The 1,150,042-nt window shown below is 45.6% G+C and overlaps 5 protein-coding genes across 7 annotated transcripts; 3 read left to right on the top strand and 2 right to left on the bottom strand.

Moving 5' to 3' along the window:
- Positions 1-261,769: 261,769 nt before the first annotated feature.
- adamts17 (ADAM metallopeptidase with thrombospondin type 1 motif, 17) lies at positions 261,770-844,897 on the bottom strand. Its single transcript, XM_072278384.1, has 22 exons — positions 844,781-844,897; positions 841,888-842,156; positions 837,003-837,159; positions 800,427-800,590; positions 784,090-784,173; positions 782,734-782,888; positions 751,633-751,676; positions 526,555-526,660; positions 461,884-462,024; positions 451,270-451,420; positions 404,641-404,742; positions 396,356-396,501; positions 389,309-389,475; positions 376,319-376,446; positions 370,720-370,840; positions 330,067-330,224; positions 319,141-319,300; positions 313,558-313,693; positions 311,538-311,742; positions 294,851-295,003; positions 272,633-272,810; positions 261,770-265,423 (listed from the first exon to the last, which is right to left on the bottom strand). Exons 1-22 carry the CDS (start codon positions 844,842-844,844, stop codon positions 265,248-265,250), a joined length of 3,165 nt encoding a protein of 1,054 aa, XP_072134485.1. The 5' UTR covers positions 844,845-844,897; the 3' UTR covers positions 261,770-265,247.
- A 71,993-nt stretch (positions 844,898-916,890) lies between these two features.
- On the bottom strand, positions 916,891-929,550 carry LOC140209480 (mitochondrial adenyl nucleotide antiporter SLC25A24-like). Its single transcript, XM_072277727.1, has 5 exons — positions 929,434-929,550; positions 925,395-925,502; positions 922,410-922,577; positions 919,421-919,571; positions 916,891-917,136 (listed from the first exon to the last, which is right to left on the bottom strand). Exons 1-5 carry the CDS (start codon positions 929,533-929,535, stop codon positions 916,958-916,960), a joined length of 708 nt encoding a protein of 235 aa, XP_072133828.1. The 5' UTR covers positions 929,536-929,550; the 3' UTR covers positions 916,891-916,957.
- Positions 929,551-1,017,001: 87,451 nt separating this feature from the next.
- Positions 1,017,002-1,064,870, top strand: LOC140209835 (uncharacterized). 2 transcript variants are annotated; one of them, XM_072278382.1, is made up of 6 exons: positions 1,017,002-1,017,265; positions 1,017,936-1,018,061; positions 1,018,578-1,018,700; positions 1,052,203-1,052,307; positions 1,054,998-1,055,096; positions 1,062,944-1,064,870. In XM_072278382.1, the coding sequence occupies exons 1-6, from the start codon at positions 1,017,257-1,017,259 to the stop codon at positions 1,063,916-1,063,918; spliced, it is 1,437 nt and encodes a 478-aa protein (XP_072134483.1). In that variant the 5' UTR covers positions 1,017,002-1,017,256; the 3' UTR covers positions 1,063,919-1,064,870. The 2 variants fall into 2 exon arrangements, with proteins under 2 accessions (XP_072134483.1, XP_072134484.1); XM_072278383.1 differs by having other exon boundaries at positions 1,017,003-1,017,265; positions 1,017,939-1,018,061.
- Positions 1,064,871-1,093,327: 28,457 nt separating this feature from the next.
- Positions 1,093,328-1,119,359, top strand: snrpa1 (small nuclear ribonucleoprotein polypeptide A'). The gene is made up of 10 exons (XM_072278381.1): positions 1,093,328-1,093,385; positions 1,095,092-1,095,637; positions 1,095,914-1,096,061; positions 1,096,744-1,096,822; positions 1,099,557-1,099,603; positions 1,101,792-1,101,894; positions 1,107,698-1,107,777; positions 1,108,117-1,108,192; positions 1,116,438-1,116,528; positions 1,118,987-1,119,359. Exons 2-10 carry the CDS (start codon positions 1,095,556-1,095,558, stop codon positions 1,119,046-1,119,048), a joined length of 768 nt encoding a protein of 255 aa, XP_072134482.1. The 5' UTR covers positions 1,093,328-1,093,385; positions 1,095,092-1,095,555; the 3' UTR covers positions 1,119,049-1,119,359.
- A 5,397-nt stretch (positions 1,119,360-1,124,756) lies between these two features.
- Positions 1,124,757-1,149,768, top strand: selenos (selenoprotein S). Of its 2 annotated transcripts, none has more exons than XM_072278378.1 (6): positions 1,124,757-1,124,824; positions 1,137,570-1,137,713; positions 1,141,137-1,141,243; positions 1,141,854-1,141,943; positions 1,142,066-1,142,129; positions 1,144,129-1,149,768. In XM_072278378.1, exons 1-6 carry the CDS (start codon positions 1,124,761-1,124,763, stop codon positions 1,144,206-1,144,208), a joined length of 549 nt encoding a protein of 182 aa, XP_072134479.1. In that variant the 5' UTR covers positions 1,124,757-1,124,760; the 3' UTR covers positions 1,144,209-1,149,768. The 2 variants fall into 2 exon arrangements, with proteins under 2 accessions (XP_072134479.1, XP_072134480.1); XM_072278379.1 differs by lacking the exon at positions 1,124,757-1,124,824 and adding an exon at positions 1,125,230-1,125,319.
- The last annotated feature ends 274 nt before the right edge of the window (positions 1,149,769-1,150,042 follow it).

Here is a 1,150,042-nt window from a genome sequence, read left to right as displayed (position 1 = left end):
TGATTCACTATACAAACACTGTTATACACCCGATTGATATACTGCACAAATTCTATGCATTAATGCATGCATTGCACTTGCTCTGTGAAGATTCTTTACATCCTCTGTCCATATCATGCAGTTACCCCGAACGCACCCTGCACACACCCGGACATACCATGCACATACCATATATTTACCCCAGCGCACTGTGCACGAAGCCGGCAAATGCCCAGTTCTTGCCCTGTACATACCGTGTGCAGTCTCCGTAGCTGCCTGCAATCCTGCTTCACAATTCATTCGCAACCAATAATGATCAATAACTCCCAGGAAAAGAGCCAGCCAGTCTACTCTCCTCGTCTCGCCCCCTTCATATCCAGATGCTGAAACACAACGCAATGTCCTTCGATGAAAACGCCGAGCAGCGCCGAAAACCCCTGACCGGTCAGTGGCATGTTTGGCGGAGGGAGCGGCCACAGGCAGGGGGAGTGGATGGTGCCGAAAGAATCGGAATCACATTGTTTCTCTTCGGCATTACGTCATTGACATTCAATCCAATGGATTGGCTTCAGGGAGCGAGAAGGGAGCTGGGCTCAGCTCCGGGCTGCGGGGAACAGGACACTTCAAACTTACTCTTCGAAACCCAGCCGCTGAACCACAACACAACCACGGCATCAACAAAACATCCCGTCAAAGAGAGAGGGGCTGGTGCCGACACCGCGCGGGACCCAACAGATTTCAGATTATCCACCGCACTTGTGTGGGGAATGGGTCCGGAAAGTATGCACAGAGGGACCTTCCTCAGGGAGTAAAGACTGAGCGAGACGGGTGGACGTTGTTCAGGGCACCGGGAGAACGACCCGGTATGAAGGTTGAACTGGGATGGGGAGATGTTCCGCCTTTCAATTCCACTTCTGCTGGTCCGTAATATCCCCCGCAGCTGCTTTAGCCCCAGAATCCACACTTCCTTTCGTTGACCAAACAATACTTTGGAAATGATTACCCGAAGTCCACCTTGCTGGGAGGCGGTTCCTTTTCGTCTCACCTGGGAAGAAACGCTTTCAGTCATAAGACAATAAGACCATAGGATATAGGAGCAGAATTAGGCCATTCGGCCCATCGAGTCTGTTCCTCCATTTCATCAAGGCTGATCCAATTTTCCTCTCAGTCCCAATCTTCTGCCTTCATGCCCTGACCAATCAAAAATCTATTAACCTCTGCCTTAAATATACACAAAGACTTGCCCTACGCAGCTGCCTATGGCAAAGAATTCCACAGACTCACCACTCTCTGGCTAAAGAAACTCCTCCTCATCACCATTATAAAATGATGCCCCTCAATTCTGACGCTGTGTCCTTTGGTCTTAGATTCTCCCACCATAGGAAACATCCTCTCCACATCCACTCTATCAAGGCCTTTCACCATTCAATAGGTTTCAGTGAGGTTACCCCTCATTCTTTAGAACTCTAGTGAATATGGTCCCAGAGCCATCAAATGCTCTTGTCAGTACCTCCAATTGAACGCTTGTCTTTTTGTGTGTTTTCCATGTTTTGTATTGCCATGTTCTCCTGCTCTACTCCAGCCCCTGTATTACTGAATACTCTGTCTCTCATCTGTTTCTCATTATTACCTGTATTGCTGCCACCAGTATCTCATTGTGCTCCACCTATCATCTGTCTCTCTGTTTATTGCTCAGTGTATTTCAGTCCTGTGTTTTCACCTGTTTGTGGCAGTGAATATTCCTGAGCCTTTCCAGCATTTGTATCTGTACTCTATCTGTCTGAATATTGACTCTGCCTGTTTCTGGATTCTGGTTTTTGGATTTCTCTGGATGTTTTGATCTCTGCCTGAACTTTGATGCCGACTTTGTTTGCACCTTGGGATTTGTTACTCAATTAATATCACTGTGTGCACAGTACTGGGTCTGTGATTGGATCCCTGCTCCAGTGCCCTGACAGCTCTTCATATGACAAGCTGTTCAATCTTGGAATTATTTTTGTGAACCTCCTTTGAATCCTTTCCAGTTTCAGCAAATCCTTTCTAAGATAAAAGGCCCAAAACTGCACACAATACTCTGTGAGGCTTCACCACTGCTTAATGAAGTCTCAATATTACATCCTTGCTTTTATATTCTAATCCTCTTGAAATGAATGTTAACACTGCATTTGCCTTCCTTACCACAGACTCAACATGCAAATTAACCTTTAGGGAATCTTGCACAAGGACTCCCAAGTCCCTTTGCGCCTCAGTTTTATTTGTATTTTCTCTCCATTTAGAAAATAATCTACACTTTCATTTCTTTTACCAAGGTGTGTGACTATACACTTCCCCACACTATATTTCATCTGCCACTTCTTTGTCCATTCTCTTAGTCTGTCTAAGTCCTTCCTTTGCTTCACTACTTTCTCAAACCATCTGTCCCTCAACCTATTTTCATATTGTCTGCAAACTTTGCAACAAAGCCATCAATTACATCATCCAAATCATTGACATATAATGTAAAAAGAATTGATCCCAACACAGACCCCTGTGGAGTACCACGAGTCATCGGAAGCCAACCTGAAGAGGTTCCTTTTATTCCCATTCTTTTCTGCCTGCTAATCAGCCACTGCTTTATCCATGCTAGAATTTTTCCCGTAATACCATGGGCTCATAGCTTGTTAAGCAGTCTCATGTGTGGCACCTTGTCAAAGGCTTCTGAAAATCTAAGTCCACAACATCAACTGATTCTCATTTGTCTATTGTGGTTGTTATTTCTCCAAAGAATTTCATCAGATTTGTCAGATAAGATTTTCCCTTGAGGAAACCATGCTGACTACTGCCTATTTTATCATGTGCCACCAAGTACCCTGAGACCACATCCTTAACAATTGACTCCAAAATCTTCCCAACCACTGAGGTCAGTAGTTTCCTTTCTTCTGCCTTTCTCCCTTCTTGAAGAGTGGAGTAACATTTGCAATTTTCCTACCTTCCAGAACCATTCCAGTATCTAGTGATTCTTGAAAGATCATTACTAATACCTCCACAATCTCTTCAGCCACCTCCTTCAGGGCCCTGGGGTGTACACCATCTGGTCCAGGTGACATATCCACTTCAGACAATTCAGTTCCCAAGAACCTTCTCTATAGAAATGTTAACTTCATGCACTTCATGACCACCAATACCTGGAACTTCCACAATAGTGCTAGCGTCTTTCATTGTGAAGATTGATGTAAAATACTTATTCAGTTCACCTGCCATTTCCTTGTCCCCATTACTATCTCTCCAGCATCGTTGGATAGCAGTCTGATACCTGCTCTTGCCTCTTTTACACTTTATGTATCTGGAAAAAAAACTTTTGGTATCCACTTTAATATTACTGGCTAGCTTACCTTCTTAATTACTCTTTTATTTGTCTTCTGTTGGTTTTTAAAAGCTTCCCAATCCACTAACTTCCCACTAATTTTTGCTCTATCATATGTCCCTCTGTTGGCTTTGACTTCTCTTGTTAGCCCCAGTTGTGTCAACTTTCCTTTAGAATACTTCTAGTTCTTCAGCATGTAAATATCCTGTACCTTCAAAATTACTTCCAGAAATTCCAGCCATCATTGCTCTGCCATCATCACCACCAGTGTTCTTTTCCCATTGCCTGGGCCGCTCCTCTCTCATGCCTCTGTAATTTCCTTTGTTGTTCCTTTTGCACACTTCTGTGAAGCATTGGGTGGCATTTTTGCCATTTCTGTAGCACTTGACTGTTTTATTTACGAGGCTGAGTTGCTAGCTTGATGCACAACCCAGCACGGATGCAAGGAGCTGGCTGGATTCGAACACAAGACCATTTGCCTTGAAGCCTGGTGCTGATGCCACTACACCACCGGCTGGCTGAAGTGATTCCCTTTACTTCACTGTAATACTGATACATCTGACTTTAGATTTTCCCTCTTAGATTTCAGGGTGAATTCAATCATATTATGATCACTCTCCCCTGTGAGTTCTTTTACCTTAACTCTCTAATCAAGTCTGGTTCACTGCACAACACCCAATCCATAAACACTGATCCCCCAATGGGCTCAACCATGAGCCACTCTAAAAAATCATCTTGTAGGCATTCTAGAAATTCCCCCTCTTGGAATCTAGCACCAACCTAATTTTCCCAATCCACCTGCATATTGAAATCCCCCATGAGCTAGTGTAACATTGCCCTTTTGACATGCATTTTCTATCTCCTGTTCTAATTTGTAGGCCACATCTTTACTACTGTTTGGGGGTCTGTATACAACTCCCCATCAGGGTCTTTTAATACTCGCAGCTCCTTAGCTCCATCTAGAATGATTCAACACATTCTGGCCCTATGTCACCTGTTTCGAAATACTTGATTTCAATTTTTACCAAGAGAGCAACGCCGCCCCTCCGACTTCCTGCCTGTCCTTTTGATAAAATGTGTATCCTTGGACATTAAACTCCCAGCTATAATCTTCTTTCAGCCTTGATTCAGTGATGTCTACAATGTCATGCATGCCAATCTGCAACTGTGCTACAAGTTCATCTACCTTATTCCGTATACCGCACACATTTAAATATAACACCTCCAGTCATGTATTCACCCTTTTTGGCTTTGTCCAGCTTTTACATTGCAACTCGTCATCACTCCTTGTAGCCCTGTATACTCTACCTCTATTAAAGTTGCTTCCTTGCTCAGATTCCTATGGAGGTTCAGTTTCCACATACCTTGTCCATTCCTCGAATCATCTGAAGCACCTCAGTTAGGTCACTCCCACGCTCAAGGCAACACCAGTCTATGGGATGTGACCTCTCCCAGTACTAATTCTCTCTGCTCCATCTGAAGGATCTGCACCCACTAGGTCCAAGGACAGCTAAGATTCATTACTTCCACCACCCAGGATTGAATGTTACATCCTTAAAGTCTCATCAGGACTTGCACTTACCGTGAGGGCTGGACTGCGCCAAGGGTGGGCCCAAAGCACGAGGGCAAGAGGAGATATTCAGGGTTCGATGGTGCTTAGGGTGAAAGGCGTCAAACAGAGAGTTAGTAAAACGTAGATTAAGAGAGATTAAGGTAGATTAATTAGAGGTAGATTGTGGGCAAGGGCTTGTTTGTGTGTGAGTGTATGTGTGTCTGTGTGCATGCATGTGTTTGTGTGTGTGATGTGTGTATGTGTTTGTATACAAAGTCTGTCTTTGTGTACAGAAGTGTATGTGTGTATGTGTTTTTGTGTGTGTATATGGGGAGAATATAGGACATCGGTTCTGACATATGTTTGCCATACTTCAATTCATCTTCATAAATCCTTGTGTCAGTGCGGAGCAAGCCCACAGTATTATTGGGAAACTGTTTAACCTATGTTCTCTCTACTCCAGAACCAAGGGAACCCAGATTCAGTGACTAAGCAGTGGCATACAGATAACACAGTCATTGCAAATCATTCACTGAAGCACTTTCTGCTTAACATTGATCCTGCCACCCTGCTCCATTTGGAAACTCTGCTCTGCAACATTAAGGTCCATGATAAAATTCTGCAAAGTTGTATCACAACCCTTACGTCAGGAGCCACCTGTCAGTGAAGGAAGATATGGATGATGACATTTGTCATCTCCTTCACTGGGTGTGCACTGAAGAAAAACACGCTTAAAGATTGGGACCTCAAGGTACCCCAAAATATCACTGCATCAGTGATATTTGTCCTCCAATGTGTTTCTGTAAATTGGGCTCCCTATAGTAGACACCATAAGGAAGTGAAGAAATTCATTCAGAGCTGTATCTGTAGAACACTGAAAGAACAAGTGAGCCATGCCAGAGTGCCATCCGAGGCAAGGTCTCCAGAACTGAGGACCCAATCACACCATAAGGCTCTGCCAGGCAGATCACATCACTTACATGCTTAAAATATGAGTCTAAACCATGCTCTGTAAGAGCAAGTGGTTACCATGGTGAAGATACGAAAAGATTTAAGGATGTGCTCAAAACCTCCCCAAGGAAGTACAACATCTTCACTACTCCTTGAAGAATGTGCCATGTGAATGCTTGAGGCACAGAGGATTAGCATTGAATCCCTAGAGCTCCTACGTCAGAGCACATAGAAACCCAAAATCAACAGAGGAAGGTCCACACCACCTACCAAACTGCCCACCCACCAAGCTTCTCCCTCTCCATCTGTGGTAGAACCTGCAGGGCCCATACTGGACTCATCAGAGACTCAAAGCCCACAGAACTGGGATTGGAGTTCAAAGTTCAAAGTAATTTTATTATCAAAGTGCATATATGACAGCCCAGAGACTTATTTCCTTGCAAGCAACCACAGTAACTACAAGAAACTGAATAGAATCAATGAAAGACCGTGCCCAACAGGATGGACAACAACCAATATGCAAACAAATCCAACAAACTGTGCAAATACAAAAAAAAAGACAGCACAGAGAAGTTGTCCCCTCTGGTTCAAGACCCTGATGGTTGAAGGGTAATAACACTTCCTAAACCTGGTTGTGTGGGTCTTGAGGCTTCTATAACTCCTTCCTGATGGAAACAGCAAGAAGACAGCACGGCCTGGATGGTGAACATCCTTGACAATGGACCCTGCTTTCCTGCGACATCACTCTGTGTAGATGTGCTCAATAGTGGCGAGGGTTTTACCCATGATGGACTGGGCCGTATCTATTACATTTTGTAGGTGTTTTTGTACAAAAGGCATTGGTGTTTCCATACCAAGTAAGTTATCCTCAATCCTGAGAGGTTACATAAAAATATATAATTGTGACATAATTACAAAGGATCTTTAGCATCCTGGCTTCTCTGAAATTTCATGCTGCATTAAAGTGTCAATCTATATTATTATTTCAATTCAGAGCAATGTGAATTGTCTGAATTAGGGGTCTGTGCTTAACCTGTAATTGTTACCTAAAATGAACATATAATTATTTCAAGGGTAGAGCTACATCTGATGCTGGGGTACCTTGAAGAGAGAGTTGGTTGTGGGTGAAAAGGTATGCAAGTGTAACTGGTAAATATCATTTTGCTATAATCAATACAGTGAAAGTATTACTGCATGGGTAGTTTTATGGGAAATGAGGCTGACATGACTGTGAAAAAAACCTGTATTGTGATAGAATTGAAAATCACTGTTTCAGTTTAGCAACAGAAATGTATAAATAGTAACAAACAATCTGTTTGAGGAATTCAGCAGGTACACTAGCATTTATGGGGAGAAAGGAGCTGTCAACATTTTGGGTCAAAGTCCTGCATCAGATACTGTTTGATGATCTTAATTCCCCAAGCATACGATTGCACCAAATTCCAGCATTTTGCATCCCCAGGTATAAACAGCAATTGGAAATCAAAACTTCTGAAGCAACAAAGGAAGTGCAGCGCTGCATTAATGGTAAATGCTGGGCTCCTGACCAAGGCGAGGGCATGTGGAGGCAGCAACATCCCATCACGATTGCCTTGTTAATCTTTGTGGAACTAGTTTTTTACAATCTGCATTGAAGATTGGACTCAGGAATCAAAATTCTCTGATATTAAAGTGAGAATGAAGTTTGATATATGTAATTATAAGAAATAAGAATGAGCATATAATTGGCCACGAATTTTAATGTAGATAAATGCAAGATTGGAGAACTGAGGAGGCGGCATGTACCTTAGAAAATAAGAGTCTAATAGGGTATTTAAAATAAAATATGCGGTTAAACAAACAACATTAACAGCGCATGATTAAGCACACAGAACTTCTGTCTACCATTAAAATACAGCACTAATAGTGAACATTTAACTATGTAGTTGGACAATTTCAGCAAACACCAAGCTGCTGGGGGATCTCTGTGTGTCAGCTAACATCTGTGGTAGGAAATGGACTGTTGACATTTTGGGTCTAGAAATGTCCTCTGTCTATTTTCCTCCACAGATGCGGCCTGACCTACTGAGTTCCTCTAGCAGCTTTTTTTTTTGCTCCAGATTGTAGCTTTTACAGTCTCTTGTGTCTCCATCTAACTATCAATTGCAGTTTGAACAGACTATTCAAAATAATCAGTAAAGTACAGAAATTCTCACCAGAAGTACTATGAAGAGGCACTTACTTACTAATAACCTGTTTATAGATGCTCATTTTGGCATTTCTCAGAATCCTGTGGCTCTATGATGCACTCATTACTGTCTTAAACCAAATACGGACAAAGGAGTTGAATTCTACTGATGAGGTCTGAGTGATGGCTCATGATATCAGATCAGCTTCTGACCAAATAGGTCATCATTGAGACAAAAGTCACTGGAAACCAGGGGCATAATGTCCTGCAGTTAGATCGTTCTCTATGCAAAGGAAGATGTTATTTGTTGTTGGGAGCCGAACATTAGTTATGGGAGGTTGCTGAAGGAATGTACTACATCCCAAACATCATCAGCTCTTCAGCAATGACGCCATCATAAGGTCAGAGGTAAGCCTTCTTACCAACCATTTCATTAGATAATGGAAAATTGTTGGCTGTGTCTGAAGACCTTGAATGATTTCCCTTGTGAATGTTGTCTGAAGCAGTGGACTGGATCCATGGGTGATAGTACACGCAGAAGCTATTTAATAAAAAGAAACATAAGGAATTGTTAGCAAAAGTTAGGTTAGGTTTTGTTGATAATTATCCTAGTTGGAAACTGGCTGAGAACTGGAGGCAGAACCAGAAGAGTGAGGATCAGTGTATATTGTGCCGAGGGCATCATTGTTCACTGCATTTAATAGCAACTTAAATGAGGGGAGAAAAAGCACTGGATCCTAATTAGCTAATGACAGTATCATAAACAGGGCAGATGTAAGCTTGAAATATATGGAGACACAGAGGTACTGGAAATTGCAGTAATTTGCCAACAGTTCCCATACAGAGCTTCCACAATTTCTACACAGTGATGGATTCAAGTTCAGAATCCCAGCATGAATAAGTAAATTCCCAGCCTGCTGGGCATTATTCACTAGTACTTTCCAGTTTGTACTAAAATATTTTTGGTGTGTTAACTCTCTTTTAATACTTAATAATACTTAAATGTTCAGGTTGTTTAATTCATTTACAATAGTTTTTTTCAATGTTTTTGACCAGTTCTGAAATCAGAGATATTGAAAGCCTTGATTTGTTTGACAGCTGGCTAAGCTAATTTGTGTGAGTTTCCTGGCTGTAATTTTTAAAATTCAGCTGTTTGATAGCCAGAGATTGTCCTATACATCCCCTCTCCAATAGAATGGCACTTACATGCACTTCACAACTGATGACTGGGCTTGTGCTTAGCAGCAAATTGTCAAAGGAGGAAACACAAAAGGAAAATTTGGACCCTTTTTTTCAATTAGTGGTATATATAAGAAGATAATTTTGGCCCAACAGGTTAAACAATTGTGAAACAGAGGAAAATTAATATTCACACAGGTGAATGCATGGATATAAAAAAGTAAAGCAGCAGCTTTCTAAACAGTGGAAATTTAAAAGTGTTGGTCCAATGAGATCTGTGGGTCTCCACACATGGAATGCTGAAAAGATCTGGAAAGGTATATTAAACATTAACGGATGCTGGAATGCCGGACTAATACTGATCTACATCAGGATTGCCAATACTGTTGTCGGTTTTATCCTTCTTTGTTCTCACTTACTCAGGATCATTTCCCACAAGTCTGATACCACCATGATCTTCACCATTGTACCTCAAATATGAGTCTTAAGGGAGAAGGTGAGCAAACAGAGGTTGTGGTCCACATCAGTACCAATGATATAGGCTGGAAGAGAGCTGAGGTCCTGCAAAGTGAATTCAGGGAGCTAGGTGCTAAGTTAAAGGACAAGAAATCCAGGGTTCTGATCTCATGATTGCTACCCATGCCATGTGCTAGTGAGACTGGAAATTAGGAAGATAATATAGTTTAACATATACCTTAGGAGATGGTGCAGAGGAGAGGACATTGGAATTTTGGATCATTGGGTTCTCTTCCAGGGAAGGTGGAACATGTATAGAAGGGACAGTTTGCATCTGAAATTGTGGGCGACCAATATCCTTGCAGGATGGTTTCTAATGGCAAAGCAGATAGTGGAGTGGTGTTGGAGACAGATGCTGTTAAGCCTACATACAATGAAATGTATCAAAAGGCTGAGAATGGTGGGACTAATGTTCTGAGTTGCATCTACTTCAATGCAAGGAGTATTGTGGATGAGTAGCATGGATCAGCATGTGTAAATATGACATGGTAGCTGTTAGAGCGACTTTGTTCCAGAAGCAATAGGACTGCCAGCTCAATGTTTGGTGAGTCCGTTGTTTTAGACATGATAGAGGGGGAGGGTTTAAAGGGGACAGGGTGGCATTACTAGTCAGGGAAAACATCATGGCAGTGCTCAGTCAGGACAGGCTGGAGGGCTAACCTACTGAGGCTACTGTATTAGTTGAAATTAGGAATAAAAAAGGAATGGCCACGTTAATGGGATTATATTATAGAACATCCAATTGTTGGCAGGATTTAGAGGAGCAAACTTGTAGGGACACAGCAAAAAAAAATTGAGATGGAAGGTGATTTTAACTTTTAGAATCAGAATCAGATTTAATATCACTAGAACATGTCGTGAAATTTGTTGAATTTTAGGCAGCAGTACAATGTGGTACATAGTAATAGAAAAAATGTGAATTGCAGTAAGTATATACATTAAATAGTTAAATTAAGTAAGTAGTGCAAAAATAGAAATAAAAAAGTAGTGAGGTAGTGTTCATGGGTTCTATGTCCATTCAGAAATCAGATTGCAGTGGAGCAGAAGCTGTTCCTGAATTGTTGAGTGTGTCCCTTCCGGCTTCTGTACCTCCTCCCTGATGGTAGCAATAGGAACAGGGCATGACCTGGGTGATGGGGGTCATTAATGATGGGTGCCACCTTGTTGAGGCACCACTCCTTGAAGATGTCCTGGAAGCTACAAAGGCTAGTGCCCATGATGGAGCTGACTAAGTTTACAACTCTCTGCAGCTTACTTTGATATCCTGTGTAGTAGCACCCCCTCACCCCCGCCTATACCAGACGGTAATGCAGCTAGTTAGAATGCTCTCCATGGTACATCTGTAGAAATTTACGAGTGTCTTTGCTGACATACCAAATGTCAAACTCCTAATGAAATACAGCCATTGTTGTGCCTCTTTATAGCTGTATTGATATGTTGGGTCCAGGATAGATCCTCAGAGATATTGACACCCAGGAATTTGAAATTGTTCACTCTTTCCACTTCTGATCCCTCAATGAGGACTGGTGTGTGTTCCCTCATCTTACCCTTTCCACATACTGACTGTGACTCCCACGCTGTCAAAGTACTGGATGAGATAGAATTTGTCAAATGTGTTGGGGAAAGTTTCCTTAATCTGTATAAAGAGTCCCAACTAGAGAGAGGCCGATACTGGATCTCCTATTTGGAAATGGAACAAGGCGGGTGACTAAGGTGTGTGTAGCGGAACACTTTGGACCTAGTGGTAATAGTTCCATTAGTTTCAAGATAACCACAGAGAAGGATAGGACTGGCCTCAGGTTGAAATTCTAAATTAGAGAAAAACTAATTTTTATGGCCTCAGAAACGATCTGGCAAGAATGGAATGGGATAGGTTATTTTCTAGCAAATGGAGGCTTGGTAAGTTGGAGGGCTTCAATAGTGAAATTTTAAGAGTACAGAGTTTGTATGTACCTGTCAGAATAAAAGGCAAGGCTCACGGATTTAGAGAATCTTGGTTTTTGAGAGGTGTTGAAGCCCTGGTTATGAAGATGAAGGAGTTGCATAGGAGGAGGAGACAGGAAGGAAGAAATGAGGTGTTTGAGTATAAAAATGGAAGAGAACATTTAAGAGGGAAATCAGGAGGGCTACAAGATGCCATGAAGTTGCTCTGGCAGACGAGGTGAAGACCATAAAACCATAGGAGCAGAAATTAGGCCATTCAGCCCATCAAGTATGCTCTGCCATTCCATCATGGCTGATTTATTACCCCTTTCAACCCCATTCTCCTGCCTTCCCCCCGTAGCCTTTGATGCCCTGACTAATCACGAACCTGTCAATCTCCACTTTAGATATACTTAATGATTTGGCCTCCAGAACAATCTGTGGAAATTAATTCCACTGTTTCAGTACACTCTGGCTAAAGCAATTCCTTCTCATCTTTGTTCTGAATGGACGTCCCTCTATTCCAAGGCTGTGCCATCTGATTCTAGACTGACTCACTTTAGGAAACATCCTCTCCACGTCCACTCTATCTAGCCCTTTCAATATTCGACAGGTTTCAATGAGATTCCTCCTCACTGTTCTAAACTTCAGTGAGTACAGGCCCAGAGCCATCAAATGTTCCTCATACATTAACCCTTTCATTCCTGGAATCATTTTCATGAACCACCTCTGCATCTTCTCCAGTGCCAGAACATCTTTTCTTAGATAAGGGGCCCAAAACTGCTCACAGTACTCCGAGTGTGGTCTAACCAATGCTTTATAAAGCCTCAGCATTACATCCTTGCTTTTATATTTCAGTCCTCTCAAAATGAATGCTAATATTGCATTTGCCTTCTTTACCGCTGACCCAACCTGCAGTCTAACCTTGAGGGAATCCTGCACAAGGACTCCCAAGTCTCTTTTGATTTTTGAATTTTCTCACTATTTAGAAAATAGTCTACATCTTTATTTCTTCCACCAAAGTGCATAACCATACACTTCCCTACATGATATTCCATTTGCCATGTTTTTACCCATTCTGCCAATCCTTTGGAGACTCCCAGCTTCCTCAAGACTACCTGCCCCTCCACCTATCTTTGTATCACCTGAAAACTTGGCCACAAAGCCATCAATCCATTATCCATATCATTGATATATAACGTGAAAAGAAGTGGTCCCAACGTAGACCCCTGTGGAACACCACTATTCATTCTTTATTTCTATCTTTGCTTCCTGCCAATTAGCCAATCAATTGCATCTTTCTTGCAATACAGTGGGCTCTTATCCTGCGCAGCACCTTGTCAAAGGCCCTCCGAAAATTCAAGTAAGCAACATCCTCCTTTATCTACCCTGTGTGTTGTTTCCTCAAAGAATTCCAGCAGATTTGTCAGGGAAGATTTTCCTTTAAGGAAACCATGCTGATTTTATTCTATTTTATTCAAGTACCCCAAAACCTCATCCTTAATAATAGACTCCAACACCTTCCCAACCACTGAGGTCAGGCTAACTGGCTTATCATTTCCCTTTTTCTGCCTCCCTCCCTTCTTAAAGAGTGGAGTGATATTTGCAGTTCTCCAGCTTTGGAAGGACAAAGCAGGGTAGGACTTACAAAGTGAATGGTTGGGCTTTGAGGAGTGTTGTAGAACAGAGGGATTTAGAAATACAGATTCATAATTCCTTGAGCACAGCATCACGGGCAAAGAGGGTCATAAAGAGGGCTTTTGGAACATTGTCTGTCAAAAATCAAATTACTGAGTACAGGAGTTGGGCTGTTACGATGATGGTGTACAATGTAAGACACTGGTGAAGCCAAATTTGGAGTACTGTGTGCAGTTCTGGTCACCTACCTACAGGACAGATATCAATAAGATTGAAAGAGTGCAGAGAAAATTTACAAAAATGTTGTTAGGACTTGAGGGCCTGAGTTATAGGGAAAGGCTAGATAGGTTAAGACTTTATTCCTTGGAGCGTGGGAGAATGAGGGGAGCTGGAAATCATCACTCAGAGGGTGATTTGTGCGTGGAGCGGTCTGCCAGTGGAAGTGCTCATTTCAGGCCCTTTTGCAGCATTTAAACTAAGTAAGTGGATGAGTGGAGTATGGTGGACTACAGTCCAGCTGTTGGTTGAAGGAACTAGACAGAATACTGTTCATCATAGACTGGATGGGCTGAAGGGCGTGTTTCTGTGAATCTAAGTCAGGTCTAATTTGTTGTCATGTGTACAAGTGTAATGAGGTACCAGTGCAATGAAAACTTTGCTTGCAACACCCTGCAGACACGTAGATACAGGCAACACGTAGAGTGTAAATTATAGGTAATTTATGCAGTGAAGAGGAAAAAATGACCATAGAACAAATCGTTCATGCAAAATCAGAGGCATGTCTGTGGTAATGCAAAAGGTGGTCTGTAATGTTCCTTTGTGCACACCACTTCTTGGGCATTCTATTATCAGATCTAGTAGCAAATCCACCCTTCCCAGTTCTTTTGCATTAGAAAGGCATCCTGAACAGAATCTGCTGCAGGAACTCAGTGGGCTGACCCACTCACCCCAGACGTTCTCAATTCTCCCTGCTTCCATTCGGCAGAAGATGCAAAAACTTGAAAACATGCACCACCAGGCTCAAGAAGGGCTTCTGGTTTGTTGTTATAAGATTATTGACCAGACGTCTGGTATGTTATAAGACTATTGACCAGACGTCTGGTTTGTTGTTATAAGATTATTGACCAGACATCTGGTATGTTATAAGACTATTGACCAGACATCTGGTTTGTTGTTATAAGATTATTGACCAGACATCTGGTATGTTATAAGACTATTGACCAGACATCTGGTTTGTTATAAGACTATTGACCAGATGTCTGGTATGTTATAAGACTATTGACCAGACGTCTGGTATGTTAAGTTGAGCTCAGGACTTCACAATCTATCTCTTCATTGTCCTTTTACCTTATTGCCTACCTACACTGCACTTTCTCCGTAACTGTGTCTCTACATATTCTGCACTCTGTTACTGCTCTTCCCATCTATTACCCCAGAGTAATTATGTTTCTGAACTGATCTGAATGGATAGCAAGCAAAACTAAATCTTGCACTATGTCTTGGTCCATGTGACAATAATAAACCAATTTCAATTCCAGTTTCTGTTATAGGAGATCCACGCCCTGTCTATTGACCCTTCACTAGTCAATTAATTTCAGAGTGGTTGATAACCACTCTGAAATCCATGCAGGTCTGTACTGATGAAAATGCTTGTCTGCCCTCTCAAGTGAATGTAAAATATCCCATACATAAAGTTGAAGAATAGCTTTGGAATTATTCCTGATGCACTGACCAAAGTCGATCATCCAGTCATTGTCACATTCTTGTTTGCGGAATATTACTGTGTGTTGGTTCCCTACATTGCAACCTAAGGAAAAGCTTTATTGCATTAAAGTGTTTTGGCATGACTCCAAGCTCTGGAACTTTTTTCCATTCTGCTTTTTACCTAATTTTGCTCATTTGTTTGATATTCTCCCTTCCCTTACACTATTTGAAGCTCTGTAAACCACACGTTATTATCATGTGGATTTATCCATTTTGATTCTAATTGTCATTTTCACAGCTGTATTATTCTTTTCTTGCTGCCACCAAGGCACCTTAATAAAGTACCGCTCCAACCCTCTTGCACGTATTCGCATGTTGTCACAGGAAGAGATTACCAGCAGCCAGAAAGAGAGGCTAGGATGTTTTCAACACTTCCTTAAAAATATCCAACATCCCCACTGACTCCTAGTCCATGACTACTCGGGAAGAGGCATTTATGAGGGCCTTAAGACTTAAACTGAGGAAGGAGGTGTACTACCTCATTAGTTACCTTCCCACTTACTCCATCAGGCAATTCGTGTGCCATGGCAGAGACTGATATCAACTCTTTATTCCTTCTCATAGATGTTGTCTGACCTGATGAGTTACTCAAACATTCTGTGTGTGGTACTCTGCTGTTGACATCCTGACCTCATTGGCTCAGTGGAAAGAGCCATTTTCAAACCCAGAAACAGTTTCTCTCACTTTGTTAATGCTCTTGTTCCCCATAGCAGAGATGTTTTAATAACTGGGGGGTATATGTATGTTTAAAATTATGCTACCGATACCCATGCATTTAGGGAGCAGCCCACCACCTACATATCAAATATCCATGCGTCTGGGAAACGGAACCTCCAGTTAAAGATGAGGGACATCCTCCCTGGCCTCTCATTCCAGCACCACAGCCTGTCTCACTCTGTCTGCCTTCCTTCACCCTCTGTTGGCTCTGCGTGAACAGGAGGCTTTGGTGGATTCCAGTGCAGCAGGCAGCTTTTTGGATCAGGCTCTGTGCGTGCAGCTTGGACACCCTACCAAACGTATCTCTCCCCCCTTTAATGTAATGGCTATTGATGGGCATCTGTTGGGGTCTGGGATAGCCAGGGCACACACGAGGTCCGTGCACGTGATCATCGGAGAGTACCGTGAGTCCATCCAGTTCCTCCTGTTCGCCTCGTCCAATACTCCTCTTATCCTGGGTTACTCCTGGCTCTGCAATCATGACCCTCACTTTGCCTGGTCATCCAGTGCACTGCTGTGTTGGGGGCCCATACACCAGACCAACTTCCTGAAGCCTCAGTTGACTTCACCCCTTCAATCTGCTGAGACAGAGGAAGCCTTCGACCTCACCAAACTCCCACAGGAATATCACGCCGTAGCCATTTTCTCCAGAGAAAGGGGAGCCGGCACCCCGCCATCTCAGAGACCACACAACTGTGTGATCGACCTTCTCCTGGAACCATCCCTCCCCGAGGCTGTCTGTTTTTTCTCTCTCCTCCTGAGACCAAGCCATGAATGACTAATGACTACTTCGCCAAAGTGCTACAGCATGGCTTCAGTTACCATCCTGGTCCGCAGCCTATGCAGGATTCTTTGAATCAAAAAGAAAGATGGCAGTCTTCATCCCTGCATTGACTACCATGGTCCCAAAAAATCACCATTGAGAACTGCCACTGCTCAGTCCTCCAGTGTCTCCTTTAAAACCAATTGTACTGCAGTTTAGGAAAATGTCAGTTCCACACGTCAGTCATTTCCATCCTGGGCCATGCCCTTTCACCCCAAGGCATTATCATGGACTAGAGCAAGTGTGTGCTGTCAACGGCCCTGACCACACCCCCTCAAGCAGCTACAGCACTTCTTGAGCTTTTCCGACTTCGACCATTGTTCCAACAGAAACTTCAGCCAAGTTGCTGTCCCTCTCACCTCCCTCCCCAAGGGATCTAGCTCACAGATACACCTGGTCTGCTGCTGTGGACCTTGCTTTCCAGGAGCTCAGGAGACGCTTTACCAACTCGCACATTCTCCTCCATCTGAACCCCTCCAGAACTTTTGTGATAGAGGTAGACACATCTGACAAGGGCACCAAGACGTCCTCTCCCAGCGAGGACTTTAAACCCTACACAGTGCCGTTTTGGAGTAGCAGACAGGGAGCTACCCACTGTCAATTGGGCCTTGGCATCATTAGCTAATGGGAAACACTGAGCCCTTCCTAATCTGCACTGACCAAAAGAATCTCAAATTCATACAAGAGATCCACCAACTCAGCCCATGTCAGGCTGCTGGGCCTCTTCTCTGAACAATTCAACTTCACCATCTCCTATCAACCCGGTTCCAATAACATAAAGGTGGACACCCTGTCATAACAGTTCTACCCAGCTGAAACAGAGACTGACCTTTGGCCCATCATTCCATGCTTGCCCCTATCATCTGGAGCCTTGAGAACCAGATCTACCGGGCCCTACAGCTCAAGCCTGCTCTGGCCAACACACCTGACAATTGCAGGTACATCCTGGCAGCCATGCATTCTGACAGACTCCAGTGGTCCCCGTCCTCACCACGCTCCAATCATCCAGGCACACGATGGACCCTGGATTTTCCATGACTCTAGTGGCCGACCATGATCTCAGATGTACGTCAGTTTGTCGCTGCCTGCTCTCAGAATCAGAATTAACATCACTGGTGTACTACATGTTGTGAAATTTGTTTCTGCCCTCAATGCACCCAGTCCTATTCCTCCAACCATCAGCCCCCTGGGCTCCTGCGACCACTTCCATAGCCCTACACCACCATGGATTTCATCACAGGTTTGCCATCTTCCAATGGGGCCCAGTGATCGAGACAGTGGTTGACCATTTCTCCAAGGCGGCCCACTTCACTGCCCTCCCCAGGGGTCCATCAACACACTAAGTCGGCGGGCCAGGTCCTCCAACAACTTGTCTCCCACACTTGACAAGCCTTCTGCTTCCTCCTCCGCATCACAGTGAGTTTGTCCTCTGGCCTCCAAGTGCAGACAAACCATCAACGAGAACGTGGAGAAATTTCCACAGCGTGTTGCCAACTCTAACCCTTTCATAGAGAAGAAGTATTTGCTCTGGGCTGACTGCCCCACAATCTATACACCTCCTCTTCCACAGTTACGTTACTCTTTGAAGTGCTTCATGTCTGCCAAACCATGTTGTTCCCCACAGAGAACACAGGGTAGAAATCCTGTCCATCAAGTCCCTGGTTCATTGATGCCAAAATGCTTGGCGGAGGGCAGGGACAGCTAATCTAGTTGCCAGCCACATCTACTGCTGCCAGAACAACCACTGGCAGCACCCAGCTAGCCCACTCCAGTCTGCGAACCGTGTCTTGCTGTCTACCTGAGATTGGCCCCTGTGCACCAGCTCCTGTAAGATCTCACCCAGTTCACTGGTCCCTTCATTATCACCCATCGCATCAATCCAGACAGTTAGCACATCTGGATCATATTTACCTTTCACATGTCCTGCCTCAAACCCGCTGTCTACTAAACTCACCTGAGACTGCACCTCCGGAACCTTGGATAATAGAAGGCTGTTCGCTGGTTGATGGATTCACATCACCGTGGATGGGGTGCACAGGGACTGGTCAACTGGGAAGGGTGCGGCCCGGAGAAGAGGTCATGGGTGCCATCTAGATACATTACATTATGGGTTCATTGCTCATTGATGAGTTCCACCGGACCCATCTGGGCTGCTGGAGCCAGTCATGAGGGAAGGGAAAGATCCTGTCAGGCCTGTTCCCTCTGACACCTCCCTATCTCCACCTAGTTAAAGGATTCACCTGCTTCTCATTCCAGACTCATCACCTGCAGCCTATTTAACCCCATTTCTCATTGAATCAGCTGGCTTCAATCAATTGCTCCTAGCTTGCCCTCTCTCTGCCTAAAGTTTACCTTGTTGTCCATTGTGTTTAGTTTCTGTTCTCTCTTGCTTTGTGGCCCCTTGTGGCTTGTTATTTTGCTGCCTATTAGTAAAGTTATTGTTTACTGCTGAGCCATCTCCACTGCTCTTGTTTTGGGTTGGGGTGTATGGGGTGTCAGGGAGGGGTAGCACCTCTGCTGGGGGAACACATCGCGTCCTTTTCAAAACGGTTAGTCCACCTTTGGTCCCTACCTGGCACTCAGCACTCAGCACTCCTCGTAGCTGTTTGCATGCGACAGCGGCCATACCCCGGGCAACAGCTTCGACAAGCCGGCTAAACCAGGTGAGGGTAGCCGATGGGTCTCAAACCCTCGGTGAGATAGGGAGATGTCTATCCCAGCATGTGAAGACAGACTTCGGCAGAATGAGCGGACGAGACCAATGGAAGGTCCAACCGTCAAGAAGGCGGTCTCTGCAAGCGTTGTGGAATGTGTAGAGCATGACAAGACACAGAAGGTGTCCTGGTCATCCACTGCACCTAGTCCCATTTCCAGCCATCTAGACTCTGTCTTGCCATTGGATCCAGATGGGAATTGGGAAGAGAGAGTGAGGCTGACGCTGTGCAACTCTCCCTCACTTAAATCCAAATCATGCACTAGTCTCGACACCATCAATGGTGTCGAGGTCTTCATTGACGACGATGGACGAACAACAACTGTTTTGGGTTAAGCCTCTTCTATGTTTCCTGACAGTAAGAGGTTTAGAGGGGTCTGTGGAAAGACTTTTTGATATAGAGGGTTGCTGTGATCTGCAATACATTACCTGAGAAAGTAGGGGGGCAAGTACTCACACATTTAAACATTTATTTGGATGAACCCTTGAATTGCCTAAATATAGAAGACTACAAAGTACTGGTAAATGATAACATAACTAGGAAATTGTTGTAAACATCAATTCCAGGAATAACAGTAAGAGTTTCAGCAGTGATATGTTCAGTCAGGGGAAAGGTCAAGCAATATTAAGGAGGAAGGAGTAGGTGTTTTTGGTTGATGGAGATGTGTAGGCTCAAATCATTGTCAGACATCATTTCTAGGTTGTGTGTTGTCTGACCCCCCCCCCCCCTTCAATGTTTGGGCAATGAAGGCATAGGGACACTGCCCAGGGATTGCTGCTGAGATCTGGAATGGAATATTCAGTAATGGCTTTAATCATTTGCATACCAGGACTAAGTCTCTGTTCATCTACTATAATTAAGTACACAGTGCTAATGGTTTATAGCTGATTGTTATTAACTGGGTACACAGAACTAAATGCTTGGAGATTGGTGAACATTAAGATTTGTTTATAACTATAGTGAGATAGATAGAAGTAATGTTTATAAATGTCCTGGGAATCTATTCCCAGCCAGTGACACTGAATGCTCCTTTTATGGCAGTGGAAGCTAATCTCGGATCTAGAATATAACAAACTGCAGGTACAATGTAGCACATTTAGTGCTATTGATTGCTAAGTGCTGAGGAATTTCTGGTCACGAATAATAACAATTTATAGCTGAGGATGAAGAAGTAATATCTGACTAGTTGCCAGAAACTTTGTAGAAATGTTTTATTACAAGTCCACAGTATTAATGATCTTCATTTAGTGCTAATTCCTGAGATGAATAACCTATTTTACGAAGCGAGATTGAGTAAGATTGGCCATAATTACTGGAGTTTAAAGAATTAGAGATGATCTCTCATTGCAAACACAAGATACTGAAAAGGGGTGAAGATGGAGAGTGTTTTCTTCAACTGGAGAGTCTGCAACTAGAGGTACAAACTCTATTTGGGGTGGTGGGAGTAAACCATGTGGAGAATGGTTTTCATTTGGTTGGTTTTCATTTTCACTTGGAATTCTCTACCTCCTTGTGGGTATTCAGTTATTGAGTCTATTGAAAAGCAAGATGGGTTTTTGAAGAATACCTTATCCAAGAGGGACAGGTAAGTGAATAGTGGAGGATTAGCCATGACCTTGCTGAACAGCAGGGCAGATTGGACGGACAGGAGGTACACAGAGTTGTAAGCAAAGCTTTTGGCACATTGGCATTCATAAATTAATGTATTGAGTAGAGGAGTCGGGATGCTATGTAGAAATTGTATGAGGCCTAATTTAGAGTATTGTTCAGTTTTGGTCACCAGAAAGATCTAAATAATCTTGAATGATTGCAGAGAAAATTTATAAGGGTATTTCTGGGATTTGAGGGCCTGAGTTATAGGGAAAGCTTGAATAGGTTAAACTTCATTCCTTAGAGTTTTGAAGAATGAGTGAAGATTTGATGTATACAAAATTATGAGGGGTATAGACAAGGTAAGTGCAGTAGACTTTTTCCACTGAGGTTGGGTAAGAGATTATGAGTTGAGGGTAAAATGTGAAATGTTTAGTGTTTAAGGGGAACTGCTTCACTCAGAGGGTAGTGAAAGTGGTGGATGCAGTTTGATTTCAACATTAAGAGAAAAATGGATAGATACCTGGATGGGAGGGGTATATGGAGGGGTATGATCCTTGTGCGGGTTGATGGGATGAGGCAAATTAATGGTTCAGCATAGACTAAATCGGCCAAAGGGCCTGTTTTTGTGCTGTAGTGTTCTATGACTCTGTCCTCAACACTGCAGCTACTTGTGTGGGACTGGGTCTGCAGTGTACTTTCAGAATAAGGCATGCAACACAGTTGTGACATTATCACATAGTTGCCTGTTCCAAGCAGGACTCAGCTCCATGTGCATTCAAGAGGATGGTTGGCTGAGTATCTTAAGGTGCTGTATACCCCAGGCATTAAGCATTGCAATGAAGTCCATTTCTAGAATGATTCCCGGCAGGTTACTTGATCACAAATATTCCACAACCATGAAAGCTGGAAGTCTCATCAAGTTTATCACAGTGTGGTTAGCCTTGATCCTGCTTTGTATGTCCATGGTATTTTGTGGATAATAAGTTTCCTGTTATTATTTTAAAGTGCAGGATCAGCCATAATCTTACTGACAAGGCAGGCTGGAGGACACGCGTAGCTTTCTCTTCATTATGATTAGAAAACCTGATTTATAATGATAAACAGGCACTCTAATCAGAGTGTGGCAAATACTGGAAATGTGTTGGTCCTTTAATACTAATGCTGTTTGTGAGCTGCTTAAGTTCGTGAAAATGATCAGTCTGACCTGTGGGGGAGAAATATGTTTCAATGTCAAACTTGCAAAGGCTCTTTCCCCATCCTTCACTTAAAGTTAATGGTGCCAATCCTGGAGTCTCCATTAATCTGCAGAAACCCAGAGGCAAAGCAAAAGAAGTAAAACATTTGGCAGAGATTTGAGAAAGATTGGATGAGCAAGTGGGTTGGCAGAACTCAAAGGTCATGTGACATCATCTTCACTACTATATCCAGCCACAGTTGGGATCCTGAACAGGACTAGCTTGCCGAGTTTGTGTTAGAGAAACCAGCATCTCCTGGCCACGTCCAGGAGGATGGATTACATTCCAGCTGTGAGAATGGCTTGGAAGTATGCGAGCATTGTATAGACTATGGTAGAACACTTGGATAGGACTTTAATGGTATAGTAGCAACACAGGACAAATACGGACATCTGCGAATATTGTTGCAGAATAATACCTTTTTCCACACAATAATGTATTTATACTCAGTGATGTTTAGGCAGCTTCAGAATAACAGTAACAGGAAAGTATTTCTCAGATTTGCCACTAAAATTTCAGTTTAAAAAAAAGATGTCAGAAAATTGGAGAAAGGCATATGTAAAAGTGAGTGTTTAAACATGAGATTGAATCTGCTTTTTGTTCATCTTTGAGAGCAGAATAAACACTGGAACGTGTACTAAAATATTTGAAAACAAAATGTCTAGAGATAGAAATATAATTAAAAATAATCAGGAAGTGCTCCAAAAATGAGACGCTTTTAAAGTTATTATAATAGCAAAGCAGCAGCATCAAGGGGGAAGAAATCAAATGAATTTAATGTACCCCACTTGGACTGTTGAAGTGTGCGATGAGACAAAGATTGGTGTATTTGCAATCAGGCAGCAAAATTAAGTCACTTACTTACACGTGATAATGCACAAAGGATTAGAGTTGAGGGATATTTTTCCTCAATACTTCATCAAAATGTTTGTCCATCAAAAGATATTGCATTGTGTTACACAGATTTTCTGTTTGCTGCAAACTTAAATTTCTCTGACCGTGGAATCAGAGACGGGACACTTTAAATTTTAAGCGGAAGAATGGCACCAAAATACGCAAAGACTGAAAGAAACTTGCAGAGTTCAGAATTTATATCTCCAGACTTACACCAGAATGGTTTCCATGGTGGTTGGCAAAATCTTAGATGGCAATGAGCAGGAGTGAAATGGATCAGCTGGATTGGTTGGTGTCACCACAGCAACAAGACCAAGGATTTAATTGTGGACTTCAGAAGCAGAAATCGAGAGAGCGTGCGACAGTTCACATCCAGGGGCCGGTGGTCAAAAGGGTGAGTGGCTTTAAATTCCTGGGTGTCAGCACTTTGGAAGATCTGCTCTGGGGCCCAACACATCGATGCCATGCCAATGGCTCTACTTCATTAGGAGTCTGAGGAGGTTTGGTAAGTCACCAAATATCCTTGAAGATTTCTATGGACATACTGTATGGTGGAGAGCAATCTGACTGGTTGCATCACAACTTGGTTTGGAGACTCCAATGCTCAGGATCGAAAGAGACTTCAGAAGGTTGTAGATTCATGGCACAACCATCCCCACCATCAAGGACATCTTTAAGAGGTGGTTGCTCAAGAAGACAGCATCCATCTTCAAGCATCCTCGCCATCCACAACACTCCCTCTTTTCATACAACCGTCAGAGAGGAGTTACAAGAACCTGAAGATGCACACTCAATGTTTTAGTTACAGCTTCTTCACCTCCGCCATCAGATTTCTGAATGGTCCACAAACCCATTAATACTACCTCATTATTTTGCTCACATTTTACATTATGTATTTATTTTGGGATTTGTGTTAATTTTGTCATTGCACTGCACTGCTTGTGCAGAACAACATATTTCATGCCATGTAAGACTATGATAATAAAACTGATTCTGATTCTGGGCCCTCATTTGCCTTCTGAACCAGTCAGGAAAGACTCTTCATTGTAGTTTATCATTAGAAAGAATAACGGTAATACGGGAACAAAAAATATTGGCAAGTCATAGGGAAACAGTTAATATTTCAGCTCGAAGATCCTGGGGTAATTACGTACTTGGCAAGAGCCAAAAGAGGGTGGAACAGCCATTGTGGGAGAATCCGTAGTGTGAGTGGGACAGTGTTAGAGTGTGGAACTTGAGACTTTGGCTTAAAGAGGCTTCAGTGAGGAGAGACGGAGGCTGTAGATAGACTTCAAGTAACTTTCTTTCTTCCCTTTTTTTATTGCACAGTTAGAGAGTGGGGAATGCCAGGCAGGGTAGTGGAAAGCTCCGTCTATGGGATATGGGAAAACAGGGAGACCTCCAGTATCCGTGATGGCTACACCTGCACAAAGAGCACCCAGCTGCAGTTTCTTACAGACCGTGTTAAGGAAATGGAGCTGGACGTAGATGAATTCCAGGGATTTAAGAAGATAGAGGGGTTGATTGCCAGATGATACAGGGAGGTAGTTACACCTAAGGTGCAGGGCATGGGTAACTGGGTGGCCATCAGGAGAGAGAAAGGGGATAATCATTCCTTGCAGAGTTCCTCTGGCCATTCCCCTCAATAACAAATATACCATTTTAAAGAGCAACAGAAGGTAACTAAAAAGGCAATATGCAGAGAAAAAAATGAGGTACGAAGGTAAACTAGCCAAAAATATAAAGGAGGATAGTAAAAACTTCTTTAGGTATGTGAAAAGGTAAAAAAAATAGTTAAGACCAAAATTGTGCCCTTGAAGACAGAAACAGATGAATTTATTATGGGGAACAAGGAAATGGCAGACGAGTTGAACAGGTATTTTGGATCTGTCTTCACTAGGGAAGACACAAACAATCTCCCAGATATAATAGTGGCCAAAGGACCTAGGGTAATGGATGAACTGAAGGAAATTTATATTAGGCAGGAATGGTGTTGGATAGACTGTTGGGTCTGAAGGCTGATAAGTCCCCGGGACCTGATGGTCTGCATCCCAGGGTACTTAAGGAGGTGGTTTTAGAAATCGTGGACGCATTGGTAATCATTTTCCAATGTTCTATAGATTTAGGATCAGTTCCTGTGGACTGGAGGGTGGCTAATGTTGTCCCTCTCTTCAAGAAGGGAGGAAGAGAGAAAACAGGAAACTATAGACTGGTTAGCCCGACGTCGGTGGTGGGAAAGATGCTGGAGCCAATTATAAAGGATGAAATTACGACACATCTGGATAGCAGTAACAGGATCAGTCCGAGTCAGCATGGATTTATGAAGGGAAAATCGTGCTTGACTAATCTACTGGAATTTTTTGAGGATGTAACTATGAAAATGGACAAGGGAGAGCCAGTGGATGTAGTGTACTTGGACTTTCAGAAAGCCTTTGATAAAGTCCCACATAGGAGATTAGTGGGCAAAATTAGGGCACATGGTATTGGGGGCAGAGTACTGACGTGGATTGAAAATTGGCTGGCTGACAAGAAAACAAAGAGTAGCGATTAACGGGTCCCGTTCGGAATGGCAGGCGGTGACCAGTGGGCTACTGCAGGGTTCAGTGCTGGGACCGCAGCTGTTTACAATATATATTAATGATTTAGATGAGGGAATTAAAAGTAACATTAGCAAATTTGCAGATGACACAAAGCTGGGTGGCAGTGTGAAATGTGAGGAGGATGTTATGAGAATGCAGGGTGACTTGGACAGGCTGGGTGAGTGGGCAGATGCATGGCAGATGCAGTTTAATGTGGATAAATGTGAGGTTATCCACTTTGGTGGTAAGAACGGGAAGGCAGATTATTATCTAAATGGAGTCAAGTTAGGAAAAGGGAAAGCACAACGAGATCTAGGTGTTCTTGTACATCAGTCACTGAAAGCAAGCATGCAAGTACAGCAGGCTGTGAAGAAAGCTAATGGCATGCTGGCCTTAATAACAAGGGGATTTGAGTATAAGAGCAAAGAGGTCCTTCTGCAGCTGTACAGGCCCCTGGTGAGACCACACCTGGAGTACTGTGTGCAGTTTTGGTCTCCAAATTTGAGGAAGGACATTCTTGCATTCTTGAGGGAGTGCAGCGTAGGTTCACAAGGTTAATTCCCAGGATGGTGGGACTGTCATATGTCAAAAGATTGGAGCAACTGGGCTTGTATACTCTGGAATTTAGAAGGCTGAGAGGGGATCTTATTGAAACATATAAGATTATTAGGGGATTGGGGGAGGCAGGAAGCATGTTCCCGCTGATGGGTGAGTCCAGAACCAGAGGCCACAGTTTAAGAATAAGGGGTAGGCCATTTTGAACGGAATTGAGGAAAAACTTTTTCACCCAAAGATTGGTGGATGTATGGAATGCTCTGCCCCAGAAGGCTGTGGAGGCCAAATCTCTGGATGCTTTCAAGAAAGAGATGGATAGAGCTCTTAAAGATAGTGGAATCAAAGGTTATGGGGATAAGGCAGGAACTGGATACTGATAGCGGATGATCAGCCATGATCACAGTGAATGGCAGTGCTGGCTTGAAGGGCCGAATGGCCTACTCCTGCACCTATTGTCTATTGAGTACTGTTGGGGAGGTGGGAGGGATAATAACCTAGAAGAGGAAAGCCATGGGTATCTGGTAATAAATCTGGCTCTGTGGCTCAGAAGGACAGTGGGAGATGAGGAGAGCTGTAGTGATGGGGAGAAGGAGTTTCTCGAGGTGAGAAGAAGATTCTTGGATAGTATGCTATCTCCCAGATGCAAAGTCAGGGGGTATCTCAGATTGAGTCCATAGCATTCTTAAGTGAGAGGGTGTCAATTGTTGGTACCAATGATATCGGCAGAAAGCTTGATGAGGTCCTGCAGAGTAGGTTCAGGGAGTTAAGTGCTGAGTTAAAGGACAGGACCTTCAGGGCTGTGATCTCAAAATTGCGACATGTTTGTGAGACCAGAATAGACTATAAGACATAGATGCAGAATTAGGCCATTTGGCCCACTGAGTCTGTTGAACGGCCTATTAGGGATGAATAATACGGTTACCTACAGTAATGGGAGGATATTGCAGTTTAACATGTGACTAAGGAGAAAGTGCTGGAGGGAGAGCTTCAGAAATCTGAATCATTGGGCTCTCTTCCAGGGAAGGAATACCTGTATAGAAAGGGTGGTTTGCACCTGACCTGGAGAGGGACTGATATCCTTGCAGAAATGTTTGCTAGTATTGCTCAGGGGGGCTTGGATTAGAGCTGCAGGTGGGTGGGAAGCAGAGAGCCAGGGCAGATAGTGGAGTGGGTGTAGGGAACGATGTTGGTAAGCCTATTTACAAAGACAGGAATCAAAAGGTTGTGTATGGTGGGACTAGCGTTCTGAGTTGGGTCTATTTCAATACAAGGAGTATTGTTGGTAAAGTGGATGAACTCAGTACATGGAGCAGCTGATTTGAAGAAGGCGAAAGGTGGGGTCTGTGTTTAATGTTACACTTTTTGCGGTGTTCGGGCACAGCAGCCTTGTCGCACTCTTGTCTCCTGACCTGGAACGTCTAATGATTAAGTGCCGACCACTCTATTTACTGGGAGAGTTCTCCTCTGTGATCCCGACCACAGTTTACATACTGCCAAAGGCTGATGCTGAGCAGGCACTTGATGTATTGATTGTCGCAATCAGCAAACAAGGGACAGCCTACCTCAATGCCCTTTATGCCTGGACTGCATTTCAGGAAATCTCATCATCTGCCTGTTCTCTTCGACCTGTGTACAGGTTGAGGCTAAAGAACAAATCTCCAGAGATGAGAACAACAGAGAAGTCATCACAGGAGGCAGAGGAGTGGCTGCAGGATTGCTTTAAGTCAGTGGACTGGGCTGTGTTCAAGGGCTCATTAGAGGATCTGAATGAGTACACCACGGTTGTCATGGACTTTATAAAAACAGTTGTAGATGAGTGTCTTTCCACAATATCACTCAGAATCTACCACAACCAAAACCCTGGATGAACCATGAGATCTGCAATCTGTTGCAGGCCAAATCAGTAGCATTTAGATCTGGTGACCAAAGGAGGTCCAGGTATGATCTCCAGAAAGCCATCTCACATGTGAAGTGGCAATTTCAAACCAAATGTGAATCACTGAAGGATGCTCAAGAGCTGTAGCAGGGCTCGAATGCTATCACCTCCTACAGAGTGAAACCAAATGGCATACAGCAGGTGACATGATTTTGCTCCCAAATGAGCTCAATGTCTTTTATGCCAATTTTGAGTGTCAAACCATGAAGGAACCTTCATGAACACCCACAGCCCCCAATGACCCTGTGATTTCAGTCTCCGTGGCCGACATGAGAGTGATCCAACAGAAAGTATTGGCCCAGGTGGGATAACTAACCAAGTATTAAAGACCTATGCTAATCATCTGGCAGGAGTGTTCACCGATATCTTTAACCTCTCACTTCTGTAGTCTCAGATATCCACCTGCTTTAAGTAGGCTTCAATTATACCATGGCCTAAGGTGAACCCAGTAACCTGTCTCAATGACTATTGCCCTGTAGCACTAATGTCCGCTGTGATGAAGTGCTTTGAGAAGTTGGTGATGAAACGTATCAACTATTGCCTGAGAATTGACTTGGATCTGCTCCAATTTGCCTACCGGCACAACAGGTTAACAGCAGGTGCCACGTCATTGCCTCCTCACTCAACCCTGGAACATCTGGGCAGCGAAGGTGCATACATCAGAATGCTGTTCATTAACCACAGCTTGACATTCAACACTAACATCCCCTCAAAACTAATCAATAACCGTCAAGACTTTGGCCTCAATACCTCCTTGTGCAACTGCACCCTCGATTTCCTCACTTGTAGACCCCAGTCAGTTCAGAACATTTCCATGATCTCCTTCAGCACAGGTGCACCTCAAGGCTGTGTGCTTAGCCCCCTGCTCTACTGGCTTTATATTTATGACTGTGTGGCTAAGCACAGCCTCAATGCCATATTTCAGTTCGCTGAAAACATCACTGTCATGGGCTGAATCAAAGGTGGTGATGAACCAGCATACAGGAGGGAGATTGAAAATCTGGCTGATGATGCCACAACAACAACCTCTCACTCGATGTTAGCAAGACCAGGGAGAGGATTATTGACTTCAGAAACCAAAGGTCCATGAGCCAGTTCTCATCGGGTGACCAGAGCTGGGGAGGGTCAGCAAATTTAAGTTCCTTGGTGTTTTCAGTTCAGAGGATTTGTCCTGGGTCCACCATGTATACTATTATGAAGAAAGCATGGCAGCGCCTCTACTTTCTGAGATGTTTGCAAAGATTTGGCATGTCATCTAAAACTCTGACAAACTTCTATAGATGTGTGGTAGAGAGCATATTGACTGGTTACATGATGGCCTGGTATGGAAACACCGGTGCCTTGAATGGAAATATGTACGAAAAGTAGTGGATACGGCCCAGTCCATCACAGGTAAAGCCCTCCCCACTATTGAGCTCATCTGCTTGGAGCACTGTTGCAGGAAAGCAGCATCCATCATCAGGGACCCCCACCATCCAGGCCATGCTCTCTTCTCACTGCTGCCATCAGGAAGAAAAAGCCTCAGGACCCAGACCTCCAGGTTCAGGAAGCTATTACCCTTCAACTATCAGGCTTTTGAACTAGAGGGGACAACTTCACCCAGCTTCACTCGCTCCGTCACTGAACTGTTCCCACAACCTATGGACTCAGTTTCAAACACTTCTCATTTCATGATCTCGATATCTATTGCTTACTACTTCCTCTTATTTTTTCTTTATTTTTCACACAGTTTGTTGTCTTTTGCACATTGGTTGTTTGTCTGTCCTGTTGGGGGTGGTCTTTCACTGATTCTATTGTGTTTCTTGTATTTGCTGAGTATGCCCGCAAGAAAATGGTTCTCAGGTTTGCATATGGTGACATATATGTACTTAGATAATAAATTTACTTTGAACTTTGAACCTTGAACTTTGACATTGTAGACATTAGTGATATTTGTTTGCAGAATGGCCAGGACCTGTAGCTGGGTATTCAGGGTTTTTTTGTTTTAGACATGATAGAACTGAAGGGATTAAAGAGGGAGGGCTGGCATTACTAGTTAGGGAAAATGTCATGGCAGTGCTCAGATAGGACAGACTGGAGAGCTTGTCACGGAGGCTATAGTAGTGCTAGAAAGTTTGTGAACCCTGTAGAATTTTCTATATTTCTGCATAAACATGACCTAAAATGTGATCAGATCTTCATATAAGTCATAAAACTAGATAAAGAGAAACTAATTAAATAAATAACATAAAAAACATTATACTTGTTCATTTATTTATTTATTGAGAAAAATGATCCAATATTATACGTATTTGTTGGAAAAAGTATGTAAACCTTTACTTTCAGTAACTGGTGTGATCCCCTTGTACAGCAATAACTTCAACTCTATGCCTGTAAACTTCTCTTTCAGGAATTAATGTCAATGAGTATTGCACCACAAATGATAGTTTCATGATGGACTGAACATGATCGTCACACAGCCAAACCATCTTAAATATAGATAAGGAAATATGTGACCGGCAAAATTACTTGCAGAACTAAGTGCACAAGTTGGTACAGAAAAGGGCATTTCTTGTTCAAGTACCAGATCTTCAGCCACACTTTTATTTGTATGTTCTCAGTTGTGAATTTATTTTTTTGCCAGTGTTGTAAATAGATTTTGTGAGAACAAAAATAAAATTCTGTATTATAAGTTTAATAAAAAATTTAAAAAAGAAAAAAAAACTTCAACCAAACATTTCTGGTAGCTGTTGATCATTCCTGCACATCGGCTTGGTGGAATTTTAGTCCATTCCTCCTCACAGAACTGCTTCAACTCTAGGATGCTGGTGGACTTCCTTGTATGAACTGTTTGCTTCAGGTCCTTCCATGACATTTCTGTAGGATTAAGGTCAGGACTTTGACTCGGCCAAAACATGAATTTTCTTCTTTAAACTATTCTGTTGTTGATTTACTCCTGTCTTTCAGATCATTGTGTTGTTGCATTATTCCACTTCTATTAAGCTTCAGGTGATGCACTGCTACCCTAACATTCTCCTGTAAAATGTCTTGATACAATTTTGAATTTATTGTTTCCTCAATGATTGCAAGCTGTCCAGCCGCTGAGGCAGCAAAGCAGCCCCAAACCATGAAGCTCCTTCCACCATGCTTCACAGTTGATATGAGGTTATGGTGTTGGTGTGCAGTGCCCTTTTCCCTCCAAACATAGCAACGTGCATTTTTGCTAAAAAGTTCAACTTTTGTCTCATCTGTCCACAGAACACTATCCCAGAAGTGTTGTGGAACATCTAGCTGGTGTTGAGATGTGCAGTATTTTTTTTTTTGCTGAGCAGTGGTTTTCTCTGTGGTGTCCTTCTATGAACATAATCTTTGTTCAGTGTTTTTCTTATAGTTGACACATGAACAGAGACTTTAGCAAGTTGTAGAGATTTCTGCAGGTCTTTTGCTGTTAACCCTTGGGTTCTTTTTCACCTCCTTTAGCATTGCATGGTGTGCTCTTCTTGTGATCTTTGCAGGATGTTCACTCCTAGGAAGAGTAGCAACAGTACTGAGTTTCCTCCATTTAAAAGAGATTTCTCTTACTGTGGACTGATGAACACTCAGGTCTTTAGAAATGCTTTTGTAGCCTTTTCCAGCTTGGTGCATCTCTACAGTTCTTCTTCTAAGATCCTCCGAAAGTTGTTTTGATTGAGACATGGTGCACATACAGATCTTTCTTGAGAAGAGCAGGCTCTGTCAGTAACATGACTTTGTGTGTCTTTTTTATAGGGCAGGGCACCTGTAACACCTCCAATCTCATCTCTGATTGGAACACCTGATTCCAAATAGCTTTTGTAGAAGGCATTACCCTAGAGGTTCACATACTTTTTCCATGAACTACATGTAATATTGGATCATTTTTCTCAATAAGTAAATGAACAAGTATAATGTTTTTCAAAGGTTTAAAGGTACATTTAATGTCATAGAAATGTATACAATATATATCCTGAAATGCTTTTTCTTCACAACCATCCACGAAAACAGAGGAGTGCCCTACAAAGAATTCAAGATTCAAAAAAATTTATTGTCATTCTAACCATACATCAGCTCTGCAGGGCAGAATGAGACAGCGTTTCTCAGGGGCAGTGCAATCATAACATAACAAATACAACATTAAATAATAAACATAACAATAAATAGTAAAACACAACAGCCACATGTCAGTTAAAATCAGTTATAAGTGTCCAGTGCAAGTTAAAAGTATCCAAAGCAGAGTCAGGTGGAGCAGCTATTTAGCAGTCTGACTACCTGTGGGAGGAAGCTGTTTAGTAGCCTTGTGGTTTGTGTGAATGAATGAATGACAGTTAAATGTTAGAACCCCAAAGTCCCCCCAGCTCCCCCCTCCCACGCATAAGCAACAGCAAGCAACAATCCCCCCTCCCCCCACCGGCAAAAAAAGCATCGGCACCTGTCACCAAGCACTCAAGCATTAGCAAAGCAACAGCAAAGACACAGACTTGCAGTTACTCCAAAGACTACATTGTTCACCTGGCATTCAGCATACCACAGGCTCGCTCTCTCCCTAATAAGGGAGAGAGAGGTGTCTCTGTTTCACAGCGAGAGGGGAGACATAACAAACAACTTGCTGGTTTACGATATTAAAACTTGTTGCATCGCTTTTTCCGAGCTCTGTGCCCAAAGATCTCAGGTCTCTGGGCACACAGCCAGAGATCTTCCATCTCCAATGACACACCGATCTCCTGCAGAGGCACCGACCTCCAACTCCCCATCTCCAGAGCCACGAGATCCAGGGCCTCCGAGGGTCAGTGGAGCTCTTAGGCTGAGCCCTTGGTGTGCTGAACAATGGCCGGTTCTGAAACCCTGAGAGTGGGTCAACCTCGAAAGGGGAAAATAAAGGTATTAAAGATGGAAATAGAGCTGTTTCTGAAGATGCAAGCAAAGTAGTCATCTTTAGGCGCCATTAACCCTCCTAAGCTCTGCCTTTTTGTTATTTATTTAACTGGGTTCTCTTTATCTAGTTTTAGGACTTACATGAAGATTTGATCACATTTTAGGTCATAATTATTCAAAAATAGAGAAAATCCTACAGGGTTCACAAACTTTCTAGCACCACTCTATATGGGGGGACCTGAGGAATAAGAAAGGGATGACCGTGTTAATATTATTTATATTATAGACCATCCATTAGTCATTGGGATTTAGAGGAGCAAATTTGTAGAGAGATTGCAGACAGTTGCAAGAAACATAAGGATGTGATAATAGGTGACTTTAGCTTTCCATATCTTGCCAGGCACACCTGTACTGTAAAATGGCTGGTTGGGATAGACTTTGGCAAATATGTTCAGGAAAGGTTCCTTACTCAATAAATAATGGTTTCAACTAGAGAGCATGTGATAATGGATCTCCTTTTAGAGAATGAGACAGGGCAGGTGACACAGTGTGTATAGGGGTACACTTTAGAACTAGTGATCATAATTCCATTAGTTTCATGGTAATACTGGACAACAAATTTTTTCAGAAGTGTTGTTGGCTCAGATTTTTTTTTAATGATAAACCACTTGAAGCTGAACACAAATATAATTTCAGACTACTTGTATCATGTAGGAATTTGCAGAAACAAGAAATTAACTTTTATTGAATATAATGTGCTTAAAGGTGCTGACGCACTGCAATAGTTCAACTAATCTGAAAATATTTTGTTGATAATTTTCATTTGTACTCAGTGTCTGAGGCTTCTCATTTAAGTGTCCAACAGTAATTATCCAGCATTGATTGATTCTGGTTTCCCTGATACCATTTCTCCATGACCACAGTGTCCTGGTGAACCCGTTTACCATACTCGACACTGACAGCAACAAGATTTGCAGGGAAGAAGTCTAAGTGGGGATGCAGAAAATGAATCTATAGTGACATGTTGCTCTTCATAGTTTTGTATGCTTGAAGCATGTTGTCAATCAGCTGCACCTAGTTTGATGCTCTGTTCTTGTCAGGAAAATTTTCAGCAACGTCATTGAATGCCTTCCATGTGATTTTCTCCGGTCCCACTAGAAGTTCTTTGCATTGCCTGTCACTGATGACCTGTTTGATTTATGGACCAACAAAACCACCTTCCAAGATTATTCTTTAATCATGGCATCAGTTATTCTGACTTGAGTTATGAATTGAAATAACTAATATAGATGATTTTTTAAAAGATGGTGTGTGATTTGGAAATTTTATCTTGCTTTACATGATCAGTAGCCCAAGATCCATAAGATACACACAGAAGTATTCAGGAAGCAAAATCTTTGTCCAGTAATTATTGAGAAATATAGGTCAGATCCTTGGATTCAGATTCTAAACTTGAGAATGACCAATTCTGATGGCATCAGAAATGATCTGACAAGTGTGGATTGGGATAGGTTATCTTCTGACAAGGGGTGCTTGGTAAGTGAGTGATTTTCAAAAGTGAAATGTTGTGAGTATAGGGTCTGTTGTTCCTGACAGAGTAAAAGGCAAGGATAACTTGTCTAGAAAACCATGGCTTTTGGGAGATGCTGAGGCCCTGGTTAAGAAGAAGAAGGAAGTGCATTGCAGGGAAGAACAAACGATGTACTTGAGGAGTATAAGAAATGCAAGAGAATACAGATGAAAAAGAAATCAGGTGGGCTAAAAGAAGGCATGAAGTTGCTCTAGCTGATAGGATGATGAAAAATCTTAAGGATTTCTACACATATTAAGAGCAAAAGTATAGCAAGAGACCAAATCAGTCCTTTCGAAGATCAGTGTGGTTATCTTTGGAGCCGAAAGAGATGGGAGAGATCTGAAGTATTTACTTGGGAGACAGACAGAGTCTACAGAACTGAGGCAAAACAGCAATGAGGTCATGGATTATATACAGATTACAGAGGAGGAACTGCTTGCTGTCTTCGGGCAAATTAGGGTGGATAGGTGGATAAATCCCCAGTGCTTGATAAGATGTCCTCTCAGACCTAATGAAGAAATTGCAGAGGCCCTAACAGAGAGGTTTGAAACACCCTTAGTCACGGCTGAGGTACCGGGGGATTGGAAGATAGCTAACATTGTTCCGTTGTTTAAGGAAGGCTCTGAGAATAAGTGAAGAAATTATTGACTGGTTTACCTTATATCACTAGTGGATAAATTATTGGAAGATGTTCGACACAGTAGGCTTATTCAGAAAGTCAGAAGGCATGGGATCCAGGGAAGTTTGGTCAGGTGGATTCAGAATTGGCTTGCCTGCAGAAGGCAGAGGGTCGTGGTGGAGGGAATACATTCGGATTGGAGAGTTGTGACTAGTGGTGTCCCACAAGGATCAGTTCTGGGACCTCTACTTTTCGAAATTTTTATTATGGATGTGAGGGTAGAAAAGTGGGTTGGCAAATTTGCAGACAACACAAAGGATGGTGGTGTTGTAGATAGTGTAGAGGATTGTCGAAGATTGCAGAGAGACATTGATAGGTTGCAGAAGTGGGCTGAGAAGTGGCAGATGGAGTTCAACCCGGAGAAGTGTGAGGTGGTACACTTTGGCAAGACAAACTCCAAGGCAGAGTACAAAGTAAATGGCAGGATACTTGGTAGTGTGGAGGAGCAGAGGGATCTGGGGGTACATGTCCACAGATCCCTGAAAGTTGCCTCACAGGTAGATTGGGTAGTTAAGAAAACTTATGGGGTGTAAGCTTTCATAAGCCAAGGGATAGAGTTTAAGAGTCGCGAGGTAATGATGCAACTCTATAAAACTCTGGTTAGGCCACACTTGGAGTACTGTGTCCAGTTCTGGTCGCCTCGCTATAGGAAGGATGTGAAAGCATTGGAAAGGGTACAGAGGAGATTTACCAGGATGCTGCCTGGTTCAGAGAGTATGGATTATGATCAGAGATTTAGGGCTTTACTCTTTGGAGAGAAGAAGGATGAGAAGAGACATGATAGAGGTATACAAGATATTAAGAGGAATAGATAGAGTGGATAGCCAGCACCTTTTCCCCAGGACACCACTGCTCAATACAAGAGGACATGGCTTTAAGGTAAGGAGTGGGAAGTTCAAGGGGGATATTAGAGGAAGGTTTTTTACTCAGAGAGTGGTTGGTGCGTGGAATGCACTGCCTGAGTCAGTGGTGGAGGCAGATACACTAGTGAAGTTTAAGAGACTACTAGACAGGTAAATGGAGGAATTTAAGGTGGGTGGGGGTTATATGGGAGACAGGGTTTGAGGGTTGGCACAACAATGTGGGCTCGAAGTCCGGTGCTGATGCCACCACGCCCACACTTTGTATGTGGTAGGTCATGTCTAACCAATCTTACTGAGGTTTTTGAGGAGGTTACCAGGAGAGCTGATGAAGGGAAGGGAATGGATGGACTTTAGCAAGGCCTTTGTCCAGGTCTTCCATGAGAGGCAAGTCAAGAAGATTCAGTCACTTGGCATTCAAGATGAGGTAGTGAATTGGATTCAACATTGGCTTCAAGGTAGAGGCTAGACTGTGGTGGCAGATTGTTGCCCTTCTGACTGGAGGCCTGTGTCTAATGGTGTTTTGCAGGGATTGGTGCTGAGTCCATTGTTGTTTGTCATCTATATCAACAATCTGGATGATATTGTGGTAAACTGGAGCAGCAAATTTGCGGATGACACCAAGATTTGGGGCATAGTGGACAGCAAGGAAGGCTATCAAAGCATGGAGCAAGCTCTGGACCAGCTGGAGATATGGGCTGAAAAATGGCAGATAGAATTTAATGCAGACAAGTGCAAGGTGTTGCACTTCAGTAGGACCAACTGGGGGTAGGTCTTGCACGGTGAACAGTAGGACACTGAGGTGTGCGGTAGAACAAAGGAATCGGGGAATGCAGGTCCCTAATTCCTTGAAATTGTCGTCACAGGTAGGTAGGGTCATAAAGAGAGCTTTTGCCATATTGGCCTTCATAAATCAAATCATTGAGTGGAAAAGTTGGGGTGTTATTTTGAGGTCATATAAGACATTGGTGAGGCTTAATTTGGAGTATTGTGTACAGTTCTTGTTACCCACTGCAGGAAATACATGAATAAGACTGAAAGAGTACAGAGAAAATTTACAATAATATTGTTAGACTTGAGGACCTAAATTTTTGGGAAAGGTTGAATAGGTTAGGATCTTATTTCCTGGAGGGTAGGAGAATGAATATTATAGTGATATGCAAAATTATGAGGGGTATAGATAGGGCAAATGTAAGCATACTTTTTCACTGTTTGGGTGAGCCTAGAGCTGGTGGTCATGGGTTAAGGGTGAAAGGTGAAATGTTTAAGGGGAACATGAGGGGAAACTTCTTCATTCAGAGGGTGGTGAGTGTGGAATGAGCTGCCAGTGGAAGTGGTGCATGCCAGCTCGATTTCAACATTTAAGAGAAGTTCATATAGGCACATAGATGGAGTGGTGTGAAGGACTATGGTCACGGTGAAGGCCAAAGGGACTAGGCAAAATAGTAGTTGGGCATGGACTAGATGGGCCAAAGGGCCTGTTTCCTTGCTGTAATGCTCTCTGACTCTATCCTCCTAAAGGACTAAGGAAGTAAGAAATAAGCTTGTTTGAAGTTGCAGAGAAGGAGGGGGAGGATTGAGATCCAGGGGAATATCTCTGCTAGCATGGTCAGGATTGCTGAGATAATTCTGCTGTTTATGGAGCTGTCAAGTTCATAGGTTAATGAGGGGAGATAAAAATCAGTTAAGTGGACATGTTGATACTCTGTAATTAGAGCTGTAACGTGTTCCTCTCTAACTGAATGTTCTAACTGCAGGTAATCTGCACTCTTGTAGTTTCCCAGTGTTGTGTTTACCTCATTTCTATAAAATCTCCCACCAATGGTCAGTGTAGATGCTCCTTATCACCTTGTGTCTCTTCATTAATCTCCCTGGACCCCTTTGTCTCACAGTTCTTTCCTCTACCCAGCTCTGTTCTGAAAACTGTGAGCTCTCCAGTCTGCCCCCTCCTTCCAGTTCTGAGGAATTATGCCTGACCCAAAATGTTAACTAGTTGCTCTTTCCACGGATGCTGTTTGGCTGACTGAGTTCTTCCAGTATTTCATGTTTGTTTTTTGTTTCAGATTCCAGCTTGTTCAGTTTTATTTGTCTTTCATTGCCAACCAGATAGCTCCATATATAAAGCAGAAGCACCTAGGCAACTCTGTCCTCACCCCTATCAAAGATATTCCCTCTGACAGATCCTATTCCTCACCCTTCCTACAATTTACAACCAGCTTGCCTTGACATTCTGTTAATGAAGGGTGTTTAACCTGAAATGTAAACTTTTTTCCCTTTTTCCACAGATACTGCCTGACCTCTGGAAAATTACTGTGACGATGTGATGTTTGAGACAAAACAAAAACTGGAGTATTTTTCAGCATTTTATTTTTAATTTCAGAGCTTCAGCAAGTGTAGTTTTTTAATTCTCAAGTACTGGGACGATGTTAAGGATACTAGAAAAACTATTTTAAGAAGAATGCCCACAGCCTTTTTACCAAGTGTAACTAAGGTTGGGCAATAATTGCTAGACTTGTTCTAATCCTGAGAATGAACAAGGCAAAAGAGAAATGAAAATTTGGAAGGAGTAAACCATCGATCTGCCCCTCTGCACTCGATTTAATGGTGCTGCATAGCATGCATCAATGCACTCTATGTTTTAATAGGCTATTTCAAATGAAATATAAGCATTGAGTTTCTAATAAGCTGCTGAAATAATTAGCTGGAAGCAGCCAGTGAAATTGTCACTTTCCAGTACACTTCAGCAATCTATTTTAGAATGGAACCAATTTCCATAATGGGGAAGTATAAGCAATAATCACCCATGGATTCTCTACTATCTGTAGAAACCTTGATTGGCTTTTAAATAAAAATCTAACATTTTTAATGATTATTTGGTACTTATTGTGGTCTGTAGCAGAACAGGACATACAACAGTACACTCTACCGTCCTAGTATACAGACTAGGTCCATTTCTAATAAGCTTGAATCGACTTTTGTTTTTTTTCTGAAGATGTCTGTTTCCCTTTGGAAACACATTAAACATTATCATTCCACCAGCACTGCTGGGAATCTGCTCCGTGAACCCACTGTAGCATAGTAACAGAGAAAAGATTGGCAGTCTGCTGATAAGAAAATACGAGTCTCAAAGTGCCAGAATAAATTACTGACAACAGCATCAGTGTTTTGACTGGTTTAATTATAATTTCCTTTGGAGCGTAAGCCTTTTAGTTGTAACACCTACCATGGATGATTAATTCCTGGGGTTCTTTTTCTCTTTTTAGCCTGAGAGAATAAAACACACATTAGGATATTTACATCAAAACAAAGAAAGGATGGTTGGTAGGTTTGTAAAGGCAATCATATCACCCTCCATCAGGAGATGTGGTGCAGATCAGGAATAGAATCATAGAGTAACATTCATAAACTAGGATTCCCACCCACCTGGTCTGTATGTTACTAGCGACAATAATGAAAATACTGTTAGGGTAAATTCGAATGAGACTTGTTTTGATTTTCTGCCAATTTGCTTCCAGTCTCAGACAGTAATAATAGGAACTGATAAATAAATCATTAGCTCATTTATACAGGAGAAGCATGTGAGAGATACATTTTGCCTGCCAGTAATTTCATGGCAAGGTTTTCCAATTGCTTACCCCGGATTATTATAAACCTTATCACGTAGATTCTCACTGTGGAAGGAATGCAGGGACAAATGAATATTACAACAGAGAGACATAGACCCTGGAGTAGCCAATCTTTCTCTTCATTTTGCTCTGAAACACAAATAGATATACAGTATCTTAGAACATTGGAGCAATTTTACAGCCTGACTCTCATATAAAGGTGTAACATTTTCAGAGGTGGGCTAATTTTGCCTTATCTTGTCTAGTTTTAATCCTTATCAAAATAAAGCTGATTGGTTTTTAAATCGTAGAATCAAACATAAGTTATGGTACAGAAAAGGCCATTCTGTCCCTGATGTCCATCTTTGCTCATGCCCACCATCCAGCACTGGGTCCATAGTCTGGCTTGTCCTGGCTCCAGTACTGAGGATTTCTGCTTCCATCATCCTTTCTGACACTGAGTCCAGAATATCACCACAAAGCATTTCCTCTCTCATCCTTCTACCAACTATTTTTTTTATGTGCATGCTGGTTTTTGAAATCGCACTGCTATTTGATAATTGAATTGGTTTATTATTGTCATGTACTGAGATACAGTATGGAGCTTGCTGTGCCTGCTGTCCATACAGATCAATTCATTACACAGTGCACTGACGTACTATGAGGTAAAACAATAATAACACAGAATAAAATGTAACTGCTGCAGAGAAAGTGCAGTGCAGGTAAACAAGATCATAATGAGGTAGATTGTGAGGTCAAGAGTTTATTTTATTATACTAGGGAACTATTTAATAGTCTTACAACAGCAGGGTAGAAGCTGACCTTGATCCTGGTGGTACGTGCTTTCAGGCTTTTGTATCTTCTGCTCAATAGGAGAGGGAAAGAAGAGAGAACATTTGGGGTGGATGCAGTCTTTGATGATATTGGTTGCTTTACTGAAGCAGTGAATTCATTAAAGCAGCTTGCATAATGCACCCTCTAGGCTCCTCATAACTTTGCATTTGTCAGTGAATGCTCCTTTTAGTATCCTCTGCTCCAAAGCTGTCTATAGGCTACCTCTGGGTTATGAACAGTGAGAAAATATGCAAAAACAAAACACCTAATATGGTAACCATATCTCCACAGTATTGTAATGAATGGCATGAAAGTACAAAGGACTGAAAAGAAAGAACAATTATTAAAAATGGAATGAAAGAGGAAGCTAGTTCTGTCCTTTGTAGGAACCAACATACGGATGTGTATCGGACTTCTGAATTTAATAATATGAGAACCGTTCAAATGCTCATCCATAAGTCAGGAATTCTTAAGGCACAATTTTCCTGATGGATAACATTTTACAATCCTCTTAGCAACATTGTGAATTTTCTCTGCACCGTCTAGCATACAATCACAACACTCCTGTAATCCTGTGCCTGGCCTGTTGAGTTCCTCCAGCATTTTGTGTGTGTGACTCCTGTAAAGTTATGATCGGATCTGTGGTTTAACTAATGGAACATCAAACATATAATATACTGTAGAACACAGAATATTCCCTTCGGAAGCTAGGGAAGAAATTACTGTGCCTTTGGCAATGATCTTTCTGTTCTCACTGACCACTGGAGTAATACTGAGTGACTGGAGGGTGGCAAGTGACATTCCCTTGTTCAAGAAAGTGAGTGAAGATAACCCTGGGAATTATTGACCATTGAGTTTTACTTAAGTGGTAGGAAAATTATTAGAGGCAGGATTTACGAGCATTTGGAAGAGCATAGAGTAATTAGGGATAGTCAAGATGACTTTGTGAGGGGTAGGTCATGCCACACGAGCCTGATTATATTCTTTGAAGATATTACAAAGCACATTGATGAATGTAGAGCAGTTGATATGTGCATATGGATATAAGTAAAGTGTTTGACAAGGTTCCCCATGATGGGCTGATACAGAAAGTCAGGAGTCATTGGATCCAGGGAAACTTGACTGTGTGGATTCTCAATCGGCTTGCCCCTAGAAGACAGAGGGTGGTTGTAGATGGTGCATATTCTGCCGAGGGGTCAGTGTTCCGGATCTGTTCTGGGACCCTGCTCTTTGTGGTTTTTATATGAGGAGGTGGAAAGGTAGGTTAGCAAGTTTGTAGATGACACGAAGGTGGATGGAGTTATGGATAGGACAGAAGGCTCTCATAGGTTACAATGGGACATTGACAAGATGCAAAGCTGGGCTGAGGTGTGGCAGATAGGAGTTCAACCTAGAAAAATGTGAAATGATTCACTTTAGAAGGTCGAATTTGAAATCATAATACAGGGTTAATGGCAGCATTCTTAGCAATAGAGGAATCTTGGGGTCAATGTCCATAGATCCCTCAAAGTAGTTATGTAAGATGATCAGGTTGTTAAGAAGGCATATGGTGTGTTAGCCTTCAGGAGTCAGGGGATTCCGTTCAAGAGCCATGAGGTACTGATGCAGCTCTATAAAAGTCTGTTCAGAGTACACTTTGAATATTCTGTTCAGTTCTGGTTTCCTCATTATAGGAAGGGCATGGAAGCTTTAGAGAGGGTGCAGAGGGGATTTACCAGGATTCTGCCTGGAATACAGAGAATATCTTATAAGGAAAAGTTGAGTGAGCTAGGGCATTTCTCCTTGGAGAGGAGGATAAGAGGACACTTGATAGAGTTGTACAAGATGATATGAGGCATAGATTGAGTCAATAGCTAGAAATGTTTTCCCTGGGTGGAAATGGCTAATACAAGGGTGCCTAATTTCAAGGTGATTGGAGGGAAGTATTGGAGGATGTTAAAGATAAGTTTTTTTTTACTTAGAGATTGGTGAGTGCTTAGAATACCTTGCCAGCAATGCTAGGAGAGGCAGATACATCAGGGACATTTGAGAAACTCTTAGATAGACAAATGGAGGGCTCTGTAGGAGGAAAGGTTTAGATTGATCTTAGAGTAGATTAAAAGGTTGGCACTACATTGTGGACAGAAGGGCCTGCACTGTGCTGTAATGTTCTATGTTCCCCTACAGCATTGAGCATCCTCCCATTTATTGAATCTTCCTTGTTCTGTTGTTCTTTCCAAAATGCACTTCCTCGCACTTAGGTTAAAAGTTCCACTTGCCAATTTTAGGTAAAGTTGGGCAGCTCAGAAAGGCGTGCTTCAATCCAGTCTGTCTATGCTAACTATCAAATATCTATCCATACAAATTAATTTTCTAGCAGTTAGTCCATAGATTCCTTGCCTCAGCAATTCAAGTGCTCAACCAAGTACTTACAAAATGTTGTGAGCCTCTTTGCTCACTGTCCAGTAATGATCACTGTTCCCTTGAGGCCGCACAGTGACTGAAATGCTCCCTCGCACGTAGCCATTGTTGCTGCGCAGCTGGAATTTTCCTAGTGCTAGTGAAGCCAGAAAGAAAGAGATCATACTGTTTAACACATTGCTAAGGAGTTGGTGTAGCAGGGAGGGTGTCAGATTTTTGGATCATTGGGCTTTCTTACAGTTAACTTGGGACCTGTACAGAAGAGACGGTTTGCACCCAAAACTTGAGGGGGACCGATATCTTAGTGAGAAGGTTTGTTAGTGCTGCACGGGTTGGGGGGGTGGTTGTTGGCAGAGTTGGTGGTAAGACTACAGCTGCAGGGGGTTGGTAACCAGAGTGCCAGAACAGATAGTGGAGTGGTTGTGGAGACAGATGTTCTTAAGACCACAGACAAAGTGAGGAATCAAAGGGTTGAGCATGGTGGAAGTGATGTTCTGAGCTGTGTATATTTCAGTGCGAGAAGTATTGTAGGAAAGATGGATGAGCTCAGGACATGGATCAACACATGGAATTATGATATGGTAGCCATTAGTGAGAAGGTTGCGGAGGGGCAGCACTGGCAGTTCAATATTTTGGTGGTCTGTTGTTTTAGACATGTTAGAGGGGGAGGGATTAAAGGAGGAGGAGAGGTATAACTAGTCAGGAAATATATCACAGCAGTGCTCAGTCAGAACAGACTAGTGAGCTTGTCTAGTGAGTTGGAACTGAGGAATTAGAAAGATATGATCATGTTATTGAGGCTATATTACAGACCAGCAAACAGTCCGAGGGATTTAGAGGAACAAATTTGTAGAGATCACAGATTGTTATAGGAGGTGATTTGAACTGGGACTCCCATACTGTAAAAAGACTAGTTGGGATAGAGTTTATCAAATGTGTTCAGGAAGGTTTTCTAAATCAGTACATAGAAGTCCCTACAAGCGAGTGTGTGATACTTGATCTGCTATTAGGGAATAAGACAGGGCAGGTGACAGAAGTTCGCGTAGGGGAACACTTTGCATCTAGTGATCATAATGCCATTAGTCTCATGGTAATTATGGAAAAGGATAGGTCTTGTCCTCAGGTTGAGATTCTAAATTGGAGAAAGGCCAATTTTGATGGTATCAGAAAGGACCTGGCAACTGTGGATTGGAACAGGCTATTTTTCTGGCAAAGGTGTACTTGGTAAGTGGGAGGTCTTGAAAAATGAAATTTTGAGAGTACAAAGCTTGTATGTGCCTGTCAGAATAAAAGGAAAGGATATCATATTTCGGGAACCTTGGTTTTGAGAGAAATTGAAGCCCTGGTTAAGAAAAAAAGAAGGTGCTTGAGCAGATATAGCCTGGTAGGAACAAATGAAGTGCTTGAGGAGCATAAGAAATGCTAGAGAACACTTAAGAAGGAAATCAAGAGGGCTAAAGGAAGGCATGAGATTGCTATAACAGACAAGGTGAAGGAGAATCCCAAGGGTTTCTGCAGTTATGCTAAGAGCAAAACGATTACAATGGACAAAATTGGTCCTCTGGAAGATCAGAATGGCAATCTGTGCATGGAGCCAAGAGGGGTGGGAGAGATCTTAAATGGATTTTTGCATCTGTATGTGCTCGCGAGATGGACATCATCTATAGTAGTGCGGAAAGCACTTCGGCACTTTGGCCTTCTTACATATATAGAGGAGGAGATGTTTGCTGTTTTGAGACAAATTAGGATGGACAAATCCCAGGGCCTGACAAGGTGTTTCTTTGGACCTTGTGGGAGGCAAGTGTAGAAATTGCAGTCCTAGCAGAGGTACTTAAATCATCCTTCGCAATAAATGAGGTAACGGAGGATTGGAGGACAGCTATTGTTGTTCCACCGATTAAGAAAGACTCTAAGAATAAACCAGGAAATTATAGGTCAGTGAAGTCTCACATCAGTAGTGGAAAGCTATTGGATAGTATTCTAAGGGACCGTATAAATGAGTATTTGTATAGATAGGGATCGATTAGGGATAGTCAGCTTGGTAGGTCATGTCTAACCAATCTTATAGAGTTTTTCAAGGAACTTACCAGGAAAGTTGAAGACAAGGCAGTGGATGTTGTCTGCATGGACTTCAGTAAGGCATTTGACAAGATCCCGCATGGGAGGTTGCTTGGCATTCAACATGAGGTAGTAAATTGGATTAGACATTGACTTTGTTGGAGAAGCCAGAGAGTGGCAGTGGATGGGTGCCTCTCTGACTGGAGCCCTGTGGCTGGTGGAGTGCTGCAGGGATTGGTGCTGTGTTCCGTTGTTGTTTGTCACCTATATCAATGATCTAGAGATGATAATGCGGTTAACTGAATCAACAATTTTGCAGATGACACCAAGTCTGGGGGTGTAGCAAATAGTGAGGTAGACTATCAAAGCTTGCAGCGGAATCTGGGCCAACTGGAAAATGAAATATGGAATTTAATGCAGAGAAATTTGAGGTGTTGCACTTTGGGAGGACCAGCCAGGGTAGGTCTTACACAGTGAGCTGTAGGGCACTGAGGAGTGTTGTAGAAGAAAGGGATCTGGGAATACAGATTCATAATTCCTTGAATGTGTTGTCACAGGTAGATAGGGCCATAAAGAAAACTTTTGGCACATTGGCCTTCATAGATTAAAGTATTGAGTACAGAAGCTGGGACGTTATGTTGAAGTTGTATAAGATGGTAGCAAGGGGTAATTTGGAGTATTGTCTGCAGTTATGGTCACCTGCCTACAGGAAAGATGTAAATAAGATTGAAAGAGTACTGAAAAAATTTACAAAGATTTAGCCAAGACTGGAGGACCTGAGTTATAAGGAAAGATTGAATAGGTTAGAACTTTATTCCCTGGAGCATAGAAGATTGAGGGCGGCTTTGATAGAGGAATATAAAAGTATGAAGGGTATAGATAGGGTAAATGCAAGCAGGCTTTTTCCACCGAGGTTTGGTGAGACTACGGCTAGAGGAAATGTGTTAAGGGTGAAAAGTGAAAAGTTGGAGGGCAAGTTGAGGGGAAACATCTTCACTCAGAAGGCTGTGAGAAAGTGGGATGAGTTACCAGCGCTAGAAGTGGATGCAATTTCGAGAAGTTTGGATAGGTACGTGGATGGGAGGAATATGGTGGGATATGGTCCAGGGGCAGGTTGATGGAATTGGGTGGTTTAAGTGGTTCGGCATGGACTAGATCAGATGAAGGGCCTATTTCTGTGAAGGGGCCGTAGTTTTCTATGACAATATAATGCCAATATAATTTTGAAATTATGTTTTGTGAAATACCCTGTAATTAATTATGTTCTAATGAATATAATCCATGGATTTTCTAAATAATAATTGTATCACAACCTTAACTTTGAACCATTTTTAGAACTTCAACATATGTACTTTGTTGGTGTTTCAAATTATAACACTTACAAATTGTAACAATAAACAGAGAATGGAAGACCAAACAAGAGAAAATCTGCAGATGCTGGAAATCAAAGTAATATACACAAAATGCTGGAGGAACTCAGCAGGCCAGGTAGCATCTATGGAGAAGAGTAAACAGTCGACGTTTTGGTGAAGGCTCTCTGTCCAAATATCGACTGTTTACTTTTTTCCATAGATGCTGCCTGACCTGCTGAGTTCCTCCAGCATTTTGTGAGTATTACAGAATGGAAGTCTGTAACTCATTGTTAATAAACTGCTGGCCTGCTGGACACCAAAGCCATCTAGTCAAAACATTTTCTTTTGTCATTGTGCCCATCAGTGATTTTGACTGGCTGACATCACTTACTTGTGTTGCGAGTGGTGGCTTGTGTTTGTTTGATGTGAGAATCTATATTCTAACTTTTTTGGTCAGTAATCCTTCAAAAAAATTGTAACCTAATAAGATTTTTTTTAAAACTTAAAAAACTGTTAGTACAAGGTAAAAATTAATTTGTATAAAATTGTATGTACGATTTAGGTTACTTTAATAAAATTATATATTTTTTGACTTACCTTGTGTAATTTTTCAAATAATATTATTTTTAGTATCCTAAGGGTATGGAAAAGAAAAGCAGAAGAGGAGTTAAATGCTCTGAAGAACGAAGTTTGTGCAAAAATTTAAGGTAGAATGGCTTTTGCAACTCAAATACTGAACCATTGTCTTCACCTCAAAAATACAACTTCAAATTTGCTGATATTTTTACATATCAAGATACTGGCAATGTTGTATCCATCATTTGTGTAGAAGCGAATGTTGGAGGTGTGTTCAGTCAGGGGAGAAATGGGAAGAATGGAACTTGGATTACTTTGAACAACATTTTAACCAGAAAATTCATATATATGCAGTCACCAAATTACGCATCCAGAAGAATTGTGGAAGTTTGTGCAAGTTAACAAACTCCAAAAAGAGCATAGAGCAAGACTGAAACAAGATGCACAGAAGAAGTCTAACTCTGATACGGTCAAAGTGGTCATTGGCAACATTATCTTAGCAATTAAATTGATTGCTTCTATGCATTCCATGCAAGAAATTCATGCACATGGCCAAATATGTAATTATAGTGGTGCAGCCACTACTATGTGTTTGAATTTGTTAACTGCATCAGCTTTGTGCTTCACAAACGGGTAATGGAAGAACTGCGAAAATCTGCTTTCCATACACTAATCGTTGATAAAAAAAATATAGACATTTCTGTACAGAAAATATTAACTTTGCCCTTGAAGTTTCGACCAGAAAATTAAACTTCCTTTAAGTTCATGTTTGTGGGTATTTTGAAACTAACTATATGTGACAGTATCACTATTGTTGAAGCAATAAAAAAAATTATATCAATAACTGGGCAGCTAGCAATGGTGGTGGAGGTGGATATGATAGGGTCTTTTAAGAAACTTTTGGATAGGTACGTGGGGCTTAGAAAAATAGAGGGCTATGGGTAAACCTAGTAATTTCTAAGGTAGGGACATGTTCGGCACAACTTTGTGGGCCGAAGGGCCTGTACTGTGCTGTAGGTTTTCTATGTTTCTAATAACAATCTTGATATTCGATAGTTGGTCATGTTAACATCAGCAAATGTTAAGCTTGTAAAGAATAACGGTGTGTCAGCAATTCTTCGTGGAGAAACAAGGCATCTGTCTGAGCAATGCTGCGTTGTACACAGAAATCCTGGGAGTAGATGACACATGGAAAAAAATATCAATTATGCAGGATATGGAAACACTGCTATGAATAGAGCAGACAATGTTCAGCACTTCGTTGGTTAAAGGCTAAAAGCTGAAAGATCTAGTTAATGTCACAGAATGTGATGTTGTGTCAACCACTAAGCGAAGTGAGAAGGCTGACAAGACATTTTGCTGTCACTGCTTTAATGAGGAATTATTAAGTTTTGATCCTGTATTGCAAACAGCAAGTTAATGAATGTAACGATCCAATCAACAACTACTGCCCGAAGGTCAATATCCACAATATTGAGTAGCATTAACTATCCTTAATGATGTTTCAGAAGATCTAACATCTCTCTGAAAATTCCTTCAGGAAGGCTGTTTGAATCCAACTGAAGCAGTATGCAAAAGGAAAAAAGACATTATAGTATCTTGGCATTACCACTTATTGGAGTGACAAAGTGAAAGATCAGTTTACATCTATAAGTCCTGATGTTGATACCGTGCCTTTTATTTGATTCATTCAATGTGTGTGTAATCACTTGGATAATAGGTCTATTGACGATAAGTTAAGAGAATGGCAAGCTTTTGACCCTGTTGCTATTGCAAATGCAACCGATTTTGAGTTTGGAAAAGAGACTGTTGTACGACTGACAATAAAATACTCGGCTACCATTACAAATGACAACGAAAGCGTTGCATCAAAAATATTGGCCAATACTGTGAATTCAAATTTGTTTTTTCTGAGAAAGTTAAGATTGATTCAATTAAGACATTCACTGATAACTTGAAATAAATGCTTAGAAACGAAGAACTTGAAGAACTGTCAATTCTTATTGACGTTATTGGAACATTTCAAGCCTCTAGTGCTGACTGTGAATGTGGATTCAATCAAATGTAAATCCAGAAACAGACTAGCGGTGGAACATTTGGATAGTCTAATGAGGATTAAGATGCACCTTTCATCCGGATGCAAAATTGACCCGGACAATGGATTTGTAATACAGATTTGTAATAAAAGTTTTTGAAACGTGAAAAAATGTCTTAGTTATATGTAATTCATTATACTCTTCAATTAATAAATAAAACCGAAAGTATATGATTTTTAATTTTCATTCCAAATATTCATAAGACCACAAGACTTAAGAACAGAATTAAGCTATTCAGCCCATTGAGTACGCCCTGCCATTCCATTGTGTCTGATTTATTATTCCTCTCAACTCTATTCCCCTGCTATCTCCCTATAACTTTTGATGCCCTGATTAATCAAGAACCTATTAACCTCTGCATTAAGTAAACTCAATGACTCCTGCTGCACAGCCATCTGTGGCAAAAAACTCTACAGATGCACCAACCTCTGACTCAAGAGCTGTTTCCTCATCTCTTTTCTAAGAGAACACCCCTCAATTCTGAGGCTGTGCCCTCTGGTCCTAGACTCCTCCATTATAGGAAACATCCTCTCTACATCCACTCTATCCAGACCTTTCAACAGACAATAGATTTCAAAGAGATCCCCCCCTTATTCTTCTAAACTCTAGCAAGTACAGGCCCAGGAACTCTCAAACACTCTTTATACATTAACCCTTTCATTCCTAGCATCATTCTTGTGAACCCCCTCTGGACCCTCTCTAAAGACAGCACATCACCTCTTAGATAAGGGTCCAAAAACTGCTCACGATACTCCAAGTGTGGTCTGACCAATGCCTTATAAAGCCTCAGCGTTACATCCTTGCTTTTGTATTCTAGTCTTCTCAAAATGAACGTATTTTCCTTTCATACCACTGACTCAACCTGCAAGTTAACCCATAGGGAATCCCGCATGAGGACTCCCAAATCCCTCCACACCTCTGAGATTTGAATTTTCTCCCCATTTATAAAATAGTCCACCCCTTTATTCCTTTTCCCAAAGTGCAATAGCATACACTTCCCTATGCTATATTTCAACTGCCACTTCTTTGCCTGTTCCTCTAATCCAAGTCCTTCTGCAGACACATTGCTTCCTCAACACTATCTGTCCTTCCACCTGTCTTCATATTGCCAACAAACTTTGCCACAAAACCACCAATTCCTCTATCCAAATTACTGCCATACAATGTGAAGAGAAGTGGTCCCAACATTGACCACTGTGGCACACCACTAGTCACTGGCAGCCAATCAGAAAGGCCTCCTTTATTCCCACTCTTTGCCTCCTGCCCATCAGCCAATCTTCTATCCATTCTGGTATGTTTCCCATAATACCAAGGATTCCTACTTTGTTAAAGCAGCCTCATGTGTGGCACCTTGTCAAAGACCTCTTAAAAATTCAAATGAACAATAACCACTGACTCTCCTTTGTCTATCCTGCCTGCTATTTCCTCAAACAATTCCAGAAGATTTGTCAGGCAAGATTTCACCTTTAGAAAACCATGCTGACTTTGGTATATTTTATCATGTGCCTTGAATACCCCCAAACCTCATCCTCTCCAACATCTCCAACATTTTCTTTCCTCTGCCTCCCTCCTTTTTGAAAGAATGGAGTGACATTATCAAATTTCTAGTCCTCAGGAACCATTCCAGAATTTAGTGGTTCTTGAACAATCATTACTAATACATCCACAATCTCTTCAGCTCCCTCTTTCAGAACCCTGGGGCGTACTCTGTCTGGTTCAGGCCACTTATCTACCTTCAGACTTCTCAGCTTCCCAAGCACCTTCTCCCTAGTAATAGCAATGGCACTCACTCTGCCCTCCGACACTCTTGCATCTATGGCATTCTGTTAGTGTCTATCGCAGTGAAGGTTGACGCAAAATACTTAGTAAGTTCCTCAGCCATTTCTTTGTCTCCTACTACTAACTCTCCAGCGTCATTTTCCAACAGACTGATATCACTCTTGTCTGTCTTTTACTCCTCATATATCTGAAAAAAACTTTTAGTATTTTCTTTTATATTATTGACTAGCTTATCTTCATATTTCATCTGTCCTCTCTTTATGGCTTTTTTGTTGCTTTCTGTTGGTTTCGAAACGTTTCCCAATCCTTTACCTTCCCACTAACTGTTGCTATATTATATTGTGCCTGGAATAAATATTCATCTGCAACAAATATGTTCATATTTTACTTTCTCATTTTCTAAATTTAAAATATATTGAAGTGGGAGTTTTGAGCTAATCTTCAAAGCATTATGCATCATGTCAAATCAAAAGAAAAATTCCAAAACCTGTCAACAATTCACTAAAAATTAAAAACCAAATTGTGAGGCTAAAAAGGTATACATCCTCTTTTGTAATTACTATGCCAACCTTCCTCAATATTACCTTAACAAATCACCCAATTTTTTGATGGAGGAAATTGGAGGATCACCTGGTTATTAATAAAAATTACTACCCCCCCTCCCACAGGATCCAACAGGATAGTATATTTTCAACAGACCAAACCACAGTGAAGACCAAAGAGCATTCAAGACAAGTCAGGGAAATGATAATAGAGAGGCACACTCTGGGAAGGGTACAAGATCATCTCAAAGGCTCTAAATATACTTTGGAGCTCAGTGCAGTCCATCATGAAAAAGAGAAAAAAATATGAAACCACAGCCACAGAGCCAAGCTGAGGATACCCCTCTAAACTGAGTCACCGGAGAAGAATAGCACTTGTGAGATTGGCTACTGTGATATCGACAGTCACTCTGGGTGAGCTGCTGAAGTCAGTGGCTGCTACTGGAGACGAGGTTCACGGCTCCACAATCTCCAAGGTCGTGCACAAAAAGGGTATTTATGGCAGAGTGTCAAGGAGGAAGCCCTGGCTAAAAAGGGTCATATCCTTGCATGTAAAGACATTGCAAATCTCCACTTCAAAGATATTGTAAAGATGTGGAAGAAGGTTTTGTGGTTGGATGAGAACAAAGTGGAACTTTTTGGCTTCAACACTTAGCAGTACGTGTGGCATAAATCTAATACTGTGCATCAGCCAGGTAACACCATCCCTATTGTAAAGTCTCTCTCTCTCTCTCTCTGGCTATCCATCTGATAGGATGATGATGGTTCCTATCAGTCAGTCAGTGGGGTGGTACCCCACTCCTCAGAAAGGAACAGCGTGTGCGTGAGTGGATTTTAGGTGAGTCTGCACAGGTCCAGACCCCCCTCTCGACATCCCCTCCCGGATCTTGCGGCATAGTGGGGTCCAAGGCGGCTGGGGGAAGTTCTCTTGCAGTGAATGGCCAGACCAAGCTTCGATGCAAGGAATGCCCTTTCCACGCTTCACGGCACGTGTTTGCTAGATGGCCATTGACCCTACAAGAGGGTTCATCCGCCCTTTGACAGGTCTTGTTCTTCGTCCTGCAGGGTATCTAGCCACCCTCCTCACCAGGCAAGCCTGGTGGGGGAGCCGGTTTAGTCGCTGACCACCCGACCATGCAACAAGTAGTACTGGGTTACATGGTACCAGTAGCACTCAGACGAGTGACCTGACCAGACTGTAAAGTGTGGTGGAGGTAGCATCATGCCATGGGGAATCTTTTCAGCAGCAGAGACTGAAAATCTGGTCAGGATTGATGGGAAGACGAATGCTGCTAAATACAGAGGGTTCCTGGATACAAGCCTGCTATCCTCTGCCAGAAAGCTTAAACTGGGGAGGAAGTTTATGTTTCAGCAGGACAATGAGCCAAAGCACATTGCCAGAGCAACCATGGAGTGGCTTCAAATGAAGAAAATTGATGTCCTTGAGTGGCCCAGTCAGAGTCCTGACCTTAACCCGATCAAACATCTCTGGCAAGATCTCGACATTGCTGTCCAGAGCTGGTCATCAACAAACCTGGGACTGTTTGAGCAGGTTTGCAAGGGGGAAATAGGCAAATCTTGCTTCATCGCATTGTGCAAAGCTAATAGAGACTTATCCAAGAAGACTGCTGGCTGTAATAGCTTTGAGAGGTGGCTCATCTAAGCACTGAGCAAAGGGGGATGAATACCTTTGAAGTGCTGACATTTCAGATTTTGAACGTTTAATTTTTCATGCTTTACTTTTTTGGACTCTATTATGAAAAAAGAACACGTGATTCACAAATAGAAATACTCAGTTGAATTACTCAAAATCTCTGGTTGTAATACTCCTTCACTGTATGTGAACAAAAGGTTGGGGGCTAAATACTTATTCAATGCACTGCATGTCTTCTCTTTTGCCTTTATGATGTCTTTGACGTCCTTTGTCAACTGGAACTTCCTCCCCATTTGCCTCATCCTCCCTTTGGAATATTTCTTCATCTTCAGGATTTACCTTGCATGTGCCATCCAAATTTCTCCCAGAAACATAAGTAATTTCTGTTCTGCTGTCATCCCTGCTAGTGTCCCTTTCCAATCAAATTTGGCCAGCTGCTGTCTCATGCCTCTGTAATTCCCTTTGCTCCTCTGTAATACTGATACATCCAATTATAGATTCTCCTTCTCAAATTGCAGGGTGAATTCTATATTATGATCACTGCCTCCTAAGGGTTCCTTTACCTTCAGCTTTCTAATCAAGTCTGGGTCATTACCTATCATCCAATTCAGCATTGCTATTCCCTATTGGGCTCAACCACAAGCTGCTCTAAAAAGCCATCTCATAGGCATTCTACAAATTGTCTCTCTTGAAATCCAGCACCAACTGGAGTTTCCCAAGCTACCTGCACATTGAAGTTCTCTGTAATTATCACAACATTGCCCTTTATGCATGCCTTTTCTATCACCCATTGTAATTTGTATCCCACATCCTGGCCACTGTTTGGAGACCTGCATATAACTCCCATCAGGGTCTTTTTACCCCTGCAGTTTCTTAACTTTACCCGCAAGGATTCTACACTTTCCGGTCTATGTCATCTCTTTCTAAGGATTTGATTTCATTTTTTACCAACACAGCCACCCCACCCCCTCTGCCTACCTGCCTGTTCTTTTGACACAATGTGTAAATTGGATTTTAAGCTCCCAACTATGACCTTCTTTCAGTCACGACTTGGAGATGCCCACATATCATATCTGCCAATCTCCAATGGTGCTACAAGAAAATCTACCTTATTTTGTGTAGTGAGTGCATTGAAATATAACGCCCTCAGTCCTGTATTAATCACCCGTTTTGATTTTGGCCTCCTGTTACACTTTAAGTTATCTCACTGACAGTAATTTTGCCCTATCATCTGTCTGTCCTTCCTCACAGTCTCACTACGCATTGCATCTACAGGTATACCAACTGTCCTATTGTCAGCCCTGTCACTCCGGTTCCCATCCCCCTGCCAAATTGGTTTAAACCCTCCCCAACCTGCCCACAAAGGATATTAGTTACCCTCGGGTTCAGGTGTAACCTGCCCTGTTTGTACAGGTCATACTTTCCCGAGTAGAGATCCAATGATCCAGAAATTTGAAAGCCTGCCCCCTGCACCAATTCTTCAGCCACTCATTCACCTCCCTGTAACTCCTGTCTATCACCTCCTCATTCTCCCGTATGAGCTGAAGGTCCAGTTCCTTGACGTGGTCTCTAAGGAGCTGCTGCTCAATGCACTTGTGTAGTTGTAGTTATCAGGAAGACTCTAGGTAACCTAGAGTTGCCACGTCTCACACAAAGAGCATGCCACTACCTCTGGATGCATTAGTAGTGCATTAGTAGAAAAGAAAACTTACCAGAAACTTTCTTACTTACTTAGAACCTCTGCCTGTGCTTGCCCAAGCCTGCTGAACCAAGGCCAGATTACTCTAACCATGCCCCACTCACACAATGGCCACTCCAGTTACACATCCTCTCTTTTTATTGGCTCCCTGTTCATTGCCACCAATCATGAAAAAAGCCAAAAACTACCCTGCTTGTTTTAAACCTCACGCAGCATCACCAATGAACATCTTGTGCTGATTGTCACCTGCTGACAAAAGAAAAATCATTGTATGCATAATTACAAAAAAAATAACAAAATTTGGGCCTGGACCGAGTCACTGGAACGGAGCCTTTCATGGCAGCTGTGCCCGGGTCCTAGTGCGAGGTATGAGATGCTGTTTGGACAATTTAAACGATGTACTGGAAAGGCAGGGCATTGGGGTCAGAGACAAGAGCCGATTTCGTTTGCTCTCCCACAATAGTGACTCCTCGCTCCTTGGCGCTGAGGCTATGAAGCTGGCTGCTGTATCCCTGGCTGTTGTGCTCCATGCACACTAATATAATGGACTGATAATTGGGCCTACTCCTGGCTGTTCCACAGTTCGGATCTAAGGACTCATTTTGGTTTGGATTGTTGTTGCTGATTTCTACTGTTTTCATGATTTGTGTTTTTTTTCCCTTTCTCTGCACATTGTGTGTTGGTCGTTATTTTATTTTATTGCTTTTAACTGGGTTCTTTCAGGTTTCTTGCTTTGTGGCTGCCTGCAAGCAAACAAACATCAAGGCTGTATAACTTATACATTCTTTGATAATAAATGTACTTTGAGATCTTCGCAATTTTGAAATCCATGAAATCTTAAAGTGCTGTTAAAAAATTTCTGTTGAGAGCAATGGTTGGTCCACACATCTCTAAAAGAAAATTAGAGGAAAAGTTGGTAACAATTAAAGACAAATGAGCAATTTCACTTTTAACTGCTTTGCAATATAAATTAACTCATTTATCATTATGCCCTCTGCCCAAGGTTTGAAACATTTTTAAACAGCTCAGTGCAATTGATTTTCATGTGACTAATATTATATTACAAAAAAGCTTAAAAATAACAGTTCTTCCTTTGCCTTCTTTGCTTCAGCTGTAGTGAAGCATCTCTTCATCTTTGGCTGACCTGCTTAATTTCACGCTTTAAAATGGATTTATTTATTTGATAACATATTTTTCTCAAAGTACAAGAAATAGTGGAGAGGACGGGTTTGTTGTCTTCTTGGAAGAATGTGTCATACTACAAGCACAATCTAACTGAAGTTCATGATCATTTCAAGGTTACTTGATCTCAATTAGCTTCTGCCAGACCTTGTCCAATGGTGCATTGAATGTGAAAATGTCAGGTATAAAAATAGACTAAAATTGACACCAATTTAAAAATTTGCATGGCTATTTTGGCTGATATACACTCATATTTTTGACAGTCTCTAGGTAAATACAGGTGTTTATCACATTAGTTGATGTAGATGAGATGAGACAGTTGAAAAGGTGCTCAGGACCAGAGGGTCACAGTCTAAGAACAAAGGATAAAGCATTTAGACCATAAGACATGGAGAAGAATTGGGCTATTCAGCCTATGGAGTCTACTCTGCCATTAGGTTTGGCTAATTTATTTCACTCTCATGCCTATTCTCGCCTTCTGCCTGTAACTTTTGACGCCCTTACTAATCAAGGACCTAGCAACTTCTGCTTTCAATATACCCAATGACTTTTTCTCCTCAGCCGACAGTGGCAATAAATTCCACAGATTCGTCACCCTCTGGCTAAAGAAATTCCTCCTCATCTCTGTTTAAAAGTGACATCCTGCTATTCTGAGACTGTGTGTTCTGGTCCTAGACTAATGGAAACATCCTTCCCACGTGCACTCTCCCCAGACCTTTCAGTATGAAATATAGCAGACCCCTATGGAAAACCACTAATCATCGGCAGTCAATCTAAAATGTCCCCATTATTTCCTATCATTGTCTTCTGCCAGTCAGCCACTCTTTGATACATGCTGGTATCTTTCCTATAATGCCATGGGCTATTATCCTGCTCAGCACTTCAACTGGGACACCTCGACACCTTCTGACGATTCAAGTAAGCAACATTCATTGACTCTCCTCTGTCTATCCTGTCCATTATTTCTTAAAGTAATTCCAACAGATTTGTCAGACAAGGAAACAATGCTCACTTCATATTTCATTTTTTCTCTCTTTATTGCTGTTTTAGTTGTCTTCTGTTGATTTTTAAATGCTGCCAAATCTTCTAGCTTCCCACTAATTTTTGCTATGTTGTATGTCCTCCCTTTTATGCCATCTTTGAGATCCTTGTCAGCATGATTGCACCATTCTCGACATAAAATGTTTCTCCCTCTTGGGAAGAGCGAACTCTATATCTTGCAAGTTACTCCCAGAAAGTCTAGCCATTGCCGCCGTACTGTCGTCCCTGCTAGTGTCAACTTTGGCCATCTCCTCACTCAGAATCAGAATCAGTTTTAATATCACTATGAAATTTGTCTTTATATATATTATTATATATTAAATAGTTAAATTAAATAAGTAGTGCAAAAATAAAAAAAAAATAGTGAGGTAATGGTCATTCAGAAATTGGATGGCTGAGAGGAAGAAGCTGTTCTTGAAATGTTGGGAGTGTGCCTCAAGGCTTCCGTACCTCCTTTCCGATGGTAGCAATGAAAACAGGGTGATGGGGTTCCTTCATGATGGATGCCACATTTTTAAGGCATCCCTCCTTGAAGATGACTTGGATATTATGGAGGCTAGTGCTCATGATGGAGCTGACTAAGTTTGCAACTCTCTGCAGCTTATTTTGATCCTGTGTAGTAGCCTCCTCCCCACACCCCCTCCCCGCCCCACAGTACATCTGTAGAAATTTGTGAGGGTCTTTGGTGACATACCAAATCTCCTCAATCTCCTAATGAAATATAGCCGCTGATGTGCCCTCTTTGTAGCTGCATCAATATGTTGGGCCCAGGTTAGATCTTTAGAGATATTGACACCCAGCATCTTTAAATTGCTCACTCCTGATCCCTCTATGAGGACTGGCGTGTGTTCCCTCGTCTACCCTTTCTGCAGTCCACTATCAGTTCTTTGGTCTTACTGACGCTGAGTGCCAGGTTGTTGCTGTGACACCACTCAAGCATCTGATCTATCTCACTCCTGTACACCTTCTCGTCATCATCTGAAATTCTGCCAATGGTAGTTGTGTCGTCAGCAAATTTATAGATGGCAGTTGAGCTGTGTCTAGCCACACAGTCATGGGCTTTATGCTCCCGTAGTTATACTTAACTCAACTGTAACATTCACACATCTGATTTCAGCTTGACACTCTCAAACTGCAGGTGAATTCTATCACGTTATGATTATTAATGGTTCCTTTACTTTAAGCTCTCTCATCAAATCTGGTTCAATACACAACAGCCAGTCTGGAATTGCCATTTCCCCTGTGGGCTCAGAGACAAGCTGCTCTAAGAAGCCACACTATAAGCATTCTACCAATTCCTCCTCTCTTGGGTGCCAACACTAACCTAATTTTCCCAATCTACAGATACTTGTATATTGAAAGCCCCACGGCCATCATAGCATTGGTCTTTTTACATGTCTTTTCAATCTCTTATTGTAATTTGTACTCCACATCCTGAATATGTTTGGAGGCCTGTATACTGTGCTCCTCCCAACAGGGTGCTTTTATCTTTACTCTACCCATCTACATCTTCTGATCCTATGTTACCTCTTTCTAAGAATCTGATTTTATTTTACTAACAAAGCCGCAGCATCCCTTCTGTCCACCTGCCTGTTCTTTTGACGTGATGTTTATCTTTGACGCAAGATTCAAGATTCAAATAGATTTAGATCTACTTCTGCGTTTAACACAGTGAAATTTGCATTGACAACCAACACGGAGTGCGCTGGGGCCAGCCCGCAAGCGTCACCACATATTACAGCGTCAACAGAGCACGCCCACGATGCTCAGCAGAACAACACTGAATACAACCAAACATCAACAGGAAAGTAAGCTTTGTTCCTACCTTCCACCCACCCAAGTGCATTTTCAGTCCTCCAGTCCCAGCACAGGACATCTTCAGCATCCGGCCTCCAGCCTGTAGCGGACATAGGCTCACAGATGTTGGGACTTCAAATTACTCGGAGATTTACAGACCTGGGGTTCTAGCCATTAGGCCTTGATTTCTAGACTTCCAGTTGACCCTTGGGTCTCAATCCTCAGCCTCGACTCCAGTACACCCCCAGTCACCACAGACTAGGCCTCAGACTCTGCTCTCACCAGTTTGTGTACCCAGAGAATTATTGGACCTCATTCCTCCTTGCCGCACAGAACCATGACTCTGGAACTGACACACAACTTGTTGACTCTGGGGGGCCATCATCCCTTGTCCATGCAGGCCTGACATCTAACCACAGATGGCCAACGTCCATGTTGCTGGCCATTGAAAGTGGAGCCAAGGCTTACACTCCAGCCTGACCCCTAACTCCCCCACATCCCTGCCATTAAACTCTAACCTGACCTCCAACTTCCCTTTGCTCCTAAAACCACCCTTACAAACCTAAAAACAACTGAATCTGTGCCGCAAAGCTGGCGGTACCATCTTGGATCATCATAACATCTCTGAATGTTAAGTTCCCAGGTACGATCTTCCTTCATTCAAGACTTAGTGATGCCCACAAGTTTAAGTGTCATACTGTGGGTTTTGGTGAGGATCGCATGTCCTTATGAAGGTGTGGATTTTAAAAATCAGATGCAGGTCACAATAGCATATTCAGTGTAATAGGATAAATGCAAGCAGGCTTCTTGCACTGAGGTTTGTTGGGACTACAACCAAAGGTTATGGGTTAAGGGTGAAAGGTGAGAAATTTATGGGGAACATGAGGGGAAACTTCTTCAATCAGAGGGTTGTGAGAGTGTGGAGTGAGCTTCCAGCACAAATGGTGCAAGCAAGCTCGATTTCAATGTTTAAGAGAAATTTGGATAGGTACATGGATAGTAGGGACATGGAGGGCTATGGTTCCAGAGCAGGTCGATGAGACTAAGCAGTTTAAATGGTTTCGGCATAGTCTGGATGGTCCAAAGATGTGCTGTACTTTTCTATGACTCTACAACTAGATGGGCCAAAGGGTCTTCTTCAGTGTTCTATGAATCAACGACTCTATGGCCATGCCCAGGTTCTGAGTGCAACACTCCTGCTGACTGGCATCAACTTCCTGGCAGTGGCATCTTGCCATGGAACTGGGGGACGGGCCCTGGTTCTGGGGCAGAGAAGAATGCTCCTTGATTATCTGCCTCAAATACACATAATCAGAGCTACAGCATGTCTAAAAACCAGACAGCTGCTGTCATTGCTGGTCCACACCTGAAAACCAACCAACTCTCAACAAACTTCAGTAGTTTATTTTAATTTCTGACTTTTGCACTAGACCTTTGTAAATTGAGGCTAATAAAACAACACGTCAGTGCTCATTCTGTGGAGGAGAAACACATTACGTGAAGACCAATATACACTAAAGCCAAGAAAGCAGCAGGTAATTAAAAAGCATTTATAAATATCAGTGGCTCCAGCTTCACAGAACTGTAGCAACTACAGCAGAGGGAGAAGTTCTTTAATCCATTATGTCTATAGCAGTAGTTGCTCTAACCTGATGTTTGGTGAGATATTTGTTGAAATAAAATCAATTTTCTTTGAATCAGGCTATTCAGTAGTAGTGAAAGCAGAGTTGGTTGAAACATCAGATCATTAAAAATTGACAACATAAAGAAATGAGAAACTGTTGGGTGAATTTGAACGAAGTAATTCACCAGAGCAAGAGGGAATAAACGCTTGTGTTCTGAGGGAAGGATGGAAAGCCATTGTAGAGACTGACCATATTCTTTCTTTGGATACAGGGATGGTGCCAGAGGTCTGAAGAGTTGCTCAAAAGAGAGATAATGTCTATAAGTCCAAACAAGAGAAATGCTGTAGATATCAGAAATCCAAGCAACACACACAAAATGCTGGAGGAACTCAGCAGGCCAGGCAGCAGCTATGGGAAGGAGTAAATAGTCAACGTTTTGGGCTGAGACCTTTCATCAGTACTGGAAAAAAAGATGAGGAGTCAGAGCAAGAAGGTTGAGGGAGGGGAGGAAGAAGAACACCTCTCTCACCTTATCTCCCTACCTGACCATCTTCTCCCCCTTCCCTTTCTTCCATGGTCATCTATCCTTTTCTATCAGATTCCTTCTTCTCCACCTCTTTATCTCTTTCACCTGTCGGCTTTCCAGCTCTTTACTTCACTCCTTCCCCCCTCCTGGTTTCACCTATCACCTTCCACCTTCTTTCTCCCCTCCCTCCACCTTCTTGCTCTAAACTTCTCATCTTTTTTTCAGTCTTGATGAAGGGTCTTGGCCCAAAATGCCGACTGTTTACTCTTTTCTAAAGATGCTGCCTGGCCTGCTGAGTTCCTCCAGCATTTTGTGTGTCTTGCATGAGTATAAGCCTAGCAGGTTCAGTGGTGGGAAAGCTTTTAGATGTATTAACCTGGGTCAGAATGATCGGTCATCTGGAAGAAAATAGGTTAATTAAAGCAAGCCAGCATGGACTAGTTAAAGGTAAATCAATTTTAATCAATCTGATGGAAATACCGATGAGGTCATGGGGAGAGTTGAAAGGAGTAATGCTGATATCTGCTGTGCATGGATTTCCAGAAGCCTTTAGCACCAAAGTTAAAACTCATGGCATTAATGGTACATTATTGGCTGGATAGGAAGATGGCTGAGTAATTGAATAAAAGGACCATGGCGAATGTTCTGCAGACAGGAGGAAGGATCGGTTTTAACAATATTACTTACATGAACAAGCCAGATATGGGGTTCAAGACTGAAAGTTTAAATTTGCAACTGCCACAAAGACTGGCAGGAATGCAAACTGGACAATGGTGAATTGCAATAGGATATCAGTGGGCTGGAAGAATGAGCAGATGAAGTTTAATGTGAGGATATGTGACACGATGCATTTTGATAGGAAGAATGAGGACAAGCAATATAGAATGAAGTTCTAAAAGGTGTTTGAGAGCAGACGGCTGTGTGTGTAACTGTGTACAGTCATTGAATGTGGTAGAGCAGGTTGAGAAAGTTGTTAATAAAGCAAACACAATTTTGTGCATTATCAACAGAGTATAAAGGTAGGGAAATCGTGCTCAGCTATGAAAAGACATTGGACTGAGAACTGGATCAGCTGTATTTAATTCTGATCACTCATTAAAGGATGTGAGGGCACGAGAGAAAGATTTCACAAGAATGGTTCCTTAGATGATGGACTGTTACAAGGATAGATTTGAGAGGATGGTACTGCTTTCTTTAGAGTAGAGAAGGCTGAGAAGTTATCCGACAAAAATACATAAAGTACTGAAGGGTCTAAACAGAGTGGATAGTGGGAGGTTGTTTCTATTGGTGGAGGATTTGAGCACTAAAGCTGACAGAAGGTGGGAGGGGGAACCATTTTTATGCAGTGTGACTGGGCCTGGAATACATTGCTTGTAGATATGATGAAGGCAGCCTCCATTGTAGTCTACAGCAGGGAAGTGGATAAATAAATGATGGAGAAAACTATGCAAGATTGTGGGGAGGGGACTATGGGGTGGAACTAGTGAGGTATTCTGGTACCCACATGATGGACCCTAGAATTTCTCGTGTGCTGCTGCCATTCTAGGATTCCATGTCTGATTGGCACGACTGGGTAATGTTTTGCTCATAACCAGTAGATGGCACTCAATCCTACCTCTCCCTTCTGCGATTAAATAAGCTATCACAGCAATTTGGTAAAGCTGAATGCATGCTAAATATTTGCTAAAACCTAAATACTGAATCTGGCAGCAACTTCCATGGTCCCATTGTCCCAAATGTACTTCACTCTTGAGGGTTTGGAGTGAAGGAGAAGGAAGCAGAAAGATTATTTGACTTGTTGCCTGGATGGGGAGGGCTCTTAGTTATGGAGAGAGACTGGATAATCAGGGTTTATTCCCACTGGTGTGAAGGAGGCTGAGATAAATCTCTTTCCACTGGTAGTGGCATCTCCTTCACATGTCTGTTGTCGCCAGTACAATCTTCTATACGGTGGTGTGCTGGGGCAATGGCATCAACAAGGGTGATGCCAACAGGCTCAATAAGTTAATTAGAAAGGCTGGCTCTGTTTTAAGAGTCAAACTGGACACACTGGAGACTGTGGTAGAACAGAGGACCTACGGAAAATCCTGGCATTTCTGGACAATGTTTCTCACCCTCTGCATGCCACCTTGGCTGAACAGAGAAGCACTGTTGGTAATAGGGTAAGACAACTGCACTGCTCCAAAGAGTCAATGAGTCAGTTGACTCTAATGAGTCAATCTAGAGCCGGGTAAGTGATGGTCCCCTCCTGTTAGACTGTTTGTGGTAACTTATTTTTTATTCTTCCTACTTCTCTTCCAATATTTATATCTGTGCACTTGTAATATGACTGTGACACCGTAATTTCCTTTAAGATCAAAAAAGTATCTATCAAAAACAAGAAGGTGTGGTTTCAAGAATAGAGTTCGGAGGTTTAAAGGGGATCTTAGGGGTTGGAGTTTTCCACTGCAGCACTGTTTTCCATGTAGCTGGGCATGAATGTGCGTAAGGATGTGGTGGAACTGATAGGTCTGCTTCTGTGCTCTATGACTCATGAGCACTGAGCTACTATCATTCCAAGTAATTTCAGTGCTGGTGGGCCGAGCTAGGAATAGGTCGGAGTGACTTTGACCTAGTATAATCAATGTCAACCCTCACCAGTTTCTTGCTTACTAACTCACTCCACCTGACAGAAGATAGAGAACTTTGGGAAGACATAAGAAGTCCAGTAGAATGGGCAGACCAATGGAAAATGAAGTTTAAAGCAGTGAACAACAGGAATTCTGCAGATGCTGGAAATTCAAGCAACACACATCAAATTTGCTGGTGAACGCAGCATTTCTAGGAAGAGGTGCAGTCGACGTTTCAGGCCGAGACCCTTCGTCAGTCCTGACGAAGGGTCTCGGCCTGAAACGTCGACTGCACCTCTTCCTAGAGATGCTGCCTGGCCTGCTGCGTTCACCAGCAACTTTGATGTTTAAAGCAGTGAACTGTTTTGAGATATCTTGGCAGGAAGGATAAGAATATAGATTAAATGGTACATTTAATATGGCTAGGCACTGCTTGAACAGTGTCTAAAATTTCACATATGTTACTGCTGTTGTGGGCAATACCTCAGATGGTGGCGAGGAGGTGTACAGGAACAGTTGGTTGAGTGGTGCCACAGCAACAACTTTGAATTCAATGTCAACCAAGACCAAGGAACTAGTTGTAGACTTCAGGAAGAGGAAGCCAGGAGAAAACACACCAATTGTCATTGAGGTGTCTGTGGTGGAAAGGGTGAGCAGTTTCAGGTACCTGGGCATCAGCATCTCGGAAGATCTATCCTGGGTCCGCCATATTGCTGCAATCATGAAGAAGGCATGGCAATGACTATACTTCATTCAGAGTTTGAGGAGATTGGTATATCAACATTTGATATCAATCTGTATATCAACAAATTGATAGGGCTGAAGATGGAGTAGTTAGCTTACAAACAGAGGCATTGTGTAGTGAGACTCCGGGTAAGGAGAGGCTGATGATAGGGCAAAATCGCAGTCAATGGGATGAGTTACAATGTAAAAGGGGGACAAAATTGAAAAGGGTGATAAATACAGGTCTGAGGTATTTTAATGCACGCAGTATATGGAATAAGGTGGATGAACTTGTAGCACAGTTACAGATGAACATGTATGATGTTCTGGGCATCGCTGAATAGTGGCTGAAAGAAAATTATAACTTAAGAGCTTAACATCCAAGGATACACATTGTATCGAAAGAACAGGCAGGTAGGCAGAGGGGGTGGAGGTGGCTCTTTTTGTCATGGTCCGGTCCGTGAAGTCTGCATTCCAGTTCACGGTCCGGTCTGTGGACTCAGGACTCCGGGTCTTCCAGCTGTCCCTTGTTTTGGTTGAGTTAATCATAGGCACCTGATTCCCATCTTGGGGCTTGGAATGTAATTAGCCTTGGGGTTGAGTGTGGGCTCCGGTTTGTCTTGTCAAGATCCCCGGGAGCAACCTGCCAGTGGAAGGCTGGAGTGGCCACTTGCCATCTTTAAGCCATGTTGGGGAAGCATCCCCTCATGGAGCTTGCTTTCAGTAGTCAGAGCCGTCTTTGCAGTATGGATTCGGCTGTTTCCTGGGCCAGCTGAGTGGCTGCCAGCTACTCTGAGCTAGGTAGGGATCCAGCTGTTTCTGTAGCCAGCTGAGGTTGCTGGCCGAACTGCAACTCGGAGCAAGCCCAATGCAGAGATAGATCTTTCTGTCGTTCTTTGGTGTTTGTCTTATCTTGTCCTTGCCTCCGTGGGGTAAGTCAGGCCATTTTACCATTGCCCTGTGGGGGGACCTGTTGTGTCTTGTCTTGTCCTCGCCTCCGTGGGGTAAGTCAGGTCGTTTTGCCGTTGCCCTGTGGGGTGTATCTGTCTTGTCTTGTCTTTGCCTCTGTTGGGTAAGTCTGGCTGTTCTGCCATTACCCGATGGATGGTCCTGTGCCACCTTGGTGTGGAGAAGAAGCTGGGTCCCGGCTCTATGTCTATGTACTGTCCTGTCTCATGTTGGTGTCGTATTAAAGATGAGTCCCGGCTTTTTGTAGGATAAGTCCCAGCTCTATGTTAATGTACAGTTCCCAGTCTGTCTTCGAGCTCCAGCCTCCGAGTTATCAGCCTCCGCATCACAAAACCCAAGACCCCAGCCTGTCTCCAAGCTCAAGCCTCAAGACCCCAGCCTGTCTCCAAGCTCAAGACCCAAGACCCCAGCCATGTCCTGTCTGTAGTCATGTGATGTCCTTGCCTGGTTCTAGGGCCCGAGCCCAAGGCAAGACCCAGGTTCTGGGTCCTTGTCCAGCCTCTGGCTCAGAGCCCAAGCCCAGGCTCCTAGTGCATAGTTCCTTGTCCAGGTTCCCTGGCTTGTACATGTCCTAGCCCAAGTCTGCATTCTTGTCCCTGCTCCTTGTCTGCATCTTGTCACATCCCTAATCTAGTCTAGTCCTGTTCCTAGTACTTCAGTGTCTGTGTCTTGCATTTGGGTCTGCCATCAACGACCCCCATTGTGACACTTTTAGTAAAAAAATGAAATCAAATCATTAGTAAGAGGTGACATAGGATCAGAAAGTGTAGAATCCTTGTAGGTAAAGCTAAGGAACTGCAAGTGTAAAAGAACCCTGGTGGGAGTAACATACAGACCTCCGAACAGTAGCAAAGATGTGGTCCACCAATTGCACCAGGAGATATTAATGCATGACAAAAGGACAATGTTACAATAGTCATGGGGGATTACAGGTAGATTGGGAAAATCTGGTTGATGCCAAGAGGAGAACATAGAATGTCTATGAGATGGCTTTTTAGAGCAGCTTGTAGTTGAGCCCACTAGGGGATCAGCTATTCTCAATTGGGTGTTGTGCAAAGAGCCAGAATTGATTAGAGAGCTTAAGGTAAAAGAACCCTTAGGGCCAGTGATCATCATTTGATGGAATTCCCCCTGCAATTTGAGAAAGAGAACCTAAAGTCAGGTGTATCAGTAATGCAGTGGAGTAAAGGCAATTACAGAGGCATGAGAGAGGAGCTGGCCAAAACTGATGGGAAGGGACCGCTAGCAAGAATGACAGCAAAGCAGTAATGACTGAGGTTTCTGGGAGCAATTTGGAAATGGCAGGATAGATAAATCCCAAAGAAGAAGTATTCTAAAGGCAGGATGATGGAACCGTGGCTGACAAGAGAAGTCAAAGCCAATATAGAAGCCAAAGTGAGGGCATATAATAGAGCAAAAATTAGTGGGAAGTTAGAGAATTGGGAAGCTTTTAAAAACCAACAGAAGCAAAAACAAAAACATCATTAGAAAGGTAAAGATGGAATATTGAGGTTAGCTAGACAATAATATTAAAGAGGATACCGAAAGTTTCTTCAGTTATATGAAGTGTAAAAGAGATGCAAGCATTGATATCGGATCGCTGGAAAATGATGCTGAAGATATAGTAATGGGGGGCAAGAGGTGGCTGAAGGGGTTGCGGAGGCATAAAATAGGCTGAAGTCAGGATGGTTTATTTAAGGGAAAATCTTATCTGAGAAATCTGTTGGAATTCTTTGAAGAAATAACAAGCAGGATAGACAAAGGAGAATCTGTTGATGTTGTGTAATTGGATTTTCAGAAGGCCTTTGACAAGGCCCCACCCATGAGGCTGTTTAACAAGTCAAGAGCCATAGAAAATAACTTAGACAGATTAGGAGAACAGGTAAAGTAGTGGCAAATAGAATTCTGTGTCGGAAACTATACAGTCATGCACTTTGGTGAAAGAAATAAAAGTATAGACCATTTTCTAAATGGAGAGAAAATCCAAAAATCTGAGGCGCAAAGGGGATTGTGAGTACTTGTGCAGGATTCTCTAAAGGTTAATTTGCAGATTGAGTCAACGGTGAGAAAGGCAAATGCTGAGTAAGCATTCATTTTGATGAGACTAGAATATTGAGGCTTTATAAGGCACTGGTGAGGACTCACGTGGTGTATGGTGAGCAGTTTTGCACCCCTTAGCTAATAAAATATGTGCTGATAGTGAAGAGGGTTCACAGGAATGAAAAGCTTATCAATCTGCAGAGAGATAGCAGGCAAATGCAGGAAACATAAAGTTGTGGTGGTAGGGGATTTTAATTTTCCATATATTGATTGGGACTCCCATACTGTTAGGGGTCTAGATGGTTTAGAGTTTGTAAAATGTGTTCAGGAAAGTTTTCTAAATCAATATATAGAGGGACCAACTAGAGGGGATGCAATATTGGATCTCCTGTTAGGAAACGAGTTAGGACAAGTGACGGAAATCTGTGTTGGAGCACTTTGGTTCCAGTGATCATAACATCATTAGTTTCAACTTGATCATGGACAAGGATAGATCTGGTCCTAGGGTTGAAGTTCTGAACTGGAAGAAGGCCAAATTTGAAGAAATGAGAAAGGATCTAAAAATACAAACAACAGGAATTCTGCAGATGCTGGAAATTCAAGCAACGCACATCAAAGTTGCTGGTGAATGCAGCAGGCCAGGCAGTATCTCTAGGAAGAGGTACAGTCGACGTTTCAGGCCGAGACCCTTTGTGAGGACTAACTGAAGGAAGAGTTAGTAAGAGATTTGAAAGTGGGGGTGGGAGGGGGAGGGGGAGATCCAAAATGATAGGAGAAGACAGGAGGAGGAGGGATGGAGCCAAGAGCTGGACAGGTGATTGGCAAAGGGGATATGAGAGGATCATGGGACAGGAGGTACGGGGAGAAAGACAAGTTGGGCGGGAAACCCAGAGGATGGGCAAGGGGTATACCTAAAAAGCGTGGATTGGGACAGGTTCTCTGGCAAAGATGTGATTGGTAGGTGGGAAGCCTTCAAAGGAGAAATTTTGAGAGTGCAGAGTTTGTATGTTCCTGTCAGGATTAAAGGCAAATTGAATAGGAATAAGGAACCTTGGTTCTCAAGGGATATTGCAACTCTGATAAAGAAGAAGAGGGAGTTGTATGACCTGTATAGGAAACAGGGAGTAAATAAGGTGCTTGAGGAGTATAAGAAGTGCAAGAAAATACTTAAGAAAGAAATCAGGAGGGCAAAAAGAAGACATGAGGTTGCCTTGGCAGTCAAAGTGAAGGATAATCCAAAGAGCTTTTACAGGTATATTATGAGCAAAAGGATTGTAAGGGATAAAATTGGTCCTCTTGAAGATCAGAGTGGTCGGCTATGTGTGGAACCAAAGGAAATGGGGGAGATCTTAAATAGGTTTTTTGCATCTGTATTTACTAAGGAAACTGGCATGAAGTCTATGGAATTAAGGGAAACAAGTAGTGAGATCATGGAAACTGTACAGATTGAAAAGGAGGAGGTGCTTGCTGTCTTGAGGAAAATTAAAGTGGATAAATCCCCGGGACCTGACAGGGTGTTCTCTCGGACCTTGAAGGAGACTAGCGTTGAAATTGCAGGGGCCCTGGCAGAAATATTTAAAATGTTGCTGTCTACAGGTGAGGTGCCGGAGGATTGGAGAGTGGCTCATGTTGTTCCGTTGTTTAAAAAAGGATCGAAAAGTAATCCGGGAAATTATAGGCTGGTAAGTTTAACGTCAGTAGTAGGTAAGTTATTGGAGGGAGTACTAAGAGACAGAATCTACAAGCATTTGGATAGACAGGGACTTATTAGGGAGAGTCAACATGGCTTTGTGCGTGGTAAGTCATGTTTGACCAATCTATTGGAGTTTTTCAAGAAGGTTACCAGGAAAGTGGATGAAGGGAAGGCAGTGGATATTGTCTACATGGACTTCAGTAAGGCCTTTGACAAGGTCCCACATGGGAGGTTAGTTAAGAAAATTCAGTCGCTAGGTATACATGGAGAGGTGGTAAATTGGATTAGACATTGGCTCAATGGAAGAAGCCAAAGAGTGGTAGTAGAGAATTGCTTCTCTGAGTGGGGGCCTGTGACTAGTGGTGTGCCACAGGGATCAGTGCTGGGTCCATTGTTATTTGTCATCTATATCAATGATCTGGATGATAATGTGGTAAATTGGATCAGCAAATTTGCTGATGATACAAAGATTGGAGGTGTAGTAGACAGTGAGGAAGGTTTTCAGAGCCTGCAGAGGGACTTGGACCAGCTGGAAAAATGGGTTGAAAAATGGCAGGTGGAGTTTAATACAGACAGGTGTGAGGTATTGCACGTTGGAAGGACAAACCAAGGTAGAACATACAGGGTTCATGGTAAGGCACTGAGGAGTGCAGTAGTACAGAGGGGTCTGGGAATACAGATACAAAATTCCCTAAAAGTGGCGTCACAGGTAGATAGGGTCGTAAAGAGAGCTTTTGGTACATTGGCCTTTATTAATCAAAGTATTGAGTATAAGAGCTGGAATGTTATGATGAGGTTGTATAAGGCATTGGTGAGGCCGAATCTGGAGTATTGTGTTCAGTTTTGGTAACCAAATTACAGGAAGGATATAAATAAGATTGAAAGAGTGCAGAGAAGGTTTATAAGGATTTTGCCAGGACTTGAGAAACTCAGTTACAGAGAAAGGTTGAATAGGTTAGGACTTTATTCCCTGGAGCGTAGAAGAATGAGGGGAGATTTGATAGAAGTATATAAATTATGATGGGTATAGATAGAGTGAATGCAAGCAGGCTTTTTCCACTGAGGCAAGAGGAGAAAAAAAACAGAGGACATGGGTTAAGGGTGAGGGGTGAAAAGTTTAAAGGGAACATTGGGGGGGGCTTCTTCACACAGAGAGTGGTGGGAGTATGGAATGAGCTGCCAGACGAGGTGGTAAATGCGGGTTCTTTTTTAACATTTAAGAATAAATTGGACAGATACATGGATGGGAGATGTATGGAGGGATATGGTCCGTGTGCAGGTCAGTGGGACTAGGCAGAAAATGGTTTGGCACATCCAAGAAGGGCCAAAAGGCCTGTTTCTGTGCTGTAGTTTTTCTATGGTTTCTATGGTTTCTATACAATAGCTCTGGCCTGTACTCATTGGAATTCAGAAGAATGAGGGGGGATCACATTGAAACCTATGGAATGTTGAAAGGCCATGATAGAGTGGATGTGGATAGGATGTTTCCTTTGGTGGGGGAGTCTAAGACCAAAGGATGCAACCTCAGAATAGATGGACATCCATTTGGAATGTAGATGAGAAGGTATTTCTTTAGCCAGAGAGTGGTGAATCTGTAGAATTTGTTGTCACAGCCCAAGTCATTGGGTATATTTAAGGCAGAGATTGATAGATTCTTGATTAGTCAGGGCATAAAGGGGTACAGAGAGAAGGAAGGTGATTGGGGCTGAGAGGGAAATGGATCAGCTGTGATAAAATGGCAGAAAAGACCCGATGGGCCAAATGGCTTAATTCTGCTCCTATATCTTATGGTCTATGGTCTTATCTGGTATGGAGGCACCAATGCACAGGATCACAAGAGGCTTCAGTGATTGTAGACTCAAGGAGCTGCATCATGGGCACAAGCTTTGCCAGCACTGAGAACATCTTCGGGAGGTGCGTCCTCAAGGAGACAGTGTCTGTCACTAAGGACTCTCATCATCCGGGACGTGCCCTCTTCTCATTACTACCATCAAGGAGGAGGTACTGGAGCCTGAAGACACACTCAACACTTTAGGAACAGCTTCTTCCTCTCTGCCATTAGATTTTTGTACTGTCTATGAACCCTAAGAACACTACACCACTTTTCCTCTTTTGCACTATTTGATCATTTATTTTTAATCATAACAGAGTACTACATTATCCCTGCACTGTACTGCAGTCACAACACAATGAATGTCATGACATACAGCATGTCAGTGATTATAAGCCTGATTCTGACTCTGACTTTCCAGATGGGTGGGAGAACAGAGATCTGGTGTATATTATATCTGCATGAATGTTTGAAGATGGCATGGAGTTATGTAGGTGATTTTGAATTCTCTGCCTGAATGCAGATTCATAGTGACAGAGTCATACAGCACAGAAACAAGCCCTTTAACTCAACCTGTACACATTGTCCCAAGTGTCATCTTAACCTCATCCCATTTGCCTGCGCTTGGTTCAAATCCCTCTAAACCTTTCCAATCTGCGTTCCTGTCCAAAAGTCTTTTGAATGTTGTGTCTATACTTTCCGTTATCACATAGCCACCGAAACTGTGTGACAAACTTGCCACTCAGATTCCCTTTAAATCTTTCCCCTCTCATCTAAAACAATGTACTCTAGTTTTGGACTTGCCAACCAAGATTGATAAAAAACTATGGCCATCCATCTTATCTGTACCCCTCATGATTTTATAAACCTCAGTAAGATCATCCCTCAACCCCCTTCGCTCCAGAGAAAACAGTCATTCTTTATACTCGAGCTTCTGGTCCCAGCAACATATTGTGATTCTTTTCTGCATTCTCTCTAGCTTCACACTTCCTTCCTATAGCTGGATGTGGTGAGAACTCCAGGGTGGTCTCATCAGTGTCTTGCACAACTGTAATAGGAAGTCCCATCTGAGGGTAAAAGTTTTCAAGCCGCTCAGGGTGACAATGGTTCAGTGGTTACTGATGCTGCCTCACAACTCAAGCAAACTAACTTCACTCCTGACTTTAGGAGCTGCCTATGTGCAGTCTGCATGTCTCTCCATGACTTTCTTCAGCAGCTCTGGTTTCCACTTGTGCTCCAAAGATGTGTGGGTGGGGAAGTTAACTGGCCACTGTAAGTTGCCCTTAGTGTGTAGGTGAGTGATAGAATCTGAGGGGTGTCAATGGCAATGGGGACAAAATAAAATGATTTACGTTATAAAGTTGAGCGCTTGTAGGTTAGCACATGTGTGATGGGCCGAAGGGCCTGATTTTGTGCTGTATCCCTTCACGATTCTCACTCTGTGAAAAAGAGCACAGCACTGGGACTGAATCCAAAAATTCCAGTACAGAGAGAATGGGCTCAATGTCCTTCTACACAGCAATAACATTGTGAGGTAGGGAGAGGCCACTTTCTGCAGACTGGCTGAGGTGGAAGTCAATCTGGCAAGCTATTTAACTGTCTGTTGCTGGTGAGTTATAGACCTGAAGACTCTGACCAGGGATTGGGGTGTTGCTGGGTACACTGGTTAAACCTGAAGGCTTTCTCAGTCCTTTCAGCTTCCAGATGCTGCTACAAGCTGGCCCCAGTCAGGGGATCCCACTCCCCCAGTGATGAAAACTCACCACTACAGTGCACTTGCTCAACTCGTTTGTCAAGAGTGACTGCACAATGCTGTTGATGTAAAGGAGGCTGTACTGAGAGCACCAGATACAATCATTGAGGTTGAAGGAGACACATGTGAATGTCTGCTCCCCTGGAAGGGCAGTGAAGGGAGGAGGTGTAGGGACAAGTGTTATACTTGCTCTGGTTGCAGGAGAAAGTACCAGGAAAGGGAGGGGGGGAGGGATGGGCAAACCAGGGAGGCACTGAGAGTGCAGTCCCTTTCGAAAGTAGAAAAGAGTGAGGAAGATAAGAAGTGGCTGGTTGGTGCCAGGATCTCAGTGTAGCTGGCAAAAGTTTCAAAGGACAATATGCTGTGTGTGTAGGCTGGTGGGATGAAAGATAAGGACCAAGGCAACTATCACTATTCTACCTGGGGGAGGGGGGAGTGGGGTAAGTAGAGATGTGGGTGATGGGTCCATCAACCACAGTTGGGGCAGAAAAGCACAATTTTCTGACAAATGAGAGTCTCAGATATCCTGAAATGGAAGGTCTCATCTCAACAACAGGTGTGGTGGAGATGGAGGAGGAGGTATAGATGAGATAGTTGTAAGAGTCTACGGGCGTTCTAAGTTCTGACTTGAGAGGGCAGACAGTATTTTTGTTTGACTGGAGCTTTATGTGACTGGCAGCTGAATGTGCTGAACAGAAGAAATGTGGGTGCATGCAGCAATATATACTGTGAACACCCCAGGGGTGTAATTAATGAAATGTGGGTGCACGCAGCAATATATACTGTGAACACCCCGGGAGTGTAATTAATGAAATGTGGGTGCACGCAGCAATATATACTGTGAACACCCCGGGGGTGTAATTAATGAAATGTGGGTGAACGCAGCAATATATACTGTGAACACACCAGGGCTGGAATTGATAAAAATTAATCAACCATTTCCCTGTGGAATTGTAATACTGGTGCCCATTATATTTTAAGAGAGCTGTATTTGATAACCAATACGTTACCTGACACCTTCAGAGCAAAGAGATGTGACAAGAGAAGATCTCCTGAGTCACACTGAGCTTTTGGGAGGATCAGCTACAAGCAAACCTACCTTGTACCAGGCACACATGCAACCTGACACTGGAGTATTGTGATGCCGACTTGTGCAAACATGAGCAATGGGTGTTATGGTACGCATCGGACTACACCAGCCTCCAGGGTTTAGACGCTCTGATTCTCTGGAGTATGGATAGATGGCACACACCTTTTAAAGGTTGTGACCCACTCCCCTAATCAGCTGCCATGCTTTGGTGCCAAGATTCGGATATTTTTAAATAGCACCTGAACTCAGATTCGGTGCTCAGTCACCAGCTCGACTTTGGTTTGGTCTGCGAATACGTTAAGGATTTCTGTCTCGTTTGGATTCTCGCCTAGTCTTGTCAGGTTCTCATCTAGCATCTAGTCAAGAACCCCGTTCTTGTCTCAGTCTCAAAGTCATGTCTTGGTTCTACTCTCGGACATTCCAGCTTTGGGGTCCTTAGCATCCTCACTAAGGCCTCTCATCACAATGGGATTCAGGTGGGTTATGAGGAACAGATTTGTGCGAATGTTGCCAAGTCTTGAGGATCTGTGCTTGAGGGAGAGTTTGGCAGGCTAATTCTTCATTCCTTGTGTAACACCCTGGTTAAGGTTTCTACCACTACGCTGTGAGGTATTTTATTTTGGCAGTTTTCTGTAAAAGTACTGTGTCCTTCTGGTAAGGGTGTTTTGGCTCTCGCTAAAGATGAGGAGCTACGTTGTCCAACTTAGGAATGTTGTGTCAGCCAATCGGGATTATAGGATGGGAGAGAAGGTTCTAGAGGGCTGGGCAGGAACAGATTTCTGAAACAGAGTCTAGTTTGGGTTATTTTCTGGTGGGAGTGCAGGGAGAAGAGCACCAGGGAAGATGCCTAGAGGATGCCCTGAGAAGGGAAGACCCTTTTGCAAGGAGTAAGACGTACAGTCCCAGACCAATATACTATTTCATGGATCAAGGATTCTCTGGCCTGCCTGACTGAAGCGAAATGATTCACTGTGTTGGATCTAAAGAGTGGGTATTATCAGATACCCATGAGTGAAGCTGGTAAAGAGAAGACGCATCATATATCCACTTGAATTCTTTCAGTTTGAAAGAATGCTCCAGGCACATCAGGAACACCGGCTACTCTTCAATGTGTCATGTCTGTTTGGGAGATGAACTTGCTTGAGGTACTGCTGTACTTGGATGATCTCATAATGTTTGGGTCTACACTGGAGGAGCATGAGGTGAGGCTACCGAAGGTGCTAGACCGCCTGAAAGCTGAAGGTCTAAAACCATCACTGGACAGGTGCCAGTTCTGTAAGACGCCAGTCAACTACACCGGCTACATAGTCTCAGAGAATGGAGTGGCTACGGATCTGTGCGAGATGGAGGCAGTGACCACGTGGCCAAGGTCCAAAGAATGTGAGTGCCCTATGCTTGTTCCTTGGGTTCTGTAGGTACTACCGGAGATTTGTGAAGGACTACAGCAAAGGTAAGCCACCCTGTGAATCATCTTCTGTGTGCTTACCTTCTCTTGGGGAAGAAAGGGAAGAGAACGAAAGGAGAAGAAGGTAAAGTTTATCTTAGCTCTTCAAAGCCTTTCAGGGAAAGATGAGGTGCAAAATGTGTAGAGGTTTTTTTTCTTTTTGGCTGCTGGAAGAGTGGCACACTAAAGCACCTGTGCTGGTCTTTGCAAATCTCCATTTGCCATTAACACTACATACAGACACCAGCCATGAGGGCTTAGGCAGTGTTCAATATCAGGACCAAGGCTGAGACCTGTTGCTTCCATTAGCCAGAGTCTGTTGCCATTCAAACAAAACTATCCTACACACAAATTGGAGTTTCTGGTGTTGAAATGGGCTGTGGTGGATAAGTTAAATAACTAAATGAGGAAATTACAAGTAGGCTAGACAAGGGAGATGCAGTGGATGTTGTATATTTGGATTTTCAGAAGACGTTTGACAAGGTGCCACACATGAGGCTACTTAACAAGATAAGAGCCCATGGAATTACGGGAAAGTTACATACGTGGATAGAGTGTTGGCAGATTGGCAGGAAACAGAGAGTGGGAATAAAGGGATCCTATTCTGGTTGGCTGCCGGTTACCAGTGGTGTTCCACAGGGATCAGTGTTGGGGCCGCTTCTTTTTACATTGTACATCAACGATTTGGATTATGGAATAGATGGCTTTGTGGCTAAGTTTGCTGATGATACGAAGATAGGTGGAGGGGCCGGTAGTGCTGAGGAAACAGAGTCTGCAGAGAGACTTGGGTAGATTGGAAGAATGGGCAAAGAAGTGGCAAATGAAATACAATGTTGGAAAGTGTATGGTTCTGCACTTTGGCAGAAGAAATAAATGGGCAGACTATTATTTAAATGGGGAGAGAATTCAAAGTTTTGAGATGCAACGGGACTTGGGAGTCCTCGTGCAGGATACCCTTAAGGTTAACCTCCAGGTTGAGTCAGTGGTGAAGAAGGCAAATGCAATGTTGGCATTCATTTCTAGAGGAATAGAGTATAGGAGCAGGGATGTGAAGATGAGGCTCTATAAGGCGCAGGTGAGACCTCACTTGGAGTACTGTGGGCAGTTTTGGTCTCCTTATTTAAGAAAGGATGTGCTGACGTTGGAGGGGGTACAGAGAAGATTCACTAGAATGATTCTGGGAATGACAGGGTTAACTTATGAGCAACGTTTGTCCACTCTTGGACTGTATTCCTTGGAGTTTGGAAGAATGAGGGGAGACCTCATAGAAACATTTCGAATGTTGAAAGGCATGGACAGGGTGGATGTGGCAAAGTTATTTCCCATGATGGGGGAGTCTAGTACGAGAGTGCATGACTTAAGGATTGAAGGGCGCCCATTAGAACAGAAATGCGAAGAAATTTTTTTAGCCAGAGGGTGGTGAATCTATGGAATTTGTTGCCGTGGGCGGCAGTGGAGGCCAAGTCATTGGATGTATTTAAGGCAGAGATTGATAGGTATCTGAGTAGCCAGGGCATCAAAGGTTAAGGTGAGAAGTCGGGGGAGTGGGACTAAATGGGAGAATGGATCAGCTCATGGTGGAGTGGCGGGGCAGAATCGGTGGGCTGAGTGGCTGACTTCTGCTCCTTTGTCTTATGGTCTTATATGGTGACAAGTTCGAGTTGAGGACTGACAACAATCCATTGACTTGTAGCCTGACCTCAGCGAGGTCTGCTGGAATTGTTTAGCAGACTGCAGGTTCTAATTGTCTCTTGATCTGTTCTTTACTTAAGTTATCAATTTTGCCTTGCCAGCATGACATATATATGTATATACCTGCGCAAAAGTTGTGTTCTCTGAAAAAAGGTGAATGTTATTTGCAATGAAATAATAACTGAAAAATTCAATGGTCAAAGATTAATATTAAACATTACAGTAAATATTCAATTAATGAAATCCTCCATGAAACTAGTTATTTATTTATACTGCACAATAATTGCTCACAATTTTTTTCATTAATAAGGTCTCTTTACTTGTGCAAAGATTGCCTGGCTGACAGCTTGCATTGTGACCCAAGTTTCACTTGGATTATTTTTCATTTGTAGCTTAACCAGAATCCACCCATCCTACCCCACTAATTGGTCCCACTCCTTCCCATAATTGCACATAGAACTCACAATTAGCAACGATCTTTCATCTGCATATCCCAACAAGCCGCTGCCACTGACATTCAGTGCTGATCGTTGCAAGGCCCCTGTGCAATCGAATGAAATACGTTTACTACCTGAAACATGAGTTCAGTGAGTTCTGGCAGTTGAAAAACAACTGAATACCTAAAATGCTGAAATATTTTGTGTATTTCTTTCCACTAGAAAGGTTAAGAAGTTTAGGTTATCCTGCAATTGTGAGAATGTGAGTGTGAGAGATGGACATTTAATAAATGAGTGCATTGGTTAGTACCTATCAACTTAAACAACTGTTTTAAAATGGGTTTCTTTCGAAATGGAAAGGCTGCTACACACTAAATAGAAGTGACAACATAAATGAGAACTGCAGAGCAATGAAGTAATGAGTGAACAAATCAATTAATGGTTCATGTATTTCCCCATTTCACTATCTAATATAATTGATTCAGAAAGGACAATAGAGAGACCCATTCCACAGATGAATGTTCTCCCACTCCAGAACTGTGAACTGGAACCAATGGCAGGTGTATAGTGGCTCTCTATCACCACTGTATCTTTGATGGATTAATCCAAATTTAGATTGCAGAATTTAAAGGAAAGTCTTAAATAAATATTGAGAAGTAAGGCAATTTAGGAATGAAATTCCTGAGTTACTATAACACATAAACAGCAAGAACGGCTTCTATCCATTATTATAAGACTCTTGAACAGACGTCTTATCTGATAAAATGAACTTTTGATTTCTTAATCTACCTCATCATTGCCTTTACATTGCATTTGTCTACCTGCATTATATTTTTCTGTAATGAAAACACTATATTCTGCATTTTTTTGTTGTTTTTACTAGTAAATCGGCAGATGACATGAAGGTTGTTGGAGTAGTGGATTGTGTACAAGGTTGTCAACTGTTACGATGGACATTGATATGATCCACAGCTGGGCTGAAAAGTGGCGGATGGAGTTCAATCCAGTAAAGTGTGAAGTGATTTACTTTGGAAGGTTAAACTTAAAGGCGGAATACAAGGTTAATAGCAACAGTGTTAACAGTGCAGAGAAACAGAGTGATCTTGAGGTTCAGTCCATAGAGCACTCAAAGCTGCAGTGCAAGTTGATAGGGTGGTTGGGAGGAAAGTATAGGAGGGGTGTCAGAGGCAGATGTTTTACACCGAGAGTGGAAGGTGGAAACCACTACCAGGGGCGATGGTACAGGCAGATATGTTAAGAACATTTAAGAGGCACTTAGGTAGGCATGTGGATGAAAAAAAAATGGTGGGCTATATGGGAGAAAAAGGTTAGATTGATCTTGGAGTGGGTTAAATGCTTGGCTCAATATCGTGGTACTGTAGTGTTCTACATTCTGTTTCTTACCCTGATGTTTATGATGGACCCATCTGCCTGGAAAGCATGAAAACAAAAGCTTTTCATAGTATTTCAGTACATGACAACATGAAGCCAATCACCAATCAGGTCCTCACACAAAATGCTACAGGCACTCAGCAGGCCAGGCAGCGTCTATGGAAAAGAGTGAACAGTCAATGTTTCTGGCTGAGACCCTTCATCAGGACTGGAAAGAAAGAGGAGAAAGACTTTCCAGTGCTGTTGAAGGGTCTCACCCTGAAATATTGACTGTTTATTCTTTTCCATAGATGCTGCCTGGCCTGCTGAGTTCCTCCAGCTTTTTGTGTGTGTTGCTTTGGACTTCCAGCGTCTGCAGATGTTCTCAAATTGGTGATACAGTACCAGTCAGGTCCATGCCACCTCCCAAACACTTCATCCCATTGTCATTCTCCTCACATCTCTGCACTGGAATGCCATCGCTCCTCTTTGATTCTTTTGCCAAGTATCTGCACTAAGGGGTAAATTCCAGTGGCCACCTCCTTGGTGTATTTCTTTGGGATGTGGATGGAAACTGGTGCATCCATGCAGTCACAGGGTGCAGGAAACTGTCGTCAGGCAGCCTACTCTGCACCTATTGTCTATTGTCATAGTCAGGACTGAACCTGGGTCTCTGCAACTTTGAGGCAGCAACACTACTGACTATGCTTGTTGCAAGTACTGTCACCAAGTGTGGGGCAATGGAAACTGGGTGCACTGAAAGCCAGAAGTGGAGGAATGCAGACTTCTTGTATATCTTTTTTATATTGGAAGAAGTAGGGAGTGAAGTGACTAGATCCCTAAGATGAAAACTTTAAAAACAATGTGAGGCCAATGTTCCCAGCCCCCTGAAAGGTCAGCGTCTGAAGAATTACTTGTGTTTCTCCCTGATCTACTGAGTGTCTCCGTTATTTCCTCGTTTATATTTTGGATTTCACAGTCTTTTGCTCACACCAGTTGTCCGATTGGGGTGCCATTGTTCACGGTGGTCCCACTCAGCATCAAAGCTGCTGAGTAATGGGCAAGACAATTCAGCAAGAATTCAGAATTGAGGAGAGGTTGGGAGAGTCAGAGCTTTTCGCTTTGGAGAGGAGAATGAGAGATGACTTGATAGAGGTGTACAAGATGATAAGAGACATGAATCGCATGGACAGCCAAAAGCATTTTCCCAGGCAAAAACACCTAACACAAAAGGACATAACTTATAAGATAATAGGATTTACCTTAGGAGTTAACTTGGAGTTGGACAACCACACCATGACTGCGTGAAAAGAGCTACTTTTTAAATCAGGGTGGTGATCGGGATTTTGAAGGCAGCGTTTCGCGGCAGTTCATCCCAAGGTGAGGAGCGAACAGTCAGCAAGCGGCAGTGTGTAAAAGGGGCTACCTTTCAGTCAGGTCTGTGTTCAAGATTTAAAAAGCAAAGCTTCGAGCCAGTTTTCCCTGCGTTGGGGAATCCACCCCAGGGGTGAAAGAAAAGAACTACTTTTTAATCAGGGCGGCGATCGAGAATTTGAAGTCAAGTGTTTCACAGCAGTTTGTCTGAGGTTGAGGAGTGACCAATCAGCTAGAGGGATTCACTAGAATGGGCCAATAAGAATAATCCAAGAGCAAATGATGTGGCCATTCTTACAGTGACTTTGGCTCATCGAGTTTGGGTGAGGTAGATTGTCTGGTAAATTACTCTCTCTCTGTACTTATTTGTTAATTCCTCACCTGTTAGTGCATTGTATAGTGAGAATGGTTCCAGAGACAGTGTTTTGTACTGTGTGTGGGATGTGGGAAGTCTGGCATCTGCACCGAGCTGCAGCTCCTGACAGAACGTGTGAAGGAACTGGACCTGCAGCATGAGGGTAGTCGACTCACGTCGGAGAATGAGGAGGTGATAGACAGGAGTCACCCCGAGATTAGAGGACAGGTAACTGGGTGACTGTCAGGAGAAGGAGTGGAAATGCACAGTCAGTGCAGAGTTTGCCTGTGACTGTTACCTCAATAATAAGCATATAACTTCAGAATCTATTGAGGGGGAGGACCAACTGGGGAAGCCCCAGTGACCGAGTCCCTGGCCCTGAGTCTGGTACTGTGGCTCAGAAGAGCAGAGAGGTGAAGAGGACTGCAGTGTTGATAGGAGATTCCTTCGTCAGAGGAACAAAGATGAGGTTCTGTGGGTGTGATAGAGACACCCGGATGGTATGTCACCCACCACCCATATCTTGGTGTTGAAATTAGCAAGGATCTTAACTGGACATCCCACATCAATCAGATTACAGCCAAAGCAAATAAAATGCTGGGTATCCTGAGAAGCAACCTCTACTCATGTAGTAAATCTGTCAAGGACATGGTATGCAAGACACTCGTCCGTCCAAAGCTTGAGTATTGCGTGGCCATATGGGATCCCCATCAAGCTAACAATAAGAAGTCCATCGAAAAAAATCCAACGCCCTGCTGTTCGCTTTGTGTTAAACAATTACAGCAGGAAATCCAGTGTCACCAACATGATCTCTAACCTTCAATGGGAGCCACTTGAAAACCGACGTAGTATACTACAGTTAATTTTCATTTTCAAAGAAGGTCACAACATCACTCCATCAAACATCCAAATTCGTCACAGGGTCAGTTCAACTTGACAGCAAACTGGACCTCACACATTGGAAACTCCTTCATTCAATAAGATTTGCTACCAGTACTCCCTCTGCCCAAGATCAACTAGAGAGTGGAATCTTCTGCCGCCAGACCTGTGCAGTATTTCTGACATTAATATTTTTAAAGATAGGCTCAATCAAATTGACTTAGGGGATCTAGTCAAAAAAGCTCACTTTACAATTTAACTCCCACGCCGTTCACACCGACTGCGCGTTACAACAGCCGTCCGACAGTGCTTGCGCAGGACCAAGCAGAAGCAGGAGTATGATGTCTACCTGGTGCCAGGATGAAGGATGTCTTGGATTGTGTCCATGGCATTCTCAAGGGTAAGGGTGAGTAGCCAGAAGACTTGGTACACATTTGGCACCAATGACATAGGTAGACAAGGTGATGAGGGCCTGAAGAAAAATTTTAGGAGTTAAGTAGAAAACTGAGAACAGGACCTCCAGGGTAGTAATCTCTGGATTGCTGCCTGTGCCATGCGCCAGAGAGGGTAAGAATAGGATGATTTGGCAGGTGAATGCCTGGCTGAGGAACTGGTGCAGGGGTAGAGTTTCAGATTTATGAATCATTGGGATGTCACCTGGAGAAGGTATGACCTGTACAAAAGGGATGGGTTACACCTGAACCCAAGGGGGTCCAATATCCTTGCAGGCAAGTTGGCTAGGGTTGCTTGGGTGGGTTTAAGCAAAGTTGGCAGAGGGATAGGAAGCAGAGAGATATTGTGGAAGCTGAGGTATTTAGTTTACAAACAAAGTCAATGTGTAGTGGGATTCCTATCAAGGAAAAGCTGATGGTAGGGCAAAATTGCAGTCAACAGGATAAATTGCAATGTAAAAAGTGGACAAAATCAAAAAAAGGTGAATACAGGACTAAAGGTGCTATATTTTAATGTGCACAGTATACGGAATAAGTTCGATCAACTTGTAGCAGAGTTACAGACTGGCAGGTATGATACTGTAGGCATCACTGAATCATGGCTGAAAGAACATTACAGCCAGGAGCTTAATGTCCAATGATACACATTGTATCAAAAGGGTAGGCAGGAAGGCAGAGGGGGTGGCATGGATCTGTCGATTTAAAAAAAATATGAAATTAAGTCATTAGAAAGAGGTAACATAGGGTCAGAAGGTGTTGAATTGTTATGGATAGAGCTATGGTACTGCAAGGGTAAAACGACCCTGATGGGCATTACATACAGAACCCCAAACAGTCGTAAGGATGTGATCTACAAGTTACAACGAGAGATAGAAAATGCATGCCAAAAAGGCAATGTTACAATAGTCATGGGGGATTTCAATATGCAGACTGGGGGAAAATCAGGTTGGTGCGGGAATCTGAGAGGGGGAATTTCTAGAATGCCTACAAGATGGCTTTTTAAAAGCAGCTTGTGGTTGAGCTCACTAAGGGATCAGCTATTCTGTATTGGGTGTTGTGCAAAGAACTGGAATTGATTGGAGAGATTAAGGTAAAAGAACTCTTGGAATCACAATATGAAATTTGAGAAGGAGAAGCCAAAGTCAGATATATCAGTATTATTATAGTCGAGTAAGGGAAATTACAGAGGCACGAGAGAGGAGGGTTTTTTTAATTATGAGAACACTCAGTCCTCTTTTTATTGTCATTTAGAAATGCTTACATGCATTAAGAAATGATACAATGTTTCTCCGGAGTGATATCACAGAAAAACAGGACAAACCAAAGACTAACACTGACAGAACCACATAATTATAACATACAGTTACAGCAGTGCAAAGCAATACCATCATTTGATGAAGAACAAACCATGGGCACGGTAAAAAAAAGTCTCAAAGTCCCCGAGTCCCCAATAGCGGTGGCAAAAGGGAGAAACTCCCTGCCATAAACCTCCAGCCACCGACAACTTGCCGATGCCTTGAAAGCAGCCGACCACAGCCGACACTGAGTCCATCCATCCGAAAACTTCGAGCCTCCGACCAGCCCCTCCGATAGAGCCTCCTGAGCGCCATCCTCTGCTGAGCGCCTTCGACCTCTCCCCGGCCGCTGAAATAAGCAAAGCCGAGGATTCGGGGCCTTCTGCTCCAGAGATTCCAGTTACCGCACAATAGCAGCGGCAGCAAAGCGGGCATTTCAGAAGTTTTCCAGATGTTCCTCCGTGCTCTCACGTCCGTCTCCATCAAATCAGAATTTTGCAAGGTCCCCTACTTGACAGATTACAGATATCATTCACCAGAGAGGCTGCGCGCACTGCCGTCGCGCCGAATTGATCAATTTGCGCTGAGTTGGCCAGAATTGATTGGAAAAAGAGCACTGGCAGGGATGATGATAGAGCAGTAATGGCTGGAATTTCTGGAAGCAATTTGGGAGGTACAGAATATAAACATCCCAAAGAGGAAGAAGTATTCTAAAGGCAAGATGACACAACCAAGGTGAACAAGAGAAGTCAAAGCCAACATAAAAGCCAAAATGAGGGCATATAATAGAGCAAAAATTAATGGGAAGCTGTCAATTACCAACAGAAGGCAAATAACAGCCATGAAGAATGTAAAAATGGAATAAGAAAGTAAGCGAACCAATAATATTGAAGACGATAAGAGGATACCAAATATTTCTGATTGGCAGGAGGCAAAGAGTGGGAATAAAGGGACCCTTTTCTGATTGGCTGCCAGTGACTAGTAGTGTTCCACAGGGGTCTTTGTTGGGACTGATTCTTTTTACGTTATGTGTCAATGATTTGGATGATGGAATTGATGGCTTTGTCACAAAGCTTGCAGATGATATGAAGATGGGTGGAGGTGTAGGTACTTTTGAGGAAAAAAGGAGACTGCAGTAGGACTGGCAGATTAGGAGAATGGGCAAAGAAGTGGCAGATGGAATACAAGGTCAGGAAGTGTATGGTCATGCACTTTAGCAGAAGAAATGAAGTGTTGACTATTTTGTAAATGGAGAGAAAATACAAAAATCTGAGGTACAAATGGATTTGGGAGTCCTTGTGCAGGATTCCTTAAAGGTTAATTTGTAGGTTGAGTCTGTGGTGAGGAAGGTACATGTGATGTTCGCATTCATTTCAAGAGGACTGGAATATAAAAGCAAGGATGTAATATTGAGACTTTATGAAGTAGTGGTGAGGTCTCACTTAGAGTATTGTGTGTAGTTTTGTGCCCCTTATCGTAGAAAGGATTTACTAAAACTAGAGAAAGTTTAAAGGAGGATCACAAAAATGATTCTGAGATTAAATGGCTTGTCACATGAAGAGCGTTTGATGGATCTGGGCTGGTATTCACTGGAATTTAGAAGAATGCGGGATGACGTCATCGAAACCTTTCAACTGGCGAAAGGCCTTGATGGAATGGATGTGAAGAGCTTGTTTTCTATGGTGGGAGAGTCTAAGTCTAGAGGAAACAACCTCAGAATAGAGAGGTGTCCTTTTAGAACAGAGATGAGAAGGAATTTATTTACCCAGACAGTGGTGAATCTGTGGAATTTATTGCCATAGGCAGCTGTGGAGGCCAAGCTTTTTTTGTATGTTTAAAGCAGAAGTTGATAGATTCATGATTGGTCAGGGCATGAAGGGCAGGAGATTGGGGCTGAGAGGAAAATGGATCAGTCATGATGAAATAGCAGAGCAGTCTTGATGGGCCAAATGGCTCCTATATCTTCTAATCTTGTGGTCCTGTGGAGGAAAGTATAGAGAGGATGTCAGAGGCAGGTTTTTTGAACTGTACAGAGTGATTTAGCTATGTGGAGCACTCTGCCAAAGATCGTGGTAGATGCAGATGCATTAGGGACATTTAAGAGACTCTTAGATGGGAATATGGTTGAAAAAAATGGAGGGCGATAGAAGAGGGAAGGATTTGATTGATATTAGAGTGGGATAAAGTATTGGTACATCATCGTGGGCTGAAGGGCTTGTACTCTGCTGTTATGTTCTATGATTCCAGCCACGTAGGTGTGAGAGATGCTACTTTCAGCTCTAGCTGGTCAGGGGAATTCTCTGACAACCCATCTACACAAATGTCAGCTGCAACCAGGGAGCTTGCAGAAATGAAGTGAGCAATAATCTACTTGTAAACTGCAATATGTGGACCCCAGCATATATGCTGCTTCCTAAAAGGCATTCCTAGGAGGAGGTGTGGAAATCCGTTGCTGCGTTGTACAGAAACACTGCTATCAACGATCAGGGCTATTGCTGGGGGTCAGCTGCTGTGATGAGCAAAGATTCTCTGCCCGTTTTGAATGTCCATCATGTCACCAGCTCCTTCCAGCTGACAAAACTGCAGTGTGCAGCCTCGCCCTGTGGATCCCCCCAGAGGAGGTCATCATTGTTCCACCAGCCAATCACTCAACTCTGACGTACAGGTCCTTCGAGTTACTGATGGTGTCGACATGAGAGACACTCCCTACATGCCCTCAATAAACAGACCTTTAAAGTCAGTGAGTAGCTCAAAGGTGGGGAGTAATACAACCGCTCACAGCTCCAGGGACCCTGCTCGATCCTGACTGTGTAGAGTTCCTCCTGCACCTCAAAGATGCGTGGGTTGTTAGATAGACTGGCCACTGTAGATGGGTGTTAGAATCTGGGGGAATGTGCTGTGTATGGACTCGATGTTCTCAAGGGCTTGTTGAGTTGCCTTGGATCTCATTGTGATCCTACTCGGCTGACTCTTGGCTTTGATTGAAAGCGTTGCACTGAGACTGGAATGTTATACTTGTGTGAAAGTGATCCTTGTCATTGATGTCCCTTCAAAAGTGAACCGAGGTGTAAACTGCAGTAGCAACAAGGAGGTGGAGATTTAACCAGCACTGGTCAGCAATTGTAAATTTGCAGCTGGATATGATGAGGTGCAGCAAAGGGAATCTGCTCATTGTGGAGAGAAATGTAAGAAACGAAAAGCACCATCAGGCATCTATCCAAGCATCTCGCGCTGTTATGCTCAATGTCGTAACAAAACCAGACTACAACTTTACCACATCATGCCATTAGTACAAGTCATTTTTCAAGCAGTGATAGCAGCTCATTCAGTGATGGTCCTTGGCTTCCAGCTATTAACTTCAGTGTAATTATCCCTGTTGGACCCACAGTTACCCAGGTCTATTTGTCCATTACTTGTTCTGGCTCCACTGTCCACTGCTGACTTCAAACACTGAAAGGAGATGTGCAGTATGTGTACCGTGGCTGGGAATGGAAGGAGACAAGTCCTGTCATCTTGTCCTATGGAGAGGCAGTGCTTTAATGATGGGAAGGATGCCAGAAGCAGAATTGGGTTTAATATCACTGGCATATGTGGTGAAATGTGTTGTCTTTGCGGCAGCAGAACAATGCAATACATTTTTTACAAGGCTGAGTTGCTAGTTTGACGCTCAACCCATCATGGATGGAAAGCGGGAAAGGAGCCAGCTAGGTTCAAACCCGGAACCACTTGGCTTGAATTCTGGTGCAGATGCCACTACACTACTGACTGGCTAATACAATGCATTAAAGAAACTGTAAATTACAGTAAATATACAGACATACAAACACAGAATTAAATAAGTAGTGAGGCTGTGTTTATTGGTTCAATGTCCATTCAGGAATTGGATAGCAGAGGGGAAGAATTGTTGGGTATAGATTCAACCAACTGTTACCTGCAGAATCAGGATGGGCAAAGGAGGCCTGATCTTTGTGGGCTTAGGTCCCCTTCCTCCTATATGTTAATCCCATTTGAACAATCTCCAGGGAGACAGGGCGAGGGATGGAAGATAGTGGTGGCAAAGGGAATCTCTTTAATAGGCTGAGATTGGCATGGAATAAAATGTAGCTAGTGTCATCCATCCCATTGGTTTGTAAGGGAGTTGGACAGAAAGGAACTTGAAAACTGTGAAATGCAGAGCGGTAGGAAATGTTAGTGAGTCAGGCTGTTCTAAGAGAGGGGGAGAGAAACTGAGACAATGCTATCAATGGATGACCCCTAGCAGAACTGGCCAGTTTGGATACAGGCAAAGAAAGTGAATTATTTAGAGATAGGGAATTCAGTGTTGAGCCTGGGAGGTTGAAGTGTGCTCACATGGAAGACGAGGTGCATTGTGCCTCATTATAACAGTGCAGAAATCAAGTCTCAGAATTGTTAGCATCCATCTGGGAGGAAAACTGAAGTGTTGCCCAATCATCACACCTCTGGCAATGCCGTGTATGCCAGACTGTTAGAATATATCTGGTTCACCAATGTCCTTCAGAGCATTAATTCCCCAGCTCCACCTGGTCTGGCCCACATGCAACTGCAGACCCACCTATGCAGTTGACTCTCAACTGCCTCCTCACGTCTGTCTTTCAAGGACCAATAATATATGTATTTCTATTGGGTGTCAAGAAATGTACAGGAGTTTTGACTCAAATGTAGAGCAGCAGAGCTAGTTTAGCAGTGAGCAATCACTTCAATATAAACTAAAAATAATAAGCCATGAGGGTCCCAGATACTTAACACAACAAGCCAACAAGATAACTGATGGCAAGGAGCAACTGGCTGTGAGTGGCTGGTTTCTATAAGTGAAGAGGGATTGTAGATGAGAGCCGGGTTTAAATAGGCTGCAGGTGATGAGTTGGAAATGAGTGGAAGGTGTTGTCTGTTAGTTAGGTGGACTCTGGAAATGCCTGCCTGTGCAGCTGTGACAAGATACCACCTCCCACCTTCTACAGCCAGCCCCCACCAGCCCAGGGCAATCCTAATGGGTCCAGTGGAACTTTTCACTGCGTGATCGCTCCAAGGTGAAACGCAACACTATTCCTCCAGGCCTTGCCCTTCTCAGTTGACCAGGTACTTCACACCCCATCCACGATGACGTGAATAAATCAGCCTGAGAGCTCTGCACACTGGATCACCTTCCACCATCGTTGGTTTTGAAAGTGCAGGCCCGGGTAGGGCGCATGGTCCGTGGATGATGGTCTCGAGGCAGGACATGTGGCAGGTAGATGTGATCCTGAGGGGTGGTGGCAGTTGGAGATGGTAAGTGACTGAGTTGATGCAACGTGTAATCTTAAAGGGACCAGTGAACTGAGGTGAGTGTTCACGGGAGTCAGAGTGCAGGGGCAGGTCTCCGGGGGACAGTCAAACACAGTCCCCGGCCAGAGTAGTCTGACTGGGTGCAGATGGTGGTTAGTCTGGTGGCAGTAGGTGTAGATCGCAGCTAGGATAGCTCCCTGTGCCCTTTTCTAAGCAATCTTGCAATGGCAAACCAGGGACCTGGTGGACAGGACCTCCACTGTTACTCCCTGTGGAAGAGCCAATGGTGATTCATGGCTATGAAACGCTTCAAAAGGTGCCATACCTGTGGCAGAGGAGGTGTGTAGATTGTGGGCAACTTCAGCTCAGAGGTGATACTTCTGAAATGCAGAAGGGTTAGAGGCAGTGATGTATCTTGGAAACTTCTCCACTTGCTGAATAGCTCCTTTTGACTGTCCATTGTTTTACAGGTGATAGTCAGAGGACAACTCACTGAGGTGTGGAGGAGTGAGTTGAAGGCTCACCAGAAATAGGGGAAGAATTATGGGCCCTGGTCTGGCAGAAATTCAGTTTCATAAACTACTGGATGATAATAAATAAAAGAGCAGAAATAGCTGGCTACGTTGGAAAGGTAGATACTTTTGAATGCACAACAGATAACTGAATTATATGTACTGAATGAATTGAGCAGTGTTTTGAAGCAAATTAAATAGCCAATGAAAATTGTGTGCCAGTGTTACTGAGTGAAATAAGGGGCAGAGCACACAGTTTGCTTAGAAGCTTAACGGCTCCAACTAAACCAGCTGAAATGAGCTTGCTCATATCATGAAAGTAATGTGGGAAATTTTAGAACCAAAACCATTGATGATTTTATAACAGTTTGGATTTCATAAGTGGAATCAAAAGGAAGGGGAATCCGTTAATTCTTATGTGGCTGAATTGAAGAGTTTGTCTGAACATTGTCAGTTCAGTGATGGGATTAATGATGCACTAAGAGATAATTCAGTTTTGGGAATCTTACAAGAAGGCATTCAAAAATGTCCGAACTGAAAATGCAGTTGAAATCGCTGTATCAGTGGAACCAGCAGAAAGACACAATTGAGTAAAGTAAGGAATGAAAGTGAGTGTGAACATAATTGTAAGGTCTAAACAGAAACCTGTCTGGCTGAGAAAATTGTGTTATCATTGTGGTAGGGACTCACCTGCTATACATCAGACAAATCAGATTTAAAGGCAAAACGTGGGACAGATAGCTGATTCCATGGACGCAAGAAAGAAACATGGTTGATAGTGTGCCTTGCAGGTGTCCGGGTCTGCAACGTTTCTGACTGCATCGACAGTATCCTGAAAAGAAGGCCAGAAGTCGTGGTATGTATTGATACCAACAACATAGGTAGAAAAAGAGGAGGCCCTGAAAACAGAATACAGGGAGTTAGGAAGGAAGTTGAGAAGCAGGACCTCAAGGGTAGCAATCTTGGGATTGCTGCCTGTGCCATGTGACGGTGAGGATAGGAATAGAATGAGGTGGGAAATAGATGCTTGGATGAAGAATTGGACCGGGGGCAGGGATTCAGATTTCTGGATCATTGGGACCTCTTCTGGGACAAGCGTGACTTTTACAAAAAGGACGGTTGCATTTGAATCCGAGGGGGACTAATATCCTTGTGGGCAGGTTTGCTAGAGCTATTGGGAGGTTTAAAGTAATATGAGAGAGGAATGGAAACTAGTATGATAGAGCTGAGGATGAGCCAGCAGGTTTACAGTGAATGATGGGTGTAGTATGAATATAAGGAAGGACCAGTCAATGATTGGGTGCTAATGCAGGCAGAGCAAATACTTTGTATTGAAAAGACAGGCAGAAGGCATAGCAGGTGGTGTGGCTATGTTGGTAAGAGATAGAATTACATTTTTAGAAAGGGGTGACATAGGTTCAGAGAATGTCAAGTCCTTGTGGGTGGAGTTAAGAAACTGCAAGGGTGAAAAAAAACATCATGGGAATTATATATAGGCCTCCAAATAGTGACCAAGATGTGGGGTTGAGATTGCAAAGGGAGCTGGAAAGGGCATGTAATAAGGGTAATGACACAATTGTAACGGAGGACTTCAATTGGGAAAATCAGGTTGGTGTCAGATCTCAAAGAGACGGATTTTTAGAGCAGCTTGTGCTTGAGCCTACTCTGGGAAAGGTTATCTTAGATTGGGTGTTCTGTAATAATCCAGATTTTATTAGAGAGCTTAAGGAACCCTTCGAAGATAGTGATCATAATATGATTGAATTCATACTGCCATTTGAGTTGGGGAAGCATAATTCATATATATCAGTTTCACAATGGAATAAAAGGAATTACACAGGCAGGAGAGAGAAGCTTGCCCAGGTGGATTGGAGGAGGATACTGGCAGGGATGACAGCAGAGCAGAGGTTGATAAAGTTTCTGATGATAGTTCACAAGGTACAGGATAGATATGTCCCACAGAAGAAAAAGTTCTCAAATGATAGGGGTAGGCAATTGTGGCTACCAACGGAAGTTAACGACTGCATAAAAGCCAAGGAAAGGGCCGATAATGTAGCAAAAGTGAGTGGGAAGTTGGATGATTGGAAAGTTTTTAAAATCCAACAAGAACACTAATAAGCCATCGGAAGGGAAAAGGTAAATCATGAGGGCAAACTAGCCACTAATATAAAACAGGATACTAAAAGTTTTTCAGTTATATAAAGAGTAAAAGCAAGGTAAGAATTGATATTGGACCATTGGAAAATAATGCTTGTGAGGTACTAATGGGAGACAAAAAAATGGCGGATGAACTGAAGTACACTGTGTTCACTGTGGAAGACACTAGCAGTGCGTCAGAGATCCATGCGTGTCAGGGAGCAGGAGTTAGTGCCACTACCATTACAAAAGAAAAAGTGCTAGGCAAACTCAAAGGTGGAAAAGTCACCTGGACCAGGTGGATTCCATCAGAGTTCTGAAAGAGGTTGCTGAAGAGATAGCAGATACATTGGTTATGATCTTTCAAGATTCCAGAGGACTGGAAGACTGCAAATGTCACTCCACTCTTTAAGGAGGGAGGAAGGCAAAAAGAAAGGAAATTATAGGCCAATTAGCCAAACCTCAGTGGTTGGGAAAGTGTTGGAGTCCATTATTAAGGAGACTAATGATAAAACAAGTCAAAGTCAGAGTGGTTTCTGTAAAGGGAAATCCTTTCTTGACAAATCTGTTAGAGTTCTTTGAGGAAGTAACAAGCAGATTGGACAAAAGAGAGACAGTGGATGTCATTTACTTTTCAGAAGGCATTTGATAAGGTGCCACACAAAAGGCTGTTTAACAAGATAAGATCCCATGGCATTACAGGAATGGATAGAGGAATGGCTGACAGGCAGGACGCAGTGAGTGGAAATAAAGGGGACCTTTTCTGGTTGGCTGCCAGTGACTAGTGGTGTTCTTCAGGGGTCAGTAATGGGACCACTATTTTTCACATTTTTGTTAATGATTTGAATAATGGAATTGATGGCTTTGTGGCAAAGTCTGCAGATGACACGAAGATAGGTGGAGGGGTAGATAGTGCTGAGGAAGCAATGCAATTGCAGAAGGAGTTAAACAAATTGGAAAAGTGAGCAAAAAGTGGCAGATGGAATACAGTGTTGGGAAATGTATTATAATGCATTTTGGTAAAAGGAAGAATAGTGTGGACTATTATCTAAATGGAGAGAAAATTCAAACATCAGTGGTGCAAGGGGACTTAGGAGTCCTCGTGCAAGGCTCCTAGAAGGTTAATTTACAGGTTGAGTCTGTGGTAAAGAAGGCAAATGCAATTTTGGCATTAACTTCAAGGTGAATAAATATAAAAACAACAAGATAATGCTGAGGCTTTATATGACGTTAGTCAGGCTGCACTTGGAGTATTGTCAACAGTTTTGGGCCCCATCTCTCAGAATGGATGTTCTCTCATTGTACAGAGTCCAGAGGAAGTTCACAAGGATGATTCTAGGAATGAAGGGGTTAACATATGAGGAGTGTTTGGCAGCTTTGGGCCTGTACTCACTGGAATTTAGAAGAATGAGAGGATCTCATTGAAACCTACTGAATGTTGAAAGGACTAGATAGGGTGGATATGGAGAGGATGTTTCCTATGGTGAGGGTATCTAGAACTAGGGAGCATGGCCTCAGAACTGAGGGGCAACCTTTTAGAACAGAGGTAAGGAGGTTTTTTTTAGCTAAAGAGCAGTGAATCTGTAGAATACTCTGCCACAGACAGCTGTGGAGGCCAAAACCGTGGGTATATTTAAAGCAAAAATTTATAGTTTTCTGATTGGTCAGAACATCAAAGGTTGTGGCAAGAAGTTAGGTGTGTGGGGCCTGGGATCAGTCATGATGGCATGGCAGAGCAGACTTGATGGGCTGAGTGGCCTAATTCTGCTCCAATGTCCAGTGATCACACCACTGATGCACTAGCACTACACAAGTGTGCTGAGAAAATTCAAGCAGTGGTGGGTGTCCCAAGGACAAAAGACATGTCACAGTTTTAGGATTTGTAGGAATTGACAATTACTCCAACAGGTTCCTGCCAAACCTTGGCTACTGTGTTCCACCCCTCCTGAACTCATTACTACAGATTGGGAAGAAATGACAATGGACAAAGCAGTGTGAGATAGCTTTCCAAAAGGCAAAGGAAGTGGTGATGTCAGACACTGTACTTGCACATTATGATCTATGTTGTCCAGTGAGGCTTGCCAGTGATGCCTCACCTTCTGGTTTAGCTTTAGACATGTCACATGTTATGAGTGATGGAAGTGAATACCCCATAACCTTTGTATAGCATTCCCTTACTGCTGTTGAGGAAAATTATGTACAGATTGACCAAGAGATCTTGAGTCTGGTTTGGGGTATAAAATGTCTCAACCAGTGCTTGTATGGGAGACAGTTTACCCTCATTACCGACCATCACCACTGTGTCTGCTTTCAATCCACAGAAGGGAGTTCCACCAACAGCAGAATGACGATTTCAGAGATGGGCGCTGTTTCTTGGAGGACCACATTTACAAGACCGAATTCAAGAGGACCACTTATTATAGGATTGCTGATGGACTGTCTCTTTTACTCTTAGAAAAGGAAATACCTGAAAAATTGTCAAAAGAGGACACTCCTGTTGACGTAGTCTCTCTAATGCAAAGTGAAAGTCTCTCTATAAAGGCAGAGGTTATCCAAAGGGAAATCAGAAAAGACCTGATAATGTTCCAGGTCTGCATGGCAACCTAAACTGGCTGGAATGTGCAGCAGAAATTCCAGTTTCCCCATTTTTTCCAGCATTGGGATGAACTTGCCCTTGATGGGGGTTACCTTGTGGGGGGGATTGAGAGTTGTTGTATCATCCAAGCTGAGAGCTAAAGTGTTTGAGGAGATACATGCTGGTCATCAATTCAAGGTCAAAGTGGAAGTGCTGGCTCGAAGCTTTGTCTGGTGGCCTAGGATAGATCAGCAGTTCGAGCAGCTTGCCATGCACTGTGTGGGATGCCAACACATCCAGAAGGTGCTAATAATGGGCATCTGTTAGTCTCGTGAGACCATGGATTTGTGCCTTTAAAGGTTTCCAGGGGGCAGGCCTGGGCAAGGTTGTATGGAAGACCGGCAGTTGCCCATGCTGCAAGTCTCCCCTCTCTACGCCACCGATGTTGTCCAAGGGAAGGGCACTAGGACCCATACAGCTTGGCACCGGTGTCTTCGCAGAGCAATGTGTGGTTAAGTGCCTTGCTCAAGGACACAACACGTTGCCTCAGCTGAGGCTAGAACTAGTGACCCTCCGATCACTAGACCGACACCTTAACCACTTGTCCATGCGCCAACACAGAAGGTGCTAAGAGCAGCATCTCTCCATCCATGGGAATGGCCTGCATTGCCCTGGGAGAGGACTCATGTGGATTTTGCTGGACTATTCATGGGCACAGATTTCTTGGTAGTAGTGGATGCAGCTACAAAGTGGCCCGAACTGTTCCTAACAGTGTCCACTGTTGATGTGTTAAGAAGCCTCTTCTCAAGGACTGGTGTTCCAAAACACTTAGTCAGTGACAATAGTCCACAGTTTGTTGTGGATCAGCTTCAGTTATTCCTGAAAACGAACGTTATTTATTGATTGATTGATTGCGATACAGGTGCAGTAGGCACTTCCAGCCCCTCAGGCTGCACCACCCAGCAATCCCCCAGTTTAATCCTAGCCTAATCACAGGACAACTTACAATGACAAATTAACCTAGCAACTGGTAGGTCTTGGGAGTGTGGGAGGAAACCGGAGCACCCAGAGGAAATCCACGTAGTCACTGGGAGAATGTACAAACTCCTTAAAGGCAGCAGCGGGCATAAGACGTATGAGATCTGCACATTACACCCAATTACAAATGGCTTCACAGAAAGGTTTGTCCAAAGTCTAAGGACGCATTGCAAGCAATGTCAGCAGAACACACTACACTTTCAGGGAATCAGAAGCTTGCCTTGCATGTCTTTACCTCTTTGCACGCTGCACAATTAACAACTCACCAGCTATACTGTGCCTGGGTTGAGATGCATACTATCTTGAGCTGCAGTTTATACCTAAGAATGGTGGAGCATTGTGTATTTAATATTTCAGTAATTATTGAGTAATATTGTAAACATATTGTTTGATTAAGCATTCTTTGCTTACATAACTCCATAAGATATAGGAGCAGAAGTATGCTATTTGGCCCATTGAGTCTGCTCCACCATTCAATCATGGGCTGCTCCAATTCTTCCAGTCATCCCCACTCCCTGCTTTCACCCCATACCCTTTGATGCCCTGGCTAATCAAGAACCTATGTATCTCTGTCTTAAATGCACCCAATGACTTGGCCTCCACAGCTGCTCGTGGCAACAAATTCCACAGATTTAGCACCCTCTGACTAAAGTAATTTCTCTGTGTCTCTGTTCTGAAAGGACATCTTTCACTCCTGAAGTCATGCCCTCTTATCCTAGAATCTCCAACCATGGGAAATAACTTTGCTATATCTAACCTTTTCAGGCCTTTTAACATTCTGAACATTTCTGTGAGATTCCCCCCCCGCCCCAACCCATTCTCCTGAACTCCAGGGAATATAGACATTCCTCATATGGTAACCCTTTCATTCCTGGAATCATTTTTGCGAATCTTCTCTGAACCCTCTCCAATGTCAGTATATCCTTTCTAAAATAAGAAGCTTTATAGGTTACATCTAAAAGTATGTGAACGGCATACATCATGACACCACGTCATAAGCGAACACCTCACTGAAGTCAAAACAAAGTAGACACATTACCCCCAGCCCCTGTGTTTTTCTTTCAAACACATTTGGAGTTACAATACATAATGCCATCAGCAAACTTAAATACTTCTTTGGAGCTGTCTTTAGTCATATTTAAGTTTGCTGATGAGACCACTGTTGTTGGGGATTACAGAAGAGGGCAAAAAATTTGGGAATTTGGTGAAACCCTGTCACTTTCCCATTCTATAATCAGCGTCTTTGATAGAAAACTATGATAAGGTCAGATCAGATGGCTGTTCACCTGGTGCTGTGGGTTAAAATGCCCCTTTGATTCTTGATAGCAAGAAAATATTTGTAGAGATCAAATAGTTAATATTTTTCAGCCAAGAAAGATACAAACAGTATGAGGTGGAGCTTGCTTGGATTTTGTTCTCCTTCATTACTCTGGGAACTCTGCACTTGCTGAAAATATTGCTGACAAAAATTATCATTCAATAGTACAACCAATCTTCCAGGCAAATCCAAATTTCATTTGCTGTATACGTGTTCTGTTTGGATTGAGGGCAAATGCAAATCCAAGAAAGCAAAACACAGAGCTATGAAGTTCTGTAAAATCTTCATTTAAACCATAAAACAAAACATTAGACAGTGCTGGTGATTCAATTTCAACGTTAACAGGCTGGCCTGCAGTTTTCTTGTTATTGTAACTGTGTTGTAGTTCATTAAATGAATGCTGTTTCATTGCTGCAGAAAAGTGCAATCTGTTGGTACCCTATTGTAATGAGAACGAGCGAGACAAGATCTTTTTTCATTCCAAGCTGCTGCGAAGGATTTGTGCATCCAGCATTTCTCAGTTGTAGATGATTTGTGCTCAGGAAGAGGAGAGGTATCTGTGCGTGTGCTAACCGCACGCAGCAAGAGGGCGAGCACTGTGGGAGCAAAGCATTGCCTCACTGGATGAAGACCCAACAGGACAAAATTAATTTTGCACACAGAATAGGAGCATGTTGGTTAAGAAGAATAAAAAAAAGGCTGAAAAAGACAACAGATCATTCAAATTTATAGGCTGGTCCTCATTCATTCTCTTCTTTCCAGCACATTAGCTCTCCAGCTGTATTCACTCTTGACAAGTTAGGCTCTCACTGATAGCTCCAGTCAATAATAACTGATTGACTGGGTGATCTGCCAACATCTGTCCTGTCTCCACAGGCAGTTCTCTCATTTGAGTGGATGTCCTGGGGAGTTGGCTTGATTCCTGAACAAACATGGCAACTTGGGGAAATAGAAAAGCAGTTGATTCAATAAAGCTGAGAGAGGTGACAAACAACAGTCACATCCTGGCCCATATTATATGTCAATGACAGCTTACCCAGTCTGGTATTGGCTTACTGTAGCATAGCTGCAGGTACAGCCAATTTTTGCTCTCCCATGATACAAAAAGCCTAAGAGATATTGCAAGAGAGAAATATGAGAGTAATGACACTACCATATAAGTTTTCAATATTTTGAACTAGAGGACAAAATGTGAAGAATATTGATTCGAACCATCTTGCTGCAGTTATTTGCATTTATTTCAAAGGTTCATTTATTATCAAAGTACGTATGCAGTATACAACTCTGAGATCTGTCTTTTCCAGATAGCCATAAAACAAAGAAAGCCATGGAAGTCATCAACCCCCCCCCACAAAAAAACTTACAAATCACACCAAATTAAATCGCGCAACTGCAACAAGAGCATCAACCATCTCCTCCCTTCCCCCTCCCCTATGCAGAAAAACAAAAATCAGGCGAACTTTCACCTTTCATGAAATAATTATCTTAGATGTCATCACTTTTTAAAGAAATGATATGATGGAATTTTATTGATTCCTTGCCTAGTCTGCAGGTTTGGAACAAACAAGATGCCAAAGAAACTCAGTGGGTCAGGCAGTATCTGGAGGGAAATGAACGTTTTGATCGAGACTTTTTGGAAATTCATCTTTTATTGCAACTCTGTTCTGATCTGTTCTTTCCCTAATTCAGTGTCTATATTGATTGCTCAGCAAGTAGCACAACTGGGGAGATCTATGGTTACTATGCATGTGTACCTCAGACAAGGTTAGCACTGTGCTTCAGTTTATTCATTTGTTTGATGTGACACTGATAATGAGATGAGCATTTACTGTCACTTCCAGTTAACTTGGAAGATTATGAAAATATGGAAAAGGAAAATACTAGTGTAAGTTAATGTGGGTCCCGTTATAGAGTGAGACAAAAGGAATTATTGTGGGCATAAGGAAATGGCAGAAAAATGAAACAATTATATTCAGTTATATTCATCTGTGAGTGCATTTGCTGAAAATCTGCCAGAAATAATGGAGGACTGCAGATCTAGAACGAATGAAAGCTCAAAGAAATTAATGCTAATGAAAAACTAGTTTGGAAAAATTAATGAGACAAAAGTGATAAATCCCCAAGGCCTAATGATCTGCATCCTAGGATTTTGAAGGACTTCGCTACATAATAGTGGCACTATTTGTCATTTTCCAACATTTTGCAGATTTTACTCTGATTTCCATACAATGGAAAGCAGCTAATGTAAGTCCACAGTTGGAGAACAGTGTACAGTTGCAGTTGCCCAGCTATAGGAAGAACGTCTCTAAGCTGAAGAGGGTGCAGAAAAGATTCACAAGGTTGTTACAGACAGGAGGGCTTAAGTTACAATGAGTGGGAGGCTGCATAGGCTGGGGCTTTACTGTTCCCTGGAGTATGGGAGGCAGAGGGGTAATCTGTGACAAGAATACACATAGATAAGATGTTAGCTGTCCTGTGTGATCAGCAGTTGGTCTGCCACCTGTCTTTGGGAGAAAGAGAGATAAGGAAGACAATGGAGCAGCATTTGGAGATGTGTAATGAAGGGACGGGAGAGAGAGCTGTCTAGAGCGGCTCCTCCTTTGAACCCTGAACTGTTTGAAGTGATGGACAGGTGTACCCCAGCAGGGGGATAAAAAGGGACAGGTTCGCTAAGGCAAAACACACACGACACCCGAGGTAACAAACCCTGGAAGCGGTGCGCCTCTCACAAGTTGGTGGGAAGCTCTTGGACGGCTGATCGTGGGATCAGCCTTAGACGCTCAGGGTGGAAAGGCACGATCGGCGGGAACCTGGTGTGTGTCCACTCTTGCCTGGGTGCCAGGTTCAGCACAGAGAATTGGTCGTATCTGGAAATGGAAGGGTCACGGTCGGTGACCTCAGATGACATCACAAAGGGCTTGCCCGAAAGCTGACTGCGAAGGTCTGTGTGGAAGCTGTGTTGAATATTCATTCATTTGGCTCTCTCTCCTCCCCACCCCCCACTGTCCATCGCCATGGCAACGATTACTGCGAACTGAACTAACTTGAACTGGACTTTGTGTCACTTTGAAACTGGTCATTCACCCCTAGACAACGATAGAGCTTGATTAATCTTGTTATCTTAATTCTGTGTACATGTGTGTTTATCATTGCTGAACTGTTGCATGTATTATCCTTTTTTTGATTAGAGTACTGTGTTGCTTGTTTCTTTAATAAAACTTTCTTAGTTCTAGTAATCCAGACTCCAACTGAGTGATCCATTTCTGCTGGTTTGGCAACCCAGTTACGGGGTACGTAACATAAGTGGGGTTCTCGTCCGCGATTTTGAACGCTAAATTTGGGATGGAGTAAATTGATTGGGTCAAAATTCCCGAAAGAAAGAAAAGACAAACAGAAGAAATGGAGGCTGAGGAATTTATAAAGGCGCCGACCTTGGAGGCATTAGAGGATGCCAGGAAATCGGAATTGGTAGCTGTGGCCAGACTGTTGAATCTTGCTAAGAGGAAGTCGGCAATGAGGAGAGAGGAGATACACAGAGCTATCGTAGAGCACTATGCATCTAAAGGTGTGTTTCCCCAAGGCGAGCTGGGGGTGGTGTCTATTGAAAAACCTGCTGGAGACGCGGTACAGGTACAGCTTGAAAAACTGAGACTCGAGCACGAGTTCCGGGTACGGCAGTTAAAACATGAGGAGAAGCAGTTAGAAAAGCAGGAGAAAGAGAAAGAGTTAGAAAGGCGGGAGAAGGAGAGAGAGTTAGAAAGGCAGGAGAGAGAGAAAGAGAGAGAGACAGCTGGAGCGAGAGGAGAAACAGAGGGAAAGGGAATTCGAGCTGGAGAAGTTAAAGATAAGGGCAGAGCAGGGGCTCGTGCCGAACCAAGGTGGAGGGTTCCGGGCGACCCAGGAGGTTAGGCTGGTTCCCCCATTTGACGATACTGATGTGGATCGGTACTTTCTCCATTTCGAAAAAGTTGCTACAAGTCAGGACTGACCGAGGGATAAGTGGGCTGTTTTACTTCAGAGTGTACTGAAAGGGAAAGCCCAACAAGCTTACTCCGCTTTGTCCGCGGAAGATGCCCAGAGGTATGAGGTGGTGAAAGAGGCCATCCTCAGGATTTATGACTTGGTCCCGGAGGCATACTGGCAGAGGTTCTGGAATGCGAGGAAGCAGTGGGACCGCATGTATTTAGAGTTTGCCCGTGAGATGCAGACATATTGTGAGCGTTGGTGCGCCTCGAAGGGGGTAGAGGGGGATTATGACAGACTGCTACAGCTGATCCTGATTGAGCAGTTTAAAAGTTGTGTCCCTGAGGGTATGAGACCCTACCTAGATGAGAAAGAGGCAGCCACGTTAGCCGCAACTGCTAAGTTAGCAGATGAGTATGCGTTGACGCATAAAATGAAGTTTGCTCCGAGTAAAGGCTACCAGAAGGGTAGTCAGGAGGGCGGGGAGAGTCCGCCGGAAAAGTCAGAAAGTAAGCCAGGGACTAGTGAGAAGGATAAGGTAGACTGGGAGCAGTCTGGTAGGAAGTCTCCTGGGGTCGTCTGTTATAATTGTGGGAAAGTCGGACACTTTGCGTCCAGGTGCTTTGCCCCAAGGAAGGAGACGGGGAAAGGAAAAACGGGGGTTCCGACTGGCTGTATTGAGCCGGCAAACCCACCCCCAAGGGAGAGGAGGTCTGTTAAAGTTCAGGAAGGGCGCGAGAGGTTTATCTCGGCCGGATTGGTGTCAGTGAAGGAGGGGTTAAAACCAGTTCCAGTGCGGATCTGGAGAGACACGGGAGCGTGTCAGTCACTAATACTGAAGAGTGTATTAGAGTTTAGCTCAGAGACCCAGACTGGGGAGGTCGAAGTCAAAGGTATTGGGGGAAGCACAGAGGCCGTCCCTTTGCACCAGGTACACTTACAAAGCATCCTGGTCTCTGGACTAGTCACGATCGAGGTGAGGTCTGAATTACCGATGAAAGACGTGGAGGTCTTGCTCGGTAATGACCTCACCGGGGGAATCGTGTTCCCGGTCGTGAGATTGACAGGTCAGCCTGCCAGCAGTGAGGCCCCGCCCATGGACTCACAGGTTCATCATGGGACTGCGGTAGTAAATTTAGCTGAGACGTTTCTACCAACCTTGTACGAGAAGGGGGTAGAAAATGAGAAGAAGGAGTGTAGTGAGACAAGAGGTAGTGAGGGAGCTGGGACAGGCATAGCATTAGCCATGAAAGAATTTGTGCAGGCGCAGGAGCGAGACGAGGGGCTGATGGTTTTGGCAGAGACAGCTCTCTCTGACACAGACTTAACAAGGGAACTAGTAGGCTATTGTGTGGAGGAGGAAGTGCTAAGGAAGCAAGGGAGACCAAGTGCCGTGCCCGCAGATGAGGAATGGGGGGTGGTGCAAAAGAGTTATGGGGATGAGGTTTTTAACTTGGCCCACAAGGTACCCCCCGGTGGACATTTTGCGGTACTGGAGGGAACAGTTGGTGGAATCATGAAAGAGGTTTACCGGCTGCCCAGGAGGAAGGATGTTATTGATTATGACCGACGCGAACTGAGACGGTCACAGGCTTTACATATGCTAACAAACCTAGTCGATATTAGCGCGGAAATCCATGAAGCTAGGGTCCCCCTGATAAGAGAAAAAAACCATTTTGAAAAGATGAGTATGGTATCGACCAGATGGGAGAAGGCTTTTGTTTTGGCCAGGTCTGCTGATAAGGTCTCTCCCTTAATCCCCGAACAAAGCGACTCTTTAGGAGAAGTAATTAAACGACTCGCACCCGTGTGTTTGATTGTCCCGAGGCAATGCAAAGAACTGGGACGTTGGGTGGTGTCTGATTACAATAGGTCAGACTAGTAAACAACACCCATATATAATGAGTAATTCAGTGACTAAAGGGCTGACGAACACAGAGGTGTGTATTGGCAATTTAATACGGCTGTCTGAAGCCAGCTTGATAGTGAACCTTGAAAAAAATGAGTTCGGCCACACGAAGGTCACTTACCTGGGAATTGTGGTGACACAGGGGCAGCTGGCAGCGACAGTGCAGGCTATCGTTGACCTCCCAACCCCGACAGACAAGAGGGCCCTCAGAAGGCTCTTGGAGATGGTGGGGTACTGTAGGAAGTTTTGCAATAACTCTGCAGTCACTACCCCTCCCCCTCCTATTAAGCCCTTGCGAGAGAGAACTAAGTCGGAATGGGATGACCCTTGTTATTGTGGTCCGGGACAAAACCAAATGAGAGGTTACATTGATCGCAATTCATCAGTGTTTTTGGCCACTATGAAGTTTGCTAAATTGGAGCCTGGTCTAAGGGATTATTAATAACACATATAAAAGGAACAGAAAATGTGATGGCTGACTGTCTGTCAGGTGTTGACAACTTCAAGCTCACTGTATTAGCCAAATAGCTGATAAAGATGCATATTTGTGTGTGTATGAAATAATGTGTTCATGTTCTTAATTTTTACCCCCCGGTAAAAATCCTTAAAGGGGGGAAGTGTGACGAGAATACACATAGATAAGATGTTAGCTGTCCTGTGTGATCAGCAGTTGGTCTGCCACCTGTCTTTGGGAGAGAGAGAGATAAGGAAAACAATGGAGCAGCATTTGGAGATGTGTAATGAAGGGACAGGAGAGAGAGCTGTCCAGAGCGGCTCCCCCTTTGAACCCTGAACTGTTTGAAGTGATGGACAGGCGATACCCCAGCAGGGGGATAAAAAGGGACAGGTTCGCTAAGGCAGGACACACGACACCCGAGGTAACGAGACCCTGGAAGCGGTGCGCCTCTCACAAGTCGGTGGGAAGCTCTTGGACGGCTGATCGTGGGATCAGCCTTAGACGCTCAGGGTGGAAAGGCACGATCGGCGGGAACCTGGTGCGTGTCCACCCTTGCCTGGGTGCCAGGTTCAGCACAGAGAATCGGTCGTATCTGGAAACAGGGGGGTCACAGTCGGTGACCTCAGATGACATCACAAAGGACTTGCCCGACAGCTGACTGTGAAGGTCTGTGTGGAAGCTGTGTTGAATATTCATTCGTTTTGCTCTCTTTCCTCCCCCCACACTGTCCATCGCCATGGCAACGATTACTGCGAACTGAACTAAATTGAACTGGACTTTGTGTCACTTTGAAACTGGTCATTTACCCCTAGGCAACGATAGAGTTTGATTAATCTTGTTATCTTAATTCTGTGTACATGTGTGTTTATCATTGCTGAACTGTTGCATTTATTATCCTTTTTCTGATTAGAGTACTGTGTTGCTTGTTTCTTTAATAAAACTTTCTTAGTTCTAGTAATCCAGACTCCAACTGAGTGATCCATTTCTGCTGGTTTGGCAACCCAGTTACGGGGTACGTAACAAACCGTATAGAGGTTTATAAAATCATGAGGGATGTAGATAAGATGGATGGCCATGATCTTTTCCCCAGGGTAGGGAAGTGTAAAACAAGAGGACACAGGTTTCTGTTGAGAGGAAAACTTTTAAAGGGACCTGATTTGTATCTTTTTTCACACAGAGGGTGGTGGTTTTATGGAACAAGTTGCCAGAGGAAACTGTAGAGTTGGCTATAATTACAATGTCTCCAGGCAGCCGACAACTTCACCTTCCTGGGCAGCATACTCTCTCGTGCAGTGAACATAGACGCTGAGGTCAACAACAGGATTGCTAAAGCCAGCGCCGCCTTTGGGAGACTCCGTGAGAATGTCTGGGAGCGGAGAGGACTCAGCCTTACCACCAAGCTGAAGGTCTACTGTGCAGTGGTCCTTACCACCCTCCTTTACGCCAGCGAGACCTGGACTGTCTACAGCAGACACGCCAAACAGCCCAACCACTTTCACCTGAGCTGTCTCCGCAGACTCCTCCACATCAGGTGGCAGGACAAAGTCCCCGACAAGGAAATCCTGGAACGAGCTGGGCTCTGCAGCGTCTACCCCCTCCTGCTGAAAACCCAAGCCAGGTGGGCTGGACATGTGGTCAGAATGCCAGACAGCCGATTGCCTAAGCAGCTGCTGTACGGAGAATTGTGTCAGGGCAAGCGCTCAGTCGGGGGGCAGAAGAAACGTAACAAAGACCACCTGAAAGCATCCCTCAAAGGCCTGGGTGTCGACATCAACACGTGGGAGAAGCTTGCCCTCGACCGTCCAGCTTGGCGCAGCAAGATCACCACAGGAGCCTGTGCAATTGAAGTCAGGCGCATCATCGAGGCGCAACGAAAGCGTGCTGTGCGCAAGGCCCAAGCAGCATCCACTGCCACGACAGCACCCACCCACTTGTGTCCCACATGTGGGCGAGCCTTCAGGGCCTGGATTGGCCTCATCAGTCACCTCTGGACCCACAGCCACCAATCTCCCATTTGACTTTGAAGCCATGGTCATCTTCGACTACGAAGGACGAACAACAAACAACAACAACAACAATGTCTAAAAGATATTTAGATAGGAAGACAGACAGAAAAGACTTAGAAGGGTTTGGGCCAAATGTAAACCAATAGGTCTAAACTTGGATAGACTACTTGGTTAGCATGGATAAGTTGAGCCAAAGGGTTGTTTCCATGTATAGCTCTATGAGCCTTTGAATTAAGGAACTGTGGACCAGTTATTGGAAAAATGGTGAAATCTATTATAAAGGAAGTGGAACAAGAGACCTGGAAAAACAACTATAGGACTGAAGAAAGTCAACATGGATTTATGAAAAGGAGATCGTACTTGACGAATCAGCCCAAGATTGCTGAGACTGTACTGAGCAGAAAAGATGAGGAAATCCAATTTGAAACTCAAAGTACATTTATTATCCAAGTATGTGTACATTATACAACCTTGAGATTCATCTCCTTACAATCAGCCACAAAACAAGAAACCCAAAAGAATCCATTTAAAAAAAAATACGGCAAGCACCCAATGTGCATAGAGAGAGGGAAAAAAAACAACAGCACGCAAACAGACAAGCAATTGGTGTTTTGTATTTGGAAGACCTTTGATAAAGTGCTACACAAGAGATTATTAAAAACCTAGGTGTAAACTATGTTGGCGATAGGATACTGCCGTGAACAGAATGTTGATTTATGGAGAGAAAAAAAAAGGTCAAGGAATAAGTGGGTCATTTTCCACTTGTGATGCAGAGGCCAGAGGTTGATCAATGGAAAAGAGCTGTAATCCCACAATCTGCCTCAATGATTTGGATGAGGATGTCACCTGCATTATATTCATGTATGTTGATGGTACAAAACTAGGTGGCAGTGTAGTGTCAAGAAAATTGTGATCATACATATTGGCAGGAAAATGGAACAGTAAGAGCTTGTAAAGAGTTGGTGTTTGGAGAAAACTGAAGTGTTCTTGTACATAAATCACTAAGTTAACTTGAAGGCTCAACAGCAGTTAAAAAAGCTAATGTACATTAGCCCTTGTTGAAAAATGTTTAAACACAAGAGTAGAGGCATCGTGCTCCACTCATACCACACCCTAGAATACTGTATACAAGTCTAGTCTCTAAGCCTAAGGAAGGAAATACTTACGACAGAGGAAGTGCTGCAGAGGTGATCTCATTACAACATGCACAATTCTTGGAAGATATATTGGGGTCACAGTTTCAAAATAAAGGTTGGCCATTCAGGATTGATACGGGTTATGGTAGTCCATGAGGTTTCTCATCAGGGTATCTGAGAATGTTCAGGTTTGCAAACAGCACAACAATTAGATGCATTGAGACCCTGGTTAAGAAGAAGGAGCTGCACAGCAGGTATAGGCAGCAAGGAACAAATGAGATATTTGAGGAGTATAAGAAATGCAAGAGAACACTTAAGAGCAAAATCAGGAAGGCTAAAAGAAGCATGAGGTTGCTGTAGTTGACATGATGAAAGAAAATTCCAGGTCTTTCTCCAGATATATTCAGACCAAAAGGATGGCAAAGGACAAGAAAGGTCCACTTGAAGATCAGCATGTTCATCTATGCATGGAGCTGAAGGAAATGGGGGCAACCTTGAATGGATGTTTTGCATTTGTATACATTCAAGAGATGGACACAGAGTGTGTAAAACTGAGGTAAAGTAGCAGTGAGATCATGAACTGTGTACAGGTTGCAGAGGAGGAGGTGCTTGCTGTCTCGAGGCAGACTAGGGTGGATAAATCCAAGGGCCTGATAACGTGTTCCCTCAGATCATGTAGGTAGCCTGTGTAGAAATTGCAAGGGCCCCAGGAGAGGCATTTAAAACATTCTTAGCCATTAATGAGGTGCTGGAGGATTGGAGGATAGCTGATGTTGTTCTATTGTTTAAGAAAGATTCTAAGGATAATCCAGGAAACTACAGGTTGGTAAGTCTAACATCAGTAGCAAGTAAGTTATTGGAAATTACTCTAAGGATCCAGAATACAGTGTAGATATTTGGATAGACAGGGATTGCCAACGTGGCTTTGTGTATGGTAGGTCGTGTCTAGCCAATCTTATAGAGAGTTTCAGGGAAGTTACCAGGAAAGTTGATGAAGGGAAGACAGTGTATGTTGTCTACATGAACGTTAGCAAGAACTTTGACAAGGTCCTGCACGGGAAGTTGGTCAGGAGGTTCAGTCACTCGGCATTCAGGATCAGGTAGTAAATTGGACTCAACTTTTGCTTTGTGGGGGAAGCCAGAGAGTGGTAGTAGATGGTTGTCTCTCTGACTGGAGGCCTGTGACTAGTGGTGTTTCACGGGGATCGGTGCTGGATCTGTTGTTGTTTGTCATTTTTATCAATGATTTGGATGATAATGTGGGTCTGCAAATTTGCGGAAGACACAAAGATTTGAGGTGTGATGGACTGTGAGGAAGGCAATCAAAGCTTGCAGCAAGATTTGGATCAGATGGAAAAATGGCAGGGAATTTACTGCTGACAAGTGCAAGGTGCTGCACTTTGGGGGGACAAACCAGGGTAAGATTTGCACGATGAATGGCAGGGCACTGAGGAGTGTGGTAGAATAGAGGGATCTGGGAATACAGATCCATAATTCCTTGTAAGCGGTGTCACAGGTAGATAGGGTCATAAAGTTGGCATATTGGCATTCATAAGTCAATATATTGAGTACGGGAGCTGGGATGTAATGCTGAAGTTGTGCAAGACATTGATGAGGTCTAATAAAAGAGTATTGTGTACAGATCTGGTCATCTACCTGCAAGAAAGATATCAGTAAGATTGAAAGAGTGCAGAGAAAATTTACGAGAAATCTATCGGGACCTGAGGATTTAAGTTTTAGGGAAAGGTTAAATATGTTAGGATTTTATTCTCTGGGAGCATAGGAGGGGAGGGGAAATTTGATAGAAGTATACAAAATTATGAGCTTGTAGGTAATGAGAAACTCTTGGAGGAGTTGATGAGCTGAGTACAGGATTGGTGTAAATGAATGGTTTATGGCAGAGAAATACAAGTCCAAGGAGAAGGGACAATTTAGATTAGATTAGATTCAACTTTATTGTCATTGTGCCGAGTACAGATACAAAACCAATGAAATGCAGTTAGCATCTGACCAGAAAAGCAAAGAATAGTGTTATTTACAAAATAACTGTGCATAAAAAGTAAGTGCTACAGCACACAAATATAAAAGTACTGAGACGGTACAGTATGGGTGCAATACTGCTTGGCACTGTGATGAGAGGTTCAGCAGGGTCACAGCCTCAGGGAAGAAGCTCTTCCTGTGCCTACTGGTGCGGGACCGGAGTCTCCTGTAGCACCTACCAGATGGGAGGTTAGTAAAAAGTCCATGGTTAGGGTGAGATGCATCCCTGATAATGCTTTTGGCCCTGCCCAGGCAGCGTTTATGGTAGATGTTCTCAATGGTGGGCAATTGGGTGCCGATAATCAGCTGGGCAGTTTTCACCACACGCTGGAGTGCTTTGCGGTCCGATACGGGACAATTGTCATACCACACTGAGATGCAGTTGGTGAGTATGCTCTCAGTGGTACAGCGGTAAAAGTCCATCAGTATCCTGGGACAGAGGTGAGCTTTCTTGATGCTCCGCAGGAAATAAAGGTGCTGTTGCGCCTCTTTGATCAGGATGAAGGAGTTCAGGGACCAGGTGAGATCCTCGGAAATGTGGATACCAAGCAAGTTGAAGCTTGATACATGCTCCACTACAGCTCCATTGATGTAGTTGGGGACGTGAGTGTGGCTCCTAGCATGCCTGAAGTCCACAATGATCTCCTTGGTCTTCTGGGTGTTGACCAGGTTGTTGTCGGCACACCACGCGGCCAGGTGCTGGGCCTTGTCCCTGTAGGCCGTCTCATCATCCCCTCTGATCAGGTCAATCACCATGGTGTCGTCTGCGAACTTGATTATGGAGTTAGAACCATGTACAGGAACGCAGTCATAGGTGAAAAGGGAGTACAGAAGAGGGTGCAGCACCCAGCCTTCAGGCATGCTGGTGTTCAGGGTGAGAGTGGACAAGGAGCGGTTTGGGGTCTGATTGACTGATTTAACTGTTTGGGGTCTGTTAGTCAGAAAGTTCAAGGTCTAATTGGAGAGAGATGAGCTGATACCAAGCTGGCAAAGTTTGGCGATCAGCTTGGAGGGGATCACAGTATTGAATGCCTAACTAAAGTCAATGAACAGCATTCTGACGTAAGAGTTGGGGCTGTCCAGGTGGGTCAGGACAGAGTGAAGTGCCGTGAAGACGGTGTCCTCTGTTGACCTGTTGGTGCGACAGGCAAATTAATGGGTGTCCAGGGTAGTGGGCAGACAGGATTTCAGATGTCTTAGAACCAGTCTCTCAAAGCACTTTGCTTTATAGATCTTCCAACAATAAAGGTGTTTGGAATTTATGTTTAGGAAAGGCTATGTATGCTGAAGAGTAATTGGGAATACTCAGTCTTGACCCAGTTCTGATGAAAAATCTCTCACCACAGGCACTGCTTGACTTGATGAGGAGTTCAAGCAATTTTGTTCATATTTTAGTTTTGTGATTTTGCATTTGGACATATATATGCTTTGCAAACATTGCTTTCAGCATGAAATATTAGATAAATGTTTTTAAGTCTCTTGCCATATCGTTTTGCTTCTATGTACCTTTACTTATTTTTGTCTTGAATTTTTAGGCTTGGGTTTATGAGTTAGGAATTCATCGCCTCTCCTCATTCTGGGAGGGCAGAATGATATCCTGTCCATATCTGGGCAATACGTAAACCTGGTTACTATGAACATACTGTAATTGAGAATCTTTCATTTCATGATCCCAACAGAGTGCTTGCATTGGAATAACCTGAAGATTCTTTAATGAATTGTCAGAAATGCACAGAATGGCTGAAATTCTGATTGCAGCTGACAAAGAGAAAGCTGACATGATAGAGTTCTCAAGTACTTTTCCAGAGTTTGGAAGTTCATCAGAAGGAAGGGATGGACAGGGGTGAATATAGGTAGCAGGTCTGGCTATTGTAGATGAGTAAAATGACACATTGAAACTTGAAGCCATGCCAAATCCAGGGCAATTGAAAACGACTTTCATGCTTGTAGAATGGTTTACTTATCTACCTATCTATCCATGCACCTAGCTATCATTCTATCTACTTATTTATTTATAGATACAGGACGGTAATAGGTTCTTCCAGCCCAATGGGGCTGTGCTGAGCAATTACCCTGCTAACCCTTACATCTTTGGGATGTGGGAGGAGACTGAGCACCCAGGGAAAACCCATACGCTCATGGGGAGAATGTACAGGCGGCGACAGTGATGAGCCTGGGTCACTGGCACTGTAATAGCATTATGTGAACTGCTACACTACCATGCCTTCATGCAGAGAAGCAGTTCAACTCCCGGTTCTTATTGCAGCTACTGAGTCCACTTTGTAGATTTGTTTCCATACTGTATGCGATGCCCGACCTCAGCTGAGGCTCTTAAAGTGATGGCTTGCAATGGGAGCTGCTGAAAATGGCAGCACAGCACTTCAGGGTGATCTTGGAGTCAGAATCAGATTTAATATCACAAGTATATGTCGTGAAGTTTGTTGTTTTGCGGCAGCAATTCATTGCAATACATAAAAATAAAAACTATAAATTATAACGTGCGTGTATGTGTGTGTGTGTGTGTGTGTATATATATATATATACAATGAAAATGAATAAGTCATGTAAAAAGAGAAGGGAAAATACTGAGATAGTGTTCATGGGTTCAACTTCCATTCAGAAATCTGATGGTAGAGGAAAAGGAGCAGTTCCTGAAAAGTTGAGTGTGTTTTCAGGCTCTTGTACCTCTGTCTTGATGGTAGCAAAAAAGAGAGGGCATGTTCTGGGTAATGGGGGTCCTTAACGATGGATAACATCTTTTTGAGACATTGCCTTTTGAAGATGTCCTCGATGCTGGGGAGGCTAGTGCCCACGATGGAGCTGGAACCATGATGGAACCCTGTGCAACTTTTTCCAATCCTCTGCAGTGGCCCTTCCACACCAGGTGGTGATGCAACCAGTTAAAATGCTCTTCATGGTATATCTGTAGAAATTTGTGAGTTTCTTTGTAACATACCAATTCTACTCAAACTCCTAATGAAATATAGCCACTGTCATCCCTTCCTTGTAATTGCATCAAAATGTTGGGCCCAGAATAGATCCTCAGAGATGTTGACCCAGTAACTTGAAACTGCTCACCCTTTTCCACTTCTGATCCCATGATGAGGACTGGTGTGTGTTCTCTCGACTTCCCCTTCCTGAAGTCCACAATCAACTTCTTGCTCTTACTGACGTTGTGTGCAAGGCTGTTACTGTAACACCACTTAACCAGCTTATCGATCTCACTCTTGTACACCCTCTCATCACCATCTGAAATTCTGCCAGTAATACTTGTCACTGGCAATTTTATAAATGGTATTTCAAGTCAAGTCAAGTCACTTTTATTGTCACTTCAACCATAACTGCTGGTACAGTACACAGTAAAAACGAAACAACGTTCCTCCAGGACCTTGGTCTACATAAAACAACACGAAGCTACACCAGACTACTTGAAACAACACAAAACTACACCAGATTACTTGAAACAACGCAAAACTACATTAGACTTCAGACCTACACAGGACTACATAAAGTGCACAAAACAGTGCAAGACAGTACAATAATTAATAAGCAAGACAATAGGCACAGTAAAGGACAAATTACAATATAATAATAAATGATGTAAATGTAAACAATGTAAACAATGTTTTAGCAGGAATTGAGAAAGAAATGCGCAAAAATTGCAAAGGGAGTGGAGTGGTGTTCAGTTGAATGTGTTTGTGTATATGTGTGTGTGTTGGCGTCAGACTAGACTGTGGGAATTGAGGAGTCTGATGGCTTGGGGGAAGAAACTGTTACACAGTCTGGTCATGAAAGCCCGAATGCTTTGGTGCCTTTTGCCAGATAGCGGGGGGGAGAAGAGTTTGTATGAGGGGTGCGTGGAGGCCTTCACAATGCTGTTAGCTTTGCAGATGCAGTGTGTGGTGTAAATGTCTGTAATGGCAGGAAGAGAGACCCTGATGATCCCTTCAGCTGACCTCACTATCCGCTGCAGGGTCTTGCGATCCGAGACGGTGCAATTTCCGAACCAGGCAGTAATGCAGCTGCTCAGGATGCTCTCGATACATCCTCTGTAGAATGTGGGGAGGATGGGGGGTGGGAGATGGACTTTTGCCTTCTCAGAAAGTAGAGATGCTGCTGGGCTTTCTTGGCTATGGAGCTGGTGTTGAGGGACCAGGTGAGATTCTCCGCCAGGTGAACACCAAGAAATTTGGTGCTGTTAACGATCTCTATGGAGGAGCCATCAATGTTCAGTGGAGAGTGGTCACTCCATGCTCTCCTGAAGTCAACAACCATCTCTTTTGGTTTTTTCACATTCAGATACAGGTTGTTGGCTCTGTACCAGTCTGTTAGCCACTGCACTTCTTCTCTGTATGCTGACTCGTTCTTACAGATGAAACCCATCACGGTGTGTCATCGGCAAACTTAATGATGTAATTCGAGCTGTGTATTGCTGCACAGTTGTGGGTCAGCAGAGTGAACAGCAGTGGACTGAGCACACAGCCCTGGGGGTGCCCCGTGCTCAGTGTGATGGTGTTGGAGATGCTACTTCCAATCCGGACTGACTGAGGTCTCCCAGTCAAGAAGTCTAGGATCCAGTTGCAGAGGGAGGTGTTCAGGCCCAGTATTTTCAGCTTTCCAATCAGGTGCTGAGGAATGATTGTGTTGAACGCTGAACTGAAATCTATGAACAGCATTTGAACGTATGTGTCTTTTTTGTCCAGGTGGAGGGTGATGGCAATGGTGTTGTCTGTTGAGCGGTTGGGACGATATGCAAATTGCAGGGGGTCCAGTGACGGGGGCAGCAGGGTCTTGATGTGCCTCATGACGAGCCTCTCGAAACACTTCATGATGATAGATGTGAGTGCAACGGGACAGTAGTTGTTGAGGCATGATGCTGAAGACTTCTTTGGCACGGGGACGATGGTGGCAGCCTTGAAGCATGTTGGAACGACGGCACTGTTTAGGGAGGTGTTGAAGATGTCAGTGAGAACATCTGCCAGCTGGTCTGCACGTCCTCTGAGCACTCTGCCAGGAATATTGTCTGGTCCAGCAGCCTTCTGTGGGTTGACCCTGCATAGAGTTTTCCTCACATTGGCCACAGTAAGACACAACAGCTGGTCATTGGGAAAAGGGGTGGTCTTTCTCGCCATCACGTCATTTTCCGCCTCAAAACGAGTGTAGAAGTTGCTCAGCACAGGCAGATGATGTAGTCCTGTTTGGTGATGTTCTGAATGCCCTTCTACATGCGCCACGTGTCGCTGCTGTCCTGGAAGTGGCTGTGGATTTGCTGGGCGTGTGCACGCTTTGCCTTTCTGATGGCCCGGGTCATCTTGAGCTGTGTCAATCCATACAATAATGTGTTTAGGGAGTGTAGAGCATTGGGTTAAGCATGCATCCTTGAGGTGCACCAGTGTTGATTGCAATTGAGGAAAAGATGTTATTTCCAATCTGCAAAGACTGCAGTCTCCTGATGAGGAAGTCAAAGATCCAATTGCGGAGGGAAGTACAGAGGCCCAGGTTTTGATGCTTGTTGATTAGAACTGAGGATATGATTGGGTTGAACACTGAACTGTAGTCAATAAACAGCAGCTCTATGTTGGTCGTACTATTGTCCAGCTGATCCAAAGCCGAATGGAGAGCCAGTAAGATTGCATCCACTGTAGATCTGTTGTGGTGAGAGGCAAAATGCAGTGGGTCCAGGTCCTTGCTTGGGCAGGACCTGATTCTAGCCATGACCAACTTCTCAAGGTACTTCATTACAATAGATGTGAGTGCAATTGGGTAATAGTCATTGAGGCAGTCACCCTGCTCTTTTTGGGCACTGGTATGATTGTCGCCCTGTTGAAGCAGGTGGGAACCTCTGACTGTAGCAGTGAGAGATTGAAGATGTCCTTGAACACTCCCACCAGTTGGCTGGCACAAGTTTTGAGAGCCCTACCAGATACACAATCAGGAGATGACGCCTTGTGAAGGTTCACTCTCATGAAAAATGTTCTGACATTGGTCTATGAGAGAGAGATCACAGGTTTGTCAGATGCTGCAGATTTGCACAGGTGTAGTTTTACTCCCCCTTTCAAAGTGTGCATAGAAGCTGTTGAGCTCATCTGGGAGTGAAACATCACAGTCATTCATGATGTAGGAAGTGATGACCTGCAAACCATTCCATAGCTGACTGCATCCAATTCTATCTCTAACCTCAGTTGAAGTTGTTTTTTTTAACTCTTAAAATAGCCTTCTGTAGGTTTCATCTGGACCTCTTGTATATATCTGGATCACCAGTCTTGAATGCCACAGATCTAGCCCTCAGCATACTACGAATCTCCTTGTTTATCCATAGCTTTTGGTTTGGGTGTGACCGATATGTTCTCAAACGCACACACTCATCCACACATGGTCTTGGTGAAGTCAGTGAAAACTGTAGTGTATTCACCCAGACTAGAAGATGAATCTCTGAATATTGTGCAGTCCACCAACTCAAAGCAATCCTGTAAAGGCTCTTCCACTTCCCTTGACCATACCTTCCTGGTCCTCACCACTAGTGCTGTGGTCTTTAGTCTCTCCCTATACGCTGAGAGTAGAAGTCCAGCCTGTTGATTGGATTTTCCAAAGTGTGGGTGTGGGATGGTACAGTATGTGCTCTTGATGGTGGTATAACAGTGGTCAAGTGTGTTGGCTTCTCCGGTTCCACAAAAGCTATGTTGGTGGTAGTTGTTCAGAAATTTCTTGAAATTGGCCTGTTTGAAATCCCCCACAATGACTGGGGAATGCATCGGGTTGTGCTGTTTCATGCCTGCTGATTATGTTGCTTAGTTCTTCCAGTGCCTGCCTGTCATTGGCCTGAGGTGGAATATGCACTGCTACCAGGATGATGGCAGAAATTCCCTTGGAAGATAAAATGGATGACATTTGACTACTCGATATTCCAGTTTGTTTGAGCACGACTGAAACAGAACCACCATGTTTGTGCACCATGATGAGTTAATCATAAAGCATAACCCATCTCCTCAGCCTTTAGAAGATTGAGCCGTCTGTCTTTATGGAGAATGATGAAGCTATCGAGCTGCAGCGCTGCATTCAAAACCTCATGATAGATGATAGCCATTTTTCTGTGAAGCAAAGTATACGGCAGTCTCCAATGTCCTTCTGGTACAGCAATCTTGTTCTGAGGTCCGGAGACTGTATATTCACCTGCAGGATAGTCGGGAGTGAAAGTCTAAGGCCTCTACTTTTCAACTGTACCTGTAGACTGGAGTGGCATTCCCGCTTCCATTTTCTTAAAGGGGTACTGCACTCACAGCCTGAGCTTTGTTGCTTTTGAGTATGGAGAGATGTTTTAAAATATCTTAAAATGATGCTACCTGTTGAAGTACCCATGGCTGTGTCTATGAATTCCCACCAGAGTTGATCACAAGCTGTCACCACGTAATGGTGCCATCTTACCAGATCTCATGTTAACCATAGTGCAACATGTGTGGTAATTGATTCTGAGTCGTGGCACTGGAGGGAGGCTCCCTGGCTGAGGAGTGGAGTTGTTGTGATGGTTCTCCTCAAAGACAGTGGAACATTTAGAGATCTGTCCTTTAGTCCAGGAAGAAGAATCCATCACTGCCTCTCATGAGGGTCTCCTCAATGTGAGGACTCTTTGAGAACATAAGAGTAGGGGTAGGCTACTCAGCCCATCTGGCTTGCCCTACCATTCAGTGGAACCATGATTGATCAGCCACGGGCCTCATCTCCTCTCCTGTGCCAGCCCCCCGTAATTCCCTGTTTCCTAACCTTTCAAATCTATATCTAATTTGCTTTAAATAAGCTCAATGGTCCCACCTCCACCACTCTCTGAGGTACAGATTTCCAGAGACACAGCACTCCCTGTGAGAAGTTATTCCTACACCCTTCTGTTTTAAATGACCTATACTAATCTTGCGACCATTCTCCCCTATTTGTGGTCCTCCCACTGGTGGAACCATTTTAACATCTATCTTGTCATGCCTCCAAAGGAACTTGCATCTTCTTAATAATTATTTTAAAACTACAAAGTATATAGATCTAATTGATTTACTTGCTCCTGATAAGATAATCCTCTCATGACCCATTCAAGCTCTTTATATCCAGTTACGTAGTTCAACCATTCTCATCACAGCATGCCCTCCCATCTGATTCTGCGTTATCAACAAACCTGGATACTTCCAGATCGGTAATATAAGTCATATTTCATTGGGAGACACACACTGATCCTTGGGGAGTCTACCAGTTGCACTATTCCATCTTGATAAAGCTCTGTTTTATTGCATTGCATGGTTTTAAAAATCTAGAAAATTGAATCAAGAGCAAAATCTATCACCAGATATAAATTGAGCTTCCTAGCATAAGTATTGCTGGATCAGGCTGTCAGTCAACGCAATGTTTTTCGGTGGAGTGATACAGTGATTCATTCCTGTGCATTCACTTTCCAGTACAGCAGATTTGACATCAGATGAGCATTATCTTTTACAGTCGGTGTTGCTGCTTTTCGTGTTCTGAAGATTTGTGTATAACCAGGTCTCCTTCAAAGGAACACGTATTCCTTGTGTACCACCTATACTCAGAGGTTCCATTCGTACCTAGTGAAAGGATTTTACTTTTGATCAAATTGCCTTGATCATAAAAATGATATGCAATTGATTTTTAAAATATTATTATTAGTAGTAAAATTACAAGTCAAGACAGTACAAAAGAACCATCTGTAGGAGCTATTAGAAAAGATGAATTAGCCAGCTCAGGTCTTTCCTCCTGAGATTCCATAATCTTGGCTGAACCTGTCATGCTTCATTTCCCAATTTACATGCAAAAAATTAAATACTTTTGGTTACCTGAGGCAAATATTCCTCTCATTAATTACCTGAGTACATAATAAAAAGGTAATGGGTGGGAACACTATCACATCCATAGTTAGACCACCCAAATTCCCAATTGGACCTTTTGCTCAGTGCTGATCCATGGGGCTGCTTTAGTGCAAGTGGACCTTCCGACCCTAAATCTGCATTGATATTGTTCTGGCAATAGAGATCTGTAATTATTTTCATTTCTAATCTATGCTCCATCCTCCTTGACTCTCCAGCCAAAAGAAGTATTAACATTTTGTAATCTTCAATCAAGTAGCTTGCTAAATTCCAGGAAATACAACCTCAGTTTCTGTAATCGCTTCTCAACACAGGTATTCTATTCCTCTTCAGCATATATTTTGCAATAGCAATGACATGCAAAGGTTGACCTTGTACTAAGCTTCACACCATTTGGTTTGGCCAGCATTGTTTATTCAGAAAATTTCATTTACCTGAAACACATCCCTTTTATCAATCAAGAAGTGTGTGTGTGTGTGTGTGTGTGTGTGTGTTTGGAATATCTTCCTGCTGTCCTTTCAAGGCCAAATACAAGAACTGTTCATCGTATTTCAGGTGTCGCGTTAGCAAGGTGTTGTGACAGTTGTATTGTAACATCTAAGTCCTGTTCTCACACCTTTAGATACCGTAGAACATAAGACAGTACAGCACAGAACAAGCCCTTTGGCTGACAGTGTTGTGCCAAACTCGCTGAAAAGCAAATCAAATCCCCCTCAGAATCTATCCCTCCTACTTATACAATGTCCCTTCAAAATCCTCATATTTATGTGCCTATCAAAACATCTCTTAAAAGCCTCTAAGGTATTTGCCTCTACCACCAAACCAGGAAATGCATTCCAGGCATCCACCGCTCTCAGAGTAAAAATAACTTACCCCTTGCATCCTCTTTGAAATTACCTCCTCTTACTTTCAAAGCATGTCCTCTGGTATTAGATATTTCTACTACTCCATCTGTGCCTGTCATAGTCTTATAAACCTCTATCAGATCTCTCCTCAGCCTCTGACGCTCCAGAGAAAACAACCCAAGTTTACCCAGCCTCTCGTGATAACACATGTTCTCTAAGCCAGGCAGCATCCCAGTAAACCTCGTCTGCACCTTCTCCAAAGCCTCAACATCCTTCCTACAGTGGGGTAATCAGAACTGTATATGATACTCCAGTTGTGGCCTAGCTAGAGATTTGTATAGTTGCAACATAACCTCTTGACCTTTGAACTCAATACCTCACTAATAAAAGCAAGCATTCCATAAGCCTTCTTAACCACCCGATCAACCTGTGTAGCCACTTTCACGGAGCTAGGAACATAAATCCCAAGATCTTTCTGCTCAGCAACACTGTTATCAGTTTTGCCTTAATAGTATACTGTCTCCTTGCATTTGCCTTACCAACTTACATTTATCTGGTTTAAACTCTATCTGCCATTTCTCTAACTATATCTGCAACTGATTTATATCATGCTGTATTCTTTGCAAGTATTCTACACTACCCACAACACCACCAATCTTGCTATCATCTGCAAACCTACTAACCCGCCCACTTACATTTTCATCCGGGTCATTTATATATATTATAAACAGCAGAGGTCCCAGCACAGAACTCTGCAGAACACTACTAATTACAGACCTCCAGCTTGAATACGTCTCCACAACCACTACCCTCTGTCTCCCATGCGCAAACTAGTTCTGAATCCAAACAGACAATTCACTGGATTAGCCTCCCATGAGGGACTTCATTAAATCCCTTACTAAAATCCATGAAGACAACATCCTCTGTTCTACCTTCATCAATCCCTCTCGTCACCTGGACATACAATTCAATCAAATTGATAAGACATGACCTGCCTCGCACAAAGCCATACTGGCTTTTCCTAGTTAGGCCATGGCTTTCCAAATGCTCATATATCCTATCCCTAAGAACTTCCCCAGCAATTTCCCTACCACTGATGTGAAACTCACCAGACTATAGTTCCCTTGATTTTTCCTTGCTCCATCTTAAATAGAGGTACATTAGCCACTCATCAGCCCTCTGGGACCTCACCTATGCTGAGTAAAATCTGATAAACGAGCTGTCTATTTGGAAATCCTGATGGTTTGGCATTTGGATTGCACAGCTTTAATGTAGTGGAGCGTCAGATCCCATGCCCCTGTTCATTCACTGGAGCTCAGATTCTTGAGCTCCCTTTAACTCACTTGGGCCACAGTTTCTGTGCCCTCTTTCACACATCGCAGTCCCAGTGTCTGTGCTCCCTTCAAATTTATCTGCTTCCTTTTCCCTTAGCTCCCTTTAAACTTATCAGATTCTTTGGAAAATGTATCTCTCTACAAAGCAACATCTTAAAAAGAGTGATTGAAATGTATTGGAGTATTAACTGAAATAACATCCAAAGTGAAGAAAGCAGTCCAACAACACTGGACATGCCATTAATGGAGTTTTACTGGTACAAGGAATACATTTCCATTGGGCTTATGAATGCATGGGTCCCTAACTTCCTCTTGATTTTAACTTTTTTTAATCTTTTAGCATTCATAAAGTACTCTGTTCAATGCCTTTTTTAAGTTCAAAGTGGATGACCGACATTTGTCTGGGTGGGATCTAAATGTCATAGATTCAAACACTTTGCATAATTGATTGAGGTGCCTTTGTAATTTGACACTTCAATTCACGGTGCCTACAACGTTGTCTACCTTAGTGCCATTAACCTAGCATGCCTTTTACTTCCATTAGCCATATAATTTACATACGTTCTGCCAGTTAGAACATTTGCCCTTTACCCTTCCCCCTGCCTCCGCCCATTCAGCTGATTTCAGAGCCATCAATAACTTGCTTTCAGTTGCATGAACTTCAATTACAGTCTCTTCTCTTATCAAGGTATCTAGAGTCAGGAGGAGGAGAAGATGGCGGCACAACGCAACGCGCGCAGCCACTCCAGTGATGAATATCTGTTATTTGTCAAGTAGGGTGCCGTGCACAATTCTGATTTGATGGAGGCAGACGTGAGAGCACAGAGGAACATCTGTGAAACTTCTGAAATGCCTGCTTTGTTGCCGCTGCTACTGTGAAATCCGAAATCTCCAGAGGGGAAGGCCCCAAATCCTCAGCTTTGCCTGTTGCTTGGCGGCCGGGGCTGGGGTCGAAGCACTCAGTAGGGATGGTACTTGGTGCTCAGTGTCGGAGGCTCGAAGTTTTCGGACGGACTCAGAGTCGGCTGTGGTCTGGTGCTTCCAGGATGCTGCACCAGCAAGTTTGCGGTGCTGGAAGCTCATGGCAGGGAGAGTTTCCCCCTTCTACTGTCTGCGTGAGATGATGGGGCTATCGGGACCTTGAGACTTTTTTTTACCGTGCCCATGGTCTGCTCTTATCAAATTACAGTATTGCTTTGCACTGTTGTAACTATATGTTTTTTGCCAGTTTTAGTCTTGGTCTGTCTTGTGTTTCTGTGATATCATACCGGAGGAACATTGTATCATTTTTTAATGCACGCATTTCTAAATGACAATAAACGAGGACTGAGTGTCCTCATAATCTAATCTAATCTAATCTAAATAAAATCCATTCACATGAGAGGGGGAAATTTTAAAGGAGATGTGAGAGGCAAGTTTTTTTACACAGAGTTGTGGGTGCCTGGGGTGGTGGTGGAGGCAGATACATTAGGGAGTTTTAAGAGACATTCAGATAGACACATAGATGTTGGGAAAATAGAAGGAACTGGAGATTGTTTAGTCTTAAGGGATTAGTTTATTTGGTTTAGTGCAATGTTCTGGGCTAAAGGGCCTGTTTCTGTGGCTGTGCTATGCTGTTCTATGTTCTATAACATCCTATAAAGGGATGCAGAGCAGACCTTCCTCTCAGCATCTTCATTGAGCAACCCCCTGAGTTCTGGATGGGGAAGTGACTCCAGTATAGAAGTGCAGGCTTCCACACACCTCCAGAAGTGCACTCTCTGCACTGTTCCATGTGGCTTCTTCTGCTCCTCCCCATCAAAGGCAAGCTGACCGATTTCCTGGCAATGTTTCTTGGCAGATGAGTGGAAGCTGGTTGCAATGTAATGTAATCACAAGCAAGAGAAAATCTGCAGGTTCTGGAAATCCGAGCAACCACACACACACACACATACACACACACACACGAAATGCTGGAGGAGCTCATCAGACCAGACACAGTCGACATTTTGGGCCTTCGGACCTGCGGGAGAAGTCTCGGCCTGAAATGGCGACTGTATTATTTTCCAAAGATGCTGCCTTACCTGCTGAGTTCCTCCAGCATTTTGTCCATGTTGCGATGTAATGTAACCCCTTAAGGACCATTATCTTAAGTGCACAGCCGTGAGGAATGATAGAGGAAAGTTTATTGCCATCTCTTTCGCCAGGAACCTTTCTCATCTTCTGCAATAGTTCCTGATCTGATCACAATGGAACCTCAACTTCTTTCACAGATTTTTTTTTCTTTTTGTTTAAATGTCTGGCCTCTGATTTCTGAGGGGGGAAAGTATTGGAAAGCACTGAAGGATGGGGTAACTTGGAGCCAGTTTACCTCAGTCTCCTTGATCAATACATACAAAATGCTGCAGAATCTCTTGAGTTCAGTCTACTTGATGTTTGTTTGACAGAGTCGAACATTTATATAACGTAAGGCCATAAGGTGTGTAAGCAGGGGTGAGTCATTCAACCCTTTATACATGCTCCACATTCAATCAGATCATGCTTATTCTCAGTGCCACAAATCCTATTTCCTATAACTCCTTTAATGTTTGAATGATTCAAGACTCTGTCTTTCATACATGTAGTAACTGGGGATCTACTGTCTTCTTGGGTAGTAAATACAAACAGATTCAGTACCTGTGTTTAGGAAATTCCTTCTCAGCTTTATGCTGAAAATATCCTTTTATTTTGAGACTGCAAAACTGGTTATAGCAACACCAGGCAGGAGAAACATTAGTTATACATCCATCCTGTCAAGCCGAGTAAGAATTTTGCACATATCAATTAAATCGCCTGTTAGTCTTCTAAACTGCAGAGTACAAGCCCACTTGGTTTAATCTCTTTTTACATTACAAACTCATCAACCTGGAGTCAATCTAGTGAATTTCTATTCCACCGCTCCCCCCGTGGTGGGAATATTCTTCCTTAGGTAGGGAGACAATATATAATATTCTAGATACATTATCACTAGGGATCTATCTAATCTTCACTCTTATCCTGTTTTTGCAATGTAGGCCAAGATACTGCTTGCTTTTATAATAACATTCAGAACCTGGTGTTAACTTTTTGTGATTCAAGGACACCCAGGGCTCTCTGAACACTTTTCAGTCTCTCATCAGTTTTAAAAAAGTATTCTGTCTTTGTTTATTTTTCTATCAAAGTGCAAAATGTCACAGTTTTCAAATTATATTCATCTGCAACACCTCTGTCCATTCACTTATAAGAGACCATGAGACATAAGAGCAGAATAAGGCCATTTGGCCCATCAACTCTGCTCCGCCATTCAATCATGGCTGATCCTCTTTTCCCCTCCTCAGCCCCACTCCCCAGCCTTTGCCCCATGTCCACTCAAGAACCTACCAAGCTCTGCCTTAAATATACCCAACGACCTGGCCTCCATGGCGGCCTCTGGTAACAAATTCCACAAACTCACAACCCTCTGGCTAAAGAAACTTCTCTGCATCTCTGTTTTAAATGGACACCCCTCTATCCTGAGTCTGTGCCCTCTTGTCCTAGACTCGCCCACCATGGGAAGCATCCTTTCCACATCTACTCTGTCCAGGACTTTCAATGAGATCTTTCGAAAGATTTCAATGAGATTCCCCCCCCGCCCATCCTTCTAAATTCCAGCAAGTACAGACCAGAGCCATCAAACATTCCTCATATGATAACCCTTTCATTCCCAGAATCATCCTTGTGAACCTCCTCTGAACACTTTCCAACGATCGCACATCTTTTCTTAGATGATGAGTCCAAAGCTGTTCACAGTACTCAGCTGAGGCCTCACCAGTGTCTTATAAAGCCTCAGGATCACATCCCTGCTCTTGTATTCTAGACCTCTTGAAATGAATGCTAACATTGCATTTGCCTTCCTCAACACCGACTCAATCTGCAAGTTGACCTTCAGAGTGTAATGCACAAGGACTTCCAAGTCCCTTTGCATCACAGATTTTTGGATTTTCTCCCCGTTTAGAAAATAGTCTGCACATGCATTTTCCAACATCATATTTAATTTGCCACTTTCTTGCCCATTCTCCTAATCTGTCAAAGTCCTTCTGCAGCCTACCTGTTTTCTGAAAACTACTTGCCCTGCCACCAATCTTAGTATCAACTGTGAACCTGGTAACATAGTTATCTATTCCATCATCTAAATCATTGATATACAGCATAAAAAAGTGATCCCAACATAAACCCCTGCAGAACACTAGTCATTAGCAGCCAGCTAGTCAAGGATCCTTTTATTCCTACTCGCTGCCTCCTACTGATCAGCCAATACTCTAACCATGCCAGAAAATTTCCTGTAATACCATGGGCTCTTAACTTGGTAAGCAGCCTCATGTGTGGCACCTTGCCAAAGGCCTTCTGTAAGTCCAAATGTACAACATTAACTGCACCCCCTTTATCTATCCTACTTGTAATCTCCTCAAAGAATTCCAACAGGTTTGTCAGGCAAGATTTTCCCTTAAGGAAACCATGCTGACTTTGTCCTATCTTGTCCTGTGTCATCAAGTATTCCAAAACCTCATCCTTAACAATTGACTCCAACATCTTTCCAACCACTGAGGTCAGGCTAACTGGTCTATAATTTCCTTTTTGCTGCCTTCCTCCTTTCTTAAAGAGTGGAGTGACATTTGTAGTTTTCCAGTCTTCTAGCATCATGCCAGAGTCAAAAATGATTTTTGAAAGATCATTATTAATGCTTCCCTAATCTCTACTGCTACCTCTTTCCAAACCCTAGGGTGCAGTTATGGATGGTCTGGATAACTTGTGTACCTTTAGGTCTTTCAGCTTTTGAGCACCTTCTCCCTTGTAATAGTAAGTGCACTCATTTCTCTTCCCTCATAAAATTCAGTACCCTGGAATACTGCTAGTGTCTTCCACAGTGAAGATTGAGGCAAAATACTCATTTAGTTCACCTGCCATCTCCTTGTCCCTTGTTATTATTTCTCTGGCCTCATTTTCTAGCGGTCCTACATCCACTCTCATCTTTCTTTTATTTTTTATATACTTGAAAAAGCTTTTTCTATCCATCTTGATATTGTTTGCTGGCTTGCTTTCATATTTCATCTTTTCCTTTCTAATGATTCTTTTAGTTGCTCTCTGTAGATTTTTAAAAACTTCCCAATCCTCACTCTTCCCACTATTTTTTGCTTTGTTGTATGCCCTCTCTTTGTTTTTACATTTGCTTTGACTTCCCTTGTCAGCCATGGTCGTACTATTTTGCCATTTAAGTATTTCTTTGTTTTTGGAATACATCCATCCTGCACCTTCCTCATTCTTCCCAGAAACTCATGCTATTGCTGCTCTGCTGTCACCCCTGCCGGCATCTCCTTCAATTTACTTTGGCCGACTCCTCTCTCATACCACTGTAATTTCCTTTACTCCACTGAAATACTGCTACATCAGACTTTACTTTCTCCCTATCAGATTTCAAGTTGAATTCAATCATATTGTAATCACTGCCTCCTAAGGATTCCTTGAACCTTAAGCTCCCTAATTGCCTCTGATTCATTACATGACACCAAATCCAGAATTGTTAATCCCCTAGTGGGCTCAACAATAAACTGCTCTAAGTAGCCAATTTGTAGGTATTCAACAAAACTCATTGTCTTGAGATCCATTACCAACTTGATTTTCCTAATGGACCTGTATGTTAAAATTGCCCATGACTATCATGACATAACCCTTTTGACATGCTTTTTCTATTTCCCGTTGTAACCTGTGGTCCTCATCCCAGCTACTCTTGGGAGGCTGCTATATAAAGCTGTCATAGACAATAGACAATAGACAATAGGTGCAGGAGTAGACCATTCGGCCCTTCGAGCCAGCACCGCCATTCACTGTGATCACGGCTGATCATCCACAATCAGTATCCAGTTCCTGCCTTATCCCCACAACCTTTGATTCCGCTATCTTTAAGAGCTCTAGCCATCTCTTTCTTGAAAGCATCCAGAGACTTGGCCTCCACAGCCTTCTGGGGCAGAGCATTCCATACATCCACTACTCTCTGGGTGAAAAAGTTTTTCCTCAACTCCGTTCTAAATGGCCTACCCTTTATTCTTAAACTGTGGCCTCTGATTCTGGACTCACCCATCAGCGGGAAAATGCTTCCTTCCTCCAGTGTGTCCAATCCCCTAATAATCTTATATGTTTCAATAAGATCCCCTCTCAGCCTTCTAAATTACAGAGTATACAAGCCCAGGAGCTCCAATCTTTCGACATATGACAATCCCGCCATCCCGGGAATTAACCTTGTTAACCTACGCCGCACTCCTTCAATAGCATGAATGTCCTTCCTCAAATTTGGAGACCAAAACTGCACACAGTACTCCAGGTGTGGTCTCACCAGGGCCCTGTACAGCTGCAGAAGGACCTTGAAGCATCTTCAATAACTCCAAAAGACTGTGGTTAGGTAAAATACTGAAAGGCTTTTATTCGCTGTACGATACGACCTCCATAGTGAGTGTCTGCCCCTGGACTGAGGGGTAGGGGCAAGGCGAAATCACCTTTATTCAGGATTCTGTGGGAGGAGCCACAGGGGCAGTCAGCAGAGGGGCGTGTCCAGACAGTTAACCCAGTTACAACGTATATATGGTTTACCACATTCACCCCTCCTTTTTTTAAAAAGAGTCCCGCGGGGTGAAGTGACTGACAATATTTACAAGAAGTATATTTACAGGTTAAATCTATCAGGCGGTCGAGTCCGTCGCTGTGATCTACGTAGCACCAGTGGTGATTGCGTCAGCGACGGCGGTTGTGCTGGCTCCGGCCTGACTTGAGGTGTCAGCACGTTAGGCGTCGGTAATCCCACGTGCGTGTGCGTCGCGCCCGGTATGGGAGTGTCGTGTGGTGTCTGTGTAGGGCTTGGAGTGCGCGGTGTCTCGTGAGTACATACATCGGTGGGTACGGGGTCAATAGTCACCATGGAGTATTCAGGGTAGGGGCCCGGTGCTCCTGGCGGGCGCCAGGTCCCGGATGGAGACCGTGTCCTCCCGCCCATCAGGTAAAACCACATAGGCATACTGGGGGTTCACATGAAGTAAGTGAACCCTCTCGACCATCGGGGAGTGTTTATTGCTCCTCGCATGTTTCCGGAGCAGCACTGGCCCCGGGGACGTCAGCCAAGTTGGTAGGGTGGTCCCAGTGGTCGACTTTCTGGGAAATGAAAAGAGCTGCTCATGAGGGGTGGCATTGGTGGCCGTGCATAACAGGGAGCGGATGGAGTGGAGTGCCTCGGGAAGGACCTCCTGCCAGCGGGAGACCGGCAGTCCCTTTGACCTGAGGGCTAAGAGTGTGGCTTTCCACACTGTGCCATTCTCCTTCTCCACCTGTCCATTCCCCCGGGGATTATAGCTCGTGGTCCTACTAGTTACAATTCCCCTAGCCAGTAGATATTGGCGCAGCTCGTCACTCATAAACGAGGACCCTCTGTCACTATGGATAGAGCATGGGTATCCAAACAGAGTGAAGAGCTTGCGTAGGGCTTTAATAACTGACGTGGTAGTGGTATCAGGGCAGGGGATGGCGAAGGGGAACCTCGAGTACTTGTCGATAACGTTAAGAAAGTACACATTGCGGTCGGTGGAGGGAAGGGGGCCCTTAAAGTCAACACTCAATCGCTCAAAGGGGCGGGTGGCCTTGATGAGTGGTGCCTTTTCGGGTCGGTAGAAGTGCGGTTTGCACTCTGCGCAGACTTGGCAGTCCCTGGTCATCGTCCTGATCTCCTCAAGGGAGTAAGGCAGGTTCCGGGCTTTCACAAAGTGGAAAAGCCGGGTGACCACCGGGTGGCAAAAATCTACATGTAGGGCATATAGCCGGTTGATCTGCGCGCTGGCGCACGTTCCCCGGGATAGGGCATCGGAGGGTTCGTTGAGCTTCCCAGGCCTGTACGTGATGTCATAATTGTAGGTGGAGAGTTCGATTCTCCACCTCAGAATTTTATTGTTTTTGATTTTGCCCCGCTGTTGGTTATTAAACATGAATGCGACTGAGCGCTGGTCAGTTAGCAGGGTGAACTTTTTGCCGGCGAGATAGTGCCTCCAGTGCCTAATAGCTTCCACTATGGCCTGGGCCTCTTTCTCCACCGCGGAGTGCTGAATTTCAGGGCCTTGAAGAGTACGGGAGAAGAATGCCACTGGTCTTCCCGCCTGGTTGAGGGTAGCAGCCAGCGCAAAGTCGGCGGCGTCACTCTCTACATGGAAGGGAATGGACTCATCCGCTGCATGCATTGCTGCTTTGGCAATGTCCCCTTTTATGCGGCTGAAGGCCGCGCGGGCCTCAGCTGAGAGGGGGAATGTGGTGGACTTGACCAGGGGGCGGACCTTGTTTGCGCAGTTAGAGACCCATTGAGCGTAATATGAAAAGAAGCCCAGGCATCGTTTGAGGGCTCTGGGGTATTGGGAAGAGGGAGTTCCAACAGGGGGCGCATACGGTTGGGGTCAGGGCCAATGACTCCATTCTCCACGACACACCCAAGGATAGCAAGTCGGGTGGTCCCGAATACACACTTGTCCTTGTTATAGGTGAGATTGAAAGCTTTGGCCACTTGGAGAAATTTTTGGAGGTTGTTGTCATGATCTTGCTGGTTGTGACTGCAGATGGTGATGTTATCCAGATATGGGAACGTGGTCTTCAGTTGGCACTGGTCCACCATCCAGTCCAGTGCCCTCTGGAAGACAGATACACCGTTCGTGACACCGAAGGGGATGCGCAGGAATTGATAAAGCCTGCTGTCTGCCTCGAAGGTGGTGTAAGGGTGGTCCTCCCTGTGGATGGGGAGCGGATTTTAGGTCTATGGTCGAGTACACCTTGTACTGTGCTATCTGATTGACCATATTCGCGATGCGGGGTAGAGGGTACGCGTCGAGCTGCGTGAACCTATTGATGATCTGGCTATAGTCCACAACCATCCTATTCTTCTCCCCGTTCCGAACAACGACCACCTGCGCCCTCCAAGGACTTGTGCTTGCCTCAATGACCCCCTCCCTGAGCAGCCGCTGCACGTCCGACTTAATGAAGGCTCTGTCCCCCGCGCTGTGCCTCCTGCTTTTAGTTACGGGCAGCATCTCTAGGAAGAGGTGCAGTCGACGTTTCAGGCCGAGACCCTTCGTCAGGACTAACTGAAGGAAGAGTGAGTAAGGGATTTGAAAGTTGGAGGGGGAGGGGGAGATCCAAAATGATAGGAGAAGACAGGAAGGGGAGGGATGGAGCCAAGAGCTGGACAGGTGATAGGCAAAAGGGGATACGAGAGGATCATGGGACAGGAGGCCCGGGAAGAAAGACAAGGGGGGGGGGGAACCAGAGGATGGGCAAGAGGTATATTCAGAGGGACAGAGGGAGAAAAAGGAGAGTGAGAGAAAGAATGTGTGCATAAAAATAAGTAACAGATGGGGTACGAGGGGGAGGTGGGGCCTAGCAGAAGTTAGAGAAGTCAATGTTCATGCCATCAGGTTGGAGGCTACCCAGACGGAATATAAGGTGTTGTTCCTCCAACCTGAGTGTGGCTTCATCTTTACAGTAGAGGAGGCCGTGGATAGACATGTCAGAATGGGAATGGGATGTGGAATTAAAATGTGTGGCCACTGGGAGATCCTGCTTTGTCTGGCAGACAGAGCGTAGATGTTCAGCAAAGCGGTCTCCCAGTCTGCGTCGGGTCTCGCCAATATATAAAAGGCCACATCGGGAGCACCGGACGCAGTATATCACCCCAGTCGACTCACAGGTGAAGTGTCGCCTCACCTGGAAGGACTGTTTGGGGCCCTGAATGGTGGTAAGGGAGGAAGTGTAAGGGCATGTGTAGCACTTGTTCCGCTTACACGGATAAGTGCCAGGAGGGAGATCAGTGGGGAGGGATGGGGGGGACGAATGGACAAGGGAGTTGTGTAGGGAGCGATCCCTGCGGAATGCAGAGAGAGGGGGGGAGGGAAAGATGTGCTTAGTGGTGGGATCCCGTTGGAGGTGGCGGAAGTTACGGAGAATAATATGTTGGACCCGGAGGCTGGTGGGGTGGTAGGTGAGGACCAGGGGAACCCTATTCCTAGTGGGGTGGCGGGAGGATGGAGTGAGAGCAGATGTACGTGAAATGGGGGAGATGCGTTTAAGAGCAGAGTTGATAGTGGAGGAAGGGAAGCCCCTTTCTTTAAAAAATGAAGACATCTCCCTCGTCCTAGAATGAAAAGTCTCATCCTGAGAGCAGATGCGGCGGAGACGGAGGAATTGCGAGAAGGGGATGGCGTTTTTGCAAGAGACAGGGTGAGAAGAGGAATAGTCCAGATTCATTCTAGGACGAGGGAGATGGCTTCCCTTCCTCCACTATCCACGGGCTATGTGATGTATCCCTACAAAACTGGGGATTTATGACAGTAATTGCTGGGAGGAGCCCATCATACTTCATTGCCACGCTTTTTAGGTGGCTCTGGAAGCCGGGCCCCAATAGCACAGGGGCACACAGTTGGGGCATGACCAGTAATGTGAAGTCTCAATATTCTGTGCCCTGCACCACTAGCGTAGCTACACAACCCCCCCCGGATGTCTGTTGTATGCGACCCGGAAGCCATGGTCACCCCCTGACTTACCGGCCGTATCACGAGTCCACAATGCTGCACCGTGTCCAAGTGGATAAAACTCTCAGTGCTGCCTATGTCAAACAGGCAGCTTGTCCTGCGCCCCTCCACCAGGATGTCCATAATTGACCTTGCGAGTTGGTGGGGAGCGCTTTGGTCAAGGCTCACGGAGGCCAGGGTTGAGTCACTGTCTTGGTCCGGCGCGGTGGGGTGCCCCATGCGCACCGGTTGGTCGTAGGCGGTGGGAGGGGTGCCGACCAAGATGGCCGCCCCATATCTCGCACGTGGTGGCGGCATGCAGGGGGGATGGCGGCAGGAAAGATGGCGACCCCCATGTCTCGCACGCAGTGCTGCTCGATGCTGCTCGCGGTTTGGACTTACAGACCTTGGCGAAGTGGCCCTTCTTTCCGCAGCTGGAGCAGGTAGCTTGTCGAGCCGGGCAGTGATTCCGGGGGTGCTTCTCGAGTCCGCAGAAGTAGCACTTTGCAGACTCGCGACTGGCGGCAGCCGAGGTCAATTTGCCGGCGGGTTGCGGGGACTGCGGTGCCCACGACACCGCCGGGGGATCGCATGCCTGGAGAGCCTCAGAGTTATGCAGAGCGGCCTCCAGCATGTTGGCCAGCTCGATCGCCGAACTTAAGGTAAGATTGGCTTTTTCCAACAGCCGCTGGCGCACATACACTGACCTGGTCCCTGTGACGAAGGCGTCTCTCACTAGGAGTTCTGCATGCTGAGCTGCTGTCAGCTCCTGGCAATTGCAGGCTCGAACAAGTGTCTGTAGGGCTCAGACAAACTCAGCACTTGATTCCCCAGGCCGTTGTTGCCGTGTCACTAAGCAATGCCGAGCATAGGCGCTGTTTATCGGCCGCAGGTATTGTCCTTTGAGTGCGCTCATCGCACCACCGTAGCTCGGCTAGTCTTTGATCAGCGAATAGACCCGTGGACTGACCCTGGAGAGTAGAACTCTGTTCTTCGCTATGGGGTCGGTTGCTTTAATCCCTCTAGGTACACGTCGAAGCAGGCCAGCCAGAGTTCAAAAGCGTTTCCAACTTCAGGCGTTTGCGGATCGAGGTCTAACTTGTCGGGTCTCAGAGCATGTTCCATGCTTTAAAATTTACAGCGAATAAAATTGAATCACTTTCAATAACTCCAAAAGACTGGAGTAGGGTAAATACTGAAAGGCTTTTATTCGCTACACAATACGACCTCCATGCTGAGTGTCTGCCCCCTGACTGAGGGGCAGGGGCAAGGCGAAATCACCTTTATTCAGGATCTGTGGGAGGAGCCACAGGGGCAGTCAGCAGAGGGGCGTGTCTGGACAGTTAACCCAGTTACAACATATATATGGTTTACCACAGACCTCTTTGTTCTTATACTCAATTCCCCTTGTTATGAAGGCCAACATGCCATTAGTTTTCTTCACAGCCTGCTGTACTTGCATGCTTGCTTTCAGTGACTGATGTACAAGAACACCTAAATCTCGTTGTACTTCCCCTTTTCCTAACTTGACTCCATTTAGATAATAATCTGCCTTCCTGTTCTTACCACCGAAGTGGATAACCTCACATTTATCCACATTAAACTGCATCTGCCATGCATCTGCCCACTCACCCAGCCTGTCCAAGTCACCCTGCATTCTCATAACATCCTCCTCACATTTCACACTGCCACCCAGATTTGTGTCATTGGCAAATTTGCTAATGTTACTTTTAATTCCCTTATCTAAATCATTAATATATATTGTAAACAGCTGCGGTCCCAGCACTGAACCCTGCGGTACCCCACTGGTCACCGCCTGCCATTCCGAAAGGGATCCATTAATCGCTACTCTTTGTTTTCTGTCAGCCAGCTAATTTTCAATTCATGTCAGTACTCTGCCCCCAATACCATGTGCCCTAATTTTGTCCACTAATCTCCTATGTGGGACTTTATCAAAGGCTTTCTGAAAGTCCAGGTACGCTACATCCACTGGCTCTCCCTTGTCCATTTTCAGAGTTACGTCCTCAAAAAATTCCAGAAGACCAGTCAAGCACAATTTTCCCTTCGTAAATCCATGCTGACTCAGACCGATCCTGTTACTGCTATCCAGATGTGTCGTAATTTCATCTTTTATAATTGACTCCAGCATCTTTCCCACCACCGACGTCAGGCTAACCGGTCTAATTCCCTGTTTTCTCTCTTCCTCCCTTCTTGAAGAGAGAGACAACATTAGCCACCCTCCAATCCACAGGAACTGATCCTGAATCTATAGAACATTGGAAAATAATTACCAATGCATCCACGATTTCTAAAGCCACCTCCTTAAGTACCCTGGGATGCAGACCATCAGGTCCCGGGGACTTACAAGCCTTCAGACCCAACAGTATATCCAACACCACTTCCTGCCTAATATAAATTTCCTTCAGTTCATCCATTACCCTAGGTCCTTTGGCCACTGTTATATCTGGGAGATTGTTTGCGTCTTCCCTAGTGAAGACAGATCCAAAGTACCTGTTCAACTCGTCTGCCATTTCCTTGTTCCCCATAATAAATTCAAGGTCATCAAGGTCCATTTACCTTTGTAGTTTCTTAACTCAATCGTCGAGGATTCAACATCTTCCGATCCAATGCCACATCTTTCTATTGATTTGATGCCATCCTTTACCAGCAGAGCCACACCACCCCCTCTGCCTACCTTTGTATCCCTCTGATAACCTTGGATATTTAACTCCCAACTAGCAGCATCCTTCAGCCATGACTCAGTAATTGCCACAACATTATAACTGAAAGCCTGTAATAGTGCAACAAGATCATCCACATTATTTCCTATACTTTGTGCATTGAGATATAACACTTTGGGTACTGTATTTGCAACCCTTTTTGCTTCTGCATCCCTAATGCACTGATACTCACCCTGCTGGCTGTAATTTTGTCCTATCATCTGCCTGTCCTTCTGACAGTCTGCCTGCACACTATCTTTGCTTTTTTACCAACCGTCCTATCCAAAGTCCCTTCACTCCAATTTCTACCTCCTTGCCAAATTAGTTTAAACCCTCCCCAAATGGTCTAACAAACCCGCCCGCGAGAAAATTGCTCTCCCTCTGGTTCAGGTGCAACCTGTCACTTTTGAACAAGTCATGCCTCCTCCCCTATATGAGATCCCAATGATCCAAGAACCTGAAGCCCTGCCCCCTGCATCAGCTTCTCACCCACGCATTTATCTGCCAAATTATCCTGTTTCTATCCTCAGTGGCACGTGGCACAGGTAGCAATCTAGAAACTAGAGGTCCTGCTTCTCAGCCTTCTGCCTAGTTCTCTAAATTCTCTCTTCCGGACCTCCTTTTCTTTTCCTTCCTATGTCATTGATACCAATATGTACCAAGACATCTGGCTGTTCTCCTTCCCCCTCCAAAATGCTGTGGATGCGATCTGAGATGTCCCTGGCACCCGGGAGGCAACATACCATCCGGGTGTCCCGTTCACATCCAGAGAAACTCCTATCTCCTACTCTGACTATTGAGTCCCCTATCACTACCACTCCCCTCTTCTTCCTCATTCCCTTCTACACCACTGACCCATGCCCAGTGCCTGTAACCTGGTCTCTGTGGCATTCCCTTGGGAGGTCATCCCCCACAACAATATCCACAATGGTATACCTATTCTGGATATAACTTCCTGAAGCCTCTCTGCATCCTCCTCACAACTCATATCCAACTTTCAGTGATTAGCAGCCTCAATCTGAAAATTACTTTCTTAATGATAAATTCCATGTCTTCCTTATTACTGAAGGGAAGTGGTCGAAAGATTTTTGTTTTCTCTCTTCCCCCTTTGTAAACAGTGGGGTCATATTTGCTATTTTCCAGAAGTGGGAAACATTCTCATCTTGACTGAAGTTTGGAAGACAATGATCATGGTATCATCATCTTATCCAGGTCCTCCAAACCCCTGGGGTGTTGATCAGTGCCTAGAAATTTAAAACCCTACAGCCCTATTATTTTCTTCAACTATTCTTTCTATTGATGTTTTTTTTGAGCTCATCATTTACTCTAGTACTGTGGCTCTCTGCTTTTCTCTGGGAAATTTTCTATGACTTTCGTAGAAGCAAATGTAATATAACTGTTCACTGTCTTTCCATTTTTTAAATTCCCAGTATAATTTCCTTTGTCTCAGTCTACAAAGAGCCTACATCGAGTTCTGCAAATCTTTTTTTATATAGCATGAAATCCCTAGCAGTCTATTTTAATGTTTATCACTAGCCTTTACTTGTGTGCTTCTTTCTCCTTGCATATCAATGCCTTCGTCTTCCTCTGGTAAATCCTGACATTTATTCATTATTCCTGGGTTTCTGGGGGCGGGTGTTCAACATCATAAGCTTAAGACAGTCTGGGCTAAATGTTATCATTATTATTCTTGCTGAAGTGAAATACGTATTACTAGCAACTGTATTAATCCATTAGAAGTTAGTAATTGCTTGGTTTATCGTCATGCCTTTCAATGTAGTCCCTACACCTATCATCAGCAATGATGTAATGATCCATGAATACTCCTTATGGATTGTAAAAGCCTCCAGCAACTGTAGTAATGCTTGAAATGTCAAATATCTGTAGTTGAGTGTAATTTATACCTTCGGAAATCCAGTCAAAGTACCCCTTCATTCTACCCAGTGTCCAATCTGGAGATAGGAGATCACAAATTCCAATGGGCACCATTCCCATGGATACCCTTTGCAATGGACACCTCCCCCTAAGGGACACTTCCACCCAATAGACATCTCTCCTGCAGGCACACTTCCTAAAGGGACACTTCCCCCCAGTAGACACCTCTCCTGCTGGTACACTTCCTAAAGGGCCAATTCCACCCAACAGACCACTCTCCTGCAGGCACACTCCCCAAAGGGCAATTGCAACCCGTAGGTACCTCTCCTGCAGTCAATTCCACCCAATAGACACGTCTCCTGCAGGCACACGCCCCAAAGGGTTCTTCTCCCAGTGGGCACTCACTCTTAATGGGAGGCTCAATCAGTGAGTATGTCTCCTGTAGGCACCCATTCCCATGGACAGCTCCCCAGTGGACATTCTTTCCCAGTGAGCACTGCTCCCGGTGTGCAGCTCTGCAGTGGACCTTTATGTTAAATCTTTCTTAAACAATGCCCCAGGACAAAGAAAAACATTTACATATTAAAGACAAGTTATTGTGAAAGTAAGGAACAGAGAATTTAAAGGTACCGGAAATGAATGAAGGGACCTGAATTTTGAACTGTTGCTCCATAGATGCTGCCTGACTGGCTGACTAATTCCATCATTGTGGTATACTTCAGATTTCCAATACCACGGTATAACGTTAGTGGGGTTTTGGTGTTTCATGATGCCAATGCACTCAGGTGGTTGAAGTACTGGGTGAATCTCAGGTACAACACAAAATAACCTAACTACCTCAGTCAGTTACCTTTTCCCCACATTCTCTTGAAAGTTTAAACTTAGCCGTGGCAGAGTCATGAGGGGGAGTTGCTGCTAGTGTGTTTCTGCAAGCTGTGGATCTACTCCTTGTGATACCTGCTTCTCCGAGTGAACATAAAGCAGTGTTTCTTCACGGCCATTCCTGCTGGCTCCTTGTGGCTGAACCTCGGTAGGGTGGGAGAGTAATCTCGCCTCCTCTGGGGCTTCTACCTAATGACTATTGTAAGCATAGGTCCTTCTGCTCTGCTCTAAGAATCAGGAGGAAGTAATATGGCCACTCTTGATCAGTCTGGATGTGCTGATCAATCTCCCTTTCACCATTTCTTTTACTCTATGGCTTTGCAAAGTATTTTCTTCAAACTGTTCCACTGCCGTCCCCTGCACAACTAACCAAATCTTTACCCCCTCCGCTATTGTGGCTACTGGATATCAACTGTCCGTGTTCTATCTAGCAGGGTTGGATACCTAACTTACTGTGTGGGATTTCAGCAACACTGCACTTGAGGGAAAATCCCACCAGCAAGTGGAGGCATTGTTTTCCATTTCTTTCCTGGAATGAGTGTATTTAGAATGTAGGTGCTGCAGTCATGTTAAAGCATGCTATTCTGAGTCCAATAATAACATGTTGCATTCTGATCACTGCACCAGAACCTCCAATGTCCAGTGCTGAAATACCATGCTTTGAACTGGGACCACTTATCTACTGCATTTACTGTGATTTGCATTAATTAAATAGAGGCCAGAGCTTACACAGGAAGCATGAATCTCATATTACTGCAAACAGCTGCGTTCACTCCAGATAGCACGCAGCACTAGTCAACACCATCTGTTATATCTCTATATTTGAAAAGTTGGGCCCATTTTCCACAAGTTCTATTTTTCCCTGCCATTCTAAAATCCTTCAAAGTGCAGAATAAGACATAATTCTCAATTGCTACAAAGCAGTTAGAAAATAGTTATTTATTCTTGTTTAAACACATGTACACTGCACGCACGTTGTAATCCAGAAGGAAATTTTATCCCTAAACCTAATACTCTCTCAAATAAAAGCGGTTCTTGAAATTAGTAACCAAACCTGCAGCGGGAACACAGTGAAGAGGATGTTATCATGGTTCTGTGTTTATGGATTGGACTGGTGTGTTTATGGATTGTGGACTTTTCAGACTTACATTTTCTATATTCTGCATTTCTTTACGCCCTTTCCTTTTTCATTTTGTTGTGTGGGGGAGAGGGTGTGGGGTTGATGAATAGGGTGCTGTGCTTTTTCTGTGCAGGGGGTTGGGATTGATGTTTCTCTCTGAATGACCTGTTCTTTCTTAGTCTTGTGGCTATCTGGAGAAGACAAATCTCAGAGTTGTACATGGATACATACTTTGGTAATAAACGAACCTTTGAATCTTTGAAGTCATGATATATCTGAGTTGACTTAAGATTGATCAAAATGTGTCTCATGGTTCTGATGAACAAGAGGACACTTTGCACATTTTCAAACAACAAACTGTGAGCTTGTAGGAGTGCTGAAAATGTTGGTCATAAAGCACACACAGGTTGCAAATGGAATTTAACTAACTGTATCTTACTTTGACTCCATATGGTTTGTCTGGCAATGAGATTAACATGTCAAAATCTATGTTACAATCATGGTTCCAGCAAGTCTGGATTTGTTCTCGACAGCTCTTGAAAGTGGTAATCATCGGAATCATCGGGGTTAGACTCAATCATTAGCCTTTCAGAATGCTGATAACCTCAAATGGTTCCTTGTCAAAATCTTGTTGCGATAATGGTTGATCACCAGACAAAATGAAATCTCCTGAATGATATTGGGCAATATCATGAAGTGGTCCATTTCATGGACATACAAAAATCAAACAGGACAACAATGTTACAGCCAGAGGTGGTGGATGGAGTGGGAGAGGAAATATCGCATCAATCATAGCTGTGATTTAATTACTCCACTCCTTACATGTGTGGGACTAGCCTCCTGTTAGTGAATGCTGATATCAGTCATGTACTAACAAGCTAGATTTTCTTTGTTTCTGTTTTATCCTCTGAGTAATATCCAGTCTGACTCGACTGCCAGGCATCTTCTCCTGCTCTTCATTTCACAACTTCTACATTCTGTCATCAATGTTCTCACTCTCTAGCTGTTGCTTCTCTCTGGATTCAGGTCTATGGACTCAATTCTGATTCAGAATGCTGTTGCTTGCTTTTATCGTTTGCATGGTTTGTGTTTTTTTTCCATCTTTCTCTGCACATTAGATTTTTTTTGATCAGGTTCTTCCGGGTTTTTTCCTTTGCGGCTGCCTGTAAGCAGACAAATCTCAAGGCTGTGTAATTTATACATTCTTTGATAATAAATGTACTGTGAACTTTGAACTTTGCAATTCAGCTATTGACCAGTTAACATTGTTTAGAGCCTATCCTATATTTTACCCTATCAGAGACATAAATATCTCCAAATTTCTCTGCAGCTTTTCAAGCTCATTTTGTCTCCTTTTCAATTCTGATGAAGGACTTCTGACCTGAAACATTACCTCTGTCTCTCCTCCCACAGATGCTGCTTGACCTGCTGACTATTTCAAGCACTTTTTGTTTTGTTCTGCACTGTGCTGCTCTGTGAATCTCAGTGAGTTTTATGGGTTCAGGCAGGACTCAGAGAACAGGTGTAGGAGACAACTACCAATACCTCATCCTGGGCAGTCCCTCAGTGCAAGATTACTGTGTATGAAGGTGTAAGCATTGGGCCAAGAGAAATATTGAACAGGCTTTCTTGCAAAGATTCAACACGAACATGTTGTAAGCAGACACACATACACGTGCACAAGCACACAGACGCATGCACACACAAAAACTGACCACACACACACACAAACACTCCCACATACACACCACACACAAACACAAAAACACCACAGACTCAGATAAAACACACACAAAGTGCTGGAGGAACTCAGCAGGCCAGGCAGCATCTGTGGAAAGGAGTACAGTCGACTTTTCAGGCCGAGAAACTTCAGGCAGGACTGGAGGGAAAAACTGAGGAGTAGAGTTAAAAGGGAGGGGGAGGGGAGGGAGAAGAACAAGGTGATATATATGGCTGTGGTAGCAGGTCTGGTAAGTGCATGGTCGAAGAGTTGGAGGGTCACAGAGATCTCAGAGGGGAAGCAGTGAGAGAGGGTTTCACTGAACTCCCATTGAAGAGAAGATTTAAAATTCTTCAAGGTTGGTATCCCTGGAAGAGACTGCAGTTTAGTAATCCAATCATAAACAAGAGAAAATCTCCAGCATCTGCAGATTTTCTCTAGTTTGTGACAGACACACACACACACACACACACGACATAGAAACCACACACACAGATGCTCTCTCACACATATGCATTCACACACAGACACACACACACCACGCCAGACACACCCACACACAAACAGAAACACACCACACACACACAAAGGACACACAAACCACACACACAGACACTCTCTTACACACATGCATTCACACACAGACAGACACACACACACCACATGCACATACACACCCACACACAAACGGAAACACACCTCACACACACACGCACACTCTCACACAAACACACATGTACGCGCACACACACACATTCTCTCTCGCACATGCACACACACACTGACTCATACTCTCTCTCTCTTGCACAGACACACACTCACTCACTCACACACACACACATACGGCTACAAAGTATGAACTTGTCCATAGCCCCTCCCTGCAAACTCCCACACTCCCTCACTAAATCCCTCTATCCTTCAATGACCCTTTTATAGCTTCCTTGGTCCTCTAACACTCTCCCCCGCTCCCCGGCTAATTGTCTTGCTCCGTAGCTCCTCCCTCTCTGCTCTGTTCTCTGTCATTTTCTCCCCCCTCTTAGGCCCTTTGTCCTTTCTTCTCCTCTTGATACTCTTGCTTTCTGCCACACCACCTCCCTCCACTTCCCACTTCCAGCCGTTGTGAGTTGCCCTCCTCAAGGCCTCTCTGACTGTTACTTGTCCTCTGCCCGAGCATCCTTAGTCCTGAAACCAATGCCCAAGACCAGCCCCATACCAATCCCCTCCCAGAACCCCCTGCCTGCAGCTGTTGCATACAGGCTGATTCTAAGGCCCTGTGTGTTTGTGGGAGGGGAGGTTGTGTGGAACTCAGTGCACAGTTTCCCAGGGTGATAGAGCTGGATTCATCCTGCAATGGGTTGCCATCATAACTCGGCACATACCTAACCATAATACCCACAAGGCCTGTCTCCCTGCTTATCTTCACCTTCGTGCCATTGTCTTCACCCCTACTTAAAACTTGGGAGTGTTTAAATGCAAGAACAGTGATCATTTTATATCTGGGAAGACCTACAGACAGCAAATGAGTAAATGACTATTTAATCTGTGTGTGACATTAATAATAATAAAAAAATCACCCTATCTATTAACAGCCAAAAAAGAACATGCACCATTATCAAAATAAACCGAGGCATTTCCCAACGTGACACTCTAAGCCCACTGTGGTTCGGACTAGCTTTAAACCCACTCTCTAATTTATTGAATTGGATGAAAATCGGGTATCAAATCAGAAACGATGAAATGAGCTATACCTGAACACACCTTTTATACATGGATGACTTGAAATTATATGCTCCTTCATCAGTTAAGCTAAAGCAATTAATTCAAATAGTAGAACTATTTTTAAAAGATATAAACATGAACTTTGACTGCATAAATACAGAACATTAAACATAGAGAAAGATGCAATAGAGCTGATAGAAGAGAATAAAAAATAGAGCAGCAGGATACAATACTGGATGAATATGAAAAATAAGCATCTGGGATATCAACAAGGAAAGAAAATAGATCATAATGCAATAAAGGAAAAACTTTTGACAGGATTTACTTCCAGGCTTAAGAAAATCTGTCATACAGAGCTCAACAGTAAAAATATAACAAAGGCAATAAACACTTCTGCTAGACCTATATTAATGTATTCTTTTTGGCATAATATCTTGGTCTGAAACCGATCTGGAAAATTTACCAAGAAAAAGGGAAACAAAACACAAATTTCGGAAAACATTATGTACACTTAGATTACCACTACCTAGGACAGAAGAGGCAAGAGAAATAACAGACATTAAAAACCTACATGACAATCAGATAAAACTCCTAGGGATATACTTACGTTAACGAAGACAGGAATCAGCACTCAGCAAAGTCATATGTAATTCTGATAAGAAATATATACCACTGAACTTAAATGTGAGCACAGCCCAGGAAAATGAAGAAATTATCACTATGGAAGAAAAGGTTAACCAATGGAAGACCATGACCCTCCATGGGAGACATCCCCACGATCTGAGCAGACCAGATATTGACAAGGATGCATCGAATGCCCGGCTCAGGTTTGGAGACCTTTTCCAGAAACAGAAGGGTTTTTTCATGGTAATACAGGACTAGGTGGTTAATACAAAAAAAAAATCAAAGATACATAATAAAAGACCAAGAACTTCAAAATACTGAGAAAAAAACAGAAACAATCCAACACATTACAGGATCCTGTAGCAGTTTAACTCAATGTGATTACTGACACAGGCACGATCAAGTGGCAAACATCATTCACCAAAATCTTGCTTTAAAATACAAACTCATAAATGAAATCATGCCTTACTATAAATACAAGCCTGATCCAGATTTAGAGTCAGAATATCGCAAATCATATTATGACCAATGAATTATTACAGATAGGACAATCCATAAGAATTGTCTAGATATAATAGTACAGGATAAACAAGCAAGAACAGCTTACTTAATAGATATATCCATTCCAAACACACATAACGTACAGAAATCAGTAAGTGAAAACCACCAGAAATATGTACTTTGTCCTGATAGTAACATCTGCAACTGGTTTCGTCCCAAAGTCACTACACAATAGCATTAAACAAATAGGGCTACACAGCAATATCTACATAAATCTTCAGAAAGCCACAATACTAAACACCCCTAGAATAGTCTGAAAGTTCTTAGCAATTGGCAAATGCACGTGCTTGGCTATGCCTGTACCTCAGGTTTTACCAGTTTGAGCTGAAAAAAATAATATTTATGGAGCACTTTTCACTCAGACAATGTAGTTCAAAGTGCTTTATAATGGGATAAATTACAAACATGAAAATAAAAGTTTAAAAGATGTTAGTTAAATGCAAGGTTAAATAAATAGGTTTTGAGAGGATGTTTAAAAGTGTTAACTGAGTCAGCATCCCATACAGTTTCAGGTATTAAATGACACAGTTGAGGAATTTCGTTCAAAAAATCTGACCTGCCAATTAACTTTTGAGGGAGATTGCTTTAATTTAAGAGGTCAGTGGAAGGAGACCTGTGAGCTCGAGCAGGATATAAAATGAAAGTGATTCCTTGATTGCTATGGTCCCAGACAATTGAGAGCTTCAAAAACAGGTAAGAAAACTTCAAAATCATTTCTAAAGGAAACAGGAAGCTAATACAGAGTAGCTGGAGTGATACACTCCCTCATCCTGGTTTTAGTTAATGGTCTAGCAGTGGTATTCTGAATGAGTTGAAGTTTGTCAATAGATTGCTCTGGAAGGCCAGTAAAAAGCGATTACAGAAATCTTGAGTATTTGAAATAAAAGAATGAACTAGTTCCAGAGTTACAGAAACAAGCCCTTCAGTCCGACAGGTCCGTGACAACAAAGATTCCCAACTAAACTAGACCCTTTTTCCTGTATTTGGCCCTTATCCCTTTCCACCTATCCTCTCCATGTCCCTGTACAAGAACCTTTTAAATGCTGTTAATAGTTGAGTAAATACTGGCCATAACACGGGAAATCCAAAGCAATACACACAGAATACTGGAGGAACTCAGCAGGTCATAACATAGACATAGAATGTCACAGACAGAAGAAATTCTGCAGATGCTGGAAATCCAAGCAACACACACACAGAATGCTGGGGGAACTCAGCAGGCCAGGCAGCACCTGTGGAAAAAGGCCGGCTGGTGGCGCAATGGCATCAGCGCTGGACTCCGGAGCGAATCCAAGTCGGGCCAACCCCCCCCACCCCCCCCCCCGTGCCGGATTGAGCATCGATCTAGCCACTCGGCCTCATAAAAAAAAAGGGTCGAATCAGGAACGATCGAGACCCAGTTAATCCGAAAGGAGACCAATCCTGACACCACATGCCAGACAAGAATGGCTGACTGTCTGGTGTAAAAAAAAATCTATGAAAGAGAGTAAACAGTTGATGTTTTAGGCCGAGACCCTTCATCAAGGCTGGAAAAAGTGATGAGAATTCGGGGGAGGAGAGGAAGAAGCACGAAGTGGCAGATGATAGGTGAGCACATGGTCAAAGAGTCGGTGGGCACAGAGATCATGGGGGGAGAGCAGTGGGAGAGGGTTTCACTGAGCTCCTGTCGAAGGGAAGATTTAAACTTCAGGGTAGGCATCCCTGGAAGAGACTTTGCAGTATAGTAGTAGAACCACAAACACCAGGAAATCTGCAGATGCTGGAGATCCAAGCACAGATTCTTTTGAGTTGTGGCAAGTTATACAGTATTTTCCTTTCCACAGGCAAGATTATTGGAGCAGCAATATAGGACTTAATCTACAAATTAGTTCCTCGAACAATGAAGCATCCCTTTAGGGCAGCATTGATGTTGCATGTGAGAATTAGGAAGAGGAATAAGCTATTTAGATCTCTAAGCTAACCATCAGCTTTCCCTGTCTTTTAGATGGGTGAGAACTTACACGTATGATTAATGAATTGCATTTTCCATCATGAAGCAAATCAATAACAAATATGTGGCTTATTGTAGACTGAGTGAGCCAGTCTTACAATTCATTCATTAAGCTCTATACATCGCGTTAAGGTGCAATTATCATAATTGCTAAATCTTTTACAACTGCTATAAATGTCTTTGAGCGATAACGTAGCTGGTAAATATGAATACATTAATGATGAATGGAGATTACTGCAGGAGGCACAGTGGTACAGCTGGGAGAGCTGCAACCTTACTGCGCCAGCGACCCAGGTTCAGTCATTACTTCCGATGCTGTCTGTGTGGAGCTTGCATGTCCCCCCACCCCCCGTGAGTAAATAGGGTTTCCTTCCACATCCTCAAAGATGTGTAGGATGGTAGGTTAACTTGTCTCTACTGTTTAGGTGAAGCAGGGGTGAAGTTCATGAACGCGTGAGAAGAATATACGTAGGATTAATACAAATAGTTATTGAGTCCTTTATGGGTCACGGAGCCTGTTTCCACTGTATATCTCTCTGTGACTTCATGACTCTATTGAAAACCCTTTAAAATACCCTGACATTTCAGTGTCAGTCAAGGTTGAAGAGGAGAGAAGGAGCATGAAACACAAGTAAAGAAACAGCATTCATTTCACACAAGTCACTGTCGAGGTGAGATTGGTGCCCAGTAAGTGGCCACCCTCCCACTTTCACTCCTGGTGCCAAGAGCAGACGGTTTGATTTGAATTGATCATTAACCATGTGCTTTTCTTCAGATCATAAGTAACTTATTATACAGTATGCCCACAAGAAAACAAACCTCAGGGTTGCATATAGTGACATACACATACTTTGATAATAAGTTCACTTTGAATTTTGTACTTTAATATATCTGTCAGCTTATAACACTGAAGGGATCCGATTGTCAATTATATCGTAGCTGAAACTGCACGGGAGGTTTCTGAAATAGAAATGTTTAACAGTACAAGCAGATTTATTTGTTTTTATTTCATTTGTGTTCTACTTCTTTATGAACTTAACGCCTACCTCCTTGAGCAAGCTCTGGATCATTTTGCTTGGTGACGAATCTTACTTGTTAAAGCTTGGCAGGATTCTATGGGACGTCCCTGCTCCCTGATAGAGGTTTTTGTAAATTATGAGCGACATAGGCAGGGTAGATGGGCCAGAACTGCTCCCCAGGGTAGCAATGACAAATACCACTGGACATGTTTTGAAGGTTAGATGGGAGGGAGTTTAAAGGTGATGTGAAAAACAAGTTATTTATGCAGAAAGTGATGGGTTGCCGGGTTAATAGTAAAAACAAGCAGTTTGGTGGAGTTCAAGAGGCTTTAAATAGACACGTGAATATGAAAGGAATGAAAGGTTATAGGTGATAAACAGGAGGAGGATATTTTGTATAAATTGGCACCAAAGATCAGCTCAACATCACGGGGTGAATGGTCTGTAAGGTTCCATGTCCTATTGCTCCTTTAATAACTCTCTATATAAGGGCAGGATGTGGAGAAACGACCTACTGGAGGAAGTCAAAGGGTTGAGCAGCATCTGTAGGGGGAAGGAATTGTTGACGCTTCAGGTCAAAACCTCGCATGAGGAGTGGATTTCGACCCAAAGGTATCGACATTTCCTTTCTCCCTCCAGGTGCTTCTCAACCCACTTGAGTTCTTCTAGCATATTGTCTAAACCCAGGAAATTCCTGACTCGATACATACACAGACATATGGGTGAAGTTTGGGATTTTAACTTCAAGAAATATAACTTCTTGCACAAGTTCAACATTTATTTTTAAATATAATGGATCCTATTTAAGATGCCCAGTGTAATTTCACGCAATCTACTAGTTCCTTCAGGGTATTCCTAGACACATAATGGGGGCACCAGAAAGAAGCTGCTGTTCCCAACAACTTCACTGAATATTTGATTCAGATTAATGTCATAGATTTGTGCAAAAAGAACCCTTTGTCCCATTGTGTTCATACCAGCCAAGATTGGACACAATGGGCTCAAATAATCCCATTTCCCATAGCCTTATTTATCCAGCTGATTTTTAAGGGTTGGTGGGGGGCAGGGCTTGCTTCTACTATGCTACCAGACACCTTAATGGAAATCAATATGCCTCCTGGTCAATTCTTATTAGAATTAAACAGGGCCTTGGTGAGACCCCACTTGGAATATTGTGTTAAACCTTGTCCTTCTTGCCTAAGCAAGAATGTTTCCGAGGGTGAGGACACCAGACTTACTCGTGGGATGGCAGGTCTAACATATGAGAAGAGATTGAGTATGTTCGGTCTCTGTTCTGGATGGTTAAGGAGAATGAAAGGTAACTTCAGTGAAACTTTGAGAAGTCTTAGAAAGTTCAATAGGAGAGATACGGGGAGAATGTTTCTCTTGGCTGAGGGATCTAGAACTAGGGCTCACAGTCTCATCATGAGGGCATTCAGACAAGAGGCAAGAAAGAATCTCTTCACTTGCAGAAATAATGTTCTGATCATCACACTACAGGAAGGCTGATGTCTACATGATTGAGACCATATCCTTCCTGTACAAGAAGGAGAGAGTGCTGAAGAAATTCACCAGGACATTGGCTGGAACTGAGGACTTTAGTTACAAGGAGAGATTGAATAGGTTAGGTTTGTTTTCTCCAGAGTACAGGAAGCTAAAGGGGACTTGATGACATGTGAAGGTGTTGAATCTTTGGGATTCCTTACTCTGTCATGCCTCAATCATTGAATTCAATCAAAATTGAGTTTGATAAATTTTTGGACATTTGAGCAATCAAAGATACAGGTACAGCTGCTTCTATATTCTTATATTGCTCCTGTGCTGTTCTCTCGAATTTATCAAAACTCCATAAAGATGATTGGTACCCAACTCTTCACTAACACTTCCACTAACTAACTTAAATCAATGCCCTCTGGCTTTGGTATCTCTGCTCAGGGAAATTGTTCCTCTCTCATTATCTTCTCAGCCTCTCATTATTTTATCTACTTTAGTTAACTGTTCTGTTGGTTTCCTTTGTAGCAAGGGAAACAACCACAGCCCAGTCCCTCATAGCTACAGCTCCCCAGTTCCGGTAAAGCCCCTCTGGAGCCTCCCAGTCCTGTCGCAGCCATCCTGTGGTGCACTGGCCAGATCCCCACACTGTGGCCGACACAGCATTGTACACAGGATCATAAAAAACTGCTGATGCTGGTACCCAATATGAAATAAAAGCAGCAGATATTTGAATAGAGTCAGCTTTTCATACAGCATATGTAGAAAGCGAGAGCATTAATGTTTCGGGCCCTGGACCCATCTTCATAGAATATTTCACAGCTCTGGCATGACCTTCCTGAACACAGAACATAGTACAGTACAGCACAGGAACAGGCTCTTTAGCCCACAATCTTGTGCTGAATCAGCTAAATTTGTAATCAAGTAGCTAGCTAAACTAATCACGTAAGCCTACAAAAAGATGGCGGCGCAACGCAGCGCGCAGCGGCCACTCCGGAATGAATATCTGTTATCTGTCAAGTAGGATGCCGTGCACGATCCTGATTCGATGGAGAACGGATGTGAGAAGCAAGGAGGAACATCTGGTGAAACTTCTGAAATGCCTGATTCGCTGCCGCTGCTACTGTGCGATCCAGAATCTCCGGAGGGGAAGGACCCAAATCCTCAGCTTTCCCTGTTACTTGGCGGCTGGGGTTGGGGTTGAAGCGCTCGGCAGAGATGGTGCTCGGTGCTTGGTGTCGGAGGGCTGGTCGGAGGCTCAAAGTTTTCGGATGGACTCAGAGTTGGCTGTGGTCGGGTGCTTCCAGGGTGCTGCATCGGCAAGTTTGCGGTGCTGGAGGTTCATGGCAGGGAGAGTTTTTCTTCCTTCTACTGTCTGCGTGAGATGATGGGGCTATCGGGACTTTGAGACTTTTTTACCGTGCCCATGGTCTGCTCTTCATCAAGTCATGGTATTGTTTGCACTGTTGTAACTATATGTTATAATGATGTGGTTTTTGTCAGCTTTAGTCTTGGTCTGTCTTGTGTTTCTGTGATATCATACTGGAGGAACATTGTATCATTTCTTAATGCATGCATTACTAAATGACAATAAACGAGGACTGAGTGTCCTCATAATCCAAATCTCCATATTCCTTCATTTTCCTCACATTCATGTGATAGGTAAACATCTCTTAAAAGTCTCGAATTAATCTGCTCATCCCAGGCAGCGCATTCTAGGCACCCGCCACACTCTGTACAAAAAGCTAGCTTCTCATGTCTCCTGTAAACTTAGCAGACTATTACTTAAATGGTGAAAGATTGCAGCATGCTGTTGTGCAGAGGGACTTGGGAGTGCTTGTTCATGAATCACAAAAAGTTGGCTTGCAGGTACAACAGGTTATTAAGAAGGCAAACGGAACGTTGGCCTTCATTGCTAGAGGGATTAAATTCAAGGGCAGGGAGGTCATGCTGCAACTATACAGGTTATCGGTGAGGCCGCACCTGGAGTACTGTGTGCAGTTCTGGTCTCCATACTTGAAGAAGGAGATACTGGCTTTGGAGGCAGTGCAGAGGAGGTTCACCAGGTTGATTCCAGGGATGAAGGGGTTAACCTATGAGGAGAGATTGAGTCGCCTGGGACTAAACTCTCCGGAGTTCAGAAAAATGAGAGGGGATCTTATAGGACCATACAAAATTTTGAAAAGGATAGGTAAGATAGAAATAGGAAAGTTATTTCCATTGGTAGGTGAAACTAGAACTAGGGGACATTGCCTCAAGATTCAGGGGAGAAGATTTAGGATGGAGATGAGGAGAAACAGTTTTTCCAGAGAGTAGTATCTGTTTCTCCTCATCTCCATCCTAAATCTTCTCCCCTGAATCTTGAGGCAATGTCCCCTAGTTCTAGTTTCACCTACCAATGGAAATAACTTTCCTATTTCTATCTTACCTATCCTTTTCAAAATATCTGTGGAATTCTCTGCCCAGGGAAGCAGTTAAGACTTCCTCACTAAATATATTTAAGGTACAGTTAGATAGGTTTTTACAAAGTATGGGAATTACGGGTTATGGGGAAAAGGCAGGTAGGTGGAGTTGAGTTTACAGACAGATCAGCCATGATCTTATTGAATAGTGGGGCAGGCTCGATGGGCCAGATGGCTGACTCCTGCTCCTATTTCTTAAGTTCTTATGTTTTTATGTTTATGCCCTCTGATAGTAGACATTTCAACCCTGGGAAAAAGATCTACTCTATCAATAGCTTTCATAATCTATCAGTTTTTCCCTCAGCCTCTGCCGCTCCAGAGAGAACAACCCAGGTTTGACCAACCTCTTGTGACAGCGCATGCCCTCCGATCCAGGCAGCATCCTGGCAAACCTCTTCTGCACCCTCTCCAAAGCCTCAGTATCCTTCCTGTAATGTGAATCAAAATCAGAATCAAGTTTAATATCACTGGCATATATCATGAAATTTGTTGTTTTGCAGCAGCAATATATTTCAATACATGGTAATAAGAACTATAAAGTACAATAAATATATATTAAAAATAAATCAAATAAGTGGTGCAAAGAAAGGGAGAATAATGATGAGGAAGTGTTCGTGGGTTCATTGTCCATTCAGAAATCCGATGGCAGAGAGGAAGGAGTTTCTGAATTGTCAAGTGTGTGTGTTTTCAGGCTCCTCTACCCCCTTTTTAATGGTAGCAATGAAAAAAGACCACGTCCTGGGTGACGGGGGTCCTTAACGACGGATGCTGCCTTTTTGAGGCATTGCCTTTGCAAGATGTCCTGGACGCTGGGGAGGCTAGTGCCCATAATGGAGGTGGCTGAGTTTACAACCCTCTGCAGCTTTTTTGATCCTGTGCAGTTGCCCCTCCATACCAGACAGTGATGCAACCAGTTAGAATGCTCTTCATGGTACATCTGTAGAACCTTGTGAGTGTCTTTGGTGACATACCAATTCTCCTCAATCTCCCAATGGAATATATCCTTTGTTGTGCCTTCTGGGTAATTACGCCAATATGTTGAGCCCAGGACAGACACTCAGAGATGTTGACATCCAGGAACTTGAAACTGCTCACCCTTTCCACTTCTGATCCTTCGATCAGGGCTGGTGTGCGCTCTCTCAACTTACCCTTCCTCAACTCCACAGTTAATTCATTGGTCTTGCTGATGTTAAATGCAAGTTTGGTGCTGCAGCACCACTCAAACTGCTGATCTATCTCACTCCTGTACTCCTCTAATGGGGTGACGAGCACTGTATGCTATACTCCAGATGCAGCTTAACTAGAGATTTAAAAAGCTGCAGCATAACTACCTGACTTTGGAACTCAGTGCCTTGATTAATAAAGGCAAACAAGACATATGCCTTCTCAACCACTCTAACAACCTGAATGGCCATTTTCTGGGAGGTATGAACTTGGACCCCAAGATCCCTCTGCTTATTAACACTGTTAATGATCTTGCCCTTGACAGTGTACTGTCTCCTTACATTTCACCTATCAAGGTGCACACTTCACTCTTGTCCGGGTTAAACTCCACCTGCCATTACTCCACCCATATCTGAAAATGATATCCTATCCTATTGTTTTATATCCTATTGTGTTATTTTTCAGTCATCTGCATAATCCACAATACTACCAATCTTCATATCATCTGCAAATGTACAAACCTACCCATTTACATTTTCATCCAGGTCATTTATATACATCATAAACAGCAAAGGTCCCAGTATGGATCCCTGCAGAATACACGCTGATCACAGACCTCCAGCTAGAATAAATCTGTTTGACAACCACCCTCTGTTTCTATGGGCGAGCCACTTCTGAATCCAAATGGCCAATTCACCATAGATCCCATACACCTTAATCTTCTAGATGAGCCTCCCATGAGGGACCTTGTAAAACACCTTACTAAAATCCACCTAGACAACAACCACAACTCTACCATCGTGTCTTGAATTCCCTAAGACAGAATTCCCTAAGAATTCTGTTCAGTAAATTCACTCCCATTGATATGAGACTCCCTGGATCCCTTCTTGAACAACAGAACAGCATTAGCTACTCACCAGTCCTCCAGGACCTCACACTGAACTCCCTATCCTCCTTGTCTTTGTCCTTGGTAACCACTGATATGAAGTATTCATTAAGGATGTCACCTCATCCTTAATATCCAAGTAAATGTTCCCCTTTTATCTCTGAGTGGTCCCACTTTCTCTCTAGTTATCCTCTTGCTCCTGATGTGTGTATAGAATGCCTTGGGATTCTCTTTAATCCTACTTGCCAAAGAATTTTCATGGCCCCTCCAAGCTTTCCTAATTCCCTTCTTGAGTTCTTTTCTGGCTTCTTTATAATCCTCAAGGGTTCTGTTTCATTTTAGCTTCCAATGCTTTACACACTTCTCCATTTCCTTCTTGAGTAAATTCATCACCTCTCTCGACATCCAAGTTTCTCTTATCTTGCCACCCTTGTCCTTCCTTCTGACTGGAACATATCTGCCCTCTACTCTGTGGAGTTGGTCTGTAAACACCATCTACATGTCAGGTGAAGACTTGCCCAAAAACAACTGTTCCCACATAACTCTCCCTGGTTCCTACCAAATGCTGTCATAATTTGCCATGCTCCAATTTAATACCTTCCAGCAAGGTCTATGTTGATCCTTATTTATAGCTACGTTAAAATTTATGGAGTGTGGTTTCTGTTCTCTAACTGCTCACCTGGCCAAATTCATCCCCAACACTGGTTCTAGTACAACCCCTACCTGTGGTGGACTATCTACATATTGATTTAAGAAACCTTGCTGGATGCACCTAACAAATTTTGTCCCATCTAAACCACTTGCCCTAAAAGGTTTCCAATTTATATTAGGGAAGTTGAAGCCCCCATGACAACAACCCTATTGTTTTTACACCTTTCCTTAATTTGTCTGCATATCTGTTTCTCAATGTCCTGGTACCAAGCGGAGGGTCTGTAGTACAGTTCCATCAGAGTGATTGCACCTTCCTATTTTTCTGTCCATACGGACTCCGTGCTGAGCTCACCATTATGTCCCATCTGAGTGCAGTGTGATAATGTCCCTGATTTGTAGTGCAACTCCACACCCCCTCTTTTACCTCCCTCTCTATTTTTCTAAAGCATCGAAACCCTTGGATATAAAGCACCCATTCCTGTCCTTCTCTCAACCAAGTCTCTGTAATGGCCACAATATCATAATTCCATGTACTGATACATGTTGTAAGTTCATCATCTTTACCCATAATAATCCTGGTACTAAAACATACGCAGTTCAAACATTCTGTCCCAGGAGGAGCATTCCACTGACTTAGTCACCCTGTCTACGCAGAATTAAGAACTAATGATTTACAGACAATAAAATAAAGCTTATCTGTTCTTACCTGTGCCTTCTCTCTGAAACCTTTAAGTTTTGCAGTCACCTACATTACTTACTGAGCCTCTTCTCGCTGAGCTTGTTGTATGTTTGGCATCAATTTCTTAAACCCATGTTCCACAACCAAAACAAATGATAATAAATGACTCAGCATCATAAGCCTCCACCTGTTCTTGCTGGAAGCCCGTTGAGCCAAAGTCTGACCACTCACACAATGGCTGCTTCCACAATGGTTGCTCTGCTTGTACCTCACTTCTCATTATCGGCTCAAATCAATGGCCCCTGCCCTGCAACAATGCCACCTTCTCACTAATTTTAAAAAAAAATGTCCTTTTCTATGCCTCCATCAGCAAAGGAAAATGTCTCACATGCCTTTTCAAACATCTTACCTACCCTCAATGATCTGTGGACCTGCAGTCCAAGATTCCTCTGTCATTTAGTGTACAACATTTATTATGTATTAACTTGCTTTCTTACACTCACCCATGTTACTTCACATTAGTCCACACCAAATCACATCTGCCTCTTTTGTGGCCACCCAACCAGTCCACTGACACTTAATTACAATTCTTCCTCATCGCCAACTACATTGTCACTTTTGGCATCATCAGCAAACTTCTCCTTTGCGCATCTTGCATTTCCTGCTCAAGAGTAGCATAAGCAGTGAAGCCTGGTACTGGGCCCTCGCATTCAGCCCTCCAGTCACTAAACCTGAGCCAATTTTGAATCCAACTAAACCTGCTCCATTGTGGACCCCCAAGGGCTTTTAGAATTATGATCAATTTGCATTATGGCATTTTGTCAAACTTCTTACTGAAAATCCACACATCAGTGCACAACAAAGCAAGAAACCTGCAAGAACCCAATTAAAGGAAAACAAGAATAAAATAAAAATAAAAGACCAACACTCGATGTACTAGGGAAAGTAGAAAAAAAGAATAAAAATCATGCAAACAATTAAAGCAAACAACAACAGCATTCTGAACCACAATTGAGTCCTCAGATCCGAACCCCAGAGAAGGCCCAAAGCCTTGCTTATCAGTCATCACATTTGCAGGCACAGAGCACAGCAGCTGGGGCATTCTTCATAGCCTCAATGTCATGGAGATGATCATCTTCTTGTCCCAACTCACACCCTGTCTTTTCAGTCTATCTGGGCTGGAGTTTAAGTTGACCCAACAATGGAATAGTGAGAAGAAGAGTGAAGATCACAGAGAGTGAGCAAATTTCCCTCTTGCCTCCGATCTGGGCTGGCATATAAAATGTCTAAGCAGCGTATCATACCTTGCAATAGGACCCAGATACTGTGAAGGACTCGGGGTCTAGACCACACTGCCCAATAACTGGCTGCCATCACCCAGCCTGAAGCCGGTCCCGAACACTTCAGGTCAGCTCAGCACCCAGAGCGATGCAACCTGGCTCCCGGGCCAGCTGTACAGACATCGAAACTTCCCTGGCCAGGCCCTGACTACTCCTTTCCCGCCCAGAGTGATCCAACCTGGCTCCCGGGCCAGCTGTACAGACATCGGAACTCCATCTGCAACACACCATCTTGGCTTATCTCCCAAACTCTCCTTGCCATCACTCGACCCGACATTGTTTGTGGTGATAATTTAACACAAATTACCTCAGTTGAGGTATTTTCAGTGATACTATTAGTCGGATTTCTTAGCTTTTTTTGACAACCAGAAGCTGTCACACGTTCGGTAGCGCCACCTTAACCAGAAGGTAACTATTCCGTGCTGTAACTCTAAATAAATAAATAAACATCACCTCATTAGCAAGCTTCCTTTCCACCTGTACCCAGAGACAACTGGAAAGCGAAAGTCAGACCTTGCTCTATATCTTCCTCTGCTCCTTTAAAGGCCTGAGACATATTCTATCTGGGTCTGGTGACTTATCCTTTCCTTAGTAGGCCCTCATCCTCCACACGTCCCACTTTCAGTTCTTCATATTCTTCCTTTACCTTTATGATGCCCCTTTCTCGTGAAGGTGTAGTCAAAATATTTATCAGGAATTCTCAGGGTTGTTGATGTCAAGAGGTTCGACCCTCTTGGAGCTTTTCAGTAAACTGAGCCAGGGATGGGAATATATGGGCTGGCATAGTGAATGGCTTCTGCAGTTCTCATTCTGTGGCCAGTCAGTCACCAGTTTATGGTTACACTGTGGTCACTGTCTCACTGAGCTTTATTTAACCATATAACCATATAACAATTACAGCACGGAAACAGGCCATCTCGGCCCTTCTAGTTTGTGCCGAACTCTTACTCTCACCTAGTCCCATAACCCTCCATTCCTTTCCTGTCGGGGGGGAGAAGGGGAGGCATTGGTGCTGAGGGAGCATTGGGTGCCTCAGCACCTTGATAGGTGTGCTGAGGGGGGTGTGAACAGGAAGGCAACTGTCGAACCTATTGAAGAATTAGGTTAACTCATTAGCCCATTCATGGCTGCATTCCCAAGCTCCACAGCAAGGCTGATTGAAGCCAGTGATGTTCTTCATCTCCCAAGAGCTACTCTGTCCAAGCACACACCCCTGAGGTTCTGTAGCTTTTTGATCAGGACTGTAGGAGTGAAGAAAAAATCAGAGTGGATGTTCTGAGTCAATTCATCAGATCATTCCCAGCATTTTCTGTTGTATTCCGAAACGATTTTTTCTGATCATGCAAATGAACAACCCTTTGAGTTTTGGACCATGACCGATCTGGCAGAATGTGATTGAACACAGCCTCCCACTTGTATTACTGTTAATGAAAGCTATAAATATACAGCGCCAAATTTCAGTTAATGAGGTTCAGAAAGTGAGCAACCATCAACCTGATAAACCATTAGAAAGTAAATCATTGTGAGGATAGAAAGGATTTTCACTAATGTAACAATTATTCTTCGAATTGCTTCATTACTGTCAATTATCCCTCATTGTTATCTTAAAAGTAAACAGCAAGATCCTAAAACAGAAGGCGCCTATGAAATCTTCCAAAGAAATGCTGTCTGCTTCTGGGTGGAGTAGATACCAATTCATTCAAGAAGCCGATCTCAGACAAATTAGCCAGGGTCCAGTGGTCCATTCCGGAACCACTTTCTAGTTACCTCTGCAGTTATTACTTCTAGTTTTGCCATCTATAGTATTTTTCTTAGCTTTTTGTAATAGATCCAATAGATTTTGAGGGAAGTAATGAGTCTAAATAGACACAGCATTACAGTTGTCTGGTTCAGGTGGGATTTTATGGTCTGCTTTTCCTTGTTTTGGTGACTCTCAGAGTAGCATTGACTCAGACACCAAATGTCTGTTCTAATGAAAAATTCTCACTCTGCTTCTCCATAGATGCTTCCTGACCTGCTTAATATCCAAATTATATCAGTTTTTACTGCAAGATGTTCCATTCCCTTTAGGCACAAATGATGCTGCAGATGCTGGGAACCTTGAGCAATACACACAAAATGCTGCAGAAGCTCAGCGGGTCAGGCAGGTCTTGGCTCGAAAGCTTCCCTCTACAGATGCTGCCTGACCAGCCTGAGTTCCTCCAGCACTTTGTGTGCGTGAGTTGTTTCTGTTCCCCGTTAGTGCCCAAGATATTCACCACTGATGTCCTGGAACACTCACAGTTAATACCTAGGGATAACCATTGCTGGAGAGGCCGGTTGGATTTTCGACCAATGTCCCAACCCAGTGACAGAGTTGGTTAATTTCCCTGGGAGCTCTACCAGTCTCCAGGGTGACTGATCTGCCATTGGTACGTGGTATAAAGAGCAGGACTCCCACCTTGGTTCATCACCAGCATTTCACAGAACAGCACTCGCTCAAAAGCGCAGTCCAAGCATTAATGTACTGCACGTTGGAAATTGAAGACTGTCATTGGGACTTCTAATGAAGAGGTGAGACTGTCACTTCAGGAATAAATCAGCATTTCCATCTTGCCTTTCATAGCCCTAGGATGCTCAACAGTACCTTACAGCTGTTTAAGTACTTGAAAAAAAACATTGTAAGCTCAAGGAATGGCACCCCTCTTTTGTCTTGCCATGGTGCAGTCCTTGATATTCAATATTGAAATGAATGATTTGAGATAACCAGTTTTTTCTTTTTATGAAAAAGCTAACTGTTCTGACGCAAGCTTCTCCACTTGTAACTCATTATTCTGTCTCTACAGATGCTGTCGAATATTTCCAGCAACTGATGCATTCTCTACAGCCTCAGTCATCTCTCTCTCTCAGTTCCTCAGGAAAGATCAGCTCTGATTTATCACCTTTACTCAGATGGCATGGATAAAATTTTGCCACCTGAACAATCTTGCCTCCAACCTCTAATAAACATTCCATTTTCTCTCCATCTCTCATGACTTCCAGCAATTTAAAATATGTTTGTTTTCTCACCTCCCTATTCTGATGAAAGGTTATCATCCCTAACCATTAACCACAATTGCCGCCAGACCTGCTGAATATCACCCACAATTTTTGTTTTATATTTTAGATTCCTGACATCTGCAGATTTTTGCTATTAATATCTTTTAAGGAGCCTCTGGGCACCTGCTTTGTTGGAAGTGCAAGCAGTGGCAATTTTCACAGCCATATAATTACCAGTAACAACATAAGGAATCTTTACAGTCATTGCTTGAATACAGCCAGTTTTCACCAGAGGAGACAGCTGCATAGCCATTTAACTGAGCAACGTCTGCATTCCCTACAGTTAATGAAAGCATCTGATGGGAGAGTGATAAACTTGATGGACAAAAGACTTTGCATTTCTGAAGTGAAATTAGTATTAAAGTTACCACTTGTGAGGCTTGGACAGGGCTACTGGTGGTAACATTAACCTGATGAAATGCAAACAAGGCAGGAGGAGAAGATGGCGGCATGACGCAGCTCACAGCGGCCACTCCGGTGGTGATGTCTGTTATTTGTCAAGTAGGGTGCCGTGCACAATCCTGATTTGATGGAGACGGACGTGAGAACTTGGAGGAACATCTGGTGAAACTTCTGAAATGCCTGCTTTGCTGCTGCTGCTACTGTGTGGTCCAGAATCTCGGGAGGAGAAGGCCCTGAGTTCTCCGCTTTGCCTGTTGCTTGGTGACCGGGGTGGGGTCGAAGTGCTCGGCAGAGGATGGTGCTCGGAGAGGGTGTGTCGGAGGGGCTGGTCGGAGGCTCGAAGTTCTCAGACGGACTCAGAGTCTGCTGTGGTTGGATGCTTCCAATGGTGCTGCATCAGCGAGTTGGCGGCGCTTGGAGGTTCATGGCGGGGAGAGTTCCTCCCTTCTGCCACCTGCATGAGATGATGAGCCTATCAGGACTTTGAGACTTTTTTTTTACCGTTCTCATGGTCTGCTCTTTATCAAATTATGGTATTGCTTTGCACTGTTGTAACTATACGTTATAATTATGTGGTTTTGTCAGTTTTAGTCTTGATTTGTCCTGTGCTTCTTGTAATATCATTCTGGAGGAACATTGTGTCATTTTTTAATGCATGCATTTCTAAATGACAATAAGCGAGGTCTGAGTGTCCTCATAATCTAAAAAACAAATCATATCTTGTGTTTGCCAAGGGGGTCCCTTGTGCTTTAGTAACTTTATTTTGTTCAAAGTTCAAAACAAATTTTATTATCAAAGTACATGTATGTCACCATACACAACCCTGAGATTCATTGCCTTGTGGGCATACTTATCAAATCAAAGTGCCTTTAACAGGGTCAGTGAAAGATCAGCCAGAGTGCCAAAGACAACAGACCGTGCAAATGCAAATACGTTTGTATAAATAAATAGCAATAAATAATGAGAACGTGAGAAAATAAGATAAAGAGTCTTTAAAGTGAGATCGTAAGCACAAAATAATCTGTAGATGCTGGCCCTGGCCCGAAACGTCGACCGATCTTTTCCATGGTTGCTGCCCGACCTGCTGAGTTCCTCCAGTGTATTGTGAGCGTTGCTTTAAAGTGAGATCATTGGTTGTAGGAAAATGTCAATGATGGGGCAAGTGAGTGTAGTTATCCCCTTTTGTACAAGAGCCTAAGGGTTGAGGGGTAGAAACTGTTCTTGAACCTCGTGGTGCAAGTCCTGAGGCTGTTGTACCTAAGAGAGCATGACCTAGGCGGTGGCGATCTCTGATGGTGGATTTTCTTTCCTATGACAACATTTCATGTAGATGTGCTCAGTGGTTGGGAGGGCTTTACCCGTGATGTACTGGGCCAAATCCAGCACCTTTTATAGTATTTTCCATTCAAAGGCATTGGTATTTCTATGCCAGGCTGCGATGCAACCAGTCAATATACTACCGAAAGGCTGCCTGCTTGAAATGAGAAACCGGAGGTGACTTGTCATTACAGACCAGGACCGTCTCCCCATATCATCAAATATTAACATTAGAAGGTGCAGAAGTAAATCCATTAAAATAGACTTTTTCCATAGCCCTTCGTTCATTTCTACTACAGAATGAATGGCAATAAAAAATTGACTGGAAATGTGCCTGATACAGTATCATATTTAACTCTCTACAGATCATGATATAGGTCAGATTATCTGCTGCACAGATGACTGCAGAGTTTGGATTCACTGTGTTTTTATTTAGAAACAAAGAGACATAGAAAACCTACAGACCCTTTGGCCAACAAAGCTGTGCCGAACATATCCTTCCCTTAGAGATTACCTAGAGTTACCCATAGCAATCTATTTTCCTAAGCTCCATGTACCTTAAAATACCCTATTGTATCCGCCTCCACCATCGTCACGGGCAGCCCATTCCACGCACTCACCAGTCTCTGCATAAAAAACTTACCCTGACATCTCCTCTGTACCTACTTCCAAGACCTTAAACCTGTGCCCTCTTATGCTAGCCGTTTCAGCCCTGGGAAAAAGCCTCTGACTATCCACACGATCAATGCCTCTCATCATCTTATACACCTCTATCCGACCACTTCTCATCCTCCATCTCTCCAAGGAGAAAAGGCCAAGTTCACTCAACCTATTCTCATAAGGCATGCTCCCCAATCCAGGCAACATCCTTGTAAGTCTCCTCTGCACCCTTTCTATGGTTTCCACATCCTTCCTGCAGTGAGGCGACCAGAACTGAGCACAGTACTCCAAGTGGGGTCTGACCAGGGACCTATATAGCTGCAACATTACCTCTCGGCTCCTAAACTCAATCCCACGATTGATGAAGGCCAATGCACTGTATGCCTTCTTAACCACAGAGTCAATCTGCGCAGCAGCTTTGAATGTCCTATGGACTCGGACCCTAAGATCCCTCTGATCCTCCACACTGCCAAGAGTTTTACCATTAATATTATATTCTGCCATTATGTTTGACCTACTAAAATGAACCACCTCACACTTATCTGGATTGACCTCCATCTGCAACTTCTCAGCCCAGTTTTGTATCCTATCAATGTCCTGCTGTAACCTCTGACAACCTTCCACACTATCCACAACACCCCCAACCTTTGTCATCAGCAAATTTACTAACCCATCCCTCCACTTCCTCATCCAGATCATTTATAAAAATCATGGAGAGTAGGGGATCCCAGAACAGATCCCTGAGGCACTCCACATCTTCTAGGTCTCTATCATTACCTAGTTTTTTGAATCTACGGTCTTGCGATGTTTAGCAATCATTGTCATGGTATTCAGCGGGAGGCATTAAGTTAGATTTGTTATTGGCTTTGCAGGAGACGACAGAGAATGGTAGTAGATGGTTAGCTCTCTAACTGAAGGCCTGTGACTAGTGCTGTGCTCCAGGAGATTGGTGCTGGATCTGTTGATGCTTGTCATCTGTATCAACAAGCTGGATGATAATGTAGCAATTTGGATCAGTAAACTTGTGATGACACCAAGACTGGGGCATAGAGGACAGCGGTGAAGGTTAACAAAACTTGCAGCAGGATCTGGACAAGCTGGAAAAATGGGCTGAAAAGAGGCAGAAGGAACTTAATTCAGACCAGTGTAAGATGTTGCACTTTGGGAGGGTAGGATTTGCACAGTGAGTGGTAGGGCACTGAGGAGTGCAGTAGAACCGGGAATACAGGTCCATAATAGCTTGAAAGTAGTGTCCCACAGGCAGATGAGATTGCAGAGGGCCTCCATAAACAAAGTATTGAGTCCAGGAGTTAGTCTGTTATGTTGAAGTTGGTTAAGACGTTGGTGAGGACTAATTTGGAGTACAGTATTGTGTGTAGTTCTGGTCACCTAGCTCCAGGAAAGAGATCAATAAGGTTGAAAAAGGACAGAGAAAATTTTCAAGAATGTTGTCACGACTTGAGGGTTTGAGGCAAGGCTGGATAAGTTAAGACTTTTTCCCTAGAGCGAGGAAAATAAAGGGAGGTTTGATAGTGGTAGACAAGATTGTGAGGGGTATAGAGAGGGTAAATGCCAGCAGGCTTTTCCCACTGAGCTTGGCTGAGACTAGAACTGAGTCAGTGAAGGAAGAGTGAAGGGTGAAATGTTTACGGGGAACTTCACTCAGAGGGTGGTGAGCATGTAGAACGAGCTTCCAGGGGAAGCGCCAGATGCGGGTCCAATTTCAACATTTAGGAGAAATTTGGATGTACATGGATGGGAGGGCTATATCCAGGTGTGGGTCTACAGGACTATGCAGAATAATAGTTTGATACTGACTGGATCAGTTATTTCTGTGCTGTAGTGCTCTGTGATTCTATGACTATGACTTCAACTTGATTCATCAGCAGTTCTTCAGCACCCTAATGACTGGCATTCACTATTCATTTCGTGAAACTCACAAGAGGGGATTTGATCCTCAGTCTATGAAAGACAAATGTGTACCTGAAACAATCTGTGACCATCTTCCTCACTAGATGATGAGCTTTGCATCTTTGGCTACTCTGCTTTTCCAAGAAAGAGTGTCCCTCAACCAGTGAGCTGTCCACAGCGCAGCTGAAGGACGTCCTGAGGTGGAGTGAGGGCTGTTCCTGTAGTAATCAATGCAATGTCAGCCACTGACCCCTGGAGCACCTGTAGCCTTTGTCATTTTGTGGCTCCTTTCTGCACATTGAGTGGTTCGTGATTACTGAAGTGTGGGGCCCCTCAGGAGCCAAGGGATGTGACCGACAGGTTACAGAAATTGACCTCACGGTCTCCATGGGCTTCCTGCAGAGGAGCATCATCCAAAAGGCAATGGTTCCTTCAACCAAGGAGAGGAGGAGAGAAACATAGAACAATAACTCACAGTGACAGGTCCTTCAGACCTCAGTGCTGTCAGAGTCAACTTTATTATCACTGACAAATGCTGGGAAATTGGTTGTTTTGTGGCAGAAGTACTGTGTAAGATATTAAAAATTATCAGAAGTTGCAATAAAATAAATAAATAAATAACACAAAGGTGGAGTGGTGCAGTAGTGCCCATGGGCTGTACAGGTATCTGGGGAGTATGGGGTGTCAGGGAGGGGTAGCACCTCTGGTGGGGGAACATGTCACGTCCTTTTCAAGGCGGTTAGTCCACCTTTGGTTCCCAGCTGGCACTCAGCTGTCACCTGTGACTCCTCATAGCTGTTTGCATGTGACAGCGACCACACCCTGGGCAAAAGCCTCGACAAGCCGGCTAAACCAGGTGAGGGTAGCCGACAGGTCTCAAAACCTCAGTGAGATAGGGTGTTGTCTATCCCAGCATATCAAGAAAGACTCTGGCGGATTGAGCGGATTGAAACCAATGGAAGGTCCAACAGTCAAGAAGGCTGTGTCTGCAAGCGTCGTGGAACGTGTAGAGCAGGACAAGACACAGAAGATGTTTGGTCATCCACTGCACCTAGTCCCATCTCCAGCCGTCTCGACTCTGTCTTGCCACTGGATCCAGATGGGAATTGGGAAGAGAGAGTGAGGCAATGCTACGCAACTCTCCCTCACTTAAATCCAAATCACACGCTAGTCTCAACATCATCATAATGGTGCTGAAGTCTTCACTGATGACGACAATGGACGAGCAACAATACAGGTAATTGTTGGCAGAGAAGAAAAAGCTGTTACTAAAACATTGAGCGCTGGTCTTCAGGCTCCTGTGGTTGTGCTGAATTAATTAAAATATTGATTAAATACCTAACTAAACCAATCCCTTCTGCCTATGTAATGCCCATGCCGGCGTATTCTCTGCATATGCATGTGCCTGTACAGATGCATTCCAGGCACCCACAACTCTCTGTGTTAAAATAAACCTGCCTTGAACATCTCCCCCCTCTCTCGCCAAGCCCTCTCTCACATTTCCATCCTGGGAAAAGGATACTGGCTGCCTAATCTATCTCTGCCTCTCGTAATATTATTAGCCTCTATCAGGTCTCCTCTTAGCCTCTGCTTGCTCCAGAGAAAACAAGCCAGGTTTGTCCAGCCTCTCCTTAATCCAGGCAGCATCCTGGTCAGTAAGAAAAAAGGTCATTGACCAGAATGTTAACTTGGTCTCTATTACCACTCACCTTTGCCAGGATGCTGTTCATTGACTATAGCTCAGCATTTAACACCAATGTTCCCATGGTCCTGATTGATAAGCCACAGAACCTGGGCCTCTGTACCTCCCTCTGCAACTGAATCCTCAACTTTGTAACTGGAAGACCACAATCTACATGAATAGGTGATATTACCTCCTTCTTGCTGATGTTCAGTACTGGTGCACCACAGGGATGTGAGCTTAGCCCACTGGTCCACTTCCTCTATATCCATGACTGTGTGGCTAGGTAGAGCTCAAATTCCATTTATAGATTTGCTGATGATACAACCATGGAAAAGAGAGGTAACGTACAAGAGCAAGATATGTCAGCTAGTTGAGTGGTGTCGCAGCAACAATTTTCAGTGTCAGTAAGAGAAAAGAGCTGATTGTGGACTTCAGGGAGGGTAAGACAATGGAACATGAACCAATCATCATAGAGGGATCAGAAGTGGAGACAGTGAGCAATTTCAAATTCCTTGGTGTCAGGATCTCTAAGGATCTAACCTGGTCCCAACATATTGATGCAGCTATAAAGAAGACAAGACAGCAGCTATATTTCATTTGGAGTTTGAAGAGGTTTGGTTTGTCATATAAAACACTCGAAAACTTAACTAGATGTACCATGGAGAGCATTCTGACAGGCTGCCCCACTGTCTGGTATGGTGGTGGTGGCGGGGGGTGGGGGGGCTACCGTACGTGACTGAAAGATCCTGGACGAGCCCCCAATTATGTTATGTACACGCAACAGTTGTAAAATTTGTCAGCTCCATCTTGGGTAGTAGCTCCTGTAGTATCCACAACATCTTCAAGGAGCGGTGCCTCAGAAAGGTAGCTTCCATTATTAAGAATTCCCATCACTGAGGTCATGCCCTCTTCTCATTGTTACCATTGGGAAGGAGGTATACAAGCCTGAAGGCACACACTCAGTGATTCAGGAACAGCTTCTTCCCCTCTGCCATCTGATTCCTGAACGGACATTGAACTTGTGAACACTACCTCACTTTCTTTTATACATTATTTCTATTTTGCACTATTTTTAATCTAACTATTTAATAAGACATATATATACTTACTGTTATTGATTTGCTTTTTTCTATATTTATCATGTATTGCTTTGAACTGCTGTTGCTAAATTAACAACTTTCATGACACATGCCAGCGATAATAAACCTGATTCTGATCTAAGTCACTCACCTTTGATGGAGAGACTTTGACCTGAAATGCCAACTCTGCTTCTCTTTCCATTGATACTGCCTGACATGCTAGGATTTTGCAACATTTTTTTGTTTTTTTTTTGTTTAATTTTCCAACACCTTCGGTATTTTTGATCTCCAAGCATCATTACAGGTTATAGTTTGCACGGATAGTAAGCACAGATGTGTTTTCTTACCAGTCTGAGAAAGGTCAATCTGCCCTGTCTCTAGAGATCAATTTGCTGGGCTGAACTGAAGCTGGGTCTCTGGTTTGTTGCTGCCCAGATGCTGCTGCACGTTAATGTGAAATTGCTTGTTGCATGGCCAGTCGAAGATCTACACTTGAATGACTTTCAAGGGGAGAAACTTTGGAGAGGTGTTGAACTTTCTCTTGCTGCTTTCAATATTTTGCTGGATCAAGTCCAGAAGAGACAAGACAGTGGATTCCAGTTAGTTGGGACACATTGGGATTAGTACATTTTCATCCAATTAAGTGGCTGCCCCAATTAGCCAAAGTTTCATGGAAATAGTTAAAAATGTATAAAAAAAAGGAACTACCTTTTAACTGAGTAATAAATTATGTATTTAAATGAAATACACAATAAATTAGAACTCTAACAAACTACTACAGTATGATAAAACTGTAAACACGAGGAAGTCTGCAGATGCTGGAAATCCAAAGCAACACATACAAGATGCTGGAGGAACTCAGTAGGTCAGGTAGCATCAACCGAAATGAATAAACAGTTGATGTTTTGGGCCGAGACCTACTTCAGGACTGACACTGGCTATAAAACGGTAGTTCCTAATAGTTATTCATGGAGGAATTCATGCACAGTATTTGCTGAAGTGTTTGTTTGATTGACTGTGAACATATCAGCACAGGCACCTAGCACAGAAAATGAACTGCCTTCATACAATGTGTTTGACAATTTTTATCCTCAAAATCTTCATTTTCATTGTAACATTCAAGGTGATTGCCAAAGTCTTCAAATTATTTGTAGTTCCTAACTTGCTGAAGTTGTGAACTTGTTTCAGGCTCCTGGTCCAATAAAGTGACACAGTGCCCCAAATAAATGAAGGGAATCCCAGATATTTTTTCAATTAATTTTTGTTATTTAAGAATTGTCCCAAATAAGCAGTTGCCCCGATTAACCGATGATCCAATTAACTGGAATCGACTGTATACCCATTTCAGAGCAGAGAATCTTCCCCACAAAATAGCACCAACCTGGTGTGAAAGATCTTTGATTGTTCTTTTGGAATCAATGAGTTGATGGTTCTTTTCCCCCTGCCGTCCAACTCTATATTGCCTTTGTTACAGAGGAGGTTGTGATGAGATCTAATGGAGGTATCAAAATCACAAAGATAGAAAGAAACTTTCTGTTGTCAAAAGGCAGGTTACATGGAATGAAGGCAAGGCCAAGGAGAGAGGGAGGAGAGTGTAACTCATGTTGCACCTGCACAGACTCAATGGGCTGAAAGGTGGCATGGTAACGTAGTGGTTAGAGCATTGCTTTACACCACCAGCAATCCGGAGTTGTCGTATGTTCTCCCCATGATTACGTGCATCTCCTCCGGGTCCTTCAGCTTATTCCCACAATCCAAAGGCATACAGTTAGGGTTAGTGGGTGGTGAGCACACTATGTTGCCACTGGAAGCGTGGCAGCACTTGTGGACTGCCCAGCGCAATTCTCATTGATTTGATTTGACGCAAACAATGCATGTCACTGTATGTTTTGATGTTTCATTGTACATGTGACAAATAAAATAATCTTTAATCTGTTCCATAGTCATTCAGGGATTCTGTGATTTGCAGATGAAAAAATATTTCCAATTTTAGTTCCCATATCCTTGATAGAGCAAGCAATCAAAAGGTGATTTTACCACCGTCCGCTGTTGCCCCATCTACCCCCCTGCCTTCTCTGTGAATCTTGGTCTGGATAATCAGGGCCTATACTTTGCCTTTATGGATATCTGACAATTAAAAGATTTCCTGTGTTTTTGCATCCATCTTGCTGTTAATTAAACTGCAGCAAACCCAGTTAAACCCTGAAGTTTTGAGCTAATCTCTCCTTTGAATGATGAGACAATGTTTCACAAAGATTGCTTACAAGTAGTAATTACGGATGGACTGTCAGCCCAGTCAGTGAAGGTGCTGTAGCTCATGAATCAGCATGTGGTCTGCTAGAATGGCAGCATTAATCTGTAGCTCTGTGCCATTTACAAGCACCTATTAAACTGCTGAACATTACCCTTGACTGTGGATTCTAAACTTCAGGTCATTTCCAATAGTGAATATTGAGCTTACAATTTATCAGTGAAATATGCACTTTAAGTATGGTAGGGAATTTCTTTAATCCCGTTGATGAAAGAAAGACTTCTACTTCTATGATGCTTTCATGTCCTCAGGATATCCCAAACAACTCTGGAGCCAATTTAGCATATTGTTGTAATGTGTAAAATAAAGCAGCCAATTTATATGTACCAGCAGTCCAATAAATTGACATGGGAAAGCAATCACATAATCTGTTATTTGATTCTGGCTGAGGGATGAGGTGAAAATGAGCCTAACCATGACACACTGTGCTGTGTAGAAATTCCAGACAAGAAGATCCCAAAATACTGTCCCTACGCGACTCCCTTGTCCATTTCTCCCTCCCCACTGATCTCCCCTCCTGGCACTCATTCTTGCAAGTGGAACAAGTGGAACACCTGCCCCTACACCTCCTCCCTCACTACCATTCAGGGCCCCAAACAGTCCTTCCAGGTGAGGTAACACTTCACCTGTGAGTCTGCTGGGGGTCACCTACTGTATCCAGTGCTCCCGGTGTGGCCTCCTGTATATTGGTGAGACCCAACGCAGACAGTAAGACTGCTTTGCCGAGCACCTACGCTCCATCCGCCAAAAAAAGCAGGATCTTCCAGTGACCACCCATTTCAATTCTACTTCCCATTCCTATTCTGACATGATAGTCTATGGCCTCCTCTACTGTTGCAAAGAGGCCACACTCAGGTTGGAGGAGCAATGCCTTATATTCTGTCTGGGTAGCCTCCAACCTGAAGACATGAATATTGATTTCTTGAACATTTCCTGTAATTGTCCCCCCTTGACCATTCCCCCATTCCTGTTTCCCTTTGTTACCTAATCTCCTTACTTGTCCATCACCTCCCTCTAGTGTTCCTCCCCAATTCCCCTTCTTCCATGGTCTTCTACCCTCTACTATCAGATTCCCCGTTCTCCAGCCCTTCGTCTCTTTAACCAAATAACTTCCCAAGTCTTTACTCACCCCTTCCCCTCTCCCAGTTTCACCTATCACCTACCACCTTGTACTTCTTCCTCCCCTCCACCTTCTTACTCTGACCTCATCTTTTTTCCAGTCCTGGTTACTCTTCTCCATAGATGCTGCCTGACCTGCTGAGTCCCTCTGGCACTTTGTATGTGTTGCTTGGGTTTCCAGCATCTGCAGATTTTCTCCTGTTAAGACCAATACCCCTATGCAGCCAAACCTCATTGCCTGTCTCACAATGTACTGTGCTGGTGGACTGCTAGCCTGAAAGTAAAGCTGTGCTTGTTTCTGTCAGTTCTCAAGACACTCTACCTAAAGTGGACATCTCTAGACAGTTGATGGATCCCTTCCGGCCTCCGAGCTGAGGAGCAGATGAAGTTTTCCAAATAATGTCTTCCAGTAGAGGCCTGTTTTCTCCCTGACTCTCCAATGTTTATTTTATTGATATGACTGCTGCTAATTCATGGCAATTTACCAATGTTGACGGCCTGGCTCTAACTACACAGTAATGGCCTTGAAAGTCTCAGACAGTCACCTGAACGACTAACAAAATGTGTGTCCATCCAGCATCGCTTTGTATGAGTAAACTACAACATCGAGCTGGAATGTCTAATTCGGCGCCAGATTGACTCAGGAGTAACGGCTGTGGTGATTGGCCAGCCTCACTGCCCCTGCAGAGCTCCCGGCAAAGGTGATGGCTTCTCTCACCAGCCAATCACACAGTGCGCTGGTCTCACTCGTGCACATGACTGACCCTGATGATGTCAGTTTTACAGAGGGATACCCACACTCCCTTCCAGAAAGCACAAGTGGATGAACCATCTTGGCCTTAAATGTTGACTGTTCATCTTCCACCATGGATGCTGCCTGATCTTCTAAGTTTCTCCAGGTTTGTGTGGGTGTGGCTGTGAAAATCAGAGCAGGGAGCCCAAACAGAAATATTCACTCACAGCCATTCAACAACTTAGGCAGACAGAGATTAAGATGTCCTCATCATAAAGGGATACATTTATAAGCTTTCCGCCTAAAGCCAGTAATGAAAGAGAGAAATTATTTGCAGGTAAAGCTGTACATTTCTTAATGATAATGAAAGTCTAACCAGTCCAGTGGGAGTCTGGAGATTTCATCGTGTGTAGCCATTAATTCCCTGCATGGTGTGCTACCTAACAAAACAGCATCCTGTGGCAAGCCACAGAAACTCATTTTAATTTCTTTATGTTCCCATTGTTTCCTCATCTTCACCCAGTCCACATTTTCCCTCTTCTGATCAACACTCTTTCAAATCGAGGATGAATTGCTTCCATCCCATTTCTGTAGGTACCCATGGGAAACTGTTAAACTTACGGTGACTGCACTCCAGAACAAAGGTCACCCAAACTTCAACTGTGGAGCTGCAGCCTGCAGATGACGCTTGGTTTATAGACACTCAAAGGTCGATCTTTGAACAGTCTGTTTCCTCGCTCTCTTGTATAAGCTGCAGATAAATTATGTTTTGTGTGTGTCTGAACTACATGCCTGTGATAATGATGCAAACAATTTTCCATTGCAGCAATTTCTCACCGTACTTGTACACATGACAATGAACTGGACATAACCTCCAACTATTGCCTGCTACTTCAACAAAGCATTTGAAAGGGTGGGACTTACACTCAATATACCTGAGACCAACTCCAGCAACTTCTACCCCAATGAAAACGTGGACAAATTCCTATCCCTTGGGAGGTATCTCTCAGTGAAAGCAGACTTTAATGATGATATTAACCAAAACCTTCAATGTGCCAGCACAGTCTTAAGTCAATTGAACAAAAGGGTATTAGAAGATCAAGACCATGGACATGGTACAAAACTGACTAACTGTAGTCCCTGATCTGGACATCCCCCAAAATCAAGTACCTCAAGCTACTGGGAAGACATCACCAGTGCACAAAGTTCAAAATCACTGCAAGGATAAGCAAACCAGTGCCAATATCCTCTCTCAAGTAACACTCCTGGCATTGAAATCCAAGGCTCCAAGAAGCCTTCAATTGCAATAATATGGAGAAGCTGTAACACAGGACTACAGGCAGCCCAAGTAGCAAATACTGCAAACTATAGGCTGCTAATCAAACTCAGAACCAATAGATCAGATCACTCCTACCACATCTCAGCCCAAAATATTGACTGCTCATTTATTTCCACAGATGCTGCCTGACCTGCTGGGTTCCTCCAGAATTTTGTGTGTGTTGCTCCTACCACACCTCGTCTTGAATGATAGATTGAACAGCTAATGGAATGGGCTTCAAGAACATCCTTGTCTTTAATGATAGTGAAGTGCAGAATATGAGAGCGAGAGGCAAGGCTGAAGGTTCTGCGAACACAATAAGAATATATCAGAAATGACAGCTCGACCGCTCGAACCTCACAAACCAATGGTGACTTTAAGGAAGTTTGTCTCAAGAACCAAGGTACCAGTAAAGACAACTGACAAAAGCAATGTGATGTACAAGATCACCCACGGAGACTGCAACAAGTTCTACGTTAGCCAGACAGGACATAAACTCTCAACTCATTTACAGGAGCACAAAATGGCAGTATGGAGACACGATCCACATTCGTTGATCTCAGTACACGAGGACCAAAAAAGACATCACTTTAACTGTGACACCGCGGAGGTTCTGGTGCAGGCAAACACAGGGTAGACGCAAGAATTTTTAGAAGCTTGGTTCTCTTCTGATAACTCCATAAACAAACATATTGAAATAGATGCCATTTACCAATTCCCAAGAGCCAAAGGAATGCGAGCCAATAGAATTCAAAGATCAAATGAAGGAGTAACCAATCAGGACTGAGGCAAGTGGATGGAGGCCTATATAAATGCAAGCATTCTCAGAGAGAAACACCAACAACTGCACTCTGAGAATATCACCCCGACAGGTGATCAAATGTCTGCAAGCTAATTGTCGAGCTCATTGAACAGTGCCTTAATATTCACCAATATTCACCACCATTCTGAACAGATGACCATATTCAGGCAGAATTGCAGAGTTGATGATACAACTTGAATTTTCCGTGATTCCACACTCACCGCCCCCTCCCCACCAGCAGCCATCGCAGGAGCCGGTCTCAAGCCAATTCAGCACATTTGGTGTCTTATGAAGAAACAACTGTGAGCACTGGAAATGGTAGAGCCTATGGGGTCAGACGACATCCCAGCTGTGGTAGTGATATTCTAGCTAAGCTATTCCAGCACAGTTACAACACTGAACTATTTGGAAAATTGCACAAGTTTGTCTTGTTTACAAAAGCAGAACCAATCTAATCTTGCCGTTCTACTCTAAATGCTCAGACAATAGCAGAAAGTGCCACAGAGACTGTGATCTAACACTACTTATTTATCAACATTCCATTCTCCTGCCAAGATGCGGTTTCACCTGGACCACTCAACTGCACACCTCACCACATGGACCAGGGGTGAGGTGAGAGAAAGCATGAGCCCTAGTGTGGGCAAACAGGTTAGTGGGCATCTGGGGAAACCAGTCCTGTGAATGGCAATTGGAATGGGATCGTGAGCAGGCTATTCAGCCCCTCATGTCTGCTCCTCCTACAAATAAGGTCCTGACTCATTTCACACTTCCGTGCCATTTTCCAGTAGCAACTGGTCTCTCTTGGTTTTCTTAATTTCTAAAACTCTATCGATCCCTGACTTGGATGTGTACACAGCCCACCCGGGCCGAAATCTCCTGAAGCTCACTGCTCTCTGGATGAAGAAATCTCCTCCTATCTCTGTCCTAAACAGTTTACTTCTTATTCTGAGAACGTAGCACCTGGTATTGCATCCTCCTGTCCCTCATTCTGTCTGAAATCACTGCCACCACGAACACTGATCTGCCATTCCTCACCATCCTCAAACCATCTTTGACTAATGGCCAGATGTTGACCTGTATAGCCCAGTTCATTGACAAGAGGTATTGCAGATGCTGGGAATCTAGACTGATGCACATAACATGCTGGAGGAGCTCAGCAGATCAGGCAGCCTCTGTGGATGGGAATAGACAATCAACATTTTGGGCCAAGCCCTTTCATCAAAAGGGTCTCAGCCCGAAATGTCAACTGTTGATTGCCATCCAGAGATGCTGCCAAACCTGCTGAGTCCCTGCAGAACATTTTATGTATTGCCCCAGATCATTGCTTATAATTCCTAAACTCTGTAGTAGGATAGACACTTTTATATCCTACCAAACTATATCTAAAGTTTATGTTCGCATAATTGTTCAAACTCATGCATCCAACTTTCAGACTCATTTACTAAACCTTACCTTTCAAGTCAGCTCCATCTCTTTCACCTCTAAGAAGCAAAGGCCATGGATTCAGGCAGATTTGCTTCTTATTCTTTGCTTCCAATTTGATTTGCAAGTCACAAATGGGTCGGTTGAATGGCTTGTGGCACCTAGTGGAGGCAGTTGTGTAATGATGACATTATATGAGCCCAGTGGTCATCTCCTGCTTGTGGTTAGCTTAGTTTTGACTGCAGAAAGATAAGTTCTGCTACTACCTCACCTCTTCCCCAACGACCCACACCCGCTGCACTGTTTAATCAGACCCGTAGGACCTGCTGCTTTATTGGTAACCGATATGGTTCAATTTGTGGCGTGGAATTGCTGTCACCAAATACTACTCCATTAGTATCCTGGGTTACCAGTGACCAGAAACTTACCAGGAGCAAGTACATTATTTGTGCGGCGGAAGGAGCAGCTATGACAAGAGGTACACCAAATTATAAAATATAGATAGGATAAATATGAGTAGCCTTTTTCCACTGAAGTTGGGTAAAACTAGAACTAGAGGTCATAGGTTGAGAGTGAAAAGGGAAGTATTTAAGAGGGAACATTTTCACTCAGAGGATGGAGAGAGTGTGGAACAAGCTGCCAGAGGAAGTGATGGATACAGGTTCCATTTCTGCATTTAAAAGAAATTTGGCTAAGTATATGATGGGAGGGGTGTGGAGAACCAGGTGCAGGTCAATGGGACTAGGCGGAATACCAGTTCGACCCAGACCAGTCGGGCCAAAATGCCTGCTTCTGAGCAGTAGTGAGCATTGGGGGATTCTTCGTAGCACGGTTAAAGAATTGTGGTTAAAGGAGATGATTCATTAGATGTTGAATTACCAGTAAACCACACATCCAAGGTGGAAGCAAATTCTCACTACCACAGCTCTCCTTTCCTTCCTCAAGTGATCATAATTCTAGCATCAATTTAACCACACTTAATAAATCATATTCTAAATTAAATTGTCATTCTAAGAAATACTTACAGCCCTGATGAAGACATTAAACATAGAAGCATGAACTAATCACACATCTATCTGTCATTGTGTGACTTGGCTTGACCTAACATCCCAGAGGCAACATAACAAGCGGAAGGCTGCTGACTCACATTGCAGATAATTGTGGAGAAGGACTCAGGTGGTACCAGTTCTGACAGCTCACCACTAATCCTCCAAGGTAATTAGCAGTGGCATTAAATAATATCTTTTCCATTAACATACAGAAGCCTAGAGACATTACTACCAGTTCAAGCACAGCTTCTATCCCACTATTATAAGACTATTGAAAGGACCTGTTGCACAACAAAGTGGTCTCATGACTTCACACTCTAAAACTTCAAAGGACGTTTATTATCAAAATAAATATGAGGTGTCACAACCACGGATCTGGCAGCATAGCAGATATGGCAATTGCACTTGTGAATGTGCACATTTCAGGTAATTATTATTTCATTGTGATAGTATTTAACTCCATTCATTCCATTGTAGTGTTTGTCGAGACTTGAACACAGCACAGCAACGCTTCGTTGTCTGTTTGCATCCGGCCTTGCTTGAGCAATTGGACTGTCGAGTCAACTGACTCTAAAGACTAGCAGTATTCGTTTTATATTTAGTTATTCCTTTCAGCCGCAGTGTAGGCTTCGTTTTCCATTTGAGAGTTTTGGTTAACAGCCCTGTTTGGCCTAGCATTTATTGTTTTCAGTTCCCTCTAACTCAATTCACATTGAAGTCTGTGAACAATCGACCTGCTTCAGTGTCCCTCGCTCCGCACTTGGGCCATATCCAAACCTGGTGACAATGCAGTAAACAACCCTGAGATTCATCTTCCCCACAGCCAACCACGAAACAATGAAGACAATGGAACCCGTTCAAAGAGAAACATCAACCCACCCCACATACAAAAAAAAATTGTGCAAATGACAACAAAAAAATAATGAGTGAAAAACACAGAATGCAAAACATAAAATCAAAAGAGTCCAGGCAACTTCAGTTCAGCTCAGTGTTCATTATCTACAGCCGCCCCGATTCAAAAACACACATAATAGCAAAAAAAGGAGGAATGACCAGAAAGCAGAACCACATCATAACGTGAGTGACAGCGTCTACCTCTTCGTGGCCTTGCACCTTATCGTCTGCCTGTGAAGCACTTTCTCTGTAACTGTAACTCCGTATTCTGCATTCTGTTATTGCTTTTCTGTTATGCTAACTCAATAAACAGATATGATAAATGGTCTGTATTGCTAGTATGCAAAATGAGCTTTTTTCCACTCTACCTTGGTGCAATGTAAAACAACTTACTGATTTAATTTCTGTTCTGGATAAAATAGGAACCAATATTAAGATTGCTGTAATAGTTGCAGAAGTTCAACAATGTGAATAACATTTGATTTATCATTTAATTATAACTATTTGGTTTAATATGATTTTAAAATGCGCAGTATAATGTCGGTGAAGATTCTTCATTGTAAGATTTACAAATATGAGCAATGATCTAATGAATTCAGTCACTTAATTCAGCAATGTCATCACTGTGATGGTGCTCAAAGTATATTTGGAGCTTATTCTGTGGCTGTTAATTGCTCATCGTTTTTTTAATAGATATTGTGGGAGTGGAATTAACTGGTTTATTACAGCAAGCTTTAACCCAACTTCACCAAAGCAGTAGAGCAATGTTTTTTTCCCATATCCGTCAGTGCAGGGCTACAAAATTTCCCAGGGGCAGCAGAAGATTTAAGGACTAATCAATTGAAAGCACACTGTTTCCATTTTAGTAAAGGCATAATACAGAAATAAATCAATCCGTTCTAGCTTTGCTCTGGAGCCTCTAAGTAGGGTTAACCAATGAAATACAAGAACAATGTGGATGAATTACATTTATAAATGAGTATAATGGATTCCCTTGCACAAGTATTTCCTCTCAGTCTTGCTTCAATATCCTGTTCCTGCACAGTTACCTGAACTCTTAGGGTAAACTCAGCTTCATCATTCAAAGAAATGTAATAAAAGGAATGTGAAGCATCTTGCATTTATGTCTCACTTTAGCATCATTTTAACTCCCATGACATTTTGCATCATCATAATCAGAGAAAGATTGACGGTGATGACATTACAAAGGTGACATTAGGGAAAGTGACCAAAAGTGACAGGAGTTTTCACAATATCATATAGGAAGCAGCAGAAGAGTGGAGGAAAGAAGTTTGGCTGTATGAAATTTCAGATCTTTGAGCAATGATGCACCAATGATAAGTCAACTCTGGCTTGCAGGGGTTGTTAGAAGTGGAGGAAAGTGGCATTATCCACGGGCTTTGTGGTTACAGGCAATGAAAAAGAGTGGTAAGGCCCAGGACGTCTCCGGACACAGTGATGAAAAATGTATAATTCAGACATGGGTGGACTAAGACTCAATTGAATCTCACAGATTCATCCATCCCACCAGAATCAGAATCAACTTTACTATCACCAGCATATTTCATGAACTTTGTTAAGTTTACAGCAGCAGTAGAAGGCAATACATGATAAATAAGTACAGAGGAAAAAACTGATTTAATTTAAGTGTATATGTGTCTATTAAATCGTTAAGTTAAAATAAGCAGTGCAAGAGAAACCAGAAATAACAAAGTAGTGTGGTAGTGTTCATGGGTTCAATGTCCATTCAGAAATCTGGGGGCAGAGGGGAAGAAGCTATGCCTTCAGACCTTTGTACCTCCTTCCTGATGGTAACAATGAGAAGAGAGCATGTCCAGGGTGGTGGGGATCCTTAATGATGGATGCCACCTTCCTAAGGCACTGCTCATTGAAGATGTCCTTGAAGACCAGAAACGGGCCCTTCAGATCCATGGAGACCATCGTGTACCTAGTTATAGTAATCCCATTTACCAGCATTTGTCTGTAGCCTTCATATGGCTTAGCAACTAATATGCTCATTTAGATAATCCTTACCTTCCACCATCATCCACCCAGGTAGTACCTTCCAGATTCCAACCATGTTCTGGATGAAAAAGTACTTCTTCACATCACTCTAAACCTTTTACAACTGACTCAAAATCTATGAATTCTAGTTTTACATATGTCTGTTTTGGAAAAAGTTCCATAATCTCTATTCTTTCCAGGCCGCACATAATTTTGTAAACCTCTGTCATGTCCCCCTGCAGGCTTCTCTACCTTAAGGAAAACAAACCTAATGTTCCCAGTCTCTTGACTTAAATAAAATGCTCCATCTCGGGCAACATTTTAGCAAATATCTTATGCACCCTTTGCAATGCAATTACTTCTTTCCTATAGCGTGGCAACAAGAACTGTACAGAGTTTTCCTGCTGGGGCTTAGCAAATATTTCATAAGCTTGCACAATAACTTGATCTGCTTAATGTTCGGACACTACAGAATGTTATAAAACTGAGGGTCTTTGGGGGTAAAGTCCATTGTGAGAGCAGCACCAATGATAGACAGCAAGATGAAAAGGGTACATGGCGTGTTTATCTTCCTTGGTTGAGACATTGGATACAAAAGTTGGGACATTATTTTGCAACTTTACAAATCACTGGTTAGATTATACATGGAGTTTTGTGTGCAAGGCACAGAAGGGTTATAGATGAATGTGAATGGACAAACAGGTCAGCATGGAGATGATGGTGCAAAAGGCTTCAAATGTGCTGTACAAATCGATGATTCTAACCTCTCTGTACTTATATACAATGCACTGAGTAAGTCAAGAATCCCATAGTCATTCTTTGCCATTGTATGTATCTACTTGTGCTGCCATCTTCAGGGATCCCTGGATTTATACACTGATGTCCCTCCTTTCCTCAAAACCTCAATACTCCCTTGGATTCTACCATTCATTCGTCTATGTCCTATTCTTATTCATCCTCTGAAAATGCATCATCTGTCAATTATCAGGTTCAGACTCAACCTGTCATTTCTCATCCCATTTTACCAGCTCAACAATATCCTCCCATTTATTATTCCCAGTCCTGAAGAAGGGTCTTGGCCCAAAACATTTGACTGTCTATTTCCCTCCATAGATGCTGTCTGACGGGCTGAGTTCCACCAGAATTTCGTGTGTATTGTTCAATATTTCCAGCATCTGCAGAATTTTTTGTGCCTATTATTTCTCTTGCCATGTTGCACTTCCCCGATACATTATCTCCTACGTGTCGAGATTAAATTCTGCATTATTTTTCTGTGCAATTGATCAGGCCATTTGCACCCTCCTGCAGTCTAACTCTTTCTTCATTAAGAACCACATGGCAAATTTTTCAATCAGCTGCAAACTTCTTTAGCATGTCCTGCACATTTAGGTCTAAGTCATTAAAAATATTTTACAAAAAGCAAGGGATAGAGTAGTTTTCCCTGTGGAAAACCGTTAGTAATAGTCCTCCAGTCACAAAACTGTCAGCTATTCAGTCCATAAGCTATGCCCTTTGCTTCCTGCAACTTAGTCACTTCTGAATCTTATTTTTTACCCTCCTCCCTCCTTCCATTCTATGGACTTCCATTTGTTTGGCCAGGCAATCAAGCAGAAACTTATAAAAAACATTGCTAAAATGTATCAAGGACAGATGATGTCAAGCATATGATCCTCGTCCATCCTTTCTACCTCCTCAAGCAATTCAATCAATTGACATAACCTTCATTTAGCAAATCCATCATGATTGTCTCTGATTAATCTGTGCCATATTAAATGAAAATTTTGATTGTCTCTTAGTGTTTCCTACACAGTTCCATCATAACAGATGCGGAACCTTTTTGAGACAGTGATCATAACATTGTAAGCTAAATTAGCTGTAGAACTGAAGAGACAATCCAAAGTAAAAGTAATTATTTGGCAGAAGGCCAGAGTCAATAGGAGGAGAGTGGATAAATTGTACCCAAGTTGACAGTCAGAACTGTACCAGAATAGTGGGCTGCCTTTCAGAAGGACATGGTTCAGGTACTGTTGAGGAACTTCCTTGCTCATGAGGAAGAATGAATAGAGCTCTCGGCATGACAAAGAAAAGTAAATATTGAAGAGATTATGCAGGTATAAAAGAAAAAAGATGTAAGGCAAAGAAAAGCTGCTGATGCCAAGTTCTGGGGTTATAAATACCAGTGAGAACCAGGCTGATACCAAAAGTGGCCCAGGGAGCCTTTGTGGTGAAAAAACCTATTCAGGATAGGATTGATGGTCACCAGTAGGTAAGCAAGGCAGCATAGATTTGTTAAGGAAAAATCATATTTAATCCAGCTGATTGAATTCTTTAATGAGGTCATGGGTTGATGCAGGTAATGTCGTTGATATGGTATGCATTTATTTCCAGAAGGCGTGTGGTGCCTGTATGTCAATAGAAAAGTCGATATTAAAGTGAATATACACATGTAAAAGCGGAAGTGTTGTAAGGCAAAAGAAGACTACGTATGACAAGTATTCTGAGAAACAGGCTGATCACAGAAGTGTGCAACGTTATAAACTGATCATCAACAGTGAAGCACATGACATCAACGAGGTGTTGATAGTATGGATATGAAATCCATTAAAGTAGCAGAAAGAAAAGGTAATGACGAACGTTTGTTTTTCTGACAGCAGAGAGATGAATAGTGTTCCCCAGGGATCAAAGTAGAGCCATTTCTCCATTGCTTTCTTGTTCCATGTGAGTAATGTCAGAATCAGAATCAGGTTTAATGCTGTGAAATTTGATGTTCTGTGGCAGCAGTTCATTGCAATACATTATAAAAACTATAATAAGTATATATATAAATAAAAATTGAATTAAATAGGTGGTGCAAAAAGGGAAGGGAACAATTCTGAGGTAGTGTTCATGGGTTCCTTGCCCATTCAGGAATCCAGTGGTAGAGGGGAAGCAGCTATTCCCGAAATGTTCACTATGTCTTCAGGGTCCTCTACCTCTTCCTTGATGGTAGCAATAGGAAGAGGGCATACCCTGTGTGATAGGGGTCCTGAATGAAGGATGCCTCTTTTTTAAGGCATCACCTTTTGAACTGTGTCCTGGATACTGAGGATGGCAGTGCCCATGATGGATCTGACTGAACTAACACTCTCTGCAGCTTTTCCTGATCCTCTGCAGTGGCCTCTCCATGCCAGACAGTGATGCAATCAGTCAGAGTATTCTCCATGCTACGTTTATAAAAAATTGTGAGTGTCTTTGGTAACATAGCAATTCTCCTCAAATTCCTAATAGAATATAGCCACTGTCATACCTTCTCTGTCATTACATCAATATATTGAGTCCAGGATAGATCCTCAGAGATGTTGACTCTCAGACACTTGAAACTGCTTGCTCTTTCCAATTCTGACCCCTCAATGAGGACTGGTGTGTGTTCCCTCAACTTCCCCTTCCTGATGTCCACAATCAATTCCTTATTCTTTCTGACACTGAGTGCAAGGTTGTTGCTGCAATAGCACTCAACCAGCTGACATATCTCGCTCCTCATCACCTTCTGAAATTCTGCCAGCAATAGTTGTGTCCTCAGCAAATTTATAGATAGTGCTTGAGCTGTGAGTCTCCACACAATAATGTGTGTGGGGAGAGTAGAGCAGTAGGCTAAGGAGGTAGGAACCTCCTAATGCAACAGTGAGAAACTGAAGATGTCCTTGAACACTCCTGCTAGTTGGTTGCCACAGGTTTTCAGAGCCCTACCAGGTACGCCATCAGGACCCGATGGCTTGTGAGCGTTCACCCTCCTGAAAGATGTACTGATGTTGGCCTTCAAGACAGACCACTGGGTCACCAGATACTGCAGGGATTTGCATCGGTGTACTTTTATTCTCCCTTTCAAATCGTGCATAAAAGGTGTTGAGCATGTCAGGAAGTGAAGCATCACAGATATTCATGATGTTCGGTTTTGCTTTGTAGGAAGTAGTGGCCTGCCAATTCTGCCAGAGTTGACTTGCATCCGATTCCATCTCTAACCTCAATCGGAATGATTTAATTGCCCTTAAAGTAGCCCTCCATAGATTGTAGCTGGACTTCTTCTACAGTTCGGGATCACTGAGCATGAATGCCACAGGTCTAGCCCTAAGCAGACGATGAATCTCCTGGTTCATCCATGACTTTTGGTTTGGGTGTGTCCGGTATGTTCTGGAAGGCACACACTCAACCGCACATGAAATCGATGACAACTATAGCATACTCATTCAGACTCAAAGATGAATTCCTGAACATTGTCCAATCCATTGATTGAAAGCAGTCCTGTAAGTGCTCCTCTGCCTCCCTTGCCCATAGCTTCTTGGTCCTCACCACTGGTGCTGCATCCTTTAGTCTGTAGGGTAATGTAATGACAGACAGGTGACACATACTGTTCATAATAGAAACTGTTCTACATAATTCACTAACACAGTCATCGAGTTGTAGTGTTCATTTTAAGAGACAGTGCCTGATGTGATGTGCTAGTGTTTTGCGATTGTTATAGGTTTCTACGTATGGAAGTAAAGGGCTGTGGCTTTTGTTAAGCACATAAAATAACCTATACATGGTTTATTGACAAAATCCTTTTAGTCTCTACCTATCTACCAGGAGTAGAAGTACAGCGAGGTGATTGGACATTCCAAAATGTGGGACTGGGATGGCATGGTCAGCATTCTTCATGGTGGTGTAACAATGGTTAAGTGTGTAACAAGTGTGTTGGCTTCTTTACATTGATGATAGATATTCAGAGATGTCTTCAAGCTGCCCTGGTTGAAATCTTCTGCAATGATAGGAAAAGCATTAGGGTGTGCCGTTTTCTGCCTGCTCAGCTCATACAGTCCCTGTCTAACGTTGGCCTGTGGTGGAACATGCACTGCTACCATGCTGATGGCAGAAAATTACTTTGGCAGATAAAATAGATAACATTTGACCACTAGATGTTCCAGGTTCAGTGAGCAGGACAGAGAGAGAACCGCTGCCTTTGTGTACCACAATGAGTTAATTATAAAGCCTAATCCACTCCCTCCACTTTTAAAAGACTGAGATCCATTATTTATGCAGAATGGTGAAGCCATCAAGCTGCAGCACTGCATCCAAAATGGCGGGGGATAGCCATGTTTCCATGAAGCAAAGTACACAGCAGTTTGTAATATCCCTCTAGTACTACAGACTAGCTCTGACGTCTTCAATTTTATTTTCCAGAGATTGTACATTCAGCAGCAGAATAGTCGGGAGTGAAAGTCTAACGCCTTCGCATTTCAAATGCACCTGACACAACCTCCCCGCTTCCATTTTCTTAAAGGAGAACTGTACTCAATACACATCTACCGTCCAAGGCTTGTTGATTTTGAGTATTGATAGATATTTTTAAACATCTTAAAACAATGTTGCTTACTGAAGCACCCATGGCTATGAGTGTAGACTTAAGCCCTAGTAATCCTAAACCGGAATGTTTGATAATTCCCATCAGAGCTGTTAATGGTGCCATCTTAGTTCTGAGAATTAGAAGCTAGCCATATAGACCGAGGAAAACAAGCCACAAATTCCAGATTTACAGACAACACAGAACTGGACTGTAATGTGAATTGAGAGGAGGATAGAGACACTGCAGATCACAGAAGGATGCTAATAGCATGTGGATTGGCTAGATAAATGGCAGAAAAAGTTTAATGCAGAGAAATGGGAGGTGATACTTTTATGAGAAGAATGAAATGGGACTAGTAGAATCAGTATCTGAATCAGAATCAGGCTTAGTATCACTGACATACAGTATGTCATGGAGTCATAGAGTCATGGAAAAGTTAACCATATTATCATCCAGATCATTGATATAGATGACAAAACAACAATGGATCCATCACAGAACCCTGTGGCACTCCACTAGCCACAGGCCTCCAGTCAGATACTAGTCTCTGGCTTCTCTCACATGCCAATGCCTAATCCAATTACAACCACACCTTGAATGTCAAGCAACTGAAGCTTCCTGACCAACCTCCCACGCGGGATCTTGTCAAACATCTTGCTGAAGTCCACGTAGGTATAATCCACTGCCTTGCCTTCATCAGCTTCCCTGGTAACTTCCTCAAAGAAACTCTATAAGATTGGTTAGTCATGACCTACTATGCAGAAATCCATGCTGACTATCCCTAATGAGTCCACGTCTATCCAAATACTTCTATATCCAGCCCCTTAGATTCCCTTCCAACAACTTTTCACTACTCATGTCATTCTCACCACCTATAATTTTCTGATTTATTTTTAGAGACTTTCTTAAACAGCAGAACAACATTACCCTAGCTATTTGCTAATGCTCTGGTACCTCACCTGTTGCTAAGGATGATTTAATTACCTCTGCTAGGGCCCCTGCATTTTCTGCGCTTGCCTCCCCCAGAATCCAAGGAAACACCCTGGGGATTTATTCACCCAAATTTTCCACAAGACAGCAAGTACCTCCTCCCCTGTAATCTGTATAGGGTCCATGCCCTCTCTGCTGTTTTGGCTCACTTCTATAGATTTTGTGTCTGTCTCCTAAGTAAATACAGATGCAAGAAATCCATTTAAGCTCTCCTCCATCTCTTTTGTCTCCACACATAGATTACCAGTCTGATCTTCCAGAGGACCAATTTTGTCCCTTGCAATCCTTTTGCTCTTAACATATCAAATGATTCAAGGATTTCAAAGTACATTTATTATCAAAGTATGCATACTGTAAATAATCCCAAGATGCATCTTCACCACAGACAGCCACAAAACAAACAAGAACCATGGAGCTTGGTCAAAGAGAAGACATCAAATACCTCTCCATGTGCCAAAAAAAACACAAATCACGTAAGCAGCAGCAAAAAAAAACAAGCTCAGAATATAAAACACAAAATCAAAAGGCAGATTGCAGTTCAGCTCAGTGTTTGTTATTTATAGGCTGCCCTGATTCAAAAATCGTCCAAGAGCAGCAATGAAAAAATGACCAACCAGAAACTAGAACACAAACATGAATTAGCGTCCACAATCCACAAACCTTGTCAATTAAACCTTGTTCCAGCACCGTCCTCCGACAGCATCGAGGGATAGAGAGATCACTCAATGCAAGGTTCTCCTTTCAGGCAGCAGTGAGTGAGAGACTGGAACACTTGCTTGCCCTCCACACCCATCTCGACAATTTCAATCTTCCTCAGCACTTCAATAGGTAAGATCGGCAAGAAATGAAGTCGATCGTGGGCTCGTGTCCCATCCCCAGGCTTCCTGACCTCCTTGCTTGCAGCCTCACGGAACCCTCTCGGAGACAGCGAAGTGCCAGATTGCTCAAACACACCACCAGCATGTAGATAGCAGGCTCTAACAGCAACAGAAACGCATCTGTAAAAGATGTAAGAGAAGTGAAAGCACTTGCTTCGTATCGCTTTTGGTAATGTTGCTTGCTGGCGCCAGCTGTAGAATCCCTTAGGATCCTTCTTCACCCTGTCTGTTAGGGTGACCTCATGCCTTCTTTTAGCCCTCCTGATTTCTTTGTTAACTGTTTTCTTGCATTTCTTATACTCCATAAGTACCTCATTTGATCCTACCTGCCTAAACCTGCTATGCACCTCCTTTTTTTTTAACTTAACCAAGGCCTCAATATCCCTTGAAAGGTTGCCTAAACCTGTCATCTTAACCTTTTATTCTGACAGGCATATACAGGCTTGGTACTTTTTGGTACTTTTAGTCTGACATATATAGTCTTAGATCTTTTGAAGACCCCCCCCCCTCCCACTTACCAAGTACACCTTTGCCAGAAAACAGCCTGTCCCAATCCACACTTGCCAGATCCTTTCTGATACCATCAAAATTAGCCTTTCTACAATTTAGAATCTCAACCTGCATACCAGGCCTACTTTTTCTATATCTACTTTGGAACTAATGGCATTATGATCATTAGGTGCAAAGTGTTCCCCTCCACAAACTTCTGTCGCTTGCCCTGTCGCATTCACTAATAGTAGAATATGTATCACACTTTCACGCATTGGGACTTTTACATACTGATTAAGGAAACTTTCCTAAACACATTTGACAAACTCTATCCCATCTAGTCCTTTTACAGTATGGGAGCCCCAGTCAATATGTGGGAAGTTAAAATCACCTACCATCACGACCTTATGTTTCTTACAACAGACTGTGATCTCTCTACAAGTGTGATCCTCTAAATCCCGTGGTCTGTTGCATGGTCTATAATATAGCCCCATTAACGTGGTCATACTTTCCTTGTTCCTCAGTTCCACCCATAAAGCCTCACTTGTTGAGTTCAGCAGTCTGTCCTGACTGAGTACTGCTTTGACATTTTCCCTAACTAATAACGCCTCCCTACACCCTTTAATCTCTTCTACTCTGTCACATCCAAAACAACAGAACCCCAGAGTATTAAGTTGCCGTCCCACCCCTCCTGCAATCAAGTCTCATTAATGCGAAAATATCATAATTCCAGGCATTGATCCATGCCCTGTTTTCCTATGATCCTTCTCGCATTGAAATATATGCAGCTCAGAACATTAGTCGCACCATGCTCAACCTTTTGGCTCCCGACTTTGTCTGAGGTCTCCACAACCGCTGTTCTGTACTGGTTCTCTAGTTTCCACCCCCTTGCAACTCTAGTTTAACCTCACTGTGCAGCACTGGCAAATCTTTCTGCCAGGATATTAGTCCCTCTCCAGTTCAGGTGCAAACCACCTCCCCTGCACAGATCCCACCTTCCTTGGTTCCTTAGCTATGTGTTAAACTGTGTGATATTTCTATTTCTGGCCTTACTAGCATGTGGTACAGGTAGCAATTCTAAAATCACAACCCTGGAGGTCCTGCCTTTAACTTAGCGCTTAACTCCCAGTGCAGAACCTCGTCACTCTTCCTATGTCATTGGTACCTACATTGACCATGTCCTTTAACTGTTCTCCCTCACAGTTAAGACTGCTGAAGACTTCATCTGAGATGTCCCGGACCCAGACTCCCAAGAGGCAACAAACCATCCTCGTCCACAGAACCTCCTTTCCGTTCCCCTAACTAACGAAAGCCCTATCACCACAGCTAACCTCTTCTACCCCCTTACCCTCTGAGTCACAGAGTTAGACACAGTGCCAGAGACCTGATTGCTATGACTTTCCTCTCCTAGGTCATCCCCCTAATAGTACCTAAAGCTTTTGTTGATGGGGATGGCAACAGGGGTACTCTGTACTGGCTCCTTAACCTCTTTCCCCTTCCTGATTGTCACCCAGTTTCCTGTGTCCTGTACCTTGGGTGTAACTACCTCTCCATATGTCCTATCTATCCTCAGCCTGCTGAATGATCCAGAGTCCATCCAGTTCCAGCTCCAGCTCCTTAACATGGTTTGTTAGAAGCTGTAGCCGGATGCACTTTTTGCAGTTGTGGTTGTTAGTGACACTGGAGGTTTCCCTGCCTTCCCACATCCCACAAGAGGAGCATTCCACTATCCTGCCTGGTATCCCTACTGTTCAAACTGAGCAAATGCAAACTGGGTGAAGAAAATCTACTTCCAGCTTTTTCACCTTCTCTCACACATGCCTCTCATTATGAAATTAATTGTTTTGCTGCAGTATTACAGTGCAACACATTAAAAAAACTATGTTACAATGAGATATAAATATATTTAAAAATTAAATTAATAAGTAATGCAAAAAGATAGCAAAAACGTGAGGTAGTGTTCATTCAGATATCTGATGCAGAGGGGAAGAACCTGTTCCTAAAACATTGTGTGTGTGTCTTCAGGCTCCTGTACCACCTCCTCCTAATGACAGCAATGAGAAGAGGGTATGTCCTGTGTGATAAGTCTGCTTAAGAATGGATACTGCCTTTCTGAGGCACTGCCTTTTGAAGACATTCCTGATGCTGGGGAGGATAGTGCCCAGATGGAACTGGTTAAGTCTGCAATTGTCCGCAGCTTTTGCCAATCCTGTGCAGTGGCCCCTCCATACCAGAAGGTGACACAACCATTTACAATGCTCTCCATGGTACATCTGTTGAAATTTGCTAGCGTCTTTGGTGACATATGGAGCCCTATTCTTAAAGAGGTGCTAGAGCAGAGGTACTTGGGAATGTGTACACAAGTCATTGGAAGGGGCACAGTAGGGTTAATGAAGCATCTACAGTTCTGGCTTAATCAATGGAGCAGAGTATAAAAACTTCAACTGGAGAACTATTCAATTCTGTTCCACTCATGGAAATGATGTAAAGGCATTAGGGAGGGTCCAGAGGAGATTTATGAGATTGGTTCCTTGGATGAGGAACTATAGTTGCAAGGACAGATTGGGGAGTCCAAGTCTGTGCAGAAGACAAGGCAGAGAGGAGATTTGGTACAAAGGGTCTGGACAGTGGGGTGGTGGAAATTTGTTCCCATTGGTAGAGGTGTTGACGACTTGAGGTCACAGTCACAAAATAAAGGGGAAACAAAATTAACAAGAAAAAAGCTTGTTACACTGTCTGTTTTGAAATCTGGAATACACTGCCTGCAGATTAGTGGAGGCAGGTCGCATTGTGGCATTCAAGGGGATTTGGAAGGGAAGTCTGCAAAAAAAGTGCTGGTGAGGGAGATTTAGTGAGCTTCTCCAGCAGAGCTGTGCTCTGATCATTTCCTAGTTCGAGGAATGAAGATGGAATGGATGCTTATCTCCAGGTCATTGGCTCAGTTCTTCAGTTTTTCCAATTAAATCCTCTCAATAACATATTGAGAAAATAGACATGAAAGGGTTTCCGGAGCTCCTTTAAACATCAGTCCGTTGGTGATCATCAGTTAATCTGTCATTCCTGAATTGCACATCTAAAATTCATATTCATCTTTATTTCCAAAATTGATTTGCCATTTATGCCAGTAGGTTTTGGCTCTACCTGACTGTTTCAAATGTTATTTCTCAATGGACTAGGTGTCATTGCATTGACAATTTAAATCATTACCCCTCTGTCTCTCTCACTGCATCATAACATTATAAATTTCATGACCTGCTGTTGTTATTAACTGTGCCTGTTTGAGACCTAGTCTTCATGCATTTCCACAGCTTGTTTCTCTTATGACCAGTTGTGTGCAGAGCTACTGCAATACCCAGGTGTCCTACCACGGACACCATGCAATACAAGCTATATTTTGCTTTCATCAACTTCTCCAAGAGAAGGAAATCAGCCACCAATTCTTAACTGTGCCTTTCCTGGCTTAAACTTTGAAGGTCAAACTAATATCTGTAAATGTACCATATTCAGGTAATTTAGTCCCTGAAATGTTGTGAAGAAAAAGAATTTCAGGATATGTATCGTATACATTTCTCTGACATTAAATGTACCTACTGAACCTATTGAATTCTTTTTTCCTAAACTAACTGCAACCCTGTTGTTGAACAAGCAGACCGCGTCACAGTTTGTTCCCATTTCCCATACAAAAGACCATTGTCTGCTGTGCAGCAAACCACCAAGAGGTCATGTTCTGCCTTTGGGAGCTAGTACTTGATCATCACTAGACCTCAGGCCCTTCTCTGCCATATACTGTATTTCACATTGTAAAGCAACCAACATCCTTAAACACATTCAAGCCTGAACTGGAAAAGTCCAACCTGCTCCTCTGCTGCACGCAGTGCTTGCAAACAACGTCTGAGATTCCCCAAGCTGGACGTTCTCCTGTCGCACCTCCTGTCTCACCAGCAGCGAAACAAACTCCGAAGTGGCAGCGTTAAAATCAAGCAAACTGACTGGGAGTACTGTCAATAGAAAGGGTTCTCTCATCCCACACACAAAAGAACTACTTGAAATTTATTTCAGGAGCTGAACTCTGTCACTCTATCTTGCCTCTCCACACTATTAAGCATCGACGTAAAAAGGTGACAAGGACTATAAACTGCAGTAACCAGTGACTTGTTGAGTCCACATCACTGACTGTCTATATACGGGCCCCCTGTAATAACACAGGTACTCACTCTAGTCATTCAAGTATAGGATTATGGAATCACAGAAGCATACTGCACTGAAATGGGCCCTTATAACCACCATCCATTCTCATCATGATGCCTACTTACACTAATGCCATTTGCTTGGAGTAAGCCTGCATCCCTCCATACCTTTCCTATCCAAGTATGCATCCAAAAGCCTTTTAAATATTGAATTGTATTTGCCTCCCCAACTTTCTCCAGCAGCTTGTTCCAGATATTCACCACACTTTGTGTGCAAAGTTAACCCATCCACATTTATCCGCTCTCACCTTAAGCTTATTTCCTCTAGTTCGAGATGCACCTGCCATGGGAAAAAGATTCTTACTATCTATCCTACCCATGTCTCTCATTATTATATTAACTTCTACAAGGTCACTACTCAGCCTTTGAGCCCCAGTAAGAACATCCCAGCCTACGCAATCTCTTCTTACACACACTGTCCTCCATTCCAGACAGCATCCTGGTGAATCTCTTCTGTACAATCTCTCTCGCTACCACATCCTCCCTGTATTTTGGCTACCAGAACTGCATGCAGTATCTGTGAGTGGTGGCTGGAGATCATCTCTGCTGGAGCTCCTCAGGGTAGTGTCTTAGGCCCAGCCTCTTCCAAGAGCTTCATTTGTGAGTTTCCTTCTGTCGGAAGCTGATGAGTGCACAATGTTCAACAACACTGGTGACTGCTCAGATAATGAAGTAGTCCACACCCAAGTGCAGCAACACCTGAGCAACATCCAGGCCTAGACTAATAGGTGCAAGTAATAATCAAGCCAAACAAGTGTCAGGTAATGATGATGGCCTCTACAAAATATCCAGCCATTACTTCCTGATATTACCACCACAGAATCCCCCCACTGTCAACATCGTCTTGGTTACCATTGACTAGGAAATGAACTAATGTAGCCGTATAAACAATATGGCTACCAGCAGATCAGGTGCTAGGAATCTCATGGCAAGAAATTTACCTCCTAACTCCAGAAAACCTGAGCATCTGATGGAACACTCTTGACTTGACTGGATAAGTTCAGCTTCAACAACTTTCAAGAAGGTTGATGTCATGTTGTATATAGCAGCCCAGTTGATGGGCATCCAACCCACAACCATTCACTCTTTCCTCCACCAGAGTAGCAGCAATTTGTACCGTCCACGTGATGTAGAGCAGTAACTCAGCAGCTCGATCGCCCTCTGCTAGCTAGACTGCAAAAGCATGGGAACGACACAACCTGGAAGTTTCCCTCCAGGCCATGCACCCTACTGATCATTTCTTCACTGTTGCTGGGAGAAAATCCGGGAACTCCTTCCCTAATAGCACCGTGGCTATATGCACAACTCAAGGTTCAGGAAGGCAGTTCACCACCACCTTCTGAAAGGCATCTAGGGAGGGGTAATTAAATGCTGGCTCAGCCTGGGAAGCTGCATCTCTTTAAGTAATAAAAAATGTGTGGTATGCCCAATGTTTTGTACATCTGCAACCTTGCTATTCTCTATTTGGATTCTCTAAATCCAGTGTGAACCCAGATGCAAAATAAGTCCTACTTGGTGGTCAGCATGGAATCGATGGGCCAATGGGCCTCTTTCTGTGCTTTATGACTCAGTGATTCTTGGTGAGCCTATCAGTCTGGTTGGGCCAGTTGAATCTAATACTCTTCATACCTTGTCTTCAACTAGATGAAATCCTTCGGAGTTCTACAGGTAAGAAAGACCAGAAAGGCTCATTTCTCTTTCCTCGACCACACTCCATCATGGAATCGTCAAAGTAAACTTGCTGGATTCAAGTTCTTTTTTCCTGAACTTTCCAAACTCCCATCCAGCTCAGTTGCAACAACTGAAAGACCTTGGATGAAGTATCCTTTGTTCCTTTGGAGAATGCCTGGGGCTGATGCTATTCCTTGGGAAGCCTATTATATGGAAACAATCCAAAGTGTTCTTCACTCTGACCTTTTACTTTTTCTCACCTGCCTATTACTTCCCCCTGGGTCACTCCTCCTTCCCTTTCTCCTAAAGTCCATTCTTCTCTCAGATCAGATACTTTCTTCTTCAGCCCTTGACCTTTCCCACCCACCTGGTTTCACCTATCACCTTCCAGTGAGCCTCCTTCCCCTGCCCCACCTTTTTATTCAGGCATCTTCCCCCTTCCTTCTCAGTCCTGAAGAAGGGGCTTGGCCTGTAACATTGACTGCTTATTCTTTTCCATAGATGCTGCCTGACCTGTTGAGATCCTGTAGCATGTTGTGCAAGTTGCTTATAAATTAATACTTCTTTGAACTTTTATGTATCTTGACCTGCTAGTAAGCATGTGGCATGATTATTGTGAAGATCTGTCTTCCCAACTCAGCAAATGGATCATCAATCAGAGGTAAGTTGTACCTATCCATCTTTGCTCATCTGTTAATTTGTACCCTGTAGTCTCTACATATCCTAATGGTGCCATCTGGCTTCACCACTGGAACAGCTGGTGCAGTACTGGCACGTAGATCTCTCAAATCCAGCAATAAATCAGACCAATTGAAACCCTCGGATTATTTGCATTTCTGGTTGCCTAGTTATAGGAAAGATGTCATTCAGTTGAAAATTCACAAGGATGTTGCCAGAACCAGATGGCTTGAGTTATAAGAGGGAGACTGGATAGGCTGGGGTTCTTTTCTCTAGAGTGAAGTAGGTTGATGAGGTAAATAAAATCATGAGAGGCATAGCTAAGGTGAAAGGCCACAGACTTTTCCCCAAGTAGGGGATTCTGAAACTAGAGAGCATGGGTTTAAGGTTGGAGAGGAAAAACCTAAAAGGGACCTTGTGGGTAACATTTTCACACAGAGGGTGGTGAATATATGGAATGTGCTGCCAGAGAAAATGGTAGAGGCAGGTATAACTACAATGTTTAAAAGAATTTCAGGCAGGTACATGAATTGGATGGATTTAGAGGGACCTTAGCCAAACACAGACAAATTGGACTAACTCATGTAGATACTTTTGTCTGCGAGATGAAGTTGAAATGAATGCCCTGTTTCCAATATAATACTATAATTAGACAATAACACCATACGACATGGGAGCAGGATTTGGGCGTTGGGCCCCTCAAGTCTGCCCACCACCCTTCATATCTGATTTATTCTCCCTCTCAACCCTTCTTCTTCTGCCTTCTCTCCGTAACCTTGGATGCCCAGACCAATCAAGAATCTATTAACCTCCGCTTTTAATATATCCAATGACTTGGCCTCCACAGCCATCTGTAGCAATGATTCACTACCCTCTGGCTAAAGAAATTCCTCCTCATCTCTACTCTAAGTGGATGTCCCTCTATTCTGAGGCTGTGCCCACTAAAAGAAACTATGGAAAATATCCTCTTCACATCGACTCTGTTTAGGCCTTTTAATATCTGATAGGTTTCAATGAGATTCCCCTTCCCCCATACTAAACTCCAGTGAGTACAGGCCCAGAGCCATCAATCATTCCTCATACAGTAACCTTTCCATTTCTGGGATCATTCTCCTCTGGTCCCTCTCCAATGCCAACACATGTTTTCTTAGGTAAGGGGCCCAAAACTGCTCACAATACTCTGTGCAGTCTGACCAAAGCCTTATAAAGCCTCAACATTACATCCTTTCTTTTATATTCTAGTCTTCTCAACATGAATGCTAACATTGTATTTGCCTTCCTTACCACTGATTCGACGTGTAAGTTAATCTTTAGCAAATCCTGCACAAGAACTTCCAAGCCCCTTTGCACCTCTGATTTCTCAATTTTCTTCCCATTTAGAAAATAGTTTATGCCTTTATTCCTTCAGACACTATAACTTTGATCTACAGAAAACCAGAAAGTGATGTGGCAGATTAGACATAGACAGCACATATACGTATTTACAAGGGAAGCTCATATATTGTGATCACAGAGACAAGGAAACTGGTCCTTCAACTCACTGAGCCGCTTGAAATTCAACTCCTTCTCTGTGAGCATCTTTCTTTGAGGGCACAGCCCTTGAATTAAACAAAACGTCCATGAACTTGCACCATGCTCACGGTGTCAATGCTGTGGCAACAGGCTCACCTAATGCTGATTTCAATACCCTTGAGATGAATGGGTGTCCTTGGATTACTGAATGAGTTCTGTCATTCTCATTCCTGGCAGGGCAGAAATCATTCAGTAAGCCAAGGACACCAGCTAAGATCCTGGAGACCACTATCACCTTTACTCAAATTTAGTCTGACAAATATTGCAGAAAATTCAGCACAGTACTGTTGAGGTTCCCTGTTGCTCCTTTAGGCATGGGATAGTATATTTTTCTTTCTGTCTATCTCACATAAGAATATGAAAGATAAGATCAGCATATGAGGATGCCTTTGGAATAACCTCGATGGGTAACTGGCTTGCATTTTGTAGAAGGTAAACTGGTGGCAAGGAGAATGGATGTTTGTACTGGGAATGGGATATCAATCAAGTGGGCTCCTTTGTTCCTGGATAATGTTGAGTTTGCTGGAGAGTTGTTGGAGCACCACTCACACGGGAAAGTGGAGAATACACCATCACAAACCTGACTTGTTCTTTCTAGCTGGTAAAAAGGCTTTGCACAAACTAGGAGGTGAGTTACCTGCTGCAAGGTTCCCAGTCATGGATTAGCTCTCATTCATATTTCTGCCCCAGTTGACTTTCAGGTCTTCAGTACTGAGCCCAGGGTGTTGAAGATGAGGGACTTAGCGATGGTATTACCTTTGAATCTTAAGGGTAAATGGTCAGATTTCTCTTGTTACATGGTTATTAACTGGGTTCAATGTGGTGCACATGTAACTTGTCATTTATCATCCCGGGCCAGAATGCTGCCAAGGTCTTGCAGTCATTTTCTAAAGGATTGAAAATGGAAATGAACAGAGTATGGACATCAATGAACATCTGTCCTTCAAATTGAAAGACAGGCATTGATGAAGCAGCTGATGAAGGTTAAGGACTCTTGCAGTGACGTCCTGTAGCTGTGATGATTGACTGCCAATAACCACAACCATTTACCTTTGTGCAAGGTACAAGTCCATGCATTGGAGTACTTAACTTTTGGTGCTAATTGGCTTCAGTTTTACTTGGTCTCCTTCAGGTCACTTTGCCAGATTCTGCCTTGAAATCAAGAACAGTCCTTCTCACCTTTGCTCTAGATCGGCTCTTTGGCTCATGTTGACCAAGGCTGATGAATTCTGGCATCACAAGGACATGCAGGTGCCAGGATCTGGAGCTAATAAGACAAGCTGCTGGAGGAACTCAGAGAGCTGGGGAGCATCAGTGGAGGCAGAGAGATGGTTGATAGTTCAGATTGAGATCCTACATCAGGACTGAGAGTGGAAAGAGGAGGAGGGGTGAGGTAGGAGCTGGTGATTGATGGGTGGATACAGGTGAGGAGGGGTAGATGAACTACTTGGTGAGGGGGATAGAAATGGAGATATAGATAGTGACAGAGACTGGGACCATGTGGAGAGAGCAAAGGACTGCAAATTATGGAATCTAATCAGAAAGGAGGATGGTATAGTGAGTGGAACCAAAGAGGGGAAATATGAGGGGTGATTGATAAGTTTGTGGCCTAAGGTAGAAGGAGTCAATTTTAGAAAACCTAGCACATTTATTTTTCAACATAGTCCCCTCCTACATTTACACACTTAGTCCAGTGATCATGGAGCATGCGGACCCCTTCTTTGTAGAAGTTGGCGTCTTGGACCTCCAGAAAGTGTCCACAGCAGGGGTGATTGATATGTTTGTGGCCTAATGTAGATGAAGATGAGTTATTAGCTTCAAACTTTCTGCATAATCACTCAAAGAGTTGAACTGCACATGCATGTATTGAGAGCTGTATAACTCATCTTCTTCTACCTTAGGTCACGAATGTATCAATCACCCCTGCTGTGGACCATTTTCTGGAGGTCCAAGACGCCGACTTCTACAAAGAAGAGATCCGTATGCTCCATGACCGCTGGACTAAGTGTGTAAATGTATGAAAATAAATGTGCTAGGTTTTCTAAAATTAACCCCTTCTACCTTAGGCCACAAACTTATTAATCACCCCTCATATTATGTTTCGTACCTCCAAAACATTACACTAATTCAAAGGAAGACACGGGAGTTTAAAATGTGAGTTAACTTTGTGTTTTGCTCTAAGTGAGACGTGCACATATCACATGGAAGTGTGATGGTGTATGCAAGCCATGTATTTATACATATAACCCATAATTAATTACTTAAACGAACAAAAATGCTTAACAACATACATACAAGATTACTCAAATATTATTGAAATATTAAATACACAACACTTCTTGCTGCTTAGCTATAAACTCCAACTCAATAGAGAACGCATCAACTACACACACACACTACACTATATAATACACTTACGATATAGACACCCACGACACAGTGAATTTCCCCTTAGCATTCAGGTCTAAAGATTTAATCATCGTGGAGGGTTTCTTACTCTTGTGGGATAATGTCTTTCCTGACAAGGGTATTACTCTGTTTGACAGGTGAGGCTCGTGGCTGTAAAAACAATCCGCTGTAAAAACAATCTCAGGTTCTGGGGCTTCCTCTGAGGGGGTTGTAGGAGTCACCTCTGAGATTGCAGGAAGTGGTTCTGACAGCTCTGGACACTTTTCTTCTGCTTCCTTTATCTTCTTCTAGTTTGTGCACCTTGATCTGCAGAAAGTGTTCTTTTGGTTCACTGGAACATTCTCTTATTGATCCTTCTATCGCTCCCATGGCAATCTGAGCTCTCCTCCTGGTTCTCTCATGCACAACATCATTTGATGAATTCTGTTTTCATATCTCCATCGACTCCTTTCTTTTTGAAGCATCATCACTTGTATTGCCTGCATTAACCAGGAAGTCATTGAGTCATTCAACATGGAGGTAGGCCTTTCGGACTATATTGAATCCCTATAAACTATTAATCACCCACTTACACTAACTATACACTAATCTCATTCTATCCTCCTATTTTCCCACCAACCATAAGCCTACACTCAAGAGGCAATTTACAGATACCAATTAACCTACCAAGTTGCACATTTTTGCAAACTCACACAATAGCAGGGAGAACATGCAAACTCTACCCAGACAGGACCCAAGATCAGGACTCTGAGACAACGGCTCAGCTAGCTGTTCTAACAATCTGTATTGTGTTATTGGAAAAGTAGCTGTTCGTTCACACAATTTTCCCAACGATGTCAGTGCTGCTTGCCATGAATTAATTGTTACTCTTCAAGCAAAAGAGCACGCTATGTTTGTAAGCTTCATCCTTCATGCTGAGCCCTGTGCCCAAACAGATATTTGTACAACCACTAGATTGGGTTCTGCTGTTCTATGGCACTGCTGCTGAACCATAGGCACAGCAAGGCGAATAGGACTGAACAGATAACTTGCTCTCTGCTGTACGATTATTCTCAAGCATTTGGGTGTTGTTTTAACAATACTGCTTTCTTTTTGAAGCATCATCACTTGTACTACCTCCATTAATCCCACACCTATCTTCAGCCTGCATTCTATACCTTGACGATATTCCTCAGACCGCAGACAGTTAGGGCATAATATTAGATTTCAGGCAGTGCCCATGCACTGAAGCTTTCAGTGTTGGCATAGTGACAGAATGCTAAGGGAAGTGAAAGAATTTGATACGGCAACAGATATTTTTGTGCTGAAGGTTTGTTCCAAGCTAAATATCGTTTTCTATTCTGGGAATGGATTTATTGGGACTGGATTCAATGTGACTCAAAAATTGCACCCTGACTGTGATCTGTGCGCCATTCACAAGAAAACCAACCAGACTGTGTGTTCAAACATTTATTCCAAGACGTGGTGGCAAATAGTTTCTCAGAAATAGATAGGACTGTTGAAAAGAGATCAGCTTCAGTGATGAATGAATCACTGAACCAGCTTTCTTCGACTGAACATAAAAGACAAATGTAAGCTTGAATCAAGCAGGTTCTGAACATTTTCCCAAATGAAATCTCAGAATCTTTTTGCCTTTGATCTTTTGAATCAATGAATCAAATATATTGCAATCCCCACAATTTCATCGTAAACAATCTCTTCTAAACATTTATATCTTTTGCTGGCCTCATTTTTGTCAGTATTTCCTCTGGATGACTTGCAGTGAGTACGGGGGCTGACAGAAGACTAAAGACAGCAGGGAGGATGAGAATGAGTCAATTGCTAAATTGGAAAGTTATTCATTGTTTTCAGTGAATAAAATAAAATTCTGATCAGGAGTATATGTTCGCATCGAGGATGTTCACACAGTGAAGATTAGTTTGGACCTGTGAGTGCTCAGTTTTATTTGACCTCTGCATTCATTAGCATGCAGAGACCCATGGTGGGATGGCACAATGCAGCAATCACTGAAGCTGTAACTGTTCTCAGTCCATTTGGCACAAAGCCCACATCCCTGGACAGCAGCAGCAACAAACACAGTAAGCCAGTACTGATCAGCTTTGCAGCAGAACCACGCTATTTAAAATGCATGGCTGTGCCCCACACCAGTACAGGAATTTTATAATTTGCCAGATGGGGAGTGAGTTCAGCAATGTATTCAGTGAAATCATCCGGTGGCAGAGCTGTTTCTATCACAGAGGCTGGCACAAGAAAATTGAATGGGTAATGTTGACATTAAGTCTGGAAGATATAGTTGGAAAATTATGCCCAAGTATGTGACAACAGTGAGTATACAACAGTTCATCTCCGTGCGACAGGAGGACACAAATCAAGTACAACAGTCTGTTTTATTATTTTGTACATCATTGCACATTGGTGAATTATTATTGTGTACTTATTTGTTAATATTATTTATTATTTTTATTTATTATTGCTAAGTACGTTTTTAAATGTTGCTGCTGTAACAAAATAATTTCCCACTTGGAATCAATAAAGTACTTGTTGTTATTATTATTATTATTATTATGTTTGTGAATAAAAGTGTCTCCAAAAACAGCTTTACTGATGTACATAGATATTCTTTTCTGATAGAATAGCCACCGATGCTATCTTACATTTCCTTTCAGCTTAATTGTATTGATGTCGTCTAACCAGAGAATTGTTTATACATTATCCTCTTCTATTCTGTTCAGTATTTCACATACTTGCTTCATGAAGAACTACGTTTACTAAGAAAGAAAGAATCAGTGAATGTAGAAGGATACAGTTTGGGAAGCACGCTCTTCCTCTTGTCCATTGGTGGTTTGTGTTAGAAAAACAGGTAAGAATCACAAAAGATTTCAGGATAATCAATTAATGGGAGAACAGAGCCAGATTTCCACAGTGAGCTCCTTATGAAGAAAGAACTGCATTCAATTATACCGAGCCTTTCATGAGCTCAGTGTGTTCCAAATCACCTTAAAACCTGTTAAAAACTTTGGAAGTGCAATCACTGTTGTAAAGTAAGAAGTGTAGAGGCCAATTGCCACTCAGCAAGAAGCCACAAAGAAAAATGAGATAAAAACACCAAGTGATTTGCTTTACTGATGCTATTTCTGTGATATTTCTTCTCCAGGAAAACATTGATCACTTTCCCAATCTTCATTAGGATCTTTTATACCCATCTTAGAGACATTGGACTTAAGTATTCAATCACCAACATTCTCGATGTCAATCCATTTCTTGCCAAAGCATGGAAAGTTAGAATGACCTTGACCGGGCCTGTCACTGTTCACAATATTCTGAAAATTCTTTAAATTTTAAAGAACCATTTTTTTTGCCATGCCAAGTTACTGATCAGTTTTGAAAACTAAACAAGTCCATATTTCCTTTTCAAGCATTTGATCCAAAGTTAATAAGGACAATAATTTTAAAAGCCGGCTGGGAGCCATTGTAGGTCACAGAGCCTAAGAGGATGGGTGTAGAAGGCTTGGTTTGTGAGTTTGTGTGTGTGTGTGTGTGTGATTATTTGGGCAGTGAGGGATGGATAAACTGAGTTTAAAGAAGTATTCTCACTGGACATTAGGGTGGATGAGCCTGAGATAAACACAGTGAGAGGCCCTTCTGTCACAGAGGGGTTGGGCTAGGAGAAGATGTGGTTAATGTGACAATGGTTCCAATCTGTTCCTGCCTCCACCTGCACTCCAGCCACCAAGCAATCTGAAATGGCCATGTTACATTTGATCAGATTTTTATTTAACAATCTGAACTATTTCATAGTCATAGTCATACTTTATTGATCACGGGGGAAATTGGTTTTCGTTACAGTTGCACCATAAATAATTAAATAGTAATAAAATCATAAATAATTAAATAGTAATATGTAAATTATGCCAGGAAATAAGTCCAGGACCAGCCTATTGGCTCAGGGTGTCTGACCCTCCAAGGGAGGAATTGTAAAGTTTGATGGCCACAGGCAGGAATGACCTCCTATCACACTCTGTGTTGCATCTTGGTGGAATGAGTCTCTGGCTGAATGTACTCCCGTGCCCACCCAGTACATTATGTAGTGGATGGGAGACATTGTCCAAGATGGCATGCAACTTAGACAGCATCCTCTTTTCAGACACCACCGTCAGAGAGTCCAGTTCCATCCCCACAACATCACTGGCCTTACGAATGAGTTTGTTGATTCCGTTGGTGTCTGCTACCCTCAGCCTGCTGCCCCAGCACACAACAGCAAACATGATCGCACTGGCCACCACAGACTCGTAGAACATCCTCAGCATCGTCCAACAGATGTTAAAGAACCTCAGTCTCCTCAGGAAATAGAGATGGCTCTGACCCTTCTTGTAGACAGCCTCAGTGTTCTTTGACCAGTCCAGTTTATTGTCAATTCGTATCCCCAGGTATTTGTAATCCTCCACCATGTCCACACTGACCCCCTGGATGGAAACAGGGGTCGCCAGTACCTTAGCTCTCCTCAGGTCTACCGCCAGCTCCTTCTTCCACAAGGTACGCTGATCATGAATATATTTACATGTATTTTCTGGAAATGAGTAGTCTCTGTTTCCGTAGATTGTCATTCTGCCCTGTCAGGCGTCGTGAGAGTGACTTACAACATTCCTTATACTTGGCTCCTTGACTCCATTACTGCTGTCCCTCGGACTGTGTCAGCACTGACTTTCCGTACACTGCTGTCAATGTCTGGAGGGTACTTCCACCGCGAGAAGGCACATCTCAGCAGCAGTGACAGGATCTGTCCATCAAGGATTACCAGAGGAGGATGCTCGTTCAGTTACAACCCTTTTCTTTCTTAAGCCGTAAAGTACAAGAGAACTGAAGTCACCCTGGAGGTACAGAGTCTGCCAATCTCAGACTGCCTCTGGCACTGTTCTCTGTACGCTGCTGTTCAGAGTCTCTCCTGTGTTCTGTACTGCCTGGCCATCCACAACTGGACCCAATTCTATTGTTTGTTCTTCTGCTTCATTTGTGATGCCCAGATCCACGCACTCGGATTAGTTTAATGTCATATACACCAGGGTGTGATGAAGCGCCTTGCTAGTACGATGCTCACATAGTAAGCGGTTCACAGGGCAATAAAAACACAGCGACCAGCACAAAATGATGCCAAGGTTGTAGTGCAGACTGAAGTGGTGCAAGAAGACGTGCTAACTTCTCGTTTAAGGTGGTGCTACTAAAGTTGGACGACAGCTTACTAGTAGTTCAGAAGGCAAAACGTACGGCTAAAAATTATCAATAAAGCATTTTCTGAGGTGAGTCGTGGTAAACTATCATCACAGACAAAGAGGCTAGCGAATGCTGACTCTAGGCCTGAGTGGTGCTGGTGCGGAGCAAGGTCAAGGTATAACGTGTTTTGATGGTGTCGGAGTTGGAGAGCAAATCAGAGAGGAGTCGAGGCGGAGTAGCTTCAGTGCCTGTCCACCTAAACCAGGATTGATCTAAGTGCCAAGCCAATTTGGAAAGGCCAAGAACAGCCTTGGCCTGGGTGGTGAGGTCAAGGCCTAGGCCGTATCACTGCGGCAGGGCCTGGGTCCTGGTGCGCGGTACGTTCCGATGTTTGGATGATTTACATATCAACCCAGATAGTCTGAAAAGGCAGGGTGTCAGGACCAGAGGCGAGTGTCAGGTCAATTCACTCACTCTTCTACGATATTTTCTCCTCTCTCCACGGCTCTGAGGCTGTGAGACTGTTCCAGTTGCTATGTACTTCACGTCTTTGAGCTTTGCAGTGATGAACTGAGACTGAGGCTACGGGCCTACTCTAGGATCCATGTCTATGGACTTAATTTGCTTCGAAATGCTGTTGCTTGCATGATTTGTGTATTTTTCTCTCTCCACGCATTGGGTGTTGGTCTTTTTTTAATTGAGTTCTTTCAGGTTTCTTGCTTTGTAGGTGCCTGTAAGCAGATGAATCTCAAGGTTGTATAACTTGTACGTACTTTGATAATAAATGTACTTTAAATCCTTTGAAAATGATGAAATAACCGAGAGATTGAACTGAGAGCCTGAGAACATGGTGGCACCACTGTGAAGGAGGTAATTGATTCAGAATTCCACTCTCTGATAGCAGGAGGGGGGAAGCTGATCTTAATTCTAGATATCCTCCTGAAGGGTAGAAGAGAGAAAAAGGAATAACTAGGTGGCATGCATTCCTGACGATGCAATCAACCTTCCTGAAGCAATGGACAGAGAAGATGGACTGGGTGAAAGGCAAAGTGACCAGCCTGTGATGGGCTAAACAATGTTTATCGATCTGTATAGGTTCTATCAGCCCAGAGCAGAGCTGTTGTCACAGCATACTGGCTCGCAATCCATCAGGATGCTTTCTACAGTGCATTTGCAGAGCTTCAGGAGAATCCTCAAAGACGATCTGAATCTTCTCAGGAGCCTAAGAAAGTACATATACTGGTGTGCTTCCTTGATGGATGGACCCAGGTGAGGTTACTGGTGAGCTGATTGACAAGTAGCAAAACTGTTAACCATCTCTACATCAGCTTCATTGATAAGGATCCCACCCCCTCCTCCTTCCCCATTCCAGACTGCTTTTCCCCAGACTCTGAGGTAGACACCATTTGTTACTGCAGCATTCAAATGCTTTGTGGCATAGAACTGATGTGTCAAACTTTATCATCATTCCTCAGGGGAAGAAATTGGCTGTCTTTACCCAGTCTGACCTGTGTGTGACTCCATATTCTGATTCTGAAAATCTGAAATCAAAATAAAAATGCTGCTAACACTGAGCAGATCAGGCAGCAACTGCAGAAGAATTCACATTTCAGGTCAATAACCTTTCATCAGAACCAGAAATACTTAGAGATAAAGGAAGTCTTAAGAGAAAACCAAGAAAACACAATAGGAATCCATCTCTTTTTTATAGTACTTGATGTAGTTATAGAGTCACAATTATAGTTTTATACCACAATGTCAAATTCTTACTTGCCTAAACCCATCTCCCCTACTGGGGCACAAGACACCAACAGTAGATTGCCAGGCTCCTCCATCCTGGTCCAATCTTTCAAATTGTCCCCTGGTGTAGCCCAGCTTTGAAGATCCCCCCTCTCTTAGGGATGAAGTCTTTGAGGCTTTTGTTGGCATTTGAGTAGCACTGGTTTTTTTATGGGTTGGATTGCTAGTCCAACACCCAGCCCTCCTCCCTTCAGGGCCCGGCTTGTGGCCATTCATGACACAGTTAGGATGCCAAATGCTAGTAATTATATCTGGGCTGGTGAAGGGGATTGCTCTGAAACCTCTTCCTGCTTAACGATGGCCAGTCCGGTTGTTATGTGAACAACACACACAAAATGCCAGAGGGACCCAGCAGGTAAGGCAGCACGGAGGAAGATGGACCGTTGATGCTTTGAACTGGGAACCTTCATCAGGACTGGAAATGAAGGGGATCAAGATTTCCTGCATCGACAGAAATTCTTGGCCCCCCCCCCCAGTTTATTTTTCATTTCGACATCTGGATAGCACCATATATGTTAAAACATATTGTCATGCCATATGACCCTCATGGTAATTTTTAGATATCTCTGTCTGTCAAAGCCTGTCCACGTTCTCGAAGGTCTTTTAGAGCTTGGATTTCTGCACAGTAAAGGCAATTGTAACGTGATTAGGCATAGTCATCATGGTTCAAGGAAAAGTCAATTATATTGAATAAGTTTATTAGATTTGTACCATTCTTAATTTCATGACTTAGTCATAAATGCATCAGCTCTCTCACAGAGCGTTTGCTCCTCATTGGAATATCACTCTATTGAGAACTGTGATGCATTCCTTTGAGTCACTGCTTCAGCTTCTTTACTGTTATACGTTTGAATATAATTTTTAAATGCATATATCATCCACAGTGTTTGGCACTTCGGGCTAGATGTCATCGCGAATGCTTTAGCAATTTTTTTGTGGGGGCCACCAGCAAGCAGGATCCAGGAGCACCTTTCTCCAGTAATTTATTTATTGTTCATCGTCAGTCCTAACTGTGTGTGGACAGATTGTAGAGATTTGATTTGATCCATTCGTGCTGCATGCTGCTTTTCTGCTTAGCATGCAATAGGGTTAGGGTTGGGGTTAGGATTAGGATTAGGTTTAGCACGCGTGTAGTCGCAGACTGAACCCTGATAGTGGCAATGAGAGATATATCAGGCAGCAAGGTGACAGATTGTGGTGGTATCCATTTTTGGTGCTGTGATAAGACCATAAGACATAGGAGAAAATTAGACCATTCAGCCCATTAAGACTGCTCTGCTGTTCGCTCATGAATTTATTTTCTCTCTCAACCCTGTTCACCTGCCTTCTCCCCGTAACCTTAGACACCCTTAATAATTAAGGACCTGTCAACCTTCGCTTTAAATATACCCAGTGACATGGCCTCCACAGATGTCTTTGGCAATACATTCATCAGATCCACCAACCTCCGGCTAAAGATATTCCACCTCATCTTTGTCCTTGTATTCTGAGACTATCTTGTCTCATAGACTCTCCCACTAATGGAAACATCCTCTCCATGCCCACTCTATCTAGGCTTTCAGTATTCAGTAGGTTTGAATGAGGCTCCTTTCTCATTCTTCTAAACTCCAGTGAGTTCAGGGCTAGAGCCAACAAGCCACTACTCACGTGTTAATCCTTTCATTCCCGGGATCATTCTCATAAACCTCCTCCGGACCCTTTGCAAAGCCAACACATCTTTTCTTAGATACAGGACCCAAAACTGCTGACCATATTCCAAATATACTCTGACCAACAGCTTATAAAGTCTCAGCATTACATCCTTGTTTTGATGTTTTTGACCACTTGAAATGAATGCTAACATTGTATTTTCCCTCCTTACCACCGACTCAATCTGCAAGTTAACCTTTAGAGAGGATTTTCATGTCACTTCACACCTCGGATTTATGAACTTTCTCCACTTTTTAAAAAACAGTCTATGCCTTTATTCCTTCTACCAAAACGTATGGCCGGGCACTTTCATACACTGTATTCCATCTGCCTTTTCTTTGCCCATTCTCCTAATCTGTCCATGTCCTTCCGCAGACACACTGCTTTCTCAGCGCTAACTGCACCTCCACTTATATCTGTGTCATCCGCAAACTGGGCCACAAAGCCATCAATTCCATCATCCAGATCATTAACATATCATGTGAAAAGTTAGCAAGCCCAACAGAGACCGACGTGGAAAACCATTAGTTACCATCACCCAACTAGAAAAGGTCACTTCCCACTCTTTGCCTTCTTCCATTCAGCTGCCGTGGTCCACATTGCTTCATGGATGCCCTGCTTAGATCTATCTGAGTCAGTTTAATTTAACGTGCTTGTAGTACCACACAACTGAATGGGAAAACAGGACTTTGTCTCCATAGTACAGTTCAGTGCTCCCTTCAATTGATACTGTTGAGGATAGACACACCCACCTTAGATAGACCTGTGAAGACACATTTATAAGATTATCCCCTTTGGTCACTGTCTGCCACAGAGCATGTCTGGCAGTTGTATACTGCAGTGCCTGACCAGGATGATGTGTGGTGCCACCACCAGCCCATCTCTCGTGAGGGACACTGAAGTCCCTATATTCTATACCTTTGCTACTTCAATGCTTCTTCCAAAAGTTGGTCAACGTGGAGCACCACTAATTCATCAACTGAGGAGAGTATTGGTAATGTTGGAATCAGTCATTTTTTATGCTTTTCATAAGATATTAGTTGAATAAATGCAAGACTAAAATTGTAGCTTCGTTCTTTACTGACACAATTTGTATTTTTAACAAACTCATAATTTTTTTTACAATATGTGGTGTTTTACCTCCACTTACTGGCAGAAATGTAGCATGGAAGTGTCATAATGGTTTGTCACATTTTTATTTTTAATTGGCTAAGTGTTAGCACATTATACATGTGCTGTACTTCGATTCTCTTATCTAGGAATTTATCTTATCAGAATGACAAAGGAGCTAGATTTTTCAAAAGTGCCACCTTTTTTTGTGTTTCTTTGTTCTGTGTGTTCCTTTAGTTCATATGTTCTGCATCTGCTCCTTTGTTTAAACTTTAAATAGATGATCATTGAAGAAACAAGTTTTGACTTATTCTTGGACTCCTAAAAGAAACTGGGGGGGGGGTCGAAAATTACCGATATCTGAGAGTAATCAGAGGACAGTCCCTTGCTGAAATTGACAATAGTTAATACCTTCCGGAACAACAACAGGGGTTGCCACAGCTATCCTATAACCTGCCTCCCTTCTGCCATTCAGGAACCCAAACACTTTCCAGAAGAAGCAGTCCTAACAAAGGGTCTCAACCCAACAGGTCAACTTGCAACTTCTGCTTCCATGGATACTGCCTGACCCACTGAGATTTAAAAAATATATTTATTTATTTAGAGATACAATATGGAACAGGCCCTTTTGGCTCAACAAGCCACACTACCCAGCAACCCATCTACTCAACCCTAGCCATATCACAGGGCAAGTTACTATGACCACTTAACCTACTAACCAATACATCTGTGGAATGTGGGAGGAAACTGGAGCACCCAAAGGAAACCCACATGTTCATGGGGAGGACTTACGAACTCCTTACAGCCGGCACTGGGATTCAATTCCAAACTCCAAAGCCCCTGAGCTGAAACAGCATGGCTCTACCAAAGTTCTGTTTTTGTTTTAGATTCCAGCATCTGTGGTCTCTTCTGTTTGAATTATTCTGTTGTCTGTTTGTTATGGCAAAGCTGATCATTAAATCAGAATCAGGTTTAATCTCACCGGCATGTGTCATGTAACTTGTTATCATAATAATTAAAACTGTGAACTACAGTAAATGTACATACATATATATACACACACACACACACACACACATATATATATACACAATACTTAAGTAGTGAAAATATAGTGAGGTAGTGTTCATGGGTTTAATGTCCATTCAGAAACTGGATGGCAGAGATGAAGACATTGTACCTGAATCACTGAGTGTGTGCCTTCAGGCTTCTGTACCTCCTTTCTGATGGTAGCAATAAGAACAGGACATGCCCTGGGTGATGGGGTTCCTTAGTAATGGTACCACCTTTTTGAGGCATCGCTCCTTAAAGATGTCCTGGATACTAGGGAGGCTGGTGCCCATGATGGAGCTGACTGAATTTACAACTCTCTGCAGCTTGTTTCGATCCTGTGCAGTAGCCCCTCTGCTCCCACACCAGACAATGATGCAGCCTGTCGGAACGCTCTCCGCGGTACACCAGTAGAAATTTGAGAGTGTCTTTTGGTGATATACCAAATCTCCTCAAATTCCCAATGAAATATAGCCTGCTTTGTAACCGCATCGATATGTTGGGCTTCAAGATGTTCAGAGATGTTGACACTCAAGAGCTTGAAATCCCTTACCCTTTCCACTTCTGATCTCTCTCTGAGGACTGGTGTGTGTTCATTCTTCATTAGTTCCTTTATCTTGTACTTTTGTCACTTAATCACTTCTACCATCTGTTCCTTTGTGTTTTATCCACCTATTTCTCTGAAACTCAAAAGTTCTTGTTATCTTAAAAACGTCCTACTTATGATGGAAGCTCATTGCCATGAAACTTCAGTTCTTGCTCACAAAATTATTCAATTTTGTTATTTTCATAACATTATAACGAGCAATAGTTAGAAGGCATTAACAAAAACAGCGAGCATTAGGTGACTTATCGATGGACATTAGCCACAGTTATCAGTATAATAATCCTTGTTGACAGATGAACCAATATAATAGACTGTAGTCAAGGAGGCTGTAGTGTAGACATTCATCATAGCTACCAGCATATTGCATATTAGTCACACATCGAACGGTATTAAGGACATTAGTCACATTGACACCAGTATAATCAGAATGACTCTAAAATAATGAACAACAGTTACGCAGGCATACAGACCTAGAAATTGATTTACTGTATTTTCATCGTATGGAAGCAGTTCTTTGTTTCCCCTTAAAACTGCTTTACAGTTCCATAAAGATTGTGAAGTTTGATTGCAAGGTTACTGAGGCAGCATTGATGCCCCTTTTGTTACTCTGCAATGAGTCACTTCGAGCCTGAAACATTTTGTTGATCTATTGCATGATCTCACAGCTGCCAACCCCTAACACACACACTTCACACAAACCAGTACACAAGGAGCACTCTTCCACCCAAGGAAGACTTGCTCCCACATAAGGGATAGGTTTTCACAAAGAGATCGGAAAGGCGTAGAAGGCTGGCGAAGGTCTGTAGGTGCAGAAAGCATGCTCTTCGGGCAGATACAGAGTCCAGATTCGCGCACATCTCCTGTGCTTGATCTGACTGCTCTTATGAGCTGAAGGCTAAGTCAGTAAATCTCCTTTCCATGACTATGATTCTCCGGTGACATCCTTAATGCAGTGGGAATGGCAGAGGTCATCAAGCTGAGGGGTCCTGCAACAAGGAAGCTGAAGAGCAGAGGGCAATGCTGCCCCATAATGTCCACAGACGAAGCACTTGTGAAGCTGTATTTAGGCTGTAGGAGGTGAGACCAAAGAATGGGTTTTTATCAACCTGCTATTGGAAAAGCTGTTGACTGTTTATTCATTTCCATAGATGTTGCTTGACCAGCTGAGTCCTTCCAGCATTTTGTGTCTTACCCCCACTCTGGCCTCTCACCTCTTCTCACCCTCTACTGGATCCCCTCCTCCTTCCCTTTCTCCTATGGTCTACTCTCCTCTTCTGTCACATTCCTTCTTCTCCAGTCCTTCACCTTTCCCACTCACTTGGCCTCACCTAGCAACTTCTAGCTAGCCTCCTTCCCCTCCCCCTACCTTTTTATAGCCACGTCTTGTCCTAGCCTAAACCCGGATTCTGGTTCCAAGTCAAGACCCAGGTCCCAACAAAGACCCAGGTTCCGGATCCTTGTCCAGGTTCTAGTTTTGGAGTCCCATATCCCTAGTCCAGGCTCCTTGTTCCTAGTTCCTTGTCCGGGTTCCGTGTTTCTGTCCATGTCCCAGCCCAGGCCCTGCATCCTAGTCTTGTCCAGGGCCTGTGTCAATGTTCAGTGTCCTTTGGAGAAGAAAGGACACTTGCTTTCTTGACACACTGAGTCCTGTTCCTAGAACTGCAGTGTCTCTGTCTTGCATTCGTGTCCGCTCCCTGTGCCCCCTTATGATACTGATGGATCGAGTTCAGGAGATGTGAGATAATGTTATATCTCTACAAAACCCTGATTAGACCACACTTGGAATACTGTGTTTAGTTTTGGCTGCCTCATTATAGAACAGATGTGGAAGCTTTAGAGAGGGTGCAGAGGAGATTTACCAGGATTCTGCCTGGATTAGAGAGCATGTCTTATGAAGATAAGTTGAGTGACTTAGGGCTTTTCTCTTTGGAGCAGAAGAGGATAAAGGGTGTCTTGATAGAGGTGTGCAAGATGATTAGAGGCATCAATAGAGTGGATAGCTAGAGACATTTGTCCGGGGCAGGAGTGGCTAATACAAGAGGGCATAATGTTGAGATCATCGAAGGAAAGTATAGGGGGTAATGTCGGAGGTAGGTTTTTTTACACAGAGTAGTGGGTACATGCGTTGGCACGTGGCCAAGTGGTTAAGGCGTTCGTCTAGTGATCTAAAGGTCGCTAGTTCGAGCCTCAGCTGAAGCAACGTGTTGTGTCCTTGAGCAATGCACTTAACCACACATTGCTCTGCGATGACACCAGTGCCAAGCTGTATTGGCCTTAGTGCCCTTCCCTTGGACAACATTGGTGGCGTGGAGAGGGGAGACTTGCAGCATGGGCAACTGACGGTCTTCCATACAACCTTGCCCAGGCCTGCGCATGAGTCTAACGAATGCCTATTAGTGGGTACATGGAACGCTCTGCCAAGGGTGGTGGTAGAAGCAAATATATTAGGGCCATTCAAGAAACTTAGAAAAGCACCTGAATGAAAGAAAAATGGAGAGCTGTGTGGAAGGGAAAGGTTAGATTTTTGGAGTAGGTTAAAAGATTTTGGGCTGAAGAGCCTGTACTATGTTCTGTGAGAGAGTGATGGATAATAAAATGTGTTATCTTGACAGGCCAGGATAAAATGTATTCCAGAGTGTACAAAGACAGAAGAGAGGAATGGGAGCATGGTTTTAGCTGCAGTGATAATGTAGGAGGACTGGAATTCTGGTGATCAGGTACCATTGTTTGTAACGAGAAGTGGATAAATCATGTTACAACGTGGCAGTTAACCTAACTTTAGTAATGGTAGGTTATTTGAAAAGGGAAAAGGGGCAGCAAATTCATCACAGAACAAGGCATAAGTTTAACAAAGGAAGGTTCTGCCTATCAAAATTAATTTAATTTCGAGAGGGGAGGGCATCTGCTACTGACTTGCACTTGCCCTTGCCCCAGTATTTTGACTTCATGACGACAGTTAAAAAGGTTCACATTGCAGATTAATTGAAGAAATAAAAGCCCATGGGATCTAGGGCGTGCCACGGTCACAGAGAGAATGTTTGAACTTGGATCGCTGGCACCGTAAAGCATTGAGTTAACTGCTGTGCTACCATCCCACCCTATGGATGAATGGCCACCGTCCACACTGTAACTCGAGTTGCCATGCATGATTGTGAACCTGCTTAACACCTACAGTCATATATTTCTAAAGAACCCACTGTTGTTTCCCTCATGCTAATGTTCAGTAATTCTTCCTGGTGGAATTAGATAATGCATATGCGGCATTTTAAGAAATGGTAACAAATTCATTTGACTATTAAAGGCAGAGCTGAGTTAAATGATTTTTGTTTCACACAAAGGCTTTGAATTGCATAAAATATATTTGCTGTTGGACACCTGCTCTGTCTCTGTACTGCAAGATTTCAGTCATTTATATGACAAAATTGTCATAGTCTGTCAAAGCAAAAAGCAATGCTTAATAAAAGACAGCATTTCAAGACAAAATTTATTAAAGTAAATATGTATTACACAGAATATCGATTGTTTTCAGATCACATTCATTACTGTGGCAGCCCATTATCAATGAGTGATTACATGCCCTTATTTTCCAGATGATATATTTTATTATAGAAAAATGTAACTCTGCTGGTAACTTATTCATTCAAAGTACATCTGGTTTTCCAAAACTCTTCACAGATGGAACTTTTGTAATGGGCAACTGCAATCTCAACTGCTCTTCATGATGGAATTTAGTTTTTCTGTTATCGTTGCATGGTGAAAGTTATTGATAGTTAAGGGAATCCTTCGGTTATGAATTACTCAGTTATGCCCCATGTTGGAGCCTCCTGCCATAAAAACAACAGCCTAGCTCTTGACACAGTTGTGCAACTTGCAAAGCCGCTTTTAAGTGCTGGTAACCTGTGTTCAATCCTGAACTCAGCCTACCTGTGTGGAGATTGTACGTGTCCCTGTAAACCCTCGGAGTTTCCACTTGGGGGGGGGCGGTTTCCTCTACATACTAAAGATATATGTGTTGGTTGCTTAATTGTGAGCTAGCGTAAGACAATGAATGCAGGTTCATAGCTGAACACAATGTGGCGTAAAGTAGGGGACAGGCAGGCGCCTATTATTTTAATGAACTTTGCATGATTTGTGCTTTTTTTTCTTTCTCTGCGCACTGTTTTTTGGTCTTTTTTTAATTGGGTTCATTAGGGTTTCTTGCATTGCGGCTCCCTGTAAGCAGACAAATCTCAAGGTTGTTTATTTTATGCGTTCTTTGATTTTAAATGTACTTTGAATCTTTGCTCTGATAACTTAGTTTGCAAGTTAGGAGGCTAATCAGTCACCCTAAAGGCAGTGATGGTAATGAGCAGGATATTTGCAACATCGAGTCATTAATATACATGAAGGGAATCCAGTGACCAGCGTGAAACTCCACTATGCAGTTCTGTCCCGTCCTTAATACAGCCTCTCACTATTACCCCCTGCTTTCTGATAGGCAGCTTTCCATCTATTCCTCTACTACCCCTCTTTTTTCAAGGCCTTCCAATATGATATGGGACCTTATGAAATGTCTTCTGGAAGTTCATAGACAGCATCCCAATCGCATCCCTCACTGACCCTTTCTGTTACTCCATCGAAACCCTCTGCAAAGTTAGTTAGGGATTTTCATTCCTAATCAATCCACACTTGTCCAAGTGACTTACAGGCCTGCCCTGATTATTGGCTCTTATCATCTCACGTCACCTTTGGAATTCAGCTCGATAAGAAAGATCATTAACTCTTGGTACCAACCCTGAAGCCATCACGGTAATAATTGATTTTCATCTTCTTTAACCTCCAGTCTTGCTCCATGCTGCAATAATGTATCAGCCCTTTAGAGTGAAGTGCCACACATAATCCATCTCGATACAGCTGACAGCCTTAAAATAAACGCCTCTTGTTCTGCTGTAACCTGTGATAGCTGACACAGTTTTATTCTGCTCATCATGCTTTATTGCTTTTCCAATTACCGATCGCCTCTTGTTCTCTGTTTATAATTAAACATCTCAATAACATTCCTTATAGTCTTTGCTTGCTCCCAGGTTTAATCAATCCAAGTTTATATTGAAACTAAGCTTAATTCAAATTATTGGAGACTGATTCTTGTGTTTAATTTGGTTTGAGTGTGCAAACCAACCAGCAACAGAGTACCCAGACCCATCCGTTCCCCAGATGCCCTTCTCACCACTGTGTCACACCCACTTCCCAGCCCTGCAATCTTCTCACATGTGTGTCGCATTCCCCATTTCCCAGCACTGCACATTTCTCACTACTGTGTCACACTCCCCACTTCTCAGCCCTGCACACTTCTCACATGCGTGTCACACTCCCCACTTCTCAGCCCTGCTCTCTCCTGACGCGTGTGTCACGCTGTCCACTCTCCAGCCCTGCACATTTCTCACTACTGTGTCACACTCCCCACTTCCCAGCCCTGCACACTTCTCACAGGTGTGTCACAGTCCTCACTTCCCAGCCCTGCTCACTCTTGACGTGTGTATCACACTCACCACTTCCCAGCCCTGCTCACTCCTGACATGTGTATCACACTCCCCACTCCCCAGCCCTGCGCACTTCTTGTGTGAGTCACACTCCCAACTTCCCAGCCCTGCTCACTTCCGACCTCTGTGTCACACTCCCCACTTCTCAGCCCTGCACATTTCTCACCACTGTGTCACAATCCCCACTCCCTAGCTCTGCACACTTCTCACCACTGTGTCACACTCCCCACTCCCTAGCTCTGCACACTTCTCACCACTGTGTCACACTCCCCTCTCCCTAGTCCTGCACACTTCTCACCACTGTGTCACACTCCCCACTCCCTAGCTCTGCACACTTCTTGTGTGTGTCACACTCTCCAATCCCCAACTTCCACCCTGCTGCTGATCGTAAGGCTCCACAAGCCCCCGAAATCCCCATACAGCCTGAGGTCTGAAGTCCTTCAGATTCAGGCTTGCAGTACCTGCTGTCTCGTTGGACCATAAGTCCATAAGACATAAGAGTGGAAATGGGCCATTTGGCCCACTGTATCTGCTCTGCCATTCCATCATGGCTGATTAATTATCCCTCTCAACACCACTCTCCTTCTTCTCCTTGTAACCGTTGATGGCCCTACCAATCAAGAACCTGTTAACATCAGCTTTAAATATACCCAATAACTTTGCCTCCACAGCTGCCTATGGCAATGAATTCCACAGATTCACCGACTTCTGGTTAAGTAAATTCCTCCACATTTCTATTCTAAATGGATCTCCTTCTATTCCAAGACTCTGCATTCTGGGACTAGACCTTTTAATATCCGATAAATTTCAATGAGATTTCCCCCCTCATTCTTCTAGGCTGCAGAAATTACAGGCCCAGAGTCATCAAACGCATCTCATACATTAACCCTTTCATTCCTTGAATCATTCTCGTAAACCTGCTCCAGACCCTCTGCAATGTCAGCACATCTTTTCATAAATAAGAAGCCCAAAACTGATCACAATACTCCTAGTGTGGTCTGGCCAATGCATTATCAAGCCTCTTTGTCACAGGCACTAGCCATCCTTGGAAGGACAGGGTTCCTGTGCTCTTCTTGGGTCTGTGTTCAGGTTTGCTGCCAGGTTATTACAAAATGTGACACATGATCGTTCTAACGTTACTGAGTTTGAAAAAGAAGAAATTTCTGACAGTTCACTAATAAGGACTTGGAAGCAACTTTCACCAAGTCACAACAACTTCTGCTGTTCTTGTAACCTTTGTAGGAATGTTCCCGATATGAAAATTAGTGGATTTATGGATAGTGAGGAAGGTTATCAAAGGAAACGTTAGGATACAGACCATTTGTTCCTGAGTGTGTTACCTCTTTAGATGCTGAGAAAGCTTTTGATAGAGTAGAATGGCCTTATTTATTTAAGGTGCTTGAAATGTTTAATTTTAGCTCGAAATTTATATCCTGGATTAAATTGTTATATTATTCTCCTGTGGCCTCGGTCCGTACTAACTCTTTAAGCTCACCTTTTTTCCCTCTTTTTCGAGGTACTCAATAAGGGTGTCCTCTTAGTCCTTTATTATTTGATATTGCCTTAGAACCTCTTGCAATTGTCATTCGAGAATCTCCAAATATTACTGGGATAACTCGGGGCTTAAAGTCCCATAAAATATCACTCTATGCTGATGACTTACTTTTATATATTTCTAATTCCCAAAAATCCATCCCTGCTGTTTTAGAGTTATTAGCACAATTTGGTCTTTTTTCAGGTTATAAATTAAATCTTAGTAAGAGTGAACTTTTCCCGATCAATAAACAACTTCCCTTATATCATAACTTTCCTTTTAAATTGATTAATAATTATTTTTCATATCTTGGGATTAAAATGACTAGTAAATACAAAGATTTATTTAAGATTAACTGTTTACCCTTAATTGATCATATTATTCAACTTTCATCTAAATGGTTTCCTTTATATTTAACTTTGATTGGTCGTATTAATGCAGTTAAGATGTTTTTTTTGCCAAAATTTTTATATATATTTCAGGCATTACCAATTTTTCTTCCAAAATCTTTTTTTGATAAAGTTGACTCCAAAATTTCTTCATTTATTTGGCAAAATAAAAACCCGAGACTGGGTAAAATACATTTACAGAAAGCTAAGAGAGATGGAGGCTTAGCATTACCTAACTTTAGATTTTATTATTGGGCAATTAATATTCGACATATGAAATTTTGGTTACTTGACCAGGATATACTATCCATTCCTAAATGGGTAGCATTGGAATTACAATCTGTTCAGGGCTATAAACTTGGCTCTATTTTAGGTTCCTCTCTTCCTTTTGATTTGAAACGCCTTAAACAGGTGTCTAACCCAATAGTTAAATATACCTTACGTATTTGGTTTCAATTCAGAAAATTTTTTGATCTTAACCAATTTGGGTTAGCGATTCCTATTTTAGGTAACATATTTTTTCCTCCCTCTTTTACGGATCGCGCTTTTCAAATTTGGAAGACTAAGGGTATTTCACGGTTTTTGGATTTATTTTTAGATGGTTCCCTTATGTCTTTTGAACAATTATCTAATAAATATAATTTATCAAGAATACATTTTTTTAGATATCTACAAGTTAGAAATTTCCTAAGTACCATACTTCCTTCCTTTCCAATGCTTCCTCCTACATACATTTTAGATACCCTTAATCCATGTCAGAAAGGTGCATCGGCTATTATTTATAATATTATTATGAAACTTAGGAAAGCTCCATTTGATAAGATTAGGTCAGATTGGGAACAAGAATTGGGATCTATTATTTCCGTGGATGACTGGGGGCAGATTTTACAATTAGTCAATACTTCCTCTATCTGTGCTAAACATTCCCTAATTCAATTTAAAGTTGTTCATAGAGCACATATGTCCAAAGATAAATTAGCTCGCTTTTATTCTCATATTAATCCTTTTTGTGATAGATGTCTGGGGCAGATAGCTTCTTTAACTCATATGTTTTGGTCTTGTCCTACTCTGGAAACTTTTTGGAGAGACAGTTTTAATATTATTTCCAAGGTATTGAATATAGATATCTCTCCTCATCCCATTACTGCTATCTTTGGATTACCTAAAATTTCCAGTAATCTTTCTCCTTCAGCCCGTAGAATGATTGCATTTCTTACTTTAATGGCGAAAAGATGTATTTTACAACATTGGAAAGAGCTTAATCCTCCAACTACCTTTTTTTGGTTTTCTCAGATGATATTATGCTTGAATTTGGAGAAAATTAGAAGCAATCTTTATGACTCTTCATTTAAATTTGAACAGACCTGAAGATCTTTTATTCAATATTTTCATTTAATGTAATATATACCCTTCTTGTTTTTTTTACTGTTTTTAATGGAGGTCGGGATTGAGGACGTGATTTTAAGTTTTTTAACTCTGTTTGGTTTCAAGTTAGCCCATTGCTTTGCTTTGCTTTTAGTTAGTTGCACGGTGGGTTTTTTTTGGGGTTTTTTTTTTCCTTTTCTCTATTGATATATATATAAAAATTAGTATACTGTTATGTTACCTTGGTATGTTATGTTTAAATTACATTGTTTGTATTTTTTTTTGTATTAATATCTCCTGTAATTTTATTATATTCTAACAGTGTATTAGTGCCTATATGGCTTACTTTTTTGTATACTTATTCAATAAAAAGATTTAAAAAGAAAGGATGCAGACCATTTGGAAATAGAGGAGGAGAGGTGGCAGATGAAGATAAATCCAGCCAAATTTAATATGTTGCACTTTTGGGAGGCCAAATGTAAGAGGAAACTATAAATTATGTCTCAGGGTTCTTGGGAGCATTGACATACAGAGAAACCCTGGGTTCGAGTTCGTAACTCTTTGAAAGTGGCAACACAAGTAGAGAGAACGATAACAAATCTGGATGGCATACTCGTCTTCATCAGTCAGGGTGTTGAATATAAATGCTATTGGCTGTAAAGCTCTTTTGGTTCATTTGAACCTAAAAATCCAATCCTTTTCTTAAAATATAGTCCAAAGACGAATACGCACCCAGTTTTCATTGCCAATGTTTTGTGATTTCTTTTAAAATGGATGCAGTATTTATACTGTATGTTGAAGATTTATTTCTGAAAATGACTGTGGAGTTCCCAAGATTATCATCCAATTCTTAGCCCTTTCTGTTTTGAGACCAACTAATATCTGAGGACATCAGCCCAGTGGGTTGACATACTTCAGCCAGTGACACAGATATAGTGCGGACATTATCAGGTGGGAGACATCTGAAAGTAAGCTCACAGAAGGCTCTCCCCATTGGATGACTATCGCAGACGGCCGAGACCTCATTGTGGACAAGGAGGAAGTGAGGATGAAGGAAATTAACCAGTGGTTAAGGTGCTGAAATAAATGAAAAAAAAAACTGAATATAAAAACGGTGACTGATTTGAAAAAGCAGTGAACTACAAGCAGGTGTTTGAACAGAAGGGAATTGAATGAACTTCAAATACTTCAATGTTATTTCTTTTATCATGGAATTTTTCTAGTGAATAATTCAGCCTTTCCTCTATAATATGGTTCCAGCTTCCATTGCTTGATATTTCCTAGTTTTATTTCACATTGTTAACAAATCATTAGCGGAAATCTATTTCCTTTGTACAGGCTAATTTCCTTCTGCACCTCGGCAGTTTCCAGTGCTGCGTTCTCTGGGGTGTAAGCAAGAGGCAGAGGGGAAGGGAACGGAACTCAATATGATTCAAAACAGGTGAGATGTTATTAGTTATCCATTATAGCTCCATTTTTCTCCCTACAACGTAAAAGGTTGCAATTTGGTCCATTGATTTCACACTGGTTCTGAGACAAATCTCATTTTCCCACTGATTTTTTTTCTACTCTCACTTGCAGGCTTCAGCAACTCACCTACACTGAGGGTAATTTACAGCACCAATTAACCTATGAAACCAGAATGTCCTTGGGATATTGGAGGAAGTGAGAACACCCACACAGTCACTGGGAGAATGCGCAAACATCACGCACACTGCACTGGAGGTTGGACTTGAAACCAGTGAAACTGTGAGGCAGCAGCTCTGCTCGTCCCACCACTGAGCTGCCGTCCATTAACTTTACTGAGTTCAGTAGAGCATAATATTAGATGAGAAAAATAAAGCAATTTGGTAATGTGTATTCCAGGTTCAGTAAAAATGTGTGTCCAATTCTCACAAGTTAGGCAGAAGTTGCCACTATTTAAACCCAGAGTTCCTGGACATAATGCCACGCTTCAGTGGCTGTCAGATCTGAAGGTGGAGAATATTTCAGTATTATTTAAATATATAGTTTGATTAAGCATTCTTTGTTTATGTAATTCGTTATGGGTTATCAGTGTGTGTGTTCATCCATCACCATTGATGAAGACCTCAACACCATTAGTCAAATGATGATGGTGTCGAGACTAGCACGTGATTTGGATTTAAGTGAGGGAGAGTTACGCAGCATCATCCTCACTCTCTCTTCCCAATTCCCATCTGGATCCAGTGGCAAGATAAGAGTTGACACGGTTGGTGATGGGACTAGGCGCAGTGGATGACCAGGACGTCTCCTGTGTCTAGTCCTGCTCTACGTGTTCCATGACGCTTGCAGAGATCGCCTTCTTGACGTTGGACCTTTCATTGGTCTCGTCTGCTCAATCAGTTGGAGTCTGTCTTCACATGCTGGGATAGACAACTCCCTATCTCGCCAAGGGTTTGAGACCTGTCGGCTACCCTCACCTGGTTTAGCCGGCTTGTTGAAGCCGTTGCCCGGGGTGTGGCCGCTGTCACATGCAAACAGCTATGGGGAGCCACAGGTGAGAGCTGAGTGCCAGGTGGGGACCAAAGTTGGACAAACCGCCTTGAAAAGGACGCGACATGTTGCCCTCCAGTGGTGCTACCCCTCCCTGGCACCCCATACACCCCGGGTTATCAGTAAGAAGTAGGTGGTATGCGTCATTACACCACTACATCATAAGTGTGTGTCTCACTAAAGAGAAGAAGCTAAGTATCCCTACCTCAATATCCCCGCCTCCTGTGTTTCGCTTTCAATTCAGTTCTGGAGTTACTAAACATAACAGTGGTGATGAGGAAGTTTTAAAATGAACCTGAGAAGACTGCCTACTTATTGAGTTTTAAAAAAAGCACGCGAACAGGTTTCATCTGATTGGGAGAGAAACAGTTGAGTTTAAAAAGAGGCAGAAAAGGGACAAAGCTCACAGATTTACAATAAGTGAGTACCAGGTGATAATAATAATAATAATAATAATAAACACAAAAAGCAAAAATGGCTGGCTACATCAGAAAGATAGACATGTTTGATTACATAACAGATAACTGGATGATGTATACTGAATGAATTGAGCAGTATTTTCAAGCAAATGGAATAGCCAATGAAAAGAAAGTATCAGTGTTAGTGAGTGCAGTGTGGAAAAGCATACAGTTACTTAGAAGTTCAACTGTTCCAACCTAACCAGCAAAGTGAGTTTTACTAATATCATAAATGTAATGCAGAAACATTTAAAAATGAAACCATTGTTGATTGTAGAATGCTTTAGACTTCATAAGTGGAATCAGAAGGAAGGGATGTATATTTCAGTGCATGTGGCTGAATTGAAAAAAATTTCTGAGCATTGTTAGTTTAATAATAGGTTTAATGATGCATTGGGAGATCATTTAGTTTACCAAAAATGGCTCCTAACTGAAGCACGACTCACATTTAAAAGAGCAGTGGAAACTACTGTATCAATGTAAACAGTAGCCAGAGAAGCAATAGAATTGCAGTCAGGAATGAATGTGAGCGTAAACAAAATTGCAACATCTAAACAGAAAGCTGCCTGGCTGAACAAATAGTTTTACCCTTGTGGTAGGGGATCACATACACCAGATCAACGTAGGTTTAAAGGCAAAACTTGCAGAAAATGCAATAGAAAAGAACACATACAAAGGGCATGCTGGGCAGACAAAAATAAATGGACTGCACAGGGAAGAGAAAAAGATAAAAAAATCAGGATGCAGTTTCAAAAAGAGCACTAATCTCTGTGTTGTTAATGAACAATCTGATAACAACAAGAGTGATATAGGACTGCATAGCCTTCAGATTTACAATATGAAAACTAACAATAGACAAACAACATGGCTTATACCAAAAGAGAATGGCAAATTAATGAAAATGGAATTGGACACTGGCTCAGCTGATTCAGTTATTCCACAAAATGAGTTTGAAAGGCATTTCAAAGATACTGAAATGAAGCCTGCAGCTAACCAACTGAGAAATTATACTAACTTATACTAAGAACTAAGAAGAGAGGTATCTCCTATGGGAGTGACATTCATAACAGTAAAATACAACAACCAACAAGCCACATTTGGCTTGTATGTGGTTTACACAGGAGGGACAGCATTGTAAGGTCATGGTTGGTTGAGATATCTACAACTTGATTGGAGATCCCACCACCATTTGCCTGCAAAAAATGATCAACTGCAAGTACTTACTGTATGGTGCCACAGCAGTGCTCAAGGATGGTACTGAAAAACTCAAACATCTCCAGGGTAAAATACTACTAAATGAAAATGCCACGTCCAAGTTTTACAAAGCCTGTCCGGCTCCTTATACCATCCATGATAAAGTGGCCAGTGAGCTAGTTCACATACAGGCTGAAGAAATTCTTTCCAAGGTTGAGTGGAACCCTTGGGTAAGGCCAGGGGTCCCAGAGGCTAAAAAGGATGAGTCTGTCAGGATCTGTGGTGATTTTAAAATCATGATCAACCCTGTGTAGAAAATAGATCAATACCCTCTTCCCACAGTGATGATATTTATGCAAACCTTTCTGGAGGGAAACACTTCAGCAAGGTGAGCTGAGCTGAGGCTTTCCTACAGATGGAAATGGAAAAAGAGTCCAAGATGTTTGTCACCACAAACACTCACAAAAGGCTTTATTACAATACTAGGCTTGTTTTTTGAGCAGCTTCTGCACCTGCACTCTGGCAGAAAGCTCTGGATCAGGTGCTATGAGACTGTCCAGGCACCCAGTGTTACCTGGATGACATCATTGTTACTGGTGAGCATGACAAGGAACATCCCCAATCTCAAGAGATGTTAAAAGGATTACAAGATTTTGGGCTCAGAGCATGATGTAACAGGTGTGAAATGAGGCATTACTTTCTGTGGTCGCACTAATGATGCACAAGGATTACACAAGGGTGCTGAGAAAATTCATGCAGTGGTGGATGCCCCAAGGCCAAAGGACGTGTCACAGTTGTGGTCATTTTAGGGTTTGTAACTTACTATAACAGGGTTCTGCCAAACCTGGCCTCTGTGCTCCGGCCCTTGAAGTCATTGCTATGACTGGGAAGAAAGGGCAAAGGACAAAGTAGTGAGATGGCTTTCAAAAAGGTAAAGGAAGTGGTGACCTCAGACACTGTACTCACACATAATGGTCCACATCCTCCAGCAAAGCTTGGCGGTATTGCCTCACCTTATGGTGTAGGTACAGTCATGTCATGTTATGAGTGACGGAAGTGAATGGACCACAGCCATTGCATCATGTTCCCTTGCCCATTACAGAGAAAAATTAAGCACAGATTGACAGAGCAGCCTTGAGTCTGATTTGGGGTGTAAAACGTTTCAACCAGTACCTGTATGGGAGAGAGTTTACCTTCATTACTGATCATTAACCACTAGTGTCCATTTTCAATCCGCAGGAGGGTGCTCCACTAGCAGCAGCAGCAGAGATGGGCTGTATACAAGATCGAATTCAAGAGGACAACTAATCATGGAACTGCTGATGGATTGTCACATTTATGCTTGGAAAAGGAGGTTCCTGAAAAATTTACAAAAGAAGACACTCCTTTTGATGTATTCTCCCTAATACAAATTGGAAGTCTCCAGTTATGGTAGGGATGATCCAAAGGGAAACCAGAAAACAGCCCACCAACTCTCAGGTCTACATGGCAACTCAAAACGACAGGAATCGGCAGTAGAAATTCCAGTCCCCTCATTCTTATCTGTGCCAGGATGACCTTGCCCTTGACAGGCATTGCCTTGTGTGGGGATTGAGAGTAAAAGTTCCCAGCTGAGAGCTGAAGTGTCTGAGGAGCTACATGCCGGTCAGCTAAGCATGGACAAAGTGAAAGCGTTGGCTCAAAGTGTTGCCAGGTGGCTGGGATAGATCAGCAGATGAACCAGTTTGCCATGCAGTTTGGGATACCAACACGTCCAGGAGATGCCAAGAAAAGTGTGTCTCCATCTCTGGGAATGGCTTGCATTGTCCTGGATGAGGATTCATGTGGTTTTTCCAGACCATTCATGGAGACAAATTGAGGGATCCTCGAACAAGAGTTTTGATTTTTCACTCCTGGACAAATGGTCCTAGTGAGGCACTATGGAGATAATCAAAAGTGAGCACCTGGAAAGGTTAAGGACAGAACAGGACCACTCTCCTACACAGTGGAAATTGCGTCTGATGTCATCTGGAGATGACACCTCGACTGAGAGCAGAGTGAATTGTTAGAGAAGAGAGATATCCAGAACTGTCAGAACCACGACCTGCGGCCTCAGAGTCAACAGCTGCAATCACCACGGAGGAGGCTCCAGAATCTGAGATTGTTTCACAGCCACGTGTCTCATCTGCCAAGCAGAGTGACACCCTTGTCAGGAAAGATGTTATCCCACATGAGTAATACATGCTCCAGTGATTAAATCTTTAGGGCTGAATGGGACAATTTAAAATCTACTTTGCTGTATATGTCTATATAGTAGTTGTATTATACAATATATGTCTCATATACTGTATATATCTATAGATTGATAGACAACAATACATTACATATTTGAGTTGATATGCATTCTATATTGAGTTGGAATTTATAGCTAAGTAGGGAGGAGTGTATTTTACTTGATATTTCAGTAATATTTGAGTAAAATTGTAAATGCATTATTTGATTAAACATTCTTTGTTTCTTACATAATTCATTTCGGGTGATATGTAAGAAGCAGCTAAATGGCTACATCATTACGATGCCACGTTATCAGTGCATGTCTCACTAAAGAGAGGAAACTAAGCAGGCATGTTCTCCCCTGCTCCTGTGCTTTCCTTTTGATACATTTCTGGAGCTACAAGGCATAACAGAAATGAAAATCATTCGCTGGTTCATTTAGATTATGAAGACACGCAGTCCTCTTTTATTGTCATTTAGTAATGCATGCATTAAGAAATGATACAATATTTCCTCCGGTGTGATATCACAAAACTGAAAAAAACTAACAAAAGCACATAATTATAACATATAGTTATAACAGTGCAACAATACCATAACTTGATGAAGAAGCCCATGAGCACAGTAAAAGTTCAAAGTCTCTCAAAGGTCCCACATCTCACGCAGACGGGAGAAAGAAGAAAAACTCTCCCTGCCATACCCGACCACGGTCCAACTCTGAGTCACCCGAAAACTTCGAGCTCTGCTCAGCTCTCCGACACCGAGTACTGAGCGCTATCTTTATCCGAACGATTCGACCTCCTTCTCAGTCGCCAACAGCAGGCAAAGCCGGGGATTTTGAGGCCTTCCCTCCGAAAGATTCCCGACCGTGCAGCAATGACAGCAGCGAACTAGCATTTCAGAAATTTTTCCATTTGGGTTGGAGATTAACCACTGCAGGCTTTCTGTTGGACCTGGGGATGCAAGTCTTGCAGAAGCTTCAAGGAGACACAAGAAACTGCAGTTGCTGCAATCAGAAGGACAAATACAAACTGCTGGAGGAACCCAGTGGGTCGCTTTGGGGCGGTGGGGGGCTGGTGGATGGAAGCATTGATGCTTTGGGCCCAGGCTGTGCAGCAGGGTCCCGACTTAAAGGAACTTCAAGGAAGTTGAATGGAACTTTAAGGAAAGCCTGTGACCGTGGTACACTCCTATTGTGCGGACCAGCTGAAAGCAGAAACTTGCCTCTTCTCAAGGAGACACTTAACTGCTACATGATGACATCATCACAACCAGGTCGATCTGAAACAGCTTCAGCTGAACGCTACTTTAGAGATTGGTTGATAGGTCCCCCGGGCTAGTAGTTCAAAGCCTCCTGCCCCACAGGAGCCTACTTGTTCTCTTTGAATGCATCGGTGCTATTCAACTGACCTCACTTTGCTCCATATGCTTACAATTAAGGGTTGGGTTCATTAGCAATAATATTCTACTTGAGAATCTCAATATAGGCCTTACCTATAAATGAAAATATCTTCCCTGTGTCTATCTGATCAAATTCGTCCATAATTTTTTAGGATTGTATCAAGGAGTTCTGCTCTGTTCAATTTCTTCCAATAGGTAGAAATTTGACATTCTAGCATCATCTCAGAAAATCTGTTCCTTTTGCACATTCTCGAGTGCAATAAATCTTTTTTATAACAATGCCACAGCTGTGCACGCTCGAAATGTGGCCTTATCAATATAGAAGATTAACAAAACCACTCTGCTTTTTCTCTAATGCTGGATCCAGGTGCTTTGTTGTAATCATAAGAGCAAACATCAGTACTTTTAGAGATTTACTTATCTGTTCCCCAACTTGCTTTACCGACTGCTGCAGCCCACAGAGAAACAGGCAGTCTTACATTCTTCCTTTCAAAATGTACCATCTCACTCTAATGAAGGGAATTTAGGTAACTTTTATATTACGCATTTCTTGACTTCAGGAGCCCTAGAGGGAATTATCATTGAAATGAAAGCAGTAAGTGTTGGAAATGTGCATCGGGTCAGGGGGCCTCTATGGAGAAACAGCCCTTCTATCAGAAGTGCATATAGAATGGGGTTTAAATTATTCAGAGGCAGGAAAAATAGAAACAGAGAAAGGAAAAGAAATTGTTTGATATGGTTGCAGGCAGCAGAGACAAAAGAAGAAATGAGATTATATTATTAAGGTAAAATGGAATATTGATGGTACAGACTAAATAAATAAAAAGCAGAAGCACAGGAGATATAATTGGAAACATGGAAGTTAACAAGCCAACAATATGCCCATCATGTGAAGTTGCTGGCAGTCATCCTCCACACTTTCTGTACACCTTCCGCCATGCCATAGTAGCAGCTTAGTTAATGCAACGCTATTACAGTTTGGGGCATCAGAGTTCAGAGTTCAATTCCAATGCTGTCTGTACGAAGTTCATATGTCCTTTCCATGACTGCATGGGTTTCTTCCGGGTGCTCCTGTTTCCTCCCGCAGTCCAAAGACGTGCCGGTTAGTAGGTGAATTGATCATTGTAAATTGTCCAGTGATAAGTTTAAGGTTAAATAGGTGGTTTGCTGGGTGGTGCGGCTCGGCTCGTTGGGCCGGAGAGGGTCTGTTTTATGCTGCACCTCGAAATAAGAGTAAAAATAAATAAATAGAACAACCCCACCTCTACCAGTTGCCACAGTCTTTGGGTACTTTTCAAATATTTGTTGACTATATTTTCTTATAGTTTTAAATTGCTGAACGATTCCCAGTAGCAGATTTTATTATCTTCCCTGTCACTAACAAAATGTAAATTAGGTTATTCCTCATTGCTGTTTCTGTAATGATATTTAATAATAATATTTTATTAATTATCCTCACCATCCTCCCTCCCTCCCCATCTTTCAACAAGGAGAAATACAGGTAACTTTTCAATATTCCTGATATTTTGTTGATATTACCGTGGAGTCAACATATCCTCTATAAGATAAGGGACACAAAAATGCTCAGAATACCCCAAGTGAGGCCTCACCTATACCTTATAAAGCCTCATCATTACACCTTCATTTTTACATGCTAGTCCTCTTGAAATGAGCACTAACATTGCATTTGTCTTCCTTACCTCCAACTCAACCCGCAAATTAACTTTAGAGAATCCTGCACACTCAGATTTTTGGATTTTCTCCCCATTTAGAAAATAGTTTATGCTTTCATTCATTCAGGCTCTATGACTTTTGTTCCTTCTACCAAAGTGCATGATCATACACTTCCTGACACAGTATTCCATTTGCCACTTCTTCACTCATTCTCCTAATCTGTCCAAGATCATCTGCAGTAACCCCCACCCCTCTTCCTCAACACTACCTGCCCCTCCATCTATCTTCATATTGTCTGCAAACTTGGCCACAAAGCCATCCTTTCCATCCTCCCATCCTCCAAATCATTTGACATACAATGTAAAGAGAAGCGGTCCCAATACTGGCCCCTGCAGAACACCACTAGTCACCAGCAGTCAATCAGAAAAGGCTCCCTTTATTCCCACCCTTTGCCTCCTGCCAATCATTCGAGCTCTATTTAAGCCAGCATCTTTCCTGTAATACTATGGACTCTTAACTTATAAGCAGCCTCATGTGTGGCACCTTGTCAAAGGCCTTTTGAAAATCTATGTATACACCATCTACCAATTCTCCTTTGTCTATCCTGCTGGTTATGTCCTCAATATTTCACTGTCATTACTCTGCAAGAAGTATTTCATTCTCTGTGAAGTGCCTTGGAATATTTTGAGGACTAGAATATGCTGAAAAACACACATCTGTTTGTTTATTCTGGAAAGTGCGTGAGTGGGCCAGTGAAGGAGTGGAGCTTTGAGGCTTTAACCCGAGAGATTCTGGCAGTTTTGGCAGTTGGTCTGTGCAATCAAGTCAATCAAGATTTGAATAGATCAGCAGAAAGCCGTTGATTAGACAATCAAGATTTGAATAGCTCAGACTCAGCAGAAAGCAGCTGATTGGGCAGTTGAGGTCAGGTGACCAAGCATTTTGAAAAGCTCAAACAGATAAATAGAGGGATAGCTCAAGCAAAGCGGCCAGTGTGTGAGTGGGCCAGTGAAGGAGTGGAGCTTTGAGGCTTTGACGAGAAGAGGCGGAGGACAAGTTAGCTCGCAGTTAGTTTTTACTATGTCTCCTGAGATGGTGATATGCCTCTCATGTGAGATGTGGCAGTCTTGGGGGAACACCCCTCTCCCACAGAGTCACATCTGCCAGAAGTGCATATGGCTGGGAGATCTGGAAGACCATGTAAGGAATCTGGAGCAGCAGCTGGATGACCTTTGACTCATAAGGGAGAATGAGGCAGTCATAGATGAGAGCTACAGGGAGGTAGTCACACCTAGGCTGTCGGAAGCAGGTCATTGGGTGACAGTCAGAGGGGGGAAAGCGAAGGTGAGCAGACAGGTAGTGCAGAGCACTCCTGTAGCCATTCCCCTCAATAATAAGTTTACCATTCTGGATACTGTTGGCGGGGATGACTGACCAGGTGTGAGCCACTGTGGCAGGGCCTCCGGCACTGAGTCTGACCCTGTGGTGCAGAAGGGTGGGACAGAGAAGAGGAGAGCTGTCGTCATTGGAGACTCTATAGTCAGGGGAGCAGACAGGAGATTTTGTGGACGTGAGACGGACACCCGCATGGTTTGTTGCCTCCCGGGTGCCAGGGTCCAGGATGTCTCTGACCGGGTGCACGACATCCTGGTACAAGAGGGAAAGCAACCAGAAGTCATGATACATGTTGGGACCAACGACGTAGGCAAGACGAGGGCTGAGGTCCTGAAGTGTGAGTTTCGGGAACTAGGCAGAAGGCTGAAGAACAGGACCTCATGGGTGGCGTTTTCAGGATTGCTGCCAGTGCTATGTGACAGTGATGATAAGAATTGGAGGAGTTGGCAGTTGAATGCGTGGCTGAGGAGTTGGTGCAGGGAGCAGGGTTTTAGATTTTTAGATCATTGGGATCTCTTCTGGGGAAGGTGGGACCTGGATAGATTGGATGGGTTGCACCTGAACTCGAGGGGGAGCAATATCCTTGCAGGTAGGTTTGCTAGCATGGTTCGGGAGGGTATAAACTAATTTGCAAGGGGGATGGGACCCAGAGTGATAGAGCAGTGAAAGAAGTGCGTGGAGTGAAGCCAGATCTAACATACAGAGAGGCCTTGAGGAAAGAGAAGCAGAATAAACGGTGTAAAGACAATAAGGTAGAAGGGCTGAAATGTGTGTACCTCAATGCAAGAAGCATCTGGAACAAAGGTGATGAACTGAGAGCTTGGATACATACATGGAATTATGATGTAGTGGCCATTACAGAGACTTGGCTGGCACCAGGGCAGGAACCGATTCTCAATATTCCTGGATTTCAGTGCTTTAAAAAGGATAGAGAGGGCGGAAAAAGGGGAAGAGGGGTGGCATTACTGGTCAGGGATACTATTACAGCTACAGAAAGGGTGGGTAATGTAGCAGGATCCTCTTTTGAGTCAATATGGGTGGAAATCAGGAACAGGAAGGGAGCAGTTACTCTATTGGGGGTATTCTATAGGCCCCTTGGTAGCAGCAGAGATACAGAGGAGCAGATTGGGAGGCAGATTTTGGAAAGGTGCAAAACTAACAGGTTTGTTATCATGGGTGACTTTAACTTCTCTAATATTGATTGGCACCTGATTAGTTCCAAGGGTTTAGATGGGGCAGAGTTTGTTAAGTGTGTCCAGGACGGATTCCTGTCACAGTATGTGGACAGGCTGACTATGGGGAATGCCATACTAGATCTAGTACTAGGTAATGAACCGGGTCAGGTCACGGATCTCCCAGTGGGTGAGCATCTGGGGGACAGTGACCACTGCTCCCTGGCCTTTAGCATTATCACGGAAAAGGATAGAATCAAAGAGGACAGGAAAATTTTTAACTGGGGAAAGGCAAATTATGAGGCTATAAGGCTAGAACTTGTGGGTGTGAATTGGGATGATGTTTTTGCAGGGAAATGTACTATGGACATGTGGTCGATGTTTAGAGATCTCTTGCGGGATGTTAGGGATAAATTTGTCCTGGTGAGGAAGATAAAGAATGGTAGGGTGAAGGAACCATGGGTGACAAATGAGGTGGAAAATCTAGTCAGGTGGAAGAAGGCAGCATACATGAGGTTTAGGAAGCAAGGATCAGATGGGTCTATTGAGGAATATAGGGAAGCAAGAAAGGAGCTTAAGAAGGGGCTGAGAAGAGCAAGAAGGGGGCATGAGAAGGCCTTGGTGAGTAGGGTAAAGGAATACCCCAAGGCATTCTTCAATTATGTGAAGAAAAAAAGGATGACAGGAGTGAAGGTAGGACCGATTAGAGATAAAGGTGGGAAGATGTGCCTGGAGGCTGTGGAAGTGAACGAGGTCCTCAATGAATACTTCTCTTCGGTATTCACCAATGAGAGGGAACTTGATGATGGTGAGGACAATATGAGTGAGGTTGATGTTCTGGAGCATGTTGATATTAAGGGAGAGGAGGTGTTGGAGTTGTTAAAATACATTAGGACAGATAAGTCCCTGGGGCCTGACGGAATATTCCCCAGGCTTCTCCACGAGGCGAGAGAAGAGATTGCTGAGCCTCTGGCTAGGATCTTTATGTCCTCGTTGTCCACGGGAATGGTACCGGAGGAATGGAGGGAGGTGAATGTTGTCCCCTTGTTCAAAAAGGGTAGTAGGGATAGTCCGGGTAATTATAGACCAGTGAGCCTTACATCTGTGGTGGGAAAGCTGTTGGAAAAGATTCTTAGAGATAGGATCTCTGGGCATTTAGAGAATCATGGTCTGATCAGGGACAGTCAGCATGGCTTTGTGAAGAGTAGATCATGTCTAACAAGCCTGATAGAGTTCTTTGAGGAGGTGACCAGGCATATAGATGAGGGTAGTGCAGTGGATGTGATCTATATGGATTTTAGTAAGGCATTTGACAAGGTTCCATACGGTAGGCTTATTCAGAAAGTTAGAAGGCATGGGATCCAGGGAAGTTTGGTCAGGTGGATTCAGAATTGGCTTGCCTGCAGAAGGCAGAGGGTGGTGGTGGAGGGAGTACATTCAGATTGGAGGATTGTGACTAGTGGTGTCCCACAAGGATCTGTTCTGGGATCTCTACCTTTTGTGATTTTTATTAACGACCTGGATGTGGGGGTAGAAGGGTGGGTTGGCAAGTTTGCAGACGACACAAAGGTTGGTGGTGTTGTAGATAGTGTAGAGGATTGTCAAAGATATAAGAGACATTGATAGGATGCAGGAGTGGGCTGAGAAGTGGCAGATGGAGTTCAACCCAGAGAAGTGTGAGGTGGTACACTTCAGAAGGACAAACTCCAAGGCAGAGTACAAAGTAAATGGCAGGATACTTGGTAGTGTGGAGGAGCAGTGGGATCTCGGGGCACATGTCCACAGATCCCTGAAAGTTGCCTTACAGGTGGATAGGGTGGTTAAGAAAGCTTATGGGGTGTTAGCTTTCATAAGTCGAGGGATAGAGTTTAAGAGTCGCGATGTAATGATGCAGCTCTATAAAACTCTGGTTAGGCCACACTTGGAGTACTGTGTCCAGTTCTGGTCACCTCACTATAGGAAGGATGTGGAAGCATTGGAAAGGGTACAGAGAAGATTTACCAGGATGCTGCCTGGTTTAGAAAGTATACATTATGATCAGAGATTAAGGGAGCTAGGGCTTTACTCTTTGGAAAGAAGATGAGGAGACATGATAGAGATATACAAGATATTAAGAGGAATAGATAGAGTGGATAGCCAGCACCTCTTCCCCAGGGCAGCACTGTGCAATACAAGAGGACATGGCTTTAAGGTAAGGGGTGGGAATTTCAAGGGGGATATTAGAGGAAGATTTTTTACTCAGAGAATGGTTGGTGCGTGGAATGCACTGCCTGAGTCAGTGGTGGAGGCAGATAACACTAGTGAAGTTTAAGCGACTACTAGACAGGTATATGGAGGAATTTAAGGTGGGGGCTTATATGGGAGGCAGGGTTTGAGGGTCGGCACAACATTGTGGGCTGAAGGGCTTGTACTGTGCTGTACTATTCTATGTTCTAAAATCATGTTTTTACTTTTTTCTGTGGGTCATAAATATTTTGATTTTGAGTACAGTTTATACCAATTTTTGGGCCTTTAGTTAATCAGCTTTGAGACAACTCTTAAAGATCAAAAACTAATTGAGAGAAAGGCCAGGATTCCTTTCAGTTATTTGGGACACCATGCTGATTAATTGGGACGGGGAATATTACTGAAGAGTTTCTAACTAGCATCGGTAGTGTGCACTTGTGTGGCCGTTAGACACTACACATGCTTAGAGTGAACAGTTTTATATAGCATCAGTTACATGTACTTAGTCCAAAAAGCAGTGATTTTGTCACTGATAGTTGGCAAGAAATAAACAGGAAGACAATTCAGAACTGTTTTGCTCACTGCAGTTTCAAGCATTCCGCTTGGAAATATCAGAAATGGCCAGGAATGAAAATGAAATGATTTCACTACTTCAATAAGTTAGGAACTATGAAAAATTTGAAGGTCTCAACAATCATCTTGAACGTTACAATGAAAGTGAAGATTTGGAGGATGCATTATATGAAGGCGGTCGTCCATTATCTACACTAGGTGCCTGCGCAGATTTTGTTTATTTACAGTCAGTCAAAAGAACACGGCATTGTACACTGGATGAATTCCTCCATCGATAAATATTAGGAAATAATACACAGTTTTATAGTGCTGTAGTAATATTGATAGTGGTCTAATTTGTTCTGCATTTCATTTTAATATATAACTTCTTTCTCAGTTAAATCGTAGTTTATCCTTTTTATACCTTTAACTATTTCCATGAAATTTCCACTAATTGGTGCAGCCGTTTTATATAATGGTCCTGATGTGTCCCAATTAAACAGTATTGTTGTCTGGTACTTGAATTCCCTCAAGCGGCAGACAAGTTTGACCACTGCCCTGTTTCAAATCATTTGCTTCAATACCTTATGAATTCTATAGGAATGGATGACGATATCATTGGTAATAGTTCCAGGGAGATAGAAACCATAGAACATTTCAGCACAGAAACAGGCCTTTTGGCCCTTCTTGGCTGTGCCGAACCATTTTTCTACCTAGTCCCACTGACCTGCACCTGGACCATATCCCTCCATACACCTGTCGTCCATGTACCTGTCCAAGTTTTTCTTAAATGTTAAAAGTGAGCCCACATTTACCACTTCATCTGGCAGCTCATTCCACACTCCCACCACTCTCTGTATGAAGAAGTGCCCCCCCCATGTTCCCTTTAAACTTTTCCCCCTTCACCCTTAACCCATGTCCTCTGGTTTTTTTCTCCCCTAGCCTCAGTGGAAAAAGTCTGCTTGCATCTGCTCTATCTGTACACATCATAATTTTATATACCCCTATCAAATCTCCCCTTATTCTTCTACGCTCCAGGGAATAAAGTCCTAACCCATTCAACCTTTCTCTGTAACTCAGTTTCTCAAGTCCTGGAAACATCCTTGTAAACCTTCTCTGCACTCTTTCAAACTTATTTATATCCTTCCTGTAATTAGGTGACCAAAACTGCATGTAATTCTCCAAATTCGGCCTCACCAATGTCTTATACAACCTCATCATAACATTCCAACTCTTATACGCAATACTTTGATTAATAAAGGCCAATGTACCAAAAGCTCTCTTTATGACCCTATCTACCTGTGATGCCACTTTTAGGGAATTTTGTATCTGTATTCCCAGATCCCTCTGTTCCACTGCACTCCTCAGTGCCTTACCATTAACCCTGTATGTTCTACATTGGTTTGTCCTTCCAAAGTCCAATACCTCACACTTGTCTGTATTAACTTCCACCTGCCATTTTTCAGCCCATTTTTCCAGCTGGTCCAAATCCTTCTGCAAGTTTTGAAAACCTGCCTCACTGTCCACTACTCCTCCAAGCTTTGTATCATCAGCAAATTTGCTGATCCAATTTACCACATTATCATCCACACCATTGATATAGATGACAAATAACAATGGACCCAGTACTGATCCCTGTGGCACACCACTAGTCACAGGCCTCCACTCAGAGAAGCAATTCTCTACTACCACTCTTTGGCTTCTTCCATCGAGCCAATGCCCAATCCAATTTACTACCTTTCCATGTATACCTAGTGACTGAATCTTCCTAACTAACCTCCCATGTGGGACCTTGTCAAAGGCCTTACTGAAGTCCATATAGACAACATCCACTGCCTTCCCTACATTCATTTTCCTGGTAACTTCCTCGAAAAACTCTAATAGATTTGTTAAGCATGACCTACAACGCACAAAGCCATATTGATTCTCCCCAATAAGTCACTGTCTATCCAAATACTTGTAGGTCCTATCACTTAGTACTCCTTCCAATAATTTCCCTACTACTGACGTCAAATTTACCAGCCTATAATTTCCTGGATTACTTTTTGAGCCTTTTTTTAAATAAGGGAACAACATGAGCTATCCTCCAATCCTCCGGCACCTCACCCGTAGATACTGACATTTTAAATATATCTGTCAGGGCCCCTGCAATTTCAACACTATTCTCCTTCAAGGTCTGAGGGAATACCCTGTCAGGTCCTGGGGATTTATCTACTCTGATTTGCCTCAAGATAGCAAGCACCTCCTCCTCTTCAATTTGTATGGGTTCCATGACCTCACCACTTGTTTGCCTTATTTCTATTGACTCCATGCTAGTTTCCTTAGTAAATACAGATGCAAAACCTATTTAAGATTTCCCCCATTTCTTTTGGTTCCATACATAGCCGACCACTCTGATCTTCAAGAGGACCAATTTTATCCCTTTCTATCCTTTTGCTCTTAATATACTTAGACCATAAGACCATAAGACAAAGGAGCAGAAGTAGGCCATTCGGCCCATCGAGTCTGCTCCGCCATTTTATCATGAGCTGATCCATTTTATCCTATTTAGTCCCACTGCCTCGCCTTCTCACCATAACCTTTGATGCCCTGGCTACTCAGATACCTATCAATCTCTGCCTTAAAGATACCCAATGACTTGGCCTCCACTGCTGCCCATGGCAACAAATTCCATGATTCACCACCCTCTGACTAAAAAATTTTTTTCGCATTTCTGTTCCGAAAGGGCGCCCTTCAATCCTGAGGTCATGCCCTCTCGTACTAGACTCCCCCATCATGGGAAACAACTTTGCCACATCCACTCTGTCCATGCCTTTTAACATTCAAAATGTTTCTATGAGGTCTCCCCTCATTCTTCTAAACTCCAAGGAATACAGTCCAAGAGCGGACAAACGTTCCTCATATGTTAACCCTCTCATTCCCGGAATCATTCTAGTGAATCTTCTCTGTACCCGCTCCAACGTCAGCACATCCTTTCTTAAATAAGGAGACCAAAACTGCCCACAGTACTCCAAGTGAGGTCTCACCAGCGCCTTATAGAGCCTCAACATCACATCCCTGCTCCTATACTCTATTCCTCTAGAAATGAATGCCAACATTGCATTCGCCTTCTTCACTACCGACTCAACCTGGAGGTTAACTTTAAGGGAATCCTGTACGAGGACTCCCAAGTCCCGTTGCATCTCAGAACTTTGAATTCTTTCCCCATTTAAATAATAGTCTGCCCGTTTATTTTTTCTGCCAAAGTGCATAACCATACACTTTCCAACATTGTACTTCATTTGCCATTTGTAGAAGCTCTTTGGATTATCCTTCACCTTGACTGCCAAAGCAACCTCATGTCTTCTTTTAGCCCTCCTGATTTCTTTCTTAAGTATTTTTTTGCACTTTTTATATTCCTCAAGCACCTTATTTGCTCCCTGTTTCCTATACATGTTATACATCTCTCTCTTCTTCTTTATCAGAGTTCCAATATCCCTCATGAACCAAGGTTCCTTATTCTTACCCACTTTGTCTTTAACTCTCTCAGGAACATACAAACTCTGCACTCTCAAAGTTTCTCCTTTGAAGGCCTTCCACTTACCAATCACATCCTTGCCAGAGAACAACCTGTCCCATTTCTCTGGCGGACAGAGCGTAGGTGTTCAGCAAAGCGGTCTCCCAGTCTGCATCAGGTCTCGCCAATATATAAAAGCAGGATCTCCCAGTGGCCACACATTTTAATTCCACATCCCATTCCCATTCTGACATGTCTATCCACGGCCTTCTCTACTGTAAAGATGAAGCCACACTCAGGTTGGAGGAACAACACTTTATATTCCGTCTGGGTAGCCTCCAACCTGATGGCATAAACATCGACTACTCTACCTTCCGCTAGGCCCCACCTCCCCCTCGTACCCCATCTGTTATTTATTTTTATACACACATTCTTTCTCTCACTCTCCTTTTTCTCCCTCTGTCCCTCTGAATATACCTCTTGCCCATCCTCTGGTTTCCCCCCCCCTCCTTTGTCTTTCTTCCCGGACCTCCTGTCCCATGATCCTCTCGTATCCCCTTTTGCCAATCACCTGTCCAGCTCTTGGCTCCATCCCTCCCCCTCCTGTCTTCTCCTATCATTTTGGATCTCCCCCTCCCCCGCCAACTTTCAAATCCCTTACTCACTCTTCCTTCAGTTAGTCCTGACGAAGGGTCTCGGCCTGAAACGTCGACTGTACCTCTTCCTAGAGATGCTGCCTGGCCTGCTGCATTCACCTGCAACTTTGATGTGTGTTGCTTGAATTTCCAGCATCTGCAGAATTCCTGTTGTTTCCATGTTAGAAGGTTGAGGGTTTAAGTTCCCAAAACAGACACCCAAACACAAACTTGAGCTGACTAGTTGGGCTCTCGGATGTGCTGCCCTTCAGATGAAACCTTAAATCCTGCAGGAGGCAGCTGATCCATATTTGAAAAAGAGCAGGCAATTTGGTTTATGCCAACAATATTAAGCAAGATTTCCTACAACAATATTTACATTTTGCAAGATCTTCTGTGAAGTCAATCTGAGGCTGAGGAAAATATCACATCACCACATCATCCAGTACATCTGCCGCACAAAGTACCTTATCATCAATGAAGTGTTTTGAAGAATCATGGTGCAGATCTTCACTACTTTTCAAGTGAGGTTACTTCAGTGCTGAAATAATTTGGTGCAATGCTGTAATTTTCCTGACCAGCTCCTGTAACTGAAACAAATTCCGTTTATGCACTGCAATGACATCTGATAAGATTCAGCATCAAAGGTTATTGCAGAAAATCAAACCTCTCGGTGTATGAGGTAACACACTGACATAAAGAGAAAATCAGCTATCTAACAGGAAACAGAGGACGGGTATACATAAACCGCTCCTGGCCGGCCAGATGTAACAAATGGTCTCCTACTGGGATTGGTGCTGAAGCCCCCCTATTTACAGATTATATAAATGTATTGAGATTCATTTAAATAGATTCATGGCCTGATTAAATGGTAGAGCAGGGTCAAGGAAGCATCTGGTCTATTGGTCTCTTTGCACACCTGTATGTTGCATGTGGGATCTGTGGGATCTGTGGGTTCTTCCACAGATGAGGCTCTTCAAGACCTGCTCCATTCCACAGATCCCACATTACACAGTTTGCTTACAGTTACCATTCTATAGATTTGCTAAGTATGCCCGCAGAAGAAAGAATCTCAGGGTTGTATGTGGTGACATGTATGCACTCTGTTAATAAACTTTACTTTGAACTTTTTGAACTTGGACCTTATCATTCATGTTGTTACATGCTGAAGGAGATCTGTGTTTTTTTTTGTGAGAATGATGTAATGGTCTTTTGGAGGTCACCAGATGTGATTTTCCGGCTGATGTGAGGTCACGTGATGACATGTGCACCATGGGTATATAAGGGTCGACCCCAGCAGTTAGTTTTTAGTTTGTAGATTTCCAGGTAGAATGTGCTGTGTCTCCGTTTCTGTTGCGTGTTTGTTTTTGTGAGGCAGTTTCATTTTTGAAACGGTTGTGCGTTCTGTTGCAAGATACAATATCATTGGACTGGAAATTTTTGGCTAGATGTGCTGATTTACTCAATTTCAGCGTAGAAGGGAGAGTGAAGACTTTATCGGAGTACAGGATCGAAGGATTTAGAGGAGTCGGCATCTTCGGCAGTTTAAAAAAGGATCAACCTTATTGAGTCTCCGTTGAAGGAGAAGCGACCTGCATCGAGATAACTCTTGCCAAAGGAGCAAAGAGTTCATGCAAAGGTTTGCTCTCTCTCTAAAAGGAAATTAAAGTCAGTTGTTTTAAACTGTTTATTTACTGTATCATGAATCCTTTGGACAGAACCCAGCAGGAAAGTCGCGTCTATGAAGAAATCCTTCTCCAGAGAAGTCTCTCCCAATTGAACGTATAAATCTGTTGGACTTTTGAATTTACCATTTTAAGGACTATATCTGACTTTATTGCTTAAAGAACTGTTTTCACATTTAACACTTTAAGAACCAGTGCCGAGTGACAAGTTGTTGAACGGCTGCATAACGGTTAACTTCCGGTTAAAGTTTTCGTTTGTATTTTTATCGTTTATCTGTGTTTAGTAAATGTTTGGTTGTTTTTATATAACCTGTCTGGATTGATGTTCATTGTTGCCGGTTACGTAACAATGTGCAAACCCATGGTCCTGGAGCAGAAGCTCAAACCTATGAGACTGCATAAGAAGAAAAGATGAAGGCTGAAATTTGAATGTTTATTGGTCAGCTTGATCCTATCTTTTTTCCACAATATTTTTGTCAAACACTTAGATTTGTAGTGTCATGTAACAGCAGCAATTTTTGCACAGGATGTTTATGATACAGTTACAGGCTGTCTGCAGCTTATGAACTACCAACTTATATACAGCCTGTACATACAAACCTATGTTTAGAAGACTGGCGGGATAGATTTAACAGATGCTACGGAGCTGCCTCTGGGAACACAGTTCACAGTCGTATTTTCAACACAAACTGTTTGAGCTACAAGAAGTTCACAGGAACAAAACCCCTGTCGTAACCTGAGGAGGACGTGTATTGTCCTCAGAAAACCATGCTCCCGATATGATTAAATGCCTGCCCTAAGATTGGATTTCCTAATGTGCAGAGAAGTTGTTCACAGAGCAGAACTGTGGTGTAGCAGGCAGAGCTGTCGCCTCACATCTCCAGTGACCTTGGTTAGATCCAGCCTCTGGCGCTGTTGGCGTGGAGTTTGCAGGCTCCCCCTTGACTTGGTTTTCTGGGTGATCTGGTTATCTCCCATAACCTAGAGACATTCAAGATGGTAGATTAATTTTCCCATGCAACTTAACCCTTGAGTAAATGAGTGGTAGGGAATACGGTGGGTGAGGTGGAGTAAGTTATGGGAAATTAGGTAGAGCAACAAGATTGCTGGGACTCTTCTGAGAACTGCCATAGACTAGATAGGCTGTGTGGTCATCTTCACAAACTTTTGTGGATTACTGTTCCCTTGGCCCCCAGACTACCTCCACACTGACCCCCCTCTCTTCCTGCCATTACATAAAAACTATAAAGAATTTTGATTTACAAAGCACAGTGAAAGAAAATAGGGACTGCAAATTCGAAACAGTGACAAATAATTGTAAAAATTATTTAAAACTACAAATAAAATTCTTTCTTTAATTATAGTAAAAACAATTTTCATCAGCAAGTTAGAGCATATATTAGTAGTCCAACTATTCACTACTTCTTTGCGGTTTCACCTTTCAGTGAGACGGATGGGTTTGGTGCAGCGATATCAGCTTCTCAACATCAGGCTGACTGTCACTCAGAAAGAGTCTCAGATCCCCACAACAGTAATTTGCAGACGGTTTTGTTGTCTTGAATGAAGTTGGGCGACTGCACAGAAACTGCGCTCCACTAAACGTGAACACAAGGAAATCTGCAGATGCTGAAAATTCAAGCAACACACACAAAATGCTGGTGGAACGCAGCAACATCTGTGGGAAGAAGTACAGTCGACATGCAACTGTACTTCTTCCTACAGATGCCGCCTGGCCTGCTGCATTCCACCAGCATTTTGTGTGTGTTCTGCTAAATATGATATTGGAAAGGCAATAAAGAACATCTTGACCTTTTTTCACAGTGCGGAATAGTGTTCAGAGATTTCTTTCTGCAACCAAAAGCCTTGATATGATTTTTTGAACCTTGGCATCAGCTCAAAGTCATTCTGTAGTGAGATCTGTTCTTCCTCCATCATTCCCATTGTTTCCTCATTACAAGTGTTCAGGGATGAATTTATTACCCAATCTGGAATTAGGATCAAGTGAAGATCCAAAAATCTCATAGACATATCTTTTTGCAGCTCACCCAGGTGAGCACAGTACATTTGAAGATCATCATCTTTCTTTCTCTTCCAACTCAGGGAAGCTCAAAAATTGGCAAAGGAGGCGATGGCTAATGTTGTATGTAAATAGTGATCTTGGACAGAATGCGGAGACGACTGATTTGACTTCGATAAGACTCACGTCATTTCCTTTTTATTGAAGAGTGATTTCATTAAACTTTATGAATAATCCTGACAAATGAACAATGTCACACTTAATATTCTTGAATTGATTACTGAATGAAGCGTTCAGCTCTTCAAAGAATTATATCACAATTTCAGAAAGCACACATAAGCATCTCAGGCAGTTTCCATTAGAGATCAATTTGATTTCTATGTGCAACTGCAAGTGTTCAAACCGTTCATCATTCTCAATACAAAGTTCACAAAATAGTCAAGAATTGAGAACATGGGACTTGATTTTATTTACTGCTGCAATAACAATATTTAATGATTTGAGCAGCAGATCACTTGGGTTTTTTGGTGACAAGATGTTGTCTGTGAATTACACACTGAATGGTAACTATGTTAGGTACAGGTTTTTTCAAGGAAGTAATAATCCCATGATGGCATCCTGCCATTGTTGGTGTCCCATCTATTGTATAAGCAAGAATGTCGGTGAGCGATATGCCCTTCTCTTTGAAAAATTGCTCAACAACCCAAAGTATTGACTCCTCCTTCATATCTGTTTCTAGTCCCCTTGCAAATAAAAATTCATGAACCATGCTTCCATTTTTATGAAGCGAAAATAACCAACAAGCAAAGACCGTTGCCTGGCAAAGTTGATTCACACAACTACAGAGCAAATTCTGTTGTCCTAAGTATGTTGTACTATGTGCCTTTCACATTCTCAGACATTTCATCTATTTGTCTTTGAACATACAGTAATTGTTGCTGAGCACCATCACTTTAATTATTTGGTCTGCTGATTTAATGCAAAACAGTACTCAGCACTTCCCTTACTGCTGGCAGAATCAGTCCTTCTCCAATTGTATGGTGCTCTCTAGATTTAGCAAAGAAATGTGTATAAAGCATGCAAACTATTACTGTTTAGGTGTGATGTACTAGCAAACATGCTTGAAGTGATTTCTGTTCCTGAAAGTTTTCACGAAGTGACTGAATTCTTGTTTGATTTATCAGCCTATATTCTCTTCAAATGTTCCAGGAGCCTGGACAGTTTCATTGCCTCATTTGAAAAAAAAATACTTTTTCACACAACAGGCACGTTGGCTGCTGTTTGGTGCTGGTGTAAATCCATATTTCGAGTACTCTACACTATATTGTCTATCTTCTTCTTTGTTTGGTCTGCTTCTGCCATTCTTGTTACAGATTAACAAGCATGGCCAATCGTCTTTTGTTTAAGACCAACCTCAAAAGCTGTGATCAATAAAGTGGAAAGTTATGATGTCAACATAGCTCAGGCAAATCCTGACTCTCTGCCTGAAGGTACATAAAGTGGGGCAGCGATATCTTGTTTGGGTCTTGGGTTAGAGAAATACAGTCAAGACCATTTGAAAAGATAGATTCTAATTCACAGGAATTGTGTCATTGCCCAATTAGAGTATGGGAATCATACAAGCTAACACTGTAGTACAGTTGTGAATGTCAATAATGCATGGCTGGGCCCAGAAAGAACACAATTTCTTCAGTCAAGATTTCTCGTGAAATGTCAAATACCAAATTGTCTCATTGCATTTCAATAACTAATTCTAAGAGAACAGTGGGTTAGCAAAAGGTGAGATGATTACATGATCATCGTAATCAATTATGAAACACTGAGGATCAAAAGTTTATAATAAGTATTTAATTTGTTAACTTAAGCCTGCAATCCCTCAATTGCCCCTTTACTACCAATTTTTCTAACATCTCCCTTTCCATTTTAACATGATCACAACAAATGGTTTCAATAACTGGTGTCAGAGGTGCCACAAATGAATTTTTCAATGTCATTATGAACACCTTTGCTCCTTTGCATCTCTGAATCATCTCTCAATTTCCACTCTCAATACTTACATTATTGTAGATGCAATGCAGTTGAAAAGTTTTAACAGCTCATGGCCGTTAAATTGCAGCTCTTTTGGAAAGTGAGTGAAATGTGTGACAGAAATGCTGTAATCTTTGATAAAGCTGTTAAAGTACACAGCATGCTTCTGGGACCGTCTATTTTTCTTGCTACTGGAGATTTAGCGCATTCAGGTGGTAACTGTTGTAAGTCACAATTCCCAGTTTAATTATCTACACTGGATTTTCCATGTCTTTCTCCTTCATTCCTTATATAGAACATACAACATACAAGATAGAACATAGAAAAGTACAGCACAGGATCATGACCTTTGACCCTCAATATTAGACTAATTAAATGTCAAACTAAACTAATCCTTTCTGCCTTCACAATATCCATATCCTTTCATTCTCCAATTGTTCATATACCCACCTAAGAGCCTTTTCAATGCCTCTATCACAATTGCATCCATTACCACCCCTGGAAGTACATTCCAGCCATCTACCACTGTGTAAAAGGACTTGCCCTTCTCCTCCCCTTTGAGCTTTCCTCTTCTTATCTTAAATGCACACTATCTAGTACTAGATATTTCAACAAGGGAAAAAAAGATACTGGCTGTCTACTCTATCTATGGTTCTTATATTTTATAAACCACTATCAGAACTCTCTTCAGCCTTCACCTCTCTAGAGAGAACAACCCAAATTTGTGCAACCTCTCCTTATAGCAGATCTCATCTAATTTTGGCAGCAGCCTAGTAAATCTCTTCTGTACCCTCCTGATGAAGGATCTTGGCTTGACCCTCCAAATGCAGACAGTTTATTCCTCTCCACAGATGTTGGCTGTCTCTCAAAGTCCAACCCTACATCCGTGACAGGCCGGTCCACAGGGCTCTGGCCAAGCTGTCTAGGCCATTCGCTTGTACTGTGGATGTAACGGATTGCAGAGGCATTGATGAACTCCAGCCATACCATCGGCTTCAGAGGACGATGGAGACGGGAGATCATCGACGGCCAATGCTCAGGTTAGGAGTAACAGAAGTTAGCTCACATGTTGAGTTCCTCCAGTATTTTGTGTTGTGTTGTTCAAGGATTTCAGCATCTGCAGAATCTCTTGTGCACAGTCTTTGTTCTTCGTGATTACCTTACCTTGCGTACAATTGTTTCTAGGTGTATAATGCAAAGAAACATTGTGAATTTGGACACTTCTGTCCAGCCGAAGGGTTTCGGCCCGAAATGTTGACTGTACTCTTTTCCATAGATGCTGCCTGGCCTGCTGAGTTCCTCCAGCATCTTGTGTGTGCTGCTCAGACACTTTGCCTTGTTTGTCTGTTGGGCTAATCAATCCATTCTCTCTCCCTCACGTATTTGACACGCTATCAGTATCCGCATATGCTGGTTTTGTTCAGCAAAAACAACTGAGTAGTCAAAAAGTTTTCCTTTTCTGTTTGATATTTCAGAGGTATTAAGCACAGCAATTCTTCCTGAAATCATTCTTCTATGGGGAAATGAGCTCAGACAGACGATTGAGAATTCTTACCGTTATCTGTCCTTTGTTTACCACATTGTTAAAACACAGTGCAACCAAAATATCTGCAGTTATCTGTAGACAGACTTTTCCCCTATTTCCTTCAGCCTTGTTGCGTAGACCATTACAGCTCTTTCACCTGCTTTGCAGTTGGATTTCGGCTATTGGAGTCAATATGTGGGACATCCAGAGAAGCCAACCAGCACTCTTCCATGCCCTGTGTCAGTGATTACTTTTATACCCCTTGCTGAAATCCTTGTGGAGGATGGCTTTGTTAAACTCTTTGCAATGGACCTCGGGCTCTGCTTTATTTCTTCGCAGACCTTCTTGTGAAGTTGTAAGTTTTAGCTTTTTCTCTGGCTACTTCCAGCAGATAGTTTTGAGTGAAATGTGCACATTCTGTTATGTAAGTACATTTTAAACTGATGTGCAGAGTACATCTGTGGACAAATTAAACAAGCAGTCATCATATACGATTCATTAAACACAAAGAAAAATTAATCGGTTCACTGTTGCCAAAACCTCTGGTTTTATAGAGCCACTAGTTCGTACGGAATGCAAACAGGCTCTTCCACCTAACTCATCCATGACAAGCAATATACTATACCACCTACCTGAGGTAGTGTACAGTAGATGCAATGGACCTTTGTAACACTAATGAAAAGAATTACATGAGAATTCAAATAAGAATCAACAAATATACCGCTGGCGCTGGTAATCTGACATAAATAGAAAATGCTAAAAACACTCAGATCAGAAGTGTTAGAATGGGGAAAGTGAGAAATCAAACTTGCTGAACGTTGCAGAGAAGGTGGTAGAAATGGTGGAGGGTAGAGATTCAGATTCTGATTCAGTTGGCACGTGTACATCGAAACATACAGCAAAATGTGTTGCTTTGTTTGTGATAACACGCAACACACCCAAGGATGAACTGGAGGCAGCCCGTAAGTAACGTCAAACATTCCGGCACCAAACTAGCAAGCCTGCAAACGAGCATGCCCACAAACTAACATGCCCATGAACTAGCATGCCCACAAACTAGCACACCCGCCAACTAGCATGCCCACCAACTAGCATGCCCACACAACACTATACAGAACAACACAAGCAGCAACAACAACAAAAACAGCAAAAGAAGCCCCTTCCCCTCCCTCCTACCCCCTCACGTACAAAGGCCCCCCCCAACTTCAAGGCAAGCTGCGTCCAGGCATCCAGTCCCTGGCTCAGTATCTCAAACTCAAAGACATCAGGCCTCAAACCTCTGTTCTCTAGCCTGCATTCCCAGACTTGCAGACTTCATGCCACCAACCTCCAGACGCGGGTCTGGACTCGCAGACTTCAGCCTTGCCAAGCTCCGTGCTCACCAGGCTCTAGACATCAGCTTTGTCCTTTCGACTTCTCTGAGAATCAACCCCAGGATTTGCCAATCACGGGTTTGACCTTTAGGCTTCAAATGACTCAGTCACTGATCCACGTGACTCCAGCCTGGAGCCTGGAGCCATTGGAGAAGTGGTGGGCTGGGGTGAACTGGACAAACACATTATCTGTGATAGGGTAAGTCCAAGTCAAATGGTTTTGTAGACAGTTAGAGGGTAATTAATCTTCTTGGGATGTATGGGGTGCCCAGGGAGGGAGAAGATCATATTTGGTCCCCACTGGACACTCGGCTCTCTCCTGTAGCTCCAGGTAGCTGTTTGCATGCGACGGTGGCCACACCTTGGTACACCACTTCAACAGAGGGGCTAAACTAGGTGAGGGTAGCCAAAGAGTCTCATACTGCAGTGAGATAGGGACATGCCTGTGCTGGCTGGGAAGTCAGCTCTGGTGGATGGAATTAACAGTGAGAAGAGCTGAGAATTGTAGTAGTGGGAAGGGGTGTTTGGTCCTTGAGTGGTGGGAAGGACAAACAATGCTTCTCCTGAGGTTGCATGGCAAAGCTTCTCTGCAGCTGCTTCGCGTTGACAGGCTGGTACATGTTCAAGGCCTCGGCGGACAATCCAAATGAATCCGCCACTGCTGATACAGACTTCATCACAGCAGGTGTGGAGACGTGCAGCAAGTCCGAGTGTTCCCCCACCGGAAACCATGGATCAAATCCCTGCTGAAGACACAATGGACTGCTGTTGCTGGAATCTGATGACACAAACAACCTGCTGGAAGAACTCAGTGAGTCAAGCAGCATCTGAGGGGGGAAAGGAATTGTTGACATTCTGTGTTGAAATGGTGATGCATAAACCAGTGAATGAAAGACCCTGTCTCGGTGGGTGTGGAGCGTAACTGAGCTTCCACTACAAAGGGAATGAGCTTCTCATTAAATTGGAGGTCTTTTCTTTTTAAATCTTTTTATTGATTTTCCAAAATTATAAACAGAATAACAATATTGATACAGAGAGATTGGAGTAATCTTATTGTTGATAAACATGTACAAAAACGATTTCAAATAATACAGGTGTAATAGACTTCCAAACTCTTAATATAGTTAATCATAGAGAAAAAACGAAATAAAAAGAAAAAAAAATACAAAGAACCCCCCCCCCCCCAAAAAACAAACCAAAAAAAAACACTAAACCCAAAAAAAAAGCGAACGGAACAAAACAAGGCTGGACCAATATCTTAAATCGAATACGTTCAATAATGTCGTCAACTCCGCTCCTCTATTCGTATATTTTAAGTTAATAAGAAGGATTCGGAAAGGTCAAATTACATCATATGAAAATGTTGAATAAATGGTTTCCAAGTCTCTTCAAATTTAACCAAAGAATCAAAAATGTCACTTCTGAATTTTTCTAAATTTTTCTAAATTTAAACATGATATAGTATGGGAAAACTATTGAAATTGAAATTGAGGGTTGGTCTCCTTCCAGTTCAATAAAATGGATCTTCTGGCCATTAAAGTAACAAATGCAATTATCCGACAGCCTGAAGAGGATAAAACTCTATGTTCTGTCATTGGCAAATCAAAGATTGCCTTAATAGGATGGGGTTGTAAGTCAAAACACAAAACTGTTGAGATAATATCAAAAATATTGCTCCAGAATTTTTCCAAAAGAGGGCAGGACCAAAACATATGAGTTAAGGAAGCCACCTCAGAGTGGCATCTGACACAAATATGGTTTATATGGGAATAAAAATGAGCTAGTTTATCTTTAGACATATGGGTCCTATGCACTACTTTAAATTGTATTAGAGTATGTTTGGCACATATAGAGGAAGAACTAATTAATTGAAAAATTTTATCCCATTTCTCTATAGGTAGGCAAAGTTGAAGTTCCCTTTCCCATTCATTTTTAATTTTATCAGATGTATCTGGCTGTAATTTCATAATTATATCATAAATAGATGCTATTATTCCCTTCTGAAAGGGATTTAAACCTAAAGTTTTATCGATGATATCAGTAGGGTGTGAAATCAGGAAGGTAGGCAGCATGGTATTTAAAAAGTTTCTAGAGGTCTGTAAACCTGGGAGATGGAAAATGTAAGTCAAAGGGGCAAAATGTGGGTTTGATCAGAGAGCCTTATGCCATTAGTGGGGTAAATGCTGAAAGCACCGGTGGTAATGTTGATCAACTGTGCAGACAGCAGAGAAAATACTCAGCAGATAGATCATTCAGGTGCCTGAACAGGCAGGGATCAATCACCAAAGGGATTTGATAAACCTTCTTAGATTATGAGCCTGATTGGCTGTATTGTTCTTTATTTTGATTTTCTGCCATTGTCATGGGAATTCCTGGATGCCAGGGATTTACTGGAATGTGTGACTCATGTGAGTGCAGTTGATCAGTGTTTTCTTGCAAGTACCTTAAGTGTTGAAAGCAATATTACCAAGGCTCTCATTGAACAGTGGGCACACCATTAATACCTGGTAATTCTTGCTGATTATATGTAATCAAAGATAGCAGGATACAAGCAGATTTGTTGGGCAATGCTGGTACATAGTAGGACATTGTGAATTCTCAGCAAAGTGGACATATGTCCTGCAGCCGGAATTTCATATGAGCTACATAACAAGATAGGTCAAACCACAAAAACAATCATTATGAAAAGAATTTTTTCTGCTTTTTTTCCAATTCACTCACTGTTACAGACAAGATCATGTTAAAGTAAACTGGGAAATCATTGTGTCCTGGGGTTAGAAGCTATGTAGACTTTCTCAGTCTGAAGCCCCAGTGTGTCGATGAGTCACTGCGTAACTGCACCACTGCTACTTGCGTTGATTGTAATTCTGAGGATTTATAAGGCATTAGTCAGACCCCAGTTGGAGTATTGTGAACAGTTCGGGGCCCTTTATCTAAGAAAGGATGTGCTGACATTGGAGAGGGTCCAGAGGAGATTGAAGAGAATTATCTGGGAAATGAAAGGGTTAAAGTATGAAGAGCATTTGATGGTTCCAGGTCTGTACTCACTAGAGTTCAGAAGAATGAGGAGGGAAGTTCATTGTGCTACGTAACCGACAACAATGAATATCAATCGAGACAGGTTATATAAAAACAACCAAACATTTATTAATCACGGATAAGTGATAAACAAAAAAAAAGCAAATGAAAACCTTAACCAGAAGTTAACCGTTATGCAGCCATTCAACAAATCGTCACTTGACACTGGTTCTTAAAGCGTTAAATGTGAAAACAATTCTTAAAGCGATAAAGTCAGATACAGTTCTTAAAATGGTAACTTCGAAAGTCCAAGAGATTTATACGTTCAATTGGGAGAGACTTCTCTGGAGAAGGATTTCCTCATAGACGCGACTTTCCTGCTGATTCTGTCCACAGGATTCACGATGCAGGAAATAAAACAGTTTAAAACAACTGACCTTAATTTCTTTTGGAGAGAGATCAAACCTTTGCATGAACTCTTTTCTCCTTTGGCAAGAGTTACCTTCGATGCAGGTCGCTACTCCTTCAACGAAGACTTAATAAGGTCGATCCTTTGTTAAACTGCCGAGCGATACCGACTCCTCTCAATCCTTCGGTCCTGTACTTCGATAAAGTCTTCACTCTCCCTTCTACTGCTGGAATAGGATAAATCAGCACCTCTAGCCAAAAATTTCCAGTCCAATAATATTGTATCTTGCAACAGACACAACACTCTGTTTTAAAAATGTAACTGCGTTATAAAAACAAATACACAACAGAAATGGAGACACAGCACATTCTATCTGGAAATCTAAGAACTAAAAACTAACTACATCATCTGGGGTCGACCCTTATGTACCCGTGGTGCACATGTCATCACGTGACCTCACATCAGTGAGAAAATTACAGCAGGTGACCTCCAAAAGACCATTACATCATTCTCACAAAAAAAACACAGATCTCCTTGAGGCATGTAACAATTGAAACCTATCCAACATGAAAAGCTCAGAGAGAGTGGACATGGAGAGGATGTTTCCAATAGTGGTTAGATCCATTTAGAACAGAGGAGGAATTTCTTTAGCCAAAGGGTGATGAATCTGTGGAATTCATTGCTACAGTTGGCTATGGAGACCAAGTCGTTGGATATATTCAAAGCAAATGTTGATATGTTCTTGATTAGTAAGGGTGTCAAAGGTTATGGGGAGAAAGCAGGAGAAAAGGGTTGAAAGGAATAATAAATCAATCATGATGGAATGGTGGAGCACACTCAATGGACCAAATAGCCTAATTCTACTCCTACATCTTGTGGCCACTGTAACCTTCACTTTCCCATTACAATCATGCCAGATTTTCACTCCTGCCCCAAAGAGAGTGCAGCAAGGCAGGCCTGAGATACCAGATGACATACCTGCAAATGAGATGCCAAACTACTGCAAGAACAACCTGTATGTCAAATTGCAGAAACTGTTTCGAGAAATGACTTACACAGATATACACGTTGTTACATTATCAGGCATCGTCACACATGCAACCGTCCTCTGTATGCTCTCACTTGATGGCAAGATACCTCATCCTCTGGTTCTCAGTAGTTTCATGGGTGCAGCATCAAACTTTCCAGCAATTATTGAAATAAAGGAACCACAGGAGTTCCAGTGAGTAGAATACAGAACTCCCTCGCATGTTGTCCACTCTGTGGACGAAGTCTCCAGAGAGACACTGAAGCTGGTGGACGTAGAAGTCTTTATTGAGCCAAACAAGCAGGAATCATACTGGAGACACAGTTGGAAGAAGAGGCCTCCCTGACCCAATATTACGTGACATCTGTGGTTGTGACAGATCAAAGGTAACAGCCGGACAATTCTATAGTTACAATGTATCCACAATGCTTCCTTTGAATGACATATAGCTTTCAAACCCCTCAATCTTCACACCAACACTCCAGACACCCAATGTTAATCAATGTTAATCAATAGTAATCCCCACTGACTCTGGGCTGCATTCATGCACATGCAGATATCTCAGGTCAATTTGAGTGTTTCTTTGTTTGCAATCGACCCCATTCTGCATCTCTAAAACTACCATTGTGCTGGGCTGCATTTTAAACTCAATCTACAATCCACATTCAGGTCTGAAGAATAAATGCTGTTGGAATGAGTATTTGTTATATTCCTTAACTCCAGGATGCACCCTAACATATTCCGTTGTATCTCCTGTTTGATTCTTAACACTGAAAGATTTTGGAAAGAATATAATATCAAATAACAAATGTCACCAAATTATAAATTACTAATATATTGGTATTCATAATAATGTCTTCTCTAATGCTTACCTTCCACGTGTGAACTTACTTGATCTACTGGTATATCAATATTGAGAGATGATGGGAGACCAGTTTCCATTCTGCATCTAATTCTGAATCTATCACTTTAGGTTATATCTGTTGAAAATAAACATTATTGAGGGAGAAATTAAGTGAATGGACTTAAGAAGGTCGATGATCTTCCACCCACAAACACCTTCTTACCTCACTCCCAGCACTGGTCACCGGATGACACCATCACACATCCATTTCTACCCAGTTGGCAAGAAAGCGTGTCCTTCTTTACTCACTTGTATTATTGCAGAAGCTGATATCATGAGTCATTTTTTCCTAGCAAATTCTACTCTGGTTTTTTCTTCCTAGCAAACAAGGAAGGTGAAAAAGCCAGAAGGCATTTCTTGGCCCCCAAAATTTTTGTTTTGGGAAAGTGGAGATAATTTCTATTTCATTCAAGAAGATTCCATGACACCCCAGGATGCTGGTAGTCCTTTAATTTCCACCTCCAAAGTAGCCAAGATACCACAGGCATTCCTATTCTGGTGACACAGTAAAGTGTCTTATTGCTATGACTTCTCAACTACTCCTAAGAATATTTTCTCTGGAGTTCCTCCAGCTTTGGATTTTAGCTTAGCTCTTTGTGAGCTATAGGAAGTAGTGTGCCTGTACAAGTAAACAGTGTTTAAATTTTGCTGATAGCAACTGGATTCTTTCTTAGTCCCAGGAACCATTAACATGAGGATATCTGTTAATGACTAAATATCCATTGGCCACTTTGAGAGCTAGGTTAATGGATTCTTTCTTTGTGTCTGTCAAATTGCCTTGATGGATTCTTCTTTGGATTTGTGTAATTCTCTTATATATATTAATTTTCTTTTGCAATTAAAGGAATATTAAGTCCAAAACATTAGTGGACTGATGGATAATGATGGCAGTTAAAGTGTCTAATTGATTTATAAGGGTATGCTGAAAATGTGTTAATGAACACAATTTGATTGAATGAAAGAAACCAGGCTGAGTTAATGGCATGAGAACAAAATTTCAAAGAGTTTGTCTGTCTGCACTTGTGAATCCCTTATTTATTGGGGTACCTTTCACTCAGCTATTTGGATTTCACCTAGACCGAGAATCGTGATTGGTGCATAGGAGCCAGGGTGAATTCATAAGTGAGTTTGAATTTGGATTTCCCCCAAGAACAGCAACAATCAAGTGGTGACAAAGAATCTTGAGCCCTGAAATCTTTGTGACTTACTAAGTACTGTGGTATTCTGTGTGGTTTATTTATGATAATAAATTAAGTTTGAGTGACCTTGTTGTGCTTGTACGCTTATTACAACATCTGCTGAACACTCGAATAGTTTGCGTCTGATCAACCCAGCCTTTATGTTTAATTCTACCATTTAACTATGAAGTAGAGGAATGCAGGAGACATTTTCTGTTAAGAGAAGATGAAAGAAGCAGGGAATCAGAATCAGGTTTATTATTACTGAGATATGACATAAGATTTGTTGTTTTGCAGCAGTAGTACAGTGCAAAGACATAAAAATCTATAAATTACAGGAATATATTAATAGTGGAAAAAAGGGAATAATGAGGTAATGAGGTCATGTTCATGGGTTCATGGATCATTCATAAATCTGATGGCAGAGGGAAAGAAGCTGTTATTGAATTGCTGAGAGTGGGTCTCCAGGCTCCTGTATCTCTTCCCTGATGGTAGTGATAAGAAAAGGACGTGGTAAGGGTCAACATGGTAGTTGAGGAACTCATGAACCAACATGTTGAAATGGGAATGGGAAGTACAGCAGCAATGTGGCCACTCTCAGGCTGGAGGAGAAAAACCTCTCTCAAGCCTGCAGGTACGGCACTTTTAAGCAGATAAAAGTACATTATTTTGGACAAAGGAGAGGGAGGATGGGAGGACTCCAAGCTAGGCTAAAATGCCAAAATATGAAATTTCCTCTATCCACAATCTGGTTAGCAAATGTACAGTTCTTTTTTACAAAGTTGTGGAGGGCTTTATTTGCAAGGCCTTTTTCAAGAAACTTTTTAAAATATTTTTTATTTATTACTAACAAACAAATGAACAAAACAAAAACACAGCACATCCACAAAACCCACAACCATAGCAAAATCAAATTAAATATTGAGCAGCAAAAGAGAGAAAAATATAAAGGTGAAAGTAAACACACACAGCAGAGGTGCACCGCACCAAAAACCTCAGTCCTCACCCCGTAAGAAAGCTAATACAGGGCCCTATATCCTTTCAAAGATGTCCCCCCTGTCCTCATTACATAGTCTCAGTCTCTCCAAATGTAAAGTTTTTGCCAGTTCTCTCAGCCACAGATTGTACGTAGGCACAGAGTCCATTCTCCACATTTGCAGGACTAACTTCTTAGCAATCACCATTCCAAACAATACAGCTGCTTTTTCATACATATTGGCTAAAGATAGGGTCTGGTTCCCACCGCTTCCCAAAAGCCTCAGAGAAACAGTGAAAAATACTTTTCCAGTATGCATAAAGCTTACAACATGACCAGAATGAATGTGACAAGTTACTGTTCACAGATTTACATTTATTACAAACTGGCGAAACATCAGGGTAGAAACTGTGCAACTTTTCTTTGGAATAATTGAGTCTACGTAATGTTTTAAACTGTATAAGTCTGTGTCGGTGTCATGGCCCAGTCTGTGAAATCTGCATTCCGGTTCACGGTCTGGTCCATGTTCCTTATTCTAGGTTTTCCAGTTTTCCCCAGTTTCTGTTGAGGCAGCTGATTCTCATTTGGGCTGGCTTCATAAATACCTTCAGGATTCAACCTCTGGCTGCTGGATTATTCCTGTCCAAACTCCCTGTCTGAATCCTTTCCCCTCCTCTTTCTTCTGTTGCCTCACATGAAGCCAAGCCTTTGCTGCACTGCTGTCAAGTTCCATCTCTGGAGCAAAATAAGGAACTGTCTATTGTTGTTTTGAACTGTCTCTGTGTCCACGCTTTCACTAGGTAGGTCTGGCTGTTTGCTGCTACCTAGTGTTTGGATCTGTCTTTGTGTCCTCGCCTTTGGTAGGTAGGTCTGGCTGTTTGCTGCTACCTAGTGTTGGGAACTGTCTGTATCCACGCCTTTGCTAGGTATGTCTGGCTGTTTGCTGCTACCTAGTGTTGGGAACTGTCTGTGCCCATGGCTTCGCTAGGTAGGTCTGGCTGTCTGCCGCTACCTTGTACTGGGAACTGTCTTGTCGTATTCTGCATTCTGTGTAATGAGTCCTGGCCCTATGTACTGTACCCAAGGAGGGGTCCTGACTCTGCATCCCATGTTCTTGTCTCTCCCTCAACCAAGGATCTGCATTCCTATCTCTCCCTCAATCTAGTCAAGGCTTCAGGGTCTTGTCCAGTCCTAGCCACGTCCAAGAACCTTGTCCTGTCCTAGCCACAGTTTTGTTTTCTCATCTCGTCCATGTGCCTCACCCAGCCCAGGTGTACCTTGCCGAGCTTGGTGCTGGAGATTCATCATCCTAAGCTGGAGTTCCCTCGTCCTGTCCTGGAGTCTCTTGTCCCATCCTGTAGCTACGCCACATCCTGTAATCTCGTCGTGTCCTCGCCTAGATCAGGGATCCGAACCCAAGTCAAGACCCAGGTTTCAGGTCCTTGTCCGGTCTCTGGCTTGGAGTCCAAGCCCAGGCTCTTAGTTCCAGTTTCCATGTCTTGGTTAAGCTATCCGAGTCAAATCTTAGTCCAGGCCCTGTATCCTTGTCTCGTCCAGGGCCTGAGTCATGTCCAGCGTCCTTTCTTCCCCACTTCCCTTGCTTTCTTGACTAACCTAGTCCTGTTCCTTGTACTTCAGTGTCTGTGCCTCGCATTTGGGTCCACCTCCCAGCGCCCCCACTGACAGTCTGACGTTGACCGAACAATCATGTATACTCTTCAAACACTCATCCCAGAACTTATATTGACACTCCAGTCTGTGACAATCATACCTTTTTGCCTGGCCTGAATGATACTGTTTTTTCCACCTGGAAACAGAGAGACATCTGTAGTATAGGTGACCTATATATTAATGGAAACTTTGCCTCATTAGTGCACAAGCAGTTTACAATATCCCTGCATCTAGTTTTTTTAGATATTTACAAATTTGAGATTATGTTAGGAAATGTATACCTAACTTTGAGGTTTTAGACAAACACGAGTCCTTGGAGGCAATGAATAAATTTGATCCTGTTACTCGTAGTGCGGTATCCTATTTTTATCAGATCCTACATAATGGAGCTCGGGTCAATACTGCAGGTCTTAAACAGGCATGGGTGAATGAATTGGGTATAGAACTGGCAAATGTACAGTTGATGGAGAACAAGATTAAGGACCTAAGGGCTAAATTGCTGTATCAGAGGGAGATGAGTAATTGCTGTGTTCTCTGTTTTGCAGAGACATGGCTCACTCTCGACATGCTGGATACATTGGTAAGACAGGATAGACTAGACTGCTGCTTCAGAGAAGGCAAAAGGTTGGGGTTTGTGTTTCATGATAAACTCTTTGTAGTACTCAGACAGTTTTCAATGTCGCACTGTTGTTCCCCCGACTTGGAACTTTTAATGATTAAATGCCAACCATATTACTGACTAAAAGAGGTTACATACCACCAAAGGCTGACATTAAACAGGCACTCAAGTTACTGAGTACTGCCATTAGCAAACAAGAAACAGCCTACCCCAACACCTTTCAAATCATCGTCAGGGACTTCAATCAGGCTTGTTTAAATAAATTTCTGCCCAATTATCATCAACATCTCATCTATAGCACCAGGGGATCCAACACATTCGACCACTTCTATACTATGATTAGGAAAGTCTACTGTTCCTTGCCTGGACCGCACTTTGAGAAATCTGATCACTTGGCTGTCCTCCTCTTACCTGCAAACAGGCAGAAGCTAAAGAGCAAGGTTCCAGAGATAAGGGGAAAAAGAGGTGATTGAAAGAGTCAGAAGAGCAGCTACAAGTTTGCTTTGAGTTAGTGGACTGGGCTGTGTTCAAGGACTCATCAAAGGATCCGAATGAATACACCACGGATGTCACTGCCTTTATAGAATCAGTTGTGGACAAGTGTGTCTCCACAAAATCATTCAAAGTCTTCCCCAACCAAAAGCCCTGGATGAACCATGAGATCTGCAATTTGCTGAGAGCCATCTTGTGTGCAATATGGCAATTCTGGACCAAAATGAAGGATGCTTGACAGCTGTGGCAGAGCTGGAATGCCATCTCATCCTACAAAGTGACATAGCTGACAACACGGCTTTGCTCCCAGATGAGCTCAATGCCTTTTATGCACGTGTTGACCATCAAAACTTAGAGGAACCTTCAACAAACTCCCACAGCCCCCAGTGACCCTGTGATTTCAGTCTCTGAGGCCAATGTGACAGTATCCTTCATGAGGATGAACACAGAAAGCATCCAGCCAGATAAGGTACCTAGCCGAGTACTAAAGACCTGTGGTAATCAATGCATTGGAGTATTCACTGACATCTTTAACTTCTCACTTCAGCAGTCTGAGGTACCCATGTGCTTCATGCAGGTTTCAATTATACTGCTGCCTGAGAAGAACATGATAACCTGCCTCAAATATCTGTCATCCAGTAGCACTTACACCCACTGTGATGAAGTGTTTTGAAAGGTTGATGATAAAACATATCAACTCTTGCCTGAGAAGAACTTTTAATCCACTCCAATTTGCCTACCATTACAACACGTCAACAGCAGATGCCATTTCACTAGCTCTTCACTCAACCATGGAAAATCTGGACAGAGAAGGTGCATACATCAGGATGCTCTTCTTGACTACAGCTTGATGTTTAATACTGTTACTCCCTCAAAACTAATCGATAATCTTCAAGATCTTGGTCTGAATACCTCCTGGTCCAACTGGACCCTCGGTTTCCTGACTTGCAGACTCCAGTCAGTTTGGATTGGCAAAAACATCTCCTCCACAATCTCCATCAGCGGAGGTGCTCCACAAGGCTGTGTGCTTAGCCCCATGCTCCACTTGCTTTACACTTATAACTGCGAGGTTAAGTACAGCTCCAATGTCATACTTAAGTTTGCTGATGTCACTGAATCAAAAGGGGTGATGAATCAGCATATAGGAGCAAGATTCAAAATACAGCTGAATGGTGCCACAAAAAAACCTCTCACTCAATGTGAACAAGACCAAAGAGCTGGTTTATTGACTTCAGGAAGAGGAAACCAGAGGTCCATAGGCCAGTCCTCATCGGAGGATCAGAGGTGGAGAGGGTCAGCAGCTTTAAATTCCTCTGTGTTATCATTTCAGAGATTTGACCTGGGTTCAGCATGTTAGTCCTATTACAAGGGAAGTATAGCAGCGCCTCTACTTTCTTAGCAGGTTTTGCCAAGATTCAGCGTGTCAGTGAAAACTTTGACAAACTTCTATAGGTGTGTAGTGGAGAGTCCACTGACTGGTTCGGTCATGCCTTGGTGTGGCAGCTAAGCCCTTGAATGGGGAATTCTACAAAATGTAGTGAATATAGCCTGTCCGTCATGGGTGAAGTCCTCCCCATCATCGAGCATTTCTACAGGGAGCGTTGTTGCAGGAAAGCAAGGATACCCACCATCCAGGTCATGCTCTTTTCTCGCTACTATCATCAAGAAGGAGTTACAGGAGCCTTGGGACTCACACCACTAGGTTCAGGAACAGTTATTACCCCTCAAACATCAGGCTCTTGAACCAGAGGGATAATTTCACTTGTCCCATCACTGAACTGTTCCCACAACCGATGGACTCATCAACATCTCTTCATCTCATGTTCTCGATATTTATTGGTGATTTAATTATTAGTATTTTATTTTTTCTTTTTGTATTTACACAGCTTACTGTATTTTGCACGTTGGATGTTTATCGGTCCTATTGGGTGCGGTCCTTCACTGATTGTGTTGGCGCGTGGCCAAGTGGATAAGGCGTTGATCTAGTTATCTGAAGGTCGCTAGTTCAAGCCTCAGCTGAGACAGCGTGTTGCGTCCTTGAGCAAGGCACTTAACCACACATTGCTCTGTGACGACACTGGTGCCAAGCTGTATCGGCCCTAGTGCCCTTCCCTTGGACAACATCAGTGTCATGGAGAGGGGAGACTTACAGCATGGGCAACTGCCGGTCTTCCATACAATTTTGCCCAGGCCTGCGCCTTGGAAACCTTCCAAGGCACAAATCCATAGTCTCACGAGACGAACGGATGCCTTCACTGATTATATTCTGTTTCTGGTATTTACTGTGAAAGCCCACTAGGAAATGAATCTGGGTTGTATATGATGACATATATAGTATGCACTTTGATAATAAATTTACTTTGCACATTTAACTATAAACTTGAACCCCATATACTGTCTGGGTAGCCTCTAATCTGATGGATGGGTATCGATTTCTCCAACTTCTGGTAATTTCTTCTCTCCCCTCCCCTTCTCTTTTTTTTACCTTTCCCCATTCTGTTTCTCTTACTACCTTTCCTCTTTTCCTCACCTGCCCATCGATACCCTCTGGCGCCCCTCCCCCTTCCCTTTCTTCCAAGGTCCACGCCCTTTTCTTATCAGATTCCTTCTTCAGCCTTTTTCACCTATCACCTCCCAGCTTCTCTCTTTATCCCCCCCCCCCACCACCCACACACCTCTCACCTCACCTGTCACCTTCCCCACTTTCTTATTCTGGCTTCTGGTTTCTTCCACCTACCTTTCCAGTCCTGATGAAGGGTCTCAAAATGAAATGTCAACTGTTTATTTCTCTCTATATATGCTGCCTGACTTGCTAAACTCCCTCAGCATTTTGTGTGTGCTGCTCTGGAATTCCAGCAACTGCAGAATCACTTGTGTTTGCTGTTACTGGCCTGCTTGCTTCGAGGTTGAAAAGGATTGTGGAATTTGCTGCACAGGTACTGGAGAGAGAATATTCACGGTGAACAAACCGAGAGAAAGGCAAGAATCAATGCTGGCAAAGAGCTTCCAGCATTTTCTATTTATATCAAATTCTTTCCCCCTGCAGTTTTTATGTTTTCATGCCTTAAGGTTATTTCATGCCTTAGGTTTGCAAATGAATGGATAAAATACAAAAACAGGATCATGTCAGAACTTTACAACGGCTTCATCTTGAAGCTAAAGAAAGGACATTATGCGGTCTTCATAATAAGGCACTTAACGGAAGGAAATGATTCTTTCCGGCCAGTAGGTCATCATCATGGGCACTTGCAAATGTCAGCGAGTGGCAAATTAGAGAATTAGAATGACTGCCACTTCAGTGAGCTAGCACAGTATCAGAGAGCAAGTAGTCACCTCTGATTCAGTTGATATGGATACAATTTGAAGAAACCATAGGGTCTTTTAAGAGGCTCTTAGATAGGTACAGTACATGGAGCTTAGAAAATTACAGGACTATGTGCTAGGGAAACTCTAGGCAGCTTCTAGAGCAGGTTACATGGTCGGCACAACATTGTGGGCCAAATGGCCTGTAATGTGCCGTAGATTTTCTATGTTTCTATGAATAAAGTCATACTCTCATAGACCGACTTCTACTGTTATATTACCAGAACAGCTGCTAGGATGTTTAGGACATAATTATTGATAATTAAACATTGATTGAGGTGGTGGCCCCTCAATGCCTATATTTTGGGCACTTTCCTCCTCTTCAACAGCTTCTAATTCTCCACATCCGCTGTCCACAGACTGCCTGAACAAAGGCCCAGCCAATCTGCTCCATCACTGCTCTCCTCCACCTGACATGAACACCAAATCTCTTCTATCATGCCCTCACCTTCTTTAAATAAACCCGGGACATAGATAAGAGCAAGAGTAAGCTGTTTGACATTTAAGCCTGCTCTTCCATTTAATATGATCAAGTTTAACTCTCTTACTCCTGTTCCCTCCCCATTTCCTATGCTGACTTTTGTATCTAAGTTTTTTTTGCTGCTCAAGAATGAAGTGTGCACCAGCCACAGCCACTCCAGGGCATGTTGATGAAATGCCATTACTTGCTTAAGCTCCTGAATTATTGTGTTTTTCCTGGAGCAAACCCCACTGTGCTTTACAGACTTACTCTGGCAATGCGGAGTGTGTCAAGTGGGGGGGGGGGTGCAGTTGGAATTGGGGAGCACCATTCGTTGGGCGAATTGGGAACTTCACCAATGGAAACTGTGACAATGCCCGCTGGTGAGATTACATGAAAAGAAGCACAAGGGGAAAACGCAGGCCAGGCTAAGGCTGCATTTACTGACAAAGTGGCAGAGTGTGATGAAATGTGCGAGGCATTAACTATTTATTTGGAGTAACATCAGTTTCTGTGACGCAAAGTGACTGAGAGTACAAGACTCCCCCCCCGGATAGGACACCAGTATATCGTGAGGTTAACCCCCAGCATTTGCCGGTACCCATTTTAAGCTGGGTGGACTGGAGCAGTGTGTGGTTAAGTGCCTTGCTCAAAGACACAACACGCTGCCTTGGCCAAGACTCGAACTCATGACCTTCAGATCGTGAGCCCAACGCCCTAACCACTTGGCCATGCGCCAAAGTGCTTCCCCGTGCCAACAGTATGGTGTAAGCACAGAGTGACAATGTGACAAAGTGCACATGGGGAGAGCTGAGAGGTGGGGAAGGCCAAAGCTGACACAGCTAGATTCCATCTCAACACGCCTCCACCTTCTGACAGCTCGTCGGACTATCATCATACTCAGTGGGGCCTTGTAATGATGTGGAGGCACCATAAGCCACTCTATCAGAAATCCTTGGGACTTTCACTATAGTTAGAGATCTTGGTGCACCAGTGCTCTTGATACAGTATGCAAACTTGCTCAAAAATACTTCCAGTAGCATTGTGGGAGATGAGGCAAGGTGTAATGTCAAGTGTTCTTGTTCTTGACTTTTCCTCATGCCATTATAATACTCAGAGGAAAAACTATGAAGCTGGAACATGATGGAGTGGTGGTGATGTAATAACTATGTGATTCCCAATGCTGGACTGGACTCTGTCTTTCTAATATTTACAAAGTAACTTTAAATAAAGTAGAAGATGCATAAAGTAAGTTGTCTGTAAATTTGACTCATTCTGTGTGTTCTCCTTCGTCCCCCTGCCCGTTATGCCACAGGCATTTAGGACAGTGACAAATGTCCTTCATCTCTGGTGGTGTTCAGGCTTCCTTCATCGTGTCAGTAGCTTCCCCTCAGTTTTCACTACTGTCAGTCATGCAAGTCCTGAGTGGAGACTTAGAAATACTGTCATACTCAGATGTGGAAGGATTCTTCATTGCTGTTTCTGTAACAATTTTGTTTGACCAGTCAGGGTTGTTAGTTCTGAGCTGAACCCCCGAACCTGGAGGACCAGTGGACCACTCTTAGTCTGGCCTCTGCCCTTTGACCTTTTTGGCATGGATGACCCTACCAAGAGCCAAAGCATAAAACCCTGACTCCAGTCAATGTAGCTCTCCAGGTCATTGAGGCAGGCAAGCCTGTATACCCTATGACAAGGAATTTTATATGTATATTTGAATCAAGAGGGCAGCTATAGAAGACAAAAGAAGGAAGTTATGTCTGGAGTCAGAGGAAGTAGATATCTGATGAGCACTTTGACTAGGTATTCACCAAGGAGATGGATGAGAATGGTAGTGGGACCAGGGAGGGGCATGCTGATAATCTAGCCTATGTTGATATTAAGATGGAGGAGCTGTTGTGTTTCTAAAAGTACATTAACGTTCAAAGTAAATTTATCATCAAAGTACATATATATCACCATATACAACCCTGAGATTCATTTTCTTGTGGGCATTCACAGTAAATATAAGAAACACAATAGAATCAATGAAAGACTGTCCCCAGCAGGACAAACAATCAATTTGCAAAAGACAACAAACTGAAATGATAATAATAATAAAATAAGCAGTAAATATCGAGAACATGAGATGAAGAGTCCTCAACAGTGAGTGCATTGGTCGAGTTTGGTGATGGGACAAGTGAAGTTATCCCCTCTGGTTCAAGAGCCTGATGTTTGAGGGGTAGTAACTGTGTCTGAACCTGGCAGTGTGGGTCCTGAAGATCCTGCACCTTTTTCTGAAGAGCATGGCCTGGATGGTGGGGTCCTGGATGATGGATGCTGCTTTCCTATGGCAGCGGTCCATGTAGATGTGCTCAATGGTGGGGAAGAATTTAGCTGTGATGGACTGGGCTTTCATAATGGCACTTAAGTACTTGCCAGACCCAGGAGTGATCCTCTGAAATGATACCACTGAGGAATTTAAAGTTGCTGACCCTCAAAACCTCTGACCCCCCCCAATGAGAACAGGTTCATGGATTTACTGATTCCTTTGCCTGAAGTCAATAATCATCTCCTTGATCTTGCTGACATTCAGGGGTGCAGTGCTGACCTAAGCGCGTCCGGCATCTCTTTAAGAAAAAAGCTGAAATAAACAAGCTAATTAATGAGGTGCTGCCCAGGGTGATTTGAGACTCTGGAGTTTACAAAGAATGGTGCCAAAAACAAACAAAAAAAATCCAATGAGTGGCTGTTCTGTGAGCGAAAACATCTTGTTAAATCCACTCACTGGATATTTTTCTTTTTGGCACCATTCTTTGTAAACTCCAGAGTCTGTTGTGCGTAAAAATCCCAGGAGATGAGCAGTTTCTGAGATACTCAAATCACCCTGGGCAGCACCTCATTAATTAGCTTGTTTATTTTGCTTTTTTGTTAAAGAGGTGCCAGACACGCTCCAGCTAGCACAGCACCCCTGCTGACATTGAGTTGTGGTACCACTCAGCCTGATCTTGAATCTCCCTCCTTGTATGACAATTTGTCACTACCTTTGATTTGACCAATGACTGTGATGTTGTCAGCAAATTTAAACATGGCACTGGACTGTGCTTAGCTTCACAGTTATAAATATAAAACGAGTAGAGCAGGGGCTAAGTACACAGCCTTGTGTTGCACCTGTGTTGATGGAGATCATGGCGGAGATGTTATTGCCAATCATTAAGGTCAAATCATCAAAAACTAAGGTGAATAAATAATCAGGGCTGATATAATCTATCTCAGATACTGAGGGTAGCAAAGGAAGACATCCTTGGGTCCCTGATAGAGAACTTGGTATCCTCTGAAGCAATAGGCACAGTCCTAAAAGATTGGAAAATAGATAGTCTTATTCATTTATTTAAGAAAGGCGAATGGGACAATCCAGGAAATGATAGGACAGTGAAGCCTGACGTCAGCAGTAATTATTGGAGAAGATTTTTGCAGATAGGATTTACTCACTTTTGGAAAGATCACAGACTTATTAGGGATAATTAGCTGACATAGATTGGAAAACTGCTTCATTGAGCACCTCTCCCTGATACTGAGCAAACAAGGGAAAGACATTGCTGGATCCTTGATAGAGACCTATCGTTCCATCCACTAGAAGAAGTGGGATCTCCCAATGGCCATCCATATTAATTCTACTTCCCATTCCTATTTCAATATGTCAATCCATGACCTCCTCTACTGTCACGATGAGAGCACACTCAGGTTGGAGGAACAACACCTTATATTTCGTCTGGGTAGCCTCCAACTTGATGGCATGAACATCGATTTCTTAAACTTCCAGTAATGGCCATCTTCACCATTCCCTATCCCCCTTTCCCTCTCTCACTTTATCTCCTGCCTGCCCATCTTCTCCTTCTGGTTTGCCTCCCTTCTTTTCTTTCTTCCATGGCCTTCTGTCCTCTTCTATTAGATTCCACCCCCCCCCATCCCTGTATCTCTTTTACCAACCAACTTCCCAGCTCTTTACTTCACCTCCCCCTCCATGTTTCACCTATCACCTTGTGTTTCTCCCTTCCCTCCTTCCACCTTTTAAAACTACTCTTCTTGTTTTTCCTCTAGTCCTGATGAAGAGTTACGGCCCGAAACATCGACAGTACTTTTTCCCATGCTGCCTGGCCTGCTGAGTTCCTCCAGCATTTTGTGTGTGTTGCTTGGATTTTCAGTATCTGCAGATTTTCTCTTGTTTGTTAGAATGGCTTTGCATGGGGAGGTTCAGTCTCACCAACTTGATTGTGATTTTTGAAACGTGACAAAGATGATTGATGAAGTTAGGGCAGTCGATGCTGCCTGCTTGGACTTTGGTAAAGCACTTGACATGGTCCGCAATGTTGGCTGATGGAAATTATTAAGTCACATGGATCTACAGATGGTAAATTAGATTCAAAATTGGCTTGGTCAGAAAAAACAAAGGGTACCAGTGAAGGGGTATTATTCTGACTGGAGATGTGACCTGCAGTATTCCACAAGGACCAGTTCTGTCACCACTGCTTGTAAAATATGTAAATGATTTAGACAAAAAATGTGTGGGATATGATTAATTGCAGATGAGGCACAAAGTGATTGAATTGCAGATAGAGCGGAAGGTTTTTAGTAAGTGCAATAGGATATCGATTGGCTGGAAATTTGGGTGAAGTGGATGTGGAAGGGCAGATGGAGATGAATCCACTCGTGTTGGGTAGTTTACTTAGGGAGGTTACTACAAGAGACAACTGAAGAGAACTGTTGTGCAGAGATATCTTGGGGACCATGTCATTAACTCCCTAAAAGAGGAAGTAGATAGGGTGGTGAAGAAAGTACATAGCATGCTTGCCTTCATGTCAGGGTATAGAGTATAAAACTTGGCAAGTTTCTTTCTTAGCTATATAAAACATTGGTTAGGCTACATTTGGAATATTGTGTGCAGTTCTAGTCACTGCACAACAGGAAGGATGTGGATGCTTTGAAAAGATGTTGAAGGAGTTCACCAGGATTTTGCTTGGACTAAAGAATGTCGGCTATTAGGAAAGAAACATAGAAAACCTACAGCACAATACAGGCCCTTCAGCCCCCAAAGCTGTGCCGAACATGTCCTTACCTGAGAAATTACCTAGGGTTACCCATAGCTCTCTATTTTTCTGAGCTCCATATACTTGTCCACGAGTCTCTTAAAAGACCCTATCATATCTGGCTCCACCATCATCACCAGCAGCCCATTCCACACACTCACCACTCTCTGCATTAAAAAAACTTACCCCTGATATCTGTTCTGTACCTATTTCCAAGCAGCTTAAATCTGTGCCCTCTCATGCTAGCCATTTCAGCCCTGGGGAAAAAGCCTCTGACTATCCACACAATCAATGCTTCTCATCATCTTACACACCTCTATCAGGTCACCTCTCATCCTCTGTCGCTCCAAGGAAAAAAACCCAGTTCACTCAACCTATTCTCGTAAGGCATGCTCTCCAATCCAGGCAACATCCCAGGTGGACAAACTGAGATTGTTTTCTCAAGAGCATTGGAGGCTGAGGGGTGACCTGACCAAAGTATAGCAAGTTATGAAAGGCATAAATAGGGAAAATGGCTAGTCTTTTTCCCATAGCATAGGTTAAAGGTGATGGGGGAAGGTTTAAAGGAGATTCATGGGTCAAGTTTTTTTAAATGTATTTTATAGCTTTGGAGTAGGCCCTCCCGACCCTTTGGGCCATGTCACCCCAGCAACCCTCGACAACCCCCATTTAGCACTAACCTGATCATGGGGCAATTTACAATGACCTACCGAGTTATTTCCCATGGTAGGGGAGTCTAGGACAAGAGGGCATGACTTCAGGATTGAAGGGCGTCCATTTAGAACAGAAAAACGGAGAAATTACTTTAGTCAGTAGGTGGTAAGTCTGTGGAATTTGTTACCACGAGTGACTGTGGAGGCCAAGTCATTGGGTGTATTTAAGGCAGAGATAGATAGGTTGTTGATTAGGCAGGGCATCAAAGGGTATGGGGAGAGGGCAGGGGAGTGGGGATGACTGGAAGAATTGGATCAGCTCATGATTGGATGGCAGAGCAGACTCCATGGGCTGATTGGCTTACTTCTGCTCTTATATCTTATGGTCCATCTTTGGACTGTGGAAGGAAACTGGAGTACTGGGGGAAGATCCATGCATTCCACAGGGAAGACTTACAGAGACTCCTCGCAGGGAGCCAGAACTGACCGTCAAACTCCAACGCCCCAAGCTGTCAGAGGTGGTAGAGGCAGTTACGGTGGCAACAATGAAACAGCATTGAGACAGATACAGGAACCGTCAGGGAATAGGCCATGTGCAAATAGGTGTCGTGAAATTTTTTTCTTTGCAGCAGCAGTACAATGCAATACATAAGAATAGAGAAAAAATGAGAATTATAGTAAGTGTATATATTTGTAACCCTCGGCCTCGGCCAGCACGTGTTTGTCTAGGGGAAAACAACTTCTGGCCCCGTCAAACTGAGAAATCTCATTTGTGTGGATGCTGCGTGATGTGTTGCCCGGTTACAAAATATCAGACAGTGTACCATATGTAATTAAGTGATTGAACTTTATAAATCTTAATCTGAATAAAGGATCAGTAAAGAAAACAAAAAGAAAAAGAGCCCATTTTAAGGAAAAAGTCTATTGCGCATCATTGGAGCTCACTGTTCGTTCATTTGTTCCCATCGACCTCCAAGCATAGCCGGCCCTCGGACCCTCGCTCCTCAGTCCACTCTGTCCAGTTGTCTTCCGACTCTCTCCACTCGCGTCCTCTCCCTCCATTGCACCCCGACGAAAAACCATGGAGAACCCGGCTCCCAGACACACAAGAAAGAACAACATTTCTCCCATTGGATAGTCCCTGCATTCCAAAGTCCCATTATCTCCAGTCATAACCCAAACATTGCTGCTACAGAGAAACCATTACCTTAACAATGGAACATTACATAGAAGCCATTACATTAGCCTTAGCTGTGAAACCTTACAGAGTGTTACATATTAAATAGCTAAATTAAATAAGTAGTGCAAAAATAAAAATAATAAATAAAAGTATTAAGATAGTGTTCATGGGTTCAATATCCATTCAGAAATCAGATGGCAGAGGGTAAGAAGCTGTTCCTGAATCGTTGAGAAGCTGTTGCCTCCTGTACCTTCTTCCTGATGAAAGGAGGGCATGCCCTGGGTGATGGGGGTCCTTAATGATGGACGTCACCTTTTTGAGGGATCGTTCCTTGAAGATATAACAGAGTCTAGTGTCCATGGTGGAGCAGATTATGTTTACAATTCTCTGCGGCTTATTTAGATTCTGTGCAGTAGACCCCTCCCCCCTCCCCCCCATAACAGATGGTGGTGCAGCCAGCTAGAATTCTTTCCACGGTATCTGTACGAAAACAAGCAAGCAGATTCAATAAGAAGATCGATGGAGTGTGGTTGTTATTACAATCATTAGGTATTCATTCACTGGATAAAAGATTAAAGGTCACATGAATGCTGCTCTTGAGATGATATAGAATGTGGAAGGATATTGCATCTTGCTGAGAAAAGAAAAATAACAAGATATATTTAAACAGGAATAAAAGAAATCTGTGAATGCAATATTGCAAGGGGTATGTCAATGGTGGAGGATCCATTAAGTGAAGATTAAATTAGCTGTGGGCACGAATAATCTGAAGTTGGACCTTGATTAACCTGAGGTGTGATATGTGGTGAGGGTAACAAATGTGAGAAGAACAGATTAGATTGGTCCTTTGGCCCCCAAAGCTCTCCATCACTGGCATTACCTTCTGCTGTCTGACAATGTTTGCATTGAAAGAGACTAATACTATGATTCACATTTCATTATTTCTCTTTCATCTTACAACCAGGAGCCTCAAGAATATTACCCATGGCCTATTTTAAATCTTCTCAGTTCCTATAATTGCTCCCTCAGACAATAATGAAAAAAGAGAAGTTCCACTCAGCCAATTAAAACACAACCCAACTATTCATTTGATGAAAATAAATTTAATATGAAATGTTTTGCAAAATATTCTTCCATTAACGGGAGGAAGGTTGCCCAAGATCATTAGTCTTGTTACAATTTCTCAAGCATTTTCAATATTCTCTGCCTCATGAAATCCATAAATACACTGTAGGTCATTGATACAGTACCTGTGTTGGCAAAACTGCCAACGTAACATTTCACTCTGCAATAAAAAGCTAGACATAATGAATATATCTCAGTATCACATTATGCTAATACAAACACCTTCTGACAGAGATTATTGTTCTAATAAGATAGCACCATGTGGAATATAGTGGCAGTCAATTGTGCAATTAATATTTAACAGTACAATTATACATTGCCTACTGTGTAAGACTGAAATAAAACAAGTCATTGTTGCAAAAAATAGCACCATTAAAATAAACAGCAAATAATGTTGCAGCTTGCAAGCTCCGCCACACAAAGAAAGAGAATAACCTTTTCACCACTGATACCTAACGGATTTGAAGTAGACTCAGTGGCTAAGCTGAGCCAGAGATATAGAGGGCATCCACGTCTGGTTTTCATAGAGTTGCATAAGGTGTGAATTCTTAACAGATTGGGAAGCAAAGGAGCCCGAGAGACAGGTGCTCACTTGCTGGAAGTTTGCTAGCTTCTGTGATTGGCTGATCATGGTAACCCTTCCCAATATAAACTGAAGTCAGTGCCAGGAATGTGGAAGTGGAAAATTTACCCTCTTTATCATAAATAAATCAAACAAATATAAAACCACAGCTAGAAGTCGAGGTTTCAGCTGAGTATGTTTGGGTTGTATATGAGAATATTTATAGTTGTAGAACTGTGGTGTATGCAAAGGTGTTGATCCATGTAAATGCATATGTTGCATGTGTCAGTGTCGATGTATGTGTTGTGTGAGGGTTGGTGTTTGCATGAGTGTGTGTATGTGTCTGTGTAGGTATGTATGTTGTATGCGAGTCTGGACGTGTGTGAGCCAACATATGTGCCTGCGAGGAGAGTGACGCAGGGTATGTTCATCTGTGTACTGAGTACCTGTGTGGGTAGAGTAGCTCTATACAATGTGTAAGTGTGTGACTGCAATGGGAATCTGAGCAAGTACCTGACTTCATGGGCAAGCGGTCCAGGCTTTAGGAAGTCACAGATTTCAGTATTTCAGTCAGAACAAGGAAAGTAGTTTGGGTGTTAGATCTCCAAGTAGCACAGTTTCAGGGAATACCGTATTAGCAAAGCTGGCTGGTATGAGGCTAAAAGAGAACTGGTTTTCAGATCAACAAGGTTAAATATGACACAGGGATTATGTAATTTCTATGTCTTGCTCTATTGTTACTGCAGTTTGGGAGAGTTTTGTGCCAGTATAAAGGTACGAGCGTAAGAGAAGATCTGAAATGTGTGTAGCATTGATCCACTTTAGGTTAAGCTGATATTTTTTTCAACTGCACAACACTAATAAAGTATAAAGTATAATTTTGTTTAGCTGTTGAGCAAAAGAACTTATAGTCTTTAATCAGTGGGGGGAAAGGCTATGCTTAGGACTTAGACTGATACTTCTGAGACACGAGCATTTTGCAGAGTCCACACCCCAGATTTATTCAACAGACGTCAGTCCATGCCAGAGATATGTGCAGTGGCATGAGATATGTACAGCACAGTACTGGCTCACACCCACCAAGGGATGAGGAAGCTAAGGAAATGAAATGCTGTCTAAACATCTCCCCTGTCCAATTGTGAATCATTAGAGAAAGCTCCGGCCCATAATATCAGCACCTCAGTGCTGGACTGCAGCTCTTTAAAAGCCAACATCTGAAATATAACCAAATTTACTGTTGACCAAACTCCCTTGGAGCTCCATGATAAGACCAGTCGGTATACAGTATAGTTTAAGGGACAACCATTCCAGCAATGCGGTATTGGTGTCCAGTTTTTGGAATCCTAGACAGTGATGTTCTGGAGCAACATGTGCCTGCCAGTCAGTGACCTGCTGTGCTGGCCCACATAGAGGGTGAGATCTGTACCAGAATCACAGGAATTGGTAGATAACGTACGAGGAGCGTTTGATGGCTGTGGGCTTGTACTCGCTGGAGTTCAGAAGAATGAAGGGAATTTCATTGAAACTGATTGAATATTGATAAGAGTAGGTATGGAGAGAGTCCAACAGTCAGGGAGTCTAGGACCAGAGGGCACAGTCTCAGAATAGAAGGACATTCCTTTAAAACAGATATTTCTTTAGAGGGTGGTGAATCTATGGAATTTATTGCCACTGATGGCTAGGGAGGCCAAGTGACTGGGCATATTTAAAGTGGAAGTTGATGGGTTCTTGATTAGACGGGGGGTCAAAGGTTATGGGGAGAAGGCAGAAGAATGGAGTAGACAGGAATAACAAATCAGCCATGATAGAATGGTAGAGCAGACTTAACAGGCCAAATGGCCTAATTCTGCTCCTATGTCTTATGGTCTTGTGGTATTATGGTACAGATACAGCTGTTTTCAGACCAGACACATCGGTACATTGCTGTGCTGATTCATCTTCCTCACCATGAAGTCCTACAGGGGTCACTACCTGTGAGTGGCAGTGGGGAACATCAGCTTGCACCCAAAGGCACTGGCCTCCAACGCAAGCGGAAGCATTCGGCACCAGAATGGTAAGCCGATAGGCCCATACAGCCCAGTACACCCACCGCAGTACAGAACTAAAAAGGAAGCAGCGTTGAATCCTATTGCTACTAGAAGTCAGAAATTCACAGGCAGTTGCTCCTAATCAACAGCACTGTGCACACAGAGGCTGTGGCCTGTCCTCCTCTGGGCTCCATGAACCAGCAGACAGGACTCGTGCTGCAATTCAAGGAGGGTGGGCCGGCCTAAAGCAGAACAGTCGTGAAAAGGTTAAAGAGAATCATTCAAGTTTGCCTTTGTATTGCTACAAACTGTAAATACTTATTGCTATAAATGAAGTTATCAAGTTGCAAATTCTCTTGAAGCAAGTGGTTTGATCGATAGTCTGGATGCCAAGGCTTTTTAATACATTATTCATATTTTCCAGAACTACAAGAGGGGAAACAAACAGTGGATTGAGATTCTGAGCACATTTCCTCCTGAAGGTGCATTGAAGCGCTGAATCTTCCAGCGCTATCATTTGCTGGCGACAGTTCAAGTGCACGATATTAACTCTACAAAAATGCAGCAAGAGGCAATAAGCATCATTTCTCATTAGTGAAAAAGGAGTTACTGTTTAAGCTTATTTCTCTCACTAGTTAAAGCCATGTGGCTGATGCTGCAGTGATAGACAGGTGCAGAACCCACTGACATGGCTCCTCGGGTAGGTCACTGGCTCAGCTTCCAACACTGTAACAGCAGCTTGTGCAGCAAACTCCAAATCTACAAGGTGGGGGTAAGGATGCTGTGGAGTCTGCAGCTTCCTAAGCACTGTTCTCTTCCAGTTTTGAAAACCGTGCATCCCCCAATTCTGTTCAGGATGAGACGGAGAAAAACTCTTCTTAAATTATCTCACTGTTGCAATAAGATGTGCGATTCCGGGCCGCGGTGCAGCTTGTTTGAGTAGAAGTCTCTGCAGGAGTGGCAGCAGCGTTGATACCATCGTGGGTCCTGACACAGGGTCTTCTCCCGGATGAGCCTGCAGTACACTGCCCAGTCGTCTCCCAGGCACTTGTACGTGAGGGAAGCTGGCAGGTGAAGGCAGAGTGTTACAGAAAGTACTTAATAACTTACAGCCTCCAGCTTCACCGAACCCTGCAACTCCTTTGACCCAACAGAAGTACATTGAGCTCGGACCGAACAGATTCCAGCATCAATGGGCTGGTGGAAAATCGAGTTCCACTCCTGGCTCCATCTATACATTCTTTGCTGGCTCTTAGTGTGTTCCCATGAGTCCCAGTCCTTCATACTTCCCGTGGCCTCTGCTCTTGTACATGCCTGACACCTCCCTGACTCTCCCCTCACCAGCCTGGATGTTGGAGGAAACCCCTGTGGTCAAAGGGAGAGCATGAAAACTCCACAAAGATGGTACTAGAGATCAGAAACAAATGTGGGTTGATGGAGCTGAGAGGCAGCGCTCTACCCGCTGTGCCACTGTTCTGCCCTCAGTGTGCCCCTCATTCTTCAGGAACTCTGCTCTAACTCTAAGACCCCACCCTCTTCTTGATCCCCCACCATAGGAAATGACTGCCTCAAAGACTTCATTTGTATTATTCCCAACATCTTAATTGGTCTCATCGCAAGCTTCTAAAGTTATGAATAGACCCAAACTACACACATAGTCTTCACTTTTTCCATGGATTCAGAATTTGGGGTCTAAGACCATCCCTGAAAGTGGCCATGCAAGTTGACCGAGTTGGAAAGGAGGTGTCAGGCATGTTACTTTTTATTAGTCTATGCACTGAGTTCAAGAGTCAAGAAGTTATGTTGCAGCTTTATAAAGCACTGGTTAGGCTGCACCTGGAGTGTTGCACAAGTTCTGTTTGCACCGACACAGGAAGGATGTGGAGGCTTTGGGGAGGGTGCAGAAGAGAGTTTACCAGGATGCTGCTTGGACTGGAAGTCATGTACTATAAGGAGAAGTTGGACCTATTCTCTGGAATGGCACAGACTGAGAGACAACTGGTATCTTTTCCCCAGGATCGAAATGTCTAATACTAGAAGGCATGCATTTAAGGTGAGAGGAACTAAGTTTAAGGCTGTATGGGGCAAGTGTTTTGTACAGATGGCGGTGCTTGTCTGAACTGCACTGACAGGTGTGGGGTGAAGGCAGGTACTACGGAGGTGTTTAAGAGTTTCTTAAACACATGAATACGCAGAGAGTGGAGTAATATGGGCCATGTGCAGGCAGAAGGAATTAGGCATTACTAGCTTAATTAGTTTGGCACAAAACCGTGGGCCAAAGGGCTCGTTCCTGTTCTGTACCGATTCATTTTGACTAATTTTATCTTTGCCCACTGATAAATCCTACAACTTCCAGTCAGCAGTAAGCTGCAATCTTACGGCACCGCTGGAAGAGAACGAGCTTCGGCCCTGGGCTTCAGACTGCAGCAGTTGCGCCCCTGTGGATCTCAGAGCTACACAATTGCACACTTCATGAGATTTCTACCCTGCAGCTTCAAAACATTTCAGGTACATGGGACTGCATCTCACTCTCTCATCAGCAGTCATTTCTGACTTCTTATAACAAACATAGTTGAATTAATTACATAAAATTTATGCAAAACCCATTTTGCATATCCAAACGATGAGGGGCATAAATCGGATGAATGCACACAGTCCTTTTTTGCCGGGGAAAGGGATCAAAAACCATTAGGTGTGGCTATGAGAGGGGAAAGGTTTAAACAGAACCTGAGGGGTCTCTTCTTCACACAGAAGGTGGTCAGTATATGGAATGAGATGTCAGAGAAGGTACATTATCAACGTTTAAACGTTACTTGGACACTTCATGGATAGGAAAGGTTTTGAGGGATATGGGCCAATTATGGGCAAAAGGGACTAACAGATGGGAATCTTGGTCAGTTTGAGCTGAAGAGCCAGCTTCCATGCTGTATGACTCTATCACTCTAATTAGATATCAATTAATTAAAGATCAAACAGACATGTCAAAGCAGATGACGTGATGGATCTATAATGAGGGAAAAGATGACATATGAGGGCAAACTAGCCTATACTATAAAGCAGGGTACCAAAAGTTTTGTTCAGTTATTGAAAGAGTAAAAGAGAGGCGAGAATTGATACTGGACCACTGGAAAATGACACTGGTAAGTTCGTAATGGGAGATAAAGAAACGGCAGATGAACTTAATGGACACTTTGCATCAGTCTTCACTGTGGAGGACACTAGCAGTGTGCTAGAGGTCCGTGAGTGTCAGGGAGCAGGAGTGAATGCCATTGCTATTACAAAGGAAAAGTGCTAGGCGAACTCAAAGGTCCTAAGGTAGATAAGTCACCTGGACCAGACTGACTACATCCCAGAGTCCTGAGAGAGGTTGCTGAAGAGATCATGGATGTATTGGTCATGATCTTTCAAAAATCATTTGATTCTGGCATGATCTCAGAGGACTGGAAGATTGGAAATGTCACTCCACTCTTTAAGAAGGGAGGAAGGCAAAAGAAAGGAAATTATAGGCCAGTTAGCCTAACCTCAGTGGTTGGGAAAGTGTTGGGAGTCTATTATTAAGACTTCAGGGTATCTATATCTATATCTTCAGGGTTTTGGGGTACTTGGAGACTAATGATAAAATAAGTCAAAGCCAGTATGATTTCTGTAAAGAAATCTTGCCTGACAAATCTGTTAGAGTTCTTCAAGGAGGTAACAAGCAGGGTGGACAAAGGAAAGGCAGTGGATGTCATTTACTAGGATTTTCAGAAGGCATTTGATAAGGTGCCACACATGAGACTGCTTAACAAAGTAAGATTGCATGGCATTACAGGAAAGACACTGGCATGAATAGACGAATGGCTGACAGGCAGGAGGCAGTGAGTGGGAATAAAGAGGGCATTTTCCGGTTGACTGCCAGTGACTAGTGGTGTTCCTTAGGGATCAGTATTAGGACTGCTACTTTTTACATTGGTTGTCAATGACTTGGCTAATGGAATTGATGGCTTTGTGGCAAATTTGCAGATGATACAAAGATAGGCGGAGGGGTAGGCAGTGCTGAGGAAGCAATGTGATTGCAGCAGGACTTAGACAAGTTGGAAGAATGGGTAAAAAAAAGTGGCAGATAGAATACAGTGTTGGGAAATGTGTGATAATGCATTTTGGTGAAAGGAACAATAGTGCAGACTATTATCTAAATAGAGAGAATGTTCAAACATCAGAGGTGAAGGAGGACTTAAGAGTCTTCGTTCAAGACTCCCAGAAAGTTACTTTACAGGAGTCTGTGGTAAAGAAGGCAAATGCAATGTTTCCTGATCAGTCAGGGTATCAAAGGATATGGCAAGAAAGCAGGTGTATGGGGTTGAGTGGGATCCAGGATCAGCCATGATGGAATGGCGGAGCAGACTTGATGGGCTGAATAGCCTAATTCTGTTCCTATATTTTATGGTCTTATGCTGGAGATTACAGTGAAACACTGATAATTCAGCACATTCTATCAATACCTCAACAACGCTCTTTTAAACCATTTGTTTCATATGTTACACAGGATGATAAGTTGAAATGGAATATGGGAACAGAGGTCCCTGTGTGTTCGACGGAGCACTGGAACCAGGACTATGGGGTGCTAGAATGAGCTGGGAACTGGGGCCCTGGTGGATGTAAAGTGGGTGTGGGATCTGAGACTCTTTGTGTCAGAGTAAACGCAGGAACCAGCCCCCTGGAGGGTTAGGAGGAGGGCAGCAACCGGGACTCCGGTGAGTGGAAACAAAGCACAAGGACCAAGGTCTTGGTGAGTAAAAGGCACAGGGAAGCCAGGGCCTGGGTGAATGGAAGGGAATTCCAGCAAACATTACCTAGTGAGCCAGATCCATGCGGTGAACCACTGGAATTTCTGAATAGTCTGATAACAGATCATCAGAATTGTTACTGTATTTGTGATTCTACCACAAGTAAGCATCTTTAGCTCAAGGATCTTCAGCTCAGAGCTGAAGAGGGGGAAAGTTACATAGAAACTTTGTAGCAGGACCTCATCACGACCTTTGATTCAAAGCTGCAGAAATTGCCCGTCAAGAGGGCCAGAAGGAGGTAACTACAGGTCAGGCAGGAAAGAAACCAGAAAGTAGTTCTTGAGAAGTTTCCATCCTTGCATTTCCCAACTGGTGTGGAGACCAGTGCCCTAGAGGATGAAGTAACTGAGGCTATAAATAAACCTTTAAATGAAATAATTGGTGACAAGCTTCTGGTGAGGATCAATTTGGAGAGTTAAGGAGGAAGCACAAATTGATGGTGTTAGGTGGTAAAGCAGAGTCTATCAGGAAGGACAAAAATATAAATACACCCCCACAAAATTTAGAGAAGAGAATAATGGCAAAAAAGACAAAAGTGAAGGTTCTTTATCTGAGTGGATTTGTGAGAAGCGGGATGAACTAGCAGCAAATTAAAGATGGCTCTGGTCCAATAGCCAGTGTAGATGGCTGATTGGTAAAGTGACTAGGGTTGAGAATTAAATATGCCAGGAAATTTAACTTTCAGAGGACATAGGCAAAATGAAAAGGATTAGCTCTGATTTTAAAGGACAGGATAAAAACAACAGAGAGAAAAGATCTGGCTTGGAAAATCAAGAAGCAGAATGGTTTGGCTAGAGTTAGGGCAACAAATGTTGTTGGAAACCGTCAATACTTCTACAGAGTGTGGTGGTAATAGGAAATTTAAGGGATTAATAAATAATTTATAGCAAATATATGATCATTTAAGGCATCCTAACATGCAAAGCGGTCCATCTGTGGTTATCATGAGACATTTAAAATGGCAATAGATCAGCGAAAACTTATAACAATGAAGCTGATATCTGGGGAACTTAAAAATTTCAGCAAAGGAAGATCAAGAAATTGTTAAGGAAAGAGGACTAAAGCTCCTGTAAATATTCAGCACAGACACAATTATAAAAGTTAATGTGTTATAGACTGAGAGAAGAAATTGCACTGGGGAATAAGGAAATGTAGGTTCAGTTAACCAAATGCTTGGTGTTTGCACAAAAAACCTCCTGGAGAACTAGAAATTGAAGAGAACAGGCAAGTTGGACATAATAAAATGGTAGAAAAATACTAAGCTTTGAAACGTGCGTCAATGGAGACTGTGGGTGCATTTGTAGTCCTCTTCAAAATAGCCCAGAGTCTTGAATAACCTCCCCAAACTGGAAGATGATCAATGCTGTCTCACTACTTAGAAGAGAGGAAGAAAATAGAGAAGTACAGAGCAGTTATCCTGACATCAGGAGTAGGGAAAACATTGGAATCTATGATCTGTTCTGTGTGGAGGGGTTAGGTAACGGCCTAACATTCTTGTGTTTAAAAGAGTGAAAAATAACCCCACTACAATGTACAATATTTCCTACAGCTTGACAGAGTTGATTTGAATCTATTTGATGTTTTCTCCAACTGGGGTGTGTAGTGTCAGACGTCATGATCTCAAAATAAGGCATCAATCATTTATGTCTAAGATAGGGACATATTTGTCACCCAAAGGGCAGTGAATTTTGAAAATTCTCAAGCCAATTGCCTGTGGAGGTCCTGTTGCTGTCTATATATAAAACCAAGATTGATAGGCCCCTGGGTATTAGAACATTTGAAGAGTTAGTGCAGAAAATTGGTGCAGAGGTAAATCAAAACAAATAATCAGCCAATAATCTTTCGAAGGGTAGCATTCGGGTGACAGCCCAAATTACCTACTTCTGCTTCTTTTTATCAAGCTCTTTTCTCCTTTTTATTGATTAAAACAGCTGGTTCTCTTTGGGATACAACCGGATCTAAGTCCATGGAATCTAGTGATGTGGAGGAGCAGGGCTAGGAAAGCTGATGTTAAAGGTTATTCATTAATTAGGAGGGCAGCCAACCACGTGTGGGACTGTAGGCACAACTGGTTTCAGGTGTTGGGTGTCTGAGCAGCTACAGAACATTGCTGGGTGCAAGGACAGTGACCATTTGGGGTCATAGTGTAAATAGGTAGCAATGATATGGATAAAGTTCTACAACCAGATTTTAAAGGCTGAGAAAGAAGGAATCCTACCTTAGGAACATGGGAACACAAGTCTTTTATTTCCTTCCTCCTCAGCCTAGACCCCCTCCACAGGAAAACAAAGGAACATAACCTCCCCATGAGGCAGAAGGAGGCTATATCATAGCTCTACAATGTCCTACTAGTCTACAATGTAGCCCATAACATTCAAACAGCATATGAATGTGTTTAATGGGTTAAGTTAAATGCATCTATTCAGCAGTGGAACAACTGGAGAATCTAATGGCAAAAAATAACCAGCAAAACAACAATCAGAAGAAGTGAAGAAGGTAATAAGATATCAAGGGAGATGTGTAATTTTAGCAATAAAATGATGACAAAAGCGATTTTGTTGCACTTTATGCTATCCTATTATCATTTCATATATCATTACTTGACAGTTTATTGGTGGAAGGCCAAGTCATTGGGTATACATATTTAAGGTGGAGATTGATAGCCTCTTCATTAATCAGGCTGTCAAAGTTTACAGGCAGAAGGCAAGAGAGTGGGGTTGAGAGGAGTAATAAATCAGCCATGATGGAATGACAGAGAAGACCTGATGGGCCAACTGGCCTAATTCTACTCCTAGGTCTTATGAAATGTATCGGTCAAAGGAAACATGGCGTATAAGTTTACATAAAATTCTGTATCGTCACTGTCAAATGCTACCCGTGAGTGTGATGCCTCGATAAAGCCCTAATCTTGCATTGGTTTAACTGCTGTAATTCACGTAAATCTGACCAAGGAAGCATGCTGATATGGATGCACTGGGTAGAATACAGTGAATTGTGAACGAGGCAGGGATAAGTCAGGTGGCATGAGTGTACTTTGGTGGGGTGTAACTTGGCTGGGGCAAGAATGAATGGGTAATGTAAAGTTGGCAAGAGATAATGGTGGGAAGATGTTAACAGAGGTGCTTGGGAGGGTAAACAGGAGGGGGCTGTTAAATCAGGTAGGGTAAATCAGGAAGGGAACCATTATGCTTTGAATTAAAAGGTGAAGTAAATTGATCTGGGAGAAATCAGGAGGATGAGAAGCAAGGGATAACTCTGGGCGGGGTGTGCTAAATCTTTTTATGGATCCCGGTAGAGTCAATCAGCAACTGTATTTCCTTCTAAGCTAAAGACCAGCCACTGTTTGCTCTGAATCAGACTAGTACTTCCTCTCTTCTAATGATTTATCAGCTTAACACAACTACCTATGGCCCACTGTTGGGGTGGGGAACGGATGTACATGCTCACCAAGCCTGGACGGCGTGACTCTGTTGACGACGACACTTCCATCGCAGGGTTTCTGGTGGCATTGCTTGTAAGCTGGTGGTTTGGTTAAAGAAGGGCATTCATTGCCGTGGCGACCGGTAATTCTGTGCATACATTGAACCACTCGTGACTGCAAGCCTCTCCCGCACGTGGAGGAACACTGGAACAAAGACTGACACTGTTACTCACGTACCATACACTCATTCCTTCATTGCTCATCGATGGGGAGACCGGAAAAAACACAGACTACATTCTGTTTCATTTGTAATTGCCCCAAATGGAAAGTTTCTTATAACAAAGGGCAACTTCTAAGTGACTTAAAGCACAACAGTTTAATTTAAAGAGCCAATTTGCTGAGTTTAGTTGAGAATTTACCAAATCCCTGTGCCTGCCTCCTGAGCCAAGTATAGCAGGAGAGCTGATTGGAGCTGTAACTATTGGCCTGGATGGTGAATTTTTGGAATCTGTTTATTAAGTCTGAGAGTGTAGAGAGGTGAGTTAACATCAGTCATCAGTAACCTGGTTGATTCTGTAATTGTTTTGTTTTGAATTAATTTCAGTTTCATGGTCAGTGTTGTTGAGACATTGGTATGAACATTCATGATTTAATGAATAAAACAGAAAGACTAAAGGATCGTCTTAATTCTTTGTGTTAAGTTCAGCATCTTCCCTGTGGAGTGGAGTGCAAGTCTGAGATGGAACCACAGCAGTCCAGCATCAGTCCTCCACCTGCCTCTCTGCTGCTACTGCCTCCTTGCAGTGTGCGTGGGATTGATCTAACTTCTAAACATCAGCATCTACTGGAACTGATTATGGAAAACTCCATGACATTGAAGAAGGCATGTGAATCTGGGGGACTTTTAAGTAAAGCCAGTGTGTATATACACACACTTCCAACAGAAGCTGTAGATAAAATAACACACACAGGATGATATCTGGGCATTGGACCAAGAAGCTTTTCAGAAGGAAATAAACTTTTTATTTGACACAGACGCAAAATGAACAGATCTTTAAATGCTTCCCTCAGACACCGTCAGTTTATCCTCATGGTTTCTATCTGAATGTGATGTGCAATGATCTGTGATGGCAAACTGGACAGATTTAACAATTCGAGTCTCACATTTACGCTCCTCATTCTGACACGCACCTCTCTTCCAAAAAACTGATATGAGCAAAATGGTAAATCCCAATCCCGAGGTAACATAATTTGGACTGAGATTGGTTTTGCTTTATTATCGTCACACGTATTGAGGTAGAGTGAAAAACATACCATGCGCACTGTTCATACAGATCATATCATTACAGGTAAAACAAGTAATGCAGAATAAAGTGTAACATCCACACAGAGAGTGCAGTGTAGGTAAACAGTAAAGTGCAAGATAGATTGTGAGGGCAAGGCTCTATCTAAGACTTATAACAGCGGGGTTGAAGCTGTCTTTGAGTCTGGTGGTATGTGCTGTCAGGCTTTTGTGTCTTCTACCCAACGGGAGAGCGGAGAAGAGAGAATTATTGTGCATTTAATATTTCAGTAATATTTGAGTAATGCCGTAAATATATTGTTTGATTAAGCATTTTTTATTTGTTTAAATAATTCATTATGGGTTATATATAAAAGTATGCAAATTGCATACATCATCACGTCACCGTGTCATATGAGCATGTCTCACTGAAAGTAAAAAATGAAACTAACATATATGAGTTATCCCAGCCCGAGTTTTTCTTTCTTTTAATTAGTTTCAATGTTTTGGAGTTACAGAACATAACAAGAATATCTGGAGTTGATGGGGTCTATGATTATGCTGGTGTTTTACTAATTAGCGGGGGGTATAGACAGAGCCCATTGAGAGGAGGCTGGTTTCTGTGATGTGCTGAACTGTGTTCACAACTCTCTGCAGTATTTTATCGGTCGCATGCAGAGCAGTTGACATACCAAGTCATTATGCATCCAGTTAGGATGCTTTCTAGGGGTGCACCCTGGAGAAGGCTGATTCATTATTGTGCCTTTCATTGCCCAATGCGAGTACTCACATAAAAGTCAGAATTGAAAGTAGTACAGCACAGAAACAGGCCCTCTGGCCCACAATGTCTGTGCTAAAAATGATGTCAAATTAAACTAAATCGTTTCTACTCGCACATGATCTATATCCCTCCATTCCTGTACTTTCACGTGTCTAACAGTCTCTTAAATGCCACTAGTGCATTTATATGTACATTAAATAGGACATCTACTTGGGCTACACACTGCTATGTTGGAACCTGAAGTGTACCATGCCCTCCCCCCACTGCTGCCTCTCCCTCTCCCTGATCGGCTGGTGTCGCACGGTGCCAACAAGAAGGGGGGAGTCAATTATGTCTGATAGGAGGGATGAGAAAAAACACATGTTATGCTTTGTAACTCTAAAACTTAAAGCTAGCTAACTGAAAGGAAAAGACAGAAGCTCAATAGAATGGGTCCTAGTTTGTTCTTTACTTTAGAGGGATGCAAACGTAGCACCATGACATGTACAATTCACGTATTTTTACCCATACCCGTAATGAATTATTTAAACAAATAAAGAAAGCTTACTCAAACAATATATTTAAAATATTATTTATCTATTTCCAAAATATAAAATATATAACACTCCTCCCTGCTTAGCTATAAACTCCATCTCAATAGAGAATGCATCAACTATATACACAGTATTTTATATAATACAACTACTATATATAGACATCCACAGCACAGTAAATTTTAAATTGTCCCATTCAGGCCTAAACGTTTAATCAATGTGGAGGCTTTCTTACTCTTGTGGGATAATGTCTTTCCTGACAAGGGAGGTCACTCTGCTTGGCAAGAGAGAATTGTACTTGTAAAACAGTCTCAGGTTCTGGGGCCTCCTCCGAGGTGGTTGTAGGAGTTGACTCTGGGACTGCAAGAAGTGGTTCTGACAGCTCCAGGCACCTTTCTTCTCCTTTCCTTAGCTTTTCTCTCTAGATCTACTTCAACCCTTGCTTCTCTCCCAGTCCTGGTTTCTCTATCTCTCTTCATCTATTCTCTCCTTTTCAACTTCCTGTCTTTCTTTTTCTCGCCTTCCTTTTTCTTCTTCTAGTTTCTTCTGAGTATCTCTGAATTTGCTAATTTTTCATGAAATTAGGTCTCGTGTATCCTCTTGTATTTCCATAGCACTTATTGTATGTCAACCTCCTCTTTCTTCTTTCCAAGGTGTGCATCTTGATCTTGGGAAGGTGCATTCAGTTCACTGCAGAATTCTCTTAATAATCCTTCTGTTGCCCTGTTTACGATCTGATCTCTCCTCCTGGTTTCCTCACCCACAACATCATCTGATGAATCCTGTTTCCATATTTCTATTGACTCCTTTCCTTTTTGACCTTCCATTCATCCAGCTAGGCTTTGGTCTTTGCATCTACTTTTTGGCTTCTTTTTGAAGTTCATGCAATAACCTTAATATATGCAGAACAGATTTTGGTTCTTTGTACTTACAAAAGCTAAATGCTTGCAACTTTCCTGAAGCTCCTGAAGCTCCTTAAACTCTCTTCCAGCTTAAATGCAAGCCATATTTTTCGAACAACTGCCTGAGTAACATATCAGAAGCTTTCCCCAATATCTTGCCTACGAAAACTGTTGTAGTGAGACCACTGCATTCATCACTTTCATGATTCCTCTGAGCAGCATGGTCCTGCCTTGGTCCAATAGGGTTTCCCAACCGGAGGCACAGTGGCTGGCATCAACACCTGTTTGCCCTCTGTTAGGCAACGGTTCATGGAGTACAGCGTGGAAACAGATATGGCATCATCCACTACCTTTCTAAACTCACTTTCACTTGACTCTATCAAAGGGGATTTGGCATTCAAATGGTGGATAGATCTCTAATCGTTATAATTGTCTCATATCCTCACAATGCTGGCCCTCTTATTTTTACCACATACAAGGCCAGCGTGGCTTGTTGGTTGTTGTATTTTACTGCTACAACTGTCATTCCCACAGAAGTTATCTATTTTTCAGTATAAGTTCTTTGTTGCATTTTCACAGATTTCAGTTCAGTATCTTTGAAATGCTACTGAAACTCATTTTTGTGGAATGACTGGAACAACCAAGTCAGTGTCCAATTCCACTTTAATTAATTTACTGTTCAATTCCGGTGTAAGCTTGTCTATTGTTAGTTTCCAAATGTAAAAATTAAGGATACTCAGTCCTGTATAAGTCCCATCATTACCAGATTTTTCATGCAGATTAGTGCTCTTTTTGAAACTGCTACTTAACTTTTTATCTTTTTCTCTTCCCTGTGTATTCCAATTATTTTTGCTGCCCAACCTGCTCTTTGTATATGTCCTACTTTGTTGAATTTTCTGCAAGCTTTGCCTTTAAACCTGCATTTTTTTGGTGAATGTGAGCCCCTGCCACAACAGTAACATTATTTGTTCAGCCAGGCTGGTTTCTGTTTTGTCATTGCAATTTTGTTCACGCTCACTTTCATTCCTGACTGCAACTCAATTGCGTACCTGTCTGCTGTTTCCATTGATACAACAATTACAACTGCATTTTTAAATGTAAGTTGTGCCTCAGTTAGGAGCCATTCTTGAATGCCTCCTTGTAAGTTTTCACAAACTAAGTGTTCTCTCAGTGCCACATTAAGCCCATCACTGAACTGACGATGCTCAATCTCTTCAATTCAGCCAAATATGCTGAAATGAACTCCCCTTCTTTTTGGTCCTGCAGATGAAACCCAAAGCTTTTGGCAATCAACAATGGTTTCACTTCTAAGTATTCCTACATTACTTTCACGATATCCACAAATCTCATTTTGGTTGGTTTGGCTGGAGCAATCACACTTTGAAGCCCACTTTAAATCCAATGCACTCAGCAATATTGGTACTTGTTTCTTATCGGCTAGCCCATTTGCTTTAAAATACAGCTCAGTCTGTTCTATATACAATATTCAGTTATCTGTTGTGTAATCAAATGCATCAAACTTTTTGACGTAGCCAGTCATTTCTGCTCTTCTTTTTAAATTCGTTTTAAAAATGCCTTGTCATCAGTGTTATATAACTCTAAAGCATAAAGCTAATTGAAAGGAAAAGACAGGTGTACAGGAGAATGGGTCTTAGTTTGATCTTTACTTTAGCGAGGTGCACATGTGTGTCACGTGGTAGCATTATGAAATATGCAATTCACTTAGTTTTACATACAACTCCTAATAGATTATTTAAACAAATATAATTACTCAAACAATATTATTCAAATATTTCTGCAGGATCCGGGTGGTCTGTCAACTCATAGAACAGCTGCTTTAGTTTTGCACCCAATGGACCAACCAGGTTAAAACACTCAGTCCAACATCTCAGTGCGAAGTGGCTGCTTCACGTACCCCAATCCATCATCCACCAACCATCACAGACAGCCTCTGTCCTCGGAGCCATGGGTTATTCATTGGCATGATGGATGGAGGTTCAAAGAAGCTCTCTGCACAGCTGGCTATCATGCACCCTCAGAACATAAAGTAATGGAATATGGAAACAGGCCCTTTGGCCCAACCCATCCATGTTGTCCACTTAAACTAGTCCCATTTGCCCATGTTTGGTTCACCTGCTTCTAAACCTTTGTTATCCTGATATGCATCCATTGTACACTTTACTCCATGTGCAGTCTCACCAATGTTTTGTACAATAATACTATAGAGACCAATTTACACTGATTTCATTGGTACTGTTGTCCTTGGGAACACATTCTAAGTGCCAATTAAGTTACCTGTAAAAAAAAAAAAGGTCTCCTTTGAGAGACACAAGCTAACAAGAGCTGAAACGTTGATTCAGGTTAAAAGACTTTAAGATTGTCAATGAGGGCCTTGCAAGAAGACTGAGAGTACACAAGCAGATTACTTGGGCTTTCCTTCCCACTACTATTGATACTGTCCTCACCCGCATCTCCTCCATTTCCAATACATCTGCCCTCACCTGATCTTCGAGTGAGAGAGTCCCTCTTGTCCTTACCTACCACCCCAACAGCCTCCGATTCCAACAGATTTTCCTCCACAAACTTCCGCTATCTCCAGAGCAAACCTACCACTAAACATATCCTTACCTTCCCCCATCCCCCACAGGGATTGCTCTCTCCGTGATTCTCTTGTCCATTCATTCCTCCCCACTAATCTCCCTCCAGGCACATCCCTGCAAGCCTAAGTGCTACACCTGCCCATACACCTCCTCCCTCTCCTCCATTCAGGGTCCCAAACAGTCCTTCCAGCTGAGGCAACACTTCACCTGTGAACCTGCTGGTGTTGTCTATTGTGTCCAGTGCCCCTGATGGGGCCTCCTCTACATTGGTGAGACCATCATAAATTGGGAGACTGCTTCATCAAGCTCCTCCGCTCCATCTGCCACAAGTGGGACTTCCCTATGATCAAACATTTTAATTCTGATTCCCATTCCGGTTCTGACGTGTCGATATGTGGCCTCCACTCTTGTGCCAAGAAGAGGCCACCCTCAGGGGTGGTCTTGCCTCCATCTGGGTAGCCTCCAACCTGATGGCATGAATATCAATTTCTCCTTCTGGTCCGCACATTTCCCCTCCCTACCATCCTCTTGACTTTTCACTTCTTCTCACCTGCCTATTACATTTCCCTGGGTCCCTTCCTCCTTCCCTTTCTCCTATGGTCCACTCTCCTGTCCTATCAGATACTTTCTTCTCCAGCCCTTGACTTTTCCCACCCACCTGGCTTCACCGATCACTTTCCAGTGAGCCTCTTTTCCCTTACCCCCACCTCTTTATTCCGGCATCTTCTCCCTTCCTCCTCAGTCCTGAAGGGTCTCGGCTTGAAACATTGACTGTTTATTCTTTCTGTAGATGCTGCCTGACCTGCTGAGTTCCTCCAGTGTCATGTATGTGTTATTTGGTAAAAATCAGGCTGCAATGTTTACCTTAACCTAATAAATTCCAAAAGCATTGTCTACTTAGTTTTTCCATTTGAAATAAGTCTGCTACTACTTTCTAGTCTGTGCAGGGTTTGCCAATGTAAATGGGAAAATATAAATAAAATAAATTGTTGTTGTATCCTGTGTGATAAAAGCAGAAAGCTAATTAAATTAAATTAGACAGTTCATTATCTGTAGTCTGTAAAGGCTGATGTGTAAGATACTTATAAAAAGTAACAGCTTAACTGTTGTTCCAAATGCTTCAGTGGTGAGTACGTCTGATACAAGTACTGTTATGATGCATAAGCACCCTTTGAACCCAAATGTCCCTAAGTTGTGGAAGCTAAATACTTTAAACTTCATGAGAAATCCTGTTCAACTGTTGATTTTCTATTTCAGCTCTTCTTGCTGCTCTCCATAGACTTCTGCTATGAATTGCTCTCCTGCCCAAGCATAACAACCCAATGTTCACCCATCTCTCACCCTTGCCCCTCCTCACCTACATTATTTCCCACTTTCTATACACCCCTAATTTAACAATCTTTTCCTCATGCAGAAATCCTTTTGAGGTCTTGTCTCTCTCTCCACCTATGGAACCTCCTTCCAACTTTCACCCTCCACCTCTCAAGTCTCCTTTCCTTCAAGTACGGCCTTCCCTACAACAACCACACAGGCAGTCATCACACCCGCAGACTCTGGAATTCCTCTCCTAATTCCTACTTTTCCTCCTTTTCTTTTAAAGATTCTGCTTAAAATTTATTTCAATCATTTGATGAACTGCAATTTCTAAAGCTTTTACAATGTAAATCCTATCCAATTTTTCCTTGTCTTTCCTCTTCGTGTATCTCTTTCAGTGTGCGCATTGCCTGCCTCCACTTGATAATTTTGCTTTTCCCACCTACCTGGTCTGTGATAAAATATGCTCCCTGCCCTCCTCACATTTCCTAAATAAATCCAATGGGTGCTTCTGAGAATTCACAACCACTTGCTTTTTTTATAAGCTGTTGTGCATCAGTCCTGAATGTGTCAAAATTTTGTGCTGAAAGTGCTCCCAATGACATTCAGCAACAACATCATTAGTTTAATCACACCAGTTTGCCAGTTACTTGGTGATTAGAAATTTCCTCCTTTGCAAGCTCTAGATATGTCATTATTTTGTTTCCCCTTTGTGATTAAGCCGAATTACACTGACTCTGCTTCTGAAATTCAGTCAGATTGATCTCCATCCACCTCTTCCACTCTCCTTGAAATCTCACTCACTCCAGGTAAGTGATTCCTCAATTCAAAGTTATAAAGAACACAGCTTTCCACTTTTCAAACAGGAGCGCCCTGCCACAACATCCACTCCCATCCAACCTTCTCAATTAACCTGGATCATTGCCCCAGCAATCTGCACCTCTAGCACCTTCAGTCCCCAGTGATCCCCCTTCCTTGATTTACTCAGGCTTGCCTCAATTTGTCTTTTTGCACATCTTTCTATGGTTCCTAATCTCAAGAGGCTCAATGCACTTCATAACCAATGAAATATAAATGGTAGATGTGGGGAGGCTGATACATTGAGAGCCTCTTAGATAGGAACATGGATGAAAGAAAACGGGAGGGTTACAGACTATGTAGGAGGGAAGAGTTAGATTGATTGTGGAGAAGGTTAAAAGGTTGGTGCAACATAATGGGCTGAAGGCCCATACCGTGTGCTGTACAGTTCTTTGATCTGTGTTACAAGTCCTTTTAAAACGGTATTGGTTTTGAAGTACAAGAAATACAATATGCACATTAAAACTCACAAACAGCAATGAGACGAGTGCCCAGACACTCTGTTTTACTTGTTGCCTGTGAGATGCATGGGAACTGCACACCGGGGAGCACTCCGCTGTTCTTTTATAATCTTTTACGTCCACCTGATGTGGGAGATGGAGCCTTGAGTTAATGTCTGATCCAGAAGTCAACACATTGCTGAAGATTGTTGTCTGCCTGTGTCCTTGCACTGCTTCACTCCCTGAAGAGTTCTGACCATGTCCCGCAAAGATATTGTTCATTGTTCACCTGCACTTCAAAGTGTACAGTTTTCCCAGGCATTTTGCAGTTTGTTATTGCCATTCTGAATGGACCCTATCCCTGTTCTGTAAGACCTCTGGGCCAAGGTATTTCAGCAAAGTGCTTTGAAAGATGCAAGGACAGTGTATGCTAGACAAGGCTTCCTGAAGCAAGCTGTGACCAATAATGGTACACCACACTAGAGAGGAAGACAGCTCTCCTTAAAAATGGGAATAATAATAGATGCACATGTTCTGAGTAAAGTAATGATAGGAATGCAGATGATGCCAAATGTGAGAACTAGAGATGGTTTTTCCTGTTTAGTCATATTTATCACTCTCTCTTTGTCCTTGTTCTGTGAACAGCTCCTCCAGACGACTGTGATTCACAAGCTTTCAGCATCCTCCCTCAGCTGACACCACTATTTGTTAGTTCATCCACTCTTGCTCTCCACCATATTCCTTTGTCTCCCCAACACAACAACCTTCCCACACCCTCCACTCTTAAAAAAAAAAGCCCAATGTCTGTTTTCCCACTTCTGACGAGAGGTCATTAACTTGAAGCATTATTTCTGTGTTTCTCTCTCCACAGATGCCGTATGACCTGCTGACCATCTGGGTAGTCTGTAATCTAATGGCATGAACATTGAATTTTTCACTTTCAGGTATTCCTCACCCCCCCCCCCCCATTCCATCCCTTCCCTCTCTGCTTCTGTCTGTCTATCTATCTATCCCATCTCAATTCTCTCTCTCTCTCCGCTTCAGATTCATCCATGGACATTTTCACTTCATACTGTCCATCCCAACCTATTTACCACCCCGAACCCAATAGGCCCCATCCACCCCTGAAACCACCAACCAAATACCCTCACACTTCACTCACCGGACCCCCCCACCCCAACATTCGATTCCATCTTCCCTACATCTCTCCTCTGATGATTCCCATTATCATCTTCATCATCTTCCTTACTTATCAGACTCCAGCACTGGTAGCCTTTGTAGTCCCACTCATCACCCACCAGTCTCCGTCTAGACCTTCACACTTCATCACTCCCTCCTCCACAACCAACCTCCATCTTCATCCTTTTTTTCATTTTTTTCCCCTTGTCCCTGGTTCCCAACGTCACCCCTCCCTTCCCTCTATCTCTGGCTCTATCTGCCCCATATTCAGCTCCATCTACCCCATATTCGTCACCCCTCCTCAGTCCACCAACCTTCAACCTTTACTGGTCCTTGCCTGATGCCGGGTCTTGACCTGGTGTGTTGACAGTTCCCTTCCCCCCACAGGAACTTAACCCGATTATCCCATCTGAAACTGGCTTTACACCCTCGAGGTAGGAGCATTCTCTACACTCCTGGTTCAATAACAAGAGAATCGACCCTGTTCTGCTCCAAGATAAATATTACTAGAATTTGGATCACTCCTCAGACATAAAAATATGCCAAAATCTTCTTATCAGGCACATTGTCTCCTAATGTCCCAAACAGAGGGCTTGGAAGTTGGAATCACTAGCTACATCATGCGAGAGACTCTTACCCAGGTGTAAATTCCTGGCCATCAGCACATGGTCTATCTTCCTCTCCTATCCGATTCTGTCAGCTTCAGCTCTTCCTCACTTCCACCTATCATCTCCTAAGTTCAGGAACTATTCCCTCTTTCCCTCCTCACCCATCTGCCTCTCAACCCACTCCCCCTCACCTGGATGCACCTGCAAACTCTTGCTCCATCTCTTCGTTCCACCTTTTTATGCTGGCTATCTCCCCTCTATCTCTCTGCCCAGATGAAGGGTTTTGATCCAAAACACTGACTGTCCATTTTCTCCATCGATGTGCCCTGACCCGTGAGTTCCTCCAGTGCTTTGTGTTTTGCAGTGGCAGTGCAGGCTGAATAAGAGATTTGCACAGACAATGGGTCTGATAATAAAGAGATCAATTTCTAATGCACTAATTTATTCTACTGAGCAAGTGACTTAAGGTCAGTATAAGACACCTCCGATGGATGCTAAGACAAACTTTGAGAATGACCAATGGCATCAAACCAAATCAGGACCAAAATCTGTAGCCGTGGCTATGACTACTTCTAACATCAGGCTCTGCACAGACCTCTGCAGTGCAATGATCATGTTTAACACCTCATCATTCCGTTGGAAAGTGAAGGTTGGGAAGAGATGTCCTGTTGCTAAAGTGACTTGCTTTTCTATTGCAGCCTTCACAACTTCAGTGTAATCCAGAGCAATTTACAACCAATTTCACCAGTTCCTGAAGCAGGGTTTTGAACCAAAATGTTTATAATCCCTTTTCTCCCACAGATGCTGTTCAACCATCTGTGTTCTTCCTCCTGATTCCAGCATCTCCCATCACTGTTGTCACATCGGAAACAGAGCAGCTAATTTGTTGACACCAAGGTCCTTAACATGATGGTGAGTAGGTTTATCATCATGAGGCCACAAGAGGATGCAGATGCTGGAATCTAGAGCAAAAAAAAACAAAATACAGGAGGAACTCAACATGTCAAATACTATCTGTGGAAGGAAGTGGAGAGTTGATATTTCAGGTCGAAATGCTTCATCTGGACTTAATGTGGCTTATGGCCACACTGGACAGGACATGATGGATAACTTTGCCGCTCTTCCCAATCTCGTCTCATTGGGTGCTGTGAAGGTGTGAATGGAAGCTTGCCTCAGTGTCTTGTTGGGAGAACAACAGATTTAACAGAGCAGCATTGGAGTGTAGATCTGGGACTGGAGCATCAGAGGGCGGCAGCTGGGAGTGCACTGATTGTCACTATAACCACACTTAGTCAACTTAATACATCAGGAGCTGCATCAGTGTTATCTAACAGCCCCTGATCCTCAACCCATCCATTCAGACAGCACACGGTAATCCTTACTGACTTCTCACCTTCCTTTTCAGTTCTGAAGAAGGGTTTTGGCCCAAAACAATGATTGTTTACCTTTCTCCATAGGTGCTACCTGGCCTGCTAAGCTCCTCCAGCATTTTGTGTGTATTGCTTTGGAATTCCAGCACCTGCAGACTTCCTTGTGTTTGTGGCTGAATGAGAATGTTCATCTCAGCTGGTTGTTCTGAAGGAAGCACTCTCACTTCCAAATAACCAGCTGAAACAAACACTCTCATTTATCTGTTCATTCCACTGAGAGCAAGTCACCACCAAACTGAAAATTTTCCGTCCTTTTCTTCTCCTCGCTGTTTCTGATTGAATTTGATTTTCTAAGGCTATAATGTCTCTCCCTGGAGGGTGGGGGGTGTTGCTCAGCTGCTTGACACTGCGTGTGGTCTGGGATTAACAATGACAATGCCTGTCACAGTACACTAATGTTATAAAGAAGTATTTAAAACTGCCAGCAGAGTTATTGATTACAGTTGTGGGTCCCAACTGATCTGTGCGCCAGCTGCTCTTTAGTTAATCAACATCGGAACAACAAAGCAATCTTTCAGCAAGGACTCTCAAGGTGATCGCTGAGTGCAGGTGTAAGGAAGGCAACACCTTCAGCAAGACCTCTACCCTTACCACTGCTTGGAAATTATATTTTTATAAATGGATTGAACTAAACGAACCTTACAGCCAGTTATTTCTTTATTGCTTTTGATCCCTATGAAAGATGAGAAAATATACTAAAATTGTTCTTATTAAGCTCTGCTCTACTGAAGGGACTTATGCTATTTGGTTTTACCAGTGGCTGATGTGCTAATGTCCATCAGGGCTGACTGTCTCCCGAAAAGAGCCACGTATAGAAATGAATAATTAATTGCATTCATGCAACTTCATTTCAGAACATAATACAAATCACAGACGTGTGTAGTAATTTCATAATTACAATATTTTTTTAATTATTAAGAGTACTAATGGTTATTCCTTGTTCCTTCTGTGCCCAATGCTTGTTTAGTCAAAGTTATTGGTTTAAGACCATAAGACATAGGAGAAGGATTTGGCTATTCAGCCCATCGAGTTTGCTCTGCTATTTAATCATGACTAATTTTAACTTCCCTCTCAATCCATTTTAACTGTCCTCTCCCTGTAACCTTTGATAGCATTCATCATCATCATCAGGTGCCATGCCCAGATTGAGCTTTGACTGCCATGGCCCACACACTCCTGTTTCAGGCCAAGTGAATCAAATCATTGGTATTCATTTGCAGTTCTCTGGCTGCTGTCTCCATCGTCATTTGTCTTTGCCTTCCTCTTGCTTTCTTCCCTTCAATCTTTCCCTAATTACTGTGCATTCTAACCCTTCTTTCCTAATCACATGTCCAATGAAGTTAGGTTGCCTTTTCATGATCTCATACATTATTTCTCTTTTTCTGCTTGCTCTGTTCATGACATCCTCGTCAGACATTCATTTCGTTCATGATATTCTTTGCAGCATCCTCCTCAAGAACCACATCTCTGCTGCTTCAATTCGTTTCCTCATGCTAATAGATACTGTCCAACATTCTGATCCATATAACATAACTGGATAAACATAACATTTCCGTACTCTGAGGCGGGTTGTCAAGCCTAGTTTAGTGTTGGTAAGTATACTCTTCATTCTCATAAAGGTGTCTTTTGCCATCTCTATTCTTCTTTTGATGTCTATGTCGCACCTGCCATCTGATGGTACCCAGCTTCCTAAGAAGCAAAAATTCTGTACGTGTTTTATGTCTTCCCCGTTTATTCTCAGCCTGCCAATAGGATTCTCCTTCTTTTTGGATATCACCATACATTCTTTTTGCGATTGATAGATAGACCCATTTTTGCACTTTCTTCAACAACTATATCAATTAAGTTTTGTAGTTCCTCCTCTGTACTTGCAATTAACACAGGGTCATCCACATATCTGAAATTGATGTTTTCACTGCCAATTTTGATTCCCAAGATGTCTCTTCTTTTTTGTAATACTATACGCAATAGACAAATCAGAGGAGAAAACATACCCTTGTCTAATGCCTCTCTTGATTTTCGTAAACTGACTCACTTCTCCATCTATTCTTACAGGGGCAGTTTGTTTCCAGTACAGATTTCTGATTAGGCGGAGGTCTTTCAAATCTAGATCTAGAGTTTCCTGTAATATTTCAAATAACTTATTGTGCTTCACTTTATCAAATGCTTTTGTGTAGTCGATAAAATAAACAAGCAAATCTTTTTGCACTTGAATAGCTCGTTCTGATAGTATCCTTAACATCAATATTGCGTTTCTTGTACCTTTGATAGCATTACTAATCAAAAACCTAACAATCTTTTCTTTAGATATACCCAATGACTAGGCCTTCATAGCTGTCCAGAGCAATGAATTCCACAGATTCACCACCCTCCGGCTGGAGAAATTCCTCCTAATTTCTCTATTAGAGGGATATCCTTTTATTCTGAGGCTCCACCCTCCGGTCCTAGACTCCCCCACTAATGTAACCATTCTCCCCATGCCCTTTGTATCTAGGCCTTTCAGTATTGAATAGGTTTCAATGAGATCACCCTCCCCTCATCCATCTAAACTTTAATGAGTACAGCCCTAAAGCTATCAAACGCTCCTCAAATGGTAACCCTTTCATTCCCAAGATTATTCTCGTAAACCTCTTCTGGACGCTCTCCAATGGCAACACATCCTTTCTTAGGTATGGGGCTGAAGGCAGAGTGGGGATAAATGGAGCCTTTTCTGGTTGGCTGCCAGTGACTAGTGGTGCCCCACAAGGGTTGATGTTGGGACTGCTTTTTTCACGTTATATGTCAATGACTTGAATGAAGGAATTCATGGCTTTGCGGCCAATTTTGCAGATGATATTTAGATAGGTGGTGGGGTAGGTAATTCTGAGAAAGCAGTGAGTCTGTAAAAGGACTTAAACAGAGTGGAAGAATGGGCAAGGAAGTGGTGGATGGAATACAGCATTGGGAAGTGTATAGTTATGCACTTTAGTGTTGGAATAAAGGTGTAGACTATTTTCTGAATGTGGAGAAAATTTCAAAATCTGAGGTGCGAAGGGAATTAGGAGTCCTTGTGTAGGATCCCCTAAAGGATAACTTGCGGGTTGAGTTTGACCATAAGATATAGGAGCAAAATTAGGCCATTTGGCCCATCGAGTTTGCTGTGCCATTTCATCATGGCTGATCCATTTGTCCTCCCAGCCCCAATCCTCTGCCTTCTTCCCATATCCCTTTATGCCCTGACCAATCAAGAATGTATCAACCTCTGCCTTAAATATACATAAAGATTTAGTCTCGAACTCTACAGATTCACCAATCTCTAGCTAAAGAAATTCCTCCTCATCTCTGTTCTAAAAGGACTTATACGCTGAGGCTGTGTCCTCTGGTCCTAGGCTCTCCCACCATAAGAAACATCCTCTCCACATCCCACAACATTCAATAGGCTTCAGTGAGGTCACCCCTCATTCTTCTGAATTCTAGTTAATACAGTCCCAGAGCCATCAAACGCTCTTCATATGACAAGCTATTCAATCCTGGAATAATTTTTGGGAGCTTCCTTTGAACCCTGTCCAGTGTCCTTTCTAAGAAAAGGGGCCCAAATCTGCTTACGGTATTCCAAGTGCGGCCTCACCAGTGCTTTGTAAAGTCTCAACATTACATCCTTGTTTTTATACTTTAGTCCTCTTGAAATGAACACCTACATTTGCCCTCCTCACCACTGATTCAACCTCCAAATTAACCTTTAAGGCATTCTGCACAAGGATTCCCAAGTCCCTTAGCACCTCAGATTTTTGAATTTAGAAAATAGTCTACCCTTTTATTTCTTCTACCAAACTGCATGACCATAAGACCACAGAGTATAAGACAAAGGAGCAGAAGTCAGCCGTTTGGCCCATCAAGTCTGCTCCGCCATTTTTTCATGAGCTGATCCATTCTCCCATTTAGTCTCACTCCCCCGCCTTCTCACCATAACCTTTGATACCCTGGCTACTCAGATACCTATCAATCTCTGCCTTAAATACACCTAATGACTTGGCCTCCACTGCTCCCCGTGGCAACAAGTTCCAGAGATTCACCACCCTCTGGCTAAAAAAATTTCTTTGCATCTCTGTTCTGAATGGGCGCCCTTCAATCCTTAAGTCACGCCGTCTCATGACCATGCACTTTCTGACACTGCATTTCATCTGCTACTTCTTTGCCCATTCTCCTAATCTGTTTAAATCATTCCGTAGTCTCTCTACTTTCTGTAAACTACCTGCCCTCCACCTACCTTCATATCATTCGCAAACTTTGCAACAAAATCATTAATTCTGTCATCCAAGTTATTGACATATAATGTAAAAAGAAGTGGTCCCTTTATTCACACTCTTTACCTCCTGCCAATCAGCCAGTGCTTTATGCATGCTAAAATCTTTCCTGTAATACCAGGCCTCATAGCTTGTTAAACAGCCTCATGTGCGGCACCTTGTCACATCAATCAATTCTCCTTTGTCTATCCTGCTTCAGTTCTTCAAAGAATTCTGCAAGATTTGTCAGGCAAGATTTTCCCTTGAGGAAACCATGCTGACTACGGCCTATTTTATCATGTGCCTCCAAGTACCCTGAGACCATATCCCCCTTTGCCTACCTGCCTGTGCTTTTGATCCAATGTGTATCTTTGGACATTAAGCTCCTAGCTATAATCCTGCCTCAGCCACCCTGTGATGCCCACAATGCCATCCCTGCCATTCTCTAACTGTGCTACAAGTTCGTCTACCTTATTCTGTATACTGGATGCACTCAAATATAACACCTTTGGTTCTGTATTCATCACCCACCTTTTACATTGCAACTCATCACATTATGAACCATTAACTCTGCTGGGGAACTCCGTGGATCAAGCAGCATTTGTGGAAGGAAGGGAAGGTAATTGTTTCAGATTGAAACTCCACATGAGTTCATCCAGCAGAATCATCAGCTGGGGTGGTTCCCTGAAACAATAACTTAGAGACCATTTTATTATAAGTTACTCTTCTGTAAAAAGAATTCTATTTTATTTGTTTGATTGTTGTTAATTGATTTAATTCCATGACTTAAAGAAACTAATAAGAAGTACATGTCTGCCAGTATTGCATCATTCAAAGCTCTCACAAGGTACAAAAACATGCCCTGTGATTCATCAACTGCACACAGTAAGATACACAAGGGTAAATACGAAACTACTGGTGAAACATTGGAAATCCAAAGGTGTGAGTGTGAGTGTGTGAGAGAGAGAAGAAGAGGGCGAGGGAGGGAGAGAGAGGAAGGAGGGGAGGGGGAGGGGAAGGGGAAAGGGAGGGGGAGGGGGAGGGGGAGAGGGGGAGGGAGAGGGAGAGGGAGATATAGGTGAAGGATCCAATCTTATAGTTAACTATGGCTCTGTGCATACCCAGTCCAACTCTCACAGCGGAAATTCAGACCCTGAGTCCATGAATGCTGCAGAAATCTGCATTCGACCACAATACAGCTTGTCTTCTGCTGAGCTAATACTGGGGGTGGAAGGGGGGCGTGGTGGAGGCAGAACCAGCACTGACTCGAGCCTGGACACATACATACATTGCCCCTGGTGGAACGTACCAGCTTCAGTGCTTCTTTCCTGGTGGCTATAAATAGGCAACACCACGGCTTGAGGCCTAGTCCTTGCTATGACCAAGGCCATGCGGCTCCCCCGCTGGCTGCTGATGAATCAGTGAATCGGACGCAGCATTCCACGTTAACAATGTCCAAATGGGTCTTGCAACCAGAAGAAAAGTAACTAAGATGGTCACTCCCTATCACTGCACGCCTCCTTTGCTCCTCCAAAGCCTCTGATGCAAGCAGCAGCACAATCTGCACCAAGTCCAGCTCCTTCAGCTTCTCCGCTAACCAGAAACTCGCTGACGGGGTAGACCTGCAGTTCTTTAAGTTCTTAATGTCCAGCAGCATCTTGCAATCATAAACAATACACTTAAAAAGGACAGTAGCGCCCTTTGTTGACCCTGGAGAAACGGCTGCGCTCAAGTGCGCCACTATCTTCTCCGAGGAGTGAGTGAGATTTAAATAATCTGCAAAAATCTAATATGAAAACAGAAAGTGCTCGAGGTATTCAAAGGATCAGGCATACCTATAGGAGACAAAAAGGAGCTAACATTTCTGAAATTACCTGAAATGCTAACTCTGTTTCTCTTCATACAAATGTGGCCTGAGCTAGCTGGCTGCTCTACTTGCTTTATCCATATGACCACTGGCTAAGTACAACTCCAGTCATATAGAAATTTGCTGATAATACCACTGTTGTTGGCTGAATCAAAGGTGATGACAAATAGGCATATAGGACAGAAAGGGAAAAACTAGTTGAATAGTGTCATAACAGTATCTCACTCAGCAAAAGAGCTGGTTACTTACAACAGGCAGAATCTGGTGAGGAAGGTCAGTAACTTTAAATTCCTTGATGTTACCACATCAGAGGTTCTTCTCTGGATCCAGTACATTATGGCCTTCGCAAAGAAGGCAAAACAGCACCTCTACATTGTTAGAAATTTGCATATATTCAGCATGTCATCTAAAACTTCTCTATATACACACAGTGGAGAGTATCCTGAGTGGTTGCACCTTGGCCTGCTATAGGAATTCCAAGCCTAAGAATGGAAAAGTCTATAAAAAGTGGCAGATACAGCCCTGTCCATCAGAGCCAAAGTCCTCCCCATCACTGAGCATATCTACAAGGAACACTGCCACAGGAAAGCAGCACCCATTATCAAGGACCCCTTCATCCAGCCATGCTGTCTTCTCACCACCAGCATTGGGCATGAGGTACAGAAGCCTTAGATCCCTTACCACCAAGTTCAGGAACAGTTATTACACTACAACCGTCAGCCTCCTGAACCAGCATGGATAACTTTATTCACCTCAACGTGAACTGACTCAACAACATATAACACACACAAAATACTGGAGGAACTCAGCAGGCCAGGCAGCATCCATGGAAAAGAGTACACAATTGACGTTTTGGGGCGAGACCCTTCATAAGGATGGACAAAAAAGAGATGAGAAGTCAGAGTAAGAGGCTGGGAGCAGGGGTGGAAGAAGTACAAGGTAGTAGGTGAGAGGTAAAACCGGGAGAGGGAGAGGGGTGAAGTAAAGTACAGGGAAGTCGATTTGGTGAAAGACATGAAAGGGCTGAAGAAGGGGGAATCTGATAGAAGACGACAGAAGGCCATGGAAGAAAGAGAAGGGGGAGGAGCACCAGAGGGAGGTGATGGGCAGGTAAGGAGATAAGGTGAGAGAGGGAAACAGGGATGGGGAATGGGGATGGGGGTAGTAATTATCAGAAGTTTGAGAAATAGATGTTCAAGCAATCAGGTTGGAGGCTATCTAGATGGAATATAAGGTGTTGCTCCTGCAATTTAAGTGTGGCTTCATCGCGGCAGTAGAGGAGGCCACGGAAAGAGGAGTGAACATTGTTGGACAGCGAGCGATGTCTTTCCAATCTATCTGGGCCAGCATTTAAATTGTCCAAACAGCATATTGCACCTTGCACTAGGACCCAGGCCCCGGCTCAGCAATATGCACCCGGTGTAGACCATTTTATTTTATTATTTGCATAATTTGTCATCTTTTGCACATTGGTTGTTCATCAGTCTTTGTTACTTCTTTATAAATTCTTTAATTTCCTGTAAATGCTTCCAAGAAAGTGAATCTCATGGTAGTACTATATGGTGACATACAAATACATCAACCTTGACTTTGACCTGCTGAGCATTTACAGCATCTTCTGTCTTTATGTGAGTGAGGTTTGGTTCAAGTTAAATGGTAGTTTCCGAATTATTTTACAATCCCAAGTAGCTTCCCCCATGACCTTATGAATGGAACTGGCTGTTCACAATCACTCAGTTCTGCTCTGACAATGTTTTTGGAAGAAATTGATTTCCAATTTTCTCATCTGTAAAGTCAGCTATTAAATAAGGAGGTGTACTTCTTTCAAGGCAAAGATACTGGGCAATAAAGAGGATCTGATCTGCGTGACATACACTACTGTAGGATCCAACCCCTGTGGTAACCATTTCAACACAGGGCTCCATGCAGAGCCGGGCTACATTACAGTGCTTTTGCACCAGGGTGTCCAAAAACACCCAGGTATGTACCCCTTGGCGCTTTGAGAAGTCTATCTGCTCTGGACTTTTGCGGCTGTGATAGAAGTCAGGTGTGAACCCCTGCCATTCCACTGGCACTCCTGCAGTGGTAAAAGAGCGATCTGATCACAGACTGTCTGTGAGGGGTGCTGTTGGGTCAGAGTGAGAGATATGGGGCTCAGGGTTGCAGCCCAGTTGGCAAGTTGAGTGCGGGCTCTTACCAGGGACAGACACCTGGATCCTACCGTCTCACTCATCATCCCCTACTGTGAGGGATGCTGCTAATTCCCCTCTTTGTATGGCTGCACAACTCTCGGTAGCACAGCGATTCTTATTAAGATTAATTCCTCAAACTTCAGCAGTTCATTGTACAAGTCAAACTCCCACATATATATTTTCAACTGCTTCCAAATTGTGTTTCTTTATCAAACTTTTTAACAAATTCTTAGCATTTCTTTGCTCTATAAAAACTTGAATATTAATTATGCCACTATCTGTGCCTCAGATGATATCAGCAGGACTTCACTGCATGGAGATTGCCTGTTAAGTTTCCTATGCCATGAGAGGGAAAAAAAAGCTTTTCGAAGTACTTCATTCATTCATTCTATTTATTTAATTGAGTAACAGCACAGATTAGGCCCTTCTGGCCACATCACCCAGCAATCCCCCAATTTAACCCTAGCCTAATCACAGGACAATTTACAATGACCAATTAACCTACCAACTGGTAGGTCTTTGGACTGTGGGAGGAAACCGGAGCATCTGTAGGAAACCCACGTGGTCACAGGGAGAACGTACAGACTCCTTACAGGTGGTGGTGGGAATTGAACCCGGGTTGCCTGGACTGTAAAACGTTGTGCTAACCACTTCAAGTAATACAGTATATGAGTGCAATCTTTCCTTTCTGTAACTTCACTTTCAAATTCGGCGGGTTTTAGATGCTGCCTAATTTGTGTTTTAGAGGGTAGAACTTTCCTTCAGATTTGTTTTGAAGCTCTGTTCTTTTTAATTTAGAGACTAAAACTCTGCCAGTTTCAAGCAACACACACACAAAATGCTGGTGAATGCAGCAGGCCAGGCAGCACCTATAGGAAGTGGCACAGTCGACGTTTCGGGCCGAGACCCTTCGTCAGGACTAACTGAAAGAAGAGATAGTAAGAAATTTGAAAGTGGGAGGGGGAGGGGGAGATCCGAAACGATAGGAGAAGACAGGAGGGGGAGGGATAGAGCTAAGAGCTGGAAAGTTGATTGGCAAAAGGGATATGAGAAGATCATGGGATGGGAGGCCTAGGGAGAAAGAGGGAGGGGGAGCCCAGAGGATGGGCAAGGAGTTATAGTGAGAGGGACAGAGGGAGAAAGAGAGAGAGGAGAGAGAGAGAGTGAGAGAGAGAGAGAGAGAGAATATAAATTAATTAATTAATTAATAAGGGATGGGGTATGAAGGGGAGGTGGGGCATTAACGGAGGTTAGAAAAGTCAATGTTCATGCCATCAGGTTGGAGGCTACCCAGACGGAATATAAGGTGTTGTTCCTCCAACCTGAGTGTGGCTTCATCTTGACGCATGAGGAGGCTGTGGATAGACATATCAGAATGGGAATGAGACGTGGAATTGCCAGTTTCATGTCCTTTCACTTTGCTGTCATGCCTTTGCTGAAATTCAGAACGCTTTGGCTGTTCTTTTACACTGTTTGTGACCAGTTTTAATCATTTATAAAAGTTGCCAGCTCTGATTCCTGCTGTTTATTTAAGCATATTTCTGGTGACTAGAGCAATGATGTTAACAACCAGAAAACGTGGGTTGAGAATTTGAATTATGTTGCATAAATCAGGTATAACAAAGCTGGTAATTGTGAATTTATAATGAAGTTGTAGAACTGTCAAAAATAAAACTTGCCACTGGTTCAGTAATGTGCTTAAGGAAAGGAAAAGTATCAACTTTACTCATTTAATTGGTGTGGTTGGTGTTGCTTGATAATTTTCTCAATGAATTTGATGTAATTAAATTAATCATTTTGTATTGGTTTACAGTTCCTACAAGGATGATAGTCACATTCATAGTTAAATGAAAAGGAACCCTGAAATTGACTATTTCTCTGCCAAGGGTTCAACTAGAAGCTGGAAGTAGAGTTTTATTCATCAACAAAACAGAACAAATTTTTTCTGATAATTTTATCCTCAAGGGTAATGATACGTAGGAACAGTGTTACATACCTTCGACCATTCTCCAGTCCGCCACTTGTAGCAGTTGGAATGGTCCTCACACTCCTCCTCCTCTCTGGGCTTAGTTGCAAGATCACATTTTCTTTGAGGATTGGTGCAATTCACTGTCCTGAGATGGATTCCTCGACCACAGTCTGTTGAACACTACAGAGATCGGTTACAGTCAGTGTTTCAATTCTCCTTTCACACTTCTCACTCGTTTTCCCATTTGTTAATATACCTTATCATACTCAATGAAAAAGAATTGTATTAGCACTTCTGTGCCAGGTGCAACTTTTCAGCATGTTCACAAAGCTACAACAAAACAATATTTCCTAAGTGTGGTAAAGCAGCACTAACGGGAAAGGGGAAGGAGAAGAAAAGGGTGGGGTGGAGTAGTGACAATGAGGAGAGAATAAAGACTCTGAATTAGCAAGAGCAATATCAGAGGGATCGCAGGAGGTAGGTGACTAGAGTTGTCAAAGTGCTGAAGGAACTCAGCAGTCAGGCAACATCTAGGGAAGGAAATAGACAAGTGGCATTTCAGGCTCTGGACTGGAAAAAATGATGGTAGGTAGCCAGTATTAAAAGATGGAGGGAAGGGGCAGAACAAGAGGTGGTGATATGTGAATCTAGATGAAAAGGGTGATAGATGTTGTGCTGTGACAGATTTAATAAATATTGTGCCTCCCTGCTGTTCCAGCTGCAAAGCCTATAAAGTTTGCATCAAGTATAGACTGGCTGGCTGTAGATTTTTATTTCATATGATTACTAGTAAGAAAACTTGACGACGATAAAGAAGGCTTTACATCATTACAACATTAGATAGTAGTTTAATCAGTTGGAGTTCACTACTAGACAGGAGGTCATTTGATCCATAATTCTGACTAACTTTTGGTTCTGTTTGCTTGATATTTTTGTAATAATCTGATGAATATTTCCCCTTCTGTTTTTAAGCAGCTCTCTTTCAAAATCTTCTACTGAATCTGTTCCTGTAGCCTTACAAGCTCATCCCAACTCCGGATAACTTGCTGTGCAAAAATAACTCTCCAGTGAGTCAGTGAGAAATCCAACAAATTCTCTTTCTTCACAATCCCAGCATCTGAAGTATTAATCCCACTCCATTCACACCTAGACTCAGACTATTCCCCTCTGTATTTCTAGCTAGTTTGTGCTTTTTATTTCAGGTTTCCAACACCTGTAATTTTCTTTACATCTCAGTAGCCTGCCTTGAGATAAGGCTTCTCTCAGTCCATCATCTCACACTCAGCCTGAATGGATGACTTGGATTAACATCAGAGTTAAGGTAGCTGGACAACTCAGCATTGGAATCTACCGATGTTGCTTGTTTGGGTGTGTGACGGGGTCCTGAATTACCCCTATGAACTGTGCTCGATTACCCCTATGGACTATACCTTTAAAAAGAGAGGGAGAATTGTTCAACACCAGACACCTTGTTATTAAGAGAGAGCGAGCCAAAGACTGCTTTGAGATGGTGTTATGAACCCCTAAGGTTCATATTTTTTGTGGACTGTCACTTTAAGGCACGCGAAAGAACTGAGACTAACTTTTGGATTTCTGCTGAGTTCGGAGAGAGAGGGCACTGAGCAGCTCATGGGTCGCTATGGTGACCAAGGGCAGTGTTATTTGATGGACAATTGATGTTATGGTTTCTCTGCAGCGTGTTTACTTTTTACAAGGACACTGGTTTCAGCTTCTGTATTTTTAAAGAGAGAGAAGGGAGGAGTTATTTGAGAGACAGTTGGTACTCAGCATGATTAGATAAATAGAAGGTCAGATCATAGACCTGACACACATGATTTTGGGCACTGAATGAGCTTCGTTGTGCCCACCGAAGAAGTGGATTTTGGAGGACCGATCAGGTGGATCGATCAGTGGCTCTCGCAATGTGGACAGGGTGTGACCGGTGGGGACTTATTTGTGTGCCCAACCCTCGCCTGGGTTGATAGTTCCACCACAGAAGAACGGTCCCCTTTTTTGTGGTCACAGTTGGTGAGCTTTAAAAGGATTTCGGTGGACAACAGGAAGATCGATGGTGTCAGCTCACATGAAGACTCAAATCTCTCCCTCTCTGTCTCTCCATCACTACTCAACTAAATACCACGAACTGAACTGAACTTTATTCATTATCGTAAGACTATCTATTTACCCCTAGACTTGAAAAAGTTTGGTTTTCATATATATTCCACACTTACTTATATATAATCATTGCTAACCAGTTTGATTTATCTGCATTTATATTACTGTATTGCATAGTTACTAATAAATATTATTAGTTAATAGCAATACCGGACTCCAAAGTGGTTTCCATTTCTGCTGGTTCTTTAACCCGTCACGGGGTACATGACAGGGTGCCATCCTAGTCTCAGACTCCAATCAGAACTTCTCAGACTCCTTTACTGAAGGTTTTACTGCAAAGTTAGCAGAAGGTACCTTAGATGAAATGGCATTCAAAAACCTAAACGTTTGATGAATCAGGAGCCTTTCCTGAGATTAACACAAGCAGCAGTGCAATAAACCTGCTGAAGGTGAGCAACATATCAATATTTTTGATTTAATTCATTGGGAGGTGACGGATTGCAGATTGAGTAGAGGATTTAACATAGCTGAAAAATTTATTACCCTATGGGCTGCCATTACAGGGTAAGAAAGGTCACATTAGAAGCACACTGTTTATGAAGTGAAACAGAAAAACACAGAAGTGCCACAGCACCTGGAGCTAAAACATAGCTTCCTCCACACAAAGAACTGTTCGCATACTGGTTCCAATATATTCAAATGTAGCAAAGATTCCAGCTGAAACACTCAGCAGATATTATTCATTGTGCAAAATCAGCCTAGTGCTCCAGTCTTCATCCTTCTTTCCTCCACCCATCACCAATCCTATGACTATGCCAATAAAGAGCTGCAGTGCAAATCCAAATTCTCCATTGCTCAAAGTATATGCTTTTTCCTCCCACGCAAACAATGGAGGTTAGTTCACAGTGACTTGCTCCCAGCTAGTGTACTCTATCTCCATATTCTTCCCTTTAAATCCCCCTTCACAACATGTGCTTTTGACTCAGCCTTTAGAGTTCTTGTGAATTGTGATGCCTTGGAAAGTTTTTCTACTTTAAATCTCAGTGCTTAAAAAGAGGCAGGAGAGATCGGGAATCTTGTAAGTATTCACAGTTTCTGTGCCATAATGGCAGTTTCTCAGCACACATCTCAGAATAAAGGATAACTTCTCTGTTGTAAGACAGAACATCACCTTCAGCTAATAGAAACGGTAGGCATAAAACTTCTACTCATAAAAGTGATAAAAGAAAACAAAAAAATCTGGCTGATTTGCCATAGAACAATATCTGAACTTTCCTGCTGAAAGATTTACTTAACAAATCTAACTATGTGATCATCCTCAAACAGGATCTCTCCTACTTAGTTAAGCAAAATATATTTGTGATTTTTTTGTGTCTGTTTTGGTCTTCTGCATCTAACAGTTGAATACCTCTATCAAGATGAGAACTAATTTGTATGCAATGCAAAACTCAGCAGATGCTGGAAAGCTGAAATAAAAACTGAAATTGCTGGAAACACTCAGGCAGGTCAGGTAGTGTCTGTTGGGTGGCAACACTAAACGATCTTCCTTTGTAATGGGAAAAATGAGCAATCAAATGTGCTTTAATTTGCAGGAAAGAAGGAGCAGTGGTAGACCAAAGACAATGTCTGTGATGGGTTGGACATGTACTGGAAAAGCCACTGATGTCATTGTTCACAATGCTCAAGGTGAGGCCTCACTAGTGCATTATAAAGCCTCAGCATCACATACCTGCTCTTGTATTCTAAACCCCTTGAAATGAATGCTAACATTGCATTTGCCTTCCTCACCACTGACTCAATCTACAAGTTAACTTTTAGGGTGATCTGCTCAAGGACTTCCAACTCACTTCGCATCTCAGATTTTTGGATTTTTTAACCATTTAGAAAATATTCTGCATATTTATTTCTACTACCAAAGTGCATGACCATGCATTTTCCAACATTGTATTTCATTTGCCACTTTCTTGCCCATTCTTCTAATCCATCTAAGTCCTTCTGCAGCCTACCTGTTTCCTCAACACTACCTGCCCCTCCACCAATCTTCATATCACCTGCAAACTTGGCAATAAAGCCATCTATTCCATCACCTAAATCAATGATATGCAGCATAAGAAGAAGTGGTCCCAACACCCACCCCTGAGGAACACCACTAGTCACTGGCAGCCAACCAAAAAAGGATCCTTTTATTCCCACTTGCTGCCTCCTACCAATCAGCCAATGCTTTAACCATGCCAGTAACTTTCCTGTAATACCATGGGCTCTTAATTTGGTAAGCAGCCTCATGTGTGGTACCTTGTCAAAGGCCTTCTGAAAGTCTAAATATACAACGTACAATGTAATTTCCTCAAAGAATTCCAACAGGTTCATCAGGCAAGTTTTTCCCTTGAGGAAACCATGCTGACTTTGTCCTATCTTGTCCTGTGTCACCAAGTACTGCATAACTTCATCCTTAACAATTGACTCCAACATCTTCCCAGCCACTGAGGTCAGATTGACTAGTCGTATAAGTTCCTTTCTGCTGCCTCCCTCCTTTCTTAAAGAGTGAAGTGGCATTTGCAATTTTCCAGTCCTCTGGCACCATGCCAAAGTCCAATGATTTTTGAAAGATTATTACAAATGCCTCCACAATCTCTACCACTTCCTTTTTCAGAACCCTAGAGTGCAGTTTTGGGTGCTCTGTGTGGCTTACATACCCTTAGGTCTTTCAGCTTTTTGAGCACCTTCTCCCTTGTAATAGTAATGCACTCTCCTTTCTTCCCCCACACTCTACAACCTCTGGTACACTGCTAAGTGTCTTCCACAGTGAAAACTGATACAAAATACTCATTCAGTTCATCTGCCACCTCCACATCCCCTGCTGTTATTTCTCCGGCCTCATTTTCAAGTGGTCCTATATCTACTCTCATCAATCGTTTATTTTTTACATACTTGAAAAAGCTTTTACTATACACTTTGATATTGTTTGCTAGCTTGCTTTCATATTTCATATTTTCCCTCCTAAAGATTCTGTAGGTTTTTAAAAGCTTCCCAGTCCCCTATGGTCCTGCTAATTTTTGCTTTGTTGTATGCCCTCTCTTTTGCTTTTACATTAGCTTTGACTTCCCTTATCAGCCACAGTTGTACTATTCTATTTGAGTATTTCTTCATTTTTGGAATACATCTATCTCTCTCTCATTTTTCCCTGAAACTCACGCCATTTCTGCTCTGCTGTCATCCCTGCCAGCATCTCCTTCCAATTTACTTTGGCTGATTCTTCTCTCATACCACTGTAATTTCTTTTACTCCCCTGAAATACTACCATATCAGACTTAACTTTCTCCCTATCAAATTCCAAGTTGAACTCAGTCATATTGTAATCACTGCCTCCTAAGGGTTCTTTTACCTTAAGCTTCCTAAATACCACCGGTTCATTACGTAACACCCTATCCAGTATTGCTGAATCCCTCATCGGCTCAATGACAAACTGCTCTAAAAAGCTATCTCATAGGCATTCAACAAACTCACTCTCCAGAGATCCATTACCAGCCTGATTTTCCCAATCAACCTGCATGTTGAAATCTTCCATGACTATCATAACATTGACCTTTCTGACAATCCTTTTCTATTTCCTGTTGTAATCTGTGGTCCACATCCCGGCTACTGTTGGAAGGCCTGTCATCAAACTCCTTTTATCCTTGCAGTTTCTTAACTCAGCACCAAGAATTCAACATCTTCCAATCCTGTCACACCCTTACCAGCAGAGTCACATCACTCCCTCTGCCTACCTTCCTATCCCTCCGATACAATGTGTAACCTTGGACATTCAGCTCCCAACCACAACCATCCCTTAGCCATGATTCAGTGATAGTCACAAAATCACACCTGACAGTCTGTAATAGTGCAACAGGATCATCCACCTAATTCCTTATACTTTGTGCATTGAGATATAACACTTAGAGTACTGTATTTGTTACCCTTTTTGATTCTGCATCCCCAATGCACTGATACTCTCCCTGCTGGCTGCAATTTTGTCCTATCATCTGCCTGCCCTTTCTGACGGTCTGACTGCATGCTATCTTTGCTTTTTTTAACCATCCATCCTATCCTGAGTCGCTTCACTTCTGGTCCCACCCCCTGCTAAATTAGTTTAATCCCTCCCCAACAGCTCTAACAAATCTGCCCGGGAGAATATTGGTCCCCCTCGGGTTCAGGTACAACCCGTCACTTTTGTACAGGTCATACCTCCCCCAGAAGTGATCCCAATGATCCAAGAACCTGAAGCCCTGTCCCCTCCACCAGCTTCTCAGCCATGTACTTATCTGCAAAACCATCCTGTTTCTACCCTCACTGGTGTGTGGCACAGGACACAATCCAGAAATTACTACCATGGGGGTCCTGCTTCTCAGCTTTCTGCCTAGCTCTCTAAATTCTATTTTCAGGATCTCTTTGCTGTGTCATTGGTTCCAATATGTACCAAGACACCCGGCTGCTCTCCCTCCACCTCCGAAATGCTGTGGATGCGATCTGAGACGTTCCTGACCCTGGCACCTGGAAGGCAAATACCATTTGGATGTCCCATTCACGTCCACACCATCTCCTGTTTCCCTGACTATTGAGTCCTCTATCACTACCATTCCTCTCTTCTCCCTCTTTCTCTTCTGCACCACGGACCCATGCTCAGTGCCTGTAACTTGGTCCATATGGCCTTCCCCTGGGAGGTCATCCCCCACAACAGTATCCAAAACAGTAGACTTATTATTGAGGGGAATGGCCACAGGGGTGCTCTGCGCTAACTACCTATTCACATTTCCAGATCACCCTGCGCACACACAGTTCACACATTTCCTTTTCTCCCGACAGTCACCCAGCTACTCGCCTCCTGCAACTTAGGGGTGGCTACTTCCTTATAACTGTGATCGATTATCGAGTAGGGGCTGTACTGGATCTGGTAGTAGGTAATGAGCCTGGCCAGGTGACTGACCTTTCAGTGGGTTAGCAGTAAGGGAATAGTGACCACAATTCCTTAAGTTTGAAGATAGCTATAGATAAGAACAAATATAGACCTTACGAGAGAGTATTAAATTATGTGAGCATTAGGAAGGAACTAGGGAGAGTTAATTAGGAACAACTGTTTTTGTACAAGTCAAGTTCAGACTTGCAGAGGGTGTTTAAAGACCAATTGCACAGAGTACACGACAGGTATGTTCCAGTCAGAAGGAATGACAAGGGTGGCAAGATAAGGAAACCCTGGATGTCCAGGAAGGTGATTTAATTTTGTCAAGAGGAAAAAGGAAAGTATGTAAAGCTTTGGATAGCTACAATCAAACAGAGCCCTTGATGATTATAGAAGTGCTAGAAAGGAAATTAAGAAGGGAATTAGGAAAGCCAGGAGAGGCCACGAAAAGTCTTTGTCAGGTAGACTTAAAGAGAATCCCAAGGCATTCTACATATACATCAGGAGCAAGGGGATAACTTGAGAGAGGGTACGACTACTCAAAGATAAAGATGGGGGGAAACATTTCTTGGATGCAGAGGATGTAACTGAGGTCCATAATGAGTACTTTACTTCGGTATTTACCAAGGAGAAGGATGTGGAGGTTAGGGAGATCAATGCCGAGGTTTTTAATATGCTAGGGCATTTTGAAGTAAAGGAGGAGATGGTATTAAGTTTCTTAAAGAGCATTAAGGTGGATAAGTTTTCAGGGCCTGATGAGATGTACCCCAAGTTATTGAGAGAAGCAAGAAAAATGATTACTGGGGAGTTGACCAATATATTTGGGTTCTCTCTAACCACAGGCAAGGTCCCAGAGGATGGCGAGTAGATAGTTTTGCCCCATTATTCAAAATGGAACATGGGATAACCCTGGAAAATATGATGAATCTCACATCAGTGGTAGAGAAGTTACTGGTGAGAATTCTTAGAGATAGGATTTATGAGCATTTGGAAAGCCATGTCTTAATTAGGAAGAGCCATCATGTTTTTGTACAGGGCAAGTCATGTCTTACTAACTTGATTGAGTTTTTTGATGAGGTGACGAGGTGACAAGGGTGATTGATGAAGGTAGATCTGTGGATGTAGTCTACATGAATTTTACTAAGATGTTTGACAAGGTCAGTCATGGGAGGCTCATCCAGAAGATTAAGATGTACAGGATCCATGGTGAACTGGCCATTTGTATTCATAACTAGCTTGCCCATAGAAGGTGGAGGGACATTCTAGCTGAGGTCTATGGTTGGTGGTTGCCCATAGAAGATGAAAGGACATTCTAGCTGGAGGTCTATAGTTGGTAGTGTTCCACAGGGATCTGTACTGGGACTTTTGCAGTTTGTGATGTGCATAAATGACCTGGATGAAAATGTGGATGAGTGGGTTAGTAAGTTGCAGAAGATGCAAAGATTGGAAAAGAATACAGCAGGATATAGATCAGTTGCAAATATGTGTGGAGGAATGGCAGTTTAACCCAGCTAAGTGCAAAGTGTTGCAGCTTGGTAAGTCAAATATAAAGACACTGTTAAGGAAAAAACTTTTAACAGTGTTGATGAGCAGAGGGATCTTGGGATCCAAGTTCATAGCTCCCTGAAAGTGGCTACACAGGTTGATAGGATGGTTACGAAGGCACATGGCAAACTTGCCTACTTGCCTTTATCAGTTGAGACAAAGTCAGGAAGTTATGTTGCAGCTTGATGAAACTGTAGTTAGGTCGCATCTGGAGTATTGCATACATTCTGGTCACCCCATTACAGGAAGGATGTTGAGTTTTTGGGAAGGGTGCAGAAGAGGTTTACCAGGATGCTGCCTGGATTAGAAAGCATGTGCGGTGACAACTGAGGTTGGGCTATTTTCTCTGGAGCAGCAGAGGCTGGGAGGAGATCTGATAGGGGTTTATAAGACAATGAGAGACACAGATAGAATAGACAGACACTATCTTTTTTCCCCAGGTTGAAATGTTTATTACTGGAGGATGTGCATTTAAGGTGGCGGGGGGGTGCGTAATTTCAAAGGAGGTGTCAAGGGCATGTGTTTTTATAGAGTAATGAGTGCCTGGAATGCTCTGCCTGGGGTGGTGGTAGAGGCAGATACATTAGAGACGTTTAAGAGATGTTTAGATAAGCACATGAATGTGAGGAAAATGGAAGGATATGGACATTGTGTAGGCAGAGGGGATTAGTTTAATTGGCCATTTGATTATTAATTTAATTGGTTTAGTACAACATTCTCACATTGGCCTCATCAGTCAACTCAGAACCACCAAACTGAACTGGTAACAGGGTACCATGGAATCTGACAAGTTGTCTGAGAAGGCTAAACCTGATGTATTTTATGCATCTCTTTCCATTTCATTATAATCTCCCTCGTGTCATCCCTTAGATTCTGACTTTGAACCATAGAACCATGGAACACTACAGCACAGAAAACAGGCCATTTGGCCTGTCTAGTCTGTGCCAAAACTTTATTCCGCTAGTCCCATTGACCTGCACCCAGTCCAAACCCTCCAGACCTCTCCCAACCATGTATCTATCCAATTCATTCTTAAAACTTAAGAGTGAGCCCGCATTTACCACGTCAGATGGCAGCTCGTTCCACACTCCCACCACTCTCTGAGTGAAGAAGTTCCTCCTAATGTTCCCCTTAAACCTTTCTCCTTTCACCCTAAAGCCATGTCCTCTTGTATTTATCTCTCCTAATCTAAGTGGAAAGAGCCTACTCGCATTTACTCTGTCCATACCCCTCATAATTTTGTAAACCTCTAACAAATCTCCCCTCATTCTTCTACGCTCCAAGGAATAAAGTCCTAACCTGTTCAATCTTTCTCTGCACTCAGCTCCGTAACATCCTAGTAAATCTTCTCTGCATTCTTTCAATCTTACTGATATCCTTCCAATAGTTAGGTGACCAGAACTGTACACAATACTCCAAATTCATACTCACCAATATCTTATACAACCTCACCATAACATCCCAACTCCTATACTCAATACTTTGATTTATGAATGCCAGGATGCCAAAAGCCTTCTTTACAACCCTGTCTACCTGTGACGCCACTTTCAGGGAATTATGTATCTGAACTCCCAGATCCGTTTGTTCCTCAGCACTCCTCAGTGCCCTACCGTTTACTGTGTATGTCTTACCTTGGTATGTCCTTCCAAAATGCAACACTTCACACTTGTCGGCATTAAATTCCATCTGCCATTTTCTGGCCCATTTTTCCAGTGGGTCCAGAAACCTCTGCAAGCTTTGAAAGCCTTCCTCGCTGTTCACAACGCCTCCAATCTTAGTGTCATCAGCAAACTTGCTGATTCAAATTACCACATTATCATCTAAATCATTGATATAGACAACAAACAACAATGGTCCCAGCACAGATCCCTGAGGTACACCACTAATCACAGGCCTCCAGTCTGAGAAGTAATCATCCACTACCACACTCTGTCTTCTCCCACACAGCCAATTTTGAATCCAGTTTACAACCTCTTCATGGATACCTAGTGTCTGAACCTTCTGAACTAACCTCCCATGTGCATGCCATCTTGGTCAATGTCTCCCATCCACTACATAATTTACTGGGTGGGCACAGGAGTACATTCAGCCAGAGACTCATTCCATCGAGATGCAACACAGAGCGTCATAGGAAGTCATTCCTGCCTGTGGCCATCAAACTTTACAACTCCTCCCTTGGAGGGTCAGACACCCTGAGCCAATAGGCTGGTTCTGGACTTATTTCATAATCTACTGGCATAATTTACATATTACTATTTAACTATTTATGGTTCTATTACTATTTATTATTTATGGTGCAACTGTAACGAAAACCAATTTCCCCCGGGATCAATAAAGTATGACTATGACTATGACTATGTGGGACCTTGTCAAAGGCCTTACTAAAGTCCATGTAGACAACATCAACAACCTTTCCTTCATCTACTTCCTTGGTAACCTCCTTGAAAAACTCTACAAGATACCTTAAACACGATCTACCACACACAAAGCCATGCTGACTATCCTTAATCAGCCCTTAGCTGTCCAAATACTTGTATATCCGATCTCTCAGAACACCTTCCAATAAATTACCTACCACTGATGCCAGGCTCACTGGCCTGTAATTACTTGGTTTACTTCTGGAGCCTTTTTGAAACAATGGAACAACATGAGCTACCCTCCAATCCTCTGGCACCGCACCCGTGGCTAAGGACATTTTAAATATTTCTGCCAGGGCCCCTGCAATTTCTACACTAGTCTCTCTCCAGGTCTGAGGAAATATCATGTCAGGCCCAGGGGATTTATCTACCTTTATTCACTGTAAGGCAGCAAGCAGCTCCTCCTGTTTAATCTCTATATGTTCCATGACACTACTGCTTGCATCCCTTCCTTCTATATTTGTATATATGCTATGCCAGTTTCCTGAGTAAATACTGATGCAAATAAGCTGTTTAAGATCTCCCCCATCTTGTGAGGCTCCAGACACAGACGACCACTCTGATCTTCTAGGGGACCAATTTTGTCACTTACTATCCTTTTACTCTTAATATACTTGTAGAAACCCTTTGGGTTTACCTTCACATTATCTGCCAAAGCAACCTCATGTCTTCTTTTTGCCTTCCTGATTTCCTTCTTTAGTATTTTCTTACATTTTCTATACTCTTCAAGTACCTCATTTGTTCTTTGTTGCCTGTACCTGCTATACACCTCTCTCATTTTCTTAACCAGATCACCAATATCCCTTGAAAACCAAGGTTCACTATGCCTGTTGACTTTGCCTTTAATCCTGGCAGGAACATACAAACTCTGCACTCTCAAAATTTCACCTTTGAAGGCTTTCCACTTTCTGAACACATCCTTGCCAGAAAACAACTTATCCCAATCCACTCTTCCTAGATCCGTTCTCCTTTCCACAAAATTGGCCCTTCTCCAATTCTCGAGGACCAGACCTATCCTTATCGATAATTAACTTGAAACTTGAAACTTTGGCTGCCTTTCTTTCTGCCTTGAAGTTAATTACCTGGATTACCACAACAGTCACCTTTCATCTATTATAGTTTTGCCCACAATCTTAAATTCCAATTAACATTGGCCAGTGCCACTCTCATCCTGGCAATGATCTCCCTTCTAGTCATTCCTTGTGCTTTTCCATTACATAAAGCTACTGATCAGAAAATTTCCTCCCCCCCATCATTGTTCTGTTGACTGTAGCTGAATTACTGGTAAAAATAGTGACACCTTTTCATGGAAATATTGTCTTGTCTGTGGCCAACCATACCTTACTGGAGATATAGAATGTAACCACAAGCTTTTCTCTGAGTGATGTTGCAGGTTTCTCAACTGAATGGAGCAACAATCTAACACAGTTTTACAGCTCCTCCAAAGAGGATTTCTCACTATTGCCTCCTGTGTAGAATGTGCTCCTACTGTACTGCCTCCTCCTCTTTCTTGTGGCACACAGTACTTGCACAATGACCAGAAGATGCAGAACACAACCAGAACCAGTGAACCTTTCCTTCACCTTGGTCTACAGGACTGCAGTCCTGGATCAGACCTCCATTTCCATAATATTCCTGTTTGCTGTCTGGGTATCATTATTAGAAAGTTACTGGAGACCTGACTGGTGTCAGGAGCTAGTAGTTCAGGAAAGTGCCCTCGTCCCACAAAAACACGCTATGGTCTTGAGTAGTGACAGAACTTATCTCCTTCTCTGATAGGCCCTTAGGATGAGATCAACTTGCTTCTGCTCCAATTAAGTGGATTCTAATGTGGTTGATAAGTCCCATGTGGGATACACAGATTTGTCTGAAAAACCCTTAAGGTTGTTATAGCCAGGGATGGTAGTGGGGATAAGCTCACACTACCTATTAAATGCTCCCAATAGTGTGTATCTCAAATAGCCTCTGACAACCAAGTCCAGCTCCTGGCCTTCATGTGTGGCTTAGCTACTGACGGGAAAAGGGACAAAGGTGGATTACTGGTGCCATAAAGCCATTTGTTTCGGGCAGATGGGGCTCATCAGCTGCGTTGGCAGCTCATCTAGAAGTAAACCTCTGCTTCAATTGGGGGAACGCTTTGTTGAGCACCTCTACTCCATCTCCATAAAGTGAAACTTCCCAGTGTCCAAACATTTTACTTCCAATTTCCATTACTGTTCCAACATGTCAGTCCATGGCCTCCTCTTGTGCCATGATGATACCACCCTCAGGGTGGAGGAGTAGCACCTTATATTCCACCTGAGTAGCCTCCAACCTGATGGCATGAACATTAATTTCTCCTTCTGGTAAAAAGTTTTTCTCTTCCTCTCCACTCTACAACCCTTTTATTCTCCACTGGCCTCTCACTTCTTCTCTCCTGCTTATCACTTTCCCTTGGGCCCCCTGCTCCTTTTCTTTCTCCTATGGTCCATGCTCTTCTCCTATCAGATTCCTTCCTCTCCAGCCCTTCATCTTTGCTACCTACCCGGCTTCACATATCACCTTCTAGATATCCTCGTTCCCCTCCTTCCATCTTTTTATTCTGGTGTCTTCTCCCCTCGTTTTCAGTCCTGAAGATGGGTTTCAGCCCAAAGTGTTGATTGTTTATTCATTTCCATAGATGCTGCCTGACCTGCTGAGTTCTTTTAGTATTTTGTGTGTATTGTGAAAGAAAACTGATCTCACAACTTCGCTGCCTTGTGGCTATACCTGCTCATGAGGAAAGCTTCGGGTGTAAATCCTGAGGAAAAATCCAGAGCTGGAATCCCTAAGGTGGTCCTTCGTTGAGTTCAACACTGACTGGTAACTCCTGCAATGCCGCTGGTGCCAAACTGTATCAGTTTCTGCCGTTCCTTTGAATTTATCAGCTACGTGGAGAGGGGGAGCCTCAGCTAGCAAATACCGTCCTGACTTGTACACAGGCTCGCACATCACATAGGCACCTGGGACATAACGTCCATGGTCAACCCTGACTAACAGAGGGAGGTCTTCCACGCTAACCTCAGATAGGGCTTGAGTAACTACAGACGGTGAATTGTTCAGATGTTACACTGTTCCAATGTCCATGCTTTTGAAAGACCACTGAATTTTTCCTTCTGGCCATAGCCAGTTTCTCCTTCATCATTGTGAGGTACAGTAATGTTACAGCCATACAAGACCTTAGTTGGACCGCACTTGGAGTACTGTGTTCAGTTCTGATCACCTCACTACAGGAAGGATGTGGATACTATAGAGAGAGTGCAGAGGAGATTTACAAGGATGTTTCCTGGATTGGAGAGTGTGCCTTATGAGAATAGGTTGAGTGAACTTGGCCTTTTCTCCTTGGAGTGACAGAGGATGAGAGGTGACCTGATAGAGGGGTATAAGATGATGACAGCTACTGATTGTGCAGATGGCTGGAGGCTTTTTCCCAGGGCTGAAATGGCTAACACGAGGGGGCATAGTTTTAAGGTGCTTGGAAGTAAGTACAAGGATGATGTCAGAGGTAAGTTTCTCACACAGAGAATGGTGGTTCGTGGAATACACTGCCAGTGACGGTGGTAGAGGCGGATACAACAGGGTCTTTTAAGACAGATAGGTACATAAAAATAGAGGACTATGCAGTTGGGAAATTCTTGGCAATTTCTAGAGTAGGTTACATGGTAGGCTCAACATTGTGGGTTAAAGGGCCTGTAATGTGCTGCAGATTTCTATGTCTATGTTCTATGTTCTATCCCTTGGTCTCATAGGGCTTCAGCACTCAATTCAACCACACTAGAATTTTAGCAAAATGGTGCAGATCTGGGTATGGAGAATGGAGGCTGTGGAAGGGGTGGCACCAATGGGTGAGGTCCGGGTATGGAGAATGAAGGCTGTGGAAGGGGTGGCACCAATGGGTGAGGTCTGGGTATGGAGAATGAAGGCTGTGGAAGGGGTGGGTGGCACCAATGGGTGAGGAATGGAGGCTGTGGAAGGGGTGGCACCAATGGGTGAGGTCTAGGTATGGAGAATGAAGGCTGTGGAAGGGGTGACATCAATGGGTGAGGTCTGGGTATGGAGAATGAAGGCTGTGGAAAGGGTGGCACCAATGGGTGAGGTCCGGGTATGGAGAATGAAGGCTGTGGAAAGGGTGGCACCAATGGGTGAGGAATGGAGGCTGTGGAAAGGGTGGCACCAATGGGTGAGGTCTGGGTATGGAGAATGAAGGCTGTGGAAAGGGTGGCACCAATGGGTGAGGAATGGAGGCTGTGGAAAGGGTGGCACCAATGGGTGGGGTCTGGGTATGGAGAATGAAGGCTGTGGAAAGGGTGGCACCAATGGGTGAGGAATGGAGGCTGTGGAAAGGGTGGCACCAATGGGTGAGGTATGGGTATGGAGAATGGAGGCTGTGGAAGGGGTGGCACCAATGGGTGAGGCCTGGGTATGGAGAATAGAGGCTGTGGAAGGGGTGACACCAATGGGTGAGGAATGGAGGCTGTGGAAAGGGTGGCACCAATGGGTGAGGTCTAGGTATGGAGAATGGAGACTGTGGAAGGGGTGGCACCAATAGGTGAGGTCTAGGTATGGAGAATGGAGGCTCTAGGCAAATAACAACAATACCATCTGACAAATAACTCCAGGTTGATGACAACTGAGTGATTGAGACTGAAGTTTTAGCAATTACAATGCCTAAAGAAGCTAATTGCTAATTAACAAGCTTTGTTTCTTCAGAGAAGATTTCATCTTGTAATCATTTAGCTTCCCATTTCAGAGGGTTTTGGGTCTGTTCCTCATCACCTGCCAATTCATGCGCAATAATTGCAATGCTTCTACAGCACATGTGAAGCTCCCTACTCATTGCTTCCATGGGTCAAAATTGGCATAAATTCCCACTGGAAATCGTGGCTTGATTCCCATTCAGGAGTTGTTTGGTGTGGACCTTGTTCACATGGAGTGGGTTGCTCCAATCTCCTAACTAATGATCCCTGGGAATGCTGCAACTCCTGATCAAGGGAGTCTTCCACCCAGAGCTGTGACATAACCAAAGAGCTGTAACAAAGGTAGCGTGAAGAAAGGTGACACAGTAGAGCCGTAGCCTCACGCCATCAGAGACCTGGATTCAAATCTGACTTTGGGCGCTGGCAGTGTGCAGTTTGCACGTTCTCTCTGTGACTGTGTGGGTGTCTCCTGGGTGTCCTCGTTTCCTTCCACATCCCAAAGACGTATAGGTCAGTAGTTTAATTGTCTGCTGTAAATTGCGCGTCATGCATTGTGAATGGTAGAATCGGGGGGAGTTAAGGGGTATAAGTAACAAAGAATCAGTGTTAGTGGGTAGCTGACATTCAGCATGGACTTCCTATGAAATTAGACCTAGTATAATGAAATTTTGGACCACAATGACCAAAATACAGGAGTCAATCTCAAGGCAGTGTAATACATCAGTAGGCATATTACTGCTTGAACGCTGGAAATAAATAAATAGACTACACAGTAGAAAAGTGAACAAATCTTAACTTGTACATTTGGTTCATGGGTCTCAACTACTGAACTAATCCTTAAAGTGAATGAGAAAGAACTCACACAATGACAGGCAGAGAGAGGGTGCTGAGCTGTCAGCCAGATTCACCATAACTGAGCTCATGTGACAATACGGAAATATTGTCTACCAGTAATCGGGCTTCATATTTATCCATTAAGAAGCACTTACCTTTGACCATTCCGAGGCTTCCCACATGGTGAGACACTCACGGCCTTCGCAGCCCCGTACTGCTGATGGCTTTGGACCAAGGCAATAGAGACTTCTTGTGTTAAAGTAAGTGCCATTTTGTAGTTGATAGACACAGGTCACATTGCGAACCTGAATTCCCTTCCCACAGGTGCTGGAACAGGGAGACCAATTGCCTCCCACCCACCTGAGTCAAAAGAAAATCACAACTGGATCTCAGTCACTGCAGAAAACATGACTCGCGCATTGTACTCTCCAAAGCAGAGCAATGATTAAATGTAGATTAAAGAAGCAATATTTCTTCTAATCAGTGCCTTCTATTCAGTTTTTCAGTGTTTTCTTTTTTAGAAGAGCTCCAATTAAAAAAAAACACTGTCTGGAGTGCGCACCTGAGGGGAGAGGTGGAGATAGATTCAATCACGAATTTCATATGGGAGCTGTATTAAGACATGGAGAGCAGGACCAACTACATGCATTGCACACAGGAACACCTTACTCTGTTTCTGGAGAGTGGCTGGTTTAATCAGGCAGTGAATACATCACAGGGCATTCGCTGGTGCTAATTTCTATTCATCCTTGTTTTGAAATTAATTCCCTTAAATGGATCCAGCTTGAGGGCAGGACTGAGTGCTGAGAGATATTATTAGGACATTATCCACTTCTTACAACGTTATGCAACACGGAAAAGGGCCCTTTGACCCCACCCACGCATCTTGACCACAATGTTTATCCAAGCTAGTCACACTTGCCTGGCTTTGGCCCACACTTTATTTCCCATCCATGTACCTAATCAAATGTCTTTTGAATTTTGTAATTTTACACACTTTTACCATTTCCCCTAGCAGCTCATTCCATATATCCACCACCGTCTATTTGAAAGTTTCCCTTCAGATCCCTTTTCAATCTTTTGCCTCTCACCTTATGCCCTCTTGTTAGAGTTTCCCCTACATGGGGGAAAATCCAGTGACCATCCACCTTATCTGTGCTCTTCATCTCTCTTGATTCATTCTGTTTTTGGCCAATATTTACAGAAAAACATTATTACAATTGATAGTGACCAAGCAATGAACTAGCTTTAAAAATCTAAAATTAATTCCTGTCAGACTGGACTCCCTTACAGATTCATGATTGGGCTACCACAGTTGTGTAGCGGTTAGGACGATGCCATTACACCGGAGTTCGGAATTCTGGTGCTGTCATTAAGGAGTTTGTATGCTCAGACTGTGACTGCAAGGAGTTCCTCCAGGTGCTCCGGTTTCCTCCCACGGTTCAAAGACTTACCGCTTAGTAGGTTAATTAATCATTGAAAATTGTCCCATGATTAGGCTAGTGCTAACTAGGTGGGCTGCTGGGCAGGGCGGCACGATGGGATGGAAGGGCCCATTCTATTCTGTATCTCTACACCAAAAACAAATAGGTTATTACAATCTGGTGCAGGGTTGAGCTGACATACCCCTGCAGTGTTGAGGGAGTGCTGCATTGTCAGAGTATTCCCTTATGGATGAAGCTTTAGAACAATTCTTTTGGTAGTTTTAGGAATAATGTTGGATGTTCCAGGGCTCTACTGCAAGAGGACGGCATTATCCTGAAGTCTTGGCTAGCATTCTCATTCAAACCAGTAGAATCAGTAATAATTTAACCGATAATTTGTCTCCTTATTACCTACAGTACATTTACCCACAGAATGCCAGTGATCTATATAGGAATTTCTGCTTAAACTCCATTGAGACTTTTGGGTCCATGTCTTTGATCTAGGAATCTTAGCTTTTGCTCTGATGAATGGAATACCATTTCCTGTGCAGATGAATACTCTACCAAAATGCCCATTTCACCCAGCCCTTTTGAATTGGAAAGTTTTGCTTGCCTTTTGTACATCATGGAATGGCTATCTCCCACTAATAAAGCAATGGATTCACTGGGCACTCTGTAAACACAAGCTGTCTTATCTGTGGGAATTATTGCCCAAGCAATTTGAGCACTTTCGTCTAATAAAGGCACTTACCAGGACTGACATAGATGGATGTTGCATCTCCGAATCTGTGGATTTATACGAGGTAGGTGCTGACAGTCACTGTCATTTGTTACTCTCAACGTCTTGTTTACAATCTTGGTGCAACGGACAATTGTTCTGCGCTCACCTGTAAGCAGTTAAGACAGAATGGTGAGAAGAAACAGAGGCAATGACACAGCCCAAACCAGCTGACTGATCAGTTCAATCAAGGACTCTTCATTTAATTTACTTTTGTATTATTTCTTTATTTATTGAGATACAATGTGGAATAGGCCTTTCCAGACCCTCGAGCCATGCTGCCCAGCAATCCCCGATTTAACCTTAGTCTATCAAGGGACAATTTACAATGACCAATTAAACAGTACATCTTTGGACTGTGGGAGAAAACCAGAGCACCTGGCGGAAACCCACACGGTCATGTGCAGAAAGTACAAACTCCTTACAGGCAGCGGTGGGAATTGAACCCAGGTCACTGGCACTGTAAACTGTTGTACTAACCACTACACTACTCTGCTCCCCTTATTGCTCTTACCTGTACTGAGAAACAGTGAAAAGTTTTGGTATGTGTGCTATCCAGTTAGGTCATTACATATATAAGTATATGGAAGGGTACAAACGGAAACACAGAATGCAGAGTATAGTATCCTAGTTAAAGAGAAAGTGTAGTGCAGGAAGGCAAGTAAAATGCAAGGGACACGACAAGGTAAACTAGGAGATCAAGTGTTCATCTTCAGTGTATGGGAGGTCCATACAGTAGCAGGATAGAATCTAATAGTATCTTCTGCACCTAGACATTCATCTGCACAAGACTAGAGGAAATAGCACTGAGAGATTGAGAAGCATGATAATATGGAGTGAATCAATTCCATACACATCACAGGGTGTCCTGACCCCTGTCACAACCATTACATACCCACCTTTGGGTAATATTTTTGTGTTCACTGGCCCGACCCCAGTTTTTAATCATCAAACTCACTCACATTACATCTACAGAAGTGCATTGCCCAAAATTTGCCATCAGCAAGACATTCAACCTCTGTGGTCCAGGTTCACTCTGCACACACACTCGATTCACTCTGCACACACACACGATTTACCCTGCACACATACACAGCTCACCCTGCACACACACACAATTTACCCTGCACACATATACAGCTCACCCTGCACACACACAGAGCTCACTCTGCGCACACTCACGGTTCACTCTGCACACACTCACGGTTCACTCTGCGCACACTCACGGTTCACTCTGCGCACACTCACGGTTCACTCTGCACACACTCACGATTTACCCTGCACACACACACAGCTCACCCTGCACACACACACAATTTACCCTGCACACATATACAGCTCACCCTGCACACACACACAGCTCACTCTGCGCACACTCACGGTTCACTCTGCACACACTCACGGTTCACCCTGCGCACACTCACGGTTCACCCTGCGCACACACACAGCTCACCCTGCACACACTCACGGTTCACCCTGCGCACACTCACGGTTCACCCTGCGCACACTCACGGTTCACTCTGCGCACACTCACGATTTACCCTGCACACACACACAGCTCACCCTGCACACACACACAGCTCACCCTGCACACACTCACGGTTCACCCTGCACACACTCACGGTTCACCCTGCACACACTCACGGTTCACTCTGCGCACACTCACGGTTCACTCTGCGCACACTCATGGTTCACTCTGCACACCTCTGGTCACCCTGCACACACACGGTTCACCATTTGGGGGATAGACCAAGATATTTCAACACAGAAAGAATGGAGTCGATCAATTTCCGGAGTTAAATTTCTGAAACAGTCCATCTGTTCTGGTAGCGCCCAATACGGACAGGCATAACGAAATGGATTTTATTGAAATGGCCAACAGACAATATCTAGTACTGACCGCAGTACAGTGGGCATGGAAATTCTCAACTTGCAGTAGGGCAAAAGAAAGCAGAGCAGAAAAGTATATTGTGGTGTTTGCTCAGGCAGGCTATGAAACAAAGCCTATCTTTCCCTGATTTCCACTGGTATTTGTAGACTGTCTGTAAGGACAGGAACTGGTGGAACTCAGTGGTTTCGGATGAAAGGCCTCAGCCCAAAATGCTAAGTGTCCATTTCCACCCACAGACACGGCTTGACCTGCTGAGTTCCTCCAGAAGTCTACAGATTCCAGCACCTGCCATCTCTTGTGCCAATGAAGATATGAAGCTCGGTGCTGGGGTCAGAAAATTGAAGTCCCCAAGAAATATTGGGTGGACTGGTGTTTTCTTCTGAACAGAGTAATTTGCAGGGTAACTGAAATGAGATGTATGAAATTATGAAGAACTGCAGAGAGTAAATAGATTGAACTTAGTTCCCTTAGATCAAAAACCAGGGACAGATATTTGAAGTAATTGGTAGAAGGATTCGCAGGAGGATGAGTCATGGAGTATGTGTACAACCCTTCAGCCCAACACATCAGTGTAATGTGTATATGACAATAAAGCTAATATTTAAAAAGATACATGCATACCATACTCACAACCTTTATGTGATGCAACCGAACTTCCCCAAAGCCAAAGGATGAATTACGTTGCAATTCTGGATAATGCCAGGTTGCTGGGGAGGATACTCCTGACACCCAGTTATCCACCTCACTTCTCAACTCTGCAACTATTACCCAACTCTTGCTAATTCATGTACAATTTTGGAGCCTTCAACACAAAACAGATGTATCATTCAGTGCAAAAGTCAACGAAGCTTTATTTCAAAGAAAGTGAGCTCTGGTTTGCTCCCTTTGGACACAAAACAGCTTTTTTTTGGGAAGTCTCACTGGCTGGCAGCATGTTATAAATCACCGGTGTACTTCCCTTGCTCAAGAACATCAGAACTGGAAGCAGGTTCCTGATCAATCTCGAGCCATCAGTTAATATCACTGCTTGTTACCTCACTGGAACTATAGAATCTTGTTGTGCAAGAAGGCTGCTTGCTTCCATACATTGGGAAGTGACAGGAACTTAAAAATACTTCATTGGCTGTGGTGCCTTTTAATATATGAAAGACTTCGAAAGTGCTGTCTTCTTTCTAAATACCTTGTCCTCTGCAGGGAGAAAATATAATTGGCTTGCAGTACTATTTGTTTTTAGTGAAGCTCTGATATATCCGGCAATGAAGTCACCTACAGTATGATTTCCAATAATCCAACTGCAGAGTGATGTGAGTCAGTAATGTGTCTGTTATTTCCCATTGAGGCTCCCTAGTCTTACTGGTGACTACAATTTCATTTACTTGCTCCTGATAACTATTGATGAATAATTTACATCCAAAGAACAGATTTTACACAGACCCTGTGTATAGTGAACTCAGAATATCCTTGGACACAATCCTGACTGATTCCACAAAATCAGTTCAATAAAATCTGGCCTTTCATATTTAACTCTGAAATTTGATGCCCCAACAAAACATCTGCTGGATGCTTGTCAAAGAGAGGACAGATTCTTTATCTTTAAAATATAATCTACTTTCTATCAGTAACTGTTATCAAGCTCTTGTTATCTCTGCTGCCTGACTGTGGTGTATTCTCTTCCATCAAGAACATGAGAATCAGTAGCAGTAGTGGCCCATCTGGCTCTATACACCTGCTCCACCACTCAACAACATCATGGCTGAACTTCTACCCCAGCAACACTTACTTGCACTAAGCCTTTACCCTTCTGATGGATTTCACAATATCCAAAGCTCCAGCAAGCCCGCTCTTAAAATCTATCAAGTTTCTCAGCCCTGACATAAAATTCCAAAGGGCCATCACACTCTAGGTGAAGAAATTTCTTCTCTGTTCCTAATGGCCAAGCTCTTATCCTGAGACTTAGCTCTTATCCTTAGCCAGAGGAACATCATCTCTGAATCTACCCTGCCAAGATCTCAAAGGATTTTTGTCTGTTTTGGATAAGATTACTTTTCATTCCTCTGAATTCCAGAGTGTACACCAAGTCTGCTTAATCTTAATTCTCCCATCCGATTGCATCTTAGTGTTCTTTCTATTACCAGCGTGTCCTTCATTAGGTAGAGAAACCAGGCATGCATGCAATATTTCAGCTGTGCTCTCACCAAGGCCAAATGTAAGTGCTGTCATTGTCTTTGTCCTTGCACTCAAGGACTTTTGCATACCACTCAATTCGAATTTGCTACCTGCACCTGTACAGTAATGTTCAGTGATGCCTGGACAAAGACATCTAGGTCTTCCTGAACACCGAACTTCTCAATCTTTCATCAATTAAAAATATTCTGCTTTTCTATCTTGGTCTACCAAAATGGATGATATCATACTTTTGGCCTTCAATTTTATCTGTCATGTCACTGCTGTTGCCTCCCAGAAGCTGATCTGTGTCCTGCTCACAACTCACACTGCCACTCAATTTCCTGTCATCTGTAACTTTGGATATGTTACAGTGAACAGGACAAGAGGTTATTGTTGAGGAGGAGAAGCCGCGGGTAGAGGAATCAAATTCAGGACTCTATTATGTTCATTCTGACTGACTGCAACACAGCCTGGTATGGAGCAGGGCTGCAGACTCAGTCAGCTCCATCGCGGGTCAACCCTCCTTGTCATCAAGAACATCTTCTAAAGGTGGCATCCATTATTAAAGACCTTCCCCATCTGGGGCATGCTCTCTTTGCATTGCTACCACCAGAAAGGAGGTGCAGGAGCCTGAAGACCCACACTCCATGTTTTAGGAACAGCTTCTTACCCTCCGTCATCAGATTTCAGAACAGTGAATGAAGCCCCAAACACTTTCTTGTTATTCGTCTCTTGTACTATTTACTTATTTGTAACTTAACTCTTTTTACGTCTTGCCCTGTACTGTTGCCACAAAACAAATTTCATGACACGTGACAGTGTTAATAAACCTGATTCTGACTCTCTGGATGGGAAGGAAGATGGAGAATATCATGAAACACACATGTGAGGAATCCCACGAGTGAAAAGCAAAGCTAACAACAGCAAGAGGGAGTAAAGGTGAAAATAAGCCTGGCAGAGAGAGAGAAAACACAGATCAGAGTCAGAGAGTTGTACACCACTGAATTGGCCCTTTCACTTCTGTGCCAAGCCCACACACTTAGAATATGGAAAAATGGGAGGGGAAGGTGAGGAAGAACTATTTTATGCAATAAATGATTATGATCTGGAAAGTACAGAGCAGGACACTTATAGATGGTCACTGATTTCAACAGGGAAATGGCTTGTCACTTGAGGGAAATGAACATACCGGGGTTACAGAGGTACAGATGGCGGGGTGGGACTGACTGGGTTGCTCCATCAGAACTTGTATTCCCTCTTCAAATCCTTCAGCCTCCTTGACTTACATCTCACCTAAGCATCTCCTCTTCTTTACCCAAGTCACCGTTCATAATCTCTCCAACATCTCATCCATACTCCCTCCCATCACATTTCCCCAGTGAATACAATACAGAGAGGTAATGAAGGAAATCAGACAACGTTATGCAAATACAGCCAGAATCTGGGAATATCATTGATTTTCTTTGTTAGCCTTGGTAAAAACTAAATGTCAACTATACCTCCTCCACACTGTACGCTACAGTCTCCCCAGCCAGTGTTTGTCCACAAATAAAGTGGTTCCAGTGGTTTTTGCACCTCACCGCTGCCTTTGACGGAGTTGTTCACTGGGATTGTGTATTCATAGTGAATGCCATAGCTTTGATCATGGAATAACAGCACCTAGTTTGCAAGGTAACAAAAGTTTGTCAGAATGAACGTTACAGCAGCATTTCAATATTCCATGAAATAGTTCTGATAATCTCACCGTGATAATATTGATAATATTATAAGAGAAATAGGCTTGAATAAGAACAAAGATCCCAAAATTAACATGCCTGGCATTTTTATACTGTACAAGTAACATCAGTGGTAACATCAGTAAGGACTTGTTCTGCCTTGGGATTATAATCATCTGAAAAATGTAAATCTTGTGGAGTTCACATTAATGGATTTTACTGCAAGGTGATGAAGTATTTTAGATTAGGAACTGAGATGTTGGCAATAATGTATTGAGAAAATGTCATTCATAGGCAAAGTCATCCATCTTTTTGACTACATAATCTAAAAAGCACATTACTAATTTCATAAAACAAGTCCTTCTGTATTGGTACTTTAAGCCTATATTGTCTATTAATTTTGATTAGTTACTGAATTGATGTGACCATGACCACAGGCATAAAAAACAATTACACTGGTCTTGTTGATATCAAAACAACCATTTTTGATAGCAAGACAATCATTAAGTTCAATGATTAGAGCACCCTAATTTTATTTAGCTGAATGTATCATCAGCAAAGATGCACCTCAAAGCTGTGAGCTTAGCCCCCTGCTCTACTCACTTTACACTTATAACTGTGTGGTTAAGCACAGCTCCAATGCCATATTCAGGTTTGCTGATGATGCCGCTGTCGTAGGCTGAATCAACGGTGGTGATGAATCAGCATACAGGAGGGAGATTGAAAATTTGGCTGAGTGGTGTCATAACAACAATCTCTCACTCAATGTCAGCAACACCAAGGAATGGATTGTAGACTTCAAGAGAGAGAAACCAGAGGTCCATGAGCCAGTAATCATCAGAGGAGCAGAGATGGAGAGGATCAGTGACTTTAAATTCCTGGGTGTCACTATCTCAGAGGACCTGTCCTGGACCCAACAAATAAATGTAATTGCAAAGAAAGCAGAACAGCGCCTCTACTTCCTTACAAGTCTCTGGAGATTCAGAACAACATCAAAAACCTTAACAAACCTCTACAGGCTGGTACGGGAACACCAATGCCTTTGAATAGAAAATCCTACAAAGGTTGTGGATTTGGCCCAGTATATCACGGGTAAGGCCCTCCCAGCTGTTGATCACATCTACATGAAATTTTGTCGTAGAAAAGCAGCACCCGTTATCAAAGATTCTCACCACCCAGACCATGCTCTTTTGTCACTGCCGCCATCAGGTAGAAGGTACAAGTACCTCAGGACTTGCACCACCAGGCACAAGAACAGTTACTACCCCTCAACCATCAGCCTCGTGAACAAAAGAGGATAACTACAGTCATTCTATTTCTGGTGTTCCCACAACCGATGGTCTCACTTTAAGGACTTCTATCCTATTTCATGCTCTCGTTATTTATCGCTATTTATTTATATATACATTTGCAGTTTGTTGTCCATTGATCCTGTTTACAGTTACTGTTCTATAGATTTGCTGAGTATGCCCACAGGAAAAGAATCTCAGGATTGCATGCAGTGACATGTATGTACTCTGATAATAAATTTTACTTTGAACTTTGTATCAATAATGTGAGTTTGGTTTTCACCACCCAAAGACAGGTGTGATTGTAGTGAGTACTGGCAGTAATTCAGGAAGTGAATTTAATCTGGGGAAAAGTGAAAGGCATTAAGACATGGGTGAGAAAGCAGGTGCATAGATGTTAGACAAAGCACTGGAAGTCTTGGTTCGGAAGGTTCAAAGTGTGAGGGGTGATTTGTATCTGCTGGAAGCCCAGAAATATGAAAGACAGATGTTTGGGGGCAGTGAGACTAGACAGATGTGCAGGTCATTGGCAGGTGTTAAACCCTGAATATTTGATGAAGTTCTGTGGGCTCAACAAATAGTTGGGACCAGTGAGTGCACTGGCATATGCTATTTCCTTACAAAGACAAGGCTCATACACTGCTGCACCACCACACTCTGTCATAGACTATGAATAAGCCTCACTCGTATGCACAGGCTCCACTTCACCCTCACACATTCAGCACCACTGAAAGCCTCGTGCCTACTTCTTACAGTCTGGATACCCTTCCAGCTCTTCAAAACCCCAGTAACTGAATGAACTGCACGTTACTCACTGACACTCCTCCCTGGTTAGCAGGACGGTATTTTGCAGAACACGATTCAGTGGGATAGGGACCCCTACATTGTCCAGCCCCCGAGAGTAGTTGATGCAGGAGAGAGCTGAATACTGTGCAGTATGGAATCCTGTTGTACTGTAAAGCTTGCCAGAAAAGTCTGTGTCCACTGTCAACCTCAACACAAGGCTTTCCATTGAGCTCAGATCTCATCCTCTCCCCCACACAAGTAGCAAACAATTCTATTCAGGGACTCCTGAATCCAACGACCAGTCAGCATCTGTAGGCTCATGCAAGAACCCACACTCAGGCGACTATAAACAATGATCCAGATTTGTGCCCTTACACAAGTTGTGTACAAACCACCAGCACAATGAAAAGAGCTGACATTAAAGGGTGGGTCACTGAAGCTGTAAGTATCCTTGCTCTGATCTTTCCCAGGAGAGACTGAATAGGCTGGGCAACACACACAAAATGCTGGAGGAGCTCAGCAAGCCAGGCAGCACCTATGGAGGGGAATGAACAGTCGATGTTTTGGGTCGAGACCTTTCATCAGGTCATAGCAGAGGTATCAAAAACAAGGGTATCTGTTGTAAGTGAGGAAACAGATTCGATAGGTCTCAAAGGCGAGGATTCTGGACACAGTCTTGGTAGTAAAGGATTTTATTTACAGAAGGCAAACGTGGGAAAATGGCAACAGAAGCAACACGCACAATTTACAGCAGTCGAGGGAAAAGTCGGATCAGCAATAAAACACACGCGGACAATTAATAACGAACGTGGGAAAATCGCATGGGAACAAAGTACACGCACGCACACACACTCACACAACCAAGGGAAAAGTCAATATGATACCCGCACCCCCCACTTGACTCTGTGCGGGAACGGCTCTATGCTATTTGGGACAATAATCAACGCTCCCAACCCCACTCAGTGCACAGCTCACCAACAATTTCTCCAGCGCCGTTCCACAGTCCTCAGCCTGGAGTGAAGCAGAGTGGTCCCTCGGAAATGGCAAAAAGAGAGAGCCCAGCACAAGTGGCACCCTTTTAGTGCAGGAGGGCTGGAGGGTACAGCCCAGGTAATTCACAGGGGGACCAATGGCTCGTTGCCAGCAGAGTTAAGCTGATTACAAAGGCCAGTTGCCCGAGGCCAAGTACAAGGCTAATTAAAGGGGCCAATGGTGAGGTGTGCATTGATGAGCGAGCAGGGGTCAAACCTTGATTGGCAGCGCTGTCACGTGACAGTCACGACCCCTCCAATACAGTATCAAATTTATGATAAGGGAGGAGAGGTTTGGAGAAGACCTGGGCAAGGACTTTCTCATCCAGAAAGCACTTGGAATCTGGACCATACTGGCTGAGCAAATGGGGGAGGTAGAGCTTCTCACAAAATGTGAGAAGTATCTAAATGAGCACTTTAAGCCACAGAAGGGTACAGACCAAGTCCTTCTAAATGGGATTAGTCCAGAGAGAGAGACACTTGACAGTCAGCAGACATTGTGGGTCAGAAGGTCCGTGCCTATGCCGTATGATGTTTGAATCTAAAAGAAAATTTAGGAACAAAAGGCATAAAAATGAAAGCAAACATAAGGTCTTCTCTGAACGTGTGGAGAGATGGAAGGTGAGAAAGGACTGGTGATGGAAGGCACAAATAAAATTTTGTATGAATGTGCTGCATCTGTCTTTCAAGAGACCGGGATGACATTAACAAGGTAGAATGTGAATTTGTTGAAATGATAAACAGAGTGAGGAGACATTAAACATACCCAGCATCATTAAAAATGCATGAATTACCAGATTTGGATAAAATGTATCGCAGCCTTTTGAAAATTGCAGAGGTCAAGGGCAGGGCATGCAAAGTTTTAGTGAGGTGTTCGACAAAGATCCAAAGGATCCACAAAGTGTGGATTAAAAACTGTCCCAGAGAAAGCAGAAGGAACTGAGGACTGTGAACTGAGGGGTTGACGGGGCTCTGTATGAGTTTCTTTACAGCTGATGATATATCTAAATGATGTAGAATTAAAAGTGAGGCTCACATTGGCAATGTGGTTGACAGTGAAGAAGGAAGGAAGTTCTAGACTACAGGAAGAAATGAGTGTACGGGCAAAAGGAATTCAGCCAAGTGAAGCATGAGGCAGTGCTTAAGGGAAGCCAACAGGGCAAGGAGAAATGATGCATGCCTAAAATGTGGAGGGGAACGGAACTATGTCCACAAATTCCTAAAGGCAGTAAATCAGGTGCTCAAGCTGGGAGTTTAGAAGAATGAGGGGGATCTCTTTGAAACCTATCAACTATTGAAAGGTCTTGATAGACTGGTCATGGAAAGGACATTCCCAATAATGGAGAATCTAGGACCAAGGCACAGCCTCAGAATAGACTGATGTCTCTTTGGAACAAAAATGAGGGGGATATACTTCAGCCAGAGGTTGGTGAATCTCTGAAATTCATTGCCACAGATGGCTGTGGAAGTCAAGTCACTGGGTACATTTAAAAATGGAGGCTGATTGATGCTTGATTAGTAAGGGTGTCAAAGCTTACGTGGAGAAAGCAGGGAAATGGGATTAAGAAGGAAATAAAAGCCACGATGGAATGGCGGAGCAGAACCGATGGGTTGAATGGCCTAATTCTGCTCCTATGTGTTAAGGTCTTATCGATATCTTGACTTTAGTGCTGGAAACATAGAACACAAGAGCAGGAGGCCATGCTATGACCATATGAAACATCAGTTTTGGCACAGTTCTGATCAATAGAACTACTGGATGGGAGGGGGGAAAGGAGGAGAGTGATGTGGGGCAGAATTGGGGGTATAGGCCAAAGTGGGTAGACCAAGAGGATAGAGAAAGGGACAGAGGGGAAGAATATTACCTTAAACTGGAGAATTAAAGTTTAAAGGGTGTTTCTGGCAAAGCGGGGGGCTGAATTGATACAAGGTACAGAGTGCTGGCTCCGTTCTAACCACCACCAGCTTGTGTGTATTTACAGTGCCGTTGCCCTTCACACTCCCCTAGATACTAAAATAGTAACGTGTTAAATTATTTATCCTCATCACTGATGTCTATCACTGGGAAAGCTGCTGTATGATGCCCACACCTGCTTGCCCTTGGGAAGCTGAGAAGCCAGCTACCTGAATGGCTGCCTACATTGACAACAACTATCTTGCAGGTGGAAGTTGCCAGCAATGCAGATAAAATCCATGATTTTTTTAGACTTCAAAGCAATATAAACAACAAAAAAAAAGGCGCAGATGTGAGCTGTCCACTGATCAGGCAGCTCTGTAGAAAACAGAGTCCATGTTTCAGATCAGTGAGCCAGGAGTGAGGAAAGGTCAAAGGGTCATTAACTCTGCAGGTGTTTCCTGACCCACTGTGATTTCCGGTATTAATTTGTTTTCCAGTCCTCAAACAAGTGTGGTAAAGCACCTCCTTCTGGATTCTTGAACATAAAGACTTGAACTTCAATATCAGATTTGAAATTAAATATCACAGAACCATAAACAGTAAGTGTTATGAGATACTGGTGGTTCAAAGGGAACCACTGACTCCGCCTGAGCAAGCTCCCAGAGACAGTGTAAAATCAATTAGATGTCCTTCATGGCATTTTAGTTCAGGTATTGTTAACGTATCACAAACTGGTCGATGACCTTTGATTCCAAGGCTTAAGATGTTATTTCCATGGACAGATTTTTCTGTCCATGTTTAATGGTGAGAAATGAAGTAAATTGAACTGACTTTATTTTTTACATCCTTCACTTACACGAGGAGTAAAAATCTTTACGTTACATCTCTGTCTAAATGTGTGATGTACAATCATAGTAATTTATAATAAATAGAACAGTCAATGTAACATAGAAGTACACTCAAATCAGCGTGAGTTAATCAGTCTGATGGCCTGGTGGAAGAAGCTGTCCCGGAGCCTGTTGGTCCTGGCTTTTATGCTGTGATATCGTTTTCCGGATGGCAGCAGCTGGAATAGACTGTGATTGGGGTGACTTGGGTCCCCAATGATCCTTCGGGCTCTTTTTACACACCTGTCTTTGTAAATGTCCTGAATAGTGGGAAGTTCACATCCACAGATGTGCTGGGCTGTCCGCACCACTCTCTGCAGAATCCTGCGATTGAGGGAAGTACAGTTCCCATACCAGGCCAGTGACACAGCCAATCAGGATGCTCTCAATTGTGCCCCTGTAGAAAGTCCATAGGATTTGGGGGCCCATACTAAACTTCCTCAACTGTCTGAGGTGAAAGAGGCGCTGTTGTGCCTTTTTCACCACACAGCTGGTGTGTAAAGACCACGTGAGGTCCCGGTTGATGTGGATGCCGAGGAACTTAAAGCTGTTTACCCTATCAACCCCAGATGCATTGATGTCAATAGGGGTTAGCCTGTCTCCATTCCTCCTGTAATCCACAACCAGCTCCTTTGATTTTGTTTGAGATTAGGCCAATCAATGTAGTGTTGTTGCAAATTTAATTAGCAGATTAGAGCTGTCGGTGGCGACACAGTCATGGGTATACAGGGAGTAAAGGAGGGTACTTAGTAGATAAACTTGAGGGGCCTCTGTGTTGAGAGTCAGAGGGGTGGAGGTGAGGAAGCCCACTCTTACCACCTGCTGGCGATCTGACAGGAAGTCCAGGATCCAGCTGCACAAGGCAGGGTCAAGGCCGAGGCCTCTGAACTTCCTGTCGAGCCTGGATGGAATTATGGTGTTGAATGCTGAACTGTAGTCCAAGAACAGCATTCTTACATAAGCATCCACCTTCTCTAGAAATGTAAGGACAGTGTGTAGTAAGGGAGAGTATGTAGAGCATCGGCTATTGCATCATCTGTCGATCAGTTGTGTCGGTAGGTGAATTGTAGGGGGTCCAGTATGGGTGGTAGCAAGCTGAAGATATAATCCTTGACCAGCCTCTCAAAGCATTTGCTTATTAGTGAGGTGAGTATGACAGGATGCCAGTCGATCAGACATGTTACCTTGGTCTTTTTTGGTATAGGGACAATGGTGGATGTTTTGAAGTGGGAGCGCACTCTACACTGGGGGAGGGAGAGATTAAAAATGTCAGTAAACACACCTGCCAGTTGTGATGTGCACATCCTGAGCACTCGCCCTGGGATGCCGTCCAGTCCCGCAGACTTGCAACTGTCCACTCGTTGGAAACATCTGCGTACCTCAGCCTCAGAGATGACCCGGTTGCAAGTTGTAGCAGTGATTTTCCTCGGAGGCTCAGTGTTAGCGATATCGAACTGAGTGTAAAAGCGATTGAACTGATCTGGGAGGGGGCCGCGATGTTGGCGGCACTACTACGTTTGGCTTTGAAGTCTGCGATGGTATGCAGCCCTCGCCACAAGCCACATGTGCTATTTGTTGTGAATCTTGACTCAATCTTGCCCCTGTCGTTCTGCAGCCTTGATAGCTTTGCACAGATCCTAGCTGCTTCTCTTGAGCTCCTGCTGATTGCTGGCAATGTAAGCTCTCATGCGGTAGTGCTGCTTGCACGGAACTATTGATTCAGGTTTTCTGGTTCGGGAAGACCCTGACCGACTTCTAGGGGATAACATTGTCAATGCACTTCCGGTTGAAGCACGTGATTCCATCCGTGAACTCGGAGACATCCTCATCATGGAAGACATTCCAGTCAACGTCATCGAGGCAGTCCTGCAGCATGGAGGCTGATTGGTCGGACCACCAGTAAACAGTTTTAACTATGGCTGCCTCTTGTTTCAGCTTCTGCCTGTACTTTGGCAAAAGCAGGGTCAAAGAGTAATCTGATTTTCCAAAAGCTGGGCAAAGGAGAGCTTTGTAAGCGTTGCAGAAGGGAGTGTAACAGTGGTCAAGTATCTTATCTCCCCGTGTGCTCACCTGGATGTGCTGACAAAACTTCGGAAAGACTTTCATTAGCGACGCTCGATTCAAGTCACCGGTGACGATGAAGGCTGCCTCTGGCTGTGCAGTCTCCAGCGCGCTGATGGTCTCATACAGTTCCTTGGTCGGTATCAGCCAGCGGCAGAATGTACACCGCTCTAATGATAACAGCCGTGAACTCCCTAGGCAGCCAGTAGGGTCTACACAGTAGCACCAGGTATTCCAGGTCTGGGGAACAAAAGGAGCTGAGTGCATGCACATTCTGGGGGTCGCACCAAGCACTGTTGACCATGAAGCATACCCCTCCTCCTTTACTCTACTCAGAGAAGTTTTTTGACCTGTTTGCCTGGAACAAGGAAAACCCAAAGGCTCGATAGTGTGGTCCGGTATCTCCTCCATCAGCCAGGTCTCTATGAAGCACAAAACGTTACATTCCTTTTTTTCCCTCTTTTGGAGATTCTAGTTCACAGTTTGCTCTGCTTGTTGTCCAGGGACTGAACATTAGCCAGGAGTAAGCTAGAGAGCGGCGGCCGATTAGCACGCCGTCTCAGCCTCACCAGGACGCCGGCCCTTCTACCTTGGCTCCAACGCCACCTCCAAGGCAGTGGCGGTGTAAGAGATGAGTCTCCCGTGGTTCTCAGTGTAGGAAAGGCAGCACATAATGGGTAAGTGCCATCTTCCTGATGTTCAGAAGCGTCAGTCTATCGTATCTGATGTGACTATCAGCTACTTGAATAGAAAACGCTAAGAAAATTGTAGAAATTAGTCGTATACTGTAGATTTGGAACAGAGCTCGCAACATGGCCACTGTACGTGGCGCCATCTTAGACTGACTAGACTGGAGCTAATGGACATGGTGACTGAGTAAAGCTATACTTGAACTGAAAATAATACGTACTAATACGCAGCTGATAGCAGCAGCTTAAAAATGTGAAGTTTGAAGTTATTGTATGAAATATTCCTTAATCTGAAACAATGCTTGAGCTTACACTTTCACTTGGTTGATGCAAAGTTAATTTTTAGCACAGTGCAGCTGATATGGTGACTTGTTTTGGGTACTCAGTAGAAATGAGGGACTCTGCTACGGTAATTTTGCACTAATGACTTGTTTTGCAGAGTCCTGATGAAGGGTCGCGGTCTGAAACATTGACTGTACTCTTTTCCATAGATGCTGCCTGGCCTGTTGAGTTCCTCCAGCATTTTGAGTGTGCTGATCAAAATAACAAATAGAATGTTGTTTGCTGAGGATAGTTTGGCTGTGGATCAGAGCATGCGGGATTAGAATAATCTGGAATAACTTCCACAAGTGTTATGTATGGTCAGTGCTGAGGTATGGATCAGAAACATGGACCCTGAAGAAGGATGACATGAAACAAATTAATGCCTTTGAAATGTGGTGTTATTGATGAATGTTGAAGATCAGCTGGGCAGAGAAAGTCTCAAATGAGGGGGTTTTGTGCGAAGCTGATAGACCACGGATACTGCTGGAAAAGATCATGAAGCTAAAAGTTGCTTATTGTGGACACGTTATGCGGAGAGGTAACATCTTGTCGGACTTGTTATATGGAAAGGTGGAGAGAAAGAAAGGAAGAGGAAGGCAAAGAACAACATGGTTGGATAACATCAAGGATTGGACCAAGCTGGACAAGACTTGGGATGTTGTGGACAAGTGTCGGGACAGAGCGACGTGGAGGGAAATCGTCTGCCAACTGGAAATTCCAGATGCGACCTAACGACGATGACAAGAATAACTTACAAAATGGGGAAATGTACGAAAATGGAAATAGTATGGACAAATGCTAAGCAGGGTGGGGTAACAGAGGGTGCAGCATCTCTTTCGGGGGGGGGCAATGTAAGTATTTCAAAGTGAACAGCCTTTTTCTGCACAGTGAAATTCTAAGCAATTCATGTTCCTGCATTTTTAATGGTTACATCACTTCATAATTGGAATTACTGCTCTGGTAAACATAACATTGTAGGTTAAAGGTGTCCTGAACATATACACCATTTGCTATGTCTGTGTAGCTGTGTTATGGGCAACTAGCAACTGTGAGAGAAGGAACATCCCAATTTGCCAAGCTCAGAAACTGAATGTAATATATCTATGCGACAGATACGCGGAACACTGCCAGAGGCACCCAAAGCAAGAATCCTGGCATCTCTACAGACATACAGTCTGACTTGGCATGGTATGGAAGCCTGGCATGGAAGCTCCAAAATAGAAGCTATGGTGGATTCAGCTAGTTCCATCACAAGTACAGCTCTCCACACCACAGAGGACATCTACAAAAGGGGATGTCTCAGGATGACATCCATCATTGGGGATCTCCATCATCCATGTGGTGTGGAATAATCAATGAACTTTGGGGCAATTAGAGAGGGACTTAAGTGCAGTTTCACCAACTCTTCTCATATCCTAATGACAAAGGGTTTGAAAATCCAAAGATGAAAAAGCAGCTTTAAAGTTGAAAGTGTAAATTCTTGAACCAAATTCCTGGCAGAATCTTACTAATGATGTCCTCTCTCAGCATCAGTACGCATCTACACACCATTGAAATAATATTCTCAAACATTAGGGAACTCATTTTAGGATAGTCATTACTGAAGTAATGTTATTTCCATCCATGAGAAATTCATGTAAGAAAAAGTCATCTCCTAGTCACAAGTTTTAAAGAAATTATTAAATTATGAAAGGTCCATTGGGATCTCAGCATTCCACATGCAATGACACAAGAAAAACAAGCTACCATTAAATGAAGTGGTGTTTTGGTTGGTCCCTTGGCAGACATCTTTTCCCAGAGACCCCGTCGCACATAATGTACTGTGGTTCCTGCCATTGGGAATTCACCAGGCAACTCGATCTTCCAGTCACTGTTAATAGACTGTGTCGTGGAATCTTTCAAAGCTGGTGAAATATAAAATATCAAACAAATTCACTCATCAAGCATTTGTGACCAAATTTCCTTTCATCTTCTGATTGAAATTTACAGATACTGTGCCTATAAACCACCTTAGAAGCTTTCGTGTTTTATAACGTTGAATCACAGTGGCTTTCATTTGGCTTTTTTGACACTGATCAACAAAAAAAACTCTTTCATGTCAAGGTAGAAACAGATCTCTATAAAGTGATCTAAATTGATTACAAATATAAATTACGAAATAATTGTTTGCATAAATATTCACCCCCTTCAAGACAGTATTTAGTAGATGCACCTTTGACAGCAATTACAGCCTCAAGTCTATGTGGATAGGTCTCTATCTGCTTCCCACATTTGGACACTGCAATTTTTCCCCATTCTTCTTCACAAAACTGCTTAGGTTCTGTCAGATTGTACAGGGATCATGAGTGAACAGGCCTTTTCAAGTCTAGCCACAAAATCTCAATTGGAGTGAGGTCTGGACTCTGGCTTGGCCACTCCAGGACATTAATTTTGCTGTTTTTAAGCCATTCCCATGTATCTTTGGCTTTATGCTTGGGGTCATTGTCTTGCTGGAAAACAAATTTTCTCCCAAGTCACAGTTCTCTTGCTGTCTGCATCAAGTTTTCCTCCAGGATTTCCCTGTCTTTTGCTGCATTCATATTACCCTCTGGCTTCAGAGTATCCCACATGCCTTCTGGCAAATTCCAGTCAACTTGAATTTTTTTTTAACAGTGGCTTGCTCTTTGCTACTCTCCCAGAAAGCTGTGACTGGTGAAGCACTCAGGTAACAGTCGTTGTATGCGCAGTCTCTCCCATCTCAGCCACTGAAGCTTGTAACTCCTTCAGAGTTGTCATAGGTCTCTTGGTGGTCTCCCTCACTAGTCCCCTTCTTGCACGATTACCCAATTTTTGAGGACGACCTGCTCTAGGCAGATTTACGGCTGTGCCATATTCCTTCCATTTCTTGATGATTGACTTAGCTGTTTTCCAAAGGATATTCAGTTACTTGGACATTTTCTTGTATCCATCTCCTGACTTGCGCTGTTCAATAACCTTTTCGTGCAGTTGTTTAGTGTGTTCTTTTATCTTCATGGTGTAGTTTTTGCCAGGATACTGACTCACCAGCATTTGGACCTCCCACATGGTGTATGTTACTACAATCAATTGAAACACCTTGACTGCACACTGTCCTCCAAAAATAGATCTCTATTTAATTATGTGGTGGCACTGGGGATGATTTGGTGTGTCATATTAAACTGGGAAGGGGGGGGGGGTTTGAATACTTATGCAATCAATTAATTTGTGCTTTATATTTGTCATCAATTTAGGTCACCTTGTAGAGATCTGTTTTCACTTTGACACCAAAGAGTCCTTTTCTGTTGATCAGTGTCAAAAAAAGCCAAGTTAAATCCGCTGTGACTCAATGTGGTAAAACAATAAAACATGAAAACTTCCAGGGTGGGGGGGGGGGAGGAGGGTGAATACTTTTTATAGGCACTGTAGCTGCATGGAACAGTTGGCTTTGAATGGATATCTCCCATATTAAAGTTTCAAACATTTAAAATAGCTGATGTGTGTGCGTGTGCTTATGGACTACTGTCAGGCCTGTCCTTTTGATTTTTTCAACAACTATAACCCAGACCGTGAATCCAGGAGTTGGCTGGTGTCTGAGGACACCATTCGGCTGTGATGTATTAACGCCAGCTGGCCCCTTCTCCAGACAGCCAGACAACCTCAAGACAACTTTTCTTCAGAGGCTGTCATGTGTACTGGGTTAAACTGTTCATAGAATTCATCGGCATTAGGAGAAGGCCATGTATTCAGGTTTGCTTATTCCATTTGCACAGTTTTGCCTGCTGGGCACGTCCCACAGCCTCACATATTACCTAGATAAGGAAGATACTGGGTTTGTGACTGCCCTCATTAACCCATTGGAACTTGGGAGATCTTGCTTTTGTCCTACTCATCCCTCCCCTGCCTTCTCTGTTACTGAAAACTAATTCTTTCCCAGTTCTAACCCTGTCTTTCTCAGTTTTGACTGGTCATGAAACTGAAACACTGATGTTTTCTCTTTCCTCAGCTACTGCTTCACCTGCTGAGTGTTTGTTTTTTGTTTGATTTATGTCAGTGGCTGTATTTTTCTTCATTGGCTGTGAGTGGACTATCCAAATGTTATGAAAGGTGCTATAAGAGTGCAAGCCCTTTTCTCCCCAATCACATCTGTTTAAGAAATCTTCTGCTATTATGTTTCTGAACTTAGGTAATTTTGGAACTTAAATGTTTCTTACTAATCTCTGATCGCTTGCAGTTGGAATGTGCCTCACTCCCAAAGCCTACAATGCAATCTACATTCCATGGATATTTCCTCTCCATTTTTAGGGAATGTATTTGCTGTTTTATCCATTCTTTGTGCCAATGCTTATTTCTGTTTCTGTTAAAATCTCCATTTTATGCCACCCACTCATATCCTTTGCCTGACACTTATATTTTAATCTGTTGATGCCTTTACATTGATGCATTAAGACAGTCTTTGCATCATAGCACATACTCCTGCTTCTCTTTTAAGCATTTTGAAAACCACCCCACCCACAGACTTCTGCCTCTCATTCTTCTGTTTTTAAATCCTGTTAAAATATGCTCATCTTTCAGCTGAAGGAAGGCAAATCTACAGAGCACGAACATGACCTCTGTTTAGAAAAGTGCAGAGACACTGTTCTCAAATCTGATTTCAAAGTGCCGTCATTTCTTTTGCACAGAGCGTCTACCCCTGTGAACTCTGCTTTTGTCTCAGTCAGTACGCCTCTCTTTCCGCAGAGGGGAAATGTTTAGTATGTCTTCCTTGCAGGAAGACATACAGAGAATAAATTGTTTCCCATATAAAGCTGCAAAACACCAGTGAATTTTAATAGATAGGTTTTTATTTAAAAAAGACACATTTCAGCAGTCTAATTAACTGGAGAGATAAGCAGTGTATAATTGCCAGAGCATAATTGACAATCTTGGCAAGATTGTGAGCCCAGCACGATGGGGTATCTCCATCAACTTTCATACTTACTAATTCTCCCTCCTCCAAAAGGATCAGAAATGCATAGCCACAGCCAGGAGGATTCCTGCCGCTGGCTGGGACAGGCAAGTGTGTAAACCACATTTGTGTGCTAATTTTAGCTGAGACCCTGGGGGAGGCTTTCAGAATTAGATCCTCTAGCAAGTGATTATTGCAAGCAGGTATAGGGTAAATCAGTGAATTGATCAATTTCCCTCAGCTCCTCATGGAAGAGTTTTACTAAAATTCCCATTTCCCTTCCTTCTGATCATGAAACAGTAAAGATCAAAGCCTTTCCATTCCAGAAGTCCCAGGCTGGGTGACCCCTCACTGCATCATAAAATTCTTTAACATCAAACGCAATCTCTATCAGGAGAAGTGATAAAATGGTCCAGACACGTTACTGGAATGTGACCTGACCCCACAACATATTAGGAGGAAGACCAAAATCTTGTTCAAAGAGGGCAGATTGGAGAGCCACTGGGAATGCTGAAGAATGGCGGGAGAGAATTCCTGAGTTTACAAAACAGCTGTATGCAAGAATTAGAATAGTACAGAGCTCTCTGAAATCTTCAGGGATGCAGGAAGTTTAGAGATTACTGTTGGACTGAAACACAAGAAATTCTGCAGATCCTGGAAATCCAAAGCAACCCACATTAAATGCTGGAGGAATGCAGCAGGCCCAGTAGCACCTATGGAAAAGAGTAAACAGTCAACGTTTTGAGCCAAGATCCTTCATCAGGACTGGAAAGGAAGAGCAGAAGTCAGAGTAAGAAGGTGCCCCAATGAGGCCACACTCAGATTGGAGGAGCAATACCTTATATTCTGCCTGTGTAGCCTCCAACCTGATGGGATGAACATCGATTTCTTGAACTTCCAGTAATTGCACCCCCCCCCCCCTTTACCAGTCCCCATTCCTGTTTCCCTCTCTCACCTTTTCTCCTTACCCGCCTATTACCTCCCTTTGGTGCTCCTCTCCCTTCCCTTTCTTCCATGTTCTTCTGTCCTCTCCATTCAGATTCCCCATTCTTCACCAATCAACTTCCCAGCTCTTTACTTGACTACTCCCCCCTCCCATTTTCAACTACCACAGTGTACTACTTCTTCCCTTCCCCTCACCTTCTTACTCTGACTTTTCCTCTTCCTTTCCAGTCCTGATGAAAGGTCTCAGCCCGAAACGTTGACTGTTTACTCTTTTTTATAGATGCTGCCTGGCCTGCTGAGTTCCTCCATGTTTTGTGGCTGTTGGACTGAATTCAGTTGCAAAACTGCTGTCCCATCCTCTGGCATTGACAAGCTACACAAGAAATCTTTCTGTAGATGCTGGGATGGTGCAGTCTCGCGGATATCAGGTGGGGTATCTTCACTGTCATCATTCTGTCCTAAATAACCAAGCAGTGGGTGGATTTTTTCAGGCTGTGCACCCGCTGTGCTGTTGGATTATTGGCCTTTGTGTGCTTCAAGGGCTTTGGTGCCTGGGACAAGAAGTCAAACTATTGCTGGGTCCTTGGGATCTGCACTCCACTGTCAGATATCAGCTGGTCCACTGCAGGAGATCCACTGGGATCTCAAGAATCTGCAGGACAATCAATCTTAGGGAAATTGTCAGTTCACTCTTCCTGGTAGGGCTCTTACATGGGAATAGAACTGAGCCCCTCTCCTCTCCACTTTACTTCTCAAAAACAGCCCACAAGATCTCAGTTGGAATACATTAAATTCAAAAACCCAGATGAGTCAGGGAAGTACCAACCAGTTAGCACCATCTCAGTAAAAACCTCCTCCCACCAACACAGCCTGAGAGTGTCCTCACAACAACTTCACAGTTCTGAAGTATTGGTCCTGGGGGAAAGGCTCCCATGCTATCAGGGCTTGATTTCATTTGCCATTTAATCCCATTCTCCTGTTCTTTCTCATGCTCCTCCTCCAATTAGTGGTCCAATTAACCATCAACTCCATCAAATCTCCATGTAATCGTCTTTCTCTGCCTCCCAGTCTCCAGATAACTGGGTCCTTTCATCCACAGTGCTACTGTTTTAGTAAACCTAATCTACGCCCAATTTAAGGCAACTGGTTCAGTAACCTGTCTGAGATCAAATCAATTTTACATAAAGGCTCAGCACAATTTACTTGTCTTCTGTGTGCTGGGCTCCCAAAGGATCCTGCCCAACATTTAGAGACTCATAAGCCTGCAGATACCGGAATCTGTACTAATAAACAATCTGCTGGAGAAACACAGTAGACTGAGCAGCATCCATAGGAGTAAAGGAATTGTCAAAGTTTGGGTTGATATATGAATCAGGCCAAGATATCCTGATACAGGGATTTTGACCTGAAATATCGACATTTTTCTTTCCCCCACAGATGCTACTCAACCCACTGAGTTCCTCCAGCAGATTATTTACTGTCTAATGTTTAACAGTTTTCTCAACTACTGCCGTTGTCAAAATTTTTGTAATCACCAAGAATTGGAGTACTGTGTTCAGTTCTGGTTGCCTAATTATAGGAAGGCTGTGGAGGGTGCAGAGTAGATTTACCAGGATGCTGAAGGAGTTGAGAATATGTTTTATGAGGAAAGATTGAGTGGGATAGAGGTTTTCTCTTTGGAGAAAAAGAGGGTAAGAGGTGACTTGATAGAGGTGTATAAGATGATTAGAGGCATTGATAGCATGGACAGCCAGCACTTTTACATCATAATTTTATGGTAACTGGAAGAAAGTACAAGTGAGATGTCAAAGGCAGGTTTTTTTTTTACACAAAGAGTGGCGGATGGGTGGAACGTACTATGGTTGAGGCAGATACATTAGGGACATTTAAGAGACCGTTAGATGGCACATGGATGAAAAAAATCGAGGGCTATGCAGGAGGGAAGCATTGAATTGATGTTGCAGTAGGTTAAAATGTCAACACAACATCATGGGCCAAAGACTGTGCTGTATTGTTCCATGTTCTAAAAGCCTACGCAAGTAGATCCCAGTTTCTGCGCTTCCCTTAAATACATAGCATGCAGTTATGTTGCCTCAACTTCTCTTTCTAACCAAAACGTTTCACGTCATGTCTCTCTGGATTAACCTATCTGCCATGTATCTGGCCATTTCTTCAGCCTATATTTTTATTTTCTTCTTTGGACTACTTCAGTATTCTTATGTGTGGAAGGTTTTTTTTTGGATGGCAGGTAAACAACATCTTTTCATAGTATAGTATCTCAGTACTTGTGACAATGATAAATCAATGATAACCAAATACTATCATCATTCTTTACTGCAATTCCAAGTTTTGTGTCATTTGGAAATTGAAATTATTTTTATAGCACTAATATAACTCATTAGGTTATGTCAAACAGTGGTTGTAATGCCCAACCCCAGGAAATGTCTCTGTACACTAAATACCCTGCAGTCTGAAATGTCACACTGCACTTCCATTTTCTATCCTTCAGTTAATTTTATATATACTCAATGACTGTGCCTTTAATCCCATTAGCTTCCATTTCATTAATATATCTTTTCAATAATATATTTTTGAGCCCTGTTGCAGGAAGCAGATATGTAGCATTCCAAATAAAAACAAGCAGAACCAATGCATGGGCAAGGTTTTAAGCTTCAATTTACAAATGAGTAAGTATCAGGCAGGAGTGTGAGATTTATCATACCTGTACCAACAATTATTCAAATCATCTTTATATGACAGCACAGGGTCCATGTGGGGACATGTATTTTGGGTTGGGTAAGTAGAAGGCTGTGCCGATTTGATGACGATATCGCAGATACGGATGTTTACTGAACGGCTGAACTTGGACAGTGTGGCGAAGGACCTGCCTTTGTCAATGAAACATCACTGAAGGTTTCCAGACTCACACAAAAACATTATTAACAAAGCGTTTGAAAAAGTGGAATACTTTACAAGGGCACTAGCCCACCAACGGTTCAGTCATACAGCTTTTTGAAGCCATGTAGATATTCCAGGGCTCCAGGTGAATCCACTGTGATTGTGGATGATGCGGATGAGATGAATTTGCCCAATCACATGGATGATGGCTGGTCTCCAAGGACCTATATCAGTGAGCAGCTCCGTGGGAACACAATACTAAGTTTCTCTACTGTTGCTAACTGGGTATGAGCTGGAACAACTAATGTCTGAAGGACCTACTGTTAACACAATGGATGCTTCACGTACCAGAGAAAATTTGCAGATGCTGGAAATCCGAGCAACGCACACAAAATACTGGAGGAACTCAGCAGGCCAGGCAGTATTCACGGAAAGAGAAGAGTACACTCGACGTTTCGGGCCGAAACCCTTTACGTAATGAGATATTCCTGGTGCTGCGGTTCAGACTCACTGCTCAAAGTGTGCACCCAAAGAGGAGAACAGCTCTTCGCAATGATTCAGGTAACTAATTTATCTTCAGTATTCACCGGTTTAGCAGGAGTTCTTCTTTCAGTCACCTGATAAATGTAAATGTGTTACTAAATACATACTGAATTCAATTCTCTCATCTTCTTCTGTAAAATCTGTGTGCTCTGTGGTGCACCTGTGCTGATGGTGATTCTGGAGGAGATGTTGCCAATCTGAACTGACCGGGGTCCAGAAGTGAGGAAATCAAGGATCCAGATGCACAAGGTCGAAGCCATGGTCTTGGAAGCTTAGTGATTAGTTTCGAAGTGATGATAGTGTTGAATGCTGAGCTGTAGTCAATGAAGAGCATCCTGATATATACATCTTCAATGTCCAGATGTTTCGGGGCTGAGTGAAGAGTCAATGAAATGGCATCTGCTGTTGTCCTGTTGAGAGGGTAAACAAATTGGAACAGATCCAAGTCACTTCTCAGGCCGGAGTTCATTTGTTTTATGACCACCGTCTCAAAGTACTTCATCACAGTGGATGTAAGTGCTACTGGATGATAGTCATTGAGGCACATTACCACGTTCTTCTTGGGCACCAGTATGACTGAAGCCTGCTTGAAGCAGGTGGGTACCTCAGACTACTGAAGTGAAAGGTTAACGATATCGGTAAATAATCCAGCCTGTTGATGAGCACAGGTCTTCAGTAAGTCGGCCAGGTATGTAGTCTGGGCCAGATACTTTCGACAGATTCACCCTCCTGATGGACACTTTCAGCTTGGCCTCAGAGACTGAAATCAGAGGGTTGTTGGGTACTGTGGGAATTCAAAAAGATGCCTCCATGTTCTAGTCAGTTAAAGTGAGCATAAAAGACATTGAACTCATCTAGAAGCGAATTTGGGACCAGAGTCAACCCAGTTGACCATCCACGCTGAGGTTGTGTCCCGCACAATCTTTTCCCCAGTGCTCTTCGTCCAATGACTTCCTCATGGTCTTCCCCTCCTCCATGAGCTCACCTCATTTCCTATTAGATATGATTCTTTGGTACTCACCTAAGCTATTCACTGTGGCACCATATCCTCATACTAACCACATTCTGGGGAAAAAGCACCTGGTGAGCTCCTGACTGGATTTATTTCTCCGTTTTCTTGTCTCCGACTTGCGCATAACTAGGAATATTTTAATTAACCTTTATATTCTACCTGGGTAGCCTCCAATCTGGTGGCATGAATATTGTTTTCTCCTTTCAGTAAAAAAAATGTTTCCCTCCCCTGCCTCTTTTCCTCTATTCCCCACTTACCTCTTCTCACCTGCCTATCACTTCCCCCTTGGATCCTCTCTTCCTTCCCTTTTTCCTGTGGTCCACTCTCCTCTCCTGTCAGATTCCTTCTTCTCCAGTCCTTGACCTTACCCATCCAACTGGCTTCACCGATCACCTTCTAGCTACCTCCATCCCCAACCCCAGCCTTTTGATTCTGGCGTCTTCCCCTTCCTTTTCAGTCCTCAGCCTGATACTTCGACTGTTTATTCATTTCTATACATGCCTACATGACCTGCTGAGTTCGTCCAGCATTATATGTGTGTTGATTTAATCCTATGATTTGTTTTTGTTTTATTATTACCCCTCAGTCTTTTTATTCTTAAGAGACCTTTAAATGTTCGAAGTGCTCAGCTTCAATATCGATTTTCTACACATTTCCTATTATAAGGGGACCTGGGTCATGCACAGTACTCTGTGCAGTCTAATCAGACAAAATTATAGGCAAACAAAAACTAATCAATATTTAAATAACGAGACTTTTTACTGTTTACAACCAATGAAATGTACAAGAAACTAGTTCTGTGTTCTATTGCCTAATGGGCAGGGAAGCAACCTTGCTGATGGGCGCTGCCACTTCTTTCTCACGGTTTGATTGAATACAAAAACACTGTGCCCCATTAACAGCTCCTGTATCAGCAAGATCCGGGTTCAAATCCCATACCAAAATTTGAGCCTTAAAAAAAATTAAAGTCGATTCTCCAGGACCAATATCACTGAGGCTCATTATTACATTGTCCTGCTTGGTGGTGCAATAATATCAGCGCTGGATTCCGGAGCGAAGGTTCCTGAGTTTGAATCCAAGTCGGGTTGAGCGTCAAGCTAGCAACTCGGACTCGTGAAAACAAGAATAGCTTGCTACGGAAACACCGTCAAAAGATGGTGCCCCGATAACTCCACTGCTGAGTTAAGGGCTATTCTTCTTTTTCTTCTTCATTATTACATTGCAACTTCTGGGAGCTTGCTGAGCGCAAATTAATTTTTCTGGCAGCCAGCCCTTCCTTGGCTGTGAAGCACGCTGAATATTACAGTGCCAGTGACCAGGGTTCAATCCACTGCTGTCTGTAAGGAGTTTGTACATTCGTCCCGTGCCCATGTGGGTTCTGTCCAGGTGCTCCAGTTTCCTCCCACATTCCAAAGACGTACAGTATGGGTTAGTTGGTTAATTGGTTGGTCACAGGGTTGTCATTGGGCGGTGTGGGCTCATTGGCCTGTTACCATGATGTATCTCTCAATAAAATAAAACCAATAAATAAAAATGGATTCTTCCGAGTGGAGGTTTCCACTCAGCTTAGCTCATTGCATAAACGTGCTCATTCTCCCAACACAGAAACCAATCAGAGGAACATCAGTGGGACTATCTGCCTTGAGCAGAAATGACTGAACTGTATCGTTGTCACATGCTGAAAATGTAAAGACCTTAACATTTTAACTACAGAGAGCGGAATTACAAATTCACAAGCAGTGTATCGTGGTAACGTAGTGGTTAGCACGACGCTATTACAGCTCGGGTTGTCAGGGTTTGGAGTTCAAAGTTCAATTCTGATGTCATCTGCAAGGAGTCTCTACGTCTTCTCCGTGTGGAGTGTGTGGGTTTTCCCCGGGTGCTCCATTTTCCTCCCACAGTCCAAAGGCATGTTGATTGATTGTTGTAAATTGTCCCGTGATTAGGTTAGGGTTAAAATTGGGGTTGATAGGGGCTGCTGGGATGGCAGGGCTCAAAGGTCTGCATCAGTAAATAAATAAATAAATAAATAAATAAACAAACAATCCAGATGATGTACTGGGGCTAGTAGCAGAAGGGAAGATTACCACCAGAATGCACTGTCATTAAATTCCCATTTTCTGTTTGCAGCCTATTGCATTTAACTTTGTCACTGAACAAAGGGAAGATGAGTTACTGTTGCTGGCATTGTACGGTCCTTTCAACGTAGGGAAATAATGAAGCAACCAACAGTTTGGGGCAGAATTTGCTGAGTCTTTCCATGGGAATAATGAATCAGCTGGGTACACAACAGAGAATAAATGCAGGCAGCGAGGATCCCAGCAGGTGAAAAAGCCAGCCCAACTCACTGCCGCCTAATATAACTGCGCTAAGACAACTGCACAGCTCCAAAGAGCATTATATGAGGTTATTCTTACCCTCAGCCATTAGTTCTATAATGCGTCAACCTATAGCCAGGGGAACAATGACCCCCTCCTGTTAGACTGTGTAAGGTAACTTATTTTTAATTCTTTCTTACTTCTCTTCTAATATTTGTTTATTTGTATATCTGTGTGCTTGCAATTCTACTGTGACACTGTAATTTCCTTTGGGATCAACAAAGTATCTATCTATCTATAAACAGACATTTTTTTAGCAGATGCTTTCCTTCTGTGAATTCCACTCTGTTAGGCCTTTACACTGAAACATCCTAACAGTGAAATCTGTTGCACAGGTGGAATTTCATTGGCAAACAACACTCAGAAGGGCAGAGTAAGATAGTTCATTACCTAGGAAACTGTGCGCTGGTTTCTCCTCCACCACCCTTATCCTCCTGGCACCAGCAGGGATCACCGCAGCTTCAACGTAACCTGTGGCAACAAAGGTGAAATCATTCAGCAGGTACAACTGTCAGCAGCTTTCTCTCCAAGGTCTCCAGTGAGGAAGAGTAATCACAAGGTACAGGGTTTGGACTTTGACCAAGTTGAAATAAACAACTGGGAATCATTCTGAGCACTTCCTGGAAGTATTCACCAACTAGGACTCTGAGCACCAGACAATCTGCTGGAGAAACTCAGCAGGCCGAGCAGCATCTGTTATGTTTGGGGGGTGGGGAGAGGAGGAGAGGAATTATCGATGTTTTGGATTGAAACTCTGCATCAGGAAGTTGGGCACAGCCGGCATCTCCTTCAGATACTCAGCCACTTTTGGGTTCTCAGGAATAAGTCAGGGTGTTGGAGGAACTCACTGGTTCAGGCAACATCTGGGTAGGGAAATGGACAGTTGAGACCCTTCCGTTGGACCATTTATTTGGTTTCCCATGCTGCCGTGTATACACTTGGTCTCAGCTTGCAAAGAGGTAGAATTGCAGAGGGCGCTGTTGTGTTTACCAGGGCCTCATCTATTCCTCAGTTCTTCAGTAATCTGTTGACAGAGTGCGGGTTATACTTGGCAAGCCTAGCACTTGTTGTTCATGGTACAGCCGGAACAGAGTTGTTTTTAATGTAAACCACTGCAGTCTGGGGGGATCATCAGGGTTACTGCAAGGAAGGAACTGTTATTCTTGGTTAATGGAATGTGGAGATGATGAGAATTTTGATACAGTACATTTTAAGTCCCTGCTGTGCTTTACTTTCTGTAAAGGACATTAGGTCTTTTACTTGGCATTTGATACAATGTGATTCTAATGTCACATGAGGAAGGACTAATGGGATTGTTCTACCAGGAGGCAGCGCAGACTCAACTGGCCACGGGCTACCTCTGTACAGTAACAGTTGTAGAATTCCTATCAATATTATTAACATAAGAAATAAGTTCCCTTGGAATTCATTTCAGTGCCCATCTAAATTAGGATATCTGCAGTCAAGAGCTTTTGGTAAGAATGTCTAACACATTGTGAACCAAAAGTGACCAAAATGGAGGTAAATTCCTCTCCCATTGATGGGGGAAATACAGTGCTAGTGCCACACTTTACAAACAGGCTGTGAGCTGGACAGGCAATCCTGAGGTGCGTGATTACGTTATCAACATTGCAGATCATCAGACAGATAACCTGATGGATCGGTTGTTACAGAAGCTAATCTTCAACTAAGTCAGTGCTTTCTAAGACATCACAGACATTTCGTCAATGTACCAGATACCTGACCTGGTCATTCTCCTAATGAAAACCTGATCTTCAGGTCAGCTCCTTGTTCCAGAGCAGCTGTAATGCTGATGAATGGGAATTGGATTTCACACTTATCTCTGTGGATGACGTGTTTCACTGGTGCCCAAAATGGTCCCCACAAAAAATGGTAAGAATACCTCAGAAAACCTTTGAGGAATTGTTGGGATTTCCCTGTATTTTTTTTTATTCCTAAGCTCTACCCCTATAGCCTCACTTGAAGAGCCTTCTGAGACATTTTGCTTCAATACTGCATTCTGTACCTCTTGTCACATTGACCGCACCCAAAGTCACTAATCATTGCCATAGCAATGAACTTCTCAAGCCCCCAAGCGATGAACTTCTCAGCAGGTAGGTGGTGGGGGAATTTCATTGACAGTAGCAGCAAACCCTGTGAAATGTGGGAAGTTTGTGACCAGACTGAATGAACTGTGAAGTACCCTGTCAGCAAGTGCACCTCTAAAACTATAAGATATCAACAAATAGCACAATGTGGCCCTGTCTGAACTCTTTAGTATTCAAACTCAGTGGAGTTGGTTGGTTTTTCCAATTGATGATGGTAAACAACAGTATATATTCAATGGCATTCTGAGAAAGACCCTTGGGCCTATAAAAGTAAACAGCAACAGAAGTACCCATTTAGTGTTATACCAATGTCAGGGAGGAAATGGTCGCCATTGTGTTAAAGCTTGTGCAAAATGACTGATGTTTGATTTTTGAGCATTAGAAAAACTGTTGCTCTAAATTCCAATTTCTCAATGCACCTGAAAGTCCCTGAATATGATCCTCACTTAGTAGAATGAATCATATCTGGTCATGAGCATTCTCTGGATCTTCAGGGAAGAGACAAAAAGGTGAGACGCGGGACGTTTGAGACACAGTGGGAGACAATCCAGGGCCAAGAATATCTCGGAGCTGCTTGTGGAGAAGAGTGCTGAGTGCAATTGCATGGGAAATCAATGATTCATTTTATCCGTAAATAGAAAAGGCTATAGGATGTTCTCGCATATTTTAAGCAGACACTTCCTCCCAGGTGAGTGAAAGAGAAACCCCAGCAAGACTTCTCAGCTGTGAACTTATTCAGTGGGAGGTTGGTTAAGTAGTTCCTTCATTTCCCGTAAAGAAGGACACAGAGGAGGAACATCCCCAAGAGTTTCCTGTCAATCATCTGGAGGCCCAAGTGATACACATTATCAACGTGGGCATGTGCGTTGGGGACTGACTTTATAGCTTTCCCCAACTGCATGGGTCTTGACAAGGCCCCAAACTGTGGAGCCGTTAGGAGTTTGCTGGGCCCTCTGATTGGCAGTGAGAGCTCCCACCGTCTCAGCAGACTAGTTGTGAGTTCTAGGACACCCAATCAATGGTCCAGTCCACAGTTCCCAGCTAGTCTTTAAACCCTATGGCTTTCCACATATCCCACCTCCTCACCTCACCTTATCAGGACAACCACCCTCTTGCACTTATACAAATGCAGCTATTCAGTTCACTGTATCGCTCCTCAGACTTCCCTTCCCCTTGGGTAAAAATGTTTCTCCTGAGGAATTCTGCACTGAATCAAACATCAATGTTATAACTCCACCCTCCTTTGGTGTTGTTCTGCAAGTAGCCACTGGGCTGTTAAATAAGCTGAAGTACGTTTTAAGTTCAGGTAAATCACTTCTGTTTGCATCAGAACCAGCCAGTTCTGCTATAAGGATGATGTTATGAGCTCAGTCATCTTCCCCCCACAAACACAGTCTGACTTTATGGGCATTTCCAACATTCTGGCTTTGATTTCAGGTATCAACAGCAATTCCTGACCTTCACATTTCTGTTTTCTCTCTTTAACTGTCCTCAATAATTTATTAACTAAAGGGCTCTGTACACACTGGGATCTCTTGGTTAACTTGTCCGCTTTGTCCTCACCATCAGACCTAACTCTCCCTGCATCTTCAAACTAAATTATTAATGTATTAACCAAAGGGCTCTGTACACACTGGGATCTCTTGGTCAACTTGGCCACTTTGTCCTCTCCATCAGACCTGACTCTCCCTGCATCTTCAAACTATCTTCTCACTTGCTTCAGCCTCATTTTCTTCAGCCTAGATCTATAATTCTTCTTTTTCCAAGGTTGATGCTTATAATTGGTTCAATTTTGGTTCCTGCAGTAAAATGTTTGCTCCTGTGTCCGTAATGAGAGATAGTCAAAATTAAACTGCAAAAGCACTTCCATTTCTCTTGAGAGATCGCAGGCAGCATGGAGAATGAATCCAGACTCAACTTCCTTCCTGCTGCCAAATTACAGGCAGCCTGAGCTCCCGAATTGATCTCCTGTTGGTGGGGTTTCAGAGAGTGGGTGATCTTACAATTGTAGTAAGCCACTCTGTGAGAAATTTTCACGTGCCCATTGAGCCCTTTCTGAAGAAAGTAGGAGCACTGTGTGCAGGTCTGGTCACCACACTGTAAGGAGATATAGACCAGTATAGATACTGGAAATATGAATCAACACACAAAGGAACTGAAAAAACTCGGCAGGTCAGGCAGCATCTAGGGAGGGAAATGGACAGTTGACATTTCAGGTCAAGACCCTTTATCAGACCTGGAAAAAAAGAGGGGAGCTCTTTTATGTGTTTCACCACGCTATGAGAAGAATGAGATTGTGCTGGGGAAGAGTGAGATTCACCAGGATATTGACTAGAATGGAGCACTTTAGATTTTAGATAGACTTGGCTTGTTTTCCCTAGAATGAAGGAAGGAGGCTGAGGGGTAACCTGATATAGTCTTAGTCTTAGAGGCATAGTCTTAGCAGATAATCAAAATCTTTGCTCTCGTGGAAGAGGTATCAAAATCAAGAGGACATAGGTTTTATTTCACAGGAAGCAGTTTGACAGCGGATCTGATGAGTAGGGATGGGATGAACTGAACAGTACTGAAGTATGTCTTATGATTTTGTGTTTTTATATTCTGTGTTTTTGCTCATTTTTTGTTGCCATTTATGCGATTTCTTTTTCTTCCTGGGGGTAGGGGGTCTAGGGGGCTTGGGCAGGTTGGTTCCATGGTTATTCTTTGTCTTATCACTGTCTGAGGTGAAGATGAATCTCAGGGTTGTATACTGCATACAGACTTTGATAATAAATGTACTTATAACTTTGAAGGGGCCATTTCTGTGCTGTACAATTCCATAATCCATGACGAGGTGAAGTTGCATGAGGTTTGTAGGGTTTTGAGGAATGACGTAGATCTTCGGCTGAGCTCTGATCATTTATTAGTGCTTTCAGTAGTATCTGATTTTAACTCAGAGTTTCAACAACTGCGGTTAATTAACTTCCATCAACTGTTGCGCCTCACTGACAGGCATTACAGATTTGGAGTCAGAAGGTTGGGCGCCAGAGTCCCTCTCTGGGAAGGTAAGTGCAATATCCAAGCTGGGAGAACACTACGCAATGGGGGATGCCATCACTCGATGATACCCTGGACTGGGGCCTTACTGTCTCTCAGGAAGATGAAGAAAGCTTGTACAGTGTTTACATATGAACTAAGAACCAAGGTACTGGCTATTCATCCCAATGCTGTGTGCAAGAACTTACTGTACATAAATTGACTAACCCTGTTTTTGGGAATTACACTCATACACTTCAAATGTAGTATCACAAACACAAGAAAATCTGCTGATGCTGGAAATCCAAATCAACACACACAAAATGCTGGAGCAACTCAGCAGGTCAGGCAGTGTCTATGGAAAAGAGTAAACAGCTGATGTTCCAGGTCAGGACCCTTCATCGGGACTGGAAAGGAAGGCAAGAGTTGGGAGGGGTGGGGGAGAAGGGAGGAAGAAGGTGGCAGATGAAACTGGAGGAAGGGGAACAGGTGAAGTAAAGAGCTGGGAAGTTGATTGGTGAAAGAGAGAGAGGACTGGAGAAGGAGGAATCTGATAGGAGAACATGGAAGAAAGGGAAGAGAGAGGAATACAAGAGGGAGGTAAGGGGCAGATAGGGAGATAAAGTGAGAAAGGTAAACAGGAATAGGGAATGTGAAGGTGGGAGGCAATTACCAAAAGTTCAAGAAATCGATGTTCACGCCATCAGGTTGGAGGCTACCCAGATGGAATATAAAGTGTTGCTTCTCCAGCCTGAGTGTGGTTTCATCGTGGTCACACTCAGGTTGGAGGAGCATGTCAGAATGGGAATGGGAAGTTAAACTGAAATGGGTGGCCACCGGGTGATCCCAGTTTTTGCGGTGGACAGAGTGAAAGTGCTTGGCGAAGCAGTCTCCCAATCTACGTAGGTTCTCACCGATATACATAAGGCCACAGTGGGATCCATCTGCTTTTCACCTCCTGTATATCACTGATATACTGGAGGTGGCCTTCTGCATATTGGTGAGACGCGATGTAGATGGGAGACCATTTTGCTGAGCACCTTCGGTCCGTCTGCCATAAAAAGCATGATATCCTGATGGCCACCCATTTCAATTCTACTTTCCATTCCCATTCTGATTATTGCCCTCCCCCTCCTCTCCTTCATCATTCCCCCTTGCTGTTTCTCTCTCTCACCTTATCTTCTTATCTGCCCAACACCTCCCTCTCCCTTCCCTTTCTACAATGGCCCTCTGTCCTTTCCTAACAGATTTCCCCTTCTCCAGGCCTTTATCTCTTTCACCAATCAATTTTTCAGCTCTTTACTTCACCCTCTCTCCCTCTCTTGGTTTTATTTATCACCTGCCACCTTGCACCTCTTCCTCCTCTCCCCCTATCTTCTTCCTCTGACTGCTCCCTTCCTGTCCAGTCCTGAGGAAGGGTCTTGGACCGAAATGTCGACTGTTTACTGTGTTCCTCAGATGCTACCTGACCTGCTGAGCTCCTCCAGCATTTTGCGTGTGACACTTCAAATGTATCTCATTTGGGTATGAATGGTTGTTGGGAATATTGCGATGGTGAAGAATTTTAGAAATATATGCATTATTCTTCTCTCCCTTGTCTGCTCATGAAGGGCTGTTAGGGATGAAACAACAGCTGGAATATAGTGCATATCATGCTCCTGGCGACGCTCAGCAAGGCAGGCAGTATTTATGGAGAGGTGGATGCTTCTGGTCGAGATCCTATATCAGAACAGAGTGTGCCAAGGGGACAGATAACCAGTATAAAAAGTGAGGCAGGAGCTGGCAAGGGCTGGTTGCATCCAGGTGAGGAGGGCATTGTTGGGCAGGTGGAGCCAATTGGGGTGGAGATAATGACAGAGCATGGGAGGTGATTAGTGCAGGCAACAAAGGGATAAGAAAGGAGGATGATGTGTGGAACAGAGAGGGAAGGGGTGCCAGGCCAAAGGAGAACAGCGGGCAAGGGGAGAGGAATGAATGGGACTCTGAGTGGTTTGCATGTGAGTGATAGGCAGATAGAACTACGTGGGGGAGGGGGAGGGTAAGAAAATGGGAAACAGGGGGCTGGGAGATAGGGTGGGTTTAGATAGAAGAGGGTGCATGTGAGGACCTGGGTGAATCAGGAGGAGAGAAGGAAAAGAGGGGTTAGATGATGGAATACACGAGCAAAGTATATGCCCTCACAGTACCAGCTGGTAAATATCATCACCCTGTCTTTCTGCGTCTGAAATTCATATAATTACAACTGAAATTTTTCCACATGCACCAAACTGATGAAAAATCAACACTGCTTGTGTGATTTCCAAATATAGATGCAATATTTACTCCTGGGCTCACACAGGGTCAGGCATCAGGATCAATGACCCTTTGTAGATAAAGTATGATGAAAATTCAACACAACGTTGTGAAGATGAAGAGCTGTTGTAAATCATTCATGCAGTCTCCCACCTTCTTGATGGAGCACTGCTTGGTGATTCCCGTGAAAATCTAGACATACGCGGCTGAGTGATGGCAATAAAATATTTCATCAAAAAAAGCAAATCACCTTTAAAAAATGGGACTTAAGGTGAATTTTGAGTTATAATTGGTTTAGCGTTGGTATTTGCAGAAAGGTTTGCTGCATGTCGGGTGATCTTTCACAGCAAACTCATCTGTCAGAAACTTCCCAGCTCAATACATCCTTTCTGAAGAAAGTAGGTGAAATTGTGTGGGATTTCTTGGGGGTGTGGGAAGGTGTGTGGTTTCAAGCCAAAATCTTCAATTGCTTATTAGTGAAATGGATGATTTGAGAACCAGCCCAATGTTGAATTTGCTGGTGATAGAGATGGGCAGCATTGGTGGCAGCCATGAATTTCAAGAGATATTACAAAGACAAAAATACAGCAAATGGATTTAACATAAGCTAGCTTGAAATCATCCATTTCAATGCAAAATGGGCAGAAAAAAAATGTTCTGAATGGTGAAAAGCTAGAGACAATGGTGATCCAAGGCCTCTACTTAGATGTGGTTTGTATCTTGATGGTTAACTCTGTGCTGAGCACTGGGGACGGTGTGTCTCAGGAACCCACATCTCTACTACATTGCTATGGGCTAGAGGTTAAAACTGCAGATGGCACATCCCCTTTAGAACAAGCTCAGCGGAGGAATGAACAGCTGTGTATTTCTGATGAACGATTGGATATTGGAAAACTCCGGGTAGGTCTCTTCCCTCAGAGGTTTAGGTCCCAGGCACGTCATTATTTAGACCTCCACAGAACCAAGGAGCATTTTGTGCAAAGCTAATGATTGACTTTTTGCATTTCAACAAGCTAGTGAGATTTGTAGCAGGAAACAGGGTGTAAGCAGGCTTCATGAGCATCTGGCAGGTGCGATATATCGTGAAAAGCTTTGGGAGAGAGTCATGGAGTTATCCGGCATGGAAACCTGTCCTTGGCCCAACTCGTTCATACTAACTAACCAAGAAGTCTTCCTGAGTTCATCCCATTTGGTTGCAATTGGCCCAAAACTTTTCATATCCATGTATCCATTGTACTTTTACCTGCCTGTACCACTTCCTCTGGCAGCTTGTTCCATATACCCACTACCTTGTGTGGTGAGATATCCACTTTGCACAACATAGAAATATAATGGCACATTCCAGAAACTCTTCACCCTCTCTGCCCTTGATGATGCAACTATTCTTGCTTACAAAGGGATAATTGAAATCCCCCATTATAATTACAATATACACTCAGTGGCCACCTTATTAGGTACCTTGTGGTCTTCTGCTCATCCACTTCAAGGTTTGACATGTTGTGCATTCAGAGATGCTCTTCTGCACACCACATTGGTAAGGTGTGGTTATTTAAGTTACTGTTGCCTTCCTGTCAGCTTGAACCAGCCTGGCCATTCTTCTCTGAGCTCATTAGCAAGGCATTTTTGTCCATGAAACTGCCTCTCACTGGATTCGCTTTGCTTTTTGCACCATTTTCTTATAAACTCTAGAGCAGGGGCCCTGACCTGGGGTCCACAGACCCCTTGCTTAATGGTATTGGTCCATGCCATAAAAAAGATCGGGAAACCCTGCTCTAGAGACTTGTGCATGAAAATCCACAGGAGATCAGCAGTTTCTGAGATTCTCAAATCTTCCCATCTGGCACCAACAATCATTCCACGGTCAAAGTCACCTAGGTCACATTTCTTCCTCTTTCTGATATTTGATCTGAACATCAAATGAACCTCTTGATCATGTCTGCATGGGTTTAGGAATTGAGTTGCTGCCACATGATTGGCTGATTAGTTGCATTAACGAGGTGTATAACTGTACTTAATAAAGTGGCCACTGAGTGTAGTTTTTGCATTTCTCTTAATCGTCCACTACGTTTGCTCCTTTGTACCTCTGCTATTCATTGGTGGCCTACAGAAAACCATCCACAATATAATATTCTTCCTACTGTTTTTTTTAGCTTAACCATACTTGCTTCATCCTCCGTTTCTAGTGCTTAATGCTCATTTTAAGCAACACTACTTTCCCTCTTTTGCTTCCATCCCAATCCTTCCTGATTAGTAAGGTCCTGCCAACTTTGAGCACAGTTTCTGTCATGATTATCTATGCCTATAGTTGAATAGCTTTATTGCATTTAAAATCATGAGGAGCACTCATTTGACTTCCCAGGGAAAGGAAATCAAAAACTAGAGGGCACAGGGTTAAGGTGAGATGGGAGAGATTTAATAGGAACTTGAGAGCCAACATTTTTACACAAAGGGTGATATGTATGTGGAATAAGCTGTCAGAGGAAGTGCTTGAGGCAGGTACACTAACAAATTTTAGAAGACTGTTGGACAGGTAGATCTTTTAGAAAGGTTTAGAAGGTTATGGGCCAAACACTGACAAATGAGACGAGCTTGGATGGTGGGCATAGATGAGTTGGGCCGAAGGGCCAGTTTCTGCGCTGCGTGACTTCATGACTCTATGACTTCGCACATTCTCAAATATGCATAATAAACCAAACTTAGTAGTTATATCATTCCATTTTCACTGCCTCCAGTAAAATCCTTTCACTGTGTGAATTATCTTCCTCGTTTCTTTTTTGCTTTCTTGCCTTTATTTTATCTTCATTTCTCCTTACTCTGACTATTTGCTGTTGCGCTCTTCGGTCCGTACACTTTGCCTCATTAAGACACATTACTTATCATTGGGCAAGGGCAAGCACCTATTGTCGAGTCTATTCTGTGACAGCTCACTCACCTTTGGTCCCCACCAGGCACTCAGCTCTCACCTGTGGCTGCAAGTAGCTGTTTACTCGTGACAGTGGCCACACCCTGGCACATCACTTTGAGAGGTGGGCTAAACCAGGTGAGAGTGGTGGGTGGGCTCATACCCCAGTGAGTTAGGGACATGCCTGTCCCAGCATGTGAAGTTAGCTCCGGCGGACAGGACAGGTGAGACCTACAGTGAGATACAATGGCCAGGAAGGAGGTACTTTAACACTCCATGGAGAGTGAAGGGCATGACAAGGCACAGAAGACGTCATGGTCTTCCACTGCGACTGAGGAAGACTCCAGTTTGTGACTACTAACTTGGACTTCTGAGGTCGAGAGAGTGGACCTGCCCCAGTGGAATGGCTTTTCCATTTTAAAAGCTCTTCCGCACAGGTTTCCTGTCATCATCGGACGCGACGGACAACCAACACTTAGCATTACCCCTATCCTTGCCACTTCTCCTTTTGAATAAACCCTCATCCAACCCTACCTCCTGTTCCTACCTTTTTTCTCTTCTCATTTTATCCTCAGGTTCCATTTGATGACCACAGGGCTAATGTAGAGCAGAGAGTTTCATGGGACTGTTAATGGAGAACTAGAAACTGGCTGAGCAGTGGAACACAAACCGGGATCTGATTAAGAAGCAAGACTGCTGCCAGTAATCATTAAACGTACTCAAGGCTGAAACAGACACATTTTTGGATGAGAGTAAGGTCTCGGATGATGGGGAACAGGCTGAAAAATGGAGCTAAAGCCAAGACTGAATCAGATATTATTTGATTGAATGGTGGATCAGGTTGTGGGACCATGTAGTTAATTCCTTATGCCAAGAATAATATTATACAATTAATAGAATCAACTTTTTTTCATAGTTACTTAGCAAAATAATAAACAATTTTGTAGAAGTCTAATTGATTTCCACCTTATATCCTCTGACCAGCTGTAAATTCAGTCCTTCTGTAAGATAATGAAGGCACTTCACAACTACAGTGATAGAAAGGTTGCCCCTTTGTCCTTACTTGCCACTCAACGCGTTTGAAACAGCAGACCACATACTACTCTTCCAACAACATTCTCTGTGATCTGACTTATTGGTCTGTCTTCACCCACTTCCAAACCTGTATATCTGTCACAGCCACAGGATCACCTACAAGAACCTCACTTCCAGTTCACCACCCTCTCTTGTCCTCCAGAAGTGAGCTCAGAGCATCACATCCTCGTGTACAGAAGGTAAGAAAGAGAAGCATGAGGCTACTTGACACTTTGAGCCTGTTCAGGATACAGTAAATCACAGCTTACCTGATCCTTAGTCTCAACTGCATTTTTCTGCCTGATCTCCATAACCAAAGGTCTGTCTCTATTTTAATCACCATCAGACCATAAACATAGCAAAAAAATTAGGCCATCCAGCCTATGGAGTCTACTCCACCATCATCTTGGTGATTTACTACCCCTCCCAACCCCATTCTCCTGCCTTCTCCCAGTAACCTTTGATATCCTGACTAATCAAGAACCTATTAACCTTCACGTTAAATATACTCAATAATTTGGCCTCAACAGCTGTCCATGGCAATGAATTCCCATCCTCTGGCTAAAGAAATTCCTTCTTATCTCTGTTCTAAATGGACGTCCCTCTATTCTGAGGCTGTGCCCTCTGGTCCTAGACTCATCAACTATAGGAAACATCTCCTCCATATCCACTCTATCTAGGCCTTTCAATGTTCAATAGGTTTCAATGAGATGCTCCCTCATTCTTCTAAACTCTAGCAAGTACAGTACCGGAGCCATTAAACACTCCTCATACATTGACCCCTCTGTTCCCAGAATCATTCTCGTGAACATCCTCTGGACCCTCTCCAATGCCAGCACATCTTTTCTTCGATAGGGTGCTCCCTAAGTGCTGCTGAACAAAGTCTAATAAAGCCTCAGCATTACATCCTTGTTCTTATATTCTAGTCCTTGCAAAATGAATGTTAACATTGCTTTTGCCTTCCTTACCACAGACTCAACCTCCAACAATTGAGGCCCAGCACTGATCTCCATGGCATCCCTACAGAGAGAGAGCTTGCCAACTTTAAAATGACTTGCTGTTCCTTACTCTTTTTCTGTCAGTTATCCAATCCTTCATTTACTCTAATGCATTATCTTCATTACCATTAGCTCTTGGCTTGTTGTAGTAACCTATTATGAGGCATCTTAATAAAGAAAATCAAAATTCTTCATGTCCACTGGCTTCTCATTATTCTCTGTTACTTACATTCACTAAGAATACTAAAAGATTGTTAAACACAGTTTTCTTTTCTGAATATTATGTGAATTCTTCTTGTGATATTTTGCTTTACTAAGTGCTCTGTGATTATTCCCTTATTAATAGATTCTTGATTATCCCAACAACTGGTATCAGGCTGACTCTCCCCTAGCTCTTGGCCTTTCTGTGAATAGCAACATCACATTTCCAGTTATCTGGCATTTTTCCAAAGGTAGAGAATAGTGGAAGCTCTCAATCAATGCATGCAGAATTCCTGCATCTTTTGCAGCTTTAGGAAGCAGGGGATCAGGTCCAGGACACTTGTCAACCTTTCAGCCCATTAGTTTGTCTACATAAGAACATGGAGGAAGAAGCAAGGGTAGTCCACCAGTACCTACACCACCCCACTTACCAAAGTGAACTGTTGATTCCTGCCATTTCTAAACACCTTTGGATCTCTCGGGTCAAGGACCTTCTGTACACATAGTACTCTAGTGTGGAGGATCCCAAAGATTCAACATCCCCTGGGTGAAAAAATAAGTTGTCCTGTCTTCCGTGAATAGTCAACCTCTTGTTTGGTGACCATAACCCTCAGTTTTGGACATTCCACACTGATGGTATGTCATCTCTGCATCTGCTCTGTCAGTCCCTATGAAAATACACTTGCTCCAATGGCAAGAGTTTTCATACAGGTGTCTCTAAGATATCTTCCTGAACCATGGTTTCCCCTCTATCAGAGTTCGGGGAATTGTCAAATCTCATCTATTCCCTGAATTTAAATTTCCTACCGAAGATGACCTCACATTTTCCCACATCATATTCTGTTTGCTATCTCCTGCTCAGTAATTTAATCTGAATATATTCCAGAAGCCTCCCAGCATTTGATCACAGCCCACGGTGCCATCCAGCTTTTAATTTAATGTCATCACTTAAATCACTGATAAAGATTGGCTGAATACCAGCACATTATCAGTCACAGCTTTTTAACTGAAAATGACAATCTCTTCATTTTCTCCTTTTGATCCATTAACTAATCTCCAATCTACTTGTGTGCCATCTTAATGAAGTCCAAAAATACAGACACCTACCCATAACTACCCCTTGAAGAGGACCCCATTCCAGACCATTAGAAAACTGTCTCCAACACCATCACTGGCCTCATCAACTCTGGAGAACTCTCCCAACCACTGCCATCAAACTCTTGATTTCCTTACCCCTGCACGGCTCACTTTTACCTCCTACTCAAGATGCACAAACTGGACTGTCTGGGTAGACCTATTGTCTCTGCCTGGTCCTGCCCCACTGAACTCGTGTCCTTATACATTGATTTCAATCCACCCCTCTTGGTTCAGACCCTTCCCACCTAGATCTGTGGCACTTCTCCTGCCCTTGATCTTCTCAATATCTTTCAATTCCCTGGCCCTGGCCACCTCATTTTCACCATGGATGTTCAGTTCCTAAAGACTTCTATCCCCCATCAAGAAGGCCTTAGAGCTCTCCACTTCTTTCTGACAAAAGAACCAATTCCCCTCCATTACCAACCTCCTCCATCTGACAGAACTGGTCCTCAGCCTCAACAATGATTTCCTTCGGCTCCTCCCACTTTTTCCAAACTTAAGGGGTAGGCATGGGCACCCACATGGGCCCCAGTGTTGCCTATCTCTTCATTGGCTATGGAGAACAGTCCATGTTCAAAGCCTTCCTTGATAGTGCTCTCCAACTCTTCCTCTGCTAAATTAATGACTGCACTGGTACTGCTTCATGCACCCATGCTGAGCTCATCAATTTTATCAACTTGCACCCTGCCCTTAAATTCACTTGGTCCATCTCTGATACTTCTCTCCCATTTTTCGATCTCTCTGTCTCCATCTATGGAGACAACCTGTCAAGCAGCATGTTTGATAAACCTAAAGATTCCCACGGTTAGCTTGACAATATGTCTTCCCACACTATCTCCTGTAAAAATGCTATTCCCTTTTCTCAGTTTCTTCACCTCCGCCACATCTGTTCCCAAGATGTGGCTTTTGGTTCCAGAATATCAGAGATGTTCCCTTTCTTCAAAGAATGGGGTTTCCCTCCCTCCAGTAATGATGCTGCTCTCACCCACATCTCCTCCATTTCCTGTACATCCGCGCTCACCCCATCTTCCCGCCACCCTGACATTGATAGAGTTCCTCTCGTCCTTACCTATCACCCAATCAGCTTCCATATCCAACACATCATCCTCTGCAACTTCTACCATCTTCAGAGGGACCTACCCACTAAACATATCTTTACCATCCCACCCCCCACTTTCCACAGGGATCACTCCCTGCATGATTCCTTTGTCCAACACTTCCCCTGTGCGTCTGCTGGGGTTATCTATTGTGTCTAGTGCTCCCGATTGGTGAGACTTATCGTAAATTGGGGGACTGCTTCATCAAGCACGCCAATACTTCCCAGTGGGCCAAACATTTTAACTGTGATTCCCATTCCCATTCCAACATATCAGTCTCTTATGTCAAGATCAGGCCACCCTCAGGGTGGAGGAGCAACATCTTATATTCCGTCTGGGTAGCCTTCAACCTGATGGCATGAATGTCGATTTCTCCTTCCAGTAAACAAATTTCCCTTCCCCGTTCCTCTATTCCTCCCTCTAACCTTTTACCTCTTCTCACCTGCCTATTACTTTCCCCTGGATCCCCTCCTCCTTCCCTTTCTCATACGATCCAATCTCCTTTCCTATCAGGTACATTCTTTTCCAGCCCTTGACCTTTCCCACCCAACCCGGCTTCATCTATCACCTTGCAGCTAGCCTCCTTCCCCTCTCTCCAACTTTTTAATTCTGGCATCTTCCCCCTTCTTTCTCAGTCCTGGAGCAGGGTCTTGGACCAAAATATTCATATCCATAGATGCTGCCTGACCTGCTGAGTTCCTCCAGCATTTTGTGTGTGCTGGACCACATCAAATTGTCTCTCCTTGAATATTGTGTTGGTTTCAACCTTAGAAAAAACTACATGATATATCAAATATGATTTTCCTTTCAGAAATCAATGCTGACTCTATCCAGTCCTGTCATTAGTTCCTCGGCAGACTGTTACAAAATACTTAGCAATATATTCTTGAATTTTCTCTCCTACCAATACTTGCAGTTTTCACACTGTCTTCTAAAACATTGGGAATATATTTACCACCTTCCAATACATGGAAACCACTTGAGAATCTACAGAACCTTGAAAAATGACAGCAAATGCATCTCATAACCATCTCTTGCAAACCCAAGGTTGTAGGTCATCAAATCATGGGCATTTGTCAACTTTTAATTCTGCTAATCTTTCTCTAAACTAATTTTATGCTCATTCAGTCTAGGCCTGGAGTTCACTAATTCTGGGAGTTTTTGCATACCTTCTTTTATGAAGGCAAAACATTTAGTTCATAACTGCCATTTTGTAATTCCTCAATATAATTTCTCTGGCATCAGTTTGTAAGGGATGCTTGTCAACTTCAGTTAATCCTTTACTTTGAATAGTCTGTTTTTGTGCTTCTCAAACATAAGGATCCATGCTACTGTAAATATCTAGCTAGTTTCACCAACAGTTTTGGTTATTGAGTTCACCAGAACATCTCAGTCTCAGTCAAATGAAATCCATTCCAAAAGAACAGTTTCACCATTCCCCAGCCTTACTGCCAGTGGTCCATGCATTGAAGCCATTTCTCCCACACCTATTTGTGAGTCATGCCTTTATTCTCTAATCCTGTTTATGTCAATGAACATATGGCTTCTCTAGTAATTATCAGCATTGAGACTTTGGTTTTCAATTTCTCCACTTCCCAAATGCTTCTATACTTCTGTCTCATTATGATCCCTTTGTTTGGTTAATTAGATTGTTTTTCAAGGTTGTAGGGACAGAGAGGGGAATCACAGGCCAGGTTAGCATTTACGGACAGGTTTGTGGAGGAGTTAAAGGTGTGCCCTACGCATTCCACATTCAAAGTCCAGCGACATTGACAGGTGACGAAGGACAGCCGGAGTCCAGGTCTCTGCTCTGCGCTCAAAGGCCAGCACATGGGCGGGTGAGGAAGGACGTCCTTGGATGTTAGATTGTCCTGGGATTGGATGTCTGTGCAAAGAGGAGGCATGAGGACCGGTCAGTCGGTGAGCCCAGAGTTCAAGATCCTGTCGTCAGCTTGTCTGGGAGTCTACACTGAAGGTCAATCAGAAGTCCGGAAGTCAAAACTGGTGGCTGACATTTGGAGATTGGAGACTGGAGGCTCGCAGGCCTATCATGGAGCAGGTAGGATGGGGTGGGGGTAAGAAAATTGAGGGTAAGGAAAGGGGCTTGTTGTGTTCTGTGATGCTCTGCTGAGCACTCTGGGCAAGCTGTGTTCGTGCTGGAATGTGTGGCAACTTTTGTGAGCTGCCCCATCACATCCCTTGATGTTGGTTCTTAATGCAAATGACACAATTCATTGTATGCTTCCATGTACATGTGATAAATAAATCCCAATCTGAATAACCTTCTACAGTGTAGGTCGAATCCCACACAACTCCCGTCTCAGCTTAAAGTGAGTAATAGCAACCTTTTTGTTTCTATGTACTTGTAGAAGCACACATCTGCTTTATATTTAATTTTAACTTCACCTCTTTATTATTTTCCTTTAACCTATTTTCTCATAGTTCTCTGCCGGTTAATATTCTCTCAATCCACAAGCTGGCTGATAAACTTTTCAATCTAATCAGCTTCTTATTTCCAAATAGCAGCTCAGAATGACTCAGAGATGATTATTTCTGTAGTTCTGGGTACTACTTTACACTCTGGCTCTCCAATCTATTCAACAAAACCCATCATGTATTGTTACTTTCTCTGGGCTGCACAATAACTAACACACACAAAATGCTGCAGGAACTCAGCAGGTCAGGCAGCATCTATGGGACTGGATAAACAGTTGACATTTCTGGCCAAGATTTTTCATCAGGATTTGAAAGGAAGGAGGCATAAACCAGAATAAGGTAGGGGAGGTAAAGGAGAACAAGATGGCAGGTGATAAGTGAGATCAGGTGAGGGGGAGGGTGATGAAGTAAGAAGCTGGGCAGTGATAGGTGGAAGGGGTAAAGAGCTGAAGTGGAAAGAATGGTAAACCGTGGAAGAAAGGGAAGGTGAAAAGGAAGTAGAGGGGGCTGATGGACAGGTGAAGAGAAGAGAAGGATAACCAGAATGGGGAATGGAAAAAGAGAGAAGGAGAGAGTGATTAAGGAATGATTGGAAATGAGAGAATTTCATCCTGAGAGTGCTGAACTACACTCTCTCAACATCCCTGACCATCTTGATTTTAAAATTCTCACCCTCGCCTTTAAAGCCCTCCATGGCCTTGCCAATTCTTATCTCTGCACACTTCTTCAGTACAACAAACTTCCAAGATCTTGACACATCTGCACCTCACTGATTTTACTCATGGCCGTGCTAATTGACAAGCAACACAGTTCCAGAATTTCCCCTCAAAACCACATGGCTCCCTCTTTTCCTTTAAGACACAGCCTTAAAACCTATTTTATGGCCAACCACTTGGACTTCCATCCTAATCCATTCTAGGTGACGGCATTCCTGTTAGGTACCTGAGGGTGCTTAAACTGCTGGATGCACTAATTAAATGAAAATTGTTACTATTGTTGAACCTTCTCTGCTCTCTTCAAGCAACTTGAACATCGTTTCCATCGGAATGTCCACAAAAGCCTGTGCATCTAAGTTGCATTTCATAAGCAACTAGCTTTGCTATTGCTATGGATGAAAGGCCCAAGGTGCTTTGCAGAGCTACAATCCAACAAGAGAGACGCTCAGACAAAAAATCCAGACTTGATCAAGGAGGTGATTTGTTACAGGAATCTCAATGGCCTAGAAAGGACATGGACTGGACACAGAGGGAGAGTCTAGGGCAAGAACACACAGCCTTAGAATAGAAGGATGTCCCTTTAGAACAAAGATGAGGAGAAAATTTGTTAACTAGTGGTTGGTGAATCTGTGGAATTCATTGCCACAGACTGCTATGGAGGCCAAGTCATTAGGTACATTTAAAATAGAGGTTGTTAGGTTTTTGATTAGTAAGGGCATCCAAAGTTAAATAGAAAAGGCAGAAGGTTGGAGTTGAGAGGGAAAACAGATCAGTCACAACTGAATGGCGAGCAGACTCAATGGACCAAATGGCCTAATTCTGCTCCTATGTCTTATGCTCTTAAGGAAGCCAGAATAACAGAAAGTTTAAGGATGTTCAGAGTTTGGGGCTTTGATGGATGAAGACCAACTGGAGCATTGCACAAGAGGCCAGAATGGAAGAAATGTCTTCTTTTTGACGAGGTCTTGAGATGATCACCAGGACAGTCAGGAGCAATGTCATGAAGAGGCTGAAAGGAGAGAGTAACACACACAAAACGTTGGAGGAACTCAGCAGGCCAGGCAGCACCTACAGAAAAAAATACAGTCGATGTTTCAGCAAGAAGGAAATGCTGACTGTACTTTTTTTTTTCCATAGATGCCTGGCTTGCTGAGTTCCTCCAGCATTCTGTGTCCGTGTGTGTGTTGCTCAGATTTCCAGTACCTGCAGATTTTCTCTTGTTTAATTTTGAAAGGAGAGGGACTGTTCATATTGGATGACGGTGAACTGATGAAGATGAGCAAGAAAATGTGTGGGATATGCAATGCACAGTGGGGTGTTTGGATAAGCAGATGCCTACGGTTGGAAGGGGGTGGGTGGGATCCAGCAGATTGGTGAAAACTAGAATTAGTTCAATCTGGGGAAGGTAAAGTAATAAATAAGAATCTCAGCAGCAGATATAAAGACGTGTGAGTCACAGAGCTGGAAATGGCTTGGTTTTCTGATGAGGAGCACAAGGGGCTGGAAGCTCATTACAAAGCAATTGGGAGGTTAAGTATCAATTCCCAGCTTTGCATTCACTCTCTCAATATATATTGAAATAATTATTCCAGTGTCACATCATTACAAGATCTCATCAAGCATAATGTCATTCTCAGATTACCAGCAACCAGATATTCCTGATTACTTTTTTATTACATTATCTGACATTACAAGATACTTCTGATTACTTTCCTAAGGTTTCACTATTGTAGAGCCATGACTTTAGCCAGCTCTGCTTCTACTGGGCTGTTCACAGAGCAACAGTGCATCCACAGGTTCAGTTATACAGATCAGAAACAGGCCTTTCAACCCCAACCGGTTCGTGCTAGCCAAGGTGACAACATGAGCTAGACCTCCTTGCCTAGATTTGGCCCACGCCCCTCTAAACCTTTCAGATCCTATCTGTCTCTACCATTCTCTCCGGTAGCTCACTCAATACACCCAGCACTTTCTATGACATAAATGTCCTCCTTAGATCTCCTGAACACTACCGTACTACTTTTTTAAAATTCTATTTTTGCACTACTTACTTAACTATTTAACATAAATATACTTACAGTAATTCAATTTTTCTGTTCTATTATTAGGTATTGCATTATACTACTGCCGCAAAGTTAACAAATTTCGCGACATATGTCGCTGATATTAAAGCTGATTCTGATTCCTTAAATCTCTCCCCTCATTGTGGCTATCCCTCAAGGTCGAGGATGATCGCCTTCATTATGAAGAAGTGGCCCACAGAGTGAAGACACCTGTGCGTGTATTTGTTTAACGTGTACTTGATGTTGCACTCCAAGAAACACACAATACTTCACAAATCAACCAACTGATTCCAATGGCATGGAAACCACAACAATTGGAGCTGATGGATTTGTTGCAGCCTTCATCCGCCTTCAGAGCCGTTGAGTTCGAAGTAACTTCATCTGCCTGTTCCACCGTTGAGGTCTTGGTTGGACTGTTCTTTGTCAGGGACCTCATCCTCGACCTTACCGCCATGGGTGGCACAACCAAGAGCATAGCTCCAGACGGCATTGCTCTCAGGATCACAGGGCCACACAAGCTTCTCCACATGACAATCCTCTCACCTTAAGCCTACGGCAACTAGTTTTAGACATCTTAACCCAGGGAAAAAAAAGACTGGGACCTTACACTTTTCCTATCAGCCTCATGATTATATAAACCTCGATAAGGTCACCCCTCACCCTCCTATATTCCAGGGAAAACAGTCCCAGCCTATCCAGTCTCTCCTTATAACTCAAGCCCTCCAAGTCCCAGAAATATCCTATTGAATTTTTTCTGCACTCTTTTAGGCTTAATTACATCCTTCCTGTACTATAGTAACCAGAACTGCTCACAACATTGCAATCTCACAACATTCTACGCAGCTGAATATGATGTGCCTACTCTTGCACCCAGTACCCTGTCCAATGAAGACAAGCATGTCATACACCTGTGTTGACCTGTATCACCACTTTCGCAGAGTTATGGACGTGTAGCCCATAGTCTCTGTTCTACAATGTTCCCCAGGGTCACATAACTTACCACACAAATCCTGTGCATCTCACAAAATATATCATGTAGCATTGGTTTGAATTACATTCCATCTGGCTTTTGTCTGCCCACTTTGCCAATTGGCCTTGATTTTGCTGCACCTTTACACAACTTTCTTCACTGTCCAACACATCAGCAATTCTGTTGTCATCTGCAAATTTACCAATAATGCCACCTATATTCTCATCCAAACTGTTAATATATATGACAAACAGTGGATACAGGACATCCTTGGTCACAGAGCTCCAATCTGAAAAACAACCCTCTTTCCTCTTACCACCAAGCAGATTTTATAACCAGCTGACTAGCTCACCCTGGATTCCATGTGATCTCATTTTCTGGACAAGTCTACCTTGTGATATCTTGTCTAAACCCTGCAAAAAAAAAGCCATGTTAACAATGTGTACTGCCCTGCTCCCATCAATCAGCTTGACCAGCTCTTCAAAAGCCTCAATTAAAGTTGTGAGACACAGTTTCCCAGACACAAAGCCACACTGACTAACTCTAATCACTCCCTGCCTTCCCAGATGTAGATAGATCCTGCCTCCAGCAGCTTACTCATACCCAGCATTGATGCCAGGCTCAGCGACTGATAGTTTCCTGGTTTGACTTTATCACCGTTCTTAAATAAAGGCCCAACAATTGAGAGCACAGATTTAAGGCGAGGGGGAAAGATTAAAGGGGACTTGAGTGGCAAGTTGTTTTTTTGTATATAGAGAGTGGTAGGACTGAGTTGCCAGAAGAAGTGATAGAGATGGGTACTGTTAAAATGTTTAAAAGGCATTTACATGGCTACATGGACAGGCAAGGTTTAGAGAATTATGGGCAAGGCACAAACAAATAGGATTAGCTTAGGTGGGCATTTTGGTTCGCATGCTGGAGTTTGACCGAAGGGCCTGCTTCCGTGACTCTAATTAGCCATCTGTCAATAGCTGTTAGCCATTAGCCATCTGTCCTGTAAGTAAGCCACCTGAGAACAGGTCTCTTCAAAACCTTGAATTCATCAAACTGCTTTTTGTTGTCATAGTAAAGGAAATAGTGCGGAATTCATTCAAAGGCTGCACTCACAATTTACTTCCTCCTCAATAATTTGATTTTGAGTCAAACTGTTTGCATTCTAAAAGGCAGAAAACAATTTAAATTTTCTACACCAGGGAATTGCATTTTTAAAACAATTTCAATACCCATGGTTGGTCTGAGAATAATCAAAATATCAAACATGCAGTGAACAGATTGCATGGTGATATTAAACCTTGAATCCAGCCTTTGGTTTTCCATCAACTTCAGAACAGGCAACAGAGTGAAGCAAACAATAGTTTAATACCACCACTGGCTAAATATAACATAACCCCCATGGTCATCTGTCCCTCACTTACTAAGACAGGTACTCCACTGATGCAGTTATTCCAAAAACCCTGAAAAAGCTGTAAAAATGGCTGAAAATTCAGCATTTCAGCTGTGAATACTCTTACAGCCCATCTGCTGACATAAATTTTGTCAGTATCATCATCAGACCAACCTAAGCACAACTCACATTCCAGCTTTTAAGTCAGTTAAAAAAGGAGTTTGTTTTTTTAATGGTGTTGAAGATCGCTGTCACTGAGTGAGAATAATTATTTGGGAGGAATGGACTCCTGAAAAGGGATAATTTAACATCAAACACAATTTCTCATAATCAGAAATGAAACAGACTCTCCTCTACAGAGGAAGTGGAATGAAAAGGGAGCTCAGAGAAACTACATTAATTTCGGGGCTGAGAGGACTGGCCTGTGCAAAACAAAAAGTGAACAAAAATTGTGAAGAACAAAGAGGTGATCTAATTAAAACTTACAAAATTCTAATTTGGATGCTGAAGGGTTGCTTCCTTTGGTTGAACTCAACAACCCTCAGAGACAGTGAATCACTACAGCTTTCTAATTTAGGATGCTCAGTAGTTGTGTGTGTTCGACGCCAGAATTTACGTGGAATCAAGGAGCATTGAGATGTAGTGAACACAGAGAGAGGTGGGGCTGAAGAAGATCAGCCATGACATCATTGAATTGTGGGACAGATGTGTCACTTACCTATTAAGCAATATTGCGCAGAGTAAGCCTTTCCAGCTCTTCGAGACATGCCGCCCCAGCAACCTCACAATCCCAATGAATCCTACCCCAATCATGGGACAATTTACAATGACCAATTAACCTATCTGGTACATCTTTAGACTGTGGGAGGAAACCGGAGCACCTGGGGAATACCTGTCCATTCCACAGGGGGGATGTACAGAGACTCCTTACAGAACGGCTCCGGAACACGGGGTTATGCTAACTGCAAAACTAACATGGCATATCATGACATGGAATCCCTATTCCTCCTCCTGCTTTTTAAGTTTGAATTGTGTTGATAACTTTGCTGAATTACAATGAGTGGGCCCAGTGCACACTTATTCAATGTTCATATAGGTTGTCAGCTAAAACCATTTTAATAGTTGTGGTAATTTGATGGAGTGGCTTAAAGATTTATTTCATTGGCAGGTAAGCAGATAAAGCAGTCTGTGGAACATCGATTACTCTGTTTCCAAGGAATTAGAACATGTGAGTTAATATGATGCCTCTGTCTTACTACATCTGGTTCCAGCCACTTGTTCATTATAACTCCATCCATCTTAATGTTTCATTAAGTTAAGGTCACTTGTGATTTGAGCAGGATGTCACATTCTGAATCAATTTTAAAGCAATTTTCATTGAACATGTTTCCACAAGAAATACATTTGTTACAGACTCAAACAGGGATGGTAATCTGGATTTTAAATGTTATATAATGATCCTGCCTTTTGCCATGCCGTATATTCAATAAATCCCCTTTAAAGTGTTTTCTTCTTTGTGGCCAGACAAAGGTGACCTTCCTGTGTTCTGGTTCTGAGGTAACCAATGAGCTCTTTGAGGAAACCACAGACTCTGCCACATTTGGACAGCGGGCACCTGGTAGATGAACTTTTATTGTCAGGCGGCAGGGTTCTGCAATGAGAGCAAGTTGTTCTGCAGAAGTTTAGTATAAGCCAGATTGTCCTATCTGGTTCAGTGGAATAAAGGGAATTAATCAATTTCCCATTTATTGTCTGGATAAGTCCTACTCCAGCAATGCAGCAATATAGTAAGAAACATTGAGAAAAGAGTTGACACAATGGCAAGGCCTTGCTTGAAACCTCTCTGAACTGAGGTGGGTTGTGCTGCAGACCCTTGGGTTAAGATCATGGCTTCGCGGCCATCCTGTAGTAGGTGAATGATAAAATCAGACTCTAACCATCAGGACTCATGAGAATCCTCAGCTTGAAACATCAACAATTCATTCATTTCCTTAGATGCTGCCTGAGCTGCTGAGTTGCTCCAGTATTTTGTGTGTGTTGCTCTGTATACAGAAGCCATTTTCAGATTGGCTGCTTATCACAAGTGTAGTTTCATTAACTCAGCAATTGTCCTACAACTTTTTACATTATATCCATGACAAATGAGTATACTGACTGTAAACTTCACTAATAATATATATAGTTAGGGAGGAAATCAACAATGAAGAGGCTGTAATAAGTTTACACAACAATGTAAGTGAGTGGGCTAGAAAATATGAAACGAGGAGTGATGTGTCAGTATCTACTTTGACAGGAGAATAGATTACAGGAAGACTTATTCTGTTGAAAACTAATTTTCCCTGGGTGAGAAGTGATAACAACATGGGTGCACTCATACCCAATCTGATTTCCACATCAGATGCCCATGGGGGAAATGTCACTCTCCATGTAACATTCCTTACACTGGGTGGAAATGTGGACCATGGTGTCCTCAGAAAGTCTGTTGTTGGTCAATCAGTGATTAACCTGATCTTCTCCGTGCAGAGCCTGTCAACTAAATCACTAACTTACCTTTGCTGCTCTCCCATCATTACTGGTATATCGTCTGCTCACGAACTGCTGACCATCCACCATTGCTGCCAGATCACGTCTATAACTCTTCCATCATCAAGTCCCAACCATGCTACAGCATCCCCTCCCCAATCTTTTGTGCTGATTTACCTCCTCCGCATGCCTGCCCTCCTTGACCATCCATGCAGTATCTATCATATCTCTCTGATCCACAAACTCTCAACCTCACATTAGTTATTAGACCTCTGTCCTTCCCTCACCCTGGTCTTGTGGCTGTCTGTCAACAAAAAGACATCCACCCAGCAGAGCACTGGTGTCCCATTTCCTTCCACAAAAGTATTCAACTAGAATTTGCATTCATGGACTGAAAGGATGGTTGATAGCCTGTTCCTGCAGCCACTGGGAGAGTTCCTCACATTTCATTTTCAAAGGTGTTGAAAATACCTTAGAAAATACAATCAGTCTCTATTTCCTAACTTGCATGTTGTAAGCATGTGCTAGAACATACATAAAACAGTACAGCTCACAGATCTATGCTGAATGCAATGCCAAATTAAACTAAATCTCTTCTGCATGCATAATCCATATCCCTCCATTCTCTGCATACCAATGTGTCTATTTAATAGCCTTTTAAATGCCACTGTCGTATGTGCTTCCACCACTACCTCTGGCAGGTAACTATCACTCACAGTGTTAAAAAAAACTTTTCTCACACAGCTCCCTTACACTTTCCCCTTCTTGCTTTAAATGCATATCCTCTAATATTGGACATTTCTACCCTGGGGAAAAGATTCTGATTATCCACCTCTCTTATTTGGAAAAGTCTATCAGATCTGACAGTGCAGAGAAAACGATACAAGCTTGTCAAACTTTCTCTTACGGCTCATGCTCTCTAGTTGTTGTTTCAGAGTACCTGCTCTTTTCATAATGCTGAATACAGTAATTGAGATGCTTCACTGTTCAATCTTCAGGAGTGTTGGGAGAATCATGATTTACTTTATTTAAAAGTTTTAAAAAACTGCAGGGCAACAGCCAAAGAGCAGGAGGATGGGATTGGTTGAATAGTTTCTTCAAAGAGCCATTTACTGTCAGCTGGAATTCAGTACCACTTACCACAGCTTTAGAAAATATAAATTCCAAAAATGAATGGGTAGGATAGCTGGTGACACAAATAAGAACATCGGAAATAGGAGCAGGAGTTGGCCATCTGGCCCATTGAGCCTGCTCCGCCATTCAGTAAGGTCATGACTGATCTGGCCATGGACTCACCTCCACCTATCTGCCTTTTCCCCATAACCCTTAATTCCCCTACTATGCAAAAATCTAACCAACCTTGCCTTAGATATATTTACTGAGGTAGTCTTCACTGCTTCACTGGGCAGAGAATTTCACAGATTCACCACTCTCTGGGAAAAGCAGATCCTCCTCACCTCCATCCTAAATCTATTCTCACGTATCCTGAGGCTTCTATATCCTTCCTACAATGAGATTACCAGAACTGAACACAATAGTCCAAGTGTGGTGTAATCAGAGTTTTACAGAGCTGTAACATTACCTCACAGCTCTTTAGCTAATGAAGGCCAACATACCATAAGTCTTCTTAACCATCCTATCAACCTGTGCGGCAACTTTGAGAGATCTGTAGACTTGCACCCCTAGATCCCTCTCTTCCTCTACACTACTAAGAATCTTGTCACTAACCTTATATTTTGCCTCGTCCCTGTGCCGAAGACGCCGCGCCCCAGCGGCCTCAATGACTACAGACCAGTGGCATTGACCTCCAACATCATGAAGACCCTGGAGAGACTTGTTCTGGAGCTGCTCCGGCCTATGGTCAGGCCACACTTAGATCCCCTCCAGTTCGCCTACCAGCCCCGACTAGGAGTTGAGGATGCCATCGTTTACCTGCTGAACCGTGTCTACGCCCACCTGGACAAGCCAACGAGCACTGTGAGGGTCATGTTTTTTGACTTCTCCAGTGCGTTCAACACCATCTGCCCTGCTCTGCTGGGGGAGAAACTGACAGCAATGCAGGTGGATGCTTTCCTGGTGTCATGGATTATTGATTATCTGTCTGGCAGACCACAGTACGTGTGCTTGCGACACTGTGTGTCCGACAGAGTAATCAGCAGCACTGGGGCTCCACAGGGGACTGTCTTGTCTCCCTTTCTCTTCATCATTTACACCTCGGACTTCAACTACTGCACAGAGTTTTGCCATCTTCAGAAGTTTTCTGATGACTCTGCCACAGTTGGATGCATCAGCAAGGGAGATGAGGCTGAGTTCAGGGCTATGGTAGGAAACTTTGTCACATGGTGTGAGCAGAATTATCTGCAGCTTAATGTGAAAAAGACTAAGGAGCTGGTGGTGGACCTGAGGAGGGCTAAGGCACTGGTGACCCCTGTTTCCATCCAGGGGGTCAGTGTGGACATGGTGGAGGATTACGAATACCTGGGGATACGAATTGACAATAAACCGGACTGGTCAAAGAACACTGAGGCTGTCTACAAGAAGGGTCAGAACCGTCTCTATTTCCTGAGGAGACTGAGATCCTTTAACTTCTGTCGGACGATGCTGAGGATGTTCTACGAGTCTGTGGTGGCCAGTGCTATCATGTTTGCTGTTGTGTGCTGGGGCAGCAGGCTGAGGGTAGCAGACACCAACAGAATCAACAAACTCATTCATAAGGCTGGTGACGTTGTGGGAATACAACTGGACTCTCTAACGGTGGTGTCTGAAAAGAGGATGCTGTCCAAGTTGCATGCCATCTTGGACAATATCTCCCATCCACTACATAATGTACTGGGTGGGCACAGGAGTACATTCAGCCCGAGGCTCATTCCACTGAGCTGCAACACTGAGCGTCATAGGAAGTCATTCCTGCCTGTGGCCATCAAACTTTACAACTCTTCCCTTGGAGGGTCAGACACCCTGAGCCAATAGGCTGGTCCTGGACTTATTTCCTGGCATAATTTCCATATTATTATTTACTTATTTATGGTTTTAAATGGCTATATTTATACTCTGTTCTTGGTTGGTGCAACTGTAACAAAACCAAATTTCCCTCGGGATCAATAAAGTATGACCATGACTATATATCTTGTCCAAGATCTGCAGAGTGCAGGGGCAGTGAAATAGGCTGCTCACCTGACCCAGGGCCATGTCCACTCAATTTAGTATCATCAGCTGACTTAGATGTGCTACACTCGGTCCTCTCTTCCAGATCGTTAATGTATACTGTGAACAGTTGCAGGCCCAGCACCGACCTCTGTCGCACACCATTCACCACTGATTGCCAGCCAGAGTAACACCCACGTGGCCCAACTCTCTGCTTTCTATAGTTAACCAATCCTCTATCTGTGCTAATACATCACCCCTAACTCTATGCATCCTTATCTTACGTATGTCTTTAATGCAGCACCTTATCAAATGTTTAAAAACTGAGCTTCTCACTAGTGAAATATTGACTTTTCCCACAACAGTATCAGTTATATTGAATGATACCTTTTCACCATTCTATCAAGACAATTAAAAGCAGTTGAGCATTGATTAATGAATGGTAATAAAGACATTGTAATGGAATGTGGTTTGATACACTGGCTGTCACAGTGGTTCCAGTAGGAGTGTGAGGACACGTACATCTGCATGATGACTGTAAGCTTCACAACACCTATATCCAACCGTTACTAGGGCTGAGATTTCTCATTTACATCATTCCACTGAAGTGCTTTGATACAATAGGGTACCTTGATAGCCAACTTCTGAAGATAGTGAAGAGTTAAATATATTTGTTTCTGAGGTGCATTAGGACCCTGAGGAACCCCATATGCAGCCCTGCCCTCTGCAGCTATTGGCTATGGGCACTTCAGTTTGTTGGATGGTAACCTCTTTCACTACCCCTGCACTCTGCAACTCTTGGACAAGATACAAGGCAAAATATTAGGTAGCAGCATGGAGAAACAAAGGGACCTAGGGGTCCAAGTCCACAGATCCCTCAAAGTTGTAGCACAGGTTGATAGGGTGGTTAAGAAAACTTATGGTATGTTGGCCTTCATTAGCTAAAGAGCTGTGAGATAATGTTACAGCTCTGTAAAACTCTGATTACACCACACTTGGACTATTGTGTTCAGTTCTGGTAATCTCATTGTAGGAAGGATATAAAGTTTTAGAGAAGGTGCGTTAGAGATTTCTAAGGATGCTGGCTTGATTGGTGAACATGGCTAAGTGAACTATTCGCTTTGGAGTGAGGGAGGATAGGACGCAAGTTGATTGAGGTATATAGGATATTGACAGGCATAGATACAGTGGACAGCCAGTTCCTTTTTCCCCAGGACGGCAATGGCTAACAGCAGAGGACATCCTTTTAAGGTCATTAGTAGAAAGTCTAGAGGATATATTAGAGGTAGTGTTTTTTACGCAGAGAATGGAAAGAGTGAAATGCAGTGCCAAGGGTGGTGGGCAGTGATATTAGCAGTCTAATAGAATGTCAAACTTTAATATGAGCTGCAATGAAGTACTGAATTTCATTTTCACCAGACGTAACCCAAAGATTAGTTTTGTGATTTGCCAAGAAAATAATTCCCAAATGGTCCTGTAGTGCTAACCAATCAAACCCTTGATGTTTCTGATTGTTTACTTCACTGCAGTATGTGGACTTTAGAAATGGAGAACACTGAAGCCATCTTGCCAGGGAGAAGATAGAAGCCCGATGAGAGAAACCGCTGATATCTGTGCTCACCCATTCCTCGGCTTTGATTGAAATCCCCTTTGATGATCTTGCAGGACTTATCATCACCATTACACACCCCACAACGATCCTCTTTTGCTGCAGATCCAATGATTCCATCACAGCCGATTTTCTGTTAACAACAAAAAGGTGCCTCCATTATCACTTCTTTCATGAAACTCTGCAAAATTAAATTACAGGTCATCCTCCGGTGCTGGATCTGGATAGTGTGGGTTTTATCATGTGTTATTACATGGCAACACGTGACCTGAGACCAGCGTTACTCTCCTAGCAGAGCTGCTAGTTCACGCATCAAAATGTTGCCAGGTATTAAAGATTCAGGAGGATTTTGGTCTGTTTGACATAGCATTAGCTATTGTTACTCAAAATACATCAAGCTCCCTATCAGTTTTACATGATTGACACAATAAACTAAAGAAAAAAAAGCCTTCTGGAATGCCAAGCCTTCTGGATGAGCTGTTTTTATTATGTGGCAATCTCAATTAAATGCATAAACGTCATCAGAAAATAATCAGACTGTAGAGCTGAATGATGTAAAAACGCCCAATCACAACAAAGGGTAAAAATGACACACTGCATCAGTAACAGAGACGTCATCGGTGCTAAATAGAGGATCATTCAGCTCTCTCAGTTATCTTTGAACTCCAGTTATCAAACCTTTATCCTATCTAAACATTTAATTCCTAAAAAAAACAACCACACATAAAGTTATTTGAAAGAGTTGTAAACATAGCCTACAGCATTTCTAGTCTTCTAATTCTGTTCAATTGGTTCCAGAAAGTACATAAATGTCTAATGTTTTGAGCCAAACACATTATCATCCATTAGTCTCTAGTTTAAATTCCACTGGGACTGAGCTCTGTATTAAGTTGCATTTCCAGAGGATCCTTCAAAACGGTTTAAAGATGTATTGTCTTTCTCCACTTTTGAAAACTGTAAAGATCACACTTGATATAAAATACAATAATGACCTTTCAACATATGTGTTATTGCTGGTGGAGGGTAGAATTGTACTTGAGCATGCGCTTAATTCATAAAATGTCTGTAAGGTCCCCACTTATGCTTTTTAAAACAATTGCCAATGCTCTTGTGATAATTGCTTCTGCTCTCAACAATTGATGTTAAGCTCAGTAATTCATCAATGAGTCTCCTACCCTGAGTGTTCAATACTGTGGTGGTTCTATTCAGGGTGCAGTCTGTTATGATAACATGTTTTTCTTACAAGCACAGAACAGCTCAGTGGGAATGGTTAGGATGCTTTTGACAGATATTTTCAACAATACTTTCATTTATTTTTAATTTCCCTCTTCGCTGTATGTTATTGAGAAACATATTTCAGAGCTTGTTGAGTGCCAGCACCACACACTCTTAGGAGATGAGTGGAGCTCCAAGACAAAGCTCCATTTTCAGAACAATTCCTCTTGTAATGGATTGATATGTCCCTTACTTCCCACACCACATGCCCTCTGATCTCTCAAAGTGATACAGCCCAATTATAGCACCTGTTGCGCATGAAGACCCTGCCTCCCAAAAATGGGGTTTAACTTGTGAAGGACCCTAATGTCCATGCATCATTTGAGAGCACATGCACACCAGCTCTAAGCAGAGTCTGACACGGACACAGGGAGAGAATGTGGGACATACCGACCGAGGGTGAGTGGGAACAGCTGGGGAGGGAATATTACAGCAGTTTAGCTATCCTGTCTGTGCCCTCTCAGAAACAGCTGATTTTTTTACTCTTCAGCTCTTCAAACAATTTCCTTGTTTTGATAATCCTCCACTTCCTTTTCAAAAAGGCCAACAAGCCGCTATTTCAAGGATCAATATGAGAGCTCAGTAGTCAATATAAACACTCCACAGGTGCAAATTCTCCTGTGTGATTAGATCAATACATCCCTCTATCTAGAGTCAATAGAGTTCACTCTGCCTTTCACACCTTTACTTGCGCTGGACAGTATACAGACTCTGCCCTATTTCCCACATCCAATATTCTTTTCAAAACTTTGTTTCCTTTTTGAAAGCCAGTTGGAATTCTGCATGGATAATTCTTCTGAGGTGAAAGAGCTTGCTTTAAGTCTGTGTCAGGATGGGATTCCTGAGGCCCTCTGTTGGTCAGAGTCGATGATGGATGTTGCATCATAGCTGTCTGAGTTGCAGTACGATATGGAGAGCAAGGTGCCCATGCTGCTGTTGTCCATATAGTAGGCTGCCTTCTTTACACAGCTCATGAATCCAGAGACCAATACAGTTTAGCACCAACAGGATTGGACGAGTTGTCCGTCAGCTTTGAACTCAATGAAGGGTCCCCAGCTCCAGACTGTTCCCTCTGGGTTTACTCCAGAAGCCTTCCCCATGAATGGGTATAGCCAGAAGGCAGCAGAGATTTGAGATCAGAGTTTTCCTTCTAGATGAGCTGCCAACCATGTCTGACAAGCCCCATCTACCCGGACAAGATGAGACTAGTCTGGAGCGGATTCCTGTAGCATGGAATAAGTATTGGAAGGACAGCTGGCACCAATCGCAGTGATCGCTGTCAGCTCACCGACTGAAGAAGAGTCAGTACCATCATTTAGCAGCCAGCACCCAGGCATCAAGGTTAGAAAAAGTGACCTGGATCTCTTGCTTCTGGAAGCATCCACTACTCCTTAGATTAAATGCTAAGGCATTGTTATGTGGTCAGGAACAAGAAGAGGTGCATTAGGGTGAGTCAGGTGCAAGGATCCTAGAACCAGGACTCCAGGCTTGTCCAATATATCTGAGATTCTTGTGACCCCTGTGGACGTCTCAGCTCAGAAGAAGCAATGAGACAACTGACAGGAGGGTTGCTTATGGAAATGGAAATCTGTTAGCCAGTGATCTATCACAGGGATCAGTTCTGGTCGTCAATTACACTAACCCCAAAGTGCTTTGCATATAGTGACCTTTTTAAAAAATTATTCAGGGCTGAAATAGCTAGCACGAGAATGCATAGTTTTAAGGTGCTTGGAAGTAGGTACAGAGGAGATATCGGCGGTAAGTTTTTTTACGCAGAGAGTGGTGAGTGCGTGGAATGGGCTGCCGGCAGCGGTGGTGGAGGAAGAAACAATAGGGTCTTTTAAGAGACTCCTGAATGGCTACATGGAGCTTAGAAAAATAGAGGGCTATGGGTAAAGCCTAGATAGTTCTAAGGTAGGGATATGTTCGGCACAGCTTTGTGGGCCGAAGGGCCTGTATTGTGCTGTATGTTTTCTATGTTTCTAACAATTTAGAAGTAGATGTAAGAGTTATGATTAGAAGATTACATAAAAATTAGTGAGTGTTGATAGTGAGAAGGACAGTCTTAGGCTACAGAATGATATTTATCATTGAGTGGAATACTGGCAGATGGAATTTGTTTTTCTTTAAAAAATTAAGTGTGATTTGATTGATCTTCTGGAGATTTAACAAGGGTAGAACATACAGAATGAATGGAGAACTTGAGGAGAAATGAGGAGCAAAGGGATCTTGACGTATCTGTCTAAACATTCCTGAAAGTGACAGCTCATGTAGTAAGGCTGTTGAAGAAGACCCATTAGATGTTTGTTTCATTAGCTGGGCTATAAGATATAAGAGCAGAGAGGTCTTGATACAACTTTATAAAACATTGGTTAGGCCACAACTGGAATACCATGAATAGTTCCAATAGTCAACACTGTTTGAATGCACTGGAGGGGAAGCAGAGGGGATTAACCTGGAGAGGCTGTGGTGGGGACTAACCTGGAAAGGATGTGGAGGAGATAAATCTGAAGAAATTGCAGAGTAGATTAAGCAGGAGCAGAGGCAGAGGAAACTAAACTGGAGAGGGTGTGGAGAAGGCTAACCTGAAGAGGAAATTAACCAGGATGTTCCCTGACTGGGATGGATCACTTCAATGATGGAGAGAGAATGGACAGGCTGTTCTTTTTCTCTTCCTCCACCCTCCCCCAACCCTCGAGTTGGAAAGGGCTCAAAGGTGGCCTGATCCAGGCATACAAAATTATTAGAGGCATAGATAGACAGGGCAGATGGTAAAAAAAATTTACCCCATGGCTGAGATGTCTAAGAACAAAAGTTTAAGCTGAGGAGTAGAAGGTTTAGACTGGATCTGAGGAGTAGGAGATTTAGACTGGAGCTCAGGAGGATTTATTTCATCCCGAGGATAGGTAGGACAGCAGTGCGCTGCCAGAGGTGCTGTGAAGGCCTTAACATTCAAGAAACATCTGGATGAGCATTTAAAGGCATCATAGGCTATGGGTCAATTTCTAGGAAATGGGATCAGAGTACATTGGTCAGCATAGACATGGTGGGCTGAAGGCCTGTGACTCTGCTGTATGACTTTATCTATATCTGTAGGAAAAGCATAAAGCTGATATAATACTTAGAGGTTAGATTGGGAAACGTTGATGTCATAAGGAGAATAGATGACCTTGTGCACTGGTCACTGAAACCAAACATGCAGGTAAAAGGAACAGTTAGTAAAAAGTTAACGAAGCAAAAGATTTACTCACCTTGACAGTGAGGAATTTAGGACAGAAGTTAGGAAGTCTTTCTACAATTATGCAAGGCCTTTTTGATACACTTTGAAAATTGTGTGCAGTTTTATCTCCTTACCCAAGAAATGAGATACTTTCCATAAAGGGAGTACAGCACAGTTCACCAGATTGTTACCTGGGATCATTCTATGAGGAGGCATTAACTTTTCTCGGTTTGCATTCTTTGGAAGAGCTAGAGGGAACTTGAACCATGCTCTAACATAGCTAGATTGACTGGATGAAGGGCGGATATTTCTCCTTCCCATTGTGTTTCGGACAAGGGGTCATGGAATCAGGAAATGGGGCAAGACATTAAGGACTGAGATCACAAACCTATTTATAGTTATTGTAGTAAAACTGGATTCAAATCATGTTGGGAGAGTATTCTAATGACAGGCTTGTGAAGTGCAGCATCACCTGACGAAGCTGTACACGGGCCATAAGAAGAAACCAATGGCTGTAGTCATAGATTTCTAGACTGACACAGCACAGATACAGGCCTTTGGCCCAAGCAGTCCATACTGACCACAGTGCCCACCCAGCTAGTGCCAATTTCCTGTGTTCAGTCCATACCTCTCTAAGTCTCGCCCCTCCATGTTCGTATGCAAATGTTCCTTAGTCACAGAGTTCCCTCAAGGTTCTGCAGTGCTTTCCCCACAATAAATGTGAACAATTTCCCACTGTTTACTTCATTAAAGCCACCGTAGCTCATTGGTGTTCAGAGTGTGGCCTCAGTTGGAACCAATGCTCACTAGCACATTCCTGGACATATCAGTGAGAAGAGAAGAATGACACTGAAATGCTCTCCATGGTGACCCTTAACTTTATGAGGGATAAGTGCATCATATAGGTTGATATTAACCTGTTTGTACAAAATTTATTTTCTGTGTTTTTTTCTCTGAGGCAGTAAAACATTTCACTAAAACCTTTATTACATTATCAGATGGAACAGCACAATGTGTGTGTATATTATCCTGCGATCTAGCAACATCGGATTAATTATTCCGTTGTTTTAAGAACACCTGGATTTTAAAGCAAATCACTTCAATGTAGGCTCTCACCTTGCACTTGCCATTCACACAGAGGTCAGTCTCATAGGGCCCACAGGGAGTGCCATCCAGAACCCTGTCAGCAATCAGAACGGGAGACTCCTTCCCAAAGGGGGAGCAAAACAAAGCACAAGGCATGTCTGAAAAAGGAAAATGTTCTTCTCAGCACAGTCAGACCACGTCAAGTTAATAACCCCGTGCAATATAAATCTAGTTTCCTGCAGTTACAAGGAAAAGCAATGTTAAGATAAGTGACTGAATTTAAATAAAATTAATATTTAATTTTATTTAATTATAATGCAGTCACATTAAATATTTTAGTATTTAATAAGTGAATGCAACAGACCTTTAAATTATCTGTGGTCTGAATAAATTATCCTCCGTCTACTTCTTATTGATGAAACAATTACACTTTTCTCCAAGAGCCAAAAGGTTTTGGGTATAGACCATGTTGTGGTGGGTTCACAAGGTGGGAATGGTGTATCATCAGATGTGCCTACCCCTGGGTAAAATGTTCACGTCTACTTCGTACTGCTCACATTGAGAGGCCGGGTCTGTGTAAATCTGACCTGCTTAAATTTCTGATATAATATATCTTACCAGTTATCAAAGATGTCTAACTGAACTGTAACTTTGTTTATTTGACAGTGTTATCCGTGTCACAATGGCTTTATTAGGAAGTATGTGCCAATCTGACAATACACATTTATGCTTAAAGGTTATTGTTTAAACTTAAATGAGATATGAAATTCTTTGCAAAGCAATCTGCAATGCTCACTCAATGCACCTTGACCAATAGCACAAATGGAAAGCTATTATTTTGAAGGTTGCACTCTTAACCCAAAGATTCTCCCTCCAGGGCTAAGTTGAGGTTAAGTTCAAGTTTATCGTCATCTGACTGTACATACATACAATCAAACAAAACAACGCATCTCCAGACCATGATGCATCCACACAACATATATCACACACAGCGCATAAACCAAAATATTACCTTAAATAAGTTAATAAAATATAATCCAAAATGCATGTAGTAAAGCACAGCAGAGGTCAACAGCAAACAACTCGCTGTCCTAGTGATGAGAGCTCAGGGTGGCAGGGTGTTCATTAGTCTCACAGCCTGTGAAAAGAAGCTGCTGCCCAGTCTGGCAGTCCTACTCCTGATGTTGCTCTATCTCCTTCCTGATGGTAGCGGATCCTCAACAATGCTTTGGGCCCTTCGCCTGCAACACTCCCGGTAAATGTCACAAACAGGGGAGAGGGAAACTCCAGCGATTCTCTTAGTGGTTTTAACTGCCTTGTAGTCCGAAGCCTTGCGGCATCCATACCACAAAACAATGCAGACAGATAGGACTCTCAATGGTGCACTTGCAGAAAGTTGTTAGAATGGGGGTGGGAAGCCTTGCACACCTTAATCTCAGAAAGTGTAGATACTGCCATGCTTTCTTGACTAGTGAGGAGGTATTGTGGGTCTACAGTAGACTGTTCATTGCGTGCACACCAAGAAACTTGGTGCTCTTCACTCTGTCCACGGTAAAGTCACTGATGTGCAATGGAGAATGATTGGTCTGTACCTTCCTGAAGTCCACAATCATCCCTTTCGTCTTGTCTATGTTGAGACTCAGGTTGTTGTTCTCACACCATCTGATAAGCATCTCTACCTCCTCTCTGTATGCCAACTCATCACTGGTATTGATGAGGCCAACTACTGTTGTATTTGTAGTTGATGATGTGGTTTGTGTTGAATCTGACAGTACAGTCATGGGTGTGAATTGCAACAGACTGAGCACATAATCCTGGTGGGCACCAGTGCTCAGTGTGATGGAGCTTGAGATGTTGCTGCCAACTTGGACTGACTGGGGTCTTTCCGTCAATAAGTCCAAGTTACAGAGAGAGGTGTTGAGTCTCATCGAGGACAGTTCACCCACCAGCCTCTGAGCAATGATTGTGTTAAATGCAGAGCTGAAATCAATGGACAACATCCTGGTGTACGAGGCATCGTTTTTAAGGTGGAACAGGATAGAGTGGAGGCCCGAGGCTATGACATCTTGAAAGAATTCCAACAGATTTGGCAGACAAAATTTTTCCTTGAGGAAACCATGCTGACTACAGTACTTTAATTAGTGAGATCTCACTGATTAAAGTGCCGAGGAAGATCGAAATCATTGAGGCGAGCAGGTGTTCAGCTCCATCTACCAGCCTCTCACTCGCTGCTGGAGGAAGGCATCTGCAGGTGACGATCTCTCTCTCTCTCTCTCTCTCTCTCTCTCTCACTGCTCCCAAAGGAAGGTCCCTGCATTTGAATGGTCTCTCTCTCTCCCCCTTGATGCTGTCAGAAGATGGTGCTGGAGTTACGGGTTTTGTGCAAGGTTTAATCGACAGGGTATGTGGATTGGACTCTGGAGTGCACATTATAATGTGTTTCTGGTTTGTAGTCACTCCTTGTTTTGTTGCTATGTTGGGTAATTTTGAATCGGGGTGGCCTACAGATAACGAACACTGATCTGAACTGAATATGGCTGGACTCTTTCAATTTTGTGTTTTATATTCTGAGTTTTTCACCTGTTCTTTGCACTGCGTGGAGGGGGATGTTTGATGTTTATTCTTTGAATGGGTTCCATGCTTTTCTTTATTTTGTGGGAATCTGTGGGGAACATGAATCTCAGGGTTGCAAACTGCATACTTTGCTAATAAATGTACTTTGGATCCCACTTATTATCCTCCCCACACTCTGATAAACTCTCCTCCCACTCCCAGATTCTATCCCAGATTACACACTAGGGGCAATTTACAGTCATGAATTAACCTACAAACCCACACATCGTTGGATTGTGGGAGGGAATGTTCATGCCATTTCGACTCCACGGAAATCAGCCTTGTCTATATACTTCTTGCTGCCTCAGTAAAGCAACCAATACGAGAGGTGGCTGAAGGTGCCACTCATGAAGCTGTTTGACAAGTATTACAGGAAAGATTCTAGCATGGGTAGAGGACTTGCTAATTGGCAGGAGACAAAGAGAGGGAATAAAGGGAGCCTTTTCTGGTTGGCTGTCAGTGACTAGTGATGTTCTCAGAGGTCTGTGTTGGGACTGCTTCTTTTTACATTATATGTCAATGACTTGGATGATACAATTGATGGCTTAGTTGCAAAGCTTGCGAATGATACAGAAAAAAAGCTGGAGGGGTAGGTAGTTTTAAGGAAGTAGAGAGGCTACAGAAGGAATTAGACAGATTAGCAGAATTGGCAAAGAAGTGGCAGATGGAATACAGTATCAGAAAGTGTATGGTCATGCACTTTAGTAGAAGAAATGAAAGGGTAGACTATTTTCTAAATGGAGAGAAAATTCAAAAATCTGAGGCACAAAGAAACTTGGGAGTCCTTGTGCAGGATCCCTTAAAGGTTAATTTGTAGGTTGAGTCTGTGATGAGGAAGGCAAACGCAATGTTAGCACTCATTTCCAGAGGACTAGAATATAAAAGCAAGGATGTCATGTTGAGGCCTTATAAAGCACTGGTGAGGCTTCACTTAGAAGATTGTGAACAGTTTTGGGCCCCTTATCTTGGAAAGGATGTGCTGAAACTGGAAAGGGTTCAAAGGGGGTTCACAAAAATCATTCCAGGATTGAAAGGCTTGTTATACGATGAGTGTTTGATGGCTCTGGGCCTGTATTCACTAGAATATTAAATTGAAACTTAACAAAGTGAAATGTCTTGATAGAATGGATGTGGAGAGGATGTTTCCTGTGGTGGGAGAATGTAGAACCAGAGGACACAGTCTCAGAATAGAGGGGTGTCCTTTTAGAGCAAAGATGAAGGGAAATTTCTTTAGCTAGCGAGTGTTGAATCTGTGGAATTTGTTGCCACAGGCAGCTATGGAGGCTAAGTCTATATGAATATTTAAGGCAGAGACTGATAGATTCTTGATCGGACAAGACATGAAGGGATATAGAGAGATGGCAGGAGATTAGCGCTGACAAGAAAATGGATCAGTCGTGATGAAATGGTGGAGCTGACTCGGACCAAATCGCTTAATTCTGCTCCTATATCTTACAGTTTCATAATCACAGACCCCACCCATCCTGGACATTTTCTTTTCATCCCTTTCCCATAGGATAGAAGATACAAAAGCCAGAAAGCACTTACCACCAAGCTCAAGAACAGCTTCTACCCCACTGTTATAAAACTATTGAATGCTTCCCTAGTATGATAAAATGGTCTCTTGTCCTCAAAATCTATTTCATTTTGACCTTGCACCACATTGTCTACATGTACTGCACATTCTCTGAACTGTTGCACTTTATTCTGCATTGTTATTGTTTTGCCTTGTACTACCACAACCAATTGTGTAATGATTTGACCTGTAAGAACAGTATGCAGGACAAGCTTTTCATTGCACCTCAGTACATGTGACAATAATAAACCAATTCCAATTCCCCTTCTCATTCCAACACTGACCTATCTATTCCCAGCCTTCTCCACTGCAAATGTGCAGCCAAACTCAAAATAGAAGAAGACATTCTTATTCTGCCTGGGTTGTCTACAACCAAATGGTAAGTGCATTGAACTTTCCATCCTCAGAATACCCACACTCCCTGTCTCCTTTCTCTCTCCATCTGATCAATAGTTTCTTCCCTCTCCCAACTGGTCCCATTTCCTATCACCCACACACTATATCCATTAGTTCCCCTCTCCCAACACCAACTGTTCCATCTGCCCATCATTCCTCCTTTACCTGGTTCCACATCACCTTCCTTGCTCATCATATTTTAGTACTTGCATCCTCTGCCATTACCTTCACTTTATCCTTTTCCTGCTCCTTTTAAAAATGTTATCCCTCTCTTCATCTACCTGTTCCTATCATCTACCAGCTGCTCTTGTCTGAATCCACACTGTCTCCATCTATCTGCCCATCACCCATCCCTTCACCTGGATCCACCTGTCACCTACCAGCCCCTGCCTCACCCCTCCCTCTAATTTCATTATACTGTCTATCTCCCCCTTATGCAAGCTCTCAATCTGGTCTTTTTGCACCTACAGGCACTGCTCAACCCACTCAGTTCCTCCAATGGTTTGTTTTCCACTCATTTACGTTAATCCTATATTAATCCCATTTTATTTAAGCTCAAGAGATACAAAACAGTAACAGGCCCTTCTGGCCCAATGGGTCCATGTCATCCAATTACACCTCTGTGACCAATTAACCTACTGACCTGTACATCTTTGGGATGTGGGAGCAAACCAGAGCACTTGAGGAAACCCAGGGAGAATATACAAACTCCTTATAAACAATGGCCCAACTTAACGTGGATCGCTGGTGCTGTAGCAACCTTACGTTAACTGCTGTGCTACGATGTTACCCTATTCACCCACATTTCCATTAATCCTCTCCAGAAACAACCACTCACTCAAAGACAAGAGGGAATTTACAGCAATGAGTTAAGCTTGCAAACCCACACATCTTTGAGACACAAGGAACTGCAGGTGCTAGAATCTGGAGCAACAATCGATCTGCTGGAGGAACTCAGTAAATCTCAGCATCTGTGTGGGGGTGGGGGGGGGGGGGGTTGGAAAACGAACTGCTGATGTTTCAGGCTGAAGCCCTGCACGTTTCTGCAGAAGTACAGTGGAGAGCATCCTGACTGGTTGCATCACTGCCTGTTACGGAGGCTCCAATGAGCAGGATCGAAACAGGCTGCAGAGGATTGTAGAGTCAGCCAGCTCCATCATGGGCACAAGCCTCCTCAACATTGAGGGCATTTTCAAAGGGTGGTTTCTCATTAAAGAACCCCACCATCTGGGACATGCCCTCTTCTCATTACTACCATCAGGAGGGAGGTACAAGAGCCTGGAGATCTACACTCCATGTTTTGGGGACAGCTTCTTCCCCTCTGCCATTATAAATGGTCCATGAACACTACCTCGTCCTTCCTTTTTTGCACTATTTATCTGTCTATATACCTATTTACTTTCTGGCTAATGGCTTGCATTGTACAGCTGCCACAAGACAACTAATTTCACAATTCCGAAATGGAGAAAGACAAAAAAAAAAAGGAAGTTGGAGTACTGGAGGGATGGGGTGAGTGAAGACTGTACAACAGTTGAACAACACTGGATTGCCTTACAAAAATGCACAGATTCTGACCAAGTTACTGGTAGCTCTACATCCTTTCTCATGACTTTATCCCTAATGGCGGACTGGTGAACATTGTGCATGTGTATGCGCGGGAGGGAGGAAATGGAGTTGGACAGATGGATGGGCTTTGTGCTAATTTCTGAACATGGTTGATCAGTTATCTGTGGTTTGTATTATATTCCTGTGGGATTGATAAATTGGAGAAATGGACATAGCAGTAACACATAATGAAGAAACAGTGATCATCTCAAAACCCAATAACGCTGAAAAGGAAAGTGGAAATTACAAAATAAAGAAAAGAAACCTTAAAGCAAATGCCTCTTCTCTTTAGGCTTCAGCTGATTTCTGCCATATACTGTGCTTGGCCAGAATAGATTATTCACTTCACTAAACAGGCAGCCATAGAACTGTGCTATCTGACATACAGATACAGGGATTGGCACACAACAACTGAACCGCTGGCATCTCATTCTCCAGCAGGAATCATTCAAGCTTCATTCCTCCTAGAAACGCACAGAACCAGCTAGTAAGGCAGTACGTCAGGAAGCCCGAACTGCCCACTTGGATCAGGATGGGGATAACACCTTCATCCATGTTTATACAAGGCCAGTAATAGATGGTCACTTTATCATTAATTCTCAGTTTAATCAGGGGTAGTTAATGCTACACTCAGCCAAAATACTGATTTCAAGGGCAGTCACAGAGAAACGTACTCGGAAATCCAACTACCCACTCAGGAGTAGGTCTGAAAGAAGGTCTGGATGGAGTGGTCCTGGTAGAAGGCAAATTGATCAGTAGCAAGCAGATGACACATGAGCAACACACAAAGTGCTGGAGGAACTCGATCAGTCAGGCAGCATCTGTGGAGGCAAATGGGCAATCAACATTTCAAGTGGGGAACCTTCATCTGGATTTGAAATGGGGTGGGGGAGAGATATCTTTCAATCCAGATGAAGGGTTTCAATCCAAAATGTTGACTGTTTATTTCCCTCCATGGATGCTGTCCGACATATTCAGTTCCTTCAGTTTGTTGTTCCAGATTCCAGCATCTGCAGTCTCCTGTCTCCAGCGGACATCTGATTGCTATTTGACAGCCTGTCCATGGTGTCCTCCACTAGTCTGTGGACTGGTGTGGGGAGAGGGGCATTGCTGCCTCACATTCCATTACGCCACAGGACCAACAGTGTTGTGCACAAGCAAAGTCAATGGGTTGCTAGAAGTCTGAGATGGAAGAGAGAAAATGAAAGGAGTGCACAGAACTGTTCTAATGAAAGGGCACAGCTAGCCAAGCCAGAGACTCGGGTTCAATCCTGATCCTGGGAGCTGTATGTGTGGAGTTTGCACATTCTCCCTGTGTTCCACGCAGTGTTCCACTTTTCCCAAACCCTAAGTCTTGCAGATTGGTCGGTTAACAGGACGCCGAGAAGTGTAGATTGAGGGGGTTGCTGTGAGTGTGGGATTGGTGTAGGATTAGTATAAATGGGTGGTTGATGGCCAGCATGGATTCAGTGGGCTTCAGGGCCTGTGTCCGTGTTGTATCTCGTCAGGAGTCCTTGAGTATGATGCACCAGATTATAGGCCAAATTCTTCTTGCATCTGTAGCCTATTTTAATGATGTCTGAGATTTACAATGCAAACGTCCTTTGCAGTTCATCCCCTCAATTAATGGATGCTGATGTGTCATCAGAGGATATATCACATCAGTGCCTGGGGTAACAATAGCTTGCAAGTTATTCTTTCAACGTTGCACCTCTGCCTGCGCAGAAAGTGCCTGTTACAGGTAACTCTTACCCACTGCATTGGGTAACATTCACTTGGCATGCTATAGCTGATAGATTCCAGCTCTGAGTACAGCAGTTTTAATATTTCTCTCATGCACATAGGGACATGAACCATCAGCAAGGGTATTCAGACATAATTGCCATCCTTCTTGGCCTGTGCATTGAATGTTATTGAAGAATCCTACACACCATCACACTGTTTACCAGTTTCACTAGAACAACAGGTTCTACAGTCCATGATGCTTAGGACTTGGACAGGATACAAATAATTAATTTAGAAGGGATCCCCTAAGATAAGAAAGTACCAAAGTTTTAGTCTCTCCAACATAAAGCAGTAGGGGAAGTCCAACGCAGAGATCATTTTAAAATCCTTCCACGTCATTTGTGACAAAACAAGGATCAGTTTTTTTTTTATTTCACTAGCACATGTTATCGACTTTAAAATAAATCATTGGCAATGCAGGATGTAAACTGCAAGATGTGATTCATCATTCTGCACATATATCAGATATGGCAAATACCACACTCTTTGCTAAATCAGGCGTAGCAAGTTCAGGCACTAAATTCAGATTTGTCAAAAAAAAGTAACTGTTCTCTCTCCTCCTTGTATGCTGTTGAAGCATGAACTTAGTAATTGGCGAGTTTTGCCATGATAGTCACTCCACCTCTCTGCCTTCCAATATAAATTGACCAGATGACTGAGAAGAATAAAAACTCAGTTGTAATAAGGAGTGGAGTTGGCCTGTAAAGAATTTCGATGAGTGCCAGTTATGTTATTGTGGGCCAATTTCAATATCGCTCCATTTGGAAATGAGCGCCATACTCAGAAGTACTAGCATACCTGAGCTTTTGCTTTGACTGAGAACTGCCAAGTCTGACTCCCTCTAGACCTGGCTGTACACTAGCTCTTATACATGTTATTGTGCAGAGTCAGGGCTGGAAACTCCAACTGCCAACTTTCCAGTTTTAATCAGCTTTTACCACTAAACAATTGGCCAGTTTGCAACATACCACTGTTTGATTTTCATCGTTAATCCTTCACATGAACAATCTGTGATGAGAGGTGCCGTTCAGCCGATGAAAGCCCTCACCTTGACTGGAACAGACTCTACCACATAATAATTCTCCGAAACCCCTAGATCCTTGCCCTCGGATTGTGCACTGTTTCCTGTCCTCAGTTCAATCTCCTGTTAGAGCTGCACTTTGCACAGAGTTTACAGCCATTTCGCTCACAAATTCACACCAGCTATTTTGTTTTTTGGTTTTAGGTGGGTGATTTTTACCTACACATATGCTGATAAATTGCAGATCAACTGCTTGTTCTAGATTAATTTTCATTTTCATAGATTTCAAAGTGCAGTGAAAATGGAAATTGCACCTTCTCCTCTCTAACTTCTCCATCACCGCTTGTACCAAGTTAAATGTCATTAATCCAAGTTTCTAAGAAAGAATCACTTGGCCAGTTCTGAGTTGGGCTTCAAACTTCCACACTGGTAACTGTCCCGCATCTTTTCCAGGCAAGTGAGAAAGAGCCGCATCTTTCTTTCCAGCTTGTGAGAAGTTTACAAATAACAAGTGATTTTACTCCTGTGTAATAGTTGAGGAACATGTTAGGAAAACTGAACATGGCAGACTCATCTCAAGTTGCAGATCACCAATCTTTCTTGTTTGCACATGTGGGGCTTTAGGACTTAAAATAAAAAGTGTGGGAACTAATTTAGTTGGAACAAAATGAAGATCAGAGCAGAAATTAAACAAAAAGGGCCAAAACTGCCAAGTTGCTCATTCCTCACAGGGCAGACAGTTTCCTCAGCTATTAATTCACTGCTAGTAATATCAGCAAAGTTTTCCATTGCTGACCACACACAACATATGCCTCATGCCGCAGACACCAGTGTTCCCCGATGATAGGAAGCTGCTGGCAGTGAATGTACTGAGGGCAGCTCAGTTCCAGACACAACTGAAAATCGTGCATCAATTACAGGTCCTGAAGGCAATGTCACTTGCATTTATGAGCAGGCAGAAACTTTAACCACAGGATCTTATTAATTTGGCTGGTCATACATTTCGGACACAATTGGATTAGTGTCAATTAGGCCTGCTCATAACCTTACAGGATTTGGCTTTGTTTGCTACGTCTGCCCACTGTCTCACTGTGTGGAGGATTGCAGTAGATCATAATGGTTTTGTGAATCTTTTCCGGCATGTCTTTGCTCAGTCTAATTGCTCATGAGAGCACTCGCTGAGCTGTCCCCAGACCTCAGTAACCATTCAGAAACAACACTTTTACTTTTATTTATCCTCTACATTAACTGTTTCCAACTTAATAATGGGAGAAAATTGTTCCTTCCATTTCTCCACACATCTGACAAGCTATTTGTCTCAACATCTAGTGCTGAGGTAGCATTATCTGTTCCATCCTCCCTGTGGTAGGTCAGTGGTGCACAGTCTACTCAAAGCAACACTACCACAGGCGATATCCTTAGGATGGTCCACACACTGCTTTTTTCACTTTTTTTACGCTTTTTTCTTTCTAATATGGTTCTGGTACTGTTGGAGGCGGTGATCTAATTCGACGGTGTGTTTTCAGGCTGATTCTGCAATCTGGCACGTTGCAGTCTCCAAGTGGTTTTCAGGAGGTGAACGACCTCCTCGAGGCCAAGAAGCGTGGAAATGAGGCATGAGCCCATGATCAACTCCATTTCTTGCCGATCTCACTGATTAAAACACTGAGGAAGATTGAAATCATCGAGGTAAGTGCAGAAGACAAGTGAGTGTTCAGTGCCGTTTACTAGCTTCTCACTTGCTGCTGTCGGAGAAAGTGCCTGTGTGACCGTCTCTCCCTCCCGTTGTTGCCGGAGAAGGTGTCTGTGTGACCGTCTCCCTCTCACTTGCTGCTGTCGGAGAAGGTGTCTGTGTGACCATCTCCCTCTCCCTCTCACTTGCTGCTGTTGGAGAAGATGTCTGTGTGACTGGCTCTCCCTCCCGTTGCTGCCGGAGAAAGTGTCTGTGTGACCATCTCCCTCTCCCTCTCACTTGCTGCTGTCAGAGAAGGTGTCTGTGTGACCGTCTCTCTCTCCCGTTGCTGGCGGAGAAAGTGTCTGTGTGACCGTCTCTCCCTCTCACTTGCTGCTGTCGGAGAAGGTGTCTGCATGTGACAGTCTTTCCCTCTCACTCGCTGCTCTGAAAAGAAGATCCCTGCATTCAAATGATCTCTCTATCCACGATGCTCTTGGAGGCTGGTGCCAGAACAAGGTTTAATTGACTGCAGTTTGTGGATTGGACTGTAGTTCACATTACGATGTATTTTCTGGTTTATGGTCGCTCCTTTTCCTGTTACTATTTTTGGGCAACTTTAAATCGGGCGGCCTGCAGATAATGGGCACTGAGTGGAATTGAATATGGACTCTTATGTTTTTGCGTTTTATATTCTATGTTTTTGCTCGCTCTTTTTTGTCGCAATTTGCATGCTTCGATTTTTTCTGATGTTTTCTGTGAATGGCCTCCATGGCCGTCTGTGGGGAGACGAATGTCAGGGTTGTATACTGCATACATACTTTGATAATAAACATACTTTGGATCCTTTGAAGTACTCAAATCACCAAGGCATAGAAGGCTACAGACCAAGTACTGGTAAACTGAGTTTGTATAGGTGGGTGCTTGATGGTCTGTAAGAAAGATGAGCCAAAGGGCCTGCTTCTGCTGATTTGCATCACTAATCCTTCGTATGAACAGTCGTACTGAGGGGCTAAATAACTTGCACCCATTTCTAGTTACTATGAGTAGGCAGGATAAAATTAATGCTTGCCATTGTATGAATGATCAGTTGTGGAGTCCAAGAACCTGTGGAAATGTGCTACGGACCCTAAGGACTGTCCTCGCTGCTTTGCAGCAAAGATGAAAATACCACTCATACCCGAGGCTTTGCAGTGAAAACACAGTAAGCTAATTTCCAAGCTGCCAGATGGGTTATATACTAAAAGAACCTTGCATAATTTATAAATCCTTGATAAAATTTATCATTAGTTATCAATTGTTTCTCACTTTGTCAATTGTGTATTTTTGTATATTGCCCCCGCAAATTTGCCTTGTCATGATCACATATTCCGGCTGCTTTTGTAAGGAGTTTGTACGTTCTCCCCATGACTGCATGGGTTTCCTCCGGGTGCTCCGGTTTCCTCCCACAGTCCAAAGACGTGCCGGTTGGTAGGTTAATTAGTCTCTGTGAATTGTCCCGTGATAAGGCTAGGATTAAATTGGGGGTTGCTGGGTAGCATGGCCCAAAGGGCCAGAAGGGACTATTCCACACTGTTTCTCAATGAATAAATGTCCAATTTCACTCCAGATTAGGTTGTCATCTAATAAAGCACAGGAATTCCAAACTGTATAAACTATCTGCAAGTAAGCATGCTTGAGAGGAGACACTCTGGTGGCTGCAGTGATGGGATAGTTTTTAATCTTTCTCCTAAAGGTCCTTTCCTACTTTAATTGCTGCTTCACATATTGGTATCTCACAGTGTCCTAAGTCTCTGCTCCTTCAGCACCTTTGGTTGGTGCAGCCATTCACATAGTTTAATATACCACTTGGCACATACTATATAACTAAGACCATTTGGTGGACTTAATCCTTATCTGCAACGACTGATCTTAATTTAGCCCCATTCCAGGAATTAAGGTATACTATCTGAAGTTTTTGGATTTCATTACTCTGTTTGAGTAGATACAAATGATTCCTTTACACTATTGAAAAGGAGGAGGAGGATTTTCCGCATGTCCAAATAAGCATTCTTCCTTGAAACACCACCACCAAAATAGAATACCCAGTTGATTGTTCCTTTATTCTCTGTAGCACTGTGCACTGTACAAATGAGCAACTGTATTTGCCCACAAGTCATTAGTGACTGTGCCTTAAAAGCACATCCTTGTCCGTGAACTGCAATGAGGCATAGTGATGTTATGGGGGTGAGATTAATGACCCTTCAGCAGTTTGCAGAGAAACTAACCCGAAGGTTAAGCAGCCTATTTGGTAACAACCTGTAGCAATGCACAGCCATTGTTCAGCAGACGAGTGGTTTAACATGTGCTCACCGTCATTGAGGACTGCGGTCCAGTGTTTTCTCTTCTTTTGACCTTGTCTGTCTTGGGACTGGCACTGCTGATCTCTAAAGTTGGGCACTCCTTTAGTACAATGTACATTCTCACACACCTTATGCTCTACGTTGGCTCCCAGGCAGTTCGTCCCTCCTGGACCTGGACTAGTAAATAGAAGGTACAAAGCAATATCAAACTCATTATTAATCAGACACGCGTAATTGATCATGTACCACCCAATAAACTTCTCCACCATGGTCGGGGAGAGGGGGGAGAGGGAGGGGAGGGGTTCGAGGGGAGGGGAGGGTAGAGGGTGAGGGAGAGAAGTAGAGGGGAGGGGGAGGGGAGATGGGGAGAGAGGGAAAGGAGAATGGGGAGGGGGATGGGGAGGGGATAGTGGGGAGGTGGTAGAGGGGAGGGGAGAGGGGGAGGAGGAGAGTGGAAGAGTGGGAGAGGGGGAGAGTGGGAGTAGGGGAGGGGGAGAGTGGGAGTGGGTGAGGGGGAGAGGGGAGGTGAGGGGGAGAGGGGAGGGGAGGGGGAGAGTGGGAGAGGAGAAGGGGGAGAGTGGGAGAGAAGGAGGGGGAGGGGAGGGGGAGAGGGGTAGGGGAGAGGGGGAGAGGGGGAGAGGGAGGGGGAGGGGGGAGATGGGGAGAGGGATGCAGGGAGGGTGTAGAGGGGATGGGGGTAGAGGGGAGGGGGTAGAGGGCAGGGGGGTAGAGGGGATGGGGTAGAAGGGAGGGGGGTAGAAGGGAGGGGGGTAGAGGGCAGGGGGGTAGAGGGGATGGGGTAGAGGGGAGGGGGAGAGTGGGGAGGGAGGTAGAAGGGAAGGGGTATGGGGGAGTGGAAGAGGGGAAAGAGGGGGGAGTAGGGTGGTAGAGAGGGGACAGAGGGAGGGGGAGAGGGAAAAGAGGGGGGGAAGTGAGGGTTAGAGAGGGGACAGAGGGAGGGGGGGAGAGGGAGACAGCCCTTTGGCCCACTGAATTTCTCCTGACCATCAACCATCCCTTTACAATGATCCTATTTATTCTCTTTTTTTGCCACTTTCTATTAAACTAGCTGACAACATTTATATAAAAAAAGTGGTCAGTGAGTAATGCCCCTCACTTACTCATCATCAATAATTTAAAAGGTAAATACACACTTCAGCAGTTTACCAATGGGCATTCTACACATGGTGATGTGTGAGTCACTTGATTGCAGAAAGTAGACTGACATGAGCCTGTTACTGCCAGTTTGATCAGGTAGTCATTTGCTCCAGATTTTATATTCAGAAAAAAAGAAGTCATATCCAACCTGACATATCTTGCACCTTACTGTCTAGCTGCACTGCAGTTTCTCTGTAGCTGGTACATTTTATTCTGCATTCTGTTATACTGCCTCGATGCATTTGATCTGTATGAACAGTATGCAAGACAAGGTTTTAACTGTACCTCGGTACACGTGACACTAATAAATAAATTCAATTTCTAATCATAGAGATAGAGCCAGACAGCATAGAATCAGGCCTTTTGGCCGATTTGTTTGTGCCAGCTGTGAATTACTTATCTACGTTAGTCCCTTTTTCTAAGACTCCATGCCATGCATTTCCAGTGTTCATCTAAACATGGCTCAATGTTGTGACTGGCTCTGCCTTCACCAACTACTCAGGTAGAATTCCACCCTCTGGGTAAAAAAAATCTTCCTTAAATCCTTTCTAAGTATCCTATCCCATACCACAAATTTCTGCCATTTGGCATGAGGCATCCCTAACAAGGGGGAAAGTTTCTCATCGTGTGCTTCATTATGCCCCTGATAATTTTCTGGGATTCAACCAGCTGGCCCCTCCACTCCAAAGAAAACAAGACTCAGTAGCTCCTCATAATTGAAACATTCTGTCCCAGCCACAGCCCAGTGAATTTCCTCTGTCCCCTCCCCAGTGCAACAATGTGTAGGCATGGCAGGCAAGTAACAGCAGCCAGTGAAAGAGGGTGCTAACAGAGGTGGCAAGCCAGTGAAACTTTTGACAGCAGTACACCAAATCTGGAACTGAATTTTCCCCAGCTTTGCTGAATATGAGTGTAATGGGGGTCATTCACCACCTTATATTCGTGAAACTGAATTTCCCACTAATGTATGAGAGTACACAGGGAGATCAAAACTGTGTGTGTGTGTGTGTGTGTGTGTGTGTGTGTGTGTGTGTGTGGTGGGGGGGGTGGTGAGGGAGACAGCACAGACAGAGCACTGAGCCTTTAAAATAATATAGTGGGAGCAATGCACAATTAGAGGCCCTATACAAAGCAACTCCTCACAGTAAGAGCAGAGTACAAAGACAGGACTACATTGAAACAGGAAGATATGGACTCACTGAGTATCATAATGTTGTGCACTCTACACTGTCAGAGGGGCAGTACTGAGGGGAGTAAACATTAACATGGACAGATGGATGCCTGAATAATGTCTCTAGGGCCAGAATCATGCTGGTGAATCTGCACAGCACTCTGTCTAGCTTTACGCACATCCAGTGGTGTAGGGTGCTGGCAGACAGTGACATATCAGGAACATCAACCTCTTCAATCCCAGGAACCTTATTCAAAGAGTATAGAGCAAATCCTCTGGCAGTGTTGCAACAGTGCTGACTTCCTTCTGATTGTGTTCATGTACAGATAGGGGAGTTCATAGAGCCTGAATACAGAGAGAGACTATCCAGGAACATGTACAAATTTATACAGTCTCTAGTATATGTACAGGTTTATACACAGTCTGTGGAGTCTACAATGGCTTATAGGGAGCCTGCAGTGTATGTTCAAGTTTATACAGTTTGTGGCATCTACAGAGGTTTATAGAGAGTGTGCAGTGTATGGATAGGTTTAGAGACAAGTCTGTAATGTATGCACGTTAATAGAGAGTCTATAGTGTATGGGTGGGTTTATACACAGTCTGTAGTGTATGTATGTTTATAGACAGTCTGTAATGTATGGGTGGCTTGAAACACAGTCTGTAATATATGTATGTTTATAGACAGTCTGTAATGTATGTATGTTTATAGAGAGTCTATAGTGTATGGATGGGTTTAGAGACAGTCAGTGGTGCATGTTGAGGTTTCTATACAGTACATGTTGTATGTATGGATGTGTAGAGTCTGAGGTGTATTTAGAGGTTTATAGAGAGGCTGTAGCTTTTTTACATAGTGATGAAGTGGGGAACATGTATGCGCTGATCGACTGTCTGTGCAGTCTTTACATGAGGTGACTTCCTGTGCAGCCTCCAACCCAGAAATCCTTCTCCTCAAATTTTTAGATTGAGGTCAACACTGAAGCCCTTTTTCATTCTCACAAGGATGTCACATTCCTTATCCACATCCCTGTCCATCTTCAGCCTCCACACCTCCAGCCATAGCCCCCATCACTTGATGCCACTGTCTATCTGGTGAGGTGATGGGAAATGCAGCTTTCCCTGCTCTGAGTGATCTTCCTCTCCCTCCCTGTCAGCAGATTCCTACCCCACAAATGAAATCCACATCGGGGAAAGAGGAAGATAGTGATAAAGATAACCAGGAACAGAACTGAAGTTTACTACGACTAATTAAACCACGATCCCAGACCTTTGGTAATTAGTTTATTATTGTCACATGTACAGAGACACAGTGAGCAGCTTTTGCTTAAAGTTCAAAGTAAATTTATTATCAAAGTATGTACATATTACAATATCTAATGTTGAAGCTTAAATTGATGTAGGCAGTCAATGGTTGGGAAGATGTGGGAGTCCATTATTAAAGTTGAGGTTTCAGGGTGTTTGGAGGCACATGATAAAAAAGGCCAAGTCAGCTTGGTTTTCTTGAGGGGAAATCTTGCCTGACAAACGTGTTGGAATACTTTGAGGAAATAACAGGCAGGATAGACGAAGGAGAATCAGTGGATATTGTTTACTTGGATTTTCAAAAGGCCTTTGACAAGGTGCCACACAAAAGGCTGCTTAACAAGGTAAGAGCCCATGGTATTATAGGAAAGATACAAGCATGGATGGAAGACTGGCTGGCTGCAGGAGGCAAGGAGTGGGAATTAAGGGGGACTTTCTGGTTGGCTGCCAGTGACTAGTGGTGTTCCACATGGATCAGTGCTGGGGCTGCTTCTTTTCACATTATAAGTCAATGATTTGGATGATGGATTGATGGCTTGGTGGCCTCTTTTGCAGACAATACAAAGATAGGTGGAAGAGCAAGTGGTATTGAGGAAGCAGGGAGTCTGCAGCAGGACTTAGACTGATTGGAAGAATGGGCAAAAAAGTGGCAGATGGAATATAGTGTAGGGAGGCTTATAGTCATGCACTTTGATAGAAGAAATAGAGGTGTAGGCTATTTTCAAAAATGCAAAAATCAGAGGTGCAAAGGGACTCCTCATGCAGGATTTCCTAAAGGTTAACTTGCGGTTTGAGTCCGTAGTAAGGAAGGCAAACACAATGTTAGCATTCATTTTGGGAGGACTAGAATATAAAAGCAAGGGCTAATACTGATGCTACTGCACTTGGAGTACTGTGAGCAGTTTTGGGCCCCTTATCTAAGAAAGGATGTGCTAACATTAGAAAGGATCCAGAGGAGGTTCACAAGAATGATCCCAGGCATGAAAAGGCCAATGCACATTATGAGGAGCGTTTGATGGCTCTGGACCTATACTCACTGGAGTTTAAAGTTCAAAGTAAAATAAATAATCAGGGTATATACATGACACCACATACAACCCTGAGATTCTTTTTCTGCATGCATACTTAGCAAATCTATAGAACAGTAACTATAAGCAGGATCTGTAAACTGTAAACAAACTGTGCAAATGCAGATAACATATAAACAGCAATAAATAATGAGCATGAAATAACAAGGTAAAAAAGTCCTTAAATGAGTGTCCTTTTGTTAAAGAAAATGATGGTTGAGGGGTAGTAACTGTTCTTGAACCTGGTGGTGCAAGTCCTGGGACACCTGTACCTTCTACATGATGGCAGCAGCGAGAAAAACGAATGGCCTGGGTGGTGAGGATCTTTGATAATGGATGCTGCTTTTCTATGGCAATGTTTCATATAGATGTGCTCAACGGTTGGGAGGGTTTAACCTGTGGTGTACTAGGCCAAGTGCACTACCTTTTGTAGGATTTTCTGCCCAAAGGCATTGGTGTTCCCATATCAGGTCATAATGCAGCCAGCCAGCACACTTTCCACCACACATCTATAGCAGCTTGCCAAGGTTTTTGATGATGTATCGAATATCCACAGACTCCTGAGGAAGTAGAGGTGCTGCTGTGCTTTCTTTGCAATTACATCTATATGATGGGTCCAGAACAGGTCCTCTGAGATAGTGACACTTAGGAATTTAAAGTTACTGACCCTCTCCACCTCTGATCTTCAATGATTACTGGCTCATGGACCTCTGATTTTCCTCTCCTAAAATCTACAATCAGTTCCTTGGTCTTATTGACATTGAAAGAGAGGTTGTTGTTATTACACCACTTGTTGAAATTTTCATTCTCCCTTCTGTATCCTGATTCATCACCACCTTTGATACAGCCCACCACAGTGGTGTCATCAGCAAACTTGTATATGGTGTTGGAGTTGTACTTAGCCACACAGTCATAGGTGTAAAGTGAGTCGAGCAGGGAGTTAAACACACAACCCTTTGATGCCCCTGTGCTGATGGAGATTCAGGAGGAGATGCTTTTGCCAATCTGAACTGACTGGCGTCTGCAAGTAAGGAAATGCAGGATTCAATTGCACAAGGAGGTATTGAGGCCCAGGACTCGGAGTTTACCAATTAGTTCAGAGGGCACGATAGTGTAAAATGCCAAGCTGTAGTCAATAAAGAGCATTCTGATGTATGCATCTTTGCTGTCCAGATGTTTCTGGGTTGTGTGAAGAGCCAATGCGATAGCATCTGCTGTTGACCTATTGCTTCAGTAGGCAAATTGCACTGGATCCAAATCACCACTCAGGCAGAAGGTAATATGCTTCAACACCAGCCTCTCAAAACACTTCATCACTGTGGATGTCAGTGCCACTGGGTGATAGTCATTTAGACAGGTTACCATGCTCTTCTTGGACATCAGTATGATTGAAGAATGGCAGTGGGGGGCGGGTCTGGTAGCTCATTGAAACCTATCGAATATTGAAAATCCTAGATAGAGTGGAAGAGAAGAGGATGTTTCTTAGAAGTGGGGGAGTCTAGGACCAGAGGGCACAGCCTCAGAATAGAAGGATGTCCCTTCAGAACAGAAATGAGGAGGAAGCTCTTAGCCATGGGTGATGGCTATGGAGGTCAAGTCCTTGGATGTATGTAAAGTGGTGGTTGATAGGTTCTTGATTAGTCAGGGCATCAAAGGTTACAGAGGGAAGGCAAGAGAATGAGGTTGAGAGGGAAAATAAATCAGCCATGATGGAATGGCAGGGCAGATTCGATGGACCAAATAGCCAATTCTGCTCCCATGCCTTAAGGTCTTATTTACAGAAAAAATACAAGAGAATTTATGAAAAACTATACACAAAAAGAGAAAGTCTAACAACCAACCAACCAACATGTAAAGGAAAACAAACTGCACAAATAACAAATAATACTGACAACATGAGTTGCAAAGCGTCCTTGAAAGTGATTCTGTAGGTCATAGAACCGATTCAGAGTAGTGGTGATTTAAATTATTCACACCAGTTCAGAAGCCTGATTATTGTTGGGTAATATCTGTTCCTGTGGGGGGCGGGGTGGTCTTTGATAATGGATGCAGGTTTCTTGTGGCAGGGCTCAATGGAAATGTATTTAATCGTGGAGAGTGCTTGCCTGCCAACCAGACAGAACATTTCCATACATTAAGTACATCAATGGAAAAGAAAAACAGAAGTCAGAATATAGAGTTACAGTTAAAGTGCAAGGGCATTTTGAACATCTTGGTTTTACAGAATAACTGAAGTGAAAGAGGAAGGTATTGGTTCCACGTGTCCTGGGTTCAGGGTCCCCACATGCATATTCTGAAAGGCAGCCATCTCCTACTCGCACAACAATAAATCAGAGCCCAATTTGTGGTGGAATTAACTTACGGAGGGTTGTCACATTTTCTCTGCCTGAACCTGGCTCCGGTTCCACAGGTGCGGCTACACATACTCCATTGGCTCCAGCTGCTCCAGTCACCATCCACATGGTCAGGGAGTGGCGTTTTGCTGACACACTCCCCTGCCCTGCACCACTTGAATTACAAGACAAATCTGTTGTTAGGAGCTGTACTGCCACACCAGCTGTTTACAGATGCTCTATGTACTGTTCTTATCAGTCCCTCCATTCTCAACTCTGTCCCACCATTTAATCTGGTTCCTTCGTCTGCCTTGTAACCCTCTGTATTCCTTAACCTAGCTGATCTCTGAACTGCTGGCACACCAAGTCCAGTTTTCCAAGGCCAAACACGTTTTCGGGTTTCCCTGTGAAATGGTCTGGCTCTAGCTTTGATTCTCTCCCCATAGTTGCTCTTGCCATCTGCTGAGGCCCACGTACATCAAATCCTTTTCTAAAGCCAAAAACCTAATGAAGAATTGGATATATTTAGCACCTTTCAGAACCATTCTAAGCCACTTTAGAGCCAGTGAGCTTAGTGACTGCCACCTTGATCACCCGTCAAACTTCTAAACTCCTGAGGACAGTCTCAGTTTTGCTGCCTAATTCGATCTTCTGTGCTTCTGTTACCTTTCTGGTGATCTCATGCTGATCTCTTCCCAGAAAATACAACTTTCTTGAAGGACAAACTCTTGATGCAGAGGCAAAAAATGGTGCAAAGCAATTTAAAAATTTGATCATTAAACAGCCAGTAGGCAGATTCAAGAAACATCTCAAGCGGGTACTGGAATGTTGGGAAGTGGTCAAGGTGAGGGATGCAAACGGTGACCGTGGAACAGGGTTTGGATTATGGGGTGAAAGCACTGGCTTTTATTTTCCCAACATTTAGTGCAGGAAAGCCCTTCCAAGAGTCATAGGGTCATTTAGCACTACAGCATAGAAGTAGACCCTGCGGTCCATCATACTGAACCGCTATTCTGCCAAATCCCTGGACCATAGTCATCCATACCCTTCCTATTCATGTACTTAAATGCTGAAATTCAACCTGCATCCAGCACTTCCACTGACAGCTCATTCCACACACAGGCTACCTTCTGAGTGAAGAAGTTCCCCTTAGGTTCCTCAGATATTTTGCCTTTCACCCTTAACCTATGACCTCTAGCTCTAGTCTCACCCAACCTCATGGGAAAAGCCTGCTTGCATTTACCCTATCTATACCCCTCAAAATTGTGTATACCTCCTTCAAATCCCCCCTCATTCTCTTCATTTTCCACATGGAGTCAAACTGGATTACAATCCAAGCATTCAATTGCTTGGCATTTCTGGCTCACTCATTAGATCAGAGGGCATGGGAGCAGAATTAGACCATTCAGACCATCAAGGCTGCTTCACCATTCAGTCTTAGCCAATTTCTTTTTTAACTCCATTCTCCTGCCTTCTCTCTGCAACTCTCAACTCCTTTACCAACCAAAAACCTAGCACTATGGAGCCATAGAATATTGGAAACAGGTCCTTTGACCCAACTGATCCATGCGGGCCATGATGCCCCATCTAAGTTAATTCCTTTTACCAGCATTTTGCCCATTAACCTATCAAACTCTGAATAAATATACCCAATGATTGGCCTTCACAGCCATCTGTGGCAATGAATCCTACAGATTCACCATCCACTGAATGAAGAAATTCCTGTTCATCTCAGTTTTAAAGGAACACCTCCTTATTCTAAGGCTGTACCCTCAGAATCTAGACTCCTTACTAATGGAAACATTCCCTCCACGTCCACTCTATCCAGGCTCTTCAGTTTCTAGTAGGCTTCAATGAGATTCCATTGTTTGTAATGTGAGTTAGGGGTCCAGTGTACAGCCGTGGTGGGGCCGGATACATGACTGGATACTAGAGCTCAGGAACGTGAGTAGGTTTGCAACTGAAACTGGGACCTGGAGTCTCTAGGATAATTTCTGCCTCCCTTAAACTCACTGGGTTCACTGGATTTTTATTATAATGCAGGGCAATATGCAAAATGTTAAATACAGATATGTTTGGTTATCAATATCCCTAATCCAAAAAATCTCCTTGCCTGGCACCACCAAAGTCCTGAGGGTCAGCAGGTCAGGAGATGGGAATGAGATAGAGTTGCCCATGATTTCCCAAAGAAAGACATTCATTAGAACTGAAAAAGAGGCATTCTACATTGAGGACTCAGGTTTGTATGAACTGGTGTTAAGTAACTTGTGCTCTTCTCACACTGCTGCCCAACTCCAAATCCCAGTGATTCAAAGATGCAACACACACAAAATGCTGTAGGAGCTCAGCAGGCCGGGCAGCATCTGTGGAAAAGAGTACAGTCGGTATTTCAGGCCGAGACCCATTAGCAAGGACTGGAGAACCTGCTGAAGGGTCTTGATCTGTAACATCAATTGTACTCTTTTCCATAGATTCTGCCCGGCCTGCTGAGTTCCTCCGGCATTTTGTGAGTGTTGCTTGGATTTCTAGCACCTGCAGATTTTCTCGTTCACAATTTGATTCAATGATGGTTCATTTTCGAATTTTACATGAAACTCCTTTGCAAAGCAAAACTGAACCATTTCTCTGTCTGAGCTCTAGGGATGATTCCCCCGGAGCTCTTTGTTGTAAAATAGCATTCCATCCTTTAAGTTCCAGTCTGCAGGACTTAAAATTTCATTAACATTTATAATTATTTTGTTGCATCTTTCTGCTGGCTATTATTAATTCAGGGGCTTGGATCCTCAAATCTCTGAGCACCAGTTCTCTCTCCCTACTACTTCTGCCATTAAAAGCATGACAAGCTGTGCCTCAGCAAAGATAGTCCTATGTGTCAAACCCAATTTACATTTGATTCCGTTACATCAGCTGCAGAATTTCACCTTAAAGAGGCCTCTAAAAAGACATCGGTGAACCTTGACTGTACTTGGCATGGGTTCAGCAAGGGTCAGACAGGCAAAGCACAGGAACAGGGGCCTCAGGGTTTGCATTAAAAGTTATTCAAACACTTGGAAGCCTGCATTTTCATTGCTGGAGAATTTGGAGGGAGGGAGGTAGAGTTCAGCACAAGGACAATTCTTTCCACACCACACGTTGCGGAATAAACTTCTGAGGACGGTGCCCTGGGCAGCGGCTGCCTGTCCCAACATCTGGCACTGTGGCTCTGTCTGGTATCGAGATGGGGAACGGGTTAAAAAGGGCATCCCACCTCCAGGTCACGAACCTGGTTCTTAGGCAAAACACACCCAACTCTTGTTCAGTGGCAGCTCTTTTGCTCCTACGTTCCTGCTCCTAGTGCTACATCTTGTAACAAATGAACAAAACATCCCTGCAGTGGGTAGAACACAGAGCCACTGGCTTCACTCCCGCACTAAACTCTGCTTCTTGATCTCCAGTTCAGAAATTGTCCTTGAAAGGACTGACACAGTGGCTGAGCTGGTCGAGGCACTGCTTCACTGTAGCACACACCCACTCCTGATCGCTCCTGATATGTGGGTGAGTGGGAGAATCTGGGACAGTTGATGGGAATACAGGGAGAATAAAATGTAGGATTAGTATAAATGGGTGGTTGATGGTCTGTGTGGACTCACTGGGACAAAATGCCTGCTTCTGTGCTGTATGACACTATGACACAACGTATTACAAAAATATGGACTGAATTGGAATCAGTAATTGGTTTATTATTGTCACAAGTACTGAAATACTCTCAGTGACCACTTTATTAAGTAGCTCCTGTACCTCCGTGGTCTTCTGTAAGTAGCTCCTGTATGTCCGTGGTCTTCTGCTGGCTGAAGCCTATCCACTTCAAGGTTCAACATGTTGTGCATTCAGAGAGGTTCTTGTGCACACCACTGCTGTAATGTGTGGTTATGTGAGATACTGCCTCCTTCCTGTCAGTTTGAACCAGTCTGGCCATTCTCCTCTGATCTCTCTCATTACCAAGGGATTTTTGCCCACAGACCTGGCACTCACATGATTTTTTTTTTGTTTCTTGCACCATTCTCTGTAAACTCTAGAAACTGTTGTGCGTGAAAATCCCAGGAGATCAGCTGTTTCCGAGAGACTCAAACCACCCCGTCTGGCACCAACAATCATTCCACTGTTAAAATCACTTAGATCACATTTCTTCCTTATTCTGAACAACAACTAAACCTCTTGACATTGTCGCATGCTTTTATGCATTGAGTCGCTGCCACGTGATTGGCTGATTAGATATTTGCATTAATGAGCATGTGTACAGGTGGAACTAATAACATGGCTGCTGAGTGTAGAACAGTACAGCTGAATACCTTTGACCTACGATGTTGTGCCAATCTTCTAACCTACTCTAAGATCAATCTAACCCTTCCCTCCTACACAGCCCTCCAATTTTCTTTAATCTATGTGCTGATCTAAGAGACTCTTAAATCTCCCTAATGCCTCTGCCTCTACCTCCACCACAAGCAGTGTGGTCCATGCGCTCACCACTTGCTATGTAAAATACCTACCACTGACTTCTCCCTATATATTTCACCAATTGCCTTAATATTATGCTCTCTCATATTAGCCATTTCCATCCTAGAAAAAGGGGCTGGCTGTCTACTCTATTTATCTTATTATTTTATACATCACAATCATGTCACCTGTCATCCTCCTTTGCTCAAGGAGAGAACATTAGCTTGCTCAACCTCTCCTCGTAAGACATGTTCTCTAGACCAGATACCATCCTGATAAATCTCCTCTGTGACCTCTCTAAAATTACAACAATTATATTTAAGAAGTACCATTGCTGTTATAGATTGGTCCCAGGTTCTTTCCTCCACAGACGCTCAGCTCCAGCAGATTGATTGTTGGTCCAGATTCCAGCATCTGCAAACTCTTGTGGCTCTCTATCTTTGCTGCAATTCCTTTCTTTGAGAAACAACTTTCCAGCCAGTCACCTTCTGAATTCTCAATTTTCCAGATCTTCAGTATTAAACACTAGTGCATTAGGTCAAAACAATGCCTCTTGTCTGCCCAATCACCCTCTCCAACACGTTCATTACTGTCTGTGAGTGACCACTCCAGAAAGTGGCAGAGTCACCTGGCAATTTTTAATTAATGAACTTTACTTTGTTTAGTTATGTGTAATTCATCTGTAGATTTTATCCTTATTTTCCTAAGCTATTGTGTGTTATGTGTACTACTGTGCATTACAGCCTGGTCCAGAAAACTGTTGTCTCATTGCCTCACAAGCTTTCTTGTCAAAAACGTTCTAATGTTCTCATTTGACAGTAGTTAAATAACAATAAACATTACATAACTTCACTTGACACTGGATGAGGAGGAATTTTCTATCTCAGAAGTTTGTGAATCTTTGGAACTCTCTACCCAGGAAGCTGCAAGAGACTAAATTACTAAATATATTCAAGCCAAATACAGAGTGGTATTTGGTCTAAAGAGAAGTTCAAGTTTATGTGGAACAGGCAGAAAAGTGGTGCTAAGGCTAAGATTTTGTAGAAAGGTAGGGCGAGTACAAATAACCAAACATCAGCACATGTTCTTCATTTTAGACCATAAGATATAGGAGCAGAAGTAGGCCATTTGGCCCATCGAATCTGATCCGCCATTCAATCATGGGCTGATCCAATTCTTCTAGTCATCCCCACTCGCCTGTCTTCACCCCATACCTTTTGATGCTCTAGCTAATCAAGAACCTATCTATCTTTGCCTTAAATACACCCAATGACTTGGCCTCCACAGCCACTCGTGGCAACAGATTCCACAGATTTACCACCCTCTGACTAAAGTAATTTCTCCGCATCTTAGTTCTAAATGGACGTCCTTCAATCCTGAAGTCAGGCCCTCTTTTTCTAGAATCCCTTACCATGGGAAATAACTTTGCCATATCTAATCTGTTCAGGCCTGTTAACATTCTGAATGTTTCTATGGGATCCCCCCTCATTCTCTTGAACTCCAGGGAATACAGCCCAGGAACTACCAGATGTTCCTCATATGGTAACCCTTTCATTCCCTTGCTGTTCAGCCCAAGCGTAAGACGGTGGGAGGGTGGGTGCCTGTGTGATCATCTCAGGTGGGTTCTGGTGAAGAGAGGTTCCCTCTCTCCCACATACTAATATGCTGGATCATCACATCAGCACCTGCAGCTGAGAACTAATCTTCAAATCCCTTAGAATCCTCACATAATAAATAATTTAAAATAATTCACTAGTGTAACCTTCTAATTTATTGCCTGGATCCTGCACTTCTTATCTCCTGCTGTTCCAAACCACTCACTCCTAATATCTTAGACAACTGTTAGCACTCGAACAATTACATTTAACAAGTACCATTGCTATTATAAATTGGTCCAAGATTCTTCAGAGGTTTGACATATAAGGTAATATTAGGGCAAAGAATAACATTTTACTGATTGAACAAGATTGTTTGTGAGTTAGAGCACATTCAGCAAAGGTTTAAATCAGCTCATGTTACTGAGGGTGGAGATGCAGAAAATCACTGGAATAGATTGCACTATAGGCAGAGGCTCGTAACAAGTAGAATCACTTCCAAGTGCTACCCTCTCCCCTTTCGTACACACACCGCCACATTGATGTATTTAACGTTCATCATTACAGTTACTGACCAAAGAGGTTACAGCCTGCAGTTTGCATGGTGTTTTTTTTTTCACAAATAATGGGTCAATCTGGGTGAAACTTAATAAATAGCAGAACACTGAGTGTAAATACCTTGGGTCATATCCAGATGAAAGTCAAATAAACTGCAGTTAATGTAAATTTGAAATAGTTTTGACAAAGGGTCACAGACCCAAAGCATTGATTGTTTCTCTTTCCACAGCTGCTGCCTGACTTGTTGAGATTTTACCACCATTCTATGGTTTTAAGTTCGTTCAAACCAGCCAGAATCTTTTTTACAGGTTTGGTAGTCTCTGCATCCAGAGAAAGCAAGTGTCCTCTCATTCTGTCAGGAGGGAGTTATTACCTCGGCCACCTGCACTGTAGCCATTTAAAAACTAAAACAGATAGCATTATACTAATCAATTCTTCTACCCCATTGTTGTAGAAATTACTAACAAGGGAATGCCTTGTTTTCTTGCAAACCTACAACATTTGAAAGTTTTAATCACCAATTACATTATTTTTCAGGTCTGATTTACAAGCATTACTGTTGTAGTTTCTTGTGTTGAATTTTGGTCAAGTTTTGTGAAAAAGTCCACAAAATTATGTATTCTGTGGGCATTTTGCCACCAGGACCCCAGGTAGAAAATCCTGAGTGCCAAGTCTGAGCGAACATTCACAAGAAAACATAATATACAGTTGAGAAGAATATTTCAATTCTGAGGGGCAGAAATAGAGCAGATTGTCAAAATCTTCTTCCCACGGTAGGGATACTAAAAACAAAGGCTGGGAGGTAAGAATTTCAAAAGGGATCTGAAGAGAAAGTTGTTTTTTTTATCAGTGAGTGGTCAATATCTGGAACATACTGCAAGAGGAAGTTGTGGAGTTGGATATATTTACGATGTTTAAGTAAGATTTTGAAAGGTGTTTAAATAAGCAAGGCATAGATGGATATGCTCCTCATGCAGGCAGATAGTATGAGTGCAGATGAGCATAAAGGGTAGTTCTGAACATGATGGGCCAAAAGGCCTATTTCTGCACAAAATGTCTGTGACTTGGACTGAGAGGCAGGAGCTGGGATCTGACACTGGGAGAGCCAGCAGGCCCAATGGACAGAAAAAAAAGAACATCTGTTTTTCATGGTCTGAGTTTTGGAGGCAAGTACCATCACTTCAACTATTAATTCAATTGGAGCTCTTCTTTCCCTAACAGAAACTCTTTTTAAACAGAGTTTCTTTTAGTTCATGATCAGGTGAGAAACCGGCAATCATTGGAGCTACATGGGGGATGAGAAGGGAGCAGGTGTTAGAAGCAAATTGTGAGAAAAAAGTGTCAATTTATAGTCTATGATTCAGGCGGATGGTGATCACTAGCCATGAGCACAGTGCTCCAGAAAGTGGGAGGGATGACAGAGGCATAGACATGTTCTCTCAAACAGAACAGCAAGCAGAAGGAACTAGAGCTGGATGCAATGGAAGAGATTCTGCAAGAAACGAGGGAAGAATCAGATGAGAAAATAAGTTTCTGAACAACACGTAGTTTGTTCTCTCTATATCCACTTTACCAGGCTTTCTGGAACAGAGTGGCAGGGAGTGACAGTTAATGTTAAATCTATGGCTCTCTCACACAAATACATGGCAATACTAAATCTAATGGAGCACTATTGGTCTTTAACTCACTTTGTCAACACCACACTCTGTCCCATCTAGCGGAGGATCCAATTTTGTTTTGCATGGTAAGTCTTCTTCCACCAGACACCAGAGACCAGAGCACATCGTATGCTGAAATAAAAGGAGAGTCTATGGTTAGATGTGAGATCTATGTCATATCTCCAATCTGTCATTAAACCAATCAATAAAAACAATAATCACACCCTTAAATACAATTTCCCATTCTCCAAGAACATCTGTAAATCTGAATAATTACAAATATGCATAAACAATAATATTGTTGGTTGGTCACTAGTGATTGGAATCTCCACAACCCAGAGGCGGGGACTTGTTGTATCACTTTATTAGACATACTCAAAAATTAACTTAATTCTATCCATACAGATCCCTTAGTATTTCTACTGAACAGAAAACAACTTCTGAGTTCCCCTTCACATCTATTGCAAATCTAAACATAACCACAACTAAGAGGTCCATTGGCAAAATGGTGTCATGAATTAAGCCAAGGAAACATTAGGTAGCTGATGGACAGAACTTGCTAATTACCAGCCAGCAACCATCAACCATTACCCATTATCCAACAGTCATCACCCAAAGGCCTTCATCCAAATACCACCACCAAATGACATGACCCAATATGCATTGCCCGATAACTGTCACCAATAACCAACCTCCAATGACCACCAACCAGCACGAGATTCAAGTATCTCTTAACTATCAGACCTTATGAGCAATGGGATAGCCAATTCTGGAGGATGACTCCGTTCAGACATGAAGATGAAGAGCTGGATTTATGAGGCTTGCAGAGAGATCTGTCTCTTCTGGAGCACAAAATGAAAGAAAAATTTACCTTCTGAGCATTATTCGGCTGCTTCGCAGGTTTCAGTCTCAGAACCTCTTCAAGATGATGTTTGGTACTGGGTGTTCCCGTCATAACTTTGTAAGACATTATACAACCACTAGCTGTGTGCGAGTACGTTCCTGGCACTAACGCACAGGTTCCAGCAGGCAAGAAGACTAAAAACTCCACAGAAGTGGCACAGGACATTAATATCCCAAGATATTTTCACTGTACCTGTGACAATAATAAAGCACTTTATCAAGTTACCAAGTGCCACTTTCCTGCACTAATGCCCATATTTCTATCTCCCTCGCAGATACGAAGAACTCTGCTGTAAATATACTCAACAACTGAACCTCTGTTCCTGAAGGACAGAGAGAAGGATGTGGACATATATAGTCCCTTCCAGGAACCCAGAACCCTTAAACTGTTGAACAAACAATTAAGTGCAATGTAGGAAATATGGGGGGGGGGGGATTGTTATTCATCAAGTTTTTCATGAGATAATCATGTGACTACCATACTTAACTGGTCCCAAACTGAGGTGGCAGCAGAGACCACATTTGTGGATCTAAAGTTACATGTACACTATTTCAGATAAGACAACGTTCTTTTTATTAGAAACCAAATGAGAACTTACAACATTCTAGCAGAGTTTATAGTCATTCTAACTGAGACCAGTTTTAAATTCCATTTAGATACCTGAACTGGTCTTAAATAAAGGGTCTCAAAATAACGGGTTGGCCATTCAAGACTGAGGCAAAGGACTATTATTCCAGTGGGGTGGAGGAGAATCATTCAAATTTACTACTTAAGGGGGCTGCAGAGGTTCAGTTGCTGAGTGTACTTACAATAGGGTTCTCCATATTTACAAAGAAGATAGAGGTATGGGAATAGTATAGGAAAGTGGCACTGAGATAGCTTGGTAAAGTGGTTTATTATTGTCACAAGTACTGAGGTACAGTGATGAACTTTGTTTTGCATGCCATCCATACCGATCATTTCATCACATCAGTACACTGAGGTAGGACAAGAGAAAACAAAACAGAATGTAGAATAAAGTGATATAGTTATAGAGAAAGTACAGTGCGGGCAGGCAATGAGGTGCAAAGCCACATTGTGTGGTTAGAAGTCCACCTTATTGTATAAGGGGACTGTTGAAGAGGATAAAGATCAGCCTTACTGAATATCTCAATGGTCTGCTCCTGCTCCTTTTGAGTTTTGCTTCATTTGTACATTTCAAGACCCCATAAGCATCAAAACCAGATAACGTACCAGGTAACACCTGTCCTGCTGTCTTTAGGAGTACGTACATATGCATCCCAGTATCCCTCTTATCCTACCATCCATTGTGCCCTGTTGGCCCTTTCTGAATGTACTACCTCTAGCTTAAATTCTGTTTGCCACTTGTACACCTGCCCAGAAGGTTCATCAGCACCTGAAAAGAGTGGGTCAGTCTACACATTTGCTACTCTATCATTGAGTAAGATCATGTCTGAACTTTCACCTCAGTGTCACTTCTTCTAAATTTCTATTTTCTTCAGATATAGACTGGAGAGAATTCTAATCAGTTCCATCGCAGTCTGTTATGGAGCTTCTAATGCACAGGATCTCAAGAGGTGGCAGGGGTGCTGAAGACTCTGCCAGTTCCATCATAGGCACAACCATCCTCGCCATCGAGGACATCTTCAAGAGGCAGAACCTTAAGAAGTAGGCATCCACTATTAAAGACTGTTACTGTTTGGGACATGCCCTTTTCGTGTTACTGTCATTGGAGGAGGAAGGAGAGGAGGTTCAAGACCCACACTCAATATTTCAAGAATAGCTTCTTCTGCTCCTTTCATCAGATTTCTGAACAGTCCGTGAACCCTTGACTACGACCTCATTATTTGTCTTTTGTACTATTTGTAATTTACAGTAATTGCTATTCCTACAGCCTACTGCTAATGCAAAACAACAAATTTCAAAACATGTCAGTGGTAATAAGCCTGATTCTGATTTCCTGCACTAACCCTATATCCCTCCGCTCCTCTAATATCCAAAATCCAATCTCTCTCTCTCCTCTCTCATAGGCTTTTTTCCACAATGTCATTCATTGCATCCTGGGAGATGGTTTATCATGGCCTCAAAATTTAAGTTCAAATCATTTATCTATATCACAAAACTGCCTTCCAAAGTCCCACTGCATAGAACCCCAAGTCTCTAAACACATGCCAACTATTAGCTTTTCCTTTCAGCCCACCGAGCCAATTTTAATTAATTCACATTTCAATCCTATGGGCTTTGATCAGCCTGCTATGTGGCCTTTCCAAATGCTGTTTCCTGCTGCCTCTTGGATTTCTCCCAAAAATTTGTCCATCAGTGATGTTATGCTACGTTATGATGGTCCGCAGCTACTTGATCTATTCCATCCTTGATAGAATCAGTGGCCAAGTAACTGAGATTGTGCCACCGAACAGAATGACTTCACTTTCTCATTAGTTACTTGGTGGAAAACTTTCTACAAAAATTGAATCTTTCATTGAAAGGCCTGGAATGAGTGGATGAGGAGAGCATGTTTCCTTTAGTAGGAGAGACTAGGAGCACAAAATAAAGGGATGACTCTTTAAAACGGCGACGAGGGGAAATTTACTCAACTGGTGGGTGGTGAACTCATAGAATTTGTTGCCACAGGGGTTGTGGAGGCCTAATCATTGGGTGTACTTAAAGCAGAGATTGGTAGGTTTTTGATTGGCAGGGGTTATGTGGAGAAGGTAGGAAAATGAGGTTAACAAAAAATAGCTATGACTGAATGGTGGAGCAGACCTGATGAGCTGAATAACCCAACTTTCTCTTGAAGGTTCATGTCAGCTGGGTCCTGATGCTCTCGGAGATGTTATCGAAATTCTGAGATTTATGGATTGGACTGTAGTTCATATTGGCCTCTTTCAGTTCTATGTTTCTTTTGTGTTCTTGCCCATTCTCTCTTGCTGCCGACTGGCAGGCTGGGAGTTTGGGGTTTGATGTTCTGATTTGTTAGTTTGTGTGTGTGGGGGGGGTTGGGGGTGTCTGGGCTTTGCGAGCTTTTGTTTCTTTATCTTTTTATGCGGGGGGGTTGCAACTAGAGGGTGGGGGGTATTGATGTCTTTCTTTCAACTACTTCTATGCTTTTCTTATTTGTGGCAATCTGGAGAAGACAAATCTCAGAGATGTATTGCATACGTACTTAGATAATTAAATGAACCTTTGAATTTTGCTCCTATAGTCTTCAGGAGAACATAACTGAAAAATGTGTCCTCCTGGCCTCATCAGTAAGGGTGTAGGTAGCAGAGGAGCAGTTAGTGAAGGAAACTCTCTAAGAGAGGAAAGAAAACGTATTGTGGTCTCAACCATCTAGAGATCGGAGGAAGTACAATAATGATAACCAGACACACCTCTAATAACCGATGGCACTGGAATGCCCTGACATTGACAATTTTTGCATCTCTGCTACTTGTGGGATTGTGCAGAAACTCTTTAACACAGTTTTAAAATAAGTGAAGTTATTTTAAAAACACTTTGTCAACAGTAAGGAGTTCAGGAAACCTGATGTCTGAGGCACCAGAAAAAGCAGGTGGAAAGGCAAGAGTCCGACTGAATCTATCAACAGTTTTCTGTTCTGCAGCACTTTATATTCCCTCACTTCATCATTTTTCTTCACTGCCTGTCGCAGCTCATTAATTCTTTCAAATAGGCTTGCCGACAAACTAGTTTTCTAATGTAGAGAATGAAAGCATTAGGGAACAGATTCTTCACCCTGTGAGTGTAGTTCTTCAATGACTTGCTCATCCTGGTCTAACCTCCAGCTACTACAGCCTGCTCCACAACAGCTGATATCCAGAACTTTTGAAAGGAAAGAATAGACTTGAGGTTTCATGTTTCCTGATGAGAGCTTCTTGTGTTCAAGGCTCTTTGCCAGGAAAGGGATATTGTACATGAAATCTGTGCATATGTACTCAATTAACCGTTGCAGTCAATGAGTGATATACAACTTGCATTGTGGCTGCAGAAGGAGCTGAAGCTGGAGCTGGTCTGAAGCAATTCTAACATTGTTTGATGGCACCAGTATACAACACTCCCTCAGTCAACATCTTCTAGCTTTCACCTTAAATGGGTTTCTGGGACTGTTAGTGCCTGCGATTTACAGTTTGAAGATCATTTAAGTGATCCAACATTTTGCTGTCTTCAAGAAGATTCCAGGAAGCGAGCGTGTACTCAAACAGCCTCGATGCAAAGAAACTTCAAGACACTTTGACTCCATTTTGCCGTTTAAAGCATCCGTTAATCGCCGATTGAGACATGGAGGGAAAGGCAGAAGGCAAGCAAGAGTGTCAGCACTGACTGCTTTCCCTTTGATCGCCCCCCCAGGAAAGAGTCTGTGAACGGCCTGTCACTGTGTGGCTCACTGTGGCAGGCAGTATGCCTCTCTGCCTCGTATGGCGTCTCTCTCTTTCGACGAATATCGGTGATATCGTAGGATGGTATCGTGGTTCTGCATTTATAGACTGTGGACTTTTTCAGACTCATGGTTTTTATATTCTCTGTTTGTTTTTAATCAACTATTCATTGTTGTGAAGGGGCGGGTGTTTGGGGGTTATGTTCTGCTAGTATTCTCTTAGTTTTTGTGTGGGGGAGGGGTTGTTTTCGGGGGTCAATGTTCCAGTTCCATTTTGTGTTGGGAAAGGGGGGTTTTGGGGGCTGGGTTGATGATCAAGATGCCATTTGTTTTTGTACCGGGAATGTGTTTGATGTTTCTCTCTGAATAACTTTCATATTCTTTCTCATTTTCGTGGGTATCTGGAAAATACAAATTTCAAGTTGCATGTAGGTACGTGCTAAGCCACACTCAGGTTGGAGGAACAACACCTTATATTTCATCTGGGTAGCCTCCAACCTGATGGCATGAACATTGACTTCTCTAACTTCCGCTAATGCCCCACCTCCCCCTCGTACCCCATCCGTTATTTATATACACACATTCTTTCTCTCACTCTCCTTTTTCTCCCTCTGTCCCTCTGACTATACCCCTTGCCCATCCTCTGGGTTCCCCCCCTCCCCCTTTTCCTTCTCCCTGGGCCTCCTGTCCCATGATCCTTTCATACCCCTTTTGCCAATCACCTGTCTAGCTCTTGGCTCCATCCCTCTCCCTCCTGTCTTCTCCTATCATTTTGGATCTCCCCCTCCCCCTCCCACTTTTAAATCTCTTACTAGCTCTTTCTTCAGTTAGTTCTGACGAAGGGTCTCGGCCTGAAACGTTGATTGTACCTCTACCTAGAGATGCTGCCTGGCCTGCTGTGTTCACCAGCAACTTTGATGTGTGTTAGTCAATAGTTATATTGAAATATACTAATTTATTACAAAAAAAAAGTCTGTCCCCTCCAAGACTGAAGTTGTTTATTAAGGAAAAAAAAAGGTAAAATGCCTCCTCGTATAATAAAAATTAACAATAGCCAACATCTAAATTTAAATAATGAATTGAGGGTTTTGAAAGTTTTGAAAATAATTCAGAAAGGGTCCCCACAATGTTTGAAAGTCTTGATGAGATTCAGAAATTGAACAACAAATATTCTCTAAACCTAAACATGACATAACGTCGCATGAGTAGGAGGAAAAACATCTTTACTTTTAAACAAAAGTGCCCTCCTAGCTATAAGAGAGCTAAAGGCCAAAATATGTAAATCAGATGTGTTCAGCTTGATACCTTGTCCTGCAACAATACCGAATAGGGCCATCAGAGGATTAGGCTTAAAATTGACTTCGAAAAGTAAAAGAAAAAGTTTGAAAAAATTCATTCCAATATTTTTCCAAGACATGGACAAGTCCAAAACATATGAATTAATGAAGCTTCTCCATTATTACATCTGTCACAGTAGAGAGATATATCCGAATAAAAACAAGATAGCTTATCTTTAGTTATATGGACTCTATGTACCACCTTAAATTGTATGAGGGAATGGCGAGCACATAGCGAAGTATTAACCAGTTAAGAAATTTCATTCCAAGTTTCCTCCGATATTGACGTTGATAAGTCTTGTTCCCAGAGATTCCTAATTTTGTCTAAAGGAACATTCCTCGTCTCCAGTAACATACCATAAATATTAGATATTGAACCATTATGAAAAGGTGTCAAATTAAAAATTACGTCTATTAAGTTCTTATCTGAGTTTATAGGAAATGTGCATAATTGAGATCTTAGAAAGTCTCTGATTTGTAGATACCTAAAAAAGTGAATTTTGGGTAAGCTATAGTTAGCTGACAATTGCTCAAATGAGAAAAAGATTTCTTCCAACAAACAGATCCCAAAAACATTTAGTACCCAACCTGTCCCATTCTTTAAAAACTAAATCATTCATGGAGGGTTTTAAAAACATTAGAATAAATGGGACTAGAAAGGGAAAATCTCAATAAACCAAAATGTTTTCTAAATTGTATCCAGATCTCAGAGTATGTTTAACTATTAAATTATCAGTTAGTTTACTTATAAAGGAAGTGAGGATCCAAGAGGAGAAATAATAAAAAATTTATTAACAGAGTTAGCTTCTAAAGAAACCCATACCAGACAGTCTACATGATTAATATAATATAGCTAAAATGTAAGATATCATATACTAACTGCCCAGTAATAAAACCTAAAATTAGGTAAGGCTGAGCCAGACTTCTTAGGTTTTTGAAGATGAACTTTATTTAAACAAGGATGTTTATTTTTCCATATATAGGAGGATAAAATAGATTCAAGAGAGTCCAAAAAGGATTTAGGAATAAAAACAGGTAAAGCCTGAAAAAGATATATAAATTTAGGTATAATATTCATTTTAATAGAATTAATTCATCCAATCAACAATATTGAAAGAGGTGACCAATTAATAATATCTTTTTTACATGGTTCAATAAAGTAAGAAAGTTTTCTTTAAACAGGTGTTTGTAATTCTTAGTGACTGTTACACCCAAATAAGTAAATTGATTCCTTACAAATTTAAAAGGGAGATTAGTATTAATTGATACCAAATTATTTAAAGGAAATAATTCAATCTTATGTAGGTTCAATTTATATCCTGAAAACTCGCTAAAATGGGAGAGTAAAGAAAGTATGTAAGGTAACGAGGTCTCAACATTAGAGATAAAAAGCAATATATCGTCAGCGTAAAGCGAGATTTTGTGGGTGATACCTCTCCTTAAAATAACACAGATATCATTAGATTCTCGAAAAGCAATGGCAAGAGGTTCTAAAGCTAAATCAAAGAGCAAAGAACTCAACAGACAACCTTGTCTAGTTCCGCGGTGAAGTTTAAATGGTTTGGAATTTTGAAAATTAGTAAGAACCTGAGAAGGAGATAAATAATTTAATCCATTGAATAATATCTGGTCCAAAATAAGATTTTTCTAAGGTATTAAATAAATAATTCCATTCAACCCGATTGAAGGCCTTCTCAGCATCTAAGGATATCACACATTCCGCTATCTCCTGAGAAGGAGAGTAAATAACATTTAATACACAGTGTATATTAAAATTGGAATGTCGTTTTTTAATAAATCCAGCCTGGTCATCAGAAATAATAGAAGGTAAAATATTTTCAATCCTATGAGCCAGAACTTTAGAAAGAATTTTAGTATTTTAACATGGAGTAATGAAATTGGCCTATATGAAGAGTATTCAGTTGGGTCCTTGTTCTTTTTTAGGATAAGTGAAATAGAAGCTTCATAAAAAGATTGAGGCAAACTACCCAATTTGAAAGAATCCAAAAAGACCAAGTGTAACTGTGGTCTAATTAATGAAGAAAAAGCCTTATAAAATTCTCCAGAAAATCCATCTGGACCCAGAGCCTTCCCCGAGTGTAATGAACATAGAGCCTCGGCGATTTCTTCATAAGAAATGGGTTGATCCATCTGTTTGTAATTATCTGCAGAAAGTGCAGAGATATTTAATTGATCTAGAAAATTTTTCAAAGGAAAGACAACAACTGGGCTGCAAGATGAAGACAGGAGGGTATGGAATTGAGGGGGTGTATCTGGGACGCCAGGTAGCACCGTTGAGCCCTCTGGAAACGTCATAGGCTTATCAATGAAACGTCAAAGAAGGAGGGTGCCCACCTGATGATCCCGATGACATACCTACCCTCCCTCCTTGCCACCACTCCAAGCCCACTACCAACATCGAGAGTGCCAACTTACCATAGGGATTGAAACATCAAGTCTACTAATACATACCTACATACTTTCGGGGAATCAGAACTATAAAGTTTAGAATAGAATTCTCTAAAGGCATCATTTATTTCAGAGTAATCAGTTGTCCTATCATTATTAGTTTTGCAAAGTTCTTTAATTTGTCATTTAACTACAGGTTTTTAATTGGTTGGCCAATACTCTGCTTGATTTATCTCCGTGAATGTAAAATTGAGTTTTATCTTTAAGAAGTTGAGTTTCAATTGGATATGTTAACAGAAGATCATATTTAGTTTTAACTTCAACACGTCTTTTATATAAAACAGGGTCTGGAGCTATAGCATATTTTTGATCTAATTGTTTCAATTGATTGGCTAATTCAAGTCCTTCTTTATTACCTTTATTCTTTGTTATATATATTTCAATTTTTTAAAGAAGAAATCTAAGGACTCAATTAATACAATGATTAATACATATTGGAAAAAAATAATTGAAATACATTATTAAGTCCGACAGGAAAAAAAAACACCTATCCCAAGACCATCTCCCCTCATTAGAAAAAAGGAGAGAGAAAAAAAGATAAAAGGCAGAGGAAAGAAAGGAGAGAAGAAAAAAGAAAAGAGAGTAAAAGAAAAAGAAGAGTAGGCATCCAGCTCTCAGAGTCAGTTTAAAATACAAATTAAAGAAACTAGCTTATAATAAGGGATATATTAATCTTAAAAAAATAAAATAAATAAATTAAACATTCTGGGCTATTAGCTTTATTCTTAACACTCGCAGTATAAGAAATAATTTGTCCTCTAATATAGGCCTTGAAAGTATCCCATACAATAAGATTAGAAGTCTCTTCCTTTTTATTCTCTTCAAAAAACAAAATAATATGCTTCTCAATTTTTAAACTCCTTATCAGATAACAAAGTTGTATTAAAATGCCAAAATCTGTTGGTTTGAAGAAAACCAGGGAGTTTTAAAGATAAAAATATAGGAGCATGATCTGAAACAGCAATCTCTTTATATTCACAGGAATGAACCAATGAAATCATTTGACTATCGAAAAAAAATAATCAATCCTGGAATATGTATGCACAACATGGGGGAAAAAAACGAATACTCCCTACCTAAAGGATATAAAAATGCCAAACATCAACTATATCACACTTCAATAAAAAGGATTAAATAAACAAAGCTGATTTATTAAGAGACGCTGGTTTAGAAGATGATCGGTCTAAAATTGGATCTAGCCAACAGTTAAAATCTCCTCCCATCTCCAAAAAATAAAGATTCAGATCCGATAAAAATGAAAAAAAAATGCTCAAAGAATCCTGGATCATCTACATTTGGGGCATACACATTGGTAAATACCATTAATTTATTATCTAGTATTCCTGAAACTATAACAAAATGTCCATTAGTATCAGACACTACTTTATGTGGGACAAAGGAAAGCGTATTATCTATAAACATCGAAACTCCTCTAGATTTGGCCTGAAAAGAAGAGTGAAAACAAGGTCCATTCCAATGGCTAAAAAAACTAAGATTATCACATTTGCATATGTGAGTTTCTTGTAAAAAAAATAATAGGGACCTTAAATTTCCTAATATAAGCAAAAATCTAATTACATCTAACAGGGTGATTTAACCCTTACATGTTAAGACGAAGTAAATTAATAGTTTAGTCCATTTTAATATTATTTAAAGGAAGGGTTAAAATGTATGTTAATAACCAAGCCATAAACCTTGAGAAATGGTAACCAAGCAACAAGTTGGCTAAAAATTCGAAAACAGCTTCTGGGGAAAAAAAACATACCCCGCCCACCTCCCAAAGAAAGAAAACTGACCAATAGAAAGTCGGCATCTACAACTACAGACGACTCCGGCAAAAACCTGGTGATCGCTCCAATTAGTTTCAAGGTTATTTATATTCCAACCTAGACTAAACAAAATCCAACAAGAGATTCAATTCTCATATATCTAAAATACAGTATTAAAAATATGAAAGGAAATTAGTTACAAGGGTTTACCAAAAGTAAAAGATACAATTATTCATACAGAAAGACATTAAACATTAATCTTATATCTTCATGGAAAAACAGACTAAACAGTTAGCCTTCAAATTTAAAAAATCTGTGTTTCAGCATTCAAATAAAACCATTCGAAGGATCCATCTTTAATGAGATTCTCAGTCAAACTAGGTAGCCAAGGGACGGGTTAAAACCCTTATTAAAAAAACTCTAACAGAGCTTGTTTAAACTTAGCATATACCTGCATAACCTCAAGCGAATAATCTTCGAGAATCTTAATATTCCACCCTATAACCAATCGTGCCCCTTTAGGAGAAACTAAACAGCTAGCCTTCAGATATAGCCTTTTGGATTTTAAAAGCTTTTGTACTTCAACAGTCAAGCGGAACCATTCGAAAGAACGGTTTTTAAGTGTGATTCTGAGTCAGGCTGGGTAGCGAAGGGAAGGCTTGAAACCCTTATTAAAAAGCTCGGACATAACTTCTTTGCACTTAACACATTCCTGCATAACCTCAGGCGAATAATCTTCGACAATTCTAATCTTGCGACCATTATAGTCAATCATGCCTGTTCAACAAGATTCGCGAATTAAGAGTACTTTTGTTTTAAATTCCTGAAAACAGATTATTATTGATCTTGGTCTCTGACCGTTAGGAGGTGTAAACGCAGGAGATCTGTGAATTTGATCAATCATAGGCACAGACGTTTAAAAACTCCGGAAATAATTCTTGCAATAAGTTTGCAAAAAACTCCATAGGATGATTACCTTTGATTAATTCTTCGAGACCCAGAACCCGTAGGTTGTTCCTTCTACATCTATTTTCTAGGTTGATAATCTTCTGTCTTAACTTTTCATTGGATTTTGATTGCTTTTCACAAAGCTTCTGCAATTCATCCACTTCCGTTTCCCGAGCCAACAAAATTTCCTCATTATTTTTAATACGTTTCTTGTGTTCATTAAGAGTTTGTTGAATAGAATCCAATTTACCATCTATTTGTTCAAATTCAGAGCTGAATTGTTGAAACTTCTCAGAGGCTTCTCGTGTATGACTTTGCAGCAAATCCATAATAGAATCCAAAGAAGCAGGGAAATCATCTTTTTTAGTACCTCTGGCCCTCCTTATATCCATAATGAAAGAATATCACACTTAAAAAAGAAGTTTCAAGACAGGTTGGAAATAGTAAGATAATTAGAGTTGGAACAACAGCAGACTGCTGTTACTCCATCAGCCACCAACAGGAAATCTCAGAGATGTTCAAAAGTTTCAAATTTTCAAAGTAGATTTATTATTGAAGTATGTATATGTCAACCATATACAACCCTGAGATTCGTTTTAAGGACGTACACAGTAAATCCAAGAAACACAATAGAATCAATGAAAGACTGTACCCAACAGGATAGACAAACAACCAATGTGCAAAATGTGTGATTCATCACAACTTTTGATTTGGCCAATGGCAGTGGCGTCGTCAGCAAACTTAAAGATGGCCTTGGAGCTGTGTGTAGCCTCACAGTCATAAGTGTAAAGTGAGTAAAGCAGGAGGCTGTGTTTAATAACGGTAACATCCTCAATTCCCTTCTCCATGTAACCACCCATAGATGTCGCATATTCATCAATGCTAATGTGGTGGTCATAGGTAGCTGCCTCCCTGAACGTGCACCAGTCTGTGTTCTCAAATCAGAGACCAGAGCTGTGGGCTAAGGTACACCTGCACTGATTGTCAGCCAGGAGGAGATGTTAGTACCAATCCATATTGACTGTGGTCTAACACATGGAAAAGAGTTTAAAATTACAATGTAGTATTTAATTTCTGTCGTGTGTACACCAGCAAGGTTAGTCATTGAAAGGTCCCATGAGAAAGGCAGAGCCACACACACAAAATGCTGGAGGAACTCAGCAGGCCAGGCAGCACCTATGGAAAAGAGTAAACAGTCGACGTTTCATGCCGAAATCTTTCCATGCAGGTTAGGGAGAGCTGCGATTTTAAAGTCACCTCACTTGTCAATTAGTTGTTTAGGCCCACATACATCACCCTTCTGACCTGGCAAAATCAGCCACAGGGGAGCAGCTAAGCCACAGGACACGGGGAAGATCGAACCCAATGCACTCGGCACAGGCATCAGAACAGAAATTCCTGTGGTTGGCTTCATGTAATCAGATACCAGATGCAAATAGGAATATAAACTGCTTGTCTGAGCAATGTGCTGATCAAGGGATTTTGATGTAAATTTTGTATGGAAACAGATGTTAAAGCAGTGTCTGTTATTCATGTCTACCCAGCCAGTGAGTTAGCACATACAAATAGTTTTTCCATCATCAATGGTGCTGCAAAGAGTCAGAGATAAACAAGACTGAATTCCTTCCTAATCCACTTCATACTTGATTGAATTACACTTTCAGCTCATTGTGAGCATTTGCAAGCTGTTGATTACTGGAGGCATCAAGCTCCTGAACCAGCATGGATAACTTCATTCACCTCGATTCTGAACTGATTCTACGAGCTACAGACTCACTTTCAAGAACTCATTAAAACTCAAGTTCTCAGTATCATTTTTATTTGCACAGCTTACCGTCTTTTTCACGTTGGTTGGTTAGCAGTCTTTGTAAAATTCTTATTTCCTGTAAATGCTGGTAAGAAAATGAATCACAAGGTAGTATATGGCAACATATACAAACCCTGATAATAAATTTATTTTGAACTTTGCAGGTGCCCAATATCATTAATCGAGCTAATAGACTCCTGAAGCATTGTTTGTCCCCATCTTCTGCTACTTTCCCCATTCTACCTGTCCTCCTGCAGACATCCCACCTCCCCCGGAAGTTCCGGGAGTCTCCCGCATATAAATAGTGGCTCCCTGATGCCCACAAATTATATACAATATCACGGAAATCAATTTTTTTGAGAGCGAGTGAGAGAAAGCAAGAGAGAGCGCGAGAGCGACCACGAGAGAGGGCATGTGCATGAGAGAGAGTGAGAGCAAGCAAGCGAGCGAGAGAGCAAGAGAGAAAAAGAAAGCGAGAGCGAAAGCAAGCGAGAGCACGCGAGCGAGAGCAAAACCTAGAGCGCTTGAGAGCGCGTGAGCGACCATGAGAGAGAGAGAGAGCATGAGCAAGCCACGGCAAAGTATTCCAAAAAAAATATAAAACGTACATCACCCCAGACTACACTAAAGTGTACCCCTGCCTAATAGGGGTCAAAATAATGACAGTGTTGCTCACTGCACTGTTTGCAACAGTGACTTTTCTATTGCCCATGGTGGGTTAAGACTGTAAAAGACGTGTTGAGGTGAGTTTAACAGGTGTCATTCGTTCATTAGCATAGCTAATGTTATTTAAACTAGCTGGCTAGCTGCTAAGGAGCTACTCTATTGCAGACATCCCACCTCTCCCGGTAGTCTCCCGCAAATTGATGGTGTTACCTCCCTGAAATGAGTTTTTGCAGGGTGGGGTGTCTGCTCCTGTCTTTACATGAGACCTGGCAGGTGGTGGGTGGGTGGGTGGGTGTGTGTATGTATGTGTATGTGTGTATGTATGTGTAGCCTCTGCCCTCTATACATGTACACATGGCCAGTGCGTGAATCTCCAACTCCCACTGTTAGACTTTGGAGGATGAATCTCGGACTCATCACCTGTACTAGCCATAGTGTAAGGGAAGACAGGAAGAGAGGGAGCAGCAGGCACAGTGATGTGTCAGGCAGACACAGCCCCGTGGATGACATACAGTCAATGCAGTTATATATACAAACCTATCCATTAGAAGCCTGAAGCAATTTGACTCCTCAAGCCTACTATCTGGGCTAAGCTCCATACTCCTGCCAACCTCAATTCGAGTCTTGTGCACAAGCACAGTGAGATACAGGTACAATGAAAATTCTGCTTGCATCAGCTTCACAGCAATAGAATGAGACAACACTGACAACCTGTCAAGAACCTAATTGCTTTTGCTTTAAAAAGACTCTGCCTCCATTGGCTTTAGAGAAAGAGCTCCAGAAACTGTTCTGCACACCACTGTTGTAATGAGTGGATACTGTTGCCTTCCTGTCAGTTTGAACCTGTCTTGCCATTCTTTTCTGACCTCTCTGATTACCAAGGCATTTTCAAGATACAAGATGTTTTAACATCATTTCCTGCACACAAGTGGAAAGGACAATTAAATAATTGTTACTCCAGATTCAATGCAGCACAAAAAAATACTAAGATAAAGAACACAATTTTAAAAACACACACAACAGAACTGCTGCTCAATGGATGTTTTCTTGTTCCTTGCACCATTCTCTGTAAACTCTAGAAACTATGGCATGTGAAAATCTCAGAAGGTCAGCAGTTTCTGAGATGCTCAAACCACCCCATATGGCACCAGCAATCATTCCACTTTCAAAGACACTAAGATCACGTCTTCCCCATTTTGATATTTGGTCTGAACAACTGAACCTCTCGACCATGTCTGCATGCTTTTATGCATTGAGTTGCTGCCACATGATTGGCTGATTAGGTATTTGCATTAAAGAGGTATACACATGTACCTAATAAAGTCACCACTGGATATATTTATATTAGTATATAAAAATACAAAAGCTTACAGAAACTTGTTAATCAGCTAAATCTGTAGATGAGCGGCTTTTGTATAATTAGCATTTCCATCTGATTCCCTGTGAGGAAACTGATAAATCATACGGCATCTTATCATATTTTAAGAATTCCCTGAGCATGTTTATCTAAAGACCAATTGTATAGTCAGGATTTACAAATGTCAAATTAGATGTATATTAGTTGAGGGTACTGTTAAGGTACCAAAACGTGCTTATTAAACTGCCTCTCATCAACTATACGTCCATATCTTTAACATCCATCTGAATGCCAGGTCAACATCCCAACTGAACCCACCCCTCACAGCACATCACTTGTTCAGGACTTTTACATACAGCCACAGAATTACAGGGCACCATGGTAGCGTAGTGGTTGGCATGACACTATTACAGGTTGGGGCATCAGAGTTGGGAGTTCAATTCCGGCGTACTCCGTAAGCAACTTTGTACGCTCCGTCCCGTGTGTGCATGGGCTTCCTCCCACAGTCCAAAGATGTACCAGTTAGTAGGGTAATTGGTGATTGTAAATTGTAGTGTGATTAGGCTAGGGTTGCCTTGCCCTCACTGTATCTTTACATAAATACATAGCATAGAAACAGGCCCAACCAAGATGCCCCTTCCAAGCTGGTCCCATTTGTAAATATTTGGCTTCTAAACCTTTCCAATGCACTTACCTGCCCAACTGTCTTTTAAAAGTTATTATTGTACCTGCCTCAGAAATTTCCTCTGGAGCTCTTTCCACGCCATACCACTTTCTGTGTAAAAATGTTGCTCCACCACCCCGCCCCCGCCAAGTTCCTATTAAATCTTGCAACTATTTACATGTTTAGGGATTTGAGGGAATTACAGCCTATAACATTCTGCCTGAAAGATATAAGTGGTAAGCCAAAGTATTTTTGTCAAAATCTTACTTGCCTATGTTGGCTGGACTTTTCTTCCAAGACAAGAAGGAAGGAAAGAAAATTAAAATTAATTGCATACACTTGAACTCTAGTGGAAACATCTGCCAAGATTTTCAATTCTTGTCATATAATTTATTTAAACATTGCCAAATTGAACTTGCCTTGGGATTTTATCATCAAGACAATAAATGGATTTATTTTATTCCAATAACTTTTAGAATACTTTGTCCATGTCCCCCAGTAAAAGTGGAGAATATCTTCTTTCAAAGCCTGAATATTTGCATTTACAAATATTTCATCTGTTTCAACATTGCAACTGTTAAGAGGGAAGAGTAATAAAGCCAAACAACAGCAGCTAATCAGCCCAAGGGAGGTGAGGAAATATCCGGATACTATAATACAAGGCAAAATTAATTGCTATTTGCACAGCTATCTAAGAAATCTAACACATCATTTTTGTTAAAAGAGAACTAGAACAAGTTCTTTTATAAAGCAGTGGCATGAGCTGGAATGCAGGGACGTCGATGTGTGTATGAATCTTTGACAAGGTAGACAGCAGCAGAATATAAGATTGAGACTGCTTGAATACAAGATTGTCGAAGGGACAAAGTATAGAAGTAATTACTATTACACGAGAACAGCCATTTAACATTGAGTCATTTAGCATTCAGTAAAACCATGACTGATGTGCTTTTTAAACCCAGAAACATGTTTCCTCTGAGGTACCCTTGGTGAACAAAGGGCCAATCAGTATCTGCTTTCAAATGATTTCAAATATTTTTCATTGGGAGTTTGGTGTGCCACTAAAAGTTCCAGCAAATTTCTGCAGATTTACCATGGAGATTATTGTAACCAGTTACATCATCATCTGGTATGGAGGGGCCACTGCACAGGTTCTGAAAAAGCTGCAGAACGTTGCAAACTCATCAAGCTTCATCATGGGCACCAGCCTCCACATCATCGAGGACATCTCCAAAAGGCGATGCCTTAAAAAGGTGGCATCCATCATTAAAGACCCCTATTAACCAGGACATGTTCTCTTCTCATTGCTATCATCAGAGATGAGGTACATGAGCCTGAAGACACAGACTCAATGTTTTAGGAATAGCTTCTTTCAGTCTGCCATCCTATTTATGAACAGACAATGAACCAAACACAAACACCACCTCTGTCCCTCTCTGTCGATGCACGAGATGACACAGTTAACTCAGTCAAAGTCACTGCAGCAATGTGAAAGATATTGGATCCTGTTCACCTGGGGATGCCATAAAGGACAAACGGTTTAACTCCCAGAGTTCAGAACAGAAGACCTAGTACATGACAGCTAGTGTTGGGCCCTCAATACTCTCATTTAATTCTACACCAAACCAGACCCCGTCTCATGCAATTGCCCCTCCAGCAACCCCCCCCACTCTTCCTTGTACATGCTACCTATATCAACCAACATTCCCTACTATCCCTACTTTCAGATTCTCAAAACCCCAAGTCACCAACCCTAACAGCTCACCACTCACCACCCTAACAACAATACACTGGGACACAATTCCACCTACTGCTTTCCACTCTCTGGTCCTGCGAGAGAAGGATCAGATTGCTTTGGACCTTGACCGCAACTTGGTTTTGCACCATAACCCAATCAGCAAAACAGTTGTTAGCCTAGTATTCAAATTTTGCAACAATGCTTCCAAAGTGTGGTCTAGTGTGCCTAGGAGGAACCTTGTCAGGCTTCACACTGCTGCAGAACTTCCAGCCACTTCCATTCCAGCCCACTTGGCAGTACTTCAGTAATCCTTTGGACCATTTTCTGCTTTCATCTGTAATATTTTAATATTATGTACAGAATTGTTCAAATCTCTTTGGATCTGCACTGTACCTAGCATTTCACCACTCAAAAACTTCTTCACTTATCTGAGGTCCAACGAGGATAACCCATGCTCGGCTACAGTGAAATGCATCATTGCAGTTTTTTCCATTCCTTCCACCTGTTCACATCTTCTACATGCGCAAGATATGAAACATCCATTTGACTGTGTTAGTCCAAAGATGGGGATAGTTGTGGCCCCAACAGAAGCTCTCATGGGACGCCACTTTAGTGTTCATTAACTCTTTTCAATAATTTCCCTTCAATTCCATGGGCCTCTATTTTATCTAATCACTACTTTTAAAGGTTTCAAAAGTGCATTTAATGTCAGAGAAATGTAGACAATATAGGGGAATTTATCAAATACTTTGTAGAAGTAAATCCAAAAATAATGTACACATGAAGACATATACACTCACAGGGTGCTCTGTGGCTTTAGTTCATATACTTTATCAAGGATTGTCAACTATGATTGGCATTGTTAAGTCCACAAAACATCTTGAATAAGATGAAGTTCTCAATCTGTTCAACAACTCCGTCCTTGACTATAGTCTCCAGTAACTTCCTACAATAGACATTATACTATCTTGTCTTTATCTCCCTGGCAATGTTCCCTCTAATTTTTAGTAGTCAGTGTGCACAAAAATATTATGTTGTGCAATTTTTTTTCCTGTGACAAAAGTATGTGCACACTGAATGCACACATGGCACAGTTTATGTAGGTTTACAAAATATTTGACATAAAACTGCAAATAACAACAAAATAACATACATATTTAAGTCACACAGTTGTTTTTCCTCTCTCCTGCCATTTCTTTGTAAACTCTATCTAGACTAATAGAACTTCCATCCAATTGATAGTTTTTGATTCTTATTAACATATCCAAATGACATTCACCTGAACGGTTTCTCAGTTTGTTTTTGAGTTGATTCATTAGGCTAAAACCTCGCTCACAGTCCGCACTAGACGCAAGAGAGGTTCCCCCAATGTCCATTAGCTGTGCAAGGTCGCAAAACTGCTCATTTTGAAGTACAAATGCCACCATTTGAGCAAAGTTTGAAATCAGTCTGGATTTAATTTTATTCTTGCACGGAAAATTTGAAATCATTAAACTGTCTAACTATCACAGTATTTTCAGCTAGAAAATCATAATATTTTAGATGTAAGGCATTAACTTGTTCATTGCCAAATGTGAAGTCACAATCTGCAATTGCAGAGAAATCAAAAGCTGACCATTCTTGTACCTCATTTTCAGGAAACCTTTCTTCTAAATGAACACAAAGACTATTTATAAAAGTCAACAGTGAACTTGTATCTACTGTGACGTTTTCTTCACGTTGTTGGCTTAACAAAACTTTAACTTTGTCACTCCACGAAGCATTGTCCTCCAGATACTGCTTTCTTATCTTGTTAATTTTGCCTCACGCAAAATAAAGTGAATCAATCGGTGTCAGGTCACCCTTTTGCAGAATCTTGCACAGTGCAGCCAGTTCATCAAAGTCATCACTTAAAACCTGTAAAGCTACTTTGTATGTGATGTTTATCAATTTCTTGTGACAGTATTTAGCCACAGGGTCATTTGACTGATCTTTTTCAATAAAAACTCAGTAAGCTATCTACAGGATTTGAAACAGATCTTTGTAAACTTTATGAAGTTTGTGAACTTCAAGGACTCGGCAGCTAACCTCGATGAGTATGCCTCAGCTGTCACGGACTTTATTTGGAAATGCACGGAGGACTGTGTGTCTCGCGAGACGATCCGGGTTTTCCTTAACCGGAAACCTTGGATGAATTATGAGGTCAAGTCCCTTTTAAAGGCTAGAGCTGCGGCTTTTAGGTCCGGGGATACCAGTCGCTACACGGAATCCAGGCGTGAACTCCGGAAAGCCATTAAGGGCGCCAAGAGGCAATATCGAGCCAAGTTGGAAGCCCAGGCTAACTAGAGGGATGCCAGTAGACTATGGCAGGGTCTAAATGAGATCACTGGGCACAAAGAAAAGGCTGAGAATATCAATAACTGTGGCGCTTCTTTTCCTGATGAACTTCATGTATTCTATGCAAGATTCGAACAGAAGAGTAGTGTCCCACTCCCTCCGGATGAACTGGACCTGGTGGCATCGAGATTCATCGTCACCGAGGACGACGTTAGAAGGGACTTCCAGAAGATAAATCCAAGGAAGGTGATGGGCCCAGATGGCATCCCGGGACGGGTTCTCCGGGCCTGTGCAAGCGAGCTAGCTGGAGTGTTTGCTGACATCTTCAACTGCTCCTTGTTTCAGTCTAAGATCCCCTCGTGTTTTAAGAAGGCAACGATAATCTCAGTGCTGAAGAAGAGCAAGGTGGCATGCCTGAATGACTATCGACCTGTGGCTCTGACATCAATTACTATGAAGTGCTTCGAGTGATTGGTTATGGCACACATCAACCGCAGCTGACCGGTCAACCTCGACGCTTTGCAAATCGCCTACTGGAGCAACAGGTCAATGGCATATGCCATCTCTCTGGCCCTACATTCCTCCTTAGAACACCTGGAGAATAAAGACGCATACATAAGGCTCCTTTTCATTGACTACAGCTCTGCCTTTAATACCATCATTCCAAATAATCTGATTCCTAAGCTCCGGAACCTGGGCCTTAGCACTCAGATCTGCAGCTGGATCTTCAACTTCCTCACAGACAGGACCCAAGCTATGAAAATAAGGGACACACTCTCCTCTACAATCACTCTGAGCACCAGTGTCCCACAAGACTGTGTACTCAGCCCCCTGCTGTACTCACTGTACACCCACGATTGTGTAGCCAACTAACCTATCCCTCAACGTCAGCAAGACGAAGGAATTGGTTGTTGACTTCAGAAGGAGTAGCGGACTGCACGACCCAATTTACATCGGTGGTGCACAAGTGGAACAGGTCAAAAGCTTTAAGTTCCTCGGGGTCAATATCACAAATGACCTGACTTGGTCCAACCAAGCAGAGTCCACTGTCAAGAAGGCCCACCAGCACCTTTACTTCCTGAGAAAACTAAAGAAATTTGGCCTGTCCCGTAAAACCCTCACTAATTTTTTTAGATGCACTGTAGAAAGCATTCTTCCAGGGTGCATCACAACCTGGTATGGAAGTTGTCCTGTCCAAGACCGGAAGAAGCTGCGGAAGATTGTGAACATGGCACAGCACATCACACAAACCAATCTTCTGTCCGTGGACTCACTTTACACCGCACGCTGTCGGAGCAGTGCTGCCAGGATAATCAAGGACACGACCCACCCAGCCAACACACTTTTCATTGCTCTTCCCTCCGGGAGAAGGCTCAGGAGCTTGAAGACTCGTACGGCCAGATTTGGGAACAGCTTCTTTCCAACTGTGGTAAGACTGCTGAACGGATCCTGACCCGGATCTGGGCCGTACACTCCAAATATCCGGGCTTGCCTCTCAGTTTTTTGGCACTACCTTACTTCCCATTTTTCTATTTTCTATTTATGATTTATAATTTAAATTTTTAATATTTACTGTCGATTTGTAATCCAGGGAGTGGGAAGCGCAGAATCAAATATCGCTGTGATGATTGTATGTTCTAGTATCAATTGTTTGGCGACAATAAAGTATAAAGTATAAAGTAATATGAAGACTGCCTGCCAAAGATGGCTGCCGCTGTGATGCAGCTGCACAAACCGGAACAGGAAAGGTGAGGTGATGTAAATTAGTGACATGCATTGTGGTATTTGAAAAACCGACTAACTGGTTAACAGAAACATTTAGCTAAAAGATTATTTTCAAAAAGTATAATTAATTACTACATTATTTTAGGTAACTAACCTTTTGGGCGCACATTAATTTCCTTTGTGCGCTGATTGAAAAATGTGTGTGCGCGCACACAGCTTAGAGGGGACATAGCTCCCTGGTCTCTTTCTCCCAACTTCCTTAGAGAGCAGAGCAACCAGTTTCCCATCTAAAGGATCAATATCCACATCAAAAGTACTGAGGAAGATTCTAATTAAGGGATTTACAATGTTTCATTTGCTTCCACTGGAATGGCAACCAACAATCCTTGGAATCAGTCACTTTTTCTTTCTTTCTTTTTAAATCTTTTTATTGAATAAGTATACAAAAAGGTAAGCCATATAGGCACTAATACACTGTTAGAATATAAATTACAGGAGATATTAATACAAAAAAAATACAAACAATGTAATTTAAACATAACATACCAAGGTAACATAATAGTATACTAATTTTTATATATATATATATATCTCAATAGAGAAAAGGAAAAAAAAACCCAAAAAAAAAAACACCGTGCAACTAACTAAAAGCAAAGCAAAGCAATGGGCTAACTTGAAACCAAACAGAGTTAAAAAAAACTTAAAATCACGTCCTCAATCCCGACCTCCATAAAAAACAGTAAAAAAAAACAAGAGTATATATTACATTAAATGAAAATATTGAATAAAAGATCTCCAGGTCTGTTCAAATTTAAATGAGGAGTCATAAAGATTGCTTCTAATTTTCTCCAAATTCAAGCATAATATCATCTGAGAAAACCAACAGTCACTTTTTAATGTTATTTTCTCCATTTTAGTTAGCCCACATTAAGTTCCCACTGCTGGTATAACATTGGGTTTTCTATTAAGTTCTCTCTCTATTGCAAGTATTGGCATAAAGTAATATTTCTATCTGTCTCTGCCATTTCACTATTTCCAATGTACAGTATCACCAGTATCAATTTTCTAGAAGCTGTGGGATACATATGTGCTTCTGTGATCACTAGGAATGTGTCCAAGTAAGCCAGTGCTGGCTGGGGAGAAAATATTCTCTCTGCTTTTCAGACAGAATAAGGATGGACGGAGGAAACACAGCCTTCGATAGGAGGGATGATTGAGCTCGTGGAGAGAAACAGGTTACTTCAAAGCCTGGTATGGGCACTCCAATGCACAGGAATGCAGTAGGCTGCAAAGAGGGGTAGACTCAGCCAGTCCCACCATTGACAGCATCAACAAGAGATAATGACTCAAGAAGGCAACATCCACCATTACGGACTCTACCATCTGAATCACAATTAAGGACCTCCTCCCTCAGGCAAGAGGTACAGGGTCCTCAAGACCCACACCTGAAGTTCAACAACAGCTTCTTCCCCATTGCCATCAGGTTCTTGAACCTACCTGAAAAACCCTAATACTACATTTCCCTCAACTTGCACTAATGTTTATTTTTGTTTCTTTTGTTGTGTAAATTGTGCACAATTTATGCTAGCTTAAGTACTTGTTAATTTTATACTTGCCTTGCTTGTAAAGTTGTAAAGCTGGAGAAGATGGTGCTAGCGAACAACGCGACCATAGGTGATGTCTTTTAGACAGTTCACGAAACTGCTTCTTTTACTTCCTTTACTTCTTCTCTCAAATATGATTGAGCTACTCCTGGACCCTGTGATCTACAGTTTGATAGTGTGCTTTCGGGAAATTGAGTGATATGGCGCTTTACTGTCTCCAAGGGAGACTAGTGAGGTTTCAAGTGAAGAGTGGGGCCTGGAGGTCAAGAAGCCTGGAGATAGGGCGCAAGCCCAAGATCAACTCTAATTCTCGCCAATTAAACCAGCAAGGAAGATTGAAGTCGACAAGGACATGAGGGCCGTCTGCCTGCAAGTGACCAGCCTTTTGCTTACTCTCCCTTTGCTGCTCCCGGAGGAAGGTGCCTGCATTCGATTGGTCTCTCTCTCCCTCTTACTCATTACTGCCAGAGAATGGTGTCGGTGTCTTGGGTCTTGGGGAAAGCTTAATTGAATCTGTCTGTGGATTGGACCCTGTAGCTCATGTTATGATGTGTTTCTGGCTTCTGGTTGCTCCCTCTTTTTGTTGCTATTTTGTGCGATTTTGATTGGGGCAGACTAGCTCAGTGGCCTACGGTCAACAAACAACACAGCGCTAGCTTGAACTGAACTGAGCTGAAATTGAAATTGAACATTCCTGGACTGTTTCATTGACTTTGTGGTTTGCTGTTTTATATTCTGTGTCAACGCTTGTTTTATTTTCCTGTTTGTGCGATTTGTTCTTTTTTTTTGGCGTGTTCGGATTTTGATGTTTTTCTTTGACTGGGATCAATGGTGTTTCTTTGTTTCGTGGCTGACTGAGAGAAGACAAACGCAAGGGTTGCATACTGCATAATACTTCAATAATAAATATACCTTGAAATAAATATACTTTGAAGTACTATGAACTACTGCAAAAACTTCGTTTTACATGGCACTTATACCACGTCCAGGACAATAAGTGTGAACTTGAACTTGAAACAGAGACCTCAGGAAGTGGCTAAAGAAACAATTGTTGAAATTGTTCCTCTGCACTGCAGTAAGATATTCCACGATTCGATACTTGTTCTGAAATTCACTAATTCTTTATAATAAATTTGACATTATAATAAGCTTGTTTATTTTTTATGACTTCAGCGTTAAATGACACTCAGTGATCTGACATCAATAATCAGTCCAAACCAATCATTTTGATTGCGCTAGAACCATGGTAACTTGACTGTACTTTTCAAGTGGGCAAAAATATCATTCAGTGTAAATGTGTCCCACAGCCATGGCCGGTATAAGGTGGGCAATGTCAGGCAACTTTCGTATACACAGCTCTTCAGTCCCAGCAGGCTCTTCAGCCCATCAAGTACGAGCCGACCATTAAGCACCACTTACATTAATCATAGAGTTGGATGGCATTCTTCTACTCTAACCTGGTTCAATCTCCTCACATTTCCACCAACTCTCTCTGGATTCTACCTCTCACCTACACACCAGTGGAAGTTTACAGTGGCCAATAAGTGTAGCCAGCTGCATATTTTTGAGATTCTTCAGCTGCAGTCGCAGGGAGAACATGCAAACTCCACGCAGACAACATCCAAGGTCTAGCTCGAACCTAGGTCACTGAAGGGTGAGGCAGTGACCCTACAAGCTGTGCAACTGGGCCACACACATAAGTGAATTGTTAAGCCTGCATGCCAAACTGAAGGAATAGTTTCTTGAGATAAGAAACGTTGATTAATTTTTAGATGACAATCTAAAAATTGTGTTAACGTACAATGATAATAATACTCAGAAAAAGTCGTGCCTTTAAGAATTTGAAACATTTCCAATCCAGACTTCAAAGCAAAACTTAAATAGGTCCACCTGAAAGGCTAATGGAATTTGGTCTCGAGGCATTGCTTTTCAACTACTTTATGTTGTCAGATACTTTTCACACAAGGGCCAGATTGCTTGAGGCCTCTGGCGCACAGATGGTAAAAAAAAAGTCATTATCTAAGACAGGTTCCAGTAACCACACCATATCATAAAACTGTCAACAACTTATGCCTCGCATTGTGCTTGATAATCATTCTGCTGTAAGTTATATGTTCCTGTCTAATGACAGGGGAGATGCACATATTCATTTCATTAAAAAGGCAAAGAAAATGTTTTGATGATTACAGAGTCTACAGAGAAAAAGAGCTAACATTCACTCTATTTGACAGACAGTAGATACAATAAAACCACTTTAATACATGCAACTAATCAATTTGCTCACGTCTTCAAGTAGTTTTCCCATCAATTCTAACTATTTATGTCTCATTCTGTTACAAATGTTGTCATGGAGTTACATAACACGGAAACGTGGGCCTTTCAGCCCATCGAGAATGTGAAAACCATCAACACCCATTCATTCCAATCCTACACTAATCCCCTTTTATCAGAATCAGGTTTAATACTTACTTCTTTATTTATTGAGATACAGCATGAAATAGGCCCTTCCAGCCCTTTGAGCTGCACTGCCCAGCAATACCCCAGTTGAACCCTAGCCCAATCACAGGACAATTTACAATGACTAATTAACCTACCAACCGGTACATCTTTGGACTGTGAGAGGAAACCAGAGCACCCGGAGGAAACCCACACGGTCACGGGGAGAACAGACAGGCAGCAGAGGCAAGTATGTACTCCTTAAATATCACCAGCATATGTCGTGAAATGTGTTAACTTCGCAGCAGCAGTACATAATACTGCAACACAACTTATCTACCAACCAGCACAACTTCATAAATGAAATGAACTGGCAAACTTGATACAAACAGCACCACGTCATGATTGGACTTGGGTCACTAGAGCTATGAGCCAGTAAGTGTACCGGCTGTGCCTGTCTGCAGTTGTTTTAAATGTTAATTGATAACTCTGTGGCCTTTGTATGTGCGGTTCCCAGTTAACCGCAGTAGAATGTTGCCTCTTACACTTCTCCCACCCCATAACTCGTATACTACAGCTTGAGAATGCAAGATGCCAACTTTTGATACAGATGGCAAAAGATCTGAGGCAGCCTTTCAGAGTAACAAACAATCTGCTGCAGGAACTCAGCAGGTAGAGCAGCATCTGTGGGGTGAAAGGAATTGCCACCAGTTTGGGTTGAAACCCTTCATTTGTTGCTCCAGATTCCATTATCTGCAGTTCCTGTGTTCCCATTTCAAAAGAGTAAGGCATTTTCCCCAGATGAAGTGGATTACGAAAAGGAGGTTCCACGGGATTCCTTTCTAACCATGTATATGAGGCAAGATTTACTACCACACCTAAAAGCAGGAGGGTGTCTGAACAGCAGTGATCACATAATGTAATCCCCTTAGTCCAATTTTACTTATCTGTAGCCATACTAGAAAAGTCAATCGAAATGTCCCGTTTCTTAACAAACAATATGAATGGTGTTGACAAAGCAATCATGCTTCATGATTAGAGAGGCTGAAATGGGACACAGGAATAAGTTATGTCCAGATTGCTGACCAGCAACACTTGCCTTAAAGATGCTGCATGAGGGTTTGCTTTAGGTATGTACATTATTTCCTCAAGCTGAGGACCTAAACTGTTGTGGTGTGGCATGAACCATGTCTACACCCACCTGGACAAGCCAGCGAACACTGTGAGGGTCGTGTTTTTTGACTTCTCCAGTGCGTTCAACACCATCCACCCTGCTCTGCTGGGGGAGAAGCTGACAGCGATGCAGGTGGATGCTTTCCTAGTGTCATGGATTCTTGATTACCTTACTGGCAGACCATAGTACGTGTGCTTGCAACACTGTGTGTCCGACAGAGTGATCAGCAGCACTGGGGCTCCACAGGGGACTGTCTTGTCTCCCTTTCTCTTCACCATTTACACCGCGGACTTCAACTACTGCACAGAGTCTTGTCATCTTCAGAAGTTTTCTGATGACTCTGCCACAGTTGGATGCATCAGCAAGGGAGATGAGGCTGAGTACAGAGCTACGGTAGGAAACTTTGTCACATGGTGTGAGCAGAATTATCTGCAGCTTAATGTGAAAAAGACTAAGGAGCTGGTGGTAGACCTGAGGAGAGCTAAGGTACCGGTGACCCCTGTTTCCATCCAGGGGGTCAGGGTGGACATGGTGGAGGATTACAAATACCTGGGGATACGAATTGACAATAAACTGGACTGGTCAAAGAACACTGAGGCTGTCTACAAGAAGGGTCAGAGCCGTCTCTATTTCCTGAGGAGACAGAGGTCCTTTAATATCTGCCAGACATTGCTGAGGATGTTCTATGAGTCTGTGGTGGCCAGTGCGATCATGTTCGCTGTTGTGTGCTGGGGCAGCAGGCTGAGGGTAGCAGACACCAACAGAATCAACAAACTCATTTGTAAGGCCAGTGATGTTGTGGGGATGGAACTAGACTCTCTGACGATGGTGTCTGAAAAGAGGATGCTGTCCAAGTTGCACGCCATCTTGGACAATGTCTCCCATCCACTACATAATGTACTGGTTGGGCACAGGAGTACATTCAGCCGGAGACTCATTCCACTGAGATGCAACACAGAGTGTCATAGGAAGTCATTCCTGCCTGTGGCCATCAAACTTTACAACTCCTCCCTTGGAGGGTCAGACACCCTGAGCCAATAGGCTGGTCCGGGACTTATTTCCTGGCATAATTTACATATTACTATTTAACTATTTATGGTTTTATTACTATTTAATTATTTACGGTGTAACTGTAACGAAAACCAATTTCCCCCGGGATCAATAAAGTATGACTATGACTATGTTGCAATGGTTTGAGGGGAGCATAGTGGGGTGAGGCTTTGTAGAGCATGCAGGGACTGTTGAGGCAGCTGGGCCATCCTTGTTAGGTTTGGATTATGTACAGCATCAAGGCCAATAACTGCAGGGTTATAGAATTGAATCTACAAAACAGTCAGGCTCTGTCATAAGGCAGAACAATATGATGGAAAGGAAGGCTGTTCCTCGAGACTACCTGCTGGGAACGAAGTCAGAATACCTGGCTAGAAGTAAGGTCGGCAGAAATGAAACAGAACTGATTTCTTCTTGATGGTTTACTATTTGGGTCAATGTTCCTTTTCAAAGCATGAAAAATACTAAAACTTACTACAGTGGTGAGTTATTAATAATTTATTTGAACATTTATTTCATCAGGTTAATCCTGATAAAATATGGACAAGAGGATTTGGCATCTGAAGCACTTAAACAATAACAGCGTCAACAATTACACTAGGAGCTGAATGAGCTGTTAATGTGCCAGCAGTAATGGTTAAGCAGCATCATGTGGCAGCACAGACTCATCAACATCTTACTCATGATAGTTGTATGGGGTAAGGTTGTTTATTAAATAGTTACCAGACATGTAGGGGTCACGCATTCTGTGTAGTACACTTATTCTAGTAACTAGTAACCTTAGTGGGGATGTGGTAAAAGGAAAGGGAGTAAATTACATACTCTTGCCTATTTCGTGGCAATTTGTGGCTTGGGACCGGCAGACCACCTTTTTGCTGACCACTTAATATCACCGAGTTAACACTTAGTAATGCTTAATTGTATGTTTGCTAATTGCTAGCAAAGGATTGAAATAAGGAATTTGAATCTTTGGAACAGTAATTTCATTAGAGCTGAGGGTGCATCATGCAAGTATAACAACCCTGTGGTGGTTGCAGGCTTGCAGCAATTGTTTCAATTTTAGATTATTTTTGGCTGCTAAAAGTCCAAATGACAATATAATCAATAGCATAAAAAATGAAATTTGAAATAAAAAAAGAAAATTGTCATTAAATACAAACATCTTTGTGGAAAGGTGCTGTGAAAGCAGCAAAATGAGAATGTAGAAAATTCATCCTCTCAGCAATTCCAGCTCTATAGCTATCGTACACAAGATACAAGATGACTGAAGACATCACCCACACTAATCTCCCCATATCACGTTTTCATTTTAAAATTAGAGCAACAAGATTATTTTGTGTGCTTCTGATTCTTCTCCTTAGCAGAGATCGGCTTGACTGGAGAAAAAACAGCCGCACAGTTTCATGAAGAAGTGTGTTATGACTGAGTCTGGATGTTGGGTGGAGCAGCATTGACTGCAATAATTAACCATTGAATGACGTGATTCAGTACCTTGTCCTCTTGTCCTGAGTGATGCCCATTGGGATAAATGCATTGCAAAGATGCAATTATCTACAAGAGCAACTGTACCGAAGATAGAATTACAGTGAATTTGTTACTGCAGATACACTCTCAGTATTACAGTAACATTTCGTTAAAACTTTGAAGGCAAGTTTTCTGGAGTTAGTTGTTGTTGAGTGCCACTGAGTTATTTCTCGACTCATGGCGACCCTATGAATAGTGTAATTGTTCACAGGGTTTTCATGGCAAGGTACGGAAGGATTGCCTTGTCTTTCTTCTGCATAGATACAGCTGCTATCCAGGTTGGGACCCGGCCGGATTTGAACACAGGACCATCCGCCTCAAAGTCCGGTGCTGATGCCACTACACCACCAGCTGTACTATTAGGTATTATTTTGTTAGTCCTTTAACACACCAATTCACGTTATTTTAAAAAGATGTTCCGCAGTGATATTTCAGTGAACCTGCTGAAGTTAAAGGAAGTGTAAACAACAAAACCAGGTGAGTTTAGAGAGAGCGGAAACTGGAGCCAAGTGTGTGGGCAGAGTGTGTGGGGACTGGGGGTCTGATGGATGGAAGACAAGGTTGCAACCAGGGACAGGGAATGTGAAGGAGAGATGAGGACCAAGGTCTAGGTCAGTGCAGAGTGCAAGTATTACCTGGTGAGACAGATATCAAAGCAATGGATTCCAGAAAGGATAATGGATAATCGGAGTATTTCTGTACTTTTCTCAAATATGTACCCAAATACATCTTCACACCATGCAACTGCTTAAAACGAGATAATATCAGCAAAGAGATGCAACATGGCATAGAAAGAAACTATTAATGAAATGTTAAATCTGTGGCTTTCACACCATTACATTTATACAACTTAGCATATATACAGAAAAATAAAGGAGGACGTTCGGTGATAAAGCACAGAATCTAACAACTTCTGCTTTCTGGTTTGCCCTCTCCAAACCTAGAGCAGGATTTTGAGACCAACACAGGAATATGGAACATATGGAGACACAAGATTTTATACATAAAGTTACCATCTCATTTAGTGGTGGGAAGATAGCACCTCCAACTACTTGCAAGATATAATGTTATGGCCACAGGGAACTGCTGAGCCAAGATGACCAACAAAGGACCATGAGACACTGGAACCTCACCATGCTTCACTTACACAGCAAGTATAAGCCTATGTCTATTGTATTTAGCAACAGTGGTACTCTCCTCTCCTCCACCCTGGCTGCATCCCTTGCCATCCCATCAGCCTGATTGCTTCTTGCTTTGGATTACCAGGGAAACAGGGTCTTGGGAACAAAAGTTTCAACCTGGCTCAGGCCATCAACATATCATCATTGTCAACAGTGCAGGGCTGAGATGGGGCTGATCTCCCACCCAAGCCCCAAGTCATGTGCAGAGCATCAGCAAGTTCAGGAACCAGTGATAACTATTGTCACAAGAGAAGGAGTTTCGGTTAGGCCGCAGATTCAGTGGAGGGTGCACTGAATGAGTAAATGGTAAACAGGAGGAAGTCTGCTGATGCTGGAAATCTAAACCAAAACACATTACCATTTTATGGCCAGTTCAAGATGGATATCAGGAAGCCATGTCCCTTCTATAAAAGATTAGTCTTCGTAATAACACCCTCATTTTCTGATTGGGCTCAAAGTTCCACTTAGCTCTTGATTCTGCACATGAGAGGGGGCAGTCCCCAGAGTACAAGCACTCTGTCCTCCTGACATCTGACTATTCACTTTACCCCTCACATTCCACTAAAACAGAGTTGCATTTGAAATTCTCTGTGAAGTGTCCTAGTTATTCAACAAAGAAATTGGTAACAGCTGAAGCCGATGTGTTTCCAGAGCCTATGTTTCCTGTCATGGATCCCAGGCGCTAAATCTAGCTTTGCCTGACGTTCACTACACTCCCTTAAAAGTACTGGCAGGAAACTTTAAACGGAGGCCCCATTTGCTCTGTCAGGTGCTGCAACTAATCCCATCACCCTATCCACACAAGGATAGGAGAGTTCCACAGATTGTTCTTATCCTTAAACTGCTGCTGTCTTGCTGTGCACAGGTCAGCTTGTGCACTTTCTACTTTACTGTCCTGCGAGAGTAATGACATTTTCACAAGGATTTCACTGACAGTGAAATGTCCTGGGGTGTTGAAAGGAGCTGTGGAAATGGACGCCTTTCATTGTTCATTGTGTTTGGGTAGGGAACAAGAAAGGAGTCCAAACCATGGTCTTCTTTTTCTATCTTTCCCCCATGTCTTTCTTCAAGTGACTATTTCACTAAACTCTCACACAGATGCAGGGCAGCAACTCTGCTCTCTGCCCTGCCCAGTGATTACATCACATCTCTAACACACGAGATACCAACATGTTCTCCCCACTGTAGCTTGATGTGTTCCATCTCTGCTTCTCAGTTCTTACATTGCCCTTCATTTCCCCCCTACCTTTCTCTCACGTCTCCCTGTGACTGTACGAGTTTCCCATGGGAGCTTTAGATTCCTCCCACACCCCAAATATGTGTGGGTGGTGAGGCTAACTGCCCGCTGCAAAATTGTCCCCAGTTTGTGAGGAGTGTGTGGGGCACAAAAGATGAGATTGATGTAGGACTTGTCTAAGTGGGTGTTTAGTGGTCAGCACTGACTCAGTGGGCCGAAAGGCCTGTTCCTGGGTAGTAAGATTCTCTGATTCCAGGATTGTGAACATTGCAGGGGCAGTGCAGGATCAGCTACCAACTACAAGGCTAAAATTAGAAGATTTTTAAGAATTAGAAGAGTAACGGGATTTGGGAAAAGGGCAGAAAAGTGACGTGGAAGATCACTCACAACCCTGGGCGAATCCAAGGGGCAACTTGGTCCATGGACTCAAGGCAAAAGGCCAGAAAGCTCCAATGAAGAAATGTCACAGAGGGTTTCCCCTTTTCTCACAAGCACTGAGGAGGCTGTTACTCACAAAAACATCTCACAGAACAGTACAGCACAGCTTGGCCACAGTGTTGTGCCAAACCAATTAAATCAGTAATCAAGGGACTAACTAAACTAATCTCTTCAGTCTACACAATGTCCAAATCCTTCCATTTCCTTCACATTCATGTGCTTATCTAAAGGTCTCTAAGAAGTCTCTAATGTTTCTGGCTCTACCATCACTGCAGGCAATTCAGCACCCACCACTGTGTGAAAAAAAAACCCTCACATCTCTTTGAAGTTACCCACTCTCACCTTCAATGCATGCCCTCTGGTATTAGACATTTCTAACCTGGGGAAAAGATGCTCCCTGTCTACACTATCTATGTCTCCTATAATTTTATAAACCTCTACCTGATCTTCCCCTCCTTCCAGAGAAAACAACTCAAGTTTATCCAAACTCTCATTATTGTGCATGCCCTTTAATCCAGAAACATCCTAGTAAACATCTTCTGCACCTTCTCAAAGCCTCAACATCCTTCCTATAATGGGGTGACCAGAACTGTACGCAATACTCCAGATGGGACCTAACTAGAGTTTTATAAACCTGCAACATAATTTCCTGACTTCTGAACTCAATGATTCAATAAATACAGGCAAGCATGCCCTGTGCCTTCCTAACCACCCTATCAACCTGTGCAGCCATATTCAGGAAGCAATGAACGTGGACCCCAAGATCCCTCTGCTCATTAACACGGCTAAGGATTTTGTCCTTAACAGTGTGCTATCTCTTTGTATTTGACCTACAAAGGACCAACACTTCACATTTCGCTGAGTTAAACTCCATCAGCCATTTCTCCACCTATTTCTGCAATTAATCTATACCTTGTTGTATTCTTTGTCAGTCTTCTACGTCTATTTATAACACCACCAATCTTCGAATATTCTGCAAACTTACTAACCAACTCGTTTACATTTCATCCAGTTTACTTATATACATCACAAACAACAGGGGTTCCAGTTCAGATCCCTGCGCAACACCATTAATGACAGACCTACAGCTAGAATAAGTCCCTTCTACCACTACCCTCTGACTTCCCTGGGCAAGCCAGTTCTGAATCCAAACAGAAAATTCACCATGAATTCTATACATCTTAATCTTTTGGATGAGCCTACCATTAAGGTCTTTGTGAAACTTCTTACTAAAATCCATGTAGACAACATCCACAGCTCTACATTCATCCATCACCCTCGTCACCTCATTTGAGTTAGTAAGACATGATTTGCCTCATACAAAGCCATGCTGGCTCTCCCTAATTAGGCCATGGTTTTCCAAATGCTCATAAATCCTATCCCTAGGAATTCTCTCCAGTAACTTACCTACCACTGATGTGAGTCTCACTAGTCTACAGTTTCCAGGATTATTCCTGGTTCCCTTCTTGAATAATGGAACAACATTAGCTTCTCACCAGTCCTCCAGGACCTTGCCTGTGGCTAGAGAGGGCACAAAAATATTGGTCAAGGCCCCAGCAATCTCTTCTCTCCCTCTCTCAGGATTCTGGGGTATGTCCCATCAGGCCCTGAGGACTTAAACCAACTTAATGCTCTTTAAGAACTCCAAAAGTACCTCCTTCTTTACCTTAAAAAGCCCTAGCATACATCCTTCTCCTTGGTAAATACTGGTGTAAAGTACTCATTAAGGACCTCACCCACATCTTCTGCATCCAAGCAAATGCTCCCCACTTTTATCTCTGAGTGGTCCTACCCTCTCCCTAGTTTTCCCCTTGCTCTTGATGTATGTATAGAAGCCTTGAGATTCTCTTTAATCCTACTTACCAGTACATTTCATAGACCCTTCTGGCTTTCCTAATTCCCTTCCTGGGCTCTTCTCTGGCTTCTTTAATCCTCAAGGACTCTATTTGATTCTAGCTTTACATACTTTTCCTTTCTCTTCTTGACTATATTTATCACCGCTCTCTATATCCAAGGTTCTCTTGCCATTCTTAATGGAACATACCTATCCTGCACTCTGTACGATTGGTCTTTAAACACTCTCCACATGTCAGATGTGGAGTTGTCCAAAAAGATTCCCAATTAACTCTCCCAAGTTCCTGCCTAACACTCTTGTAATTTGCCCTATTCCAGTTTAATATTCTCCTGAAAAATCCATATTTATCCTTATCTATAGCTATTTTAAAACCCCAGGAATTATGGTCACTGCTCCCTAACTGCTCAGGTTAGTCAGCTGGTCCGACTCATTGCCCAACACCAGGTCCAGTACAGCCCCACCTCTCGTTGGACTAGCTACATATTAATTTTTAAAAAACACAATCTCCTGGACGCACTTGACAAATTCTGCCCAATTTAAACTTCTTGCACTAAGAAGGCCCCAGTTTATATCAGGGAAGCTAAAGACCTCATGACAATGACCCTTTTGCTTTTACACCTTTCCTTAATCTGCCTGCATATCTGTTCCTCGACGTCCCAGTGGCTTTTGGGGGTCAGTAGTACAATCCCATCAGAGTGATTGCACCCTACCCATTTTTGAGTTCTGCCCACTCTGTTGACAAGCCCTTCATTATGTCCCCTCTGAGTGCAGCTGTGATATTGTCCCTGATTAGTAGTGGAACTCCCCCACTTCATTTTCTTCCCTATCTTTTCTAAAACATTGAAACTCTGGGATGTTAAGCACTCATTCCTGTCCCTCTCTCAACCAAGTCTCTGTTATGGCTACAACAACATAGTTCTATATAGTGATCCCATAATATTCCTAGCATGAAAATATATACACTTCAAACTATCTGTCCATCATATCTATTACTTTGCTCCCGCCTGATTTTACTGGCCCTAAATCTACCTTCCTCTTCATTCCTCCACTTTATGCCCTGGTGTTCTGTTTCCCATCCCCCTGCCAACTAGTTAGATCCTTCCCAAGGAGCACGACCATACCACCCCACCCCCAGCCAGCATATTGGTTCCCCTTCAGCTTAGGTGCAGCCTGTCTTCCTTGTACAGATCACCCTGCCCCAGAAGAGGTTCCAATGATCCAAGAACCTGAAACCCTGACCTCTGCACCAGTACCTCAGCCACTCTGCGTCTGTACCATCAACCAATTTCTGCCCTGAATAGCACGTAGCAATGGGAGTAATTGACAGAATATGACTTTGGAAGTTCTATTCGTCAGCCTCTTTCCTAATTCCCTATACTCACTGCAGGACCTCTATCCCCTTTTTACCCATGTCATCGGTGCCACTGTGCTCCATGACCTCTGGCTGCTTAGCCTCCCTCTCAACAACCTTCTGCAGCTGCTCTGAGACATTCTTGATCCTAGCACCTGGGAGGTAACACCACCTGGCACGTCCACTAGGTGGAGCCCTGTGTCTCGAGACACAGCATGCATTGCCCCAAGATGCATTGTCAGTCATTCATTACCCACAAAATTTCAAAGTCAGGATAAATTTGTTTTAAGGAACATTTCTAAAGGGCTCCTCCCTTTAAGATGTATTACACCTGACGTGAGTGACTAGGCAGCTGTTGCTCTGATTGATGCTCAAGTGTAGTTGGTGCTGTAAAATCAATTGAGGAGAAAGAGAGTGGGGGACCACAGCAGCCATTAGGAGTCTGCAGAAAGGCAGGCTTGGGGCGATAAAGGAGTTGCACACCCTGGGCCCAGAGTGGAGGTGTGACCATCTGGGTCCAATGTGTGCACACCCTGGCCCAGAGTGGAGGTATGCACCATCTGGGTCCAATGTGTGTACTGTCTGGGCCCAGAGTGGAGGCGTGCACCATCTGGGTCCAATGTGTGCACGCTCTGGCCCCAGAGTAGAGGTGTGCACACATTGGACCCAGATGGTGTACACCTCCACTCCGGGGCCAGAGACGCACGCCCTGGGCCCACTCAGGGGAGACGCACGCCCTGGGCCCAGTGTGGAGATGCATCACCTGCGCCCAGCGTGGAGCTGCACTACCTGAGTCCAATGTGGATGTGCACATATGTGCATCAGGGGAATGTTGACTCAGACCATGAGAGGCCTGCGTCGGGCATTTTCATGCCTTACAAGGAGCAGATTGGAAGTCTGTGTGGGGCGCCACTCCTCGCACAGACTAGAGCAATATGTGATTAAGTGCCTTGCTCAAGGGCACAAACATGTTGCCACAGCTAAGACTCGAACTAGTGACCTTCAAATCACCAGACGAACGTCTTAACCACTTGGCCACGTGCCCAACACTATGTGCTGGCAAACTTGAAGGATGAGTACTCCCACCTCACAACCACGTTGTAATTCAGCATTCAGCTCTGGGCCATATGAACAGGACTTTATTGCTCCTTCTCACATAGTGCAGCAGCTTCCCTTTGTTTACTGTGACCTTCTGCAAGGTCAGCAAGTACCGTCACTCTCAGTGCTGAAAACACTCCATCCCTCCATGCACCATGCTTACCACCTGCTGCATTATGTAATGAAAGACCATATCACAAAAATGCTATAAAAAGTATTTGAGAAAGGAAATGAACATTAATGCCAAAGTATTTGGTGCAATCCATGAGATTACAGCGGTATTACAAGGATTGCAGCCTCCTCTAACCTAGGACTGAATAATATCAACAAGCAACAGAATTTCCCTCAACAGTTGAGGAAATCTAAGGAAAGTAATACTTAGATAGAAGTTGAAGCAAACATGTTACATTTAAAAAGATTCTGCAGATGCTGGAAATACACAGCAACACACACAAAATGCCGGAATAACTCAACAGTTAGGCAGCATCTATGGAAAGGAATAAAAAGTCAATGTTTTGGGCCAAAACCGTTCATCAGTGTTTAAGAATGTGGCAGGAGGGTGAATCTCACATAATATAGCAACTGGGGAGAAAGAAAAAAGTAACATTCAGGTGAAAGAGCTCCCACAGGAAGTGGAAAAAATTAGAAAATGTGCAAGTTTACATTGCTGTTACAAGATGCACCCAACCGCACCAGCTTCCGGGGTTTAGACACCCTAACTCTCTGGCGTACGGATATCTGGTGTGGCCCCTTTAAGGGTTCAGCACTGTCCGCTAATTGGCAATCATGTTTAGGCACCAAGAATTCAGTATTTAAAGAGCACCTGAATTGAGCCTTGGTGCTATGTTGCAGGAGTGCTGGAAAAATGGGAGGTTTCAGAGGGATACCTTTAGTCAGGTAGGAAATGATATTGCTAAAGAATGTGGAGTGTTTGATCCAAGGATAAGTCCTTCAGTAGTTTATGCAGTTGTAGCTCCATGGAAGCTTGTATGGCCTGACATAGACTAGCATTTGTTAGAGGTGAAAAGGAAGATATAAAACTGATTTGGTAAATGCATTTAACTGTCATGTGATGGAAAAGTAGAGTGATTATACTCACACTTATACAGATGGTGCGAAGGAACCTGAAACAGGAGTGACAGGGTTTGGGGTGGTTATACCAGCAAAAGAAATTGGAATCAGCAGAACAACATCTGATAAGTTAGGGTGTTTACAGTGGAGATGCTGGCAGTGTTGGTTGCGTTGCAATGGGTGCAGAAAGCCGGACAAGTCAAAGCATTGATATGCTCAGATTCATCCTCAGTTCTAGCAAGTTTAAGATCTTTTTACACAAACAGTCGGCAAGATGTACTTTATGAAGTCCTTCAGTTAGTTGCAAGAATTGCAAATCAGGGAGGTCAGGTAAAATTTCTATAGGTTCCAGCACATGTAGGGGTGAAGGGGAATGAGAGGGTGGATGAGTTGGCAAAGAGGGCATTAAAGAAAGAAAACATAGAAATGCACATTAGTATCAGTAAAGCAGAGGTTAAGTGTGTAATCTGGGAAAAAAATCAACTAAATGTGGCAAGAAAGATGGGACAAGGAGGTATTTATATCAAATACAAAAAAGTGTTGCAGGTACTAGGGTAGGTAGTGGAAACAGAAGAGAGGAAACTGTGTGGACTAGGTTAAGGCTGGGACACTGTGCATTAAACCAAACATTGAAAATGATAGGGAAAGACCAGACAGGATTGTGTGAGGAATGTCAGGAAGAGGAGTCAGTAGAACATGTAGTTCTGAGTTGCAGCAAGTATGGGATACAGAGAGATGATGATGATGAGAATTAAACTAAGGGAATTGGGGGTGCAGGAATTCACATTAAAAGGGTTGCTGGGCATGGGTGAGAGAGCACAGGTTAGAGTATTTTTAGCTTTCTTAAGGGGTACAGGAGTCTATTATAGGATATGACAGATAAACAGGAATAGGGTACTAGGATGGCCAAAGATGGGAGGATAAAGTATAGGTTAGGGTATGGGGGGGGGTGTGTGTGTGTGTGTGTGTGTGTGTGTGTGTGTGTGTGTGTGTGTGTGTGTGTGTGTGTGTGTGTGTGTGAGAGAGAGAGAGAGAGTGATTGGGTGAAGGGATTTAGAATGTACGTCTATGGCACACTCTGGAGCAGAAGGTGGCAGTAGTGCACCATTAAGCTGGGTGCCAACCGCCGTAAAACAAGACACAGACAGACAGCCTCGGTGCTAGACAATAAGCTGGATATTGTCTAGCATTTTGTTTTGAGCTCAGTTTTCATTCCACTTTAATACTGTGTCTCAGTCCTTGCCTCGGATATTCCAACATTTGGGTCTTAACCATTTTTATCAAGGTCTCCTGTCACAATTGCAAAGAATGAGAGAGGATGAGGAAAAGGGGAATGTAGGTGAGTAAGATCAACTAAGCCCTGGATGGTGTCCCCTGAAAGAGGGCGATGCTGGTTGGCTACTTTCGGCTGCTCTGCCTGGAGGAAGTGTGAAAACAGAGGAGAGGGAAACACCTGCTGGAACTGTTCAGACACAATACACAGTGCTGAACACAATCCAACACATCAGGCAGCGATGATGGGAGAGGAACAGTGGAATTGGTACTGAAATGTGAAAAACACAATAGGTGGTAGAAATGTGAAACAAGATGCTGGGCAAAGCATAGACCAGTCATCAGGCAACCATCATGATTTCTGCTAATTTCAATGAAATCTCACCACCAGACACATTGTTCCCTCCCCTCCTCGAATACCCCCTGCCCACCTCACTGCAGGAGATACAATACCTGACTTGGGCCATTACGTGCAACGTGGGCTGGGGTTGGGATACAAAGCCAGAAGGCGAGAGGCTGTGGTGAGAAGAGGTGGGGGGTGGGGAGTGTAGTGTGGGTACAAGTTCAGAAGATGGGAACAGAGATGGATGTGGGAAAATAGTTCTGATGCAGTTGATTTATTGACCTAAAACATTGACTATTTCTTTCCTCCCACAGATACTGCTCAGCTCGCAAAGTTTCCTAGCATATTGTTTGATACAATACCTGACCATTACTGCTTTCTCTTCCCAACTTCAAGGAATCTAAACACTCCTTCCAAGCGAGGGTGTGATTTATTTGCCCTTCCCCCAGTTTAGTGAGTAGCACTATGGTCACTGCGCAGAGTCCTCCACACAGGAGAAACCAAACAAAACTTCTGTGATGTGGTGGGGAAAGAAATGGGGTATCAAACTCACTGGCTCTCCACAAATGCTGCCTGACCTGATGAGTCTTTCTAACATTTTCCAGCTTTGTTTTAGGTTTTTGAGCATCTGTGTTCTTTTATTTTGCTTTCCAATTCCTGACCAGCAAAGTAACTCAGTTTTCCTCTCTCCGCAGATGCTGCCTGACCTGCTGGCTCTTCGAAACATTCTCCTTTATTTCAGATTTCAAGCAACTGCTGAATTGCTGTGTTATTTATCTCTCTGTTCTCCCAGTTGTTTTTGACTCCTCTGTTAACCTCTGTTTTCATCTCCTCCAATTAACAAGACTTCACCACCCTCTCTCAGTCAACACTAATCAATGTACATGGGTTATAAACTCCCAACTTACAGACACCCTGACATGTGAATGAACTCCCATAATGTTGTTAAATTCAGAATTCTGATGTGCGAACACACGTTCATTCCAGCCAATGGCAGAACTACTTTCCCTTGTCCAGATTTTAGCAATTGTCCTTTCTTTTCAGTGTTACTTGTTTTTGATGCCACTCATTAGAATACTGTTACAAATTTGAGCAATTCTTTTTCTGTGATTTTCCAATTTACGATCAGAATTAACTTATGGACATCTGTAAAAACAGAATTTATTTGTTACCTAGGGAATCCTGTAATCCATCTGCCCCCTATCACAGATATTCCCTTTGCTTTCCCCTCCATCCTGACCATTTTAGCAACTTAAAAGGAGCATGTTTCCTTATTTTCACAGTTTTATGAAAGACCATTGACCAAAACATTCTCTGTTTCACTCCACAGTCACTGCCTGAACTGCAGAGTGTGTGTCACATTTTCAATCTTTATTTCAAATTTAAAGCACATGGAGGTTTTTCTGTTGCCAACACCAACACAGAGTATGTCCTTGTCCTAAAGCAGAATGTAAATAAGCCTGTAATCTAATTTACAGTTAATTGTATCACCTCTAAAATAACCTAGACTGTTAGGGACAAATATTCCAGGGGGTTTTATGTTAAGACATCACCCATTGACAGCAAGTGGTGTGTTAAGGAATTCACTGCTCTCCAAACATATTTAGACCTGGAAGTTCATAGTGCTGTAAGTAGGGAGGTGCCAAGGACTCACTCAGAGTCTAGTTGGCTGTGCACAACCTTCGTAGATGCTGACCTGTGCCGTGAACTGAGGCCAGGACTGAGGGATGCTGGGGTTTCAGGAGATCATGTGCTGGGAACTCGGGGGTTGGAATCTGAGCCTCAGCGTGATCAACAGAAAAGGGTCCTGCTGAAGGGTCTTGGCCCAAAACGTCGACTGTACTTTTTTTTTAAATCATAGATTCTGCCTGGCCTGCTGAGTTCCTCCCGCATTTTGTGTGTATTGCTATGATATTGGGAGGGAAGGAAGGAGTGCACGCGTGTGTGCGTGCGTACGCGTGCAATGAGGGAATGGAATGGGGAGTAATTGGAGGAAATGGGGGGAGAGGAGACTGGTCAATGCTGAAGTGAGGGATTTACCCAGAACGTTGCCCCAGAGCAGCAATCAGAGTACTGTGTAGGGAATGACATCATTGTGGGCATCACTGATGCAAAATTACGCGAAGGTCATTCAGTCATTCAGATAGAGCCTATTCAAATATCTTAGTGATGTGCAGCAAGCAATAAACAGCTTGTTATGCCCCATACCTGTAAACAGTGAAACAAAGAGTCTTGACCATATCAGATCAAAATGTTCTGAACACGCTCAGTCCTCATGTGTGATAAATTTGGTTATAAACTTATGATAGGTTCCCTGAGATGACTGTCAAACATTTGAAGGGTCTCTCCACGCCATAAATCTCCAGTCCTCTGAACAAGACTCTTCCTCCCACACTGCACGTGCATAATCCCACACAGAGCAAAAAAAACTAAGGAGCAAGTTGCACCTGTGCCAAGCGCAAGGGAAGAGATAGAGAACAAATATTTTCTTCTTTATCGCTGTACCTCCTGTTAATATTTTGGTGTAGTCTGCTCACATAGGAAACAGCTTCTGGTATAATAGCATTGATCCAGGATTCACACATCTTGCAGGACACACAACTATCCATTATGTGGAAGCCTTACCAATTAGGGTGCTGAGCTGGGAGGAGTCTGTACAGACCAGAGACCGGGGATTGTTTATCTCATGTACATCAAAACATTGGCTACACAGTGAAATACGTTGTTGGCATCAAACCAGCAGGGATTATGCTGGGGGCAGCCTGCAACTCTTCCAGCGCCAACAACTCACTAACCCCAACCGTAATACTTTGGAACGTGAGAGCAAACACGAACATCCGGGGCAAACCCACACGGTCATGGGGTAAACATACAAACCCCTTACAGACAGTGGCAGGAATCAAACTCCAATCAGTGACCACTAGAGCTATGAAGAATTTGCAGACACTTGCCCGATTTTCAGAGGTTTCTGGAAGATTTACGCCATGAGGGTCCTGCACCCAAGCTGAATTATGTAACGGGCAGACTAAAGGATGGTCAGGTATTTCAGCTAGATGTGAGAATGCAGGAGGAGGTGTGCCAATGGGAACATAAATCAATGTTTCAAAGCTCCAATTTTTGCCTCATTTTTTGTTACTGAGGAGAAGGCAAGTGATTATTTGCTTTGGAAAGTTAACTGCAGAGTATTGCAAGGAATCTACAGCACTGTTCTCATTACTCATGGCACGTCTGCCAAACAGCTACACAAACTTAAGGTAAATTTGTCTCTGGGGCCGAATAAGATAGATCTAAGCATCCTCAAAGAAGCAAAGGAGAAAACTGCAAGAATTTAGCCATAAATCTTCAGGAAATTTCTGAATACCAAAGAGATGCCTGAGGCACAAAGGTAACTACAGACCTGTGAGTTTGACACCTATGTAGATACTAACTTGGAATGCAGAACAAATAGATGGGACCATCACGGAGGTAGACAATAAATTCTTGGAATGCATGTATAGGAAGGTTTGGCCAATCCAAGTTACTAGATTTATTGAGGACGGACTGAAAGTGCTCACAAAGATTACAGGGAAAAAAATCTGGAAAATATTCATAATTCCTCTGGGAAAACTGTTCATAGAAATAAAGAAACCCAGAATTATTGGAAGTAACAATAGGTTTCTAAGAACTGACACAGTGACTGTTTGTATTTGACACTAACCAAACAGACTGCCACCTCCAAAAGGACCACAGCCTTGTTGTGGCTTGGAGACTTGTGTGCCTCAGTGACCCGGAGAGCTATGTTGGCTGGGGTCAGGGCTTTATGCTTTGGCTCTTCGTATGGTCACCCATGCCAAATAGGTCAAGGGGTAGAGGCCAGACTAAGAGTGGTCCACCAGTCCTCCAGGTTCAGCAGTTCAGCTCTGGACTAACAACCCTGACTGGTAAAACAAAATTGTGGTGGAACCAGTAATGAAGAATCTTTTTACATCTGAGTGTAACAGTATTCCTGAATCTCCACCCAGAACTTGCATGACTAACAGCAGTGAAAAGCGAGCTACTGACACGATGAAGGAAGCCCTAAACACCGCCAGAGATGGAGGATCTTCATTGTTGCCCTAAACACAAAGGCATTACGGGAATTAGAGAGAAATAAACTGTTTTTGGCTTGGGTCAGATAGAGGAGGAGGTAGCTGAAATTCAGTGGAGAGATACGCAAGGTGCTTCATGTGGAGACAAAACAAAATCCAGTAGCGACTTTACTTAAATGGAAAGAAACTGCAGTGTGTGGAAAATGAAAGACATCTGGGAATCCTGATTTGGAAAACAAAGCTAGTGCAGTGGATTTCTGAATATGCAAGCAAGTTGTGGAGATCCAGGAAAGAGTTAATATTGAACTGATATCATAAAGTAACCCCAACACCTTAGGAGTTTCATTCTATTCTGATCACTGCAGTACAGAAAGGATTCTGGCCTCAGGTGAGAGCGCTAAATTTACTGAGAGGTTGGAGGGTTTGGATTTTCGGCAGTAATTACATTCTCTGGAAAGTGTGCAACTCCTGGACACGCAGGCCTTCCTGGAATCACATCAACTATGCCTGGGGCCCATGTGGAAAGCCTCCTCACCCCCCCCCCATATCTAAACCGCATTCCCAAACCCTCATCTAGCACCAAACACCACCCCAGTGCACTCCCCCAGTAGGCAAAATGTGCAGTTCTCATCTCACCAGCAGAGTACAGTAAAGGGCAGGTTTGGATAGTGGGTCTTGCTATCCATCTGGTCTTTATTGTTCTGTTCATGTTCTTTAATCAGCTCCAGATGTTCACTGAAAATGCTCAACAAGGGCGAGGTCAAGACTTCAAGAAATTCAGGCAAGAACAAAGCCCCTATTTTATAAGTCTCTCCTGCTGCCACTGCAGCACATGTGTTTCCAAGCTTTAGTTTGCTCAGAGTGCAGCGGCTTAGATGGTGTTTGCTGTCGAGTAATGTTACAGTTGTGGTTTTCATTTATTGACTGACATCTACAATGCCAATATTAAAATGAAGAGCCCCGGCAAAGCCTCTCTCACTCCTGGAGGTTAGGGTGAGAAATAGGATCCTGTCAAACAGTGAGCTGGCTCAGCTAATAACCTCATGTCCTTTGGGCTCTCTTCTGATACCTTTGGCCCACCACGGGAGCATGGGAAACCTGGACCTCAGGCAATGGAAGGCAAGAAGGGGAGGAAGAGATTGACTAACATTCACTTGGAGGAGTCAAAATATGGGGAAGGGAAAAATTGAACCAGCATGAGAAAGGAGTCAGGTAGAAGGAGAAGGTGAGGAGGGAGTGATATCAGGAGAGGTAGTGACCGGAAAATGTGAGGAGAGGGAGAGTGACCAGAAGGAGAATAGGTTGGGTGATTGGAGAAAAGGAGAAGGGGAAAGAGGCAGAGAGGAGAGGATTAACAAACAGGGAACATGAGAAAGAAGGGATAGACCAAGAGCATGAGAAGAAAAGATGCAGGGAAAAGGAAAGGAAATTAGAAAGAGTCAGGAAAAGCTGGAAGAGGAGGGGAAGAGTGAATTGATGGATGCAGCAGTTAGCTTGTGGGGAAAGAAGGAAGAGAAGGAACTTTGATGTTATAGTGTGAAAGGCAGAGCTGTCTCTGTGAGAAGCAGTCTTCTTCTCTAGCCCTTTACCTTTCCCATCCATCTGGCATCACCTATCACCTTTCTTCCCCTCACCCCACCTTTTTATTCTGGCATCTTCTCCCTTCTTTTTCAGATCTGAAGAAGGGTCTTGGCCTGAAATATTGATTGTTCATTCATTTCCACAGAAGTTACCTGACCTGCTAAGTTTCCCCAGCATTTTGTGTGTGTTACTCTGGATTTCCAGCATCTGCAGAATCTCGTGTTTAGTGTGTGGGTTTGGTGGTTTTTGGAGGATGATTTACAGCTAAGTGACGTGAGGGTGGTGATGGAGTGTTCTCTGCATAGCAATAGACAGGGTTGGGGTGTGTGAGATAAGGGGTGTTCCTTGTACTGCATAAAACTACATCCCATGGCTGCAGGAACACTGACAGTTTTCCTTGCATGTGGTAAACTGAGCAGCAATAGCTTCAAGGAGCAGGTTTCTCAAAAGAACTGCTTCAGGATTTAGATAACTGTTCATTGTGTGTAATGCGATTGTTGTGCTTCCTACCTTAACACAGTGGTTACACAGCAGGAGTACTCTATTGATTGTGCAAAGTTTTGGGGCAGATTGGGAGAGATGTATTAGGCACCATAGTATTGAAAGTATTCACCCTTCAGTTCTGTCTGTGTGGAGATGGGTTGTTCACTCACGCATTCTTTCAGGAGCTGAATTGCCAGGGTCACTTCAACCCATTGTCAAAACTTCTTATGCTTTTCAGCATCAAAGTTGAGACTTCACAAATTGCTTTATATTTCTTTTCAATCATTCTTTGAAATGGTGACTGGAGAAGACCAAGATGGTACGTGAGAGACTAGAGGAGAAGGAGAGAGAGTGTATGAGGGGGAGGGGGAGGGGGAGGGGGAGGGGGGAGGGGGAGGGGGAGGGGGGAGGGGGAGGGGGGAGGGGGAGGGGGAGGGGGGAGGGGGAGGGGGAGGGGGAGGGGGAGGGGGAGGGGGAGGGGGAGAAAACAGAGACTTCAACTTCTCACAGCTCATGACTGAAGATATTACTCTCACTGCTTTGTGCGCTCTCAGCAGTTTCCTTGCTCATCCCAACACTAAAAGATAACTGGGCAACACATGCCCCATCCACCATAACACTGCAGAAATCCATGAACCTGCTGGCTGGTTCAGAGCACCAGTTATCTGCTTACAGAAATTTGGGCAAGTGAAAGTTCATTGAATATGTGAACGTTTGCCAGTGGGTATGAGATGCATCTTTTTAACTGTGTTCACTCTCACATCACAAGAATCCCATTGAGTGTAATCCACAGATATTTTATAAAGTGTCCTGTAAAATTACCTCCATTTCTTTACAGAAAGTTGCGTTGATTCCAAAGAGAATCTGACACTGTTCATCAGCGCTGTAATGCATGCCTGGCAATTTTGGTGGGAGTCTTGTTGCATGATGACTTCTTGGGTCAGTCTCCAAGAGGCAAGAACTAGCCTTTGATCTGTTAAAGATAACACACGTAAAAGTTTAAAAATACACTGAGCTTTGCAAAACAAGCTGAACAATGCTAACAGTTCTAACTAAAGGCACAATAAAGCCTTCAAGCCTCTTTGATTTGAGCTGTACCGTCAGCCTTCCTTGAGTGCGAGTTCTCCTGTCCATCAGTTATAAAGAATATAGAATACAGAACTGTACAGCACAGGAACGGGTTCTTCAGCCCACAATATCAGCACCAAATTAAACTCAATCTCTTCTGCCAGCTCATATTCTATATCCCTCCATTCCCTGCTTATTCATATGACTATTAAAAAGCCTCTGAAACACCTCTAGCATATCTGCTTCCACCAATGCCCCTGGAAGTCTGTTCCAGGTACCTCACACTTCCTGCATAATAAACTTACCATGTTCACCTCTTTCAAGCTTTCCTCCTCTCACCATGATCAGAATTAGATTTATAATCACTGGGATATGGTTTGAAATCTGTCGCTTTGCAGCAGCATTACAGTGCGGAGATAAAAATCTATAAATTACAAAAATAAATACTGAAGGTAAGAAATAATGAAATAACATTCATTGTCGGTTCAGAAATCTGATGGATGAGGGAAAACACTATTACTGAGACACTGACTATGGTTCTTCAAGCTTCTGTACCTCCTCTCTGATGGCTGTTTTGAGAAGACACATGTGAGAGTCCTCAATGATGGATGTTGGCTTCTTCAAGATGTCCTTGATGGTGGAGCGGGTTCTGCTCATGATGAAATTGTCTGTGTTTAAAACCCTTTGCAGCCTCTTGCAATCCAATGCACGGAGCCTTCATACCAGGCTGTGACAACCAGTCAGAATACTCTCCACATACATCTATGGAATTTTATGTGTCTTTGGTGAGATATCCATTGCCACAGGTGTGCCTTCTTCACGATTGCATCAATGTGTTTGGCCCAAGACAGACCCTCTGAGATGTTAATGACCAGGAACTTGAAGCTGTTCCCTTGATGAGGACTGGTGTGTCTTATCCTGACTTCCACTTCCTGAAGTTCACAATCACTTCCCTGGTCATGCAGATGTTAAATGCCTTAAATGCAGAATTTCCAGTACAGTGGACTCCGATTAATTGGGACACATCGGGACCACTACATTTTGGCCCAATTAATCGGAGTCCACTGTACTGGAAATTCTGCATTTAAGGCAGTATTATACTGTATACAGTATAAATCAGAACACTACCAATGCTGATACAGTACTAAAAAACTGTATTAGTTCATAATAGTTATTGATAGAAGAATTCATCCACAGAACCCACCATGTTCTTTTGATTGATTGTAAATGAAAAAAATCAGCAGACATCTAGTGCAGATAAAGGACTGCCTTCATACAATCCTTTCAATAATTGCATCCTTCAAATCTTCGTTTTCATTGTAACATTCAAGATGATTATCGATACCTTCAAGTACTTTGTAGTTCCTAAGTAGTGAATTTGTTTCATTTTCACCCCCAGCCATTGCTGGCAGCTCCGAGTCGGTATGCTTAAAACCATAGTGAACAGAACAGTTCTGAATGGTCATATTTCTCACCAACTATTAGTGACAAAATCACTGCTTTTTGAACACTAATACATGCAACCCACAACTACCTAATAACTGTTCGCTCTAAGCACGGTGTAGTGTCAAATGACCACACAACTGACGCTAGTTAGAAACTGTTCAGCAACAGTCTCCTGTCCCAATTCATCGGTATAGTGTCCCAAATAAACTAAGGGAATCCCAGCTATTTCCTCAATTAGTTTTCACTCTTTAAGAGTTGTCCACATTAAGCAGCTCCCTGATTAAACGATTGGCTAATTAACCGGAATCTACTGTATTTGAAACATCAGTTACTTACAGTTTTAAGTTAAACAATATGAACAGCATTTTGTGAAGGACAGTACTCGACTGCTACCACTGCTGTGTGAGAATTGCTTTCTGCCATTGGAAGGTAAGCTGAATGTTCAAACCCTCAACAAACTCTTCCCCGCATCAACATCACGGCTAACTGGACCCAATTTCTCACTGGTCCTCATCGACGCCTTTCACTTTGAGCCTCTGTAGAACAGTATTTGCTTGAAAACTACTCGGCACCTGTCCTTATTTCTTTTTCTAGTCCATTGATAGGTAGTCAAGGCAGACAATATTTAGGTTGAAACCAGTCCAGATGAAGGTTCTTGACCCACAGCATTCACTGGCCATTTCTCACAGATGTTGCCTGCCCCACTGGGTTCCTCCAGTGTTTTATTTGTTGTCCCTAACTCTTTATGTTTCTATCTCCATCTCAGGAGATAGATTAGCAGCTAAATCCAACAGAAGCCCGACCACGATGTCAACTGGATTCCCTTCCTTCTGCTTTCAGTAAAGACACCATTCTGCCATCTTCTCTGCCTCTGTTCCACCTGTTCTGATTTCACCACATCCACTCCAGGGCCCCTGTGTTATCTTCATAGCACTTACTCTGCCAATTCCCCCCTCAGGATTCTCGGCAAACGTTACAGGAGCACCAAAACTAAAACCACAAGGCTACTAAACAGCTTCCTCTCACAGGCAGTCAGACTGCTAAATAGCTGCTCCACCTGACTCTGCTTTGGACACTTTTAACTTGCACTGGACACTTATAACTGATTTTAACCGACATGTGGCTGTTGTGTTTTACTATTTATTGTTATGTTTATTATTTAGTGTTGCATTTGTTATGTTATGATTGCACTGCCCCTGAGAAACGCTGTCTCAGTCTGCCCTGCAGAGCTGATGTATGGTTAGAATGACAATAAAGTTTTTTGAATCTTGAATTGAATCTTTGTTTCAATGAAATCTCTTACTCTACTGATTTCCAAGAACTAAAGGCACAATCTGCTTAATTTTTCCATATAAGACACCTCTATATCACAGGAATCAACCTTCTCTACATAATCTCCACATCAAATCTCCCACTTTTAAGGAAATCAAAACCTTACTACAGGGTTGACAGGGGAAACACCAGTGCCCTGTGTTGTTCCAGGAAAACATCCTTACATTTGTATTCCACCCATTTGCAAAAAATTCTAGCATTTCATTTGCTCTCATAATTACTTGCTAAACCAGGACGTTAATTTTCTATGAGGACACCAAGATGTCTCAGACCCCCAAATTCCAGTGAACCCTTAAGAACAAGAAACAGCAGTCATCCATTCACCCCCAACTTTATTCCCTCACTTAATTCAATCATGGCAAATCTACACTTCAATTCCTTCTCTCCAAATTGGTTCCTTCCACTTAACACCCTTGTCTTACAATCATACTTCTGGTATTTGACTATTCCAGATTTGCATTACACTTGTATGAAGGAATGTCTTCTGGCATCGGCCCTCCATACCCTTACTTGGATTTTAATATTGTTTCCCCTTCATCTGGACTCTCACACCAGAGGAAGTCATTTCTTTCTGTCATCTCAAACACATCCATTATATGACCACTTAATTACACTACATCCATCACAAGGGTTCCAGCCTTAGGTTATACAGTTATATGAATACGTATTAGGCTGTATAGAATATTTCTACGAGGGATGATTGATAAGTTCATGGCCTAAGGTAGAAGGAGTCAATTTTAGAAAACCCAGCACTGTTCACTGTTCTGACACTGTTCATCAGCGCTGTAATGCATGCCTGGCAATTTTGGTGGGAGTCTTGTTGCATGATGACTTCTTGGGTCAGTCTCCAAGAGGCAAGAACTAGCCTTTGATCTGTTAAAGATAACACACGTAAAAGTTTAAAAATACACTGAGCTTTGCAAAACAAGCTGAACAATGCTAACAGTTCTAACTAAAGGCACAATAAAGCCTTCAAGCCTCTTTGATTTGAGCTGTACCGTCAGCCTTCCTTGAGTGCGAGTTCTCCTGTCCATCAGTTATAAAGAATATAGAATACAGAACTGTACAGCACAGGAACGGGTTCTTCAGCCCACAATATCAGCACCAAATTAAACTCAATCTCTTCTGCCAGCTCATATTCTATATCCCTCCATTCCCTGCTTATTCATATGACTATTAAAAAGCCTCTGAAACACCTCTAGCATATCTGCTTCCACCAATGCCCCTGGAAGTCTGTTCCAGGTACCTCACACTTCCTGCATAATAAACTTACCATGTTCACCTCTTTCAAGCTTTCCTCCTCTCACCATGATCAGAATTAGATTTATAATCACTGGGATATGGTTTGAAATCTGTCGCTTTGCAGCAGCATTACAGTGCGGAGATAAAAATCTATAAATTACAAAAATAAATACTGAAGGTAAGAAATAATGAAATAACATTCATTGTCGGTTCAGAAATCTGATGGATGAGGGAAAACACTATTACTGAGACACTGACTATGGTTCTTCAAGCTTCTGTACCTCCTCTCTGATGGCTGTTTTGAGAAGACACATGTGAGAGTCCTCAATGATGGATGTTGGCTTCTTCAAGATGTCCTTGATGGTGGAGCGGGTTCTGCTCATGATGAAATTGTCTGTGTTTAAAACCCTTTGCAGCCTCTTGCAATCCAATGCACGGAGCCTTCATACCAGGCTGTGACAACCAGTCAGAATACTCTCCACATACATCTATGGAATTTTATGTGTCTTTGGTGAGATATCCATTGCCACAGGTGTGCCTTCTTCACGATTGCATCAATGTGTTTGGCCCAAGACAGACCCTCTGAGATGTTAATGACCAGGAACTTGAAGCTGTTCCCTTGATGAGGACTGGTGTGTCTTATCCTGACTTCCACTTCCTGAAGTTCACAATCACTTCCCTGGTCATGCAGATGTTAAATGCCTTAAATGCAGAATTTCCAGTACAGTGGACTCCGATTAATTGGGACACATCGGGACCACTACATTTTGGCCCAATTAATCGGAGTCCACTGTACTGGAAATTCTGCATTTAAGGCAGTATTATACTGTATACAGTATAAATCAGAACACTACCAATGCTGATACAGTACTAAAAAACTGTATTAGTTCATAATAGTTATTGATAGAAGAATTCATCCACAGAACCCACCATGTTCTTTTGATTGATTGTAAATGAAAAAAATCAGCAGACATCTAGTGCAGATAAAGGACTGCCTTCATACAATCCTTTCAATAATTGCATCCTTCAAATCTTCGTTTTCATTGTAACATTCAAGATGATTATCGATACCTTCAAGTACTTTGTAGTTCCTAAGTAGTGAATTTGTTTCATTTTCACCCCCAGCCATTGCTGGCAGCTCCGAGTCGGTATGCTTAAAACCATAGTGAACAGAACAGTTCTGAATGGTCATATTTCTCACCAACTATTAGTGACAAAATCACTGCTTTTTGAACACTAATACATGCAACCCACAACTACCTAATAACTGTTAGCTCTAAGCACGGTGTAGTGTCAAATGACCACACAACTGACGCTAGTTAGAAACTGTTCAGCAACAGTCTCCTGTCCCAATTCATCGGTATAGTGTCCCAAATAAACTAAGGGAATCCCAGCTATTTCCTCAATTAGTTTTCACTCTTTAAGAGTTGTCCACATTAAGCAGCTCCCTGATTAAACGATTGGCTAATTAACCGGAATCTACTGTATTTGAAACATCAGTTACTTACAGTTTTAAGTTAAACAATATGAACAGCATTTTGTGAAGGACAGTACTCGACTGCTACCACTGCTGTGTGAGAATTGCTTTCTGCCATTGGAAGGTAAGCTGAATGTTCAAACCCTCAACAAACTCTTCCCCGCATCAACATCACGGCTAACTGGACCCAATTTCTCACTGGTCCTCATCGACGCCTTTCACTTTGAGCCTCTGTAGAACAGTATTTGCTTGAAAACTACTCGGCACCTGTCCTTATTTCTTTTTCTAGTCCATTGATAGGTAGTCAAGGCAGACAATATTTAGGTTGAAACCAGTCCAGATGAAGGTTCTTGACCCACAGCATTCACTGGCCATTTCTCACAGATGTTGCCTGCCCCACTGGGTTCCTCCAGTGTTTTATTTGTTGTCCCTAACTCTTTATGTTTCTATCTCCATCTCAGGAGATAGATTAGCAGCTAAATCCAACAGAAGCCCGACCACGATGTCAACTGGATTCCCTTCCTTCTGCTTTCAGTAAAGACACCATTCTGCCATCTTCTCTGCCTCTGTTCCACCTGTTCTGATTTCACCACATCCACTCCAGGGCCCCTGTGTTATCTTCATAGCACTTACTCTGCCAATTCCCCCCTCAGGATTCTCGGCAAACGTTACAGGAGCACCAAAACTAAAACCACAAGGCTACTAAACAGCTTCCTCTCACAGGCAGTCAGACTGCTAAATAGCTGCTCCACCTGACTCTGCTTTGGACACTTTTAACTTGCACTGGACACTTATAACTGATTTTAACCGACATGTGGCTGTTGTGTTTTACTATTTATTGTTATGTTTATTATTTAGTGTTGCATTTGTTATGTTATGATTGCACTGCCCCTGAGAAACGCTGTCTCAGTCTGCCCTGCAGAGCTGATGTATGGTTAGAATGACAATAAAGTTTTTTGAATCTTGAATTGAATCTTTGTTTCAATGAAATCTCTTACTCTACTGATTTCCAAGAACTAAAGGCACAATCTGCTTAATTTTTCCATATAAGACACCTCTATATCACAGGAATCAACCTTCTCTACATAATCTCCACATCAAATCTCCCACTTTTAAGGAAATCAAAACCTTACTACAGGGTTGACAGGGGAAACACCAGTGCCCTGTGTTGTTCCAGGAAAACATCCTTACATTTGTATTCCACCCATTTGCAAAAAATTCTAGCATTTCATTTGCTCTCATAATTACTTGCTAAACCAGGACGTTAATTTTCTATGAGGACACCAAGATGTCTCAGACCCCCAAATTCCAGTGAACCCTTAAGAACAAGAAACAGCAGTCATCCATTCACCCCCAACTTTATTCCCTCACTTAATTCAATCATGGCAAATCTACACTTCAATTCCTTCTCTCCAAATTGGTTCCTTCCACTTAACACCCTTGTCTTACAATCATACTTCTGGTATTTGACTATTCCAGATTTGCATTACACTTGTATGAAGGAATGTCTTCTGGCATCGGCCCTCCATACCCTTACTTGGATTTTAATATTGTTTCCCCTTCATCTGGACTCTCACACCAGAGGAAGTCATTTCTTTCTGTCATCTCAAACACATCCATTATATGACCACTTAATTACACTACATCCATCACAAGGGTTCCAGCCTTAGGTTATACAGTTATATGAATACGTATTAGGCTGTATAGAATATTTCTACGAGGGATGATTGATAAGTTCATGGCCTAAGGTAGAAGGAGTCAATTTTAGAAAACCCAGCACATTTATTTTTCCTACATTTACACACTTAACCCAGTGGTTGTGGAGCATACGGATCCCTTCTTTATAGAAGTCGGCATCTTGGACCTCCAGAAGTGGTCCACAGCATGGGGTGATTGATAAGTTTGTGGCCTAAGGTAGAAGGAGATAAGTTATTAACTTCAAACTTTCTGCATTTTCACTCAAAGAGTTGAACTGCACATGCATGTAACAAGAGCTGTATGACTCATCTCCTTCTACCCTAGGCCACGAACTTATCAATCACGCCTGCTATGGACCACTTCTACAAAGAAGGGATCTGTATGCTCCACGACCGCTAGACTAAGTGTGTACATGTAGGAGGGGACTATGTTGAAAAATAAATGTGCTAGGTTTTCTAAAATTGACTCCTTCTACCTTAGGCCACGAACTTATCAATCACCCCTCGTTTATTTGTATTTTGCTTATGATGTAGGAAGAGGCCACTTTAGACCAGTAAGTCTGTAGCTACATGCAGGTCAATCCCATTTTCCCTGTAACCCATTCTTCCCTCATTCCCATTGATTATCCACACCGCGCCCCCCCCCCCCCCCCAATAACCTACCACTGCCTTACACACTAACGCAATGTACTGCATTCTACCAACCTCACATCTCTGGAATGTGGGAGGAAACCAGAGCACCAGAGGAAACTCGTGCAGTCACAAGGAGAAACGTGCATGGTTTCAGCATAGACTAGGTGGGTTGAAGGGCCTGTACTTCTCAGTGACTCTATCTCCACGGGCAGCTCCAGAGGCCAGGATTGAGCCCGGGTCACTGGAGCGGTGAGGCAGCGGCTCTACAAGCTGCATCACTGCACCACTCATGCAGCAGAGACCTGCATCACAGTAAGTGAGAGACAGATCAAGCCGGTTTAAAACTTGTAACAAATCCCAGGTGCTCTGCAGCAGGGAGCGTTTAACAGTTCAGGTCATCATGTTGCTTCCACTGGATGATTACCTGCCACATAATCTATATCCTGCTACTGCACTGACTAAAATGTCAATGAAATGTAACCAAAAATCAAAGGCTAAGCACCAGGAGGGTGTTCCAGTGCATGGAGCTGTGAGTTTATTAAAGCAATGCTCCTCTGCAGCAACTACAGAGGTGAGGTTAAAAAAAAAGGAAGTTTTTTTTTGTCAATTAACTCTAGTTCTTCCTTCCTATTTACTTCTTCATCCCTTGTTCATCACCTCTTATTTTTTTCCCTGGAAAAAGCTTCTTTCAACATTTCCTGCACATTGCCTTAGGTCCTAGCTAATGTTCAAAACTGCCCAGATAAAAGGCAATCTAGCTGATTACTGGCCTATTATCAATCAAAGTGATGGAAGTGATCATTAATAGTATCATCAAACAGCACTTGCTCACCACCAACCTGCTCCCCAGCATCCCATTTCAGCTTTGGCAGAACCACACCCCTCCTGAGCTCTTCACAGACTTAATGGGCCCAGGAGCTAAATTCTACTAATGAGGTGAGAGTGCTGCCTGTTATCAGGAGGTATTTATCCAATTATGACATCAAAGAGTCCTGGTGAAACTGAAATCAATGGGCATTAAAACGGAACAACTCCAGTGATGGGAGTTGAAGAAAAACAGATGTGGTTGCTTCAGGTCAATCATCTCAGTACTTGGATATCACTGCAAGAGTTCCAGCCAACTTCAGCTGCTTCATCAAAGATCTTCCTTCTATCACACAGTCTGAAGTGAGGACATTCAATGATGATTGCACAGTGTTCAATCCCATTTGCAACTCTACAAATAAATGTAGCCCCATACACAAAATGCTGGAGAAATGCAGCAGGTCAGCCAAGATCTATGGAGGGGAATAAACAGTCAAGACCTTTCAGGCCAAGAACCTTCATTAGGACTGGGAAGAAGGGGGAAGAAGATAGAATAAGAAGGTGTGGGTCTTATTCTGACTTCTTCCCCCCCCCCCCACCACTTCCTTTCCAGTTCTGATGAAGGGTCTTGGCCCAAAACGTCAACTACTTATTCCCCTCCGTAAATGATGCCCGACCTCCAGCATTTTGTGTCTGTTATTCTGGATTTCCAGCATCTGTGGAATCTCTTGTGTTTATACATATGTGTAGTCCATGTCAACATACAGCAAGAACTAACATCATTCAAGCCAGGCAATGATAATAATTAATATAAAAGAGGAGCCACGATATAAAGTTACCATCACTGAATTCCTCAGTGCCAGCATCCAGGGGGTCATCTTACTTGAGGCCTCCGTCGGTCAGGATCGACCATGGATGTTGCATCCTAGCTGTCTAGATATACAAGCCAGGCCAGTATGATATAGAGAGCAAGCTCTCCTTCTCCATGCATCCCAATAAAGCGGCGCGCAGGGGTCACCAGTCTGTGTTGAATTCAACGTAGGACTGCCTTAGGGACTCCAGCTCCAGATTTTTCCCTCGGGGTTTACTCCCAAAGCCTTCCCCATGAGTGGGTATTTCCGCAAGACAACGAAGGTTGGAGATCAGTTTTTTTCCTTTCTCTAGATGAGTAGCCAAACACAGCCGATGAACTTCATCTGCCTGAAGCAACTGGTTTTAAGGTGCCAGGAGCCTGTCTTTGCCCCTTCTCCTGTCAGTAGAAATGATTCCGCTGAGCTTAGTAGTGAAGCCAGGTGTGAAGGCCAGGAGCTGGGTGCTTGGCCGTCAGAGGCCGTTTGAGTTGCACGTCATTGCGAGTATTTACTAGATAGTGGGAGCTTGTCTCTCCCCCCCCCCGCCCCCCCCCCCCCCAGCTACGTCGGGGAGTCATCACTGACAGGAAGTTCAACTGAATCAGCTACATAAATGCTGTGGTGACAAGTGCAGGTCAAAGCAGGGTATCTTGTGTTAAGTGGTTATTCTCCTGACACCCTACTTCTACAAGTACGGTTCAGGAGCAGTTGGCTGGCTGAGTGCCATTGTAATTAGAACTGCCTCACCACAGAGAGATCATGGGGCTCCTGAGGCTGTCTGAGCAATAGAACGCCAGCTACATGCAGAGCAGTTGTACTGAGTGATGCCTTCCAGGAGATATTCTCTAATAAAAATGTTACCATTTAAAAGAAGTGCATGTCCTACCTTAGGAAGTTCTCCAAGTCATCATGGCTACAGGCAGACCAGGAGAGATCACTTGGGTTCTTCCCTTTGACCCACTCGCCGGACATAATGTGGAAATTTTCAGCACAGGAAGAATGATCATCATCATGGCTCATCCCCAGGCTGTCAAAACAAACAAGAGATGAGTGGGGGCTGTGGGGAGAGGGCAATGGAAGAGCGATGAGAGGGGAGGAAATAGGTAAGAACAGAAAAACTACTAGATGTGGAGAATGGGGAAGGGTGTAGAGGGAGAGAGGAAGAAGGGGTGGAAATAGAGGATAGAGAGGTGTACACAGTAGAGGGGGAGATGAGGAGGGCAAGAGTAGGGAGAATGTGTGAATTGAAGAGAGGCAGGGGAGACAGTCAGCAAGACAGATGATAGACAGAGAAGAGCAGAGACAAGGCAAGAGTGTGCATACACACAAGAGGAAGTGAGAAGAGAGCAGAAAGAGGTAGGGAGGAAGAAAGTGAGAGAATGGATGAATGGGATAGTGGGAAAGGAGAGAGATAAAGTATGTGAGCATAATTCACAGCAAACTCTCCAGGTGTTTTCTATGACAGGTATGTCCCACATAATCATCTCCCATTAGATTTCTAACAATCCACCATTACAAATCAACACTGTAATTAGTGCCTGCTTTGCTGGACTACAGCTGTTAATGCTGGCCAGTAAATCTACAAAACATCTGATTCAAATTACAATTTGCAGCAGGAATGGAACATTATCCATGATTGTCACCCTGGTGTGGAGCTCCAGCTGTGATCAAACACCCTGCTCTATTACTTGAATCAATAGCTCCTAACTCCCATTTCCATCTTTCTGTGGGTTGGATGTTTCATCTCCAGACTGGTGAGGTTCCTCACACAGAATACTCCATCTGTGGTGGCCATAGTGTACTGGGAGCTGGTCAGTGCACTGATCAGCAGGAATTTTCTCCTTCGCAACACTAGCATCCCATGAATAGTTTTGGGAGAAAGATACACATGGATTCATCCATACTACACTGTGGAAATGGTTCTACAGGAGCACCTTATCTTAGAAAGGATTTACTGAAACCCGAGAGGGTTCAAATGAGGTTCACGAAAATTATTCCAGGATTGAATGGCTTTTCATATGAAGAGCGTTTGATGGCTTGGGCCTGTATTCACTGGAATTTCTGAAATGCTTGTTCGCTGCTGTTACTGTGCAGTTGGGAATCTTTCGGAGGGAAGGCCTCAAAATCCCCGGCTTTGCCTGCTGTTGGCGACCGAGATGGAGGTCGAATTGTTTGAATAGAGTTGGCGCTCAGTACTCAGTGTCGGAGAACTGATCAGAGCTCAACGTTTTCAGATGACTCAGAGTCGGACCGTAGTCGGGTATGGCAGGGAGAATTTTTCTTCCTTCTCCCGTCTACGTGGGACATTTGAAAGACTTTGAACTTTTTACTGTGCTCATGGACTTCTTCATCAAGTTATGGTATTGTTGCACTGTTGTAACTATATGTTATAATTATGTGGTTTTGCCAGTTTTTTCAGTCTTGGTCTGTCCTGTGTTTTGTGATATCTCACCGGAGGAAATATTGTATCATTTCTTAAGGCATGCATTCCTAAATGACAATAAAAGAGGACTGCGTGTCTTCATAATCTAATCTAATTTAAAAGAATTAGGGGTGACCTAATTGAAACTTATCGAACGTTGAAAGGCCTTGATACAGTGGATGTGGAGAGGATGATTTCTATGGTGGGAGTATCTAAGACCAGAGGGCACAGCCTCAAAATAGAGTGGCATTCTCTTAGAATGCAGATGAGCAGGAATTTCTCTAGCCAGAGAGTGGTGAATCTGTGGAATTTGTTGCCACAGGCCAAGGCTTTATGTATATTTAAGACAGAGCTTGATAAATTCTTGATTGGTCAGGGCATGAAGGGATACAGGCAGGAGATTGGGACTGAGAGGAAAATTGGATCAGCCATGATGAAATGGCGGAGCAGACTCGATGGGCCAAGTGGCCTAATTCTGCTCCTATATCTTATGGTCTAAGCAGTGGGGAGAGGGTGAGACATGGTCATGTTTCCAAAATAACAATCTCTATTATCAAACACTTTAACTTGCACTCAGTAAACAACCTGGTCTTAACAAACCACTATTGAGAGAATCATCTGGAACCAGGGCAGAGCACAACGCTTCCAGAATCCTCCATTCCCATCACCCCCCCCCCCCTCCCAACTGGCTGACAGCTGTGGCTGATGTCTCCCTGCTCCCTTATACCAATGGGGATTAACCAGAGGACCTTACCTCCTGTAGCTCACCACTTCCCTGCCCAAGATTTCCACTCTATGTTCTGAAAAGACTTCAAGCTGAACCTGCACCCATTGAGAGCTGATACGCACCCTAATGGTGCCCCTCAAGTGTTCCAATACTATCAATTCCACAGGAAATCTCTTGGCAATAAGAAAGCACATCCTATCTTGGTTCTGGATATGACCAAAAGCGTAGCCTATACTCCACAAAATATCTGCACTGAATTTTCTCTCTGTACTCAGTGCTGGGTTATCACGCCAACCTATGGAGCAGCTGATCATCTTGGCTTGTTCAGTATGGAGATGGGATTGGCACAGGCAACCAAAGGTGATGGAGTTCACGCTGGACCATTGGCATCCAGCAGAAATGGACTCCAGCGTTTCACATCCTGTTTTCCAGTAACACTTTTCCATGGCGGCACAAGGAAGTGGAGTGAGACACTGAATGCTCCAATGCAAAGAAAAAGCCAGCCATGAATTGACTCTGATTGCGAATCACACCTTGCAGACTGTGGCTCTCCTTGTGTTCCCACCAGCTCTCCATCAGCCTGGGATGAAACATCTGGTGCTAGACTGGTGGCCGCCAACGTTCAGCCTTACTGACAGAAATCAAACAAAAATACAGGATGACTGGAGTTTCCTAAGCTTACAGTAGTGCAACCAGGTTTTCATCCTAACACCATGGGCTGGATTCAAGGCCTTGTTCAGGACCTACAATTGCCTGTACACAGATCATTTGCAACAGGGCTGACATTTCCTATAGCAGGAGAATAGGGTTGAGAGGGATAATAAATCAGCCAAGACAGAATGACGCAGCAGATTCGATGGGCTAAAGTACCTAATTCTGCTCCTATCTCTTAAGGGTCCTGCATTCACACATTTGATGTTTAGAGAAAGGCTGATCATAGAAACATAGAAAATAAGTGCTGGAGTAGGCCATTTGGCCCTTCGTGCCTGCACCGCCATTCAGTATGATCATGGCTGATCATCCAACTCAGAACCCTGTACCAGCCTTCCCCCATACCCCCTGATCCCTTTAGCCACAAGGGCCATATCTAACTCCCCCTTAAATATAGCCAATGAACTGGCCTCAACTGTTTCCTGTGGCAGAAAATTCCACGGATTCACCACTCTCTGTGTGAAGAAGTTTTTCCTAATCTCGGTCCTAAAAGGCTTCCCCTTTATCCTCAAACTGTGACTCCTCGTTCTGGACTTCCCCAACATCGGGAACAATCTTCCTGCATCTAGCCTGTCCAATCCCTTTAGGATTTTATATGTTTCAATAAGATCCCCCCGCAATCTTCTAAATTCCAACGAGTATAAGCCTAGTCGATCCAGTCTTTCATCATATGAAAGTCCTGCCATCCCAGGAATCAATCTGGTGAACCTTCTTTGTACTCCCTCTATGGCAAGGATGTCTTTCCTCAGATTAGGGGACCAAATCTGCACACAATACTCCAGGTGTGGTCTCATCAAGGCCTTGTACAACTGCAGTAGTACCTCCCTGTTCCTGTACTCGAATCCTCTTGCTATGAATGCCAGCATACCATTCGCCTTTTTCACCGCCTGCTGTACCTGCATGCCCACTTTCAATGACTGGTGTATAATGACACCCAGGTCTCGTTGCACCTCCCCTTTTCCTAATCGGCCACCATTCAGATAATAATCTGTTTTCCTGTTTTTGCCACCAAAGTGGATAACCTCACATTTATCCACATTAAATTGCATCTGCCATGAATTTGCCCACTCACCTAACCTATCCAAGTCACCCTGCATCCTCTTAGCATCCTCCTCACAGCTAACACTGCTGCCCAGCTTCGTGTCATCCGCAAACTTGGAGATGCTGCATTTAATTCCCTCATCTAAGTCATTAATATACATTGTAAACAACTGGGGGCCCAGCACTGAGCCTTGCGGTACCCCACTAGTCACTGCCTGCCATTCTGAAAAGGTCCCGTTTATTCCCACTCTTTGCTTCTTGTCTGCCAACCAATTCTCTATCCACATCAATACCTTACCCTCAATACCGTGTGCTTTAAGTTTGCACACTAATCTCCTGTGTGGGACCTTGTCAAAAGCCTTTTGAAAATCCAAATATACCACATCCACTGGTTCTCCCCTATCCACTCTACTAGTTACATCCTCAAAAAATTCTATGACATTCATCAGACATGATTTTCCTTTCACAAATCCATGCTGACTTTGTCCGATGATTTCACCGCTTTCCAAATGGGCTGTTATCACATCTTTGATAACTGACTCTAGCATTTTCCCCACCACCGATGTCAGGCTAAGAAAAAGTAGAAGAAAAGTTTGCCACATTAGCATTGCAGTTAGCATGATGTTATTATAGCTCAGGGCGTGGGAGTTCGTTGTTCAGTTCCGGTGCAGTCTGTAATGAATTTGTACATTCTCACAGCAACCACATGGGTTTCCTCCAAGTGCTCTGGTTTCCTCCCACAGTCCAAAGACATACCGGTTAGTAGGTTAATTGGCCATTGTAAATTGCCCTGTGATTAGGCTAGTGTAAATGGATTACTGGGTGGTGCCACTTTTTGTATCTCTAAATGAGGAAAAACTGGAACATTAACTGAGGGGCAGGAGAAAGGCAAGTACCAGGGACTGCTTTACCTGTAGGTATTGTGGTTTGGCTGAATAAACGCCACAGTGAAGGGCTTATGAAGTTGATTCACTTACAGAAGGTTCGTTTTCATTGGCACCTTCTTATTGGTTATGTGCCAGTGCAAAATTCAATTGGATGGATTCTACAAAGTCAAACTACCCTGTACTCTGGGATTTATTTTTTCTTGAGAAGTTAGCTGGAGAACTTTCTCTGAAGGAAATAGTAAAGGGGTGCAGCAAGCAAGCAAGCGGACAAGAGAAGCTATAACATGACATCACAAGTGGATGCAAATGTGATGATTTTAATATCAGCGGCACTTTGTGACAATAGTCAATGTATATATCTGTGAATCCTGAAACACCAAAGTTAAATTATTGGTTAACACATGGCAAAATAATGTTCCTCCTTGCAAAAGCTGCGTGACTTCAAATAAACTCTTCACCACAGAACTAACCACCCTATCAATTGGCATAAAGACAATGTCACTGAATGAGAAGAGTATTGGGTGTTGAGTGACCTGAAGATCCTTCTAGCCCAGCACTGCGGACATCTTCAAAAGGTGATGCCTCAGAAAGGCGGCATCCAGCACAAAGAATCCCCATCACCCAGATGCACTACCATCAGAGAGGCGACACAGGAGCCTGCAGGCAAATGGTCAGCATTTTAAGGACCCGATTCTGAATGTAATCTGTTCTTCATAAGACCATAAGATATAGGAGCAGAATTAGGCCATTCAGCCCATCAAGTCGCTCCGCCATTCCATCATGGCTGATCCTGGATTCCACTCTCCCTATACACCTGCCTTCTCACTGTATTCTTTGATGCCCTGACTGGTCAGGAAACTATCAACTTCCGTCTTAACCATACTCACAGACTTGGCCTCCACTGCAGTCTGTGGCAGAACATTCCACAGGTTCACTACTCTCTGGCTAAAACAATTCTTCCTTATCTCTGTTCTAAAAGGACACCCCTTGATTTTAAGGCTGTGTCCTCTAGTTCTGGATACCCCTACCATAGGAAACATCCTCTCCAGATCCACCCTATCAAGTCCTTTCAACATTCAGTAGGTTAAGGATGATAATGTGAAGGATGAGCTCATCATTCAGACACTGTCAAGCAGAAGTGGCAGCTGAGAAAATCCTTCAGATGAGATGAACTAAACTTCCAATTTCATGTTCAAGTTAATCCCATTCCAAAAACATTCAAAGAATAGGGAAATTTCCCAGTGGCTCAGTGGAAGATTGCTCCTATTTTCATGGGCTGACCTGCCACTACCCACGGCAGCTCAGGTCTGAGCTGTTACTTATCAGCGCTTACCACTGCAAGGATGAGACAAATGCAGCTAAGTCCTTAAATTCCTCTCCTAACTCACTCACAGAGGCAACAAAGCAGACTTTGCCAAGAAATCTGGCAGATATTGCAGTGGGACCAGCAGACCTTGCTGAGAACCTGGCAAATTTTGCTTAGAGACACAGCAGATTTTACTGAAGCAACCAACGGACAGAGTTGCAGAGTATCCCACTAGAATAAAGTGCAATATTTCTAAGTATGCCGAGGATACAAGACTGTGTTGAGCTGTGCAATGTGAGGAGCAATCAAAGAGGCTTCAAAGTGATTTAGACAACTTGAGTGAGCAGGTCAATATGTGATAGATGCAGTATAGGTGGTCAGGGTGAAGTTATCTATTTAACTAAGATAAAGACAAAGACACGGTACAAGTTAACTGTTGACAGAATAGGAAATGTCCATGCCTGGAAGTCCTTATGCACTGAAAGCACACATGCAGGTGTAGCATAGAAACATTGCACTTCAGAAAGCAGAGTTCAGTGGTAGAGCTTTAAAGTAAGTGGGATGTTGGTAAGACTACACCTGGAGCACCGTGTGCAGATTAGACTCTGATATCAAATGAAAGATAAACTTACCAGAGAGGAACAGCAATGAAGATTCACTAGGCTAATCCCTGCGATTTTGGACCTGAGGAGAGATTGTGTGGTCAAGGCCTGAATTCTCTAAAGTTTGAAAGAAAAAACTGGGACAAGTCTCTAACATAGAGAGGGGCCTAGTCACTGAATGGTTTTAAGGAGAGATACAGTAGATCATTAGACCCATAAGACATCAAGAAGTATCAGGAAGGAAAGGAAATATGATATTCTGATAGATGAGTAGCTATGATTGGAATTAATGCCAGCGCTAGCTGAAAGGGCCAAATGCCTACTTCCTGCTCTTACGCATCTATTTCTAAAACAAGAGGGCACTTCTCGTTCTAAAAGCTTGTAGGCAGAGGAGATTCAATGACATGGATGCCCCCCACGCAGATCTGCCTTGTCCACTGTAACTGACTGGGCACTACCTAACCCTGCGAAGAGGGATGTGTATCAGTAAGTGTGTCGATGTGTGGCTATCATGCTCAAACAGCTGGCTGTTCTACTGAGACATGGTGGCAAGGTTTGCAGCCACGAGGATGCACCATCGAGCATGCCAATTATTTGGACGGTCCTGACTGTAGGAGGATGTTAGTGGTGGGTGAATAGTGCGTACTGCACCAGGTACCACTTGAGACCGGTTGTGCAGATGGTGGGACAAGTTCCATCCACACACGTCAAGTCATTGATATTCTGGTAGAACCATATCCAGGTAATCATGGTTTGATTCTGTCCTGTGACCTCTGCGGCCACTGTCTTGCCACTGACTTCTGGAAAAATGCCTACATGGTCGCCTGGAGCCAGAGACATGCACATCTCTGCAGCTTTTCCACTTGGCCAACTGTGTGGTGAGCTCTGGCCGAAAGTTGCACAGCATTGCCATCAATGGGCACAAAGTAACCATGTAGCCAGATCCTGCACGTGATTCTATGAGCTATGGTACTTGGGACATTTTGAATGCATGATTACGGTCCTCCCACCATCTGGTATTCATTTGTAAAATATTTTGTGTTAAGGTTAAATCAGGTTTTTCCAGTTCAAGCTGTTTGTTGTTAGTTAACTAGCTTAAAACCATTTCATATTTTGTGATAGGTGCCAAGCCAGATGATACAGAAGGTACAAACTACTCCACAGCTGTAAGAGACAAATTACAATTCAACACAACCTTTCTGAAACCAGACAGAATTTAATTCTTGGCTGCAAAAAAAAAAAACTGTACTTGGGTAACAATTTCCAGTCACCCCATTATAGCAAGGATGTGGAGGCTTTAGAAGAAGAGGTTTATGAGGAAGCAGCCTGGATTACAAGGCATGTGTGATAAGGGGGGGTTGGACAAATCTGGGTTGTTTTCTCTAAATGTCTAATAGAAGAGGGTATTGAAGGTACCTGGAATGTATTGTCAGGAGTGGTGGTGGAGGCAAATATGATAAAGGGAGGCACTTATAGAGTCATACGAGATGGAAGGTGGTCCATGCTGACCAAGATTCCCATCTAAGCAATCCCATTTGCCTGGTTTTGGTTTGCAGTATAGCCCTTTAACTTCTCTTATCAAAACACAAGAGATTCTGCAGATGCTGGACCTCTAGTTGGGGGACCACTTTGTCAAGCACCTCTGCCCCATCCACCAGAAGTGGAACTTCCCAATGGCCAAACATTTTAATTTCTATCCCCATTCCTGTTCCAGCATGTCAGTCCATGGCCTGCTCTTGTGCCATGATGAGGCCACACTCAGAGAGGAGGAGCAGTACCTCATATTCTGTCTAAGCAGCCTCCAACCTGATGGTATGAACATCAATTTCTCTTTCCGGCAATTTCTACCGCCCCCCCCCTCTTCTTCTATACCCCACCCTAGCTTCTTATCTCTTCTACTCACCTGCTTACCGCCTTCCCCTGGTGCCCCTGCTTCTTTCTCCCATGGTGCCCTCTCCTCTCCCATCAGATTAGATCTTCTCCAGCCCTTTCTCTTTCCAACCCACCCGGCTTCACCTATCTCCTTCTAGCTCATCCTCCACCTTTTGATTCTGGCATCTTCCCCCCTACCTTCCCAGTCCTGGAGAAGAATCTCAGCCCAAAATGTCTAATGGATGTCTCCTATCTATGTACAGTACCCTTCAAAGCACGTCCCAGAAATAACCGATCAATGTGAGAGAATGGGTGGATATGGACAATGCTTAGGCAGAAGGGATTAGTCTACTTGGGTGTCTAATTACTAGTTTAATTAATTTAGCACAACATTGTCAGCCAAAGGGTTTGTATGTCCGATGTTTAAATAGTTGTAATTTTTTTTAATTTTGAAAAAAATATATATGAAATATTTGGAAGCACAATTATTGAAAAAGCCAGGGCATAATGACAGAAATTTCTGAATGGTCAGAACTGTGGAGACTTTTTCCTAGCTAGAAAATTAATTAGTGAGATCATGGAGCCATTTTATTCTTTTCCAGGTTTCTTTATAATCACAATAGAAAATCCAACAAGGAAATCTTGAGCAGCACAAGGCTATGGCTGAGGTACTAAATGAATCCATTCATTTAGAGGGAAGTCAAGTCAAGTTTACTGTTACATGCATAAGTACAGAGGGATACAAATAAAGTAAAAACTTGGCTCCACTACTTTCTGCCAAATCTCCAACCTAAAGTAACAGACCATCTTAACCCAAGAACACATACCTTTTGAGTTGCAACCTTTGTTTTTGATGACACTTTATCAAATGCATTTTGGAAATTTCAAAATGTTTCATCCACTACCTCACACTTACAACTACTGTCAGCGACCTCTTCAAAGAACTCTAATCAATTTGTCATAATTCTCATCCACAAAGAAGGCAGAGAATACTGATAGCATAAAATAGCTCAAAGTGGAGAAGTCATCTCCCTCATTAAAGGTGTCAGAAGGTGGAAACTGCACAATCCTCTGGTTTTCCTCCCTGGATCGAGAGCAACAGCAGAGTATCCGAAAAAAGGGGAGAGGGATAAACCTAGCAAATACATCAGTCAACTTCAGTGGAAAGGAAACCTTCAGATAGTCTCCAACATGATTAATTGTCTTTTGAAAATATAGTGATTAAAGCTGGAATTCACTACAGATTTCCTAAATCTTGTTTGCTAACATGTAAACGTTTAAATTTGTAAATCAGTTTAATATTGTCAGAGAGGTACAGTGACAAATCTTTGTTTGTATGCAGATGATTTAATCACATCAGTACATCGAGGTAGTACATGGAGAAAGCAATGACTGAATGCAGAACATAGTATTACAACAGACAGACAAGAAGGTACAAGTTTGTGACAAGGTCGATTGTGGGGTCAAGAACCCATCTTATTGTACAAAAAGTCCACTCAATTGTCTTATAATAGTGGGATAGAAACTTTTGATGAAGTGATGAAGATAATAGATAAATGGAGTATGGCTGATGTTCTGTACTGAGACTCTGATTAAATACCAGCAACCAGACTTAACAGCTACATCGAAACTCTAGGCAATAACATAAGAACACAAGAAACATGAGAAATAGGCCGTATAGAACTTGTGTCCACATTCAGTAAGACCTTCGTCCAAATATCCACCTATCTTGGTCAGAGTATACCAAATGCTCAGCCTCCACAATTTTCTGGGTTAGAGACTTCCAAGAATTCACAACCCTTTTGACATAAGGAATGAGGAATTTTTTCCTCATTTCTGTTTTATATGGGCAGATCATGATCCTGAGACTATGTTCACTAGCATTGCCAGAATGTCCTCTCCGCATCCTCCAAGCAAATTCTTCCTAGAATCATTGATGTTTCAAGAAGATTACCACTTATTTTTCCAAACAACAATCACTAAATGCCCAACCTGCTTAAATTTCCTCTTAAGAAAACAACTTCACCTCGAGAATCAGCCTCCAGTGCATTTATAAGTCTTAAAAAAGACTCTGTAAAGTTGAGCAAATCATTCCTACCTTCATACACCATTTTCCTTGCAATGAATGTTACTATACATTTCCCTTAATTAGTGCACTAACTGGATGCTAATGATTATGTTTCTCATTTTGAGGACAGTCAGGTCTCTCTGGAAACCAGCATTTAAACAATGTGCTGCCTTCTATTCTTCCTATCAAATTGGATAACCTTATTTTAAACACTAGGTAAAATTTACTTATTTAACCTTCCTTTTAATTAACATTTTTTTTTGTCTTTTATTTACATGTTTGCAGTTTATCCCATTGTAAAGCACTTTGAACTACATCACCTGTATGAAAAGTGTTCTATAAATTAAGTTATTATTCTCCTCACTGACTTCACAAGTCACATTTTTCTTCACACTATTCTCCTAATCTCCTTTTGCAGATTCTTTGCATTCTCCACAAAGCGTACTTTGTATCCTCAGCAAACTTCAAAGTCAAAAGTTCAAAGTAAATTTATTATCAAAGTACCTATATGTTACCATATACAACCCTGAGATTTACTTTCTTGCAGGCATTCACAACAAAGAAATACTATACAATAGAATCAATGAAAAGCTACACACAAAGACTGACAAACAACTAATGTGCAAAAGAAGACAAACTGTTCAAATACAAATATTAATAACAACAAAGGAATAAATAATATTGAGGGCATGAGCTGTATTGTGTTTGAAAGTAAGTTCATAGATTGTGTTCTGTCATCAGTTCAGTTTTGGGGTGAGTGAAGTTATCTGTGCTGGTTCAGGAGTTTGATGGTTGAAGGGTAATAACTGTTTTTGATGACGTGGGACCTAAGGCTCCTGTACCTCCTTTCTTATGGCAGCAGCAAGAGGTGAGCACAGCCTAGATGGTGGGGCTTCCTGATGATGGATGCTGCTTTCTTGTGGCAGCATACCTTGTGGATGTACTCAGTGGTGGGGAGGGCTTTTCCTGTGATGGATGGGCTGTTTTCACCATTTTTGTGTGTACGGGGTCTTTCTTTTTTTGTTAAATTTAAAATGGCTTCTTTGTTATGTTATACTGGGGAATGCTGAGAAAGTCTCTAACTAGACAGTTGCCTGGGTTATTATAGATAGCAGGGTGCTATTAGCCAATGGGTGGTCATGTATCGTTTTGTTTTCGGATATAATGCTGTATCATATGACTGTGGACGGGGTTTTGGGGGGCAGTCGGAGGAGAGACGGGGAGGACGGTGGACGGGGTTTTTGGGGGGAGTCGGAGGAGAGACGGGGAGGACGGCGGACGTGCTGGGGTTTTTGGGGGGAGTCGGAGGAGAGACGATGAGGACGGTGGACGTGCGGAGGGGCTCCGGTCGATCACTTCGGGTGGTCCCGAGCCGTGACTCGACAGGATTTGGGTGGTCGTCCGGAATCGATTGAGTTCCAACAGTTGCGCGTGAAGAACTTGGACTTTGATAAGTCTTGGCGCCCTTTTTTTCCATTACTTCCCTTTCTGTATCAAATTTATATTAATGTCATAGAATTAGTAATATCTATAAAGTGTACTTGTTAAAATTTACTGGGTGTGCTGGCTGATGATTGATGTTCGGGCTTGATTCGGGCGGCAACTGACCCTGTGAGGAGTGTTGAGGCGGGTGCTGGGTGAGATTTCCCCAAGACATATATGAGCCAATATAACGGAACGTTATAGAGACGAGATGCTCCGAGGGGGGAGGGCCCCCGGGCCACTAAGAAGGGAGAGGTGTCGGGAAACTTAGGAGAGGCTCAGTGAGGGAATGGACTAGAGTCTCGGGAGGAACACGTTCCCAGAAAACAGCTATGGAACCCCAGAAAGTACAAGCCCAAATTCCGGATGGACTGGTGGGACCCCGTTCCAGCGTGTCCCTATGGATAGGGGGAATCTTTGCGAAAGCTATCCTTGACACCAGGTCGCAGGTTACCTTACTGTACCGGTCGTTCTACAACAAATATCTGAAGCATTTGCCAGTAACTCCGTTTAATGCACTGGAGATTTGGGGCATAAGTGATGGTGATTACCCGTACGATGGGTACTTATCAGTGAGATTGGAATTTTCGGAGGGAGATGTGGGAGTGTCGGAAGCCTTTGAGACGCTGGTGTTGGTCTGTCCGGACCTGATGGAAACCGGTGGTTAGCAGCCTTGTCTGCCTATGAGTTCAGCCTGAAGTACCGCCCGGGGAGTCGGAACATCGATGCAGATGCCCTGTCTCATCGGGTGCATGACAAGTCGGGCACGGCTGAGGAGTGGAAGAGTGTCCCTGCCCCGGGAGTAAAGGCCATGTGTCAAGTTGGGAGCGACGGGGAAGTAGGAGCACAGACGGGAACGGATCGGGCAGTAGATCAATTGGGGGTTGACGTTGACGCGCTACCCACTGTTTACTGTAATTTGACTGCTCTGAGGAACAGGCAGCTGCCGGAGTTGAACCCCCAGGAAGTGGAGGCGGCTTAGCGTGATGACCCCAGCATTGGCACTATCTGGTACGCAGTTAGCCAGGGTGATATGGGGCAGGCGGAGAAGGCAAAGCATGCCTCCGTTCCCCTACTACTGAAGGAGTGGCCTCGGTTGAAGCTGAAGAACCACGTCTTGTACCGGGTCATGTCACCTCCGGACCACCCCTGGCGCTGGCAGCTGGTCATGCCTGAGAAGTATTGGAAGACTGTGCTCCAGGCACTACATGATGATTCCGGGCACTTAGGGGTAGAGAAGACCTATGGATTACTCAAGGACTGGTTTTACTGGCCCCGGATGAGTGGGGAGGTAGAAGAATACTGTAAGACCTGTAGTCGTTGCATCAGGAGGAAGACCTTGCCTGCGCAGGTGGCTCCTTTGTCCCATTTGCAGAGTGCGGGACCCATGGACCTGGTGTGTATGGATTTCCTGTCTATTGAGCCAGACACCAGCAACATCGCGAATGTCTTGGTCCTCACGGATCACTACATGTGCATTAGTGTTTCCACACCAGGCTGTGATGCAACCAGTCAGGATACCCTCCACTGTGCAGCTATAGAAGTTTGTCAAAGTTTAAGATGACGTGCTGAATCCGTGCTAAAATCTGAGAAAGTAGAGGCTCTGCCTGCCTTCTTTGCAATGACACTTCTGTGCTGGACCCAGGACAGATCCCCTGAGATAATAATGCCAAGGAATTTAAAGTTATTTACCCTCTTTACTTTCGACCCCTTAATGAGGACTGGCTCAAGGATCCCCCATTTCTTCCTCCTGGAGTCAATAATCAGCTCTTTAGTTTTGTTGACATTGAGTCAGAGGTTGTTCTTGTGGCACCATTCAACCAGATTTGCTGCCACCTTTGACTTGGCCAGAGTGGTGTCATCAGCAAAGTTAAATATGGCATTAGAGCTGTGCTTAGGCTCATAAGTATAAAGTGTATAGAGCAGGGAGCTAAGCACACAGCCTCATGGTGTACCTGTGCTGACGGTAATTATGGAGGAGACATTGCCAATCCATAATGACTGGGGTCTGCAAGTGAAGAAATTAAGGATTCTGTTGCACTAAGAGCTACTGAGGCCTAGGTCTTGTAGCTTATTGATTAGATTCGAGGAGATGCTAGTGTTAAATGCTTCATACATTAAAGTCATGGAGTATGACTTGGTTACAATATATGACTTGGTTACAATACACCTGGGCTTTTTATCTCAGCCATTTATTCAGTTTCCAAGTAACTGATGCCCCAGCATTGGTCCCTATGGTGTTCTTAATTATATAATTTTAATGTGACCAATTTATCCACACACTTTGATTTCCGTCAATCCTCTATCCATTGTAACCCACCTTATGCAGTACTGCTTTTTATGGCATCTTATCTAATGCTTTCTGAAAATTTGAATGTACTGCATCTAGTGTCTCACCTTACAAGTGAACTTAGATGCATCCTCGAAAAGGCCATGAGACATAGAAGGAGAATTGGGCCATGGGCCCATCGACTCTGCTCCACCGTTTGATTGCGACTGATTTACACTCAGAGGTCATTTCATCAGGTAGCTCCTTGTGCCTAATAAAGTGTCCACTGAGTGTAAGTTCATGGTCTTATGCAGCTGTTGCCCAACCACTTCAAGGTTCAATGTGTTGGGCATTCAGAGGTGCTCTTCTGCACACTACTGTTCTAATACGAGATTATCTGAGTTACTGTCGCCTTCCTGTCAGCTTCAACCAGGTGCTTTCGTCCACATAACTGCCACTCGTTCTTTTGGCTTTTCACACCATTCTCTGTAAACTCCAGAGACTGCTGTGCGTAAAAATCCCCAGAGATACTCAAACCACCCCGCCTGGCACCAACAATCAATCCACGGTCAAAGTCTGTCTGATCACACTTGTTCCCCATTTTGATGCTTGGTCTGAACACTAATGGAACCTCTTGACCATTCCTGCAAGCTTTTATGCATTGGGTTTGTGCTACATGATTGGCTGATTAGATATTTGTAAAAACAAGCTGGTGTGCCAGTGTACCTAATAAAGTGACCATTGAGGGTATTTTCCCTCTCAATCCCATTCTCCTGCCTCCTCTCAGTAACTTTTGATGCCTTTACTAATCAAGAACCTATCAACCTCTGCCCAATGACTTGGCCTCCACAGCTGTCTGTGGCAATGAATTCCATAGAATCACCACCTCTGGCTAAAGAAATTCCTTTGAATTTCTATTCTAAGGGGACATCCTTATATTCTGAGGCAGTGGCCTCTGTTACAAGACGCTTTCACTACTGGAAACACCCTCACATGTTCACTCTATCTAGGCCTTTCAATATTCAGTAGGATTCAATGAGATTCCCCAATTCATCTTAATGGCAATGAGATCAGGCCCAGAGCCATCAAATGCTTTTTATGCATTAATCCTTTCATTCCAAGGACCATTCTAGATTTAGATTAAGGAGCGTGAAACTGCTCAGAATATTCCAAATGTGTCTGACCACTGTCTTTTAAAACTGAGAATCACATGCTTGCTTTTATATTCTAGTCCTCTGGAAACAAATGCTAACATTGTATTTGCCTTCCTTTTTACTGACTCAGCTTGTTAGTTAACCTTTAGGGAATACTACAATAGGACTCCCAAGTCCCTTTCCACCTCTGATCTCTGAATTCGCTCCCCATTAAGAAAATAGTCTACCCATTTATTCCCTCTACCAATGAGCATGACCATGCATATCCCTACACTGTATTCATCTGCCACTTCTTTATCCATTCTCCTAACTGTACAAATACTTCTGCAGACTCCCTGCTTCCTCCACCTACCTTTGTATCATCCATCATCCACATTCTTGCCATCAACTCCATCATCTCTAATAAATCTATCAAACTTGATTCTTCTCCAAAAAGCACTTCCAAAAGCCCAATGGTCACGTATATTATGCCTAAGAATTCTGTTATCACTTCCATAACAATGGACCCCAGCATTACATGACCACAACCATGCCTTGTGGACCTTCAATTTCTTTCCCCTTCCTCCCCAGAATATTTGTGTTACATATACAGTTTTCTGGAATGCTGGGATCTTCCAAGAATCTAGAAAGTTCCACAGAAAGATGAGCTCAATATAACATCTATAACATGACACATTTGTTTAATGCCTCTTTCATACCCTTATTCCCCATTTCACTTTACCAGAGATCAATGTTTTCTGTTGCTGTTTTCTCCCTCAATACATCCTAATTTCATGAAATCTGACTTTATTTATTAATTTTCACTCATAGCGGATGTTCTTCCTCATTGTCCATTTTCTGGTAACTGTAGATGGTTTGTCCTCAGGCCTACTCATGTTCTAAGCAACTTTACAATTATATAAGAACATGAAAACACAAGGGCATAAGAGATTGGAGTTGGCTTTTGTTGCTCCGATTGCTTGACACTGTTCTGCTTCTATGAAGACCATGGCTGACATGCCATTTTTCTGCCCTGTCCCCATCTCTTCTAATGTTGCTGATATGTGGAAATCAACTGATCTCTCTTCTGGTGGAATTCCAGGTTCCAACAGCCAAGATTCACAGTGGGAAGCTGTCACACTAGAATTAACCTCTCTGTGGACACTGGGCTGAAATTTACCAGTGGATGTCTTCACAGCAAATTCCACAGATTCACCACCATCTCAATGAAGAGACTCCCCCTTGTTTGAGTCCTACAATGCCTCCTTCTTATTCTGTGGTTGTGACTATACTCTGGTGTACCATTTTTCCTGTCACTTCCTTGTTACACACTAAAGTTGGATTTAAGTGCACAATTCCCTTTGAAATTGAATACAACCCAATCTTACACAATTAACCAAATATCTACTTTTCTGTTTTGTGCACCAAAGTAGATGTATGAAGTTCTAGTAAATAAGATGAGTACGAATTGGTGCTGAGAGAGACACGATGAGCCACAGGGCCTGTTTCTGTGTGGTATGGTGCTTGCTTTCTCTTTCTTTTTTTATCCTGTATCAAATACTGATTTGCTCCCTGCCAATCTACAGAAATAATTCCAACATCTACAGAATTATGGAAGACAATAACCAGAGCATTTACTAGATCCCTGTCTTTCCCTATTCTCTTTTCTTCCATTAACATTATCTTAACCTCTAAAGTTAACTGTGGATGGCTACGTTTTCCCTTGACATTATTAATTCACTGAAAATTACAAAATCTTTCTTTAAATATTCGCCAGTGATTAATTGCTATAAAATCTTCCAATTAAATTTCCTAACTGCGTCAGCCAACTTGCCTATTAATACTCCAGTTTCAGTATACTGCTGGATACCCTCAAACTGAATATGAAATTCCATCATAATATAGTCTTCTTCCTCAGGGAATCGCTTACGATGAGCTCACCAATTCATCCCATTTCATTGCTCTCAATCAGGACAAAAATAGTTTTTTTTAGTTGTGACAACAAACTGTTCCATAAGCTCACCCTGAAGACTGTATTTGTTAAGTTATTTTGTACAGTTTGTATAAAGATTAATGCCCCCTAAATTATTACATTACCTTAGCTGCAAACTCCAATTATTTCTCAAGCGATATTATATCCACAATGCTGTGGTATATTTCTGTTCGTCTTTATCTCCACCCACATGGATACTACTCTCCGGGCCAAGACCCTTTACCTTATATCACTTTTTTTTTTAATCTACAGCAACCACCCAGCCCCAGTCCCAACCAAACTTCAGCCCAAATTGCATTTACCCACATCATGTCTAGATAGACAGAGTGCAAAAGGAAACGGAGTCTTCAGCCTTGATCATCTTGCTAACCTGTCTACCAAATCAAATCCCTTACTTTATTTCATCGTGTGCCATGAATCCTCAGTGCATTCCAATTGAGCAGCTGTTAATGATTTTGTTTCGATTTTCCTTTCTCGTGCTTCATAAACTATGTCCTTTCCTGCTACAGTCCTTGTGCTTCATAAATTCTGTCCTTTCCTAAACCAGTTCTTGTACTTCAAAGTCTGTCCTTTTTTGCCACAGTCCTTGTAACTCATAAACTCTGTCCTATCCTGAAACAGACCTTGTGCTTCACAACTCTGGCCTTTCCTGAAACAGTCCTTGTACTTCAAACTCTATCCTTTCCTGAAACATTCCTTGTGCTTCGTTAACTCTGTCATTTCCTGAAACATTCCTTGTGCTTTGTTAACTCTGTCCTTTCCTGCCACAATCCTGTACCTCATAAACTCTGTCCTATCCTGCCACAGTCCTTGTACTTCAAACTCTGTCCTATCCTGCTACAATTTTATCAATGCATTTTCTGTTGTACTGTGCATTTGCCCATTCATTCTCCCGAACTGCACATCCGTCATCCTCCTGAACATTACTAACACACTGCTCTAGTTGGGTAAAATATCTTCTCTCCCACCCTTATTATTTGACATAGTAGGACACTGGTCCCAGCTTGCTTCTGAACAAACCCATCCAAAAAGAGCAATTCCACTCTCCCCCAGTTCTGATGCTGGTTTCAAGATCCCTTGTCCTTGGATGCCTTCGATGCACTCTGTCCCGTGCATCCAACTTTCTCATTGCTCTGAACAAACATCGGGTATTAATTCTGGGCCTCTGCCCACAGATACCTTGGCCACGGGCAGGCAATGCAACCTTTGGGTCTCACGTCAACAGCTGCAGAGCACAATATCCATCTCCTACTTATACATATGTAAATGATTAAATTACAAGTTCTGCAATCCAGAAACCTAGACCAACAACCCAGAGACATGAGTTCCACAAATTCCAAGGAATTTAAATTGTTATTTAATAAGTGATCTGGAACTAAAAAAGAACAAACTAATCTCAGGAGCAGTGACTGTGAAGCTACTGATTTATCAAAAAAAAAGTCTGGTTCAAGGAAGAAAGTTTGTTGACTTTATCCAATTTTGCCTTCTAGAGACTCCAGACCACCACTGTAATTCACAATTTTCTAAATGGTAAAGCAGGTCACTCAGTTCTATCAAAATTATTAGAACTTGATGGGAATTAATCTGAACGGACGATCAAATTCAGAAATGGGCAAAAAGCTCCAAACTCAGATAAACTTGCGAGGTCTCCTACAAGACACCTGCAGGTATAAACTGGGAGAGTTGTGCTACAACCTAACCAAGCAATATTTTAATGCTGTTGTATTTACAGAATTATACCTCAGACAACATGCCCGTCTGCTCCATCACAACTCCTGGATTAGGTGCTGTCGGTAGGTCAGACCCACCACAGAGGGTGAAACAATGATAAAGGTGGACAGCAGTAGTCAGTATTGACAACATGAAATCTCATGGTATCAGGTCAAACAAACCTATTAGTGTCCCGTGTTTGAGTACATGGGCATCATTCCAAAGTTAGCAGAAAAATGATGATGAGCAACAGACTTCAAAACTGGAGAGCTCAGCAAAAACATGGCAGATGGAACTTCATACAGAAAAGTGTTAAGAAGTTCTTGTGGAGGGAAGAATAAGGGAAAGCAATGTGAATTCATTAAGTTTAAAGACTGCAGAGATGGAGAAAGCTGGAGATCTGTGAGTGTCTATCTCTATTTCTGCATGGAAGTTTGTGTCAAATGGAATTCCACAGGAATCCTACTGGGATCTCTGCTGTTTGTGATATATGACCTGGATGAAATGTGGATGGGTGGGTTAGTAAGTTTGCAGATGACAGAAAGATTGGAGGCATTGCGGATAATTTGGAAGTCTGCCAGAGGATACAGTGAGATGGGTGGAGAAATAGCAAATAGAATTTAATTTAGCCAAATGTGAGATACTGCACTTGGGACATTAGATGTTAAATATACTGTTAATATAGGACCCTTAACAGAGTTGATGTGCAGAAGGATACTGGGGCCCAAGTGCTCCCTGAAAGTGATTGAACAGGTTGATAGAGCGGTAAAGAAGGCATATGGTATGCTTGCCTTTATTAAGTGAATAATTAATTCAAGAGTGAAGAATTTATGCTGCAGCTTTATAAATCTGTAGTTAGACTGCATCTGGAGTATTGAATATAGTTCTGGTTATCCCACTATAGGATGGATTCTGAGGCTTTGGAAGATGCTTAGCAAGATGATGCCTGGATTAGAGTGTATGTGCCATAAGAAGAGGATGCACGAACTTGAGTTGTTTTTTCTGAAGCAGCAGAGGTTGAGGGGAGATCTGAAACATTATGAGAGGCATAGGTAGAAAGCTGGTATCTTTCTCCTAAGGCTCCAAAATGTCTAATACTAGTGGGCATGCATTTAATGTGAGATGGGGAAGGTTTAAAGGAGATGTATGGGGTAAGGTTTATTTCCTTACACAGAGAGTGGTGGGTGTCTGGAATAAGTTGCCAGGGTGTCACTGGAGGCAAATACAAGTCAATAATATGTCTAAGAGACTCTTAGATAGGCAGATGAATGCCCAGAGGATAGATGTTGTATAGTCTGAAAGAATTAGTTTAGTTATGCATTTAATAACTAGTTTAATTAGTTCAACACAGCAACATGGAGCAGATGGTCTGTTCCAGTGCTGTTCAGTTTGTTCAATGATCTAAGATGGAAAAACATTACAGCTGCCATAAATTTATGTAGATCCTCGAATTTATCAGGGGAAGCAGGAAACTTTCATAACGTATTGGTTTAGTCCTTGCCTAAGTGTTTCACACTTCAAGAAGAATGCCAATATCTTAAAGAGAGTGAAGGAGGATTTCTGAATTGGTTTCAGGGATACTAGAAGTTAGTTACAGTGTGTAACAAAAAGATGTGCTTTGTCTCTTTAGAGCAGAGATCTCAGACCCCTTGCTTAATGGTATTGGTCCATGGCATAACAAAGGTTGGGAACCCCTGCTTTAGACTGAGAAGGATAAGGGGTGCTTTTAAGGTGCATGAATTCACATTGCTATGGAATCGTAATGATGAAAGACAAGAGTGTGGTTTGTTCTCTGAAATGAAGGCAAGCCAGCTACAAACAGTCCATTACAAAACCAGGGAAAATAGTGGATCCTGACCTGGATCTGGGCCGTACCCTCCAAATATCCGGACCGGCCTCTCGTTTTTTTTTGCACTACCTTACTTTCCATTTTCTATTTTCTATTTATTTAATTTATAATGTAAATTTTTAATATTTACTATCGATTTGTACTCCAGAGAGCAGGAAGCGCAGGATCAAATATCGCTGTGATGATTGTACGTTCTAGTATCAATTGTTTGGCGACTGATACATACATCTATTGATGCTTCTGGACACATCTTCAGTGATGTTCCTGGAATCATCGGGTGTTTCGGGTCTTTCAACATCATACAACCTCCTCCAGGTGACCCAGCCGGGGCTGGTCAGACCCCAGCTTGTGTCCAAATGGCGAGCTACTTATGACTCCATGGCTTCCCTTTTTTGAGCCACAGCCATCTTGAGGCCCTCTCTGCCGTATCGGTGGTCCAGAATTTGGTTAACATCTTCATCAAACTGCTTCCACAGTGAAGTCATGTTAGCTGCAGACCATTTGATCTGCCTCCTGTTAGACTTCATGTTCGAGGGATTAGTTTGCAACGCTTGGAGGTTCCGGGCACTATGGGGTGACTCCGGGCCTGGCCCCTCCTTCGTCTCACCAAGTTGGACACCTGCGCTGTTGTGCTGCTCCTGCTCCCGCCAAACACTTCATCCTCACTTGGTGGATCTTCAAGCCATGATCGTTCTTGCAGATTTTGCCACATGCACACTGCTTCCTCATAGTCGTTTGTTCATTGCCTGGGTCTGATGTCGTTGTGTCCATCCGACTGGGGTGCTCATCCTCCCCCCCTCTCGGGCACCCCTGGGGGTATCTTTTCCTTAGATTCTTTGTAGCTTTTGTGGGGGTCCTCCTCTCAGAGGACGCAGATTGGGTTGCCAGCCCGTTCTGCCCTAGTTACCATCTCTCCAGGCTGTCACTGACTCTCCAGTCGTCACCACTCTTTTCGCGGTTGTCACCCAGTCTTTCCTGGTTGTCACTGATGAACTCAGGGTGTAAGCTGTGTACGTACATCTATTGATGCTTCTGGACACATCTTCAGTGATGTTCCTGGGATCATCGGGTGTTTCGGGTCTTTCAACATCATACAACCTCCTCCAGGTGACCCAGCCGGGGCTGATCAGACCCCAGCTTGTGTCCAGGTGGCTAGCTACCTATGACAATAAAGTATAAAGTAAAGTAGAAAGAAATTCCAGGGATCCTTGCTCTGATTTTGCTCGGCCTGTTTAGTACCTGTGGAGAGGAAAGGGCTTTGCATGAACACTAAACGCATAATGTTTATTTCTGTATTTATTACATTTCACTATTCTGAGAGTCACAGACCAAGACAGAATAAAAAGCATCTGTGCATCTGTCAAGTTTTTGAAATATCTATTATATTTTCACCACTCGCTCGTCTTTCCCCAAAGACCCAAAAATCTTCCCTCCATACTATATGAAAGGTATTATTGAATCCACTTCCAAATCACAACAATCTGCCACATTAAAAATTCTGCTTCTCTTCTCTCTTTAATTAACGTCTTAAATCCACATCTCTTGTTAATTTCCATTTTACCACGGGAAAGAGCTTGTCCTTACTTGCCGCATCAAACCAGCCTAAACTGCTGGAGGCAGCTGTGCCGACTCATTACACAGCAGCCTTTACTGTTGCAGCTCTAGTCTAGCCAGGTAAAGCAGCTGTCCATGCTTCACTGGAATTCCAACTGGCAGCTACCGGCAAAATTTCTTGAGGATAAAATCAGGAGAAGCTTACTGGTGGAGCCCAAGTACCCTTGGCTCAGGGCTACAGTACTGGGAAAATAGTTTGGATCCATACCTGCATGAATTGCTGGAAGCAAGGAAAGAACTGAAGAAAAGGAAAGGAGAACCCCAGAGGCTATAAAAGCTTAAAAGTGTTGTCATTGTTAGATCTTCAGGAAAAATGTAAAATCAAGCACTCATGCCCTGATTTTCACATCTTCCATAACTTCCTAAGACAATATACAATCCAGAAAATAATGCTGAGGCATACTTGAGCAACACACACAAAATTCTGGAGGAACTCGGCAAGTCAGGCAACATCTATGGAGAGGAATAAACAGTCAACTTTTCAGGCTGACTCCTTCATCAGGTTTATTCCCCTCTATTGCTGCTGCCTGACTTGCTGAGTTCCTCCAGCATTTTGTGTTGTGTTGTTCAAGATTTCCAGCATCTGCAGAATCTCATCTGTTTATATTCTGAGGCATACTTGCTGCAGCACAGCTAGAGACAGTAGCCCAGTAATACACGGCGAGGTAATACAAATACCAAAAAGATTAGGGATTTTTCCAGCACTTCTAGTTTCCATTTCAGATATCCAGCATCCAGTTTTTTTGATGTCCAATAAATTAATCTCCAGTTAATCTTGTTTTGATGGCGTTGGGTTAAGGGTAAACATTAGCTTGGACAATGGAGAAAACACAGCTGTTTAGCTTTGAATAGTGTCATGGGATTTTAAAATACATTTTAAATAGGCTGCCTGTCAAAGATTTTGTCTGGGAGATATCCTGCTGCACTCCCTTTGTACTACCGATAAGTATTTCTTTTCAAAGTATAATTGCCATTTTGCTTCCATGTAGTTTGCGGCTGTGCTAAGACAGTTTGAACAAACCCATCACCATGCCTCATGTTTTTCTTCAAGTAAAATCTCTGAATACAACTTTTAAAAAAATTATTTATGAGACTAAGGTACGAAACACAATGGTGAAAGCCTAGCGGGATGGCAGCTATCAATTGTAACCATTATTAATTTTCATTGATACGAGCTTCAACTTTTCAATAGTCACTGGAATCACTTCAGTGTGAAAGGCGCAGAGGTGAAATTTTTAAAGAGGGTCCATGAAAGCTTCTTGAGCTAGAATGTAGATAGTCCTACTAGGGAAGAGGCAGTTTGGGACTTAATCTTATGGAATATAGCTGGATAAATTATTGACGGGTTAGTGGAGAATACTTTGGAGACAATAGCCATTAATCTGCAAGTTTCAATGTCATTTTGGAAAGGGGCAAGGATGGGCAGAAAATGAAATAACTGAATATGGGGAGGTTAATTTCAACATTATCAGAGAAGACCAGGCAAAAGTAGGCAGGGAGTAATTACAAATCCACATTCTACTAGTGGGAACTAGGTCTCCAAAGAGTACTCTTCACGTATTCCTTGGAGCGATGGAGGATGAAAGGTGATCTGATGGAGGTGTGTGGGATGATGAGAGGCATTGATCGTGTGGATGGTCAGAGGCTTTTTCCCGGGGCTGGGGTGGCTGGCACGAGAGGGTGCAGTTTTGGGGTGCTTTGAAGTAGGTACAGAGGAGATATCAGGGTAAATTTTTTGCGCAAAGAGTGGTGAGTGCGTGGAATGGGCTGCCGGTGACGGTGGTGGAGGCGGATACGATAGGGTCTTTTAAGAGACTCCTGGACGGGTACATGGAGCTTAGAAAAATAGAGGGCTATGGGTAACCCTAGGTAATTTCTAAGGCAAAGACATGTTTGGCACAGCTTTGTGGGCTGAAGGGCCTGTATTGTGCTGTATGCTTTCTATGTATAGAAAGGAGGAGGATTAGACATCTTAGCAGACTTAAAGGTAAATAACACTGCAGAAGTAGCCGATATATATCCCAGCTGCTGTAGAAGGCAAAGCGGCAGATTGCTGTAACTCTGACAGAGATTTTTAAATCTTCGGTGGTCATAGGTGAGGTGGCAGATGACTGGTTGATGACAAATGTGGTACCCTTGCTCAATGTGGATAAACTGAAACTACAGACTAGAGACCAACGTCAGAAATCAGGAGGTTATTCAAAAGAGGACAGGATTAATCTTCATGTGGAAAGGGAGGAATTCAAAGAAATTATGGGGAGATCTTACATAATCAAATGGACTGAATTTTTTCAGTCCAGTTCAGGATGTGAAAGTGGCAGCATAGGTGGATAAGGTGGTTAAGAAGACATGCAAAACACTTCCTGCTTTCCGCTGGGATTGCTGCCTACGCGACTCCCTTGTCCGTTCATCCCTCCCCACTGATCTCCCTCCTGGCATTTATCCTTGCAAGCAGAACAAGTGCTACACCTGCCCCTACACCTCCCTCAGTACCATTCAGGGTCCCAAACAGTCCTTTCAGGTGAGGTGACACTTCACCTGTGAGTCTGGTAGAGTCATCTACTGTATCCTGTGCTCCCAGTGTGGCCTCCTGTATATCGGAGAGACCCGACGTAGATTAGGAGACCACTTCACTGAGCACCTACACTCTGTCCACCAAAAAAAAGTGGGATCTCCCAGTGGCCACCTATTTTAATTCCACTTCCTATTCCCATTCCAACATGTCAGTCCATGGCCTCCTACACTATCACAATGAGGCCACTCAGGTTGGAGGAGCAAAACCTTATATTCTGTCTGGGTAGTCTCCAACCTGATGGTATAAACATCGATTTCTCGAACTTCCAATAACGCCAAACCCCTCTCCTTCACCATTCCTCATCCTCTTTTCCCTCTCTCACCTTATCTCCTTACCCGCCCATCACCTCTTTCTGGTGCTGCTCCCCCTTTTCTTTTTTTCATGGCCTTCTGTCCTCTCCTATCAGATTCCCCCTTCTCCAGCCTTGTATCTCCTTCATCAATCCACTTCCCAGCTTTTTACTTCACTCTTCCCGGTTTCACCTATCACCTTGTGTTTATTCGCCCATCCCCTCACTGACTCCTCATCTTTTTCTTCTCCAGTCCCGATGAAGGGTCTCAGCCCGAAATGTCAACTGTACTCCTTTTCCATAGATGCTGCCTGGCCTGCTGAGTTCCTCCAGCATTTTGTGTGTGATACAAGCAAGGAAGGGGGGTGATGATACAACCAGAAGACATTGTTTAGACCGCAGCTGCAGCATTGTGCAGAGTGATGGTTGCCACATGATAGGAAGGATGTGATGGCACTGGGGTGAATGCAGAGAAGATTCACTAAGTTGTTGCCTGGGATGGAGTATTTCAGGTCTTAGATCATATAAGCTGAGCTCGTTTTTCTCTGGGCAGAGGAAACTAAGGGGAATCAAACAAAAGTACACAAACGTACAAGAGGCAAAAGAAATCATCTCTCCAAGCAAGTGTATATGAAGCTTAGGACATAGGTTTAAGGCAACAGGAAAGAGAATTTAAGAGGATCAAAGGAAGAACCTTTTCATCAAGAGGGGTATGGAATGTGGAACATACTGCCTGAGGTGGTGGTAGAGACAGAGAAACTCACCATATTTAGTAAGTAGTCAGACAGTTACTGAAATCATCAAGGTACAGCAAACTAGGAACCAAGTGCTATTAAATGGAATTAGTATTGATAGCATGGATATGACAGACCGCAGGGCCTGGTTTTGTGCTGTATGACTCTGTGCCTCTATAATATGTTTTGTGCAACAGACTGTAGATGTTTTAGTGAGGTGCTGACTCTCTCTACTCAGTAAAGTTCAAGCAGGTTTTCAATCCTTGAGATTTTGCCTACTAGCTGAGAGGGAATGGAGCAAAAGAGAGAGTAGAAAGGAAAATACCACTGCATGGTGCATGAAGCCTCCAAAATAAAGTACAGCATTTTCTTGCAGCAACTGTGAAAACTGATCAGCAAGGAGACATAATTAAACAAGTTGTCACACCAAGAATAACGAATAAGTGCGTGATCAGGGGCTGAAAGGAGAAGGATACATTTAAGGAAATTAATTTGCAAATGCTTGTGTTTTTAAAATAATATTCATCAGGAGTTGAAGAACTGGAGGAGTCATAATCAGGCTGTGTTCACCTTGAGTGAGAGTTCAAATTCCCAGACAAGTGGCCAAAACAGAACTGTGGAGTCTGCAGGATCCGTATTTACTTACGTTCAATACCAGGCACAGCTCACATCATTTCTGGTACACGGACCAGCTTGATCGCTGAAACAGAACAAGCCTCTGAAGTCCTGAGATCCCAACCATCTGCAGAGAATTTCTTTGCAGGCTTTCAGTTGTCATTGTCTAGATTGTCTCAGGAATCACAATGAACAGATCATAATGCAGCAAAAATGTGACAGACGTCCTATATAAAGCGATAGTTTCCCACAGCAATGTTGATCATGCTTCTTCCTATAAGGACTCGATTCCATTATCCCAGATACCTTATCTTCATTATATTTGCTGTAATGATGAGACTTTCTAAATGGGTTTCTCTTGGATGTTTTCCTTCTTCCTGAACTGTGATTCCCCTTTAGAATAGATGACAGAACTCTGACCGTATTTCTCCTGTTTCCGATACTTCTGTTCTTATACCCTCTCTTCCTGGTCAAGAGGATAGAAGTCCCTTAGTACTTACCTTCTAAGCCACTGGTCTTTGCCATCAATGGTCGTCTGCTCAACATTTGCCAGCTTGAATCGGATTCTATCAGCACACACACATTTTCCCTCCCCTCCCTTTCCAAGGAGTCATTCCCTTCAGGACTCCCTAGTCCACTCTTCTATCCCCGTCAATCATGCCCTTTATTAAGGCCCTTCCCCATGCAACCGCAACCACCTTGGAGTGTTGCAACCTTCAGGACTCATTACCAAACCCAGCAACATTAAGTAATTCACTTTTTCGGTCTGTATCTAAGAATTCCACCCTAAGTAATCCATCTATGATATAGACTTGCAGTTTCTCTCTCTTATTGACACAGCCTGTCATGCCAAAACTGTATCTAATTCATTGTTTTTATTAATTTTTCTCTCTCTCTCTCTCACGCAGACTCTCCCTCTACCTCTTTCTCTGACTCTCTACCCTTCTCCTCTCTTACCCACTCTCCCTTTAATGACCTCCATTCAGCCACTGATTTTATGATCACCGAAACATATCCCCAAGGTAGCCCCGACCTCACTTTCCCACAGCTGTCTTTTTCCTCCTGTCCATCTCACCTCCATTTCCTCTGCATCTTAAAATTAAGAAATCAATGGGAGCAGAACATTGTATTCACAATGGCCATAGGATTGACTTAGACAGTACAAAACTACTGTGCTGCGCCAATGTCTTTGGGACCACCTGGCAAAGGAAGCCATTGAAATAAAATTCAAGGAAAAGAATTTTAACAAGGACGATGGTCTCGCTCTAAGTAAGACCTGGAATTTGATTGCAAACAAGGTGGGACAGCGGAAATCTGATTGGATGAGGACTAACCAATCAGGAGGGACAGATGACAGGAGGTATATACCACCAGACTAGATGTGGCTAGGCCTTCCTGATGAAATTGGCAGAGTTTGTCATTGGTTAAAGTTGATACCTGTACTCGTCTGGAAGCCCAAGAAGTGTTTATTCGTCATATACGCTGGGAAAGAACTAGATCCTTCTTTTTTTAAGATTAACTTGTTTTCTCACTTCCCAAATTGAATCCAAGACACTTTCTCTATTTCTCTTTCCAGAGATGCTGAATGGTTGGCCGAGTGTATCCAGCATTTTCTGTGTTTTTAATGTAACTGATTTCCAGTATTTGTAGTTACTTGATTTTTATTTCTTGCAGCTGGAGAAGCTGGGCTTGTCCTTCTTGAAGTGAAAGGGATCTGAAAGTGGCCTTCAACATTACGTAGGTTCAAAGATTCATTTTATTGTCAAAGTATGCATGTATAACTCCGATATTTCTCTTCTCCAGATAGCCATAAAATACTCATGAAAAAGAAAAACAAAACTCACAGACCCCAGAATCCTCCATCCCTCCCCTGCAGAAAAAGTGACAATAGCAACAAATCTCCATCCCCTCTGCGTAGAAGAAAACAGCAAAAATAACAATCCCCAATCCCCTCACCCACAGAAAAAAAAAACAGCAAGTAGATACAGAAAAGCTGTGCTGATTGGTAGAAAGCTCAACTGTCATCTACAAATTTGCCAATGACACAACTATTGTTGGCAGAATTTCAGATGGTAATGAGGGGGGGTACAGGAGTTATTGATCAGCTGGTTGAGTGATGTCACAACAACAACCTTGCGTTCTACATCAGTAAGACCAAGGAAATGATTGTAGATTTCAGGAAGGAGAAGTCGAGTGATCAGCTGTGATCAGTTCCAAGTTCCTGCAAACTAATTGATGCAATTACAAAGTAGGCATGACAGCGGCTGTATTTCATTTTGAGCTTGAGGAAAATTGGTACATCACCAAAGACTCTTGCAAATTTTTACATATGTATAGTGGAGACCATTCTAACTGGTTGCATCGCCATCTGGTATCTGGAGTCACAACATAGGACTGGAAAAAGCTGCAGTAAGTTGTAAACTCACCTTGGGCACTCGCCTCCACAGCATTGAGAACACCTTCAAAAAGTGAAGCCTCAAAAGGGTGGCACCCATCAATAAGGACCCCCATCACCAGGATATACACTCTTTTCATTGCTACCATCAAGCTGGTGGCACAGGAGACAGAAGACACACACTCCTTCCCCTCCACCATCAGATTTCTGAATGGACAATGAATCCAAGTACACTACCTCACTCTCCTGCCAAAGGGTCTCGGCCTGAAAGGTGGACTGTACTCTTTTCCACAGATGCTGCCTGGCCTGCTGAGTTCCTCCAGCACTTTGTGTGTGTTACACTACCGCACTGTTCCCCCTCCCCACTTTTTTTGCACTCTTGTTGCACTACTTATTTAATTTATATATATTATTATTGCAATTTAGTTTTAAATTATGTTTTGCAATGTACTTACTGCTGCAAAAAGCATATTTCTGACATGTGCCAGTGATATTAATCCTGATTCTAATTCAGATTCTGATCATGAACCAGGGGATAGAAAAAAAGACAAAATTTGGCAAAAGAACCTTACACAGTAAGTGGTTAGGCTCTGGAATGCTCTGCCAGTATATCAGCAGTGGCAAACTTAATTTTGGTGCTCAAAAAACAGCTGGAAAATAATCCAGAAGGAAAACCTTTAGTGGGCAATGAGAAGAGGACGGATAAGGAATCGCTGAACTGCTACTTCTGCAATGTAATTGTTCTATGATCACTAAGTTAAGCAATTTATACAAAAACACTTGGCACCCATATAATGGCTAAGAGAAATTCCTCCTGAACTTGCAACCACAGTTCTGTGATTGTGCCCCATAGTTCTCCATACATTACCAGGTACATCCTCTTAACCACTTTTCAGAATATTATATGTTTCAATAAGATCATATCTAGATTTAGACACCACTGAGTATAGTCAAACCCGATTAACCTTTCTTCATATGTCTATGCCTCTATTCCATGAATTAATCTTATTTTCGTTCTGCATTACCTCCATTGTAGATACTATACAGGCTGAGTACCCCTTATCCAAAACTCTAGAATCCAAAAACCTCTGAAATCCAAAATATTTTTGAGTGCTGACATGATGTCACAAATGGCAAATTCCACAAAGTGCTAGTAAGGTTTCCGGATGATGCATAGGTCTCTGCGCACTGTAGACTATTCTCAGAAGTGACCTCACATATGTAATGATGGGATGTTAATGAAAAATAGAAAAAACCTGCATAAAGCGAAAACTGAAGATCTCGACCGTGTATTGAAAGAGTGGATTCAGCAGCGTCAAAGTGAACGTATGCCCCTTAACAGTATGCCAATTGTGAAACAAGCAAAGAACTTAAAACTGATGGTAACTGTGAATATTCGGCAGGCTGGTTGCAAAAATTTAAGAAAAGGCATGGCATTATTTTTTAAAAGTGTCTACTGATCATGAAGCAGCAGAGAAATTATTTAATGTGTTAGTGAAGATTGTCGCAGATGAAGATCTAACACCAGAACAAGTCTATGATACTGATCATTCTTATACCTTACATAAAACCAAAAAAGGGTAAAATATAAATACAGTGTACTGTAACCTTTTAGTCAAGACATGGCAGGGTAGGTGGAGACTGAAAGCCTGCCGCTGTTTATTGTTGTACAAAGGTTGATTCAGATATTCTCCTGATGTTGCTGTGCTGCCTTTGTTACCCTGTGAACATTATATTTTCATTATATTAATGGTGTGTAACAATTTGTACTGTTAAGTACATACATGAGATGAACACATGTAACACAAAGACTGCTTACTGAAAGCACATAACTTCAGAGTCAGAAATTATGGCAATCCTAAACTATTTTATTATTTATTCCAATCTCTGAAACACTTCTGGTCCCAAGTATTTTGGATAAGGGGTAACCTGCATATACTTCTTTAAAAGTGGAGACCAAAACTATACACCGAACACGGGGCATTCCTACAAGAACCCTGCAAAGTTATATCAAAAGTTCCCTACTTTCACACTTCACACCCATGAAATTAAGGCCACTTAGCTTTCTTTGCCTCAACAGATTTAGCTACAGTGTAATAGATCCCTTTATCCAAGTGATTAACACTGTTTGTAAATAACTGAGCCTCTAGTACTGATCCCTGTGCAACCCATCAGTTACTGAATGCCGATCCTGCTTGAGTGGAGGAGGCTGAATCACCTAATGGCTCTATCGCTCCTTACACCCAGATCAGGAAATCAAGAGCTGTCGTGAGAATAGTCCACTGAAGCCCACTGATTAAAGCGCCACGGATGATTGAAATCATCGAGATGAGTGAGGAGGGCCAGCAAGCATTCAGCGCTGTCTACCGACCTCTCGCATGTTGCCGCCAGAGAAGGTGACTGTGTGTGGTGTTCTCTCGCTCTTTCTCCCTCACTCGATGCTGTCAGTAGATGGAGCTGGTGCTGGAGCAAAGTTTAATTGACATGGATTGTAAATCTGGACTCTAATTCAGTTTTTATGCTGTGCTGTAGTTCCAGTCACTTTTTTTTTGTTAATACTAATGGGTGATATTTGAATCGGGGTGGCCTGCAGATAACAAACAGTGAGCTGAACTGAACTGAAATATGTCTTTTGATTTTGTATTTTATATTCTGTGTTTTCACTCTTTTTTTTGTTGCCATTTGCATTATTTCTTTTGCACATGTGGGGAAGGGAGGGTTTGGTATTCGATATTTTTTTTGAACAGGTTGGTTCCATGGTTCTTGTTTGTTTAGTGACTGTCTGTGGGGAAGACACATTTCAGGGCTGTATACTGCACACATACTTTGATAATAAATGTACTTTGAAGGTCACCACAGCCTTTGGTCCGCCATTGGGCAAGGACACTCTGCACGAGGCTCTGTGCTGAGGTCATAGCCATGGGGTGAATGGAAAGTGCTCATCACCAGGGAGAAATGCAATTCTAGTAAATGAACACGAAAGAGGAGCAGCGCAGTGACTTTGCTGATAGAACCACTGCCTCATGATGTCAGAGACCCAGATTCAATCCTGACTTCAGGTCTCGGCTATGTGGAATTTGCACTCTCTCCTGGTGACCACATAGGTTTTCCTGTGTGCTCCAGCTTCCCCCCTCATCCAAAAGATGTGCAGATTGATAGATTAGTAGTCTACTATAAATTGCCAACCATTTTATTAATGGTCTGGGGGGGGAGCTGAGGGGGGCATTGCGAGAATAAAATACTATTTGATGTGAATGTGGGGAAAATACAGTAGAATCAAAGAGTCCTGAAGAAGGGTCTTGACCCGAAATGTTGACTATCTATTCGCTTTCATAAATGCGCCCTGACCTGCTGAATTCCTTCAGCATTTTGTGTGTGTTATTTTGGATTTTTAGTATCTGCAGACTTTCTCCTGTTTGGGATCAATAGAGGGTTGGAGAAAATGGATAGGCAGTATAGAATTTGTGGGCTGAAGAGCTTGTTTGCAGGCTGAAACATCCTCCTTGCTTCCTCACCTAAGCCAGTTCAGATGGAAAGTCAAAAGAGATTCTCAGATGCTGGAAATGTTAAGCAATACTCACAAGGTACAAGAGGAACTTAGCAGGTCATGCAGGAGCATTATTGCAGGAGAATAAACAGCCAAGACCCTTCATCAGGACGCATGTTAGATGCTGCTTGACCTGGTGAGTTCCTCCTGCATTTTGTGTATGTTACTCAGATGGAGGATATTGTTGGACTATTAGAGAGGGAGGGATAATGTTAACTTAACCATGTCTGTACCAACCCATAGAACCATAGAAAAACTACAGCACAGAAACAGGCCTTTTGGCCCTTCTTGGCTGTGCCGAACTATTTTCTGCCTAGTCCCACTGACCTGCACACGGACCATATCCCTCCATACACCTCCCATCCATGTATTTGTCCAATTTATTCTTAAATGTTAAAAAAGAACCCGCATTTACCACCTCGTCTGGCAGCTCATTCCATACTCCCACCACTCTCTGTGTGAAGAAGCCCCCCCCCCCAATGTTCCCCACCTGCAGTTAAGGAATCTGGGCCATATTGCCTTTGAATTGGGGGGGGGGGGGTTACCAAGACTGACAGGAGCTGCCTGAAATCAGTTGATAAAGCAAAGATTGGGAAAGGAGCCCAGAAGGTTCCTTTTCTCTGCCGTAGCTAGTCAGTCCACCATGAGAGCTGCAATCCGTGGTTGTTTTAATCTTTCATTACCAACAATTACAACCACAAAGCTGTTAATTGTTGTCTGCACTTCTGCAACTCAATACTATAATTAAGTAAAGTTATTGTTCTATAACTGGCAAAGCAGCTACTATTGCTTTCCCACTAGCAATAGTAACAGTACCCAATAATTTGTTTCAAATCATTAAAGTAGTTTCACTCCCCATCTGCGCAGTTATGATACTACCCAGGTAGTAAGGAGTTTTCTGTTTGAAGTGGCATACCCTGAATTACCAAATTTAGCACAGATTTTAATTACCGAGCAACTCGACAGCAGAATACAGCAGATGCCAGAACTTCTTTGCAAGGGTTTTACGCTCATTTGTCTGTGTTCTGCAAGTGCAGTGTTATCTAACGTTTGCTTGATCAGAATAGGATCCACCTAATGCAAGATCCTTGGCAAACACGAATATCCTAAACTGCTCCTGACCTAGTTTCTCCTCATTACAATGCGTTTGTGTTCACCTTCCTTATTTGGAATGTATTCCCATTAAGGTAAATAAAGAAACACAAATAGACAACAGAAAACTGCTAGAACACACACATCTGGCTCATTAACTTTACAACCAAACTGCTCATTGTGTGGGTCATACATATGCTGTATTTCCTTACATATTGAACTACACGCTTGCATTAATTATAAATTTAGCTTATTTACCTGTTTTTAGTCTCTTCTCATATGAGCTTATGCCAAGTGTTATACTTAATGACTTACTATACATTCACACTTTTGATCTCTCCTTGTGGTCCATGCACTTTGTTTATCTACCTGCGATGCTCTCTAAAAGCAACAATATATCTCCATTTTTTATTTGTCCTACCTCAATGTATGGTGTGATTTGTCAGGACAGCGTGGAAATAAAAGTTTTTCACTGTATCTCATACATGTGACAACAATAAACTAATTAACAATTTTAACTATTACTCAACGCTTCAACGGAGTGTATTAGTGTGGGAGTTTCCATGTAGTGCAAATACACAAGCTCCACAATATTGCTTGAATCATTTCTCTTTGTGACTTGAGGCCTAACATTGCTTCTAACTCAATGGGTTCGTTCCATGCTCCTCTCAGGATTTGGCTGAATGGCTTTCTACAGATGAGCAACTCGGCTGGACGATAATCTATAGTGGAAAGCAATATTGTCCACAGTTTAGCAAGTTAATTGCTAATCAATGTGTCAACATTAACCGCAAAGTTCAAAAGAGAAAAAAATAATAATAATGAATAAATAAGCAATAAATATGGAGAACATGAGATGACAAGTTCTTGAAAGTGAATCCATAGGTTGTGGGAACAGTTCAGTGATGGGGTGAGTGAAGTCATCTCCTCCGGTTCAAGAAATTGGCAATTGAGGGGTAATATCTGTTCCTGAACATGGTGGTGTGAGTCCTGATAGTTCAGTACCTTCTTCGTGATGGCAGCAGCAAAAGGAGAGACAATGTCCTGAGTGGTGGGGTCACTGCTTTCTGGCAACAATGCCCCATGTAGGCATGCTCAGTCTGGGGACAGCATTACTTGTAATGGGCTGGGCTGAATCCACTACTTTTTGTAGAATTTTCCACTCAAGGGCATTGGTGTTTCCACAACAGGCTTTGATGCAGCCGTCAATATTCTCTGTACCACATATCTATAGAAGTTTGTCAAAGTTTTATATGTCATGTTGAATATCAGCCAACTTCTAAGGAATTAGAAGTTTTCTGCCGTGCTTTCTTCATAATAGCACTTACATGCTGGGCCCAGGACAGGTCCTGTGAAATGATAACACCAGGGAATTTAAAGTTGCTGACCATTCCCCCAGTAAGGACTGGCTAATGGTTCTCCGGTTGTCCTCTTTAAGTGTGGTCTTTCATTCTGTTATGGTTATCAGATTCACTGAGTACACCCACAAGAAAACAAATCTCAGTTTTGTACATGATGGCATACATGTACTTTGATACATTAGAAACAAGTTTTAGCTAATTGCTCCTCAAGTCAGCTTTGTCATTTCATAAGAGCATGGCTGATCTGATTATAAACCTCCACCGTCCATCCCTGGTAATCTTTATTCCCTTACTAGTCATGAATCTAGTTACCTCTACTTTAGAAATATTCAAAATTTCCCTTTGAGGAAGGATGTTGCAAAGACTGGCGATTTTCAGAAAAGGATTTCACTTCATAAATGGCTGATTCTGATTTTTTTTAATATAATAACCCCTAGTTCCAGATTCTCCTACAAAAGAAAACATCGTCTCCATATCCACCCTGTCACTACCTCTTAAGTTCTTATGTTTCAGTTATGTAATCTCTCATTCTACTCAACTCTGAGGGATATAAGCCTAGTCTGTTCATTCTTTCCTTATATGGCAACCTGCCAATGGCTCCATGGTAGCGTAGCTGTAAGCATGACACTACTACAGCTAGGGGAGTTGCAAAGTTCAGAGTTCAATTCTGGCGCCATTCTGTAAGGCATCTCTGTACATCCTCCCTGTGAAATATGTGGATTTTCTCTAGGTCCTCTGGTTTCCTCCCACAGTCCAAAGGCATACTGGGTAGGTTAGGGATTAATTGTTGACAGTTGCTGAGGCGGCGTGGCTCGAAGAGCTGAAAGGGCCTACTCCACACTGCATCACTAAATAAATTAATTAATTCTACGTCAGAATCTAATAAACTTTCCTTGACCTGCTTCCAACTCATTAATATTCATCTTTAAATAAGGAGACCGATCTTGTACACAATAATCCAAACGCGATCTCACCAATGTTCTAATATAACAGGAGCACAGCTTCCTTACATTCACGTTCAACTCTCCTAGCAACAATTCATAACATTCTGTTGATTTTCTAAATTACTCAGTTGAACCATTTATGTTGTCTATGGTCCCACAAGCCAAATTTCAATGCATTACAAAGAAGAGCTAAAAGGTCAAGAAATTTGCCATCGGCTTTCTGACAAAAGTTATTGCAGAGTCTTTGAAATGGTCCTGTCTGCTCCCTCTGTGTCTGTAGAGCTGACTTTACTCTATTTGTTCTGCACTATCAATAGAAGATAGTGTTGTTGAGATAGAGGTGTTGACCAAACTTCCAAGATCTTGGCCAATACTACCTCCTGGTAGTATCCATGTATTTATGTTACCAGTGTGTTCTGAATATAATTCATCAGATTCACCCGCTTGGCTCATTGAGGATGATTATTCCATGTGTCCTCTTCCGACTTTCTTGATTGTCCATTATAAAATAAATGCACATTCACACTTGGACCCATCCAGATGGGTCCAACTCTTGAGAACATGCACTGACTTATTTTAGAAATGTATGCTTTGTATTGTCTGAGTATTTTCTGTGGCTTTAACTAGAAAGTCATTATCATCTCTGTTAAGCAAACTGTAACTCATTTGTATACGTGCACACTAACCTTTTATAAGTCATGCGCTAAGATGCTTGGATCCCTCTGTATCTTACTGCTCAGCAATCAACCATTGAGATACTATGCTTTTGTTTTATTTTCACTGCTAAAATGGACTGCTTTACATTTTTCTTCATTATGGTCATTTGCCAGATCCTTTGCCCACTCAATGTGATCAAAGTTTATCTTTCAACTTTTGTAGCCCATACCTCTCACAATTTACTTCCCCCCTCTCCCCCCCCCCGCCATTTTTATCTCATCAGTAAATTAAACACTCATACTTTGGTTACTTCATCATGTGATTTATATACATTGTAAACATCTGATGCCCTGCAACAATCCCTGTAGTATGTGGGTTACTGGCCTTCATTAACTAGGACACTGACCTCAAGAGCAATCTTCTAACCTTGCCATTATGTTACTTCCTACACCATGAACTTTTATATTCCATAATAATCTTTGATATGGCACCTTATCAAATACCTTTTCCAAATTCAAGTACAGGACGTCCACTGGCTCCCCTTGATCCACAGTACGTGTTACATCTTCAAAGATTTTCATTAAACATGATTTCCCACTCCCACTCATATGACCTTGCCCCTGCTATACTATTTTTAATAATACTGTAGATTTTAACCTTTTCCCCACCACAAATGTTAAGCTAACTGGCCTATAGTTAGCTCCCTTTTTGAATAAAGGATTTACACACTATTAGAATAGTAGTCATCCTTTCTGCATATTCTGCTGATACTGTAAATGCTGTGTTGTAACTTGTTCTCATCACATGTAAACTTGTTTTCCAGGGCTTCTTGTGAAAGAAGTTTCTCTTCCCTGGAGAAATAATTTTCCATTCTAATGGAGCTATTCGAAACCAATTCCCTATTGAATGCAACTTTTCCCCAAATCTAAGGAATGTTTTAAAATCATAACCTAAGTCATCCTAATTTATCTAACTCACCCTCTCTGAGTTTCCTCAACACAATGGCGGTTGAGGCACAGGCTAGGATGGTTTTGCACTGAGAACTTGATATGAAATAGTATCTTTTAAATCTGTGGTCAGTGCATAGCTATCCTGAAACATTTCTGTGTGCTTTTACATTACTTTATCAAAGTGTGTGAAGAATTCCTCGTTCCACTAAGCCAACTTCTGCTCATCACATTTAGTTGATTAGTGCCACCAGCTGCTTCTACTTACAGACCATTACATTTTTCTAACCATTTCATCCAGTCTATCATCTCCGATGCTTCACCCAGATACAGTACATTCAAACAGCACTGTATTCTGCATCAGTGCTGCTGGTGAGTATGTGTTTCCCCATGATTGAGCAATCTGTACTGCATCAAAGCTCACGGTGATGCACTGACCACTTAAACAGACTTCTGTCTGCCATATCTACCACTACAGCAATTTCTCATGTCTAATTTCCCTTTGTTGGAATGGGTTCTGGTGACATATAAACTTGATTTTTGTGGCTTCCTGCTCCTCCTCTATGAAGAACTTAAAGTGTTGGAATCACATTCATTTGCTGCTTCATGTTTAGATTTACACACAAGACCAAACCAAGATTCCATGTAGTTAAACCACAACCAGGCTATCACACTCAACAGGTCAAGCAACATTTGTGGTGGGAAAGGATGTTTCAGGTTGAAAAAGTGCACTGGTTCACTCCCGCTACAAATGCTACATTTTTTGCTTTCCATCTCATTAAAAGATCTGCTAACATAACATATATATTTCAGTTAGAAGAATGGCTTTATTGAGTTCTTGAGCAACATTATTCTTTTTATGTATATTATCTTCACTCTCATCAGTAGAGATATTTTCTGCTTGAAAATACATTTTTGTGCTTTCTATATATAAACTAAAGGTTAACACAGTGGGTTTCAAATGGAGTTCAAGTCTGAGCAGTCAATATGTCTAGCTCCTACTCGCAGTGACATACGAGTTATGCTCACATACCACAGTGTTATATCTCCTCTGCCCTTGGTCTGATTACTGTTGTTCCAACATTGTGACATAAACTAATCTCCGCATGGTAAAAGTTAAACTGATTAGTCAGAAACTCATGGATTCACCACACAAACTGTTCACACTCCTGTATTGCAAGCATTTTCATTTTTACTTAGAATTTCCAGCATCTGAGGTTTTATTTGTATTATTTCATTATTTTTAACTTCCTTTTTTTGTTTATCTTTCAATTCAACCTCATCGTCAGCTTGTTATATCCACTCCTTATTTTAAACCTACGTAATGCAGTATACATGAGCACCACAAAAACAAATAGTGAACGCATACAGGAGCACCACAAAAACATAGTGAACTTGAACTCACACAACTTGCTCATTCAAACTATCTAACTACACTTGGTGTTACATGTATCTATATCACCCAAACAGTTGAAGCACATATTAAATAGTGTATTTAATATTTCAACAATATTTGAGTAATCTTGTAAATATATTGTTTGATTTAATATATTCTTTACTGCTTATATAATTCATTATGGTTATATGTAAAAAATCCATGAATTGCGTACTTCACGGCGCTAACACTTGATACGTGCATGATTCATTTAAAGTAAAAACATAAACTGCTACTTACATCATTTTGGACTCCTGTCTTTTTATTGCTTTTTATCAGTTTAATGTTTTGAAGTCACAAACCACAACAACAGCCACTATCAGATCACAGCAACATTTCTTGACTGACTGGCAGAGGTCATACTGAGCAAGAAGAGAGACCAAGGAGCAGAATTAGGTCATTTGGTCCATTAAGTCTGCTCCGCCATTCCATCATAGGTGATTTATTATCCCTCTTGACAACGTTCTCCTGCCTTCTGCCCATAACTTTTGCCATCCTTACTTATTAACAACCTATCAACCTTCTCTTTAAATATATCCAATGATTTGGCCTGCACAGCAACCTGGGGCAATGAATTAGACAGGTTCACCACCCTCTGGTTAAAGAAGTTCTTCATCATCTCAGTTCTAAAGGGGGGGGGGGTCCTTCCATTCTCAGTCTGCGTCCTCTAGTCCTTGACTCCCCCACTATAGGAAACTTCCTTTTCATGTCCACCCTATCTAGGCCTTTCAATATTTGGTAGGTTTCAATGAGATTCCCTCTTCATTTTTCTAAACCCCAGCAGGTACAGGCCCAGAACCATCAAACACTCCAGATACCTGAACCCTGTCATTCCCAGGATCATTCTTGTGAACTTCCTCTGGACCTTCTCTCATGTCAGCAAGCGCAGACAAATATCTTATAAAGCCTCAGCAATACATCCTTGTTTTTATGTACAAGTCCTCTCATAATGAATGTTAACATTGCATTTGCCTTCCTTACTTGCTGAAGGCAGGATCAGAGGCATTCAACTCTGGAGATCAAGAATGCTACAAAAGGGGCAGGTATGATCTCCAGAAAACCATCTCATGGGCGAACTGAAGATTCCTGAGGAAACTGGAATCAACGAGGGATGCTCAACAGGGTACAAATGCCATAACCTCCTACAAAGTTAAATCAAGCGACATGGGAGAAGGGAGAGCATCTCTTCCAGATGAGTTCAATGCCTTCTATGTTTGTTTTGACCACCAGAACATGGAGGAAACATTGCACACCCCCACATCTCCCGATGATCCTTTGGTCTCAGTATATCACATGCTATTTTCAAGAGGGTGAATCGAAGGAAAGCATCCAGTCTGAGTGGAATACCTGGCTGAGTACTGAAGACCTGTGCCGACCAACTGGCTGGTGTGTTCATGGAGAAGATGGCGGCACGACGCGGTGCGCGCAGCTCTCCGGTGAAATGATATCGTAATTGTAAGTAGGATGCTGTGCACAATTCTGATTTAATGGAGACAAACGTCAGAAGGCACAGAGAAACATCTGGAGAAATTTCTGAAATGCCCGGTTCGCTCCCGCTGCTACTGTGCGATTGAGAATCTCCGGAGGGAAGGCCCCTAGTTGGCGGCGCTGGAGGTTTACCATTTGTGTGAGATGATGGGACGTTCGAGAATCTTTGAGACTTTTACCATGCCATGGTCTGTTCTTATCAAATTACGGTATTGTTTTGCACTGTTGTAACCATATGTTATAATTATGTGGTTTTTGTTAGTTTTTAAGTCGGTTCGTCATGTGTTTCCATGATATCATTCTGGAGAAACATTGTATCATTTCTTAATGCATGCATTACTAAACGACAATAAAAGAGGACTGCGTGTCCTCATAATCTAATATCCACCATGAAGATTCCTGGATGGAAAGACAATTCCAGGAGATGAGATTGAGTAACTAGGCCCACATTCACTGGAGTTTTTTGGAAGAATAAGATAGGATCTCACCACAGCATACACAATTCTCCCAGGACTCAACACAATTGCTGGGTGGATGCATATTCTGGTTGGGAGACCTAGAACCTCGTGTGACTGTCTCAGGATATAGAGTAGGACATGTTGGAGTAAACAAAGAGAAATTCCTTCAACCAGCTATTTGTGAACTTGTGCAATTCCTGACAGTAGAATATAGTGGAGGACAAGTAACTGAATCCATTTAAAAATACAGATTTCAAAGCACAAACAGCATTGAGGTCTATGAGCAGAGAGCAAGAATAGGGTCTTTTAAGAGGCTTCTTGGATAGGTACATGGAACTTAGAAAAATAGAGGTAATACTAGGTAATTTCTAAAGCAAGTACATGATTGGCACAGCATTGTGGGCTGAAGGGCCTGTATCGTGCTGCGGGCTTTCTATGTTTTTCCTTTTTTTTATATATTGAGATGGATAGAGGATAAGCTACGACAGCACATAATGGAAGAGCAGGGTCAAAGGACACCTTTCCCTACTTTCTATGTTTCTGAATAAATTAACATTGCCAGGCTACAGAAGGTGTAGCTGAGGGTGAAAGATTCTATACCAAAGGCTTAACTATGGTAAATGTGCTCCCTTGGTCTAAGGGAGTGAGACTGAGCTACTGCCAGCAGCCAGTGATCTAGTGCCTCCCCAATTCCGGTTAACATTGCCGAGACCTCACACCATTGGATCTAGAATATTGGCAATCTCTAGACTGGTTCCCTGTGTTAAAACTGGGATGATTGTCACTTAGAGGAACCACATCTATATTGGCCTGCAGAAGGTGAAAGGTTCCTGGAAGAGTGTGAGGAAGTGGCAAGAGCACATCACAGCTTCTGTGATGGAGAATCTCTCATGAAAAATACTGGAGAGTGCTAATTTCATTCATAGAATCATTTATTTATTGACATACCGTGCAGAGTAGGCCCTTTCAGCCCTTAGAGCCGCTTTGCCCGACAATCTCCCAACTTAATCCTAGCCTAATCACGGGACAATTTACAATGACCATTAACCTCCCAACCAGTATGTCATTGGATTATGGGAGGAGATCAGAACACCTGGAGGAAACCCAAGCAGTCACAGGGGAGAACCTGCAGACTCCTTGCACGCAGTGGTGGGAAACAGAGGCGGCATGAAAACAGGCTCTTCAGCCCATCAAACCTGTGCTGACCATCAAGCAACCATTTTTGCATGAATCCTACCCAAACCCATTTTATTCTCCCCACATTCCTAACAACTCCCTCAAATTCTATCACTCACCTTCCCACTAGGGATATTTTACAGTGATCAATTTACCCTACCAAACTGGGATATGGGAGGAAACAGGAGCACTCAGACGAAACCTGTCTGGTCACAAAAAAAAACCTGAAAACTCCACACAGGCAGTTCCAGAGGTTCGGATTGAAGCCAGGTTTTCTCCACTGAAGCAGCTGTGCCACTCTGCTGTCCCATTTTGCCAAGTTACTTTTTTAAAGGTGCATCTGTGTCAGCTCTCAGAACAATCACATCATCAATGCAGTTTATCTTCCTGTAATCTATTCCTTCTCATGTGCTGATCAACTCTCAATTCACTCACCACCTACAACAGAGTGAACATTCAGCGACCTATAAACCTACCAGATGGCCTTTGGGTTGTGAAGGGGAAATCTCGCTCGGTCACAGGGAGTTTGTGTAAACCATACGCAGCAACACAGGAGATCGGGATGGAGCCCACGTCTCTGGCAGTGCTTGGCAGCTGCAGTATCTGCTGCTTCACTGTGCTGCTAACTGCCCCCCCCCCCACCCCGCACCTCTTTCTGCAGAGTGCTCAGGAGACGCAGAGACTCCTGGTGTAGCTGACATCTGCAGCAACAGCCAAGGATGCAGGGTTTCTGTGAGTGTGACAGGCAGGCAGGCAAACCACCTCTCTGCAGTGTCACAGAAAAGCCTGAAAGCACATACCATCAGACTCGAGGACAGCTTCTATCCCACTGTTCTCAGATTCTTGAAAAGACCTTCTGGGCAATAAGATAGGCTCTTGGTCTCACAATCTTCCTTGTTATGATCTTGCACTTCATCGTTTAAACCAGCACTGCACTCTTTCGATAGCTTTAACACTTTATTCTGCATAATTATTGCTTTACCTTATTTGAATACACTGTGCAATGATGTGATCTGCAGAAACACTACACAAGATAAGCTTGTCACTGTATCCTGGTACAAGTGACAATACTACGCCAATACCAATACCCCTCCAGGAAGGAAGGATCACACTGTGCCTTGAGGGCAAATAAGCCAAGGAAACCAGCTGGAGCCAATGGAATCCATCCCAAATTTCCAAAGAACAACAAACCGCATCAAGGAAGTAACCAGCAGAGTTGTTTACCAATATCCACAGCAGTGGAAACACTCCAGAGATATGGTCGTAATCCAGGACAGTGGCTATTGCCAAGCAGACAGCTACTGTCTCTCATAAAAATGAGAGGGAATCTTAGAGAAGTATATTAAATTATGAAAGGGATCGATAAGCTAGAGTTAGGACGTTTGTTTCCACTGGCAGGTGAGATTAGAATTGGATGACATAGCTTCAAGATTTGGGGGAGTATATTTAGAATTGAGGTGAGGAGGAAATGCTTTTTCTTTGCAGCACAGTGAATCTGTGGAATTTTCTGCCCAGAGAAGCAGTACAGGCTATCTCATTAAAATATTTAAGGTACATTGAGATGGATTTTTTGCACAGAAAGGGAATTATGGATTATGGAGAAGAGACAGGTAGGTGGAGTTTAAACCCCACTGAATGGCAGAGCAAGCTCGATGGAGGCCAGGCGGCCTAATCCTGTTCCTAATTCCTATGTTCCTTAACCTTGCCTGCTAACGTGGACAGAGCCCAACCCAAGGCACAATGATAACAGCTCACCAGGTGGCTTTTGCACGGGGTGGGAGTGCTGTAGTCATGCCCTGCCACTGACAACTCACAGTGGTGCTACAAGCCAGGATAGGAGCCGGGTAAACTGACCTACCCTTTACCGCTGAGCTGTAATCCTCTCCAGAATCAGCTGCTGAGTGATAATCCTACCACTACGGGCACCACTGTAGCATAGCGGTTAGCATGCCGCTATTACAGTTCGGGGTTTCAGAGTTCAGAGTTCAATTCCACTGCTGTCTGTAAGAAGTTTGTATGTCCTTTCTGTGGGTGTGCGGCTTTCCTCCGGGTGCTCTGGTTTCCTCCCATGCTCCAAAGACGTATCGGTTAGTAGGTTAGTTGGTCCTTGTAAATTGCCCTGTGATTAGACTAGGGTTAACTAGGTGGGCTACTAGGCAGTGCAGCTTGTTGGGCCACTGTATCTCTAAATAAATAATTAAACTAGTTAATTCCATGACTATCAATCAACAGGTATCTGTGCATGTGAAGATCAGGCCACCTGTGGTGGTATTAGGTTAAGTGTCCACAAAGCCCTAAACTCAAAAGGAGATGCTAAACTCTATCCGATATAGGTACCTATGGTTACCTTCACAACAGGGAGGTCATAGTGTGTCAACCTACTCTTCAAGGACTAGCTTGCTTCCTTGTGTGGTCACTGCAGTGAGGTCTAGCTGCCAATACCTACTATGGAGGCTTCTTCACACAGAGAGTGGTGGGAGTGTGGAATGAGCTGCCAGATGAAGTGGTAAATGCGGGCTCACTTTTAACATTTAAGAAGAACTTGGACAGGTAGGTGGATGAGAGGTGTATGGAGGGATATGGTCCAGGTGCAGGTCAGTGGGACTAGGCAGAAAAATGGTTCAACACAGCCAAGAAGGGCCAAAAGGCCTGTTTCTGTGCTGTAATGTTCTATGGTTCTATTTAAAAGAGGGGTCCCCACTCCCTACTAAGGTTTCCAGCTAACAAAGTAGCTTAAATACAATTTATTTCATTTTTAATGATATACATTTAAATTTAAACAAATAATTCTTAACACACATTTGATACACACAGAGGATTTCTGATTTATAAAAGATTTCTAATTTCCAAAATATTTTTAACCACAAATCATTTCCAAACTCAGGTACAATGCTACACACTAAAAGAACATACAAACAAGTTACACACATAAAAGTTGCTGGTGAACGCAGCAGGCCAGGCAGCATCTCTAGGAAGAGGTACAGTCGACATTTTGGGCCGAGACCCTTCATCACGACTAACTGAAAGAAGAGCTAGTAAGAGATTTGAAAGTGGGAGGGGGAGGGGGAAGATCCAAAATGATAGAAGAAGACAGAAGGGGGAGGGATGGAGCCAAGAGCTGGACAGTTGATTGGTAAAAGGGATACGACAGGATCATGGGACAGGAGGCCTAGGCATCTGCAGATTTCCTCGTGTTTGCGTATACAAACAAGTTGTTCCATTGCAGAAACCAAAGGTTGAGGAATGAATTCTATTTTTTCTCTGTGTTTTTTTTTCTAATATTCTCTTGTGATTCCTAACAATCCCCAATACTTTCTAACATTTATGCTGTTTTACTACTAACTAACATAAATTCCATGGAATGTGTTACAAGTACCTTTGCTGGGACAAAGTAATTCACTCAGATGGTCTAAAAGCTTCTGGGGACAGAGATCCCAGAAACCCAAAATTAATGCTGTGAGGGCTGACTCTCTGAGTACACAAGTATTCCAACTATTGATTGATCATACCATGCTAAATGACAAAATAAGCCTGGTCTTGAACCTTCCCTGATGTCTATCACAACTATGCTAATAACTTCACTGTAGTTGCCTGGTTTAATGCATGGCAGTTAACATAACTCCAATGTCTTACATTTAGCTGATGCAGAGGAGAACACCTCATGGTCACTTCACATGGTAGACCATATCCCTTGAGCAGCCAGTCCCCTGCTGTGGGCTAGCAACCTGTGCTCTGTAGACAGTGTTCTTTGTCTGCAAAGCTGTCCTTCTAACTTCAGACTGATTATTGCTTGAAATTTACATTAAGAACTGAAGACTGGTTCTTGTTTACAAAAAGAAGCTGAGCAAGGAATATTTGTTAGAAGTTTAACTCTGTCACAAACAACGCCAATCCTTTGGAAAGGTCATGTACTATGCTAGAAAGCTGAGGTTGGCAATAAGCCTCTCAGCCCTGGAAATTGAGTATTGATCCTACATCCGCCGCAGAGCAATCAAAAATGTCCACCCTTGGGGACAACAGATAGGGTGATTGCACACAGTCTTTTCCTGGGAAAGGGGATCTAGAACTAGAGGGCACAGGTGCAAGGTGAAAATTAAAATGGACCGGAGGGGCATCTTTTTCATGCAGAGAGTAGTGTGTAGATAGAATGAGCTGCCAGAGAAAGTAGCTTAAGACAATTACAAGAACAACATTTAAAAGACATTTTGATCAGTATATGGATAGGAAAGGCTGCAAGAGATATAGACCAAACATGGGACTAGCTCAAGTGGACACCTTGGTCAGCACAGACAATTTGGGCCAAATGGGCTGTTTCCATGATGTATGTTTCTATAACTATTACTGGCTCTCTGCAAAGTGCCCTCCAGTGCCTTTCCTCCCACAGACACAGGCTATTACATATACTGAGGCTTGTCCCTATGTGCCAGGCTAAAGACCTACAAGAGACTGCAGACACTGGAATCTCAAGCAACATACAAAACACTGGAGAAATTCAGTGAGTCAGGCAGCATCCATGGAGAGAAATGGACAGTCAATGTTCTGGGTCAAAACCCTTCAATGTGGACCAGATGGAGGGTCTGGACCTGAAATGTTGACTCCCCATTTTTCTCCATAGGCACTACCTGACCCGAGTTCAAGTGTTTTTTTTTTGGGTTGCTAAAGAACTTCAGGGTTTGAGAAACACTCAGTGAAAATCCACATGCTTGGAAAATAACCTCAGCCAGCAGAGACTCTACCTGAAAACTATCAAGATTGTCATTTCAGCTGTCCTCTCTAAACACTGAAGGCTGGAGAAAAACTTGGTTCAGCTCTACAGTGGCAACTGCTCGATAATCTAATACAATATCAGCCCAGAACTGTCTTACCCATGCCGTGATTCACTGAATAATGGTGAATTCTGAACACAGCTGACTCTAGTCTACTCAACAGCTCAAGACTGCTGCTCAACACAACAGAGTGCACCACACAAAATGGGGACATCTAACTCCAGTTAGTCATTCTGAGCACTGAATTTACATTGCCTTTCCTGTCTGAGCCCACACTGAACCTCCATGAAGAACTCCACTAGCTGACAAATGACAAAGCACATCCACCAACTATGGACTTTAAAACCCTTCCACACACCCACCCAAAATCCCAGGCCCCCAGTGGAGCTCACCTCAAACCCAACACAGTGACAGCACCCCCTTCTTGATGATGCATCTAACATCACCAGCTGTGACGGGGAAACTGAATGGAATGATGGAGTCCAAGGACAACGTTTGACCACTGGAGGCAGGCTGGGAAGGTGCTCCACAGTGACACGTGGCTTGACTTGTAACTGTGGCCACAGAACTCGAGTCCTGACACATCCACTTTCCTGAGCATCATAATCATTCACCTCAAGCCAGAATAGAATTGAGCTGTGGAGAACTGAGAGACTGCAGATGCTGGAATCTGGAGCAACACACTTCACTGGAGGAACTCAGCTGGTCAGGCAGCATCTGTTGGGGTAAATTCACAGTCAACGTTTTGGGTAGAGACCCTTCATCCGGACTCTTCAGTCTATATGAAGGGTCTTGACCTGAAATGTCAACTGTCCATTCCCTTCCATAGATGTGCCTGACACACCGAGTTCTTCTCGCTCCTTTGATAGTGACTGTTATCGCAGTGGGAGCTCCATGACTTTACAATGGCTCTATATGCTTGACCGTAAATCATGATCTGCAGCAATACTTCTGACAACATTGACTACCAGGAATAGCTTGGTTGGCAACCGGGAATAGTCCAGTGACAGTGTGGAGAGGCAGCAGACAGCCAGGAAAGACTGGCACTGGGGGTGTTGGGATTGGCAGTCCGGGCACCACCTCAGAAGAGCACCCACCCTTTGAAGCTTCTAGTTTACACGGAGGAACATACCCTCGGGGTCCTCCGAGAGGGAGGGAGAATGATGGACCCAATCGGACAGATACAGTTAATTACAGGGAACAACTACGACCAAGAGCTAGGATAAGAGGATCTGAGTGTCCAATGTGTTGGTGTGGGAGAGTGTTAAAGGTTTATAAGTCCACCAAGCAAAGTTGAAGTACAATTCCATCCCAGTGGATGAAGATGAAATTACTTCACCAAGCACAGATGATATGGTCTTTTCAACCACTGATTCACAAGCCACAGCAATTCGCTCTGGAGAGAGTCATCATACTCCAGGTCAGAGGAAAGATAACCTAAGTCAGGTTTCAGACCACAGTACCCAGGTAGATCCTTCGCATGATGGTGGTGGTGAGGACGTAGAGAAGAAGAAGAAGGTCAAGTAGCCAGCAATGGCAGATGAGAAGGCTTGGTGTGTGTTTGATGAGGATATCAGTATGACGTTGGACAACACTCTCAGGGGAACATCAAAGAGAAAGTTGGAAGTGATGGGCGATATGATTTACGATGTTGGAAAGTACCGGTTTGGTTGAGTTGAAGAAAGCAAAGCCCACACAGACACCAAGCAGGCACCAGAAGGAAATTAGTAGGTTGATGAGAGAGCTTAGTTCGTTGAGACAGAGGTGGAAGGTAGCAAGTGAGGGCGACAAGTCAGGGCTTGCTGATCTCCAAGAGCATTTTTGATTAAAGTTAGCATCACTCCATCGTGCAGAGCCACAACGTAAAGCGAGAAAGAAGGGAGAGAAGGCAAGAAAGTCGTTCTTTGAGAACCCTCACGAGTTCACAAAGAAAGTGTTTGAACAAAGTAAGAGCGGACAGCTTAACATCTCTCAACAAGAACTTGAGGATCACCCGGCAAGCACTTACTCTAATGAACAGCAGGAGGCTCCTTTGCTTGACATTTCAGGGCTTGTGAAGCCTACTGAGCCAGGAGTGAAGTTCCATCTGTCAGAACCCAAAGTGGCAGAAGTCAAACAGTTCACTAGAAAGGCAAGGTCAGGTTCAGTGCCAGGACCTAATGGAGTGCCATATAAGGTGTTCAAGAAGTGTGAAGAGCTGAGGAAATACTTGTGGAGATTGTTAAAGATTATGGAGACAGGGGGTTGCTCCTTTGTCATGGAGTGAGGCTGAAGGAGTATACATCCCGAAGAAGAGAATTCTTCTACATTGAATCAGTTCCGACCAATTTCACTCTTGAATGTAGAGGGGAAGATTATGTTTGGCATTCTAGCAGAAAGAATATCTTCATTTGTGATAGAGAATGGATTGGTAAATACATCTGTGCAGAAGGTAGGAATACCAGGCTTCCTGGGATGCCTTGAACATACTAGTATGATATGGCATACTGTCCAGGAGTCAAAAAGGTTGAGAAGAAATCTGGCTTTAGTTTGGCTTCATCTTGCAAATGCGCGTGGTTCTGTTCCCCATGTCCTGATTGAGTTTGTGATGGAATTCCTATGGATTCCTGCTAAGGTGAGGAACTTTGTTATGCAGTACTACAATGATTTCCAGATGAGATTTTCCACTCAGCAGTTTACAACTTTGTGGCAGAGCTTGGATGTTGGAATCCCAATGGGATGTGCCATTTCATCCATCCTTTTTGTGTTAGCCATGGATGCCATTGTGAGGGCTGCAGAATCAGTGGGACCAGGTGCCGCACTTGATGGCGGAGGGGAGTTACCACCAATATGAGTGTTCATGGACAATCTCACCCCTTTGGGTCCTAGCACGGAGGCTGTGGAAAGTGTACTATCTAGACTCGAGAAGCTAATGGATTGGGGAAGAGTGAAATTCAAGACCAAGTCAAGGAGCCTTGTTCTTACGAGAGGAAAGCTGGTTAACTTTCATTTCATCCTTGGTGGAGAGGAGATTCCATCCATTCAGGACCAACCAGTTAAGAGCCTCGGGCGATGGTACACAGAGGAGCTGAGAGACACCAAGAGGGTTCAAGAGACAGGAGAACAGATCAGAAGAGGTCTGATGTCTGTTGACAAGTGTGGCTTGCCTGGCAAGTTGAAGTTGTGGTGCTTGCAGTACAGACTGATACCACGGATAATGTGGCTACTAACTGTCTATGAAGTGGCAATGTCCCATGTTGAGGCAATGGAACAGAAGATCAACAAGCATGTGAAGAAGTGGCTTGGAGTACCGAGCAGCCTCACCAATGTTGCAATCCACAGTAGCCAGACAAAGCTTATCATCCCAGTGCAATCCCTTGTTGAAGAGGTCAAGGTAGCCAAGGTAAGATCGTTCTTGATGCTTTGAGACTCAAAAGACCCTGTCATCAAGAACACCCAACCAGATGTGAGATCAGGCAGGAAGTGGTCAGCTCATGTAGCAGTTGATGAGGCAGATTCTAGGTTGAAGCACAAGGAGACGGTTGGGGCTATCCAGCTTGGCCGCCAGGGACTTGGGTGGACAACCCACAAGTAGCGGTCATCTTCTACAGGTAAGGAATGCCATGAGCTTGTAACACAAGAAATACGAGCGGTATAAGAGGAGAAGAGGTTAGCCAAAACAGCTGTCCTGGCCAAACAAGGGGCTTGGACCTGGTAGGAAAGTGTTGAACATCGACATCTATCTTGGAATGTTCTGTGGCAGATGGAACCGCTCCGCATTTCTTTTTTATGCAGAGCAGCGTACGATTTGCTCCCGATACCTGTCAACCTCAGCACCTGGTATGAAGACAAGACAGACAGGTGTGCTGCTTGTGGCGAGAAGGGAACACTTCAACATATTTTGAGTGCATGCAGAGTCAATCTTTCCAGCGGCATGTATACTTGGAGACATAACAAAGTTCTCAAAGTTGTAACAGAAGCAGTTGAGCAGAGAGTACTGCAGCACAACTTATCTCATGCCCTATGCAGCACAGAACATCACATATCATTTGTGAAAGAAGGCTCCAAGTCAAGGGTGTACAGCGCAAGCCCACGATCAAGCATACTATCTTCAGCCAATGATTGGTGTGTCAAGGCCGACCTGGATGGGAAAGGCAGTTTCCCGGAGCAAATAGCTTTCACCACATTGCGTCCAGATATAATCGTATGGTCTGACACCAGTAGAGAAGTGGTTATTGGTGAACTCACGTCCCCTGGGAAGACAACATTGATGAAACCATGAGCGCAAGTTAACCAAGTATGCAGAATTAAGATCAGAGCGCAGAGACAGAGAGTGGAAGGTCTCATGCTATCCATTCGAAGTAGGTTGCCGTGGCTTTATTGCATTCACTTTCCAGAAGTGGCTGCGTGACCTTGGCTTCACTAGAAGAGAGATCAAGTCAACCAGCAGGGCTGTAGCTGAGGCAGCAGAGAAAGGATCAGCATGGGTGTGGACCAAGTACGTCCAAAGGGGCAGATAGTCCCCTGTGTATCCATCTTTTGCAAACCCTTCAGTAGCTGCATAGACACCTGAAGAGTAGACTATCTGTTGGATGGAAGTGACCAACAACTCTGATAGAGGCAGATGCCAAGTTTTTAAGCTCACCAGTGGGAGGTGGTGCTTTAGCACTGCTGGCCCACCACCTCGAGGGAGTCTTGATCATAGGCGGGCCTATAAAACTCCTGAAGACAGGTGGCAGATCAACTAATGATAGCACAGGACAGTTAACATCTTAGTCCAAGTGTACTTTCAATTCAATTCTGACTGGCTTCCAGCCATCGCCATCGTGCTTCCGTAATCTCCGGCCCTATATTCCCCAAGCCAGCAACAGTGCTTTCATCCACATTGGCATGGACTAAATCCCATTTTACCACACATGCAAAAAGCAAATCTCTCTAAGCTGCCTGAAAAAGAAACTTTAGTATGGCCTGCTCAATTCACAAACTGCTTTTCTGCCTCAGACTCTGTCAAATAGTTCCACAACTTCAAATCATGACCTGCTGACATTTCTATTGAAGCCACCAGATGTGAAAAACTCTAGTACAGTCACAAGAGGTCAAATGGCCTCTCTCAGAGACTCAAGAAATTCTGCATATGCTGTAAAATCTAGAGCAACACACACACACAAAATACTGGAGGAACTTATCAGGTCAGACAGTACCTGTGGAGAAGAATAAACAGTCAAGGTTTTGGGCCACTTCATCAGTCTAAACATAGACTATGTATTCCCCTCCAGAGACGCTGAGTTACTCTGGCATTGTGTTTGTGGCCTCCTTCAATGATAGGAACACCTTCATCCTTAAATAAATTCATCTAGACAATGAAACAAAATGAAATGGGCTCATCCTTGACAAATGGCGACACTTACAGAGGAGCTGGTTTCCAAATGCTATTTTGTAAGGTGACAAGAAAATCTAAGTTCCCACAATGTTTAATTCCAGGGCTTTTCAGAAACTAAGAGACTTCTTAAAAGCCTTATAGAGGCCATCTTTCCAATGTACACGAGAGGTCTTGGTCATCGTACAGCTATATTTTGAGGCTAATATTCAGCCAAAACAACTGGAAGCAAACTCAAGAGTTGGGGCAGTCAACCTCTAAACAAACAAGCTTTACTTGAACCGAAACCTCGGAACAAACACATACTGTGCATTCTGCTGGAGCACCACCTGGTGGCCACAGACACTGTCCCACTTACAAATCCAAAACCATTCAAACTGTCTTGCAAACTAAGGCCCAACTGCCCCTGCAAATTCTGACCTTTGGGAATGAACATCCTTGCTGAATAAGTCACAACCTGCAGTGCAAAAAGACCAGTTTCCTCACCTACCGCTAACTACATCCCTTCACCCTCCTGCTCTCGGTGACTCCCCTCACCCTCTCACCTTTCCATGCCCTTGGAACACTGCCACCCTTACCAAGCAGAAGTACCCATACCTCAACAGGAAAATGGCAACACACAGCTCACCTGAGCATCAGTTCCAACCACAGTGGTTCCCTGTTCTCAACCCAGGAAATTAGAGAGGTCTGTGGAAGGGCCAGTGGGGCCAGATGAGGGATCAGCAAGAGGTGTGGAGAAGTCAGCAGAGGCTAGCAATGATCATTTAGTGTGGGAGGGATTCAGTGAATGGTGAGGGTTCAGTCAGAATGGCAGAGGGTCAACTGAGAAGGTAGTCATGGATGGAACAGGGTGAGTGGAGGAAGTCAAGAAGTGTGAAGAGAAGGGGACGGGCAGTAGAATGGGAAAGGGAACGATGGGAAGGTGGGAAAATGAGAATTAGGAAGTGAGGCAATAAGAATGGTAAAACTTGGGAATGAATGGACAGCCAGGGCATAGAAGACCTTACTGACGTGGATCAGTCAATTCCTTAAGAGATCACAACCAAGGGGTAAAATATTCTAAAATTAGACAATCGTCTTATAAAAAAAACTCCTCATCTTGCTCCAAAATGGCCTTCCCTTTAACCAAAGACAATGTCTGTAACTATGAGAGCTCTTTTCAGAATTGGTGGTGTACACGTGGTAGGACTTTCAATACTTTGCTGTGTCAGACATTGTTGTTGGTGGAGAGTTACTGCCTTTAGTAAAGGATGTTGCATTGGCAGTTTGACCTCTGCCTTTGTGAACAATGAAAGCGAGCAGCCTGCAGGCAGTGCAAGTTTAAGCAGCAGGTGTCTGAGGAAGGAGTGAGAGAGAAATGGTGTGAAGTAAACAGAGGACAGTGTTCAGTGTGAAGAGCAGGGAAAATGGCTGGCAGTGGACATGGCAGACAGACGATGAGCTCAAGGGGCATAACGAAAACCCACTATCGTTTCTGGATCTAGAACAATTGAAAATGTTTCTGCAGGAAAACACTATTTTGTGTGGTTTCTGAAGAGGTTATGAAATGAAAAAGAACGTGTATGTAGAAGCTGGAGACAGGGATATTGATGAGTTTTCTGGCACCATGAAGGGCAGACTGAAAACCTTGATGCAACATTTTAATACAACACTGTCCAAGATTTTTGAGAGCTACAAGTGTGAGCCATGCAGCCAGGGACCTTGGGAACAGTCAGGGTGAGGATATGAACTAAAGGGTACCATTCCTGCACTTTATTAGATCCACCATTGCCAGATCACTTGATGTTCCATTTGGTGAGTGAAAGAACATGAGTGAAAACTGTGTAACGTGTTGGAATTAATGTTCAAGGGACTGACTGCTTATGCACACAGTAATCAAAGACACAGACTGCAGGCTCTGTGTTATTGACAGGATCACACCACTGGGCACACAGCATATCCAGAAATAGTTCACATTTGGAGTCCATTGACCCTGCCCTAGGAGATCAATGGTCAGGTGGAACTGAGAGCTATAACCCTCCAGAATTTATTTGGCATGACTTCAGGATTGAAGGATGTCCATTTAGAACAGAGATACGGAGAAATTACTTTAGTCAGAGGGTGGTAAATCTGTGGAATTTGTTGCCACGAGCAGCTGTGGAAGCCAAGTCATTGGGTGCATTTAAGTCAGGGATACATAGGTTCTTGATTAGCCAGGGCATCAAAGGATATGGGGAGAAGGCGGGGGAGTGGGGATGACTGGAAGAATTGGATCAGCCCATGATTGAATGGTAGAGTAGACTCAATGAGCCGAATAGCCTACTGTTGCTCCTATATCTTATGGTCTTACTAATGTTATCAGTGCTTGGATACAGGATACAGCCTCAGAATAGAAGGGTGTCCTTATAGAACAGAAGAGGAGGAATTCCTTAGCCAGAGAGTGGTGAATCTGTGGAATTCTTTGCCACAGGTAGATGTGGAGGCCAAATCTTTATGTATATTTAAGGCAGAGTTGGATAGTTTCTTGATTGGTCAGGGCATGAAGAGTTATGGGGAGAAGGCAGGAGACTGGGGCTGAGAGGAACATTGGATCAGCCATGATGATATAGTAGAGCAGACTCGATGGGCCAAATGAGCTAATTCTGCTCCTATATCTTATGGCCTTATGGAATGAATAACTCAGAGTAATTAAGGTTCTAGAGAAGTTTTTTGGCAACACAATACTGAGCGAATTTATAATGGATTAATTTTTAAGTATATTTGTAAAAGAATTAATGATATTATTTTATACATGTAGTTATTTGATTGCCTGCTGTGATTATGTAAGTAGCTAAGACTCCAATAATTTGCTATAGACTGTTTAGAAATTCTGATGGTTTGGGATCCAGTTTGAGTGTTTTTTGCACACACCCGTCCACTGACAACATGTTGTCTCCAGGACTCCTTTCCTATTCCTCTGGCCCTTGTTCCCAGACTCTCTTTAAACTCACCTGCTTCTACTTCCCACAATCCATTTTCATACCAGGGTCTTGTACCTTTAAACTTACTGGGTTCACTGAAGAAATTATTATTCTACTGTTAAACTTTTTAGGGAAAAAGTAAATTAAGTGTATGTTGGAGTTACATCGAGTAATTGAACAAGCTACCAAGTTGGTAGCACCAAAGCCACAAACTTGCCAGGTTAATGGTATTTTGCTGTGAAAGCTCGTTGTTGTTGAGGGGAAGAAGCGCACTATATAGCAGTGAAAATGTACGTTTAAAATCTAACCAGGGCAATTAAAAGGGTTACTTTCTGGAATGACCTTTAGTATATCATTGTAGCAGATACTAGGGGATGGTTATAACCTACGATAAAATATGTTCTGTTATTAGCTCCCCCTTTATTTTTTGTCCCAGGAAGCAACAGAGTCAAAGACCCACAGGTACTACATCTCCCAGCTGGTGAGTCACCAGAGGAAAGTGCTTCCTAATATCCTCCCCACTAGTTCTCAACAATCTTGTAGGTTTCAGTGACAGCGCCACCTTTTCTTCTAGTGATCAGTTCATCTGAGACTGGACCACATAGGCTCTGGAGGCTTTTCCTGGCTGTTAACTGCTACCAAGTAACCACTGCTCAGAATGGAGTGGGTGTTTGACGTAGTCGGTAAGACATATACTTCAGTAATGAGAGAGAGTGCGCGCAGGTCAAGCACCTAACTTAGCAGGAGGAAATTGCACAGTTAATTCATTCATTCTTGAGGCTCTGCATTCAGACGATTTGTCACCACTCTGAGCTCACACTTGAAACTGCTGTAGTTCGCCTCCTGCTGCAAAGAGAAATCAGCACCTGTCAGGTTTGCTATTGACAGCAAGCTGAAGCTAATCCAACTCCCTGCTTTTACATGCGACATTGATTCCAGTACATGTTAAACATGCTGCAGTCCAAAACTATATGCTAAACATGGCATAGTGCTTCCAATGCAACATGTTAAACATACCTCAGTTTACTCTGCTCGTGCTCAACGTACTGAAGTGATTCCCGTACTACATGTTAAATTACAGTCGTTCCAGAATAACATGTACATGCCACAGTGTTACTAATGTGACATCTCAAAGATACTCACAAGAAGTTCTCCAGATGCTGGAAATCCAGAGCAAAACACACATGATGTTGGAGGAACTCAGCAGGTCAGGCAGCATCTATGGAGGGAAATAAACAGTCAACATTTTGGGCTAAGACTCTTCATCAAGACGGACTGCGGAACTTGCTGCTTCCAGCTCCAGTTCCCGACTCTCCTTTCCAGTCCTGATGAAGGGTCCCAGCCTGAACTCTCAGCTGTTTATTCCTCTCTGTACACTTGGGTTGATGTGCTGAGATCCTGCAGCATCTTGTGTGTTTGCTCTGGATTTCCACCATCTGCAGAATCTCTTGTGTTTATCATTTGCTGCCTGACCTGATGAGTTCCTCCAGGTTTTTGCGTGTTGCTCTTTCATATACTTCAGGGATTCCAATGCAACATGCATAACATACTAGACTCACTCCTACACCCTAAACATACAAGGATGCCTTCACTACATACTGAACATCCTAGAGTCACTCCAAATATACATTCTGAGCTATAGGAATAACTTGAAGGCAACAAGCATTCACAAAATCCGGCAGTAAGAGAAATGAAAATTAATTCCAACACAGTCTAATAGGGATCAAAAACATAAATAGCATAAAATAAATATACAACTAACAGTCAAATTAAAATTATAGTTAAACTTCTAACTATTTGATTTTGAATTTCAAAACAAACCCTGGAATGAAAAGAGGCAGAGGAGACCGAAGATGTTGGAATCTGGACCAACAAACAAGCTGCTGGACAGATCAGGCAGCATCTGCGGAGGGGAACCAGTTGTCGACATTTTGTATCAAGATGCTGCATCAGGACCTGAAGCATCAAATATTCCTCTCTCTCCACAAAATCTGGTACCACTATTGATACTTGGGGTCTGCACATTAATTGATCTTACAATTTCCTTTCAACCAAGACCAGATTATTGACACTATGAGACATCTAGTAGCTCCGTTCTCCACCTCTGATCAATATCATCAGTGGGGTGCCGTCCAATATCCATTGTTTCCTATTTAACCACTTGCCATGGTAAAAGTAATTTCACTGAAATAAATCTTCGGAAAATCCCCAGCCACTCTAAGCTAAAATGTAATGTGGAGAGCACCGAGCAAAGATTGCAAATAGCAAATAATAGCTGCATTTTTACGGGAGAGATCTCTCTTTTTTAATACCTTTTTATCCTACAGTCAATTCGAAGAGTAGCCCACTTACCAATTTAAAAACTTTCACTGCTCATGGGGAACAGAAAGAGAAAATAAACTGCTCTTTTTGCCCTTTCCTAGCAGCAGGCAGGGATCAGTGGTTGGACTTGAGTGCAAAACCTGATGTTGATCTTATAGAACAGTACAGCTAAGTTGCTGTGTGCTTGGAGGAGATGTCTTTCCGATCGGAATTTATCCACCCCGGCACAAACATACAAGCTCCCTTCTCACTATTTCAATACACAACAGTTATTCCCAGTTATCTGCATATGATTGATTCCCTCAGTCACATTGATAAATAAATGCCCCTTGCTGAGTGAAGGAGTTTGCTATTCCCAACTGGACCAAACTTCAAAATATTAGGGGGATGGGTACAACAGCTTGGAAAGGTAAAGATAAAGTAAAAAGGAAGAAGAGTATACTGGATGTTTGGAAATCTCCAGAATAAAAAAATACAAAATATTTAGAAAGGGGTAAGAATTTAACTTCCAGTAACCTGGAGGCAAAATTGAAAAGGGAGATGAATACAGGACTGAAGGTGCTACTGTATATTTGAAAGCATGCAGTCTACAAGCCTCTGAAAAGTAGCCTGGATATGGGGTCCAATTACGACAGGAGATAGAAAAGGCATGTAAAAAGGTCAATGTTACGATGGTCATGGGGAATTTCAATGTACAGGTAGACTGGGAAAATCAGACGTGCTAGATCCCAAGAGAAGGAAATTATAGAATGCTTACGAGATGGCTTTTAAGAGCAACTTGTGGTTGAGCCTACCTAGGGAAAAGGCTATGCTGGAGGGGATGTTGTGTAATGAACCAGATTTGGCTAGGAAGCTTAAGGTAAAGGAACATATAGGAGCTAGTGATCATAGTATGATAGAATTCCACTGCAATTTGAGAGCAATAAGATAAAATCAGATGTATCAGCATTACAGTGGAGTGATGGGAATTACAGAGGAATGAGAGAGGAGCTGGCCAAAGTTGTTTTGGAAGAGAACACTAGCCAGAGTAATGGCAGAGCAGCAGAGGCTGGAATTTCCGTAAGTAACATGGAGGACAGAATCACAAAGAAAATCTGCAGATGCCGGAAATCAAAGCAACACGCACAAAATTCTAGAGGAACTTAGAAGACCAGACAGCATCTATGGAAAAGAGTAAACAGTCAATATTTTGGACTGAGACCCTTCATCAGGACTGGGAAAAAAAAGATGAGACGTCAGAGTAAGAAGGTGGGGGGAGGGGAAGAAGTAGTACAAGGTGGTAGGTGATAGATGAAATTGGGAAAGGGGAGGGGTGAAGTAAAGAGCTGGAAAGTTGATAGGTGAAAGACATACAGGGCTAGAGAAGGAGGAATATGATAGGAGAGGGTAGAAGACCATGAAGGGGGAGGAGCACCAAAAGGGGGTGATGGGCAGGTAAGGAGATAAGATGAGAGAAGGAAACAGGAATGAGGAATGGTGAAGGGCGGGGTGGGTTGGGGGGCATTACTGGAAGTTCGAGAAATCGTTGTTCATGCCATCAGGTTGGAGGCTACCCAGATGGAATACAAGGTGTTGCTATTCGAACGAGTGTGTGGCCTCATTGCAACAGTAGGGGAGGCCATGGATTGACATGTCAGATAGCTGAAAAAATTAAGGTGAAGAGGGAGTAATAGGAGACAAAGAAATGACGAATGAGCTCTAAGTATTTTGCATCAGTCTTCCCTGTGGAAGACACTTTTATCGCACCAGAAATTCAAGAGTGTCAGGAGGAAGTAATGAGCGCAGTTACGAAGAAGCAGCTTCGGAAGCTGAAAGGTCTGAAGGTAGATACGTCACCTGGACCAGATAGAATACACACCAGGGTTCTAAGAAAGGTAGCTGAAGAGATTGTGGAGGCATTAGTAATGATATTTCAAGAATCACTAGATTCTGCAATGTTTTTGGAGGATTGGAAAATTGCAAATGTCACTTCACTCTTTATGAAGGTAAGGAGGCAAGACAGGACATTATAGAAATATAGAAAACCTACAGCACAATACAGGTTCTCTGGCCCGCAATGCTGTGCCAAACATGTACTTACTTTAGAAATTATCTAGGGTTACCCATAACCCTCTATTTTTCTAAGCTCCATGTACCTATCCAGGAGTCTCTTAAAAGACCCTATAATATCTGCCTCCACCACCATTGCCGGCAGCCCATTCCACACACTCACCGCTCTCTGTATAAAAAAACTTACCCCTGACACCTCCTCTGTGCCTACTTCCAAGCACCTTAAAACTGTGCCCTCTATTATAGGCCAGTTATTTATTTAGTGGGGAAGATCTTGGAGTCCGTTATTAAAGACGAGATTTCAAATTACTTGGAGGCACATAATAGAGTAGGCCAAAGTCAGCATGCTTTTCATAAAGGGAACTTGCCCAACAAAGCTGTTGGAATTATTTGAGTCTGTGGAAGTTGTTTACTTGGATTTTCAGAAGGGCTTTGATAAGGTGCCGCACATGAGCCGTGGACAAGAGCCCAGGGTATTACAGGAAAGATAATAGCATAGACAGAAGATTGGCTGACTGGCAGGAGTGGGAATAAAGGGAATCTTCTCTGGTTGGCTGCCGTTACTTTGTGATGTTCTGCAGCGGTTAATGTTGGAACCTATTCTTTTGACATTATATGTCAATGATTTGGATAACAGAATTGATGGCTTGGTGGCCAAGTTTGAGGATGATACAAAGGTAGGTAGAGGGACAGGTGGTGTTGAGGAAGCAGGGAGATGCAGAAGAACTTGGACAGATGAAAAGAATGGGCAAAATGGGCAGATGGAAGACAGTATAGGGAAGGTGTAGTCTATTTTCTAAACGGGAGAAAAATCAGAAATCAGAGGTGCAAAGGGACTTAGGAGTCCTAGTGCAGGACATATAAGCAAGGATATAATGCTGGGGCTTTATAAGGCATTAGTCAGATCATGCTTGATTAATGTGAGCAGTTTTGGACCCCTTATTTAGGAATGATGTACCGGCAATGGCGAGGGTCCTGAAGAGGTCCACAACAATGATCCTGGGAAAGAGAAGGTTAATGTACGAGAAGCATTTGATGGCTCTGGGCCTGTACATACTGGAGTTCATAAGAATGAGCGTGAATCTCATTGAAACCTATCAAATATTGAAAGACCTAGATGGGAAAAAAGGATCCTTTTCTAGTAGGCTGCCAGTGACTAGTGGTGTTCCGCAGGGGTCGGTGTTGGGACTGCCTTTTATGCTGTATATCAATGACTTAGATGATGGAATAGATGGCTTTGTTGCCAAGTTTGCAGATAACACCAAGAATGGTGGAGAGGCAGGCAGTGTTGAGGAAATAGGTAGGTTGCAGAAGGACTTAGACAGATTAGGAGAATGGGCAAAAGAGTCGCAAATGAAATACAATGTTGAAAAATGCCCGGTCATGCACTTTGGGAGTAGAAATAAATGTGCGAACTATTTTCTAAATGGGGAGAAAATCCAAAAATCTGAGATGCAAAGGGACTTGGGAGTCCTATGGAGAACACCCTAAAGGTTAACTTGCAGGTTGAGTCAGTGGTGAGGAGGGCAAATGCAATGTTAGCATTCATTTCAAGAGGTCTAGAATACAAGAGCAGGAATGTGATGTTGAGGCTTTGTAAGGCAATGGTGAGGCCTTATCTTGAGTATTGTAAACAGTTTTGGGCTCCTCATCTCAGAAAAGACATGCTGGCATTGGAGAGGTTTCAGAGGAGGTGTACAAGGATGATTCTGGGAATGAAAAGGTTTTCATATGAGGAATGTTTGATAGCTCTGGGTCTCTACTTGCTGGAACTTAGAAGAATGGGGGGGGATCTCATTGAAACCTTTCAAATGTTGAAAGGCCTAGACAGAGTAGATGTGGAAAGGATGTTTCCCATGGTGGGGGAGTCTAGGATAAGGGGGCGCAGCCTCAGGATAGAGGGGTGTCCATTTAAAACAGAGATGCGGAGAAATTTCTATAGTCAGAGGGTGGTGAATTTTGGGAAGTTAGTTCCGCAGGCAGCTGTGGAGGCCAGGTCATTGAGTGTATTTAATGTAGAGCTTGATAGGTTTTTGACTGGACACCGCATCACAGGTTACGGGGAGAAAACCAGGGAATCGAACTGAGGAGGGGAAAAAAGGATCAGCCATGATTGAATGGCGGAGCAGACTTGATGGGCCAAATGGCCCAATTCTGCTCCTATGTCTTATGGTCTAGATAGAGTGGACACGGGGAGTATGCTTCCTATAGTCAGGAAAATCTAGGGGGAATACAATGACATCCCTTAATAACAGAGATGAGGAGGAATTTCTTTAGCCAGAGCATAGTGAATCTGTGGAATTCATTGCCACAGAGGCCAAGTCATTGGTTATATTTAAAGTGACGGTTGATAGGTTCTTGATTAGTAAGAGTGTCAAAGGTTACAGGGAGAAAGCAGGAAAACGGGGTTGAGACCAATAATAAATTAATGGCAGAGCAGATTCGATGGGCTGAATGGCCTAACTCTGCTCCTATGTGTTATGGTCACAAAGGAATCTGAATTTCAAGAGTGCTAGAGAAATGTAAGATTATTTTCTTTTCTGGCATCCAACTGACCAGTAATCTAGAGAATGGCACATTTTAAATCCTGCTCTTAAATCCCTAACATTTTTTTTCCCCTTATGGAACATCAGCCTTTTCATTTCTAAGTTTATTTGCTCTCACACGAAGCAGGATGATTCACTGATCTTCCTCCTTCTCCATGTTTTTTCCACATCTTTCAAAAATATCTCCAACTCCAGCAGCTAGCAATCAAAAAACATCTGGAATCCTGCATAAATTCTTTTGGCTGTTTCTGCTCCACCAGATCCTCTCCCTTTGTTGCACTTCTGAACAGCCACCAACTCTTCGCCTGCTGCTGGCAGCTCTCTCTTCTTCAATCAGCTGAAAAATCTCAATCTGAACACCCCTCATTTCCCTTGATGTGGTGGATTATATCCAGCTCTGTGATCTGGAGCACAAATTAGGGACACCTTTAATAGTGGGACACATCACGAAAGCTTCACTTATCATAGAGCAATACATTCAGACACAAGCACAAGCTCTTCTGAAAGTGCTCCTATACTTCAGCCAAATTCACTGGCTCTGGAGTTCATAGAACAGAAACTGGTCTTTAATATCTTGTGCTATGTCTGAAATGTGGGACCATTGAAATAATATAGCTAGGACAAGAGTGACCCTGTGGGAAACACTTCCATTCTTCGACATTTCCAACTGCATGGCTCACATACTCATTCAATTCACCATAGAATCTGCTCAAACCAGCTCTCAGTGTTACCACGTGCACTTGTCTGCCCAAAGATTATGGGTAAAAAGAGGAAGAGTGACAGGAATATGAAACCAGTCAGGAAGCATCTGGACAATATTCTCCTGCCTTTGCCAATTTGGCAGGCCCTTCATGTAGTTCCCAAATTTTCCGAGTTTATTGCCTTTAGAGTTCACTGGAGCTAGATCTTTAACTTCTGGCCAATCCCATCAGTGACCAACTGTGAGCCCTCCTCCCACTGGGTCACTCCAAGACAGATGATCCAACTATTTTGCCATTCTAAGGATGCTAACTGTGAGGCATGATAGGAACCAATATCTAGTTAAGATCACACATCTGAATTAGTGTTTCTTTAGCTATTACCTTCAATTACATGATACTCAACAGATTATTAAGAAGAAATTAGTCTGGAGTGAGGACCTCTTGAGATAAGCGGGTAGGTACTTGAGGATGATCACAGCTTCCTCTTCTGAAAAACCCTGCTGCTTCAGCTTGCAGAAGGGAAGTTTGAGATTTATCTGAAGGGTGTACAGGTCATGCCTCAAGGGTGAAAGATGCTACAAATTCCATTATCAGTCCAGGTCAAACATCACAGGTCATCCTGCCATACTTGGATGCAATGCCTTCTGTTTCAGGTTGCTGCCTGCAGAGGCCCCTGGGATATTGCTCGGGTAGGGTTACAATGAGGCCCACCCAGTTCATGGCTGCATCTCCCTGCTGAAAGGCAGTTATGAGTCCATAGCAGGATATCCTCTCTGCAGCCTCCAACCAACATCAGCAATTCCTCCCCTCTTCTAGGAACGTGTGCAAAACTTACTCCAGTTTCTAATGATCGGAGAGTGATAATTATTCCAAGAGTGCATTATGAGCATTAAGATGTCCAAAGGCCTCAGTGATTTTCATTCTTTCATGACTGAGATAATCCACGGTTTGTACAACACATCCTCTGTCACATGACCTGCCAATAAAGTGTTCTGCATTACATGAGCCTGATTAACACAAATTCTAAGTGGCCGATGTAACACATGCCTTAGTGTTCCTGTCACACCAGGAACTGTATACTATAGTCTTAGACATAAAGGCCATTTTACTACCAAGCCTCAGACACACTGTGGCCTATTCAGCATAGTTTCAGGCATACTGTGACCACACCCCCCACCCTTTTGTAGTACTGTGCATCTGTAGCCCATACAATAAGCTGTCAGCTAAGCCACACCTATGATACCAAGGACTGCACAATACTCTTCAATCACATTGTGACCAGAGCCCCTGTCATGTCAGGCCTTCTTACCGAAGGATTATTGTTAAAGTTGCAACCAATGATTATTCATTAAAGTTAAAATATTTTCATTTTTGTTACCTAAGTACATGCAACGAATGACTGGAAACTCAGATCATTATGCCTCAACAAAAGGAGCATTCTTATATCACATTACTAAGGCTGAGTTGTGTTTGACCTACTTGTGGCCCAGCTCATGGGCAATGGTAAAGGCCAGGCTAAGGCCGTTATCTTCAGCAAGCACACACTTGCGCTTCAGGTGGCAAGCTCCTCCCAGGTACGCAATTCCTGTGGGAGCATTCCAAAAGAGACAGCAATTAAATCACTGGAAATAAACAACCAAATGTGAAAAAGACAGTGTGAACTCAGGATATATAAAACAGTAAGCCAGCTCACTCTCACCAGGCTTACATCATTTCCTAAATATCTTATGTGAGCAGCTCTTGGCTCAGCATTCAACCGGCAGCTCGCATAAAAGTCATACTATTTTGCTATGTCGGGTACTGGGACACTGGCTGCTGCATTTAGACACGAGTAATTCTACAGTACAGGTAACAAGCCGTCAATGATGCATACTCGGTTAGTGATACAGGGTGGGGGGGGGGATGGAAGGAATTGTATGAACAGCCCATGTTCATGACTCTCGGGGTCAGTAAAGGTACTAAGTTCATTGACCACATTAGTCATTTGGATGTAAACCTAACTCCTGGTTGAATTATGTTTGGTTTCAGGGTAAAAGCTGTCAATATTAATATTGCATATTCTTCATGCAGTATCAAAAGCTGAAACAGGATTGAGAACAATTAAATGGGGATTTATAGCACTCTTGGAATGCCAGTTGGACCGAAACACCTTCCCTTTAATCTCCTCTTCATTCGCACCCCATAGCTTATGCCAACACCACTTTGTGCGGAAATACTATATGTGAGAAGGCACCTCACTGAAAACACTAACGTCACTCAAATTTACAGCCAGGAGTCAGCTGAGTTTCCTGTTTAAAGCAGCTAGGAACTTAGTCCCGATTCTCTGCAATATAAGCAAAGTTGAAAGAGTGAAGTCAATTTAGAGAAGTACTTCACAGCATCGGAGAGGTGGGGGAAGGAGGGGGAGTGGAGAGAAGATTCAGTACTGACAATGGGATGGTCCTAACCTTACTTCAACTAACCTGTGTCTGAATGGTGAAGCAAGAGTGCTGGTCTCTCACAGGGACTGGCAATGACTGGTGTGTGTATGTGGAATGAGCTACCAAAACTGCTAGAACTGGGTACCATTATGTTTAAAGTACTGTGTAAAAGTCTTAGGCACATATCTATATATGGTTAAGTTGCCTTAGACTTTGCACAGTACTGCAGTAATTTTATGCTGCCAAAAGAAATCATGATAGATGTGAGTGATGATAAACCTGACTCTGATATGGGTCTCTATTGTGGACTGAGAGTGGGAAGGGAGCAGGGAGAGGGGAATCATGATTGGGAAAAGGGGAAGGAGAGAGAGACACCAGAGAGGAAATCTGTAATGATTAATAAATCAATTGTTTCAAATCAAATTACCTTTCCTGGTGTCTCAGGGCTGGGTACGTCTGCAACTACACTACCCCCTGTCCCTGGCACTGCTTCTCTGCCACCTGTCCCAAACCCATCTTACAGTGCTCCACCCTGACCATCCTTTGCTCCCACCAGATTTACAAACTCTCCCTCCACTCCATGATGACAAATACAGTTCTGTGCAAAAATCTTAGTTACCCTAGCTATATACATATATGTGTCTAAGATTTTTGGACAGGTGCATGGATAGGAAATGGGACCATCTCAGGTGGGCAACTTGGATGCCACTGGCCGAATGGGCCAAGGGACCTGTTTCTGTGCTGTGTAACTCTGACTCTACAAGGTCCACATCAATACCACCTCATGAACGTCCTTCAGAGGTGAGACTTGATAATAACAAATGCTTCTGGAGAGTGAATAGGAGCAAGCCTTTGCCTTTGGTGGATAGCTGTAGCACTAGAGGTCACAGACATAAAGGAGAAGGGAATCAAGACTGACATGCTGTTTGTGTTTGGAATCTGGAATGCACCACCTGTGGATGTGTTGGAAGCAGGTTCCATTATGGTCTTCAGAAAGGAGTTGGATAAATATAAAGTGAGGGACAATGGGCATGGCTCCAGAAAGGCAGATGGTGGGTGGAAGCAGTGAGTTACTCCTATCCAACAGACGTGCAGGAGGAACTCAGTGTGTTGAGCAGAGATTGTGGGAGAAAAGGAACTTGGCATTTTGTGGTGAAACCCTGCTTCAGTAGGTGATCATATCTGATGCTGCTCCAGTAGATTGCTTGTTGCTCCAGATTACAGCTTTTGCAGTCTCTTGGGTCTCTGAGTTAATCTGGTGGAGAGCTAGTACATACATAGTGGATCTAATGGCTTCCATCTGGCTGGGGCCCTGCTTGGGGAGTCTGGCTGAAGCTTTTTTAAGATTAATTCACTCCTTGCTACATACATCCTGCAGAACACCCTCCCCAGCATATGGCCCAATCAATGTCTTTCCTCATCTATCGATCAAATTCCCCACCCAATTCCACATCGATAGATGACAAGTTCCATCTGATTGCCACTTCCCTCATGGTGCTCCCAACCAAACCCCAAGGGTCTCAATCCCCCCCCACCCCACTGGAGTGTCATGCCTTCCTTAACTTCTCCCCACCACCTGTTACCCACAATCTCCTTAGCTCAACAATGCATTCAAGGCCAGTATTATCGCACGTGATTCCCTGGGCTTTGTGTGTGAGAATTCAGCTGGAAGCCAAAGGTAGAACATGGCTTGGCCAAAGAACATCAGTGTTTAATGTGCATTCGTGGAACAATTTCCTTTTACTTTGGAAAGTCTTGCATGAACAGGAGTGTTACTAACTCCAAAAAGCAATTTAAAGATCATATGATTAAGAGTGGTTTCTATAGAAACATTGTCTTCCAGATGTAACAGGTAACCTCAGGATCTACCAAATCCAAATATGAATTATTAAACTCCCTTCATGGCAAGTGAAAATAAAAAGCACTTATTATAATCAGATTTATTTAATTCAAACAATATATTTCAAGAACATATAGTACACCAACAGGTCATACATTCTCCAACATCCTGTCCACATTCACTCTCAATGCAGCCACCGACTTTCCCAATAGTATATGACTTTTGCTGGAAGAACAAAGATTCCTAACTCTGATCGCTAATCATTTAATTGTTTGTTCATATTCTTGGTACTATAAATTTCATATCAGTACATCTTGCTTTAAAGCACAAATCTCAACTTCCATTATTTTCAAAAATAAATGGCTAAAGAACTTCAAATTTCTGGAGAATGTTCCAGCGATCAAAATCAGAGAGCCAGTGACTCCCACTGCACCCAAGGCCAGGGCGCTCAATTCATGACCTCACTGGACTGTCAACACAGTACATGCCAATACAGATGACAAGTGCTGTGGTGATATCACATGTCATGTGTAAGAACGTGATTGGACAGAGCTCTGAGCATACGCAGAAATGAGAGAATGATCTAGGAACTTGTATGGTTAAACGTGGTTGCTGTTTGCTGTTAAATAAAAGTTCTAGTTCTTATTCTTCCAGAATATGGTTTGTTCTTAGTAACCCACGGTACGTATAAAGAACACAACATTGTGTCAGAAGTCGGTCTGGAAGAATAATACCATTCGCTAACACAGGAGAAGTGAAGATAATCAAAAAAAAAAGAGCACAAATTGTTTTGGTCTGCTAACGGTTTAAAAAATGGAAGTTTTGAAACTCCCATCAATGCTTCAGCTGACTAGAAACGTAGCTGAAAACTGGAAAAGATTTAAACAGCGTTTTCCAACTTATTTATCACCGATCAGAGCAGATGAAATGAAAGCTGTAACTCTACTCCAAGGAATAGGTGATGACGCAATTGAGGTATATAACCATTTTACTTTTGAGAATGGAGATAATTTGAATCTAAAAGCGATAATGGAAAAATTTGATGCATTTTGTATACCGAAGCGCAATGTAACATATGAACGGTACAAATTTTTCAAATGTCGGCAGAGACCTGATCAAACAATTGATCAATTTGTTATGGAGTTGAGACACCACAGTAAAACTTGCGAGTTTGCAGAGCTCACAGACTCTCTCATTAAAGACAGAATTGTTTGTGGCATTTTGGATAATGGTCTGAGAGAAAGACTGTTAAGAGAACAAGACATCGACCTGGAAAAAGCTTTGAGGCTGTGCAAAGCTTCGGAAACTGTGATGTTGCAGGCAAAAGAGCTTCTTATTGATAGCTGCTTAGACACTGTAAAGCGCAAATGTATTAGAAAAAATAATGAAGCGACAACGAAACCGACAGAGAGCAAGACGTCATCTGAAAGAAAAATATTATGTGATCGCTGTGGGCAGCAGCACCGACCAAAAAAGTGTCCAGCGTATCGGAAAATGCGCGACCGTGGTAAGAGTAATCATTTTTCACGCTGTTGCAGAAGTAGAAAGAAAATAAAATGAGTAAATGCAGTGCTTGAAAATGAACTTGAGGAGTTTTATAGAGATGTGCTATGTGGAAACAAACCAAGTAAGAATGACTGGACTATGCCATTGCAAGTGAACCAAAACAATATTCTGTTTAAACTGGAGGCTTGTAGCCGGGTTAGTTGGACGAGCATTGGAACTCCTCTGTTCTGTCTTCTCCTCTCCAAATCGTTCACTCCAACCAGCATAGATCCAATTCCAAGTTCATCAATTTTTCAGCACACCAGCAGGGCACATCTCTCAAATTCACTTTGTCTTTGCTCGGTTCTTCATTGTTTGCAGTGATAGTTTATCATAATTTACTTCAAAAAAAAGTGCATCAATTGGTTTTAATTGAATTATTTTGAATTCAAACTACCAATGAGTTGTCACACATCTTTGGTTGTGCCATCTTAAACCACAAGTTCAATTCCGATGACGTCTGTAAGGAGTCTGTACATACCCCACAACCCACACCCCTCCTGTCTTCCTGTAAAATGCATGTGTTTCCTCTGGGTGCTCCGATTTCCTCCCACAGTCCAAAGATGTACCAGTTAGTAGGTTAATTGGCCGTTGTAAATTGTCTCATGATTAGGCTAGGGTTACGCCGGGGTTGCTGGGCAGTACGGCTCAAAAGGCTAAACTATTCCACACTTTTTCTCAATAAATAAGTAAATCAGTTTTTGTCCTTAACAGTTTTAAATGACTCTCAGACTCAGTCATTTTATTTCAACATTAACTCTTCAGTACTGTGATACTGACTTCACTTTTGTCTTGTTGGACGAGGGGTGGGGAGTGTCACATCTGTGAGTCACCTCCATTTGGGCACAGGAATCCTCCAGACCACCCTGGAGTTGAGCTGCAGGTGGGACAGAGAGGTGGAGACAGATGCTGGGACATCATTGATGGGAGTGGAGCAACTAGAGACGGAGTATTTGGTGGATTTTATAGTGTGGTGCGGTGTTGCAGCTGGTAGATATACTGCCTCACAAAGCCAGATCCACACGTTTAACCTTGACCTTCAGTGCTGTCTGTGTGCAGCATGTAGGTTCTCCCTGTAACTGCGTGGATTTCCACGGGATCCTCTAGTTTGTACCCACACCCCAAAGGTTCATCGTAAACTGCTCAAGGTGTAGAATCTGGGGGGGGGGGGAGCTGATGTAGAAGGTGGGGAGAATAAAATATGGGATTAATGTATGATCAATGTTAATGGCCAGCAGGAATCAATGGGCCGAACAGCTTGTCTCCATGCTGTATCTCTCTATGGCCCTGCTCCAGCCGAGGGTGTGACTGATAAAGGAGGTATACATATCTTTGGAATTGTTAAAACACCCCATTTTTACCCTGCAATCATGCTCTTTTGTGACTAGATGTATGCCAATCTTTCATGTGCCACTCATTCCCCACAACCACACTGCTTATTTCCTCTTTCACAGATACAGAGAAACAGAAAATTCTGCCAGCCAGCACCCACTTACCCCCGAGGTCCCACGGAGCACACCCACCCAGCACCCACCTATGCAGGACATCATCACCTACACGGGAGCACTCAGCGCCCAATCACACAGAAGTTTCATTCAACAGGAGGAAGAGGAGATGCCCACTGCTCCCCCCCACCTGACCCCATTGGGCAGCAGCTCAGATACTGACGCTGCTAGTAGACCTAGAATGACTCTAGCCTGTCTCAACAGGGTTAATACAATGGCGTGAGTGTGGACAGTGGTTGTTCCTGTGCTCATTGAAGGTTGTGCATTCTGTTTGGTCACAAAGATAAACTGACAGTAATTGATCTAAAGCTGGGAGGAGCAATAAATAAGTGGAGTGGCCAACCTCATTCATTGGTTCCGTTACAGATGTTTAACATCGACACATTCCACACACAAAGTATTCACCCACCAGAGATGTCTGGTTATGTCCAGTAGTCTTCGTTATTTTCCTTCAGTGCATTAGCAATGGTTAGCCAACACCCCCTGCAGCTTACAACATCGTGTTAGGCTGTACATTTCTCTGCCAACATCAGTATTAGCACAGAATCTTATACTTTTCTATCTCTTCCCAAAAGAGAATCACCTTTACTACAAGACGCAGCCAGCAGCAGCAGCTGAGGATTCAAGGATTACACACAATGATTCTCTGGTTCAGTTGTTTTTGTGTAGCCTTTTATAAAATCATCCTTCCCGAGGTAAGAAAGCAATGTTTTCTAGGCAGCTTTTAATCCATTCCAGAGCTGTCAGAGGAATGCTTGTTTGTGAAGGTGTTCATATCATGATCAGCACATAGAAGCAGTTTAGCACTGACTATAGCCACTCTCACAGTTTTCCCAAAAGTGACTGTAGACAAGATCTAAACATCGAGTCCAGGTTATGCAGTAATCTCCTAATGTGGCACCTTGCTATTGAACACCAAAGCTGAGTACTGTAAGGCATGAACCTACAGTAACTGAAGATCTGGGTATCCCTAATCTTCCTTCACACAAACTATAAGTGAAGAAATGAACAGCGTGAACTATCTTCTAGTCAGAGATCAGTTTCAAAATTTGCAATGAGCCAAATTCATCCCATTGAAACTTGAGGTTCTTGTGGAAGATTGCTCAATGTATTCTATACTGTGTCTTCTAATGGGCTGGCTTGCCTTCCACGGGGCTTCTACTCAGAGTGGACAGCTGAGACCAGGACAAGAAGCTGTGGATAAACAGCACCACAACAGAAGTCACTGAGTTATTTCAAAACACAAGCTTACTGTTTAAAATGGATAAGTTTTACCCCAAGGAAAACAAACTAAATCATGAACTGTGTCTGCCTGTGTGCTGATATACTAAGATCAGCAACAGACAGAAGGAAGCTAAATGAGCAACCTGAACACTGTCAAAAGGTTCAGGCTTCCTGACTGATACAACAAAATCCCAGATAAACAACTGCCACGTAATAATTACAACTAATCGGTACAAAAGGCAATAGAAGGTATACTTTGAAGAAAATGATTTGTTTGGAATTTGTTTGAAGTAGATTTAGTGATAGAACAACATAGAACATAGAATAGTACAGGCCCTTCGGCCCACATTGTTGTGCCGACCCTCAAATCCTGCCTCCCATATAACCCCCACCTTAATTTCCTCCATATACCTGTCTAGTAGTCTCTTAAATTTCACTAGTGTATCTGCCTCCACCACCGACTCAGGCAGTGTATTCCATGCACCAACCACTCTCTGAGTAAAAAACCTTCCTCTAATATCCCCCTGGAAATTCCCACCCCTTGCCTTAAAGCCATGTCCCCTTGTATTGCACAGTGCTGCCCTGGGGAAGAGGTGCTGGCTATCCACTCTATCTATTCTTCCTAATATCTTGTATATCTCTATCATGTCTCCTCTCATCCTCCTTCTTTCCAAAGAGTAAAGCCCTAGCCCTCTTAATCTCTGATCATAATCCATACTCTCTAAACCAGGCAGCATCCTGGTAAATCTCCTCTATACTCTTTCCAATGCTTTCACATCCTTCCTATAGTGAGGTGACCAGAACTGGACACAGTACTCCAAGTGTGGCCTAACCAGAGTTTTATAGAGCTGCATCATTACCTCGCGACTCTTAAACTCTATCCCTCGACTTATGAAAGCTAACACTCCATAAGCTTTCTTAACTACCCTATCTACCTGTGAGGCAACTTTCAGGGATCTGTGGACATGTACCCCCAGATCCCTCTGTTCCTCCACACTACCAAGTATCCTGCTGTTTACTTTGTACTCTGCCTTGGAGTTTGTCCTTCTGAAGTGTACCACCTCACACTTCTCCGGGTTGAACTCCATCTGCCACTTCTTAGCCCACTTCTGCAACCTATCAATGTCTCTCTGCAATTTTCGACAATCCTCTACACTATCTACAACACCACCAACCTTTGTGTCGTCTGCAAACTTGCCAACCCACCCTTCTACCCCCACATTCAGGTTGTTAATAAAAATCACGGAAAGGAGAGGTCCCAGAACCAATCCTTGTGGAACACCACTAGTCACAACCCTCCCATCTGAATGTAGTCCCTCCACCACGACCCTCTGCCTTCTGCAGGCAAGCCAATTCTGAATCCACCTGGCCAAACTTCCCTGGATCCCATGCCTTCTGACTTTCTGAATAAGCCTACCATGTGGAACCTTGTCAAATGCCTTACTAAAATCCGTGTCGATCACATCCACTGCACTACCCTCATCTATATGCCTGGTCACCTCCTCAAAGAACTCTATCAGGCTTGTTAGACACGATCTGCTTGTTAGACACGATTCATTATTGAACATGTGATTCTTTAAATCTGGGGTTCAATTTTATTTACATTAAATGTGCAGTGTCTGACATCTTCAAGTTGCTACTCCTGGTATAATTTCCCATCTGTCAGACACTGCTGCAAAATAATGCTTTCTGTACTTGTGATCTCACAGGTAACTCTCACATTCAATCAGACAACCTATCCGAAAGCTGCAGTCCCCACTGAGGTTATTCACTTTACACTTCCACTTTCAAATCAATCTCTCTGATTTACAGCTAAAGATAAACAGTTACCAAGTCATGCCGTATGTCTTTATTACATTTCTTTCACTAAGTTTCCAAATTGTGTGATGCACAACTGTGGCTGAAAGGAGAAACCAGTGTGGTTAAATTGTTCTCCAAGCAAGTGAACTTAACAGCTGTGACTAATTACATTTTTTTGCTAACTTACGCTCACAACTTTCAGGAAGATAAAATCTTTTTCTTTTATTTACTTCTCCATTTAACACTGCACCATCATGTTGTTGTTCCTAAATTGATCAAAACACACCACTCAGTCAGTGAATGAAGCAGATTTTTCTTCTATATTCATTCAAGGGACACGGTCTTTGCAAGCTGAGCCAATCTCTAGGTGCTCTTGAGAAGCAACTCCTTAAGCTACTGTAGTCCTTGAAGTGTGGGGATACAAAAGTTAGAATGCGATCCACCAAGACTGCAAATGTAACATGCAACAGTACAGCAGGGGAACAGATCTTTGATCTACACACACAGAATGAAACTCAGCAGGTCAGGCCGCATCTATGGAAATGAATGAACAGTCGACATTTTGAGCCAAGACCCTTCTTCAAGACTGAAAAGGAAGAGGGAAGATGTCAGAATAAAAAGGTGAGTGAAGGGGAAGGAAGGTATCTCGAAGGTGATAGGTGAAGCCAAGTTTGTGTGGAAGGTAAAGGGCTGGAGAAGAGGGAATCTGATTGGAGAGGAGAGTGGACCATAAGGAAAGGGAAGGAAGAGTACCCAGTGGGAAGTAATAGGCAGGTAAGAAGAGGTAAAAGGTCAGTGTGGGGAATAGAGGGAGGGGTGGTGGAATTCTTTTTAAACCAGAGGAGAAATAGATATTCATGCCATTAGGTTGGAGGTTGCCCAGATAGAATATAAAGTTTTGCTTCTCCACCCTGAGGTTGGTGTCATCTTGGCACAAGAGGCCATGGGCTGACATGTCAGAATGGGAATGGGAAACTGAATTGAAATGTTTGGCCACCAGGAAGTTCCGATTGTGGCAGATGGAGTGAAGGTGCTCAGCCAAGTGGACCCCAATTTACAATGCATCTCACCAGTGTAGAGGAGGCCATATCAGAGCACCAGACACAACAGATGACCCCAATAGATTCACAGATGAAGTGTTGCCTCACCTGGAAAGACTGTTTGTGGCCACGAATGAAGGTGAGGGAGGAGGTGAATGAGCATGTAGACTGCTTGAAAGGATAAGGGCTAGGAGGGAGATTAGTGGAGAGGGACAAATGGACAAGGGAATCGTGGATGGGGTGGTGGGGGGTGGGGGGAAGAGGTAATGAAAGGTTCAGTGTTAGGCTCCCTTTGGAGATCCAAAACAACACTCCCAAGCAGATGGTGGTGGAATGAACACAGGAGTCTTGTAATTCACAGACAATCAAGATATGTGTAGACATTTCTGGCCAAATACCCAGGGGATCTTCCCACTGAGAGGCAAAACCAAGAACTTGCCAAGGAATTTGGAGGAAAGGAGCTTGTCTTGCTGTTGTTTGTGTTTGTTTTATTGTATTCTGTTTTCTGCTGAGCATTTGTGGGCATGCTACGATGGTGTTGGAATGTGTGGTGATACTTGTGGGCTGTTTCCAGCATGTCCCTAGGTTGTGTTGTTAAAACAAATGACGTGTTTCACTGTATATTTCAATGTACTTGTGATAAATCAATCTGAATCTGAGCAGAATACCCACAAAATCACTGGACTCAGCAGGTCAGGCAGCATCTATGGAGAGAAATAACCAGTCAACACTTTGAAACAAGACCTTTCATCAGGACTGGAAAGGAAAAAGGCAAAAACCAGGAAAAAAAACTGTAGGGGAAGGGGGAGGAGTACAAACGGCCTGGTAATAGGTGACAGGGGGAAAGACAGAAGGGTAGGAGACGGGATGATAAGGGAATGATGTGAGAACCTGGGAGTTGATAGGGATAAGAGGCAAAGGGCTGAAGGAGAAAGAACCTGATAGGAGAGGACAGTCAGAGGCACTTCAAAGAATTCCTCAACCATGACTCCATCTATAAAGTCTGTGCCAAACACAATGCCTAATTAAACTAGTTTTCTTTTGCCTGCACATGATTGATATCCACCTACCTATTTGCTGCATATTCATGTGTCTAACAGCCTCTAAATGTCATGATTGATTCTGTTTCAACCACTATCCCTAGCAGCCTGTTCCAGGCCCTACCAGTCTGTGTAAAAAAAATAAGTTTGCCCACACACCTGTTTTAAACATTCCCCCTCTCACCTTAAGTGCATTTTCGCCAGTACTCATCATTTCTACACTGGGAAAATGAGTCTGTCTGTCTATCCTGTCTATGCATTTCATAAATTTATCTCTCTCCCCTCAGACTCCAGCACTCCAGAGAAAACAACCCTAGTTTGTCCAGTCTCTCCCATATCTCATATCTCTAATCCAGCCAGTATCCTGGTGAAGCTCTTCAGTGCCTTCTCCGAAGCCTCCACATCTTTCCTGTAAAGGAACAAGATATACTCACAGTACTCCAAGGCAGACTAACAAAGTTTCATAAATGCTATCTTTTTTAGAAAGAAAATCAATTTTGCTTATTTTGTTCTCAAATACAAGTGGGATAAATAATTCTGCATTCCTTTTAGGATGTGTTACATGGGTAAACCAGAATCTAGTATCAGCCTACAGCGAGATTTCCTTATTCTTTAAAATACAGCATGTCCCTCATCACAGAACTCCTTTGGTATCAAGTGTCATCTGGAGACATGATCTATGGTCTCCAGAGGGTGACAGGAACATGAATAAAGCCCTTTGTAACCACTGAGCTAAGATGGACACTTACACTGTGATAAGCCTGCATCTCTCTGCAGCTTTCAGAAAATCACCTGTTATGGCAACAGCTTTGATGGGACAGGTTTGCAAGGTTTCAAGTCCTTGCCTGTTGGGTTTTTAGAATGGCACATTGAGTATTTCAGTTAGCTTCAGATGTCTGCCTGGAGTTCCAGGAGAGGGCTGAGCTCCTGGGTGCTCCCATTTCCTGACCTCTGGCCTGTCTTCATATTCAGAGGCTCCAGATTGAATAAGGTTTCAAGTGAATTTTGAAAGAGAGCTTAACATGACCTTGATAACAAGAGAATTGGTTGCGAATTTTGAAGCTGGTCAACTCTTCTTCGATTTGTGCCAGTCATTCTCTAATTCAATTTAAAATTGTACATCGTTATTATTTGACAAAGGAGAGATAGTCTAAAATATTTCCTAATGTTGATAGTCAGGGTGATAGATGCAAAACTGAGATAGCTACATTGACACATATGTTTTGGTCGTGTTCTGTATTGAAACAATTTTGGAAATCTATTTTTTCTACAATTTCTAAAGCTTTAAAAATCAATTTACAACCTAATAAATTGACAGTTTTGTTTGGTATAATTCCTCAACATATTCACGGTATTTCTATATCAGACCAATACGTAACTGCAGTTGTCACATTATTGGTTAGAAGGGTTATTTTATTAAAATGGAAAGATGCCTCTGCTCCCACTTTGATACAATGGTTCTCTCAGGTGATGTTATGTCTTAGTTTGGAAAAAATTAGAAGTTGAACTTTTGATCCTAGATTTGACTTCAATTTGGTTCTTTTGCCCGTTATTATCATTTGATTTGAGTTAATAAAGATGGTCCTTTTCTGATGCTTGGGTATATGGATTTGGTTGGCAGATTGACGTCTATTTTTTTATGGAAGCTTGTATGGCGCATAGCTCCGGGTTTGTGCTCCAAATGGGTTCCCCCCCCCGTTTTTTTTTGTTATCAGGGTTTTTTTTCTATTTTAGTTAGTAGGGATTCTTTTTTTTCTTTCCTTTTTTCCTAAAAAGCTTTAACATTTTTTTTATTATTATTGATATACTGTTCAGCTTGGTTGATAGATTAACTCTTATTCTACATTTAGATATGTTGTCTTGATTATTTTGATGTATTTTTCTCTGTTGTTGATTTTCAATAATAATTAATCAAAAGATTTAAAAAGAAAAAGAAAGGTTTCAAGTGAATTTTGAGAGGTTTTCATAATTTCAGCTGCCTCATCAGATTCCCAGCAGACTAATGCCAACCTTTAGCCAATTCCATATGATATCAAAAAATGGAGGAGTGTCTTTAATGTAGAAGGGGCTCTCAGATGAGGCAGCAAATTTGCACTGCAAGTCAAGTAGCTCCAGTATAGGTACAACACTCCCCAGAAATGTGGAGAATTGCTGAGCATATCCTTTTCACAAACAGGACAAATCCAATCTGGCTGTTTACTACCTATCCATTCCACTCTCCATCATCTGCAAAGTGATGGAAGGTGATGGAGACAGTGCAGTGAAGCAGTCCTCACTCACTCATGCCCAGCTTGGAGTTTACCAAGAGATTCTGCTCCTGAGTCACCAGAAGCTTGGTATGAGCATGGATTACAGAGCAGAGGAGAAGGTGAGAACATCAAGTCAGCTTATGACCCATGTATGGTATCAAGGAGCCACATTAAAACCGAAGTCAATGGACATCAAGGAAGAAATGTTCCAGTGGCCAGAACCATACCCAGCACACAAGAAGACATCATGGGGGAGTTCCTCAGGGCACTTCCCAAGGACTAGCCATCCTCAGATGTGTCATCTTCCTTCTACCTTAATGTCAGAAGTGAGGATGTTCACTGATGACTGCATTATATTCGATTCCATTCACAGCTCCTCAACTACAGAAGCATGCAGCAAGACCTAGACAAAATCCATGCAATGACTGCTAGGTAGCAAGTGAGACTTGTGCCTCAAAAATGCCAAGCAATGATCATTCCCAACAAGAGAGGTTTACCACTGCTAAAACTCCCCCAATCTACATCCTGATGCCAAGGCTGTTCAGTTACACAAAATGGTCCAACCACACGCATACTGTGGCTACAAGAGCTGCTTGGGGATTGGGTATCCATCAGGTGACTCACTTCCTGAGCCATCAAAAGCTTTCCACCACCTACGAGGTACATATCAGGAGTGTGATGGAATACTCTCCACCTACCTGTGAACTGCAGCTCCAACAACCTTCAGGAACCTCAGCACCTAACCAGCTACTGGAGTACTTTAACCAGAAGGTCACTCACTACAATTGTTTGAGGGAAAATAGAATGGAGAATAAATGCTGGTTTTGACAGTGATAGCCGGATTCCAAAAAAGGAAAAAAAAAATCTACGTACTTCAGAATCTATCCTCTGAATATTAATGGGGTTAGACAAAGCTCAAGTTAGAGCAGTCTATGTTCTTGCTCAGACTCTTACCCATATGTCAGACATCAGCAGTCCCTCCTCTGAATGAAAAGGTTTCTGGTTCAAACCACTCTCAACACCAAATGAGTGGAGAAACTTACATCAGCAGTTTCAGGCAGGCTTACTGCAGATTAAAACCTGCTTTCTTAGGTGGATGGAAACAATTTCAGTGGCCCTACCTTCAAACAGAGGAAGGTACTGCTATCTCTGAAATGGTGGCCAATGTTTACGGTTCTGTTTATATTACAGAAAAAGTTATCATGTGCGATATCTCTACATGCATTCTAGCTGCTGAACTTCCTAAATTACAACCGTGCCACCACTTCAGATTGACTGGAAAATGCTTCGGGACATCCTGAAAAACACAAAAGGTGCTTTAGAAATGTAAGTCTGTCTTTTACATATTCAGCGCAAATACTACTGTGAAGCTAATTACATGTTTGCTGACACCTGCTGAAGTATAAACTCTTGGTGATTAAGAGCGAAGATATCCCACTTCTAATGACAGTAGCAAAATAACAGCTTTAAGAAGATACAACTCCTTCAAAAATATAAACATGAGTCAGAACAAGCAACTCTGGTGTCAGCACTAATGAAGGTTTTTCTCAGCCAGAGAAAAAATACAAACTGATGGTGCCAGTCCATCAAAACATCCTCCCCCTGTAAATCTGCCAAAGGATCAGGCTGGTCTGTAGCCTTACTCATGCTCCACTTGCTCAGCATCTGCCCCTAGTTTCATGTCCTGTTGTCCCTGTCCAAACTCTCATCAGAAACCTTACAATTAGCTGCTTTTCATTCTTTGGCTACTCCTCTCTCCTACAGCAGGACTGGGAGACTGAGACAACCCACAGATGCAGGTATTATCTTTATTCAACCCTAAAGAAGTGCAACCAGGACGAAAGGAACAGGGTCAAGGAGAACACTAAACCCTACCAAAACTTGAAAAGTACTGTCCAATTGGTCACACCTCCCCCTTTCCCCAGTGGCCTTAAAAGTACTTCTTTAATAAGTATCCACACAATTTCTTCTGAAAATTTCTAATAACATATTTTTACTTTACATTCTACATGCACAAAAACTCAAGGTCTTGGCCCATTACACAAACTGTTTTTCACCTCTGTAGGTGCTGCCTGACTTACTGAGCTCCCCAGCATTGTGTGTGTGCCACTCAAGTTTTCCAACATCTGCAGAATTGCTTGTGTCCTCCTCTCACCTCTGGCTCTTTGCCAGATTTCCATGAATCTGCATCTATGAATTTGGACCATTCAGCCCCAAAAACTTTCTGTTAAATGTCTATCACAATTACTTGATTTAAACACATCTGACAAATCACCCTCGACTTTCCCTACTGTCAGCTGAAGCTCCAACCTTCTCCTGTCTCTACACCTCATCCAGGATGTCTTTCCAGCAGATTATGCCTCCTTCTTCTATATGGTCCCGAAATAGAGAAATGTACCTTGCCAGTCTTTTAGAGATTCACTCTACCTCAGAAGAAAATAAAAGAATCCAAAATAGTAACAGAGAATGCCAGAAATACTTACCACTCTTGGACTCTTCAACAGAGCATTGTTTCAAAGGGTCACAGAAATGTTAACTGTTCTTCATTTCTGACCTGCTGAATGTTAACTACAGTCCCTATGAAGGGTCTTGGCCCAAAACGTCAACTATTTATTCCTTGCCAGAGATGCTGCCTGACCTGCTGAGTTCCTCCAGCATTTTGTGCGTGTTGCCTTGGATTTCCAGCATCTGCTGATTTTCTTGTGTTTGTTAAGTTTGTTTCCGGGCTCCATGTACAGTCAAGTATTTAAAGCATTCTCAATTGATCCTGAATTCTCAAAGATTTGTGTCTATATTTCCATTGTTCATGCAACATCTTTAGAATTACACGTATTAGCTGATTTAGTAGGAAAGATGAGGATGGAACTCCTGCTAGTACACTGTCATTAGGGTAGTAACACAAAAACAGAGTAAGACTTTCTTTCAAAGCATTAAACAAAAGCCTAGCACTAGTTTCAGTAAAGTAGTCCTGAACCTTCAACACCGTGAGCAGACTGTCATTATAACAGTGCATGTAGCACTATTTATTTTAGAACATAATGTAATTTTTTGTCTTCCATTCCACTGCTGCCACAAAACAACACTTCTCAGCATATCAAGAAGGGATGGCACCAGAGATTTTTGCAGACCCAGGCAACTTTTTCCAGTTTGTCAGCGAAACAGCTTATTTTTCTTTTCTCCTGTCATTCTCTTCTTTTCAAGGTGGCTGGGGTCCCGTTGAGCTACTGCTTAAACTGCGGTTCTCCGAGAGTGATGGGTTCTCGGACTGGTCGTGCAGCCTGGCGTTTCATGATCTCCAGAAGTAGCCTGGAAGATGTGTGTGCCTTCGGGGAGCAGCCCTGTAGACGTCCCGGTTCCCTGATGATTTCGCCAACTGAAGTGTTGTGGGAAACTGATACATTGGGACAGCATTGATGTCAGAAGGATACCCCTGTACTCAAGTGATCTCTCTCTCACAATGGCGAGTGAGAACCTGTTTGTCCTCTAGTCTGGGTCCTCGGAGAAGGTTCGCAGAAGATTGTAACATCAGGACAGCGAGTTGCTGGTCTTCTGCTCTCATTGGTGCAGGAGATCTATCTATCTATCTATCTATCTATCTCTATCTCTCTCTCCCTCCCCCTTCTCTCAAAAGGGGGAGAAAGGGGGAGAGATGCCAAAGTGCTGGGTTATGGACTGTAGTTTTTGATGGACTCTAGATCAAGATCTCTTTGGGGGCTTTTGCTGTTGCTGGCATGGTGGGGGGGAGAGGGAGAGGTGCTTTTACTGGTGCAAGTCGGGGTGGGGGGGGGAAGCAGGATGGTCAATGTTCCTGCTTGCACAGGGGAGGGTGGTGGGGGACTTTGGGTTTCTTGTTTTGTATAGTAGATGTCGGCAATCAGTAAGAATTTCAGGCTGTATACTGTATCCATTCTTTGGCATTAAATTGAACTAGATATGTCAGTGATGTTAAACCTGATTCTGATTCTCACTGATGCAGAGCAATGCAAGTTAAGAGTGACAGCAAGTCCAGGCTTAATACTTCTTCAGTTTGCCCACCATGTTGTCATTCTCGCCCATTACTACCTCTCCAGCATAGTTTTTCTAGCAGTCCAATATCCACTCTCACCTCTCTTTTACACGTTGCATATCTGAAGAAACTGCTGGTATCCAAAAGGTTGGAGAGTACAGCTTTTAAAAGGCAACTAAAAGCAACAAATTTGGAATACACAGTTAAAAGAATGTGAATCTATCAGCAAATCTATTGTCGCATTGAAGAACCTGTCACCATAGTTTAACTTTCATCAGTTCTTTAATAGTGCTCTTAGGTTGTTTCTTGGAATGATCAATAAAAAAAAACGAACAAAATTACTCAAAGTGTGAGGCCTCACTGAGACTGCAACTTCAATAGAGAATGCAATTAGAAAGAGATTTGCTCTTCCCTGATAGCTTATGCTGCAGAGAGCAGACTTTTCCACCCAAACAGAAGATGCCCCAGCGATCCACTCCCAGAAAACCGTATGGCGATCCCCAGAACAGTGAAGCAGAGTCACAACAGGCATCTGTTATGGATGACAGTGAGTAGCAGCATGCAGAACCTAACCAAACTGAGAAGGTCAGTGTGGTGGTTTACAGGAATGAAGAAACTGGAATGGACTGCTGAAAACTGACTTAAATCAGAGAGTGGGTAATCATATCAAGATGAAGATCGTCAGATGCTACAGTCTGTTTTACTTTCTGGAATAGCCTGGTTCAAAGAAAAGTCTAATTAAAGGAATTCTCTAAACATTAGAACAAATTGAATGCTTGGTGAGATGAGCAGTGCCACAATTCATTGTGATAGCAAAACATATTAGATGCGAAAGATTCACTACTGCAGCTGTAGCCAAGATGGGCAATGGTGTTCAGTTCGTATTCAAGTCAAGTTTATTGTCATTTTGAACATAAGCTGCTGGTACAGTACACAGTAAAAATGAAACAATGTTCCTCCAGGACCCCGGTGCTAAATGAAACTACACTGGACTATGTGAGATAGCACAAGGCTACACTAGACTACGTAAAACAACATAAAAACTACACTAGACTGTAGACCTGCACAGGACTACATAAAGTGCACAAAACAGTGCGGGGCAGTACAATAATTAATAAACAAGACAATAGGCACAGTAGAGGACAAATTACAATACAATAATAAATGTAGATGTCAGTCTAGACTCTGAGTATTGAGGAGTCCAATGGCTTGGGGGAAGAAACTCTTGCACAGTCTGGTCATGAGAGGCTGAATGCTTCCGTACCTTTGCCAGATGTCAGGAGGAAGAAGAGTTTGTGTGAGGGTTGTGTGGAGTCCTTCACAATACTGTTAGCTTTGCGGGTGCAGCATATGGTGTAAATGTCTATAATGGCGGGAAGAGAAACCCCGATGATCTTCTCAGCTGACCTCACTATTCGCTGCAGGGTTTTGCGATCCAAGCTGGTGCAATTCCCGAACCAGGCAATGATGCAGCTGCTCAGGATGCTCTCGATACATCCTCTGTAGAATGTAGTGAAGATGGGGGATGGTGGGAGATGGACTTTTCCCAGCCTTCGCAGAAAGTAGAGACACTGCTGGGCTTTCTTGGCTATGGAGCTAGTGTTCAGAGACAAGGTGAGATTCTCCGCCAGGTAAACACCAAGGAATTTGGTGCTCTTAACGATCTCAACAGAGGAGCTGTCAATGTCCAGCAGAGAGTGGTTGCTTCATGCTCTCCTGAAGTCAACAACCATCTCTTTTTGTTTTGTTCACATTCAGAGACAGGTTGTTGGCTCTGCACCAGTCTGTTAGCCACTGCACCTCCTTTCTGTATGCTGACTCGTCGTTCTTGCTGATGAGACCCACCACGGGTCATGTCATTGGCAAATTTGATGATGTGGTTCGAGCTGTATATTGCTGCAGTCATGGGTCAGCAGCGTGAGCAGCAGTGGACTGAGCACACAGCCCTGGGGGGACCCCGTGCTCAGTGTGATGGTGTTGGAGATGCTGCTCCCGATCCGGACTGACTGAGGTTTCCCAGTCAGGAAGTCTAGGATCCAGTTGCAAAGGGAGGTGTTCAGGCCCAGCAGTTTCAGCTTACCAATCAGGTACTGAAGAAGGATTGTATTCAGCAAAGTTGTGTCTGGGCAGACTACTGAACAAGCAAGTTCAAACTTATTGTCATTAGCTACAGAACCAGGGCATAAATGTGGTGAAAATTAGCTTTTTGCAGCAGCATTAGCACAGTATATTACAAACAGGACAAACATTAGTTAACGTTAACTCAAGAAAGTCTGCAGATACTGGAAATCCAAAATAACACACACAAAATGCTGGAGGAACTCAGCAGGTCAGTAAGCATCTATGGAAATGAATAAACTGCCGACGTTTCAGTCTTTTTGGGCTGCGCAGGAGGGGTAAGTGTCAGCGTCAAAGGCCTGCCGAAGTTTGGAGTGCGCACATAAAAAGAGCAAACTCAGGGAAAATCCAGTCCTTTTTCAGCGGCTCAGGCGAAGGAGTACGAGTGTTAGTGTCAGAGCCCTACAGAAGTCATTTCAGAGAGAGAGGGGATAAAAGGAGCAGAATCAAGCAAGACCAATCTTTTGGGCTGCACAGGCATGGAGTCTCTGAGGCCAAAACTCAGCTACAAATAAGAGGTTAGGCTCAAGTGAAGTGGCCATGGTTGGAGCGGTCATTGTTTGAGTGAGCCAGTGATAACAGTGTAAAGGCTTTGGCTTAACAGGCTTTAGTGTGAACAAAGGCACAGTTAAGAGGCGGCAAGCCTTTTTTCTTTTTTAGTATAGAGTAGGAGGATGGAATGTTCCTTCTGATAGATGTTGGAATTCAGGATACTTGACAGTTTCCCTGATGACTACATCTGCAGGAAGTGCACCCAACTTCAGCACCTGATCGACCAGGTCAAGGAGTTGCGAGCTGGAGTTGGGTGTACTTAGGATCATACAGGAAGCTAAATACATTATAGATGAGACTTTTGAAGAGGTGATCACACCCAGAGTACAGGCTTCAGACAGTAGATGGGTGACCACCAGGAGAGGTAAGGAGATTAAGCAGTCAGTGCAGGGTTCCCCTGCGGCCATTCCCTTCAGCAACAAACATATCTCTTTGTGTACTGCTGAGTGTGGGGAGGGAGGTGACCCATTAGATCATGGCAGCAGCAACCAGGCTGGTGGCAATACAGCCAGCTAAGGCTCAACAGGGAAGGGTAAAGTCAGGCAGTACGGTGGTTATCGGGGACTCGATAGTTAGGGGGACAGAAAGAAGATTCTGTGGCCACAAAAAAAAAAGACACCAGGCTGGTTGGTTGCCTCCCAGTTGCTGGGGTCCAGGATATATTGGAGCAGCTGCAGGATATTCACAAGGGGGAAAGGGAATTGCCAGCGGTCATGGTGCATATTGACACCAATGTCAGAGGAGAAGAGGTCCTACACAGTGAATTTAAAGAATTAGGAAAGGGGCTGCAGAGAAGGACCTCCAAGATTGTAATCTCAGAATAACTCCATGCCACAGGCCAGTGCAAGGAGGAATGGGGTGATAGCAGAGATGAATGAGTGGCTGAAGAGATGGCGCAGCGGACAGGATTTCAAGTTCTTGGACCTTTGGAACCTTTTTTGGGGAAGGAGTGACCTGTACAAGAGGGACAGGTTGCACCTGAACTGGAGGGGAACCAATATCCTGACTGGGAAGTTTGCTGATGCCCCGGGTCATTAAGGGAAGGATCGGACCAGAAGGTAGATATCAGGAAAAGTACTGAAAGGCAAAATTGAAATTTACAGGTATGATGGGTCGGTTAGTTTGAAGTGTGCATCTTTTAATACAAGTAGCATTATGGATAAGGGTGATAAACTTAGAGCATGGATCGATACATGGAACTAAGATGCTGTAGCCATTACTGACACTTGGTTGAGAGACGGGCGGGAATGGGGGATTAATGTACCAGGTTTTCAAAGTTTTAGTAAAGATAGAGGTAAGTGGGGGGGGGGAATTAGTTGCACTACTAATCAGGGACAATGTCACAGCTGCGCTCAGACATAATGGAGGGGTCAGACACCAAGTCCATTTGGGTGGAACTCAGGAATATGAAGGGTTCAATCCCACTGGTGGATTGTACTGTAGACCCCCTAACAGCCACCAGGACATTCAGGAACAGATATATTACCAGACTAAGCAAATGTGTAAAAATAATAGGGTGGAATAGGGTGGCTTTCATGGGGGATTTCAACTTCCCAAGTATAAACTGGGACATTCTAAGTGTAAGGGATTTAGATGGCGCTGAATTTGTTAAGTGTATCCAGAAAGATGTGTTAAATCAATATGTAGACGGCGCAATGGGTGGGAGGAAGGGCCTTACTGGGCCTGGTATTGGGCAATGAGCCTGGTCAGGTGACTGACCTTTCAGTGGGTGACCACAACTCCTTAACTTTCAGGATAGAAATAGATAAGCACAGGTATGGTCCTTGTGGGAAAGATTTAATCAGAGTAGGACAAATTGAGAGGGCATTAGGCAGGAACTAAGAAGTGTTAATTGGGAACACCTTTTATTTTCTGAGAAGTCTACATTAGAAATGTGGAGGGTGTTTAAAGATCAATTGCACAGAGTACAGGAAAGCTGTGTTCCTGTTAGAAGGAAGGACAGGGATGGAAAGATAAGAAAACCTTTAATGGCCTGATAGGTGAACAATTTAGTCAAGGAGAAAAGGAAAAGTATGTAAAACTTCATAAGTTAGGATCAAACGAAGCACGTGAGGATTATAAAGAAGCTAGAGAAGAACTCAAGAAGGGAATTAGGAAAGTCAGGAGAGACCATGAAAAGTCCTTGATGATTAGAATTAAGGTGAATCCCAAGGCATTCTACACATACATCAAAAGTAAAAGGATAACCAGGGAGAGGGTAGGACCACTCAAGGATAAAGGGGTTAACACTTGCTTGGATGCGGAGAATGAGAGTGAGGTACTTAATGAGTACTTTCCTTCAGCAGTTACCAAGGAAAAGGATATGAAGGACCAAATCAATGCTGAGTGTATAAATATGTTAGGGTATTTAGAGGTCAAGGAGAGGAACTGTTAGGCCTCCTAATAAGTATTAAGGTGGATAAGTCCCCAGAGGCTGATGAGTTTACTCCCCCGCCACCCCCCCCCCCATTATTGAAGAAGGCAAGAGATGAGATTGCCAGGCCCTTGACCAGTATGTGTCCTCTCTAGCCACAGGTGAGGTCCTAGAGGACTGGTGAGTGGCTAATGTTGTACCTTTATTTAAGAAGGGAACCAGGGAAAATCTTGGGAACTATAGACCAGTGGGTCTTAAGCCACTCGTAGGGAAATTGCTGGAGAAAATTCTTAGGGATAGGATATATGAACATTTGGAAACCCATGGCCTAATCAGGAGAGCCAGCATGGCAGGTCATGCCTTGCCAACTTGATTGAGTTTTTTTGTAACAAGGTTAGGCCTGTGGATGTTATCTACATGAATTTTAGTAAAGCATTTGACCAAGTCCCTCATGGGAAGCTAATCCAGAAGATTAAGATGCCTGGATCCGTGGCAAATTAGCCGTTTGGATTCAGAACTGGATTGTGCATAGAAGACAGAAGATAGTGATTGAAAGGACTTATACAAGCTGAAGGTTTGTAATTAGTGGAGTTCCACAGGGATCTGTTCTGGGACCTCCGCTGTTAGTGATGTATACAAATGACCTGGATGACCATATAGGTTGGTGGGTTAGTAAGTTTGCAGGTGATACCAAGATTGGTGGAGTTGTGGATGATGTAGAAGACTGCCCAAGAATACAGCAAGTAGAGATCAGTTGCAGATATGGGCTGAGAAGTGGCAGGTGGAGTTTATCCCAGAAAATTTGTGAGGTGTTGTACCTCGGTAGAGCAAATGCAAGAAGATAATACGTACACTGCTAAGGGCAAGATCCATAGAAGTGCTGCTGAGCAGAGAGATCTTGGGATCCAAGTTCATAGCTTTTTGAAAGTGGCTACACAAGGTGGTTAGGAAGGCTTATGGAATGCTTGCTTTTATTATTTGAGGCACTGAATTCAAAAGTCAGGAGGTTATGTTGCAACTTTATAAAAATCTGGTTGAGCCAAATCTGGGGTATTGCATACAGTTCTAGTCGCTCCACTATAGGGAGGATGTTGTGGCTTTGCAGAGGACGCAGAAGAGGTTCACCACAACGCTACCTGGTTTAGAGGGCACATGCTATCACGAGAGGCTGGAGAAACTTGGATTGTTTTCTCTAGAGTGCTGGAGGATGAGAGAAGATCTGATAGAGGTTTACAAGATTATGAGAGGCATAGATAGAGTGGACAGAGAGTATCTGATTCCCAGGGTTGAAATGCCTAATACCAGAGGGTATGCATTGAAGGTCAGAGGGGATGGGTTCAAGGGGATGTGAGGGGCAAGTTTTTTTTTAAACTCAGAGTTGTGGATGTGCTGCCTGGTATGGTGGTAGAGGCATATACATTGGAGGCTTTTAAGAGACATTTGGATAGGCATATGGATGCAAGGAAAATGGAAAGATATGGACATAGTGTATGCAGGAGGGATTAGTGCCTGGGTGCTTTTGGTTTACTTTTTAACTGGCTTGGCACAGCATTGTGGGCCAAAAAGCCTGTTCCTGTGCTGTATTATTCTATGTACTATGAGACCCTTGATCAGGGCTGAAAAAGAAGGGGGAAAGATCATGAGACAACCATTATCGGAATCATATATAGACCTCCAAACAATAGCCAAGATGTGGGGTTGAGATTGCAAAGGAAGCTAATAAAGGCATGTAATAAGGGTAATAACACAATGTGCAAGGGGATTGGAAAATCAGGTTGGTGTCAGATTTCAAGAGAGGAAATTTGTTGAATGCCTACCAAATGGCTTTTTAGAGCAACTTGTCCTTGAGCCTACTCAGGGAAAGGTTATCTCAGATTGAGTGTTGTGTAATAACCCAGATCTTATTAGGGAGCATAATGTGAAGGAACCCTTAGGAGACAGTATCATAATATGATTGAATTCATACTACAGTTCAAGAGGGGAAGCATATGTCACATGTATCAATATCACAATGGAATTACAGAGGTATGAGAGAGGAGCTTGCCCAGGTGAATTGGAGAAGGATACTGGCAGGGATAACGGCAGAACAGAGGTGGCTGAAGTTTCTGGGAATAGCTCACAAGACGCAGGATAGACATGTCCCACAGAAGCAGTTGTTCTAAAATGGCAGGGATAGGCAACCATGGCTGATGAGGGAAGCTGGACACTACATAAAAGCCAATGAAAGGGCATATAAGGTAGCAAAAGTGAGTGGCAAGTTGGATGATTGGGAAGCTGTTAAAAATCCAACAGAAGGCAACTAAAAAGCTATAAGAAGGGAAAAAATGAAATAGGAGGGCAAACCAGCCAACAATATAGAGAAGGACACAAAGGTTTTTTCCAGTTATATAAAGAGTAAAAAAGAGGTGAGAGTTAATATTGGACCACTGGAAAATGATGCCGGTGAGGTAGTAATGGGGGACAAAGAAATGCCAAGTGAAGAATGGGTACTTTGCATCTGTCTTCACTGTGGAAGACACTAGCAGTGTACCAGAGGTCTATGAGTGTCAGGGAGCAGGAGTGAGTGCCATTGCTATTACGAAGGGAAAAAGTGCTAGGCAGACTCAAAGGTCTTAAGGTGGATAAATCACCTGGACCAGATGGACTACGTTCCAGAGTCCTGAGAGAGGTTGCTGAAGAGATAAAGGATGCATTAGTCATGATCTTTCAAGAATCATTTGATTCTAGCATGGTCCTGGAGGACCGAAAAATTGCAAATGTCACTCTACTCTTTAAGAAGGGATGAAGACAAAAGAGGAAATTATAGGCCAGTTAGCCTAACCTCAGTGGTTGGGAAAGTGTTAGAGTCTATTATTAAGGATGAGGTTTCGGGGTTCTTGGAGACTAATGATAAAATAAGTCAGAGTCAGCATGGTTTCTGCCAAGGAAATCTTGCCTGATGAATCTGTTAGAGTTCTTTGAGGAAGTAACAAGCAAGGTAGACAAACGAGAGGCAGTGGATGTCATTTACTTGGATTTTCAGAAGGCATTTGATAAGGTACCAGACAAGACTGCTTAACAAGATGAACGCTAATGGTGTTACAGGAAAGATACTGGCATAGATAGAGGAATGGCTGACAGGCAGGAGGTAGCAAGTGGGAATAAAGAGGGCCTTTTCTGGTTAGCTGCCAGTGCTATCAGTGTTCCTCAGGAGTCAGTTTTGGGACCACCACTTTGTGGTAAAGTTTGCAGATCATATGAAGATAGGTGGTGGAGTAGGTAGTGCTGAGGAAGCAACGCGATTGCAGTAGGACTTAGACAGATTGGAAAGGATGGGCAAAAAAGTGGCAGATGGAATATAGTGCTGGGAACTGTACGATAATCCATTTTAGTAAAAGGAACAATAGTGCAGACTATTATCTAAATGAGAAGATTCAAACATGAGAGGGACTTAGGAGTCCTCGTGCAAGACTCCCAGAAGGTTAATTTACAGGTTGTATCTGTGGTAAAGGCGGCAAAAGTAATGTTGGCATTTATTTCATGGGGAATAGAATATAAAGGGAAGGAGATAATGTTGAGCCTTTACAAGACACTAGTCAAGCCACACGAAGTATTGTCAACAGTTTTGGGCCCCATATCTCAGAAAGGATGTATTGTCATTAGAGGGAGTCTAGAGGAGGTTCACGAGGAAGATTCCAGGACTGAACCGGTTAACAATAGGAGCTTGGCAGCTTTGGGCTTGTACTCACTAAAATTTAGAAGAATACAGGGAAGATCTCATTGAAACCTACCGAATGGTGAAAGGACTAGATAGGGTGGATGTGGAGAGAACATTTCCTGTGGTGGAGTATCCAGAACTAGGGAGCACAGCCTCAAAATTGAGGAGCGACCTTTCAGAACAGAGGTAAGGAGGATTTTTTTTTTTGTTTTTTTTTTTTTTTTAAACCCAGAGTAGTGAACCTGTGGATTGCTCTGTCATGTCACAGACTGTGCTGGAGGCCAAGACTGTGGGTAGATTTAAGACAGAAGTTAATAGCTTCCTAACCAATCAGGGCATCAAAGGATATGACAGGAAGGCAGATATATGGGGTTGAGTAGGATCCGAGATCAGCCATGACGGAATGGTGGAGCAGACTCACTGGCCTGAATGGCTCAATGCTGCTCCTAAGTCTTATAGTCTTAAAATGTCAGAATAAAAATGTCGGGGGAGGGGAAGGAGGATAGCTTGAAGGTGATAGGTGAAGCCAGGTCAAGCCAGGTCATTGGAAAGGTAAAGGGCTGGAGAGGAGAATGGACCATAGGAGAATGTTAGTTAACATTGCTAGCATCTTGACATGCTATCTTTTGAGGTTTAAAGCTCAAAAGATGCACCTTCATATTAAAAACAAGTAGAGGTCTAGGAAGCAGGGTGTGATAATTTCTTTGACCAAATTCCAAATGTTTGGATGCCAAGCCCTTTAAAACATCCACCACCAAGGTATGAACCTTAGATAACTGAGAATTATATTCAGGCATTCAGGAACCTCAAAGCAGAAATGATAAGTTTTTCCTTTACCGCAGGGAGCATGGGTTGACAAAGTTTCCTGTCAAAAAATATAGATCTCCTACACATAGGGTGCATTCCAATAGAAACCCATTACAAACAGCCTTGAGCTTTGCACAGCCGAAACTTACTGGCAGAGTGGAACAGAAAGGTTATCAGAAATTACATTTCATGCCAATTTCCAAAGATCTAGAGGACCTGATTGTGTTTGAGCATGGAATCTTCCTAATTAAACAGATGCAGTTGAGCATGAATTTGGAATGGATATTATTATATTTCAAAATGCCTGGTTACAGGATTAGGATGGAGACCTGGCCCCAACTACCTGACCTGTAGGGTTTTTCTGAGCAGTTTCTGACTTTGCCCCAGACTTCAAGCTTACTGCTACTGACTGGAAGCAAGGTGCCATCCTTACCTGCCATGAGATGGGGAAAATCAGATTATAAAGACACTAAAATGAAGCATGCAAATAGATTTTTAATAATCCAACCATCTTTATCGACCAGAATATCAAACAACCCAGAAGCAACTTGATGTTGGATTTTCCCACTTTAATGGAAATCTTCACAAAACCATTCATTGTACAGGAGGGATATCTCCTACATTCAGAATTGTTAATGGCCGCTGCAACATTCCTAATAGTCACAGGTTCCAATCACAAAGGCTCCTATTGCCAAGCCAATTTTGGGTCTAATTTACTAACTTGCCCTGGATCTCTCAGTTTTTTACTTTTTGGACAGTCTCCTGTACAGGGCTTTGTCAAAGGCACAACTGCACGGTGTGTTTGTGGAGCATGTGTTATGTTTGTAGAATGTGTACTGTTTTGATATATTCTGTATGGTGGAAGGTGGCGGGAACAGAACTATATGGTAATAATGGGGGTGGGGGAGGTTACTCTGTGTGTGTGCATGCACCCGTCTCCCGTGTCTGTGTCTCTGTGAGAGGCAGATAGTAACAGAGCGCAGACAAAAATTTATGTGTCACTGATTTATTGCAGAGACATAGGATGTTCAAAACTCCACAGGTTGGAGACTGCATTTATACTTTTAAAATGTGCTAAAGCAGTGGTAAGTGCCACAGTACCACTGTTTGAAAAGGCCATTGGCATCGCTGCCTGGAAGGATCCTGTAACTGGAAATGGGCAAGAGTTTGTTCTGGTGCAGGAGGAATCTTTGATCAGTTAGAATGCAGTTTCTCAGAGTGAGAGCAACACTTTAGGTCAATAAGCTTCAGCAGGGAGGTCACTGACTACAGTTCCCAGTGCTCCTTGAACTTCATTTGTAATAAACCCATCTGTACCATTACATTTACTGCTCCTTGTGATGTGGAAAATATTTCCTGAATATTGTTGAATGTGTAAAACATTGAATTGAAACATTCGGCATAGAAGGAACATCACTGAGGTTACACAGGGCGCTGATTACTTGTGACCAGTTGTTTCACTGTAAGAGAACTGCAGGAGTGGAGCTTTTGTTGAAACTTTTAACACTTTTTGCAGCACTTCTGGGAAAGTAATTCACTCACTAATAGAGAGTGGTGTAAGAATTTGCTTATTTAACTTCACCATCTGGGTGTCACTTTAGATTTCCTCTGGCTAATATTTCTAACAGGAAACAATTAAAGTTTCACTAAATGAAAATAAACAGGAAATCTTCATAAGCACATTTTCAGAGATGAAGCAGACAGGGTCTTAAGGAATCCCAGCCCCACATGCATGAACGTTTATGCTAACAAAGTGTTTAACTAAGAACTCCCTTGCTTCCAATCTGCCGCTGTAATAGCCAGAAGTGTGTCAGAAACAGGAAGCACAGTCCAGATCCACAGTCACAGCATTAATGCAGGTGAGATTCAAACATGCTTGGCAGAACTTGCATGCTAAACAAGAGTCCTGATAATTGTGTGTGGCTGCATGTCTGGAGGTGGACAGAGTGAGCAGACCAGGACATGTCCCAATTAATTCAGCAGCAGAGCCAGTATCCCTGGAAGGAACTTGTGGAGCCAACAGAGGAGCCAGTTTCTGCATTTTGCTTATATAGAACAAGGCAGAATAGAGATAATCCTTCAACTCCACAACATCAAGATTTGCTAGCTAATGGGAAGAGTAGACATAATGGCTCCTATCTCATCAGGGAGATGTAATCAATGGTGTGCAATAGGAATTGGTCCTATTCTTAGCTGCATTAATGACTTGGATGAAAACACCAAAGGTTTGTTAATGACAAAATAGGGAGGAAAGTAAGTTGAAAAGGGAAGCTATAAAGATTAAATGATTGGGCAAAAATCTGGGAAAATGGCAAATGATCATTCTGTGGGGGATGGGGAGAGAACAGGTATAGAATTTGAATAGCAGGAGTCTATAGCACAGATGTACGGAGATTTGGTACCCTGTCTTAATCCCTGGTTTCAAAAGACTGGTATGTTAGTACAACTGTGTACATACATCTACTGATGCCTGTGGACACATCTTCAGTGATGTTCCTGGAATCATCAGGTGTTTCGGGTCTTTCAACATCATACACCCTCCTCCAGGTGACCCCAGCTGGGCTGATCAGACCCCAGCTTGTGTACAACAAGTAACTTACCAAAGTTAACTGGATGTTATTGCTTTTTATGAGGGAAATTGAATACAAAAAAGCAAACTTAGGGTCCAATTATACAGAGTTGGTGAGACCATATCAGGAATAGTAGGTGATGCTTGTATCCACTGGAGTTTAGCAGTGAGAAGGGACTTCATGGAACAATGCAAGACACAAGGGGGCTACTGATGGTGTAGGTATGGAGAGGATGATTCCTAGATTCTCCTGCACGAGGACTTGGAAAAGGTACAAATTAAAAATAACTCATCTATTTAAACAGAGGTGAGGCAAAATGTTTTCTCATATGGTTACAAGCCTTTAGAACCCTTCTTCAAAGGGCAGTGGAAGCAGGGTCTTTGAGCATCTTTAAGGTAGAGACAGATGCGTAGTTGGTGAGCAAGGGTGAATGGTTACTGAGAGTAGATGAGAATAGGGAGTCAAAATTACAGCAACAATCCCATGGAATGGTGTAGCAGGCTAGAAGAGTGAATGGCCTACTCCAGCTCCTAGTGACAAATTTGTATGTCAATTTGACTGATGCAAACATGAAATGATTAACTCAATTCTGCTCAGGTTCGGGTCTGGTGTAACTGCTGTCAAGCAGGCAGCAAAGGTATTTTATCAGGTTCATATAGGGTTCCAAACACTGCCACCTCACAAGCAGAGCAGGTATTTAGATACTCTGCAGAGAAATGGTCAGCAATGTCCATACCCCAACATAAAGCACAAAACAATCTCTGCATTCACATGAAAATCCAGAAACAACTTACAAAGAATTCTCAGGACATACATAGTGTTCTCAAACTGCACAGTCTGAGAACAAGTGTGGGCATTCTGAGAGTGGAAACCTTTCAGTGGTGAGCCACTGTGTACACAGCCTTCAGCACACGTTCAGCCATTTCCCAGCACAATCACAGAGCCCGATTCCACTTCTTTGTGTAAAAGGGTTGATCACACTGCTGCTGGCTCAAACAGACAGCCTGACCAGTTGCTTATCCCACTGAACATCGAATGGAAAAGCTGCTAAATAAGGGGGTAGGTCGCACACAAAATGTCACATTCAGCAAACAGCAGCACACATCCCAATGGCAATGGAGCAGGCATTGCAATCTGCCCACCTGATCCATGCACATCCAAGCAGTCATACAGCACAGAAATTGGTCCTTATGGCCCATGCCAAACAAGATGCCCATCTAAGTTAGTCCAATTTGTCCTTGTTTGACCCATATCCCTCTAAACCCCTCTTACTTGTGTACCTATCCAAGTGCCTTTTAAATATTGTTAATGTATCTGCCACATCCTCTGGCAACTCCTTTTGTATGCATTTACCAGTCTCTAGGTAAAAAAAAACTATTTTTCAGGTTCGTATTAAATCTCCCCCTTCTCACTCTAAATATATGACACTAGCTCTTGACGTCTCGATATTGGGAAAGTCAATCTGTGTCCTGCATGATTTTATGCACCACTGAATGATTACTCTTCATTCTTCTACACTCCGAAGAATAAAGTCCTAGCCTGCTCAACCTCTCCTCAAAATTCAGTCCTTTGAGACACAGCAATATCCTCAAATCTTTTTTGCACTCTTTCCATCTTAATGGCATCTTTCCAAAAGCAGAGCAATCAAAACTGAAGCCAATACATCAAGAGGAGCCTTAGATACATCTGAACAACTGCATCAAAATGTCAAAACATAGCATCAGCAGTCCTACTTTCTCCAAGAACAGCAGACAGGCACAGGACAGCAAAGAACCTCCACTCTAACTCGAAAGTAGGCCGACTCAGTCCACAATAAACAGAAGTGACACCCACACAAGCCAACTCCTCTGACACTCCCACCAACCCACTCCACACATCACCACCTCTTGAACTGCACATCACTGACACTCCCCACTGGCACCACCAGAACAAACTATTGCTACCACTGACAATTCCCGCCCCCGTTTTAAAGACAGTCACCTTCATCCTATGCCCCATAATTGTTGATTCCTCCCTCCCCCCACACACACACAAGTTTCTCTATCTATACTCATGATTTTATTCACCTCAGTCAGATTCCTCTCAATCTCTTCTTCAGGGAGAACCACCCTAAATTCTCCAGCCTGTGCTTGCAACAAATACCCCTCATCCCTGGAATCATTGTTACAAATCTCTTCAGTACCCTCTCCAGAGCTTTCAGGTCTTCCCCAACATGTGAAAACTGTTAGCTGGAGTCCAGGGGTATCACATGAATTTAGCCAGTGTCTGGGCATCATTTCAGTTACTGCACATATCCTTAATCAAAGACTCAATAAAGGAATTTTGTGGAGCACATGGTAAATGATATTAATTTCAAAATCAATTAACTCTACATAGGCAATAATGTATTGTGACTCATCTTACACATAGTTGGCGTTTTCTGCACAGGCTAACAGTTTATTACGGCCACTGCACAGGTAGGTTACATTAGGGAACAAATGTAGCTGGAGGATGCAAACAGATTCACCATCTAAATGATTCACCACAGATTCACAGATGCTGCCAAACATGGTAGATGCCTTTTACACAGCAGTAGGCCTCAAGAATAGAGGAGGGCATATTATATATTCACATCTTGTTACCATTTATTAAATAATGTTGCAAAAGTGAACCCCAATATAAAAATAGCTCAAGTTCCAGCATTTGCTTTGAAGTGCCTAGATTTAAGACTGAAAGAGCAGGGACGTCAACTCCCAACTCGGACATCATGGGAAGAGCACCCGAAGCGTTCTCCAACCTGGCTGGACAAATGAAAATGGTACAAATTTCTAAAGCAAGTATTAGAAGCAGGAAACAAGCTTACAACTAATGGAGCTGCAGTTCATAAGTAAGAGCATCAAGCAAATGAATTTAGTCAAAATTAAAACCACACAGAGGTACTGCTGGGAGGATTTAGAAGGAAGTAGAGTGCTGACACTGCAGCTTGGTAAGACATTCATTTCAGCACTGGCGAGTCAAGTGCAGCTTTGGTTAGGTCACATCTGGAGTATTGTTTGTAGTTCTAGTCACCACATTGCAGGAAGTATGTAGAGGCTTTGGAGAGGGAGCAGAAGAGATTCACAAGGGTGTTGCCTGGATTGGAGATACTTGGCTACAAGGGAAGGCTAGATAAAATTGGATTCATTTTTCTGGAGTGTTGGAGGCTGATGGATGTTTTGACAAGTGTATAAAATTACGAGCCACAGATACCATAGAAATCAGTGTTCTCACTAGGGTGGAAGTGTCAAATTTTAGAGGACATAGGTTTAAAGTGGGAGGGAAAACTTTGAAAAAGTTTGGGCACCTGACATGCCCAGTCTGGGGATGTAAAGTTCAATCCACATCACAGGTTACAGGTCATGAGATTGACCACCACCAGTATCCCTGACCACACGGGCTCTGACGACCACCAGTGCCCTGACCACTCATGTTCTCACCACCACCATTACCAGTGTTCCTGACCACACAGTCTCTGACCACCACCAGTGTCCCTGACCACACAGGCTCCCACCGCCGCCAGTATCCCTGACTACACAGGCTCCCAACGCCGCCAGTGTCACTGACCACACAGCTTCCGACCGCCGCCAGTGTCCCCGACTACACAGCCTCTGACCACCACCAGTGTCCCTGACCACACAGGCTCCGACTACAACCAATGTCACTGACCACTCAGGTTCCCACCACCACCAGAGTCCCTGACCACACAGGCTCTGACCACCACCAGTGTTCCTGACCACACAGCCTCTGACCACCAGTGTCCCTGACCACACAGGCACCAACAGCCGCCAGTGTCCCTGACCACACAGGCTCTGACCGCCACCAGTGTCCCTGATCACACAGGCTTCCACACCACCAGTGTCCCTGACCACACAGGCTCTGACTACCACCAGTGTATCTGACCACTCAGGTTCCCACCACCAGTGTTCCTGACCACACAGCCTCTGACCACCATCAGTATCCCTGACCAAACAGGCACCAACAGCCGCCAGTGTCCCTGACCACACAGGCTCTGACTACCACCAGTGTCCCTGACCACACAGCCTCTGATCACCACCAGTGTTCCTGACCACACAGCCTGGGACCACCAGCACTGTCCCTGATCGCACAGTCTCCGACCACCACCAGTGTCCCTGACCACACAGTCTCTGACCAGCACCACCACCAGTGTCCCTGACCACACAGGCTCTGACCACCAACAACACCACCAGTGTCCCTGACCACACAGGCTCCGACCGCCACCACGGACCCTGACCACACAGACTCCGACCACCACCAGTATCCCTGACGACACAGGCTTCCACCACCACTAGTGTCCCTGACCACACAGCCTCTGACTACCACCAGTGTCCCTGACCACACAGGCTCTGACCACCACCAGTGTCCGTGACCAAACAGGCTCTGACCAACACTAGTGTCCCTGACCACACAGGCTCCGACCACCACCAGTGTCCCTGACCACACAGCCTCTGATCACCACCAGTGTCCCTGACCACACAGCCTCTGACTACCACAACCAGTGTCCCTGACCATACAGGCTCAGACCATCACCAGTGTCTCACTGACCACCACCATTGTCCCTGACCACACAGCCTCTGACAACCAACACCAGTGTCCCTGACCACAAAGGCTCCGACCATCACCAGTGTATCTGACCACAACCAGTGTCACTGACACACAGGTTCTGACCACTACCAGTGTCCCTCACCACACAGGCTCCAACCACCACCAGTGTCCCTGACTACATAGGGTCCGACCGCCACCAGTGTTACTGACTACTAATTTTCCCACCACCACCAGTGTCCCTGACCACACAGGCTCTGACCGCCACCAGTGTTCCTGACCACACAGCGTCTGACCACCAACAGTGTCCCTGACCACAAACTCTCCGAACACCGCCAGTGTCCCTGACCACACAGTCTCCGACCACCACCAGTGTCCCTGACCACACAGTCTCCGACCAGCACCAGTATCCCTGACGACACAGGCTCCGACCACCACCAGTCTCCCTGACCACACAGGCTCCGACTGCCACCACTGTCCCTGACCACACAGGGTCCGACCGTCACCAGTTTCCCTGACCACACAGGTTCTGACCACCACCAGTATTCCTGACACACAGCCTCTGACCACCAACAGTGTCCCTGATCACACAGTCTCTGAACACCGCCAGTGTCCCTGACCACACAGTCTCCGACCACCACCAGTGTCCCTGACCACACAGTCTCCGACCACCACCAGTGTCCCTGACCAGACAGCCTCTGACCACCACCAGTGTCCCTGACCACACAGGCTCTGATCACCACTAGTGTTCCTGACCACACAGGCTCTGATCAACACCAATGTCCCTGACCACACAGCCTCTGACTATCACCAGAGTCTCTCTGACCAAGTGTCCCTGACCACACAGGCTCTGACCACCACCAGTGTTCCTGACCACACAGGCTCTGATCAACACCAGTGTCCCTGACCATAAAGGCTCCGACCACCACTAGTGTCCCTGACTACACAGGCACCAACAGCTGCCAGTGTCCCTGACCACACAGGCTCTGACCACCACCAGTATTCCTGACCACACAGGTTCTGACCACCACCAGTATGCCTGACCACACAGCCTCTGACCACCAACAGTGTCCCTGACCACAAACTCTCCGAACACCGCCAGTGTCCCTGACCACACAGTCTCCGACCACCACCAGTGTCCCTGACCACACAGTCTCCGACCAGCACCAGTGTCCCTGACCACACAGGCTCCGACCACCACCAGTCTCCCTGACCACACAGGCTCCGACCACCACCAGTATCCCTGACCACACAGGCTTCCATCACCAGTGTCGCTGACCACACAGCCTCTGACCACCACCAGTGTCCCTGACCACACAGGCTCTGACCACCACCAGTGCCCTGACCACTCATGTTCTCACCACCACCATTGCCAGTGTTCCTGACCACACAGTCTCTGACCACCACCAGTGTCCCTGACCACGCAGGCTCCCACCGCCGCCAGTATCCCTGACTACACAGGCTCCCAACGCCGCCAGTGTCCCTGACCACACAGCTTCCGACCGCCGCCAGTGTCCCCGACTACACAGCCTCTGACCACCACCAGTGTGCCTCACCACACAGGCTTCCACACCACCAGTGTCCCTGACCACACAGGCTCCGACTACAACCAATGTCACTGATCACTCAGGTTCCCACCACCACCAGAGTCCCTGACCACACAGGCTCTGACCACCACCAGTGTTCCTGACCACACAGCCTCTGACCACCAGTGTCCCTGACCACACAGGCTCTGACTGCCACCAGTGACCCTGACCACACAGGCTTCCACACCACCAGTGCCCCTGACCACACAGGCTCTGACCCCCACCAGTGTTCCTGACCACACAGCCTCTGACCGCCACCAATGTCCCTGACCACACAGCGTCTGACCACCAACAGTGTCCCTGACCACAAGCTCTCCAAACACCGCCAGTGTCCCTGACCACACAGTCTCCGACCACCACCAGTGTCCCTGACCACACAGTCTCCGACCAGCACCAGTGTCCCTGACTACACAGGCTCCGACCACCACCAGTCTCCCTGACCACACAAGCTCCGACCGCCACCACTGTCCCTGACCACACAGCCTCCGACCACCACCAGTTTCCCTGACCACACAGGTTCTGACCACCACCAGTATTCCTGACACACAGCCTCTGACCACCACCAGTGTCCCTGACCACACAGGCTCTGACCACCACCAGTGTCCCTGACCACACAGTCTCTGACCACCACCAGTGTCCCTGACCACACAGGCTCTGACCACCACCACTGTCCCTGACCACACAGGCTCCGACCGCCACCAGTGCCCCTGACCACACAGCCTCCGACCGCCACCTGTGTCCCTGACCACACAGGCTCGGACAGCCACCAGTGTCCCTGACCACACAGGCTCTGATCACCACTAGTGTTCCTGACCACACAGGCTCTGATCACCACCAATGTCCCTGACCACACAGCCTCTGACTATCACCACCAGTGTCCCTGACCACACAAGCTCCGACCATCACCAGAGTCTCTCTGACCAAGTGTCCCTGACCACACGGGCTCTGACCACCACCAGTGTTCCTGACCACACAGGCTCTGATCAACACCAGTGTCCCTGACCATAAAGGCTCCGACCACCACTAGTGTCCCTGACTACACAGGCACCAACAGCTGCCAGTGTCCCTGACCACACAGGCTCTGACCGCCACCAGTGTCCCTGATCACACAGGCTTCCACACCACCAGTGTTCCTGACCACACAGCCTCTGACCACCATCAGTATCCCTGACCAAACAGGCACCAACAGCCGCCAGTGTCCCTGACCACACAGGCTCTGACTACCACCAGTGTCCCTGACCACACAGCCTCTGATCACCACCAGTGTTCCTGACCACACAGCCTGGGACCACCAGCACTGTCCCTGATCGCACAGTCTCCGACCACCACCAGTGTCCCTGACCACACAGTCTCTGACCAGCACCACCACCAGTGTCCCTGACCACACAGGCTCTGACCACCAACAACACCACCAGTGTCCCTGACCACACAGGCTCCGACCGCCACCACGGACCCTGACCACACAGACTCCGACCACCACCAGTATCCCTGACGACACAGGCTTCCACCACCACTAGTGTCCCTGACCACACAGCCTCTGACTACCACCAGTGTCCCTGACCACACAGGCTCTGACCACCACCAGTGTCCGTGACCAAACAGGCTCTGACCAACACTAGTGTCCCTGACCACACAGGCTCCGACCACCACCAGTGTCCCTGACCACACAGCCTCTGATCACCACCAGTGTCCCTGACCACACAGCCTCTGACTACCACAACCAGTGTCCCTGACCATACAGGCTCAGACCATCACCAGTGTCTCACTGACCACCACCATTGTCCCTGACCACACAGCCTCTGACAACCAACACCAGTGTCCCTGACCACAAAGGCTCCGACCATCACCAGTGTATCTGACCACAACCAGTGTCACTGACACACAGGTTCTGACCACTACCAGTGTCCCTCACCACACAGGCTCCAACCACCACCAGTGTCCCTGACTACATAGGGTCCGACCGCCACCAGTGTTACTGACTACTAATTTTCCCACCACCACCAGTGTCCCTGACCACACAGGCTCTGACCGCCACCAGTGTTCCTGACCACACAGCGTCTGACCACCAACAGTGTCCCTGACCACAAACTCTCCGAACACCGCCAGTGTCCCTGACCACACAGTCTCCGACCACCACCAGTGTCCCTGACCACACAGTCTCCGACCAGCACCAGTATCCCTGACGACACAGGCTCCGACCACCACCAGTCTCCCTGACCACACAGGCTCCGACTGCCACCACTGTCCCTGACCACACAGGGTCCGACCGTCACCAGTTTCCCTGACCACACAGGTTCTGACCACCACCAGTATTCCTGACACACAGCCTCTGACCACCAACAGTGTCCCTGATCACACAGTCTCTGAACACCGCCAGTGTCCCTGACCACACAGTCTCCGACCACCACCAGTGTCCCTGACCACACAGTCTCCGACCACCACCAGTGTCCCTGACCAGACAGCCTCTGACCACCACCAGTGTCCCTGACCACACAGGCTCTGATCACCACTAGTGTTCCTGACCACACAGGCTCTGATCAACACCAATGTCCCTGACCACACAGCCTCTGACTATCACCAGAGTCTCTCTGACCAAGTGTCCCTGACCACACAGGCTCTGACCACCACCAGTGTTCCTGACCACACAGGCTCTGATCAACACCAGTGTCCCTGACCATAAAGGCTCCGACCACCACTAGTGTCCCTGACTACACAGGCACCAACAGCTGCCAGTGTCCCTGACCACACAGGCTCTGACCACCACCAGTATTCCTGACCACACAGGTTCTGACCACCACCAGTATGCCTGACCACACAGCCTCTGACCACCAACAGTGTCCCTGACCACAAACTCTCCGAACACCGCCAGTGTCACTGACCACACAGCCTCTGACCACCACCAGTGTCCCTGACCACACAGGCTCTGACCACCACCAGTGCCCTGACCACTCATGTTCTCACCACCACCATTGCCAGTGTTCCTGACCACACAGTCTCTGACCACCACCAGTGTCCCTGACCACGCAGGCTCCCACCGCCGCCAGTATCCCTGACTACACAGGCTCCCAACGCCGCCAGTGTCCCTGACCACACAGCTTCCGACCGCCGCCAGTGTCCCCGACTACACAGCCTCTGACCACCACCAGTGTGCCTCACCACACAGGCTTCCACACCACCAGTGTCCCTGACCACAAAGGCTCCGACTACAACCAATGTCACTGATCACTCAGGTTCCCACCACCACCAGAGTCCCTGACCACACAGGCTCTGACCACACAGCCTCTGACCACCAGTGTCCCTGACCACACAGGCTCTGACTGCCACCAGTGACCCTGACCACACAGGCTTCCACACCACCAGTGCCCCTGACCACACAGGCTCTGACCCCCACCAGTGTTCCTGACCACACAGCCTCTGACCGCCACCAATGTCCCTGACCACACAGCGTCTGACCACCAACAGTGTCCCTGACCACAAGCTCTCCAAACACCGCCAGTGTCCCTGACCACACAGTCTCCGACCACCACCAGTGTCCCTGACCACACAGTCTCCGACCAGCACCAGTGTCCCTGACTACACAGGCTCCGACCACCACCAGTCTCCCTGACCACACAAGCTCCGACCGCCACCACTGTCCCTGACCACACAGCCTCCGACCACCACCAGTTTCCCTGACCACACAGGTTCTGACCACCACCAGTATTCCTGACACACAGCCTCTGACCACCACCAGTGTCCCTGACCACACAGGCTCTGACCACCACCAGTGTCCCTGACCACACAGTCTCTGACCACCACCAGTGTCCCTGACCACACAGGCTCTGACCACCACCACTGTCCCTGACCACACAGGCTGCGACCGCCACCAGTGCCCCTGACCACACAGCCTCCGACCGCCACCTGTGTCCCTGACCACACAGGCTCGGACAGCCACCAGTGTCCCTGACCACACAGGCTCTGATCACCACTAGTGTTCCTGACCACACAGGCTCTGATCACCACCAATGTCCCTGACCACACAGCCTCTGACTATCACCACCAGTGTCCCTGACCACACAAGCTCCGACCATCACCAGAGTCTCTCTGACCAAGTGTCCCTGACCACACGGGCTCTGACCACCACCAGTGTTCCTGACCACACAGGCTCTGATCAACACCAGTGTCCCTGACCATAAAGGCTCCGACCACCACTAGTGTCCCTGACTACACAGGCACCAACAGCTGCCAGTGTCCCTGACCACACAGGCTCTGACCACCACCAGTATTCCTGACCACACAGGTTCTGACCACCACCAGTATGCCTGACCACACAGCCTCTGACCACCAACAGTGTCCCTGACCACAAACTCTCCGAACACCGCCAGTGTCCCTGACCACACAGTCTCCGACCAGCACCAGTGTCCCTGACCACGCAGGCTCCGACCACCACCAGTCTCCCTGACCACACAGGCTCCGACCACCACCAGTGTTCCTGACCACACAGCCTCTGACCACCAGTGTCCCTGACCACACAGGCACCAACAGCCGCCAGTGTCCCTGACCACACAGGCTCTGACCACCAGTGTCCCTGACCACACAGGCACCAACAGCCGCCAGTGTCCCTGACCACACAGGCTTCCACACCACCAGTGCCCCTGACCACACAGGCTCTGACTACCACCAGTGTACCTGACCACTCAGGTTCCCACCACCAGTGTTCCTGACCACACAGCCTCTGACCACCATCAGTATCCCTGACCAAACAGGCACCAACAGCCGCCAGTGTCCCTGACCACAAAGGCTCTGACCACCACCAGTATTCCTGACCACACAGCCTCTGACGACCACCAGTGTCCCTGACCACACAGCCTCCGACCACCACCAGTGTCCCTGACCACACAGTCTCCAACCACCACCAGTGTCCCTGACCACACAGCCTCCGACCACCACCAGTGTCCCTGAGCACACAGGCTCCGACGACCACCAGTGTCCCAGACCACACAGGCTCCGACCGCCACCAGTGTCCCTGACCACAGAGGCTCCGACCGCCACCAGGGCCCCTGACCACACAGGCTGCGACCGCCACCAGTGTCCCTGACCACACAGGCTGCGACCACCACCAGTATCTCTGACCACACAGGCTTCCACCACCAGTGTCCCTGACCACACAGGCTCTAATCACCACCAGTGTTCCTGACCACACAGCCTGGTACCACCAGCACTGTCCCTGATCGCACAGTCTCTGACCACCACCAGTGTCCCTGACCACACAGTCTCTGACCAGCACCACCACCAGTGTCCCTGACCACACAGGCTCTGACCACCAACAACACCACCAGTGTCCCAGACCACATAGGCTCCGACCGCCACCACGGACCCTGACCACACAGACTCCGACCACCACCAGCATCCCTGACCACACAGGCTTCCACCACCACTAGTGTCCCTGACCACACAGCCTCTGACTACCACCAGTGTCCCTGACCACACAGGCTTCCACCACCACTAGTGTCCCAGACCACACAGGCTCCGACCGCCACCAGTGTCCCTAACCACAGAGGCTCCGACCGCCACCAGTGCCCCTGACCACACAGGCTGCGACAGCCACCAGTATCTCTGACCACACAGGCTTCCACCACCAGTGTCCCTGACCACACAGGCTCTAATCACCACCAGTGTTCCTGACCACACAGCCTGGGACCACCAGCACTGTCCCTGATCGCACAGTCTCTGACCAGCACCACCACCAGTGTCCCTGACCACACAGTCTCTGACCAGCACCACCACCAGTGTCCCTGACCACACAGGCTCTGACCACCAACAACACCACCAGTGTCCCAGACCACATAGGCTCCGACCGCCACCACGGACCCTGACCACACAGACTCCGACCACCACCAGCATCCCTGACCACACAGGCTTCCACCACCACTAGTGTCCCTGACCACACAGCCTCTGACTACCACCAGTGTCCCTGACCACAAACGCTCTGACCACCACCAGTATACGTGACCACCAGGATCCGACCACCAGCACCACCAGTGTCCCTGACCACACAGGCTCCAACAGCCGCCAGTGGCCCTGACCACACAGGCTCTGACCACCACCAGTATTCCTGACCACAACAGTCTCCGAACACCGCCAGTGTCCCTGACCACACAGGCTCTGACTACCATCAATATCCCTCACCACACAGGCTCCGACCGCCACCAGTGTCCCGGACCACACAGGCTCCGACCGCCACCAGCGTCCCTGACCACACAGCCTCCGACAGCCACCAGTGTCCCTGACCACACAGGCTCGGACAGCCACCAGTGTCCCTGACCACACAGGCTCTGATCACCACTAGTGTTCCTGACCACACAGGCTCTGATCACCACCAATGTCCCTGACCACACAGCCTCTGACTATCACCACCAGTGTCCCTGACCACACAAGCTCCGACCATCACCAGTGTCTCTCTGACCAAGTGTCCCTGACCACACAGCCTCTGACCACCACCAGTGTCCCTGACCACACAGCCTCTGACCACCACCAGTGTCCCTGACCACACAGGCTCCGACCGCCACCAGTGTCCCTGACCACACAGCCTCCGACCGCCACCAGTGTCCCTGACCACACAGGCTCGGACAGCCACCAGTGTCCCTGACCACACAGGCTCTGATCACCACCAGTCTCCCTGACCACACAGCCTCTGACTACCACCACCAGTGTCCCTGACCACACAGGCTCCGAACATCACCAGTGTCTCTCTGACCACCAAGTGTCCCTGACCACACAGGCTCTGACCACCACCAGTGTCCTTGACCACACAGCCTCTGACCACCACCAGTGTCCCTGACCACCCAAGCTCCGACCACCACCAGTGTACGTGACCACCAGGCTCCGACCACCAGCACCACCAGTGTCCCTGACCACACAGGCTCTGACCACCACCAGTGTTCTTGACCACACAGGGTCTGATCACCAACAGTGTCCCTGACCACACAGCCTCTGACAACCACCACCAGTGTCCCTGACCACACAGCCTCTGACAACCACCACCAGCGTCCCTGACCAGAAAGGCTCCGACCATCACTAGTGTATCTAACCATCACCAGTGTCCCTGACCACACAGGCTCTGACTACCATCAATGTCCCTCACCAGACAGGCTCCGACCACCACCAGTTTCCCTGACCACACAGCCTCTGATCACCACCAATGTCCTTGACCACACAGCCTCTGACTATCACCACCAGTGTCCCTGACCACACAAGCTCCGAACATCACCAGTGTCTCTCTGACCACCAAGTGTCCCTGACCACACAGGCTCTGACCACCACCAGTGTCCCTGACCACACAGTCTCCGACCACCACCAGTGTCCCTGACCACACAGCCTCTGACCACCACCAGTGTCCCTGACCACACAGGCTCTGACCACCACCAGTGTCCATGACCACACAGGCTCCGTCCACCACCAGTGTCCCTGACCACACAGGCTCCGACGGCCACCAGTGTCCCTGACCACACAGCCTCCGACCGCCACCAGTGTCCCTGACCGCCACCAGTGTCCCTGACCACACAGGCTCTGACCGCCACCAGCGTCCCTGACCACACAGCCTCCGACCGCCACCAGTGTCCCTGACCACACAGGCTCCGACAGCCACCAGTGTCCCTGACCACACAGGATCTGATCACCACTAGTGTTCCTGACCACACATGCTCTGATCACCACCAATGTCCCTGACCACACAGCCTCTGACTGTCACCACCAGTGTCTCTGACCACACAAGCTCCGACCATCACCAGTGTCTCTCTGACTAAGTGTCCCTGACCACACAGGCTCTGACCACCACCAGTGTTCCTGATCACACAGGCTCTGATCAACACCAGTGTCCCTGACCATAAAGGCTCCGACCACCACTAGTGTCCCTGACTACACAAGCACCAACAGCCGCCAGTGTCCCTGACCACACAGGCTCTGACCACCACCAGTATTCCTGACCACACAGGTTCTGACCACCACCAGTATTCCTGACCACACAGCCTCTGACCACCAACAGTGTCCCTGATCACACAGTCTCCGAACACCGCCAGTGTCCCTGACCACACAGTCTCCGACCACCACCAGTGTCCCTGAACACACAGCCTCTGACAACCACCAGTGTCCCTGACCACACAGGCTCCGACCGCCACCAGTGTCCCTGACCACACAGCCTCCGACCGCCACCAGTGTCCCTGACCACACAGGCTCGGACAGCCACCAGTGTCCCTGACCACACAGGCTCTGATCCCCACCAGTCCCCCTGACCACACAGCCTCTGACTACCACCACCAGTGTCCCTGACCACACAGTCTCTGACCAACACCAGTGCCCCTGACCACACAGGCTCCGACCACCACCAGCGTCCCTGACAACACAGCCTCTGACCACCACCAGTGTCCCTGACCACCCAGGCTCCGACCACCACCAGTGTACGTGACCACCAGGCTCCGACCACCAGCACCACCAGTGTCCATGACCACACAGGCTTTGACCACCACCAGTGTTCTTGACCACACAGGGTCTGATCACCAACAGTGTCCCTGACCACACAGCCTCTGACAACCACCACCAGTGTCCCTGACCACACAGCCTCTGACAACCACCACCAGTGTCCCTGACTACAAAGGCTCCGACCATCACTAGTGTATCTGACCACCACCAGTGTCCCTGACCACACAGGCTCTGACTACCATCAATATCCCTCACCACACAGGCTCCGACCGCCACCAGTGTCCCTGACCACACAGGCTCCGACCGCCACCAGCGTCCCTGACCACACAGCCTCCGACAGCCACCAGTGTCCCTGACCACACAGGCTCGGACAGCCACCAGTGTCCCTGACCACACAGGCTCTGATCACCACTAGTGTTCCTGACAACACAGGCTCTGATAACCACCAATGTCCCTGACCACACACCCTCTGACTATCACCACCAGTGTCCCTGACCACACAAGCTCCGACCATCACCAGTGTCTCTCTGACCAAGTGTCTCTGACCACATAGGCTCTGACCACCACCAGTGTCCCTGACCACACAGGCTCTGACCACCACCAGTGTTCCTGACCACACAGGCTGTGATCAACACCAGTGTCCCTGACAATATAGGCTCCGACCACCACTAGTGTCCCTGACTACACAGGCACCAACAGCCGCCAGTGTCCCTGACCACACAGGCTCTGACCACCACCTGTGTCCCTGAGCACACAGGCTCCGACCATCACCAGTGTCTCTCTGACCAAGTGTCCCTGACCACACAGCCTCTGACCACCACCAGTGTCCCTGACCACACAGCCTCTGACCACCACCAGTGTCCCTGACCACACAGGCTCCGACCGCCACCAGTGTCCCTGACCACACAGCCTCCAACCGCCACCAGTGTCCCTGACCACACAGGCTCGGACAGCCACCAGTGTCCCTGACCACACAGGCTCTGATCACCACCAGTCTCCCTGACCACACAGCCTCTGACTACCACCACCAGTGTCCCTGACCACACAGGCTCCGAACATCACCAGTGTCTCTCTGACCACCAAGTGTCCCTGACCACACAGGCTCTGACCACCACCAGTGTCCTTGACCACACAGGGTCTGACCACCACCAGTGTCCCTGACCACACAGTCTCTGACCAACACCAGTGCCCCTGACCACACAGGCTCCGACCACCACCAGCGTCCCTGACAACACAGCCTCTGACCACCACCAGTGTACGTGACCACCAGGCTCCGACCACCAGCACCACCAGTGTCCCTGACCACACAGGCTCTGACCACCACCAGTGTTCTTGACCACACAGGGTCTGATCACCAACAGTGTCCCTGACCACACAGCCTCTGACAACCACCACCAGTGTCCCTGACCACACAGCCTCTGACAACCACCACCAGCGTCCCTGACCAGAAAGGCTCCGACCATCACTAGTGTATCTAACCACCACCAGTGTCCCTGACCACACAGGCTCTGACTACCATCAATGTCCCTCACCAGACAGGCTCCGACCACCACCAGTTTCCCTGACCACACAGGCTCCGACCGCCACCAGTGTCCTTGACCACACAGCCTCTGATCACCACCAATGTCCTTGACCACACAGCCTCTGACTATCACCACCAGTGTCCCTGACCACACAAGCTCCGAACATCACCAGTGTCTCTCTGACCACCAAGTGTCCCTGACCACACAGGCTCTGACCACCACCAGTGTCCCTGACCACACAGTCTCCGACCACCACCAGTGTCCCTGACCACACAGCCTCTGACCACCACCAGTGTCCCTGACCACACAGGCTCTGACCACCACCAGTGTCCATGACCACACAGGCTCCGTCCACCACCAGTGTCCCTGACCACACAGGCTCCGACGGCCACCAGTGTCCCTGACCACACAGCCTCCGACCGCCACCAGTGTCCCTGACCACGCAGGCTCCGACCGCCACCAGCGTCCCTGACCACACAGGCTCCGACCGCCACCAGCGTCCCTGACCACACAGCCTCCGACCGCCACCAGTGTCCCTGACCACACAGGCTCCGACAGCCACCAGTGTCCCTGACCACACAGGATCTCATCACCACTAGTGTTCCTGACCCCACATGCTCTGATCACCACCAATGTCCCTGACCACACAGCCTCTGACTGTCACCACCAGTGTCTCTGACCACGCAAGCTCCGACCATCACCAGTGTCTCTCTGACTAAGTGTCCCTGACCACACAGGCTCTGACCACCACCAGTGTTCCTGATCACACAGGCTCTGATCAACACCAGTGTCCCTGACCATAAAGGCTCCGACCACCACTAGTGTCCCTGACTACACAAGCACCAACAGCCGCCAGTGTCCCTGACCACACAGGCTCTGACCACCACCAGTATTCCTGACCACACAGGTTCTGACCACCACCAGTATTCCTGACCACACAGCCTCTGACCACCAACAGTGTCCCTGATCACACAGTCTCCGAACACCGCCAGTGTCCCTGACCACACAGTCTCCGACCACCACCAGTGTCCCTGACCACACAGCCTCTGACAACCACCAGTGTCCCTGACCACACAGGGTCCGACCGTCACCAGTGACCCTGACCACACAGGTTCTGACCACCGCCAGTATTCCTGACACACAGCCTCTGACCACCAACAGTGTCCCTGATCACACAGTCTCTGAACACCGCCAGTGTCCCTGACCACACAGTCTCCGACCACCACCAGTGTCCCTGACCACACAGTCTCCGACCACCACCAGTGTCCCTGACCAGACAGCCTCTGACCACCACCAGTGTCCCTGACCACACAGGCTCTGATCACCACTAGTGTTCCTGACCACACAGGCTCTGATCAACACCAATGTCCCTGACCACACAGCCTCTGACTATCACCACCAGTGTCCCTGACCACACAAGCTCCGACCATCACCAGAGTCTCTCTGACCAAGTGTCCCTGACCACACAGGCTCTGACCACCACCAGTGATCCTGACCACACAGGCTCTGATCAACACCAGTGTCCCTGACCATAAAGGCTCCGACCACCACTAGTGTCCCTGACTACACAGGCACCAACAGCTGCCAGTGTCCCTGACCACACAGGCTCTGACCACCACCAGTATTCCTGACCACACAGGTTCTGACCACCACCAGTATGCCTGACCACACAGCCTCTGACCACCAACAGTGTCCCTGACCACAAACTCTCCGAACACCGCCAGTGTCCCTGACCACACAGTCTCCGACCACCACCAGTGTCCCTGACCACACAGTCTCCGACCAGCACCAGTGTCCCTGACCACACAGGCTCCGACCACCACCAGTCTCCCTGACCACACAGGCTCCGACCACCACCAGTATCCCTGACCACACAGGCTTCCATCACCAGTGTCGCTGACCACACAGCCTCTGACCACCACCAGTGTCCCTGACCACACAGGCTCTGACCACCACCAGTGCCCTGACCACTCATGTTCTCACCACCACCATTGCCAGTGTTCCTGACCACACAGTCTCTGACCACCACCAGTGTCCCTGACCACGCAGGCTCCCACCGCCGCCAGTATCCCTGACTACACAGGCTCCCAACGCCGCCAGTGTCACTGACCACACAGCTTCCGACCGCCGCCAGTGTCCCCGACTACACAGCCTCTGACCACCACCAGTGTGCCTGACCACACAGGCTTCCACACCACCAGTGTCCCTGACCACACAGGCTCCGACCACCACCAGTGTCCCTGACCACACAGGCTCTGACTGCCACCAGTGACCCTGACCACACAGGCTTCCACACCACCAGTGCCCCTGACCACACAGGCTCTGACCGCCACCAGTGTTCCTGACCACACAGCCTCTGACCGCCACCAATGTCCCTGACCACACAGCGTCTGACCACCAACAGTGTCCCTGACCACAAGCTCTCCGAACACCGCCAGTGTCCCTGACCACACAGTCTCCGACCACCACCAGTGTCCCTGACCACACAGTCTCCGACCAGCACCAGTGTCCCTGACTACACAGGCTCCGACCACCACCAGTCTCCCTGACCACACAGGCTCCGACCGCCACCACTGTCCCTGACCACACAGGGTCCGACCGCCACCAGTTTCCCTGACCACACAGGTTCTGACCACCACCAGTATTCCTGACACACAGCCTCTGACCACCACCAGTGTCCCTGACCACACAGTCTCTGACCACCACCAGTGTCCCTGACCACACAGGCTCCGACCGCCACCAGTGCCCCTGACCACACAGCCTCCGACCGCCACCAGTGTCCCTGACCACACAGGCTCGGACAGCCACCAGTGTCCCTGACCACATAGGCTCTGATCACCACTAGTGTTCCTGACCACACAGGCTCTGATCACCACCAATGTCCCTGACCACACAGCCTCTGACTATCACCACCAGTGTCCCTGACCACACAAGCTCCGACCATCACCAGAGTCTCTCTGACCAAGTGTCCCTGACCACACGGGCTCTGACCACCACCAGTGTTCCTGACCACACAGGCTCTGATCAACAACAGTGTCCCTGACCATAAAGGCTCCGACCACCACTAGTGTCCCTGACTACACAGGCACCAACAACTGCCAGTGTCCCTGACCACACAGGCACTGACCACCACCAGTATTCCTGACCACACAGGTTCTGACCACCACCAGTATGCCTGACCACACAGCCTCTGACCACCAACAGTGTCCCTGACCACAAACTCTCCGAACACCGCCAGTGTCCCTGACCACACAGTCTCCGACCACCACCAGTGTCCCTCACCACACAGTCTCCGACCAGCACCAGTGTCCCTGACCACGCAGGCTCCGACCACCACCAGTCTCCCTGACCACACAGGCTCCGACCACCACCAGTATCCCTGACCACACAGGCTTCCATCACCAGTGTCGCTGACCACACAGCCTCTGACCACCACCAGTGTCCCTGACCACACAGGCTCTGACCACCACCAGTGCCCTGACCACTCATGTTCTCACCACCACCATTACCAGTGTTCCTGACCACACAGTCTCTGACCACCACCAGTGTCCCTGACCACGCAGGCTCCCACCGCCGCCAGTATCCCTGACTACACAGGCTCCCAACGCCGCCAGTGTCCCTGACCACACAGCTTCCGACCGCCGCCAGTGTCCCCGACTACACAGCCTCTGACCACCACCAGTGTGCCTCACCACACAGGCTTCCACACCACCAGTGTCCCAGACCACACAGGCTCCGACCGCCACCACGGACCCTGACCACACAGACTCCGACCACCACCAGCATCCCTGACCACACAGGCTTCCACCACCACTAGAGTCCCTGACCACACAGCCTCTGACTACCACCAGTGTCCCTGACCACAAACGCTCTGACCACCACCAGTGTACGTGACCACCAGGATCCGACCACCAGCACCACCAGTGTCCCTGACCACACAGGCTCCAACAGCCGCCAGTGGCCCTGACCACACAAGCTCTGACCACCACCAGTATTCCTGACCACACAGTCTCCGAACACCGCCAGTGTCCCTGACCACACAGCCTCTGACCACCACCAGTGTCCCTGACCACACAGTCTCCGACCACCACCAGTGTCCCTGACCAAACAGCCTCTGACCACCACCAGTGTCCCTGACCACACAGGCTCCGACCGCCACCAGTGTCCCTGACCACACAGCCTCCGACCGCCACCAGTGTCCCTGACCACACAGGCTCGGACAGCCACCAGTGTCCCTGACCACACAGGCTCTGATCACCACTAGTGTTCCTGACCACACAGGCTCTGATCACCACCAATGTCCCTGACCACACAGCCTCTGACTATCACCACCAGTGTCCCTGACCACACAAGCTCCGACCATCACCAGTGTCTCTCTGACCAAGTGTCCCTGACCACACAGCCTCTGACCACCACCAGTGTCCCTGACCACACAGCCTCTGACCACCACCAGTGTCCCTGACCACACAGGCTCCGACCGCCACCAGTGTCCCTGACCACACAGCCTCCGACCGCCACCAGTGTCCCTGACCACACAGGCTCGGACAGCCACCAGTGTCCCTGACCACACAGGCTCTGATCACCACCAGTCTCCCTGACCACACAGCCTCTGACTACCACCACCAGTGTCCCTGACCACACAGGCTCCGAACATCACCAGTGTCTCTCTGACCACCAAGTGTCCCTGACCACACAGGCTCTGACCACCACCAGTGTCCTTGACCACACAGGGTCTGACCACCACCAGTGTCCCTGACCACACAGTCTCTGAACAACACCAGTGCCCCTGACCACACAGGCTCCGACCACCACCAGCGTCCCTGACAACACAGCCTCTGACCACCACCAGTGTCCCTGACCACCCAAGCTCCGACCACCACCAGTGTACGTGACCACCAGGCTCCGACCACCAGCACCACCAGTGTCCATGACCACACAGGCTTTGACCACCACCAGTGTTCTTGACCACACAGGGTCTGATCACCAACAGTGTCCCTGACCACACAGCCTCTGACAACCACCAACAGTGTCCCTGACCACACAGCCTCTGACAACCACCACCAGCGTCCCTGACCACAAAGGCTCCGACCATCACTAGTGTATCTAACCACCACCAGTGTCCCTGACCACACAGGCTCTGACTACCATCAATGTCCCTCACCAGACAGGCTCCGACCACCACCAGTTTCCCTGACCACACAGGCTCCGACCGCCACCAGTGTCCCTGACCACACAGCCTCTGATCACCACCAATGTCCTTGACCACACAGCCTCTGACTATCACCACCAGTGTCCCTGACCACACAAGCTCCGAACATCACCAGTGTCTCTCTGACCACCAAGTGTCCCTGACCACACAGGCTCTGACCACCACCAGTGTCCCTGACCACACAGTCTCCGACCACCACCAGTGTCCCTGACCACACAGCCTCTGACCACCACCAGTGTCCCTGACCACACAGGCTCTGACCACCACCAGTGTCCATGACCACACAGGCTCCGTCCACCACCAGTGTCCCTGACCACACAGGCTCCGACGGCCACCAGTGTCCCTGACCACACAGCCTCCGACCGCCACCAGTGTCCCTGACCACGCATGCTCCGACCGCCACCAGTGTCCCTGACCACACAGGCTCTGACCGCCACCAGCGTCCCTGACCACACAGCCTCCGACCGCCACCAGTGTCCCTGACCACACAGGCTCCGACAGCCACCAGTGTCCCTGACCACACAGGATCTGATCACCACTAGTGTTCCTGACCACACATGCTCTGATCACCACCAATGTCCCTGACCACACAGCCTCTGACTGTCACCACCAGTGTCCCTGACCACACAGGCTCCAACAGCCGCCAGTGGCCCTGAACACACAGGCTCTGACCACCACCAGTATTCCTGACCACACAGTCTCCGAACACCGCCAGTGTCCCTGACCACACAGCCTCTGACCACCACCAGTGTCCCTGACCACACAGTCTCCGACCACCACCAGTGTCCCTGACCAAACAGCCTCTGACCACCACCAGTGTCCCTGACCACACAGCCTCTGACCACCACCAGTGTCCCTGACCACACAGGCTCCGACCGCCACCAGTGTCCCTGACCACACAGCCTCCGACCGCCACCAGTGTCCCTGACCACACAGGCTCGGACAGCCACCAGTGTCCCTGACCACACAGGATCTGATCACCACCAGTGTTCCTGACCACACATGCTCTGATCACCACCAATGTCCCTGACCACACAGCCTCTGACTGTCACCACCAGTGTCTCTGACCACACAAGCTCCGACCATCACCAATGTCTCTCTGACTAAGTGTCCCTGACCACACAGGCTCTGACCACCACCAGTGTTCCTGATCACACAGGCTCTGATCAACACCAGTGTCCCTGACCATAAAGGCTCCGACCACCACTAGTGTCCCTGACTACACAAGCACCAACAGCCGCCAGTGTCCCTGACCAAACAGGCTCTGACCACCACCAGTATTCCTGACCACACAGGTTCTGACCACCACCAGTATTCCTGACCACACAGCCTCTGACCACCAACAGTGTCCCTGATCACACAGTCTCCGAACACCGCCAGTGTCCCTGACCACACAGTCTCCGACCACCACCAGTGTCCCTGACCACACAGCCTCTGACAACCACCAGTGTCCCTGACCACACAGGCTCCGACCGCCACCAGTGTCCCTGACCACACAGCCTCCGACCGCCACCAGTGTCCCTGACCACACAGGCTCGGACAGCCACCAGTGTCCCTGACCACACAGGCTCCGAACATCACCAGTGTCTCTCTGACCACCAAGTGTCCCTGACCACGCAGGCTCTGAACACCACCAGTGTCCTTGACCACACAGGGTCTGACCACCACCAGTGTCCCTGACCACACAGTCTCTGACCAACACCAGTGCCCCTGACCACACAGGCTCCGACCACCACCAGCGTCCCTGACAACACAGCCTCTGACCACCAACAGTGTCCCTGACCACCCAGGCTCCGACCACCACCAGTGTACGTGACCACCAGGCTCCGACCACCAGCACCACCAGTGTCCATGACCACACAGGCTTTGACCACCACCAGTGTTCTTGACCACACAGGGTCTAATCACCAACAGTGTCCCTGACCACACAGCCTCTGACAACCACCACCAGTGTCCCTGACCACACAGCCTCTGACAACCACCACCAGCGTCCCTGACTACAAAGGCTCCGACCATCACTAGTGTATCTGACCACCACCAGTGTCCCTGACCACACAGGCTCTGACTACCATCAATATCCCTCACCACACAGGCTCCGACCGCCACCAGTGTCCCTGACCACACAGGCTCCGACCGCCACCAGCGTCCCTGACCACACAGCCTCCGACAGCCACCAGTGTCCCTGACCACACAGGCTCGGACAGCCACCAGTGTCCCTGACCACACAGGCTCTGATCACCACGAGTGTTCCTGACCACACAGGCTCTGATCACCACCAATGTCCCTGACCACACAGCCTCTGACTATCACCACCAGTGTCCCTGACCACACAAGCTCCGACCATCACCAGTGTCTCTCTGACCAAGTGTCCCTGACCACACAGCCTCTGACCACCACCAGTGTCCCTGACCACACAGCCTCTGAACACCACCAGTGTCCCTGACCACACAGGCTCCGACCACCACCAGTGTCCCTGACCACACAGCCTCCGACCGCCACCAGTGTCCCTGACCACACAGGCTCGGACAGCCACCAGTGTCCCTGACCACACAGGCTCTGATCACCACCAGTCTCCCTGACCACACAGCCTCTGACTACCACCACCAGTGTCCCTGACCACACAGGCTCCGAACATCACCAGTGTCTCTCTGACCACCAAGTGTCCCTGACCACACAGGCTCTGACCACCACCAGTGTCCTTGACCACACAGGGTCTGACCACCACCAGTGTCCCTGACCACACAGTCTCTGACCAACACCAGTGCCCCTGACCACACAGGCTCCGACCACCACCAGCGTCCCTGACAACACAGCCTCTGACCACCACCAGTGTCCCTGACCACCCAAGCTCCGACCACCACCAGTGTACGTGACCACCAGGCTCCGACCACCAGCACCACCAGTGTCCCTGACCACACAGCCTCTGACTACCACCACCAGTGTCCCTGACCACACAGGCTCCGAACATCACCAGTGTCTCTCTGACCACCAAGTGTCCCTGACCACACAGGCTCTGACCACCACCAGTGTCCTTGACCACACAGGGTCTGACCACCACCAGTGTCCCTGACCACACAGTCTCTGACCAACACCAGTGCCCCTGACCACATAGGCTCCGACCACCACCAGCGTCCCTGACAACACAGCCTCTGACCACCACCAGTGTCCCTGACCACCCAAGCTCCGACCACCACCAGTGTACGTGACCACCAGGCTCCGACCACCAGCACCACCAGTGTCCCTGACCACACAGGCTCTGACCACCACCAGTGTTCTTGACCACACAGGGTCTGATCACCAACAGTGTCCCTGACCACACAGCCTCTGACAACCACCACCAGTGTCCCTGACCACACAGCCTCTGACAACCACCACCAGCGTCCCTGACCACAAAGGCTCCGACCATCACTAGTGTATCTAACCACCACCAGTGTCCCTGACCACACAGGCTCTGACTACCATCAATGTCCCTCACCAGACAGGCTCCGACCACCACCAGTTTCCCTGACCACACAGGCTCCGACCGCCACCAGTGTCCTTGACCACACAGCCTCTGATCACCACCAATGTCCTTGACCACACAGCCTCTGACTATCACCACCAGTGTCCCTGACCACACAAGCTCCGAACATCACCAGTGTCTCTCTGACCACCAAGTGTCCCTGACCACACAGGCTCTGACCACCACCAGTGTCCCTGACCACACAGTCTCCGACCACCACCAGTGTCCCTGACCACACAGCCTCTGACCACCACCAGTGTCCCTGACCACACAGGCTCTGACCACCACCAGTGTCCATGACCACACAGGCTCCGTCCACCACCAGTGTCCCTGTCCACACAGGCTCCGACGGCCACCAGTGTCCCTGACCACACAGCCTCCGACCGCCACCAGTGTCCCTGACCACGCAGGCTCCGACCGCCACCAGTGTCCCTGACCACACAGGCTCTGACCGCCACCAGAGTCCCTGACCACACAGCCTCCGACCGCCACCAGTGTCCCTGACCACACAGGCTCCGACAGCCACCAGTGTCCCTGACCACACAGGATCTGATCACCACGAGTGTTCCTGACCACACATGCTCTGATCACCACCAATGTCCCTGACCACACAGCCTCTGACTGTCACCACCAGTGTCTCTGACCACACAAGCTCCGACCATCACCAGTGTCTCTCTGACTAAGTGTCCCTGACCACACAGGCTCTGACCACCACCAGTGTTCCTGATCACACAGGCTCTGATCAACACCAGTGTCCCTGACCATAAAGGCTCCGACCACCACTAGTGTCCCTGACTACACAAGCACCAACAGCCGCCAGTGTCCCTGACCACACAGGCTCTGACCACCACCAGTATTCTTGACCACACAGGTTCTGACCACCACCAGTATTCCTGACCACACAGCCTCTGACCACCAACAGTGTCCCTGATCACACAGTCTCCGAACACCGCCAGTGTCCCTGACCACACAGTCTCCGACCACCACCAGTGTCCCTGACCACACAGCCTCTGACAACCACCAGTGTCCCTGACCACACAGGCTCCGACCGCCACCAGTGTCCCTGACCACACAGCCTCCGACCGCCACCAGTGTCCCTGACCACACAGGCTCGGACAGCCACCAGTGTCCCTGACCACACAGGCTCTGATCCCCACCAGTCCCCCTGACCACACAGCCTCTGACTACCACCACCAGTGTCCCTGACCACACAGGCTCCGAACATCACCAGTGTCTCTCTGACCACCAAGTGTCGCTGACCACGCAGGCTCTGAACACCACCAGTGTCCTTGACCACACAGGGTCTGACCACCACCAGTGTCCCTGACCACACAGTCTCTGACCAACACCAGTGCCCCTGACCACCCAGGCTCCGACCACCACCAGTGTACGTGACCACCAGGCTCCGACCACCAGCACCACCAGTGTCCCTGGCCACACAGGCTTTGACCACCACCAGCGTTCTTGACCACACAGGGTCTGATCACCAACAGTGTCCCTGACCACACAGCCTCTGACAACCACCACCAGCGTCCCTGACCACACAGCCTCTGACAACCACCACCAGTGTCCCTGACTACAAAGGCTCCGACCATCACTAGTGTATCTGACCACCACCAGTGTCCCTGACCACACAGGCTCTGACTACCATCAATATCCCTCACCACACAGGCTCCGACCGCCACCAGTGTCCCTGACCACACAGGCTCCAACCGCCACCAGCGTCCCTGACCACACATCCTCCGACAGCCACCAGTGTCCCTGACCACACAGGCTCGGACAGCCACCAGTGTCCCTGACCACACAGGCTCTGATCACCACTAGTGTTCCTGACAACACAGGCTCTGATCACCACCAATGTCCCTGACCACACAGCCTCTGACTATCATCACCAGTGTCCCTGACCACACAAGCTCCGACCATCACCAGTGTCTCTCTGACCAAGTGTCTCTGACCACACAGGCTCTGACCACCACCAGTGTCCCTGACCACACAGGCTCTGACCACCACCTGTGTCCCTGAGCACACAGGCTCCGATCACCACTAGTGTCCTTGATCACACAGTCTCTGACCACCACCAGTGTCGCTGACCACACACCCTCCGACCACCACCAGTGTCCTTGACCACACAGGGTCTGACCACCACCAGTGTCCCTGACCACACAGTCTCTGACCACCACCTGTCTCCGTGACCACCCAGGCTCCGACCACCACCAGAGTCCCTGACCACCAGGCTCCGACCACCAGCTCCACCAGTGTCCCTGACCACAGAGGCTCTGACCACCACCAGTGTTCCTGAACACACAGGGTCTGATCACCACCAGTGTCCCTGACCACACAGCCTCCGACCACCACCAGTGTCCCTGACCACACAGGCTCTGACCACCACCAGTGTCCCTGACCATAAAGGCTCCGACCACCACCAGTGTCCTTGATCACACAGTTGCTGACCACCACCAGTGTCGCTGACAACACACCCTCCGAGCACCACCAGTGTCCCTGACCACACAGGCTCTGACCACCACCTGTGTCCCTGAGCACACAGGCTCCAATCACCACTAGTGTCCTTGACCACACAGGGTCTGACCACCACCAGTGTCCCTGACCACACAGTCTCTGACCTACACCAGTGTCCCTGACCACACAGTCTCTGACCACCACCTGTCTCCGTGACAACCCAGGTTCCGACCACCACCAGAGTCCCTGACCACCAGGCTCCGACCACCAGCTCCACCAGTGTCCCTGACCACAGAGGCTCTGACCACCACCAGTGTCCCTGACCATAAAGGCTCCGACCACCACCAGTGTCCTTGATCACACAGTTGCTGACCACCACCAGTGTCGCTGACAACACACCCTCCGAGCGCCACCAGTGTCCCTGACCACACAGGCTCTGACCACTACCTGTGTCCCTGAGCACACAGGCTCAGATCACCACTAGTGTCCTTGATCACACAGTCTCTGACCACCACCAGTGTCGCTGACCACACACCCTCCGACCACCACCAGTGTCCTTGGCAACACAGGGTCTGATCACCAACAGTGTCCCTGACCACACAGCCTCTGACAACCACCACCAGTGTCCCTGACCACACAGCCTCTGACAACCACCACCAGTGTCCCTGATCACACAGCCTCAGACAACCACCACCAATCTCCCTGACCACCAAGGCTCCGACCATCACCAGTGTATCTGACCACCATCAGTGTCCCTGACCACACAGTCTCTGACCACCACCAATGTCCCTCATCAGACAGGCTCCGACCACCACCAGTGTCCCTGACCACACAGTCTCTGACCTACACCAGTGTCCCTGACCACACAGTCTCTGACCACCACCTGTCTCCGTGACCACCCAGGCTCCGACCACCACCAGAGTCCCTGACCACCAGGCTCCGACCACCAGCTCCACCAGTGTCCCTGACCACAGAGGCTCTGACCACCACCGTGTCCCTGACCATAAAGGCTCCGACCACCACCAGTGTCCTTGATCACACAGTTGCTGACCACCACCAGTGTCGCTGACAACACACCCTCCGAGCACCACCAGTGTCCCTGACCACACAGGCTCTGACCACCACCTGTGTCCCTGAGCACACAGTCTCCGATCACCACTAGTGTCCTTGATCACACAGTCTCTGACCACCACCAGTGTCGCTGACCACACACCCTCCGACCACCACCAGTGTCCTTGGCCACACAGGGTCTGACCACCACAAGTGTCCCTGACCACACAGTCTCTGACCTACACCAGTGTCCCTGGCCACACAGTCTCTGACCACCACCTGTCTCCGTGACCACCCAGGCTCCGACCACCACCAGAGTCCCTGACCACCAGGCTCCGACCACCAGCTCCACCAGTGTCCCTGACCACAGAGGCTCTGACCACCACCAGTGTTCCTGACCACACAGGGTCTGATCACCACCAGTGTCCCTGACCACACAGCCTCTGACTACCACCACCAGTGTCCGTGACAACACAGCCTCCGACCACCACCAGTGTCCCTGACCACACAGTCTCCGACCACCACCAGTGTCCATCACCACACAGGCTCTGACCACCACCAGTGTTCTTGACCACACAGGGTCTGATCACCAACAGTGTCCCTGACCACACAGCCTCTGACAACCACCACCAGTGTCCCTGACCACACAGCCTCTGACAACCACCACCAGTGTCCCTGATCACACAGCCTCAGACAACCACCGCCAGTGTCCCGGACCACATAGCCTCCGACCGCCACCAGTGTTCCTGACCACACAGGGTCTGATCACCACCAGTGTCCCTGACCACACAGCCTCTGACTACCACCACCAGTGTCCATGACCACACAGCCTCTGACAACCACCACCAATCTCCCTGACCGCCAAGGCTCCGACCACCATCAGTTTCCCTGACCACACAGTCTCTGACCACCACCAATGTCCCTCATCAGACAGGCTCCGACCACCACCAGTGTCCCTGACCACACAGCCTCCGACTGCCACCAGTGTCCCTGACCACACAGGCTCGGACAGCCACCAGTGTCCCTGACCACACAGGATCTGATCACCACTAGTGTTCCTGACCACACAGGCTCTGATCACCACCAATGTCCCTGACCACACAGCCTCTGACTATCACCACCAGTGTCCCTGACCACACAAGCTCCGACCATCACCAGAGTCTATCTGACCAAGTGTCCCAGACCACACAGGCTCTGACCACCACCAGTGTCCCTGACCACACAGCCTCTGACCACCACCAGTGTCCCTGACCACACAGTCTCCGACCACCACCAGTGTCCCTGACCACATAGCCTCTGACCACCACCAGTGTCCCTGACCACACAGGCTCGGACCACCACCAGTGTCCATGACTACACAGGCTCGGACAGCCACCAGTGTCCCTGACCACACAGGCTCTGATCACCACTAGTGTTCCTGACCACACAGCCTCTGACTATCACCACCAGCGTCCCTGACCACACAAGCTCCGTCCATCACCAGAGTCTCTCTGACCAAGTGTCCCTGACAACACAGGCTCTGACCACCACCTGTGTCCCTGAGCACACAGGCTCCGATCACCACTAGTGTCCTTGATCACACAGTCTCTGACAACCACCACCAGTGTCCCTGATCACACAGCCTCAGACAACCACCGCCAGTGTCCTGGACCACATAGCCTCCGACCGCCACCAGTGTTCCTGACCACACAGGGTCTGATCACCACCAGTGTCCCCGACCACACAGCCTCTGACAACCACCACCAATCTCCCTGACCGCCAAGGCTCCGACCATCACCAGTGTATCTGACCACCATCAGTGTCTCTGACCACACAGTCTCTGACCACCACCAATGTCCCTCATCAGACAGGCTCCGACCACCACCAGTATCCCTGACCACACAGCCTCCGACTGCCACCAGTGTCCCTGACCACACAGGCTCGGACAGCCACCAGTGTCCCTGACCACACAGGCTCTGATCACCACTAGTGTTCCTGACCACACAGGCTCTGATCACCACCAATGTCCCTGACCACACAGCCTCTGACTATCACCACCAGTGTCCCTGACCACACAAGCTCCGACCATCACCAGAGTCTAACTGACCAAGTGTCCCAGACCACACAGGCTCTGACCACCACCAGTGTCCCTGACCACACAGCCTCTGACCACCACCAGTGTCCCTGACCACACAGTCTCCGACCACCACCAGTGTCCCTGACCACACAGCCTCTGACCACCACCAGTGTCCCTGACCACACAGGCTCGGACCACCACCAGTGTCCATGACCACACAGGCTCGGACAGCCACCAGTGTCCCTGACCACACAGGCTCTGATCACCACTAGTGTTCCTGACCACACAGCCTCTGACTATCACCACCAGCGTCCCTGACCACACAAGCTCCGTCCATCACCAGAGTCTCTCTGACCAAGTGTCCCTGACCACACAGGCTCTGACCACCACCAGTGTCCCTGACCACACAGACTCTGACCACCACCAGTGTTCCTGACCACACAGGCTCTGATCACCACCAGTGTCCCTGACCATAAAGGCTCCGACCACCACCAGTGTCCTTGATCACACAGTTGCTGACCACCACCAGTGTCGCTGACAACACACCCTCCGAGCACCACCAGTGTCCCTGACCACACAGGCTCTGACCACCACCTGTGTCCCTGAGCACACAGGCTCTGATCACCACTAGTGTCCTTGATCACACAGTCTCTGACCACCACCAGTGTCGCTGACCACACACCCTCCGACCACCACCAGTGTCCTTGACCACACAGGGTCTGACCACCACCAGTGTCCCTGACCACACAGCCTCTGACCTACACCAGTGTCCCTGACCACACAGTCTCTGACCACCACCTGTCTCCGTGACCACCCAGGCTCCGACCACCACCAGAGTCCCTGACCACCAGGCTCCGACCACCAGCTCCACCAGTGTCCCTGACCACAGAGGCTCTGACCACCACCAGTGTTCCTGAACACACAGGGTCTGATCACCACCAGTGTCCCTGAACACACAGCCTCCGACCACCACCAGTGTCCCTGACCACACAGGCTCTGACCACCACCAGTGTCCCTGACCATAAAGGCTCCGACCACCACCAGTGTCCTTGATCACACAGTTGCTGACCACCACCAGTGTCGCTGACAACACACCCTCCGAGCACCACCAGTGTCCCTGACCACACAGGCTCTGACCACCACCTGTGTCCCGGAGCACACAGGCTCCAATCACCACTAGTGTCCTTGACCACACAGGGTCTGACCACCACCAGTGTCCCTGACCACAAAGTCTCTGACCTACACCAGTGTCCCTGACCACACAGTCCCTGACCACCACCTGTCTCCCTGACCACCAGGCTCCGACCACCAGCTCCACCAGTGTCCCTGACCACAGAGGCTCTGACCACCACCAGTGTCCCTGACCATAAAGGCTCCGACCACCACCAGTGTCCTTGATCACACAGTTGCTGACCACCACCAGTGTCGCTGACAACACACCCTCCGAGCACCACCAGTGTCCCTGACCACACAGGCTCTGACCACCACCTGTGTCCCTGAGCACACAGGCTCCAATCACCACTAGTGTCCTTGACCACACAGGTTCTGACCACCACCAGTGTCCCCTGACCACAAAGTCTCTGACCTACACCAGTGTCCCTGACCACACAGTCCCTGACCACCACCTGTCTCCGTGACCACCCCGGCTCCGACCACCACCAGAGTCCCTGACCACCAGGCTCCGACCACCAGCTCCACCAGTGTCCCTGACCACAGAGGCTCTGACCACCACCAGTGTCCCTGACCACAGAGGCTCTGACCACCACCAGTGTCCCTGACCATAAAGGCTCCGACCACCACCAGTGTCCTTGATCACACAGTTGCTGACCACCACCAGTGTCGCTGACAACACACCCTCCGAGCGCCACCAGTGTCCCTGACCACACAGGCTCTGACCACTACCTGTGTCCCTGAGCACACAGGCTCCGATCACCACTAGTGTCCTTGATCACACAGTCTCTGACCACCACCAGTGTCGCTGACCACACACCCTCCGACCACCACCAGTGTCCTTGGCCACACAGTGTCTGATCATCAACAGTGTCCCTGACCACACAGCCTCTGACAACCACCACCAGTGTCCCTGACCACACAGCCTCTGACAACCACCACCAGTGTCCCTGATCACACAGCCTCAGACAACCACCACCAATCTCCCTGACCACCAAGGCTCCGACCATCACCAGTGTATCTGACCACCATCAGTGTCCCTGACCACACAGTCTCTGACCACCACCAATGTCCCTCATCAGACAGGCTCCGACCACCACCAGTGTCCCTGACCACACAGCCTCCGACAACCACCAGTGTCCCTGACCACACAGCCTACGACCGCCACCAGTGTCCCTGACCACACAGGCTCGGACAGCCACCAGTGTCCCTGACCACACAGGCTCTGATCACCACTAGTGTTCCTGACCACACAGGCTCTGATCACCACCAATGTCCCTGACCACACAGCCTCTGACTATCACCACCAGTGTCCCTGACCACACAAGCTCCGACCATCACCAGAGTCTATCTGACCAAGTGTCCCAGACCACACAGGCTCTGACCACCACCAGTGTTCCTGACCACACAGGCTCTGATCAACACCAGTGTCCCTGACCATAAAGGCTCCGACCACCACTAGTGTCCCTGACTACACAGGCACCAACAGCCGCCAGTGTCCCTGACCACACAGGCTACGACCACCACTAGTATTCCTGACCACACAGGTTCTGACCACCACCAGTATTCCTGACCACACAGCCTCCGACCACCAACAGTGTCCCTGACCACACAGGCTCTGACCACCACCAGTGTCCCTGACCACACAGTCTCCGACCACCACCAGTGTCCCTGACCACACACCCTCCGACCACCACCAGTGTCCCTGACCACACAGGCTCTGACCACCACCAGTGTCCATGACCACACCTGCTCGGACAGCCACCAGTGTCCCTGACCACACAGGCTCTGATCACCACTAGTGTTCCTGACCACACAGCCTCTGACTATCACCACCAGCGTCCCTGACCACACAAGCTCCGACCATCACCAGAGTCTCTCTGACCAAGTGTCCCTGACCACACAGGCTCTGACCACCACCAGTGTCCCTGACCACACAGACTCTGACCACCACCAGTGTTCCTGACCACACAGGCTCTGACCACCACCAGTGTCGCTGACCACACACCCTCCGACCACCACCAGTGTCCTTGACCACACAGGCTCTGACCACCACCTGTGTCCCTGAGCACACAAGCTCCGATCACCACTAGTGTCCTTGATCACACAGTCTCTGACAACCACCAGTGTCGCTGACCACACACCCACCGACCACCACCAGTGTCCTTGACCACACAGGGTCTGACCACCACCTGTCTCCGTGACCACCCAGGCTCCGACCACCACCAGAGTCCCTGACCGCCAGGCTCCGACCACCAGCTCCACCAGTGTCCCTGACCACAGAGGCTCTGACCACCACCAGTGTCCATGACCACACAGGCTCGGACAGCCACCAGTGTCCCTGACCACACAGGCTCTGATCACCACTAGTGTTCCTGACCACACAGCCTCTGACTATCACCACCAGCGTCCCTGACCACACAAGCTCCGTCCATCACCAGAGTCTCTCTGACCAAGTGTCCCTGACCACACAGGCTGTGACCACCACCAGTGTCCCTGACCACACAGACTCTGACCACCACCAGTGTTCCTGACCACACAGGCTCTGATCACCACCAGTGTCCCTGACCATAAAGGCTCCGACCACCACCAGTGTCCTTGATCACACAGTTGCTGACCACCACCAGTGTCACTGACAACACACCCTCCGACCACCACCAGTGTCCCTGACCACACAGGCTCTGACCACCACCAGTATTCCTGACCACACAGGTTCTGACCACCACCAGTATTCCTGACCACACAGCCTCTGACCACCAACAGTGTCCCTGATCACACAGTCTCCGAACACCGCCAGTGTCCCTGACCACACAGTCTCCGACCACCACCACTGTCCCTGACCACACAGTCTCCGACCACCACCAGTGTTCCCTGACCACACAGCCTCCGACCACCACCAGTGTCCCTGACCACACAGTTTCCGACCACCACCAGTGTCCCTGACCACACAGCCTCCGACCACCACCAGTGTCCCTGACCACAGAGGCTCTGACCACCACCAGTGTCCCTGACCATAAAGGCTCCGACCACCACCAGTGTCCTTGATCACACAGTTGCTGACCACCACCAGTGTCGCTGACAACACACCCTCCGAGCACCACCAGTGTCCCTGACCACACAGGCTCTGACCACCACCTGTGTCCCTCAGCACACAGTCTCCGATCACCACTAGTGTCCTTGATCACACAGCCTCCGACCACCACCAGTGTCCCTGACCACACAGTCTCCGACCACCACCAGTGTCCCTCACCACACAGGCTCTGACCACCACCAGTGCTCTTGACCACACAGGGTCTGATCACCAACAGTGTCCCTGACCACACAGCCTCTGACAACCACCACCAGTGTCCCTGACCACACAGCCTCTGATAACCACCACCAGTGTCCCTGATCACACAGCCTCAAACAACCACCGCCAGTGTCCCTGACCACACAGCCTCCGACCGCCACCAGTGTTCCTGACCACACAGGGTCTGATCACCACTGGTGTTCCTGACCACACAGCCTCTGACTACCACCACCAGTGTCCATGACCACACAGCCTCTGACAACCACCACCAATCTCCCTGACCACCAAGGCTCCGACCATCACCAGTGTATCTGACCACCATCAGTGTCCCTGACCACACAGTCTCTGACCACCACCAATGTCCCTCATCAGACAGGCTCCGACCACCACCAGTGTCCCTGACCACACAGCCTCCGACCACCACCAGTGTCCCTGACCACACAGCCTCCGACCGCCACCAGTGTCCCTGACCACACAGGCTCGGACAGCCACCAGTGTCCCTGACCACACAGGCTCTGATCACCACTAGTGTTCCTGACCACACAGGCTCTGATCACCACCAATGTCCCTGACCACACAGCCTCTGACTATCACCACCAGTGTCCCTGACCACACAAGCTCCGACCATCACCAGAGTCTATCTGACCAAGTGTCCCAGACCACACAGGCTCTGACCACCACCAGTGTTCCTGACCACACAGGCTCTGATCAACACCAGTGTCCCTGACCATAAAGGCTCCGACCACCACTAGTGTCCCTGACTACACAGGCACCAACAGCCGCTAGTGTCCCTGACCACACAGGCTATGACCACCACCAGTATTCCTGACCACACAGGTTCTGACCACCACCAGTATTCCTGACCACACAGTCTCTGACCACCAACAGTGTCCCTAATCACACAGTCTCCGATCACCGCCAGTGTCCCTGACCACACAACCTCCGACCACCACCAGTGTCCCTGACCACACAGTCTCCGACCACCACCAGTGTCCCTGACCACACAGCCTCCGACCACCACCAGTGTCCCTGACCACACAGGCTCTGACCACCACCAGTGTCCATGACCACACAGGCTCGGACAGCCACCAGTGTCCCTGACCACACAGGCTCTGATCACCACTAGTGTTCCTGACCACACAGGCTCTGATCACCACCAGTCTCCCTGACCACACAGCCTCTGACTACTACCACCAGTGTCCCTGACCACACAGGCTCCGAACATCACCAGTGTCTCTCTGACCACCAAGTGTCCCTGACCACACAGGCTCTGACCACCACCAGTGTCCTTGACCACACAGGGTCTGACCACCACCAGTGTCCCTGACAACACAGTCTCTGACCAACACCAGTGCCCCTGACCACACAGGCTCCGACCACCACCAGCGTCCCTGACAACACAGCCTCTGACCACCACCAATGTCCCTGACCACCCAAGCTCCGACCAACACCAGTGTACGTGACCACCAGGCTCCGACCACCAGCACCACCAGTGTCTGATCACCAACAGTGTCCCTGACCACACAGCCTCTGACAACCACCACCAGTGTCCCTGACCACACAGCCTCTGACAACCACCACCAGTGTCCCTGACCACACAGCCTCTGACAACCACCACCAGCGTCCCTGACCAGAAAGGCTCCGACCATCACTAGTGTATCTGACCACCACCAGTGTCGCTGACCACACAGGCTCTGACTACCATCAATGTCCCTCAACAGACAGGCTCCGACCACCACCAGTTTCCCTGACCACACAGGCTCCGACCGCCACCAGCGTCCATAACCACACAGCCTCCGACAGCCACCAGTGTCCCTGACCACACAGGCTCGGACAGCCACCAGTGTCCCTGACCACACAGGCTCTGATCACCACTAGTGTTCCTGACCACACAGGCTCTGATCACCACCAATGTCCCTGACCACACAGCCTCTGACTATCACCACCAGTGTCCCTGACCACACAAGCTCCGACCATCACCAGTGTCTCTCTGACCAAGTGTCCCTGACCACACAGGCTCTGACCACCACCAGTGTCCCTGACCACACAGGCTCTGACCACCACCAGTGTTCCTAACCACACAGGCTCTGATCAACACCAGTGTCCCTGACCATAAAGGCTCCGACCACCACTAGTGTCCCTGACTATACAGGCACCAACAGCCGCCAGTGTCCCTGACCACACAGGCTCTGACCACCACCAGTATTCCTGACCACACAGGTTCTGACCACCACCAGTATTCCTGACCACACAGCCTCTGACCACCAACAGTGTCCCTGATCACACAGTCTCCGAACACCGCCAGTGTCCCTGACCACAGTCTCCGACCACCGTAAGTGTCCCTGATCACACAGTCTCCGAACACCGCCAGTGTCCCTGACCACAGTCTCCGACCACCATAAGTGTCCCTGACCACACAGTCTCCGACCACCACCAGTGTCCCTGACCACACAGCCTCTGACCACCACCAGTGTCCCTGACCACACAGCCTCTGACCACCACCAGTGTCCCTGACCACACAGCCTCTGACTACCACAACCAGTGTCCCTGACCATACAGGCTCCGACCATCACCAGTGTCTCACTGACCACCACCATTCTCCCTGACCACACAGCCTCTGACAACCAACACCAGTGTCCCTGACCACAAAGGCTCCGACCATCACCAGTGTATCTGACCACAACCAGTGTCACTGACACACAGGCTCTTACCACCACCAGTGTCCCCGACCACACAGGCTCCGACTACCACCAGTGTCCTTGATCACACAGTCTCTGACCACCACCAGTGTCGCTCACCACATACCCTCCGACCACCACCAGTGTCCCTGACTACATAGGGTCCAACCGCCACCAGTGTTACTGACTACTAATTTTCCCACCACCACCAGTGTCCCTGACCACACAGGCTCTGACCGCCACCAGTGTTCCTGACCACACAGCCTCTGACCGCCACCAATGTCCCTGACCACACAGCGTCTGACCACCAACAGTGTCCCTGACCACAAACTCTCCGAACACCGCCAGTGTCCATGACCACAGAGGCTCCGACCACCACCAGTGTCCCTGACCACACAGGCTCCGACCGCCACCACTGTCCCTGACCACACAGGGTCCGACCGCCACCAGTTTCCCTGACCACAGAGGCTCCGACCACCACCAGTGTCCCTGACCACACAGGCTTCCATCACCAGTGTCGCTGACCACACAGCCTCTGACCACCACCAGTGTCCCTGACCACACAGGCTCTGACCACCACCAGTGACCCTGACCACACAGGCTCTGACCACCACCAGTGACCCTGACCACACAGGCTTTGACCACCACCAGCGTCCCTGACCACACAGACTCTGACCACCACCAGTGTCGCTGACCACACACCCTCCGAACACCACCAGTGTCCCTGACCACACAGGCTCTTACCACCACCAGTGTCCCCGACCACACAGGCTCCGACTACCACCAGTGTCCTTGATCACACAGTCTCTGACCACCACCACTGTCGCTCACCACATACCCTCCGACCACCACCAGTGTCCTTGACCACACAGGGTCTGACCACCACCAGTGTCCCTGACCACACAGTCTCTGACCAACACCAGTGCCCCTGACCACATAGGCTCCGACCACCACCAGCGTCCCTGACAACACAGCCTCTGACCACCACCAGTGTCCCTGACCACCCAGGCTCCGACCAACACCAGTGTACGTGACCACCAGGCTCCGACCACCAGCACCACCAGTGTCCCTGACCATACAGCCTCTACCACCACCAGTCTCCCTGACCACACAGCCTCTGACTACCACCACCAGTGTCCCTGACCACACAGGCTCTGACTACCATCAATGTCCCTCACCAGACAGGCTCCGACCACCACCAGTTTCCCTAACCACACAGGCTCCGACCGCCACCAGTGTCCCTGACCACACAGGCTCCGACCGCCACCAGTGTCCTTGACCACACAGGGTCTGACCACCACCAGTGTCCCTGACCACACAGTCTCTGACCAACACCAGTGCCCCTGACAACACAGCCTCTGATCACCACCAGTGTCCCTGACCACACAGCCTCTGACAACCACCACCAGTGTCCCTGACCACACAGCCTCTGACAACCACCACCAGTGTCCCTGATCTCACAGCCTCAAACAACCACCGACAGTGTCCCTGACCACACAGCCTCCGACCGCCACCAGTGTTCCTGACCACACAGGGTCTGATCACCACTGGTGTTCCTGACCACACAGCCTCTGACTACCACCACCAGTGTCCATGACCACACAGCCTCTGACAACCACCACCAATCTCCCTGACCACCAAGGCTCCGACCATCACCAGTGTATCTGACCACCATCAGTGTCCCTGACCACACAGTCTCTGACCACCACCAATGTCCCTCATCAGACAGGCTCCGACCACCACCAGTGTCCCTGACCACACAGCCTCCGACCACCACCAGTGTCCCTGACCACACAGCCTCCGACCGCCACCAGTGTCCCTGACCACACAGGCTCGGACAGCCACCAGTGTCCCTGACCACCCAGGCTCTGATCACCACTAGTGTTCCTGACCACACAGGCTCTGATCACCACCAATGTCCCTGACCACACAGCCTCTGACTATCACCACCAGTGTCCCTGACCACACAAGCTCCGACCATCACCAGAGTCTATCTGACCAAGTGTCCCAGACCACACAGGCTCTGACCACCACCAGTGTTCCTGACCACACAGGCTCTGATCAACACCAGTGTCCCTGACCATAAAGGCTCCGACCACCACTAGTGTCCCTGACTACACAGGCACCAACAGCCGCTAGTGTCCCTGACCACACAGGCTATGACCACCACCAGTATTCCTGACCACACAGGTTCTGACCACCACCAGTATTCCTGACCACACAGTCTCTGACCACCAACAGTGTCCCTAATCACACAGTCTCCGATCACCGCCAGTGTCCCTGACCACACAGTCTCCGACCACCACCAGTGTCCCTGACCACACAGTCTCCGACCACCACCAGTGTCCCTGACCACACAGCCTCCGACCACCACCAGTGTCCCTGACCACACAGGCTCTGACCACCACCAGTGTCCCTGACCACACAGTCTCCGACCACCACCAGTGTCCCTGACCACACAGCCTCCGACCACCACCAGTGTCCCTGACCACACAGGCTCTGACCACCACCAGTGTCCATGACCACACAGGCTCGGACAGCCACCAGTGTCCCTGACCACACAGGCTCTGATCACCACTAGTGTTCCTGACCACACAGGCTCTGATCACCACCAGTCTCCCTGACCACACAGCCTCTGACTACTACCACCAGTGTCACTGACCACACAGGCTCCGAACATCACCAGTGTCTCTCTGACCACCAAGTGTCCCTGACCACACAGGCTCTGACCACCACCAGTGTCCTTGACCACACAGGGTCTGACCACCACCAGTGTCCCTGACAACACAGTCTCTGACCAACACCAGTGCCCCTGACCACACAGGCTCCGACCACCACCAGCGTCCCTGACAACACAGCCTCTGACCACCACCAGTGTCCCTGACCACCCAGGCTCCGACCACCACCAGTGTACGTGACCACCAGGCTCCGACCACCAGCACCACCAGTGTCTGATCACCAACAGTGTCCCTGACCACACAGCCTCTGACAACCACCACCAGTGTCCCTGACCACACAGCCTCTGACAACCACCACCAGTGTCCCTGACCACACAGCCTCTGACAACCACCACCAGCGTCCCTGACCAGAAAGGCTCCGACCATCACTAGTGTATCTGACCACCACCAGTGTCGCTGACCACACAGGCTCTGACTACCATCAATGTCCCTCAACAGACAGGCTCCGACCACCACCAGTTTCCCTGACCACACAGGCTCCGACCGCCACCAGCGTCCATAACCACACAGCCTCCGACAGCCACCAGTGTCCCTGACCACACAGGCTCGGACAGCCACCAGTGTCCCTGACCACACAGGCTCTGATCACCACTAGTGTTCCTGACCACACAGGCTCTGATCACCACCAATGTCCCTGACCACACAGCCTCTGACTATCACCACCAGTGTCCCTGACCACACAAGCTCCGACCATCACCAGTGTCTCTCTGACAAAGTGTCCCTGACCACACAGGCTCTGACCACCACCAGTGTCCCTGACCACACAGGCTCTGACCACCACCAGTGTTCCTAACCACACAGGCTCTGATCAACACCAGTGTCCCTGACCATAAAGGCTCCGACCACCACTAGTGTCCCTGACTATACAGGCACCAACAGCCGCCAGTGTCCCTGACCACACAGGCTCTGACCACCACCAGTATTCCTGACCACACAGGTTCTGACCACCACCAGTATTCCTGACCACACAGCCTCTGACCACCAACAGTGTCCCTGATCACACAGTCTCCGAACACCGCCAGTGTCCCTGACCACAGTCTCCGACCACCATAAGTGTCCCTGACCACACAGTCTCCGACCACCACCAGTGTCCCTGACCACACAGCCTCTGACCACCACCAGTGTCCCTGACCACACAGCCTCTGACCACCACCAGTGTCCCTGACCACACAGCCTCTGACTACCACAACCAGTGTCCCTGACCATACAGGCTCCGACCATCACCAGTGTCTCACTGACCACCACCATTCTCCCTGACCACACAGCCTCTGACAACCAACACCAGTGTCCCTGACCACAAAGGCTCCGACCATCACCAGTGTATCTGACCACAACCAGTATCACTGACACACAGGCTCTTACCACCACCAGTGTCCCCGACCACACAGGCTCCGACTACCACCAGTGTCCTTGATCACACAGTCTCTGACCACCACCAGTGTCGCTCACCACATACCCTCCGACCACCACCAGTGTCCCTGACTACATAGGGTCCAACCGCCACCAGTGTTACTGACTACTAATTTTCCCACCACCACCAGTGTCCCTGACCACACAGGCTCTGACCGCCACCAGTGTTCCTGACCACACAGCCTCTGACCGCCACCAATGTCCCTGACCACACAGCGTCTGACCACCAACAGTGTCCCTGACCACAAACTCTCCGAACACCGCCAGTGTCCATGACCACAGAGGCTCCGACCACCACCAGTGTCCCTGACCACACAGGCTCCGACCGCCACCACTGTCCCTGACCACACAGGGTCCGACCGCCACCAGTTTCCCTGACCACAGAGGCTCCGACCACCACCAGTATCCCTGACCACACAGGCTTCCATCACCAGTGTCGCTGACCACACAGCCTCTGACCACCACCAGTGTCCCTGACCACACAGGCTCTGACCACCACCAGTGACCCTGACCACACAGGCTCTGACCACCACCAGTGACCCTGACCACACAGGCTTTGACCACCACCAGCGTCCCTGACCACACAGACTCTGACCACCACCAGTGTCGCTGACCACACACCCTCCGAACACCACCAGTGTCCCTGACCACACAGGCTCTTACCACCACCAGTGTCCCCGACCACACAGGCTCCGACTACCACCAGTGTCCTTGATCACACAGTCTCTGACCACCACCACTGTCGCTCACCACATACCCTCCGACCACCACCAGTGTCCTTGACCACACAGGGTCTGACCACCACCAGTGTCCCTGACCACACAGTCTCTGACCAACACCAGTGCCCCTGACCACATAGGCTCCGACCACCACCAGCGTCCCTGACAACACAGCCTCTGACCACCACCAGTGTCCCTGACCACCCAGGCTCCGACCAACACCAGTGTACGTGACCACCAGGCTCCGACCACCAGCACCACCAGTGTCCCTGACCATACAGCCTCTACCACCACCAGTGTTATTGACCACACAGCCTCTGACCACCACCAGTGTCCCTGACCACCAAGGCTCCGACCAACACCAGTGTACGTGACCACCAGACTCCGACCACCAGCACCACCAGTCTCCCTGACCACACAGCCTCTGACTACCACCACCAGTGTCCCTGACCACACAGGCTCTGACTACCATCAATGTCCCTCACCAGACAGGCTCCGACCACCACCAGTTTCCCTAACCACACAGGCTCCGACCGCCACCAGTGTCCCTGACCACACAGGCTCCGACCGCCACCAGTGTCCTTCACCACACAGGGTCTGACCACCACCAGTGTCCCTGACCACACAGTCTCTGACCAACACCAGTGCCCCTGACAACACAGCCTCTGATCACCACCAGTGTCCCTGACCACACAGCCTCTGACAACCACCACCAGTGTCCCTGACCACACAGCCTCTGACAACCACCACCAGTGTCCCTGACCACAAAGGCTCCGACCATCACTAGCGTATCTGACCACAACCAGTGTCCCTGACCACACAGGCTCTGACTACCATTAATGTCCTTCACCAGACAGGCTCCGACCACCACCAGCTTCCCTGCCCATACAGGCTCCGACCGCCACCAGTGTCCCTGACCACACAGGCTCTGACCACCACCAGTGTTCCTGACCACACAGGCTCTAATCAACACCAGTGTCCCTGACCATAAAGGCTCCGACCACCACTACTGTCCCTGACTACACAGGCACCAACAGCCGCCAGTGTCCCCGACCACACAGGCTCTGACCACCACCAGTATTCCTGACCACACAGGTTCTGACCACCACCAGTATTCCTGACCACACAGCCTCTGACCACCAACAGTGTCCCTGATCACACAGTCTCCGAACACCGCCAGTGTCCCTGACCACACAGTCTCCGACCACCACCAGTGTCCCTGACCACACAGCCTCTGACCACCACCAGTGTCCCTGACTACACAGGCTCTGACCACCACCAGTGTCCCTGACCACAAAGTCTCCGACCACCACCAGTGTCCCTGACCACACAGCCTCTGACCACCACCAGTGTCCCTGACGACACAGGCTCCGACCACCACCAGTGTCCCTGACCACACAGGCTCCGACCGCCACCAGTGTCCTTGACCACACAGCCTCCGACCGCCACCAGTGTCCCTGACCACACAGGCTCAGATAACCACCAGTGTCCCTGACCACACAGCCTCTGACTATCACCACCAGTGTCCCTGACCACACAAGCTCCGACCATCACCAGTGTCTCTCTGACCAAGTGTCCCTGACCACACAGGCTCTGACCACCACCAGTGTCCCTGACCACACAGGCTCCGACCGCCACTAGTGTCCTTGACCACACAGGGTCTGACCACCACCAGTGTCCCTGACCACACAGTCTCTGACCAACACCAGTCTCCCTGACCACACAGGCTCTGTTCACCACTAGTGTTCCTGACCACACAGGCTCTGATCACCACCAATGTCCCTGACCACACAGCCTCTGACTATCACCACCAGTGTCCCTGACCACACAAGCTCCGACCATCATCAGTGTCTCTCTGACCAAGTGTCCCTGATCACACAGTCTCCGAACACCGCCAGTGTCCCTGACAACACCGTCTCCGACCACCACCAGTGTCCCTGACCACACAGTCTCTGACCAGCACCAGTGTCCCTGACCACACAGGCTCCGACCACCACCAGTCTCCCTGACCACACAGGCTCTGACCACCACCAGTGTCCCTGACCACACAGGCTCTGACCACCACCAGTGTCGCTCACCACATACCCTCCGACCACCACCAGTGTCCTTGACCACACAGGGTCTGACCACCACCAGTGTCCCTGACAACACAGCCTCTGACCACCACCAGTGTCCCTGACCACCAAGGCTCCGATCACCACCAGTGCACGTGACCACCAGACTCCGACCACCAGCACCACCACTGTCCCTGACCACACAGGCTCCGAACATCACCAGTGTCTCTCTGACCACCAAGTGTCCCTGACCACACAGGCTCTGACCACCACCAGTGTACTTGACCACACAGGGTCTGACCACCACCAGTGTCCCTGACCACACAGGCTCTGACTACCATCAATGTCCCTCACCAGACAGGCTCCGACCACCACCAGTGTCCCTGACCACACAGGGTCTGATCACCAACAGTGTCCCTGACCACACAGCCTCTGACAACCACCACCAGTGTCCCTGACCACACAGCCTCTGACAACCACCACCAGTGTCCCTGACCACAAAGGCTCCGACCATCACTAGCGTATCTGACCACAACCAGTGTCCCTGACCACACAGGCTCTGACTACCATTAATGTCCTTCACCAGACAGGCTCCGACCACCACCAGCTTCCCTGCCCATACAGGCTCCGACCGCCACCAGTGTCCCTGACCACACAGGCTCCGACCGCCACCAGCGTCCCTGACCACACAGCCTCCGACCGCCACCAGTGTCCCTGACCACACAGGCTCGGACAGCCACCAGTGTCCCTGACCACACAGGCTCTGATCACCACTAGTGTTCCTGACCACACAGGCTCTGATCACCACCAATGTCCCTGACCACACACCTCTGACTATCACCACCAGTGTCCCTGACCACACAAGCTCCGACCATCAACATTGTCTCTCTGACCAAGTGTCCCTGACCACACAGGCTCTGACCACCACCAGTGTTCCTGACCACACAGGCTCTGATCAACACCAGTGTCCCTGACCATAAAGGCTCCGACCACCACTACTGTCCCTGACTACACAGGCACCAACAGCCGCCAGTGTCCCTGACCACACAGGCTCTGACCACCACCAGTATTCCTGACCACACAGGTTCTGACCACCACCAGTATTCCTGACCACACAGCCTCTGACCACCAACAGTGTCCCTGATCACACAGTCTCCGAACACCGCCAGTGTCCCTGACCACACAGTCTCCGACTACCACCAGTGTCCCTGACCACACGGCCTCTGACCACCACCAGTGTCCCTGACTACAGAGGCTCTGACCACCACCAGTGTCCCTGACCACAAAGTCTCCGACCACCACCAGTGTCCCTGACCACACAGCCTCTGACCACCACCAGTGTCCCTGACGACACAGGCTCCGACCACCACCAGTGTCCCTGACCACACAGGCTCCGACCGCCACCAGTGTCCTTGACCACACAGCCTCCGACCGCCACCAGTGTCCCTGACCACACAGGCTCAGATAACCACCAGTGTCCCTGACCACACAGCCTCTGACTATCACCACCAGTGTCCCTGACCACACAAGCTCCGACCATCACCAGTGTCTCTCTGACCAAGTGTCCCTGACCACACAGGCTCTGACCACCACCAGTGTCCCTGACCACACAGGCTCCGACCGCCACTAGTGTCCTTGACCACACAGGGTCTGACCACCACCAGTGTCCCTGACCACACAGTCTCTGACCAACACCAGTGTCCCTGACCACACAGGCTCTGTTCACCACTAGTGTTCCTGACCACACAGGCTCTGATCACCACCAATGTCCCTGACCACACAGCCTCTGACTATCACCACCAGTGTCCCTGACCACACAAGCTCCGACCATCACCAGTGTCTCTCTGACCAAGTGTCCCTGACCACACAGGCTCTGACCACCACCAGTGTCCCTGACCACACAGCCTCTGACCACCAACAGTGTCCCTGATCACACAGTCTCCGAACACCGCCAGTGTCCCTGACAACACCGTCTCCGACCACCACCAGTGTCCCTGACCACACAGTCTCTGACCAGCACCAGTGTCCCTGACCACACAGGCTCTGATCACCACTAGTGTTCCTGACCACACAGGCTCTGATCACCACCAATGTCCCTGCCCACACAACCTCTGACTACCACCACCAGTGTCCCTGACCACACAGGCTCCGAACATCACCAGTGTCTCTCTGACCACCAAGTGTCCCTGACCACACAGGCTCCGACCACCACCAGTGTCCTTGACCACACAGGGTCTGACCACCACCAGTGTCCCTCACCACACAGTCTCTGACCAACACCAGTGCCCCTGACCACACAGGCTCTGACCACCACCAGCGTCCCTGACAACACAGCCTCTGACCACCACCAGTGTCCCTGACCACCCAGGCTCCGACCACCACCAGTGTACGTGACCACCAGGCTCTGACCACCAGCACCACCAGTGTCCCTGACCACACAGGGACTGATCACCAACAGTGTCCCTGACCACACAGCCTCTGACAACCACCACCAGTGTCCCTGACCACACAGCCTTTGACAACCACCACCAGTGTCCCTGACCACAAAGGCTCCGACCATCACTGGTGCATCTGACCACCACCAGTGTCCCTGACCACACAGGCTCTGACTACCATCAATGTCCCTCACCAGACAGGCTCAGACCACCACCAGTTTCCCTGACCACACAGGCTCCGACCGCCACCAGTGTCCCTGACCACACAGGCTTCGACTGCCACCAGCGTCCCTGACCACACAGCCTCCGACAGCCACCAGTGTCCCTAACCACACAGGCTCGGACAGCCACCAGTGTCCCAGACCACACAGGCTCTGATCACCACTAGTGTTCCTGACCACACAGGCTCTGATCACCACCAATGTCCCTGACCACGCAGCCTCTGACTATCACCACCAGTGTCCCTGACCACACAAGCTCCGACCATCACCAGTGTCTCCCTGACCAAGTGTCCCTGACCACACAGGCTCGGACCACCACCAGTGTCCCTGACCACACAGGCTCTGACCACCACCAGTGTCCTTGACCACACAGGCTCTGACCACCACCAGTGACCCTGACCACACAGGCTCTGACCACCACCAGCGTCCCTGAAAACACAGGCTCCGACCACCACCAGTGTCCTTGATCACACAGTCTCTGACCACCACCAGTGTCGCTCACCACATACCCTCCGACCACCACCAGTTTCCTTGACCACACAGGGTCTGACCACCACCAGTGTCCCTGACCACCCAGGCTCCGACCACCACCAGTGTCCCTGACCACACAGGCTCCGAACATCACCAGTGTCTCTCTGACCACCAAGTGACCCTGACCACACAGGCTCTGACCACCACCAGTGTCCTTGACCACACAGGGTCTGACCACCACCAGTGTCCCTGACCACACAGGCTCTGACTACCATCAATGTCCCTCACCAGACAGGCTCCGACCACCATCAGTTTCCCTGACCACACAGGCTCCGACCGCCACCAGTGTCCCTGACCACACAGGCTCCGACCGCCACCAGTGTCCTTGACCACACAGGGTCTGACCACCACCAGTGTCCCTGACCACACAGTCTCTGACCAACACCAGTGCCCCTGACCACACAGGCTCTGACCACCACCAGCGTCCCTGACAACACAGCCTCTGACCACCACCAGTGTCCCTGACCACCCAGGCTCCGACCACCACCAGTGTTCTTGACCACACAGGGTCTGATCACCACCAGTGTCCCTGACCACACAGCCTCTGACAACCACCACCAGTGTCCCTGACCACAAAGGCTCCGACCATCACTGGTGTATCTGACCACCACCAGTGTCACTGACCACACAGGCTCTGACTACCATCAATGTCCCTCACCAGACAGGCTCCGACCACCACCAGTTTCCCTGACCACACAGGCTCCGACCGCCACCAGTGTCCCTGACCACACAGGCTCCGACCGCCACCAGCGTCCCTGACCACACAGCCTCCGACAGCCACCAGTGTCCCTGACCACACAGGCTCGGACAGCCACCAGTGTCCCTGACCACACAGGCTCTGATCACCACTAGTGTTCCTGACCACACAGGCTCTGATCACCACCAATGTCCCTGACCACACAGCCTCTGACTATCACCACCAGTGTCCCTGACCACACAAGCTGCGACCATCACCAGTGTCTCTCTGACCAAGTGTCCCTGAGCACACAGGCTCTGACCACCACCAGTGTCCCTGAGCACACAGGCTCTGACCACCACCAGTGTCCCTGACCACACAGGCTCTGACCACCACCAGTGTCCCTGACCATAAAGGCTCCGACCGCCACCAGTGTCCCTGACCACACAGGCTCCGACCGCCACCAGCGTCCCTGACCACACAGCCTCCGACAGCCGCTAGTGTCCCTGACCACACAGTCTCTGACCACCACCAGTATTCCTGACCACACAGGTTCTGACCACCACCAGTATTCCTGACCACACAGCCTCTGACCACCAACAGTGTCCCTGATCACACAGTCTCCGAACACCGCCAGTGTCCCTGACAACACCGTCTCCGACCACCACCAGTGTCCCTGACCACACAGTCTCCGACCAGCACCAGTGTCCCTGACCACACAGGCTCCGACCACCACCAGTATCCCTGACCACACAGGCTTCCATCACCAGTGTCGCTGACCACACAGCCTCTCACCACCACCAGTGTCCCTGACCACACAGGCTCTGACCACCACCAGTGTCGCTCACCACATACCCTCCGACCACCACCAGTGTCCTTGACCACACAGGGTCTGACCACCACCAGTGTCCCTGACCACCAAGGCTCCGACCACCACCAGTGTACGTGACCACCAGACTCCGACCACCAGCACCACCAGTGTCCCTGACTACACAGGCACCAACAGCCGCCAGTGTCCCTGACCACACAGGCTCTGACCACCACCAGTATTCCTGACCACAGAGCCTCTGACCACCAACAGAGTCCCCGATCACACAGTCTCCGAACACCGCCAGTGTCCCTGACCACACAGTCTCCGCCCACCACCAGTGTCCCTGACCACACAGTCTCTGACCACCACCAGTGTCCCTGACCACACAGCCTCTGACCACCACCAGTGTCCCTGACCACACAGGCTCTGACCACCACCAGTGTCCATGACCACACAGGCTCGGACAGCCACCAGTGTCCCTGACCACACAGGCTCTGATCACCACTAGTGTTCCTGACCACACAGGCTCTGATCACCACCAATGTCCCTGACCACACAGCCTCTGACTATCACGACCAGTGTCCCTGACCACACAAGCTCCGACCATCACCAGAGTCTCTCTGACCAAGTGTCCCTGACCACACAGGCTCTGACCACCAACAGTGTCCCCGATCACACAGTCTCCGAACACCGCCAGTGTCCCTTACCACACAGTCTCCGCCCACCACCAGTGTCCCTGACCACACAGTCTCTGACCACCACCAGTGTCCCTGACCACACAGCCTCTGACCACCACCAGTGTCCCTGACCTCACAGCCTCTGACCACCACCAGTGTCCCTGACCACACAGGCTCTGACCACCACCAGTGTCCATGACCACACAGGCTCGGACAGCCACCAGTGTCCCTGACCACACAGGCTCTGATCACCACTAGTGTTCCTGACCACACAGGCTCTGATCACCACCAATGTCCCTTACCACACAGCCTCTGACTATCACCACCAGTGTCCCTGACCACACAAGCTCCGACCATCACCAGAATCTCTCTGACCAAGTGTCCCTGACCACACAGGCTCTGACCACCACCAGTGTTCCTGACCACACAGCCTCTGACCACCAACAGTGTCCCTGATCACACAGTCTCAGAACACCGCCAGTGTCCCTGACCACACAGTCTCCGACCACCACCAGTGTCCCAGACCACACAGTCTCCGACCACCACCAGTGTCCCTGACCACACAGCCTCTGACCACCACCAGTGTCCCTGACCACACAGGCTCCGACCGCCACCAGTGTCCCTGACCACACAGCCTCCGACCGCCACCAGTGTCCCTGACCACACAGGCTTCCATCACCAGTGTCCCTGACCACACACCCTCTGACCACCACCAGTGTCCCTGACCACACAGCCTCTGACCACCACCAGTGTCCCTGACCACACAGCCTCTGACCACCACCAGTGTCCCTGACCACCACCAGTGTCCCTGACCATACAGGCTCCGACCACCAGCACTGTCCTTGATCACACAGTCTCTGACCACCAACAGTGTCGCTGACCACATACCCTCCGACCACCACCAGAGTCCCTCACCACATAGGCTCCGACCACCACCAACGTCCCTGACCACACAGGCTCCGACCGCCACCAGTGTCCTTGACCACACAGAGTGTCTGACCACCACCAGTGTCCCTGACCACACAGTCTCTGACCAACACCAGCGTCCCTGATAACACAGCCTCTGACCACCACCAGTCTCCCTGACCACACAGGCTCCGACCACCACCAGTGTTCTTGACCACACAGGGTCTGATCACCAACAGTGTCCCTGACCACACAGCCTCTGACAACCACCACCAGTGTCCCTGACCACACAGCCTCTGACAACCACCACCAGTGTCCCTGACCACAAAGGCTCCGACCATCACTAGCGTATCTGACCACAACCAGTGTCCCTGACCACACAGGCTCTGACTACCATTAATGTCCTTCACCAGACAGGCTCCGACCACCACCAGCTTCCCTGCCCATACAGGCTCCGACCGCCACCAGTGTCCCTGACCACACAGGCTCCGACCGCCACCAGCGTCCCTGACCACACAGCCTCCGACCGCCACCAGTGTCCCTGACCACACAGGCTCGGACAGCCACCAGTCTCCCTGACCACACAGGCTCTGATCACCACTAGTGCTCCTGACCACACAGGCTCTGATCACCACCAATGTCCCTGACCACACACCTCTGACTATCACCACCAGTGTCCCTGACCACACAAGCTCCGACCATCAACATTGTCTCTCTGACCAAGTGTCCCTGACCACACAGGCTCTGACCACCACCAGTGTTCCTGACCACACAGGCTCTGATCAACACCAGTGTCCCTGACCATAAAGGCTCCGACCACCACTACTGTCCCTGACTACACAGGCACCAACAGCCGCCAGTGTCCCTGACCACACAGGCTCTGACCACCACCAGTATTCCTGACCACACAGGTTCTGACCACCACCAGTATTCCTGACCACACAGCCTCTGACCACCAACAGTGTCCCTGATCACACAGTCTCCGAACACCGCCAGTGTCCCTGACCACACAGTCTCCGACCACCACCAGTGTCCCTGACCACACGGCCTCTGACCACCACCAGTGTCCCTGACTACACAGGCTCTGACCACCACCAGTGTCCCTGACCACAAAGTCTCCGACCACCACCAGTGTCCCTGACCACACAGCCTCTGACCACCACCAGTGTCCCTGACGACACAGGCTCCGACCACCACCAGTGTCCCTGACCACACAGGCTCCGACCGCCACCAGTGTCCTTGACCACACAGCCTCCGACCGCCACCAGTGTCCCTGACCACACAGGCTCAGATAACCACCAGTGTCCCTGACCACACAGCCTCTGACTATCACCACCAGTGTCCCTGACCACACAAGCTCCGACCATCACCAGTGTCTCTCTGACCAAGTGTCCCTGACCACACAGGCTCTGACCACCACCAGTGTCCCTGACCACACAGGCTCCGACCGCCACTAGTGTCCTTGACCACACAGGGTCTGACCACCACCAGTGTCCCTGACCACAGTCTCTGACCAACACCAGTGTCCCTGACCACACAGGCTCTGTTCACCACTAGTGTTCCTGACCACACAGGCTCTGATCACCACCAATGTCCCTGACCACACAGCCTCTGACTATCACCACCAGTGTCCCTGACCACACAAGCTCCGACCATCACCAGTGTCTCTCTGACCAAGTGTCCCTGACCACACAGGCTCTGACCACCACCAGTGTCCCTGACCACACAGGCTCTGACCACCACCAGTGTTCCTGACCACACAGGCTCTGATCAACACCCGTGTCCCTGACCATAAAGGCTCCGACCTCCACTAGTGTCCCTGACTACACAGGCACCAACAGCCGCTAGTGTCCCTGACCACACAGGCTCTGACCACCACCAGTATTCCTGACCACACAGCCTCTGACCACCAACAGTGTCCCTGATCACACAGTCTCCGAACACCGCCAGTGTCCCTGACAACACCGTCTCCGACCACCACCAGTGTCCCTGACCACACAGTCTCTGACCAGCACCAGTGTCCCTGACCACACAGGCTCTGATCACCACCAGTGTTCCTGACCACACAGGCTCTGATCACCACCAATGTCCCTGCCCACACAGCCTCTGACTACCACCACCAGTGTCCCTGACCACACAGGCTCCGAACATCACCAGTGTCTCTCTGACCACCAAGTGTCCCTGACCACACAGGCTCCGACCACCACCAGTGTCCTTGACCACACAGGGTCTGACCACCACCAGTGTCCCTCACCACACAGTCTCTGACCAACACCAGTGCCCCTGACCACACAGGCTCTGACCACCACCAGCGTCCCTGACAACACAGCCTCTGACCACCACCAGTGTCCCTGACCACCCAGGCTCCGACCACCACCAGTGTACGCGACCACCAGGCTCTGACCACCAGCACCACCAGTGTCCCTGACCACACAGGGACTGATCACCAACAGTGTCCCTGACCACACAGCCTCTGACAACCACCACCAGTGTCCCTGACCACACAGGCTCTGACCACCACCAGTGTCCCTGACCACACAGGCTCTGACCACCACCAGTGTTCCTGACCACACAGGCTCTGATCAACACCAGTGTCCCTGACCATAAAGGCCCCGACCACCACTTGTGTCCCTGACTACACAGACACAAACAGCCGCCAGTGTCCCTGACCACACAGGCTCTGACCACCACCAGTATTCCTGACCACAGAGCCTCTGACCACCAACAGTGTCCCCGATCACACAGTCTCCGAACACCGCCAGTGTCCCTGACCACACAGTCTCCGCCCACCACCAGTGTCCCTGACCACACAGGTTCAGACCACCACCAGTATTCCTGACCACACAGCCTCTGACCGCCACCAATGTCCCTGACTACACAGCATCTGACCACCAACAGTGTCCCTGACCACAAACTCTCCGAACACCGCCAGTGTCCCTGACCAGAGTCTCCGACCACCACCAGTGTCCCTGACCACACAGTCTCCGACCAGCACCAGTGTCCCTGACCACACAGGCTCCGACCACTACCAGTCTCCCTGACCACACAGGCTCCGACCGCCACCACTGTCCCTGACCACACAGGGTCCGACCGCCACCAGTTTCCCTGACCACACAGGCTCCGACCACCATCAGTATCCCTGACCACACAGGCTTCCATCACCAGTGTCGCTGACCACACAGCCTCTGACCACCACCAGTGTCCCTGACCACACAGGCTCTGACCACCACCAGTATCCCTGACCTCACAGGCTCTGACCACCACCAGTATCCTTGATCACACAGTCTCTGACTACCACCAGTGTCGCTGACCAAACACCCTCCGAACACCACCAGTGTCCCTGACCACACAGGCTCTGACCACCACCAGTGTCCCTGACCACACAGGCTCTGACCACCACCAGTGTCCTTGATCACACAGTCTCTGACCACCACCAGTGTCGCTCACCACATACCCTCCGACCACCACCAGTGTCCCTGACCACACAGTCTCTGACCACCACCAGTGTCCCTGACCACACAGGCTCTGACCACCACCAGTGTCCTTGATCACACAGTCTCTGACCACCACCAGTGTCGCTCACCACATACCCTCCGACCACCACCAGTGTCCCTGACCACACAGTCTCTGACCAACACCAGTGCCCCTGACCACACAGGCTCCGACCACCACCAGCGTCCCTGACCACACAGGCTCCGACCGCCACCAGTGTCCCTGACCACACAGGCTCCAACCACCACCAATATCCCTGAACACACAGGCTTCCACCACCACGAGTGTCCCTAACCACACAGACTCTGACCACCACCAGTGTTCCTGACAGCACAGACTCTGACCACCACCAGAGTCCCTGACCACAAAGGCTCTGACCACCACGTGTCTCTGACCATCAGCAGTGTCGCTGACCACACAGGCTCTGACCACCACCTCTGTCCCTCACCACACAGGCTCCGACACCACCAGTGTCTCTCTGACCACCAAGTGTCCCTGACCACACAGGCTTCCATCACCAGTTTCCCTGACCACACAGCCTCTGACCACCACCAGTGTCCCTGACCACACAGTCTCTGACCACCACCAGTGTCCCTGACCACACAGGCTCTGACCACCACCAGTGTCCCTGACCACACAGGCTCTGATCACCACCAGTGTCCCTGATCACACAGTCTCCGACCACCACTAGTGTCCCTGACCACACAGCCACAGACCACCACCAGTTTCCCTGACCACACAGTCTCCGACCACCACCAGTGTCCCTGATCACACAGGCTCCGACCACCACCAGTCTCCTTGACCACACAGACTCCGACACCACCAGTGTCCCTGACCACACAGGGTCCGACCGCCACCAGTTTCCCTGACCACACAGGCTTCCATCACCAGTGTCCCTGACCACACAGCCTCTGACCACCACCAGTGTCCCTGACCACACAGCCTCTGACCACCACCAGTGTCCCTGACCACCACCAGTGTCCCTGACCATACAGGCTCCGACCACCAGCACTGTCCTTGATCACACAGTCTCTGACCACCAACAGTGTCGCTGACCACATACCCTCCGACCACCACCAGAGTCCTTGACCACACAGGCTCTGACCACCACCAGTGTCCCTGACCACATAGGCTCCGACCACCACCAACGTCCCTGACAACACAGCCTCTGACCACCACCAGTGACCCTGACCACCCAGGCTCCGACCACCACCAGTGTACGTGACCACCAGGCTCCATGCACCAGCACCACCAGTGTCCCTGACCATACAGCCTCTACCACCACCAGTCTCCCTGACCACACAGACTCCGACACCACCAGTGTCCCTGACCATAAAGGCTCCGACCACCACTACTGTCCCTGACTACACAGGCACCAACAGCCGCCAGTGTCCCTGACCACACAGGCTCTGACCACCACCAGTATTCCTGACCACACAGGTTCTGACCACCACCAGTATTCCTGACCACACAGCCTCTGACCACCAACAGTGTCCCTGATCACACAGTCTCCGAACACCGCCAGTGTCCCTGACCACACAGTCTCCGACCACCACCAGTGTCCCTGACCACACGGCCTCTGACCACCACCAGTGTCCCTGACTACACAGGCTCTGACCACCACCAGTGTCCCTGACCACAAAGTCTCCGACCACCACCAGTGTCCCTGACCACACAGCCTCTGACCACCACCAGTGTCCCTGACGACACAGGCTCCGACCACCACCAGTGTCCCTGACCACACAGCCTCCGACCGCCACCAGTGTCCCTGACCACACAGGCTCAGATAACCACCAGTGTCCCTGACCACACAGCCTCTGACTATCACCACCAGTGTCCCTGACCACACAAGCTCCGACCATCACCAGTGTCTCTCTGACCAAGTGTCCCTGACCACACAGGCTCTGACCACCACCAGTGTCCCTGACCACACAGGCTCCGACCGCCACTAGTGTCTTTGACCACACAGGGTCTGACCACCACCAGTGTCCCTGACCACACAGTCTCTGACCAACACCAGTGTCCCTGACCACACAGGCTCTGTTCACCACTAGTGTTCCTGACCACACAGGCTCTGATCACCACCAATGTCCCTGACCACACAGCCTCTGACTATCACCACCAGTGTCCCTGACCACACAAGCTCCGACCATCACCAGTGTCTCTCTGACCAAGTGTCCCTGACCACACAGGCTCTGACCACCACCAGTGTCCCTGACCACACAGGCTCTGACCACCACCAGTGTTCCTGACCACACAGGCTCTGATCAACACCCGTGTCCCTGACCATAAAGGCTCCGACCTCCACTAGTGTCCCTGACTACACAGGCACCAACAGCCGCTAGTGTCCCTGACCACACAGGCTCTGACCACCACCAGTATTCCTGACCACACAGCCTCTGACCACCAACAGTGTCCCTGATCACACAGTCTCCGAACACCGCCAGTGTCCCTGACAACACCGTCTCCGACCACCACCAGTGTCCCTGACCACACAGTCTCTGACCAGCACCAGTGTCCCTGACCACACAGGCTCTGATCACCACCAGTGTTCCTGACCACACAGGCTCTGATCACCACCAATGTCCCTGCCCACACAGCCTCTGACTACCACCACCAGTGTCCCTGACCACACAGGCTCCGAACATCACCAGTGTCTCTCTGACCACCAAGTGTCCCTGACCACACAGGCTCCGACCACCACCAGTGTCCTTGACCACACAGGGTCTGACCACCACCAGTGTCCCTCACCACACAGTCTCTGACCAACACCAGTGCCCCTGACCACACAGGCTCTGACGACCACCAGCGTCCCTGACAACACAGCCTCTGACCACCACCAGTGTCCCTGACCACACAGTCTCTGACCACCACCAGTGTCCCTGACCACACAGGCTCTGACCACCACCAGTGTCCCTGACCACACAGGCTCTGATCACCACCAGTGTCCCTGATCACACAGTCTCCGACCACCACTAGTGTCCCTGACCACACAGCCACAGACCACCACCAGTTTCCCTGACCACACAGTCTCCGACCACCACCAGTGTCCCTGATCACACAGGCTCCGACCACCACCAGTCTCCTTGACCACACAGACTCCGACACCACCAGTGTCCCTGACCACACAGGGTCCGACCGCCACCAGTTTCCCTGACCACACAGGCTTCCATCACCAGTGTCCCTGACCACACAGCCTCTGACCACCACCAGTGTCCCTGACCACACAGCCTCTGACCACCACCAGTGTCCCTGACCACCACCAGTGTCCCTGACCATACAGGCTCCGACCACCAGCACTGTCCTTGATCACACAGTCTCTGACCACCAACAGTGTCGCTGACCACATACCCTCCGACCACCACCAGAGTCCTTGACCACACAGGCTCTGACCACCACCAGTGTCCCTGACCACATAGGCTCCGACCACCACCAACGTCCCTGACAACACAGCCTCTGACCACCACCAGTGACCCTGACCACCCAGGCTCCGACCACCACCAGTGTACGTGACCACCAGGCTCCATGCACCAGCACCACCAGTGTCCCTGACCATACAGCCTCTACCACCACCAGTCTCCCTGACCACACAGACTCCGACACCACCAGTGTCCCTGACCATAAAGGCTCCGACCACCACTACTGTCCCTGACTACACAGGCACCAACAGCCGCCAGTGTCCCTGACCACACAGGCTCTGACCACCACCAGTATTCCTGACCACACAGGTTCTGACCACCACCAGTATTCCTGACCACACAGCCTCTGACCACCAACAGTGTCCCTGATCACACAGTCTCCGAACACCGCCAGTGTCCCTGACCACACAGTCTCCGACCACCACCAGTGTCCCTGACCACACGGCCTCTGACCACCACCAGTGTCCCTGACCACACAGGCTCTGATCACCACCAGTGTTCCTGACCACACAGGCTCTGATCACCACCAATGTCCCTGCCCACACAGCCTCTGACTACCACCACCAGTGTCCCTGACCACACAGGCTCCGAACATCACCAGTGTCTCTCTGACCACCAAGTGTCCCTGACCACACAGGCTCCGACCACCACCAGTGTCCTTGACCACACAGGGTCTGACCACCACCAGTGTCCCTCACCACACAGTCTCTGACCAACACCAGTGCCCCTGACCACACAGGCTCTGACGACCACCAGCGTCCCTGACAACACAGCCTCTGACCACCACCAGTGTCCCTGACCACACAGTCTCTGACCACCACCAGTGTCCCTGACCACACAGGCTCTGACCACCACCAGTGTCCCTGACCACACAGGCTCTGATCACCACCAGTGTCCCTGATCACACAGTCTCCGACCACCACTAGTGTCCCTGACCACACAGCCACAGACCACCACCAGTTTCCCTGACCACACAGTCTCCGACCACCACCAGTGTCCCTGATCACACAGGCTCCGACCACCACCAGTCTCCTTGACCACACAGACTCCGACACCACCAGTGTCCCTGACCACACAGGGTCCGACCGCCACCAGTTTCCCTGACCACACAGGCTTCCATCACCAGTGTCCCTGACCACACAGCCTCTGACCACCACCAGTGTCCCTGACCACACAGCCTCTGACCACCACCAGTGTCCCTGACCACCACCAGTGTCCCTGACCATACAGGCTCCGACCACCACCAGCGTCCCTGACCACACAGGCTCCGACCGCCACCAGTGTCCCTGACCACACAGCCTCCGACCGCCACCAGTGTCCCTGACCACACAGGCTCAGATAACCACCAGTGTCCCTGACCACACAGCCTCTGACTATCACCACCAGTGTCCCTGACCACACAAGCTCCGACCATCACCAGTGTCTCTCTGACCAAGTGTCCCTGACCACACAGGCTCTGACCACCACCAGTGTCCCTGACCACACAGGCTCCGACCGCCACTAGTGTCTTTGACCACACAGGGTCTGACCACCACCAGTGTCCCTGACCACACAGTCTCTGACCAACACCAGTGTCCCTGACCACACAGGCTCTGTTCACCACTAGTGTTCCTGACCACACAGGCTCTGATCACCACCAATGTCCCTGACCACACAGCCTCTGACTATCACCACCAGTGTCCCTGACCACACAAGCTCCGACCATCACCAGTGTCTCTCTGACCAAGTGTCCCTGACCACACAGGCTCTGACCACCACCAGTGTCCCTGACCACACAGGCTCTGACCACCACCAGTGTTCCTGACCACACAGGCTCTGATCAACACCCGTGTCCCTGACCATAAAGGCTCCGACCTCCACTAGTGTCCCTGACTACACAGGCACCAACAGCCGCTAGTGTCCCTGACCACACAGCCTCTGACCACCAACAGTGTCCCTGATCACACAGTCTCCGAACACCGCCAGTGTCCCTGACAACACCGTCTCCGACCACCACCAGTGTCCCTGACCACACAGTCTCTGACCAGCACCAGTGTCCCTGACCACACAGGCTCTGATCACCACCAGTGTTCCTGACCACACAGGCTCTGATCACCACCAATGTCCCTGCCCACACAGCCTCTGACTACCACCACCAGTGTCCCTGACCACACAGGCTCCGAACATCACCAGTGTCTCTCTGACCACCAAGTGTCCCTGACCACACAGGCTCCGACCACCACCAGTGTCCTTGACCACACAGGGTCTGACCACCACCAGTGTCCCTCACCACACAGTCTCTGACCAACACCAGTGCCCCTGACCACACAGGCTCTGACGACCACCAGCGTCCCTGACAACACAGCCTCTGACCACCACCAGTGTCCCTGACCACCCAGGCTCCGACCACCACCAGTGTACGTGACCACCAGGCTCTGACCACCAGCACCACCAGTGTCCCTGACCACACAGGGACTGATCACCAACAGTGTCCCTGACCACACAGCCTCTGACAACCACCACCAGTGTCCCTGACCACACAGGCTCTGACCACCACCAGTGTCCCTGACCACACAGGCTCTGACCACCACCAGTGTCCCTGACCACACAGGCTCTGACCACCACCAGTGTTCCTGACCACACAGGCTCTGATCAACACCAGTGTCCCTGACCATAAAGGCCCCGACCACCACTTGTGTCCCTGACTACACAGACACAAACAGCCGCCAGTGTCCCTGACCACACAGGCTCTGACCACCACCAGTATTCCTGACCACAGAGCCTCTGACCACCAACAGTGTCCCCGATCACACAGTCTCCGAACACCGCCAGTGTCCCTGACCACACAGTCTCCGCCCACCACCAGTGTCCCTGACCACACAGGTTCAGACCACCACCAGTATTCCTGACCACACAGCCTCTGACCGCCACCAATGTCCCTGACTACACAGCATCTGACCACCAACAGTGTCCCTGACCACAAACTCTCCGAACACCGCCAGTGTCCCTGACCAGAGTCTCCGACCACCACCAGTGTCCCTGACCACACAGTCTCCGACCAGCACCAGTGTCCCTGACCACACAGGCTCCGACCACTACCAGTCTCCCTGACCACACAGGCTCCGACCGCCACCACTGTCCCTGACCACACAGGGTCCGACCGCCACCAGTTTCCCTGACCACACAGGCTCCGACCACCATCAGTATCCCTGACCACACAGGCTTCCATCACCAGTGTCGCTGACCACACAGGCTCTGACCACCACCAGTATCCCTGACCTCACAGGCTCTGACCACCACCAGTATCCTTGATCACACAGTCTCTGACTACCACCAGTGTCGCTGACCAAACACCCTCCGAACACCACCAGTGTCCCTGACCACACAGGCTCTGACCACCACCAGTGTCCCTGACCACACAGGCTCTGACCACCACCAGTGTCCTTGATCACACAGTCTCTGACCACCACCAGTGTCGCTCACCACATACCCTCCGACCACCACCAGTGTCCCTGACCACACAGTCTCTGACCACCACCAGTGTCCCTGACCACACAGGCTCTGACCACCACCAGTGTCCTTGATCACACAGTCTCTGACCACCACCAGTGTCGCTCACCACATACCCTCCGACCACCACCAGTGTCCCTGACCACACAGTCTCTGACCAACACCAGTGCCCCTGACCACACAGGCTCCGACCACCACCAGCGTCCCTGACCACACAGGCTCCGACCGCCACCAGTGTCCCTGACCACACAGGCTCCAACCACCACCAATATCCCTGAACACACAGGCTTCCACCACCACGAGTGTCCCTAACCACACAGACTCTGACCACCACCAGTGTTCCTGACAGCACAGACTCTGACCACCACCAGAGTCCCTGACCACAAAGGCTCTGACCACCACGTGTCTCTGACCATCAGCAGTGTCGCTGACCACACAGGCTCTGACCACCACCTCTGTCCCTCACCACACAGGCTCCGACACCACCAGTGTCTCTCTGACCACCAAGTGTCCCTGACCACACAGGCTTCCATCACCAGTTTCCCTGACCACACAGCCTCTGACCACCACCAGTGTCCCTGACCACACAGTCTCTGACCACCACCAGTGTCCCTGACCACACAGGCTCTGACCACCACCAGTGTCCCTGACCACACAGGCTCTGATCACCACCAGTGTCCCTGATCACACAGTCTCCGACCACCACTAGTGTCCCTGACCACACAGCCACAGACCACCACCAGTTTCCCTGACCACACAGTCTCCGACCACCACCAGTGTCCCTGATCACACAGGCTCCGACCACCACCAGTCTCCTTGACCACACAGACTCCGACACCACCAGTGTCCCTGACCACACAGGGTCCGACCGCCACCAGTTTCCCTGACCACACAGGCTTCCATCACCAGTGTCCCTGACCACACAGCCTCTGACCACCACCAGTGTCCCTGACCACACAGCCTCTGACCACCACCAGTGTCCCTGACCACCACCAGTGTCCCTGACCATACAGGCTCCGACCACCACCAGCGTCCCTGACCACACAGGCTCCGACCGCCACCAGTGTCCCTGACCACACAGCCTCCGACCGCCACCAGTGTCCCTGACCACACAGGCTCAGATAACCACCAGTGTCCCTGACCACACAGCCTCTGACTATCACCACCAGTGTCCCTGACCACACAAGCTCCGACCATCACCAGTGTCTCTCTGACCAAGTGTCCCTGACCACACAGGCTCTGACCACCACCAGTGTCCCTGACCACACAGGCTCCGACCGCCACTAGTGTCTTTGACCACACAGGGTCTGACCACCACCAGTGTCCCTGACCACACAGTCTCTGACCAACACCAGTGTCCCTGACCACACAGGCTCTGTTCACCACTAGTGTTCCTGACCACACAGGCTCTGATCACCACCAATGTCCCTGACCACACAGCCTCTGACTATCACCACCAGTGTCCCTGACCACACAAGCTCCGACCATCACCAGTGTCTCTCTGACCAAGTGTCCCTGACCACACAGGCTCTGACCACCACCAGTGTCCCTGACCACACAGGCTCTGACCACCACCAGTGTTCCTGACCACACAGGCTCTGATCAACACCCGTGTCCCTGACCATAAAGGCTCCGACCTCCACTAGTGTCCCTGACTACACAGGCACCAACAGCCGCTAGTGTCCCTGACCACACAGGCTCTGACCACCACCAGTATTCCTGACCACACAGCCTCTGACCACCAACAGTGTCCCTGATCACACAGTCTCCGAACACCGCCAGTGTCCCTGACAACACCGTCTCCGACCACCACCAGTGTCCCTGACCACACAGTCTCTGACCAGCACCAGTGTCCCTGACCACACAGGCTCTGATCACCACCAGTGTTCCTGACCACACAGGCTCTGATCACCACCAATGTCCCTGCCCACACAGCCTCTGACTACCACCACCAGTGTCCCTGACCACACAGGCTCCGAACATCACCAGTGTCTCTCTGACCACCAAGTGTCCCTGACCACACAGGCTCCGACCACCACCAGTGTCCTTGACCACACAGGGTCTGACCACCACCAGTGTCCCTCACCACACTGTCTCTGACCAACACCAGTGCCCCTGACCACACAGGCTCTGACGACCACCAGCGTCCCTGACAACACAGCCTCTGACCACCACCAGTGTCCCTGACCACCCAGACTCCGACCACCACCAGTGTACGTGACCACCAGGCTCTGACCACCAGCACCACCAGTGTCCCTGACCACACAGGGACTGATCACCAACAGTGTCCCTGACCACACAGCCTCTGACAACCACCACCAGTGTCCCTGACCACACAGGCTCTGACCACCACCAGTGTCCCTGACCACACAGGCTCTGACCACCACCAGTGTCCCTGACCACACAGGCTCTGACCACCACCAGTGTTCCTGACCACACAGGCTCTGATCAACACCAGTGTCCCTGACCATAAAGGCCCCGACCACCACTTGTGTCCCTGACTACACAGACACAAACAGCCGCCAGTGTCCCTGACCACACAGGCTCTGACCACCACCAGTATTCCTGACCACAGAGCCTCTGACCACCAACAGTGTCCCCGATCACACAGTCTCCGAACACCGCCAGTGTCCCTGACCACACAGTCTCCGCCCACCACCAGTGTCCCTGACCACACAGGTTCAGACCACCACCAGTATTCCTGACCACACAGCCTCTGACCGCCACCAATGTCCCTGACTACACAGCATCTGACCACCAACAGTGTCCCTGACCACAAACTCTCCGAACACCGCCAGTGTCCCTGACCAGAGTCTCCGACCACCACCAGTGTCCCTGACCACACAGTCTCCGACCAGCACCAGTGTCCCTGACCACACAGGCTCCGACCACTACCAGTCTCCCTGACCACACAGGCTCCGACCGCCACCACTGTCCCTGACCACACAGGGTCCGACCGCCACCAGTTTCCCTGACCACACAGGCTCTGACCACCACCAGTATCCCTGACCACACAGGCTTCCATCACCACCAGTATCCTTGATCACACAGTCTCTGACTACCACCAGTGTCGCTGACCAAACACCCTCCGAACACCACCAGTGTCCCTGACCACACAGGCTCTGACCACCACCAGTGTCCTTGATCACACAGTCTCTGACCACCACCAGTGTCGCTCACCACATACCCTCCGACCACCACCAGTGTCCCTGACCACACAGTCTCTGACCACCACCAGTGTCCCTGACCACACAGGCTCTGACCACCACCAGTGTCCTTGATCACACAGTCTCTGACCACCACCAGTGTCGCTCACCACATACCCTCCGACCACCACCAGTGTCCCTGACCACACAGTCTCTGACCAACACCAGTGCCCCTGACCACACAGGCTCCGACCACCACCAGCGTCCCTGACCACACAGGCTCCGACCGCCACCAGTGTCCCTGACCACACAGGCTCCAACCACCACCAATATCCCTGAACACACAGGCTTCCACCACCACGAGTGTCCCTAACCACACAGACTCTGACCACCACCAGTGTTCCTGACAGCACAGACTCTGACCACCACCAGAGTCCCTGACCACAAAGGCTCTGACCACCACGTGTCTCTGACCATCAGCAGTGTCGCTGACCACACAGGCTCTGACCACCACCTCTGTCCCTCACCACACAGGCTCCGACACCACCAGTGTCTCTCTGACCACCAAGTGTCCCTGACCACACAGGCTTCCATCACCAGTTTCCCTGACCACACAGCCTCTGACCACCACCAGTGTCCCTGACCACAGAGTCTCTGACCACCACCAGTGTCCCTGACCACACAGGCTCTGACCACCACCAGTGTCCCTGACCACACAGGCTCTGATCACCACCAGTGTCCCTGATCACACAGTCTCCGACCACCACTAGTGTCCCTGACCACACAGCCACAGACCACCACCAGTTTCCCTGACCACACAGTCTCCGACCACCACCAGTGTCCCTGATCACACAGGCTCCGACCACCACCAGTCTCCTTGACCACACAGACTCCGACACCACCAGTGTCCCTGACCACACAGGGTCCGACCGCCACCAGTTTCCCTGACCACACAGGCTTCCATCACCAGTGTCCCTGACCACACAGCCTCTGACCACCACCAGTGTCCCTGACCACACAAGCTCCGAACACCGCCAGTGTCCCTGACAACACCGTCTCCGACCACCACCAGTGTCCCTGACCACACAGTCTCTGACCAGCACCAGTGTCCCTGACCACACAGGCTCTGATCACCACTAGTGTTCCTGACCACACAGGCTCTGATCACCACCAATGTCCCTGCCCACACAGCCTCTGACTACCACCACCAGTGTCCCTGACCACACAGGCTCCGAACATCACCAGTGTCTCTCTGACCACCAAGTGTCCCTGACCACACAGGCTCCGACCACCACCAGTGTCCTTGACCACACAGGGTCTGACCACCACCAGTGTCCCTCACCACACAGTCTCTGACCAACACCAGTGCCCCTGACCACACAGGCTCTGACCACCACCAGCGTCCCTGACAACACAGCCTCTGACCACCACCAGTGTCCCTGACCACCCAGGCTCCGACCACCACCAGTGTACGTGACCACCAGGCTCTGACCACCAGCACCACCAGTGTCCCTGACCACACAGGGACTGATCACCAACAGTGTCCCTGACCACACAGCCTCTGACAACCACCACCAGTGTCCCTGACCACACAGCCTTTGACAACCACCACCAGTGTCCCTGACCACAAAGGCTCCGACCATCACTGGTGCATCTGACCACCACCAGTGTCCCTGACCACACAGGCTCTGACTACCATCAATGTCCCTCACCAGACAGGCTCAGACCACCACCAGTTTCCCTGACCACACAGGCTCCGACCGCCACCAGTGTCCCTGACCACACAGGCTTCGACTGCCACCAGCGTCCCTGACCACACAGCCTCCGACAGCCACCAGTGTCCCTAACCACACAGGCTCGGACAGCCACCAGTGTCCCAGACCACACAGGCTCTGATCACCACTAGTGTTCCTGACCACACAGGCTCTGATCACCACCAATGTCCCTGACCACGCAGCCTCTGACTATCACCACCAGTGTCCCTGACCACACAAGCTCCGACCATCACCAGTGTCTCTCTGACCAAGTGTCCCTGACCACACAGGCTCTGACCACCACCAGTGTCCCTGACCACACAGGCTCCGACCGCCACTAGTGTCCTTGACCACACAGGGTCTGACCACCACCAGTGTCCCTGACCACAGTCTCTGACCAACACCAGTGTCCCTGACCACACAGGCTCTGTTCACCACTAGTGTTCCTGACCACACAGGCTCTGATCACCACCAATGTCCCTGACCACACAGCCTCTGACTATCACCACCAGTGTCCCTGACCACACAAGCTCCGACCATCACCAGTGTCTCTCTGACCAAGTGTCCCTGACCACACAGGCTCTGACCACCACCAGTGTCCCTGACCACACAGGCTCTGACCACCACCAGTGTTCCTGACCACACAGGCTCTGATCAACACCCGTGTCCCTGACCATAAAGGCTCCGACCTCCACTAGTGTCCCTGACTACACAGGCACCAACAGCCGCTAGTGTCCCTGACCACACAGGCTCTGACCACCACCAGTATTCCTGACCACACAGCCTCTGACCACCAACAGTGTCCCTGATCACACAGTCTCCGAACACCGCCAGTGTCCCTGACAACACCGTCTCCGACCACCACCAGTGTCCCTGACCACACAGTCTCTGACCAGCACCAGTGTCCCCTGACCACACAGGCTCTGATCACCACCAGTGTTCCTGACCACACAGGCTCTGATCACCACCAATGTCCCTGCCCACACAGCCTCTGACTACCACCACCAGTGTCCCTGACCACACAGGCTCCGAACATCACCAGTGTCTCTCTGACCACCAAGTGTCCCTGACCACACAGGCTCCGACCACCACCAGTGTCCTTGACCACACAGGGTCTGACCACCACCAGTGTCCCTCACCACACAGTCTCTGACCAACACCAGTGCCCCTGACCACACAAGCTCCGACCATCACCAGTGTCTCTCTGACCAAGTGTCCCTGACCACACAGGCTCTGACCACCACCAGTGTCCCTGACCACACAGCCTCTGACCACCAACAGTGTCCCTGATCACACAGTCTCCGAACACCGCCAGTGTCCCTGACAACACCGTCTCCGACCACCACCAGTGTCCCTGACCACACAGTCTCTGACCAGCACCAGTGTCCCTGACCACACAGGCTCTGATCACCACTAGTGTTCCTGACCACACAGGCTCTGATCACCACCAATGTCCCTGCCCACACAGCCTCTGACTACCACCACCAGTGTCCCTGACCACACAGGCTCCGAACATCACCAGTGTCTCTCTGACCACCAAGTGTCCCTGACCACACAGGCTCCGACCACCACCAGTGTCCTTGACCACACAGGGTCTGACCACCACCAGTGTCCCTCACCACACAGTCTCTGACCAACACCAGTGCCCCTGACCACACAGGCTCTGACCACCACCAGCGTCCCTGACAACACAGCCTCTGACCACCACCAGTGTCCCTGACCACCCAGGCTCCGACCACCACCAGTGTACGTGACCACCAGGCTCTGACCACCAGCACCACCAGTGTCCCTGACCACACAGGGACTGATCACCAACAGTGTCCCTGACCACACAGCCTCTGACAACCACCACCAGTGTCCCTGACCACACAGCCTTTGACAACCACCACCAGTGTCCCTGACCACAAAGGCTCCGACCATCACTGGTGCATCTGACCACCACCAGTGTCCCTGACCACACAGGCTCTGACTACCATCAATGTCCCTCACCAGACAGGCTCAGACCACCACCAGTTTCCCTGACCACACAGGCTCCGACCGCCACCAGTGTCCCTGACCACACAGGCTTCGACTGCCACCAGCGTCCCTGACCACACAGCCTCCGACAGCCACCAGTGTCCCCTAACCACACAGGCTCGGACAGCCACCAGTGTCCCAGACCACACAGGCTCTGATCACCACTAGTGTTCCTGACCACACAGGCTCTGATCACCACCAATGTCCCTGACCACGCAGCCTCTGACTATCACCACCAGTGTCCCTGACCACACAAGCTCCGACCATCACCAGTGTCTCCCTGACCAAGTGTCCCTGACCACACAGGCTCGGACCACCACCAGTGTCCCTGACCACACAGGCTCTGACCACCACCAGTGTTCCTGACCACACAGGCTCTGATCAACACCCGTGTCCCTGACCATAAAGGCTCCGACCTCCACTAGTGTCCCTGACTACACAGGCACCAACGGCCGCTAGTGTCCCTGACCACACAGGCTCTGACCACCACCAGTATTCCTGACCACACAGATTCTGACCACCACCAGTATTCCTGACCACACAGCCTGTGACCACCAACAGTGTCCCTGATCACACAGTCTCCGAACACCGCCAGTGTCCCTGACAACACAGTCTCCGACCAGCACCAGTGTCCCTGACCACAGAGGCTCCGACCACCACCAGTCTCCCTGACCACACAGGCTCCGACCACCACCAGTATCCCTGACCACACAGGCTTCCATCACCAGTGTCGCTGACCACACAGCCTCTGACCACCACCAGTGTCCCTGACCACACAGGCTCTGACCACCACCAGTGTCCTTGACCACACAGGCTCTGACCACCACCAGTGACCCTGACCACACAGGCTCTGACCACCACCAGCGTCCCTGAAAACACAGGCTCCGACCACCACCAGTGTCCTTGATCACACAGTCTCTGACCACCACCAGTGTCGCTCACCACATACCCTCCGACCACCACCAGTTTCCTTGACCACACAGGGTCTGACCACCACCAGTGTCCCTGACCACCCAGGCTCCGACCACCACCAGTGTCCCTGACCACACAGGCTCCGAACATCACCAGTGTCTCTCTGACCACCAAGTGACCCTGACCACACAGGCTCTGACCACCACCAGTGTCCTTGACCACACAGGGTCTGACCACCACCAGTGTCCCTGACCACACAGGCTCTGACTACCATCAATGTCCCTCACCAGACAGGCTCCGACCACCATCAGTTTCCCTGACCACACAGGCTCCGACCGCCACCAGTGTCCCTGACCACACAGGCTCCGACCGCCACCAGTGTCCTTGACCACACAGGGTCTGACCACCACCAGTGTCCCTGACCACACAGTCTCTGACCAACACCAGTGCCCCTGACCACACAGGCTCTGACCACCACCAGCGTCCCTGACAACACAGCCTCTGACCACCACCAGTGTCCCTGACCACCCAGGCTCCGACCACCACCAGTGTTCTTGACCACACAGGGTCTGATCACCACCAGTGTCCCTGACCACACAGCCTCTGACAACCACCACCAGTGTCCCTGACCACAAAGGCTCCGACCATCACTGGTGTATCTGACCACCACCAGTGTCACTGACCACACAGGCTCTGGACTACCATCAATGTCCCTCACCAGACAGGCTCCGACCACCACCAGTTTCCCTGACCACACAGGCTCCGACCGCCACCAGTGTCCCTGACCACACAGGCTCCGACCGCCACCAGCGTCCCTGACCACACAGCCTCCGACAGCCACCAGTGTCCCTGACCACACAGGCTCGGACAGCCACCAGTGTCCCTGACCACACAGGCTCTGATCACCACTAGTGTTCCTGACCACACAGGCTCTGATCACCACCAATGTCCCTGACCACACAGCCTCTGACTATCACCACCAGTGTCCCTGACCACACAAGCTGCGACCATCACCAGTGTCTCTCTGACCAAGTGTCCCTGAGCACACAGGCTCTGACCACCACCAGTGTCCCTGACCACACAGGCTCTGACCACCACCAGTGTCCCTGACCACACAGGCTCTGACCACCACCAGTGTCCCTGACCATAAAGGCTCCGACCGCCACCAGTGTCCCTGACCACACAGGCTCCGACCGCCACCAGCGTCCCTGACCACACAGCCTCCGACAGCCGCTAGTGTCCCTGACCACACAGTCTCTGACCACCACCAGTATTCCTGACCACACAGGTTCTGACCACCACCAGTATTCCTGACCACACAGCCTCTGACCACCAACAGTGTCCCTGATCACACAGTCTCCGAACACCGCCAGTGTCCCTGACAACACCGTCTCCGACCACCACCAGTGTCCCTGACCACACAGTCTCCGACCAGCACCAGTGTCCCTGACCACACAGGCTCCGACCACCACCAGTATCCCTGACCACACAGGCTTCCATCACCAGTGTCGCTGACCACACAGCCTCTCACCACCACCAGTGTCCCTGACCACACAGGCTCTGACCACCACCAGTGTCGCTCACCACATACCCTCCGACCACCACCAGTGTCCTTGACCACACAGGGTCTGACCACCACCAGTGTCCCTGACCACCAAGGCTCCGACCACCACCAGTGTACGTGACCACCAGACTCCGACCACCAGCACCACCAGTGTCCCTGACTACACAGGCACCAACAGCCGCCAGTGTCCCTGACCACACAGGCTCTGACCACCACCAGTATTCCTGACCACAGAGCCTCTGACCACCAACAGTGTCCCCCGATCACACAGTCTCCGAACACCGCCAGTGTCCCTGACCACACAGTCTCCGCCCACCACCAGTGTCCCTGACCACACAGTCTCTGACCACCACCAGTGTCCCTGACCACACAGCCTCTGACCACCACCAGTGTCCCTGACCACACAGGCTCTGACCACCACCAGTGTCCATGACCACACAGGCTCGGACAGCCACCAGTGTCCCTGACCACACAGGCTCTGATCACCACTAGTGTTCCTGACCACACAGGCTCTGATCACCACCAATGTCCCTGACCACACAGCCTCTGACTATCACGACCAGTGTCCCTGACCACACAAGCTCCGACCATCACCAGAGTCTCTCTGACCAAGTGTCCCCTGACCACACAGGCTCTGACCACCAACAGTGTCCCCGATCACACAGTCTCCGAACACCGCCAGTGTCCCTTACCACACAGTCTCCGCCCACCACCAGTGTCCCTGACCACACAGTCTCTGACCACCACCAGTGTCCCTGACCACACAGCCTCTAACCACCACCAGTGTCCCTGACCTCACAGCCTCTGACCACCACCAGTGTCCCTGACCACACAGGCTCTGACCACCACCAGTGTCCATGACCACACAGGCTCGGACAGCCACCAGTGTCCCTGACCACACAGGCTCTGATCACCACTAGTGTTCCTGACCACACAGGCTCTGATCACCACCAATGTCCCTTACCACACAGCCTCTGACTATCACCACCAGTGTCCCTGACCACACAAGCTCCGACCATCACCAGAATCTCTCTGACCAAGTGTCCCTGACCACACAGGCTCTGACCACCACCAGTGTTCCTGACCACACAGCCTCTGACCACCAACAGTGTCCCTGATCACACAGTCTCAGAACACCGCCAGTGTCCCTGACCACACAGTCTCCGACCACCACCAGTGTCCCAGACCACACAGTCTCCGACCACCACCAGTGTCCCTGACCACACAGCCTCTGACCACCACCAGTGTCCCTGACCACACAGGCTCCGACCGCCACCAGTGTCCCTGACCACACAGCCTCCGACCGCCACCAGTGTCCCTGACCACACAGGCTTCCATCACCAGTGTCCCTGACCACACACCCTCTGACCACCACCAGTGTCCCTGACCACACAGCCTCTGACCACCACCAGTGTCCCTGACCACATAGCCTAAGACCACCACCAGTGTCCCTGACCACCACCAGTGTCCCTGACCATACAGGCTCCGACCACCAGCACTGTCCTTGATCACACAGTCTCTGACCACCAACAGTGTCGCTGACCACATACCCTCCGACCACCACCAGAGTCCCTGACCACATAGGCTCCGACCACCACCAACGTCCCTGACCACACAGGCTCCGACTGCCACCAGTGTCCTTGACCACACAGAGTGTCTGACCACCACCAGTGTCCCTGACCACACAGTCTCTGACCAACACCAGCGTCCCTGACAACACAGCCTCTGACCACCACCAGTCTCCCTGACCACACAGGCTCCGACCACCACCAGTGTTCTTGACCACACAGGGTCTGATCACCAACAGTGTCCCTGACCACACAGCCTCTGACAACCACCACCAGTGTCCCTGACCACACAGCCTCTGACAACCACCACCAGTGTCCCTGACCACAAAGGCTCCGACCATCACTAGCGTATCTGACCACAACCAGTGTCCCTGACCACACAGGCTCTGACTACCATTAATGTCCTTCACCAGACAGGCTCCGACCACCACCAGCTTCCCTGCCCATACAGGCTCCGACCGCCACCAGTGTCCCTGACCACACAGGCTCCGACCGCCACCAGCGTCCCTGACCACACAGCCTCCGACCGCCACCAGTGTCCCTGACCACACAGGCTCGGACAGCCACCAGTCTCCCTGACCACACAGGCTCTGATCACCACTAGTGCTCCTGACCACACAGGCTCTGATCACCACCAATGTCCCTGACCACACACCTCTGACTATCACCACCAGTGTCCCTGACCACACAAGCTCCGACCATCAACATTGTCTCTCTGACCAAGTGTCCCTGACCACACAGGCTCTGACCACCACCAGTGTTCCTGACCACACAGGCTCTGATCAACACCAGTGTCCCTGACCATAAAGGCTCCGACCACCACTACTGTCCCTGACTACACAGGCACCAACAGCCGCCAGTGTCCCTGACCACACAGGCTCTGACCACCACCAGTATTCCTGACCACACAGGTTCTGACCACCACCAGTATTCCTGACCATACAGCCTCTGACCACCAACAGTGTCCCTGACCACACAGCCTCTGACCACCACCAGTGTCCCTGACCACCACCAGTGTCCCTGACCATACAGGCTCCGACCACCAGCACTGTCCTTGATCACACAGTCTCTGACCACCAACAGTGTCGCTGACCACATACCCTCCGACCACCACCAGAGTCCTTGACCACACAGGCTCTGACCACCACCAGTGTCCCTGACCACATAGGCTCCGACCACCACCAACGTCCCTGACAACACAGCCTCTGACCACCACCAGTGACCCTGACCACCCAGGCTCCGACCACCACCAGTGTACGTGACCACCAGGCTCCATGCACCAGCACCACCAGTGTCCCTGACCATACAGCCTCTACCACCACCAGTCTCCCTGACCACACAGACTCCGACACCACCAGTGTCCCTGACCATAAAGGCTCCGACCACCACTACTGTCCCTGACTACACAGGCACCAACAGCCGCCAGTGTCCCTGACCACACAGGCTCTGACCACCACCAGTATTCCTGACCACACAGGTTCTGACCACCACCAGTATTCCTGACCACACAGCCTCTGACCACCAACAGTGTCCCTGATCACACAGTCTCCGAACACCGCCAGTGTCCCTGACCACACAGTCTCCGACCACCACCAGTGTCCCTGACCACACGGCCTCTGACCACCACCAGTGTCCCTGACTACACAGGCTCTGACCACCACCAGTGTCCCTGACCACAAAGTCTCCGACCACCACCAGTGTCCCTGACCACACAGCCTCTGACCACCACCAGTGTCCCTGACGACACAGGCTCCGACCACCACCAGTGTCCCTGACCACACAGCCTCCGACCGCCACCAGTGTCCCTGACCACACAGGCTCAGATAACCACCAGTGTCCCTGACCACACAGCCTCTGACTATCACCACCAGTGTCCCTGACCACACAAGCTCCGACCATCACCAGTGTCTCTCTGACCAAGTGTCCCTGACCACACAGGCTCTGACCACCACCAGTGTCCCTGACCACACAGGCTCCGACCGCCACTAGTGTCTTTGACCACACAGGGTCTGACCACCACCAGTGTCCCTGACCACACAGTCTCTGACCAACACCAGTGTCCCTGACCACACAGGCTCTGTTCACCACTAGTGTTCCTGACCACACAGGCTCTGATCACCACCAATGTCCCTGACCACACAGCCTCTGACTATCACCACCAGTGTCCCTGACCACACAAGCTCCGACCATCACCAGTGTCTCTCTGACCAAGTGTCCCTGACCACACAGGCTCTGACCACCACCAGTGTCCCTGACCACACAGGCTCTGACCACCACCAGTGTTCCTGACCACACAGGCTCTGATCAACACCCGTGTCCCTGACCATAAAGGCTCCGACCTCCACTAGTGTCCCTGACTACACAGGCACCAACAGCCGCTAGTGTCCCTGACCACACAGGCTCTGACCACCACCAGTATTCCTGACCACACAGCCTCTGACCACCAACAGTGTCCCTGATCACACAGTCTCCGAACACCGCCAGTGTCCCTGACAACACCGTCTCCGACCACCACCAGTGTCCCTGACCACACAGTCTCTGACCAGCACCAGTGTCCCTGACCACACAGGCTCTGATCACCACCAGTGTTCCTGACCACACAGGCTCTGATCACCACCAATGTCCCTGACCACACAGCCTCTGACAACCACCACCAGTGTCCCTGACCACACAGGCTCTGACCACCACCAGTGTCCCTGACCACACAGGCTCTGACCACCACCAGTGTTCCTGACCACACAGGCTCTGATCAACACCAGTGTCCCTGACCATAAAGGCCCCGACCACCACTTGTGTCCCTGACTACACAGACACAAACAGCCGCCAGTGTCCCTGACCACACAGGCTCTGACCACCACCAGTATTCCTGACCACAGAGCCTCTGACCACCAACAGTGTCCCCGATCACACAGTCTCCGAACACCGCCAGTGTCCCTGACCACACAGTCTCCGCCCACCACCAGTGTCCCTGACCACACAGGTTCAGACCACCACCAGTATTCCTGACCACACAGCCTCTGACCGCCACCAATGTCCCTGACTACACAGCATCTGACCACCAACAGTGTCCCTGACCACAAACTCTCCGAACACCGCCAGTGTCCCTGACCAGAGTCTCCGACCACCACCAGTGTCCCTGACCACACAGTCTCCGACCAGCACCAGTGTCCCTGACCACACAGGCTCCGACCACTACCAGTCTCCCTGACCACACAGGCTCCGACCGCCACCACTGTCCCTGACCACACAGGGTCCGACCGCCACCAGTTTCCCTGACCACACAGGCTCCGACCACCATCAGTATCCCTGACCACACAGGCTTCCATCACCAGTGTCGCTGACCACACAGCCTCTGACCACCACCAGTGTCCCTGACCACACAGGCTCTGACCACCACCAGTATCCCTGACCTCACAGGCTCTGACCACCACCAGTATCCTTGATCACACAGTCTCTGACTACCACCAGTGTCGCTGACCAAACACCCTCCGAACACCACCAGTGTCCCTGACCACACAGGCTCTGACCACCACCAGTGTCCCTGACCACACAGGCTCTGACCACCACCAGTGTCCTTGATCACACAGTCTCTGACCACCACCAGTGTCGCTCACCACATACCCTCCGACCACCACCAGTGTCCCTGACCACACAGTCTCTGACCACCACCAGTGTCCCTGACCACACAGGCTCTGACCACCACCAGTGTCCTTGATCACACAGTCTCTGACCACCACCAGTGTCGCTCACCACATACCCTCCGACCACCACCAGTGTCCCTGACCACACAGTCTCTGACCAACACCAGTGCCCCTGACCACACAGGCTCCGACCACCACCAGCGTCCCTGACCACACAGGCTCCGACCGCCACCAGTGTCCCTGACCACACAGGCTCCAACCACCACCAATATCCCTGAACACACAGGCTTCCACCACCACGAGTGTCCCTAACCACACAGACTCTGACCACCACCAGTGTTCCTGACAGCACAGACTCTGACCACCACCAGAGTCCCTGACCACAAAGGCTCTGACCACCACGTGTCTCTGACCATCAGCAGTGTCGCTGACCACACAGGCTCTGACCACCACCTCTGTCCCTCAGCACACAGGCTCCGACACCACCAGTGTCTCTCTGACCACCAAGTGTCCCTGACCACACAGGCTTCCATCACCAGTTTCCCTGACCACACAGCCTCTGACCACCACCAGTGTCCCTGACCACACAGTCTCTGACCACCACCAGTGTCCCTGACCACACAGGCTCTGATCACCACCAGTGTCCCTGATCACACAGTCTCCGACCACCACTAGTGTCCCTGACCACACAGCCACAGACCACCACCAGTTTCCCTGACCACACAGTCTCCGACCACCACCAGTGTCCCTGATCACACAGGCTCCGACCACCACCAGTCTCCTTGACCACACAGACTCCGACACCACCAGTGTCCCTGACCACACAGGGTCCGACCGCCACCAGTTTCCCTGACCACACAGGCTTCCATCACCAGTGTCCCTGACCACACAGCCTCTGACCACCACCAGTGTCCCTGACCACACAGCCTCTGACCACCACCAGTGTCCCTGACCACCACCAGTGTCCCTGACCATACAGGCTCCGACCACCAGCACTGTCCTTGATCACACAGTCTCTGACCACCAACAGTGTCGCTGACCACATACCCTCCGACCACCACCAGAGTCCTTGACCACACAGGCTCTGACCACCACCAGTGTCCCTGACCACATAGGCTCCGACCACCACGTGTCCCTGACCACACAGCCTCTGACCACCACCAGTGTCCCTGACCACACAGCCTCTGACCACCACCAGTGTCCCTGACCACACAGGCTCTGACCACCACCAGTGTCTCTGACCACACAGGCTCCGACCACCAGCAGTGTCCCTGACCACACAGGCTCCGACCACCAACAGTGTCCTTGATCACACAATCTCTGACCACCATCAGTGTCGCTGACCACACACCCTCCGAACACCACCAGTGTCCCTGACAACACAGGCTCTAACCACCACCAGTGTCCCTGACCACACAGGCTCCGACCACCACCAGTGTCCTTAATCACACAGTCTCTGACCACCACCAGTGTCGCTCACCACATACCCTCCGACCACCACCAGTGTCCTTGACCACGTAGGGTCTGACCACCACCAGTGTCCCTGACCACACAGTCTCTGACCTACACCAGTGCCCCTGACCACATAGGCTCCGACCACCACCAGCGTCCCTGACAACACAGCCTCTGACCACCACCAGTGTCCCTGACCACCCAGGCTCCGACCACCACCAGTGTACGTGACCACCAGGCTCCGACCACCAGCACCACCAGTGTCCCTGACCACACAGCCTCTGACAACCACCACCAGAGACCCTGACCACAAAGGCTCCGACCATCACTAGTGTATCTGACCACCACCAGTGTCCCTGACCACACAGGCTCCAACCGCCACCAGTGTCCCTGACCACACAGGCTCCAACCGCCACCAGTGTCCCTGACCACACAGGCTCCGAACTCCACCAGTGTCCCTGACCACACAGCCTCCGACCGCCACCAGTGTCCCTGATCACACAGGCTCGGACAGCCACCAGTGTCCCTGACCATACAGGCTCTGACTACCACCACCAGTGTCGCTGACCACACAAGCTCCAACCATCACCACTGTCTCTCTGACCACCAAGTGTCCCTGACCACACAGGCTCTGACCACCACCAGTGTCCCTGACCACACAGGCTCAGACCACCACCAGTGTCCCTGACCACACAGGCTCAGACCACCACCAGTTTTCCTGACCACACGGGCTCCGACCACCACCAGTGTCCTTGATCACACACTCTCTGACCACCACCAGTGTCGCTGATCACACACCCTCCGACCACCACCAGTGTCCCTGACCACCAGGCTCCGACCACCAGCACCACCAGTGTCCCTGACCACACAGGCTCCGACCACCACCGGTGTCCCTGACCACACAGCCTCTGACCACCAGCAGTGTCCCTGATCACACAGTCTCCGACCGCTACCAGTGTCACTGAAGACACAGTCTGCGACCGCCACAGGTGTCCATGACCACACAGGCTCTGACTGCCACCAGTGTCCCTGACCACACAGGCTCGGACCGCCAACAGTGTCCATGTCCACACAGGCTCTGACCGCCACCAGTGTCCCTGACCACTCGGGTTCCCACCACCACCAGTGCCCCTGAACACACAGGCTCCGACCACCACCAGACTCCCTGACCACACAGGCTCCGACCATCACCAGTGTATCTGACCACCACCAGTGTCCCCGACCACACAGTCTCTGACCGCCACAGGTGTCCATGACCACACAGGCTCTGACCGCCACCAGTGTCCCTGACCACACAGGCTCCGTCATCACCAGTGTCCCTGACCACACAGGCTCCGTCATCACCAGTGTCCCTGACCACATAGGGTCCGACCGACACCAGTTTCCCTGACAACACAGGCTCCGACCACCACCAGTATCCCTGACTACACAGGCTTCCATCACCAGTGTCCCTGACCACAAAGCCTCTGACCACCACCAGTGTCCCTGACCACACAGTCTCTGACTACCACCAGTGTCCCTGACCACACAGGCTCTGACCACCACCAGTGTCCCTGACCACACAGGGTCTGACCACCACCAGTGCCCCTGACCACACAGGCTCCGACCACCACCAGCGTCCCTGACAACACAGCCTCTGACCACCACCACGTGTCCCTGACCACCCAGGCTCCGACCACCACCAGTGTACGTGACCACCAGGCTCCGACCACCAGCACCACCAGTGTCCCTGACCACACAGGCTCCAACAGCCGCCAGTGGCCCTGACCACACAGGCTCTGACCACCACCAGTGTTCTTGACCACACAGGGTCTGATCACCAACAGTGTCCCTGACCACACAGCCTCTGATAACCACCACCAGTGTCCCTGACCACACAGCCTCTGACAACCACCACCAGTGTCCCTGACCACAAAGGCTCCGACCATCACTAGTGTATCTGACCACCACCAGTGTCCCTGACCACACAGGCTCTGACTACCATCAATGTCCCTCACCAGACAGGCTCCGACCACCACCAGTTTCCCTGACCACACAGGCTCCGACCGCCACCAGTGTCCCTGACCACACAGGCTCCGACCGCCACCAGCGTCCCTGACCACACAGCCTCCGACAGCCACCAGTGTCCCTGACCACACAGGCTCAGACAGCCACCAGTGTCCCTGACCACACAGGCTTGGACAGCCACCAGTGTTCCTGACCACACAGGCTCTGATAACCACCAATGTCCCTGACCACACACCCTCTGACTATCACCACCAGTGTCCCTGACCACACAAGCTCCGACCATCACCAGTGTCTCTCTGACCAAGTGTCCCTGACCACACAGGCTCTGACCACCACCAGTGTCCCTGACCACACAGGCTCTGACCACCACCAGTGTTCCTGACCACACAGGCTCTGATCAACACCAGTGTCCCTGACCATAAAGGCCCCGACCACCACTTGTGTCCCTGACTACACAGACACAAACAGCCGCCAGTGTCCCTGACCACACAGGCTCTGACCACCACCAGTATTCCTGACCACAGAGCCTCTGACCACCAACAGTGTCCCCGATCACACAGTCTCCGAACACCGCCAGTGTCCCTGACCACACAGTCTCCACCCACCACCAGTGTCCCTGACCACACAGCCTCTGACCACCACCAGTGTCCCTGACCACACAGTCTCCGACCACCACCAGTGTCTCTGACCACACAGCCTCTGACCACCACCAGTGTCCCTGACCACACAGGCTCTGACCACCACCAGTGTCCATGACCACACAGGCTCGGACAGCCACCAGTGTCCTTGACCACACAGCCTCTGATCACCACGAGTGTTCCTGACCACACAGGCTCTGATCACCACCAATGTCCCTGACCACACAGCCTCTGACTATCACCACCAGTGTCCCTGACCACACAAGCTCCGACCATCACCAGAGTCTCTCTGACCAAGTGTCCCTGACCACACAGGCTCTGACCACCACCAGTGTTCCTGACCACACAGGCTCTGATCAACACCAGTGTCCCTGACCATAAAGGCTCCGACCACCACTAGTGTCCCTGACTACACAGGCACCAACAGCCGCCAGTGTCCCTGACCACACAGGCTCTGACCACCACCAGTATTCCTGACCACACAGGTTCAGACCACCACCAGTATTCCTGACCACACAGCCTCTGACCACCAACAGTGTCCCTGATCACAAACTCTCCGAACACCGCCAGTGTCCCTGACCAGAGTCTCCGACCACCACCAGTGTCCCTGACCACACAGTCTCCGACCAGCACCAGTGTCCCTGACCACACAGGCTCCGACCACCACCAGTGTCCCTGACCACACAGGCTCCGACCGCCACCACTGTCCCTGACCACACAGGGTCCGACCGCCACCAGTTTCCCTGACCACACAGGCTCCGACCACCATCAGTATCCCTGACCACACAGGCTTCCATCACCAGTGTCGCTGACCACACAGCCTCTGACCACCACCAGTGTCCCTGACCACACAGGCTCTGACCACCACCAGTGTCCCTGACCACACAGGCTCTGACCACCACCAGAGACCCTGACCACACAGGCTCTGACCACCACCAGCGTCCCTGACCTCACAGGCTCCGACCACCACCAGTATCCTTGATCACACAGTCTCTGACCACCACCAGTGTCGCTGACCACACACCCTCCGAACACCACCAGTGTCCCTGACCACACAGGCTCTGACCACCACCAGTGTCCCTGACCACACAGGCTCTGACCACCACCAGTGTCCTTGATCACACAGTCTCTGACCACCACCAGTGTCGCTCACCACATACCCTCCGACCACCACCAGTGTCCTTGACCACACAGGGTCTGACCACCACCAGTGTCCCTGACCACACAGTCTCTGACCAACACCAGTGTCCCTGACCACATAGGCTCCGACCACCACCAGCGTCCCTGACCACACAGGCTCTGACCACCACCAGTGTTCCTGACCACACAGGCTCTGATCAACACCAGTGTCCCTGACCATAAAGGCTCCGACCACCACCAGTATTCCTGACCACACAGCCTCTGACCACCACCAGTGTCCCTGACCACACAGGCTCTGACCACCACCAGTGTCCCTGACCACACAGGCTCCGACCGCCACCAGAGTCCCTGACCACACAGCCTCCGACCGCCACCAGTGTCCCTGACCACACAGGCTCGGACAGCCACCAGTGTCCCTGACCACACAGGCTCGGACAGCCACCAGTCTCCCTGACCACACAGCCTCTGACTACCACCACCAGTGTCCCTCACCACACAGGCTCCGAACATCACCAGTGTCTCTCTGACCACCAAGTGTCCCTGACCACACAGGCTCTGACCACCACCAGTGTCCTTGACCACACAGGGTCTGACCATCACCAGTGTCCCTGACCACACAGGGTCTGACCACCACCAGTGCCCCTGACCACACAGGCTCCGACCACCACCAGCGTCCCTGACAACACAGCCTCCGACCACCACCAGTGTACGTGACCACCAGGCTCCAACCACCAGCACCACCAGTGTCCCTGACCACACAGGCTCTGACCACCACCAGTGTTCTTGACCACACAGGGTCTGATCACCAACAGTGTCCCTGACCACACAGCCTCTGACAACCACCACCAGTGTCCCTGACCACACAGCCTCTGACCACGACCAGTGTTCTTGACCACACAGGGTCTGATCACCAACAGTGTCCCTGACCACTCAGCCTCTGACAACCACCACCAGTGTCCCTGACCACACAGCCTCTGACAACCACCACCAGTGTCCCTGACCACAAAGGCTCCGACCATCACTAGTGTATCTGACCACCACCAGTGTCCCTGACCACACAGGCTCTGACTACCATCAATGTCCCTCACCAGACAGGCTCCGACCACCACCAGTTTCCCTGACCACACAGGCTCCGACCGCCACCAGTGTCCCTGACCACACAGGCTCCGACCGCCACCAACGTCCCTGACCACACAGCCTCCGACAGCCACCAGTGTCCCTGACCACACAGGCTCGGACAGCCACCAGTGTCCCTGACCACACAGGCTCTGATCACCACTAGTGTTCCTGACCACACAGGCTCTGATAACCACCAATGTCCCTGACCACACACCCTCTGACTATCACCACCAGTGTCCCTGACCACACAAGCTCCGACCATCACCAGTGTCTCTCTGACCAAGTGTCCCTGACCACACAGGCTCTGACCACCACCAGTATTCCTGACCACAGAGCCTCTGACCACCAACAGTGTCCCCGATCACACAGTCTCCGAACACCGCCAGTGCCCCTGACCACACAGTCTCCGCCCACCACCAGTGTCCCTGACCACACAGTCTCTGACCACCACCAGTGTCCCTGACCACACAGCCTCTGACCACCACCAGTGTCCCTGACCACACAGCCTCTGACCACCACCAGTGTCCCTGACCACACAGTCTCCGACCACCACCAGTGTCCCTGACCACACAGTCTCTGACCACCACCAGTGTCCCTGACCACACAGGCTCTGACCACCACCAGTGTCCATGACCACACAGGCTCGGACAGCCACCAGTGTCCCTGACCACACAGGCTCTGATCACCACTAGTGTTCCTGACCACACAGGCTCTGATCACCACCAATGTCCCTGACCACACAGCCTCTGACTATCACGACCAGTGTCCCTGACCACACAAGCTCCGAAAATCACCAGAGTCTCTCTGACCAAGTGTCCCTGACCACACAGGCTCTGACCACCAACAGTGTCCCCGATCACACAGTCTCCGAACACCGCCAGTGTCCCTGACCACACAGTCTCCGCCCACCACCAGTGTCCCTGACCACACAGTCTCTGACCACCACCAGTGTCCCTGACCACACAGCCTCTGACCACCACCAGTGTCCCTGACCTCACAGGCGCCTGACCACCACCAGTGTCCCTGACCACACAGGCTCTGACCACCACCAGTGTCCATGACCACACAGGCTCGGACAGCCACCAGTGTCCCTGACCACACAGGCTCTGATCACCACTAGTGTTCCTGACCACACAGGCTCTGACCACCACCAGTGTCCATGACCACACAGGCTCGGACAGCCACCAGTGACCCTGACCACACAGGCTCTGATCACCACTAGTGTTCCTGACCACACAGGCTCTGATCACCACCAATGCCCCTTACCACACAGCCTCTGAATATCACCACCAGTGTCCCTGACCACACAAGCTCCGACCATCACCAGACTCTCTCTGACCAAGTGTCCCTGACCACACATGCTCTGACCACCACCAGTGTTCCTGACCACACAGCCTCTGACCACCAACAGTGTCCCTGATCACACAGTCTCCGAACACCGCCAGTGTCCCTGACCACACAGTCTCCGACCACCATCAGTGTCCCAGACCACACAGTCTCCGACCACCACCAGTGTCCCTGACCACACAGCCTCTGACCACCACCAGTGTCCCTGACCACACAGCCTCTGACCACCACCAGTGTCCCTGACCACATACCCTCCGACCACCACCAGTGTCCCTGACCACACAGCCTCCGACCACCACCAACGTCCCTGACAACACAGCCTCTGACCACCACCAGTGACCCTGACCACCCAGGCTCCGACCACCACCAGTGTACGTGACCACCAGGCTCCATGCACCAGCACCACCAGTGTCCCTGACCACACAGGCTCCAACCGCCACCAGTGTCCCTGACCACACAGGCTCCGACCACCACCAGTGTCCCTGACCTCAAGGCTCTGACCACCAGCACCACCAGTGTCCCTGACCATAGAGGCTCTGACCACCACCAGTGTTCCTGACCACATATGGTCTGATCACCACAAGTTTTCCTGACCACACAGCGTCTGACTACCACCACCAGTGTCCCTGACCACACAGCCTGTGACAACCACCACCAGTGTCCCTGACCACAAAGGCTCCGACCATCACCAGTGTCCCTGACCACACAGTCTCTGACCACCACCACCACCAGTGTCTCTGACTGAACAGCTTCTGACCACTTACAGTTTCCCTGACCACACAGGCTCCGACCGCCACCAGTGTCCCTGACCACACAGGCTCCAACCACCACCAATATCCCTGAACACACAGGCTTCCACCACCACGAGTGTCCCTAACCACACAAACTCTGACCACCACCAGTGTTCCTGACAGCACAGACTCTGACCACCACCAGAGTCCCTGACCACAAAGGCTCTGACCACCACGTGTCTCTGACCATCAGCAGTGTCGCTGACCACACAGGCTCTGACCACCACCTCTGTCCCTCACCACACAGGCTCCGACCACCACCAGTGTCTCTCTGAACACCAAGTGTCCCTGACCACACAGGCTTCCATCACCAGTGTCCCTGACCACACAGCCTCTGACCACCACCAGTGTCCCTGACCACACAGTCTCTGACCACCACCAGTGTCCCTGACCACACAGGCTCTGACCACCACCAGTGTCCCTGACCACACAGGCTCTGATCACCACCAGTGTCCCTGATCACACAGTCTCCGACCACCACTAGTGTCCCTGACCACACAGCCACAGACCACCACCAGTTTCCCTGACCACACAGTCTCCGACCACCACCAGTGTCCCTGATCACACAGGCTCCGACCACCACCAGTCTCCTTGACCACACAGACTCCGACACCACCAGTGTCCCTGACCACACAGGGTCCGACCGCCACCAGTTTCCCTGACCACACAGGCTCCGACCACCACCAGTATCCCTGACCACACAGGCTTCCATCACCAGTGTCCCTGACCACACAGCCTCTGACCACCACCAGTGTCCCTGACCACAAAGGCTCCGACCGCCACCAGTGTCCCTGACCACACAGGCTCAGACCACCACCAGAGACCCTGACCACAAAGGCTCCGACCATCACTAGTGTATCTGACCACCACCAGTGTCCCTGACCACACAGGCTCCAACCGCCACCAGTGTCCCTGACCACACAGGCTCCGAACTCCACCAGTGTCCCTGACCACACAGCCTCTGACCGCCACCAGTGTCCCTGATCACAAAGGCTCGGACAGCCACCAGTGTCCCTGACCATACAGGCTCTGACTACCACCACCAGTGTCGCTGACCACACAAGCTCCAACCATCACCACTGTCTCTCTGACCACCAAGTGTCCCTGACCACACAGGCTCTGACCACCACCAGTGTCCCTGACCACACAGGCTCAGACCACCACCAGTGTCCCTGACCACACAGGATCAGACCACCACCAGTTTTCCTGACCACACGGGCTCCGACCACCACCAGTGTCGTTGATCACACACTCTCTGACCACCACCAGTGTCGCTGATCACACACCCTCCGACCACCACCAGTGTCCCTGACCACCAGGCTCCGACCACCAGCACCACCAGTGTCCCTGACCACACAGGCTCCGACCACCACCGGTGTCCTTGACCACACAGGCTCTGACCACCAGCAGTGTCCCTGATCACACAGGCTCTGACCACCACCAGTGTCCCTGATCACACAGTCTCCGACCACCACTAGTGTCCCTGACCACACAGCCACAGACCACCACCAGTTTCCCTGACCACACAGTCTCCGACCACCACCAGTGTCCCTGATCACACAGGCTCCGACCACCACCAGTCTCCCTGACCACACAGAGTCCGACCGCCACCAGTTTTCCTGACCACACAGGCTCCGACCGGCACCAGTTACCCTGACCACACAGGCTCCGCCCACCACCAGTATCCCTGACCACACAGGCTTCCATCACCAGTGTCCTTGACCACACAGCCTCTGACCACCACCAGTGTCCCTGACCACACAGCCACTGACCACCACCAGTGTCCCTGACCATACAGGCTCCGACCACCAGCACTGTCCTTGATCACACAGTCTCTGACCACCAACAGTGTCGCTGACCACATACCCTCCGACCACCACCAGAGTCTTTGACCACACAGGCTCTGACCACCACCAGTGTGCCTGACCACACAGTCTCTGACCACCACCAGTGTACGTGACCACCAGGCTCCAACCACCAGCACCACCAGTGTCCCTGACCATACAGCCTCTACCACCACCAGTGTTCTTGACCACACAGGGTCTGATCACCACCAGTGTCCCTGACCACACAGCCTCTGACAACCACCATCAGTGTCCCTGACCACAAAGGCTCTGACCATCACTAGTGTATCTGACCACCACCAGTGTCCCTGACCACACAGGCTCCGACCGCCACCAGTGTCCCTGACCACACAGGCTCCGACCTCCAACAGTGTCCCTGACCACACAGGGTCCGACACCACCTGTGTACCTGACCACACAGGGTCCGACCACCTCCAGTTTCCCTGACCACACAGGCTCCGACCACCACCAGTATCCCTGACCACACAGGCTTCCATCACCAGTATCCCTGACCACACAGCCTCTGACCACCACCAGTGTCCCTGACCACACAGCCTCTGACCACCACCAGTGTCCCTGACCACACAGGCTCTGACCACCACCAGTGTCTCTGACCACCAGCAGTGACCCTGACCAGACAGGCTCTGACCACAACCAGTGTCCCCGACCACACAGGCTCTGACCACCAGCAGTGTCCCTGACCACACAGGCTCTGACCACCACCAGTGTCCTTAATCACACAGTCTCTGACCACCACCAGTGTCGCTCACCACATACCCTCCGACCACCACCAGTGTCCTTGACCACATAGGGTCTGACCACCACCAGTGTCACTGACCACACAGTCTCTGACCTACACCAGTGCCCCTGACCACATAGGCTCCGACCACCACCAGCGTCCCTGACAACACAGCCTCTGACCACCACCAGTGTCCCTGACCACCCAGGCTCCGACCAACACCAGTGTACGTGACCACCAGGCTCCGACCACCAGCACCACCAGTGTCCCTGACCACACAGCCTCTACCACCACCAGTATTCTTGACCACACAGGGTCTGATCACCACCAGTGTCCCTGACCACACAGCCTCTGACAACCACCACCAGTGTCCCTGACCACAAAGGATCCGACCATCACTAGTGTATCTGACCACCAACAGTGTCCCTGACCACACAGGCTCCAACCGCCACCAGTGTCCCTGACCACACAGGCTCTGACCTCCACCAGTGTCCCTGACCACACAGCCTCCGACCGCCACCAGTGTCCCTGATCACACAGGCTCGGACAGCCACCAGTGCCCTTGACCACACAGGCTCTGACTACCACCACCAGTGTCGCTGACCACACAAGCTCCAACCATCACCACTGTCTCTCTGACCACCAAGTGTCCCTGACCACACAGGCTCAGACCACCACCAGTGCCCCTGACCACACAGGCTCAGACCACCACCAGTTTTCCTGACCACACGGGCTCTGATCACCACCAGTGTCCCTGACCATAAAGGCTCCGTCCACCACTGGTGTCCCTGACTACACAGGCACCAACAGCCGCCAGTGTCCCTGACCACACAGGCTCTGACCACCACCAGTGTTCCTGACCACCACCAGTATTCCTGACCACACAGCCTCTGACCACCACCAGTGTTTCTGATCACACAGGCTCTGACCACCGCCTGTGTCCCTGACCACACAGCCTCTGACCACCACCAGTGTCCCTGACCACACAGGCTCTGACCACCACCAGTGTCTCTGACCACCACCAGTGTCCCTGACCACACAGGCTCCGACCACCAGCAGTGACCCTGACCACACATGCTCTGACCACCACCAGTGTCCCTGACCACACAGGCTCTGACCACCAGCAGTGCCCCTGACCACACAGGCTCTGACCACCACCAGTGTCCCTGACCACACAGGCTCCGACCACCACCAGTGTCCTTAATCACACAGTCTCTGACCACCACCAGTGTCGCTCACCACATACCCTCCGACCACCACCAGTGTCCTTGACCACATAGTCTCTGACCTACACCAGTGCCCCTGACCACATAGGCTCCGACCACCACCAGCGTCCCTGACAACATAGCCTCTGACCACCACCAGTGTCCCTGACCACCCAGGCTCCGACCACCACCAGTGTACGTGACCACCAGGCTCCAACCACCAGCACCACCAGTGTCCCTGACCACACAGCCTCTACCACCACCAGTGTTCTTGACCACACAGGGTCTGATCACCACCAGTGTCCCTGACCAGACAGCCTCTGACAACCACCACCAGTGTCCCTGACCACAAAGGCTCCGACCATCACTAGTGTATCTGACCACCACCAGTGTCCCTGACCACACAGGCTCCAACCGCCACCAGTGTCCCTGACCACACAGGCTCCGACCTCCACCAGTGTCCCTGACCACACAGCCTCCGACCGCCACCAGCGTCCCTGATCACACAGGCTCGGACAGCCACCAGTGCCCCTGACCACACAGGCTCTGACTACCACCACCAGTGTCGCTGACCACACAAGCTCCAACCATCACCACTGTCTCTCTGACCACCAAGTGTCCCTGACCACACAGGCTCTGACCACCACCAGTGTCCCTGACCACACAGGCTCAGACCACCACCAGTGACCCTGACCACACAGGCTCAGACCACCACCAGTTTTCCTGAGCACACGGGCTCTGATCACCACCAGTGTCCCTGAACATAAAGGCTCCGACCACCACTGGTGTCCCTGACTACACAGGCACCAACAGCCGCCAGTGTCCCTGACACCACAGGCTCTGACCACCACCAGTGTTCCTGACCACCACCAGTATTCCTGACCACACAGACTCCGACCACCACCAGTGTCCTTGATCACACACTCTCTGACCACCACTAGTGTCGCTGACCACACACCCTCCGACCACCACCAGTGTCCCTGACCACAGAGGCTCTGACCACCACCAGTGTCCCTGACCACACAGACTCCGACCACCACCAGTGTCCTTGATCACACACTCTCTGACCACCACTAGTGTCGCTGACCACACACCCTCCGACCACCACCAGTGTCCCTGACCACAGAGGCTCTGACCACCACCAGTGTCCCTGACCACAAAGGCTCCGACCATCACCAGTGTATCTGACCACCACCAGTGTCCCTGACCACACAGGCACTGACCACCACCAATGTCACTCATCAGACAGGCTCCGACCACCACAGGTGTCCATGACCACACAGGCTCTGACCGCCACCAGTGTCCCTGACCACACAGGCTCGGACCGCCACCAGTGTCCATGTCCACACAGGCTCTGACCGCCACCAATGTCCCTGACCACTCGGGTTCCCACCACCACCAGTGTCCCTGAACACACAGGCTCCGACCACCACCAGAGTCCCTGACCACACTGGCTCCGACCATCACCAGTGTATCTGACCACCACCAGTGTCCCTGACCACACAGTCTCCGACCGCCACAGGTGTCCATGACCACACAGGCTCTGACCGCCACCAGTGTCACTGACCACACAGGCTCGGACCGCCAACAGTGTCCATGACCACACAGACTCTGACCGCCACCAGTGTCCCTGACCACTCGGGTTCCCACCACCACCAGGGTCCCTGACCACACAGGCTCCGACCACCACCAGGGTCCCTGACCACACAGGCTCCGACCACCACCAGTGTCCCTGACCACACAGCCTCTGACCACCACCAGTGTCCCTGATCACACAGCCTCCGACCACCACCAGTGTCCCTGACCACACAGCCTCTGATCACCACCAGTGTCCCTGACCACACAGGCTCCGACCACCACCGGTGTCCCTGACCACACAGGCTCTGACCACCAGCAGTGTCCCTGATCACACAGTCTCCGACCGCTACCAGTGTCACTGAAGACACAGTCTGCGACCGCCACAGGTGTCCATGACCACACAGGCTCGAACCACCAACAGTGTCCCTGACCACACAGCCTCTGACAACCACCACCAGTGTCCCTGACCACACAGGCTCTAACCACCAGTGTTCCTGTCCACACAGCCTCTTACCACCACCAGTGTCCCTCACCACACAGCCTCTGATCACACCAGTTTTTTGACCACACAGGCTCCGACCACCACCAGTGTCCCTGACCACACAGGCTCCGACCACCAGCAGTGCCCCTGATCACACAGTCTCCGACCACCACCAGTGTCCCTGACCACACAGCCTCCCACCACCACCAGTGTCCCTGTCCACACAGGCTCTGACCACCACCAGTGTTCTTGACCACACAGGGTCTGATCACCAACAGTGTCCCTGACCACACAGCCTCTGACAACCACCACCAGTGTCCCTGACCACACAGCCTCTGACCACGACCAGTGTTCTTGACCACACAGGGTCTGATCACCAACAGTGTCCCTGACCACTCAGCCTCTGACAACCACCACCAGTGTCCCTGACCACACAGCCTCTGACAACCACCACCAGTGTCCCTGACCACAAAGGCTCCGACCATCACTAGTGTATCTGACCACCACCAGTGTCCCTGACCACACAGGCTCTGACTACCATCAATGTCCCTCACCAGACAGGCTCCAACCACCACCAGTTTCCCTGACCACACAGGCTCCGACCGCCACCAGTGTCCCTGACCACACAGGCTCCGACCGCCACCAACGTCCCTGACCACACAGCCTCCGACAGCCACCAGTGTCCCTGACCACACAGGCTCGGACAGCCACCAGTGTCCCTGACCACACAGGCTCTGATCACCACTAGTGTTCCTGACCACACAGGCTCTGACAACCACCAATGTCCCTGACCACACACCCTCTGACTATCACCACCAGTGTCCCTGACCACACAAGCTCCGACCATCACCAGTGTCTCTCTGACCAAGTGTCCCTGACCACACAGGCTCTGACCACCACCAGTATTCCTGACCACAGAGCCTCTGACCACCAACAGTGTCCCCGATCACACAGTCTCCGAACACCGCCAGTGCCCCTGACCACACAGTCTCCGCCCACCACCAGTGTCCCTGACCACACAGTCTCTGACCACCACCAGTGTCCCTGACCACACAGCCTCTGACCACCACCAGTGTCCCTGACCACACAGCCTCTGACCACCACCAGTGTCCCTGACCACACAGTCTCCGACCACCACCAGTGTCCCTGACCACACAGTCTCTGACCACCACCAGTGTCCCTGACCACACAGGCTCTGACCACCACCAGTATCCATGACCACACAGGCTCGGACAGCCACCAGTGTCCCTGACCACACAGGCTCTGATCACCACTAGTGTTCCTGACCACACAGGCTCTGATCACCACCAATGTCCCTGACCACACTGGCTCCGACCATCACCAGTGTATCTGACCACCACCAGTGTCCCTGACCACACAGGCTCCGACCACCACCAGAGTCCCTGACCACACTGGCTCCGACCATCACCAGTGTATCTGACCACCACCAGTGTCCCTGACCACACAGGCACTGACCACCACCAATGTCACTCATCAGACAGGCTCCGACCACCACAGGTGTCCATGACCACACAGGCTCTGACCGCCACCAGTGTCCCTGACCACACAGGCTCGGACCGCCAACAGTGTCCATGTCCACACAGGCTCTGACCGCCACCAATGTCCCTGACCACTCGGGTTCCCACCACCACCAGTGTCCCTGAACACACAGGCTCCGACCACCACCAGAGTCCCTGACCACACTGGCTCCGACCATCACCAGTGTATCTGACCACCACCAGTGTCCCTGACCACACAGTCTCCGACCGCCACAGGTGTCCATGACCACACAGGCTCTGACCGCCACCAGTGTCACTGACCACACAGGCTCGGACCGCCAACAGTGTCCATGACCACACAGACTCTGACCGCCACCAGTGTCCCTGACCACTCGGGTTCCCACCACCACCAGGGTCCCTGACCACACAGGCTCCGACCACCACCAGGGTCCCTGACCACACAGGCTCCGACCACCACCAGTGTCCCTGACCACACAGCCTCTGACCACCACCAGTGTCCCTGATCACACAGCCTCCGACCACCACCAGTGTCCCTGACCACACAGCCTCTGATCACCACCAGTGTCCCTGACCACACAGGCTCCGACCACCACCGGTGTCCCTGACCACACAGGCTCTGACCACCAGCAGTGTCCCTGATCACACAGTCTCCGACCGCTACCAGTGTCACTGAAGACACAGGCTCCGACCTCCAACAGTGTCCCTGACCACACAGGGTCCGACACCACCTGTGTACCTGACCACACAGGGTCCGACCGCCTCCAGTTTCCCTGACCACACAGGCTCCGACCACCACCAGTATCCCTGACCACACAGGCTTCCATCACCAGTATCCCTGACCACACAGCCTCTGACCACCACCAGTGTCCCTGACCACACAGCCTCTGACCACCACCAGTGTCCCTGACCACACAGGCTCTGACCACCACCAGTGTCTCTGACCACCAGCAGTGACCCTGACCAGACAGGCTCTGACCACAACCAGTGTCCCCGACCACACAGGCTCTGACCACCAGCAGTGTCCCTGACCACACAGGCTCTGACCACCACCAGTGTCCTTAATCACACAGTCTCTGACCACCACCAGTGTCGCTCACCACATACCCTCCGACCACCACCAGTGTCCTTGACCACATAGGGTCTGACCACCACCAGTGTCACTGACCACACAGTCTCTGACATACACCAGTGCCCCTGACCACATAGGCTCCGACCACCACCAGCGTCCCTGTCAACACAGCCTCTGACCACCACCAGTGTCCCTGACCACCCAGGCTCCGACCAACACCAGTGTACGTGACCACCAGGCTCCGACCACCAGCACCACCAGTGTCCCTGACCACACAGCCTCTACCACCACCAGTATTCTTGACCACACAGGGTCTGATCAGCACCAGTGTCCCTGACCACACAGCCTCTGACAAACCACCACCAGTGTCCCTGACCACAAAGGCTCCGACCATCACTAGTGTATCTGACCACCAACAGTGTCCCTGACCACACAGGCTCCAACCGCCACCAGTGTCCCTGACCACACAGGCTCTGACCTCCACCAGTGTCCCTGACCACACAGCCTCCGACCGCCACCAGTGTCCCTGATCACACAGGCTCGGACAGCACCAGTGCCCTTGACCACACAGGCTCTGACTACCACCACCAGTGTCGCTGACCACACAAGCTCCAACCATCACCACTGTCTCTCTGACCACCAAGTGTCCCTGACCACACAGGCTCTGACCACCACCAGTGTCCCTGACCACACAGGCTCAGACCACCACCAGTGCCCCTGACCACACAGGCTCAGACCACCACCAGTTTTCCTGACCACACGGGCTCTGATCACCACCAGTGTCCCTGACCATAAAGGCTCCGTCCACCACTGGTGTCCCTGACTACACAGGCACCAACAGCCGCCAGTGTCCCTGACCACACAGGCTCTGACCACCACCAGTGTTCCTGACCACCACCAGTATTCCTGACCACACAGCCTCTGACCACCACCAGTGTTTCTGATCACACAGGCTCTGACCACCGCCTGTGTCCCTGACCACACAGCCTCTGACCACCACCAGTGTCCCTGACCACACAGGCTCTGACCACCACCAGTGTCTCTGACCACCACCAGTGTCCCTGACCACACAGGCTCCGACCACCAGCAGTGACCCTGACCACACATGCTCTGACCACCACCAGTGTCCCTGACCACACAGGCTCTGACCACCAGCAGTGCCCCTGACCACACAGGCTCTGACCACCACCACTGTCCCTGACCACACAGGCTCCGACCACCACCAGTGTCCTTAATCACACAGTCTCTGACCACCACCAGTGTCGCTCACCACATACCCTCCGACCACCACCAGTGTCCTTGACCACATAGGGTCTGACCACCACCAGTGTCACTGACCACACAGTCTCTGACATACACCAGTGCCCCTGACCACATAGGCTCCGACCACCACCAGCGTCCCTGTCAACACAGCCTCTGACCACCACCAGTGTCCCTGACCACCCAGGCTCCGACCAACACCAGTGTACGTGACCACCAGGCTCCGACCACCAGCACCACCAGTGTCCCTGACCACACAGCCTCTACCACCACCAGTATTCTTGACCACACAGGGTCTGATCAGCACCAGTGTCCCTGACCACACAGCCTCTGACAAACCACCACCAGTGTCCCTGACCACAAAGGCTCCGACCATCACTAGTGTATCTGACCACCAACAGTGTCCCTGACCACACAGGCTCCAACCGCCACCAGTGTCCCTGACCACACAGGCTCTGACCTCCACCAGTGTCCCTGACCACACAGCCTCCGACCGCCACCAGTGTCCCTGATCACACAGGCTCGGACAGCCACCAGTGCCCTTGACCACACAGGCTCTGACTACCACCACCAGTGTCGCTGACCACACAAGCTCCAACCATCACCACTGTCTCTCTGACCACCAAGTGTCCCTGACCACACAGGCTCTGACCACCACCAGTGTCCCTGACCACACAGGCTCAGACCACCACCAGTGCCCCTGACCACACAGGCTCAGACCACCACCAGTTTTCCTGACCACACGGGCTCTGATCACCACCAGTGTCCCTGACCATAAAGGCTCCGTCCACCACTGGTGTCCCTGACTACACAGGCACCAACAGCCGCCAGTGTCCCTGACCACACAGGCTCTGACCACCACCAGTGTTCCTGACCACCACCAGTATTCCTGACCACACAGCCTCTGACCACCACCAGTGTTTCTGATCACACAGGCTCCGACCACCACCAGTGTACGTGACCACCAGGCTCCAACCACCAGCACCACCAGTGTCCCTGACCACACAGCCTCTACCACCACCAGTGTTCTTGACCACACAGGGTCTGATCACCACCAGTGTCCCTGACCAGACAGCCTCTGACAACCACCACCAGTGTCCCTGACCACAAAGGCTCCGACCATCACTAGTGTATCTGACCACCACCAGTGTCCCTGACCACACAGGCTCCAACCGCCACCAGTGTCCCTGACCACACAGGCTCCGACCTCCACCAGTGTCCCTGACCACACAGCCTCCGACCGCCACCAGCGTCCCTGATCACACAGGCTCGGACAGCCACCAGTGCCCCTGACCACACAGGCTCTGACTACCACCACCAGTGTCGCTGACCACACAAGCTCCAACCATCACCACTGTCTCTCTGACCACCAAGTGTCCCTGACCACACAGGCTCTGACCACCACCAGTGTCCCTGACCACACAGGCTCAGACCACCACCAGTGACCCTGACCACACAGGCTCAGACCACCACCAGTTTTCCTGAGCACACGGGCTCTGATCACCACCAGTGTCCCTGAACATAAAGGCTCCGACCACCACTGGTGTCCCTGACTACACAGGCACCAACAGCCGCCAGTGTCCCTGACACCACAGGCTCTGACCACCACCAGTGTTCCTGACCACCACCAGTATTCCTGACCACACAGCCTCTGACCACACCCAGTGTTTCTGACCACCGCCTGTGTCCCTGACCACACAGACTCCGACCACCACCAGTGTCCTTGATCACACACTCTCTGACCACCACTAGTGTCGCTGACCACACACCCTCCGACCACCACCAGTGTCCCTGACCACAGAGGCTCTGACCACCACCAGTGTCCCTGACCACACAGACTCCGACCACCACCAGTGTCCTTGATCACACACTCTCTGACCACCACTAGTGTCGCTGACCACACACCCTCCGACCACCACCAGTGTCCCTGACCACAGAGGCTCTGACCACCACCAGTGTCCCTGACCACAAAGGCTCCGACCATCACCAGTGTATCTGACCACCACCAGTGTCCCTGACCACACAGGCACTGACCACCACCAATGTCACTCATCAGACAGGCTCCGACCACCACAGGTGTCCATGACCACACAGGCTCTGACCGCCACCAGTGTCCCTGACCACACAGGCTCGGACCGCCAACAGTGTCCATGTCCACACAGGCTCTGACCGCCACCAATGTCCCTGACCACTCGGGTTCCCACCACCACCAGTGTCCCTGAACACACAGGCTCCGACCACCACCAGAGTCCCTGACCACACTGGCTCCGACCTTCACCAGTGTATCTGACCACCACCAGTGTCCCTGACCACACAGTCTCCGACCGCCACAGGTGTCCATGACCACACAGGCTCTGACCGCCACCAGTGTCACTGACCACACAGGCTCGGACCGCCAACAGTGTCCATGACCACACAGACTCTGACCGCCACCAGTGTCCCTGACCACTCGGGTTCCCACCACCACCAGGGTCCCTGACCACACAGGCTCCGACCACCACCAGGGTCCCTGACCACACAGGCTCCGACCACCACCAGTGTCCCTGACCACACAGCCTCTGACCACCACCAGTGTCCCTGATCACACAGCCTCCGACCACCACCAGTGTCCCTGACCACACAGCCTCTGATCACCACCAGTGTCCCTGACCACACAGGCTCCGACCACCACCGGTGTCCCTGACCACACAGGCTCTGACCACCAGCAGTGTCCCTGATCACACAGTCTCCGACCGCTACCAGTATCACTGAAGACACAGGCTCCGACCTCCAACAGTGTCCCTGACCACACAGGGTCCGACACCACCTGTGTACCTGACCACACAGGGTCCGACCGCCTCCAGTTTCCCTGACCACACAGGCTCCGACCACCACCAGTATCCCTGACCACACAGGCTTCCATCACCAGTATCCCTGACCACACAGCCTCTGACCACCACCAGTGTCCCTGACCACACAGCCTCTGACCACCACCAGTGTCCCTGACCACACAGGCTCTGACCACCACCAGTGTCTCTGACCACCAGCAGTGACCCTGACCAGACAGGCTCTGACCACAACCAGTGTCCCCGACCACACAGGCTCTGACCACCAGCAGTGTCCCTGACCACACAGGCTCTGACCACCACCAGTGTCCTTAATCACACAGTCTCTGACCACCACCAGTGTCGCTCACCACATACCCTCCGACCACCACCAGTGTCCTTGACCACATAGGGTCTGACCACCACCAGTGTCACTGACCACACAGTCTCTGACATACACCAGTGCCCCTGACCACATAGGCTCCGACCACCACCAGCGTCCCTGTCAACACAGCCTCTGACCACCACCAGTGTCCCTGACCACCCAGGCTCCGACCAACACCAGTGTACGTGACCACCAGGCTCCGACCACCAGCACCACCAGTGTCCCTGACCACACAGCCTCTACCACAACCAGTGTCCCCGACCACACAGGCTCTGACCACCAGCAGTGTCCCTGACCACACAGGCTCTGACCACCACCAGTGTCCTTAATCACACAGTCTCTGACCACCACCAGTGTCGCTCACCACATACCCTCCGACCACCACCAGTGTCCTTGACCACATAGGGTCTGACCACCACCAGTGTCACTGACCACACAGTCTCTGACATACACCAGTGCCCCTGACCACATAGGCTCCGACCACCACCAGCGTCCCTGTCAACACAGCCTCTGACCACCACCAGTGTCCCTGACCACCCAGGCTCCGACCAACACCAGTGTACGTGACCACCAGGCTCCGACCACCAGCACCACCAGTGTCCCTGACCACACAGCCTCTACCACCACCAGTATTCTTGACCACACAGGGTCTGATCAGCACCAGTGTCCCTGACCACACAGCCTCTGACAAACCACCACCAGTGTCCCTGACCACAAAGGCTCCGACCATCACTAGTGTATCTGACCACCAACAGTGTCCCTGACCACACAGGCTCCAACCGCCACCAGTGTCCCTGACCACACAGGCTCTAACCTCCACCAGTGTCCCTGACCACACAGCCTCCGACCGCCACCAGTGTCCCTGATCACACAGGCTCGGACAGCCACCAGTGCCCTTGACCACACAGGCTCTGACTACCACCACCAGTGTCGCTGACCACACAAGCTCCAACCATCACCACTGTCTCTCTGACCACCAAGTGTCCCTGACCACACAGGCTCTGACCACCACCAGTGTCCCTGACCACACAGGCTCAGACCACCACCAGTGCCCCTGACCACACAGGCTCAGACCACCACCAGTTTTCCTGACCACACGGGCTCTGATCACCACCAGTGTCCCTGACCATAAAGGCTCCGTCCACCACTGGTGTCCCTGACTACACAGGCACCAACAGCCGCCAGTGTCCCTGACCACACAGGCTCTGACCACCACCAGTGTTCCTGACCACCACCAGTATTCCTGACCACACAGCCTCTGACCACCACCAGTGTTTCTGATCACACAGGCTCTGACCACCGCCTGTGTCCCTGACCACACAGCCTCTGACCACCACCAGTGTCCCTGACCACACAGGCTCTGACCACCACCAGTGTCTCTGACCACCACCAGTGTCCCTGACCACACAGGCTCCGACCACCAGCAGTGACCCTGACCACACATGCTCTGACCACCACCAGTGTCCCTGACCACACAGGCTCTGACCACCAGCAGTGCCCCTGACCACACAGGCTCTGACCACCACCAGTGTCCCTGACCACACAGGCTCCGACCACCACCAGTGTCCTTAATCACACAGTCTCTGACCACCACCAGTGTCGCTCACCACATACCCTCCGACCACCACCAGTGTCCTTGACCACATAGTCTCTGACCTACACCAGTGCCCCTGACCACATAGGCTCCGACCACCACCAGCGTCCCTGACAACATAGCCTCTGACCACCACCAGTGTCCCTGACCACCCAGGCTCCGACCACCACCAGTGTACGTGACCACCAGGCTCCAACCACCAGCACCACCAGTGTCCCTGACCACACAGCCTCTACCACCACCAGTGTTCTTGACCACACAGGGTCTGATCACCACCAGTGTCCCTGACCAGACAGCCTCTGACAACCACCACCAGTGTCCCTGACCACAAAGGCTCCGACCATCACTAGTGTATCTGACCACCACCAGTGTCCCTGACCACACAGGCTCCAACCGCCACCAGTGTCCCTGACCACACAGGCTCCGACCTCCACCAGTGTCCCTGACCACACAGCCTCCGACCGCCACCAGCGTCCCTGATCACACAGGCTCGGACAGCCACCAGTGCCCCTGACCACACAGGCTCTGACTACCACCACCAGTGTCGCTGACCACACAAGCTCCAACCATCACCACTGTCTCTCTGACCACCAAGTGTCCCTGACCACACAGGCTCTGACCACCACCAGTGTCCCTGACCACACAGGCTCAGACCACCACCAGTGACCCTGACCACACAGGCTCAGACCACCACCAGTTTTCCTGAGCACACGGGCTCTGATCACCACCAGTGTCCCTGAACATAAAGGCTCCGACCACCACTGGTGTCCCTGACTACACAGGCACCAACAGCCGCCAGTGTCCCTGACACCACAGGCTCTGACCACCACCAGTGTTCCTGACCACCACCAGTATTCCTGACCACACAGACTCCGACCACCACCAGTGTCCTTGATCACACACTCTCTGACCACCACTAGTGTCGCTGACCACACACCCTCCGACCACCACCAGTGTCCCTGACCACAGAGGCTCTGACCACCACCAGTGTCCCTGACCACAAAGGCTCCGACCATCACCAGTGTATCTGACCACCACCAGTGTCCCTGACCACACAGGCACTGACCACCACCAATGTCACTCATCAGACAGGCTCCGACCACCACAGGTGTCCATGACCACACAGGCTCTGACCGCCACCAGTGTCCCTGATCACACAGGCTCGGACCGCCAACAGTGTCCATGTCCACACAGGCTCTGACCGCCACCAATGTCCCTGACCACTCGGGTTCCCACCACCACCAGTGTCCCTGAACACACAGGCTCCGACCACCACCAGAGTCCCTGACCACACTGGCTCCGACCATCACCAGTGTATCTGACCACCACCAGTGTCCCTGACCACACAGTCTCCGACCGCCACAGGTGTCCATGACCACACAGGCTCTGACCGCCACCAGTGTCACTGACCACACAGTCTCCGACCGCCAACAGTGTCCATGACCACACAGACTCTGACCGCCACCAGTGTCCCTGACCACTCGGGTTCCCACCACCACCAGGGTCCCTGACCACACAGGCTCCGACCACCACCAGGGTCCCTGACCACACAGGCTCCGACCACCACCAGTGTCCCTGACCACACAGCCTCTGACCACCACCAGTGTCCCTGATCACACAGCCTCCGACCACCACCAGTGTCCCTGACCACACAGCCTCTGATCACCACCAGTGTCCCTGACCACACAGGCTCCGACCACCACCGGTGTCCCTGACCACACAGGCTCTGACCACCAGCAGTGTCCCTGATCACACAGTCTCCGACCGCTACCAGTGTCACTGAAGACACAGGCTCCGACCTCCAACAGTGTCCCTGACCACACAGGGTCCGACACCACCTGTGTACCTGACCACACAGGGTCCGACCGCCTCCAGTTTCCCTGACCACACAGGCTCCGACCACCACCAGTATCCCTGACCACACAGGCTTCCATCACCAGTATCCCTGACCACACAGCCTCTGACCACCACCAGTGTCCCTGACCACACAGCCTCTGACCACCACCAGTGTCCCTGACCACACAGGCTCTGACCACCACCAGTGTCTCTGACCACCAGCAGTGACCCTGACCAGACAGGCTCTGACCACAACCAGTGTCCCCGACCACACAGGCTCTGACCACCAGCAGTGTCCCTGACCACACAGGCTCTGACCACCACCAGTGTCCTTAATCACACAGTCTCTGACCACCACCAGTGTCGCTCACCACATACCCTCCGACCACCACCAGTGTCCTTGACCACATAGGGTCTGACCACCACCAGTGTCACTGACCACACAGTCTCTGACATACACCAGTGCCCCTGACCACATAGGCTCCGACCACCACCAGCGTCCCTGTCAACACAGCCTCTGACCACCACCAGTGTCCCTGACCACCCAGGCTCCGACCAACACCAGTGTACGTGACCACCAGGCTCCGACCACCAGCACCACCAGTGTCCCTGACCACACAGCCTCTACCACCACCAGTATTCTTGACCACACAGGGTCTGACCACCAGCAGTGTCCCTGATCACACAGTCTCCGACCGCTACCAGTGTCACTGAAGACACAGTCTGCGACCGCCACAGGTGTCCATGACCACACAGGCTCTGACCGCCACCAGTGTCCCTGACCACACAGGCTCGAACCACCAACAGTGTCCCTGACCACACAGCCTCTGACAACCACCACCAGTGTCCCTGACCACACAGGCTCTAACCACCAGTGTTCCTGTCCACACAGCCTCTTACCACCACCAGTGTCCCTCACCACACAGCCTCTGATCACACCAGTTTTTTGACCACACAGGCTCCGACCACCACCAGTGTCCCTGACCACACAGGCTCCGACCACCAGCAGTGCCCCTGATCACACAGTCTCCGACCACCACCAGTGTCCCTGACCACACAGCCTCCCACCACCACCAGTGTCCCTGTCCACACAGGCTCTGACCACCACCAGTGTTCTTGACCACACAGGGTCTGATCACCAACAGTGTCCCTGACCACACAGCCTCTGACAACCACCACCAGTGTCCCTGACCACACAGCCTCTGACCACGACCAGTGTTCTTGACCACACAGGGTCTGATCACCAACAGTGTCCCTGACCACTCAGCCTCTGACAACCACCACCAGTGTCCCTGACCACACAGCCTCTGACAACCACCACCAGTGTCCCTGACCACAAAGGCTCCGACCATCACTAGTGTATCTGACCACCACCAGTGTCCCTGACCACACAGGCTCTGACTACCATCAATGTCCCTCACCAGACAGGCTCCGACCACCACCAGTTTCCCTGACCACACAGGCTCCGACCGCCACCAGTGTCCCTGACCACACAGGCTCCGACCGCCACCAACGTCCCTGACCACACAGCCTCCGACAGCCACCAGTGTCCCTGACCACACAGGCTCGGACAGCCACCAGTGTCCCTGACCACACAGGCTCTGATCACCACTAGTGTTCCTGACCACACAGGCTCTGACAACCACCAATGTCCCTGACCACACACCCTCTGACTATCACCACCAGTGTCCCTGACCACACAAGCTCCGACCATCACCAGTGTCTCTCTGACCAAGTGTCCCTGACCACACAGGCTCTGACCACCACCAGTATTCCTGACCACAGAGCCTCTGACCACCAACAGTGTCCCCGATCACACAGTCTCCGAACACCGCCAGTGCCCCTGACCACACAGTCTCCGCCCACCACCAGTGTCCCTGACCACACAGTCTCTGACCACCACCAGTGTCCCTGACCACACAGCCTCTGACCACCACCAGTGTCCCTGACCACACAGCCTCTGACCACCACCAGTGTCCCTGACCACACAGTCTCCGACCACCACCAGTGTCCCTGACCACACAGGCTCTGACCACCACCAGTGTCCATGACCACACAGGCTCGGACAGCCACCAGTGTCCCTGACCACACAGGCTCTGATCACCACTAGTGTTCCTGACCACACAGGCTCTGATCACCACCAATGTCCCTGACCACACTGGCTCCGACCATCACCAGTGTATCTGACCACCACCAGTGTCCCTGACCACACAGGCTCCGACCACCACCAGAGTCCCTGACCACACTGGCTCCGACCATCACCAGTGTATCTGACCACCACCAGTGTCCCTGACCACACAGGCACTGACCACCACCAATGTCACTCATCAGACAGGCTCCGACCACCACAGGTGTCCATGACCACACAGGCTCTGACCGCCACCAGTGTCCCTGACCACACAGGCTCGGACCGCCAACAGTGTCCATGTCCACACAGGCTCTGACCGCCACCAATGTCCCTGACCACTCGGGTTCCCACCACCACCAGTGTCCCTGAACACACAGGCTCCGACCACCACCAGAGTCCCTGACCACACTGGCTCCGACCATCACCAGTGTAACTGACCACCACCAGTGTCCCTGACCACACAGTCTCCGACCGCCACAGGTGTCCATGACCACACAGGCTCTGACCGCCACCAGTGTCACTGACCACACAGGCTCGGACCGCCAACAGTGTCCATGACCACACAGACTCTGACCGCCACCAGTGTCCCTGACCACTCGGGTTCCCACCACCACCAGGGTCCCTGACCACACAGGCTCCGACCACCACCAGGGTCCCTGACCACACAGGCTCCGACCACCACCAGTGTCCCTGACCACACAGCCTCTGACCACCACCAGTGTCCCTGATCACACAGCCTCCGACCACCACCAGTGTCCCTGACCACACAGCCTCTGATCACCACCAGTGTCCCTGACCACACAGGCTCCGACCACCACCGGTGTCCCTGATCACACAGTCTCCGACCGCTACCAGTGTCACTGAAGACACAGGCTCCGACCTCCAACAGTGTCCCTGACCACACAGGGTCCGACACCACCTGTGTACCTGACCACACAGGGTCCGACCGCCTCCAGTTTCCCTGACCACACAGGCTCCGACCACCACCAGTATCCCTGACCACACAGGCTTCCATCACCAGTATCCCTGACCACACAGCCTCTGACCACCACCAGTGTCCCTGACCACACAGCCTCTGACCACCACCAGTGTCCCTGACCACACAGGCTCTGACCACCACCAGTGTCTCTGACCACCAGCAGTGACCCTGACCAGACAGGCTCTGACCACAACCAGTGTCCCCGACCACACAGGCTCTGACCACCAGCAGTGTCCCTGACCACACAGGCTCTGACCACCACCAGTGTCCTTAATCACACAGTCTCTGACCACCACCAGTGTCGCTCACCACATACCCTCCGACCACCACCAGTGTCCTTGACCACATAGGGTCTGACCACCACCAGTGTCACTGACCACACAGTCTCTGACATACACCAGTGCCCCTGACCACATAGGCTCCGACCACCACCAGCGTCCCTGTCAACACAGCCTCTGACCACCACCAGTGTCCCTGACCACCCAGGCTCCGACCAACACCAGTGTACGTGACCACCAGGCTCCGACCACCAGCACCACCAGTGTCCCTGACCACACAGCCTCTGACAAACCACCACCAGTGTCCCTGACCACAAAGGCTCCGACCATCACTAGTGTATCTGACCACCAACAGTGTCCCTGACCACACAGGCTCCAACCGCCACCAGTGTCCCTGACTACACAGGCTCTAACCTCCACCAGTGTCCCTGACCACACAGCCTCCGACCGCCACCAGTGTCCCTGATCACACAGGCTCGGACAGCCACCAGTGCCCTTGACCACACAGGCTCTGACTACCACCACCAGTGTCGCTGACCACACAAGCTCCAACCATCACCACTGTCTCTCTGACCACCAAGTGTCCCTGACCACACAGGCTCTGACCACCACCAGTGTCCCTGACCACACAGGCTCAGACCACCACCAGTGCCCCTGACCACACAGGCTCAGACCACCACCAGTTTTCCTGACCACACGGGCTCTGATCACCACCAGTGTCCCTGACCATAAAGGCTCCGTCCACCACTGGTGTCGCTGACTACACAGGCACCAACAGCCGCCAGTGTCCCTGACCACACAGGCTCTGACCACCACCAGTGTTCCTGACCACCACCAGTATTCCTGACCACACAGCCTCTGACCACCACCAGTGTTTCTGATCACACAGGCTCTGACCACCGCCTGTGTCCCTGACCACACAGCCTCTGACCACCACCAGTGTCCCTGACCACACAGGCTCTGACCACCACCAGTGTCTCTGACCACCACCAGTGTCCCTGACCACACAGGCTCCGACCACCAGCAGTGACCCTGACCACACATGCTCTGACCACCACCAGTGTCCCTGACCACACAGGCTCTGACCACCAGCAGTGCCCCTGACCACACAGGCTCTGACCACCACCAGTGTCCCTGACCACACAGGCTCCGACCACCACCAGTGTCCTTAATCACACAGTCTCTGACCACCACCAGTGTCGCTCACCACATACCCTCCGACCACCACCAGTGTCCTTGACCACATAGTCTCTGACCTACACCAGTGCCCCTGACCACATAGGCTCCGACCACCACCAGCGTCCCTGACAACATAGCCTCTGACCACCACCAGTGTCCCTGACCACCCAGGCTCCGACCACCACCAGTGTACGTGACCACCAGGCTCCAACCACCAGCCCCACCAGTGTCCCTGACCACACAGCCTCTACCACCACCAGTGTTCTTGACCACACAGGGTCTGATCACCACCAGTGTCCCTGACCAGACAGCCTCTGACAACCACCACCAGTGTCCCTGACCACAAAGGCTCCGACCATCACTAGTGTATCTGACCACCACCAGTGTCCCTGACCACACAGGCTCCAACCGCCACCAGTGTCCCTGACCACACAGGCTCCGACCTCCACCAGTGTCCCTGACCACACAGCCTCCGACCGCCACCAGCGTCCCTGATCACACAGGCTCGGACAGCCACCAGTGCCCCTGACCACACAGGCTCTGACTACCACCACCAGTGTCGCTGACCACACAAGCTCCAACCATCACCACTGTCTCTCTGACCACCAAGTGTCCCTGACCACACAGGCTCTGACCACCACCAGTGTCCCTGACCACACAGGCTCAGACCACCACCAGTGACCCTGACCACACAGGCTCAGACCACCACCAGTTTTCCTGAGCACACGGGCTCTGATCACCACCAGTGTCCCTGAACATAAAGGCTCCGACCACCACTGGTGTCCCTGACTACACAGGCACCAACAGCCGCCAGTGTCCCTGACACCACAGGCTCTGACCACCACCAGTGTTCCTGACCACCACCAGTATTCCTGACCACACAGACTCCGACCACCACCAGTGTCCTTGATCACACACTCTCTGACCACCACTAGTGTCGCTGACCACACACCCTCCGACCACCACCAGTGTCCCTGACCACAGAGGCTCTGACCACCACCAGTGTCCCTGACCACACAGACTCCGACCACCACCAGTGTCCTTGATCACACACTCTCTGACCACCACTAGTGTCGCTGACCACACACCCTCCGACCACCACCAGTGTCCCTGACCACAGAGGCTCTGACCACCACCAGTGTCCCTGACCACAAAGGCTCCGACCATCACCAGTGTATCTGACCACCACCAGTGTCCCTGACCACACAGGCACTGACCACCACCAATGTCACTCATCAGACAGGCTCCGACCACCACAGGTGTCCATGACCACACAGGCTCTGACCGCCACCAGTGTCCCTGACCACACAGGCTCGGACCGCCACCAGTGTCCATGTCCACACAGGCTCTGACCGCCACCAATGTCCCTGACCACTCGGGTTCCCACCACCACCAGTGTCCCTGAACACACAGGCTCCGACCACCACCAGAGTCCCTGACCACACTGGCTCCGACCATCACCAGTGTATCTGACCACCACCAGTGTCCCTGACCACACAGTCTCCGACCGCCACAGGTGTCCATGACCACACAGGCTCTGACCGCCACCAGTGTCACTGACCACACAGGCTCGGACCGCCAACAGTGTCCATGACCACACAGACTCTGACCGCCACCAGTGTCCCTGACCACTCGGGTTCCCACCACCACCAGGGTCCCTGACCACACAGGCTCCGACCACCACCAGGGTCCCTGACCACACAGGCTCCGACCACCACCAGTGTCCCTGACCACACAGCCTCTGACCACCACCAGTGTCCCTGATCACACAGCCTCCGACCACCACCAGTGTCCCTGACCACACAGCCTCTGATCACCACCAGTGTCCCTGACCACACAGGCTCCGACCACCACCGGTGTCCCTGACCACACAGGCTCTGACCACCAGCAGTGTCCCTGATCACACAGTCTCCGACCGCTACCAGTGTCACTGAAGACACAGTCTGCGACCGCCACAGGTGTCCATGACCACACAGGCTCTGACCGCCACCAGTGTCCCTGACCACACAGGCTCGAACCACCAACAGTGTCCCTGACCACACAGCCTCTGACAACCACCACCAGTGTCCCTGACCACACAGGCTCTAACCACCAGTGTTCCTGTCCACACAGCCTCTTACCACCACCAGTGTCCCTCACCACACAGCCTCTGATCACACCAGTTTTTTGACCACACAGGCTCCGACCACCACCAGTGTCCCTGACCACACAGGCTCCGACCACCAGCAGTACCCCTGATCACACAGTCTCCGACCACCACCAGTGTCCCTGACCACACAGCCTCCCACCACCACCAGTGTCCCTGTCCACACAGGCTCTGACCACCACCAGTGTTCTTGACCACACAGGGTCTGATCACCAACAGTGTCCCTGACCACACAGCCTCTGACAACCACCACCAGTGTCCCTGACCACACAGCCTCTGACCACGACCAGTGTTCTTGACCACACAGGGTCTGATCACCAACAGTGTCCCTGACCACTCAGCCTCTGACAACCACCACCAGTGTCCCTGACCACACAGCCTCTGACAACCACCACCAGTGTCCCTGACCACAAAGGCTCCGACCATCACTAGTGTATCTGACCACCACCAGTGTCCCTGACCACACAGGCTCTGACTACCATCAATGTCCCTCACCAGACAGGCTCCGACCACCACCAGTTTCCCTGACCACACAGGCTCCGACCGCCACCAGTGTCCCTGACCACACAGGCTCCGACCGCCACCAACGTCCCTGACCACACAGCCTCCGACAGCCACCAGTGTCCCTGACCACACAGGCTCGGACAGCCACCAGTGTCCCTGACCACACAGGCTCTGATCAACACTAGTGTTCCTGACCACACAGGCTCTGACAACCACCAATGTCCCTGACCACACACCCTCTGACTATCACCACCAGTGTCCCTGACCACACAAGCTCCGACCATCACCAGTGTCTCTCTGACCAAGTGTCCCTGACCACACAGGCTCTGACCACCACCAGTATTCCTGACCACAGAGCCTCTGACCACCAACAGTGTCCCCGATCACACAGTCTCCGAACACCGCCAGTGCCCCTGACCACACAGTCTCCGCCCACCACCAGTGTCCCTGACCACACAGTCTCTGACCACCACCAGTGTCCCTGACCACACAGCCTCTGACCACCACCAGCGTCCCTGACCACACAGCCTCTGACCACCACCAGTGTCCCTGACCACACAGTCTCCGACCACCACCAGTGTCCCTGACCACACAGTCTCTGACCACCACCAGTGTCCCTGACCACACAGGCTCTGACCACCACCAGTGTCCATGACCACACAGGCTCGGACAGCCACCAGTGTCCCTGACCACACAGGCTCTGATCACCACTAGTGTTCCTGACCACACAGGCTCTGATCACCACCAATGTCCCTGACCACACAGCCTCTGACTATCACGACCAGTGTCCCTGACCACACAAGCTCCGAAAATCACCAGAGTCTCTCTGACCAAGTGTCACTGACCACACAGGCTCTGACCACCAACAGTGTCCCCGATCACACAGTCTCCGAACACCGCCAGTGTCCCTGACCACACAGTCTCCGCCCACCACCAGTGTCCCTGACCACACAGTCTCTGACCACCACCAGTGTCCCTGACCACACAGCCTCTGACCACCACCAGTGTCCCTGACCTCACAGGCGCCTGACCACCACCAGTGTCCCTGACCACACAGGCTCTGACCACCACCAGTGTCCATGACCACACAGGCTCGGACAGCCACCAGTGTCCCTGACCACACAGGCTCTGATCACCACTAGTGTTCCTGACCACACAGGCTCTGACCACCACCAGTGTCCATGACCACACAGGCTCGGACAGCCACCAGTGTCCCTGACCACACAGGCTCTGATCACCACTAGTGTTCCTGACCACACAGGCTCTGATCACCACCAATGCCCCTTACCACACAGCCTCTGAATATCACCACCAGTGTCCCTGACCACACAAGCTCCGACCATCACCAGACTCTCTCTGACCAAGTGTCCCTGACCACACATGCTCTGACCACCACCAGTGTTCCTGACCACACAGCCTCTGACCACCAACAGTGTCCCTGATCACACAGTCTCCGAACACCGCCAGTGTCCCTGACCACACAGTCTCCGACCACCATCAGTGTCCCAGACCACACGGTCTCCGACCACCACCAGTGTCCCTGACCACACAGCCTTTGACCACCACCAGTGTCCCTGACCACACACCCTCTGACCACCACCAGTGTCCCTGACCACACAGCCTCCGACCGCCACCAGTGTCCCTGACCACACAGGCTTCCATCACCAGTGTCCCTGACCACACACCCTCTGACCACCACCAGTGTCCCTGACCACACAGCCTCTGACCACCACCAGTGTCCCTGACCACATACCCTCCGACCACCACCAGTGTCCCTGACCACACAGCCTCCGACCACCACCAACGTCCCTGACAACACAGCCTCTGACCACCACCAGTGACCCTGACCACCCAGGCTCCGACCACCACCAGTGTACGTGACCACCAGGCTCCATGCACCAGCACCACCAGTGTCCCTGACCACACAGGCTCCAACCGCCACCAGTGTCCCTGACCACACAGGCTCCGACCACCACCAGTGTCCCTGACCTCAAGGCTCTGACCACCAGCACCACCAGTGTCCCTGACCATAGAGGCTCTGACCACCACCAGTGTTCCTGACCACATATGGTCTGATCACCACAAGTTTTCCTGACCACACAGCGTCTGACTACCACCACCAGTGTCCCTGACCACACAGCCTGTGACAACCACCACCAGTGTCCCTGACCACAAAGGCTCCGACCATCACCAGTGTCCCTGACCACACAGTCTCTGACCACCACCACCACCAGTGTCTCTGACTGAACAGCTTCTGACCACTTACAGTTTCCCTGACCACACAGGCTCCGACCGCCACCAGTGTCCCTGACCACACAGGCTCCAACCACCACCAATATCCCTGAACACACAGGCTTCCACCACCACGAGTGTCCCTAACCACACAGACTCTGACCACCACCAGTGTTCCTGACAGCACAGACTCTGACCACCACCAGAGTCCCTGACCACAAAGGCTCTGACCACCACGTGTCTCTGACCATCAGCAGTGTCGCTGACCACACAGGCTCTGACCACCACCTCTGTCCCTCACCACACAGGCTCCGACCACCACCAGTGTCTCTCTGACCACCAAGTGTCCCTGACCACACAGGCTTCCATCACCAGTGTCCCTGACCACACAGCCTCTGACCACCACCAGTGTCCCTGACCACACAGTCTCTGACCACCACCAGTGTCCCTGACCACACAGGCTCTGACCACCACCAGTGTCCCTGACCACACAGGCTCTGATCACCACCAGTGTCCCTGATCACACAGTCTCCGACCACCACTAGTGTCCCTGACCACACAGCCACAGACCACCACCAGTTTCCCTGACCACACAGTCTCCGACCACCACCAGTGTCCCTGATCACACAGGCTCCGACCACCACCAGTCTCCTTGACCACACAGACTCCGACACCACCAGTGTCCCTGACCACACAGGGTCCGACCGCCACCAGTTTCCCTGACCACACAGGCTCCGACCACCACCAGTATCCCTGACCACACAGGCTTCCATCACCAGTGTCCCTGACCACACAGCCTCTGACCACCACCAGTGTCCCTGACCACAAAGGCTCCGACCGCCACCAGTGTCCCTGACCACACAGGCTCAGACCACCACCAGAGACCCTGACCACAAAGGCTCCGACCATCACTAGTGTATCTGACCACCACCAGTGTCCCTGACCACACAGGCTCCAACCGCCACCAGTGTCCCTGACCACACAGGCTCCGAACTCCACCAGTGTCCCTGACCACACAGCCTCTGACCGCCACCAGTGTCCCTGATCACACAGGCTCGGACAGCCACCAGTGTCCCTGACCATACAGGCTCTGACTACCACCACCAGTGTCGCTCACCACACAAGCTCCAACCATCACCACTGTCTCTCTGACCACCAAGTGTCCCTGACCACACAGGCTCTGACCACCACCAGTGTCCCTGACCACACAGGCTCAGACCACCACCAGTGTCCCTGACCACACAGGATCAGACCACCACCAGTTTTCCTGACCACACGGGCTCCGCCCACCACCAGTGTCGTTGATCACACACTCTCTGACCACCACCAGTGTCGCTGATCACACACCCTCCGACCACCACCAGTGTCCCTGACCACACAGGCTCTGACCACCACCAGTGTCCATGACCACACAGGCTCGGACAGCCACCAGTGTCCCTGACCACACAGGCTCTGATCACCACTAGTGTTCCTGACCACACAGGCTCTGATCACCACCAATGTCCCTGACCACACTGGCTCCGACCATCACCAGTGTATCTGACCACCACCAGTGTCCCTGACCACACAGGCTCCGACCACCACCAGAGTCCCTGACCACACTGGCTCCGACCATCACCAGTGTATCTGACCACCACCAGTGTCCCTGACCACACAGGCACTGACCACCACCAATGTCACTCATCAGACAGGCTCCGACCACCACAGGTGTCCATGACCACACAGGCTCTGACCACCACCAGTGTCTCTGACCACCACCAGTGTCCCTGACCACACAGGCTCCGACCACCAGCAGCGACCCTGACCACACATGCTCTGACCACCACCAGTGTCCCTGACCACACAGGCTCTGACCACCAGCAGTGCCCCTGACCACACAGGCTCTGACCACCACCAGTGTCCCTGACCACACAGGCTCCGACCACCACCAGTGTCCTTAATCACACAGTCTCTGACCACCACCAGTGTCGCTCACCACATACCCTCCGACCACCACCAGTGTCCTTGACCACATAGTCTCTGACCTACACCAGTGCCCCTGACCACATAGGCTCCGACCACCACCAGCGTCCCTGACAACATAGCCTCTGACCACCACCAGTGTCCCTGACCACCCAGGCTCCGACCACCACCAGTGTACGTGACCACCAGGCTCCAACCACCAGCACCACCAGTGTCCCTGACCACACAGCCTCTACCACCACCAGTGTTCTTGACCACACAGGGTCTGATCACCACCAGTGTCCCTGACCAGACAGCCTCTGACAACCACCACCAGTGTCCCTGACCACAAAGGCTCCGACCATCACTAGTGTATCTGACCACCACCAGTGTCCCTGACCACACAGGCTCCAACCGCCACCAGTGTCCCTGACCACACAGGCTCCGACCTCCACCAGTGTCCCTGACCACACAGCCTCCGACCGCCACCAGCGTCCCTGATCACACAGGCTCGGACAGCCACCAGTGCCCCTGACCACACAGGCTCTGACTACCACCACCAGTGTCGCTGACCACACAAGCTCCAACCATCACCACTGTCTCTCTGACCACCAAGTGTCCCTGACCACACAGGCTCTGACCACCACCAGTGTCCCTGACCACACAGGCTCAGACCACCACCAGTGACCCTGACCACACAGGCTCAGACCACCACCAGTTTTCCTGAGCACACGGGCTCTGATCACCACCAGTGTCCCTGAACATAAAGGCTCCGACCACCACTGGTGTCCCTGACTACACAGGCACCAACAGCCGCCAGTGTCCCTGACACCACAGGCTCTGACCACCACCAGTGTTCCTGACCACCACCAGTATTCCTGACCACACAGCCTCTGACCACCACCAGTGTTTCTGACCACCGCCTGTGTCCCTGACCACACAGACTCCGACCACCACCAGTGTCCTTGATCACACACTCTCTGACCACCACTAGTGTCGCTGACCACACACCCTCCGACCACCACCAGTGTCCCTGACCACAGAGGCTCTGACCACCACCAGTGTCCCTGACCACACAGACTCCGACCACCACCAGTGTCCTTGATCACACACTCTCTGACCACCACTAGTGTCGCTGACCACACACCCTCCGACCACCACCAGTGTCCCTGACCACAGAGGCTCTGACCACCACCAGTGTCCCTGACCACAAAGGCTCCGACCATCACCAGTGTATCTGACCACCACCAGTGTCCCTGACCACACAGGCACTGACCACCACCAATGTCACTCATCAGACAGGCTCCGACCACCACAGGTGTCCATGACCACACAGGCTCTGACCGCCACCAGTGTCCCTGACCACACAGGCTCGGACCGCCAACAGTGTCCATGTCCACACAGGCTCTGACCGCCACCAATGTCCCTGACCACTCGGGTTCCCACCACCACCAGTGTCCCTGAACACACAGGCTCCGACCACCACCAGAGTCCCTGACCACACTGGCTCCGACCATCACCAGTGTATCTGACCACCACCAGTGTCCCTGACCACACAGTCTCCGACCGCCAACAGTGTCCATGACCACACAGACTCTGACCGCCACCAGTGTCCCTGACCACTCGGGTTCCCACCACCACCAGGGTCCCTGACCACACAGGCTCCGACCACCACCAGGGTCCCTGACCACACAGGCTCCGACCACCACCAGTGTCCCTGACCACACAGCCTCTGACCACCACCAGTGTCCCTGATCACACAGCCTCCGACCACCACCAGTGTCCCTGACCACACAGCCTCTGATCACCACCAGTGTCCCTGACCACACAGGCTCCGACCACCACCGGTGTCCCTGACCACACAGGCTCTGACCACCAGCAGTGTCCCTGATCACACAGTCTCCGACCGCTACCAGTGTCACTGAAGACACAGGCTCCGACCTCCAACAGTGTCCCTGACCACACAGGGTCCGACACCACCTGTGTACCTGACCACACAGGGTCCGACCGCCTCCAGTTTCCCTGACCACACAGGCTCCGACCACCACCAGTATCCCTGACCACACAGGCTTCCATCACCAGTATCCCTGACCACACAGCCTCTGACCACCACCAGTGTCCCTGACCACACAGCCTCTGACCACCACCAGTGTCCCTGACCACACAGGCTCTGACCACCACCAGTGTCTCTGACCACCAGCAGTGACCCTGACCAGACAGGCTCTGACCACAACCAGTGTCCCCGACCACACAGGCTCTGACCACCAGCAGTGTCCCTGACCACACAGGCTCTGACCACCACCAGTGTCCTTAATCACACAGTCTCTGACCACCACCAGTGTCGCTCACCACATACCCTCCGACCACCACCAGTGTCCTTGACCACATAGGGTCTGACCACCACCAGTGTCACTGACCACACAGTCTCTGACATACACCAGTGCCCCTGACCACATAGGCTCCGACCACCACCAGCGTCCCTGTCAACACAGCCTCTGACCACCACCAGTGTCCCTGACCACCCAGGCTCCGACCAACACCAGTGTACGTGACCACCAGGCTCCGACCACCAGCACCACCAGTGTCCCTGACCACACAGCCTCTACCACCACCAGTATTCTTGACCACACAGGGTCTGATCAGCACCAGTGTCCCTGACCACACAGCCTCTGACAAACCACCACCAGTGTCCCTGACCACAAAGGCTCCGACCATCACTAGTGTATCTGACCACCAACAGTGTCCCTGACCACACAGGCTCCAACCGCCACCAGTGTCCCTGACCACACAGGCTCTAACCTCCACCAGTGTCCCTGACCACACAGCCTCCGACCGCCACCAGTGTCCCTGATCACACAGGCTCGGACAGCCACCAGTGCCCTTGACCACACAGGCTCTGACTACCACCACCAGTGTCGCTGACCACACAAGCTCCAACCATCACCACTGTCTCTCTGACCACCAAGTGTCCCTGACCACACAGGCTCTGACCACCACCAGTGTCCCTGACCACACAGGCTCAGACCACCACCAGTGCCCCTGACCACACAGGCTCAGACCACCACCAGTTTTCCTGACCACACGGGCTCTGATCACCACCAGTGTCCCTGACCATAAAGGCTCCGTCCACCACTGGTGTCCCTGACTACACAGGCACCAACAGCCGCCAGTGTCCCTGACCACACAGGCTCTGACCACCACCAGTGTTCCTGACCACCACCAGTATTCCTGACCACACAGCCTCTGACCACCACCAGTGTTTCTGATCACACAGGCTCTGACCACCGCCTGTGTCCCTGACCACACAGCCTCTGACCACCACCAGTGTCCCTGACCACACAGGCTCTGACCACCACCAGTGTCTCTGACCACCACCAGTGTCCCTGACCACACAGGCTCCGACCACCAGCAGTGACCCTGACCACACATGCTCTGACCACCACCAGTGTCCCTGACCACACAGGCTCTGACCACCAGCAGTGCCCCTGACCACACAGGCTCTGACCACCACCAGTGTCCCTGACCACACAGGCTCCGACCACCACCAGTGTCCTTAATCACACAGTCTCTGACCACCACCAGTGTCGCTCACCACATACCCTCCGACCACCACCAGTGTCCTTGACCACATAGTCTCTGACCTACACCAGTGCCCCTGACCACATAGGCTCCGACCACCACCAGCGTCCCTGACAACATAGCCTCTGACCACCACCAGTGTCCCTGACCACCCAGGCTCCGACCACCACCAGTGTACGTGACCACCAGGCTCCAACCACCAGCACCACCAGTGTCCCTGACCACACAGCCTCTACCACCACCAGTGTTCTTGACCACACAGGGTCTGATCACCACCAGTGTCCCTGACCAGACAGCCTCTGACAACCACCACCAGTGTCCCTGACCACAAAGGCTCCGACCATCACTAGTGTATCTGACCACCACCAGTGTCCCTGACCACACAGGCTCCAACCGCCACCAGTGTCCCTGACCACACAGGCTCCGACCTCCACCAGTGTCCCTGACCACACAGCCTCCGACCGCCACCAGCGTCCCTGATCACACAGGCTCGGACAGCCACCAGTGCCCCTGACCACACAGGCTCTGACTACCACCACCAGTGTCGCTGACCACACAAGCTCCAACCATCACCACTGTCTCTCTGACCACCAAGTGTCCCTGACCACACAGGCTCTGACCACCACCAGTGTCCCTGACCACACAGGCTCAGACCACCACCAGTGACCCTGACCACACAGGCTCAGACCACCACCAGTTTTCCTGAGCACACGGGCTCTGATCACCACCAGTGTCCCTGAACATAAAGGCTCCGACCACCACTGGTGTCCCTGACTACACAGGCACCAACAGCCGCCAGTGTCCCTGACACCACAGGCTCTGACCACCACCAGTGTTCCTGACCACCACCAGTATTCCTGACCACACAGACTCCGACCACCACCAGTGTCCTTGATCACACACTCTCTGACCACCACTAGTGTCGCTGACCACACACCCTCCGACCACCACCAGTGTCCCTGAGCACAGAGGCTCTGACCACCACCAGTGTCCCTGACCACACAGACTCCGACCACCACCAGTGTCCTTGATCACACACTCTCTGACCACCACTAGTGTCGCTGACCACACACCCTCCGACCACCACCAGTGTCCCTGACCACAGAGGCTCTGACCACCACCAGTGTCCCTGACCACAAAGGCTCCGACCATCACCAGTGTATCTGACCACCACCAGTGTCCCTGACCACACAGGCACTGACCACCACCAATGTCACTCATCAGACAGGCTCCGACCACCACAGGTGTCCATGACCACACAGGCTCTGACCGCCACCAGTGTCCCTGACCACACAGGCTCGGACCGCCAACAGTGTCCATGTCCACACAGGCTCTGACCGCCACCAATGTCCCTGACCACTCGGGTTCCCACCACCACCAGTGTCCCTGAACACACAGGCTCCGACCACCACCAGAGTCCCTGACCACACTGGCTCCGACATCACCAGTGTATCTGACCACCACCAGTGTCCCTGACCACACAGTCTCCGACCGCCACAGGTGTCCATGACCACACAGGCTCTGACCGCCACCAGTGTCACTGACCACACAGGCTCGGACCGCCAACACTGTCCATGACCACACAGACTCTGACCGCCACCAGTGTCCCTGACCACTCGGGTTCCCACCACCACCAGGGTCCCTGACCACACAGGCTCCGACCACCACCAGGGTCCCTGACCACACAGGCTCCGACCACCACCAGTGTCCCTGACCACACAGCCTCTGACCACCACCAGTGTCCCTGACCACACAGGCTCCGACCACCACCGGTGTCCCTGACCACACAGGCTCTGACCACCAGCAGTGTCCCTGATCACACAGTCTCTGACCGCTACCAGTGTCACTGAAGACACAGTCTGCGACCGCCACAGGTGTCCATGACCACACAGGCTCTGACCGCCACCAGTGTCCCTGACCACACAGGCTCGAACCACCAACAGTGTCCCTGACCACACAGCCTCTGACAACCACCACCAGTGTCCCTGACCACACAGGCTCTAACCACCAGTGTTCCTGTCCACACAGCCTCTTACCACCACCAGTGTCCCTCACCACACAGCCTCTGATCACACCAGTTTTTTGACCACACAGGCTCCGACCACCACCAGTGTCCCTGACCACACAGGCTCCGACCACCAGCAGTGCCCCTGATCACACAGTCTCCGACCACCACCAGTGTCCCTGACCACACAGCCTCCCACCACCACCAGTGTCCCTGTCCACACAGGCTCTGACAACCACCAGTGTCCCGGACCACACAGGCTCTGACCACCACCAGTGTCCCTCACCACACGGGCTCCGACCACCAGCAGTGTCCCTGATCACACAGGCTCCGACCACCAACAGTGTCCCTGACCACACAGGGTCCCACCGCCACCAGTGTCCCTGACCACACAGGCTCTGACAACCACCAGTGTTCCTGACCACACAGCCACTGACCACCACCAGTATCCCTGACCACACAGGCGTCCACCACCACCAGTGTCCCTGACCACACAGGTTCTGACCACCACCAGTGTCCCTGACCACACAGCCTCTGACCACCACCAGCATCCCTGACCACACAGGCTCCAACCGCCACCAGTGTCTCTGACCACACAGCCTCTGACCATCACTAGTGTCCTTTACCACACAGGCTCCGACCACCACCAGTATCCTTAACCACACGGGCTCCGACCACCACTAGTATCCCTGACGACACAGGCTTCCATCACCAGTGTCCCTGACCACACACCCTCTGACCACCACCAGTGTCCCTGACCACACAGCCTCTGACCACCACCAGTGTCCCTGACCACCACCAATGTCCCTGACCATACAGGCTCCGACCACCAGCACTGTCCTTGATCACACAGTCTCTGACCACCAACAGTGTCGCTGACCACATACCCTCCGACCACCACCAGAGTCCTTGACCACACAGGCTCTGACCACCACCAGTGTCCCTGACCACACAGGGTCTGACCACCACCAACGTCCCTGACAACACAGCCTCTGACCAACACCAGTGTCCCTGACCACCCAGGCTCCGACCACCACCAGTGTACGTGACCACCAGGCTCCGACCACCAGCACCACCAGTGTCCCTGACCATACAGCCTCTACCACCACCAGTGTTCTTGACCACACAGGGTCTGAGCACCACCAGTGTCCCTGACCACACAGCCTCTGACAACCACCATCAGTGTCCCTGACCACAAAGGCTCCGACCATCACTCGTGTATCTGACCACCACCAGTGTCCCTGACCACACAGGCTCCGACCTCCACCAGTGTCCCTGACCACACAGGCTCCGACCTCCACCAGTGTCCCTGACCACACAGGGTCCGAACGCCACCAGTTTCCCTGACCACACAGGCTCCGACCACCAGCAGTATCCCTGACCACACAGGCTTCCATCATCAGTGTCCCTGACCACACAGGCTCTGACCACCACCAGTGTCTCTGACCACCACCAGTGTCCCTGATCACACAGGCTCCGACCACCAGCAGTGTCCCTGACCACACAGGCTCTGACCACCACCAGTGTCCCTGACCACACAGGCTCCGACCACCAGCAGTATCCTTGATCACACAGTCTCTGACCACCACCAGTGTCGCTGACCACACACCCTCCGAACACCACCAGTGTCCCTGACTACACAGGCTCTGACCACCACCAGTGTCCCTGACCACACAGGCTCCGACCACCACCAGTATCCTTGATCACACATTCTCTGACCACCACCAGTGTCGCTCACCACATACCCTCCGACCACCACCAGTGTCCTTGACCACATAGGGTCTGACCACCACCAGTGTCACTGACCACACGGTATCTGACCTACACCAGTGTCGCTCACCACATACCCTCCGACCACCACCAGTGTCCTTGACCACGTAGGGTCTGACCACCACCAGTGTCCCTGACCACACAGTCTCTGACCTACACCAGTGCCCCCGACCACATAGGCTCCGACCACCACCAGCGTCCCTGACAACACAGCCTCTGACCACCACCAGTTTCCCTGACAATTCCAGGCTCCGACCAACACCAGTGTACGTGACCACCAGGCTCCGACCACCAGCACCACCAGTGTCCCTGACCACACAGCCTCTGACAACCACCACCAGTGTCCCTGACCACAAAGGCTCCGACCATCACTAGTGTATCTGACCACCACCAGTGTCCCTGACCACACAGGCTCCAACCGCCACCAGTGTCCCTGACCACACAGGCTCCGACCTCCACCAGTGTCCCTGACCACACAGCCTCCGACCGCCACCAGTGTCCCTGATCACACAGGCTCGGACAGCCACCAGTGCCCCTGACCACACAGGCTCTGCTACCACCACCAGTGTCGCTGACCACACAAGCTCCAACCATCACCACTGTCTCTCTGACCACCAAGTGTCCCTGACCACACAGGCTCTGACCACCACCAGTGTCCCTGACCACACAGGCTCAGACCACCACCAGTGTCCCTGACCACATAGGCTCAGACCACCACTGGTGTCCCTGACTGCACAGGCACCAACAGCCGCCAGTGTCCCTGACCACACAGGCTCTGACCACCACCAGTGTTCCTGACCACCACCAGTATTCCTGACCACCACCAGTATTCCTGACCACCACCAGTGTTTCTGACCACACAGGCTCTGACCACCACCAGTGTCGCTGACCACACAGGCTCCGACCACCACCAGTGTCCCTGACCACCAGGCTCTGACCACCAGCACCACCAGTGTCCCTGACCACAGAGGCTCTGACCACCACCAGTGTTCCTGACCACAGAGGCTCTGACCACCACCAGTGTCCCTGACCACACAGGCACCGACCACCACCAGTGTCCTTAATCACACAGTCTCTGACCACCACCAGTGTCGCTCACCACATACCCTCCGACCACCACCAGTGTCCTTGACCACAAAGGGTCTGACCACCACCAGTGTCACTGACCACACAGTCTCTGACCTACACCAGTGCCCCTGACCACCAGGCTCCGACCACCAGCACCACCAGTGTCCCTGACCACAGAGGCTCTGACCACCACCAGTGCTCCTGACCACATATGGTCTGATCACCACCAGTGTCCCTGACCACACAGCGTCTGACTACCACCACCAATGTCCCTGACCACACAGCCTCTGACAACCACCACCAGTGTCGCTGACCACACAAGCTCCAACCATCACCACTGTCTCTCTGACCACCAAGTGTCCCTGACCACACAGGCTCTGACCACCACCAGTGTCCCTGACCACACAGGCTCAGACCACCACCAGTTTTCCTGACCACACGGGCTCTGATCACCACCAGTGTCCCTGACCATAAAGGCTCCGACCACCACTGGTGTCCCTGACTACACAGGCACCAACAGCCGCCAGTGTCCCTGACCACACAGGCTCTGACCACCACCAGTGTTCCTGACCACCACCAGTATTCCTGACCACAAAGCCTCTGACCACCACCAGTGTTTCTGACCACACAGGCTCTGACCACCACCTGTGTCCCTGACCACACAGGCTCCGACCACCACCAGTGTCCTTGATCAAACACTCTCTGACCACCACCAGTGTCGCTGACCACACACCCTCCGACCACCACCAGTGTCCCTGACCACCAGGCTCCGACCACCAGCACCACCAGTGTCCCTGACCACAGAGGCTCTGACCACCACCAGTGTTCCTGACCACATATGGTCTGATCACCACCAGTTTCCCTGACCACACAGCGTCTGACTACCACCACCAGTGTCCCTGACCACACAGCCTCTGACAACCACCACCAGTGTCCCTGACCACAGAGGCTCCGACCATCACCAGTGTCTCTGACCACCACCAGTGTCCCTGACCACACAGGCTCTAACCACCACCAGTGTCCCTGACCACACAGGCTCCCAACACCACCAGTGTCCCTGACCGCACAGGTTCCGACCACCACCAGTGTCCCTGACTACACAGCCTCTGAGAACTACCACCAGTATCGCGGACCAAAAAGGCTCAGACCACCACCAGTGTCCCTGACCACCACCAGTGTCCCTGAACACACAGGCTCCAACCACCACCAGTTCCCTGACCACACAGGTTCCAACCACCACCAGTGTCCCTGACCACACAGGCTCCAACCACCACCAGTGTCCCTGACCACACAGGCTCCGACCACCACCAGTGTCCCTGACTACACAGTCTCCAACCGCCACCAGTGTCTCTGACCAAACAGGCTCCGACCATCACCAGTGTATCTCTGAACACCACCAAGGTCCCTGACCACACAGCCTCTGACTACCACCACCAATGTCCCTGACCACACAGGCTCCAACGATCACCAGTGTCTCTGACCACCACCAGTGTCCCTGACCACACAGGCTCTAACCACCACCAGTGTCCCTGACCACACAGGCTCCGACCACCACCAGTATCCCTGACCACACAGGCTCCGACCACCACCAGTGTCCCTGACCACACAGGCTCCGACCACCACCAGTGTCCCTGACAACACAGTCTCTGACCACCACCACGTGTCCCAGACCACACAATCTCTGAACACTACCAGTATCCCTGACCACACAGTCTCTGACCAGCACCACCACCAGTGTCCCTGACCACACAGGCTCCGACCACCACCAGTGTCTCTGATCACACAGCCCCCGAGCACCACCAGTGTCCCTGATCACACAGTCTCCGACCACCACCAGTATCCCTGACCACACAGGCTCCGACCACCACCAGTGTCCCTGACCACACAGGCTCCGACCACCACCAGTGTCCCTGAGAACACAGTCTCTGACCACCACCACGTGTCCCAGACCACACAATCTCTGAACACCACCAGTATCCCTGACCACACAGTCTCTGACCAGCACCACCACCAGTGTCCATGACCAGACAGGCTCCAACCATCACCAGTGTCCCTAACCACACAGTCTCTGAACACCACCAGTGTCCCTGACCACCAGCAGTGTCCCTGACCACACAGCCTCCGACCACCACCAGTGTCCTTGACCACACAGGTTCAGACCACCACCAGTATCCCTGACCACACAGGCTCTGACCACCACCAGTGTCCGTGACCACACAGACTCTGACCGCCACCAGTATCCGTGACTACACAGGCTTCCACTACTACCAGTGTCCCTGACCACACAGCCTCTGACCACCATCTGTGTCCCTGACCGCACAGTCTCCGACCACCACCAGTGTCCCTGACCACACAGGCTCCGATCTCCACCAGTGTCCCTGACCACACAGCCTCCGTCCACTACCAGAGTCCCTGACCACACAGGCTTCGACCACCACCAGTGTCCATGACTACACAGTCTCCGACCGCCACCAGTGTCCCTGACCAAACAGGCTCCGACCATCACCAGTTTCTCTCTGAACACCACCAGCGTCCCTGATCACACAGCCTCTGACTACCACCAGCAGTATCACTGACCACACAGCCTCTGACTACCACCACCAATGTCACTGACCACACAGGCTCCAACTATCACCAGTGTCTCTGACCACCACCAGTGTCCCTGACCACACAGGCTCTGACCACCACCAGTGTCCCTGACCACACGGGCTCCCAACACCACCAGTGTCCCTGACCGCACAGGTTCCGACCACCACCAGTGTCCCTAACTACACAGCCTCTGAAAACTACCACCAGTATCGCGGACCAAAAAGGCTCAGACCATCACCAGTGCCTCTGACCACCAGTGTCTCTGACCACCACCAGTGTCCCTGAACACACAGGCTCCAACCACCACCAGTGTCCCTGACCACACAGGCTCCGACCGCCACAAGTGTCCCTGACCACAAAGGCTCCGACCACCACCAGTGTCCCTGAACACACAGCCTCTGACTACCACCACCAGTGTCCCTGACCACACAGGCTCCGACGATCACCAGTGTCCCTGACCACACAGTCTCTGACCACCACCACCAGTGTCCTTGACCACACAGCCTCTGACCACCACCACTGTCCCTGACCACACAGCCTCCGAGCACCACCAGTGTCGCTGATCACATAGTCTCCGACCGCCACCAGTGTCCAAGACCACACAGTCTCCAAACACCACCAGCGTCCCAGACCACACAGTCACCGACCACCACCAGTGTCCATGACCACACAGTCTCCGACCACCACCAGTGTCCCTGAACACACAGGCTCCAACCACCACCAGTGTCCCTGACCACACAGTCTCCAACCGCCACCAGTGTCCCTGACCACACAGGCTCCGACCGCCACCAGAGTCCCTGACCACACAGCCTCCGACCGCCACCAGTGTCCCTGACCACACAGGCTCCGACCACCACCAGTGTCCCTGACCAAACAGGCTCCGACCATCTCCAGTGTATCTCTGAACACCACCAAGGTCCCTGACCACACAGCCTCAGACTACCACCACCAATGTCCCTGACCACACAGGCTCCAACGATCACCAGTGTCTCTGACCACCATCAGAGTCCCTGACCACACAGGCTCTGACCACCACCAGTGTCTCTGACCACACAGTCTCTGACCACCACCACGTGTCCCTGACCACACAGGCTCTGACAACCACCAGTGTTCCTGACCACACAGCCACTGACCACCACCAGTATCCCTGACCACACAGGCGTCCACCACCACCAGTGTCCCTGACCACACAGGTTCTGACCACCACCAGTGTCCCTGACCACACAGCCTCTGACCACCACCAGCATCCCTGACCACACAGGCTCCAACCGCCACCAGTGTCCCTGACCACACAGCCTCTGACCATCACCAGTGTCCTTGACCACACAGGCTCCGACCACCACCAGTATCCTTAACCACACGGGCTCCGACCACCACTAGTATCCCTGACCACACAGGCTTCCATCACCAGTGTCCCTGACCACACACCCTCTGACCACCACCAGTGTCCCTGACCACACAGCCTCTGACCACCACCAGTGTCCCTGACCACCACCAGTGTCCCTGACCATACAGGCTCCGACCACCAGCACTGTCCTTGATCACACAGTCTCTGACCACCAACAGTGTCGCTGACCACATACCCTCCGACCACCACCAGAGTCCTTGACCACACAGGCTCTGACCACCACCAGTGTCCCTGACCACACAGGGTCTGACCACCACCAGTGTCCCTGACCACACAGTCTCTGACCTACACCAGTGCCCCTGACCACATAGGCTCCGACCACCACCAACGTCCCTGACAACACAGCCTCTGACCACCACCAGTGTCCCTGACCACCCAGGCTCCGACCACCACCAGTGTACGTGACCACCAGGCTCCGACCACCAGCACCACCAGTGTCCCTGACCATACAGCCTCTACCACCACCAGTGTTCTTGACCACACAGGGTCTGATCACCACCAGTGTCCCTGACCACACAGCCTCTGACAACCACCATCAGTGTCCCTGACCACAAAGGCTCCGACCATCACTAGTGTATCTGACCACCACCAGTGTCCCTGACCACACAGGCTCCGACCGCCACCAGTGTCCCTGGCCACACAGGCTCCGACCTCCACCAGTGTCCCTGACCACACAGGCTCCGACCTCCACCAGTGTCCCTGACCACACAGGGTCCGAACGCCACCAGTTTCCCTGACCACACAGGCTCCGACCACCAGTAGTATCCCTGACCACACAGGCTTCCATCATCAGTGTCCCTGACCACACAGGCTCTGACCACCACCAGTGTCTCTGACCACCACCAGTGTCCCTGATCACACAGGCTCCGACCACCAGCAGTGTCCCTGACCACACAGGCTCTGACCACCACCAGTGTCCCTGACCACACAGGCTCCGACCACCAGCAGTATCCTTGATCACACAGTCTCTGACCACCACCAGTGTCGCTGACCACACACCCTCCGAACACCACCAGTATCCTTGATCACACATTCTCTGACCACCACCAGTGTCGCTCACCACATACCCTCCGACCACCACCAGTGTCCTTGACCACATAGGGTCTGACCACCACCAGTGTCACTGACCACACGGTCTCTGACCTACACCAGTGTCGCTCACCACATACCCTCCGACCACCACCAGTGTCCTTGACCACGTTGGGTCTGACCACCACCAGCGTCCCTGACAACACAGCCTCTGACCACCACCAGTTTCCCTGACAATTCCAGGCTCCGACCAACACCAGTGTACGTGACCACCAGGCTCCGACGAACAACGGTGTACGTGACCACCAGGCTCCGACCACCAGCACCACCAGTGTCCCTGACCAGACAACCTCTGACAACCACCACCAGTGTCCCTGACCACAAAGGCTCCGACCATCACTAGTGTATCTGACCACCACCAGTGTCCCTGACCACACAGGCTCCAACCGCCACCAGTGTCCCTGACCACACAGGCTCCGACCTCCACCAGTGTCCCTGACCACACAGGCTCCGACCACCACCAGTGTCCCTGACCACACAGGCTCCGACCACCACCAGTGTCCCTGACAACACAGTCTCTGACCACCACCACGTGTCCCAGACCACACAATCTCTGAACACTACCAGTATCCCTGACCACACAGTCTCTGACCAGCACCACCACCAGTGTACCTGACCACACAGGCTCCGACCACCACCAGTGTCTCTGATCACACAGCCCCCGAGCACCACCAGTGTCCCTGATCACACAGTCTCCGACCACCACCAGTATCCCTGACTACACAGGCTCCGACCACCACCAGTGTCCCTGACCACACAGGCTCCGACCACCACCAGTGTCCCTGAGAACACAGTCTCTGACCACCACCACGTGTCCCAGACCACACAATCTCTGAACACCACCAGTATCCCTGACCACACAGTCTCTGACCAGCACCACCACCAGTGTCCATGACCAGACAGGCTCCAACCATCACCAGTGTCCCTAACCACACAGTCTCTGAACACCACCAGTGTCCCTGACCACCAGCAGTGTCCCTGACCACACAGCCTCCGACCACCACCAGTGTCCTTGACCACACAGGTTCAGACCACCACCAGTATCCCTGACCACACAGGCTCTGACCACCACCAGTGTCCGTGACCACACAGACTCTGACCGCCACCAGTATCCGTGACTACACAGGCTTCCACTACTACCAGTGTCCCTGACCACACAGCCTCTGACCACCACCTGTGTCCCTGACCGCACAGTCTCCGACCACCACCAGTGTCCCTGACCACACAGGCTCCGACCTCCACCAGTGTCCCTGACCACACAGCCTCCGTCCACTACCAGTGTCCCTGACCACACAGGCTTCGACCACCACCAGTGTCCATGACTACACAGTCTCCGACCGCCACCAGTGTCCCTGACCAAACAGGCTCCGACCATCACCAGTTTCTCTCTGAACACCACCAGCGTCCCTGATCACACAGCCTCTGACTACCACCAGCAGTATCACTGACCACACAGCCTCTGACTACCACCACCAATGTCCCTGACCACACAGGCTCCAACTATCACCAGTGTCTCTGACCACCACCAGTGTCCCTGACCACACAGGCTCTGACCACCACCAGTGTCCCTGACCACACGGGCTCCCAACACCACCAGTGTCCCTGACCGCACAGGTTCCGACCACCACCAGTGTCCCTAACTACACAGCCTCTGAAAACTACCACCAGTATCGCGGACCAAAAAGGCTCAGACCATCACCAGTGCCTCTGACCACCAGTGTCTCTGACCACCACCAGTGTCCCTGAACACACAGGCTCCAACCACCACCAGTGTCCCTGACCACACAGGCTCCGACCGCCACAAGTGTCCCTGACCACAAAGGCTCCGACCACCACCAGTGTCCCTGACCACACAGCCTCTGACTACCACCACCAGTGTCCCTGACCACACAGGCTCCGACGATCACCAGTGTCCCTGACCACACAGTCCCTGACCACCACCACTGTCCCTGACCACACAGCCTCCGAGCACCACCAGTGTCGCTGATCACATAGTCTCCGACCGCCACCAGTGTCCAAGACCACACAGTCTCCAAACACCACCAGCGTCCCAGACCACACAGTCACCGACCACCACCAGTGTCCATGACCACACAGTCTCCGACCACCACCAGTGTCCCTGAACACACAGGCTCCAACCACCACCAGTGTCCCTGACCACCCAGGCTCCGACCAACACCAGTGTACGTGACCACCAGGCTCCGACCAACACCAGTGTACGTGACCACCAGGCTCCGACCACCAGCACCACCTGTGTCCCTGACCACACAGGCTCTACCACCACCAGCGTTCTTGACCACACAGGGTCTGATCACCACCAGTGTCCCTGACCAGACAGCCTCTGACAACCACCACCAGAGACCCTGACCACAAAGGCTCCGACCATCACTAGTGTATCTGACCACCACGAGTGTCCCTGACCACACAGGCTCCGACCACCACCAGTGTCCCTGACCTCAAGGCTCTGACCACCAGCACCACCAGTGTCCCTGACCACACAGGCTCTGACCACCACCACGTGTCCCTAACCACACAGGCTCTGACCACCACCAGTGTCCCTGACCACACAGGCTCTGATCATCACCAGTGTCCCTGACCACCCAGGCTCCGACCAACACCAGTGTACGTGACCACCAGGCTCCGACCACCAGCACCACCAGTGTCCCTGATCACACAGGCTCTACCACCACCAGTGTCCCTGACCACACAGCCTCTTACAACCACCACCAGTGTCCCTGACCACACAGCCTCCGACCGCCACCAGTGTCCCTGATCACACAGGCTCGGACAGCCACCAGTGTCCCTGACCACACAGGCTCTGACTACCACCACCAGTGTCCCTGACCACACAAGCTCCAACCATCACCACTGTCTCTCTGACCACCAAGTGTCCCTGACCACACAGGCTCTGACCACCACCAGTGTCCCTGACCACACAGGCTCAGACCACCACCAGTGTCCCTGACCACACAGGCTCAGACCACCACCAGTGTTTCTGACCACACAGGCTCTGACCACCGCCTGTGTCCCTGACCACACAGGCTCCGACCACCACCAGTGTCCTTGATCACACACTCTCTGACCACCACCAGTGTCACTGACCACACACCCTGCGACCACCACCAGTCTCCTTGACCACACAGGGTCTGACCACCACCAGTGTTCCTGACCACACAGTCTCTGACCGACACCAGTGTGCCTGACCACACAGCCTCTGACCACCACCTGTGTCCCTGACCACCCAGGCTCCGACCACCAACAGTGTCCCTGACCTCAAGGCTCTGACCACCAGCACCACCAGTGTCCCTGACCATAGAGGCTGTGACCACCACCAGTGTTCCTGACTACATATGGTCTGATCACCACCAGTTTTCCTGACCACACAGCGTCTGACTACCACCACCAGTGTCCCTGACCACACAGCCTGTGACAACCACCACCAGTGTCCCTGACCACAAAGGCTCCGACCATCACCAGTGTATCTGACCACCACCAGTGTCCCTGACCACACAGGCTCTGACCAACACCAATGTCACTCATCAGACAGGCTCCAACCACCACAGGTGTCCATGACCACACAGGCTCTGACCGCCACCAGTGTCCCTGACCACACAGGCTCGGACCGCCAACAGTGTCAATGACCACACAGGCTCTGACCATCACCACCAGTGTCTCTGACCACACAGACTCCGACCACGCCAGTGTCTCTGACCACCACCAGTGTCCCTGACCACACAGGCTCCGACCATCACCAGTGTCCCTGACCACACAGTCTCTGACCACCACCACCACCAGTGTCTCTGACTGAACAGCTTCTGACCACTTACAGTGTCCCTGACCACACAGCCTCCGACCACCACCAGCGTCCCTGACAACACAGGCTCCGACCTCCACCAGTGTCCCTGACCACACAGGCTTCCACCACCACCAGTGTCCCTGACCACAAAGGCTCTGACCACCACCAGTGTCTCTGACCATCAGCAGTGTCGCTGACCACACAGGCTCTGACCACCACCTCTGTCCCTCACCACACAGGCTCCGACCACCACCAGTGTCTCTCTGACCACCAAGTGTCCCTGACCACACAGGCTTCCATCACCAGTGTCCCTGACCACACAGTCTCTGACCACCACCACTGTCCCTGACCACACAGGCTCTGACCACCACCAGTGTCCCTGACCACACAGGCTCTGACCACCACCAGTGTCCCTGACCACACAGGCTCTGACCAACACCAATGTCACTCATCAGACAGGCTCCAACCACCACAGGTGTCCATGACCACACAGGCTCTGACCGCCACCAGTGTCCCTGACCACACAGGCTCGGACCGCCAACAGTGTCAATGACCACACAGGCTCTGACCATCACCACCAGTGTCTCTGACCACACAGACTCCGACCACGCCAGTGTCTCTGACCACCACCAGTGTCCCTGACCACACAGGCTCTGACCATCACCAGTGTCCCTGATCACACAGTCTCCGACCACCACTAGTGTCCCTGACCACACAGCCACAGACCACCACCTGTTTCCCTGACCACACAGTCTCCGACCACCACCAGTGTCCCTGATCACACAGGCTCCGACCACCACCAGTCTCCCTGACCACACAGACTCCGACACCACCAGTGTCCCTGACCACACAGGGTCCGACTGGCACCAGTTTCCCTGACCACACAGGCTCCGACCACCACCAGTATCCCTGACCACACAGGCTTCCATCACCAGTGTCCCTGACCACACACCCTCTGACCACCACCAGTGTTCCTGACCACACAGCCTCTGACCACCACCAGTGTCCCTGACCACACAGCCTCTGACCACCACCAGTGTCCCTGACCACCACCAGTGTCCCTGACCATACAGGCTCCGACCACCAGCACTGTCCTTGATCACACAGTCTCTGACCACCAACAGTGTCGCTGACCACATACCCTCCGACCACCACCAGAGTCCTTGACCACACAGGCTCTGACCACCAACAGTGTCCCTGACCACATAGGCTCCGACCACCACCAACGTCCCTGACAACACAGCCTCTGACCACCACCAGTGACCCTGACCACCCAGGCTCCGACCACCACCAGTGTACGTGACCACCAGGCTCCATACACCAGCACCACCAGTGTCCCTGACCATACAGCCTCTACCACCACCAGTGTTCTTGACCACACAGGGTCTGATCACCACCAGTGTCCCTGACCACACAGCCTCTGACAAACACCATCAGTGTCCCTGACCACAAAGGCTCCGACCATCACTAGTGTATCTGACCACCACCAGTGTCCCTGACCACACAGGCTCCGACCGCCACCAGTGTCCCTGACCAAACAGGCTCCGACCTCCACCAGTGTCCCTGACCACACAGGCTCCGACACCACCAGTGTCCCTGACCACACAGGGTCTGACCACCACCAGTTTCCCTGACCACACAGGCTCCGACCACCACCAGTATCCCTGACCACACAGGCTTCCATCACCAGTGTCCCTGACCACACAGCCTCTGACCACCACCAGTGTCCCTGACCACACAGGCTCTGACCACCACCAGTGTCTCTGACCACCACCAGTGTCAATGACCACACAGGCTCCGACCACCAGCAGTGTCCCTGACCACACAGGCTCCGACCACCAGCAGTGTCCTTGATCACACAGTCTCTGACCACCACCGGTGTCGCTGACCACACACCCTCCGAACACCACCAGTGTCCCTGACCACACAGGCTCCGACCACCACCAGTGTCCTTGATCACAAGTCTCTGACCACCACCAGTGTCGCTCACCACATACCCTCCGACCACCACCAGTGTCCTTGACCACGTAGGGTCTGACCACCACCAGTGTCACTGACCACACAGTCTCTGACCTACACCAGTGCCCCTGACCACATAGGCTCCGACCACCACCAGCGTCCCTGACAACACAGCCTCTGACCACCACCAGTATCCCTGACCACCCAGGCTCCGACCAACACCAGTGTACGTGACCACCAGGCTCCGACCACCAGCACCACCAGTGTCCCTGACCACACAGCCTCTACCACCACCAGTGTTCTTGACCACACAGTGTCTGATCACCACCAGTGTCCCTGACCAGACAGCCTCTGACAACCACCACCAGAGACCCTGACCACAAAGGCTCCGACCATCACTAGTGTATCTGACCACCACGAGTGTCCCTGACCACACAGGCTCCAACCGCCACCAGTGTCCCTGACCACACAGGCTCCGACCACCACCAGTGTCTCTGACCTCAAGGCTCTGACCACCAGCACCACCAGTGTCCCTGACCATAGAGGCTCTGACCACCACCAGTGTTCCTGACCACATATGGTCTGATCACCACCAGTTTTCCTGACCACACAGCGTCTGACTACCACCACCAGTGTCCCTGACCACACAGCCTGTGACAACCACCACCAGTGTCCCTGACCACAAAGGCTCCGACCATCACCAGTGTCCCTGAACACACAGTCTCCGACCGCCACCACCACCAGTGTCTCTGACTGAACAGCTTCTGACCACTTACAGTTTCCCTGACCACACAGCCTCCGACCACCACCAGCGTCCCTGACCACACAGGCTTAGACCGCCACCAGTGTCCCTGACCACACAGGCTCCAACCACCACCAATATCCCTGAACACACAGGCTCTGATCACCACCAGTATCCCTGACCACACAGGCTTCCACTACTACTACTGTCCCTGACCACACAGCCTCTGACCACCACATGTGTCCCTGACCACACAGTCTCCGACCACCACTAGTGTCCCTGACCACACAGCCTCTGACCACCACCAGTGTCCCTGACCACACAGTCTCTGACCACCACCAGTGTCCCTGACCACACAGGCTCTGACCACCACCAGTGTCCCTGACCACACAGGCTCTGATCACCACCAGTGTCCCTGATCACACAGTCTCCGACCACCACTAGTGTCCCTGACCACACAGCCACAGACCACCACCAGTTTCCCTGACCACACAGTCTCCGACCACCACCAGTGTCCCTGATCACACAGGCTCCGACCACCACCAGTCTCCTTGACCACACAGACTCCGACACCACCAGTGTTTCTGACCACACAGGCTCTGACCACCGCCTGTGTCCCTGACCACACAGGCTCCGACCACCACCAGTGTCCTTGATCACACACTCTCTGACCACCACCTGTGTCGCTGATCACACACCCTCCGTCCACCACCAGTGTCCCTGACCACCAGGCTCCGACCACCAGCACCACCAGTGTCCCTGACCACACAGGCTCCGACCACCACCGGTGTCCCTGACCACACAGGCTCTGACCACCAGCAGTGTCCCTGATCACACAGTCTCCGACCGCTACCAGTGTCACTGAAGACACAGTCTGCGACCGCCACAGGTGTCCATGACCACACAGGCTCTGACCGCCACCAGTGTCCCTGACCACACAGGCTCGTACCGCCAACAGTGTCCATGTCCACACAGGCTCTGACCGCCACCAGTGTCCCTGACCACTCGGGTTCCCACCACCACCAGGGTCCCTGAACACACAGGCTCCGACCACCAGCAGACTCCCTGACCACACAGGCTCCGACCATCACCAGTGTATCTGACCACCACCAGTGTCCCCGACCACACAGTCTCTGACCGCCACAGGTGTCCATGACCACACAGGCTCTGACCGCCACCAGTGTCCCTGACCACACAGGCTCCGTCATCACCAGTGTCCCTGACCACTTAGGGTCCGACCGCCACCAGTCTCCCTGACCACACAGGCTCCGTCATCACCAGTGTCCCTGACAACATAGGGTCCGACCGACACCAGTTTCCCTGACAACACAGGCTCCGACCACCACCAGTATCCCTGACCACACAGGCTTCCATCACCAGTGTCCCTGACCACAAAGCCTCTGACCACCACCAGTGTCCCTGACCACACAGTCTCTGACCACCACCAGTGTCCCTGACCACACAGGCTCTGACCACCACCAGTGTCCCTGACCACACAGGCTCTGACCACCACCAGTGTCCCTGATCACACAGTCTCCGACCACCACTAGTGTCCCTGACAACACAGCCACAGACCACCACCAGTTTCCCTGACCACACAGTCTCCGACCACCACCAGTGTCCCTGATCACACAGGCTCCGACCACCACCAGTCTCCCTGACCACACAGGGTCCGACCGCCACCAGTTTTCCTGACCACACAGGCTCCGACCACCACCAGTATCCCTGACCACACAGGCTTCCATCACCAGTGTCCCTGACCACACACCCTCTGACCACCACCAGTGTCCCTGACCACACAGCCTCTGACCACCACCAGTGTCCCTGACCACACAGCCACGGATCACCACCAGTGTCCCTTACCATACAGGCTCCGACCACCAGCACTGTCCTTGATCACACAGTCTCTGACCACCAACAGTGTCGCTGACCACATACACTCCGACCACCACCAGAGTCCTTGACCACACAGGCTCTGACCACCACCAGTGTCCCTGACCACACAGGGTCTGACCACCACCAGGTTCCCTGACCACACAGTCTTTGACCTACACCAGTGCCCCTGACCACCCAGGCTCCGACCACCACCAGTGTACGTGACCACCAGCCTCCAACCACCAGCACCACCAGTGTCCCTGACCATACAGCCTCTACCACCACCAGTGTTCTTGACCACACAGGGTCTGATCACCACCAGTGTCCCTAACCACACAGCCTCTGACAACCACCATCAGTGTCCCTGACCACAAAGGCTCTGACCATCACTGGTGTATCTGACCACCACCAGTGTCCCTGACCACACAGGCTCCGACCGCCACCAGTGTCCCTGACCACACAGGCTCCGACCTCCACCAGTGTCCCTGACCACACAGGGTCTGACACCACCAGTATCCCTGACCACACAGGCTTCCATCACCAGTGTCCCTGACCACACAGCCTCTGACCACCACCAGTGTCCCTGACCACAGAGCCTCTGACCACCACCAGTGTCCCTGACCACACAGGCTCTGACCACCACCAGTGTCTCTGACCACCACCAGTGTCCCTGACCAGACAGGCTCCGACCACCAGCAGTGACCCTGACCACACAAGCTCTGACCACCACCAGTGTCCCTGACCACACAGGCTCTGACCACCAGCACTGTCCCTGACCACACAGGCTCTGACCACCACCAGTGTCCTTAATCACACAGTCTCTGACCACCACCAGTGTCGCTCACCACATACCCTCCGACCACCACCAGTGTCCCTGACCACCCAGGCTCCGACCAACACCAGTGTACGTGACCACACAGGCTCCAACCACCAGCACCACCAGTGTCCCTGACCACACAGCCTCTACCACCACCAGTGTTCTTGACCACACAGGGTCTGATCACCACCAGTGTCCCTGACCACACAGCCTCTGACAACCACCATCAGTGTCCCTGACCACACAGGCTCAGACCACCACCAGTGTCCCTGACCACACAGGCTCAGACCACCACCAGTTTTCCTGACCACACGGGCTCTGATCACCACCAGTGTCCCTGACCATAAAGGCTCCGACCACCACTGGTGTCCCTGACTACACAGGCACCAACAGCCGCCAGTGTCCCTGACCACACAGGCTCTGACCACCACCAGTGTTCCTGACCACCACCAGTATTCCTGACCACACAGCCTCTGACCACCACCAGTGTTTCTGATCACACAGGCTCTGACCACCGCCTGTGTCCCTGACCACACAGCCTCTGACCACCACCAGTGTCCCTGACCACACAGGCTCTGACCACCACCAGTGTCTCTGACCACCACCAGTGTCCCTGACCACACAGGCTCCGACCACCAGCAGTGACCCTGACCACACAGGCTCTGACCACCACCAGTGTCCCTGACCACACAGGCTCTGACAACCAGCAGTGCCCCTGACCACACAGGCTCTGACCACCACCAGTGTCCCTGACCACACAGGCACCGACCACCACCAGTGTCCTTAATCACACAGTCTCTGACCACCACCAGTGTCGCTCACCACATACCCTCCGACCACCACCAGTGTCCTTGACCACATAGGGTCTGACCACCACCAGTGTCACTGACCACACAGTCTCTGACCTACACCAGTGCCCCTGACCACATAGGCTCCGACCACCACCAGCGTCCCTGACAACACAGCCTCTGACCACCACCAGTGTCCCTGACCACCCAGGCTCCGACCAACACCAGTGTACGTGACCACCAGCACCACCAGTGTACGTGACCACCAGGCTCCGACCACCAGCACCACCAGTGTCCCTGACCACACAGCCTCTACCACCACCAGTGTTCTTGACCACACAGGGTCTGATCACCACCAGTGTCCCTGACCAGACAGCCTCTGACAACCACCACCAGTGTCCCTGACCACAAAGGCTCCGACCATCACTAGTGTATCTGACCACCACCAGTGTCCCTGACCACACAGGCTCCGACCTCCACCAGTGTCCCTGACCACACAGCCTCCGACCGCCACCAGTGTCCCTGATCACACAGGCTCGGAGAGCCACCAGTGCCCCTGACCACACAGGCTCTGACTACCACCACCAGTGTCGCTGACCACACAAGCTCCAACCATCACCACTGTCTCTCTGACCACCAAGTGTCCCTGACCACACAGGCTCGGACCACCACCAGTGTCCCTGACCACACAGGCTCAGACCACCACCAGTGACCCTAACCACACAGGCTCAGACCACCACCAGTTTTCCTGACCACACGGGCTCTGATCACCACCAGTGTCCCTGACCATAAAGGCTCCGACCACCACTGGTGTCCCTGACTACACAGGCACCAACAGCCGCCAGTGTCCCTGACACCACAGGCTCTGACCACCACCAGTGTTCCTGACCACCACCAGTATTCCTGACCACACAGCCTCTGACCACCACCAGTGTTTCTGACCACACAGGCTCCGACCACCACCAGTGTCCTTGATCACACACTCTCTGACCACCACCAGTGTCCCTGACCACCAGGCTCCGACCACCAGCACCACCAGTGTCCCTGACCACAGAGGCTCTGACCACCACCAGTGCTCCTGACCACATATCGTCTGATCACCACCAGTGTTCCTGACCACACAGCGTCTGACTACCACCACCAGTGTCCCTGACCACAAAGGCTCCGACCATCACCAGTGTATCTGACCACCACCAGTGTCCCTGACCACACAGGCACTGACCACCACCAATGTCACTCATCAGACAGGCTCCGACCACCACAGGTGTCCCTGACCACACAGGCTCGGACCGCCAACAGTGTCCATGTCCACACAGGCTCTGACCACCACCAGTGTCCCTGACCACTCGGGTTCCCACCACCACCAGGGTCCCTGACCACACAGGCTCCGACCACCAACAGGGTCCCTGACCACACAGGCTCCGACCACCACCAGTGTCCCTGACCACACAGGTTCCGACCACCACCAGTGTCCCTGACCAGACAGGCTCTAACCACCAGTGTTCCTGTCCACACAGGGTCTGATCACCACCAGTGTCCCTGACCACACAGCCTCCGACAACCACCAGTGTCCTTGACCACACAGGCTCCGACCACCACCAGTACCCGTAACCACACAGGCTCCGACCACCACCAGTATCCCTAACCACACAGGCTCCGACCACCACCAGTATCCCTGACCACACAGGCTTCCACCACCACCAGAGTCCCTGACCACAAAGGCTCTGACCACCACCAAGTGTCCCTGACCACACAGCCTCTTACCACCACCAGTGTCCCTCACCACACAGCCTCTGATCACACCAGTTTTTTGACCACACAGGCTCCGACCACCACCAGTGTCCCTGACCACACAGGCTCCGACCACCAGCAGTGCCCCTGATCACACAGTCTCCGACCACCACCAGTGTCCCTGACCACACAGCCTCCCACCACCACCAGTGTCCCTGTCCACACAGGCTCTGACAACCACCAGTGTCCCTGACCACCACCAGTGTCCCTCACCACACGGGCTCCGACCACCAGCAGTGTCCCTGATCACACAGGCTCCGACCGCCACCAGTGTCCCTGACCACACAGGCTCCGACCACCAACAGTGTCCCTGACCACACAGGCTCCCACCGCCAACAGTGTCCCTGACCACACAGCCTCCGACCGCCACCAGTGTCCCTGACCACACGGCCTCGTACCGCCACCAGTGTCCCTGACCACACAGGCTTCCACACCACCAGTGTCCCTGACCACAAAGGCTCTGACCGCCACCAATGTACGTTACCACACAGTCTCTGACCACCACCAGTGTCTCTGACCACACAGTCTCAGACCACCACCACGTGTCCCTGACCACACAGGCTCTGACAACCACCAGTGTTCCTGACCACACAGCCACTGACCACCACCAGTATCCCTGACCACACAAGCGTCCACCACCACCAGTGTCCCTGACCACACAGGTTCTGACCACCACCAGTGTCCCTGACCACACAGCCTCTGACCACCACCAGTGTCCGTGACCACACAGGCTCCGACCACCACCAGTATCCTTAACCACACGGGCTCCGACCACCACTAGTATCCCTGACCACACAGGCTTCCATCACCAGTGTCCCTGACCACACACCCTCTGACCACCACCAGTGTCCCTGACCACACAGCCTCTGACCACCACCAGTGTCTCTGACCACCACCAGTGTCCCTGACCAGACAGGCTCCGACCACCAGCAGTGACCCTGACCACACAGGCTCTGACCACCACCAGTGTCCCTGACCACACAGGCTCTGACCTACACCAGTGCCCCTGACCACATAGGCTCCGACCACCACCAACGTCCCTGACAACACAGCCTCTGACCACCACCAGTGTCCCTGACCACCCAGGCTCCGACCACCACCAGTGTACTTGACCACCAGGCTCCAAACACCAGCACCACCAGTGTCCCTGACCACACAGCCTCTGACCACCACCAGTGTCCCTGACCACACAGCCTCTGACCACCACCAGTGTCCCAGACCACACAGGCTCTGACCACCACCAGTGTCTCTGACCACCACCAGTGTCCCTGACCACACAGGCTCTGACCACCAGCAGTGTCCCTGACCACACAGGCTCTGACCACCACCAGTGTCCCTGACCACACAGGCACCGACCACCACCAGTGTCCCTGACCACACAGCCTCCGACCGCCACCAGTGTCCCTGACCACACAGGCTCAGACCACCACCAGTGTCGCTCACCACATACCCTCCGACCACCACCAGTGTCCTTGACCACATAGGGTCTGACCACCACCAGTGTCACTGACCACACAGTCTCTGACCTACACCAGTGCCCCTGACCACATAGGCTCCGACCACCACCAGCGTCCCTGACAACACAGCCTCTGACCACCACCAGTGTCCCTGACCACCCAGGCTCCGACCAACACCAGTGTACGTGACCACCAGGCTCCGACCAACACCAGTGTACGTGACCACCAGGCTCCGACCACCAGCACCACCAGTGTCCCTGACCACACAGCCTCTACCACCACCAGTGTTCTTGACCACACAGGGTCTGATCACCACCAGTGTCCCTGACCACACAGCCTCTGACAACCACCACCCGTGTCCCTGACCACAAAGGCTCCGACCATCACTCGTGTATCTGAGCACCAACAGTGTCCCTGACCACACAGGCTCCAACCGCCACCAGTGTCCCTGACCACACAGGCTCCGACCTCCACCAGTGTCCCTGACCACACAGCCTCCGACCGCCACCAGTGTCCCTGACCACACAGGCTCAGACCACCACCAGTTTTCCTGACCACACGGGCTCTGATCACCACCAGTGTCCCTGACCACACAGGCTCCGACGTCCACCAGTGTCCCTGACCACACAGCCTCCGACCGCCACCAGTGTCCCTGATCACACAGGCTCGGACAGCCACCAGTGTCCCTGACCACACAGGCTCTGACTACCACCACCAGTGTCGCTGACCACACAAGCTCCAACCATCACCACTGTCTCTCTGACCACCACCAGTGTCCCTGACCACCCAGGCTCCGACCAACACCAGTGTACGTGACCACCAGCACCACCAGTGTACGTGACCACCAGGCTCCGACCACCAGCACCACCAGTGTCCCTGACCACACAGCCTCTACCACCACCAGTGTTCTTGACCACACAGGGTCTGATCACCACCAGTGTCCCTGACCAGACAGCCTCTGACAACCACCACCAGTGTCCCTGACCACAAAGGCTCCGACCATCACTAGTGTATCTGACCACCACCAGTGTCCCTGACCACACAGGCTCCGACCTCCACCAGTGTCCCTGACCACACAGCCTCCGACCGCCACCAGTGTCCCTGATCACACAGGCTCGGAGAGCCACCAGTGCCCCTGACCACACAGGCTCTGACTACCACCACCAGTGTCGCTGACCACACAAGCTCCAACCATCACCACTGTCTCTCTGACCACCAAGTGTCCCTGACCACACAGGCTCTGACCACCACCAGTGTCCCTGACCACACAGGCTCAGACCACCACCAGTGACCCTAACCACACAGGCTCAGACCACCACCAGTTTTCCTGACCACACGGGCTCTGATCACCACCAGTGTCCCTGACCATAAAGGCTCCAACCACCACTGGTGTCCCTGACTACACAGGCACCAACAGCCGCCAGTGTCCCTGACACCACAGGCTCTGACCACCACCAGTGTTCCTGACCACCACCAGTATTCCTGACCACACAGCCTCTGACCACCACCAGTGTTTCTGACCACACAGGCTCTGACCACCGCCTGTGTCCCTGACCACACAGGCTCCGACCACCACCAGTGTCCTTGATCACACACTCTCTGACCACCACCAGTGTCCCTGACCACCAGGCTCCGACCACCAGCACCACCAGTGTCCCTGACCACAGAGGCTCTGACCACCACCAGTGCTCCTGACCACATATCGTCTGATCACCACCAGTGTTCCTGACCACACAGCGTCTGACTACCACCACCAGTGTCCCTGACCACAAAGGCTCCGACCATCACCAGTGTATCTGACCACCACCAGTGTCCCTGACCACACAGGCACTGACCACCACCAATGTCACTCATCAGACAGGCTCCGACCACCACAGGTGTCCCTGACCACACAGGCTCGGACCGCCAACAGTGTCCATGTCCACACAGGCTCTGACCACCACCACTGTCCCTGACCACTCGGGTTCCCACCACCACCAGGGTCCCTGACCACACAGGCTCCGACAACCACCAGTGTTCCTGTCCACACAGGGTCTGATCACCACCAGTGTCCCTGACCACACAGCCTCCGACAACCACCAGTGTCCTTGACCACACAGGCTCCGACCACCACCAGTACCCGTAACCACACAGGCTCCGACCACCACCAGTATCCCTAACCACACAGGCTCCGACCACCACCAGTATCCCTGACCACACAGGCTTCCACCACCACCAGAGTCCCTGACCACAAAGGCTCTGACCACCACCAAGTGTCCCTGACCACACAGCCTCTTACCACCACCAGTGTCCCTCACCACACAGCCTCTGATCACACCAGTTTTTTGACCACACAGGCTCCGACCACCACCAGTGTCCCTGACCACACAGGCTCCGACCACCAGCAGTGCCCCTGATCACACAGTCTCCGACCACCACCAGTGTCCCTGACCACACAGCCTCCCACCACCACCAGTGTCCCTGTCCACACAGGCTCTGACAACCACCAGTGTCCCTGACCACCACCAGTGTCCCTCACCACACGGGCTCCGACCACCAGCAGTGTCCCTGATCACACAGGCTCCGACCGCCACCAGTGTCCCTGACCACACAGGCTCCGACCACCAACAGTGTCCCTGACCACACAGGCTCCCACCGCCAACAGTGTCCCTGACCACACAGCCTCCGACCGCCACCAGTGTCCCTGACCACACGGCCTCGTACCGCCACCAGTGTCCCTGACCACACAGGCTTCCACACCACCAGTGTCCCTGACCACAAAGGCTCTGACCGCCACCAATGTACGTTACCACACAGTCTCTGACCACCACCAGTGTCTCTGACCACACAGTCTCAGACCACCACCACGTGTCCCTGACCACACAGGCTCTGACAACCACCAGTGTTCCTGACCACACAGCCACTGACCACCACCAGTATCCCTGACCACACAAGCGTCCACCACCACCAGTGTCCCTGACCACACAGGTTCTGACAACCACCAGTGTCCCTGACCACACAGCCTCTGACCACCACCAGTGTCCGTGACCACACAGGCTCCGACCACCACCAGTATCCTTAACCACACGGGCTCCGACCACCACTAGTATCCCTGACCACACAGGCTTCCATCACCAGTGTCCCTGACCACACACCCTCTGACCACCACCAGTGTCCCTGACCACACAGCCTCTGACCACCACCAGTGTCCCTGACCAGACAGGCTCCGACCACCAGCAGTGACCCTGACCACACAGGCTCTGACCACCACCAGTGTCCCTGACCACACAGGCTCTGACCTACACCAGTGCCCCTGACCACATAGGCTCCGACCACCACCAACGTCCCTGACAACACAGCCTCTGACCACCACCAGTGTCCCTGACCACCCAGGCTCCGACCACCACCAGTGTACTTGACCACCAGGCTCCAAACACCAGCACCACCAGTGTCCCTGACCACACAGCCTCTGACCACCACCAGTGTCCCTGACCACACAGCCTCTGACCACCACCAGTGTCCCAGACCACACAGGCTCTGACCACCACCAGTGTCTCTGACCACCACCAGTGTCCCTGACCACACAGGCTCTGACCACCAGCAGTGTCCCTGACCACACAGGCTCTGACCACCACCAGTGTCCCTGACCACACAGGCACCGACCACCACCAGTGTCCCTGACCACACAGCCTCCGACCGCCACCAGTGTCCCTGACCACACAGGCTCAGACCACCACCAGTGTCGCTCACCACATACCCTCCGACCACCACCAGTGTCCTTGACCACATAGGGTCTGACCACCACCAGTGTCACTGACCACACAGTCTCTGACCTACACCAGTGCCCCTGACCACATAGGCTCCGACCACCACCAGCGTCCCTGACAACACAGCCTCTGACCACCACCAGTGTCCCTGACCACCCAGGCTCCGACCAACACCAGTGTACGTGACCACCAGGCTCCGACCAACACCAGTGTACGTGACCACCAGGCTCCGACCACCAGCACCACCAGTGTCCCTGACCACACAGCCTCTACCACCACCAGTGTTCTTGACCACACAGGGTCTGATCACCACCAGTGTCCCTGACCACACAGCCTCTGACAACCACCACCCGTGTCCCTGACCACAAAGGCTCCGACCATCACTCGTGTATCTGAGCACCAACAGTGTCCCTGACCACACAGGCTCCAACCGCCACCAGTGTCCCTGACCACACAGGCTCCGACCTCCACCAGTGTCCCTGACCACACAGCCTCCGACCGCCACCAGTGTCCCTGACCACACAGGCTCAGACCACCACCAGTTTTCCTGACCACACGGGCTCTGATCACCACCAGTGTCCCTGACCACACAGGCTCCGACGTCCACCAGTGTCCCTGACCACACAGCCTCCGACCGCCACCAGTGTCCCTGATCACACAGGCTCGGACAGCCACCAGTGTCCCTGACCACACAGGCTCTGACTACCACCACCAGTGTCGCTGACCACACAAGCTCCAACCATCACCACTGTCTCTCTGACCACCAAGTGTCCCTGACCACACAGGCTCTGACCACCACTAGTGTCCCTGACCACACAGGCTCAGACCACCACCAGTGTCCCTGACCACACAGGCTCAGACCACCACCAGTTTTCCTGACCACACGGGCTCTGATCACCACCAGTGTCCCTGACCATAAAGGCTCCGACCACCACTGGTGTCCCTGACTACACAGGCACCAACAGCCGCCGGTGTCCCTGACCACACAGGCTCTGACCACCACCAGTGTTCCTGACCACCACCAGTATTCCTGACCACACAGCCTCTGACCACCACCAGTGTTTCTGATCACACAGGCTCTGACCACCGCCTGTGTCCCTGACCACACAGCCTCTGACCACCACCAGTGTCCCTGACCACACAGGCTCTGACCACCACCAGTGTCTCTGACCACCACCAGTGTCCCTGACCACACAGGCTCCGACCACCAGCAGTGACCCTGACCACACAGGCTCTGACCACCACCAGTGTCCCTGACCACACAGGCTCTGACCACCAGCAGTGCCTCTGACCACACAGGCTCTGACCACCACCAGTGTCCCTGACCACACAGGCTCCGACCACCACCAGTGTCCTTAATCACACAGTCTCTGACCACCACCAGTGTCGCTCACCACATACCCTCCGACCACCACCAGTGTCCTTGACCACATAAGGTCTGACCACCACCAGTGTCACTGACCACACAGTCTCTGACCTACACCAGTGTACGTGACCACCAGGCTCCGACCACCACCAGTCTCCTTGACCACACAGACTCCGACACCACCAGTGTCCCTGACCACACAGGGTCCGACCACCACCAGTGTCCCTGACCATACAGGCTCCGACCACCAGCACTGTCCTTGATCACACAGTCTCTGACCACCAACAGTGTCGCTGACCACATACCCTCCGACCACCACCACAGTCCTAGACCACACAGGCTCTGACCACCACCAGTGTCCCTGACCACCCAGGCTCTGACCACCACCAGTGTACGTGACTACCAGGCTCCAACCACCAGCACCACCAGTGTCCCTGACCATACAGCCTCTACCACCACCAGTGTTCTTGACCACACAGGGTCTGATCACCACCAGTTTCCCTGACCACACAGCCTCTGACAAACACCATCAGTGTCCCTGACCACAAAGGCTCCGACCATCACTAGTGTATCTGACCACCACCAGTGTCCCTGACCACACAGGCTCTGACCACCAGCAGTGTCCCTGACCACACAGGCTCCGACCACCAGCAGTGTCCCTGACCACACAGTCTCTGACCTACACCAGTGCCCCTGACCACATGGGCTCCGACCACCACCAGCGTCCCTGACAACACAGCCTCTGACCACCACCAGTGTCCCTGACCACCCAGGCTCCGACCACCACCAGTGTACGTGACCACCAGGCTCCGACCACCAGCACCACCAGTGTCCCTGACCAGACAGCCTCTGACAACCACCACCAGAGACCCTGACCACAAAGGCTCCGACCATCACTAGTGTATCTGACCACCACCAGTGTCACTGACCACACAGGCTCCAACCGCCACCAGTGTCCCTGACCACACAGGCTCCAACCTCCACCAGTGTCCCTGACCACACAGCCTCCGACCGCCACCAGTGTCCCTGATCACACAGGCTCGGACAGCCACCAGTGTCCCTGACCATACAGGCTCTGACTACCACCACCAGTGTCGCTGACCACACAAGCTCCAACCATCACCACTGTCTCTCTGACCACCAAGTGTCCCTGACCACACAGGCTCTGACCACCACCAGTGTCCCTGACCACACAGGCTCAGACCACCACCAGTGTCCCTGACCACACAGGCTCAGACCACCACCAGTTTTCCTGACCACACGGGCTCTGATCACCACCAGTGTCCCTGACCATAAAGGCTCCGACCACCACTGGTGTCCCTGACTACACAGGCACCAACAGCCGCCAGTGTCCCTGACCACACAGGCTCTGACCACCACCAGTGTTCCTGACCACCACCAGTATTCCTGACCACACAGCCTCTGACCTCCACCAGTGTTTCTGACCACACAGGCTCTGACCACCGCCTGTGTCCCAGACCACACAGGCTCCGACCACCACCAGTGTCCTTGATCACACACTCTCTGACCACCACCAGTGTCGCTGATCACACACCCTCCGACCACCACCAGTGTCCCTGACCACCAGGCTCCGACCACCAGCACCACCAGTGTCCCTGACCACACAGGCTCCGACCACCACCGGTGTCCCTGACCACACAGGCTCCGACCACCACCGGTGTCCCTGACCACACAGGCTCTGACCACCAGCAGTGTCCCTGATCACACAGTCTCCGACCGCTACCAGTGTCACTGAAGACACAGTCTGCGACCGCCACAGGTGTCCATGACCACACAGGCTCTGACCGCCACCAGTGTCCCTGACCACACAGGCTCGGACCGCCAACAGTGTCCATGTCCACACAGGCTCTGACCGCCACCAGTGTCCCTGACCACTCGGGTTCCCACCACCACCAGTGCCCCTGAACACACAGGCTCCGACCACCAGCAGACTCCCTGACCACACAGGCTCCGACCAGCACCAGTGTATCTGACCACCACCAGTGTCCCCGACCACACAGTCTCTGACCGCCACAGGTGTCCATGACCACACAGCCTCTGACCGCCACCAGTGTCCCTGACCACACAGGCTCCGTCATCACCAGTGTCCCTGACCACATAGGGTCCGACCGCCACCAGTCTCCCTGACCACACAGGCTCCGTCATCACCAGAGTCCCTGACAACATAGGGTCCGACCGACACCAGTTTCCCTGACAACACAGGCTCCGACCACCACCAGTATCCCTGACCACACAGGCTTCCATCACCAGTGTCCCTGACCACAAAGCCTCTGACCACCACCAGTGTCCCTGACCACAGAGTCTCTGACCACCACCAGTGTCCCTGACCACACAGGCTCTGACCACCACCAGTGTCCCTGACCACACAGGCTCTGACCACCACCAGTGTCCCTGATCACACAGTCTCCGACCACCACTAGTGTCCCTGACCACACAGCCACAGACCACCACCAGTTTCCCTGACCACACAGTCTCCGACCACCACCAGTGTCCCTGATCACACAGGCTCCGACCACCACCAGTCTCCCTGACCACACAGGGTCCGACCGCCACCAGTTTTCCTGACCACACAGGCTCCGACCACCACCAGTATCCCTGACCACACAGGCTTCCATCACCAGTGTCCCTGACCACACACCCTCTGACCACCACCAGTGTCCCTGACCACACAGCCTCTGACCACCACCAGTGTCCCTGACCACACAGCCACGGACCACCACCAGTGTCCCTGACCATACAGGCTCCGACCACCAGCACTGTCCTTGATCACACAGTCTCTGACCACCAACAGTGTCGCTGACCACATACCCTCCGACCACCACCAGAGTCCTTGACCACACAGGCTCCGACCACCACCAGTGTACGTGACCACCAGGCTCCAACCACCAGCACCACCAGTGTCCCTGACCAGACAGCCTCTACCACCACCAGTGTTCTTGACCACACAGGGTCTGATCACCACCAGTGTCCCTGACCACACAGCCTCTGACAACCACCATCAGTGTCCCTGACCACAAAGTCTCTGACCATCACTAGTGTATCTGACCACCACCAGTGTCCCTGACTACACAGGCTCCGACCTCCACCAGTGTCCCTGACCACACAGGCTCCGACCTCCACCAGTGTCCCTGACCACACAGGGTCCGACACCACCAGTGTCCCTGACCACACAGGGTCCGACCGCCACCAGTTTCCCTGACCACACAGGCTCCGACCCCCACCAGTATCCCTGACCACACAGGCTTCCATCACCAGTGTCCCTGACCACACAGCCTCTGACCACCAACAGTGTCCCTGACCACAGAGCCTCTGACCACCACCAGTGTCCCTGACCAGACAGGCTCCGACCACCAGCAGTGACCCTGACCACACAGGCTCTGACCACCACCAGTGTCCCAGACCACACAGGCTCTGACCACCAGCAGTGTCCCTGACCACACAGGCTGTGACCACCACCAGTGTCCCTGACCACACAGGCACCGACCACCACCAGTGTCCTTAATCACACAGTCTCTGACCACCACCAGTGTCTCTGACCACCACCAGTGTCCCTGACCAGACAGGCTCCGACCACCAGCAGTGACCCTGACCACACAGGCTCTGACCACCACCAGTGTCCCAGACCACACAGGCTCTGACCACCAGCAGTGTCCCTGACCACACAGGCTGTGACCACCACCAGTGTCCCTGACCACACAGGCACCGACCACCACCAGTGTCCTTAATCACACAGTCTCTGACCACCACCAGTGTCGCTCACCACATACCCTCCGACCACCACCAGTGTCCTTGACCACATAGGGTCTGACCACCACCAGTGTCACTGACCACACAGTCTCTGACCTACACCAGTGCCCCTGACCACATAGGCTCCGACCACCACCAGCGTCCCTGACAACACAGCCTCTGACCACCACCAGTGTCCCTGACCACCCAGGCTCCGACCAACACCAGTGTACGTGACCACCAGGCTCCGACCAACACCAGTGTACGTGACCACCAGGCTCCGACCACCAGCACCACCAGTGTCCCTGACCACACAGCCTCTACCACCACCAGTGTCCCTGACCACACAGCCTCTGACAACCACCACCCGTGTCCCTGACCACAAAGGCTCCGACCATCACCACTGTCTCTCTGACCACCAAGTGTCCCTGACCACACAGGCTCTGACCACCACTAGTGTCCCTGACCACACAGGCTCAGACCACCACCAGTGTCCCTGACCACACAGCCTCCGACCACCACCAGTTTTCCTGACCACACGGGCTCTGATCACCACCAGTGTCCCTGACCATAAAGGCTCCGACCACCACTGGTGTCCCTGACTACACAGGCACCAACAGCCGCCGGTGTCCCTGACCACACAGGCTCTGACCACCACCAGTGTTCCTGACCACCACCAGTATTCCTGACCACACAGCCTCTGACCACCACCAGTGTTTCTGATCACACAGGCTCTGACCACCGCCTGTGTCCCTGACCACACAGCCTCTGACCACCACCAGTGTCCCTGACCACACAGGCTCTGACCACCACCAGTGTCTCTGACCACCACCAGTGTTCCTGACCACACAGGCTCCGACCACCAGCAGTGACCCTGACCACACAGGCTCTGACCACCACCAGTGTCCCTGACCACACAGGCTCTGACCACCAGCAGTGTTCCTGACCACCACCAGTGTTCCTGACCACCACCAGTATTCCTGACCACACAGCCTCTGACCACCACCAGTGTTTCTGACCACACAGGCTCTGACCACCGCCTGTGTCCCTGACCACACAGGCTCCGACCACCACCAGTGTCCTTGATCACACACTCTCTGACCACCACCAGTGTCGCTGACCACACACCCTCCGACCACCACCAGTGTCCCTGACCACCAGGCTCCGACCACCAGCACCACCAGTGTCCCTGATCACAGAGGCTCTGACCACCACCAGTGCTCCTGACCACATATCGTCTGATCACCACAAGTGTTCCTGACCACACAGCGTCTGACTACCACCACCACAAAGGCTCCGACCATCACCAGTGTATCTGACCACCACCAGTGTCCCTGACCACACAGGCACTGACCACCACCAATGTCACTCATCAGACAGGCTCCGACCACCACAGGTGTCCATGACCACACAGGCTCTGACCGCCACCAGTGTCCCTGACCACACAGGCTCGGACCGCCAACAGTGTCCATGTCCACACAGGCTCTGACCGCCACCAGTGTCCCTGACCACTCGGGTTCCCACCACCACCAGGGTCCCTGACCACACAGGCTCCGACCACCACCAGGGTCCCTGACCACACAGGCTCCGACCACCACCAGTGTCCCTGACCACACAGGTTCCGACCACCACCAGTGTCCCTGACCAGACAGGGTTCCACCACCACCAGTGTTCCTGACCACACAGCCTCTGACCACCACCAGTGTCCCTAACCGCACAGCCTCTGACCACCACCAGTGTCCCTGATCACACAGCCTCCGACCACCACCAGTGTCCCTGACCACACAGGCTCCGACCACCACCGGTGTCCCTGACCACACAGGCTCTGACCACCAGCAGTGTCCCTGACCACACAGCCTCCGACCGCCACCAGTGTCCCTGACCACACGGCCTCGTACCGCCACCAGTGTCCCTGACCACACAGGCTTCCACACCACCAGTGTCCCTGACCACAAAGGCTCTGACCGCCACCAATGTACGTTACCACACAGTCTCTGACCACCACCAGTGTCTCTGACCACACAGTCTCTGACCACCACCACGTGTCCCTGACCACACAGGCTCTGACAACCACCAGTGTTCCTGACCACACAGCCACTGACCACCACCAGTATCCCTGACCACACAGCCTCCGACCGCCACCAGTGTCCCTGACCACACGGCCTCGTACCGCCACCAGTGTCCCTGACCACACAGGCTTCCACACCACCAGTGTCCCTGACCACAAAGGCTCTGACCGCCACCAATGTACGTTACCACACAGTCTCTGACCACCACCCGTGTCTCTGACCACACAGTCTCTGACCACCACCACGTGTCCCTGACCACACAGGCTCTGACAACCACCAGTGTTCCTGACCACACAGCCACTGACCACCACCAGTATCCCTGACCACACAGGCGTCCACCACCACCAGTGTCCCTGACCACACAGGTTCTGACCACCACCAGTGTCCCTGACCACACAGCCTCTGACCACCACCAGCATCCCTGACCACACAGGCTCCAACCACCACCAGTGTCCCTGACCACACAGCCTCTGACCACCACCAGTGTCCTTGACCACACAGGCTCCGACCACCACCAGTATCCTTAACCACACGGGCTCCGACCACCACTAGTATCCTGACCACACAGGCTTCCATCACCAGTGTCCCTGACCACACACCCTCTGACCACCACCAGTGTCCCTGACCACACAGCCTCTGACCACCACCAGTGTCCCTGACCACCACCAGTGTCCCTGACCATACAGGCTCCGACCACCAGCACTGTCCTTGATCACACAGTCTCTGACCACCAACAGTGTCGCTGACCACATACCCTCCGACCACCACCAGAGTCCTTGACCACACAGGCTCTGACCACCACCAATGTCCCTGACCACACAGGGTCTGACCACCACCAGTGTCCCTGACCACACAGTCTCTGACCTACACCAGTGCCCCTGACCACATAGGCTCCGACCACCACCAACGTCCCTGACAACACAGCCTCTGACCACCACCAGTGTCCCTGACCACCCAGGCTCCGACCACCACCAGTGTACGTGACCACCAGGCTCCGACCACCAGCACCACCAGTGTCCCTGACCATACAGCCTCTACCACCACCAGTGTTCTTGACCACACAGGGTCTGATCACCACCAGTGTCCCTGACCACACAGCCTCTGACAACCACCATCAGTGTCCCTGACCACAAAGGCTCCGACCATCACTAGTGTATCAGACCACCACCAGTGTCCCTGACCACACAGGCTCCGAACGCCACCAGTTTCCCTGACCACACAGGCTCCGACCACCAGCAGTATCCCTGACCACACAGGCTTCCATCATCAGTGTCCCTGACCACACAGCCTCTGACCACCACCAGTGTCCCTGACAACACAGCCTCTGACCACCACCAGTGTCCCTGATCACACAGGCTCCGACCACCAGCAGTGTCCCTGACCACACAGGCTCTGACCACCACCAGTGTTCCTGACCACACAGGCTCCGACCACCAGCAGTGTCCTTGATCACACAGTCTCTGACCACCACCAGTGTCGCTGACCACACACCCTCCGAACACCACCAGTGTCCCTGACTACACAGGCTCTGACCACCACCAGTGTCCCTGACCACACAGGCTCCGACCACCACCAGTATCCTTGATCACACATTCTCTGACCACCACCAGTGTCGCTCACCACATACCCTCCGACCACCACCAGTGTCACTGACCACACAGTCTCTGACCTACACCAGTGTCGCTGACCACACACCCTCCGAACACCACCAGTGTCCCTGACTACACAGGCTCCGACCAACACCAGTGTACGTGACCACACAGGCTCAGACCACCACCAGTGTCCCTGACCACACAGGCTCAGACCACCACCAGTTTTCCTGACCACACGGGCTCTGATCACCACCAGTGTCCCTGACCATAAAGGCTCCGACCACCACTGGTGTCCCTGACTACACAGGCACCAACAGCCGCCGGTGTCCCTGACCACACAGGCTCTGACCACCACCAGTGTTCCTGACCACCACCAGTATTCCTGACCACACAGCCTCTGACCACCACCAGTGTTTCTGATCACACAGGCTCTGACCACCACCAGTGTCCCTGACCACACAGCCTCTGACCACCACCAGTGTCCCTGACCACACAGGCTCTGACCACCACCAGTGTCTCTGACCACCACCAGTGTCCCTGACCACACAGGCTCCGACCACCAGCAGTGACCCTGACCACACAGGCTCTGACCACCACCAGTGTCCCTGACCACACAGGCTCTGACCACCAGCAGTGCCTCTGACCACACAGGCTCTGACCACCACCAGTGTCCCTGACCACACAGGCTCCGACCACCACCAGGGTCCTTAATCACACAGTCTCTGACCACCACCAGTGTCGCTCACCACATACCCTCCGACCACCACCAGTGTCCTTGACCACATAGGGTCTGACCACCACCAGTGTCACTGACCACACAGTCTCTGACCTACACCAGTGCCCCTGACCACATAGGCTCCGACCACCACCAGCGTCCCTGACAACACAGCCTCTGACCACCACCAGTGTCCCTGACCACCCAGGCTCCGACCAACACCAGTGTACGTGACCACCAGGCTCCGACCACCAGCACCACCAGTGTCCCTGATCACACAGGCTCTACCACCACCAGTGTTCTTGACCACACAGACTCCGACACCACCAGTGTCCCTGACCACACAGGGTCCGACCGCCACCAGTTTCCCTGACCACACAGGCTCCGACCACCACCAGTATCCCTGACCACACAGGCTTCCATCACCAGTGTCCCTGACCACACAGCCTCTGACCACCACCAGTGTCCCTGACCACACAGCCTCTGACCACCACCAGTGTCCCTGACCATACAGGCTCCGACCACCAGCACTGTCCTTGATCACACAGTCTCTGACCACCAACAGTGTCGCTGACCACATACCCACCGACCACCACCACAGTCCTTGACCACACAGGCTCTGACCACCACCAGTGTCCCTGACCACATAGGCTCCGACCACCACCAACGTCCCTGACAACACAGCCTCTGACCACCACCAGTGACCTGACCACCCAGGCTCCGACCACCACCAGTGTACGTGACTACCAGGCTCCAACCACCAGCACCACCAGTGTCCCTGACCATACAGCCTCTACCACCACCAGTGTTCTTGACCACACAGGGTCTGATCACCACCAGTGTCCCTGACCACACAGCCTCTGACAAACACCATCAGTGTCCCTGACCACAAAGGCTCCAACCATCACTAGTGTATCTGACCACCACCAGTGTCCCTGACCACACAGGCTCTGACCACCAGCAGTGTCCCTGACCACACAGGCTCCGACCACCAGCAGTGTCCCTGACCACACAGGCTCCGACCACCAGCAGTGTCCTTGATCACACAGTCTCTGACCACCACCAGTGTCCCTGACCACACACCCTCCGACCACCACCAGTGTCCTTGACCACGTAGGGTCTGACCACCACCAGTGTCCCTGACCACACAGTCTCTGACCTACAACAGTGCCCCTGACCACATAGGCTCCGACCACCACCAGCGTCCCTGACAACACAGCCTCTGACCACCACCAGTGTCCCTGACCACCCAGGCTCCGACCAACACCAGTGTACGTGACCACCAGGCTCCGACCACCAGCACCACCAGTGTCCCTGACCAGACAGCCTCTGACAACCACCACCAGAGACCCTGACCACAAAGGCTCCGACCATCACTAGTGTATCTGACCACCACCAGTGTCACTGACCACACAGGCTCCAACCGCCACCAGTGTCCATGACCACACAGCCTCCGACCGCCACCAGTGTCCCTGATCACACAGACTCGGACAGCCACCAGTGTCCCTGACCATACAGGCTCTGACTACCACCACCAGTGTCGCTGACCACACAAGCTCCAACCATCACCACTGTCTCTCTGACCACCAAGTGTCCCTGACCACACAGGCTCTGACCACCACCGGTGTCCCTGACCACACAGGCTCAGACCACCACCAGTGTCCCTGACCACACAGGCTCAGACCACCACCAGTTTTCCTGACCACACGGGCTCTGATCACCACCAGTGTCCCTGACCATAAAGGCTCCGACCACCACTGGTGTCCCTGACTACACAGGCACCAACAGCCGCCAGTGTCCCTGACCACACAGGCTCTGACCACCACCAGTGTTCCTGACCACCACCAGTATTCCTGACCACACAGCCTCTGACCACCACCAGTGTTTCTGATCACACAGGCTCTGACCACCGCCAGTGTCCCTGACCACACAGGCTCTGACCACCACCAGTGTTCCTGACCACCACCAGTGTCCCTGACCATACAGCCTCTACCACCACCAGTGTTCTTGACCACACAGGGTCTGATCACCACCAGTGTCCCTGACCACACAGCCTCTGACAAACACCATCAGTGTCCCTGACCACAAAGGCTCCGACCATCACTAGTGTATCTGACCACCACCAGTGTCCCTGACCACACAGGCTCTGACCACCAGCAGTGTCCCTGACCACACAGGCTCCGACCACCAGCAGTGTCCCTGACCACACAGGCTCCGACCACCAGCAGTGTCCTTGATCACACAGTCTCTGACCACCACCAGTCTCCCTGACCACACACCCTCCGACCACCACCAGTGTCCTTGACCACGTAGGGTCTGACCACCACCAGTGTCCCTGACCACACAGTCTCTGACCTACACCAGTGCCCCTGACCACATAGGCTCCGACCACCACCAGCGTCCCTGACAACACAGCCTCTGACCACCACCAGTGTCCCTGACCACCCAGGCTCCGACCACCACCAGTGTACGTGACCACCAGGCTCCGACCACCAGCACCACCAGTGTCCATGACCACACAGCCTCTACCACCACCAGTGTTCTTGACCACACAGGGTCTGATCACCACCAGTGTCCCTGACCACACAGGCTCCGACCTCCACCAGTGTCCCTGACCACACAGCCTCCGACCGCCACCAGTGTCCCTGATCACACAGGCTCGGACAGCCACCAGTGTCCCTGACCATACAGGCTCTGACTACCACCACCAGTGTCGCTGACCACACAAGCTCCAACCATCACCACTGTCTCTCTGACCACCAAGTGTCCCTGACCACACAGGCTCTGACCACCACCAGTGTCCCTGACCACACAGGCTCAGACCACCACCAGTGTCCCTGACCACACAGGCTCAGACCACCACCAGTTTTCCTGACCACACGGGCTCTGATCACCACCAGTGTCCCTGACCATAAAGGCTCCGACCACCACTGGTGTCCCTGACTACACAGGCACCAACAGCCGCCAGTGTCCCTGACCACACAGGCTCTGACCACCACCAGTGTTCCTGACCACCACCAGTATTCCTGACCACACAGCCTCTGACCTCCACCAGTGTTTCTGACCACACAGGCTCTGACCACCGCCTGTGTCCCAGACCACACAGGCTCCGACCACCACCAGTGTCCTTGATCACACACTCTCTGACCACCACCAGTGTCGCTGATCACACACCCTCCGACCACCACCAGTGTCCCTGACCACCAGGCTCCGACCACCAGCACCACCAGTGTCCCTGACCACACAGGCTCCGACCACCACCGGTGTCCCTGACCACACAGGCTCTGACCACCAGCAGTGTCCCTGATCACACAGTCTCCGACCGCTACCAGTGTCACTGAAGACACAGTCTGCGACCGCCACAGGTGTCCATGACCACACAGGCTCTGACCGCCACCAGTGTCCCTGACCACACAGGCTCGGACCGCCAACAGTGTCCATGTCCACACAGGCTCTGACCGCCACCAGTGTCCCTGACCACTCGGGTTCCCACCACCACCAGTGCCCCTGAACACACAGGCTCCGACCACCAGCAGACTCCCTGACCACACAGGCTCCGACCATCACCAGTGTATCTGACCACCACCAGTGTCCCCGACCACACAGTCTCTGACCGCCACAGGTGTCCATGACCACACAGCCTCTGACCGCCACCAGTGTCCCTGACCACACAGGCTCCGTCATCACCAGTGTCCCTGACCACATAGGGTCCGACCGCCACCAGTCTCCCTGACCACACAGGCTCCGTCATCACCAGAGTCCCTGACAACATAGGGTCCGACCGACACCAGTTTCCCTGACAACACAGGCTCCGACCACCACCAGTATCCCTGACCACACAGGCTTCCATCACCAGTGTCCCTGACCACAAAGCCTCTGACCACCACCAGTGTCCCTGACCACAGAGTCTCTGACCACCACCAGTGTCCCTGACCACACAGGCTCTGACCACCACCAGTGTCCCTGACCACACAGGCTCTGACCACCACCAGTGTCCCTGATCACACAGTCTCCGACCACCACTAGTGTCCCTGACCACACAGCCACAGACCACCACCAGTTTCCCTGACCACACAGTCTCCGACCACCACCAGTGTCCCTGATCACACAGGCTCCGACCACCACCAGTCTCCCTGACCACACAGGGTCCGACCGCCACCAGTTTTCCTGACCACACACCCTCTGACCACCACCAGTGTCCCTGACCACACAGCCTCTGACCACCACCAGTGTCCCTGACCACACAGCCACGGACCACCACCAGTGTCCCTGACCATACAGGCTCCGACCACCAGCACTGTCCTTGATCACACAGTCTCTGACCACCAACAGTGTCGCTGACCACATACCCTCCGACCACCACCAGAGTCCTTGACCACACAGGCTCTGACCACCACCAGGTTCCCTGACCACACAGTCTTTGACCTACACCAGTGCCCCTGACCACCCAGGCTCCGACCACCACCAGTGTACGTGACCACCAGACTCTACCACCACCAGTGTTCTTGACCACACAGGGTCTGATCACCACCAGTGTCCCTGACCACACAGCCTCTGACAACCACCATCAGTGTCCCTGACCACAAAGTCTCTGACCATCACTAGTGTATCTGACCACCACCAGTGTCCCTGACCACACAGGCTCCGACCGCCACCAGTGTCCCTGACCACACAGGCTCCGACCTCCACCAGTGTCCCTGACCACACAGGGTCCGACACCACCAGTGTCCCTGACCACACAGGGTCCGACCGCCACCAGTTTCCCTGACCACACAGGCTCCGACCACCACCAGTATCCCTGACCACACAGGCTTCCATCACCAGTGTCCCTGACCACACAGCCTCTGACCACCACCAGTGTCCCTGACCACAGAGCCTCTGACCACCACCAGTGTCCCTGACCACACAGGCTCTGACCACCACCAGTGTCTCTGACCACCACCAGTGTCCCTGACCAGACAGGCTCCGACCACCAGCAGTGACCCTGACCATACAGGCTCTGACCACCACCAGTGTCCCAGACCACACAGGCTCTGACCACCAGCAGTGTCCCTAACCACACAGGCTGTGACCACCACCAGTGTCCCTGACCACACAGGCACCGACCACCACCAGTGTCCTTAATCACACAGTCTCTGACCACCACCAGTGTCTCTGACCACCACCAGTGTCCCTGACCAGACAGGCTCCGACCACCAGCAGTGACCCTGACCACACAGGCTCTGACCACCACCAGTGTCCCAGACCACACAGGCTCTGACCACCAGCAGTGTCCCTGACCACACAGGCTGTGACCACCACCAGTGTCCCTGACCACACAGGCACCGACCACCACCAGTGTCCTTAATCACACAGTCTCTGACCACCACCAGTGTCGCTCACCACATACCCTCCGACCACCACCAGTGTCCTTGACCACATAGGGTCTGACCACCACCAGTGTCACTGACCACACAGTCTCTGACCTACACCAGTGTCCCTGACCACCCAGGCTCCGACCACCACCAGCGTCCCTGACAACACAGCCTCTACCACCACCAGTGTTCTTGACCACAGAGGGTCTGATCACCACCAGTGTCCCTGACCACACAGCCTCTGACAACCACCACCCGTGTCCCTGACCACACAGGCTCCGACCTCCACCAGTGTCCCTGACCACACAGCCTCCGACCGCCACCAGTGTCCCTGATCACACAGGCTCGGACAGCCACCAGTGCCCTTGACCACACAGGCTCTGACTACCACCACCAGTGTCGCTGACCACACAAGCTCCAACCATCACCACTGTCTCTCTGACCACCAAGTGTCCCTGACCACACAGGCTCTGACCACCACTAGTGTCCCTGACCACACAGGCTCAGACCACCACCAGTGTCCCTGACCACACAGGCTCAGACCACCACCAGTTTTCCTGACCACACGGGCTCTGATCACCACCAGTGTCCCTGACCATAAAGGCTCCGACCACCACTGGTGTCCCTGACTACACAGGCACCAACAGCCGCCGGTGTCCCTGACCACACAGGCTCTGACCACCACCAGTGTTCCTGACCACCACCAGTATTCCTGACCACACAGCCTCTGACCACCACCAGTGTTTCTGATCACACAGGCTCTGACCACCGCCTGTGTCCCTGACCACACAGCCTCTGACCACCACCAGTGTCCCTGACCACACGGCCTCGTACCGCCACCAGTGTCCCTGACCACACAGGCTTCCACACCACCAGTGTCCCTGACCACAAAGGCTCTGACCGCCACCAATGTACGTTACCACACAGTCTCTGACCACCACCAGTGTCTCTGACCACACAGTCTCTGACCACCACCACGTGTCCCTGACCACACAGGCTCTGACAACCACCAGTGTTCCTGACCACACAGCCACTGACCACCACCAGTATCCCTGACCACACAGCCTCCGACCGCCACCAGTGTCCCTGACCACACGGCCTCGTACCGCCACCAGTGTCCCTGACCACACAGGCTTCCACACCACCAGTGTCCCTGACCACAAAGGCTCTGACCGCCACCAATGTACGTTACCACACAGTCTCTGACCACCACCAGTGTCCCTGACCACACAGCCTCTGACCACCACCAGTGTCCTTGACCACACAGGCACCGACCACCACCAGTATCCTTAACCACACGGGCTCTGACCACCACTAGTATCCTGACCACACAGGCTTCCATCACCAGTGTCCCTGACCACACACCCTCTGACCACCACCAGTGTCCCTGACCACACAGCCTCTGACCACCACCAGTGTCCCTGACCACCACCAGTGTCCCTGACCATACAGGCTCCGACCACCAGCACTGTCCTTGATCACACAGTCTCTGACCACCAACAGTGTCGCTGACCACATACCCTCCGACCACCACCAGAGTCCTTGACCACACAGGCTCCGACCACCAGCAGTGTCCCTGACCACACAGGCTCTGACCACCACCAGTGTTCCTGACCACACAGGCTCCGACCACCAGCAGTGTCCTTGATCACACAGTCTCTGACCACCACCAGTGTCGCTGACCACACACCCTCCGAACACCACCAGTGTCCCTGACTACACAGGCTCTGACCACCACCAGTGTCCCTGACCACACAGGCTCCGACCACCACCAGTATCCTTGATCACACATTCTCTGACCACCACCAGTGTCGCTCACCACATACCCTCCGACCACCACCAGTGTCCTTGACCACATAGGGTCTGACCACCACCAGTGTCACTGACCACACAGTCTCTGACCTACACCAGTGCCCCTGACCACATAGGCTCCGACCACAACCAGCGTCCCTGACAACACAGCCTCTGACCACCACCAGTTTCCCTGACAATTCCAGGCTCCGACCAACACCAGTGTCCCTGACCACCCAGGCTCCGACCAACAACAGTGTACGTGACCACCAGGCTCCGACAACCACCACCAGTGTCCCTGACCACACAGCCTCTGACAACCACCACCAGTGTCCCTGACCACAAAGGCTCCGACCATCACTAGTGTATCTGACCACCACCAGTGTCCCTGACCACACAGGCTCCAACCGCCACCAGTGTCCCTGACCACACAGGCTCCGACCTCCACCAGTGTCCCTGACCACACAGGCTCAGACCACCACTGGTGTCCCTGACTACACAGGCACCAACAGCCGCCAGTGTCCCTGACCACACAGGCTCTGACCACCACCAGTGTTCCTGACCACCACCAGTATTCCTGACCACCACCAGTGTTTCTGACCACACAGGCTCTGACCACCACCAGTGTCGCTGACCACACAGGCTCCGACCACCACCAGTGTCCCTGACCACCAGGCTCCGACCACCAGCACCACCAGTGTCCCTGACCACAGAGGCTCTGATCACCACCAGTGTCCCTGACCACACAGCGTCTGACAACCACCACCAGTGTCCCTGACCACACAGTCTCTGACCTACACCAGTGCCCCTGACCACATAGGCTCCGACCACCACCAACGTCCCTGACAACACAGCCTCTGACCACCACCAGTGTCCCTGACCACCCAGGCTCCGACCAACACCAGTGTACGTGACTACCAGGCTCCAAACACCAGCAACACCAGTGTCCCTGACCATACAGCCTCTACCACCACCAGTGTTCTTGACCACACAGGGTCTGATCACCATCAGTGTCCCTGACCACACAGCCTCTGACAACCACCATCAGTGTCCCTGACCACAAAGGCTCCGACCATCACTAGTGTATCAGACCACCACCAGGGTCCCTGACCACACAGGCTCCGACCGCCACCAATGTCCCTGACCACACAGGCTCCGACCTCCACCAGTGTCCCTGACCACACAGGCTCCGACACCACCAGTGTCCCTGACCACACAGGGTCCGAACGCCACCAGTTTCCCTGACCACACAGGCTCCGACCACCAGCAGTATCCCTGACCACACAGGCTTCCATCATCAGTGTCCCTGACCACACAGCCTCTGACCACCACCAGTGTCCCTGACAACACAGCCTCTGACCACCACCAGTGTCCCTGACCACACAGGCTCTGACCACCACCAGTGTCTCTGACCACCACCAGTGTCCCTGATCACACAGGCTCCGACCACCAGCAGTGTCCCTGACCACACAGTCTCTGACCACCACCAGTGTCGCTGACCACACACCCTCCGAACACCACCAGTGTCCCTGACTACACAGGCTCTGACCACCACCAGTGTCCCTGACCACACAGGCTCCGACCACCACCAGAATCCCTGACCACACAGGCTCCGACCATCACCAGTGTATCTGACCACCACCAGTGTCCCTGACCACACAGTCTCCGACCGCCACAGGTGTCCATGACCACACAGGCTCTGACCGCCACCATTGTCCCTGACCACACAGGCTCGGACCGCCAACAGTGTCCATGACCACACAGACTCTGACCGCCACCAGTGTCCCTGACCACTCGGGTTCCCACCACCACCAGTGTCCCTGAACACACAGGCTCCGACCACCACCAGAGTCCCTGACCACATAGGCTCCGACCACCACCAGGGTCCCTAACCACACAGGCTCCGACCACCACCAGTGTCCCTGACCACACAGGATCCGACACCACCAGTGTCCCTGACCACACAGGGTCCGACCGCCACCAGTTTCCCTGACCACACAGGCTCCGACCACCACCAGTATCCCTGACCACACAGTCTCCGACCGCCACAGGTGTCCATGACCACACAGGCTCTGACCGCCACCAGTGTCCCTGACCACACAGGCTCCGACATCACCAGTGTCCCTGACCACAGAGGGTCCGACCGCCACCAGTTTCCCTGACCACACAGGCTCCGACCACCACCAGTATCCCTGACCACACAGGCTTCCATCACCAGTGTCCCTGACCACACAGCCTCTGACCACCACCAGTGTCCCTGACCACACAGCCTCTGACCTCCACCAGTGTCCCTGACCACACAGGCTCTGACCACCACCAGTGTCTCTGACCACCACCAGTGTCCCTGACCACACAGGCTCCGACCACCAGCAGTGTCCCTGACCACAAAGGCTCTGACCACCACCAGTGTCCCTGACCACACAGGCTCCGACCGCCACCAGTTTCCCTGACCACACAGGCATCGACCACCACCAGTATCCCTGACCACACAGGCTTCCATCACCAGTGTCCCTGACCACACAGCCTCTGACCACCACCACCAGTGTCCCTGACCACACAGGCTCCGACCATCACTAGTGTATCTGCCAACCACCCGTGTCCCTGACCACACAGGCTCCAACCGCCACCAGTGTCCCTGACCACACAGGCTCCGACCTCCACCAGTGTCCCTGACCACACAGCCTCCGACCGCCACCAGTGTCCCTGATCACACAGGCTCGGACAGCCACCAGTGCCCCTGACCACACAGGCTCTGACTACCACCACCAGTGTCGCTGACCACACAAGCTCCAACCATCACCACTGTCTCTCTGACCACCAAGTGTCCCTGACCACACAGGCTCTGACCACCACCAGTGTCCCTGACCACACAGGCTCAGACCACCACCAGTTTTCCTGACCACACGGGCTCTGATCACCACCAGTGTCCCTGACCATAAAGGCTCCGACCACCACTGGTGTCCCTGACTACACAGGCACCAACAGCCGCCAGTGTCCCTGACCACACACGCTCTGACCACCACCAGTGTTCCTGACCACCACCAGTATTCCTGACCACAAAGCCTCTGACCACCACCAGTGTTTCTGACCACACAGGCTCTGACCACCGCCTGTGTCCCTGACCACACAGGCTCCGACCACCACCAGTGTCCTTGATCAAACACTCTCTGACCACCACCAGTGTCGCTGACCACACACCCTCCGACCACCACCAGTGTCCCTGACCACCAGGCTCCGACCACCAGCACCACCAGTGTCCCTGACCACAGAGGCTCTGACCACCACCAGTGTTCCTGACCACATATGGTCTGATCACCACCAGTTTCCCTGACCACACAGCGTCTGACTACCACCACCAGTGTCCCTGACCACACAGCCTCTGACAACCACCACCAGTGTCCCTGACCACAGAGGCTCCGACCATCACCAGTGTCTCTGACCACCACCAGTGTCCCTGACCACACAGGCTCTAACCACCACCAGTGTCCCTGACCACACAGGCTCCCAACTCCACCAGTGTCCCTGACCTCACAGGTTCCGACCACCACCAGTGTCCCTGACTACACAGCCTCTGAGAACTACCACCAGTATCGCGGACCAAAAAGGCTCAGACCACCACCAGTGTCCCTGACCACCACCAGTGTCCCTGAACACACAGGCTCCAACCACCACCAGTGTCCCTGACCACACAGGCTCCGACCACCACCAGTGTCCCTGACTACACAGGCTCCAACCGCCACCAGTGTCCCTGACCACACAGGCTCCAACCACCACCAGTGTCCCTGACCACACAGGCTCCGACCACCACCAGTGTCCCTGACCAAACAGGCTCCGACCATCACGAGTGTATCTCTGAACACCACCAAGGTCCCTGACCACACAGCCTCTGACTACCACCACCAATGTCCCTGACCACACAGGCTCGAACGATCACCAGTGTCTCTGACCACCACCAGTGTCCCTGACCACACAGGCTCTGACCGCCACCAGTGTCCCTGACCACACAGGCTCCGACCACCACCAGTATCCCTGTCCACACAGGCTCCGACCACCACCAGTGTCCCTGACCACACAGGCTCCGACCACCACCAGTGTCCCTGACAACACAGTCTCTGACCACCACCACGTGTCCCAGACCACACAATCTCTGAACAATACCAGTATCCCTGACCACACAGTCTCTGACCAGCACCACCACCAGTGTACCTGACCACACAGGCTCCGACCACCACCAGTGTCTCTGATCACACAGCCCCCGAGCACCACCAGTGTCCCTGATCACACAGTCTCCGACCACCACCAGTGTCCCTGACCACACAGGCTCCGACGATCACCAGTGTCCCTGACCACACAGTCTCTGACCACCACCACCAGTGTCCTTGACCACACAGCCTCTGACCACCACCACTGTCCCTGACCACACAGCCTCCGAGCACCACCAGTGTCGCTGATCACACAGGCTCCAACGATCACCAGTGTCTCTGACCACACAGGCTCCCAACACCACCAGTGTCCCTGACCACACAGGCTCTGACCACCACCAGTGTCCCTGACCACACAGGCTCCCAACACCACCAGTGTCCCTGACCACACAGGTTCCGACCGCCACCAGTGTCCCTGAGCACACAGGCTCTGACTGCCACCAGTGTCTCTGACCACACAGGCTCCGACCGCCACCAGTGTCTCTGACCACACAGCCTCCGTCCACCACCAGTGTCCCTGACCACACAGCCTCTGACTACCACGACCAGTGTCCCTGACCACACAGGCTCCGACCATCACCAGTGTCCCTGACCACACAGTCTCTGACCACCACCACCAGTGTCATTGACCACACAGCCTCTGACCACCACCACTGTCCCTGACCACACAGGCTCCGACCACCACCAGTGTCTCTGATCACACAGCCTCCGAGCACCACCAGTGTCCCTGATCACACAGTCTCCGACCACCACCAGTATCCCTGACCACACAGGCTCTGACCACCACCAGTGTCCCTGACCACACAGGCTCCCAACACCACCAGTGTCCCTGACCACACAGGTTCCGACCACCACCAGTGTCCCTGACCACACAGGCTCCGACCGCCACCAGTGTCCCTGACCACACGCTTCCACCACCACCACTGTCACTGACCACACAGCCTCTGACTACTACCACCAGTGTCCCTGACCACACAGCCTCCGTCCACCACCAGTGTCCCTGACCACACAGCCTCTGACTACCACGACCAGTGTCCCTGACCACACAGGCTCCGACCATCACCAGTGTCCCTGACCACACAGTCTCTGACCACCACCACCAGTGTCATTGACCACACAGCCTCTGACAACCACCACTGTCCCTGACAACACAGGCTCCGACCACCACCAGTGTCTCTCATCACACAGCCGCCGAGCACCACCAGTGTCCCTGATCACACAGTCTCCGACCACCACCAGTATCCCTGACCACACAGGCTCCGACTGCCACCAGTGTCCCTGACCACACAGGCTCTGATTACCACCACCAGCGTCACCTGACCACACAGACTCCGACCATCACCAGTGTCTCTAAGCACCACCAGTGCCTCTGATCAAACAGGCTCCGACCATCACCAGTGTCCTTGACCACACAGCCTCTGACCACCACTACTGTCCCTGACCACACAGGCTCCGACCACCCCCAGTGTCCCTGATCACACAGCCTCCGAACACCACCAGTGTCGCTGATCACACAGTCTCCGACCGCCACCAGTGTCCAAGACCACACAGTCTCCGAACACCACCAGCGTCCCAGACCACACAGTCACCGACCACCACCAGTGTCTCTCAGAACACCACCAGTGTTCCTGACCACACAGGCTCCAACCACCACCAGTGTCCCTGACCACACAGGTTCCGACCACCACCACTGTTCCTGACCACACAGGCTCCCAACGCCAACAGTGTCCCTGACCACACAGGCTCTGACTGCCACCAGTGTCTCTGACCACACAGGCTCCGACCGCCACCATTGTCCCTGACCACACATGCTTCCACCACCACCAGTGTCCCTGACCACACAGTCTCTGAACACCACCACGTGTCCTTGACCACACAGGTTCTAACCACCACCAGTAACCCTGACCACACAGGCTCTGATCACCACCAGTGTCCCTGACCACACAGGCTCTGACCACCACCAGTATCCCTGACCACACAGGCTTCCACTACTACTACTGTCCCTGACCACACAGCCTCTGACCACCACATGTGTCCCTGACCACACAGTCTCCGACCACCACTAGTGTCCCTGACCACACATTCTCTGACCACCACCACGTGTCCCAGACCACACAGTCTCTGACCACCACCAGTGTCCCTGACCACACAGGCTCTGACTACTACCACCAGTGTCACTGACAACACAGGCTCCGACCATCACCAGAGTCCCTGACCACACAGTCTCTGAACACCACCAGTGGCCCTGACCACACAGCTTCCGACCACCAGCAGTGTCCTTGACCACACAGGCTCCAACCACCACCAGTATCCCTGCCCACACAGACTTCCACCACCACCAGTGTCCCTGACCACACAGCCTCCGACCACCACCAGTGTCCCTGATCAAACAGCCTCCGACCACAACCAGTGTCCTTGATCACACAGTCTCCGACCACCACCACTGTCCCTGATCACACAGCCTCCGAGCACCACCAGTGTCCCTGATCACACAGTCTCCGACCACCACCAGTGTGCGAGACCACACAGCCTCCGACCACCACCAGTGTCCCTTACCACACAGTCTCCGAACACCACCAGTGTCCCAGACCATACAGTCTCCGACCGCCACCAGTGTCCCTGACAACACAGGTTCCGACCACCACCAGTGTCCCTGACCACACAGGCTCCCAACGCCAACAGTGTCCCTGAGCACACAGGCTCCGACTGCCACCAGTGTCCCAGACCACACAGTCTCCGACCGCCACCAGTGTCCCTGATCACACAGGCTCTGACTGCCACCGGTGTCTCTGACCACACAGGCGCAGACTGCCACCAGTGTCCCTGACCACACAGCCTCCGACCGCCACCAAATCTCCTGACCACACAGCCTCTGACCGCCACCAGTGTCCCTGGCCACCACCAGTGTCTCTGACCACACAGGCTCCGACCTCCACCAGTGTCCCTGACCACACAGCCTCTGAGAACTACCACCAGTATCCCGGACCAAAAAGGATCATCCCATCACCAGTGCCTCAGACCACCACCAGTGTCCCTGAACACACAGGCTCCAACCACCACCAGTGTCCCTGACCACACAGGCTCCGACTGCCACCAGTGTCCCTGACCACACAGCCTCCGACCGCCACCAGTGTCCCTGACCACACAGTCTCCGACCATCACCAGTGTCCCTGACCACACAGTCTCCGACCACCATCAGTGTTCCTGACCACAAAGGCTCCGATCATCACCAGTGTCTCTGACCGCCACCAGTGTCCTTGACCACAGAGGCTCCCACAGCCAACAGTGTCCCTGACCACACAGCCTCCGACCGCCACCAGTGTCCCTGACCAGACAGCCTCCGACCGCCATCAAATCTCCTGACCACACAGCCTCTGACCGCCACCAGTGTCCCTGACCACACAGGCTCCGACCGCCACCAGTGTCCCTGACCACACAGACTCCGACCGCCACCAGATATCCTGACCACACAGCCTCTGACCGCCACCAGTGTCCCTGACCACACAGGCTTCCACCGCAAACAGTGTCCCTGACCACACAGCCTCCGACCGCAACCAGTGTCCCGGACCACACAGCCTTCCACCGCCACCAGTGTCCCTGACCACACAGCTCCGACCACCACCAGTATCCCTGACCACACAAGCTTCCACCACCACAGGTGTCCCTGACCACACAGGCTCTGACCACCACCAGTGTCCCTGACCACACAGCCTCTCACCACCACCAGTGTCCCTGACCACACAGGGTCTGATCACCACCAGTGTCCCTGACCATACAGCCTCTGACTACCACCACCAGTGTCCCTGACCACACAGGCTCCGACCATCACCAGTGTCTCTGACCACCACCGGTGTCCCTGACCACACAGCCTCTGACTACCACCACGTGTCCCTGACCACACAGGGTCTGATCACCACCAGTGTCCCTGACCATACAGCCTCTGACTACCACCACCAGTGTCCCTGACCACACAGGCTCCGACCATCACCAGTGTCTCTGACCACCACCGGTGTCCCTGACCACACAGCCTCTGACTACCACCACGTGTCCCTGACCACACAGGCTCTGACCAGTCCCTGACCACACAGTCTCTGAACACCACCACCAGTGTCCCTGACTACACAGTCTCAGACCACCACCACCACCAGTGCCCCTGACCACACAGGCTCCGACCATCACCAGTGTCCCTGACCACACAGGCTCTGACCACCACCACTGTCCCTGACCACACAGTCTCTGAACACCAGCAGTGTCCTTGACCACACAGGCTCCAACCACCACCAGTATCCCTGACCACACAGGCTCCGACCACCACTAGTATCCCTGGCCACACAGGCTCTGACCACCACCAGAGCCCTGACCACACAGGCTCCAACCACCAGCAGTGTCCCAGACCACACAGCCTCTGACCACCAACAGTGTCCCTGAGCACACAGTCTCTGACCACCACCAAGTGTCGCTGACCACACAGTCTCCGACCACCACCAGTGTCCCTGACCACACAGCCTCTGACCACCACCACTGTCCCTGACCAAACAGCCTCTGACCACCACCAGTGTCCCTGACCACACAGGCTCTGACCACCACCACTGTCCCTGACTACACAGGCTCAGACCACCACCTGTGTTCCTGACCACACAGCCTCTGACCACCAACACCACCAGTGTCCCTGACCACACAGGCTCTGATCACCACCAGTGTCCCTGACCACAGAGCCCCTGACTACCACCACCAGTGTTCCTGACCACACAGACTCCGACCATCACCAGTGTCTCTCTGACGACCACCAGTGACCCGGACCACACAGCCTGTGACTACAACCACCAGTGTCCCTGACCACACAGGCTCCGACCATCACCAATGTCTCTGACCACCACAGGTGTTCCTGACCACACAGCCTCTGAGTACCACCACCAGTGTCCCTGACTACAAGATCTCTGACCACCACCACCACCAGTGTCCCTGACCACACAGGCTCCGACCACCACCAGTGTCCCTGAGCACACAGTCTCCGACCACCACCAGTGTCCCTGACCACACAGTCTCCGACCGCCACCAGTGTCCCTGACCACACCGGCTCCGACCACCACCACAGTCCCTGACCACACAGGCTCCGACCGCCACCAGTGTTCCTCACCACACAGGCTCCGACCACAACCAGTGTCCCTGACCACATAGGCTCCCACGGCCACCAGGGTCCCTGACCACACAGGCTCCGACCACCACCAGTATCCCTGACCACACAGGCTTCCACAACCACCACTGGCCCTGATGACACAGCCTCCGACCACCAGCAGTATCACCGACCACACAGGCTTCCACCACCACCAGTGTCCCTGACTACACAGTCTCCGACCACCACCAGTGTGTGAGACCACACAGCCTCCGACCACCACCAGTGTCCCTGACCACACAGTCTCCGAACACCACCAGTGTCCCAGACCACACAGTCTCCGACCGCCACCAGTGTCCCTGATCACACAGGCTCTGACTGCCACCGGTGTCTCTGACCACACAGGCTCCGACTGCCACCAGTGTCCCTGACCACACAGCCTCCGACCGCCACCAAAACTCCTGACCACACAGCCTCTGACCGCCACCAGTGTCCCTGGCCACCACCAGTATCTCTGACCACACAGGCTCCGACCTCCACCAGTGTCCCTGACCACACAGCCTCTGAGAACTACCACCAGTATCCCGGACCAAAAAGGATCATCCCATCACCAGTGCCTCAGACCACCACCAGTGTCCTTGACCACAGAGGCTCCCACAGCCAACAGTGTCCCTGACCACACAGCCTCCGACCACCACCAGTACCCCTGACCACACAAGCTTCCACCACCACAGGTGTCCCTGACCACACAGGCTCTGACCACCACCAGTGTCCCTGACCACACAGCCTCTCACCACCAGCAGTGTCCCTGACCACACAGGGTCTGATCACCACCAGTGTCCCTGACTATACAGCCTCTGACTACCACCACCAGTGTCCCTGACCACACAGGCTCCGACCATCACCAGTGTCTCTGACCACCACCGGTGTCCCTGACCACACAGCCTCTGACTACCACCACGTGTCCCTGACCACACAGGGTCTGATCACCACCAGTGTCCCTGACCATACAGCCTCTGACTACCACCACCAGTGTCCCTGACCACACAGGCTCCGACCATCACCAGTGTCTCTGACCACCACCGGTGTCCCTGACCACACAGCCTCTGACTACCACCACGTGTCCCTGACCACACAGGCTCTGACCAGTCCCTGACCACACAGTCTCTGAACACCACCACCAGTGTCCCTGACTACACAGTCTCAGACCACCACCACCACCAGTGCCCCTGACCACACAGGCTCCGACCATCACCAGTGTCCCTGACCACACAGGCTCTGACCACCACCACTGTCCCTGACCACACAGCCTCTGACTACTACCACCAGTGTCCCTGACCACACAGGCTCCGACCATCACCAGAGTTCCTGACCACACAGTCTCTGAACACCAGCAGTGTCCTTGACCACACAGGCTCCAACCACCACCAGTATCCCTGACCACACAGGCTCCAACCACCACCAGTATCCCTGACCACACAGGCTCTGACCACCACCAGAGCCCTGACCACACAGGCTCCAACCACCAGCAGTGTCCCAGACCACACAGCCTCTGACCACCAACAGTGTCCCTGAGCACACAGTCTCTGACCACCACCAAGTGTCGCTGACCACACAGTCTCCGACCACCACCAGTGTCCCTGACCACACAGCCTCTGACCACCACCACTGTCCCTGACCAAACAGCCTCTGACCACCACCAGTGTCCCTGACCACACAGCCGCTGACCACCACCACTGTCCCTGACTACACAGGCTCAGACCACCACCTGTGTTCCTGACCACACAGCCTCTGACCACCAACACCACCAGTGTCCCTGACCACACAGGCTCTGATCACCACCAGTGTCCCTGACCACAGAGCCCCTGACTACCACCACCAGTGTCCCTGACCACACAGGCTCCGACCATCACCAATGTCTCTCTGACGACCACCAGTGACCCGGACCACACAGCCTGTGACTACAACCACCAGTGTCCCTGACCACACAGGCTCCGACCATCACCAATGTCTCTGACCACCACAGGTGTTCCTGACCACACAGCCTCTGAGTACCACCACCAGTGTCCCTGACTACAAGATCTCTGACCACCACCACCACCAGTGTCCCTGACCACACAGCCGCTGACCACCACCAGTGTCCCTGACCACACAGGCTCTGACCACCACAAGTGTCCTTGACCACACAGGCTCCGACCACCACCAGTGTCCCTGAGCACACAGTCTCCGACCGCCACCAGTGTCCCTGACCACACCGGCTCCGACCACCACCACAGTCCCTGACCACACAGGCTCCGACCGCCACCAGTGCCCCTGACCACATAGGCTCCCACGGCCACCAGGGTCCCTGACCACACAGGCTCCGACCACCACCAGTATCCCTGACCACACAGGCTTCCACAACCACCACTGGCCCTGATGACACAGCCTCCGACCACCAGCAGTATCACCGACCACACAGGCTTCCACCACCACCAGTGTCCCTGACTACACAGTCTCCGACCACCACCAGTGTGCGAGACCACACAGCCTTCGACCACCACCAGTGTCCCTGACCACACAGTCTCCGAACACCACCAGTGTCCCAGACCACACAGTCTCCGACCGCCACCAGTGTCCCTGATCACACAGGCTCTGACTGCCACCGGTGTCTCTGACCACACAGGTTCCGACTGCCACCAGTGTCCCTGACCACACAGCCTCCGACCGCCACCAAAACTCCTGACCACACAGCCTCTGACCGCCACCAGTGTCCCTGGCCACCACCAGTATCTCTGACCACACAGGCTCCGACCTCCACCAGTGTCCCTGACCACACAGCCTCTGAGAACTACCACCAGTATCCCGGACCAAAAAGGATCATCCCATCACCAGTGCCTCAGACCACCACCAGTGTCCTTGACCACAGCGGCTCCCACAGCCAACAGTGTCCCTGACCACACAGCCTTCGACCACCACCAGTATCCCTGACCACACAAGCTTCCACCACCACCAGTGTCCCTGACTACACAGCCTCTGACCACCACCAGTGTCCCTGACCACACAGGCTATGACCACCACCAATGTCCCTGATCACACAGTCTCCGACCACCACCAGTGACCCTGACCACAAACTCTCCAACCGCCACCAGTGTCCCTGACCACACAATCTCCGACCGCCACCAGTGTCCCTGACCACACAGCCTCCGACCGCCACCAAATCTCCTGACCACACAGCCTCTGACCGCCACCAGTGTCCCTGACCACACAGGGTGTGACCACCACCAATGTCCCTGATCACACAGTCTCCGACCACCACCAGTGACCCTGACCACAAACTCTCCGACCGCCACCAGTGTCCCTGACCACACAATCTCCGACCGCCACCAGTGTCCCTGACCACACAGCCTCCGACCGCCACCAAATCTCCTGACCACACAGCCTCCGACCGCCACCACTGTCCCTGACCACACAGGCTCCGACCGCCACCAGTGTCCCTGACCACACAGCCTCCGACCGCCACCAGATATCCTGACCACACAGCCTCTGACCGCCACCAGTGTCCCTGACCACACAGGCTTCCACCGCAAACAGTGTCCCTGACCACACAGCCTCCGACCGCCACCAGTGTCCCGGACCACACAGCCTTCCACCGCCACCAGTGTGCCTGACCACACAGCTCCGACCGCCACCAGTGTGCCTGACCACACAGGCTCCGACCGCCACCAGTGTCCCTGACCACACAATCTCCGACCGCCACCAGTGTCCCTGACCACACAGCCTCCGACCGCCACCAAATCTCCTGACCACACAGCCTCCGACCGCCACCAGTGTCCCTGACCACACAGGCTCCGACCGCCACCAGTGTCCCTGACCACACAGCCTCCGACCGCCACCAGATATCCTGACCACACAGCCTCTGACCGCCACCAGTGTGCCTGACCACACAGGCTCCGACCACCACCAGTGTCCCTGACCAGACAAGCTTCCACCACCACAGGTGTCCCTGACCACACAGGCTCTGACCACCACCAGTGTCCCTGACCACACAGCCTCTCACCACCACCAGTGTCCCTGACCACACAGGGTCTGATCACCACCAGTGTCCCTGACCATACAGCCTCTGACTACCACCACCAGTGTCCCTGACCACACAGGCTCCGACCATCACCAGTGTCTCTGACCACCACCGGTGTCCCTGACCACACAGCCTCTGACTACCACCACGTGTCCCTGACCACACAGGCTCTGACCAGTCCCTGACCACACAGTCTCTGAACACCACCACCAGTGTCCCTGACCACACAGGCTCTGACCACCACCACTGTCCCTGACCACACAGCCTCTGACTACTACCACCAGTGTCCCTGACCACACAGGCTCCGACCATCACCAGAGTTCCTGACCACACAGTCTCTGAACACCAGCAGTGTCCTTGACCACACAGGCTCCAACCACCACCAGTATCCCTGACCACACAGGCTCCGACCACCACCAGTATCCCTGACCACACAGGCTCCGACCACCACCAGTATCCCTGGCCACACAGGCTCTGACCACCACCAGAGCCCTGACCACACAGGCTCCAACCACCAGCAGTGTCCCAGACCACACAGTCTCTGACCACCACCAAGTGTCCCTGACCACACAGTCTCCGACCACCACCAGTGTCCCTGACCACACAGCCTCTGACCACCACCACTGTCCCTGACCAAACAGCCTCTGACCACCACCAGTGTCCCTGACCACACAGCCGCTGACCACCACCACTGTCCCTGACTACACAGGCTCAGACCACCACCTGTGTTCCTGACCACACAGCCTCTGACCACCAACACCACCAGTGTCCCTGACCACACAGGCTCTGATCACCACCAGTGTCCCTGACCACACAGGCTCTGACCACCACCAGTGACCCGGACCACACAGCCTGTGACTACCACCACCAGTGTCCCTGACCACACAGGCTCCGACCATCACCAATGTCTCTGACCACCACCGGTGTTCCTGACCACACAGCCTCTGAGTACCACCACCAGTGTCCCTGACTACAAGATCTCTGACCACCACCACCACCAGTGTCCCTGACCACACAGGCTCTGACCACCACAAGTGTCCCTGACCACATAGGCTCCCACGGCCACCAGGGTCCCTGACGACACAGGCTCCGACCACCACCAGTATCACTGACCACACAGGCTTCCACCACCACCAGTGTCCCTGACTACACAGTCTCCGACTACCACCAGTGTTCCTCACCACACAGGCTCCGACCACAACCAGTGTCCCTGACCAGACAGGCGCCGACCACCACCAGTGCCCCTGACCACACAGGCTCCAACCACCAGCACCACCACTGTCCCTGACCAAACAGCCTCTGACCACCACCAGTGTCCCTGAGCACACAGTCTCTGACCACCACCGGTGTCCCTGACCACACAGGCTCTGACCACCACCACGTGTCCCTAACCACACAGGCTCTGACCACCACCAGTGTCCCTGACCACACAGGCTCTGATCATCACCAGTGCCCCTGACCGCACAGGCTCCGACCACCACCAGCGTTCCTGACCACACAGCCTCTGACCACCAACAACACCAGTGTCCCTGACCACACAGCCTCTGACCACCAGCAGTGTCCTTGACCACACAGGCTCCAACCACCACCAGTATCCCTGACCACACAGTCTCTGACCACCACCAAGTGTCCCTGACCGCACAGCCTCCGACCACCACCAGTGTCCCTGACTACACGGGCTCCGACCGCCACAAGTGTCCCTGACCACACTGACCACACATGCTCCGACCGCCACCAGTGTCCCTGATCACACAGTCTACGACCACCACCAGTGTCCCTGACCACACAGCCTCCAACCGCCACCAGTGTCCCTGACCACACAGGCTCCGACCACCACCAGTATCCCTGACCACACAGTCTCTGACCACCACCAAGTGTCCCTGACCACACAGTCTCTGACCACCACCAAGTGTCCCTGACCACACAGCCTCTGACCACCACCAGTGTCCCTGACTACACGGGCTCCGACCGCCACAAGTGTCCCTGACCACACAGGCTCCGACCACCACCAGTATCCCTGACCACACAGCCTCCGACCACCACCAGTGTCCCTGACCACACAGGCTCCAACCACCACCAGTGTTACTGACCACACAGCCTCTGACCACCAACATCACTAGTGTCCCTGACCACAGAGCCTCTGACTACCACCACCAGTCTCCCTGACCACACAGGCTCCGACCATCACCAGTGTCTCTCTGACCACCACCAGTGTCCCTGACCACACAGCCTCTGACTACCACTAGTGTCCCTGACCACACAGTCTCTGACCACCACCACCAGTGTCCCTGACTACAGAGTCTCTGACCACCACCACTGTCCCTGACCACACAGCCTCTGACTACTACCACCAGTATCCCTGACCACACAGGCTCCAACCACCAGCAGTGTCCCTGACCACACAGTCTCTGACCACCACCAAGTGTCCCTGACCACACAGCCTCTGACCACCAACACCACCAGTGTCCCTGACCACAGAGCCTCTGACTACCACCACCAGTGTCCCTGACCACACAGGCTCGGACCATCACCAGTGTCTCTCTGACCACCACCAGTGTCCCTGACCACACAGCCTCTGACTACCACCACCAGTGTCCCTGACCACACAGGCTCCGACCATCATCAGTGTCTCTGACAACCACCGGTGTCCCTGACCACACAGGCTCCGATCGCCACCCGTGTCCCGACCACACAGGCTCCGACCACCACCAGCGTCCCTGTCCACGCAGGCTCCGACCACCACAAGTGTCCCTGACTACACAGGCTCTGACCAACACCAGTGTCCCTGACCACACAGCCTCCGACCACCACCAGTGTCACTGACCACACAGGCTCTGACCACCACCACCACCACGTGTCCCTAACCACACAGGCTCTGACCACCACCAGTGTTCCTGACCACACAGGCTCTGATCATCACCAGTGTCCCTGACCACAGAGCCTCCGACTACCACCACCAGTGTCCCTGACCACAGAGGCTCCGACCATCACCAGTGTCTCTCTGACCACCACCAGTGTCCCTAAACATACAGCCTCTGACTACCACAACCAGTGTCCCTGACCACACAGGCTCGGACCATCACCAGTGTCTCTGACCACCACCGGTGTCCCTGACAACACAGCCTCTGACTACCACCACGTGTCCCTGACCACACAGGCTCTGACCAGTCCCTGACCACACAGTCTCTGAACACCACCACCAGTGTCCCTGACTACACAGTCTCAGAACACACCACCACCAGTGCCCCTGACCACACAGGCTCCGACCATCACCAGTGTCCCTGACCACACAGGCTCTGACCACCACCACTGTCCCTGACCACACAGCCTCTGACTACAACCACCAGTGTCCCTGACCACACAGGCTCCGACCATCACCAGAGTTCCTGACCACACAGTCTCTGAACACCACCAGTGTCCCTGACCACACAGCCTCCGACCACCAGCAGTGTCCTTGACCACACAGGCTCCAACCACCACCAGTATCCCTGACCACACAGGCTCCGACCACCACCAGTATCCCTGACCACACAGGCTCTGACCACCACCAGAGCCCTGACCACACAGGCTCCGACCACCAGCAGTGTCCCAGACCACACAGCCTCTGAACACCAACAGTGTCCCTGAGCACACAGTCTCTGACCACCACCAGGTGTCCCTGACCACACAGTCTCCGACCACCACCAAGTGTCCCTGACCACACAGTCTCCGACCACCACCAGTGTCCCTGACCACACGGGCTCCGACTGCCACCAGTGTCCCTGATCACACAGCCTCTGACCACCACCACTGTCCCTGACCAAACAGTCTCTGACCACCACCAGTGTCCCTGACCACACAGCCGCTGACCACCACCACTGTCCCTGACTACACAGGCTCAGACCACCACCTGTGTTCCTGACCACACAGCCTCTGACCACCAACACCACCAGTGTCCCTGACCACACAGGCTCTGATCACCACCAGTGTCCCTGACCACAGAGCCCCTGACTACCACCACCAGTGTCCCTGACCACACAGGCTCCGACCATCACCAGTGTCTCTGACCACCACCGGTGTTCCTGACCACACAGCCTCTGAGTACCACCACCAGTGTCCCTGACTACAAGATCTCTGACCACCACCACCACCCGTGTCCCTGACCACACAGGCTCTGACCACCACAAGTGTCCTTGACCACACAGGCTCTGACCACCACAAGTGTCCCTGACCACACAGGCTCCGACCACCACCAGTGTCCCTGAGCACACAGTCTCCGACCACCACCAGTGTCCCTGACCACACAGGCTCCGACCGCCACCAGGGTCCCTGATCACACAGTCTCCGACCGCCACCAGTGTCCCTGACCACACAGTCTCCGACCGCCACCAGTGTCCCTGACCACACCGGCTCTGACCGCCACCACAGTCCCTGACCACACAGGCTCCGACCACCACCAGTAACCCTGACCACACAGGCTTCCACCACCACCAGTGTCCCTGACCACACAGTCTCCGACTACCACCAGTGTTCCTCACCACACAGGCTCCGACCACAACCAGTGTCCCTGACCAGACAGGCGCCGACCACCACCAGTGTCCCTGACCACACAGGCTCCAACCACCAGCACCACCACTGTCCCTGACCAAACAGCCTCTGACCACCACCAGTGTCCCTGAGCACACAGTCTCTGACCACCACCAGTGTCCCTCAGCACACAGCCTCTGACCACCACCACTGTCCCTGACCACACTGCCGCTGACCACCACCGGTGTCCCTGACCACACAGGCTCTGACCACCACCACGTGTCCCTAACCACACAGGCTCTGACCACCACCAGTGTCCCTGACCACACAGCCTCTCACCACCACCAGTGTCCCTGACCACACAGGGTCTGATCACCACCAGTGTCCCTGACCATACAGCCTCTGACTACCACCACCAGTGTCCCTGACCACACAGGCTCCGACCATCACCAGTGTCTCTGACCACCACCGGTGTCCCTGACCACACAGCCTCTGACTACCACCACGTGTCCCTGACCACACAGGCTCTGACCAGTCCCTGACCACACAGTCTCTGAACACCACCACCAGTGTCCCTGACCACACAGGCTCTGACCACCACCACTGTCCCTGACCACACAGCCTCTGACTACTACCACCAGTGTCCCTGACCACACAGGCTCCGACCATCACCAGAGTTCCTGACCACACAGTCTCTGAACACCAGCAGTGTCCTTGACCACACAGGCTCCAACCACCACCAGTATCCCTGACCACACAGGCTCCGACCACCACCAGTATCCCTGACCACACAGGCTCCGACCACCACCAGTATCCCTGGCCACACAGGCTCTGACCACCACCAGAGCCCTGACCACACAGGCTCCAACCACCAGCAGTGTCCCAGACCACACAGTCTCTGACCACCACCAAGTGTCCCTGACCACACAGTCTCCGACCACCACCAGTGTCCCTGACCACACAGCCTCTGACCACCACCACTGTCCCTGACCAAACAGCCTCTGACCACCACCAGTGTCCCTGACCACACAGCCGCTGACCACCACCACTGTCCCTGACTACACAGGCTCAGACCACCACCTGTGTTCCTGACCACACAGCCTCTGACCACCAACACCACCAGTGTCCCTGACCACACAGGCTCTGATCACCACCAGTGTCCCTGACCACACAGGCTCTGACCACCACCAGTGACCCGGACCACACAGCCTGTGACTACCACCACCAGTGTCCCTGACCACACAGGCTCCGACCATCACCAATGTCTCTGACCACCACCGGTGTTCCTGACCACACAGCCTCTGAGTACCACCACCAGTGTCCCTGACTACAAGATCTCTGACCACCACCACCACCAGTGTCCCTGACCACACAGGCTCTGACCACCACAAGTGTCCCTGACCACATAGGCTCCCACGGCCACCAGGGTCCCTGACGACACAGGCTCCGACCACCACCAGTATCACTGACCACACAGGCTTCCACCACCACCAGTGTCCCTGACTACACAGTCTCCGACTACCACCAGTGTTCCTCACCACACAGGCTCCGACCACAACCAGTGTCCCTGACCAGACAGGCGCCGACCACCACCAGTGCCCCTGACCACACAGGCTCCAACCACCAGCACCACCACTGTCCCTGACCAAACAGCCTCTGACCACCACCAGTGTCCCTGAGCACACAGTCTCTGACCACCACCGGTGTCCCTGACCACACAGGCTCTGACCACCACCACGTGTCCCTAACCACACAGGCTCTGACCACCACCAGTGTCCCTGACCACACAGGCTCTGATCATCACCAGTGCCCCTGACCGCACAGGCTCCGACCACCACCAGCGTTCCTGACCACACAGCCTCTGACCACCAACAACACCAGTGTCCCTGACCACACAGCCTCTGACCACCAGCAGTGTCCTTGACCACACAGGCTCCAACCACCACCAGTATCCCTGACCACACAGTCTCTGACCACCACCAAGTGTCCCTGACCGCACAGCCTCCGACCACCACCAGTGTCCCTGACTACACGGGCTCCGACCGCCACAAGTGTCCCTGACCACACTGACCACACATGCTCCGACCGCCACCAGTGTCCCTGATCACACAGTCTACGACCACCACCAGTGTCCCTGACCACACAGCCTCCAACCGCCACCAGTGTCCCTGACCACACAGGCTCCGACCACCACCAGTATCCCTGACCACACAGTCTCTGACCACCACCAAGTGTCCCTGACCACACAGTCTCTGACCACCACCAAGTGTCCCTGACCACACAGCCTCTGACCACCACCAGTGTCCCTGACTACACGGGCTCCGACCGCCACAAGTGTCCCTGACCACACAGGCTCCGACCACCACCAGTATCCCTGACCACACAGCCTCCGACCACCACCAGTGTCCCTGACCACACAGGCTCCAACCACCACCAGTGTTACTGACCACACAGCCTCTGACCACCAACATCACTAGTGTCCCTGACCACAGAGCCTCTGACTACCACCACCAGTCTCCCTGACCACACAGGCTCCGACCATCACCAGTGTCTCTCTGACCACCACCAGTGTCCCTGACCACACAGCCTCTGACTACCACTAGTGTCCCTGACCACACAGTCTCTGACCACCACCACCAGTGTCCCTGACTACAGAGTCTCTGACCACCACCACTGTCCCTGACCACACAGCCTCTGACTACTACCACCAGTATCCCTGACCACACAGGCTCCAACCACCAGCAGTGTCCCTGACCACACAGTCTCTGACCACCACCAAGTGTCCCTGACCACACAGCCTCTGACCACCAACACCACCAGTGTCCCTGACCACAGAGCCTCTGACTACCACCACCAGTGTCCCTGACCACACAGGCTCGGACCATCACCAGTGTCTCTCTGACCACCACCAGTGTCCCTGACCACACAGCCTCTGACTACCACCACCAGTGTCCCTGACCACACAGGCTCCGACCATCATCAGTGTCTCTGACAACCACCGGTGTCCCTGACCACACAGGCTCCGATCGCCACCCGTGTCCCGACCACACAGGCTCCGACCACCACCAGCGTCCCTGTCCACGCAGGCTCCGACCACCACAAGTGTCCCTGACTACACAGGCTCTGACCAACACCAGTGTCCCTGACCACACAGCCTCCGACCACCACCAGTGTCACTGACCACACAGGCTCTGACCACCACCACCACCACGTGTCCCTAACCACACAGGCTCTGACCACCACCAGTGTTCCTGACCACACAGGCTCTGATCATCACCAGTGTCCCTGACCACAGAGCCTCCGACTACCACCACCAGTGTCCCTGACCACAGAGGCTCCGACCATCACCAGTGTCTCTCTGACCACCACCAGTGTCCCTAAACATACAGCCTCTGACTACCACAACCAGTGTCCCTGACCACACAGGCTCGGACCATCACCAGTGTCTCTGACCACCACCGGTGTCCCTGACAACACAGCCTCTGACTACCACCACGTGTCCCTGACCACACAGGCTCTGACCAGTCCCTGACCACACAGTCTCTGAACACCACCACCAGTGTCCCTGACTACACAGTCTCAGAACACACCACCACCAGTGCCCCTGACCACACAGGCTCCGACCATCACCAGTGTCCCTGACCACACAGGCTCTGACCACCACCACTGTCCCTGACCACACAGCCTCTGACTACAACCACCAGTGTCCCTGACCACACAGGCTCCGACCATCACCAGAGTTCCTGACCACACAGTCTCTGAACACCACCAGTGTCCCTGACCACACAGCCTCCGACCACCAGCAGTGTCCTTGACCACACAGGCTCCAACCACCACCAGTATCCCTGACCACACAGGCTCCGACCACCACCAGTATCCCTGACCACACAGGCTCTGACCACCACCAGAGCCCTGACCACACAGGCTCCGACCACCAGCAGTGTCCCAGACCACACAGCCTCTGAACACCAACAGTGTCCCTGAGCACACAGTCTCTGACCACCACCAGGTGTCCCTGACCACACAGTCTCCGACCACCACCAAGTGTCCCTGACCACACAGTCTCCGACCACCACCAGTGTCCCTGACCACACGGGCTCCGACTGCCACCAGTGTCCCTGATCACACAGCCTCTGACCACCACCACTGTCCCTGACCAAACAGTCTCTGACCACCACCAGTGTCCCTGACCACACAGCCGCTGACCACCACCACTGTCCCTGACTACACAGGCTCAGACCACCACCTGTGTTCCTGACCACACAGCCTCTGACCACCAACACCACCAGTGTCCCTGACCACACAGGCTCTGATCACCACCAGTGTCCCTGACCACAGAGCCCCTGACTACCACCACCAGTGTCCCTGACCACACAGGCTCCGACCATCACCAGTGTCTCTGACCACCACCGGTGTTCCTGACCACACAGCCTCTGAGTACCACCACCAGTGTCCCTGACTACAAGATCTCTGACCACCACCACCACCCGTGTCCCTGACCACACAGGCTCTGACCACCACAAGTGTCCTTGACCACACAGGCTCTGACCACCACAAGTGTCCCTGACCACACAGGCTCCGACCACCACCAGTGTCCCTGAGCACACAGTCTCCGACCACCACCAGTGTCCCTGACCACACAGGCTCCGACCGCCACCAGGGTCCCTGATCACACAGTCTCCGACCGCCACCAGTGTCCCTGACCACACAGTCTCCGACCGCCACCAGTGTCCCTGACCACACCGGCTCTGACCGCCACCACAGTCCCTGACCACACAGGCTCCGACCACCACCAGTAACCCTGACCACACAGGCTTCCACCACCACCAGTGTCCCTGACCACACAGTCTCCGACTACCACCAGTGTTCCTCACCACACAGGCTCCGACCACAACCAGTGTCCCTGACCAGACAGGCGCCGACCACCACCAGTGTCCCTGACCACACAGGCTCCAACCACCAGCACCACCACTGTCCCTGACCAAACAGCCTCTGACCACCACCAGTGTCCCTGAGCACACAGTCTCTGACCACCACCAGTGTCCCTCAGCACACAGCCTCTGACCACCACCACTGTCCCTGACCACACTGCCGCTGACCACCACCGGTGTCCCTGACCACACAGGCTCTGACCACCACCACGTGTCCCTAACCACACAGGCTCTGACCACCACCAGTGTCCCTGACCACACAGGCTCTGATCATCACCAGTGCCCCTGACCGCACAGGCTCCGACCACCACCAGCGTTCCTGACCACACAGCCTCTGACCACCAACAACACCAGTGTCCCTGACCACACAGCCTCTGACCACCAGCAGTGTCCTTGACCACACAGGCTCCAACCACCACCAGTATCCCTGACCACACAGGCTCCGACCACCACCAGTATCCCTGACCACACAGTCTCTGACCACCACCAAGTGTCCCTGACCACACAGCCTCCGACCACCACCAGTGTCCCTGACTACACGGGCTCCGACCGCCACAAGTGTCCCTGACCACACAGGCTCCGACTGCCACCAGTGTCCCTGATCACACAGTCTACAACCACCACCAGTGTCCCTCACCACACAGACTCCAACCACCACAAGTGTCCCTGAGCACACAGTCTCCGACTACCACCAGTGTCCCTGACCACACAGCCTCCAACCGCCACCAGTGTCCCTGACCACACAGTCTCCGACCGCCACCAGTGTCCCTGACCACACAGGCTCCGACCACCACCAGGGTCCCTGACTACACAGGCTCCAACCGCCACCAGTATCCCTGACCACACAGCCTCCGACCACCACCAGTGTTCCTCACCACACAGGCTCCGACCATCAATAGTGTCCCTGACCAGACAGACTCCGACCATCACCAGTGTCCCTGACCACACAGGCTCCGACCACCACCACCACTGTCCCTGACCAAACAGCCTCTGACCACCACCAATGTCCCTGACCACACAGCCTCTGACTACCACCACCAGTGTCCCTGACCACACAGGCTCCGACCATCACCAGTGTCTCTGACCACCACCGGTGTTCCTGACCACAGAGCCTCTGACTACCACCACCAGTGTCCCTGACCACACAGGCTCCGACCATCGCCAGTGTCTCTGACCACCACCGGTGTCCCTGACCACACAGCCTCTGACTACCACCACCAGTGTCCCTGACTACACAGGCTCCAACCACCACCAGTGTCCTTGATCACACAGCCTCCGACCACCACCCGTGTCCCGACCACACAGTCTCCGACCACCACCCGTGTCCCTGTCCACACAGGCTCCGACCACCACCAGTGTCCCTGACTACACAGGCTCCGACCAACACCAGTGTCCCTGACCACACAGGCTCCGACCACCACCAGTATCCCTGACCACACAGCCTCCGACCACCATCAGTATCCCTGACCACACAGCCTCCGACCACCACCAGTGTCCCTAACCACACAGGCTCTGACCACCACCAGTGCCCCTGACCACACAGGCTCCGACCACCACCAGTGTTCCTAACCACACAGGCTCTGATCACCACCAGTGTCCCTGACCACAGAGCCTCTGACTACCACCCCCAGTGTCCCTGACCACACAGCCTCTGACTACCACCACCAGTGTCCCTGACCACACAGGCTCCGACCATCGCCAGTGTCTCTGACCACCACCGGTGTCCCTGACCACACAGCCTCTGACTACCACCACCAGTGTCCCTGACCACACAGGCTCCGACCATCACCAATGTCCCTGACCACAGTCTCTGACCACCACCACCAGTGTACCTGACTACACAGTCTCTGACCACCACCACCAGTGTCCCTGACCACACAGGCTCTGACCATCACCAGTGTCCCTGACCACAGAGGCTCTGACCACCACCACTGTCCCTGACCACACAGCCTCTGACTACTACCACCAGTGTCCCTGACCACACAGGCTCCGTCCATCACCAGAATTCCTGACCACACAGTCACTGACCACCAACAGTGTCCCTGACCACACAGGCTCCGACCGCCACCAATGTCCCTGATCACACAGTCTCCGACCACCACCAGTGTCCCTGACCACACAGACTCTGTCCACACACCAGTGTCCCTGAGCACACAGTCTCCGACTACCACCAGTGTCCCTGACCACACAGCCTCCAACAGCCACCAGTATCCCTGACCACACAGTCTCCGACCGCCACCAGTGTCCCTGACCAAACAGACTCCGACCACCACCAGTATCCCTGACCACACGGGCTCTGACCACCACCAGTGCCCTGACCACACAGTCTCCGACCACCACCAGTGTCCCTGACGACACAGTCTCCGACCACCACCAGTGTCCTTGATCACACAGGCTCCAACCACCACCAGTGTCCCTGACCACACAGGCTCCGACCACCACCATCACTGTCCCTGACCAAACAGCTTCTGACCACCACCAGTGTCCCTGAGCACACAGTCTCTGACCATCACCAGTGTCCCTGAGCACACAGCCTCTGACCACCACCAGTGTCCCTGACCATACAGCCTCTGACCACCACCACTGTCCCTGACCACACAGGCTCCGACCATCACCAGTGTCCCTGACCACACAATCTCCGACCACCACCCGTGTCCCTGACCACACAGGCTCCGACCACCACCAGTGTCCCTGACTACACAGCTGCCGACCACCACCAGTGTCCCTGACCGCACAGGCTCCGACCAACACCAGTGTCCCTGACCACACAGGCTCCGACCAACACCAGTATCCCTGGACACACAGCCTCCGACACCACCAGTGTCCCTGACCACATAGGCTCTGACCACCACCAGTGTCCCTGACCACACAGGCTCTGATCACCACCAGTGTTCCTGACCACACAGGCTCCGACCACCAACACCACCAGTGTCCCTGACCACAGAGCCTCTGACTACCACCACCTGTGTTCCTGACCACACAGGCTCCGACCACCGCCAGTGTCCCTGACCACACAGGCTCCGACCATCACCAGTGTCCCTGAGGATACAGGCTTTTAGCAACACCAGCCCTTCCCAAGACCAGATTGCAAATGTCATTTCCTAACTGTTCCAATATCCGAAGCAGGTGGGGCTTTTTCTGGTTCACAGAGGACTGCAAGTTGCCTAGACCACATCAACAATACAGTCGGCAAATTTTCAGGGGCCAATTAAAGACATCTCTGGACACCTTCTCGTGTGACAGCTCAGGATTTGGTAGTTAAATGTGTGCCTTAAGTAGCAGAAAGGAGGATTAAAGTGAAACATATTTGGGAAAGTCAGAATGGAAAAAGAAGGAATTAAAATAGAAATAGGTGGGAAACCAGGAATCAAAATCGAAGAGATTTAGTACTGGATGTTAGATGGTAGAGAAAGAGAAGAGAGAAATAAGTTAAAAAAAAATCTGCAGGAGAACATGACATCACGGAGGGAGAAAGTTCCCATTCTATTGGCTGACAGTGCATCTACTACTAACAGTTTCCAGAAAGAGTTGAAAGACAAATTATTTATGTGGACTCAGCTTCCAATTACAGTAGGCTCTGCTTAGTGGCATAATGGCACAGCCAGTATAGCCACTGCATCATTGCACCAGAGCCCTGGATTCAAACCTGACCATGGGTGCCGTCAGTGTGGAGTTTCCCCCTCCACCATGTCCGAAAGACAGAGCCGTGTTAGGTTAACTAGTCAACCGGTAGTCAGGTGAGCATGGATTCAGGAGGTGGTGATGAGAATAAAGAATGGTATCAATATAGGAAGGGTGTAAAAGGGTTGCTGATGATCAGTGTGGTATCTCACTGACTCCATTTAATAGTGAAGGGAGGCTCATTATCTGTACATTCCCCTTCTATTCACTCAACTCCATTTTCATTCTTTTCTTCACCTCCCCTTCTCTCTCTAGCTTCCAATAGTAGGGTACTTCCCAGTATCAGCACCAGGTTTAATTTATGCCTTGGACCACCTCCCCAACCACCACTTCCACTGTAAGCTGTCTGTTGCAACTCAGTTTTGCAGCTTGACAAGTCCTGCATGCTCAGAATCTCCTGCAACAATTAGTGGATAGTTTACAGCAATGCCAGCAACCCCAGTCAAATCTCAAATGACTAAACAAAAAGCTTTATAAGTAAAAATTAATAATTAATAAGCCAAGTAAATGCAAATGCTGAAACAGGTTGAAGGAGGGATGCTCAGACTATGGTTCACTAGTAACATGCACTCGATCATCCTAGACAAGTACTTGGGACAACCCTCAAGAGTCCTAAGAGCTGTAAACGCACGCTTAAAATACACTCCTTCCAGCTAATGTCTCCAATAAATAGGCTGGCAAAGAAAATACTGCTCCCATGTGATGCCTGCCATAACTGGTAGGGCTGGCCACATAAGCACAGTTCTGCAGCTCCACGAATGAAGCTGGTATCAATTACCTTAGGCTTGCAGGCTGGAGGAGGCTGTTAATGGGAGGCTTTTCTAAGCTGAAAGAGCAGCAATTTTTTTTTATTGACTGGAATATTCAAAGCTTCAGTTCAACACCGAGTCTTTTGGGGAGCATTTTCAGATTTCCGATGCCTTTATGTTTGAGCATTTTTCCCTTTAAAACTTTAAGTGAGATTTGATCCGTGCTCCAAGTCAGAGCAGGTGTTTCGTGAGTGCATTGGTGATTAGCCCCGTCATTGTTCTGGGAACATCTTCTCAGCACAACACTTCTAATGGGGAGATCTGGGGAAACTGTGGTGTGCTGCACGATTTAAAGACATTAAAGAGACAGGCATCGCAGTTTTTAAAGGGAGTTTGAGGATTGGGAGGGTGGCAGGAGAGTGACGGGGTTCAGACTGGGTCACAGGTCCACAGCATTGACCATTTTATTTTATGGACCTCATTGTAGGTAGCTTAATCAGTGTCAATGTACACCTCTCAAGTCCAGGGGTAACGCCCTCATGGCCTATTCTAATGCATCAGCTAAAATGGTTAACATTCTTTCAGCGTGGGTGTGCTGCATTGTACATAGTCATTACCTTCACATCCTGTCCCCTCGGCTCTGGGGAGGCAAGAATCAAAGCTGTTGTTTTGGGTACCTCATCTGCCAGCTACCCCATGGTAAATGGAATAGGCTACAGGAGTGTGATTCATTCATCTGCAGAAGAGTTGGTGGCAAGTTCAATGCAAGCTCAAAAACAACACCCATCTTTCACCGAGTTCTTTACTTAATATTGATTTTGACAATTTTGGGTAATGGCTCACTCCTCTGTTCCCTTGTCTTGCCACCTGCATCTTTTCTTACCTTGCACTGTCATTCAATCTACTCTCATTTCCCTCAGATCATGACAAGCTTGAAATGCACTTTTCAGCCTGATGGTTCGAGCAGGCACTGAAGGTAAGTTTACACGCAATTCAGCTACGTCTGAATATCTGCACCCATTATCAGGGGGCTCACCCTTCCACATGAACTCAGTCTGTGAGAATGCACAGGGGGAGATGCAAGAAAAGCAGCTGGTGTAAGTGACACCGTGCCTCTTGACCTGTAGGTCAGGAACAATGCCAGTGATGCTCTCATTCTGTTCAACGTCTTGTGAACAAGATAAAAAGAGAGAAATCAAGTAGTGACTGTGAACAAAGAAACAGCTACTGTTTCATGATAGAGGTGTTTTAATCAAAATTGGAGAAAATTAAAGCTGAGCAAGTTTAATATGCAAGGGGAAGGGTACAGCATCCTATTCTGATGAAGGGTCCTCTCCCTGGAATGGCAGCCCTGTTTATTTTTCCCACAGACAGTGCCAGACCTGTTGAAGAGGTCTGCATCAGACTGAAGGAAGGAGAGACTGAACAATAATGCAAGGCAAAAAAGGGTGAAGATGGCAAAGTCTGGTAGAGGAAGTGAAGATGGGAGAGAAAGAATGATGATTTCAAATTGTTGAATTCAATACCAAGTTTAAAAGGTTATAAGAGTGGGGATGAAATTAAAAGGGACTCCAGACTCTGCATTGGAAGGTGGGATTGTTGTGATTTTCTGACTGTTTGACATCATGGTTCACAGACCACGTCCTAACACATTAACAACTGGCAATTAGAATAATCAAGAGAGTCCTGCTGAAGGGTCTTGGCCTGAAACGTCAATTGTACTCTTTTCCAAAGATGCTGCCTGGCCTTTTGAGTTCCTCCAGCATTGCGTGTGGGTTGCTTGGATTTCCAGCATCTGCAGGTTTTCTCTTGTGAGCAGAAGACTTGCATATGTTGGGGTATGGAGAAATAAAAGAGCAGGCTTTGAAAAACTAGCTAAGAGTGAGTAACCTCACCCTTTTACGGCAATTTTTGGTTTACCAATGATAGAACCAATTCATTTAACCTCTTCAGCCTGTCAGATGATTACATTTGCTACATTAATGGCTAGAAGATCCATTTTGCTGAATTGGAAAGGGATTAATCCTCCCACTACATTTCATTGGTTCTCTCAAACTATATTGTGTTTAAATTTAGAAAAAATTAGAAGTGTCATTTATGATCCTTCTATTAAATTCGAAAAGACTTGGAGGCCATTTATTCAACACTTCTATATGATGTAATCTGACCTTTTCCAAACCTATTCTATTACTTTCAAATATATGGAGAGGAGCAGAGTTAATGACACTAATGGTTCTATTGATGTAACATAACAGCCCATGTCTTTTTCTTTTCTTTAGTTTAGTTGATTAGTATTGTTTAATTTAGTTTTTTTTGGGGGGGGGTATTTTGTTTTTTTTTTCTTTTCTTTTTCTATGTACTTCATTTTTTTTCTTATATTCGTATTTTGTAAGATTTTGGGAGGTTAATATCCATATGTTAACTGAGTTTATATTTTTATATGCTAATTATTAATAAAGTAATCCCAATAGCTTTGTATTAATATTATGTTATGTTTAACATTTTGATATTAATAAAAAAGATTGGAAAAGATAGAAAAGAAAGAGTGAGTAAATGATGGCACTGAGCTGAAAACTCCACAACTGGGGAAGAACAAGCAGCTGAGGCCACAAACCTCCCTATGAACAGTGGCCGACAGAATAGGCAGTGACAATCAGCACTGTGAGACACAAATACCCAGCCAAGATGTAGGAGGACTGATGATAGCAGGAACAGTGCTACTGGAAAATGGCACATAGAGACTCCAGAATGGACAGAGCATACAAGTCTTTCAAATATGCTTTTACTACAAATAATATTTTATTAGCACAAGATCATATGGGAAATGCTTCGGCACGGATCCCTGCTATAACAGAAGGGAAGAAAGATATTCTATTGGAGGAGCCATCTGAGACCAATTACATCTCCAATAATCTGGTAGCCCTAGAAAAGACACGACAGGGGCAGTACTGAAATTAGAGGATTATTTTAATTCAGCCAATTCAAATAACAGGAAATGACACGTTTGGGCTGAGGAGTCAGGGCAGGGGAATTGACAGTCAGTATATTGTCGCAGAAAAAGGGTTCACCCAGGCAGCAAAACATTTGACCTGACTTGAAAAGTCACAGCCCAATGGAAATGACAGTGAAAATTACTTCAGAATTTCATCCATCGTTAAGCACAAAGAGGATGGCAGGCAGCTGATGGTTAGAATACTACAGTTAAAGCTCCATTTCCAGAGCAACATCAGTGCTGTGTTTTGTAAATCCTTCTTGAAAATGCAGTGACAGCTATCCACCACATCTGCTCTGTCAAGGGTGCAAACTGTTACACAACACATTTCAAAGGAAGCTGATTCAAAGGCAGCAGAATCAGAATAATGCGGCATCTGCCCCATCACCGGGATAGGCAGGAAGCAGCAAGATTTCGAAGTCAAGATGTGGACAAATGACTTTTGCTTTGTATTTGAACAGTTTGTCTTCTTTTGCACACTGGTTGCTTGTCATTGTGTGTGTGTGTGTGTGTGTGTGGTGTGTGTGTGTGTGTGTATGTGTGTGTGTAGCTTTGCCCATTGATTCTATTGTATTTCTTCGTTGTGCTGTGAATGCTGCAAGAAAATAGATATCAGGGTTGTATATGGTGACATATATATACTTTGATAATAAATTTACTTTGACCTTTGGAATAACTTATTTGGAGAAGTGGGGAAAGATACAGCATCAGATTCTTCTATTGTGAAAACTACCATAAAAATCCATTTACATCCCTTGATCAACAAGCACAGCTAATCAATAGTTGTAGATTCCAGCAGCCAATGATTAAAATAGGTAAAAGTTATTGCTGAGTTTGGATCTATATCGCTTGGAATTTAGAAGAATGAAAGATGACCTTATAGAAGCATGCAAGATTCTGAAAGGGCTTGACTGGGTAGATATTGAGCTATTTTCATGAGTATGAGGGTCACAAACAAGTGGACAGAGATGCAAACTTAGCAGACGGTCACATGAAACAGTGAATATCTGGAATTCTCTGCTCCTGGGAGTAGTGGAGGACAGATCATTAAATGGATTTAAGGTGGAGATTGAGAAAAATTTGAAAGATCAGGGGAGTGAGGGTCATGGGGATCTGGCTAGTGTGGATCAGCTATGATCAGATTGAAATACAGGGAAGGCCAGAGGAGCCTGGCAGTTTACTCCTGCTCTTGTTTTCTTGTGTTGTGCATCATGATGGAACAACTGAGAAGTTTATTTACTCAAGGAGTGGTCAATCATTGGAATTCTCTACCCTGAGGGACTGCAGTAGCTCAATTACTGACATTGGGGTGGAGGATCAATCAATATTGTATAGAATGGTGAAGCAGTTGGCCTACTCGTTTCTGTTTCTCATCTTCCTATAATAAAGTGGAATCGGAAAATCAGCAGGTCAAGCAGTTTCTGTGGACCTGAATGGAGTTCCACAAATCCATCAGCGTTACATGTTTCAGATCAAAGACCCTTTATCAGAAAAGGAAGGAGAAAATAATCAGTTTTAAGTTCCAGAGAGTGGTGGAGAAGATAAAGGCTACACGAGATAATCCCCTCTATTCTATCCAAACCTCCCCCTATACAACACACAATTAACTTGCTTCCTCTTTCCAGTTCTGATGAAGGGTCTTTGACCCAAATGTTTCTCAGTTCACAGATGCCCGAGTGTTACAAGCACTATTTTTTTTATTGTACATTTCTAGCAGTTTTTTTTAATTTCACCAAATTAACTGAAAGATTAACTGGACAGATGAGTTTAGTGAGCATTATCCTGCACCAGCAACAAGACCATTCAGATGCAGATAACGAGAACATACACAGGGTTGATCTGACGACTGGTGGCTAATCACATACCCATCACAACTACAGAGATACCAGTGGGAGATACTCCTCTTCAACACATACATGAGCAAGTACCCAAAGGTTTGACAAATGCGACTAAGAGTCCAAATGTGGATTCCAAACCAACTCACAACAGAAGGAATTTTGGGGGCCTGATGAGGGGACACAAAACTGTCACCCCCATTTTCTGAGAGTTTGAGTCCAAGAAGAACTACATTCAAAAGAGACTGAACCAGTCAAGGTAAAAACTACTGTTATCAGTGTTGAAAAAGGTTAAGGGACAGTGCGCACAAGTTATTGAGTGTACAAAACAACTCCCTCAGTGACAACCCTACAGAGTTGCAAACAGCCACTGCCAGTATTTTAAGGAGCCAATATCAACTTTTGTGTGAAAAGTGTTATAACTTTCTCGTCTTCATCAATGCTCTTTCTAAATGGATTAAACATGGATCGTGCCTGGCAGCAGAGGGCATATGGGAGGACTTCAAGTTGATTTCCACAGCTTAAGACAAGATTCCATTCAGGTCACATCTGTTTGAATGCTTTCTGCGGGGGAACAGTGCAAAGTATACGTTAATTCCCCAAACCATCCACCCTCCAAAAGCGTGGCTGGAAGGTCAAACATTCTCAACTTTTCCCAAGGTTGTTTCGCATCTAGCCATGAATCATTGTTGAGCTAATTTCCTGCTTGAGTATAATGCAGGGCCACTCTCCATCACAGGATTCATCCCACAGGATATATTGCAGACTTTGTATGTACTGGAGTCTACACCAGCCTGGCATAGAGGTGAGGCTGCAGGGACAAATGGAGTCTACACCAGTCTGGCACAGAGACAAATGGAGTCTACACCAGCCTAGCACAGAGACAAACGGAGTCTACACCAGCCTGGAACAGAGGTGTGGGTGCAGGGACAAATGGCATCTACACCAGCCTAGCACAGAGGTGTGGATGCAGGGACAAATGGCGTCTACACCAGCCTGGCAGAGAGACAAATGGAGTCCACACCAGCTTAGCACAGAGGTGTGGGTGCAGGGACAAATGGCGTCTACACCAGCCTGGCACAGAGGCGTGGGTGCAGGGACAAATGGCGTCTACACCAGCCTGGCACAGTTGTGTGATTGGAGGGACAAATGGCATCTACACCAGCCTAGCACAGAGGTGTGAGTGCAGGGACAAATGGCGTCTACACCAGCCTGGCACAGAGACAGATGAAGTCTACACCAGCCTGGCACAGAGGTGTGGGTGCAGGGACAAATGGAGTCTACACCAGCCTGGCACAGAGACAGATGAAGTCTACACCAGCCTGGCACAGAGGTGTGGGTAGAGGGACAAATGGCGTCTACACCAGCCTGGCACAGAGACAAATGGAGTCTACACCAGCCTGGCACAGAGGTGTGGATGCAGGGACAAATGGCGTCTACACCAGCCTGGCACAGAGACAAATGGAGTCTACACCAGCCTGGCACAGAGGTGTGGGTGCAGGGACAAATGGCATCTACACCAGCCTGGCACAGAGACAGATGAAGTCTACACCAGCCTGGCACAGAGACAGATGAAGTCTACACCAGCCTGGCACAGAGGTGTGGGTGGAGGGACAAAAGGTGATACAAAAGCACAATTGTGATTCACACCATAGCATTTCTGGATGAGGAAAAGTGAAATAGTTCAAGAAAAGGAGAATAAGAGTGAAGATCGAAGATGAAGTACAACAAACAGGCTTAAGTGGAGTATCGGTGAGATAGATTAAGGTTGCAGTACATGGGAGAAATGCGCAGTGATGAATGCATTCTAGAAGATGATACAGTATCTATACTGACAAAGGATTATGTTTGACTCCAAAGAGAGGAGGCGAGGTTGATTTTTTACACATTCTCCAGATGAGGAGGTAGTTACAGCCTGAAACCTGATCACTATTAAACAGAACCAAGTGTTTGAGAAAGCCAGACAATGGACTGAACCTGTCTTTGCTATAAATACCCAAACCATTCTTTGAAAGAAAAGCAGTGTACTCTATTTGTAATTAAATCTGTGAATGAGTCATATGTGTATGTGTGTGAGAGACAGATGCGATGACATAATTGTACATGTGACTTTAGCATGCACATCCGTTATTGCTCTTCAATAAAGTGTTAACACATGTGCTGAAGCTCCTGGATTATTTAATGCATCTACTCAGCACTGTGTAACACTTTCACAGACAGGCTCCCAATACACCACAAAAACAATCCGAAACAACCAATTCTCGTAAATGATCACAATAACCTGAGACTCTGAATCAGAACCTACTGCCTGAAACCCAGTTGTGTCAAATCTAAAAGCAAGTCTGTATTACTCAGCAACTCCAAGCACAGTCAATGGTAAACTCAACTGTGAGGTTTATAAATTACATGGCATTGTGTCTGTATTCAGTCTATACATTCTGAGTGACACATCCTTCTGAATTCCTTACATAATAAACCTCCACTACAGGGAAAGGTGGCCAGTCATTCTCAGGTAAAGGGAAATCTCCTCAGCAGCAGACAGCAACCTTCAAGTTGTCCTCAAGCTATCCATTGAACTATTAGATTTAAACTTCACACAGAAAGACACAGCCTGGGTTACTCCTCTTTTGCGGCAGGATGTATTCATAGGAGTGAGAGACGGCCATTCTGCTCACATTCCCATTCGACTATTCAAACAGAACAAGAACGATCTACACCTTATTTCTGTTTACTCCTCGTCTCCAGCAGTCTTGCCCAATGAAATTCAGATAGCCTCAGCCTTAGAAAGTTCCACTGGCACACAAATTACGCAGCTGCTTGAGGTAAAGGATTCCAGTTTTCTGCCACCCCTTGTAAAAAGCATTCCTCGTTTAATTTCTGAAAGCACAAGCTGTGACCATAAGGCTGATGTCCCATGTTATGGATTCAGAGAACAAATACCTTCTCCGATTACAAACATTATACTCCCTTATTACTAGATTCTTGCTGTAAACTCTGTATGTATTGAATATCTCACATACATCTTGCTGGAAATGGAAAATTGCTGTGTTCATTGCACGTAAATTAAGTTCTTGCTGTACCTTCTGCCCATGTATTGAGACAGCTATACGTTCTAGCTGTGAATTGGGTTGCTATTTTAACACTCTGCTTGTGATATGGATTCCTTCTGTAGGGTCTGCTGTGAATTGGTGGCTGTTGTACACTCTAGTTGTGATTGTGTACCTATTACCCTCTCTGCCTGAATTAGTTCCTGGGTACCTTTACACACCCCACTCTGTGAACTGACTTGTACCTTGTATCCTTCCTATAAACAAGCTACCTGATGTACACCCACCTTTGAAATGGATAACTTGTGCTGTATGTCCATTTGTATCGCTTCTTTGGTGGACATCAATGGGCTCATTAATCCAGCAGGAAAACAACTGGCTCACAACTATCAAAATTCTGCTGGAATTTAGGATGAAAATTGCTCCCCGTAATTCCTACATCACTTGCACAATTCCATCCCAGTGATTTCATCAACATATCTTGGTCTGATTGTAACAACCATCACTATAATCCAGTGATACTGATAATTCACTTAGTAACACAGCTCCATTGAAACATAGCCAAACATAATCATCAATTCCAAAAATCCAGATTAATCTGAAATTAATAAAGCAGTATGGTGTAATGCCAAAATTCTACTAAATCAGAATCACTGTGGAATAATAAAACTCCTCAGGTCTTCATTTTCCAGAATTTTTAATACGAATTGTTTTAATGGAAACATCAGTCCGTCAGAATTCAGCGCATGGTTAAAAATTTCTAAATGTGATTAGAGAAAAGCACAAACTTAGTAAAACACACTAAACTGATTAAAGCAGATTATTCAAAACAAATAACTAAGATTTAACTATGAAAGTAATCTGGGGGTGAAGATGGGCAGCTCCCAGAGGCAGGGCCAGAGGATGTCTTTGCAGGGCAGAGCACGGAGAGAAAATCTGGGCATGTTTGCACATACTGGTAAATCGACAGCACTATGATCATGATTTCACTTAAATAATTTCTCATGTCTCAAGTAGAATCTTGTAGTTCTGAGGCTTTCATCTTCATCCAAGCTAGTTTATAAGTGGAGTGTAAACTCCAAGCTAAATATCTCTTAAAAACAAACATCACAAGAAACTGCAGATATAGCTTCAATGAAGGTGCCATTGATATCAATGAAACCGCGGTGTCACCTGTTTACAGCCACCCAGAAGAGGAGTACTGGAGTCAAGGCACTCCATCGAATGCAGTGTGGCGCAGCAACCAAGCAGGGGCATCCCCCCACCTCCCCCCCCCCGCTGAGTTTGCTCAGGATAAAAAAGCTGTATTGTGTTTAACTGTAGATAGCTGCATCAGTTCAAGACCCTGAGTCCATGAATATTTCATAAATGCTTGCTATCTTATGTGCTTTGTGTGCGTTGTTCTGTGAATGACTGTTGGTACTGCATTTTGTATCTTGGCCCCAGAGTAACATTGGTTTGTTTGGCTGTATTCAAGGGTGTTCACGTATGATTGAATGACAATTAAACTTGAACTTTCAAAAAAAATGCAATAACAAGTTCTCATAAGATCAGTAATTCATTTTTTTTTTTAAAGACACAAATCATTTTATATTTCAAGGAGCTTTTACTCACCCACAGTATCACAGGGCTCATCTTTATGCACACAGAAGTTAGTCCTGCAAACAAATGGGAAGAGGGGATCACTTTCTGAAGATAATTCTTCATGTGTCCCTGACACAACTACAAAGCCAGGCAGCATTAAGCAATGCTGCAAAATTATGCCCGTTAAATGATAAATTCAAACCAAATTTAAAAAAAAACACGCTCTTCACTCAGATGCCTTTTGGAACAGTATATGTTGAGTGTTACAGGTGAGAAGAGTGAAGATATGTATGCGGATGAGGAGGAGGAGGTAACTTATTAATATGGTGCATGACTGTTTGGGAGAGAATGTTGGTGGCAATAGGGGATAATAAAGGGAGGTATGGGTGGGCGTTAGTGAGCTTTGCTGATGAGGAGCAGGAGAAATGTCAAAGGGCATGGGTCATTTCTTGTGGAGTCACGAGTTTGTGGGATATTGGATGGGTGCAGTAGACGGTTGCTCACGGGCTGTACAATGAGAGATCAGTTCACTGTTGTTGTGTGCTGGGGCAGCAGGCTGAGGGTAGTAGACACCAACAGAATCAACAAACTCATTCGTAAGGCCAGTGATGTTGTGGGGATGGAACTGGACTCTCTGACGGAGGTGTCTGAAAAGAGCATGCTGTCCAAGTTGCATGCCATCTTGGACAATGTCTCCCATCCACTACATAATGTACTGGGTGGGCACAGGAGTACATTCAGCCAGAGACTCATTCCACCGAGATGCAACACAGAGCGTCATAGGAAGTCATTCCTGCCTGTGGCCATCAAACTTTACAACTCCTCCCTTGGAGGGTCAGACATCTTGAGCCAATAGGCGGGTCCTGGACTTATTTCCTGGCATAATTTACATATTACTGTTTAATTATTTATGGTGCAACTGTAACGAAAACAAATTTCCCCCGGGATCAATAAAGTATGACTATGATAATGACATCAGCTTCAGTCCTGAGAGCTGCTCTAGAAGCAAAGGACTGAAATATACAATAGACACAACACACAGGCAAGGAGATAATAAACAATTCTTAAATTATGATTTATGGTTAACATTAAATCAATATCAGGGTCAGAGATGACACACAGTGGCAGGTGGACCACAGGGAGAGTCAGCACTGACCATGTGTGGTATGACTATCACCAGGTTGAGGGATGAATCTCAAAATTGGCAAAGGCTTTTGCTCCCCCTCTCCAGGAGACTGATCAGCTGACTGTGCAACCACATCTCACCAGGGCTGGATGAGCTAGCCATTTGATCTTCCCTCTCCCTTGTTTCATGGTTCTGACGCACACCTCAATGAAAATGGCCTTCAAGAAGGGAACTAAGACATTGGAGTGAAGAGGAACTAATCCAAAGTTCTGAGATATTTTGAAAAGAAATTGTCCTTCTGACCTCTCATCTGCATCAGGCAGGATCAGATGAACTTTTCTTACTGCCAATACTGGTGTTTTTAAGCAATGTTTCCTTCCTTTAACATTGGGAACCAAAACTGCAGGAGAACCTTCAGCTCCCCACAATACTGGACAGCTTTCTACTACACTCAAATTCAGCTCATAAACACCTCTCAGTATCCTAATCTTTTAATTCCTACTGAGCTCTCATACAAATAAGGTGAACATGGAATTAATTTATGGATAGCTTTCTCCCCACTTCTCTCTAGGAAATTTTATATTGAATACAGAAAGCGTATACTCTGATTTTTAACTTTCAAGATCCACTAATTAACTTCAATGAATCCAGATCAAAATAACATGAAAGGATGGAAACACTCAGTAGGCCCGTCCACATCAAACTTCACTAGCCATCTGTCAGCTCACTCTTTACTGTATACCACTAATAATCTGGTCAGCTTCTTTTGAGTCTGTAACCTATCCCTCGTATGCTAAACTAACTACTCACACTGAATCTGCAAACCTGGTTGCCAGGAACAGGAAATATATCAGCAATACGCCTTCAATAAAATCTGTCCCTATTACTTACTGCATTCTATTTATTTTGTTCCAAATTCTCTGACATAATTTGATACATTCCTGACCCTCTAGTTCCACTGAAACCTCACGCTAGATGTGGTCAAGAGTTACAGACCATAAGCCAAATCTCTTGCTGGAACCTTATTTCCACAGATGCTACCTGACCTGTTGGGGTTTTCTTCCCAACGTCTTCTGTTTCTGTTTAAAATCAAGGTGTTTCTTAACTGGAAGCTGGTGCAGACCATCGAGTTGGTGGTGACTAAACTGGGTGCGAGGTGGGGAAGTGGAACAGTGGAACTGGGACACAGGCAAGGGAAGTGCGGGGATCAGCAGGTCTAGATCGGATTTCAGTATAGGCAGTGTTAGGCAATGCTACAGAGAAGGAACTCACACCCTGACAACTTGGATATGTGGTCCAATGCTCATCACAAAGTTACCTATCACAAACAGATTCAGAGAGTTATTCAGCACAAAAACAAGTGCTTTGGCCCAACTGGGTGAGAATGATTTAGGTTGAGAAACAAAGTACCCTAAATCTGAAATAAATTAAGATGACGCTGGTGATACCCAGTAGGTCAGGCAGTATCTAGTGTGAGAAACGACGCTCACAGTTCAGGTCAAAGACTTGCATATAAAAAAATTCAGAACCAAAAAAGCTAAAATCTTAAATCTTGTTTTAGGTTGCAGGGAAACAAAAGGAAGGACTGTGGATACAGGAGAGATTGGGCCATACAGAAATGAATGAAACTCATTTAGGTGGAAGTTTTAGTCAGCATGGACCAGATGGCTGAAGGGCACATTTTGAAGCCTTTTGACTACGATTGAGCAGGTGCAAACTAATTTAACTCGTCATCTGAAAGACTTCTTTTATAGGTCAACACTACTTTCGGAGACCGCAGTTAAGGAAGGCAGAGGTTGGATGGTAAAGTCAGAAGTCAGCTCTGGGTGTCTGACTTGTTACAGTCTATTTAGACTTTTTCTTAATGATCAGTTTCCTCTGAGCAACTAGTTCACCAATTGCCTAATTTCTGAGGACTGCAGATTTGGAGTCTTTGGGTGCCATATTGTCAAGAAGTTGCCAAGATCTCTTGCAAAGAAATCAGATCCATTTGTTATGAAAAAAAACTCCATCGTCTACTCCTGCGTATTGATATGTGGCAAAGCCATTTAACATCAACAACTTAACGCTTGCTGGATCTAAGCACTATTACAGAACTTTTTTTTTAAACTACAGTAATTCCTGATTCACAACTGCTGGATTATGTGGCGAGAGGACCCTAATAATTTCCTAGAAAAAGACAGGGCATAAACTGCCACAATATTGGCGGAAGAGAATAACCATAAACAAAAGCAAAAGGGTAACAGAACAAACCAAGTTTTGATTCTGCTGCAATTCAGCCAGAGAAGCAGGTCTGCAGTCAAGCGCTGGCAGTCAGCACTGGGATTACATTGGCAAGGAGCAGGTTGGCTTCCAGTCAGGTCAACTGCCAGATCCGTGGCAGTCTGCCTTCCAAGTGGGGTTGGTCCCCAGGGGAGAGTTCTATGACGCACAGTCATCAGCAGCACTATTACAAGTTACCTTTATTCAGAGAAAACTTAAATACACAAAAGATCCCACCGAGGCAGCCTTGGCTTATGTTCAGAGTGCACTTGGGGCTGCTCAAATTCTCCAAAAAATAAAATTTTATCTGCACAAGCAGCATTTATTGTAGAGCCACCTCAGTTCAATTATCACATGGTGCTAGCTGCAGCAAACTGTCTACAAGTTCAATATCCACGAGTGTGCTTTACAAGCACATCCCCAGGTCACTGCTGAATAGACTGCTAAACTTCTGAAAGACTACTGCATAAAGATTTTTAAAACATGAATGCAATGAATGTCAAAGCACTTATCTTTCTAAAATGCTCAGTATTACATCATGCAGGAATGCAGATTTATACATTACATTAAAAATCTCACAGGTGCTTTATTTTAACTGCCTTGGAAGCCTTGTCACCGCTTTGGCTCTTTCCCAGGACAATATCAGACCCTTTTGGTTCAGATTTATTATTTTAACTGTTTTCACATAACTGAAATATTCTTTGCTAAGACTGGATTATTCTTTAAAGCAGATTTTGTTATGTGGAAGTTCCTGACCAAAGGTGGGCAAACTGCCGTCACCCATACCCTGTAATTTCAGGCCCCAACTACAATACACAGCAAACTGACGTGAAATAGCGCAATGCGGATATAGGCGATGAGTGCTGTGAATCTTAACTCTATCTGTATATTTTGCTTCCACAACCTTTACCACCCTCATGGAACAACTCTCGTTTTGAAATTTGTGAAGTTTGCTATAGGTTTTTTACTAAGTTCCAGATAGAGTCACAGAGCAATGCAGCACAGAAATATGTTTGGCCCCTATCCTGCTGAATCTTTCCTATCCATACACTTGTCCAAACATCTTAAGATCTCCGGCCCTTGCCGATCTACGACTGATGTCTGTCCAAACGTTATCCCTTGTATTAATGAAATGAGGCAGGAAAATAAAATTCAGAACAGGGAAAACTTGGAGTAAATTCCATTTGAGCAGACCTTGCCTTCATTTTAAAAAAGATCTTTGCCAATAATGTGAAGAGGTTTCTTCAAACGCATAACTTTCCCCGGCAGAGAGGAGAGCAGCGTTTTCGACATTCCAGTGTGAACAAACTGGATCTTGATCCAAAACCTTCATGAGAGCACACACATCCCTTCCCGCAGCCAATGAAGGATTGCTGTCACTGTTTTAACATGGGAGACACAGTTTATCGGTGCCCAGTAATACAAAAAGTCCATGGTTAACCTACATTATTGGTATTTAGTCAAGTTACAAGGTGAAATTCCTAATCATCTTCTTCACATAGATCTGTGAAACCCTTTGGGTTAAATCAAAGGAAAAATGAAACTTCGATTACCATATCAAAAACAAAGCACATCTGCTGACACAACACACTCCCACATCTACATACTGTGAAACTTCCAGAGTCAGACTTCAATCAACAAACTTCTGGTTCAGAGGAAAAGCCATCCATTCCATCTCTACGAGAAAGTTTCAATTTACCTCAGCAGATAAACTATTTGATCTTAACAATATTTTTGTTCATAGGCTTTTTAGTGTGGGTTGGGGGTGGTTAAAACCTGGGAGCTAACTTTTATCTGTACTGTCCACAGATCCTCCAACAGTAATACTGACATATGAGGCAAACATTAAAACATCTAAAGTGAGCGTTCCAGAAACAACAGCGGGCTGGGAGATCTGATGCACCCAGATCTGGATCTAGCATCTGAAGTAATTAATTTCACTGAAAATTGCTTCAGTAATTTCTCTCACCTAATCCAGTGAAGCTATGACCATCAGAAATCTCTTAGCATAATAAACTAATTTAAATTACCCATCTGACACACTGAGATTTTAAACTCATGTCTTGCAATTACTAGGGCAGCAAGTCAACCATGAAGCCATAAAGAGTCAGGAATGTATTTCAGGAAAATGATTAGGATGAAAATGTAGTGGTCTGATAAGGAAGTTTGCAGAATACATAAAAAGTGAGGGAAGTATAGTTGGTGAGAAAGTTTGTTCATGGTTTCAGCAGGATATAGATTGTGGGCAGAGAAATGGCAAATGGAGTTTAATTCACATAAATATGAGGTGTACACTCATGGAGAGCAAATATAAGAGAAAGGTGTGGAGAAAATGGAAGGACCCTTAGGAGCATTGATGTACAGGGGATCTTGGAGTGCAGGTGCCTAAATATATCCTGCCTATCAGCCAGGAGTTGAGTACAAACATTGGGAAGTTACGCTGCAGCTGTTTTAAACTTTTGTCAGGCCAAGCTTAGAGTACCGTGTACAGTTCTGGCCACAACATTGCAGGAAGGATGTGAAAGTGTTGGGGAGACTTCAGTGCAGAAGACATTCACAAAGATGTTGCCTGGATTATAGAATGTTAGCTACAAAGCTGGGCAAACTTGGATTTTCCTCTCTGGAGCGTCAGAGACTAAGTGATCTTCTCAAAAATTATGAAAAATGTAGACAGGGTTGATGTCAGAGTACTTCTCCCAGGATAAAAAATATCAAATACAAGATGGTATGACGAGGGTGAGAAGGATAAAATTTTTAAGAAATTGATGTGAAAAGCTTCCTTTTAACACACAGAATGGTAGCTGCATGGAATGCACTGCCAGGAGAAATGGTGCGCGCAGATGCAATAGTGCTTAAGAAGAATTTAGATAGGCACATGAACAGGCAGGGAATTAGTGATAGACTATGTGCAGTGAAACTGTCATTATGGTTGGCATATACGTCATGAGCAAAGGGCTCACGCTGGGCTGTACTGCTTTAGAATATAGAACATAGAATAGTACAGCACAGTACAGGCCATTTGGCCCACAATGTTGTGCCGACCCTCAAACCCTGCCTCTCATATAAATTCCTCCTTAAATTCCACCTTAAGTTCCTCCATATACCTGTCTAGTAGTCTCCTAAATTTCACTAGTGTATCTGCCTCCACCACTGACTCAGGCAGCGCATTCCACACACCAACCACTCTCTGAGTAAAAAACCTTCCTCTAATATCCCTCTTGAACTTCCCACCCCTTACCTTAAAGCCACGTCCTCTTGTATTGAGCAGTGCCGCCCTGGGAAAGAGGCGCTGGCTATCCAGTCTATTACTCTATCATGTCTCCTCTCATTCTCCTTCTCTCCAAAGAGTAAAGCCCTAGCTCTCTTAATCTCTGATCATAATGCATACCCTCTAAACCAGGCAGCATCCTGGTAAATCTTTTCTGTACCCTTTCCAATGCTTCCACATCCTTCCTATAGTGAGGCGACTAGAACTGGACTCAGTACTCCAAGTGTGGCCTAACCCGAGTTTTATAGAGCTGCATCTTTACCACGCAACTCTTAAACTCCATCCCTCAACCTATGAAAGCTAACACCCCATAAGCTTTCTTAACTACCCTATCCACTTGTGAGGCAACTTTCAGGGATCTGTGGACATGTACCCCCAGATCCCTCTGCTCCTCCACACTACCAAGTATCCTGCCATTTACTTTGTACTCTGCCTTGGAGTTTGTCCTTCCAAAGTGTACCACCTCACACTTCTCTGGGTTGAACTCCATCTACCACTTCTCAGCCCACTTCTGCAACCTATCAATGCCTCTCTGCAATCTTCAACAATCCTCTACACTATCTACAACACCACCAACCTTTGTGTCGTCTGCAAACTTGCCAAGCCACCCTTCTACCCCCACATCCAGGCCGTTAATAAAAATCATGAAAAGTAGAGGTCCCAGAACAGATCCTTGTGGGACACCACGAGTCACAACCCTCCAATCCGAATGTACTCCCTCCACCACCACCCTCTGCCTTCTGCAGGCAAGCCAATTCTGAATCCACCTGGCCAAACTTCCCTGGATCCCATGCCTTCTGACTTTCTGAATAGGCCTACCGTGTGGAACCTTGTCAAATGCCTTATTAAAATGCATGTAGATCACATCCACTGCACTACCCTCATCTATATGCCTGGTCACTTCCTCAAAGAACTCTATCAGGCTTGTTAGATACGATCTGCCCTTCACAAAGCCATACTGACTGTCCCTGATCAGACCATGATTCTCTAAATGCCTATAGATCCTATCTCTAAGAATCTTTTCCAACAGCTTTCCCACCACAGACGTAAGGCTCACTGGTCTATAATTACCCGGACTATCCCTACTATCTTTTTTGAACAAGGGGACAACATTCGCCTCCCTCCAATCCTCCGGTACCATGCCCATGGACAATGAGAACATAAAGATCCTAGCCAGAGGCTCAGCAATCTCTTCCTTTGCCTCGTGGAGCAGCCTGGGGAATATTCCATCAGGCCCCAGGGACTTATCCATCCTAATGTATTTTAACAACTCCAACACCTCCTCTCCCTTAATATCAACATGCTCCAGAACAATCAACCTCACTCATATTGTCCTCACCGTCATCAAGTTCCCTCTGCTTGGTGAATACCGAAGAGAAGTATTTATTGAGGACCTCGCTCACGTCCACAGCCTCCAGGCACATCTTCCCACCTTTATCTCTAATCGGTCCTACCTTCACTCCTGTCATCATTTTGTTCTTCACATAATTGAAGAATGCCTTGGGGTTTTCCTTTACCTTACTTGCCAAGGCCTTCTCATGCCCCCTTCTTGCTCTCCTCAGCCCCTTCTTAAGCTCCTTTCTTGCTACCCTATATTCCTCAATAGACCCATCTGATCCTTGCTTCCTAAACCTCATGTATGCTGCCTTCTTCCACCTGACTAGATTTTCCACTTCACTTGTCACCCATGGTACCTTCACCCTACCATTCTTTATCTTCCTCACTGGGACAAATTTATCCCTAACATCCCGCAAGAGATCCTTAAACATCAACCACATGTCCATAGTACATTCCCCTGCAAAAACATCATCCCAATTCACATCTGCAAGTTCTAGCCTTACAGCCTCATAATTTGCCCTTCCCCAATTAAAAATTTTCCTGTCCTCTCTGATTCTATCCTTCTCCATGATAATGCTAAAGGCCAGGGAGCAGTGGTCACTTTCCCCCAGATGTTCACCCACTGAAACATCTTTGACCTGACCCGGTATGTTATCTAATACTAGATCTAGTATGGCCTTCCCCCAGTCAGCCTGTCAACATACTGTGACAGGAATCCGTCCCATTCACACTTAACAAACTCTGCCCCGTCTAAACCCTTGGAACTAACCAGGTGCCAATCAATATTAGGGAAGTTAAATCACCCATGATAACAACCCTGTTATTTTTGCACCTTTCCAAAATCTGCAGCCCAATCTGCTCCTCGGAATCTCTGCTGCTACCAAGGGGCATATAGAATACTCCCAATAGAGTAACTGCTCCCTTCCTGTTTCTGACTTCCACCCATACTGACTCAAAAGAAGATCCTGCTACATTACCCACCCTTTCTGTAGCTGTGATAGTATCTCTGACCAGTAATGCCACCCCTCCTTCCCTTTATCCCCCCTCTCAATCCCTTTTAAAGCACTGAAATCCAGGAATATTGAGAATCCATTCTTGTCCTGGTGCCAGCCAAGTCTCTGTAATGGCCACTACATCATAATTCCATGTATGTATCCAAGCCCTCAGTTCATCACTTTTGTTCCTGATGCTTCATGCATTGAAGTACATGCTCTTTAGCCCTTCTACCTTACTACCTTTACACCTTTTATTCTGTTTCTCTTTCCTCAAAGCCTCTCTGTATGTTAGATCTGGCTTTACTCCATGCACTTCTTTCACTGCTCTATCACTCCAGATCCCATCCCCCTTGCAAATTAGTTTAAACCCTCCCGAACCATGCTAGCAAACCTACCTGCAAGGATTTTGCTCCCCCTCAAGTTCAGATGCAACCCATCCAATCTGAACAGGTCCCACCTTCCCCAGAAGGGATCCCAGTGATCCAAAAATCTAAAACCCTGCCCCCTGCACCAACTCCTCAGCCACACATTCAACTGCCATCTCCTCCAATTCTTACCATCACTGTCACGTAGCACTGGCAGCAATCCTGAGAACACCACCCTTGAGGTCTTGCTCTTCAGCCTTCTGTCTAGTTCCCAAAACTCACACTTTAGGACCTCATCCCTCTTCCTGCCTATGTCGTTGGTGCCAACATGTATCACGATTTCTGGTTGCTTTCCCTCTCGTACCAGGATGTCGTGCACCCGGTCAGAGACATCCCGGACCTTGGCACCCGGGAGGCAACAAACAATGCCGGTGTCCTTCTCACGTCCACAAAATCTCCTGTCTGCTCCCCTGACTATAGAGTCTCCAATGACGACAGCTCTCCTCTTCTCCGTCCCACCCTTCTGCACCACAGGGTCAGACTCAGTGCCAGAGGCCCTGCCACCATGGCTCACACCTGGTCGGTCATCCCCGCCAACAGTATCCAGGACAGTAAACTTAATATTCAGGGGAATGGCTACAGGTGTGCTCTGCACTACCTGTCTACTCACCTTTGCTCTGCCCCCTCTGACTGTCACCCAACAACCTGTTTCTAGCAGCCTAAGTGTGACTACCTCCCTGTAGCTCTCATCTATGACTGCCTCATTCTCCCTTATGAGTCGAAGGTCATCCAGCTCTTGCTCCGGATTCCTTACACGGTCTTCCAGATCACCCAGCCGTATGCACTTCTGGCAGATGTGACTCTGCAGGAGAGGGGAGTTCCCCCAAGACCGCCACATCTCACATGAGAGGCACATCACCGTCTCAGGTTTTGTTACTGTACTTTGAAGGAGGACACCATCCAATTTTACTCTACAGCTAACATAAGTTTGCAAGCTACTCTTGCCAAGGATGATGAGGTGGGGGAATTTTGCACTTGACTAAATTACTTCAGCATCAGTCGTCACTGGAAGACATTAACAACAAACCCTTTTCAGCAATGTCTGCATTGTGGAGAAGCCTCATGTCAATCTTCAGATGCACGGGTCAACACTGCTACCCATCAGTTAACACAAACTCAGGGAATGCTGGAAATTCTGTTGAAGTTTAAAACAGGAACACTGCTCTTCACTGGCCAATGTCAGAAAAAGCCATGCAGATAAGACACTTGAGGGATGATATAGAAATCTGAAGATTTTGATACAGCTGCTGGGAATATAACACTGTTGAAACATCTGGAGGGATTTCAACAATGTTTGAAAGCTCAGGCAAGACAAAACTGATACCTGAGGTGATATCATTCCCAAAGCAGGGAGTTAAAATGAACAGTGAAATACATCACTAACAACACAATGACCAGCAGATGACAGCACCAATGGGACTGTGTGTTGGAAGTCCCAGCATATAACAATAGTTCAGAATCAAACAACAACTGAGCAGTTTCTTTGCAATAGCCTGCTCTGATCTAATTAAAGGATTGAGGAGTAGGTTGCACTGCGGGGTAACTTATCTGTGGATAATGACAGCCCACTGGAGGCCACGTCTGCTTTGCTTTCAACGAACTGATTGTGCTGATGCTTGTCCGTCAGTAATCTGTAGATTCAGATTTCAGACAATTAACAGGAGATGAGGGTTTTGGCGGAAAGAGTTGGGAGAATTGGGGTATACTATCTGAAAATGATGGGAATAAAGCAAATTCAGTAATAACTTATAAGTAGTGTATACTTAGAGAAAAAATTCCTTTTCAAAGTGTCAATATAGACAAATTGACAGAGTGGCCTCCCTTTACATTGTCAATGGCTGCTTTAATATAGTATTTATGCAGGGTCTCATGAAACCAGAGGAAGCTTTACCAACTCTTGAACGTGGTCCCACATCACCCTATTGCATCAACCATCTGCCACGTTTATTTTACTTATTGAGATACAGCGTGGAATGGGCCCCTCTGCCCCTTCAAGCCATGCTATCCAGCAATCTCCCAACTTATTCACAGGACAATTTATAACAACCAATTAACCTGCCAAACGGTACATCTCCGGACTGTGGGAGAAACTGGAGCAACCGGAGGAAACCCATGCAGTCACAGGGAGAACATACAAACTCCTCTCAGGCAGCAATGGAAATACAAACTTCCACCAGATTACAAGCAGCAAACTGGTCACGCAGCTAGCGTCACATTGAGTTGATCTACAACCAATTGATTTATGGAGTCAATAAGTTTTAAAATCCTTCCCACATCATATCCTGCTTCCATAACACTCAGATTTCATGAAGGACACTGGCACAAAATCTCCATGCAATGCAGTTCAAAGCAGACATTAAACCCTTAGTCAAAACAACAAATCAGTTACTAAAACTCGTCAAAGCCCTGCTGGGGGCCTGCATTCTATCCACCCTATAAAATACAGGAAGTGTCCCTCAATAGCAAACTACATTTGCAGTTATTGGTGAGTGAAATGTTCCAAGCCATTTTCAGTACAGCCATCCAAGTCAGTGCTGAGCAAGTTTGGGAATAGCTTTATCAGGGGCTGTGCAGGCAATCCTTGCTTTCTCAGGAAACATGAAGAGGGAGAAGTTCAATGACAAAATGTAGAAGGAATTCTGCTACATTATTGGATTGTGTTACTTTGCTGGTGAACCTTACATTACCAGATGATGTGTAAGACTCATTAAATCAGTTTTGCTGAAACTTGTAGCACTTGGTTTGTTGTATGGATAACTGTAATAGCCTGAAATTCAGGTAAGGTCTGTATGGAGTTTGCAGGATCTCTCTGTGGCCATGTAGGTGTCCCAGCTTTCTCTCACATCATGTAGATGCTCTGGCTGGTGAGTTAATTGGCCACATTAAATGATGGGTGGGAGGTTAAAAGATCATAGAGCAACTGGTAAGTGTGGCAGGGACAATGAGTTACTGGGAAATAAGTGGGGGCAACAGGATTGATGGGAGTGCTCAAAGAGTCAGGCAGAGGCTCAATGGGCTGAATGTGCTCCTGTATTGTAAAGAGATATGAAATGTGAGAAATACAGGATTGACCGACTGTTAATTTACTAGTGTTACAATATCATTTTGTACTGCACCCTCCCACCAACCCACCCACCCTCCTCCAACTCACATGCAGCTTCCTCTCAAGTTTCATCACAACAGAGCACCACCACCCGTTCCAGGCATTCATCCTTTAACATGGCAGAACTATTTAAAATCAAGAGGGTCAAGAGATGGTAAACAGAGAAATTTCCCTTAAAGATCAAGGGGGAAACAAAAAAATATCACTGTTGAATTAAACCACCAGTGCCATGAGGTGGTACTCATGCAATATATAGTCCAGGTTTTGAATTCACTATTCGAAGGAGTGAGGGTAAAAATAAAAAATAAAGATCTTCAATACAAAACTGTGTAAAGCAGAGGTATGTACATTCCACCTCAGGCCAATGTGAAACAATGATCTGAACAATGTGATCAATATGCATGAAACCACACACACTGACACCTTCCTCATCATTTTGGGAGATTTTAACCAGGCCAGCTTGAAAAAGTCACTAATTACCACCAACAAATCATTTGTAATACCAGAGGAAACAACATGCTGGACCAGTATTACACTAAAGTCAAGAGTGCTTATTATGCTACCCCAAGCTCACAGTTTGGAAAGTCTGATCACCTGGCTGTACTTCTACTCCCTGAGTACAGACAGAGATTGAAGACTACAGCACCAAGAAGGGATGGACAGGTGAAGCACGGGAGTGCTTACAAGACTGCTTTGAATCAGTGGACTGGACCTTATTCAGGGATTCGGCTTCGAATCTGGATGAGTATGCCACAGTTGTTACCGATTTCATTAAAATCTGTGTGGATGTGTGTGTCTACAAAAACTTGCTGTACATTCCCAAATCAAAAGCAGTTGGTGAACCAGGTTCATCGCCTGCTTAGGGCTAGACCTGTGGTATTTACATCTGGCGACCCAGGTCTGTACAAGAAAACCAGGTATGACCTGTGGAGGGAAGAAACAAGTCAACTCTGGCAGGGTTTGCAGGACATTTCCTCAAAACATGAATGGCAGCTATGCTTCACTACCAGATGAGCTCAATGCCTTTTTATGCCTGCTTTGACAGGGAAAATATACCAACAACTGTGAAGATCCCTGCTGCACTCAGTGACCCTGTGATCTATGTCTCAGAGGCTGCCTTTCAGGACAGTGAACCCTCACAAGGTGGCAGGCTCTGATGGAGTACCTGGTAAGGCTCTGAAAACTTGTGCCAACCAGTTGGCAGGAGTATACAAGAACATTTTCAATTTCATTGCTGCAGTCGAAAGTTCCCACCTGCTTCAAAAGGGCAACAACTATTCAAGTGCTTAAGAAGAGTAGAGAGATCTGCCTTAATGACTGTCACCCAGTACCATTCACATCTATGACAATGAAATGTTTTAAGAGGCCAGTCATAGCCAGAATTAACTCTTGCCTCAGCAAGGACCTGGACCCACTGCAATTTGCCTATTGCCACAATAGGTCTATGGCAGACACAATCTCAATGACTCTTCACACTGCCTTAGATCAGCTGGACAATGCAAACACCCATGTCAGGATACTGTTCGTCAAATATAGCTCAGAGTTTAACACCATCATTCCTACAGACCTGATCAATAAGCTACAGAACCTGGATCTTTGTACTTCCCTCTGCAGATGGATCCTGAACTTCCTAACCGAAGACTGCAATCTATGCAGATTGGTATTAATAACTCCTCCTCCCTGACAATCAACACTGGTGCACCTAGTATTGACATGTGCTTAGCCCACTACTCCACGCTCTCTATACCCATGACTGTATGGCTAGACATAGCTCAAATGACATCTATAAATTTGCAGATGATACAACCATCGTATGGTGAATTTCAGATGAAGACGAGAAGGCGTACAAGAGCCAGATCTATCAGCTAGTTGAGTGGTGTCATAGCAGCAACCTTGTACTCAGTGTCAGTAAGACCAAAGAGCTGATTGTGAACTTCAGGAAGGATACAGCAAGGGAACACAAACCAATCCGCAGAGGGATCAGAAGTGGAGAGAGTGAGCGATTTCAAGTCCCTGGGCGTCAAGATCTCTGAGGGTCTAATCTGGTCCCAACGTATTGATGCAGCTATAAAGAAGGCAAGCCAGTGGCTATATTTCATTAAGAGTTTGAGGAGATATGGTTTGTCACTTAAGTTACTCCATATTTCTGCTGATGTATCGTGGTAAACATTCTGACAGGCTGCGTCACTGTCTGGTATGGGGGAGGTGGGGAGGCTACTGCACAGGATCGAAAGAAACTACAGAAAGTTGTAAAATTAGTCAATTCCATCTTGGGTACTAGACTCCATAGTATCCTAGATATCTTCAAAGAGCGATGACTCAGAAAGACAGCATCCATCATTAAGAACCTCCATCACCCAGGACATGCCCTCTTCTCATTGTTACCATCAGGAAGGAGGTACAGAAGCCTGAAGGCACACACTCAGTGATTCAAGAACAGTTTCTTTCCCTCTCTGCCATCCAATTCCTAAATGGACATAGAACCCATGAATACTACCTCAATTATTTCTGTTTTTGCACTATTTTTAATTTAACTATTTAATATGTATATATATATATATATATATATATATATTTACTGTAATTCATCTACTTATTTTTCCTATATTATCATGTATTGCATTGTACTGCTGCCACCAAGTTAACAAATTGCACGACATGTGCCTGTGATAGTAAACCTGACTCTGATATGGGGCACATTTCCTCAGCAAGAGCACAGTTTTAAATCTGTCTCACTTTCCTAACATCAGTCCAAGTTTAGTCCTGTTCTCAATTTCTCCAGAAGACCAACCATAAAATGAAAGGCCTTGTTGCTAGTTCATGTCCCATTATTGAATGATACATTCTGGCAGATAGTGGTGAGTCACATTCTGGAACCACTGCATTTCTTCAGGTGAAAGTATCCCTGAATGGTACAAAGTTCTAGGATTTAGGCAATGAAGTGAAGCAGTGCTGCCAAGCTAGATGTACAACTGGAGCATTAGTGCTCCCAGATGCCTTCATTCTTTTGTGGATTTGATGGTAGCTATAGGAGGAGCCTTGGTGAAAAAGTATAGTGTGCTTTATAGAAGCTACTTATTGTCGGGGGGGTGGGAGGTGAGAGAGACAACATGGTGATGGAGGGAATGCTTAACGTTCTGGACTGGGTGCAAAGCAAACAGGATATTTGACTGGATGGTATTGAGGTTCTTGAATCTTGCTGGAATTGTTCTCATCTGGGCAAGTGGAGAAGATTCCATTCATAGTATCCTGCACCTATTTAGTCTTAAGGCTTTGTATTATCAGGCAAGTCCAACAGCAACACCAGCCTCTGACCTGCTGACTGTAGGATGTTGATGGTGAAGAACTCTGCTAAATAAAGTCATTGAGTGAGAGGTGCATGACCCTGTTGTTGACAAAGGCCCTGCAGAGTTTAACAAGAATTTTTAAAATGTTCATAAAATTGCCTCATTAATCTCTGGAGAATGCAGGTATGATCTACTCAAATCTCTCCTCATTCAGACATCTTCCACTATTTCCCTAGACACCACTTTCAAAACTCCAGGATGTAGGGCATCAGATCCTTGGAATTTAACAGAGTTGGGTTTCATCAACTTCTCCCCTATTGTTTGTACCAATACAGATTTCCTTCAGCTGCGTGCTCTCAGATATATTTGACAGGATTTTGTGGGTCCGCTTCCATGAAGACAAACAAAATCCGTTAAGTTCCTGTCAGCTGATCATCTCTTCCATCACTGAATCCAGCTCACATGATCGTCATTGGAATGTTAATGTGATGACCATGGTGCCAGCTGGCACAACTGGCTCAATCCGCAATAGGATTCCATAGTGTAGTGAACAGTAATCAGAAGATACAGCAGCGTAACAATCCAATATGCCCAAAAGATGTTGGTTCAGAAGCATTTGGCACACTGACAAATAGTCTTATGCTACACAAGATGAGGATGTTGTGCAGAAACTCAAAGAGAACTTTAATCCAAAGCCTGCAAAAATAGTTGAAAAAACAGGCTTTGGGAACAAGGCGCCAAGGAGGCCGTCAGAACGAAACAATTTTGATGCCTTTTCTAAAGTAAGCCAGTCCAGTGGGTTTTTTGTGAAGACTGTGGAGGAACAAATTTAATTAAAATTGTTTACTGTGTAAAGTATGACATGCGATTTGCCTGCAAAGTAGCTATATCAATGGAAGTGCCGTTGAGGAATGCAAAAGAATGTCACTACAAAAGGATTAGTGCAGCTGCAATCAATCAGAGAACCATAATGAGGTCCAAGGCTATGAACCATTGACTTGAGACCCATATATTGTTTTATTGATTGCCATAAACACAGAACAAAATTTGACTTTATGTGAAGTGATCAAGAGATTACATGAAGTCAATGCCAAGCTGGAGTGAAGAAAATGTGCAGTCAGAAAGGTATGGGTGAAGCCCTAAAGCCTGAAATTACAGATCAGAAATCAATCCTAGAAATGGTGCAATATTGCAAACTGTGATAATACTCAAGGCTATTGCACCACTTGATGAAAAGTATACAAGAGAGTTCGGAGCGAAGAGCAAGTGCATATGATGATAAAAGGTGAGCAAGATCTTTGTTCATTACATCAGGACCCCGTCATCGCTGAGTCCAGAGTTCAAGACCAATGTTCGGTGATCGGCAAGTTCTGGAGTCGATACTAAGGATCAACATCTGAGGGTGGATCAAATATCTGGAAGTCGAGGGCTGATGGCCAAAGACCTGAATCTATGAGTCCCTTGGGGAAGACAAAGCCCCAGTGTCTACAAATCCACTGGAGGCCAGAGATGGAGGATTATGTATTGCACAAGTGGACGGACAGGTGAGAGGGAAGAACAGGGCTTGTGTTGCTGTGTCGTTCTGCCGAACATTGCAAGTGTGCTACCTTGGCACCAGAATGCGTCGCAACACCTGCAGGCTGCTCCCAGTACATCCTTGGGTGTGTTGGTTGTTAATGCAAATGACGCATTTCACTGTGTGTTTCGATGCAGATGTGATAAATAAATCAGAGTCTTTAATAACATGTAAAGTTGTCACATGGCGTTACAAATCATTGTGCAAACGTAGTGACAAGTCAGGAGAATCTCATCAGTTTCTTCTTGCACTGTTACAATTCACAGGTACAATTAAGCAAAAACCAAAGGAGGGACCACTTGGAATTACTTTTGTTTTTACTTGGCAGATCTGTTACCATAATAACAGAGCTTTAGCCACTGTTGGTAATATTAGGGACAGAGACAGGTCAGAAATAGCTACCACAGCAGCAACAAGGATGCAGCAAATGTCAGCCTCCCACGGATATTACCACCCTATGGCAATACAATCAAGTAAAGCAGTTCCAAGAAGATCACCACACCCACTATTGTGGCAGCCACATGAGAACTCTGCTATCAGTACCGAAAACTGATTTAAATTACTTTCCAATAACTTCAACAACTCCAAGGCCCAGGTAATTGGGAAAGACCTGGAAAGGAGTTGGAAAGATGAGCAATTTACAAAAGAAATAGAAACTGCTCTTGCAATGAACTGTCAGACTTTTTTTTTTAAAAAAAGGTTTTGACTAAACTTTTTCCTGAAGCGATGCAGTCCATGTGAAAACAGCTTCCAGAAGCTTAGCTTAATGGCTCAGTTTGCATAAATACCTCAAAAGATCGGCAAACACTGCAGTTAATCAACAAATTTGTAAATTACAAGTCATTAAAATTGCTTCTGCAGTCATGGTCCTGGTCTATTCGAGCTTTTCAGATATTGAAAACTTGCTGAGTCTGGTTACTCCAAGTGAAACATGGTCTCATGTCTCACTACTGAATACATACAACTAAGTTTAAAACATTGCGTCCGTGCTCCTGCCACACACACACACACACACACACAAACACAAATACTGGAGGAACTCAGCAGGTCAGGCAGAATCTATGGAAAACCATCCGACCATAAGATATAGAAGCAGAAGTTGGTCATTCGGCCCATTGAGTCTGCTCCGCCATTCAGTCATGGGCTGATCCAATTCTTCCAGTCATCCCCACTCCCCTGCCTTCTTCTCCTCAGACCCTTTGATGCCCTGGCTAATTAAGAACCTATCTACCTCTGCCTTAAATGCACCCAATGACTTGGCCTCCACAGCCACTCGTGATAACAAATGCTACAGATTTACCACCCTCTGACTGAACTAATTTCTCTGCATCTCAGTTCTAAAAGGATGTGCCCTCTCGTCCTAGAATCTCCTACCGTGGCAAACAACTTCGCCATATCTAATCTGTTCAGGCCTTTTAACAATCTGAATGTTTCTGAGATCTCCCCTCATTCTCCTGAGCTCCAGGGAATACAGCCCAAGAGCTGCCAGATGTTCCTCATACAGTAACCCTTTCATTCCTGGAATCATTCTCGTGAATCTTCTCTGAACCCCCTCCAATATCAGCATATTCTTTCTAAAATAAGGAGCCCAAAACTGCACACAATACTCCGTGTGGTCTCACGAGTGCCTTATAGACCCTCAACTTCACATCCCTGCTCTTATATTCTATACCTCTAGAAATGAATGCCAACATTGCATTGGCCTTCTTCACAACCAACCCAACCTGGAGATTAAGCTTTAAGGTATCTTGCACAAGGACTCTGAAGTCCCTTTGCATCTCTGTATTTTGAATTCTTTATTTAAATAATAGTCTGCCCGTTTATTTCTTCCACCAAAGTGCATGACCGTACACTTTCCAACATAATATTTCATTTGTCACTTCTTTGCCCATTCCCCTAAACTATTTAAGTCTCTGTGCAGGCTCTCTGTTTCCTCAACACTACCTGCTCCTCCACCTATCTTTCTATCATCGGCAAATTTAGCCAAAAATCCATTAATACTGTAGTCCAAATCATTGACATACATCGTAAAAAGCAGCAGTCCCAACCTCGACCCCTGTGGAACTCCACTGGTAACTGGCAGCCAGCCAGACAGAATAGGATCCCTTTATTCCCACTCTGTTTTCTGCCAATCAGCCAATGCTCCACTCACACTAGTAACTTCACTGTAATTCCACGGGCTCTTATCTTGCTAAGTAGCCTCATGTGCGGCACCTCGTCAAAGGCCTTCTGAAAATTCAAGTACACCACGTCTACTACATCTCCTTCGTCTATCCTGCTTGTAATTTCCACAAAGAATTGCAGTAGGTTTGTCAGGCAGGATTTTCCTTTCAGGAAACCATGCTGGTTTTGACTTATCTTGTCATGTGCCTCCAGGCACTCTGCAATCTCATCCCTAACAATTGATTCCAACAACTTCCCAATCACTGATGTCAGGCTAACAGGTCTATTGTTTCCTTTTTGCTGCCTCCCACCCTTCTTAAATAGCATAGTAACATTTGCAACTTTCCAGTCATCCAGTACAATACCAGAACCTATCGATTCTTGAAAGATCATCATTAATGCCTCTGCAATCTCTCCAGCTACTTCCTTCGGAACCCAAGGGTGCATTCCATCAGGTCCAGGAGATTTATCCACCCTCAGACCATTAAGCTTCCTGAGCACCTTCTCAGTCACAATTTTCACTGCACAAACTTCACTCCCCTGACACTCTTGAATGTCCACTGTGAAGACTGATGCAAAATACACATTCAGTTCCTCTGCCATCTCTGCGTCTCTCACTACAATATCTCCAGCATCATTTTGTATTGGTCCTATATCTACCCTCGACTCTCTTTTACCATTTACTTAAAAAAGCTTTTACTATTTTCTTTGATATTAGTCGCCAGCTTCCTCTCACCATTCATCTTTTCCTTCCAAATGACCTTCTTAGTTTCCTTCTGCAAGTTTTTACAAGGTCCCCAATCTTCTATCTTCCCACTAGCTCTGGCTTCCTTGTATGCCCTCTCTTTTGCTTTTACTTTGGCTATGACTTCACTTGTCAGCCACAGTGGTGTCTTCTTCCCTTTGAAAATTTCTTCTTATTTGGAATATATCTGTCTTGCACTTCCCTCATTTTTCACAGAAACTCCAGCCATTGCTGCTCTGCTGTCCTTCCTGCAAATGTCCTTTTCCAGTCAACTTCAGCCAGTTGCTCTCTCATGCCACTGTAATTTCCTTTATTCCACAGAAATACTGACACATTGGATTTTACTTTTTCCCTCTCAAATTTCAATGTGAACACGATCATATCGTGATTACTATTCCCTAAGGCTTCCTTAAGCAAAAAGAGTAAATAATCGTCACTTTGGACTGCGAGCCTTCATCAAGACTCCAGATGAAGGGCCCCATAGTCTCGACCTGAAACGTCGGCTGTTTACTTCTTTCCATAGACCCCCCCAAACTGGACCCCTAAAATTCGCCTACCGACACAACCAATCGACAGACTACGCAATAGCCACTGCTCTACATACCATCTATAGACATCTGGAGAACAACACTTATGTGAGAATACTGTTCTTGGACTACAGTTCAGCTTTCAACACCATAGTTCCATCCAGGATCGACAAGAAGCTCAGAGTCCTCGGCCTTGACCCTGCCTTGTGCAGCTGGATCCTGGACTTCCTGTCAGATTGCCGGCAGGTGGTAAGAGTGGGCTTCCTCACCTCCACCCCTCTGACTCTCAATACAGGAGCCCCTCAGGGCTGTGTACTAAGTCCCCTCCTTTACTCCCTGTATACCCATGACTGTGTCACCGCCCTCAGTTCTAATCTGCTAGTTAAATTTGCCAATGACACGACATTGATTAGCCTAATCTCAAACAGTAACGAGGTGGCCTACAGGGAAGAAGTCACCTCTGTGACACAGTGATGTCAAGAAAACAACCTCTCCCTCAATGTCGTAAAACAAAGGAGCTGGTGGAGGATTACGGGAGGAATGGAGATGGGCTAACCCCTATTAACATCAATGGATCTGGAGTTGAGAGGGTAAACAGCTTCAAGTTTCTCTGCATCCACATCACCAAGGACCTCACGTGGTCTGTACACACCAGCTGTGTGGTGAAAAAGGCACAACAGTGCCTCTTTCACCTCAGACAGTTAAGGAAATTTGGTATGGGCCCCCAAATCCTAAGAACTTTCTACAGGGGCATAATTGAGAACATCCTGACTGGATGCATCACTGCCTGGTATGGTAACCGTACTTCCCTTAATCACAGGATTCTGCGGAGAGTGGTGCGGACAGCCCAGCACATCTGTAGTTGTGAACTTCCCATAATTCAGGACATTTACAAAGACAGATGTTTAAAAGGGCTCCAAGGATCATTGGGGACCCCGAGTCACCCCAACCACAACCTATTCCAGCTGCTACCATCCGGAAAACAGTACCACAACTGATGCGCTACCAATTACTCCAAAAGACTGGAAGTAGAGTAAATACTGAAAGGCTTTAGTTAACAGCAAATGGACCAACGTCCATGCTGAGCATCTGTCCCGGACTGAGGAAGGTGCAGTCCCACAATCACCTTTATTCAGGGGTCTGTGGGAGGAGCCACAGGAGCAGTCAGCAGAGGGGCGTGCCCAGGCAAGTAACCCAGTTACAACCTATATATATGGTTTACCACAACAACATAAAAGCCAGGACCAATACGCTCCAGGACAGCTTCTTCCACCAGGCCATCAGACTGATTAACTCATGCTGATTTGAGTGTATTTGTATGTTACATTATCTGTTCTATTTATTATAAATTACTACGATTGCACATTTAGACAGAGACGTAACAAAGATTTTTACTCATGTATGTAAAGGATGTAAGAAATAAAGTCAAATCAATGCTGCCTGACCTGCTGATTGCTTTGGATTTCCAGCATCTGCAGATTTTCTTGTGTTTGTGTCCATGCTACTATATACTGGAAGTGTTTGCTTCTGAGTTTGGAGTTTGGTTTTGATCCACTCAGTGGGCAATCAATACAAAATGGAATAGCATCAATGATCCCCTGATTCCTTCAAAGAATCTGGCCTCAAATGGAGCAGCCAGGAGGTCAGTTAGTACACTTAAAGCAACTGTGATGAAGCAAATGTTGCAGGGAGCTTTAGAAACCATCAGACATGCCTTGGCTAATTTCTTGCTGATGTACGGACCACCACCAGCTATACAATTGCACAGCTCTTTAAGATAAAGTGAAGAACATGCTTGAGATTGAGTTAAATGGAATTTGGCTCCTTGAACTCGACAGAAGCTCTTGAGTCAAAAATCATTATTACTGTAATCAGAACAAATGTAGTTTCAAGTGAAACAAGGGCACATGTGTTCTTAGCTCCAAGCAAGTCAAACACACACAAACAGGGAGGAAGTAGAACTTAGTTGAAACTGGTGACAGAATCCAATATTCGCAAAGGTCATATGATTCCTGCTGAAGATAACCCAAGACTGACAGTGACCCACTTGACTAAATTATATCTGTGTTGGATCTAATGCAGACTTCAGAAAGTGCAGTGAGAAATCCAAGTCTGACACAGTCCAAAAATTGATTCAACGCCAAAACGTAAAGCAATCAGGAGGCAATTATAAGATTAGTAGTTTTTCACTCATTGTGTATGGTGACAAGTTACAAATAGCTCACCCTCTCCATAAAATTGGTGCATCTTTAAACATGAACATCCTTTTCTGAGAATACACAAGAATGTGAATCCAATAATCCTATCAATAGAAGAGTAATACAGTGAACCTACTCTTAATAGTATCACAGACTGTATAGAACACAAACTTCCAAAGTCTCCAATAACAGTTTAAAGTTGCAGATTCACAAATAAACCATTTTATGGATGTGTAGTGCAATTCAATTCCTGAATTACATCCCTTACACTGATTTAACACACAAGCGTTGCCAGCACCATTAACACTCTGGATGATCGACGATGGGATTCAGTATGGGTTGCCCTAGGAAGAACCATACTGGAAAGTAAACCTTGGTGGATGGAAAAACTCTAAAGAAAACATTCCCTAACCGGAAGAATTTATCATCCTTCTATTAAAAATGATATAAAAAATGGCAATTGCTTTAAAAAAAAATGCACCATCTTAAATACAACTATTTTTGTTGAATTTGTTTTGTATTATTCTCTACAGATTCTGTTGGCATTTCCATTAGACTTGGATACCTATTGAACTAACAAAAAATTCAGTAACAATCACACTGGATATCCCTTGGATGGTGAAGTATGCCTGATGGCTCAATATAAGCTGCAGTCCCAATGTGGTCTCTGTACTTACCATCACCACCATTCAATTCACTACCTCCTGAAGAATTCCCGTAAACATAATGCACATTGCTTTCCAACTCTACCTTGGAGACAACGTAGCCAATGTCACCAACTTAATGCAGCATACTAGTGAGAGACAACAGTACCATCAAGGTACAGAACTCCTTCCAGATGGGTCAGAATCAAAGCAACACACACAACATGCTGGAGGAACTCAGCAGGCCAAGCAGCATCTATGGAGAAGAGTGAACAGTCGATGTTTTGGGCCAAGGAGCTGACATTTTATTAACAGAAGAACTTGAACTGTGAGTGATGACGGGGAATTATCATTTAATGAGACTGGGCAGCAGTTAAAGCTGCTGCTCACAGCCCCTAAGTTAACTAGCTGTTATAAATCACCATGATTACCCCAGAGCATGGAAATAGGAAAAGCAAGGTAAGCAGAATTGATGAGCATGCAATTTGCAGGGGTTACCTGGAAAGCAGAGGGAGAAATAGGACTGATGGGATAAGCTGGTGTGAAATGAATGGCTTCCTGTGTCGCACGAATATTAATTTTAATTTTTTCATGAATTCTGTCTGTTTTATTTACAGCCTGCACGCTAAAGCCAAAGGCAGTCAACCTGTTTTTGTGGAAATACCCATGGAGCAATACATTTCTTACCCATGGGGCACCAGACCCAAGAAAGGGCAAGAAAAACTGGAGGAACAAAAGCATGCTAAACTGTGTCAAGCATTGCTGGAAATCCAGCGTGAAAACAAATAGACAGAAAAGCAGAAATAAAACTGTCAAATGCTGAAAATCTAAAGTTACAGAAAATGCTGAAAGCACTCAGGTCAGGCAGCATCTATGGAGAAAAACAGTTAACATCTCAGGCTGAAGAATTAGCAAAAGCAACATAAATATTCAGCGAGCAATATATCCCATGGACCGAATTCAATGTGAAATATTGACCTTCTCTGCCCTCTCTTGCTGAGACCCTCCAACATGTGCTTTGATTTCACAAATTGACATTGTAATTTGGCTATGGAATGAGCCCAAGCAACTAACAACCTGAGAGTTGCACCTGGAAAAATCTGATGATTACTGAACCCCTGGGTAGAAACCCCTTTCTTCATCTTCTCTAGTCCTCCATCCAGTAACTTCCTCTACACCCTAGTTTCTGAGCCCTTCCTCAGGTCCAGCTGCCCCTCAGCCTGCTCCCTGTTTCAGCAATAGCTCCAGCCTACCCCGTCAAATCTCCAGCAGGGCAACATTTTCTCTCCCTCTCCCGTGCAGTCCCATCTTTCCTGTCAAGTGGTGACCAGAACATTACACAACATTCAGCCTTTCAGTGTTGTAACCAGCTCTATTATAAGCACCCCTACTCTTACGTTCCATGCCTATGTTATTAAAGAGAAACATCCTGTCTCTCTTTAGATCCCTGATCTAATTCCCATGTTCAAGGATATATGGCCATAAAAGGTCATTTTGTTCCACCACACCATCATCTCCCGTACATTCCCTAGGCTCATGTCTTTAAGTTCATTACCTCACACTTTATAGACTAACTTCCATTTGCTACTTTTCTGCCTAATTGACCAGACTATCCCTCAGGCTTTACTCCCCACTGTTGACCACAAGGCCAATTGCTACACATGCAAAGCCACCTGCATTTAAATACAAGCATTCAAATCTCTTCTGTGTTGCTCCGGAATTCAAGAGGACACGCTTCCATTCTTGTTTTGAACTCCAAATTGACTAAATCTTCCAGGACTTGTCTGTCAGGTGGTTAGATTGTCTGAAAGATGGTACTTCCTTCTATCATTTACAAAGGGCTTCTGTGTACTCCTGATGTATGAACAAGGTTCTCATAGTTCCATCAAAAATCAAGAATTCCCAAGAGACAAAAGGGATAAAGTTTTCTCCTCAAATCTTTTTCTTTATTTTGTAACCTCTTTGCTTTCCAGAGCTTGGAAGAGTCTGGTGCAAGTGACACTGCCTGCCCAAGGACACCAATTGAGAGCAACCAACAGTAGTTCTTTCAGTGCACAGGTCAGTGTGACTGTCTCCACTGACTGACTGGAGGAGCAGCTAGAATCCAGGTATACTTTTTCTCTCCAAATCCCAATCCCCTTATAAACATAGAAACCCTTTAACGTCACTGACTTAAATCCCATCTACAGCAGACATGATAAATATGTCTACTAACTGTGGCTCAGTACAGGGTCATCAGCATTGTGACCGTACCTCAGTCTAATTCATAGGGAACATGGCAGTAACATCAGTGTGATCATCAAGAGACCCAAAGCAGATGAATTAGTTATCCTCAAAATTACCAGTCAGAACCAGAGTTCAAAAAGATTGGACTATATGTGCACAAATCTTAAAGCTGGTGGAAAAGCCATCAGAAAGGCTAATGGGACATTGACCTTTCCCTCAATATTCAAAGGGAGGTCATGACGTACTTCTTGCAGCATCAGTCACATGCTTTCTGTTTTAACCAGTGTACTTCAAGTAAGAATCAGCAGCCTTGGAGGGGCACACTATAAGTGCACTAGTACAATGCCTCAGGGATTCTGGAGATAAACTGCAAGGCCGTTAAATAAATTTTGCTTGTATTTATCATCCGCTGGGATGGAAATCAAGATCAAAGAGACATGATCAGACAGCGTCTCACTCAGGAAATACATTTCAAAGAACAGTGGGAATTTGAGAAGACTCATGCCCAGAGCCCACTGATGCTCCAGACAACCGGTGCTTTGGAGACTGGGTCAACAGACACTGTGGGTTAGAGATTTGAGGGGGAAGCAAAAGTGGGAATTGTTGATATGAAGATCAGCAGAGATCTGCTAATATGGAACATGGATACAAGGAGTTGAATAAATTCCTGCTGTTCCTTCCAAAACCACTGTATCATCCCAAAAGTTCCAGCCCATAATAGCGGTCCAAACTCTTCTGTCTACACCTACTGTGATCCAGCAAATATTAAATTCATGCTACTGACCCAAGATCTAAAATTAACTAAGATCTGTTCTGATCTACAGCTAAATCACCAGCATTGCTTCTGCAATTTTAGCCAATAGCATTTGTAACTCATAGACTTAAGGTTGTGGACAATTCTCAGAACCTTGTACCAAGTCCCCTCCTTTACTCCCTGTATACCCATGACTGTGTCACCACCCACAGCTCTAATCTGCTAATTAAATTTGCCAATAACACTACATTGAATGGCCTAATCTCAAACAATAACGAGGTAGCCTACAGGAAAGAAGTAATCTCTCTGACACCGTGGTGTCAAGAAAATAACTTCTCCCTGAATGTCGCAAAAACAAAGGAGCTGGATGTGGATTACAGGAGGAATGGAGACAGGCTAACCCTTATTGACATCAACGGTTCTGGAGTTGAGAGGGTAAACAGTTTCAAGCTACTCGGCATCCACATCACTGAGGGCCTACATGGTCTGTACACACCAGCTATGTGGTGAAAAAGGCACAACAGCACCTCTTTTACCACAGACGTTTGAGGAAGTTTGGTATCCTAAGATCTTTCTACAGGGGCACAATTGAGAGTATCCTGACTGGCTGCATCACTGCCTGGTATGGGAACTGCACCGCCCTCAATCTCAGGACTCTGCAGAGAGTGGCACAGGCAACCCAGCACATCTGTAGTTGTGAACTTCCCACTATTCAGGACATTTACAAAGACAGGTGTGAAAAAAGGGCCCGAAGGATCATTGGGGACCCGAGCCATCCCAACCACAATCTATTCCAGTTGCTATCATCCAGGAAACAGTACCACCGCATAAAAGCCAGGACAAACAGGCTCTGGGACTAGGCCATCAGACTGATTAACTCATGCTGATTTGAATGTATTTCTATGTTACATTAACTGTTCTATTTATTATAAATTACTGTGATTGCACATTTAGACGAAGTAATGTAAAGATTTTTACTCATGTATGTGAAGGATGTAAGAAATAAAGTCAATTCAATTAATGTAATCCCAGGAATATGGATACTTAAAAAGAACTGTTCTTCCGTTCAGAGGATAATGATCAGAGTTTCTGTGGTACACATTTCCCCATGATCAAACCCAGTCGAGTCTACAGAGTTTCAGCTTGTACCATCGTTACTCTGGAGAACAGTTCTCTGGCCTGCCACTGAGGTGGCTTGGCAATTCCAGAATCTGCTGACTACCAATCTCGGTAGCTCTTCTAGAGGGAATTCAATTATGGGTTAGGATCCAACTTTGGTTTCGCAAATGCATGATAGAACTGCACAGGAATATTCCCTATTATTATAAGAGAGGGGGAAATGGCTGGGTGAGTGACCAGAAAGGGTACTGTCTGTGTTTGAGATGGTAAAGCCTGTCAAAGTTTCACATTAAAAATTTCAGATTTCTATGGGGAATGAAGATGGGTAAGTTACAATATTCATTAATTAGTACATAACTGGAATACTGCATCCACTTCCAGTTACCAAATAAAGGCCCTATATTGCCTAGCTAGAGTGGAGGTGGAGAGGATGTTTCCAATAGTAGGGAAAGTCTAGGACAAGAGGGCACAGTCTCAATAGAAAGACATGCCTTTAGAACAGAGATGAAGAGAAATTTGTTTAGCCAGAGGGTGGTGAGTCTGTGGAATTCATCACCACAGACAGCTGTGGAGGCCAAGTCATTGGGTCTATTTTAAGCAAAGCCTGATAGGTTCTTGATTAGTAAGGCGCCAAGAAAGAGAAGATAGAGCATAGTCAATGAATTGCATGGCTTAATTTGGCTGCTGTGCCTTATGGACTTATTACAGCATGTGCAGATTTACCCAAATAGTTTTGGAGATTAGAGGTTGGGGATTCCTGACAGAAGCTAGAGTAGTCCTCCTTTGAGTAAAGGAGGTTGAGAGGAGATTTGATAGAAGATCATGACAGGTTTTCCCAATAGCAGATGCATCAAGGACCAGGAAGCAAAGTGAGGGGCAAAAGGCACTGAAAGAAAAGGTTCCTTTGATTGGAGTGGAGATGATCTGGAGCCCATTGTGAGTGTGGTAGAAATGGGATTGTATAGGCAGGAGAGAAAGACATTTGCAAGGCTATGGAAAGAGGGTCTAACTAGCTGCCTCCCCTTTAGGACCAGTTCTGAGATTTTATTTCACCATCCAGAATATATTCTCAACAACTGAACAGTGAAGGGGCTTTGAGGAACGGAAATGCTATTCCCACTGTGTAATGTTATTGGACACCCAATACTTCACAATAATTGTTCATGGCAGGTGAAGTTTCCAGCCTTAAGTGCAAACTTATGCCAGTTTATGTCAGTTGGAATTTGCTCAACATGGACATGAAAGTTTTGTACCCTCAGTAATAGTGATCATAATTTCACCTTTTAAATGGGCTAGACTTATGCTTTCCTCTAAATCAGGGGTGGCCAACCTTTTACATTCCATGCATCAATTTTTTCCACTCACAAGTTCAGATGCGCCATACAACTCTTGTACCCCCATTCAATTCTTGTAAAAATGTTAATATAGAACTTGTGCGTGAAAAAATTGACGCATGGAATATAAAAGGATGGCCACCCCTGCCCTAAATTTTAAAAAATTGCCCTAATAATTAGAGACCAGAATTGGGCTTACCAAAAGATACAATGCCAGGGGTGAAACAAGATAGGCCTAGGAGGAGCCCATACTGTCTAACTGATGTTCTCACAGTCTTAGCACAAAGAAAGCCTCTTTGCCTCAGCTTGGTATTAAATCACGGGAGCCAGGACTAGGATTTCCATATATGTGGTCTATACTAATGGTATTCATTGTGAGGCTGAATGTTAATAGAATTCTCAAATACCCCCACTTCAATTCAATTTGTCATTGCTCAGTACAGTTTAATTATCTGTGCCACATGATGACATGTCAATCAGAGTGAACTATAGACAACCATCCATCAGTACATTCACGCTGCATGTGCTTGTGTTGGGACTGGGTCTGCACACTGGCCTGTTACCCCTAGGAAGTAATGTTTTGTTGGTTCAATTGGCAAGTTAGCGGGAATGAACTACTTTGGGAAATATTAACATGAAATATTCTGCTTTCAAAAGGGCAAATTATTCTTCTTTACCACAGCACCAGACTTATAATTTGCAATTTTGTACCAGAATGGGACCAGCTTCACACAGCAGGACTATCCATTCAAACTGATTAAAGACAGTGAAGTGTCCCTCTTGTGCTTTATAGGGGAAGAAAATAAACAAACTTTAAAAATAAGAACAGTGTGATGTTAAACTTACATAATCAGCAAATAATATAATGAACACACAATATGAGCACTTCATCTGTCTTGCAATTAGCTTCATTGGAAACAGCTGTGACTGGGGATTGGACAGAGGCCTTCTGTGCTCTTGGGTCAGACCAACAAGTCTTGAGATTTGGCTAATCCACTTGCATTCTTTAAGTATCCTGGTAATTTAGGAGTGAGTTATGACATAAGATCCTTAACTCAAGAGATTAATTTTGTTTCCCTTTTCACAGGTGTAGACAGTTTCCGGTATTTGCTGTCTTACTTCAGATTTCCAGCACCCGCAGTTCTTTTTTGCTTTCACTTCTGATAATTTAGGTGGTGACAGAGAGAAAATGACTAAGGCACCAATTTTTCACATCCATCAAGGTCTCCCACTGCCTATCATGGCTGTTTTATTCATTGCCTACAGTACTACACTTTCTGTTTGATTTTTTTTACATTTACATCTAGCATAACCCAAAACTCAAGGACATATAACTGAAACCTGCTTCAAGCACAACAACCTCTCACAATAGGGCCAACAGTTCTAGAGGAATTAATCACCAAAACGTCAAGAAAATCCACCATTTCACATTGATTGTGCTGAACAGAAGCTATGGAGTGCACAGTGTGTGAAATGCAGGCTGTGGTATTCACTCAGTTAAGCCTACCTCTATTACTAAACAGTATTCAACTTTTAAAAAAAAACAATACTTGCACAGATATTTTTACTAAGCCAAAATTATGTAAACGTAAATCAAAAAATCTACAGCTGCTAAAAATCTGAAATAAAAACAGAAAATGCTGGAGTTACTCAGGACAGGCAGCGTCTGTAGGAAGAAAAACTGGTAATATTTCTACCGGAAGGGTCTGACAAAGGGTCTTTACACAAAACATTAAATCTGTTCCACTTCTGTGTGTGTGGCCTGATCTGCTGAGTATGTCTCACATCACACTAAAGACCAGAAAATGCAAACACAAATTTCTGTTTGACACTTTTGAAACCATTATTAGTTCTTTGGTATTTCAAGAACAGAATTCTACCATGGGTTTGATCAGCTCAAGAATCCACCCAGAATCTAGAACCCATTCTGAATACATCCACTCCCCAATCTTTGACCAAGCATGAACTCAAGATGAGGACTGGTAGCCATCAGCTGAAGGAAAACAAACAGTCTTGAGCACCACAAAAACCAGAGCAATACCTTGTTACGAATACAGCAGCATCCACAGCTGGATAGTCATCCTTCCCACCGGGCACCTGGTTATTTCCCAGGTATCGTGCTGCAAACTCTCTGTGCTGCCAATGGCAGAAGCTCTCCAGTGACTTCTCTCCATGGTGACCAATCGACAGCTGCTCCTGTGAACAGGTTTCCAAAATGCATTGTGCAAATGAAACAAATTCAAATTCATAAGCTGCCTACAGTAAAAATAACACTGCCACATTACTGCAGACAACCTTACTTAGTAAGGCCCATCAGAAGCTAGTCACATAGACCATTGGACTCTTATGGTCTTTCCCCCTACACCTCTCTTCTCTAAGTGATAGTTTTACCACTTTTCAATGCTGAGGGGTGATTTGAAATGGACAGTTAACCGACCAACTAGTGTAATTGGGATATGGAAAGAAACCAGGGCTGTATCAAGATATCTTCAAGCAGTGGTGCCTCAGAAAGTCGGCATCCATTAAGGAGCCCGATCACCCAGGACATGCCCTCATCTCATTGTTACCATCAGGAAGGAGGTACAGAAGCCTGAAATATATACATTTACTGTAATTGATATTTTTCTTTCTATGTTATGTATTGCATTCTACCACTGTTACTGCTGCCAAGTTAACAAATTTCACGACACATGCCAATGATAATAAACCTGATTCTGATTCTGCAGGGGAAACCTAATTATTTGGCCAGAGGGAAAACATGCAAACTCTGTACACAGCATTAGAAGTCAGGACCAAACATGGGGCACTCGCTCTAAAGGCTACCATTCAGCCCCACAGCTTGTTTCAGAACAGAAATACGCTGGCATTCTAATACATCGGCTCACCAAGTTGAGTCGAGAATGTTGTCACGGTCACAAGTATGGTGAGGCACAAGTGCAATGAAAGACTTGCCTATAACAGCATCAAAGGGAAAACAGAACAAAAATTAAACATAAATACACCAAGACAGTGAAGAGAGAAAAAAAACTGAGAAAAAAACAAGACACGAGTGCAAAAATGTGTTGCAGTTTAATGAGGAATGGCTATGATGTGGATTGATGTGCTATGAAAACGTTCATGATACTTGAACCGATTCTCAAAGATTAGAAAAGCTCAGTAAAGTATACCGAAGCCAACCATTCAGCAAGTTTGATAGAGGCCAGTCATGTGACTAAGTTACAGCTGTGATTAATAGCTTAAGTTGTACTGGGTGAAATCCAGAAGTGCATATTGTTCACCGCTATTCAACATAACAGAGACAGAGTGTGACTAGTGTTCAGACACAGAGCACCCCAGAGTTAAATGACCACGAGAAAGGACCAAAAGGCTGTACAGCCTCCTGCTCTACCTCACTTACCGGACGGTTGTGAAGCAAAACTAGTTTGGTGACTCGAATATTGATCTTAATTCCCAGACTGTGATGCTGAAACATGTTGTATACCTGCCAAACAAAATAAAACTGTTAGCCGTCGGAATAACTTAAAAAGCTGCATACTGTCCAAAGCTGGCTATGAAACCCAGCACTGCCCATATTTTACAATGAGCTTATTTTGTGCTTTTAAATCTCACATGGGAGGGTGAATTGGAAAGAGACCGAGATCAATCAACATTCCCCCACCTTCAATTGCCTGTCCAAGTATCATATCATGTTAACAACTCCTTTAAACCCACTCACAAACTCCTAATGAAAGCTGTAGCTATTGGGACCTATGCAGGATCACACTAGTCTTACCTCTGTCTGGGATAAGTGCAACAGTATTGGTTTCAATCCTACTCCAGTCCCATCACTGGTCCTTATTTGGTCCTTTTTTGACTATGCTGCTTCCTGCACCCATGCAGAACTTCAAAGCTTCACCAACTTTGCTACTAATTCCCATCTTGTTGACTCTTCCCCAGCTCTGGAACCCGGAGAGAACCTTTGCTCTCACTGCTGAGTCCATGGTTATTTGCAAGTTGTTTGATTTCTAGCTCTTCCTGGAAAGTCTGAAGAAAGGTTAACCCTGTTTCTCCCTCTACGGATTCTACGCTATCAACTAACTTGCTTTTCTTTCAGGGTTAAAACTTTCCTCAGATTAATAGATTTAAGATGGGTTGTGCAACTGTTCTAACGGGTGGCATATTTCAACAAAACATCGCAAACTACTTGAGGGAGGGCGGTGGTGGGAATAAGGGCGAGGTGATAGAAGGTGGAGTGAGGGTCATCGCTACAAGACACCAGAGCTGGAGGAATGCAGAAATGAAGGAAGATTGGATTGCCAAGTTATAGGTGCTGAGAGAAAATGAGAATGGCACGTCTCTACAGTGTATGCAACAGAAGAGCAAATCAAAGGATGACCTTAAGGTACCCTGTCCATGCTCCCGGGCAGTGGATAGGCAGAAACAGACCCTAGATGGATGTCACTTACAGAAATGGGCCAAGTGCCTGACCAAGAAATGGCTGGAGCAAGTAACCAAATAGCAAAACTAAATGTTCCCAGTGCTAAAGTAGCAAACTAGTGAGCCTTTGAGATGACCATGTATAGACACCAAATCAATAATAAATTCTGCCTACTCACAACATTGACTCATTTCAACTTCAGCTATTATTTTTGAAATAACTGTTTCACACTCTATAAATTGACTCCAACTGGCTTTTGCTGTTCTCAGCTCAAATTATTATCCTTCCCCCACCCCCAGTCCTTTATTTCTAACTATGCAGCATCAATAGAAAAACTTTCTCACATTAATCTTCCTTTAGCTGACTCAGTGCCAAAACGTCTGAGCTGCTTGTATTAAGGATGATTAATAAAAATATACTTAATGCACAACTGAAGTTACGGATCAGTTCATTTTAATCGATAAAGAGAATTGCATAAATTTCATTTATTTGACATTTGGACTTCTGATTGTGCAGTTACACAGCACCATTTGTTGGACTAACTGGAAGGTACACATTATAGCCAGAGACGAGGGTGATATGGTGTAGGACAATCCTATGTCTTCACAGCCTGTATACTTATGGTAACAGTGCCTCCCTTGAATATTAACAACCTACTGCACCTTGTGTACATGCCTCTACAGTTTCAGAATCCATTTCCTTTATATGTGGATGAGCATAAAAGGTTCGATGCTGTCCTTCCCAAGGCAGGAGATTCCCAGTTCTACACAGTACTGTTGCCTAGGCATTGCCATGACCAGGGGAAACTTCAACATAACCCTTCTTGAAACCTCCTCCTTCTAAAGTAGTTGCAAGAACAAACTTGCACATAGCATATAGTATCAATACAGAGCAGAGTTGAAAAACAAAATGAAGGAGGACCTCAGCAAGTCAAGCAACACCTATGGAGGGAAATGGTCACGTCAAGATGCTTCAAGAGGACAACAGTTGAAACTTCAGGAAATGGCTCAAAACATGGTAGAATAATCTCTGCAGAGAGCTCTGTGGAGCACTGCAGCATAGAAACAAGCTATTTGGCCCATCTAGTCCATTCTGAACCACTATTCTGCCTAAACCCATTGCCCTGCACCTAAACCACAGCCCTCCAATCCATGTATTTATCCAAACTTCTCTTAAATGTTGCAATCATACCTGCATCCACTACTTCTGCTGGCAGCTCATTCCATATTTGCATGATCTCCTGAAGTCATTCCCCCCTCAGGTTTCCCGTATATTTCACCTTTCACCCATAACCTACGACCTCTACTTGTCTCACCCAATCTCAGTGGGAAAAGTTTGCTAACATTTGCCCTATCTACACTCCAGAGTGATTCAATTGGCTATAAGATTACAGGGATTGATGTAGACACATGGTTAAATATGTCAAGGCAAAAGGGAATAATACTTACCCAGGAGCCAAGCTTATAGAAGAATAAAGTATAAAAACAAAGAGATCGTGCTAGAATCTCACAGGTCAAGTCTCAGCTGGAGTAATGGGAAAACTGAGCACCAGACTTAACGAACACCACCAAAATCTGTAGAGATGCTCTGTGTTCTTTAAAGATGTAATGCAGAAAGGAAACTTGGTAATTATAAAGTGGAAAAATTACAACTAATCTCCTTGGAATAGAAATGTAGAAGATCTTATAGTAGTCATCTAGCTAATGAAACCCTTAACCAGAGGTTAACAATTCAAAGATCGAAATTAACAATGTCAGCCAGTTATGGCAATCTTGTTGAGCTAAGTGAATTAACGATATAAGTAGGTACCAAAGGATATGATCTAATTTTCATTTGAGCAGCTTTTCTCAACCCTTTTGCCCTGGAGAAACCCTTGAAATAATTTTCAGGTGTCAGGGAACCCCTGTGTAAACATTATTATATCTACAGCTCTATGCTAGTGTGATCAGTAAGTTGTAGATTCAATAATCCAAAATTAACTGTCAATGCTCTTTTGCGTAATGAATTTTTAGCCAATCTTTCTTGGGGAAAAAAAAACAGGCAGTCATGCTTAGCTTAAATTCAAGAAAAGTAATCTTTCTCTCCCTTTCATAAAGTTTTAAAGCTCATAAGGCAAACATAATAAATATCTGTTAAAGTGCTGGCTTAAACCAAAAAGGGATTTAATTTTTCTAAAGGTAGGCTCAGTAGGTTTAATTTAAATAAAGACTGCAAGTTGATTTTAATTAATGCTATTTACAACATAAAAATTTATTTGTTGAAGCAGTGTGTTGTGATAATGTCAGGATTTTCTCTTTTTAAGAAAGAGAAACAAAACCTCTCATGGAGCCAACCATTGATGGGGCACCATCAGTACAGATGCCAACACAGTTTCTCCTAGACAGACCTTTTCTTTCCAGATATGAAGACCAAACATTAAATATACCTTGGCCTTTACTTGTTTTGGGCACCTCTTTGCAACAGGAAAAAGTCTTCTTGAATTTCACGAGTTACAAATCTTACAAATGCTACTTGACATTTATTGGTGAAATCTGTTGACTTATTAATCCAGATTGAGAAGCTGCTGTTTTTCAGTTTATTACACAAACCCTCCTTACATGTCCTCAATACGTTGACTTACCATACCGTTTAAGAGTGAAACCTTTTCAATTTCTCATACTGTACCTTGTCCTAGTATTTTACCCATTAAATTTTACATGCTAGCATTATTAGGTTCTCACCAATTGTGTGACTTTTCCTTTTCTGGTTAATAAGTTCTGCTACTAAATATCTTGCTTTCTGACTCATTTTACTGACTGTGACTTTATTAACAAAAGCATTACTCTGCTTTGAGATTCCAATGGCCGCTAAGAATAATCAGCACTTTTCCATATCATATGGCTGTGATTTATAGTTAATTGTCTTTTCAATTTTGTTGGAGCCATTGTTACATTTGTAATTTGTTTGCGACAGACTAGGTACAATGGAATAGGACAACTTGGATCACCACTCCATATAAAACCCATTGATAAGTGGCTTTCATTGTAAAAACGGGCAATATAAGAAGAATGGAATAACAAGAATAGCATAACAGATAACTAAATGAGAAAACTGCAAAAAAATACAAAAATTTCACAGAACAATTCTCTTCAAACCTGCAGAATCCACCTTATGGAATGTTTACAACAACAGCAAGCCAGCAGCTGAGTTGCGGTGCATAAAAATTTCTTCTTTAGAATGAAAATTTCCCTCTAATTTTCTACTACACCAGTAGAGTTTGTTCACTCCCATAAGTAAGTCAGCAGCATGCAAGGGGTAGTTAGGGAAGGTCATTCAGGAGGGAGAGGCTGACATCACAGCCAAGTTGGGCAAGTCCATTCAATGCTTGGAAAACACACTCCACACTCCTCATCAGCCTACCATCCTCCCCTCCGTGCAATACAGACTCATCAATTAGCAACAGCCTCCCCATTTCACATCAAAAACTGAAAATGGGCTCAACCAAATAAACACAGTCCTTCTGCGCACTACCACACTGGACTGGGAGACAGCTAACAAAATTGCTAACAGGGCTGCTTGATCCCTGTCCACCACTGCAAATGCTATCGTTGTGCATTGCGCAAAGTTCAGAAAACAATGTTTTTTTTAAATCACGATCTCTTGCGGAACCCTAGCTGATAAACCCTGCACAGGAGACACATTTGCAAAGTGCTTAAGGCTGGAAATTAAATATTTATAAATTTCCTCAAAATGTATTATTAAAATTATAAATAAGTATTCATAAAATTTGGGAAGGGTAGGGAAAATTCTAAATATGGGGTTGCTCCAACACTAAGAAAGGAGATGAAGGCAGCATGGGGGAAGAATCTGCTCAAAAATTAAATTGAGGATCTGTTGAATGGAGCTAAGAAGCAGCAAATGCAAGAAACGTTAGCGGGAGCCAGCAATGACAAGAAACGTCATGGTGACGAAAGATGCATATAATCGTGAAAGATATTAGCCTACACGTAAACCAAACAAACTAGCGACAGTAGTTCAGAGGCAAATTCGTGGAGTGCACAAGAGATTGTTTTCTTGTTCAAAATGTTGAAGAATCAACCAGAGTGCAGATCATTTAAGATACAATAAAGTACAAAGAGGGAGGTTCAATAATGATTTGGAAGTTAAGGGTCCCGAGAGAACAATTTGTGTTGCTTGTGTAAGAGGAGGTGACAAAGGTGACTGATGAGGGTGGTGCAGTGAATGTTGTGCTGATCCAGATTAAGACACGTGATCCCTCAGAGGCTTGGTAAAGTGGATTCAAAATTGATTATCCAAAGAGGGTAGAAGATTGAGATGTTATTCTGACTGGAGGTCTATGACAAGTGGGGTTCTGCAGGAATCAGTGCTGGGACATCTGTAGTTTATAATGAGTGTCTAAATGATCTGGATAAAAATGTAGGTGGGCTGATTAACAAATCTGCACACAATACAAAATTTGGTGGAATTGTGGATAGTATGGACATCTGTCAAAATATTCAACAGGATGTATTGTAGATCAGTAAGCAGAAATGGCAGGTGGAGCTTAATCTGGACAAGTCTGAGGTGTTGCACCTTGGAAAATTAAATGCCAAAAAGAATACAATATATGTCAGAACCCTTGGGAGCATTCATATTCAGGGAAACCTTGGGGTGCAAGCGCATGGCTCCCTAAAAGCAGAAACACATGTAGAAAGGGTAATACAGATGGCTTATTGCATGTTTACCCTCACAAGTTGGTGTGGAGAGTATAAATATAATGAAGTCATGTTGCAGCCGTAGAAAACTTCAGTTGGGATACACTTGAGTCTCAAGTGCAGTTCTGGTCACTGCATGATAGAAATGGATGTGGAGGGTGTCATCGCTGCCTCCCACTAACGTTTCTTGTCATTGGATTGTATTCTCTGGAGCAGAAGGCTAAGGAGTGACCTCACAGTAGTATATAAAATTATGAGAGCACAGATAGAGAAGCATGCTATTCTCCCCAGGGAAATTTCACAGGGCATTGATTTAGGAAGCGAGGGGGTAAGTGCAAAGATTTGAGGTTTTTCATTTGTGTATACACACAGAAACGGGTAGGTGCTTGGAACACACTGTCAGGAAGCTGGTAGAAGCAGACCCAATAGCAATGTTGAACAGGCACTTAGACAGATAAATGACCAGGCAGGGAATGGAGGGATGGGGACCATGTGCAGGCAGTTGGGATTAATTCAAATTGGCACAGTCAACAAGGGCCAACAGTGCTCGCTCCTACGCTGTACTGTCTGTTTTAAATTCTGCCAGCAAACAGTTACCACGTGAGAAAATTTAACATTAAAATTAAAAGTAGGTTAGTTCAATTGGAAATCTAACCAAAGCAAACTAAGGGCCAAGGAAAAAATGGCTATGGTAGATTGGGAGATTTGAAGGAAAAACCATAAACAACGACTACCTTTTACAGAATTAATACATAGTTTTACAATTTTTTTTACAAGACAAAAGAAAAATCCAGATGAAATGTGGACTGTAGGGTAACAAAGCATTGGAGTTTCCAATCAGGAGCTATGGAGGATACACCATAGCTAATATTCAAAAATGCATCAAGAAATCCATCTTGAAGGGAAACTAGGATTAGGGCAAGAACATTACACAAAGACTAAAAACAGGTATGGTCTTTGTGAATGGAGGACCAGACCAGTTGGGTTGGATAGACCAACCGTGCATCATTTAACGAAACAGTCCATTACTGCTGCAACAAGACCAAGGCAACTTTAATGCTTAGGCCGATTAAGTGGAAAGTAACATTCATGCACCAAAGTGCTGGCAATGACCACCTCAATTAAGAAAGTCTAAACAGGTACCTTGATGTTAAACAGCATCACTGGAGATGCTCTAGACAATGACAAATTTGAAATGGACCCTTCAAATAAACACTTTGGCTATAAAGAGGATTAAAGGTGGGTATCCTGTGACCTAGTAGTCCAGATCTTTTTCTACCATCTGCAAGTGTGTGTCCGGGTGTGACACAATAGACAATAGGTGCAGGGGTAGGCTATTCGGCCCTTTGAGCCAGTACCGCCATTCACTGTGATCATGGCTGATCATCCACTATCAGTATCCATTTCCTGCCTTATCCCCATAACCTTTGATTCCGCTATCTTTAAGAACTCTATCCATCTCTTTCTTGAAAGCATCCAGAGACTTGGCCTCCACAGCCTTCTGGGGCAGAGCATTCCATATATCCACCACTCTCTGAGTGAAAAAGTTTTTGCTCAACTCTGTTCTAAATGGCCTACCCCTTATTCTTAAACTGTGGCCTCTGGTTCTGCACTCACCCATCAGCGGGAACATGCTTCCTGCCTGCAGCGTGTCCAATCCCTTAATAATCTTATATGTTTCAATAAGATCCCCTCTCAGCCTTCTAAATTCCAGAGTATACAAGCCCAGTCGCTCCAATCTTTTGACATATGACAGTCCCGCCATCCCGGGAATTAACCTTGTGAGCCTACGCTGCACTCCCTCAATAGCAAGAATGTCCTTCCTCAAATTTGGAGACCAAAACTGCACACAGTACTCCAGGTGTGGTCTCACCAGGGCCCTGTACAGCTGCAGAAGGACCTCTTTGCTCTTATACTCAATCCCCTTGTTATGAAGGCCAGCATGCTATTAGCTTTTTTCACTGTCTGCTGTACTTGCCTGCTTGCTTTCAGTGACTGATGCACAAGAATACCTAAATCTCGTTGTGCTTCCCCTTTTCCTAACTTGACTCCATTTAGATAATAATCTGCCTTCCCGTTCTTACCACCAAAGTGGATAACCTCACATTTATCCACATTAAACTGCATCTGCCATGCATCTGCCCACTCACCCAGCTTGTCCAAGTCACCCTGCATTCTCATAACATCCTCCTCACATTTCACACTGCCTCCCAGCTTTGTGTCATCTGCAAATTTGCTAATGTTACTTTTAATTCCCTCATCTAAATCATTAATATATATTGTAAACAGCTGCAGTCCCAGCACTGAACCCTGCGGTACCCCACTGGTCACCGCTTGCCATTCCGAAAGGGACCCATTAATCGCTACTCTTTGTTTTCTGTCACCCAGCCAATTTTCAATCCATGTCAGTACTCTGCCCCCAATACCATGTGCCCTAATTTTGCCCACTAATCTCCTATGTGGGACTTTATCAAAGGCTTTCTGAAAGTCCATGTACACTACATCCACTGGCTCTCCCTTGTCCATTTTCATAGTTACATCCTCAAAAAATTCCAGAAGATTAGTCAAGCACGATTTCCCCTTTGTAAATCCATGCTGACTCGGACCAATCCTGTTACTACTATCCATGTGTCATAATTTCATCTTTTATAATTGACTCCAGCATCTTTCCCACCACCGACGTCAGGCTAACCGGTCTATAATTCCCTGTTTTCTCTCTTCCTCCCTTCTTGAAGAGAGGGACAACGTTAGCCACCCTCCAATCCACAGGAACTGATCCTGAATCTATAGAGCATTGGAAAATGATTACCAATGCATCCACGATTTCTAAAGCTACCTCCTTAAGTACCCTGGGATGCAGACCATCAGGTCCTGGGGACTTATCAGCCTTCAGACCCAACAGCCTATCCAACACCATTTCCTGCCTAATATAAATTTCCTTCAATTCATCCATTACCGTAGGTCTTTTGGCCACTATTATATCTGGGAGATTGTTTATGTCTTCCCTAGTAAAGACAGATCCAAAGTACCTGTTCAACTTGTCTGCCGTTTCCTTGTTCCCCATAATAAATTCACCCGCTTCTGTCTTCAAGGGCCCAATTTTGGTCTTAACTATTTTTTTCCTTTTCACATACCTAAAGAAGCTTTTACTATCCTCCTTTATATTCTTGGCTAGTTTACCTTCGTATCTCATTTTTTCTCCGTGTATTGCCTTTTTAGTTACCTTCTGTTGCTCTTTAAAAGATTCCCAATCCTCCGGCTTCCCACTCATCTTTGCTATGTAAAACTTCTTCTCTTTTATTTTTATACTGTCCATTACTTCCCTTGTCAGCCACGGCCTCCCCTTACTCCCCTTAGGATCTTTCTTCCTCTTTGGAAGGAACTGATGCTACACCTTCCGCGTTATTCCCAGAAACACTTGCCATTGCTGTTCCACCGTCATCCCTGCTAGGGTATTGTTCCATTGAACTTTGGCCAGCTCCTCCCTCATAGCACCATAGTTCCCTTTGTTCAACTGTAATACTGACACTTCCGAGTTTCCCTTCTCCCTCTCAAATTGTAGATTAACAAACTCACCACCATGAACAACGATGCAGATCACTTGACTGACATCCCAACCATCACTTGAAACATTTCATTCTCTGCTTCATCTACACACTGGGCTGCAGAAACTCATCTGGCTACTCCAACAGCATCTCTAAAACTGTAGCCTTAACCAAGGAGAAGGACAGAATAAAAAAGTTCACTTTCTGCAGAGTTTTAGTTCATAGGAACAGTTACCTGAGGAGAGTAACACACCAAATTTAAAAAGTGAGCAGGGGCTGTCAGGGCTCTCTGCAGAGTTTGAGATCATTTACAACATTTGGTACTTGGCAAGGACCAATAAGAAGTTAAGTTTAATCTGGGCACCCATTGTGTGAGGGGAGAGGGTTAGAATGGGGGAACTGAGGCTTTGACTCAACAAGCTTCAGCGAGAAAAGGCAGCGACTAGGGCGGCATCCCTGTCGAGTTTCTGTTTGTTTATCAGTACCCAAATAGAATAACAAGAATGGATCCCTGGGAAGTAGTGTGCTCCTCATGCATGATGTGGGACATCTAGAAGACTGTCGGTCTCCCTGATTGCTACTTTTGTGAGAAGAGTATCTTGGTGCACCTCCTTACAGACCACATTAGGGAACTGAAGCTGGATGACCTTGGGTCCATTCAGGAGAATGAGATGATAAATTGGAGCTAAAGGGAGATGTGGGAGGCATGTAGCTGGGTAACTGTCAGGAGATGGAAAGGGAAAAGGCAGATAGTGCAGAGCACTCATGTGAACATTCCCATCAATAGTAAGCATACTGCTTTGAATACTGTTGTTGGGGGCGGGGGGGGGGTGGAGACCACAGTCTACTAGGGCAAAGCTACAGCAACTAGGACTCTGACACTTAGTCTGGCTCTGGGGCTCAGAAGGGAATGGGGGAGACAAGGAGAGTGGTGGTTACGGGGGACTCAGTAGTTAGGAGAACAGACAGGCAATACTGTGGATGTTAGAGGGTCCCAGATGGTTTTTTGCCAAAAAGAATCACCATTTTCTGAAGACTTCCTTCCAGGTCAGACACTACCTTGACTCAGCTTTTTTTTAGGTCACCGTGCCCTTAAGAACTCTGCGAGAGCTCCTTCACCACAAGAACTGTTGTAGTCTGAAGCAGAGGGTCACCACCAATTTCTGAAAGGTCAATGCAAATGGGCAAGAAATGATGGCCTTGTTGCCAACGACATCAATTGACATTTCAATTAATAAAAGTGTATCCAAAACCTCAGGGACAATAATTTATGGGTACTCAATTAAGTATAACTGAGCAGAGTGAAATGAAAATGGATGGGTAAAGGTTCATTTTGTGGAGTGCAGACACCAGCATTTGTAGAGGAAGGTCTCTTTTGTAGTATTGGGAGTACCATCTTAACTGGGCAAGACCTAAGGTCCGGTCCCACTGGCAAGAATATATCAGATTGCTGCAAGCATTTGAAAAGGCAGGGGCTGTCCAGTCAGAAAAATACTTTAAAGACTTCGACAAGATTAGAATCAGAATCAGGTTTATTATCACCAGCATGTGTCGTGAAATTTGTTAATTTAGTAGCAGCAGTTCAATGCAATACATAATATTGCAGAAAAAAATAATAATAACTAAGTAAATCAATTCAGAGTATATGTATATTGAATAGATTAAAGTCATGTAAAATCAGAAATAATTGTATATTAAAAAAGTGAGGTACTGTTCACAGGTTCAATGTCCATTGAGGAAACGGATGGCAGAGGGGAAAAAGCTGTTCCTGAATCATAGTTCAATGCAATACATAATATAGAAGAAAAGTAATAAGATTTAATAAATAAGTAAATCAATTACAATATACGTATATTGAATAAAGTAAAAATCGTGCAAAAACAGAAATAAAATATATTAAATAGTGAGGTAGCGTTTACAGGTTCAATGTCCATTTAGGAATCGGATGGCAGAGGGGAAGAAGCTGATCCTGAATCACTGAGTGTGTGCCTTTAGATTTCTGTACCTCCTTCCTGATGGTAACAGTGAGAAAGGGGAATGCCTGGGTGCTGGGGGCCCTTAATAATGGACACTGCCTTTACCAAAACAGCACAACTGAGTAACCATAGGAAATTGTGTTAGGGACAACAGGAAATACAAAACTACAAGATATAAAGAAAATATCAAATTAGGAAACAAGTATGTGAGGAATATATCAAGATGGGTAAGAAATTTAACTTAGAGGGTATGAGGTAGTAGGTGTTGCTGAGATGTCTTCAGAAGATGGTCAGGGCTGGCAACAATGTACCATAAGGAAAATGGCAAAAAGGAGAGCAGCCTTGTGGTTAAGGACAAACTAGGGCACCCGAAAGAGAACTCAGGATGAGCGGTCAGTTAAAACTTTAAAAATGTTTCTTGCAAAGCGTGAACAGATTCCTGAGAGCAACCACAGTAACACAAGGGTCATAGAGCAAATAATCAGGCCCTTCAGGCCATCCTGTCCATGCTAACCATGAAGTACCATCTATGTTAATCCCGTTTGTAAGCATTTGGTCTACAGGCTTCTGTGTCTCGACAACTCAAGTGCTCCTCTGGATATCAACTACACACTGGGGAAGAAAAGCTCTTTCTCAGATCCCCTCATGTTAGATACCTTTCCTATGTTAGCTATTATTCAAACTCAAATTCAACCCCCCCTCCCAAACACACACACCTCCCTTCCCAGCCCCTCCCATGCCAACCTCTTCTGCCCCAGGCAAAACAAGCTTAGCAGTTCCCGCCTTGTCATAACTCAAATGTTCCATCCCGGCAACATCTGGTGAATCTCCTCTGCAAATATCTGAATGAATGCAGAGATTAATAAAGCTCTTAACATTGACAATCATCTCACTTCATCTTTTCTACTTCACGATTTCTACTTTAAAATTCAATGCAAGATGAGTGGTGTTGGAAATTTCAAGCACACTCAAAATAGTTAGTTACCTGCTGCACTTCTCAATGACCAACAAGGGTCATACACTTGAATACAGAGCTAGATTCAGCTAGTGTTACAGTGGGAACAATTATGTTCTTATGCACAGTGCTCAAAGAAGAAAATAACAACTGTAAATCTGAAATATGAACAGAAAATGCCTCATCAAGTCAGGCAGCATCTGAGGAGAAAGCATGAATATTTCAGATCAATGACCTTTCATTCCAATCATCAGGCCATTAGCTTGAAATGCTAATTCTGCTTCTTGCTCTGCAGATGCTATCCATCTTGTTGAGAACTAAGCACCTTCTTCCCCCTCCCCACCCGCCAGTTATGAAAGAGCTCTTCTCGGGCTTCTAGCCAGGTATAGATATCAATTATAACCAACATTTTGACGACAAACTCTGCCACCTTCTTCAGGGCATATCTAATCCAGTGGTATTTATACCTTCATAGTCCGTCCCTCCTGATTGGATGAAAATTAACCAGTCAGGTTTCCACTCTCTCACCTCGTTTACAATTGAATTTCAGTTCTTACTTAGAGCAAGACCTTCATCTTTGTTAAAATTCTTTTCCTTTAGTTTTATTTCAGTGGCTTCCTTTAAACAGGTGATCCAAAAACCAGTGGCTTTGTGCTGAAGTCAATTCTATGGCCGTTATGAATGCCTATACCTGTACCTGGCTGGAAGCCTGGGAAGAATTTATTGTCATATGCCAGGAAAGCACTAGATCCTTTTTTCATTTGTAAGGTTGGTTTTTTACTTTTTGCATTTTTAAATAAGGAAAAATTGATGGGTCAGATGGCAGATAAGGTGGAAATGGCCCCAAACAAGTTAATGTGACAAAGAGTTAATAGCAGTGAAGACCACAGACAATGGGAGAGGTAAGGAGCGATGTAAAACTAAAGAACAAAAAAAATAAGAACTTCAGTAAAGACAAAGAAAAGCAGTGTAGAGATGCCAAGAACAAAGAGGTTTGAGGGATATTATAATATCCATAACATTTTTATAACATTAGTACAAGTAGCTGTGAGTGTTAACAGAATGAACATCAATTCATGCATGAAAGCAATCTTATGAAATTTTCAAAAATAACAAGCAATACCAAGAAGGAAAAGCATTACAGCCAGGAGACAAGTACGTGGATCCAGCTGACTCTCTACATTGTCATCTCCCAGTGCAGGGTCAAACCTATTTTAGAGAATTTCCTTTGCCAGTATTAATACAGAAACTGCTGTGCCAAGTCACAAATGCAGTAAGATGGATGAAATTATTTTTCTTTTAAATAAAAATTTCATTAATGGAGGAAAATAGAATTGCTAAGTCTTGAAGGAGGAATTTAGGAAGCCTGACAGCAATGGTCTGAAAGTGAAGATCCTCAAGAGGCCAGAATTAAAGAACTACAGGTGTCCAGATGCAAAAGTGTTGAGATTTTCAGCAGCAAGGAGAAATCACAGGGATTTAAAAACAATGGGAATTTTAAAGCGGAGATTAGTATGTCAAGATGCAAAGTTACAAAGACATTGACAATGGAGACAACAGCAGCATAACCCCACCTAAACATTCACGAGCCAAGCTCACCAGTGATCAAAGAAGCTTCTAGAGTTTGTTAGAAAGATTTCATGGAATTTGTTTTCCTTGCCAAGAGCCGCATTGCAGCTACCCTCCTGGGATCCTGGTGAAAAGACGCATCAGATTCAGTTTCAGAGTTTCACTTTTGAGGAGAGAGTGAACATCTTTTCCCTTGGAGTGCAGAAGGCCGGGTAGGAACCCAAAAGATGTACTCAAGAGGTATAGTGAGGGTACATAGTGAGCCACCTTTCCCTGCAGCAAAGGTCACAGATTTAAAGAGTAGAGCAAGAGGATCCAAAGAAGTATTTTTGAGGCTGGTTGCAAATTGGAAAATACAGTCCGATGTGGTGGTGGAGGTAGAAATTCTCATAACATTCAGGAAGCATCTGAACATGCTCTTGAATCGCTAATGCGTAGGAGACTATGGGCCAAGTGCTGGTAAATGGAATTAGCACAGACGGGCATTTGATAATCTGCACTGACTTGACAGCCAAGGGCTGGTTTCCCTGATGTATGACAATGAGATAGAAAGCCCTCCAATGGAGGGGCCCAGTCAAACAACTGGGGCAAAAGATTCCTCCCTTCCCTACCACCCTCACCCCCACACAATTCCTTCAATGTAGGAGCCAGGTCAGAAGACACATTCATTCACTTGCTGTGATGCTCTTTTCCAAGATTTCAGATATTCCAGTATGTTTACAACCAATTACTTTTAAAGAGTAATCACTGTTTTAACTAGCCAATGGGTACACAGGTTCCCTTGAACTGCATAATACAACTTGATTACATTTTCTTTTAATGTTTGTAGATTTGGGCCAAGATACCAGGGAGTACTTTCCTGTTGTTTGAGAACTGGAATTTGTAATATGGAGCTCCTCTTTAATACCCCTCTGAACTGGGTCACCTTCACAGTTCAGCAATCACTCGGCCACACACAGGAGAGTGTGGAGAAGGTATGGAACTCTCCACTTCTGACTCAAGGTGGGATCATAGATTCCAATGGGGCTGTTGCATGTGCACTGTCTATGGCTCACAACTAATTGCACATAACCCAGAAAATTCCAGGCTACTGTAGATTTCTTGAGGCAAGAAACGCACTTACCCCCCTCAATATCCCCAAAGCAACAGAAGCACGTGGCTGACCATGGAGGGAGCTGGAACGTGGTGCTATTGGAAGTTTGCCTCTTGACCACTGGTGCTGGGGAAGAGCTCCCAAATGAAGACTATACTAGTGCACCCTCTGGAGGCAGTGTCAGGTACTGCCAAGTTGAAGCCACAAGGAAAACACAACTAAACATGGGTACTGCAGTGGGTGCAGACTAAAGCTTGCTTTGCATCTGGAGCCATTGTTGTTAAACTTTAAATGTTACAGTATTTGCATGCTTAATTCTACAAAAAATACTGAATATGATTTAATTACTTGCTATATTTTCTTCAATACATAATATTCAAGCAAATCTCTACAATTTTCCCTTTGAAAGTTTTCCTCTTTTCCTACTGTCCAAGCACTAAGTGCAGTCTACGAAACTCAACAGAAAACTTCCTTACAAGATCGCCTGAACCAAGCGACTTTCTTGGTGCCTTTGAACCAAGTTAAGCAGATTATTTACAAGATGTTCAAGAAGAGCATAGGGAAGCCTTTGCACCCACATATTTGCTGTTCAGCAGACATCTCAGGATCCCGATGAAATCAACACCCAAACGCACAGCTAGGCTTTTTGGTGATCTCCAAAGGTTATTTGGCAAGCACAGAACTCTCTGCTAGACATTCTCCACCAATGCTGCCTGACCTGCTGAGTGTGACCAGAATTCTGTGATTTTATTTCAGGTTTTTAGCACCTACAGTGCGTTGCTGCTGCATTTCCTGAGTTTGTGGAGCTCGCATGGAAATTGGCTGCAGGGTCCCTCAGCACCTCGGCTCAGTGAGCGCTCGCGAACACAACCTTGCAAGGTGTTACAAAAATATAGGTGACTGCTTGCATCAGGTTCGGTGCCGGGTTTCACCCCAAAACATCAACAATTCCTTTTCCCCCCTACAGATGCTGCTCAGCCCAAGTCCCTCCAGCAGACTGGTAGCTGTGGAAAGAATTTGTTCCTACCAGGTGGGAGGGAGAAAGGGGCATTTGAAATGGGGGGGGGGGAAGAGATTGATTAGTTCTGTCACATGTACATAAAAACACATGTCACAAGCAGTGGCTACAACATGGCCGCCTGCATGCGGTACCAGCATAACATGCTCACAACTTACTAACCCTCACCATACCTCTTTGGAATGCAAGAAGCCAAAGTACCTGGAGGCAACCTACACAGTCATAGGTACAAACTCCTTACAGTCAACAGTGGGAATCAAGTCCCAATTGGTGATTACTGGCACTGTACAGCAATTGAATTAACTGCTACGCTACTGTGCATTTTGGTATTGCTGGGATTAACCAGTATCATACAAAGTTCAAGGGGGTAGATACCAATTTTGATTGACCAACACATGCTGCAACTAGGCTCCACAGACCTCCCCCACCCCCATCACAAGCAGTGGATGCAACACGAAGCAACGTACCATATTCATGACAGTGAGCAGAAATCGCTGAGCTGCCTCTGCACCGTGATACTCCACCATGTCAGAATCCGCCACCACCAACGTCTCCACTGTGTACTCATTTGTTAATCGAATGGCATTTCTCCTGGGCCGGTGGTCAGCTGCTCTCTTCAGCTTCTGTCTTCCTAGGAGGAGAAGTAAAGCCTTTACACAAACTCAGCTACAAGCATCATTCAGTAACATAAATGTAGGCAATGGGACTACCCATCAACAGAGTGGTCTATTTCCTAGTTGTCATTCTACGACGATTAAAACCGTTTTCTCAGCAATTGCCCCATTTACTTTATCCACTGCGTGTAAGATTCTTAAACCCCACCTCCCCCCCCGCCCCATGTTAAACTTCCTGATGTCAAGGAGAACAAGAAATGGCCCAGATTCATAGGCAGGCTTGATAGAAGAAAGCCCCGTCCAATTACCATCAGCATATAACCTGTAGCACCAGAGGTCCCAACAAACTGGACCACTTTTACAATATGATAAGGAATGCTTACTGTTTCCATGCCAGAGTGCATTGCATTAAATTTGATCATTTGGCTGTCCTTCTCCTACTTGCATACAGGTTGAGGCTAAGGCACAAAGTGCCAGAGATTAGGACAACAAAGGTGGTCACAGAAGGCAGAGGAGAAGCTATGGGATTGCTTCAGATCACTGGACTGGGCTGTGTTCAAGGACTCATCTGAATGAATATATCATGGTTGTCACAGACTATATAAAAACAGTTGTAGACGAGTGTGTCCCCACAAAATCATTCAGAGTCTTCCCCACAAGCCCTGGATGAAACATGAGATCCGCAACATGCTGAAGGCCAGATCAGAGGCATTGAAGTCTGATGACCAAGAAAGTTACAAACGATCCAGGTATGATCTCTGGAAAACCATCTCCTTAAGACCATAAGACATAGGAGCAGAATTAGGCCACTTGGCCCATCTAGTCTGCTCCACCATTCAATTATGACTGATCCTTTTTTCCCTCCTCAGCCCTACTCCCTGGTCTGCTTCCCGTAGCCTTTCAGGCCTTGTCCAATCAAGAATTTATCAAGCTCTGCCTTGAATGCACCCTACAACCTGGCCTCCACAGTTGCCTGTGCTAATAAATTCACCACCCTCTGGCTAAAGAAATTTCTCCACATCCGTTTTAAATGGACACCCCTCTGTCCTGAGGCTGGGCCCTCTTGTCCTAGATAGCCCCACAATGGGAAACATCCTATCCACATCTACTCTGTCTAGGCCTTTCGATATTTAAAAGGTTTCAATGAAATCCACCCCCCACCCCTCTAAAGCGAGTACAGGCACACAGCCATCAAACATTCCTCATATGATAACTTTTTTTATTCCCAGAATCATTCATGTGAACCTCCTCTGAACCCTCTCCAATGCCAGCACATCTTTTCTTAGATAAGGAGCTCAAAGCTGTTCACAGTACTCAAGGTGAGGCCTCACCAGTGCCTTATAAAGCCTCAGCATCACATCCCTGCTCTTGCATTCTCTTGAAATTAATGCAAACATTGCTTATCCCTTCCTCACCGCCAACTCAGCCTACAAATTGTGTTCTACACAAGGGCTCTCAAGTCTCTTTGTATCTCTGATTTTTGGATTTTCTCCCCTTTAGAAAATAGTCTGCACATTTATTTCTGCAGCCAAAGTGCATGAGCATGCATTTTCCAATATTGTATTTCATTTGCCACTCTTTTGCCCATTCTTCTAAGTCTTTCTGCAGCCTGTTTCCTCAACAGTACCTGCCCCTCCACCAATCTTTGTATCATCTGCAAAATTGGCAACAAAGCCATCTATTCCATCATCTAAATCATTGATATACAGAATAAAAAGCAGACCCAAAACTAACCCCTCCGGCGCATCACTAGTCACTGGCAACCAACCAGACAAGGATCCTTTTATTCCCACTCGCTGCCCCCTACCAATCAGCGAATGCGCTAACCATGCCAGCAACTTTCCTGTAATACCATAGGCTCTTTACTTAGTCAGCAGCCTCATGTGTGACATCTTGTTAAAGGCCTTCTGAAAATCTATATATGCAAAATGCACTGCATCCTCTCTATCTTATGGGTAATCTCCTCAAAAAATTCCAACAGGTTCATCAGGCAAGATTTTCCCTTAAGGAAACCACACCGACTTTGTCCTACCTTGTCCTCTGTCACCAAGTACTGCATAACCTCATCCTTAATGATTGCCTCCAACTTCTTCCCACCACTGAGATCAGTGGTACTGGTCTATAATGTCCTTTCTGCTGCCTTCCTCCTTTCTTAAAGAGTGGAGTGACATTTGCAATTTTCCAGTCCTCTGGCACCCATGCCAGAGTCCAGTGATTTTTGAAACATCATTACTAATGCCTCCACAATCTCTACCGCTACCTCTTTCAGAACCCTAGTGCACAGTTGATCTGGTCCAGGTGACTTATGTACCCTTAGGTCTTTCGGCTTTTTAAGCACCTTCTCCCTTATATTAGTAACTGAAGTCTCTTCTCTTCCTTCGCACCCTTCAACATCTGGTACACTGCTAGTGTCTTCCACAGTGAAGACTGATGCAAAATACTCATTTAGTTCATAAGCTGTCTCCTTGTGCCCTGTTATTATTCCTCCGGCCTCATTTTCTGGTAGTCCTATATCCACTCTCATCTTATTTTATTTTAAACATACTTGAGAAGGCTTTTACTATCCACTTTGATATTGTTTGTTAGCTTGCTTTCATATCTCAGCTTTTCCCTCCTAATGATTCTTTTAGTTGCTCTCTGTAGATTTTGAAAAACTTCCCAATCCTCGATCTTCCCGCTAATTTTTGTATCGTTGTATGCCCTGTTTTGTTTTTACATTAACTTCAACTTTGTTTGTCAGCAACAGTTGTACTATTTTGCCATGAGTATTTCTTTGTTTTTGGAATACATCTGTACTGCACCTTCCTCATTTTTCCCAGAAACTCACACCATTGATGCTCTGCTGTCATAACTACTAACATCTTCCAGTTTACTTCAGCCAACCTCTCTCTCATACCACTGTAATTTTCTTTACTCCACTGAAATACTGCTATGTCAGACTTTACTTTCTGCCTCTCAAATTTCAAGTTGAACTCAATGATATTGTGATCACCGCCTCCAAAAGGTTCTTTTACCTTAAGCTCCCTAATCACATGTGGTTCATTACATAACACCCAATCCTGTGTAGCTGATCCCCCGATAGGCTCAATGACAAACTGCTCTAAAAAGCCATCTTAAAGGCATTCAACAAACTCACTCTCTTGAGATTCATTACCAACCTGATTTTCCCAATCCAACTGCTTGAAATCTCTCATGACTGTCATGACAATGCCCTTTTGTCATGCCTTTTCTATTTCTCATTGTAACCTATGGTCCACAACCCATCTACTGCTGGGAGGTCTGTAAATAACTGCCATCAATGTTCTTTTATCATTCTCGACTCAACCCACAAGGATTCAACATCTTCCAATCCTATAATCACATCTTTCTATTGATTTGATGCCATTCTTTACCAGCAGAGAATCACCACCCCCTCTGCCTACTTTCCTATCCCTCCAATACCTTGGACATTCAGTTCCCAACTGCAACCATCCTTCAGCCATGATTTAGTGATGGCCACAATATCATACCTGACAATCTGTAATAGTGCTGTAACACGAGTTACAGTGCAACAAGATCATCCACCTTATTTCTTATACTCCGTACATTGAGATATTACACTTTCAGTATTGTATTTGCTACCCTGTTTGATTCTGCATCCCTAATGCACTGATACTCATCCTGCTGGCTGCAATTTTGTCCTTTCATCTGCTTGCCCTTCCTGACAGTCTGATTGCACACTACTTTTGCTTTTTTACTATCCGCCCTATCCTGAGAACATTATTCCAATTCCCACCCCTCTGACAAATTAGTTTAACCCTACCCAACAACTCTAACAAACCTGTCCGTGAGAATACTGGTCCTCCTCAGGTTCAGGTGTAACCCATCACTTTTGTACAGGTTATACCTACCCCAGAAGAGGTATCTCACGGGCAAAGTGGCAATTCCGGACTAAACTTGAATCAATGAAGGATGCTCAACAATTGTCACAGGGCTTGGATACTATCATCTCTTATAAAATTAAATCAAGCGCATGGGCGACAACAAGGCTTTGCTTCCAGGTGAGCCCAATGCTTTCTATGCTCAGTTTGACTGTCAAAAAATGGAGGAATTATCACAAGCTCAATCAACCTCTGATGGTCCTGTGATTTCAGTGTCTGAGGCTGGCATGCGAGCAGCCTTCAGGAGGATGAACCCACAAAAAGCCTCCAGCCCTGATGGGGTATCTAGCCAAGTCCTCAAAAACCAGTGGTCAACTGGCTGGAGTGTTCAATGAGATCTTTAACCTCTCGCTTCAACAGTCTGAGGTATCCATCTGCTTCAAGCAGGCTTTGATAATACCAGTGCCTCAAAGGAACGTGGTAACCTGCCTCAATGCTATTGCCCAATAGTGCTTACTTCCACAGTGATGATCTGTTTTGAGAGTTTGTGTTGAAACATATCAACTCCTGCTTGAGAAGCAACTTGGATCCGCTCCGATTTGCCCAGTAAGGCAACAGGTTAGCAGCAGATGCTATCTCATTGACTCTTCACTCAACCTTGGAACATCTGGACAGCAAAAACGCATACATCAAGATGCTCTTTATCAGCTACAGCTCATCCCCTCAAAACTAAACAAAAAGTTCCAAGACCTTGGCTTCAATACCTCCTTGTGCAATTGGATCCTCGATTTCCTCACTTGCAAACCCTGGTCAGTTTGGATTGGCAATAACATTGACACTGAAAAGCTGCTGGACAGGTTAACTGTGTGATTAAGAAGGCATACAGTGTATTAGCCTTCATCAACTGCGGGACTGAGTTCAAGAGCTGAGACAACATTACAGCTATATAGGACCCAGGTCAGACCTCACTTGGAGTACTATGCTCAGTTCTGGTAGCATCACTACAGGAAGGATATGGAAACTATAGAAAAGGTACAGAGGAGATTTACAAGGATGTTGCCTGGATTGGAGAGCATGCCTTATGAGAATAGGTTGAGTGAACTCAGCCTTTTCTCCTTAGAACGACGGAGGATGAGAGGTGACTTGATAGAGGTGTATAAGATGATGAGAGGCATCGATTGTGTGGATAGTCAGAAGCTTTTTCCCGGGGCTGAAATGGTTAGCATGAGAGGGCACAGTTTTAAGGTAATTGGAAGTAGGTACAGAGGAAATGTCAGGGGTAAGTTTTTTTCCCTGCAGAGAGTGGTGAGTGCATGGAATGGGCTGCCGGTGACTATGGTAGAGGCAGATACGATAGGGTCTTTTAAGAGACTCCTGGACAGGTATATAGAGCTCAGAAAAATATAGAGGGCTATGGGTAACCCTAGGTAATTTCTAAAATCAGTACATGTTCGGCACAGCATTGTGGGCCAAAGGGCCTGTATTGTGCTGTAGGCTTTCTATGTTTATATCCTTTCACTTCTCAACAACTGATAAGGAATACTTTAAACAAAAGAAAATCTGCATGTGCTGGACATCACGAGCTGGCCCTGAAACTTTTGAGAGATTGCGAAGTCCAGGCAATTCCATATGCACAGCAGCTTCTTCACTTACAGCTTCTGAAAGATTAAACATGGTCCAAGAGTATTTCCTGGTAAGGAGACCAATTACATTTCTACCCTTCACTCCCAAATTCTTCCTCACCCTCCAAAGATGCACCAATGACAATGACTTGTTACTACTGCTCTTGCAAAAATGAAGCCTGACTTCAGGTCTTTAGGGAGTTGGTGTGTGGACGTGGCATTTTAATCATGCCATCTTTCAGTAAGGAGGCCGCTGTGCCTGGGATCCCAATTATTACCCTTCAACATAGTGGCGATAGAACATAGAAAACCTACAGCACAATACAGGCCCTTCAGCCCAAAATGCTGTGCCAAACATGTACTTATTTTAGAAATTACCTAGGGTTACCCATAACCCTCTACTTTTCTAAGCTCCATGTACCTACCCAAGAGTCTCTTAAAGAAAACTCCTATTGTATCTGCCTACATCACCGTCATCACCACTCTCTGCATAAAAAAAAACTTACCCTTAACATCTCCTCTGTACCTACTTCCAAGCACTTAAAAATATGCCCTCTCCTGTTAGCCATTTCAGCCTTGGAAAAAGGCCTTTTCTCCTTGGAGCGAAGGAAGATGTGTCAGAGGCTATGTTCACTCAACCTATTCTCATAAGGCATGCTCCCCAATCCAGGCAACATCCTTGTAAACCTCCTCTGCACCCTTTCTATAGTATCCACATCCTTCCTGTAGTGAGGTGACCAGAACTGACCTCAGTACTCCAAGTGGGGTCTGACTAGGGTCCTATAGAGCTGTAACATTCTCTTGGCTCTTAAACTCAATCCCATGATTGATGAAGGCCAATGCACCGTATGCTTTCTTAACCAGAGTCAACCTGTGCGGCAGCCTTGAGTGTCCTATGGACTCGGATCTCAAGATCCCTCTGATCCTTCACACTGTCAAGAGTCTTACCATTAATACTATATTCTGCCATCGTATTTGACCTACCAAAATGAATCACCTCACACTTATCTGGGTTGAACTCCATCTGCCATTTCTCAGTCCAGTTTTGCACACTACTGATGTCCCACTGTAACCTCTGACAGGCCTCCACATTATCCACAACACCCCCAACCTTTGTATCATCAGCAAATTTACTAACCACTTCCTCATCCAGGTCATTTATAAAAATTACGAAGAGAAAGGGTCCCAAAACAGATCCCTGAGTCACACCACTGATCACCAACCTTCATGCAGAATATGACCCGTCTACAACCACTATTTGCCTTCTATGTGCAAGTCAGTTCTGGATCCACAAAGCAAGGTTCCCTTGGATTCCATGCCTCCTTACTTTCTCAATAAGCCTTGCATGGGGTACCTTGTCAAATGCCTGGCTGAAATCCATATACACTACATCTACTGCTCTACCTTCATCAATGTGTTTAGTCACATCCTCAAAAAATTCAATCAGGCTCGTAAGGCACAACGTGCATTTCACAAAACCATACTGACTATTCCTGATCATATTACGCCTCTCAAATGTTCATAAATCCTGCCTCTCAAGACCTTCTCCATCAACTTACCAAACACTGAAGTGAGACTCACTGGTCTGTAATTTCCTGGGCTATCTCTACTCCCTTTCTTGAACAAGGGAACAACATCTGCAACCCATCAATCCTCCGGAACCTCTCCCGTCCCCATTAATGATGCAAAGATCATCGTCAGAGGCTCAGCAATCTCCTCCCTTGCATCACAGAGTAGCCTGGGGTATATCTCATCTGGTCCCGGTGACTTATCCATCTTGATGCTTTCCGAAAGCTCCAGGGCCTTCTCATGGCACCTTCTGGCTCTCCTAATTTCATTCTTAAGCTCCTTCCTGCTAGCCTTCTAATCTTCTAGATCTCTATCATTACCCAGTTTTTTTTTTAAACCTTTTGTAAGCTTTTCGTCTCTTCTTGACTAGACTAGTACAGTACAGTTCCCGTATCCTACCATCCTTTCCCTGTCTCATGAAAACATACCTATGCAGAACACCACACAAATATCCCCTGAACATTTGCCACATTTCTGCTGTACATTTCCCCGAGAACACCTGCTCCCAATTTATACTTCCAAGTTCCTGCCCAATTGCTTCATATTTCCCCTTACTCCATTTAAATGGTTTCCTAACTCCACCCCATCTAAACCCTTGCTCCAGGGAGATGCCGATCAATATTGGGGAAATTAAAATCTCCCATCACGACAACCCTGTTATTATTGCACTCTTCCAGAATCTGTCTCCCTTTCTACCCCTTGATGTCCCTGTTACTATTGGGTGATCTATAAAAAAACACCCAGTAGAGTTATTGACCCCTTCCTGTTTCTACCTTCCACCCACAGAGACTCAGTAGACAATCCCGCCATGACTTCATCCTCTTCTGCAGCTGTGACACTCTGATCAGCAGTGCCACACCCCCACCTCTTTTGCACCGTTCCCCCAACCCCGTCCTTTCTGAAACATCTAAAGCCTGGCACTCTAAGTAGCCATTCCTGTCCCTGTACTGACCACAACATCATATCTCCAAATACTGATCCACGCAATAAGCTCATCTGCTTTGTTCATAATACTCCTTGCATTAAAATAGACATATCCCAAACCATCAGACTGAGCACATCCCTCCTCTGTCACCTGCCTATCCTCCCTCTCGCACTGTCTATAAGCTTTCCTCTATTTGTGAGCCAATCACTCCTTCCTCCATCTCTTCAGTTCTGTTCCCAATCTCCATCGATTCTAGTTTAAACTCTCCCCAATAGCCTTAGCAAACCTCCCTGCCAGGATATTGGTCCCCCTGAGATTCAAGTGCAACCTGTCCTTCTTGTACAGGTCACACCTACCCCAAAAGAGGTCCCAATGATCCAGAAATCTGAATCCCTGCCCTCGCTCCAATCTCTCAGCCACACATTTATCCTCCACCTCACTACTCCTATACTCACGGTCACTTGGCACAGGCAGCAATCCCGATATTACTACACTTGTGGTCCTGCTTCTCAGCTTTGTTCCTAACTCCCTGTAGTCTATCATCAGGATCTCCTCCCTTTTCCTACCTATGTCATTGGTACCAATATGTACCACCACCTCAGGATATCGTGGACGTTATCAGAAACATCCCGGACCCTGGCACCTGGGAGATAAACTACCCTCTGTGTTTCTTTCCTGCTTCCTCAAAATCGCCTGTCTGACCCTCTAACTATAGAGTGCCCTGTCACTGCTTCCATCCTCTTCCTTTCCCTACCCTTCTGAGCCACAGTGTCAGACCGTGCCAGAGACGTGGCCACTGTTGCTTCCCCCAGGCAGGCCGAACTGCCAACAGTACTCAAACAGGAGTACTTATTGTTAAGGGGAACAGCCACAGGAGTACTCTCTAGTATCTGACTCTTGTTCTTCCCTCTTCTGACTGTTACCCACTTATCTGCCTCCCGAGGCCCCGGTGTGACTACCTGCCTATAGTTCCTCTCTATCATCACCTCACATTCCCTGACCAAACGAAGGTCATCGAGCTGCATCTCCATTTCCCTAACCTGGTCCCTAAGGAGCTGCAGCTCAATGCACCTGGCACAGAGGTGGCCACAGACTCCCAGCCTCCCTGGACATCCCACATCCGACACCCAATACAGAACACTGCCCTTGCAGACATACTTCCTATTCTTCACAAGTAACTTACCTCACCTCGACCCGTTATCGCCAAAGCCCTCCCACTCTAACTCATTCTACACTATGCCCGCTCTATAAAGCTGTCTTCTTTTTCAACTCTTCCCGCCGGTCTAACTTGTTGATGTCCACGCGCCTGCGCAGTTGTGTCTCGATCAAACCACTGCAGAATAAATGCTCTCCTTTTAAATTCTTCCTGCCAGTCTAAATCTCTGACGTCCACTCACCTGCGCAGTCATGCCTCGATCAGATGGAATTACATATTTAGAAAGTGATCACATGGGTCAGAGAATGTTGAATCTTTGTGGGTGGAGTTAAGAACCGGCAAAGGTAAAAAAAAAAAAACATATATAGGCCTCTAAGTAGGTTAAGATTGATAAGTTGTCGTCTACCTATGTCATTGGTGCCAATATGTACCCAAGACTTCTGGCTGCTCAGCCTTGTCCTTGAGAATGCCACAGACGTGATCCAAGACATTCCTGATCCTGGCACCAGGGAGACAACATACCATCCGAGCTTCTTAAATATTGTTACTCTTGTTGACTCCAGCACGTACTCCGGCAGGTCACTGTAGATACCAACATCTCTGTGTGAAACATTTACCCCTCACATCTCCTGATGTCAGTTTCAGCCTCTGTCCTCTAGTTTTCAACACTTCCAGCATGAGATCCAGACACAAAATTCTTAAATTCTCCTAACTGCTCCTGCAATTGTACAAGAATAGGTTTTTTACCTCCACCAGAGGTAAAAATGATGGGTTCCATTATGGGTTAATGGCAGTGATTGGACCATGACAGTTTACAATTAATCCTTCTCACAGTAAAGGAAGATTTACTAAAGATAGATCTACACAGCATGCAGGCAAACACACAGAGATCACTCCGTAACCTACAAGTGCGGAGGACCCTTCCCACATGCAAGCAGAGGGGCGGGGTGGGGGAGGGTGATGTTTATTCTTCTCCCAGCCCCCAAGGATAAAGTTTATTCATAATGTGTACAAAAATACAAAAAATACAGTCTGGCACTCAAAATCTACTATCAGGGTGTTTTTTTTTTGGTCTATACATTTGTAAAGACTAATCTATCCATCAGGTTAATACATTCATATACAAAGCATCAAGGCCGAGCAGATGTTTGCAAAAAGCTTCAGGTCCTTCAGACATGGCAATTGGGCTCCTGCTGCAAGTGAATGGAGCACTGTGTGGCTGAACCCTTCGTTATCAGCACTCAACGTCTTTGAGCAGGGCAATGAGTGTTGACCAGGGGAGGTACAGCAGTGTACTTTGTTCTTTGTTGGGCAAGTGTGAGGTTTTACTAACACTCATTTCTTGATACACAAGTGGCATCATTAAGAATCAAGAAAAACAACCGGACCCAACAGTCTTACTTCCCAGCAGTTCTCACTGTGATTACGTGTGGCTCATGTCACATTAATTGACGCTAATTTTCACAGCTTTCTAGGGTCAAAGATGAACACAATCTCCAGGCCTCTGCTGCAGCACCACACTGTCAATCGACAGTACACCATTTCAAATTCTCCCATGGGTGTGGGCAGAAGCAATCGAATCCCAGTTGTCAATCTCAGCAGCTGCATTTCATCAAGCCAAGCAGACCAGTCTGTGGCTTATACCAGCAGGTTTATTACATGGGGCCCGCTTTTCACTTAAGATCTCTAACAAGAGACGTTCGGCAAAACAGCAGCAAGAGATATGGTAACAGGAATCAGACAGGAAATGGACCTGCTCCATCTTATAAACTTGTTCACATACTCCTTTCCTCACCATGTGGAAGGAATTCAATTCTCTCATGATTTTAAGCTGTACTCAACACATTCTTGCTAAGGATAACTTGCCCTGAAGCATAGGATGGAGAGATAGATTGGAACTGTGTTCTGTAGAATTTTAAATTCCTTAGAACTTTAAATTCTTGGCATTACCATACTAGAGGATCTGTTCTGGGACCAGCATGCAAGTGCCATCACAAAGACACAACATGTGTGGAAGTTTGTGTGGAATTGGTACATCATTTAAAATTTTGACAGACTTCTATAGATGCACAGTGGAGAGTATCCTGACTGGTTGCATCAGGGCCTGGTAAGGAAGCAGCAATGTCCAAGACTGGATAGCCTACAAAAAGTGGTGGATAGAACCCAAGTCTATCACAGGCACAGCCCTGCCCATCACTAGGAACACTGCCACACGAAAGCAGCATTCACTATCAAGGACCCCCATCATCCAGGATAGGCACTCCTCTTGCTACTACAATCAAGGCAGGAGGTACAGGAGCCTCAAGTCCAATACCATCAGGTTCAGGAAGAGTTATTACACTATAACCATCCACAACCTATAGACTCACTTTCAAGGACTCTACAACTCTATATTTTTTTATTATTTGGACAACTCTTTTGAGGATTGGCTATTTGTCAGTCTTTTTTAATAGCTTTTCATAAATTCTCTTGCAAGAAAATGAATCTCAGGATGGTGTATGGTGACAATTATTTTGATAATAAATTTACTTTGAATTTTGAGAACTAGAAGAATGGAAAGTCTCATTGAAACTTTCAGTATTCTTAAAAAGGGCCTGACTAAGGACTTGAGAAAAAGGGACAGGACTTGGATAGAGAAAACTTTCTTCACTCAGAGTGGTGAGCTTTTGGAATTCTCTATACTGGAGGACTTTGGAGACCATCTCTGACTTCATTAAAATTTCTGGATACTAAAAGGAACCAGGGAATATGGGAATAGAAGATCAACTGTGATCTTGATTAAAACAGAGGAAGCTCAGAGGGACAGATGCCTTCTCCTGCAGTAATTATACACTTCTAACTTACAGCAGGCACCTCAAGGTTTAGGAATGATACACCAATAGTGTCTCTGCAAAATCCTCCAAATTCACTGACAGAATAAGCAAACCAATCAATGAACTCTTCAAGGTCAATATGGGCAGCATCAAGGCATCAGTTACACTCAAACACAAGGAATTCTGCAGATGCTGGAAATTCAAGCAAGACACATCAAAGTTGCTGGTGAACGCAGCAGGCCAGGCAGCATCTCTAGGAAGAGGTACAGTTGACGATTCGGGCCAAGACCCTTCACCAGGACTAACTGAAAGAAGAGCTAGTAAGAGATTTGGGAGGGGGAGGGGGAGATCCAAAATGATGGGAGAAGACAGGAGGGGGAGGGATGGAGCCAAGAGCTGGACAGTTGATTGGCAAAAGGGATATGAGAGGATCATGGGACAGGAGGCCCAGGGAGAAAGAAAAGGGGGAGGGGGAAAAAACCTAGAGGATGGGCAAGGGGTACAGTCAGAGGGACAGAGGGAAAAAAATGAGAGACAGAGAGAGACAAAGAATGTGTGCTTATAAATAAACAATAGATGGGGTACGAGGGGGAAGTGGGGCATTAGCGGAAGTTTGAGAAGTCAATGTTCATGCCATCAGGTTGGAGGCTACCCAGACGAAATATAAGGTGTTGTTCCTCCAACCTGGGTGTGGTTTAATCTTTACAGTAGAGGAGGTCGTGGATAGACATATCAGAATGGGAATGGGACTTGGAATTAAAATGTGTGGCCACTGGGAGATCCTGCTTTCTCTGGCAGACAGAGCGTAGGTGTTCAGCGAAATGATCTCCCAGTCTGCGTCGGGTCTCGCCAATATACAGAAGGCCACATCGGGAGCACCGGACGCAGTATATCACCCCAGCCGACTCACAGGTGAAGTGTCGCTTCACCTGGAAGGACTGTCTGGGGCCCTGCATGGTGGTAAGGGAGGAAGTGTAAGGGCATGTGTAGCACTTGTTCCACTTATGTGGCCTATATGTGGCCTTCTATATATTGGCGTGATATACTGCGTCCAGTGCTCCCAATATGGCCTTCTATATATTGGCCGACACTTCACCTGTGAGTCGGCTGGGGTAATATACTGCGTCCGGTGCTCCCGATGTGGCCTTCTATATATTGGCCAGACCCGACGCAGACTGGGAGATCGTTTTGCTGAACACCTACACTCTGTCCGCCAGAGAAAGCAGGATCTCCCTGTGGCCACACATTTTAATTCCACGTCCCATTCCCATTCTGATATGTCTACCCACGGCCTCCTCTACTGTAAAGATGACAGCCGCACTCAGGTTGGAGGAACAATACCTTATATTCCATCTGGGTAGCCTCCAACCTGATGGCATGAACATTGACTTCTCAAACTTCTGCTAATGCCCCACCTCCCTCTCGTACCCCATCTGTTATTTATTTCTATACACACATTCTTTTTCTCTCTCCTTTTTCTCCCTCTGTCCCTCTGACTATACCCCTTGCCCATCCTCTGGGTTTTTCCCCCCTCCGCCTTTTCTTTCTCCCTGGGCCTCCTGTCCCATGATCCTCTCATATCCCTCTTGCCAATCAACTGTCCAGCTCTTGGCTCCATCCCTCCTCTTCCTGTCTTCTCCTATCTTTTTGGATCTCCCCCTCCCACTTCCAAATCTCTTACTAGCTCTTCTTTCAGTTAGTCCTGACGAAGGGTCTTGGCCCAAAACGTCGACTGTACCTCTTCCTAGAGATGCTGCCTGGCCTGCTGCGTTCACCAGCAACTTTGATGTGTGTTGCATCAGTTACACTCAGCCAAGTCTATCAGGCAGGTCATGTCATTTGTTCACCTGCCACAACATTCCTGAAAAATGGGGTCTACTCCCAGTTCTGCCAGGAGAGATCAAGTGGACAGAGAAAAAGATTCAAAAGACAAGCTCAAGATATCCCTGAAATGTAATACCCTCACTGATTCCTGCATTTCCTTGGCCCAAAGCATTCAGGATGCAATTGAGTACCTCAAGTTCATGCATCAGAAGCCTGGCATAAATAGCAGAAGGAGCACAACAGCTCAAAAACCACCCAACAGGTCTTAATGATAAAGAAATCTGTAGTTCCAACCTTCATCAGTTACCTCCAAACTCAAAACCAGAGGATGAAAGTCATCCCAAGTCCCAAAGGATTTCCCAATGCGAATTAGTCAGCAAGCCTAAATTAGAAAATCAGTTAGTTGTAGAACAGAATATTCTGTCATAGTACAAGTGTATGTGGTATGCCATCAAGATCACATACTGCAGGATGAAATACTGATAAAGCTGAAAACTCTACTCCAACTACAGAGGAGAAATAATTTATCTCCACACATTAATGGACTTGAAATTTGATTTCCTTCAGTAGCAAGGAAACAGATTGTCTGAGTTTTGTATACTGAGCTACCTGCAATACTTCGGATTGTGCTGTCGGACACTCGATTGGTGCAATACTCTGATCCCTCCAGACCAGGTATCAGTCCCAATGCAAGCTTTTGCCTTTGTTTGAAGCACTATTAAACTTTATACCATTCAAAAATATTCCTTGCCCATCAAGTGTGGCAATTAGTGAACACAAAAGCTAATGCTCCAGCTGACCAACTCTCCAGTTGAGTCCTCCTGTTAATGAGATGTCCTCATTTCTGCCACAGAGAAAAAAAATCAAATGCTGCAATCACTTTTGAAGCAGATGGAGGAAAAAAGATTAATATTTCACTAGAAGGATTAAAGAGATGGTTATACAATCCTTTCATTATCACAAGCAACCAAGTCTAACAGCAAAAAAAACTGCCAAAATGCTCATGAGTTGCTCTATCCATCAAGTTCTCTGGGTTGCTCATTTGAAACAGCTGGCTGTCCATCTGTTGCTACTGTTTTTGGATTGCAACAGGCTTTTGTCTTGTGCATCATTTTAGAGACCACATGGACCTCTCATTCTTTTTCATGGGCCAGACAGCAACTGCATGTATCTCAGACAATGACTTTGGATGGTTTATGAAACTGACTGACATTCCAGCTCTTAATTAGGGAATACCTGGGGGATTTCCCTTTCACCTGTTATGTCACTGCTGACATGATGGCATTACGGCAACACAAATCCAACGGTCAGACAATATCCTTACTTAGATTACCGAGCTACTCTCAAACCTTCACAATCCCTATACTCCTGATAAATAATACATACCAGAACTTCCCTTATGAAACACTAAACCGCTTCAAAGCAGCCAAGGAAGATTTTATCACTAATACAAGGCCCATATTCCTTTCAAGCTTTCCTACCCATGTACCTGTTCAAGTATATTTTAAATGTTGTCAATACTCAACCGCTTCCTCTGGCAGCTTAGTCCACATACTTGACACCTCCCTGGGTGAAAAGTTGTCCCTCAGTTCCCATTAAATCTCAGTGCTCTCATCTTAAAACATATGCCCTTTAGTTTTTAGTTCTCCTTCCCTGGGAAGGAGACTGTATTCACATTATCAATTCCACTCAACTTTATGCACCTCTACAATAGAACTAATATTCCTAACTATTTATCTAGGAAGAAAGTCCTCGCCTGCCCGTCCTCCCTGTAACTCAGGCCCAAGTCCAAGCAGGACCTTCTTAAATATTCTCTGCAGTCCTGTCTACATGCTCTCTGCTACTTAATTTGATCGCCTTTCCCTAATGCGATACTCCCATACAAGCACAAGTTTTGAGTACTGAGTCGGGGTCACATCCCAGGAAAAAAGATTGTAACAGTTAGTCACCCACGGAGTCATACATGCAGCACAACAGGTCTTAAGATAAACTACCAAGTTAGCTAATCACTGTTGTCCAATCTATTTTACAAAGTACAGTTGGATGTCATTTTAGCAGCTAATATTTGAAATAACTCAAACTAAACAAATTTTGTACTTCCTGTCAAACAGTATATATAAACATCCTATTTATGAACATCCAGCCATTGTAAAATGAAACACAAAATAGACAACTATTTACATGGGCCAGTAGACAGACTCCCTCGTCATATTTATATGTGCTTAAAGTGCCCTGAGCCAGTGCTAGAAGATGTGATTTGTTTGGGCAGAGTTGTTTGGGGGAGGCTTGACTAGCACGGGCAAGACAGGCCAAAGAGCCTTCTAAAATGATATACCAAAAGTAAACCATAATCTGCAGAGACAGATCAGGGAGAATTTTTTCTTCAACAAACATCTGACCATGACTTGAAATGATGACTTGTACATGGCCTCCCCACCAGCCCACCCTGACAACACAACAGGAGCTGGCACCCTACACTGTCTCAGACAATAATGATTACCTAGCAACCTCCATTTTCACACATGGAACCGAAGAGGGAGCAGCATAACCCTCACCGCTGTCCTGAAACAATACCCTGTCACTAGCATAAGTTTTTTTTATTCTTTTAAAAAAGGGGTTCCCAACCTTTATTATACCATGGACCAATACCATTAAGCAAAGGGACTGCAGACCTAGGTTGGGAACCTGTTTTAAAGTGATTTGTTCTTAGGAGGTGCTGCCTCCTTAAATCACTGAAGTTGGCCTTATAACAGCACTGGGGTTTAATCCAGACATATGCAAGTAAGGTATTATACGTTGGGAGGTCTACTTTAAGAGACAGGTTGTACTGTAAAGGGCAAAACCCATAAGAGCTTTGCTGTACAGAGGGACCTTGGGGTGCAAGTCCATAGCTCCCAAAAAGTGGCAATGCAAGTAAGTGGGCAAACAGCATATCACACTAGAGGCAGGAAACATGTTTCTGACGTTGGAGGAGTCCAGAACCAGCGGCCACAGTTTAAGAATAAGGGGTAGACAATTTAGAACGGAGTTGAGGAAAAACTTTTTCCACACAGAGTGTTGTGGTTCTGTGGAATGCTCTGCCTCAGGATGCAATGGAGGCCAATTCTCTGGATTCTTTCAAGAAAATGTTAGATGGAGCTCTTAAAGATAGCAGAGTGAAGGGATATGGGGAGAAGGCAGGAAAAGGGTACTGACTGTAGATGATCAGTCATGATCACAGTGAATGGTGGTGCTGCTCGAAGGGCTGAATGGCCTACTCCTGCACCCATTGTCTTGTCAGTAAAAGTCAGGAACTCATGCGATAACTACACAAAACTTTGGTTAGGCTACACTGGTGTAGAAAGTTCAAAGGAGATTACGAGGCAAGTATTTTTTAGTTGAAACAGACTGGTAAGTGCCTGGAACGTACTGCCAAGAGAAGTGGTGGAAGCAGATATGATAGAGGTTAAGAGGTTAGGTAAATTGAAGGGATTGAAGGCAGATAAATCCCCAGGGCCAGAGCATCCTAGAGTGCTTAAGGAAGTAGCCCAAGAAATTGTGGATGCATTAGTGATAATTTTTCAAAACTCGTTAGATTCTGGACTAGTTCCTGAGGATTGGAGGGTGGCTAATGTAACCCCACTTTTTAAAAAAGGAGGGAGAGAAACCGGGGAATTATAGATCGGTTAGCCTAACGTCGGTGGTGGGGAAACTGCTGGAGTCAGTTATCAAAGATGTGATAACAGCACATTTGGAAAGCGGTGAAATCATCGGACAAAGTCAGCATGGATTTGTGAAAGGAAAATCATGTCTGACGAATCTCATAGAATTTTTTGAGGATGTAACTAGTAGAGTGGATAGGGGAGAACCAGTGGATGTGGTATATTTGGATTTTCAAAAGGCTTTTGACAAGGTCCCACACAGGAGATTAGTGTGCAAACTAAAGCACACGGTATTGGGGGTAAGGTATTGATGTGGATGGAGAATTGGTTAGCAGACAGGAAGCAAAGAGTGGGAATAAACGGGGCCTTTTCAGAATGGCAGGCGGTGACTAGTGGGGTACCGCAAGGCTCAGTGCTGGGACCCCAGTTGTTTACAATATATATTAATGACTTGGATGAGGGAATTAAATGCAGCATCTCCAAGTTTGCGGATGACACGAAGCTGGGTGGCAGTGTTAGCTGTGAGGAGGATGCTAAGAGGATGCAGAGTGACTTGGATAGGTTGGGTGAGTGGGCAAATTCATGGCAGATGCAATTTAATGTGGATAAATGTGAAGTTATCCACTTTGGTGGCAAAAATAGGAAAACAGATTATTATCTGAATGGTGGCCGATTAGGAAAAGGGGAGGTGCAACGAGACCTGGGTGTCATTATACACCAGTCATTGAAAGTGGGCATGCAGGTACAGCAGGCGGTGAAAAAGGCGAATGGTATGCTGGCATTTATAGCAAGAGGATTCGAGTACAGGAGCAGGGAGGTACTACTGCAGTTGTACAAGGCCTTGGTGAGACCACACCTGGAGTATTGTGTGCAGTTTTGGTCCCCTAATCTGAGGAAAGACATCCTTGCCATAGAGGGAGTACAAAGAAGGTTCACCAGATTGATTCCTAGGATGGCAGGACTTTCATATGAAGAAAGACTGGATGAACTGGGCTTGTACTCGTTGGAATTTAGAAGATTGAGGGGGGATCTGATTGAAACGTATAAAATCCTAAAGGGATTGGACAGGCTAGATGCAGGAAGATTGTTCCCGATGTTGGGGAAGTCCAGAACGAGGGGTCACAGTTTGAGGATAAAGGGGAAGCCTTTTAGGACCGAGATTAGGAAAAACTTCTTCACACAGAGAGTGGTGAATCTGTGGAATTCTCTGCCACAGGAAACAGTTGAGGCCAGTTCATTGGCTATATTTAAGAGGGAGTTAGATATGGCCCTTGTGGCTACGGGGATCAGTGGGTATGGAGGGAAGGCTGGGGCAGAGTTCTGAGTTGGATGATCAGCCATGATCATAATAAATGGCGGTGCAGGCTCAAAGGGCCAAATGGCCTACTCCTGCACCTATTTTCTATGTTTCTATGTATTTCAACAGGCACAGCAAGCAGGCATTAAAAGGTTAAATATCATGGACAAGCAAATGGGATTAGCTTAAACCAGCATCGTGATTGACCACGGACAAACAAATGGGATTAGTTTAAACCAGCATCATGGTTGATCATGGACAAGGTGGGCCAAAGGGTTTGCTCGAGTCAGAAATCTCAGGTTTGTCATTTACAACCAATAAATGCAATATGCTGTCACAAAGATATCAAACCAAAACATGGGAGATTGCGAAAAACCGAAACCAAGACCACAATTAGCTCTGCTGCCCAATAGGATCATGGCTAATCGAATCATAGCTTCAGATTCCTTCTCTCCCCACGTACTCCTCAACTTCCCTGCATTTTAATGATCAAAAGATTAACTTTATCTGTCACACGTACATCAAAACAGAGTGATGTGTTGTTTGCGTCAGATCGACTCAGGCTGAGGACATGCTGGGGGCAGCCCTCACATGTCACCATGCTTCTGCACCAACATAGCATGCCCACAGCTTGCTAACTCTAACCTGGATGTCTTTCAGATGTTGGAGAAGCAACTGGAGGAGACCCACACGGTCACAGGGAGAAAGTACAAACTCCTGACAGACAGCGGTAGGAATTGAACCCTGATTGGTGATTGCTGCTGCTGTAAAGCACCATGCTAACTGCTACACTATGATGCTGCCCACAATCTCAACCTCAAATTTTCAATGGCTTCAACTTCATGACTCCATTGAACATAATAAGATTCACAACTCTCAATAAAATGGCATATGATTTCATGGCCATTACAGAAACCTGGTTGCAAGTTGGAGATGACTGGGAATTAAATATTCAAGGCTATCAGGTAATATGGAAAGATAAGCAGGAAGGCAAAGGAGGTAGGGTGGCGCTCTAGATTAGGGATGAGATCAGGGCGATTGTGAGAGGCGATGTAAGACCCATGGAGCAGAATGTTGAGCACATCTGGGTAGAAATTAAGAATGGTAAAGGAGTTGGGGGGGTGGAGAGAGGAAAAATCAATCGCTGGTGGGTGTTGTCCATGGGCCGCCTAATAAAAATATTGCAGTGGCAGAGGTGATTAACCAAGAAATAACTGGGGCCTGTAAGAAGGAAACAGCAGTTGTCGTGGGGGATTTTAACTTCCACATAGATTGGGTGAATCAGGTTGGTCAAGGAAGTCTGAGGAGGACTTCATAGAATGCATCAATGATGGCTTTCTTGAGCAGCACAATAGTGAACCTACAAGGGGAAATACTATCTTAGAGCTAGTCCTGTGCAATGAGACAGGCAAAATTAACGATCTTGTAGTCAGGGATCCTCTTGGAAAGAGCAATCATAGCATGATTGAATTTCACAATCAGATGGAGGATGAAATAGTTAGATTTAAAACTAGTGTATTATGCTTGAACAAGGGAGACCACAACAGGATGAGGGAGTAATTGGCTAATGTAGATTGGGAGTACAGGTTATTTGGTAGGACAGTTGAGGAACAGTGGAATACTTTCAAAGAGATTTTTCACAATGCTCACCAGAAGTATATTCCAGTCAAAAGTAAGGACAGGCCAAAGCAAGGAGAGGAGTTGAGTGGGAGGGATACAAAGTTTCTTTCTTTCCAGATACATCCAGAGAATTGGCTGAAAAACAGAGGGCATTTACTACGGCTCAGAAAATGCTGCAAAAAGTCAACGTGAGGTACACACTTGCTTATCCAGCAGTTCTACGCTTCACCTGGAAAGGAAAGAACAAATTCTTTACTACTGCTGCAGAAGCAGAGAAATTCATTCAGAAAAACTGCAGCACTGGCATTGACTGAGAGACAGGACTTGATCATAGTAATAGGTGGAGATAACTTTTTAGGTATAACTGGGTGGGTGGGGAGCTGGATAAAGCGATCTGATTAGAGTGAGATTTGCTAGCTGGCACGGCGCTTTGCGGACCATATCATGTGTCTTTTTCTTTTCTGTTTTTTTGTGGAGCTTATCCTGTTTGTTTTTATTTGTTAGTTAATCTGGAAGGAATGTATTATTTATATGTTTTTGGGTTATGTTGGTTGTTTACTTGTTGTTTGAGAGCGCAGTATTTGCAGTGTTTTTTGGTAATAATTGAGCACGGGGATAGAGTACAGCAGGATTTTTTGGGGATTATTTTTTTGGAGTTATTGCATTCCAGACTCAGCCATCCTGGAAAATGTATATTTTTGCACATGTGTGTATAAAGTTTAGGACGTGAAAATGCTTAATTTCATATCATGGAACATTAATGGGTGTGGAAACCCAATCAAGGGGGAAAAGATTTTATCATGCCTTAAAGGTAAACAAATTGATGTTGCATTTGACCAGAAAACACATTTTAAAGATGTTGAAGCACTGAAATTTAGAAGAGATTGGGTGGGCCAGGTACTCTATTCATCAATTAATAGCAAAAAAATGGGACAATGATTTTAATTAAGGCAAGGAAGGCAGGGAAGGCAGGATAATTTGTATAGATGCACTTATTAATGGGGTGAAAGTAGTACTTTGTAACATATATGCACCTAATAAGGAAGACTCAGACTTTCTTAACAAGGTGAACGAAATTTTAGGCACCAAGGAAAAATAATTTTAGCAGGAGATTTTAACCATGTAATGGATCCTGTTATTGATAAAAGCAAATTTCAGACATCACCAGTACCCAGGGACAGGGCTGCCTTACATCAGCTTATTGAGGATATTGGTCTGGTGGATATATGGCGATTGGTGAATCCATCCGGAAAAGAATATACATTTTTCTCTCATCAACATAAACCCTACTCTAGAATAGATTTTTTTTCTAATATCCAACTCCATTGTTGAACAGGTGATAGACTGTAAAATTGGCCCAATAGCATTATCAGACTATGCACCGGTTGAAATTCAAATTGATTTAGATACTGAAAGGGGAAGGAGGGGTAGATGGCGAATGAATACTATGCTGTTAAAAGATGAGGATTTCAGTGATAAGCCGGCTGAGGATCTGACTTCGTTTTTTGAATTGAACGTAGGGACCACAGTAAAGCTGTCCTCGGTATGGGAGTCATCCAAGGTGTATATAAGAGGTAAATTAATAGCACAACATCTAAAAGGAAGAAAGAAAGCATGGAGCAAATAAAAATATCTGGAGGCAGAAATAACCACATTGGAAAAGGTTTTAGCAAGACAATATACCGATGACTTATACAAAGATCTGTGCAATTTCAAATTCCAGCTAAATAACATATAACAAAGAAGCAGAATATGCATTATATAAATTAAAAACAAGTTTCTACGAAGGTGGTGACAAAGCTGGTAAGCTGCTGGCACGATATTTAAAGCAGCAGAATACGAATAGTGTTATACCTGTAATTAAGAAAGGGGATACATTAGTGTCGTCATCTAAAGAAATAAACGAAGTCTTTCGACAGTTCTATGAACATCTATATGCATCACTGTTTAACCATGACCAGGAGGAGCTGAATCAGTTTTTTGCTAACATAAAATTGTCTACATTATCCCCACAATAAGCTGAGTCCTCGGATGCCCCAATTACTGAGGATGAGGTCAGACGAGCTGTTGCGGCTATGAAAATGGGGAAATCTCCAGGTATGGATGGCTTCTCAGTTGAATACTATAAGAAATTTCTGGACATATTGGCTCCTATTCTAACAAAAATCTATTTAGAAGCACTTAATTTGGAATCTTTACCGAATACATTTAATGAAGCATTAATATCGTTGATCCCAAAAAAAGACAGAGGCAATAGATCCCTCCTATTATAGGACTGTAAGATACTGACTAAAATACTGGCTTTGCGATTAAAGAAAGTATTACCATCTATAATTAATACTGACCAGGTTGGCTTCATTAAAGGAAGATCCTCAACTGACAATTTAAGGAGATTACTGCACTTAATATGGCTGAACTCCCCAAGTACTATCCCAGTTACTGCCATCTCCCTGGACGCTGGAAAGGCCTTTGACAGGGTTGAGTGGAGATTTTTAACCACAGCCTTGTCATTCTTTGGGTTTGGCTCTATCTTTAAATCATGGATTAGAATTTTGTATAAAAACCCTATGACTGCAGTTATTACAAATGGTATCATATCCCCATTTTTCAACATTTCACAGGGTACACGCCAAGGCTGCCCCCTCTCCCCACTGTTGTTTACGATTTTTTTGGAACCGCTGGCAATCATGATTAGGGCAGATCCAAATATTAGAGGAGTGAAGGGAGGTGGAAAGGAGCTATAAGCTGATGTTATATGCTGATGATATTTTATTACTGATTAGTGACCCTTCTAACTCTTTACCCCCACTAATGAAAACAATTCAATTATACTCTGAGGTATCTGGTTATAAAATCAACTGCAATAAATCTGAGGCTATGCCAACGTCAAAATTGTGTTTTTCAAATTCAGTATCTCAGTTTAATTTCAGATGGGTGCCAGTTGGAATGAAGTATCTAGGGTCAAACTTAGTCAGAATTTGGATGAAATAATTACTTTAAATTATGATCCATTATTGAGTAGGGTAAGAAATAATCTGGATAAGTGGCGGGCACTGAGACTGTCACTCTGGGGTAAGGTCAATGTAGTTAAAATGGTCATAGCACCTCAGTTTAACTATCTTCCTATGATGCTTCCTTTAAATACATCAGATTTGATCTACAAGCAATACAACAAAATTATCAGGGATTTTTTATGGGATAAGAAGCAGCCCAGAATTAAAATGAGTAAGATGTACATGTCCAGGGACATGGGTGGGCTCAGTCTACCAGACGTCAGGGCATATAAATCATCCTTTGAAATGACCAAGTTAGCAAAACATTGGGACAGGGCTGATGTTGATTCAGATTGAGTAATTATAGAACAGAGCCTGGCTGCACCACATTCTTCCCTTAATATCCTCTCACAACATGTGGAAAACAAGACTAACCTAAATCCTGTACTATCTCATTCAAGGAGTGTGTGGAGTACAATTCATAAAGCTTGTAGAATGTCACACTTAAACCAGTTATACTCCTCGCTCTGGAATAACCCTAAGATACGCATTGAGAAAAGAATGGTGTACTGCAAAGAATGAAAGATTAAAGGTGTAAATACAGTAGGTGATCTCTATGAGAATGGGATTTTTATGTCATATGTGGATTTGCAGAGGAAATATAACTTTGCAGATGAAGGGAATTTTTGGAAGTATTTGCAAATAAGACATTGCGTTAGTAGCATATTCAAGAACGATTACCCACAAAGTAACTCCTTAACTGAATACTTTACCACAGAAAGCTGATAAAGCATGTGTTTTATAAAATGTTCAAGCACTCTGTGGGTGAATCGTGTAACAATCTCAAAGCAGTATGGCAGAAGGATCTTGGAAGTGATATTGAAGATAATGAGTGGTCAAATATTTTATCAAATGTGGGTAGACATTAGGGAAGCGAGAGGGAAATTTATTCAATATAAGAGTACACAAATATTATTGGACACCAGCTAGACTCTACAAAATGGGGATTGTTGATAATTTATGCTGGAAATGTAAAAATGAGGTGGGCACATATTTTCACATGATTTAGGAGTGTTCCATGGTTCATCCATTTTGGTGTAAAGTTCTTGATTTGTTGGGGAGTTGGTCAGGTTCCACACTGCCCTTGTGCCCACGGCTTTGTCTCTCGGGTGATTGGACAATGATACCTAATGTAAACAATGACAAATTTACTATTTTAAAGGTGGGTCTCATCACAGCAGCAAGAATGATATTGCAAAACTGGTAAAAAAAAAACCCAGATGTCCCACTATGAAGGAATGGATTGAAGAAATGATTAAGATTTCATCATATGAACATATGTTGGGAAGAATTAACAGTGAGGGAAAAGTGCAAGACGTGGGATCAATTTTGGTTGTATTTTAATTTAAACTTAAATTAGAACTTCTTTTTGTTTCTAAGTTTTACTTGTTTTCCTGTCATGGGATGGCTGTGTAAGTATGCTGTACTCTATCTGCTCTATGACATGCTGTGCTGCTTTGTAAAATAATAATAAAAATTTGAATTACAAAAAAAAGGACAGTAAGTGTGGGGAGAGCCAGCCTTGGATAACTAAGGAAATAAAAGATAGTATCAAATTAAAATCTCCTGTATACAAAGTTGCAAAGAGTAGTGGGAGACTGGAGGATTGGGAAAACTTTAAAAAGCAAAAGAGAACAAGTAAACAAGAAATGAGGAAAAGGAAGATAGAGTATGAAAGTAAATTAGCACAAAATATAAAAACAGATAGCAAAAGTTTTTATAAATATATAAAGCGGAAGAGAGTGGCTAAAGTCAATGTAGGTCCCTTGGAAGACGAGAAGGGGAAATTGATATTGGGTGATAAGGAAATGGCTAAGGCATTGAACAACTATTTTGTGTCGGTCTTCACAGTGGAGGACACATCTAATATGCCAAAGGAGGATGTTATGGACGAAATGGGAGGTGAGGACCTCGATAATATCACCGTCACTAAAGAGATAGTGATGCACAAACTAGAGGGCATGAAGGTAAATAAGATCCCTGGTCCTGATGGGATGCATCCCAGGGTGCTGAAGGAATTGGAGGAGGTTATAGTAGATGCGTTGGTAATCATTTATCAAGACTCTGGGCAGGTCCCAGCGGATTGAAAGACTGCAAATGTCACACCACTTTTTAAAAAAGGATGTAGGCAAAAGACAGGCAACTATAGGTCAGTTAGCTTAACATCTGTAGTCGAGAAAATGCTTGAACCTGTCATTAAGGAAGAAATAGCAAAACATTTAGAAAGGAGTGGTTCCATTGACAGACGCAGCATGGATTCAGAAAGGGCAGGTCCTGTTTGACAAACTTACTGGAGTTCTTTGAGGACATAATGAGTGCAGTGGATAGAGGGGAACAGGTGGATGTTGTATACTTGGATTTCCAGAAGGCGTTCGAAGGTGCCGCACAAGAGACTTATAAGTAAAATACGGATGCATGGAGCCAGAGGAAGTGTATTGACATGGGTAGTGGACTTGTTAACCAATAGAAGGCAGGGAGTTGGTATAAATGGGTGTTTCTCCGGTTGGCAGTCGGTGGTGAGTGGTGTGCCGCAGGGGTCGGTGCTGGGCCCACAGCCGTTTACCATTTACATTGATGATTTGGAAGAGGGGACTGAGTGTAGTGTAGCAAAATTTGCTGATGACACTGAGTGGAAGACCAAATTGTACAGAGGATGTGGAGAGTCTGCAGAGGGATATAGATAGGTTAAGTGAGTGGGCCAAGGTCTGGCAGATGGAATACAACGTTGGTAAATGCAAGATCATCCACTTTGGGAGGAATAGTAGAAGAGCAGATTATTACTTAAATAATGAAAAATTGCAGCATGCTATTGTGCAGAGGGACTTGGGAGTGCTTGTTCATGAATCACAAAAAGTTGGCTTGCAGGTACAACAGGTTTTTAAGAAGGCAAACAGAATGTTGGCCTTCATTACTAGAGGAATTGAATTCAAGAGCAGGGAGGTCATGCTACAACTATACAAAGTACCGGTGAGGTCACACCTGGAGTACTGTGTGCAGCTCTGGTCTCCATACTTGAAGGATATACTAGCTTTGAAGGCAGTGCAGAGGAGGTTCACGAGGTTGATACTAGGGATGAGGAGAGATTGAGTCACCTGGGACTATACTCTCTGGAATTCAGAAGAATGAGAGGGGATCTTATAGAAACATACAAAATTTTGACAGGGATAGATAAGATAGAAGTAGGAAAGTTGTTTCCATTGGTAGGTGAGACTAGAGCTAGGGGACATTGCCTCAAGATTCAGGGGAGAAGATTTAGGACAGAGATGAAGAGAAACTGTTTTTCCCAGAGAGTGATGAATCTGTGGAATTCTCTGCCCAGGGAAGCAGTTGAGGCTTCTTCACTAAATATATTTAAGATAGTTAGATAGGTTTTTACATAGGAAGGGAATTAAGGGTTATGGGGAAAAGGCAGGTAGATGGAGCTGAGTTTACGGACAGATCAGCCATGAACGGCGGGGCAGCTTCGACAGGCCAGATGGCCTACTCCTGCTCCTGTTTTCTTATGTTCTTAAAATCCTCTATCTCATCATCTGAAAATTGGTGACCCTCAATTCTGACACCCTGACTTTCAGTTGTATAAACTACGGGGATAAAACATCCTCACAATATCCACTCCCAACAGTCAACCTTGTTTTCAATGCCTCCAATACAAGTGTAATCTCAAATATTGAGTCCTGATGAAGGGGCTCGGTCTGAAACGGTGACTGTTTATTCATTTCCATAGATGCTGCCCGAGTTCCTCCAGCATTTTGTGCGTGTTGCTACATAGACTAACATGGAGTTTTCCTTGCATGGTCTCACCAGCATCCTGCAAAGTTGGATCAAAACTCCTTACATTCTTGTTTTTGCTGCATATCCTTTGAAGTTAATAATTAACATTCCATTCTGCTTCCTAATTACTTGCTGTCTCTAGCATACAGACTTGGTGTCTTCACGTACTGAAAATCATAGTTCCCTTCATAGCATAACATTCTGCAGTTGCATTCCAATTAAATTATAACATGCTTCCTTTGACAGTGGGTAGCTCCACCATTTCCCATACTATACTCCACCCGCCAACATCTTGTCCAGTCTTTTAACTCAAGTGCATCCCTGTGACCTCACAATTTGAAGCAGCAGCAGATCTGACGACAGTACAGTGGTCAATTCATCCAGCTTAAATTATTTTGATCATAAATAGCTGAGGTCCCGGCTCAGATCTCAGAGGTGCCTAACTTGACCCATTATCCCCCACCCGCATTGTTCTCTCTCTAGATCACCTGTGTCAATATATAACCATGAATCCCATGTGCTCCTGTGAGAGATTATGGGGTTGAGAGGTGCCATACTGCAGCCAGTGTGTGCTGAGGGCATTGATATTAAACCCATTGATAGTGGTGTCAGTCATGCCCTGGATGTACCATGATATTACTGCCACCTCCCCCAGCGAAGTACTTCAGCACAGTGCTGATTGCACCCTTGCAGCTTGTAGGGGTCAGCAGTCAAGATGGAACCTCAGTCCTGTGGCTCACTTGCTGGAATTCTAAAGGGGCAGCAATTGAGATTTGTTATGAAGTTCACAAAGTTACAGGCTCTTCAATCCACTCAGTCCCCACTGACAATCAAGCACCCATTTGCACTAATTGCATTTTATTCTTCCCTCATTAGCCACCCCACCCCCCAGTCCCAGGAACTACACACTAGCGGCAATTCGCCAGGCTGAGCACCAGAAGAAATCCATCTGATCACAGGGAGTGTGCAAACTCCACACCAATAGAAATGGGGTCAGAACTACACTCAGTGAACACTTTATTAGGTAACACACACAAAAAATGATGGTGGACACAGCAGGCCAGGCAGCATCTATAGGAAGAGGTACAGTTGACATTTCGGGCCGAGACCCTTCGTCAGGACTAACTGAAAGGAGAGATAGTAAGAGATTTGAAAGTGGGAGGGGGAGAGGGAGATCCAAAATGATAGATGACAGGAGGGGGAGGGATGGAGCCAAGAGCTGGACAGGTGATTGGCAAAAGGGATACGAGGCTGGAGAAGTGAGAGGATCATGGGACGAGAGGCCTAGGGACAAAGAAAGGGAAGGGGTGCCCAGAGGATGGGCAAGGAGTTATAGTGAGAGGGACAGAGGGAGAAAAAAAAGAGAAATAAATAAATAAAGGGACAGGGAAAGGGGAGGTGGGGCATTAACAGAAGTTAGAGAAGTCAATGTTCATGCCATCAGGTTGGAGGCTACCCAGACGGAATATAAGGTGTTGTTCCTCCAACCTGAGTGTGGCCTCATCTTGACAGTAGAGGAGGCCGTGGATAGACATATCAGAATGGGAATGGGACATGGAATTAAAATGTGTGGCCACTGGGATATCCTGCTTTCTCTGGTGGGCAGAGCACAGGTATTCAGCGAAACAGTCTCCCAGCCTGCGTCGGGTCTCGCCAATATATAGAAGGCCGCATCGGAAGCACCGGACGCAGTATATCACCCCAGCCGGCTCACAGGTGAAGTGTCGCCTCACCTGGAAGGACTGTCTGGGGCCCTGAATGGTGGTGAGGGAGGAAGTGTAAGGGCATGTGTAACACTTGCTCCTCTCACAAGGACAAGTTCCAGGAGGGAGATCGGTGGCAAGGGATGGGGGGGATGAATGGACAAGGGACCAAGACCATTAAGCAGTGGTTGGGAATCCCTGCTCTAGAGACTGTCATGCATGAAAATCCCAGGAGATCAACAGTTTCTGAGATGCTCAAACCACCCCATCTGGCACCAACAATCACTCCATAGTCAAAAACTCACTTAGATCACATTCTTTCCCCATTCTGATATTTGATCTGAACAACAACCGGACTATGTCTGCATGGTGGAGCAGATATATGGGCCAAATGGCCGAATTCCGCTCCAATGTCTTACGGACTGAGTTGTTGCCACATGATTAGCTGATTCAATATTTGCATTAACAAGGCATCTATTAGTCTTGCAAGACAATGGATCTGCGCCTGGAAAGTCTTCACTCTCCATGGCGCAGGCCTGGGCAAGGTTGTATGGAAGACCGGCAGTTGCCCGTGCTGCAAGTCTCCCCTCTCCATGACACCGATGTTGTGCAAGGGAAGGGCAAGGGCCGATACAGTTTGGCACCAATGTCGTCACAGAGCACTGTGTAGTTAAGTGCCTTGCTCAAGGACACAACACGCTGCCTTGGCTGGGGCTCGAACTCACGACCTTCAGATTGCTACTCGAATGCTTTAACCACTTGGCCACGTGCCCAGACATGCATTAACAAGGAGTACCTAATAAAGTGGCCACTGAGTGCACCCAGGTCACAGAAACTGCAAGACAATTGTTTGACTGCTTCTGTTACTGTATCATATTCAAGTTCATTATCACTAACAGATGTCATGGAAAGCTTTGCAGCAGCGAAACAGTGCACGACAAAAATTACTGCAGGTTATAAAGAAAGAATGAAGTGGTGCACAAGAGAGAACAAGGTAGTTTTCATGGGCCATTCAGAAATCTGACAGCAGGGGGGAGAAAACTGTTCCTAAAACTTTACTGTGGATCTTCAGCCTCCTAATGTTAGTAACAAGGAGACAGCATGTTGCAGATGATGAGAGTCCTCAATGATGATGCGGTCCTCTTGAAGATGTGCTGTGTGTTGGGGAGGGATGTGCCCATGATGGAAATGGCTGAGCTTTCAACTTTCTGCAACTTGTTTTCATCCTACACACAAGAAATTTCATACCAGACAGTGATGTATCCGATCAGCATACTCTCCTCATATCTGTAGAAATTTGCATGAGTTGCAGTGACATATCACGCCACCTCAAACTCCTAATGCAGAGCTATTGGTTTGCCTTCTTCATGATTGCACTGATGTGATGGGCCCAGGATAAATCCTCCGACAAGGGATTTGAAGCTAATACAATGCCCAGGCCTGGATGCTCCCAACTTTGTAGCAAAGGAGTTATACAGGAACCATCACTGGGAGATTCCTCAAAGCCAACCAAAATGCATGTCAAAAAGCTCATCACAGATGCAGCTTAATAGAATGGACAAGCTGCAAACAAGGAACAAGCATGTAAACATGGGGAAGTACAGGAGTGCAGGCCTGTAAATCTCTTAACCATGCACCCCCACACTCAATCTCAGATAGAGACACTGCTACCCTAAGGTAAGTCCTGAGTGAAAAAGAGTTCCCAAACTGCTGAGAACTTTGGAAAGGTTAAAGGAGAAATTTGAATTGCATGGCCGAGTGACGTTCAATATTTGTCACATGTACATTGAAACAGTGAAATGTCATTTGCATTAACCACCAACGGCGTGCTGGGGGCAGTCTGTAAGTGTCACCACACATTCCGGCATCAACATAGCACGGCGATAATGCTTGACATAACAGAACACAGGCAACAAAATAACAGCAAAACAAGCCCCATTGCTCCCTCCCACCCACGCATACACAGTCCTCTAATGCCAGGATAGGGCATGATCTTTGGCCTCCAGCAGATTTGGGATCACAGGCACTGGGCTTCGACTTCCACAGGAGACTTGCAGAGATTCAGACTCGGTTCCGGCCAACTTTTCCAACTCTGACTACTCTTAGAACCTTAGGGTGCAAATCACCTGGTTCAGGAAAACATGCCCAGAAGGAAAGACAATGAAGACAACAGGAGCAAATAACTGATACAAATAGTCTGATGTGAAGGCTGCATATTCTTTATTACTGCACGTGTTTTATACAGTCACCAGAGAAATGGAGATATCACAATACACATTAGACCTGAGAGCATGCCAACAAACAAATGCATTTATGTACAGTACTGTATTTCCACGTCTTACCTCTCCAATATTTTTAACCCTTAGGAGAATCAATCATAAGGTCGTAAGATATAGAAGCAGAATTAGGCCATTTGGCCCATTGGGTCTGCTTCACCATTTCATCACGGCTGATCCATACCCCTCTCAGCTCCAATCTGCTGCCTTCTTCCCGCATCCCTTCATGCCCTGACCAATCAAGATTCTCTGCCTTAAATATACACAATGATGTGGCCTCCGCAGCCGCCTGTGGCAACGAATTCCATAGGTATGCCACCCTCTGGGCTAAAGAAATTCCTCCTTACCTCTGTTCTAAATGGCAGGAGTAGAAGGCGGCGGCGCACCGCGCATGCGCAGCCCTCTGGTGAAAAATGATATTGTATCTGTTAAATAGGGGCTGTGGACAATTCTGATTTGATGGAGAATGGACGTGAAAGCACAGAGGAACATCCGGAGAAATTTCTGAAACACCCGTTCGCTACTGTCGTTACTGTGTGGTCGTGAATCTTTCGGCGGGTAGGCCTCAAAATCCCCGGCCTTGCCTGCTTTTGGCAACCGAGAAGGAGGTCGAATCGTTTGGACAGAGATGGCACTCAGTAATCTGTGTCGGAGAGCTGATCAGAGTTCGAAGTTTTCGGATGACTCAGTCGGATTGTGGTCAGCATGGCAGGGAAAGTTTTTCTTCCTTCTCCCATCTACGTGAGATGTGGGACATTTGAGAAACTTTGAACTTTACTGTGTTTATGGACTTCTTCATCAAGTTATGGTATTGTTGCACTGTTTGTAACTATATGTTATAATTATGTGGTTTTGTCAGTTCTTTCAGTCTTGGTTTGTCCTGTATTTTGTGATATCACACCGGAGGAAATAATGTATCATTTCTTAATGCATGCATTACTAAATGACAATAAAAGAGGACAACGTGTCTTCATAATCATAAATGGATGTTCTTCTATTCTGAGGCTGTGCCCTCTGGATTTAGACTGCCCTACCACAGGAAGCATCCTCTCCAAATCCACTCTTTCAAGGCCTTTCAACATTTGATGAGTTTCAATGAGATCATCCCTCAATCTTCTGAATTCCAGTAAGTACAGGACTAGACCAGCAAACGCTCTTTGTACAATAAGCCTTTCAATCCCAGATTAATTGCCAAACTAATATATGATCTGGTGACCCAAGGCCATTAAGTACCATTTGCTAGAAAGTCTTTTTTAGAATACAGTTAGCATGAAAATGAAGCGGAAAAACTCAACAGCTAAAAAATCCAGCAAACAGTAAGACCAGATAAGCAGTTTTCCAGGCGTAGTTAGGAATCAGTGTAAACTAAATGCAAAAACAGCTGCCTTGCTTCATGGTCTCCTTATACAGTCAGGAGTTTAAGCAATCGTTGCGTCAACAATTCCTAAAAGTTTCCCCTCAATTTTAGTCAAATTTAACAGACATCAAATAAAGTAGAATAGAAAAAGTTAATAGAAGCAAAACAGAATGTATAAAGCAAACACAGGTACAGTCATCCCCTGAAGAATAATATAACAATATCAAACTTCAAAAATCTTATCAGTTTCTGTCAAAGTGCAATCCCTCTGGCTAAGGAAGTTTCTCCAGAATTCCCTGGTGGATTAACTGTTTAACTTTAATTCTTGTAAAAGGAAAAATACAGTATTTACTGTTTTTCAGATCAAATTTTTCCATTATCTGGAATGGTCACCGTGCAACTTCCTCCAACCTCTCCAATACCCCTGCAGTATTTTGTAACGTGTACAACTTCTCAGCTCCAGCTTCATCTTCAAATCTTAATTGCACCCTTTCCAATCTTTCTTTACTACCTATTTTGTAACCGGGAACATTAAAACAATGCAAGTATTATCAACTGCAGTCCAAGGCTCTCCCCAGGTTACCTGTTTTTCAATTCCCTATGGAAATAACTTCCTCCAGTTGGTTTGCCTTCTTAATATTCAGGAAGGCAAGGCCTCATTAATCAACATTACAAACATCATCAATTTATTGTGTTTTCCAGTTACTCCAGCCACTGTTATTTAAACATTGGATTGATGAGCCAAAAATCTTCATAATTCCAACAGATGATGTTTATTTGTCCTTCGCCAAACCCAACTGCCTTGGCCCAGTCCCAGTGGATGTTAATTCATGAAATTTGACAGAAATAGAAAGAACTATTGAGACTACAATTTTGAAATGTTATAAGTGTTATAGAGAATCACTGCAATTGGAGTGCAGCTTGTCCATTGTAATCAGTGTCTTCCTTCACAACTAACTTCATCTTCAGACTACAGACTAAGGCAGGGAACAATTTGGTACACTGATTAACCAACAAATCAAGCTTAAATCCTAAATTGAAATTTAAAATTAGACACAAACAACAGGAATTCTGCAGATGCTGAAAATTCAAGCAACACACATCAAAGTTGCTGGTGAACGCAGCAGGCCAGGCAGCATCTCTAGGAAGAGGTGCAGTCGACGTTTCAGGCCGAGACCCTTCGTCAGGACTAACTGAAGGAAGAGTGAGTAAGGGATTTGAAAGTTGGAGGGGGAGGGGGAGATCCAAAATGATAGGAGAAGACAGGAGGGGGAAGGATAGAGCCAAGAGCTGGACAGGTGATAGGCAAAAGGGGATACGAGAGGATCATGGGACAGGAGGTCCGGGAAGAAAGACGGGGTGGGGGGGGACCCAGAGGATGGGCAAGAGGTATATTCAGAGGGACAGAGGGAGAAAAAGGAGAGTGAGAGAAAGAATGTGTGCATAAAAATGAGTAACAGATGGGGTACGAGGGGGAGGTAGGGCCTTAGCGGAAGTTAGAGAAGTCGATGTTCATGCCATCAGGTTGGAGGCTACCCAGATGGAATATAAGGTGTTGTTCCTCCAACCTGAGTGTGGCTTCATCTTTATAGTAGAGGAGGCCGTGGATGGACATGTCAGAATTTAAAATTAGACAAATCATTTGAAAACACTGAGATTTTTTTTAATGGCTGCATGACGGTCAATCCAATGGAATTGCAGACCTGAAACATCTGAAGTAAAAAAAAAAAAAGAAAAATCACACAACCTCAAGTTAAATGGGAGGATAGAAAAAAGACTTTTGCACAGAGAATGTAAATTGTGTACCAGATCTATTTGGATCCGCTTACCAGCCTTGCTCCTGATCTAGCTACCCTCCAAAGGCAAATGTCCTCTCATGAAGCAGAACAGACCATGTGCTGACCAGGTCTCAGACAAAGACCAGGCAACTTCCTGGAAGATCTTGATGGCCCTTTGGCCACTCACTGCTCCCAATAGCTCTTGAATATTTATAAATGACTCTGATAATCAAATATATGCAAAGTCACAAGAAATTAAAGTAGCAATGGAAAAACTGCTTATGTTCTAGAAATTAATAGCAAAAAGTTAAAATAGTCGAGGTTGAGTGCGTAAACCCCAAGAATCTGAGCCAGTACAACATGGTTCAGCTTTGCTACTACAGTGGGGACAACAGCAAAGCAGCAAACAGTTCAAGTGTGTCTGTACATGACCTCTACCTCAACTCTGACTCCCCAAGATCAGAGACAAGCAGACTGGAGATGGATGAAGCACACAGCTGTCAGTGGACTAGGATCCAGCTGACCACACTGGTCAGAGTGAGGGAGAGCTGCCAAAGAGAGCTGAGCTCAGACAGCCCTGTAACAATGTGCCAAGGCCAGGATGACTGGCCATCTACCCTTGCCCGAGACACATTGCCAGCCTGCAGTAAACTTTCCCCTCGATTCCCACCAACATTAATTTTGCTGTGGCTCCACCTTGCCACACTTTCTTAAATGTATCCACCCTCACTTTCATCTGGTGTTCTCTTTGATTCGTTTAAATCAAAGCTTTTAATGAGATGCATAGCAATGCTGCCAGCAGAAGCCAAGCTTGAGCAAGTACCATATGATAGTACCATCCACAACACTTCCCATTAACCCGATGTTGCACGTTGGTTAGACACATGACAGTGCTGCACCTGTCCTGTAAATACAGCCCCAGTAAGTTCTGGAGAACCACAGCTGGCATGCTGCTGCTATTGGCATGACACCAGTGCACGCTATCAGTTCTTAGCACCTCATAGTACGAGTCAATTTGACTGAAGCGGATCCCTTGGAGAAACAGAGAAATTAACATATCCACTGAAAAATCCAGGGTGCTTTCAAGCACACATGAAGGCAAGACTCATCATGGAGCTACTTCCTCCCAATGCTGTACAGTTGCCTGCCTGGATATGGCATGATTACACAACTTGAGTCAGTATTTGGGGTGAAGTGTTCCTTAGCTGCCTATGGCATGGGGCATCTGCAATATAACATATAGCCTTGAAAATCTTGGTGCAGGAATTCAATTTCAGAGATCACATAACCTCCAGTCTTCTAACACAATTTATTCAGCCCTAAGCAACATGAAAACTGTCATCATAGCAATGCTTAATTCCACACACCATCAACATTCAATAACTCATGAATTGTTTCTCTGCCAACAGATGCTGCCTAAAATTTTTCCAAACTTTTCTGTACTTAACTTCAACTTTTACACAGATTGCAATGTTACTTGTAACCCAGATATGATTTCCCATTTCTACTTTGTTAGCTCTAAGAATCAGTGTCTAAGAATCTGGTTTTCTCCAGGGCACAATAACTAGAAATCCATCTTCTCTCTTTTTAATAAAATAGTACCAATTGTCACACCATGAGAACATTCCAAGTCACCAACTCACTATATTCCTGCTATACACCAGCAGAAATGACATGGGAAAAATCCAAGCACATTCACTAATGATAATTCCAGCAATACAGGTTCAAATCCGGACAATGTAAAGTGCGCACATTCTACCAATGTATGTGCTCTGCATTCATGCCACATTTCAAAGATACGCTATTTGTTAAGTTAGTTGCCATTGTGAATTTTTCCTTGTCAAAGTGGGATGTGGGAAGTAAGGGAGGAAAGGGTAGAGCTGATGGGCATGCAAGAAAGAGGATGGGTTACAGGGAATTAACAGGCAGAATAGAACTTACAGGATTCATCTTTGCTGTAACCGAACAGGCCAAATCACTTCCTCCTTTTTCATAAGAAAATAAGAGAAAAACTTCAGAGCAACTTTTTCTGAGATACTTTCTAGAAATTTGCTCAAGGGTTTACAAGATGATACTGACCACAATTAATTGATTTATAAAATATAATTACAGTCCAGCCATTAACATGCACGCTATCTTCTGAACATCTTTATAAAAGAATTACCTTTGATCACCTTGCAGAAATCAGAGATGTGATTCTTTTTGGATGCGAGGGACCGTCTGTGCCTGTAGATCCGATGAACTTCTCCACTGAACGAGGAGTTGATTTTGTTTACAGGTTCTATTGACAGTAGATCATCACCGATCTGGATATATCCCAACTAAAAGTAGAAAAAAAAACTGCTCACCAATTAGGAAAATGCCAGCACAGTTTCTCCAATTCCTGTACCAATTATGATTCTGCCAATTCCTGCATTAAAAAGGGTCATGACCAAAAAATTCCTAGTGGAGGTCCTCAATACAGAGAAAAATATAGAAGAATTCGCATAAAAATATGCAGTGCATATTGCTTTTATTCAATTTGCCCTATGGCACTGGAACTTAACAATGCCTCTCAAACTAAGAAACCTTACATTTTAACCCCTCTTTCAAACACCACTTTGCTTGCTAGTTGTGCGTGAAATGTTCTATTAAAGCTGCAGAGAAGCTGCAAGACATTTTACTATGTTAAATACGCTATATAAATGTAGATTTGTTATTTCTGGCACAATGTAGAGGGCCAGACTAAGTCCGACTGGTCCCTGACCTCTGATGCAACCAATGAGAAGGTGATAATTTATCTACTGAGATATCACTTCGATATGGTCCCTCCCAGCCATGCCGCCACATAACCATTGCTTTAATCCTAATAACAGGACAATTGACAATGACCAATTAACCTACCAACCAGCATGTCTTTGGACTGTGGGGGGAAACCAGAGCACACAAAATTGAACTCAAATCAATGGTAAAGTGTTGTGCTAACCACCAAGCTGCCCATACTGTTACTGCTGAGACTTATAATACAAGTCTCAACAGTCACAGTAAAAGTTAAGTGAATATGGGAAAGGATTATAGAAACATGGAAAACCTACAGCACGATACAGGCCCTTTGGCTCACAAAGCTGTGCCAAACATGTCCTTACCTTAGAAATTACCTCGGGTTACCCATAGCCCTCTATTTTTTTGTGCTCCATGTACCTGTCCAGGAGTCTCTTAAAAGACCCTATCGCATCCGCCTCCACCACTGTCGCCAGCAGCCCATTCCACACACTCACCACTTTGTGTAAAAAAACTTACCCCTGACATCTCCTCTGTACCTACTTCCAAGCACGTTAAAACTCATTCTATGGTTTCCACATCCTTCCTACTGTGAGACGACCAGAACTGAGCACAGTCCTCCAAGTGGGGTCTGACCAGGGTCCCATATAGCTGCAACATTACCACTCGGCTCTTGAACTCAATCCCACAATTGAAGGCGGCCAATGTACCGTATGCTTTCTTGACCACAGAGTCCACCTGCACAGCGGCTTTGAGTGTCCGATGGACTTGGACCCCAAAATCCTCCACATTAATACTATATTTTGCCACCATATTTGACTTACCAAAATGACCCACCTCACACTTATCCGGGTTGAACTCCATCTGCCACTACTCAGCCCGGTTTTGCATCCTATCAATGTCCCGCTGTAACCTCTGACAGCCCTCCACACTATCCACAACACCCCCAACCTTTGTGTTATCAGCAAATTTTCTAACCCATCCCTCCACTTCCTCATCCAGGTTATAGACTCTGGGCTTCCCAGTTAAAGTTAATACAATCCAGAGAGATTATGATCAAGTTAACTCTCCTAGTAAATCATGGTCTACAATTGTTCCAAGTATACATACCAAGACCAAACATCAATTCTCATCAACTTGGTGAAAATCACAGATGGGGTAGCCTGAAGGCCACCCTCAGGGAGGAGGAGCAACACCTTGTACTCAGTCTGGTTAACCTCCAACTTGATGGCATGAATAGAGACTTCTGGTTAAAAAAAATCCGTCCGGACTCCTCCCCACTCTGGCCTTTTAACTCTTCTCACCTGCCTATCACTTCCCTTGGGTCCCCACCTCCTATGGTCCACTTTCCTCTCCCAGATTCCCTCTTCTCCAGCCCTTGACCTTTCCCACCCTCCTGGCTTCACCCACTTTCCAGCTAGCCTCCCTCCCCCCAGCCAACCTTTTGACTCTAGCATCTTCCCCCTTCCTTCTCAGTCCTGGAGAAGGGACCCAGCTGGAAATGTTGACCACCTATCCACATCCGTGGATGCTACCTGACCGGCTGAGTTCCTCCAGCATTTTGTGTGTGTAGCTTCGGATTTCTGGCCTCTGCAGACTTTCTCATGTTTACGTTGTTGTCCTATCACATCTGAAATTCTGTCTGCCCACTACCATGGACCCCCATCAATTTGCCTTTCACACCAACAGATCAACATAGGACGCCATCTCCACGGCACTTCACTCTGCCCTGACCCACCTGAACAGCCCCAACTCTTACGTCGGAATGCTGTTCACTGACTTTAGTTCAGCATTCAGTACTGTGATCCCCACCAAGCTGAACGCCAAACTTCGCCAGCTTGGTATCAGCTCATCCCTCTGCAATTGGACCTTGGACTTTCTGACTAACAGACCCCAATCAGTTAAGTTAGACAACCTCTCCTCCTCCAGTCCTGAACACCGCCATACCTCAAGGCTGTGTGCTGAGCCCTCTTCTGTACTCCCTTTTCACCTATGACTGCGTTCCTGTACATGGTTCTAACTCCATAATCGAGTTCGCAGACGACACCACAGTGGTTGACCTGATCAGAGGGGATGACGAGACAGCCTACAGAGACAAAGCCCAGCACCTGGCTGCGTGGTGTGCCGACAACAACCTGGCCCTTAACACCCAGAAGACCAAGGAGATCATTGTGGACTTCAGGCATGCTAGGAGCCACATTCACATCCCTATCTACATCAGTTGTAGTGGAGCGTGTATCAAGCTTCAAATTCCTTGGTGTCCACATCTCCGAGGATGTCACCTGGTCCCTGAACTCCTCCATCCTGATCAAAAAGGCACAACAGCGCCTTTATTTCCTGCGGAGTATCAAGAAAGCTCACCTCTGTCCCAGGATACTGATGGACTTTTACCACTGTACCATTGAGAGCATACTCACCAACTGCATCTCAGTGTGGTATGGCAATTGTCCCGTATCAGACTACAATGCACTCCAGTGTGTGGTGAAAACTGCCCAGCAGGTTATCAGCACTCAGTTACCCACCATTGAGAACATCTACCATAAACGCTGCCTGGGCAGGGCGAAAAGCATTATCAAGGATGCATCTCACCCTAACCATGGACTTTTTACTCTCCTCCCATCCGGTAGGCTCTACAGGAGGCTCCGCTCCTGCACCAGCTTCTTTCCTGAGGCTGTGACCCTGCTGAACCTCACATCACGGCTCTAAGCACTATTGCACCCATATTGTACTGTCTCAGTAATTTTATATGTGTGTGCTGTAGCACTTTTTATTCGCAGTTATTTTGTAAATAATACTATTCTTTGCATTTCTAGTCAGATGCTAACTGCATTTCTTTGGCTTTGTATCCATACTCGGCACAATGACAATAAAATTGAACCTAATCTAATCTAATCTTTAGTTGTGCACTAAAGCTCCCAGCAACCATTGCAAAGGTTATTGTGGGGGCGGAATGGGGGTGAGAGAGGGTCCACAGGTTAAGAACCTGTTACCACAGGCCACGGAGGGCTGAGTCTTGGTTTGATGATGAATGTTAAAAACGGATTTGTGCCGATGTATTTACTGTACATGTCATCTTGAATTAGTTTTAAAATTAAAAACACTCGAGTTAGTATTTGAAGCCTCTAATTTCAAACGCCTCTGTCCTCAAATGCCTAATAATAATGCAACAAGGAAGCCTTTGCACGAATCAGAATATTCTCAAGTTTCGTCTTCCAGTTCCCAAAGTTTTGTTTGCAATCACCATCACTCTGCAAAAGTGACGGCATCCCGACTTTTCACTGCAATTAGTGCAGAAATGTCATAACACTTAACTTTACATAAACCGAGTGTGGTATGCGTAGCTCGGGGGAGATACAAAAACTAAAATACAGTTGTACTTCTGAAAAATGCTAATTAATTCGCCTTCTAAAAAAATCCAGGGCTAGTCTTCTATTACAGAGCTTCAAAGCCAGAACCGCACAGAGAACGGGACCAAAACAAATGCAAACTGCGCCGCGACCTCTGAACAAAACATCTGCTCATGGGCAAGAGATGTTCGTCTCTGAGGTCGCAACACTAACGCAGCAGAGTATACATATTGTATTGCACTGCCTTCCCCACCAACCCGACAGCGCACTCCGGACCCATGCAGCTGAGAGTGGGCGTCGCTGGAGACACGTTGGAGCAGAGGCAAAGCCCGGGGTAATCCCCGTCCCTGACGCACGCTGTCAACGCAGGTGAACACGGGGAGTGCGCATCTGTCAAACCTGCAAACTTCGGCCGATTCCTCAAAGCAACTGAAATTAACGCGAAACAACTGGGCTCAGAGAAAGGGGTCCCCGATCCGAAACTCTGCACAGAAGCTGTTTGACAAATTGAGTTTCTGTTATTGTTTCAGATTACATCTGTCGTTTTATTTGTTTTCTGAAAGTAAGCAATCAATCGACTACCAATAATGTGAGCGTTTCTCTGTCAGGCATCCTGTATTAGGTAAAGTCGCAACCACCTTTCAACTGGAGTTGGAATCAGTATTCGGGAATCTATGCGACGGTTTTTACCCCCGAATAACTCGCATTCAGGAATCGGTATCCTTGTCTGCTCCGTTATGTCACAGCACCCCGTTACAGGACGCACACCTGAACTCAGTCATCCCGAATCTACTCCCAAGCCTTCGCCTTTACCCAGGATAACTGCCCTTCTAGCCCGCGTAGCGACTGTCTACATGACGAGAACATTGGGACCGCTCCCAGCAGCATGCAGATTCAGGATGGGCCGAACGAGCTGCGACAGAAGGTGCGAAGGACCATTACCAATCCCTGGCAGGTGCTTAGGGAGGCGAAAGAGCGGTGGCGGTGGCGGACGTGGCCGCTGTAGAAGCAATGGTGCTCGGTAGGGAGACGGCCGATACCTCGGCCCCGCTCCTCCACGGTGAAAGCCGGCGCCAAGAAGCGAAGCCCGCGCCTCAGCGACAGCACCAGCTCGGTACCCCAGGCCGGCAGCGCCAGCTGGAGGTGCTCCCCGGTCCGGCCCGCTCCTGCCCCGGTACCCAGGCTCCGTGGAATGGTCAGCTCGGCGGCCGCTGCAGGGAGAGCAACAGGGGCAAGTTACAAGGTGCCGGGGAGAGAACAAACAACGGGGGGGGGGGGAGTGACCTGGGGGAACGGGGGATGGGAAGGAGTGAGTGACCCGGTGGGAGGGGAGGAGAGTGGGGGGGGGGTGAGTGACCGGGGGGAAGGGAGAGTGGGGGGGGGGGTGAGTGACCCGGGGGGGGGAGAGTGGGGGGGTGAGTGACCCGGGGGGGGAGAGTGGGAGAGTGGGGGGGGTGAGTGACCCGGGGGGGAGGGAGAGAGTGAGGGGGGGTGAGTGACCCGGGGGGGGAGGGGAAGAGTGGGGGAGTGAGTGACCCGGGGAGGGGAAGAGTGGGGGAGTGAGTGACCCGGGGAGGGGAGAAGAGTGGGGGAGTGAGTGACCTGGGGAGGGGAGAAGAGTGGGGGAGTGAGTGACCCGGGGGGGGGGAAGAGTGGGGGAGTGAGTGACCCGGGGGGGGGGAAGAGTGGGGGAGTGAGTGACCCGGGGGGGGGGGAAGAGTGGGGGAGTGAGTGACCCGGGGGGGGAAGAGTGGGGGAGTGAGTGACCGGGGGGGGGAGAGTGGGGGAGTGAGTGACCGGGGGGGGAAGAGTGGGGGAGTGAGTGACCCGGGGGGGGAAGAGTGGGGGGGGGTGAGTGACCCGGGGGGGGGAAGAGTGGGGGGGGTGAGTGACCCGGGGGGGGGAAGAGTGGGGGGGGTGAGTGACCCGGGGGGGGGAAGAGTGGGGGAGTGAGTGACCCGGGGGGGGGGGAAGAGTGGGGGAGTGAGTGACCCGGGGGGGGGAAGAGTGGGGGAGTGAGTGACCCGGGGGGGGGAAGAGTGGGGGAGTGAGTGACCCGGGGGGGGAAGAGTGGGGGAGTGAGTGACCCGGGGGGAGGAGAGTGGGAGGGGTGAGTGACCCGGGGGGGGAGAGTGGGGGGGGTGAGTGACCCGGGGGGAGGAGAGTGACCCAGGGGGAGGAGAGTGGGGGTGAGTGAGTGAACCGGAGGTGGGGGACAGTCAGTGAGTGAACCGCGGGGTGGGGGGGAGAGAGAGACAGTCAGTGAGTGAACCGGAGGGGGGGGGGGTACAGTCAGTCAGTGAGTGAACCGGAGGGGGAGGACAGTCAGTCAGTGAACCGGAGGGGGGGGGGACCAGTCAGTCAGTGAACCGGGGGGGGGGGGGGAGAGACAGTCAGTCAAGTCAGTGAGTGAACTGGGGGGAACAGCCAGTCAGTGAGTGAACCGGAGGGGGAGGGGACAGTCAGTGAGTGAACCGGACGGGGGGGGGACAGTCAATCAGTGAGTGAACCGGAGGGGGGGGGGGGAGAGACAGTCAGTCAAGTCAGTGAGTGAACCGGAGGGGGAGGGAACAGTGAGTGAGTGAACCGGGGGGGGGGGGGAGACAGTCAGTCAGTGAGTGAACCGGAGGGGGGGGGGGGAGAGACAGTCAGTCAGTGAGTGAACCGGAGGGGGGGGGGAGAGACAGTCAGTCAGTGAGTGAACCGGAGGGGGGGGGAGAGACAGTCAGTCAGTGAGTGAACCGGAGGGGGGGGGGGGAGAGACAGTCAGTCAGTGAACCGGAGGGGCGGGGGGGAGAAGACAGTCAGTGAGTGAACCGGAGGGGAGGGGGGAGAAGACAGTCAGTCAGTGAGTGAACCGGAGGGGGGGGGAAAACAGTCAGTGAGTGAACCGGAGGGGGGGGGGAGAGAAACAGTCAGTCAGTGAGTGAACCGGGGGGGGGGGAGACAGTCAGTCAGTGAGTGAACCGGAGTGGGGGTACAGTCAGTCAGTGAACCGGAGGGGGGGGGAAGACAGTCAGTCAGTGAGTGAACCGGAGTGGGGGTACAGTCAGTCAGTGAACTGGAGGGGGGGGGACAATCAGTCAGTCAGTGAACCGGAGGGGGGGGGGACAATCAGTCAGTCAGTGAGTGAACCGGAGTGGGGGTACAGTCAGTCAGTGAACCGGAGGGGGGGGACAATCAGTCAGTCAGTGAACCGGAGGGGGGGGGGGAGACAGTCAGTCAGTGAACCGGAGGGGGGGGGGAGACAGTCAGTCAGTGAGTGAACCGGAGTGGGGGTACAGTCAGTCAGTGAACCGGAGGGGGGGGGGGACAATCAGTCAGTCAGTGAACCGGAGGGGGGGGGACAATCAGTCAGTCAGTGAACCGGAGGGGGGGGGGGAGACAGTCAGTCAGTGAGTGAACCGGAGTGGGGGTACAGTCAGTCAGTGAACCGGAGGGGGGGGGACAATCAGTCAGTCAGTGAACCGGAGGGGGGGGGGACAATCAGTCAGTCAGTGAGTGAACCGGAGTGGGGGTACAGTCAGTCAGTGAACCGGAGGGGGGGGGGACAATCAGTCAGTCAGTGAGTGAACCGGAGGGGGGGGGGACAATCAGTCAGTCAGTCAGTGAACCGGAGGGGGGGGGGACAATCAGTCAGTCAGTGAGTGAACCGGAGGGGGGGGGGACAATCAGTCAGTCAGTCAGTGAACCGGAGGGGGGGGGGACAATCAGTCAGTCAGTCAGTCAGTGAACCGAGGCGCAGGGGGAACCGGAGGGATGTAAAATGCGGAGCTGGCGGGTAGGAGTAGACGAGGCGGGATCTGACCGGGAGCCCTGGCGGCCAGAGCGGTACCTGGGCCCGAGCAGTGCAGCAGGCAGACGGCCAGCGCCAGGCGCGACAGCGAGCAGGGACCCATCGTCCGGCCGCCGACAATGGAAGCAGCTCCTTGCGGACGCTCCAAACCCTCGGCGCCCCGCCGGCCCCGCCCATTGGTCGCACCTCAACCCGGACCTCACTCAGGACACGCCCATTGGTCCTCCCTGGCCCCGCCTCACTTGGCCCTGCCAGGCTTCGTGCCGCTCCATTGGCCGAGCCTGAGACAACGTGGGCAGAACATTGCGATCTGATTGGCTTCCATGGCCGTCGGTGATGGGTGGGGCGGATCCGGCGGCCGCAGATCCCTCCAGGTCGGCTGTCGGAACCGCCCCCAGACGCCCGCTGGTTACCATCAGTTACCGTGTGGTCAGCGGACGCTTGGTCAGCTTGTTGTGTCGGTCAGGGACGGCCGGGTGTCAGTGAGCTCCAGAGGTTAAGGGTGGTCAACGAGGACATCGGGGGTAGGGAGTTGTCGCAGGGTGAGGGGTAATTTGTCTAGAATGGGACCGCCTTCATTTGAAGCCCGAACTCACCCTCCAAAGTACCCGGCGCGGGCAGTCTGACCCCAGGTCTGCGTTTGACACTTGTTCTGTGTGTCCGATACCAGCAAAGTGGACCCTGTGAGCCACCCAGACTTGCTCACTCGCTCTACATCACAGGTGCGGGCGCATGGATTTTCTTATTTTTAAAAAAAAACTTCTGTACAAAGCTGCAAGCACGCACGCATCGCATCGCTGGGGCATTACAAATCTGTTTTTAATTTCGCCAGAGCTCTATAAACACTGAAACGGGTTAGCGGCAGGGCAGCTGGTGCATGGAGTCACGCTTCAGTCTCCAGACTGGCTCTGAGGCGTTGATCACGTCAAGTCGGGGCATTTGAGAAGAGGCAGAGCCCACTTTAGGACCACAACCCCACGCCTCGAGCAAGAAAAAGTGGTAAACGGTGCAAGGTTTTAACAAGATCACGGACGTATCTTTCAATATGGTTTCCAACTATTTGCTCGGAATCCAGTTGCGTCGACGAACTTTCCTTTGCGTTTTGTTTTTCTTCTCGTGTCCGATTTTACCCTCACCCTTCCCTTCACTATAATGTCTCTCCCATTCACTTTTTAAAACATTTTCATTCACTGTTTTATTCCTTTCATTCCACAATAATTTACTTTGCTCCCCTCCTTGGCGACCCTCAGTCATCATTTTCCTATCCTCTGCTGACAGTACCTCCGCCGGCTTCTCTGGAGAAAGTTCTCACCGAGGTCCGTAAGGACCTATAAAAAGTATTCATCCCTTTGGAAGTTTTCATGTTTTATTGTTTTACCACAGTGAATCACACTGGATTTAATCTGGCTTTTTTGACACGTCAGCAAAAACTTTTGTGTCAAAGTGAAAACAGATCTCTACAAAGTGAACAAGTTAATTACAAATATAAAACACAAAGGAATTGACTGCACAAGTATTTGTCTCCTTCAAGTCAACGTTTAGTAGATGCACCTTTGGCAGCAATTACAGCTTTGAGTCTGTGAGTATAAGTCTCTATCAGCTTTGCACATCTGGACACCACAATTTTTCCCCATTCTTCTTTACAAAACTGCTCAAGCTCTGTCAGATTGCATAGGGGTCATGTGTGAACAGCCCTTTCAAGTCCAGCCACAAATTCTCCATTGGATTGAGCACTGAACTCTGACTTGGCCACTCCAGGACACAAATTTTGTTGTTTTTAAGTTATTCCTGTGTAGCTTGAGCTGGAAAAAAATCTTCTCCCAAGTCACAGTTCTCTTGAAGACTGCATCAGCTTTTCTTCTAGGATTTCTCTGTATTTTGCTGCATTAATTTTATCCTCTACTTTCACAAGCCTTCTAGAGCCTGCTGCAGTGAAGCATCCCCACAGCATGATGCAGCCACCACCATGGTTCATGGTAGGGATGGTGTGTTTTTGATGATGTGCGGTGTTTGGCTTTTGGTCTGATGGCCAAAAAGCTCAATTTTGATTTCATCAGACCATTGAATCTTCTTCCAGCTGACTTCAGAGTCTCCCATATGCCTACTGGCAAACTCCAGCTGAGATTTCATGTGTTTTTTTTTTAGTAGTGGCTTTCTCTTTGACACTCTCCCATAAAGCTGCAACTGGTGAAGCACCCGGGCAACAGTTGTTTGTGCTGTCTCTCCCATCTCAGCCACTGAAGCTTGTAACTCCTCCAGAGTTGTCATGGGTCTCTTGGTGACCTCCCTCACTAGTCCCCTTCTTTTACGGTCACTCAGATTTTGAGGATGGCCTGCTCTTGGCAGATTTACAGCTGTGTCATATTCTTTCCATTTCTTGATTATTGACTTAACTGTACTCCAAGGGATATTCAGTGTATTGGGAAACTTTCTTGTATCCCTCTCCTGACTTGTGCTTTTCAATAACCTTTCTGTAGAGTTGCTTGGAGTGTTCTTTTGTCTTCATGGTGTAGTTTTTGCCAGGATACTGACTCGCCAACAGTTAGACCTTCCAGCTACAGGTGTATTTTTTTACTACAATCAATCAAAGCACCTTGACTGCATGCAGGTGATCTGTATTTAACTAGTTAGGCATCTTCTAAATCCAATTGGCTGCACTAGTGATAATTTGGTTTGTCATATTAAAGGGAAGGTGAATACTTATGTGGTCAATAATTTCTTGTTTTATATTTGTAATGAATTTGTCTTTCCAGGTGGTGATTTCCTGCCTCCCAGCACCCATCTGTGCTATAATTCTCCCAATTACTTTAACTCTAAACCCCAGGATGCTTGAACCCACTGTTAGGTGAAAGGCATCCTTTCTGTTTACTCTGTCCAGACCCCTCAAAGTTAATTAGCAATATCACTGGCTCCTCCATTCCAAGCCCAACCTGGGTTAAGTACAGGTGCTGAAAATCTGAAGCAAAAATTCTGCAAGTCAGGCAGCAACTCTGAGGAGAGGAGCAGAGTTAACATTTCTGGGAAATCACCATTTGTGAAAACTAGGAAAAGATAGAAAGTAATTATTTTGCAAATTATAGGGATAAACCAAGTGATTACAGACCACAAACACAAGAAAATCTACTATGCTAGAAATCCAAAGCAACACACACAGAATGCTGGAGGAATTCAGCAGGCCAGGCAGCATTGATGGAAGAGAGTAAACAGCTGGTGTCTTGGGCCAAGACCTTTCATCAGGACTGGAAAAAAAAGATGAGAAGTCAGAGTAAGAAGATGGAGGAAGGGGAGAAAAAAGTACAAAGTGGTAGATGATGGGTGAAACTGAGAGAGCAGGAAGGGGTGAAGTAAAGAAGGGAGTGAAGTCGATTGGTGAAAGAGATAAAGGGCTGGAAGAAGGGGAGTCTGAGGGAGAGGGTCAAAGAAAGGGTAGGAGGAGGAACACCAGGAGGAGGTGATGGTAGAGGACGGAGGTGAGGTGAGAGAGGGCAACGGGAATGAGAACGGTGAAGGAGAGGAGGGGGAGCAAATACTGAAAGTTTGAGAAATCAATGTTCACATTCTCTTTTCCATAGATGTTGCATGGTCTGCTGTGTTCCTGCGGCATTTTGTGTGTGTTAATTACAGAACAATCACTCTAACGTCAGTGATAGGGAAATCATTGGGAAAAAATCAAAGGAATTGGATTAATTTACACTTGAAAGGGCTGGGATTGATCAGGGATTGCTATGCAGATCCTGTTTGACTAAAGACTTAAAAATATATTGATGAGAGTCATACATTTGATGTCAACTACATGAGCTTGAGTAAGGTCTTCGACAAGATCTACATGGATGGCTATTCCAAAAAGTTAGTGTCCATGGGACTCAAGGCAAGTTGGCAAATTGGATCCACCATTGACTTGATAATGGGAAACAGAATTATGGTGAAGGGTTGCTTTGTGATTGGAAACCTGTGACTGGTGGTGTACCATAGGGATTGAAGCTCAGACAATTGCTATTTTCCATATTAATTAATGATTCAGATAGAATAATAGTGATCAGCTGGTAAAATGGGCAAAGCAACGGCAGATGGAATTTAATCCTGATAAATACTATTGGTGCATTTTTGAAGGTTTCGTAAAGGTAGGATATATACAAGAGAGGACAGATGAGTTGGGGAGTATTACTGATCAGAGGGACCTTGGTGTAAAAGGCCATAGATTCGATAAATATGGTAGATGGATGGTGAAGATATTGGCCGTGATTAGTCAGAGTATAGATATAAGAGAATGCAACTCATGGTAAAACTTGATAAAACTTTGGTTAGATCACAGACAGAGTATTCTGTAACTTAAAAACATAAAACTAATTAAAGGAGAAACACAGTGAGACCGGGATAAACGTGTACTCTTGGCTTTTACTTTTAGTGTGGCGCACACTTATGATGTGATGGTGTAATAACATTTGCCATTCACATCCTTCATACATAAAACCTGCAATTAAATATGTAAACAACAAAGAATCAGAATCAAGTTTATTGTCACAAGTATGTCGTAAAATTTGTTAACCTAGCAGCAGCAGTACAATGCAATACACAATAATATAAAAAGGAAAATAAATTACAGTAAATATATTACAGTAAATAGTGCTAAAACAAAAATAGTGTATTATAGAAAGTGAGGTAGTGTTCATGGGTTCAATGTTCATTTAGAATCATAAGGCAAAGGGGAAGAAGCTGTTCCTGATCATTGAGTGTGTGCCTTCAGGCTTCTGTACCTCTTTCTTGATGGTATCAATGAGAAGAGGGTATGCCCTGGGTGATGGGGATCCTTAATAATGGACATCGCCTTTCAGAGGCATCGCTCCATGAAGATGTCTTGGATATTACAAAGGCTGGTACCCGTTATGGAGCTAACTAATTTCACAACTTTCTGTAGCTTCTCGCAATCCTGTGCAGTAGCCCCACCCCCCCCCCCATACCAGATAGTGATGCAGCCTGTCAAAATGCTCTCCGTGGTATATAAGAACATAGGAAATAGGAGCAGGAGTCGGCCATCTGGCCCGTTGAGCCTGCTCCAACATTCAATAAGATCATGGCTGATCTGGCCATGGATTCACCTCTACCTACCTCCCTTTTCCCTATAACCCTTAATTCCCCTACTATGCAAAAACCTATCCAACCTTGTCTTAAATGTACATACTGAGGTAGACTCCACTGCTTCATTGGGCAGAGAATTCCACAGATTCACCACTCTCTGGGAAAATTAGTTCCTTCTCATCTCCGTCCTAAATCTACACCACCAAATCTTGAGGCTATGCCCCCTAGTTCTAGGCTCCCCTACCAGTGGAAACAACTTTCCTGCCTCTATCTTATTCCTTTCATAATTTTATATGTTTCTATAAGATCTCCTCTCTTTCTTCTGAATTCCAGCGAGTACAGTCACAAGCGACTCAATCTCTCCTCATAGTCTAACCCTCTCGTTTCTGGAATCAACCTGGTGAACCTCCTCTGCACCGCCTCCAAAGCCAAATCTATAAAAGTTTTCAAGTGTTTTAGTTGACAAACCAAATCCCTTCAAATTCCTAATGAAATATAGCTGCTATCGTGCCTTCTTTATAACTGCATCAATATGTTGGGAACAGGGTAGATCCTCAGAGATCTTGACACCCAGGAATTTGAAATTGCTCACTCTCTCCACTTCTGATATATCTATGAGGTTGGTATGCGTGCCTTCATCTTACCCTTCTTGAAGTCCACAACCAGCTCTTCTGTCTTACTGACAGTGAGTGCCAGGTTGTTTCTGCGACACCACTCAACTAGTTGGTATATTTCACACCTGTACGCCCTCTCGTCTCCATCTGAGAGTCTACCATCAGCAAATTTATAGATGATATTTGAGCTATACCTATGTCATTAGGCAGCTGTCACTACTCTTCATAGGCACTGGTATATTTGTCGCCTTTTTGAAGCAGGTGGGAATTTCCAGCCGAAGCAGCGCGAGGTTATAAATGTCCTTGAATACTCCCACCAGTTGGTTGGCTCAAGTTTTCAGAGCCTTTCCAGGTAACATCAGCTTCCGAGACAGAGATCACTGGGTCACCGGGTGCAGCAGGGATCTTCACAGCTGTAGTTATATTCTCCCTTTCAAAGGAGGTAAAGAATACTTAATCAAACAATATATTTACAAAATTACTCAAATATTACTGAAATATTGAATACACTACATTCCTCCCTGCTTAGCTATTATAATGCCCTGGTTAAGATTCTTACTGCTAGTGCTGTCGGGTATTTCATTTAGTAGCTTCCTGTGATATGTGGTCTAAAGCTGTATATAATAATATTGAAATAGGCAAACCTTTTACATGAAGCGGACCACTGTGGATTGGGTATAGTCGAGAGACAGTGGTCAAATTGGAAGCCTCAATTAAAAATTAATGATTTGTATTCCCTGTTTTTAAGCATACACAAACAAATTTATAGGAAAGTGTTAGTTTTCAGAGATTTAGAATGAAAGGGATACTAAAAGAAACTTGAGACAAAGATCATTCAGTAGATGGTGTGGGGAGAGGGGTAGGATTTTATAATCAAAAGTATAAAATGGAGTTTCTGTTATTCTCACATTTGAGTTCCCTCAGCCTTCTCTCGGAAATTTCTGCATATCTCCAATGACATCTGCATGATGTCATTCATCACACAGCCTTGTGCTTTCATTGTTCCAACAAGTTAATTTCCAGATTCTTGCTGTAGTTTCCTGGTTCCTCAGAGAGCTGCCTATCTTATAGAAATGTTCTCCCTCAGTAGTACCTCTCGCTCTGACTTCAGATTGGCTTCTTGTTCCACTGTATCTCTAATCCAATATCAGATAATATTGTTGTGGAATGAGACTTGCCTCTGACGCACAGAACTGTGTATAAAGAAAAAGGAAGTCATGTGTCAATTGAAATGAAGGCTCTAGCTGATACGTTCAGTAGTTTCTGCTTTTACCCTGTTTGGGGCCACAGTCATTCGTTCCAGAGTCTACACAAATGCATTGACGGATAATGCTGTTGTGCCACTATGTCATTCCACTCTGACTGTCTTGCCACTGGATCCAGATGGGAATTGGGAAGAGAGAGTGAGGCTGACACTGCGCAACTCTCCCTCACTTAAATCCAAATCACGCGCTAGTCTCGACATCATCACAATGGTGTCGAGGTCCTCATCGACGTCGACGATGAACGAATACACTCATTCTACAGAGTTCACCACAAAGGGGCAGGGTTCTTCTTGATGAGGAGATGACAGGCCTGGAGCAGAAGGATTCTCCAGAGACATCTGAAGGGATTGTCAAGACCTCCCATGCAGGTGCTCCAACAAAAAGGCGTACTTCAGATTGAAATGGATTCAAAATTGGAGTAAATGAGGCCATCAGACCATCACGAGCACATTTCATGATGTGGCAGGAAACTGGAGCACGTGGAGGAAAGCTACACGGCAACAAAATGGCGTGCAAACTCCACAAAGACAGCCACCAACATTCAGGATTGAACCCAGGTCTCTGGAACAGGAGGATGTGCCCCTGTACCATCCTTAGTATATGTCAGTAGTTTACTGATGGTGTACAATGTAGGCTGGTGGTTGTTGGTTAATGTGAGCTTAGTGCATTTTTAATGGGTGGTGCGTCCGTGAGTGATTATGAAATGTGAGCACTTTTGGGTATGAATGTGACTTGTCCTTGTGCCTGCCATGCCTGTGAGCTGGGAGTAACTCTTTTTAATAAGGATATCTATCAGTCGTTCCTCCCTTGATGCTTACCAGGGTAAATAACACAAATAACCTATAGATATTATGAATTTTAATGATTTTATGATTCATAAGTGTATTTTAACATTTTTTTTTTCATTTTTAACAAACTTTTTTTAAATGCCTCCAGATCCTCAGAGATATTTGAAATTGAATCAAAAGCCTTTGACAACAGTAAACTCCGAAAATCCATCTTGGTGATCACCAGAGGGCCCTTGGGATTGACGACCTGAGGACTGGTTACCACTGATGTCCTGATCTACCTGGCAACACAATCCAGCAGCAAGGCCTTAAGCTCAGCAAAGTCCAGAATGAGTAAGTCAGTCTATGGGAATGACACGGACAGAAAGTGTGGATTATGCAGGATTCAGGCAATTAAACTGAGGCCCTTTATACGTTGATATAGTTTTGCATTGCTGAAGAAAAGCAAGGAAGCTCCTTCTGTTTCTTACTCCATATTTATCTTCTGTCGAGCAGAAACTACAAACGTCTATTAAATAGTTCCCAAGTACAATAAGTTGAACACCTGAGCTCACAATTTGTCTTGTTGTGATCTTGCACCCTGTCGTCCACCTGCACTGCACCTTCTCTGTGTCACATGATTGGCAACAATGAATTATCAATTGAGACAGGTTTTATGAAAACAAACAAACATTTATTAAACTCTGCTCAACAATAGCAAAAAAATATTTAAATGACTAACTTAACTGGAAGTTAACTGCTATACGGTAATTCTGGAACAGTTCTTAAAAGGGTAAATGCAAAAATAGTTCTTAAAGTGGTAAATTCGAACCCAATCTTAAAATGGTAAATTCGAAAGTCCAAATGACTTACACAGTCAATAAGGAGAGACTTCTCTGGAAACGGATTTCTTTGAAAACGTGATGTTACTGCTGATTCTCCAAAGGATTCACGATGAAGGAAATAAAACGGCTTAAAGGAATTGACCTTCTTTCTGGTGAGTAGACACTGCTCAAACTTCCCTGCTCTTGCAGGAGTAATCTCAGGTACAGGTCACCATTTCTGAAACGAATCCTCGATAAGGTCGATCCTTTATAAAACCACCAAACGACTCCAACTTTATTCGATCCTTCAGGTTTCTGTCCTTTAGTAAGATCTTCACTCTCCAATACTGCTGTAAAGGTAAATCAAAGATACACCAACAAAGCTGGCAGTGATTGGTGAAACTGCTGGCACAACTATTTTACCTTACAATAGAAAATAGAACTCCTCTTTAAAAAGGAAACTGCGTCATGAGACAAATACGCAGCATAAGAGTAACTATCGAAGCAAACAATAACTCAATTGAAACTAAAACTAACTGCGTCACACCAGGGGTCTCCTTTATACCTGTTGAGAACCTCACACTGGTGGGAAAATTACATCGTGTGACCTCCACAAGACCATTACATCATGCTCATAAGACAGTCACAGGATACCCACAGAGTATGTAACATCTGTAACTGTTACGCTTTATTCTGCATTGTCAGAGTTTTACCTTGCACTGTGTAATGATCTGAACTATATGAACGTTGTGCAAGACAAGCTTTTCACAGTATCCTGGAATATGTGATAATTACAAATCAACACAGCCGTCTACTCCAAAAGCCAGGTCACTGGAGGGGTTCCTGTCAGTGGAACATTACTGAGGCTACTGACCGAAATGGGAAAGGTTTAAACTAATTTGGAAAGAGGTTGAGTGCAACGTTCCTTCTACGATGTAGGCATGTATGCATGCACACATCTCTTGCTACCAGCGCAGAAAGGAATTTAAACGGTGCACAAAAGGTTGTCACCCTCTACCTCACTGGCATGTTAAGTATATTTCACGATCGTACACAATCAGATTTTCTTTTCTGGTTTCTGATGCAGATGGTGTTGACAATGTGGATTTTGCGATGATTTGTCTGCATATTTTAGAACTGGCTTATTTATACTGTTTTTATTCAAGAAATTATTGATTCACTATGTTGAATTCCAAAGAAGCAAAAGCCTTGAAGTGCAAAAGAGCTGCTAATTCAAAAGAGCGGAATATCTTAATGAAAGAGTAGAAACTGCTACAGTGAAAAAAAGCTTATGAGGTCAGGAACATCCAGCTACGAGAAATTGTTATGTACAATAAAGAAACTGGTGTTACCTGCGTGCATTGTCATGATGCAAAAGGTGCTGGAGAATTTGCAAGTGAGAAGAAGTGGAGTGATATTCGGAAACTTGACTTTTTAAAAGTGTCATTTAGCAAGCAAATCACATACAGACAGTGTGCAAAAGCTCCGGTGAGAAAATTCTTCATTATCTGCTGCAGGCCTACTACGTATGTTTTGTGAGAGTGCAGATGAACGAGAGTGAAAGCGATCAAACCCACAGGAGATCAAAGTTCTTATTGACAGTGTTTTGCTCGCTGTTGAAATGAATACCTATATATATAAAATTCAGGGCTTACATGTTGTTATCACTGGGCAAAAAATTGCACAGCCAAGATTTTTGCACACACTAGTCATTACATATTAGAGGGAATATTAGTTGGGAATCAGAGCAAGAGGGTAGAGGATGAAGCTTTTGGTATACAATGAGATGTAGCTTTCACTGACGCTATGAGGAAGGATAGGTAGTTGATAGGGCCAAATTGTAGTCAGTGGGATGAGTTGAAGTGTGTCTTTAAACTAACCAGTAGGGGTTAGATTCAACAGTTTGGAAAAGTAAAGATAAGATAAAAGGGAAGGAGAGTGCAGGAAAGGTTACAAAAGTCCACAGAAAAAGTGTTGCTAAAAAATGAAATCAAATCCTTAGAAAGAGATGACATAGGATCTGAATGACTAGGCAAAGGGCAATTATGGACTGATGGTTGTGTAATGAACCAGATTTGATTCAAGAGCTTAAGGTAAAGGTACCCTTCGGAGACAGTGATCATAATATAATGGAATTCACCTTGCAGTTTGAGAGGAAGAAGCAAAAATCAGATGTATTAATATTGCAATGGAGTAAAGGGAACTACAGAGGCATGAGAGAGGAACTGACTAAAATGGATTGCAAGGGGACACTAGCAGGGATGATGGCAAAACAGCAATGGCTATAGTTTCTGGCAGCAATGCAAAAAATGCAGAATTAATTCATACCAAAGAAGAAGAAATTTTCTAAAGGACGATGAGGCAACCTTGGCTAAAAAAAAAAAATAGAGGGTATATAGTATAGCAAAAATGAGTGGAAGCTAAAGGACTGAGCAACTCTTAAAAACCAACAGAAGGCAACTAAAATGCAATAAGGAGAGAAAAGAACATGAAGCTAAGCTAGCCAATAATATAAAAGAGGATGCCAAAAGTATTTTATCAGATATATACAGAGTAAAAGAGAGAGAAGTGTGAATATCAGACCACTGGAAAATGAAACTGGAGAGGTCATCCTTATACAATTGTAATCCTTATATGTATTCCAATCCTTATACACCTCCATTCCCCATCAAGAAGGCCTCAAAGCCCTCCGCTACTTCCTGGATAATAGACCTCACCAGTTCCCCACCACCACTGCCCTCCTCCGGTTGGCGGAACTGGTTCTCACACTTAACAATTTCTCTTTTGGCTCTTCCCACTTTCTTCAGACTAAGGGTGTAGCTATGCGAATTCGCATGGGCCCCAGCTATGCCTGCCTCTTCGTTGGTTATGTGGAACAGTCTGTGCTCCAAACCTATTCTGGTACTGCTCCCCAACTTTTCCTTCATTACATTGACAACTACTTTGGTGCTGCTTCCTGCACCCATGCTGAGCTCGTCAATTTCATCGACTTTACTTCAAACTTCCACCCAGCCCTCAAATTCACTTGGTCTATCTCGGACACTTCTCTCCCCTTTCTCAATGTCTCGGTCTCCATCTCTGGAGACAGACTGTCCACTGACATCTTCTACAAGCCCACTAACTCTCATAACTACCCAACTATACCTCTTCCCACCCCGCCACATGCAAAAATGCCATTCGTTATTCCCAGTTCCTCCGTCTCTGCTGCATCTGCTCCCAGGATGAGGCTTTCTGTTCCAGGACATCTCAAATGTCCTCTTTCTTTAACGATCATGGTTTCCCTTCTACCGTCATCAATGATGCCCTCACCCGCATCTCCTCCATTTCACACACTTCGGCCCTCACCCCATCCTCCCGCCACCACAACAGGGGCAGAGTTCCCCTTGTCCTCCCCTACCACCCCACTAGCCTCCGGATCCGGCACATTATCCTCCGCAACTTCTGCCACCTTCAACAGGACCCTACCACTAAGTACATCTTTCCCTCTCCACCCCTCTCTGCTTTCCGCAGGGATCGGTCCCTCTGCGACTCCTTTATCCACACATCCCTCCCCATGGATCTCCCACCCGGCACTTATCCCTGTAAGCGTAAGTGCTACACCTGTCCCTACACCCCCTCTCTTGCCACCATTCAGGGCCCCAAACAGTCCTTCCAGGTGAGGGAACACTTCACTTGTGAGCCTGTTGGGGTCATCTATTGCATCCGGTGCTCCCGGTGTGGCCTCCTCTACATCAGTGAAACCCGACGCAGATTGGGGGACAGCTTCGTCAAGCACCTCCGCTCTGTCCGCCACAACAGACAGGATCTCCCGGTAGCCACCCACTTCAACTCTGCTTCCCATTCCCATTCAGATATGTCCATACATGGCCTCCTCTACTGCCATGATGAAGCTAAACTCAGGTTGGAGGAGCAACACCTCATATACCGTCTAGGTAACCTCCAGCCCCTTGGTATGAACATAGAATTCTCCAACTTCTGGTAATTCCCTCCCCTTCCCTTCCTCCATCCCTATTTCACTCTGCCCCCTTCCCCAGCTGCCTATCACCTCCCTCATGGTTCTGCCTCCTTCTACTACCCATTGTGTTCCTGCCTATCACCTCCCTGCTTCCCCTCCCCCACCCCTTTGTCTTTCAAATTACTGGTTTTTCACCTGGAACCTACCAGCCTTCTACTTCCAACCCTCCCCCCCACCTTCTTTATAGGGCCTCTGCCCCTTCCCTCTTCAGTCCTGACAAAGGGTTCTGGCCCAAAACGTGGACTCATCATTTCCACGGATGCTGCCCGACCTGCTGAGTTCCTCCAGCGTGTTGTGAGTGTTGCTTTGATCCCAGCATCTGCAGATTATTTTGTGTTTAATCTGGAGAGGTAGTAATGAGAGATAAAGAAATCGGGGGAAGACTAGACAAAGAAGAGTCAGTGGGTATTGTTTATTTGTATTTTCAGAAAGCTGTTTGATAGTTTCTTGATTAGTAGGGGTGTCAAAGGCTATGGGAGAAAGCAGGAGAATAGGTTTGAGAAAGATAATAAATCAGCCATGATGGAAAGGCGGAGCAGACTTGATAGGCTGAATGGCCAAATTCTGCTTTTATGTCTTATGGTCTTATAATTGGACATCACCAACTGCCATATGACCTGGACTGCCCCAGAGGGTTGACAAAATGTGTTGTACGCATGCATGTTCTTTCTGTCTTCATTTTGCAGAGAGCCCCTGAAGTTCCATAGCAGACAAAGGAAACAAATCCAAGTTTGTGTGGGGAAATGGAAGTTTCACTCGTGCAGAAAATTAGATTCTTGGCCCTCAATCAGAATTCTTCACAAAACATTCTAATGTAAGGTGATGTAGGCTGCTGTTACATAATACACTTGATGCAGTTACTTAGTGAAGGGAAAAAAATTCCCATTTCTTAGAACAGTGACCCGTTGTTCCATTCTTTGGAAGAGTAAGCATAAAAGTACTCACCATTCAAAACCAAGCTCTCATTGAACTTTTACAACATTAAGTATCATGGACCAGAACGCTACATTATTGAACTCCCTGAAGCACAAAGCTTCCCATTTTTATTTCAGTGGAAGGGTTGTAATTGCTTTCTCTGAAGCCACACATTGAAAACTGATGGTTCAACATATGCTTTGGTAAAATGATCAGAAAAGTAGACATTTCATTGAAATGAGCCAGAAGAGTCCTCTTGCCAGGTTTGGTATGTAGCTGACACAGGGATGTGATTGGTTCACACCAGCCATAGTTGGCACAGATCCACACTGCAGGTTTCTCTGCCAGGACAATCAAGGCTTCTTAAATAAGCTCTACAGTGCAAAGTGCACAATATCCCACAGGCTTTAGCTTTAGCATGTGCATGTGCACTCTCAAACATACTATGTCGATAATTGGCAGCTGGTATTTGAGTGAAAAAATCATGAACAGTGAAATTTCACATTGGGGGTTTAACTTTTAACTATTTAACTTTCATAAGAAAGACTTACATTGATTATGCACCTTTCATAAACTTTGGGCTTTACAGACCATTAAGTCTAGATCCTTTGTTACTGTTGCAAATATTCCAGTTACATTTCATGAATGCAGCAATGTGAAAATAGCCTGTTAATCCATTTTTCTGATGTTGCTCGGGATAAGTACAAGTCAGGACACTGGAGAGAAATAAATTTCTCTTCATTGAAAAGTGCTGCAGAATATTTTATTCAAAACAGATGCTGAGATACATCTGAGAAATAAATTTCTCTTCATTGAAAAGCACTGTAGAATATTTTTATTCAAACCAGAGAGAGATGGTGAGATATTGGTTTAAGATCACAAAACAGCAGCATAGGGAATCTTCTCCTGACTTGGCAGTATTAAACCGCGTGTGGTGGATTTATAAGGCAGTTTCAGTAACTTGCAAAAGGATCTCCTTCCTGATTGTTAGGTAACAGTATTGCTATTCTTTCAAAGGATACTGCCCAGTTTTCCCAAATTAGTGTATACTCATTCATTGATGTAAATACCATGAAGTTGCCAGATGTTAGCTGTACAGAGATAACCTGAGGATTAAGCGTTTTCTGTCTACATTGTGTTTTAGTAAGTCAAATAGAAAGGATGGAGTTTCAAATCAAATGTCCTTCATTGATGGTAGACAGCAGTCAGCCAACAGCAGTGGTTGATATAAAGATGTATCTCTTGTCTGATCAGAGTACATATGCATTATTGTTCTTAAAATAAAATATACATCCAATATATGCTACACTATTTTCTCTCTATAAATGGTAGCAAGAGCCGTAAAAATAACTATTTGCAAGCAATGAATTTTTAAAATTCATTATTTATATACAATAAAAAATTATTCAAGAAACTAATCTATAAATGCTTATATGAGATGAGATGAGGCATCCGTCGGTCAGGGTCAACCAAGGAAGTTGTGTGCTACCTGTCTGGATATACAAGCCTGGGCAGTGCAATATGGAGAGCAAGCTGTTGCCCATGTTGCAGCCCCCCCCCCCCCCACACACACACGCATCTGAGTAACTCAAAGGAATGGCAGGGACTGATACCGTTTGGCACCAGCAGCTTCGAAGGAGTTGCCAGTTAGTGTTGAACTCAAAGTAGGACAGCCTTAGTGACTCCAGCTCCAAATTTTTCCCTCAGGGCTTACTCCTGAAGCCTTCCCATGATTGGGTACAGCCATTAGGCAGTGGAGATTTGAGATCAGAGTTTTCCTTCTCCTAGCTGAGCTACCAACCAGAGCAGACAAGCCCTATCTACCCAAAGTGACTAGTTTGAACACACCAATAACCTGCCTTTGCCCCTTCTCCTGTCAGTAGAAATGGTTCCACTGTCCTTTGTAGCTAAGCCACACGTGGAGGCCAGGAGCTGGACTTGGTGGCCAGAGGCCATTGAGAGCTCTTAATAGATAGTGGGAGCTTATCCCCACAACTAGATCCCGGCTATAGCAACCTTAAATTATATAACCATTTATAAACACATATACATTTAACAATTATAAATTTAGCAAAGCATAAATCTGTATTTCTCTGTCCCCTAAACTGCAATATTACAATGTAAATGAAATTCAGCAATTCTATAATATTCCTCAGGAGTCTGCTGAGATTTGGCATGTCCTTGACAAACTTCTATGGAAGTGTAGTGCCTGGCTGCATTATGGCCTGGTATAGGAACATCAATGCCTTTGAACAGAAAATCCTAGAAAAGGTAGTGGACTCAGCCCAGTGCATCATGCATAAAGCATTCCCAATCATTGAGCACATCTACATGAAACACTTTCATAGAAAAGCAGCATCTATCATCAAAGATCCTCACCACCCAGGCCATGCTCTTTTCTCACTGCTGCCATCTGAAAGAAGGTACAGATGCCTCAGGACTCGTACCTTCAGGTTCAAGAACAGTTACTACCCCTCAACCATCAGGTTCTTGACCAGAAGGGGGTAACTACACCCATCTATTGAGATGTTTCCACATCCAATGATCTCACTTTAGGTTCTTTATCTTGTTATTTCATGTTCTCATTATTTATTGCTATTATTTTATATTTGCAGTTGCACAGTTTGTTGTCTTCTTTGTCCTTGCTCTTTCACTGATCCTGTTTACAGTTACTATCTTATAGATTTGCTGAGTATGCCCACAGGAAAAAGAATCTCAAGGTTGTATGTGGTGACATGTATGTACTCTGATAATAAATTTTAGTTTGAACTTTGAATATGTAGAAATGATACTTCTAAACCCATCAAATGGCTTCTCCATTGAGCTTACAAATGACAAGTCTCACATTTTGTACTGAACTGTTAGCTTTGCTCCACAAAGACATGAATACTGTGTAGCACAGACATTTATAAATATGGTGTGTAAACCCTGACCTTAACATAAACCAAGATACCCATTAGTTACTACAGTAATTATAATGACAAACTGTATTCTAAAATATCTCTAAGTATCACAAATCCAATTTTAGAAACTGCTAACTTAAGATTTCTTGATGCTCTCTATCTTCTTGCCTCCACACACACTCTGATTCACAAAGCAATTCTCAGTGTAGTTACCCGTGAACACAGAAGCTTCCCCTTTCTCCGCTGACCCTTCGAAAGCTGAGAAGTGATTGTCTTTTCTCTTCCCTCTCTGGCTGGTTTCCAGCATCCTCACTCAGTCAACACTGTTCTCCCACACCTTTGCCACAGTGGACTAAGCCAACATCATGCCAGACTCAGATAGGCATCATCCACGGGATTTTCAGACCCTAAGTCACTTACGCAATCTTCCTGCAAGGCACCAGTTCAGTCTGGGAATGACCCTGCTCAGTTGGCAGTTCCAGAAACTGCGGACACCCCAGCCATCTCCAGGTCCTCTCCAGTCTCTTGCAGCACAGCACCAGGTCTTGGCTGACTGAAGTAGCCTCACTGGAACACTCTGTGATGGGCTTTCCACCTCCTATTTTCCCATTTGAACCCAGTGATGTTGCAGCCATTGTTACAAATTTACATAGTCTTGTATCAATTAATGAAATCACTGACTTCTCCTTCAAACTGTTCACAGCTGAGGGGTCTGTGACGGGGTCCTGAATTACCCCTATGAACTGTGCTTTTAAAAGAGAGAGAGTGAGTTGTGGAATGCAGACACCTTGTTAAAAAGGGAGAGAAAGAAAGAGAGAGACAGGTGAAGACTGCTCACAGTTTGTTTATATTTTTGCAAGGACACTAGCAGCTTCTAAGTTCTTAGAGAGAGAGAAGGGAAGAGCTGCTTGATGGACAGTTGGTATTCAGCACGGTGAGATAAATAGAAGGTCAGTTGTTAGACCTACAGACACATGGTTTTGGACATTGAATGAGTTTTGTTGTGCCCACAGAAAAAGTGGGTTTTGGAGGATCAATCAGGCGGATCAATCAGTGGCTCTCGCAGTGTGAAAAGGGTGTGACCGGTGGGGAGTTATTCATGTTACCAACCCTTGCCTGGGTTGATAATTCCACCACAGAAGAACAGTCCCCTTTGCTGTGGTCACAGTCGGTGACTTCTAAAGGATTTTGGAGGACAACGGGAAGATCGACGGTGTCAGCTCACCTGAAGACTCAAATCTCTCCATCACTACTCAACTCAATACCATGAACTGTACTGAACTTTACTCATCATCATAAGACTATCTATTTACCCCTAGACATGAAGAAGCTTGGTTTTCATATATTTCCACACTTATTTATATATATAATCATTTCTAACCTGTTTGTTTTATCGGCATTTATATTACTGTATTGCATAGTTACTAATAAATACCATTAGTTAGTAGCAATACTGGACTCCAAAGTGTTTTCCATTTCTACTGGATCTTTAATCCATCACAGGGTACATGACAACATTGGGGCCTGCATCTGGGAAATGAACAAATTGTGTGGGGGCTTGTTTGAATTGATTGGGGATAATCCCTTTTGATTTGGTTGTGTGGAAAAACAACAGAGATGGACGTTAGTGTTGAGGGGTTTTTGTTGGAACCAACCCCTGAAGTGCTGGATGATGCTAAGAGGGATGTGTTGTTGGGAATTTCTCATAAGTTAAAAGTTAAGGTGACTACTAGAATGAGGAAGGTGTTAATACAGGCGTTAATAGCACAGCATTATATATCCAAAGGAACGTTTGAAGAAGATGTGTGGGATATGTTTGTCAGAAGGAAACCCACTGAGGCTGAGGTCCAGTTGAAATTGCAATTGAAATTAAACCAGCTTGAGGCTGATGAAGCAGAAAAGCAGAGGGTCCATGAGGCTAGAGAGGTAGAAAAACAGAGACAGTTTGAGAGGGAGATGTGGCAGCTGAGATGTTTAGTGTTAGACCCTGCTGATTTTTACAGCTCGGAAGAGCCGGTTCTGTTTGATGAACTTAAAAGTTGTGTTCCCAATGATGTAAGGGCATACCTAGATGAAGAGGATGCCGCCATCCTGCGGGGGTCTGCTAAGATAGCAGACAAGGTTATTTTAACCCACAAGGTTGAGTTTACTCCGGATGAGTGTTTCCCAGAGAGTAGCTGGGAGGATCTGGGAGAATTTGAAACTGGGACAAGTGATGAAAGCCCAGAGGAGGCAGCTGTCCAGATTGCCTGTGTTCAGGTTGTTGAAGTACCTGTGGATTCATGGGGTACTGAACCTTTTGTTGAAGCTCATTTAGGGTCTGAGGTGTCTGACTTAGTTGGAAAGGAATGCTGTTCTTTTGTGTCAGATGGTTTTGGTTCAGTGAATAAGGGGTTAACCGTGGTACCAATAGAAATTGAGGATTCTCAGTCACTTGTATTAGATGGTGTTCTAAAAGTTAGTGATGAAATGAAAATTGGTGAGGTAAATGTGACTGAAGATCTTGTGGAAAGTGTTGTTTCTGGTCTTTTGAATAAAGTACTTGTGAAGTTTGGATTGGTTGCATGACCTTTGACCCTGCTTGCACGACAAGGGCCTGCTGAGGAAGTATGTGCCACTCTGTTGAATTTTGTTTTGACATTTGGAGGTAAACACCTTCAAGATTATGATGTTGTTCACGATGATGTGGAGAAGGAAGATTGTTTTGGTTTTGAGGAGCCCTTTAAGGAAGTTGCTATGGAGACAGGTCGGAATAAAAATCATAGAAATAAGATAAATGGATTGTTTGGCCCCTTCCACAATATACAAATAGTAGTTCTAAGTCTGGTGATAGTGCTAAGTTTAGTAAACAATGGGGGGAGGTTGACTCCTCTCCAAGGTGAGGTGTATTCAGCAGTTCAGCTAATGAGCAAAGATGCTGCTAATCATCCACACAAAGAGACTGATGTTTACCCTGCCTGTGTAGTGACCAGAAGCATATTTAAAAGGTCTGCTGATGCTCATGATGATTCATCAGAGACTTTCCCACCTTCCATATTCCAGCAGGACTTAGAGGGTAGTAAAGCTGATGAGAGCAATGTGTATGAGAAAGGTCTGTCCTTATCGAGGAAGGAATTTATAGAGGAACAGAATAAAGATTCTGAAATGGTGGCTTTAAAGGAGACCGCTCTCACAGAAGTGGAGGTTCAGAATGAGTCAGTGGGATATTACCTTAAAAATGGGGTGTTGATGAGGAAGTGGAGACCAGACACTGTGCCTACAAGTGAGGACTAGGCCACTGAATATCAGATGGTGGTTCCAAAAGTTTACAGGGCTGAAATTTTAAACCTGGCCCACAAGATGTCTTTAGGTGGACATTTTGGAGTGAGCAAGACAGTGAGCAGGATTATGAAGGAATTCTACTGGCCTAATTTAAGAAAGGACGGTGTGAATTTTTGTAGGACTTGCCATACCTGCCAGGTTGAGGGGAAACTTAATCAGGTTATTCACGTAGCACCACTTAAACCGATACCTGCTTTTGGTGAACCATTTTCTAGGATCATAGTGGATTGTGTAGGCCCATTTCCAAAGACTGCAGCTGGTCATCAGTATGTGTTAACAATTATGTGTGCTGTGTCTAGGTTCCCTGAAGCAGTGCCTCTCGGAAACAACCAGGCCAAGACAGTGGTAAAAGCATTCAGTAAGTTTTTCACACTGGTAGGTCTGCCCAAAGAAACTCAATTTGACCAGGGTAGTAACTTTACTTTGAGAATATTCCAGGGGATAGTTGGAGAACTGGGAGCTAAGCACATTGGGTCATCTGCATATCACACACAGTCTGAGGGAGCCTTGGAACTGTTCAACTCCACCCTTAAGACCATGATTAAAACATATTGTGTAAAAAATGGGAAAAACTGGGTTGAGGGGGGGTTCCACTACTCTTGTTTGCTGTTGGAGATTCGATTCAAAAATCATTGGAGTGTAGTCTATTTGAACCTGTGTTCAGTCACAGGCCAAAAGGACCTTTGACCCTACACAAAAAACTGTGGTCTGATTTGGAAGTATGTGTCAGTGTGCTTAATTATGTTCTTAAATTCCGGGAGAGACTTATCAAACGCTTGTGACCTTGCAAAGGAGAGTTTGCAGAATGTTCAAATTAAAATAAAACACTTGTTTGATAGGATGGCACCTGGGAGGACTGTTCTGAAAAAAAAAATGGAGTCGTGAAGGCTGGAAATAAGGTGCAAAGTCATTTTAACCCGTTGCATCTAGTGTCAACAAGATATAAGAATTCCATTGTTTTGAAAATTATAATTACTGATAAGGTCCATCAGTTAGAACCTACACCGCAAAAACAATTGAAAGAATTAATTATCAAGCATAAAGATTTATTTTCTGACATTCCAAGACAGTGTACAGCTGAAGTGCATTACGTCATTGTAAATTTAGCCCAGTCAATCAAACAGCATCCTTACAGAATGAATTTAGAGGAAAGTAAAAGGGTTGAACAAGAAATTGGAAACAAGAAAAAACAAGGAAAGAGAGTGGAGGACTGTATTGATAGAGTGGGAAAGGCTAAATACCTTACAAAGATTGACCTGTTAAAAGGATATTGGGGTGTTCCTTTAACAGAGAGGGCCAGAGAAATATCAGCATTTGTGACACCATCTGGACTGTATGAGTACAATGTTTTACCCTTCGGGATGAAAAATGCTCCAGGGACATTTCAAAGAGTGATCAATTCTGTGTTTAGAGGTTTAGAAAACGCAACGGCTTATATCGATGATTTAGTGACCTGGAATGACACGTGGGAAAAGCATATTGCAACGGTAGAAAAACTGTTTTAAAGGCTGTCCAAGGCTAATCTTACTGTGAACCTCATTAAAAGTGAGTTTGGTCATGCCACAGTTACATATCTGGGCTGTGTAGTAGGCCAAGGCCAACTGGCTCCCGTACAGGCCAAGGTTCAAGCTTTTGCTGAGGTTCCTGTTCCGATGGGCAAGAAAGCATTAAGAAGGTTTTTGGGAATGGTTAGGTATTACCAAAAATTTTGTAACAACTTTGCAGATATCGCTCTTCCCCTAATGAAACTCCTAGGGAAGAGTGAAAAATTTGTATGGAGTGATCTTTGCCAGGAGGCATTTGAACATTTGAAAACCAGCCTGTGTTATCATCCTGTGCTCAAAGCGCCTGATTTTTCAAAACCATCTTCTATAGCAACAGATGCTAGTGATGAAGCCATTGGGACAGTACTGTTGCAGAAGGGAGTGGATGACATTGAACACCCAGTAGCTTATTTCTCAAAGAAATTTAATGTACATCAGAAAAATTATTCCACTGTTGAAAAGGAGTTGCTATCACTTATTCTAGCTTTACAACATTTTGAAGTCTATGTCTGTCCTGCCCAGAGACCCCTTGTGGTTTACACAGATCACAATCCATTAGTATTTCTAACTAAGATGAAGGATAAGAGCAGAAGGTTATTAAATTGGAGTCTCATATTGCAAGAATATGACCTGACAATCAAACATGTGAAAGGTACTGACAACATTACAGCTGATTGTTTATCTAGATGGTAAATTAGAAATTGTACACATTTTTGCTCTGTTATCTGATGATTATACATGTATTGTTTCAGACACGGTAATTTCCAGTTAAACTAAAATTTTGCCTGCATCAAAATTTTTTCTAAAAGGAAGGGGGTGTGACGGGATCCTGAATTACCCCATGAACTGTGCTTTTAAAAGAGAGAGAGAGAGAGAGTTGTGGAACACAGACACCTTGTTAAAAAGAGAGAGAAAGAAAGAGAGAGTGAGGCAAAGACTACTCACAGTTTGCTTATACTTTCACAAGGACACTAGCAACTTCCAAGTTTCTACAGAGAGAGAAGGAAGGAGCTGCTTGATGGACAGCTAGTATTCAGCACGGTGAGATAAATAGAAGGTCAGCTGTTAGACTTAGGGACACATTGTTTTGGACACCGAATGAGCTTTGTTGTGCCCACAGAAAGGTGGCTTTTCGGAGGATTGGTCAGGAGGATCGATCAGTGGCTCTTGCAGTGTGAAAAGGGTGTGACTGGTGGGGAGTTATTCGTGTGACCAACCCTCGCCTGGGTTGATAATTCCACCACAGAAGAACGGTCCCCTTTGTTGTGGTCACAGTTGGTGACTTCTAAAGGATTTCGGAGGACAACGGGAAGATCGACAGCGTCAGCTCACCTGAAGACTCAAATCTCTCCCTCTCTCTCTCTCCATCACTACTCAATTCAATACTATGAACTGAACTGAACTTTACTCATCATCGTAAGTCTATCTATTTACTCCTAGACTTGAAGAAGCTTGGTTTTCATATATTTTCCACACTTACTTATATATTTTTTAGATTTAGATTTAGATTCAACTTTATTGTCATTGTGCCGAGTACAGATACAAAGCCAATGAAATGCATTTAGCATCTGACCAGAAATGCAAAGAATAGTGTTATTTACAAAATAACTGCGAATAAAAAAGTGCTACAGCACACAAATATAAAAGTACTGAGACAGTACAATACGGATGCAATAGTGCTGTGATGAGAGGTTCAGCAGTGTCACAGCCTCAGGGAAGAAGCTCTTCCTGTGCCTGCTAGGGTGGGAGCAGAGGCTTCTGTAGCACCTACTGGATGGGAGGAGAGTAAAAAGTCCATGGTTAGGGTGAGATGCATCCCTGATAATGCTTTTCGCCCTGCCCAGGCAGCATTTATGTTAGATGTTCTCAATGGTGGGCTATTGGGTGCCAATAATCCGCTGGGCAGTTTTCACCAGACGCTGGAGTGCTTTGCGGTCTGATATGGGAAATTGCCATACCACACTGAGATGCAGTTGGTGAGTATACCCTCAATGGTACAGTGGTAAAAGTCCGTCAGTATCCTGGGACAGAAATGAGCCTTCTTCATGTTCCGCAGGAAATAAAGGTGCTGTTGCGCCTTTATAATCATTGCTAACCTGTTTGATTTATCTGCATTTATATTACTGTATTGCATAGTTACTAATAAATACCATTAGTTAATAGCAATATTGGACTCCAAAGTGTTTTCCATTTCTGCTGGATCTTTAACCTGTGACAGGTCGAAATACTACCATTACTCTTATGTTGGTTCCCTCTCTCACTGTTGGTTTCTTTCATAATTAATTAATTTATTACACTCTTTCTTGATTTCTTCCACTCTGTTAATCTTTATTCTCTTATTATCAGGTTATTTCTAATTTGTTTATCTTTCACTCACCATCAGTATCCTTCGGTCTGAATTGATGGCTTGCCCTCTCAGTTGGCTGCTATCCTCCTCTGCCATATCTTCTCACTCCCTGTTGGTCTGCTTCACATTTCAACACTTTTTTTTCTCATTGTTGTCCTTCTGATTTTCATTCTCTCTGTTCTTTTATTCTCTCTTCGTCTCTTTCACACTTTGTTGATTTTCTTTGTGTAATAGCAGTTTCCTTTTCCATCTACCGTTCCCCTTCACTGTCTCTGGTTCCTTTCATACTCTGCTGAACCGTTCATATCTGAGAACCATGAATACACCTACCTCTCACAGAAAGCATGGCCACCCTAAACACCACTCCCAACCCTTCCACTATGCACTTTGCTCAATGGCGTTTCAGAGACTGTCTGCTCCTCACTCCAGGACATCTCACTAAGATCTGCATTTCCGACTGTCCTGCTGCTCTACCCCGTAATGTTTTTTCTCCACCGTATGGTGATTTCTACAGATGCTTCATCCATGGGCTCCTTCTCTCTCAGTATCTCCATTACACCACAGAGTCTGCATTACTTGCTTCTCCACTCTGAACTCCTGAACTCCATGGATGAGAAGTTCTTGCTGGGGAACACCAAAACCATCATCATCTAAAATTTCTGAGTTTAGAGAATCACTCCTATATTTTAAAGTGAGAGGGAAGATCTCAGGGGTACGTTTTTCACACAGAATGCGGTGAATATCTGGAACAAGTTATCAGAGGAGGTGATGTCGACAACATTTAAAAGCCTCCACTTCCTGGGGAGATTGATGTAAGCGAGGCTCCTCATCCCCAATTTAAGCACATTCTACCAGAACACCAACAAGAGTGTCCTGACGTGCTGTAACGCCATCTGGGATGGGAATTGTAAGACATCTGATGACAAAGCCCTGCAACGGATTGTGAGGACTGCAGAGAGAATTATCAGGATCCGTCTCTCCTCACCTCCATCCAGCACACCAGAAGTGCTGCACTTGCAGAGCACTCAGCATCATTGAGGGCATCATCAATCCCACAATCTCTGACCTCCTACCCATCGGGTATAAGGTAACATAGGATAAGAACTGGGACTGTTAGGCTGGGTAACAGCTTCTTCTCCCCAACTGTGAGACATCTGAACGCCCTGCTACCACCCAGTACACCTTATTTATGACAGCAGCAGTAACAGTAATAGAGTTGTATATTTAACTACATGTTGTATACGGTATGCACCTTATGCCAACTTTGTGATCTGTTATTATTATTTTATGTGTTGTTTATGATATATGAACCGTCTGTTTTGGACCTTGGTCCCTGATGAACCTTGTTTTGTTTAGTTGCATACATCTATATGGTTGAAAGGTAATCATCATCATACAAATGTAGCTTGTCACACCAGACAGTCAGCCACTCTAGTGTTGTTTGGCTGACGTTGAGCAGGTCAGTGTCAGCTAAATCAAGTGAGAGTGGGCAGCTGCACCCTTTCGCCGCACTCACAGGATTCGCTGGTCTTTAAGCCCCACTTCACCATATTGTCTCCCATCCTACACCCTCCCGCTCTCGCTCTGTTGAGAGTGCACCACTTCCGTCTGTCAAGCAGTGCCCCGTCTGGTAACGATGAATGAACTTGTATAAGGGAGTTTATGTCATGCACTTGGGTAGAAGGAATAAAAGCGCAGACTATTTTCTCAATGGGAAGTGAATTCAGAAATCCAAAGGCAAAGGGAATTGGGAGTCTGAGGAAGACTAAGGAAGGCAAATGCAATGTTAGCATTCATCCCAGAGGACTAGAGTATAAAAGCAAAGATGTTAAGACTCAAAAAGACTTTGGTCAGACCATATTTGGAGTGCAGTGAGCAGTGTTGGTCTCCATATCTAGGAAAGGAAGTGCTGGCATGGAAGAGGGTCCATGGATGGTGTATGAGAATTATCCTGAGAATTAAAGGGTTAACATACGAGGAGCATAGGGTTGATCTGGGCCTGTACTCACTACAGTGTAGAAGAATGAGGAGGGATATCACTTAAATATACCAAAAATTTAAAAGGCATATGGAGAGGATGTTTCCACTAATGGAAGAGTCTAGAACCAGAGGGTGCAGCCTCAGAATAGAAGGACATCCCTTTATAACAGAGATGAAAATCTTAGAAGAATGGGGGTGGGTAATCTCAGTGAACTCTTTTGAATATTCAAAGGCTGAGATAGTTTGGATGTGAATAGGATGTTTCCTATAGGTTTCAATAGATACATTTAACATCAGAGAAATGCGTACAATATACATCCTGAAATTCTTTCTCTTCGCAGACATCCATGAAAACAGAGGAGTGCCCCAAAGAATGTGGGGGAGTCTAGGACTAGAGCACACAGCCTCAGAACAGAAGAGACGTCTGTTTAGAACAGAGATGAGGAGGAATTTCTTTAGCCAGAGGGTGGGTCAAGCACCCAGTGTTGCTGAGGGGGAAAAAAAAAACAAATTGTGCAAACAATAAAAATAAACAAGTAGCATTCAGAACAAAAGGGCGTCCATAGATATGAAGCCTGGAGTAGGTCACAGCCTCAGTTCAGTGCAGAGCTGAGAAAATGTCACAGAGCAGCAAACAGAACTGACCCAACCCTTGCCTCTGATTTGACCCGGTGTTTAAATCGTTCAAACATTGGGTCATGCCTCATTCGCCCATTGAGTAGCGTAACTGTTTGACGCCAAAAAGTTTAATCCTACGCTTTTTCAAGCGAAGTAGTTAAGGGAGGTGATGTGAACAATAAATTGGTTTCTAATGAAAGTGTAAAAGAGGTGATAGTGGATAGCTCGCCCGTGAATTCAAAGAACAACGTAATCAGCTGGGTGTGAAACTGACAGAGCCAGTTTCTTATTGCCTACTTTGAGCTATTGCCAAGGACCTATTGCACTCACAATATGTTTATATTTTTATGTATTTGGTTGTGTCTGCAAGCTTATTGTGTGCTTGCAGCCTCAGATTCCAATAATAAATCAATACCACATGTTCGTGTAGCTTTTTATTGCCACTATATTCATACAGCTTTGATCCAGACAGCACACGTAGAAAAAGAAACAGGAGCTTCCCCAGAGCTGGTGTCAGGACAAAGGCTAAAATATTTGGGTAATAAGTGTTGATTCAGAAAGATATATAAAAATATTCACTGGGTAAAGCAAGAGAAATCAGTAGATTTTTGGATATTAAGTAAATCAAAGGTTATGGGGACAGTGTAAGAAATGGCACTGAATGGAAGACCACCCATGTTCTGAATGGATAGTAGAGCTGGCACAAGGGATGGCCTCACCCCCTGTTCTTACGTACATTAACAAGTGCACACAGGATACATCGCCACATTCATTAACATGATTAGTAAATCTTCACCAAAAGCTTAGGAGAATAATGGTGCCTAACAATGAATCCTTTGCTTTCATCTTCAGAAACAGCTTTATTTCTATCTTTAATATCTCTATTTTTCCCTTTCAGAGTATTTTTGAAGACCCTGACCTGGAGTTACGTGCTGACTCTGGTTCTTTGCGGAAATGGGACCCCTCTCGAGTGTCACGACTGGCCGCTTTTTGATATGCCAAGGACGCGGCCTAGATGACTAGCCCGCCTTCAGGGTTCCGGGATTTCATGGCTCTGGAAGCAGGCGGATTCGAGGTCGGTGCCGCTGCAGGAAACAGGTGTGTCGTGGGAGACGGAAGATTGAGAGCAGCAAGTTGGCTGCTGGCTGTGTGCCCAGAGACCCGAGTTCTTTGGGCACAGAGCTCGGAAAATGCAGCACAACAGACTTTTAACACCAGAAATCGGAGAGCTATTCTGTTAAGTCTCCCCTCTCGCTGTGCAATGTGGACACTTCTTTTTCCCTTATTAGGGGGAGAGAGAGAGCCTGTGGTATGTCGAATTACCAGGTGAATGAGTAGTCTTTAGGGTACTGCAAGTCTGTGTCTTTATTGATGCTTTGCTGCACGCTTGAGGGGGGTGCAGATGCTTTTTTTGCTGGTGGGGGTGGGGCGGTTGTTGCTTTGCTGCTGCTTGTGTGTGGGAGGGGAGAGCTGCAGTGGGGGCTTTGGGGTTCTAACATTTAACTGTCATTTATTCTTTGGGGCACTCCTCTGTTTTCGTGGATGTTTGCGAAGAAAAAGAATTTCAGGATGTATATTGTACGCATTTCTCTGACATTAAGTGTACCTGTTGAAACCTATTGAAAAGCTCCAAGTTTGATTCTAAACATGAAAAAGTCTGCAGATGCTGGAAATCCAAAGCATCATATACAAAATGCTGGAGGAACTAATATAAACTGGAAACTTCTTAGTGCAAGAGGTTTAGATGGGGCAGAATTTGTTATGTGTATCCAGGAAGGTTTCTTAAATCAATATGTGGATGGTCCAATGAGAAGAGGAGCTGTACTGGACCTGGTTTGGATGATGAGCCTGGCCAGGTGATTGACCTTTCAGTGGGTGAACAGTTACGGAACAGTGACCACAACTCCTTAACCTTCAGGATAGCTATAGATGAGGATAGGTTTGTTCCTTGCAGGAAAGTTTTAAATTGGAGTAGGGCAAATTACGAGGGCATTAGGCAGCAGTTAAGAAGTGTTAAGTGGGAACACCTTTTCTCTGGCGAGTCCACATCAGACACGTTGAGGATGTTTAAAGATCAATTACACAGAGTACAGGAAAAGTATGTTCCTGTTAGAAGGAAGAACAGAAATGGAAAAACAGGAGAACCTTGGATGTCCAGAGAGGTGATGAATTTAGTCATGAAGAAAAAGGAAAAGTATGTAAAGCTTTGGAAGTTAGGATCAAACGAAGCACATGAGGAGTATAAAGAAGCCAGAAAAGAACTAAAGAAGGGAATTAAGAAAGCCAGGAGGGGCCATGAAAAGTCCTTGGCAAGTAGGGTTAAGGCATTCTATACATACATCAAGAGTAGAAGGATTACTAGGGAAGGGGAGGGGCCACTCAAGGATAAAGTGGAGAACATTTGTTTGGATGCGGAGAATGTGAGTGAGGTACTTAATGAGTACTTTGCTTCAGTATTTACCATGCTAAAGGATATGGAGGACCAAGGGATCAGTGCTGAGTGTATAAATACATTAAAAATGTTTAGAAGTCAAGGAGGAGGAAGTTCTTGGCCTCTTATTGAGTATTAAGGTGAATATGTCTCCGGGGCCTCATGAGATTTACTCTACATTATTGAAGGAGGCAAGAGACGAGGTTGCTGGCACTTGATCAGTATCTTTGTGTACTCTCTAGCCATAGGTGAGCTCCTGAAGGACTGGCGAGTGGATAAAGGTTGTACCTCTATTAAAGAAGGGAACAAGGAAAAATCCTGGGAACTATAGACTGATAGGTTTCACATCAGTTGTAGAGAAATTTCTGGAGAAAATTCTTAGAAATTGGATATATGAGTATTTGGAAATCCATGGCCTAATTAGGGAGAGCTAGGGCTTTATGCATGGCAAGTCGTGTCTCACCAACTTGATTAAGTTTTTTTGACAAGGTGACAAGAGAGATTGATGAGGGTAGGGCACTGGGTGTTGTCTACATGGATTTTAGGTAAGGCTTTTGACAAAATCCCTCATAGGAGGCTAATTCAGAAGATAGTGATGCATGGGGTACACGGTGAATTGGCTCTTTGGATTCAGAAGTGGCTTGCTGCATACAAGACAGAAGGTAGTGGTTGAAAGGACTTATTCCAGCTGGAGATGTGACACAAGGATCTGTGCTGGGCCCTCTGCTGTTTGTGATATATATAAATGACCTGGATGAAAATGTAGATGTTAGTTTGCAGATAAAACCAAAATTGGTGGAGTTGTGGATAGTGTAGAAGACTGGCAAGGAATACAGCGCTATATAGATCAGTTGCAGATATGGGCAGAGAAATGGCAGATGGAGTTTAATACAGATAAATGTGAGGTGTTGCACCTTGGTAGGGCAAATGCAAGGAGAGAGTATACTGTTAGGGCAAGATCCTTAACAGTGTTGCTGAGCAGAGAGAGCTTGGGATCCAAGTTCACAGCTCTTTAAAAGTGGCTATACAGTCGATAAGGTGGTTAAGAAGGCTTATGGCATGCTTCGTTTTATTAGTCAAGGCACTGAGTTCAAAAGTCAAAAGGTTATGTTGCAACTTTATAAAACTTTGGTTAGGCCACATTTGGAGTATTGTATACAATTGTGGTCGCTGTCCTATAGGAAGGATGTTGAGGCTTTGGAGAGGGTGCAGAAGAAGTCTACCAGGTTGCTGCCTGGTTTATAGGGTATATGCTATCACAAGAGGCTGGGTAGTAATGGGTTGTTTTTTTCTGGAGCATTGGAGGCGAGGGGGTGATCTGATAGAGGTTAACAAGATTATGACAGGTATAGATAGACATGGGCATAGAGGATAGAGAGTACCTACTTACCAGGGTTGAAATGTCTAATACCAGAGGTCTTGCATTGAAGGTGAGGGGGGGTAAGTTCAAGGGGAATGTGAGGGGTAAATTTTTAATTAGAGAGTCGTGGATACTGTGACGAAAAACCAAGTTATCAGAAGATTGATGCTAATGAGAGAGGTAAGTGAGACAATGGAGAAACATTCAAAATGTTAATGAGGGAGGGGAGAGAGATAACAGAAAGAGACACCAGTCCGAGTATTGACAGACCGATTGCTTTGAACCTGAACTGTTTGAAGTTTGATGGACAGGCGATACCCCAGCAGGGGGGATAAAAAGAACAGGTTCGCTAAGGCAAGACACACACCACGAGATCACGAGATAATGAGACCCTGGAAAAGCGGTGTGTCCCCACAAGTTGGTGGGAGTTTGGAGGTCTGTTCGCAGGAACCAACCATAGACACACAGGGTGAAAAGGTACGATCGGCAGGAAGCTGGTGTGTGTGTCCGCCCTTGCCTGGGTGCCGGGTTCACCGCGGAAGAACTGTCGTATCCGGGACAGAGGGGTCACAGTCAGTGACCACAGAAGACATAAAAGGGTTCGCCTGAAAGCTAACTGCGAAGAACAAAAGTCTGTTTGAATCAGAATTTGCATATCTCTCTCTCTCCCCAACGGCACAACAGCAATTACTGCGAACTGTACTCAGCTGAACTGCACTCTGCGTCACTTGAGACTGATCATTTTACCCCTAGACTGCGATAGAGCTTGGTTGATTCCTATTACCCTAGTTCTGTATACATGTATGTTTTATCATTGCTCAATCTGTTGCATTTATATCCTTACAATTAGAGTACTGTGTTACTTATTTCTTTAATAAAACTTTCTTAGTTCCAGTAATCCAGACACCAACTAAGTGGCCCATTTCTGCTGGTTTGGCAACCCAGTTACGGGGTACGTAACAATACATAGAATGCTCTGCCTGGTATGGTGGTAGAGGCAAATATATTAGAGGCTCTAAGAGACATTTGGATAGGTACATGGATAGAAGGAAGATGGAGGGATATTGACATGGTGTATGTAGGAGGGATTATTGTTTGGGTGTTTTTCATTTGCTCCTTAGTTGGAATGGCACAACACTGTGGGCCCAATGACCTGTCCCTGTGCTGTACTCTCCTATGCTCTACATTCTATGAATCTCCTGTCTAAGTATTGAAGTTGGGCTCCCACTGTATAATTGAGACTCCCATGGGAATTTATGTGCTATCTGAAGATTCATGGATCCAGCAATGAAAGTTGAGTAGGAGCAGCTTCTTCCTCCAGGTAACTGCTGATCCAGAGCAAGGAGAACCATCAGTGTCAATGTTCATCCAGAAAGCCAGCAATACGTTAGAATCATCGCATCACCTTACAGTGCCAAACATCATCGATCAGGGCTCAATTCCCGCCACTGTCTGTAATTAGTTTATAAGTTCTTGCCATGACAATTTGGGTTTCCTCTGAGTGCTCCGGTTTCCTCCCACAGTCCAAAGATGTACAGCCCAGGTTAGTTGAGATGTGGGCATATTAGGTTGGAGCCAGAAGCCTTCAATACTTGCAGGATGCCTCCTGCATAATCCTTGGACTGCGTTGATCATTGACCCAAAATGACACATTTCACTGTAAGCTTCACCATACAAGTAACAAAAAAAGCTAATCTTTCATCTCTCTTTAGAATTGGAAGAGATGGATTGCAGTGTGTCGCTATTGCCAAGTAATCAGTGGCAGTGTGCCTGTGTGTATCAGGCTCCTCTGGAATTTGTTATTATGAAAAGCCATGGGAAAAAAAATAATGTTTGCATGTCATTTCTTCAGACTTCAAAAGCCTCCTTTTGGAAACTGTGGGTTCGTAATTATCAGGAAAATTTACATCCATGTTTTATCGCCTCTGACCTCACTTACCCTTCTCTTGTGAATACCTTGGCATGTAACAGAGATGAATGAGGAACACTAGTGGACCAAGTGTGACAGTCTCATGCACATCACATCAAGATGCTGACAGGTAAGTTTTCTACTTTGATGCAATTTAAAGATCCAATGAGCCAATGATTCAAGAGCTGGCAGACAACAGGCTGAGGTACATCCATAGTAGGGCAGTAGTGAATAGACAGGAAAGTTTCAACCAAAACCTTTGACAAGTCCTTTCCTTCCACAGATGCCACTCGAGCTGCTGAGTTCCTCTAGTACGGGGGTTCCCAAACTTTGTTATGCCATGGAACCCCTACCATTAATCGACAGGTCCGTGGATGCCAGGTTGGCAATCTACTAGAATCTAATAGATAGCTTGTTGCTCCAGATTCCAGCAGCTGCAATCTCATGTGTCTCCAGACAGGAAGTTTTCATAACCTTCTGTTTGACATGATCTACTTCCTTTGATACTGAAAGAGTAAAATGAGTATTCAATAGCAACATCAAAATACAACAGAGAAATATTATCTGGTCGTGTGAAATGGTGGTAGAGCATTGAGCGTATTTTCTGTTTGGTTCATGGTCTTCTGCTGCTGTAACCCAAACTGTTCAAGGGTCAATGTGTTGTGCATTCAGAGGTGCGCTCCTGCACACCAAAGTTCAAAGTACATTTATTATCAAAGTATGAATTCATTATACAACCTTGAGATTTGTCTCCTCACAGGTAGTCACAAAACAAAGAAACCCAACAGAACCCATAAAAAAGGAAGACTATCAAACACCCAATGTGTAGTGAGAAAAAGAAACAAATTATGCAAACAGTAAAAATAAGCAAATAGCTTTCAGATCGAAAGTGAGTCCACGGACACAAAGCCCAGAGCTGTCAGAGCAGGCCACAGGCTCAGACTCAGTTCAGCACAGAGTTGAGTAAATGTCGCGGAACTCTCAGACATGGAGTACAGAGCTGGCCACACTCCGAGCCTCAGTTCAGCGCAGAGCCAAGTAAACGTCACTTAGCAGCGAGCAGAACTGGCCCAAACCTTACCTCTTGTCCTGACTCTCTGCCTTTTCAATCCATCTAGTCCGGCATTTAAATCTTCAAACATCAGGTCATTTCTCAGGACCCAGGCCCTGCCACATCAATATGCTTTGGGCCTGGTCCCCTTCATCATATTTCAGCTCATCCCTGATCTTTGCAAATCGGACTGGAGCCTAGATCAATCAAACTGCGCTCTCGGTTTAGGTGGACGGGCCTCGAATCTGCTTTTTCTCTGTCCTGAATTTGCTCTGCTTTACTCACCCCAACTTTGCCTAGAATATGCTTCGACTTTGACTCGCACCCACACGCTTTGACGTTCGGCTCGACCTCACCTTCACTCACCTCTCCAATGTTTACAGTAATTGTTTGCCATAAATTTTAGAAGAAAAACCGTTAATATTAAAGTTTTTTTTTGTTTTTTTTCCACCAGTAAGTAGTTGCTGGGCTTCACTAGTGCCATCTTAAACCAGTATGTGTGGTTATTTGACATACTGTCATCTTCCTGTCAGCTTGAACCAGTCTGGCCATTTTCCCCTGACCTCACTGGATTTTTTTTTTGATTTTTGCACCATTCTCTGTAACCTCTAGAGACAGCTGTATGTGAAAATCCCAGGATATCAGCAGTTTTTTAGATACTCAAACCACCCCATCTGGCACCAACAATCATTCCACAGTTAATGTCACTTAGATCACATTTCATCCCCATTTTGATGTTTTATCTGAGCTACAACTGAACCTATTGACCATGTCAACATGGTTTTATACATTGAGTTGCTGCCACATGATTGGCTGATTAGATATTTGTATTAATGAGCTGGTGTACCTAATAAAGTGGCCACTGAATGTAATTCAATTCTACCACCTCTGCTGTGACCTTGGAATGACCATCCACAAGTCAGGGGCTTCCAACTTTCCTATTCGATGCAGAATGTTAAAGAGTGGCTGGAACATCCTGCTCTGCTGAAAATTTCCAGAGTTTGCATTTTGATACTCGAGGGTTAAGTGGTCCATACTGAGCAGGAACTTTCCTCCTCAAGAGTTAATTTGTTTTCAGCAGAATTATGGCTTGAGGTTAGGTGAACATTTTTTCTCCTTCCCACACCCATTTCTGGTCTGAAAGTTAATCCATATTTTCCACCATCTGGAATCGATGGTTTTGGCAGGGCTCTTATGTAATGGCAGCCTCTGTAAATGGAACTTGCTGTTTCTGTAACTGAAAGCAGAGCAAAAAGAAACTTGTGTAATTACAGCTCCACGACTCACTAATATAGTAAGGAATTCACAAAGCATGCTGCTCTCCATCACTGGGAAATAGGCTGAGAAACCCACTGGCAATTGGAGGTGGGGAAAGAGAGAGCTGGGTACTGAGGGATGGGAAGGAAGAAGGGTCCAGAGGCATTCCCCTGGGTCAGCCCTCCCTCTGTACACATTCACCCTGCCTGCTGCCCACAGCACAATTCACCAATCCGAACCACTGCACATCTGTCAGCAGCCTGGCCCATTGCCGAGGAATCGACACTTGGTGATGCCACAGGGTGTCACTCAGGCCCCCAGAGTGACAGAGGGTGTGGCCAGTCTGGTGGGATGGGGCAACAGAAGGTGCAGCTGGAGGAATATGGAGAGCCATTGGGCAGGAGATACAGAAGCCTGAAGTCCCACACCACCAGGTCAAGAACAGCTACTTCCTTTCAACTATTCAGTTCTTGAAAACCCTAATCACTGCAATTTAGCAACACTATGATCACTTTGCAGTAAGGTGAACCTTGCTTTGTGTTCTAATTGCATTTTCTTGTAAAACTCATGTATGACATGTGTAGTTCACTTTTCTGGTGAATGTTGCTTATATGATGCGATGTACCTGTGATGCTGGTGCAAGTGAGCTTTCACTGCACCTGTGAATATATGTACTTGACAGTAAACTCATCTTTAGCTTTGACAAGGAAGGGGGGAGCCATGGTAAAATGCAAGAGGAAGGAACTGAAATGAAAGGAAGGGAATCTGGAATGCCTTTCCTAGAGGTAGGGGAGTGCTAAAGGTTAGAGGCAGCAAAGGAAGAGGGTAGATAAGAGGAGGAGGGGGAATTGTGGGGTAAGCAAGGATCTCTGTGCTAGCTGTGTGTATGTTCATGAAGCATTCACTAATTCCCTAGGGGAAGGTACTGAGGTACAGGCCAAATGTTTCTTGTTGATGGTAAACACAAAATACTCTGCAGATGCTGGGGTCAAAGCAACACGCACAACACGCTGGAGGAACTCAGCAGGTCGGGCAGCATCCGTGGAAATGAACAATCAACGTTTCGGGCCGAGACCCTTCGTCAGGACTGAAGAGGGAGGGGGCAGGGGCCCTATAAAGCCTATCCCCTCCCTGCTTCCTCTCCCCCACCCCTTGATCTTTCCCCTTACTGGTTTTTCACCCGGCACCTCCCACCCTCCCCCCACCTTCTTTGTAGGGCCCCTGCCCCCTCCCTCTTCACTCCTGACTAAGGGCCTCAGTCCGAAACGTTGACTGTTCGTTTCTACGGATGCTGCCCGACCTGCTGAGTTCCTCCAGCGTGTTGTGCATCTTGGTGATGGTATTTGTTGTGTGTCACTCAGGACAGTGTGCAAGAGTATTAATACCCATGCAGAAGTACAGACTTGTCTTCAGTTGTCCAGGGTCTTGGTCTCCCTTACTACTGCATGAAGATCTTGCTCCTGTCAAGTGCATACCATAAATGGAGTGCAATGGCTGCCCCAGGCTAAAAGAAACCACCCATGGGCAACTTCCACTCCTTAGGATGCAATCTGGGAGCTGGAACGTCAGGACCTCGTGGCCAGTCCCAGCAGTGATAGAGCAGAACTCTTGAACCCTGGAAGCTCTGCTCTCATAGCTCAGAACCTCAGGCGTTGTGACAATGAATTCACTGTCCTGAGTGAGGTACAGCAAATCAAAAATAGTCAGCCCAAAGAACAAGGTAGTGGGTACACTTTCTTCAAGAGAAGAGGCAGAAGAGAAAGAATGTCCTCATGAGATGGTTTCATCACCAAGAAACAATTGGCCTCTCCCTCAGTACCTTCCCCTAGGGAATTCCTGAATACTTCATGATCCTTCGGTGATCAACCATGGGTGCAGAAGACCATGGTCGTTGGAACACACTCCTGAACCCTGGAAACCATGAATTACAGTACAAGAATTCTACTCCAGCTTTGAAGAAGCTCTCATCTGCAACTTCCTCGGCTTTCTGGGCTTCTTCACTGCAAGGATGAGAAAAGTGCTTACTCCTGGAAAGGTGTGATCAGCAAGGAAGGCGGAGGGAAGACTGCATCCAACCCAGTCCTCCTGACAAAATGCTTGCAACAGTTTTCTCATAACCGACATCCTAAGGAGAAGATGGCATGCAAAACCAAGCACTGACAGCTGTTAGTGACAGACCAAAAATACTGGTAAGTTCCTCATCCCCCACCGTCTGATCCCTTGTCAAATGAAATGATAATCAGCCCATTGACTCAATCCGCTGAGATAAAGTTTCTCATCCATCATATCATTAAACATAACATGCTGCTGATATTGTTAGCAGAATTGTGGATGGTGACGAGGAGGAGGATGGGTTTGAGATAGGTCAGCTGGCTGAGTGGTGTCATAACAACAACTGTGCATTGAACGTCAGCAAGACCAAGGAGCTAACTCTGGACTCTCAGAAGGGTCCCACACCAGTCCTCATTGAAGGATTTGTGCTGGAAAGCTTTGAAGTCCTGGTTGTCAGCATCTCAGAGGACCCATCCCAGATCCAGCACATAGATGCAACCATGCAGAAGTCATGTCAGTCTTTCCACTTTCTTAGAAGTTTGCTGAGAAGTTTGTTACAGAGATTTAGCATGTCATCAAAGACTCTGACAAGCTTCTACAGATGTAGAGTGGACAGCATTTATACTGGTTGCGTAATGGCCTGGTATGGAAACTCCAATGCACAGCAACACAAGGAGCTACAGAGAGTAGTGGGCTCAGCCATTTCTATCATTGGGACAGCTCTCCCCACCATTGAGGACATCTACAAGAGACAATATCTCAGGAGAGTGACATCCATCTTCAGGAACCTCTTCTCAATGCTGCCACTGGACAGGAGGTACAGCAGCCTTAAGACCCACACACAAAGTTTTAACAACTGCTTGCCCACTGCCATCAGGTTCTTGAATCCACTCAAGAAACCCTATCACTATATTTCATTCCTCTAACGCAGACTGCACTAACATAAGTGTTAGAAATTTGTTGTGCTTCATGTCTGTGAACTTTGCGATGATTTGCCCTGCTAATACGATGATGAGCTTTGGGCCTGCTCTGGACTGCTCCAGGGATTTGGATCTAAAGACTCAATTTGGTTCGAAATGCTATTGTTGTTGCTCTCTTTTATTGTTTGCATGATATTTTTTCCCCCTTCTCTGTGTGTATTGAGAGTTGTTCTTTATTTTTTAATTGGGTTCTTTCAAGTTCCTTTTGCAACTGCCTGTTAGCAAGCAAATCTCAAGGTTGTATAATTTTCACATTCTTTGATAGTAAATATACTTTGATCACTTGTACATTAGGTATAATAGATTTTAATTTGTTTATGTTAACATAAGTGCATAACATAGAAACATAGAAACATAGAAAATAGGTGCAGGAGTAGGCCATTCAGCCCTTCGAGCCTGCACCGCCATTCAGTACAATCATGGCTGATCATCCAACTCAGAACCCTGTACCTGCCCTCTCTCCATACCCCCTGATCCCTTTAGCCACAAGGGCCTTATCTAAATCCCTCTTAAATGTAGCCAATGAACTGGCCTCAACTGTTTCCTGTGGCAGAGAATTCCACAGATTCACCACTCTGTGTGAAGAAGTCTTTCCTCATCTCGGTCCTAAAAGGCTTCCCCTTTATCCTCAAACTGTGACCCCTCGTTCTGGACTTCCCCAACATAGCGTGCTGCTGCTGCTTCTGCAAATGCTTAATTTTCGTGGCATTTATACATTGCATATGCGCGTCTATGACGACAAACTTGAACGTCGTGCTAGTCCACGTGGGTTTCTGGGTGTTTTGCTCTCTCATTCCAAAGGCACGCAAGTTTGCAGGATAAATGGTCACTGTGAAATGTTTCTTGTATGTACTGTGAGTGAGCGCTGGCATCAGGAGGAAGTTGGTGACAATGTCAGTGGAATAAGTGGGATTAATGTAGGATTAGTATCTGATAGACCAATGGGCCCTTCACCTTGTTTATTTCTCTATAGTGCTACAGCTCTTTGGGCATCACCTTTCAACAGGGAGAAATGAGTAATATTTCATAATTTAAAAAAATAAACTAAGAACGCTATCTATTTGTTTTTAAGTGTACTTGAGGAAAGGCATCTTGGAGTACAGATACACAAATCGGGCTGTGAACTAGATGAGTAAGACCATGAATAAACAAATTGACACTACAATTTATTTCTGTCAGGGTAGAATTGAAAAGTCAAAGTTGTATTGAACAGGGTTTAGATTACATTTGACATTGGGCATATTTCAGTCTTTGCTCAGCATGGTGTAGAGGTAAATCAGATGGCTCAAAAATATTTTCAGCAATGTCAATAAATCAAGGCGACAGCAGTCAGGAAAGATTGAGTAGGCTGTTATGCTTTCCCTATGAAAGGAGAAGGTTGAGAGGCATATAATATAAAGTTTAAGACTCAGAAAAGCTTTACAGAGAGGGAGAAAGACCGAGGCTTTCACTGCCACTGGAAATGGTGCTGAGCTGGGCATCCATGAAGTCTGGACCACTGCATCTACAGCAGCAATTATACACTCTGTAACCTAATGGCCTGGCCTGTCCCCCTTTCTAGCATTACTGTCAAGCTGGGGATCAACCCTGGTTCAATGAGAAGCACAGTAAGCTCAGGAGTACCTAAGATTGAGGTGACAGCCTTGTAAAGTCGCCACATGTGTGCTAAATACCAAAAGCTGCACATAATGGGAAGAGCTGACAATCTCTGCAGTCCCATTACGTTCTCATGAATGGTGGTGGATAATGGGACAGCCGACAGGAGAGGAGGCCTCAAGAACATCCTCCATCCTCACCAATGGTGGGGGCCGGCACATGAACACTAAAGACACGACTGGAGCACCCACAACTACATTCAGCTAGGACTGCCAAACAGATGCTCCGTCTTGTTCCTGTCCTGACAGCCCACCATTACAGAAGCCAGCTTGATGCATTCCACATATACACCGCCTGAGAGCACTGGGTTCAGAAAAGAGCCATGGGTCCAGACAGCATCCTAACCGCAGCATTAAAGATCTGTGCTCCTGTGCTAACCACAGCCCTAACTGAGTGGTTCGAGTACAGTTACAAGACTAACATCTACCTGTTGATGTGGAAAGTTGTCTCAGTACGTTCCAATCTCAAAAAGCAGGATAAAATAAAACTGGATGATTACCGCCAAATCAGTCCTCACCCAGTCAGCTACAAAGTGCCCGAAGATGTTATTGATAGTGTTCTCAAGGGACCCTGACTTGATCATTGAGGCCCAGATTAGGGTTTGCCAGAACCCCTCAGCCCCAAGTCTCAGCCAAGCCCAGGCCAACAATGTGGGGAAAAGGTGGAAGTCACTGCCCTCAACCTCAAAGTAACACTTGACCATGTGTCGGATCATAGTTGCCTGGTAAAATAGAAGCCAGTGGTAGGAGTTGCACCTCGTATAAAGCAAGATGAATCTGATCAGATTCACAGACCAGTGTTGCAAAAGAATCCAAACAAACAATTAAGTCACTGCCAGTTCTCTGTCAAAAAACTCAGAGTCAATGGATCCCAAATGCTTTGATAACCAATCTCCTGGTACGTCCTATGACATTTGGCGATCACGTCCCTCTGTTCCTGCACACCATAAGACCATAAAACATAGGAGCAGAATTAGGCCATTCGGCCCATTGAGTCTGCTCCACCATTTTGTCATGGATGACCCATTTTCCTCTCAACCCCAATCTCCCGCCTTCTCCCTGTAACACATCGTGCCCTGGCTAATTAAGAGCCTGTCAACCTCCACCTTAGGTGACCTGGCCTCCACAGCTGCCTGTGGCAATGAATTCCACAAATCCACCACCGTCTGGAAAAAGAAATTCCTCCTCATCTCCATTCAAAGTGGACGTCCCTTTGTTTGGAGGCTGCATCTTTAGTCCTAGACCTGCCCGCTATAGGAAACATCCACTCTTTCAACATTCATCAGCAGCCAATCAGAAAAGGCTTCCTTTATTCCCACTCATTGCCAGCTGCCAATCAGCCCATGCTCTATCCATTCTAGTATATTTCCTGTAATGACAGGGGCTCTTATCCTGCTAAGCGGCCTCATGTGTGGGACCTTGTCGAAAGCTTATAGAACATCCAAGAAAGCAGCATCCACTGACTCTTCTTTGTCTGTCTTCAACGAATTCCGACCGATTTGTCAGGCAAGAATTTCCCTTCAGGAAACTATGCTGACTTAGCCCTATTTCCTCATGTGCCTCCAAGTACCTGAGACTTCATCTATAACAACCAACTCCAACATCTTCCAGACCACTGAGGTCAGACTAACTGGCTTATAAATTCCCTTCTTCTGCCTCCCTCCCTTCTTGAAGAGTGGAGTGACATGTACAATTTTCCAATCCTTCTGAACTATACCAGGATCTATTGATTCTTGAAAAATTATTATTAATCTCTCCACAAGCTCCTCAGCAGCCTCTTTCAGAACCCTGGGGTGTAGTCCATAGATCGTGCAGTTTCCCAAGCACCTTCTTCCCAGTAATAGCAACTGCATTCACTTCACCATACTGCTAGTGTTTTCTGCAGTGAGGACTGATGCAAAATATTTATTCAGTTCATCCTTCATTTCCTTGTACCCCATTACTACCCTCCAGCTCATTTTCCAATTGTCCAATACCTACTCTCATCTCTCTTTTACTCTTCATACATCTGAAAAATCTTTTAGTCATTTTGATATAATTTACTATCTCTTTGATATTATTGGGTAGCCTACCTTCATATTTCATCTCTTCCCTCTTTATGGCTTTTTTAGTTACCTTCTATTGGTTTTTAAAAGCTTCCTAAACTCTAACTTCACACTAATTTGTCCTCTTTTGCTTTAAAGTTGGCTCTGACTTCCTTTGTCAGCCACGGTTCTGTTATCCTGCCTTAGAAAACTTCTTCATCTTTGGGATGTATCTATCCTGTGCCTTCTGTATTGCTCCCAGAAACTCCAGCCATTGTTGCTCTGCCATCATCCCCTTCCAATCAACCTTGGCCAGCTCTTCTCTCCTGCTCCTGTAATTCACTTTACTCCACTGTAATACTGATACCTCTGACTTTATATAAGAACATCAGGCCTCTAAACCCTATCTTAACCAATGCTCTACGGCCTATCATCTATCCCTAACAAGTCTTTGCTCATCCATTTTAGCATTGTACTTGCTCCAACCCCTCTAATAATTTCTAGCCCAAATCCCCTAACATGTTGTGCCAATTGTTCCCATACTCTCTGTCAACCAGTGAAGACTGTGCCCAGCTATCCAGACCCTGATCCTTCATGGTTGTAACAGTCTGCCTCACCAACCCCTCCCGACTACTACCCTTCACTCATACCCCTCGTGTCAGTGAACCCTCCCTTTTGTTTGGAAGTCTAAGAACTTATAATCAGCTTTGTGGGGCGCTCAGTCCAGACCCTAATAATCTGATATAATGAAAGAGTTCAAATTAATGCATGTTAATCGGAACAGATTGCAAATTTAACAGGAGGTGGCTTCACACAGAAATATAAAAAGCAAATGGTGCAACCTTTTATAAAAATAAGGTGAAGTTTGATCATTTTTCAGATAGTGTAAATTATAGAAAATGATGGAGAAGTGGTGATCACAATCACCCTTTCATCTATTCCACCAACCGTGCCAAACTATTCCTTCAATCAATCCACAGGCCCTTCACTTGCTCAGCTTCCAAGTGCCGTTGCTGTACTCGTTCCCAGATAAGGAAAATTCCTGTGGACTGAATATTTCTCAACCATTTAATGAGCATCACTTGAATTTCATTCAGAGCCTGCAATCTCAAGGGCCTGACTCATCGCTGCATATCCATGTGTATAATCTGCATTGTCCAATCAAACTAAGTACAAAACAAACCCAGAGCAAGATGTTGTGGTTGATCTTGTCTGTGTGAGATGGTGTAAATAAGGGTCAGGTGGGAGCCTGCTTTATATCACACCCTATTTTCTAATCCCATTGTGATATGGTGTACTGGGTTATGCCTGTTCTGTTTGCTGGTACCCATGACAAAGCCATTACAGTGAGGCAATGTCCTCATGTCGTTTCCCATAATAATTAAAACCCAGAGGAACAATCAGCATTAATTCAATCAGCAATCTCTGTCAACTATTGAGAGGCTTGTACCATATCCAACACCAGTGAAAACAAGTGATCACAAAGCACACAAATGCTCTTCCAGCTCACTCTATTTTGCAAAGAGTTGGCACACACACTGCCTCTGCGTCAGAGCACCAGGGGCTTGGGTTCAGTCCCGACCTTGAGTGCTCTCTGTATGGAGTTTGCTCGTTCTCCATGTAACTACATGGGTGCCTCCCACATCCCAAAGACGCACACAAAATGCCGGAGGAACTCAGCAAGCAAGGACTAATGAAGGGTCTTGGCCCAAAACGTCAATCATTTAATTTTTTTCTATAGATGATGCCTGGCCTGCTGAGTTCCTCCAGCATTTTGTGTGTGTGTGTTGTTTTGAATTTCCAGCAGCTGCAGATTTTCTCACGTTTGGGACATCCCAAACACAAGAACGTCTGGTAACTTACAGTAACTTGCCAAAGAACTTTGCCCTTAATTGAGTAGAATCTGAGGGAAGTACATGAGTGTTAGGGATTATTCTGGAGTTAGAAAACCATGGATGACATAATTATGTATGAACTTTGTATCAGACAGTCTGCAGGTAATGAACACTGAGCTGATTTGTATCAGACAGTCTGCAGGTAATGAACACTGAGCTGATTTGAACATCTTTCATTTTTCTGTTTTAAATTCTGTGTTTTTCACTCATTCTTCTTTGTTGCTGTTAGTGTGATTTATTTTTTTGCATGCAGGGGGTTGATGTTTTTCTTTGAACTGGTTCCATGGTTTTCTTTGTTTCTTGGCTGTCTGTGGGGAAAACAAATCTCAGAGTTGTATACTGCATACATACTTTGATAATAAATAAATGTACTTCGCACATTGTTTCAGGAGAGTGAGCTTTGGGTTCGCTTAAACTCTTTCTGCTGAAAGTCTGCTGTATCACATACCCCATGACAGGTTAAAGAACCAGCAGAAATAGAAAACACTTTGGAGTCTGGTATTGCCATTAACTAGTATTTATTAGTAACTACGCAATACAATAATATAATTGTAGATATATCAAACAGGTTAGCAATGATTATATATAAGTAAGGGTGGAAATATATACTGAAACCAAGCTTCTTCAAGCCTAGGGGTAAATGGATATAGTCTTACGATGATGAATAAAGTTAGTTCAGTTCATGGTATTTAGTCGAGTAGTGATGGAGAGAGAGAGAGAGGTTTGAGTCTCCAGGTGAGCTGACGCCATTGGTCTTCCCGTTGTCCTCTGAAATCCTTTAGAAGTCACTGACTGGGACCACAACAAAGGGGACCATTCTTCTGTGGTGGAATTATCAACCCAGGCGAGGGTTGGACACATGAATAACTCCACACCTGTCACACCCTTTTCACACTGCGAGAGCCACTGATCGATCCACCTGATTGATCCTCCAAAACCCACTTTTTCTGTGGGCACAATAAAGCTCATTCAATGTCCAAAACCATGTGTCTGTGAGTCTGTCATTTGACCGTCTATTTATCTCACTGTACTGAACACCAGCTGTCCATCAAGTAGCTCCTCCCTTCTCCCTCTGTAAGAACTTAGAAGCTGCCGGTGTCCTTGCAGAAGTGTAAACATGCTGCAGAGAAACTGTAACACCATCTCCAAGCAGTCTTTGCCTCTCACTTGCTTTCTATTTCTCTTTTTAAATGGTATAGTCCATAAAAAAATATGACCCCTAGGGGTACATAACAGCTGTGTGAATAAAGACTATTATATTTCCCTGTTACAGCTTCTGTGTGGCTCAGTTTTAGTTCTAACAATGAGAATGTGGAGGAAATAAGTGGATTGGTGTAAATGGGTGATTAATATTCAGTAGAGACTCAATGAGCTGCAGGGCTTGTTTGATGTGCTGTATCTCTCTAGGACCAGATGCTGGATTTTAAGAGATCTCCAAGCCTTATGCATGGTTTGAGATGCCCCAGGACCAGTCCGGGCACTGCAATTTTGCTTTAAAATTCCATGTTAATTCTTCTCAATGCACTCTTCACTCAGACGTTCCTGGTGGAAGCAGCTAACATTTCTCTTCATCCAGCTTTGCCAGTCAGGGATCCATTACACCATGTAGGGACAGCCACCCAGCCAGAGTAGAACTCAGGCATCCCCTCCACCATCTTATCCAATTACCCATTTGACTCATCACCACAGCTGGCTTTCCATCTGTCCTGTCTCACCCCTTCTCACTCTTGCACAAAGACATTATTACCAAGCGTTTTTCAGTAATAATAGGTAATAAAATCAATTTTCCATTGAACTTGGTAAGCTTAAAAGGTCATATTCTGCATGGAGGCCAATGACCAATGGTGTGCCTCAAGGATCCGTTTTGGGACCCCTACTCTTCATGATTTTTATAAATGACCTGGATGAGGAAGTGGAGGCAAACTCGAGGAATTCTGCAGATGCTGGAAATTCAAGCGACACACATCAAAGTTGCTGGTGAATGCAGCAGGCCAGGCAGCATCTCTAGGAAGAGGTACAGTCGACGCTTCGGGCCAAGTCCCTTCGTCAGAAGTAACTGAAAGAAGAGATAGTAAGAGATTTGAAAGTGGGAGGGGGAGGGGGAGATCCAAAATGATAGGGGAAGACAGGAGGGGGAGGGATGGAGCCAAGAGCTGGACAGGTGATTGACAAAAGGGATATGAGAGGATCATGGGACAGGAGGTCCAGGGAAAAGGAAAAGGAGGAGGGAGGTAAAAATAACCCAGAGGATGGGCAAGGGGTATAGTCAGAGGGACAGAGGGAGAAAAAGGAGAGAGAGAGAAAGAATGTGTGTATATAAATAACGGAAGGGGTATGAGGGGGAGCTGGGGCATTAGCAGAAGTTAGAGAAGTCAATGTTCATGCCATCAGGTTGGAGGCTACCCAGACGGAATATAAGGTGTTGTTCCTCCAACCTGAGTGTGGCCTCATCTTGACAGTAGAGGAGGCCGTGGATAGACATATCAGAATGAGAATAGGATGTGGAATTAAAATGTGTGGCCACTGGGAGATCCTGCTTTCTCTGGCGGACAGAGCGTAGGTGTTCAGCAAAACGATCTCCCAGTCTGCGTCGGGTCTCGCCAATATATAGAAGGCTACATCGGGAGCGCCGGACGCAGTATATCACCCCAGCCGACTCACAGGTGAAGTGTCGCCTCACCTGGAAGGACTGTCTGGGGCCCTGAATGGTGGTGAGGGAGGAAGTGTAAGGACATGTGTAGCACTTGTTCTGCTTACAAGGTTAAGTGCCAGGAGGGAGATCAGTGGGGAGGGATGGCGGGGGACGAATGGACAAGGGAGTCGTGTAGGGAGCAATCCCTGCGGAAAGTGGGGGGGGTGGGGTGGAGGGAAAGATGTGCTTAGTGGTGGGATCTCGTTGGAGGTGGCGGAAGTTACGGAGAATAATATGTTGGACCTGGAGGCTGGTGGGGTGGTAGGTGGGCACCAGGGGAACCCTATTCCTAGTGGGGTGGCAGGAGGATGGAGTGAGAGCAGATGTGCATGGAATGGGGGAGAGGCATTTGAGAGCAGAGTTGATGGTGGAGGAAGAGAAGCCCCTTTCTTTAAAAAAGGAGGACATTGCCCTCGTCCTGGAATGAAAAGCCTCATCCTGAGAACAGATGCGGCGGAGACGGAGGAATTGCGAGACGGGGATGGCATTTTTGCAAGAGACAGGGTGAGAAGAGGAATAGTCCAGATAGCTGTGAGAGTCAGTAGGCTTATAGTAGACATCAGTAGATAAGCTGTCTCCAGAGATAGAGACAGAAAGATCTAGAAAGGGGAGGGAGGTGTCAGAAATGGACCAGGTAAACTTGAGGGCAGGGTGAAAGTTGGCGGCAAAGTTAATGAAGTCAACAAGCTCAGCATGCGTGCAGGAAGCAGCGCCAATGCAGTCGTCGATGTAGCGAAGAAAAAGTGGGGGACAGATACCAGAATAGGCACGGAATATAGATTGTTCCACAAACCCAACAAAAAGGCAGGCATAGTTAGGACTCATATGGGTGCCCATAGCTACACCTTTAGTTTGGAGGAAGTGGGAGGAGCCAAAGGAGAAATTATTAAGAGTAAGGATTAATTCCACTAGACGGAGCAGAGTGGTAGTAGAGGGGAAATGATTAGGTCTGGAATCCAAAAAGAAGTGGAGAGCTTTGAGACCTTCCTGATGGGGGATGGAAGTATATAGGGACTGGACATCCATGGTGAAAATAAAGTGGTGGGGGCCAGGGAACGTAAAATCATCGAAAAGTTTAAGAGCATGAAAAGTGTCACGAACATAGGTAGGAAGGGATTGAACAAGGGGGGATAAAACTGTGTCAAGGTATTGAGGAAGTGGAGGGATGGGTTAGTAAATTTGCTGATGACACAAAGGTTGGAGGTGTTGTCGATAGTGTGGAGGGCTGTCAGAGGTTACAGCGGGACATTGATAGGATGCAAAACTGGGCTGAGAAGTGGCAGATGGAGTACAACCCAGATAAGTGTGAGGTGGTTCATTTTGGTAAGTCAAATATGATGACAGAATATAGTATTAATGGAAAGACTCTTGGCAGTGTGGAGGATCAGAGGGATCTTGGGATCCGAGTCCATAGGACACTCAAAGCTGCTGCGCAGATTGACTCTGTGGTTAAGAAGGCATACAGTGCATTGGCCTTCATCAATCGTGGGATTGAGTTTAAGAGCCGAGAGGTAATGTTACAGCTATATAGGACCCTGGTCAGACCCCACTTGGAGTACTGTGCTCAATTCTGGTCGCCTCACTACAGGAAGGGCGTGGAAACCATAGAAAGGGTGCAGAGGAGATTTACAAGGATGTTGCCTGGATTGGGGAGCATGCCTTATGAGAATAGGTTGAGTGAACTCGGCCTTTTCTCCTTGGAGCGACAGAGGATGAGAGGTGACCTGATAGAGGTGTACAGGATAATGAGAGGCATTGATCATGTAAATAGCCAGAGGCTTTTTCCCAGGGCTGAAATGGCTAGCACGGGAGGGCATATTTTTAAGGTGTTCGGCAGTAGGTACAGAATAGATGTCAGGGGTAAGTTTTTTTACACAGAGAGTGGTGAATGCATGGAATGGGCTGCCAGCAGCGTTGGTGGAGGCGGAAACAACAGGGTCTTTTAAAAGACTCCTGGAATAGAGGGCTATGGGTAAGCCTCGATAGTTCTAAGGTAAGGACATGTTCGGCACAGCTTTGTGAGCCGAAGGGCTTGTATTGTGCTGTAGGTTTTCTATGTTTCTATGCATGTGTACCAGAGCTGTACAAAGTTCAGAAAATGTGCCAACACAGTGAACCAGGAAACATTAGCAGCTGAGCCTGCAGAACTACGGGATTGTCCACTGGCAGATTGTCCAGGTACTGCTATGTAGAGACAATGAAGTGATTGAACTAAAAATCAATGAAAAAAAATACAAAAAGCTGTGGAGTAGGAAAACATTCCCTTCCATAGATGCTGCCTGACCTGCTGAGTTCCTCCAGTATTTTGTGTGTGTTCAACAGGCAGAACATTCAAAGCCAACACAGGGTTATAAGAAAACCAGCTGAGAATGCAGAGGACCAATAGACAGTGAAGGGATGCGTGGTAGAATTAGACATGAGTGAGAAGTCTGAAGGGAACACACATGGTCACAGGGAGAATATACAAAGTCCTTACAGGCAGAGGTAGGAATTAAACCCGGGTCATCTGTGCTGTAAAATCATAGTCATAGTGATAGTCGTAGTCGTAGTCATATTCATACTTTATTGATCCCAGGGGGAAATTGGTTTTCATTACAGTTGCACCATAAATAATAAATAGTAATAGAACCATAAATAGTTAAATAGTAATATGTAAATTATGCCAGTAAATTATGAAATAAGTCCAGGACCAGCCTATCGGCACAAGGTGTCTGACCCTCCAAGGGAGGAGTTGTAAAGTTTGATGGCCACAGGCAGGAATGACTTCTTATGATGCTCCGTGCTGCATCTCGGTGGGATGAGTCTCTGGCTGAATGTACTCCTGTGCCCACCCAGTACATTATGTAGTGGATGGGAGACATTGACCAAGGTGGCATGCAACTTAGACAGCATCCTCTTTTCAGACACCATCGTCAGAGAGTCCAGTTCCATCCCCACAACATCACTGGCCTTACGAATGAGTTTGTTGATTCTGTTGGTGTCTGCTACCCTCAGCCTGCTTCCCCAGCACACAAAACAGCAAACATGATAGCACTGGCCACCACAGACTCGTAGAACACCCTCAGCATCGTCCGGCAGATGTTAAAGGACCTCAGTCTCCTCAGGAAATAGAGACGGCTCTGACCCTTCTTGTAGACAGCCTCAGTGTTCTTTGAACATGATGTGCTAACCACCATACTACCATGCCAGAACAAGGAAACAACTGACAGAGAAAGCCACTAACCAACCCATATTCTCGCTGCCGCCTTTCCTTCTTGATTAATTGCTTTTATTCTCTGTTGGTTTAGTTCACAATCTTTCAGTGCATCCATTCTTTGTGGAACCATTTGTATACTTCTGCATCTCACAAACATGAGGAAGTCGGCAGATGTTGGAAATCCAAGGCAAAACACAAAATGCTGGAGGAACTCAGCAGGTCAGGCAGCATCTATGGAAGTGGATAGATAATCAAGACCTTTCCTCAGGACTGAAAAGGAAGGGCGAAGACGCCAGAATAAAGAGGTGTATGGAGGGGAAGGAGGATAGCTAGAAGGTGATAGGTGAAGCTGATTCAGTGGGGAAGGTCAGGGGCTGGAGAAGAAGGAATCTGATAGGAGAAGAGATTGGACCATAAGGGAAAGGGAGGGAGGAGGGGACCCAGTGATAAGCAGGTGAGGAGAGGTAAGAGGCCAGGGTGGGGAATAGAAAAAATGGGAAAGGATACAGAAAAAACTGTAAAGAGAAATCAGTATTCATGCCATCAGGTTGGCTACTAGACGGAATATAAGGTGTTGCTCTTCCACCCTGAGTGGCCTCATCTTGACACAAGTGGAGGCCATGGACCGACGTGCCGGAATGGGAATTAAAATTTTTGACCATTGGGAAGTTCTTCTTTTAGTAGCTGGAGCGGAGGTACTCAACAAAGCAGTCCCCCACTTTATGATGGGCCCCAACAATGTAGAGGAGGCAGCATCGGGACCACCAGACACAATAGATGATCCCAACTGATTCACAAGTGAGGTGTTGCCTCACCTGAATGGACTGTTTGGGGCACCGAATGGAGATGAAGGAGGAGGTGAAAGGGCAGGTGTTGCACTTTGCTCACTCGCAGGGATAAGTGCTGAGAGGGAGATTAGTGAGGAAGGACGAATGGACAAGGGAACTGTCGAGGGAGCGATACCTATGGAAAGCAGAGGGAGGGGTAGGTAAAGATATGTTTAGTGGTAGGATCCCCTTGAAGGTGGCGGAAATTGTGGAGGATGATGTGTTGGATGTGGAGACTGATAGGGTGGTAGGTATGCACAAGAGGAACTCTATCAGTGTTAAGGTGGTGGGAGGATGAGGTGAGTGTGGATGTTCGGGAAATGGAGGAGATGCGAGGTAGGGTAGCATCAGTAGTGGAGGGAGGGAAACCCTGTCCTTTCTCCGGCTATTGATTCTCTTCAACTTTATCCCCTCCTTTCCCTCTCTCCTGTTTCCTTCATCACTTGGTTTCTTTCCCTGTCTGCTGGTGTCCACCTATCCCTGCTGTTCCTTTGATATATCAGTGCCTTTAAGTCTCAAGTAATTACCTCTACACTGTCTTGCTGTCTTTCCATCTTTGATTCTTCCACTTAGCTTTTCTACTCTTGATTCCAACTTTCAGTTTCTAACCTTGCAAACGTTTTATAAAGTCACAAGGACATGAGGGAAGTGGATGGACCAATTCTTTTTCACAGGGAAAGGAAATCAAAAACTAGAGATCAAAGAATTTAGGTGAGAGGGGGAAAACATTTAAAGGGTACCTGAGAGGCAAGTTTTTCACACAAGGGGTGGTGAATATAGGGAATGAGCTGTCAGAGGAAGTGTTTCAGGTGGGTACAGGAACAACATTTAAAATAGATTTGGGTAGCTTCATGGATAGGAAAGGTAGGTTCAAAGTAAATTTTATTAACAACATACATATATGGCATCATAAACAATTTTCTTGTGGGTATACTCAATAAATCTATAGCAGAGTAACAAAATGACTGGAAGACCACCCAACTGGGGCGCTCAACCAAAGTGCAAAAGACAATAAAAATACAAAAAAAAAGAAATATTAATAAATAAGCAATAAATATCAAAATCACAAGATAAGTCCTTGAAAGTGAGTCCATTGATGGTTGGGACAATGATGAGGCAAGTGAAGTTAAATAAAGTTATCCCCTTTGGTTCAAGAGCCTGATGTTTGAGAGGTAGAGGGATACGAGGCAAATGCTGACAAAGGAGACCAGTTTAGATGGTCATCTTGGCTAGCAGGGATTAGATGGACTGAAGGGCCCATATCCGTGCTGTGTAACTCTATGATTCTCTGACTATAACTCTATTGGTTTATTTCACTTAATTTTGATTTCTTTCACTGTTCTCACATTCACTTCTTCATCCTATACTGAGACTCACTTGCATTTTCCAATTTGTTCTCCACTCTGTTGGCTTCTCTTGACTTCTTTTGGTTTCAGTCATTCCATGTGGATTTATTTCTCATTTTTTTCCCAATTTAAAAGAGTAAATGAAAATACCAGGGAGGGAAAAACAACAACTGATATTGGAAGCAGTCAGAAGAATGTGAATTCAACTGAGAGGTAGTGAGCAAAAACAGGGAGAAAGTCATAGAAGTGTAAAATGCCAATGCAAGTGTGAAGCAAGTTTACAGGGAGTTGGGAGAAATACAGATGTAGATAAAGTTTAAGATATAGTAACTATTGTAACCGAGAACCAGTCTCCATTAACTATTTCAAAATATGAAGTACAGGCAGTAATCAATGTTGGAATTAGAAGGCCAGCTATTTGTAAACAAACAGTATTGTGTGCAGAACACAGACTCCTGGCATACAGCAGATGGTGGCTCAGACACAGCTTGTAAACTGGCATGACTATGAGACATTCTCCTCTGCATCAGCCAATGGTGCTAATTCCCCTACATCAAACCAGACATTCTCAGCCAAGTTATTTCTGACAGATATCAAACGTGCTTAGAGCCATTGTCTTGGTGGAGCTAAGGTGGTGCCAGAGGGCAGCTTCTTCAACCTTATCTGTGAAAGCAGCTTCATTTCTTCTCTTTTCACCCTTTCAAGGTTGATGGGGTTCTGTCAAAGTCCTTGATCTACAGCTGCACTCAAGCTGCAGTTCTTTACGGTGACGGCTCCTGCTCCCACGGCTCACCAAATGGCTGTTTCTCGAAATCCCAAAGATGTGATCTGGAAGATGTGCATGGCTTCAGGGTTTTGAGGCTCTGCGGTGGTGTGAAAAAGGCAATTCCATGTCAGTGTCGTTAACTAAAGTATTGCAGGAGAAAACAGGACATCGCAAACAGCAGATCGGCTTCAGAGGTCTCTGTACTCGGATTTATTTCTTTCTTTCTCTCTCTCTCTCTCTCTCTCTATCTCTATCTCTATCTATCTCTATATCTCTATCTCTCTCAATGGTGAGGGAGAGGTTGCTGCTGATTCTCAAGTCAGAGAACTCGGAAAAAGACCGTCGCAGCAGATTTAACATCGCAATCAGCAAGATGTTTTGCTTTGTTAGTTTCCCCTCTTACTGTGTGGCACCTCTCTGCCTCTATATTAGGGAGAGAGATAGCCTAGGGTATGTTGGATTGTCAGGGAAACAATTAGTTTTTGTTGTACTGTAGATCATGGTCTCTCTTTGGGGGTTTTGCAATTGCTTGCTTGGTGGGTTTTGGGTGCTGATGCTTTTTGTTGAAGTAAGCAGGGGAGGGGAGGGTTGATGCTTTGCTGCTGCTGTGGGAGGGGTAGAATGGGGCTTTGGGCTTCTAACGTTTTTACTGTCACTCATTCTTTGGGGCACTCGTCTCTTTTTTTCATGGATGTCTGCAAAGAACAAGAATTTCATGTTGTATACATTCTCAAATATTAAATGGAACTACTTGAACCAATAAGTAGGATATTTGTATACCCAGAGAGTTAGTCCTCATAACAATAATTTTGAGTGTTTGTGTTCTCTGTTCTTAGAAGTTTTTAGATCATCTGTGTGAATTACTTTCTCCTAGCTAAGATGCTTGAATCTTCAGAGAGGTCTTGTCAGTGACAGTGTTCACTCAATCAATGTGTAATTCTCTGAAATATTTGTCAGTGTTCTAAATATTGAAGTTACCAATTTTAGTGTAGCTATTGAAACTATATTCAAGCACCTGCTGTTATCTTTGTACTTAGGAGTGTAAAAAATCATCGTGCATTTGTGTTGTGGTGGAATAAATTTTGTAAAAATATTAGATGAAAGTCTGAACAATTTCAAGTGACACTTTAACACTTCGTGAGCTCGCAGCAGGTAAGGTGTCAGAACAGTAGGTCTGTTAAATGTTTGCTGATAGCGGCAGGGTTCTTTCTTGGCCTCAAGACTATGCTTGGATTGAGCCCCTGTTTACCGAGGCACCTTTTGCTCGGTTCTTGGAATTTCACCTAGACTGAGAAATTGTGATCATTGGTGCCTAGGATGGACCCAGAGTGATTTCATGAGTTGGAATTCAGAGTTCCCCCAACAACAGTGACAATCAACAATCAAGTGGAGACTAAGAATAGTGAGCAGTGAAATCTTTGTAACTTACTACATAGTATTCTGTGTGGTTTATTTGTGTTTTCCATTCTATGATAATAACTTAGGCTTAAATTACTTTGTTGTGCTTATACGCTCATTACCATATCTCCTGGACATGCAAATTGGCTTGGGTCTTTTGGGTCTGATCAACCCAGCCCATGACAAGTTTGAATTTGGTGAAATTCTCCTGAGGTTGTACAGGCTTTCTCTACAGAAAGATTCTTCCACCAGGTCTCCTGAATATCTGCCTTGGCTGCTCTTCCCTTGCAACACATTTTTTTTCTCTGTTTACAACCTCTGTGGCTCATTCACAGTAACAACACAGAGAGTGAAAGAAAGGCATGCTTAGGAGAAAACAGAGAGTGAAAAGATACAAATGAAAGTTAACAGAGACTGAAAAGAAATCAGCTGGAAGCAGAGAAACCAATAGAAATTGAAGAGAACCCATTGACAGTGTAAGTTACCAACAGCGAGTGAAAAGATCTGTACCAGTGAGGGAAAGCAAACAGTGAGAAGAGCAAATAGCACGAAGCAGAACTCAACAGGGTTTGAGAAATCATAACAGAAAGAAATTAGAAAAAACAACCGAGATCAAGGTATCAATTCACAGTGATAGGTACCAACAGAGAATGAAAAAGACCAAAAGGAAGGTGGAAGTAGCTGACCAGGAAGATTGTCATCCAATAAGCCAGCGCCACCCAATAAGACGACACCAATAAGACAACGGCACCAATAAGCCAGCATCACTCAATAAGCCAAAATTGTCCAATCAGACAGTATCACCCAATAAGCCATCGTCATCCAATAAGCCAATGTCACCCAATAAACCTGCGTCACCCAATAAGCCAATGTCATCCAATAAGCCAATGTCACCCAATAAGACAATGACATTGTGACGGGGTCCTGAATTACCCCTATGACCTGTGCTTTTGAAAGAGAGAGAGAGAGAGAGATTTAACACCAACATGTTGTTTTGAAAAGAGAGAGAGAAAGAAAGAGAGAGAGAGATGAAGACTAACTTTTGGATTTCTGCTGAGTTGGAGAGAGAGGGCACCGAGCAGCTCGCAAGTCGCTATGGTGACCGAGGGTGGTGTTATTTGATGGACAATCAATGTTATAGTTTCTCGGAGTATGTTTATACTTTTTCCAAGGACATTTGCCTGCTAGTACACTCTTACACAGACAAAGAAAAGGAGGAGTTATTTGAATGACAGTTGGTACTCAGTATGGTGAGATAAAATAGGAGGTCAGATGATAGACCGGCAGCACATGTTTTTGGACACTGAATGAGCTTTGTTGTGCCCACAGAAAAACTGGGTTTTTGGAGGATTGATCAGGCGGATTGATCAGTGGCTCTTGCAGTGTGAAAAGGGAGTGACCGGTGGGGAGTTGTCCATGTATCCACCTTTGCCTGGGTTGATGATTCCACCACAGGAAAACGGTCCCCTTTGTTGAAGTCACAGTCAGTGACTTTTAAAGGATTTCGGAGGACAACGGGAAGATCAACGGCATCAGCTCACCTGAAGACTCAAATCTCTCCCTCTCTCTCTCTCCAACACTACTCAACTCAATACCATGAACTGTACTGAACTTTACTCATCATCGTAAGACTATCTATTTACCCCTAGACTTGAAGAAGCTTGGTTTTCATATATATTCCACACTTACTTATATATAATCATTGCTAACCTGTTTTATACATCTGATTTTATATTACTGTATTGAATAGGTACTAATAAATATTATTAGTTAATAGCAATACCGGACTCCAAAGTGTTTTCCATTTCTGCTGGTTCTTTAACCCATCACAGGGTACGTGACAATGCCCAATAAGACAGAATCACCCAATAAATCAATGTCACCCAGTAAGCCAGCGTCGCCCAATAGGAAGGTGTCGCCCAATAATCCAACGTCATCTACATGAACAATTAACCTACTAACCCATGGAAGGAAACCAGAGCGCCCAGAGGAAATACACATGGTCACAGGGGAGAACGTACAGACAGCAGTGAGAATTGAACCTGATCACTGGCACTGTAGTCGCATTACGCTAACTGCTACACTGCCGTGCTGTGAACGAAAGCAGTTCAGAGCAAAATGACAAGAGGGAGTGAAAAGAAATCAATGTTGTGTAAGAGAAACTGTGAAGAAGGGAAGCAAAAATGGTGGAAGAACTGGGCAGAGACAGTAAGCAATCAATTGCCATTCAGGAGTCTGTTGGTATGGTGGCTCAGACTGAGTTTTTAAGGTTTGTAGTAATGGTTTTTGAGGACAGTACAGGGAGCTAGGGGAGAGATCAGAGCTTAGGGACAGGGATGAGCAAGAGGTCAAGGTCAAGGGCAATAAAAGAGTCTAGGGCATGAGCTGTTGTTCGGAGTTCACGTAGGAACACTTCATGGCCAAAGGTCAGTGATCCTGGAGGTCAGGTCAGCAGGTGCTAAGGAGACCAGCAAACCCAAATAGACGAGTCCATGAGTCACAAGGGCTTGTGACTTCCCTGCCCCCCTCCCACCCACCCACAGGTCACTGGGGCTGCAAGTCAGTGTGAATCCTGGTGTAAATGCCCGATGGTCTAGACCCTGGTCAGCAAGTCCTGGGGCCTCTACCCAAAGGCTTGTGAAGGTTGAATAAGATTGAAAGAGTGCAGAGAAGGTTTACAAGGATGTTGCCGGGACTTGAGAAACTCAGTTACAGAGAAAGGTTGAATAGGTTGGGACTTTATTCCCTGGAGCGTAGAAGAATGAGGGGAGATTTGATAGAGGTATATAAAATTACGATGGGTACAGATAGAGTGAATGCAAGCAGGCTTTTTCCACTGAGGCAAGGGGAGAAAAAAACCAGAGGACATGGGTTAAGGGTGAGGGGGGAAAAGTTTAAAGGGAACATTAGGGGGGGCTTCTTCACACAGAGAGTGGTGGGAGTATGGAATGAGCTGCCAGATGAGATGGTAAATGCGGGTTCTTTATTAACATTTAAGAATAAATTGGACAGATAAATGGATGGGAGGTGTATGGAGGGGTATGGTCCGTGTGTAGGTCAGTGGGACTAGGCAGAAAATGGTTCAGCACAGCCAAGAAGGGCCAAAAGGCCTGTTTCTGTGCTGTAGTTTCTATGGTAAGTCTGGTGCACATATCCAAAGGTTGAAGTCCGGAGCATGGCTAGCTGGAGGTAGAAACCCGAAGGTCAAAGACTGAAGTCAGTGAACCTGGAAGTAGAGGTCTGGAGGTCAGAGGCCCAGTGTCTGTGAGTCTGGAAGTTTAGACCATGGACTGGAGGTTGGGGTCCCAACTTGTGAGTCTGAGAACGGAGGCAGCCTGTCCTGGAGTTGGAGGCCCACCTCTGTGTGTGAGGGTGGGAAAGGGGCCTGGCTTGCTGATGCATTGTTTTATTGCTGTTGCTGCTCTGGCCACTTGTTGTTGTTCTACTGAACATTGTGGGCCTGCTGCATTGGCGCTGGGATGTAAGGCAACACTTCCTTGGGTGTGTTGTTGTCAATGCAAACAACACATTTCAATGTACCTGTGATAAATAAATCTGAATCTGATCAATACCTTGTGAAACTAAAAGAAGCCTGCTAAAAGATGGCTGCAGAGAAACAAAGAGAAGGTATTAATGGGTCTCTTTCCGGTTGGCCAGTGAGTGGTGTGGCACAGGGACTGGTGCTGGGACTTCAACCATTTCCAAGTTATCAATTGTTTGAAGGCACTGAATTTGTTGATAGTTGATCAGAAATGAGCGGGGTACCAGGACAAGCCTTAGTCCTGAAGAATTGCTCCGGTCCGAAATGCCACTTTCTATTCATTTCCATAGATGCTGCCTGACCTGCTGGGTTGCTCCAGCACTTTTCGCGTGTTTTGCTCTGGCTTTCCAGCATCTGCAGCCTTTCCCATGTTTACAAGGATAAGGAGGCTACTTGGAGTATAGACCAGTTACATGAAAGGGCAAAGATCTGGTAATAAATAAAAATATGGCAAAATGTGACCATCTCCACTTTGACTGATTAAAAAATAAGTGAAATAAAAGTATCTAATTAATGAGAGACCACAGAGCTCCAAGAGACCACACCTGGAGTTTTGGTCTCCAAATTTGAGGAAGGACATTCTTGCCATTGAGGGAGTGCAGCGTAGATTCACGAGGTTAATTCCCGGGATGGCGGGACTGTCATATGTTGAAAGATTGGAGCGACTGGGCTTGTATACACTGGAATTTAGAAGGATGAGAGGGGATCTGATTGAAACATATAAGATTATTAAGGGACTGGACACACTAGAGGCAGGAAACATGTTCCCGATGTTGGGGGAGTCCAGAACCAGAGGCCACAGTTTAAGAATAAGGGGTAGACAATTTAGAACGGAGTTGAGGGAAAACTTTTTCACACAGAGGGTTGTGGTTCTGTGGAATGCTCTGCCTCAGAAGGCAGTGGAGGCCAATTCTCAAGATCCTTTCAAGAAAGAGTTAGATAGAGCTCTTAAAGATATCGGAGTCAAGGGATATGGGGAGAAGGCAGGAAAAGGGTACTGATTGTGGATGATCAGTCATGATCACAGTGAATGGTGGTGCTGGCTCGAAGGGCTGAATGGCCTATCCTGCACCTATTGTCTATCGTCTACTGAAACAGAGGGAGTTGGGTGTCCTATTGCACAAGGAAAGCAGGCAGAATGTGCTGAGTGCAAGGGGGATAGAACACAAAGGAGGAGGTTACACTTGAAGTACTCAAGGCCACATCCAGGTTATGGTGTGCATTTGTGATGGAACACTTCAGAGAAGGTTCCCAAAATTGTTTCCTGGAATGGGCGAATTATCTAAAAGGAAAGCTTGGATAAATTTGGTTGATTTTAATGAGGCTCAGTGGGGAGTCAAACGAATATAAAATTTGAGGGATCATAACAGACAGGATATGGAGATAATATTTCCATTTGTTGGAGGTTTAACACCTCCATAAGACCATAAGACATAGGTGTAGCATTGGGCAATTCGGCCCATCGAGTCTGCTCTGCCATTCCATGCATCTGTTGACTCAGGTAACTGTTTGTAAATAAGGCAGCAACAAGGTGATTGTTTTATTTCAAAGAATTGCTAGTCTTTGGAACTCTCTTTCCCAAATAGTTGTTGAAGAAGGAATCCCCAGGAATCAGAAGAACATAGGGGATGTTTGTAAAATGGTCAGGCTATGTGTTGTACATATTGGGAAAGATGGGAAAGGATTATGGGAAATTAAGCCAGTCTAGTCCAGATAGGTCAAGTTAGAGGAAGCATGGTACTAACTGGACCAGAGAAGGGCTTGAATTACAAGGCAAAGTTAAAACATGGGTAGTAATGTATGAATGTTAAAATGTAGCACTATGAAGCAAAAAGCAAAATCACAGAATATGCCAGGGTGAGATTGAGAGAGAAAACCAGGTCCACCAATCCTTCTGTAGGTATAGAAAGCCAAAGGATGAGACATTGTCTAGAAGAAGAATAGGAGAATGACTATCAGTGCAGTCCAGCATAAATTAATAACCAATGATCACAATTGACAGAGTAAAACGGGATCTGGATGATAAATTGTGAAGCTGTAAAATTAGAATGTAGCTACTGTACTGTGGATACTGTAAAATATGTGAAAGCTGGACCTTGTATGTGGGCAAACACCCAAAATCCCTCAAACTGGTACTGTGAGTAAGGTAACACACTGTCAAAGGTGTGGCCCATAATCAGGTGAATGCCTTCAATTTCACCATTACAAAGTGGAACGGGTCCGATATTGTTGTGGAGTAGGTTCCAGATTGTTGTCAAGCAGGTGTATGTTATGATATCAAGAGGACAAACTGCGGGCGGTGGGGGAGCGGGGAAGAATACCTAGTGATCTTAGAAATATCGATGTGAGAGCTTGGACGTCGGGTTAAGTGATGTGGAGAAATAGGATGCAAAGGCAGCTTATACTGGGGAGAAGACTTAAAATGCTATAAACAGTAATAGGGCATCAGTGAGGGGCACAACGTACTGATGATGGCTGCCGATAAGAGCAGCATGGAGCTGAAAGGGAGACCAGGGGGATCCCTGGTACAAACTATAATGGATCATAAAAAGAAACTTTACAAGGTGATAGTAAAAGGATATGATGTGGAAGCGCCCCTTTGTTGAGCAAAGAGAGCTTGGTGGAAGAGAGGAGGAAAGGGATGAGAAAGGAGTAACGATATACTGAGAGTACAGGACGAGGAACATAACAAACCAGGTGGGGGAACGTTGTTTGGGGAAGTTCATATGAAGAAACATACATGCTGATTATGGACTTCCTCCTCCTGATGTGACAAAAGCAGCCACAGCCCTGATCAGGACAGCAACAAAGATGACAGGGAGACAGGTTATACGTACAGACTAGTGGGAACCTTTGATAGCTTTGGGGAAACCGATGGTTGTCAATGAGCCACCTGCCTTAAAGAGACATCAGGTGTTTTGGGATAAATGGGCAGAATTAAGGGAGGCTCTGAGGTTTACCAAAGCAACACACACAAAATGATGGAGGAACTTAGCAGGTCAGGCAGCATCTATGGAAATGAATGAACAGTCAATGTTTCGGGGAGAGACCCTTCTTCAGGACTAGAAAAAAGGGGAGGGGGAGGGAATTTTTTTTAACTGGATGGAGAAATCAATATTTGTGCCATCAGGTTGGAGACTACCCATATAAGGCACCATTCTTGGCACAAAAGGAGGCCATGAACCGACATGTTGGAATGGGAATGGGAATTAAAATGTTTGGCTACCGGGAAGTTCTGCTTTTGCCAGATGGGGTGGTGGTGCTCGATGAAGCAGCTCCCCCAGTTTACATCAGGTCTCACCAATGTTGAGGAGGTCGCATCGGCAGCACCGGATACAATAGGCGACCCCAGCAGACCTGCAGGTGAAGTGTTGCCTCGCCAGTGATGAGTAGGTGCCACCCAATGCATGGACGCCTAATTACTGAGACAGAACATGGGTCCTACCAATGAGCAGAAGATTAATAAGGGCTTTGTGAAAATGGACTCGAGAGAGGCACACTAAAGGTTCAGGGATCAGGGATGAACTTTATTCATCATATACAATGTATTAGAAATTTGCTGTGGTGTGTTGATGCAACATGCAACAAAAACATTCAACAATTATGAAGAATAAAGAATTATATGAGAATAACATTAGAAGTGTGTATTTGAAGTAAACTGTGTGTACATACTGTATGTAAATACCAGTATGTATTAACAATGTAAACAGCATTATAAAGAGTGGTTTAAAGTGCGTACAGTGCAGAAGAGTGAGGTAACAGAGATAAGGGGTTGGGGGCTAACTAGAATGCTTGATTCAATTAACTGCCTGGGGGAAGAAGCTTCTAAGCAGGCATGAAGTTTTTGTTTTACTGGCCCCATAGTGCTTTCCCAAAGGGAGCTTTTGGTAAAGGCAACTTGCTTCGTGCATAGTGTCCACAATGAATCTTCCTGCTTCTGTGTCCTGGCCACACACACAAGCCTTGCAGTGATGGAAGACTGCAGCCAAGGGCAGTTTGCTGCAGATTTTGTGCAGTGTTAGAGGACGCTGCACCAAACCAAACAGAAATGGCTGATGTGAGGACGATGGCAGTGTAGGGTATCTTCACGTGATTATGTGTAACAAAAGTTTGCGGCTTATAGTGAACATTCAACACAGTCATATATGATGATATGTTGTTGAGTTTACTTCAGGACAGATTGGGTGCCCGTCTAATGAGAATATCGGGCGTAGGGTTCCCAAGGGGAAACAATTTCAATGAGATACTAACCCGGGCCATTAAAGCTGAGGCTAAGCGGGGTACAAAGATTAACAGCCGCCCAGTGGAAGGTGAGGGCAACTGAGAAGTGTGGAAAGGTAGGGCAGCCTGCTAAGGACCGATTGGACAATGCTGCAGCAATCGTCAGAAGAAGGGACATTTCAAAGGGATTGCTCTGTGGAAGGTGGAAGCCTAGAAGAACAGGAAAGCAAGCAGACAGAATCATAGCTCCTCAGTGGCCAGACTGATATCCAGATTCATTTTCTTTATCACATATACATCAAAGCACACAGTGAAGTTGTGTTAACAACCAACACAACCTAAGGGGCAGCCCACAATTGTCACAGCACATTCCAATGCCAACATAGCAATCCCATAACAGACATTCCACCTCTCCCAGAAGTTCCGGGAGTCTCCCGCATATTAATAGTAGCTCACTGATGCCCGCAAATTATATACAATATCCTGGAAATCAATTTTTTGAGAGCGAGTGCGAGAGTGAGAGAGGGAGAGCGAGAGCAACCACGAGAGAGAGAGCAAGAGAGCGAGCGCACGCAAGAGAAAGAGAGAGAGAGAGAGAGTGCAGACCCTGACCTGGAGTTACAGGCAGGCTTCGGTTCTTTGCGGGAATGGGACCCGCTCTCGGGGTTCCACGACTGGCCACTATTCGACATGCCAAGGGTTTGGCCTGAGAATCTCGATCGTGTTTGGAAGCCTAAGATCTCGGGGCTCTAGAGACGGGTGGATCGAGGGCCAGTGTCATGGCCAGAGACTCGTGTGTCATCGGGGAGGCCGGAAAATCTTTTGTTGTGGGCCCGAAGACCCGAGGTCTTTGCGATCTTTGGGCGCGGAGATCGGAAAAAGCGATGAAATGGACTTCTAAGATAGTAAACCAGTGGGTTGTTGTTATGTCTCCCGTTCGCTGTGAAAATGGGGGACACCTCCCTCTCCCTTACCAGGGAGAGAGAGAACCTGTGGGTTGTCGAATTCGGATGAAATGCAAAACTTCTGGGGTAACTGCAAGGTCTGTGTCTTTGCCATTGCTTAGCTCATGCTTGAGCTTGGTGATTGTACCGATGCACATTTTTTTGCTGGTGGAGGGAGGGGGAGGGGGATTTCCGCTTACATGCGGGAGGAGCTGGGGGGAGCTTTGGGGTTCTCACGTTGAACTGCCATTCATTCTTTGGGGCACTCCTCTGTTTTCATGGATGTTTTGCGAAGAAAAAGCATTTCAGAATGTATATTGTATACATTTCTCTGACACTGAACTTAACCTTTGAACAACACAATAGGACACAGCACAACAAGCAACAACACAAGCCCTATTCCTCCCCGTTACCCATCCACTCACTCACCCACCCACACACATCCACAGTCCTCTAACTCCAGAATGGAACAGCCTCCAGCCTTCAGTCTCTAGTGGACATGTGGATTTGCAGATATTGGGCTTCAGCTTCCCTAGTGGACACATAGGGCTTGGCTATTGGGCCTTAACTTCTGATCAACCTTTGAGCTTCAATCTTCAGTATCAACTCCAGGGCTCATTGGTGACAACAAAGGAGGACCCTGGATGAGGAATCCAATCTCCAGACCAGACTGGGACCAGTCAATCAAAACTGACCAGGTCTCAGCTATGAACAAGTTTCTCAGAGAGATGAAAGCATTAAAGAGATTGGCCGACACCCACCAGTGGTAGGTTCTCTGGAACACGAGGAACTCAGCAGGCCAGCATTTTGTGTGTGTTGCTTGAATTTCCAGCATCTGCATATTTCCTCTTGTTTGTGGTAGGGTCTATGGATACTTACTGATGTAATATGAAGTGGCTGGCACAGCAACATTATAATAAGTACTGTTTCCTCTTTATCTGTAACTGATGTGGAATTGCCCCTCACAGATAATGTTGTAAAGATGTGTCAAGTATGAGGAGGGGAAAAGCTTACGGCACTTAATGGACCTGCCCTACTGGGAAACGCAAGAGCTCAGGGAAAACATCACATCTGGCTTTGTAAGACTGCAGAAGGAACAATTTTCAGGATTGATTCAGGGTTGGCGAACCTATGGTACAAGTGCCCAAGACACCATGTGCAAAAAGTTTGTTGGTATCTGGTATGTAGTGCCACCCTTCGATTCTTTGAACCCCACCCATAGTAAAGAGATGCATATATCTTTTCTGCCAAGTGAAGTCTCTTACAAGCTGAGAGCAGTGAGATGGTTTCACAGGAAACCCAGTTACAAGAACACATGACGTTGAATGATACGTTTTGAAGTCCTTGCAGACCTGGTGTATATCCATCAGTATTTGGATAATAAACAGTTACAATACTATTTAGAAATTATGTTATTTTTCAATTGGCTTTTTAAAAGATTAATATTATTTTTGAATAGGCTTTCTAAAATGCTTCACTTATTTCAATCTGTCTCTGTAATACTTTCATTGATAGTGAAAGAACAAATACTAGACTCATCCTTTTTCCTTAATAAGCTATTAATTATTATTACTAATTCATTCATTAATGATAAACTCTACTCAAAATTACTGTGGCACACAAGAGAAGTTTTCAGAAGGTTATCACCAAACTGGGCATGATTTCTCGAAAGGTTTTCCTACCCTGCTAAATCTGGGAGCAGTGACAGATGAGAAACCCAATGGCATTAAAGTGGAGTAAACCCCATCGTGTGGATGGACGAAGGCAGAAACTAAAACATGATGTTTAACAGATGCCAGTCATTGAAATAGACTGGGGAACAGAAACAGGTGGGGTGACATGATAGCGTAGTTGTTGGTGTAATGATATAACTGAGCAGCAACCTGGGTTCAAATCCATCACTGCCTGTGAGGAGTTTGTATGTTCTCCCTGTGACCATGTGGCTTTCCTCCGGGTGCTCTGGTTTCCTCCCACAATCCAAAGAAGGTTAGCAGGTTGATTGTTCACGGATGTAATTGAGAGGCACGGTCTCTTTGGGTGGGACGGGCTGTTACTATGCTGTATCTCTAAACAAATAAATACTAGTGTACCGACCCCACAGCAGAACCCTGGTCAGAACATAGGAAACAGGACCAGGACCCTGGTCAGAACATAGGAAGTAGGACCAGGACCCTGGTCAGAACATAGGAAACAGGACCAGGACCCTGGTCAGAACATAGGAAATAGAAACAGAACCCTGGTCAGAACATAGGAAACAGGAGAAGATTGGGCCAGCCAGCCTGTCAAACCAGCTCCATCACAAACCCGTTATGTTGACAGTGGAGTCTCCAGGAGCAGGGATAGCAGGCCAAGCACTGATTCACTCATCTAGCCAGTAAACACACAAGATGGGTTGTACCAATTGTCGGTAGACTAGACCCACGACATTGTGAAAGAGGACCTACCATGATCCTTAAGAACAAAACTGGAGCAGGATATGTTTTTCTGTATTAGAAAAGGCAAATAGGTTCTGATCAACACTGGTATACCCCAATTACCAGCACAGTAGTGGGGTAGGGGTGGACATTACACATCACATGCCTGCTTTGCTGCTGCTGCTACTGTGTGGTCTCCGGAAGGGAAGGCCCTGAGTCCTCAGCTTTGTTTGTTGCTTGGCGGTCAGGGTGGGGTCGAAGTGCTCGGCAGAGGATGGTGCTCAGAGAGGCTGTGTTGGAGGCTCGAAGTTTTCGGACGGACTCAGAGTCCGCTGCGGTCGGATGCTTCCAATGGTGCTGCATCGGCAAGTTTGCGGCGCTTGGAGGTTCATAGCGGGGAGAGTTTCTCCCTTCTGCCATCTGCGTGAGATGATGAGGCTATCAGGACTTTGAGACTTTTTTTTTTACCATGCCCATGGTCTGCTCTTTATCAAATTACGGTATTGCTTTGCTCTGTTGTAACTATATGTTATAATTATGTGGCTTTGTAAGTTTTAGTCTTGGTTTGTCCTGTGTTTTCTTGTGATATCATTCTGGAGGAACGTTGTATCATTTTTTTAATGCATGCATTTCTAAATGACAATAAACGAGGACTGAGTGCCCTCATAATCTAAAAAAAATAGGATGTCTCAGGGTCATAACAGCCTACCCATATTTCACTGACTTACTCAGATCACTCTAGGCAGGGCAAGGAGAACTATTTTTCAATATGTCAACAGCAAATTTGAAACTTCAGAAGGGGTAAAGGATCACATGAGGCTTATCCTAAACCCTGAAAGATGAAATGGGAGTGGGAGAGTTTTCTGGTATGTCCACCAGGCTCGAGGACAGCTTGCTATGCCACTGTTTTAAAGACTAGTGAATGGTTACCTAGTACAATTACCTAAATCTCACCACCCCTAAATCTGAGGGCAGGTTTACTACCCCCACAGGACACCATGGTATCATAGCGGTTACCACGGTGCTATTACAGCTCAGGACTGTCCGGAGTTCCGAGTTTAATTTCGGCACCATTCTGTACGCCCTCTCCGCGGAATGCATGGGTTTTCACCGGGTGCTCCAGTTTCCTCCCACAGTCCAAAGACGTAGCAGGTAAGTTAATAGGTCATTGTAAATTGTCCTGTGATTAGGTTAGGGTTAAATGAGGTTGGGGAGTTGCTGGATGGCGAGGCTCAAAGGACCAGAGAGCTTACTCCGCACCATATCGCTAAATAAATGAGTAACTACATACAATAAGATAGACTCTTGACCTCACAGTCTACCTCATTATGATCTTGCACCTTAATGCTTACCTGTGCTGCACTTTCTCTGTAGCCGTTACACCCCATTCTACTTTCTTGTTCTATCTCAATGCACTGTGTAATGATTTGATCTGCATTAACAGTATGCAAGTCCAGCTTTGCACTGTATCTTGTATAAACCAAATCTGATTCCAAATCCAATTCCATTCTAGAGCTGGCAAAGTGATAGCATGAAATCAATAATGATGTAATCGAACAGCAGAGGGTTGAGGCAGATTGGGAGAGGGAGACTGTGAGTATCAAGGCCAAAATACCAAAGGAAGAAGGTGGTTATCATCCACCAGGGAAGCTCTGGGCTCCAGCTCTCGGGCGCAGGACAATTCATTGTTACACCAGTGGGAGAAATGTGCACCCTAGTGGACGTGAAGGGAATAGCCAGATGGAAACACTAAACACACTGAAACTGTCCCCACTGCCAAATGAGGAGAATTATCTATCTGATGGAGACCTAGACTGTCGTTTTATACACAGGAGTTTGTTTTTTTTCTATGTCCATCGGAAAGCATGGCTCCGTCCCTGGGTCCAAGCACTCAAAATAGGCACATGGCAAAACTGAAGATCCCAGCCTTGACACCCAATCAAGGAGGTGGTAAAGTCTGATGTCTGAACAGACCAAAAATAACAAGCAATGTTTGGAGTAACCTGTACCATGGTCTTGTACACTATCCAAATGAAGTATGGAGACCCAAAATGGTGGAAATTGTGACACCAAGGTGGTGGCAACGTAAAAACAGGATTGGATGGTTAACTACAATTGTCTACAATTATCAATGCTGACAACATCCTTAGATTCCATCTCCTTTACAACTCCTGAAGCCCCAATCCAATGTGATAAAGATACAAAAGTACTGGATGGTCATGGGTTGCTGATGGCCTCAGATCAGTCAAAGTCAAAATAAATTTATTATTAAAGCACATATGTCACCATATACAACCATCGAGATTAATTTTCTTGCAGGTACTTATGAGAAAATAAAGGAATGCCATAGAATTTATGAAAAAACTATCATAAAACAACACTGACTAATAGCCAATATACAAAAGAAAGCAAACTGCGCAAATAAAATAATGCCAAGAATATTAATTCTAGAGTCCCTGAAATTGATTTGGTAGGTTGTGGAATTAGTTCAGAGTTGAGGTGAGTGAAGTTATCGACTCCATTTTAGGAGCATGATTGTAATAATTGTTCGTGAATCTGGTGGTATGGGACCTAAGGCGCCTGTACCTTCCTCCCCATGGCAGTGGTGGGAAGAGAGCACGGCCTGGATGGTGGGGGTTCTTGATGATGGATGCTGCTTTCTCGTGGCGGCGCTCCTTGTAAATGGTATTCACTGTGGCAAGAGCTTTGTCTGTGATGGACTCAGCTGTATCCATTACTTTCTGTAAACTTTTCCATTCCTGACCACTGGTCTTCCAGTCCAGGCTTTGATGCAACCAGTTAGAATACTCTCCACCTCCACAGAAGTTTGTCAAAGTTTCAGGTGACATGCTGAATCTAGGCAAATTTCTAAAAAGTAGAGGCACTGAGAAAGCAGATGAAAAAAGTAACCCCTTTTTCCCGTGCTGTTGACACATCAGGCTCTGTTTAACATGTAGAAATCCTGTACAGGGATAGGCTGCTGTGCGTGTGCTATTGTCAAAACTAACCTAGTTATTAAATGTCTAACTAACCTAGACCCTTCTGCTCTACAATGCCCATATCCCTCCATTCTCTGCACATTCATGAGCCTAGCAAAGAACCTCAAATGTATCTATTGTATTTGTCTCCACTACCAGCCCTAGCAGCACATTATAGAGATCCACAACTCTGCATGTAAAACATTTGCCCCACACATCTGCTTTGAATTTATCCCCACTCACCTTAAATACTTACCCTCTAGTACAATACACCTCGGAAAAAGATATTGTCTATTTACTCCATCTATGTCTCTCATGATCTTTTAAACCTCTGTCAGGGCTTCCCTTCGCCCTGCCTCCAATGCTCCAGAGAAAGCAACTCAAATCTGTAAAGCCTCTCTTTATAGCACATGCCCTCTAATCCAGGCAGCGTTCTGGTAAACTTTCACTGCACCTTCTCCAAAGCTTCAGTGGGGCAACAGGAACTGAATGTTTACTCCAGATACAACCCAACCAGAGTTGTGTAAAGTTTTATCTTACCAGGTTGGGCATCACAAACTGGTGTTCCACACCCACAAAGGAATTATTCCAGCATTTGTTAAGGAAGCAGTTAATAGGGAAAAGGGTAAGGCCATGTAAAACTGGAAGAGGACTCACAGAGATAGTGGGAGCATGATATGCTGCAGAGATAGCCAGAGTTAGTACGATAAACAGGTCAAGAAACTGGGATCAGGTGGAAAAGCTGAAAGGTGAGATATGAGTGGCAGCAATGGGATTTAAGTTAGATGGGGAAGGAAGCAGCACAAGCATTCCTTAAGAAAGTTAAAAAAAAAACCTCAAGGCAAATGAGGGAACGACAAATAGAATGAGTAATATCACTCATGGAGAGCAGTGTGGCTGTTGTCCCAGGTATGGGGCAGCATTCACTGTTTAACCAACCACCAAGCTCCAGTTGGGTTTTGACTCCACAGCTGAAACAATAGAGTCAGAATGTGAAACCAGACTGCCAAATGTAGTCATCAGCAATAGCCAATCAGAATATGGAACCTGACTGTCACCTACAATCTTCAGCAATAGCCAATCAGAATATGGAACCTGACTGTCACCTACAATCTTCAGCAATAGCCAATCAGAATATGGAACCTGACTGCCAACTGCAGTCATCAGCAGCAACCAATCAGAATATGCAACCTGATTGCCAACTGCAGTCATCAGCAATAGCCAATCAGATTATGTAACCTGACTGCTGCCTATAATTATCAACAATAACCAATCATAATATGGAACCTGATTGCCAATTGTAGTCATCAGCAATAGCCAATCAGAATATGCAACCTGATTGCCAATTGTAGTCATCAGCAATAGCCAATCAGAATATGCAACCTGATTGCCAATTGTAGTCATCAGCAATAGCCAATCAGATGGGATGCTCAGGGAACACATATTGTAGGGGCTGTTCCCCACATCCCACACCAGTTTCAGAACAACACCTTTGTCCTTTACCAGGTGCATAATACTGGAGAATGCAAGCAGAGGGTTTGGGTAAAGGTTTACAGTGTTTCGCATCCAGCTATAATCATTGATAAAGAGCAAGGGACACTGGATTAAACAGATGTCACCAAGGAGGGATGTTATTCCGGGTTCATATGTTATAACAAGTGATATAAAGAGTAACCCCCATTACAAGTGTTATTCTGTCACAGGGAAGATACCACGTCATCACCTCAGTTAAATGGTACCAGAAGAATGGCTGGTATTGTGTCCCAGCTAGCCATAATATTGTAGTTTAGCGTCTCACAAGGTCTATCAGAGACAAGGAACTGAAGGTACCACATGAGGAGCATCAGACTGTGGCAAACCTTACTGTACTGTAAAATTATTTAGATGGGACCTTGAGGAGATATATTACCACCAAGCTGCCACCAATGGGGAGTGGATGGCAGTGGTGCAAGGCATTGAGAGGGCAGCTCATGAATGGCTCCAAAATACCAAAATTATTCAGAATCCTGACACCATAAAACTATAAGGCATAAGAGCAGAATCAGGCCATTCAGCCCATCGAGTCTGCTCTGCCATTCCATCATGGCTGATCACAGACCCCACTCAACCCCATACACCTGCCTTCTTGATGCCCTGACTGATCAGGAAACGATCAACTTCTGCCTCAAATATACCCACAGATTCACCATTCTCTGGCTAAAAAAATTCCTCCTTACATCTGTTCTAAAACGCCACTCCTCAGTTTTAGGCTGTGCCTTCTAGTTCTCGACACCCCCACCATAGGAACACCCTTTCCACATCCACCTTATCTAGTCCTTTTAACATTCAGTAGTTTTCAATAAGATCCCCATGCATTCTTTTAAATTCTAGTGAGTACAGGCCCAAAGTTACCAAATGCTCCTCATATGTTAACCCCTTCATTCCTGGAATCATCCCCGCGAACCTCCTCTGGACTCTCTCCAATGACAACACATCCTTTCTGAGATATGGGCCCCAAAACCGTTGACAATACTCCAAGTGTGGCCTCACTAATATCTTATAAAGGCTCAGCATTATCTCTTTGATTTTATATTCTATTCCCCTTGAAATATATGCCAACATTGCATTTGCCTTCTTCATCACAGACTCAAGCTGTAAATTAACCTTCTGGGAGTCTTGCACGAGGACTGCTAAGTCCCTCTTCACCTCTGATGTTTGAATTTTCTCCCTATTTAAATAATAGTCCACACTATTGTTCCTTTTACCGAAATGCGTTATCATACATATCCCAACACTGTTCCGTGCATATTGCATGCAGTAGTAACTGTACATTTAGTTGTTTCGACCTTCCTACTTTGGGGTAATGGAAGGCAATATAAGAAGCTGAAAACCCTAACATTTATGAAGTAATCAGGAGGTAAATCACCACTCCCAAAGAGAATATTCGTGCTACTTAGTATGGCTCATGGGTGTAGCCAAGGGCTAGCAGAGGGGACTAAAGAAGGAATCTCCAGAAATTATAGGAAAATTAGGGAAGTTTGTAATAAGAATCCATTCATCTTACATGCTGGAAAATTATTATGGAAAATTAGCCCAATCAAATATAGGTAGTTTGAAGCAACAACACAAAATGCTGGAGGAACTCAGCAGGCCAGATAGCATCCATGGAAATGAATAAACAGCCAACGTTTCAGGCCAAGACCCTTCATCGGGACTAGAAAGGAAGGAGGAAGGAGACCTTCACCACTTGCCATTCCTGTTTCCATCTCTCACCTTATCTCCTTACCTGTCCATCACCTCCCTCTTGTGCTCCTCCTCCTTCCCTTTCTGTCCTCTCCTATCAGATTTCCCCTTCTCCAGTCCTTTATCCCTTTCACAAATCATCTTCCCAGCTCTTTACTTCAACCGCCCACACCCCTCTCGCAGTTTCACCTATCACCTACCACCTTGTACTTCTTCCTCCCCTCCCCCACCTTCTTAGTCTGTCTCCTTCCCCCTTCCTTTCCAGTTCTAATGAAGGATCTCATCCTGAAACATCGACTGTTTATTCATTTCCATAGATGCTGCCCGACCTGCTGAGTTCCTCCAGCACTGTTTGTGTGTGTTGCTTTGGATTCCCCGCACCTGCAGACTTTCTCTGGTTGTAAGTAGTGTGAAGGGCGTGCTGGTAGAGGAATGACAGTGATTAGGCTGGAGAAGAGCTTAAACTTCAGGGCAGGGTTAGTTCATCAAAATAGCCATGGATAGAGTTAGAACGTAGGATGATGAACAGAAAATGAGGATGAAGGGATTCAGATAGAAAATCTGGTCCTTTAGTATGTACAGATAATCAACGGCGGAACCATTATCTACAAGAAGAATTGAGTATTTGTAGTCAGGGAAGTTCCCTATAAATCAATAACATGATCACAATCTGCAATGAAAAACAAGAACATGATAATTTATTATGAAGCTGTAAAATCTACAACTATTCTAATATTCATGTGATTAATACAATAAATACTACTAAAATCTAAAAGTTTTTTGGCTCGATGAAGCATCCTTGGCCTCTTGCTTGTAAGACCCCCACCCACCCCCGAAGTACATGTAGCAGCAGTCCAGAATAAACTGACTTGTTCAGAAACTTCACTGAGCTGTGAGTAAGGCGGCAAATGGACCTCATGTGAAAGCCAGATCTTGAGCGTGGGTAAACGCACAAAATCCCTCCAGCCAATAGCCAGTCCACGGTTGGACATCTGGCTCATTTTGGTGACTAAGACTCCTATTGGTTGCTTAGTAGCCTTTTGTTGGTCGATGGCTACATGGCAATTGTGACTTTTACCCCCATGGCAGTTTATCTTCCAAGGGTTTGATGACCTTTCAATGGTGGGAACCTTTCTGTTGCTTGGTTACTCTGTAGCCTGATGGCTTCCTGGCTTTCTGACTCCTGTCTGCCAGTCCTGCTGACGATTGATAGGTGGCCTGAAGATGATAAGTTAGTTGTTGATTGATTAGCTGGATCTGAAGAGGTGCATTACTAACCTTTAATGATTGGTTGCTGTTCCCCTCCACGCCTTGCGGTGCATCAGGTGGTGAATTTGTCGTTTCTTTTGCATTTTTATCTGTTGTTAGAAGGCTGAGTTGCTACCTTGACATTCAACCCAGCATGGATTTGAACCTGGGGTCACTCGCCTCAAAGTCTGGTGTTGATTCCACTACACCATCGGCTTGGCCAGCCTTCTTACTGTTGGTAATGATGTGATTTGTCACATGACTTTCTGCACTACTATTGTTTAGTTGTCTTCTACTTTCTGACAGTTGGTTTGCCAGTTTTTGAGTGGTGGATTGTCCTAAATAAGTTAGATAGCAAGATGACTTCTGGTGGATAAGTTTGTTGCGATTACTGATTAAGTTTAGAAGTTGAAGTTTGATCTGAAATAACAGTTAGTTAAATGGTCCTTGTCTGCCCATATCTGGCTGCTTGTTCTTTCACTTTGTTGGCTGTTCAGATCTCTGAAGTGGTTTTTGTAGTTTGGTCATTCGATTTCCTCTCCTGTTTGTTAGTTATTGCATTGCTGGTCCGGATCAAAGAGTAGGTTGGGAAAAATGTGTTTGAGACATATTAGTGTTGATTAATTGATGCCAAGGAGATTTTTCATCTGTTCATAGACGACAAAGCTGATGCCCACAGCAGGGACAACCTTCATGCAGTTGGGTGTGAATCCTCGATAAAAACCTCTCCAGCCTTCCTCTTGCATGATAGTGCTGATATGTTGAAGCATGCTTGCCTTGGCCCCATCTTTGGCAATGACTACAGAAAGAAACATTGCTTCAAATCAAGGTTCATTCTATGTGTACGATTTTCATAATTATCCAGAACTTATTGGACTATATTATAGAAAATTGATGACATATTGACTTAATTCCACAATCATTGAACATAAATCGTCAAACATTGCAAGCACAGGAACCGGCCCTTTGGTCCATGATGACTGTGCTGAACACAAAGCTAAATCTATTAAAATTCCCCTGCCTGTCCATCTCCCAGATCACTTCATTTCCTGCACATTCCTATAGGTCTCTAGGTTCCATACGTAGTCCTCAGTTCTAAGAGACTAATTGCTGAGTTGCCTGAATAACTGCAAGCTTTGCTAGCACACCAGGGTGTCGTGCAGCAGGGGTGGGAGATGTGGAAGCAATCCATGAACTGTGCAGCTAATTATCAGGCTCTGCCGTTCACTTTGGTTACCATAATACAACCTAGAACAGCGCTGCACAGAAACAGGCCTTTCGACCTGCAGTGATTGTGACAACAACGATGCCAAGTTAAACTAAATCTCCATCTGATCCAAATCCCTCAGTTCCCGGTGTATTCATATGCCTAAATGCTCCTGAAATCCCTCATCCTATCTGCTTCCACCACTACCCCTGGCAACCTGTTCCAGGTGCCCGCCCCTCGCTGTAAAAAGCTTGCCGCTCACGTCTCCTTTAAACTTTCTCCCCCCCCCCCCACCCCAACACTGAATGCATGTGTTCTAGTTTTTGATATTTCTACCCTGGAAAAGGACTGTTGAAGTTTTATAACATGGCGTGCTGCGGTGCTTTGCTTCCAGGAGTGACATTGTCATCACCAAGAGAAATTTCTAAGTGGTTCTGAGCATCTTGCTAAAGTTAATGAAAATACTATGGGGGGCTGGGGGTGGATGTAAACAGGCAAAACCTGAACCCTGCAAGTAACCAGACATTTGGGCAGTAGTATGGGCAGCATGACAGTGTAGTGGTTAGCACAACGCTTTACAGTACCAGGGACCCAGGTTCAATTCCCATGGCTGCCTGTAAGGAGTTTGTACGTTCTCCCCGTGACTGTGTCAATTTCCTCCCACAGTCCAAAGACTTACCGGTTGGTAGGTTGATTGGTCATTGTAAATTGTCCTGTGATTAGGCTAAGATTAAATCAGGGGATTGCTGGGCGGCTAGGCTGGAAGGGATGGAAGGGCCGATTCTGCACTGGATCTCAATAAATAAATGAATGTAACCGCAAGATTCCGTGTGTTTGAGGATTTAAATTTCAAACTCTGTCCCAAATCTGAAGATGGGATAGGGTTGAGTTAGCTCCTCTCGGGAAACAGGGACAGGTAGCAAATCCGCTGCCCAGTGGAGAGGCAACAGGAGACCCATCAGATTGGTAAGAGGCAACCCATCTGGCTTTGGATAGCCGGGTCTCCATGCTTCCCAATCATCCTTCCGGGTTTCTCAATGAAAAGCAAAACTGCTGCAGCCATTCTCATGGACCATTGGGCCGTGGGGCTGGAACAGTTAAATGGGCGGAAAGCAGGTAAAATTAGAGCACAAAGGCTAATCCTGCAATGCCACTGCTCCATTTGGGTTGGGATACTGGACCTGCTCAGAAATGCACAGCTTTCAGGGCAGTTCTTCAAATTACTGCTTACTTGGTTTGGAGCACTTCGAACGTTTTGTTAGGTACTTGCTGCTTACTTTACAACATTCGCAACGGGAAAGTAGGTGGCTGCACCTTGCCTGCCCACAACCTGCAATCACATCTCTTAGAGCAGGCAATCACCAAGTCCCTTACTCCCAGACCAAGCGCCCCCCCCCCAACCCACTCTCAGCTACTTGCCTCCTGTATAAGGCAGCATGGGGGAGAACCCTCTGGATTAGGAGGTGGCACTGGGTGTTGTGATGTTACCCTCTGGTACACACCTTGTCTGCTGCCAGATCATTTCTGAGTCCAGTTTCAGAGAGATTTCTGAGCGGCAGCTCAGGTATCACACAATTCACAAAACTGGAATATCAAGAAAATGCTTGATGCCGGAAATGCCATCATGGGACTTATTGCAATCTATAAGCTCTCCATGTTTCCTGTGCTTCTTCAGTCACTATTCCCTTATGGTTTGCTTCTGCCAATAATTTATACCTTAGAGGCCAAGAGACAGGTTCTCTCCATGTAATTGAGAGACCTTTTCAGCCAGGTACCCAGATTCTCGGTGATTTTATTCAGAAAGCAGTCACCTCACACATCCATTAGCAACGAGCTCCCTGTGGGGGCCTAGACCTGAAGGTGCGAGAAGGCTCACCTTGTGCTTGCATCTTGGTCTTGATGAGCGCCAGGGGGTAGCTACCCAGCTGCCCACAGGTGCAGGAGATGGTGCCACAGCCAAGGTGGATGAACACTCCAGGTTCATTTGGCTCTTCACTGTACCTCTGACAATAAGCTTTCTTCAAAACCTGGCAAGAAATAGTAAGTAATGCACATCGCTAGAAAAAGGCAACATGTAAAACAAATATGGCAGTTCGCTATTGTTATAAACATGCCAAATATTTCTCAGTCGGAGGTTAGGAAGGTCAGTTGGTAAATTGGTTTATTATTGTCACTCGTACCGAGGTACAGTGAAAAAATTAGTTTAGCATGAGTCCATCGTGTCAGAACGTTGACATAGTAGAATAGAAAAATAACAGAATGCAAAATATAATGTTCCCATTAGAGAGAAAGTGCGGTGCAGGTACAAAATAAAGTACAAGGCCATGATGTGGTAGACCGTGAGCTAAGTGTGTGAGCTGATCATTTTAGTCGCCATACACAGGAGGACTCTGGTTGCTACAGAACTTAGAACACAGAAGTTCTTCAGCCTTCGATGTTGTGCCAACACTTTAACCCATGCCAAGATCAATCTAGATTCATGTGCCTATCTGAAAGTCTCTTAGGTATCCCCAAAGTACCTGCCTCAATTATCATTTTGCACACACTCACCACGCTCTGTAAAAAAACAGCCTGTCAATACTTTCTGTACACAATGAATTAGGCTCTAGGGTGCACAATGGAACAGAGGGACCTTGGTCTACAAGTGTGTCGTTCACTGAAAGCGGACTTACGGGTAGAAGGGTGGTGAAAAGAGTGTTGAGCCAGCAGACCATCGTCAAGGCGTTGAATATAGGAGTTGAACATTACATTGCAGTCGTGTAAGTCACTGGTGAGGCTGGATTTGGGGTACTGTGTATAGCTTTGGTCATTGTGTTATAGGAAAGGTATGATTAGACTGGATAGAGTGCAGAGAAGATTTACAAGGATGTTGTCAGGACAAGAGAGCCTGAATTATACAGAGATGTTGGTCAGGGTAGGCCTTTATTACTGGAACATGGGGGCATCAGGGGTGATTTTATAGAGGTGTTTAAAATTATTAGTGGCAGAGGTAAGATGGGTGGTAACACGTCCAAGATTGGGGAGCATATATATAGGGTTAGGGTGAGAGGGAAGAGAGTTAAAAGGGACCTAACGGGCAACTTTCTCATGCACAGACTGGTCAGTGCATGGAGTGAGCTACCAGGGGAAGTGGTTGAGGCAGGTACAACAGAAACACTTAGGAAGTACTTGGGTGGGTACATGGAGGGGTGGGGCTTTCAGATGGGCCTAATGCAGAAAATTAGGACTAGCTGGATGGGCAGCATGGCCAATCTCCATGCTCTATTGCTCTTTGATTCTAACAAACCAACAGCCACATTTATGGCCACTGCACTGAACAAAGATAAAGGGAAGTGTGGTTCAACAATTTGGACACAATTCTTGGATATTTTTAACTTAAGTAAGTTCTTCATTTCCTTTGCAATGTTGACCAGGTCTCAGTGGGTGGAACTTTCCCTCTGAGTCAGATGGTTGTGGGTTTAAACCCAATTTTAGGAATCTCCCTGTAAGGCCAAATGTGAACCATTGCTTAGCATGTGAAGACAGAGTTCTGAACCACACCATCAGTGAGGACCTGTGAGAGGATACCACTCTTGTTGGTACCAAGGTGATTACATGAACCATGAACTCTCTCCACACTTCCCACTGCCTTAGTAAGCAGACAACATAACCATTCCAACCTAGACGTTCTTCTTCTCCCCCCTCCCATCAGGCAGAAGATACAAAAGCCTGAAAGCACGTACCAGCAAGCTCAAGGACAGCTTCTGTCCTACTCTTACAATACTACTGAGTGGACTTCCTGTACGGTAAGACTGACTCTTGATCTCACAGTCTACATTGTCATGGCCTTGCACCTCATTGTCCACCCGCTCTGCACTTTCTCTGTAATTTTAACACTTCATCCTGCATTCTGTTATTACTTCTCCTTTGTACTAACCCGATGATCTGCATGGATGTCACGCAAAAAAAAAGTTCTTCACTGCATCTTGGCACATTTTACTACAACAAACTCATTACATTAAACAAATCACACGCACGTGTGTAATTCTGGGAGAGAATGGTGTCCAGTAACCTGATCACAATCAATTGGTCACTGTCATCTTGCTTCTTATGAGAGCCTTTTGTTTATAAACTGTCTCCATTACTTCCTACTATGTTTCAGTCGTATCTCAGTAGCATTTTGGGACAACATGTGGTTTTCAAAAGCCTTTTTCTAAAGTGACTTTAATATTTCCCAGCTTTTCTCACAATGCCAGTTTCCTGGAAGAGCACACCCGGGTAATTCTGGATCCGAGGCTCATCTGCTGGGACTGCCCACCCACACCTCAGGTGAATATTTAGTCTGGATGATAGTCCCACATGAAAAGCAATGCAACAACCAAGAGCATAGAGAGTTGATGTACTACTGAAGTTCTTTTGTTTACTGCTTTTGGACCGAGCTTCCAAAAAACAGAGGGGCTTTAAAACAAGAGTTCATGGATTTTCAAAACCAGAAGGATTTGGTCCTGCAAGGCTGCCCCATCACCCAAAATGATCTTCTATGCCAGTTCCCATTGCCCAAAATTTCCCTGATCCTTCTCAATACTCCCAGTAATCATTCCCCACAACACTCTAGGATGACGAATTCCACAGATTCAACATCATTTTCAAGAAGTACACCTCAGTCTCCAATACACCATTTTCCAATACACCTCAGTTTTAAATGACCACCTCTTAATCTTGTAACTGATGCTTCCATTTAAGATTCTCCCACAAGTGAAAACAGTTTAACAACTACAGTCCAGCTGCTCAAGATTCTGTATGTCTCAGTAAGATAGTTCATCGTTCTCCTAAAATCACCCCAAACATCTCTCACGAAATCCAAACTACCTTGCTTTGAAACTTACCTCATAGACAGTAAGCTCAATCCCTGCATAAGGAATGATGCCAAATAGGTTTGGAAGGTAACCTCTGTAGAGGCTGGACAAGCCTTCATTTTTGATGATAGTGTTGAGACAATTCCGGAACCCTTTGTACTGCCCTGTGTTTCCAAGTGCCAGTCTCGTCTTTATTACCTAGACCAGTTAGAAATCCTCGTTAGATCCTGTGACCTCAATAGATATCAATAACTCTGGAGTAAAGAGATTTCTCCAAACAATAGTCAAAATAATTTTCAGAAATATGTTTTTTTTCTGTAATGTATAGACCTCGTGTATCCATTTGAGATTCCTAGAGAAGAAAGCAAAAATATAATGCAGGTGAATGTGGTTATTTAATTTTTTTAACATGGGCTTCCAAAAAGTTTTTGATGAAATCTAATATATCGAAGATCTGAATTCAATATAGTTACAGTAAAATGAGCTGAGACTGAAGGGAGGTGCAACAGTAGAGTTGCTCCCTCTTTTGATATATTTATTTTACCAGGCTGGGTGCAAAGTTTATAATGGACACAAAGCTCAGCTGTTGTGAGCAATTGCGAGGATAGCACGACACTCACTATCCTCTCAATGAGCGAAAGGAACAGACGAATGGTAGGCAATGTTTAACGCAAACATCTAGAGGATGAGGGCATGACACAAAACAGTGTTAATAGTGGAGTGCAGTAAATGTGATACTTCTGACTAATAGTGGAGTAAATGTGATAACAGGAATATTTATACAGAATTTTTGAACAAGTTTTAACCTTGGTTAACAGTACACAAAACTCATTAAAGCCAAGGAGGTATGGATCCTATATGCAAGCACATTCTGATAAACTATAAATCATCTATAAGTGTTTGGTGCTTTGTGCCAGATCTTGGGCATCACTCGTCAGAATGCCATTGCTTTAGAAAGTAAAAAATACTTGTGGGTCAAAAGCCGTAAAGCCTAGGAACTATCACTAAATAAGACTGCATCTGATCACCCGACCAACCCTCATTCCCACCTCAACCCTACATTCCTTAAGATTTTCCACAAGCTCTCTTGTCTGGAGAACTTCAAGATATCACAGCTACTTGTGTGAAGCGATGTCTCCCCAACACCTCAAGTTCTGGACTCTTAAACAAGGTGGAAGAACCAACCAGCCTCCACTTGTGCATCCCTTTTCGACCAACGGGACTGGGTTTTGTATCATTCATTACGGTTATGGTTATGGCTACGGGACCCCCAACCCGCCTGGGTCACAGGGGCACTGTACAGATGAGCACTGTATCAATAGAATGACGGCAAAGGTCAATTATGCTGCTGTCACATTGTGACCCTGGCCACAATCACCAGTATATTTGTATGTTCTGTTAAGTGCAAGAACCCGAAGGTTGCTTGGAGTTCTTCAATTTCCACAGACATTGCCACGTACAGTAGCTCTCTGATATCTGATCCTTCAGGTGTTTGCAGACTTTGTGTGAAGTATAAGTGAACTTTTCACGGTGCACAGTTTAACAATCTCTCTGGACCTCTAAAAGGAATATTATGAGACTCTCCTTTTTTGTGTAACTGCTAAGTTGCCAAGGATTTTATTTAAGTTTTCATACTTTATCTTAATCTTTTCACATCTTGTACTAAATGTTTAACATTTTTAATTAAATTTGTATTTCTTGGTGTATGTGCTTTATCACATTTTAACACTCGGATTTTTCAAAATGCAATGTTATGTTTTTCAATAAGATCTCGTTTTAGTAACTACAGTGGCGTGAGTCCACTGTACTCAGCTACCCTCTTGGACACCAACCTATTAAGTCAATACACATTGGTAAAACCTCCAGAGCAAATACACCCTTCCTTAAACTAGAAACCCAAACTGCACATAACAAGTATGGTCTCATTAAAACCTGGCACTGTGAAGCAGGAGGTCCTTACCTTTCTACTCCAATTCTCTTTGACTTCCTGTGTTTTAGGAACAGCTTTCTCCCCTCTGCCATAACATTTCCAAACAGACCATCAACCCATGCATGAACACAACCTCATTTTTTGCTCAAGCAATACAGACAAAATGCTGGAGGAACTCAGCAGGCCAGGCAGCATCTATTTGGAATGAAAGCTGACAGGTCAGAGCAAGAAGGTGGGGGGAGGGGAGGAAGAAGTATAAGGTGGTGATAGGTGAAAGCAGGAGAGGGCGAGGGGTGAGGTATAAAGAGCTGGGAAACTGGTCGGTGAAAAAGATAAAGGGCTGGAGAAGGGGAATCTGATAGGAGAGGGTAGAAGACCATGGAAGAAAGGGAAGGGGGAGGTGATGGGCAGGTAAGAGATGAGTATGACTCAGATGCTGGGGATCTTTGACGATGGATGTGGCCTTCTTGAGGCTGTGGATTGGTGGGAAGGGATGCGTCTGTGACGTATTGGGCTATATCCTCTACTGACTGCAGATTCTTATGTTGCTGCACATTTGAATTGCCGTACCAGACTGTGATGCAGCCTTTCTGTAGAAGTTTGTTTGAATGTCTGGTGACAAACAGAACCTCCTAAGAAGGTAAAGATATTGGCACAGTTTCCTTGTGATTGCATCTATATGCCGGGTTCAAGACAAGTTATCTGATATGTTAACATCCTGGAATTTAAACTTGCTTACTCCTCCCATTACTGACTCCTCGATGTAGATTTGCACAAGTCCACCCCCTTCCCCTTCCTGAAGTCAGAAATCAATTCTTTAGTGTTATTGACACTGACTGAGAGGCTGTTGTGGCACCACTCAACCAAGTGTACTATCTTACTCGAATAAACTGAATTATCACCATCTGTGATTTGTCCAACAACACTGCTAACCAATTCTATGACTTAACCTCAGCAGATTATCTGCTCGTTAGGACATTGCTCATTATGTGAGTTTGGGAAATTGAAATCTTCTAATGTTAATGAACCTGGATTAACATATACAGGTCCCATGTTGGAATCTTCAGAAGCCCTGTAGACCCTACCTCCATGGGATAGATGATGGTCTGAGCAGTGACTCCAGCCAGAGATCCTGCAGCAAAGCGTTGATGGATGTCCAGCTTGGCCCGGTTGTCAGAGAAAAGCTTCTTGTACTGTTCAAAAGGAATTATCACCGTTACCATAAGGATGGAAGCAACAGAACATTTCTCTGTTAATTTATTTAATGTTGCTGGGTTACAGTGGCACTGCGACTAAGCTGGTGGACCAGTTTACTATGACTTGGGGTGATGGTTGGAGGTAAGGGTTGGATCACACCCATACAGCTAGTGAAATAAAATTCAAGGAATGAATCTAATAAAATCCAGATTCCAGTAAAAGTGATCGCCAGGCCACTGGATGTTCGTAAAAACTCATTAGGTTCATCAACACTCTTCTGTTATTCTTACTTAGTCAACTGCTACAAGTCCTTAAGCACGAGTTCATTTTGAAATGGCACGGTAAGCCACTCAATTTAATGAAAATCAGGTTTTGACAACAGCCACCTTGCCAGCAACACAAGATGATCAGTCACTTCACTTCCAGCGTAAGACGCACCAATATCCAGACTATCATTGTCATAGCATTGGAAGTTGAGTCAAGTAGGAATGACCTGTCAGTGTAGAGTTACAGCCACAGAGAGATCTACATGTGATGCTCTATACTATGTCTGAGAATCCATTTGGACCACTGACCCGGGTCACTGGAAAGCTCAGGTTTGGAATTGCAACCTGACCCCTCCGTTTTGTGATACAACATTGCACAGACTGGTCTAAACTGGCCACAAAAGCAACATTGGGGACCAAGGTACAGGAATAATCAGTGAGAGATCGAAATGGAAATAATTGGCTTGGTTATTAATTGTTACTAAATCTTTACACTAACTGTTCTTTGAAAAATAACAACAACAACAATGGCATTGAAAGCAACAACAACAGCAACAACGACAATGACGACAGCAACAACAATAACAACATCAACAATAACAGCAACAACAACAGCAACAACAACAACGACAGCAACAACAATAACAATAACAGCAACAACGACAACAGCATCAACAGCAACAACAAAGCGAAACAAGACAACAACACAAAACAAACCCCTTTCTCACTCTGACACCCACCCACCCTCTCGCACACAGACAGACCTCCAGTGCCCAGACGGACAGCCTCTGGGCCTCCAGTCCACGGCCCCAGATTTCTCAGACTTGAAGATATCGGGCCTCCAGATTTGAGCTTCACCCCAGGCCTTGCTGATCACAGGTTTCACTATCAGGCCTCACCCTCCAGACTTGCATGGAGCTCTGATGCAATGACCCTGACCCTGATGACTTCTCCAGGCCTCTACCTTTAGACTTCTATCTCCTGGCTTGCTGTGCTCCAGATTTCGACTTTCGGCTCTGCCCTATGGACTTCGCTGACATTTGGGATTCGACTCCAGGACACGTCGACCTTCAACGGTAAAGAACACCGTGATGGGGCACATGGTGAAATCCAAGAGTTTCAAAAAGAATGCTCTATTCCCTTCAACATGAAGAGTAGAAAGTCCACGAAGCATCATCATTCCTCATGGTTATCATTATCACCCTCTTCAAGGCCAAGATTACTGAGCTGCTCAGTTTGATAACTATTCCTAATATATCCACCAGCAGCCTGAGCTCACCTCATCACCATTATTTCCTCTACTTCTAGTAATCTTCTTCTTCTTCAGTTGTCCCTCAAAATCCGATGACGACGTCCACTCCTTTAACGGTGAGATCTTTGATGGTACAGTCCTATCCTGGACCCACAAGCTCTATTGCAGGTGGGACATGTATATGTGGTAGTGGTGGCAACCGTGGCTGCATTTCTCCTGGCTCTCTTCTGCTGTCTTCTGGTTGTTCTTTCCATCTCCAGAATACAAACCCGTCCCTACACAGCTGTCGCCACGTGGTACTGTCAGCAGCAACCTCCTCCAGGTCCTCGGGTCTGATCTTGCTCCTCCTTAAAGCATTCTTCATCTGATCCTTATAGCGCTTCTTTGGCCTTCCAGCTGAGTGTCCACCATGATGTAGCTGACTGTATAACACTCTGCGGGGTAGCCGACATGGGGGCATCCTTATCACGTGCCCCAGCCACTGCAGCTGACGCTGGGTGATAATGGCCTCAATACTCAATTACTTCTAGTAATACACATACCATCAACTGCTGCCAAACTTTGTTGCTGTCTTCTTCCAAGCTTACGTTTCCTGTTTCTTCCAAACTCTCTTATGGATCCCCTACTTTACACCTTACAAGTACAGCTTTGCACCCCCCCCCCCACCCCGGTTGCAACCTCTCCTCCTCGCTCCACGCAGACTGTCTGGCTGCAGGGCATCACTGCAGAGAGAATTAACTGTGCCACTGATCTGCAGTAGTGTCAGCAACTTTAAAGCCCCTCCAACAGCTTTTGGCATGGTCAAACCTTCTGTGCAGATCATTCTACAACTGGATAGATAGATTTTTTAAAATATTACAGCTGCTGTGAATCGGGCACATTGAATGGTTGGCTCCTGTGAGAAACCTTTGCTGTTTTTCTGAGCAGGTAAACACAACAGAGATTTGACCGGGAACTTGTGAGATGGAGCGAACTTTGAACAAAGATCAAACTGCACGCCAGGAGATACATCCCATGTAACATTCACAGATATCAAGGACACAATTTTGCATGCTGTGCACACACTATTTAAACACAAAACCACTGACATTCGCCCAGGTTGTGCAGGTAAGAATTTCACTATACAATCGAATTGCTGGCCCTCATTCGATTCCAGGGTGAGCGGTCTGAGGGGCTAGTTTATCAGCAGGGAAACATAAAAGGGGACATGTCATTCCCACAGTTTCACAAAGCCACCAAAGGACTTTTGAAATGTCCCTGTTGTAACTTGGGAAAGTTGGAATCCAATTTACACGCAGCAAGTTACTAAGAAAATCCCAGGGAAAGGGAATTTAAAAAAACAAACAGCATAGTTATAAGGTGAGAGAAGAAAATTTAAAAGGGACCTCGTTACACAGAGGGTGGCCCGCACATGGAACAGGCTGTCAGAGGAAGTGGTTGAGACAGGCACAGCAACAACATTTAAAAAGTATTTGAACAGGTACTTAAGAAGGAGTTTAGAGGGATATGGGCCAAATGCAAGCAAATGGGACTGGCTTGGATGGACATTGTGATCAGCATAAATGATTTGAGCCAAAAGGCCTATATTTGCTGTCCATTATTCATGACCATTCTGCCCTCACTGGAGGGAGGGGTGATTCCAGTGTCTTACTTCAAATGGGGGTGAATTTCTATATCCGTCTGAGAATTGAATGCTCTCTGAATCAAATCTTTCTGCTGTCCCTTTGCAGGTTACTATACCTATGCCAGCTCGTAGAAGTGTGCCCAGGTGCGTGGTGCCAATCGGAGGCACCGCACATCAGTAAAGTGAGATTAAAATAACATTTTAATAGCATTTCAGGGAAGATCCCCTGTACGACATTGCCCTGGGAGACACAAGAGGTTGCAGACACTGGAATCTGGAGCTGAAAGTCAGCTGCTGGAGAGACTCAGTGTGACAGGCAGTGTCAGTGGACGGTCAACAATCTGGGTTGGGACCTTTCAGGGGGACCGCCCTGGGAACCGTGCCTCGGCACTCTATTGGTTATGTCCTCCTGAAACACTGCTCAGTGACCATCTCGTTTGCTGTGACACCACCAGAGTTGATGTTGCCCGAGCATCGTCCTCTCCACGACCCCAACCAACCGCCTGGCCCCAGCCTGACCTATTCACTCCATTCGGTGCTGGCTTATTGAGACATCTGAGTCACAAAACGTCCCTGGACCAGAGCCTCAGGCTAACAGTCTGACAAAACCAACAGCAGTCCACCATTCCCTTCAAACTAGTCCAGTGTGTCAGCCATCGCCTGACAGAGTGCAGCAGATCGTGTTAGCTGAGAACGGGCATTGTCATCAGTGTGGACTCTGAGACAAACGAGGCTGGGAAGGTTCCTCCAGGAAGGTTCTCCCCCTGGCTCACTGAGTCAGTTACCTGGTCATAAGCCAGAAACTTGATGCCAGTCTCTGGTGCTATTTTTGCTACGTTGGTTCCATTGCCCCTCCAGAGTGAGATGTAGCCCCCCTCCTTCACCATCGACCTCCAGCTGCCCAGCAGATCCACACCCTGTTTGGCAGCGTTGACCTAGAGGAAAGAGAGACAGAAGCCGTTTACCCACACTTCCTAACCACTTACATTAAAACTCCTAACATAGCTGCAGTGTTGTGCTGTAATAAATGTAACACATTAATTCTGTATTTTAACATGATGTTGTAATGCTCTGCTGTCTGATGATACAGTAAGTACAAAGTTAAAATGTGGTACTGTAAAGTACTGCCGTAATGATGTTGCAATGTGGTATTGCAATATACCGTGTAACACAGTGCCTTGTGGAAACATATTAATAGAGGCTGGAATTCCTCTGCTATAATCCAGGAGCATGACCAGATATTAAGTATTTGCAGCACGTTTATAAAATTCCAATACAGTTAAAGTTCAAAGAACAAAGTAAAATTTATTATCAGAGTACATATATGTCATCACATACAACCCAGAGATTCATTTTCCTGCGGGCATACTCAGTAAATCTATAGGATAATAACTGTAAGCAGAATCACTGAAAGATCAAGAGCATAGAAGACAACAAACTTTGCAAATGCTAATATAAATAAATAGCAATAAATAACGAGAACATGAGGTAATGAGATAAAGAGTCCTTAAGGTAAGATTACTGGCTGTGGGAACATCTGAAAAGATGAGTGTAGTTATTATATTCTGTTCAAGGGGTAGTAACTGGTGGTATGAATCCTGCAGCTCTTGTCCCTTCCACCTGATGGCAGCAGCGAGTAAAGAGCGTGGCCTGGGTGGTGAGGATCTCAGCTGATGGATGCTGCTTTTCAACAGAAATGTTTCGTATAGATGAAACAATCACACAGAGTGTAAGGTTTTATGAAAGATAAAATGTGTTTGATAAATTTGTTAGAAATCTTTGGGATATAACCTGCAGCATGGATGACAGGGAGCCAGTAGATGTCGGCAACTTGGGTTTCCAAAAGGCATTCAATAGTGTGCCACATAACGTGAGAGTTTATAGCATTGTGACAAACACTTCATCCTGGGGAGATGATTAGCTAACTAACGTTGTTTTCAGGTTGATGGGCTGTAACTAGTAACAAGGGGCAATTCTGACTCCTCAACTAATTATAATCAAAATTTAGTGATTTAGATTAAAGGACCTGGTACATTATAGCTGAATTTCCTGGCAATGCAAAAATGGTTAGCAAAACAACTTGTCAGGAAGATGCCAAATATCTGCAAAGGGATCGAGATTGGTTATGTGAGTGGCAGAGGTGTTATATAAAGTTATGCATTTTGGTGGAAAGAGAAGAGAAACTGAACATTGCTTAAATGCTCAGAGTGCTGGTGTTCTATGGGACTTAGGAGTCATTGTATAAGAAACACAGAAAGTTTGCTTCAGTTGAGAGTAATTAGGAAAGCATTCCACTGAAAAAGAGAAGATGCTAAACGTCTTACTGAGTTTAAAGGTGGACAAAGGACAGTAAATGTGGTATCTTTATTCAAAAAGGGAAGCAGGAATAAGCCAAGTAATTACAGAGCAGTGTGTCTAATATCAGTGATAGGGTAATGATTGGAAAAAAGTTCTAAAGCACTGGTTTAATCTCAATTTGAAGTGACAGGGATTAGTCAAGAATTGTCAAGGATGGCTTTGTTAAAGAGATGCTCTGCATGACTAATCTGATTGAATGTTTCAAACAGATAATTAAATTTATTCATGACTTTGGTAAGCCTGTGACAAGTTTCCATGTGGGACGCTGGTCCTGAAGCTAAAGGCTGGGGTATACAGGGCAGGTTGCCAAAATGTGTTTAATAATAAAGGACAGAGGCTGAAGGGAGAAAGTTGTTTTTGAGATTAGCAACCTTTGACCAGTAGCTCTGATAGCCTTAATGCTTGTTATATATGTCAATAATCTGCACATGGATATAGGAGGTATGGTTGGTATTAGAATTAGATTTGGTTTATTATTGTCAAATGTACCAAGACATAGTGTAAATCTTGTATTGCATTCTGTTCAAATAGATCAAAATACACAGTGCATTGAGCTAGAACAGGGCAAAATGCTAGAATGAAGTGTAAACCCTAAAATGCAGGTAAACAATAAAGTGTAAGATCACAATGAGGTAGATTGTAAATAGGGTCTATGGAGGGGAGGCTGGTTTCCGTGATATGCCGAGCTGTGTCCACAACTCATTACAGTTCCTTGTGGTCAGGTACAGAGCAGTTATTATAGCAAGCCATTATGCTTCCAGATAGAACACTTTCTATGGTGCACTGATAAAAATTGGTCAGGGTCGCCAGGGACATGCCGAATTTATTTAGCTTCTTGAGGAGCAAGGTGTTGGTGAGTGTTTTTGACGGTAACTTCACAGATGGTGCTGTTGAAAGGAGGAGGGTCTTTTTGACTAAAGATCATATCAGTGACAGAAACTACAGTCAAATGTGTCAGTATTATAGTGGAGTAAAGGGAATTGCAGAGGCATGAAAGAGGAGCTGGCCAGAGTTTATTGGAAGGGGACATTACCAGGGATGATGGCTGGAGTTTTGGGAGCAATTGGGAAGGTGCAGGATTGATACATCCCTAAGAAGAAATATTCTAAAGGCAGGACGGGGTCTAAGACAACATAAAAGCAAACCAGGGGGCACATAACAGAGCAAAAATTAGTGGGAAGTTAGAGGATTGGGAAGCTTTTAAAACTAACAGAAGGCAACTAAAAAAGCCAAAAGGAAAGATGAAATATGAAGATAAGCTACCCAATGATATCAAAGAAGAAACCAAACATTCTTTCAGATATAAAAAGAGTAGAAGAGAGGTGAGGGTGGATATTGGACCACTGGACAATGATGCTGGAGTGGTAGTAATGGGGGACAAGGACATGGCAGATGAACTGAGTAAGTATTTTGCATCAGTCTTCACTCTGGAAGACACTAACAGTAGGCCAAAAGTTCAAAAGAGTCAGAGGGCAGAAGAGAGTACAGTTGCTATCACCAGGGAGAAGGTGTTGGAATGTTGTAAGGTCTGAAGGTAGATAAGTCGCCTGAACCAGATGGTCACTCCAGGGTTCTGAGAGAGATGGCTGAAGAGTTTGTAGAGGCATTAGTAATGATCCTGCAAGAATCTTTAGATTCTGGCATGGTTCCAGAGGACTGGAGAGTTGCAAATGTCACTCCACTCTTCAAGAAGGGAGGAAAGTGGAAGAAAGGAAATCGTAGCACACATCAAAGTTGCTGGTGAATGCAGCAGGCCAGGCAGCATCTCTAGGAAGAGGTACAGTCAACGTTTCAGGCCGAGACCCTTCGTCAGGGCTAACATTAGGCCTGAAACGTCGACTGTACCTCTTCCTAGAGATGCTGCCTGGCCTGCTGCATTCACCAGCAACTTTGATGTGCGTTGCTTGAATTTCCAGCATCTGCAGAATTCTTCGTGTTTGCGAAAGGAAATCGTAGGCCAGCTAGCCTAACCTCAGTGGTTGGGAAGATGTTGGAGCCGATTGTTAAGGATGAGGTCTCAAGGTACTTGATGGTACATGATAAAATAGGCTGAAGTTAGCATGGTTTCCTTAAGAGAAAATCTTGCCTGAATTCTATGAGGAAATAACAAACAGGATAAACAAAGGAGAATTGGTGAATGTTGTGTACTTGAATTTTCAGAAGGCCTTTGACGAGGTGCTGTACATATGGCTGCTTATCAAGATAAGACCTCTTGGTATTACAGGAAAGATACTAGCATGGAGAGAAGATTGGCTGATTGGCAGGAGGTAAAGAGTGGGAATAAAGGGGGCTTATTCTAGCTGGAATATTAGTGGTGTTCTGCAGGTTCAGTGTTGGGAACACTTCTTTTTACATTATATTCCAATGACTTAGATGACAGAATTGATGGCTTTGTGGCCAGGTTTGCAGACGATACAAGGATAGGTGGAGGAGCAGGTTGTGTTGAGGAAGCAGGGAGACTGCAGAAGGACAGGTGAGGAAAATGGGCAAAAAAATTGCAGATGGAATAGAATATCGGAAAGTGTATGGTCATGTACTTTGGTGGAACAAAAGCATAAACTATTTTCAAAATGGGGAGAAAATTCAAGAATCTGAGGTGCAAAGGGGCTTGGGAGTCGTCGTACAGGATTCGCTAAAAGTTAACTTGCAGGTTGAGTCAGTGGTGAGGAAGGCAAATGCAATGTTAGCATTCATTTTGAGAGGACTAGAATATAAAAGCAAGGATGTAATGTTGAGCATTTATAAGGCACTAGTGAGGCCTCACTTAAATATTGTGAGCAGTGTTGGGTGCTTTTCTAAGAAAGGACATGCTGACACTGGGGAGGGTTCAGAGGAGGTTCACAAGAATGGTTCCCGGAATCAGATGGCTCCAGGGGGTGGCTTCATCAGGTTCATCTGCGAAACAGTTCCAATTATTTCCTTCAATGTCTCTTTTCTTGTCCTCTTCAAGGTGGCTGGGGTCCTGATGGAGTCTGTGGTTTACAGCCGCAGTCATTCACACCGGAGGGTTCCCTGAGCGGCCTAGCACTTTGAGTGTCCCCAGGGGCAACCTGGAAGATGTGCTCCTGCAGCCCTGCGGACAACCTGATTCCTTCTTCATGTCGCCAACTGAACTGGCATAGGAAATTGGAACATCAAGACAGCCAGTGCAGCTGTCAGAGGCCTCTGCTCTCTCTCTCTCTCTCTCGATGGTGAGTTTGAGTTTTCTGCCAGTTGTTGAGTAGGGGGAAAACTCTAAGCGACACTGCAGACTGCAACATCGGAGCAGAGGAATGTTGGTCTCCCCTCTCGCGGTGGTAGCAGCGATATCTCTTTAGTGAGACAGGGAACCCGTGGCATGTCGAAATGCTGGGATGAACAGTGTCTTTTTTTATGGATGCTAGATCCCGGTCTCTGTGGAGGCTTTTCTATTGCCTGCATCAGGGGTGGTGAGGGTCTGATGCTTTTGCTGAGGCAGGTGAGGGGACGGTTAACGCTTTACTGCTGCTTGTGTGTAGGAGTGGGAGGGGGCTTTAGGGTTCCAAAATTTTTTCTGTCATTCATTCTTTGGGGTTTTATTCTGTTTTCATGGATGTCTATGAAGAGTAAGAATTTCAGGTTGTATACTGTATACATTCTCTGATATTAAATGGAAACACTGCACCATTGAACCATAAAAGGCTTATATGAGGAGCAGTAGATGGCTCTCGGCCTTTACTCGCTGCAATTTAGAAGCATCATGGGGATCTCATCGAAACCTTTTGAATTTTGAAAGGCCTAGATTGAGTAGAGTGGAGAGAGAGTTTCCTATAGTGATGGAGCCTTGGATCAGAAGGCACAGCCTCAAAATAGATGGACAATTATTTAGACTGGAGATGAGGAAGTATTTCTGTAGCCACAGGGCAATGAATCTGTGGATTCATTGACACAGGCGGCTGTGGAGCTCAAGTTGTTGGGGATACTTATGGTGGAGTTTGATAGGTCCTTGTTTAGTCAGGGCATGAAAGGTTAAGAGAAGGCAGGAGAATGGGGCTGAGACAGCAAGTGCACCAGCCATAATGCAATGGCGATGCAGACTCAATGGGCCAAATGGACTCATTCTGTTCTTATGTCTTGTGGCCTGAGTTATAGGGAGAGGCTCAGACTTTACCTACACTTTGGAACTTAGAAGATTGACGGGTGACCTGGCAGAAGTGTACAGAGTCAGGAGGGGTATTGACAGAGTGACTGAAGGCAAGAGGTCTTTTTCCAAAGGAAAAGGCGTAGGTTTAAGGTGAGGAGTTGAAAGATTTAAAGAGGACATGAGGGACAGGGAGTGAAGAGAATGAACAACGTTCAGAGAACGTTTGGATATTACATGGATAGAAGGAGTTCAGAGGGATATGGGCCCAATAGGGACAGGTGAGACTAGCCTGGTGGGCACCAAGGTCTGTGTGGATGTGTTGGGCCATGCCCTAGTACTCTATGACACTAAATTGGATTAGTGTGGATCGTTAAGGCACTTTGAATAACTCCATGGCTCTCCATGTGTGAGAACATAGAGCATAGCACACTTCAGCACAGGTTAGGCACGTTGACCCATGATGATGTGCTGATCTTTTAACCTACTCTAAGATCAGTCCAGATCTTCCCTCCTACACAGCCTGCCATTGTTCCCTCCTCCATGTACCTACGTTACTTAAATATCCCCAATGTATCTGCTGCTACCACCATATCTCTGGCAAGGCATTCAATGCACTCACCTCTCTCTGAGTAAAGAAACTACCTCTGACATCCCCCTGTACTCTCCTCCAATCATCTTAAAATTATACCCCAGTATTAGCCATTTCCGCTCTGGGAAGTAAAATCTCTGGCTATCCACTTAATTTCTGCCTCTTATAATAGTGTACATCTCTATCAAGTCACCTCTCATCCTTCTTTGTTCCAAAGAGAAAAGCCCAAGCTCACTCAACCCATCCTTTTAAGACATGCTCGCTAATCCACCTATCAAACTGGTAAATCTCCTCTGCACCCTCTCTGGAAGCTTCTGCACTTTCCCATGAGGAGGTGACAGGACTGAACACTATATTCCAAGTGTGGTCTAACCAGAGTTTACATCACAGTTCCTGAGCTCAGTCCCCCTGACTAATGAACATAAGATGAGCCTTCTTAACGTCCCTATCAACTTGAGCGGCATCTTTGTAGGATCTGTGGATGTGGGCCCAAGATCCCTCTGCTCCTCCACACTGCCAAAAATCATGTCATTAACTCTATATCGTGTCTTCAAATTCAACCTTCCAAAGTGGATCACTTCACGCTTCTCCGGGTTGAACTCCATCTGCCTCATCTCAGCCCAGCCCTGCATTCTGTCAATGACCCGTTTAAGCTACGACAACATTTTTCACTGTCTATCACCCCACCAGCCTTTGTGTCATCTGCAGCTTACTAACCCACCCCATCCAATTCATTTATAAGATTCACAAAGAGCAGGGGACCCAGAACAGATCTCTGCAGAACACCACTGGTCACCGATCTCCAGGTAAAATAGTCTCCATCTACTACCACTCCCTGCCTTCTATAGATAAGCCAATTCTGTTCCACTCTGTCAGCTTTCCCTGGGTCCGAAGCCTCCTGACTTTTTGAACAAGCCTACCATGGGGAATCTTATCAAAGGCCTTACTAAAATACAAACGTTTGTACATATACCCTACATCCAAGACATTTTACACACACAGGAGGATAGGACCAATCAGGAATAGAAGAGGAAACATGTGCTTATGGTAGGGGAGGTCCTTAATGAATAGTTTGTTTCAGCATTCACCAGTGAGATGCATCTTTGTGAGGACAGCATAAAACAAACTGATATGCTGGAACATATTGTTCTGCCTTCATCCATGTGCTTTGTCACATCCTCAAAGAATTCACTCAGGCCTGTGAGACATGACCTGCCCCTCACAAAGCCATGCTGACTATCCCTAATCATACAATGCTTCTCCAAATGCTCACAAATCTTGCCTTTATGAATCTTTTCCAATAATTTTCCCAGCACTGAAGTAAGGCTCACTATTTCTATAATTCCCAGTTATCCCTACTCTCTATTTTTGAACAAAGGAATAATATTTGCCATCCTCCAATCATCTGGAACCACTCCTGAAGCCAGTGAGGAGGCAAATATCATCTCCAAAGGCCCAGCAACCTCCTTCCTCACTTCCTGTAGTATCCTGGGGTGTATTCCATCTGCCCCGGGGGGGACGGGATCCTGATCTATGCAAAAGTTCCAGCACTTCCTCTTCCTCAATGTCAGCATGTTCTAGTATATCGTCTACGAAATGTGAGAAGAAACCAGGCACCTGGAGGAAACCCATGCAATACTGAAGCAAAGTACCTCACTCACATTCTCCACTTCTAAGAAAGTGTCCGGCACTTTAACCATGAGTGGTCGCATCCTCTCCCTGGTTATCCCCTTGCTCTTGGTGTACGTACAGAATGCCTCGGGATTCACCGTAACCCTACTTGCCAAGGACTTTTCATGGCCCCTCCTGGTTTTCCTAATTCCCGTCTTTAGTTCTTTATACTCCTCATGTGCTTCGTTTGATCCTAACTTCCAAAGCTTTACATACTTTTCCTTTTTCTTTGTGACTAAATTCATCACCTCTCTGGACATCCAAGGTTCTCTTCTCTTTCCATCCCCGTCCTTCTTTCTAACAGGAATATACCTTTCCTGTACTCTGCGCAATTAATCTTTAGACACCCTCCACATAGCTGGTGTGGACTTGCCAGAGAAAAGGTGCTCCCAATTGACTTTTCTTAGTTCCTACCTAATGCCCTCCTCCAATTTAAAACTCTCCCTGCTAGGATCATAGCTATCCTGAAAGTTAACGAGTTGTGGTCACTGTTCCCTAACTGTTCACCCTTTGGTCCATTCTATCACCCCACTCCTACCTGCACTAGTAGTCTGGGACTGTAATACAGTGCTATACGGTAGGGTCCTGATATTGTGATACAACACTGCAATGTTGACAATGCAATTCTATGCTGGGGTGTTGTAGTGTTGTTACACAGTGCAGCACTCAAAGTTATGCTGTTGTATGCAATGCAGTGTTGTAGGTTTGTAATACAGTACAGTGTAGTCCAGTTCCATGCTGAGGTAACATGGTACTCGGTTGTAACGTTGTGGTGTGCTAAGGCAGTGCCACAACGCAGTACTGCATTGAGGGGAGAATGTGCTATCTGCAATGTTGTGACATCATAACACAGTGTAATGCTACTGTGCAGTAATGCATTGCTGTAATGCATTGCTGTAATGCATTGTTGTCTTATCACTGCTATTGCATTACAGTGTGAGGCAGTGTCATACTGCGGCATTATCAGAATCAGGTCTATTATCACTGATATTTGTCATGAATTTGTCGTTATGTGGCAGCAGAACAGTGCAAAATACAAAAATAATTACTCTGTTACAACATGGTGCAAAAGATGAATGACAAGGTAGTGCTCATGTGTTCATGAATCAGGAATAAATACGTTCATGGATCGGGAATAATCAATAAACAGACTCATGAATCATCAATAGACAGATTCATGGATCATCAATAAACTCGTTCATGGATCAGGAATCATAAATAAACGGGTTCCATGATCTATTCTAGTATTTAGTTATCTTGTACAAGAAGGGGCTTGCTTGTGTTGGAATAGATAAGGTTGACTGTCCATGATCAATAATGACTGCAGGAGTGGAAGGGAGCCACTCTCGTGCATCAGGAGGGGGAGAACTGTGAATTCAAGCTTCAAGTTTTAACATTGTTTAATGTAATTTCCAGTACACAAGGGTAAAGGAGAACAAAATAATTGTTACTCAGGATCTGATGCAGCACGAAAAACACAATAAGATAAATAAAACAATAATACTAAATAAACATAATAAATATAAATACATAAGATATCATACTTCCTTGTTAAGTTAGACTCAGTCTACAAGTAGAATGCAGACACTAGTTTTTGTGGCTATATAGATAGGTTTGGCAAAAACAAGGTCGGAAAGGCAAGTTACATACAGCAACCAAACAGGATATTATAAAACTACTGGAAGTGTACGGCAGCTGGAAGGGTGAGACACTGAAAGATTGTGGTGGCGTACTTGGTGCGATGTTGAAAGTTGAGCAATGGTGTGGCCATTAAAAACACTTCCATTGGAACATCTCCAAAGCAGACTGGGAGATGATTGAGGCACAGAGTCATACAGCAGAGAAACAGTCTCTTTGGCCCAACTAGTCCATGCCAAAGGGCTGTTTCTCTGCTGGTCCCTTTCACCAGCATTTGGCCCATCTTCTTCTTTCTTGCCTCATGTTTGTACCAGCCAGCTGATTGTGAGACCGGTGAATGCTGATGTACAAACATGACCTTGCATAACAGTCACTGAAAACAACCAAGGAGGTGAATCAAGCAGCTGGGAAGGCAAGTGATGACTTGACGATTAGACTGGACACAGGGATGGTATATTGGAACTCTTGGTCTTCTTATCTGAAAAAGCCATGCTTAGCCAAGAGGAAGTGCAACAAAGTTTTACCATATTGACTCCTGCCATTGTGGGATTGTTATGTGAAGAGACATTGGATCAATTATTATCTTGTATTGAAATGGAGGAAAACAGAGTACCTGAGAAAGCATGGAGAATGTACAAGCACCCCTGGAGATCAGAACAGAGCCCAGATCATTGGCCCTGTGAGGCACACCATACCTGCAACAATCTCTATGCCTCCCCATGTTTGGAAGAATGAATGGGAATTTGATCAAAATGTGGTAAATTCTGACTAGGATTGACAGGCTGAAAAAGCTGGAGGACATCTTTCAACTGATCACTTCATTCTCAGGAGCCAGACCCAGCAAGGCTCCCTTCCTGAGTCACCTTGTTTCTAGCCATTCAGAACAGTCTCCTAAACCCATTTCAGCCAGTCCTCCTTCTTCACCCTGAAGCTGAAAGGTCTGAAGGTAGATAGGTCACCTGGATCAGATGGACGATGCCCCAGGGTTCTGAAAGAGGTGGCTGAAGAGATTGTGGAGGCATTAATAATGATCTTTCAAGACCACTAGATTCTGGCATGGTTCCAGACTTACCTACCTACAGGCCTTCCAGCTTCCTAAGCACCTTCTCTCTAGTAATAGCAATTGCTCTCAGTTCTGCCCTTTGATACTCTCAATCTTCCACCATACTGTTAGTGTCTTCCATAGTGAAGACTGATGCAAAATACTTATTCAGTTGGTCCGCCATTTCCTTGTCCCCTATTACTACTCTGTAGCATCATTTTCCAGTGGCCCAATACTTATTCTCACCTCTTCTCTACACTTTATGTATCTGGAAAAAACTTTTGGTATTCTCTTTTATATTATTGCCTACCTTACCTTCACATTTCAACCAGTTTGATGCAACCATGGCTGACAAGGGAAGCAAAAGAACATATACACAAAAGAGAGGGCATATCATAGAGCAAAAATTGGTGGATACCGAAGTTGTTAAAACCAACAGGAGGCAACTAGGAAATTGCCCTCTCTTTTGCTTATATGTTGTTTTTCACTTCTCTTGTCAGCCACAGTTGCATCATCCTGTCTTTAGAGTACTATTTCCTTTTTGGGATGTATCTATCCTGCGTTATCTGAATTTCTCCCAGAGACTCTGCCCATTGCTGTTCTGCCATCATCCCTGCTACCATCCCCTTCCAATCAGCTTTGGCCAGCTCCTCTCTTGTGCCTCTGTAATTCCCTTTACTCCATTCTAACACTGATACATCTGACTCTAGTTTCTCCCTCTCAAGGAGGAGGAGAAGATGGCGACGCGATGGCAGCGCGCACAGCCTCTCCGGTGAATGATATCTGTAATCTGTCAAGTAGGGGACCGTGCACAATTCTGATTTGAAAGAGACAGACGTGAGAGTATGGAGGAACATCTGGAAAACTTCTGAAATGCCCGCTTCGCTGCCGCTGCTACTGTGTGGTAACCGGAATCTCCAGAGCAGAAGGCCCCGAAATCCTCAGCTTTGCTTGTTTCAGCGGCCAGGGCTTGGTCGAAGGTGCTTGGCAGAGGATGGTGCTCAGGAGGCTGTATCGGAGGGGCTGGTTGGAGGAGTAGATCACCAGGCTCCTCAAACCTGTCCCATCATTTACCCCTTAGTTTCCTTTCAAACACCCTCTCATATTAATCCTAATCCTCTACTTTTAGGCACCCCTACCCAGTGAGACAGACGCTGACTAACTACCCTACTCATGCATCTCGTAATTTTAAACACCTTCTTCAAGGATCAGGGATCACCTTTATTCACTGTTTACATTGTCACATATTGGGGATTTGCTGTGGTGGGCTGGCCTGACATGCAACGAAAATCATTCAACAATTCTAAGAATGTGGTTTGGTTTAAAGGGCCGATTCTGCACTGTATCTCAATAAAAAATAGAAATGTGCATAAATACATAAACAACAACATTATTAAAAGTGTTTTAAAGAGTTCCTTTACTGGTTTAAAGTGTTACTTTAAACTGCTTCAGAGAAAACAGACCCAGCCCACTTAGTCTCTCTCCATGACTTCAGCCCTCTCTCTAATCCAGGCAACTTCCTTTTGAATCTTTTCTCTACTCTCTCCAGTTTAATCACATCCTTCCTAGAGTGGGGAACTATGCATAATACTCCAAACGTGGCCTAACCAATGCTTTGTACAACTGTAGAATGACATCCCAGCTCTAACACTCTGTGCCTCAGTCAACGCCAGACACACTTTGCCAGCAGCACCCTGTCTGCCCGTGTCCCTGTGTGCATGCCACGAATCCACGCTTGCAGAATTCACATGTGCCATCTGCCTGCTCCTGAAGGAAAGGGGTCTGCTCTCTGTTTGTTCAGGAGAGTGATCTGCTGGAGAGGAATCTGCGGGGACCACGGTGAGCTATTGCAGACTTGTTGCTCGCAATGCCCAACGGCGGTGTCGTGCTGCCCTCTGCTGGCCGGTCGCTGTGGAAACCGGACCTCAAACGTGCTTCCTGAGACTGAGTTTCACTGTATGTCAGTGCGCTCTCGGGAGCGGTCACGGAATCAACACGCGTTACGTGATGCGACTGACTGATGCTAAGCTCTCACAGGAAAATGCGCAGCATCCGGAGGTCTCCAGGATCCAACACAACCTCGTGCCCCCACCTCCTCGGCAATCACACATGAAAACATGCCCGCCATCTAGTGGTGCGTTTAAATCGGTCTCATTCGGAAAGCATCCCGATCGGTGTGGGTTGGAATGAACACCAGATCACCAACGCCAGTTCCCGGTGTATCTATCGCCCTGTGACACGTATCCTTTTAATCCATCTCCCCCTCCCTCCGGTTCACAATTATAATGAAAGCCCATCCGGTGAAGACCCTAATAAATAGGAGCAGAATTACACTATTTGGCCCATCGAGTCTGCTTTGCCATTTCATCAAAGCTGATCGATTTTCCTCTCAGTCCCAGTCTCCTGCCTTCTCCCTGTAACTCTCCATGCCCTATCTGATCAATAAGCTATCAACATCTGCCTTAAATATACCCACAGCTGCCTGTGGCAAAAAGTTCCACAGATTCACCCCTCTCTGGCTAAGTAAGCTTCTCCACATCTCAGTTCTAAATAGGCGTACCTTTATTCTGAGGCTGTCCCCTTTGGTCTTAGACTCTCCCACCTTAGGAAACATCCTCTCCACATCCACTCCATTCAACATTCAATAGGTTTCAATGAGATCCCCCTCATTCTTCTGAATTCAAGTGGGTACAGGCCCAGAGCCATCAAATGCTCTTCATATGGCAAGCCCAGAATCATTTTTGTGAATATCCTTTGAACCCCCTTCAATGTCAGCGCACCCCCTTCTTAGATAAGGGGCCCAAAACTGCTCCCAATACTCCAAATGAGGCCTCAACAGTACCTCATAAAGTCCCAAAATTACATTCTAGTCCTCCTGAAATGAATGCTAACATTGCATTTGTCTTCCTCTCCGGTGACTCAACCGGCAAATTAACCTTTAGGGAATCCTGCACGACGGCTTCCAAGTCTCTTTGCACCTCAGATTTTTGAATTTGCTCTCCATTATAGTTAACACTTTTACTTCTCCTGCCAAAGTGCAAGACCATAGACTTCCCGACACTGTATTCTATCCACCAAGGCGCTGAACAGGCAGGCGTGCAGTGCAGCTCCGCGAGAAAACTCCGATTCTGTTCTGTCAGTGTTCACCAGGAGTTTGTGCTAATCCCTGGGGAACTGTGAGGTACAGGGACACATCAGTAATAACAGCCTGCTGCTCGGGACGGACAAGAGACGCGGGAGATCTGCAGATGCTGGAGGTCTTGAGCAACACAAGATGCTGGAGGAACTCAGCGGGGCAGGCAGTGGAGAGGAATGAGCAACGATTCGGGCAGAGGCCCTTCATCAGGATTGAAAGCGAGGGGGCAGAAAGAAACAGGAGGGAGCGGTAAGGGGGCAAGCTGGCTGGCGATTGCTGCGAGAGCAGGTGGGGGACGGGGAATGATGTGAGAAGCTGGGGGTGGATATGTGGAAGAAGTAGAGGACAGATGGACAAGGACTGGATTTCGGCCTGGCAGAGACCCATAGTGTTGTGTCAGCACCAGCGGAGCCTCGGAGCGGTCCCAGCATCTCTCCACTGACCAGAACAGTGACTCTCTTGGGCACAGGGGCCACGTTCCCATGACTCCAGGGTCAAGCCCGTTGACAGACAGCTGAGATCAGTTCTCTGTGCCCTTAAGCTTCAGGTGGACATTGAGCTGCACACGTCCAAACAGAACGGGGTGTTGGTGGGTGTCCAACACATGGAGCAGGCAACCCCGTCAGTCGTCATCCTGCAGCAGGGAAGCCTGCTCAGATACGCAGGGAATACGGTCACTGTGAACAGTATCATCTGTCAACTGTTGCTCTTTCCAAACCGCTATCTGACCTGCTGAACTGTTTTTAATTTCAGATTTCCAGTTTTCATTTATCTGACGATAAAAGACTTTACAGAATCACTGAAGCCAAGTGGACTGTGATTAGCTTGGAAGTTAAGAAGCCAAGTGTGTAGATTAGTCACGCCATTTAGTTCCCATGCCCCATGAGAATTGACTGCTCAGCAGCAATTTCAAGAGATCAAATACAACAACTTAAAACCAGAGCACTGAGTAACTGAGAGATGGGGAAAGACCGATTATCTCACCACCTTGGATCTGACCAAAGCTACACATGGTCCCAGAAATTAGAAACAATTTGTGTCCAAATCTCAAGAGGCTTGGTAGAGGCACTTAAAATGGTGAATGGAGACTAAATTAGAATCAATTATTTTCAATTATGGAAAGGCTGGCATTCAATAGGAACAGATTTAATTGTCCATTACTGTCATAAGAAAAATAACTCAAAGATACTTCACTGAGAAATAGTTGAAGAGGAGGACAGTTATGACCATGGGGGAAATAATGAGGAATGGGTCTCCCTGGATGGTTCTTTCAAAGATACAGTCATCTGATTTCATCTATTTCCTGCACCTCTAACCTCAGCCCTCTTCGAGGTGTCACAACCGTAGGCTCTGCTGTGGGGTCGACACACCCACGCAGGTGAACTGCGGAACAGATTCATCAATCACGCTTCTGAGTTTGCTCGTTCCAGCCAATTGGTGTTCCATTACTGTTGTGTTTAACTCCCTCCTTTTCACTCTAGTCTTGTTGAGATTTGGCCAAAAGCACAGCAACGTTTACCATTCTTGCTTACCCTCATCCTTGTCTGGGAAAGGAAGACTACCATCTTGATTGATGCGGTATGCTATTCATTTAGTACTTAGGCTTTGGCATCAGCCATTGTGTCGGCATTAACTTTTAGTTTGAGAACTTTAGTTAACAGCCCTGTTGGCCTAGTGCTTATTGTTCTCTTTTCTTTAAATTCTGCAACAGTTCTCATTAAAGTCAGTAACTGTTGACCCTCTTCAGGGCCTCTTTCTCTCTCCGCACTGTACTGGGTTCTCAAACTTCTCATAATCTTATTTCTGTTTGTATCAGCACTTGATATTTTTGCCCGCCTTCAATCTGGCTGACTTTTTCACACTTCCCTTCTTTTGTATTGTCTGTCCAGCCCGACACCGTGATGGTACTGGGTCCACTGTCCGCGACACCGTGATGGTACTGGGTCCACTGTCCGCCACACCGTGATGGTACTGGGTCCACTGTCTGCCACACCGTGATGGTACTGGGTCCACTGTCCACGACACCATGATGGTACTGGGTCCATTGTCCGCGACACCGTGATGGTACTGGGTCCACTGTCCACGACACCGTGATGGTACTGGGTCCACTGTCTGCGACACCGTGATGGTACTGGGTCCACTGTCTGCCACACCGTGATGGTACTGGGTCCACTGTCCACGACACCATGATGGTACTGGGTCCATTGTCCGCGACACCGTGATGGTACTGGGTCCACTGTCCACAACACCGTGATGGTACTGGGTCCACTGTCTGCGACACCGTGATGGTACTGGGTCCACTGTCCACCATACCGTGATGGTACTGGGTCCACTGTCCGCCACACCGTGATGGTACTGGGTCCAGTGTCAACCACACCGTGATGGTACTGGGTCCACTGTCCGCCACACCGTGATGGTACTGGGTCCACTGTCCGCCACACCGTGATGGTACTGGGTCCACTGTCCGCCACACCGTGATGGTACTGGGTCCACTGTCCGCCACACCGTGATGGTACTGGGTCCACTGTCCGCCACACCGTGATGGTACTGGGTCCACTGTCCGCGACACCGTGATGGTACTGGGTCCACTGTCCGCGACACCGTGATGGTACTGGGTCCACTGTCCGCCACACCGTGATGGTACTGGGTCCACTGTCCGCCACACCGTGATGGTACTGGGTCCACTGTCCGCCACACCGTGATGGTACTGGGTCCACTGTCCGCGACACCGTGATGGTACTGGGTCCACTGTCCGCGACACCGTGATGGTACTGGGTCCACTGTCCATGACACCATGATCGTATTGGGTTCACTGTCCACAAAGCCCTAAACTCAAAAGGAGATTTTAAGCCCCACCTGATACAGGTATCTATGGGTACCTTCACTATAGGCTGGTTATATGAAATCATAAATCATCCTGCTCTTTAAAGACTAGCATACTTCCCTGTCTCTCCTCTGCACGGATACGGGTGAGGTCTAGCTGCCAATACCCACCACGTGAACGCTGGGCTCCCTCCCCTACCAAGGAAGAGATACTTCCAACTAAAAAAAGTAGTCTAAACACAGTTTATCTTTTTAATGACAAACATTTAAATTTGGACAAATAGCTCTTAACATATATTTAAAACTCACAGAGGATTTCTGATATATTTTTAAAATTCTGAAGTTATAAAAGATTTATAGACTATAAATTATATCCAAATACAGATAAAATTTTTATGAAATAAAAGAATATTACCATCGAATTGCAGATGAAAGAATTGACCGCCACAGAAACCAGTTTGAGTTTTGAATTCTGGTTCTTTTTGTCATTCTTGTCACTCCTATAACTTCTGAATGCTTTCTAATAGTTATACTGTCCTGCTACTAGTTGGCAGTCTCTGCATGTGATGTGTTTCAGATACCTTTGCTGGGACAAAGTAATTCACACAGATCGTCAAACAGCTACTGTGGAAAGAGATCCGACAGACCCAAAAATAATGCAGTGAGGGCTGAATCTTTGAGTAGAAAATTATCTCGACTATTGATTGATCAACTAAACCTGTGACCATGACTTTACACAGATGGTCTAAAAACTTCCAGAGGCAGAGATCCCAGACCCATCTAAAATTAATGATATGTGTCAGACTCGCTGAATACACAAATCTCCCAACTATTGATTGATCAACTATAGCAGTGACCACGTTTGATGTGCTAAGCAACAAAACCAGTCGAGTCTGCAAGCTCCTTGAACTCAATCACAGTGGTGCAAATAACCTAGCCAGAGCTGTCTGGTTTGATGCAGGCCAATGAACGTAACCCAACTGCCCTGGGTTGGTTAATAATGGGCCTACAGGACCTCACTTTTTACTTGTTTACAACAAGAAGCTGACCAAGGAATAATGGTTAGAAGTTTAACTTTGTCACAAATAACTCTGATCAAAAGTTTGTGCTACTACGCTAGAAAGCTGAGGACTAGTTTAATTGTAATGGGCCCTTTTTTATCTTTTCTCTTTTTTTTCTATTATCTGTTTGATAAAGCTGAAATTAGTAAATCTACTTTCTTTATAATTTTATACGGTGCGCGATCTGTTATTTCTTGCCAACAAATAATGGCGTATGGGCAATATTTACACAGCGTTCGCTCAAATCGAGGTTCCTTAAATCAGAATTCTCGGAGTTCCTGTTTGGTTGAACCCCAAATCATAGCGACCTTAGGCGTATATTGTTTATGAAAGGTGCCCTCCTCACTGCCGAGTCACGTGGCTGTTAGCAGAGTTAGTTAACGAGCTGAGTTGGTATAAGAGCCGCAGCAAGTGGGTTGCACATGGATAGGAGCTATATCAGGGGGTACAGGCCAAATGCAGGCAAATAGGACAAGTCTGGTGGGTCACCATGGTTGGCATGAATAAGTTGGGCTGAAAAGTCTGTTTCCATGCTGTATGACTCTATCATGGCCAGCACGGACATGGTGGGCCGAAGGGCCTGTTCTGCATTTTAATCCATAAGGAGATAGGATTGTATTGGGCAGGCTCAAAGATCAAAGAACATGTATTATCAGCATCTGTGTACATTATACAAACCTGAGATTTGTCACCTTACAGACAGCCACAAAACAAAGAAACCCAAAAGGTCCCATTTAAAAAAAAAGACCGTCAACACCAAATGGAAGAGTTAGCACTGGGAGACCTCCGTAAGTCATTCCAGTACGCCAGACAACCAATTTGTTTCCCTTCACCCTTCTCACGTTACCTGTACAAAGATCTTGAGCCGGTCAAGAGGAGCAGTCCCTGTTCGTGACACAGCTCCAGCCATCGCTCCGGCAGCCAAGTGCTTCCACCACGTTCCAAAAACTGTTTCATGTAACGAATTCTTGGAAAGCAAGCTCTCGCTGAACAGCCCCGACTTGTAGTCGGGCTGAAGCTGGAACCAAGAAGATACAAGTTAGAAGAAGACATGCGTTTTCTTCCTCCATTGTAGTTTAACTCTGCTGAGTGGCTTCTATGTTTTGTGCGGATTTCAGGCTGGGACCGTGAACTCTTCCTGTTAACATCCGGCAGAAGGTGCATGGCACCCTTTAGAAGTCCATCACTATCGATCGCATAAACATGAGAGATTCTGCAGATGCTGGAAATCCAAAACTATGCACACAAAGTGCTGGAGAAAGGTCTCAGCCCAAATTGTCAACAGTGTATTCATTTCCTTGGATGCTGAGTTCCTCCACAATTTGTGTGTGTTGGTGACTCCTTCTCCTTCTAATCTTTCACTTTGCTACACATTTTAAGACCATAAGATATAGAAGCAGAATCAGGCCATTTGGCCCATCGAGTGTCCACTGCCAGTTCATCATGGCTGAACCAATTTTCCTCTCAGCCCCAATCTCCTGCCTTCTCCCTGTATCCCTTCATGCCCTCACCAATCAAAAATCAATCAACCTCTGCCTTATCTATACATAGAGCTGCCTGTGGCAAAGAATTCCACATATTCACCACTCTCTGGCTAAGGATATTCTTCCTCATCTCCATTCTAAAAGCACAGCCCTCTATTCTGAGGCTGTGTCGTCTGGTCTTAGACTCTCCCACCATTGGAACCACTCTCTCCACATCCACTCTGTCAAAGCCTTTCACCATTCGATAGGTTTCAGTGAGGTCACCCCTCATTCTTCTGAATTCCAGCAAATTGAAGCCCAGAGCCATCAAACGCTCTTCATATGACAAGCCATTCAATCCTGGAATTATTTTCATAAAGCTCCTTTGAACCCTCTCCAGTTTCAGCACATCCTTGCTTAGATAAGGGGCCCAAAACTGCTCACAATACTCCAAGTGAGGCCTCACCAGGGCTTTATAAAGTCTCAACATTACATCCTTGCTTTTATATTCTAGTCTGCTTGAAATGAATGCTAACATTGCATTTGCCTTCCTCACCACCAACTCAGCCTGCAAGTTAACCTTTAGGGAATCCTGCACAAGGATTCCCAAGTCCCTTTGCACTTCAGATTTTTGTAATTTCTCCTACCAAAGTTTGCTCTCAGTACTTGAGTCAGGGTTACATAGGCATAGTCCAGATGGAGTCATAATCATTGAGGGATCCATCGTGGAAACAGGCCTTTCAGCCCATTGAGTCTATGCTGGCATTCAACCACTCATTTATACCAATCCTACATTCAGCCCATTTCCTGATCCTAGCTCTGAGCTCAAACTGCTCTCTGTCTCCGTTTTTCACTGAACTGCTGGCTGCTCAGTCAAGCCACTCTCCACAGATGCCATCATTTCCCACCAGACGGCCATCATAATTGCCACATGTGACTTCCTACCCTATCTCACAAGAACATCACTATTCAATTGCACTATATAAACTTCGCTATCTAAATGTCCTTCAGAGACCCAACTCTCGAATCCCACCACGTACATCTACTTCCCCAACGCACAATTGCCAAACGCTCTCCCAGACACACATATATCCCATGCCTATGAAGCCACCAGACCACAAGTGCCACTGCGCTCACTCCATTTCTCCGCGCACACTCCTCTATCTAACATCATGAGCACACCTCGATTGCCACACCCCTCCATCCCTGAAGCAGAATTCACCTTCCAATCCCCTTTCAGACACACCCCTCTCGTCTTTTCACACAATCCACAGAACCCTGCCACACTCCAATAGCTCCAACTTCCCTTTCCAACACACCATGCACTAAAAAAAGGGAACAGTTTTCCTTAGCATATGCCAACCTCCCTCATTCACACACAGGCACCAGCACATAATCTGCTCAGTATACACACCATCTACATCGACCCCACTATTCAATCACACAACAGACAGAATATTATCTAAACCCTCAAATCACATCGGAGTGTCCAATCTCAAACCCACAGCTACTGTACCTAACCACACCTCACTAGCTTTTCAGCTGCACTCATAGATAAAGGGAAGCAGGTTTAGGAAGGAAAGGGTTAAACAATTGAGAGGTCAAAATGGCAACATGAGCCGGCAGTTTTAAGAAGATTGTAAAGTTCTGAATGAATACTTTGCATCTGTTTTTGTGGACGGGGTTTGGATGCAGTTGTGGGACATTAAGTAATCATTATCATAAACCAGGAAGAATTGGAAACTTGAGAAATGGCTAACAAACAGAGTGAGTGAGGGAAAGTGAAAGAGAGAGGGGGGAAGAGGAAGAGAGAGGGAGAGAAAGGGAGTCAGAGAGAGGGAAAGGGGCAGAGGGGATACTCGGAAAGAATGATGAATGACATAGAGGCAGAAAGGAAGAGGCAGGGAGAGAGACCAGGGTGGGGGGAGAGAGAAGAGAACAAACATATTAAGGGTTTAGCCATCTTTATCAGGGATTAATTGGCAGGCTAGGAAAGTTTCCTGTGCACTTACAAGAAATAAAGGAGGAAATGCTGCAAGAAGTAACATTTCTCAGTACTTTTGGGCAGTCAGCACTCTCTTCTGTGCAAGCTAATTCACTGAGATGTGATCAAACCACTGGGGTTTTCTCTGGGTTCTGGGTTCTGGGTTCCTCTGCATTTTCTTAATTCCTGCCATAGAATATCTTGATATAGAGTTCTCCGTTCCTCCCAATCCACAGATTTTACCCCATTTCCTTTTTGACAACAGTTCTCAAACCCATTTTTATTTTCCAAATATGTACCAAGTATTGCCTGAAATTGTTTTCCCTCATGTTGCCTCTGGCTCTGTTTAAATCTTTTCCCTCCTGATATCAGACCCACAGCCAGCAGGTCCAATTTCTCTTTGCATATTCTATCTAAGCATCATGTTTGAATTACCTCTGTAAAATCATTCCTTATCCTTTTTGCTTTAAGCAGAAAACCTGACTCTTATAGAAAATAACACTTCACAAAAACGTATGACAGCAAAGTGCAGCTTTCGGCCCACATCCATTGCGATGGGATTAGTGTCGGTGATACATCTGTAGCCCTGGGAAGTCCTTCTGCTGCTGAGTTTCTGGATAGGAAAGGATTAGAGGGATACGGTACAAATGTGGGCTAAGGGGATGAGTTTAATGGATGCCTTGCTAAGCATGGATGAGATGGGCTGAAGGGCCTGGTTCTATGCTGCATTACCTTACTCAAATCACTGACGTAAATCCCTCCTCACAGCTAATGAATCCGAAGTTACAATACCATATTCCAGCCAGCACTGAACAGGTACCTTAATTAGGCTTAGTCTAATTTTAACCATATAACCATATAACAATTACAGCACGGAAACAGGCCATCTCGGCCCTTCTAGTCCGTGCCAAACTCTTACTCTACCGACCTGCACTCAGCCCATAACCCTCCATTCCTTTCCTGTCCATATATCTATCCAATTTAACTTTAAACGACATTGAACCTGCCTCAACCACTTCTGCTGGAAGCTCGTTCCACACAGCTACCACTCTCTGAGTAAAGAAGTTCCCCCTCATGTTATCCCTAAACTTTTGCCCTTTAACTCTCAATTCGTGTCCTCTTGTTTGAATTTCCCCTACTCTCAATGGAAAAAGCCTATCCACATCAACTCTATCGATACCCCTCATAATTTTAAATACCTCTATCAAGTCCCCCCTCAACCTTCTACGCTCCAAAGAATAAAGACCCAACTTGTTCAACCTTTCTCTGTAACTTAGGAGATGAAACCCAGGTAACATTCTAGTAAATCTTCTCTGTACTCTCTCAATTTTATTGACATCTTTCCTATAATTCGGTGACCAGAACTGTACACAATACTCCAAATTTGCCCTTACCAATGCCTTGTACAATTTCAACATTACATCCCAACTCCTATACTCAATGCTCTGATTTATAAAGGCCAGCATACCAAAAGCTTCCTTCACTACCCTATCCACATGAGATTTTCTGATTTTTGAACTGTATAGGTCTGGAAATTCACATGCGTTAAGGACTGTTTTGAAGATACAAGCACAAATAAGCCATTGTCTTTCTGTAGTTACACTGCCTTGTATTGTTTCTGTTTGTACTTCCCACCAATCATGTCAACCTTCACATTTTGGGTGTTGGATTTTAATTTCCTTCAGCATCCCTTTGAAGTCTATCATGATCATGCTATATGTTACCTACAGCTCCATGATCTGTGCCAACAGGAAATTTCACTCAGTATCCAAGTCTAAGACATTAAAGTGCATAATAAAAACGATATGGTCCTAGATGGATGGGGCAGAATTTGCTAGTTGTGTCCAGGAAGGGTTCCTGTTCAATATGTAGACAGACCAACTAGACGAGAGGCCATGTTGGATTTGGTGCTCAGCAAGGTCAGGTGTCAAATCTGTCAGTGGGAGAACATTTTGGAGACAGCCACCGCAACTCCCTGACCTTTACGATAGCCTTGGGGAGGGATAGGAGCAGATCATGTGGGAGGTGAGCTGATAGAGATGTACAAGGTGATGAGAGGCATTGATAGAGTGGAGAGCCAGAGACTTTCTCCTAGGGCGGAAACAGCTAATACAAGGGGGCATGATTTGAAGGTGATATAGAGGACGTATCTGTGGTCAGCTCTTCACACAGAGAGTGGTGAGTGCGTGGAATGCCCTGCCAGGGTTGGTGGTAGGGGCAAATACATTAGGGGGCATTAAGAAATTCTTAGATTGGCACATGGATGATAGGAAAATGGAGAGTAATGTTACATTGATCTTAGAGTAGGTTAAAATGTCGTTACAACATTGTGAGTCGAAAAACCTGTAATGTTCTATGTTCTAGAACTGAAACTTGGGAACTCCCTCTTATCTGAAAATACCACAGCTAGTACCATAACTCGCTGTCTTGTTCCTAAAAGCCCCGTCAGGTTATTTGACCCACTGTGCATTAACTCTAGTTGTGTAGGCAAAATTTGGGTTGAATTGATGTGAATGAGAGAAAATGACATACAGGGAAAATGTGCGCTGCTCTGTGAGCTGAAGCTTGCATAAAATCAGAACCAGAGTTGGGCTACTGGCACCGACATACGTCATGAATAGAGTGGAAAAAGGAATAACGGGGTAGTCTTCATGGATTCTCGGACCATTCTGAAACCTGAAATCGAGCAGAGAGGAAGAAGCTATGTAGTAGCCTTCTTCTATGTTGTAAGGAAATACGAAAACGTAGATTAAATAAATTACCCTTGATCATCTTACCAATAAATTGAATCAATATATTCCCACATGAGTTGGCCTTAGCATACAGTGTAACACTTCTCCTGTAAGGAAGGATGAAGCAACTGCCTTACAAGTATGCTGAACATTAATCAATATTGATCCACCCACTTTTCATAAAGCTCTCCCTCTCTGAAACGTTAAATCAGCTTAGTCCACACAACCATCAATGCAAATTCAGCCTCACAAAGAGCTCGCGGGAATCAAATCAAAATAAAACCAAAAACTGTTACCTCCTCATCAGTGTCGAAAAGCACTGATTTAGAATTTAAGTAAAAGAAAATGGAATTCATTGGGATGGTAACCGAAAATGGTAGTTTCCACCCCAGACACTTCCGGATAAAATTCATGCTGAAACCTTCAAAGCACCCGAAAAGCACTTTCATCGCTATGTTGTTGGTAACTGAAGCTGACTGAGTGGCGATTACACAGTGGGTTGATGCAAAGGGGACAAGCAAATCGTATCTCACAATGGAAACCTCTGAGCACATAGACAGTGCCTATGTGACCTCACCACTGCATCAGCCAGCACTTAACATCACAGCACGTCACCTCTGCCCAGCCAATCAGGTGAGGGGAGGGGGGGGGGTCCAAGATAAGGACCAACGGAAGAGGAATATCATTCAGAGTAGTGGAGATGGGAGGAATGTCGCTGGGGATGGAATGCTTTCATTATGAGGAGGGGCTGGACAGTCTGGGTCCGTTTTCCCTGGAGTGGAGGAGGCTGAGGGACATTATAAAGCTGTACCAAACTATGATGGGCCAGAACCTGAAGCTGTTGCCTCACTGCAGGTGTTACCGTATCCTGCGGCAGAGGTTCTGAGCACAAAAACCTTTGGGACAGGGTCCGTGTGCAGTGAGGCATCAGAACTTCCCACAATGTGACCAGATGACTTCCCAGAAGGGGGAGACCATCTCAAGTTCAAGTTTAATTGTCATTCAACCATGTACATGAATACAGCCAAATGAAACCCTACTTCTCCAGGGCCAAGGTGCAGGACTCAGTACCAACAATCACACACAGCACACAGCACATAGCACAGATAATTATGATACCAGCAAAACATAGATACAAAAAGTTATAATATAAAAAATAACGTAGCCCCACTCCCCACGTGTCATGGCCTGCACATCCATGGCGCATGAGATGTTGTGCTGAAGCCACGTTTCTGCGAGAACAAGCCCACAGCAGTTCCTCATTTCGAACAAGTGCAGCCACAGACGAACACACTTTTGCATTGTCTTCCATTAAGCAAACTCTGGAGGGCAGTAGCAACCCAGCGTGGTACCCCTGCTCTATCTAGAGGACCAGGTGGCCCACAGTTAAATAATGCAACTTTGAGATACTTCGGGCAAAGTCTGGGAGCATGAATGCTTGAGTGAGTCGTCTGGGGGCCTGGAGAAGCCCATCATAGCACAAAGCTTTGCATGGAGTCACTTGATCAACTTCAGTGGGAAGATGGCTCCATCAGTCTAAAGGTAGAACGCAGTACAGGCCATTCGGCCCATGATGTTGTGCTAACCTTTAAACTTACTCCATAGTCAACCTGAACCTTCCCTCCTCCACATACCACAAACCTCCATTTTCATTCATCTATGTGTCTGAGGCTACTAAAATGTTACATCTGGTCAATCTTGCTGCATGCTTCCGAAACATGGACTATAACACAAGAACTCCAAAGAAACTTGAAAGCAACAGAAATGTGGTCTCTTAGAAGAATGCTGAAAATATCATATAGAGATAGGGTAACTAATGAGACAGTACTCCAACGTGCCCATATAAAAAGATCTTTAATGAGAACATTAAATGAGAGGAAACTTAAATTTCCTGGGCCATGTCATCAGAAAGGGAGAAATAGAATGCCTTACATTACGAAGCCGTATGCTTGGGAAACGTGGAAGAGGAAGGCAAAGAAGAAAATATATGGACACTGTGAAAGAACTAACAGATCTAAGTGTGCGAGATATCATTGATGCTGCGAGGGATCGTTCGATGTGGAGAGCCAATGATCACCCAAGCGTGTAACGCGCAAGGCACATGGAGAAGAAGGTGTGTCTGAGTCTCTGAAGCGTCCGTAAAGTCTCCGCTTTTACCACCAGACCCACAGTGCTTTCCAGGCACTTACCACTCGCTGGTTTTAAAACTCTGACATCTCCCCTAAACTCCCCCCCAATCACCTGAAAGGACGTCCTCTAATATTGGCCATTGGCACGGTAACATAGTGGTTAGCACAAGACCTGACAGTGCCAGTGACCCGGGTTCAATTCCCACCACTGCCTATAGGGAGTTTGTACGTTCTCCCCGTGACCGCGTGGGTTTCGCTCGGGTGCTCTAGTCTCTTCCCACACTCTAAAGTCAGACTGGGTTGGTAGGTTAAATTGTCATTGTAAGTTGTCCTGTGATTATGCTAGGAATGCATTGGGGGGCTGCTGGGTGACATGGCTCAAAGGGCCAGAAGGGCCTATTCTGCACTTATCTAAATAAATAAATACGATGCTGGCTGTCTGGTCTGTCTATGCTTCTTATAATCTTATACTGTACTACCCTATCGAGTTTCCTCTCATCCTCTGCTGTTCCAAAGAGAAAGGCACCAGCTTGTTCAACCTCTCCTCATAAAAGATGTTTGCTAATCCAGGCTTTCAAGAACATTACCATGAGGTAATGTTTGGAGCAACAGGAGGTGAGTTGAGGTACTCATGGCTCTCCTCTGCACCTTCCCTAAAGCTTCCATATCCTTTCTATAACGAGGCAACCAGAACTGAACACTGGTCTAACCTGAGTTCTCTAGAACTGCGGCATTTGCTCATGGTTCTTGAATTCAGTACCTCAACTAATGAAGGCCAACAAATGAAGGCCTTCGGAACCACCCTATCAACTTGTGCAGCAAGTTTGAGGGTGGATAGAGGTCAGAGTAGAGGTCAGACAGAGGTCAGACCAGAGGTCGGACAGAGGTCAGGTCGGAGGTAGGAGCCATCCATTTGTTGAGTGTTGCCACGCCCATTAAACCGGACAAAATTCCATGGATATTCAGGAGTATTCAGCCAAACTGATGTGGATGTGCTGCCTGTTGCTCACTTCTAGGGGAGGAGATGAATTATCCTCACGGTGTGATTGCAGCAAACTACGAGTGACATACAACGACTTTCAGCCAGTCCTACTGGTCCAGAGGCTGAGCAGATCAGGGCCATTTTAACCTTCAGATACAGGGTGAGCCTGACCTGGCTCCACGGACCTTGGCCTGCAAAGCTGGCAGATCTGAATGACCTCTCTCATATATCTATCTGTGTGTCATACTGTGATCCTTTGGCATGTAGTTTGCCAGTTTTGTAACTATCCATAGCAGCTACTTCAAGACTCAACATATGGAGGGGCTACTGCACAGGACCAAAAGAAGCTGCGGAAGGTTGTAAATCTAGTCAGCTCCATCTTGGGTACTAGCCTACAAAGTACCCAGGACATCTTTAGGGAGCGGTGTCTCAGAAAGGCAGCGTCCATTATTAAGGACCTCCAGCACCCAGGGCATGCCCTTTTCTCACTGTTACCATCAGGTAGGAGGTACAGAAGCCTGAAGGCACACACTCAGTGATTCAAGAACAGCTTCTTCCCCTCTGCCATCCGATTCCTAAATGGACATTTACTTATTTATTATTTTTTTCTTCTATATTATGTATTGCATTTGAATTGCTGCTGCTAAGTTAACAAATTTCACGACACATGCTGGTGATAATAAATGCAATTCTGATTCTGAAAAAGACGAGAGGCGTTCTGACAGATAGAAGGATAAACGATAACAGATATAAAGATAAAAGATGTTCCGTCTTGAGATCAAACCAGTACCTCGTTTTGGTAAAAGTGAATGATGGCACTTTCTCTTCAGGATTGCCGAAGGACTTGGTTGGCCAAGTTTAAGTGCGTTCCATGCATCAATTCTGATTCATTGTCATCCAAAGCTTGCAACTGTCTAAAGCTGGTGAAGAGTCTTGCCATGTCCAGGTCAGGGCAGCTCACTCTCACCTGTGGCTCCAAACAGCTGTTTGCATGTGACCGCGACTGCTTCCCAGTACACCACTGGGACAGGCGGGCTAAACCAGGTGAGGACACTGGCAGCCTCATACCCGGGTGAGATAGGGACGTGCCTGTGTTAGCCTGCGAAGTCAGCTCTGGTGGATTGGCTGGATGAGATCTACAGTGAGATCCAACTGCGATGCTCCATGGAGAGCGAAGGCACAGAAGATGTCGCGGTCATCCACCGCAACCAAGGAAGACCCCAGTTTGTGGCTCTTGTTGGTGCCACTGGACCCGGACTTCTGAGGTCGAGAGAGTGGAACTGCCCCAGTGAAACGTCTTTTCCACTTTAAAAGCACTCCCACACAGGTTTCCTGTCATCAGCGGACACGATGGACAACCACCTCCCAGTCTATCAGTGGGTCTGATGGGGGATATAGTTACGGCACAAGAGGACCGTCAATTAAAACTGAAGGGTGCAGAAATGTCATCTTGGCAGAGCGATGAGTCTCTGGAGTTCTCCAACCTGGAGAATTATAGAGACTATGTGCAGTGGTACATAATAATGACACAGGAGGTACATATCAAAGTAGCCACAGAGTGCATATACACTCAGATCATTGGGGTAATTAAAGGAGAGGCAGGTAGATGTTAGAGAGACTGAGGAATTGGCCTCCGTGGGGATTTGGCACAGAGGAGGGGTGTGGCCTGCGAACAGTTGCAGTCCTCAGTTAAGGAGCCGTGACTCTACAAAGCAGGGTCCACAGTGTGACCACTTCATTCAGTTATTCTAAATGCAATGATCATCACACAGCTTTGAAGAGCTAACTGCTCCAGCTACCAAAAAAAAAGTCACATTTCGATAGCCTGCAGATCCAAGAATAACACAAACAACAAAAGCAATTTCTGTGGTTATATGAAACAAACGCAAGATGTGACCTCATGTCTGGAAACTCTGAGAACCATTTTGTACAGAATCTGTTCCACAAGTATTAATGGCAGCAAACACTCCATTTTCTAGTCAAGGTTAATAACCAGCCCAGTCATGCACGAATTGAAACAAAGATGCTGGAAATAGTAAACAGGTCAGGTGGCATCTGTTGGAAGAGAAACAGGTCAAAGACCTTTCATTAGAGCTGAGAAGGAAGAAGAAAAAATCATGAAACTGCAGGGAGGATTGGGGAGGTAATATCTTTGATAGGGTAAAATTGAGGTTCCCAACTTAAACTGGAAACATGGTTATCTGACCAATGAGTGAATGGGAGCCCTTAGAGTGAAGCAGTAAATTAACAACTTTAAATTCTTCGCTGTTCTTATTTCAGAGGATCTGTCCTGGGCCCAGCGCGTAAGTGCAACTACGAGGAAAGCACAGCAGCAGCTCTATTTCCTTAGGAGTTTGTGGAGATTCGGCATCTAAAACTTTGATCAACTGCTATAGATGTGCAGTAGAGAGTATATTGACTGGCTGCATCACAGCCTGGTTCCGGAAACACCAAAGCCCTTGAACGGAAAATTCTACAAAAAGTAGTGAAAACGGCCCAGTCCATCACAGTTAAAGCCCTCCCCACCATTGAGCACATCTACATGAAATGCTGTCGCAGGAAAGCAGCATCCACCATCAGGGACCCCCATCACCCAGGTCTTGCTCTCTTCTCGCTGCTGCCATCAGGAAGAAAGCACAAGAGCCTAGGACTTACACCACTAGGTTCAGGAAGAGCTACTACCCCTCAACCATCAGGCTCTAGAACAAAGGAGATAATTTCACTCAACTTCACTTTCCCCATCATTGGAATGTTCCCTTTCAAGGACTCTTCATCTCATGTCCTCTATATTTATTGTTTCTTTATTTATATTGCTGTTTCTTCTGGTTGCATTTGCACAGTGTGTTGTCTTCTGCACTCCAGTTGATCTTTCACTGATTCTGATGTACTTACTATTCTATAGATATGTTGAGTGTAGAAAGAAGAAGAAGAAAGCCCTTAACTCCTTGTGGAGTCATCGGGATGCCGTCATGACTGCGTTTTTTTTAGCAGACTTTCTTAGTTTTACGGGGCCGAGTTGCTAGCTCAACCCAGCATGGATGGAAGGCGTGCAAGGGAGCCGGCTGGATTCGAAGTCGGGAGCCTTCGCTCCGAAGTCCGGCGCTGATGCCACTGCGCCACCAGCCGGCGGTTTGTTGAGTATGCTTGCAGGAATCTCAGGGTTGTGCATGGTAACATATATGTACTTTGATAATAAATTTACTCTGCATCTTGTAAATTAGCAAATAGGAAAATTAGTTCATTGTTGTCACAGGTACCAAGGTATTTTGAAAAAAATTGCCTTGAGTACCAGTTTGCACAGACCAATTCTTTACAACAGTGCATTGAGACATGACAAGGTAAAACAGTAAGAGACTGCAGACAAAAATGTTACACTTACAAAGACAGCACACTACAGGCAGATAATGAAATGCAAGGTCATTTTGAGATAGATTGTAACATCAAGTCTTCATCTTATCATGCTAGGGAGCCACTTAATAATCTTATAACAGCAGGGCAGATGATGCCTGGTGGTATGTGCTTTCAGGCTTTTATGTCTTTTGCCTGATCAAATGGGGAGACAGGAGAGAACGCCCAGGGCGGGTGGGTCTTTGACTACGCTGACTGCTTTACTGAGGCAGCGAGAAGTGTAGACAGAGTCCATGCAGGGGAGGTGGTTTTCGTGATGTGCTGAGCTGTGTACACAGCTCTCTGCAGTTAGAATGTGGGAGTATGAAGCGCAGAGCGAGGAGACTTACCCAGCAGGTCAGCTGGGGGTGCTCACCTCTCCCTGAGATACAAGGAGAAAGTGCAGAGCAGGCAGACAGTAAGGTGCAGCAACCAGGTGAACGAATGATAGGTGGCTTGATACAGGCAGGGAAATCAAAAGATCAATCGAGTTCAATACCGTCCAGAAAGCTGCACCATGCCCTGATGGACGATGAGGTACAGTTTCCCAGTCTTGCTGTAGGTTTCCTTGTAACAGTCCAGGAGGCCACAACCCAACAGGTCAGAGCGAGAATGGAATGGAGAAGTAGGAGGCAAGGGGAAGCTCGGGGTCATAAAACCCAGACTGTGTCTGGTTTCTTCAGAGAATGCAGTACACTAACCTGGAAGAAGTGAAAGTGAAACACTGCTTCACCTAGAAGGACTCGTCAGTGCCGTGGTTGCTGGGAAGGGAAGAGGTAGAAAGAAAAACTTTTGCATTGCCTGGTGTTGCAAGGGGAAATGGCACAAGGAGGGGGGAGATTGGGTAGGAACAGAAGAGTGGACGATGGCATCATGAAAGGTCCAAAATGCTGAAACGAGAGGAGGGAAAGTCATGTCTGGTGGTGGAACCCCTTTGGCAGTGGCAAAGATTGCAGAGAATGATCTGATGAACGGAAGAGCCTAGGTAGTGGAAGGTGAGCACATTCCTTGAAACTTGTGCTGGCTGACTCATTCTTTGATGAAAAGTAAACTGAAAACTTACAGAGTTTTACTGACGTGAATAGAAATGGTGTCGGCAGAGCAACACAAAGGCCAGTCGTCCCCATTACCAGCCGGGCAGTCTCACAGGTCACCTTAACTGGGCAAAGATGGGCCAACACAACCTCGATAGCATGTTATCAGAATTTCGCATTGACACATTAGAAACGTAGAAAATTAAAGTTCAGAAACAGGCCCTTCAGCCCACTGAAGCATGCCAGCCATCAAGCACAAATTGACACTATTCCCACGTCAATCCTCTTTGATTCCCCCCACCCCATCCTCATCAATGTCTCCACTTTTCTGCACACCAGTTGTAGTTTACAATGGCCACATGACCAGCCAACTGACACATGGGAGGAAACCAGAGCACCAGGAGAAAACTCTGTCGCCGGGTGAAAATGCAAATTCCAACGCAGACAGCACCCGAGGTCAGGATTGAACCCAGCTTGCTGGAACTGGGAAGGAATAATGAATGGTTCTACCTGCTGAACCATAGTGATGCCCACATTGTGGGAAAGACCTGCCAGAATATTCAAAGGCAGCTCCGCTGGTATTTACGAGTACAAAGCTCAAAGTTCAAGGTACATTTATTATCAGCGTATGTGTACATTATACAGCCCTGAGATTCGTCTCCTTACAGACAGCCACAAAACAAAGAAACCCCAAAAGAACCCATTTAAAAAAAGACCATCAGACACCCAATGGGCGGAGAGAGAAAAACACATCGTGCAGAACTGAAGGTTTATGAAAGACACGAAGCCAGGCATCACTGCAGCTGGAGCAGGCCGCAGTTTCAGTTCATCGCAGAGCCAGTCTCTTGTAGGTCTGACACCAGTCCACTATAGAGTCAGGGAGTGTGAGCCAGTCTATTGTAGGTCCGACATCAGTCCACTATAGAGACAGGGTGAATAAGCCAGCACAGTGTGCTGTGCTTACGAAAACCAGCCTGGGTGAGTGGGCAGGATCAATACTGATGGTGCCTTAGGCAGACCATGTGGAGGCTATAAAGTCACAATAAATGACGCTGGAGATAATGAATAATAACCAGTACCTGATTCATAATTCCTGTACAGCCAGTGAATGAGATCAAAGGCATTCACTGAAATGGCCTCCACTGCGCAGCTGGGATAATGCTGAGAAAGAAGTCAGTAATAACTGACCAGCAACATGCACCATGCTGCCAAGTTTACTGGACAAACAGTCAGTGACCTGGACCAACAGTCAGGAGACCCAAGTTCAATTCAGGTAGTACCTGGAATTTTAACAAGAAACAGCTGGTCCTAACGCAAAAGTGCTGGAACTGCTCAGCAGGCTAGGCGATGTGTGTGGGAAGTCACCTATTGGCATGAGGCCTCCTGCAACACTCCAATTGATAAAAGAATTTTAAAACCATGCAGTTGTACCCCATTGGCTTTGAAAGTAGTTTGGTATCTCCAACTGTCCATCCTGTAAGGCACGGTGAAGGTTACCCCGATAAGTAGCAATAATATCATCGAAACAGAAGAGCTGGTCTGGGTGGTGGGTGCATTTCCTTCAATAGTGTTGAGCTGGATATGGTTGAAAGCTTCAAGTTCCTTAGTGTAAACGTAACCAATACCTTGTCCTGGTCAAGCCATGTAAACATCATGACCAAGAAAGTGCACCAACTCCTCTAGTTCCTGAGGAGGCTAAGGAAGCTTGGTAAGTTCCTGCTGACCCTCACCAAATTCTATAGATGCACCGTAGGGAGAGCTCTACCTGGAATAACACAGCTCGGTATGGCAACGGCTCTGCCTAAGACCACATGTGACTGCAGAGAGTTGAGGACACAGCTCAGCTCATCACAAAAATTAGCTTTCCCACTATCGATTCTGTTTACCCTTGCCGCCTCAGTAAAGCGGCCGACATAATCCGGTCCCTTCCGGTAAGATGGCAGCACGCACGGTCGCAGCAGCCTCTCCAGGTCCAACCAAAGGTGTCATAGTTTTCACTTTGCAGCTTTTTTCAATCGCAAGACGCGCTGCTGACTACGAAGAGCTTCAAGTAGTGCAGGTTTGCCCCAGCAGGAAGTTGCGTGAGAGCGATGGAGTCGGACTTACTCTGTGCCATGTTGTCACCCGGACTTGTTGTGTACTGTTGCTGTGCAGCGGCCATGCACAGTCCAACAAACAGTGCAAATGATTGTCTTGGACTTTTTTATTGTGATCACAAGACCCTGTAGTATATTGGCAACGTAGAATATTTCCAGTCTGCCTCACTGCTTCGTTGGTGAGATCGATGGCGGGAGGAGCTGCGTTGCCCTGGCTGTGGCATGGACCAGGCCTGCATGCCATGGTGTTGCCTGTTGCAGCCACCCAGGAGCGGAGACACCAAAAATAGCGTGGGAGAGAGCAGAGGCCTCCGTATGCGTGCCGGAATCCGCACTGGTTTGAGGACTGGGTCCTCCTTTCGGTACTGCCCTCCAGCGCTCGCTCCATGGAAGACACTTTGGACCAGGTCAACCTCCCTTGCACCATCAATTTGCAGGCTACGCCACTCAGAGACTTGGGCTATGTTATTTTCTGTAACTGTGTTTTTCTGCTGTCGTAACTATGTATGCTGTGTGCTGTTGGTACTGTGTCTCGCACCCTGTCTTCAGAGGAATTCTGTTGTGTTTGGCTGTATTCATGAGTATGGTTGAATAACAATTACGTTGAACTTAAACTTTATAATCAAAGATTCCTCACACTCCAGAAATTCACTACAAACACTAACGACTTGCAGAGAGAGACACTCTTTAATGTACTAACACATTCTGCAACCAGTGGTGTAGTGGCATCCACACCGGACTTCGAGGCGAGTGGTCTCGGGTTTGAACCCGGCTGGTTCCTTGTGCGCTTGGGTTGGGCGTTGAGCTGGCAACTCGGCCCCGTAAAAGAAACAGACAAGTGCTGAAGAAATGGCATAGTTGCCGCCTGATGTGCCACAGGGTGCAGAGAGGAACAACGGTAACAACAACCACAAAAACTTTTCTTAAAGCTTGAACACATGAATTGATACTAGGACAGATGAGATGCCCGAGATGCTATCACTGTTTTTTGCTCCATAGACATCACCTGACCTGCTGAGTGTTTCCAGCATTTTCTATTTTTATTGCTGAATATACCTCTTGCAAAATGAGGGGCCCTTCACATGACAGTCTGAATGAGATGCTCTGCTAGGGAGATTTTGTATATGAATGTCAACCAGCAGTCATTGCCTGGATCTGAAGCTTCTACTTATGTCATGACTGCCGAAGCGTGATGTAACATTGCAGGAAAATCACAATCGTGAATTGACTTAAAAGAACCCAATCAATTTGCCCAGAGAGGCAGGATGCAACCCAGACATGGTCAAAATCATGTTCCCCTCTAGGTATGACACAATTTTTATTGCAAAGTGTTGAGAAATGAGATATCATTTCTAGGCAGTATTCTTTCATGCAATCTGTGGTTACAATCTGGAATGTGCTGCCTGAAAATGCAGAGGAGGTAGATTCAATAGTATCATTCAAAGAGCAATTGGAAAAATATTTGAAAGGAAAACATTCACAGGCCTTTGGGGGAGAAGCAGGAGCCCGGAACCAGCTGGACAGCTGTTTTAAAGACCGGCGTCCTTCTTTGCTCTGTCTCTCTCTGATGACAAGCCCTCTTTATGTATTTCGTAAATTCATGTCCTGCTAGCTAAAAAAAGCACTTAAACTACACCTTTTTGCATACAGTTACTCTTTAACAAGGATGTGGTTTACTGCACATTATCATTTCCTATGAACCTGTAGTTGGTTGACGTTGTGTTTGGTCAGTGTTTGGATGTCGTATGTAACACACAGATGGGATGTTCAGTGCTATGATCCAATTAAATGTTTAATTTGCTTCAAAACTAGGCAGCTACTTGGCACTGGACTGAAACAATTGCCAAGAGTAATTGATAACCTTCAGATAACCTGAAGCTCAGCTGACAGTTGTTACTGTTTCAAGCAGATTCAGTTAATGACACTAAAATATTTAGAGGTAAGCCGGAGCTGGGACATATACTGATTTTGACAGGAAATGGGATCTGAGAGTCAAAAATAGAGGCTTAAATTTGAAAAGTGGTGAGGTGATGGTGGACTGGTTAAGCCACAGCAGAAGTATTGCACCGGATTCTGGCCCCTGAATTTTGGAAGGTGATGCAGAGGCGGCAGAAAATATGTACTCAGTTGGTTCCAGAGATAAATGTTCGGCTTCAAGTTTAGACTAGGGAAACCATTTGATGGAGGTGTACCAGACTGTGACTACTTTACATAAGGTATATGAGATACATTGGGAGGTTCAGGGGGGGGCAAATTTAAAGTGAACAGCAAATGACACAAGGTGCAGATATTTTTTAATTCTTTGCTTAAGCAGAGAGAAGTTACAAACTGGAACTCAGTGCAATTAAGGGTGGTGGAAAGAGAACTAATCATCTTTCTCTGACAGGAATCTGGCAGGGAATTAAAAGGAGATTCTATATAACACCATGGGGAAGAAATGCAGCTCTTACAGTGGAGCTGAAGACTCTTATTTCTTCCAAAGCTTATCCTCATTCCTGACTTCCAGTGCCGGGGCAATTTTCACTGTTGATCTAATCCATCTGAGTCACCAATTGTTCACATCCAACAGAAATATATCACGCACTTCAAACACATTGCAACTGCATCTCTGTGGTCGGTATCAGATCAAACCATGCAACATCATAATTGGTCACAGATGACATTATTACCAATGTTCTGTTCATTCAGATTTAACACTACACTTTTAATTTTGACTTTCAATTTTGTTACTGTTTTCCTTTCTTTATTTGTTATGCTTTGTAACTCCAGAAACTAAACAAAAGAAAAACATTGGAACCCGGGGATAAATGTGTTTACTTCATTTTAGTTCAGTGAGACGCGCGCATTTGACATGGAGACGTGATGACGTATACCATTCACATACTTTTACAGTGACTTATGAGAACAACAAACAATGCTTAATCAAACAAGATATTTACAATATTACTGAAATATTAAATACGCAACTTAGCTCTAAACTCCAACTCAATACATAATGCATCTCAACTATATACATATTATGCTATATAATACAACTACTATACAGACATCCACAGCATAGTATCTAAATCAGATCAGAATCAGGTTTATTATCACCAGCATGTGTCGTGAAATTTGTTAACTTAGCAGTGGCAGTTCAATACAATACATAATATAGAAAAAGAAAAAAATAATAATTAATTAAAGTATATGTATTCTGAATAGATTAAAAATCATGCAAAAAGCAGAAATAATAATTTTTTTTAAAATGAGGTAGTGTTCATGGGTTCAATGTCCATTTAGGAAATGGACTGCAGAGGGGAAGAAGCTGTTCCTGAACCACTGAGTGTGTGCCTTCAGGCTTCTGTATCTCCTACCTGATGGTAACAGTGAGAAAAGGGCATGCCCTGGGTGCTGGAGGTCCTTAATAATGGACGCTGCCTTTCTGAGACACCGCTCCCTAAAGATGTCCTGGGTACTTTGTAGGCTAGTACCCAAGATGGAGCTGACTAGATTTACAACCCTCTGCAGCTTCTTTTGATCCTGTGCAGTAGCCCCTCCATATGTTGAGTCTTGAAGTAGTTGCTATGGACAATTACAAAACTGGAAAACTACATGCCAAAGGATCACAGTATGGCACACAGATGAATATAGGTATATGTATATATTAGTAAGTTAGTATGGAGCTGACTAAATTTACAACCTCCTGCAGCTTCTTTTGGTCCTATGCAGTAGCACCCCCCCCCCATACCAGACAGTGATGCAGCCTGTCAGAATGCTCGCCACAGTATGCCTATAGAAGATTTTGAGTGTACTTGTTGACAAACCAAATCTCTTCAAGCTCCTCATGAAGTACAGCCATTGTCTTACCTTCTTTATAGCTGCATCGATATATTGGGACCAGGCTAGATCCTCAGAGATCTTGACATTCAGGAACTTGAAGCTGCTTACTCTCTCCACTTCTGATCCCTCTATGAGGATCGGTGTCTTACCCTTCCTGAAGTCCACAATCAGCTCTTTCGTCTTCCTGACGTTGAGTGCCAGGTTGTTGCTGTGACACCATTCCACTAGTTGGCATATCTCACTCTGGTACATTTTAAACTGTCTCATTCAGCCCTAAAGATTTAACTGGTGTGCAGGATTTCTTACTCTTGTGGAATAATGTCTTTCTCTACTTGGCAGGAGAGACTTGTAGCTGTGAAACAATCTCCGGTTCTGGGGCTTCCTCCGTGGTGATTGTAGGAGTTAACTCTGGGACTGCAGGAAGTGGTTCCTTTCTGCTCTGACAATTGTCCAATATCCTACAAAATCCTATTACCCACTGCTAACACATTGGAACTACATCTCTGCTCTCCTCAACTGATGGATGTGTCACCTCCAGTGTAGAAGAACATTCTGTTCTGTCCTCAATCCTTCCAAGTACCCATTTTTGATCATCTCTGTAGTCCCTCACCAGGACTGCTTGTCTGGGAGTGAAACATTGAACCTCCTTGTTTGAGGAGCCCCCAATTTGTCTCAGCTCTTTGTCCTGCATAGTCATCTGAAATTGGGTTTGAGGGGATCCAAACGTGAACGCAAGGGACAACCCAGAAATGATGTAGCTGGTTGTAGAGTATGCTGCATTGTGATATGCAAGCAGGAAATTGGTGAGCTTGTGATTCAGTGTTAGTGTCGTGTGTTCTGCTGAGATTAGCCTCTGGACAAACCTTTCTGCCAAGCCATTTGTAGCTGGGTGATATGGTATAGATGTAATATGTCTTATGCAATTCATTTTCAGAAATGACTGAAACTGTCCCACCACAAGCTGTGGTCCATTGACACTGACTAAGTGTTCTTGAATACGAGTCCTTGAGAAGAAGCATCTCATCACAATAGCGTGTGAGGATGTAGTAGAGGCTATTGAGAACATTACTGGCCACTTAGTAGCTGCACCTACTACTACCAAGAAAATTGTGCCCATGCATGGTCCAGCAAGATCCACATGAATCCTCCGCCAGGTCAACACAGGCCATTTCCCAGGGATGGAGCGGCGCTGCTCTAGGCATCATCGGGATGTGTTGGCATCCCACTCAGCTTCGAGCCAACACCTTCATCTTGAACACACCTAGATGACCGGCATATAGCTCCTTGATCAGCATAGCTCTCAGCTTGCATGGCACTACAATTCTCAATCCCCACACAAGGCAATCCATGTCAAGGGCAAGTTCATCCAGACACTGATAAACATGGGCGAGCTGGAATTTCTGCTGCACAGAAGACAGCGTGAGGTCTTTTCTGATTTCCCTTTGTATCATCTCTGCCATAATAGGACAACTTTTAATATGCATTAGGGAGAACAGAAGAAGTAGAGTATCATCTTATACATTATTCAGGTATTCCCTCTTCCAAGGATATACCGAACAATCCATCAGCATTCCATTCTTAGTTGTCCCCTTGAACTCGATCTTGTAATTGTCTCTTCCAAGAAACAGAACTCATCTCTGCTGCCAGTGGAACACCCTTCTGTGAATTGAAAATGAACACTTGTGGTTGATGATCAGTATTATGGTTAACTCTCTCCCATACAGGTACTGGTAGAAATGGTTTACACCCCACACTCAAGGCCTCTCTGTCAAGCTGTGATTGTTTTTCTCCACAGTAGTAAGGGAATGAGATGCGAAGGCTATGAAGCATTCACTTCCATCACTCATAACCTGTGACATGACTGTACCTACACCGTAATGTGAGGCGCCACAGGGAAGCTTCACTGGATGATGTGAATCGTGATGTGTGAGCACAGTGTCTGATGTCACTTCCTCCTTTGTCTTTTTGAAAGCTACGTCACACTGTTTTGTCCATTGCCATTTCTTCCCAGTCTGTAATGAGTGGAGCACAGTAGCCAGGTTTACCAGGAACCTGTTATCGTAATTGACAAATACAAAAAAGGACTGCATCTATGACACGTCCTTTGACTTTGGGCATCCACCACAGCCTGAATTTTGTCAGCATACTTGTGTAAATCTTGTGCATCAATGGTGTGACTACAGTAAGTGATGCTTGGTTTAAATAATACACACTTGTTACGTTCTGCACTGAGCCCCTGATGTTCTAATCATTTTAACACCGTCTTGTAAGTTTGGAGGTGTTCTGTGTCATCCACACCGGTAACAGTGATGTCATCCAGGTAACACTGAGTGCTTGGGCAGCCTTGCAGCACCTGGTCCATAGCTTTCCGCCAGAGTGCAGGTGCAGATGCTACTCCAAAAATAAGCCTATTATTGTGATAAACCGGTTTGTGAGTGTTTATGGTGAGAAACACTTTGGACTCTTCTTTCATCTCCACCTGTAGGTAGGCCTCAACTGTCCACTTTACTGAAGTGTTTCCCTTCAGAAAGATATCCTCTATCCTAGGCAGAAGGTATTGATCTACTTTCAGTACAGGGTTGATGGTGACTTTAAAATCACCACAGATCCTGACAAACCCATTCTTCTTGATTACTGGGACCACTGGTGTTGCCCGTGGGCTCCACTCAACCCTGGAAAGAATTCCTTCAGTCTCCATGGGATCTAGCTCACGAGCCACTTTATTGTGCGATGGTACAAGGAACTGGACGGGCTTTGTAAAGCTTGAGCGTGGCATTTTCATTTAACATTACTTTACCCTTTGATATGTTTGAGTTTTCTAATACTATCCTCGAACATTGTTGTGCAATCATTCAGTACCTTTCTTAATTCGCTTTGAGTAGGCTCTGTCGTAGGGGATGTGGCATGCAAATTGTGGATGGATCTCCAACCACATTGCAATTATCTCCGCCAATCATGGCCCACAAGGCTAGTCCTCCTGATTTTACCACATACAAGTCCAATGTGGCTTGTTGGTTATTGTATTGCACTGTTACAAATGTCATTCCCACAGGAATTATCTTTTCTCCAGTATAAATTCTTAGATGGATGTCTGCAGGCTTCAGTATCTTTGAAATGCCATTCAAACTCATTTTGTGTCCAATTCCATTTTAATTAATTTGCCATTCACTTCTGGTGTAAGCCATATTGCTTGCCCCTTGTTAGTTTTCACATGTAGATCTCAAGGCTATTCAGTCCAGTGTCACTCTCATCATTATCAGATTTTTCATCAACAGCATGCAGATTAGTGCTCATTGTGAAGCTGCAACTTGAAGACGTTTTATATTTTTCCCTTCCATGTGCAGTCCATTTACTTTTGTCTGCCTGACATGCTCTTTGTTTGTACCCTACTTTGTTGCATTTTCTGCAAGTTTCACCTTTAAACCTGAATTGGCCTGGTGTATGTGAGCCCCTGTCACAACAGAAACACTATTTGTTCAGCCAGGCAGGTTTCTGTTTAGATGTTGCAATTTTGTTCATGCTCACTTCCATTCCTGACTGTGACTCAATTGCTTCTCTGGCTGCTGTTTCCATTGATACAGCAGTTTCCACTGCTCTTTTAAATGTGAGTTGTCCTTCAGTTAGGAGCCATTTTTGAATGCTTTCTTGCAAGGTTCCACAAACTAAATGATCTTTCAGTGCATCATTGAGCCCATTACTGAACTGACAATCCTCAGATAAATTCTTCAGTTCAGCCACATAAGCTGAAATGGACTCCTCTTCTTTTTGATTATGCTTATGAAACCTAAAGTGTTCTGCGATCATCAATGGTTTTGGTTCTAAATGGTCCTGCATTACTTTCACAATATCAGCAAAGCTCATTTTGATTGGTTTAGTTGGAGCAGTCAGACTTCTAAGCAAACTTTATGCTTTTTATACCTATTTCACTCAGTAACACTGGCACTCGCTTTTCATTAGCCATTTCATTTGCTTCAATATACTGCTCAATTTGTTCAGTATATATGATTCAGTCATCTGTTGTGTACTCAAATGCATCTATCTTTCCAATGTAGCCAGCCACTTTTACTTTTTTAAAAAATTATTATTATTATCACCTGGTACTCAATATTTATGTTTCCATGAACTTTGTCCGTTTTCTGCCTTTTTTTTTCTAACCCAGCCATCTTTCTCCCCTTGTAAAGAAAAAGGCATGCTGCACTTCAATGAATAGTCAATCATTCCAGTTTTGTTTTAAAACTTACTCATCACCACTGTTATGTTTTGCAACTCCAGAAACTAAATGAATGAAAAACATGGGAGCCCGGGGATATCAGAATCAGAATCAGGTTTAATATCCCTGGCATATGTCATGAAAAGTGTTAATTTTACAGCAGCAGTACAATGCAATACATGATAATAAAGAGAAAAAGAAAACTGTGAATTACAGTAAATATATTAATTAGTTAAATTAAATAAGTAGTGGAAAGATGGTTAAATAAAGTAAGTAGCGAGGTAGTGTTCATGGGGTCAATGTCCATTTAGAAATCAGATGGCAGAGGGGAAGAAGCTGTTCCCGAATCTTTGAGTGGGTGCCTTCATGCTTCTGTACCTCCTTCCTGATGGTAGCAATGAGAAGAGAGTGGGTGGTGGGGCTCCTTGACAATGGGTGCTGCCTTCCTAAGGCACCGCTCCTTGAAGATGACCAGGATACCACTGAGGCTGGTAGCCATGATGGAGCTGGCTAATCTTACAACTCTCTGCAGCTGATTTCAACCCTGTGCAGTAGCTCAGCATGCCCCGGCCCCCATACCAGATGGTGATGCATCCCGTCAGAATGCTCTCCACAGTACATCTGTAGAATTTTGCAAGTGTTTTCGGTGACATATCAAATCTCCTCAAGCTCCTAATGAAATATTGCTGCTGTCTTGCCTTCTTTAGAGCAGCATCGATATGTTGGGTCCAGGTTAGATCCTTAGAGATACTGACACCCAGGAACTTGGAATTGCTCACTCTCTCCACTTCTGATCCCTTCTGTAAAGACTGGTGTGTTTCCTCACCTTACATACTTCAGATAGTAAACCAATGTGGTTTCACACCGTGATTTAGATCTATTCTAGGTTTTAAGCTCTTACCTGTGTTTTTTTTCGCCCTGTATGGACAATGGCAACTGAATTCTCCCCCTTTCTTCTCCAGCCATGCCTCTGACTGAGTAACACCGGCTTTCACATTCTGATGGTGGCTGGAGTGAGCAGTTTCCAACCTCCTTACTATACCATGCCCACACACTACCACAGTCAGGGGAGAAAAGTGTTATGGGACAATGGAAACAAGGTTCTAATGAGAGGTGGTGGGCTGGAATGATGTAATGGTTAAAGGTGGAGAAAGTGCTGGGTAAGCAATAGGTAAACCAAAATGTGATTTACAGTAGGGACTTACCTAGTCATAATAACGACCTGCAAGATTCAGATGGTGCAAAGATAAGTCAGATGAAACGACATCATTGAGAGGGAGGTTGCCATTATTCCTCAGGCAAGTTTGGACCAGACCAATGCTGATATGTCTATCCACAATAATGGTATGATTGGGAACAGCCTCATTAACACATTATGGAGATGCAGGAAGAGGCCACAGAACTGGATAAGTCAGTGATTGGCATGACTACCCTGCAGTGGATGTACTGCGTAGGATGTTGCGTATGGGGCAAATAGTGTTGCAAATGATAGGGTGGCAGCAATGAATTCTTCAATGGACTTTTGGGGGGATTAGAGAAGCAGAAACGGAGCGAGAGATTTGGTTAAGAGATTGGTGGCAGGAGAACTGAAGAAACCGAAAAGCCAGATTACCTGAAAGGAGAGAAATGAACAAGTATTAACATCTGGTGCGGGTAGTGCAAGGATCATGGAGAACAGAATTTTCAGAACTTGGGAAAATGTAGGAACGTTAATGGTTTGGGGACAAGATTGCTCAAAGGGTTCAGAGGGAAATACAAGTTATAAAGGCCCAATCATGTGGAAATGGTCAGGATACAACATTTATCCTGGAGTTATGCAGGGAATAGTGGGATATTAGTCTGAGGCAGTGCTTTGGGATAAAGTTAATGAGCCAACCCCAGCAACCCATCATTCTCACCACCCATGTTATCTCTGCACTGAGGCCTTGGGTAGCTTGGACGGCTTCAATCCAAAAGTGAAACCTCGACATTTCCTTTCCTCCAACACATCCTGCTCAACCCATCCAGCAGATAGTGTGTCGCTCCAGATTCCAGCATCTGCAGTCACTGTGTATCCTTAACCAGCAGATCTCAAAGCTGCACCCCTGAACTCGTGCTGACAGCCAAAGACATTACATATACTGTATCTGAAATCAATCTATATAATTTAAAATATTTTTCAGATAATAATAAACTTAATTGATGATATGTTGGACTGAAAGAAATATATTCAAATCATTATAGGAAAACATCTAAATTTAATTCTCAGCTCAGATGGAGGGAGTCATGTGAATGTACCCTGATCATAATTGATGAGAAGGGGTTGCAAATTCAGATGCAAACTCTTTCCCGCTCCCTCGGCTTAAAGAGCTGATTATCAACTACAGGAGGAAGAAGCCAGAGGTCTATGAGCCAGTCCTCATTAGAGGAATGGAGATGGGGAGTGTCAGAAGTTCTAAATTCTTTGGCATTACCAGCACTCAAGTGTTGTAGCAAAGATCAAATTGATCCAAACCCAACAGCTAGCCAGTGGTTCTCTCCAGAATCATGGCTTGGGTGTGGCAAAACCCAGTCCAGGCAGCTAGCAGAGTCACCACATCAATGACTGTCATCAGTTCAGAAGTTCAAAGTTCAAAGTGAATTTGTTATCGAAGTATCTACTACAATATTCTACCTTCTATTTTCTTGCAGGCACATAATGGTAAAAAGTACAATAAAATTTACAGAAAAACTATCCATAAACAGATAAAGACGGACAAACAATCAACGTGCAAAAGAAGACAAACCACAAAAAACAGTGAAAACATGAATTGTTAAGAGTCCTTGAAAGAGATTCTGCAGGTCATAGAATTAGTTCAGAGTCAATGAGAGTGAAGTCAACCACGTTAGTTCAGGAGTCTGATGGTTGTGGGGTAGTTATTGTTCCCGAACCTGGGGGTGTGAGACTGAAAGCTCTGTACCTCCTGCCCAATGGTGGAAGTGAGAAGAGGGCATGGCTTGGACAGTGGGGGTCTTTGATGATGGATGCAGCTTTGCTGTGACAGCACTCCATGCAGATGTATTCATTTGTGGGGAGGGATTTCCCTGTGAAGGACTGGGCTCTGCCCACCACTTTCTCTAGCTTTTTCCATCCCTGACCAATGTTCCTTTCCACACGAGGCCATGAGGACACTCTCCGCTGTGCGTCTATAAAAGTGGGCATTGACACAGTCCAGAAGTTCAAAGAGGTTGTACCAGTGGAAGTGTTGAAGATCCAGAATGTTTCAGGGTCATGTAGCAGAAAAATGAAAATGTTAGTGGAAACCTGAAGTCACGAACAATCCAGAAGTAGTGGATCCAATCCCAGGGCTAATGAGGAAATAGAACTGGGAAGGTCATGATATACGTAGGAACTAAGAACACTGGTAGAACTTTGTTAAATATCAGGTAGGCCACAGCTGAAGTACTATGTGTATTTGATCATCACATTACAGGGAATCTGTGTTTGCTTTGGAGAAAGTGCAGAGAAGATTCATCAGGATGTTGCCTGGACTGGAGGATTTCACTGATAAGGAGAGACTGAGCAGGCTAGGGGGAGGGTGACTCCTCTCCCTTGGAGGAGAGTAGACTGAGAGTTGACCTGACAGACGCACATAAAATAATGAGAAGGATAGACAAGGGTAGATAATAAAAATCTCTGTACCCCCTTGTGTATAAGATAAGAGGCCAATGGTTCAACGTGAGAAAAGAAGATTGAGTGGGAATCTGAGGGTACAGAAGGTCATTGGAGTCTGGAAAGCTCCGCCTGAAGAGACGGTAGAGGCAGATACTCCCAACACATTAAGATGCATCTAGACAAGGCGTAGACAGCTGTGGATGTAATGCAGTTAAATGGGGCAAGTGGAATGTACAACAAGAACATGATGGGTCAATGGACTTGATTCTGTGCTATAGGACTCAATGACTCTTAGAAGCTGTGAACTGTTATAAAGATAACTGTTCTGCAGAAGCTGGAGGAGAAGATGGCAGCGCGACGGCAGCGGCGCGGCCACTTCGGTGATGACGTCTGTTATCTGTCAAGTAGGGGACCGTGCACAATTCTGATTTGATGGAGACGGACGTGAGAGTACGGAGGAACATCTGGAAAGCTTCTGAAATGCCCGCTTCGCTGCCGCTGCTACTGTGTGATAACCGGAATCTCCGGAGCAGAAGGCCCTGAAATCGTCGGCTTTGCGTGTTTCACTGGCCGGGGTGAGGCCAAAGGTGCTCGGCAGAGGATGGCGCTCGGGAGGCTGTATTGGAGAGGCTGGTCGGAAGCTCGAAGTTTTTGGATGGAAGGACTCAGTGTCGGCTGTGGTCGGCTGCTTCCAAGGCATCAGCAAGTTGATGGTGCCTGGAGGCTTATGGCAGGGAGATTAAAAATGCAAACACGAGGAATTCTGCAGGAAATTCAAGCTACACACATCAAAGTTGCTGGTGAACGCAGCAGGCCAGGCAGCGTCTCTAGGAAGAGGTACAGTCGATGTTTCGGGCCGAGACACTTCGTCAGTCCTGACGAAAGGTCTCGGCCCGAAACATCGACTGTACCTCTTCCTAGAGATGCTGCCTGGCCTGGCAGGGAGTTTGTTCCTTTTGCTGCCTGCGATCAGGGACTCAGGGACTTTTGAGACTTTATTTACCGTGCCCATGGCTTGTTCTTCATCAAATTATGGCATTGCTTTGCACTGCTGTAACTATATGTTATAACTATGTGGTTCTGTCAGTGTTAGTCTTTGGTTTGTCCTGTTTTCTGCGATATCACTCCAGAGAAATATTGTATAATTTCTTAATGCATGTATGCATTTCTAAACGACAATAAAAGAGGACTGAGTGTTCTCATAATCTAAGTCAGCTCAGCATCTCAGATATGAGGTTAGGGTTTGACAGAAAGTGAACCAGCTGACAACCCAAAGCACAGCAACCATGGCTGAGTTTAGATGCAAAGTTATCTTTATATTTATAGCTCTTCAGACACAGCAACTGAGTCTCACACTGTAGGCCAGTGTAGTCCAGAATGCAAGTACTGTCTTGGTGCTAAGAGATGCCCAGGAATTTGGAAATCAAACGCAAGAATCCGTGGTCACTTAAAAACGTGAGTAACATAGTGGTCAGGAGAGCTACAGAAATCCTGCAGGGTAGTGCAGGCCACATGGTCAAGTTGTCAGGGAAATCCAGGATTTGGGAGACAAATGTGAGCACACAACTGTTGTTGAAAGAGAGAGAGTGAGAACAAAGAGGCAGCTGTATTGGTGGGCATCAGAAAATGCTGGAAACATTCAGCAGGTCAGGCGTATCTGTGGGAAGACAAACACAGTTAACATTACATTTCAGGTCAAAAGCCCTTCATCAGAAATCAGTTAGTGGAAAAGAAAAATGCAGAAATGAGATAAAATCAGAAAACTTACTTACGCATCTGGTGTTTATAATCAGAAAAAAGAAGTCTGAAATACACTGTCAGTGCATTTTTGTAGTGTATGAAAATTCACAACCTCTAACTCAGCCCATGCTTGCAAGAGGTGTTAACTCAGGAAGCAAGTTCCAAATAATACTCACATTTGCAACTTGCTTGCACCTCCTTTGACACAAAGAGTTCTGAGTTTCAAGTTTGATGCCTTCACAGGAAAATTCTGGAATGGATGCTTCCATCAGGGGAGGAGGGAACCGAGGGCATACTCAGTAAGATTTGAGAGTGCAGTAAAGAGTCGCTCTTTACAACGCAGAATAACCTCCTGCCAAAAATGTCCAATTCGTTGCTATCATTAGAAACCAAAAAAAAAGCTAATGCGGGGACACTTCAAAGAGAACTTGGTCAATTCTCTTCCTCTTTAGGGCAGCAGTGTGGTGCAGCTCGGAGAGCAGCTACCCCAGAGCACTGGAGACCTGAGTTCAGTCCTGACCTTGGGGTTTGTCTGTGTGGAGTTTGAATGTTCTCCCTATGACCAGCTGGGTTACCCCGGCATCTCCTGTTTCCAAAGATGTGCAGACTGTTAGATTTTATGTATTTGTTGAGATACAGGTGGAGTAGGCCCTTCTGGCCCTGCAAGCCATGCTGTCCAGCAATCCATCAATTTAACCCTAGCCTAATCGCAGGACAATTTACAATGACCAATTAACCTACCAGCCGGTAGGTCTGTGGGAGGAAACCAGAGCCCTCCGGAGGAAACCCACGCAGTCACAGGGACAACTCACAAACTCCTTACAGGTAGCAGTGGGAACTGAACCCAGGTCGCCCGCGTTGTAAAGCAATGTGCTAGCCACTACGTTACCGTGTCGACCACAATTAGTTGGCCAGCGGTGATTGCCCCGCTTGTGTAGATGGGTGGCAGAATCTGAGGGGAGTTGATGGGAATGTGGGAGGAACAGTAAAAGGATGAATACAGGATTAGAGTTGTGATGGACAGCAGTCACTTGATGGGCAGAAGGGCCATCCCCCCCCCCACCCCCACCCGCATGAATCTACAGCTCTACAAAATATAGCTTTCAAATGAAATTATATGGACTTAAACATGGCCTTGAACTTGTTTGTAAAACGTTTGAGGTCAGAGGAGTGGAGTCTCAAGAATGTGGGAGGGGATTCAGTGAAGACAAAATTATGAGTGGGAGGGACAGGAATGAGGTCGAGGGATTGGAGAACTGATTGGGATAGAAGGGGTGGAGCAGAGACGTTTGGTGCGGGGTGAATCAGAGGAGTCTAAGGGTGAGATAAAGTCGAGTGTGGGTAGGAATGATTCCTGCAGCCCACGGACAGCCGCACTGATCGCCGACAGCAGGTGGATCTGATGTCAGGACGGCCAGATGTTTCCTAAAGGCTGGCAGGAACTCCTGTAAAGGATACAGGTCCTAGCTGAAGGAGGGAGAAAGCACACACATTCTGCAGGGATTTGAAAGGAGGACGGAAGCTCCCTGGGGTGCTTGAACAGCTGTGGAATGAGATGGTCTCTGGGGATAAGGACATCACCAGTAGCTCCTGACAGTGGCCACATTCCTGACAAGAGCAAGGTTACATTTCAGGGAAGATTTACTGATCTGAAACTTGGAATGGGCAGGTTGTCACGGAACACTGAATAGGCCAGGTTGGTATTTGTTGAGGTTTTAGAAGACTGATGGGCAACTTGAGTAAAACTTGAAACATTCTGCGGGGGTCTTGATCAGTAGATGACGTTTCATCCTGAGTGAGAAACCCTAACTTGGGACTACCATTTAAAAATAAAAACCACCAACTTAAGGTAGACACAACGCAATTTTTTGTTGTTCTTTTACGGAAGGTCATGAAACTCTCCTCCTCCAGGGGCAGCAGATACAGTGAATTTGAATATTTTTAAGGTAGAGATACAGAGATACTTGATAAACAAGGGGTGAATAGTTACTGGTGATGTGGCAGGTGGAAAAGACTACAGAGCTGAGTTATAGTCAGATTAAGCACAGTTTTAATAAATAGTGAAACAGATTTGAGAGGTTGTGTGGACTAATCACACTCCTAGTTCATATGCAAGTCTGGTACAAGCGGTGTTAAGTACCATATGGTTAAAGCAGCACCATCCACATCCTCATTCTCAACAATAATCAAAATAATGCCCAGTCACAGCACTTTGCATCCCACTCCAACCAGCACGTCTTGCTTCATAAGACTCATTAGTTGAACTGCATACTCAGCATTATTGCAGACTGCAACCAATAACTCACAACTCAAAGTACATTTGTTATCAGAGTGTGTAAGTATACTGTAAACAGCCTTGAGATTCGTCTCCTTACAGTCAGCCACAAAGCAAAGAAACCCAATCGAACCCAGAAACAAACAGCCAATGTGAAAAAAGCAACAAATTGTGCAAACAATTAAATAACATTTAGCACTAAAGTTCACGAAAGTGAGCTCCCAGCCATGAAGCCAGTCATCATTCCAGCCGGTCCAGGAGCCATTAGTTGCAGGCCGCGGCCTCAGTTCAGCACAGAGATGAATAAACCTCTCCAAACAGCAAGCTGAACACTGGCCCATCCCTCGCCTCCGGCCTCAACACCCTGCTGCCTTGCCTTGGATTGGCTCCAAGCCCACTCCAGTGATGGCCAGACATTGGCCCATTCCACACTCTTGGGCCCAGGCCCCACCGCCGGCTCATTCCACACTCTCGGGCCCGGGCCCTGCTGCCTTGCCTTGGATTGGCTCCAAGCCCACTCCAGTGATGGCCAGACATTGGCCCATTCCACACTCTTGGGCCCAGACCCCACCACCGGCTCATTCCACACTCTCGGGCCCAGGCCACAGCTCCTCTATTCAGCCCATACACACCACACAGCAACCATCCTGCACTTCAGATCACACTGCAAAATTGCCAGGTCGTACAGGCGATTCAGAAGCTCATCTCTGAAAGGGATTGTTTACCAGTAGTTTTCGCACAGATATAGACAGCTACTCAGCTGTGTTGACTATATTCTCCACAAGATTCACATTTTTCTTGCAGCATGTAATGGTAGGGGACGCCAGGCAGCTAAATGCCCATGGCTGGAGTACTTGTACCACCACAAGTGTCCATTAAGGCCATAGATGAATTTCTGCAGCCACTCCGCTTTCTCATCTTGTCCCTGGTCTTTTGTGACTCTTCCGCTGCCTTCAGAGTTACAGAGTCCGAAGCCTCTATCCGAAGGCAGCAAGCCGTCAGATGGGATGCTGTCGCTCAATCCCCTTCCCCTTCAAACCACCTTCACCATGGTTCCAACCATGACAGAAAGAGGCAGGGCTGAGGCTCCAGATGGTGAAGTCATCAGAGATCCTCACAATCAGAGACATGACTACCAACAGGGAGGGGTGCAGGAGCCTGAAGACCCACACTCTGCATTTTAGGAACAGCTTCTTCCCCGCTGAATGGTTCACAAATCCATAAGCTCTAACTATCTCCTTATTCCTCATCTGCAGGAATTTTTTTGTAACTTAGTTTTTTTTTATATTTTGCACTGTACAGCTGCCACCAAACAACAAAGTTTCAAGACAAACGTCAGTGACGATAAACCTAATACTGATTCTGATCTCATTCTGACAGCACTGAAGGACAATCTGTTCAAGGTTTCCGCAAGTTTAATTTGTTTCTGTTTTCTGTCACCCCACATCCCCGATCACACCATCCCATCTTTCCAAAACGTGAACTCCCTCAGGCTGGGGAGGAAGTTGAATGCAGTGCTGTGGTCAGCCACAGAATGAAAGGTGCTGTGGTCCTTGAAGTTTCTCATAGACAGATCATCCATGCATGAGGTGCTTTGGGAAGCTTTGTATCATTGAAAAGGCATGAAAATATAAGCCGTTGTTGCCTGATGTTGCCTTCTATAGGATCATAAGAAGTTATAGAAAATTGGAGAATTAGTCAGCTCCAGCTTGGGTACTGGCCTCCATAGTATCCAAAACACCTTCAATGAGTGGTGCCTCAGAAAGGTGGCACCCATTATTACAGATCCCATCACCCAGGGTATGCACTTTTCTCATTGCTACCATCAGGAAGGAGGTACAGAAGCCTAAAGGCACACACTCAGAAATTCAGCAACAGCAATTCTTCCCCTCTGCCATCCAATTTCTAAAGGGGCATTGAATCTATGAACACTACCTCACCTTTTTCTGTTTTTGCACTGTTTTTAAGTTAACTGTTTAATATACATATAACAACAGGAATTCTACAGATGCTGGAAATTCAAGCAACACACATCAAAGTTGCTGGTGAACGCAGCAGGCCAGGCAGCATCTCTAGGAAGAGGTGCAGTCGACGTTTCAGGCCGAGACCCTTCGTCAGGACTAACTGAAGGAAGAGTGAGTAAGGGATTTGAAAGTTGGAGGGAGAGGGGGAGATCCAAAATGATAGGAGAAGACAGGAGGGGGAGGGATGGAGCCAAGAGCTGGACAGGTGATTGGCAAAAGGGGATACGAGAGGATCATGGGACAGGAGGTCCGGGAAGAAAGACAAGGGGGGGGGACCCAGAGGATGGGCAAGAGGTATATTCAGAGGGACAGAGGGAGAAAAAGGAGAGTGAGAGAAAGAATGTGTGCATAAAAATAAGTAACAGATGGGGTACGAGGGGGAGGTGGGGCCTAGCGGAAGTTAGAGAAGTCGATGTTCATGCCATCAGGTTGGAGGCTACCCAGATGGAATATAAGGTGTTGTTCCTCCAACCTGAGTGTGGCTTCATCTTTACAGTAGAGGAGGCCGTGGATAGACATGTCAGAATGGGAATGGGATGTGGAATTAAAATGTGTGGCCACTGGGAGATCCTGCTTTCTCTGGTGGACAGAGCGTAGATGTTCAGCAAAGCGGTCTCCCAGTCTGCGTCGGGTCTCGTCAATATATAAAAGGCCACATCGGAAGATCCTCCAACCTGAGTGATATAATACACATATATATACTTAACGTAACTGACTGATTTATTTATTTTCCTATATCTATTGTGACGGGGTCCTGAATTACCCCTATGAACTGTGCTTTTGAAAAGAGAGAGAGAGAAGTGCCCAACACAAACACCTTGTTAAAAAGAGAGGCAAAGACTGCTCACAGCATGTTTATACTTTCTACAAGGACTCTGCCTGCTTGGAAATTCTCACAGAGAAGGAAGGGAGAAGCTGTTTGAGAGACAGTTGATATTCAGCACGGGGAGACAAATAGAAGGTCAGATGTTAGACCTACAGACACATGGTTTTGGACACTGAATGAGCTTTGTCGTGCCCACAGAAAAAGTGGGTTTTGGAGGATCAATCAGGAGATCAATCAGTGGCTCTCACAGTATGAAAAGGGCGTGACCGGTGGGGAGTTACTTGTGTGTCCAACCCTCGCCTGGGTTGATAATTCCACCACAGAAGAACGGTCCCCTTTGTTGTGGTCACAGTCGGTGACTTCTAAAGGATTTCGGAGGACAACGGGATGATCAACGGCGTCAGCTCACTTGAAGACTCAAATCTCTCCCTCTCTCTCCATCATTACTCAACTCAATACCACCAACTGAACTGAACTTTACTCATCATCGTAAGACTGTATTCATTTACCCCTAGATGTGAAGAAGCTTGGTTTTCATATATTTCCACACTTACTTATATATATAATCATTGCTAACTTGTTTGATATATCTGCATTTATATTACTGTATTGCGTTGTTACTAATAAATACCATTAGTTAATAGCAATACTGGACTCCAAATTGTTTTCGATTGCTGCTGGTTCTTTAACCCATCACGGGGTACGTGACAAAATTGGGGCCTGCATCTGAGATATGAACAAATTGGTTGGGGTTTATTTGGAATTGATTGGGGAACATCCCTTTTGATTTGCTTGTGTGGAAAAACCGCAGAAATGGATGTTGCAGAATTTCTGGAATCCTTGAACCCCATGTCCTTGACGAAAGCTAGGAAGTATGAGTTGCGGGACATTGTCAAGGAATTACAGCTTACGACGGTAAAGAAGGGTATGACTAAAGTAGAAATTCAAAGAAAAATAGTTAAATATTATGTTTCCACAAAGCAATTTACTGAGGATATGTTGAAAATGTTCGCAGAAGGTAAACCTACTAAGGCTGAGTTTCAGGTTCAGTTGGCAAAATTAAAGATGGAGCATGAGTTGGAACTGAAATGTCTCGAGGCTGCTGAGGGAGAAAAACAGAGAGGATTTGAGAGGGAGATGGTGCAGCAAGGAGTTCCAGTGACAAGCCACAGTAGGGAGCCAGTTGTACCGTTTAATGTTAGCCAAGAAATTAAGTTGGTACCTCCATTTGAGGAAACAGAAGTCGATAGGTATTTCCTACATTTTGAAAAAGTGGTCATAAGTCGGAACTGGCCGAGAGATCAGTGGGCTGCTCTGTTACAAAGTGTGATTAAGGGGAAGGTCCAACGAACGTATTCAGCCTTGTCTGTTACAGACGCTAATGATTATGATGTAGTGAAAGGTGCTGTACTTAAAGTTTACGAGTTGGTCCCGGAGGCATACAGGCAAAGGTCCTGAAATTTGAGGAAGCCTTGGGACCACATGTATTTAGAGTTTGCCCATGAGATGTCAATGTACTTTGATCACTGGTGTACCTCGAAAGAGGCAAGTGAAGATATTGACAATCTGAAAGAGTTGATATTGATCGAACAGTTTAAAGGGTGCGTCCCTGATGGTATAAGGACGTACTTGGATGAGAGAGAGGCAGCGACACTGTCAGAGTCTGCTAGATTAGCAGACGAGCATGCCTTAACTCATAAAGTTAGGTTTTTTCCCACTAGGAATTACCAAAAGGGTAATAGGGACAACCCACCGGCTAAACCAGGGAGTAAGCCAGGGACTAGTGACAAGAGTAAGGATGAAGGAAAGCAGTCGGGGGGAAAATTTCCCAGTTTCAAGTGTTACTTTTGCGGGAAACCTGGTCATGTGGCGTCCAATTGTTTTGCTATGAAAAGGGAAAAAGGAAAAGAGAAAGAGAAAACCCCAAATGCCTGCGTTCAGACGTTTAAAACACCGCTGAAGAAGGAGGGGTCTGACTGAGTTCAAGAAGGACTCCAGAGATTTACTTCAAATGGGTTTGTGTCTGTGAAGGAGGGGTCAAACCCAGTTCCAGTGAGAATCTGGAGAGATACTGGAGCTTTTCAGTTGCTGATATTAAAGAGTGTTTTGGAATTTGGTGCTGAGACGGAGACTGGTGAAGTGAATATTATCATTGGATAGGGAACTGAGGCCGTGCCTTTGCATAAGATAATTTTGGAATGCGACTTGGTATCCAGACCAGTCACAATAGGGGTACAATCTGAACTACCAATAGATAATGTTGATGTCTTACTCAGTAATGACCTTGCAGATGGGGATGTTTATTCAGCAGTTCGGCTCACCAGGAAACCTGCTGCTGCTGAGGACCCGCCCATAGATGCTGATGTGCAACCCACATGCGCAGTAACCCGAAGCATGTCCAGAAAGTCTGCTGAGGCTCATGTTGATTTATTGGAGACTTTCCTACTGTCCCTATACCAACAGGACTTAGAGGGTAGTAAGGCTGAGGAGATCAAGGAGGAAGGAAAAGGCTCGTCCTTATCGAGGAAGGAATTTATAGGGGAACAGAATAAAGATCCTGAAATCGTGGCTTTAAAAGAGACAGCTCTCTCTGAGGATGAAATTCAGAAAGAGACAGCGGGATATTACCTTAAAGATGGGGTGTTGAGGAAGTGGAGACCAGCCACTGTGCCTGCAACTGAGGATTGGGCTATTGTGTGTAACGTTCAGTTATATTGGCTCGTGTATGTCTAGGGGAAATCCAGCCCAGCACCCGCCTCAACACTCCCCACAGGGTCGGTTGCCGCCCGAATCAATCACAACATCAATCATCAGCCGGCACACCCAGTAAATTTTAACACATACACTTTATAGATATTACTAATTCTATGACATTAATATACATTTAATACAGAGAGGAAAGTAATGAAAAAAAAAGTGCCAACACTTATCAAAGTCCAAGTTCTTTGCGCACTACGTTGGAGCTCAATTCGACTTCAGGCGACCACCCGAATTCCGTCGACTCACAGCTCGGGACCACCCTGAGTGATAGACCGGAGCCCCTCCACACGTCCGCTGTCTTCCTCGTCTCTCCTCCGACTCCCCGCCAAAACTCAGTCCACATTCATATCATACAGCATGGTATCCGAAAACAAAACGATACATAACCACCCATTGGCTAATAGAACCCTGTTATCTCATTTTAAAGTAAAACAAACTGTTAGCGCAAACTCTTTTCAGCGTTAAAGCACAACAAAGCCGCATTCCCCAGATTAACATAACAAAGTCGCCATTTTAAATGTAACAAAAGAAAGACCCCGTACATGTGCATCAGGTAGTGGTTCCAAAGGTTTACAGGGCAGAAATTTTAAACCTGGTCCATAAGATGCCTTTAGGGGGACATTTTGGAGTAAAGTAGACAGTGCACAGGATTTTGAGGGAATTTTATTGGCCTAACGTGAAGAAAGATATTGTCAATTACTGCAGAGGGTGTCATACGTGCCTGGTGGTGGGAAAACCTAACCAGGCCATCCCAAAGGCACCTCTTCGGCCAATATCTGCTCTTGGTGAACCTTTTTCTAGGGTCATAGTGGATTGTGTAGGCCCATTGCCAAAGACTGAAGCTGGTCATCAGTACTTGTTAATAATTATGTGTGCTGCATCTAGGTTCCTTGAAGCTGTGCCTCTCAGAAACATACAAGCAAAGACTGTGGTAAAGGCACTCAGCAAGTTTTTCGCACTGGTAGGTTTACCTAAAGTAATTCAATCTGACCAGTGTAGTAACTTTACTTCAAGAACATTCCAGCAAATAGTTTTTGAGCTGGGGGCTAAACAAATTGTGTCATCTGCCTACCACCCGGAGTCTCAAGGGGCTTTGAGTGGTTTCATTGCACTTTAAAGACCATGATTAAAACCTACTGTTATGAGAATGACAGGGACTGGGATGAAGGGATACACTTATTACTTTTTGCCGTGAGAGGCACCATTCAAGAGTCCCTGGGGTTCAGCCCGTTTGAGTTCATTTTCGGCCATAGGCCCAAAGGACCTCTGACCTTGCTCAGGGAGCAATGGTCTAATCCAAGAGTGTGTGTCAGCGTGTTAGATTATGTTTTAAAATTTCACTAAAGACTTAACAAAGCTTGTGACCTTGCCAAGAAGAATCTACAAAACTCTCAAATTAAAATGAAACATTGATTTGATAAGAGAGCGAGGGAGCAGGTGTTTGAGGTTGGAAATAAAGTGCTGATTCTGTTCCCTCTTGTGACCAACCCCCTCCAAGCACAATTCCATGGACCATACCACATAATTAAGGAAATTGATTCTTTGAATTATGTTATTGAAACTCCCGACAGAAGGAAGGCGACCCAATTAGTACATGTAAATATGCTGAAGCCTTATCATGACTCTGAGACAGTACCAATAAGTACTGCTACGAAAACAAATGGAGCTGCGGAATCTGATAATGAGGTGCAAGATCATTTTGACAAACTGAATATTGTATCAACAAGACCTGAGGATTCCACTATTTTGAAAGACCTTACTGATAAAATCTGTCACCTAGAGCCTACACAGAGAAAACAATTGCAAGAACTAATTAGCAAGCATAAAGATTTATTTCCTGACATTCTAAGATGGTGCACAGTTGCAGTGCATGACATCATAATAAATTCAGCCCAGCCCATTAAACAGCATCCTTACAGAATGAACTTAGAGAAAAGCAAAATGGTTGAAAAAGAAATTGGCGACATGCTGACAGCTGGTATCATTAGGCCCTCTACCTCAGACTGGGTGTCGCCCTGCGTCCTTGTCCCTAAGCCAGACAGTAGCATAAGATTCTGTACTGACTAAAGGAAAATCAATGCAATAACCAAGACAGATGCTTATCCTATCCCGAGAGTCGATGACTGTATTGATAAAGTGGGAAAGGGTAAGTACTTCACAAAAATTGACCTGCTGAAAGGATATTGGTGTGTTCCTTTGACCGACAGGTCCAGAGAAATCTCAATGTTTGTCACACCATCTGGACTGTATGAGTACAATGTTTTACCCTTCAGGATGAAAAATGCTCCAGGGACATTTCAAAGAGTGATCAATTCTGTGACTAGAGGTTCAGAAAATGCAAGGGCTTATATCGATGATTTAGTGGTCTGGAATGACACGTGGGAAGAGCATATTGCAGTCGTAGAAAAGCAGTTTGAAATGCTGTACAAAGCTAATCTTACTGTGAACCTCGCTAAAAGTGAGTTTGGCCATGCCTCAGTAACATACCTGGGCTATGTAGCAGGCCAAGGCTAACTGGCTCCTGTACAGGCCAAGATTCAAGCTATTGCTGAGGTTCCTATTCCGACCGGCAAGAAAGCTTTAGGAACATTTTTGGGAATGGTTGGGTATTATTGTAAGTTTTGTAAGAACTTTGCTGACATCGCTCTCCCCCTAACAAAACTGCTAGGGAAGACTGAAAGATTTATATGGAGTGATTTTTGCCAGGAGGCATTTGAATGCCAGAAAACCATCCTGTGCTCAAGGCACCTGATTTTTCCAAGCCATTTTCTATAGCAACAGAGGCTAGTGATGAAGCTGCTGGGGCAGTACTGTTACAGAAGGGAGTGGATGACATTGAACACCCAGTAGCCTATTTCTCAAAGAAATTTAACATGTACCAGAAAAATTATTCCACTGTTGAAAAGGAATTGCTAGCACTTATTCTGGCTTTACAACATTTTGAAGTCTACGTTTGTCCTGCCCAGAGACCACTTGTGGTTTACACGGATCACAATCCGTTGGTGTTTCTAACTAAGATGAAGGATAAGAATAGAAGGTTATTAAATTGGAGTCTGATATTGCAAGAATATAACCTGAGAATCAAACATGTGAAAGGTACTGACAATATTATAGCTGATTGTTTATCCAGATGTTAAGTTGGAAATTGTACACGTTTTTGCTCTGTCATCTGATGATTATACATGCATTGTTTCAAACTCTGAAATTTCCAGTTAAACAAAAACTTAGCCTTCGTCAAAATTTTTGTTTTGAAGGAAGGGGGTGTGACGGGGTCCTGAATTACCTCTATGAACTGTGTTCTTGAAAAGAGAGAGGGAGAGAGAGGTGCCCAACACAAACACCTTGTTAAAAAGAGAGAGAAAGAAAGAGAAAGAGAGGCGAAGACTGCTCACAGCATGTTTATACTTTCTACAAAGACTCTGCCTGCTTGCAAATTCTCACAGAGAGGGAAGGGAGGAGCTGTTTGAGAGACTGTTGGTATTCAGCACGGGAAGATAAATAGAAGGTCAGATGATAGACCTGGAGACACATGGTTTTGGAACTGAATGAGCTTTGTTGTGCCCACAGAAAAAGGTGGGTTTTGGAGGATCGATTAGGCGGATGGATCAATGGCTCTCACAGTGTGAAAAGGGCGTGACCGGTGGGGAGTTATTTGTGTGTCCAACCCTCGCCTGGGTTGATAATTCCACCACAGAAGAACGGTCCCCTTTGTTGTGGTCACAGTCGGTGACTTCTAAAGGATTTCAGAGGACAACGGGATGCTCGACGGCATCAGCTCACCAGAAGACTCAAATCTCTCCCTCTCTCTCCATCATTACTCAACTCAATACCCCGAACTGAACTGAACTTTACTCATCATTGTAAGACTGTATTCATTTACTCCTAGATGTGAAGAAGCTTGGTTTTCATATATTTCCACACTTACTTATATATATAATCATTGCTAACCTGTTTGATATATCTGCATTCATATTACTCTATTGCGTTGTTACTAATAAATACCATTAGTTAATAGCAATACTGGCCTCCGAAGTGTTTTCCATTTCTGCTGGTTCTTTAACCCATCACTGGGTACGTGACACGATCATGTATTACATTGTACTGCTGCCACAAAGTTAACAAATTTCACAATACATGCTGGAGATACTAAAACTGATTCTGATTCTGGGTCTTTGATGTCGTAAAGGGTCAAAGAGCAATAAAGCACAGGAACAGGGCCTTCAGCCCATTGATTCTGCCCCAACCATCAAGCATTCATTTATACCCTTATCATAGCCTGACCCTATTTATTCTTCCCACACTCCCATCAACTCCCCTCAGTTTTTGCCACCCATCTACACATTAGGGCCATTTGCAATGGCCAATCAACCCACCAACTCACACATGTCTGGGATGTGGGAAACTCTCATGGAGAATGTACAGGCTGAGACTAGTCACTGATAAATTGGATTAAATTAGGTTCTGACAATTAAATTGCAATTGCAGCATCAACAAGGTAAATTTGCAGGGAAGGCTGATTTACATAACTAAGGAAGAGAGGGTTGTGTTTTTATTTAATCCCGTGTGAAGGATTCACAGTGAATATTCACTGCCAATTCTAGTCTTTCACTTTGGAACATTCAGGTCTTTCCAGAGACTGATAATCATTTTGGCTTGAGCAGAGTCCATCCCCGAAGGATGAAACAAAGGCACAAGAAATGGGAGCAGGAGTCACCATTCAGCCCTGCAGTGGATCTGCCACTCATCAAGGCCAAGACTGATCTTCAGCCTCAGTGCTATTTTCCAGCCCAGTCACCACAGTTCTTCATCTCTTCAATGCCCAGAAATCTGTCATGCCTGCACAGACATCCATGAACTCTAGAAATTCACCATTTACTAAGAGAAAAATATTTCCTCATTCAAGTCCTAGGTGGCTTACTCCCTAGACCTAGATTCCCCTGGCAGGGGAAGTAATTTTCCTGCATCCAGACTGCCATTTAATTAGGTACACCTGCACACCTGCTCATTGATGCAAATATCTAACCAGCCAATCATGTGCAGCAACTTAATGCATAAATAAAAACATGCAGACATGGTCAAGAGACTCAGTTATTGTTCTGACCTAGCATCAGATGGAGAAGAAATGTTATCCAAGTGATTTTGACCGTGAGAACGATTGTTGATGCCAGGAGTGTTTTGAGTATTTCAGAAACTGCTGATCTCCTGGGATTTTCACAAACAGTCTCTAGATTTTACAGAGAATGGAGCAAATAACAAAAAAAAACCATCAGTGAGTTGCAGTTCTGTGGACAAAAAAGTCCTGTTAATGAGAGAGGTCAGAGGAAAATGATCAGGCTGGTTCAAGTGACAGGAAAGTAACAGTAACTCAGATAACCATGTGTTACTAAAGTGGTGTGCAGGACAGTATCTCCGAATGCACAACATGATGAACCTTGAGGTGGATATGGGCTACAGCAGCAGAAGACCATGAAGGTGACTTCCGGGGTCGAGTATGGAGTGAGTTGGTGCGTGTGAGTGTGGCTCCCGATTTTTATTGAAAATCTACCTGTTTATCTTTGCCCTATGCTCGAGATAACTGAATATTTACCATTGTGAACAACGCGGGACATAGCTGGACATTGAAATGGCAAGTAGAATGTACCTTCGAAGTAAAACTGGGGAAAAAGATAGTGAAGCCTTGAGCAAGAAGGCGGATGTTACAGTAATGGCGCCGTTGCACGCTGCTGGACCTGGACCCGGACCTGCGCTACCCAATGACTTGGAGAGGCTTCGTTTAGTACTTATTACTGACATGATGCAAGCGGTGCATTCTGCCTTAAAAAGAGAACTTGAAGATGCTTTATCACCAGTGTCTGCTACCATGGAACAAATTATGTCAGCTTACGAGTCACACAACGAACACATTCGTGGGGTTGAAGATGGCCTGAATGATTACAGTGACCGACTGGTGAGCGCCGAAGCCGCCATTGCAGCATTGCAGAGCGAAAACACATTTCTGAAGGGAAAGCTTGATGACCTCGAAAATCGGTCGCGAAGATCCAATTTGAGAGTGGTCGGCATTCCTGAAAATTTGGAAGGTTCGGACCCTGTTAAATTTATGACCGAGTTTTTTGACGAAGTGCTGGGGACAGATTTTTTCCCAAGTACTCTTGTGCTTTCGCATGCTCACCGAGTCGGACGTAAACCATCCGGTGTCTCTGGAGCCAAGCAAACGAGACCAGGAACGTTCCTGGTTTGCTTTCACTCCTTTCAAGATAAGCAACGCATCATCAATAGACGGAAGCGGGAGCTGTATTTCCGCGGACACCGCGTGTTTTTTTTATGAAGATTTTAGTGCGGAGCTGGGTAAAAAACGAGCAGCTTTCAAGGAGGTGAAATCCCTGCTTTACAGGAAAGGGGTCAGGTTTGGCCTCTTGTATCCTGCCCAGCTCCGGGTCGTGCATGAAGGTGAAAAGCGTTATTTCCATATACCAGAGGCAGCCAAAGAGTTTTACCATTGCCGCTGGGAAGAAGAAGAAGGAGAAGAGCAATGACTTTTTTTTTTAAGGTTACTCATGCAGCATGGAAGGGGCCTCATGCCGAGGCAAACTGTTAATTTTCACAATCCACTTCTTTGTTCATTTTTTCCAGCTTAATTTGTGGAACGCGATCGGGTCGAACCGCTATGCTGCTGAAACGGATTAACAAAAACTTTCAACCAGCAAAATGTAAATATTTGGGATTTGTATCTTGGGTGTTTAAGTTGCCCAGTGTTGTTTTTTTTTGTTTTTAATGCTTAGCTTGACCTGTGTCATCTTTAGCCTATATGTTATATTAAAGGTAATATAAGTGATAGGATAAATATTAAGGAGGGGAGCCACCCTAGATTAGATTGAAAATTGGGTTGTATGGGGAACGCCTTGGAAGTTTTTTGTTGGGTACTGCCTGCGATCATCCTCAATTGGGAAGGTAGATCTAGGTTTCGGGGGTTAATTGGGTTTTTTTGTTGTTTGTGTAAAGGGGTGGGGGGAGTGTTTTGGGGGATTACCATGGCAGTTTATTGTTTTGTGTGTTATGGATTGATCAGACTTTCTTTTCATTGTGCGTTATTGTGTGCAACTTATACCCTTGCACTGTTTTGGATTGTAGGCCCTGTGTGCCTTTTGATATGGTTAACGTGAGTGCTGCTGATGGAGGCCACCCTGTGAGGTTTATTTCTTGGGATGTAAAGGGGCTGAATGGTCCGGTTAAAAGAGTTAAAGTTTTTTCTCACCTGAAACAATTAAAAGCAGATATACTATTTCTACACGAGACACATTTAAGAGTGGAGGACCATAATAGACTTCGTAAAGCATGGATTAGTCAGGTTTTTCATTCCAGATTTAATAGTAGGTCCAGGGGGTTGGCAATATTAATCACCAAAAGAATGCAGTTCACACCATCTGATGTAATCAGTGACCCTAATGGTCGCTTTATTATAGTCTCTGGCTCTCTCTTTCAGATACCTGTTATTTTGGTAAATGTTTATGCTCCTAATTGGGACGATGTCCAATTTGCAAATAAGGTTTTGTCATTAATACCTAACCTGAATACACATAAGCCAATCTTTTCCGGAGATTTGAACTGTGCTATTGACCCACTGCTTGATAGGTCTTGCCCTAGGAGAACATTTTCTGGTATGGCAAAGGCCTTCTCGATGTTTATGCAACAAAATGGTTATATGAATCCTTGGAGATTTTTGAATCCATCAGTTAGGCAATTCTCTTTCTTCTCTCATGTTCACCACTCCTATTCCAGGCTAGACTATTTCTTTATAGATAATTCCTTGATACCTATGATTAGACAAATTGAATACACTGCTATAGTTATATCTGATCACTCGCCCGTGAAACTGGACCAATGTTTTCCCTTAAATGTTAGAGAACAGCGTCTGTGGAGACTTAACCACCTTTTGCTTTCTAATGAGAAATTTTGTAGTTATATATCGGCTAACATTGACACATTCTTCGAGACTAACAAAACTGTGTCGGTATCATACTCTTTACTTTGGGAAACTTTAAAAGCTTACTTGAGGGGGTCAAATAATATCTTATACTTCACATGCCAATAAAGAGCGTAGGAAGGAAATGCAAGTGTTATTGCAATCTATTTGGGACCTGGATAGAAAATACTCTGAGGCACCCACTGCGGAATTACATAAAAGCCGGGTTGATTTGCAAGCCAAGTTTAATCTTCTATCTACAAACCTATCAGAACAATTAATTCTTAAGACACGTGGCCTCTATTATGAATACGGTGACAAGGCGAGCCGGCTTATGGCTCATCAGTTGAAACATCAAGCTGCATCACGACTTATTCCCCAGGTAAGAGACATGCACCAGAACTTGACAAGCAATCCAAAAGAGATTAATAACATCTTTGCAACTTTTTATTCCTCTCTGTATGCCTCAGAGTTCCCCTCAGATAAAACAAATATGGAATATTTTTTAGATAATTTGGAAATACCAACTCTTGAACCAGAGGAGGTGAAGAACCTAGATCGGGCTCTTGGGCAGGAAGAGATTAATAATGCCATTAAGGTTATGCAGAGTGGTAAGTCCCCAGGTCCTGATGGTTATCCAATAGAATTTTATAAGAAATTTAAGGATAAACGCATACCAGTCCTTCTAGAAGTGTTTCAGGAATCTTTGGAGAACGGCTCCTTACCCCCTTCTCTTTCACAGGCAGCTATTTCACTACTTCTTAAAAAGGACAAGGACCCGACTCAATGTGGATCATATCGCCCCATCTCCCTTTTGAGTGTAGATGTGAAAATTTTGGCTAAGATGCTTGCATATCGTTTAGAACATCCCCTTTCCAAGATAATTTCAGATGATCAAACAGGTTTTATTAAAAATCGCTATTCTTTTTTTAATATCCGTCGACTGGCTGATGTGGTTTATTCACCGAGTGATTCTCCAAGTCCAGAGGTTGTTATCACCTTGGACGCAGAGAAGGCATTTGATAGAGTGGAATGGGTATACTTGTTTAGTGTTTTGGAGAAATTTGGATTTGGCAGAATATTTATAGCTTGGGTTAAGCTATTATACCACTCGCCTTTAGCATGTATACAGACAAATTATTTTTGATCTGACTATATCCCATTAACACGTGGCACTCGCCAGGGCTGCCCATTGTCCCCTCTTCTTTTCGCAATTGCAATTGAGCCTCTTTCTATTGCACTCAAGTCAACTACATTATTTCAAGGTGTTAGAAGAGGGGACATGGAACACCGTGTATCCCTATATGCTGATGACCTCTTACTTTATGTTAGCGACCCTATAAGTAGTAGTCCTGCTATTGTGTCATTATTAGGTCAATTTGGAGCCTTCTCCGGCTATAAACTGAACTTTCAAAAAAGCAAATGCTTTCCCATTAATAACTTGGCCCTACAGATCCGACAGGAATCCTTGCCCTTTCCTTTATCTCAAGATGGTTTTGTATACCTAGGAATACATATCACTCGCTCTTTTACATCTCTGTTTGAAGCTAACTACAGGCCTCAGGTTAGCCAAATGAAGGCTGATTTCGAGAGATGGCGCAGTTTACCCCTTACTATAGCTGGGAGAATTCAGTCAGTGAAAATGACTATACTTCCTAGATTTCTCTATTTGTTTCAGTGTTTGCCAGTTTTCTTATCTAAGTTATTTTTTAAATTAGTCGATCAAGCTATAACCTCCTTTGTTTGGGAAAATAAGGTCCCAAGGGTTAATAAGCGCATTCTTCAAAGAGGTCGTGACGTAGGTGGAATGGGTCTTCCCAGCTTTATTCATTATTACTGGGCATCGAACATTCAAAAAGTATTATTTTGGCTTCACCGGCCAGATATAATCTGGTGCCTGCTTGAGTCACGGTCTTGCCACTCCTCGTCTCTCCCAGCTTTGGTGTATTCTTCCTTACCGTTGAAATCCTCTCAATTCACATCTAACCCGGTCGTGCTCTCCACCCTCAAAATTCTTAATCAATTTCGCTGCCACTATAAGTTCATATCACCTTAGTTTTGGGCCCCATTCATAAAAACCATTTATTTTCTCCCTCCACATTCAATTCAGCTTTTAGACAATGGGGTTTGAACGGCCTTATGCGCATTAAGGATTTGTATACTGATAACATATTTGATAGTTTTGATAACCTGCGCGGTAAGTATGGTCTTCTGCATAATCATTTTTTTAAATACCTGCCGATTCGCCACTTTGTCAAGGAAAAATTTCCCTCTTTTCCTGTTCTACCACCTGCTATGTTATGGGAAAAATTCACTCTTAGCTTTAACAATAAGGGGCTGATTTCTGAACTATACTCTCAGCTGATGTCTTTGGGAGTTCAAGATCTAAACAAAACTAAGAGTAGGTGGGAGGACGACCTCGGTATGGACCTTGCGGAGGAATATTGGGCAAAAGTATTGAATAGGGTTCATTTCTCATCATCATGTGCTAGACTGGGGCTCATACAATTCAAAGTTTTACACAGGGTACACTTAAGTAAAGCCAGACTGGCAGACATATACCCTGGGACAGACGCTGGCTGTGACAGGTGTTCCTTCTCTCCGGCTGGTTTAATACATGCATTTTGGTCATGCCCTCGGCTTGATGACTATTGGGCACTGGTTTTTAAAATTATCAGTGAGGTTTTGGGGGTGACACTGAGACCTTGCCCACTTATAACTGTATTTGGTGTGGCAGATGATGATTTGGGTTTAAATGCAAGCCAATCGGATATCATTGCATTCACATCGCTATTGGCCCATAGGAGAAATTAGCTGGTTTGGAAATCTGCCACTCCCCCAACTGCTGCTGCTTGGTTAGAAGATGTAATGTTTTTTCTGAAATTAGAAAAGATTAAATTCACTTTGAGGGGGTCTGTGAAAAAGTTCTATTCGAAATGGGGACCTTTCTTATCATATTTTGGGAGTCTTAAGGAATCACCTACTAGTTGAGGGCATTTGGTTGTACTTAGGAAGTTGCCTCCCATTTAACACGCTTATAATTTACCTCACAGGGTGGTTGATGAATTGTAAATATGAGTGTATTTTGGATCATCTGACATGTTGCAGATGTGTGTGAGCCGTTGTATTGAAGTAGTGTGGGGGTACGGTTGTGAAATGTCCGTACTTGTATTTGTGAATTGTTGTGTTGTAAATATATTAGCTGCCATGATATGTTCAGGGAGGGTGGGTGGGGGGGAGGTTTGTTTTGGGGGTACGATACTAAAGCAAAATGGAGGAAAATGTAATCCATTATATATTCTGTATTGTGTCATTCCTTCAATAAAAATAAAAATAAAGATAAGTTTAAAAATAAAAAAAAGACCATGAACATATACTCAGTGACCAGTTTACTAGGTTCCTAAATAATGTGACCACTGAGTGTATATGCTTCTATGAGATTGTCTTTTCATCTCCTTAACACTAGAAAGTCATGTAACACTTACAGTATGTGCTTAATGTTTTATCATCTAGCATTCCCACCACCCCTGGAACCAGTCAAGTCAATCTCATTGCACTCTCTCTCTATGATAAGTAATGAATCTATATCAATACATAATACATATACAATTGCTACAAGATTTCCTCATTCCTGTATCAAACTGTCGTTACACCATTCACTTGCTGCACTGCATTTTGGCTTTCAGTGACTTACAGTGGCATGCAAAAGTCTGGGCACTCCGGTCAAAATTTCTGTTATTGTGAATAGTTAAGTAAGTAGAAGATGAACTGATCTACAAAGGTCATAAAGTTAAAGATAAAACATTCTTTTCAACATTTTAAGCAAGATTAGTGTATTATTTTTGTTTTGTACAATTTTAGAGTGAAAAAAAGGAAAGGAGCACCGTGCAAAGGGGGTTAAGCACATTTTTCCATGTTCTATTCTTAGTGCCATGTTCACACTCAATCCGCTTGTGTATCTTCCTTGAAACCTCTACTTTCTCTTTCCTAGTCACTGTCCCACCTAGTTTAACATCAGAAATGTTATATTTGGACCCTTCAGAAGTTACAGATACAGATTGTAAATAGTTGCAGCCCAAGCACACATCTCTGTGGTATCCTGCTAGTCTGAAAAAGCTCCATTAATCCCTTCTCCTTCTTTGCTTCTTAATGTCTAATTCTCAGTACATCACCTCCAATGCCCTGGGTGCTAATTTTGTGGCCATCCTCCTGCCTTTTGCCCACCTAGTCCAGGGCAACTCTTTTGCCCATCTGCATGAATCCCATTTGCCAACATTAGGAGCCTACCCTCCTATTCCGTGCCTATTTAATGCCTGTCTAAATGCCTCTTCAACAGAATAATTGTATCTGAATCCACCTTCTTCATATAACAACCACTTTCTGTGTAAAAAGCTTTCCCCTTATATGCCCTTTAAGACTCCTTAAACCTCTTCCCTCTTGTTTTAATAACATATATGGCAAATTTGGGTGACCTCCTTCTATGAAGTCTGAAGTAAGTCCTTAAATCTTCAGTCATTCCCTCATTGACCCATAATAACTATCTCTACACTGAGCCTACATGTCCCTTTGCTACTCTCTTCCTTTTAAGGATATACTGTATAATAGATCTTGTGATCCACTCTGATGGTTCTCACCAGACTATTGTGATAGTCTATCATGTCCTTTTTAAAATAGATATTCTGGTTCCCCTTTTGCTGAGCTCCAAAACATCCTCAATTCTCAGGCTTACTGCTATTCCTGGCAAATTTACACAGTACATCTCTTCCTTGGATATAATACCTAACTTAATTTTTTTCTGGTCAGCCGTGGATGAATCACATTTCCTTTTGAGTTTTTTTTTGTGTCTCAAAGGAACGTACTCCTTTTGCAACTTCTACAGTTTTTAATGCTTCACCTTGCCTGTCCATCCCCATGCTTTTCAGTGTGTTTTCCCAGTCAGCCACGATCAACCGTCCTCTCTTTCCTTCACAGTTTCCTTTGTCCAGGTTTGAGACCCTCACTTCACATTGCAGTATAATGTAAAATGTGATCATATTACTCTCCCTTTTAAAGTTCCCTGACAATGAGATCACCAATCAGAATTTTCTCTAGTCGATTTCTCAATATTAAAGCGTCTTGCATACACTCTGTGAATTCTTCTTCCTCCTTATAAGGGCAAGTTTGATTCATCCAGTCTATATATAGGTTAAGGATTCCCAGCAGCAGTGTTGCATCCCTCCTACTTAGTACGATTAATGCTGACTTCTCATTCCAGACTTACCAAAGTGAGTAAATTTACCATGGTGGGATGAGAATTCCAGTCGTCAATTGTTTTGCCCTGTAAGTTAGTGATGATGTTAATATAAACTGTCACTAAAGATCAGAAGTACTTTGTGAAATTGCCTGATAATGAACTCGTCTTTGAGATTCTGATAGTCAGGTCTCCTCCATCTTCTTGTCCCTCTCAGCTTCTATTGCCCTGCACCTTTCCCCACTGCTTACTTGTTGCATATTCCTTCTGCCTCCTCTTTCTTCTTCCCCTGATCCTACATCTGTCTCCTCTTCCTCCATCTTCACTTCATAATTCATAATCTTTTCTTCATCCCATTCATCCCAGCCTCCTCTTCTCACCTTTCCCTCCATTATCTCATCCATCCCCACCCCATCCACCTCCTGCCTGGATCTCCATCCAGTTCTTATGTACATAATTCCTTCTTCACTCTTCATTTCATCACAATTGTGGCCTCTTGCAATTGTGGCCTCTTGCACCTCTTTCACAATCATTGGACATGGAATGTGTGACACACAGTTTGCTCTGCATACGGAATCCATGACTATTTGTTTGGATAAAGAGGAGAGGGCGTAACTGTTCTCCCCGGATCAGAGGAGACTGCAAGATCTGATAGAAGTTTTTAAAGTCATAAAGACACGACAAGTTAGGCGTGGCAAACTTGTTCATATTGGTGAAGGGATCTTGAACCAATTGACATAAGAAGGAAGTATGGACAAGAGATCCAAAAATGACATAAGTGAAATTTGTTTTCATGTTGGGACCACAGTTAGGGATAGAGATGGCAACTGATTAACTTGTAGCATGCAGAAGGTTCACGGCATAAAAATATAGAATTAGCATGGATAGCTGATTGACTGGCTGAGATTAGGCATATAGTATATGGTTCTTTTTCTGGTTGGTAGGATGAACTGCATAGTGTGCCTCAGCGATTGGTGCTGGAGCCTCAACTTTCTACAAGTTATGTGTCAATTGAATCAAGGGACCAAAGTCACGGGCAAAGATGGCACAAAGATCATCATCAGCCTCGTCAGCTTCCACAACATATGACGTGGCAATCATTGTCCCATGACCATGATGGTTCTTACAAATTTTTCTACAGAAGTGGTTTACCAGCGCCTTCTTCTAGGGAGTGTCTGTACAAGATGAGTGACTCCAGCCATTATCAATATTCTTCGAGACCGTCTGCCTGGTGTCAGTGCTCACCTAACCAGGATATGCACCACCTGCTCCCATGACTTCATGTGACTCTGATTTGGGGGGGGGGGGAATGCTAAGCAGGTGCTACACCTTGCCTGCAGGCTAACAAGGGAGGGAGCGCCTTACACCTTCTCCCCCCGCCACCCACAGCACAAAGATAAGAAAGAAATAAGGTGATATAGAGGGCAAAAGGAGATTACAAAACCGATCAATAGGTTGAGTGAGTGGAAAGAGATTTGGCAGATTGGGAGTATAATTTGCAAGAGGCAAAATTGTTAATTTTGGCAATGGAAGTTGTCTGCCTTATCTGACGATGGCAGGAAACCTGTGTGGGAGAGTTTTTAAAGTGGAAAAGACGTTTCACTGGGGCAGTTCTGTTCTCTCAACCTCGGAAGTCTGGGTTCAGTAGTACGAGTGGTCGTCACAACTGGGGTCTTCCTTAGTTGCAGTGGATGACCGTGACGTCTTCTGTGCCTTGTCATGCCCCTCAAGGCTGATTTATACTTGTGCGTACAGGCTACGCTGTAGGCTTGATTTATACTTTTGTGTAGCCCTACGCCGTAGCGAGCATGCGCAGTTGTGTCTGCGTCGCTCTGCAATTCACCGCCAAAACGCTAGTTGGCGGTGGGGTTTCTATCCCACTGTGTTGAGTTTCTTCGTGAGAGACATGGACGAGGAAATGCATTTCAAATATTTTCGGATGTCAGCAGGTAGATTTGACGATTTGTTCATCGTCTCTAACCGTTTATTTCACATCAGTGTACAGACATGGCGGAGAAAAGCAACCGGAAATGCATAGGAGGAAATGCGATGCTACCAAGCAGACCAATCACAGTTGTTGCGGTCCACGTCGCCACGACGCGTGAGTTACTTTTTCAGGGAGGTGCACGTCATCCTATGGCATAGGGTACGCGGTATCTATGGCGAACATTTGACGCAGAAGTATAAATTGGGATCACTCTCCAGAGAGCGTTGCAGTAGCGCCTTCCTGGCCGTTGGATCTCACTGCAGATCTCATCCGCCCAATCCTCTGGAGCAGACGTCGCATGCTAGGGCAGGCGTGTCCCTATCTTACCAGGGTATGATGCCCACTGCCTACCCTCATCTGGTTTAACCCGCCAGTCAAAGCGGTGCGGTGGGGTGTGGCTGCTGTTGCATACAAAAGGTTACTTGGAAGCTGACTGTCCGGTGGGGACCAAAGTTAAGTGAGCTGCCCCAGAGTGGACATGACAAACCCCTTCACCAAAGGTGCTACCCCTCCCTGGACACTCCATACAGCCCAATTCTGGCAATAAAAGATATATCATCTAATTGATGACAGATTGCAAAGGTCTGATTGTATGTCATTCTGCAAACGATTGGGATTGCTTACGTTCCCTTTGCTTAATGCAAAGTGAACTGAACACAAAAGTAGGGAGGTTAGGTTTCAGCTAGAGGGCCATTGGTGAGACCACAATGGTACAGTACTGGCCTCCTTATTTAAGGGAGGATGCAAATAAAGCAGTTCAAAAAAGATTTGTTGGATTAATACACGGAAAGGAAGATTGTTTTACCAGAGAATATTGGATAAACTGAGCTTGTATCCCTTAGAGATCCTTAAAGTGAAAGGGGACTATTGAAAAATATAAAATCCTGAGGGGCTGCAACAGGCAAATGAACAGAGGATATTTTTTGTTGTGGGAGAACCTCAGAATGGGAATCGCTCTCTTATTTGACATGAATTTTGTTATTCTCCAGCAGCAATACAGAGCGGAGACATAAAAATACTATGAATCACAAAATTTTAAAAAAGGAATAATGAGGTATTGTTCATGGGTTCATCCCATCGGTCAGAAATCTGATAGTGGAGGGGATGAAGTTGTTTCTGAATCATCAAGTGGAGGCCTTCAGGCTCCTGTACCACCTCCGTGATGGTCCAAAACAGAAGAGGCCATGCTCTGGGTAGTGATGGTCCACCATGTTGGCTGCTGCCTTCGTGAAGCCCCAACTCTTGAAGATCTCTTTGAAAGGATGGATGGTTGAACCTGTGATGGAGCTGGCTAAATCAACCACCCTCTGTAGTCTCTTGTGGTCTTGCACTTTGGAGACTCCACACCCAGGCTGTGATGCAAACAGGAAGAATGTTTTCCACTATATAACTATAGAAATTTGCGAGTGTTTGGTTATCTGCCAAATCTCCTCAAACTCCTAATGAAGAAGGCTTGCCAATGAAGTAGAGCCACTAGTATGCCTTCTTCATGAGGGCTACTATTTAAAAACTAGTGGACAGAAATTTGAAAGTGTTTCACTCAGAGGGCTGTGAGTCTGGAACACTCTTTGAACATTTCTTAAGACAGAGATAGAATAATAATAGGGGTGACTGTAAGTACTGGGAATGTGTTGTCCAGATTGCTGGGAAATGCCTGAAGAAGAGATCAGCAGATTCAGAGAAGATCAGGGAGGTCCGTGGAACAGATGGGGTCAATGGATAGAAATCAAAAGTGTCTGAGGGATAGTGAAAGATGTGGGAAGTCAAAGGAGAGTCAGAAGAAACCTGAAGGATCTGGGAAGATCAAAGGGATTTTATAGAGAGATTGAAGATTTTTTAGAAGGAGAAGGATTTGTTGAAGCTGATGCTTGGAAATGTAGACTATTCAATAATACCGGGGGATAAAGACTAAAGGGGTTAGGAGAAGACTGTAAGAGTTATGGGAGGAGATGAGAGGCGAATTCCAGAGGTAAAGCGAGAGTGATAGCTTTTGACGTCAATGACTGAGAGTGGCTTCAAGAAGCCCTGCTAATCCTGAAGGCACCAAGGAAAAGCACTCTGAAGACTGAACTGATAGCTCACACAACACCAGATAATTGAGGTTGCTGGAATCCAATCACACCAACCCAAGAACATTATTATCAGAGTTCCTCAGGGCAGTGTGTTAGATCCCAGCATCAAAGGATGTGGTTCTAATGCAGACAAATGGTACGAGTGTAGATAGCATGGATATGCTGGGTTAAAGGCACCGCACCTGTGTGTATGACTCCATCTGCTGCTTCTTCAATGACCTTCCTTCAGACATGAGCTCAAGAAAATAATGTAACCACTTAACCCTTCACATCAGTGACATTATCGTCACTCTCCCTCACCATCAATATCGTAGATGGAAGAAAATAATACTGAGCAAGTGTTCATGAGTTCAAGGTCTATTCAGAAATCTGATGGTAGAGGGGAAGAAGCTATTCCTGAAATATTGAGTTTGTGTGTTCAGGCTCTTCTACCACCTCCTTGATGGCAGCACTGAGAAGAGGGGATGTTCTGGGTGATGGGGGTCCTTAATGATGGATGCTGCCTTTTTATGGCATCACCTTTTGAAAGGGTCCTGGATACTGGGGAGGCCAGTGCCCATGATGGATTGGGCTGAGTTTACAACTTCCTGCAGCTTTTTCCGATCCTGTGCAGTGGCCCCTCCAAACCAGATGGTGGTGTAACCATTTAGAATGCTCTCCACGGTACATCTGTAGAAATTTGTGTGTGACTTTGGTGATGTACAAAATCTCCTCAGACTCCAAATGAAATATAGCTATTGTGGTACCTTCTTTATAATTGCATCGGCATGTTGGGCTCAGGACAGATCCTCAGAGATGTTGACACCCAGGAAGTTTGGAAACTGCTCTCCCGCTCCACTGATGATGACTGGTGTCTATTCCCTTGACTTTCCTTTCCCGAAGTCCACAATCATTTCCTCAGTCACTTCCAGATGAATGCTGTTTTGTATGGCTGTATTCATGTATGGTTGAATGATAATTAAACTTGAACCTGACCTTGGTCTTACTGACATTAAGTGAGGGTTATTGCTGTGACACCACAAAACATAGTGGATACAGCCCAGGCAATCGCAGGCAAACCCCTTCCCACCAATGAGCACATCTGCAAGGAGCTTTGCCACATTAAAGCAGTAAACCATCATAAAGGAGCCTCACCATCCAGGCCCTGCTCTCTTCTGGCTGCTGCCATTGGCGCGGCCTTAGGTCCAACACCACCAGGTTTGGGAACAGTTATTACTCTTCAACCCCCAGGCTCTGGAACCATTGTGGATAGCTTCACTCACCCCAACACTGAACTGATTCCACAACCCATGGACTCACTTTCATGCACTCTGAAACTCATGTTCTTGGTATTATTTATTTATTCTTTTTTTATTTTTTTATTTGCACAGTTTGTGAATGTGTGTTACAATCACTTTGGTCTTCGAATGAAGCTTTTGGCCATTTAAAAGGTTGATTTGGAAATTGGCAAGGAAACTCTTAAGTGGCCTCTGCTGCGAAGAGACAGCAGCCTGCACTTTGTTGAGAGGGAATCATCTCACATCCCCACTTATAACATGGGATTCATATAGAAATAAGTTTTACATTGCAGAAAATCATAATATGGACAGCTTTCTAGGAAAGCAACCCCTCAATAACACAGGGGTTCAATGTACAAGACATGCCAGGACGGTGGTGAATAAGCTCCATTTGCCTGGGTAAGTACTGTTATTATTGGCCTCCCATCAATCACACTAAGCATACATTCCCTCCATCCCTGTGTAAAGAGGCTTCACGATGCACCGTCTATGAAATGCACTTGTAGTTTCTAATTCCAGGCTACTCTAGCTGCACGTCCTTAAGACCACAACCACTACCACTAAGAAAGACAAATCAGTTGGTGTTTGGCAACACCACCCTCTGCAACTTCACCTGGAAGTATGCTGCAGGCCCTTCATCATTTTTGGAGCAAATCCCTAGTACTCTGTACCCAGCAGCACTGTGGGAGAAGCTTCACCAAAAAGACAGTAGCATTACAAGAAGGCAGCTCACCATTCAGACTGGATATATATTTGGGACTCTCCATCGTCTCTAGCAGTGTGATAAACCGCTAGCATCATGCTTGCTGAAATAATTTATCTGACAATGACTACACCTGCCTACGGTTATGAACAACTGGATCTCCTGGTACCTTATCTACATTCCACCCCTTGACTCTATCAAATTCATCTTCGGAAAATCATTTTTATTATTAGTTTCCTTCTTAGTGGGATGCAAGTTATGATCCGAACCATCAGGTCCACAGCAGAAACAATTTCAGTGAAACCCAGTGTCAGGCAGGGCTTCATCATTTCCCCAACACTGTTCTTAACCCTGGTCCCACAAGCTTTCAGGTTTTTCCAATGAGTTCTCAATCCTTCTGACTAAACACTTACCAGCTAGCCCACAACTAATCTTAAAAATACGTTCGACATTGTGGGTTGGGACCTGGATGGATGCCACCTGGCCTGCTAGGTTCCTCCAGCATTTTGTGTGTGTTGCTTTGGATCTCCAGCATCTGCAGATTTCCTCCTGTTTTTAAAAATATGTTGACTTTCTACCCAAAGAACATCATTCACCACAAACTATTTTCCTCAGCATGTCTCTCAGTTGTCTCCTTTGATGGTTGCAGGATCTAATCTACACTAGCACTTCTCAATATTCTAGATATAATTCAGTAAAGGTTATTCTACCTACAGCATGCTCCTGGGTCTGAGGGTGCATTGAAACGGCAAGGCCTGGGTCTGAGAATGAGGAACAATCCCAGGTTTGGCTGACTTTAGCGCTGGGCCAGATTGAAAAGGTCAAGTTGTCAGGTCTGGAGGCCAGGGATGAGCTGATTCAGCTCTCTGCTCTGCGAGTTTACTTGTGTGGTGATATGACGTGTAAGAACGTGATTGGAGAGAGTTCTGAGCATGCGCAGAGATGATAGAAAGATCGAGAAACATGGTATTGTAAAAATGTTGTGGTTGTTGTTAAATAAAAGTTCCATTTCTTCCAGAACATGGTTCTTTATTAGTAACCCACGGTACATATGAATATAAAGAACACAACATGGTGTCAGAAGTTGGTCTGGAAGAATAATACATTTCCTAACACGGGAGAATCAAAGATAACTTACTGAAAAAAGAGTTCAAACTGTTTTGGTGTTTGCTAACAGTTTTACAAATGGAAGGTTTGCAGCCTCCATCGACACTTCAATTGTCTGGGAACATAGTGGAGAACTGGAGAAAATTTAAGCAACATTTTGAATTGTATTTATCGGCAATCGATGCAGATCAAAAACCAGAAAAATGAAAGCTGCGCTTCTACTCCACGTAATAGGTGACAATGCAGTTGAGGTATATAATCATTTTATTTTTGAAAACGGAGATAATTTAAAGTTAAAATCGATAATGGACAAACTTGAAGCATTTTGTATACCAAAGCGTGATGTGACGTACGAGCGGCATAGATTTTTTACATGTACTCAGAGAGCTGGTGAAACTATTGATCAATATGTTACTGAGTTGAGACACTGGGGTTAAAACATGCGAGTTTGGAGAACTGACAGACTCTCTCATTAAAGACAGAATTGTTTGTGGCATTCTGGATAATGGTCTGAGAGAAAGCCTCTTAAGAGAACTTAGACTTAGACTTGGAAAAAGCTTTGATGCTCTGCAAAGCTTTGAAAACCATGACATCACAGGCTAAAGAACTTTTCATTGAGAACTGCAACATAGATGCTGTGAGGAAGCACTAACATATTAGAAAAAATTAAAAAAACGATAACAAAACCGACAGAGAGCAGGACGTCATCTGAGAGCTATGGGTGGCAGCATCGACCAAAACAGTGTCCAGCATCTGGAAAAATGTGCAACGACTGTGGTAAGAGTAATCATTTTTCAGGCTGCTGCAGAAGTAGAAAGAAAATAAAACAAGTAAATGCAGTGCTTAAAAATGAACTTAAGGAGTTTTATATAGATGTGCCTTGTGAGAACAAACGAAGTAAGAATAACTGGACAATTCCATTGCAAGTGAACCAAAACAATATTCTGTTTAAACTTGATACTGGAGCACAAGTAAATGTTCTTGCAGAATCTGTGTTTAATGCATTAAAGCCAAGACCAAAGTTACATTAGACAAATATAAAAGTGACTGGGTATTCAGGTGCAGACAATCTAGTTAAAGGAACATGTGTGGCAAAAGTATCACACAAAAATATTGTGCACACGCTTTCATTTGTGGTAGTGCCAAGGAATGTACGTCAATACTGGGTTTATCTGCCTGTGGGAGACTGAATTTGGTGAAAAGAGCCTTGTCCTGGACAGTGACACAGAGTCAGAATACAGTGACTTGATGGAAGAGTATGAGGACTTGTTCAAAGGGCTTGGTTGTCTCCCAGGAGAGCACACGATTAAAATTGACAATACAGTGCAATCCGTAGTACATCCATGTAGAAAAGTGCCTTTTGCATTACATCATCAACTGAAAACAGAGCTTGACAGAATGGAAAGGTTAGGAGTCATAAAAAAAATGATGAGCCAACTGAATGGGTCAGTTCACTAGTCATTGTTGATAAGAAAAATGGAAAACTGAGGATTTGATTAGATCCAAGAGATTTGAATCGAGCCATTAAAAGAGAGCATTTCAAATTGCCTACTCGTGAAGAAATTATCTCACAGTTTGCTAATGCAGAGTACTTTAGTAAATTAGATGCATCCTCTGGACTCTGGCAACTTAAACTAGATGAACCGAGTTCAAAGTTGTGTACCTTTAACACTCCTTTTGCCAGATACTGTCTTCTTCGGCTTCCGTTTGGAATTGCATCAGCTCCTGAAGTGTACCATAAAACCATTCACATGTTATATGAGCACACTGAGGGTGTGGATACATCCATGGACAATGTTATTGTTTGAGGATTGACTAAACAGGAGCATGACACCAGGCTCAGACAAATCTTTGAGGCAACACGCAAGGCAAATCTGAAGTTGAATAAAGACAAATGTCAGCTAGGAGTGACTGAACTTACCTTTGTGGGTGCTATCATCAGCAAAGAGGGTGTGCAGCCTGATCCATTGAAGGTTTCTGCTATTGAGAACATGCCAAGACCGCAATGTAAAAAGGATGTTCAGAGGTTTATGGGAATAGTCAACTACATGGGAAAATTCATACCCAATCTTTTAGAACAGCTTGATCCATTGAGGCAGCTAACAGAAAAGGGAACTGGAACCATGAACAGGAGAAGGCATGGCAAAATCTCAAGAAAGTGCTTACTAAAGAACCTGTGTTGAAATTCTATGATGCTGAGAGACCCATCAAAATCTCATGTGATGCATCTCAAGCAGGCTTAGGGGCAGTATTACTCCAGAAACATGATCAGGAATGGCTACCAGTGATATATGCATCTCGTTCATTATCTGATCCAGAAACAGATAATGCCCAACTTGAAAAGGAATTGCTCAGCATTATGTTTGCTTGTGAGAGATTTCATCAGTTTGTGTCAGGGCAATCTATTGATGTTGAAATTGGTCATAAGCCTCTGATTGTATTGTTTCACAAATCTTTAAGTGACTGTCCTTTGCGAATTCAGCGAATGATGATCAAATTGCAAAGATATGCGTTGACTGTGTCATACAAACCTGGAAAATTCATGTACACGGCTGACACACTTTCCAGAGCTGTGGATCCAACAACAAAAGACAGTCAGCTATTGATGTTCAGGCATTTGTTGATATGATCATAGAGACTGGACCTGTTGCTCCCAAAAAGTTGGAACTGCTGCATCTTGAGACAGAGAAGGACAAAATTCTCAGTCAGGTAATACAAGTGGTGATGGATGGATGGCCAGATAATAAGCATGACTGTACCTTAGTAGTACAAGAACATTGGAACCACAGATCAGAACTGTCTGTTGTGGATGGGATATTGTACAAAGGTAGCAGAATTGTGATTGTATCCTAAAAGTATCCGAAAAGAAATGCTGGGGAGAATTCATGACGGCCACCTAGGTATTGAAAAATGCAAGAGAAGAGTGCGGGAAGTGATGTTTTGGCCCAGGATGAATCTAGAAATTGCAGAATTGATGTCTTCTTGTCAAATATGCCCTAAATACCAACCTAGCGACCCTAAGGAGCCACTGCATTCACATCCTAGTCCTCAGATACCTTATCAGAAGGTATGCGTTGATCTTTTTGTAACTGACAACAAAGATTATCTATTAATAACAGATTACTACTCATTGTATCCTGAAGTGTGTGGTCTGAACAGAACAACAGCAGAGACTGTAATTACATGCATGAAATCAGTTTTTTTCCAGACATGGTGTACCTGATGAAGTTTTCACAGACAATGATCCACAATTCAATGGTGAATGCATGAGACGTTTTGCTCATGAATGGGGCTTTATTCATACAACATCTAGTCCTTTTTTCCCTCAGTCCAATGAATTAGTTGAGAAGTCAGTAAGAATTATCAAGAAACTAATGCGCAAAGCAAAAGATAGTGGAAGTGATTTTTATAAAGCTTTGTTAGCCTATCGCAGTATTCCACTTGAATGTGGATTTTCACCTGCTCAGCTCTTGATGAGACACCATTTGAGATCCAATCTGCCAATAGATGAGAGCCCTCTGAGAACAGAGGGAGGTGAACAAGTGAGAAGATGGAAAGATGAACACAAAGCAAAGCAGAAAACATACTTTGACAGATGTTCTCGTCCATTACTTGAACTGCACCAGGGAGATGAAGTAAGGATACAAGTCAAAATGAACACATGGACACAGAAAGCTACAGTACTTGAAGAAGTACAACCCAGATCATACATGGTCCAAACAGAAGAAGGAGCAGTGGTAAGAAGAAATTGCAAAAACCTCAAGAAAGAACCAACTTCAGAGATTCAGTTAACTGATGCAGACCAGACAAAACATGGAAATAACAACGAAACACAAGAACTGTGTGAACCACTTAGAAGGTCTACGTGTTCGTAAACCCCCAGAGAGACTGATAGAGACATGTTAAATTATGCATTTGCTCTGGTCAATGTTGCTAATTGTTTCCCTTTTTAAGGAAGGGAAGATGTGGTGATATGACATGTAAGAAAGTGATTGGAGAGAGTTCTGAGCATGCACAGAGATGATGGAAAGATTGAGAAACATGGTATTGTAAAAACGTTGTGGTTGTTGTTAAATAAAAGTTCTATTTCTTCCAGATCATGGTTCTTTATTAGTAACCCATGGTACATATGAATATAAAGAACACAACAACTTGTCTCTGTGCTGAACTCGGGCTGTGGCCTGCAACTAATGTGCTCCTGAATAGGCAGCAGCAATGACTGACTTTATGTCTGTGGACTCACTTTCATAAACTTCAGTTCTGAATGGTATTTAAAAAAACGTAACAACAGGAATTCTGCAGATGCTGGAAGTTCAAGCAACACACATCAAAGTTGCCGGTAAACGCAGCAGGCCAGGCAGCATCTATTGGAAGAGTTTCAGTCGACATTTCAGGCCGAGACCCTTGCTCGGCCTGAAACGTCGACTGAAACTCTTCCAATAGGTGCTGCCTGGCCTGCTGAATGGTATTTATTTACTTTTATTGTCTGCAGAATTTGTTTTATTTTTAACTGCACATTGGATGTTTAACGTTTTTTTAAAATGGGTTCTATTGGGTTTCTTTGCTTTGTGGCTGCCTGTAAGGAGACAAATTTCAAGGTTGCTTAAAGTATACATACTTCAATAATAAATATACTTTAATAATAAATGTACTTTGAACTTAACATTGTGATTAAGTCTATCAGACTAAAAGTCACCAACCTTTTGATCATTCTTTGAACAAGTCATGATGTTTTAATCACCCATGTACATCTGGACTTGCACTGGTTTTAGACTTCTCTGTAAAAATACTCTGATATTTTTAAATCCACACTGAGTGACCTCATGATTACCTATATTCATTGATATTTGCATCAATTTGTGCTATTTTTTTAATCCATTAATATTTCTGTCATTTAAATCTTGCTTTTGCCATGGTTACGACGTGAGATTTTTGCAGCATCACCAAACACAGACATGTGGTTTTTTTTATCCAATCATCTGAACCATTTATAAATATAGAGAAAAGCTGTGGCCTTAACAGTTTGTCACATCCTGCTATTTGAATACTAGTGCTGAATGCTTATTCCCTCCCTCCTTCACTCAGTTTTAGTGCTGGGATCACAATTTACTCTCAGCTCCAGCTAACCTCTGAACTATTCAGTGTCATTAACTGAACCTGCCAACAGTCAGCTGAGCTTCAGGTTACCTGAAGGTCGTCAATTACTCTTGGCAATTGTTTCAGTCCAGTGTCAAGTAGTTTTGAAGCAAATTAAACATTTAATTGGATCATAGCACAGAACATCCCATCTGTGTGGTACATACGACATCCAAACACTGACCAAATACAGCATCAACTACAGGTTACTGATAATGTGCAATAAAACCACATCCTTGTTAAGGAGTAACTGTATGCAGAAAGGTGTTGTTTAAGTTTTTTTTTAACTAGCGGGACATAAATTTACAAACTACATGTCATCAGAGAGAGACGGGCAAAGAAGGACGTCAGTCTTCAAAAGGGCTCTCCAGCTGGTTCCGGGTTCCTGCTTTTCCCCCAAAGGCCTGTAAATGTTTTCCTTTCAAATATTTTTCCAATTCATCTTTGAATGATACTATTGAATTTGTACTTTGAGACAGTATTTTCCAGACTGCAACCACAAATTCCATGAAGAAACTTTGCCTAGAAATTACTTCTCACTGTGCTCTATTTTGCAATGCGGAGCACTAGAACTTGGGCTCTCCACAGAGTGCAACATGATTTCCACCATGTATGGGTTGCATCCTGCTTCTCTGGGGAATTTGACGGGGCGTTTCAAGATGGTGTGCAGACAAGAGCATCAGCTGCATTTTCAGTTTGATACAAGCAGCTAGTGATTTTTGGCTTTCATTGTAAATTCAAACAAAAGGTTATATCTGATCATGTGTAAGTTAATAGACAAGTGAGCAACTATTCATCATGCCTTGAACCATTTCACCTTTTATAAACCCTGTGTGAAAAGCAGTATGTTGGGCATCCTATTGCAACCTCTATTTATCAATGTAAAGGCAAAAGGACCCGAACATTGTAAACATTTATTCATCCTGTAAGGATTGTGATGGGAGGACATGGCCTTGCTGGGACCAGACACTGTGTATCATTTGAGAGTCTGCAGTAGCCCCAGTAAGGCGGCATTCTCCCCTCACCATTTTCATGCTTCGCCTCTGTCAGCGACTGCCAGTGAATTGAACAGAAGAGAATTACGGATGCCAAGAGGCATCACCAGTAAAATGCCTTCACTGGGAGGGTAACATAGCACAGTCTGCAGCGGCTGATCCATGGAGACGTATTGCCTGTGCATGGCTACAGTCCTGCTCTCAGGGTTTGTAACCACATTCATCAACACAGACGCTCAAGCACTTTGGAAGCAGCCACGTGGATGTCAAACATGCAACATGCACAGGAGCAACCACAGGGCAGTCACCATATTCCCTAAAGTAGTTTCCTCTGCTGACCTTGACTAACAGCATAATGGTCACTTATTGATTTAGTCTTACTTCCTGCTGTCAGAAATGATTCCATAATGCCCTCCAGTTGAATGGTTATCTAGGCTGAGTGAGAATCCCCGACAAACAGCTTTCCTCCGGTTGTTATATTCAGATGGATACATTCGGCACAGAATTGTAGACTGGTTACAGCAGGAAAGGGGGCTGCTGGTTTCAGTGGATACCATCCCAATGCTACTGGTTACATTGGATCCTGTCAGAGTACTAATAGTCACTCTGGAAACTGCCAGAGTACTAGTAGTTACTCTGAACACTGTCAGAGCATGGCTGGTTATTTTGGATCCTATCAGAGTATTACTAGCCGTTCTAGGCACTGTCAGAGTACTACTGGTTACTTCAGTTCCTGTCAGAGTACTACTAGTTACTCTGGACACTGTCAGAGTACTAATAGTTACTCTGGACACTACCAGAATACTAGTAATTACACTAGACCTCATCCCAATACTACTAGTTACTCTGGACTTCATCCCAATGGTACTAGTTACTCTGGACACTGTCAGAGTACTAATAATTACACTAGACCTCATCCCAATGCTACTAGTTACTCTGGACTTCATCCCAATGGTACTAGTTACTCTGGACACTGTTGTAGTGCTAATAGTTACCCTGGACACTGTCAGAGTACTGGTAGTTACCCTGGACCCCATCCCAATGGTACTAGTTACTCTGGACACTGTCAGAGTACTGGTTGTTACCCTGGACCCTATCCCAATGGTACTAGTTACTCTGGCCACTGTCAGAGCACTGGTTGTTACCCTGGACCCTATCCCAATGGTACTAGTTACTCTGGACACTGTCAAGAGGACTGGTAGTTACCCTAGACCCTATCCCAATGGTACTAGTTACTCTGGACACTGTCAAGAGGACTGGTAGTTACCCTGGACCCCATCCCAGTGCCACTAGTTACTGTGAACCCATCCTAGAGCCGCTAGACACTCTGGACCCTGTCCCAGTACTACTAGTTACCCAGGTCCCTCAGCTGGTATTGCTAGTTTTCCCAGAAATTACTGTTCTTTTTTGCTGGTTTCTCCAGTCCTGAATCAATGCTGTCAGGTATCCTAGAACACAGCCCAGCTCCTAACCCTATATTACTAGCAGCCTGGGACCCTCTGCCCCAGCATCCCGTCCTGAAGTTTCCAGTTATTCCAGACCTTATCCCAATGCAGCTTGAAAACCTACTGACAGTTAACCCAAACTCTATTTCTTGCTAGTTACCGCAATCCCTTTCTCCTTGTTGCTGGTTACCCTGGACTCTATTTAGGGCACTGCTGGTTATTCTGAACCCTCTCTAGTACAACCAGTTAACTTCACTTTTAGCTTGGTGTTGTCACCTATCCCAAACCACGTCCAGGGCGCTACTAGTTACTCTCGACCCTTTCCAGTCATCTGGACCATATCTCACTGCTGCCAGTAACTTTGGACTTTATCCGAGCTTTGCTAGTTATACTGGATCCCATCCCAGTTGTTCTAACTACCTTGGATGTATCAGGTTCCTGGCAGTTATTCTGGCTTCTGTCTTGGGACTGACAGCTTCACTAATCCGGTGATGTCAGTCACCTGGTCCAAGTGCTGCCTGATCACTGGACCCTCCACTGCCATGTAGCGATCCCAGTGCCACCAATTAACAGATTGCTGCCAATTACCCTGGACATTATCCTCATAAGAACAGTTATCTTGAAGCATAACCCAATTCTGCTCATGAACCCAGTGCAGCGAAGTACTCGGACACCACCCAGTTCATGATTCCAAAAACTATTTCATTGCTACCGTTTATTCAATGTGGGCCCAATCCCACACCTCTGCGCCCCTCCCCCCTCAGTTCTGTAGTTATCCTGCCCTTGTCCTACTGCTTCCAGTTACTCAGAATCCTTTTCAACAATGCCAAGCACCAATGTGGACAAAGTAGTATGTGGAGAGATCACATAGTATATAGCTCAAGAAAATGGATAAGACCATGGAAGATAGAATATAATCTGTAACAATGTGAGAATATCCATTTTGGTAACAAAAAAGCAAGGCAGTGTTTTTATTAAATGGCAAAAGAATGAAAGGTATCAGTGTTATGAGTGATGCGGGTATATCTATAGAATTCACTGAAACATAAAACAAATAGTGTTTTACGGTGGGAGAGTCTAAGACCAGAGGGCACATACTCAGAGTAGCAGGACATCCATTAGAACGGAGATGAGGAAGAATTTCTTTAGCCAGAGAACAGTAAGTCTATGGAATTTGTTGCCATGGGCAACTGTGGAGGCCATGTGATTGGGTGTACTTAAGGCAGAGGTTAATAAGATTCTTGATTAGTTAGTGCATGAAGGGATGGGGGAGAAGGCAGGAGACTGGGGCTGAGAGGGAAAATGGACCAGCCATGATGAAATGGAGGAACAGGCTCGATGAGCCAAATGGCCTAATTCTGCTCCTATACCTTATAGTCTTATGGTCCAATAGCACTGCAAACAATTAATTGTGTTTCATTGCAAGAGAATTTGAATACAAAAGTAAGACATCTTGTCCCAATGATAGAGGATGGTGAGATGACTTCTGGAATATTGCACACAGGTCTGTTCTTCTTACCTAAGGAGAGATACACGTTCAGGAATGAGGGAGTGCAGCAAAGACTCAGCAAATTGATTTCTGAGTGGTGGGTTTGTTCCATGGAGATAAATGACGCACATGGGGTCTATGTTCTCTTGGGTATGGAAGACTGAGAGGTGATTCAATTGAAATATGCAAACTTCTCCCAGGGCTTGAAGGCTGGTGTTTAGGAACAAGAGTGGTGAATCTTTGGAAATCTCTACACAAAAGTAGAGATAAGTTAGATATGAAACTACACGGGATGAGCTCCGAAAAGTGGTGCTGAGGTAAAAGGTCAGCAAAGCAAATGGAAGGGCCAAGTTGTCTATTTCTCCTTCAATTACTTATATTGATGCTTCCTAGGATTCCACATGGTTATTGCTGTTCTTCTCATTCTGGATACTAACCTGTGCTGTCTGTTAACTGGGCCTTCTACCATGCTAATTGGTAACCATCCCAATGTTGGTAGTCATATTGGGCACTATCCCAGTGCTGTGAGTCACCACGTGGAAACTTATGGGACTGACGAAGCTGATACCTGGAGCAAAACAAAACAGCTGATGAAGGAACTCAGCAGGTCAGGTGCCAGCTTGTACAGGGCAATGGTCAGTCGATGTTTTGGGTCTCGGACCCTCAACTTTCCATATCTCTCCATAGATGGTACTTGAACTGCTGAGAACAAAGGTTCAAAGAACATTTATTATCAATGTATATAACACTGAGATTCATCTTCCCACAGACAGCCACAAAACAAAGAAAACCATGGAACCCATTCAAAGAAAAACATCACCCACCCCCCACCCCATGCAAAAAAAAAATCCAAATTGTGCAATGGCACATAAAATAAGCGAAAAACACAGAATATAAAACCAGACCGCAAAGTCACCGTCGAAGTGGCGCAAGTAGATTCATTTTAGCTCAGTTCAGTTCAATACAGCGCTGTGTCGTTTTTTGATTCCCGGCCACAGAGCCAGTCTGCCCTGATCAAAATAGCACAAAAATAGCAACCAGAAACCAGAAACACATCATAATGTGAACTACAGAGTTCAGTCCACAAACCATGTCAATTAAACCTTGTCCCGGACCCAGTTCTTCAGCCTCATCCTCCAGTAGTTTGCTTTCTGCACCTTGAACAGTCCTCCAGTGTCACTAATTCTTTCTGTATCCCGATTAAAAAAAAGTTAGTCTCTGACGAAGGGGAAAAGTAGAGTGCAGCTTCTGGTATTGATACTATTGCCCACTACATTTCTTCATGGATTTGGACACGCACAGGACACAGTTTTAATCTTTGCTGGTATTGCAACATTTGGAGGATCCTGACAGGTTTCAGGGAGATAGCAATAGGCAGCTGGAATAGGCAAGCAGATAGCAAATGAAGTTTTACGCTGATTAATACGATATATTATACTTTTGTAGCAAGAATGGGGAGAGACAATGTAACTAAGCACATAATTCTAAAAGACACACATACCAGCAAGTGTGAGGTTACATGTGAATCTGGCAGGATTGGTTGAGAAAGTGATGAAAGTATCTGGGAGCCTGGGCTTTCTACATAGAGCACAGGGTTCGGTAAACAAGGAAGCTTTTCATGAAACACTTGTTTAGTCACAGCTGGAGCATGGCAGCACAACACATGAAAAATGGAAAACTTTAAGGGAGGCTGCAAAATAAATTTACTAACATTAATCCGGAGGGTATGATACAGATTGGGATGATGGGTTTGTTCTCCACACAAGGGAATCTGACAAAGGCATTTAAATCGTGAAGCAGGAGAGAAATTGCTGGGGGTCAAATGCTGGGGCACACAGGTGAAGAACCCAAAACAGCGTTGGTCAATAAAACATAGATTAGACCACACTTTTGGAGCACTGGGCGCTTTTCTGGTTGTCACACTATAGAAGGATGTGAGATGGTGCAGAAAAACTCCATGAGGCTATTAACGGGACTGGAGGTCTTGAGTTATTAGTAGAGGCTGGATTGTCTGAGATGTTTTTCCCTGTAGTAAGAAGGCTGTGGGAAGACCTGATAGAAGTTAACAAAATCAGGAGGGCATATGTAGTCAGGGTCAATTGTCACCAACTTTTTCCCAGAATAGGAGAGTCTAAATCTAGAGGGGTAAAATTTAAAAGAGCTCTAAAGAACAACTTAATTCACACAGATAGAGGTGAGTGTATGGAAAGAGTTACCAGAGGAATTGGCAGAGTCAGGTACAATTATAACATTTAGACAGGTACTGTACATGGCTAGGACAAATTTAAAGGGACATGGGATTAGCGTAGCTGGACATTTTGGTCGGCATGGATGAGTTGAGCCAAAGAACCTGTTTCTGTGCTGTGTAACTTTGAGAATCTAAAACATGAAGAAATCGGTGACTGGTTAGGATCTGGTTTACAATCCCAGGGTAGATATGGAAGCAGATTTAACCATAGCAATGCTAAGAGGCTTGGATTGGCATCTAAAAAAAACATTGGAGCCAGGGCAAGGAGGGTGACCAGCAGAATTGCTTTTGATCTTCAGTGTGCTAAACTTTATGTGATTCCGTGATAATCTGTTTCATTTGATGATTAACAATGATCTGCAGTAAGTGCCTGAAGGGGAAGTCATTTCTTTCCATTGGAAACGTTTTTGTAGGACCACAAGCAAAAAGCCAAGAAACAAGACAAATTAGAAATGCTCGTACATGCTTGTACAAAAGGCCAGCATGGGCTTAGGGTAAAATGGCTTTCTCTGGTGTCCCTATCTACATCTTTTGTTGCTCAATTTCTCTATCCCATCTGTCCCCCTCCATCACTCCCCCTCCCTCTATCCACTCTCTCTCTCAACCCCCTCCCTCAACTCCCTGTCCCCTCTCTTCCTCTCTACATCCTACACCTTTCCTACCCCATAACCCTCACTCCTTCCCTCCTTGACCCATCTTTACTCCTTCACACCCTGCTTCCTTAATTCCCCTCCCTCCTGGTCCCTCTTTTCATTCTTACCCCTCCCTCACTCCCCTGTCCATCCCTACATGATCCTTCCATCCTATCCTCTCCTTCATTCCATTCTTGCTCCCCTTCTTCCCACTTCCTCCCTCACTCCATCCCTAAACCCTCCCTCCATCCCTAACCTCTCTCTATCGTCACTCCCTCCTACCTTGCCACTCTTCTCCTATACCCTGTCTCTCTCCCTCCCTACCCCTGCCCTCCATTACCCTCTGCCTCCTTCTCCCACCCCTCCGTTACCCTCTGTTTCCTTCCCTCTCCTCCCCTCCGTTACCCTCTGTCTCCTTCCCTCTCCTCCCCTTCATTAGCCTCTGCCTCCCTCCCTCCCCCGCCCCTCCATTACCCACTGCTCCCCTCCCTTACCCTCAGCCTCTCTCTCTCCGTTATCCTCTGCTGGTTTCCCTCCCCTCCGTTACTCTCTGCCTCCTCCAGCCGTAACTCACCTCTCCTTCCTCCCTATCCCTCTGCACCCCTCCCGCCATCACCCGCACCCTCTGCCCCTCCCCACTGTCCCTCTCCCTCATCCCCTCCCTCCCTCCTGTCTCCCCCTCCCCCCGCGATCGGCCTGTTGCCGGAAGCAGGCGCGGTGAGTCAGAGAGAGGAAGCGCCGAGCCCGGGCCGCCCCTCACAGGATGCTCGGAGCTCGGACCGTCCCTGCCCAGAGACCGAGCCGCCGGCATGGGAGAGGTGGGTGTGAGGGACTGCCGCGGTTCGAGCCGGGCCTTCCCTGCCGCACTCCTTGTGCTCCGACTGGGGGATGTGTCTGGCGAGGGTCCCGGTCCGCTGGGGGCGAGGGTCCGCGGGTGGGGTCGGGGCCTGGAAGTGGGATCGGGGTCCAGATTTGAGGCCGGGGCTCGGAGCTGGGGGACTGTGGGCTGGGTTCAGGCATTAGGAATAAGGGGAGGTGGACTGGGTTTGGATCTGGGGTTCGTGCCTGGGCCAGGCTCTGGTGGTCTCTGGGGTCTGGAGATGGGCTCAGGGGCCGTGTCTGAAGGGTGGTGGCTTCGGTCAGCGGGTCATGGTTCGGCCGTTCTGGGGTATCTCACTGGACTTGAGTCTGTGGTCTATCGTCCTGGCGTCCTGGAGACTACCCGGAGAAAGGCTCTAGTGAGCTCTGAATGGGGTGAGCAGCTCAGGGTCTGCCTCTGTGGGGATGTGCTGACTGGGATGAGACGGTTTGGGGCTGGAGTTGAAGTTAAGGGATTTGGGTTTAGTTAAGGGAGTTGGGGGTGGAGGATCTCAGGTCTAGGAGTTGGAGTTGATTCATAATCCAGATTACCCTACCTCAGGCGATGACAGTTGGAGTCTTCTTGCTAGTTCCTTCCCAACTCACACTCTCTTTGCATCTATGTACCAGCAGGGTGGCAGTCCGGGCCAGGCTGGTTGGGTCCGCAAGCAGTGCAGCCGTGGGCTCCTCGGGGGTGCCTGGAAGGAGCGCTACATCCGACTAGACAAAGGCCGTCTCCTCATCTACGAGCAGCAGGTAACGTCAGGGCAAGTCTCAGTACTAGCCAGGTCTCTAGTCTTGGCCCATTTTATTGGTTTTCCCTGCATTTTGGGAGTAAGCTGGATGTTTGAGGTCTGTCCCTGGTTTACCTTTGGGAGTGGTTGGGTTAAACTGTGGTTCAGCCCAGGCATTTAGGGCTACCTCTAGTTTCCCCTGAGTATCTGGGGGTAGTGCACAGATTAACTTTCTTGTTGATTAAATATGCACGCTTTGGGTTGAAGGGCATGTTTCTATGCTGCCTAACCTACAGGTCTAGGATCTGAACTTGGTTGTTTTCCAAAACTGTTTCAGCCTAGACATTTGAAGGTTACTCTAAGGTTTGCGCCTGGGATCTGGGGATGCCTTTGTTTTAGCTGAGAGCTTTGGCATCAGTCTCCTGGGATTTTGAGACAGCCTCGTGCTGAGCAAGGTTTTTGGCTCTGATTGCTGATGTTTCACTGGGATTTGAGGACAGTCGCCAGAGTCTGGAATCTGTTTTCTGCGCTGTTTCAGGGTGATGCCCAGTGCGAAGAGACAGTGGACCTTGGGAAATACCAGTGCTGCCAGGAGCTACGAGGATTACTAAAGAAGAGAAAACAGTTTAGACTGGTTCTTGTGCGTTGCTCTGGAGCGAAGGTGAGTAAGTAGTAGTTCAGAATTTCAATGTGGACAGAGCTGTGATGGGGATTTACATAAGGGACTGGATAGTGGTGGTGGCTGCACAAAGAGGTCACTGTTGGGTGGTGCAGATTGCTTCATGATAGACAGGGCTTGGGTTTTTAACTGGACACAGGAAGAGAATCAGATGCAGGTGATGTCAGAAGCTAAGGTCTGAATATGCTATATATGTGTATTGCATGCTTACCTTCATTGTCAGGAGCCTGGACTTTGGGTCTGGAAATCGCGTTGCAGTTGTATAAAACTCGGAGTGTTGCATGTAGTTCTCGTCGCCACGTTACAGGAAGGATGTGGAAGCTGTGGAGAGGTTTCAGAAGAATTTTACTGGGATAGTGAACACCTAAGAGGGTGTTAACTATAAGGAAAGATTGGACAAACTTGGATTATTTTCTCTGGAGCATCAAGGGCTGAGGGGAGACCCGACAGTCTGAGGCACAGAAAAGGTACATAGCCAGATCTTTTCCCCAGGGTAGAAATGTTGAATACCAGGGGGCAGAGCTTTAAGATGAGAAGGCAAATTAAAGAGAAGGTGTGGGGCAGGTCATTTTTTTTTTGCACAGAGCGTGGTATAGGTGTGTGGAGTATACTGCTGGGGTGGTAGTGAAAGTAGGTATAACAGAGGTGGGAATGGAGGGATATGAATCACGTGCAGGCAGAACAGAATTTGGTATCATGCTCAGCACAGACAATGTGGCCTGGGGAGGGGCCGGTTCTGTGATACTGTTCATTGTTTAATATGGGGGGGGGCAAGCTGCAGCATGAAGCTGGGCTGGGATGCAGTGTCATTGACATGTGTTGGCACGGGCTGGAGTAACACGGTTATTGGTGTTAGGCCAACTTGTATTCTAGCAGATCACTGCTGCTCAACCCCTTAACTCCACATGCATGTCTTTGCTCCGCATTTGTTGATATTGAATAAAAATCTCTGCCTGGCTATTTTCATTTGAGCCCAGCATCTATACCTTCTTGGTTGTGTCATTTACAGCTTCTTGATTTCACCCTTAACCCTAATAAGCTCGAGTGGTTTCTCCCTGTAACCACGCAGAATTCCCCTGGGTGCTCCAGTTCCCTCATGTATTCAGAGACTTGTTGGTTGATGGGTTAATTGGTAAGTTATTCTTCATGTAGGTGTGTGGTCAGTGAATCAGGAAGCTGTTGGTCAGAATCTAAGAGAGAAAGATTTTGTTGTTGAAGGGCCATGACCATAATATCATGGAATTTTAATTTTAAGTATGAAAGTGATGTAGTTTGATGTAAAACTGCAGTGTTCAATCTAAAGGGGAAGGTTGACAGAATGAGAGGAGAGGTAACAGTGTTGAAGGGCTTGACAGTGGACGGGCATTTAAACAAATAATGCTCAAATTGTAAAAACAAAATTTCTTTCAATGCACAGGAGCCCAAAAGGAAAAGAAATTCATCTATAACTAACTAGAAACATTAAAGATAGAAATATATCAAAAGAGGATAAAGTCAGAAATAGTGGAGGACCCAAGGGTTGGGAATATTTCAGAACGTAATGAACGAGAACAACAAAATTGATAATGAATTGCAAAGTGAAATATGAGAGTAGTTGGGAAAGAAACATAAACAAACAGCAGGAGCTTTTATTGGTATGAAAAAGACACAGACCAGCAAGAGCCATTGTGAGGCCTTTGTAGATAAAGATAAGAGAATTTATCTAAGGGGAAAAAAGAAATGGTAGAAGATTGAAATACGTTGGATGTATTAGAAACTAGTTGGTCTAGTAAGAGAGAGGGATTGAAGCAAATAAATATTTGACAAAAAGGGAAAGCAGGTAAGCATGAACACCGATATATCCATGATGATCTACGTTGTAAATTTTGAAAGAGATGGTGTTAGAGGCAGTGTCTCCTTTTGTTACCATCTTGAAAGATTCTATAGATGCTGGAATTGTTCCTGTCAATTGAAAATGTGACTCCACTGTTGAAGAGAGAGAAAACAGGAAGTGCCGTCCTCTTAACTAATATGGGTGGTGGGGAAAATGCCAGATGTAATAACAGAACTTCTTAAAATAAAATTTGGTACTCAGAAGAATCAACAATGAAGGGAAAATCATATTTGATTAATCTCATTGTTTTTCTTTGCTGTGTGTAACTAGTAGAATAGATAAGCCTGAATGAGTGGATATGGTGTATTTAGACTTCAGCGCTTTGGATAAGATTCCAGATAGGAAATTAACTGGCAACACACACAAAATGCTGGAGGAGCTCAGTAGGTCAGGCAACATCCATAGAAATGTACAACCAGTCAACGTTTTGGGCTAAGACCGTTCTTCAGCACTCCCTTCTTCAGGAGATTGACTAACAAGAGTGGAACACATGTAATGACTCTAATCAGAAATAAGGGTATTGCATTGACATGGATTGAGAATCGTTTATTGTACAGAAAGTAAATGGGGAACGGGTAGGAGGGGACCAGGGTAAGCTTATCCTTCACTGCTGGGCTCAGTGGACTAGTGCAGGGATTAATGGTCGGGCCCCAGCTATTCATGATCATTGATTTGGCTGAGGGGTCGTGGTCTTGTATTTTCCTGCTTGCTGATGATACTGAACTGGTAAAGAGGCTTTTAGAGAATTGGACAAGATCATGGCAGATCGGGTATAATGTGGTAAAATGTGAAGACACTTTGATGCACAAAGGAGAAAAGCAGAGTAACTGTTTAATGATGAGATACTGAGTAGTGTTGATATTCAAAAGGATCTAGTTGTGCTTGTATTTAAGCCTCAGAGGTGCAGCAAGTGATTAGGAGGACAAATGACATGTTTCCTTTTATTATAAGATGGTTTGATTACAGACTGTATTGTTGAGATGCAGCCCGGAGCATGTGTACAGCTTTCCTATCCTTACCTAAGAAAGTACAGTAAAAGTATTCAGCCCCTAACCCTTTCTTCACATAAGTGAGTATTGCAACCAGGGTTTTTGATCAAGTTAACTGAGAATTTTAACTTGTGAATCACATGCTCCTTTTTTCACAGTAGGGCCCAAAAAACAGGCAAAATCGTAGAGCATGGAAAACTAAAAATTTAAAAACTGAAATGTCAGCAGTTCATTCATCCCTCTTCTCAGTACTTAGTTGAACCACCTCTCGCAGCTATTACAGCCAGTAATCTTTTTGGATAACCATATACTTTTATATGGACTTTTTATATGGGAGGGACTTTTTACCCTCCTCCCATCTGGTAGGCACTACAGGAGCCTCTGCTCCCGCACCAGCAGGCACAGGAAGAGCTTCTTCCCTGAGGCTGTGACACTGCTGAACCTCTCATCACAGTGCTAAGCAGTATTGCATCCGTATTGTACTGTCTCAGTACTTTTATATTTGTGTGCTGTAGCACTTTCTTTATTTGCAGTTATTTTGAAAATAACACTATTTGCAATTCTGGTCAGTTGCTAAATGCATTTCATTGGCTTTGTATCTATACTCGGCACAATGACAATAAGGTTGAATCTAATCTAATCTAATAACCATATATAACAATTACAGCACGGAAACAGGCCATCTCAGCCCTTCTAGTCTGTGCCGAACTCTTACTCTCACCTAGTCCCACCAACCTGCACTCAGCCCATAACCCTCCATTCCTTTCCTGTCCATATAGCTATCCAATTTAACTTTAAGTGACAACATCGAACCTGCCTCAGCCACTTCTGCTGGAAGCTCGTTCCACACAGCTACCACTCTCTGAGTAAAGAGAGGTCTCTGTTAACTTTGGAAAATGTGATGGAGCAAGATTTGTCCATTACTCCTTGCAAAATTACTCAAGCTATGCCAGGTTAATTGGGGAGCGGTGGTGGACAGCAATCTTGAGGTCTTACCAGAGAAGTTTGGTTGGGTTAATGTCAGGACTCTGACTGGGCCATTCATGGACATTAATTTTCTGCCTTTGAAGCCACTCCATGTTGCTCTACTAGTGCACTTTGGGTCATTTTCTTGCTGAAAGACGAACTTCCTCCCTAGTTTAGGCTTCCTGACAGAGGCTAGCAGGTTTTTATCCAGGATCTCTCTATTTAGTAACATTCATCTTCCCATCAGTCCATACCAGATTTTCAGCCCCTGCTGCAAAAGCACGCCATAGCATTCTGCTACCTCTATCATACTTTACAGTAGGGATGATGTTACCTGGCTGATGAGTGGTATTAAATTTACGCCACATGAAATGCTTAGTGTCAAGGCCAAAAAGTTCCCCTTTATCCTCATCCGACTACAAGGCTACCTTCAACATCTTTACGGTATCTTATAAGTGAAGCTTTGCAAAATCTTGATGGGCAAGGATATGCTTTATTTTTAAGTCAGGGCTTCTTCCTTGCCATTTTTCCATAAATATCATTTTGTGCAAGGCCTTAAAGATTCTGGAGCCATGAACCTCATCTCCGTTTGCAGCCACTGACCTCTACAGCTTATTCAGAGTGACTGTTGGTGTCACAGTAGTCTCTCTTACAAGTGCCATTCTTCTCCGGTGACTAAATTTAGAGGGATGTTGTGACCTAGGCAGTGTGGCTGTGGTTTAATATTTTTTTCCGCTTTTTCATTGGGCTGCACTGAGCTCCGAGGTATGTTCAATGCCTTTGAGATGGACTTGTACCTTGCCACAGATTGGTGCTTCTCCATCATCATTTCCCTGACTTGTCTTGAATGCTCTTTTGTCTTAATTTTGGTTTGGTCTGTTGAAAATCTACCATACTGTTGGATCTTAGAGAGAGTATTAATTTTTATTAATTAGTCGAAACCAGGCAATCCTCCAATTTTCTACATCAACAAATTGGGTGAGTTAGTAAGGTAATATTGAGGAAAGTTAGCGTAGAAATTGCAAAGGGCATGAATAGTTTTTCAGCCTCGTTTTTAATTCTTAGTAACTTGTTGACAGGTTTTGGAATTTTTCTTTTGATTTGACATCATGCATGTTTTGTAAATTAGCTCAAAAAATCCTACTCTAATATATTTTAAATGTAGAAAATGAGACAGTAAAATGTGAAGGTAGCTGTGGGGGCTGAATACTTTTTCAAGGCACTGTATGAACCTGCGATAGAGGAGTACAATGAAGATTCATTAGACTGCTTCCATAAATCCATTTTGTTGCTTTGAAAGATAGTGAGTATATTGGGACAGTCATTTACGTTTAGAAGAATGAGAAGTAATTTGAACAGGTTTTCTTAGAATTTCTCAAGAGCTTGAGAGGTTGGATGTTTTCCTGACGAAGATGTCTAGGACAGGGAGCATGGTTTGAGAAGAAGATATCAGCCATTTAGGATGGAGATGAGGAGAAACCTCTTCACTCGGGATGATGAATCTTTAGACTTCTGTATCAGACACTACCGTAGAAACTCAGTGGATAAGCTCAGTAAGAAATCGCTAGATTACTTGGTATTAAATGAATCTCAGGACTTGGGAATAATACTAGATAATGGGGCTGAGGTAGAATGTCAGCTTTGTTATCAAAGTTGGTGATGAATCAGCATATAGGAGGGAGATTGAAAATCAGGCTGAATGGTGCCAAAATAACAGCCTCTTACTCAATGTCAGCTAGATGGAGCTGATAATATTGATTTCAAGAGAAGGAAACCAGAGGTCCATCAGGCAGTTCTCAATGAAGAATAAAAGGTGGAAAGGGTCAGCAACTTTAAGTTCCTCAGTGATATTATTTGCATGGTAGTGCAATTACAAAGAAAGCACAGCAGCACCTCTACTTTCTTAGGAGTTTGCAGAAATTTGTCATGACATCTTAAACTCTGATTAACTTTTATAAATGTGTAGTAGAGATTATATTGACTGGCTGCATCACAGCCTGGTATGAAAACACCAATGCCTTTGAATGGAAAATCCTTCAAAAAAATAGTTGATATGGCCCAGTCCATCATGGGTAAAGCCCTCCCCATCATTGGGCATATCTACATGAAATGCTGTCACACAAAAGCAGCATCAGGGACCACCCAGGACATGCTCTCTTCTCACTGCTGCCATCAGGAAGAGGGTACAGGAGCCTCAGGGCTCATACCACCAGGTTCAGGAACAGTTACTATCCCTCAACCATCAAGCTCTTGAACCAAAGGGGATAATTTCACTTGCCCCATCATTGAAATATTTCCACAACTAATAGACTCACTTTCAAGGGCTCTTCAGCTCATGTTCTTGATATTTATTATCTATTTATTCCTTATTATTAGTTTGTATATGCATAGTTCATTGTCTTTTGCACACTGGTTGAATGCTCAAGTTGTTGCAGTCTTTCATTGATTCGGTTATGGTTATTATTCTATGGATTTATTAAGTATGCCCGCAAGAAAATCAATCTTCGGCTTGCATATGTACTTTTTAATAAGTTTACTTTGAACTTTGAATCACAGAGCAGACTCAAAGGGCCAAATAGCCTCCTCCTTGTCCTTCTAATATTTTCTCGCATTATGTAACAGATTACTGGGAAATATGTTATCAAATGACCTGATGGGCTGAATGACTTTTGTTGAAAGATACATGAGAAATTTGAAGTTGTTCCCTCTGGTTTAGACTTAACTGCTAGAGGAGGCAGTTTCTGTTTATCTATTCTTTCAAATCCCTTTTACATTGTAACCACCTCGTTTAAAATAACTTTTGACTGTGCTCAGGGGCTACAAGCCAAATTAATACAACAGTTACTCTTAATTTAGCACAATTTACAAACCTTCCCCACACCCTGTCTAGAATTAACCACAGTTCTGTAGGTAGCCCTATTCAGCTGGAACTTAACTCGCTTGCTTTTACTGCCCAGTTGTCTTCAGATCAAGGCCAAGATTTATTTTTTTAAATTACATTCTGAACCTATACACTAACTTTTCATTATTTATTTATGTGGCCCAGATTTTTTTTTCAGACCCAGTAGTGCCTTGTTATTTAGAAGACTCCACTTTTCCTTTGAGGGTGCCTGACCTCACCCATCCCCACACAGAGGCGCATCTGCCAGATTTTGCTTATTTGTTCACAGGAGATAGATGCCTTTCTTTGTGGCTGCATTTATTGTCTAGCTGTAATTGACTCTGAATTGAGGCACGGAACAATCAATCACATTCTTGACTTTGGAGATGTATGCATCCCAGACTGAGTAAGAGAGGCAAGTTTCCTTCCCTGAAGGACATTAGTGAACCACGTAGATTTTTACAAAAGATCCAAGTCGTTTCATGGTTACCATTGTTATATTTATTTTAGTTTTAGTTCCCTAGTTGCCATGACACCATTTGAACTTGTGTCCCTTATCAGTAGTTAAGTCCTCTAGAGATTCATACATTAACCACTGTTCTACAGTACCCTCCTAGAGATGTCATCCACAGAAATCCAGCAATTTAGTGTCCGTAATAAGAGATCCCACTGTCATACCTGCAATTGACATTGAACTGAAAAGTCTGGAGTTACTTGGACTCTCTCTTCCACTGAAGAAATATCACATTATTAAGTACAGTGCCTATAAACAGTATTTACAACATTGAATCACACTGGATTTATTTTGGCTTTTTTGACACTGATGAACAGAAAAAGACTTGTGTGTGAAAATGAAAACAGATCTCTACAAAATGATCTAAATTAATTACAAATATAAAAATGCAAAAGACTTGATTGCATAAGTATTCATAGTCATAGCCATACTTTATTGATCCAGGGGGAAATTGGTTTTCGTTACAGTTGCACCATAAATAATAAATAGTAATAAAACCATAAATAGTTAAATTTAAATAGTTAAATAGTAATATGTAAATTATGCCAGTAAATTGTGAAATAAGTCCAGGACCAGCCTATTGGCTCAGGGTGTCTGACCCGCCAAGGGAGGAGTTGTAAAGTTTGATGGCCACAGGCAATAATGACTTCCTATGATGCTCTGTGCTGCATCTCAGTGGAATGAGTCTCTGGCTGAATGTACTCCTGTGCCCACCCAGTACATTATGTAGTGGATGGGAGACATTGACCAAGATGGCATGCAACTTAGACAGCATCCTCTTTTCAGACACCACTGTGAGAGAGTCCAGTTCCATCCCCACAACATCACTGGCCTTACGAATGAGTTTGTTGATTCTGTTGGTGTCTGCTACTCTCAGCCTGCTGTCCCCGCACACAACAGCAAACATGACAGCACTGGCCACCACAGACTCGTAGAACATCCTCGGCATCGTCCGGCAGATGTTAAGGGGCCTCAGTCTCCTCAGGAAATGGAGACGGCTCTGACCCTTCTTATAGACAGCCTCTGTGTTCTTTGACCAGTCCAGTTTATTGTCGATTCGTATCCCCAGGTATTTGTAATCCTGATATATCATATATGATATATTAATAAGACACACCAAATCATCACTGGTGCAGCCAATTGGTTTTAGAAGTCACATAATTCGTTAAATGTTGATCAACTGTGTGCAGCCAAGGTGTTTCAATTGACTGTAGTAAAAATACACCTGTATTGGGAAGGTCCAACTGCTGGTGAGTCAGTATCCTGGGAAAAACTACACCATGAAGACAAAAGAACTCTCCAAGCACCTCTACCAAAAGGTTATTGAAAAGCACAAGTCAGGAGATGGATACAAGAAAATTTCCAAGTCACTTACTATCCTTTGGAGTACAATTAAGTCAGTTATCAAGAAATGGAGAGAATATGGCACAGCTGTAAATCTGCCAAGAGCAGGCCGTCCTCAAAAACTGAATGAATGTGCAAGAAGGGGACCAGTGAGGGAGGCCATCAGGAGACTTATGACAATGCTGGAGGAGTTACAAACTGAAAAAGGCTGTTCCCTCATGATCCCTATGCAATCTGACAGAGTTTAAGCAGTTTTGTAAAGAAGAATGGGGAAAAATTGCAGTGTCCAGATGTGCAAAGCTGATAGAGACCTATCCACACAAAATCAAGGCTGTGATTGCTGCCAAAGGTGCATCTACTAAATACTGGCCTGAAGGGGCGAATACTTATGCAATCAATTATTTTGTGTTTTATATTTGTAATTAATTTAGATCACTTTGTAGAGATCTGTTTTCACTTTGACACGAAAGCATCTTTTTCTCTTGATCACTGTCAAAAAAAGTCAAATTAAATCCACTGTGATTCAATATTGTAAAACAATAAAACATGAAAACTTCCTGGGCGGGGGGGAGTGAATACTTTTTATAGGCACCGTATATTTAAATTTTCCCATATATTTAAATTTTCCAACCCATTGTACAATTTCTGCAACAAGAGAATGTTCAGAAGATTGTAAGTTAGCCTGCTTTAAATTTTTCCTCATTCACTGTTTTTAATATCCCAGGGTGAAAACAACTTTACTAATTTTAAATCTGATTTGTTTTCCCCCATTAAAGTAAAAAAAATCTTCCTTTTCATTTTGTTTTCTTTCTGTAATTGGTATTTTATTTTCTGTAAAAATACTGCTAAAGTATACACCTACCATTTCCTTATCATGATTACTGTAGTGCCTGTGCCTTTCTATAATAGGTCCATGGTTTTTTTTAGTCACTTCCTTTCTTAAGTATATTTATAAAACTTTACTTTTACTCTTGATGTTGCACTTTACAATCTTTTCCTTTTCCCTTACAGTAATTCATTTTCTTTTTTTAATCATATTTAGTATACAGAGGAAACTTCAGCCATTAAAGTCCTTGATACTAATCTGGAATTAAATATTCCTTTGAATGCCTCTGTTTATAGGTTTACCTTAATAGTTTATGTCTCATGGAAGACAACTCATTTAAGGGTAAAACTTTTTGTGACTTTCCCTTTTTCTTCCCAAAACTAACATCAGTTTTGTTCATGTTATGTTCACTGATCTAAAACTATTCATTCCATGTCAGATTGTTAAGCAGTTCTGCTGGCCATCACGTTTCCTTTTTGTTCTAAATCATTTGTTTGAACAAACACTCTGAGCAAGTTTTGTTACATTTATGACTTGCACAATTCTTTTCCAACCTATGTAAAAGTAAAAATTTTCCATGATACTCAATTGGCTTTTACCAAGCTGCTTCTCTGGTGATAGTATTTATACAACCTGGTACAGCTTCATTGCTCTTTGGAGGTCTGTAGATATCTTCCAACTGCTTTTTCATCTTTACTAAATCCTTAATGAAACCGTTGTGTTTCATAATATCAAAAGTTGTAAAAGTATCTTTTTCCCATGTGGCTGTTCTTCCTTCCTTGCTTAATTTCCTTGTCCTTTCCAAGTTTAAAAAAATATTTGGCTCTCAGTCATGCCCAGCTTGTACTTGGGACTGTAATGACAATTATGTTATGCTCTGTTCGGTAAGGAGCCTCAAGGAAATACAGTTGAAGTCAGAAGTTTACATACACTTGGGTTGAAGTCATTAAAACTCATTGTTTAACCACTCCACAGATTTCATATTAGCAAACTATAGTTTTGGCAAGACATTGAGGACATCTACTTTATGCATGACATGAGTAATTTTTCCAACAATTGCTTACAGATTATTTCACTTTTAATTGACTATATCACAATTTCAGTGGGTCAGAAGTTTACAAACAAAATCAAAAGAAATCAGCCAAGACCTCAGGAAAAAAAAAATTGTGGACCTCCGCAAGTCTGGTTCATCCTTGGGAGCAATTTCCAAACACCTGAAGGTACCATGTTCATCTGTACAAACAATAGTACGTAAGTATAAACACCATGGGACCACGCAGCCGTCATACCGCTCAGGAAGGAGACGCATTCTGTCTCCTAGAGATGAACGTACCTTGGTACGAAAAGTGCAAATCAATCCCAGAACAACAGCAAAGGACCTTGTGAAGATGCTGGAGGAAACAGGTAGACAAGCATCTATATCCACAGTAAAACAAGTCCGATATCGACATAACCTGAAAGGCTGCTCAGCAAGGAAGAAGCCACTGCTCCAAAACGGCCATTAAAAAAGCCAGTCTACAGTTTGCAAGTGCACATGGGGACAAAGATCTTACTTTTTGGAGAAATGTCCTGTGGTCTGACGAAACAAAAATTGAACTGTTTGGCCGTAATGACCATCATTATGTTTGGAGGGAAAAGGGTGAGGCTTGCAAGCCAAAGAACACCATCCCAACCGTGAAGCATGGGGGTGGTAGCATCATGTTGTGGGGGTGCTTTGCTGCAGGAAGGACTGGTGCACTTCACAAAATAGATGGCATCATGAGGATGGAAAATTATGTGGATATATTGAAGCAACATCTCAAGACATCAGCCAGGAAGTTAAAGCTCGGTCGCAAATGGGTCTTCCAAATGGACAATGACCCCAAGCATACCTCCAAAGTTGTGGCAAAATTGCTTAAGGACAACAAAGTCAAGGTATTGGAGTGGCCATCACAAAGCCCTGACCTCAATCCGATAGAAAATTTGTGGACAGAACTGAAAAAGAATGTGCAAGCAAGGAGGCCTACAAACCTGACTCAGTTACACCAGTTCTGTCTGGAGGACTGGAACAAAATTCCAACAACTTACTGTGAGAAGCTTGTGGAAGGTTATCCAAAACATTTGACCCAAGTTAAACAATTTAAAGGCAATGCTACCAAATACTAAGGAAGTGTATGTAAACTTCTAATCCACTGGGAATGTGATGAAAGAAATAAAAGCTGAAATAAATCTACTATTACTCTGACATTTCACATTCTTAAAATAAAGTAGTGATCCTAACTGACCTAAGACAGGGAATGTTTTCTAGGATTAAATGTCAGGAATTGTGAGAAACTGAGTTTAAATGTATTTGGCTAAGGTATATGTAAACTACTGACTTCAACTGTATATTGGAATAGGTGATATTAACATAAAAGCTTGGTCGAAGGAGAGGTTTTAAGATGAATCTTGGAGAAAGAATAGGAGGAAATTCAGAGGATAGAAGCTGGCAGCTGATGGATGTAAGAAAGAGGCACCAGAGTGTGCCTTCAATTCTGCTTTGCCATTCAATAAGGTCATGGCAGTCTGTTCTGGGCTTCAATTCCACTCTTTTGTATTCCACAACTTGATTCCCCTAGTGTTCCGAGTTCTCTCTCAGCATTGAATATAGGCTACATAGCGGTTAGCATAGGGTGTAATGAAGTTCAGAGTTCAATTCTGGTGCCAACTGTAAGGAGTCTCTACATTTTCCTGTGGAATGCGTTAGTTTTCTCTGGGTCCTGTGGCTTCCTCCCACAGTCCAAAGACATACTGTGTAGAGTAATTGGTCATGGTGAATTGTCCTGTGCTTAGGTTAGGGTTTGTCAGGGGTTGCTGGGGCAGTGTGGCTCACAGGCCTGGAAGGACCAGCTCTGCACTATATCGCTAAATAAATAAAAAATAAGCATTGGATAACTCCAGTTCCACAGCTCCCTAAGGAAAGTTCCAAAGATCCATGATCCACAGAGACTTGAAATTCCATCTCATCTCTATCTTAAAATGCAACACTCTATCTGTAAATGATGCCTCCTTACTTTAGGTTCTCACTTGTAGAAACATCCTTTCAGCTTCTATCCCCACTGTCCATTCAGTTTCTGTAAGATCTCATTTCATTATTTTTCTAAACTCTTCATTGGGGTTAACCTTATGCTATGATATTTTTCCGAACTGCCTGCAGTGTCACCAAGTTCTTTTGAAATAAGCAGAACTGTATTCAGCAGTCCAGGTGTGTTCTCAACAATGCTCTGTACAAATTGTGACTTCTTTATTTTTTGTATTCTATCCTCTTTTTATGAAAAACAAGACTCTATTTGCTTTCCTCATTCCTCACTTTACCAGCACGCTAGCATTTTGTGTTTCATGTACCAGGTCACCTCGGTTTCCCATCTGTAGTCTCTTTCTATTTAAACAATGTTCTGCTTTTCTGTTCTTCCTACCAAACTGCATAATGTTATTTCTCACCTGCTAAATTTTTTTCCATCTGCTTATCCTAACTATATCCTTTGCAGACACTTTTTGTCCTTTTGGAATTTTGATATTCCACCTAGCTGGTATTGCCGGCAAATATTACTATAATACAGACAAACTTTTCACTTAAGGTTGTAAACAGTTGAATGCCAGCAGTGATCCCTTCAGCACCCTACCAGTGACAGATTGTCTAATGGAAAGTAATATGTTTATCCTGCCTCTTTTTTTTTCTGTTAGTCACGAAGCGAGGGTGAAAGAGTGAGTACTACTGAAAAAGGGATAATAGTTCCCAGCTGATTGGCAGAGGAGAATATTGACTAGTCAAAGGGGAGTGAGAACAAAATTCAGAGTTCAAAGTGCACTTGTTCAAATACAAAGTCTCCCTACAAGCAGCCATGAAACAAAGAACGCATTAAAAACAAAAGAGGATAGCTGAACACCCAATGTGCAGAGAGAAAATTAACAATTCGTGCAAACAATAAAGTAAGCAAATAGCATCCAGAACTGAAGTTCACCATGCCAGGCATCACTGCAGCCGATTCAGAAGTACACCAGTTGCAGGATATAGCCTCAGTCCAGCACAAACTTAAGCAAACATGACAGAACAGCGAGCTGAACCAGTCCGTCTTTCGCCTCTGACCCCTGACACCCCAATCATTTTAATCTGGCTTGGCGCTTATATCGTCCAAACCTTGCATCGCTTCTGGCCTTAGGCTCGAGCTCCGTCGTCTTGATAAGGGCAGTGCCTGACCTTTCCAATTTGGCTCTGCTCTTAAATTGATCAAATCTTGGATCTTTCCTCACCTCGCTTTACCTCTGCTCCGTGCATTGATTTACCCGCTTTTTCCAATTCAGCTCAGCTCTCAAATCAATCAAACTGAGATCTTTCTATAGCTCTGCTGCATGGAATTACCTCCAAGTCCACTCTAGCACCTCTAACCTGGACATGCTACAACCATCCTGCCCCAGCGAGACTCCAGCCACATCACAAAAATGCCAGATTGTACAGGCAATTCCACTCAACTCCACCAGGGAAGCAATAGGCCACTGTTTGTAGCAATCACTTCCCAGAAAAAAAATGTGAATAATGAAGTATTTAGTTGCTTTATTTTGTTTAATTGGCCACCAGCAAGTTGTTGCTCAGACCAGTAAGTAGAACCATCTTAAACAAGAGCCAGGGTGGTGAGAGTGCCTGCGAAGGTTGAGGAGGTGGTGGGACATGGGTGGGGGAATGGGGGGGGGGGTCAAAGATGGTGGCAAAAAGAGAGGTGTAGAGAAGTGAGAGCTGGAAGATTAGAGAAAGTAGACTGATGGGAGAGACAGTGGGTGGCAAGGCTGTGTAGTAGAAACCTGGGGAAAAGGAGAAAGAGAGTGATATCTTGTACATTTACCCTATAGATACTCTAAAACAGTACATTATGTATATTGTTATTTTAACATCATTAACACATTTTATTTTTGACAATATTTGTATTGAGTTACTTTTAAGTATTTTTAATCAAAATTCTTCAGCTTTGGTATGCAGCCAAAGTTTTACATTGAAACTGATGGGAAACGCCTTTTCAATTCGTGTATTTTCACAATACAAAACATTTCCCAGAATGTAACTTCTTAACAGGGAACTCTCTCCCTGTATGGACATTGAAAATGGGCATTTTCCCCTCCCACTTCCAAGGAGAGATCCATAACTGGGCAGATAACACAACCTTTGAAACTCACACATGGCTTGAGGGTACAGTACATAAATCTTACCTATACTATTTTTCACTACATCTTAATTTTTTTTCACTCTTTCAACAAAAATGACTCCCTGTACTATTGTATTGTGGTCAGTTTGTTCAATTTCCTGCGGTGGTTGTTTCTATCCACACAAGTTGTTGGACAAGTGACAGGGTAGGAGATCCTCCAATACCTCCTTCTGGATCCCAACACAGGTCTCACTCTAATTAAATCCTCCTGTCCTTGCCCAATGACCAAACTTGCATTACACAACTTATGGAATGTGACTTCTTCCTAGAACAAAATACTTGTCCCCTTCCTCAAAGCATAGCAGTGGCTGAAACTAACTTCAGCTTGTCAAATATGAGAGCAACTTGCTTGGATTGTGGAAATCTTCAGTTTATATTGCTGTGGATCTCAGTAATCCTCATTCCATACGCTACAGCACATCACCAACCCTTTCCAGCTTAATTTATTCCACTATTAGTTAATTTTTCAGATGATTATTTCTGATGTTAATTATTATTTAGGTTAATTAATAATCTGATTGTAAGGTTTGCAGTGGGTTGTAAATTAGAGCAAATCCCATTAAGATGGAGAGAAATGAACTATAATACTTACCAGCTCACACCCTCCATGTAATGTTACACGTTGAATTTCAAACTTTTGACTTTTTTGTGGCCATGGGTGTGTCATGTGTATTATCCTGGCACCTTTTTAGAATATTAGCACAATTTTTTTCCCCCTATTTCTTTCATTTTGTTAAACTTTAGTCTCTGCCTTATTTTGAATATGCACTTAAATGAAAAGCCTCCATCCTCTGCATAAGTAAGAGCCACCATTTAATTGTTCTGGTGACAAATCAGTCATTAATGTTGGAATGAACACATCAGAGGCCGATCAAGAGGTCAGAATTGAGCATAGATACCTATGGGAGCTATGGGCTAAGGGTTTGAAAATGTATAAAATTTTTAAATAAAATCAGTAAGTACTGGAACACTGTAATCTGTGGAAAGAGAAACAGTTAAAGTTTCAGGTCAGTGACCCTTCAGCAGAGCTGGAAATTTATTTTTAAATTGTATCGGTGTGGAATTGAGAAAAGCCCTGAATGGTCACACAATTTAAGGAGCTGCCTGGTTAACAGATTAATGAGGGCAGTTAAGGAGGGAGTGATCATGAATGGGCATATTAAACCTGTGAGATGCACGTCAGAGTTGTCGCTGAAACCTGAATCCAGAATCTGAATATTGGAAATGGCCAACATATTTGCAGGGATTCATCTCTGGATCTAAATGAATATGCCACCACTGTCAGGCCCACGTGGATGAGATTCAGTCCGCTGAGGGCTAGATCTGTGGCGTTGAAGGCCAGCAATCCAGAATCAATCAGGAACTGCAAGTATGACATATAGAACGCCATCATTTCTGTGTGAAGTTAGAGGCACGATCAGAAGCACAACAGCTGTTGAGGGTTTGCTTGCCATTACTTCCTATAAGGCAAAACCTAATAGCATAAATGAGCTTGACACCTTTTAAACACGCCTTGTAAAGGAGAATAGCACTAGATCTGTGCGAATCCCCCCAGCGTCTGGTGACTCCCTCGATCTCTGTCTTTGGAGGCTGACATCAGAACATTCTTCAAGAGGGTGAATCCTCCAAAGCATCAGGCTCTGATGGTGTACTTAATTGGGTACTGAAACCCTAACAACCAACTGACAGGAGCGTTAAAGGACATCTTCAACCTCTCACTGCTACGGTCTGAGGTTCCCACATTTTTAAAAGAAAGGGGCAGCGATCATATTGCTGTGCAAGAAGAGCAGGGTGAGCTGCCTCAGTGGCTATCGGCCCCTGATGCTCCTGTCTGTCAATTGACATAGGTGCACTTCAAGATTGTGTGCTTAACCCATTGCTCAACTCTCCCTACACTCATGACTCTGTGGCTAAATGCAGCTTAAATACCATCTATAAATTGACAAGACACCACTGTTGTTGATAAAGTTTCAGATGACAGTGAGGAGGCATACAGGAGTGACAATGTTCAGTTGGTCGAGTAGTGTTGAAACAACCTTACATTCAACATCATCGAGACCAGGGAATTGATTGTTGACTTCAGGGAGGGCAATGTGAGAGAACACACTAATCCTTATTGAGGGGTCAGGGGTCGAAAGGGTGAGCAGCTTCACCTTCCTGGGTGTCAACATCTCAGAGCATCTATCCTACACCAAACATATTGATGCAATCATAAAGAAGGCACGCCAGTGGGGATACTTCCTTAGGAGTTTGAGGTGACAGAAGACTCTTGCAAAACCACGGGGAGCAGTTTGAGTGGTTGCATCACAGCTTGGTATGGGCGTTCCAATGCACAAGATCATAAGAGGCTGCAGACAGTTGTAGACTCTGCCAGCTCCATCACAGACACAACCCTCCCCACAGCAAGAACATCTTCAAGAGTCAATGCCTCAAGAAGGCAGAATCCATCACTGAGGACCCTCATCATCTGGGTAATGCTCTCTTCTTGTTTCTTCCGTCAGGGAGGAGGTACAGGGGCCTGAAACCCACACTCATTGATTCAGGAACAGCTTCTTCCCCTCCACCATCAGATTTCTGAACAGTCCAGGAACCATGAATGTTACCTTGTTATTCTTTTTGTTTGCACCATTTATTTGTGTTTGTAATTTTTGTATTTTGCTCTGTTAAATACTTGATTATTCAGTCTTATTCTAAGCTGAAGATTCAGATTCTTGCTGCACTGGTCCAGGAAATGATCTTTAAAGGAAGTGCAGAAAACGGTGAACTTCTGGATAACCTTGCTTTGTATGTGGGAAGCCAGCCAGGATTGCATTCAAACAGCCAAGTCTAGAGACAATAAAGAATGATGAAAAATTTAGCAGCAGGCGAGCTCAGGCAGGGTAGAACAGGATAAGTAGAAAGAACCTGTTCCTGTGGTCCCCATGCTAATTCTACTAGATGTCACGGTGTATGTGTTGCAGTTTGATGAGGTTTACTGTTCACCTTGGGATCAAAAAGATTGTAAACAGTCCTTCTCAGTTCATAAAGAAAGGAATTGGTGTGCAGGGAATAGATTTAGTGACCAACTATCTTGAGCAGGTAGAAGCCGACATATAATTCAGATGCCATAAATTGATCGACTGCTTACTCAGGGCAGTTTACTTCACTACCAAGTCATTCTTCAGTACTGTCTTGCTGATGTGAGCTACTGCATAGGTTGAGCACAAAAATATTTTCATTAACACTTCTATCCATTGATAAAGGGTTTTGCCCTTTAATGTATGACAGCTTTCTTTGCTCTACATTCTACAAAAATTAGCAGTATGGAAAATAAAGGTCTATTGAACTGCCAGTGCGTGAGAGATTTTCACCAACACATCACTGACTGTTGCTTGGTCTTCTGTCATAGCTGGAGACTGCTAATTCTGATTTAATGATTTGGTTGTGAATTAACCCCAATACTCAGACTCTTTCTCCACTTGACCTGGAAATAGGTCTTCAAAGGAAGTGCAGGAAAAGAGTGATTTGAGACATAGGTGCTTAAATCCTTGAAAGTGAAAAAGTATATGTGATACTGGGATTCGTAAAATTGGGCACAGCAGGCAAGTTTTGCTGGACCCGGTTAGAACAACAGGAGTATTGCTTCCATTTCTAGTTACCTAAGTTTAGAAAGGACTTGAACACCCGAGAAAGGTTTAGAAAAGGTTTACAATTTCAGGGTGAGAGATTCAGATAAGCTTAGAGTGGAAAAGCTGGGGTTCCTAGAATCCAGAGGAGGTAAGAGGAGATGTGTTGGAGGTGTACAAACTTTTGACTGCTCTAGGTAGGGTAATGGAGTGTATAGTGCTCTTCATCAGATGATTTCAAGAACTATATGGCACAGATCTAAGATTTTGTCCAAAAGATACAAGGAGGAAAAATTGTGTATTCAGGTTGTAGTTATGATTTAGAATTCAATTCCAGTAAAGGTAGTTGAAACAGAATCAGTCAAAGAGTCAGTTGGGGAGGAACTTGAGGGAAAATAATTTGCAATCCAACTTGAAAAATATAGGACATTGGTCTGGATTGCTGAACAATAAGTCAGCACAGACTGGATGGTCTGAATGGATCCCCTCCAGGTTGTACGGTTCTGATATCATGCTCCCTTGATGTAAGGAGTAGTAGCTCACCTCTAGGCAAGCATTTTTGCCCATGTTTGTTGTAAACATTGTTGATTCATATGGTGATACCAAGTGGGGAAAGTTGCCAGGCTCAGTTGTGAGAAAAATATATTAAGAAACTGTTTTGAAAGCTATGCAGTTACTTGCTGAGTAAAATTCTGAAGTTAGAATTAAATTAACTGTGCTGGTGAAAAAGCAGAAGAATACAATAAGCAGAAGTAAAATGATGATGTGTATGTCACAAACTGCACTTTTAAAACTTTCCTCTTTATTTTAAATAACTTTTTTTTACAAAGTCCAAATTACTGTAAAGAATTTGTAGGAGGAACAAATCACTGTCCTGTAATGAGCTTGTATGTGAACACAATTGGACCTGAAGGCATGTGTGCAATCGCTGCAGGAACTAATGGTATGTGGCTGTTCCTGTGTCATTGAGCCCACTGATGCAGTTAAAGCCTTGCACCTTTGTTACTAACATTCAGGTCAAATTCTGCAGTTTTTCTTCAGAGGCTGTTAAATTTTCCAAACTATTTTGGTGTTGTAGTGGTATATACAGTGGCATGCAAAAGTTTGGGCACCCCGGTCAAAATTTCTGTTAGCATGAGTAGTTAAGTGAGTAAAAGATGAACTGATCTCCAAAAGTCATAAAGTTAAAGATAAAACATTCTTTTCAACATTTAAAGCAAGATTAGTGTATTATTTTTGTTTGGTACAATTTTAGAGTGGAAAAAAAGGAAAGGAGCACCATGCAAAAGTTTGGGCACCCCGAGAGATTTGAGCTCTCAGATAACTTTTACCAAAGTTTCAGACCTTAATTACCTTGTTAGGGCTATGGCTTGTTCACAGTCATCATTAGGAAAGGCCAGGTGATGCAAATTTCAAAGCTTTATAAATACCCTGACTCCTCAAACCTTGTCCCAATAATCAGCAGCTGTGGGCTCCTCTAAGCAGCTGCCTAGCACTCTGAAAATTAAAATAAATGATGCTCATAAAGTAGGAGAAGGCTTTAAGAAGATAGCATGGAAGTAGGAAAATATACGAATGAATCACTTTACCTGTGCTGTTTCGGTCCCGAGGTGATGGGAAGGGAAGGGGTCAAACTATTGGTAGATATTGCAGGAGATGCTTTTTGACCTCATCTTTAATGATGACCCTGAAAGTGAAAATTATCAGGTGCTGTGTACTAGTCCTCTGGGTTTCTGAGTGAGGTTGGCCAAGAGCTGGAAGCTGGATGAAGTGGTAGCTCTTAAGTCAGATACTGGCCTTTTGGAATGTAGAACAGTACAGCACAGTATTGACCTTTCAGCCCTCAATGTCATGCCAACGTTTAAACTGATTCCATGATCGATCTAATCTTGTCTTCTTACATAGTCCATTACTCACCATTTTTTCTTACATCCACGCACGTATCTTAAGCGTTTCTTAAATGTCCCTACTGCATCATCCTCTACCACCATTTCTAGCAGTGTGTTCCAGGTACCTACCACTCTTCATGTAAAAAAAACCCAAACTCTCTCTGACATCTCCCCTGTTGTTGTCTCTGTTTAAGTCCCTGGCCTAGTGTACCACTTTGGGCCCCTGTAAGGAATGTCCCGAGGGAGCAAATAATCTACTGTAAAGTAAGTCACCTATAGAACACAGCACTTTACATGCAGAATTGTGGCTAATGGTGAGCGTGGTGTTTGGCCTCTGGCCCTAAGTGTGAGCCTAACAAGGTGGGTATCAGCCCTCTCAATGACTTACGTAAGGGAGGAAATATATCTCTGCTCCTTTGTTCCTTTCGCTGTAGAACTCCCTGCTGTGACCTCCATGTTGGAAAAATAACTAACTTGATATAGCTTTTAAAAACACAGATGCTAAGATTGTAAACATGTTTTTAAAAATGCATATTTTTCAAGGCTTGTTTAAGTGCTGAGAACAGTCATTGAGTGGCGATAACTCACAATCCTGGCACTAGTTTAATCCTTCCCAAAGCAAACAGAGCATTCCTTAATAAAGTAGATACATATTTTCTTAAAGTGTCTGCACTACCTGCTTGATACTGTTTGGATTCAGTGTTATGATTATTTTAGTGAGTTATTATGATTACTTAAGAATTTTACAAAGATTTTCAGTGAGTTAACATTATCCATTTCATGCTCTTAAATGTTGGCATTTTGAAAAATTTTAAGCCTCTTCTATGTTGTCAATTGGGTTCTATTGACCAATAAATAGAATTATTTTGGATTTTATTTCTCAGATGAAAATCTGAGCTTTACAGGCCATTTCAGAGTTTGTAAAGTGCAAAAGCCTTGCTGTAGTTGGCCTTGTGTGCATGTTAGGCAATGTATCTGTGGGATTAACCCTAAATTCTGGGTTTCCTTTGAGTTAGGAAATTGTGTCAACATTCTGTGTGTTGCAGGCTGGAGTTCCGTTGTATAGTTTTGCCTAATCCTATATTATACCTTGCGTTGAGAAGTTTAGACAGAGCTCAGTATTGCCTATTTCCTGTGGTGAAGCAGTCTAATGAGAGCTGTTGACTAAGCAACAGATGGTCATTTGGATGACTGAATGCCACACACTCTGCTGCACTCTAAGGTCCAGCTTGACTGCAGTCCAGCTCTCAAACTTGTCCGAGCTTGGTAAAGCTAATTTGCGATTGAATGCAATTCACTTAATTTTGAAAAGAATCCAACTTTGGCACCTATCACCCCTTCTTCCTACCATCCCTTTATACAGTTGTAAATGCAAATGTGCACTACAGAATATAAACACAAATATACCAGAAATACTTAGCAGGTCAGGCAGCGTTTATAGGAAGCGGTCACACCATCTACATTTGGCTGACTGCTTTGCACAGTGTGGAGGACCACGTTGTGAACACCATCTACTAGATTGGAAGAAGTGTGAATTAATATCTAGATCCCTGGATGGTTGGAAGGGAGGGAGTGGAAGAACCAGTATTGCATCTCCTACGATTGCATGGGAAAGCACCTTAGGAAGGGGAATGGTCGGGGTGAATGTGGGAGTGGACCTGGAAGATACAAAGAAAATTATTCCTTTGTGATCCAATCAAAAACAGATATTGTAGCATTTGAGACATTCCAAAGGAGATTCTCCAGGCTAATTTCTGGGAGAAGAGGATTCTCCCATAAGGAGAGGTAACCAGATTAGGTCTTTATTCCTTGGAGTTTAGAAGAATGAAGGTGATCTTATTGAGATATACAGGATCCCAATGAGGAATCTACCCAGGATGTAGGATCAATAGAAGTATTTAAAGTGGAAGCAGATACTTTTTTGAAAGATTGAGGTTTGAGGGTTATGGGGAACTGGTACAGAAGAGGCCAGCATCGATCAGCTATGATCATATTGAATGGTGGCGGGGAAGACTTTAAAGATCTGGTGGCTTACTCCTGCTCCTTCTGTTCTTCTGCACCTGGCAGAAGTTGAAAAGGGTTATCAGTTAAATCTGCAGGTTGATGGTCTCACCATGTATGAAATGACAGATGTGTTACACTGCTTACTTTTTAACGAGTCATAAATGCACCTTATCATTTGTAAATTTGTTTTTGGTAATGTTACTTTGTTTTGTGTGTGAGTTATATATACTGTGTTGTGCACCTCAGTTCAGAGGAATGTTGTTTGGCGGTCTACGTGTAAATGGCTGAAATAACAATGAACTTGAACTTGTATGGAAAGTAAGGATCATGAAAATGCTGTCCTTCCTCTATCTGGGAGAGAGGATAAGAGCAGAGGTGTTGTAAGCGGATGAGATTAAAATGAACCTTTTCTGCTAACTCTCATCCATCTCTAATATTCCTTCAAAATGTTCTCTATTAGCACATCTTGAGTTCATGGGCATAACCAACCAGCATTTTAGGACTATCATATTCTTTCATTTGTATTCTCATTCTCCATATCCAATATCCCTTTCTACGCCATATCTGCTCACCAACCTTGGCCTTGTCTTCTCAGAGGTACTCCCTCTCTCTCATCCCTCTTGCAACTTAAAACTAGCTGATTTTTATCTTTCCCAGTTGTTGACCAGAGACTTTAACTTTTTCTCTTTCCACAGACAATGCCTGAGTGTTTTCACCATTTTCTGTTTAAATTTCAGATATTCAGCATCTGCAGTGTTTTTTTTCATTTTCATGTACACGTGGGTTCTATTTCCAACTAAAAGTTATAATTGTGATTAATGTTACAAATAGTAACTGAAAGACTTTGCAATATCTTTATTTTGGTCAAGAAAAAGCAGCTTTTTGAATTCTGTTTTGTTTAGGAAATGCTGCAACAAATAATTTGGCATAATTTTGGTCATACTCTATCAACAGTGGTGAATGAAAGGCTTGCTAAATAGAGTAGATGGTAGCAGAAAGTTGCAAAAGGATATTAATGAATTACGTAGGTCTGAGGAGGCTGACTGGAAATTTGGAAAAGTGCATAAATTATGAAAGGTTGAGATAATAGGAAGCTTAAAAATCAGAGAATAGATCAGGGTCGTGCGATTGAGGGAAGTACAGTTCCCATACCAGGCAGTCAGTCAAGATGCTCTCAATTGTGCCTCTATAGAAAGTTCTTAGGATTTGGGGGCCCATATCAAACTTCTTCAACTGTCTGAAGTGAGAGAGGCACTGTTGTATCTTTCTCACCACACAGCCAGTATGTATAGACCACGTGAGATCCTCTCAACCCCAGATCCATTATCGTCAATAGGGGTTAGCCTCCTGTAGTCCATAACCAGCTCCTTTGTTTTTGCGACATTGAGGGAGAGGTTATTTTCTTGACACCACTGTGTCAAGGTGATGACTTCTTCTCTGTAGGCTGCCTCATTATTACTAGAGATTAGGCCAATCTGTATATTATTGTCAGCAAACTTAATTAGCAGATTGGAGCTGTGTGTGGCAACACAGTCATGGGTATACAGATAGTAAGGGAGGGGGCTTAGGACACAGCCCTGAGGGGCACATGTGTTGAAGGTCAGAGGGGTAGGTGTGAGGGACCCTACTCTTACCATCCTCTGGCGATCTGACAGGAAGTCCTAGATCCAGCTACACAAGGCAGGATCAAGCCCGAGGCCTCTGAGCTGCTTGTCGAGCCTGGAGGGAATTGTGGTGTTGAATGCTGAACTGTAGTCCAAGAACAGCATTCTCACATAAGCATCCTTCTCCAGATGCATAAGGACGGTGTGTAGAGCTGTGGCTATTGCATCATCTGTCGATCAGTTGTGTCGGTAGGCGAATTGTAGGGGGTCCAGTGTGGGTGGCAGCAAGCTGCAGATGTAGTCCTTGAACAGCCTCTCAAAGCACTTGCTTATGTTGAGGTGATTGCGACAGAGCATCAGTCGTTCAGACATGTTACCTTGGTCTTTTTAGGTACAGGGACAATGGTGGATGTTTTGAAGCAGGAGGGCACTCTACACTGGGAGAGGGAGAGATTAAAAATGTCAGTAAACACACCTGCCAGTGGTGCAGCTCACATTCTGAGTACCCGCCCTGGGATGCCATCTGGTCTTGCAGCCTTGTGGCTGTCCACTAGTTGGAAACACCTGCGTACCTCAGCCTCAGAGATAACCAAGGTGCTGGTCTCTTTGGCGCCTTTCCTCAGGGGCTCAGTGTTGGCACATCGAATCGAGCATAAAAAAGATTTAGCTCATCTGGGAGCAATGGTTGGATCATTACTAAGAGGTAGAAGCAGGAATTGGCCATTCAGCTTCTCATGACTTTCTGTAGTTGTAAGCTGTCTTTGAGGTGCTTTCAAAAAGACCTCGCTTTCACATGGTCACATGGTGAGACCACCTTGAGACCTTTGTTATTCATTTCTTTGCAGCAATGTTTTTGTTTATGCAGATGTTTTTCCTCTAGGTTGAGATAATCAGTATAGCAGTCAATTGTATCTGCAGTGGGGCACAAGCAACCGAAGGATATTGTCATGAGGTTTTGTGATGGCCTCTTTGTTGTTGGCTAAGACAAGATTCAATTGGTTAAATCAGCTAGACCAGGTTTGCATCAGGCTTCCTAACCTGAGGCTGTTCCACATTTGTCCAGGGAAGAGGTTGCCAAGTAAACAGAGAAAAGATTCAAGAAAGTTCTCCAAACCTCCTTGTAAAGACTTGATGGGACAAAGGGCCTATTTCTGCACTGTAACTCTTTAGGACTCTATTTGATTTATCTACTGTTTTCTTATTCACCAATATAGTTTCTCCTGCTTGGTTGTAAAGCATGTGCTTTTGTTAATCTTTTCCTTGTATATATCAATAGAAACTTATAGTTTGATGTGTTTCTAAACTTTTCCTCAAATTGCACTTGGCTTTACTTTTACCCTTAGTTCTCCCTGTCTCAGTCCATAGGCTTGCTACAATTTCTGCCCTTTCTTTGATCTAATATCATTAATTTTTCAGCCACAAGGGATACATATTTGTTTGCAAACTATATAATAATCCTTTAATTTAAACCCATACCCTCTGCTTAATTATTGTCATACTTTGTATTGCAGCCAACTCACACCTCTCCGTGTGTTTTGTTTAGCTTTAAGATGCTGGTTTCAGATTGAACTAAGCAACTTTCAATCTTTAAATTTCCAAATTATCAATGAACCTTTCTTATTCTACAGTACTAAATCTAAGTTGGCTTGTTACCCTGCTGTATCCTCAACGGACGTCTCTTTTACATGCCTTGAATTTGTCCTTTACCATATTACAGCTAATTTGGTGTGCCAAATCCTGTGTAAAGATCCTTGGTAAACCGGCCTCTACATTCCTGATTTTTACCATGATCTACATTATTACTATTTGACGTCCTTAAACAGCTCCTCCTTTTTGTTTCTTAATCCCCCCCAACGCAAAAAAGAACTTCTGCTACTTGATTCTCATGCTAAGACTCTATACTTCTAGTGGTATTATCCCATTCTTTATTATCACCTCCTTAACTACTCTGGAATTTTGGTCAAAGTGCACCTAAATTACTGAGTTCACCATTAATCAGGCCACATCTTGAACACAAACTTCATACTGTGAGTAGTCTTCAACTTGAATGCTGCATCCATTTTAGTAAAACCCTTATAATCCCAATGTGATCCAGTAGATTTGGCATAACCTGCAAAGAATCATTCTGCGACTTTCTGAGGTTCTTTTGCCTTTGTCAGACAGATTTGACTATACTCCTGCTTTATTGCTTATCAGCTTTGCAACTGATTCTTTTCAACTTTGTGTTTCCTCCTCTGCTGGTACTGGCTTGGAATGTTTTCCCACCAGATTTCCGTCTGCGCTGTAGCATCAAAAATAACCTTGTACCCACTCCCTAGTCCCCACCCCAACTAAACCTTTGTAACCTGCTGCCTAACCCTTCAACACATCTGTGCTCATCTGTTTCTGGTCTACTGATCATTTCTGTAATTACTAATTAGTGTTGTTTTAATGGTCAGGAAACCACAACTTGTAAAGGTTGGTGTAAGCAATTTAAAACAAAATTTCTATAAAAGTTGGTTGGTTAAGTACATCAAGAGGAAAAAATGGGCAGTGCCTTAGGAAATGAGCAAGGAATTTGTAGTAATTGGACAACCAATTCAAATCAAAAATACAGCATTTGATGCAAATCAGAAATAAAAACAGAAAATGCTGGAAATACTCAGCAGGTTAGACAGCATCTACAGACAGAGAAAAGTTAACCTTTCAGGTTGCAAACCCTATCCCACAACAACTCTGCTAAAAAAAACTTCTGACCTTTCCACAGATGCGCCTGACCTGCTGAGTGCTTCCAGTGACCATAAGACCATAAGATGTAGGAGCAGAATTAGGCCATTTGGCCCATTGAGTCTGCTCTGCCATTTCATCATGGTTGATCCATTTTTCCTCTCAGCCCCAATCCCCTGCCTTCCCATATCCCTAATCAGAAATCTATCAACCTCCACCTTAAATATACCCAATGACATGGTCTCCACAGCCAACTGTAGTAACGAATTCCACAGATTCACCACTCTCTGGCTAAAGAAATTTCTCCTCATCTGTTCTAAAAGGACACCCCTCTATTCCAAGGCTGTGTCCTCTGGTATTAGACTCGCACACCATAGGAAACATTCTCTCCACATCCACTCTTTCGAGGCCTTTCAACATTTGATAGGTTTCAATGAGATTCTCCCCCCCCCCCCCCCGCCCCAATTCTTCAGAATTCCAGTGACTAGAGGCCTGGAGTAAACCAATGCTCCTCATATGACAAGCCGTTCAATTCCAGAATCATTTTCGTGAACAACCTTTGAACCCTCTCCAATGTCTGCACATCCTTTCATAGATAAGGGCCCCAAAACTGCTACAATACTCCATGTGAGGCCTCACTAGTGCCTTATAAAGTCTCAACATTACATCCTTGCTTTCATGTTCAAGTCCTCTCAAAATGAATGCTAACATTGCATTTGCCTTCCTCACCACAGACTCAACCTGTAAATTAACCCTTAGGGAATCCTGCATGAGGACTCCCAAATCCCTTTGCACCTCAGATTTTCGAATTTTCTCTCCATTTAGAAAATAGTCAATGCTTTTATTTCTTCTACTCGAGTGCATGACCATACACTTCCTGACACTGTAAACCATTTGCCACTTCTTTGCCCATCACTCAATCTGTCAAAGTGCTTCTGCAGCCTCTCTACTTTCTCAAAACTACCTGCCCCTCCACCTACCTTGATATCGTCCGCCAATGCTCTATCCATGCTCGTACCTTTCCTGTAATACCATGGGCTCTTGTTAAGCAGCCTCATGTGTAGCACCTTGTCAAAGGCCTTCTAAAAATCCAAGTACACAAATTTAACTTTTGTCTATCCTGCTTGTTATTTCTTAAAAGAATTCCAATAGATTTGTCGGGCAAGATTTTCCCTTAAGGAAACCATGCTGACTGCTGCCTATTTTATCATGTGCCTCCAAGTACCCCGAAACCATATCCTTAACAATCAACTTCAACATCTTCTCAACCACTGAGGTCAGACTAACTGGCCTATAGTTTCCTTTCTTCTGTCTCACTCCCTTCTTGAAGAGTGGTGTGACATTTATGGTTTTCCATTCCTCCGGAATCATGCCAGAATCTAGTCATTCTTGAAAGATCATTACTAATGCTTCCACAGTTTCTTCAGCCACCTCTTTCAAACCCTTGGGGTGTATACCATCAGGCCCAGGTTACTTATCTACCTTCAGAGCATTTAGTTTCCAAAGAATCTTCTCCCTAGTAATGGCAACTTCACTTACTCTGAGCCCTGATGCTCTCAAACTTCCAGGATACTGCCAATGTCTTCCACAGCAAAGACCAATGCAAAATACTTAATCAATTCGTCCACCATTTTCTTGTCCCCCATTACTACCTCTCCAGTAGCAGTCCAATGTCTACTCTTGCCTCTATTTTATACTTCACGTATCTGAAGAAACTTTTGATATCCTCTTTAATATTCTTGGTTAGCTTGCCTTTATATTCCATCTTTTCCTTCTTTATTACTTGTAGTTGCCTTCTGTTGGTTTTTAAAAGCTTCCCAATCCTCTAACTTCCCATTCATTTTTGCTCTATTATATGCCCTCTCTTTGGCTTTTATGTTGGCTTTGACTTCTCGTTTGTGCTCGTTCAGAACGTCTGCATTGGCACCCTGGGCTGACTGGCCTCCAGTCTTCTATGCTGTGTTATTCTATGAGCATAGTGAACAGAAGTAGACTTTCTCTGGGAATCACCTTTAGCTACATGTTTGACGAGCAAGTCTGTCTGGGGAACATGAGACTTTTTGGGCACTTTCGGAGGGGTGTAGCACAGATCAGCTATGTGCTAATGAACAGGCATTTAATGATCATGGTGCCCTTGGCCCTTGTGATTTGAATGAACCATCAAAGAAAGGAAACCAATCAATATTTGACATTGCAGGGTTATGTCTACTCCTATATCTGGCAACTGCTCACTGTGGGACCTTTCTCTTGTAGTCAGCCCAAGTCAACAGGTCTTTAAACTGAATCAGCAATTCCCTTCCCACAGTCCATGTGTCTGCTCAATGCATTGTGCAGAGCATCTCCTTTTCATGAATACTGACAGTTCAATAACAGCCACAGTTCTGCGTTTGTTTTCAATGTATCATTCCAATTTGCACCTTACTTTCTGACCTGCACAGGCAACTTATGCAGTCATAGTCATAGAAAAGTACAGCACAGAAACAAGACCTTTCAGCCTATCTAGTGCGTGCTGAACCATTTACACTGCCCACTCCCATTGGCCTCCACCAGAACCATTACCTTCCATTCCCCTATCATCCACGTGCCTATCCAAATCCACACCCTCATGTCCCTCCGAGTGAAGAAGTTTCCCCTCATTCCCCTTAAACTTTTCACCTTTTACCCTTAACCTATGATCTCTAGTTGTAGTCTCACCCAACCTCAGTGGAAAAAGCCTGATTGCACTTACCCCTCAATTTTGTATCTCTCTATTAAATCTCCCCTCAATCTTCTACTTTCCAAGGAATAAAGTCCCAATATAGTCAATCTTTGCTCATAATTCAGGTCGTCCAGACTTGACGACATCCTTGTAAATTTTCTCTGTATTCTGTCAACCTTATTTACACCTTAGTTAGGTGACCAGAGCTGTTCACATTACTCCGAATTAAGCCTCATCAATGTTTTATACAACTTCAACATAACATCCCACTTCCTGTACTCAGTACTTTGGTTTTTGAAGGCCAACGTGCCTAAAGCTTTCTTTACGACTTTATCTACCTGTGATGCCACTGTCAGTGAATTATTGACCTGTATTCCCAGATCCCTTTGTTCTATTATACTCCTCAATGCCCAATTATTCACTGTGCAAGATCTACCCTCATCGGTCTACTGAAGTACAAGACCTCGCACTTGTATGCATTAATTTCGTTCTGCCATTTTTCAGTCCATTTTTCCAGCTGGTCCAGATCCCAGTACAAGCTCTGATAGTTTTCCTTGCTGTCCACTACACCCGAAATCTTGGTGTCATCTGCAAATTTTCTGATCCAGCTATCCACGTTACCATCTAGGTCATAGATATAGATGACAAACAACAATGGACCTAGCCCTGATCCCTGTGGCACTCCACTAGTCAAAGGCTTCCAGTCAGAGAGGCAACGATCTACTACCACTCTGTCTTCTCCCACAAAGCCAACATCTAATCCAATTTACTACCTCATCTTGAGTGCCCAGCAACTGAAGCTTCTTGACCAACCTCCTATGCGGCACCTTGTCAAATGCCTTGCTAAAGTTCCTGTTAACAACATCCATTGCCTTGACTTCATCAACTTTCCTGGTAACTTCCTTGAAAAACTCTGTAAGATTGGTTAGACATGACCCTACTACACACAAAGCTATGCTGACTATCCCTAATCAGCCAGTGTCGATCCAAATAATCACATATCCGGCCCCTTACCTGTTGTTGAGGGGGAACACTCTGCACTGGCTCTTTAACCCCTTTCCTTTTCCTGACACTCACGCAATTTCCTGTTGTCCTGTGCCTTGAGAATAACTGCCTCTCTATTCATCTACAGCTTTTCACTTTCTCTCACTTAAGCTTCTCCTTGCTGAAGCCTCAAAATCCCTACTCTAACACTGTTCACTCACACAATGGCTGTTCCACTTGCCCCTGCCTTGTTTTAATTTGTTCTTGCCAATTAATCCCAATCGCTGATTGGCTGCTGCTGAAAGCACCAAAGTGCCGAGAGTCAGTGCCTTATGTACCCTGAGTGTGCTACGTCTTCTCATGCTTCAGTGTAGGGTGGAGCATAAATGTCAGTAGGAACATGTTGGGTTAATGTTCTCTTTTTTTGTGCTGTATGAATTAGTTAATTTCATACAGTTTGGGAGTGGATTGAAGATGGGGAGCTGCCCAGTATTTGCCTGGCTTAAGATGGAGACTAAAAGGATTGGTGGAACAGAGAGAGTAACAAATCTGAGAGGGAGACCAGAGCTCAGTGCTATCAAACATGAAACATAAGAGGTGAACAGGCTATTCGGCTCAGTGTGTCTGCTCCATTATGGCTGATTTATTATCCCCTTCAACCCCATTCTCCTGCCTTCTCCCCATAATCTTTGACACCCTTACTGATCAAGAGCCTGTCAATCTCCACTTTAGATATACTCGTTTACTTGGCCTCCACAGCTAGTGGAAGAGAACCAGTGGCACGAAATTGAAAGGACTAAGGAGATTGTTAAGGGGAAATGAAAGAGGAATTGTGCACTGGAGAGAGTATTTGCTGGGATTAATAGAGGAAGTTGCAGTAAAATAGGATTCATTATTGGGGTTTAACTTGTCTTTTTTTTTGTACAAATTTGGGGAAAGCAAGTAAGTGAACAGATAATTGGTTTGTCTTGTTTGGGGCACAACTTCCATCTCAGGCTTGGGAAGCTTCAGAGGATCCTGGGCTGGTTACCCACCCTGGAACAGAGGCAAAGACAGCTGACAGGTGCTAAGAGACACTTATTCAGACCACAGGGGCTACACTGCTCCCTTAGAAGGAACAGTAAGTCCTTGAGCAAAATCAGAAGGATATTGACCAGGCTTTTGAGATGCAGATAGTTCCCATATGGTTTAAAACAAAACTGAAATATTTCTGATCATGGAACTCTGATGTAAAACAGGGGGGAACGTCAACTCAGACCATGAGAGGCCTGCATCGGGCATTTTTATGCCTTACAGGGTGCAGATTGGAAGTCTATGTGGGGCACCACTCCTCGCACAGACACTAGAGCAGTGTGTGATTAAATAAAACAAGGTGCTAGAAATAATCAGCTACAAGGTCATCATCTGTGGGGTTTTCTTTGCAACATTGGAATATATTACAAATGAACAGCAAACAACGGGGGAAGAAACATGGCAGAAAAATGGATTCCATTTCTGGTTGTACTTCTTAAAACTTATTCTGTTGGTTTAGTTTGGCTGGCTGCTCTATCATCATCAGCAAAGAATCACAAAGGAGTTGCAGTACAGAAGTGGCCATTCAGCCCATTGTTTCTCTGCCAGTCAAAAATGATCACTGGGTGAAAAGCGACTTCCCCATCTGCAGTCCTTTTCACTAAAATTAATTCAGAGATCTGTGCCTTCTGCTTTTTTTTAAACCGTTTGCTGAGGGACATGTCTTTTGTGTGCTCTATCTAGGCCCGATAACTTTATGTGCATTGTTGTGTTTTCCCCATCGGCCTCCTGCATTGAAGAACCCTAGATAATGTAATCTTACCCAGTAGTTACAGTTTTCCCATCCTGGCAACAACTTTGTTGATGTCTTCACACCCTCATCTGTGTAATCAAATCTTTCCGGTGAAATGGTGATCAGAACTGTGTCAGGTATTCCAGCTGTGATCAAATTGCTATTGTATATGGGTCTCGAGTAACCTTTTCTATTCTATGCCAATACTCACCTTATGCCAATACAGCACGTAACCTGGTGCACCAGAGGTCCCAACACACTAGACCACCGCTGCAGGACGATAAGGAATGCCTATCGTTCCTTTCCGAGACTGCATTTTTAGCCAGTCGAATCATTTGCCTGTACTCCTACTACCTGCATACAAACAGAGCCTGAAAAGCATGGCTCCAGAGATCAGGACAACTAAGGGGTGGTCACGGAAGGCAGAGGAATGGTTACAGGATTACCTTGAGTCAGTGAACTGGGCCATGTTCAAGAGCTCATCTGAGGCCCTGAATGACCACACCAGGATCTTAACAGACTTTTATTAAAACAGCTGGGGATGATTGTGTCCTCACAAAATTGTTCAGGGTTTTCCCCAATCAAGAACCCCAGATGAACCACGAAATTCTGAATTTGCTGAGAGCCAGATTAAAGGCATTCAAGTCTGGAGATCAAGAATGGTACAGGAGGTGCAGGTGTGATCTCCAGAAAGCCTTCTCAAGGGTAAAGTGGAGATTCATGACTAGACTGCAATCAACGAGGGATGGTCGAGAGCTGTGGCAGTGTTTGAATGACATTATCCTCCTACAAAGTTAAATCTTGCAACATGGGGAATGGCAGAACTTCGCTCCCAGATGAGCTCAAAGCCTTCTATGCTCGCTTTGATCACCAGAACAGGGAGGAAACCATAACACATGTCTCCCAATGATCCTTCGTCCTGGCCCGAAACATCAACTGTACCTCTTCCTATAGATGCTGCCTGGCCTGCTGCGTTCAGCAGCATTTTTTGTGTGTGTTACTTGAATTTCCCAGCATCTGCTGATTTCCTCGTGACTACTCCTCAACCATCAGGCTTTTGAACAAAAGGGGATAGCTACTCTCATTCTTATTTTGGTGTTCCCACAACCGATGATCTTAGTTTAAGGATTCTTTATCTTGTTGTTTCATACTTATTATTTATTGCATTATTTGCATTGGCACAGTTTGTTCATTGATCCTGTTTACAGTTACTGTTCTATGGGTTTGCTAAGTATGCCCACAGGAAAAGTGTTGTATGTGGTGACGTGTATGTACTCTGATAATAAATTTTACTTAGGATGTTGAATACTGTTAAAGGAAGTTATCCCATTGGTTCTATAAACATTTATTGACTTTCCAACTTTAAGAATATGCACAAGTACACTTGGAGATCACTTTCTGCATTGACACCGCTCAGTATCCTCCCATGTTCCCTTGAGTACTTTACCTCATGAAAGACACTATGTTGCACATCTCTGGATTAAATTCCATTTTTCTGCAAAACTGACTAGACCATGTATGTTGGAGAAATAATGAAAGATGATTTGATACATGAACTAAGCCATTTGTGTCCTTGTTTTTCAGGTTCCTGAACCAAAGTTTCAAGTTCCAAATGCTGAAGAGAAGGATCTGTGGCTCAATGCCTTAAATGAAGCAATCAAAGAAGCCAATAATGAACAGTTTGATAAGGTGATTGTTTTCAGTGTCATTAAGCTGCTGTGCAGATTGGATTGGTAATCAACTTGTGACTGCTGTCCTCACTTCAGCTTCCTGTTCAAATAAAGCCAATTGTGTACACTTATCACAAGTTTTAATCTTCGCGAGTCACAAATATCTTCCCCCTCTTGGAAGCAGACAGATGGCCAATGTCAGCCATGTTTTTACAATGCTGAGCATTAAAATATAAAAGGATAACATAGATGAAGGGTGTAATAGATTCACATGCCACAATGATGACTGCAACTGATAGTAAGTTATTGTGTAGTTTTACAAAAGCAAAGCATCCTCGCTTTCCTCTTTCACTTCCCAGGGGCTTACCAATCTCATTAAGTGCTTAGATGGGATAAATAGAGAGAAGCTGTTTCCTTTTCAGTGAGTTCAAGGTTCAGGCACCACCGTCTGAAAGTGATGGAGAAGGACACAGGGGATATAAGAAGAAATCTTACATGGAGTAGTTAAGCAGCTTTAATGGGCTGCATTGTTGTGGAAACGATCGAGCTTCTACAGGAATTAGAAAGAATCATTCTTCCTCTTTTTCTGTGGCCCTGTGTCAATAGGGCTCCCCTCCCCTCCCACCACTGATGGGCAATACATTCCAGTGCTTCGCCAGTCTGTAAGAAAGCTTCTTCTTAATCCTTCGTGTCTTTTTCCATTACTTTTAAGTCTGTAAACACAAGAAATTCTGTAAATGCTGGAAATCTTGAGCAACAGACACAAAATGCTGGAGGAACTCCTGATTTGCTGAATTCCTCCAGCATTTTATGTGTGTTACTTTGTGTCTGTGTTACCTGGTCCTTGAACTCACTGTAATAGGAATGCCTTCTTTCTATTGACCTTATCTAAGCACATTATGATCTTGTATACCTCTAACTAATCTCAACTTCCAAGAAGAACAGCAACAACATCATAGTCTAACCTTGTGGTTAAAATTATCATTCCTGGATACTTTCCAGCAAATCTTTTGAGGTTCTGCAGATCATTCCTACACATCCATCCTATTAGATGTAATACCCCGTTAATAACCCAGTTGTTGTCTCACTAGTTTTTTAAATTAATAAATGCCCAACATAACCTTCATGATTTTGTAAAGCAAAAATAATACACTACAGATCCTGAAAATTTGAAATATAAACAGAAAATGCTGAAAATACTTAGCAGGGCAAGCAGCATCTATGGAGAGAGAAGCAGAGTTAACATTTCAGGCTATTAAAGGATGATTGAACTGATACATCAATTCTATTTCTTCGCCAACTGTTAGCTCCCAAATATTTCCAGTACTTTCCTTGCTTTATAATTTTCTTCTGTATACAGGATCCAATATGCTCCATGGTGAAACTCTGATAATCTGTCCGACCACTCAGAAGTCGTGTGGTTTGGGATTTGGCTGTTCATATAATGTGTGCTGTGTTCCCTGTGCAGTCACTGGGACCCCAGGTCTTGCATTCCTTGAAACTTGCCTGTCTCTGTTTCCTATGTTCTCTTTAAAGTTAGCAGCCTCACTGAATTACTACTGCTTAACATTTTTAAATATCATTAAAAGCGTGTTGGAATACTAATGAAGTAACATCCAATAATCCAGAAAGTCTGCGAGTCCATCACCACCAAATTCTGGATAAATGGGGATCTACTTTATGAGCCATGTTCCCAGTGTGCCCTGTTACTTTCAAAGATTTCTGGCCTTCTAATGTCACGTTTCTCTATGTTAAGTTTCAGCTGCCTGTTTTCTATAAATCCTGCCAGCCCATCAATGCTCACTTGCACTAGATCATGGTCTCTTTGGGTGGCTTTGCTGTTACTTGCATGGCAGGTAATGGGGAGCCTGAGGCAGGTGCTGGGGGGGTGGGGGGAGGAGGTGGGGATTGATGCTTCTGCTGCTGCTTGTGTGTGGGAAGGGAAGGGGTGGCTTTGGGGTTCTAACATTCATTCTTTGGGTATATTTTCTGTTTCATGGATGTTTGTGAAGAGTAAGAATTTCAGGTTGTATACTGTATGCATCTGCTGGTATTAGATGAAACCACTGAAGCACCTTAACACTATTCTTCTCAGTGTTGGTTATATTTTCAAGTTTGGGGTCACCTACAAGTTTTGCACTTCTGCCCTCACTAATGTACTGTACATCATAAAAAGTAGTAGTCCCAGCATGGACCCCTAGGGAAACCCTGCCTGCAATCTCCAGAGTTTTAAGGTTAATAATGTTACAACTAACCCGTTTATTTTGATAACACACCTTTTGTGTGAGACTTTGTTTAATGCCTTATAAAATTCTATGTGCATAATATCTACACTATTTGATTCATTAGTCTACTTCATCCCCCATCAAAAAATTTAGTATTTCACTCAATTTACTCCACAAAAATGACTTTAATTTTGAAACATTGTAAGATAAAGAAAACCTAGATCCTGTGATAGAGAATGTACCCATTATTCTGTACTCATGGTATTCCTACAGAGTTGTTGCTGTTTGGCTACTGTGTATCTTGATGAAAGTTGCTGTATGCAGTTGCGCTGATGCGGGGAACAGCGGTGCAGATAAATGTGGCTGGATATCCTTGCTTTCATTCTTGGATCATGAGTGTGATCAGACATGTAATCACGTTTGTGTGCCTGCAGTTTTTCTGAGCATTGTAGTATTGATAGCTAAGCAACATGTTTTTGTTCAGGTTACAGTGGATGAAAAGAATTCTCTGGATCACCTGACGCGCGACAGAGTAAAGATAAACCACACCCGAAGACCGCCCACCAGACAGCACCGGAGAGAGGTAAGCTGGCTGGATAGCTGTAAAATTGTGACTCTCTACAGTTTAAGCATATGTTACTAAATATTAATATCAAGAACCGCATTGCAACCATATTTTTACAAAATTAAGAGTTGTTGAAAGAATGTTATGTATCAAGATTGTGAGGAAGATTCACAAGCCACTGCGGCAAGAACTATATATGAAACAGCATCCAATGTGAGATGGTGAGGCTTGTTTACACACCCTGTTCTCAGCTTCATTTCCTGCCACAGGACCCATAAACATGGAACATGCATTAAAAAAGAAACATTGCTTTAATTGGTCAAAAACTATGCACTTCAAGCCCAAGTGTTAATTTGTGGTTCTGCTCCAGAGATAGTCAGATATTTCCTCTTCCATAAGAGTGGGGTGCAAAATGCACTTTATAGTTTTAAATTAGCTTTGTTGACCTGTTTGATTTCCTATAACTGACCCATCATCTGTAGTTCTCAAACTTCTCTACATCCTGGTATGTCATCAGTTCAATTTATAGCATGCCACAGGTCCAAGTAATGGGCTTTAGGAAAACTTAATGTAGTGTGCGTGAAATGGCCAAGTACCTTTCCAATAAGTGACCTCTGAGGATCCAGTGTGCGGAGAGTTATTATTTCGGGGACTAGGAGTTTTGATTCAAACCCCTTCTCGGCAATACACGGGACCTGAAACGAATGAACAATCTTCATTTCATCAGTTCTCTCTGAAGATGAAGGTATGTTAAAGCAAATTTTTAGAATAGATTTTTAGATTATGAGAACACTCAGTCCTCTTTTATTGTCATTTAGAAATGCATACATGCATTAAGAATGATACAATGTTTCTCCAGAGTGATATCACAGAAAACAGGACAAACCAAAGACTAACACTGACAGAACCACATAATTATAACATATAGTTACAGCAGTGCAAAGCAATACCATAATTTGATGAAGAGCAAACCATGGGCGCGGTAAATAAAGTCTCAAAAGTCCCGGAGTCGATCGACTTCTGAGTCCCCAATAGCAGGCGGCAAAAGGGAGAAACTCCCTGCCATAAACCTCCAGGCACCGTCAACTTGCCGATGCCTTGGAAGCAGCCGACCACAGCCAACACTGAGTCCATCCGTCCGAAAACTTCGAGCTTCCAACCAGCCTCCCGAGTGCCCTCCTCTGCCGAGCGCCTTTGACCTCGCCCTGGCCGGTGAAACACACAAAGCCGAGGATTTTGGGGCCTTCTGCTCCGGAGATTCCGGTTATCACACAGTAGCAGTGGCAGCAAAGCGGGCATTTCAGAAGTTTTCCAGATGTTCCTCCGTGCTCTCACGTCTGTCTCCATCAAATCAGAATTGTGCATGGTCCCCTACTTGACAGATAACACCGAAGTGGCCGTCGCGCCACTATCTTCCCTTCCTTTTACATCCCCAGAATTACCCCAGATTCTGGAAGTCTGAAATTGAAAGAAAATGAATATCTTTGAAAACCATCAGGACAGGCAGCAAACAAGAGAAAATCTGCAGATGCTGGAAATCCAAGCAACACACGCAAAATGATGGAGGAATCCATATGCCAGGGAGCACATATGGAAATGAGTATAGTCAGTGTTTCAGGCCGAGACCCTTCAGCAGGACTGGAGAAAAACATGATGAGGAGTAGATTTAAAAGGTGGTGGTGGGGGGGGGGTGGCGGTAGAGAAACACAAGGTGATAAGTGAAACCGGGAGGGCAATGGCAGCAATTGTAGTGAGAGCAGACTAAATGCTTCAAAAAGAATTTATTGCAGATTAATTTTAAGAAACTCTATTTAGCAACCAGCAATAACATAAGAAACATTAACAGGAGTAGCCCATTCAGTGAGATCATGGCTGACCTTTTACCTTGGCATCACTTTCCTACACCCTTATCCCTTGATGTTTAAAAAAAGTTATCTGTTTCTAGAATACATTGAACCCTCCTGCCAAGAGAATTCAAAGTTCAAAGAACATCTATTATCCAAGTACATATATGTCACCATATAAAAACCCTTTCACAGTAAATACAAGAAGCACAGTAGGATCAATGAAAGACCCCACCCACCAGGATGGATGGACACCAATGTACAAAAGACAACAAACTGTTCAAATACAAAAATTATGACAATAACTAATAAGTGAGCAATAAATATTGAGAACATAAGATGAAGAGTCCTTGAAAGTGAGGCCATAGGTTGTATAAGATGGTGCTGGTAATCACAGCGACATGTTGTGAGCAACTTACAAATGTTCTAAATATATCTCTTGTGAACTACTTTTACATTGCAATCTGCAGCCTGTAATTTCCCTTTAAGTAACATACTTTTGAAATGTCTTAAATGGACTAGTGATTTCATGGTCTTCTTGACTCTCGGGCATGGTTTAAGCAAACAAACACAGCTGAAAGAGAGGGAGGAGGGGAGGAAACCAAGCCAGTCTACAATGAAGAGGCATGAAACATGAAACTTGCTGTAGCCAGCATCTTGTTAATAAATGTACATTCGCTGGAGAACAAGATTGAGGGCCCAAAGGCAACATTGCTTTATTGGAGGGAAATGAGGAATTACTGTGCTCTCCGCTTTACAGAGATATGGCTCACTCCGGACATGCCGGATACTTTAGTAATACCCAAGGGCTTCTCAGTACACACCATGGACCAAACTGCTGATTCTTTGTGGTTCTTGGATACACTGGTCTTGTTGCACTCTTGTTCCCTGACCTGGAACATCTAATGATGAAGCGCTGACCGTTCTACTTACCAAGAGAGTTCTCCTCCGTGATCCTGACTGCAGTTTACATTTCGCCAAAGGCTGATGTTAAGCAGGCACTCAACGTACTGAGTGCCGCCATCAACAAACAAGAAACAGCCTACCCTGACGCCTTTCAAATCATTGTGGGAACTTCAGTCAGGTTTGTTAGAAGAAATTGCTGCCCAATTATTATCAACATATTACCTGCAGCACCAGGGGTCCCAGCACACTTGACCACTGCTATACTACGATCAGGAATGCCTCCCATGTCTATACTGCTCTTCAAGAAATGTGATCACTTGGCTGTCCTCCTCCTACCTGCAAACGGGCAGAGGCTAAAGAGCAAGGCTCCAGAGATCAGGACAACAAAAGGTGGTCATGGAACGCAGACAAGCGATTACGGGATTTCTTCGAGTTGGTGGACTGTGCTGTGTTCAAGGACTCACCAAAGGATCTGAATGAATACACCACGGTTGTCATGGACTTTATAAAAACAGTCATAGACGAGTGTGTCCCCACAATATCATTCAGTGTCTTCCTCAACCAGAAGTCCTGGATGATCCGTGAGATCTGCAATCTGCTGAGCGCCCAATCAATAGCATTCCGGTCTGTCGACAAGCAAGATACAAGAGGTCCAGGTGCGATCTCCAGAAAGCCATCTCACATATGGAGTGGCAATTCTGGAACAAACAAAGGATTTCAGCCTGAAACGTCGACTGCATAGTCTTTTCCATTGACGCTGCCTGGCCTGCTGAGTTCCTCCAGCATTTTATGTATGCTGCCTTGAAGGATGCTCGACAGCTGTGGCAGGGGGCGGAATGCTATTACTTCCTACCAATTGAAACTAAACGGCAAGGCTTAGCTTGTAGATGAACTCAATGCCTTTTAATGCGTGCTTTATCCGCCGCAAACTCCCACAGCCCCCGATGACCCTGTGATTTCAGTCTCTGAGGCCAACATGAGAGGGTAAACCGACGGAAAGCACCTGGCCAGATGGGGTACCTGGCTGAATACTAAGAACCTGTGTTGATCAACTGCTGTCTTTAACCTCTCGCTTCGGCATTCTAAGGTATCCACTTGCTTTGAGCAGGCTTTTTAGTCTCTCCCTCTCCCAGTGTAGAGTGCCCTCCTGCTTCAAAACATCAACCATTGTCTGGGCACCTAAAAAGACCAAGGTAACATGTCTGATCGACTGATGTCCTGTCGCACTCACCTCAATAATAAGCAAATGCTTTGAGAGGCTGGTCAAGAACTACATCTGCAGCATGCTGCCACCCACACTGAACCCCCCTACAATTTGCCTACCGACACAACCGATCGACAGATAACACAATCGCCACAGCTCTACACACCGTCCTTACACATCTGGAGAAGGATGCTTATGTGAAAATGCTGTTCTTGGACTACAGTTCAGCATTCAACACCATAATTCCCTCCAGGCTTGACAAGAAGCTCAAATTCCTCAGTCTTCACCCTGCCTTGTGCAGCTGGATCCTGGACTTCTAGTCAGATCGCCAGCAGGTGCTAAGAGTGCCTCTCTGACCCTCAAAACAGAAGCCCCCCCCCCCCCAGGCTGTGTCCTTAAGCCCCCTCTTTTACTCTCTGTACACCCTTGACTGTGTCGTCACCCACAGCTCCAATCTGCTAATTGAATTTGCAGATGATACTACATTGATTAGCCTTATCTCAAATAATAACAAGGCAGCCTACAGAGAAGAAGTCACCACCCTGACACAGTGGTGTCAAGAAAACAACCTCTCCCTCGGTGTCGCAAAAACAAAGAAGCTGGTTGCAGACTACAGGAGGAATGGAGATAGGCTCACACCTACTGACATCAATGGATCTGGGGCTGAGAGAGTGAACAGCTTCATGTTCCTCAGAATACACATTACCGAGGACCTCACTTGGTCTGTACGTACTGGCTGTGTGGTGAAAAAGGCGCAACAGCACCTTTTTCACCTCAGACAGTTGAAGAAATTCAGCATGACTCTCCAAATCATAAGGACTTTTTACAGGGGCATAATTGAGAGCATCCTGACTGGCTGCATCACTGCCTGGTATGAGAGCTGTACTTCCCTCAATTGCAGGACTCTGCAGAGAGTGGTGCGGACAGCCCAGCGCATCTGTGAATGTGAACTTCCCACTATTCAGGACATTTACAGCGACAGGTGCGTAAAAAGGGTCCAAAAGATCATTGGGGACCCAAGTCACCCCAACCACAAACTGTTCTAGCTGCTACCATCTGGGAAACAGTACCGCAACATAAAAGACAGGACCAACAGGCTCCGGGACAGCTTCTTCCACCAGGCCATCAGACTGATTACTTCATGCTGATACAATTGTATTTCTATGCTATATTGACTGTCCTGTTGTACATACTATTTATTACAAATTACTATAATTTGCACATTGCACACTCAGACAGAGAGGTAATGTGAAGATTTTCCTCATGTGTGTGAAGGATGTAAGAAATAAAGTCAATTCAATTATACTGACCTGAGAAGAATGTGGTAACCTGCCTCAGTGGCTGTTGTCCAGTAGAACATACATCCAGTGCAATGAAATGCTTTGAGAGGTTGGTGACAAAACGTATCAGCTCTTGCCTGAGAAGGAACTTAGATCCACTCCAGTTTGTCAACCGTCACAACAGGTCAACAGCAGATGCCAATTCATTGGTTCTTCACTCAGCCTTGGAATATCTGGACAGTGAAGATACATATATGAGGATACTCTTCATTGACTACAGCTTGGCACTCAGTACTTATCATCCCCTCAAAGCTAATCAATAAGCTTCAATACCTCGTCGTGCAACTGGATCCTCGATTTCCTCACTTGCAGACCCTAGTCAGTTCGGATTGCTAACAACATCTCCTCCACAATCTCCGTCAGCACAGGTGCACCACAAGGCTGTGGGATTAATACTCTGCCCTACTTGCATTATACTTGCGCTGTGAGGTTAAGCACGGTTCCAATACCATATTTAAATTTGCTGACGACACCACTGTTAGCTGAATTAAAGGTAGTGACGAATCAGCATATAGGAGAGAGATTGAGAATTTGGCTGAGTGGTGCCACAACAACAATCTCCCACTCAGCATCAGCAAGACCGAGCAGCTGATTATTGGCTTCGGAAGGAGGAAACTGGAGGTCCATGGGCCAGTCCTCATCAGGGGATAAATGGTGGAGAGGGTCAGCAACCTTAAATTCCTCAGTGTTATCATTTCAGAGGAGTTGTCCTGAGCCCAGCACATTCTAACCAGTGCCATTATGAAGAAAACACAGAGCACCTCTACTTCCTTAGAAGTTTGAGAAGCTTCAGCATGTGATCTCAAACTTTGACAAACTTCTATAGATGTGTGGTGGAGAGCATGTTGACTGGTTGCATCACAGCCGGTATGGAAACACCAATGCCCTGAACAGAAAAGCTTACAAAAAGTAGTGGATAAAGCCCTCCCCACCTTTGAGCTCAACTGCATGGAGTGCTGTTGTAGGAAGGCAGAATCCATTGCTAATCACCCCCACCACCCAGGTCATGCTCTCTTCTCAATGCTGTCATCGGGAAGTAAGTTTAGGGGCCTCAGGACCCACCCCACCAGGTTCAGGAATTCCCTCAACTATTAGACTCTTGAACCAGGGGATAACTTCACTCAACTTCTACAGCTCCACTACCCCTTGGGTGAAGCAGTTTCTTCTTATTTCTGGCCTGAATTGCTGATCCCTCATTTTGAGGCCTGAACTGGGTCTACAATACTCCAGCACGAAGAGTCAATTGCATGTCGAACCCATTGAACATTGACTGTAATTAATGATTTAGTTATCATTGAACATGTATCTTGAGTACAGCTGGCATACATATAATTTTTGGCTGCAAATCAGTATTTGCACCATTATTAATGAAGACTGTGTGTGTTAGTTATCAGTTAGTAATACTTGCTCAATTGCTGTTTTACATTGAGCCTTAGCTCTGGTATGGAAACTAATCTCCCATCCTACTGTCTGAACCTTGGTCACACCACTTAACAATGTGGGTATTCCTCACTCAAACTCAGCATACAGAGTACAGAGAATGAGAACGAGCCCTTGGTCCACAGCGTCTGTGCCAAACACAATGCCGAATTAAATTATCTCTTCTGCCTGTACGTGATACATCTTTCTCCATACCCTGCATATCCATGTGTTTGTCTAACAATGTCACTATTGTATCGGCTTTCACTACTACCCTAACAGCTTGTTTCAGGTAGCTACCACTTTCTGTGTAAAAAAAAAAACACTTGTCCTGCACATCTCCTTTAAACTTAACCTCTCTCACCTTAGAGGTTGACATTTCTATCCTGGTATTTTTTTATATATGGATTGATGGTTTAGAGATTGCTGTTGTTAAATACTTATGTCAGGCAGCTTGTATCAATCCATACCTGATTCACCAGCTGCTTAGCTGCCTCCACAGATGCTGCAAGATCTCTCGACTACCCATTCCCATTCTGAAATGTCTGTCTGTGGCCTCCTCTACTACATCGCTAAGGCCAAACTCAGGAGCAACACCTCGTATTCTGTCTGATTAGCCTCACACCTGATGTCATGGACATGAATTTCTCTAAGTTCTGATTATTTAAACCTGGCCTCACCCCACTCTCTTGTACCAGTCCTCATTCTGGTTACCGTCTCACCCATTTCCTTCTCCTCACCTGCCCATCTCCTTCTGATTCCCTTCTTCCGTCCTACTGTCCTCTTCTATTAGATTTCTTGTTCTTCAGCCCCATACCTCTTCTACCCTCTCAGCTTCTAATCTTATCCACCTTCCCACCCAGACATCTTCACCTGGTTGCAGCTATCATCTGCCAGCATACGTTCCTCCCCCGCTACACCACCTTATTCTGGCTTCTGCCCTCTTCCTTTCCAGTCTTGATGAAGGGTCTCAGCCCGAAACATTGACTGTTTATTCCCTTTCACTGATGCTGCCTGACACTTTGTGTGCTCAAGATTTGCAGCTGATTTGTGTTTGTGGCCAAGTTTATCATTTCTTTTCACTTTTGATTAAAGTTTATAGTCATGTTAAAAAGTATCAATAGACTCTCATAGTTTCTTTTTAAATGTTAGGTTGCCTCGGCTGTGTCTGATGGAATGCAGCGATTGGAACTTGGTGTTTACAGTCTTACCACTGAAGATACAAGTGAAGAGCAATCAAAGGCAAAAGTTCGTGACAACACCAGCAAGAATATGCCTGTCCTCATGCCGAAGATCAAGCCCAGTAAAGTAAAAGTGGATGATGGGTCAGAACTTGCGGTTAGTCACAGTGAGGAGCCAGTGGCAAATGAAGGGGATGAGCCTGCAGCCAAGGAAGAGCCAACTCCCGAGGAGGGGAAGGAGCCTGCAGCCAAGGAGGGAGAGGAACCAGCAGCCAAGGAGGGAGAGGAACCAGCAGCCAAGGAGGGGGAGGAGTCAGCGGCCAAGGAGGGGGAGGAGTCAGCGGCCAAGGAGGGGGAGGAGTCAGCGGCCAAGGAGATCAAAGGAAATGCTTTATCACACACTGTAGAAACTGTTTCGCATAGGCTAGAAGATGAGCCTAATCTCGAAGTAAATGCATCCAAGAATGGTGAAGTGAAGAAGCTGTCTTGTGAAACAAACAGTATTAGTTCACTTGCTAAATCAAATCTATCCAGAGCCAAATGTTCTTCCTTGGGAGATATCTTAGCAGATTCCAAGCCAAAAGGAATGAAGAAAGTATTTAAAGCTCCTTATGCAGGCCTAAGGAAAGAGAATGTGGAACAAATGGAAGGAGAAATAGCACTGGAGCTAAAGGTAACAGAGGAACTTCTGCAACAAGTTTGTAGTCCAGGTGATGACACAGAAGGTGTGCGCTGTCCTCAGAGTGATATTACACATGACCGTCAGTCAAGCCGGAGTGCTGCACGGTTACTAAGCGAAGCCGTGGCAAAGTGGTCGGAGGCTGACAAAGTCTTGCAGGAACTTAAAGATTTAAAGGAATTGTGCAAAGGATCTGACACACTCACCTTGGAGGAGAAAGAAAGACGTAAAAACCTGTTGACTATCCATAGAAGGAGTGTGCCATAGGTTGACTGTGTAATGTACAAGAATGTCAGCACAAACTTGGTGGGTAGACAAGATGCAATGCACCAATCCTAAACCAGGTTTTGTATGTGTTAAGTTTGTTTGTAGAAATTGGGCAGGAAGTGGGAGGTTATGGGCGAATGATTTTTTGGTAAAAGAATCGTTTGTATGGTATGGAGCTGAGATTCTGTGATCGTGCACTGATGATCCCAGTATGGTTATGCTAATCCTAGCTTGATGGCTGTGGAGATTCAAACATTTTGCACATGCTCAGTTTTTGCCTTTTAGCTAACAAGAGCTTCCACAGATTTTTCTGCCCTTACTTTGCTTTGACCTTATTGTTTCAACTCTCTGGCTTTCCTGCTGCATTGCTCCTTTCTGATTTTGAGCAAATGCAGGGGACATAGAATTCCTACTGCATGCAGCATGTCTTTTCTTAAATTGTCCAATGGTATGATGAAGGTTGTTGCAATGGTTTTCCTGACAGCATTGTTGTCAGTATAATGGGAAGAACGTTGCTTGAACGTGAATGTAGGAGATTTGCTTGTGAAGGACACAGGCTACCACATCTACTCCTGACCAGGGTTGGGCAATTCAGTTCAAGGTTCTGTAATCATTGAAACATGAATGTATGATTGCTGATTTGTATTTTCCAGTCAGTATTTGAATTACCGCCAGTATTACTGTCTTTAGATTAACTGCATTGTTCAAACAATATTTGTATTTCTGTGAATTCCAATTATTTTTACTGCCAGTATTAATATTTATGCAAAAAACCCAACATGACTGTCTTAGTCTATACCCAGTGAAATGTTTTTTTATATTATCCTATCAATTAACACTGGCTTATTGCTTTATTTATACTTTAACCATGTTTATACTTTTCTGTAATAAGGAAGTCATGCCATGAAATGATGTGGACACACTTCAAAATAAAATGGCATTCTGACACCTACAGCATTACCTTTATTGAATGATTTTGGATGTGTAGAATTTTAATCACTTTCTGGCTAGGAATTAATCTCCTAAGGAGGCGGAGAAGTCACCACCCACAGTTGTCTGAACCTCTTTTACCTTTAATTTGATAATCTGGGGTACTGGATATAAACCTGAGCGAAGCAAGGTACTGGTTAACATTTTACTTTGAAAATCAGCCCCTTTTCCAGTTCACTCCAGTGGCACTGTTTTGTACTACCAATGACATAGTAGGTAAAAAGAGGGATGAGGGTTGTGGACCTAGGAGTTATTATAAAAAGAAGAGCCTTTGTAATCTGTGAGTACTACCAGTCCCATGCGTTAGTACAGAAATAGAAAGGTAAAGACAGTTACGAGGTGGCTTCAGATACTGGGGAACTGAAACAGTTTTTGGGAGAAGAGGAACTTGTACAAGTCAGATGGATTGCACTTGCGGAGAAAAGGGAATAATATCCTAGCAGGAGAGTTTGCTGGTGCTGTCTGAGAGCACTTGAGAGGGAGAGGACTTAGTTTGGCAGGCGTGTGGGAACCAGAGAGTAGCATCAGAAGGAAGAAAAACTAAGCTGGAAGTAGGAGATAGGGATTGTATTTAAGAAGGCAATTGGTCTGGCAACGTCAGGAGTAGTAATAACTGGGTATTTTAGGAAGGGACAGTCTTTGCAAGCACAGGAGTGCACCAGCAAGTAATGTCAGAGTAAGGAAATGGTGTGATAAAGTTACAGGCCACACCGTAAGAAGACAGATCACATTAGAATCGATCACAGAAGGACTTTTTGGTAGATGAAATTGGATGTAATTTAACAACCAAGTCTGGTTTACTAAACATGTAGAAGAATGCATAGAATGTGTTAAAGAAAGCTGTGATCTAGAGGCCCACAGAGCCACCTGGGAATATGATGAGGCTGCTATAGTAGAACTTTGGCTTAAAAAGGAGTAGAACTGAGTATTAGATATTGCTTGATACAAAGTGTTCAGGAAGGAGGAGCTGCCCAAATTAATGCTGAACAGAGAAGATGGTGCAGAGGTTAAAGGCAAAATCTATCTAGATACAGCTGAGAAACAGTAGACGGAACTTTGTGATGCTGGGTCTGTTCTGTAGATCACCAATGAATGACAGAAATAGAGGAGGAGATGTGCAGGGAAATTACAGGAAAGTGCGAAGGTCATGGCAACTTACTTGTGAATCTTTTCTGTGCTCTTTCCAGTTTCACCTCATCTTTCCTATAACAGGATGACCAAAACTGTACACAGTATTCCAAGTGTGGCCTCAACAGTGACTTATTCAGTTCCTTCCTTACTCTCCTGACTGATAAAGGCCAGTGTGGTTAACATCTTTTTCACCAACCTGTCTGCTTGTGTTACCACTTTCAACAAACAATGCACTTGTACTCCTAAGTCTCTTTGTTCCATTAAATTCCCTAGTATGCCTCCTTTCATAGTATACATCCTATGCTGGTTTGACTTGTTGGCCAGAAATAACTACAATCTACAAATCAGTGAATAGGAAATGAGGCAGGGGCAGTGGAAATGGACAAAGCAAAAATTTTTGTTCTTGTCCTGTGGTTGCAGGAATGGAAACAACCATTTTGTAAGACTGCCCTTGCAGCTGCCATTTTGTTAACTGATAAACTGGTTCTTGCTCAGGGATAATTTAATCAGAGCAATTAAACGTGGACATGAGTTTCTGCTGATGATCTGCTGAACCTGATACCAGGAGTCCTGAAAAAGTGTTGTGGCCCAAACCATTGCCTGTTTTTTCATTTCCGTAGATGCTGCCTGACTTGCTGAGTTCCTCCAGCAGTTTGTGTGCATTGCTTTGGATCTCCATAAACTGCAAACTTCCTCATCTTTCAAATAAGAAGCTGTTCACTATGTAAAGTGGCAGGCTTGCAGAAGGAATGGACTGTGATCTGGTCACCTGGACCCAGTGTTTGGCTGACCTGGTCAGACTGGTTTGAACCAGTCTGTGATCTGGTCACCTGGGCCCAGTGTTTGGCTGACCTGGTCAGACTGGTTTGAACCAGTCTGAGCTGGACAGAACAAAAGAAGCTACCTAAGGCACAAGGCTAGAGGAAACAGCCATAAACCAATACTGCTTGTAGCCTTGAACCAATTCCAATGAGAAGTTGACACAGGTCAGTCAGATGACCTCGAGCCAACAAAATTTAAATATAGATTGATCTGAAAATAAGAGTGGAGGATTTTGGGAGCACTGGCATCGACAACTGTGTGGAGACCAACCATCACAGAAGTGGAGGACCCCATGTCAGAATCATGCAGATTACATCGGGATCAAGAAAAAAGCCAGGCCAGAATAGACTCCTTTTCCGGGGTGTTACCTTTTCTCTGAAATCATGCAAAACATATCCGGGTGCAGACTGCTGCAGTGATCACGTACCAATAAGCTGCGTGATGTACCTGAGATTCAGAAAGACCAAGAGTAGAGCCAAAGCTGAACTTGGGACTTTTGAGAAAAAACAGTGACATCAAAAATTAATTCCAAATAACAGTGAAGAACAAATTCGAGGCTGTACAAAACATCACTATTATAGAACAGCAATGGGAAAACCTCAGAGACAGCATAACACAAGCAGCACAAGAGGTGATTCCCAGCAACAGAAAAAAGCTAAAGAGAAATGGATGACAGAAGAAGTTCTGAATCTTATGGAACAAAGAAGAAAATGTAAGGAAAACGAAAAAGCCTTTGTATCCTTGCATGCACAGATAACAACCAAGTGCAAGGAAGCAAAAGAAAATTGGCTTAAGGACAAATGTAAGTTAATAGAACAATTGCAGAAGACCAACAACAGCAAGCGTATGCACAACGAGATCAAAGTGGTCACAAATCGGAAGAAAAGTGGGGCAACAACAGGATGTATAAAAGCAAAACACGGCTCTACAATTATGGAAGAAGGAAAAATAATGCAAAGATGGTCAGAATACATCAAAGACCTATACGACGACAAAGACCGAGAGGACAACTTTGATACTGGCAACAACAACGAGGGCCCAGCAATACTGAAAGAAGAAGTGGAACATTCTATGAAGAAAATGTGAAAGGGGAAATCGTCAGGACCAGATAACATTCCAGTTGAACTGTATGAAACGCTAGAAGGTTTTGGTGTAGAGAAATTAACAATCTTATGGAATAGAATATAGAACAGTGGCAAAGTACCAGAAGATCTTTTAAAGGCAGTATTCATTGCACTGCCAAAGAAACCAGGTGCAACAGAGTGTGGACAACACAGAACAATTAGCTTAATGAGCCACCTCACAAAAATTCTACTTAGAATCGTCATGCCCAGAATAAGAAACAAAATTAAACCAGAGATCAGTGAAGAACAGTGCAGCTTTGTCAAAGGCAAGGGAACATCAAATGCCACTTATATCCTCAGGAATATTATCAAAAGGTCAATAGAAGTACAACAAGACCTATACCTCTGCTTCATTGACTACACAAAGCCTTTGACACAGTAAAACACCAAGTCATCATGAAAATGCTTAAAGATATTACTATCGAAGGAAAAGATCTAAAAATGATCAGGAATCTCTACTGGCAACAAAGTGCAGCCATACGGATAGAGAACGAGATTGGTGAATATCAGCCAGTAAAGTGAGGAGTCAGACAGGGTTGTGTTCTATCACCAGACCTGTTCTTCCTGTACAGTGAAAATATCATGAAAACCACACAAGACCTACCTGGAATAAGTATAGGAGGATATAATATCAACAACCTCCGCTATGTGGATGATACAGTACTGATAAGCAAACAGTGAATTAAGTTTACAGAAACTAGTATCTACCATCAACACAGAGAGCGAAAGACGTGGCCTGACCTTAAACAAAAAGAAAACTGAGGTAATGGTAATATTAAAGAAACCTGATATCCCAAACTGTAGGATCGTATTGGGAAATGAAATCCTGAAACAAGTTCACAACTCCAAGTACCTTGGATCATGGGTAACATCTGATGGCAAATGCGAAACAGACATAAAAGCAAGAATAGCAATGGCAAGAACAGCATTTACAGAGATGAGAAACATCCTAACGAACAAGAAAACAGCAATTGACATCTGCCTTAGAACTCTCAGCTGCTACATTCTTCCTATATTGATGTATGGCTGCGAGTCATGGACCATCACAAGTGCAATGGAAAAAAGGATCAATGCAGCAGAGATGTGGTTCCTCAGAAGAATGCTATGCATATCATATATGAACAGGATAACCAACGAAGAAGTTATACAGAGAACGAAAACAAAATGTACATTACTTAAAAAAATCAGAAAACAGCAATTAAATTCTTTGGACACATCATATGAAGAGAGACATTAGAACATTTAGTCACAACTGGAAAGCTGGATGGAAAAAGAAGCAGAGACAGACAGAGAATGAAAATGACAGATGGAATAACATCATGGTTAGAAACAGGGGAGGCAACAACTACAATTCAGAGGGTCAGGGACCATGATAGATGGAAAGACATGATCGCCCATGCCGAATGGCAAGGCACCTGAACATACATATATCTATATATTATATATCTTTTCTCTTTGATTGTTCATTGAGGGTCAGGAAAACTTAGTGGGTGGGCACGCAGGTATTCAGTTGTGTAGATTCACGTGCTTGTGAACCAAGCCAATAAAAGTACTTGTTAGTACCTACAGATCCTCTCGGTGCTTAACTGATCGTTACTATTGAGGGAAAACCCCTTTGACAGACTTTCCAGTCCTTCCACCACTTATGCATGGATCTGAGGTTCTCAATACCATGCCAAATGCTCCTTTGCAGTACAATTTCAATTAATTTAAGCTAATGACATGCTGGCCTTCATAACAAGGGGAATTGTGTATAAGAGCAAAGAGGTCCTTCCGCAGCTGTACAGGGCCCTGGTGAGACCACACCTGGAGTACTGTGTGCAGTTTTGGTCTCCAAATTTGAGGAAGAACATTCTTGCTATTGAGGGAGTGCAGCGTAGGTTCACAAGGTTAATTCCCGGGATGGTGGGACTGTCATATGTCGAAAGGTTGGAGCGACTGGGCTTGTATGCTCTGGAATTTAGAAGGCTGAAAGGGGATCTTATTGAAACATATAAGATTATTAAGGGATTGGACATGCTGGAGGCAGGAAGCATGTTCCCGCTGATGGGTGAGTCCAGAACCAGAGGCCACAGTTTAAGAATTAGGGGTAGGCCATTTAGAACGGAGTTGAGGAAAAACTTTTTCACCCAGAGAGTGGTGGATATATGGAATGCACTGCTCCAGAAGGCTGTGGAGGCCAAGTCTCTGGATGCTTTCAAGAAGGAGATGGCTAGAGCTCTTAAAGATAGCGGAATCAAAGGTTATGGGGATAAGGCAGGAAATGGATACTGATTGTGGATGATCAGCCATGATCACAGTGAGTGGTGGTGCTGGCTCGAAGGGCCGAATGGCCTACTCCTGCACCTATTGTCTATCGTCTAAAGTACAGATTTCAAGTGAGGAGGTAAATGAAGAACTTCTTCCTGCAGTTGAACCAAGCCATCCCCATGTCACAAACAAGAGAAAATCTGCAGATGATGGAAACCCGAGCAACACACACAAAATGCTGGAGAAACTCAGCAGGCCAGGCAGAATCTATGGAAAGAAGTATAGTCGACGTTTCAGGCCAAGACAGCAGGACTGATGTGTCCCCATGTGTTGTGTGGACAAGCAGTTCCAGTATGTCAGTATAAAATTTCTAGACAAAACTGAGACATACAGAGCCTCTATTTTATAACAGGAGTGTGGATGCCAGCACTTTGGATAAAGAAAGACCCTAGATGGCCAGAGGTGTTGACTCTTTCAATGAGAGAGAGAGAGAGAGAGAGAGAGAGAGCTGTTCTGTCTCTCCTAGCCTACAGAATTTGGATTCTTTGAAAAGTCTGGTTCTCTCAAAGCATGCAGAGGAGTCATGATTTAGTCAATGCCTGGGCTGTGTTGACAGACAGAATCATGAGTTCATGCAAGCTTCACCTACTGGGACTGATGCTGAACCTTTGGGGTGTCTGACAGGTCAGACAGAGGATTATCAATGTTTTACTGTACTGCTACAAACTTTCTGCCCCAGGACCAGGTAAACCTCAGGAATCAGAGCAATTTTTCCATCTCTGTAACGTACCATATCACCACCTTCATTTTGGAATGGACTCGATGACTTGAACCTCGGTCAGAGAGACCAGCAATGTACGATGGAGGGTAGTGTTGGTACCTTTGCTGTTTGTTATATACATTAATGACTTGGGTGTGAATGTAGGAGGTATGATTCTGTACCTGCAGAATACACAAAGTGGCAGTGTTGGTGATAGGTGAGTGGTTTCAGGCTACAGAATATTCTTCCTCTCCACACCTTGTGTTGTTTTGGGCAGCAATTTTGCCGTTTCTTTAGCACTTTGTCCATTCTTTTTAATGAGGCCAAGTTGCTAGCTTGATGCCCAACCCCGCACAGATGGAAAACGTGCAAGGAGCACTACCACCAGCCGGCTGCTGAATATCGCTCAGCTTTTATGTTGTGCAGAGCAATGGCAGATGGAATTGAATTCTGATAAATGTGAAGTGACACACTCCAGAGCGTACTACGTGTAGAACATACACAATGAAGAGAAAGTCCCTAGGGTGCACTGAAACAGAAGGGCCTTGATGTGCAAATCCAAAGGTCCCTGAAAGTGACAGCACTGTAGATAAGGCAATGCAGAATGCACACGGGACACTTAACTTAATCAGCTGGGGCATAGAATATAAAAGCAGGAGCATCTTAGAGCAACTTCATAAAATGTTTGTTAAACCAGAACTGGAGAACTGCGTGCAGTTACTGTCATCACACTTTAGGGAGGGTGTAATTGCACTGGAGCAGGTGCAGAGGAGATTCCCACACTGCCTGGAGTAGTGTGTTTCAGATATAATGAGATACCGGAAAGGCATGCTTTGTTTTCTTTAAGTAGAGGAGGCTGACAGGGACCAAATAGAGGTGGACAATATTTATGAGGGGCACAGAAAGGGTAGCTCATCAAGTCATGGAGTTGAACCGCAGAGAAAGAACCCCATCAAGTCAATACCAAACATCATGTCTGTCCATAATCATCCCACTTGCTTGCATTAATTCCATTTCCCTCTCTGCTCTGCTCTTTGAAACACTTCTTCAATGTTGTCACTTTTCTGGTCTTCACCCACTTGCTCTGTGTCTATGACCGGAGCGTAAAGGTTTATGGTGAGAGGTTTTTAGAGGAAGTGAAGGAGAATTTTTCCCCCCCACTCAAAAGGGTAGTTAAAATGTGAAACACACTCTCTGAGAAAGTACTGGAAGTAGCTACTCCCATAGCATTTAAAACAGCATCTGGACGAGCACTTGAATTGCCAGGATATTGTATTATAGTATGGATAGGTTCCTGAAGTCTGTATAGACATGGTGAGCCAAAAGCTGTGGTGCTGTACTGGGTGCCTATGAGACTCTACAATTAGTTTAAACATAACAAGATTATAATTATAATTACTCAGGTGTTCTCTCACCATAACACACTTCATTTACTCCCAAAACCAGATCCAATATTACTTCCTTTCTCACTTGGCCGGCAAGATACAATTAAGTAGGTTCTTAATACATATACCGTATTTAGAATACTTTACCAATTACCATGTCACTGTGCCCATTCCAGCCCTCCTCAACACACTCTCCCCTCCACGTCATACCGCCAAATTCTCTGGCCTTTTGTAAACGCAAGGAGGAAATTACCACGGCAGGCAGCATTGATGGAGAGGAATGAATAATCGATGTATTGGGCCTTCATCAAGACTGGAGAGGAGTCAGAGTGCTACAGCACAGAAACAGACCCTTTGGCCCATCTAGTCTATGCTGAACTGTTGTTCTACCTTGTCCCAACAGCCCACACCTGGACCATAGCTTTCCATACCCCTTCCATCCGTGTATTTATCTAAACTTCTCTTAAATGTTGAAATCATTTCAATGGAGGGGCCACTGCACAGGATCAGAAAAAGCTGCATAAAGTTGTAAACTCAGCCAGATCCATCATGGACACTAGCCTCCCCAGCACTGAGGACATCTTCAATAGATGATGCCTCAAAAAGATGGCATCCATCATTAAGTACCACCATCACCCAGGACATGCTCTCCTCTTATTGCTACCATCAAGATGGTGGTACAGGAGCCTGAAGACACACACTCAACATTTTCAGAAAAAACCTCTTCCTCTCCACCATTAGATTTCTGAATTGACACTTCTCTTCTTCTCCGTCTTGTTTCACAGCGGTTGGCACCCAGCTTAATGGTGCATTACCGCAACTGAATTAACACTGAACCCATGTACACTACCTCACAATTATTTCTGCTCTCTTTTTACATTACTTATTTAGTTTAATTTTATATGTATATTTCTTATTGTAATGTAAAGTTTTCTTCTTTAAATTATGTATTGCAAGGTACTGCTGCTGCAAAACAACAAATTTCACTGCACAGATGTCAATGATATTAAACCTGAATTTGATTCTACTCTGCATCCACCACTTCCTCTGGCAGCTCATTCTACACTTGCGCTACCCTGAGAAGTTCCCTCTCAGCTTCCCCTTAAATATTTCACCTTTTACCTTAACTTATGACTTTTAGTTCTAGTTAGTTTCACCCACCCTCAGTGGGAAAAGCCTGTTTGCATTAGCCCTATCTATACCTCTCGTAATTTTGTATACCTTTTTATAATAGAACATTGAACACTACAGCACAGTACAGTCCCTTCGGCCCATGAGCTTGTGCTGGCCTTATAACCTACCCTAAGATGAGTCAAACCTTCCCTCCTACATCACCCACCATTTTCCTATCATCCAAATGCCAATCTAAGAGTTTCTTAAGCATCCCTAAAGTATCTGCCTCCACTCCAGCAAAGATTCCATGCACCCACCACTTCCTGTGTAAAACAAAAATACCTCTGATATCCCCCACCCCCTGCACTTTCCTCCAATCACTTTAAGATTATATCCTTTCGGCCCTGGGAAAAAGTGTCTGGCTATTCACTCAAACTATGCCTTTTATCATCTTGTACACCTCTATCAAATCACCTTACACCCTCCTTTGCTCCAAAGGGAAAAGCTCTAGCACACTCAACGTATCCTCACGAGACATGCTCTCTAATCCAGGCAGCTTCCTGGTAAATGTCTTCTGCACCCTCTTAAAAACTTCCACATACTTCCTTTAACGAGGTGACCAGAAAGGAATATAATATTCCATATGTGGTCTAACCAGGGTTTTACAGAGCTGTGCCATACACTCTTTTCAATACTGCCATTAGGCAGGAGGTACAGAAGCCTGAAGACCCACATCGCAAGGTTTAACAACAGCTTCTTCCCCACTGCCATCAGGCTCTTAAGCAAACTTGAAAACCCGAATACTACCTGGGTCTGTTTCCTTTCTTCTCAACTCACTCCAATGTATGATTATTTTAGTTTATTTTGTAATGCATGTTATGTATAATTTAGGTTCATGTAAGTCTATGTTGGACCAGCCAGTGGTGTACTGGCATCAGCACTAGACTTCAAGGTGGAGGTCCTGAGTTCGAACCTGGCCAGGTCCCAACCTGGGCAACGGCAGTATCTACTTGGAAGAAAGGTCCGGCAAGCCTTCCATTCAAGACTTCCTTCAATCCTTGTCATTGAAACCCTCCATAGGGTCACCATGAGTGGATGACAACTTGATGGCACTCAACAACAACAAGTCTATGTTAACTAATTAGTCATGTGTGCTGCGCTGCTGTTGCGGAAAGCTAATGTTCATGGCATTCATACTCTGGCTATATGTGCCTTTGACTTTAAACTTGAAATTAAATGTTCAAAAAACTGGAGATATCAGGAGAGGGAGAGTGGAAACGATGAAAAATCAATGACCAGATGAGCTGCTTGTATACTTTGCTATTCTACAAGTGTATGAAATTCCAGAACAGCCTCAGAAAGAGGTTACAGTAGGGATCTTGCTCCCACATAGTGTCGTTCAAGTTAAAGCAGCAGTTGGCAGGTAAACACAAGGATGGAAAAATATTAACATGTTAAGAAAGTTAGATAGGATGACAGAAAACTCTTGTACAGCTCAGGGCCCTGACCTCTGTATTCAAAGACAAACCACAGAGTTTATACCACAAATGACTCCAGCTTTCTTCATTTCCAAATATGCTTGAGTTGCAATTAAATGTTCATGTAACAAAAACAAGAATTATCACATGCTGAGGCTTTGGAAATTACCACTGCACCCATTTAAGGAATGAATAGATATTTTAGGAGAATGATACGTAACATTCTCTTGATGAGTGATAACTAGAAGTTGGAAAAAATCAGACTAAAAATAACTGACAGCACTCATTCCACGCCACAGAAAACTGTAGCACTTCCTCTGAATTCACAACTCATACAAATTGGAACTGAAACATTAACTGAAAGCTATTCCAACAAAGTTTTCACCATAAGTATTAGATAAACTACCTTGTTTTCACATATCTATAACTGTTCAAATGATTAGATTTTCAAAGAATGTCAACCTTGCAGTTTCTATACAAATATGATAAGTTTATTTGTAATTTGGTAGCTGAATGGTGCAAACCTTTATTTTGAGGCTAATTAATTTATTTAGTATGTTATTGTCACATGTACTGAGCTACAGTGAACAATGGTTTTGCACGCTGGCATTTTGGGCAGCAGTGAAGGTCCTCCATATCTGGTGGTGTTCAGGACTTCCTTCATCGCGTCAGTAGTTTCCTCTCAGTTTTCACTACTGTCATGAAGCAAGTCTCAGGTAGAGACTCAGGAATACCGTCACTCTCAGGTGTAGGATTCTTCATTGCTGTTTCCATAACAATTTTGTTTTACCAGTCGGGGTTGTTGGACCTGAACTGAGCCCCCAAACCTGGGGAACTGGTGGACCACTCTAAATCTGGCCTCTACCCTTTGAACTGTTTGGCATTGGTGACCCTAGCAAGAGCTAAAGCACAAGGCCTTGACTCCAGCCGATGTAGCTCTCCGGGTCATTGAGGCACGCAAGCTCCAAACCTAACAACAAGGTTGTTGTCCTCTTGGAGGTTTGCGTGCCATCCACGTAGATCAGTACTTCACATCAGTACATGGAGGTGGCAATAACAGAGTGCCGACCGTTGTATTATAGTTACAGAGAAAGTGTAGTCCTTGCACACAATAAGGTGCAAGGCCATAATGAGGTAGATTGTGAGGTCAAGAGCCTATCTTATTGTTCGATGGTCTTGTACCACCAGGGTAGGTGTCTTTGAGCGTAGTGGTACATGCTTTCAGGCTTTTGTGTCTTCTACCTGATGGGAGGGGCAAAAAGAGAATGTCCATGGTGGGAGGGTTCTTTTATTATGATGGCTGCTATACCAAGATTCCTTATTTAAATCTTGAGAGAATAGGGGATATGTCTACGAGTCAGTGTTCTGTTCTGGGTGTCAGATGTGAGATTTCCGGGAGACTTCTAGCCTCCCCAGTGGCCACATCTGCACCAGATGCAGCTCCTTAGAGACCATGTTAGGGAACTGGAGCTGCAGCTCGATGACCTCCGGCTTGTTAGGGAAAGTGAAGCAGTGATAGACAGGAGCTACATGGAGGTAGTCACCCCAAGGCTACAGGAGACAGATAAATGAGTGACTGTCACGAGAGGGAAGGGAGAACGTCAGATAGTGGAGAGCATCCCCTGTGGCCAATGCTCTCAACAATAAGTCCTCCATTTTGCATACTGTTGGGGAGGGGGAGGTAGCCACCTGGGGGAAGCAACAGTGGCCATGCCTTTGGCACAGAGTCTGGCCCTGTAGCTCAGAAGGGTTGGGAACTGAAGAGAACTGAATAGGGATCTCTATAGTTAGGTAGACAGATAGGTGAATCTGTGGACCTGTAAAGGAAACACAGATGGTAGTTTGCCTCCCAGGTGACAGGGTCTGCAATGTTTCTGAACACATTCACAATATCCTGAAAGAGAAGGGTGTGCTGCCAGAAGACACGGTACGTATTGGTACCAATGACATAGGTAGAAAAAGGGAGGAGGTCCTGAAAATAGAATACAGGGAGTTAGGAACGAAGCTAAGAAGCAGGACCTCAAGGGTAATAATCTTGGGATTGCTGCCTGTGCCACGCAACGGTGAGGATAGGAATAGAATGAGGATGCTTATAAATGCGTGACTGAAGAATTGGAGCAGGGGGCGGGGATTCAGATTTCTAGATCATTGGGACCTCATCTGGGCCAGGTGTGACTTGTACAAGGACGGGATGCATGAATCCAAGGGGGACTAATTCCCTTGCGGCCAGGTTTGCTGGACCTGTTGGGAGGTTTAAAGTAATATGGCAGGGATTGGGAACCAGTATGATAGAGCTGAGGATGAGTCAGCAGGTTTACAAGTAGATGATGGGTGTAACATGAATGTAAGGAAGGACAACCCAATGACTGGGTACAAATCCAGATAGAGCAAAGAATTAAATTGTACCTCAGTGGCAAAATTCAAAATGCAGGACTGAAGGTGCTGTATGTAAGTGTGCCTAGTGTTCGGAATGGGCTGGCTGGTGGTGTAGTGGCATCAGCACTGGACTTCAAGGCAGATGGTCCTGAGTTCAAACCCAGCCGGGTCCCAACCTGGTCAGCAGCAGTATCTACGCGGAAGAAAGGCCTGGCAATCTACTCCCATATCTCGCCATGAAGACCCTATGTTCCATAAGGTCATGAAGAGTCGGACTCGACTTAGCGACTGAACAAAGCATTCGGAATATGGTGAACCAACTCACAGCACAAATTGGAGATTGGCTGGAATGACATTGTGGGCATCACTGAAAGATGGCTGTAGTTGAGAGCTTAATATCAAAGGATATACTTTGTATCGAGAGGACAGGCAGGAAGGCATAGGTGGTGGTGTGGATCTATTGGTAAGAGATGGAATTACATCTTTAGAAAGAGGTGGCATAGAGTCAGTGAATGTTGAATTTTTGTGGGTGGAATTAAGAAATTGCAACAGTAAAAAAAAAAATGAGAATCATATATAGGCCTCCAAATAGTAGCCAAGATGTAAGGTTGAGATTGCAAAGTGAGCTGGAAAAGGCATGAAATAAGGGTAATGACACAATTGTAATGGGGGATTTCAGTATCCAAGAGGATTGGGAAAATCAGATTGGTGTCGGATCACAAGAGAGGGAATTTGTTGAATATCTACAAGATGGCTTTTTGGAGCAGTTTGTGCTTGAGCTTACTTGGGGAAAGGCTATCTTAGATTGGCTGTTGTGTAAAAACCCAGATCTTATCAGGGAGCTTAATGTAAAAGAACCCTTAGGAGGCAGTGATCATAATATGATTGAATCAATACTTCAGTTTAAGAGGGTGAAGCACAGTGTGATGTATCAGTTTCACAATGGAATAAAGGGAATACAGAGGCCTCAGAGAAGAGCTTGCCCGAGTGGATTAGAGGAAGATACTGGCAGGGATGATGGCAGAGCAGAGATGACTCAAGTTTCTGGGAATAGTTCACAGGGCGCTGGATAGATATATCCCACAGAAGAAGTTGTTCTTAAGTGGCGGTGATAAGCAACCATGGCTGACAAGGAAAATGAAGAACTGCTTAAAAGCCAAGGCAAGGGCATATAAGGTAGCAAAAGTGAGTAGGAAGTTTGGTGATTTGGAAGCTTTTAAAATCCAACAAAAGGCAACTAAAAAAGCCATAAGAAGGGAAAAGATTAAATATGAGGGCAAACTGGCCAGTAGTATAAAACAGGACTCTATTTTTTTCTTCAGTTATAGGAAGTAAAAGGGAGGTAAGAGTTTATATTGGACCCACTGGAAAATGATGCTGGTGAGGTAGTAATGGGAGACAATGAAATGGCAAGTGAGCTTAATTGGTACTTTGCATCTGTCTTCACTGTGGAAGACACTAGCAGTGTGCCAGAGGTCCATGAGTGTCAGGGAGAAGGAGTGAGTTTCATTGCTTTTACAAAGGGAAAAAGTGCTAGACAAGCTCAAAGGTTTTAAGGTGGATAAGTCGCCTAGAACAGATGGACTATGTTCTAGAGTCCTGAGAGAGGTTACTAAAGAGATAACGTATGCATTAGTCATGATCTTTCAAGAATCACTTAATTCTGATATGGTTCCGGAGGACTGGAAGATTGCAAATGTCACTCTTTAAGAAGGGAGGGAGCAAAATAAAGGAAATTATAGGTCAGTTAGCCTAACATCAGTGGTTGGGAAAGTGTTGGATTCTAAAATTAAGGATGAGGTTTAGGGGTACTTGGAAACTAATAATAAAATAAGTCAAAGGCAGCATGATTTCTGTAAAGGAAAATCTTGCCTGAAAAATCTGTTAGGGTTCTTCAAAGAAGTAACAAGCAGAGTGGACAACGGAGAGACAGTGGATGTCATTAAATTGGATTTTCAGAAGGCATTTGATAAGGTGCCACACATGAAGCTGCTTAACAAGATAAAATCCTATGGCGTTACAGGGCATATACTGGCATGGATAGAGGAATGGCTGACAGAAGGAGGCAGTGAGTGGGAATGAAAGGGTCCTTTTCTGGTTGGCTGCCGGCGACTAGTGGTGTTCCTCAGGGGTCAGTATTGACCCACTACTTTTCACATTGTTTGTCAATGATTTGGATAATGGAATTGAGGGCTTTGTGGCTGTGATAAACCATATATATATATATATTATATATGTTGCAACTGGGTTGCGTGTCTGGACACGCCCCTCTGCTGACTGCCCCTGTGGCTCCTCCCACAGAACCCTGAATAAAGGCGTTTTCGCCTTGCCCCTCCCCCTCAGACCAGGGGCAGACACTCAGCATGGAGGTCACGTCTTACTGCGAATAAAAACCTTTCAGTATTTACCCTACTTCAGTCTTTTGGAATTATTGAAGGAGCTTCAGTGGCAATATTTGCAGATGATACAAAGATAGGTGGAGGGGTAGGTAGTGCTGAGGAAGCAATGCAATTGCAGCAGGACTTAGACAAATTGGAAGAATGGGCAAAAAAGTGGCCAATGGAATACAATGTTGGGAAATATGTGATAATACATTTTGGTGAAAGGAACAATAGTGCAGACTATTATCAACATGGACAAAAAATTTAAACATCAGAGGTGCAAAGGGACTTAGGAGTCCTCGTGCAAGACTCCCAGAAGGATAATTCACAGGTTGAGTTTGTGGTAAGGAAGGCAAATGGAATGTTGGCATTTATTTCAAGGGGAATAGAATATAAAAGCAAGGAGATGCTCTGAGCCTTTATAAGACAGGCTGTACTGTCAACAGCTTTGGACCCCATATCTCAGGAAAGATGTGTTGTCATTGGAGAGAGTCCAGAGGAGGTTTACGAGGATGATTCCTGGAATGAAGGGGTTAACATATGAGGAGCATTTGGCAGCTTTGAGCCTGTCCTTTCCATAAAGGAAGGATATGTCTTTTTTTCCTTATTCAGTCTGATCTTTCTAATTTCTGAACACTTTTATCAAAATCCTTCTCAACCATCTCTGTTCCAAGAATAATCACAGCCTTTCCTCGGAATCCCGACACCTCTGGACCCATTCCAGCAAATCTTTTATGAATTCTCTTCCAAGGCCCTCACAAGGCCAAAGTTCAACAACCAGAACTGAACGTAATACTCTTGACACAGGCAAACCACTGTTTCGTAAGCCAGAAAACGGAGAAGGAAATGAGTTCAATGCAGGAGCAAGTAGGAAACTGTGCGCTGAATGGAGAGCCAAAGGCCATAATGTATAATGCGTAAAATGTGTAAGTGTTCTGTGAGGGGCAGACATGGACGGTTTGTGAGGAGGTGGCTGATCAACGGCGAGTAAAGTGAAATGAGAAGGTAAAGGGGGTTCCAAAATTGATTTTTTTCTCTCTCCTGCAGCTTTTGTTCATTTCCATCTATTTAAATCTCTGCCAGAGAGCTCAGCTGCCATTTCAACATCTTCATCACCCTCTCAGCAAACATTAGCAAATTCAGGACTTCTTGGTCTCCACTCTATTATAGACCCTTCAGTTTATTTCACACACATACACCTCTCTCTTCTACCTCAAACATCATCACCTACACCAACCCATATCCCTTTAATACCCAGACACCTATCATCTCTAATGTGAATGAGTGCGCATTCTCACTGCATGCTCAGTTGCCACTTAAATATTAAGTACAGGAGGTACCTAATAAAGTGATGTCTGAGTGTAGTTTTGTGTAGTCAGAAAATATGGAAATACATTTGATTCCCCAAACTGGATCACTGACATATATCGAGAGGCTGGGATCCAAGCACTGATTTCTGCAGTACATCGCCTGAAGCCCTGAGAAGGATCTTGGTCAGTTTTCCACCTGTTCACCAACTTGTATCCCATTCCTTAATCTTGTTCACCAATCTCCTTCACGGTACCTTATTGAAAGCCTTTTGAGAACCCAAACACACCCTATCAACTACTCTCCCTCCCCCCCATTCTACTGAAACAATGGTAATATTTACAGGTGTCGCCTCAAGGCATCATTCACCATTAAAGCAACACACACAAAATGGAGCAACTCAGCAGGTCAGGGAACATCTATAGAGAGAAATCCATCATGATATATCCCAAGCATTCCAGCCCAGCCATGCCATCATCTCACAGCTATCAGTGCACAGAAGCCTTAAGTCCCACACCACCAGGTCCATGTGCAGCGGCTTCCCTTCAACCACTTGGTTCTAGATGCAACCAACACAACTCTGAACACCAGAGTTTAGCAAAACCATGACCACTTTGTACTAAAATGGAATTTGTGGCTTTTTTAATTCTAATTGTATTCTTTCTTTTAAAAAACGTTTAACTTTTATTTATGTTTTTTGTGCGAACGCTGCTTATATACTAAACTAAATAGTGGGGGGAGGGTGTGGGTTCAACGAACTGGAGAAGTATGGATAAAGCAAAAGAGAGAAATGTGGGTAAAGGCCAGAGTTAAAAAAGAGATAAGTAAGGGAGGAGTGCAGAAAAGTCAGGTGCACAAGAGACAAAGATGACCAGATTTTAAAGGCACAATGAGTGTTGGGGCACTTTATCTGAATGCCCGTATTATTCGAAACAAGGTCAGTGAACTTTGGGACAAATCAGTATAAAGGGATATGATTCATTGGCTATTACAGAAATGTGGTTGCAGGGTAGAGAGGATTGGGAATTAAATATCCAAGGATATCAGGCAATACAGAAGGTTACGCAGGAAGATAAGGGAGGTGGGGTAACGCTCTTAATTAAGGTGATAATGAGAGACAATATAAAATCTAAGGAGCAGAATGTTGAATCCATCTGGGTAGAGATTAGGAATAGTAAAGAGAAAAAAGTCACTGGTGGGAGCTATCGATAGGCCACCAAATAATAACACAGGCCATAAACAGAAATATCTGAGGCAAGTAAGCAGTTATCGCGGGGTACTCTAACTTGCACAAAGACTGCGTGAATCAAATTGTTCGAGGCAGTCCTGAGGAGGACTTCATAGAATGCATCCGTGATAGCTTTCTTGAACAGCATGTTACTGAGCCTAAAAGGGAACATTGCTATCTTGGATCTGGTCCTGTGCAATGAGACAGGTCAAATTAGCAATCTTGTAGTTAGGGATCCTCTTGGAAAGAATGATCACAGTATGACCTAGTTTCTCATACAAATGGAGGGTGCAATACTTCGACCTAAAACCAGTGTATTATGCCTGGACAAGGGAGATTACATCAGTAGAAAGATGTGATATAGGGTCGGAAGATGTTGAATCCTTGTGGATTGAGTTAAGAAACTGCAAGGGTAAAAGGACCCCGATGACAGTTATATACAGGCCTCCAAACAGTAGCTGCGATGTGGACCACAGATTACAACAGGAAATAGAAAAGGTGTGTCAAAAGGGCAATGTTATGATAGTCATGGGAGATTTTAACACGCAGGTTGATTGGGAAAATCAGGTTGGTAAATGGATCTCAAGAGAGTAAGTTTGTTGAATGCCTACAAGATGGCTTTTTAGATGATGTAGTCTCCTTTGTTTAGGCGTAATACACTGATTTTAGAACAGTTTGATGTTGAGCCTACTAGGGGATCAGCTATACTGGATTGGGTGAAGTAATGAACCGGAGGTGATTAGGGAGCTTAAGGTAAAAGAACACTTAGAAACCAGTGATCACAATATGACTGAGTTCAACTTGCAATTTGATAGGGAGAAAGTAAAGTCTAATGTAGCAGTATTTCGGTGGAGTAAGGGAAATTACAGTGATGCAAGAGAGGAGTTGGCCAAAGTAAATTGGAAGGAGCTGCTGGCAGGGATGTCAGCAGAGCAGCAATGGCATGCATTTCTGGGGAAAATGAGAGAGGTGCAGGACATGTGTATTCCAAAAACGAAGAAATACTCAAATGGCAAAATAGTACAACCATGGCTGACAAGGGACGTCAAAGCTAATGTAAAAACAAAGCAAAAATTAGAGGGAAGACAGAGGATTGGGGAGTTTTTAAAAGCCTACAGAGAGCAACTAAACGAAGGGAAAAGATCAAATATGAAAGCAAGCTAGCAAATAATATCAAAGTGGATAGTAAAAGCTTTTTTCAAGTACTGTATATAAAAAATAAAAGGGAGATGAGAGTGGATATAGGACCACTAGAAAATGAGGCCAGAGAAATACTAACAGGGGACAAGGAGATGGCAGATGAACTAAATGAGTATTTTGCATCAGTCTTCACTGTGGAAGACACTAGCAGTGTACCAGATGTTGCAGTGTGTGAAGGAAGAGAAGTGGATGCAGTTGCTATAACAAGGGAGGAGGTGCTCAAAAAGCTGAAAAACCCAAAGGTACTTAAGTCATTGGACCAGACGTACTGCACCTTAGGATTCTGAAAGAAATAGCGTTAGAGATTGTGGTGGCATTAGCAATGATCTTTCAAAAATCATTGGACTCTGGCATGGTGTCAGAGGACTGGAAAATTGCAAATGCAAGGAGGAAGGCAGCAGAAAGGAAATTATAGACCAGTTACCCTGACCTCAGTGGTTGGGAAAATGTTACGAGTCAATTGTTAAGGATGAGTTGATGGACTACTTGGTGGCACAGCACAAGATAGGACAGCATGGTTTCCATAAAGGGAAAATCCTGCCTAATGAACCTGTTGGAATTCTTTGAGGAGATTACAAGTAGGATAGATAAAGGGGATGCAGTGAATGTTGTATATTTGGACTTCCAGAAGGCCTTTGACAAGGTGCCACACATGAGGCTGCTTATCAAGATAAGAGCCCATGGTATTACAGGAAAGTTATTAACATGGTTAGAGCATTGGCTGATTGGTAGGAGGCAGCGAGTGGGAATAAAGGGATCCTTTTCTGGTTGGCTACCAGTAATTAGTGGTATTCCACAGGGGTTGGTGTTGGGACCACTCTTTTCTATGCTGTATATAAATAATTTAGATAATGAGATAGATGGTTTTAAGTTTGCAGATGATATGAAGACTGGTGGAGGGGCAGATAGTGATGAGGAAACAGGTAGGATGCAGAAGGACTTAGACAGATTAGGAGAATGCAAGAAAGTGGCAAATGAAATATAATGTTGGAAAATGCATGGTCATGCACTTTGGTAGTAGAAATAAATGTGTGGACTATTTTCTGAAATCCGAGAGGTAAAGGGACTTGGGAGTCCTTGTGGAGGACACCCTGAAGGTTAACTTGCAGGCTGAGTCAGTGGTGAGGAAGGCAAATGCCATGTTAGCATTTATTTCAAGAGGTCTAGAATACAAGAGCAGGGATGTGATGCTGAGGCTTTATAAGGCACTGGTGAGGCCTCACCTTGAGTATTGTAACAGTTTTGGGCTCCTCATCTTAGAAAAGCTGTGCTCACATTGGGGAGGGTCCAGAGGAGGTTCACAGGGATGATTCCAGGAATGAAAGGGTTATCATGCGACGAACATTTGATGGCTCTGGGTCTGTACTCAGTGGAATTCAGAGGGATGAGGGGGGGGGATCTCATTGAAACCTCTTGAATGTTGAAAGGCCTAGACATAGAAGATGTGGAAAGGATATTTCCCATGGTGGGAGAGTCTAGGACAAGAGGACACAGCCTCAGGAGAGAGGGGTGTCCATTTAAAACGGAGATATGGAGAAATGAGGAGATGCGGCTGGGCGATCTGGAATACCATGTAAGGAATCTGGAGCAGCAGCTGGATGACCTTCGACTCATAAGGGAGAATGAGGCAGTCATAGATGAGGGCTCCAGGGAGGTAGTCACACCTAGGCTGTCGGAAGCAGGTCATTGGGTGCCAGTCAGAGGGGGGAAAGCGAAGGTGAGCAGACAGGTAGTGCAGAGCACCCTGTAGCCATTCCCCTGAATAATAAGTTTACCATCCTGGATACTGTTGGCGGGGATGACCGACCAGGTGTGAGCCACGGTGGCAAGGCCTCCGGCACTGAGTCTGACCCGGTGGTGCAGAAGGGTGGGACGGAGAAGAGGAGATTTGTCGTCATTGGAGACTCTATAGTCAGGGGAGCAGACAGGAGATTTTGTGGACGTGAGAAGGACATCCGCATGGTTTGTTGCCTCCCGGGTGCCAGGGTCCGGGATGTCTCTGACCGGGTGCACGACATCCTTGTACGAGAGGGAAAGCAACCAGAAGTCGTGATACATGTTGGGACCAACGACGTAGGCAGGAAGAGGGATGAGGTTCTGAAGTGTGAGTTTCGGGAACTAGGCAGAAGGCTGAAGCACAGGACCTCAAGGGTGACGTTCTCAGGATTGCTGCCAGTGCTACGTGATAGTGATGGTAAGAATTGGAGGAGTTGGCAGTTGAATGCGTGGCTGAGGAGTTGGTGCAGGGAGCAGGGTTTTAGATTTTTAGTTCATTGGGATCTCTTCTGGGGAAGGTGGGACCTGTACAGATTGGATGGGTTGCACCTGAACTTGAGGGGGAGCATATCCTTGTAGGTCGGTTTGCTAGCATGGTTCGGGAGGGTTTAAACTAATTTGCGAGGGGGATGGGACCCAGAGCGATACAGCAGTGAAAGAAATGCATGGAGTAAAGCCAGATCTAACATACAGAGAGGCTTTGAGGAAAGAGAAGCAGAATAAATGGTGTAAAGACAGTAAGGTAGAAGGGCTGAAATGTGTGTACCTCAATGCAAGAAGCATCAGGAACAAAGGTGATGAGCTGAGAGCTTGGATACATACATGGAATTATGATGTAGTGGCCATTACAGAGACTTGGCTGGCACCAGGGCAGGAATGGATTCTCAATATTCCTGGATTTCAGTGCTTTAAAAGGGATAGAGAGGGCGGAAAAAGGGGAGGAGGGGTGGCATTACTGGTCAGGGATACTATTACAGCTACAGAAAGGGTGGGTAATGTAGCAGGATCTTCTTTTGAGTCAACATGGGTGGAAGTCAGGAACAGGAAGGAAGCAGTTACTCTATTGGGGTTATTCTATTGGCCCCCTGGTAGCAGCAGAGATACAGAGGAGCAGATTGGGAGGCAGATTTTGGAAAGGTGCAAAAATAAAGGGTTGTTATCATGGGTGATTTTAACTTCCCTAATATTGATTGGCACCCGATTAGTTCCAAGGGTTTAGATGGGGCAGAATTTGTTGAGTGTGTCCAGGATGGATTCCTGTCACAGTATGTGGACAGGCCGACCAGGGGGAATGCCATACTAGATCTAGTACTAGGTAATGAACCGGGTCAGGTCACAGATCTCTCAGTGGGTGAGCATCTGGGGAACAGTGACCACCACTCCCTGGCCTTTATAATTATCATTGAAAAGGATAGAATCAAAGAGTACAGGAACATTTTTAATTGGGGAAAGGCAAATTATGAGGCTATAAGGCTAGAACTTGCAGGTGTGAATTGGGATGATGCTTTTGCAGGGAAATGTACTATGGACATGTGGTCAATGTTTAGAGATCTCTTGCGGGATGTAAGGGATAAATTTGTCCCAGTGAGGAAGATAATGAATGGTAGGGTGAAGGAACCATGGGTGACAAGTGAGGTGGAAAATCTAGTCAGGTGGAAGAAGGCAGCATACATGAGGTTTAGGAAGCAAGGATCAGATGGGTCTATTGAGGAATATAGGGAAGCAAGAAAGGAGCTTAAGAAGGGGCTGAGAAGAGCAAGAAGGGGGGCATGAGAAGGCCTTGGCGAGTAGGATAAAGGAAAACCCCAAGGCATTCTTCAATTATGTGAAGAAAAAAAGGATGACAGGAGTGAAGGTAAGACCGATTAGAGATAAAGGTGAGAAGATGTGCCTGGAGGCTGTGGAAGTGAGCAAGGTCCTCAATGAATACTTCTCTTCGGTATTCACCAATGAGAGGGAACTTGATGATGGTGAGGACAATATGAGTGATGTTGATGTTCTGGAGCATGTTGATATTAAGGGAGAGGAGGTGTTGGAGTTGTTAAAATACATTAGGACAGATAAGTCCCCGGGGCCTGACGGAATATTCCCCAGGCTGCTCCACGAGGTGAGGGAAGAGATTGCTGAGCCTCTGGCTAGGATCTTTATATCCTCGTTGTCCACGGGAATGGTACCGGAGGATTGGAGGGAGGCGAATGTTGTTCCCTTGTTCAAAAAAGGTAGTAGGGATAGTCCGGGTAATTATAGACCAGTGAGCCTTACGTCTGTGGTGGGAAAGCTGTTGGAAAAGATTCTTAGAGATAGGATCTATAGACATTTAGAGAATCATGATCTGATCAGGGACAGTCAGCATGGCTTTGTGAAGGGCAGATCGTGTCTAACAAGCCTGATAGAGTTCTTTGAGGAGGTGACCAGGCATATAGATGAGGGTAGTGCAGTGGATGTGATCTATATGGATTTTAGTAAGGCATTTGACAAGGTTCCATACAGTAGGCTTATACAGAAAGTTAGAAGGCATGGGATCCAGGGAAGTTTGGCCAGGTGGATTCAGAATTGGCTTGCCTGCAGAAGGCAGAGTGTGGTGGTGGAGGGAGTACATTCAGATAGGAGGATTGTGACTAGTGGTGTCCCACAAGGATCTGTTCTGGGACCTCTACTCTTCGTGATTTTTATTAACGACCTGGATGTGGGGGTAGAAGGGTGGGTTGGCAAGTTTGCAGATGACACAAAGGTTGGTCGTGTTGTAGATAGTGTAGAGGATTGTCAAAGATTGCAGAGAGACATTGATAGGATGCAGAAGTGGGCTGAGAAGTGGCAGATGGAGTTCAACCCAGAGAAGTGTGAGGTGGTACACTTCAGAAGGACAAACTCCAAGGCAGAGTACAAAGTAAATGGCAGGATACTTGGTAGTGTGGAGGAGCAGAGGGATCTCGGGGTACATGTCCACAGATTCCTGAAAGTTGTCTCACAGGTGGATAGGGTAGTTAAGAAAGCTTATGGGGTGTTAGCTTTTATAAGTCAAGGGATAGAGTTTAAGAGTCGCGATGTAATGATGCAGCTCTATAAAACTCTGGTTAGGCCACACTTGGAGTACTGTGTCCAGTTCTGGTCACCTCACTATAGGAAGGATGTGGAAGCATTGGAAAGGGTACAGAGGAGATTTACCGGGATGCTGCCTGGTTTAGAAAGTATGCATTATGATCAGAGATTAAGGGAGCTAGGGCTTTACTCTTTGGGGAAAAGGAGGATGAGAGGAGACATGATAGAGATGTACAAGATAATAAGAGGAATAGATAGAGTGGATAGCCAGCCCCTCTTCCCCAGGGCACCACTTCTCAATACAAGAGGACATGGCTTTAAGGTAAGGGGTGGAAAGTTCAAGGGGGATATTAGAGGAAGGTTTTTTACTCAGAGAGTGGTTGGTGCGTGGAATGCACTGCCTGAGTCAGTGGTGGAGGTAGATACACTAGTGAAGTTTAAGAGACTACTAGACAGGTATATGGAGGAATCTAAGATGAGGGCTTATATGGGAGGCAGGGTTTGACGGTCGGCACAACATTGTGGGCCGAAGGGCCTGTACTGTGCTGTACTATTCTATGTTCTATGTTCTAAATTTCTTTAGCCAGAGGGTGGTGAATTTGTGGAATTTGTTGCCACATGCAGCTGTGGAGTCCAGGTCATTGGGTGTATTTAAGGCAGAGATTGATAGGCTCTTGATTGGACACACATCAAAGGTTACAGGGAGAAGGCTGGGAAATGGGGGTGAAGAGCAGAAAAAAAGGATCAGACGTGATTGAATGGCACAGCAGACCTGATGGGCCAAATGGTCTAATTCTGCTTCCATGTCTAATGGTCTTATGGGATGAAGGAGGAGTTGGATAGGGTAGACTAGGAACACTGGCTATATGGTGAGATGGTTGAGGAACAGTGGAAGAGATTTTTCATGGTGCTTAACAGAAGTATATTTCAGTTAAAAACAAGGACAGTAAGCATGGGGAGAGCCAGCCAAGGAAATAAAGGAAGGCATCAAACCAAAAGCCGAGTAGTGGGAAACTGGAAGATTAGGAAAACTTTAAAAAGCAACAAAGAACCACTAGGCGAGCAATAAAGAAAGGGAACATAGATTATGAAAATTAACTAGCACAAAATATAAAAATGGATAGTAAACGTTTTTATAATTATCAATAGCAGAAAAGGGTGGCTAAAGTGAATGTAGGTCCCTTGGAAGATGCAAAAGGGGGAATTGATAATGCGTAATAAGGAAATGGCCGAGGCGTTTAATGACTATCTTGTGTTGGTTTTCACTGTGCAGGACACGTCTAACATGCCGAAGAGAAATGATACGGATGTGATCAAAGGTGAGGACCTCAATACAATAGCTATCACTAAAGAGGTGGTGCTGTGCAAGCTTGTGGCCGAAAGATTTACAAGTCCCCTGGTCCTGATGGAATGCATCCCACGGTACTGAAAGAAATGGCAGAGGTTATAGTTGAGGCTTTGGTGATAACTTACCAAAATTCTGTGCACTCTGGGCAGGTCCTGGTGGATTAGAAGACGGTGAATGTCACGCCACTGTTCACAAAAGAATGTTGGCAAAAGGCAGGTAACTGTAGGCCAACACGAGGAATTCTGCAGATGCTGGATATTCAAGCAACACACATCAAAGTTGTTGGTGAACGCAGCAGGCCAGGCAGCATCTCTAGGAAGAGGTACAGTCGACGTTTCGGGCCAAGACCTCTTCGTCCTGACAAAAGGTTTACCAACAACTTTGATGTGTGTTGCTTAACTATAGGCCAGTTAGTTTAACATCTGTAGTTGAGAAAATGCTTGAAGATATCATTAAAGAAATAGCAAGGCATCTGGAAAGAAATAGATCCATCAGGCAGACACAGCGTGGATTCAGCAAAGGCAGGCCCTGTTTAACAAACTTACTGGAGTTCTTTGAGGATATAACGAGTGCAGTGGATAGAGAGGAACAGATGGACATTATTTACTTGGATTTCCAGAAGGCGTTTGATAAGGTGCCACATAAAAGACTTATCCATAAAATAAAAATGCATAGAGTTAGGGGTGATGTATTAGCATGGATAGAGGATTGGTTAACTAATAGAAAGCAGAGAATTGGGATACATGGATGTTACTCTGGTTGGCAATGAGTGGTGAGCGGTGTGCCACAGGGGTTGGTGCTGGGCCTGCAACTGTTCATGATATGCATTAACGATCTGGAAGAGAGGACCGAGTGCAGTGTATCAAAGTTTGCTGATGATACTAAATTGAGTGGAAAAGAAAATTGTGCAGAGGATACGGAGAGTCTGCAGAAAGATATGGATAGGTGAAATGAGTGGGTAAAGGTCTGGCAGCTGGAGTACAATGTTGGTAAATGTGAGGTCATCCACTTTGGAAGGAAGATGGAAGTTCAGTTTATTATTTAAATGGTAAAAGATTGCAGAACACTGCTGTGCAGAAGGACTTGGGAGTGCTTGTGCATGAATCGCAAAAGGCTATTTGTAGGTGCAGCATCCTATCAAAAAGAAAAATGAAATGTTGGCCTTCGTTGCCAGAGGGATTGAATTTAAGAGCAGGGAGGTCATGCTGCAATTATACGGGGTACTGGTGAGACCGCACCTGGAGTACTGTGTCCATTTCTGGTCTCAATAGACAATAGGTGCAGGAGTAGGCCATTCAGCCCTTCGAGCCAGCACCGCCATTCACTGTGATCATGGCTGATCATCCACAATCAGTGTCCAGTTCCTGCCTTATCCCCATAACCTTTGATTCCACTATCTTTAAGAGCTCTATCTAACTCTTTATTGAAAGCATCCAGAGACTTGGCCTCACTGCCTTCTGGGGCAGAGCATTCCACATATCCACCACTCTCTGGGTGAAAAAGTTTTTGCTCAACTCCGTTCTAAATGGCCTACCCCTTATTCTTAAACTGTGGCCTCTGGTTCTGGACTCACCCATCAGCGGGAACATGCTTCCTGCCTCCAGCGTGTCCAATCCCTTAATAATCTTATATGTTTCAATCAGATCCCCTCTCATCCTTCTAAATTCCAGAGTATACAAGCCCAGTTGCTCCAATCTTTCAACATATGACAGTCCCGCCATCCCGGGAATTAACCTTGTGAACCTACGCTGCACTCCCGCAATAGCAAGAATGTCCTTCCTCAAATTTGGAGACCAGAACTGCACACAGTACCCCAGGTGTGGTCTCACCAGGGCCCTGTACAGCTGCAGAAGGACCTCTTTGCTCCTATACTCAATTCCCCTTGTTATGAAGGCCTGCATGCCATTAGCTTTCTTCACTGCCTGCTGTACCTGCATGCTTGTTTTCAGTGACTGATGTAAAAGAACACCTAGATCTCGTTGTACTTCCCCTTTTCCTAACTTGACTCTATTTAGATAATAATCTGCCTTACTGTTCTTACCATCAAAGTGGATAACCTCACATTTATCCACATTAAACTACATCTGCCATGCATCTGCCCACTCACCCAGCCTGTCCAAGTCACCCTGCATTCTCATAACATCCTCCTCCACCCAGCTTTGTGTCTCCTTACTTGAGGAAGGAGATACTGGCTTTGGAGGGGATGCAGAGGAGGTTCACCAGGTTGATTCCAGAGATGAAGGAGTTAGACTATGAGGAGAGATTGATTCAACTGGGACTGTACTCACTGGAATTCAGAAGGATGAGAGATCTTATAGAAACATATAAAATTATGAAAGGCATAGGTAAGATAGTGGCAGGGAAGTTGTTTCCACTGGCAGGTGAGACTAGAACTAGGGGACATTGCCTCGAGATTCGGGGGAATAGATTTAGGACGGAGATGAGGAATTACTTTTCCCAAAGAGTAGTGAATCTATGAAATTCTCTGCCCAATGAAGCAGTAGAGGCTACTTCAGTAAATATATTTAAGGCAAGTTTGGATAGACTTTGTGCATAGTAGGGTAATTAGGGGTTATTGGGTAAAGGCAGGTACTACTCCTGTTCCTATTCTTATGTAACTGAGATGCCACTGCAGGAATGTTTTCATTGTCATTGTCCATACACCTACTTGTGCATCTGATAATAATTCAAAACCCTCATGGACTAGTTCCTTTATAAATCAATGCTAATCCTACTCAATCATATTAATCATCTCTTAAGTGTTTTAGTAGTACATTCTTTATCATAGGTTCCAGCAAATTCCCTTTTTCCAGCATCAGGCTGACAGTTCAAGCCTCTCTGTTTTCTACCTCCATTCATTGTGAGATAGCGAGGTTGTGTTTGCTGCCGTCCAGTCTGTAGGGACCATTCTAGGATCGATGGAATTTTGGAGGAAGACAAGCATTGCTCCCTCTCCATGACTACACTGAAAACTCTGACGCAGACTGAGAGATCGTTCGCTGAACACCTACGCTCTGTCCGCCAGAGAAAGCAGGATCTCCCAGTGGCCACACATTTTAATTCCACGTCCCATTCCCGTTCTGATATGTCTATCCATGGCCTCCTCTACTGTAAAGATGAAGCCACACTCAGGTTGGAGGAACAACACCTTATATTCCGTCTGGGTAGCCTCCAACCTGATGGCATGAACATCGACTTCTCTAACTTCCACTAATGCCCCACCTCCCCCTCGTACCCCATCCGTTATTTATTTATATACACACATTCTTTCTCTCTCTCTCCTTTTTCTCCCTCTGACTATACCCCTTGCCCATCCTCTGGGTTCCCCCGCCTTGTCTTTCTCCCCGGACCTCCTGTCCCATGTTCCTCTCATATCCCCTTTGCCAATCACCTGTCCAGCTCTTGGCTCCATCCCTCCCCCTCCTGTCTTCTCCTATCATTTCAGATCTCCCCCTCCCCCTCCCACTTTCAAATCTCTTACTATCTCTTCTTTCAGTTAGTCCTGATGAAGGGTCTCAGCCCGAAACGTCAACTGTACCTCTTCCTAGAGATGCTGCCTGGCCTGCTGCGTTCACCAGCAACTATTATATGTGTTGCCTGAAAACTCTGTGATGGACTTTACTAAGTCATTAAGGTTTATCATCTTTTAGATTCGTTAAGATTAGCTGTATTTGCTTCATTAATATCACTTTATTTATAGGAGGAGGAAGCCAGAGGTCCGTGAGCCAGTTCTCAATAGGCAATCAGAGTTGGAGAGGGTAGGTAGCTTTAAATTACTTGGTGTTAACATATCAGAGGGTCTGTACTCGGATCAGCATTTAAGTGCCTTCACAAAGAAGGAATCGCAATATCTCTACTTTCTCAGAAGTTTTCAACTCAGAATTATTTTACTTGCACAATGTCTTCTTTTGCACATTGGGTTGTCAGTGTATGTTTATGTGGGTTTTTTTGCAAAATTCTGTTGTTTCCTTTTCCCTGTAAATGCCTGCAAGAAAATTGATTTCCAGGTCACACTGTACTTTGACAATAAATCTAATTTGAACCTTGATTTATTTTTCTTCCTCACTTGCTCTGGACCCTTGTTTCTCCAGCACGTCGGCGAAAATTTCCCGTCAGACTCAACCTGTTTGTTTAAATCCTCTATAGTTTCCGTATTCCTCTTTAAAATATTGCTCCTCCCCAAGTTATGACAGGATTTGACTACTTGCAACTTCATGATGACAGTTGGCAAATCGGCAATATATTTTTAAAAAATACCGGCCAACTAGAGCAGTTGAGCAAAGACATTTAACCATTCAGATATTGCGTGAACAGAGCCCAACGTGGCAGAAGGCGGCTGTAGCCGGCGAATCGACCCCACTGTTTCCGGAAAACTCGCTTAACGGGAGAGGGAGGGGATGGGGGCGGTGGGGCTGCACTTCCATCTCTGACCACCAGGCGTCCGTGTTCACCCTGAAAATCAATTTCCCGTTTTTATCAACAACTTGGTCATTCTGTGCTAGATTCTAAACTCTACTAATCACCAGGTTTAATGCCTTTTCTGCCATGCCCTTGGATTTAACGCCATTTTTAATTTATCTATGAACGAGGCATTTCCACAGAGGAAGAAAAACGTCACGGTCACAAAACACCGTTGAAATCGGCATGGTTCACTGTAAAGAAGGGAATAAATATAGATTTCAGAGGCAGTGAGAACTTTATTGTCGCCAAACAATTGATACCAGAGCGTACAATTATCACAGCGATACTTGACTCTGCGCTTTGCGCTCCCTGGATAACAAATCGATAGCAAATATTAAAAATTTAAGTTATAAATCATAAATAGAAAATAAGGTAGTGCAAAAAAAACCGAGAGGCAGGTCCGGATATTTGGTGGTACGGCCCAGCTCCAGGTCAGGATCCGTTCAGCAGTTGAACTATGGAATAAAGTGAAAGCAGGAGATAAAACGAGATTAATACAGTATAGGTTGTGTGTAAATGGGTAGTTGCTAGACTCACTGGGGCCTGTTTCTTTGATTCAGAAAGCTGATCCTGATGTAACCTTAAGATGATATTTTTTTTTATTCAGCGACCACAGACCTTGGGAACAAGGGATTGAGAAGATTCACTTTCATCTCAGTCCTTTATCCCGAGGCTGTCTTCAGTTCAAGGCTTCCGCCGGGGGGAGCCACTCACATCAAACCCCCTCCTCATCTTACACGAGTTCAGCTTTTTCCCCGACGGCATCTCTTCGGTAATTTCACTCAGACCCCCTCAGTTTGACATTCAAACTCAAGGATTCAGGATTCAGGATCCTCCTCTGCGTCGTCAGCTTTCTGAACGGCCGATGAACATATGGACGCCACCTTTTTTTTTGCACTGTTTATTTATTGTATATTAATTTTATGTCCTTGTGCCGTATTGCTGGCGGAAAAACATTTCACATTAGACAATAATAACACGCTCGATTCTGATCTATTGACAGTTGAACAACCGGACAGAGTGGATTGTCCTCGGGGTGTGGGAACGTGTGCCAGTCGCCCTCCTACAACGCAGTAGTTGTACTGTACTTCTCTGCTCTCGGCTCACCGCTCGCCGCATCCCCCGATAAACTCAAGAGCAGAGCCGACGCTGCAGGCGAACAGTTAATGTAGCAGCCCGGCCCTACTCACACTCAATGGCCGGCTGTGCCACCTCAGACCGCCTCCGCTCCTGTTCACTAGCCAGGCCTGGGCCTGACCCATTGCCATTGCCCGCACGGTCGCAACTCCACCACGGCACCGGGAGCGAAATCGGATCCTCTCAAGCATTGCGGGAGAGGGTGGGTTAAATACGCAAGGCACCACGGGAGTAAGGACCGAACTCGCACTGTGACGTTAAAGCTCCGAAGCATCGCGGGAGGAAGGGCACAACCCCCTAATCTCGCGGGAGTGACAGTCGTGGGCCAGCATGGTGAAGTTGACGGCTGAGTTGATTGAGTTGGCGGCGCAGTACACCAACCCGGTGCGGGACCGTGAGCTCGACCTCCGGGGTGAGTGAGCTGCTGGGCCGGGCCGGGTTCAGCTGCTACCGAAACACAGCGCGGGAACAAACGAAACGGCCGGCTGGAGGCCGGGACAGCGACGGGCCTGCGAATCATCCCGCCTCCTGCCCCCACTCTCTGCCGGCTCCTCGGTCTGTCTCCCTACCTCCCTCTGCTTGCACCGACCTGAAGGTGCCCCCACCCACCCTGTCCCAGTCTCCCCCCCCCCCACTGAAGCTGCGGCTCGGTCCTGGTTTGTCTCACCGAACCCTCTCTCTGTTGTAGGATATAAAATCCCCGTTGTGGAGAACCTGGGGGCGACTTTGGATCAGTTTGACTCTATTGATTTCTCCGACAATGAAATTCGGAAGTTGGATGGCTTTCCGTTGCTCCGCAGATTGAAGAGCTTACTGTTCAACAACAATCGGATCTGGTGAGTGAACTTGCTCAATCTGGCGGAAAAGGACTGTTGCCCGAGTATGTTTTATGGTGGGATAAATGGGCACGTGTGTATTTAAGTCATGCATTGGTAGGTAACGTTGTAAATGGGAATTTGAAGGCTTAATGTGTTCCAGTGGGAAGTCATTAAAGTGTATACAAAACTGGATAACTTCATGTAAATATTAAAGTTGTTCAGAAACTGAAAGGTGAAAATGTGTCAGATTTATGAGCCAGTTTTAATATTGCATATTCTTAAGAAGTTAGATAAGAATTTCAGCTAGTAGAAACTAATACATTTCTATAAATGCATTAATTAGAATGTCAAAGGAGTGCTGGGTGCCAATTAGCGACAGTTTTCTACAGACAAGTGCAAAGGGAAAATGCTGCATAAGGTAATTGTGTGCACTTTTAGCTAGTACACTGTGATGGGCTGGACAGTCGGTCTCCGGTTGAGACCAGGGGTTTCCAACCTGGGGTCCATAGCATAGAAACGGTCGGGAAACCCTGCTCTGGACATGGCACATCATAAAGCACCTGCAGTGAAGTAGACTTGATGTGATTTCTGATTTAGTGATTGAACTGTTAGGATATTGTCTTGCATAAAACCATTCCTACTCAGGGTACGTGGTGATTTACAGGTATTTGTAGTAATGATCTATAAAATGTCGTTTCAGTCGGATAGGTGAAGGCCTTGAGCAGGCCCTGCCGAACCTGCAGGAGCTGGTGCTCACCAACAACAATCTACAGGAACTGGTGAGTGCAGTAGCATTCTGAAATGTGAATACTGTTGGTTCTAGGCAGTGGGTGGCCAAATGCGATGGCTCCTGCACTGACTGACTCTGCAGCCTTTCTTTGCAGTATCTCCTCGATGTTGGAAGCTACGCCCATCAAAGTGTATGGACACACAAGGCTCGGTGGTAGCATTCTTGCCTGTCAGTTAGAATGTCAGTAAACCCTCAGTAGACACTAGCAGCATAAAGACGGGGAAATTGAGGGTAAAGGGTGCAACAATACTTCAGAACATGACAGGGAGAGTAGAACATGCCTGAGTGAAGGTTGAACAACAGTTTAAGGGACGAAGAGGAAATGGATCATCAAATCATGTAACATAAGGCAAAATAATCCACAAGTACCCAAAAGTGAAATCCAGATGTAAGTGTGGAACAATGGGATAACCTCATCAACACTGAAATATTAAATGGTTAACAATAGGGGATATTGCAATTGCTCAGCAAATTTGATGGCACCTGTGAAACCACTTTTTTTGGGTCTGAGACTTCTGGGGTGCTCTCCATGGCTCCTGCCCGATCTGCTGAGTGTGTCCAGCTGCTTTGTTGATTTTTCAGCATTTGCAGTTACTTTCACTTCTCCATATTCACTGAAGCGGCTGCCTCAGTGAATATGGAGAAGACTGTTGCAGGACATTGCAACACTTGATACTAACTCAGACTTGAAGGTGTTTCATATGCTGACGTTTATAATAGGTTGTCAGGGGACAAGGAACGAAGTTCAGAATAGGAGGAATCACAGGAGAAAATTTGCAGATGCTGGAAACCCAAGCTACACAAACAGAAGGCTGGAGGAACTTGACAGGTCAGGCAGCATCTATGGAAGAAAGTACAGTCGACGTTTTGGGCCGAGACCCTTCAGTGGGATTGGGGGAGAAAAAAAAGATGAGTCAAGAGTTAGAAGGTGTTGGGAGGGGAGGGAGAAACACAAGATGATGTGTGAAACTGGGAGGGGAGAAGAGTGTAGCAAAGTAATATGCAACTGGGAAGTTGATTAGTGAAAAAGATACAGGGCTGGAGAAGGGGGAGTATGGTAGGAGAGGAGAGAACAGAAGGTCAGGGGAGGAGCACCAGAGGGAGGTAATGGGCAGGTAAGGAGATAAGGTGAGAGAGGGAAAAGGGAATGGTGAAGGGGGGGAGGGGGAGAAGTTTGAGAAATCGGTGATCATGCCATTAGGTTGGAGGCTACTCAGACAGAATATAAGGTGTTGCTCCTCCAATCTGAGTGGCCTCGTGGTGACAGTAGAGGAGGCCATGGATAGACATGTCGGAATGGGAAGTGGAATTAAACTGGTGGCCACTGGGAGATCTTGCTTTTGCAGGCAGGGTATAGTGTAGACGTGATGAAGCCATTTCCCAATCTACGTCGGGTCTCACTGGTATTCAGGAGGCTGTAATACAGAAGCAAAAAGGTGGAACCCAACACCACAGGGAGGTTAAAAAATACTGCACTAGGAATGTAATATACTTTTTTTAAGCACATTTAGGAGCAGCCACAGTATATTCTTGAGAGCTTGAAGTCAGACAATTTACAGTCAGGGGAGGGGTAGGAATGGACAACAACAGGTTAAGGAAAACATTGGGTACCTCTTACACTGGCCATTGCATCGTCAAATTAGCTCCAGGCCCGTGGTAGTAATGCAGTTTAAAAAAAAAACTAGGAGTTGCATATTACTTTAAAAGTAATAACCTTATTGGAGTGGAAGAGCAAAAAGATTTGGGGGTAACTTTATTTCTGGAAGATCAGAATTTGAGTGAAGTTATACTAATCTTTCACTGACTCTGTTCAGGCTATTCCTGTAATTATGTACATAGTTCTAAATGCCATGTTGTCAGTCTGGGGAGGGGAATGATTCCTAGGGATAATCAGTATGCTAGGTTACATGTTTTGCTTGAAATGACATGGTTGAGAAATAACTAATGATTTAAATATTTTTTATTTGGAAGGAGCAAATCTAATTATCTACAGTAATAGCTACAAAGAAATCAGATGAAAAATTCAGAGTAACCCTTGTGTTAAGAATGTAGAACTCATTTTGGTGCGTGATTGCATAGCCAGTAGTTAAGTACAGTCCTGCCACTGGATCCAGATGGGAATTGGGAAGAGAGAGTGAGGCTGACGCTGCGCAACTCTCCCTCACTTAAATCCAAATCACGTGCTAGTCTCGACACCATCAAGGTCCTCATCGACGTCCATGATGGACGAACAACATTTAAATGAAAACTCATAAGCATTTGAGCGCATGTTGTTAATTTTCTTGGCCTTTAAGAATCATTGAGTTATACAGCATGGAAACAAGCCCTTTGGCCTAGCTTGACAATGTTGATAAAATTAGCTGGCTAAGTTGGTCCCATTCGCCTTTGCTTGGCTGAGATCCTTCTAAGATTTCCTGTCCTGTGTCTCCGAGCATTGTGATTGTACATGCTACTACCACTTCCTCTGGCAGCTCATTCTGCACACAGGGAATTGTCCCTCAAGTCCTCTTAAACTCTTCCCTACATGTTAAGTTTGTGTCCTCTAGTTGTAGACTCTCTTACCCTAGGAAAAAGCTGGAGCATGCTGCTTGCTACACCCCAGGAGAAAGAACTCATCCTGTGCTATCATTAGTGTAACTGAAGCCCTCCCTGGTAACATCAGTGAATAAAATTGTTGCATCTGTTGCCTTGCTCGTGTTCATCTGTTTTTCCTTTCTCCACAGGGGGATCTAGATACACTTTCAACTATCAAGTCCCTCTCATTCTTGAGGTATGTTCATTATTGACTAGTATGTGGCTATTTGGCCTTGTTTCTGTGACAGTGTTATATTTTATGCTAGGCAACATCTGATCACACGTCTTCTCTTAACGAAGCCTCACTGCTCGTTTATTATTTTTGAAAAAGGACTTGGTGTTTTCCTGGTGTATATGACGAATAAGCTCACTAAGGGTTCCAGTCAGGTACAGGTATCAATTATAACGGTGTTTTGATGACAAACTCTGCCATCTTTATCAGGAATGATGCCTGGGCATGTCTAGTCCACTGGTATTTATACCCCCTGTAGTCTGTCCCTATTGATTAGTCCTCACCCAATCAGGTTTCCACTCTCTCACTTTGTGGAACAAGTGCACAAAACTACTGCAACTTGCCAATGGCTTTTGGGACTGCCTGGTAAAGGAAGCCATTAAAATAAAACTAGAGGAAAAGAATTTTAACAAAGATGAAGGTCTCGCTTTAAGAAAGAATTCAATTATAAGCAAGGTGGGAATCTGAATGGGTGAGGACTAACTAATCAGAGGTGGGGGGGGGGTACAGATTCCACCAGACTAGATGTACCAGACATCATCCCTAATGAAGATAGCAGAGTTTATCATCGAAATGTCGGTTATAATGGATACCTGTACCCAGCTGGAAGCCTGAGAAGAGTTTATTCATGACTGGTTTTGATTGTATTTATGAAGCAATGTATCTGATTTGAATGACACATCTGTGACTGTGGTATGTAACTGACATGTTGAGCCTGGCCAGTCTACTTTGTAAATAAAAATACATGACTTAACTGTGGCATATGCCCTTCTGTCCACTGTGAAGTACCAGTTTGGATCATCAATAGAGAACCTTGTTGAATTTTATTTGTTTATTTTAATGTTTTGTGAGGAGAGAAGGAGCCCATCAATGTAAGAATACACATTTCCAGCCGTTGTAAAACCCACACTAAGTTTTAGTTGGGTGCTGATAAACTCAAAATTTCTGACTGGAAGTTTTTGTATAAAAGGTATCTTGTTGGAGCAAGAAAACCTGAATTGTCCAGCTAGCCAGTTTGTGAGCTTTGACCATGTGTCCATCCCTGTCATTGAGCAAATCTACACAGTGTTGTTACAGGAAAGCAGCATCCATCATCAAGAGCCCTCAGTACCCACACCAGGCTCTCTTCTCACTGCTGCCATCAGGAAGGAGGTACAGGAGCCTCAGAACCCACTCCAGCAGGTTCAAGAGCAGTTATTACTCTCAACCATCAGGCTCCGAAACCAGGAGGGATAACGTCCCTCAACTTCACACTTGCCCCTGTCACTGAACTGTTCCCCCAACTTATAGGCTCACTTTGAGAGACTCTTCATCTCACGTTTTTGATATTTAGTGCTTATTTATTACTTGTTCTTTTTGTATTTGTAGTTTGTCTTTTGCACACTGGTTGTCCACCCTGTTGGTGTGGTCTTTCATGTTCTTCCATTATGGTTATTGGATTTATTGAGAATGTCTACAAGAAAAAGAATCTCAGGGTTGTTCATGGTGACATGTGTACTTTGATAATAAATTTACCTGAACTTCCAATTTGACCTGGATCTTAAGGTTGTCATTGTGTTTGTTGTCAGCAGATGGCAGTGTAACATCATGTTCTTCACAAGCATCGTTTGATGCCGCTTATAGCAACACACAAAAGATGCTGGAGGAACTCAGCATCTATGGAAAAGAGCAGGACCTTTGAAGGGTTTTGGCCCAAAATGTCGACTGTACTCTTTTCTAAAGGTGCGGCCTGGCTTGCTGAGTTCCTCCAGCATTTTGTGTGTGTTGCTCAGATTTTCAACATTTGCAGATTTTCTCTTGTTTTTGATGCTGCTTAGATTGGACTTAACTGGTAACATATTCTGCATTGGTCACTGTGGCCTGCAGAGTCCTAATGACCTGATGTCCGCCATTTATAACCCAAGCACTAGCAGTGACCTGCAAAATGATTATTTTCTATTGTGCTGGCTTTCTACTGAACCCTGCATCTTCCTGCTGTTTTTCTGAAGCCATCTGCCAACTCACATGACAGCATCTGTGCCAAGCCATTAACTTGTTCTATTCCATGTCACCCTATGTTTCCTGCTTTTTTCTCCTTTCAGTGAGATTGTGACTGTACTGATGGTTTGTTAGGCCAAATGCACTTAAAAACAATGAACCCTGATTTTTGCAGCCTCCTGCGGAATCCTGTAACGAGTAAGAAACACTATCGACTTTACGTAATCCACAAAGTCCCACAAATTAGAGTCCTGGATTTCCAGAAGGTGAAGCTGAAGGTATGGTTTGGACCAGCTGCTGCAGCACATTTTGGTTAGATTTTGTGCAGTTTGTTTGCCGTATATCTTCTCTTTCAGTATTTTTATTAGTTTCTACATAAAAGAATACAAAGTATAAGAAGATATAAATCAAAAAAGATAAAATAATACCAGATACAGTATCTTAGAATCACACTTGCAATCACATTACCCTATATTCATGTAAATTAAATTGTAATATTGAAATGTAATAATTTTATTATACAGAAAAAAAATTAAACCCACTACCAAGATCAAAGCTGTTTGGTAAAGAAAGAAAAAAGGAAATGAAAATCCTTATCATAAATTGAAATGTTATTAGCCACCATCTGTACCTTAATAGCAAGTCCCATCTGTACTTTAACAGCAAGTCAAAGGTTTTGAAAATAGTTAAAAAATGGCCCCCACAATGTTTGAAAGTCTTGGCTAGATTCAGAAATTGAACAGCGGATCTTCTATAAATTTAAGCATGACATAACATCACGTAACCATTGAGCGTGAGTTTATCTGTGTATCTTTACACTGTGGAATGAGGTTCCTTTACATTGAAGGATTTGTTTTGTGAGAGATCATCAATGTAACCAATCACGTCAGTCTTTGTATGGTGATGTCTTCTCTGAAATGAGAAGGAAAATGCTCCCTGGAGTGCTCAGTTTCATTGCCTCAGCTCTGACTGAATGCTGGAATTATTCCTTTGTGTGACGGATTATATTTGTAGAAAAATGATTTTTCTCTAGTATTGTATTCAACTGTCTTTTCCTGTCGGTGCATGCTGTGAGGTGGAGGTGCTACTTGCTGTTAAGATAATGCTAAGAAATCTATAAATGGCAGAGTAGATGTGACTAATGTCAGTTCAAGATTACACTGTACACAATTGGACAATGGCATTTCCATATCTTCCGCTCTTAAGGGCTGCCAGCAAGTTGTTGTTTTATAATGAGCATGTAGGGATTTGTGGAGAATTAATACAGGTAGGGAGTATCTGCATCTTGAGGAACATAGGCTCAAATTGAGTTTGAATTTGAGCTTGGCCATTGACATTAGGGAGGAGATGGTTACTCATGGGGCTTAGCTTGGTAAGGGGTCAGAGGTTGTGAATACATAGCAGTTATGGAGACCCAGAGGGCAGCGTTACAGTAAATTACTTGTACGTCATTTGAAGATTACAACAAAAAGGCACTTGACTGAACTGACCATGGTGTGGTTGACATTCAGAAAAGAGTGAAAGAGGTGCTGTGGTAGTGGTAAGGAAGTTTGTATTGTTTGTGGAGCAACTGCAGTGTTGGTCACTGTATGGAAACCAATGGCATAAATGGGTCTGAAGTCTGAAAATGGTTCTGCTGTGGCTCAAGGAAGGCCAAAATTAAAGATAGAGCCAAAAGGATCTTGGCACACTTCCTCAACCCCAGAAGCAGTAGCTGCATTGTTAGACAAAATATATTAGTTAAAATGAAGGTAGTGTAATAACTGTAGGCAATTTTAATCTTGTACATAGAACTGATCACATTGTCAATGCTTCTGTTGATGGTAGGCTCAGAAAATATGCTGTGGGTAGCTTCCTTACACAATGATGTGGATCTAGCTCAGAAACGGGCAATTTTAACTTTGGTCATGTACATTGAGATGGAATTTATTTCCAGTCTCTGGCTAGGTGTGAGTGCTTCAAGATTTCAGATGTTTGGGGTGGTAACAAACTTGGATATGAACCTAAATGTCTGAAATGTTAATGTTTTGATGGAATATTGGTCAAGGTGGATTGGAAAGTTTGATTTCAGCTCTTTGGTCAGTGTTTGCAAATGTATCTTCCATCAGCTGGCCACGGGATGACCAGCTGGATTTGGTTTGTTTTATGGACAAGATAGATTACTTATGTTCACTAGTTGCCAGTTTTGTAGCGCAGCTTGGTTGGAAGACAACAGTTAGTTCTTTATTGTTGTAATTTAGTATGTTTTCTGGCCCTCCTGTCTGCATTCCAGTGTACTGCCAGCTCTGGTCAGCTAACCTGTTGGACAGGGTGGGTGAATATGGTATGTAATGCTATTTGTCTGGTATGCTACAGTGATTCTCACAGCTTCCTGGAATATACCTCTTCCCACCCTGTCACTTGTTTAAAAAAAATTCCATCCCCTTATCTCAGTTCCTCTGTCTCCGTCACATCTCCTCTCAGGATGAGGCTTTTCATTCCAGAACTAATGAGATGTCCTCCACCTTCAAAGAAAGGAGCTTTCCTTCCTCCACCATCAATGCTGTGCTCAACCCATCCTCCCCACCCCACCAGTGATGGGGTTTCTCTTTTACCACCTATCACTCCAGCAGCCTTTGCATAATTCTCCATAACTTGTCAATCCTCCACCGATCTCCCTCCTGATTCTTATCCTTGCAAGCAGAGCAAGTGCCATACCTGCCCCAAAACCACTCCACCTGTTGGAGTCATCTACTGTAACCAGAGCTCCTAATGTAGCCTCCCGTCCATTGGTGAGACCTGAAGTGGATTGGGAGCCTGCTTCACCAAGCACCTATGCTCAGTGCACCAGAAAACGCTGGATCTCCTGGTGGCCACCCAATTCAATTCTACTTCCCATTCCCATTCCCATTCCTACATTCTAGTCCATGGCCGTCCCAATGAGGCCGCGTTCAGGTTGGAGGAGGATTTTCTCCTCTTTGTGCTGCAGTTTGTGGGACATCTTTCGCCAACCTGGACTCTTTTACAGAATGGAATGTTCATAAGGATTTTGAGTTCACGGGGCAGGGAGGACATTTCAGTGTGATGCCAACGTCAGCCAGATGTTTAATTTGGGTTTCTTTTCCTATTCCATTGTTCTATTTCAAGAGAACTATATGCAAGTACAGACCAGATAGGAATGTATTTTTCTCTGAAGGTCATGAAGAAACAGATTATTTACAGTGTGTCTGTAATTTTGTGGTGATCATTACTGAGACAAGTTGTTGAATTCCAGATTATTTACTTTACTAGCAAAGGGTATATGATGCATCTCATGAGAGAGTGATGTTGGGGTGGGGTAGTGAAATAAGACTCAGGGTATGAAAGCAATGGCACATAGAAGGTTGTAAATAGTAGGTTACTGAAGACAAAATGTACTGAAGCACAGAGCAAGGCTGGAATACTGAGTATTAGTATTTACTAAGGGCGAAAAATGTTACCAAAATATCTCACATGAGGTGAAAATTGATTTGCAAATGCTTTCCCTTCTAGGTTAAGGGAAATTACTGTGTAAATAGTTAACTGGCCACAGTCTTCTAATCCTTCAATACAGGGGAGATGGCAAGGAATGGGAAATTCCAAATGTGGTTTTGTTTGAGAAAGATATAGGGATTTTCCTGGCAACTCTAAGCTGATCCAATGGTATATTAATGCTGGTTGTACTTTTAGAAATCATAATCAGGGGAAAAAAATTGCCAAACACTTCGCAAAGTTTACTATTGGGAGCCAGTATGATTTGTAAAAAGCCATGTCTTATTAATATTTCAGTGTAGATTAGTCAAAAAGATATCTGAAGAACAAAAATTAAAATAAATTTTGTGTGGAACACCATGCTGTAGGTGGTGGTAGAGGCTGATACATGAGGGACTTCTAAGAAACTCTTAGGCACATGAATGACATAAACATGAAGAGCTCTGTAGGAGGAAAGGGATAGATTGATCTCAGGGTTGGTTGTAAGATCAGCACAACATTGTGGACTGAACGGCCTGTTGTATTCTACATTTAAAGGGTGTTGTCAAGTGCCTTTTAAATTCATATTGACAAGGTATCACAAAATGCATTTGAGGCTCATAGAAGCAGAGGACCAGCTTCACCTGGATTTTTTTAATTTTATATAAAAAAAAAGTGGTTTAAGATAGCAGCAAGCAGAGTAAATAATTGGTTTTTGAAACTAAGGATGGTTGACTATGGTGTTCCAAAGGGTCAGTGCTGTTACCTCTGCTTCCTGATTTAGGAATAAACTGCATTGCTGAGTAAAATTTCAATTTGTTAATGATGCCTGAGGGGATGATAGTCCCTGACTGCATCAGGGCACTGGTTATCAATTTAAATTTAGATCCCTGTGCTGTTCTGCCAGGTCTTGAGCATGTCTCTGGGTAGTTACCCAGGCCTCTGAACTTCTTCCCAAGTGACTTAACCACCTGTGCCACTGTTCCTTGAACTCTTGATTTTAAAAGTGGTATAAATAGACAAGAATTCAGTTTTGTGTTGTTTGTTTAAGCACTTGAAATTTGTAGCTCTGGCTGTTTATCGTCGTCGTCATCCCTTTGTATTATGGACAAGAGGCTAGTATTAAACTCTGATTTGGGCCTTTGGTCCTTTCCACCAGCTTGCACCGAGTCGAAATAATGTCTCACATCAGATCCGAAGCTGAAACTTAATGTTGGTGTGTGCTGTTGTGCTCTGTCATTGTTCACACTATGGAGCAGCTGTTGATTCTTTCCTCCTCTCTTCTCCCACCCACACATTTGAATAGTACTGCTGTGTAGTGAACCTTTGTAAAACAGAAATCTGAATTGATCTTGTTGGTTGGGTGATTGACTGGTGGTGGGTACTTTGTTGTAATTTTACTCAACAGAGCAGTTTATTTCCAAGTCAGGAAGCAGCGGTAACAGCACTGGCTCTTGGGAACACCACAGTCAACCATCCTTAGTTTCAAAGAGCAATCATTTACTCTGCTTACAGCTTTCTTAAACCACATTTTTTAATCCAGGTTCATAACCAAAACTTGTGTTAAATCCAAAAATACTGGCTGTGTTGCTTTCACAGTCATGGAAGTTATTTTGCTGGATTCCTTTCTATCTTGGATTAGGTACAGGTTGAGCTTTATTGTTAAAGAGTTTTCTGAAGCAATAATTTCAGGATTTTGAGAGTATCTTTATTTTGCTGTTATTCTGAATTCTTTAGACATTGTAAACTGCTGTTAACAATTGATTGTGTTGAATTAAGTAACTGGGTAGTAATGTTACTTTGTAAGAACCACACTGCTTTTTCACCAGTTCCAGAAAGTTTGTTAGATTTTATGTATGCATAACTATCTTGGGAATATGTATCAACAAATACCTTCACTGTTAATCGATTGCTAATTATTTTGGAGATTAACAGAAATTTGCATTTATGTAAGGTAAAACATCCCAAGAATCTTAAAGAGTAATAAGTGTATTGACTTCCTGTAAAACAACGTGCTGACTTTGAAATCTGTGCTTTGAATATTTCATCATTACCTGTTCAATATGCTGCTCTGACATGTGATTGGTTCCTATGCACATTCATCACAGTTAGATTTCACCCAAATTAATGTTAGATACATTGTGCACTTGATTGCATCTGCATATGGTCTTTCCCATGCTTGATCCTGTCACTACTGCAAAGCTACCCATTGGGGCAGGAGCAATTTGCCAAGAAGTTTTTAAACATAAATCTGGGACAGTTTTGGATTCACTTTGTCCTGAGTCTGGGCATGATCACAATTGCTGAGCCAGGTTCTTTTTAGGGGGGGGGGGGGAGCTGGGAAGCAGGGAGACACAGATTGTTACTCAACTGAAGTGTTATGGACTGGCTACGTGGCAAAGCCCAGTGAAACTCTTCTCATTGTAACAACTTGATGTGAGGGGTGGGCATTCAAGGGAGTCCATTATAATTCCCTAATTCCTGGTTTGTTAGGATGTGGTTTAGTGTAAACTATATATTGGAGTTCCTAAAAGTACGGGGGTAGGCAAAATGTTACTGTTCTGGGATAAGCCAATCAGTTTGACTGTAACTGGATGTGATGTATCGTCGCAGGAACGTCAGGAAGCGGATCGAATGTTCAAAGGCAAACGTGGGGCACAGCTTGCAAAGGATATAACCAAGAAAACAAAGACGTAAGATACAGATACTAAATTTAACTTGATGTCTTGCCTCAGAAACACTGCAAATTTGGGCTTATTTTTTTAACCTGTTAGAGGTTGTTGACTTATCAAGGATTAATAAATAGTGCTTCCAAATTGCTGGCTACTTCAAATACTTCAATTACTAGTCTCCCAGCATCTTTGTGTTTCTGAGGGAAGTTATTTCAAGTAGTGATCTGTTCAGGGAAGTGCTGTAAAATGTATCAGTTAATGAAAAGATCAGATACTGCACTGGTTTTTAAATATTGTGGCTTTAAAGGTCCAGAGAAGATTGTGTGTGACAGCTTAATTGACTAAATTGTGTGTTTTAAGTTTCACACCAGGTGCAGGATTGTCAGGGGAGAAGAAGAAAACAGGGCCTTCTGGACCTGAAGTTGAAGCAATTAAGGTAATAATCTAGTCTGTGCTACAACTTTAAATAGCCTCTCAACGGTAAATGCTGGTATTGGAAAGTGAAACGGAATATTACAGGATAGGGTCTGGAATGTTTCTGGGAATAATGTATGAACAAGACTTTTGTCTGATCAGGGAAAAAAAGAGGAAATGATCACAAAGTAATATGTAACTTGACTTAAGTTATTCAAAGTCTCTCCCGAATAAATGTTCAGTGCGGGAACAAAGCACTAACATCAGTGGGTGAATTATTCCCTTGGGTGATGACTGATTACATTTGCACCATAATTCCATAATTTTACCCAACAAAATAGAGAATTGTAAATCAGATGGAGGGAGGGAGGGTGGTTGGAGTCCCCCTCCCCTCACTGTGTTAGCTACTTTGATATATTTTCTTTGGGCAGTGAGAGGAATAATTGGTAAAATGGCACTGGTGTTTCTGTGACAAATTAATGGATATATTATTTTGGGAACATATAAGAAGCAAGAGTAAGCCTTCTTGCCTTTGAATCGCTCTGTCATTCATCAGAATTATGGGCAACCTACCTTTTTTTTCCCTCTTTGGAATGGACTCAGTGACTGAGCTTCCAGGGTAAAGAATTCCAAACATTTACCTTGAAAATGTTTCCTCATCTCAAACCTGAATTGCCTACCCTATATTCCCAAACTGCCCCCCTTCGAAGAATTTTTAGTTGAAGGAAACATCTTTACTTCATCTAACTTGTCAAAGCTTTTACCACTTTTATGAGTTTCCGTGACTTCCTCTCGTTCTTCAGATTCCAATACAGTCTGTAGGAGTGAACTGAAAGGCCATTTACTGATAAAGCCGGTGCGCGGCAGGAGACCAGTCGAAACTGATCTACCTGAGCATGAATTTGGCACTTTCTCAGTTGATGGGGTTACCAGTAAAATTATAGGTTGAATTCAATACTGGCTAAAGGGAGATGAATTAAGTAACAGACTAGGTAGGTAATTGGGTAACGGTAATCTTATTACTGATTAAAGTGATTGTCCACAGGTCTGTTACATACTTTCTTTCTTTTTAAATCTTTTTATTGAATAAGTATACAAAAAGGTAAGCCATATAGGAACTAATACACTGTTAGAATATAATAAAATTACAGGAGATATTAATACAAAAAAAATAATACAAACAATGTAATTTAAACATAACGTACCGAGGTAACATAACAGTATACTAATTTTTATATATATCAATAGAGAAAAGGGAAAAAAAAACCCAAAAAAAAAACACCGTGCAACTAACTAAAAGCAAAGCAAAGCAATGGGCTAACTTGAAACCAAACAGAGTTAAAAAACTTAAAATCACGTCCTCAATCCCGACCTCCATTAAAAACAGTAAAAAAAACAAGAAGGGTATATATTACATTAAATGAAAATATTGAATAAAAGATCTCCAGGTCTGTTCAAATTTAAATAAAGAGTCATAAAGATTGCTTCTAATTTTCTCCAAATTCAAGCATAATGTCGTCTGAGAAAACCAAAAAAAGGTAGTTGGAGCATTAGGCTCTTTCCAATGTTGTAAAATACATCTTTTCGCCATTAAAGTAAGAAATGCAATCATTCTACGGTCTGAAGGAGAAAGATTACTGGAAATTTTAGGTAGTCCAAAGATAGCAGTAATAGGGTGAGGAGAGATACTATATTCAATACCTTGGAAATAATATTAAAAATGTCTCTCCAAAAAGTTTCCAGAGTAGGACAAGACCAAAACATATGAGTTAAAGAAGCTATCTGCCCCGGACATCTATCACAAAAAGGATTAATATGAGAATAAAAGCGAGCTAATTTATCTTTGGACATATGTGCTCTATGAACAACTTTAAATTGAATTAGGGAATGTTTAGCACAGATAGAGGAAGTACTGACTAATTGTAAAATCTGCCCCCAGTCATCCACGGAAATAATACATCCCAATTCTTGTTCCCAATCTGACCTAATCTTATCAAATGGAGCTTTCCTAAGTTTCATAATAATATTATAAATAATAGCCGATGCACCTTTCTGACATGGATTAAGGTTAATTATAGTATCTAAAATGTATGTAGGAGGAAGCATTGGAAAGGAAGAAAGTATAGTACTTCGGAAATTTCTAACTTGTAGATATCTAAAAAAATGTATTCTTGATAAATTGTATTTATTAGATAATTGTTCAAAAGACATAAGGGAACCATCTAAAAATAAATCCAAAAACCGTGAAATACCCTTAGTCTTCCAAATTTGAAAAGCACGATCCGTAAAAGAGGGAGGAAAAAATATGTTACCTAAAATAGGAATCGCTAGCCCAAATTGGTTAAGATCAAAAAATTTTCTGAATTGAAACCAAATACGTAAGGTATATTTAACTATCGGGTTAGACACCTGTTTAAGGTGTTTCAAATCAAAAGGAAGAGAGGAACCTAAAATAGAGCCAAGTGTATAGCCCTGAACAGATTGTAATTCCAATGCTACCCATTTAGGAATGGATAGTATATCCTGGTCAAGTAACCAAAATTTCATATGTCGAATATTAATTGCCCAATAATAAAATCTAAAGTTAGGTAATGCTAAGCCTCCATCTCTCTTAGCTTTCTGTAAATGTATTTTACCCAGTCTCGGGTTTTTATTTTGCCAAATAAATGAAGAAATTTTGGAGTCAACTTTATCAAATAAAGATTTTGGAAGAAAAATTGGTAATGCCTGAAATATATATAAAAATTTTGGCAAAAAAAACATCTTAACTGCATTAATACGACCAATCAAAGTTAAATATAAAGGAAACCATTTAGATGAAAGTTGAATAATATGTTCAATTAAGGGTAAACAGTTAATCTTAAATAAATCTTTGTATTTACAAGTAATTTTAATCCCAAGATATGAAAAATAATTATTAATCAATTTAAAAGGAAAGTTATGATATAAGGGAAGTTGTTTATTAATCGGGAAAAGTTCACTCTTACTAAGATTTAATTTATAACCTGAAAAAAGACCAAATTGTGCTAATAGCTCTAAAACAGCAGGGATGGATTTTTGGGGATTAGAAATATATAAAAGTAAGTCATCAGCATAGAGTGATATTTTATGGGACTTTAAGCCCCGAGTTATCCCAGTAATATTTGGAGATTCTCGAATGGCAATTGCAAGAGGTTCTAAGGCAATATCAAATAATAAAGGACTAAGAGGACACCCTTGTCGAGTACCTCGAAAAAGAGGGAAAATAGGTGAGCTTAAGGAGTTAGTACGGACCGAGGCCACAGGAGAATGATATAACAATTTAATCCAGGATATAAATTTTGAGCTAAAATTAAACATTTCAAGCACCTTAAATAAATAAGGCCATTCTACTCTATCAAAAGCTTTCTCAGCATCTAAAGAGATAACACACTCAGGAACATTTTGTGAGGGGGTATAAACAATATTTAACAGTGTGCGAATGTTATAAAAAGAGTAACGACCTTTAATAAAACCCGTTTGGTCTTCCAAAATAATAAAAGGAAGTACTTTTTCTAATCTATTTGCTAATAACTTAGAAAAAACTTCAGAATCAACATTTAATAAAGATATTGGTCTATAAGATGCACATTGAGCAGGATCTTTATCCTTCTTTAATATTAGAGAGATTGATGCTCTATTGAAAGATTCAGGAAGTTTACTAAGTTTTAATGAAGCCTCAAAAACCCTACAGAGCCAAGAGATTAATAAAGGTGCGAAACATTTATAAAATTCTACGGTAAACCCATCGGGGCCAGGAGCTTTCCCCAAATTCATAGAGAAAATAACATTCTTAATCTCATCCGTGGTAATGGGAGTATCTAACATAGAAGACATATCCTGTGAAATCTCAGGGAAGTCTAGATTATCTAAAAAAATCATTCATATATTTAGAATCTCGAGGAGACTCTGATTGATATAAGGAAGAATAAAAATCACAGAAAGTTTGATTAATCCCCACATGGTCAAGTATCAGTCGGTCATTTTGGTTATAAATCTGATTAATTTGAGATTTAGCATAATTAGACCAGTTGATTAGGTCTGTTACATACTGCTGCACATTAAAACGTGATGAAATTCCTGAAACTTGGGCAGACATCCCACCTCTCCCAGAAGTTCTGGGAGTCTCCCACATAAAATAGTTGGTCCCTGATGCCCACAAATTATATACAATGTCCCGGAAATTGATTTTTTTGAGAGTGAGCGTGAGAGAATGCATGAGAAAGAGCGAGCGCGAGTGAGAGCGACCACAAGAGAGAGAGCAAGAGCGAGAAAGCAAGCGCGCGAGACAGCGAGAGCAAGAGTGAGAAAGCGAGTGAGAGCGACCATGAGCGAGAGAGAGCAAGAGCGAGAGTGTTCCAAAAAAAGTCAGAGTGGCAGAGTGTTCCAAAAAAAACAAAATATAAAACGTACGTCACCCCAGACTACACTGAAGTGTACCCCTGCCTAATAGGGGTCAAAAATAATGCCAGTGTTGCTCGCTATACTGTTTGCAACAGTGACTTTTATATTGCCCATGATGGGTTAAGACTGTAAAAGACATGTTGAGGTGAGTTTAACAGGTGTCATTTGTTCATTAGCATAGCTAACTTTATTTAAACTAGTTGACTAGCTGCTAAGGAGCTACTCTATTGCAGACATCCCACCTCTCCCGGAATTTCCGGGAGTCTCCCGCAAATTGATGGTGCTACCTCCCTGAAATGAGTTTTTGCAGGGTGGGATGTCTGCTTGGGTGTCTTCACTGCTGCATTCCATGGCTCTACTTAATCCAGTTTTCTATTACAACAATGGATGCACACTATAGCACAATTAATCAAGCTCCTGAAACTTGGAATCCAACAACAACTCCTATGTCTACTTCTCGGCTTTGTCTTCAGTTCCCTGTTGCCACATTAGCACAATCCAAATCGCTATTTACTGGTGATTAGCCCTCACTATTCCTACCCCTACAACACAGTCCCTGTACATTCTATCTTTCTTTGCAGACAGAAAACCAGCCCCTCAAAAATCCCTAGAGCGCTCTAGTGAAACTTTGCAGCACTCCCTCTGTGGCAGGTGCTTCTCTTGAGTAAGCAAATCAGATCTGTCCACCATACATTGGGTTTGGTGTCACTGGGCTGCCTTCAGTTGAAAAGCCTTTATTGTTCCTCTAATCAAGTCTTGATATAAAAGCTAACACACCATTTGTCACGACGGCCATTACACAATTACAGTTTGAAAGATCAAGCTAATAATTTTCTCTCTCCTCTGATACTACCTAAACTGTTGGGTGTTTCTAGTGTTCTCTTATTTTAGGTTCCCAATAACTACAATATTTGCAAAACTTTCCTTTGACTTTGTCCATCTGGAGGAGATGCAAACAGGAAATTAATTAGCTACAAATAATACGCCTTCACTCACGTCCTCTGTGTTACTCACAGTCTCCACCCTTTTACAGATGTTCCTTTTGTTCAATGCAGCATCCAGTTTCACCCGTCCTGCAAATTTAAATGTGTTTAATTTTTAACTGCTCCAAGTTCTGAAACATTAACTTTACTACTTCTACAAATTTGGCCTTTTTTGTTTGAGAATACTTTGCAACCAGGAGTGGTGTGGGCAAACTTCACTTATTTTTCTTCAAAAGTTATTTGAATCGGGCAGAAGATGTCCTGTAATTTGAACAGTGGCTTTAGTGAGGCTCAGGACTTCAGGGAGAGAATAGGGAAGTGGACACTGGGGTTAGTGGAGATGGGCACAAGGGTTTGAGAAACTAGGCATGTTTTTAAAGCTAACAGAGAGCAGGTAGGTTAAATGGCCGTAACTGTCTAGGTTTGGTACATTGCTAGCACCAATTGTTGTATGTTTTATATCTGAACTCTTGAGGACTCTTATCAGAAGGGGAAATTGTGCATAAATATGTAAATCCAAGTAAATGGCTATTTTAGTTCCACAATGGCAAGTTCTTGGAGATAGCCTGGGGAAAGGACAGTTCAAATTATTGTACCATCAATGTTGCCTTCAACCGCTTCTTTTCCATTTCATGCACGCCTGCTCTCACCCCATCCTCCTGCCACCCTACCAGGGATAGGGTTCCTCTTGTCCTCACCCACCACCCCACCGCGTCAAGCACATAATTCTCAACAACTTACGCTTTCTGCCATCTCCAACAGGATCCCACCACCAAGCACATCTCCCCCCCCAACACACACTTTCTGCTTTCCACAGGGATTGCTCCCTATGTGACTCCCATCTCCATTCATCCCTTTTTGCAAGCTGAACAACTGCTAGACCTGCCCCTACACCACCTCCCCCTCCCCTCACTACAATTTAAGGTCCCAAACAGTCCTTTCAGGTGAGGTGACACTTCACTTGTGAGCCTGTTAGGGTCATATACTGTGTCCAGTGGTCCCGATGTGGCCTCCTGCACATTGGTGAAACCCAATGTAGATTAGGAGACCACTTCGCCAAGCACCTAAGCTTCATCCGCCAGAAACAGTGGGATCTCCCAGTGGCCACTCATTTAATTCCACTTCCCATTCCCATTCTGATATGTCTGTCCGTGGCCGCCTCCACTGTCGTGATAAGGCCATACTTAGGTTGGAGGAACGTCTGGGTAGCCTCCAAACTGTTGGCATGAACATTGATTTCTTGAACTTGACCCTCCCCCCATCATTCCCCATCCCCTTTGCCCTCTCTTGCCTTATCTCTTCTTGCCTGCCCATCACCTCTGCCTCCCCCCACCTTCTTTGTTCTGTTCTGTCCTCTTCTGTCAGACTCCCCCTTCTCCAGCCCTATGTCTCTTTCACCAATGAACTTCCCAGCTCTTTACCTCATCCTTCCCCCTCCCAGTGTCACCTATCACCTTATTTCTCCCTCCCCTCATCTTTTAAATTAAGTTATTTTTTTCTCCAGTCCTGCTGAAGGATCTTGGCCTGAAACGTCGATTATACTCTGTTCCATAGATGTTGCCTGGCCTGCTGAGTTCCCTCCAGCATTTTGTGTGTGTTGCTTGGATTTCCGGCATCTGCAGATTTTTCTCTTGTTTGTGTTCAAATTGTTAATATGGTCATTTTTGTAATTCAGATCTAAAACTGGAAATAATTTGATCTCAGTAAAAAGCAACTTGCCCTAAGTGACTTTCTATATGCAAAGGGCCAAGCTGAATGCTGACAATTTGGGTTAACTCCTATTGCTCTTATTGGCCCCAAACTAATCACTATCTTCTGTATTGTGGTAACGTGACTGGTGTAGCTAAAGTCCTTCACTTCTGGCCTTCACCCCACCTTGCGACTCTGGGTGACTTCAAACTCTGACTAACCATGCTATCTCTTCCACTCTGGCGCTGTCCTCGTGGGCTCAAACTTAATAGGTCTTTATACACAGTGGATTGAACAAAAGCTAAAGAATTTTGCCTGATTGGTTTTCCTTGTGTGACTCTCTCAAACACAGAGATGGAGTATAGACAAAAATAAGCATTTAACTGGTTAAACACACAAAATGCTGGAGGAACTCAACAGGTCAGGCAGCATCATTAGAAATGAATAAAAAGTTAACAATTTGAGCCAAAAAACTGAATCAAGGCTGGTAAGGAAGCAGGAAGAAGGCAAATAAGAAGATGAGGGGGAAGAGTACAAGCTAGAAAGTGATACGTAAAGCCAGGTGAGTGGGGGTAGGGGGGGGATGAAGTAAAAAGCTGGGAGGTGATGGGTAGAAAAGGTAAAGGGGGAGGAGGAGGAGTCTGGGAGAGGAGAGTCAACCATTGAAGAAAGGAGAGGAGGAGGGGCACCAGGGTGAGATGATAGGTGGGTGAGGATAAGAGATGAGGCCAGAGTGGTGAATTGAAGAGGAAAGGAGAGGGGAAACCTGTTCACTACTCTTGTGCATTGGTCTTTTTTACCTTCTGGTATTAACCCAAAAGTGACTTTTGAGAGGATACTCCTGTATATCATTTATCCTAATTAATACATAGGGGTAGTATAATTTCTTTTGTGTATAAAGTCACTACCTATTACCTAGGATGCCAAGATATTTTTTCTGCAGAAGATTTGTCCTTTTTTTTTTTCAAAATATTCTTACTAGCTTTGGCAAGTTTTAGTTCCAAAGCCCCGAGGTTTTTCTTTGCTTTGAGTGGTTGGTACATTGTTATCTCCTTCACAATGGGAGCAACTGGTTGCTGTGACAATTACAGAAACGGCAGGCTTGTGAAGAGGACAAAGGATGACATATTTATTGGACAACATTTCAAACTGTTGTTTTTGTTCCATTTGTAGAATGCTATTGCAAATGCATCAACTCTGGCTGAGGTGGAAAAACTGAAAGGCATGCTACAGGCTGGACAAATCCCAGGCAGAGACAAAACTGGTGAGTAGTAGGAAGTCTTGAGTCCAAAGCAAGCACTGCAAAATCAAATGGTCCAGGACAAGGAAAGTTCCTTTTTTCCCCACCAAGCCCAATCTGCCAGTAATGTGTTGCATTGTTTTATGCAGACTAATTATTCTACTTTCTGATGCTGAATTCCCCATGCCATTAGAATCTCAAGCGTTCCCAACCCGGGGTCCGTGGATCCCTCCGTTAATGGTAGGGGTCCATGGCATAAAGAAGGTTGGTAACCCCTCGACTAGACATTCAAAAAGGAACAAACTGTTAGTGAGATTGTACAAAGTCCTGTCTCTCCTTTCATAGACATTGATTGGATTCCCATTAAAGTTTATCCCAACTGCTCAAGCTTAAGCCTTCTATTTCTTTGAGATTGAACATGGGATTTTTCTGATGAAAGATCAGATGGGGTTGGATTTCTAGAACAGTAGATTTGGGGGAGATTTAATTATGATGTATGAAGGATCTAGATAGAGTATCTTTTTCATTTTTCAAATATCGGAGGATTTCTATTTAAAATCAGTTGAAAGATCCTGTGATACGGAATTCACCATCAGGAAGATTGATAAGAGGCAGCAAACCACATGTTTGAGCTGTAACTTGGATTTGCACAAGAAAAGCTATGACATGATGATGAAAAGTGAGGTTAGATTGGTTGCTCTATTTCCCTGTAGATATGTGGTGCTAAATGGCCTGTGCTTTAAATTTTCTGTAATTGTGGTTTGGTTCTGCTAGCCCTTTGTCCAAGTCTCTCGGTAGAGCTGCACTTCCTATAAACAAAGGCAATTTTTTTTTTAATATCAATACATCAACAGACCTTGCCCCCTCCACTCTCAAATCGTAGTGTAAGCTGACAGATAGAAACCCATCTGCATGCCCTGTACAGCTCAACTGTGATTACAAATTATTGATGTAATATTGAGCTCAGGCTGAACATCAACCCTCAACATCCATACTTGCTGTACTTGCATACATGACTCCCTTAGCCATTGGCCTCAATGCCCCACCTTCCTCAAACTACAATTAGTAGAGGAAAGATGCATCCACTAGGAAGAAATTCTTGTTGCTTGAAGTGCCTTGGAATTGTAACTTCAACCATGATGAAGTGTAGGGAAAATTCACAAGATGTCCAAAACATTTCATGATTTATAGAAGCAAAGTTCTTGGCCGACCGAGATATGGGCACGGTGGGGGGAGCTAAACTACTTAACAGTACGTAGGTTTGCGTTCTCTCTGGTGGTGTGGTAGCATCCGCACTGGACTTGAGGTGACTAGTTTTGCATTCAAATCCATCTGGCTGCTTGCATGCTTTTCATCTGTGATGGATTGAGCTTTGAGCTAGCAACTTGGCTTTGTTTAAAAAAAACAGACGCATGCTGAAGAAGCGGCAGTGTTGCTGCCTGATGCACCACAAGGCGCGGAGAGGAACAACAACAATAATGTAGGTCTGTGCACCCAGTTGTGCTCATGGAACATTTAACAGCATGGTGCTCAATTTGCATACGAGAGGCTTGGACAATCGTTGCTTACGTCAATATTGTGCTTTTAATGAAACAATGCTCTGGAGCACTATGCCTCAAGAAAGTGTTGGAAAAGATATAGAAATCTATTAATCTCCATTTTGATTGCTGTCAATGACCGAGCACCTGGCCCTTGGGATAAAGATTTGCTTTTCTTATGTTAAGGAATTTCTCCTAATTTATGTCCTGCATGCCCTAACCTCAATTTGAGGCTGTGACCCCTGGTTCTAAGCTCCAATTGTGAGAAGAGTTCTCATTCTACCCTGTGGAGTCATTAAACCGTCCTTGCTCCACTTTTTTCTCATTTCTAAACTATTTTTAAAGTGTAGTGGAGTTCTAATTACTCATTCCCTTCCTGTATGGCAGTCCCGGTGTCCCAACAACCTTGTAAACATTCCCTGCATTCCCTTTATGTCAGATACATTCCTTATTGGTGTGGGGGGGGTGCATTTTTCATTGATACTTGGAGAACATCCCTAAAATGTTTTCTCTTTGCTCATAGTAAGCTGGTTCCATGATGGAACTTGGAGTCGAGCAACTGCTCTAGAAGTCACTGTAATGCCTCCAAATGTGATATTGAAGATGAGTAGCACCTTCCGAGCAGCCAGCGGTGTGACTGTTAGTGATGGTGTTTCCACTAGTTGGCGGGAAAGCTTTGGTGAATAATTGAACCAAGTCTTCAAATGGAATCTGCTTGCTGAAGCAGTGGTCCATGCTGACTCTGGGTCACTGATGCTGGCGTACTCAATCCCCTACTCTGCACGTTCTTTTCCTAAAGTGTTTTGAGTTGGAATTTGTATTCTCTCTGTGGCTGAGTTGTAAACTCCTGGTTCTGTACAGCTCTTATATTGACACTTGCTGAAATCTTTAATCTCTGAGTAGCAAATTTAAAATGATAGTCACAGTGTGCGTTGTTTTTGCAGGTCCTACAGAAGAAGTTGAGGAGGAGGAAATGGAGACGGATACTGTTACCAATGGCAACTGATGCTTCCTTTTGTGTTGGTTGAACTTCCACAGTCTTGGGTTTGGATATGAAGCTTTGAATTTAGTGAAGGGATGAGCATTGAGCTTGTGTTTATTTGTCAGTCGACAGCTCTTATCACCTGGAACTTATACATCCTGTTGCCATCCAGCTGTTAAGTCCAGGGACCACTGTCGATGCAAATCAGAATTTGATACAGGAAAGCCTGGTTTGTGTTGCTCTAACCAAGTGGCAGTTCACTTCATTTGTTCTCTTATCATGTTTGGGCTGTATATGTTTGCTTGTCAGAATTTTGATAATAAATATTCTTTACGTTATAATTGTCTGTTGACTTTAACATAGATGCACATGGGAGAGAGACAATTAATGATTCAAAGAGGTCACTTTTCCATTAAACATTTGAGATGAGAAGCCTTTAAATACAGAGCTAGGGGTGGGGGAGATATTTAAAATAAAGTTTGGTGCTGGGGAATACAGAACAGAGTGACTGCTTAGTAGAGCAAGAGCTTTTCAAGATGTTCTGAGAACCATCCTGACGCTGATGAACAGATCATTAAAGAAAATCAATTTATTAAGCAGCAACCATATCACCACATCCATCACAGTAACAAGCTCAAGATTCACTGCTGTGGAAACTGATTTTTAGCATTATCGTCCCAGCTTCATAGTAATTACCGAGTAATATGGTCTTGGTGACCTTCTTATAAATTATGTCGGGCACCACCTGCCTCGCCTGGAAGACTAGATTCCCATGTTGCTCCATTGGTCACCTGAGACCTAAAGAACCTGAAGAGAAGCAATGCTTGTGATTACCCTAGAAGATTATAACATCCCCTTCCACTCTCAATGCACTTGGTCAGTGATTATACAAGAGCTAGGGTCTTCAGAATGAAAACATTAACTTCACTTCTCTTTCCATAGATGTTAACTGATTTGAGAGTTTTCAGCATTTTCTGTTTTTAGGACCAATAGAGCTTTTTAACTAAATCTGACCACAACATTCCTGTCTGTTATACTGGTGTGTAGCAGTATTATTAAGTCTAGGGAAAGAGGAAGTGTGTGTGTGTGTGTGTATACTGTTAACAAAGAGAAAGGGAGACCATTGTCAGCTTTTACCAGATGCATTGGGTCTGTGGATGTAGGCTTGGGGAGAGTGGTGGCATTTTATTAGTGGATTAAGCAGATATAAAGGGGATTGAGTGAAAGGGAAAACCGTATGAGAGCTGGTGACATCGATCAACATTAGAGTTCTGATCATAATGTAAGATGGTTAAGCATTCTAGAAGCAGGACAGATACTGGATGTGGCACATAAAACTCCCAAGTGGAGAATAAGTGGCTAGAGAGGATCTGTGGCCACCTGTTTCAGCACCCCACCCCCTAACCCCCATTTTTTTCCTGTGCACTCACTGCAAATCTTGCATTGAATACCTGTTTAAGTGGGTGGAAACATACAGTGCAGATGGTACCCGAGACACGGGTTCAGTCCTGACCTTGCGGAGTTGTGTGTTCTTTGTGATTAGGTGGGGTTTCTCATGGTACTCTGGTTTCCTCCCACATCTTGCATATTGGTAGATGAATTGATTTCCTTAAATTGCGTTGTGCTTGTAAATGGGAATGCAGGGAGAATTTAAAGCAAAATAAATGGATGTAGGGTAGTGTAAATGGGTGGGTAATCATCATTGTGGGTGAAGAGTGTGCATCCTGCTATATTTCTATTCTCCCTTTATGCCAACCCTGCGAACCTTCACCAGTAATGTACATCTGTCTCCTGTCGCTGTTCACCTGGCTCATCTTTCTAAGATGTTCCTGAAGTGGAGGGACTCCCACTTGATTGAGCCCTGTTTGGTCTGGCTCCCAGGACATCGCCATCATTCGCATCACCTTTTCAAAGTGATGTTTTGCTCAGGCCCTTCACCTACTTACCGCTCTCTGGAGCTCTCCTGGGGTAATGGCAAATCCCACCCCCACTGGACAGAATTTCAAAGGTTCGAAGTATACGACTCTGAAACTTCTCCAGATAGCTATGAAATCAAGAAATAAAAGAAAGGCAGCACAATCATGAACCCCCAAATCCTTCCTCCCTGAACAAAGACTGAACGGGCACATCAATCTCCATATTCCCTCTGCTGCACACAAAAAAAATTAGAAAAATCAGGCAAAAAAATGAAAAGTCCACAGTCCAAGATGCTGAAAACCAGGTTAACATTCTCCCTCACCATAGCAGAGCAATCTCACTAGCGATAAAAAGGCTGTCTCCTCTCTCTGATAACAGAGCAATCTCATAAGTGATTTTTTTTTAGAAGGTGACTTGGTGGCCAGTTAACATTCCAACTGCACATTTTGGAGATGTTTGAGGAAATCTGACCACCTGGAGAGAACCATTATCATATGGATAACTTACATACTTGGTGCAGAGTTACTGGTGCTGGTGGTCTCTGGAGCTCTGTATTATTGGGGACAATCCTGAAGGCAGGATAATCTGTACTTGGAAAGCCAGGTTTTAATTATTGTTTTAATGGGCATTCCAGGCAGAATAATTGATCTGTGAAGATTGTTAAGTGCAGGGTAGTGCTTTTGATGGGTTTCCAGAAACCTCAGAAGGCCTTTGACAAGGTAGCATATCCAAAAATTTACAGCCTGAGCAACCTAGGACAATCCAGCTTAGTGGAAGGAGGTAGAGGGTGATAGTTGAGGATTGTTGAAGTAGTTAAAGTTCAAAGTACATTTTATTATCAAATGTATACATATTCTCTATAGAACCTTGAGATTCATCGCTTTACCGGCAGCCAGAAAACAAAGAATCCGATGACCAGCAGTGTAGCATGGGGATTGGTGCTGGGTGCTTTCTATTTCAAGTACATTAATGATAAGGCTGTGAGTTTAAGAGCTGTGGTTAGTAAGTCCACAATGACACAACGACTAAACGAAGATGTTTTCCTTTTTCAAAGAAAGGGGCTTCCCTTCCTCCACCATCAATGCTGCCCTCAACCGCATCTCTTCCATTTCATGCACGTCTGCTCTTACCCCATCCTTCCGCCACCCTACCAAGGATGGGGTTCCTCTTGTCCTCCACCTACCACCCCACCAGCCTACCTGTCCAGCACCTAATTTTCCGAAACTTCTGCCACCTCTAACGAGATCCCACATCTTCCCCTCCCCCCACTTTCTGCTTTCCGCAGGGATCGCTCCCTATGCAACTCCCTTGTCCATTCTTCCCTCCCCACTGATCTCCCTCCTGGCACTTATCCTTGCAAGCAGAACAAATGCTACACCTGCCCCTACACCACTTCCCTCACTACCATCCAGGGCCCTAAACAGTCATTCCAGGTGAGGCAACACTTCACCTGTGAGTCTGTTGCAGACAGTTACTGTGTTTAGTGCTCCGGATGTGGCCTCCTGTACATCGGTTAGACCCAACGTAGATGGGGAGACTGCTTCGCCGAGCATCTACACTCCCTCTGCCAGAACAGGCAGGATCTCCCAGTGGCCACCCATTTTAATTCCACTTCCCATTCCCTTTCTGATATGGGCATCCATGGCCTCCTCCACTGTCATGATGAGGCCACACTTAGGACCATCCATGGCCTCCTCCACTGTCATGAGGACCAACACTTCATATTCCATTTGGGTAATCTCCAAATCAATTTCTCAAACTTCTGCTAATGCCCCCCCCCAAGTTCCCCCCCTCCATTTTCCATCCCCATTTTTCCTCTCTCACTTCATCTCACCAATCGACTTCCCAGCGCTTTACTTCATCCCCCCACCCCTCTCCAGATTTCACCTATCACCTTATGTTTCTCTCTACACCCCCCCACCAACCTTTTAACTCTACTCCTCAGCTTTTTTCTCCTGCCCTGCCGAAGAGGTTTGGCCTGAATCATTGTACTGTTTTCCACAGATGATGCCTGGCCTGCTGAGTTCCTCCAGCATTTTGTGTGTGTTGCTTAGATTTTTAGCATCTGCAGATCTTCTCTTGTTTGTGACAAAGATTACTTGCTGTGCTTGTCGTTAGGAGGGCATTTCTTTGGCCACTGAACAATACTGATGAGTTCCAACTGAACAATACTGATGAGTTCCAGTGGGTAGAGAATTCACAGGTAGAATTTAATCCTGAAAAAATACCAGGTTATGTACTTTGAGAGGCTTAATAAAACTAGAATATATAGAATGAATGGTAAGATCCAAGTAGGATCTGTACTGGGGAAAGGAGGGACCTTAGCACGCATGTCTAGGGATCCCTGAATATTGGGTGGTGGTGAAGACATACTGGATACTTGCCTCCGTTAACTAGTTGTAAGAAAGACAAATGTGTGAATGCAAATATCCTCCGTGCAATGGGAACCAAGTTTGCATCAACCATGTGAGAAACTGATTCTACACTGACTACAAGAACCGATTGGTCTCCAGCTGTAAACCCAATGTTGCTTCAAGCAGTGCTCAGAAAACAATTATTGCAACCTGAACCACAACTGTGTTATCTGGTGAGTGTGTGCATCATCCCAAAAGTGTGGCTTTCCCAAGCACAACCAAGGAGTGCACAATCAACTTGCAACAAGGTCCCCGGCAACCCTATGTGGTTCATAGGTGGGGTCTGAGAGGAGGACAACGTACCTTGGATGTCTAGCATGCTCCAAGTGCTGGGCCATTCTCCTTCAGTGAGGTGCCACTGGGGAGTCAAGTGTGTGTTTGCAGAACTCCCAGTAACACAGTAGTTTGGGATTGACACAATGTCACCAAGCATTAATGTGCATTGTAAAATTAAGCGCTGGTCCAAAGTTGTTGGAGAGGTCTACATGATTAGATTATGAAACTTGGATCTGGCGTGCAGGAAGGACACAGTTCTCATCAGGGACTGTTTAATTATTAGACACATTAAGAAATGGAATTTTCACCTGTTCAGACACTGAAGAGCTGCAAACTACAGGCTGTCGATCAAGATATTGACTTAGTAGATCTTTCTTAGCACGGCCATGATGGGCGTGCATAATTTCTTGATTAGCAGTACAGGAGGCCTGAAGTTGGAGAGGTGGAGGGATGGGTGATTATTCTGGTGTAAATACTTGCTGGTTGTTGACATCTAGGAAAACGCTGGAAAAAAATAAAACAATTAATAACAGATATGAGAAAATCAGCAAGTCAGGTAACATCTGTGGAAGGCAATTATTCAGGCCAGTCTGGGCTCGAAGTGGCGACTCTCTATTGTCCTCCATAGACGCTTCCTGACTTGCTGAGTTCCTCCAGTACTTTGTCTGCTGGCAGTAAGATTTCCAGCTTCTGCACAATCTCTTGCTAATGATAGATATGATCCAGCAGGTTGGTCAGCATCTGCGCGGAGTGAAACAGCGATAATGTTTTCAGTTCAAAGATCACTCGCCAGAACAAGTTGACGGCTCGACAGTGCCACATGCAGTGTCTGTTGTCTCTCGGCTGAGATGCTGAGACCGCGCTCTAGCAGAGGGGCATCAGTTAAGCAGACACTGTCTGCCGGGGTAAACAGGGTGCCAGATTCCCAATATTTAACTATTCAGATCTGACTCCCAACATAGGAAGAAGTTTTCTGAGATTCAATGAACACCGGGAAGAGAATTGGACGTCAGCCCGGCGGTGGGCCCCACTCGCACAGACTGCTTTACTCCTTTAAGTTCCGAGAGACCGTCCTGATTCGGCCACGTCAGCCAAGGCCCTGATTGGTGGAGTGCTGCCGGAAGTCACAATGATCAGCTTTTCCGTCGGAAGTGAAGCGATGGACGCGCGCGAAGGACCGGCAGTGGTGGCAGGTAGATGAGGGGTCGGGGGTCCTGAGGGAAGGCGGGGGTAGGTGTCCGGGACTCGGAGGGAAGCTGGGGATAGGACGAGGTAAGACTGTGTATCGGGGGGTGAGAAGAGGCCCGGTTGGGAGGCGCAGCCTGGCGGGCAGTGACAGGAGGGGTTGTTCGGGACTGGGCCTCAGTGATTACGGGAAAAGCGAACCAGCGTCACTTTAAAACCTCACGGTGTCACTTCAAACTGTGTTTCTGACTATTTAACGTAGGTGACTGATTGTTTACGTCCGCACTGGGGGGGGGGGTGGGGGGGTTGGCATTCAGAAAATACATTGCCAACCCTAAAAACAGTAGTGGTTTCTCATCTCCTAGTCTCTTGGACTGCTGGTTAGTTTCCTGTTTGGGAGCGGACCGGCAACGCTCTCCAAAGGTCACTTTACACTGCTGATCCTGATTTTGTAATTATTTGAGGCCCGACAACAAGCCCAAACATGAGAGAGACACTTTCAGGTACGTCATTGTGGTATTAGGGAATTGTATTTTTTACAAGTCAAATTTGTGTGCAAAAAGGTGAGGACCGGGCGTGCACTACTCACGAAATGAGTGTAGGTGGTGAGGATGGATAGGAAACGGGGTGCTTGGGAGAGAGTTGGAGATAATGGAAGCAAATGCTGACAAAGACAAGGGTGAGAGTGAAACAAGAGAGGGAGCCAGCTATGACACCAGAGGGCCTTTCAAGTGGATTATGAAAAATGAGAATTGGAACTCACACTGGTAAAAGTGATGGTGATATGTGAGAAAGGATATCCTTAAGAGCGTTGCTACAATAGTGGGAGTAGTGGAAAGTGGTGAAATAATATTGGATTAGGTGTGATGCAGCTGGAAGTGAAAGTGGATCATGGGAGGAGCTAACAGAAGGAATGGGAGGAGGTTAAGAGGTTGGTGAAAGAGGGGGATGTAGATTTCTATTTTTTTCCCAACGTGGTCTTTTGTGAGAGCTTAGTTTGAGGTTGTCATGTTGATCTAATTTTGGGGACTTGATCCTGCTCTGCCTCTTCCGGTGTAGTTCATTTCCAAGATACAGTTGTCCTGTTGTCATTTTGAATACACTCATCATATTTAAAAGGTGCTAGAGTGAAGGTCTGAGATCACTGTGATAAGAACATAAGAAATAGGAGTAGGCCATCTGGCCCATCGAGCCTGCTCTGCCATTCAATAAGATCATGGCTGATGTGTCCATGGACTCATCTCCACCTACCTGCCTTTTCCTCATAACCCTTAATTCCCTTACCATGCAAAAATCTATCCAACCTTGTCTTAGATATATTTACTGAAGTAGGCTCCACTGCTTCATTGGGCAAAGAATTCCACAGATTCGACATTCTTTGGGAAAATCAGTTTCTCCTCATCTCCGTCCTAAATCTACTCCCCCAAATCTTGAAGCTTTGTCCCCTAGTTCTAGTCTCACCTACCAGTGGAAACAACTTTCTTGTCTCTGACCTTTCATAGTTTTATGTTTCTATGAGATCTTCTCTCATTCTTCTGAATTCCAGCGAGTACAGTCCCAGGCGACTCAATCTCTCATAGTCTCCCTCATCTCTGGAATCAACCTGGTGAACAACCTCTGCACCGTCTTCAAAGCCAGTATATCCTTCCTCAAGTAAGGAGATCAGAACTGCACATAGTACTTCAGGTGCTATCTCACCAGTACATTTGCGGCATAACCTTCCTGCTCTTAAATTCAGTCCCTCTAGCAATGAAGGCCAACGTTCCATTTGCCTCCTTGATAGTCTGCTGCACCTGCAAACCAAGCTTTTGTGATTCATGCACAAACACTCCCAAGTCCCTCTGCAAAGCAACATGCTGCAAATTTTTACTATTTAAATGATAATCTGCTCTTTCATTTTTCCTTCCAAAGTGGATGACCTCACATTTACCGACATTGTACTCCATCTGCTAAACCCTTGCCCACTCATTTAACTTAACTTAACTATATCTCTTTGCAGACTCTCCATATCTTCTGCACAATTTGCTTTTCCACTCGATTTACTATCATCAGCAAACTTAGATTCACAACACTCGGTCCCCTCTTCCAGATCGTTGACGTATATCGTGAACAGTTGCAGGCCCAGCACCAACCCCTGTGGCACACTGCACACCACTGATTGCCAACCAGAGTAACGCCCATGTATCCCAATTCTCTGCTTTCTATTAGTTAACCAATCCTCTATCCATTCTAATACATCACTCCCAACTCTATGCAAACTTATGGATAAGTCTTTTGTATGGCACCTTATCAGACGCCTTCTGGAAATCCAAGTAAATAAGGTCCATCTGTTCCCCTCTATCCACTGCACTCGTTATATCCTCAAAAGAACTCCAGTAAGTTTGTTAAACAGGGCCTGCCTTTGCTGAATCCATGCTGCATCTGCCTGAGGGATCCATTTCTTTCCAGATGCCTCGCTATTTCTTTTTTAATGATAACTTCAAGCATTTTTCCAACTGCAGATATTAAACTAACTAGCCTATAGTTACCTGCCTTTTGCCTACGTACTTTTTTGAACAGTGGCGTGACATTCGCTATCTTCCAATCCGCTGGGACCTACCAAGAGTCCAGAGAATTTTGGTAAAGCCTCTACTATAACTTCTATTTTTTTCAGTACTCTGGGATGCATTCCATCAGGACCAGGGGACTTATCTATCTTCAGACCCACAAGTTTGCTCAGCACTACCTCTTTAGTGATAGCTATTGTATCGAAGTCTTCCCCTCCCATCGCATCCATAACATCTCTCTTTGACATGTTAGCCGAGTCCTCCACCGTGAAGACCGACACAAAATAGTATTCAAAGTGTTGGCCATTTCCTCATTACCCAATATCAATTCCCCTTTCTCGTCCCAAGGGACCTACGTTCACCTTAGCCACCCTTTTCTGCATGATATAATTATAAAAACTTTTACTCTGTTTTTATAATTTGTGCTAGCTTATTTGCATAATCTAGCTTCTCTTTGTGTGATGTACAGTCTGAGAGCTGGAAACTGGTATTAATCTAAATAAATCAATTTTGAATTTTTAAAAATCATACACTTATTATGAAAAGGAAACTGTACAATCTATGTCAGTTCATGGTGGAACAATCTACAGCAATGTGGATTTCTGGGGGATTCTAACTGATTTGATAGGTCTGAACAGTGGCATTGCAATGGTTCCAGGAAAAATATCCTTAAGATGAGCTTTGGCTCTGTGGTGGAAGATATAAACTAGCTTGGGAGGTGGAAGAGAACCTATGGGAGCAAACTGAAGGGCCACACAGAGCTAGTACCTGAAATAACAGGCAGTTTATTAAAAGTGCAGCTCACCAGGAGACCAGTCAAGCCGATCTACCTGATCATGAGCTTGATGCACATTTTTCATTCTCATCAGACATGATTACCAGTAAAACTACATATTGATACCAAAGGTGGTTACAGGAAGACTTGATTAAGTAACAGATATTTTAATCCACAGGTGTAGCAGCAAGTCCAATTTTATATTACAACAATGGTGCTAGATAACATAATTAATGAAATTCCTGAAACTTGAATGTCGTCAATGTTGCATTCCTTGTCTCTACTTCTACGCTTGTCTGCAGCTCCCTGTTCCCACGATAGCACAATCCACATCTCTATTTACTAGTTACTAACTCACACTACTCTTTCCCCTACAACAGAACCTCACTGTTTCAAAAGGGGGACTAGCAACTTTGGATTTTGAGGATAAGTGTTTAGTGAAGGGGCTGGGTAGTTCCGGGTTTAGAAAGCATGAAAAACAACAGCTAGGAGGGAATTCAATAAAATGGTTTGACTATGCTTATTGTAAGAGGTCAAAGAAGATGTACTGAAGAGATGGCTGTATGAGAGTCACTGAAACATGATTTAAAGATGGGCAGAGGCTGCAAGATTTTCTGGTGAGATAGGGAGTGTTTATATGTAGCAATATTGATTAAGGAAATGATTATATCTTGAGGAAAGATGATATGCAGGAAAAATCAACAAACAAGCCGATACCGGTCGAATTGAGGAACAAACAAAGAGGCAACACAAACGTTGAGAGAACTTAGCAGGTCAGGCAGCATCTATGGAGGGACATGAATAGTCAACATTTCAGACTGACACCCTTCAATACTGAAAAGGAAATATGCAGAAGCCAGAATAAAAAAATGAGGGGAGCACAATCTGGCAGGAAATGGGTGAGTCCAGATGATGCGGGTGGGAGAAGCTAGGAGATGATAGATGGAAGAGACAAATGGCTAAAGAAAGAATCTGATTGGAGAAGGCAGTAAACCATATAATGAAAGAAGGAAGTGCAGAACAAGAGGGAGGTGACAGCCAGGCCACGAAGGTGGGGAAGGGAAAGAGAAGGGGTGAGGGGATCACAGCAATGTTGGGGAAAAAAGGAGGGGAAGAAAACAGGGGAGTTTTACTGGAAGTTAGAGAGATCAAACTTAATGCTTTGCGGTTAAAGATTACTAAGGCAGAATATCAGGCATCTTCCCCCTTCTTTCTCAGTCCTGAAGAAGGGTCTCAGCCTGAAACGTTGACTGTTCATTAATTTCCAAAGATGCTGCCGGACCTGAGCTCGTCCAGCATTTTGTGTGTGTTATTTTCGGAATATGAGCTGTTGCTCCTCTAACTTTGCCTGGCCTCAATGTGGCAGAAGAGGAGGTTGCAGATAGACGGTCTATATGGGAATGGAAAGTGGAATTGAAGTGATTGACCACCGGAAGATCCTGGCTGTTGCGCTGGACAGAGCGAAGACACATGATGAAGTGGTTCCCCCAGTTGTCAATGGGTAGTCATGTTCAGCGGAGTGTACCATCGATCCACTAATTGTTTAAATGGGATAGAGGAGCAAATATGTAGACGGATGACTGAGGGGTGCTAGGCAGCAGTAAGTGTTAGAGGAGGAGTGAAATTCTAAAAATATTTGTAATCGGTACATGACAAACCCATTGAAAGAGGCAATGGCAGTAGATTTAGTTTCTGGAATGAACCTGGGTAAGTGGCTGGACTGGCAGTGGGACAGCATTGTGGAGGCAGTGATATCAGTTACTGAACACAAATCAAAGATTGAGAGTAAAAGCACGGATCATGCTCCACTTAAGCTTTCTATTAAAATTCAGGCCAATACACAAAATAATAGACAGTGGCGTTTTAATTCGTTGTTGCTTCAGGACTCGGACTTTGTTAACTTTATGAATGAACAGATTGATCTTTTTTTTACAATTAACTATACAGAGGATATTTCTGTGAACATTCTTTGGGATACTTTTAAAGCTTATATTCGTGGTCAGATTATCTCGTATTCTGCTGCTTTGAGGAAGAAGCTGAAGCAGGAGGAGTTGATAATCGTGGACAAGATTAAGGAAATTGATAAGAAATATGTTATAGCTCCTTCTGAGGAGTTATATAAACAAAGAACTGAACTTCAAATGGAACACAGTTTATTACTTTTGTCCTCGATTGTAAACCAATTAAAGAAAACAAGAAGTGAATTTTATGTACACAGTGACAAAATTGGCAAACTGTTGGCTAATCAACTGAAGTCTAATTATGCTAAATCTCAAATTAATCAGATTTATAACCAAAATGACGACTGATACTTGACCATGTGGGGATTAATCAAACTTTCTGTGATTTTTATTCTTCCTTATATCAATCAGAGTCTCCTCGAGATTCTAAATATATGAATGATTTTTTAGATAATCTAGACTTCCCTGAGATTTCACAGGATATGTCTTCTATGTTAGATACTTCCATTACCACGGATGAGATTAAGAATGTTATTTTCTCTATGAATTTGGGGAAAGCTCCTGGCCCTGATGGGTTTACCGTAGAATTTTATAAATGTTTCGCACCTTTATTAATCTCTTGGCTCTGTAGGGTTTTTGAGGCTTCATTAAAACTTGGTAAACTTCCTGAATCTTTCAATAGAGCGTCAATCTCTCTAATATTAAAGAAGGATAAAGATCCTGCTCAATGTGCATCTTATAGACCAATATCTTTATTAAATGTTGATTCTAAAGTTTTTTCTAAGTTATTAGCAAATAGATTAGAAAAAGTACTTCCTTTTATTATTTCGGAAGACCAAACGGGTTTTATTAAAGGTCGTTACTCATTTTATAACATTCGCACACTGTTAAATATTGTTTATACCCCCTCACAAAATGTTCCTGAGTGTGTTATCTCTTTAGATGCTGAGAAAGCTTTTGATAGAGTAGAATGGCCTTATTTATTTAAGGTGCTTGAAATGTTTAATTTTAGCTCAAAATTTATATCCTGGATTAAATTGTTATATCATTCTCCTGTGGCCTCGGTCCGTACTAACTCTTTAAGCTCACTTTTTTTCCCTCTTTTTCGTGGTACTCGACAAGGGTGTCCTCTTAGTCCTTTATTATTTGATATTGCCTTAGAACCTCTTGCAATTGCCATTCGAGAATCTCCAAATATTACTGGGATAACTCGGGGCTTAAAGTCCCATAAAATATCACTGTATGCTGATGACTTACTTTTATATATTTCTAATCCCCAAAAATCCATCCCTGCTGTTTTAGAGCTATTAGCTCAGGTTATAAATTAAATCTTAGTAAGAGTGAACTTTTCCCGATTAATAAACAACTTCCCTTATATCATAACTTTCCTTTTAAATTGATTAATAATTATTTTTCATATCTTGGGATTAAAATTACTTGTAAATACAAAGATTTATTTAAGATTAACTTTTTACCCTTAATTGAATATATTATTCAACTTTCATCTAAATGGTTTCCTTTATATTTAACTTTGATTGGTCGTATTAATGCAGTAAAGATGTTTTTTTTGCCAACATTTTTATATATATTTCAGGCATTACCAATTTTTGTTCCAAAATCTTTATTTGATAAAGTTGACTCCAAAATTTCTTCATTTATTTGGCAAAATAAAAACCCGAGACTGGGTAAAATACATTTACAGAAAGCTAAGAGAGATGGAGGCTTAGCATTACCTAACTTTAGATTTTATTATTGGGCAATTAATATTCGACATATGAAATTTTGGTTACTTGACCAGGATATACTATCCATTCCTAAATGGGTAGCATTGGAATTACAATCTGTTCAGGGCTATACACTTGGCTCTATTTTAGGTTCCTCGCTTCCTTTTAATTTGAAACGCCTTAAACAAGTGTCTAACCCAATAGTTAAATATACCTTACGTATTTGGTTTCAATTCAGAAAATTTTTTGATCTTAACCAATTTGGGCTAGCGATTCCTATTTTAGGTAACATATTTTTTCCTCCCTCTTTTACGGATCGTGCTTTTCAAATTTGGAAGACTAAGGGTATTTCACGGTTTTTGGATTTATTTTTAGATGGTTCCCTTATGTCTTTTGAACAATTATCTAATAAATATAATTTATCAAGAATACATTTTTTTAGATATCTACAAGTTAGAAATTTCCTAAGTCCCATACTTTCTTCCTTTCCAATGCTTCCTCCTACATACATTTTAGATACTATAATTAACCTTAATCCATGTCAGAAAGGTGCATCGGCTATTATTTATAATATTATTATGAAACTTAGGAAAGCTCCATTTGATAAGATTAGGTCAGATTGGGAACAAGAATTGGGATGTATTATTTCCGTGGATGACTGGGGGCAGATTTTACAATTAATCAATACTTCCTCTATCTGTGCTAAACATTCCCTAATTCAATTTAAAGTTGTTCATAGAGCACATATGTCCAAAGATAAATTAGCTCGCTTTTATTCTCATATTAATCCTTTTTGTGATAGATGTCCGGGGCAGATAGCTTCTTTAACTCATATGTTTTGGTCTTGTCCTACTCTGGAAACTTTTTGGAGAGATATTTTTAATATTATTTCCAAGGTATTGAATATAGATATCTCTCCTCACCCTATTACTGCTATCTTTGGACTACCTAAAATTTCCAGTAATCTCTCTCCTTCAGCCCGTAGAATGATTGCATTTCTTACTTTAATGGCGAAAAGATGTATTTTACAACATTGGAAAGAGCTTAATGCTCCAACTACCTTTTTTTGGTTTTCTCAGACGATATTATGCTTGAATTTGGAGAAAATTAGAAGCAATCTTTATGACTCTTCATTTAAATTTGAACAGACCTGGAGATCTTTTATTCAATATTTTCATTTAATGTAATATATACCCTTGTTTTTTTTTACTGTTTTTAATGGAGGTCGGGATTGAGGATGTGATTTTAAGTTTTTTAACTCTGTTTGGTTTCAAGTTAGCCCATTGCTTTGCTTTGCTTTTAGTTAGTTGCACGGTGGGTTTTTTTTGGGGGGGGGGGTTCCTTTTCTCTATTGATATATATATAAAAATTAGTATACTGTTATGTTACCTTGGTATGTTATGTTTAAATTACATTGTTTGTATTTTTTTGTATTAATATCTCCTGTAATTTTATTATATTCTAACAGTGTATTAGTGCCTATATGGCTTACCTTTTTGTATACTTATTCAATAAAAAGATTTAAAAAGTAAAGAAAGAGAGTAAAAACACACACAAACCTAGACATCAAGGGCAGGGTAAAGTAAATGAAGGTTTTAAGACGTATAAAGAGCTGAACAGTGCAGAACACAGAGTATAGTGGGCGCGGGTGAAATTAACAAGGAAATCAGGAATGCAAAGTAATTACATCATACATTTTTGGTTGCAACAATTCTAGAGGGCTGCTTATAGTTTTGGACAAAAGCAGAAAATGTTGAGGAAAAACTCAATAGGTCAGACAGCATCTGCGGAAAAAGAAATAGTCAACATTTTGGGTGTGTGACCCTTTGTTAGAACCAGGAAAAAGATGGGTTGAGGAGGAACACCTCGTTTTATGTCTACGTAGCCTTCAACTGATGGCATGAATATCAATTTCTCCTTCCGGTATTTTTTTAACCTCCAACTTTCCTCCTCTTCTGTTCCCCACTCTGGCCTCTTGCCACCCCTGGGGTCTCCTCCTCATTCCTTGTCTCCTTCGGTTCATTCTCTTCTCCAGCCCTTTACCTTTCTCACCCATCTGGCTTCACCTACCACCTTGTAGCGAGTCCTCCTTCCCCCACTTCACCTTGTAATTCCAGCTTCTTTCCCTTTCCTTTCCAGTCTTGATGAAGGGTCTTGGTCCGAAACATTGACTGTTAATAAATTTCCATAGCTTCTGCCTGACCTGCTGAGTTTCTCCAGCATCTTGTGTGTGTTGCCCGTGGTTTCCAGCATCTGCAGAATCTCTTGTGTTTATTAATTGACTCCCATTTCGATGGATGCCCACCCTGAAGAAGTTTAAATTTTCATCCCTCTGTCACTGCTTCTCCTCTGTGATTTCTACTATTCCCTGAATCTTCAACCATGTACTCACCCAGACCTGCTACCATAGCCACATACATTTCCTTCCTGGGAACTTGTCTTCACTGCCATGTTGTTCCACATGGCCTGCAGCTCAGTTTTCTGTCCCCTCAGCTTGAAGATCAAAGGTATCTACATTCGATTCACTGCTTCTCTGCCAATTCTTCCTCCAAATTCTACGCACAACCCTCTCCTGTCTCAGTCTCTGCCACAGCTCCAGATCTCTCCCTCCTCTGCCTGCCATGATCCACTCTGACATTTCGTCCTTTGCTAGATCCATGTCTTCAGCCATCAGGTCTTCATTTTCCTCGCATCTAGGAAGGATCAGAGAACCTAGGAGAGCCAGAAGGGGCCATGAGAAGGCCTTGGCGGGCAGGATTAAGGAAAACCCCAAGGCATTCTACAAGTATGTGAAGAGCAAGAGGATAAGACGTGAAAGAATAGGACCTATCAAGTGTGACAGTGGGAAAGTGGGTATGGAACCGGAGGAAATAGCAGAGGTACTTAATGAATACTTTACTTCAGTATTTACTATGGAAAAGATTCTTGGTGATTGTAGTGATAACTTGCAGCAAACTGAAAAGCTTGAGCATATAGATATTAAGAAAGAGCTTTTGGAAAGCATCAAGTTGGATAAGTTGTTGGGACTGGATGAGGTGTACCTTAGGCTACTGTGGGAGGCGAGGGAGGAGATTGCTGAGCCTCTGGTAATGATCTTTGCGTCATCAATGAGGACGGGAGAGGTTCCGGAGGATTGGAGGGTTGCAGATGTTGTTCCCTTATTCAAGAAAGGGAGTAGAGATAGCCCAGGAAATTGTAGACCAGTGAGCCTTACTTCAGTGGTTGGTAAGTTGATGGAGAGGATCCTGAGAGGCAGGATTTATGAACATTTGGAGAGATATAATATGATTAGGAATAGTCAGCATGGCTTTGTCAAGGGCAGGTCGTGCCTTACGAGCCCGATTGAATTTTATGAGGATGTGACTAAACACATTGATGAAGGAAGAGCAGTAGGTGTAGTGTATATGGATTTCAGCAAGACATTTGATAAGGTACCCCATGCAAGGCTTATTGAGAAAGTAAGGAGGCAAGGGATCCAAGGGGACATTGCTTTGTGGATCCAGAACTGGCTTGCCCACAGAAAGCAAAGAGTGGTTGTAGGCAGGTCATATTCTGCATGGAGGTCGGTGGCCAGTGGTGTGCCTCAGGGATCTGTTCTGGGACCCTGAAGGCTGATTTATACTTGTGCGTCAAATGTATGCTGTAGGTATGGCGTCGCCGCATACTGTACGCCGAACCCTACGCCGTAGCCTAACGCGCACCTCTCCCAAAATGTAACTACGCATTGCTGTGACGCAGACCAAAACAACTGTGATTGGTCCGCTTGGTAGCATCGCATTTCCTCCTACACTGCAATAGCTTCCCATTGGGCAACTGAAGGGCAGGGAAGGAACTCTGGCTGCAATGCTTTCCATAAGGCTTTACAGACCTCCAAAATTATGGTCGACCCTGTGCTTGATGCCAGTTTGTAGCTATCTGCTACAGCCTGTTGACTTCCACCTGAAGCCAAAACTCGAATGGTGATTGCCAGTCTCTGAGTATACTGTGCGTACACTGATGCGAAATAAATAGTTGGAGACAATGAACCAAATCGTCAAATCTACCTGCCGACATCGGAAAATTTTTGAAATGCATTTCCTCATCCATCTCTGTCAGTGGGCGTGCAAGCACAGAAAATTCACCCTCCTTCAGTTTCAGTCGCCATTGTTTGAAGTTTGAGTTTCTTTGTGTTGAGTTTAGAAACCCCAATCACCAACTAGCGTTTTGGTGGTGAATTGCAGAGCGACGCAGACACACCAACACACAAGTATAAATGCTCACAATGGCGTAGCCCACTTGCGTAGGCTACGGTGTAAGCTAGTACACCCAAGTATAAATCAGCCTTTACTCTTCGTGATTTTTATAAATGACCTGGATGGGGAAGTGGAGGGATGGGTTAGAAAGTTTGCTGATGACACAGAGGTTGGGGGTGTTATCGATAGTGTAGAGGGCTGTCAGAGGTTACAGTGATAGGATGCAAAACTGGGCTGAGAAGTGGCAGATGGATTTCAACCCAGATACGTGTGATGTGGTTCATTTTGGTAGGTCAAATATGATGGCAGATTATAGTATTAATGGTAAGACTCTTGGCAGTGTGGAGGATCAGAGGGATCTTGGGGTCCAAGTCCATAGGACACTCAAAGCTGCTGCGCAGGTTGACTCTGTGGTTAAGAAGGCATACGGTGTACTGGCCTTCATCAATCATGGAATTGAATTTAGGAGTCGAGAGGTAATGTTGCAGCTATATAGGACCCTGGTCAGACCCCACTTGGATTACTGTGCTCAGTTCTGGTTGCCTGTATACAAGAAGGATGTGGAAACCATAGAAAGGGTGCAGAGGAGATTTACAAAGATGTTGCCTAGATCGGGGAGCATGCCTTATGAAAACAGGTTGAGTGAACTCGGCCTCTTCTCCTTGGAGCGACAGAGGATGAGAGGTGACCTGATAGAGGTGTATAAGATGATGAGAGGCATTGATCATTTGGATAGTCAGAGGCTTTTTCCCAGGGCTGAAATGTGTGCCACAAGAGGGCACAGGTTTAAGGTGCTTGGAAGTAGGTACAGAGGAGATGTCAGGGGTAAGTTTTTTATGCAGAGAGTGGTGGGTGCGTGGAATGGGCTGCCGGCGGCAGTGGAGGCGGAAACCTGGATGGCTACATGGAGCTTAGAAAGATAGAGGGCTATGGGTAAAGCCTAGGTAGTTCTAAGGTAGGGACATGTTTGGCATAGCTTTGTGGGCCAAAGGGCCTGTATTGTGCTGTATGTTTTCTATGTTTCTATTTCTGGGACACAATATCCTCAGATCTGAAAAAGCAACCATTTACCACCACTTTCTGTTTGGCTTTGGGCCATTTCCCATCCTTGCAATATGTGACTGTTCCTTTAATTCCATTGGACTAATCAGCACTCCGAAAATTCATGTACTTGACATCATCTGCGTTCCCTTCAGCCTTTTCAGTTACTTCCTCAAAAGCATCCTGTCACTCTCCATTTTGCCCCAAGACAAGATGGGCACCATCACCTATGATGCCAAGTAGGAGAATGTACCTGTTTTCATTCTAAGTTCACCTGCTGGAGTTTGGGACAAGACCCACCAGAAATTCCCCAGCCTCCAGCTGCCCATGGGCCTGGAAAAATGACCCGAGGTGCTGGATTTTAACCGTCTGGAGACAGAAACCGTGTCTAGTGAGTGGGCTCAATGCTAGCTTCATGTTTACCGCTTTCCTGTGTGAGCAAAGTGCCAGCAATAGTTTCTGTTTGCCTTTCAGTGACACATGTGCTGCACGTCCTTTCGGAATATGGCTGGTACATCTTCTTCAGCTGCGTTGCTGGCTACTTCATCCTCCAGAGAATCGGTTCGATGTTGCAGTTGAAGAGCCGCCAGCAGGCACGGCCTTCAGAGGCTGAACTCGGTACGGTTTGTCATTTTACAACGTCCAGTGTAATTGATATTTTTTTCTTTAACTGAGAAGCTGGGTTTAAACATTGACATAATGAGCTGAATGGCCTCCTGTACCAAGTGCTTTAATTGTGCAAACTTCAAAGAAACAAGCATTGGAAAAATAATTATTGGGACTGAAAGGTAATAAATCCTGAGGAGCTATCTACCTCCATCCTTGGATTTTGGCTCAGCCGTCACACTCTCTGTCTTTCTCAAGATGGTAGGGAGAGTTTGCTGCTGATTCTCAAGTTGAAGGACCTCAGAATTTAAAAGTGACCGTGGCAGACTGTAACATGGTAACAATGACTGCTAGTCTCCCTGTGAAATGGTGACCTCTCTCTGTCCCTTGTTAGTGCATGAGTGAGTGAGAGAGTCTGACTGACTGTCTGTGGTGTGTCAAACAGTCAGGTAAACAATAGTTTTTGTTGACAGCAGATCATGGTCCCTCTTTGGGCACCTTGCTGTTTCTTCATGGGTGGTGGGTGCTGATGCCTTTTGCTGAAAGGGCGGGGGTTGATACTTTGCTGCTTGCACAAGGGAAGGGAGAGAGGGGGGCTTTGGGGTTCTAACGTTCTTGTTTCATTCATTCTTTAGGGGTTCTGTTTTTCATGGATGTCTGCAAAGACTAAGTATTTCAAGCTGTACACTGTATACATTCTCTGACAGTAAATGGAACCATTTGAAGCACAGAGAACAATAGATTTCAGCATTCCATTAATAAGAGATATTGTGAGGTGACAGGGTACTGGTGTTGTGCTGGATGATCAGGCCGGGGCTTGCTGAAATGTGGAGCAGGCTCATGGAGCCAAATGGTCTCCTCCATTTTCTCTGTTTACAATGTTCTTTTACTGGAAACACAAGGATTAAGTTATGGAGATTGGTTGCACACGTTATTTAATATATTGGTAAGATAATGAGAGACACCATAGATAAGTAGAGAGAAAGAGAGACCAGGACTAGGGGCCAGTGGGGTTTAAGGTCAGATTGTACCTGCAGTAAGTAACTTCCACCCACAGAAGATAACCTGTGTCAGTCTATCGTCTGTTAAAATCCACTTCAGGATCAGATTTAATATCACTGGTATATGTCATGAAATTTGTTGTCTTTGCGGCAGCAGTACAATGTAATACATAATAGAAAAAACATGAATTACATTAAGAATACTTACATTCAATAAATAAGTAGTGCAAAAATAAAAAAGTAGTAAGTTAGTGTTCATGGGTTCAATGTCCATTCAGAAATCGGATGGTGGAGGGGAAGAAGCTGTTCCTAAATCATTGAGTGTGTGCCTTCAGGCTTCTGTACCTCCTTCCTGATGGTGGCAATGTGAACAGGGCATGACCTGGGTGATGGGGGTCCTTAATGATGGACGACGTCTTTTTGAAGCATCACTCCTTGAAGATGTCCTGGATACTACGGAGGCTAGTGCTCACATTGGAATTGACTAAGTTCACAACTCTCTGCCACTTATTTCAATCTTGTGCAGTAGTTCTCCCCTCCTCCCCCCCATACCAGTCAGTGATGCAGCCAGTTAGAATGCTCTTCACAGTACTTCTGTAAAAACTTGCGAGTGTCTTCAGTGACTTACCAAATCTGCTCAAACTCCTAATGACATGTAGCCGCTGTTGTGCCTTCTGGGCCCAGGATAGATTCTCAGAGATATTGACATCCAGGAACTTGAAGTTGCTCACTCTTTCCCCTATGAGGACTGGTGTGTGTTCCCTTGTCTTATACTTTCTGAAATCCACAATCAGTTTTTTTAGTCTCCCCACATCTGTGAGGTGCACCGATGTTGATTGTTAGCAAAGTGGAGTTGTTATTTTGGATCCGCACAGATTGTGATCTTCTGGTTAGGAAGCTGAGGATCCAGTTGCAGAGAGAGGTACAGAGTCCCAGGTTGTGGAGCTTTTCAGTCAGAACTGAAGTGTAGTGATGTGGTGTAATCACTTTAATGTTTTCCCAGATTTGGGTTCTATAATTCTCTTTTATGACCATCTTCAGCTTGCCCCAACTTCTCCAAAAGGCACTAGAAATCTGATGGATCTATTTCCCTCTGCTTGCTGACCTCTGTTGACTTCCGATCAGCAGGACCCATTTCTTAATATTTTGCATTTGGATTCTCATGTAATTGCTTTTCTCACTAGTCCCGCACAGCTGCCTGGCAGTCCTGTACACAACCGAGTGAAACCTAGTGAGGTGGACAATCCAGTGACAAAGGTATGGCACAGAAGGGCTCACACAGTCTGGTGTTCATCTGCATAGCCTTTCCCTTTATATCCATTAAAATCTATTTTTACAATCATACCAGGGGAAGTGATCTAAATCCTAATCACCTTGAAAAGAATTGCATATTCTGCTGCATCTCTTTTGTAGTGCCAGGAATTTGAACACCTGAAGCTGGAATGCATTTATATTTGAGAAGTAACTAGCTCCATTTCCTAACTGGTTGTAATGTAGGTGTAACCACCTATTGCATTGCTGGTTATAATGTAGGGTGTACCTGGCCTGTCCATAGCTGGTCATAATGTAATTGTAACTGGCCATTCCATAGTGGGTTGTGGTGTAGGTAGAATGCATTTAAATCAACCCGGAGCAAGGATTTTGATGAAAGATTAAATCAGGATAATAATGGGAGAGCTTCTGGCAGAGAAGAAATATATATAAATAATAGAATAAAAAAAATTGGGGATGAAATTTGTGGTGTAGTCTCTACTGTGTATTTCAGGTTCAGGAAGTGAGAAATATTAGCAAAATAAACCATAACTGGTTTGGAAGGATGTTTTGTTATCAAAATAAACGAGAAAAGCAAACAAAAGACAAAAGAAGCCTGGAATGACGCTGTATGCCCCTGGAGATTCTGCATTATTGTCTAATGCTGACAGTAGCTTATTCCCACAAACTGGCTTTATAACAGTTATCTGAAAAAGTTCTGCACGTTGTTGTAACTTGTTGTTTCTGAGACTTTCTAATCTTATTTGAAGTGTTTTTGGAATAATTTTGCATTTGAATTATTTTTCAATTATAGTTTGTATTTCTTGCTGGGGGGTTTATTAATCTCACAGTGTGCCTACATGTACGTGTAGATGACAATAAACTTGACGTTACTTTCACACCTCACAGATGTGGCAGAGAACTCAGTAACTTGTTGTCTTAAAAATGTAGTAAGGTTTTGCTGGTTGAATGATTTAAGATTTGTATTAATTAATAATACAATGCATTCATGGGTATCATTTAATCTATTTTTTCATGTATCAGATACAAGCTATTCCTATGTAAAACCATTAATGCTTTCAGGAAAAACAACATTGGGAACAGGTTACTCATTAGAGTTAGTTTTTTTTGAATAAAGATGTTTCCACAATTCTATTAAATCAATTTATTCTCTTTATCCCAGAACCATCATTAATTGTGAGGCGACAGGAAGCAATGGAGGCTGCCCGTCTTAGAATGCAGCAAGAACTGGATGCCCAAGCTGCAAAATACAAAGAGAAACAGAAAGAAGTAAGGGCACATCAAATTAGTTGGTGCTGGTGATAAAGTCAAAGGTCTATGCAAACAAGATTTGAACCTCTGTACATACAACACAACCTTCAAATTCAGTAATGATACAATGGCAAGTGAGCTGGCAAGTGAGCTATAAACCAATTGAAAATGAGGAATATTTTTAAATGCTTCATTTGTATTCTTAAATCTACTCTGTCAAAGGCTGGTAGAAGATTCAAAGACAATTAGTTAAATATTTGTAAAAGGAGAAATGTGTGATGTTGGGAGGCAGTGAAGGCATGATGGCTGACTGTTATATTGGAGCTATAGCCTCTGAAAACAGCAAGGAGAACTGATGGCATCTGTTTGGTGGAACGCTGAGTTCCTGAGAGTCCATGCTTGGAGTATGGAAGATGTTATTTAATTCGGATAATTCTGAGGCAGTGCTTTTTTTTGTAAAGGTAAAGGAAAACGAAAACTAAGAGCTAACAGTTAAGTTTATGAGTGAACATGTGCAGGGATTTTGCACTAAGACAAAATTCATTAGATAGATTGCTGCACCAGGGGTTGCAGATTCTGCTCTGGGGCAGTGAATGCTTTGATGTTATCATTTCTTATTTTATTGCAGATTGAAGAAGAGAAAAGGAGAGAGAAAATCAAAGCATGGGAAAATATGCAAGAAGGAAAGAGCTCCTCGAAGAAAGCAAACCTGAATCCTGTAACATGATTGTGTTCTCTTTTGCAATTTACAATTTTAAATATTTATAATTTTTGCTGTCATACCTTTCTTAGTGGTGCATTACAGGACTAATTGGTTGTTTTGTCCTTGTTTAACATCAGGAGCCAGAATCCAACATACAGAGACCAACAAAGCCTAAATCTGACAAAAAGCCCTTGAGAGGAGGTGAGTGAATGTTCACGATCATCAGGTATTCACTAATGTGGAGTTGTGTTTCAGGAACCACAAGGGCAGAAATGCTTATGGACAATGAATATTTTAAATTCACCACTTGTTCACTGCTTTGGACAAAATACTGACAGGACATCTGTGTTAAGTTTTGTCAGAGTTCATTTATAGCTCTGGATTACCTGGAGCAGTCCGAGTTCAACAGGATTTGGGAGAATAGCTATGACCTGAGTTCATAATCTGTGTCACTTTGGTTATGGTCTGATTCTTTAACTGAAGTGCATTTTTCTTGCAATTGATAGTAGTTAACAGATACGAACAGTGCAGGGCACACTTAGAGCTACTACCTCACTGTTCCAGTGACCCAGATACAATATTGACCTCCAGTGCTCTGGTTTCTTCCTGTATCTCTAAGATGTGTGGGTCAGCTATTGAGAATTGCTTACTTGTGTGTAGGTGAGGTTCCTTAAGGTTTTTATAGCCGGGGAGGCAGAGAGGATAAGCTCCCGCTACCTGTTTTTAAAAACTCCCAATGGTGTGCGTTTCAAATAGCCTCTGACAACCAAGTCCAGCTCCTGGCCTTCGCGTGTGGCTCAGCTATGGAGCCCAGTGGAACTCTTTCTACTGGCAGGAGAAGTGAGCTAAGGTGGGTTATTGGCACCATAAGAGCAGTTGCTTCAGGCAGATGGGCCTTGGTTGTCAGCTTGTCTTGGAGAAGGAAAACTGTTCTCAAACCTGCGCTGCCTTGCGGATATCCCCACTCATGCGGAAGGGTTCAGGAGTAAAAGCCCAAGGAAGAATCCGGAGCTGGAGTTCCTAAGGCAGTCTTACATTGAGTTCAACGCTGAATGGCAATTCCTGCAACAGCGCTGATTCCAAACTGTATCGATCTCTGCCGTTGCTGGGGATTCATCCACAGTGTGGAGAAGGGGCAACAGCTTGCTCTCCGTATTGTATTGCCATGCAGACAGCTGGGACAGATCATCCAAGGTCAACCGCGACCTACAGGTGAGTGCTGTAATCTCAGGAGAGCAGCTGGGAATGTGGGAAAAGTAAAGTGGGACGAGTGTAGGGTTAGTATAAATGTATGCTTGATGATTGTCATGGATTCAGCAGGCTGTTGGGCCTGTTTCCTCACCTGGCTCTCTGCATAAACTGGTGGCTTAATAGGATCTATTGTCTCTTGTGCTGAAACATTTTAGGTTTTGGAGCTCAAATATTAATAAGAACTACTGTAATGTCAGACTGCATAGTTTTTTTTCCATATTCTGTACAGCCCACTGCATCCTCTCACCTGTACCATGTGGAATTTACTGTGTCTAATTCTTCCTTTCACTGTTTACTCATGATCCAAGGAATATTGTAACTTCTTTTCCTCCTTTTATACACATTTAGTACCAATATTTCTGCAGTTCCACCATTCAGATATTTAATTCTTTAAACATAAATCGCTTTTCTGCTATGGAAAGTCAAAGAGAGCTCCATGCTGTCCTGCTCTGTTTTTCCCTGGCCTCTATTGAATCTGAGAATGTACTGACCTCCATCAATTCTGTAAATAAGCACAGGCTGCAAGCCTGGAATATAGTTTATCTTCTCCTGGCCAGAATTAACTTTCCCCGGGGTCTGTTCTCCTGCTGCTGATACTTCAGGTGATATACACTTTGTGAAGGGTATTGAAGTCCACCACCTTTCTATTTTGAGCCCTGCTACCCTTAATATTACCTCCATTTGGTGTTCATCACAGATTCATTAGCTGAGGCAGAATTTTGGTGTTTCCCTGGCAACCCAGTACTATGAGAGTACATTAGATCTCATCAGCTATTAGTGGTAACAGTGTTTTATGCAGTGCAATAATCTCTTTTGGACACTATCTGTGCATTTGTCCACTCCTTAGCCTTTGCCACCTTTCCCCGCCCAAGATCCATTCATCCCCACGTAATTCAGCTTTCCTCAACATTCATCTCCCCTCATATTTTTCTGTTGTTTTTTTTTTCAGGTTTTAATCCTCTGACAGGGGACGGTGGAGGTTCGTGTTCGTGGAGACCAAGTCACAGAGGGCCATCTGCTGGGGCATGAGGTTAAAGATGGGTCAGTGCCCTTCGCGCAGTTGGCACTGACCACGTTTGGAGAATCACTATCCTCTTACCCAAGCTTGTCAATTTCATTCATTTTATTCTGCTAGGATTAGTTTCAATTTGCTGTTTGACAGACCTCAATTTTACACTCACTTTTTAATGTGCAAGGCGGTGTTCGCTCAACTGAAACTTTATGAATTGACAGCTATGAATGATGTTATCCTTGTAAATGGCATTTGTGCCAATGAGGATCTCTGAAAATGGGCAAGGGTATAGTGGCATTAAGACATCATGTTAAATGAACATCTTTGGTTTTGAAGTATCAGCATAAAGAATTAAATTTATTTTGTTTTTAGCCCATGATTAAAAGTATTAACTATGGGATTCCAAATATTTATTGTGATATGTTAAATATGTTTGCTCTGTGGCTTTGATGACCAGGCAAATGAAAAAAAGACTGATACAGTGTGCATATGTATCTGCATATTTCAGTTACTACTTGTCTGTCTCTCTACCCATGTATGTGTTTATGCTCGTGTATAAATGGCTTGTGTAGATACATGTGTTATTGTAGATAATTCTGTGGAAACTTGGAAGAGTTTCTATAGCGATGTTTGTGCATTTCTGTAGATTAGTGCGTGTGTTTGAATAGATCCTTGTACATAATTCCTACAGAATGTTGTTTCTGTATATGGACGTGCATTACTGCTTTTGTTAAAATGCCTCTAAAATAGTATGCCTGCTTTTCCATAAACGTGTGCATGTTTTTGTTTTTGAGCACATGGAGATGTAGTTTTTTTAGAGTTTGATGTGCTTCAGCAGCATTGTGGGGATGGATATTTTAGGCTTGAGTGCATCTGTAGACCCGCCAGATTAACGTAGGATCAGTGGAAATGGGTGGTTGCTGTTCGATGCAGACTTGTTGGCAAAAGAGCCTGTTTCCATATTTTAACTATGACTGTATGATTCTGCAGATTTGTGTATCTATTTCTGTAGTTTATGTGGGCAGTGCTTTCTATAGAGATGTGTGGCCACAGCTAAACCTGTGCATTTTGTGTTGGCTTTATTGAATATATACATATGCATTTCTGAAGATTGTTGTGCATGCATAATTGTGCAAATCTGTGTTTGGGGAGGATTTGGTAGGAACATGTGTGTTTGTGTTCCTCTAGGTAGATGCCTGTTTTCATGGGGTCAGATGTGAGTGCTTCTGAAACACTGCAGATGTTTCTGTAGACGTGGGTGCTGCTCTGCTTTTGTGTGCATTGGCAGTTCTGAGTGTGTACTTCAGTGGTTCTGTGTGGTTCCTGAGGTTTGAGTGTACGTGGGTGTGTATGGATCTTCGGATGCTTTTTGTAGATTTGTGTGTGTTCAATTTCTATAAACTTGTCTGTTTTAGTAAATGGAAATTTCTGTAGCTTTGAGTGTATATATTTATCATTCATATCTCTAGACTGGTGAATGGATGTTTCTGCAGATCTAACTAACTTGCCTTTAATTGACATAACATTTCTGTAAATCTAAGTAACTTCACATGCATGCCTATGTAGAAATTTGATCATCACTCTGTAGAATTGTATGTACTTTATTTATCTGAATACCCATGTGTGAATGTACACCTAGGCACTTGTACAGATGCATGATATGCATCTCCTTGTGGGCGGGCTTTTTCATAGTTATAAAAATGATTGAATGTAATTGTGTTAATCCTTATTTGGGCTTGATTCTGCAGATCCAATTATGTGAACCTCATAGTAATTGCTACACTATATTGCTGTTGTGTGTGTGTGTCTATAGGTCGCTGAGTGTTTCTGAAAGAAATTAGGGCTTCTGTGGATTTGTGTGTTTTAAATTTCTGAGAGTCCATGTATGTCTTTACATTTGTGCAGATGTTTCTGTAATAAAAATTGGGAAAAATGCTACAAAATTTCTAACAGGCTGAGCAGCATGGGTAGGGAGAGAAATTGAATTAGTATATGTTTCTGTACTGTGTTTCCAAGTATATGTGCATGTATTTCTGAAAATTTGTGCAGATCCATATGCCAGTGTCTCTGTACTTCAGTAAGTGTATGTTTTGTTCTGCAGGTCCAAGTGTTTATTAAGATCCTGGGTATGTTTATTTCTGTAGATACTTGTAATACCTGCTCAGCAGATTGTCAACACCCACTTCCACCCTCCAGCTTAATTGATTGGAGGCTTAATTAGTGGTTTTCAGAATTACATAAAGTTTTGAGAGGATAAATTGTTTATTGTACTGATAATGAAGGAGAGAGGCTGAAGATCATCATTGGAAGGACATACCGGTAATTTGGAGGTGTTCTCTTCAAATAGATATATAAGACGAGATTTATTTATGATGTAGGTGATTGAGGGAGTGGTTGTTGTAGAAATTATATTAAATTAGATGAACATTTGAAGAGTTAGATAACTGTATGAAATTAGTTTGGGTTTGTTGCAGCAAAGAATCAGCAGTGACTCAAATGACTAAATGGTTTCGTGGTTTATAAACATGACTGATCAGAGGTACAATTATGAATAAATAATTGAATATGGCTTAAACTGTTCAGTGCATACTTTTTAAATACATAATTGATGGATCCTTTGTTACAGTAATGAAGATCTCAATTTAGCAAAGCCAGAAAATGCTGGACACAATTTTTAAGGTGGCACTTGTGTTGATGTTTCATGTCAAAGATCTTTTGTTGACACTGGGAAAGAGAAAACAAGTTAGTTTTAAGTTGCTGACAAGGTGGAGGGGGGAGTGGGTGGGGGGATGATAAGGACATTGAGTCATCGAGTACTACAACGTAGAAACAAACCCTATGGCCCAACTAGTCTGTTTGATGAGGTGAGACTAGAGGATTGTCAAGTTGCAGAGCTCTTTTTGATCATCTGGATTAACTTTGCACCGATTCCTGCCTAATTTTCTGAGTGTTTCCAGGGTTTTCTGTTTTCACACGAGATTTCTAACATCTGCAGCATTTTTTTTCCCCACTTGTGTTTGCTCTGGCAACTGCACAACTCGTACTTACACTATCTAGCTGTAAAACACTCGAATTAGTCATGGCTGCAAATGTTTGGAATAATTATCCTACTCGCATGAAAATTAAGGGGTACTTCAAATTTTCATGAGATCAAAATGTGCAATCTTCCTTTTTTGGGCTTTATCAAATGGAAACAGGGTCTTTGGTGCATTGCATTCACACTAGCCATCAGGTACTCCTCTTACAATTCCCATCAACTATCCCAACCCATTTCTCCTTCAACTAACATTGAGGGCAATTTATGGTGGCTTACTAAACCATCAGCCAGCTTATCGTTAAGATGTTTGGGAATACTTCAGCACCCAGTGGAAACCCATGCACCAGAAATCAAGTTTCAACCGTTGTCACCATCCCTTTGATCAAAGTAATGGTAATAAAAAGAAGCCTCTACTGCTGAGGTTCCCAATTTTTTTTTATGCCATGAGCCCCTACCATTAACCGAGGGCTCCATGGACACCAGGTTGGGAACCCCTGTCCTTTGGGAGAAAAACTGTTATCTTTGAGTTGCTTTGCACCTTAGAGTGAAACTGGCTGATGCAACGTTCAGTGACAACATTAGATGCACCACTGCATTTTTGCGACTGTTACAGCTTAAAACAAAATAAAGATATGTTATATATTCCCTCCCTATTTCCTATGGATTTTTTTTGCTTCACTTTTAACCCTCAACTAGAAAAAGAAAACTAATAGCACTATCCAACACCAATTAAGATTTTTCTGCATTCAAGCCATGTTTTCTTTCTCTTTACACACTACTAGGAATCTGGGCAGAGGAGGAGAAAAATGGTGCTGGGACCAATATGTTCTGAGCCATGATCATACTATACGATGGAGCATACTGAAGGAATATACTCCTCACTCTTTTATCTTTATTAACTGAAACAGGCCTCGATCTTTGCATGTAACACACAAGGTGCTGGACAAACTTCGTAGGTCAGGCAGCTTTGATGGAGGATGGGCAGTCAATGTTTTGGGTCAAAATGATGAAACACTGACCATTCATTTTTCAGCATAGATGCTGCCTGACCTGTTGAGTTCCTGAAACATTTGGGTGTTGCTCCAGATTCCAACATCTGCAGTCTCTTGTGTCATAATTTTATATGGTGCTCAATGGAAAATGAGCTTTCCCACTTGTCAAAATAATATCTGAACCACAGGCACAACAAAGTGAAAAGATTCAGCAAAGTTGAACTAAGATCACTGTGAAGTTTGGAGTAAAAGTAAATATTAATAAAGCACAAAAGGATCTCCGAGCACTACAGATAAATAATTTTAAACAATGATTAATTTCAGAAATCATAAATTAGCTGCACCATGGTCATATTTGAGATCCTATAAGCAAAATAAAATCCAAAAAAACGCAGAACTTGAGTTTGAGATGCTTAATCTAGAACCAGAAGCCAAAACATTTAATGCAAGTTATAGTCTGAAGTAGATTGTATTGCTAAAATGACACAGCTTAATTTAGTTAACTTCTAACCTATTTATTTGCGTTCTACTTCTGTTTTGTCCTGCACACTGAGGTTACCACTTCATCTGAACTAAAATCTGGTATTGGCCATTACACATGGGCTCCAAACTCCTAAAATCAATAAAATCCTCAAGTGATTTGCCACTGAAAGACGAAGATCTGTTGCTCAGCTAGAGAATCACCACCTTGAATATTTGGGATAAGGATAGGAAATGTTTGGAATACTCAGCAGGTCGGGGTGGGGGGGGGCGTAGATGGAGATAGAGAGATGAAGTGAATGTTTCAGGTCAATGGCTTTTCGTGTTGGGGCTTTGGTTACAGCAAAAAGTGTGGTGTGAGAGAAGTTGACATTAAGAAAGTCAGGTATTGCAGGTCTACTCCAGCGAGCTGCTTGTTGGCAGAGGAGCTAGACTTAGTGCGGACGGTGTTACCACTTGCTACAGGAATTCATCAGAGTTGATGCAAAAAGGCAGTCTGCAGTCTAACAGCAAGTGATTGCCTTGTACGTTTCTCTTGTGATCGCAAGACCCTGTTGGACATTGATAATGTAAAATGTCGCAAGTCCTTCTCCCGTGTTTATTTGCAAGACAGATGGTGGGGGAAGCCACGCGGCCTCAGTTGTACTGAGGACTAGGCCTGAAGTCGCGGGCTTACCTGTTGCAGCTGTCCAAGAAAGGAGACTTTGGAGGAGTTGTAGCACAGTGTCCATGGTGGGTTGGGGGCTGCCCCCTTCCTTCAGTGCTTCCCTCCAGAGTTCGATCAGTGGAATGAAGCTAGATTGAGTGTGTGCCTACGTTCATATGCGGACTGCTGAGAACTGCTTGTTCTTGCTGTTAACACCCATGAACCATCAATTTACAGGACATGTCACTTTTTATGTGACTGTATGTTTACTGCTATCTTCTATGTACTATATGTGCCTTGTGCTGTGTATGACTTGGTACTGTGTTTTGCTCCTTGAGCCCTGAGGAACATTGATTCATTTGGTTGTATTCATGGATATTCATGTATGGTCGATGATAATTAAACTGGAATTTAAGCTTGAATTCGATTTCCCATTACCTGTGTGATCACAATGCAGGTAAACGTGCAGGCTACACAATGCAATATTGTTCAGGTTCAGTCAGGTAGATGCCATGGCCAAGAAAGTACCTGAGTGCCGTGACATCCCCAGGAAGCTAAAGAAATTCAGCATGTCCCCAATGATTCTTCCCAGTTTTCATAACCGAACCATAGAAAGCATCACAGTTTGGTATGGCAACTGCTCCGCCCAAGACAGTAAGAAACTGTATTCAGCACATCACAAACACCAATCTCCCT

The sequence above is a fragment of the Mobula birostris genome, chromosome 14 (assembly GCF_030028105.1).
Source record: "Mobula birostris isolate sMobBir1 chromosome 14, sMobBir1.hap1, whole genome shotgun sequence".
In the NCBI taxonomy this organism is placed as follows: Eukaryota; Metazoa; Chordata; class Chondrichthyes; order Myliobatiformes; family Myliobatidae; genus Mobula; species Mobula birostris.
This window is presented reverse-complemented; position numbering and strand designations above follow the sequence as displayed.

What these genes read in the sequence shown, in the direction of transcription:
- snrpa1 (XM_072278381.1), top strand. Translation starts at nt 1,095,556, where the DNA reads ATGGTGAAGTTGACGGCTGAGTTGATTGAGTTGGCGGCGCAGTACACC. An exon ending in ACAACAATCTACAGGAACTG is followed by an intron (nt 1,096,823 to 1,099,556) that starts GTGAGTGCAGTA and finishes CTTTCTCCACAG; the next exon opens with GGGGATCTAGATACACTTTC. An exon ending in TCCAGAAGGTGAAGCTGAAG is followed by an intron (nt 1,101,895 to 1,107,697) that starts GTATGGTTTGGA and finishes GTATCGTCGCAG; the next exon opens with GAACGTCAGGAAGCGGATCG.
- LOC140209835 (XM_072278382.1), top strand. An exon ending in TCCTCATCTACGAGCAGCAG is followed by an intron (nt 1,018,062 to 1,018,577) that starts GTAACGTCAGGG and finishes GCGCTGTTTCAG; the next exon opens with GGTGATGCCCAGTGCGAAGA. An exon ending in CCAGACAGCACCGGAGAGAG is followed by an intron (nt 1,055,097 to 1,062,943) that starts GTAAGCTGGCTG and finishes TTTAAATGTTAG; the next exon opens with GTTGCCTCGGCTGTGTCTGA.
- selenos (XM_072278378.1), top strand. Translation starts at nt 1,124,761, where the DNA reads ATGATCAGCTTTTCCGTCGGAAGTGAAGCGATGGACGCGCGCGAAGGA. An exon ending in GCCTTCAGAGGCTGAACTCG is followed by an intron (nt 1,137,714 to 1,141,136) that starts GTACGGTTTGTC and finishes TCTTTATCCCAG; the next exon opens with AACCATCATTAATTGTGAGG. An exon ending in ACAAAGAGAAACAGAAAGAA is followed by an intron (nt 1,141,244 to 1,141,853) that starts GTAAGGGCACAT and finishes ATTTTATTGCAG; the next exon opens with ATTGAAGAAGAGAAAAGGAG.
- LOC140209480 (XM_072277727.1), bottom strand. Translation starts at nt 929,535, where the DNA reads ATGGTGAAGGAGGGGGGCTACATCTCACTCTGGAGGGGCAATGGAACC. An exon ending in CCATCATCTATCCCATGGAG is followed by an intron (nt 922,578 to 925,394) that starts GTAGGGTCTACA and finishes TAACTGGTCTAG; the next exon opens with GTAATAAAGACGAGACTGGC. An exon ending in GACCAAGATGCAAGCACAAG is followed by an intron (nt 917,137 to 919,420) that starts GTGAGCCTTCTC and finishes TTCTTTCTGTAG; the next exon opens with TCATTGCCAAAGATGGGGCC.
- adamts17 (XM_072278384.1), bottom strand. Translation starts at nt 844,844, where the DNA reads ATGGGTCCCTGCTCGCTGTCGCGCCTGGCGCTGGCCGTCTGCCTGCTG. An exon ending in GCTGCACTGCTCGGGCCCAG is followed by an intron (nt 842,157 to 844,780) that starts GTACCGCTCTGG and finishes CTCTCCCTGCAG; the next exon opens with CGGCCGCCGAGCTGACCATT. An exon ending in CTTTCTGTAAAGAAATGGAG is followed by an intron (nt 404,743 to 451,269) that starts GTAATTTTACAG and finishes CTTTTATTTCAG; the next exon opens with CATACGATGTGCTCTGGTCT.